Genomic DNA, 941,767 nt, shown 5'->3' on the forward strand with positions numbered 1-941,767 from the left:
CTTCTCCATCAACTGCTCTGCCCTAGGTTTGTGGGGCTTTAGCATTACCTTGTAGTCTGTGTCCCCAGGCCCTGCCCTGTCTCCTGGGGGCAAATGGAGGCCCCCACTTCTGGATGGGAAACACTGAGAGTCTGAGGATGTAGAGAGCCAATGATGGAGACCACATAAGATGCCACTTGAGCCAGCACTGTGCCACAGACACCTCGCTACCCCGCGCCCAGCTCTCTGACACACGGGGGAGGTGGGGCAAGATGGCTGACCCTGGGCAGGGGTCCTTCCCAGCCCCCAGCACCTCCCTCACCTCAGTGGGGTCAGCACTTGCTTTCCTGAGACTGGCGCAGATAACGGAAGGCTGCAGCTGGCCGGTGAGGACAGCCTGTCATCAGCACTCAGCCCAGGTTTGACCGAGGTACCGGCTGGAGCAGACCAGATGGAGCCAGTCCCTTGGCACTGCTCCAGGGCTCAAGCAGGCGGGAGGGAGGCCTGGAACGTTCTCAGCCATCACCAGCCTGCCTCTGTTTTTGTCCCACCTGGAGAGGGAGACAGCCCCCCCCCACCGAGAGACCCTTGTGGATGATATTCCCCCTGAAGGACACCCTCAGAGATGACAGAACCCCCTCCCCCCGGAGAGAACTCCTCTCGTACTCTGGGTCAGGCCTGTGGCGCCACCCTACCACCTCTGCTCACCTCTGATGAGGTGCGCACTGCCAGGCTTGCTCCTTTCCCAGAGTGCTTTCTGTGACTGCAGGGTGTCCCTTACCCAGTGGACCTGGCCCCCAGATCAGCATCACGCCTCTGTGCCCCTCCCACAAATGAGTGGCTCCAGGAGGGAGGGCTGGCTGTGGGACGCTGGCTCATCCAGCAGTCTTGCGTGTCCGAGTCCGCAGGTGTGGGAGGCAAAGGCCCCCCCAAGCCCTGTCCATGTGCAGACCAGCACCGGAATGAGACACAACATTAGCTAAGACCCCCTTGCCTGCGTGCCGCGCCCACACTCATGCCCGTGGAGGCCCAGCCGGGTGCTCAGCCAGGTCCCCTTTGGCTTCCATGAGACCCAGAGATGGGCAGTGGGTGTAATTCTTGCCTTCTCCCAGCAAAGCTCAGATGGAGGCCCTTGGCCAGGCTCCCAAGTGTTTCCTCTCACACACAGTCTCAGATTCTTCCTTCCAGTCCCCAGCTGTGAAACCAAACTCGAACATCTCCCTGCCAGTCCCCATGAGCGTGCCATGCGCATGCCCTTCCATTCAAAGGTGACACCAGCCCCAGACAGACACTTGACATTTCCAGGAACCCTGGTGGCCTCGAGGACAGACTGTCTGGCAGCGGCGTTGAATGTTGGTGCGGGTTTGTGCATTCTGTTGCTGCCCTCGGAGCTCCCTGGAGGGGCTGGAAGACCCAGGCTGTGTGGACCACTTGTCTGACCAAGTCTTCTCCTTGTTTTGAGTCACAGGGGGCCCTGGAAAGCCCAGGCCTTTATTTTTGAAGAAGAGAATTATGTGGTCCAATCCATATAATCCCTGTGCTCATTGTAACACAAAGGTAGCATTAGGTTATATGTTTTCCCCCAAAAGTAATACTTTAAAATTATTCCTCATCCAATAGATAGATGTGTCAAAAGCATTATGCTGGGCTGGGAATGTGGCTCAGTGGTAGAATGCTTGCCTCATACGCATGAGGCCCTGGGTTCAATTCCTCAGCATCACCTAAGCAGAAAAAGCCAGAAGTGGTGCTGTGGCTCAAGTGGTAGAGCTTCAGGTCCCACAACCAACACACACACACACACACACACACACACACGCAACACACACACACACACACAAGCATCATGTTAACCCTGGGAACCCCAGACTGCAGAGACCAGATGATCTTTTTGTTGTTGGTAGTGGTGATCAGGAGGCTTGAACTCTGGACACACACACACACACACACACACACACACACACACACACACACACACACACACACACACACACACACACACACACACACACACACACACACACACACACACACACACACACGCATCATGTTAACCTTGGGAACCCCAGACTGCAGAGACCAGATGATCTTTTTGTTGTTGGTAGTGGTGATCAGGAGGCTTGAACTCTGGGCCTGGGCTCTGTCCCTGAGTTCTTCAATTCAAGGCAAGCACTTCCCACTTAAGCCACAGCGCCACTTCCAGTTTTCTGGTGGTTTATTGGCGATGAGAGTCTCACGGATGTTCCTGCCCGGGCTGGCTTTGAACCACGATCCTCAGATCGCAGCCTCCTTAGTAGCTAGGATCAGAGGCGTGAGCTACCAGTACCCGGCCAGCCCAAATGATCATAATCAAATGTTTCTGCCATGAGCCGTGTGCCTAGCCCACGTCATGGAGCCAGGCTAGTGATCAGGAGATGGTCAGCCTAGTGTCAGAAGGGCGGCCGCACAGCCCGCCATGAATGTTGGAAGGGGCTGTCTGTGGGTTGGTGAGGAGCCTTCTGCCATCTGGGCCATGAGCACCTGCCTACCAGCTGAGTATTGGAGAGATCTCTGCTAGTCCCAGCCTGGCTGGACAGCCCAACCCTTTTGCAGTGAAGAAGGAGTGGTTATAAGTTTTTGGTTTTAGTGGTGTTAGAGTTTGATCTCAGGCTTTTAACTTGTTAGTAGGCCCTCTACTGTTGGAGTCATGCCTCTAGCCCTTGATTTGCTCTAATATTTTTGCTTGGGCTGGTCTGGACTACCATCATTCTATTTGTGATTCCCATCATAGTTGGCATGACAGGTGTGTGCCACCACATCAAGCTTTTGCTGTTGAGATAGGATCTCTCATGCACTTTTTACCTGAGCTGACCTTAAGCTGTCATCCTCCAGATTGCAGCCTCCCAACAAGCTAGGAATACATGCATGAGCTACAGCACTCATATAAACAGCTGTTATCTGATGGTCTTTGTGAGATGCTTAGACTGATACAAATTATGTTTTCATAGCCGGAAGTATAAGCTTTGCATGTAATTTTGCACATTTTCCAAAAACTGTATATTGGAAACATGTTTCTGTGTTATTGGGAAAAAAAAAACTTTAATGTAACAACAATATAAAGAATGTATCAAGGGGCTGGGAAGTTGGCTCAGTGATAGAGTGCTTGCCTTGCATGCATGAGGCCCCGGGTTTGATTCCTCAGCACCACATAAGCAGAATAAAGCCGGAAGTGGCGCTGTGGCTCAAGTGGTAGGGTACTAGCCTTGAGCTGAAGAGCTGAGGTACAGTACCCAGGCCCAGAGTTCAGGCCCCATGACCAACAAAAAAAAAAGAAAGTATCAAGCTGGGCACTGGTGGCTCATACCTTTAATCCTAGCTATTCAGGAGGCAGAGATCTGAGGATCCTGGTTCAAAGCCAGACCAGAGCCGGGCGCTGGTGGCTCACGCCTGTAATCCTAGCTACTCAGGAGGCTGAGATCTGAGGATCGCGGTTCAAAGCCAGCCCGGGCAGGAGAGACCGTGAGACTCCTATCTCCAATAAACCACCAGAAAACCGGAAGTGGCGCTGTAGCTCAAGTGGTAGAGCGCTCGCCTTGAGCTGAAGAGCTGAGGGACAGCACGCAGGCCCAGAGTTCAAGCCCCATGACCGACAAAAAAAAAAAAAAAAAAGCCAGACCAGACAGGAAAGTATATGAGACTCTTACCTCCAATTAACCACCAAAAAACCAGAAGTGAAGCATGGCTCAAGGTGGTAGAGCACTAGCCTTGAGCAAAAGAGCTCAGGGACAGCACCCAGGCCCTGAGTTCAAGCCCCATGACTGACAAAAGAATGTGTCACGGTTTACCTTAGAATTTCCCTGATACTGAGACTCTTCAGATTACTTTAATTTTTTTTTTTTTTTTTGGGTCCGGTCGTGGGGCCTGAACTCTGGGCCTGGGCGCTGTCCCTCAGCTCTTCAGCTCAAGGCTAGCGCTCTACCACTATGAGCCACAGCGCCACTTCCGGCTTTTTTCTTTTTGCTTATGTGGTGCTGAGGAATCGAACCCAGGGCCTCAAGCATGCAAGGCAAGCGCTCTACCACTGAGCCACCTTCCCACCCCACTTTAATTTTTTTACTGTTGCATATTACGGAAAGGTTTTATAGACATCCATGCCTCTGTGTGTGTGTGTGTGTGTGTGTGTGTGTGTGTGTGTGTGTGTGTGTGTGTCGCGCGCGCGCGCACAAGTGTGCCAAGGCTTGAACTCTGGGTCTTTGTACTCCTGCCTGGGCTTTTGTTTTTCTCAAGGCTGGCACTCTACCTCTTCAGCCTCATCTCTACTTCCAGCTTTTTGCTGGTTAATTAGAGATAAGAGTCTCACAGACTGGGCTGGGAAGGTGGCTCAGTGGTAGAGCTCTTGCCTTGCATGCCTGAGGCCCTGGGTTCGATTCCTCAGCACCACATAACAAAAAAGCCGGAAGTGGTGCTGTGGCTCAAGTGGTAGAGCGCTAGTCTTGAGCTGAAGAGCTGAGGGACAGCACCCAAGGCCTAGCGTTCAGGCCCCATGACCGGACCAAAAAAAAAAAAAAAAGAGTCTCACAGACTTCCCTGCCTAGGCTGGCTTCAAACAGATCCTCAGATCTCAGCCTCCTGAGTAGCTAGGATTACAGTCACCGTACCCAGCTTGTCCCACAGCTGTTGACATGGGTGACTGGAGTCTCCTGTTCTCCAGTCCTTCCTGACTTGGTACTCCTGCAAGTTTGATGTCCAGATGTCCCCAGGTGGCCTTAGACAAGGCCCATGAGTCACTCTGCTCCCCATCTCATCAAACAAAGGTTTATGGCTCAGCTTTTTGTAAATGCAGAAACAAAAAGCTTTGCACTGAATGACTTCTAACTCTGTGCCAGGCAAGTAGCTGATTCATAATATTTAATCAAGCCCCAATCTGGAGCAGGGAGACTACACTGCAGTGTGACCCTGCGCTGTAGTCTTACATGTTCCCAAGGACTCGGTGCTGCATGCGCTGGTCCTGGCTCTGGGTCTTGATCTTCCTAGCAGCTTCCCAAGGCCCTGGGCACGTCCAGCCTCTCTCTGAGCCCTGCCTGTTTCCTCACAGATAAGGCGGGGATGACTGGAACTCAGTAACCACCGAAGATCTGCCCAATTCTTGTTCTTTTTATTTTATATTTTTGTCGGTTGTGGGGCTTGAATCTGGGCCTGGGCACTCCCTCAGCTCTTGAGCTCAAGATAAGCACTCTACCACTTGAGCCACAGCACCACTTCTGGTTTTCTGGTGGTTTATTGGAGATAAGAGTCTCACGGCCTTTCCTGCCCGGGCTGGCTTGGAACCGTGATCCTCAGATCTCAGCCTGCTGAGTAGCTAGGATTACAGGGGTGAGCCACTGATGCCCAGCTAATTCTTATTATTACTTTTGTTGTTGTTTGTCTGGGGGCTTGAACTCAGCTCTTCAGCTCAAGGCAAGTACTCTACCACTTGAGCCACAGTGCCACTTCTGGTTTTCTGGTGGTTAACTGTAGATAAAATTTTCACAGAGGGCTGGGAAGGTGGCTCAGTGGTAGAGCGCTTGCCTTGCATGCATGCATGAGGCCCTGGGTTCCATTCCTCAGCACCACATAAACAGAAAAAGCCAGAAGTGGCACTGTGGCTCAAGTGGTAGAGCGCTAGCCTTGAGCTGAAGAGCTGAGGGACAGTGCCCAGGCACAGAGTTCAAGCCCCACGACTAAAAAAAAAAAAAAAGCTCACAGATTTTCTTGCCTGGGCTGGCTTTGAACCATGATTCTGAGTAGCTAGGGTTGCAAATGTGAGCCACCAGCGCCTGGCTAGACAAGAGTCAGCTATGTAACCTGAGTTGGCCTGGAACTTGTGAACCTTCAAGTCTTTGCCTTCCCAGGGCTGTGATTATAGACGTGCACTACCATGCACAGTGTTCTGATCCATACCTCTGAAACCAGAATCATTTGGGAACACGTGAGCCTTTCCAAGCCCCAAGCCCCACACTTCTTGTGGTAGCATGCATAAGTGTGCAGGGTGCCCAGAAATCTTGCCACAAAGCAGGATTGTGTTACAGGGAAGGCAGGCCAGCCCTCTGGATATGTCTCTGCAGCCAGGCCAATGAGGGAGTGGTATGGTAGCCTGGAAACTACCTTTCAGGGAGAGGTGAAGGAAGCTGGGAGAAGGAGGTTCAGGGAACTGCCAATCTCCCACGGGTAGAGAAACCGGCTTGCTCTGACGGGCCCCAGGTACAGATTCTAGTATTTCTAGCAGCCAGATCTGTCCTGTGAGAGAGTGAGTGCCAGTCAGGAGACACAGTGTACAAACAGAGTGGCATGGGGGCAGGGCTGGAGATGGCTGACATGGAGGACCAGTGTGAGGTGTGAGACCATGTCTGAGCAGATCTACAGTGTCAGAATGTGCACAGATTCAAGATCAGCGGCTGAGTTTGGGTGCTGCCAGCTTGGGCCTCCCCTTTGTGGATGTTGCGCCTGTGGCCTTTTCTGTGGGCAACTACAGGTGTGTGCACGTGTGTGCGCATGCACGCCCATTCTGGAACTTGAACTCAGGTCCTGGACATTGTCCTGAGCTGCTTTTTGCTGAAGGCTAGTGCTCTAGCTCCACTCATGGCTTTTTCTGAGTAGTTTATTGGAGATAAAGAGTCTCGCAAACTTTTCTACCCGCACTGGCTTCCAGCCATGATCCTCAGATCTCAGCCTCCCTAGAATTACAAGCGTGAGCCACTGCCATCTAGTTGCAAGTCCGGATTTTGTGGGTGAATTTTTCTCTTCTAGTTCCAGGCACTGGTCTGGCTCAATAGCCTTGACTCCAGACCAGGCTTTACCGCAGCGCTCGGTGTATTTAATAGTCCACAGTCATGGAATGGTCCAGGTGATGGCTCGCCTGTCACAGGCCACTTCTGCACCATGAGCAAAGCCAGACTGGATGGTCCTGGGTGGCTTGCAGGCCAGGCCCCTCCATGCCTCCCTGTGGCCTCCACCTGCCCTGTGAGGACCGACAGGGAACTGAACTGAAAGGCCAAGTGCCGAAAGCTGCTGGGCAGGCCTGTGAGTCACCCCTCTGGGCCCGCACCCCCTCTGCCCTGCAGGGAACCTTTCCCAAAGCACATGCTGAGCTGGGGGCGGAAGAGCCAATCAAGGCAGGAGCTCGGCCTCACCCTGCCCGCTGCACTGCGGTCCTGCTGCAGAATGTGGTCCTGTGAGTTTGTGGGGAGTGTCCAGCAGGGCTTGGAGGGTACAAGGGTGTGACCTGGGCATGTATGTGGGGTGTCTGAGTGTGCGAGGGTGAGTGCCTGTGTGGACTGTAGGGTGCTCTGTGTGTACCCTGAGGGCCCGAAGCTTATGTGCATGTGTGCATATGGGGGTGCTGGGAAGAAGGTTCTGGAAGGAAGAAGGTTCTAGAGGGAAGAAAGCAGTTGGGATCCCTGGTATGACTTAGGTGGCTGGCCTTGGCCTCCAGCCCTTTCGGAGGTGAGACTGTCTGTGATCAGCCTGTATCCCCTCTCCTCACATCCCCCACCTTCTGCCTATGGCCGGTGCTCCCCCACCCCCACCCCAGGCTCCCCCTTCTGCTCATGCTGTTCCCACAGCCTGGGTGCGATTCCCTCTAATGAGGCTTCTAAATCTATACTGACCGTCAAGGCCTAGTGAAGATACTGTCGGCCACTCCCAGGCCTCGCAGGCAGACCTCTGCCCCTCTTCCCAGCTTCTTGCCCTCTGGTCCTCTTGTCTCAGGCCCTCCTGGGAGAATATTCCATCCCCACTACAGTCTGGCATCCAGGGTCCAGCACACAGTAGGGCTTGGCACATAGTAGGTCCTCAATAAAGGAATGGGCTTAACCTGCCCATTACTACCCTTCCTTCCTTCCTTCCTTCCTTCCTTCCTTCCTTCCTTCCTTCCTTCCTTCCTTCCTTCTTTCCTTCCTTCCTTGCTTCCTTCTTCCTCCCTCTCTCCCTCCCTCCCTTCCTTCCTTCCTTCCTTCCTTCCTTCCTTCCTTCCTTCCTTCTTTCCTTCCTTCCTTGCTTCCTTCTTCCTCCCTCCCTCCCTCCCTCCCTCCCTCCCTCCCTCCCTCCCTCCCTCCCTCCCTTCCTTCCTTCCTTCCTTCCTTCCTTCCATTTTGTTCATTGTGGGGCTTGAACTATGGGCATGGACGCTGTCCCTGAGTTCTTTCAATCAAGGCGAGCACTCTACCACTTTGAGCCACAGCACCACTTCTGATTTTCTGGTAGTTAATTGGAGATAAGAGTCTCATGGGAACTTTCCTGCCCAGGCTGTCTTTGAACCTCAATCCTCTGACAGAGCTCAGCCTCCTGAGCTAGGATTATGGGCCTGAGCCACCAGTGCATTTTCCCTTGAGGGGAGAGGGGGAGGGATGGGAGGGGGAGGGGGAAGACCTGGTCCCTAATGGCCTCTAGCTGGCTCTGGAGTCACTGATCCGGTTTGAATCCTGATTCTGCCCCTCAGCCTCTCAGTGCAGCTCCATGCTGAATGGCGAGAGGCCCAGATAAGTGAGCAGCACAGGGCCCACAGAAGACTGGACGGACACTGGGCTACTTGGCAGGCGCACTGGGCGGCTCGGGCCCTGTGGGGCGAGGTGAGGTGTTCCAGCGCACGGGCTGGCTGTTCTCTCTCAGGGCTCTCGCCACCTTTCTCCTTGCAGTGGGTACTTCCTGATGAGGGCATCTCCCCAAAAGCATACATACACAGGCCAGGGAGGGGTGTCTGAGGCTCCTTCCTGTGCAGCCGTATTTACTGAGACTGTGTCATGCACTGGGCTATGCCGGTGAAGGTTTAAATCAACAGCAAAGCTCCCTGCCCTCCTTGCAGGGTGTGCTAGGGGAGACTCGCAAACAGGAAATAGAGAGGGTGGGTATGGTGGTGCATGCCTGGAATCCCAGCCCTGGGGGAGACTGAGGCAGGAGGATCACAAGATCCAGACCAGCCTCAGAGGGGGGGGGGAGGTTGGAGAGAGAGAGAGAGAGAGAGAGAGAGAGAGAGAGAGAGAGAGAGAGAGAGAGTGAGAGAAAGCAGGCAGCATGTCTCTGAGGAGGCAGGGATGTCACCCCAGGATCCTTGGACTTGAACGGGAAGCTGTCCTCACTCAAGGATAGGTGGGGGGCTGGGAAGGTGGCTCAGTGGTAGAGCGCTTGCCTTGCATGCATGAAGCCCTGGGTTCGATTCCTCAGCACCACATAAACAAAAAGAAAAAAGCCGGAAGTGGCGCTGTGGCTCAAGTGGTAGAGCGCTAGCCTTGAGCTGAAGAGCTGAGGGACAGCGCCCAAGCCCAGAGTTCAGGCCCCACGACTGGACCCCCCCAAAAAAAAAAGGATAGGTGGGAGCCACGGAGGAGGGGAGCTTATGCACTGCCAGGCTGTGCTAGCTGCTGGAAGAAGCCCAGGTGTGGTGGAGAAGTCAGGAAGCTGTGGACCTCCAAGCTCAGCCTTTGGCAGGAGAAGCCTCAGGTTCCTTACCTGGCCCCAGGGGTAAGTGCTGAGGAAGACCATTGCCACCCCCCTCCCCCTCCCCCGCATGCACACACGTGTGCGCGCACACACACAAGTATGTGGCTGTTCACTGTCACATGTACACACAGCTACAGGTACCTGCCCATACCCATGCATGTGCACACACAAACCATACCCCTGTTCACACACACACACACACACACACACACACACACACACCATGCTCCTAGGGGTCTTGGGTGATATGTGGGCCACCCTGGCCCTCACCCAAGGAATGGTTCCGTCTCATCCATTATCCCCACTTGACCAAGATGGAAACTGAGGCTTGCTGAGAGGAAGAGATCTGTCCAAGGTCACAGAGGCAGAGAGGGCCTGATCCCTAGGACTCGCCAGACACCCAACATGGAGGATGGAGGATCGGAGAGCCCAGCCGGGAGTCCTCGGCCCCCAGCATCTACTGTCCAGGGGAAGCCTCCCATCTCCATGCCCAAAAGGCTCACAGAAAGGCCAGGCCAGACGTGCTCAGCCACACTGCAGTAGAGCAAGCCAGTGGCCCTCAGGAAACAAGATGGCAGCGGCCGTGGCGGGGCGTTTGATCTCCCCTGGAGGCTGGGGTGGGCTGGTAGGCACCGAGAGGAGTCTGGGAAGGTAATTCCCGTGCAACACCCAGGAGTAGAGATGTCCTTCGGAAGGGGCCGCTCCACACAGACACTAGTCAGACTTGTGGAAGGCAGACGTCCCCTTGTGACCCCAGAGTCTGCAGAGCAGTTGACGGAGTGAAAAAACACCCACCCTGAATGCCAAATAAAGACAAGCTGAAGGGCAGAGCAAGGAATTATATGCCACAAAGATGGTGCTTCCGTTCATCTTCAGGATACAGAGGAGAAGAATGTGTGTTGTGGGTCTGAAGGTAGGCCTAGAGTTCCGGTACAGATTCTAGAGAATCCCAGATTCTGGAGAAGTTGTCGTTGCTGCCATCGCTGAAGGGGACATCATTCCTCTTGGTGGCGGGCCTTTGTCCTTGTTCGGCAGGGGCCTGTCCTGTAAGGCCCTGTGTTCCTCAGGGAACACATAAATATCGCACGGACCACATCTGTCTTTCCTGGAACCTAAGATGATTGCAAAGCAACTGTAGAGAGATGAAGTGGAAATGGCAGGCTTTTCTTCTCCTTTTGTTTGTCAGCAAAAATAGTTAAAGTACGGGTTACAAGTATATTTATTTATTTGTTTATTTTTGCTGGCCCTGGGGCTTGAACTCAGGGCCTGGTCACTATCCCTGAGCTCCTTTTGCTCAAGGGTAGCACTCTACCACTAGAGCCACTTCTTTTTTTTTTTATTTTTTTATTTTTTGTTCAGTCGTGGGGCCTGAACTCTGGGCCTGGGTGCTGTCCCTCAACTCTTTAGCTCAAGGCTAGCACTCTATTACTTGAGCCACAGCGCCACGTCCGGCTTTTTTCTTTTTGCTTATGTGGTGCTGAGGAATCGAACCCAGGGCCTCATGCATGCAAGGCAAGTGCTCTACCACTGAGCCACCTTCCCAGCCCCTTGAGCCACTTCTGACTTTTTCTGTTTATGTGGTACTGAGGAATAGAAACCAGGGCTTCATGCATTCTACCTCCAAACCACATCCCAGCCTCCTCAGTAATTTTTATTTTTATTTTTTGTCAGTTGTGGGGCTTGAACTCTGGGCCTGCGTGCTGTCCCTCAGCTCTTCAGCTCAAGGTGAGTGCTCTACTACTTGAGCCACAGCATCACTTCTGGTTTTCTAGTGGTTTATGGAAAATAAGAGTCTCATGGACTTTCCTGCCTGGGCTGGCTTTGAACCAAGATCCTCAGATCTCAGCTTTCTGAGTAGCTAGGATGACAGGCGTGAGCCACTAGTGCCCAGTTGAATAATTTTTTTTTTAATTGAAGTGTCTCTGACTTTCCTGCCTGGGCTGGCTTCCAACTACAATCCTCAGATCTCAGCCTCCTGAGTAGCTAGGAGTCACCAGCACCTGGCTACATTCATTCATTTTTTTTTACAAATTCACTTTTGTGCATGTGTACCAGTACTGGGGCCTGAACTCAGGACTTCACATTCTCACTTGGCTTTTTTACTCAAGGCTGGGGCACTGGCACTTTGTTAGGTTTTTAGAGCCTGCCGAGTAAGAACAACACCACGCACATGGTATTCAGGTAAAGGGTAGGTCCAGGTTTGCACTCCAGGTGGCTGGGAAAGAGAGCGCCTGACCCCGACATGCCATCTCGGGTGGGGGTGGGGTGAAGGTGTGGCCAGGTAAAAGGGAGGTGGGACCAGGTGGGAGGAAGATGTGGCCACATCCAATCCAGATGTGACCTCAGCAGAAGCAGATGTGACCGCTTCCAGGTGTGCCAGTTATCAAGGTAGCACAGGTACCCGGCGGAGACTTGGCTGTGAGGAGCAGAGTCTGCTTGCCATCCAGGTGCAGACCTTACACATTTGAGCCACATCTCCACTTTCCAGCTCTTTGCTGCTTAATTGGAGACCAGTCTCACGGACTTTCTTGCCAGGGCTGGCTTGGAACATCCATCTTCAGATCTCAGCCTTTTGAGTAGCTGGGATTACAGGTGTGAGCCACAGACATCCGGCTCAGCGTGTGTGTGTGTGTGTGTGTGTGTGTGTGTGTGTGTGTGTGTGTGTGTGTGTGTGTCTGTCTGTCTGTGTGTGTGTCTGTGTCTGTGTGTCTGTGTCTGTGTGTCTGTCTGTGTGTGTGTGTTTCTGGTGAGGGCCCTTTTCTCATTTGCTGCCTTCTTTGGCCTCCAGGCAGCTTCCTTCTGTATTTGCTCTGAGAACAGATTGCCTGGCCCAGTCAGCAGGCTGGACCCTCTCCTCTGTCAACTGCCCCGCTACTGTCCACTGCTCACCCGGATGGTGTGTGGCCCCATGGGTCAGAGACCCAGGGCCAGGCGGGAGTTGACCCAGGGAGTGTGGAATGCAGCAACCCCAGGACAGGTGGAGGTGTGGAAGGTTTAACAAACCCAACAATAGTTCCCAGAGTGAGATTAGCCCCAGGTGAAAGGGGATGGAGAGGCTGTAAGGTGACACCCTGAGACAAGGCTTGGGGCTGGTTAATCTTGTATCTCGGCTTCTCCCCGCTGCGATCTCACGGGCTGGGAGGCAGCCAGCCTGTCACCAGGGGGTGGGGGCGGGGCGGAGGACCACCTACCAAGTTCCACCCTCCCCTGCCCCAGCCCAGGGCCGGAAGTGAGAGGGAGGGCTGGGACCCTGAGCTTCACTGCTGGCTGCTGTCCATGGGAACTTCGCTATTGATGAAGAAACTGAGGCCTAGAACATGCACATGATGGAGTTGCACAGTGGATTAGAACCCAGGTCTTAACTCCTCCGTATTTGCTGTCTCCACATGCTGAGCTGAGCACCTACTGCGTGCCAGGCTCTGTAAACGCTGGAGGGGACAGGAAGGAGAGGAGGCAGCAGGAATAGGGGCTGGGGGTTATTTCTGGCCAGCATTCTTGGAGGTGGGCTTCTCTGGCTGCGCGCCACTGAGCTGGTCACTTGTCATCCATCTCTGAAGGGAGGACAGTTCTCACCATGAAGCCCCAACAGACAGAGACGGAGGCGGACTTTGGTATGGCCCTTATGGAGGCGGTGCCCCCCCCCCTTCCTGAGGCCTCCCAGGAAGCTTGGGAATCTGGAAAGATCAAGGAAAACAAAGCCCAGAGTGGGAAAGGCTAAAGATTAATTAGGCAGTATGCCCCCAGAAATGCAGTGGGGTGGGGAGAAGGGGAGTGTGTGTGTGTGGGGGGTTCCATGTCCCTTTCACAGGATTGAAGATCAGAGGCTAGGCCGGGCAATAGTGTAGAGCATGTCTGGTTTGCATTGTGTTAAGAAACCAAAACAAGCATGGTGTTGGTGGTTGATGCCTGTAATCCTAGCTTCTTAGAAGGCTGAGATCGAACGGTTGCAGTTTGAAGTCAGCCTGGGCAGGAAGGTCCATGAGACTCTTATCTCCAGTTAACTAGTGAAAAGCCAGAAGTAGAGCTGTGGCTCAAGTGATAGAGCAGCAGCCTTGAATGGAAAATCCAAGGGACAGCACCCAGGCCCCCAGCCCAAGCACTAGTATTGGCACAAAAGATAGTTTAGTGATTCTGCAGTGCCTCCCTAGCGTTGATAAAGGCTCTGGGTTTCATTCCTCCATACCACAAAAAGAAGAAGGGGGGAGGGGGAAGAAGGGGGAGGGAGAGAGGAGGAGGAAGAGAAGGAGGAGGAGGAAGAGGAAGAGGAAATAAAAAACCCAAGAAGGAAAGGAGTCAAAAACTGAAACTAGAATTTAGGTCTCAACACAATGGCTTTGCCTCAGGGGAAGAAAGTCAGTGAGAAGCTCGGTGACTTGGGCACAGTGAATCCTTCCTTCCCACCCAGACCTTTTGGTTATTGTCAAATTTACATTTTATGCATCTCTAATCTATTTACCTAAACACACTTTTTAAAAATTGTCAGTATTGAGAGACATGAGCTGGATATAGTGGCACACACCTGTAATGCCAGCTGCTTGGGAGGCTGTGTTAAGGGGTTCTCAAGTTCTAGGCTAGCAAGGCCTTATCTCTAGAAACAAAACCTAGAAATGAAAGAAGAAAAAGGACACATTGTATAGCTCAGGCTTGTTCCAAACCTGCAGGGCACAAGTTCAGCCTTGTGGTGAGAAGCTGAGCTTGTCATGGGAAGAAAGTAGGCACCCATAGGCACAGGCTAGGTGACAGATTGCATGCGGTGACTGCCCAGTGGTGACTGCCCAGTATAGCAGAAGGTGGGGAGAGTGAGAAAGCGCCCCCACCTCCAAGCCCAGGCCAGGGGCAAACCCCAGAGGCAGAGACCCATTCCTTGGCAGGACTTTTCATTCAAGGCCTCCCTTTGATGTAAGGAATGGAAATGGTGGATGGGCCAGGACTGTTGAACTAGAAATGATTTCTACATTTTCAAATGGTTGGAGGGGGAATTACTGTCAAAAGAGTAACATTTCAGGATGTGTGGAAATGGCGTGAAATTTAAATTTTAGCGTCCCTAAATAAAGTTTTATTGAAAGACAGCCCCGCTCATTCTTTTTTTTTTTTTTTTTTTTTTTGCTGGTCATGGGGCCTGAACTCTGGGCCTGGGCGCTGTCCCTCAGCTCTTCAGCTCAAGGCTAGTGCTCTACCACTGGAGTCACAGTGCCACTTCAAGCTTTTTCTGTTTATGTGGTGCTGAGGAATCGAACCCAGGGCCTCATGCTTGCAAGGCATGCACTCTACCGCTGAGCTACCTTCCCAGCCCCCCCCCTCATTCTTTTACAAATCTTCTGTGGTTGATTTTATGATACAATGACAAAGTTGTGACAGAGAAGGTAGGGCTGGCAAAATATAAATATAGTTGCAACCTGGCCCTTACAGAAAGTAGTTTGTCCACCGTTAGCTTGACTTGGAGTCTCCAAGGAAGAGGAGAGCTGGGTGGGAGGGTGTGCTGGGGGTGATCTGGGAGAAGGGTCAAAGGGTAGATTTGGTTAACAAGCTAAAAGGCTAGGTCGTTTTGTTGGGGTTCAGGACCCCTCCTAGAGAACATCTTGCAGTGGAGACTTACTAGCTTGGCAAGTGGAGACCAGACTACGGAATATGAAAGATTGTTTAGAAAAAAAAAATCCCAGCTGTAAAGAATAAGAACATCCTGGCTTCATCCTTTCTAATTCCTCCTCATCTTGGTTTGGGGTGGGGTGGAATAGAATTAAACACAGAAGAAGGACTTGATTGAGAAACTCCAGTTTCAGATCAGCAGACCCCCAGTGATTCAGCAAGTCTTCTCTGATTGGTTATCCTATGCCTCATTTGCATAGGGGCAACCAATTAGAACAGAGCCCAGGTTTAAAAACCCTTAGACAGAGGGCCAGAGACCGATTACAACAATGGGCTCTGGACAGCTGACAGAGACCAGCCATTCTCTGGATAAAGTGGTTTTTCACACTCGTTCTTCATCTCTCTGGACTTTAATGGTTGAATTTCTGAGACAGGAATCTAAGAAGGAGCTGGGCACTGGTGGTTCACACCTGTAATCCTTAGCTACTCAGGAGGCTGAGGTCTGAGAACTATGGTTCGAAGTCAATCCAGTTAACCAATTAACTAGTAAAAAGCTGGAAGTGGAGGTGTGGTTCAAGTGGTAAAGCACCAGGCTTGAGTAAATGTGCCAAGTGAGAATGCGAGGCCCCAGTACCCACATACACCCAAGAAGGCTACTCCAGCAGCTCTGGCTGTGGAGCTAGAACACTGGCAGGCGTTGTCTGCTGCTGAGCTGGCACACTAAACCTGCTATGGGGCTGCAACTCTATGGCTGGTACCGGCTGTGTAGCCAGAAGGGTTGTAATGGAAACTGGCTGGCTCCGCGACTGGGAGGAATATCACAAGATAATTCCGTATCAAGGGGGCAGGGCTTCCTTGTGTTCTGAACTTGAACTGAGATCAAGTTAGTGTGAGAGTGACCTGCTGAGCTGAATGTCGGGGAAGGGTCACTTGGCTGCTGGAGGAGGGTGCAATGTGGGCCTCTGGTCAGGAAGACCAGACCCTGTTGGCAAGGACTCCACCTGGGCGATTTCTCCAAGCACTTTGATGCACCTGTGTTGATGGCTGCCTATAAGACTGACCAGACCTGGGATGGCAGGAAGGGCCAGAAACACTTCCAATCCAAGAAGCAGGAGAGCAATGGGAGGAGGAGGTGAGTGAGGCTGCCCAGGCCTGGTGCCCCCCGCACCCTGGGGCAGGGCAGGCTTCTCAGGCTTCACCCAAACAGAGCAGCTGGGTGGATGTTGGCCCTGGCGTGGATGAAGAGCGTCGGAAGGACACAGCGGCGTACGGTGCGGTGGCTGGGTCACTAACCGGACCCACAGACGTGAGCACCCAGCCACGCACCTTTGCACCCCGCACTCCCCACGGGCGCGGCGGGGCAGTGGCGTGCACACTGGGGCCCCGCGGCCTCTCCCTGTGGGCACACAGCCACGGTGCGTGCAGGCAAGCAGTCACGACACGGACCTGCGTGTCCGTGCGGGCGCAGGAAACCGACCCCGTTCGCGCCGCCGGGACTCCCAGACCCCCCAGCGCACTGCAACACTCGTAGGCGCGTCCACGCACCCGCGGCGTGGGACACGCGGCCCCACGCGCGCCCCGGCCCGCTCCGCCCCCCGCCGCGCACACCGCCGCACACCCCCGGCACAGGACGCCCGGGCCGTGGGCCGGCGCACGCACGGTCGCGGGCGGGGCGCGCGCACTCACACCCGCACCTCGGAGCCGAGCACGGGCGGGAGGCGCGGAGGCTGCGGTGGGGGCGCCCGGGGCCCTGCGCGGCGGCGGCGGCGGCGGCGGCGGCGGGGGAGGGGAGGGGAGGGGGCTGCGCGGGGCGGGGCGGGGGCGGGGCGGGGGCCGGCGGGCGCAGAGCGGAGCGGAGCCGCGCGGGGCGGGGGCCGGCACCTCTGCGCGCAGCGCTCGGCCTCGCCGCCGCGCCCCCCCTCCTCACTCGCCGCGCCCCCCCTACCGCCGCCCCGGGGCGCAGCCGAAGCGGCCGCGCGGGGCCCGCGGGACGGGGTGGAGGTGGGGTGCGGGGCGAGGATCGGGCCGGGCCGGAGCCGCCGCGCCGCCGCCTGCGATGCCGGGCGCCCGCCGCAGCCGCCGCCGCCGCCGGAGCCCGGGATGGGGCGAGAGGCTGCGGCGGACGCCAGCATCTCCCCGCCGGGGCCCCCGGGGGCCGCGGAGCCGCCGCCGCCGCTGCTGCCGCCGCTGCTGAGATCCAGCGGGCGATGGGTGAGTCGACCCGGCGCGCGGGGACCCGCGCCCTGGGCCTCGCCCCCGGCCCCGCGCAAGCGCGCGCGCGCGTCCGTCCAGCCGCTTCGGGAGCGCGGTCGCGGGGCGGGGGGGGCGAGGCCGGGGGGTCCGCTCCGCCCGCGCCCCCTCCCCCAGCGGGCCGCGGCGCCGAGCCCCGCGGGCCCCCGCGCCCGCAGCCCCGCTTTGTGCGCCGCCCTCCCCTCCGGCCCGCGCGGGGCTCTCCCCACCCCCGACCCCGCGCTGCGGCGGCGGTGGCCGAGGCCCCGGCACGGGCAGGGGGGGCTGGGGAGTGGGGGGTGCGGGGGTTGGGACGGGAGCTGGCCGTGGGGGGCCTGGCAGAGGCGAGTGGAGAGAGAATCCCCCGGCTTTCACCGGGGAGGGGCGCCGCTCGTTTGCACTGCACCGCCCGGGGTGGAGGAGGGATCCAGGCTGGGGGGGGGCGCTATAAATATCGGCAAATAGTGAGTTCTGGAGCCGGGGGTGGGGTGGGGGCGCGCTCCGGGGCGTGTGTGTGCGCGCGTGTGCGTGTGCGCGGGCGCGCGCGTGGCCAGGCTGGGGCTCGGCCAGCCCTGGTGGCCGGAGGTCGGAAGACACCTTTGCCCCCAGGAAGACACCCCAGGAGGCATGCGAACCTTACCCTGGTGGGATCCTTGCGGCTCCCCCTTTCCTTCCCGGGGCGGTCAACTCAGAGCTCGCTCGATGGGCTATTGGAGGGCATCGGTGTGTCTGGGGCGGGTTGGGGGGGGGTGCAGTTTTTCAAAGTCCAGGCACTGGGTCAAGGCCCAGGATGGTGGGAGCAAGACCGGTCCCCCCTCCCCCACGGGCTTGGCAACACTGGGGGTTTTAATGCTGCCCAGAAGGAAGGAGATAGGATAGGCAGGGGGTCCTGGGAAAGTTGGCAAGAGAGGGGCTCTTAGCCCAAGAAGGAGAGAGAACTTACTGGAAGAGAGGATGACAGGGAGGAGGGAAGAGGGAGTGGTGTGGCCGGGGTCCCGACGTGGGCGTCCTGGGGGGGAAGTGAGCTGACAGGGGAGGCAGGAGGGCCAGGTGGAGGAGAGGGGCAAGGCCACCCCAGGAAACTGGCACTGGCTCCTGAGCCGGGCAGGGAGCCCTCCTGAGGCAGGGCTGAGTAGCTTAGCCACGGCTGGGAGGCGCTGCCCAGGCGCCCCTGCCCAGAGCCTCTTGGTGGACATCAGGCATCCCTCCTGCTGTGGTCTCCGTGCTGAGCCTCGGTTTCCCGCTCTGTGCAGAGGAGAGATGGTGTCCAGGATTTGGGAGAGGATTGGGTGTGAGGAGGTATGTGGGCAGCCTGGCATCGGAGTGGTATGGGAACTGGCTGGCTGCTGCGTTGGTATTATTACCTGCAAAATGAGGGCATCCATGCCAGCTGGCAGGCGGGCCAGCTTCTCTGGGAGTGCAGGAGGTGCTCCGGAGGACAGATCATGAGGGAGGGTGTGACCGGAGGGGGCTGAGGCCTGGGGACAGGGTCTACTTGGCTTGTTTTTTTTTTTTTTTTTCCTGTAGTTTTGGGAGGAGATAGGCGGTGAGGAGTGACTGGCCCCAGGGTGGTCTACAGACACAACTTTTTTTTTTCTTTCTTTTTGCCAGTCCTGGGGCTTGAACTCAGGGCCTAGGCACTGTCTCTGAGCTTCTGCTCAAGCCTATCACTCTACTACAGAGCCACTTCTTTGTATGTGGCACTGAGGAATCGAACCCAGGGTTTCATGCATGCTAGGCAAGCACTCTACCACGAAGCCACATTCCCAGCCAGGACTTCCTCTTGACTCTTTGGACAACTACTGTTTTCTGTTCCCTCTCCTAGCCGAGAGATTTTAGGGTATACGACTCTGTTCCCAGAGGCTGAAGTCTCTTTGTTTCCAATACATGATGCACACACACACCCTTCCCCTCAGCTAGCTGTAGCACTTGGATACCAGGGCTCCTTTCTAGAAGTTTCCTCGGACATTCAGGCCTTTGGGAAACACAGTGTCTTCAAGTGAAAGGTACCCAGGCCTGCTCTAAGGAGGTTAGGATCTATTTGGGCAACAGAACCCGCTGGGCAGGGTTGGTCCACCCAGCCCTGTGCTGGCAGGGACAGGAAGAGTCACAGGAAAGCAGATTAGAGATCTGTGGGCTGATTGGAATTCTGGACCTGCCGTTTCTACTGTGATGATGGTCTGGTGACGGCCTCTCGCAGCCTGTTTCCTGATCTCTAGCACGGAGATGCTGCACACTGTTAGCATTGGAACAGCGTGGTGTGATTTCTGCAGGGCATGTACTGCGCTTTCCTGGTGAGCCTTCTCACCCTGGCCTCCTAGGAGGCACAGCCTGACTCAGCAGATGGGTTGTTTGCATGCCTGTTGACTGGGACCCTGTGGCGAAGGGGCCTGCCTTTCTGTGTCTTGCTTGGGCAGGGGGCCAGTGGTGTGCTGGCATCTGGCTTGCTGGGAAGATAAAACCCCTGCTGAGGAGCGATGGCCAATTCCTGCAGGGTAAATCTTCCCACCAGTGGCTTCACTGGAATCTCATCATGGAAGGTGACACAGACCAGCATCCAGAAGGCACTTAATAATGATGGCTGGCCTGGTACCAGTAGCTCATGCCTGTAATCCTAGCTACTCAGGAGGCTGAGATCTGAGGATCACGGTTCAAAGCCAGCCTGGGCAGAAAAGTCGGTGAGACTCTTATCTCCAGTGAACCACCAGAAAACTGGAAGTGGGCTGTGGCTCAAGCGGTAGAGTACTTGCCTTGAGCTTAAGAGCTAAGGGACAGTGCCTGGGCCCAGAGTTCAAGCTTTGCTCAAGTGACCCCTACCAGAGGTCCCCTGAAAGTCCTCTCCACAGGGGCCGCTGCTTGCTCATCTGGAGCATGGGTGCACTCAGTGAGTCCTGGTCCCCTTGCCGAGACCCACAGAGCACATCCTGTTTCTTTGGCAATTTCTTACGTGTTCCCAACAGACTGTTAGCGCCAGACGGACTGAGGAGGCCCTTGGTAAATATGTGAATGAATGAGCAAGTGAGTGAATGATGGGCTGGGGAGGAGGCTCAGTGGTAGAGTGCTGCTTGCATGAAGCCCTGGGTTTGATTCCTCAGTAGCATGTGAACAGAAAAAGCCAGAAGTGGGGCTGTGGCTCAAGTGGTAGAGTACCACCAGCCTTGAGCAAAAAGAAGCCAGGGACAGTGCCCAGGCCCTGAATTCAGTCCCAACGACTGGCTTGTAAACAAAACAAAACAAATGAGTGAATGAATAGAGGGGTGAATGAATGCTTCCCAGCCCAAGCCCTCTTGTCCTGCCCTGTCTCTCCCCCTCCCCCCATCTGTAATGGAAGGGATGGCCCCTCCAGAGGGAGGTCGAGCAGGGGTTATGGCCCCTACTTCCCAGAAAGAGACTGAGAGTCCTTGGGACATTGGGTGGACTTGCCTGAGGATGAGTCTGACCCGGGGGCTCATGGCTTTGCCCAGAATCCGGGGTAACAGGATCCTAAAAATACTTTTCCTGGTGCTGCTGCCTAAAGTGGAAATCTCTGTCGGCTCACTTACTTTCATCTTTCCTATAAAAATAAGATTGGAACAAGAACAATCATTCACACACTAATTGCCCTGTTGTTTTATGAACTTAGAGAGTGTATTTAGCTTGAAACTTTGGTTCCCACTCGGTTTTTGTTTTGTTTTTTGAGAGAGGACAAAGGTCAAGGTAGACTTGGGGGCCTAGCAGTTCCCAATCCTAGTAGTCTGAGAACTTTCCAGAAGGAGCAGTCCAGGACCAGGAATTTGAGTGGAGGCGGGAGGGACTGGAGCGGGCTTTGAGTTTCCGGCTGGCACACACCCCAATGGAAGGCTTTCTAGGTGACATCTTCCAAGTCCTAATGCCTCACCGCTGTCGGTTGCGCACGTAGGGGATGCTGGACCGGAGCCAGGCGCTTCGCATGCATTATCCCAGTGACAGTTCATCACTTCCGGAGCAGAAGTACTAGGATTCCCACTGGGCAGTTTGGGGTTGCCTAGAATTGAGGGTTCACAACCAGGAAGTGGCAGGGCTGGGCTTGCATTCAATTTGCAGGTCCCAGAGCCTGTCAGGGCTGCCTTGGTCAGCAGACCTGTCCCCTTTCCCTGTGAGTCCCAGGAGGGGCTTCTTGGTGGCAGCCATCTGCAGCTTCCTTGCCTCCTTTCTGCCCTTCAGCTCTCTTTTTTGTTATTGTTGTGGTGGTTGTTGTTGGTTGTGGGGCTTGAACTGTGGGCCTGGGCGCTGTCCCTCAGCTCTTCAGCTCAAGGCTAGTTAGTGCTCTACCACTTGAGCCACAGCGCCACTTCTGGCTTTTTTCTTTTTGCTTATGTGGTGCTGAGGAATCGAACCCAGGGCCTCATGCATGCAAGGCAAGCGCTCTACCACTGAGCCACCTTCCCAGCCCTGTACTTCTGTCTTTTTGGTGGTTAATTGGAGATAAGAGTCACAGACTTTTCTGTCTGGGCTGGCTTCAAACCTTGCTCTTCAGATCTCAGCCTCCTGAGTAGTTAGGATTACAAGCATGAGCCACCAGCGCCCAGCCACCCTCCATCTCTCCAGTTACTACCTTCCTGCCCACCCTGCCACTGCCTTGGGGCCTGCTCAGCTTCATCTGAGCAATGTGGGAAAAGTACATACTTTCCAGCCCCACTCAGCCCCAAGTATCAGAGCTCTGCCTGGCAGGAGTTTTTGGTTTTATTGTTTTTTTTTTTCTCTTCCTCTTCTCTCTTCCCTCTTCTTCATCTTTTGTTTGTTTGTAAACCCAATGCTGGGGAGAGTGGGCCTTCCTTAGCTCTCACAGTTTGTTTGTTTTGCTAGTCCTGAGGCTTGAGCTCTGGGCCTGAGCTTCTTTTGCTCAAGGTTAGCACTCTACCACTAGGAGCTACAGCGCCATTTCCAGTTTTTTTCTGTGTATGTGGAACTGAGGATTCTAGCCCAGGGCTTCGTGCATGCTAGGTAAGCACTCTATCACTAAGCCACATTCTCAGCCCCTCCGCCCAATCCTCCCCGCCCCCTCCGTCCCCACAGTTTTATTAACACTGCCCTGGAGATCCTGAGACCCTGGAGATCCTGAGATGGGTGGACTCTTTAAGAACTTGCAAAGCTGGGTGCTGGTGGCTTATACCTGTAATCCTAGCTACTCAGGAAGCTAAGATCTGAGGATCATGGTTTGAACCAGCCTAGGCAGAAAAGTCTCAAGTCTCCGTGAGGCTCTTATCTCCAGTTAACCACTCAGAAACTGGAAGTGGTACTGTGACTCGAGTAGTAAAGCCCTAGCCTTGAGCACAAAGTGGCTCAGGGAAAATAGCCAGGCTCTGAGTTCAAGCTCTGCAAATGATGAAAAAAAAAAAGAGCTTGCAAAGCCCCAAGAATCCAGGCTGCCCTGTAAGACCCCTGGCCCTGCTGCCTGTTTTGGCCACTCAGGCTCTCCTCCATATCTTTCAACCCTGTGGTTTTTAACTCACGTGATGACTCTTTTGGAGGCCCATCCTGGGCCAGGCATGAGTCCCAGAACTTGCCTCCTGTTCCAGGTGTGTGTGTGGGGGGGGAGTGAATGACGGTGGGCTTCCTCCAGGAAGTGGGGTCCAGGGGGAGCTGCAGACAGGGTTGGGCTTTCAGGCCGGCACACCGAAAACATTCGGTAAACATTTGTCAAATGCTTGTTGCAAGCATGGCAGGTGAGGGCCACTTCTGGAAATGACACAACTGGCTTAGTTTGGGCGAAAGATGAAGAAATGTTACCAACGTCCACCCAGAACTGTGGATGTTTATAATTTCTTTTTCTTTTCTTTTCATTTTGTTGGTTGTGGGGCTGAACTCTGGGCTGGGGCGCTGTCCTTGAGCTTACAGCTTTTCTGTTCAAGGCGAGCACTTTACCACTTTGAGCCACAGCTCTACTTCCAGTTTTCTGGGGGTTCATTGGAGATAAGAGTCTCATGGACCTTTCCTGCCTATGCTGGCTTCAAACTTCGGATCCCCAAATCTCAGCCTCCTGAGTAGCTAGGGTTACAGGCGTGAGCCACTAGCACCCGGCAAATGTTTATATTGTAACTTCTATTTATGTCATTAAAAGGAACAAGATGCTGTTGCGTTCCTGAACCCCCACTGTCCCCCGAAACCCGGGGCCTTGTGAATGCCCGGCAAGGCCTCTACTGGCTTCTTAGGTGATCTCATTCCAGTATCTTGGGAGTCAGAATAAATCTCATTTACTGTGTGGAAACGTGAGTCCCAGGCTGGGGAGGTGGCCTGTACCTGTCACTCGGACAGGGCAGAGCCTGGGCCAGGGGCTGGTGACTGGATGAGTTGGTGACACCCTGTGAGTGGACAAAGCATCTCATGTAGGAATTCACTTCAGTCACCTAGAAGTGGGCAGGGGGATGCTGCCTTTTCACCAGTGCCACCTCCCCGGGCTTAGAGACGGGGCGGGGGGGGGACGGGTCGTGTGTCTGCCTTGGGTGAGTAGAGAGGGGAGTCCCTCCGCTCAGGCTGATCAGGAGGTGCACTGGAGCAGGGCTTGAGCGCATGCAATGTTTTGTGGCTCAGTTGCTTGTCTCCAGACAGAGCCAGGTCTGCGCAGGAGGTCCAGAGCTGGCTTCTGTGTGGTGTGGGCCTGTCTGAAGTGTTTATTATTAATTTAGGCCTTGGAGCAGCCCAAGATAAGTCTGTAATCTTGACGAGGTCTGAAGAAAGCCGTCCACATGTTTAGCAGGCAAAGGGCAAAACTTGAGGAGGTTTCAGGGCAGCCGCTTACCATTGTGCAGCATGCCCGTGGGGGACCTGCCTTGGGCAGAAAGCATGCCCCAAAGGCACCGGGGAGGTGGAGGGGGATGGGGAGTGACAAACCACCATCCTCAGCTTCCTATTTTTGGGGAGAGTTGGTGTGTGTCACATATTTGGGTCCCTAACCCCAGGATCTGAGGCTGATTATCTCAACAAGTGCTGTTCCTTTGTCCAGAGCACCCTTCCCTTCTCTGCTGGATGGCACTGTGTTAAGCTGCCTCCAGGAAGCCCCCCCCCCCCCAAGGGCGGCCAGGCAGGCCCTCGCTGCCTGAGACTTCTGCTCCCCCGGGGGAGGGGGGCTGGGGGGCCCTCTATGGTCAGGGCCGGATCTGGGAGGAAATGCCAGGAGAATGCATAGTGAGAATGGCCACGAGGACCAGGCTGGCTGTGCTGTTCTGGCCTCAATGGCAAGGGGTGGCAAAGGTGGATGGCAAAGGGGGCCCTCTGGGTGGCTCTTGCAAGTGTCCAAAAAGTCACTTCAGCCCAGACAGGGGCCATGCTGGGAACTCCGGGCTTGCAGCCATGGGAATCTCCCTGCGCGCATTGCATAAGGAACCTTGAAGGCAGCACGCTTGTGGTTTGCCTGAAGGCAGTTGAGAGGTTGATGAGTTCTGGGGTGAGGCATGGGGCAGGGAGAGCTCAGGGTCTATGGGACTGTACCCCTCAGGCTCTTCCCTATCTCCAAGTCAGGACATTGCTCCACAGGGCAGTCTGGGATGGAGAAAGGAGCCAGGAGAGCCGTCCCCGGGCTAGAAGCTGCCGTCCTCTACAGTGGTGAAGGCAGATCTGGATAAAGAAGTCACCCAGCACAGGTGGCTCACGCCTGTCATCCTAGCTGCTCTCGAGGCTGAAATCAGAGGATCACGGTTCAAAGCCAGTTCAGGCATCCAAGTCCATGAGACTCTTATCTCCAGTTAACCCCCCAGAAAACCAGAAGTGGTGCTGTGGCTCAAGTGGTAGAGTACTAGCCTTAAGCTGAAGAGCTCAGAGACAGGGCCTAGGCCCAGAGTTCAAGCCCCATGACTGACAAAAAAAAAAAAAAAAATCAATCAATCAATCACTCATCTACCCATTCATTCAGCAGTTGTTCACTGAGTGCGTCCTGGGTGTCGAGGGCTGGGCCAGGGGTCAGGGGCACTGACCTTCCAACTTCAGTGTCCGTGTACCTGTTCTGTGTACCCCGCCTGTCTCTGTCACATATGGATGCTCGTCTTTTAGACTGTGCTCATGGGGCATGAGTTTGCCTGGTAAACTCGTTCAGCACTTGTTTAGTGCAAGCTCATCAAGCAGGTCCCAGGCCCTGACCCAGAAGGCCATAAATACACAGTCTCTATCGCTGAGAGGTGCCTGTCTGTGGGCGCTGCAGGGCAGGCCGGGGAGAAGGCAGGAAGGCTGCCTGGTTGTGGTGTGCACTGTGTTCCCTGGTGGCTCTCTAGCACTACAAGGATCCTTGAACTCCAGGCCTGGGCGCTGTCCCTCAGCTCTTAAGCTCAAGACTAGTGCTCTACCACTCCAGCCACAGCACCACTTCCAGTTTTCTGGTAGCTTATTGGATGTAAGAGTCTCACGGACTTTCCTGCCCAGACTGGCTTTGAACTGTGATCCTCAGATCTCAGCCTCCTCAGTAGCTAGGATGACAGGAGTGAGCCACCAGCGCCTGGTGCTGGGATTAGTGTGATGATGGAGACCGCACCTGAAAGACTTCCCCTCCGTGGCTGGGGCTCCGCAGGCAGCCCGGGGGCCTGGTTGTCAGCTGGATGCCAGGCCTGGAGTGGAGCAGGAACACAGGGGCTGTGGGAGAGTAACTGGGGAGGAGAGGAGAGAAAGGGCGCATTGTTTCCACTTCCTGCAGGCGGCAGGAGGCTCGCCAGGTGCCCAGAGCTCCGGAGCCAGCCCCCCACCCCCACCCCCCCATGCTGCTGCTTCGTGAGGACCGAAATTCATTGTGGGGCCTCAGGTTCCCAGATGGCAGAGCTGCGGGCCAGTCAGCTTGCCAGCCCTCTCCCTGCACACCTGCACCCAGAGCCCACCTTCCCCCTGTTCTCCCCTCATTCCTGGCCATACTCTAGTGTAGTGTGTGGCCCCCCCCAACCCCCCCGCCCAGGCTGAACTCCCCACCCTCCTCCACAATCTCCTGGAGAAACTCTTAAGAGTCCATGTTGAGTCACCCCATTGGCTCCTGAGGAGCCCAAGGTAGCATAGGAGGTAGGCTCAGGACCCAGAGATACTTGCTGAACCCCAGGTCTGGCCCGGGCCTGGCCAGCACTGTTGAAAGCTGCAGAGGGGCCGGGCGTCGGTGGCTCACGCCTGTCATCCTAGCTACTCAGGAGGCTGAGATCTGAGGATCCTGGTTCAAAGCCAGCCCAGGCAGAAAAGTTTGTGAGACCGTGTGTGTGTGTGTGTGTGTGTGTGTGTGTGTGTGTGTGTGTGTGTGTGTGTGTGTGTGTGTGTGTGTGTGTGTGTGTGTGTGTGTGTGTGTGTGTGTGTGTGTGTGTGTGTGTGTGTGTGTGTGTGTGTGAGATGGGGCCTGAACTCTGGGCCTAGGTGCTGTCTCTCAGCTCTTCAGCTCAAGGCTAGTGCTCTACCACTTGAGCCATAGCACCACTTCCGGCTTTTTCTGCTTATGTGGTGCTGAGGAATTGAACCCAGGGCCTTATGCATTCAAGGCGAGCAGTCTTCCACTGAGCCACCTTCCCAGCCCCTCATGAGACTAAACCACCAGAAAACTGAGTGGCACCGTGGCTCAGAAAGAAAGAAAGAAAGAAAGAAAGAAAGAAAGAAAGAAAGAAAGAAAGAAAGAAAGAAAAGCTACAGAGTGGACTCAGAAAGGGATAGTCATTGAGTCACTCAACAGACCACATTTTAGAACCTCCTGTGTGTCCATTGTGCTTGGGGCTGGGGACACAGGTCTCTCTGGGAGGCAGCTCAGGCCTCTGGCAGGTGGGGACTAAGGCTGGGGCCAGGGGGAACAGGTGTGGCGAGAGAGAGATTGTACACAGGAACTCTGGGCCTCCTAGCTTGTTTGAACTTTACCCTGGGGTCACTGGGTCCAAGAGGAACGGCAGTGGCTGGCTTTGGCTCTGCTCTTGGAGATCTGGTCTGGAGCTCCTCGGAGCCTGAGCACTGCTGGTGGGTGAGCCAGGCTGGGTGGGGAGGGGCACAGGCTCAGGGAGGACAAGGGGAGTTGAGATCCGGGCAGTGGGACAGACAGACTGGGTGAGGGGTGAGGAGGGCGTCTGGCAGGGGGTCTCAGGGTGTCTCCCTGATCCTTCTGTGTGTGTGTGTTGGGGGGGGGCTGGCTGCTCATGTCACTGGCTGGGCCCTGAAGGGACACTGGGTAAGCCTGGCTGCCAGGCGCAGGTCACAGGTAATCTGCTCGGGTGGTTAGGACAGCGATCCCGCGTGCACTTGTGTCTTGTTAGCAGCAGAGGTGGCAGAAAGGCTAAGACTGCATCCACAGGCCCCTGAAGTGCCCCGTCCCCCATCCCGAGCCATGGTGCCAGGACCACAGCTCCGTATCTATAGCTTGTCTCTGTTCAGCCACCCCTGGGCCAGAAAGGCCACAAGGAGACAGAGGAGGGTGGGGTGCACCTCCCTCCCTTCCCCCCCAGTCTTCTGGGTTGGAGATGGAGCCGAGGCTCCGCGCTGAAGTGGCTCTTTGTACACTGTCCCGGGAGCCTGGGCAGCCTGCGCGGGAGGGGCTGGCACCACCGGCTGGAGCTGGACCGCTGGGGGCGGGGCCGGGCGGGAGCGATCGCCCCCAGCCCTGGCAGCGAGGACCCACTAATCTTTCCTCCCTCACTTCTAGAGCTAAAGGCTCAGCCCCAGGCCCCTCTGGCCTGGCTTGTTCTTGGCCTCTAATTTGGGAGACGATACTGATCTGTGTTCCACAGAGGTGGAAGCTGAGGCAGGTGGAGCTAGCCTGGGCCCTGGCTCCTGGATTGTCTGCTCATTCTTCAGCCAGGGCAGGGTCACTTGTTGGGATTTGGGAAGCTTAATGGCTGGGAAATGGGGGGTAGGGGTTCCTGAGTTTATTTCCCACTGGCCCCTGGGCTCCTGAGGTCTCGGTGGTGAGTGTGGAGTGTGGCTCAGTGGGCTCTCCTTTCTTTAATAGGAAGGTGTTCACCATTAATCGTGGGCCTAAGTAACAAGGGGGGGCACCCTCCCCCCTGCCCTGGTCTCTTGGGTCTCACTGCTCCTCGTCGCCCGCACCCAGCCCTGCCCCTGCCCTGGTCTCTTGGGTCTCACTGCTCCTCGTCGCCCGCACCCAGCCCTGCCCCTGCCCTGGTCTCTTGGGTCTCACTGCTCCTCGTCGCCCGCACCCAGCCCTGCCCCTGCCCTGGTCTCTTGGGTCTCACTGCTCCTCGTAGCCCGCACCCAGCCCTGCCCCTGCCCGCGGCCCCCACCAGCTGCCGCAGCACGGTGTCCTTGGAACCTGCCTCCACTGGGCACACTGGGGGCCGGGGTGCCCAGCAGACCTGGTGGGTATACACCATCCCTTCTCACAGGTACAGACAGAGGCACCGAGGGGCAGGGCAGCCTGCTCTTCCACTCATTCCCAGGATACTTATTGCAGCTGTCTATGGTGTGCCAGCCTGGCACCGATGTTTACTATTTTCCAGAGACTAGGACTGGGAGCTGGTGCCCATGGGCTGATGGGCAAGAGGTCAGAGAACCCAGGGCACCTGAGCAGGCTGGGGTGGGACTCCCAGGAGGAGTCCTTAGAGGCAGAGACTAAACTGAGATGTGCAGGATGGGGAGAATGAGGTCCTGCGCATGGGGCATCATATGCAAAGGCACTGTGGCCTTCCCCTGCAGCATGAGCGCTCAGAGCTGGGCTCACTGGCTTCAGAGTGTCATGGACAGCGAGAGCCTTGTTAGTAGTGGTCTCTTGGGCTTGGAGCTGGGCAGCGCAGTAGCTAGTTGGGGGAGGGGGGGCTCTTCCACCTCTCAGTTCTTTCACCTGACTCCTCAGTTTCCATCCATGGCATGTGTGAGCGCAGTTATCAGAGGGAGCGGGACGGGGCGGGGGGGGGGGCGGGGGGGCCCTCAGGGCAGACAGATCTGTGGTTCAAAGGTGATTGACGCCTTGAAAGCATCTAGCTGGCGGCTCTTGGAGGATGGAGCCGCCTCGCACTACCTGGTTCTACCTGGTTACCAGTTTCACAAATGAGACTGAGGTGCCCAGCTAGGAAAGGTGGGGCCTGAGAGCCAGCCCACAAGAAAGGGCAGGCTGGCGTTGGGCCAGTGTCAGCGCCTATATATATAGTCACCTAACCGACACGTCGCTCAGCCCGGGGAAGCCAGGACCGTGCCGGGGAGGGACGGCCGCCGCCGCGCACCGCGCCAGCAAAGCCCCGGCACAGGTGTCTCGAGGCAGGTACCAGAAATGGCAGGGTGGGCGGCGGTGGCCCGTGGGAAGTGTTGGAGGTCTCAGGGGAGCGGCCATTTGGGGGGAGAGCCCAGGTTTGCCCTTTTGACTCTGCGAGCCTCAGTGTCTCCAGGTGGCAGGAGCCCTCCGGGAAGCTGGGGTCAGGATGGACAGCGGCACGGGATGCCGGGCGGACGCACCGCACGGCGGCTCGGGGGGGGGGGGTCTCAGAAGTCCCCTCCCCATCTCTCTGTGTCTCTCTGTTTGTGGGGGTAGCTTTGGACCCCGGAATTTGGATGTCTGTGGTCAGGCCAGGCAAGCAAACAGAAACTCGAGAGACGCTGCAGCTGAGCCCGGGGTGGTGTGGGGGAGAGAATGAGGAAGGAGAGGCGGATGTGGGCTGGCAGGTGAGGCGGTCCTGTGGGAGCAGCTGGGGCCGGGGTCTGTACGACAGGGCGGGGGGCTCGAAGCCCAGGCCTCGCCCTGGAGGTTTCCCAACCTCTTGGAACACTAGCATTCCTGTCACTTCACGCCCAGCTGCTGCTGATGGACGGAGCCCTGTCCAGGGAGTTGGTGTGGGGGCAGGGGTGAGAAGGGTCAGGCAGGGGTGAGGAGGACGGGCCCCGTCGCGTGGGGTCCTTCGGGGAACATTGTGAACCGTGGCTTTGGTGCCACACAGCTGCTGAGAGTGTGGCTCAAGTGACAGAGCCTCTGCCTAGGACGTGTGAAGTCCTGAGTTCAAATCCAGATACTTGGCAGATCCGGTGGAAGAGGGTTCACACGGTCCAGGCTGGCGTTGGGGGCCCAGTCAGGGGCCCTGCGTTCCTGCTGCGCTCCTGGGCTGCAGCCAGGGAAGCACGCGGCCCCAGAAGAGCAGCAAGAGCCCACCTGGCCCCCGCTGGCCTGAGGGGTGAGGGAACCTTGCTTCAGAAGGCCCCGTATTGAGTTCAGAGGGAGGGTGAGTGTGGATGTGAATCCTGCTGCTTCCACCTGGCAGCTGTGAGCCGTGGGCAGGTGCATCAGCCTCCGTGCCGGAGAGAAGTGAGGGAAGATGAGTCAGATGTGTGACCTGTGGCCTATTCATCTCAGCTAGGCAGGAGGCTTATGGAGGGAGGATCTTGATCTAAGGCCAGCCCCGGGCAATAAAATACCAAGGCCAGGCAAGGGCTAGGAGCGTGGCTCAAATGGCAGAGCACTTGCTTTACAAGCTGGAGGTTCTGAGTTTAATGGCAATAAAAAGGAGAGGATGGAAAACAAAAAACCCAAAACAGCGGGTGGCATAGTGCCTGCCGCCAGGGGGCGCTCTGGAGAGAGAACGTGATGGAGGTGCTGTTCCTGGAGGCGTGCTGTGCGCACAGGGCTCCCCAGACCTGTCCAACCCGCTCGGGTGAGAGGGTTTTGCTGCATGCGGGTGACCACAGGGCCCAGGCAGCCTCGGAGAGTGGAGTGGTCTCTACCACCCACAGCCCCTTGGCCAGCCACGCTGCCGCCACGCTGGTCTCTCCTTGATGCCCCTGGCATCAGCTGAAGTGTGCCGCTCAGAAGGCCCTCCTCTCAGGCCTGGCATGGCGGTGGACTGAGCTCCGTGAGTTCTGCACCCTTCACCATCATCCCTTGTTGTGGTCCGGTCCCAGGCTCAGGGGCTATGCACTAACCCAGGCTGGAGGCCATAATCTCCACGCTCTTTCCCCACCCTCTCATCTCCCTGGGCACCTTCCTGCACCCAGCAGTCTCGAACCCCCAGTGCCTCCCAGTTCTGTGTAAAGCAAGCCCACAATGTGTGTGGCCCTGCTGGAGGAGACGGTCCTTCCCCAAGGAGAGCCAGGCCCCTGAGCAGTGTGAGGCATGTGCTGGGAGCTCCCCGCTGCCTCCCCACGCCCCCTTGGTGCTGCTCAGTGGGCTTGGATGAGAGCCGATTCCCGCTCCTCCGGCCCAGAGCGCTGCGCCCTTGGGTCAAGTCTGTGCCTCTTACTGCAGGCTGCGTGTGAGGCACCCGAGCCCAGAGAGCCCTTCGGAATGTGCCCAGCCCCCAGTGGCTCAGGTTGGCATCCTTCCGTGGGTCCTCTGCTTCCTGATCAGTTTGTACCCTGGCTTCTGTGCCTGACCCCGGGCTGGTTGGAGTTGGGGACGCATCTCGGCACCCCAGGCTCCTGCGAAGTCAGCCCCCTGGGATCTGCTCGCTATGTGGCCTTGAACAAGTCACTAGCCTTCTGTGGCGGAGGTCTCAGAGCGCAGCCATTTGTAACCTGTTTAGCCTGCCTTAGCCTGTTCTAGAAGAGTCTGAGATGGTGGAAACTCACCATTACTCTGCTGCCCATGGGCCTCTGGGGACCCGGATGCTGAAGTCCAGGGCAGGCCAGTAGCCAGTGTGGGGAGGGACGGTCCCTGCGGATGGGGCGCGGCCTTGGCAGCAGCTTTCCCAGGCGCTTGCTAGCCCTTCCGTGGGAAAGTTCTGAGGCCGAGTGCAGGGATCTGGCTGAGCAAGGAGCAAAGAGCCAGGATGCAGCTGTGCAGGAGTGGGGAGATGCGTGTGTAGGGGAGGTAGGCGATGCTGAGCTGTCTTCAGGCCCCTGCCCTCCATCCCAGCCAGGCCAGAAAGCAGGGGGCCTCGTGGGGCCCAGGTATCTGCCTACGGGAGCAGAACTGCACCTGGTACGGCTCTGCTCCGCCTCTCTGGACTTGGTTTCTTCTTCTTTTTTTTTTTTCTGTTGGTTGTGGGGCTTGAACTCAGAGCCTGGGCTCTGTCTTTGAGCTTGTCAAGGCTAGCACTCTGCCACTTGGAGCCTCAGCGCCACTTCCAGTTTTCTGGTGGTTCATTGGAGATAAGAGTCTCCTGGACTTTCCTGCCTGGGCGGGCTTTGAACTACAATCCTCAGATTTCAGACTCCTGAACAGATAGGATCACAGGTGTGAGCCCCCAGCCCCCAGGTAGACTTGATCTACACATGGGCACAATGGCAGCTGGCCCACAGGCCCCGTGGGGAACAGGCCTTCCCTTCCTTCCTTCCTTCCTTCCTTCCTTCCTTCCTTCCTTCCTTCCTTCCTTCCTTCCTTCCTTCTTTCCTTCCTTTCTTCCTTTCTTTCCTTCTCCTTCCCTCCCTCCCTCCCTCCCTCCCTCCCTCCCTCCCTCACTCCCTCCTTTTTTTCCTTTCTTTCTTGTGTCAATATTGGGGCTTGAACTCAGGCCCTGAACACCGTCCCTTAGCCTTTTCTCCCAAGGCTAGTGCTCTGTCACTTGAGCCACAGCTCCATTTATGGGTTTGGGTTGGTTAATTGGAGATAAGAATCTCAAAAACTTTTCTGCTTGGGCTGGCTTGAACTGTGATGCTCAGATCTCAGCCTCCTGAGTAGTTAGTTAGCAATACAGGCATGAACCACTGATCCAGCTACTAAACAGGATTTTTTGGTTTTGTTTTGTTGGTTGGTTCTGGGGCTTAAACTTAGGGCCTGGGCACTGACTCTGAGCTTCTTTTGCTCAAGGCTAGCTCTCTACCACTTGAGCCACAGCGCCCCTTCCAGCTTTTTCTGTGTATGTGGTACTGAGGAATCGAACCCAGGGCTTTGTACATGCTAGGTAAGTGCTCTACCACTAAGCCACCTTCCCAGCCCCATGAACTCGATTTTTAAGGACCCTCTGGCCATTCTGGAAGGCTAGGGCTCTTGATTACATGTGGTCTCTAGAGCAGAATTCCTGGGGCCCAGCAGATGATTTCCCAGGTCCCCCAGACTCACTTCAGCCAGGCCCTTGGTGTTAGGTGGGCAAGACCCCAGTCTGCAGCCCCTCGGGGCCTGTGCGCCTGTCAGCCCGCCCAGGGTGCCTGGGAGGCCAGCCAGGCCTGGCTGAGTCAGCAGCTTCTCTCCAGCTCCAGCTCCTCACAGGGGGATCCCCACCTCCTTCCAGCATTGGCCCCAGGAACCAGCCTCTACTCTCCAGCCTGGCGCAGGGCACTGGCTCAGGAATGATCACCAGTCGTCTAGCTGATCTATGGGCAGGGCAGAGCCACGGAGAGTGGGCGTGGCTCAGATCCAGCATAGCCTCAGCTGTTCCTTGAACCTTGCAGGACCTCAGCAACCTGCTAGGTCCGGAAGCCGCTTCCTCAGTCCTGTCATTCCACATAGGATCATGAAACTCCAGCCAGAAGGACTCTTGTTTAGTCTCAGAGCTCAGAGCAGGTGAGCGCTGTCTTCTGAGCACCGACACTGGCCGGCTCTGCCTGACCCCAGAGCCAGCAGCAAAGCTGCTGCTGTAGATGATCACAGCGGAAGATGTCCAGCAGCCCAGAGGGCCTGTGAAGAGCACACGTGGACAGAGCAGGGCACTGGCCTCGGGCCCAGGTTTGCACAGTGCTTGAATGCCAGGGCCTCCTGCAGGGAGAGAAGATCAGACCCCCCAAAGAAGCTTCCAGATCAGGCTCTGAGGCCCTGAGAACTGCCCTACAGCGTGATGGGTGCCAATCCACAGCCCCCAGTTGGCCAGTCCTTTAACAGAGCCGGCCAGGCGCTGGGCCGGTGGGGCAGAGACATCTGTGTGTGGTTGTCAAGTAGGAAGTCCAAATGGAAGGAGAGAGTGAAAAGTGAGCATTTCCAGGGCATCTGCCGGTGCCAGGCTTGTTGCCCATGCTTTGATACCCCCGCTGGTTCAGGTCTCCCACAGGACTGCAAGAGTCTCCCTCCTCCTGTGTTTGAGAAGACTGAGGCTCAGAGAGGTGAAGCCACATGCCTGAAGGCACACCGCAAGTTACTGAGCTGAGATTCAAACCGTGTCCTCCAGTCTTCCAGTAGCAGCCGAGACCAATGTTTACTGAACATCTACTATGTGCCTAGACAAATTTCTTAGCCATCTGGGTGGGCTAACCAAAGGGGAAACTGAGGGATCCAGGCATTGTCTTTAGTCCCTGTGGGGAGATGACCCAGTTCCTGGCCCATCTCCAGAGATATTCTTGGGATGTGCCTGGACCCGTTACTGCCCAGCAGTGGAAACTGAGGGTGAATTGAGAATCCCCAGGTTTCCCCCACCAACACCAGAGTGCCTGCCACGCCTCCTTAGAATGGGACTGCCCGCTGCTGTCTGTGGTGGTGGCTGGTCCCTTCCAAGGGGAGCAGTTAAGTGTCCCATAGCTGAGGTCATCGGGGTGCTGGTGGGGAAAGAGACCATTGGGTGACAGGATGGGGGAGGCTGCAGGGGTCAGGGTGAGGGCAGCAGAAGGCACGTGAGGGCTGGGCTAGAACCCTGGCCAGTGCCGGCAGGCTCAGGACCTTGGAGAGCTCCACGGGCGCCTTCTGTCACCCCAGGTGAGGCCAGGACAAATGCAGAGCTGCTCTGCGTGCAGCCCTGCAGTCCCACACCTGGCTGGACACAACCTGGGCCTGACTCTGAGGTCATGGCTGGTTCATTGTGATGGATAATTTGGGCATCATCTTGCTAGATCAAGGCCGGCAGCCATGCTGTGCCAAAGCAAGCAGGAAAGGGAGTTTTTGGTATGGGGGTGCTGTGTGAGTGGGTCCGCTGAGTGGGAAGACTACCATCCCCATGGGTGGGCACCACCCACTCCAGAGGGGGCCCAGAGAGAACAAAGAGGTGGAGGAAGGGCCAATCCCTCTCCCAGAGCCAGGATATCACTGCTCCAGGCCGTCTGGGCTGGGGACTCCAGGCCTTACCCCAGCTGCCCCTGGGCTCGGTGGCTTCCAGTGGGAGAGAGAGAGTTACACCATCATCTTTCCTGGGTCTGAGGCATTTGGGTTTGGACTGAGCCACACAGCAGCCTCCTGGGGCTCCGGCTGACACTTGGTATGTCCAGGAACTCTCAGCCTCCATGATTGTAAGTCAGCTCCCCTGATCTTGTCAGAAGACCCTACTATGGTTGTGGGGGCCAGGCTCGTCTGATTCCAAGGGAGAGGTGGGAGGAGGGAGGAAAGGCTGAAAATCTTCGGGCAAGGCCGTAGGCCACAGCCCTCTGCTACCCTAGTGCAGCCTCAGCCTCCCATGCCCAGGGTCACGTGTCTGACAGGAAGCTCCCGGACACCCCCGCCATGGCCTTCATGCCCTCGAGACAGGAGACCCTGGGGTTGGAGGCTTTGGCACCAGCCAGTGAGCAAAAGCATCAGGTACCTAGTTCAAGTCCTGGTTTTGGACAAATGACAGGAGACCCAGGTCCTTGGGAGCAGGGTATTACTCAGCCTGGCAGCTGGTGGGAGGGATGGGGGGGGTCTACCGTGGGTCTCTCAGCAGCCTTTGACTCCCCTTTTTCTGCTTTTTTTGTTTTGTTTTTTGATTTGGTTGGTCATGGGGCTTGAACTCTGGGCCTGGGCGCTGTCCCTCAGCTCTTCAGCTCGAGGCTAGTGCTCTACCACTTGAGCCACAGCACCACTTCCGGTTTTCTGAGTGGTCCATAGGAGATAAGAGTCTCACAGACTTTCCTGCGTGGGCTGGCTTTGAACCACGATCCTCAGATCTCAACCTCCTGAGTAACTAGGATGACAGGCGTGAGCCACTGGCGCCCGGCTCCCCTTTTTCTGGATGGTGCTATTTCCTGGCTTACCCCTGCCTGCGAGGTTCCACTGTCGAGTGCCAAACTCTGGTCCTTGTCACTGTGGTAAGACAGGCCCTGCCAGCAGCTCACCTCCAGGCCTCCGCGCCCCACGAAGGCCCATACCCACCTCTGCCAGGATGGGGAGCAACAGCAGGACAGGAAGAAGGAGCTGTAGCATTTATTGAGCACTTACTGTGCTCCTAGAGCTCTGTGTGAGGTTTTACTAAGCTACTAGGGAAACAGAGCTATAGGGAAGTAAAGTGCCGGGCACCAGTGGCTCAGAACTGCTGTGGATGCCTGTTCTCTCCAGCACTGGTAGAGTGGATAATGGCCACCATGCGAAGCTCCCACTCAGCCCACCCAGCGGCGTGCTCGTCTCCTCTAGAAACCCCTCAGAGACAGAACTGGCTCAGGGAGTCCTGACCCACCCTTAGTTCTGTGGTCCCTGTCTCCCCAGAACCTGGTGAGCTGCTGGCATGGGGGACTCTTAGAATGTACCTGTGAGCAAAGGAGAGGTGCAGGCCGGGTGAGCGCCGGTGGGCGTGCACAGATTGGGAGTGGGCGTGCCTTCCCTGGTCACAGTGGGCTCTTCCTGGGACCCCTGTCACCCACGGCACAGGAGACCTTGGCTCCCATTGGCTGAAATCCCCTTGTCGGTCAGAGACTCGAATGTGCTGCTGGCTAGTGGTATCTGGTGCTGTATGTACAGCTCTATCATCCCTCTAGTCTCGGTTTCCTCATCTATAAAATGGGGGTGAAGGGGGGGACCTGCTTCCGGTGGGGGTTCAGTGAGGTGTCCTGTTACATGGTAAGGATGGCAGCTGGCACGCAGGCCTCGGTGTGGTCACTGTCGACCCCTGTGGTTTCTCGGTGACATTCCATGGTGGCAGAAATGCCACAGCTGGGGTCCCGTGGCTGTAGTTCCACTGAGCAGCCTGCACGGGAGGGAGAGGCACAGGCTGGCGCTGAACTCCTGCACATGCCTCTCCCAGCTTCCACCATGTCTGAGTCTCCTCATCTGGCAAATGGCCCCAATGAGCTTCCCCAGCAACTGAGACTTAAATGTAGCCCTAGCGCCAGGGCCAGTCTCTTCGTGCTTTCACGGGGAAGGCTAACTGAAGCTGAAGGCGAGGACTATGGATTGTTTGCATGGATAAAAGTAAAACTATGAGATCTTTCGAAAATGTTTTGAGAAGCAGGGAGTGGGACAGGAGAGGGAAGATAGAGGGGGTGTGGTTGACATGTTATCTGCCTGTGTGGAGCCATTAGTGACAATAAAATAATACCATCTATCTATCTATCTGAGGGCTGGGGTGTGGCTCAAGTAGTAGAGCCTAGCAACAAGAAAGCTACAATAAGAAAGAAAGAAGGGAGAGGGGGAGATAAGGAAGGCAACAGGGAAGGAGAGATAGCGTGGTTTCCAGGTGCTTTTGACTTGCTCTGGGTTGACCACCATGTGCTTTTTTTTTCTTCTTTTTTTATTTGTTTATTTGTTTGTTTATTTATTTATTTATTTTGTGCCAGTCTTGGGCTTGAACTCAGGGCCTGGGCACTGTCCCTGAACTTCTTTTGCTCAAGGCTGGCACTCTACCACTTGAGCCACAGCACCACTTCTGGCCTTTTCTATTTATGTGGTACTGAGGAATTGAACCCAGGGCTTCATGCATGCTAGGCAAGTGCTCTACCACTAAGCCACATTCCCAGCCCCTGCCATGTGCTTTGGAGCCTCCTAATAGCCTGAGTGATGAGGGAAACATGCTTAGTCCCATGATTCTCAGCAACAAGCCACACTGAGGTCTTTGGGGAGGGGGGCGGGGCACATCTTCAAGGAAGCGGGCCCAGGAAGTCAGATCCAGGCCCTGGTGAACCTGTCCTCTGAGGCCTACAGATGATCAGTTGTAACCAGATCCTGGTAGCCAGCCTAGCCTGGAAGCCTAAGGGGCAGCCAGGTCAGACTGACCTCTGTGGGTGGAGAAGGGCGGACTACACCAGAAGGGCACACCTTACTACTGTCATATCCAGTGGGGTTTGTGTGTGACAGACAGGCCCAGGTCCTGCCCTTTACAGCTCAGGGTCAGCTGAGGCTCAGGGAGAAGCCACCCACCAGGAGGGTCTGGGCTGGCTCGAAACCCCACAGACACTCATGGCGTGTCTGCCATGTAGACCTGGGGCTGATATGTGGCCTCTGCCAGAACAAGAACTCCTATCTCCCTTCTTTGCTGGCCTGGCCCCTCCTCGCTCTGTTGGCTGGGCCTTCCCCAGTCCAGGGTGGTAATGCAGCATAGAGAAAGACTAGGAGACCATTCCGTTTTATTGTCAATCATAGGGCTTGAACTTAGGGCCTGAGCACTGTCGTTGAGCTCTTTTGCTCAAGGCTAGCACTCTACCACTTTGAGCCACAGTGCCACTTCCCATTTTCTGGTGGTTCATTAGAGATAAGAGTCTCATGGACTTTCCTGCCTGGTCTGGCTTTGAACCTTGATCCTCAGATCTTAGCATCTTGAGTAGCTAGGATTACAGGCATTACTGGCACCCAGCGGGAAACTCATTTTAGAATGTTGCCAGGAAACAGTTCCTTGCTACCCCCAAAATCCAGGGGGGCCCAGGCCCCTGAGATAGCTGGCAGTGGAGCTTAGGCCCCCACCCCTGCTTCTCCTTCCTGCCTGCAGTCACCTGCACCAGACGGCCTGGGCAGCTCTGGAGGGCTGGCATTTAAAGTAGAGGCTGTGGGAACACCTGGCGTCTCGTGGACCCACTCTGCCCACCTCTCAGCACTGGCAGGGGTGTTGTGCACAAGCCCCTATGGGGGTCCCACCAGCAGGGGCGCCCCCAATCCAGTACCTTCTATCAAATGAGGTTGGAGGACATAAATCCTGGTTTCTAGACTGTCCTGAGTTGCTAGGATTATGGGGGTGAGCCACCAGTGCCTGACTCTAAAAGGAACTTTTGAAGGGAAGGAATGTTGTAGGTGAGATGCTGGGGGGGTCACAAAAGCCAGGGTTTTCCTGGTTTGGTTGTTTGTTTTTGTTTTTTTCTTTTTCCCAGTCCCTTACTGCGCTGCTGCCCCAGGAAATGTGTTGACTTTACTTTCTTATCACCGACTTTCATTAGAAAGTCTCACACAAGGGCTCCTGATAAGCAGGGCTGGGAAATTACCTTTGTTCCCCAGTAAAGGAGGCTGCTCCTGAGATGAATATGGCCAAGATGGGGAGGAGTGTGTAAATATGTGTGTGTTAATGTAAGAGGGGGCTCGGTGGTGGGGTGCATGCTTAGCATGTGCTTAAAGCCTTGGGTTCCATCTCTAGGACCAAAACAACCACCACATAAAGTTGAGGGTGAGGGCTGGGAAGGTGGCTCAGTGGTAGAGTGCTTGCCGTGCATGCATGAGGCCCTGGGTTCGATTTCTCAGCACCATATAAGCAGAAAAAAGCTGGAAGTGGTGCTGTAGCTCAGTGGTTCAAGTGGTAGAGCGCTAGCCTTGAGCTGAAGAGCTGAGGGACAGCGCCCAGGCCCAGGGTTCGGGCCCCATGACAGACCAAAAAAAAAAAAAAAAGTTAAGTGTGGCTCACCTCAGTGCTATCTTCAAATCTTTTCTAACCTACAGAAAGGCTAAAGAGAAAGCTTTACTTAACTGGCTTGCATTTGCCTGTAATCTTAATCAGCAGGCTGAGGTATGAAGATCTGGGTTGAAAGCCCCGTCTTGTACCGAAAAGTCTGTGAGACTCTTACTTCCATTAATGAGCAAAAAGCTGGAAGTGGAGCTACAGCTCAAGGGCTAGAGCACCAGCCTCAAATAGAAAAAGCCTAGCAAGAACGGGGCTCTGAGTTCAAACTCAGTACCAGGAAAGAACAACAAAAGAGGAAAACACACTCCATAGCCATAAACTATCAATCTTTTTTTTTAAGCATTGCATAAAGTTTATTCATCGATGTTGTCCTTATCTCCAGAGCCAATTATTTTTATTTTTTTTAATTGTGAAAATACTGTACAGAGGAATTAGAATTACATGGGCAAGAGCCGGGCGCTGGTGGCTCACGCCTGTAATCCTAGCTACTCAGGAGGCTGAGATCTGAGGATCTCGGTTCAAAGCCAGCCCGGGCAGGCAGGAGAGACCGTGAGACTCCTATCTCCAATAAACCACCAGAAAACCGGAAGTGGCGCTGTAGCTCAAGTGGTAGAGCGCTCGCCTTGAGCTGAAGACCTGAGGGACAGTGCCCAGGCACAGGGTTCAAGCCCCACTACCAACAAAAAAAAAAAAAGAATTACATGGGCAAGATAATGAGTACATTTCTTAGCAAGCATTGTTGCCTGCTCCTTTGTTTCCCCTTCCTATCCCTTCCCATCCCCCCCCCTGCCAAAGCTGTAAAGTTCGTTTTTCAACATAACGACTTGTATATCTTGTTGTTGCAATGGGTCCACCTGTATCCCTATTTAAACTATTTTTTTCCCTTCCCCTCCACAAATTATACCAACATCAAATACAGTGAAAGCAAGGGTTATATCGTGGTGGAGGGACATACAAAGCAACAAAGAAATCATCTTATAAATATGTTTAAACTATCAATCTTATGGATGACTAACAAATGAGTATAAGTCACGAATAGAAATTCATTTAAATTAACCTTGGAGTGTTACATGAGACTTAAAAAGAAAGGATGGCAATGTGACTTAGTGGTACCTGACTTGCCTAGTATGCATGAGGCCCTGGGGTTAATTCCTCAGTACCACATAAACAGAAAAAGCCAGAAGTGGCTCTGTGGCTCATAGAGCACTAACCTTGATCAAAAGCTCAAGACAGCCCCAGGACTGGCCAAAAAAAAAAAAAAGGAAATGGTTGATATTTTTCCACTGACCAAGTCAGTTTGTTTTGTTTGTGCTGGTCCTGGAGCTTGAACTCAAGGCCTGGGTGCTGTAGCTTTTTTTGCTCAAGGGGTGCATTCTACCACTTGAGCCACAGATCTGCTTCTGGGTTGTTTTTTTTTGTTGTTGTTGTTAGTTATTTGTAGATAAGGGTCTGAAAGACTTTCCTGTCCAGGCTGATGTAAAGCTGACAACTTGAGATCTCAGATCTCCACCTCTTCCCAAGTAGCCAGGATTACAGGAGATCACACAAAAGTCTTTTTTGTTTTAAACTGATCACTGATTGGGGAAAAACCTTGGACTTAGTGTGCCGAAATAAAATGTTTACTGCAAACATGGAGCCCCTCATTATGGCTCCCCTCCTACCTGGAGGAAATGAAATCTTAATTTCATTTTTAAAATGGGTTAGACAATATACAAGGACACGTGCACCTCCATGTTTATTGCAGCACTGTTCACAATAGCTAGGATATGGAAACAACCCAGATGCCCTACCACAGATGAATGGATCCAAAAATTGTGGTATCTATACACAATGGAATATTATGCAGCCATTAGAAATGACAAAATAATGGCATTTGCAGGGAAATGGATGGAGCTAGAAGTAATCATGTTGAGCAAGGTAAGCCAAGAGCAAAGAGACAAACGGTACATGATCTCCCTGCTAAGTGGATGCTAAATCCAAAATGGCAGGTGATACGACAAAACCAACAGGATTTAAGAAATAAAGAACTCCCACTCATCTGGTCGAACCACTACTAAATATCCCCATGCTGCTGATCACATGTATGGTATATAACATGTGAGCACCGTTATATATTAGACTGTGATAGACAATTTGCTCCAGGAAAGTTAGAATGAACTTGTGACTTTAAATGAGCATCATTATTCCACAATACTGTGAAATTCGGGAAATTATGTAATCACTTAATCACAACCAAAAAAAAAAAAAAAAAAAAGAACCTCGGGGAAGGTAGGGAGGGAAAGGATGGTAGGGGGAAAACAATGGAGGGGGTAACAATGCTCAATAGGAAATGTACTCATTACCTCACTCATGTAACTGTAACACTCTGTATAGTATCTTTACAATAAAAAATAAATAAAATAAAATGGGTTAGAATGGAATGCATGCCTTTGAAGTTTTGTCTGTCTGTTTTGCTAGTGTCAGTCCAGGGACTGGAACTCAGGGCCTGGGCACTGTCCCTGAGCTTTCCTCCCACACCACTCCTCAAAGCTAGCTCTCTACCACTGCTCCACCTCCAGTTTTCTGGAGGTTCTGGTCCTGCACAGCTTCAAGTTCTGGCTGCAGAACTAGCAGTTTCTGGCTCCAGCATGTGCATCCAGAAAACACAGAGTCTCCCAGACTTTCCTGCAGGGGGAGGAGGGGGAAGGGGTTGGCTTTGAACCTCCATCCTCAGGGCTCAGCCTGGGGAGTCTAGCTCGCTAGGCTGGTGGGCGTGTCCTCGCTGGGTGGGCGGAGCCGGGGCGGCCGCGGGGGCGGGGCCTGGGGCGGGGAGGCCGGTGGGGCTCGGGCCCAGGCCGGCTGACTGACCTGTGTGTGCGCTCTTCCTCGGTTGCAGGATGAAGATGAGACGGTACAAGCTCTTCCTCATGTTCTGTATGGCCGGCCTGTGCCTCATCTCCTTCCTGCATTTCTTTAAGACTCTGTCCTACGTCACCTTCCCCCGCGAGCTGGCCTCCCTCAGCCCCAACCTCGTGTCCAGCTTCTTCTGGAACAATGCCCCGGTCACCCCGCAGGCCAGCCCGGAGCCGGAGGGCCCCGACCTGCTGCGCACCCCGCTGTACTCGCACTCGCCCCTGCTGCAGCCGCTGCCCCCGAGCAGGGCCGCGGCGGCCGCCGAGGAGCTGCACCGCCTGGACTTCGTGCTGCCCGAGGACACCACCGAGTATTTCGTGCGCACCAAGGCCGGGGGCGTCTGCTTCAAGCCCGGGACGAAGATGCTGGAGAAGCCGCCGTCGTCGTCATCATCGTCGTCGGGGCGGCCGGAGGAGAAGCCCGCCGGTGGCGGCGGCGGCGGCGGCGGGGCGGAGGGCTCTTCTTCGGCCCGGGGTCCCGCGCGCCGGCCCCCGCGGCGGGTCCCACCCGGCGGCCCCCGCGAGCGCCCCGGCGGCCGGGGCAGCAGGCGCAAGTGGGTGGAGTGCGTGTGCCTGCCCGGGTGGCACGGGCCGAGCTGCGGCGTGCCCACCGTGGTGCAGTACTCCAACCTGCCCACCAAGGAGCGCCTGGTGCCGCGCGAGGTGCCGCGGCGGGTGATCAACGCCATCAACGTGAACCACGAGTTCGACCTGCTGGACGTGCGCTTCCACGAGCTGGGCGACGTGGTGGACGCCTTCGTGGTGTGCGAGTCCAACTTCACGGCGTACGGCGAGCCGCGGCCGCTCAAGTTCCGCGAGCTGCTGACCAACGGCACGTTCGAGTACATCCGCCACAAGGTGCTGTACGTGTTCCTCGACCACTTCCCGCCGGGCGGCCGGCAGGACGGCTGGATCGCCGACGACTACCTGCGCACCTTCCTCACGCAGGACGGCGTGCCGCGCCTGCGCAACCTGCGGCCCGACGACGTCTTCATCATCGACGACGCCGACGAGATCCCCGCGCGCGACGGCGTGCTCTTCCTCAAGCTCTTCGACGGCTGGACCGAGCCGTTCGCCTTCCACATGCGCAAGTCGCTGTACGGCTTCTTCTGGAAGCAGCCCGGCTCGCTGGAGGTGGTGTCGGGCTGCACGGTGGACATGCTGCGCGCCGTCTACGGCCTGGACGGCATCCGCCTGCGCCGCCGCCAGTACTACACCATGCCCAACTTCCGCCAGTACGAGAACCGCACCGGGCACATCCTGGTGCAGTGGTCGCTCGGCAGCCCGCTGCACTTCGCCGGCTGGCACTGCTCCTGGTGCTTCACCCCCGAGGGCATCTACTTCAAGCTCGTGTCCGCCCAGAACGGCGACTTCCCGCGCTGGGGCGACTACGAGGACAAGCGCGACCTCAACTACATCCGGGGCCTCATCCGCACCGGCGGCTGGTTCGACGGCACCCGCCAGGAGTACCCGCCCGCCGACCCCAGCGAGCACATGTACGCCCCCAAGTACCTGCTCAACAACTACGACCACTTCCGCTACCTGCTGGACAACCCGTACCGGGGGCCGGCGACCTCCCCGCGGGGCTCCACGGAACCCGGCGGGAACCCCGACGGCAGGCCGCCGCCGCCCCCGCCGCCGCCGCCCCCCGGGGGCCAGCCCGACGCCCGCGGCAAGGGCTAGGGGCGGCGGGGCCGGGCCGCGCCCTCTCCCCCAGCGGGTGCGCGGGGTGAGGTCCGGCGAATCAAAGGATCAAGTCTTTCCGCTCGGGAAAAAAAAAAAAAAAAACGAAGGAAAATTAATAATAGTAATAAAAACAATCCTGCCAGGAGAGGGGAGCCACCGCAGCCTTTGCCCGGGGCCAGGTGGGCCTTGGACTGGACCTCGGGGCCTACACACAGGGACACGGCCGGGCGCGGGAGCCGGGGATGGGACCGGGAGCTGGGGGAGGCGGAGGAGCGAACGCCATTTTGGGGGTGTCCTCAGGAAGGGTGAGGCCTGGCCTCGTCCGCCCCGTCCACCCCCCACCGGCTGAGCTGACGGGCCTGGGGTCCCGCTGCCTCTCTTTCAGGTCCCCTCTCCCTTGGGCTTCGAGGTTCCTCCTTTCCCTTTCTTTTGCTGTCTTGTGGGCTGTTGGCTCTGTAGCTTGTGAGGACTCCGGGAGTCCAGTTCTCAGGGTGGGGAGGCTGGGGGACAGTAGCTGCAGTAGTGTGGGGGGGATGGCTGAAGTCCCATCCTCCCCTGTCCAGCCTCTCCCTCGCCGCCACCGCCGCCTCTCCCCAGTGCACCATCCTTCCCATGTGCAATCACTCCACACTTGTGTCCCTGCTTGGGGCCTGGCGAGGAGCCTGGACGGGGCGAGAGGCTTTCCTAGGCTCGAGGAGGGACATCAAGGCCAGTACTATGTCAACCCATTCCTCTTAGTTTGCCTTGTGGAGCCAAGGGATGTGTTTGTCAGAGCAGTTTCTAAGCTGCTGGGAGAGCCCCCAGAACACAGTGGTTTAAGCAAGATGCTCACACATCTAATTAGATTGTTTAGCAGGACCAGAGCTGGCAGGGCAGTGCCACTGTCCCTCAAGCCCACCTTCCAGTTCTGCCCGCAGAGGGGTTGCTCCAGCCCCCACCAACACACATGCTTCCGGAAAACGTGGAAAGGCAAGGGAGTGCACACCCTTTACTGTGAAAAATGCCACCTCTGGTGGCATCTCATTGGTCGGGATATAGTCACGTGGTCACAAGTAGCTGCAAAGGAAAGTGGGAAATGCAGTCTCCAGAGAAGCTGCCATGTTCCCAGCCTCATCTTAGAAGTACCCTTATGGAAGGGTGCTAGCTGTGGTGCACACCTGTAATCCAAACACTTGGAAGTCTCCAGCAGGAAGATGAGGTGTTTCGGGCTGACAAGAGGCTGGGTGTAGGGAACGGGCACCGGTCTCTTGGGGAGGGGTGAAAATGATTATTTCACTCCTCATTGTTCAGACTTTTGCGTTCCCCTCCTGTCTGCCTAGGACTGGGGTGCGGGGTTGTGATGGGTGGGCGCCCCCCCTTTCCGAGGCACCCACAGACATGGCCCCTGACACCCGCGTGCTGAGCTGCCTGTGGAATGGTACGTGTCTGTGCGCGTGTGTATATTTATGGGCATGGGTGCATGCTTGGTGTGTATTTGTACGTGTCTGTATCCATGTGTCCCTGTACATAGACGCTTGTGGGTGGGCATGGGAGCCCAGGACCTGGAGCTGTGGCCACGTGATCTGTGACTTTCCAAGATAACTGAGGCAGGAAGCCCTAGGAGTGCCTAGAGAGCAAAGCTCTCGGGGATGTGGGGTCTGTCTGTTTTTCGGTCTGAGGAATGGAGTCCTTCCTGAGGGCTGAGAGTCCATTTCCTCCCCTCCCTGGCCCCTTGGTCCATCGTGTGCTCCTGCCCCACCTGCCTCCCCAGGAACTGGATGTCTCCCATGCTCAGTACATGAGGAGCCTGCCTCAGAGCAGCTCCCGCAGCAGGCCCCTCTCCCCTTCTACCCAGTAGACGCCTCCCCCCACCCCAACCCCCCCTTCCAAGTCTCAGCAGCGCCCCCTGGAGGTGCAGGTGAGCCTGGGGCAGGTGGCTCTGGGCCCAGGCACTCCAGGCCAGGGCCCTTCTCTCGCCAACCACTTCTGCCCACCCTGTGACAGGCATTCTAGCCGTCTCCCGCATCACCCCTGCGTTCTGGGCAGCATCGTCACCCCGTATCCCTGGCCCCCATGGCTGGCAGGGCCCTGGCCCGTATTCACCAGCTCTGGGGCAGGAGAAGGATGCAGGAGTCTGGCCTGTGGTCAGAGCAGCGAGGGGCATGCAGGCCTGGCCATCGGGGGAGGGGTGAAGCCAACACTTAACCATAGCATACACTGGGAACTTGTGGGGGGGACAGGGAGTCCAGGACACCCCCAGTATGAAGGGAAGAAGAACAATGTGAACGTAGGCACACTAGCCCCAAGTCGATGCAGGGCCTCCAGCTGGTCGTGTCTACGCAGAGCTTGTGTCAGTTCCAGAGGCTTCGAGGGGTGGCGGGGGAAGTTTTGGGGAAAACAGTGAGAGGCAGGGTGGGGGAGACAGGACTCGCTCACATAGAAGGCTAGGCCCTGGGAAACGTATAATTTAAGGACACCGATAATAATAGTATTTTTTTTGTAAAGGAAAATCGATATGTACATTCTGAAATCATTTTCTCTGCAAATGGTTGGATTTCATTTCACCCTTAAAGGGATGCTTAAAGGAAAAGATAATATTAATAAAAAACAGCTGCAAAGTCTGGAGCATGTGTGCGTGGGGCAGGTTTGTGGGCCCTTGGGTGGGCCGGGAGTGGGGGGCTCTGGGCTTTGGGGAGAAGGGGGCTGTACTGAGCCCCTTCACTCTGAGACACAGTCACCCACGGGGGGGGGGCAGGGTGCAGCCTTCCTTCCAGAAGGTGGGTACAGGCTCCAGGATAGAAGATTCAGTACCACATCTGTGTTTTTTTTTTTTTGGTCAATCATGGGCCTGAACTCGGCCTGGGTGCTGTCCCTCAGCTCTTCAGCTCAAGGCTAGCACTCGACCAATTGAGCCACAGCGCCACTTCTGGCTTTTTTCTTTTTGCTTATGTGGTGCTGAAGAATTGAACCCAGGGCCTCATGCATGCAAGGCAAGCACTCTACCACTGAGCCACCTTCCCAGCCCCTCAGTGCCACATCTTGTACAAGGAAGACACAAACCTGTGTCTGTGTACTGGTGCCAACCCCCCTGAGATTGCCAGGGATGTTTTGGGGATCTGGATGGAGCTTTGGTGGCGGGGAGGGGGGGGTGGCAGTTCTGGTCTTACATCATCAACACGAGTGCCCCATGTCCCTGCCTACCCCCAGCATCTGCCAGAGGTGATAAACAAGAGATTACACAGCTGCTTAGGTTACAGACCTGGATCTCCGCCAGCCTTTTGGAGCTACATCTCCATCCCTAAGCCACGCGAAACCTTGGGATGTGAGGGGCTTCCTGGAGGCCTTCTGCTGCCTTGGGGGTCAGCACTGGCATTCCTCCAGGTAGGTACAGGCTCCTGTGGGGGGAGGGGTTCTGGAGGAATGACAGCAGTGTGGCCCAAGCAGGGACTTCAGTCTCCACTATGCCTGCTTTAACCTTGATTCCCAGACACCTAGGATTGCAGCCACACTTCCAAACCCAAGCTCAGGGAAGAGCAATAGCCATACTAGGAGTGCCCTCTCTTCAGGGCTGGGAAGACGAGGCGTACATATGCCAACCTGACCACAAGGTGGCGCTGGCAACTCGCTGGCCATTTTAAGGTCTTGTTGGCAATGGAGTCCTGAGAATCATGGTCAATATTTACAAACTTTACTTACTGTTTTGTGTGTGTGTGTGTGTGTGTGTGTGTGTGTGTGTGTGTGTGTGTGTGTGTGTGTGTGTGTGTGTGTGTGTGTGTGTGTGTGTGTGTGTGTGTGTGTGTGTGTGTGTGTGTGTGTGCGCGCGCGCTTGAACTCAAGCTATGCATTGTCTTAGTTCTTTTTTTTGGTTGTTCAAGGCTAGTGCTTTACCACATGAGCCACAGCTCCACTTGCAGTTTTTTTGCTGGTTAATTGGAGATAAGAGTTGTGTGGACTTTTGTGCCTTGGCTGGCTTTGAACTGAAGACTTCAGGTCTCAGGATTACAGGTGTGAGCCATCAGCCCCAGGCTAGACACCAGTTACTATTTTGAGCTAAAAGATTCCCCCTTCCCGTCATTCCCCTTGGTGGGTATGGGGCATGGAGCATAGACACTAGCCTTAGTGCCAGGCAGAGTTGGAGAAGCCACAGACTCATGTGGCAGTGGCCACATGAACAGGTGGATGAGCAAGACAGGCCCTGGCAGAGCTAAGGCTCCTAACTAGGCCAGGGCTTGGACAGTGCCAGGACAGGCCGGAGAGACCAGTGTGGAAAGGCTCACCATCAAGGGGAGCAGAAAAACACAGGATCCGAGTGGTGGTCAGCATGGAGTGACTCGAGTCCAGGAAGCACACGCTGTGTCTGTGAGTAGCTGACCGCCTGGATGTGCAGAAGCAGGGTGAGAATGGGTGCTCTCTTCCACCCCAAGTCTCATGACTAAAAGTGTTCCCCAGAATACTTAAATGCACCCAGCAGAGATGAAATAAAAGTGCCTGAGTCTGACTCAAGTGGAACCTTTCGATCCACCGCAAGTACACACCCAAAATCTCCTAAAACTCAAGGGAGTTGGGCATTGGTGGCTCACACCTATAATCCTAGCTATTCAGGAAGCTGAGGTCTGAGGATTGCAGTTCAAAGCCAGGAAAGTCCAGGCAGGAAAGTCCCCCAGACTCATCTCCAATTAAGTACCGAAAAAAAAAAATCCAGAAGCGGTGCTGTGGCTCAAGTGGTAGAGCTCTCACCTTGAGCTGAAGAGCTGAGGGACGGCGCCCAGGCCCAGAGTTCAAGCCCCACATCTGACAAAAAGAAGAAAAAAGTCTGTGAGACTCATCCCTAATCAACCAACAAAAAGCCAGAAATAGAGGTGTGACTCAAGTGGCAAAGTACTAGCCTTAGGCAAAAAAGCTCAAGGACAATGCCTAAGCCCTGAGTTCAGTCCTCAGAACTAATACAAAACAAAACACCACCACCAACACCGACAAAACTGCAAGTCTGATCCCAAGGAAACATCACACAAACTCAAATGAGGAGACTCAGCTACTTAAAAAAACTCATCTTTTCCCTGATTCGTTGTACCTACTCTGGTTGTCAACGCTGTAGCATAAACCACTTTCCAAACACTTGCTCTAGGCCAGGAAGAGCTTCTGAACACATCATCAGCGACATGCATCCATGCTGCTGTGGCTTTGAAGTGTGGCCTGCTTGCCCCATGCCTCCCAGCTGACTGACAGGACACCAGAAGAACCGCCCAGTCAAGTCTGGCCTGCACACTTGCTCATATATCTTAAGCCTCCAAGCGAGGGGGTGGTTTGTTACACAGCTTAATTATAAAAGAAGGTAACCTATACACTTTATCATGAATGACAGAAAAGCCAACTCTAGTTAGACAGCCATCAGAGAATGAATTTACTGGCTTTCCAATGGTAAGGTTGACATTGGGTGCAGCCCAAAACTCATGGGCTCCGTACAGCCCCATTCCCCAGCTATTCTCACATCGCTTTATTCCTCATGTCTTCAGAATAGCAGCAACAGCTCCAGACATCACACCTTCTCACCTTCACACTCAGCACAGGAGAAATAGAGCTTGTCTCTGTAAAAGTCCTGGCCCCTGGAACTTGTGGGCTTGGATTTACAGAGGAGGACATTGTGAGAATGTTCAGAGGTTGAAACAGAACCTGGAGCTTGGCGAGTGCTTCCTTCCTACCCCAAGACCATGAGCCTATCCTTGCCTTCCATCCCCTTTGATGTGGCCCAGGTGACAGCCAAGGTCACGCGTCCCTTCCTCCCTCAGCCGCTGTGACACATCTGTCTTGTGGCTTTCTTCCTCCTCTCTCGGTGACATTACTTCCTGGACTCATTCCCCTGCCCGCCCCCTTTTAGCAATGAAGGGACTCCCCAGGGCGGGGTCCTGAGCCCACAGGTCTGCTTGCTGCTCCCCAAGATGGGCTTGCCCCATCTCTCCAGGGGTTCCTCTCTCCAGTTCCAGCCCAGAACTGGACTCAGTGTCCTCTCCAAAACTCTTTCCCCCCTCTCTCTACTCTGCACCCCACTCCCAACACCTCCTCTCCCACCCACAAGTTCTCAGGTGCTTCTTGATTCTACCTCCCCTTTTTCCAATGGCTACTGGGAGAGTTAGGCTCTAACAACTCAGGTGCCCCCGCCCCTCTCCCGGCTAATTGCATGACTGACTGCCTGAGACTTGGCCTTCATTCCTCACTTGCTCAGCGAGCATGATGCTTCCTTTCTCCTTGGTGTGGAAGGATGCATGGAAAGAAGGGAATGTCGCAGACCCTTGGCACTGCTCTGTCCAGCATCCTTTCTTCCAATAGTTCTCCTCGTCCTCCTTCTGTTAGTACTGGTGTTTGGACTCAGGGACTTGCACTTGCTAGGCAGTTGCTTTACTGCTGAGCCAAAGCCTTGTGCCAATGATCTCTTTGTGTGTGTGTGTGTGTGTGTGTGTGTGTGTGTGTGTGTGTGTTAGTGCACAGTCCTACATTCCCTTTGACCTTTGCAACACCTCCAGGCTTAATAGGGGCTGCTCAGATTTCGCAGGCCAATGTTGGTGGACAGGGCTCTCTCCTATCCAAGGAGATCTGATTTTAGTCCGAAGAATAACAGATCGATGACAGCAAATGACGGCACACTCATTAAGAGGGGAGCGGCTGGCTTTGTGACGGATTGCTCAGTCCCTGGCTGGCTTTTCTGCTCTGGACGCAGCCGGCGGCTCCATTACTGGGCTGCCCGGGTCGTCCCCTGGAGGCCGCGAGGCCGCGAGGCAGGCCTGGCTGGCTGGAGTTTTCTGTCGCAACATTCGCTAGTCATCCCCCACCATTTCAGGGAAACAAATGGGCTCAATTTTTTTCAACCTCCTCCCACCTTCCCACTGGGCAAAGAAACGGAAAGCACCTGCAAACTGCAGGCTCCTTTGTCCCTAGCAGAGGCCTTGGTTGCTGCTACCCAGGAGTAAGGGGCACCTGACTGATTGTCAGGTCTCTTCTGTGATTGCTCCACTGGAAGTTCTCTCTCTCTTTCCCTCCCTCCCTCCCTCCCTCCCTCCCTCCCTCCCTCTCTCTCTCTCTCTCTCTCTCTCTCTCTCTCTCTCTCTCTCTCTCTCTTTCTCTCTCTCTCTCTCTGGCTTTTGCAACTTCCTTTCCTGAGCTGGGTTCCTCTCCACCCCCCAGCATGACAACCCAAAGCCAAGCACCCAGATAACACACACAACACATACAATTACCTTTTTGTCCCTCTCTGACCTTCCAACTTGCTCTTTAAATTCCCAGCAATGCGGGTGGCTCACGCCTGTCATCCTAGCTACTCAGGAGGCTGAGATCTGAGGATCGTGGTTCAAAGCCAGCCCAGGCAGGAAAGTCCATGACACTCTGATCTCCAATGCATCACCAGAAAACCAGAAGTGGTGCTGTGGCTCAAGTGGTAGAGCGCTCACCTTGAGCACAAAAGCTGAGGACTAGCACCAGAAAAAAAAAAAAAAAAAAGGGATTAGGGGAATTGGTGCATGTAAGTAAATGCTGATACACAGAAGGCGCTTAATAAGTGTTATCCCTTGCTGTCCCCACAAAGCCTCAGCCTCATCTTTCCAAGACACAAGTCTGACCGTGGCGTGGACTCCTCACTGGTGTTCGGGTCAGATTCATGCTCAAGACTGTGGCCAGCTGGGCCCTGAAGGGGCCACTGGGTCCCATCACTGGTCTGCTGTGCTCTGTAGCCCTCCGCCACAGTGACAATGCTCACAGCAAATAGTTCCCCTCGGCTTGCTCACCACTCCCTCCATTCACAGGTGGAAACTAAGATCCAGGCGCGCGGAGAGCCTTGTGGGAGTCACCCGACTGTTGTGTGGCTGAATGCAAAGCCACAGCCTGTGCCAGACTTTGGTGAACGGACCTGAGGTTCACCCCGTCCATCGCTCTCCTCTCAAGTCCAGCATGCCCACCTGTCCAGCCTCAGGTCTCACCTCCCGGCCCCTGCCCTGTGCTCACCTCCAGGCTCTGCTCAGCTCCACAGCACCTGTGAAAGTTGTCTCCAGCCCTGTCTGCACGCCTGTCCATCTTGCCTTGATTCTGAACTTGAGGGAGACATGTCACTTCTGTATTCCCTTCTTAGACCTACTAGGTGCTCAATAAATGCCGCATGAGTGACTCCCTGGATAACACATTGCAAGCACCAGGGTTGGTGCTCCTGGGTCATTTAGCGAAAATGTTTTCTTCAGTTTTGTCCCAACAGCTTGCCCTTGACCACTGAGGCTTTCTAAGGTCAAGGGGTACACAGTGCACAGCTTCAGACTTCTTGAGGTCCTGTCTTGGACTTGGTGTCCTTGGTTTCCAAAGTCTGCTTGGGAGTCCTAGGAGTTCATCAATCCTGCACTCTCAGCCAAGATATCCCAGAATGCCCTTCATCACATGGACCCCAGTAGAGCCCTGAGATGTGGCTCAGTGTCCCTGCTGTGGGTCTCTGGCCTCTGAGCATCCTCTGGATACAATTAGGTGGTGGCAATGACCTTTCCCATCCCCCATTGCCCCAGGAGCACTGAGAGCTGGGAGGGGCCTTGTGATCTGGAAGTGAAATGCAGAATCTGATGTGCCAGGTGGCTGCAGAGGGGTGGGGCCTAAGGAGGGAATACCTCCAAAGGAATCTCCCTCTGTCCTTCCATCCTTAAAACAATATTCCAAAAGCCAGCTACCTGTGACTCACACATGCCATCCTAGCTACTTAGACGGCCAAGATATGAGAATCTTGGTTCGAAGCCAGCCTGGGCTGGGAAGTCTATGAGACTCTTATCTCCAATGAGCCACCTAAAAAGCCAGAAGTGGTACTGTGGCTCAAGTGGTAGAGTGCTGGTCTTGAGCAAAAAAGCTCAGGGACAGTGCTCATCCCTGAGTTCAAGCCCAGTACACTCTCTCTCTCTCTCTCTCTCTCTCTCTCTCTCTCTCTCTCTCTCTCTCTCTTTCTCTCTCTCTCTAGATAAGGAAGGAAGGAAGGTCAGGAGAGATATGAATGGTTGGTTACCTGATCTTTTAGCTGGAAATGTCGCCAGTTAAGATTTATTTGGGTCACAAAATCAATTCTTTAAAGAATAAAGTAGGGCAGCCTGCAGGAATGGAAAGAACACACACTTGGGAGAAAGATGGACTTGGGTTGTGTTTCGTGTTCTCAGCCACCAGGCTCTTGGCCGCCTGCTCAGGGCTCAAAGGAATTCCTGAGGCTGTCTAGGTCTTTCTCAGTTCTAAAACTAGGATACTCAGTTGGGTGCTGGTGTTATGCTTGCAATTCTGAGTACTCAGTAGACTGAGAATTAAGGTAGAAAACTCAGTGAGACTTTCCCTCCTTTCCTCCCTCCCTCCCTCCCCCTCTCTCTCTTTCTTTCTTTCTTTCGTCATGGGGCTTGAACTCAGGTCCTGGGCACTGTCCCTGAGCTATAAAGCTAGCAATCTACCACTTTGAGCCACGGTGCCACTTCTGGTTTTCTGGTGGTCAATTGGAGATGAGTCTCACGAGACTCTCCAGCCTGGGCTGGCTTTGAACCATGATCCACAGATCTTAGCTTCCTGAGTAGTTAGAATTACAGGTGTGAGTCACTGGCGCCTGGCTTTCAGTTGATCTTCAATTAACCAGGAAGAAAACTGGAAGTGGAGCTGTGGCTCAATTAGTAAAGCATTAGCCTTGAGCACAAACGCTAAGAGACAGTGCTCAGGCCCTGAGTTCAAGCCTCAGTGCTGGTGTATTGGTGTACGTACGCACACCAATACTGTTGGTTATCAACAGGGACGCTGGGGTTGGATGCTGACATAAAACTTTGTAAAGCACTGAGTCCGATGGATGGTTGTTCCTTTGCACACATCGCTGTCCTCTCCTTTCACTGCCTGGCTGCCCCAGGCTGCCACTGAAGTGCCCACACCAGGGCATTAGCCACCCTCACCCCATCCTCCCTTCTGGTTTGTCCAGACAAGTGCCAGGTATTTCTCCTGCACCTACAGCAGCGCCTTGCACATCAGAGGCCCAAGATTTGTGGCAGAAAGGTACAGCTGATAGACTATAACTGAGTATCTTCCCCAGCTCCGCTCACTCCTTCTACCCTCCCCTCCCTCCCCAGTTAATTCCTCAGCCCAGAAAGGCTAGGAAATGTACCTGTACCCTCAGGGCAGCTATCCGGGACTCCAAAGGCCTAAGCCAGCCAGGCACGGGACAGGAAAGTGAATGAAGCCACCGGGGGTTGTTGTGGAATGGGTTAAAAACAGCCGTCACCCGGGTGCAGGTATTTCAGTGTGAAGAGTGAAGAAGGGGCTGGAAAGACTTGGGTGGGGACATTTGAGGTGGGCTCTGAAGGGAGGGTAGGAGTTTGCCAGGAGCCAAGGGGCCTGGAGCGGGAACACCACGGAGGGATGGAAGGGAAGAGATCCGAGAACGTGTATATGGAAGAACTCTGAAGGCCAGGAGAAGAAATAACGCATTAGTGATAGACTCTGGCCTGTGTGTGTGTGTGTGTGTTGGGAGGGGGTGTCAGCAGATGGTGAGGGGCTGGCCAGAACTGACCAGAGAGGGGCGGGCAGCAGGTGGCAGCCGGGGACGACGTCTTTGCGGCCTGGCCAGGCTGTGAGGACACCCACGTCCGCTCCCCTAGGTCCACTCGGTGCCCACGCGGCGCCCACCGGCCGACCCCCGCTCAGTGACTCACCAGGGGGCGGGGCCCGCAGGGGCGGGTGACGTCACGAAGCGGGGCGGAGCTATGCGATCCAGGCGGAGTCCCGCGAGGGGCGGGGCCCTACCTCGGGAGGGAGACCAGAAGCGCAGACCGGAAGTCCTTCCACCTCCGCCCGCCCCTGAGCTCCCTGGCGTCCCTCCCTCGGCTTGGTGCGCGAGGTCGTGCCCCGGAAGTGAAGGGGCCATATTGACGGGTGACCCCCGAGCGAGGTACTGGGCGAGAGGCGAGTCCGAAGCAGAGGTAGTGCGCGCGGCCCGCGGTGAGTGAGGGGCGGAGGGGTCGAGGGTGGCCGGCGGCCGGGGGCTCGTCGCTCCTCGCCTCCGGGCCCTGCCGGGGTCCCGTCCCGTCCGTCCCGGCCGGGCCACCGCCGGCGCTGGGGGCTCGCCCAGCGCGCCCGGCCGCCCCTTGGCCGTCCGGCCCGAGCGCGCCCCCGCCCCAGGCCCCCGGCCGCGGGGCCGCCGGCCTCGGCCGGGGCGCGGTGCACCCCGACGCGGCCCACCCCGGGGTCGGCGGCCCCGCGCCGCCCGGCGCCCTGGGAGGCGGCCCTTGGCGTGGGGGTCTCCGAGCTGCCCGGCTCCCCCGGGGAGCCCCGGGCCGGGCGACCCCGGTGCGGCCGAGGCCGGCGGCGCCGGGACGCCCGCGAGACCCGAGGCTGGGGCCCAAAGTCCACCGTCTTTGTCTCCAGGCTCTCGGCTCTCCCACTTAGGCCCGTGGCTGTATTTCTGTAACGGGGCGGCGGGGGGATCATTCATTTCTGTATTTCTTGCACACGGGGACGCGTGTGTGTAGCGGGAGGATTTTTTTTTTTTCAATTCAGCATCGTTTTGAACCCGTTTGTACCACTTCCCGGCTAAGAAAGTTCCTGGAGCGCCCAGAATTCTGCTGAACATTTTGGAAAGGCCCCGCCCAGGGTGACCCGCCCCGCCCCCCTTTTACAGCTGTGGCCTGTGGACAGGCGACTTCCCTCTCCTAGCTTCAGTTGCCTCCTCTTTAAATGGGGATGATGAGTGAGTTGTTATTTGGGGTGTGCCTAGAGCACCCCAGCACTAGGGTAGCCCTTCTCCACAGAGGACCACTTAGGAACTCTGACCTCCTCTTCGGCTTTTGGTTTACATGTAATAATGGATGACAGAATACATTTTTTGTGTGTATGTGTGTGTGCCGGTACTGGGGCTTGAACACGGGTGCTGTCCACAAGCTGTTTCGCTCAAGGCTAGCTCTCTACCACTGGAGTCACAGTCCCACGTGTGGATTTTTGGTGCCCATTTGGAAATCAGGAGTCTCAGATACTTTGTTACTAGGGTTGGCTTCAAATGTTGGTACTCAAATCTTGGCCTCCTGAGTAGTTAGGATTACAGGTGTGAGCACCAGTGCCAGGCCGAATGACAGAGCACTTAACACATGATAACATTGCCTGTGTAAGAGTTTTTTTTTTGGTCCGGTTGTGGGGCCTGAACTCTGGGCCTGGGCGCTGTTCCTCAGCTCTTCAGCTCAAAGCTAGCACTCTACCACTTGAGCCACAGTGCCACTTTCGGCTTTTTTTTCTTTTTGCTTATGTGGTGCTGAGGAATCGAACCCAGGGCCTCATGCATGCAAGGCAAGCGCTCTACCATTGAGCCACCTTCCAGCCCCTGCCTGTGTAAGAGTTTATAGGTGCTGAGGAAGGCGGTGACATTTAATTTATAATGGAGTGTGGTATTTAGTGGGAGCTGTTCTATCTGTGATAGAGGTATTGAGTGTGTATCAAGTGCTGTTCTGATCATGTTCCCATACATTGACATTTGATACCACTTGAGCAAAATATGTCAGCCTCACTTTGAAGAGGAACTAGTCAAGTGGAAATCCTGTCGAGATAATGCCTGAAGTAGATAGAGTGTGACTGAGTCCTTGCCTTCCGCCACTCTGGACCATATCTAGTGGTAGAGTTCTATTATATATAAGTGTTTCCTGTGGACAGTCCTCACAATGACCTTAAGTGGTAGTTGCCATTACCTTTAGTATACAAGTGAGAAGCTGCTGTTCAGTGGGGTTAAGTACCTTACCCAAAGCCTGTGGCAGGTAGGTGACTGAGAAAGGTCTCAAGACCAGAGGGTATAGTTACCAAGTCCTGGTGCACCCTAACTTGCATTTTCCCTGAGGGAATCTTGGGAGGCTGGGATATAGCCCTAGCTCGGCCCTGAAGTCATAGTGTAACGTGGGTAGTCTCTGTATCTTGGATTAAGAACTCTTAGCTTACTGTGTCTATAAACGCTATTGCATTAATTCTGACTAGGTTTTCCTGTTTCTGTCTAGAAGGCCACGTCCCGCCCCTGCCAGTCCCCCATGGCCCCGTGGAGCCGAGAGGCGGTGCTGAGTCTCTACAGGGCTCTGCTGCGCCAAGGCCGAGAGCTCCGCTACACTGATCGAGACTTCTACTTTGCTACTATCCGCCGTGAGTTCCGGAAAAATCAGCAGCTCGAGGATCCTGTGGCCCGGGAGAAGCAGCTAGAGAAGGGGCTGGTCTTCCTTCACCGCAAGTTAGGGGGGCTCATCTAGGACCCTCTCTTTTTCCCCTCATACCCTAATTCCAAGGGAAGGAGGATAAAGGTGCCTTCAGCAGACACTCCTGCCCTCTCTCCCACCTCACAGATGCAGTAAGACAACTCAGGTACGTAGGACCTTGTTCCTGGAAGTGTCTGGTTTTCTGGTTTTTTTTTTTTTTTTTGGGGTCCGGTCGTGGGGCCTGAACTCTGGGCCTGGGCACTGTCCCTCAGCTCTTCAGCTCAAGGCTAGCGTTCTACCACTTGAGCCACAGCTCCACTTCCGGCTTTTTTCTTTTTTCTTATGTGGTGCTGAGGAATCGAACCCAGGGCCTTGAGCATGCAAGGCAAGCGCTCTACCACTGATCCACCTTCCCAGCCCGTGTCTGGTTTTCTGATATGGGGTACTAGGAAGGGGAAAAGCTTTCCTTAGTGACTACAGTTCTTAAATTCCTTTAGCCCTTAGAATTCCATAGAGAAAATAGACGTTTGAACAGAAGCTCGCTCTCTCTGTCTTCTGCAGAACTGGCAATCATTCCCAGGGCCTTGAGCATCTGAGGCAAGTGCTCTGCCACTTGAGCCATGCTTAGCCCTAAAATGGGTTCTCTAATTGAGAAAAATAGGCCCTGAATTAAAAAAAAAAGTTTTATTATTAAAGTGTTGTACGGGTTACCATTTCATAAGTCAGGGATGGAGTACATTTCTTTTTTGGACAATGTCACCCCTAATTCCCCGTCCCCCCCGTCCCTGTCCATAAGTTACATAGGTCTTTTTCCACACAGTATATACTGAACAGCATTATTGCATTCGTTCACCCTTCTTCCCCCCATGCCTTTTCCTTTGCACCCCACCCCCCTGAAAAAAAATCACTCTACCACCAAAACCACATTTTCATTCCCTGGAACTCATTTTGATAAATAGTATTTTAAATGTTCAGAGGAGTTACACCTTTGGGTTCTTCCCCTAAGAGCATCCTCTGTTAGTCTGATTTGTGTGAATGCCTATTGTTCTGTATAGGTTATCATGTCCAGTTGTATTTTAGATCCAGCTTCCACATAGGAGAGAAAATGTGTTGTTTATCTCTCTGAGCTTGTCTTACCTCAATTAACAGTTATTCTAGATCCATCCATTTCCCTGCAAATGACATAAGGTTATTCTTTCTAATGGATAAGTAAATTTCCATTGTGTATAGGTACCACATTTTATTGATCCCCTCATCTATTGTAGGCCATCTGGGCTGTTTCCATAACTTGCCTATTGTGAATAGTGCAGCAATGAACATGAATGCACAAGTATCTTTACCATATCCTGACTTGTTATGCCCTGGGTAGATGCTCAAGAGTGGGCCATAGGGAAGTTCTATGTTTAAACCTAAGGTCCTGAATTTTAGGCCTCACTAAAATAGAATTACTGTAATCATTTTATAGAATATTTTATATATGAACATGTTTGAAAAGATACTGCTTAAATTCATTAGAGTTCAGTTCTAATCTGACTCATTCTTCTGTTTGTTTTTTGTCTGTTCAATAGTAGATCAGATCAAGTTCCCAGCAAGTGTAACATATGGACTTCAGAGTTTGAGGCCTAGGTTCAAATACTGGCATTGCTACTAACAGCTGCGGATTTAGGGCATGTCTCTAAGCTTTCATTTTGTCATTTGTGAAATGGAACTGGCCCCCTCAGTTTACAATGAGTGCGCACACACCACTCTGGCTGTGGTCCTTGGTAAGACGTATGTAGTCCTATATCTTTGGAAGCTAGTCTCACCAAGAAGTATTCCATAAAACATAATGATGCTAATTCAGCATCCTTCCCAGAGTTCCTTGTGTGACCCTGGTCCCTGGTATTCTGTAGTCTCTAGGGACAGAGATGAAAGCTCCAGCCCATTAAGGAACTGGAAATCATCCTGGTGGTGCTGTGCATAAAGAGCTGGGCAGACGGGTGAAGATAGCCCGCCTTGGGGATGGGGTAGGAGGGGATCACAGGTGGCCGTGGAAAGAAGGACTTTTGTTTCTCAGCGACTTACGTTGATTAGCGGGTTTGCCTATGGCAGTTCAGGAACAGGGTGGAGTGATGTCTTGCATCCCAAGGAGAAATGATGATGTATTGAAATCTTGGTATTTCTAATCTTTTTGATTGGGTGCTATACTTTGCCACCAAGAAGAATCTACTCCACAGGGTTAATAATTCATTCCTGCAACAGATACTTGCTGGGTCAAATGTAGCGGTGAGTGCCAGAATGTTCCCCAAATGCTTAGGACTTAGTGGTTAATGGAGAGAAGCTAGAAAGGGGTGAGGTACAAGCTGTCTACGACCCTTTAGTGTCTCCCCTCCCCTCCCCTCCCCTCCCCTCTCCCCTCCCCTCCCCTCCTCTCCCCTTCCCTCCCCTTCCTTTCCCTCCCGTGTGTGTGTGTGTGTGTGTGTGTGTGTGTGTGTGTGTGTGTGTGTGTGTGTGTGTGTGTGTGTGTGTGGGTGGGTGGTTAAGAGGATTAGTGTACAGATTGTAGAGGCAGGAAAGATTTTTTTTAAGTTGGTTGTGGGGCTTGAACTCTGGGTCTGGACGCTGTCACTGAGCTCTTCAGCCCAATGCAAGTGCTCTACCACTTGAGTCAAAGCATCACTTCAGGTTTTCTGGTGGTTAACTGGAGATAAGAGTTTCACAGGCTTTCCTGCCCAGGCTGGCTTTGAGCCACGGTCCTCAGATCTCAGCCTCCTGAGTAGCTAGGATTACAGGGGTGAGCCACTGGTGCCTGGCTGCAGCAAGATGATGATGATGATAATGATGATGATGATGATTATTTGGTGTTAGGGCTTGAACCCAGAGCTTCTCACATCCTAGGCAAGTGTTCTACTGAGCCACATCCAGCACCTAGAGTCATGTATTTAGCCTTTGCTTTGTGACTGGCTTTGGGAGAAAAAGGCTTCAAGTTTATATGCCTTGCTTCTGCCAACAATGAGGGCTGGGGTCAGAGGCCTTCACTGTGGAGGGTGTTTGCTGGCCGCTCACACTCACTGTTATTCTCATATTTCCTCAATTCAGACATGTTTACCGAAATGCCTGTGACTTGCTAGGCAGTAAACATTCAGAACTGGTATTTTCCTAGTTGTGCCATTAAGTTAGAAATCTAAAATGTGAGGATGCTTACCATATTGGAGTGTGGCTATCTCCTCTCTACCTTTTTAATTCTTTTGTACTGGTCCTGGGGCTTGAACTCAGGGCCTGAGCGCCGTCCCTGAGCTTTTGGGCTCAAGGCATTTTGGTAGTTAAATGAAGATAAGAGTATCACGGACTTTTTTTTTGGCTTGGCTTTGAACTGTGATCCTGAGATCCCAGCCTTCTGAGTAGCTAGGGTTAAGCTATGAGCCACTGGCGCCTGGCTTTTTTATTTTTAAGCCATCTTCAATAGAAGTGCATAGTTAAGTAGTATGAAGTCATTTGTAGAAAAGATTTCTAGAATTTTGAAAACTAGAAATTTGAACCTGTACCCATTTAACAAATATTCTTCCTTGATTTCCCCAAGGGGCCAGTGGCTGGCCCTTTTGGCCAGGGGCTGAGTGGCCTGTGGGCTGGTGCAGCTGCTGGCATTGAATGCAGGGAATACGGAGCAGGGGCTGGCTCATTTGAACAGGTTGGAGTAAGTTGTAGCATGGGGCCATGCCTTCATGGTAGAGCTATGCACATGTCCTCCAGGTCATCACCTTGTCCTTGGGAGGTTGGTGAGGGCATTACATTACAGCAGGAAAAGCCTTCTACTCTGCTTAATTTTGGTCCCAGGATAGCTACGGAGTGAGTTTCAGAGGCCTTTGAGCTCTACCTCAGAAGGTACAGTGTGCATTGACAGTTGCTCTGTGGTAGCTGACCTTTTGTCCTGTGTGTAGAAATCTTTAAAAACTTAATCATGGCTCTCTTTTGTGGAACATGTTTACAGTTTACAAAGTGTTGGAATATAGTATTGCAGCAGGTGTTTTCCTACGACAGCCCTATCATTTGGGCTCTATAGGGATCATTATCCCTTTTCATAACTAACAGGTAGGTAAAGTAACTCATTTGAGGTCACCAGCTAATTAGGCTGGTATCAAGGCAAGCACTCAATTTCAGGACTTTTTTTTTTGGCCGTCCTGGGGCTTGAACTCAAGGCCTGGGTGCTGTCCTTGAGCCTCTTTATGCTCAAGGCTAATGCCTTGAGCACCACAGCACCACTTCTGGCTTTTTTGAGTTGTTTATTGGAGATAAGAGTCTCTCCGGGACTCTACTACCCATGCTGGCTTTCAATCTTGATCCTTAGATCTCAGCCTCCTGAGTAGCTAGGATTACAGGCGTGAGCCACCAGCGCCTGGCAACTCAGTGCTTTTTATAATCTCACTAGATCTTGAAAGGTTTTCCCATCACCACAGTACAAGGTGCCCCCTCCCCCTTGCATCAATGCATCATGGTGCATGGTACCACCCTCTGGACGCTAGAGCAGGCAGTGCTAGAGGCAAGAGGAACACTGGACCTTGGTGGGGAGGAGGTGAAGAGGTGGGCTCTTGAGGGCCCTTGGTGATGGCTGTGTGTCTTCGCTTTCAGGTGAGCAATGGCGGGCGCCGGTGAGCGCAAAGGCAAGAAGGACGACAATGGCCTGGGGACGGCCATCGATTTTGTGCTCTCCAATGCCCGGCTGGTGCTGGGGGTGGGCGGAGCCGCCATGCTGGGCATTGCCACGCTGGCGGTTAAGCGGGTAAGTGTGTGCAGGCAGGGCTGGGATGGGAGGTGGAGAGGTGGCTCTGCAGTGTGCAGCCCTTTCTAGGCACTGTTGGTGGAGTCAGCCCGGGGGCTTGGCATGGTTAGGCAAGAACTCACGAGGCTTTAGGAGTCATTGGAGCTGGGCGCTGGTGGCTCACGCCTTTAATCCTAGCTACTCAGGAGGCTGAGATCTGAGGATCACAGTTCAAAGCCAGCCCCGGGAAGGAAAGTCTATGAGATACCTATTTCCAATTAGCCATGAGAAACTGGAAAAGGTGCTGTGACTCAAATGGTAGAGCGCTAGCTTTGAGCTGAAGAGTTGAGGGACAGTGCCCAGGCCCAGAGTACAAGCCCCATGACCAACAAAAAAGAATTCATTGGAGAGACAGATAAAGTTTATGACAACAAGTAAAAATTGGGAATTGACTATTTTAAAGTAGCAACAGCACATTGTACTTTCTTTGTGTGTGTGCTGGTCTTGGGGCTTGAACTCAGGACCTGGCTACCATTCCTGAGCTCTTTTGGTCAAGCTTAGCACTCTTACCACTTGAGGTATAGCTCCACTTTTGCTTTTTTAGTGGTAAATTGAAGATAAGAATCTTCTGTATTTTTCTGGTTGGACAGGCTTTGAACCGCTGTCCACGAACCCTAGTCTCATAGGATTACATACAAGAGCCACTGACACCTGGCTGCACATTTTATTTCTCTTTCCTCCTCCTCCTCCTCTTTTTTTTTAATAGAATAATTTCACTACTCTTATTTTTAAGACATTTGATCAGTTTGTCCTTGAATGAATCAATAGGTGTGGAACCCACAATGCAGAACTGTAGTTTATGGATTGCTGGGTGCTGGGCATTGTCCTAGGTATTAAGAATACAGAAAATCCAATAGGTCTGGTCCCTGACCTCATGGAATTTCCAGTCTACTAGGAGAATACAGGCAATATGTAATAAGTGAATGAAATTTTAAAGTATACAGCTTGAACCAAAGTATATTATAGACACCTGAAAATATCATAGTGAAACCCATTGAAATGTTATGTTAAAGCCAGGTGCTGGTGGCTCATGCCTATAATTCTAGCTACTCAAGAGACTGAGATCTGAGTATTGAGGTTCAAGGCCAGCCTGGGCAGGAAAGCCCATGAGACTCTCATCTTCAATGAAATACCAAGAAAAGACTGGAAGTGGTAGAGTGCTAGCCTTGAGCAGAAGAGCTCAGGAACAGTACCTATACCTCAAGTTTAAGCCCCATGACAAACAAAAAAGCTAAAAATAAACAGTTTAAAGTATATAGGAAGATACATGTAGGTTGCATGCAACTACGATGCCATTTTATATAAGGGAAGATTTTGGTATCTTTGGGGTGACTGGAAACCAATCCTCTTGGCATACTACTGGAGTAAATAAATGAATCAGTGTTCAACATGGTAAATTTATAGGTACAATGGTATGTAGTCAGAAAAAAATTGAACCATCTTTAGTGTTAGGACATGCTCAAAATTGTGTTGTGAAAAATCCAGTTTCACTAGTTCATAGAATATGCTGAGTACCAAGCTACCTGTAATTCTAGCTACTCAGGAGTCTGAGATCTGGAGATCATGGTTTTAAGCCAGCTGGGGCAGGAAAAGCCCTAACACTTTTTGTCTCCATTTAACCATCTAAAAGCTGGAAGTGGAGCTGTGGCGTAAGTGGTAGAGCTCTAGACTTGAGCTGAAAAAAAGCTGAGGCACAGCGCCCAGGCCCTGAGTATAAGCCCAGGATTGGTACAAATAAAAAGTATACAGAGCCAGGCACCAGTGGCTCATGCTTGTAACTCTGGCTACTCAGGAGGCTGAGATCTGAGGATTGCGGTTCAAAGCCAGTCTGGGCAGGAAAGTCCGTGAGATTCTTATCTGCAATTAACCACCAGAAAACTGGAAGTCTGTGCTGTGGTTCAAGTGGTAGAGTGCTCACCTTGAGCCGAAGAGCGCACAGGCCCAGAATTCAAGCCTCATGACTGACCAAAAAAAAAAAAAAGACGTATACAGAACGTGATCCTGATTATATTAATACGTATTTCTTGAAATACCTGATCGTAATGATTTTCTCTGGGTTGTAGCATTGTGGATAAATCTGTTTATAACTATTTCAATTAGCATTTTCTGAGAATTTTCTGCATAGAGCAATGTATTCTGTATTCTAAACTAAAAGCTCAGTGATCTTCTGGGTGCTGGTGGCTTATGCCTGGAATCCCAGCTACTCAGTAGGCTGAGATCTGAGGATCATGGTTCAAAGACAGGGAAGTCTGTGAGACACTTATCCAATTAACCATCCAAAAAAACCCCTAGAAGTAGATCTGTGACTCAAGTGGTAGAGAACAAGCCTTGAGCAAAAGAGCACAGGGATAGCACTCTGGCCTTGAGTTCGAGCCCCAAGATCAGCACATACTAAAAAGCCCCAATGGTAGCATGCTTGACCTAATTTTTGTACAATGCCTAGGTTCAATCCTGAGCACTGAAAAAAAAATTGATCTGAGTAGGTAGGGCAAGGAGAGAAGGTTGGCATGTATTCTGGATCCTCTCTGCTGTTTCAGATGTACGACCGGGCAATCAGTGCCCCTACCAGCCCTACCCGCCTGAGCCATTCAGGGAAAAGGAGCTGGGAAGAACCAAACTGGATGGGCTCCCCCCGAATGCTCAACAGGGACATGAAGGCAGGCCTGAGCCGCTCCCTGCAGACCCTTCCCACCGACTCAGCAGCCTTCGACACAGGTGAGGAAGGCTGCTGCCCCTGCTGGGCCTGCCTGTGGACACCGGTGCTGTGCTACTCGCGTGTTACACAGACGCTTCTCAGTTATAGATGTGTCAGGGGAAGCTGGCACTTGCCCTTGGTGTGAGGCAGCACAGACTGAGCAAGCAGGGAAGAGCTCACACGCCTTTCTTTCTTGCCTTGGCAGATACGTTCAGCCCACCCCGGCCCAAGCCATTGGCCAGGAAGGGCCAGGTAGACTTGAAGAAGTCACGACTCCGCATGTCCCTGCAGGAGAAACTGCTTTCTTACTACCGGAACCGGGCAGCCATCCCTGCCGGAGAGCAGGCGCGGGCCAAGCAAGCTGCCGTGGACATATGTGCTGAGCTGCGGAGCTTCCTTCGGGCCAAGCTGCCTGACATGCCCCTTCGGGACATGTACCTGAGTGGCAGCCTCTATGACGACCTGCAGGTAACGAGGCTGGTGTCTACACGGGTGGGCAGGGCACCCAGCAGTGTGATTGGTCAGGACCCGAAAGGCCGGGGCCAGCTGTGCATCCTGTGCCCTGTGGCGGCCTGCCTCGTTGCATTGTCCCGTCCCTTTCTAGTGTCCTCACCAGGTGGATGGGCTCTGTGCCGTTAGCATCCGTCTTGCTGGGAGAGCAGGTCTCTTGGGCAGGTCAGGTAGGCCTCAGAAGCTGTCGTTCTTGCTGGCAGGTGGTGACGGCTGACCACATCCAGCTCATCGTGCCACTCGTGCTGGAGCAGAACCTGTGGTCCTGCATCCCCGGCGAGGACACCATCATGAACGTCCCTGGTTTCTTCCTGGTTCGTCGTGAGAACCCAGAGTACTTTCCTCGTGGTAGCAGTTACTGGGACCGCTGCGTGGTGGGGGGCTACCTCTCTCCAAAGACCGTGGCCGACACTTTCGAGAAGGTGGTGGCCGGCTCCATCAACTGGCCGGCCATAGGCTCCCTCTTGGACTACGTGATCCGACCAGCACCGCCCCCAGAGGCCCTGACGCTAGAGGTGCAGTATGAACGGGACAAGCATCTGGTCATTGACTTCCTGCCATCGGTGACCCTGGGTGACACCGTTTTGGTGGCGAGGCCACACCGGCTAGCTCAGTATGACAACCTGTGGCGGCTGAGTCTGCGTCCCGCGGAGACGGCACGCCTGCGGGCTTTGGACCAGGCCGACTCGGGCTGCCGGTCTCTGTGCCTCAAGATCCTCAAGGCCATATGCAAGTCCACTCCAGCTCTGGGTCACCTCACTGCCAGCCAGCTGACCAACGTCATCCTCCACTTGGCCCAGGAGGAGGCTGACTGGTCCCCAGACATGCTGGCCGACCGTTTTCTGCAGGCCCTGAGAGGACTCATTAGCTACTTAGAGGCCGGAGTCCTGCCCAGTGCACTGAACCCTAAGGTGAACTTGTTGGCAGAGCTCACCCCCGAAGAGATAGATGAGCTGGGGTACACTCTGTACTGCTCGCTCTCTGAGCCCGAGGTGCTGCTACAGACGTAGGGCAGGTGAAGGCCAAAGCTGCGTTAGGAGGTCAGGCCCCCAAAGTCTGTGTTAGAAACACTTGGTTGCATGGTCGGTGCCTCGCAGGTCCCCAGGTGCCTCCTGCCTGCTGGTCACTTCATGCTGGCTGATAAGAATGGCATCTCCACCTCCTGTTTTTTCACTCACCCTTTTCTATTTTTGTTACCAAACACTGTGCTTCCTCCTAACCCCCCTCCCCACCCTCTCCGCTGGTTTCTGGGATTGCATGGACGGTGGAGCACTGGCCTGAGCTGTGGAGAGGGCCTGGAGGTTGGCATCAGGCCCAGTTTTCCTGCTTCTTTGTGCTCTGCCCATGTGCATCTTCCTATTTAGTGTTTCTCCATCTTTTCCCTTCTGTTCTTTTTGTGTTTTGCTTTGTCTCTGCAGGATATCTGCCTAATCAACACATTGCCTTTCAGTTGAATGTCACAGAAGAGCCATGATTGTTTGCAAGCTGAACTCTGTAGAATGAATGCTGAGGCAGTATTTAGGGTTTCAGGGACTGAGGTTGGAGGAAAAGCCTGGTTCCTAGAAAGCAAGCCCATTGCATCCATCTGAGCAACTTACATGCATACGTGCTGAGACCACCTCTTGGGGGCGGGAGGGCACTGAATTGATCCCCAGCAGAAACTGGATGTGGAGTTGTTTAGGGATGGTGTCTGGTAGCCATCAGTGAGAGTGAAGGTGGTGGGTGGGTATGGAGCTGCTCACAGCACCTCCATGTCCGCCTCTGTGTCTCCTTTGTGGGTCTTGGAGCCAGGCTGGCGAGGGGAAGGGCTGCCTGCACAGTACTTCCGGATTGTTGGCCCCACTCATTCACTCGATTGCCAATAGAAGGCCTTGCAGGAACAGCGCCTTAGCAGTAGAGGCCGAGGGAGGGTGGCTGGGGCTGAGTGTCAGCTGGAAAGCCCAGTGGCCAGTTGGGGCTCAGTGACCCTGTTTTTTCCCCCCACAGGCCCTGCCTTTCTAGGATGTTGCCTTAACAGCAAGAACACGCCCCAGGCCAAACCCTCCCTCCCCCATGTCCACCTCAGCCAAGGGAGCAGAGTGTTGGCGGAGCTCAGCAGGCACCTCTGAGGGCAGGTGAACACGGCCAGGCCCCACCCTCTTGCCCTCTCTCTGGCCACCCGGGGCAGTTGGTGCTACTTGGGAAGAGAGCACACACAAACGTACAGGGGAGGGAGGCGGGCACTTCCCACGCCCCGTCTTATTTTCCGCTGCTAAAATTGCACTATTTATGGTAATTAAATGTGTCCTAGGTGGGGAGAAGTGTTGACTACACCATGTCAGTGTCTTCTCGTCTTTTCCTGTGTGTGGAGAGTGACCGTCTATCCAGTATTATTTTATCTGTCCAGTTGTGGTCTTACTTGATCTCTTCTTACTACCTCTCTGTCTGAGAGATTGAGCAGTGGTCTCAGCCCTTCCTGGTGATGTGAACCAACACCTCAGTGACATTCCTTGAACTCCCAGGCTTCGGGGGAAGAGGCAGAAGGTTGCCCCCTTTGATATGGGTTAGGAGGTTAACTAGGGTACCTTGGATTACGTCTGTGTTCCTGACTCCACCCCTCCCCACCTCCCCCAAGGCTTCCTTGGATTTCAGTTGTTTCACTTGTGTAAGGAAGGCATTGCGAGCATGCCACCCTGGCTATTTAGTCAAATGGGAGTTTGAGATTGTGTGTGTGTGTGTGTGTGTGTGTGTGTGTGTGTGTGTGTGTGTGTGTGTGTGTGTGTGTGTGTGTGTGTGTGTGTGTGTGTGTGTGTAAACGCTCCTGTGGGCTCGGTGTAGAGGAAGGGGGAGGTGCCTCATGCGGAGGGATCTGCAGCCCCTTCACCCCCTTGGGGTGTCTCTTGGAGGAGAAGCTTGATAAAGTGCTGCCAAAATGGATGTTCTCTGTTGAGATACACTGTATTACAAAATGGAAACATTCCCCACGCTGTCATCTTTAGTCAAATTTCATGTAACACACTGGAAAGAGCTTTAAAGACCCTCAAGATTTTAGAGTCCCAACTTACCCAGTCAAGTGCCATGTTTTTACCTCCTGGTTGAGGCAGTCCCAGCTCTTGACTGCTGCACAAAATCAGAACCACAACTCATCTCAAAAGCAAGAGCTGCTTCCAAGGCCTTGACTGGGCAGGCCCTGTTGCCATTTTTTTTGTAACAACGTAGGTGGTATCCATAGGCTCTGAGATGCTTTCAGGACAGCATTGTCCCTTGGGGGAAGTGCAGTGGCTGTCTCTAAGGTCTGCCTTTTTTGTTCAGTAACTCCCACTTCTGTCTGAAGGATTAGGTAACTCCTACTTGTCTATCTGGAGACCATTTTTTGGCACTATCTAGATTAGCAAACCCAGTGCCTGAAAGTATTGATTGTTGTCTTAAACACTTAATAAATGACAAATTTATTTTTGTCTGGCTGCCCCTTCCTAAAAAAAAAAAAAAATCTAGAACAGCAGTATCTTTATATGGTTGACTGTGACAGTTTAGAAATGGGAAAGCCTGAATCTCACGTTTGGATACCCTGTGCTGAGGAAACCTGTGTTTCCTGGGTCTTGGCTCTTGCTACTCACATGAGCTGTTTTGCTCCCTTGTTCTCCACTCCAGAGCTCAGATGGTTCCAAAGGGGACTCACCTCAGAATCAAGGGCATAAGTAGGGATCCTGTATGTGTCTACTGCCCTTTCCATGTCACGCCTTCCTAGGGATCATGACTTGGCCAAGAATTTCTGCTCCAAACTCTGGCCTTTTGTGTGAAAATCAAGGTCAAGGAAGATGTAAGAGACTTAACGGAATTAGAGCTGGCCTCTGTACAAGACAGAACTGAGCATCTGCAATACTTTTACATGCTCATTGTATAAATGCTCTATATACCACGGATGGGCTTTTGGTTGTCAGCTTCATACTGGGGAATATTACCTTTTCCTCTTGATCACCTTGTAGTCTTTATTTATTTTTGTTCATTCATTTGGTAGGTCGTGGAGCTTGAACTGAGGGCCTGGGCACTGTCTCATCTCTTTTGCTCAAGGCTAATGCTCTACCACTTTGAGTCATAGTACCACTTCCAGATTTCTGATGGTTAAGTGGAAATGATAGTGTCATTTCCTGCCCAGGCTAGCTTTGAACTTCAATCCTTCAATTTCAGCTTCCTGAGTAGCCAGGATTACAGGTGTGAGCCACCAGCACTGGCTGTAGTCTTTAACTTATTGTCCCAGAGGCCAATCCTGCAACTTGCCTTGTAGTCACTTGCCTGCCCTTTGGTGGTGGTCGATGTGTTTGCTGGTAGATTTGGAGTCACGTCAGTCTTTTAGGTCCATGTAGGAGTAGCTGAGCCAGAGAACTATACTTTTTCTGCGTGAAGGAGGAAATTAAACTGGGAACACATGTCTTTCTACAGAACAGGAAGAAGAAAATAAAACTCTCCAACTTTGATTTTTGCATGTGTTGTGAAACATTTTCCTATAGGAGTGCTGGGACTCCATTTTCAGCCAAGAGAACCTTTGATCTGGGCCATTAATAGGCTAGGTGGGACAAGAGCCCACCATGACCTCTGTATTTTCAAAACAAGTGGTTTGTTACCCATCTGCATGGTTGCTTCAGGGTCTCGGGCCTAGTTATCTCTTCCAAAAACATAATGGCTTAGGATTCTTACTGCCTTTGTGCTTAAAAGACAATTTACGTCTGTCCACTTTCAGAATTCCCACAAGGAAAGAAAAGCCACATGTTCACAGCGTCTAGTAAGCCTTGTGCATTCCAGTAGTTTATAGTTGCTGACTTCATTAAAGTGATTGACGGGTTCTCTGAGGAAAAATGAATCATGGAGAGGAGGGCTAGGTCAGTTCAGGGGACCTAAGGGCTGACAAGGAATCATAGCAACCATTTGCTGAGCACTTTGGTTAGCCGAGTGCTTTACCAACATGATCTCACTTCATTTCAAGGACAAGGATACTCAGCCCCATTGTACAGAGGAAACGGGCTCACATTTCAGCCAAATGTCTTGGCTAACAAGTGACCGCGCCAGCCTTCAGGCGTTTGTATGGGTTAAGGGTGTGAGTACAGAGGACAGGGAGGGGCGGGGGCCTTCTCTCCACTCCTGCCGCAGCTCCCCGTGGAGGGCTGGCGCTCAATTGGACGACTTCCAAACACGTCTCTGGCAGGCCCTCAGGGTGACCTGTTGGAAAGCTGAGTATCCTTGGAAAGGGGACTTTGGAAGTTGATGAAACTACCTTGGAGGGGTGTCAGATGAAAAGCCACGTTTCCTAAAGCCCGATGGTACTGTTGACACGTGAGGCACGGGGGTCAGGAGCAGGGACCGGCCTGCACCGCACTCCCAGGGGCTCTGGGCCGGGCCAGCCTCGGGCGCACCTGGGAAGGCAGACCAGGCCCGAGAGCGCTCAGCTCGGGGAGAAGGCACGCGGCCGGAAGTTCAGTAGTTATTTCCGAGCTCCTCTGCAGGCGGCAAGAAGAGGTTACTACTTCGTACAGGAACCCGAGCAGGCGGCCATTCGCGGCAGTCAACAGCAGGCCAGGTCAGGGAACCGAAGGGAGATGGACTCCAGAGGCGGGAGAGACGGCTTCGGCCCTTCCCGTTCAGAGACTCGGTTTCCTAACCCAGTAGTCCGCCCACTGCAGGCTCCGGACCAATAGGAGCTTGGGATATGAATGACTCATCACGATCGGGCCAATGAGGTTGACGCGCTTCCCGCCAGCATCTCGCGCGATAGTCTGGAGGTCTCCATAATAAAATGCTGCTTTAGAAGGAAAGACTTTTCCCCGCCCTAGAGCTGACACCGGAAGTGAGACTAGATGAGAGATCCCTCCGCGGCCCGCGGCGGGAAGGAACGTGACACTTTCATCGTAGGCTTGGTGCAAAGTAGTGCGTCCTTTCCTTTGATCTCATAAGGCTTTGAAATTAAACTCCTATTCCTAGTACAACCCTCACAAACTGGTCGGGGGTCTAGAGGCGGTGGATATATCAACGAGAAGACGAGTAAGCCGGCAGGGAGGGTCACGTGACCCCGGCGGAAGGATGCATTCGGTGCTGCGTCCCACGGAGTTTATAAAAGGCCGGCGCGCGGCGTGGGGCGGCCATTTTCCTCAGCTCGCCGGTAGATGTAGACGTGTCCGCGATCCCGCGCCTTCCCTCCTCCCCTCCCTGCGGGCGCGCAGCCACCATGGCGTATTAGAGGCAGCAGTGCCTGCGGCAGCTTTGGCCTTTGCAGCAGCGGCAGCAGCACCAGGCTCTGCAGCGGCAACCCCCAGCGGCTTAAGCCATGGCGTGAGTACCCGGGCGGGGCCGGCCGGGCGTGCGCGCGCCTGCGGCGGTGCGGGGCTCGGCCTGGGCGGGCGCGGCTGGCGGCCAGGGCGCGCCGCCCGGGGGGAAGCGGTTTTACGAGCGCCGGGACGCGGGGCCCCTGTCGCGGCGTCCTGGGGGATGGCCGCCTCCTGTGGGGCGGGGACGCCGCCCCGCCGCGGAGCCGCCTTGTCCGGGACCCCGCCGCGCGCTCAGCTCGCGGGGGATCCAGGCGCCCCGCGAACGTGGCAGCCGCCAAGATGGCGGCGGGGCGGGGGCGTGAGTCATGGCGGCGGGGCGGGGCGCAGCGCTCACGGCCGTATTTGGTGCGAGCACGAGCGCCTTCCTCTGGGCGGCCCGTCCGGGAATGGCGGAGTCTCCATTTTGCGCAATGGAGCCGGCGGTGGAGGTCGGCACAGTGGCCCTGCGGCCGTGTGCTCCCTACCCTGGGTTTACCATATGGCCTTCTCACGTTTCGGGAGAAAAGATGGAGTTCTTTCTAGAGTTTTCCTCTGACGGGAATGGCCTTCTGGTTCCTATTCAGGCTTTTCACGGCATCCAGCAGCAGCGTTGCTGTAACCGACAAAGACACCTTCGAATCAAGCACATTCCTCGATTCCAGCAAAGCCCCGCATCATGACCGAGATGGAGATGAGCTACCAGAGCAGCGAGGTGTTGGTGGGGGACTTGATGTCCCCCTTCGACCAGTCGGATTTGGGGGCTGAAGTCAGTCTGGGCCTTTTAGATGACTACCTGGAGGTGGCCAAGCACTTCAAACCTCATGGGTTCTCCTGCGACAAGGCAAAGGCGGGCTCCTCCGAATGGCTGGCTGTGGATGGGTTGGTCAATGCCTCAGATACCGGCAAGGGTGAGTTTTTGCGTGGGTTTGCGCACCGCGGGTTTGGCCACTTTGTGGGTCTGGTTTAATCGACTGTCAAATCTTTTGCAGAGGATGCCTTTTCTGGGACAGATTGGATGTTGGAGAAAATGGATCTGAAGGAGTTCGATTTTGATGCCCTGTTTCGTTTCGATGACCTGGAAATGGAAACCATGCCTGATGAGCTTTTGGCCACGTTGGATGACGCGTGTGATCTCTTTCCCATAGTCCAAGAGAACAAGGAGCCCCCCCAGACAGTGAACCCAATTGGCCATCTCCCAGAAAATGTAAAAACCGACCAGGTTGCTCCCTTCACCTTCTTACAACCTCTTTCTCTATCGTCTATTCCAGATCATTCCTTTAGCTTAGATCTAGGCAGTGAAGTGGATATATCTGAAGGAGACAGGAAGTCTGACTCCACTACTTATCTTACCACGGTCCCCCAGTATGTAAAAGAGGAAGACTCCCCCTCAGATAATGACAGTGGCATCTGTATGAGCCCGGAGTCCTACTCGGACTCTCCCCAGCACAGCCCCTCTGTCTCCAGGGGCTCTCCAAATCGTCTGCAGTCTCCAGGTGTATCCTGTGTGTCTGTCCGCTCCAAACCCTATGACCCTCCTGGGGAAACTGCAAGAGTCAGGGTTGATAAGCTGGATAAAAAGCTGAAGAAAATGGAACAAAACAAGACAGCAGCCACTAGGTACCGCCAGAAAAAGAGGGCAGAGCAGGAAGCCCTTGCTGGTGAGTGTAAAGAACTAGAAAAGAAGAATGAGGATCTGAAGGAAAAGGCAGATTCTCTAGCCAAGGAAATACAGTATCTTAAAGATCTGATAGAAGAGGTCCGGAAGGCAAGGGGGAAGAAAAAGGCCCCCCAGTAGGGTAGTCAGGAGTGCTGCGTTGCTTGTACATAGGGATCTTGTGCTGAAGCTGTTAATAAATTATTTTGTAGTGAAACTTACCAACAGACCTAGTGTGTTCCTTGCCAACCTCACTAAGACACAGCCTCCAGTTTGTGACCAACCTGCAGGTTTGGCTCTAATAGCCTTGTCTTTGGGGGAGGGACCGATGCTCAATGGTGTATGACCCAGAATAAAGGGTGGCTAAGTAGGTTGTCAGGTGGGTGCTATAAAACATCCTCAGTACTGCCTGCAGTTGGCTGGCTTTGTGCCAACATTTGCCGTGGAAAGTACCCAGCCAAGGTCACATTCCTCAAGATTATGTTTGCCTAAGCTTACAGTTCTGCTGGGGCCCCAAACCCTTCCTTTGCAGGTCAGATGGCAACATGTACAGTTCCCCAGCAGCCCTCAGGCTTTGCTGCCTTTAAATTCAAGTTTATACATGGGCAAACATTGACAACAAAGATTTATTGGGACCTGTCAGGCATTCAATAACAATATTTTTCCTGAACCTGAGTGCTGAGATGCATACACCAGTGTTTTCCTGACTAGGGCAAGACCACTGCTCTGCTTTGGTGGGGTGGGACATTAAGTTCCAATAAGGTTTCTCAAGAGCTTTCACTTGCATGCAGCTTCAAGCTTGGTAGCTGTCAACGTTTTAGGTGAGGTGGGCAGCTCTGCTTTACTCCCAAGTCCTTTTATGTACCATGCCACTAGCCTGCTTGGCAGAGGGACAAATGGTCCAGGCTAGCTTGGGGTTGGAGTGGTGACAGCAAGCTCTGGAAGTGGACAGTGGCTGTCCCTCATTTGGCAGAGGAACTAAGGAGCCTGGTTGGCCTACTGGACCAGCAGAGCTGTCTTCAGCACCTGCAGCTGGGCCAAAAGCTTCCAAGGCAGGAGGGTCCAGACTCCGCCTTGCACCTTTCCTCAGGAGGAACGGGGATTATGACAACAGAAATGCCCTTGTTAGGGGCCTGGAGACTTTTAAAATCCTGTAATGAGGTGAGCTGAGCTGATCTGCTAAGCTGCTCAGTCCTCAAGGACACCTGAGCAAAGTGCCGCAGGCAGGAGCTGAGAACTGGAGGGTTCGAAGGTCAACTTGTGCTGCTGCTGCTTCCCACCCCCCAGCAGCCCACTTGAGGGAAGTCCCAAAGAATGGGCTCAGTAGGTGTGGCATCCTCCCTTCTGTCCATCTGCACAACCTGGACAGCAATGCTTCTGATGGATCACTCATGAAATGTGGAGGCCAGACCTATGGGTCCCTCCACTGTTCCCCACTCAGGATAGAACACAACGGCCAGGAAGATACCAGAAAGGGGGGGGGGAAGGTAGGGTGAACCCTCACAGATGAAGATGCAGCCCCACCAACCACATCAGGACCAATTGACATGTTGGCTAATTTCCTCTTCCCTTTGCCTGTCCCTCAGGAGCTGCTGACCTGGACAGGCCATGGGTTAGAGGAGACAAAGCCCCAGGGAAGAGTTCAGAAAAGGACCTTTTATTGCTAAGGATAAGCACTGGTCCACATCATTGCTTCCAAAAATCTACCCTGCTTCTGCCTCCTGTTCTTTGTTGTGCCTTTTGCAAAGTGGCACTGCAGAACACAGCTTCAGCATGGATCTGAGTGTGAATTCTGCTTACTAAGGGTTCTTTTGACTCCTTATCTATGATCCTACTTCAAGTGACAGGAAGGATCCAGCGTGAGGGCTATGGGGTAGTGGTGCCATGGAGACCCCATACTCGTGAGAAAAAAGGGTGAGGCGGCTCCACTCCAACCTCCCCAGGCCATGAAGGCCCTTTTCTGAACAAAGCTCCCGTGTCACTTCTGCCACAGGTGTTGCCTTAGCAACCATGTCTCAGGGAAGAAGACACCTCTAATGAACTGCACCCAACATATCCCCAGATCAGTGCTAAGGAACAGAAGACCCTTCTTTAAGTCAGACCAGCAGCACACAGTCAAAACGGCACATTTACTAGAACTCAGAAGCCCACCCAGCAGCCTTCTTCCTTCCAGCAGTATGGCCCCAGGGGGCCAGGACCAAGCCTCCTCACAGTAAATAGAAAGGGTCCCTTTTGGTTGGGGCAGAGGGTGCCTTCTACATTTCAGTCAGCTCCTGTCTTGAGTGCAAATCTGCCCCAGGGTGTTCCGCTTGCTTAGCTCCAGTCCCATCTCCCAGGGGCTTCAGCTGGGTTTCCTAGAGCCAGGCTATTTCTGCATCACCATTGGCTGGCCATAAACCACACAGTATGGTCTAGCCCAGGCCAGCAGGGGCAGTGAAGTCCAGGTTGCTCTAGGTGCCTCTCCCCCACAGTGAACATCACAGGAGCTCTAGCTGCCGAAGTACTCAAGCTGGAACTTCTGGAAGTCTTCCTCCGTGAACACTGTGCCCTCGGCCTTCTTCTTCTTTTTCTTCTGCTCCACGGGTCGATCACAAGCCTTGCGGCCCTGATTCTGGTGCAGTATCTGGGAAGGTGGCAGAGGGCACATCATTTCCAGTTACTAGAAGCACAGATGGAGAGGCTCCTGGGGGTGCAGGGCTGAGGGCTCAGGGAACAGCTGGACCCGCTCCCATGGCTCCAGGGAATCCCTAGGTAGGTCCCTTCCTCTAGCCCCATACCCACAGACAAACCTGCTGCGTAACAGATTCCGCCACAGTGCTTCTTGCACTTGTCATAAACTTCAGGTTTGCTCTGAGGTGGTCTTGATGCGCTCGCTTCTGGTACTCAGCTGTGGGTAACAGGAAGGGCTGTCACTTCAGATGGACTCCTTGGATACCTTCTGGATCCCTGCCCCAGACAAAATCCCACTGTCTTTCCTCCTTGACTACTGCAACAGTTTGGAGGCTTCTTGGCCAAATCCACTCTCCACAGTGGTCTTTCTTGAAAGTGTCCCCTGCTCTCACGTATTCAACAAATAGGTCCTGAGCACAATTACGTGTCAGGTACTGTTCTAGGTGCCAGGCTTTCAGCAGGAAGCAGGATGGGAAAGAACTCCTGAACTCATGGACCCCAGTGAGAAAAGATGGGAGGCAAACAGTCAACCAATATGAGGTCTTGAGCACAATGTCCAATACCATCAAAAAAGAAGAAAAAAAGATGAGCAGGAGAAGGGCTATGTAGAAGGTGGAAACCAACTGGGAGGCCTTTACAATAGCCCAGGTATGAGATGGCGGTCACACAGTTGTCTGCTTTTGTGGCCACCCCTCTCCCCACTCTTGCTCGTGCAGGGCCCTGGGCTGGACATCTGAGCCTCAGACAAGTCCAAAGGGAATTCTGTGCCTCGGGCGAGTCTCAGTCCAGCAGAAATGGCAGCAACCCCAGTGCCAGGATGGCCAGACATCCCCAACACGCTTGTTCATTACATGCCACCTTTACTATGCTAGCCTTTCCTTCAAATTAAAAGACAACAGCTCCCGTCTACTCTTCCTGGAGTAACTGTCCTTGGACCTTTCGTTTCGAGACTCCGAGGCTCCTCCATTCGCTAAGCCTTCGGTCCACGAGGGCCTTGACCTAACTCTCAGCTCCATCCCCGCTATCTCCGCTATACCCGTGACTACATCTGTCTGCTCCATTCGTGGGCATTCTAGCAACGACCCGGACGCACCGATCGCCGACTTGGGGACCTTGCCCTTGGCCGAGTTCCGCAGCTTCTGGGCCTGGGTGGCCTTCGCCTTGGCTCTCGCCCTCCGGGCCCGCTTGGCCGGGGCCCCGCTCGGCCGGGCCTGGCCCGGCGCCGCTCCGGAGGCTGCAGGGGGGAGAGGAGCGGAGCCGAGTCGGAGACGCGCGGGGCTCCCGCCCTCGGGGGCCCCTCCCCGCCCTGGGCCCGCGGCCCGCAGCCCCGCGGATGAACCCTCCTCACCTTCGGACGCCGCCAGCAACTCCAGGCCTCGCCGCACCAAGGCGGCCGACATGACTGCGCCCAGCGCCGCCCGCGCGCCCCACGCGACTTCCTTCGGCCTCGGCGGTGCTCCTCGCCCGGTGGAAACCGGAGCTGGAACACTCCGTTCCGGCGTGCGGGAGGGGTGGGGAGCGGGAGGAAGGGGGCCGCCTAGCTCATGACGCATGCGTTGTAGGCTTATTCTAGAGCGAGAGGAGGGGCGGGGCTGGGGGAGGCGGGCCTAAGGTGCAGAAGGACACGTTCGTTGTCCAATCCCAACCCAATCGGCTCCGTGAGGGTCAAGTCACGCCTCCTCCCGGAAGCCGTCCGCAGACAGCCGCGCCCGCCCGGGGCCTGGCCTCTCTGAAGGGGGCGAGGCCCGGGGTCGGCGGTCTTGATTCTTAAGGACTCGGTGGGGATTCGTCAACGTGTGGCGCAGAGAGCGGCTTGGGAGCGCAGCTGCCAGGGCTTTTGCCAAGGGGCAATGTGACATATTTCTGTTTTTGTTTTGTGTGTTTTTTTTTTTTTTGGGTCAGTCCTGGGGCCTGAACTCTGGATCTGGGCGCTGTCCCTCAGCTCTTCAGCTCAAGGCTAGCGCTCTACCACTTGAGCCACAGCGCCACTTCCACCTTTTTCTGCTTATGTGGTGCTGAGGAATCGAACCCAGGGCCTCATGTGTGGGAGGCAAGCGCTCTACCACTGAGCCGCCTTCCCAGCCCTGTGACATATTTTTATTAAAAAAAAAAAATAGAGGAAGGATGCCAGCTCAAGGCTAGCGCAGATGGAGAGCTGTTTCAAAGGAAAAAAAAAAGCCCTTGGAGGCAGAGGTTGAGGCACGAGGATTTCGAGTTCAAGACCAGCTGCGTAGCAAGAACGTGTCTGAAAACAAATGAAGGCTTCTCAGCTTTAGTTTCTAATATGGTAACTATCAGTAGATAGACTACAGAGCCATAGTACCCCCGTCCTTTTGCTGTTAGCTTTTCAGATAGGGTCTTTGCTTTGTCCTCGGACCTCCGTCCTCCTACCTTGCTGGGGTTAGAGCGGTATACCACCATGCCTGGTGGGAACTTGAGATTTTAAAGAGAGCAAAGGTTTCCTAGATGGAAAAAGTTTGAGAGTTTTTGCCCTAGAAATGACTCCTCCTGCAGGAGGAGGGGTTCTGGCTGGCAGCTGCTCTGTCTGGCACCTGGCAGGCGGAAGCCAGGCAGCTCCATCCAGTCAGTGAACCATGACAAAATTTCACTGAGAAACCCTGAGGCTTTCTGTGTATCTGATGCTGTGAGGGTCCTGGAGATGGCCCAGCTGGTTCTACTTAGTCTTAAAATCAGTAGCCCAGGAGGGAGACATTCATAATAATAAACATCACATCAGAGGAAAGCTACTCAGGAGGCTGAGATCTGAAGATTGAGGTTCAAAGCCAACCCTGGGTCAGAAAGTCCATGAGACTCCTATCTCCCATGTACCATTACAAAACCAGAAGTGGAGCTGTGGTTCAAAGTGGTAGAGCACTAGCTTTGAGCAAAAAAGCTCAGGGACAGTGCCCAGGCCCTGAGTTCAAGCCTCACAATGGGGGCAGGGGAGAGAGTGCAGAGTTCAGCAGTCCAGGCTCGGGGTACTCTGGTTCTGGTTCCACAGAGCTCTGGAGTGGTTGTCACTGCCATCACTGGAGAGGACCAATCTGGTTCCCAGGAGACCCTTTGACCCCATCCCAGGTCACTGGCCTCATCTAGGGGGCGCTCTGTCTTGCCAGCCTCTGCTGATCCTCATCTTGAGGACAGCATAGGTCCTTTGACATAAAGACATTCTTCCTGGAACTGGCAGTGATGGCAAGAGAGAGACTTAGAGGAGAAAGGAGCAAAATGGAGGCAGGGAGGCCAAACTGTTTTCCTGATTTTAGTTACCTGTGAGCCCAGGTGAGGCATCAGTGCAAAGGCCGTTTACCTGGTCTAGCAGTGCAGAGGCCAAGGAATAATGAGATCATACCGGTGGTGCCAGAGCTGGGAATCGAGACACCACAGCATGTGGTCTGGGTAGGAAGGACAGTACATCCGTGGTGTTTGGTGCCAGATGGGGCCTGGGGAGATGAGGAGGAGCTAACCCTGAGTGGGGCGGGAAGCAGTCCGGACAGGAGAGCGTTGTAGTGACACAGCAGTGCACAGAATGCTCTCAAGGGTCAGACTCTATCATTGTGTCCTAGTGGTTGTGGGAGGGGGAGAGGCCCAGTCATGTGGCCAGACGGGTGTCTGTTTCCTCTCCTAAAATAGCCACCTTGTTTTCTCACATGTATTTGTTGTTTGCTGTATGTTTTCCCAGCTGCCCCCCACTATTAGCTTCAAGTGGGCTCCGCCTACAGTAAGCACTTCATAAAGGCTTGCATAGGATGGAGGAAGGGTGAGTTTGGGATGCCAGGGGGCAGCAAGTTAGGGATGGGCAAGTTGGACTTAGCAGGACCAAGGGCCCAGCTGTTCTTCTCTGGCTCTGGGCTGGCCAGCACATGGTCCCTAGTACAGGAGTTCTGTGTATTCCAAGGTCCCCCCAGGAACAGGGCCTCTTGGGGCTGTGTGTACCTAGTGGCAGTCATTAGGGGAAATTCTCTAAAGAGGGGTGCGGAGAACGTGGGACTAGGATCTCCATGACTGCTGGGCCAGTGCCACTTGGTGACTAAACCACTAGGTGGCGCCACAGGCTAGCTTTCTCTAGCCAGCAACCTGGTCTCTGTACTGTGGGGTCTCAAGTGTCTAGGCTGGCCTTGGGTCTTCACAGCCCGCACTGCAGGTTTGTCTCCCTGATGACCCTGTTGTGCGGTCTTCCATGCTCAGGGCAGAACAGCCCTCCTGGGTCTGGCAGGAATGGAGAAGCTGAGTCAGAGCCATCAGGTTGGCTGGACTGTCCAGGGTGGAGATGAGGTCTTTTTCTAGAAAAGGGTGCATATTACTGCCAGGCACTCACTGAGGGGGCTGAGTGACTCCAGAGAGTTCCTGAGCAGAATGCCTCAGTTTCCTCATCTGTTAACTGGGGCTTGATTGAAGCTCCCTGGGGGGGGGTGCATGGAGCTAACAAATTAGTACTAGAATGGAGATAGGATGTGCCCTTGGCTCTTAGAGACATTAGACTAAGCACAGCCAGTGTTGTATTGTGTCTTTCCACTCTGGCAAGAATGAGGTGGGCTGGGCACTGTTGTGGGCCCACTCTGTAGCCCATTTGTGGGTGATCTGGGGGGCAGACAGTGATGCAGGGGGGAGTCAAAAGTGGTCTTTTTTTCCCCCTGTCAGTCCTAGGGCTTGAACTCAGGTCCTGTCAGGTCCTGGGCACTGTCCCTGAGCCTCTTTGTTCTCAAAGCTAGTGTGGGGTTGTGAATGAGCACCTCCAGTGTTCTGTTCCTCAGTGTCCCCCTCTAATCACTGGACATTCTACCAGTGAGTGGCCCGGGAGGCTCTGGGGAGAGCATATCACCAAAGGGCTTGGGGAGGGGAGGGGCAGGAGCTGCTGGGGTCTGGAATGAGGGGGATTCTGGCTTCCAAGAAAGTGAGGAGTGAGCCCGGAGGGTCCTGTCCCTTCTAGCCAGTCTTTTATGTCTAATTATGTCTCCATTAAAATGCAGATTTTTCCAAATGGAGGCCCATTGCCATGGCAACAGAGTCTGGGAATGGGTTGCTGGGGACTGGTCTCCATTTTCTGATCTGCCCAGACCAAGCTGGGGCCTGCCTGAGCTTCTCAGCCTTGATTTCCAATCCTGCCCCGAGGCTGGTACTTTGGGGAAAAGAGAGCCAAGGAACTCTGAACAAGTTGCTGCTGCTTCTTGGCCTTAGTCTCCCAATCAGCAAATTGGGGACAAAGCCTGTCGTGCAGAGTTGTCCTGAGGATTCAGTAAGTTAAATGTCAGACCTTGGAGGAACCAGGCCTGAGAGGCATGGATGCACATCTAAGTACTCACTGAAGTCTTGGCCTTGACTTCTCCAAGGAGGGGTGTCAAAGCTGTCTCCTGCCAGCGCTAGTGGCTCACGCCTATAATCCTAGCTACTCAGGAGGCTAAGATCTGAGGATCTCAGTTCAAAGCCAGCCTGGGCAGGAAAGTCTGTGAGACTCTTATCTCCAAGTAACCACTAGAAAAACCAAAGTGGTGCTGTGGCTCTAGTGGTAGAGCACTAGCTTTGAGCTGAAGAGCTGAGGGACAGTGCCTGGGCCCTGAGTTCAAACCCCAGGACCAACCAAAGAAAAAAAAGCCATCTGCTGTTCTGGAGTTCTGATGTCTGCTCTTTCTGTGGTTGAGGAGACAGACGATGGTGTGGGAGAGGCCTTCAAGGCTTCACTGTTGCTGGTCCTGTAGCTGTTTAACTGGATGCTATTTTTGCCCTGCAAGGGGGATATAAATAACTAACAAATGGTGGGAGGAGGATCTTTCTGTCCCCAGTGGATCTAAAAAAAAGGAAGGATAAAAAGAAGGAACTTTAAGAAGGGAAAAGAAGCTGGGTGTTGGTGGCTCACATCTATAATCCTAGTTACTTAGGAGGCTGAGATCTGAATGTGGAGGTTCAAAGCCAGCCAGGGTAAGAAAGTCTACAAGACTTTTATCTCCAGTTAATTATCAAAAAGCCAGAAATGGAGGTGCTGTGGCTTAAAGTGGTAGAGTACAAAAGTTCAAAGACAGTGCCCAGGCCCTGAGTTCGAGCCCTGGGACTGCCACAAAAAGTGGGGGAGCAGGGGAAGAGAGCTAGCAAAGGCAGCAGGAAGAACTGAATACATGGAGGAGGTAGATCTTTTCTTTTTTTTTTTTTTCTTTTTTTTGCCTCTCCTGCTAGGAAGCTCAGATTGAAATGTATTATTCAACTGTTATAAGTAATTTAATACATGATTGAATTATATTAGCATATTATTCAACTTGGAAGAAGTATTTCCACTTGCTTTTTTTTCTTCTTTTTCTTTTTTTGTCAGTTGTGGGGCTTGAACTCGGGTTCTGGGCTCTGTCGCTGAGCTTGTCCCTGAGCCACCGGCCCTCAGCGTGTCCCTGAGCTTTTTCATTCAATGGCATCACTCTACCACTTTGAGCCACAGCACCACTTCCAGTTTTCTGGTGGTTAATTGGAGATAAGACTTTTATAGACTTTCATGCCTGGGCTGGTTTTGAATCATGATCCTCAGATCTCAGCCTTCTGAGTAGCTAGGATGACAGATGAGAGCCATTGGTACCTAGCTCATTTTAATTTTCTAGTACTTACAGTTTGCTCATGTTTCCTAATTGATTTCTGTCTGATTTTAGCCGGGGATGGACTTGGGCCCAGGGCTGGCCACTGGCAAGGGTCTTCAGACAGTCTCAAATAGCAGCGTTCAGTGCCCCTCTGGAAAATGAGGAGGCCAAAGACTCTTACTGATCCCCTAAGGCTGCATGGCTTCTGGTGGGATTTCCATCTCTACAGTCCACTGACGGCTTCCTCCCTCCCGTACTATGGACCTGCCCCTCCCATGCCTGTCCCTTACCTCTGTCTTATCTGGGCAGGAGATGAGAGCCATCTCCTTGCCTTTCTCCACCCCTAGAACATGGACCCAGCACCCTTTCTGCTCCACCTTCCCCATTACCTAGACTCCCCCATCTTTCTACCCCCCAGCCCTTCCTCCATTCCAGTCTCTGCTGTGCCCCAGGTGCTCCTGGGAAATGTGCTACCAGGACACATGGTTGGGGAGCTGGGGGGGGGGTGGCAGTTATGCGGCTTCCACGGGTCTATCCCCAAGCTCAAGTGTGATTGAGGGGCTCCTATGGGGTACAGCAGGGGACACACAAGGTGAAAGAGCCCCTGGGCCTCTCCTCCTTTTCCTCAAATAGAGGAGGAAATCTTCCCTCCCTTCCTGCCTTGCTCTTGGGAACGATTGAGCATTTCCTTAGACTCTAGCTCACAGCTCCTGGGAGACCCAGATGAATTGAAGATGTAATTAAATTAGGAATCGTTCATTATTTGCAGGCTAGGATCCTCTGGCAGGTGGGGTGCGGGAGGAGGGAGGGGTCATCTTTCCTGCCTGGGCCCAGAGCGTCTCTCCTGAGGGCTGAAGGAGTTGTGGTCAGATTGGCATCTAGGAGAGGCCGCCTGAGAGAGGCAGCCCCCTCCCCAGCCTCCACGGACTCTGCACAGGGATGGGCAGCTTTGGAAGCCCACTGTCCCCTCCTCCCAGAAAATCATGTACCGAGCTTTGCCTTGCTAAACCTCAGCATTCACATCTGCAGAGTGAGACAGAGGTTTGGAGGGGGGATCCTGCTAACTTATCCTTAGTCTTGTTTAAAGCAGGTGCGTGCACGTGCGCACACACGCACTAGGGCTTGAACTCAGGGCCAGGGCACTGTCCTTTAGCTTTTATTTTTAACTTAGGATGAGTACTCTACCACTTAGTTAATTGGAGATAAGTGTCTCATAGATTTTTCTCCCCGGCTGGCTTCAAACCATGATCCTCAAATCTCAGGCTCCTGAGTAGCTAGGATTACAGGGGTGAGCCACCAGCACCTGGCTTAAAGTAGTTTCTATCCAAAAACTTGTCAGTCTCCCTGTCCTTTCCCATTACTGCCCCCCCTCCACCAAGCCCTGCAAGGATACCCTTCTTACTTAAAGACACAATTTTCACACTCAGCCTAAACCTAGGATATTTACCCTCAATATTGTTCTCCTATGGAAAGAAAGCAAGCCAAGTGAATGGGTAAGGCAGTCTCTGTTCCATGCGTAGCTGTATCTCTGCTCTCCAACAGCTTTCTGTCCAGTGGGGGATGGAGCACCTGGGCTGCCAAGGGAGAGGGAGGGGGAAGGGAGGCACCAGGTTATGGGGAACGGAGTGTGCAAAGACCTGGAGGCAGGGTAGGGCTGGGAGGGGTGAGGACCGCTGAGAAGCAGGTGTGAGCTGGGGATGAGGCCCTGGAGCAGGCCGGTGGCAGGGGGGAATGGCGGCGGGGTGGGGTGGGCAGAGGCTCCTCTCCATTCCCAGAAGAAAGTGACATTTTCAGAAGTTGTCACCAGTGTGATAGAGCTGTCAGGAGGACAGGAGACAGCCGTGCACCTGGGACACGGAAGTCACGGCTCTGTGTGTTGTGTGAGAGTGTGAAAACTCACAACCTTTTCATTAATAGAGGTAACAGTAAACACAAGAAGATGAGGAGCGCGGGTGAAGCCCGCCGGTTCTGCTCTGATGCCTTCATTCCCAGATTCGTTGTCACCTTTGCTTGGGACACTTTTTTCTTGGTCACTGGTGATTTCAAAATGGTGTCAAAGATGAAATGGCTCTCTTCTGAAAAAAAATCTCCAGCCCAAGCGACCATTCTCATGAGCTCTGAGCTTTGTCTATCTCTGTCCCTTCCTTGGTCTTTGAATCCTATTCAGTCCAGGAGCAGGTTAGGGCCAGAATCACAGCTGTGCTGCCGGGGCCCGGGCCTGTGGGCCAGACGGGAATTCAGCACCACGGACAGCAGCCAGCGCCAGGCTGGGGCAGAGAGGCTGTTTTTGCTGGTTTGGGATGCTTTGGTTAGAGACATGGGGCTCCGAACCCCCATCCAGGAAGTCAGGCTGCAGAGTGGGGGTGCTGAGGTGCCTATTCCCCAAGGACCCCTGTCCCCACCTCCCTGATATCATGTGTATGCCCAGTGCACAATTCATTCCTTCCTCAGTCTGTGGTGTCTTCTCCAATGCCACTCCCTCAGCTGCCTGCTTGCTCTTGCGAACCGAACCCCATTTCCAGGCCTTCATCCCTTCTCCTGGCAGGGAGCTTCAGGCCTGGCACCATGGACGCTTGGGTCCAGCTTCCAGACTTTGTGCTGAGCGACCTTGGGCAGGCATCTAGCCACCTAACCTCATGGCTTCAGAAAGGGGGCTTTGAGCTTGTGAGGTCTGAACTTCTTACCAAACACTGCAGTCAGCTCCTGACAGCTGATACCCTGGAGGAGAGAGCTGTGGGCAGAGGCCCGTGTGTGCTGATGGCTGCAGGAGAGGAGCCTGGGGCAGAGAGAGAGAGAGAGAGAGAGAGAGAGAGAGAGAGAGAGAGAGAGAGAGAGAGAGAGAGAGAGAGAGAGAGAGAGAGAGAGAGAGAGAGTGTTGGGGAAGACACAGGAGCTGCTGGATCAGAACAGAAGAGCCCCTTAACCTGTATATTTAGCTCAGGGAGGTATATAAACAGAATCCTGGGGCCTGCACAGCATCCCCCCACCCCCCCCGTGAGTCACCCCTGCCACTGAGCTGCAGCTAAAGTTAGACTCCAATCACAGGCTCCCTCCTGCTCCCTCCTCTCCTTCTTCCTGGTCCCACGCTGCCCCCTTATCTCTTCATCTTCTGCTCCTCTCCCCTCTCCTCTCCTTTCTTCCTCCCTTCCTCTCTGCTCTCTGGTGCTCTGAACTGGCTCCTTCCCCCTCGGTCAGAGGCTCAGCTTTCTCTCCTCTCCCTTCCCCACCTTCCTTCTCTCTCGCCTCCTTTCCCTCCGTCTCTCTAACTCTGGCTACAACTTTGCCCCCTTCTAGAGCACCCTTGGAGAAGGGCACGTTTGCACCTGTGTCTGTGTGAGTGTGAACCCGGTAATAATAGCACACATGTGTCTATGTGTACTTGAGAGGCGTGTGTGCATGGCTGGGTGAGTGTGTGTCTCACAGGGAGAATGCCATTTGTGGGAACAGTATTTACTTGCATGTATGTGTGTGTGTGTGCGTGTGTGTGCGCACGTGCATGTGTGCAGGTATGCACGCATGTGGGAGGGTGAGGATTGTCCATGTCTTAGTGTGTCTTTGGGGAAGGACAGCTCGGTCTCCTAGAAGTGAATACTGAGTTAAGCACTGGCCTCTTCCCCCTTTCTTTCTTTCTTGGGGGCTGGGTGCGGGGTGGGGAGGGCCTCCCCGGGCTGGGAGTCAGGTGGCTGCAGGCCAGGAGGGTGGATGGGCCCCGGGTGGGCTTTGTGGACTGCTCTGCTACTTCCTGTGTGACCGACATCGAGTCCATTTCCTGACTAGCCACTGCGTGTGCACTGCCCCGGGGCCGGATGGCCCTGCCCAGCTCCGGACCAGGGCGGGGATGAGTTCGGGCCTCTCTCTGTTTGCTTGTCAGTGTGGGTTTGGCATGCTGCTTTCCTCACTGCTGGCTTCCAGTTGACACTGGCTTTCAAACAGGAGTGGAGGCTGGCTCCCCCGGGCAGGGCCCCCTGCCTAAGACAGCCTTCAAGGTGCACCCCGAAAGCTGCTCTTCAGGAAGCTGCCCACATCGCCCCCCTGCCCCTCCCCCCCCCCAGGATGGTGGCAACCTCCTCTCTCAAATACCTGGTCCGTGTGGAATCCGGGAAAAGGTCTTAGGGAAAGTATGTGTGTGTGTGTATATGTGTGTGTGTGTGTGTGTGTGAGAGAGAGAGAGAGAGAGAGAGAGAGAGAGAGAGAGAGAGAGAGAGAGAAAGGGAGGGAGGGAGGGAGGGAGGGAGTGAAGGAGTGAGGGAGGGGGAGAGAGAGAGGGAGGGAGGGAGAGGAGAGAGAGATAGGAGCCAGTAGCTGGCCTGAGCCCCAGGCCCACCCAGCATGAATGGGGGTCCTGGCTGGGGAGGAATAGCTCTCTTGTCCTGAGGCTGGGAAGGAAGCAGCCAGGGCCCTGGTCTCAGGGTTTGGGTCAGATCATGTCTACCTCATTGAAGATGACAGTCTTGGAGCTGGAGCAAGGGTGGGGTAGGGTCAGTCTGGTTTGGTGGGAGGGCATGTGCCCCACATGCCTGAGGCCCTGGTTCTATCCCCTGGAGTTGGAAGGGAGGGAAATCCTACCATGGTGACAGCCCTACATCTTCACCCCTGGCCCACCTCCTGACTTTATTTCCCCCTTGCAGGCTGGCTCTGCCTGATGAATTTATTCAGGCATCCGTTCATGTCATCACTTCCCTTCAGTAAGAAGGAGCAAAGACTGGCTGGTCGCTGCTGCCCACGGTCTGGTCCTGGGCCTGGCAAGTAGGGGGTGGGGTGCTCAGGAGACAGAACAGCCCAACAGGCCAGGATCTTGGCCTGCTCACTCACTCACTCATTCTTTCTGCAGCTCCTCTGACCTCGTTCTGTGCCCGGCTCTGGGCTGTATGGACGGCCCCTGCCTTGTGGGGCTCCCCTTGGCAGGGAGGGCAGGGCAGAGAAGCCTGTCAGTAAGACAGGGTAAGCGGCCAGGGGTCACCAACTCTGCTTGGTGAGCTCCTGGAGGAGGTGGGGCTCCCGAGTGGGGCTGGAGGGGTGCAAAGGCTCCAGCCTCTGCTATGCAGCATTTTCTACCCCATAGAAGACCATGTGGAACAGAGCTGGAGTCATTTCCTTCCTTCCTTCCTTCCTTCCTTCCTTCCTTCCTTCCTTCCTTTTGTCCTCCCTCTCTCCTTTCTTTCCTTCCTTTGAGGTTGCTAAGGTTTGAACTCAGAGCCTGCACTAGCTTGGTTTGCTGGCTTAGATGGTGGTCCACCATTTAAGCCATACCTCCAGCCCTACATTTTTGTTGGTTGGGGGACTTGAACTCAGGGCCTAGGAGCTGTCATTGAGCTCTTTTGCTCAGAGCTAGTGGTCTACCACTTTGAGCCACAGCACCCTCCTGGTTTTTGAGTAGTTTATTGGAGATAAGAGTCTCATACTTTCCTGTCCAGGCTGGCTTTGAACCACAATCCTCAGATCTCAGCCTCTTGAGTAGCTAGGACTGTAGGCATGCACTTCCAGCCCCCAGCTCAGCCCTACATTTTGTTGATTTAATTTGGAGATGGAGTATCACATACTTTACTGCTCAGACTTGCTTTGAACTATAATCCTACAGATCTCAGCCTCCTGAGTAAGACCCTGGCCACTTGAGAGGTTAGGTTGACAGGTGTGAGCCACCAGCACCCTGGCTTTGAACTGCAATCCTCAGATCTCAGCCTCCTTAGTAGCTAGGATTACAGGCGTGAGCTACCAGTGCCTGCCTGGGATTCTTTTTTGAAACCCAGAGTTGGTATTAGCACAGAGGTGGTCTCCCAGCTGGGACTGAAGGACTGCCCTCCCCTCCCACCCCCAGTTTTCACAAGATTAAAACTCCCAAAGAAAGCACTGAAGCCTCCTGGGCGGGTGTTCTGACGGCAGGGAGGCTGGGCTGGGACACCACCACCCTAGCGCCCAGCCCAGTCTCAGGCAGTGAGGCTGCAGGTGTCCACACTAAGGTGGTCAGCCCCTCAATGGTCTCTCCTTCATGGTAACATTGGAGATGGCCTCCAGGAGGCCTGACTGCCAGGCACCAGCCTTTGTCCAGCCCAAGATAAAAGGGACAGTTGGCTGCCTTATTATTCTTTCTACAAGCAGCAGGCGCCGTGGAGAGAAGAGAGGGGAGAGCTGCATGCGTGTGTGAGACTTACACACAGCGCAATGACAGGGAGTGTCAGACAGACAGACAGACAGAGAAAGCTGCCACACTGAGTCAGAGAGGCAGAGACAGAAGAGGGGAGAGGGAGGAGCATGGCGATCCCTCTGGGAGACTCACCTGAGTCTTTCATCTCCCGGCCTTTGCCCCTGCTGTCAGCTGGCCTCCAATGACCCTTCCGGTTGTCGCTGTCTTCCAGGTTGTCACTGCCGGGAGCTTGCTGCGCCTCCCTTCCCCCGTCCACTGCCTCCCCGTAGGGGGGCTCCTCTCATACTGAGGATGAACCTGGGGTGTCTACAACATGGCTGCTCCCTGCTGGGCTGGGTTCCTGGGCCTCTGCCTACCCGACACCCAGCACACAGTAGGTGTGCAAGAGTTGCTCTTCAGTTGTGCCAGCCTGACATTGATGGCCTGCAAATATTGAGCACCTACGGCATGCCCGGGCCGCTGAGGGTGTCCTGGGGGTTCTGTCTGGGGTGGGAGGCCTTGCCTCTTGCCAGGTTGTTGGGGATCCCCAGTGGCCCTTTCCAGATGCTTCCAGATGGCACACTTTGTGCCTGATCCAGGTAGCCATGGTGTCTTGGCTGAGTCAGGGGCCTCCAACCTGGGGTACCCCAGGGGCCTGACATCTGTCCCCATCTGTTCCATCTGCCCTCATCTGTTCTCTGCCCCCTTCTGCCTTCCATCCTGGCAGGTGGGAAAAAAGAAGTCTGTCTCTGTCTCTGTCTCTGTCTCTGTCTCTCTCTCTCACACACACACAAACACACACACTCTGGGGTCCTCAACAGCTGATTTCATGACTTCATTTCTCCAGGTCCTGGCTCTCCCGCTGGACCAGGAGGTTCATGACCCCTGTCACCTTGGACTATTTGGGGGTTCACTGGGCTAAGGAAGCAAGTGGGAGGAGGGAACGCTTGCTCCCCAGCCAGGTAAGCTGGCCGCCCCCTTTCTCCTGAACGGGGCTCTCCCCGGCGCAGCGGGCAGGGCTGCAGCGCCCAGGTCCTGCATGGCCGCTGGTCCTGCAGGGCTGTCTCAGCTTTCTTCATGTGCGCACGCGGAACGCCCCGGCACAGGCCCTGGGGCTTGCTGGGGCCTAGAGGAGAGACTGACTCTGGGCAGCCATGCCAGCGACAAGGCCCTCAGTCCCTTGGGGGTGCTCCTGGGGTGAGGAGCGGGATCCTCTCCCCTCCCCCTCCCCCGCCATTCCAGTTCCTCTGCAGGTAGGTTCCAGGACAATGCGGCCTCTGCCCTCAGACTGGGCTCTGGGTCCTTCAGGGCTTCTGCCAGGTGCCTGAAGGCGCAACCTTTCCCATCACATTTGGGGGGCCCAGCGTCCGGCCCACCTTTCCTGTGCATGCCACTCCAGCTCCTCCCCCATCGTGCCCACACATCTTGGCTTTCCTACAGAAATTCCTGTGGCCCTGGTGCAGACCTGCCACCTAGAAGGTCCTTTGCTTGGAAGGCTAGGTTTGCTTGCTGGCTTTGTTTTTCTGCCCTGTCCCTGTCTGCTATTCTCAGTGCTGGCTGGGGGCTCCTGCCTGGGCCTGGTTCTTAGAGGAGAATTGGGGAGCTGGGGCAGGAGGCATGGGGGTAAAAGGGACCCCTCTCCAACTCTCAGGGGAACGTGCTCGGCATGCCACTGGGCGGTCAGTGTGAGGGTATCTTGGTGCGGCTTCTCCCTGTGTTAGCTGGTGAAGCTGCTCTGATTGGAATCTTTGAAACTGTGGCTCTTAGAGCATTTGGGTCTCAGAATCCAGAACTCCAGTTCAGAGCATGGGTCCCCAGACTTCATAAACCCAGCTCTGTCATCTATCAGCTGTGTGACCTTGAACAAGTCCCCTAACCTCTCTGGGCCCACATTTCCTCATCTGTCAAACAGCAGTAACAATGTTACAAGATTATTCTAAAATTTAAAAAGTCAATATTTATGAAGAGCTTACACCAGGGCCAGGCAAGGACAAAGAATCTGTGTGCATTTGAGAAATAAAACGCTATGGTCGGCAAGATGTTGGAATCTTTACCAGTGTGCTCTTTAGGATCTTTTGGCCTAAGAGGGACCTCATTTCACATGCCAGGGCAGGAATCTTGTCCTCGGCTTATTTACCCTCCCTAACTGTGCAGCTACTACTTCGTGAGAAACTTCTGTGGGGCACACGTGAGCCTGACCGCTGTGCCCACGGCTGCTGGAGCACTGAGCATGGCAGGTTGGGCCTGGCTCCAGGAGAGGGGTCCAGGCGGCTTCCCCTCCCTCACTCCTGGCAGGACTTGGTGAGCTCTGTTCCCAGGGCAGGCCGAGGCCTAGTGAGCGTGTGCGGCTGATGCAGCCTTCAGCAAATAGCAGACGCAATATAAATAGCAGTTGGAATAAATGAAGCTCCTGCACCAGCGATGGCCTCCAGGAGGGACAGCCCTGCCCTGCCCTGCCCTGCCCTGCCCTGCCCTGCCCTGCCCTGTCCTGCCCTGCTTCTTGTGGAGACGTCGAGTCCCACTTCCATCCTCCTGCAGATTTGGGGGTGTCCTCTCCTGTCCCCTCTTCTTAAAAATCTGTCCATATCCCGTGTCCCCGGGGTCACGCAGTGTCCTGGGGAATGGGGTGGTGTGTGTGTATGTGTGTGCACGTGTGAGTGCGTGCGCGCGCTGACACTGGGGCTTGAACTCCAGGCCTGGGCATTGTCTCTGAGGTTTTTAACTCAAGGCCAGTGCTCTATCACTTAAGCCATGGCCCTACTTCTGGTATTTAGGTGGTTAATTGGAGATAAAAGTCTCAAGGGCCAAGTGCTGGTGGTTCACACCTGTAATCCTAGCTACTCAGGAGGCTGAGATCTGAGGATCACAGTTCAAAGCCAGACCGGGGAAGGAAAGTCCGTGAAACTCTTATCTCCAATGAACCACCAGAAACCTGGAAGTGGTGCTGTGGCTCAAGTGGCAGAGTGCTCGCCTTGAGCTGAAGAGCTGAGGGACAGCGCCCAGGCCCAGAGTTCAAGCCCTATGGCCGACAAAAAAGTTTCATGGACCTTCTTGCCCAGGCTTCAAACCTTGATCCTCAGATCTCAGCCTCCTGAGTAGCTAGGCTTACAGGCTGAGCCACCAGCACCCGGCTCTCAGCGGAGGTGTGTGTGGGGAACCTGCACACGTGGAGCCGCTCCTTCCCCAGCTGAGCCCTCCTGGCTGAGGAAACTCAACTCTGGCTTCAGTTTCTTCATGGGAAAAAATGGAGGCAACGGGTGAGACTGCAGGAGGTGCCTAGAGACAGTAGCTGCTCATTGAATGGCTGCGGAGAGGCAGGGTCCGAACCGGCACTTAGAGGGTCCGCGTGCTTCCAAAGTAGCCCCTGGCTCCTGAGGGGCGAGCCAGGGCAGGGTGGAGCGGAGGAGAGGAGGAGAGGGCAGAGGGCGCGGGTCAGTGGAGTCCTGGGCTGGGAGTGGGCACCGCAGGAGCCGAGGCGGACGCGCCCGGGCGCCCACGCCACGCGGGGCCTTTCACACACACCTGGAGGGAGGCAGGGAGCCCTGGGGGGCCCGGCCGGGGAGCCGGCGGCTGGGAGGGAGGGGGGTCCCTCGCGGGGCAGTGGGTCCCCCCCCCGCCTCTCAGGGCGGCGTGACCGGACCCCCGGGCACCGGGCCGGCCCCTCACGGGGTGCCCCCTCTCGGGCGCATGACGCAGCCCGGGCCGAGGGGTCGGCACCGCGGCCGGGGCGTCCCGGCCCCGAGGGGGCGCCCACCCCGCGCCGCCGGCCGCGCCGCCTCCCGCGCCCCGCGCCTGCAGCTTCCCCCCGAAGACATTGGGTGTCAGCACCAGCCCGGCTTCTCCGCACGCGGCGCGGCTCGGCCTCGCCGCACGTCCCCGCACCGCCCCGCGCTCCGCTCCTCCGCAGACCCCGCCGCGCGCAGACCCCGCGCCGCCAGCCCCGGGCCGGGGGTGCGGGGGGCGGAGGCGCCGACCGAGCCGGGCCGGGCCGGGCCGAGGGGCGGGGGCGGGGGGAGGCAGAGCCGCGGCTCCGACCCCGCGCCCCGCCAGCGCCCGCCTCGCCCCGCGCCCGCCGCCGCCGCCGCCGCCGGCCCCGGCCCGCGCCCCCGCCCCCGGCCCGAGCGCCGCGCGCCGCCCGCCCGCCGCGCGCTCCAACTCCGCGCCGTCCGCCCGCCGCCGCCGCCGCCGCCGCCGCCGCCGCCGGGCCCAGCCGCGGCCGCCCCTCGCCATGGCCCGCGCGCCCGCCGCCCCCCGCGCCCCGGGGCCGCGGCTCATCCGGAACCGGCGGGGTGGGGCCGGCGGGGCGCGGGGTCCCGCGCGCGCGCCGCCGTCCGCGTAGGGGGTCGCGCCGCCCCCGCCTCACCCGGCCCACCCCGCCGGCCCGCCGCGTCCATGTCCAGGTAGGTGAGGGGCGCCGCGGGCTCCGAGCGGCTCCGGGGGCCCCCGCGGGGCGCCCCCGGCCCCCCCAGCCCGAGCCCGGGGGGCGCCCGCCGCGGGGGGTGGCGGGGACAGAAGGAACTTTGACCGGGCCCCTCTCCAAGGCCACCAAAGTTCTCCGGGTGCCGGCGCCGAACCCCGAAGCCGGCTGGGCCGGCGCTGCAGGCATTTATTCAACAAGTCAGGCAGCCGGTGGGCGCCGGCTCCCGTCCGTCCGTCCGTCCGTCCATCGCCCGTCCGTCTGTCGTCCCCCCGCCCCCCGCCCCTCCGCGGCTGCGGCTCTGCGGCCAGCAGGATCAGAGCCGCTGGACCAGAGCCGGTGCCAGGGTCCAGCCGGGCTGGGAGCCGGGAGTGCGGGCGGAGAGGCGGCGGGCACCGAGCGGGGAGCCCGGCCAAGGCAGGGCTGAACTTTCCTCCAGGCCTGGTGGGCGAGGCCCCCCTCCGCCGCCCGGCCCTGGCCGGGGACCCCCGTCCGGACCCCCAGCCCGTGGCCCAGGCCCTGCCGCACGGAGCCAGGCCAGGGTCAGGGCTGGACTCCAGGGGCCGATCGGAATCCCCAGCTGAGCTGGAGGTGGTTATATAATGAACACCTCCCGCGATCGGGTCTTAATTGTCTGCTGGGGGCTGTGTGTGGGGGCAACAGGGCTTGGCAGGGTGTGGGGAGGCCTCCTTTTTTTGGGGGGGGGGTGAGGGAGTAATGGTGTCTGGAGGAGGGGGCTCTGAAGGAGCCCAGGCTGAGCCATCAGCCTGTGTCTTTCTTCTGGGGTAGGGGGTGGTAAATGAAATTGGGGTCTGAGGGAACCCCCCTGAGATACATTCTGGCCTTGAGAGTGGGTGTTTGGGAACCAGGTGTGAGTGTGTGTGAGTGTGTGTGTGTGTGTGTGTGTGAAGGAGAGAGAGAGAGCGAGAGAGAGCGCGCCTGCGTGTGTCTAGCCTGTGGTGTGTTGGGGTCTGATTCAACTGTGAGTGCTGTCCTAGGCTGGTCTGGGAAGGCGTTCTGGTCTGTCCATCTGTCTGTCTCTCAGAGCTGGGGAGATGGGCCCCACAGACGCTGGCTGCCTGGGGACTCTGGGGGCTGTCCAGGCATGAGTGTGGGTTCCTAGGCCAGCCTGGGGAAGGTTGGGGGAGGAATTCTGGCCTGCTTCCTGCAGCCCCAACCCCTGGGCCCTGTCCATGCTGCCCAGTGACCTGCTGATTAACCAACGTGTCCACCCCCCGCCCCCCAGCACCAAAGACCTACTCTGGAAACTCTTGTCCACCTTTCAGGACAAACTTTGTGTTCAGGCTCCTGGGCTGGGTGCAGGCCAGATCTTGAGCCCTTTCTCTCTCCTCTGTGTCTCCACCATCACCCCTGTGAACCTGTGAATCCAGGGAGAGGGTGCCAAGTCAGGACAGGTTAGGGTGACACTGAGCAGGGCCAAGCTTTGGCGAGAGTGTCCTGGGGATCCTGGGCCGGCCTGGAGCTGGCTGGGGACCTGGGGATCTCCGTCACCACCACCGAGGCCTGGCAGCTTGGGGGAGGCTGCAAGCCTGGCTAGAGGCCCTGCTTTTCTTTGATATCCCTTGCCTTCCCTGGCCCCCAGTTCCTGTCCATCTTCCCTCCCCACCTACTCCCCGTCTCCCATCTCCCTTCCAGGAGCCTCCGAAGGGCTGCGGCTGAGAGAGCATGAGCCCCAGGCTCGCGAGGGGGTGTCAGGCAGCCCCTTCCTTCCTGCGGGTTGACTCCCTTTGACCTTGGGCGGGCAGGGGTGGGGAAGGGGAGGTGGTTGTGGGAGCTCCCTGCTTCCCCACCGTCCTCTTCTCACTGGACCCAGGAGCCTGTCCTGGGAATGGTTTGGGGGTGGTCACACAGCAGCCTCTGGAGTTCTGGATCCCAGAACCCTAGCCCGGCAGCGGGGTTGCACCTCCAAGTCTCTACCCCATCCTCTACCCATCATGCCCTCTTCTGTCCCCTCCTGCCCCCTTCGCCCCACACTTATGGCTGTGGCTCCCCTGGACCTCAGCTCCCAGGAAAGGCTTTCTGGGTCCCCTCTGCCCCTCCCCCACCACGGTGGGGCTCCCGCCCCCAGCAGTTCAGAGCGCTTTCCACGGTAACGCAGGAAAGGCTCTTGTGTGAGGCTGTCTCCCGCTGCCTTGCTGCCTGATTCTTCAGATCGCATTTGGGGGGCAGGGGAGGGGGTGCTCAAAAACTATGCCTGCAAAGAGCAGGTGCTAGGCTAGGTGTGGCGGCCCCCCCAATGCCAGGAAAGCGGGGTCCCTTTCCTGCCTAGGCCTCTCTCCTCTCCCTCCCTTCCTTTGGCCCCCTCCCCCATCCTGCTCCGTTCCTGTCTCATCTTCCATTCCCCACTTCTCCCCTCCCTCCTCTGGGTTCCCAGGTTGTGCCTGGCTGGTGAGTCCCCAGATCTCTGGATAGGTGCATCTGTGGTCTTTGGGTAGTGATTTGTGGACCAGAGCCTGCAGGCCTGTGGATTCTGCAGTCTAGGGCATGTGGGTCTCCCCACACATGCTTGCAAGTTGAGAGATGGAAGAAAACAAATCTGATGTTTAGATTCCTTTTCTTTTTCCTTCTCTTTTATATGGAGTAAGCACCTATTGTATGCCAACCTGCGTTCTGGTTGCTGGGGGACCCCTCCGTGAACAGAAGGGAGCAGGCCAGTCAGCTCTCCCTGGGGGCTTTCTGGCCCATGAGGGAGTCCAGGTATCAGCTCCCGGGGTTCAGTTTCCTCTTGGGCTCTGGGAGTGAGAGCTGGGCTGTATCTGCCACATGGGGTGAAGAATGCAAGGAGCTGGGCACCTTGTATGAGTTCTGGAGACTTGGGGTCCTGGACCAGGAAAGGAGGAGAAAGAGGAGGAGGAAGAGGTGGAGGAGGAGGAGAAAGAAGAGAAGAAGGAACAGGAGGAGGAGGAAGAAGTGGAGTTGCCTGGAGAAGCCGATCTCTTCAGGTCAGGCTCAGAGGAGCCTGGGCCTGTCTGGTAGACCTGTCCCATGGTCTCCAGGGCCCCCTCTGCCCGCTCTCCCCTTCTGATGTACTTGGCCAGAGAGGACAGGCTAGCATTGGGCTCTTACCTCTGCTGTGCACTGCGCATCGTGCTCCACCAAGTAGAGAAAGCAGAATGCTGGTCTTCACTGGGCCCAGAGGCCTTAGGCCTCCTCTTTTGCTCCCCCAGCTCTTGCTCCAGTGGGAGAGAGAAGCAGGTTTGTGGGGGTGACCGAGAACGGCCAAGTCCCTCAGCACCTCAGGGGCCCCTGCCTGGTATGTATGGAATAAGGTTTCCACCCTGACGGATTTCTCACGGGGCCTTGAAGCCTGTTTCCAGTGCCTTGCATGGGACCTCCTGCGGGGAAGTTGTTTTTCCCTTCATTAAGGTACTTTCCCTCGCTCTTCTTGCTTGCATTCTTACCAGAGGACATGAAGCGTGGTGAGACCCAGGGAGATGAGGAGGGAGGCCGGGGCCTGGGACTCTTGGTCCAGTGCTCTTTCTGCTGGGTCCCCTCCCACCCACCTGCATCTCTGATCTGTTAGCTCAAGTCCCACCCAAGGCCTTAATTACTGCAGAGTGAGTAAAAACTGATCAGCAGAGGCGCCTGCTGGGAGATGTTCAAACACACTGATGGAAATTCAAACACAGCCTTCCTTGCCGGTACTCAGCCTGAAGCCCAGAGCCTGTGAAAACAAACATAAGACACTGAGTGCTGACCGACACGGGAGCAGGAGCCAGGGTACCAGGGGGCCTGGAACTTCTGTCCGCAGACTGGCCAGAACACGCTTTCGCTGGGGACCTGGAGCTGGACCAGCCAGGTCCAAATCCCAGCACTTCTTCTAAGTGGCTTTTGACCTTAGTGTATATCTTCACTTCCCTGTGCCTCAGTTTCCTCCCTGGAGGAGAGAACACAGGTACTTACTTCTCTGGGTTGTAATGGATTCTTGTCAAAGGTACTGGTGTGTGTGTGTGTGTGTGTGTGTGTGTGTGTGTGTGTGTGTGTGTGTGTGTGTGTGTGTGTGTGTGTGTGTGTGTGTGTGTGTGTGACTGATCCAGTGTCCTGAACACATTTCAGAGCTGGGAGGGCCCAACTAAGAGTTGATTCAGATGTGAGGCAATCATTGCTGGCCAGACCAGAGCAAGCTTTGTGTCTGCACAGGTTGCTGAACTGGAGCCATTCCTCGCTAAGCTGGAGGAGCTGTGGTGTGGCTCAGCTCCTCTGCGGGGCTCCTTGGACCTCAGGCCCAGGCACAGCAGTGCTCATGGGCTGCTCTGGGCCTGGGCCTCCAGTCTGCATCAGGCAGGTGACCTGCCTGTCCTCCTCCAGCGCCCAGGTGCTCATCGGATCCTGCCCGGGCAGTGGCAAACTGGGCAGACTCAAGCAGGACCGGGGAGGGGGCCCAGGGAGGCTGCTGATCTGGAATTGTCATCGGAGAAATGGCTGAGGGAGCCGGTGACAAGAGGCGTGGGGCCAGGAGGCTCGGGGTGGGCGGGCTGTCTTCATGCATCTGCAGGGCTGTCATGTGGAAGAGGGAGCTGACAGAAGGTTCCAGGGCTCTGGGATGTTGCTGGAAGATTCTGGGATGTAGTTTTCCTGCAGTGACTTCTTCGCAGATCCCAGATGCAGGCTCTGCACTGGTTGTGTGTGACAGGGCGTGGGTGGGGTGTGCTTGAGTGTCCTGCGTGTTTGGGGCTCTGTGGTTGCGTGTATGTTGTGTGTGTGTGTAACGGTGTACATATGTGTGTCTGCGAGTGTGTCTGTGTGTGCCTGTGTTCTCTGTGTGGTGACGTGAGTGCTGTATCTGTTCCGTGCATTGTCCTTGTGTGAGTGTACGTGTGAGTGAAAGGTGTCAGTGTGGCTGTATGTTGTGTCTGTGTAATTGTGTGTCTGTGTGGGAGTGTTATGTGTGGATGTCTGTGTCTGCGTGGTGGTGGGAGTGTGCCTGAGGGTGTGACAGGGTGTGAGTCTGTGTGAGTGTGATTTGTGTGCTCTTTGTGGAGTGTGTGGTGACAGGCGGAGCCTCTTCTGGGTTCTAGAATGGCTGTGGAAGCCCTGGGCCTGGTGGCAGCACCCTGGCTTGCCCCCAGAGCAGCCTGGCTGGCTTCTTAGGCGGGGAGCCCAGTGCACCTCCAGGCTGTCATGTGACAAGGTGGGTTGCTGTGGGAGGCAGGACTGAAAGAACACAGGTCATGCCCGGCGCTGGTGGCTCACGCCTGTAATCCTAGCTACTCAGGAGGCTGAGATCTGAGGATTACGGTTCAAAGCCAGCCCGGGCAGGAAAGTCCATAATTAATCATCAGAAAAACCAGAAGTGGTGCTGTGGCTCAAAGTGGTAGATTGCTAGTCTTGTGCAAAAGAGCTCAGGGACAGGTCCTGAGCTCAAACTCCAAGGGCGGAAAAATGTTAAGGAAATATCTCAAGCTGAGTACTAATGACTTATGTCTGTAATCCTAGCTACTTAGGAGGCTGAGATCTTAGGAGCAAGGTTCAAAGCCATTCTGGACAGGGAAAGTTGTTGAGACTTTTTTTTGGTCTGGTCGTGGGGCTTGAACTGTGGGCCTGGGCGCTGTCTCTCAGCTCTTCAGCTCAAGGATAGTGCTCTACCACTTGAGCCACAGTGCCACTTCTGGCTTTTTCTGATTATGTGGTGCTGAGGAATCGAACCCAGGGCCTCATGCATGCAAGGCAAGCACTCTACCACTGAGCCACCTTCCCAGTCCCTTAACCAGCAAAAAGCTAGGAGTAGAACCATGGCTCAAAGTAGTAGAGCACTAGCCTTGAGCAAAAAGGGCTTAGGGACAGTGCCCAGGCCCTGAGTTCAAACCCCCCATCTGACCACAAGAACCCCAAGTGAATATAGATCGTGGCTTCCAGCAGCCATGTTCAGAAGCAGCACGCTGATGTTCCCTGGATGTTGATGGTGAGCTTGGCTGAGGTGCTCTGACCCTGAGACCTGGAGTCTCAGTTCCAAATGCACTCCTGCTTGTTCTTCTCTGGTTACTTCCTGATAGTGACAGAGGGATAAAAGAGGTGCTTGCCCTGGGTGAGCATATACGCACTGAGAATGCGCGCATACACACACACACACACACACACACAAACACACACACACACACAGGGGCTGGGTGGCTGCTCTTCCCCTCTGCCCCACATCCCTTCTTCACAGAAGCCCCTGGAGCAGGCAGGAGGTGGCTGAACTCTGCTGAGACAGATCTGGAGGCACAAAGACCCCAAGAGCTCTTGAGTGATGGCTGGAAAGCTCTGGAAGGCAGGCATCCCCTGTCTTGCAAAGACTTGGGAGACTTGTGGGGACCAGCAGCTGCCTTTCCCCTGTCTGTGATTCAGCCAGGAGGGAAGCCTGGCTCCGGAGCCCCGTGTTTGGGCCTGGGCATGGGTAGACCTCAAGTGGCATCCCTGCTGCCACCTCCATCCACCACCTCCGCTTCATGCTACCTGGCTGACCTTGGGCACTGCTAGCCTCCCCTGGCCCCCTGATCTTCTCCTCCATGGTGTAAGATGTCTTGGGGTTGTGGGAACTGGCAGAGGTGATAGTGATAGTGGTGATAGTAATAGTGTTGATGGTTATGATATGGTGTTGATGGTAATAAACGATAGTAGTGACGGTGATGATGATGGTGGTGACGGTAATGATGGTGGAGATGCTGATGATGGTGGAGATGGTGTTAATGATGGTGATGATGTGGATGTAGAGATGATGATAGTAATGATGGTAGGGATGGTGATAATGCTGCTGCTGGTGGTGGTGATGATGGTGGAGATGGTGATGATGGTGGCGATGTTGTGATAATGACGGTGATGATAGTAGTGATGGTGGAGATGATGATGGTGGCGATGGTAGAGATGGTGGTAGTGATAATGCTGCCGCTGCTGGTGGTAGTGATGGTGATGTGGTGATCGCAGAGCGAGGGCCAGGGTAGCAGCCCCTGGGATGTCCAGCTGTCCTCATGCTCAGCCTGTTGCCTGGAGCAGGCAGGAAGAAGCCCAGCTTCAGAGAGAGAAGCGTGGGCGGGTGGGGTCAGGAGTGGGGGTGTGTGTGTTCCTGGCATGGTGGGTCTCCGCTCCTGCCCCGTTTCTGATGGTCAGTAGTTCCTGCCGTCCCACCTGGCTGGCCTGTGGGGCAGGGAGACACCCAGGATTAGGCCTCAGGAGCCTGGCTGGGACGTGAGCCTGACGGAGCTGAGTCCTCTCCGCTCTCTGCTCTGTCTGCTGGCGGCTCGGAGCTGGGACGCAGCTGCCGTTGGGCCCAGCTGCTGGTCCCCAAGGGCTTTTTTGGTAAAGGGCACCCAGGCGGCAGAGCTGGGCCACAGGCAGGGCCGATGTGGGGCTGGGGGCGTGGGGAGGGGGTCGGGGTGGTGGCCTTGGTGGTAGTGTTTTCCTACAGTGAGGGGGGGTGGAGGGGAGAGGCGTGAGGACGGACAATAGCAATGCGGAGGTTTAAGCAGGAGCGAGAGAGGCAAAGGACAAGTTTACACATAGCATAGAGCCAAGGACAACGATGAGATGCTGCTCAGAGCCCTGGGGGGGGGGTGTGGGCCAGGCCTGGGGGCTGCAGGAGGGTTTTTCAGCAGTGCTGGGTCAAGGCTGCCACTGGGGTGACACCACGCTGGGTGTCTGCACCTCGTGGCTCATCTGCCCAGTCCAGCCCCTCTCCCCAGCTTTCTCCTGTTGGCCACAGCCTCCCTGTGCTTGGAGTCCTCCTTTGGGGACTTGTAGGAAGTCCTGTTAACATCCCCAGTGCCATCTCCTTGCTCCGGGTTCAGCTACACTGGCCTTGTTCATGTTCCTTAAATGCACCGAGCATGATGCCAGCCTCCTGGCCCTTGCACATGCTCTCCTGAGCGCCTTTCCCCTAGGCTGTCCAAGATGGCTCCTTCCGATTCTTCTTGCTTTTCTCTTTAATCTCTCTTCCTGTAGAGAGGGCAAGGTATTTTCTCTCCCTTCCCGCCTTTCTCCCTGCTGGCACTTTTATTCATCTACTCCACAAATCTTCACTGCACACTTACTTAGTATGTTCCAGTCGCCGTTCCAGGCATTGGCAAGACACAGCCGGGAATGTTCCAGGCCCCAGTGTCTACTGCTGACAGGCTGAGCAGACAGACACACCAAATCATGGGGCTATAAAACCAGGACTGGTGGGGTGTGTGTGTGGCAGCGAGAAGAGCTATGGGAAAGCAGGGTGAGAAGAATAGTCGATGGTTCTCTCTTTCCTCTTGGCTGCAGTGAGGGCTGAGGGCGGGCGGGTGCCACGCTCACCAGCCGAGCTCCCGTGCTGCCCACAGTGGGGACAAATGAATGAATCAGCGAGGTCTGAAGAACGGGCCCGGGGAGGTGGGGGGGACGGGCTAAGGAGAGGTGACGGCTGAAGCAGAGGTGTGGCCCAACCAGCGGCTGCTCCAGGCCTCAGGAGGGCTGGGGCGGTGTGCCTGGCACAGGGGGTCATGGGGTCTGAGCTTGCCACGGCACGGAGAATACCTGGAACTGCCCGGGTGTCTGACATGTGGCCATCCAAGATTCCTAGAGCTTATGTAAGGCCCGTGGCTGGGTTTCTGGAACCAAGAGCAAAAGCCCTGAGCTCAGGAGAAAACTGGGCCTCTCTGATCAGCCAGGCAGAGTGGCAGGAAGTGCCAACTCCCGCCCGCTGCCCCTGGGAGCCAGAGAAATGTCCAGAAGCATCAGCTCAAGGTAGATCAGATGATAACCCTATGGTCACCGGCAGTAGCTGGGTAGGTGCCAGGGAGGCGGGCCTCGCTGCTCATCCCCACTGCCCAGCCTGGCCCTGTTGGGGGCGCTGGACCAGGAGATGCATCCTTAGGGATGGATGGCCCCTAGAAGGAGGCGCCCCTGCCAGGCCTCCATGGTAACTGGTGCACCAGGTGGACCTGGATTCCTGGAGCTGGGCATCTCGCCTCTCATCACCTCCTGGCTCTGCACTTGACCCAGGAAGTAGCCTTGGCACACTAATCCTTTCTCCTGGCCTCAGTTTCCCCATCTGGAAGATGATGGGGGAGGCCAGGAGTGGAGATGCCCCTGGGCTGGCACCAGAGCCAGCTGTGTGGTTTGCAAGGCCAGGCCAGGAAGTGAGCCTGGCCGCTGGCCAAGCGTGAATGGTTTTGAGTTGGTCCAGAGGAGAAATCCCAGCAGTGCCCAGGCCACAGATGGCATGGAAGCGGCCCCCACCGTGTCCCCGCTCCGCCGGTACCTGGCTGTGAGGCGGGCCTGGGCCCCTGGTCTCCCTCTGCAGAGCCGAGAGCAGCCTGGCTTCTCACGGCTGTGAGGGTAACCCTAGGCCAAGGGCTCAAGGGCTCACTGCAGGTCTGAGGTGTCACCATGAGGTCCCCTGGTGTCTGAGTCCACAGCACCCCAACTTCCTGTAGCATGTTACCCTAGCAATCACCATGTGAACAATAGCATCCTTTTTTTCTCCTCTTTTATTTATTCTGTGTGTGTGTGTGTGTGTGTGTGTGTGTGTGTGTGTGTGTGTGTGTGTGTGTGTGTGTGTGTGTGTTGGCACTGGATATTTTTTTTTTTTTTGCCTCAGGGCCTGGGCACTGTCCCTGAGTTTCTTTTGCTCAAAGCTAGCACTCTACCACTTGAACCATGACTCCACTTCTGGCTTTTTCTGTGTATGTAGAACTGAGGAATCGAACTCAGGGCTTTGTGCATGCTAGGCGAACACTCTACCACTGAGCCACCTTCCCAGCCCCTGGCATTGGGTCTTGAACGCAGGGATATGTGCTCTCTTCTGCATTTTTTTTTTTTTTTTGCTCAAGGCTGATGCTCTACCACTTGAGTCAGAACTCCACTTCCAGCTTTTTGCTGGAGATGAGTCTCTTGGATTTGTCTGCCCAGGCTGGCTTTGAATCATGATCTTCAGATTTCAGCCTCCTGAACAGCTAGGATTACAGGTGTGAGCCACTGTGCCCAGCTTAGTTTTTTCTTTTCTTTTTCAGTCAGTACCAAGGCTTGAACTCGGCCTTGTGCTTGTTTGGCTCGCTGGCTCACCTGGCTTGCTTATTTGCTTATTTGGTGCTCTGCCTCCAAAGTCATGCCTCCAGCCTGGTTTTTTTTTGCTATCTCATTGGAGATGGAGTCTAGAGGACTTTTCTGCCTAGGCTGGCTTTGAACTATAATCCTCTGGATCTTGGCCTCTTGAATAGCTAGGATGATATGTATAGCTACTGGGGTCGAGCCTTTATTTTTTATTTTTACAACACTGGGGCTAGAACCCAGAGCCTTTTGCATGCTAAAGGCACACTCTCTACCAATGAACTAGAACCCTAACCAGAATTCTGGCCCTGGAACTGTTTTTGGGGATGTGGTTCAGGAAACCCCAAGTTCATAGCGTTGGCCAGGTTTGCCCCTGGTTTACTACAAGCTGGGAAGCAAATTCCCACTTGCCTGATGCAGCGCAGGCCTCCGCTTCTCTGCAGGCCCCATGGCCAGGGAGGTGCCAGGGGGTGGGGGAGTAGGGGGGTAGGGAGCGCGGGCAGGGGGGGTGCTGGCTGAGCCCTGTCTGGGAGAGGGGGAGGCAGGCTGGGGAGGGGGTGCCAGGGGTGCCTCCACATGCCCCCCTCTGCTCCTCAGGACCCCCTGCTCCGCACTGACATGGCTGACAGCAGCTCACCACCCTCGTCCTCAGCCGCCCAGGCCCCCGAGCCAGGGATCACAGAGCAGCCGGGGCCTCGGAGTCCCCCTCCGTCCCCCCCAGGCCCGGAGGAGCCCCTGGATGGAGCTGATCCTGATGTCCCGCACCCAGACCTGGCTCCTGTCGCCTTCTTCTGTCTGCGCCAGACCACCAGTCCCCGGAACTGGTGCATCAAGATGGTGTGTAACCCATATCCTTCCGACTGGGCATGCCCGAGCCCTGCCCAGCAGCCGTGGGTGGGTGAGGGGGTGGGGAAGGGCAGCCCCGCCTAGCACACGGTCATCTGGATTGGGGGCCTGCGGCTTTGAGGAGGCTGCTGAGTGGATGCCGGTGTTGAGTCTGGAGAGCTGGAGGGTAGGGCCTGGGGTCTTGCTCATATGAAGGTTCTGGAAGTTTCTGATGACCATGGCAAGGTGCGGGGAGGGCGTCAATCCTGTGGTTTGTTGACTTGGAATATCCTTGGTGTGACCTCAGCTCTGTGGAGTGGATTTATTTGCTAGGCTGGCTTTGAACCACGATCCTCTGATCTCAGCCTCTCGGGTAGCTCGGATTGCAGACATGAACCGCCAGGGCTTGGCACTCCCTTTTTATTTTTATTTTTGAATTAAATCTCATTTAATGACTGCCTTTGGGTATCTGAAATTATTTATTTCTTTGGTCTGATGAACTTTAACTTTAAGAAGAAAATTCCTTATTTCTTGTAGTTCTGAGGGGCTGGCAGTTCAAGACCAAGGGGCTGGCACTGGGCACGGGTTGGGGGGAGGTTGTTCTGTGTCGCATCATCCTGTGACAGCAGGCGGCAGGGCCAGAGAGGCCAGGGCGGGCACCGAGGGCAGAGCTTGCTGTGCTGACATTCCGCTCGTAAAATCACAGAAGAGCTCTCGAGTGGACGACATTAATCTGTTCAGGAGGGCAGAGACCTTGTGGCCAAGTCAACTCTTACAGGTCCCGCTCTCAACACTCTTGCATTGAGAACGGTTTCTGCTTGGGAGCTCTGGGAGACATACTCACCACGGTTCGTAGCTCCCCGCTGCCCTAGAGGTGCAGAGCCCAGTCCTAACGGGGCCCATCCCAGCCTCATTTTCTAGCATGCTGCTTCTCTGGGTGTTCCTGGGCCCAAGATCTTCTCACGGGTGCTTTCCTCTGTCTGAAGTGCTTTCCCCTTCCCTCTTCACCTGGCCAAATGCTTTGCTGATTTGGTTTGAACTCAGGACCTGGTTGCTGTCTCGGAGACTTTTTCTTTTTTGCACAAAGCTAGTGCTCAACTCCTTGAGCCATAGCTCCACTCTGCCTTTCTGGTGGTTCATTGGAAATAAGAGTCTTTCAAACTTTCCTGCCCAGGCTGACTTCAAACTACGATCCTCAGATCTCATCCTCCTGAGCAGCTAGGGTTACAGGTGTGTGCACTTGGTGCCCGGCCTTTTTGCTGCATCTTTTAAATCACAGCTCCACTGTGATTCCTCTTGGATTCTCCTCTTGTGACATCTAGTCATGGGATTTAGTTTACCACTTACCTCCTTCTGGGGTCTCATGACCAGGGCGGGGGGTAAGCCTGTCTTGTTCTCTGCTTCCCCGCTGGGACATGGCTCCTTTCGTGAGTTTACTGGGCGCCTGTGGGAATGTCGAGGCTGAGTCTCACTGATGAATGGGGTTGCTGGGTGGAAGGGCAAGGGGGAGGATGCTCTGGGCACAGGCCTGAGAAGAGAGGAGCTGGAGGTGTGGCTGGCGAGAGGGCAGTGAGAATCCTGGCAAGGGGTGATTCCTGAGGCTGCCCGAGCTGCAGAGTATAAAGCAGGTCACACAGGAACCAGAGCTGAGGCGCGGAGCTAGGTGGTGGGGGGCTCTCCACAAAAGTGTATGCTGGCAGCCGGGTACTGGTGGCTCACACCTGTAATCCTAACTACTCAGGAGGCTGAGATCTGAGGATCACGGTTCAAAGCCAGCCAAGCTAGGAAAGTCTGGGAGACTCTATCTCCAATTAATTACCAGAAACCTGGAAGTAGCGCTGTGGTTGGTTGAGTGTTAGCCTTGAGCAAAAGAACTCAGGGACAGTGCCCAGGCCCTGAGTTCAAGCCCCATGAGTGACCCCTCTCCCCACCTGAAAAAAAAGTGGATGCTGGCTCTTCCACGTGGTGTGTGGGACAATGAGTACTGCACCCAGGGCAGTCTGGGTACAGGTGGCCTTGACCTTGGGAGCCTGGCTTGGATGGTCTATGGCCAGCATAGAGCTGGACCCCACCTAGGGCTGGGTCCTGTGCTGTCTGCTGTGTGGCCATGGGCTGAGCCCCAGCTCATCCCCCGTCCCTGTGTGGGGTCAACGATGGAGCTGGCTTAGGATGAGGGTGAGGGGAGCTTCAGGAAGTGCCCTCCTCTTATTTAAGACAGCCCTGGTTTGAGGGTGGGGATGAAGGAAGTCTGGCCTTCCTCCTCCCTTTAGAAGGACTCTCAGCCCTGGCTGCTGGGGAGAGGGGAATCCTGCAGCCCAGCAGGCCCAGGCTGGGTGGGCTTGGAGGTAGCTCAGGTGTCAGCGAGAACGTCAGGGAAGAGCTGTAAGAATCCAAAAGCAGGGCACCTTCAAAGGTGCCAGGCTGTGGGACACGAAGACTCGCCGACCTGAAACATCTGTGACTGAGTCTAAGGGTTAAAACGTAAGGCTGGGTGATATTAAAATTCGAAGTGACTGTGATCCAAAGAGAAAATTTCTGTGTTCCAAAGACTAAGCCTAGACTTCGGCGGCTGCACAGCTGTGTGTCTGGAGTCCCGGGGCTGTAGTCCTGTGCCCTGTGACCCCGGGACGGTGGTTAAGGCTCTGCTGGCTGAATCGGGGCAGGAGCTCACAGGGAGCTGAGGGACCTTGGGGCCCACAAAGGAGCCTGCGTAGAGCAGGGGGAGCACCAAGGGCTTGGAGGTGATCAGTGGAAACTCAGCTTCCATTAGATTCCTGGACAGAAGCCATCCTCCCCCCATACTTAGCGAAGGGCACTGAGGTCGAGGGCTGACCTGCGATGTGTGTGTTTGTGTGTGCCTGACGCTCTGCATGGAGGGCCTTGGGGACCGTGTGTGGTCCTGTGACCCTCAGTGGCGGTGTGGCTGTGCTGCCTGTTCTCTGCGCGGGATGTCTCACCGACGTGCAGCTGCCTGGCTTGGGCAGTGACTATTATACTGGACCTTGTAAGCACCGTTTCTTAGAGAATGCCTGCCCCCCCCCCCGACTGGGCTATAGCATGGGGGGGGGTCAGGGGTGAGCTCCTTCCAGGCCCCCTGGGGCAGAGTCTTCCAGGATAGCCTGCTGAGGACCCTGACCCTGGCCAGCTGCCCTTTGAAGTTGCTGCTCCTGACTCAGCTCCTTGCTCACCCCAGAGAAAGGCCCTGAGTCACCGCCTGAGTCACGGACATGCAGGCCCCTGGGTGGGAATAACCGGAGATGGATGGTGTGGGGTGACTCGCAGGGAGGTGGTGTGTGGCCACCAGAGTCAGACACACCTGGAGGCTGGTTCTGCCTGTTCTTTCTGTATAGTGATAGCCGGGTGTTTTGGCCCCTGTGATCTCCAGCTCCCTGCCATCCCTCCAGCAGATGGGGTGACAGCATCTACCTCTCAAGCCTCACAGAAGGCCTGAGCGGCTCCTAAGGCAGAGTGGTGGTAAGATTTGTAGCAAAGTGTCAGCACATGGTTGTCACCATTAGGGGGGCCTGAGGCTGAGCCGGGCTCTCATGCACTGCTGCGTTTACACCCTCCTTGTGGTAGATTCAATAAGACATTGGTGGCAGGTCTTTAGAGGGAACCTCACACCTTCAGAAGACATGGTTCCCAAGGAAAATCAGATCCAGTGTCTGTTGTTTGGGTGAATTGGTGTGAACACACCCCCCCCCCTTCCCCCACCACTGTGGCCAAGCCCTGGCCAATGCAGACATTGCTAATCAATCACAGCATCCTCCAGCTGGGCGGCCCTGGCAGCCACGACTAATCTATCCGCTAGAAATCTATTTTCACCCTAGGTTAGACTTTTAGACCTTTCCTTGGAGTGGCACATGTATACTTTGATTTTACCTCCTGAGCCTCAGCTGTTCTTATCTCTGTAATGGGGTCATCACAAATATTTAGAGTGGGCTCCTGTAAGGTCCCCAGTGGTTCTATATAGCACAGAAAAGGTGCTTACTGGTCAGAGGGCATTCACTGCCTACAATGTCACCCATAATCCTCTTAGCCATCCTCAGAGATAGGTGCCCTGTAGCCCCATTTCCTAGATGACAAAAGAGGCTCAGAGTAGTTACTTTTTAGCCTGGTTGCACAGCCAGGCTGCAGCAGAGATGCCATCTGCAGACCCCAGAGTAACCCCTATCCACTCCCAGGGCAGGGAGGCTTGCTTGGCAGCTCCAGACCGTGGGGCTGGTGAGGTGAGGTTCCCCAGGCTCAGAGTACCTGCTCAGAGTCTCCTTGCTGGCTCCCTGGCTCTCTTACCCCCCTCCCCTTGAGGAGTCCTCCCCTCCCAGCATGCTCCTGGGCGGGGCCTGGCGTGGGACAGCCAGTGCTCAGCCTGACAGCGTTTCTGCCTCAGTGCGGGCCAGCCGTGCGCCAGCCGTGCGTGGCCGGCATCAGTGGCTTCGAAGTCAGGGAAGGTCCTGTTCCGGATGAGCTGCGGGGGGGGGGGGGGGGGATGGGGGGAGGAGCAGGAACTACAAGAGCCTGCTGACCTTGATCAAGTCACCTTCCTCCACACAGAGCAGGACTGGGGGTGTGGAATGATGCTGGGTCCCCACTTCTCTGCTCCCTCTCTATGGCGAGCGCTCCTGCCCCTGTGGCAGTCACTGGCCAGGCTCTATCTGGGAAATGGGGAGCAAGGTGACCCCGGCTAGGAGCATCAGGGTCCCATGGGAGCTTGTGGGCCAGCAGGGAGCAAACGGACCCCCGCATGCCAGGGGGTTCCGTCCGTTCAGAACCTCCCGCTGCCAGATCCAGGCTCCGTGGGCCATGCTGGAGGCCCTGGGCTGTCACGCATTCCTCCTCCCAACTCCCCTCCGCCCCTCCCCGCGGTCTCTTTCTGTCTGTGGGACATTGGCGCTTGCTGTCTACTAGGCAGCTTCTAGCCCTCACCCCTCCTGCCCTAGCATCACCCTCCCTCCCCTCCCCTGTGCACGGAGAGAGCATGGGGCTAGCAGGCCAACGTTGTGTGACCTTGGTAGTACCCCTCTCCTGACTGTCCCCCCCCCCCCCGCCCCCGAAGCTGGCCTTCCTCCTGGGCAAGGGACCTGCTTGAGCCCAAGGGGCTCATGTGGCTTCTGTCCTTCCCTTCTCTCCTCTCCCCTTCATTTGTTCACCTAGTCTTTGCTCATTTAATCCTTGCTACTCTACACTGGGTCCAGAACAACTGACCAACCTGGATTCATGGCCTCCACCTGGTTGTCCTGTAGCCCCGGATTCACTTCTAGGGAGGCGAGGGGCTGACTTCCCCAACTTCCTGGCTGAGACCCTGGGGGGCAGGGCCGGTGGCTCAGCCAGAACATCCTAGTTTCCCAAGTACTTTCCTGTCTCAGCACACTCTACATCCTGTGGCTGGGGAGGGGGCAAGGCTTGCCCGAGGCCGCAGGTCCAGCTAGGGTCAAGCCAGGGCAGGCTGGAGCTCAGGCCTGCAGTGCAGCTGCCCCACCCGCCTGCTCCATGGGGGGGGGGCTTTCTGGGGGAGGGGACTCTCCTCCTCCCGTCCTGGCCTACTGGGTCTGTCCAGACGGGTAGCAGGCATTTCTGGGAGAGGCAACACATGCCTGAGAAATTGTCCGTTTCCTCCATCTGCTGTGGAGAAAGTTGTTTTTCTCAGAAATAAAAGTCAGCATTAAGTACCATCCCCCCCCCCCCCCGCTTTCCCTCCCACCCCCATGCTCTGGAGGCCACAGTGATAGCCATGTTCTCATTGGTCAGTAAGACAAGCTGGCTAGCCCATCAGAATTGCCTAGCGTGGCCAGAGGAGACCCTGTCTTCCTCCTACCTCCTCAGGGCAAGGTCAGGTTCTATAGGTTGGAGATTTCTACCTGGGACCCAGCCTCGGAGCATTTGTGAATTCTGATCTGCAGAAGGAGGGGTCTTTTGGCTTGGGTCTTGCTGTATGAATAAGAGTTTTCCAGAACAGGCTCCTGAAATCGTGTAAGGGAAGGCAAGGGTGGGAACGATGCGAGGCAGAGCTTGGCTAGCAGGGTGTGAGATGCCAGGCTAGCGCTTGCGCTTTTGGCACGGGGGTGTCAGGGACGGGCGGCCCGCAGGGATAGGTCGGGCAGAATGCAGTGGCCTGCCGGGGAGACTGAGGCCTGGAAACCCTGGGAGATTCCCACAGGCGGGGTCAGCAGCGGTCGGAGCCTGAGCGTCCGAGGGAGGCGCCCTGGGGAGGCCCAGTCCTTGGGACTGCATGGGTCCAGGGGCCCAGAGGGGCTGCCTGGCGTCCCCTCCCCCCTGCCCCATGGAGAGAATCCCCTCTTGTGATCTCAGGGGGCGTGTGATTGTTGGGGTGCTGGGGGAGGCTCCCCTTGTGGAAGGGAACCTGGAGGCAGTCCCACAGTGGGCTCCGTGGTGTGTCCTGGCTGAGAGGCCTGGGCTGGCCAAGCGCTTAGCGTTGTGATCATGGAGTGGGTTCTGGGGACGGGCCGGCCACAGGGTGCTGGTGTCCTACTGAGCTGGGCGCTGGTGCTCACGCCTGTAATCCCAGCTACTCAGGAGATGGAGACCTGAGGATCAAAGCTCAAAGCCAGCCTAGGCAAGAAAGCCTGAGAGATTCTGATCTCCAATTAACCAGCACAAGGCTGCAAGATCACGTGGTAGAGCGCCAGCCTTGAACAAAAAAAAGCTCAGGGACAGCGCCCAGTCCCAGGACCGGCACTCACACAAAATAGAGTCCTACTGTGTGCTATGCTCTGGCCTTGTCCAGGGGACAACCAAGCGCCAGACTGGCCAAGTTCCTGTGCGTGGCCACCCGGCCTGGTGGTGGCCGGGGCGGTGCCAATGATCTGGCGGGACGGAAGCAGGCCGGGGCAGGCTGGGGCTGTCACCCCCTCCCCGGGGTTTAAGCAGGATTGGATTTCCATCTTCATCCTGCCTGGGCCTCACAAGCTGCGTTCGACCTGCCGTCTCTCCCTGAGACCCCATCACGGTCCTGTTGGGAGACAAATGGCTTCATTTGTTTCCCTCGGAGGGAAATCAATACGTGTTTTTAATCAGTCAGAATGTCCTCCTGCTAATCTCACTCTGCAGCGTTCCTGTGCGGCTGCTTTCCATTTCCAGCCCATCTGCTGGTCGGAGCTGTGTGGTACAGAGTGTGTCTTGGCCTTTCTGGGCCTGGTATCAGCCGAGGTCATGGGTGGACAGGGTGGGAGTGGGAGACCACACCCATGGGAAGACCACACCCAGGGGCTGGGCACAGACCTGGGCACAAGCCTGGCTCTGCCACGCTTGGTAAGCTGTGGCAGGGGCCCTCCCCCCAGGCATCAGCTTCTCCTGTAGAAACTGGGAGTGGAAAGGGTGGGCTGTGTTCTTTCTCCTTCCTTTCCTTTTTATCGGTGCCTGTCCCTGCGGCTCGATCTGGATGCTGTCTCTGAGTTTTTGTGCTCAAGGCATAGCGCTCTACCACTTGAGCCACAGATCCCTTTCTGGCTTTTTTTGGGTAGCTGATCAGAGATCAGAATCTTGCAAACTTTCCTGCCCAGGCTGGTTTTGAACCACCACGTTCAGATCTTGGCATACCGAGTAGCTAGGATTATAGGCGTGAGCCACTGGCGCCAGCTGTGTGTGTGTGTGTGTGTGTGTGTGTGTGTGTGTGTGTGTGTGTGTGTGTGTGTGTGTGTGTGCTGTCCTTGAATGTTTTTGCTCAAGGCTAGTGCTCTACCTCTTGAGCTACAGCTCCACTTCTGGCTCTGGCTTTTTTTTTTTTTGGAAATAGTTTATTGGAGATAAGAGTTTCAAGGACTTTCCTGCCTAGGCTAGCTTTAAATCTTGATCCTCAGATCTCAGCCTCCCGAGTAGCAAGGATTACAGGTGTGAGCACCAGACCTGCCCTGGGCTGTGTGATTTTCAGTCAGAGCTGATTTCTCCCTCAGGGACAAACTTCCTGCAGTGTCCAGGACAGCCTTGCCCCAGAGAGAGACTTGTCCGGTGGCCTCTGAGGCCGAGGACACCTGACCCCAGGTGAGAGGTCAGAGGCTGGGGGCAGGTGGACAGAGGGAGGCCGACAGAGGGAGGCAGGGAGGATGGGGCCCAGTCCTAAGTGGGGTCTTCCGAGGTCACGGGGCTTGTTTGCTGCTGGAGTGTCACATTCCTAACCACCTGTCCATCCAGCCCCTGGCCTCATCCGGCTACCAGTGCCAGCCCCTCCCCCTACTCTCTTCCTCCTGCCACCTGCCCAGTGTCCGGCTGGGCTCTGCCACTCTCTCCTTAGGCCACGTACAGGGCCTTTGGTACTCTACCTATTCTCCTTCCATTGCTAGTCTGGGAACTCCTCACGCCGGTCTCCCCAGGCTTTGGCTCTTGGCCCTGCCCTACTACGTGTGCAGCATGTAGTAGGTGCGCAGCACACAGGAGGTGCCCAGCGCTCTGGTTTGGGACGTGCTGCCTGGCTGCTGGGTGGAGGGGGTATGACATATGACTGACGTATGACGTATGGCGTGGGACGGGTAAGGCCAGAGGAAGAGGGGGTCCAGAACCTCAGGAAGGAGGGTGGCTCTCTGCTCCAGGGCGGAGGGGTGGGTGGAGAGGAGGGGTGGTGGGGGTGAGAGGGACAGGTCTCTGAGTTGAGTGTGGGGGGACCGGAGGAAGGGAAGCTCCAGAAGCTTCTAGTCTGGACCACTTCCAGAGTGGGGTGGGATGGGAAGCCCAGGGAATTTGGTGGTCTGGAGAGAACATGAGGCCATGAGCTCGGGGGACAGCATCGGGGGTGGGGGGAGCTGGGGGTGGGATGCCTTGGACTCTGGTCACTCCACCGAAGGCTGGGACCTGGGGTCAGAGAGAGGCGAGCTGGGCACCAGAGACGCAGCAGGTGGAGGATGAAGCCCAGGCTGGGGCCGGGGCTCTGGAGCCTCCTGGGGCCCAGGGGGAGAATTTCCAGAACCCAGGGCTCCTCAGCTCCAAGTGGGGGAAGGAGGGGATGAGCTGCAGATTTGCTTCAGTGACCCGTGAAATTTGACATTTCTTTTTAATAGTAATGGAGGTGACAGACCACGGTGGCACTCACTGTAGCTCCTGCGGCTGCCACCCTTGGAAGTCACTGGCGATTTCCAGTCACGTCACGGTGGCCGTGTATGTCGGTCATGTGACGCGTCACCATGTGGCGTTGGACCTCTGCTGGGCTTGTTGTTTCTGTGTGGACCACAAACCATGCACATTCATCGAGAGGATTTTGAGGCTGTGTGTGGTGATGTAGGTCTAGAATCCCAGCCCTAGAGGAGGCTGAAGCAGGAGGATCGGGACTTCAAGGCCAGTGTGGATTCTGTCTCAAATTTTATTTGGCTAATTTTGAATGTAACTGGCTTCCTGAGCTTAAAAAATATTATATACTTAAGGGTTGGAGGCATGGCTCAAGCAATAGAGTACCTGCCTAAGAGTGAAGTCCGGAGTTCAAGCCCCTGTGTCACCAAAGAACAACTAAAATACATCCAAAATTATATATTTATTTAATGTATTTTTTGCTGGTCCTGGGGGTTGAACTTCAGGGCCTGGGCTCTGTCCCTGAGCCTCTCTGTACTCAAGGCTAGTGCTCTACCACTTGAGCCACAGCTCCACTTCTGGCTTTTTCTGAGTAGTTTATTGGAGATAACAGTCTCATGGACTTTCCTGCCTGGGCTGGCTTTGAACCTTGATCTTCAGGTCTGAGTAGTTATAATGAGTAGTTATAATGACAGGTGTGAGCCATGGCGCCTGGCTTCAGTGTAGAATTCTTGGTGAAGGATGGCTGTTGGGAAGAAGAGAGAGTTGAGGATGGGAAGGGAAGCTACTAGTTTCTCCTGGGCAGATGTTCCTGCTTTGCCCCCTTGGTGCTCTCAAGTGACAAGGGTCTCACTCCCTTTGAGTCTGCAGTGGCCCCTGTGCAGCTTCTGTAGGTGACACTCTGAGTTCAGGTTCAAGAGGGATGGCTTTGTAGCTGGGCGCTGGTGGCTCACGCCTGTCATCCTAGCTACTCAGGAGGCTGAGATCTGAGGATCACGGTTCAAAGCCAGCCCAAGCAGGAAAATCCATGAGACTCTTATCTCCAATGAACCACCCCAAAACCAGACGTGGTGGGGTGGCTCAAGTGGCAGAGCGTTTACCTTGAGCTGAAGAGCTGAGGGACAGCGCCCAGGCACTGAGTTCAAGCCCCACAACCAACCACAAAAAGAGAGGGATGGCTTTGCTCAGCTTCCAGTGGTGGCTCCATGCCCCTGCCTGCCCAGCTTTCTCCTCATTAGCAGCTGAAGCAGTAGTGTCTGGCATCTCCTTGGCCAGAGCGTCTTGCCATGGCTGCCAGCCTGGCAGCCCCCACCCCCTTGCCACTGCCTCCCCCAGTCCGGCTGTCTGTGCTGGGCACAGCGTCTTCGCTGGGCATCTGGAATCAGAGCTTCGGCCAAATGGAGCAAGTTTCCAAATGGTGGGGCCTCTGAAAAGCAGGGCTGGGGCCAGGGGCAAGGAAGGCAGGGGTTCACTCTGTCCCTCCCCCCGCCCTCCCCACAGGATCCAGAGACTGTCCGTGGCCTGGCTGCCTGCCCCCCCCCCCCCCCCCCCCCCGCAGAGGTGGCGGCTCAGGGTGGCCCGGGCACCAGCAGCTCCACTCCTGTTGTGAACTGGGTTTCTACTCATGGTGGTGTCGTAAGGGGCGGGTCTCACCATCTCCGTCGTTCATTTCCTTCCACGTGTGTGGAAGTGCGTGGATTCCCGTGTGCTGACCTGCCTGCGGTGGGAGGGCTCTGGCCGCAGCCTTGAGCAAGGGCGAGGATACCGGAGCCCATCTGCTTGAACTCTGGGCCTGGGCGCTGTCTCTCAGCTCTTCAGCTCAAGGCTAGCGCTCTACCGCTTGAGCCATAGTGTCACTTCTGGTTTTCTGGTGGTTCATTGGAGATAAGAGTCTCATGGACTTCTCTTGCCCAGGCTGGTTTTGAATTTTGATTCTCAGATCTCAGCTTCCTGAGTAGCTAGGATTATAAGTGTGAGCCACTGATGACAAGCCTTTTTTTTTTTTTAAATGCTGGTATTGGGGCTTGGACTCAGGGTCTGGGCGCTGTACCTTTTCACTCAAGGCTAGCAGTGTAACCACTGTTCCTGCCCAGGCTGGCTTTGAAGCGTGGAGCTACAACTCCGCTTCCAGCTTTTTGTTGGTTACTTGAGAATAAGAGTCTCATGGACTTTACTGCCCAGGCTGGCTTTGAACTGTGATCCTCAGATCTCAGCTTCCTGAGTAGTTAGGGTTGTAAGAATGAGTCACTGGTGCCCAGCATGCTTGTATTTTCAAAATAGCTGTATTATTAATTTTTCTTTTCTTTTTTTTTTTTTTGTCGGCTGTGGGGCTTGGACTCTGGGTCTGGGCACTGTCCCTCAGCTCTTCAGCTCAAGGCAAGCACTCTACCACTTGAGCCACAGTTCTACTTGTAGTTTCTCTGATGGTTTATTGGAGATTAGAGTCTCACGGACTTTACTGCCTGGGCTGGCTTTGAACTGTGATCCTCAGATCTCAGCCTCCTGAGTAACTAGGATTACAGTTGTGAGCCACTGGCACCCGGCTTAATTTTTCTTAAAGCAGTTGCTTTTTATTATTTCTTGTTCTATTTTTTTAAATTGAGGTACAATCTATGGGCAGTAATGCCACAGATCTTAGTGTGCCACCTAGGTGGTTCCCAGTAACTCCTTTCCTGTAGCCACCCTCATGCCACCAGGGTCATGCCACCAGAGAAAAGTAAGCCCGCTTTATCTCGTACCCCAGTGCACACACCGGCACACAGCAGGGACTCCATAGATGCTTATGCATTTGGCCCCAGAGAAGCACGGAACTGGCCTGATTGGAGAATCAGGGTGAGAGAGCTTAGGCCTCTGAGGGCCCCCGGCCTGAGGTCCCCATCTTGGGGTGCACCAGAGATCAGCCTGGAGGGAGCTGGGAAGAGGGGCCATTCTCCATCCCCAGGGGCTGTCCTCCCTCCCTCCTGTCCTCCTCCCCTCAGCCCCCTTCCTTTACTTGATTCATTGAGACATCTGAGCCAAAATGGATCAGATTTCAGATCTGCTGAAAATAAAAACAAACGTGGCCGCCCCCTCCAATGCCCAGCACTCTCACCCTCTCTACCAGCCTCCCAGAAGGCCCCCACCCCCATCATGGACACCTGTGCAGTCTGCCAGGCCAGGAGGGGGCGGGGAGGGTGGTGTCACCATGGAAACCGTGCAGGCCTCAGGCTGGTGTCTTGGGAGGAGGCTGTCCGGGGGCACCTGGCCTGGGCCACTGTCTGTCCACCTGCCTGGGACTTGGCGGGTGTGAGAGGTCCCTGGCATGGTGGCGTCCCAGGAGGTCCGTCCATGTCACCTCCTGGCCTTCCTTTTTTTTTTTTTTTGTTGGTCATGGGGCTTGAACTCTGGGCCTGGGCGCTGTCTCTCAGCTCTTCAGCTCAAGGTGAGCACTCTACCACTGGAGCCACAGCGCCACTTCCGGTTTTCTGGTGGTTCATTGGAGATAAGTCTTACAGACGTTCCTGCCTGGGCTGGCTTTGAACTGTGATCCTCAGATCTCAGCCTCCTGAGTAGCTAGGAGGCGTGAGCCACCGGTGCCCAGCAATCCCGGCCTTCTTAGGACTCCGGCTGTGGTGGAGTGGGGCTATCCAATCTGGCCCATTTTGGCCACCCTGGGGCTGGGCAGCTGACGCAGATGCCTCTTCCCCATGACCTCCTGTAGTCAAGTCCTCCACCCCACAGGACCAGCCTGTCTCTGACCCCGGTGGAGGCCGCTCGGCCCAGTCACCCAGCACAGGTCCTGGGAGTAGACGGTGAGGGCGGTGGGGTGGGGGGCACTCCCGTGGAGGGTCCCTCCCGGGTGCCCAGCCACGTGCCAGTCTGGATGTGGGAGGGCGAGTCCGGAGCTGGCAGGGCGCAGCAGAAATCTTGCCCTGCCACACGGTGCTGCCTGACTCCGAGCCAGTTCCTGGTGTCTCAGTTTCCTCATCTGTAAAGTGAAGTTCCCCGCGGAGGGAACTTGGCTGGGGAGCCAGGCCTGAGGTGACCGGCTGACTCTTTTGAAAGCCTTAAGTGGAGATTCACAAGTGGCTGGGCAGTAATGGCTTATAATGACCTTTAACCTTCAACCCAAGGTCACATCAACTCACCAGCAGAGCAGCCTCTGTTCTCCTCCTCCTCCTCCTCCTTTCCCTCCATGCCAGTACTAGGGCTTGAACTCAGGGCCCCGGGCACTGTCCCTTTGCATTTTTGTTCAAGGCTAGGGCTCTACTATTTGAGCCACAGCTCCATTTCCCTCTTTTTGGTGGTTCCTTGGAGGTGAGTCTCATGGATTTTCCTGCCTAGGCTGGCTTTGAACAGCAATCCTCAGATCTCAGCCTTTTGGGTAGCCAGGATTACAGATGTAAGCCATTGGTGCCAGGCTGTGGCTTTTCTTCTTCCTTCTTCTTTTTGTTGGTCCTGGGGCTTAAACTCTGGGCCTGGTCACTGTCCTGGAGCTTTTGCATTCAAGGCTAGTGCTCTACCACGTGAGCCACATCTTTATTTCCAGCTTTTCTGTGGTTAATTTTTTTTTTTTTTTGTCGGTCGTGGGGCTTGAACTCTGGGCCTGGGCGCTGTCCCTCAGCTCTTCAGCTCAAGGCGAGCGCTCTACCACTTGAGCTACAGTGCCACTTCCGGTTTTCTGGTGGTTTATTGGAGATAGGAGTCTCACGGTCTCTCCTGCCCGGGCTGGCTTTGAACCGCGATCCTCAGATCTCAGTCTCCTGAGTAGCTAGGATTACAGGCGTGAGCCACCAGCGCCCGGCTTTCTGTGGTTAATTGAAGATAAGAGTTCATGGACTTTTCTGCCCAAACTGGCTTTAAACTGTGATCCTCAGATCTCAGCCTCCTGAGTAGCTAGGGTTATAGATGTGAGCACTGGTGCCTGGCCTGTGGCTTTCTTCTTCTTCTTCTTCTTTTTTTTTTTTGGGGGGGGGGGTCCGGTCGTGGGGCCTGAACTCTGGGCCTGGGTGCTGTCCCTCAGCTCTTCAGCTCAAGGCTAGTGCTCTACTACTTGAGCCATAGCGCCACTTCCGGCTTTTTACTTTTGGCTTATGTGGTGCTGAGGAATCGAACCCAGGGCCTCATGCATGCAAGGCAAGTGTTCTACCACTGAGCCACCTTGCCAGCCCTGTGGCTTTCTTCTTTATGGCTTCTTTTCCTTAAGCCATGAAGAGGGGCGGCCTGGCACTCCTGTAGGAGAGGTGTGGCCTGCTGAACCTGGTGGCAGAGCCCAGGTGTGCTCAGCTACACAGGCTCTGTGTGCTGTGGCCCTCATTCCTGGACACACCAGCTTGGTTTAAATGAGAGAATATATTTACTTGATCAGAGAGCTCCTAGGGAAACACATGCTCTTCGCCGTTTCACTTAGGACAGGTCTGCGATCACTGCCAGGTGGACCTGGTGTCTGGCACACAGCAGGCGCTCATATATGCTCACCAGCTTCCTGCTGGGCTCTGAGGCCTGGGTGCAGAGGACTTTGGGAAGTGGGGGGAGGCTCCCTGGGGTCACCCCGGCTGGCAGCGCTGCTGAGGAACCCAGCGGGTCTGTTGGCTGTTCCCCTCTGCGGCCCTGGGCTGAGCCGGCTTCGCCTGCCAAGGAAACCATATTGATCGTATCGCCATTGATCTGCTTGCCATCTGCCCTCATCAGAAACACTCCTGGCTGCCCGTCAGGGATCTGATCGGCTTCGATGCCGCCGTGTGGCTGGTCCCAGTGGTGTCACAGTCAGGGCTGGGGCCTGGAGGGAAAGGGGGGTTCCTGGTGGGCTTGTAAAATGGAGTGGGGGCTCAGGAGGCTCCGTGGGTGGGGATGTGGGCTGCCTGGGTGGCTGGGTCTCTGGCCCTGTTTCCTGATCACCCCGACAGGAGGGAGAGTCTGGGGGCAGCAAGCTATCTTACTGTGCATGGTAACAGGACTTGAGCCCTTTGCAGCCTGGGGCCCCCAGGGCCCTCTGCACGCTGCTACCCGGCGCCACGTGGTCCGGCTGCTCTTCTAGGAGGGCTGGAGCCCTTGATCTCTGTGCCAGCAGGGAGCATGTCAGAGCCGCAGGCCGCCATGCCAGCTCTGGCCTGACTTCTGAGCCTCGAGGCTCTTGGATGAGGGCCCAGGACAGGGCCATCTGGGATTTCCCCAAGCGCCGGAAGCGGGGGATGAGCTGTCCATCGCAAAGTTCTGAAGCCAGGCAGTCTAGGGATGAGAGCCGCTCCCGCGGCCCGCCAGGGACGCCTCCGGGTGGGCAGTGCCTTGAAGTCTGACACAGAGGAGGACTGTGGGGCTGCAGTGACCTTGGGCAAGTCCTGCCAGCCTTCCAGGCCTGTTCCAGCTGTTCCCCGTGGATTGTGGTGACAGCCAACATCCCCTAGGTGCCTGGCATGCAACTATCATGGTGTTGGCCAAGTTCATGACTGGAGCCGGCTGAGGTGCATCTTGGGAAATATACAGGGCTTTGAAGGGTGTGTAGGAGTTTGCCAAAAGGGAAGGAGTTCATCATGTGCCAAGGTCAGCAGAGTTTGTTGGGGTCAGAGTCTGGGAGGCCTCCATTGTTTGGCAGGGCGAAGGTGGAGTGCTGTGGAAGACTTTCGAGCAGGACAGGGGCATAATTAGAGTTGTATTTCAGGCGGGTGAATCTGGCAGGGATAAATGAGCTTGTGGGGCAAGAGAAAAGCAGGCTGTGGTTTGGTGTCTCAGCTCTGTCTCTTTTCAGCTGGTGACCTTGGGTGGATCCGCCTCCCTTTGTGTCTTAGTTTTCTAGTTTCTAAGTGGGGCTTATCACAGAGCCCAGAGGATTCAGTGAGTGACACTTGCACAAAGCTCGGTGTACTGGTGCATGCGTCTGCCTGGGCATCTGTGAGGGCACAACAGAGGATCAGAGGAGTGAGAGGAGGCTGGCACAGGGCTGCTGGGAGGGAGGAAGGAGGCCGAGGGCAGAACGCTAGCCTCTGAGCCCCGTGGACCTGGTACTTCTTCTAGTACATGCCAGGAGGGGCCTCAGTTTACCTCATCTGTAAATGCACCCATTGCAGATGGGTGGTAAGGAAGAGGGGAGAAGCCCAGCCTCCAAGGGAGGCTGCTGGGCTTGGACAGGATGGGAGGGCAGAGGCCTCAGAAGGTGCAGCTGAGGGGGAAGGAGGGGGAGCAGGAGGGGAGCAGGGGACGGGACCTTCACTGGTAATTAGAATGTTTGAACTTCAAAAAAGTTAATTAATGATGAAGCTGCTGCCTGAGAGATGTTCGAGCTAGAAGGGGGCCCTGGCAGCGACTGAAATTAATTACAGGCTGTGGCAGGAGAGTGGCAGCCAGGTTGGGGGGAGCAGGAAGGAGTAGGGCAGGGATGAGAGGGGGCAGAGAAGGTGAGCCAGAGGGCTGGAGTGGGAGGGGCTGTTGCCAGGGAAACCAGGTCACCCTCCCAGCAGGGTGGGCCTGGGGGCTCCCGAGGCCTAGAGAGGGCTTGGAGGTCCAGCATGTGGGGGTCTCCGCCAGATACACTGAAGAATTCCTGGGGGGTGGGGTGTCCAGGCCCTTATTTAGTTGTTCATTCAACCAACTTTTTTTCTTCCTCCCTCCCTCCCCCCCCCCTGTCCTGGTGCTTGAAATCATGGCCTGCGCAATGTCTCTTAGCTTTTTCTACTCAAAGCTAGCCCTGTACCACTTGAGCCACAGCTCCATGTCTAGCTTTTTGGTGGCTACCTGGAGATAAGATTCTTGTGGACTTACCTGCCGGAGCTGGCTTCAAACCAAGATCCTCAGATCTCAGTGTCCAGAGTTGCGAGGATTACAAGCATGACTGGCCGGTGCCCAGCTTCACCCAGCAAACTTTTATTGAGCTTCTGTTAGAGCCAGGCGTGCAAAACCCTTGTGCTCTGGAATGCTGGTTCTAGCAGTGGAGAGAGACTGTGACTAGAACACAAGGATTGAGGTCTGGAAGGGCCTGGAGAGATGTGAATGTAGGAAGGGGGAATGAGGGAGAAAGGGAAGAGGGAGGGAGCAGGGAGGGGGGAAGGGAGGAGCCCCTGGGGTTGACAGGGTCAGGGAGGACATCTCAGGAGCGATCACTATGGATTTTGCTTTTTTTTCCCTCTCATGCCTCCTCTCCAAAAAAAAAAAAAAAAAAAGAAAGCTAGTGCTCTGCTACTTGAGCCACAGCTCTATTTCTGGCTTTTTTTGATGGTTAATTGGAGATAAAAGTCTCACAGACTCTCTTGCCAGAACTGGCTTTGAATGTTGATATTCAACCTCCTGAGTAGCTAGGATTATAGGATGAACCACTGGTGCTCAGCTTGAAGTTTTTGTTTTTAATGCAAGCAGTGTTTGCTTCAAACTCCAGATCTTCCTATTTCTCCTCTCTCCCATATCTTGGATTACAGGGGTGTACCACTGCACTCTGCTGAGCTTCTAGGTTCTGTGGTTGGTGGACTGAGAGAATGGTGGGATAGGACCCAGTTGGTCAGGCACTAAGAAGAACTGTGAGGAAGGACTGTAAGGTGCTGCGGCTGGCGGGGTGCAGAGGAGCCCCCCCCTCCTAGACCTGCTCCTGCTGGGTAGAGATAGTGTCTAGCCAGGCACAGGTGGCTCACATCTGTAATCCAGCTGCTCAGGAGGCTGAGATCTGAGCCATCATGGTTTGAAGCCATTCAGGATGAAAAAGTCCATGACACTTTTTTTTTTTTAATGTAAAGGTGATATGCAGAAGGGTTACAGTTACATGTCAGGTAATGAGTACATTTCTTTCTGTCACCTCTTCCCTCATTTTCTCCCAGTTTTTTTCTCTCCTGACTCCCTCCATGAAACTCTTATCTCCAATTAACCACAAAGAGGAAGAAGTGGAGCTGTGGCTCTAGTGGCAGAGCACGGGCCTTGAAGGAAAAAGCTAAGGGAGAGAGAGAGCTCTGGCTCTGAGTTCAGGCCCCTGTAAGGACAAGGACAAGTCTGGCCAGTCTTCTTGCAAGGCCCACGGCAAACTGTAGACCAGGCCTGGACTGGAGGGAGGGCTGTGGCTGGGGAGGGAAGGTGGTCAGGAGGCAAGGGGCAGTCAGAGGGAGGTTTCAGAGATAGAGAGGCCAGCCAGGCCTGTGGTGAGTTGGGGGTGGGAGGGGGGGAAGAGGGAAGATCGGTCCTCAGGCAGGGGCTGTGTCCTGGGGGAGGTGGTGGTGTCACATTGTCACATTCCAAGGGAAGGCCCACCGCACAGCCACCCTGCCACGCTTTGCCCTTGACTCACACGCACGTGGTTTGAGTGCATCAGCATGCTGGTGATCCTGCTGAACTGCGTGACCCTGGGCATGTACCAGCCTTGCGACGACATGGACTGCCTGTCGGAGCGCTGCAAGATCCTGCAGGTGAGCCTGGCCCCGCCCACCCGAGGGCCCGCCCCCAGTGTGGCCCCACCATGCAAGGCCCCGCCCCTGCCCCCTGCAGCCCCGCCCCACCCACCAGGCAGGCCTTCAGGCTCTGCTCCTGTGGCTCCGCCCCCCACAGCCCCGCCCCACCCGCCAGGCAGGCCATCAGGCTCTGCTCCTGTGGCTCCGCCCCCCACAGCTCCGCCCCACCCGCCAGGCAGGCCATCAGGCCCCACCCCCAGGGCGTGTCCACTCCCTTGAACCTCTTGAGTCTTTGCTTCTGGATACACTGAACAGAGGAGCCAAGACCAGCACCCAGACCCCCATCCAGTGGGCCCATCCTAAGCTGGTTCCTTCTATAGAGCCTCTGGAGCCAGTCCTTAGTTTCTATCCTTGTTTGGCCACTCAGCCTACTGTGTGATCTGAAGTAGGCTGCCTAACTTCTCTGAGTCTCTAAAATGGTGTCACCCTGGGGGTCATTGTGGAGAGAACCACAGAAGAGAGTGCAGACCTAACACCTACGTCTAATTGTGTGGCGATTATTAAATTTTGTGAGATCTCCTGCCTCCTTCCCCCGGTGCCTTGTCACTACTGTGGGCTGAGGGAGTGTGTAGACAGGGCCGTGTGACCTGGGACAAGTTCATTTCCCTCTCTAGGCCAACCTCTCCTCAGTTGTGGAATGACTGCATTGAACCAGGGCTTCTGAAGTTCTCTTCCTGCCCCAGGATCTTTCTAGAATCTTTCCCAAGCCCTCTTGCCCACACTCCTGTCCCCACCTCACATGGTGACTTTGGCTTGCTTCCTCTTGCGCGACAGGTCTTCGATGACTTCATTTTCATCTTCTTTGCCATGGAGATGGTGCTCAAGATGGTGGCACTGGGCATTTTCGGCAAGAAGTGCTACCTCGGAGACACGTGGAACCGCCTGGACTTCTTCATTGTCATGGCAGGGTAGGTAGTGGGCTGTGGTGCGTGGAGGGTCCTGGGGCCAGCCTGGGTGCTTCCTGTGGGCGAGGCGGGGAGGGGGAGCGACCCAGGGGCACAGGTGTCCCTCCCGTCCTGCGTGTCCCCTTGCGCCGCCCGCAGAGCCGGGGTCTGCATTAAGCTGATTAAATGTGTGCCTGAGAAAAGTGCTGGTACCAGTTAGCTGTATCTCGTCGTTATCACCTTCAGCGAGATCACCCAGCGGTGGAGGTGGAGGGCGGATGCACACACACACACACACACACACACACACACACACACACACACACACACACACACACACACACACACACACACACACACACACACACACACACACACACACACACGGCCTGGCCCTCAACTATGGTCATTCCTTATGAACATAGGCTGTGTTAGGTGGGAAGAGCGCTTAGTCCAGGGGTTCAAGGCCAGACTGGGCAATAGATCAAGATCTGTCTGAAAAAAAAAAATAAAAAGAGCCTGGCGCTGGTGGCTCATGCGTGTAATCCTAGCTACTCAGGAGGCTGAGCTCTAAGGATCCTGGTTTGAAGATAGTCCAAGCAAGAAAGTCTGTGAGACTCTTATCTCTAGTGAACCACCAGGAAACTGGAAGTGGAGCCATGGTTTCAAGTGGTAGAGCGCTAGCCTTGCAGCACGCAGGCCCTGAGTTCAAGCCACACAACTGACCACCACCACTACCACAAAACCCAGTAAGTCAGCTGCTATGGCTCAAGCCTGTAATCTAAGCTACTTGGGAAGTGAAGATAGGGAGGGAAGGGATCACAGGATTCCAGCCCAACCAATAGCCAAGCATGTGGCACATGCCTGTTACCCAGCTGTGTGTGTGTGTGTGTGTGTGCGCGCGCGCGCGCGCGCGCGGTGGGGGGGGGATAGGGATTCGTGCAGTGGCACAGAGAAGCCCAGGTTAGACTGAAGCCTAGGCTAGCCTGGGCATAAAGTAAGATCCCATCTTGAAAATAATCTATGAATAAAAAGGGCTGGAGGTGTGGCTCAAGTGGTAGAATTTATGCGTTGAGTTCAATCTCCATTATGCAAAAACCTTCGTAATGGTGAGGTATTGAAATAGGTAGGTTTAATCAGGTAAAGAGAACACCACGTGCTTTCAGGCAGGAAGAGAAGTTTATTTTACCAAACTGCTTGCCCTCCACATGGCCGGAGGAAGGGGCGGGCTTAAGTAGGGAAGGGGAGGGGAGAAGGTGCCGCCAGATGAGGGAAGGTATGGCCACACTGGATGCAGATGTGACCCTGGGACCCTCCCCTGGTCTGATGGGAAGCCTGGGGGGCAAGAGGCCAGGTTACAACTTAGGGCATTTGGTAAAGACTGCACTCTGAGCCTCCTCCTACTTTGCTGGAATCCATCCAGCTGCCAGGACTTGGTGGGCACCACTGAGTATGGACATGGTTCAGGAGGAGAGCAGGGGACCAGCTGTGACAGGGGCCCACAGCTGTGGCAATCTTCACATGGCGGTGGGGCAGGGCGGGGGGGAACCAGGGCTGTGGGCGAGGTCACGGGTCAGGGCAGAGGTGAGGCAGGGAGAGGGAAGTCTGGAGGCCACATGTGCCAGCGTGTATGCATGAGAAGGTGGCGAGGTCTCTGGGAGTCAGGAGTCCACACCGCCATACTGAGTGCGTGGTCTGCTCCGAGTTTCCAGCTTCCTTTTCTCGCAGTGCTCTTCGGCCTCAGCCCACGGCTCACATGCATTTGGACCTAAGCAGAAGGCCGCTGGGGTTCAGTGGCTTCTTAGGGTCCGCATCACCCCCCCCCTTGCCAGGTGCATTCTCCTTTTCATTTTGGTTTGGATGGAGAACAACCTTCAGTAATTTTTCAACAAAAAGGAGCTTAGAAAGTGTCATTTTTTTTTTGCAGTCTTGCTTGGCCAAGCGTGTCCCTGTGATCTGGAGCAGGAAGGGCGCTTCGTGCTGATTCTAGGCTACAGTCATGTTGCTTTGATTTTTCTTTTTTCTTTTCGTTTCCTTTTTCTTTTCCTATCTCTCTCTCTCTCTCTCTCTCTTTCTTTCTCTCCCTCTCTTTCTTTCTTTCTTTCTTTCTCTTTCTTTCTTTCTTTCTTTCTTTCTTTCTTTCTTTCTTTCTTTCTTTCTTTCTGTCTTTCTTTCTTTCTGTCTTTCTTTCCTTTTTCTTTCTTTTTTGTTGGTTGTGGGGCTTGAACTCAGGGACTTGGCTCTGTCCCTGAGTTCTTGCTTGAAGCTAGTGTTCTACCACTAAGAGCCACAGCACTACTTCTGGTTTCCTGGTTAATGGGAGATAAGAGTCTCAGGGACTTTCCTGCCTAGGCTGGCTTCGAACTACAATCCTCAGATCTTAATCTCCTGAGCCACGCCTGTGAGTCAGCTTCTCCCTTTCCCTTCCCTCCCCTCCCCCCTCCCCTTCCCTCCTCTCCTTTCCCTCCCTCCCCTCCCTTCCCTTCCCTTCCCTTTCCTCCCCTCCCTTTCCTTCCCTTCCCTCCCCTCCCTTCCTCTTTCCTTTCCCCTCCCTTCCCTTCCCCCTCTCTTCCCCTCCCCTCTCCTCCCCTCCCCTCCCCTCCACTTCCCTCCCCTCCTCTTCCCCTCCCTTCCCTTTTCCTTTCCCTTCCCTTCCTGGTATTGGGGATTGAAATTTGGGCTTCCTTTTTGCCTAGCAAGCACTGTACCACTTGCACAACGAACCCAGTCCTACGGTTTTGTATTTTGGCTTTTGAGTCCGGTTCTCCTTAACTTTGTTAGAACCAGCCTCAAACTGGAGAGCCTCCTGTCTCTGCTTCCTGAGTAGCTAGGATTTCAGGCATGGCCACCTTGCCTGGTCTCAATGAGTGACGACTTCTCTCCCTCTTCATGGCCTCCGTGTAGCCGTGCAGATGACGAGGTGTGCTGCAGGGAGCCCCAAGGAACCCCAGCTTCCTTTCTTGGAAGACAGCAGATTTTTTTTTTTCTCGTGGCTAGAAGTGTGCTGAGTTTTCTTGTACCTTCGGAATTGAGCCCTGTTTCTAGGGCAGGTCTAGAAGTTGCAGAAGGGAGACTTGGGTATTCTGCCAGCCCACATAAGTCTTTTGGTCTTCTGGCCTCTCCTTCTAGAACTTACATTCTCTGGATCTTCTCTCCCTGTTTTCCTCTCTCACCTGTAATGGAGTGAGTCACCACTGGACTAAAAGCAGGCCCTTGCCCCTTCTGCCGGAGTTCCTGTTTCTTTCTAGTCTTCTATCCCCCAACAGCCTAATTGTTCTGGGAGGGGAATCTCTGTTTTTTTTTTTTTTTTTTCTGTTTTATGGATTCAATTTCACCCCAATCTCCTTATGGGTGCTAATTAGGTGTCATCAAGTTTCTTCTTGAAGGTAAGTTTGTAAATGCAAATTGAATTTGAATTTTACCGCAAAGTGTAGAGTAATAACCATCCCACAAATTAAAGGGCACTCCGATTGCATTGATTATTTGGGGGAGAGGTGGAGGGGACCGCAGCCAGCAGAGTTAGAGAGTGGGATGGGGCCTTGGGCATTGGAGAGAGCTCCCAAGGAGATGCACCGTGAGAATCAAGGCCTGTGACAACCTGCAGGTGATAAAGTCACAGTCTTTACCTCTTCTGCTAGACAGATGTTGCACCTACCTCTGGAAAGTAAAAATTTTCACCATTGAACCAGCACCAGGGGCTCATGCCTGTCATCCTAGCTACTCAGGAGGCTGAGATCTGAGGATTGAGGTTCAAAGCCAGGTCCAGTTAACCACCAAAAAAACAAGAGCCAGAAGTGGAGCTGTGGCTCAAGTGGTAGAACACCAGTCTTGAGCAAAAAAAGCTAAGGGTGAACTCCCTTGCCCCTGAGTTCAGGCTCCATTACGGGCACCTGCGAGTACACACACACACACACACACACACACACACACACACACACACACACACACACACACACACACACACACACACACACACACACACACACACACACACACACACACACACTCTATATATCGACATGTACCATCACAACAAAAAGCAGTGAACTAGACAAAGTTGTGTTTCCTCTAGATGACATCACAACAAAGCCTGCTCTTCCTTCCAAGTTCCAGGATGGTTGTCCTCACTCACTTGCCCAGGGAAGCCCATTGTTTGGCTGGCTCCATCCTGTACCCTCCATGAGTAGCTCTCTGCCTTTTGGGCCTCTAAGGTCTGTATCTTGCTAAGCAATTCCTTCCAGTCGGTTCCTTTAAAAATAAATAAATAAATAAAGGCAATGGGGACCTTCTGCTCCTGGCTGCTCCTGTTGGTATGCCAGCACTGGGGCTTGAACTCAGGGCCTGGACACTGTCGCTTAGCTTTTTTGCTCAAGGCTGGTACTACGAATTGAGCCAAAGCTCCACTTCTAGCTTCTGGTGGTTGATTGGAGATGAAAGTCTAAACGGACTTTCTTGCCTGGGCTGGCTTCGAACTGTAGTCCTTTGCTCTCAGCCTCTTGAGTAGCTGGGATTAAAGGTGTGAGCTGTGGGGCCTAGGATCTAGAGTCCAGATGCGGGGTCCTGCCCCCACCTGGCCCTGCCTCTCCTGAGCCGTCCTCATCCCCCACAGGCCCATCCGGCTGGGTGCTGTAAATGTTCTGTTTCCAGAGTAACAGCCTGACAGCCCAAGGATATTTCTTTCCTTCCTGCCCCACCCCTCCCTCAAATTACCAGGCTCCCAGAGCCTGGCAGTTGGAAGGTGCCTTGGAGGTCATGGCGCTCCTCTCCACTTGGAGTCTATCTCAGCCGCGTAGCTGCACCTGCTGCACGTGGCCCACTGCAGGGAACTCTCTGTCTCCTCAGGCAGCCAGTGTCACATAGGGAATGCCTCGTGCTAGAAACTTCTTTCTTTCCCTTGTCTTCTGGCTTGTGCATGATGGTACCATTTATCCACGAAGTCAGCGTGGATCGAGCGCCTGCTGCACTCCAGGCTGGGTGTGTGCTGGGGGGGTAAGCAGAGGAAGGCGAAGGACACAGCTGTGTTTTGATCTCGAAGAGCTGGATTTAGGAAACATACACACACAACAGATCACCACAGATAACTCTCAACTGGGGCCTGCCATGTTTCCAGGAAGTACACAGGGCCATGAGGTTTTGGAATAAGGACCTGATTTCCAACTGGGGGCTGGCATTGTTTGTGGAGTGCAGGCCCCAAACCCAGGAGTCCTACGTTAGATCTGACCATGTGTGCCCATGGCCCTGATAAAGAGACCTGGCGAAGGGCAGAGAAAGGAGGTGGATGATGTGACGGCTGGGGGAAGACAGCACTTCAGTACACCGTCAGCCATCTTCAGGGGTACCGACATTGATTTGGGGAGGGGGTGAGAAACATAGTCCCAGGTCGCAGGTGTGGCCTGGTTGACCCTTAGCTCAGTCTTTGTCCTTGGAGGAGTCCTGGAGATGTGGGATCACTTTACCACTAGACCAGACCCCCAGTACCACCACAAAACTCCCCCTAAAACCCACACAACAACAACAATCCAGATGCCTAGCTGAGTGTAGTGGCATACGTCTATAATCCTAGCTATACAGAGGTGGAGATCAAAGGTGGAGGATCAAAGTCTGAGGCCAGCCAGGGCAAATAGTGGATGAAATTCCCATCTCAACCAACAACTAGGTGTGGTGGTGCTTGTCTGTCCTCCTGGTTCCAACGGAAGGAGGATCTTGGGTATGAAGCTGGCCCTGGGCAAAAAGCATGAGATCCAATCCCCAAAGCAGCTAACGTAAAAAGGACTGAGGGTATGGCTCAAATGCTCCGTCACCCCGAGCGTGACTTACTGAAGGTCACAAGTTGGTGAGGGGCAGAGTCTCTTGTTGCCTGGCTGAGGTCCTGATATTACATAATTTGTCATGAATGTGCTTGGCTGCAAGCGACAGAAACCCAACCAATGGTGGCGTGAGTAACCGCATGGCTTTCTGACAACACCAAGTCCTGCGGATGGCCGTTCTGGCCATTATCTCTGCAGTGTGAGGCTGGCATCCTTGGGATTTTTTTCAGGCCTTTCTTTTATGGTCACAAGGCAGTGGCTGAGCCGTGGGTGTCTTGTCTGAATTGAAGGCTGGAAGGATGAAGAGAGACAGGCAGTGCCAGCTGCGCCTGTCCTTTTGGGTGACGAAAACAACATTTTCTTTTCCAGATTCTTCCCCTTCCCCACATACTTGGGCCGAACTGGCTCTCATGGCCCATCCTTGGCCAGAAAAGCAGAAAACATTGAATCTGGTGTAATCAACCACGAGCTCTTCTATGGGGTCAGGCTGGGTCTGGAGGGAGAGAATGCACATGGGGTGGGTGGCCTCCTCTCTTGGGCCTTTCTGTTCCTTCCTCCACCGTCTGCCATGCAGTAGCCTCTGCTTGGCACCTCTGGGCTCTGCTAAGCTGGCGGGGCAGGGTCTGTACTGTGCTGAGAAACCTAAAAATGCCAGCCATGCAACCTTCACCGAGGCCAGTGTCTGCCAGCAGGCCTAGCTATGGTCAAGGGTCAGGGGTCAGAGGTCATCACTGGGTATTTCTAGAAGCCTCCCTCCTGTGTGGGGTGGGAGGGACTCCAGGTGTGGGAAGGTGGGGAGCACCCTGTGGCCCCTGGGCTTGCGCTCTGATTTATCATGGATGTTACGGGTCTGCCAGTCTTCTGAGGACAGAGCTGAGGCCACCATCATCCTGCAGATCCCAGGGCTTGGCCCTGGGCCAGGACTGCCAAGGAGGCTCCGGATTTCCTCCCTGTTGTGTGAGGCCCTCAGGGTGGGTGGGGGAACCGGAGCCCTGTGGGTGGGCGAGGACCTGGGAGGGCTCCCCTGGGAATCTGAGTGTGACTGGTGATCTCATTTGCATAGGGGGCAGGGTTAGAGGGAGGTGGGGGTGGTCACTGTGCAGGCGGTTTCCATGGAAACAGGACGGTAGCCAGCCAGGATGAGTGATATAGGGAGTCACCATGATGCTTAAGCCAGGGGCCTGATAGTCAGGCATGAGTCAGGCAGGGCTGCTGGAGCTGCCTGGCACGGAAATGTCAAACCTGGTTAAGAGAGTCTACTAATGACTTCATTGCAAAGCCCGGGGGTCTCCAGCATCCTACAGGGTGTCGCAGACTGTGCACTCCCATCCCACAGCCCCGCTCACTCTTCCATGCTGATTTCTGTCCTTGGGCTCACAGCCCACTCCTGGCAGGAGATGTCTTTCCTTTTCCAGCCAGACCCTGAGGCCCAACCTGGGTCTATGCACTTTGATTGGCTGATGTGAGGTATGTGCTCCTCCTTGGGCCAATCATAATAGACCTGGTTGATAGAGAGATTTGATTGGCCCGGGTAGGTGTAGGCCTACCTCATGCAGGTGTGAGGTCAGCCCCATCCATGCTATAAAGCCCAAGGGTCTGGAGGATGGAAAAACCCAAATCCCAGGCCCTGTTGTCCTTGGAGTGGAGAAGGGCATTCTGGGGATTGGGAAGACTGGGTCCAATGACCAGGCTCTGTGTGTGTATGTGCACATGCATACACACACACATATGTTGGTAGTGGGATTTGAACTCAGGGCCTAAGTTCTATCTCTTAGCTTATTTACTCAAGGCTGGTACTCTACTACTTGAGCCATAGCCCCCCTTCTGGGTTTTGGCTGGTTAATTAGAGATAAGTCTCATAGACTTTCTTGCCTGGGCTGGCTTTGAACCTTGATCCTCAGATCACAGCCTCCTGAGTAGCTACAATTATAGCTGAGAGCCACTGCTCCTGGCTTGACCCAGCTCTTACACGTAGTTTCACGCCATGGAATCCCAAGATTAGGGTTTTGAAACCCATTTTACAGAAGAAGAAACGGAGACTGGGAAAGATGGACTGGAGCTGGAATGGCGACCTTCGAGTCCAGCGTCACGCACAGCAGGAAGGGAGTCACTTTACCAGAGGCCCAAAGATCCTGGTGGGTTTGCCCCCAACCACTTCGGAAGCCTACCAGCCCTCAGAGAGCTGTGAAGAGACTCTCTTGAGACAAGCATTTCCCCCTAGCTCAGGTAGAATGTAGAGACCCCTCCACTCCCCCAGCCCGCTCTGTTTTCCAGCCCATCTGCTATGGTGCCAGGATCAGCCTTGGGTCACAGAGCTTTCTCCCATGGGTGAGACCCCAGGAGGAGAGTGTGGACACACAGAGAATCCTGCACTGTTGACTGGACATCCTGTGTTGACTGGGCAGTCCTGTAAGAGAGGACGGTGTTGGGACAGAGCTAGACTGGGGACTTGGAGGGTCGTCTTGGTGAATCCCGATAGGAAGGGGGTTCGGGGGCTCGCTTGGGAGCATTTGGGGAGGGGCTCCTCTCATTCCTGAGGGCTGCACCTCCTAATGTCCCCTTGGTGGGCACTGAGCATTTTGGTGTGTGAATTTGGGGGGGCACACAGACATTCAGTAGGTGAAATGTTCCTTAGATTGTAAGGTGCCAGCCAGAGTCAGGGCTCAGCATTACTCCTCCGTCTGCTTCCCCTCTGTCCCTGAGCACTGGTTGTGTATTGAGTGCTGAGCTGCATGGAAGGCCGAGGTCTGGTTATCAACAGACACAAACCTGAGTTGTCACTGTGACAGATGATCTGGGATTCCTCCTATCTCAGCTTCCTTCCTATTAATTACATCTTCAATTATATTTTAAGAAAGCTCCTCCCTCCCGTGTGCCCCGCCCCCCATCCCTTTGCAAAGAGTGAGGAAACACTATTTTTATCGGCATCATGTAGAAAAGCCAGCCCCTGGGTGGGAAAGTTTCTGGAAGGATTCTGGAGCTCACTCATTTGATGTTCTTTTCAGCTTTTCTTTTTTTCCCTTTCTAATCTTGTCTCTCAAGTTATTGATTTTTTTTACTCATTAAAAAAAATAATCTATTATGAGGTTTGGACTTAGGGCCTGGGTGCTACCCTGAGCGCGCATGCTCAAGGCTAAACTTTCACCACTTTGAGCCACAGCTCCGCTTCCAGCATTCTGGGGAGTAACTGGAGATAAGAGTCTCACAGACTTTCCTGTCTGGGCTGGCTTTGAACCGCAATCCTCAGATCTCAATCCTTTGAGCAGCTAGGATTACAGGCGTGGGCTACGGTGCCTCGCTCATGTTATTAGCTTGGAAAGGCTGGGAAGGATTCGCAAGCCTGAGACGGCCTGGTGCAGTCTGGGAGCTGGAATGTTCCTTGTCCCTGGCACCCCGGGGGAGTAGGGTGGACGGCTCAGGGATACCAGCGCCTGCTGCTTGGGTTTTCTCGGCCCTTCCTGCCTGGACTTCTCCAAGCAGGCAGTGGGAGGCTGGAAGGACTTCAGCAGGTGTCACGTGACTCTCGTGTGCATGTGAACTGAGTCAGCGTTCTGTGTGATGCTGGGCGACACTCGTGTGGCTCTTCAGGCTCAGGTCCTGCCCGCTCTGGGTCTGTTTGAGCTCATTTCCATCCAGTCTCTTACCCAGGTCATCCTGGCCGCTCTGGGTTCTAACCACTGGACCACAGGGCCTCCAGGGGTGCTGGCTCATCCAGGGAACTGCAGTCAGTGTTGGGGGGCTTGTGTCCCCCGAAAGTGGTCATGCTACCCAGGCTTCGCTGATGACGGATGGGAGGGTGGGTGACACAGAGCTCCTGCACCCCCTATGCCTGGCTGGGTCATTTGGGGTTTCTCTGGGCCTTGCTTCTTTGGGGTGCAATTAGGTGGGGGCAGGTGCATAAGGCCCTGGGCAGGTTCTGAGGGCCCAGGACCAGCCAGGATGCTGGGCTGCAAGCTGCAGAGACCCTCCTACCCCCGGACCCCAAGGGAAGGTCCTGTACCCAGTGCTGTGCCGTGGGCAGTGGCCGAGATTCACACGTAGCTGGAGGGAGCTGCTCTGGCCATATGGCCAGGATGCCGCCCCTGAGGGGCTGTGCCAGTCTCTGGCCCGGCTTGACTAGACCTGGACCTCTTGTTGAAGCCGGGGAGAGGAAGCGCCTGAAGAGCCCTGGTTCCTTTACCCTCCTGGCCCAGGAGAGCAGCCAGGAACTGAGTTAAGTCCCTCTCCTCCTGGGGCTTCCAGGACGGAAGTGCTCGCTTTAAAACAAAATTACTTACCTAATTAGGTGCTTGAGAGCTGGCAGGAGGTAGTGGGGGGGGGATGGTTGGATTTCTTTTTAAAAGACTTTTAGCACCAACGCTGTGTGATAAAGTCACTGTGTAATTAGGAATTAATTTCTCACCTCCCCAAAGGGATGTCTTACCGGTTGGGGGCCCGGGGGGGAGGGGTGGGCTACGGGAAAGTCAGCCCTGTGTTTATCCACCCACTCAGCGGCCCCTTCTCACTTTGTCTACTTTGGAGTGGAGCAGGGTGGGGGGTGGCCATGCATCATGGGGTGACGCGAGCAGGGGCAAAAGCCAGCGTTGTCCCCTGTGGGTGGCGCTGGGCACAAGTCATGCCCGGTGTGTTCCCTGAGGGCCGTGGGGGGACCTGGGGCTGCAGAGGTCGGAGGACAAGAGAGGCTCACGTCCAGTGTCACAGAGTCCCCGAGAGACAGCTGCCCTGAGGGCGCTCTTCGTGTCTGTCCCGTGGCCCGTCAGGTCAGGTGTGTCCTGTCCCAGATAGTGCCCTGCATCCTGGCTGGCTTTCTTCTGGACCAGGGCCATGGAGAACTTTCTCCATGGGAGCTATCCTTATCTTTTCACCAGTGGATGTTGCCCCTAGCCTCCACCCTCCAGCCTCCACTCTCCAGCCTCCACTTGCTCCTTTTCTCCAGTGCTGGGCATGGAAATCAAGGGCCTTGTACCCACTCAGGAAGCGGTGCTCCACCACCAGATCCCTGGCCCAGCTCGGCCCGCGCTCCCTTGGGGGCTCCGGGATGCCACCACATCTGCTGCCCGCACCGACGGTGACCTGGGGTGAACAGCCCTCCCTTGGCTTTTCCTTCTTCTTCTCCTTCCTCCTCCTCCTCCTCCCACCCTTTCTGGGATTCCCCCCAAGAAAGGGACTTTCCTGAGTGACTGGCTCAGGGCCTGCGTTGAGGGGAGCCCACGTCCTCCGGGAGGTGTGAGCGGCACGCCGTGGTGGGCTGTGTCTGTGGCGCTAAGCAGGGTGAGAAGAGCTTCCTGGGGGAGGCGGTGCTGGAAGGCAGGAAGGGGCTGTGCTCGGGGCTGCTGATGGGCCGGGCTGAACACGGAGGGCGAATGGACCAGGGGCCCTAGCCAGAGGCCACACTGGGTGTGTGTGTGTGGGCACAGCTCAGTCTGGTTTGGAAGGTTTGTGGTGATGGGCTGGGAGGAGGAGGCCGCAGGGGAAGGAGGACAGGCAGGAAGAGGCTGGCGTCAGGGGAGAGGGGTGTGATGGTTGGTTCAGGAGGAGCTGAGCGGCTCACCCACGTGCTGCTGCTTGAGGCTTCCATGGCGTGAGCCCAGAGTTTCTGCCCTTCCACCTTCCCCAGCTCTTCCTGCCACCCCTGTCTTGGCTAGTGGCCCCTTCCTGGCCTCGTCTCCTCAGAGAAGAATGACAACTGCTGGTTCTTCACCTCTTACGGGTGCCTTCTTCTCTTCCTTTTATTTTTTTGTCAATCATGGGACTTGAACCTGGGCCTGGGCGCTGTCCCTCAGCTCTTCAGCTGGAGGCTAGTGTTCTACCACGTGAGCCGCAGCGCCACTCCTGGTTTTCTGAGTGGTTCATTGGAGATAAGAGTCTCATAGCCTTTCCTGACTGGGCTGGCTTTGAACTGTGATCCTCAGATCTCAGCCTCCTGAGTAGCTAGGTTGACAGGTGTGAGCCACCAGCGCCCAGCATTTTTTTTTTTAAACTACCAAATGTATGTATGTACTTTCCTACTCCCCCACCCCCACCCCCATTGGGTCACAACTGTCAAGAGAGGAGGAACCCGAGAGAAATGTTTAGGCCAATGGATTCCCCGAAAGGACTGCACAATATCAAGATCTTTCCTTGCTGAGCTCCCTGGCAGCCAAGTGGAAAAAGGGGAACATCACATTTCCCCCCAGCTGATTAGAAGGTATATTCCTACCTGGAGGTCAGGTCTGGGGTGAATGGAAGGGGCTGGGTTAATCATATATGGTTCCAGATCAGCCTCACGTGGACCTGCTCAGGCTTTGAGGCTTTGGAGTTCCCAAGGCATTCCTTGGGGATGGAGGGGGCTGTGGGTCCGTGGAGTGAGTGTCCGGGCTTTGTGAGTCTGGCCAGCCTCTCATGGCAAGGCTGGGTCGGGGAGGCATTCCCCTCCTCCCACCCAAAGCTTACTAGCCAGGCAGTGTGGGGCACCATGCCACCCAGTCCTGAATTGTATTTCATCAGGACCCCTGCCCACCTCTTCCTGACACCCTTCTTTGTGGCCAACACAGAATGGAAAAACCACCATTACCCAGGGCCCCTGCACCCCCAGCCTGCCCGGGGCACAGCTGTGGGTGATACCCACAGTTAGCTAGAACGGATATCCCATGATATCTGGGTACCTGGGCTTCCCCAGGAGGACTGGCAAGGCCGGGGTGGCAGGGCGGGGTGGGAGTTGGGACAGGAGGAGGCCGGCAGAGGTGGCCCGTGGCAGCTCTGTCCTGGTCCCAGGTCCCGAGCAGCGTGCCGCACTGGTGCGGGCACCTCCAGCTGGGTGACACAGGGAAATTGCTAGAAAGTCCCTGGTTCTGTTGCTGGCAGTCCGTGGAGCCTCGTATGGGCGCCTGCCGGGGCTGAGCGAGTGCTCTGGGGCGCGGGTGTGCAGTCCATGAGGGGTTCAACCCCCCAGCTGTGCCACCCCACCCCGGGCAGGAGCCTGAGAAGATGGGGTGCAGTAGGTGGAGGGTCCTGGGGATGGTGGGGCATGGTGAGGAACTGCCCGTCGGGGAGGGGGCTCCCCGGGCTGGGGTGTGCCTGTGCGCGTGCCCGGCGTGTGCCACCCCCGCAGCACCTCGTCACACGCATCTGTGCATAAGAGGGTGACGGCGTGGCTCGCCGCATGTGGGATCCTCACGTGGCCCCACGGGCGGCTGGCCCTGCCCCCCCAGCACCCCAGACGGCTCCTCTAGGCTCCGTCTCCAGTGACTTACTTTTTTGGGTCATTCCCCCCCAACCCCCATCTGGATGTGGGTGGAAGTAGGAGAGTGTGTGTGTGTGTGTGTGTGTGTGTGTGTGTGTGTGTGCGCACGCGCGCACGCGCAGGTGTGTTGGGCTGCACCCTTGGAGCTGAGCATGCGCAGCAGCGGGGTGGGGGGTGGCTGGGGGCATCTCAGGCGAAGCAGCTCTCACTCAATGACTGAAGGCAGCAGGAGGGGGTGGGAGCAGGTTGGTGCCGTGTGCAGAGGCGCCTTCCTCTCCGGCTGATGGAGGTGGCAGGTGTCTGCGGGATGGAGCGTGAGCGGGGGTGGGGAGGCCCCGTTGGCAAGGTCCCCAGCGTTGGGCTTGTCTTTCCGTGGGGAGGGGCCGTGGTGCGTGAGCGTGCCCTTCATGGGAGCTCTGGGAAGACCCCTCGGAAGAGGCGAGCGCCTCCCCCGGGCTGCGAGGCTGGCGGGCCGTGGGTCCATGGCTGTGACATGCTGGCCCACTCTGGTGCATTGGCCCATCTTGCCGTGGGCTTGGCATGGAGAAGCTTCAAGGACTCAGGGACCTGCTTAGGGACCCTTTAGGCAGGGGCAGGCTTTCGTGGACGGAGACGGGGTGGACCCTTGGCTGGGACAGCTTGGACCCAAGCCCCGGGCTGGGGGATGTGGCACGTGCGAGGCTGGAGCTGGGCTGCGCCAGTCCACTCAAGACCCCACGGAAAGTACAGCCTCCCGCCACCTTCCAGATGTACAGCTTGATGTGAGGCAGGGTAGAGAGAGAGGCCAGGCCTGGTAGGTCTCCTGATGCCCCCCTACATCTGTGGAGACCCAAGGACAGGTCAGACAGCCCTCCCCCCTTGATATGAGTCTAACAAATAGCCAGGGTCCACACTGTCAGAGACGTAGCCCAGATTCTGACCCCTTTTGCTAGCCCCACCCTGGTGGGCGTGGCTGGCCTGCGTGGGTGTCTCCCACCCCTCCCTCACTCTCTCCCTCTTCTCTGCAGGATGGTGGAGTACTCCTTGGACCTTCAGAACATCAACCTGTCGGCCATCCGCACTGTGCGTGTCCTGAGACCCCTCAAAGCCATCAACCGCGTGCCCAGTGAGTTGCGCTTCCTGACCACCCATCCCCATCCCCCAGACAGGCATGGCCCCAGTGCCACAGAACTTGTGAGCCTTCATCTGGGCCTGAAGAGGCCAGACAGTGACCCTGATGCCTTTGGGTCCCCAGATAACTTACATCTCTTTCAGCTCCTGGGGTCTGACTGTCAGGCATTACACATTCTTTGGGGGTGGTTTTTATAGACTGGAAGGTGAGCTTGAATATGAAGAGAAGGGGAGGCATGTGCAGCATTGCTGGGTGGTGGATTCAGACGCTCTCGTTGACAGACTTACAGCTTGAACTCTGTCACCTACTCATCCACAGGTCTATCCACCTGTCTACCTGTCCATCCACTTGTCCATCCATCTACCCAGCCATCCATACATCCATTCATCCACCCATCATCCACCCAGCTAACATCCATCCATCCATGCACCCATCCACCTATCCTCCATTCATCCATCTATCCATTATCCATCATCCATCCACGTGTCTCTTCATCCACCCATCTATCCATCATCCATCCATTCACAGATCCATCCATCATCCATTCACCCATCTATTCATCAACCTACCCATCCACTCATCTACCTATTCAGCCACCCACCCATCATCTACTCATCCATCTATCCACCCAAATATCCTATCCATCCATTCACCCACCCACCCACCTTGTAACCACAAGCCCAGCATCTTTCTGAGCCTTACAGTTATGTTGAGGGGGAGGTGGGCTATTTTCCCTCTAGAGATGAAAAAACCTGAGACTTGGAGGCATGGTTTCCTGCCCAAGGATGCTCTTCCATAGTGGCCGGTGAGGTCTCCTGATTCCTCTGCTGCCCTGTGTTGGGGAGGGTTGGGGGAGGAGGGGGGAGGGAGGGCCATGCCCACACAGAGCCTTCAGTCCTGAGTGGAAGGACAGGAGGTTTGTTTGTGGTTTAGGTACTTGGCATACTGATGGCTGTGATTTAATCTTCTCAACAATCTGTGAGAAGCTCAGAGAGCTTAAGTATCTTCTGAAAGTTCACACAGCAATTTGGCAGCTGGGCAGGGATGTGAGCAGAGTTCTGTCTATGCTAAGCCTACTACTTTCCTTGGCCCTGTCTGAGTCATTGAACCTGTGTCTTTATCTGTACCATATCTCCCTCCACAGTCAGCACTGTCCCACCTTGACCAGCATCAGTGCTGTGGCTGTGGGGCTCTGTTTCCTGCTCCAGCCAGTCCATCTCTTTGGGGTCCATCTGCCCCCTGGCTGTGGGCTTGCAGAGCAGAGAGTAGTACTTAGACAAGCACGCTGGTGGCCAAGAAGCCAGGATGTGTGGGGCAAGGTGGCCAGAAGAGGCCAAAGTGGGCCAGGCCTGGGGGTTTCTGGATCCCTGCTGTGTCCTGCGAAGGGCAGGTGGGCTGAAGTTAGGGGATGAAAAGACCTTGTGGGGCCAGTGTCTCTTAGGACACCAGGGCCGCCTCTCCACACATGGACCTTGAGAGCTAGTGGGAGGGGATGAAAAGACCTTGTGGGGCCAGTGTCTCTCAGGACACCAGGGCCGCCTCTCCACACATGGACCTTGAGAGCTAGTGGGAGGGGTAAGGGAGGGGGGTGAGATAAGGGGAGAAGGTGGGAAGGTGGGGGGTCTGCTCTGCCTGTCACTTCCTCCACTGCCCTGGGGTGACCCTGGGGACAGAGAAGGGTCACCTTTCCCTGAGAGGCTGTGGTAGGGCTGGTTTTCCTTATCTTTCTCACTTTCACTGTTCTTGGAAGGCTCCTTAAAGATCAGTTTTCCCTTGCTGTGACAGACACAACTTCAGGAGAGGAAAGATTTAAGTTGGCTCATGGTTTCAGAGGTTGTAGTCCAGGGGGACTGGTGCCATGGCTGCTGGGCCTGTGGTAAGGCAAAGAGTCATGGTGGAGAGAGCGGGTAGAGGAGAGCTGCTCACCTCATGGCAGCCAGGAAGCAGACAGAAAGATAGACACCACCTTTTGACAGCCGGGAAACAGACAGACAAACAGACACACATATACACACACACACACACACACACACACACACACACACACACACACACACACACACACACACACACACCTTCCCTTATCTCTCCCCCCATCCCACAGATTGCACCACCGGGGAGGGGGTTGGTAGAGGAGAGCTGCTTACCTTATGGTAGCCAGGAAGCAGAGAGACACTGAGGAAGGAGCTCCAGGGCCATTCACAGTGTCCCAACCAGGAAGCAACCAGTTGCTTCTTCCAGCCAGGCCCTGCCTCCTAGTTCCCATCCTTGCCCATAATGCCGTTGTGCTCTAGTCCTTGAGGGGTGACTCCACTGGCGCAGGGAGAGCCGTCCTGGTGCTGTCACCTCTTGGCGATTGGATTCGTTGGCTGGGGACCGAGCCTTTCACACATGAGCCTTTCTGTGTGTGGGGAGGTGGAGGATGCTGCATATAACTTTCTTAGCTGAAAACTAGCTTCGTCTCACTTAGCAAACATGGAATCAGGCCCGGAGGGAATCATGAGCAGCCAATGTCACCCAGCGAAGCAGTGGCAGAAGCCAGCCAGGAGTCCAAGTGTCTAACCAGTGTCCTTCCCCAGCTGCCTGTGTAGGACAGAGAGCCGAGGGTGCTGGGTGGAGAGCAGTATGAGGCCAGGGTGGGGAGGGGACTGGGCTGCATGGCTGGGGTCCTCGGGGAGAAGCTAGAGTCTGAGGGTCAGAGGCCTGGGGGTTAGCACATTGGGAAGGCCTAGGGGCAGAGGGGAGGCAGGAAGGCCAGGACAGAGGCTGGGAGGGAGTTCAGGTGCTAGCCAGTTGTGGGGGCCAGGGGGCCTGGGTCTGGACACAGGGCCATGTGTGGATGGCCTGTGTGCCTGAGGAAGCTGAGAGCCATGGAAGGGGCCCGCAGGGGTGCGTGGGGTGGGCTGGGCTCAGGGGACCGCTCTGTGTGGGCAGCTGCGGAGGGATGGGGGAGATGGGGTTCCTGGCCCCAGCCCAGGTCCTGAGGGTCATGGAGTGTCTGGGCAGGAGGGAAGGGAGGAAAGGGCTAGAACAGCCAGGGGCATCTCTTCAGAGCCTTCTCCACTTCTGTGCTGGAGGATGGCAGATTACGGTCACATTCCTGCCGTAGAGCCCACGGGCTGAGTGCGTGAGCATGTGCACGTATGTGCACGAGGGGTGTGCCTGGGTGTGTCACGGGGGCACATGGTGCCCGTGTCCCTCCTTTCCTCCTGGCCCCCATCTCTTCTGCTGTGTACAGAGCGGCTGTCCCAGCCACCCACCCCCCTCCCGGGCCAGCAGGCCTGATTTCTGGTGAAGGGCGGGGCCCTGACCTCTGTACCCCTGCCCTGGTGGAGGTTCCCGCTACTGGGGCTTTGGTTCCAGAAAGCCAGGGAGGAGCTCAGCTCTCCTCAGGACTTCCCTCCAGCTCCCAGCCCTGCTGGCAACCCCGATTCCATTCCACTTTCCCATGTGACTCTTGGATTCTCCAGAATTAGGGAGAGGCTGTTAGTGTTAACCCAGGGTCCGAACGGCTGCCAGATTGGGGAACGGCAGTGCTCCGCCTGTCACGGTTCCTAAGATCAATTCATGTTTGTAAGTAATTAATTACCAGGCACAGAGACTGTTAGTAGATGTGTGACTCTGAGGTGCATCGATCCAGGCCCACATTTCACAGGTGAGGCAGCTTCTCTGCTTCTCAGGGAATGAGTACCTTGTGGTGGTGGGGGAAGGGAGGCTCCCGGAAGTTCTTCCTACAGAAGTTTTGTGGCTGTCTCTTTCCTGCTCTCTCCACCCCCCCCCCCTTTTGGTGGTACTAGTGATTGAACTCAGGGCCTCACACTTGCTGGTCTTGCTTGCTTGACTGGTACTCTGCTGCTTCAGCCACACCTCCAGCTTAGCTTTTTGCTGCCTATTTTGGAGATGGAACCTTGTATACTTTGCTGCTTGTGCTGGCTTTGAACGTTGATCTTCTGGATCTCAGTCTCCTGAGTAGCTAGGATTATAGAAGTGAGCTACTATCGCCAGTCTTGGGATGCCACTTTTCATGAATTTAAAAAAAAAATGTGTTTGCTTTGGTGTTTTGAGACCAGGTCTCTTGGGGTAGTTCAGGATGGCCTTGTACCCCGGGTCTGAAATACAGAGATTATGGGATTGTACCCCCGTGCCTGGGTCGTCTATTAAAACAATGAAATAAATAAAAAGGAATTTCCCAAGTCGTGTCCTTAGAGCTGTGCCCGTAGCTCTCATTTCTGCCACTAGATGGCAAGCTAGAGAGTGGTACTAGACAGAGTCAGATCCTGGGTTATTAATTGCACCTCTGTGGGGAGTGGGCTGTCTGCCATTCTAAAAGGTGCACTGGAGTTTGCAGAGATCTGTTGGGAAGACTCATCCAGGGGTTCGGAGCTGCAAGTTCTGGCCTCAGCTCCGCCATGTTCTGCTACGGGACCTGGGCCTCAGTTTCCCTACCTGCACAGAGCAGAAACAGGGACTGTATTAGCTGTATGCCTCAGCTTTGTCGGGGATGGGTGGGGGATGTGGAAGTCAGGGAACTCTACAGACTTGTAAAATGTGTCTCTCTAGCCCATCACAGCTGACTCTGTCCAGGCCCACTCCCCTCCCCCCGCCATGGGGTAAAGGCAAGGACACGACATAAAGGAGCTGGGGAGGAAGGGAGGAAGCTAAGTTGTGGTTCCTTGCTGTGTGACCTTTTACCAATCATTGCCCCTCTCTGAGCCTGAGTATAATGGGGCTGCTTTATCTCTACATATCCTCTCCTGACACCAGCCTGGGCCCTCCCTTGTGCCCACCACCAGTGCTTCTCTCAGCTCATTGGCTGAGCCCTTTCACAGGTAAATAAGTGGTCAGTGCCAGGACTCTAGACAGCCACCTCTCAGTGGGATTAACCCTGCCCTGGGATCCCCGGGCACTCCAGGACCCGCCAAGGCGTGCCCTCCTCCTGAAGGAGATAGGCCTGCAGAGAAGGAGGGAAAGAGGGAGGGCTGGGTACCAGGGGTTCATGCCCAGCTACTCAGGAGGCTGAGACCTGAAGACTATGGTTCAAAGCCAGCTTGAGCAGAAAAGCCTGTGAAACTCGTTTCTCTCTCTCTCTCTCTCTCTCTCTCTCTCTCTCTCTCTCTCTCTCTCTGTCTCTTTCTCTTTTTGGTGCCAGTCCTGGGGCTTGAATTCAGGGCCTGGGTGCTGACCCTGAGCTTCTTTTGCTCTACCACTTGAACTACAGCTCTACTTTTGGCTTTTTTGGTACTTCAGTGGATAAGAGTCTCTCGGATTTTCCTGCCTGGGCTGGCTTTGAACTGTGATCCTCAGATCTCAACCTCCTGAGTAGCTAGGATTATAAGAGTGAGCCACTGGCACTCAGCCTTCTTATCTCCATTTAACCACCACTCCTCCCCAAACTCCCAAATACCCCAAAACTGAAAGGGGGATCTGTGACTCAAGTGGTAGAACATTAGCCTTAAGTTAGGAAAAAAAAGAGAGGGAGGGGGGAAGGGAGGATGGGGTGGGAGAAGAGGGAGGGGAGGAGCGGGGATGAAGTAGAGCCCCTCCCCTTGCAGGACTGCTGCCTTCCCGGAGGAGATGGGGGGGACATCTGCCTGCCTCTGGGGAGGAGGGGGAGGGGGCAGGGTGACAGGACAGTGGGGTGGGGGCCAGGCGGCGAGGCGGACACCTGTGCGGGGTCGTGTTTGAGCTCTGTTCTCCAGGTCAGGAGGGACCTGGGACAGGACACCAGGTCAGCTGGTTGAAGACAGCATCAGCCAGGGCCTGGTGTGGGGGTGAGGACCCCACACGCTCTGAGGCCTCACAGAGGGGGGCAGGGCATGGGGAGGCTGTCCCAGGCCACTGGGGGGGATCTTTGGTGAGGCAGGGGCCCCAACAGCTCTGGGGAGGGCCAAGGCCTCCTGAGAGGGAGCAGATGGGGTGCTGCTTTGACTAGGTACTGTGGGCCCCCATCAGTGCCCAGGCCTTTCCTCGGCTGGAGCCAGTAAGCTGTCAGGCGGCCCGTCTGCTCCCTGGCCTGGCCTCCGGGCCGCCCACCGTGCCCCTGATTAGCCGGCATTGGCAACGGCCAGGGCAGCAGACGGCCTCTCCCGCCGCCCAGCGCCCTCCACTGACCTAGCTGAGCTAGAGAACACGGAGGCCTGTGCCAGGCCGCAGTCTCGGCGCCCCTGTTTCTCCGCCTCCCCTCCCCCTGGCCGCAAGCTGTGCCCCTGGCAGAGGCTGGCACGTGCCCAGCCATTTCTACTTGAGCTGGCCTGGCAGAGTGGCCAGGCTAATCTGGGCTGACAGGTTCTGTCTGTGGAGAGTGCCCAAACCTCAAGGGGAGATGGCGGGGAGGAAGTGCGTCCCCTCCCTGCCACGGAGGGCCCCCCCACCCCGCTGCCCTGCGTTCCTCCCCTGAGGGCAGAGAGTCAGAGCAGCTCTCTCCATGTGGCCTCTGCCCTGAGACCACCCACGTGCGATGCCCTGGCGGGACCCCGCTGCTGGACCCCAGGCCCTGAGCGCTCATGAAACGACTTCTTAAAGATACACACTAGACACCCCTAAACCTGCATGTCCAGATGGAGCCCAGTCTCTCCTGCTGGCCACCCCCTGACCCTGGCTGCTCAGGCCACAGAGCTGGCACGGCCCTGCCTCCTTCCTTCCTTCCTTCCTGTCACCTCCTCTCCTTTGGCTCAGTGATCAGAAAACCTCCAGAGAGAGTCTGCCCTGACCTGCCTCCTCCGCTGTGCTCATCTGCCCGGGCCCCACGGTCCTCTGGCTTGTGGCAGTGGGCCTGCCCAGAGTCTAAGGGTACAGGGTGAGGAGTCTGTCTCTCCGGGGCCTCACTCCAGTCCCAGGGGAGAGCCTCTATTGTCATCTATGGCCACTATTGTCATCCTGGCTACCAAGCCCACTCTGGGCAGGACAGGAGAACACAGCCCTGAAGCCACAGTGCTCTCGATGTCCTGATGGAGGGAGACAGGTGTGGCAGCACCTCACAAAGCACCAGCTCAGCACTGGGGACCAAAAGAAAGAAAGAAGAATCTAGGTTAGGAGGCTCCGACCTGTGATCCCAGCTACTTAGGAGGTGGCCATCAGGAGAACTGCATTTCAAGATCACCCCTTCCCCCCATCTCAAAGAACAAGCTGGTGTGATGGTATGCACCTGCCACCCCAGTTATGGGAGGGGGGTAAATAGGAGGGTTGTGGTTTGAGACCAGCCTTGGGTAAAACCCAAGACCCTAGCTCAAGAATAACTAGGACAGAAAGGGCTGGGTGTGTGTGTGAATCAAACGCTGGAGTCCTGTGTGTCCCCTCCTACTTTGAACTCTCTGAGTTAAAAACCAGCAACTGCTACAACACTGCCCTTGCTGGGGCAGGGCTGGGCTGAGCACTGGTGAGCCCCAAGGGGACTGCAGGGGGGCTAAGGATTTGGACTTTCCACCTGGAGAGGGCTCCTTTGTCAGGTGTCCTGGGCCCTGTTATGTTCTGAGAGTCTTGCTGGACAGGACCAGAGAGGGTGAGCTTGGGCTTGGGGAGGGGGCTAGCTGTCCATCATCTTTGTGGGGCCACCTGTAGCCTGTCTGGGATCAGCGCCCCGAAAGCCCAGCAGACCCCGGTTGAAAGAGGAGGTGCTTATACAGGGCTTTGTAACCAGCTCAGGCACGAAACAGGAAAATCAGGGAGGGCTGCCTGAGGGAGGAGGCTGGCAGGAGGAAGGTGTGGAGGGAGATCCAAGGGTGGCTTAGAGGCAGAGGGTGACTGGAAAGGCGGTTTGTGGACATTCTGTCTGTCTGTCTGTCTCTGTGGTCTGTCCTTCCTCCTTTTGCCCTGTCTCCCTCCATCTCTTCTCTCTCTCTCTCTCTCTCTCTCTCTCTCTCTCTCTCTCTCTCTCTCTCTCTCTCTCTCTCTCTCTCTGTTCTTTGCCTCTAGTTGTCTCTGTCTTTGTCTCTCTCTCTTTGCCTTGTGTGCCCAGTGCCGGGGGTGGGGGTGGCGGGGTGGGGACTGTGCTGTGTCACCATGGGCCTGTCTCAGCTCATGATTTGACCTAACACATAAAGGCAGATTAGTGGAGGTCTCTGGGGCTCCCCCCTGCATCCTGCGCCCTCCCTTCCCCTGGCACAGAGGCGACGTTACACTCCTTCAAAGTCCTAATTAGCTAATTACGCTTCCACTGTGGGGCCCTGGGACCTTGGGGGCCCCTGGGAGAGCCAGGCAGGGAGCTGGGGGCCTCTGGGTTGAGGGAGGTGGAGGAGGGGGAGTGGACGCCGTTCTTGGATGCCAGCCGGGGTGGGGGAGCCGCTCAGAATCTCAATATCCTGGAGAGGAAGAGAAATAGAATTAATTGAGCCACAAAGGCCGCCCTGGGGAGCAGCGGCAGGGCAGCCAGGCCGGGCTGCGCCTCACAGCCTCTTCCAGGAGCTCCTGCTCCAGCCTCCTGTCCGGCTGCTACCAACCTCCGAGCTCCGGGCACCCTTGCTGCCTCCGTCCGGCCTCCCAGATTGCAATGCCTGCATCAGGCCTCTTGTTTTGCAGGTGGCCACAACAATGGCCCAAGCTCCCCACCTGGCTGTCTGCACAGAGCCTTCTCACCTTAGGCCTCACCTACAGCGACCTCTAGGCCCAGCCTCCATACCCATGGGTATTCCCACGCCCAACCCCTTGGGCAGGTCCTTTCTCCCAGCCCTGTGTTCCTTGTCCCTCTACTGCTGAGCTGTGAGCCTGAAAGGGGGCACAGATTGGTCATGTTGGCCTCTGTGTTCTCTGCAGAGGGTAGTCATTGATGGGTGAAATGTGAGGGAATGAATGAATGAGTGAATGAATAAATGAATGATAGGAAGATCTAGAGTTGACCTAACTGCTGGATTCCCTTGGATGGGTTATGTGGAGGTGTGTTCCATTTGCTTGCTCCTTCACGGAGTGCCCCTCTCTCTCCCGTTCGGGGTGGAGTTGTAGCCCTGTGCCCAGGCAGCCTTTCCTGAGAGGAGGCTGACCTAGTTTCATGGGAAGGGAAGATGGGGGTGGGCATTAATTATTGATCAGAAATCACTCTGTGAAGAATGCGTGATGTAGATCTAAAATAATTTCCCGCGTTAATAACACCCCCACATGGCCTGTGGAATCAATACAAATGTGGTCAGGGCCTCTGTGCTTATCACCGCCTTCTGTCCTCCCTTCTCCACCCTTCTGCCCTCTTCCCTTGACGTACAGCATCTTTGGTTCACAAGTAGTCATCTAGCAAATACTGACGGAGCGGTCTTCTGGGCCTCAACACACAGCTATCTGAGATAGCTTTGAAGCAGTCTCTGCCCTCAGGCGCTCACAGCACCCTGGATGAGACCAGCAGGTAGACACACAATCTGCACTCAGGCCAGAAGGCTAGCTGTACAGTGTACAACCTGTACCTGGTGCCTGAGGCTAGTTCAGAGGTGCTGAGATTGCCGAAACCAGAGGAGCGAGAGATGAACTCAGGGCTCACTGAGTTAACAAGGCTATGGTGGTTGAATAGTAGTTTGCTGGAATGTTCCAGGATGATTAAACAACATGGATAAAAAGAATAACTTGAGGAAAGAAGGCAAGGTTTAGTTTAAAGGCTAGTTGGTTTAAATCCAGATCCTGCTGCAGGCTTAGGGTCTGGAAGGGGTGTTCCCTACCCTCTCCCCAAGGCAAGCAACTATTCTGGGCCTTCTTGTATCTCTTGTTTTATAAAACAAGGTGTTGATTTTTAAGTCCCAAGGCGAGTGCCTGGCCTGTAAGTCTTGTAAATGCCTGTGCATTCACCCACAATCTGGTATAAGTGTGTCAGGGCCCAGAGCCATTTTCCTAGCTCTCTGAACAGAAGGACAAATGTGGAGGAGAAGGTCACAGGGAGGCATGGAGAGGAAGGAGCCCAACCATGTTGCCCATCTCTCCTCTCTGCTTGTCTGCCCTTCCCTCCTCTCTTCCCTGGACCCCTGCGCTCCTCTGTGCTTGGTGACGACCCCTGTGCCTTCCTCTCCCAGGCATGCGGATCTTGGTGAACCTGCTCCTGGACACGCTGCCCATGCTGGGCAATGTCCTCCTGCTCTGTTTCTTCGTCTTCTTCATCTTTGGCATCATTGGCGTGCAGCTGTGGGCTGGCCTGCTGCGGAACCGCTGCTTCCTGGAGGAGAACTTCACCATGTGAGCATGTGCAGCCAGCATGCCGGTACCTGGCCCGCACCCAGTGCTTAGGACTCAGAACCGAGGGGCAGAAGCAGCCCATTGGGAGAGGGTGGGAGGAGGAGGAGGGAGGGGATACAGCCCATGCTGACTGCTGGGAACAGTGAGAGCAGGAAGTGCCAAAGCTGGCCCAGAATGCCACTAGCTCTGTGATGATGGTGGGACTGGGCCCCAAACAGGGGTTGGGCGCTCCCAGGAAGGGATGGCCAAAGCTGGCACATGCAAGCTGAGCTTTGCCCTGAGAGGAGGTGTGTTGTTACTTGTCTGAAAAGTGTCAGCATCTGGCTGTGCACCCAGGCTCGGGTTCAGCCTCTCAGCCTTCTCTGGACTAGGGGAGTGGGATTAGTACAGAACGTCAAGGGGAGGCTGGGGGAGGGTCCTGGTATGAGGACATGTGAGGAGCCCCATACAGCCTGCGGGGTCTAGCTCTCCTGAACCTCCCCATCCTGCATCCGGCCATCAGACGCTGCTCTGGCTGGGGCTAGATTAGAAACCTCCCAGTACTTGTTAAGAACTGAGCCATTCAGTTACTGGTGCCTCACACCTATAATCCCAGCGACTCAGGAGGCTGAGATCTGAGGATAATAAAGCCCTGGCAGAAAAGTTCATAAGCAAAAAGCTGGTTAATGGAGATGTGGTTCACACGGTAGAGTGCTAGCCTCAAAAAGCTGGTTAATGGAGATGTGGTTCACGCAGTAGAGTGCTAGCCTTGAGTAAAGCTAAAGGAAGCAGGGCACCTGTGGCTCATGCTATAATCCTAGCTACTCAGGAGGCTGAGATCTGAGGAGCATGGTTCAAAGCCAGCCTGGGCAGGCAAGTCCCCATGGGACTCTTAACCACTGGAAAATTGGACATGGTGCTGTGGCTCAACATGGTAGAGCACTAGGCTTGAGCAGAAGAGCTCAGGGACAGCGCCCAGACCCACACTGACAAAAAACAAAAAGCTAAAGGAGCAAGAACTCTGCCCTTGAGTTCAAGCCCAGGTACACACACACACACACACACACACACACACACACACACACACACACACACACACACACACACACACACACACACACACGCACATGCACACACTCAGAACTCTGAGCCAGAGGTTCTTTCTTTTTTTTTTTTTTTTGGGTCCGGTCATGGGGCCTGAACTCTGGGTCTGGGCGCTGTCCCTCAGCTCTTCAGCTCAAGGCTAGCACTCTACCACTTGAGCCACAGTGCCACTTCCGGCTTTTTTCTTTTTGCTTATGTGGTGCTGAGGAATCGAACCCAGGGCCTTGAGCATGCAAGGCAAGTGCTCTACCACTGAGCCACCTTCCCAGCCCCTGAGCCAGAGGTTCTGTAATTAGAACCTCTTACCACCAGAGGCCAATCTGGGTTTCTTAGGAGACTCTGTTTCAAAACAAAAAAGGCAAAACCAAAATCAAATACAAAAGAACTTTTAATTTTTATTGTTATTATAAAGGTGATATACAGAGGGGTGACAGGACATAAGTCAGGTAAAGAATGCATTTCCTTTTAGACAATGTCACCCTTTCCCTTGCTCTCTCCCAGTGTTCCCCTCTGGTCCCCACCCACCACTGAAGAACTCTCTGGGTTTTCAGGAGGGATGGATTCCAATCAGGGTTGGAACGAAACATTTACAATGCAGAAGGCTCAAATCCAGAATATGCCAAAACCAACTACAGGTTAAGAAAAACAAACACAATTGAATGAAAAATGGGCCCCAAAGACCTCAGCCAATGTCCTTCCCCCCCCCCCCCCCCCCCCCGCCACCCTGGGGTTGTTCAAGTAGGCTGACAAACTCATGAGAAGACAGGTGTTGCCATTCCTTTTCTGGGCTCTACAACTGAGCAGGCAATACAGTAACAGAACACCTCACCAGTGTGGTTAGAGAGGTCAGGGCCGTGGGCCGTGGGGTGGCCCTGCTGTGTTCCTGGAGATTGAATATATCACCATGGAAGTCTGGCTGGCACCTCTGCGGTGAAACACAGGAGCAGCCTCAGCCCAGCAGCTCCAGCCCTGGTATTTGCTTTTTTAAAAAATGGCTTATATTCACCCACAGATATGGCCCAAAATCTTTGTGAGCCTTCTTCTTTTTCCACTACTGGAGTTTGAACTCAGAGCCTTGTGCATACCAGGCAAACACTTCACTACTTGAGCCACACCCCTAACTCTCCCCACCCCCAACCCCCCCTTTTTTTTGGTTTAATTTTTAAGTTTGCTTTTGACATATGGTCTCACTAACTTGAACTCAAGATTCTCCTGCCCTCCACCTCCAGAGTAACGAGGATTGCAGGCATGCGCTACCATGTCCGGCTGGTGATGAGGTCTTAAGAGCCCCCAAATCCCAGAAATCCAAGTCATTAATTGGGTCAATGAGAAGTCATTCACGGAAACGAGGAGGAAGGAGACACTTTGTGCTCTAATAATGGTGTCTTTCCTACACTTTCTCCATCTCTCTCCCTCTCATAAGTGGGATAGCATCTTCTGATGAGTGTGTAGCTCAAGAAGGAAATTCAGCTCTTCAATCAGTTGTTTTTTTTAAAGCATGGCTGTTAGTGTCTAGTTTAAGAACTCTTCTCCCAGCCTAAGGTCATGGGCATATTCTCTGGTGCTCTGTGAGCTTTTCTCATTTCATATTTCACATGCAGGTCTAGTCCATCTACAAAAGAATTAGTCTAGAGTGTGTGGTTGGGCTATTAAGTCACCCTTGACTCGTTTGTTGAAAAGTCTGGCTCTTCTCCGGGAAATCACAGGGGTGATTTATTAGAAACAGGTGGTCAGATGCCTTTGATTGTTGGCATCAGCTGACATGTGATTGTTGGTGGGTGTTCTTAGGCTGTACAAGGTCTGTATAGTTGGCTTGTTTACCAGTAGTCCATGTGAGCGCTGGTCTCCACTCTGTGTTCAGCCATTCCAGCAGGTCGGGATGTCATCATTATCTGTGTTTGCTTTTATTTATGACTGTCGCTGTGGTCTTTCACTCACCTTTCTGGTCCCAAGACAGTACCCCCATGTATTGGATTTGTCATTATTAGTGGTAGAATAGCCTACTCTTTCTTTTTCTCCTTCCCTTCCTCCCTCCTTCCCTAATCTCCCTCCCTCCCTAGTAATGTTGGATATTAACCTCAGGCACTCTACCTCTAAGGCCTTTTTGCTTTCCTTTTTCAGCTGTGGTCTGCTTTTGCCCCAGTTGGCCTGTGAGCCTCCTACCTATTCTTCCATTGTATCTGTGATCACAGGTGTGCACCATTATGCCCAGCCTCCAGCCCCATTTGTCCGTCCATCTTCCTTCCTTCCTTCCTTCCTTCCTTCCTCCCTTCCTTCCTTCCTTCCTTCCCTCCCTATTCCCTTTCCCCTTTCCCTACTCCTTCCCTCCCCTTCTCTTCCTTTCCCTTCACTTTCCCTCCCCTTTCCTCCTCTCTTCCTTTCCTTTCCCTTCCCTTCCCTTCCTCTCCCTTTCCCTCCTCTCCCTTCCCCTCCCCTCTCCGCTCCTCTTCTCCCCTCCCCTCCCCTTTCTCATTTCTTTCTCTGCCTGGATTTATTTCTCCCCTCCAGATACATTCTTTTTTTTTTTTTTTGGGTCCAGTCGCGGGGCCTGAACTCTGGGCCTGGGCGCTGTCCCTCAGCTCTTCAGCTCAAGGCTAGGGCTCTACCACTTGAGCCACAGCACCACTTCCGGCTTTTTTCTTTTTTATTTTGCTTAAGTGGTGCTGAGGAATCGAACCCAGGGCCTCAGGCATGCAAGGCAAGCGCTCTACCACTGAGCCACCTTCCCAGCCCTCCCCTCCAGATATATTCTTGAACCACCCAGCCAGGTTCCATAGTTAAGTCATACTGGGACTTCACTTGGGATTGTGGTGAAATGCCGCTTAGTCTCCAGGGTGGACAGGGCAGGGATTGTCTATGTTTTACAGATGAGAAAATCCATGGCAGGAGAGGGGCAGGGACTGGCCCAGGGCTGCACGTGTGGGGAGAAGGGCAGACAGAGGGTCTTACCATCATCTGCTAGTGAGATCTAGCATTTGCTCATCAAGTGAGGAGGGACCTGGCAGGTGGGCGTGTCCAACCAGGAGCTAGATGGAGGTGGGCCTAGAGCAGCCCCGGGGCCCTCGGGGCTCTCCCAGGGCAGGGCTTGCAGTGTGACTGCACCAAAGGTGCCCCAAACAGGTGCGTGGTGTGAGTCTCGGCCTGACCTCTCCATGCCCCTCCTTCCCCCCCTTCCCCCATACGCAGACAAGGGGATGTAGCCCTGCCGCCCTACTACCAGCCTGAGGAGGATGACGAGATGCCCTTCATCTGCTCCCTGTCGGGGGACAACGGCATCATGGGCTGTCAGGAGATCCCCCCGCTCAAGGAGCAGGGCCGAGAGTGCTGCCTGTCCAAGGATGACGTCTACGACTTCGGGGCGGGGCGCCAGGACCTCAACGCCAGCGGCCTGTGCGTCAACTGGAACCGCTACTACAACGTGTGCCGCACCGGCAGCGCGAACCCGCACAAGGGCGCCATCAACTTCGACAACATCGGCTATGCCTGGATCGTCATCTTCCAGGTGAGGGACGCCTGCCCAGCGTGGGCTTTTGTCGGCAGAGACCCCGAGGTTCCCAGAGAAGAGGGGTGCCAGGCTGCCGAGCGTCACACAACTGCTAAATGGAGTTTTGCCCCACGTAGGCCGACCCCAAAGCCTGGAGGTCCAGGGGGTCTTGCAGGGAGATCTGTTCAGAGGGCAGATGAGATTTTTGGAGGGGCATAGTCCAGACAGAGTCGGGTCCGTGGAAGGTGAGGAGGGAGAAGGGCATTCCTAGAGGGGGTGACAGCTGGGGTGCAGGCCTAGAGACTGGGGCACTGAGCTGGTCTCACAGGAAATCCCTTCTGCACGGAGACCCTGCTTCCTCCTTCCCCTGCACTCTGCAGACAGGGTGGGGTTTGACAAGGGAGCTAGCGGGTGGAGGACTTTGGGGGTGTCATTTAACCCCTCTGGGCCTGACTTCTCATCTTTGTGAGGGTGAGCAGTCTGCAGACGCGAGGTGAGGGCTCAGTATAAGCGATGCATCTGCTGTCCTCAGAAGGATCTGGGCAGGAGCCTGCGGAGGAGGGGAGCCCAGAAGCCACTGAGGAGGGGAGTAGGGGTTCAGAGGACTGGGAGCTGCTCGGCTCAGCTCAGCTCCTGGGGCTGCTGCTCTGATCCTTTGTCCCAAGCGCGCAGGGGAGTTCTCTGCCTCTGTTTCTCCCCAGGCTCCCTCATGTTCCTTTCTGGAAGGATCCTGGGGTGGAGGATGGGCGGAGAGACTGTCATAGCAACCTTAACCAGCCCCCACTCCCTGCTCTGCCAAGCTGCACCCGGCCCTGCTAGGGGCTCTGTCATCCTGCGAACTGAAGAAGCCAGTGGGGCCCAAGGGGGAAAGTGGCCCAGTTAGTGAGCCTGAGCCTAAGCCCAGAGATCCTTGCTGTGCCTGTCCCCCTCTCCATCTCCCTTGGGGTTGTAGCCCGGAAGTGGGTGGGCTCTGGCGGAGCAGGGGTGAGTCTGGCCCTCCTGTTCCTTGGGGATGAAATTGCCATGTGTAGTGAGTCCCAGCACATAGTAGGGCCTCAATGTGAGCTGCTCCCTGGCTGGCTGCCGTTCCCCGGGGCCAGGGCCTCAGGCTCGGTGCTCTCCCCCTGCAGGTGATCACGCTGGAAGGCTGGGTGGAGATCATGTACTATGTGATGGATGCGCACTCCTTCTACAACTTCATCTATTTTATTCTGCTCATCATAGTAAGTGTCGGGGAGCTGGGGCTCAGGGCATGCTCGGGAGGCCCCTGGGGACAGGGAGCGGAGGAGGGACGGGTCCTCGGGGAGCCCTCCGCAGAGCAGGGGGCGGGGGAGGCAGCGAGAAGCATGCTTTTTAATGCAGCTGACCAGCCGGTGATGGAAGGGGCTCTTCAGGGTGGCCGCTGGAAGCATCCATCATTTTCGATTGCCTTCATTTTTCATTTCTAGACATTTTCATCCAGCCACTTGCTTCTGCTTATCTTTCTCTGCTCGTATCTCTAGGAATACATTCTTGTTGTGACCTTAGCTGGGGGTGCAGCCCCAGTATGGAGTCTCCAGGGCTTGGGGCTTGTCCCTGTGAGGACAAGAGTGTCTGAAAGCCCGGGGCTGCTCTGGAGTCAGAGATGGAGAGAGGAGGTCAGCCCTAGGGGTGGCCTCCCTGGAACATTTGATGGTCTCTTGCTTCTTAGGAAAGCATTGGGGGGGGGGGTGGTGAGGCTTTGCGCTTGGAGCCGTCAGAGTGGGTGATTGATGGGTGAACTCGTGAATGAATGCATGCGTGAATGAATGGTAGAAAGATCTAGAGGGCTCTATCCACCCTTCCAGGCCCAGCCCCTCCTGCCTCCCCCCCCCCACAGTCCCCAGAGCCAGCGCATCTTCCCCGTCATGCCTGACTGCAGCTTCAGACATGGCACAGTTCCCATTTGTGCCGGTGATTCACTCTGGGGGACAGCCGTCTTTCTCCCTGCCGGAGCGAGGCCAGCATCTCCCGCTTCCTGGTGGTGGGTGAGGGCATGTTCTGCCCTCTGGGGTAGTGCCCCATCCCGAGCTGGTGGACCTCGGACGGGGGTGGGGAGTGAGGGCAAGCTGACGGCTGACCCGAGATGCACCTGCTGTTAGCAGAGCTCCAGTGCGCGTCAGGCCGTGGGGTGATGCTGCTGATGAAAGGGAGAAGGGTCCAGCTGTTGTTCAGCATTGCCATCCATTCACTCCCAGAAACTTCAGGAAAGCCAGCACTGCACCCAGCTTGAGCCCAGTGCTGGGGGCAGCCGTGAGCTCCAGGGCTCGGCATGGCAGAAGGACGAGCAATGACCACCCAGGACCTTAAGTGCTGGATAGAAGGGAGCCCCAGAGGCTGAGGGGTCCACAGGAGGCCCCTCAACCATTCGGGGGGGGGCTTCCTGGAGGAGGCAGCACTAGAACTGAGCCTTAATGGGTAAGGCTCCCCCCTCCTCATCATGGAAGAGCCTGAAGTCAGGGTCACCCACAGAGTGGGTCAGTGTCCCATGAAAGGGAAGCAGAGGCCTCTGGGATTGCGAGAGGACTCCCTAGGCTCCAGAAGGGCTGGAGAAGGCTCTGTCTGCTTCTGCTGGTTGACTGAATGAATAGAGCCTGAGTCAGGCACTGGTGGCTCACACCTGTAATCCTAGCTGAGATCTGGGGTTCATGGTGAGGGCCAGCCCGGGCAGAAAAGTCCACGAGACTTAGCTCCAATTAACCAGTGAAGAGCTGGAAGTAGAGCTATGGCTCAAGTGGTAGAGCTTCACTCTTGAGCAAAAAAAGCTGTGGCAGACCCTGAGTTCAAGGCCTGGTACACTCTCTCTCTCTCTCTCTCTCTCTCTCTCTCTCTCTCTCTCTCTCTCTCTCCCACCCTCCCTCTCTCTCTCTCTCTCCCCTCCCACTCTCTCTAAAGAATAGTCTGGAATCCTTAAGTAGGCTCCTATGTCCCCACAGTCTACATGAAATAGGGATCTAGATTCTGGACTCTGAGTACTCAGTAAGTGCTCAATAAACATACTCTGCTGTTTTTCTTGCTACCTTGTTGGGTCCTGATTGGCTCTGCCCAGAATAGGAGGTTCCAGGAGAGCCGAGGATACTGAGTTTACTGGTGCTGGCAGGGTCCAGGGGCCCCATCTGAACAAACACACTGGCCAAGCAGGTTCCCCTGCCTGGACCTGAGAGGCAGGGTACCTGGCCTGGGCCATGCAGCTGGTGGGGGTCTTTGGTCCTTGGCTGCAGTACCCACTGCCCCATTCTGATCAGAAAAGTCCTTCACTTATCTTACCCTCCCTGGGTGCAGTGGCCATGCCCCAGATGGCGGTGGCTGTGGTTTGGGGCTTGTGACCCGAGGGCTTGGCTTAGAAGCAGCTCTGATGGGGCCAGGGGAGCTGCCTGGGCCTTTCTGTGGAGCAAAGCCTCAGAGATCTTTTCCTGTCCCCGTCTGTGTCTGTGCCTCTGTGTCTCTGGGCCCCTCCCCCCTCCCCTGCTCCTCTGCTGTCTCCACCTGCGAACTCTGCACCCACACCCTTGGATTCTGTCCTCCCTGAGCCCCCTTCTCCACCCACTGTCCTCTTGGTACCCCTGGCTCTCTCTCGCTGCCTGTCTCCCTGCTCTGCCCTATTTCTCTCTTTCACATCTCTGATCCGTCCTTACCCCTCTTCTTCCCCCCATTTCCACCTCTGCCTCGTGTCATTCTCCATGTCTTATGACCCCCTTCTTTACCTCTGCCTCCCTCACCCCACTGTCCCCTCTGTCCCTGTCCTTTCCTCCTGCTGGTCACAGGTGGGCTCCTTCTTCATGATCAACCTGTGCCTCGTTGTCATAGCAACCCAGTTCTCCGAGACCAAGCAGCGGGAGCACCGGCTGATGCTGGAGCAGAGGCAGCGCTACCTGTCCTCCAGCACCGTGGCCAGCTACGCCGAGCCCGGCGACTGCTACGAGGAGATCTTCCAATACGTGTGCCACATCCTGCGCAAAGCCAAGCGCCGGGCCTTGGGCCTCTATCAGGCCCTGCAGAGGCGGCGTCAGGCCCTGGGCCCAGGGGAACCAGCCCCTGCCAAGCCCGGGCCCCACACCAAGGAGCCCAGGCACTACAGTAAGTGCCGCCCCCTCCCCCCTAGGCTGGTAGTGCCACCAACTGGGGACTCAGAATGGACCATGAGTCTCACCATCACTAGAGAGTAGAGTGCTTGCCTAGCATGCATGAAAGCTATGGGTTCCATTCCTCAGCACCACATAAACAGAAAAAGCCAGAAGTGGCTCTGTGGCTCAAGTAGAGAGGGCTCTGGTGGACTCAGGTTTCCAGGACTTTTCTTCAGATGTGGGTGTTTCATGGCCTGGGAGTTCCAGGCATTATTCTGCTTTCTCGGTCTCTTGCTCCAGCCAGTTCTGGCTGGCTGGCTGGGGCCTCGGCCCCCGGGCCCTGGAGGAATTCACTTCCAGGGTGTCCCAGGAGCCACTGAAAAACATGCGATGATCTTTTCTTTGGTCTTTCGTGCAGCCCTTCTGGCTTCAGACTGCATGGCCCTGCTGTGGCTCCTCTGCTGTCCCTGCTTACCAGAATGCTGGGCACTGAGGATCATGACCTTTCTCCCCAAAGGCCTGGTGTGTCAGGATAATCTGCACCCAGCGTTTTGCTCCTGCCACTAAGCTATTTCTCATACTGAGCGTGACCAGCTTGTTTCTGGGGGGTTCTGGTTCAGGATAGGGTGTCCCTGGAGTGCATTTGGTCTATGAAGCAATCCTGAGAAAGGGGGCTGCACTGGTCATATCATTCCCAACTTTCAGATGAAAAAACTAGGGTGCAAATGAGATGAGCCCAGTGCATCAGTGGCACAGCTCTGTCACCCCTGGGCTGCCAGGGGTGCTGGGGCTTTGCTGAGTGTCTGCCTCTAGCAGCCAATGTACCCAACCCTAGGAGGAGGCCACTCAGAGCTCCAGGGCGAAGCCAGGGCCAGCCTGCTTCCTCTCAGTTGGTGCTGAGGACGTCGGCTGTCACCCAGCTGTTCCCTGGAGCGGCTGCAGAGTGTGGCGTGATGTTCCCTGCGTGGCCCCTCTGCAGGGCTCCAGCAGCGATCCTGAGCCACAGGATCCAAGCCCCACGCTGCACCCCAGCTCTCTCATTCTGGGAGTCTGGGAGTCCAGCAGGAAAATTCCTTCTCAGAACTGCCACCCACTGTCCTCCAAGCTAGCTGTCCAGGCCTGGCCTTGGAGGACCCCTGGCTGGCCCAGCAGGTGGATGGTAGGGGGTCTGGGGTCTGAGGACTAGGAGGGTGTTTATTTCGAGGGCTTCCTGCTGATCCCATCCCTTCTTCCTAAGACTGTGTGAGGCCCCTCCTCCCCCCACCTCTGTCCTCCACTGTGGGAGCAGTGAGGCAGGACCGGGGAGGGCTTTGACCCGGCCTCTAGGGCCGAGGCAGTTCCTGGGCTTCTGGTTACAGAGTGTGAATGAGTCCGGGAGCTCTGACTGAGGCTTGGGGGACATCTGGAGGCTAGTGTGTACTGAAGCGTGGACATCACAGTCTTTTCTTTCTCTTTGACACTACTTTTTTTTTTTTTGCTTACACAAGCAAAATGTGTTTATTTTGGGAAAAACATAAAGAAGCCAAACCAATCAAGCCTCTGTGAAACCTCCCTGTGCTGGCTGGCAGATCACAGCACTAGAGTTCAAGGCCAGCCTAGCTTCTCAGAGATTCCCAGGTGGTGGGAGGGTGGAAGCCACGCCCCCAGGACAGTGGACAGGGTGACGCCCCCTGAGTGCAGTGGTGAAGATGGAGGCCACAACCCAGCAGGCCCTGGAGAGGGTGGAAGCCACACCCCCCTAGGCAGTGGTGAGGATAAGGCCACACCCCCCTGTGGGCCTCAGGCTCCCCTCCCTCTGACTGTCAAACGCTGTGTGGAAGGAAGTCCTGGGCTTGGGGCTCAAGGTCACCTGCCTTCTCCATTCTCCACACAGGCGGGGAGCTTAGGAAGGTCATAGCTCCTCTAAGGGGTGTCCATTTTCTTTTCTTTTTTTTTTTGCCAGTCCTGGAGCTTGAACTCAGGGCCTGAGCACTGTCCCTGAGCCTCTCTGTGCTCATGACTAGCACTCTACCGCTTGAGCCACAGTGCCATTTCCAGCTTTTTTTGTTTATGTGGTGCTGAGGAATTGAACCCACAGCTTCATGCATGCTAGACAATCATTCTACCACTAAGCCACATTCCTAGCCCCAGGGCGTCCATTTTCTATAAGAGCCTGGCTCTGTCACTATACAGGGCCAATGCCTGAAGAGAGAATGCTACTTCTCCAGGGAAGACCAGGCCCCTTTTGGTGGGGCTGGCTTGTTCTGGGCAGACCCTGTGGGTCTCCAGAGGGTTGGTTGGGTCTGGTATGGAACTGATGCTTTCTCTCTCTCTCTCTCTCTCTCTTTCTCTCTCTCTGTGTGTGTGTGTGTGTGCGCGCGCATGCATGCTGGTACAGGAGTTTGAATTCAGTGCCTGGGCCCTGCCCCTTAGCTTTTTGGCTCAAGGATGGCACTCTGCCACTTGAGCCACAGCTTCACTTCTGGCTTTTTGCTGATTAATTGGAGGCAAGAGTCTCATAAACCTTTTCTGCCTAGGCTGGCTTCAAGCTGTGATCCTCAGATCTCAGCATGGTGAGTAGCTGGGATTGTAGGCGTGAGCCACCAGTGCCTGGCTTGATGCTGCCCTCTGTTTGCTTTTCAGAGCTGTGCCCGCGGCACAGTCCCTTGGACCCAACTCCTCACACGCTGGTGCAGCCCGTGTCCGCCATGCTGGCCTCTGACCCTGCCCACTGCCCACGCTGCCTGCAGGAGGCAGGCCGGCGACCTTCGGGCCTGGGCAGCACCGACTCGGGCCAGGAGGGCTCAGGAAGTGGGGGCTCTGGAGAGGCGGAGGCTGATGAGGATGGGCCCCAGAGCAGTGAGGATGGGGCTTCCTCAGGCCTGGGGAAGGAGGATGAGGAGGAACAGCCGGACGGGGCGGCCTGGCTGTGCAGGGGCGTGTGGCGGGAAACGCGAGCCAAGCTGCGGGGCATCGTGGACAGCAAATACTTCAACCGGGGCATCATGATGGCCATCTTGGTCAACACCGTCAGCATGGGCATCGAGCACCACGAGCAGGCCAGTGTGGTGGAGTGCTGGGCTTGGGCTACCTGGGGGTGGAGGGGTGGCCATCCAGGCCTAGGCCCAGCTGGGTCCACATGTCTGTGTGTCTGTCTACTTGTCTCTGGCTGAACTTAGTCCCCTGTGTCCCTCAGTGCCCAGTCCAGGGCCATGCTTCAGCTAAGGGGAAGCAGTTCTGCAGGGTGAGTTGGGGGATAAGAATGAGGGGGGCCAGTCCTTTGCACCCTATGCGGCACAGATGTCCCCAGTCTATAGGCCACTCCTGGGGCAACAGTCTGGTGAGGCGTCTGACTTGAGTCCCTCACAGACAGTCAGGGGCTGGTTTGAGTCCATCTTTGTGTTAAGACAGACATCCGACAGGGTTTGAGTTTCTAGAATCCCTTGGCTTAGCTTGGCTTCTTTCTGTGAGCCTCTGCTCTGTGCCCAGTGAGGGCCGCATGCTCACTCCTGGTTCATCGGCTTTCCAGGCACGGGATCTATTCAATTTCCTGGAATTAGGCCCCTGGGGTGCTGCTGGTCCATCAGCCATTCTGACTTAATTAAAAAGGTCCTCTGGGGGGCGGGGGGGGTGCGGCTCTGCAGGGTGAAGCTTGTAAGACAGGCTGCCCAGACCTCCTCTCCCACAGGCGCCAGCCAGCCCGGCACACCCACCATCGCCGCGTTGGCATGTCTGAACCCCGCTGTACCAGAGCTGGGTACTGCCCGTGGCTTGTTGGAGCCAGCTGGAGAGAGCCAGCTTTCTCATGTGAGGATTTTACAAGCAGTTGTTAAACTATGGAGGAAGTATTTACACCAAGGAAATTGGCAGATGCTATAAATTGGGCCGTTTCTTCATAGACCAGTGTGTTAGCACAATGCAGGGTCCTGCTTCCCTGAACCCCTCCGAGCCAGCCCACAGTGAGGGAAGCTCAGCCTTAGGGCTGGCCGTGGTCCTTGCCAGGCTCCAAGGCTGGCCCTTTCACAGCTGGCCACATTCTGTAGGAGCTGTCTGTCTGTCTGTCTGTTTACCCTCCCCCCCCCTCACATCTGGCCACATTCTGCAGGAGCTGTCTGTCTGTCTGTCCACCCTCCCTCCCACCCTCCCCACCTGCCTGCCTGCCTTCCTTTCTTCCTTCCTTCCTGAATTGGGGCTTGAGCACAGGGCTGGGGCACTGTCCCTGAACTTTTTTACTCCAGGCCTGGCACTCTACCACTTGAGCCACAGTTCCATTTCTGCCTTTTTGGTGGTTAATTGGAGAGAAGAGTCTCACAGACTTTACTGCCTGGGCAGGCTTTGAACCATGATCCTGTGTAGGATTGCAGGTTTGAGCTACCAGCATTCATTTGAACCCAGAATCAGGTGGGACCTCTTCCCTCTGGGTAGCAGTCAACACATGGTACTGGAGTCGTCTCTTCCGGTGGCCCCCATTATGCCCCATGGATGGTCCATACTGACTTCTGCCCTCTCCTTCTTAGGGATGGGAAACTATCGACTGAGCAGCTACTGAGCGCCAGGCCCTGGGTTCTCACAAGGGCCCCTCTAGCAGGGCCCCTCCCCTCCCAGCCTCCCACTTATAGGGCAACAGGGAGGCCACGCCCCTGACTCAAGGTCTATGGGCGATCCCCTCCCCCCAGAGGGGCTGGGAAGGCCAAGTACCCCCAAGAATTCCAGCACTCGGGAGGTTCTCATGACTCAGTCATGACCGGCGAGACTTTTGTTGGAGCCTTCTGCCACCAGCCTGGGGTGAGTTTACCATCCGCTGTCTGGAGCTGCAAAAATTAATTAGTTAAAGAAAAAGTGAGGAGGAGGAAGCATTTTTGAAATGTTCTTTTTAAAGCAGCTCCGAGTGGCAGCCATTGTTTGGTGAAGCTCTGTGCAGGGCCCTGCTGGTATTTTTGCTTCCCAGACATGGCTCAGCAGGAACCGATCCACCCCCAAGTTTATTTTGAGCATCCCCCGCTGAGGTGGCACCCACAGAGAGAGGTAGCCCAGGGCCGCCAAGGGGGCACAGGGAGAGGAGGGAGAGGAGGGCTGGGGGTAGGTGCAGGTGAACCACACAGCATCTCCCCTGCTCCTGTCTGCAGAGGGAATGGATGACTGGCGGGCACTGCTGATCAGGACGGGACTTGGTAGGCTGGTGGGGGGGGTGTTCACTCTTTTCCTCCTAAGCCGCACCCTGGGCCACCCCTGGGTGACAGCCTGGCTGACATATCCTGACGCTATTTGGAAAATGCTTTCTCTCTTCCGATGCACCCCTGGTGGTCCCATGTCTCCTCCTGAACTCACCTTGGCCTGGACCTGGAGGATGGTCAAGGTTGAGGATGAAAAGTGGAGGCTGGGCTGAACGGGCAGCCGGCCAGGGTGCAGGGCCTCTCCCTGGGATAGAGCTCACCCCGGCCAGCTCAGGGCCCACGTCAAGACCACAAAACCGGCAGGGGTTCCGCCCACTTCATTCTCCTTTCTGGAGCCCCTGTCCCGTCACTGCCAGCCCAGGTGCAGGGGGTGACTTTGGGCGCAGGAAGGTGGGCTGCCTTAGTGGCTGACTTTTTTTTTTTCCTGGCCATTGGGTTTGAACTCAGGGCCTGGGTGCTGTCCCTGAGCTCTTTTTGCTCCAGGCAAGCACTCTACCACTTTGAGCCACAGTGCCACTTCCGGTTTTTTGGTGGTGTATTGGAGATAAGAGTCTTACAGACTTTCCTGCCAGGGCTGGCTTTGAACTGGGATTCTCAGATCTCAGCCTCCTCAGTACCTAGGATTATAGGCGTGAGCCACCAGTGGCCCAGCAGTGGCTAAAATTTGAACCCTGGAAGGGTTCAAGGAACAGAGGCATGGAAGTGGGCTGTAGTCAAGGGAGGCTTCCTGGGGCCTATGGCACCGGAGATGAATTCCCCAAGGAATGAGTTCATCAGTGAGACAGACAGCTTGGACATCCCCATGGACCCCGAGGCTGGAAGAATATGTGCACAGGGCAGGGCAGACAGGAGGACAGGATGGCCGTTCATTCCCAGCGACCTTGAGGCCTGTGCTTTCTGTGTGTCCGTCCCCTTCTGGCCAGGTCTCTGGCTACTATAGTCCTAGTGCTATGTCATCTCAGTTCTTTTCCTCTTCTTCCTCCTCTTCCTCCTCTTCTTTTAATGTCCTTTGGTGTTTTTCTCTGTGTGTGTCTCTGAGTCTCTGTGCTCTGTCTTTGCTGCCTGAATCTTATGCTCATGTCTGTCTGTCTGTCTCTGCCCATCTCTCTGTGCCTCTGTCCAGGCCCTTTCATACCCTCCCTCCTCAGCCTCTCACTGGCAATGTCTATGTACATCTGTCTGCTGCTTTCCAGCCTGTCTCCCTCCCAGAGAAATACCTTGGGGAGTGATGGACGGTCCATTAGGAGAAGAGTAACAGGTGTGCAGTGCCTGGAGCGGCAGCTGCTGCGGGGGCGGGGAGCCAGCGGTGACCTTTCGGGGAAGCAGCGGCTCCCTCGCTGCGCTGATGGCGATGGCAGGAGTGTGCGCACCGGCTGCGCGCGGCCCAGGGCCGGGCCAGGCCCTCCTGAGCTGTCAGCGCCCACGGACGTGGTTTGTGTGGTCTGGGAACACTGAGCAGGGTCTGAGCCCTCCCTGTGAGGCCCCTCTGGGGCCCCCCACTCCCCTTTCGGGACCATTTTGTGTCAAGTGTAATTACAGATGGAGATGGCTCTTCCCTTTTCATCTGGGCTTGCGAGGAGCTGGCAGCTATGAGATTTCCTACGCGCTAGGTGGAAAACTGGGGGCTGGGTAGCTTTCTTCTTCTTTAAAGCCACATGGAACCCAAGTCAGCCCTAGGGCTTCCTGCTGCTCCCGGCCCAGGGGAGCGGGCCGCTGTGGTCCTGGCCTCTCACCTCGCAGCCTGTGCTATGCTGGGCTCCGAGCACTCTTGCTGCTTCCCTGACACCAACCGTCTTCTTAGATCTCTGCTAAGATGGCGCTTCCTTCAGGAGTTCTCTGGGCTTCCTGACACCGTCCTTCACCTACCTTCTGTGGCCCTGTCGCCCTGGGTGCTGGCCTGCTTTGTTAGCGTGGCTTGTGGGGCTTTTCCGCCAGCTGTGAGCTGCTCTATTTCAGTAGCAAAGCCCAGAACATTGCAGGAAGACCCCATAGGTCTTCCAAGGGAAGATGTGAATGGTGAATGGATGAATGAATGAGTGAACGAGTGGGTGGGTGGGTGAACGAGTGGCTGAGTAGAGCGAGAGAGTGAGTGAGTGGGTGGGTGAGAGTGAATGAGTGAATGGCTGAGTCAGCAAGTAAGTGAATGAGTGAGTGAGCGGGTGAATGAGTGAACAGGTAAGTGAATAAGTAAGCGAATGAGTGAATGAATAAGTGAGTTGAGTGAGTAGATGAGTTAATGAAAGAGTGAATGAGTGAGTGAATGAATGAATGAGTTAATGAGTGAGTGAATGACTGGGAGGGCTCAGGTGCGGCTTCAGTCTGTAATGGGACAGCAGCTTGGAGTCTGACTTGGATGAGTACCCAGCCCTGCTACCTTCCTGCAGGGTGGCCTGAGCAGGTCAGTCCGTGTTGCCCAGCCTGTTTGCTAGCCTATTCAGGGAAGGCCAGCGGTGGACTTGCAGGTGGCCAGGCTCAGTCCCGTGTCAGGCATCAGGGTTAGCGAGGGACTCGTGGTCAGGGAGGGACACATGCCCTTTCTTCTCCAGGATTCAGTCAAGTGGCACTACCATGAGCACCAGGCAGACCCTTCCCGGGATAGCAGAGAGGCCACGGAGGGAAGAGAAGGGCTGGAGCCTCAATACCCTTAGTGAGGGGCTAGGAGTGACCCCTGCTATGGATGAGGGAAGGGAGGCGCAGCAGTGGAGGGGACTGCCCTTTGCAAGTCACCATCTGCTGCTAGAAACCATGAGGCAAACAGCCCCGGGACAGAGGAAGTCTGCAGCTGCCTATGGAGTGGGGAGCAGATAAGTGGGCAGCTTAGGGCCTTCCCTCGACCTCCTGGGGTCCCAGCGTCCTCTGGGAGCCATCATGGCAGTGTTCTGTGTGTGGGCCGTGCCTGGCAGGCAGCAGGTGCCCTGCCTGTGCCCTTTCCTCATGGGCACGGTGTGAGATGGCTCGAGAGTTTACAGTGAGTGATAGCTGTGGCAGTACCCTCAGCATGCAATGTCAGGACCACTTCTGAGTTTAGGGAAGCGTGGCCCCCAGTGGACCTTGTAGGAAGGACCCTGAGGGGTCAGAGCTGAGAGGAGATGACAGGAGATAACAGCCAGGACCCAGACCCGCAGGGTTACGCTTCCCCTTCCCCAATGTTCCCACAGCCAGAGGAGCTGACCAACGTCCTGGAGATCTGCAATGTGGTCTTCACCAGCATGTTCGCCCTGGAGATGATCCTGAAGCTAGCTGCCTTCGGGCTCTTCGACTACCTGCGAAACCCGTACAACATCTTTGACAGTATCATCGTCATCATCAGGTACTTCCTCACCCGCTCTGCAGCCGAGTACTGGGGGTCGTGCAGTGACCCCAGACAGTACAGAAAAGTGGCCAAGGAGATGAAAAACACTTCTGCACACATCTTCATTGATTTTTGTGCCACTACTGGGGCTTCAACTCAGGATCTTCCGACCTCACACTCTTGTTTGGCTTCCTGTGCTCAAAGCTGGTGCTCTACCACTTGAGACACAGCTGGCTTTTTTTTTGCTGATTAATTGAAGAGTCTCAGGCACTTTTCTAATGAGGCTGACTTCAAACTTCGATCCTCAGATCTCAGCCTCCTGAGTAGTTAGGATTACAGGTGTGAGCTACCAGCACCCAGCCCAAATATATATAGGTATAGATATAGATAGGTATGTGTGTGTGTGTGTGTGTGTGTGTGTGTGTATATATATATATATATATATATATATATATATATATATATATATATATAAACTGGTGATTTAGTTTCTGGATGAATGTGTTAAATAGCAAGATGTCAGCAATGGGTTTAGACCATCATTCCAAAGAAGATCTGTGCATAAAAAATACTTAGAAATAGCTGCATCAACTGTCATGTGACAGGAAGGTATCAACTATTTCAATTGCCCACAGAGCCATAGGTATGCTAATTCTGAGGCTTATTCATAATCAAAAGAAGCATAAAATCTCAAAAAGAGAACAGTGACATTCACTGAGCTTCCTAGATTTTAGCCACTGGCGTGTGTGTGTGTGTGTGTGTGTGTGTGTGTGTGTGTGTGTGTGTGTGTGTGTGTGTGTGTGTGTGTGTGTGTGTGTGTGTGTGTGTGTGTGTGTGTGTGTGTGTGTGTATGTGTATCTGTCCATGGACTCCAGGCACTGGTTTAGGGGTGCAGTCAGCAGCATCTGGTGCATCATTTGTTGGATGAATGAATGAATGAGCTGAAGCTCTTGTCTGTTCATACTTCCATCTTTCTGATTCTGCCTCCCTCTCCTTCTGGTCTCCCACTGACCTCCTCCTGCCTCCCTGATACTTGTATATCCACTCCCCCCCCCAGCATCTGGGAGATCGTGGGGCAGGCAGATGGCGGGCTGTCGGTGCTGCGTACGTTCCGGCTGCTGCGGGTGCTGAAGCTGGTGCGTTTCATGCCCGCGCTGCGACGCCAGCTCGTGGTGCTCATGAAGACCATGGACAACGTGGCCACCTTCTGCATGCTGCTCATGCTCTTCATCTTTATCTTCAGGTGAGCTACACCTGTGGGGACGGTGGCTGGCTGAAGATCCCAGGGACAAACTCACCTGGGTCTGGGTGTGGGTCCTGGTGCCAGCATTCTATCCTGGTGGCTCTGGGGAAGGTACTCCCCACCCCCAGCCTCAGTATTCCTGTCTACAAAATGGGAAGATGGGACTAACGTTGCCTCCCCCCCACCCCACTGAGTCGTCCTGAGAACGGGCAGGCAGCTCAATGCGCAGTTGCACTGCACCCGTTTGAGCTTGGTACGCATGTGCCCCTTGGCCCTCCTCTGAGCTCAGAGAACTTGCACCCTGCACCTTGTGAACTCTTCTTCCCTGCTCCCACAGCATCCTCGGGATGCACATCTTTGGCTGCAAATTCAGCCTGCGCACAGACACGGGAGACACAGTCCCAGACAGAAAGAACTTCGACTCCCTGCTGTGGGCCATTGTCACGGTGTTCCAGGTGAGAGGCTGGAGCCTTGCACCCTTGTGTTTCTGGTTAAACCATCCTGGACAGCAGGCTTGGGAGGGCTGAAGTGACTCAGAGGCTGGGTCTGGGCCCGGGGGACCCAGCACTGACTCATGTCCCCCCAACAGATCCTCACCCAGGAGGACTGGAACGTGGTCCTTTACAACGGCATGGCCTCCACCTCCCCCTGGGCCTCTCTCTACTTTGTCGCCCTCATGACCTTTGGCAACTATGTGCTTTTCAACCTGCTGGTGGCCATCCTGGTGGAGGGCTTCCAGGCTGAGGTGACCGCAGCCCCGGTGTGGGGGAGGGTACCTCCCTGGGGCAAGCCCCTGGGCAGGGGAGAGGCAGCCTGGGGATGGGGGAGGGCTGTGACTCAAACATCCAACTGAGGTGGTGAGCTCTCTGGCACAGAAAGCATGCAAAACAGATGCTGCGGGCTGAAGGGCCAGGCCTCTCCATCTGAGATTCCAAGGCCCCCATATCTGGGTTTCTAGACCCAGCTTCCTTCTTTCTCAGAGGCTTTGGGGACAGTTTTAATCAGGCAAATAGATGGTTGCAGCCTAGGTTGTCATTAGCTTCTTTTGTCCTTTTTCTAAGCCTCAGTTTCCTCACCTATAAAAGGGAAGTTGAAATAGCTATGGAAAACTTCAGGATCTGGCGGGGGGGGGGGGGGGGGGAGGGCTATGTTGACCTCTGCGCTGCTCTCCTAGGGTGACGCCAATCGCTCCTACTCGGATGAGGACCAGAGCTCTTCCAACATGGAGGAGTTTGACAAGCTCCAGGAGGCCCTGGAAGGCAGCAGAGGTAAATAGGTTTCTGCTTGTCCCCCAGAGCCAGAGGCCTTCCCTCCATATGCAGACGGGCACAGGGCCTCCGGCTTCCTCCTCAATCAAGCCCAGGTGTGGGGGTTGCTCATGGGCGGCTCATGCCCTGTGTTCAGTTTTTCCGTTCACAACTAAAGGAGGTGCTGAGTCTCAAAGGGAGGACGCCATTCATGAACTTTCTAGAAGCCAGCCAGAGGGGCAGCTACAGACCATAGATTCCCGTGGTTAGAATCTTGGGGCCTTAGGCTGAGGCTGGGGTTCCACTAGTGCACTTGGAACAAATCTCTCCCAACCCCTGCCTAGTGCTTCCACAAGCCAGGCACACAGCCCTTGCCGGCTTCCCTCTGATGAAACTCATCCAAGTGTGGAAGGCCAAGGACTCAGGCAGAGTAAAGAGTCCCAAAGGCTCATGGGATGGGGTGCAGCCCAGAAGACTTCCTGGTGGAGATGTCTTCTCAGAAGAGCTCTCCATTTCTATTGCTCTGTTTCGTGGCTTCCTTTACTCTCATTCTCTTCTGTCTATTGTCCTCTCTGTCATCTTACTCCTCCAGATCCCAAGCTCTGTCCAATCCCCATGACTCCTAATGGGCACCTGGACCCTAGCCTCCCACTGGGTGGGCACCTGGGTACTGCGGGGGCTGTGGGCGCCGTGCCCCGCCTCTCTCTGCAGCCGGACCCAGTCCTGGTGGCCCTGGACTCCCGCAAGAGCAGCGTGATGTCTCTGGGCCGGATGAGTTATGATCAGCGCTCCCTGGTGAGTCCTCCGGTGGGCGGTGATGGTGCTCCTTGATCTGGAGTGGGGGGACCCTGTTTCCAACCCAAGCTAGGGCACCCCGCTATCCCACCCAAACCACGCATTCCTGATTTGTCACTCCTGGGTGCCCAGTGCCAGAGAATGGCCTGGCAACAATGAATGAGTGGTGTCTACCGTAGGCTCTGGTATAGAGAACAGGGGTTTCATCTTGACAGCAATAGGTGGGATAAATTCTTGGGGGTCCATGTAGACTAGAGCTTGAATCTGTCCTTTGCTATATGACCACAAACCAACTGCTCTCCATCTCTGAGGCTCAGCCTCCCTCTCTGCAAAACAGGAAGATGGCCCTAACTTCCTGTGGGTTCCCCACGAAAAGTGAGTGGCAGGAGGGGTGGAGTGAGTCCCTCACCCATTGGCTAGGCCCCTGTCCAGGGGATACGCTGGCACTGACCCGGGCCTGGCCTCCCCTGTAGTCCAGCTCCCGGAGCTCCTACTACGGGCCGTGGGGCCGCAGCGGGGCGTGGGCCAGCCGTCGCTCCAGTTGGAACAGCCTCAAGCACAAGCCACCTTCAGCTGAGCATGAGTCGCTGCTGGGCAGCGGGGCCCGGGCCTGCGAGGGCGCCCGGGATGAGGGGCCACCCCGCGCCGTGCCCCTCCACGCCCCCCACACCCACCACCTGTACCATGGACCCCACTTGGCGCACCGGCACCACCACCATCGCCGCACTCTGTCCCTCGACACCAGGGACTCGGTGGACCTAGCCGAGCTGGTGCCTGTAGTGGGCACCCACCCTCGGGCTGCCTGGAGGGCGACAGGCCTGGTACCTGGGCATGAGGACTGCAATGGTAGGATGCCCAGCATCGCCAAGGACGTCTTCACCAAGATGGACGACCACCGGGACCGAGTGGAGGACGAGGAGGAGATGGACTACGTGAGTGGGCCCGGCTTGGTGGGCGGGGCAAGGCGATAGGCGTGCCATGGAGGGCCTGGTGTAGAGGTGGGTGGAATGATCGGGCTTCTGTTGAGTGAGGCTGGAGGGGTGGGGCCACCAGGTGGACTATGAATGGCAGGAGCTACAGTAGGCGGGGATTAGGGGTGGGGCATGTCTGTTGGAGGAGCTAAGGGGCTTCTGCAGGGTGCATAGAGTCAGAGCTGGGCTTGCCCCAGGGGAAGAAGCTCCTTCTTGCCCCTCCCCACGCCTGCCATGGAAGGGGGAGAGCTCAGAGGTCACTCAGCGACCCTAGTCTTCTGGACGGCCAGATGGGGCCCCAGAGCCCAGCACTGACCCTCCTATGCCCGGCCTTCCCCTTGCCAGACTCTATGCTTCCGTGTCCGCAAGATGATCGATGTCTACAAGCCTGACTGGTGCGAGGTCCGGGAGAACTGGTCTGTCTACCTTTTCTCTCCAGAGAACAGGTGTGCAGGGGCTGGCTTGGGGTGAGGGCTGCAGTGGAGGTTGGTGACTTGTCCGGGAGGGCGAAGCAGGGCAAAGCCATTAAATGATAAATATACTACCATACTGCCGGTGGTATCTGCCCGGGAAGAGGTGGTTCCAGACATCCATTCAGGGCTTTCCTGGGCACTTCCTATAGTCTAGGTTAGCCCAATACCGAGCACCTGGTTGGACAGATCCTGAAGCAATTGGGGGTTCTCACATCCAGAGTAGCATCAGAAGGCTTCCTGAAGGAGGAGGCCTGTGCTAGGCTTTGGAAGTGGCTAGATAACACTCAGTTAGGCAGTGAGTTTGGAGTTATGAAGTGGACCGACTAGCACAGGTGAAGGGAGCAGCGGAGGGAAAGCCGAGGGGACATGTGATGGTGGGATGGTCCGGGTGTGGAGTTGGCACCTGCTGTGGGTCAGAAGGAAGAGGAAGGGAAGGGGCCACTTCCCTCGCTGTCCTGAGTGGGCTTGTCCCTCTGTCTTTCCCTGGCTGTCCAGGTAGGAGGCACACTGACACTCTTGGTGCCTCCTGCCCAGGTTCCGGGTTCTGTGTCAGACCATCATCGCCCACAAGCTCTTCGATTATGTCGTCCTGGCCTTCATCTTCCTCAACTGCATCACCATCGCACTGGAGCGGCCCCAGATTGAAGCTGGCAGCACTGTAAGTTGCTGCCCTCAAGCAGGGCAGGGGGCCAACCTGAGGGGCACAGACCAGGGCCTACCCTGGCCCAGAGTGCCCGGCCCAGGGAACCCTCAGCAAAGCCAGACACTGGGCCCAACCACGGAGGGAGGTGCTGGCAGGGAGCTTGCTGGGGGGAGGGAGGAGGGAAGTCTGCCTAGATCTGAGAAGTGGCAGCTTCTCCTGGCTGCCCCTTGGAGAGTGGCCAGGTGGCTGGGCAGTTGTGGCACTCTTTGGGGCCCATGGCATCTCCTGGCTCTTTCAGGAACGCATCTTCCTCACGGTCTCCAACTACATCTTCACAGCCATCTTCGTGGGCGAGATGACACTGAAGGTTGCTTTGGCTTCACCTAGATTGCTCCCATCCCTAGATTGGGGAGGAGGGGGGCAGGGCGGGGCGGGGTAGGAGGGCAGGGGTGAGACTGGCCTAGGTCCCGCCCCTTCCTCAGCTTGTCATTGGCCATCAGCACCATTCCACAGGCTGGGAGACCTGCCCTGGCTGAGCTCCTGACCCAGCCCCTGGGGCCTGGAGGGGGTCGGTGGTATCTCCCATCCACCCTTCTGAGAATCAGACCCCACCAGAAAGGCGAGTACAGGGAGCAACATAGCTAGAGGAAGAGGTATCTGTGGAAGTGGGGTACAGGGTGCAGGAAAAGAGATCCTCTGGGACTCTTCCTAGCACTGTGGCCTTTGGATCGGGTTTGTCGAAGTGTTGGGAGATCCTAAAGGGGCAGTGTCCTGGGTCCTGACTTTGCCGCTTCCCTGCTCATTGCCCTCACTGGGACAGCCTTGAACTGTCCCACGCCCACCACCTCCACCTGCCCATCCCGCCCCAGTGGCTGCAGGTGGGCTTGACCTTGCCCTGCTCCTTCCCCTCCCCCCTCCCCTGCTGCCCCCAGGGCCCTGACCCCAGCCCCACCCCCAGGTGGTCTCTCTGGGCCTGTACTTTGGGGAGCAGGCCTACCTGCGCAGCAGCTGGAATGTGCTGGACGGCTTTCTTGTCTTCGTGTCCATCATCGACATTGTGGTGTCTGTGGCTTCGGCGGGGGGAGCCAAAATCCTGGGGGTCCTCCGCGTCCTGCGTCTCTTGCGCACGCTCCGCCCGCTGCGGTGAGCACCCTGGAGGCAGGGGAGGGGGGGGTGGCTGAGTTGTTCTGGAAGTCGCAAGGGTTTAGTTGGGACAGGGGCTCCGGGCCGAGGGAGGGCTGCCTCCCTTGGACAATGGCTCACGATGCTGCTGTCTGCTGTCCCAGGGTCATCAGCCGGGCCCCAGGGCTGAAGCTGGTGGTGGAGACTCTCATCTCCTCCCTGAAGCCTATCGGCAACATCGTGCTCATCTGCTGTGCCTTCTTCATCATCTTCGGCATCCTGGGGGTACAGGTGAGGGGTGCCTAGTGTGTGTGGGGGAACAGAGCAAGGGCTGCACATTCCTGCCTATCTTAACCTCACTGATGCTAGCCAGCCTGGGGCTCAGGTGGCCTTGGTGGAGCAGCCATGGTCTTAGCCAAGAGGAAGGCAGTGCACAGCCCAGATGCCTGAGCCTAGGGCAGTGTGACTGAGGGGTGGGTCTCTCCTCTGCTTATGCCCCCCAGGCTCCTGGAGCCCTGACCTTGTTCTCTTTCCCTCCCTCCCCGCCCCCCCCCCCCCGCCCCCAGCTCTTCAAGGGCAAGTTCTATCACTGTCTGGGCGTGGATACCCGTAACATCACCAATCGATCTGACTGTGTAGCAGCCAACTACCGCTGGGTTCATCACAAATACAACTTTGACAACCTGGGCCAGGTGAGCACTGCCCACCTGCCTGCCCGCCTCGGTCTGGCCTGTCCTGCCTACTGTGGGTGAGAGTTGTTCAGTGTGGATGGCCCTGGCACCAGAGACCGGTCTGTGGTCTTGTCCTGCCATTCTCGAGCCTGTCATGTTTCCCTTCCAAGCCTGTTTCCTAGTCTGCCAAAGGGGTGGGACACACAGTCTGCTTGAAGTACGCATGAGGCTAGAATTCCACGTGCAGGGCCAGGCCCGCACCTCTGTTGGGCTCCAGCTAGGTGTGAGGCTGTGCCGGGTGCTTCAGCACCCACCTGCCACCTTAAAAAAGGGCCGGGAGAACTCGCTTGCTCTCCACGTCTCCCGATTACTTCCCTCTCAAAATCTCAGACTAGCCTGGCACTGGTAATTAATGCCTGTAATCCCAGCTACTCAAGAAGCTGAGATCTGAGGTTTGCAGTTCAAAGCCAGCCTAGGCCGGGAAGTCCCTGAGACTTTTATCTCCAATTAACCAGCAAAACCCTGGAAGTAGAGCTGTAGCTTAAATGGTAGAGCACCAGCCTTGAGTGAAAAAGCTCAGTGACAGTTCCCAGGACCTGAGTTTAAGCACGCGCACACACACACACACACACACACACACACACACACACACACACACACACACACACACACACACACACACACACACACACACACACACACACACACACACACACCCAGATGTATGGCCCACTGTGATCACACAGGGAAGGCCTCTGTTCCTGGGTTTCCCAGACACAGAACAATGGGAAAACAGAGGAGGTAGGTGTGGCCCAGGCCATCCACCCCCCTTATTTCTCCCCTCCCCATATCTTCCAGGCGCTGATGTCCCTCTTTGTCCTGGCCTCTAAGGACGGCTGGGTGAACATCATGTACAACGGACTGGACGCTGTGGCTGTGGACCAGCAGGTGGGCATGGCTGGGACCAGGCCAGCAGGGAGAGACATGTCTTTGGGGCCAGGTGATCAGAAACTTGTGCTAGTGACACTCAGAACCCCAGTGTCATCCCTCCATCAGCCCACTCTCAGTGTCCTGGCCCTAATTGGCCCTTCGCATTGCTCTGTGGGTGGCATGAATCCTTGTACACTTGCTTCTGCAAATCCCCTGCTCTGCGTGGGGGAGGGATATCCCAGCTGGTTCCCGCCTGGAGGGACATGGCGCCTGGTGGGTGGACAACCAAATGCAGAAGAGGAGAGGGGCTGAGCCAATTGGCAGAGGGACAGCAGGTACCAGCCTGAGGCGAGAGAGGCAAAGTGAAAGTCTCAGGAAGGGGGGGGCGGAGGAGCCAAGACTCCACCATTCTCTAGCCAGGGGCAGCAGTTTATTCCAAGGGAACAGGGAACCATCCAAGGAGTTATGGGGCAGTAGTGGTGCCCCCTGCTGGTCAGGCTATAGTCTGTTGAATGAGAGTGGATGTGCAGAGGGGCCTGGGTGGAGAGAGTCAGGGAGAGGCTGAGTCCCAGAGAAGGCCTGAGCCTTAGTTCCAAAGACTCCTCTGGGAGATGTCAGGCAAGACACAGGTCTGATTGGGGTTGGCTGGGGCCAGACCATGGGAGTCTGAAGAGGTGGTTGAGAGAAGGATCAGAAAGAATTCTAGGTCAAGACTGGAGATATGGAGGCTTTGGGTAGCCACAGGCCCATTAGTAACCTGTAAATCTTAGCCCCCTGGAGCACATGTAGTTAAGACTCTAGAAGCTAAAGGCAAGGGAAGAAAGAGTAATCAGGGATGAGAACTCCACCTCCTTGTCTGTTCTGTCCCTTGCCCTCAGCAGAGAATGTGCATGCCTTTTTTTTTCTTGTTTCTGAATGGATGAATAAGCAGGTGGGTAGATAGATATGTGGGTGAGTGGGTGGACAGGAGTTGGTGAGTGAGGGATGGGTGACTGGTTGCATAGGCAGATGGATGGAGGAGTAGCTAGGTGGATGAATAGATGGCTGGATGGCTGAGGGATTGGATGAGTAGGGCATAGATGAGTAAGTGGAGGATTGGGTGGTTGGTTGGAAGGATTAAAGAAAGGATGAGTAGATGGATGGGTGGGTGGATGGATAGATGAGTGGATAGGAGAATGAATGGATGAATGATAAATGGATGAATGAGTGGATAGGTGGGTAGATGGATGATTGGTTGGATAGATGAATGAAAGGGTAAGTGGATGAATGACTATAAAGGTTGATGATGGGTGGATGAATGGTAGATGAGTTGATGAGTAGATGGATGGTTGAGTGATTGGATGGGTGGGTGGACAGACGAATAAGTGGATGGGTGGACAGATGGATGGATAGATGAATGGATGGGTGAAAGGATGAGTGGATGGATGAGTATGTAGATGGATGCATATTTTCCAAGTAAATGATAGGCAAATGAGAGGAAAAAGATAGATGTCCACGAGGCTGCAGCTGGAGCTTCAGGAAAGAGAATTCTCCTGGCTGACCACCTCACTTTGCCAGGCCCAGGCTGGGTATTTCCTACCTGCTGCCTTGTTGAAGCTGCACAGCACCCTTGGTGGAAGGCTGTTGGCACCCCCACCTCCCCCGCCCTTGCACCCAGGCTTGGCAAGATCGGGGACCTTTCTCATGGTCCTGTGGGTGCCTGACTGTGCCTTGTACCTTGGATTCCGCCCCTGCAGCCCGTAACCAACCACAACCCCTGGATGCTGCTGTACTTCATCTCCTTCCTGCTCATCGTCAGTTTCTTTGTGCTCAACATGTTTGTGGGGGTGGTGGTGGAGAATTTCCACAAGTGCCGGCAGCACCAGGAGGCGGAGGAGGCGCGGCGGCGCGAGGAGAAGCGTCTACGGCGACTGGAGAAGAAGCGCCGTAGTGAGTGGGCACTGTGGGGTGGGGTCACTGCCACCTGGAGCCCCTCTCTGGGCTGCTGTGCCCCTTGAGGCCTAGGTCTGACCACAGCCTCCTAGACTTTGGAACTATAGACATCAAAGTGCCCTCTCCTGTGCCTGGGGTCCAGCATCTGCTGGACTCAGTGCCCCAAGTCTATCAGTGCCCACCTGGAGTTCAGGTGACCCCACTGCCCACCTCAGTGGAGCTCTAGATGGTTCAGGCTAGGCAGAAGCCAAGGCTGAGGCCAGAGGGCCAGCCCTGGACCGTGCGTCCTCTCCACGAGCAGACCTTGTGCTCCTGCTGTGGGCACATCCTGGCCTCTGTGCCACCCGCTCCTACGGCTTACACTTTCCCTCATGGTGTCCTGGCCGTGTGGAGAAGACCTAACTCTGGACCAGAGCCGGGAGTGGAGCAACATCTTTCTCCTTTGCTTCCTCCCTCCCCACTGTCCCTCCCTCCTTTGTGCTCTGTCCCTTTCTTAATCTGTGGTCTCTGTCACTCCTCGTGCCATGCAGAGGCTCAGAGGCTGCCCTACTATGCCACCTACTGTCCTACCCGGCTGTTCATCCACTCCATGTGCACCAGCCACTACCTGGACATCTTCATCACCTTCATCATCTGCCTCAATGTGGTCACCATGTCCCTGGAGCACTATAACCAGCCCACGGTGAGCCACGGCCCTTCCCAGCCCAAGGTCATGTGTTGGGTATCGGACCTTAACAACAGACTGGGGTGGGGGTGGGGGTCAGCTAACAGCAGGATCCGAGAAGCTGCTCCATGCCAGGCCCTGTGTTGGCACTGCATGGAAAGGGGGTGTAGGACAGCCTGCCCTGGGGAAGCTCAGGGCCTGATGTGGCAGATGCTTGAAGAGGGAAGGTCAGAGGGAAGGTCACTCATTTCGAGGTGACATTCAGAGGACACCTTAGAAGATGAACACCAATGACTGCGGTAGAGTAAATATTAACTCATTAACTCTTACAGCATTCTAGGGTTGTCTAGGTTTTATAGAGAAGGCAAGTGAGGCACACTCAAAGCATACCATGTAGTCTGTGCTTTTAGGGGGAGGGCGTTCTGGGTGGGCACTGCTGGGGTCTGAGGTGGTAACCAGTCCCCAGGATCGTGGACGGCATGCACAGAGGGTGTGTGGGGTGAAGTGTTTCTGAAAGCCTCAGCCCAGTGGAGTCATTAGTCAAAATGCGGGAAGGCGGGGAAGGGGGGCAGATCCGCCAGATGAGGAATTGGTATCTTATTTCAAATGATAGAGAATGTGATGGACGAGGGGAAGGAAAAGGACACCATAGGCAGAATGAAACAGTAATTGTCGAGCTTCCAAATTAACATTAAAAAACCCAACATAATCATAGCTCACCTTTCCCTAGTGTTTATTCAGTGTCCAGAACTGAACTGTTAGCTCATTTAACTTTCACAGCAATTTTTTGAGGTAGGTGACATTGTTTTTTCACAATTTTCAGATTAAGAAGCTAAGTATCAGAGGTCACTCAATTGCCCCAGATATATATAGTGAATAGGAGTAAACGCTAAATCCTTATTCACATCCATATAATCTGGTCTGAGAATTCTTAATCACTACCTCATATGGCTTCCAGAGGGGGGCAACTGAACCAAATAAGCAGAAATAAGGAAAAAGGAAACAACGATACAAATAACACATATTAAGTAAGGTGGAAGGGATAAAGCCTTATCATTATACTACATGTGAATGGACTAAATTCTCCCTTAAAAAAAAGGCAGAGACTTTTCTGATTGGAGGAAGGTTATAGGGTAGTCCAGGAGTCCTGGATCATGTTTCCCTTTGCTCCTCCAGTCTCTGGAGACAGCCCTCAAGTACTGCAACTACATGTTCACCACTGTCTTTGTGCTGGAGGCTGTGATGAAGCTGGTAGCATTTGGCTTGAGACGTTTCTTCAAGGACAGGTGAGTGTCTGGACAAGATGGGGATGCATCCCTGAGCCCTAGAGAAGCCTGGAGCAACCAGAAGAGGGAGACCAGAAAGCTTTTGAGCACTGATAGCTTGGGACTCCCTGCTGCCACCCAGATCTCTGATCAGAAAGTGGTTAGGTCACATGGGTTGGGTACAGGGCATTCCACCAGGCCCCTCTCAGCTCATCTCTAGGGGATCTTCCACACCCTGGAGGGTCTGCTTTATGCCAGCCTTCCATTTCAGAGGGAGCAAGTGAGGCTTAGAGAAATGGATGTTTAAAAGCCACCCAGAAGGAGCAGGTGGCTTGGAATATAGACCAAGATGTCAGAGGCCATGCCTCTTCTCCTACAGGAGGCCAATGGTGCTGATTTAGCTCAGTCACAGACTTGCTTTGGGGAGTCTCTCTGGAGCTGGACCCAGTGGTGTTTGGGGGAGCTGCTAGTGGGGGGGGGGCGGCTATAACAGGAGGGTGAAGAACTGAGAGGCATCTCCCAGTAAAGATGTATCTGGGCCAGTGCTATTCCCCCATTGCCCTTCCTGCCTCCTGTGCCCTGCTGAGCAGGTGGAACCAGCTGGACCTGGCCATTGTGCTGCTGTCCGTCATGGGCATCACGCTGGAGGAGATCGAGATCAACGCAGCCCTGCCCATCAACCCCACCATCATCCGGATCATGCGAGTCCTGCGCATCGCCCGGGGTGAGGGCCAGGGTCGGGGCGAGCAAGGGAAGCGGGGGACTCACCAGCGCAGGTTGGGGGTGGGGTCGGGGAGTTGTCAGGAGTGGGCTGGGAGAGGGAGGGGCTTCCTGCTGAGCAGGAGTCAGGCGGAGCCACAGATCCCCCCTCCCGTGAAGCTCCTCTGCACAAACCCTCACGCAGCGGCCAGTCTTGGTTGAGACGGAAGGAACTGGGCCCAGCTCTAGTTGCTACCTGGCATTTTTCCAGTTCTGCAGCTATAAGCATGTCTTAGTTTCTGCTTCATCCTCCCCCCATCCCAAGGTTATGCCTGTGCTGCTACTACTTCTGCCGCTGCCTCCTCCTGCTCCTGCTCCTGCTCCTCCTTCTCCTTCTTTTTGTCGGTCATGGGGCTTGAACTCTGGGCCTGGGCACTGTCCCTGAACTCTTTAGCTTAAGGCGAGCACCCTACCATTTGAGCCACACAGACATTCCTGCCTAGACTGGCTTAGAACCACAATCCTCAGATCTCAGCCTCCTGAATAGCTAGGATTACAGGCGTGAGCCACCGGCGCCTGCCTTCTGCTCCTCCTCCTCCTCTCCTCCTCCTCCTCCTCCTCCTCTTGTCCCTCCTCTTCCCCCTGTTCTTCCTTCTTTTCCTGGTCCTGGGGCTTGAACTCAGGGTCTGGGCTCTGTCCTGAGATTCTTTTGATCAAGGCCAGCTCTCTATCACTTGAGCCACAGTGCCACTTCGGTTTTCTGGTGGTTAATTAGAGATAAGAGTCTCACAGACATTCCTGTTCAGGCTGGCTTTGAACCACAATCCTCAGATCTCAGCCTTCTGAGTAGCTAGGATTACAGGCGTGAGCCACCAGCGCCTGCCTTATCATACTCTTCTCCCCCTCCCCTCCTTCTCCTCCTCCTCTTCCTCCTCCTCCTCCTTCTCCTCTTCCATCTCCTAACTCCTCCTCCTCCCTCTGTTTCTCCTTCTTTTCCCAGTCCTGGGGCTTGAACTCAGGGTCTGGGCTCTGTCCCTGAGCTTCTTTTGAAGCCAGCTCTCTATCACAGCACCAGTGACTTCTCTCTCTCTCTCTCTCTCTCTCTCTCTCTCTCTCTCTCTCTCTCTCTCTCTCTCTCTCTCTCTCTCTCTCTCTCTCTCTCTCTCTTTGTTGGTCATGGGGCTTGAACTCTGGGCCTGGGCGCTGTCCCTCAGCTCTTCAGCTCAAGGCGAGCGCTCTACCACTTGAGCTACAGCGCCACTTTCAGTTCTCTGGTGGTTTATTGGAGATAGGAGTCTCACGGTCTTTCCTGCCCAGGCTGGCTTTGAACTGCAATCCTCAGATCTCAGCCTCCTGAGTAGCTAAGATTACAGGCCTGAGCCCCAGCACCACTTCTGGCTTCTCTTGAGTAACAATTGCAGATAAAAGTCCATTCAACTTTTCTACCCAGGCTAGCTTCAAGCTGCAATCCTCAGATCTCAGCCTCCTGAGTAGCCAGGATTACAGGCGTGAGCCACCAGTGCCTGGCATTCCTGTGCTTCTTCCCAAACCCTCCCGCCTCAGTCCTACTTCTGGTGCTTCCTCTTGCTCTTCTACCTGTCCTCTGCCCATTGCCACCGTGTTCTGGACAAGTGACACCAGAGCCCCCTGTAGCCAAAAGAAGCGAGGATGCGGCTGTCACCCCTGCCTGCCTCATCACGGTTGATGCCACACTCCCTCTCACACTTCACACCCCTTCATTCTGGTGCATGCGTACTCATCCTCTTGGCTTTTAGATGCTGACCTCCACACGGGCATCACACTTTTGTGCATAACCCTATTCACCCTGAATATAACCCCACACCCTCCATACACACACATCCTTGCAGCCCGGGCTGAGGGCTGGGCTGGTTGTCACCCACAGTGCTGAAGCTACTGAAGATGGCTACGGGCATGCGGGCCCTGCTGGACACGGTGGTGCAGGCTCTGCCACAGGTAAGAACTCCTCCTTTTCTCAGCCCCGCCTAGATATCGCCATGGTGAGCTGGGCCCTGGGAGGCATGCCTCAACTTCCTTCTCCCCAAACCTGCCCAGACTCAGGGCAAAGTCCTGCCTCTTCTTGGCCTCCCCGTATGGCTGCCAGTGCAGCTCTGGGTTCTGTCCTATGCCAGAGCCCTTGGCTATTCCTTGAGCAAAGGGGGAAGGCTCCCCGGGGAAAGGCCTCTGGAGGCTAAGTTGGCAGGAAAAGGTGGAGATGTGGGTAGAAAGCTCCTGACCTGGGCGGGCCTTCCTGAACAGGCAGGAAACTCCTGGTTCACGGAATGGGAACTGGGGTTAAGGCCATGGACAGGGCAATTCTTCAGTCCCAGTACTGTTCTCAGCCCACCATCCCAACTGCTTGAGCTCCACTTCCCTCCTGTGCTCCAGGTGAGCCTTACCCACACGCACTCACCGACTCATCTAATCTTACTGAGTTACGAGCATCTTGAAATCAAATCAATGGGCTCAGATCTAGAACATCGTGAAGACAGCCTGGGCAGAAAAGTCTTTGGGATTCTGTTTCCAAAACACAAACCAAATCCAGCAGAAAGCAGGGCTGGAAGTATGGCTCAAGTGGTAGAATGCCAATGAAGCAAGTAAGCTGAGCGAGTCTGAGGCCAGGATAGCAGTGAATTTGTTTGGTGTGAGTTTCCCAGTGGCCTAGTGACAAAGGGAAAGTGACATGGCTCTGTTCAGGTCTGGATGGACCATAAAGGCTCTTGCTGGAGATGTGGTTTTCCTTAATATCTGGGAAGCGGTAGAGGGGACGATGGGCTGGACAGGTGCTAGGTTGCAGCCTGAAGTTGAGCCACAGGACCTGGGATCCAAGAGTGGGGCTTGGGCGTGCAATTTAACCCTTCATGCTTTGGTTTCTGTCATGATAGTGCATCAGGGTTCACAGGGCTGATGCTTACAAAGCACTCAGCAGGACCTGGGTCATGGGTAGCACGATGGCAGATCCTACTATGGCTGAGAATGAGGGCGTAGGGATGGGGGTACCCGGGCCCCTTTGGCCTCTTCTGCCCTTCTCTGACCCCCGAGGGTCCTGAGCTATCCCAGGGCACATGAAGATGAGACCAGCCTCCAGGAGGTGACAGGTGATGACAGTTACAGTGACATCAGCCCTTGGAGAATCTTGTGCCAAGTACCATGTGATCCTGTGGGGGGGGGGGCTGGGGCTTGCCTCTCAAAATCTAGTAACTGACGCCCGTGCTGCCCAGTGGGCCCTGGGCATGCTCTTGCTTCTGTGTAAGAAGGAAACTTCAACTCTTTCTCCCAGGCTCTGCTCCATGCAGAGGAGAGAAGCATCAGGAAAGGCTCCCCAGAGGAGGTAGCCCACCCATGGGCCTTGAGGAGTGAAGAGAGAGACATTGACTGGGGAAAAGACATTACAGGGGTCAGTTTTCCCCTGGCTTGGAGTGGGGGAGTGGGGGTGGATGATCAGGCCAGGAAGTTGCGGGGGGGGGGGTGCCTGGGAGTCAGGTCACAGTCAGCCTTCAGCTCTGCAGAGAACTTGGGCTTTATCCCACAGCCCACAGGAGTATTGGACAAGGAGGACTCTCAGGCAGTTTCTTGGCAGTTTCTGGATGGGAGGAGAGGCTGGAGGCAGAGAGGCCAGTGAGGAGTCGCTGTGGCCATCAGGTTCTGAGATGCTGAGGGAGGAGACTGGTAGAGAAGATAAGGAAGGCACCAGTGGGAAGGATTCGCTAGCCCCACAGAGCAGGGTGAGGAGCTGAGTTCCAGGGCCTCGACCACGCTGGTCTTCCTCCCTCCTGCCCCCCCCCCCCGCCCCCAGCTGTCAGGGCTGCAGGCAGCCTCACGGCGCCCACTAAGTACTTGTTTCACTAATGAACAGAGCACCATTTAATTAGCCAGACACTCCAGTGCAGGGAGGCTGGGAAGGGAGCCCTCCCCAGGAGCAGTCTGTGATGGATGGCGTTTACTTCTCAGCAATTAATGCGAACGCCTTTTCCATCCACACGCACGGCCTTCAGAGGGCCTGAGAGCGGTTGCCTTTCCAGGCCAGGAACGTGTTCTGCGCTGGCGTGGGTAAAGACCGCCTCTGGCGGGTGGATTTAGAATCTGGGACGTTCTCTCCCGCAGGAGCCATGGGCTGGGGGTGGCTGTATGTGCAGGAGGCTCCTGGGTTCTGTATGAGTTCCATCCACACCCTGATCGTTTCCACGGTGAGCCTCGTGCTCACGCTGGCCTGTGGGGGCAAAGAGGACTTTTTTTTTGTGGTCATGGGGCTTGAACTCTGGGCCTGGTGCTGGCCCTGAACTCTTCAGCTCAAGGCAAGCGCTCTACCACTTGAGCCACAGTGCCACTTCTGGTTTTCTGGTTAATTGGAGGTAAGAGTCTCATGGACTATCCTGCCTGGGCTGGCTTTGAACTGCGATCCTCAGATCTCAGCCTCCTGGGTAGCTGGAATGACAGGTGTGAGCCACTGGCGCCCGGCTTGCAAAGAGGACTTCATCCAGCTTGTGAGGACTTTGCAGGAGAGATGATGCTGGGGACGTGTGTTTGCATCTGCACTGGAGGAATCAGGCAGGCTTCAAGGAGGGGGTGGCACTGCTGCTGAGACTCCTTCCTCTTCATCCACGGAGCCGCCCAGAGCACACAAGGTGCTCAGAGCGCACGTTAGGAGCTGTGTGTCGGGGAAAGTGACTTCACCTCTTGGTCTGCCTCTGTTCCTCTGAGAAAGGGGGATACATGATGCTGTGCAGATTACGGATATAAGGGAGCTGAGGAATGAAGGACTTGAAACACACACACACACACATATAGATATATATACACACACATACACACGCATATATAATGTATGTGTCATTGTGTGGCTTGAACTCAGGGCTTGGCTGCTGTCCCTGAGCTCTTTTGTGCAAGGGTAGCACTCTCTCACTTTGAGCCACGGCTCCACTTCTGGTTTTCTGTTGGTTAATTGGAGATAAGAGACAGACTTTCCTGCTTGGGCTGCCTTGGAAGAGCGATTCTCAGATCTCAGTCTCCTGAGTGGTTAGGATTACCGGCGTGAGCCTGCGGCGCCCGGCTCATAGCAGCATTTTATTCTCATCCTGTGGGCTCTCTCTAGGCAGGTAGACTTGGACCTGTGTGCAATATCGTATCTGCCCGACCTCAGGTGCTGAGGCTGGCCTGGGCTTCCCTCACTGTATCCTCCTTGCCTGGAGCTCTCTGCTCCGTCCTCTTCAGCCTCCCCCTACCTCCCACCCTCTTAGGCCTCTCCATCCGCCCCCCCCCCCCCACATCCTTGGCCCAGCCTCTCTTTCCTCGTAGGTCGGCAACCTGGGTCTTCTCTTCATGCTTCTATTCTTTATCTACGCTGCCCTGGGAGTGGAGCTCTTTGGGAAGCTGGGTGAGCGACTCCCCGGGCCTGGGGCGGGGGGACTGGAGAAGGTGGGGTCGTGGCAGGGGAGGCCCCTCTGCAACTGTCTTGGTGAGAGCAGAGCTTCGGAGGGTGGAAGCTGGGGCCCTCTGGCCCCCCGGGGGCTTGTCTTCCTTGCCCAGGCCAGTGCCCGTCCCAACAGACAAAGTGGAGGACAGGGTGGTGTGCCACGCAGCTCAGGCCAGCTCAGCCCTGCACAGGGTCAGCTCAAAAAATGGGGTCTCCCGAGGGGCTGGCCCTTGCCCCTCACTCCTTGTCCTCTCTTAGACCCTGTTGCTGTTGGCTTGAAGGATGAGCGAGACCATTCTGAGCCTGAGTCCCAGGCTGGGTGCCACCTTCCTCAGCCTCAGTTTCTCCACCTGTGGGCCGGGCGGGGGTGGCACACATCTCTGATGATTGCGGGGAGCACTGGCTAAGGGTGGGCCGGGAAGGGCAGTGCCAGCGGACCAAAGGCCCTCTGCCCTTTCAGTGTGCAATGACGAGAACCCGTGCGAAGGCATGAGCCGACACGCCACCTTCGAGAACTTCGGCATGGCCTTCCTCACGCTCTTCCAGGTCTCCACGGGAGACAACTGGAATGGGATCATGAAGGTACGCGTGGGTGGGCTGGGGAGAAAGACACCGGGGGTGGTGGAGTCCAGCGAGGGTCAGGCCCTGGCGCCCTCTGCATGCCCAGTGCCCCACTGCATCCGAGAAGCCCAGGGACCGCTGGGGACCGCAGGACGCAGAGAGGAGGCACTGAGGCCGGGCCAGGCAGCACTGCCCTGGTGTTGGGCACCTCTGTGGGGTCCTTGCACTGCATTCAAAGCCAAGGCTTTGAGGCCTGAGGACAGAGACAGCCCCCTCTCCCCCCATGGGAAGAGCCTGGCCTTTCCCTCCCCCATCAGCTTGACCAGTGGGTGGAGCATGAGGCAGAAGTCGGGGAGGCGGGGATGGCAGGCGACCCAGCAGCTTCTTGGGCTGTGCTGGGATGGGGGACTGAACTGGTCTCAAAGCCTCCGGAAGAGCCCGGATGCTACTCCTTAGGGCTGACTGTGGTGTGGGGCTGGGGGCTGGAGGCGAGGCGGGTGTGGGGACCTGGTCCTCACCCCCCCCCCCCGCACTGCAGGACACGCTGCGGGACTGCACGCACGATGAGCGCAGTTGCCTGAGCAGCCTGCAGTTTGTGTCGCCGCTCTACTTCGTGAGCTTCGTGCTCACCGCCCAGTTCGTGCTCATCAACGTGGTGGTGGCCGTGCTCATGAAACACCTGGACGACAGCAACAAGGAGGCGCAGGAGGACGCCGAGATGGACGCCGAGATAGAGCTAGAGATGGCCCACGGCTTGGGCCCGACCCCCCGACCCCCCTCCAACTCCCCGGGGGCCCCAGGCCTGGGCCCCGCAGGTGCAGGCAGCGGGGGTGACCCAGAGGGCCGCCTGTGCCGACGCTGCTACTCTCCTGCCCAGGTAAGGGCGGGGGGGGACCCCAACATGCTGAACTCCAGAGCGTGGTGACCCCGTGATGAGGGGCTCAGTCCCAGGCCATGGGTACCAAGAACGGGAGGGCAGCTGTGTCCCTCCCACCCTGCAATCCGGGGACCCGGCCAGTAATCCCACCTGTCCCCACCCCGCCCCGTCCGCCTAGGAGAACCTGTGGCTGGACAGCGTCTCTTTAATCATCAAGGACTCGTTGGAGGGCGAGCTGACCATCATCGACAACCTGTCTGGCTCCATCTTCCATCACTACGCCTCGCCTGCTGGCTGCGAGAAGTGTCACCATGACAAGCAGGAGGTACCGGTGGCTGGGGGAGGGGACTGGCCCTGGTGGCCAGCATCAAGCCAGCAGGGCCAGGCTGGCCCAAGGAAGAGCCCCAGCTCTGGGCCCCAGGGGCTCGAAGGCCCCTGGGTAGTGGTCACAGCAGACCACTCTACAAGCCTGGGCTTGCTGATCTGAGCTGTGGGGTGGGGCCCTGGGGTGGTGTGGGGAGCTGTGAGGCCCAACTTCCTGCATTGTGTCCCCCTCCCCCGCACAAGCTGGACTGCCATGGGTGGCCCGTTGGGAGCATTCAGCCTTCTGTGACAGGAAGGGGTCCCCTCTCCCGCCCTCTCCCCCCATGGCTACGTTCCCCTTTAGTAGTCTCCACCCCAGAATGTTCTCAGGGACCCCTGCCCCAGCCTTGGATCCCAGCCCCCCTTCCCAGGACAGTTTTCCTTGGGTGGTCCCCCGAGTTTGTCTCCAGCAGGTTCAAGAGCCCCTCATTGCTCCCCTGCTTCTGAGCTCCCTGGGGGGTGGGGGTGGGGAGGGCAGTATGATTGTTCCCAGGGGAACTTGTCAGGGGCTGGAAGTGGAGGCTGTGCACCCCTGCTACCCTATGGAAGCATATTCCCCTGGGTCTCAGGCCCAGTACCCCTTCTGCCCATCACACACACACACACACACACACACACACACACACACATACACACGCACGCACGCGCGCACACACACACACACACACACACACACACACACACACACTCACACACAGGGCTGGCCTGCATCTGGGGCTCATCAGACTGAGATCCAACGCTGCCCAGACAGACTCTTGGTCTGCAGCAGGCAGCCCACCATGGTGACCACAGTGTGTGCTCCCGGCCTGCTGCCGGGCTGGAGCGCAAGGCGGCCAGCTGGCCTGGCTTTCCTCCAGGGAGGCTCTGTGTCCCTGTCACATGTTACCAGGCTAGGCCTCTGTGTAGGGAAGGCATTCCACGCATGCCCAGCAGGCTCATGAACTGCTGTGACCTCCGACCCTTCTGGCCCCCCCACCCCGTTCTTCCCCAGTCCAGCCCAGGCTGCCCTGTCCCAGCTGTGAGGCTGACGCGTCCACCACCTCCCCCTGCAGGTGCAGCTGGCGGAGACGGAGGCCTTCTCCCTGAACTCAGACAAGTCCTCGTCCATCTTGCTGGGGGATGAGCTGAGTCTCGAGGACCCCACAGCCTGCCCACCTGGCCCCAAAGACAGCAAGGTGAGCCGCGGTGGCGGGCTGTCTGCGTCATGGTGCATGGCTTCTGGGGAGGGCTGCAGTGTGGTGAACCCAATCAGAGCAGCACCTCCCTACGGCCCCCTGCACCTTCCTGTTCCACCTGACCCCCTTTCCTGCAGGGTGAGCCGGACACGCCCGAACCCATGCAGATGGGGGACCTGGGTGAATGCTTCCTCTCTTTGTCCAACACGGCGGTGCCCACCGGCCCAGAGAGCTTCCTGAGCGAGATGGAGGCCGTCCCCTTCAACCCTGTGCGGTCCTGGCTGAAACATGAGAGCAGCCAAGGTGAGGCCTGGGAGCCTGGCCTGCTTCTCAAGCCCTGATCAGGGGCATCTGCCTCAGGGGGAGTGAGGTGGAGATTTTTCTCTTTGGTATTATATCAGTCTGGATGGTTATCTGGTAATAAGCGGTAGACTCTGGAGTCTCATAGAACATCAGTAAAAGAGCAAGGGCCAACTAATGCTGAGATATGAGAAGCCGGGGGTAAAGGAAACTTCATGCTGAGGATCCTAGGAGATGGGGTGAAAAGAGAAACAGGCCAACACACGCATGCACACACACACACGCATGCACACACGCACGTGCACACACACACACACACACACAGACCCTTTGCTGTCAGGCAGAAGGAAAGCTACCAGATTACGGATTTTTTTCAGTGCTATATTTGAGAGGAGTTTGTTCTCCAGATTCTCACATAAGGTGATGTTAAACAATAGGAAGGCTGGTTTCTTCAATAACTGTTCAGTAAAATGCTCGGCCATTTCTCCTCAGGCTCTATGGCCAGGATCTGTTTGGAGGTACTCTGTGCTCTGGGCCTGTGGCTGGGCTGCTGGTACATGGCAGGGGACTGAAGGTGCTTGAAAGCCAAATGGGCTTTCATTTGGCTATCATCCCTCTTGGGGGGGGCGGAGTTGATGGGAACCTGGCTTCATGGCACTGCCTGGGGAGATGGGGAGGACCCCAACAGAAGAGGGACCCTGGGTTCTCTTCTGAGACTATACGCTGGGGCCTCCTAAGAGCTGAGAGGACCCTCCCTGGAGCTGTGGCCTTTCTGATGGACTTGGTGGTGTGAAGTGTGAGGCCCTATACTTCCTGAACCCAAAGCATGGATGCACGACCTGACACCACAGCTGGTCTTATTTTGTGCTAGGACTTGAACTCAGGGCCTTGTACTTTGACTTGACATTCTTCTCATGGCTTGAGCCACATCTCTGGTCTGGCATTTTAAAATTCTGCTGTAGATTTTATGTGTCTTTTTAACTTTATTTTTAAATTGTTATTATCAAGGTGATGTATAGAGGAGTTACAGTTATATAAGTCAGGGAATGAGTACTTTTCCTTTTGAGCAATGTCTCTCCCTCTCTCCCAGTTATTCCCTCCCATCTGGCATTTTGCTGCTTAATTGGAGATGAAGTTTTATGGACTTTCCTGTCCTGGCTTGCTTCGAACCTCAGTCCTCTACATCTCTGCCTTTTGAGTAGCTAGCATTATAGGCATGAGCCACTGGCTCCAGGTTGATTGTGATTGCAAGAGTCTGTCCCTTCTAGTTAACCATGTATTTGAGGAGTTGTAGACTAGAACAGCCCAGCCATCGGAGGCACCTACTTATAGTGCCTCCTTCTCACCCCTGGGATCCAGCTTCATCCTACAAGGCGCAGAAAGGCCGTGGGTAGAGTACTGCCCTGGCCACAGGCTCTTCTCAGTTGGTTCGACCCAGTCAGTACAGGCCCTGGTGCAGGGCTGGAACCGGCCAGGTCCTGCGAGGGTGTCAGGCCCGAGAGGTAACTAACTTCGCGATTCAGCACCTACTGTATACTTGGTACTGGGCCAGGAACTCTGCCACTATTTCTTATTCTCACAGTCTTTCCTCTCCTCAGGGTGGGCATCTGTCCTCATTTCCAGAGGAAGTGATTCCTTCGGGGCCAGGCCCTGAGCCAGATCTGTTTGGCTCAGAAAGCAGTGCTTTGCCCAGTCCCTGTCCCCCAGGAACCACACCTGCTGCTTCAGTCCTCCTCTTTTGTTTTCACAGTGGGGAAACTGAGGCTCAGAGTCAGGGTCTTGCTCAGGGTCTCACAGCCTGTGTGTTAGGTAGCCTCCCCGTGCCAGACCAGGAAGGGTGTCCTCAGTGACCCCCTCCAGGGCCGTGCCTTCCCCTGCCTGCCTCAGCTCCACTTCCTCTTCTCCCGTAGCACCCCCAAGTCCCTTCTCCCCGGACGCATCCAGCCCCCTCCTGCCCATGCCCTCCGAGTTCTTCCACCCTGCCGTGTCTGCCAGCCAGAAGGCGCAGGAGAAGGGCACCAGCACCGGGACCCTCCCCAAGATCGCCCTGCAGGGCTCCTGGGCGTCGCTGCGGTCACCAAGTGTCAACTGCACCCTCCTCCACCAGGTATGCACAGAGGCCAGCGGGCCACCAAAGGCTCAGGGCGCCATCCTTGGCAGGCAGGGGAAGTTTGGGGAAGCTGGGGAGGGAACGCTGAGACTTGATAAGATAGATAAGATAGGCAGGACCAGGACCAGTCCTGGGGTGCCTGGGGGCAGGGAGTGTGGGATGGTCCGGATGATGGCATCTGGAAGGTCTGTGGGCCCCCCGCTTGAGGGAAGAAGGGGGTGACGCGGTACTGGGATGGAGGGAAAATGTCTGGGGCAGGGCGGGGGAGGGGGACTTGATTGCTAGAGCTGCCCAGGGGGACAGGTCTGGAAATGGGATGTCTCAGCTGCAGGGTCCCCCTGGACTGGGTCATGTGGGGCCCCACAGCTCCCAGGCTACCTGGGCACCAAGCAAACGTCTCCACTGTCTGTGGGGAGATGGGGCCGTTCCTGGCCCCATGCAATGGTGGGGACAAGACTGCAGGTGCTCTTGGCAGTCACACTTTCCCCCAGGGAAGGCCACCTCCCAGCTCTGTGCCCAGCTCTGAGTAACAGTGGACCAGCAACACAAATTCCCTCCTCCTGTGTGTGTGCGTGCTGCGTGTCCATGTGCATGCGTGCATGCGCGTGCGAGTTCTGTTTGGAGTGTGTGTGGTGAGTGTGGGAGGAGAGATGATAAAGCAGAATACATGTCCAGGAAGTCCAGTCTGTTGGGCAGTGACACGTGAGGAGGGAATGGGGCCACCAGAATGGAAGCGGAGAAGGAGCCGAGGGCTTGCTGTAAGGGGGTGGGGGAGCCTCATGATGGCTGGAGAGGGGTACAGGGAACCTCAGGCCAAGCCCCTGAGGTGAGTGCCACCACAGCCCCGCATCCCAGCTTAGAGGAGACTAGGGGTAAACCAGGGGCTCCAGGGGCGTGGCTTCTCGTAGGTGGGATCCCAAGGGCGGAGCTTCCTGGGTGTGTTCCAAAGGGGCGTGGCTTATGATAGGCGGCGCTCCTAGGGTGTGGGTCCAGGGGGCGTGGTTTCCCTGGGCGGGACTCCCGAGGGGCGGGGCTGCTGAGGAGGTCACCCAGGGACCAATCACCAGGTGATCCCAGGGGCCGGGGTGTGGCCCTGCGGCGCCACAGGCAGCCTCATCCCGCCTTGCTCGCAGGCCACCGTGAGTGACACATCGCTGGATGCCAGCCCCAGCAGCTCGGCGGGCAGCCTGCAGACCACGCTGGAGGACAGCCTGACCCTGAGCGACAGTCCCCGGCGCGCCCTGGGGCCGCCGGTCCCCGCGGGTCCCCAGAGCGCCGGGCTGTCACCGGCGGCCCGGCGCCGCCTCAGCCTGCGGGGTCGCGGGCTGTTCAGCCTCCGCGGGCTCCGCGCCCACCAGCGCAGCCACAGCAGCGGCGGCTCCACCAGCCCGGGGTGCACGCAGCACGACTCCATGGACCCCTCGGACGAGGAGGGCCGCGGTGGCGCGGGCGGGGAGCACTCGGAGACGCTCAGCAGCCTGTCGCTCACCTCCCTCTTCTGCCCGCCACCTGTCCCGCAGCCACCCGGCCTCCCCCGGGCCAGGAAGTCCAGCAGCACCAGCAGCCTGGCCGCCCCGTCTGGTCACCGGCATCCTGCTGCCCCGATCCCCAGCCTGGCCCGGAGCCCTTCGTGGGCGGCTGAGGACCGCAGCAAGGACCCACCGGGCCAGGCCCAGCCCAGCCCAGCCTTGGGGCCCTCGGCGCCAGAGCTGCAGCCACCCCCCGGGGATCTGGAGGCCACAGATGCCATGAGCAAGAGGAAGAGATGAGAGGTGGCAGGGGCCGCGGCTGGTGGCCAGATGGATGCGTCTGTCCACCCGCCCGCCCCGTTTCACCTTCTTTTACCTCAGGAGCCAGGGAGCAGACAGCAATACTTTGTCCACACCTGGGAGTGGCCTGGGGCCAGCCAGGGCCAGCTGGGGCCAGCCAGGGCCAGCCCTCTGAGCCTGTGCCGATGGAGGAGGACCTGGGTTAGCCGAGGCTAGGATGTGGCCCCCACCCCCACCCCTGTGGTGGCCGGGCGTGGCCCTTCCAGTGCATATGCATACATATATGCAGATACACATATAGAGAGAGACAGACACATATATTTATTTTTTTTACTGAGAGCTTATGACTTCCAGAAAGTGCTAAAAGTTGGGGGTATGGGCCAGGGGCCTTGTCTGCTGCTTGGCACACAAGCCTGCCCAGGGCAGGTGCTCTTATCTGGGTGTCACAGCTGCAGTTTTTAGGGTGTGTGCCTGGGTTGGGAGTAGTAGCTGGAGGAGGCTCAGGGCTCAGAGGCTGGGGAGGCAGGCAGGAGAAGAGGTGCAATTCAGGGTGCACTTTTTTCCCCCCTTTTAAAGAAGTCACTGCTATGGTTCCCCCACCTCCGCCTACCTGTTGGGGTATCTGTCTTGTCCCTCTGATTGTCTAGTTGTCGTGAAGTCTTTTGTAGATACCCCTTCCCTGACATCGAGCACACAATCCCTGTTAGTTAACCAGCTAGATGTTTTCTTTAGGCAAATCAGGGGTGTGTAGTAGTGTGCTTAGGGCGGGGCAGGAGGCTGGGGGGGAGGGGCTCTGGAGTTATGTGGGACCCATACCTCAGTGAGCACTGTTGTCCCCAAGGAGGCCTTGGATCGGCGTAGTAGCAGAAGGATGCGGGATAAGAGAGATGGACTGACCAGTCACAGCATGCTCCCGGGGTCAGGGGTGCCCACCTGCACCCCCACAGGCACCTGTGGACTTGGGCAGTGGGTTGCACGGGACCTTACTGTCTTTTAGCCCCACTTGGGCCCTGAGCTACGTTCCTAGGGACTGTGATCACCCATCCTAAGTGACTGCTTCTGCTCCGGAGCACTTCAGGGTCAGCAGGGATGGTCTGAGCACCTGCCCAAGCCTGGGACCAGGCCCCTCCCCACACCAGCTTTTTTAGCCTCCGTCTGGTTTCCTGGAGACCCACATCCTTGAACTCCTGTCTGCCTGTCCCTGGGTCTGTCTCACCGATCCTGAGCTGCAGGTCAGATTTAACTGTAATGCTTATCAAACAGGGTCAAGACAGGGTGGGTGGGGGGTGTCTCTTTTTCCTATTTGAATAGTTATGCATTTATTTCAGTATTTATTAGAAAAAAATATAATGTATTGAATCACAGACATATTGCTTAGGCCCCACTAAGTTCTAAAGAGTGGGCAGATTTAAAGTCATGAGTCTTTGCCTCTGTCCAAGCCTTGCCCAGGCCCCTCCCACAAGCCCTGACTTCACAGCAGTGGGCGCTGGGGCCAGCTGGCAAACCATGGCTGCGTGGCTAGAGTCTAAAATTGTCTTAGCTGGCACGGGACCCTTCAGGCTGGGCACTGCAGGGAAAGGAGGAGGGAACAGAAGGCAGGAACAGGGCGCCATTGGTGGAAAGGAGTGGCACTCAGAGGGCCCAGTATGCTGTTGGCCAGCTGGGCTGGCCTGGGCCCTTTGGGCTTCCTGGGGAAAGGCTCTGACACTGTCCAGCTCTAGCTTGAACTGTGACCCCAGAATGAGCAGGGGATGGCGTCTGGGCAAAGGGACAGGCAGGGGCAAGGACTGTGGTAGGACAGAACCGGGCCTCCTGGAGGCAGAGTCCTGTCCGGGGACGGGTTTCCTCAGGGTCCCAAATGCCTGCCCTGGGCATTGGCCTGGATCCCGTGCAGGGCACCAGGGAAGCTGTGTGCGTGGCCAGGACGCACCCTCGGTGGATAAAGCGTGAGCAAATGGCCTCTCCTCCCTTCCCAATCCAATGGCCTCAGCCCATGCGTGTCCATCACCAAAGCACAAACTCCTCCCAGTGCACATGGGCCTGGCTGTGGGGAGAATGGGGACCCAGGTGCCGATACCCCAAAGTCGTTCGCTTGCTGGTGGCAGGCGGGGGACTGCAGCAGCTCAGCCAGGGACCTGAGTTCAGCTGGGACGGTGGCCTGCTCTGGCCCCTTGCTCACCCCTGCCCTGCCTTCTGCCCTAGGCCCTCTTCCCCCCTTCCCCCTTCCAGGAGGACAAAGCGTGCACAGTATCAGCCTGCCTCCCCTCACTCCCTTTGGGGCCTACTGCTTCCAGGGTCCCCTCCAGCCCCCTTTTGCTGCGCTGTGTAAGGGCTTGGGGTCTTAGAATCCGCTCTTTAGCCCAGACACACATATCTTTTTGTCTTTGTGCAATAATCAGTGTTCCTGGCAGAGCTAGGGCCAAGCTGGGCCTAGGGGGGAGGAGACAGAAGCCACCTCCTCCAGGAAGCCCCCCGGCCTGGCTCTGCTGCTGTGACAATAGCATCCCCAGTCACTGTATAGTTTCTATGGCGTGAACACACTCCCCTCCTCGCTGCTGACAGCGCTGGCCCCAGTGGCCTGGCACCCCAGCGGCAGCCACCGCCAGCCAGCGTTGTTTTCAATAAAATCCCCGAAGCTGATTTAGGACTTTCTCTGTGTATCTCTGCTCTTCTTCCCTTCCAGGGGTGGGTGTCAAGCTGAGGCAGGGAGGGCGGGGGCGGGGGGATGCTGTCTTTCCTTTGGGCTGAGGTTTGTGGGGCCTGGTATCTGTCAGGGGTCTAGAGGCATGTCCTTGGGGAGGTGGCGGGTGGGCCTGGTGCCGATGGGTGGAGGGCTTCAGGGTGGGGGAGGAGGCAGAGCCTGGCATCGGGTCTCTGGAGGTGGCAAAGATCTAGGGTAGGAGGATCATATGGGAAGACGAATCTGCTTACCTCCCCTACTGTTTCCTGGATTTGTATTGCTGGTCTTGTCAAGCCTCTTGGCTGCAAAGGACAAAACCCAAGTCAAAAAGGAAAAAAGATGTAGAGCACGAGAGAAGGAAAGGACAGGAGAAAGAAGATGGGAAAGAAACAAAAAGGGGAAACAGTGGTTTTGTGTGTGTGTGTGTGTGTGTGTGTGTGTGTGTGTGTGTGTGTGTGTGTGTGTGTGTGTGTGTGTGTGTGTGTGTATAGTCCAGAAACAGCTGGGTGCTGGTGGTTCATGCCTGTAATTCTAGCTATTCAGGAGGTTGAGATCTGAGGTTCATGGTTCAAAGCCAGCCCGGGCAGGAAAGTGCATGAAACTCATCTTAAATATTCTCAGAAAAAAAAAAACAGAACTGGAGCTGTGGCTCAAGTGGTAGAGTGCCAGCCTTGAGTACAAAAGCTCAGGGACAGAGTCCAGACCCAGAGTTCAAGCCCCAGGACCAGTTAAAAAAAAACGACAAAAAACCAAACCAAACCAACAGAGCTTAGAAATAGAGTTGCCTTTAGGTATAGCTGGGATCCAGTGGTGGCCTTAGTTGTACTCTTGGTTCTACTGCTTCTGTTACTACTTCCCTCCTGTGGCAGAAGCTACCAGCTGCCCCAGGCTTAGGCCTGGCCACCATCATTGATGACCAAGAGCTTCTCTGCAGGCAGCGAGCTTGCTGGGCCTCCCCGCCAGGGCTGGCTGGGGTACACACTATGCGGGAGATGGTGTGGGCTGGGCCGGAGCCCTGCACTCACTCTGGACTCCAGAGTGCCACCCCTGCACCCCAGAGTAGGAAAGAGAGAGAGAGAAAAACCCCAGACAATTGTGTGTGTGCTGGGAGGAGAAGCTGACCACAGGGCCCCCATGGGGGTGGGGGTGGGGCTTCTCACCTCAGCCCCGCGGCTGGAGGCTGAGATCTGACACTAGCCGCCTAGACGAGGCTGGGACAGTCAGAGCAGACGTGTCTGGAGAGCCCGGGCACACACCAGCCTTCTCTGGGCATCCCTGGCCCCATTGTGTGGCCAATGTCTTCCCAGAGATACCAGGGGAGACAAAATGGCGGGTATTACTTCCAACATGACACCTCTCTCAAACTCTACTCACTATGGATGTAGGGACGGTCTGAAGCCACCCTGCCCGACCTCTGACCCCACTCCATAGACCCCCCCCCCCCCCAGCCCTTGGTCTGCTCACTCTGCTATTTCCTAGTCTGCTTTGTGTTCTTACCTGTGTCTGCTACAGGTCTTGGAAACAGCTGGGCAGAGCCACCCGGGGCCTGCCTGGTGTGGAGTGGGAGGCTGAGGCTGGGGCTGGGGAGCATGCACCAAGCTGACTGCATTGGTCTCCCAAACACCTGGCTTTCCTATCTCAATTCATGCAGGTGTCTGGCTCCTTTTCTACCTTAGGCCCAGGGACTGGAGGTGCATGTGAACGTATGTGTGTGAGCACCGATGTGGGCGTGTGTGCACGTGTGCACGGATGTACGAATGCTCTGATGCTGCAGGTCTCTGGGCAGGCCTGGCCCCAGCTCCTGGGCCCTTGGTCTTATAAGATCCATCCTGGGGCATGGGTGTGGCGAGATGCCTCTCCCACTCCTGGACATCTGCCTCTGGCCAAGCCACATCTCTGGGGAGCATCCTCTCCTGCCCACCCTGTCACCACCGCCTGCTCACGCCCCATCACCCTGGAAATCCCTGGGTTGTCCCACACCTGCTCCACTCTCCTCAGTGCCCGGGCCAGCACCTGGACTCCACCAGGCCCGTTGACCATCTCAGGTCCCCACGGTGCGATCCACCCTGGCTCCCCTCTCCATTCCAAGAAGCCCCCCTCAAAGCTCTTTTCTCCTCTCGGCCCCTCTTCCTCTGCAGTTAACTGTCCCAGGCTTCAAAGAGCCTGAAAACGAGCCTGGGTCCATTGCTGGTGGTCGGACCTTCTCGTCACGCCATGCTGAGATGACTGGTGGGAATTTGCTTTCAAGTCTATTTTCCCCTAAAGCCCAAAGCTCCAAGTGCAGATTGTTTCCATGCCTTCGAGGCCAGTTGTAGACAATGTGAGCAGCCTACAGGAAGGGCCAAGATGGATGGATGGATGGGGAAGTGGGTGGATGAGTAGATGTATGGATGATGAATAAATGAATGACAGCTGGGTGCTGGTGGCTCACGCCTGTAATCCTAGCTACTCAGGAGACTGAGATCTGAGGATTGCAGTTTGAAGCCAGCCTGGGCAGAAAAGTCCTTGTGAGACTCTTATCTCCAACAAACTACTCAAAAAAGCTGGAAGTGACCCTGCGGCTCAAGTGGTAGAGCTCTAGTCTTGAGTACAAAGAGGCTCAGGGACAGTGCATAGGCTCTGAGTTCAAGCCCCGGGACCAGCAGGAAAAAAAAAGGGTGGCTGGAGAAGTAGATGGAGGGGTGGATGGATGGATGGATGATGTATGGATGGGTAGGTGAGTGGATAGGTGGATAGATGAATGATGGATGGATGAGTGGATAGATGGATGGATGAATGGACGGTTGATGGTTGAATGGATAGATGGATGAATGGATGGGTGAACTGTTGGAGAAAGGAAGTAATGATATAGAACAGTCAGGAGCATGGCTGGGGCTCTCTGGCTGAAGAAGTATCACACTGCAATCCTGTGGCAAATGGCAGCATCAGTGCGCCCCTGCCAGGCAGCAGTACTGCTCAGGCTGGAGTAAGGGCCAAGTCACTGGCCAATTGGAGAGCTCAGACTAGTCACAGGCCAGGTGTGGGGCGGGATCAGACGTGGGGGAGTGAAGGGCAGGTAGACGGCAGGAGCCCACCCCAAGGCCCCAGGGCAGGACCTTCTTTTGTCCTGTGGCTCCCACTTCTCCCTCTGTGCTCACTCTTTCTCCGCAAAGTCTCGGTCTATTTCCTGATTGAGTCCCCATCCGAGTGTCCCAGCTCAAGGACAGTGGCGCGACTCCTCTCTCCCTCCTTGCCCAGAGGTAGGGGCAGTAGCCCCAGCAGATGCCAGCTGGGTGGTTGTGCCTGGGAATGAGAACGGGTTTGGAACCACTTCTCTCCTTTCTCTACTGAGGAAAGCCAGCCCAGGCAGGGAAGTCCATGAACTACCAATGAACCACCCAAAGCTGGAAGGAGAGCTGTGGCTCAAGTAGTAGAACACAGGCCTCGCACAGTAGGACAGCATATAGGCCCTGAGTTCAAGCCTTAGTACACACACACACACACACACACACACACACACACACACACACACACACACACGCAAACAGCTGCCAAAGGGATAAACTGGCTCCAAACAACAACTCAACAATATTTCAGGAGAGTGAAAAACTTCAGCCATCAGCACTTTTTATTTCAAGTGGAATTCATGAACTTGAACCAAATAAACGTGGGCATGTTAGATATTAATATATGTAGCGTTATGCAAACCCACCGTTGTGGCTGGAATGAGAATCAGGTTCGGCTCAGCGGTGGTGTTCTGGGAGGGAGGCATGCTCAGGGTGTCTGGAGCTATGACCTCAGGTTGCCGTTGCCATGGTAACAGGCCTGCGGTGGGAATGTGTGTAGGGGGGAAGTTGGGCCTGTGTGTGTGGGGGGGGTAGAGCTGTGGTCAGCGGTGGCCTCTGAGGAGAGGGGGGAGTGAGGGGAGTCACAGGTGCAGAGGCTGGGAGGGAGCAGTAATAGCACAGGCACCCCTGCTCCCCTCAACCCCTCACCCCTGCCTCCCTGTTACCTCTCAGTACATAGCAGTGGCATGTCTACTGGGGACAAGCCTGTGCACTGGGGACAGAGCAGCGATGGGTCCCTGTGCTCGCAGGCTCAGGACAGGGGGCAGATGGGAGAGAAGCAGACAGATAAGAGCGGGTCCGCAGCGCCAAGGGCCATGGAGAGGATGGGACAGGAGCGATGTGTGTGTGTGTGTGTGTGTGTGTGTGTGTGTGTGTGTGTGTGTACTGTGGTCCAGGAAGGCCTTGCTATGGATTCCTACAGGACTAGGGGTGGCGGGACCCCTTCCAGGCCAGGGCAGAGCAGGGTTACCCAATTAAAGTTTGGCTTTCAGGCAGGGACGGAGGTGTGACTCAGTGGTAGAGCGCTTGCCTAGTTTGTAGGAGGCCCGGGGTTCCCTCCCTAACGCTACCAAACCCAAACAAACAGAAACAACAAAACCCTGCAGGTAAGCCGTAAATAAAGCTTACAATTGTATTTGTTGTCTACTACAATTCAGGATTCACAGTCCATCTTGTTTTCTTCCTAAAATATAAGTTGGTCTTTCAGAGCAGGGGTGACCCTGAGAGACAGCGCTGGCCCCGCGCTGGCCCTCCCCCCTCCCCCCTGCCTGGCCCTCCTGGAGGTTGCTGAACCTCAGTCCACTTCCCTTATAGCTCCTTCCCACGATAGGCGGGGGGCGGGGGAATAGGGCCTCTGGGTGAGAAGCTATATATTTACCACCATCTATGCCTAAAACATTTGTGTGTGTGTGTGTGTGTGTGTGTGTGTGTGTGTGTGTGTGTGTTGTAGGACTTGAGGGCCTAGACACTGTGGTAGAGCTAGGGCTCTACCACTTGAGCCACACCTCCACTTGTAGCTTTTATTTTTGGTGGTTCATTAGAGATAAGAGTCTCATGGACTTTCCTGCCTGGACAGGCTTTGAACGGTGATCTTCAGATCTCAGCCTCCTGAGTAGCTAGGATCACAGGCGTGAGCCACTGTTGCCTTGCCTAAAACCTTTTTGCTGTCTTCCCAAACTGAACCTCTGCACTTTTACACGTGACCTCTCCATCTCCCAGCTCTGGGCCCTGGCAACCTACACCCCTTCTGATTTCTCTGTGAATTCTGGGAGGTAGCTCTCATGGTAGAATGGGTTCTTTCGTGGTCGGCTTACTTCAGCTTGCATGACACCTTCCAGGTCTGTCCTGGTGAGTCTGCAGACCGCACTGTGGAGAGCTCTGCCTGTATGTGTGTGTGAGTGTGAGTGTGTGTGCATGTGTGTGAGTGTGTGCGTGTGTGTGCGCATGTGTGCGTGTGTGTGCGTGTGTGTGTGTGTGCGTGTGTGTGTGCATGTGTGTGAGTGTGTGTGTGCATGCATGTGTGTGTGTGTGAGTGTGTGCGTGCATGCATGTGTGTGTGTGTGAGTGTGTGTGTGTAGGTTCAGCTTTTGCTCTCACTTCTTCCCTGAGTGTGCCCGAGTGGAATTGCTGTGCCAAGGGCAAATCCCTGCCAACGTGGGGGCCGCGGCTGGCCTAGCCGTTCATGCCGGCACAGTTGTATATAGATTGCATTTTCCTCTCTCTTTCCCTGCCTTCTCTCTCTAGCTCTCTCTTGCCTCTGTGTCTCAGGGGAGTTTTCTATCTTTCACTGTGTCAAAACTTTGAGAATTTGAAGAGAAGCAAGAGCAGGCAGGGGCAGCTGGCTGGGGCTGAGAGCAGAGAAGCTGACTGGGGTGTGGGGGGAGTCTGGGGGTGGGGAGGGGAGGAGAAGAGGGGAAGGTGGGCACCCACCTGCCAAAGAGCCTCAGGGCCATGCATGGTCACAAGGAGCTCAGAGCCACAGCGCCCGCTGGGCACAGGGACTCTGATTGTGAATACGGTGTGAGCGTCATTTGGGTGTGACAGCGGAGGGTCACTGAGGGGACTGAAGGAACCGAAGTGGGCTTAGCATCCTTTTCTGAGCGGGCTGGAGTCTGACCCAGCAGGGCTCCCTGGGCCAGCTGCCCTTCCTGCAGCCTGCTCCTGCTGGATGGGGCCTCTTAATCTTCAGGGCCAGACTTGAGCCACTGAGGGTGAGGCTCCTGGGCTTTCCCGTCGCGGCTGCAGGCGGAGTCAGGAGGTTGCGGGGCCGCTGACATCCTGGTTCACCTTACTGTGGTCATCTTGGCCTTTCTGAGTCTCATCCATCCCATCCCAGAATCTGCTCTGTGTACCACTGAAGGTTTCCCGGCCTCGTCCTTCCTCCGTCTGGGTCTCTGTCTTCTTCTCAGCCTCTACCCACTGTGCTCACCAAAGCCCCGTTGGCCACCAGGGCACCTGAAGCAGACTTCTCAGTCACGGCCCAGACGCCACCCATGGGGTGGGTGTCATCTCCACGCATGCGCTCTGTACCCAGGAGCACTCTGTGCTCTGCCCGTCCAGGCTCACTGTCAATGTCTCTGCAGAAGGCTGGGGCTCTCGGGACCCTGTTCCAGTCCTGCCATTTGCTCCTTCAGTGACTGTGGCTTGGGACAGCTCTTACCAGGCAAATTAGGGCAATTAGCGGATGCTGATGCTGAAAGTGGGGACTGCTCCTCCCAGACTCTGGGTGGGCCTCCTCTCCTCCAGGCACCCCATTCCACCTGCTGCCAGATGATGCCCCCCAGGACAGGTCCTCTTCCTAGGAGGCCTGGAGAAGCACAGGGCAGACCCTCAGGGCCCCACGCAGTATGGGGTCTCTGGGTCCAGGCTCCCCAACCACAGCCACACCTGCACAGAGTGTCATGGACCTAGGCCTATGACTGCGGTCACCGCCACATGGCAGATGGACATTTGGAAAGGGGGCACAATGGCTTTGCCCTCAGTGGGCAACGTGTAGACAGGCAGCTCAAGTTTCCTCAATGGTGGCTGCCTCTGGCTGGAGCCAGTGTGACATGGCACATGATGGAATGTCACTTGCGAGCACAGGTGACAAAGAGCTGTTTCCTTCCTCATTGTCCCCTTGTCCCCACCTGCTCTGGCCACTTGGGGAGCGCTTCCTGTGGAGAAGGCTAGGTGACAAGGAGTTGGAAAATGGCCTCTTCCAGAAGCATCTAACAAAGAGCTGAAGTCCTCATCCTCAGCTTGGAAGGAAGACTCACTCTGTTGAGCCTCAAGATGAACCTGCAGCCCCAAGCCCATTGGCCACGCCCCCAAGCCCATTGGCCATGCCCAAACCCATTGACCACACCCCAAGCCCATTGGCCACGCCCCAAATCCATTGGCCACACCCTAAACCTGTTCCTGACCCATAGAGGCTCTGCAATAAAAACTACTACTACTACTACTACTACACATAGTGTCTTTAAGCTGTTAAATTTGAGGTGATTTGTTACACAGCCATGAACTGATGCAAATACATCTCTTCTGTGCTATTATGTGAAATTTCAGACCAGGGAAAATTAAGATGCAGTAAGAAAAAAAAAAAAAAACCCAATAAAACCCAAAGCTTGGAGGAAACTTCTCAAGCTGATAAGGAGACACACTCTTTTCTCTGTCCTTTATTTCTGCTTCCACTGATGTAAGCACCTGTCAGATTTCACCAAGTGACTTTCAAGACGCGTGCATCTCATTGCTTGTAAATTTTGCATCAGAAACAATATCTGCCGAAGCATTTGGGAAAGTGTACTGATGTCTTCAATTTACTTTGAAATGCATAAAAAGTAAGATGGATTGATAGGTGGGTAGAGAAATGGCTGGATGAATAGACACATCATAAAGCAAGTATAATTTAATGAAAATGGCAGATTTGTAGGCAGTGGGCAGGTGAATGTTTCCTAACGAGTCTTTCAACTTTGCTATGTTTGGCAATTTCATAATAAAATGTTGGAAACATTTATCTAGCAAATATTCATCCGATGCTTAGTGGGGAAAAAAATAAGAAGAATGGCATTATGGTCTGGATAGTAATTTTAATCAAGGTTATTATATGGCAGGTGTCTGATGAGGATTTCGTCCTATGGCTACCCCTCAAAGACGCAGTGATGGAGCCCAACTTTTACACGGGGAAACTGAGGCACAGGGAATCAGTCATTGTAGGCTATGAAGAAAGCAAGCAGCAGAGGCTCCCGTGGGTCTGAGTGCTCAGAGGTGGTGAGCTGTGTCAACCTGGGGAGTCCAATTCTTCTGTGCCTCAGTTTCCTCATCTTTGAAGAACAGGTCCAAACTGCTGGGCGGGCACTGTGAGGTGGCATCACCTCTGTCCCCAGCCGTTTCTGGGTGTGTGACGGAACTGAGTGGGAGTGAGGAACATTGAGAAACCTCCCAGCAGGTCAGACGTCTGAGAGGCAGCCCCTTGCGAAGCCAGCCGCAAAAGGGAGGACACAGGCAAAGGGGTCGGCGCCTCCCCTGCCTCTGTCCCCTGCCTCTGTCCCCTGCCTCTGTCCCGCTCAGCATCCCAGCTCAGAGCCTGCTCAGTTGAGACGCCAGACCCGCGGCCGCTGGCGCCTGATCTCACCCCCCTCCCGCCGCCACCTCCTCTCCCTCTCCGGCGGCGGCAGCGCCTGTCGGTGCAGATGCTTCAGGAAGTGCTTGGAGGGGAAGGGGGGCGAGGCATCCCGGAACGTGTGCGGGTGTCTGTCTGTTGTACAAGGTTTGTCCCGAACTGGTGGAAGCAGCCTCAGCATCACGGCTTCCCTCTCCCCGCTGCCTGCAGCCCGGCCCGGCCCGGCCCTGCCCGGCCCGGCATGCTGTGCTGGGCCTTCCTGTGCTGCGCTCTCGGCTGCCTGGTCTCCCAGGGAGGGGGTGTCAGCTGTCCCAACTCCCCCTTCCTGCAGCTTCCCCTTGGGGACTCACCAGCGCTGGCACAACCTAGAGTCTGATTCCCCCCAGTGGGTCTCAGTCAGCTCCAGCTGCTGTAACAACACACACCTGATATGTGTGTTATTATTAGACAGCAGGTGCTTTTCCTTGTTCTGAGGCCTGTGCCGTGTGCAGACTCAGTTATTAGTGAGCTTGCTCATCCTGGCCCACAGATAGCGCCATCTTTCTGTATCCTCACATACTCTTTTCTCTGTGCCTGTAAGGAGGGTCAAAGCCTTGGCCTCTCTTTTTTATTTTGGTCTTAGACCAGGACTCAAACTCAGTACCAGATGTTTCCACTTATTGTCCAGTGGCTCTACCAACTGAGCCATGCCTCCACCCCCTCTCCCTCCTCTCATGGGAGTCCTAGCCCCATCGTGGGGGCTGCAGCCTTGGGACCTCGTCTCAACCCCATCCCTTCCCACTGGCCTCCCTGGGCATCATCGCACTGGGCATTTGGGCCAGGGCAAGGCTGGACTCCAGGACTGATTCTCAGAGGACTGGTTTGGCCGAAGGAGGGGGCCAGGCAGCAGGGTGGCCAGCGCCGTCGTGTATCACAGGAAAAGCATGCTTGTCTGCCATGTGCCACACATGTGGTAGGTACCATGTCAATCCACCTGGGACCGCACATAGGACCGTGGCTGCTCCACACAGCCCGCATGAGTCATCGCTCATGCCATCTAGGTTTGTCTGAATACATGCAGGGATGTTTGCTCAGCGACCAAGTCCTGGCTTGTCATCATGCCCTTGTCATGAAGCAACCCAGGATGCTGAGGGCAAGGGAAGGAGTTGGCTCATGGAATTATTAGAGCAGAAAGTCCCAAATCTGTAGGACAGGCAGAGCAGGGCTCGGGCAAGGCCTCATTGTCACAGATTTTGGTGCAATTCCCGTCACCTGGCCCTCCTGCTTTCGAGGGTCCTCTCCTTTGCGTTCAGGAAACTCATCAGAGATGAAAACCACTCCAGAATGCTTCCACAGGAACATTGGCCGAGTGTCTGACCAAACCCCCGGGCCTCGTGGTCCAGCCAGATTGCCACAGAACTAATTGTCCCAGCTGGGTTCAAGTCCCAGCTCTAGAGGTAGCCCGTTGAATGGCGTGGGGTCTCGCCAGCTGGAGGCTGTGACACTTTCCTCCTTGGCTGCGGGCGAGGGGCAGGGAGGGATGAGTGTCAGGGCCTCGCTGGGCCTCCTTCGGCCTGTCTGTCATCACAGCTGGACTGTCACCAGCTGCTGGAAGGGAGCTGTCACACTGGGGGAGCCTCCCCAACAATCAGGGGGTTGATGGACTCTCGACATGTTTGTACAAAGGGCTCTGCCACTGCTGGGCAAGCTGGCAGTAAGAGCTGTGGAAACAAGGTTTTCCAGCACTGGGGCGGGCCTAGCAGCCCTGCAAACTCAGGGCCCTGAGCCCATCCTCCGAGCACGCCCTGTGCCTGCTGAGGCTCAGTTGAACTGCCCTTGAGTCTCCCGCCCCCCGCCCCCACCCATGGGTGCAAGGGCTCAGGACTGTAATCCTAGCTACTTGGGAAGCAGAGATGGGGGACTGTTGGAGGCTGACCTGGGCAAGTTCATGAGTCCCTGCCGACTGGGGACCATGGCTCACCCTGACATCACCACTTATGGGAAGCACAAAGACAGAGTCACAGCCCAGATCGATCCATGCATAAAACAAGATCCTATCGTGTGTGTGTGTGTGTGTGTGTGTGTGTGTGTGTGTGTGTGTGTGTGTGTGTGTGTGTGTGTGTGCTGGTACCAGAGCTTAAACTCAGGGCCTCGAGCTCTTTCTCAACATTTCACTCAAGTGGGAGCTTTGCCATTTGAGCCACACCTCCAATCTGTCATTTTTTTTGTTGGCTAACTTGAGACGGAATCTTCCGGACTTTTCTGCCCAGGTTGGCTTCAAACCACGATCCTCAGATCTCAAGTTCCTGAGTAGCTAGGACGAGAGGCGGTGAGATCCTCTCTTGAAAATAACGAAGGCAAGAAGCCTGGTAAAATGGCTTAGTGGTAGAGCACCTGTCTAGCAAACATAAGACCCCGAGTTCAAACTCACGCACTATCAATAAAAGGAAAAAATATCAGAATCTCCCTGTTTCAGCCAAGGTAAAGCCTACCTGCTTCTCGGTCTCCAGTGCTCTGGACCATGAGGTCTTCCAGACAAGCAAGCCTCGCCCAGGCCTTGGGGCCTCAGCTTGCAAGAGTCTGTCCTCAGACTCACTCCAGCCATCAACCTTTTGTTCCAGGTCACGTGTGTGTGTGTGTGTGTGTGTGTGTGTGTGTGTGTGTGTGTGTGTGTGTGTGTGTGCAGATGCTGAACTATCACAAAACATTGCTTTCTCTGTTTCTCCAAGTACATGAGCCTGGGAACTGTCCTTTAGCTTTTATGCTCAAGGCTAGTGCTCTACCACTTGAGCCACCATTCCACTTTCTCAATATTCTTTCTTTATTCAGTATAGCTAGAGTTTTTATCAATACTGGTCTTGCCTGTTTGGTGTTCTGTAAGCCTCTGCCACATGATGATCTTTTTTTTTTTTTTTTTTTCTTGAGGTTGGGGTATTTTTCTGCTATTATTTTATTAAATTTTATTAAATAGGTTCCCAGTGCCTTCAGTTTGCATTTCTTCTGTTTCACCTATGCCCATGATTCATAGGTTTAATCTTTGGATGGAACCCAAGATCTTTGTATCTTCTAAGTCTTCTTCATATCTTCTATTTTTTCACTGTCTTTGACTCTTTGGTCTATTCCTTATGTTTTATCCTTACCCCCTGATACGCTGTTTTCAACTTCTGTTTGCTAGGTTTTTGACTAAGTGGTTTTTATTGTTTTGTTTTGTTTTTGATTTTTGGTCTGTCATGGGTCTTGAACTTTGGACCTGGGCACTGTCCCTCAGCTCTTCAGCTCAAGGCTAACACTCTACCACTTGAGCCACAGTGCCACTTCCGGTTTTATAGTGGTTCATTGGAGATAAGAGTCTCATGGACTTTCCTGCCTGGGCTGGCTTTGAACTGTAATCCTCAGATCTCAGCCTCCTGAGTAGCTAGGATTACAGGCGTGAGCCACCAGCGCCTAGCTGGGCTGAGGGTTTTTTTTTGGGGGTCCGGTCGTGAGGCCTGAACTCTGGGCCTGGGCGCTGTCCCTCAGCTCTTCAGCTCAAGGCTAGCGCTCTACCACTTGAGCCACAGCACCACTTCCGGCTTTTTTCTTTTTTTTTTGCTTAAGTGGTGCTGAGGAATCGAACCCAGGGCCTCAGGCATGCAAGGCAAGCGCTCTACCACTGAGCCACCTTCCCAGCTCCTGAACTGAGTTTTTTAATTAGAGCTATTTCTAGGATTTCCATTTTATTTTTTCAAGATGTATATATTTGATTTCATCTTTCATATCCTTGATTGTCTTCTTTCCCTCATTTAGCTGTTTGTGTTCTTCAATTTCTTGTTTGTATTCTTTTATTGTTTATCTGAATCCTCTTTGAATTTGTTCAGCTGTTTAAGCATCACCTTCTTTATTAATCATTCTTATTAAGGTTTTACTGAGATCGTTGCATGAGCTTCCTTCTGCTCCATTATTGCTTAAGTCCTTTGTTCTGGAGTTGCCGGCTTTTGAGGGAGACGTGTTGCCTTGTTTGTTCATAAGTTTCATGATCTTTTTTTGCTGAGATTTGTGCATCTGGAGTTCTTAAGCTCTTACTCTTTTTAGTTAGTGATTCTGGGTTGAAATGGCTGGGTTGAAATGTGTTTTCCTGTTACTAGAAATGTGTTTTCCTGGAATTCTGTCAAATAGTCAAGTTTGATGCTTGCAACATTGTGTGCAGAGCTAGTCTCAGGGTGAAGAAGCGTTGCTATCACAGCCATTGCAGGTGATACAGCACAATCTCATGTTTGTGGCAGTTCTTGATGAAGATGAGTCACCACGGTCGTTCTAGTATCTTTAGAGGAATGTAGAAGCAAAGATGTCTCTGTGCTCTAGGAAGATCTTAGCTCACAGGGAGGAGATTATGGGGATAACACTAACAAATACTGGTGAGTCTTGGCAGGAATGGTTATCAACAGGAAGTAGAAAGTCTAGCTGCTGTTGCTTTGAGGTAGGGAAGGGGAGATCAAATTAAGAGAAGTGAATAAGTACATGTATACAAACAAACAAACAAAAACCCCACCCAAACAACAAAAAGAAGAAGGAGAAGGAAGAGGAAGGAGAAAGAAAACAACCCCAGCAAAATTCAGAACAATGAAATGAGACACAAAAGAACTAGGAAGAATGATGGTGTTTGGGTAAATGTAATTACCTGGTGAGAGTGTGGGTAGTGAGGATGGGGGATTGGGGTAGAAGGAAATAGAGCAAGCAAACAATTCCACTTGTGGATAGGAGGAAAGTCTAATGGGGAAGGTCCGTAGAAAGCAAATGAAAATGTGGTCTAAAATTGAGTACTGAGAGGCAAGTGTTGCAGATTGATATATTCTGGCTTAAGGGAAAAGGAAGAGAGGGAGACACAAAATGAAAAAGTAAAGGGGAGGGATTAAATGTGAAAGAGTAACAAGTAAGTGGCCTACCTCAGATGTACACTACAAAAGAAAACACTTAAAATGAGTACAGCAGCAAAACAATCCAATCGAATCTGCAACAAAAACATACAGATTTATATACAATGTAATATGGATTTTTCAGTTAATCTTGGTATATATGGACGTATACATGCATACATCTCCACAGGATGCTGGAGGCTATGGATATGATGTGATTTAGATCTGAGTGGGAAGACTGTCCCCCTGGGCAGTGAGCGTGGAGAGCCCCGGGGCAGGCCCGGGCAGTTAGTAATCCACACGTACAGTCTGCCTACAGGTTTGTTGCTTACTGTCCTTGTGGATTGAAGTGATTTCTAATCTGGGAGGGTGGAGCCTCAGACAGCAGCCACACCTACTTTTGGGGGTCCCAGCTCTCCATTATGATCCTGCAGAAGCTGGCCTCATTGATTGGTAGGCACTGCGCTTCTATTGTTTTCTGGCCTCAGAGGCCTTGGAGCTGTGCGTCTGTCCCAAGGCTTGTGTGGCTGTAAGCTGTTTGCAATTAACCAATGTAAGCTACTGCTCCGTGGTCAGGGCTGCAGGTCCGTGGGGGTTAATGTATCTTCTGAGTTGGACCGGGGAATGGGGCTGGGGTGCTGAGGGCCTACGTTTGTCAACACTCTATGGTAACTGTTCTCTCAGTCATCTGGATGTATTATCATCAGAGCCTGGGCTTTGTGCTTCGTTTTGTTATTGTTTTTGTAGTCTGACCCAAAGAGTAGTTATCCAGTGAAGTTGAGGAGGAGGTCACTACTCTCTTTATGCCCCCTCTGATGGCTGTTGGCTATGTGGACTCCGGCTGGGAAGGCCGCAGATGGGGCTTCTCTGTTCCCAATCCCCTCCCTTCCTCGTGTGTCTCTGAGAACCTGGCTGGCCTCAGGAAGCCTCATGTTGACTAAGGAAATCCCACATCTTGAGAGAGCTCTGCCTGGACCAAGAAGCCCCCTCCCAAGACGGCGCCAAGCAAGAGGCTGGCCATAAGGTAGCGTGTTCTTGCCATTGTCTAGCCGTGGAAGCCACTCATCCACCAAATCCCTGTACAGAGCGTGATGCCTGTCGGCGGTGTGGCTCTGTTTCACTGTCGGCTCCAGAGTCCTGGCTGGGAGGTCGCTGGCTTCCTGTAAGCTGGAGTGGGGTGGCGGGGTGCTCCAGGCAGGGTCGGGCTGGGGCTGTTGACCACTTCCGCTCCCTCCTCCTTTCCAGTGGTTCTTGGCACTCTGCCTCAATTTGGCTCTTCCAGATATAGATGACTCTGTTGCTCAGACTCTCTTCATTTACGGCGTCCGATGAAGGAAGTCTCGACTCTGCCATGGTTTCCTGCCTCTTCCATTAGACATGGTCTCACCTACGCGCTCTGGAGTCTCACGGCCAGAAGCACTGTCCCAGAGCCATAGGAGGCAGGAAGAAACGATTCTGCATCAGCAACATGTCTGCCTCTTCAATTCCAGCAGGCTCCGTGACTGGGCACCTGGCTCCTGAGTGCCAGGCCCGAGAGACACCCTTGACATCCCAAAGCTGTACAAAGATTCTGGGGGTAGTGCTAATCCTCATGATCACATGTGATGCGAATTCTGGCAATACGGCAGAGCCGGTGTAGAGAAGGAATGCACACCAAGTCCCAGCAGTTTCTCCTGCTCGTGTAGCATGGTGGACAGCGCTCATTTAAACCGTGACTGGGGATCCCAGTATGTTTCTCTTGTGGCTCCACTGCAGGAAAATTGCTTGGCAGGGTTGGACGTGGTAGGCACCACTTTCTCCATGTCTTGTTGAATGGGATGTGGCCAACTAGTTGCAAGAGAGGCTGGGAATGTGGTTCATCTGGGAGCCCCGAAAGAATGAGGAAAGGCTTGGGAAGTGGTAAGAGACTCGTTCTGGTATAGTTGTATCTTCTGGATGTGAGAGAAGGGTATCAACCTTCTGGTCAGAAAACACCTGAAAACATGGAGTGCAACACGTCTTTTTTCTTTTCTTTTTCTTTTGTCAGTCACGGGGCTTGAACTCTGGGCCTGAGCACTGTCCCTGAGCTCTTCAGCTCAAGGCTATTGCTCTATCACCTCAAGTTTTCTGGTGGTTCATTGGAGATAAGAGTCTCACAGCCTTTCCTGCCTGGCCTGGCTTTCAATCACAATCTTCAGATCTCAGCCTCCTGAGTAGCTAGGATTACAGGTATGAGCCACTAGCACCCAGCTCACACATTTTTTTAAAAATTCAGTGAAGAGCTAGGTTTGCAAGAAAGTAAGGGCCTTTTCTGAGGACTGGATCTGAGCAGGAGCAAAAGCTGCCAGCTTGATGCCCGAGGCATTACCGGTATCAGCAGCCCCATTGGGTTTAGGGCAGGGAAAAAAGACACAGTCTTGTCCTAAGCTCTCAAGGATTGGGAGCAAGAAGGGGGCAGGTATCTAAAGCTGGACCTTTCCAAGGCTTTCTCTCATGGCAGAGTGGATATAAAGACAAACTCATTGGCCAAGCAAAGTAACCTGGACATCCATTTACCTCGAGCCTCTGAAATGAACGAGGATGAAAAAAGACTCTGTTCTGAGGTTGTGCCAATGCAGACTGGCTTTACTAGGGGCGGGGCTTGAATTCATAAGCTGAGTGGTCCAAGAAATTAACCCAAAGTGGTGCAGGGTGGGTGGACCTGTGCCAGATCAGCATACCCTCGCCCCTGCCCCTCTAGCAGGGGAGACATGACCCCTAACGGTCTGGATCAGCAGCAAAGTCAAATTCAAAGAGCTCAGCTGATTGACTGGTCAGGAGCAAAAAGAAGTTACACAATATTAAGGCAATGAAAAAGCTTGAGAATGTGGACAAGGAAACTCAGGCTGTGCAAGAAGTCACAAAAAGTGATAGCCGAAATGTGAAAGTCAGCCACTGGTTGGGCTGCAAGGGGCACCATTTCAAAGGCAATTAATTGGCAGACTAGGAGATGGAGCTGAGGCAATTTCCAGAATGCAGGATGCAGGACAGGGGGACATGTCACGGAAGAAAATACGAAACAGACATTAAGAGGAGATGGTTGAAATGAGAAGAAATCACTCACATCTGTTAGGAGATCCTGAAGCTGAATAGAGTCATTACTCAAAGTGATAATTACTGAGGGTTTTCCAGAATTGTTAAAAGATAGAGATTTCAGGCAGCCCAATAAAGCTCAAGCAAGGGGGAAAACATACTTGGAGTCATCCAAGTTGCAGAGAACGTTTTTAAAAGAAGCCATAAGAGTGGCTCATGTCTGAAATCCTAGCTACTCAGGAGGCTAAGATTCAAGGATCTTGACTCGAAGCCAGCCCAGGCAGAAAAGATTGTGATACTCTTACATCCAATTAACCATCACCAAGTCAGAAGAGGCACTGTGGCTCAAATGGTAGAGTGCTAGCCTTGAGCAAGAAACTCAGGGACAGTGCCCAGGCAGGCCCTGAGTTCAAGTCCCAGGACTGGCACCCAAAAAAGAAAAAAGCCATGTAGAAGAGACCATTTAAGTAAAAGTCAGTGAGACTATAGGCAGCCATCCCAGCAACAAGAACAGAAGGTAGAAGATTGGAACATGACTTCGTCAAATATTAAAATACATCAATAAGATATGTGTCCACCTCACACATCCCTGTCAGGCAAAACAATCCTCCAAGACGATGAAATTATCCGCAGACAAAGCTCTCTGGGACGATTTCTAAAGGAAAACAGTTCTGAGGAGATGATCCAAAAGGAGAGACCAGGAGGGGGAAGAAATGGCTGTGTGGTAAAAATCTAAACACACATTCGTTTAACAGAGAAACTATACTGTTTAGTTGGAAGAGAAACTAGATCAAATGTCCAGGATGCTATGTGCGTCCATGGTGACTATTTTGGTGTTTTTAGGATCAAATCTTAATTCACAAATGACTCTTTCACAAATGTTCTCTGCTTTGCTGATGCAACCTGGGCTATGAGCACCCCCACTGGAACCCCTAAATGCTGCCAGGCTCCTAACATTTGGCTGAAGGAGAGCATTTCCCAGGACAAGGGCAGGTGTCCCAACAGCCCAGCCCAGGGGCTCTCAGCAGGGGCAGCTGGAGGCAGCAGGGTTCCAACCGGATTTGGGCCTGAAAATCTGCATGGCTAACCTGTTCGCAGGTGCTGCTGCTCCTGGGATTAGGCCACTGGGTGAGAATCACTGTTGGCCTCTGACAAGCCCCGGTCCCTGTGGCAGCGTTAACTCTTCTATAGGAAACTGTCAGCAGGTACCAAACCAGGTGAGTCTATCATCAGCTCCGCCCAAAATAGATGCCCTGTGAGCAAATGACACATTGTGTGCTCTCTGTCTCTGCCGTCTTTCTTCCTGTGTTGGATACAGAACCCAGACCTTCACAGGTGCTAGGCAATTCTCTACTACTACCAGCCACTGTGTGCTGATACTGGGATTCGAACTCAGGGCTTCATGCTTAGGTTTTTCTATCAGGGTTGGCACTCTGCCACTTGGTTAACTGGAGGTAAGAGCCTCTTGGATTTGTTTTTCCAGGCTGGGTTTGAACCACGATCCTCAGATCTCAACCACCCAAGTAGTTAGGATTACAGGCACAAGCCACCTGGTTATGCTTTGTGGCTCTTAAAGGGTCTTTGGGTAGAGGTAGAATTGGAACACCTGTGGGCCCTCTCCACATCAATATCTCTCTCTCTCTCTCTCTCTCTCTCTCTCTCTCTCTCTCTCTCTCTCTCTCTCTCTCTCTCTCTCTCTCACACACACACACACACACACACTTGCTCTCCTCTTCTACTTTGGAGTTTGCTCCACAGTTTAGCAGCCTTCTTAGTGCCGGCCTGAGGCTGGCCTCTGGTCAGCCTTGGGGGGCAATCAGGGTTCCCCTGGGCTTTTTCTAAAGATGGGGTCATAGGTCTTGGGGAGCTTTTGGGGGCCCTCATTCCCTTTGGACTTGAGCTCATCTTGCTCTACCCTCCCCCCCTCAAAGCCCATGCTGCTCAGGGATTGGCTCAGGGTCCTGATCAGGTCTTCTCCGAGGCTGTCAGCCACCAGCAGGGGATAAAGTGGAACACTATGGGCAATTGGTCCCAATAAGCTTAAGATGTCTCCGTTCCGGGCGAAGGCCTTGCTGACAGGAGCGCCAGCTGCTGAGCGGCTGGCGGACCGGCGGGAGCAGCTGGGGCCCCCACCCCATCGTGGCAGACAGACTCAGGGGGACGCTGCTCATGTGTTGGGGAAATGGCTGACCCTCCGGAGGGAGGGGGTGCCTGGGGGCTGCCTGAGCACTCAGGGAGTCTGAGGAAGCAGCGGGGGTGAGTCCAGGGCACCCAGGTGGCTGATTTATGAGGGCAGATTAAGAAGATGGATGATCTGTCCCTTACCCAAGAAATGAATCCTGTTGCAAACCTTTGAAGGGCATGGGGGGGGGGGAGGAAGAAGAGGAGGAGGAAGAGGAGGAGGAGGAAGAAGAGGAAGCTTGGTAAAGAGCAGTTCAGGAGAATAATGAGGACTAATGGGCTGAAGCTGAGCTGAATCTGAGGGAAAGCTCGTGTTTTCGAGGCCTGTTCCGGCTGGGAGACGTGGGCTGGCAGGGTCTGGGACTGCTTTCTTGAATCATGGACTCTGACGGCCAGGTGTGGGAGGCCCACGGAGGAGGAGATGGAGTGGATTCAGCCCAGGACCACTTGTCGGCAGCTACAACTGCTATGTCCTTACCCTCCGCCCTGCGGGCCGCCTAATTGGAGTTGGATCACGCGCAGCCTATGGCCCCCACGTAGGCGTGACGCCTGCAGGCTGCCCACGGCCTGCGGCAGTTAGGAGGCGGTGGGGGAGGAGTGCCCATGTGGCTTAGGTCTCAGCTCTCAGTCTGAGCCTGTAGGACGGGCCAGGAAGGTACAGCATCCACTTGGCATCTGTGTGTGCGTGTGGGGGTGCCCCATACCCCATACCCCAGGTGCAAGACAGGGCAGGGATGCAGGCCCCATGAAGGTCGGCCCATAGCCCAGCCTTCTGAAAGCTAGTCCCTGATCTTGTTGAAGACCACCCCCCAAACACACAGACCGACACACAGACACAGACACACAGACATACAGACACAGACACACAGACATACCACGTTACTATAGGGGCTCTAGTTCCTATCTGGTGAGAGCCAGGGGAAAGTTGTAGAACACTGGGAGGGCTGGCCTGGCTGCCTGCTACCTTCACATTCCGTGAGCTGCCTGCGCCTGGGGGCCCCTTCCATCCTCCGTGAGTGGGCAGCCTGAACTTTCCCACCGCGCGGGAGCCGGCTCGGGTTCTCCCTGGGCGCGGACGCCGCCCCCTCCCTGGCTGCATCCACACACTGAGTAATGGTGTGACGTGTGCCACAGTGAGCGGCGCCTGGAGGAAGTGGGCCGCGTGACTCAGCTGTGACTCAGGGCCCGGCCTGGGTGGGCTCAGCTGACCCGGTTGGATGCCCTTCCTGGGGGGCATGGGCTGCCTGCCGAGGCCAGTACGCTGTGTCCCCACCTCAGGCTCCCTGGGAAGTCCCAGGCCGGCTGCCTGTGGCTCACGCCTGTAATCCTAGCTACTGAGGGGGCTAAGATCTGCCTGGGCAGGAAAGTCCATGAGACTCTTATCTCCAATTAAAAAAAAAAAACCACCAGAAAACCAGAAGTGGGCTGTGGCTCAAGTGGTAGAGCGATCGCCTTGAGCTGAAGAGCTGAGGGACAGCGCCCAGGCCCAGAGTTCAAGCCCCATGACCGACAAAAAAAAAAACAACAAAACAGATCCCAGCACTTGTTCTGTCTCCTTGGTCAGTTCCGAGTGGCTGTCCTGGAGTTGACTGCCCAGAAGGTCTAGCCTCTGCGCCCACCCTTCCCCTCCCCGCTGACACCCACTGATGCCCCACTTTGCCCCAGCCTCACGGTGCTGCTAGAGCCTTTCTTGCTTGCAAGGAGCAGCGTCAGGATCAAAAACTGTTTATTTATGGGGTTTTTATCCCCGCCCCCACCCATGGAATACACTGGGACAGATGAAGCACAAATACCAGCCCAGCCGTGCCACACCTCCCCTTCCCCCCTCCGGCAGATCCCCTGGGAGCAGTCCCAAGCCCTGGATTCCTGGAGTGGCCCTCTGTTTCCCCCAGAGTTCTACATAGATCACCTATTTGAGAAGGTGCCAGGGGAGGTGGGAAGCGGAAAGCCAGGGAGGAAGCGGCGCTCACGCCCAAACAGGATTCTCATTAGTTTGAAAGATGGACTAGAGTCTGGTTTGTAATAAAGAAAATGGACTGGGTTCCGATGAAGTAGTTGGAGATGCGGAGATGTGCTACAGCTCCTGAACTGACCTTCACAGAGGTCTCTAGACTCAAGAGGGACTCTGCCCGGTGTGAGGGGCATTCGATTTTCTATCGACATCAGTCATCAAAGGAGATTGCTAAGAGGATGCTGGTGGAGAGACCAGGTCTGCTCTTGTGGCTGGGCCTTGGGTTGATCAATTTTATTTATTTTTAATTTTTTGATGGTCGTGGGGCTTGAACTCTGGGCCTGGCTGTCCCTCAGCTCTTCAGCTCAAGGCGAGCGCTCTACCACTTGAGCCACAGCACCACTTCCGGTTTTCTGGTGGTTCACTGGAGATAAGAGTCTCATGGACTTTCCTGCCCATGCTGGCTTTGAACTGCGATCCTCAAATCTCAGCCTCTTGATTAGCTAGGATGACAGGCGTGAGCCACTGCGCTGGCTGGCTGATGATTTGTTTCTCAACCCCTCAGCGTCCGGCTATTGGGTGGGCATTGTCATTCTGTGTGTAGAGAAACATGGAGGATGCTTGGCATGCTGGGCTGGCTCTCCCAGCAGCCCCTGGCCCTCTTTCATGGCAGTGTCCACCTGCTCATGCGGTGACAAAGGTTGGTATCCCAGTGCTGGCTGCCCAGCCCAGCCATTGAGTCTGCTTTCCACAGACACGCTGGCTTGGTGCTGGGCTCCCGTGGTCCCACCTCCCCTGCAGTTTTCGTTGGAGTGGGTGAGCGTCTCCACTCGAGCCTGACACGGTCAGCCCAGGCTCAGCAACGTCTGCTGGAGTCATTCAGCTCCCAGGCGGGCAGTCATTTCTCAGCCCGGCTGCGTCTTCTTCCTGGAGAAAGATCTTGAAACACCTAATAAACAAGGTACAAAAGCCACTCAGATCCTTCAAGCGCAGCTTGTGCAGTGACACACCAGCTACATAAAAGTGATCAAGGCCATTTATTCTTGTCTTTGGAACATAAAAGCAAGTTCCTAGAGCCGAGGCTGTAAGATGTTAATGGCATTTCTGTTTCCCGAGCTGACAAGCCAGCACCCTGCTTCTCAGAAGCAGGTCTCTGGGGACAGCGTGTGGCCATCTTTGGGGAAGTTCAACAGGCTCTTAAATGAAGGATGGAGGTTTATAGCTCCGGGGGGCTCTTCTTCCCTGGGGTCCTCCTTGTTGACCCCAGTCCTGCCCTCGCTTCTCACCCTTGACTAGCCACTGCTAATTCAGTGCTATGGCAGGCTAGCTTGCTCCCTGTTCCTCTCCCCCTGCCAGCCCCAGTCTCTGGTTGTCTGTGCTCAGTCCCTGAACCAAGCTTCAAGCCCTGAGAACTTTGCCACTTAAATGTCTCTGCAGACCCGTCCAGGACCTGGGTGTGAGTGAAACCAGCCCCACCAGCTCCCAGAGCTTTCAGACGATGTGATCCACCTCTGCTCTCTGCCCACTTTCCCAGGAATCACTTGGAAAGCCAGGCTCACTAAGGTCCCCTCTGTTTGGAAGAGGCAAGTGAAGGATGCTTTTGCTGACCGTGTGAATTAGAAGTCCCCTGACTTCGTACCTGTGCCCTCTGATGGGAGCTATTCTCTGCTGCGGCCAGCTTGGCAATCACCAGAAAAATCAGATCCAGTGAGAAGCATCTTGTGTGGAAGGCAAACTGTCCCTCGCAAGGCAATGCCTTCTTCCCGCCTTACAGAAAGCCCCAAACTCCAGACCACCTGCTTTCTGCTCTACTCTAGTGATAATGTGACTCCACATCTCCAGGACTCCTCCAAGTGAGCTGAGTCAACCAGGCCACACATGTGACTGGGGACTGTGTTCACCACGCATGCCTTTCTCATCCCCTTCCCCAGATCCCCCCCACTTAACCTGAAGCCAGTGTCGGTCCCCTGAAGATGGCTGACCGTGTACTGAAGTGCTGTCTTCCCCTGGCTATCATGTCATCCACCTCCTTTCTCTGCCCTTCTCCAGGTCTCTTTACTGGGAACATGGGCACACGTGGTCAGATCTAACGTGAGACTCCTGGGCTTTGGGCCTGGGCTCCACAAACCGGGCTTTACATTGTTTCTTGCCCTGTATCGTGGGCCTCGATGCCCTTCCCCTCGCTCCCAGCTCCCTGACCTTGGTCAAAGAGCTCCTGCTGGTTTTAGAAGGCTCTTCTCAGCCTCCCCTCCTTCTGGAAGCCAATCCTGAGCGGCGAAGTGCTCCCTGTGTGCTCTCTGCTTTGCAGGAGCTCATTTCCTGTTGGAATCTGTCCCCAGTGGCCCGTCTCCCCAGAACTCTAGCTCTCCCCGGATCCCAGCTCACACAATTGGCTGCCCTGGTTCCTATGAACAGACTATACACAGACCACCTTGGACGGAGCTTCCAATGGGACATTTCCCCCAAACACCTGCCATGCCTACAGCAGCCAGAGCCCCTGGAGGAAAGCGGCCAGTGTAGCCAGCTCTGTGCTGCCATGGCGGTGAGTTTGATCCTTCCCTGTCCTGAGGGCATGAAGGAGGCAGGTTGAGCTCCAGGACGGAAGTCTGAGGTCCAGCAGTGCCCAGGGCATCCCCTGCATGGGAGGGGCCCTCGGCTCTCCAAGTCTGGGCCCCCTCGGCTTGCTCCCCCCCCAAAAGTCCTATTTTGGTTGTGTCCCATGTCCTGTTCTCTGCAGGAGGCTGGGAAGGACCCCATGGGGTCTGCACAGAGATGCATCTGGAATCCGCTCAAGTGCCCTGGGGAATGGATTCTAGGCGTCCAGCAGATGACAGGGACCCCCTGGCCTCTGTCAAGGCAAGGACCCCCTCTGCCTCGAAGGCCCCCCTCTTTCCTGGAGGGGGCCCTGTGTGTCACGATGGCAGACTGTGCAAGGTCACACCGCGAGGGTCTTCTCTGCTGCTCCGCTCGCGTGGGCCTCGGCCTCGCTGTCCCTGTTCCCACGCCACAGGTGCTGGGCTGGTTCTGCGGTGGCGCAGGGTACAGTGCAGGGCGGGCACTGCAGGAGACAGCAGCAAAAGGGGTCCGAGTAGTGGGGAGACGCTACGCCCCTCAGCCTGTAAGCGTGTGTTCTGTTTCTCCCACGTCTCAGAAACGCCACTATGCAAACCCAGCCTCTTGAATGCATGGAGAAACAGGAGGTAGGATGGAAGGAGGGTCAGAGCCTCGGGCCACAGCTTTGCTATCAGAAGTGGAGGTGACTCGGGGTTCAAGCTGGTGATGTTGATGGTGGATGTGGGAAGGATGGGCGTGTGGGTGAGGGCTGTGATGATGCTGTGCATGCCTGGCACGCAGGAAGACTCAGCCCTTTCTCCTAAGCTGCTGCTGCCACTCCTGGGACAGGTCTGCTCCCAAAGCACCTGCTGCCACCGTCCTCTCTGCCTGGAGGGGTGGGGGGGGCAGTTAGTGGCCCCACAGGTTCCCACCACTGCTCTTGAGTTCACCTTCGCCAATCCGGTGGTGAGGACATGGCCCTGACTGTCTTCCTGGCTCCCTGCTGCCTGAGCTCCCACTTCAGTGTCCTCCAGGGGCTGGCATGCACTGGCATCTGCCAGCTTTCCAGAATGTTCCTGCACTCCACAGCTGGCCCTTCCCCGCAGATGTGCTGCTTGTCCATGCGCAGCCTGCCCCCCTGCTGGGCAGGCCATCCCCACCAGCTGATGGCGTCCACCCAGCAGAAGGGCCCTGTCCCAGCAAGGCACTGCTGTCCAGAACAGTCTGAGTGGCCGCTGTGTGGCCCGGTCTCTAGTCCGTCCCCAAGGCCACAGCAGAGTCTCCTTGTTTTGTCTTCAGCGCCTGCCCGGGCCTGGTGCCTGGCAAAGGCACTTGGGAAATGTCTGTGCTTTATTTAAGCACAGAACAATGGGGTGAGGAGACACTTTGGGTCCCAGGCTCTGAGAGGGGACCACGCCCACTGTCGTGGCAGCAGAGAGGCCGTGACCTGAGCCGTGTCACAGGTCCCTACCCTGAGGAGTCTGGAGTTGCAGAAGGGCCACACTGTCTTCCTCCTCCTGGTTGAGAAGCAGTGGGACACGAAAGGAAATCCTGAATGTCACAGGCTCACCTCCCCTTCCTCGGCCTGTGATGGTCTTTAAGAGAGAGGCAAGGAGCTGGGACGGTGGCTCCACGGGTCAAGTGCTTGCCTAGCATGCATGCAGCCCTGGGTTCCAGTCCTCAGTACCACATACACAGAAAAGGCCGGAAGTGGCGCTGTGGCTCAAGTGGTAGAGTGCTAGCCTTGAGCATAAGAAGCTCAGGGACAGTGCCCAGGCCTGAGTTCAAGCCCCAGGACTGGCAGACAGGAGTGGGGGGGGCAAATGTCCATCCTCTGTGGGATTGTTGTGAGATGGGGTCCCTGGTCCCCTCATAGTGTGCTCTGACACAGGTCATTCTATATCTGCGTGCTGCAAAGATGCTCTGGATGCAAACAGAATATTCCTTCAACCCCCCCCCACCCCCCGACCAGTATTGGGTCCAACCTTATCCTATAGTGGGACTCAGGGATCAGAGTGTCCAGGGCCAGGGATGGGGGCCTCCTCTGCCGCTCCCAGAGCTGTATGGAAGGAGCCTCTGATGAACGGATGGTGGTGGGAAACAGGTGTTAAGTGACAGCAGCCAGGTACCAGGCATGGGAAAAACTCTCTCCCAGCTGGGGCAGGGTGAAGTTGGCAGGGCCCCACCAGGAGGGTCCCATTCTTCCCAGAGACTTGGTTGCTCACTGAAGGAGCAATCTGGCAGCCACTGGCTACTGAAGGTCTTTACCACACACTGTGGGGTTTCCCAGCCTGCACCAGGAAGGAAATTCCTGCAGCCTTGAGGCCTCCAGGAGACAGACAATGCAAGGGTCCTCCCCACAGCCACAGGAGCTGAACACCAGGGGCAAGGAGTACAGTGAGGCTGGCCAATGTTGGGGAGCTCTTATTTAAGGGGTGCAAAGTTTCAGTCTGGGAAGCTGGAAAAATTCTGTGGCTGAATGACTTGATGTCCCTCAATGGTGACTTAAAAAAAAAAAAAAAGGTTAACAAAGCCCAGTGTGGTGATGTATGCCTGTAAGCCCAGCTATTTGGCAGGCAGAGGCAGGAAGCTCAGGGTTGAAAGGTAGTGGAGGAAAAAATTAGCCAGCTCCTAATCTCAAAAGCACAATATAGACAGAAGGGCGGGGTGGGGGGGACGGCTCAAGTGGTGCAGTATATATCGCTTGAGGTCATGAGTTCAGTCCCCAGGACTGACAAAAACAAAAGAGACTTGTTTATGTTACATATAGTTTGCCACAATCTTAAGAAATATATGACAGCCACTTTGGGAATGACAAATGAAGGGATAGAAATGTATACCTCATTTCCAGCAAAATAGAAATGAGTGTGTGTGTGTGTGTGTGTGTGTGTGCGTGTGTGTGTGTGTTTCCTTTATAGAGATGACAAAGCATCAGCAGAGAGGAATCAGGAGGAATTTGAAAGGACTCGGCTAGCTCTGGAGACTGCTGTTTGTCTAGCCTCTGGGGTTGGAGTCCTTCACATAGGAGAAAAGCAGATATTGCTTGTAACATTTTGAAAGGTCAGAACCACATGGAAGTCCAGCCTGCTGCCTAAATGCATGATAATAGCGAACTTAAAAATTAATTGCCAGGCCTCTCCTGGCGGCCGGGGTGTCAGTGCGCATGGAGGGCCTTTCACTGTCCGCCCTGATTCCTGGAGCCTCCTGTGCGTTCCGCCATTGTCTGGGACAACAATACATTTGCAATGGAAAATGTTCAGCTGGACACAAAGGAGACATCTTCTGAGCCCAGGAGGGAAGAAAGAGGCTGCTTGGCTGAGGGCAGGGAAGAGCCTGGGGATGCCCCCTCCGACTCCCACCCCCATACTGCCACCTCACCTTGGAACTTTCTGAACTAGATGGAAGCTTCTGAATGCAGAACCAACAGAGTAGGTAAAGCACTAACTAGGCAGGGCAATTGGGACTGCAGAGCTCCATGGAGCCGGAGTCTGCGTTTTGTGACCCCTGCTCTCCCAGCTACTCTTGAGGACGGTGCCACCCCTTCCCCAGGTTATCTGCTGGGACAGGTATAGCCTCGTGCACCCAGGGCCTGTCTGCCCAACGGTTGCATCTGTTCCATTCCACAGTGGTACCTGCCTCTTACCCAGGGGCCAAAGACTTTGATTTGATCCCAAGTGTGTATCTAGGAGACTTTGGGGGAAGTGCCAGTTTCATTCATTCATTCGTCTTGAGAATGGAAGCCATTTCTGTAGCCGTCTGGCTGGCTGGGTTTTGCTGCAGTGACTGCCCAGTCTATGGCAGTTGGCTTCCAGTCTCCTCCCCGCAGAATGCCAAAGTCACCAGGCCAGGGGACATGTGATTTATTACAGGCAGGCTTCACCTGCTTGTTTTAATGCACATGGGATAAAAAGTGCTCTCCACCTTATGCCAGAGAGGAGGAGAAGCAGTCATCTTTGGTGGCAGCCTTCATACCTACTTGAGACTTTCCCTGGAGACCTTTCGTTGGCTTGTTGTCAGGACAGACAGAGAATGGTGTATGATGCTCTTTGCAAACGATCAGGCCTGCTGCAAATGTCAATTAATGTAAAACACAAATGTAAAATACTAAGGTAGTATTGCTGTTGTCACAGGTGTTAGTAATGCATCTAGTCTTTCCCACCACTCCAAGGAGCAGCTGAAGTTGCGGGAGGGTCTCTTTCCCCCCACCCTCCCAGAGCAGAGCACAGGGAGCAGACTCCCACGCTGCGGCTACCCTGGCTGGGTTTGACTTCTGGTGTACTGATTAGCATTAGATTTTTTTTCTCCCTCTGCTGAATTTTCTATCATTATCCAATTCCAAAGCCACAGAAGCATCAGAATTCTAATAGACCTGGGCCCCAGAGCCTGATTGAGAACATGATGATGCCCAGACACAGATGCAAAGTGCTGGGCCTCTGGCTTGGGACACAAACACTGTGGGCTGTGAGCTGCCTAAGGAAGGATTCTGGGAAATCGCCCAGTGGTGGGGACCCATTTAAAAGAAAGACTTGTACAATCTCCCAAAGTTCCCAAATGTCTGTCACTAACCTCTATGCTTCTGAATGACACACACATTAACTATCCCTCCTTCCCTCTGTGTCCGTCCTTCCTTCCTTCCTTCCTTCCTTCCTTCCTTCCTTCCTTCCTTCCTTCCTTCCTTCCTTCCTCCTTCCTTCCCCCCTCTTTCCCTCTCTGTGTCTTTAGGACTCTGTCTGACTGTCTTTGCTCTAGCTCCTTCCTCTTCTCTCAGAGGAGGTAGAAGCATAATATACTTCTTGGATTCACCTTTGGCTTCAAGCAGACTTTTTTTTCGTTCCTTGTTATGGGGCTTGAACTCAGGGCCTGGATGCTGTTCCTGAGCTCTTTTGCTCAAGGCTAGTGCTCTACTACTTTGAGCCACAGTGCCACTTGTGTTTTTCTTTGATAGTTTATTGGAGATGCCCAGGCTGGCTTTAAACCATGATCCTCAGATCTCAGCCTCCTTGAGTAGCCAGGATTACAGGGGTGAGCCACCAGCTCCCAGCTCAGGCAGACTGCTTACTGGCTGTGTGTTCTTGGGCTATTCTTTAATCTCTCTGATCCTAGCTCCTTCAACATGGCATAGAAAACAGTGCCTTGCCCACAGGCCGAGTGTGTGATTCACTTCTTTTATTCTTTCTGCCCCCCCCTTCCTCCCTCGCATTGGGGCTGCTCTGGGGATGGCCCTGATTGATCTGCCTATCCCTGCACCTGGCACAGACTTTTTCAAGCCAGAAGCAGTGAGAGGCTGAGGCTGGGGGAGGAGCGGGCGGAGTGGCTCCACAGGGCTTTGGTGACAGCAGCGGAATAACAGGGCGGATTGTGAGAGAAAGCTCAGTCTGTGCTGTCTGATCACCAGCGCCCAGGGAAACACCGTCTTCCACCCTTTGGACTGAGCTTCCTGCCCTGACTCTACTTGGAGCGTGGGCCACGTAGACCTAGGACCCCAAGCATCATCCTCACGTAGGTGCTCACTGTCTGTGTCTGGCTCCCTTCTGGTGTGGGGTGGGTGGGATGCCCTTCTTCCCAAACCCCTCCCAGAAGGCCTGAACCCTGTTCCCTACCAGCTGGGCTGCCTGCTAGCCCAACACCTCCCTGCCCCAGGCTAGGTATCACATAGAACCACTCACCCCACGGCCTTGCTGACCACGGGGAAGAAAACACAGGCCATTAGGCAACATGAGATCTCAAAGCCCAGCCGCGCCCAGGTCTCTCCCTGCCTGACAGCATGCTGGCTCAGGACCTGCTCTGAAATGAACAAGAAGAGCCAGGGCTATTTTATACCCCAGATACTTAGCCTCTTGGATCTCGTGACACTCAGCCCCGAGGCTCAGAGGTGGCCAGTGTCTCCCAACCCTCAGCTCCTGCCGAGGGTGGCTTTCCTGGTGCTGCTTTCAGCAGGCATGTGCACGAAGCATGTGCACGGAGGGTGTGGGCCACGGTGCGTGGGATGTGGGATCTAGGTCACCCTAAAACCCAGGCGAAGGTCAGTGGTTGCCTTGGTCTGGAGGCTGAGCCGACGCTGCTGGCGTACAGTGGGTGACACCGCCGGCGGGGTTCCATCCCGGGTGTGATCTGGAGTGAGCTCATTTATGCAAAGGGCGTCCGGCTCTAGGTTGTCAAGAAGCAGCCAGCATGCAATGCAATGTAAAAATCAGCTGCCATTGTGGAAAATTGTAACGTGCCATGGAGGGATGTTGATGAAGAGAAGTTTCTAGAAGACAATGAAAAACAACAAGGGGAAGGAAGAGAGAGCAAACCAGAGGCACTGAAGACATCTCCAGGGGACAAGCTAGCCTTAAAAGAAAACCTGAGTAGAAGAAAGATGGGGACCTGGCCTGTAACTGACTTCTGAGTAGGTTGGTCCTGCCTCAGGACACTGAGCCTGATTGGCCTCTTGTGTTGTTTCTATCTCAGGGCCTTTGCACATGCCATCTTCTGCTCAGGATGCGGTTTCCTGGTACCTTTCCACGGCTAGCTTCTTCTTGTCATAGAATCTCAGACCAAAGTCTCTTCTTTAGAGGGGCCTTTCTTGATTAGTCAGTATTTTCTTGATTAGTTAGTATTTATTCTCTTCTCAATTCCTACTGCTGTCTGCAGTTTTCATTTCACGGTTTATTGTCTGTGCCCCCTATCTGGAATTGGAGGTCCCTGGGCACCAGAGACCTTGCTTATTTCATTCTGTGTTAGATTCCAAAAGCCTAGAATGCACCTGGCACAGATGAATCAAGTTCCACAGCATCTTCTTTGTTTTATCTCCTTTGCTATGTAACCTGAGATGGTCACAAACATCTCTTGAACACCAGCTCTATGCCAGACACGGCGCTGTCCTTTATGAAGTTGTCAATTTACTATGATGAAGTCTCTCTGTCTCTCTCCCTCCTTTTCCCTCTCCCCCATTCCTGCCTGTCTGCTTGTCTGTCTGTCTCCGTGCTGGGGGCGCCAGGGCAGTACACATGCTAAGCATGTGCATCAGCACTTCATTAGCTTTGTCTGCAGAGGAAAACGCAGCGTGTATCATTATTACCCGTGGCTCCAGGCATCGGCAGAAGGCTTTGGACCATTTCTCCTGTGGATAAGGGGGGACTACTGTACCCCTTCCAAGGAGATGTTAGGCTCCTGGCCACAGGTACCTCACAATGAGGGCTCCTTTGGAAGGAGGGTTTTTAGACTGCAATACAGCTCAGTTGTCCGGGTGAGCCCGCAGGCACCGTGACTGGCATTCTAATACAAAGGAGACACTGGGGGCGGGAGCCTGCCATGCCCAGAGGGTGAAAGGACACGGGGGAGGGGCAGGACTGGGGTTCGCAGCCATACTCGGCAGAGCAGGTTGCTGGCGACCACCAGGAGTGCAGGAGTGGGGCCGTAGCAGACTCCCTCCCGCAGCCTGGGCCTCCCAGGGAGCCAGTCCTGCCCACATCTCCACCTTTGACCCTGGACCTCCAGCTTCCAGAACTTCAAGGCCACACGTCTGGTATTTTGAGCCACTTGATTCCCAGCACTAGGGAGGCAACGCTGGTGGGAGCTTCGCTTTGCTGTCTGCTATGGGGGGATTGTCTCTGTCCTCTCAGCCAAGTGGAAGTCCTGCAGGAATCAGCTCACTCTCCATGCGAGGCTTTATTGACACTTCTGGAAACATTAGTTTTCCCACAGGAGGTGTCCTGCCTTCACCCCCAAGGAGCTGGGGGACGCTTCCATGCTCCTCGCCTCGTGTTTCCAGAGCCCTTGTGTCACCCATGGGAGCCATTCACGCTCCGTGTAGACAAGCGCCGTGGGCACCCGTCCAGCAGCTCTGCTCTGCCTAGCAGAGAGACAGAAGAGGGCGCAGCCGCAGGGAAGGACACAGGCCCGTGCCCACCCCTGTGCTTGGACAGCTGAAATTTTAACAAGTGGATTGACAGTTACTATTCACACATCTGTGTTTTGTTGTTTTGCCAAGTCCTGGGGCTTGAACTCAGGGCCAGGGCACTGTCCCTGAGCTTCATTTTGCTCAAGGCTAGCTCTCTACCATTTGAGCCACAGCACCACTTCTGGCCTTTTATGTGTATGTGCTACTGAGGAATCGAACCCAAGGCTTCATGCCTGCTAGGCAAGTACTCTACCTCTAAGCCACATTCCCAGCCCTAACATTATATTCTTAGTTCCCACTATTAGCATTAGAATGCATGGCAGAGTTCTCCAGGTCCTTAGCACAAGATGGCCACCATGTGAGAAGATTAAAGAACCACAAAGGTAGGGCTGGGAAGGTGGCTTAGTGGTAGAGTGCTTGCCTAGCATGCATGAAGCCTTGGGTTCGATTCCTCAGTAGCACCTACCAGGCCCCAGGCCCGAACAGGGTCACTGACTTCATTAGTCGAGGTTTTATGTGACAGAGGAGCCTTCAGATATGAAGACCCCTGCCACACAGGAAAACAGCCGGTTTTTACGCTTGGTTTTGATGGAGTGGACAGCGTTGTAGCAATGTGATCAGACAAAAAAGAAATCAGAATAATCTGATGTCAATAGACTTGGGGAGAGGCATGAAAACGTGGCGGCTGGCATTTCTCTGAGTGTCTGGGTGCCCTGCCCTCAAGGTCAAGGCTTCCTCCTTTCCCTCCAGGTACAGGGAAGGTCCACCCCCCCAAAAAAAACAGAAGTGGGGGAGGCAGGCCACAGACTCCCCCAAGGCCATCTTCACGGCCAGGCAGGGGAAGGACAGGGCTTTGTGGGGACAAGATGGGCCGTAGCCAAGAGGACACTGCAGTCAGAGAGGCATTTTGTCGCTGAGGACTTCCGAGTGCCACGCTTTGGGGTACTATCTTCTGATACCCCCTATTTCTCTGCTATGTGAGAATACAACAAGAAGTATTTGGGAACTGTGAGAAACACATTTCTTAGTAAGCCACCCAGTCTGCAGTACCTTGTTACAGCAGCCCAAATGTATCCCGTGGGAGTCCACCAGCCTTGCTCCTCAGAGCTGTGCGACCTCCAGCCCGTGGCCTCGCCTGTTTGAGCCGTGAGACAAAACAGATTTGTTCCAGTGCCCTGTGAAGGGCAGGAAGCGTAGCCCCAGGGCACAGCAGAGCGGGCAGTGGAAGGCTTTGGAGATAAACAACCAAAGCATCGCCAACTTGTGGGTTGCATTTCCCCTAGTAGCTTCCTAAAATACATTCAAAAGGAATTCCAAGCCCCAAGATGAGGCCTGGGCGGCTGATGTCCACCGCACAGTGGGTGGAAGTCTCTACTGCCTTTGCTCTGAGCCACACACCATTGCTGGCTCCAACTGGGACCAGGGAGTTAATGCGGTGGTCCCCTGAACACAGCAGTGACAATGTAAAGGCCAAACGAGGGTTCAGAGAGGTGCAGCGGGGGGCCCTGCAGAGTGAGTGGGGTGCAAACAGATCGGGTCACCTGGGACAGAGCCTGGCACGGGGGTGGGGGTGGGTCCAGAAGTGCAGGCGGCTTTGTTCAGATTTGCTGCCTTTGGGGAACCTGCGCTCCTCTGTGATGTCCCCCAGGCTGGGGGCCGCTGGGGCCCAACCCTGCCCGCCTGCCATCCGGAACGGCCTCCCAGGCCTGTGTGTCCATCAGCCACCCGGCAGCCGCACAGGGGTGCGCGTCACCTGAGGTCCCCCTCCCAGCAGAGGCCTCTGGCCGCATCTGTCATTGACTGGCGATTCTGACCTTGTGAGCTGGATAGAAAGGCTCGGCTGGACTCTCCGTCAGGCCCACGTGCTCTCCTGCTCTCTCCTCTCCTGAGGACAAAGCTTGGCCTGGCCTCTCGCTGTTCGGGATCCGGGTTTGTTTTCTTCCCTCTCAGTGGTTCTCTTTATCCTTGGAGTTTGTGCTTTTCAAGCTGTGTGTTGATGCTCGCACTTGGCTTAACCTGTGACTGTTTCTGGCTCACGTCTCGCTCTGGGCTTTGGCCTTGAGGTGGGGTGGAAGGTGCACAGGGGAATGGAATGAATGGCTGCTCCTTGGAGGTTGGCGTCCTCACAGGGACTCCACTCCCTGTGGCTGTGGGGGACCGCAAGCCCCCCATCAGCAGCACTTGAAGACGAGATTAACCCCTTAGGAACAGGGCTAAGTGTCCCCACTCTATTATTTTCCTTTTAAAATAACTTGTATTTTTTGTGCTGGTCTTGGGGCTTGAACTCAGGGCCTGAGTGCGATCCTGAGCTTTTTTTTTTTTTTTTTCCCTCAAGGCTAGCACTCTTACTACTTGAGCCCCAGCTCTACTTCCAGCTTTTCGGTAGTTAATTTGAGATAAGAGCCTCACAGACTTTTCTGGCAGGTTTTGAACTATGATCCTCAAATCTCAGTTTCCTAGATAGCTAGTATTACAGGCGAGAGCCACCGGCAGCTCCCTATTCTATTTGTTAAAATAAGTATGAATATACCACTGCTTTATGTAACTGGATTCCTTTGGTGTGTTGGCTATTTCAGGGCTGCTCTGTGTGTTTTTCAAGAACACATCACATGCTCCAGAGCCGAGCCCCAGCAGAGCGGGTCCCCAATTAAAATTAAACAGCCTGTGTGGCAACATGACATTCTCCCGGTTTAATTAGGTGGGAGAGAGAGAAATTGGGACAGTGTCTTCATTTCTAAACCAGTTCTTACAACACGCTACCCCACCCTGGCCTTCTAATTTGGGTCTTCACATGAAGGGAGGGTGGGGCGGGGGCTGAAGAAGTGGGTATGCAGGGGGCAGGCCATGCTTTAGAAACCTGGGCCCACAAAGAAAGCAGGTGCAGACAGGAGTGACCTGCCTGAGTGGGAGGTGACAAGAGGGTGTGTGGAAGGCAGAGTCCTGGCTCCTCCCCGGGCAGGGTGCCTGGCTGTGTGGCCCATCATCTGGAGCAGGGAGGGTCCCACACAAGGCTGGTCAGGGTTAAGGGCAAGGGCTGGCTTGGGACCCTTGGGCAGTCTGTGAGACAGTGCTCACCCTGTGCCTTGTGGGTAAGGCAGTGACATCAACACCTTCCTGGCAGAGTTGCTGAGAGGTTTGGAGAGGTGCTGGGACGTAGTCAGCACGTAAGGATCCATGGTGACTATTCGTAGACGGGAAGGCGGGAGCTCGTCTTGACTCATTCCGATCTCTCCACCCTCTTGTCCACTCTACACAGTCATAGTTTCCTGGGCACTTTTCCCTCCAGCTGTCAACTTCCATCTTTGCTCTCTCCACCCCTACTGCCTGCAGCTTACCTGGGACCAGGCTCCTGGTGCAGGGGCAGAGTCGTGACCCTGGGCAGAGTGTGGAGAGTGGGAGGAGTTAGAATGTGAAGCTAGGGTTGGCCAGGCACGTGGAAGAGATGGGGAAAGGAAGGAGACACTGAGGGGCGGAGCAGGCCAGCAAAACTTCCGACCCAGCTTCCCTTCTTTGGGGAAGTGCTAAGCCCATGGCAGATTCTAGAGCAAACCCACAGGAAGACCATCGGCCCTTGATTTGTCATGGGACATAAAACACAATACGTGTGGTGAGTGTAAGCCATTGCCCAATGTAGCAGTACTGGGGTGCAGTTTCTCCTCCAGCCCTCCCTTCCAATTGAACAATTCTGAGGGGCTCCCCAAAGCCAGGGCGGGGGGGAAGGGCCGCTCTCACCCGCAATCCTGGCTTTGCTACTTAGCAGCTGGGTGCCCTTTCTAAGACAGCACAAAGCTCAGAGCAGAATCTCCTAGCTGTTCTTCTAGCCATCTTCGCCCTCCTAATGTTGAGTCCCAGAGATAGTCCAAGGGGCCGCTACACCTCCAGCCAGTGCCTGCTGTTCTGCTCAATGCTCCCACATGACCCTCCCTCAGATTGAGGGGCCCACAGCCCATGGCTGGCCCTGGGTGGCTATCAGTGCATTTCAGCTGTAACCTGGGCCTGCTGCCAGCTGCGCTGGTCGCTACCACGAAGCCATACCTCACAGACTCGGATCGTGAACTTGCCTCCTCCAACTCTGCCCAAAAGCCACCAAACTGAAACCTTCACTGTCACCCTGGCAGGGGGAGACTCTCCAGGCCTCACCAGGGCTGGTCTGGCACGGGGCTCCAGTCAGCCATTCACTGTGTTGACAGAGGGATGTTCCTGTTCTTCCTGTGAGAACACAGCATGGGGACAGGGCAGGGCTTCACTGGCTCATGTTGAATATCTAGCACAGACAGGCTGTGGGTGGCGAGTGCCCCATGTCTGTGCGTGGCACTCGCTACTTCCTAACAGCTCTTTGGCCCTTGGAGTCAAAGGTTCTACTGTTGTGGTGACAATGGTGACAACCAGTGCAGCTCTAACCCCTTCCCCGGGGAGGCCCCGTTGTTCCCCTCTGTGAATTTACTTCCCTTACTTTAAAGGTGCTGACTGTCCCAGTTTCTTATAATTGAGCCTTCCAGACTGCTCTGGAGAAGGAGTTTCCTACCCCAAGTAGATGTTACCTAGACTCTAGTTGGGGTCCATCCTGCTGGACTCAGTCAGAGAAGCCTTTGTGAACAATAATCACCATCATGACTTTAAAATGCAGACTGGGAACCAGATGTGGTAGCTCATATCTGTAATCCCAGCTACTTGGGAGATCATAGGTAGGAGGACTGACACCCAAGGCCATCCTAGGCCAAAAAAAAATATTACCTGGAAAACAGAGCTGGTGTGTGTGTGTGTGTGTGTGTGTGTGTGTGTGTGTGTGTGTGTGTGTGTGTGTGTGTGTGTGTGTGTGTGTGTGTGTGTGTGTGTGTGTGTGTGTGTGTGTGTGTGTGTGTGTGTGTGTGTGTGTGTGTGTGTGTGTGTGTGTGTGTGTGTGTGTGTGTGTGTGTGTGTGTGTGTGTGTGCTGGTTAATTGGAGATAAGAGTCTTATGGACTTTTCTGCCCAGGCTGGCTTCAAATCAGGATCCTCAGATCTCAGCCTCCTGAGTAGTTAGGGTTACAGGCCTGAGCTACTAATTCTATTTTGATTGACTACATCAGAGATAGTAAATGTTTAACAATTGTTAAATTTGCCACCTGGTAAGTTGAGGCTTCTGATTTGCTAACCATGGCTTTTTACCACTTTGGTGATGTGCTGAGGGCTTTCCAATTAAATAACTGAATTATTCAGTACAGGAATGTTAATGATTGATTAGATTACTCACTGCATAATTTGAGACCTTGAGATGGACTCAGGGAACTCCAGTGCCCAAAGTGCCTGGGCATATAGCCTCAGTCCAGCCCTGCCGGCCGGTGTCTATCACATGGACCAGTAGTGTTATTAGATTTACTCTGCAGTCTGAGTTCTGTGTTACTTTCCCCTCCATCTAGAGGATTCTAGAGAAATATGTAATATGCAGTACAGGAGACAAGTTTTCAACCACAGCATAATTGAACACATAGGTTGTGATGTTTTATAATGGAATTTTACTGTTTGAATAGCTGCAAATGCCTGAAGCCATATTTCTGCAATAATTACCATATCTGTGAGAACTTTCTGCACCATCAGTGAGAAAACAGAATTCAAAATTACCAAACAAAATCATTTTGAAAACCGAGTTTCTTCTGAGCTAATTTACTCTTCCGAAACCTGCCTGCTGATAAAAGGTGGCACATCTATTCTGGCATAACAATAATGCACTTGGCCTCCTCAAATTACTTGGTGTTCTGCAAGAAATAAAGAAGTCTCTCAACTCCCCATCTCAGAACCCTTTTATCAGACCTCAGAATCCCCTCTAGGAAACATAAAGAAAAGCCTACTAGAAACAGTCTTCAGAATATCGAATATGTGATGGATTCACCGAGGCCTTCTGGTGTTCCCCTTCTCTCTAAAGCGAGGACACACCAGGGAAGGGGCTCCTTGCGTACTCTGGGGAAGCCACTGTCATGACCTGGTCATCTGATGAGAACATGAGACGCCTAGGTCTCAAAAATCTAAAAGTTTCTCTTAAAAATCAGTTTGTGAGTGAATTTTAGAAACCTTTCATCTCCGAACTCCTATGGCATTTAGTTTTCAACATGATCCATCATTTACTTGTCACTCTGCCTTTTTCTTTTAAGGAGTCTGAAAGGCCACCTAACCATCCCTGCAGCGTCTCTGTAATGTCGGAGGCTGAAGTGCTCTGGTTCCTCGGTGTACATGCAAACTCTCCTGTTTCCTGGCTCCCCCTGGACCCGCTGTCCTCTCCACCCACCAAGTTCTCTCTCCTCCCAAACTCTCTGCCTGGGTCTGTCCAGATTATCTTCCAGGATTCCATATGGGCTCCCCCCCCACCCCCCGCCCCGTGATGGGCAGCATTCCATGACTCCATGCAGAGTGGGTTGGAGCTCTCTACCAGGTTTTGCCTCACTATCCTGTGTCCTGCAAATCCAGAGGTGCTGGGCATGGCACTGCAGTGACCCCTCCCTCGCTCTGCCTTGCCACTGAGTGGCAGCTGAGACAGGGCACATTTATCTTGCTCATCCCAGCGCCCCTGATGTCTGGAAAATTGCTTTCTCAAAAAAGGGTGCTTCATAAATATTTAAAAAATGAGCACATGAGTAATTTGACAGTAACTAAACGGTAAAATGTTTTTATTTCTGCCTTACAATAGGATCCTCAAGTTCAAACTAGAATACTTAGGAGAATAACGTCTAATGAAGTATTTTTTAATCTGAGCTAATTGCGAAGTCAATCAGAATATACCCACTCTTCATTTAAGCCAAGTTTGTTCTACTCATTTAATAGAGTTGGCTAAATAGAAACTCAAATAAGTGCTTTTAATTACACTAATTAACAAATGGTTGCATTAAAACATATGAGCTATGTAGAACTAGTTAAAATATAAAGTGACTTTGTGCGCTCAGTAACCCAACAAATGAGGTGGTTCCCCAGAGGGGTAGGTTTTTGTTGTCCTCCTAAAGTGTGGGGTTCTCTGAGTGTCTCAGATGCCTGACACAGCACCTTTGTGGGAGGTAGAGGATGGGAGGGGTGGAGGAGCTGTGTCTGGGATTAACCTTTCATTCTCTATTCTTAGTGATGTACAACTAATTAGTTTAAAGACAGAAATAAAAAGGAGACACTGTGTCCTTCTACCATCTAACAATCTATTGGGGATGTTCCATATGAAGCAGGCCAGCAAAGGATGTGTCATCCTCCTCTAGCACTAGGTTTCACTCCATGAAGGACTTTATTTGCTTAATCTGTCATCTGTACATGATGACTCAGACTGCAGCTTAAAGTCAGTTCCTTCAACTTTCTCCAAATCCCAGGTCAAATCCTAGTGTCCTCGAAACCAGATTTGGACATTCTGAGGGACAATGTGAATATCTGTCCAGAGCCTCAAGACTAGCACTGGAGCACTGTGGAGACATTCATCAGATGTGCTTTCACTTTTCCTGTGTCTCAGGACCTGGCACACAGCTGTTGGTTCCCAAAAACATAGAGGAAAAAGAATCACAGGAACCACTTTTCCCTAAAAGCATTTGAGGAGCTGAACAAATCCCAATGCCCATCATTTAGATGGTGAGGGGTAAAAGGGACCAAAGTCACTCTTACACAGGCAGGAAGTCACAGACATGGCTCTACGGGATACTATAAAGAGGGAGACTGGAAGGGAGCCACTCCTGACAAGGACTTTCAGCCTGGGATTAACTGACCTGCGAGTTCTGAAGACCTTCAAGCCAGGATCTTGACTTACTTAGTCAGGGTGGTGGTATACTGGCACTCAGCAGAAACAAAGAACAAGTTCTTGTGTCATCCATACAAAGAATTTTTCTGATCTCATGACCAACATGCAATCAGACTCACTAGGAAATGTAACATCAAGAGCAGAGTTGATAGACAGCAAAAATAGACCCACGAAGACTCTGTGTTTGTTTATCAAAGGGTACAATATGTTTGGAAATTAGGAAATGTAGCTCAAGCCCTTTTCATGACAGGAATTACAATATGTCCTGAGCTAAAAATGGTGCAGCCACCTTGAAAAGGAATCTGGTAGTTCTCCAAAAATTTAATATGAGTTACTTTCTCAATGTGTTGTAAATAGTGTGTAGAAATTTAACAATGACATCTTCCCCCATAGCAGTGTAAGCTAAGAAAACAAAGGGAAAAAAATGTTACTTTCTGACCCAGGAATTCCATTCTTAGGAAGACCAAAGATACACATAAATGTGTATTCACATAAATGTCCACAACAGTGCTACTTCTCATAGGAAAAAGTGTGAACAGCCCCATGTCCACCAGTTGGTGGATAGCTAATGGCAGCGTGTATCTGCATGATGCATGTTATACAGCCATAAAAGGAAATGAAGTTCTGATGGAGTGCTACAACATGATGAGTGCTACCATTATTATGGTGGATGAAAGACACCAGACATAAAAAGCCACATATGATTACACTTACATGACACACTGTAAACAGTGAACTTGTGGTTCACACAGACTTGTAGGAGGGGGAACGAACCTGTGATACAGGTATAGGGTGTCTTTTTGTGGTGAGGATAAAGTTCTAGAATTAGTGGTGATGGCTTCTCAACCTTGTGAGTATACTACTCATCAAATTATATCACTTAAAAGGCATTTCATGGTATGTGATTTATATCTCAAACTTTAAAAAAACCTGTGGGATGCAGCTATGTAAGTAAACTATTCTTGATGGAATAATCTTTGGTTAATTTGCTATTCTTACTATATTTGCTATATTCTCAGTTATTCTTTCTTTCTTTTTTTTTTTTTTTTTGCGGGTCGTGGGCCTGAACTCTGGGCCTGGGCGCTGTCCCTCAGCTCTTCAGCTCAAGGCTAGCGCTCTACCACTTGAGCCACAGCACCACTTCCAGCTTTTTCCATTTATGTGGTGCTGAGGAATCGAACCCAGGGCCTCATGCATGCAAGGCAAGTGCTCTCCCACTGAGCAACCTTCCCAGTCCCTCTCAGTTATTCTTAATACAGATATGTTTGAAAGTATCTGCAAGAAAATTCACCTAGGAAAATCAATATAGATTTTAAAAGAGCCATGTAGAATTTTAGAAATAAAAACCAGAATAACAGAATTTAGAACATTCTGGGATGATTTAACAGTAAGTTAGACATAATTGAAGAGAGAATTAGTTAACTGGAATGTAGGTTGGAAACCATTTGCCATACATTCATGTGCTATGTTAAGTATTTGGTGGTGAAGTATGATGTCTACAACTTTCTTTCCTTTCTTTTTTCTTTTCTTTTCTTTTCCTTCCGTCCTTCCTTCCTCCCTCCCTCCTTACCCCTTGCCCTCTCTCTCTTTCTTTCTTTGTCAGTCATGGGGCCTGAACTCTGGGCCTGGGCACTGTCCCTCAGCTCTTCAGCTCAAGGCGAGAGCTCTAGCACTTGAGCCACAGCACCATTTCAGGCTTTTTCTATGTATGTGTTACTGAGGAATCCCAGGGCCTCATGCATGCAAGACAAGCACTCTACCACTGAGCCATCTTCCCAGCCCTGCAACTTACTTTCAATTAACTGGGCAAAACATTCTGCATATACCTTGACTCCAGTTTAGACGTCTCAAAATCAGCTTTCATACTCAGATATGTAAGCTTAACATGTCTTCTCAATTATTTAACAGACATCTGAGATTTCACAAACCCAAAGTGAACTCAAAATTTTCTCTACAGCTCAGTGAATCTTGTGTGTATGTGGTGTGTGTGTATATGTGCACTCGTGTATGTGCACATGTGTACAGAATTGTGCATTGCATAAGCATGCGTAGCACAGGAAGAGAAATAAAGCAAACATGGATAATTAACAACTGATGAGGTAGGTAAGGTGCATATGGACGTTTGATGCTCACTGTGCACCCTTGGCTCCCCAGAGCCCCACACTGTCATTAGCTCCAGCCTTAGCTTCCTGGCTCTTCAGCTTCCAATCTCTAGTTGTAACAGCCAAGGTCTCAGGCCTTCAATTTCTCTCCTCTATCATACTCACTTCTTTGGTGATTTTATTTGGCTCCACAACCTTAAGTAGCAACAAAACACTAACGTCCAACCTTCACTCCAGTTTAGCTCTCTCAAACTCAGCTTTCATACCCAGATCCTTATGCTTAACTAACACATATTCTTGGCTACTTAAAAGACATCTGAGATTTAATAAACCTTAAGTGGATTCAAAGTTTTCTCTACCTGCAGCCCTCTTCAGCTCTGTGAATTTCAGCAACATGAATTTCAGTTGTTCAACCCAAGACCTTGAATTCATCCTGGACTCAGTTACCCCTCTTTCACTCACCTTTTGTTCAGTCCATCAGTGAGTCCCTAGCACATCTCACCTTCAACATACCCACCCAATTCGAACTGCCATCAGTGGATATTACTTGAAACAGCTTCCTAAGTGGCTTCTTCACTCCCTGCCCTGCTCCATTCCCCAGACTCAACACTTGGAACATAAGCTGTAGCATGCTATTTTGTACCGTAAACCTGCCATCTTTTTTGTCTCACAGCCTGCCTTGTCCAGTTCCTCACTCGCATCCCTGCATCTTGTCCCTGTTTTCACATCTACAAATGACACCACTGCTCTGTCCCCTGCACTCCCAGAGTGTACTGCCCAGGACACTTTGCCAAGTATCTCGTTGTGGTTTCATGGTCTTTGTGCTGACAGGTTTTTCTATTTTTCTAGGAAACTCCTGCTTCAGTTATGCAGAGGGACCTGGGCACTAGCATGTTTTAAATGTTCCACTGCCCTTCAAAATGATCAGGGATTATTCTAGCTTTCAGTTGCTGACTGTTGATGGGAACATGGAGCCTGTCTATAGTACTACTCTCTCAGACAGCAATAACAGCCCAGGCTAGAGCTCAGGAACAATGCTGGTCTAGTGTGTGTGAGGCCTTGGTTTTGATCACCAGCACTGCACCATGTTGGGAACTGCTGGACTATAATCCCCAAATTAGGCCATTTTGTCCATAAATAATGGAGGCATTTCTATTTTAAAGGTTGTTTTAATGAATTAAAATATACACATAAGATGGAAAAATATCAAATCTGTTTTTTGAAAGAAACAAAGAAGGCAGCTGACGTGACTCTGCAATGTACAGTAACAATGGAAACCCCTGTCTCATGTCTTCCTTGTTTCAACTTAACTCCCAATATTGTGTGCCCTGAAAAGACTTCTTACCCTTGGTTTGCAGCCCCGAAACTTGCAAGTGAATGTGTGAAATACCCAGACTCCTAGGTCAGGCTGAGGCCTGCTGTGATGAAGCTTTCTGGCTGTGGCTATCAAGAGCTCTCAAATGGTTCTTTGCGATTTTAAATCAACAACTTTCATTAAGTGTTTAGACTATTTGGGGGTAAAGTATAGAACATGGAAGAATGAATTCTCTTGTTTCAAATAAACTAATATTGAAATCTGAAATTTTCAAAGGTGATTGAAAAACATAACACCCCCCAAATGAATCTGTTGACTTGAAAGATACTTAATAAACGTGACAAGGAACAATGAAACCATCACCTCTTTTCCCTCCATAGTAAGGGGAACCTATAAACGTGAACTTGTGGGCCTACATGAGTTCTATGAAAATGGCTACTGACATGACTAGGTTTGATCTAAGCTCCCCTCAGAAGACTGGGGGTCCGGGGAAGACTTGCTGGCCTGCGAGCTGTAGCCACCCATGCTTACCAGATGGCTGCTGATGACATTGAGCTCTTGTATCACCATGCTCAGATCCTCGTGGAGCCTCATCACCGCGCTTTTCACCTCCCCCAGCAGAGCTCCGATGGAGTTGCTTGCCTTGGGCCCCATGGGCAAGACCTGGCTTGTCTGAAAACTAAAAGAAGACATAGAAGGGATATGATCTGCAGTGGGGGTGGAGAACGCAACCCAGCTGTGGCTGGGAATCTGATTGGTCTTCTCTTTAGCCGAATCAGAATCATCTGGAAGAATTTCCTGCAGATTAAGGCTGTAATATTCTTTCTCATCAGAAGACACGGGGCTCCTGGGAGTGAGATGGTGGTCAGGCCTGCCTGCTTCCTCTCCATGCTTAAAGGAGGCCGAAGATGACTTCTGACGAGACACAGTCCAGAAGGAAGGCCTGGCTAAAATCGGTGGCAAGCAAGGAGCTGACGTCCTTGGAGGGGCTGAGTCAGGAGACGACACGGATAAAGTAGAAAAGGAAGATGTTCCCTCAGAGGTAGTTGAAACTAAAATGCATAAATTAGAAAGATTTATGTAACACACAAGTGAGAGTAATAGCTAGAATAATTTTATAATCTAAATGCCTATGTGGAAGGTCTCAATATAAACTACTTAGAATTGTAAATGTTAAATATTCATAATAAGCATTGAAAACAACCCAAAGCAGGAAATGGAGAAAATCTACAGATGTATTACGTATCAATAGTACCATGAAAGTAACTTAAAATAGAATTATCAATATTCATCTTGACTTCCAAGTCCTGCCCAATATATTTTTACATCACTGTAAACTTTATCCGAGAGAGAAAAGTATAAACTCCTCCTACTGACAGCTAGGACTTGGAGTTGGTAATAAAAGTAGGAAGTCTGATAAGCTGTAACTCAGTCTTTTTCCTCCTCTACCCTCAACAACTAACCACAAGTACTCAACAGTGAGTGAAATTAACCTTGTCCCCTTTGTGGTCAAATACAATCAATACTGAAGTGAAATTCATCTGAGATCCCCAACACTTTAGCATATAATAGAATGATTTTTCTTACCAAGAAATTATAGTTTATACTCTATTTTGAGGCTTAACAGTTGCTTGTTTAGATAAAGAACTCGAGATCAGAAATCCTTTTCTTTGAAGGCCAGATTTCATTGGTCCTCTTGTTCCTAGTTGTTAGAAACATTCTAATTTTAATTTGTTGTCTATCATCTGCTTTGTCTTTGAAGCATTAGAAGATTTTGAAGCTATGGCCTGGGGACTCTTTTTATTTACTAAAGTCATGTGAGAGTGGGACCTTGAAGCAGACAAGAACTTTCCTTCTGCTTCACATTTTCTTGAATGACTTATTTTATTCTTTCTATAGTTTCTCCCTCTTTTTTTTTTTTTTGGTCAGTACTGAGGTTTGAACTCTGGGCTTCATGCTCTACTGCTGAGTCATGCCTCTAGTCCTTTTTTGTGTCTTTTTTTTTTTTTTTTTTTTTAAGGTAAGGTCTTGCTTCCTGCATGGGTGTACACCTGGGCAGTGATCCCCCTACTTTAGGCTTCTAGAATGACAGGCATGTAACAACAGGTCCAGCTCTTGGTTGAGAAGGTATGTCTTGAACTGTTTTGCCTGAGCTGGGCTCAGCAGAATCGCAGCCCCCCACGCAGCTAGGATTACAAGCCTGAGTCACCAGTGCTTCCATTCTTTGTCTAATCTCTTGTTCAGAAGAGCTCCTGAACTAGTCTTCTAATTTTCCTACTTTTGCCCTTACATTTTCTCTACATTTGTCTCTTTGTTACCCTCCTTGGAGATTTTGTCAACTTTAGCTTCCACCGCTACCAGTGAGTTTTTCATTTTGCTATTATGTTTTTATTCTCCAAGAGCTTTTTTTCTTTTTGTTTGTTCTCTGAAATTCTTGTAACATCCTGTTCTTGTTTTATGGATATCTTGTTATTTCTTTTTATCTCTTCAAGGATATTACAGAGGGATTTGGGGTTGAGATGTAGCTCAGTGGAAAAACGATTGGCTAGCAAGTGCAACACCCTACACTTGAGCCCCAGTACCAAAAAAGAAGACCAAAAAATACAGCTGAAGAGAATGTTGCAAGTGCTTTCTTTTTGTGGTGTAATTTATTCCCTTGTGTTACTTTCCTTTGTTTTTGCCTCATTGGTCCATGTAAGGAGCTTCCCAGAGGTTTGGCACTCTATACCTGCTTATGACTGTGGAGCTGTGCAGGTAAGGGTTAGTTCTAAGAGCATGCTGGGAACCACTAATATGAGTATCTTCTGCTCTTTCTTTGGAGGCAGGTGAGGGGCTAAGAAGCATGGTTTTCCTGTCCATGCTGTGGGGTCAAGTTTGGCTGTGGTAAGCTGTGACGTTTGGTTTGCGTCTGATCACAGTATCTACAACTTCTGCTATCGGCCACGTTTTTCCCTTCAGAGACCTCCAAAGACTCTCCAGAAAACAAGCTTTCTGACCTTACCAGTTTGTAGTACTGGGAAGCTAATCAGGATAATTTCTCACCTCTTGGCAAGATGAAGTCCAAGTTGTTGTTGTTGTTGGTCGTGGGGCCTGAACTCTGGGCCTGGACCCTGTCCCTCAGCTCTTCAGCTCAAGGCTATCACTTTACCACTTGAGCCATAGCTCCACATCCAGCTTTTTCTGCTTATGTGGTGCTGAGGAATCGAACCCAGGGCCTCATGCATGCAAGGCAAGCACTCTACCACTGAGCCACCTTCCCAGCCCAAGTCCAAGGTTTTAACTGCTTTTCAAATAGGTGATTTCAAATTCTACTTAATACCTACTATGGCCTGAAAAGTTTTATCCTCACGTTGGAGGCCTTGCCCTCAGTATGGCTGTAAAGAGGTGGTAAAACCTTTAAGTGGGAGGTGATTAGGTCACTGGAGGTACTGCCTTGGGAAGGGATTAATGTAGTTCTCATAGGATTCAGTTGTTTAAAAAAAAAAAAAAAAGAGCAAGCCCTTGGGCTGGGAAGGTGGTTCAATGGTAGAATGCTTGCCTTGCATGCATGAGGCCCTAGGTTCAATTCCTCAGCACCACATAAGCAGAAAAAGCAGGAAGTGGTGCTGTGGCTCAAGTGGTAGAGCGCTAGCCTTGAGCTGAAGAGCTGAGGGACAGCGCCCAGAGTTCAGAGCCCACAACTGACCAAAAAAAAAAAACAAAAACAAAAACAAAAGAGCAAGCCCCCTGAGCCCTCCCTGGCTTTGTGTCTCATCATGTGTTCTTTCCCCTCTGGCATTCGTCCTCCCATGATGCCATTCCCCTATGATGAACCCCAGAGGGGCTTACCATATTGAAGCATATGCTGGTGCTTTGCTCTGAATTCACACCTCAGCTGGACAGAAGGGTCCTCAAAATATTTAGCAGTGCTTACAAGTTGTACTCTGGGGCTTTGTGGAAAACAGGATTTATACCCCCAGATGCTTCCATCTGGGTTCTAGAGATATCAAATTCAAAATGTGGCCAACCATTCAAAAACCGTGAGCTAAATAAGCCTCCTTAATGGCAGAGTATTTAGCCACAAGTATTTTGTTACAGCAATATAATGCACTTATATTGCACCAGACCTGGAATAGGGTGTTTAGCTGTTATTATTGCTTTTGGGGGCAGTAACTGGGTTTGAACTCAGGGTTTCACACTAGGCAGGCATTCTACCACTTGATCCATGCCTCTAGCTCTTACTGCTCTGGTTATTTATTTTTTTTATTGTGAAAATACTATACAGAGGGGTTACAATTACATGGGCAAGATAATGAGTACATTTCTTATCAAGCATTGTAGCCTCCTCCTTTGTTTCCCCTTCCCATCCTCCTCCTCCCCCCCGCCCCCCAATCCTCCCCTGCTCTGGTTATTTTTGAGACAGGATCTTTTTTTTTTTTTTTTTTGCCTGAGTTGGCCTGAGTCCTCCTATTTACATTTCCTGTGATAGCTGGGATGATAGGGGTATACTACCATACAGCTTTTCTGTTGAGATGGAGTTTCAAAAACATTTTTGCCTCATTTGGCCTGTAACCTCAGTCTTCCTGATCTCTAGGATTATAGATGTGAGACAGTGTCATCTTGCCCTGGAGCAAGCTTTATAAACACTTTTTAAGTGTGAGACAGTGAAATCTCCAAGAGACTAGAAAATCCTTCCCAAGATTGCAAGGCTAAACAAGAGGCAGAGAAGTTGGGTACCAGTGGCTTACACCTGTAATCCTAGATACTCAGGAGGCTGCGATCTGAGTATTGTGAGCAGGAAAGTCTGTGAGACTCTTATTTCCAATAAACTACTCAGAAAACTAGAAGTGGCACTGTGGCTCAAGTAGTAGAGCTGAAGAGCTGAGGAACCCAGGCCTGGAGTTCAAGCTCTATGTCTGACAAAAAAAAAAAAAAAAAAGAGGCAGAGAAGGGATTTAGACTCCACTATCTCTAGAGTCAGTGTACCTGATCTTAACCACTACATTATATTTTCATATTATTCTTTTATCTTTGAATTACTTTTACTTCATTACACAATTATGTTAAATTCTAGGTACAAATTTTAGAAGGCAAGCAAGCAGGATAGAATGGGGACTTGACTTCTCCTCCATAGGAGTGGCTGTTGACAGATATGTTAATCTTTTATCTAAGAAGAGATGGAAGAGAAAGGATGAGGTGGTACCGTACCGTTAATTATCTGGGGTAGTCACAAAACTTTAGTAAGAATGCTTTCCATTTCTCTTATGGTGCGTGAGTTGAAATGTGATCAGCTCACAAAAGTTGTGAGAAGATAGGTTTCAGCCCAACTACCAAGAGGAGCTTAACCCTGGTGCTCCCTCCACACACGAAATGTGCCACCTTGGTGAGTAGGAGTGTCTGAATGTCAGGAGCTCACACCAGTGTATGACTCTGGCAGGGGTGCTCCATGCATCAGGGAGCACAGCTGATGAGGAGAGTCTAAGATTTTAGGCCCCAAATGTATTTTCCAAGTTCTATTCTAGAAGAATAGAATAGAATAGAGTAGAGTAGAGTAGAGTAGAGTAGAGTAGAGTAGAGTAGAGTAGAATAGAATAGAATAGAATAGAATAGAATAGAATAGAATAGAATAGAATAGAATAATTTGAGTTTGCACTGGTTAGAAGGAAGATTTAATAGGATACCTCTAAGTAGGTCAAGAGGGAAATAATATTGGAGTCAAATATTAACACAGTGCTGTCATCTATACAAAGATAACACAGTGATGCTAGTCCCACTCAACATGGTGAGTAAAGCCACTGGCACTTAACTTATGCTAGTGGTTTGCAAAGTGTGGTGGCAGCATCACAGGGGACCTTGTTGGATGCAGTTTTTGGGCCCCACTGAAGACCTACTGAGTCAGAACCTGAGAACTGGGCTCAGAGGACAGATTAAGTAAAGCTTCAGGTGTTTCTGATGTGCACAGAAGCTGGAGGCCACTTGCTTCCTGCCCTGTGTCCACCCTTCCCTGGCTTTGTGACTGTACTGCTGACTAAACAGCTCCTTATATAAGTTCTGCAGCCTTGGCTAGCAGGCCACGTGAAGCTGTTGCTGTGGGAAGCCACTCTTCCCTAATTGCCGCACACCAATTTGCTTTTGTTTCCAAACATTCCACAGCTGCACCATGCACTTCACGCTGTTCTTGAGGGCGTGGCTCTGTTGCCCATTGGGTTCTCCTTCTCTGGCTCTCCACAGAATTCATGTGGGTATCTTGTTAGCATTCATCCTCACATAGCCTACTCAACAGATGCAGAAAGTGGCCATGTTTTACACTTTCACTCTGTGATATATGCAGGCCAATTGTTGAACCTCCTTGAAACCAGCACTGATATATGATTCCAAATGTTGTTGGTTATCTTTAATTATTTATACTCATAAATAATAGAGGTCCAGTTAATTATGGTATGAGAGCTTTCAATTTAAAAAGGTATTTAGAATTGTGCTGCAAAAACAAAATGATGAATAAATTTGTGTAATATTAAAAAAACCAATTAGCTATAGATGTTAATTTTTTTCGAAGAAACATATCCTTTGATGGTTAAGCAGAAAGATTTTTTTCATTCCCTAATTCATTTCCTTCAGCATTTATAGTTGATATACAATTAACTAGCAAGAGAAGTCTTCATACAAGTTATTCTAACTTTGTTTTGTGGTTTAAAACCATAGCATGTTACATAAATTCTTATAGCAGAATTATTTAGAATTTCAAAAGGTGAGAACAATACAGATATCTATTGATTGGTAAGTGGATAAATAAGAGCTGTAAATCTGTAAAATGGAATGGTATTCAGCCATGAAAAGGATAAAAAATTGATATGTTATTGATATAGATGAATGTTGACAATATTAAGTGAAAGAAGCCAAATAAAGGGCTGTATATATGATTGTACTGAGGTGAAATGCCCATGACAGGCAAAATACAGGGACAGAAAATGAACTAGTGGCTGCCAATAATTAGGGGAAGGAGAATGGGAAGAACCTGTTATGAGATGGGTATGAGATTTTCTGGGGCAATAAAATGTACTGGTGATGGCTGTAAAATTCTGAGAATGTACTACACTCTACTAAATTATATACTTGGAAAGAATAATTTGTATGTGAATTAGATTTCAAGTTTTAAAAAGCATGACACTTGGCAATTTGTTTTCAATGTCATCATAAATAAGCTAGATGAGATAAACAGGGTAAGGAAGTCTAAATCACCTGTGGTACATTTTTTGCAGGAAATACTGGACTCCAGGATTAAAGATGAGCTCTATCACTTACCTTCCAACTATAAATTTGATTTGCTTTATTTAAAACTCAAATCGGTGTCTACCTGCAAAAGTATCAGCAAGGAGTGACCAGCTCCCTGGCCCCAGGACCAAGGAGCTTCCTCACTGCTCCGGAGGTGCTAAGGCTCCTGCCACCTGTGCTTGGCATGCTACTTCTGAATCCACCCTACCACAAGCTAAGAATTAGCCGAGGCACTTTTCCAAACAGTTTTCTGCCAATTTCCTCATTAAAAAAAAAGTGAAATGGTTAGTTGTTCTGGCTGTGAGTCTTATGGACACAAAGGGAATGAGAATAACTAACAGGTCGTGTGTGTGTGTGTGTGTGTGTGTGTGTGTGTGTGTGTGTGTGTGTGTGTGTGTGTGTGTGTGTGTGTGTGTGTGTGTGTGTGTGTGTGTGTGTGTGTGTGTGTGTGTGTGTGTGTGTGTGTGTGTGTGTGTGTGTGTGTGTGTGTGTGTGTGTGTGTGTGTGTGTGTTATTCTGTTTCTGTCACTGGTAAGGACAACTCCAGCAGAGTAATGAGATAAGAGGCAAAGGATGAGGCAGCGAGAGCCCATCAGTAGTCCACAAGAGACTGGAGATCTGGCTTCTCCTCCTCCAAAAAGAGTCAGTATGTGTCCAGTGCAATAGGCACACTTGTTACAGCTGTGACTTCTTATAGACGAGAATACAAGAAGAGTTGCTTGCCATGTGTCTGGTTTCTAGGTATCCACCAGATCTTTGTTTTCCTTTTTGGTTTGCAGCTTGAGATATCTAATGACTTAAGAGTTTGAGCTATAAATCCGTAACTTACACCAAGAAGAGTGATGGGTCATTCCAGAACATTGGGTATCAAGGGTCTCAAGGATAGGTGTGCAGCATGCCTGTACTCCCCACTCCACTTGGTAAAGCTGTGAAGTCTATAAAGGGATGCTGCCTTTCTATCTACACTATGCATTTGCCATCACTTAAAAATTTGTCCTGCTCATTACCTCCCAAGAGATAATGTCAGCCCTGGACTGTTCATATTAACACATGCTTTCAAAAATCAGAGAATAGAAATTGCCTTCTCTATTCTTCATCATCCCAAAGTGGCAATCCAGGGAGAGCAGCCATCATGCCTGCTAGTCATCTCCTGAATTCCCTCAGCACAATGGCCTTCAGCTGGCTGAATGGTCAGCAGTTGGAACCACTCTGCTCTGAAGCCATGGCAATCCTCTCCTCCTAGCTCTCCATTCTTCTCTAGATATGCATACTTCTGCCTACTACACATAGGCCCTGCCTCCTTTTGTATCCAGTTTAGATCCTAAGTAGCTTCACATCAAGCGTTCTCGCACTACAGGTGGGTTGCCATGCATCTGCCTCACTGGTCACATCTGCTCCAGGGGCCAGGGCCAGTAAACATTTGCAGGCTCTGCTAAAACCTCTGCCCTCAGTTCTGCTGCTGTAGCACCAAGGCAGCCAGAGACGCTCAGAAAACAAATCAGCCTAACTGCATTCTGCTTCACTTCCTTCACTAACAAAGGCCAGATATAGCCCAAAGCTATAGCAGGCCCTGGTCCCGATCCTAAACAGTTTAAAATCTCTGCCATTCTTGCACTTGTATCCAGGCTGCTGAGCACTGAGCAGAACTGAGAGTTCTGAGACAGGTATGGAACTCTAACAGGAAGACACAGGGTCATGGTCTCATTAGCATCCTCTCCCTTTCTCCACAGTGGCTGTTCCACTCTCTTCACATCTCCCACCACTGGCTCAGCAGGTTTCTTATCTCTGATAAGAAATTAAATCACTAAAGGCTCAATGAATCCCAATTTTTAAACCAATAGTAACACAAGTTCTAAGCTCAGCTTTGATATTTGTGCTCTGCACAATTGTGTCTTTCCTCCTTTCTGTGTTGTGGGCTTTCCTCAGCCTCCTGGTTGTGCTCCACCAGGAACTCTGCTACCTCTTTCCATCTCTCCTGTGATCTCTGTTCTTCTCCCACCTACACAGCCTCTAAAGTGCTCCAGCTTCCAGTTTACCCCCAAAGGAATCAGAGCACCTACAGAGTACCCCAGAGCCAGTGGCATCCCTTCACAATAACTAAGACTAGAGGTGTGGCTCCTGTGGTAAAAGAGCCTAAGGGCCTTAGTTCAAACACCAACTGCCAAGAAAAAAAGACTGAGTCTTCCAGTCTATGAGCATAATAAAGCTCTCATTTGGTCTTCAATTGCTTTCATAAATGTTTCATAATTCAGATATCTTGTAAGCCGTTTGTTAAAGCATTTTTAAAATGGTCATGCTATTTTAATTTCAATTTCTACTTGTTCATTATTGATGAGTAATTATACAATTGTTTCTCTTTCTTTTTGTTTGAGATAGTATCTTGCTACTAATTAGGGCCAGGATGACCCCAAACTATCCTCCTACCTCTCTGAGTCTAAGATTGTAGGCATGCACAGCCATAGCCAGTTCCACAGTTCCATTTTTAAAGTATGATCAAAGGGACCAGGCATGGTGTCTCCTCAGGAGACACTTGGGAGACAGTGTTAGGAGGAGCATAGTTTGAGACCAGCCTTGGCAAAAAGAGTAGCTATCTCAAAGAACAAGTGTAATTCCAGATATGTAGGAGGACAGAGTCAGAAACCAGCCCAGCCTTGACAAAGAGTACAAGACCTTATCTGAAAAATAGCTAATGCAAAAAGTACTAGAGGGATGGCTCAAGAGATAGAGCACTTGCCTAATAAGCACAAGACCCTGAATTCAAATTCCAGTACCACCAAAAATCAGTAAATGAAATTGTGATTAAATGTACTCATTTAACTTATGAATTATAGTCAGTGCTGTACTATTTCATTTAAAATACAGGTAATCTTGAAGTGGTTTAATTCCATGAAGTTCCCTTCTTTATGTTATTTCATTACATCTACATTTGCTTTAAATCCCACAAATACTATTTGTTCTTTAGCTTTATGTATTCTTTAATTAGGAGAAAAATATAGTACTTCAGATTGCCTATATAGTTATCATTTCCAATTCTTACCATATTTTCTTATAAATTCAAGTTACTATGTGGTGCAATTTCCTATTGGTCTGAAAATATTTCTCCACTGGTTTTTTTTTTTTTTTTTTGGTCCGGTCATGGGGCCTGAACTCTGGGCCTGGGCGATGTCCCTCAGCTCTTCAGCTCAAGGCTAGCGCTTTACCACTTGAGCCACAGCGCCACTTCCAGCTTTTTTCTTTTTGCTTATGTGGTGCTGAGGAATCGAACCCAGGGCCTCAAGCATGCAAAGCAAGCGCTCTACCACTGAGCTACCTTCCCAGCCCTCCACTGTTTTTTTTTTCAGTATAGATTTCTTGATCATTCATCTTTATTCATTTAAATGTTCCTTGGCTTGGCTTCACTTAAAATTTTTCTAAAATATAGAATCTGGGTCGATAGGTTTTATCTTTTAACACTTGTAAGATAATTGTGTTGTCTCCTAGCATACACTGCCCATGGCAAGAAGTCAGGCACACTTAGGTTGGTTGCTCTTTGTATGTAATACAACCATTCAAAAAATTCCACCTTCAAAATTCTATCTCTGGAATTCAAGAGTTCAACTACAATATGAATAAGTAATTTTCTTTGATTATTCTGCTTAAACATTTTGGATCTGAAAGTTTATTTATTCCCCATAAACTTGGAGAGATTTTAACCATTATCTTTTCAAAGTTATTTTTCTGCTCATGTCAATTTTCCTAGGCTTCTGAAATTCCTATTACTCCAGTGTCAGATTACTATTTATTTAAAAAAAATCTTTTGTTTCCATTTTTTTCAGATAATTCCCATCAATGTATCTTCAAATTTGCTTATCCACTTTTTTCATTTTCAATCTGCTGTAAGAACCCCCCCCCCCCCAGTGAAATTTTCACTTTTCATCTCCAGAAGTTCCATTTGGTTCTGGTTCTTGGAGAACACTTTTTGTCTGCAGAGATTCTCCTCTTTGTGTATATATGCATACACACATATTTTAATATATGTAACAAATATATACATATATGTTTGTTTTTATAATATAGGATTTCACTGTGTAGCCTAGGCTGGCCTTGAACTTGCCATCCTCCTGCCTCAGCCTCCCTGGTGCTAGAATTACAGGCATGTATTCATTCCATGTCTAGTGAAATCTGTGAATACATTTCTATTTAGCTGGTCTATGAACTTGTGTGCTAATTTTAACACCTGGGTCATTTACAAATCCACTTAGCTGACTGTATCTCCATTGTAGCTGATGTTTTCTAACACTTTAACCATGCCTCCAGCCCATTTTTTGCTATGGTTATTTGTTTAGTAGGGTCTTGTGTATTAGGTTCAAAAAGGTGCATTGACTTGACAGAGCTAGCTCAACATCAGCATAGGTTTATTGGGGAGGAAACCTGTGGAGGGGAGACTACAGCCAGAGCTAGAGACTCACTCTCCTTTATGGGCTAGCACTTTTTATAGTGGGTCATGGAAATGCTAGAATTGTTTGGTGAGTATTGGTACGAAAGCAACAACAGGACAAAGACAACATACAAAAAGGATCACAGCTGGAGGTGGGGAGGAAGGGGGAATCTCTCTGCCCTAATTGGTTTACAACTGCAGTTAATTCTGGACCCTTGCCAGTCACATGATTTCAGCTGGACAAGGATACAGAGGGTAGGGTGGGGAGTGGTTGTAAACCAAAGTACTGATTTGGGGTCTCAAGGGTACGTGGCTATTTGGACCTAACACTATGTTTATGCCGGGGCCACAGTCCTACCTGCAGCCTCCCGAAGAGCTGGGACCACAGGAACATCCTATCACACCCAGTTTTATTGACTGGGAGTATGTCATGAACTTTATGACCAGGTTGGTCTCAATCCATGGTCTTCCTAATTTCTACCTCCTGAGCAGTGGGATTACAGGTATAAGCCATTGTACTTAGTTATGCTTTCCTGTTTCTTTAAAGGTCTAGTGATAATTTATACCATATGTTTGAAGTATTTATTGTAGTCTCTCAATTTTGTGATAGTCTTCTGAAGAGTGATTATTGTTTTAGTAGGAAGACAACTGTGTGGACTTTCCAAATCATCAGCCTAAAAGTGAGCAGAAGCTCAAGTCTTCTCAGTTCTTTTGGCTTCTGGGAATATTCATTTGGGGTAGGGAGAGTGGTTGGACTCCCTGGGGTTTCCACATGTGTGGCCCAAGGACTTGGGCAGAGTTTATTTATCATTATGGGTTTAATTCACCTTTTTGCATCTTTGTCTCTTTTAGGATTTCTTTCCTAACTCTGTAGCTTTCCCATGAGTACCAAATCTCTTTCTTTCTAATGCTGTAGGCCATTCAGGCTGAAGAGGACTGTCAGGGTCTTAATTTCAAAGACTGTCTAAAATTTTCACTTGGGTTTATTATTATTATTTTTTTATTTTTTTTGTTGGTCGTGGGGCTTGAACTCTGGGCTTGGGCACTGTCCCTGTGCACTTCAGCTCAAGGCAAGTGCTCTACCTCTTGAGCCACAGCACCACTTTCAGGTTTTTATTTTTAAAAACCTAAATACTAGTAATATGGCAAGACTGTTCCTTTTTTCCTCTTCCTCCTCTTCTCTACCTCCTCCTCCTCCCTCTTTTTCCTTCTCTTCCTCCATATTAGGGCTTAAACTCAGAGCCTGTGCGTTGTCCTGAGCTTTCTTTACTCAAGGTTATTAAAGACTACCATGAGAGCCACAGATCTCCTTCTGCCTTTTTGCTAGTTAACTAGAGATAAGAGTTTCATGGACTTTCCTGCTTTGAACCATGACCCTTGGATTTCAGCCTCTTGAGTAGCATAGAATAACAGGCATGAGCCACTGGCACCCAGTTTACCTGTGTTCTTGATCATATTAATCACAATTATTTCAACGTTATCTGCCTTATAACTTTAGAGTCTAGATTATCTGTGGATCTGTTCCTATTATCTGCCTGCCCCCAACTATATGTCTGGCCATTTGTTCATTTCCTGGTATATTTTTTTTGTTGAATGACAAAAAATTCTCATAAAAAGTTGATGGATGCTCTCACAAAAAGATTTTTCTTCTAGACATCAAATAGAATACAAGTAACTCATTTTGTTTGAGGTGAAGATAGATTTCAGTATGTGTGAGGGATGAACTATTTCTGGTTCATTCTTAGTCCTACACTGTAGTTTTGAGCTTTGTATATAGCCTACTAGATTTTCTAATTATGAACATGGATCATTTATTGGGACCATTCCAATCTGTCTTATCTTGAACTCTAAAGCATCACAAGATTACCAGGAATCTCTGCTTAGCTTGGTTTCTTAGTAGTTGTTTCACATTCAGTCTTTGGTATAATATCCAGAACACTGCAGACTCACCAGAGACAATTATACAACAATCTCAGGATTTCTTCTTTGTGATTACCTGTCCTCTAGAACACTGGCCCTTTGAGTCCCTGACACTAGAGACGTCTCAAACTCAAATCTGTCTCCAAATACACTGAGACTGGGAGACTTTGCATCATAGTAGCTGGAAAACCTAGGCCTTTGATTCAAGAGTAGAAGTGAAGGTGGGACGCATTTCAACATACTTTTTCTTGGGATTTGACCCATTATTATTTTTTTACCTTGGTTATCTTATGACAATTTAAACCAGGTTTTAACAACTTAATAGTAGTTATTTTAGAGGGACTTCTTGCTGAAATTTATTAACCTTGCTAAATTGTATTAACTGTACTTGGTACAGAGTCAGTGGCTAACACATGTTTTTAATTATCTCCCAGCCATCAGGACAGTACAACTGGTCTCAGTATAAAGTTAATTTGGTAACAAAACTAAGAGGAGGCTTTTACTATCTTTATTCAGTACCCAAAAGTTCACCAAACAGTAGGGAGAGAATCTTTATTATTCTTTGTCCTTTCAAACTAACCTCAACATAGTGGTTTCCATTGTTTGTTTTCATATATACTTATAATTTGTGTTTGAGACAATTTAACAGATTCATATTGAAAACTTTGAATTTATATGAGTTGGTAAGCATTATCATATTGAAGAACCAATAAAACTACTACTTGGTCTTTGAAAAATGCATGAGCAAACAAATTATTCTCTTTTACTAATTAACTTTAAGTAAGAATACATAATTATAATGTAAGATTGAAATATTGACAGCCAACAACCTGGAATCCCTATTGGCTTTGTCCTTTATCACAATCTAAACAATATTGCATTGTTCTTAATACTTTTTTTGGTTTTTGCTTATTGAAACAGGTCTTAATACATAACCTTTACTGGCCTCAAACTTGTGATTCTCTGCCTCAGCCTCCTGAATGCTGAGACTACAGGTATGTTCACCCCTCTTAACGTTAGTGCAGTGGTTGGCATAGTGGCTTATCCTTGTAATCCTGGCTAGTGGAGAGGCAGAGTGTTCAAGGCTTGGATAAAAAGTTCATGAGACTCCATCTCAATCAAAAAAATCTTGGAAGTATGCCTGTATGCCTGTCATTTTAGCTATCTGGTAAATATAAATGGAAGGACTGAGGTCTAAGCTAGCCTGTGCATAAACAAAAGACTCTACCTGAGAAAAAGCAGGGCTGGGGGGGGGGGGGGGTATGACCAAAATGATAGAGCAAAGAGCACTTGCCTAACAAGCACAAGGCCCTGAGTTCAAACCCCAGTACTGCCCCTACAAAAAAGTCCATATACTTGTATGAGGAAACCAACATACATAATAACAAATAACAAATTCTTTTCCATATAGTTTCTTTTCTTTCTTTTCTTTTGGTTTCCCTTTCTTTCTTTCTTTCTTTCTTTCTTTCTTTCTTTCTTTCTTTCTTTCTTTCTTTCTTTCTTTCTTTCTTTTTCTTTCTTTCTTTCTTTCCTTCTTTCTCTCTCTCTTTCTTCTTTCTTTCTTTCTTTCTTTCTTTCTTTCTTTCTTTCTTTCTTTCTTTCTTTCTTTCTTTCTTTCATTCATTGTGGGGCTTGAACTCTGGGCCTGGGCACTGACCCTCAGCTCTTCAGCTCAAGGAGAGGGCTCTACCATTCGAGCTATAGTACCACTTCTAGTTTTCTGGTGGTTAACTGAAGATAAGAATCTTACGAACTTTGCTGGAGGTGGGGGGTGGGGGGGGTGGGAGGGGTGGGAGATGGGAAGGTATGGGAAGGGGAAACAAAGGAGGAGGCAACAATACTTGATAAGAAATTACTCATTACCTTGCCCATGTAATTGTAACCCCTCTGTATGGTATTTTCACAATTTTTTTTTTTTTTTAAAAAGAGTCTTATGGACTTTCCAGCCCAGGGTGGCTTTGAACTGTGATCTTCAGTTCTCAGCCTCCTGAGTTGCTAGGATTATATGCGTGAGCTACCAGTGCCTGGTTCCATATAGTTTCTTAGTAAGTAAGCTAAATGTCTAATTGGAAACTCTTAAGTTGATGTTAGGTTTTATATTTTGGTTAGCAGAAAAATTACTTAGAACTTATTGTAATATATTCAGTCAAGTATTTGGTAATGCACAATGAGAAATTATCCATTAGTTCTTTAATAAAAAGGGCAATTTCCTGATTGAGAAGTACCACTGTGGTATGTATATTTTAATACCACTGATGAGGAGTGAAAAAGAGGTGACAAAAAAGGGAGACAGAAATTAGCTCACAGTAAAAGAGGAATGCTTGCAATAGTGTGTTTCTACTTGTTAGGTTGGTTGGATTTGGGGTAAACTTACCATATGTGGCCAAGGTCCTGAGGTGTTCCTCCTCCACTTGCACAGTACTGGCTTGTGCTGATTTGTGAAGGTCTTTACTGAATTCAATCTCCTTTACTGGGCTAAATGTTTTGAAAGAGGGAGAGGCATAAAGTGTCTCTACAGAGGACTGGTGAAAGAAAGTAGAATCTGACTTTGATGTCCTTAAATTGGGGCTGATGACTTCCTCTTTACTTGATGTCCAAAATGCTGGTAAAGTTGTCAGTGTTTCAAAACTTTCTGTGGCTGTCTGATTTTCCTGAGGTGTCTTCAAGGAGTTTACTGTTAGAGTATCTGTAATGACATTGTCTGATCTCTTTTCCGAATTTGTTTGCAAAGATGGGCTTTTTTCAGAGGAAGCAGGCACAACATCTGTAAGTTAACAAGAAATAGGCCTGAAAATAGTCTATTTTAAATCATTGCCAGTTTAATAAATAGGGTTTTTAGTGCCATAACAGAATTCCTATTTAGTCCTTTTGCTTTCTTACTATGCCTCTATGGTCTATTTAAAGTACATCCAAGCTATAACTGAGGCCTTAGTCATTTAGTGGCTGCCTTCTCCGTCTCTCCTCACTAACATAACAAGGCAAGGCAAGCTTCAAATAACTTGTCTTTAAATATTCCTCCTTTCACCCACTTATCTGTCTCTGAAACCACCATATTTTTAGTATCTTCAAGCTTTCATCCTTTACAAGATAAACGTGAGAAATATGCCACATCATACTGGTCTATCTTTATAAAACCTTAGCTACCAAACAATCTTTTTTTCTCTTGGAATGAAAAACGTCTTCATCCCTCTGGTGTCTACTGGAGGCACACTAAAGAAACTTAGTACTTAGATAGCAGTATAATCTTAACAAATCCTTTTGTCCACATGGAAGAAATAAAACAGAGTGATTCTATTACTAAAATGTAAGTACTTTTTTTTAACTGGAACTTGAGCTCAGGACCTCACAGTCTTGTTCTGCTTTTTCACTCACAGCTTTATCTACCACTTGAGCCATGCCTATAGTTCAAGCTTTTTGCTGGTTAATTGGAGATAAAAGTCTTTTGGATTGTTCTTCCTGGTCTAGAGTTGAACTGTGATCCTTAGATAAAAGCCTCCTGAGTAACTAAGATAATAGGTGTGACCCACTGGCACCCAGCTAAAATTTAAGTTCTACCAGGTCTGGGATCTCTGTCTGTTGTAGGAACTAACACCACTATGTACTCAGATCAGAGCCTGAAACAAACTGGACACATGATACATATTACAAATAGAAGGGACTGAAGGAAGTGTTAAGAGAAATTTAAGATGAACCTGAGCTAGGAATATCTACTAGATCCATGAATATGGGTCGGGTCTGAATTTCTAGATGCAAACTATTATCAACAATTGCTAGGGCTTGCCTCAAATTTTCATTGTGACATGGATATGAAAAGAAAGAAAATTATTTTTAAGAGATTGAGCTCATAAAACTAGGCGAAAAGGTCAGAGGAAGATTATGTTATTTGAAATTCCCACAAGGGAAGAGGACGCAAGATTGTAGTTATATATTTGCTCTAATTTGCTCTGATTACATATCACAATGTACAGTTTATAATGCACAAATACATGCTCTCACCATCACTTCAGGCTCTAGTCTTTAAAGAAAAGTGAATTTTCCTTTCTACTTTTCCCTTTCTACTTTATCCATAGTTGAAGGCTACAAAAAAACTACTGGCATATACTAACAAGTAGACAGTTCAAGAAATTTTCATTGATATGGCCATCAGGATTCTATTCTTCCCCACTCATCTTCCCAGTAAGGAGCTCAAGCTTCCCAGGACCGTGCCATCTCCTACTTTAGCTTTCATGCCCCCCCCCACTCCCCCACTTAGTACTGGGCTTTAAACTCAGCATCTCCAGCTTGTTGGCTGGGATAAAAAGGTCTCACTAAATTTTTGGAGTAGCTGGAATTGTAGACATGAGCCACCATGTTCTAGTCAGGTATCACTCTTTCTTTTCTTGCCAGTCCTCTGGGGCTTGAACTCAGGGCCTAGGCACTGTCCCTGAGATTATATTACTCAAGGCTAGCACTCTCCCACTTGAACCACAGTTCCACTTCCGGATCTTTCTGTTTATATGGGACTGAGGAGAGGAATGGCTGCATGCATGCTAGGCTACCACTAAGCTACCTTCCCAGCCTAGGAAACACTTTCTTTAAAGCACCCCTGGCTCTTTTCTTTCCTTGCCCCATCATCCTAATATTGTCTACCTTACCATATCCTGTTAGGAGTTGATTGAAAAACTGTAACTCCTCATTCATTAGTCTTGCCCCTACCTGACAACAGTCACCCTAAGGTGACCTTAGTAGGAGCTGTTTTCCTGTCCCAGAACCTAACAGTGCCAATCTTAGAAAATGCACTCCATGTTTTTTGAGTAAAAGGCAAAACAGAGATACAAAAATTAAAGAAAACATAAACCTTTATATTTCTAAACCAAAAGACTTGAAGATGGAAGAAACAAAACACTGGTATAAGAAAATGATTCCTTTTAAAATACTCCCAATTTGAATATGACCTAGTTCTAATCATTTGGTAAAAGGTTCCATTAAAAATACTAATATATTCCTAGCTAGGCACTAGTGGCTCAGGCCTGTAATCCTAGCTACTCAAGAGGCTAGGAACTGAGGATGACAGTTAGAAGCCAGCCCAGATAGGAAAGTCTGTGAGAGTCTTATCTCCAATTAAACACCCAAAATCCGGAAGCAGAGTTGTAGCCTCAAGTGATAGATTACTAGCCTTGAGCAAAATGCTCAGGGACAGAGCCCAGGTCCAGAATTCAAGTCCCAGGACCAGTGTTCACATAAACAAACACACCTAATATATTCCTAAGAAGTAACTGGGTTCATGATTCTCCAAAGTTAATATGTGTACCATTATATTTGCATGAAAGTATTCTTTAAATGTGAACTTTAAATTTTTTTACTGACTTTCCCATTTTACATGGAAAAAAACCATTTTTTGTTTTATGTGTAACAAAATCCTCCAAAATTTAGCAATATGTAATATAGGAAAATTCAGAATGACAACGATGTTCTGATAAAAATTTGTAACAACACACAATCTAAGTCATCTTCATAGCTATTTTAATGTCAATACAAAAAAGTTAAATTGAGCAAAACCTTCCATATGCAGTAGCACAGAACTGTAATCTCAGCTACTTAAGAGATGGTGGAGACAGGTCACTACCTAAGGCTGGTCCCAGCAAAAGCTTGAGCCCATACCCAAAAACAAACTAAAAGCCAGAGGACATGTGATACAGTGCTTTGTGAGGTTCTGAGTTCAATCTTTAGTACCACCACAATACTATTGCTACTACCAATAATAAAATTAAGCAAAACCTTAAAATACAAACTAGACTAAAATCATTCTATCCTATCACCTTCTCAGTATTCCAGGAGGAATAAACTGTAATCAGTTAGTTGCTTAGAGGTTTGCTGAAGATGATAACTTTCTAAGTGAGTCAAATAGTATGGCCTAAAAGAAGTCTGATGATGAATAAAAGTGATCTTAGCACATTATCTCAAAGAGAAAAATGTTTGTTTAAACAGAAATCTTAAGAGTTCTGGAGAATCCAGAAGCAAATTGTACTGGGTTTCTCAACTGTCAGCCTCATTCCATCCCAGCTCATTTCTGTGCAACATGCCAATTCATCCTCTTCAATTCAATCATTACTTAGTTATTTATAGTTTATACTCAAAAGTCCTTCAAACTCACAGCCAGGCCATATCTTCCTCATGCATCAGATCCACATACATCAGAACCCTCTGCTTCTCCCTGCTAATGCTGCTCATCTGATCTCCATCACCACCGATGGCTCAGCCTGTATGCCAACTGCAACAGCCTTCCCTTTTCCATCTATTTAAATTCTACCACTCTCGCAAGGCCTATCTCAATAATTGCTAACTCTAGAAGCTACTCTCCTTATCCTACCACTCTCTGAAATAAGAAACTGCTTATTTGTATAAAGTCATGGTTTGTACTTAATCAAACACTAGACAGAGTTGACTGCCTCTCATATTAACTTCCCACATTCCGACTTTATAGCTTACATGCTTTTGTCCATCTTGTATTGGAGGAATGCAAATGCTTGTTAAATTTACTAGTCCTAAAATGTGCAAATTATCTACCTATGCTTTTTTGTGTATGTGCTAGTCCTAGGGCCTGGGGACTGGGCACTAGGACTAGCACAAGGCTAGCACACCTGTAACTTGAGCCACAACTCCATTTCTGGATTTTTGGTGGTTAACTGAAGATAAGAATCTCATAGGCTTTCTTGACTGGGCTAGTTTCAAACTGCAATCCTCAGATCTCAGCCTCCTCAGTAGCTAGGATTACAGGTGTGAGCCACAGGTGCCAAAACATATATGCTTTAGATGTTGATTTTTGTATCTATCACTCTATACTATTATGTGAAGTGTAAAAATAACAATGATCAGTCAAGAAACACTCCTTGGGGGTAGGAATAGAATACAGCCCCATAGTAGAGCACTTGTTTAGGATGGAGAAAGCCTCAGGTTTAATCTTTAGCACTGAAAATCAAAACAAGAAGAGAAGACATTGAACACACTGGACTGTATTAAGACTCTAGAAAGAAGAGAAGACATTGAACACACTGGACTGTGTTAAGACTCTAGAAATACACACAAGAATAAGTGATGGTGGCTACTATCATGAACTTAAGATCCAGTGATCTTGTAATACATATTCATAGTATATGTACGATAAACATTAAAATCACTAATAATGTGACCCATTGAATTTCATGTCTAGATCACAGTTTTTCAAGTGAATGAAGAGAATTTATTTGTATAGCAATTTGAAACAAGGGTAAGTTCAGGTTCTCTGAAAATCAAACTATGAAAATAAAAAGATTTGGATGCACCAGTGAATGGGAAAGTTCATACAAGAAAGGAATAAAAATCAATAGAATATATTAACAAGCAGGTTATCATTATGAGTAAACATTCTAACTTGCGAGGTGCTTCAGAATGATTCTTCCATGGAGAAGGTGGAGATGGAAGAGTTTTGAGGGTTTTTTTGTGCCAGTTGTGGGGATTGATTGAACTCAGAGTCTGGGTGCTATCTCTGAGTCTTTTACTCAATAATAGCAATCTATCACTTTAAGCCATAGTGGTTTTCTGGTGGCTAATTAGAGATAAGAGTCTTGCAGCCTTTCCTGTTGGGGCTGGCTTTGCATTGTGATCCTCAGATCTGTCTCCTGAGTAGCTAGGATTACAGGCATGAGCTAACAGCACCCAGCCATGGAATTGCTTTTGGATAACTCTTTCTCTCACTATTGAGAGTTGGCTCTGGAGCACCAGATGCCTAGCACTTAAGCTCAATAAGTCTAAGGCCCCAGAGAGGGCTTTCAGATAGAGGATCAGAGACATACGGGCATTTTCAATGTACATGGGAATTGGTCTCCAAGACTGCAGATGTACCCAGGGGTACATCAGCTGAGGAAACATCAGGTGGAAAGTGAACAAAATCTGCTACAAGATGCATTCATTTATCCCACTTGCTCCCACCTGCTGAAATGACAGGAATGGAATGAGAAGGATAAATCTATAAGGGAGAATGGAACAAAAGATAACAAAAGGTAAGAGTTATCAACAAAATTTTAGAAGCAGCAAAGCCTTGAATGCCCAAAGAAGTGAAAGCCAATGTGAAGGGAACAACTCCCTCTACAGAAAGTTTCAAGAGCCATACCTTGGAAGTCTGTAGACTTAGTAGCTTTGACCTTCATTTGCACAAAAGACAGTTATACCTTGTTAGGAAGAAAAATCTAGTTTTTGTAAATGTTCAAACATGTAGAAAGATGTGCATGGATGCAGAGTTTCCGTTGGATGGGCACTGCAGCTATTAAGTCGCTGTCTCTTGGCTTCAAACACAGACCCTTCTGCCTTGTGATACAAACAACATTTCCGTTACCTTCTGTCAGGATCTGCTAACAAGATATTGAGATTGGAGGGCCAGAAGAGGAAAGAAGAACATGCTTTTTTCTGTTTACACCCTCTAGCTCCTGAGAACATCGCCCTTGCAATGCCTCTTCCTCCCACCAGCAACGTGCTTCCTTATTTACCATTCTCTCCTCTTCTCTGTCTCTCTCTTTTCAGATTCTAGAGTTTGGACTCTAGGGCCTTGTGCTTTCTTGGCTGGTGCTCTACCACTTGAGCCATGTCTCTAGCGTGGCTTAAGTTCTAGTTATTTTGAAGATGGAATATCATAGGATCTTTCTGCTCAGGCTGGCTTCAAACAGAAATTTTCCAGATCTCACCCTCCTGAGTAGTGAGGAATATGGATGAGTCATCAGTGCCTGGCTGCTCTGATGATGATGATGATGATGATGATGATTCTTATTTGTCGGTGGTGGGGCTTGAACTCTGGGCCTAAGCGCTGTTCCTCAGCTCTTCAGCTCAAAGCTAGCATTCTACCACTTGAGCTACAGCGCCACTTCTGGTTTTTGGTGGTTTATTGGAGATAAGAGTCTCACGGACTTTCCTGCCTGGGCTGGCTTTGAACCTTGATCCTCAAATCTCAGCCTCCTGAGTAGCAAGGATTATAGGTGTGAGCTACCGGCGCCCAGCTCTGCTCTGATTATTTTCGAGATAGGGTCTCAATTTTTTTCCTGAGTGGCCTGGACTACAATATTACTGTTTATTCTTCCTGATTTAGCTGGGATGTCAAGCACATATCACCATGCCCAGCCTTTTCTGTTGAAATGGGATCTCATAAACTTTTTTTTTTTTTTTTTTTGCCTGTACTGGGCATGAACTTTAATCCTCCCAACTTCAGAATCCTGAGTAGCTATATTATAGTTATGAGCCACCATGTCTGACTCCTGTTTGCATTTTTCTAACAGTTGTGAAAACAGCTTTACATACTCCCTTAGGAAAACCAGCACCAGCAGGCTAGCACCTTCTCCTAAAAGTCACTGGTCACAGAGCTGTTAGACACTATAGAACCTCTTCTCCAAGCAGATACATTTTGATAATTTCAACCTTTTCCCCTTACTCCTCAAGCTTATCACTGTGGCTGCTATCTCTATGATATCTTGGCATTATCTTTTGCTTTTGTTAATTTTAATATCTAATCAGCATTCTTTGTATTAAATTCCCTCTATGTTTTTTTTATGATCCTGGCAGAGTCATTTTTATTGGACTACACCTCTCCTGAAATTAATAGCTAGAAACTCTATACAACATATAAATATCAACCACCTAATGACAGAAGAGAGTGACCAAAATGCAGATAGAGAATAAAGGTGCTCAAGACTTGAGAGGCTCTTCTTTTTGCAGGAAGAGGACTTCTGGGCGCCAGTGGCTCACACCTATAATGCTAGCTACTCAGTAGGCTGAGATCTGGAGGATTTTAGCACAAAGCCCTCCTGGGCAGGAAAGTCATTAAAACTCCATCTCCAAAATATCTAGCATAAATCTAAGCTGGAGGTGTTATTCAAACAGTAGAGTGCCAGCTGAGCAAGCAAGCCAATCAAGTGCAAGGTCCTGAGTTCAAACCCCAGAACAGCAAGTAAAGAGAAAGAGTATTGAAAGAGTTGCTTGATTCCCCCAATTCACCAACTGGGTTCTAGTCAGCTCTAAATCGGGTGCTAAAATTGAACTAAACCAAGTCATATTGCCTTGAAGAGCCAAAGATAATGTTTGGAGCTACCACAGCATTGAAAGTAAAGAGCAATAGCTAGGCACTGGTGGCCCATGCTTGAAATCCTAGCTACTCAGAAAGCTGAAATCTGAGGATCCAAGTTTGAAACTAGCTGAGGCAGGAAAGTCTGTGAGAGTCTTATCTCCAATTAACCACCAAAAAAAAAGCTGGAAGTGGAACTGTGTAGATCAAAAGGTAGAAGGTCAGCCTTGAACAAAAAAGCTTAAGGACAGCACCAAGGCCCCAAGTTCAAGTTCTGGTACTGACCAGAAAAAAAGTAAAGTGGAAAGTCATGGTAAAGAAAGAACTACAAATAAATCTATACCTACTAGCATCATGATCAAATTTCTGGTAACCAAAGATTAAATAAAGCAAATTTGAAAGTACCTGAAGAAAGAAGACACTCTATAAACAAGGGAAGAATGATATGAATAATGGGTAACTTCTATAAACAATGAAGGCCAGAAAACAGTAGAATGGCATCTTTAGAAAGAATATCATTAAAAGGAATTTACACAGGGACAGAAGGAGTCAAATTATCCCTATTTGCAGATGGCATGATCTGTTATCTGAAGAACCTGAAAGATTCCACCCCTAAGCTTCTAGAGCTGATCAATAACTTTGGCGAAGCAAAAGAATACAAAATCAACCCACAAAAATCAGTAGCCTTTTTGTGTACCAGTAATATACAATCAAGAGAGGAAAATCAGGAAAACAACCCCATTTGCAGTAGCCTCAAAAACTAAAAATAACATAGAAATAAATCTAACCAAGGAGGCAAAAGATCTCTATAGTTAAAATTATAAAAATGAGAAGACCAGGCTGGGAGTGTGGCTCAGTGGTAGAGTGCTTATCTTGTATGCATGAGGCCCTGGGTTCAATTCCTCAGCACCACATAAACAGAAAAAGCTGGAAGTGGTGCTGTGGCTCAAGTGCTAGAGCACTAGCCTTGAAGAGCTGAGGGACAGTGCCAAGCCCAGAGTTCAGGCCCCATGACCAAAAAGAAAAAAAGAAAAAGAGAAGAACAAAATCAAAAATAATATCAGGAAATGAAAAGAGCTCCATGTTCATGTATAAGCAGGAATAATACCGTGAAAATGGCCAGGCTGTGAAAGATGATCTACAAATTTAATGCAATCCCCATCAAAATCCCAAGGACATTCTTCACTAAGATACATAAAACAATCCAAAAATTCATATAAGACAACAAAAGACTTCGAATAGCCAAAGCAATTTTAGGCCAAAAAAAAAAGCAATGCGGGTATCATCACAATCCCAGACCTCAAGCTCTACTATAGAGTTATAATAACAAAACAGTTTAGTTCTGGCACAAAAAAGGCCCGAAGATCAATGAAATAGACAAGAAATAAAGCCAAATGCTTACAGATATCTGATAGTTGACAAGAGAGGCAAAAATGTATGGTGGAGAAAAGATAGCATCTTCAATAACTGGTGTTGGGAAAACTGGACATCCATATGTAGAAACTGAAAACTGGATCCCTGTTTGTCACTATGTATCAATACCAACTCAAAGTAGACCAGAGACTTCAACATCAAACTTAAAAATTTAAAACTATTGAACCATGGCATAGGTGAAACATTAGAACTTAACAGGCATAGGCAGGAACTTTTATCAACAGTCCCAGGGGCATAGCAAATAGAAGAAAGACTTGACAAATGGGAGTACATCAAAATAAAATGTTACTAAACTAGAAAGATAGCCAATAGACTAATATCCAAAATATAGGGGGCTTAAAAATTACTTGTACCCAAAACTAATAAAACAATAAATAATTGGGCAAAGGAGCTAAAGAAGAAAAAGAAGAATAACAAACACATGTGGAAATGCTCAACATCCCTGGCCATAAAGGAAATGCAAATTTAAAAAAAACTTTTAAGCCAGGAGTTGGAAGCTCATGTCTGTAATCCTAGCTACTTGAGGCTGACATCTGAGGAATGTGGTTCAAAGCCAGCCTGGGTAGAAAAGTCTGTGAGACTCTTAGCATCAATTAACTACCAAAAAACTGAAAATGGTGCTGTAGCCAAGTAGTAGAGCACTAGCCTTGAGCATAAAAGCTCAGTGACAGCACGCAGGCCCTAAATTCAAGCCCCAGGAACCAAAAAAAACAAAAACAAAAACAAAAACAAAAAAACCCAAAATACCAAAAGAAACCAAAACAAAACAAAAAAAAAAAACTTCTGAGATTCCATTGGCCAACATGGAGATTTTGAACAAATACTGGCGGGGATGTGGGGAAACAGGAACCCTATTGAATTACTGGTGGGAATGGAAATTAGTTACAACTACTCTGGAAGATGATTTGGAGACTCCTCAAAAAACTAAACATATTAAACAGCCATACCACTCTACCCAGAACATTATTTAAGTTAGGATGTGGTAAAGATAATTTGCACATTCATGTTCATTGCTAACCATTCACAACAGCATTATGGAAACAGCCCAGATGAATTACAAATAAAATGAGTAGATAAAAAAATGTGGTACATATACACAATGGAATTTTACTCATCCATTAGAAAGAATATTATTTCATTTGCAGGGATGTGGGATGGACCTAGAACAAATCATGTTAAGTGAGGTAAGCCAAGATTAGAGAGACAAATGATGCACATTGTCTCTCATGTGCAAGCTAGTTCTAAAATACAACTGCACAGGATAACTTACACAGGACTTTAGCCATTCACACAGTCAGACTAAAGGCAGATACTCAGGGGAAGAATGCAAAGACTTAACTCCTCTAAACATTTAAAACATTATGAAAATGAATTTCAGGAAATGGAAACATAGGCTTTTGTTGTTGTTTGTTTTGCTTTTGGGTTCTTTTCATCTTTTAGAGGGGGGGACAAGAGGGGCAAAGAAAAGGAAGGAAGAAAGATGAACAAATTGCAGTCATGGTACTCAGTGTTCATTATGAGGAAAATGAACTATAAAACTTGTGGGAGGGATGGGAAAGGGAAACTGGGAGAAAGTGAAGTAAGGAGTGACATTGTCCAAAAAAGAAATATACTCATTACCTGACTTATGAAATGGTAATCCCTCTGTACATCTATTTAGTAATAACAAAATTACATTTAAAAAAATGCAATGTTGGTAAGAATGGGTGAGAACAATGAAAGGGGTAACAGTGATTAAGATGTATTGTACTCATAATCTGACTTCTGAAATTGAAACCCCTTTGTACAACTACTGAATAAAAACAAATGTTTTTTAATGCAATGGCAAAAAAAGAAATAATTGTCAATTCAGGATGCAGAATTCTATATCTAACAATATCCTTCAAAATATTATAAGGTAAGCAACTAAAAGAATGAATTGTCAGCAAGCCTTTATAACAAGAACTGTTAAATGAAGTACTTCAGGTTGGAGAGAAATTATACCAGATGGAGAGATGAATCTTTTTAGAATAAAAAATGCCATAAATGGAAATATATGCAGATAAATATGTAACTGTTTAAAAAACTATGTGTGGAGTGTTTCAACAAATGTAAATATAATCTATATGTCAACTACAGCATGAGTGATGGGAAGGTAAGTAGGCCTGTATGTTCCAACACTTCTGTATTTTAGGTTAAGTGGTGACACAAATTAAATAGTCTGTGAATACTTAAGGATATATATTTTAATCCTAGAGTAATGACTAAAATTCATCCAAAGATACAGAACTAAGAAGGCCAATAGAAAAAAGGAGACTCAACAAAATATTTAATTAGCCCAAAAGAAGGCGGGAAGGCAGGCAGGAACAGAGAACAAAACAAGATAGGCCCCACAGAAAGTAACAATAAAATAGTACACCTGAAGCCACTATTTTAGCAATTACAGTAGGTGAAATTAAATGGCATGCTCTCAGATTGAATAAAAGAATATTGAATCATATGTTGCATACAAGAGACACACTTTAAAAACAAAATCACCAACAGGGTGAAAGTAAAAAAAATTCAAAAATAAAATCATACAATAAGCATAAAACAAATGGTTATATTACTCTCAAGTAAAAAATGTATTTCAAGATAAGAAGTCATGTCTTAAAGATAAGACAAGAGGGAAAAACGATTAAAAAGGGGTATTTCATTATGACTGAAGCCAATCATAAAATGTGTATATGTCTAATTACAAATCTTCAAAATACTAAAAGCCAGTCATAAATGTGTATATGTCCAACTGCAAAGCTTCAAAATACAAAACAAATACTGACAGAATTGAAGAAAGAACTAGAAAAATCTAACTCATAGCTGAAGACTTTAACACCTTTCTAGCAAATGACAAAACAAATGAACAAAGTATCAGTAGGGATCTGTAAGACTTATTATTATAAACTTTCATCTAACAGATACTTACAAATTATCAAACATGGCAGACTTAATATGCTAATTTATACAATATTTATACAGTTCATACAATAGGTCTTCACAACATTTATTCTTTTATTTTTTTGTCGGTTCATATGATTTATTGCAGTTACAACATTTATTTTTGTAGTGATCAAACCTAGAGCTTCGCACATGCTAGGTAAGCAGTCTACCACTCAACTACATTCTCAGTCCTCACAAGCTTTAAGTTTGAATTTTGCTTGACATTCTCTTCCCTCCCCTCCTAATTGACTTCCATCTTCCAAGCTGCCATGCCTTATGATGGCATTTATTTTCAAGTATTTGTGGTTTTGCTCATGCTGTTCCCTACAACACTCTTCTTTTACATCAAAATCAACTTAATTCTTTAAGGCCTAATTCAAGCACTACCATGTTTTTGAAATCTTTTAAAAAATTATCTGTTAAAATGAGTCCTTGTTTTCTTCACTATTGCGTAATAAATGCAATGTGAATACTCACTTTTTCCCACTGATTTCATTATTTCAAATATTATTCACTAATTTGGCAAACATTTTTAAGTAAGTGGATATGACAAATTTTCTGAGCTCTGGGAACACAGTGGTGAATGAATTTTTTGTTAATAACTCCTTATAATTCCTTGTTTACATACCTGTCATCTCAGTATACTGAAACTCTACAAATCTTGTTCAGTTTGTTCAATCCACAGGTGACTACCAGAGTATTTGGTCATCATTTGATATATGGTTGACCAGTGAATAATTATCTGGATAATCCAGTCATTAAAAAGAACTCAACTGCTGAGAAATGACAGGTCAGAGAGAATGTCCTAACCCAGTCCCTTTGTGATACACAAGACCTGATACTTCCAGACAGTGAGTGACTCACTTAGGATCATACACTAATTAAAAAGGCAGAATTAGGACTGAATCCCTGAGTGCTGAGTGATAATAACCAATGTTCTTTTTATTAGGGGACTAAGAAAAGCAATAAGAACAAAAAAGTACAGTAGGCCAGTTGTGTGTGCCAAATTCTCTGAAAATTCTATCACTTTGGTGTGTGAATGTGTCTATAACTGTGACTCAGTTTCACTTACAAGTCACTGCATTTGTCCCTCATTTTGCTTTCAGAGATGCAGGGCAGTAAGTGGGTGTCAAGCTGAGAACATATACAACTGCCCTGCATATCTGATCTGTTTACCACCTCTAGGAGCGGGGGTTGGGACAGATGTTTTCCTTAACACATATAAAGAATGGACAGCATTCATGAATAATTTCTTGAAGCCCATAAGCCTTTGAGAGGATCTGATGGAGAACAATGGTGACTACTTTATTTTTCTGTTTGAAGACAAACACATGAATGTCCACTCTGTAAACACTGGAACAACTGTTCCATGAGGCTTTCCCAACCTTTTCAGGGAGATGATTTTTCATGAATTCCACTGAAAAAGCAGGAGGACTATAGAATTAATTAATTTGGTTGGCTTGCTTTATCTGGTTTCTCATTTTCTTTCAATTTAAACCTGAATGTCAGAGCTTTGTTCTCAAGTATCTATCCAGCTGACTCCTCAATAGGAAGCTTAGTATTAAATCATGAGACTGTACCAGCTACCTTTATTGCACAGTGCTTTTATACCTGCCAATATGCTTGATTAATGCAAAACAGGACCTTGAAACACCAATCCTATTAAAGCAGGGTTGATTATTCTTGATAGTTATCCTTTAGAAAGAAGCTTATTTTCTGTGTAAAACATCAGGCTGCAGATTTAAATGCTACCATGAAAATTCCTGAAAAGGGAGGGGGGGGACTGCAAAGCAACTTTATGCACTGAACTTAAGACAAAAAGGAATAGTTGTGCTGTTAGAGGTGATAAGAATATTTTTTGCCAAGTTGTAGATGATGATGAAATATGTGGACTTCAGGTTTGTTTTTGTTTTGTTTTGTTTTTGGTTGCTTGTACTCGGGCTTGTACTCGGCCTGGGTGCTGTCCCTCAGCTCTTCAGCTCACGGCGAGCACTCTATCACTTGGGCTACAGTGCCACTTCTGGTTTTCTAGTGGTTAATTGGAGATAAGAGTCTCAGGGACATTCCTGCCTGCGTGGGTTTTAATCGAAATCCTCAGATCTCAGCCTCCTGATAGGATTACAGGCGTGAGCCACAGGTGCCCAACAGGTGTTTTAGAGTGGAGAGATTGCCTACAGAAAAGAGCATTCCACTGGAACCCCCTTTTCATTTTTCAGCAATTCTACTGCTTTGTTCCAGGTATACAATCAGTGTATATTATTTTGTATGTGTTACTGTGAACCTAATAATGGTATTCTATTCCAATGGAGCTATTGCTTTGCTCCATTTTCTTGTAGGTCTGACATACTGGATCCAATTACAGCTCTCTCCAAAGGAGAGAGCTGGCAGGCACCACAAAAGATGGATGTCAAGATACATCTTTCTGTAGTTTAAAAATGTATAACAGGAGCTTTTACCTAAGCAATTAAGTTAATCAAAGGAAATGGGATCTGAAGATAATAATGAGGTCACTTTGCTAAGAGACCATGCTATAAATTATTAGTATAGAGGAATGATTTAAGTTTAACATATTGGTTTAAAAGACAAGCCACCAGGTTAAAATGGATATTGAATGTGAAACAATATACACTTCATAAAAACTTAAGGTTTTTTTTTATTGGTCATGGGCTTGAACTTGGGGCTTGGGCGCTGTCCCTGAGCTCTTTTGCTTAAGGCTAGTACTCTCTACTGCTCTGAGCCACAGCACCACTTCCAGTTTTTTGGTGGTTAAGTGGAGATAAGAGTCTTACAGACCAGACTTTCCTGTCCAGGCTGGCTTTGAATGGCAATCCTCAGAGTCTATACTCCTGAGTAGCTAGTTCCAAGTGTGAGCCATCAGTGCCTGGCTGAATGTATTTTTTTATAGTATATACATGAAACTTAAAGCACCCTAAGTTAGAATAGCCATAACCTCCCCATAATCTGTGTCAAAAGAAAGTGTATGAATTCACATAGTTGTAGGTCCTAAGAATTTCAATTCATCCTATACTGCCTGTGGAAGTTGATCTCTGGCATGTGAGTCTCCCTGTTCTATGTGCACACTGCCCTCCAGGCCTAGAAAGACACGCAGGTGCCTGAAAGCACGTATTGTAAGGATGGCAGTCCATTCTTAAAACAAAAGTAAAATATTGATTCTGGAAGAGTAAGAGTTTAAGCTAAATTGACCCAGAGGTTTAATTCTGACAATATTTAAATATATGAAATGTTTGGAATGGTGCCTGGCTTAGAGTACAACACTATATTGATATTGAAAAGTGTTATTAGGAAACAGCCTGAGGAGGTCAATTATAGGAGTTCTTGACATGGCCCTGACTTAAGACAGATGGAAGCCGACAAAGCAGGAGGTCTCCCCATGCCCTAGGAGTCCTGTGCCTATAAACCACAGGATGACACATACTTAATGGGGTATTTTAGGCCAAGGCATGGTAAAAATGAAGAAATCCAATTCTCCAACATGATCTCCACAGAGTACAGGCCAATAACAAACTTTTCTACTTTAACACAGAGTGAAAATTGTAATACTACAACCAACTTCTAAATACCATTTAAGTCAAATGAAGTGCTACTTCTCATGAAGCATGATTAGCCTATTATTCAAAATCAGACAAGAAGTTACCCATTAAAATATTAAATATTATTCCACACTATATCCCTTTGCAAACACCTTACTTAATATCAAAGATAACAGTTTATGGTTTTTGTTAAGCAGCTCTTCATTTGCATTTTTATTATGTCCTACAGTATTCTATTGTAATCTACCTATGTGTTGTTTATTCTTTTTATTCCAGTACATTTTCTCATTCATTTAAAACATTTTGAGAATTTACTGTGTACTATGCCATTCTGCCCTCTCTCTGCCTCCCTTGTTCTAGGATTAAAAGTCAGACCTCAAGCTCTCACTCAGTTTCCTTGTTCACTTTACCACTTAAGCCATGCCTCCAGTCCAGCATACTATGCATCCTTCCCAATAACCCCAAAATCAGCAGACTTAGGCCGGAAAAGCCTGTAGACATTGAAATTATATACAGAAGATAAAAGAACTACAGATTTACTTCACTATAAAGAAATAAAATCCTGGGCAGGGAAGGTGGCTCAGTGGTAAGAGTGCTTGCCTTGCATCCATGAGGCCCTGGGTTCGATTCCTCAGCACCACATAAGCAGAAAAAAAAAGCTGGAAGTGGCGCTGTGGCTCAAATGGTAGAGTGCTAGCCTTGAGCTGAAGAGGTGAGAGACATCGCCCAGGCCCAGAGTTCAGGCCCCACAACTGGACACCCCCCCCCCCAAAAGAAAGAAAGAAAATCCTGCCAGGTCCTGGTGGCTCACGCCTGTCCTAGTCAGGAGGCTAAGATCTGAGGATTGCAGTTTGAAGCCAGCCCAGGCAGAAAAGTCTTATCTCCGATAAACTTCTCAGAAAAAGCCAGAGATGGTACTATAGTTCAAGTGGTAGAGCACTAGCCTTGAGCACAAAGAGGCTTAGGGACAGTGCTCAAGCCCTGAGTTCAAGCACCAGGACTGGGGAAAAAAAATTTTTCTGAAAGATGAGAGAAGAAAAAAGATCATAAAACCAAACCAAACCAAACCAAACCAAGCAGATGGCATAAAAATCCAAGTAGAATTTCTAAAAATGAAAAATAAAACAATGAAAATTTTAAACTGAATTGGTAGATAGCAAACTTGGGAACTGAAAGGAAGATCGGTGTAGAGAAATTGTTCAAAGACTCAGCACAGAGATCAAAGCAAGAGAGAGAGGTTAAGACAGAGAGTGGATGGAGTAAGAAGATGTAGCACCATAGCTAAATGGAGTTCTACCTCACCTTTAGCCTCATTATCTGCTGCGACACATTATGTGTTCTTGCCTTAATTCTTTCCTTCCCTCACTCTGAAGTCTACATTCATTTGCTTAGGAGGCAAATTTTCCCCCACCTACTCACACAGAGTTCCTCACTCTAGTGTGTTAGACAGAAGGAGAATGAAATGAGAGTTAAGTGTTTGTCTCTTCATCACCTGACCATTGCAGTGGTAATGTACTGTTGGATGTTCCTGCTTTTTTGGCTACTATGGCTTTCTAAAGGTAGGAACCCAAGGCTGGCTTTTATAGAATGAATGTCAGTCCTTTAGTGCTTCCTAAGGACCAGCAACTGTTCCCTCCTGGGAGACATCTAGGCTCAGTTCCACTTCAACTCTCCCTAACTCCTGACTTTCTATCTTTGGATCTAGCATATTGGGACTGGCTGATGGAGGAAACTCACAATTGTACCCTCATAATTTGGAAGTCATCTGAACCCCACAGGAGCCCACTAGCCCTCTGGCTCTTTTGTAGCTCCTTCATCTCTCAGAGACCATCCCAAACTTTCACTGTTCTCAAGCACCTTTGTCTACTCACTTTACCTTACCTCTCACTTTTAGTAGACAACTTCTCCCCAGGTAATGAGAGGTTTTTAAGCTTATCTGCTACAATTCCTCCACCTGCTCATTACTATTCTTTACCCTTCCTTTGTTCTCAAGGTTCAGTCACACTCCCTTCTCAGGTCTGTCAAGCTGTACCTGTTACTACCTGTTACTGAAGCTTCCACGAGGTTAGCTCTCCTCTCCCCTGCCTTCAATTTCCTTTTTATTAGCTGAGTATACAGAGGTGCTCAGACTTTTTTCAAGTCATTCTTCTCCTTCTTTATTAAGGCATGATCAATAAATAAGAATTTTATATATCTATGATGTACAATATGATATTTTGATATATGCATATATTACAAAATTATTAAATGAAGCTAATTAGCCTATTCATTGCCTCATATTAATTATTTTAGTAAACTTTTAAGACATAGTGCCCAAAGGGCTAGAAGCATTGCTCAAGAGGTTAGGCATCTGCCTGACAAACCTAAGGCCCTGTGTTTGATCTCCAGTACCACAGGAAGAAAAACAACATCAACCCAGACGTAGTCTCTTAGTGTATTATAATACATTATTACCACAGTCACCACACTGGATCTCCAGCACTCATTCTTCCTAACTGAAACACTTTCACCCTGTGCCCCATACCTCGTCTATCATTCAGAAGCCACCATTCTACTCTGCCTCTGAACTTCCTCATAATCCATGTGTGAGTGGAATCCTGCAGTGTTATTTTTGTGCCTGGCTTATTCCACTTAACATAATGTTAAGGTTCATCCATGTTGTTGCAAATGACAAGATTTCCTTTTTATGAAGCTGCATAGTATTCCACTATGTAATTGTATATACTGTATTTTCTGTATCCATTTATGTATGCATCAATGCATGCTCTGGTTGATTCTGTCTCCTGGCTATAGTGAATGATGTACAGGTGTCTCTTCAACATCTTGATCTTGTTTTCTTTGAATAGATACTCAGAAGTGGGATTGCTCAATCATATGGGAGTTCTGTTTTAATTTTTTTTGGGGGGGTCCGGTCGTGGGGCCTGAACTCTGGGCCTGGGTGCTGTCCCTCAGCTCTTCAGCTCAAGGCTAGCGCTCTACCACTTGAGCCACAGCACCACTTCCGGCTTTTTCCTTTTTGCTTATGTGGTGCTGAGGAATTGAACCCAGGGCCTCATGCATGCAAGGCAAGCGCTCTACCACTGAGCCACCTTCCCAGCCCATCTGTTTTAATTTTTTTAGAATAATTTCTTCCACTTTAAATACTTCATCCCTGACTCCTTGTTATAGTTCATCCTTTCTTTCTCTATTCACTCAAAGACATTGACATGGTATTTTTCCCCATAGTTTCCTTTTTTGCTTTTCAGCTACTCAAATACTGTAATTTGGGCTTCTGTTTCTACCTCTCACTGAGGCTGTCTTCTGTGAAAAACTATTGGCCTCTTGGATGTTAAACCCATTGGAAAATTTTCACTCCTTTGTCTCAGGACATCTCTGTGGTAATTTGAGATTGACTAGCCTTCTTTTCCCTCTGACCCTTCCTTTCATATATTCATTTATTTAAAAAATTTATTAGACAATATGTCACACATTATTCTCTCTCTTTCTCTTCCTCTCTCTCTCTCTTCCCCCCCTCCCCTCTTGCTTGCGAGTCCTGGGGCTTGAACTCAGGGCCTGAGTCCTGTTTCTGAGCTTCTTTTTGCTCAAGGCTAGCACTCTACCACTTCAGCCACAGCACCACTTCCTGCTTTTTTTGTTTATTTGGTGCTAAGGAACTGAACCCAGAGCTTTCTTTGTGCATGTGAGGCAAGGACTGTACCACTAAGCCACATTCCCAGACCTGTCACACACTATTCTAAGTACTAAAAATACAACAGCGAACAAAAAGACAAAGTCTTTGCCCTCTTACAGCTTATATTATATAGTGGGGTGGAGGAGAAATGAATAATTAAACAAGGATTTATATTTAGCAAGTCAGACAGAGATAAATCCTATGGAGGAAAATAAGGCTGTTAAGGGCAGAAGGGAGCCAGGGAATGAACAAGTTAGTGGGAGCAGAATTACTATTTCAAATACGGTGACCAGAGAGGCCTTTCTTTAAGGTGACATTTGAGCCAAAGGAAATGAGAGAGAAAATCACATGGCTAGGGGAGGGCAGAGTGTTTAGGAAGGTAAGACAGGCTGTGATATCCACAGCGGGGAGGGTGCTTGGCTCATCCCAGGAACATCAAGGGTTTAATACAGTTGTGGCAGAGTGAGGAGGGAGGAGAAAGGGTTAAGGAAAAAGGGTTCAGAAGGCAAAGAGAGAAGCAAGGGCACAAGCTAAGAAGCCATTGCAATAATCGATGGAAGGAATAATGGTGGACAAGACTAGAGTGACAGTGACTACACATATTTTCTATTTTGAAGGCAAAGCTGACATGAGAGGAAGAAATGAGTAAGGGATGACTTGGGTTTGGGTGGGATGCTCCTCTACTCCAGCCAGCTATTGGTGGCACTGTCCTCTCAGATCTCTGGTGTCTTTCTGTTGAGGTCTCTCTGTCCTCCAAGAAGCCGTACTGGGAAAGACCTAATAGAATCCCCCAGGGGTGAGAACTACAACATAACATCAGCTCCTTCCCCATAGCTCATCACCACCACCTACTTCCTCACCAGAGTCATCTTCTTCCATCATAACATCCCCTTGTAACATTTACAAAATCTTTCATTTTTTTCTCTCTTTGTGTGTAGGGTGAAGATAAATATGTTTTTATCCTTCCCCTTTAAAAATCTCCATATGAGAATTTGGTATGTTTAAAAAGCAAAAGGCAGTCAGGAAAAATTCCCATTTTAACATTCTCATGAACATACACAGCCTGACAGAGTGTAAAGTTAGACTTATCCCTCTCCTTCTTCAGTCGTATGCTATTGCTACCTAGCATTTAGTTCTTTTTCTAATGCTACAATTAGATATTATTATTTTTAATCTGTTACTTTTGTTTTTAATTACCTTAAGCCTTATGATCACGTAAGACACAAATTGTGCTAAGGATAGATCGCCTCTTCCTTAGCCCTCCTACTGAATTGGCATAAGCACCAGTAGCAATCACACACAACCAGCTGTCTTACAGCCCTACAGCCTGCCCTTTCTGCCTACTTCATGCAGGGAAGATTATTTTTTGTTCTAGGGTACTCAGTGTTTGGTATACTCCCGCAGTCTTCTCTCCTCATATGATACCTTTATCTTGTGCCCAAACGGACCTTAGGGATCTGGCCCCATCTCATGCTTGTCATTTTCCCATCATGTGGCACCAAGAGAACTCTTTACAAAAATTCTTCCCCTATTTCATTCATTCTTCTTTCTTGTACACACTGATGGCTACCGTTTAAAGGCACAATGTCCTGCTCTGAGACGTTATAATTACTATATACAGACTCTATTTGTTTCAATTTACCTAGTACTTATTGATTTTTGGCTCATCTTTCCTTCCTACATCTCAGATCTTCCATCTAGAATCATTTCCTTCTTGAAATACAAATTCCTTTAATAGGGGTCTCTGGTGGCTAACTCTGGTTTTGAAAATTTTGCTTTGAAATGTCTTTATTTTACTCTATTCTTATATACTTGCCAATATTTTAGGTTCTCTGCCTTTGAATTTCTACACTGCTGTCAAGAAGTCTAGGCAATACTCATTTTTTTTTTCTTCTTCTTTTTTTCATTTTGTCAGTTGCAGGGCCTGGGTGCTGTCTCCAAGCCTCTTTGTGCTCAAGGCTAGTACTCTACCACTTGAACCACAGTGCTACTTCCTGGTTTTGAGGAGTTAATTGGAGATAAGACTCTCATGGGGACTTTCCTGCCCAGGCTGGCTTTGAACCTCAATCCTTAGATCTCAGCCTCCTGATTAGCTAGGATTATAGATGTGAACCACTGACCTAGCTTAGGCAACATTCTTTTATGGATTGTTGGCCTTTCAGGCTCTGTCTTTAGTCTTTTACAGGCTTACCATAATAAGTGAGCTTGCAGTTTTTCAACTTTTTTTTCCTGCTTTGAGCATACTGTGCTTCCTGTATCTTTGAATTCATATTTTTTAAATCAATTCTAGAAGCAAATGTTGCCTGTATTTCACACATATTCTTGACTTTGGGAATTCTGCTGGCTATATTAAACTTCATTTATAATTTGTACATCTTAACATCTCTTTAATATTTTCTCTCTCCTAGGCCTGTTTGTTGTATTCTGGGGAATTCTTTCTGATACATACCAATTTACTAATTCTCACTATTGTTTAATCCACCCATATTCACTAAGTTGTTTTAATTTTCTTTCATCTTTCTACAGTTTATTGGTTACTTTCCACATTTGCCTAGTCATCTGTACCTTCTTGATTCCTTATGTTTTCAAACATTTCATACTAAGCTGCTTAATATTCTGTAGTTAATAGTTCAAAAACTGAAATCCTTAGAGACTAAAGCCATAGCTTTCTTGTAGAGATTCTCACTTTTTCCTTTATCTTTTCTGTACTGTCACATATGTTGGGCTAAGGATTAATCTGTAAGAGATCTAGGGGGCAGGGGTCCATACTATGCATGCTCCTCCAAAGAGGATCTAGGTATATTCTGGGACAAGGACTGGGACCTAGAGGTATGTTGGCACCCTGCAGAGCTCTAACTTAAGGCAGAAGTTTGAGATTAGGGGTCTGCCCGTACTATTAGCCAAAAGCTTAGTTATTAGCTGTGATGCTGGTATCAGCAGTTGCTTTTTGGGAAGGCTTATCTTTTGTTTCATTTATGTTCATTCCCTGCTTGAACGAGGTGTTAGCTCTCAGGTTCATTTCCCTCCTGTTTTGCCCTCAGAAATTCCCTTTAGCCTCCATGAACACAATGACATATATATATATTTTTTTGGGGTCTGGTCGTGGAGCCTGAACTCTGGGCCTGGGCGCTGTCCCTCAGCTCTTCAGCTCAAGGCTAGCGCTCTACCACTTGAGCCACAGCGACACTTCTAGCTTTTTTTCTTTTTTCTTATGTGGTGCTGAGGAATTGAACCCAGGGCCTCATGCATGCAAGGCAAATACTCTATCACTGAGCCACCTTTCCCAGCCCCCCAACAGATATATTTTATCCAGAATCTAGGTTTGCTTATCTGTTTTTTTGATTAACAGGCGTTCCTGCTGACTAATCTGCTATGCTGCTAGAAATGTGAGAATCAGGAGGACTGTTCTGAAGCGGAAGTGACATGATGATGGCCAGGAGCAAGGCTCAAACAAGGAGATCACTAGCAAAGGTATTTTAACAGCCCAGGCAGGGATGGAGGGAGATGGCATTTAAGTAATCATTATCAGAGATTGTTACAATTTAGTGATTGAAAATTTCTGAGAAATCAAGGGTTTCCAAGTTCATATTCAGTATGAGACAAGGGCAAAAAGTCAACTACTAAATTTGTTTGGTGATCACAGATATTCATTTCAGATTTCTGAAATGTACAACATACATATACCACTGTCCAATAATTATAAAGTTTTAAAGTTGGGCTTCTCAAAGAAAGGGAACCCAATCAAAGTAATAAGAAGGACAACACCTAAATTTTTATTTCATTATTTTAGAGTTCCAACAGACACTATTTCCAGAAGGGTAAATGAGGATTTTGAATCCTCATAAGCATCTCAAAGGCAACACATCCAAGATAGTATGTCTCCTAAATCTGCTCTCTCCCCAGCAAGCCCCTGTCAGTAAATGGCACCTTTACATACTTGTTTCCAAAAGGAAGAAAAGCAGGAGTTATCTTTGTTTTCATCACTCTATCAACCACTCATCAGGAAATCCTGGGCTGAGCTGTACATGTAACCTATGTCACATCTGCCCACTGTTCTCCATAGCTGCTGCTTCTGTCCTCAGTCATGGTTGGTCCATAGGGTACAGCTGCTATGTGATTTCTCTGCTCCAACTGCCAATCAGACAATTCTCTCTTACTTAAATATAAAGTAATGATGAATCAGGGTCTCCTCTGCTTCAAATATTCCCAAGTTTCTTAGCATCCAGTTCAAACTCACCCAGGACTCTCACTCTACACGATGCTGCCTCTCATCTCCTCTCATCCCACCCTCCTTCGTGCTCTGCATTTCAGCCATGCAAGCTCCTTGTAGCTGTAGCAGTGGCTAGTCTTTTCTACCACTGGCCTCTGGACTTGCTCTGCCTTCTACCTGGGATACTTATGCCAGGCTTCTTCATTCTTTGTGACACCTTTTTGCACCATCTCTGTGGAGAAGACTCTGACTGCCCTCATTGAAGCTAACTCTCCTATCATAGCTTTACAAAGCTCCCTGTTTATTGCCTTCATGGCTTGGCTTACTTACTTGATTTGCCAATTACCTGCTACCTTCACCAGAACAGAAGTTCCTAGAGGATGGGCAGAATTTGCTATAGTTACTACCATCAATGCATAACCACCACAGTGCCTGAGACACAGTAGGGACTCAATAAGCATTTGTTGAGGTAAACTATAATGTCTCAGTCTTTCCTAGAATTTTTTTCAGTCCTGCGGCTTGAACTCAGGGCATAGACTCTATCCTTGAACTTCTTTTTGCTCAAGGCTAGTGCTCTACCACTGGAGCCATAGCACCATGTCTAGCTTTTTCTGACCAGTTTATTGGAGGTAAGAGTTTCATGGACTTTTCTGCCTGGGCTGGCTTCAAACCATAATCCTCAGATTTCAGCCTCCTGTGTAGTGAGGATTACAGGTATGAGCCACCAATACACATCTCCTTTTGGAATTCTGTATGTCCATTTTATAATGAACATCTGGCTGTTGATAGCTCTTTTGGTTTATAATAAGCTGAACAATCTCTGGGATCTGACTCTAATTTAAAGAGTTACTTGACTAAATTGGGCTCAAAAAGCTCCTACTATCCTGCCAATCAATAAATATTAATATCCCCTACCGTATCAAAATTAGATCATGTGGATTCATGGAATAGGGTTCTATTTCAACAAAGCATCAATGATATTGAGTATTCTGTCTCTTTAACCTTAGGTCATCCTCAAGCTTCTTTTCTCTTTCTTTTCAATTGATTTCCAGTTTCTAATTCACTCACCATCCAATCCAACAAGGATTCATTGAGACTAAAGAGGGACCAGACATTCACCTATATTTGTTAGCCATTGTTCTTGGCAGTGAACAAAATAAAGGAAAAAAATCCTCCCTCAAGTTGCTTTTATTCTGAGTGAAGAGGATTTACACACTCCCAGGTGGTGCCTGAGAAGTGAGCAACATTTCAACTTTCCCCTGTCTCTTTCACCTGACTGCAGAGCAGGATGGAAGCCGTACAGAAGAAATAGCGATGAAAGGACTTGGGAAGATCACCTCTGAATCAGCAATCCAGAGTTCCTACCATGTGAGATGGAGGAGAAACTCTAGTAGTTCCTGGGGTGGGAAGCTAGCCAAGAGGACAGACAGCACTTGGAGATACCTGAAAGAAAAAGCTAAGCAAACAACACTGGACCTACACCAAGGCCAGGTCTAAGGAAATTATCCTTGTGTTTTGGGCACTTTCAAACAGACTCTCTCCCTTTAGCTATATAATGATCAGGTGTCAACTAGAAATGGAAAGTCCTGAAGTTTCAAAAGGTGACTCTGCAGGTGGCAGTGAGCTCTAAGCACTCCCACTGCACTGCTCTGGCTATTCTTTCTTTAAAAACTGTGGTGAGTCTTTTTGAAGACACTTTTAGGGAACATACAGAAACCTCAGGAAGAGCACCAGAGAATGGCCGCTCTGTTGAGGGGCATTTCCAATGTTACTCAGCTTACTACATGTGAATCTTTGTTTCTGGATCAGAAATAAAGATTATGATGATTTACAAGACACATGCTAGCTTCTTCAAACTGAGAAGTCTAGTTGATCTGATGGGGGAAAGCAGAAGAAAATGATGACACGGCAAAATCGACGCCTGTAGTGGGAGGCACAGGGAACCCTGAAAGCCCTGACCTCTCCTTATGAAGACAGGGAAGGCTTCCCGGGAGAAGTAACATCTTGGCTGAACCATGAGGATGGGCAGGATTCAGACAAAAGATTAGGAACGGAAGGTGGGGATGAGGGAATGTGAGAGAACATGGTACTTAGGAAAACCTCCAGGTAAACAGAGGCCAATGCAAGGTAACTAGCTTATTTCCATCCTTTCTTTAGAATGCCTTCACAGTCATCTTCCTAAAGGAAGGAGCTGTTACCTGAAGGACTCCCCATTGTTTTGGGGACATAATGGAGACTCCTTGGCATGGCTTACCAAGAAAGTTTCTTGGAAAGCTCTGGGTTTATCTCATATCTCATATCCTGGCCTATACCAAAGCCAAGATATTTACTCACTGTGTGTCCTTTCACTTTTAGAAGTATCCTGGTTTGATCCAACATATGGCTACTTTAATCTGTAAGACCTGCTCACCTCTGGCTTCAAGTGGCACCCCTCCTGCCATCTACTTAGGCCTAAGACCTCACTAAACTTGTTTTGCTGGCCCTAGCCTTCACCTACTATTAACTCCTGAGGTAGGCTCTTCGCTCATCATTTGGTTTGATTTGTTTTGCTAAACCAAAATAGTGTCATGAACTATTTTTCAGACTGTGCATTGTAAGTCAATTTTGTGGATCATATACATGGTTTTTAAATAAATGTTTAATGTTTTTAAAATAAAACTAAATAGATTTTGGAGTACATTTGGAGTCAATAAATACTGTTTTGTGAAACTGAGAAACTTGTTTCAGGGCTGTGAATGTGTATGCTGTGTGTGTGTGTGTGTGTGTGTGTGTGTGTGTGTGTGTGTGTGTGTGTGTGTGTACACGCATGCAAATATGTCATGATGTGAAACACATAACAGTCAGAAGATCTGAAACACAGCACAAGTTCTGGGGTCAGACTTTCTTGGTCAAAATCCTGACTCTGTCTCTTTCCAAGCTCTGAGACCTTGGGCAAGTCATTTAAAACTGGATTTTCTTTGTTGTGTCTCATACACGAATGACTGGCACACACAGAGTCAGTGCTGACCACTGTTCTTATCATTACCCATTGCTCCAGTTCCAATCTGGCAGCATTTTCTTCAGAAAGCCTCCTGACCTCCTATTCTGACATCCTTTATGTCCCATTGGACTGAACAGTGTCTGTTCCACCCCATGATACTGGAAGCTATGGGAAAGCAGAGATCTTGTTAACCAATGGATATCTAGAAGCTGGCACAATGCCTGGCATATAGTAGGCATTTGGTAATTTAAGTGAATAATCTATTCTCCTGGGAATAAGCATATTCAGGTGTTAGTTTCATTCAAATAAAAAGTCAACTTAGGACTTATACACCTGAGCAATCACAATCATTTTAATAAAGAACTTGTTAACTTAATTTAGATTAAGCTTTATTCTCTTAACCTGAGCTGTCAAAGTGCTTATAAGACACTTTTATAATACATACACTCATTAGTAAAGCAGAAAATGTTTAGGTGGGACACTTTCTTGACCTAAAATTGATAAATAGTTCAAAAGTCAATTTCTCATAATATCCACCCCCCTTCCTTTTTCTGAGGGAAAGGGTACTAGGAATTGAATTTATGGACCCACACTTGCTAGTTAAACATTCTACTACAACTCAGCATTTCTTTTAATCACCACAATAATGAAAAAAGTTGGCCATTATATGATAAATAAGTAAAAGTTGGCGTGCGCGTGCGTGCGTGCGTGCGTGTGTGCATGTGTGTGTGTGTGTGTGTCTGTGTATGAGAGTCGTAGGTTTGAATTCAGGGCCTGGGCTCTGTACCTAAGGTTTTTTCTTTCCCTCAAAGCTAGCTCACTTGAACCACAGCTCCACTTTTGACTTTTCTGGTGCTTAATTGTAGAGTTTCATGGACTTCACAGTCTGGGCTGGTTTCACACTGTGATCCTCAGATCTCAGCCCCCTGAGTAGCTAGAATTACAGGTACAATCCACCAGCATTTGGCTAAAAGTAGCCACTATCCTTCTAGTCTTTTAATCAAATTCTATTAAAGATGATTGTGGTTTTGTTCAACCTATTCATTCACTTCAAAGAAAGTCTTTCATAGTACATGGGGCCGGGTGCTGGTGACTACCCAGGAGGCTGAGATCTGGGGATCACACTTTGAAGCCAGCCTGCCTGGGTAGGAGACTCTTATTTCCAAAAAACCACTGAGAAGAAGCCAGAAGTGGTGCTGTGGCTCAAGTTGTAGAGTAAAAGAAGCTCAAGACAGCATCTAGGCCCTGCATTCAAGCAGCCCCAAGACCAGCAAAATAAATAAACAACTTAAAAACAAAACAAAACACCTATATGGATAATGTTGGGAAAATGGAAGCGAATGGAAAAGGAATAGGCTGGACTTGGTTGTCAACAGGCGAGGACTGTTTATTGAGGAACAGCAAAGGGCACAGACCTTCCCACAGGTTTGGAGGTTATGTAGGGGACTGGATTTTTGGGTGGGCTTATATAGGGCTTAACAAGGAAGTAGAATATAAAATGGTCCAGTAGGGCCATTTCCTATTCTTTTCTCCTCCATTTTCCCAATAGGTAACATAAAAATCATAGGCAACTGCTTGTTGCCACGTATATCTAGAAGTAGCCAAACAGCAAGGCCAAAACGGTGCTACATTTAGTGGCAGGTTACTACAATACATGAAGGTGATCCAGTTATGTGTCTTCGAGTCAACACACAAGCTATGCAGTATATCAGATGTTGAAAGGTGCTATAGAGAAAATAAGCAGGAAGTAGAGGTGGGTGTTGATTATTTAATAAAATGCTCAAAAAGGTTTCTGAATCTGTAACATCTCAGCAGAAGGAAAGAGCAAGAATGAGAAAGTACACGTGAAAAGGCACCTACCTCCTAACTGCCCTGCAAGACATTCCCTTCACGGAGGCACTAAATCAGTGTTGTGGAACAGGGCCCCAGCATTATTCAGTAGCTCTCTCTGTAGTAGCTATCATCAATGGATTGGAGATGATCACAGGGATGATGCAATGCAACCATCCTGAGCTCAGTGGGAATACTGGAATTTCAGAGTATCAACAGGAGACAAGGTAGGCATGATAACCATGGGGAGGCAATAACTTCCCTATTTACTTGCAGGAATGTGGGGAGGTGTTTAATGATCCATAGAATCTACAGGAAGTAGAAGGTCAGTCTCCTAAGTGCTTCCTGACATATATACATAGGAAACCAATTAGTGTACATCATGGAACATTCATGGCCTCTTGTCAATTCCTAAGTTCAGAAAGCTAGAACCTTATGATTCCCTTTGAGAAAGAATCTTATAATGCCACCATAGATGTACATAGTACATCTGAATGTTCCTGATATCTAACATCACATCAGATCTTTAAAGTGATGATACAAAGAAAGAAAGAAGCACAGTAACTGTGGACCTCTAGGAGTCTGAGGGCACCCTCCTGAGTTTTGGTACTGCTCTCACCAGCTACTGTCCATTTTTTTCTTTTTTCTTTTTCTTTTGGTCCGGTCATGGGGCCTGAACTCTGGGCCTGGGCGCTGTCCCTCAGCTCTTCAGCTCAAGGCTAGCGCTCTTCCACTTGAGCCACAGCGCCACTTCCGGCTTTTTTTTCTTTTTGCTTATGTGGTGCTGAGGAATCGAACCCAGGGCCTCATGCATGCAAGGCAAGCGCTCTACCACTGAGCCACCTTCCCAGCCCCTATTGCCCATTTTGAGTGAGGACCAAAGCAAGAAATGGCTGGTCAGACTATTGGATAAGGTGCCATGACACTCCAACCATATGACCTAGCAGAGCCAAAGGTGCTGCAAGTGCCTGAGGCAGACAGAGCTGCTCATGGAAGCCTGTAATGATTCTCAGCAGGAAAATTTGCAAAGCTGACCCTGGAGCTTTGGAGTAAGGTCACGCCTTCTGTATCATTACCACCATTCGAAAAGCAATTCTTGGCTTACTATTGAGCCCTGATGAAAACTGAATGTCTGGTCATAGGACAGCAAGTGACTTTGTCCCCTCAAGCAATGAGTATCATTTGATCTATGGAACACAAAATTAGAGATATCTGGCACCATTTCATTGTCAGATTAAATAGTATCTATGAGCCAAGTGAAGCCAGTTCAGGAAGCAGGTGGGTCAGACCCAATAGTATCTGCTTCTACTCCTTCACTTCTCCTCATTCAATGTCTATCTACAGATGCATGGAGAAGTTTCCATAACAGTTATGAGGGATATGGGCAAGACATTGATAAGTGAGTCTGCAAGTATATTCATACTACCTAGAAGTGCTAAACTACAGCCCCACTCAGAAGAACTTGCTGGCCATCAACAGGCCATCATCATAGCTTAGGTATCTTTCATTTTGCCATGTACTATGTGTAGTTCTAACAGGATGAAAAGCAAAGAGTCAGAAATAGCCAAAACACTCCTGATGAAGGAAAAGTCATCAAGAAGTATTATAAAAGTAGGGGCTGGGAAGGTGGCTCAGTGGTAGAGCGCTTGCCTTGCATGCCTGAGACCCTGGGTTCCATTCCTCAGCACCACTCCTAAGCAAAAAGAAAAAAGCCAGAAGTGGCGCTGTGGCTCAAGTGGTAGAGCGCTAGCCTTGAGCTGAAGAGCTGAGGGACAGTGCCCAGGCCCATAGTTCAGGCCCCACGACCGGACCCAAAAAAAAAAAAAAAAAAAAAAGAAGAAGTATTATAAAAGTAGAGTGACTATAACTGTTGATTGATGCAAAGATGGCCATATAACTGGTGGATCCATATACATATATACATGACAGAGACTGGGGAATTATGGTTTAAGGCCAGCTTAGCCAAAAAGAAGTTTGTGAGACACTCTCAACCAATGACTGGGTACAATGGGGCATGGCTGTCATTCCAGCCATAGGGGAAGCCCAAGCAATGGCTGGGCAGAGTGGCATGCGGCTTCTCATCCCAGTGACAGAGGAAAGCGTAAACAGGAGGAGTGCTGATTTGGGTATAAAAATGTAAAAGTCCACCTTCAAAAGTAGTAGAGCACCTCCCTAGCAAAAAGCACCAATCCCTGAATTCAAACCCCAATACCGCCCCCTAATTTACGTAAGGCACAAAAATTCAAATGATAAAGAATCAGATTCCATCTTATTAAAACTCAGAACTTCTGTTATTTAAAAAGCCCCCATAATGGAAAGACTATAGTCATGAAGTGGAAAAACACATATAAGATGGAATGCTTAGCCTCTACAATAAAGATCGCCTAAAGGTAAGTTATGATAAACAACCAAACAGAAAAATGTCCAGAAGACATGCACAGATATTTCCCAAGGAAACATGCCTGAGTCATACCTATTAAATGTTTTAACATATTAAAATATGTTCAATTTCATTGTCACAAAATACATCTTAGAATAAATGAGATGCCAATTCTAGATTGGCAATTTTTTAAAAATGGCAAGAATATGGATTGGCTGGTGAGATTATGGAGCAGCCAGAACTTTGGGAAACAATCTGGTGTCACCCAGTAAATCTAAAGGGACTGGTATCTATCTAACCATACAGCAATTTTGCTTTGAATACATATTCTAGAGAAGTTTTTGTCCATGAGGAACAAGAATCCTGTATAGACTATACAGGTTCAAAAACACTATATATTCTGCAGCATAGGAAGCAAATACAATATAATACATATGTACACTGAAACATTACACAGCAGTGAAAGCAAATGACAGTCCTATACACAAAGGTGAATCTTAAGAATATTACATGACAAAACATCATAAAAATAAATTCAGAATAAATAACTCCATTTGTACATTTATACAACTGAAAAATATATATTGTTTAGATTATAAATGTATAAAGAAAAAGGAAAAGCACAAAATTCAAGAGGGTTGCCTCTGTGAGTGAAAGGAAGGGTGGGTTTAGCCCACAGAGTGCGGTACCAAGAGAGGGAGGATAGCCTGCTAATTAGGAAAGTCATTTTGGAACAAGATCAGCAAATTGCTGTGTGTCTGAGAAGGCAAGGAGACAAACAGCAGAATTGAAGATGTAGGACAGAATAATTTTCTTACTTCTTTTTTTTTTTTTTTGATGTAGGCAGAAGTTTCCAAAGTCAGAACACGGAAGTCAGAACCATCTGTTGACAAGATAAGTTAATGAACCAAACAGAACTTGTCAACAAAAATTCAGAATAATGTAGTTTAGAATCTGTATCAACTCACGGGAGAACACAAATAAAAGCCTACTTTGAAAGGGGAGAAGTGGTGTTATTTCATAGTTGTTTATATAATATTTAAAATGCAGAAACAATCCAAGTGGCCATTAATATAATAGTAGTTAACTATAGTATTATAATAGTGCAAAAAAATAAAACAGCAGGAACAGAAAAAGGATCAATGGAACAGGACAGTTGTTAAACAGATAGTATTTAGTACAGTTTAGAAAGTCATTTCAAATAGAAAAACTGATTAGCCCGTAAGCATTCTGCTTCTATCTACAATCACTGTGAAACACTGGAATCCAGATGGATTAAATAACTTACTTAAAATATAATATGGGTGAATATGTATTATGAATGTCGTACAGGAAAGTCATCAAGTACATATGCATGAAGGAAAAAATGAGGATACAGAAGAATCAAACTTCAATAAAGACAACATTAAAAAAAGCTGGAAGACCATTCACAGCCTCAAAGATTTTATTTTAACACAAATTACAGAGAAAAGATCAGTAACATACACACGTAGACATTTATGTATAAAATACTACAAAATTGATTTAAATGAACAGGTAAAACAAAAGAAAAATAGGTTATTTATATAAGTAAGAATCCACAGGAGACTGAAATAATATGTTGGAATATTCAAATTCTGTGATGCAGCTTCTATAGGAGTGATAAAAATAAAATGGCTTGAGTCAGGCATCAGTGGCTCATACATGTAGTCCTAGCTACTCAAAAGGCTGAGATCTCTATCTAAGATATCTAAGGATTGGAGTTTGAAGCCAGCCTGAGCAGGAAAGTCCATGAAAGTTCTATTTCCAATTAACTACCAAAACGCTGAAAATGGTGCTGTAGCTCAAAGTGGTAGAGCACTAGCCTTCAGCCAGAAAGCTCACAGATAGTGCCCAGGCCTAGAGTTTAAGCCCTAGGACCAGTAAAAAAAAAAACAAACAATCTTGGAAACATCCAGTGTTTGGGTGTAAGTGAATAGGTACTCGCATTGATATTTTGTTGTACTATTTGGCAGCATAAACCATATACTATGGTCCAAAGATTCAGTTCTAGAAAATTACCCTAAAGAAATATTCACATATGTGTATAAGGCTATTCACCAAAATACTATTTATAATGAAAAATGCACAACACCAAAATACCAATCAATACAGGAATAAACTAATACCTAATACCACAGGAGTTTTTAAGAAAAAAAGATCAATCTAGTTGGGCAGCAGTAGCTCAGTCCTGTAATTCTAGCTACTCAGGAGGCTGAGGATCTGAGGATCACAGTTCAAAGCCAGCCTGGGCAGGAAAGTCTGTGAGACTCTTATCTCCAATAAACCACCAGAAAACTGGAAGTGGTGTTGTGCCTCAAGCTGAATTGTAAGGGACAGAGCCCAGCCCAGAGTTCAAGCCCCGTGACAGGAAGAAAGGAAGGAAGGAAGGAAGGAAGGAAGGAAGGAAGGAAGGAAGGAAGGAAGGAAGGAAGGAAGGAAGGAAGGAAGGAAGGAAGGAAGGGAGGGAAGGGAGGGAGGGAGGAAGGAAGGAAAATCTATAAATATTGACATATTCTGAAGCATAGTCAACTGATAGTCAACTATATTTCAGGAAAATAAAGAATTCTTTAAAACAAAATAAAGTCAATTCTATATACTTCTAAACACACATTTACATTTGCATAGAAATGCAGAGGAAAGTCTAGAAAACAACCAAATTGCTAATAACCTTGGGGAGACAGAAGCGTTTTAGAGTAAAGGAGAGTGGGGACAGGTAGCTTTACCTAGACTGAATTGTTAAAATAGGAGTTTATTCACTTATTAGCTTATATAACTGTAAATATAATTTATAAAATTATTATGACCTAATAATTCTATAACAGAGGTATGGAAAAAGCCCTGTGGAACATTGTGAAAAGAAGCTGGCTTGTGTTATAAGCCAGTTGGAGATTTTTCAGCAGTGGTGACATTTTCTCTGGGCCTTGCTGTTTGGATAGGATTTTGTCAGGCAATTTATAATTTGGTGGAAGGCTGTAGCAGATTACATTTTCCAAAGATGACTATAATAACATATTCCCCACCCAACATGATTTTCTTTCAATTGACACTGACACTCCTCCATGAAGAGGTATGCCTACATGCCCTCTCCCTTGAAACTTGTGATTGCCTTGAGCAGCACAGTATGACTTCTGAGATTATTCAGTTTCTAATGGGTCTTTGCTTCCATAGAATGCTCACCCAGGGAACCCAGCCACCAAGCTGTGAGGAAGCTCAAATAAGTCAGAGTGGAAAGACCACACAAATAGACTCATGTAGAGAGGAACTGAGGCCTCTGGGAACAGCCAGCAGCAACTGCCAGACACTTAAGGAAGTAAGCTCAAGAGGATTCCTGCCCAGCCTTTAAATTCCCCAGCTGAGGCCCCGATAGACATCATGGAGCAGAGATAAACCATCCCCACTGTGCCTTGTCCTAATTCCTCACTCTGAGAGTTCATGAACATAATAAACGGTTACTTTACCTTGCAAAGTTTTAGGGCAATGTGTTATATAGCCAAAGTGACCAGAACAAAGGCATTCTAAAGAGAAGAAACAAGAGATGTAATAAATGTCACAGAACATTGTAAATAATTGCAGTGTTGAGTGACACAGACTGAAAAATTGGCTTGAGACCAAACTAAGAGAGTTTTACATGATGATATCAAGGAAATCAGAGTTCTCTTGATTAACAGTGAAGAACTGTTACTTTTTTTTTTTTTCCTGTTAGAATGTGAATTAAAGACCTCACGCTTGGATTGCTCCCTTGGCTGGCTAGCTTTCCACAACTTAAGTCATACCTCCATCCTGATTTTTGCTGGTTGCTTTGGAGATGGGAGTGCACTGCTGCCCAGGTTGGCTTTGAATCAGATTAAAAAAAAAAAAAATCTCAGCCTTTTGATTAGCCAGGAGTATAGACTTCAGCCACCAGTGCCTGGCTCTGTTGAATGTTTTGAAACTGGGAATGAAATGCTAAGATCTTTAAATAAAGTCAAGGAAAGACTGGAGAAAAGAAAGAAAAACAAGAACAAGGTCACTAATTAAGATGGGTCTAAGCCCAGTATATAGTGGGATCATTGCAATGTGTTGCATAACTTTCTTTTCCTCTATAGGGTTACCTCCAATGCTCACATTTACTTGTTTTAAAATGTTAAAAGGGAAAATATGCTCACACAAAACCTGCCCCTGATATTTATAAGCAGCTTTACCCATAACTGCCAAAACTTGAAGTACTCAGATGTCCTATACTAGGTGTTAGATGAACTGGGGCCCATCCTATTCAGCACTCAAAAGAAATGAGGATCAAGCCATGAAAAGAGATAGAAGAACCTTCAATGAATCCCACCAACTGGAAGAAGCCAATCTGAAAAGATTACAGATTATGATTCCAACTCTGTGGCATTCTGGAAGAGGAAAAACTGTGGAGACAGTAAAAAGATCAGTGGTTGCCAGAGGCTTGGGGATAAGTGGGATGAATAGATGATACACAGAGGATTATTAAAGCAGTGAAACTGCTCAGTACAATTGTGCATAAAAACATATCATTTGTGAAAACCACAGAATATACAATATCAAGAGTAACCCTAACACAAACTATATACAATATCAAGAGTAGCCCTAACATAAACTAAGGACTTAGAATGATGACCATGTCTACATGGGTTTATCAACTGTAACAAATGCGCCCTTTGGGTATGGAAAATTGATAGTGAAGAAGGCTGTACATGGGGAATATGCAAACTCTATACATTCTACTCAATTTCAGTGTGAATCTAAAATTGCTCTCATACAAAGTCTATTTTAAAAAAATGTTAGGAGTGAAAAATGTTAGGCAATGTTAGAATATAAAAAAAGTTTTCCTTGCTGTTCTTCCAAGCTTCTGGATTTGGGATCTGTTGACTTTATTTTAAGAATACCAAACAAGCTGTCTAAAAATTGTAGCCATTTATAACTATTTATGTGAATACCATAGTATACAAATATCACTATGACCCCCAAATCTTGTTTTTGTGCTTATTAAAATATCTTCAGTGTTCTCATAAACTGGCTTTATAAGAAATGATACACATGAATGTGAGTTTGTAAAATAAAATAAATCTATACTAATGTACCACAACTTTTATAATTTGGATACTGAGGAGCTATATAAGGGAAAAATTTGAGATGTGTGATCCAATAAGAGGGAGAAGACTGAACTCACCATGAGACAGACTTGTGATGAAGGAAAGAATACCTGGATGCACATCAAAGCAAAGAGGATAAACTGCTTATTCCTATCTTAGCAAGAGACATTCCACCTAATGTGCTGAGAAGACTGAGAGAAACAAAGTATTGCAAATGGAGAGTTCACAAAAAAAAACACAGACTTGGTCTGTTGGCAGTCAGATCTTAAAGGACCTAGACTAAGCGGTACAGTCCAGCTAGGACTTACTGGAGGCCAGATTTGTGTAATTTTGTACTTTGTCTTTCTCTAATGCCAATTATTCAAGAGATGATTAATTTGTAGGATATGTATTAAATAGCTGCCTTTTTGCATATTTGCTTAGAAAAGATAGAATATGTTTAAACTATCAAAACTTAATAAAAATCAGAAACTAAAATTAATTTTTTATTTTTACAATACATTACAGAATATTTAAGGCTTGTAGTTAGTTTAATATATTTTTATTGTGAAAATACTGTACAGAGGGGTTATAATTACGTGGGTAAGATAATGAGCACATTTCTTATCAAGCATCGTAGCCTCCTGCTTTGTTTCCCCTTCCCGTCCCTTCGTATCCTCCCCGACCAAAGTTGTAAAGTTCTTTTTTTGACATAATGACTTGTATATCTCATTGTTACTTTGGAAACAAAATGAAAAAGAGGAGGAAAAAGATGGACACAAATGACAAAACAAGATTATAGGACACTGTGTGGACTGAATATCATGCTGGTCTTTCATTGACCATATTAAGAGTTAACTGTTGCTACCATGAACAAAATAAAATCTACGATTTGTATATTTACTTCTTAGTGCTTCTTATTCATGTAAACTTCCCATCCCTTAGCCAAATTACCTGTATCCCAGATGTTACAGACTTCTGCCTCTCCTTCGGACAAACTTGTAGTTGAAGAGATAATACAAGGAGGTACTGTTGGCAAAATTGGCTTTGGATCTTCATCATAAAACAGCATAAGGTCCTGACATAAAACAGGAAAAAACCCAAGAGTTGAAAAAACTAAAAGTAAGTCTCATTTGGGATACTGACATTGACTCAATATTTTCATCATAGTCACAGGACTCCTTGGGTCTCTTTTATAATAACCATACTTATCTCCTACTGCTTGTATAAATCTTTTCCTACTAATCTGTTCTCCGTTTCTGTAATTTTGACATTTAAATTGTTATAAGAATAGAAGCATACAGTATGCAACCTTTTGGGATTTGTTTGCTTTTTTTGTACACGTATTATAATTCTTAGACATCCATACAGATTCTTGTGTGTACCAATTTGCTTCCCCCTTCTCACAGTTGAGGAACATCCATGGCATGGGTGTTTTACCATTTAAGGATATCTGGATTGTTTTTACATTAGGGCAATTACAAATAAAACTGCTATGAACAGGGGCTGGGAAGATGGCTCAGTGGTAGAGCGCTTGCCTTGCATGCATGAGGCCCTGGGTTCGATTCCTCAGCACCACGTAAGCAAAAAGAAAAAAGCCGGAAGTGTCGCTGTGGCTCAAGTGGTAGAGCACTAGCCTTGATCTGAAGAGCTGCGGGACAGCGCCCAGGCCGAGTTCAGGCCCCATGACCAGACCCCCCCAAAAAAAACTACTGCTATGAACATTTATATACAGGTTTTAGTAGGATGTAAGTAGGTTTTCCTTTCAGTAGGATAATGACTAGGAGGATAATTTCTGAGTCATACGGGAGTTTCAGGTTCTGTTTTATAGGAAGTTACTAAACTGTTTTCCAGAGTAACTATTCACCATCACTGGAAACTGTCACTATGTTTATTTTTTTCATGTGCTTATTTACATCTGTATTTGCCAAAATGACTGTTCATACCATTTGCCCACTTTTACATTTCATTTAGTTTTTTTAATGAGTATTGAATTCTGTCAAGCGCTTTACTACATCAACAGATCATGTTATGATTTTTCTCCTTTAGTTTGCTGATAAGGAATTACATGAGTTTATGTTGGTATATTGCCAATTCAACTCGTCTGTTGGATTATGATGATATCTTATATTTAACATTCATATATCCTTTTTCCTATGCTAAGAATCCCAGTAGTCAAGGATATAAAAAATGATACTAATAGAATATCACATGGTTACTGTCCATATTATACTCAGAAATCTGGAGTCAAAATACTGACATCACAGAAAAAAACACCTAAATGCAAGGTAAACTTATTTAACTTATTTCACTTAATCGTGCACTTTTAAATTATGTAAGGATGCTTACAGCAATGAAGCTACTCTGTATAATACTATAGTGGTAGATTGGTGTCATTACACATTTATCTAAACCCACAGATGTATAATACCAAGGGTGATTCCCAATGTAAACTACAGACTTTGATTACAACTTAAAACTATAGGTTCATTCTGGTAGAGGATCCTGATGGTGAAGGAGGCTGTGAATGTGGTGGAAATACCTTCTGCTCAATTCTGTTCTAAACTTAAAATTGTCATTTTTTCTAAAAGCCAAGGTAATTTCTTATTAAGTATTAGAGTAAGACAAGTCTTTATAAGAATACTTAAATCTAGAAGTAATAAAGGAAAGACAAGTAAATTTGACTACAGGAAAACTACAGACTTTTATAAGGCAAAAAAGGTCATAAAGTCAAAATGTTAAATGGAGCCAGGTGCTGGTGGCCCATGCCTATAATACTAGCTACTCAGGAGGCTGAAATCTGAGGATCACAGTTCAAAGCTAGCCCAGGCAGAAAGGTCCATGAGACTCTTATCTCCAATAAACTAATCAGAAAAAGCCACAAGTGGTGCTGTGGCTCAAGTGGTAAAGAACTAGTCTTGAGCCCAAAGAGGCTCAGGGACAGCACCAAGTCTGAGTTCAAGCCCCAGGACCAGAAAAAAAAACGTTAAATGGAAAACTGAAAACAAATAGATTAACAAGATGGTCAATGAGCTAATTCTTCAATAGATAAACAGGTCTTAAAACCTGGTAGGAGGGTCTGGGAAGGTGGCTCAGTGGTACAGTGCTTGTCTTGCATGCATGAGGCCCTGGGTTTGATTCCTCAGCACCACATAAGCAGAAAAAGCCAGAAGTGTCACTGTGGCTCAAGTGGTAGAGCGCTAGCCTTGAGCTGAAGAGCTGAGGGACAGCACCCAGGCCCAGAGTTCAGCCCCCACGACCAACAATAACAACAACAAAAAAAAACAGGAAAGCAGCTTTGGGATGTGGCTCAGTGGTAGAGTGCTTTTCATGAATGAGACCCTGGGCTAGATCTCAAGAAATTTAATATTAATAATAAGAAGATGAGAGATCAAGCTACTTGGGAGGCTAAGATTGGTAGAGTCACTGTCAAGGCCAGTCCAGGCAGAAAAGTTGGAGAGATCACTTCTCAACTAAGAACTGGTTGTAGTGGCATGCATCTGTTATCCTAGCTATTAGGGGAAGTATAAAATAGGTAGATCATGGGCCAAACACATGCCTGACCAAGAAGTAAGACATCTCAAAAACAACCAGTGCAAAAAAGGGCTAGGGTGTAGCTCAGAGGTAGAACACCTACCTGGCAAGCACAAGGCTCTAAGTGCAAACCCCAGTACTAAGAAAAGAGAAGAAAAGCATGAAAAATTGAGTATGAAAACTAGCAAACATGAATAGAGTTAATAAAAAGAAACATAAATGCTCAATAATAAGCACATCAAAAGTTGCTGACTTTTACATAAAATTCTATTAAAATATTTTCACAAATATGGAAAAGTAAGAGGAGGAGCCACTCCCATACATAGGTAGTAGGTATAATTGGTCCAAGTTTTGGGATGGCAACTTCACAGTAACTTTCACAACTAAAAATAAGTACTGCAATTCTATGTCCAGGACAGGATTATGATTATATATATGAGGTTCTTATTGGAAACACTGCTTTTAATAAATAAAATAATGAAAAATCCTGAGGATGATTATCAATAGGGAATGATTAAAGATTAATTTATACCTCAAAAATACAACATAGCTATAAGAACTGGTATAGAAATAGGCTTATAATATGTAGTTTAGCAAAAGAACTATTTTGGAACAGCATACAATAAATGATTACATTTATTATGTAGAAAGATATATTTGTTAGTGTTGCGCAGGCAATCAAGCAATAAATATTGAATTATTCCATTTAGGTAAAACAATAATGTGCTTACATAAAAGCTTTCCCCAAAACTCATTTTAAAAAATGCTAGTAGGAGCTGGGAAGGTGGCTCAGTGCTTGCTTTGCATGCATAAGGTCCTGGGTTTGATTCCTCAGCACCACATAATCAGAAAAAGCTGGAAGTGGCAGAGCGTTAGCCTTGAGCTGAAGAACTGAGAGACAGCGCCCAGGCCCAGAGTTCAGGCCCCACAACTGACCCCCAAAAAAAAAAAAAAAAAAAAAAAAGCTAGTAGTAGGTGCTTCTGGGAGAGGAAAGCAAGAGCAATGAAACAAGAAAACATTTTTTTCTTCATTCTTTGACCTTTTACATTGTTTGGATTTTAGTACTAAGAATTTTTTATTTAAAAAAGAAATAGTAAAAGCACAAACACGAAAACAAAAAGTACTTTCACACATGAAGCAACGACCCAGCAAAAATAAAACAAAAAAAACCAGAATGATAAATAAGTATAATTGGAGGAAAGCTTAATTTTCCATTTCTCTAACAACTTTGATGAGGTCTAATTTTTGTAAATATAATACATGGCATGGAAATAAGCCAGAAGATACAATTTGTATATTCTTCATGTAGGAAAATACAGCAAGTCCAAGTGGTAGAAGATAAACATTCGTCATCTACACTATCATTCAGTAACTCACAACTAGACTGAAGATTTTGGTCAACTATAATTTTGTGGGAGCCACTCCACAGCATCCCTATCTGTTGCCATGGGAACAACTGAGACAAAAATATTTACAATCGCAATGTTCAATCTCCTCTAGCAAGAAAAAGAGGGCTTTTGAGGTGGTGAAAAGCTATAAATAACCTTATTAGCAAATTTAATAAATATTCTGGACAGTATGAAAGAGAAAACAGACATTCCTGTTGAGATGTAGAGGCTTTACTTAGTTTTGAAAGTATCACTTAGGAAGCACTAGTCTGCTTTTGAAAGCTCTATCCTGCTCTGAATTTTGTTCGCTGCTTTTAAGGTAATTTTTCTTCCATATGTGGAGAGAATAAAGATGTATCTACTTAAAGTTTTAAAAGATATCTTTAAGCACTCTCATTCTGCCTAAGCAATCAACAACAAAATTTATTTCTTGTTCTGTACTAGGAACATGAAAATGTTAATATAGGTACAATTCACTTGCACCCACAATCTGCTTTACTGTTCAACTTGTTAGGTGTCTTCTGCTACAGTAGCAGACTACTGAAGAGGGCATATTGGATTACAACGGATGCTCCTGCAGTGATAGGAGAGATGTTTGTCAAAAGGATGTCGGTTATTGCTATGATAAAGTCAGGCATGCTTTGAAAAAGAAAAGCCAACTTCTTTTGAGAAAAGGGCACCATGTTCTTTGTGACATAATATATGGAATGATATAAATCAGTAAGAGTGGTTTTGTAAAATGTGAAAAAACAATAATCAACATTTTAAAATGGATATAAAATCCTAGATAGCTTATGTCTGGCTCCCAAACACACAGGAGATTCCAGTCTATTTTCTACTTAAAAGCTATCAACAATAAATAGGCACATGTCAAATTTAAAAATCATTTTATCTTAATGTCTTCTAAGATAATCTATTTTCAATCTGTGAGCTATTACGCAATTAAACAACAGTGAAATTTCAACGTTAATGTGGCTTTCTGAGCTGCTAGAAAAGCAGCTGAGTCAAATAACTAATTGGGTTGGAGTTTGGGGCTGATGACAGAAGGTCAAGAAAGAATTCCAACCTCCTCCATAGTAATTATGGCAAGAAATGTTACACAAAGCACTCTATGTAGAGTACCACAAACGAGCAATGTCACAGGAAAGAAAAGTTAATACATAGTGTCTGCTAGTCATTTACTTCTTCATCTACAAAAATGTGTCATCTAATGATTCAGTAATGAGTAACATCAAAAAGTCTCTTCTATCAAGGAGCTTTCCTTCTAGGGGAAAAATACACAGTAACCAAAAACAAGAATTTCATATTAGTTATAGTGGCATAATTTCTAGTCAAAATGATTCTTTAAGTATCTTTATAACCAAACATGTAAAGAAAAAGATATGGTCATACCCCACACCAAGATTAACGTCTTTACAGATGATGGTATGAACAGAAACACACTAATGGCTAAAGCTATGGAACATTAGAGCTCTGGATCCAGAAAAAAGGCAGAGAAAATCAGGAGCTTAGCTCTGGAGGGATAAATACAGGTTGAAAGTGTCCTTTGGAAACTGAAATGCTAAACATGGGCTCAGTGCTTGAAGTTATGCTCAATCACTGGGATCCTCTGCTCATAAGAAAGTGGAACTAACTTGTCAGTCACAGCTTGGGGCTGTAGCTTCTAAAAGTATTACACAGAGGTAGGTAAGAGGACACAAACTTCTCTAGCAACTAAACCACAGTATCACTTGGTCTAGGGGACCAGAGGCCAGGAAAAAGAACAGCGCCTCAAGCTGCCAGAGTAAGTCCTTAATGTGGACAGACAGTCCTGGCAGTCAGGAATAGGCAAGTGAAAACCTGTTACGCAGATAGGGGGTAAAAAGCACACTAGACACAACAAGAAGTCCTGCAAAATGAGCTAACAATTCAATATTCCAAAACAGAAAGAAAACTGAATTCACTCTTACAGTATGAAATAAACCAAAAAAAAGTATTGAAACTCAGTCATTTTAGAGTCCTTTAAAGATAACTAATAGATATGAAGCAATAAAAAAGTAGGAATTTAAGAGTGACATGACTGAATTAAAGATGTTGAGTGGGCATTTGAAAGTACAAAGAAGAACAAATAGGTATATGGAAAAAGAAGAGAAAAAAAATGTAGCTATATGTCTGAGAAGGTCAGAGAACACTGAAGAAAAACAGAGCAGGTACTGGCTCTGGGAGTTCCCTCCCACAGGAGGACTTAAGGGTAGAACATGACAATGAGAAGAAAAGAAAAACAATCCAAGAAACAGAAAACTGATACATTTGTGTAACAGGGAGAGATGTGCTATTGGCCTGATTCCCTGAAAGAAGCCTGCTTGTGCAGTGGTAGAAGAAAATAAGGAAGAGGTTGTTGAAATTGCTTCCCCTGTTCATTCATTCCCTGAGTAAATGATACCCAGGAATCTGTAGTATTTTTACAACTGCCTGTGAGTTTACAGTTATTTTATTTAGAAAGTGTAAATGAGTAGACAAAGATGGGCAATTCAAAGAATATAGCCTATACACATACAAATAAAGTTCTAGAGCATGTATACTTAGAAAATGTGATTTTTGTTAAATTAGCATAAGAAATAATTTCTTAAAGATTTTTAAAAGTGCACAAATCTGCCGGGCGCTGGTGGCTCACGCCTGTAATCCTAGCTACTCAGGAGGCTGAGATCTGAGGATCGCGGTTCAAAGCCAGCCCGGGCAGGAGAGACCGTGAGACTCCTATCTCCAATAAACCACCAGAAAACCGGAAGTGGCGCTGTAGCTCAAGTGGTAGAGCGCTCGCCTTGAGCTGAAGAGCTGAGGGACAGCGCCCAGGCCCAGAGTTCAAGCCCCACGACCGACAAAAAAAAATAAAAAAATAAAAAATAAATAAAAGTGCACAAATCATAAAAGAAAACTTTGATAATTCAATCTGTATAACAAAAAAATACCAAGAAGAAATGTGGAAAGATAAGCAAAGCTTCACTCAGAACAAACACATAAAGCTGAGAGAGGCAAGAAAACAAGCTATCTTCCAGAAAGGAAGGAAGGCAGCCCAGCAGACATGCCAATTTTAGCCTAGTGAGACTAGGGTCAGACTTCTCACCTGACTAGGGTCAGGCTGTAAGATAACATACTTGTCCTGCCTTAAAGCACACCATTCTTGGTAACTTGCTACCACAGCTGAAGGAAACCTGGGCAATGCCCACCTCTGTTGACTTCCAGGCCTTCTTCTTGAGGGGCAGAGGTTCCTTGGACAGTGGGACTTCAGCAGCTAACTGGAGGTCCTTGCACTGCTCTGGCGGCATTCCCATCTTGGGAGCATTTTCTGCTAACAACAAAAAGCCAACATTAAACTCTGGCAAAAGTCATATTTTACATTAGTTCATAATTTTTAAGTTAACCAACTCTCAAGATTCATTTTGCCTGCTAAATATACATCCTCTACCAATAATAATCTACTAGTATTATTAATCATTTTATGCTAATTACTAATCACTTTACAATAATTAGCAGCTCAATATGATTTCAAAAATATAACTTGCTGGGTGTTGGAGGCTCATGCCTATAATCCTAGCTACCCAGGAAGCTGAGATCTGATGATTGTAGTTGGAAGCCAGCCTGGGCAGTAAAGTTCATGAGATTCTTATCTCCAATGAACCTGGAAAGGAGAAAGTGGAAGTGTGGCTCAAGTGGTAGAGGGCTATCCTTAAGTACAAAAACTGGGACAGAACCCAGCCCCGCCCCCCACACACACGTGCTACAACTTAATTTCCATAACTCTTACCCAAATGAACAGTTTTCTTTTTTTCTTTTTTTTGGGTCCGGTCGTGGGGCCTGAACTCTGGGCCTGGATGCTGTCCCTCAGCTCTTCAGCTCAAGGCTAGCACTCTACCACTTGAGTCACAGCGCCACTTCCGGCTTTTTTCTTTTTGTTTATGTGGTGCTGAGGAATCGAACCCAGGGCCTCAAGCATGCAAGGCAAGCGCTCTACCACTGAGCCACCTTCCCAGCCCCCTGAACAGTTTTCTTATAGCTTTATTATTTGAAACATTTATGATAATAGGTTTAATATAGTATGTAGTAACATGTAACACAGAAAACAGAATTAGAAAATGTGAAGATTATTGAAAGGAAATTTCATCAATATAAGAATGGCAATTATAATTAGTTCAAGTTAGTATGTAAGGAATTTTGTTATTGCTTTGTGAATTTCATGTGTTCGAAAAGACATCAACCAGAAATGTATAGGCTATTTGATAAGACAAGTAACTTTGTTTGTTGGTGGTGGTGTGGGGCTTGAACTATGGACCTGGTCTCTTACCTTCAGCTCTTCAGCTCAAGGCGTGAGCTACAGAGACACTTAACACAACTTAAAATTTTTTAATGTAAAAAAATACATCAATAAAAATAAGTATTTCTGCTACATACTTTTACTAAATTTAGTATTTTTTCAGACTCAATAGCTTTTGCCTCTCTGTGTTATTGACTGTGTGTTAGTACCAATTCAGAAGCTGGGTTTGCAGCTAAATGATAGAGCACTTTCTAACATTCATAAGGCCCTCAGTTAATCCCCATGTTGCAAATGAAAAAATAAAGTCTAAATTGTTAGTACCAACTCTATCTCAGAATATTATTATATGCAATAAGAAGGAAGTATTAGAAGGCTATCTTTACACTGGTACACACAAACTATTGTAGAGTATTTCCCAGAGGCCAAGTAGGCTTACATTATTACTTTGTGTGTATGTGGGGAGGGGGGTGTTCTTAGACTTGAATTCAGGGCCTGGGTGCTGTCCCTGAGCCTTTTCATTCAAAACTAACATTCTACCACTTTGAGCCACTGAGCCACTTCTGGTTTTATGGTAGTTAATTGGAGATAAAGAGTTTCCCAGAAAAAAAAAAAAAAGAGTTTTACAGGACATTCCTTCTCAGGACTGGCTTCAAACCACCATCCTCAGATCTCAGTCTCCTGAGTAGCTGTGATTACAGGTCAGAGCTGGCCCCCTTTCAGTACATTAGTGGTTAATTGGAGATAAGAGTCTTACGGATTTCCTTGAGTGGGCTGGTTTTGAACCATGATCCTCAGATCTGATTTCCTGAGTAGCTAGGGTTATAGGTGTACACTACTAGTGCCTTTTAAATTGTCTGCCTGCAATGATTCTAAAAATTCATCTACCTTTCAAATTAACTAGGTTTGAAAGTAACCTTTGAAAGAGGTATCAAAATAAGTTCTCTCTTCCTATTCATAACCAGCTTTCCCCCACTTCACAAAAAGATGTACCACTTATCCATTTTTATTATGGTGTATCTTCTCAAACATAAGAACCTCTAAGTCATCAAACAATAGTTTAAAACAATGGTTAAAGAGGACTTCTTTAAGGCACAAAACCCACACATTGCTCTTTCTCACACATCTTGTACATACCAGGATATTTGCTCTTATATATTACAGTATGGGGCAGCAGGATAGGTAACAAATTTCATGTAATGTCCTTGTGCTTTTCATCTCCCAACTATCATTAAAGGATGTATCATTTCTAAGAGAGAATCCTCTGAGAGCAAAGCAATGAAAACTGGGGGCAGGATTCCATGTTATCAGTGAAACAGACTCAAGATAGGGTCCTAGCCTCACCTTAAGGAGAGAATTCAGAAATGAGAAGGTTATTCAGAACATTATTTTGTTTGTGTAAAGAAAGTAAGGTATTTTCGGGGAAAATACTTTAAATCTTATTTGGCTGAGTTTTTTTTTTTTTTGGGGGGGGGAGGTAGTACTAGAATTTGAGCTCAGTGTCTTATGCTTAGGACAGGCACTCTACCCACTAAGCCACAATCCAGCTGGCCAGTTGCTTTGGCAATAAAAATTAGCTTTGCCAAGTAGGTTACCTGGCAAATATTTTTCCAAGAATTGAACTGATTAAATTTGTAGCTTTGAACAGTGGATGCAAGCATATTTAATGTATATGTTATATAATAAAATCATTTTTCCAAAAAAGTTACTGTGTTGACAGATATAAGAAAATTAATATTTTTATTTTCTCCACAGTTGCTGAGTATATTAAGTTAAACTCTAACAGGTTTAATTAATAGTTATTTGATACATTTTGGTAAAAGATTCTTGGTATTACTCCCAGAAATTGAGAAAGCAAATTAGTTCTAATGACTGTTTTAACAAATTTTTTTCAAAGGTGCTTCTAATTCTTTGCTTTCAATAATACTGAAGACTTAACAGTCAACAAGAAATAAAAAATATTTTTGTAATAAATCATTATATAATTGTTGGCATATTACTTAGAAGAAATTCATAGAATTGACAGTCCTATAAACACCCTATAGCCCCAAGTGTAATTTGCATGAACTAATTTTCATAGTATTTAAACCCATGAAAATGTAAAACAGAAACAGAATTGATAATGAACTTGGCATATATTTAATAATAAGCAATATATACATATGGGTAAATGAATAGTCCTATGTATCTCATAAAAGCACACAGCTCTAATAAAATTGTATTCTTGATGTTTGGCAAGTATTTATAAAATGTATAGGAAGCCATGTGGTTTTGATAAGCTATATACCAACAATAATTGTGCAAGAAATCAGTCTTGTTGGGCATGCTGACACAACTATAACCTCAGATTAGGAAAGTAGAGGCTAGCCTGGAGTAGACAGCAAGTTCAATACCAACTTGGGCTTCACAGGCCAAAAGTCAATCTGGAAGGAATATTTTACCACTTAAAGCTTTTGCTCAGAGATATTTAGATAAATGATTTTTTTTAATGTGAAAATACTGTACAGAGGGGTTACAATTACATGGGCAAGAGATAAATGATTTTAATTTATATATATATATTTGATGTGAAAAATAATTTCAAGTATGAAACAGCTTACATAAGGATAAAATTCTGTGAAGGATATGGACTAAAAATATGATTTCAAGGAGAAAAAGGAATGATGTGATATTTTCAGCAGCTAAGCACTAAAATGTGTTTTTCCCCCCAGATAGATGGCAGTTGTTGTTTCAATGATGTTTACACCTCTTTAGATAAATGTGAAAGAGTGATATGATTTCTTGTTTGTTTTGGTGGTGTAGAGGAGCAAACTGAGAGTTTTCCCCGTGCTAGGCAAGTGTTCTGCTACTGAGCTACATCCCTCTTTTTATTTTATTATGTAGGATCTAAGTTGCTAAGGCTGGCCTCAAACTTGTGGTCTTGCCTCACCTTCCCAAGCAGCTGAGATCACAGACATGCACCACAATACCCAACTTGTTTTACTTTTTCTCTATCTTTTATGTCAACATTTGTAATATTTCAGAATTATCTCACAGTTATTCTTCTAAAATCTAAAAATTTGTAAGAAAATACAAAATTTTTCAAAATCACTTCAGGATTATACAAGAAAAGCAATGGAATGAGATATGGTATCTGCCTTCTGATATCATGTACAATCTGTCCAGGGAGATAAGTCTAGCATACAGACTTAAAGGAAACAATGAGACAAGAATTACAGGCTGTCACTGTACTTGATTTTGGTACTGTGCATCTTGTATGTACATTTATCTAATTTGGGGAGGGGAAGGGTAATAAAATGCAGAAACAAGGACACAGGATGACCCATCGCAACAGTGATACAAGACACTATGGTGGAAATGAATTTTATAACTTGGGGGGGTAGGGAGGAGTGAGGAAGGGAGAGGAGGGAGGGAAGGGATAATAGGAGAAAAACGAGGGGTAACAAATCCCTCTGTACAGCATCTTTACAATAAACAAATTTTTTTAAAAAGAGTTACATACTGAACTTTCTTGAATTAACTAATTATAGTAAGAACCTTAAAAATGAAAATTTAGAAAAGGCTTTGAAGGATGGGATTCTAATAAATGTAAATGAAGACAAACTAAGCAGAGCAAAAGGAGCAAGTATGGTACACTGAAGAAATAATGAGGAATTTTTTTATTATGTTTGTATCTTTTCATTTTGTTGCAACCGTACATGAAAATGAATAATTAAAATGGGCTTATTTGGAGTTGGAGATTTTATAATTAATATTGGCAAGCAGGGTGATTTGGGGCTTAGATCATCTGTCTACATTGCTCAGATTTAATCAGGAGCTGTATTATCATTCCTTCAGTCTTCACCAACAAAATTATCTTTGAAATAACATAGACTTAGGCTTTACACATCATTGAAATAGGTTAATGAAAACTAATTTTGAAGACAATTGTGAGAAACATGGAAGAATAGCAAGAACGGTGAAAGAAATATATCTCGCTATTTGGGAATGCATTTTGGCCTAAAATAACATGGGGTAAGAGAAAAGCAATCAGAATACAAAAACAACCATGGAAATTCTCTCTCTTTTTTTAAGTATGAGCAGAACACTACAAGTGAAGTGTGCTTAATTAGATTAGGTGATCATACAATATTTATTTCTAGATTTTCACAAGCAAAGTGAAAGGAAAGAAAATATTTAGATCTTCAGTGGAATCATTGCTATTGTCAATTGAGACTGTGAAATCACAGGCTAATGAGGGTAAATAGGTGAATGAGAAGTCTCAGAGACATGGTAAAGATGCTGCAGGAAATGACATTATGGAGTCACTCTGAGATGAGGGCTGAGATATCAAAGTTGTAAGTACTTTGTATCTAGAGAAGCTATAAACCCTGTTAAGTTTGTACCACTTTGATAATATCTCAAAGTAGAACTGGTGAGCACTGTAATAGTTCTTAGATCAGATATCAAACTGTCAGTGAGACTATCAGACTAACAGTGCAACAGCATACTCGGAATACAAATACTCCATAAATTTTACACATTTTCCAACTGTTCACTTTTTTAGTTCTAATAAACATGGTTCCTATGGATCAATAGGATCATTTCAGGTGTAATTTAAGTAAATCAAGTCATTGATTTTTAACTAAAATTAACTTTTCAGAAGTATGCTATAGTCTCAGCTACCTGGGAGGCTAAGCAGGAGGATCACTGGAGCCCAAGAACTGGAGGCCAGACTGAGAAATACAGTGAGACTTTTTTTGTTGTTGTTGTTGTTTTGTTTTGTTTTTAAAAAAAGAAAGACTGCATTCCATCACAGAAAATATGCAGTGGGCTAAAGAAGAACTGATTTAAAAAGTAAATTCTTATGGTGATTAAAACTTTTGGAGAATCGTAACTTTGGAAACCTGATTATAATTTCATTAATTGGAACATAATTACACTTAAGCATCTTCAAGCAACTATTATTTCTCTTGGTATTTTTTAGGCTTTCCTTTTTCATAATTTCAATGTAACAGAAAAGTTGGAATAGCCACCAACAAATCTACATAGTCACTAGCCATGTACAACAATTGTTAACATTTTGCTCTAATTGCTTATTCTCTATTTCTTCTCTATTTGTGTGTACATATTATTAGTGCCCTAGATTTTAGGACTAGAAGAAAAGCTATTTCCCCAGGAAGTAGACTTGTCCTATTTCCATGTGGGGAGTTTATCAGGAAGTGCTTTCTGAAGGTATCTGTGAAGAGTTAGGGAAATGGAATGGGCTGCAATGAGGTATAAAGAGAAGACTCCTTTCAGAAGCTGCTACTCTTGAACATATCTTCGCAGTTACTACCTTGAAGCAACAGAACTGGACCACATTCAAGCCACTGGGTGTATATTCCCCCGTGAAGGGGGCATGACCTTGAGTGAACAGCCTTTCTTTAGCTATCAGGAATTTCCAGCAAACCTTTAGCTGCACCCCTATAGTTGCAGAGGGAAGGAACACCTGGACCTCAGAGCAAAGCTCTGGGAGGTGTTCCACAACACCCGTTACTGACACACCTCTGTGTCTGCTCTGTTTCTAGTCAGTTCTGAGGTGCTTCAGAAGGACAGAGAACAGTGTATAAGAATTATTATAAATTCTTGAAAGGTCAAAGTTGAGATTAGTGGAGGAATAGCATGACTACAAAGTTAGGAAGAATTGGGCACCAGTGTTTCATGCCTGTAATCTTAGATACCCTGAAAGCTAAGATCTGAGGAACACAGTTCAAAGCCAGACCAGGCAGGAAAGTCTATAAGACTCTTATCTCCAACTGACCACCAAAAAAAAAAAAAAAGAAAGAAAGAAAGCTGGACATGGAGCTGTGGCTCAAGTGACAGAATGCTAGTCTTGAGCAAAATAGCTCATGGACAGCATCCAGGCCCAAACTAGAAATGGGCATGTATGCACATGTGCATGCTTGCATGCACACAGAGTAAAATAAACAATAAACAAATAAATAAAAATATTGAAGAGAAGAAATATAAAGAACAAGAAAGCAAAGATATTTAGGCAGATTCCTAAAAATTAAATTTGAAATAGGAAGACAAGAGAAAAAAATGGATAAACTTTTACTGCTGGAGATTTTAAAAAGGAGTTAAGAAAATTTTATTTCAGCATTTTGCCAACAAAGACATATAAAATTTAAGACACTTCCAAGAGTTCTTAAGAAAAATAAGAAAATGGAATTACCTGCTCAGCTCCAGAGACGAGGAAAAATAGTCACACAAAAGCTGGTTTTAGTGTACATTAGCTGATTTCTGGGTCAAAAAAGCCAAGTGAAACTGTGACACAGAATTCCTAGCACCTTGACTGGGGATGTTGCTATGTTATAGAGTTTTTACTTGTGGGAGGCTCAAAAGAAATATTTCAGAAGGTACCAGTGGCTTATGCCTGTAATCCTAGCTACTCAGGAGGCTGAGATCTGAGGATTATGATTCAAAGCCAGCCCAGGTAGGAAAGACTCATCTCCAATATACCACTCAGACAAAGCTGGAAGTGATGCTATGGCTCAAGTGGTAGAGTGCTAGCCTTGAACACAAAGAGGTAGGGACAATACCCAGGCCCTGAGTTCAAGTCCCAGGACTGGCAAAAAAAAAAAGTCCCATCACCAATATTGAATAAAATATTTCCTTTTTTCTCTCCCTCTTTCCTTCCTTCCTACTCCTCCCCCTTCCCTCTACCTCCCTGTATTAACTCTTCACTCTCTTCTCTCTTTCTTTTACTTTACTGGTAATAGGGACTGAACTCTAACTCGTGCTACTCTACCATTTTAAACCATGTCCCCCGTCCTTTTGCTTTTAGTTTGTTTCTTAGGTAGGATTTCATGCTTTTACCCATACTTGTCTTGGATGCCAATCTTCTTAACTCTGTTTCCTGAGTGTCTAGGACCACAGATATACAGGACCATACTTAGATTGTTTGTTTGTTTGTTTGATTTGGGATCTTACAAACTTTGCCAATCCCTGCCTCAAACTACAATCCTCCTATCTTCACCTTTCAAGTACTTTCTTAAAGTCAAAACTAAATCAAAAAGTTAATGACAACAATCTTACACAGAAACAGACACAACTAAAAGTAATTTTTAAAAGAAAATAGCTGATGGACAAGAAAAGAAACAACATCCATGACATACATCCCTTCTCCCTCAGAAGCGGTACTAGTTAAGTTCCTGAGGTTTTTGCATCAATAGTCACATACATGGAAAATGTAAAGAACTGAACAATGCATTTTTCCTTTTATGACTGAAAAGTAGAAGTAGTTACAAGGAAAGAATGTGACAGTGTGTAAATAAAGATACCGCCATTTTAACAGAAGGGAAAGGTATGGCTCCCCACTGAATCAGGCAGATGAGCTGAAGCAGGAGGACATTTCCCAACCCCATAGGACCAGGATACATAACCCCACTGGACAGATGAGCAGAACCATGTACAAGACACATAGGAAACAGAGCAGAGTCCAGGGGTTCTAATGAAGATGACAGATCACTAATCCCTCTTTTCTGTACCAAAGTGTGCAAAATAAGAAATAGTACACCAACTATAGAGAAAACAATTGGTCTTAGATATGATGAGTGGGGGAAAAAAAAACCCACTAAGGGCAAATTACAGGAATTGAAGCACAAGGGCTGGGAAGGTGGCTAAAGTGGTAAAGCGCTAGCCTTGAGCTGAAGAGCTGAGGGACAGTGCCAGGCCCAGAGTTCAGGCCCCAAGACCAGACCCTCGCCGCCCCCCCCCCCCCCCGCAAAAAAAATTGAAGCACAAGGGTTTAAGTAACAGGTCCAAGATCTCCCAAGTCATCAGAATCCAAACAGAAGCTACATGGCTCCAGAACCTGAGCTCACAACTGTTATTCTCCACTGCTTTCAAATTAGGTGCCTAGTCAGAGCTGCCTAAACATTAGCAAGATGTATAGAAATGGGCTGATAACTAAACAAATACATTCCAGTAGAAAAAAGGAAGAGAGATGGAAGAGCTTATTCATAAAAACAAACTAGCTCAACAAACAGAAAAACAATCGCTTACAATATAGTAATCGATGGTTTTTTTATTATTATAAAATATATCCTTAAAATTAATTTTATAATTTGTTGCTATTACAGAACAATAGAAGCTGAAGTTTTTTTAGAAAGTGTTTCTTGGCCTTACATGCTTCCTCCTTTTATCTGGGAAATGCTTTCCATTTTTCCTCATTTTTCTTTTCAGCTCTCTTTTTCATTGATTTGAGAATTCTTTATATATTCTTTGTTTTTGTCCTTTCCTTTTTGGTACTGGAGATTGAATCCAGGACATTGCACTTGGGAGGCAAGCGCTTTGCCACTAAGCTATGTCCCAGCCCCTCTTTATATATTCTGAATACTAATCCTTTCTTGGCTCTATGTATTGGAATTTTTTCCTATTCTTGTGAAGGTTTTTTTTTTCACTTTTTGCATGAGAATTTTTATCTCAAAATGTACTACAAGAAAATCTACTAAAAAAGCTAATCAAAACAGATGGTACTGGTAACAAAATCAGACAAATACAAGAGTGGAAAAGAATAGACAAAGGAACCAAGAACAGGTAGTGTGGAAAGGAAGCCTCTTCAATAAATGGTCTTAGGGAAATGCTATAAATCTGCATTCTTACGATGCTCAGCAAGCAAAATCAACAAGAAATAGACAAAAGGCTAACTACTAAAACTATCAACTAAAACTTAGATGAAAAATCATTTGACATTGATATGGGAAAAGATTTTTTTAAACCCTCAATGCACAGGCAACAAAAGAAATATTTTATATTTAATATAGTTTTATTAGTTTTCCACTGCTGCTTTCACAAATGACCACGAAATTAGTGGCTTAAAACAACATCCATTTACTAGCTCATAGTTCTCTAAATTAGAAGCTTAAGCAGATTGACTTGGTTCTATTTCTGGGTCTCATGAAGCCAAAATCAATGGGTCAGTCAAACCTGACTGTTATCTGAAAATTAGGAAATAATCTTTTCTCAAATTAACAAGCAAAGAACTGGAACTACTCAAATGGTAGGATGCCTGCTGTGGAAAAAGCTTAGCTAACATCATGTCCTGATTCCAAGCCCCAGTACCAGTACAAAATTTTCAAAAAGTAATCAAATATGATATAGTTAATGTAATTTAATATAAGATACAGATCGCTGGAGCTTACCCCAAGATCCATCATAAGTGCACCTGTTAATTTCTTTTTAACAGTTTTTTGCTCTTAGAGAACTGACAATATAATTAAAATGAATGCCTGGGTTCAATCCCCACAATCACAAATGAAAAAGGCAAAATCACACATAAAAAGTAAAAACTTTTCTGTTATGTTCTTACAAAATCTTTTCTTATCCCAACATAATAGAGATATCATCTTGAATTTTCTTCTAAGTATTTTAAGTTTTACCATCAAGACCTTAATTCATCTAGAAATTCCATGTTTGTGCATGTTATGAGGAAGAGACCTAACTTTGTTTTTTTTTTTTCAGTATGGACAGTCATCTCAGTACTATTTGTTTTTTGTTTTTTTCCCCCTTTCCACCCTCCCCCCACCCTCCTACCCAATCCTCCCCGCCCCCCCAAAGTTGTAAATTTCATTTTCGACATAACGACTTGTACATCTCATTGTTGCAATGGGTCCACCTGTATCCCTATTTAAAAGATTTGTTTTTCCCCTTCCCCTCCACAATTTATACCGACAACAAATACAGTGAAAGCAGGGGTTATACTGTGGGGGAGGTATATACAAAGCAACAAAGAAATAATCTTATGTGTTAGAAACAATCGCATGAAAGAAAAAAAACATTTGAATACATATCTTAGGGTTCATTTCCCTAATATCACCTTATCTGACCTTTTCTGCTTGACTCAGACATACACTAGATATTGCAAATAAGGGAAACCATGGGACCTAAGTTTCTTTGGGCCTGGCTTACTTCACTTAATATAATTTTTCCAAGCCTTTCCATTTCCTAACAAATGGGGCCATGTCATTCTTTCTGATGGAGGCACAGAATTCCATTGTGTATATATACCACATTTTCTTGATCCATTCAACTATTGAGTGGCATCTGGGTTGGTTCCATATCTTAGCTATAGTAAATAATGCTGCGATAAACATAGTCGTACTGGTAGCTTTAGTGTGGTCTTGTTTGTAAACATTTGGGTAAATGCCCCAAAGTGGGATTGCTGGGTCATAGGGGAGCTCTATGTGGAGTCTTTTGAGGAACCTCCATACTGCTTTCCAAATTGGTTGAACAAGTTTACACTCCCACCAACAATGCAGTAAGGTTCCCTTCTGTCCACATCCCCTCCAGCATCTGTTGTTATTAGAGTTCTTGATTTTAGCCATTCTAACTGGAGTGAGGTGGTATCTCAATGTTGTTTTGATTTGCATTTCTTTGTTGAGCATTTCTTCATGTGTCTATTGGCCATTCTTATTTCCTCTTCAGAGAAGTTTCTCTTTAAGTCTTTAGCCCACTTATTTATTGGGCAGTTGTTTCTTTGAAGATTTGTTGTTGGGGGATTTAATTTTTTGAGTTCAAGGTATATTTTAGATATGAGACCCTTGTCTGTTGTATGGCTAGTGAAGATCTTCTCCCAATCCATGGACTTTCTATAGATCTTGCTAGCTATGTCCTTTGCCATGCAGAAGCTCTGCAATTTCATGCAATCCGATTTGTCCAACCTTTCTTTGATTTGTTGTGTTTCTGGGTCTCTATTAAGAAAATTTCAGCCTGTGCCAACAAGACCTAGGGTTTCTCCTATTCCATCCTGTAATGTTTTCAGAGTGTCTGCTTTGACTCCGAGGTCTTTGATCCATTTGGAGTTGATTCTGGTGCAGGGTGATATATAAGGATCTAGCTTTAGTTTTCTACAAGTAGTTAACCAATTTTGCCAGCACCATTTACTGAAGAGGCTGTTTTTCTTCCATTCTATTTTTTTTAACTCCCTTATCGTAGATTAGATGGCTATAGGTCTGTAGGTTCATTTCTGGGTTTTCAAGTCTATTCCATTGGTCCTGAGGTCTGTTCTTGCGCCAGTACCAAGCTGTTTTGATTACTATGGCTTTATAGTAGAATTTGAAATTTGGTATTGATATTCCTCCAGCAGTGGTCTTTCTGTTGAGGATTTTTTTTGCTATTCGGGGTCTTTTATTGTTCCATATAAATTTTTAGATTGCCTCTTCTATTTCCTTGAAGAATGAGGTTGGAATTTTGATAGGTATCGCATTGAATTTGTAGACAGCCTTGGGAAGTATTGCCATTTTCACAATGTTGATCTTTCCAATCCAGGAGCATGGGAGTTTTTGCCACTTTCTAAGTTCTCTCAGTACTATTTGAAAGTCATCATTCTCCCACCAATCTGAAATGTCACCTATGTCATTGACTGATTTCTCAGTTGTACAGCTCTTTTGGGGACACACAAGTTGTTCCATTGGTCTATGTAACTATCCTGCATGAGCATCACACTGTAATCACCACAGTTTTCACCTTATTTCTTAGAAAGGCAAACCCTTCAGATTATACTTTTTCAAAAGCAACGCTTTGATGTGTATATTTATTTATTTATTTATTTGAGGCAGAGTCTTGTTATATAGCCTAGGCTGGCCTTGAACTTCAACTCCCATTCTTGCCTCAGAGTGCTGGAATTATAAGTGTGTACTACCACACCCAGTTGTTCTTGATTAGTCTTGAATTTTGATTCTTCCAAATAAATTTTGCTAGCAGCCCATAAAATTCAATTTTAAAAATCCTGTTTGGATTTTGATTGTAATTGCATTGAATCAGTAGTTCTCATTGAGGGGCAATTTGTGTTCCCAGGAGACATTTGGTCATGTCTTCATTTTTGATTGTTACAACAGAAAGAGATGTTTGCTCATAGCATCCACTGGGTAGAAACCAAGGATAATGCTATACATCCTATAACACCTAGCCCTCACAACAAAGACTTGTCTGGTTTAAACAAAAGGAGTATCAAGACTGGGCTGAGAAACTACTAACTATACAATTTAGAAAGAAGTAACATGATCATATTTTAATTTTGACTAACATGAAATTTCTTTCCATTTATATAGGTCTTCTTTATTGTATTTCAATAAAGCATTATAATCTTCAGTGTATGAATTACATAGATTTTTATAAGACTTATTCCTAAATATAGTGATTTTTTAATTATAAATGGTATCTTTTTAAAGAACCATTTGCTGCTTGTGAATGATACATAGAATATAAATTATATATTTTGGTGTTATAGCTAGTCATCTTTAAAAAAAAAACTCTTATTTTTTAATGTCTGTAGACCTTTCCTGAATCCAATCTGCAATTTTTTTCCCCAATTCGATAATTATGCTTTTAATTTCTGTTACTTGTTTTACTGCAAAGGTTACTACTAGGCCTCCAGCACAAAGCTAACTTAGCAAGAATGGAAATAATCTTCTATTTGATTCTATTCAAATGTATAAAAAATTAACATCTTTTTTGTCTCCAAATTCAACTGATTTACAGTATGTTAAAGAAAAAGTGGTATGCATGATCCAGATTTCTTGAAATGTAAAGACTTTCATCATATCATATATAATTATAAAATATTTTTAAATTATTCATTAATTAATTAATCATTAATCAATACCTGACAGGTATGTTTTTTGCTCTATGTTCTTTGAAGTTATTTTCTGGACTTATTTATATTTAGAAATGTTCTACTTACCTGGAGTATTGAACATTTTATAATTATTATTTTCTACTTTAAGCTTATTATAGCTTTCCTTTCATTAGCCTCTTTTATCTTCCTCTGTCCATTTACTTTCAATTTTAATGTGGACTTTACTACAGCTTATATCTGGACTTCTTTTTCCCAATCTGATAATTTCTGACTTTTTTTTTGGTCAGTCATGGGGCTTAAACTCTGGGCCTGGGCACTGTCCCTCAACTCTTCAGCTCAACGTGAGCACTCTACCACTTGAGCCACAGCCCCACTTCCAGTTTTCTGGTGTTTAATTGGAGATAAGAATCTCATGGACTTTCCTGCCTGGGCTGGCTTTGAACTGTGATCCTCAGCTTTCCGCCACTTGAGTAGCTAGGATTATAGGCATGAGCCACTGGTGCCCAACAATTTCTGACTTTTAACAGATAAATTTAATCTGTTAAGTAATACAGTGTGTTAATACCTCTGGACTTACTCCTATCATCTTACTTTTCTTTTTCCTTTTTTCTTTGAGAGTTTTAAAACTGTTTAACTGAATATAACACTTTACTACTGAAGATTGAAATAAACCACTGTCAGCTCTGTGCCCAAGATGGCTTACATACTTGGAAAACACATATTAAAAATGTGGCAAACTTAATAGTGCATAAGTACTTTCATAGATGGACATAAAGAATGATATGCTGATCTTATATCAATGTATACCTTACTGGTTTTTCCCAAATTTGTGTTTGGATTAGACATACTTAGACATACTTATTTGCACCAAAATCTGATAAGCTTCTTTGAGGACTAAGTTTAAAACTGCCAGTTTTCCTTCAGCCTGTGGAGTCAGGTGATTTTAGAATTGCCTGTGACTCTTCCCAGTCAGGTTGAAGGGGGCAGAGTCCTTTGCTAGATTAGCTCATATCACAGCTTCCATTAAAAAAGATTTTTCCTTTTAACAAACAGCACACTTGATATTAATTCCTTTAGTCAAAAAGCAAATAATTTTGATACCATGATGACATTTTATGTATTACGACCAGATTACTTTGAATATATTTATGCATGCACATGTGCAAACATACACACACATTTTAAAGCACTTAGATTTTTTAAAAATGAAAATTGGCTATAAAGCTTCTTGAATTCCAGTGGGAAAATACATTTTTACCCATTGTATGACACAACCACGTGGTCAATGCTAGAAAAACAGGCAACACCAAACAAAATGCAAGGCACAACTCAAAACCCAAAATTCTGACAATAAACAGTATGTGTAGACCTCTCTTGTAACAAAACATATTAAATGGTCAGAACTCAGTTTCCAGGGCCTGTGAAGAGAGGTGGCAACTTTGTTAGCAAGGCATCTAAGAATAAATGGGTACAGACGTAGTAAGCTTGGTGGAGAGGTGAGGGTCAGGTGAGTCCAAACCCTTAACCCACCACATGGCCAAGATGGCAAATTTCCAAAGAAGGCATGATGGTAAGAAAACTTGCCAGAGCTTTATTGAATAAGTAAACAAGCAAGCAGACAAGCAGACAAATAAGCAGAAAGGAAGGGACACACTCTTAACAGGGATGGGTGCTCTCAAGGGAATACACAGAGAGACAGACGATTTTAAATGATCTCCAGTAAGGAGATTTGGGGGGAGAGGGGGGAGGAGAGGGAGAGAGGGATTGAACTAAGACAGAGGAAATTACCTTTCTAGAAGAGATGTCTGGAAGACAGAGGTGAAGGTCAACAGAGGAAATTTGCTTACACAGAAAAGGACAGAAAAAGAAAACCTGAACCTATGGAAACTGACCATTTACCATTGCCTTGGAAGAAGTTATCCAAATCTTGCAATATTATGGGGTCCAAAGTACTGTATTTTGGTCAGTGATTGCAATTATCCAATTGGTGCTAAGGCTAAATTTCTAAGCAGTTAAGTTTTTTAATTTTGCGATTGTTCAGTTGATACTGAGGCCAAATTTCTAAGCAGATACTTTTCTTTTGATTTTAGATCTGGTTTCAAACCCAGATTGGCTAGCCTTTGAGAGGGAACCTAGAGGGGGTTGTCCCTGGGACCCAGCCTACATCGCACTCTTGCTGGCACAAGCCAAAGGTTGGGCCATTGAGACCGATTTTCTAGCCTATAAGGCATTTTGGCTTGAGTAGGAGACTATCTAAAGAGAGGAAGAGTGGAGACATCCCAAGGGAGTGTCCCAGCTTGGGAGGGGGGGGCGCAGGGAGTCTGGTGACCATGTGGGGGAGTGGGAGTTGCTAGGACATAGAGTGTAGAGGGGCAGAGTACCACGGGGGTGAGGGAGGGGGAGTCTTGTGAGACATAGGACCTAGAGGACCCCCGCAGGGGGCACAGTCACATTGACATTGAAGGGGAGAAGTCTGGTGAATGTTAAAAGCTTAGGAATGGAATGGCCAGTGTCCCAATCCATTCCCAGAGCCTTTTCTAGAGTGATGGTCAGACTCAATTCAGGCATCCCCAAAATGAGAAATGACCCGCTAATAAGGTGTAGGAATCCTCTGGTGTGGCACCATGTCTAGTCGGACAGCAGAGGGCTGGTAGAGTGGTCACTCACCAGATGTAGAGAGGAGATAGTATGGTGGATGGGTAGCTAGCAATGATAAAGGAGAGAAATCGAGGAGAGGTTCCTCTTTCTTGCAGTTGGCCCAAGGAGGGGTGGTCAAGGAGGTGGGTTAACCCTCAGAAGAGAAGAGGAGGGGATCCAGCGACTTCTGACTCTGTCTCCTCCCGGGGTTTCGGCACCAGACATAAGGTTCGCCCAAAAGGAAACCCGCCACATGGTTCAGGCAGAAAAGCTTATTGGGGGGGACAGCAGAGACAGAGGGAAAGAAAAGGAGGAAAACAGCTTTCCTTTCTTTTTTTGAGACAAATTCTTATTCTACAGCCCAGGTTCAGGTTGGCTTAAAACTTGTACTACTGATATTATGAGTGCTGATATTATGAGCCTGCACCCCTGTATCTGGCATCATTTTACCATTTTGTTTCCATTTGCCCAACTTCATACTTCTTGCTATGTAATTTTCCCCCCACCTTTTCCACTTGTTTGGAACTTATGTACTGTATTTCTCTTCATTTACTTTGGAGTGATTCCTTGAAAGTTTATCAAGTACGTTTGTTTGTCAGTCCTGGGGCTTGAACTCAGGACCCGGGCACTGTTCCTGAGCTTCTTTTGCTCAAGGCTAGCACTCTACACTTGAGCCACAGCTCTACTTCTGGCTTTTTTCTGTTTGTGTGGTACTGAGGAATCGAACCCAGGGCTTCATGCATGCTAGGCAAGCATTCTACCACTAAGCCACATTCCAAGTTCTACATTTGTTTTTGATAATGTTCTTAATCTCTCAAAAAAGTACAAGGACTCTTAGAATAAAAGTCTGTGGTCTAGGGCTGGGAAGGTGGATTAGTGGTAGAGCGCTTGCCTTGCATGCTTGAGGCCCTGAGTTCGATTCCTCAGCACCACATAAGCAAAAAGAAAAAAAGCCGTAAGTGGCACTGTGGCTCAAGTGGTAGAGCACTAGTCTTGAGCTGAAGAGCTGAGGGACAGCGCCCAGGCCCAGAGTTCAGGCCCCATGACCGGACCCCCCCCCCAAAAAAAAGTCTGTGGTCTGTCCATTATGACTTACACTGAACACTTACCCACTAGGTAACCTTTTTTAACTCAAAGATTGAGCATTACTGTTTTATAGAAAACTTTTTATTTGATTTGATATATTGTTACTATTTACTCATCATTCCCTCTTTTCCAATCAAGCTTCTTAATTTTCTCTCTCTCCTCTCCCCTTTTCTCTTACCTCTCATCTCTCCACCCCTACCCCCTCTTGTTCCAGTCCTGGGGTTTGAACTCAGGGCCTGGGTGCTGTCCCTGACCTTTGTGCTCAGGAACAGTGCTCTATGAGGTAAGCCATGGTTCCACTTCCAGATTTTTGGTGGTTAATTGCAAATAAGAGTCTCACCAGGTTGGCTTAGAATATCAGTCCTCAGATCTTAGCCTCCTGAGTAGCTAGGATTACAGGTAAAATCCACCAGTACCTGGCTTTTTCTTTTGAACCTTTATTATTTTTAATTGTATTTGGTCAAAACTCACATGTTACACATGGATTTGTTATATAAACCCATGAATAAGGCAAGTTTGCTGTACATTTAACAGAGACCATACTATTCCTTCTTTAACACAGGTTGTAATACACAAACTATTACTAAAGATCTCACTGTGGAAGATCAGATAGATGACCAACGCAAGGAAAAGCCTGTCTCTGACTCACACAGCCAGAGATGCTGAGCTGTGACTGCTTTTTGCAGCTTTCTATCTTGTCATCAAGCAGCAATTATCCTTCTGCTCCTCTCTTCCTTCAAAATCAAAATCATCCAAATGAAAACCACCCAAGCTATCTACCAGAATTAAAACTTAGGGGAAACATCCAGGAATAGGGGAAACAGAAAAAGAAAAAAAAAGTGGTGAAATGTAAAACCTACTTCAAAGCACCTTTTTTCCCTTGCTAATTTACCACAGAAAAGCTAGGCGCAGCTGTTTCAGCTCTAGATCCTGAAGCCTGGGAATCAAATTTCTAGCAATGCATTCAATTTTACATTTCACGTAACTAAATAACTTACAGACGCCTTTAAATTCCTTCTTGATGGAAATTTACCTGTGTGAGACCATCACTTGCCTGTTATTTTCTCTAACTCAAATGTTGGACTTATTTTCAATTTCTCTCTTTCTTTTCCAATACATCATTTACTCACTGGTATTGCCTCTCTATATGTTATTCTATCTTTAAACATGACTACCCTTTGGAGATCTTGTGCCTGGACTGAAACAACTGACTCTCACAAAGCTCCACTTCAACTACATTTTCATTTCAAGCAGTAAGAATTATCTTCTACCAACAGCTGTTTTCAGTAATAAGAAAGCTAAGTTTTGTGACTATGCTAAACATCCTTCTGTTCTTCAAGGTCTACAATGGTTCCTAGTTGTGAGTTCTATCAAACTGAAGTTTCCAAATACTTTTTATTATCAGTCCTTTGTTAATTGCTCTGAAAACTCTCAATTACCTACTCAGATTTTTCTCTCTATATACAAACATAACTTTTATTCCTTTTACTCAAACAGATATAATGTTTAACAGATACTTTGTTTGATAGAGATTACCCTCCTCTCTCTCTCTCTCTCTCTCTCTCTCTCTCTCTCTCTCTCTCTCTCTCTCTCCCTCCCTCTCTCTCTCTTTTCTTTCTTTTTTTTCGAGTCCTGGGGCTTGAACTCTGCACCTGGGTCTTGTCTCTCTGAGCTTTTATCCTGAAGGCTAATGTTCTACCACTTGAGCCACAGCTCAACTTTGGGCTTTTTGTGGTTAATTGGAGATAAGAGTCTCATAGATTTGGCTGCCTGTGCTAGCTTCAAACTATGATGCTCAGATCTCAGCCTTCTGAGTTGCTAGGATTATAGGTGTGAGACACCTATACCTGACTTTCTTTTCTTTTTCTTTTTCTGCTGATACTAAGTGCTGAGTTCAGGGCTGAGCTTGGAAACTGTCTCTTAAGCTGCTCTACCACTTGAGTCACAGCTCCATTTCTGGTTTTTGGTAGTTAAATGGCGGTAAGAGTCTCATGGACTTTTTCCTACCTATGCTGGCTTCAAGCCATCATTTTCAGGTCTCAACCTTTATCTAGAATTACAGGCATAAGCCATTGGCACCCAGTCCCTTCCTTCTTAATAATAGAAATCTTTTAACTTTCATCTGGTCACACAGCCACCCAGTATCTCTTACAGCTAGGAGTGTCCATGTAACTGGGTACTAAGAAATACTTAAGTCAAATGTTATGTGTAACTTTTAACAAGTGTCTTAACAAGAAGAGACATTCATATTTTCAGCCTTTCCTCCTTCCTATTGGTCAGAATACAGACTAGATAGCTGCCATGCAAGCAGTTATAAATCCTGGAATAAACACAAACCATAAAGTAGAAGTTAAATGTTAAGTTTGGTATAGGAATAAGACAGGAAGACATTATAGAGAGACATATCAGTTCTAGAATGCCTTGTCTGGATTGTTTTAGAAGAGAAATAAATTCCTATTATGTTAAAGCTACCAGGATTTTTATGGCCTTTATTATTATGACCTAATTCTAACTGATCTAAGTTTTCATTTGTACTTCTCTTGCCCCATTAAGGATATCTCTGTCCAATTTGTTTTCTTATCCTGTTTTCCTCTCAACTTGTCAGGTTTCTTTTCTTTAAAATACAGTTTTAGCAATAAAGAATAAAATTATGTCATTTGTAAGAAAATGTATGAAACTGGCAGTCATCATTCTGAATGAGATAAGCCAAGCTCTGAATATAAATATTTCAAGTTTTCTCCTATACATGGAATCTAAATAAATAAGAAGAAAAAGAGGAGGAGGATGGAGAGATTTTAAGAGGGACCATTGGTGAGGGGGGACCAAGGGGAAGGGAGAGTAGAAAAAGAGAAAGCTATAAGGATGAATATGGCTGAAGTACATATTTTATATATACATATATATATATATATATATACAAATAGCATAATACAATCCACTAAAAACTGTTAAAAAGGAGAAGGGAAGAAGAATATGAGTTAGAAAAGTAACAGATAAGATGAATTTGATCAAACTACATTATATGCATGTATGTAAATATCACAATGAAATCCTTTGTACAATTAATTTATGCTAATAAAAAATTTAAATACAGCCGGGTGTTGGTGGCTCACACCTGTAATCCTAGCTACTCAGGAGGCTGAGATCTGAGGATCTCGGTTCAAAGCCAGCCTGGGCAGGAAAGTCCATGAGACTCTTATCTCCAATAAACCACTAGAAAACCAGAAGTGGTGCTGTGGCTCAAGTGGTAGAGCACTCGCCTTGAGCTGAAGAGCTGAGGGATAGCGCCCAGGCCCAAAGTTCAAGCCCCATGACCTACCAAAAAAAAAAATTAAATACAGCTTTAGAATCACACATGGTAATGGTTAGCACTGCTAGATTTACTTAATCCAATTATTCTTTTTCTGAACACAAACCCAGACAAGTCTAATTCTAGTATGTATGTGCTAAAACATAGTGGGTAAATGATACAAAAATAATCTAACATATTAACACATTTGCAACAGCTTTTCCATCCAAACATTCACTATTTACTTTAAGTAGTACTTCCTATAAATTCATTAAAATGATTCATCATTGACCAAAACTCTCTTGGAACATTTTATTGAAACAGATGCAAAAGCACACAGTATACTTCAAGATGTCAATTCAAAAAAAAGCATGAATATACCAACTTGTTTACCATAATGAGAGTAATACCTGGCAGACAGTAAATAGTACTCAACATATGTATGTGGTATTAAATAAACTATGTAACCATAGTTTTGAGTATTCTTCAAGATAGGAGTCTCTTCACTGTGCAGCTGGTCTAGCTCTCAGTCTTCCTGCCTTTGCCTCCTAAGTGCTACAATAACAGGCATAGAGTCCCACTCCCAGCTTCATGATTTAAAAAAAAAAGAAAGAAAGAAAGAAAAATAAAGCCATTGTAGAGTTCAGCCTAGTCATTAAATGTGTCAAAATTCTGGTGGATATAATTTTGGATTAAGAAAACAAAATCATAATGTATGACTATAAAGCAACAAATTAGAATTTCTTGCATGACTCATAAAAATGGCTCCAAGATCAGTTACTTTTGTAGTGATTTGGGGACTCATTCCTGAAGCCGATAATTACTCGTGTTGTGTCTGCTCCAGAGTGAGAGTATTTGTTCTTCTCTTCCTCTGCCTGTTGTGCACAGATTTGGCCCTCACTGCATCAGTCCAAAAGTCCTCCCTTCACTACCTGCCCTAAAATAAAGCCATCCCTGTTTTTCTATGAGGATATTTCAGAAAGGGTATATGTTTCTTCTGGAGAGTTATTTCCAAAGAAATGAATAACCTTTAAAAAAACAACAACAACAACAGGTTCTACTACTTTTAGAAGCACTGGGGGGGGGGGGTCTTTACTATTATCATTTCAAGGGCCATCTCTTTAACACCTTTCCATCTCCCCAGCTGATAAGAACAAATTGAGAGGCCATTTAAGAACTCTCAACTGAATCAGAGAAGTATGATTTTTAGGTACATTGGTCTCTGCTAGTGTTACCATTACCATTTAAAAATTTTTCCATACCTACCTGACATCTGGAATTAGCTATTTGTATTGAATAGCTACAGCTATTTTATAGTCTTGTTTAATAAATATCTTAGTTTGCTTGGGCTGCTAATAACAAAGCTGTATTGAATGGGTGCTTTATAAACAACTGAAATATATTTCTTACAGGCCTGGAAGTCTGAGATAAGGGTGTCGGTATAATCAGGTTTGGGGAGGACCCTCTCCCTGATTCCTGACTTCTTGTGTCTTCACACTAATGACCTACTCTTCTCACAGAGTTTCCACCTCAAAATATTATTACTAGATTTCAACATATGAATTCTGGGAGTATACAAACCTTTAGCCCATAACCACACTAAAGATAATTAGGAAGCATACCCCTGAAAATTTCTATTACAATATTCTGCTAATTTCTATTACAATATTATAAATAAATATCTTTCTTAAAAAGTTCAGTAATCCAGATTTAAAGTTTTAGGCAAAGTAAAGAATCACAAGGTATAATCCTAGAAGAATATTTAGAGCACACTTAGAATTTTGAGGTACATTTTAGAAAATTTCAACTTTTGGTTTGTAGGATCAAGTAGTGCCTGTATACATACACACGTTGTCTTAAGAAACAATGAGTAAAACAACACTGAATGATGATGCCAAATGGAATAATCGGGGGGGGGGGTGCGTGCGTGCGTGTGTGTGTGTATCTGTGTGTGCGCGCGCACGTGTGTGTGCATACGTGCGTGTGTGCTGGACCTAGCAGCTCAATTCTGGGCCTACATACTGTCCTGATATTTTTTTTTTGCTTCCTTTTTCTTCCTCTCCCCCCCCCCCGCCCCCCGCCCCGCCACTTCAAAGCTAGCACTATACCACTTGAGCCACAGCTCATTTTCCAGCTTTTTCTTTTATCTCACAGTCTTTCCTGCCTGGGCTGGCTTCAAACCTTGATCCTCTGATCTTAGCTTCCTGAGTAGCTAGAATTATATGCATGAGCTAAAAAACCATCTTACTTGAATGCAAAATAAATACATTCTCAAAACAGTCATAAAATTTTCTACTGAATATTCTAAAACTGTATTGATCACTTACCACTAAAGTCTATTACCTTCTATTTTAGTGTTCTTAAATGATATCTAATGTATTTAGATATTGTATGCTTATTGTCTGTACTTTTATTATGTAGCCTTGAAGCCTTCAGAAGCTCATGCTTTTTCTCTGAAGCTGCAGCAGTTTCTGGTGTTGGGAGGGAAGCACATGCTGTTGGTGAGTTACCTGTGCCAAGTAATCGTTTAGAAAATGCCATCGAATAGGAGGTACGCAGTCTCGTCCGACATGCCACTTCCCTCTCATTGTACAGCAGCTGGTTATCCATCAGCAATGTTATGACTTGCTTAGACTTCTGACGAATATAATGTCCTGTATAAAAAATTGAATTTGCTTAGAAAAAGAAACACAGATTAAGGCTATGATTTTTATTCTAAATAAATTAAAGTGAAACTGTGAACAAAGTAAAAAAGTTATAACAAAAAATATTGATATATTTCTTTCATATAGCTTAAGTAAAAAAAGCATATATACATGGTAAAATCATACCATATGTTAGTACTACATTTTTCATATTAAATACTTTGGATTTTCCTTTTAAAAGCTATCCATACGCCACAATAAATCCAACTATATTCAGGCATACACAGAAGAGGAATGAATTAGAAGTAATGCTGACCTAGGTGTATGAGCTAAGGATTTAAAGTAATATGCACAATGTGATTCATATCTGTAAAGTGGAGGGGGAAATAAACCAGTATAGAGTAGACAAATTTCTATGCTTTGAATATGTTCCCAAAATAGGTGGGCCTGTAAGAAATGATTTGGCCATGATGTGAATGGCATCTAAGCCTTTAGAAAAGAGGTTTCAAGCCAGTAGTCTCTTTCTTGCCCTCTGCCTACCCCACGGGAAGACACAATGGCCCTCTCTTCCAAGGATACAGCATCAAAGGACCATCTTGGAAGCAGACAGCAGCCCTCACCAGATAACCAAAGCTGTTGGTGACTTGAGATTGAACTACTCAGCCCCCAGAACTATGAGAAAAGTAGCAGTGTAACAAAAATAGGGAGAAAAACCACCCAGAAATGGGTATCTTACCCAAGTCTACCCACTGCCCTCACCTTGCTCTATTGCCATCAAGAGGCTCCCTACTTACCTAGCTATTCTAAGGCATCAAAGCTGAAAATGAGACAATCTAAAAACCAACAAGTTTGCTTCAAGGATCAGACAAACAGTAGTAGTAAGAAGACATCTATTTACTTCAAATTAATACAATTTTGAAAAGAAAAGGAGGAGGATATAGTATTAGAACAAACTTGGGCAGAACTGCTTTGTGTTAAGGGGGTGGGGAGACATGGGAAGGGAGGATAGAAAACCTGGGTTCTTTGAAATAAGCAATGAAACTATACAACACATCAATATCCAAGGATTATTATACTAAACCCATCAAGATGAAAAGGTTAGTTGAGGTATAGATAAAAATGAAAATAAAGCTATGTATTGTTTTCATTAGGCATCTTTTAGTTATAGGTGACAGAAATTCAATTTGATATCAGTGAGGCAAAAGTCATGAAAACCCACTATTATAACTGGGCCTCAGTTACAAAGAAAGCAGAAAACTTCTATTCTGTTCCTCTCTGTAAAATGCCTTCTTTGGGTGTGGGGGTGTGTCTGATTATGAGGATTTGAAGTTTAGGTGTCATGCTTGCTAGGGCAGGTACTCCACTACATAAACCACAACCTCAGCCCTAACATCTTCATTTGTTCTTCTTGCATAGTCACTTTTTCACCTGGATATGAACACAGACGTCTATAGTTCTAAATTCACATCTCACCACCTCAGATTCACACCTCATGCTCTGCAACCCAAGAAGTCTCCTTCTTGCTTCCAATATGAAGAATCTGGGAGAATGATTCTGATAGGACCAGCTTAGAACAACCATTATGCCAATCACTAAGTCAAGAGTAGAATGAACAATATGCAACTCAAATTAGAAAAATACTCAATTCCCCTTTAGTATAATGAGGGCAGGACCAATGTGACAAAGACCAAATCCTCCTAAACCCAAGGAAAACACCTAGAAGATAACAATACTAGAACAGCTACGCAAAAGATCAATGAACAAGGACACCAATTTCTGCAGTCATTAAATCATTTCTGAACACTTAAGTTTCAGAAATGTTCTAAGCAATTGCAACATAAGGAAGAGACACTTCATTTTAGTTGGCTGAAATATGCAATAGACATAATCAAAGCAATTTCAAATAAAGCTAAATGCTCTAAAGAAAGTAGCTGAAGGTCTGATGTGCTAAACATTAATTTGGGGTGTGCTTACAGAAAGTCTTACTAAGGAAGCAATACAGCTCAGTGTTGAACAGCCATTCAAAGACAAAAGGACAGAAAGCACCAGGCAATAGAAGAGCTGCAATTTTGCTTGCTCAGAAAAGCCTTCCACAGACAGTTAGTAATCCCCTCCCACTGTGCCCTGCCCACACACCTGGGCCTCAGATGTGGTTGGGCCCTGCTTTCAGATACCCTCATCAAACCTTACACTTGTCCTTTATAGTATTCTCACAGTTTGCAATTACCCATTTGATAACTGTCCTTTCTCCATTAGACTAAAACATCTATGGAGGCCAGAGCTGTAATTGTTTATCAGACACTTCAAAAATTTATGAGCCAGGTAAGGTGGCTCATAACTGTAACCTTAGCTACTCAGGAGACTAAGATCAAGAGGGTCACAGTTGAAGGCCAGCCTGGACAAAAAGTTCACAAGACCTCATCTCAACAGAAAGGGCTGGGAACAGTAATAGGCAACTGTCATCACAGTTTCAGGAGAAGCATAAATACTAAGATCACATCCAGGCCAGGTTAGGCAAAAAAACAAAACCCTTTCATAAAAACAATCAAAACAAAAAAGGCTGGAGATATGTTTGCGTGTTGGAACACCTAACAAAGTATAGGCCTTAAGTTCAAACCTCATATACAAAAAAAAAGTTTGTGTTGGGCACTGGTGGCTCATGCCTGTCATCCTAACTACTCAGGAGGCTGAGATCTGAGGATCACAGTTCAAAGCCAGCCAGGGCAGGAAAGTCCATGAGACTCTTATCTCCAATAAACCACCAGAAAACCAAAAGTGGAGCTGTGGCTCAAAGTGGTAGAGCAGTAGCCTAGAGTGCAGTGACAATGCCCAAGCTGAGTTCAAGCCCCATGACTGACAGAAAACAAAAAACAAAGACAAAAAATATAATTGAAAGCCATAAGGACAGATTACAAGGCCCAGTATTCATCTAGAAGTTTCAAAAGAATTTAAAATAATAGGAAAACATACTCTGGAGATAAATATTGAGAATTTTATAGAAAAGACAAGAGTCCTCATATCAAAGTTGTATCTAACCACTACTGGTAGCAGATACTTGTAATTCTAGGACTTGAGAAGCTGAGACAGAAGGGCTGAGAGTTCAAGAACACCCTGATCTATATAGCAAAACCCTGTCTTACAAAACCAAGGACTGAAAATGTAGCTTTTCCCCCTGTAAGGCACCTTAAGATACTGAACATGTAATACACATTGTTGATTATATTGGAAATATAGGATGGCAAAACAGACAAAGTGTCCCTGCCCCCATAAGATTATGTTACACTAAACAGAGACAGACAATAAAGAAATTAGAGTACACATGGTATTGGAGACAAACTATGGAGAAAAATGAAACAAGGAGCATGGTTAGGATATGTCAGTGCAGAGCAAGTTGGAGTTACTTCTTTTAATAAATACTGTCAACATACAAGGTCTCAGAGAATTTTCTGAGAGGGGAGACTAAAGGATGTGAGGAAGCCATGCAGTTTCCAGAGAGCAACACTTGGGCAAAGGAAACTAAAACGCTGAAAGATTTTTCTGTAGGATCTTTCTTTTTCTTTTTTTGCCAGTCCCGGGGCTTGAATTCAGGGCTTGGGCACTGTTCCTGAGCTTTTTTTACTTAAGGCTAGCACTCTACCACTTGAGCCACAGTGCCCTTTCCAGCTTTTTCTGTGTATGTGATACTGAGGAATCAAACCCAGGGCTTTATGCATGCTAGGCAAGCACTCTACTACTAAGCTACATTCCCAGCCCCTTCTATAGGATCTTTTCTGTTCTTTTCTCTTATGACAACCTCAATCTAGAGTATGCTCCAGACTCAGATAACTAGGTCACTACAGTTTTTCTTCCATTAATTTCTCAGTAGACTTCACATTCTACCTTTTTTCTTTTGGGGTCTTACAAAAAAAATTTTTGTGGGGGTAGGTTCTTGGCTTGGGTTCTGTCCCCGAGCTTTTGTGCTCAAGACTAGTACTCTACCACTTGATCCTGGAGTCTCACGTACTTTTCTGCCTAGGTTGGCTTTGAACCCACAATCTTCAGATGCCAGCTTCTAGAGTATCTAGGATTACAAGTGCAAACCACTGGCATCTGGCTTCTGACAAACGTCTTTTTTTTTTGTCAGTTGTGGGGCTTGAACTCAGGGCCTGGGCACTATCCCTGAGCCTCTTTGTACTCAAGGCTAGTGCTCTTCCACTTGAGCTACACATCTCAGATCTCAGCCTCCTGAGTAGCTAGGATTACAGGCATGAGCCACAGGCATTGGCAAAAGTTACTTATTATCTACTATGTGCCAAGGTCTGAGGGTGAAAAGATTAACATACTACACCTTCCCTCAGAATCTAGTTAAAAAGATATATCTAAATTATGTAATAAATAAAATATACTATAAAAAGTGCCACACTGATCTTAAAAATAAAATATTGTAGCAATTAGTTCTGTCCAAAGAAAGAAAGAGTTGGAAATGCAGAGGAAAGATCTCTGATAGCATTTGAAGACTAAGTCAGAGTTCAACAAATAGCAAGGAAAGAACACTGTAGGGAAAATAAACATTGAAAGTACAAGCACATAGCTATGTAAGCAAACAATACATTCATTAGGAAGGCTTGTGACTATAATATATTACATTGAAGAATGATGAAATAAAAGTAGAAAGGTAGACTGAAGCTTGCAAGTGGTTTCCAAACTATTTTGACTATACACCCCCATTGGTAACACTTTTTTGGGCATACATCAATGTTCAATAAAGGCACATTTAAATATAGCTTATGCCAAGAGCTACTCTTCCAGGATACAACATTCACCGGAAATAAGAAGATAGATATAATTAATATAATATATTCCCCAGTGAAATTATATTCATTAATATGTATTAATTTAATTAATGGGTAACAATGCTATTAATCAACAGCTATTAGGCCTTCTATAATCAATAAAGGAACTTTGTTGATGTATCAGTTCTAATTTGCATTTTTCCTGCTCTCTTGGTACTAACAAATCATCAAGAGTACTCATGAAGTCTAGAGTTGTGTACTTGGGCTTATTTTTTTTTGGTCTAAGCTCAACTGTTAGGGAATCTAATAATTCTTTATGATAATGGATTTAAACATATCCATATGTATTGTACCTATAGATATAAGGTATAATAAATGCACGAACAGGTTTGTATATTTATATACTGTATAGTTACACACTTTCCTATTTTACCTCCCAAAGTAGCTCAGAAGTTGTTTAGATCAGGGGCTGGCCTCTCTATAAAATCATCAGCATTCTTAGTTCAGGAATAAAACTTTAAATGAATAACTGTTTTATAAATTACAAGGAAATGTGCCTTTTTAAAAACCTACTCTTGAGACATGACATGCAAATTTTAATTAGTACTTTAATTTTTAAAAATAAATTTAATCTTCATGAAAGCTAATGCCTTTATAATTTCTGGATGAAGCATCTGAGATAATCAAAACTCATGAAAATTCCTCCAGTTTCATCATCAAGCCTCAACTCTGACCTAAAATACTTAAAAGTATAGTATATACAACACTAACAAGTGTGATTTGTGCTATTGTTTTGTTTATTCAACTATAAAAATCAAGTTTTAAGTTCTGACACTAGCTACAGCATAAAGAACATTATAGTAAGTTAAATAATTCAAATGCAAAAGAACAAAGATTATATGCTCCACATATATAAAATACCTAAAATGTATAAATTTATAGAAACAAAAAGTAGATGAGGGGTTTGGTGAATTGGGAATGGGGAGATATTGCTTAACGGTCACAGTGTTTCTGTTTAGGCTGATAAAAAAATAGTTTTAGAAATAGTGGTGATGTTGGACAACTTTGTGAATGTTATTAATGCCACTGTGTTGCATACTAAAAAAGACAAATGTTACATATTTATACATAGATATACACATTTTAATACAATATTTAAAGTAACATAATATACCAAAACCTATAATCATGCATCTTAAATGGGTGATTTGTATGCATGGGAATTATATTTCAGCAAAGCTGTTTTATGAAAAAGGAAAACAACAAGCTCTTAAGCTATGAAAAGACATGAAGGGATCTTAAGTGAATGTTGCCAAGTGAAAGGAACTAAGTATGCCTATGAGCCAACTTTATGACACTTGGAAAAGGCAAGACTTTAGAGACCAGGGGTTTCCAGGAGTGAGCAAAAAAAAAAAAAAAAAAAAAGATCAACAGGCAGATTATGGGATAAGCTTAGGGCAGGACAACTATTCTGTATAATATTGGATCATAGACACAGGATGCATTTATCAAATCACATATAACTATTACTCTAAGAATGAAATGCTAATGTAAAATATGAACTTTAGTTAACAGTATCAATATTGGCTCATCAATTGTAACAAATGTACCACACTGCCCAATGCCAATCATAGAAGAAACCATTTGTGAGTTGGAAGGCTTGTGGAAATTCTGCATAATTTTTCTGTAAACCTAAACCTCCTTTACAAAAGATCTATTTTTAAATGCATTCACTGGGATTGCATTAAATTTTATCCTCTTCCTGTGATTCATGTAACTATTGACTTTAAATCCAAATTATAATACTGCATTAGCTGGAGAGGAAGTACTGATTCTTTTACTACTGTAGACTCTCAAGCACTGAATCATCTCAGTTTTCTATATCTTTTCTCTATTTTACCAGCTCTTCTACCCTTGACAGAAAGATTTTATGACCTAAATTTCTATATCCATGTAACTATTTCTAGCTACTAGTCTTTGATGGCTCCAGAGTCTTTGGGATCTTTATTTATGACTAAAATTCCAACCTAACTGTAATTATGAACTACAGAGACATTATATCAAGATGTCATACCTCCCATTTTATTCATTTTCTTTAAGGTGTCATTTTACAGGAACCTAAGTATGTTAAACATCGCGTTTGTTTGTGTGAATGTGTATGTGTGTGCTTGGACTCAGGACCTTGTTTGTAATTTCATTTAGCTTTCTTACTCACAGTTGGCACTTTACCATTTGAACCATACCTCTAGCATATTTTTTGGTGGCTTATAAAAGGTAAGTGTCTCACTGACTTTCCTACCCAGGCTGGCTTCAACCAAGATCCTCAGATCTCTGCCTCCAACTTGCTACAGTTACAAATGTGAACCACCAACACTCAACTTAAACATCCTTTTGAAAACAAATATATTAGTCAGATGTAATGGAACATGCCAGTAATCACAGCTACTCAGGAGGCAGAGGCAGGAGAATTATGAGTTTAAAGGCAGCCCAGCCAAAACTAGCAAAACTTTATCTCGGGCTGGGAAGGTGATTCAGTGGTAGACTGCTTGCCTTGCATGCATGAGGCCCTGGGTTCAATTCCTCAGCATCATATAAGCAGAAAAAGCTGGAAGTGGAGCTGTGGCTCAAGTGGTAGAGCGCTAGCTTTGAGCTGAAGAGCTGAGGGACAGCACCTAGACCCAGAGTTCAGGCTCCAAAACTGACAAACAACAACAACAACAACACTTCATCTCAAAAATAAAGGGCTGGGCATGGTGACACACCCTGGCAATTCAACTATTTGGAAAGTGGAGTAAAAGGATTATGGTCTGAGGCCAACCCGGGCAAAAAGTTAGTAAAACCATCTCAAAAACAAGCAAGAAATCCAAGAGCTGGTGGCTCACACTTATAATCCTAGCTAATCTGCAGAGGCTGAGATCTGAGGATCATGGTTCAAAGGCAGCCTAGCAGGAAAAGTCTATGAGACTTATCTCCAATTAACCACCAAAAGGCCAGAAGTGGAACTGTGGCTCAAGTGGTAGTGTAACCTGGAGCCAAAAACCTCAGGGATAGTGCCCAGTGTCAAATGCCTTTGGTCCCAGCTACTCAGGAAACAGAAATAGAAGGAACTGAGGTTGGTCTGGGTGTAAGTGAAAGACTAAGGAAGAAAAATAAGAAAGATGAATAAAGGTGGTAAATTTGATCAAAGTAAATTATATGCACTGTTACAAATATCACTATGAAATCCTTTTGTATAATAAATAACAAAATTGCCTTTTAAAAAAAGCACAGATCTTCATCATCCCTGGTGGTGAAGGAAATGCAAATAAAGACAACCCTGAGATACAACCTTACCCCAGTCAGAATGTCCCACATCCACAAATCAGCCAACGACAAATGCTGGAGGGGATGTGGAGAACGAGGAACGCTATTACACTGCTGGTGGGAATGTACACTCATACAACCACTTTGGAAAGCAGTCTGGAGGGTCCTTAGAAAGCTAAAGATTGACCTCCCTTACGACCCAGTCATACCACTTCTAGGCATCTACCCTGAACAACAGGAACCAATATACAAGGACACATGCACCTCCATGTTTATTGCAGCACTGTTCGCAATAGCTAGGATATGGAAACAACCTAGATGCCCCACCACAGATGAATGGATCCAAAAATTGTGGTATCTATACACAATGGAATATTATGCAGCCATTAGAAATGACAAAATAATGGCATTTGCAGGGAAATGGATGGAGCTAGAAGGAATCATGTTGAGCGAGGTAAGCCAAGAACGAAGAGACAAACAGTACATGGTCTCCCTGATAAGTGGATGATAAATCCAAAATGTTAGGTGATATGACAAAACTAACAGGACTTAAGAAACAAAGAACTCCCACTCATCTGGTTGAACCACTACCAAATATCCCCATGCTGCTGATCACATATATGGTATATAACATGTGAGCACCGTTATATATTACAGACTGTGATAGACAATTTGCTCCAGGAAAGTTAGAATGAACTTGTGACTTTAAATGAGCATCATTATTCCACAATACTGTGAATTTCCGGAAATTAAGTAATCACTTAATCACAATCAAAAAAAAAAAAAAAAAAAACAAAGAACCTTGGGGAAGGGAGGGAGGGAGGTGATGGTAGGGGGAAAACAATGGAGGGGGTAACAATGTTCAAGAGGAAGTGTACTCATTGCCTCACTCATGTAACTGTAACCCTCTGTATGGTATCTTTACAATAAAAAAATTTTAAAAAAAAGCACAGATCTTTTCTAAAAAATAATCTAAGAGGATCGAAGAAGTGGGTCAATGGTAGAGTGCTTGCCAAGCATGAGGCCCTTGGTGCAATCTCTAGTAAGAAACAAATAAATCACATACACAAAAAGAGTACAAGTACTACAAAACAAACAAAAAAGACAATCATATTGTTCACCAACATGACTTAATAGTAAACACAGAGGATTAAACTAGAATCATAACTACCCTAGAGGAAAGGTAGTTGGTTCATTTAAGAACAACTTTTTCCCTAGATCCCTGTTTTAACTGAACCACCCTGACCTCCTAATCCTCAGACACACTATACAAGCTTCTTTAACTGTTACCTTGGTCTCTTCCAGCTTCATCTATGTGTTGAAAATCTCTTAACATCTGAAGATTACAGAAGCCCTCTCTGCAATGCTGAATAACTTTCTTTGATCCATTCTTGATGAGATAATCCATTAGGGTAAGAGATTTATACACATGGCGCCAGTTCTTTCCATGGTCACTGAGTCTCTGCCACAGCATATTCATAATCTCTGAGAGTGAAATCGTGTTGAAAGTCAAGTCACTGATAGCTAACATCAGAGAACTAGAGGGCCCCCATGGGTCATTAGAAGTCGCTTCCCTGACTTTTATTTCAGCATCTGAGTAATTTTTCACAAAGTTTTTCACTTGCCTCCTGAATGCCATAGGTAGGCCGAATTTGAGGGTGAGATGCAGGATAAGAGCAATGGAATAAGAATGATTGGTTTATAGAACTTTTGGCAGGCAATTGGCCCCCAGTACTGCTGCTCCCAGATACAAATGATTAATCTCCATGTTGATAAAGTATAAATTTCCTGCAAGGAAAGTAAAAAAAAAGTGAGTTAAATATTTTTCTTAATGTCTATAGAAGATCAAGTCAGACTGAAAAATCTAGATTTAGTTTCTAAATCAACTCTTCAGCTAAAATAGAGGGTACCATATAAGTGAGGATGGGAACAGGAAAATCTCTCGTAAGAGAGTGGCCTATATGATCTAGATAAATAGGTCTTGCTAGTCCTCTAAGCTTCTGCAGAAAATATTGTCGAACCTTTTTGACCAGCAATACATCACGATGAAACTTTACATGGACAGTAGAAAAGTCCGTATTTAAAAAGAGAATTTGACTTGCACTCTGACATTAATAAAAAAAAAACTATTGTGTTCCAAAAATAATAAAAGTGGTGAAAACTGAATCTTAGAATCTCTGAATGCCTTTATGATATATTTCCATTAAACTACAAGTTATACAATCAGATCTAAATAAGATGGTTTCTAGGGTCAACTACTTAAATACTTCAATCTCATTAGGCTCCACAGTAGCTAGTAAACTAGAGGGAAAGGTTAAATTACTTTCTTTACTCACCTTTCTTAAAAGAAATGTGGGTTAGGATTGTGTCAAAGTAGGATTCAAATAGTATAAAGATTTCCCCTGAAATATGGAGTGATCAATATGTGTCTCACAGACCTCAAAATAAGTACATATAAGTAGATACCTATTTAAGTTGATAGAAAAATACATTAAACCTTATAGGAGGCATGCAACCCCAAAATTTTAAATGATAGTTGTAAGTTATCCATTCGTAATTTATATGAAACTATTCCCTTCCCTCTTATTCATTACTTTGCATTAAGGTGAGTCAGTTCGTTTGCAATTTCTCTAGTGATTCAACACTGATGGCTACCAAGGCAGCGTGCCAAATTGATTTCAAGCCCTGATGAACATCCAGACCCAATGAAGCCAAGATCAACTATAATCAGATTTTTACTAGAGAAACTGCACACATACAAAAGGAAAAATAATATTCATAACAAATGTTTGTTATTTTCAGTACTGTTTCCCTGCCTAGCTACTTGTTCAGGTCCAATTAATTTGCATATTGAAAGAAGACATGAATTTTCAGATACATCCTAAATAAACTCTCACTTCTTTTTTAAATAGAGATAATTAACCGTTAGGTTAAAATACAATGCACCTTCAAATAAACAATACAGACTATGGTGTTCATTTAAGATTTCTCAGAGCTGGGCACCAGTGGCTCATGCCAGAAAATCCGTAACACTCTTATCTCTAATTAAGCACCAAAAAGCTGGAAGTGAAGCTGTGTCTCAAGTAATAGAGTGCTAGCCTTGAGCACAAAAGCTTATGAACATCACCCTGGCCCTGAGTTCAAGCCCCAGGACTATGTACACAGACACACACACACACACAGACACACACACAGACATATACACACACACACACACACACACACACTTCTCAGAGACAGTATCAGCCATAGAAAGCAACAAATCCCTAATTTTCTCGTTTGTACTTCCAATATAGACATTTGAATCTAACTCTCTCTTGCAGTAAAAACTTGATTTATATGTTTCAATAAGCTATTAAAATTTTCCATTTCTACTGTCCATTTTTCTTTTCTAGTAAAAATCACTCAATACTGAGATGCACCATGACATTGGCTTAGAGCAACAAATATTGATCTGTTTCTTCACAAGTCTATTTTAAAAAAATGTTAGAATTATAACTTGCTGAAAGTGAACAACAGTTGTTAAAATCTTTTTTACAGTATCTATATTTTGAAGAATCAATTTTAATTTTTAGGCTTCTCTGTGTTCTCTAGCCTGCAGTCTTAAATTTTTGAAGTGTTTTCTTAAACACATTTTCTGCCCCCAGAAAACTAGTAAAATAGGAAGTGGTGCTACAGCTCAAAGTGGTAGAGTGCTAGCCTTGGGTGAAAAAGCTCAGAGACTGTACCCAGGCCCTGAGTTCAAACCCCACAACTGACAAAAAAAATTAAAGTCTTCTAATCCAAAACAGTTTAAAATTGATGTGCTTAACACCATACCAAAATTAAACACTCTATTATTAGATACAGAAAAGTCAGGATAGGTAAATTAGTATTCCTTACTCATATATAGTAACATGAACTTTACTTTGTAATATGAACATAGAACCACATATAAACCACCATCATTCTGAAATGCAGAGTCTTTCAGACTAACAGGGACTCAACTGATTTTATTTGTAAATTATGTCAGTCACTATGTTTTAGACACTAAAGACAAATTCTAAGTTTACTCATACTATCAAATAACCTTGAGATTATAATTAGTCATGTGCTGCATAATGACATTTCAAAGATACGTAGCATATGACAGTGGTCACACAGGATTATATAACCTAGTGACATCATAGCCATTTTGTGTTAAGTATACTATATTTGAATGACAATGCTACAATGTGCATAATGACAAAAGCATCTAATGGTATAATTTTCAGAATATGTCCCTGCTATTAAGCATAACATACTACATAGTGATAAAACATCTGAGACAAAATTAGTGGCAAGGAGGTAAATTTCCACACTTGAATTTCTATGGTCTATCTACCCACATTACTATAATATGACAAATAGAAGAAAGAAGTTATTTCAGGTCACAAATTACTGAATTATTCTGCTTGGGAAGAGACCTACAATGATTATACAGCTTTGAAAAATAAAATGGCATTAAAAAAATAAAATCTAGTTCTTGTAACTGTCAAGTAAATTTCTAGAATTTGAGCAAATATTTTCAAATCCATCAACAAATATTTCTTGAGAACCTACTATTTATATAGGTTTGTGGAGAAATGTAAAACAGGGTATCTACATTTTAAAAATTTCCCGTTTGGTTAAGGAACTTTATCCCTTGAATAATTCTAAAGCAAACAATTAGATGGTAGAAGACATCTCCTAGTTTTCTTTCCTTTTCAGATCTGGTCACTTCCACAATGCTATTTCCTTCTTCCCCCACTTTATCTGAATCGTAATAAGAAAGCACATTATCAGGTGACAAACTACTGGCCCACAATCTCTTATACAACTCCTTTGAGACTAGGTGAGTTGTAGAATTCTTTTTATTTCTGAAAGGTACCACCGTGCTGTTCCATATAGTAACCCACCTATAGTAAGAAGTGGAGTTGCTGATGCATGGATAAGAATGAAACCCATCAACATATCTGTAACAAAAATATACTAAGTAGTTGAAATAAAGACTATAAATGGGGGGGGACGACCCACGGGGGGGGGAGATGGGAAGGGATGGGTAGGGGAAACAAAGGAGGAGGCAACAATGCTTGATAAGAAATGTACTCATTACCTTGCCCATGTAATTGTAAACCCTCTGAACAGTATTTTCACAATTAAAAAAAAAAAAGACTATTAATGTCCTCACTTCAGTTCAGATTGAACTACTGAGTTAGAAAGAAAAATTGATTTTCAAAGTTTTTCAGATTCTAGGATTGAGAACAAGATTTATGGTAACTAGATGGACTATCCAAAGACTTGAGATAATTGTGATAATGGCACCTAATCATGCTCACAGGCTCTCAAGAAGATGCACTTAGTGCCATGAGGATAAATCTGCTCTTGTTTGTGCAAGTTCTGCCTTGAGTTTGGGTTTGAGATAGAAGTAAGCTCTGGCTGAGACTGTTAAGGGAGAACAATTATAGACAATACTATGATATTAGGAGTGTCTATGACATTAGGGGTGTTACTGCTTTGATGAAAAGAATACTTTAAGAGTCAAATATTTTTTGAGTCTCATCTGTGTGTTCATTTATTTATTCAGCTAACAATTTAATAGTTTATTATGTGGCACCTCCATCCTATGAAAGGAAAAACTGGACGCACAAGACATAGTCCCTACCCCGTGGAGTAAATGTCCCACATCTGGTCTTTCACATGTTATTTACTGCCAATCCTGGGGCTTAAAATCAGGACCTGGTGCTGTTCCTTAATTTTTTTTTTCTTTCTTTCTTTTTTGTCTGTCGTGGGGCTTAAACTCTGGGCTTGGGCACGGTCCCTACGTTCTACCGCTTGATCCACAGCACCACTTCCGGTTTTCTAGTGGTTTATTGGAGATAGGAGTCCCACGGCTTTGTCTGCCCGGGCTGGCTTTAAACCGCGATCCTCAGATCTCAGGCTCCTGAGTAGCTACGATTACAGGCGTGAGCCACTGGCTCCTGGCCTGTTGCTGAACTTTTATGCTCAAGGCTGGTGAGCCACCACTTCTAGTTTTTTGGTGATTAATTGGTCATAAAGAATATCACAAACTTTTCTGCCTGGGCTGGCTTCGAACTGCAATCCTCAAATCTCGGCCTCCATTATAGACATGACCTACAAGCACCTGGTTTCATCTCATTAATTATTAGAAAGAAAAGAAGAGAGGGGGGGTGGAGGGAGGGAGGGAAGGAGAGAGAGAGAGGGAGATAGGGGGAGAGAGGAAGGGAGAGGGAGAGGAGAGTCCTGCTTTGCCTTTTTTTTGGGGGGGGGGGGTCCGGTCGTGGGGCCTGAACTCTGGGCCTGGGCACTGTTCCTCAGCTCTTCAGCTCAAGGCTAGCGCTCTAGCACTTGAGCCACAGCACCACTTCCGGCTTTTCTGCTTATGTAGTGCTGAGGAATTGAACCCAGGGCCTCATGCATGCAAGGCAAGCGCTCTACCACTGAGTCACCTTCCCAGTCCCGTGCTTTGCCTTTTTTCTAGCTAAGGCTTAACAAGTTCTCTGAGCTTTGGGGAGAATTTGAGAGGGCAGAGGCTAAGAGAGAGCCAACTTCTTGTCTACGGTCTTTCGACAATCTCTTTTCCACCTTGGGAATGGCCACTGTGCACCAAGTGCACTTTGTGCCAGATGCTGGGTCACACAGAGAAACGGACCCATGACAGCTGAGCATGGCCGGGACCATGATGAAGCTTCTAGAAGGAGGGAAGAAGTGGTGCTAGGTAGGTGAGGCCTGCTACGGGGCCATGAGGAAGCTTTTAGGAGGGGAGGGGTGACGCCACATAGCTGCGACCTTGCAGAAAGCCAAGAGGAAGCTTCTAGAAAGAGTGTGGCCTCGCAAGGAACGATGAGGAAGCAAGAGGGAGGGATGGCGGCACACAGGGAGCCATGAGGAAGTTTCTAGAAGGTGGAGGGGAGCGGTGGTGCACGCAGGGGCGGCCTCTCCGCGCTCCCGTCGGCCTGTCCCCCCCCCCCACAGCCCGTCAGGAGTCGGCAAGAACCCGGCACGGTCATAACACTCCCATGGCAGCGGCCATTACCTGAGAGGAAGGCCCCGCCGCCAGCCGGGGCTTCTTCCCGCTCAAATTCTGAGCCTCTGTCGCCTCAGGGTACTCCGCGGCCTGCCAGGCCCCAGCGCCCACGGCGGGCCCCACTTCCGCTCTCCTGGCCCCGCCTCTGCTTCCTCACTTCCGGTTTGTCACTTCCGGCTCCTCAGCGCCTGCCTCTGCCATGGCGGGTCAAGGAAGGCAAAGCGGCCCCGCTGGAGGGTATCAAGCCAGAGAATGGCAAAAGCTTTTCCTCTGTGACACCACCCGCAGTGTCCTTCGAAAGGCTTATTTATGTTATGCTTATTTTACAATTTATGTTAATAATGTAATCTAACGGGGAAAACAAACAGCCAGGCAGGTGGCTCAGGCCTGCCATCCTAGCTACTCAGGAGGTTGAGATCTGAGGATCGCGGTTCAAAGCCAGCCCGGGCAGGAATGACCGTGTGACTCATCTCCAATAAACCACCAGAAAACCGGAAGTGGCGCTGTGGCTCAAGTGGTGGAGTGCTCGCCTTGAGCACAAAGAGACTCAGGGACAGCGCCCCGATTCTGAGTTCAAGCCCCAGGACCAGCAAAAACAAAACAAGAAAAGCCTCCTGTGAGCTCTGGTTGTCACTTCCAAGGATGAAGAATTCAAGACTTTAACAGCCGAGAGAGATGAAGAGCGTTGTTATCTGCAGTGGGCAGGGGCAGAATGCCTGGAGAGACAGACGGTGCCACGTACTAAGGGGTCGTCTTTGATATAGTTAACTGATCTTCAGTGAGCACCTGCTTTGTGCCAGGCAGGAAGGACCCAGAGATAACTGAAGGCCTTGTGCTGGATGGGTTTATAGGCCAGTGGAGGTGATGGGCACTGTCATGGAATACTGTGACAAGATTTATATAGCCTAATAGGGCAGGTCTTGCAGAACAGTTTAAATCTGAGTTGATGACAGGGAGTTCACTGGCTAGACAATGTAGAGGAGGACATTAGAGGCAGAGGCCACATCACCTGTAAGGGCATAAAAGCTATTATTTGGGTAAAACCGCAAGTGCTGTATGACTGTGGCTGTTGCAAAGGCTATTAGTGGAACAGTGGAGGGAGATGACGTGAAAGAAGGAAGTCAGATCGGGAAGAACCTTGCTCGAATTATCAGGTGATTTTTATCCTGCAGACATTGAAAATATAATCAAGTCCAAGTCTTAAAACATGTTGGTGACTGAGCAGAATATTAATGATAGGGGGAGAGACTTTTGGATAGGAAAATGCTTAGTAGTCAAAAGTAATGTCGATTTTAGCTTCTACTTCAGCTATAATTTTGATAAAACCAACATTATTGATATTGACATGTAGATGGGTAAGCACAATACAAAATGAAGTATGAGAGAAGTTGGAGTGTTTGAAATATTATTCTGTTGGCTAATAAAGTAATAGGGTAGTAGTAAGAAGAGGCAAATTGAAAGAGAGGCCTAGCAAACAGATTGGTAGGGCCATGAATGCCATGCTAAGATACTTGGATTTTATTTAATAAAGTAGTAGGAGACAGAGAAGCATTTTATACATTCAGTATGAAGTATTCTTTTTTTTTTTTTTTTTTTTTTGCCAGTCATGGGGTCAGAGCTCTGGGCCTGGGCGCTGTCCCTCAGCTCTTCAGCTCAAGGCTAGTGCTCTACCACTTGAGCCATAGTGCCACTTCCAGCTTTTTCTGCTTATGTGGTGCTGAGGAATTGAACCCAGGGCCTCATGCATATAAGGCAAACACTCTATCACTGAACCACCTTCCCAGCCCAGTATGAACTATTCTATATCAAACCTTAATGAAGATTTTTAACATACATCATATAAATTAGAAAGGAATGCTGAAGCATAGGCATCGTATACTATTTCACATGTGAAGAAGTTGCATTAGGGAAATGAGCATAGATTCTGTATTTGTTGGATATATGCTATGTACTAGGCATTATACTAAGCCATGAGAATACAAGGAAATGATAGTCCTAAGAATCTAATCATGGAAACCAGAAGAAACCAAGAAGTATAAGTAAATTGACACTAGAAAAGCAGGCATAGAGTGTACAATGAGAAAAAGGCTTTCTGGAGGAGGTGAGTTTGAACTGAGTTTATAAAATGACTTGGTAATAAGAATTGATCAGAATATTCAGTGAGCCAATTATTTAGTTGGGCCTAAACTCAAATCTCTTGTGACCAATTCTATGCTCTTTCCCCTCTACTCTGTGGATCAATTTTTGGCCCTTAATTTCAAGATCCATAGATACCTCAATCACAGACATACCTGTTATATTTTGAAGACAGAGATCTAATGCTTGCTTGCTTGCCTGCCTGCCTGCCTGCCTGCCTACCTGCCTGCCTGCCTGCCTTCCTTCCTTCCTTCTTTCTTTCTTTCCTTCTTTCTGTCATGGGGCTTGAAATCAATCTGGGCGCTGTCCCTGCACTCTTCAGCTCAAGGTTAGCGCTCTACCACTTTAGCCACTGTACCACTTCCAGTTTTCTGGTGGTTAATTGAAGATAAGAGTCTCACGGACTTTCCTTGCCCAGGCTGGCTTTGAACTGTGATCCTCAGATCCCAGCCTCCTGAGTAGCTACAGTAGTAAGCCACTGGTGCCCAGCTTCTAATGTTTTTTTCTTTTAGAACATATTCCTGTCTGCATGTGGTCAAAAATATATTGGAAGCAGAAGAGAGGAAATGGAAGAAGAACAGAATGTTACAGTAATTCTGGCAATGAGTGATGAAGACCATAAGTTCTCATTTATTCAGTTTCAAATTTATCCATTTCAGATACCTGCAGAGCAAAAATAGTAAGTGAAAATTCCAGAAATAATTCATAAATTTTAAATTTTATGCTACTCTAAGTAGCATGGATGACATTCCTCATCTCCTGTTCTATTCCTCTATGGACAGGAAACACCCCTTTGCAAGAAAATACACACTGTATAAGTCACTTAACAGCTGTCTTGGATGTCAGATGAATAGTTGAATTATTGAAATGCTTGTGAACATAACCCTTCATAGTAGTCACAGTGTCTAGGTCATTCATCTCCCTTCATTTCCCCATAGAGGCATTTTATCATATCATCACAAGAAGGAAAAGCTGGGCATAGTACAATAACATATTTTGAGAGAGACCACATTTACATTATTGTTACTGTAGAATATTGCTATAATCACTCTGTTATTAGTTACTGCTAGTCTCTTATTTTGCCCAATTTAGAAGTTACATTTTACCCTAGGTATGTATGAAAATGTAGGAAATTAAATTAGGAAAAATATTAAACAGTACATATAGGGTTAAGTCCCATACACAATTCCAGGAATCCACTGTGCATCTTGGGACGCATTCTTGAGATAAGAGGAACAACTGGAATGGCATGGCATGACACACTATTGGACTAACTCTCCTTGGACACATGTACTTTTACATTTAATGTGAGGGGTAGAAGTTACTGGACTTGGATCCAAATAAATGTGGGAATGAGAGAAAACAGAGTCTACAGTGACTCTCAAGTTTCTTTTTTGGGTGACTCTCACCAGGTCTTAGAAGCAGGTTTGGCTGAAACGATGATGAATTCTGCTTTGGGACATTTTGAATATGAGGAGCCTAGGGTTGGTGGATGCCCAAGCGAGTAAACAGGAGAGTACAGAGAGCTAGAATAAAGGAAACAGCTGGGTCTTGGTTCACAGACTTGAGAACCAGACCTGAGAGTAATCAGCGTATGAAAGGTAACTGAAAAGACAGATGGAAGGAAGATAGGGCAAGATCAAGTGCTGCAGGCCTGGTAAGGATGGAGCAGCCAGTAGTACTCAGGAACTTGGTTAAACTCAACAAAGGTTGGTATTATGCCAGGTGCTAGTAGCTCACACCTGTAATCCTAACTACTCAGGAGGCTGAGATCTGAGGATCACAGTTCAAAGCCAGACTGGGCAAGAAAGTTTGTGAGAATCTTAACTCCAGTTAACCACCAGAAAACTGCAAGTGGCACTCAAGTGGTAAAGTGCTCACCTTGAGCTGAAGAGCTCAGGAACAGCGCCCGTGCCCAGAATTCAAGCCCCATGACAAAAAAAAAAAAAAAAGTTGGTGTTACTAACCTAGTGGAATTAACCCCATTGAAGTGAAATTTGATAAGGGCACCCTTCTTGATCTGCTTTAGGAGCACAGTTTAGTTGCAATACCATGGCAATCCACCAACTTTGTTGGCTGCTTTTCTTTGATTTTTCTTTGAACTCAGTCGTACAAAAATGAACAAAATTTGCTTCATTTCGTATCCCAGACATCCATTGTTTTAAGTACCTTAGTTCATTTCTTCTCATTCTCCAGTCCCTCAGCTTTGGAGGTGTCTCCAGATGCTCATCTCTGTCTGTATTCATTCTCCAGGTTGTGTGGTGCAGTTCTTATAGCTGTCGATCCCTTTCACAGTGGGCCGCTCTCAAGGCTTTATCATCAGCCCTAATCTCTCTTGACTTCCAAACTCATGTCTCTTTTGACCTCCCCACTGGTATGTCTGACAAACATTTAAATTCAATATATAAAAAAAAAACTTGATTTTTGTCTTCCAGATATGCTCTCTCATAATCTTTCCTGTCTCAATACATGACACATTCTTTCTTTTAGTTTCTTGGACCTTGAACAACCAGTTTGGAATTTTTGTGTTCTGTTTTTGGGGTTTTTGTTTTGTTTTGTTTTTGGTTATGGTGGTATTGGGGTTTGAAGTGATTAAACAATGAATCCCTTGTGCTTTCTAGGCAAGTATTCTTCCACTTGAGCCAGACCTAAACATTGATCAACCTCTATATTGATTCTAGCCACTTCCCATCATTTCCATTTCCCAGTTCTAACCCACTATCCTTTCTTACGTGAAATGTTACAGTAGCATCCTATTGTCTTTGCTTCTGTTCTTCTGACATAATCTAGTTTCAACAGCCAGAGCAATCCTTGTAAAACTTAAATGCTAACTTAGATCTTGTCAAATCTTCCATTTGCTTCCATTGGCTCCCATCTCACAGTAAAATCCTTGCCATGGCTAGAAAGACCCTGGTGTTTTCCCCCCTCTTTTTCACCCTTGTCAAGCCACATTTCCTATGGCTCTTCCCTATTGTACTTTTTCTCCAGGATGAACAATCATCCATGGAGATGCTCGCTGGTATATGCCCAGCCTGTCCTTGGAGAAAAAAGGCCTAACCCAGAGAAGGCGTTTCAATCAATTGAATGAACGAAAAGGGAGTATCTGAATTCACAGTGTTGAATCCACAGTATCCATTTTACTAGGAAGTTAAATTAAGCATAATTGTGTATAAAAAGGTTCTGTTGTTTACAATGACCCTTCAAGGAGGAATTGCTGAAAATCTGTTTAGACAAGTATGCTTTAATGGTCTACATGGTGGGCATGCTGCGGGGTCCTCCTGTAGCTGCTGTTTTCCTGAGTGTCTCCTGATGGGAAGGACTGACATTCTCACAGTAGGGTCTTTATTCTTAGGTCCTGCCTTTGTATTTGTTCAGTGACACAGCTGTTATGAAATAAGCCACCAAAGTGGCCTGCTTTCCTCCCTGTGCACTGTGTACCAGAATCTGCCTTCTAGAACTCACAACCAAAATGAATTCTCCTTGATTCTTCTGTTTGGCCCTCTGCCCTTGCTTGGAAAGAGAGAGTTTATAATCTGATCCTTGGGGGATAGTGGAGAAGTATTTTCTATAGTAGATGACAAGTTGTAAATGTCCTGACACTTTCTCTATAGCATTCTTAAAGATTTTCCTTCCTTCCCACTCCCTGGCTATGGAAGTTAAAGCAGTCACTGTTTTAATTACTTCAGACTTCTGACTTGGATACTGTTTCATAATAAGGAAACTTGGCAATGGAGCTATTCAATGTAATAGGATCCAAGAAAGTCTTGAAAGTCCAAGAAAGTCACAAAGGCTGAAGAGCTCCGAGGCCAAATGTTAAGATACTATTGGACTTGTTGCTGTTAGTTTTGGTTTTGTGTGAGTGCCAGTACAGGGCCTTGAGCTCTTAGCTTTTTTGTTCAAGGCTAGCACTTTACCATTTGAGCCCTGCTTCCTACTCATGTGTTGGAAATGGACTTTTCTGTCCAGGCTGTCTGGGGCTGTAAACCCCCCAGGTCTCAGCCTGCTGAATAGTTAGAACCACAGACGTGAGCCACTGGTATCCACTGGTGAAGATATTTTTGTTTTAAAATTAGTAACATGCTGTCTTTCTGTGGAAATAGTGGATATCCTATTCAGATGTAACCTGTTTTTAAGAAAATTAGACTAACTTCTATTAGTAGAAAGCAAGCCCATTATTAAAGAATTGGAGCAGCAGATGACTCATTTGATGTATAGTTTCTGAGCACTTGTCATGAATAAGATATTTAGCTGATTCTATAACAGATTCTTTCATTTCAACAAAAATGTTGAGCAAGCCAGGCACCAGTGGCTCACACCTGTAATCCTAACCACCCAGGAGGCTGAGGATCACCATTTGAAGCCAGCCCAGGCAGGCAAGTCATTAGACTCTTATCTCCAATTAATCACCAAAAAAAGCTGAAAGTGGCACTGTGACTCAAGTGGTAGAACACTGGCCTTGAGCAAAGCTCAGGGAGAGCTTTTAGGTCCTGAATTCAAACTCCAGGACTGGCACCAAAAAAAAAAGACATGTTGCTCAAGCTGAGCATATTGGCTCATGTTTGTAACTGCAGTACCCCAAAGATGGAGGCAGAAGGATCACGAGTTCATGGTCAGCTTGGGTTACACAAAACCCTGTCTCAGAAAAACAAAAAAAGCCAGGCGCTGGTGGCTCTCACCTGTCATCCTAGCTACTCAGGAGGCTGAGATCTGAAGATCATGGTTCAAAGCCAGTCCGGGCAGGAAAGTCCGTACGATTTCTTTTTTCTTTTTGTGTCTCTCCCCCCCCCCCTCCACTGGAAGCAGCGTTGTGGATCATGTTGTAAAGAGCTAACCTGCAGCCAAAAAAAAAAGCTAAGGGACAGCACCCAGGCCTTCATTTTAAGCCTCAATACTGTTATATCAAAAGGGGAGTGGGAGAAGAGGAAAAGAATAATGTTTCACAATGCAGAAATAGTGAATAATTGAATCTTAAATGATACCATCCTTCTAGACACTCTTAAGAATTAATGCCAGGACCACCCTTCTTGATCTTGGGTTCAGTCTCCAAACTCTGATGGTACCAGTTAGCAAGCAGCCATATGCCTAACTGCATGTGAAAGATCCCTATTGGTAATCCATCTTTAAGCAAGAGTAAAAGGAAGAAGCCTTCACTGGTTGCAGGTGATATGGGAAGAAGGGTAAGTTAGAAAGTCGAAGGTAAGATCTAAAGAAATTGAAGGTAACAAGATTTAGTTCATAACTGGGTCCTAAAATGCCAGAAAGCCTCCAGTTGAACCTGCTCAAGAGAAGCCCCAGAAATCTGAAGACTAATCCTCAGACATGCTGTAACAAACCTGAGGTTAGAACTCAGCCTACTCAGAGAACTTTCTTTCCTTCTTTCTTCTCTTTTCTTCTTTCTTCTCTTTCTGCCCTCCCTCCCTCCTTCCTTCCTTCCTCCTTTCTTTCCTCCTTTCTCTCTTTTTTCTTTTTTCTGTTTCTCTTTCTCTCTCCCTCTCGTCCTCTCTCTTTCTCTTCCTTCCTTCTTTCTTTTTTTTTTTTTTAACTCAAGAGTTACTATAAGCAGAGCACCACTGTCATCTGAGTGCACTAAGAGAACATCTTCTCTGAGATTTAGCATTATGACTGGTAAGGGGAGGTTTCAATAAGTTTCCCCAAGGAGCTTTCCTCTCTGCCTACATGCTGGGATGAAAAAGAAGGGCTTCCTTAAGGCCAGTAGCAGCTTTCTGATGGACCATGTCCAGGATTCAAATTTTTCTTATGCGAACATAAGTGTTCAAGGGGGGGATGTTGTTAAAACTGAAACCAACATAAAGAAGCAAAAGTGTTTCAGTGAGCCTCCTGCATTTTTAGTTCAGCTCTGGCAGCCAGAAAACAAAACCACAGCATCTAAGGCTCACACCCAGCTCTGGGCAGCCCCATATCTGCTAGTTCCTGTGTGGTTTGCCTACAGACAGCAGGCTAGCTGGAGCAGCTTGGAGGGGAGAGCAAGAAGTAGAGAGGAAGAAATATTACAGATGGACCTGTAAGTTTGCACCCTTTTTCAGCGTGGCACTTGGAAGAGAGCAAAGGCGGATCTGTACTCTGAAATGCAGTAATTTTGATGTTTGAAGTCATCTTCCTTCTTGCAAGAGAAGATTCTAATAAACTCGGTGTCAGAGCCAAGACATAAACTCAACTTCTTCTCTTCTTAAAGGTATGTTGTTATGCAACATCAGTACACATTCTTTGAAAACCGTGAGCAGTTGTATGATTTACAGAATGATCCTCTATGAGTCAAGTCTAATTAAAAAGAATCCCATGGGCTTTCTCAATATTGCTTTTAATATTTCAGTCCATCAGTGAAGGTCTCTTAGGTCGTTTGTCATGACAGTGTTTGTGGTGATAGAAGCGGACTTCCATCAGATGAGCTGAAGACTTGGTCCTTACTCAACTCCTAAGAAAAACCTTCTCTAATTGGCTTCAGATCTATCTCAGGAAAAGGCTTTAGATGTTAGGGTCACAGAAATAAAATTCCACCTTACTGTCATCAGAATGTAAGCCAAATTGTGATAGAACTCTCAGCAGAGAATGAACTCCCACACTCCAGGGTCAGGGTTTCTGTCTTTGCTCAAATTGCTAGTTCTACTAGTATTTGTGTTTCCTTTACCAAGAACACCACTTGAGGCTCCTATAATGAAACACAACTTTATGATGAAATCTATTTTGAGAAGGTCTTGTTTGCCTGTCTCCTCATTAATAGCTAGCCTAGATCCCTATGACTGTATCTAATCTATGCTTAGATTATTAGATTTATGCTTTTGTCCCCAATGTGCCTGAACATGAGTGAATATGAAGTTACACCAAAGTTTTCCCTAACTGAAAAATTACTATATTTATATACTTCAAATTAGGCCTGGTTAATAAAGGATATGTAAATGAATTTGCATATTATTGAAAATATGCAAGTCTAGATCAATTAAGGGAGAATGTTTAGGATATAAAAATACAGCGGGGGACGGTGGTAATTCATGTGCTCATGTTACAAAGTATAGGAGGCTTCATTTGAACCAATTTTCTTGCAATTTATCATAAGCTGTTAATTTTTAGTGGGTCCCTTTTTCCTTCCTAATTTTTTATTCCTGAAAGCATATTTAAATGAAGGCATTCTCTGTTAGTAACTTGGTATGGTATATAAGTCATCCCATTTATAGAGTAATTTTAAAGTGGTTCTCTTTGTAAAAGCATTCACTATTAAATAAAGAATACAATATAAATAGAAAACCACTTAAATGCATTTGCATTTTAGCTCTGAAAAAGTTCTGATCTCTGCCCTTTTCTGGGAACTTTAATATAAAAAAGATATGACCCTTGTATCATTGAGTAAAACTACCATTTTACATCAAACTTTGAGCATTCCCCACATAGTAAACTGTAATCTTATTCTCTCTAAATTGTAATAGCTTTTCTCTTTCAAAAATGACTCGACTGAAGCAAAGGAGGAGGTGATTGAGCTGTTCAATATGAAGAAATACTCTGTTGCTAATATAATAACTTTTTTGAATATCCTCACATCTTAGGGTCTCATGAAAATGCCTTTTCTTCTTTATTTCAACTGTTCTACGCCTACCTCCCAGGGACATTGTAAGAATTAACAAGCTAACATAGATATAAAGCACCTCAGAGAAAGGGCACTCTAAGAAGGCAAGATGATATCATTATTAATTATTTCTTTTAATCTTGATCATTCTCTTTCCATCTCTTTTTCTAAATGCACTTCTCTTGCTGCTGAAGCCATTTCTTCTAGAACCCATTGCCTTCCGAAACGCTGACAATGATCCTAATTCCCACATATTTATTGATTCCCAGAGAATAACACCTGCTGGTGTTGATGGCTGAAAGTACTCATGCCTGAACTTGAGCAGAGCTTGCCTCTCTTCCTGGATCAAGAAGTCTGCAATTGTTCACAAATATGTCATTAAGCACAATTCCATCAGGATTTATTAAATAAGTAACAGTTGCTGCTGGATGAATCCTAGGGAGATCCTTCATGTCTGTGCGCTTATAAAAGCTCAGAACTTGTTCAGGAATCTTCATGAGTGCAGTTACTTGAATCAAAGGATAGAGTAAGCTGGTGCCAGTGGCTCATACCTGCAATCCTAACTTCTCAGGAGGCTGAGATCTGAGAATCAGTTTAAAGCTATCCCAGTCAGGAAAGTCCTTGAAACCTTTATCTCTAATTAACTACCAAAATGCCAGACGTAGAGTTCAAGTGGTAGCGTGCCGGCTTGGAATGAAGAAGCTAAGGGACAGTGTACCCAGGCTCAGTGTTCAAGCCCCACAACTGGCACACACACACACACACACACACACACACACACACACACGCACGCACGCACACACACACACACACACACACACACACACACGAACAGATCAGGCTCCATTTTATCCACCTGAAGTATTTGAATCTCCATCTACAAAGATGCAGCTGAGCCTTGTGTCTCTGCCATTTTCTTCTTTTTCTTCTTTCCTTAGTATTTTGGCAGTTCTTATGAAAGCATAGCCCCATATTAGAAACAGTTTACAGATGGTTGTTGAACGATGACTGTGTGTCAATGCTATGAGCCATACCTGTGCTAGGCACTGACATCTCTCCCACAATGCCATGTTAGATTTCAATAAGTTTGAGCTAATAGGACTTCAGTAAATTATTTTTAAAAGCAGTTCTCTTTTTCAAGATGTACCTGCTGGCCAAGAATTATGTGAGAATTATGTGAAACTATTACAAAGTACAAGATGAGAAAGGTCTTCAATGCTCTCCAAAGTAGGTAGAGGGCATGTGTCAGGAAGATGGTAAATCAAATGTCCAAATCTGAAGAAAAGTTGAAATGTCAGTGTGGTGGATGCATCTGTCCTCACGTCCTAGGTTCAAAACCTACCTTTTGTCATATTTGTTCCCTACATAAGAATTTCTTTCTGAATTACCTATAAGTGGTAGATAAAATGGCACTTCACTGCTAAATAATTCAGGTCCAAGCTCAGAATCTGGACATTCTACCACAGAACCATAAAACCATCATCAAACCTGAGAAGATGGATAGTAATGCTCAGTGTCATCCAGCACCTTCCTTACAAGTCTGTTATAGCATTAAAAGACAGGATCTAGTTTTCAAAAGCAAACACCTGTTTTGCAGTTGGCTTTTTTTATCTCTATTGGATTATTGGATTATTGTGTCTTATAGAAGGCCCCACTTTCTGAATTGGTTGTTGCCTTCTGGTTCATTTGTTCCTTACCCTCTGCATTTCATATAAATGGTGAGTTTGGACTAAAAGCACCGTTAGGTTTCAGTTGGACATGTTTTCAAGGTGCTGCAGGGCATTTGGCACACGCGTCTCGTTGGCAGGTGAGTCGTGCTGGCTGTTGTTGTCGTGGTACTAAGTTCCATCATTGCTCAAGACTTGCAGGATCTCTCCTATTATAAAGGAACTTCTTTCCTTTTTGCAATTAGCAAGTGATCTGAAGGCATGGTATATTCTATTTCCAAAACACTTTTATTTGATGGTTTTAGGTGATAATCCTTGCCTGAATCAACTTTTATTTTGATGGTCATACATATATATAGATATATATTAATGCACTGTGGTTTGGGTATTGAGATTTGAACTTAGGGCCTCATGCTTGCTAGGCAGGCATTCTACTGCTTGAGCCGCACCACTCAGCCCTTTTTTTGCTTTAGATATTTTAAGATAGGGCCTTGTGTGGTTTTTTTCCCCCAGGGCCAATCTTGGGTTAAGAATCTTCTCCCTATGCCCCAGCATAGTTGAGATTATAGGCATATTCACCATACTTAGCTGGATGATTGAGATGTGGACTGGTTAAGTTTCCCAATCTCACTACCCCCCTCTCCCCCTGGGGTGGGGAGGGCTGCCTTGAACCATGGATCCTCCTGATTCGTGCCTCCCAAGTAGCTGGTATTAAAGGTGTGCACCACCTTGGCCAGCCTTATACACTTTGAAGAAGGATAAAACATGCAAATTCACCATTATCAGCAGTGCTGGTTGTAAGTATTAAGTAGTTATAAGTATGATAAGTAACGAGTATTTGCTGAGTTTGAACCCAGCCCTCCACTTTGTGAGGAGTGAAAGAACACAGACTTTTTGTGTTTGTTTCTTAAGCTACAAAATGAGAGTGCTAATAGTACCCGTCTTGTGGCATGGTTTTGAAAAGTAATCTACACAAGTCCCCTAAAGTAGTGTGTGTTCCGTTCATCATCAGCATCATGGCCATCATCATTAGCAATGCACTAATCTGACACTTGGCAAGTGTTTATCATTCACTTGTCTCCTGGCACCATGAAAGAAGTGTTGGTATCCTTCCTCATAAATGGGGAAACTGAGGTGCAAAGAGTTCAAGTACTTTGCACAAAGTCACTCAACTAATATACTATAAAGCCACAATTTGAACCCGGGCAGTTGAATTCCAGAACATTCTGTCTGAAAAATACTCCAGGAAAGAGGAATGATGTGAAATTGGAAGAATCCACTCCCACCCCACCCTTACTCCTTCCCTGTGAGTTTGGAGTTATTGAAAATCTACTTCTGGTCTATTCAGATGAATGAGAACAGCATTCTATTAAGCATAGGTAACTAATTATACTTATTTCATTTACATAGCTTAAGGCCCTGTATGAGAAACTTAAAATATAAAGCCATTGGAAGTGAAGAATAAAACTAGGAAGAAAAAAATCGAAAGAAATAATACAAGAGCAGAGTTACGAGACCTCAGAGCCTCAAGGCAGAAGATGATATTTTGATAGAGTCAAGATAGAAGGGGAAAAAAACCTTCTCATTTTTCATGCTCCTGTACTCCAGAAGATTTTTACCACTAAAACACAAGAGTACAAACCTTGTCAGATTTATAAAAGACCACACTGGGTTTCCTTATGGGATGATGGATGACTGTTGTTAGTAGGCAATCTCTCTGGATTGTAATTTCATATGCCCAGCTATTCCAGAAGTCAGCCCAAGCTTCAAAAACAGAACTGTATCCAGAAAAAAAGCCTCCCAAGTGCGGATTGGCCCATGCCCCTTCATTAGCATTACAAAAGGGTCCCAGTGTTGTGCCAAGTCTTTCTGCTCCTTAAATTGTCATTACTGAAAGCCCTCAAGTGTAATTTTCTAAAGAGAACTAAAAATAAGTGAGGAAAAAATTCCAGCATTAATAATGTTGTCTGTGCGTTCCTAACAGTCATTGCTAAATTGGTTTTGCCTTTTCATGTTTTTTAATGAAACTCAGCTGAGTTGATCAATTGGTCACAAATAATACTTTCTCATTTGTTTTCTTCTATACCTCTCAGCCTTTGTGCGAGTCTACAAATGGTTTCTGATTTGTTTCTTTTGTCTATGGGAGTTCTATGGGAAAAATATTAGAAATAAACTGCTGAGAATACCGTAGGAACTCAGTAAATAATAAGTAGTTCTCTTCATAAATGTGATTTTAAAGAAAAAATCTTTTTAAATAAATAGGAAATATCATTAGGAAAGTATACAATGAACAAAAACCTGGTTAACTTATGATTTGAAATTTATGTTTATTACTTTATAGGTCATAGATTTTAAGCCTTTTAGGAGACAAAATGTGCAGTCAGCTAAAAAAAGGCTCTCTCTCTCCTCCCCCAGATAGAATGTTCTAAAAATATGGATCACTGCATCAGTAACAGTACCAGGAGGAGCTCAGTGGTACATTGTCTAAGAAAAGCTGCTCAAATTATAATACCTTCTATCAACTCTTTAAATTGACTGTAAATATGCTGATGCCCACAGCACGTGGGTTTCTGTGGTGCTGGCATGTGGAGGAGCAGAGAGTCACAGACATACATGAGAAACTAATGAATACTTCCCAAAAACTCTCCCAGGAGCCAGGTGCCAGTGGCTCATGCCTGTAATCCTACCTACTCAGGAACCTGAGATCCGAGGATCAAGGTTTGAAACTAGTCTGAGCAAGAAAGTCCATGAGACTCTTTTTGTTGTTGTTGTTGTTGTTAGTCTTAGGGCTTGAACTCTGGGCCTGGGTGCTATCCCTCAGCTCTTCAGCTCAAAGCTAGCGTTCTACCACTTGAGCCACAGTGCTACTTCCAGTTTTCTGGTAGTTTATTGGAGGTAAGAATCTCACGGTCTTTCCTGCCTGGGCTGGCTTTGAACCATGATCCTCAGATCTCAGCCTCCTGAGTAGATAGGATTATAGGCGTGAGCCACTGGCACCTGGCCCATGAGACTCTTATCTCCAATTCTAACCACCAAAAACTAGAAGTGGTGCTGTGGCTCAAGCAGTAGTGTCAACCTTGAGGGAAAAAATAAAAGCTAAGTGACACTGTCCCTGCCCTGAGTTCAAGCTCCAGTACCTGCACGAAAGAAAAAAGAAAGAAAGAAAGAAAGAAAGAAAGAAAGAAAGAAAGAAAGAAAGAAAGAAAGAAAGAAAGAAAGAAAGAAAGAAAGAAAGAAAGAAAAGAAAGAAAGAAAGAAGGAAAGAAAGAAAGAAGGAAAGAAAGAAAGGAAGAAAGAAAGAAAGAAAGAAAGAAAGAAAGAAAGAAAGAAAGAAAGAAAGAAAGAAAGAAAGGAAAGAAAAAATACCTAGGGAGGAAAATCCCCATGCTCAGCTCTCAGCCTCCTACAACTTTACACAAAATTTCCCTGCAGTCCATAAATGTGCAGTAGGATGTTTTCCCTTTGTATGCAGTTGGTCTATGCGGAACCCAATAGAGCCTTAAAAGGGGGGTTCACACATTTATCTCATTTGATCTAGCTCTAATCTTTGAGGTACATAGACCACATATTTTACCTCTCATTTTGCAGAAAGGAAAAGAGTGAAGCTCAACGAGTTGAAGTGACTTCCTCAGAGTAATTTTGCTAGTGTCTGGTAGGATTCGGCACCCAAGCTATGTTGTAGCAACCCCTACTCCCCCCATCCCCTTCCTCATGATGGGATTCTGCAACTCTAAATTGTGCTCTATGAAAAACTACCTGTGTGACCTTGACTACGTTATGTAATGTCTCTGGGCCTCAGTTTCCTTCTGGTTAACATGAGAGGTCACAAGTATTTTCTGAAGTCCTCTAGATCTCTGCTGAAGACAAACAATCCATCGAGAACTTGGGGAATAACTTTTTCTCTTGTAGATGGTGAGCCCCTTCCCCCTTCCCTGTGGGTCATGAGCGCTGGCATCCAGTTCCTGACAGATTCCTTTGCAGGGTCTAAGGCCTGTTAAGAACTATAAATATCAGTAGTGCCTGTGTGGGCTACTCTGGGTCGGTCTGCTGGTTGCCTCATTTGCTGCAGGGCCAACTATTTCCTAGCAATTATCCTCTGACCCCGTGCTCATCATCGAGCAGCCAAACCACAATATTTTAAATCCCTCCTGGGCAGTGCAGAGTGCAACATAGAAATAAATAATGCTGATGGACTTGCACACGACTGATGGAACCTTGCCTTCTAAAGAGGTTACTCCCTTTGAAGGACACAAAGCCTTCCACCCTAAGTTTTCATAACAGTGATATCCTTCAATGTCCCTGAAATGAGCCCAGAACTCTAGATGCAGAACCCTGAGACTCACAAAGAAGTTAACAATATCTCCCCCAAGGGCTGTTAGTTTGGATAACTGGCTACCTCCATAGGCAGGGAGTAACCCTATTTCCCAGGAGAGCCTGTGAATAAGGAAATCAGGGCCCTGATTCTCAGTCTTTTTGCTTATGAAGTTTTCTAAGTGAGCTTTAGTCTGAAGAGTAGGGTCCTGTCTGCTTCTTACATGTGTGAGTATAATTTGTTCTGCATCGTGTCAGGGTCCTCGGGCTGTGGAAGGTGATGTGGTCCAGTGATGGGAATGGTGGGGCACCAACAGGCTCTCTTATTCTGTCTTCTATTCCCAGCCTCTTGGGTGACCCACACGTCCCAGCCCCTGCTCTGTCCCTGAGCCCACTGGAGACCAGGAAGAGTCATGCCTGGCCACCCTACATGATTTGTAGTTTTGATGTAATAGCAACATGCAGTATCTCACTTGAAAAATACATAACATGATGCTTTCTTATTTAAACAAACTCATTCTGTAGAATCTGGATTTTCTAGATTTTGGTGGGGGTGGGGGGGCATTACTCAGGGCCTATTGTTTGCCAGACAAATGTTCAGCCACTTGAGATATACCCCAATCCTTTTGGTTTTAGTTTGTTTTTATTTATTTTTCTTTTTTTTCCAGATAGGGTCTCGCACTTTTGCCCACTCAGCCTCATACCTCAATCCCCCCACCTCTGCCTTCAGAGTAGCCGGGATCACAGGTGCCGTTACCCCATAGATCAGTATTTTAAATTAGACTATGCTTCATTTTATAGACTGTTATAATATCGTGACATGATATTGGAACTCTGTGAACACTCAAATAAAAGAAAAGGTGTGAAGTCAAGGAATCCCCTCACTGGAGAGAAATGTCTAGTTTCTGAAACCAGAGTACTGTAGCTTTCAGACAGTAAATGGACTTAGTTTGTTTCCAGCATGGGTGCACATCTTCCACACTGAAATGAAGCTGTAAGGAACTAAGACTCACTACACAGCCAACTTTGTCAGCTCGAATTATTTCAAAAAGTGAAGGGTCAATTCAGAGTTATTATCATCAAGAGAGTAGCTGTAATGCTTTGTCGTGTCGATGCTACAAAAATTACCTGTCTGGTTACTTTAATTCATCTTTTGGCTACCATCCGCAGAAATCCCTTCAATTTCTAGCTGATGAATATCCAGATGTACTGAGAACATTTAGGCTAATAAAAACAAAAACATCATAAAGTTCTTTTCCCTAAGGCCCTCATAATCTCTTAGGAAACTAGCACAGACAAAAGAAAAATGCCTCTGCAGTGCAGAGCTCCTGACAGAGATCCCAGGCACATGGCTCCAGGTGAGGATTTTCAGAGCTGGCTTCCTGGAGGAGGCTCACCTGCAGGCAGAGGTGCGGTCTTAGCAAAGAGGCATAAACGCAGCCAGAAATGTTTATACCTCATGGGAGGATCTGGGTCTTATTAGCTGAAGATAATAGGCCCTCATGATCTCCCTCCTCTCTCTGCTCTCATTTAAACTTTTGCCCCTGGAAAGTGTTACCTCAGGCTCTTTTTCCAAATAGACTATTTCCTACTTTCAATCACATCCTTCAAAGCCCTCTGTGTGTGTGTGTGTCTGTCTGCCTGCCTGCCTGCCTGTCTGTGTGTGCGTGCGCGCGCGTGTGTGTGTGTGTGTGTGTGTGTGTGTGCGTGTGCACACACACACACCATTACTAGGCTTGAACTTGCAGTTTCTTGCTTGCTCAAGGCTGGTACACTACCATTTGATTTACACCTCCACTCCCAGCATTTTGCTAATTAATCTGAAGTAAGAGAGTCCCATGGGCTTTTCATCCCAGGCTTGGCTTCAAACCATGACTCTCAGATCTTAGCCTCCTAAGTAGCTTAGGTTTATAGATGTGAGCCACTGGCACCCAGCAAAGCCTTTTTTTTTTTTTTTTTTCTTTTGGGTCTGGTTGTGGGGCCTGAACTCTGGGTCTGGGCTCTGTCCCTCAGCTCTTCAGCTCAAGGCTAGTGCTCTACCACTTGAGCCACAGCGCCACTTCCAGCTTATGTGGTGCTGAGGAATCAAACCCAGGGCCTCATGCATGCAAGACAAGTGCTCTACCACTGAGCCACCTTCCCAGCCCAAAGCCTTTTTTTTTTAAGCATAAAAATTCTCGGTTCTTTTAGCCACCTTATATGATGCAGATTTTCATGGCAATATTGTTTTTTTAAGTGCTCCCCTCTGAAGAGACTCCAGTTCAAGTCCCCTCTTCAGTCATAGGGTCCAGAACAGGATGAGCTCTCTAAGAGTACTCGAACAATGAATGTAGACCACGATGGAACAACTACACTAGTCCCTCCCATGTTGTGGGAGTTATGTTCCCGAGCCCCCGTCATAGGTGAAGAATCCTTGAAGTAGCAACATTGTATAGTCGTCTCTGACTATATTGTGGCTCACTTACTGCTGCTTTGCAGATTTTCACCCATCATGGGGGTCTCTGGAACTCCTATGAGAGGGGAGGGATCACAATTTACATATATTTTTTAAAACCTGCAATATAATGAAGCTGCAATAAATGAACTACGATATAGTGAAGGATGCCTGTACTCCCTCCATCTATACCCTATCCTTTTATTAATATGGCCCAGATTTGTATTAGTCTTGTTGGCATATATGTCATACTGTTGACTCATACTAAAATTGTGGTCAATTAAAACCCATGAATTTCCCATGAGCTACTAGTAAGCCAGATAGATCTCACTTATTCTATATTTACATTATTGGCTTTAAAGAAAACTGTCTAGGCACAGAGATTTAACACAGTGACATTTATCCCAATTACTCTTGATCAGATTGATAACAATCTATCAGAATATTCTAGAACTTGCATAGTAGCTCTATCTCCCAGCATATGAGAGGCCTATTTATGCTATCACAGTGTAACTAATCTCATATTGGATCCCTGGCCTCAAGAGGATCACACATTTACTTTCTCTTCACTGTGCACAACTCATCTGCAGCCCTGGACAGATATCTGCATTTCCCAACAAACCAGTGGGTCTCCGTCTTCCTCACTGTAAAAAAGGCACAAACATGAATGGTCGTTTCCTCCCCAAAGATATACAACAGTAAGCTATGTGTGTATAAACCAGAAGTGTTCCTTGGTGGCAGTAGTACCTGAGAAGAGGAAAAGTTTATTTCAGGCTCTGATCACAGCTTGCAAAAGATATGATTAAATCTAGTACTGGTGGCTCACACCTATAACTCCAGCTACTCAGGAGGCTGAGATCTGAGGATCGAGGTTCAAAGCCAGCTGGAGCAGAAAACCCTATGACACATATCTCTGATTAACTACCCCAAAAAGCCAGAAGTTGAACTGTGGCTCAATTGGTAAATCACTAGCCTTAAATACTTGTCCTTGAGCTAGCACTCTACCATTTGAACACAAAAGCTCGAGGACAGTGCCCAGGCTCTGAGTTGAAACCTCAGAACTGACGCGCGTGTGTGTGTGCGCGCACACACACACACACACACAGATGATCATCTTTATTACTCTATTACATTTAATGGCATTTATTTGGGCAAGCTAGGCCTAGGTTGTCTGATTTGGGGTTCTAGTAATATCATGCAGTGTTATTACAATTTTTAGGTAAAACTATTTGCAGTTTACATACATGCTACAAGGTGTTATTTTCTTAGCCAGATCCATTGAGTGTGGTTGTCAAATTGTATGTGTGTGTGTGTTTGTGTGTGTGTGTGTGTGAGAGAGAGAGACAGACAGACAGACAGACAGACAGACAGACAGACAGACAGACAGAGAATTGGGATGACATTAGTAGAATCAGGGCTATTCCACAATCTCACTCCTATTCTTCATCTAAATTTACAAGTTTCTGGAGAGCCCTTAACACATCCAAGGATTTTATGCGTCCTAGTGGTTGGATCACTATGGAAAGTAAAGAAACTGCATAGTCTTTAAGCAATAAAACACTCAAACTATACTACAGAAAGATGTTGATTAAGTTAAAAAAACTGAGTGGCTCTATTCTCTTCAACCCACCCCCCACTCTATCCTCACCCCTGCCCCGCCCTTTTCCTTTAGTAACACAAAGACTTTCAAGTTTTAAGTTACCTTCAGACTTTTTTGAGCCCTCTGAAAGTCTCTCCAAACCAATAGTTTGTACATCTCCATGGCCAAAGCAGAGCTCCCAGGGAATTCCTGTAGTATGTATCATTTCAAGCTAATAGAAATGTCATATTTCAAAACCTCCCCATGATCCATTTTGCTCATTACAGAAAGGTGCAGGGACTCTCTCAAGAGCTTGAGTCTTATCATTCTAATGAAAAAGTTCCTGTTGTTCTTGTGATCTTGTGATTACTGAGTCCATTACCCCTCTCTCACCCCCTCACTGGCAACTGGGACCTGAGCCTCTGTACCTGGCTTGGTGAGTATGATCCAGGACTAGTAGCCCTTGAACCTCTTGGGAGCCTGTTAGAAATAAGGATTTTATTGAGTATAGTGATTCATGCCTATAATCCCAGCATGGAAGCTGAAACAAGAGAATGGAGGGCTTGAGGCCAGCCTGGGCTACACAGTGAGGCTGTTGTCTTCAGAAAAATAATTGAATTAAAAAGAGGATATCAGCCAGGCACCAGTGGCTCATGCCTGTAATCCTAGCTACTCAGGAGGCTGAGATCTGAGGATCACGGTTCAAAGCCAGCCGGGGCAGGAAAGTCTCCAATTATCTCCAATTAACCACCAGGAAACCGGAAGTGACACTGTGGCTCACCTTGAGCTGAACAGCTCAGGGACAGCACCCAGGCCTAGAGTTCAAGCGCCACAACCAACAACAACAAAAAAGAGGATATATAATCTACTTGATTCTCAGCCAATGCACCAAAAAAATAAAAATAAATATAAATAAAAATAAATAAAAGGAGAGGCCTTGTAAAGCATAATTCAAAAATTTCAGATCATGATATAGAAAAAAATACAGTGTTCTTTTATTATGTTAGGGAGTGAAGAATTGTTTCTTAGGACCTTTACTTTATTGTTTCTTAGAACCTGAACTTTAAAAAAATATGAGGGCCAGTGGCTGATGCCTATAATCCTAGTTACTCAGAAGGCTGAAATCTAAGGATCTCAATTTGATACCAGCCCAACAGGAAATTCCATAAGACTCCTATCTCCAATTAACCACCAGAAAACTGGAAGTAGTAGAGCACTAGTGGTAGAGCACTAGTATTGAATGAAAGAGCTCAGGGACAGTGCCTAGGCCCTGACCCCAGTCTCCACAACCAGAAAAAAAAAAATTCCTATGGCTGAGTGTGGTTCAAATGGTAGAGTATGGGGCTGGGAAGTGGCTTAGTGGTAGAGCGCTTGCCTTGAATGCCTGAGGCCCTGAGTTCAATTCCTTAGCACCACATAAGCAAAAAGAAATAAGCTGGAAGTGGTGCTGTGGCTCAAGTGGTAGAGCGCACGCCTTAAGCTGAAGAGCTAGGGACAGCGCCCAGGCCCAGAGTTCAGGCCCCACAACCAGACCCTCCTCCCCCCCCAAAAAAAAAAACAAAAATCAAATGGTAGAGTACTTTCTTGGCAGGCATTAGGTCCTGAGTTCAAACTGGGGGAGGTGGAGGGGGGTTTTCCTGGTGATTCTTGTTTATAATGAAATCTAGGAAGAACTAACCTAGGGTGATGGGATTTCATCCATTTTACTTACTTTCTGCCTATGTGCTAATACAAAATGTATAAAGTCACCTGTGATAGTTAAGAGTGATGTTTAAGATGTTACCAGATTGAAAAGTTCACTATACATCCAGGTCTATCTCAAAGCACATAGAACCAGCTTTCAGGTCCTCTTGCCATTCTGCCTCCTCATGGAGCAGTTCTGCCACGCCCGACACCTCCTACCTCACCACCAGGAAAGACATCTGGCAGCAGCATGACATAGTTCAGTGGTCCCATTAGGGCCTGGCCAACCATCTGCCAGTAGACACCAGTGATGTCGCTAAGGACCCTCTATGTCCCTACAAGGACTTGCCCCAGATGTGGAGAAGCCCTGGGAGAATGCATATGGTTTTCTACAGAGGAACTTTACTCAGGTACAGCTATAAAAAGGACAGTGCTGTAGAAAAATGGAGCCATATGGTGTTTCGATATGGCCAGGCAAAGAAGAAAGTAGCAATGACCAAGAGTGGTTGGTGATGAGAGGGGCGGGCGTGGAGAAGCCTGCCACAGGCCAGAGGAGACATCTAGCACAGGCAGTCACCAGGGCTGGGTGGTCAGCTGGCTTAACAGGGCTGGGCAGAGACTGGACACCTGCTGAGAGCTACAGGAGTGGCAGGGGAGGGGGAGGGGAGGCTAGAGAGACAGATGAGGGAAAGCAGAGGCAGGGTGAGAGGAATGGAGAGAGAAATGGAGAGAAAGGGAGAGAAGCAGTCAGATTCACTTTTCCTATGTAAGACCTGAAAAGCCAGAAAGCACTTCGAACATTAGCATGGAAGTAGTGGGACTGATTTCAGGTAAATGGATTAAGCAGTGACTTAGGAGCAGGGAAGAAGCCCACTTGCTGGAACTGGGACAGCTGGGAGCCAGGCCAGCAGCAGGGGGTGACCTGGTGAAGGGGCAGCTGAGAGCAGCCAGCAGCCAGCGTTCAGCTCCAGTGAGCTCCTTAAATCCCTCCTAGCCCAGAAGAGACTTAGTGCTGAGTCCACAGTTTGCTCAACTTGCAAGGGGTCAGGCGCTGCCAGCTGTGGAGAAAGGGGCCCAGGAAGCCAGCCAAGCCCTGACCCTGGCCACCGTACAGCCACAGGATCAGCATGGGAATAGAACCAGAGACGTCCTCCAGGTCATTTCTGTCCTGCAGGGCATCTAAATCATTTCAGAAAGATTTTCTACTCTTTAAGTTGAAATTTTCCAGAGAAACATTTCCTAAGGACCGACAGTGCTTTCTAATCTAAGTCACAAGTACTTCCCCATTACTGACCCACATCCTCTCCCTGGGACATAGCAGCTTTCTCCCACCCTCCAGACAGGATGGGCTTCTTAACATTCCTTAATGGTCTGTGCCTTCAGCCGCCCTCCTCTGCCTGCCAGACGCAAGCCTCCCTTGCCAGGCCAGACGAGCACAGTTCCATTAGCTAGCCACCCTGCGCTTCCCTCTCCAACCTTTTCCAGCCTTGGTAATCCTGTGGACCTGCCCCATGTCTTGCCTGCTGGTGATCATTACCACTAAAATGTGTTTATTAAATGTATCCTGTGTGTGAACTGCTCTTGAGGCCATGGAGAGCAGAGAAGGGAGGATATAAAAGAATATTCACAGCTTTGTTGGTTTTTATTATCGCTCTCTTCTTTCTCGAAGGAGCTGTCAATCTTGGAGATCTTGGCTGCTTATAGTTAAGTCAAAGCGCTAAGTCCTGAGGCTGAGTTCTAGCGAAACATTTCCATTGTCCTGTAAGTGTTTACATTGTGACCTTCACCTAAGGACAAAGGATATAAAATAATGATCATATAAAATAGCTCTGATGTGAATTTAACTGTAAAGAAAATGGATACAGGCATTTGTTCATTCCAGAGATGATACTCTGAAAGTGTGGGTTTTGTTTCAAACGAACTGCAAAGGGATTTGTTAACTGAATTCATTCTCTTTGCTGCAACGGGATTAATTTCATTTCACATGTCTCTTAAGTAGGAATGTAAACTGGTTTACCATAGGCTAAATGGATGTGTTGATGCTTGCAACATCAGTAGGATTTATTCCAACTAAATTGCAACCGTAATGGTGTTGCGTTTGTCAGAGTCTGTCCTCCACGTTAGGACAGGCTTTGGGGGAAACAGCTTACCAGTGTCATGCTAAATGGGATGTAGGGAGGCAGATATGCCACACGAGATGCAACTGGTCCCTTCTCACATCCTGGGGAGGGGTCTGTTCTATTGTTTTAAAAATATTTATTTTGGGAGCTGGGAAGGTGGCTCAGTGGTAGAGTGCTTGCCTTGCAGGCATGAGGCCCTGGGTTCGATTCCTTCGCACCACATAAGCAGAAAAAGCCGGAAGTGGCACTGTGGCTCAAGTGGTAGAGTGTTCATCTTGAGTTGAAGAGCTGAGGGACAATGCCCAGGCCCAGAGTGCAGGCCCCACAACTGACAGAAAAAGAAAAATCTTTTTTTTTTCTATACCATGATCCAGAATTTTTGGATTATGTTTCAGGCCCCACTGATGGCTGGACAAGCACTTGGTACCCAGTAGGTTCCCATGCTAAGCAGGGTCTCTCATCTCCCTCCAGGTATCCCTCCTACATCTGTCTGTCTGCTCCATTCTCTCAGTTTGTAAGGCCACAATCTCATCATCCTCCCAGATTCTCAATCTCTATGTTGGGCCCTCTCCTTTGTTTTATTCTCTCTCTCTTTCTTGAATTGCTGACTTCTTGCCAGCCTGTGCTTCTAACACAATAAGGCCTGCTAGTAGAAAAATTTTCTGATTTCTATAGCTGGTAGGCTCTGTCACTACTGGTTACTTTTGAAGAAAAGGTCTTGCGGAGATGAGCCTGGGGTGTCACAGGGCTGTTGTATGGAGCAAATGTAATAATGGGTATAAAAAAGCAATTTGTAAACTGCAACATGCTCTCCGAAAGTAAGTTATGATTGCATTACATGATTTTAGGGTTTAAAGGCAGCTGGGTGGTATATAAAAATTCAGTAAGGTTCCATAGCACCGTTGAAATAAAAAAAAAAAAAATAAGAGAATTTGGAGCATTGGCCCTTTCATCAACAAGATACAGGCTTCTCAACGATTTTTGTTTGTTTTTTTACAACCAAAGTGTGCCCATTGAGTTGAGAACACTCTGTTCCAAGGACCATGTCTGCTCACCATTCAGGAACAGAGGCCTTCACTCTTGGTTGAACTCCCCAGTTCCTCTCATTGCCTCTCAAATCCCACATAGCCTTCAAGGACTAGCCTCAAACCTACATTTTCTTCCCAACTCTTCCCTGAGGTGAGGGGGAGGGAGAATCTCTTTCTCCTGACACTCTTGTCAGCCTCATCATAGAATTGTTCAGGGGGTATGGACCTCTCTGTAACCAGCTTCTGATTGGTAGCGGCAGTCTTAGCACCTGCCACAGCCCCTCCCCTTCTCCCATAGTGATGCCTGGGCCATCCTGAAGGCAAGCAAATGGAAGCAGCAGCTCAATTACAGAGAAAAAACTCCAGTTGTGAATCCGTTTTATCCCTGTATTTTCCTGTACACTTGAAATGCTTTATTTATTTATTGCTGGTATCAGGGTTTGAACTCAGGGCCTTGTGCTCACTCCACTTACTGCATTCTACCACTTGAACCACATCTCCAGCCTAGCTTCTTGCTGGATACTATGCTTTTTCTTTCTTTCTCTTTCTTTTCCTTCCTTCCTTTCCTTCCTTCCTCCCTCCCTCCCTCCCTTCCTCCCTCTCCCTCCCCCCTCTCTCTTTCTCTTTGATCTGAGACCAGGACTCAAATTCAGGACCTGATGTTTTTGCTCATTATCTAGCACTCTAAAAATGGAACCACACCTCCAACCCCAACTAGATATTGTGGAGATGGAATCTTGCAGACTTTTCTGCCTGAACTGGCTTTAAACCATAATCCTTGGAATTTCAGACTTCTGAGTAGACAGGATTGCATATGAGATACCAACACCTGTGAATATATATTTTGTCAGTTGTGAGGCTTGAACTCTGGGCCTGGGTGCTGTCCCTCAGCTCTTCAGCTCAAGGCTGGTGCTCTACCACTTGAGCTACAGTGCCACTTCTGGTTTTCTGGTGGTTTATTGGAGATAAGAGTCTCACAGACTTTTCTGCCCAGGCTGGCTTTGAACCATGATCCTTGGATCTCAGCCTCCTGAATAGCTAGCTAGGATTACAGGCATGAGCCACCAGCTCCTGGAAGCACCTGGCTATATTTTTAATAAACATCCATTTTTAAGGATAAAATGACTGTTTCCTTTTAACTTGATTTTCAGCCTACAAATTGTATTAGAGCTGGAATGATAAAAGTAAATCTTGGCTTCCCAGCCTGCTTGTAAATAATCTACTGACTGTGGAACCCCAGGTGACCCCAAGTTCTGAGACTGTATTGCATGCAGTGCAAGTTGTATTGAAAAATGAAAAATACCATTTTTGAGAGCATTAGAAATAAAAATCCATGGACATGTGTGATAGTGCACACCTATAATCCCAGCCTTTGGGATACTTGGGTAGGATTGTAATTTGAGCCTAGCCCAGAATGGGCCCCTAATCTCAAAATCCTAAATTAAAAAACGAACAAATCTCAAACTGATTTACTAATTTTTACTGGATTGTAAGGAATCATCTTTAAACATATGAACTAAGAACTATTGCTAAGTACATAATAGAGGTCATACACCTCCCTCCCCCTCAAAATGTGGCAGGCTCTGGTAGCTCATACCTGTAATCCTGGCTATTCAGGAGGCTGAGATCTGAGGATCATGGTTTAAAGCCAACCCCATCAGGAGAATCTGTGAGACTCTTATCTCCAATTAACCACCAGAAAATCAGAAGTGGAGCTGTGTCTCAAAGTGGTAGAGCACGTCTTAAGCAAAAGAGCTCAAAGATAGTGTTCAGGCCCTGAATTCAAGCCCCATGACTCACCACCACCACCACCACCCCACCCTCGTCCCCAATGTGTCAGTTATGAGGCTTGAACTCCAGGTCTGGGTCCTGTCCCTGTGCTTGCTTGCTAGTGCTCTGTCACTTGAGCCACAGCTCTACTTTTCAGCTTTTTTGGTGATTATTAGAGATAAGAATCTCATGGACCTTTCTGCCCAGGCAGGCTGGCTTCAAACCATGATTATCAGGTTTTAGCCACCAGAGTAGGTAGGATTATAGGTATGAGCCACTGGTGCCTTGCAACTCATTTTTTCTTTTTTTACAGACTATACTTCTATACAAAAGATAGCGTCAGTGTTTTGTAACAGCAAGCAGTGAATATGGTTTCCAGTTGCTTTCCTTTGATGCTTATTAGAAATCATCTTTTTAGTGGAAAATTGGAGGGGCAGACACTATTATGGAAACGGCACTGAGCTCTGTGGAAAGCAGGTTGTGTGCAGTGACGCCGTCCACACCCGTTTGAATGACTCATTGTTGTGGTGGATTAAAGCAGTGCTGTTACTGTAATACAGGTTTGGCCTGGAGCCCTTGCCCCACGCCAAGCTCTTGAGCATCGCTTCTGCCCTTTCCTCGGCAGCCCAAGGCCCCCTCTAGAAAATTCCTTGCGATACAGGCCTGGCACAGACCCCTCATCGCAAACCCCAGCCAATTTCCCTCACAACACGCCTTCTCCCTTCACCTGCCAGCTGCTTCTTAGTCTCATACACTGTGCCTCTGAAATCAAGAGCTCCCAGCCAGTTACAAAGGGAAATATAGAATTACCTGGCTCTGTGAGTATTTTCATATCCTTGTAGACTTAAATAAGAGCACTTGTACAAAGCCACTTGAACTTGTTCTTAAGATATGCTAATTCTTTTTTTCCCCTCTTTTTCATTGCACTGTTGACCTTCTGGCTGGCTGACTAGTTATTACCTCTGGTATGTTTGGAACTATTTTTGCCCTAACTGTTCTCAAATGTAATTAGCATGGCTGCATGGGGGACTGTGATCTCATTAGAAGGCACAAATCGAGCAGAATTGGGAATGCTCCATGCTCAAACACATCTCCCAAGAAAAACACATAGCACTGAGTGAAAAGGCAGAATTGGTGATTTTGTGAGCTCTCTCTTGTCCATGGTTTGATTTGTCTAAGGAATCAAATGCAGAAGGTGTCACGGTACTTCTGTGTTAAAAATGAAAGCAATCGTGTTTTCCCAGGACTCTGCTTATGCAATGCGGCTGCTGTCACAGCTCTGGGTCAACCAAACCCCAAATACATCTTCTGTCTCTGGTTTTTCCCCACTCAAGAAATGCATATCAGACAGGAGCCCATAGCTCATGCCTGTAATTCTAGCTATTTGAGAGTCTGCAAAGGGGAGGATTTTGGTTCAAGGCCAGCTCAGACATGAGATACCAGTTCATGGGGCTGGGAAGGTGGCTCAGTGGTAGAGCGCTTGCCTTGCATGCATGAGGCACTGGGTTCGATTCCTCAGCACCACATAAGCAAAAAGAAAAAAGCCGGAAGTGGTGCTGTAGCTCAAGTGGTAGAGCACTAGCCTTGAGCTGAATAGCTGAGGGACAGTTCCCAGGCCCAGAGTTCAGGCGCCATGACCAGACCAAAAAAAAAAAAAACCAACAACAACCAAGAAATGCATATCAGACAGGAGCCCATAGCTCATGCCTGTAATTCTAGCTATTTGAGAGTCTGCAAATGGGAGGATTTCGGTTAAAGGCCAGCTCAGACATGAGATACCAGTTCATGGGGCTGGGAAGGTGGCTCAGTGGTAGAGTGCTTGCCTTGCATGCATGAGGCCCTGGGTTCGATTCTTCAGCACCACATAAGCAGGAAAGCCACAAGTGGCTCCAGTTCATGAGATACCATCTTAATAAAGGAAAGCTAAACATATGGTGTGTACCTGTCATCCCAGTAATGATTTGAAGCCAAAAATAGGTGGATTGTGGTCCAGGCACACACTTGGGAAAGACACTATCTCCAAATTACCCAGTGAAGAGCAGTGCTGGAGGAATGGCTCAGTGGTAGAGAACCTGCCCAACAAATGTTGAATCCTGTGTTCAAACCCTAGTGCTGCCCTCCCCACCCAAAAGCATCACATTTTTAAAACAGTATCTCATTTATCCTCACAAAATGGAAAATGAATATTCCCTAGAAGGTGATTAAGAAATAGGGGGAAACGGAGGCTTAGAGAGGTGCTGTAGCACATGGACTGTTCTTACTTTCTTTGAGCATCTCTCTGCTCTTGCATCATAGAAGGAGCTCTTTATTTTCTGAACTGAAATCCATTTCTTCCTGCCTGCTCAGTTATTTCAGTACTTGTTCCTCAGTTTGGGTTCAATCCCAAATATTATTAAGTCTTTTATGAATAATAGCGATCAATCCCAAATATTATTAAGTCTTTTATGAATAATAGCGAAGTGCTTCATCCCTGGGATCCCACAAGGTTTATCTTTTTCTAGCTCATTGCAGAGCATTTTGGAGGCCCCAAGTGGGCTCTGCGTAATTGGAACTTTCCAGAAAGAGATTGCCTGACCGCTATTCACCTTGTTTGTAAGTCTATAATGTATTTTAATGGGCAGAGTTGTATTATATAAACAATAATTCTTCACTATTATAATAACATTTTCCCCTTAATTGCAAAAATATTTCTGACCTGAATTTATGTTCCTCATAGCTGCATGAGCAAGCAGAGTCTTGTTTGCCTCTATAATATATTAATAATGTATTAATTAGCTTCCAAGTGCTGTCCAAACAAGGAACAGGAAGGTTTTATCTAAATCATGAGATGTGAAATGAAGCTAACACTTCAATAATTATATTTTAAGAACAGTCTCAGAATTAAGCAGAGACCTAACTCTGAGAGAAGTTTACAGAAAACACCACTCAATTAACAGAACCTTTATTTTGTATCTACTATATAGAAACTCTGAAAGGCCAGGAAGGCTACGACATAAAATTAGCCAATTTCATTTTATGGTCACAGTTAAAAGGAAATAAAAGGCAAGATAATCTAAGTGTTTGGATTTAGTGACAATTAACTTCAATATATTACATTGAACTGTATAGAACTGACAAAGTCTGACCATTTTTTAACCCAAAAAGTGACAAATTCTTATGATTTGACCGAACATAAAGTTAACAGCTCCTGAACTTTCTTTCTCTCCTTTTTTTTTTTTTTAACTAAATGGTTCATATCAAATTAAAGTTACTATTACAACAGCTGGCACTTACTTAGTAAGTAAGCAGAGGTTAGAAGTTAGACTTCTGTTTTTTATATTTAGTTATTTTTATAGACTGATAAGGAACATATTTTGTATGGTTGCTTATTTGTAATAATAGGGGTTGAAATCAAAGCCTTGTGCTTGCTAGGTAAGTGCTCTACCACTCAATCCACACTTCAACTTTTGTAGTTTTAAAGTCTCTGATTGTGTCAGATGTTTCTCTCGATTCTCTTTAGTTTCAGACCCTGTCTCCATGCTACTTTTTGTCAATGGGTTCATGGAGATTAGAAACACTTACTTTTGCCAACCACCTCCTAAATTATAGGTAACTATACATGTATTCCACTAAATATTTTCTTCTGGTTCTTTTAACATTGAACATATATTTACCAAGCACCTATTTTGAGCAAGCATCTGGAAATGAGTAAGTTGTGTTGATACAAGTATATATGTTAATATGAGTCTAATGCAGACTCTTTACCAGATATTGTCCAAGTCTTGATGTGTATTATGTACCATTGTTATATCCATTTTAAAGAGGAAAACTGAGGCCCAAGAGGTTGAGTGAATTTCTGGAAACCAAGGGACCAATAATTTATCTGTTTATTTTAGGGGTCTCACTGTTTTTTGTTGTTGTTGTTGTTGTTTGGGGGGGGGGTTGCAGTCATGGGACTTCAACTCTGGGCTGGGGCGCTGTCCCTGAACAATTTAGCTCAAGGCCAGCACACTACCACTTGAGCCACAGTGCCACTTATGGTTTTTTCTGCTTATGTGGTGCTGAGGAATTGAACCCAGGGACTCCTGCATGCAAGGCAAGCACTCTACCACTGAGCCACCTTCCCAGCCCCATCACTGCTTTAAAAAAAAAAAAAAAAAAGTGCTTTCCCAAGACCATGAACTCAAAAGTGTGACAAACTTCTATTACCTGCTGCTGCCCTGAGAGAGCAAATACCAGCTCAGGCCCCTTGTGTGTCATGTGAAGGGACACAGTGCTCCAGGGACCCCACCCCCACCCCTGTGCTCTGTGCACACTGGAGGGCATGGCTGCAGGAACTATTCTTGCAGAGTCCGTATCTTACCCCAGATCTTATCACTGAGGCCCAGGCTCTATCAAGAAAATGATGATTCCTCTTCCCGTTATGCCCAACTCGTGAGTGCTGATAACACATCTAAATTCGAAGAAAATCTACACAAATCATCTCAGTCAACCTGAAAAGTCCAATGACTCATTCACACCTTCCTCACCAGCTCCTGCCTGGAGCCCTGGTTCTCCTGAAGCAGCCCCAGGCTCCCCGCAGCCAGCCACAGCCCCAACCCAGTGCAGCACCCCAGCACAGCGACCAAGTGCTGGCTTTCCTTGCCCAGGCACTGGAGTTGCCTTGAGTAATATGGCCAGCTGCCCTCTTCTGTGCTAACTGTGACCCCACTCCGAATGCCCCCAAGGCAAGCTAAACAAGGCCGCCTTGCACAAAAATAACAAGAGAGAAAATGCTGGCTCTTCAATCTCCCAGGGTAAATGCCATCACTCTGGAGGTAAAAATCATAATATCTAAATATGATTCGATTTATGTCAGGTCTTATAAACACATGTACACATGTGGATGCCAAAACTGTGGGTGCCCTGAAGCCCAAAGCAAAACCAAACAAGACAACCTACCGTCTCATTAGCAAGATATGACCTGGTAGGACAAGTCACCAAGATAAAGACTAGAAAAATGAGACTGGCACAATGGCACATGCTTGTAATCCTAGCTACTCAGAAGGCCGAAACAGGAGGATCACTTGAGCCCACGAGTTCTGAGTTCAAGGCAGACTTGGGCTATGCAGGAAGACCTGTCACAACAAAAAGGAAGAATCAAAAAATGGGTGCTATGTCTTTTATACACACACACACACACACACACACACACATACACACCCTTGTGTAATGAAGACCATTAAAGAGCTGGGTGCCCTAGCAATGATGAACTACTGGTATAACTAGGGATTTTCTTGTTTGAATTGAACCTATGAATGTACTGAACTTTCTTGAGCTTAGCTTCAGGCCTCCAGAGATGGAAGCCTGGCATGTATCTCTGCCTCAGTTCAAGGCAGTGCACAGTGTAGGGAAGAGCAAGGGTGGAGGAACCAGCCTGTTGGATTTTAGTGCCAGTTATATGATGTCCCAGTTGTGTGATCTTAGCTACTCCTGGGCCTCCATTCCCTGACCTGTGAAATGGGAATGATGAAATTAAAATGAACTCACAAGAGTTCATTGTAAAAGTTAGAGATCAAATTCAATAACAGTGTCTAATTTCAAATTAGCTCTTAACAGAGGTGAGTTATTTCTGATAGTAACTTGAAATGGGTCCACACATCCCAGTAGGAAACCAGTGGGTTTGTTGTTGTTTTTACCTTTAATCTTGGAAGCACTTTAATCTCAGCTTTTTGTCGTTGTGATTATGAAGAAGGAGATGTTTAGCCATCCTTGGAGTACAATCTTTCCTTTCATTAGAAGCCATTATTAAGTCTCTTAGAGCTTTACTTCTGCAGGAAATGATGCAGATTACTTAATGGGTCTGTTTTGCATGCTTTGATCATTTATTTGAACTTCTTAACCATCTCCACATGCAGCATACACAAAAACATTATGGAAGATAGTGTGATGCTAGAATTCCTTATCATCTGTGGACCATTAGCTCAAATGTTTAAAACTCTCTGTTTCAAAGAGCACAGTTAAATTATTTACCCTATGGGCCAGTGGGTTTCATTCTGTCATGGTGGCTAGGCCACCTAATTCCCAAATACATGTTCAGCACAAGCCAACACAAATGATTCATTCACTCAACATCTATGGAATATGTGATGTGTGTCAGGCACTGAGCAATGCTCTAAGATTACATGTAATATGCTCTGCTTAGAGGAGTTTACAGCTTGGGAGGGAAGACAGGTGGAAAAAAATAGGGTAAATGTCTTCCCATCAGGCACTATGTGTGCGCTTGCACACATGCACCTGCAAACTAAGGGTCCGGATGCTGTCCCTGAGCTTCTTTTGCTCACTGCTAGTACTCTACTACTTGAGCCACAGCTCCACTTCTAATTTATTTTGGCTTTTTCAGTAGTTTATTGGAGAGGAGCATCTTATAGGCTTTCCTGCCTAGCTGGCTTTGAACCATGATTGTCAGATCTCCGCCTCTTGAGTAGCTAGGATTACGGGCATAAGTAACCAGCTCCTGGCTGTAGTTTCTTTTAATATACCCCTTAATAGACATGCCATATATAAAGTAAGGTAATATTTATGTAGGAGACCTAATATTTTTAATTTTCTGATACTAATTTTTCAAATACAGCAAGATATTAGGAGCATTTCAGTTATCTGATTATATTTACTTATTTTCCCATACACACACACACACACACACACACACACACACACACACACACACACACACACACACACACACACACACACGTGCTAAAGTCAGGGACTTTGTCTCTTTTGTTCCTGCCTGCATCCCCTGCCCCTAACTCTGTATCTGGCTCCTGAGAGAAGTTCAATAATATTGTTGAGTAAATGAATGGATTTCCATCAGCATGAAATGAAGCAGTCATTTGCTTCACTAATGAGAGAAGAAAAGGGGGGGAGGGAACCACCACCAACAAACAAAACTGGGCTTAAAACAGTTTTTCACAAAAAGATCCAATTTGCAAAAATGGAGCTGTAGCTTCAAAGCTATCTTTCTCCCAGCAGCTCTACTTGGGGGGGAAGGGGGGAGAGGGGAGGGGACTCTCAGCCGCCAGCTTAGATGGTGGTTTTAACTGCCCAGTTACAAATTCCACCCAGTTGTACGTATTGGCAGATCCCACTTCCTTAAATGCTGTTGGATCAGTAAGGAAATGGTGGTTTTCCTCATTGATTTAATGCCAGTTCCTCTTTGGTGAAAAATCGCGTGTGCTGCTCATGGCACATGTGCACAAAAACTCAGTGTTGGAGGCCAGAAATTAAGTAAGTCACTCATGTTTCTCTGCAGCCAGGTGACAGGAAACCGTTTCTACTTTCAGGCTAGAATGTTCAATCACTCTCCCTTCAAACTCAGCAGCGTGATGATTCCCCCTGGTGGACTGCACATATGCTGCTTTTGATCTGTGAAATAGCTCATTCCTGGGTGAACTTTAAGCTCCCAAGAAACGCATGTAAAATACTGTTTATGATTCACGGGTGAAATGCTTCATATTCTCATTACTCCAAAATGGTCGCATCAAACCACTGTCTCCAAGGTTCCTTTTTTCTCCAGGAAGAGGGTAGAAGAATGTCAGGCAGCTGCACTGTGATGATGATAGCAGAATGATTATAATCAATCATGATCATACTGTCCATGAATTGTGCCCTTTAATCTCGCACAGGCAACAGTAGCAAACCTTTTCCTCAGCAAATAGTTACCAGGAAGATGCGGGGATGCTGTTTGGTTCCTGTTCTCTGATGCTTACAGATTAGCTGGAGAACACAAAGTAAAATTAACAGCCACTAATGAACTATTTGAACACAGGGTTCAGGAGGGGACAGGCAATCAGACAGCTCTCCTAAAGGAGACAGACTTGAACTTCAAGTTCAGCCTTTGGGGGGGGCATTGGAATGAAACAATGGAGAGTGGTGGTACTAGGTGTCATGGACACTGGTACTAGGTGTCCCACCAGGATGAGGTGGGCTTGTGGCAGGCAGGATTGGGAACAGATGGAGATGACCTTGAGCACCTCTCTAAGGACGTAGAACTCAGTTAAATAAGCAGGAAGGATGGGAGCTGAGCAACATAAAACTACATGGGACAGGGATTAAATTAGAGCTATTTCATCTTTGAGATAGCAAGACCCTGGCCCAGGCTGAGGACTGTGGGGTACCCCCATTCTTCTACTGAAGGATTAATATAACATTATGCCTCAAAGTGCCTACAAGCCGGGCAAGACAATGATGCTGACATACTGCTTGTTGTTGGCTTATGACTAGTCCCGTTCCCTTTAGATCTGCCACAGTTTGGACATGGCTTAGGTCCCTGTAATGGCTGTGCACCACCCAGCCTTCTTTGTCCCCCACTTCATCTCTGTCAGTACTTTGTGTTTCTTGGTTTCATCCTCTCGGGGTTTTTTTTGCATCCTGTCCTTGGTTGTGCCGTTCCAGGAGTTCCTTCATGGCCACAGCCCCTCCCTTAGGTAGACTGAGGTCTCCCTGTTTAGAGCTCCAGTGCTGCCCACCCCCGCCCACCCCCAGAACCACATGGGGCTCTGTCACTGTGTCTCTTTTGTTTTTGCTTTGTTTTGTTGAGATGGGATCTTGCCATGTAACCCAGGCAGGCCTCAAACTTGAGATCATCCTGCTTCAACATGGAGAGTGCTGTAATTAGAGGCAGGCACCATCATGTCCTGCCCCAACCATGAATCTTATAATTCCCTAATTAAGCCAGAGCTAGTGGCTTCCATCTATGAGCCTAGCTACTCAGGAGGCTGACATCTCAGGTTGAGGTTCAAAGCCAGCCCAGGCAGGCAAAAGTGAGAGTCTTTTATATCCAATTAATCACCAAGTTGGGGTGGGGGTGGGAAAATAAAGCTGGAACTGTAAGTGTAGCTCAAATGCTACAGTGCCATCTCTTGAGCAGGAGGGTGAGGTGCTGAGTTCAAGCTCCAGTTCTGGCACTCAAACAAAAATAAAATAATTGCCTGATTATTTTGCCTCCCACATCTTAACCGTGAGCTCCCTGAGGGCAGGGACTGTGGGTATACACAACTGAATACTTAGCATCTGGCAGTTTCTGGTAGCTACCAGGCATTCATACATCTGAGGAATGAATGAATCTAATCTATGTACACCGTCTTGGTGCATTCATTCAAACTTCCATAAATATTTATTGAGCAATTAGTTGTGATTGGCACTATGGAGTTACACTTAAATGTCAAAATAAACCTATGCACTCGAGTTCTAAATTATGCATGCATACATTATCTGTGTGAAGTGTTAACGTGCACGCGCAGTAGCGAGCATGTGTATCTACAAATACCAGAGCTAGCAAATGCAGTAAACCGTGTGCCAGATGTCCCTGAAATCTACAAAGAACCAAGAACCAAAAATGACAGTTAGCTCCATAAGCCTAGCAAAAGAGCGAAGGAAAAAAAAAGGAGAAAAAGCAAAACACAAAAGAACAAAAGAAACTCCAGCAGAAGGAAGTGGCTGTTTTTGGGTTTGGGGAGTTGGTTGGGGTTTTTTTTTGTTTTGTTTTGTTTTGTTTTTCTGAGTGTTGGGGCCAAGGGTAGGGAAGATTTATAAAAGCATTCTGTGCTGGGCAGGTTCTTGTAAAAAGTCTGAGTTCTTCAAGAGCTGGCTCTTAGGAGCTGTTTGGAAAATTCATTGCCATGCACGAGCCAGGGGATTGCTTTTTATTCCGTTGGAAATTGTTAATGGGGACTGCATTAGCGGCCCCTTATTGCTTTGCCTGATAGAGAGACAGCAGGTTCGCCCAAGCAATTCTGGAACCCTGATCACTGCCAATTAGGGGAGCATTGTCTGGCTGACATAATCAAGTGAGTATAAATATGTTTATCGTGATTGGAATGGGGAAGGGAGACTGTAAAAAGATTGAGGCAGAAGCTCTCCCCCTTCCTCCCCTTTGCCTGTCCAGGATCAAGCCCAGCATGTCACTCAGGGCTCAGCAGTGGTGGCCCCTGGCTTTTGGAGATGGAAGATACAGTTGAGAATTTAGGGCTAAAACTGTTTTTCCATGAGGGGTCCTGTCTGTCTCTCCTTATTTTACCTCCTTGCTTCCCCCCACCCCCTCCTGTCTCTCTCGCTCTTCATCTTCACTTCTGTGATCACTGGAAAAGGAGGAGAAACCAGATGTCACATTGAGCACATTTTCATGCTGTCCTGTTGCTCTGTAGGGAGCATGGCCCCAAGGAGCCCACCACCCCCTGCAGCCAGACCACAATGTCGTTCTGCGTGCAGTCCCCGCAGCATTGTGTTTATTTCATTGCTGACTTGTGGAACTTTTGTGGAAATACTTGTGATGTGTCTCGGAGGTGGGGGTTGAAAGGCTGATAAAAATAGTCTCCCACATGGGCTAGCTTTGGGAGGAATTTCTTGAATTTAAACAGCTGAAAAAGAAGGCACAGATCAGTCACATCTGCTGGCATTACTGGCATCAGACTGGGGAGCAGGCTCTGGTGGGCATCTGTACAGATTTCAACGCAGACTGCAGCCCAGGGCAGACACAAATGACCCAATGTAGGGTTATGGGGGATGTCACTGACAAAAACTCATGTCATAGAAGGCTAGTCAATCAAAGGCATGACATTTCTCACCCTTAACTATTTGATAATAGTCATTTCTGGAGCTAAATTGATAATCCAGCTCTGTGTGTGTGAGGGGGTGAGGAGGAGGGGAGGAAGAGAGAGAGAGAGAGAGAGAGAGAGAGAGAGAGAGAGAGATTGGGGATTGAATCCAAGGCCTCACACTTGAACACTCCACTCCTTGAGCTATATCCCTAGCCCCTTTGTATTTTATTTATTTATTTATTTTAGATAGGATCTCAACAGCTGTGTGTGGATTGGCCTCAAAGGTTCATCCTCCTTCTTCAACCTCCCAAGTAGCTGAGATTACAGGCATGAACCACCATGACTACAAGTTTCTTCTACTTCCTTTGTCCCTGCCTTACATGTGCTATTTTTCTTATCCCCTGATGAAGGCTAAGGACCCTTCCCAATAGTAAGAGTCAAGGAGCCCCTTTTCTGTTCCATGTCCCTTTCAGCTATACTTGCTCCTTATAACTGCAAATTGCTCTCTGGCCTGTCTTCCTGGATTTGACATGACGATGTCAGTATGAAGATAAATAAGGTGCTCAGGTAGGAGAAAAGTCATTTACAAGGATCACTGCCTAAAGGCATTGGCCACCTGAGTTCAGCCTATCCCAGCTACATTTTTCTGCCTTTGTTCAGAAACTGCTAAAGCTAATCCCCCTCCCACCCAGCTACCAAAAGGACATATTCTTTCACTTTTCAAATCTTGATGGATGCAATATCTATTTTGCTTCTTTTTTTCCCATTTGTGTGTGTGTGTGTGTGTGTGTGTGTGTGTGTGTGTGTGTGTGTGTGTGTGTGTGTGTGTGTGTGTGTGTGTGTGTGTGTTGGTCTTGGGACTTGAACTCAGGGCCTAGACTCCGTCACTGAGCTTTTTTGCTTGAGGCTAGTTCTTTACCACTTGAGCCACAGCTCCACGTCCAGCTTTTTTTGGGAGTGGGGATGGGGAAGGTAGTTTATTGGAGTTAGGAGTCTCACAGACTTTCTTGCCCTGCTGGCCTGCAACTGCCATCCTCAGATCTCAGCCTCCTGAGTAGCTAGGATTATAAGACATGAGCTATCAGCACCTGGTTCTTGTACTTCTTTTATTCAAATGCTTTTGTTTCATGGCCAGATATTGGTTTTTGAGAATTCCAGCTCATTTATCTCCAAGGGAAAAAGAAAGTCATTCTATATTTACTGTTAACAAATTACCACTTAAAGTAAAAATGCAGGGAAATCTCTCACTCTCTTAACTAAGGGTTATTCACCTTGGCTGAACCTTGTCGGGCTGACAACTACTGTTCCCTTCAAGTTGGCTTCGTGCCTGTCATTGGCATTTGTTTCTGTGAAGCAGAGACCTTTCTGGGTTCTGACGTGGTCCAATTCTGCTTTTGAGCAATGGGCCTGACTGTTGTGGGGCTGATTGTTTAGTAATCACATTTGATTAAATTCCTGACATTTGTGGAGGAGCTTATAGTGAGGGTGCTCTGGCTTCCTTGCTATTCTCCCCACTTAGATGGGCCTGGGCCCTCCCTGGAATGCTAGCCCATCCTCATCTGGTGGGTGCCTGCTGCATCGATGGAACATGATAACCCTCTACCAACAGCTAATGCAAGGTCCTTTTTTTTTTTTTTTTTTTTGTCGGTAGTGGGGCTTGAACTCTGGGCTTGGGTGCTGTCCCTAAGCTCATCAGCTCAAGGCTAGAGCTCTACCACTTGAGCCAGAGCCACAGTGCCACTTCCGATTTTCTGGTGTTTAACCGGAGCTAAGAGTCTCATGGACTTTCCTTGCCTGGGCTGGCTTTGAACCGCCATCCTCAGATCTCAGCCTCCTGAGTAGCTAGAATTACAGGCATGAACCACCAGCACCAAGCTTAATGAAAGGTCTTAATGGCAACTTGAGTTCTGAGGTCAGCAAGCCCTACCTTCCTCATTGTAGATAATGAGGGAGCAACAGAACTGTGTGTTCATCTTTGCCCTCCTCCATAATCATAGCAAATCAGACAGGTGGCTAAGAACTGAATGTATCTTCAATGACATGTGGTCATGAGAAGGTGCTTTTCATGTGCATGGTTAGGGGACATCTAGTTTAGTGCTGCTTGCCATTGTACCCCCATTACCCCCCAACCCAAGACAGGCAAAGCTCTTAGACTGGTTGAACCTTACATTTTATCTCATTTGGACTCTTTTTACTCAGTATGCCTCAAGCTAGGAAGAAGTAAATGGGGAAGTGGAAGTCCAGCTTCAGTGTCTTGGTTTTGTTGGTGTAGTATTTGGTGCTGTAAGATGTGAGCATTGAGGGGAAGATGTCAGCTGAGTGAGGAGTACAGGCATCCTCTCTCCACCGAATTTACAATTTTCTGTGTCTCTGTAATTACTTCAAAGTAAGAGGTTTAATGGAGGGAAGAAGAAAGAGGATGAGTTGGAGTGACATTTAGAAGACAGAAGTGGTCTGGGTTTTTGTCACTGGCTGAGCAAATATTTATATTTTGTTTGTAATGTAGGTTTTCCAGGGATGAAAGCCAGAGCTTCCTTTTCTAAGGAATAGAAGAAAAAAGAGAAAACAAGTCAACCTCTCCCACCTCAATTACCTCCCTACCTACACACACTCACCTCAGCATCCATGCTCCCTGTGTCCTCCTCCTCTAGCCAAGGGGAGAAGCCTACCTGCTCAGCCAATGAACCCCGCCCCCAGAGCTGTCCCCACCCTTCCTGCTGCTCCCATTGGCTACATCCTGCTGTGTGAGCTTTCTGGGTTCACTCTTAACTCAGGGTTTTAACAGCCACCTGCATATATTGAAAATAGTCCCCAAATTTATATCTGTAATATAATTTTTCTATTTGCTAAGACGTAGACCTACATGTCTAACCCCCTAGGGGGAGTCTCTGCCTAGGTGTTTCACAAGCATTTCAAATTCCTCCTGGATCACCTCTCCTTCTCTTCCCTTTTCTCCTCTACCAAATTGGCCCCAGCAGAAATCTGAGACTCATTTCAGAGCTTTGTTATCCCGGGTACCTCTAGTATGTCTAGTCCAAATGGAAACGTGCTTGAACTGTAAAATATATACCTGATTTCAAAGACTTAGGGGGAAAATGCAAAATGTACATTTTTATATTCATCTCACATGGCAATGGTGATAATTTGGGTGCACTGAATTAAGTAAAATAAGATACTAAAGATCAGCCTGGCACAAAAAATATATATATGTTAAAGATCATTTCTTTATACTTTTCAGTGTGCCACTCGTATATTCTGTGTGTGTGCGTGTGTGTGCACATGTGCGTACATGCCAGTCCTGACATTTGAGCGTAGAGCTTGAGCCTGTCCTTGTGCTTTTATGCTCAAGGTTAGTGCTCTACCACTTGAGCCACTTTTCCACTTCCATCTTTTTGTTGGTTAATGGAAGATAAGAGTCTCATGGACTTTTCTGCTCAGGCTAGCTTCAAACCATGATCTTCAGGTCCCTGCCTCCTGCATAGCTAGGATTACAGGTGTGAACCACTGTGCCCAGCAGAATATTTACTTTTTAATGTGTCACACACATAAAATTATGCACATGTCTTTCATTTGTGGTTTTCATCTCATGTTTCAGGATGATGCCATTCCAGGCTCTTCTTAGCCTTTTAGCCACTTGCAACTAGTCATTAATTTACAGCAGTTCTCTGAAATCAAAAAGGAAAGGAAAAGGGCCAGGCATGGCACATACTCATAATCCTAGGTAGGAAGATCATGGTTTAAGGTTAACTGCAACAAAAGCATGAGACTCTTATCTGAAAAATAAAATGGACCAGAAGGGAGAGGGAGGTGTGGCTCAAGTAAACTTGCCTAGCAAGCAGGAGGCCCTGAGTTCAACCATGAGTACTATGATGATGATGATCATGATGATGATGATGGTAATGATGAAGATGGTGATGATGTTGTAGGAGGTAGTGATGTTGGTGCACAGGCTGACTTTGAATCTAGGGTTTACTTTTTTGGGGGGGTCATGGGGCTTGAACTGTGGGCCTGGGCGCTGTCCCTCAGCTCTTCAACTCAAGTCTAGTACTCTACCACTTGAGCCACAGCACCATTTCTGGTTTTCTGAGTGGTTTTAGTGGAGTTAAGAGTCTCACGGACATTCCTGCCTGGGCTGGCTTTGAACCGTGATCCCCGGATCTCAGCCTCTGGAGTAGCTAGGATTACAGGTGTGAGCCACCGGCGCCCAGCTGTACCTATTTTTTAAGCATGGCAACATAGGCTGTTATAGAACCATTTTGAACCTTAGCTGCCTCACTGGTTGGCTACATATAATAGTTCCTAGATTTTTTTTTTTTTTTTGCTAGTCTGAAGATCATGTTTCTCAGATTCTGCCAAGCATTAAATGAGACAGCATGTCTAAAGCACTGAATATAGGGCAGTCTACCCTGTTACGGTGTACCCCTCATCATTAATAGCCAAGAGGACTGCAGTGTTTCTCCTACCTCTAGTTCATCCTGCCTTCCAGGCACTGCCTCCAGCCCACACATCCCCAAAGCAAGTGTTAGCAAAGTCTCCAGTAAGTCCAAAGCTCCTACCACACTATACAAAGGTCTCACGCCCTGACTTCACCCCAACCACCAATGTCATTTCCTGACAGTCCACCGTAACTGTAATTGGTTAGTTGGTCACCACCACCCATTTGCATACACCATTCTGTGTATGTATGTCATACTCACTGCTCTTTATACTGCCGATTGCAGGGAAACCTTTTCTGCACCTGTCTCCATCCCAGACTGCATTAGGGGCCTCTCCTTTGACCTCCTCCACCACCTGAGGTTGGCTCTTTTAGTGTCATGCTACCACATACTTGGTGGACTTGTTGGCACTTCCACCAATTCTGTGGCCTATTGAAGGTCTGGAATAGGTTCTCTAGTCTACTCCAAGGCTCCAGGCCCAGCACAGTGCTGGAACAGAGTGAAGCCCAACATATGCTGAGTAGATGCATATTCTAGATAGATGAGTGAGGAGCCAGTGAAATCGAGCAGCAGGAATTCTGATAATTAACCTGGGGAGAGATTGCCATTTCCTGGTGGTAGAGAGGGGGTCGGAAATGAAAAAGGAGGGCTGGAGATGGGGCTTGGTGGTAGAACACTTGCCCTGCATGTGAAAAGCCTTGAATTTAATCCCCAACACCACAAAGAAGAAAAGAAGAAAGAGGGAGGGAAGGAGAGAGGGAAAGAGGGAGGAAGGGAAAGGAAGGATTTGGACTTAGACAAGTAAATCAATGATGGAGGATTTGAAGTGAAAAAGATCATGACAAAAACAGAACAACATTTGGTGCTGCTGGTGGCTTAGTAACTTCCTCTAAAATAGTTCTAGGAAGAAATGCAGTTCTAGGAAGACTGAGATCACATAAACAATGTGGTATAATCAACTGATTCAAGGAATATTTGTCATCAGGACAAGTTACCCAGGTGACATAGTCGAATGTCAATCTGACAATTATGAGGTAGAATTACTAATAATTTATTGAAGCTACTGCCCAGGAATTTTGTACTGTGGTAAAAAAGCCAAACATGGAAAATGTGGACAAGTTATAGGTAGTAAAATTGGGAATAATGATGCAAAAGGCCAGAATAATGACAAAATACACTTCTGAATGCCTAAGAGGGCTTTGAGGATTCCTGCTTTACTTCAAATATGGATTGCAAAGAAAAAAAAAGTCTCTTGTAAGAACAGAAACACCAATAAAGCCTAACTGTAAAATAAAGAATTCAGAATACTACAGAATGCATAATGGCTAAAGCACACTTTTGACCAATAAAATACTAAAAGCAGGGCTGGGAAGGTGGCTCAGTGGTAGAGCGCATGCCTTGCATGCATGAGGCACTGGGTTCGATTCCTCAGCACCACATAAGCAAAAAGAAAAAAGCCGGAACTGGCACTGTGGCTCAAGTGGTAGAGCGCTAGCCTTGAGCTGAAGAGCTGAGGGACAGCGCCCAGGCCCAGAGTTCAGGCCCCATGACCGGACCCAAAAAAAAAAAAAAAATACTAAAAGCAACAAATCACACAAGAAAGTTAGAAAAAAAATAGGAGTTATGACATGGGAGGTATGCAGGATGCATGAATGAGAATATATACAATGTGTGCAAACCACAACCTACCTGGAAGTCTAGCCAGGGTCAGCACACTTGCCTGCTATGTGCAACACAATAGGTTCCATCTCCAGCACTGCAAAAAATAAAAAATAGAAAAGCAAGAGAGAGGGGTAGGGAGGGAGGGAAAGAAGAAAGGGAAAGGCACTTAATTCTGGGACTACAGACTTGATCCCAAAGGCTAATTAACTCTCCAATTTTTGTGGAAATGATTTCAGGGGTAGGTGTTGTGTAAGGGGTAGAAAGCTGAGTTTGGGGGCACCAAGGAGCAGATGATTCCTTATACCATTTTTCTCAACAACATCCAGTATATCACTGGAGATTCCATAGAGAAGGACATTTGGGATATGGACATTGTGATACGCTAAAAATATTATTTATCTAAAATGTAAGTTTAATTGGGTATTCTGTATTTTACCTGGCAACCCTACTTACTGGGGTATACATTTTCTGTCCTGTAAGCTAAAACATATTTCAACCACTGTTAGACACTGGGAAATATAAATATTTTCTGTCATAAAAGTATAACAGCCAGGCACTGGTGGCTCATGCCTATAATCCTAGCTATTCAGGAGGCTGAGATTTGAGGATCATGTTCCAAAACCAACCCAACGCATTAAAGTCTGTGAGACTCTTATCTCCAAAAAACTACCAGAAAGTCAGAAGTAGAACTATGAGTCAAAGTGGTAGAGCACTAGCCTTGAGCAAGAGCTCAAGGACAGTGCCCAGACCCTGAGTTCAAGTCTAATAATTGACAAAAAGAAAAAAGTAATAATAGGTAGCAACTGCTGAGCACTTACTATGTGTCAGGCTCCATACTAAGTGGTTTAGATGGCTATATTGCATCTTCTTCCCAAGAACACCATTACCCATGTTTTTAAAGTGAAGAAACTAATGCTCAGAGGATTGGCCACTTGCTCTGGGTGCTCTGGAGAGCTACTGGCAGAGCTAGGGTTTGCACTATGGTTGCAGGACTCTGAAGCCCATGTGTTGGCTTCTTTACTCCACAATGGGCAGCACTAGGCAAGAGATAGATGTATCCGGTTCTCCATGCCATCAAGAGAGCGTGAGACTACAGGAAGTCATGGGAGAAGGCCCCAAGGGAAGGCAATTGGTGTTAGACCTGGTTTATGTAAGAAAAAAAGAGCCCCTAAATCTAGACAAATGAAGTTCCATGCTTGATTAGAAGAGCAGTGGATGGACTTCAGTCCCCATCACTGCCTCATCCAGGGACCTGGATGCACCATCAGCCTGCACAACCACACGTAGTGGTATGAGTTCAATGACAGGAGGAGGACCCAGGCAGAGGCGAGGATGCACATGGGTGCCCACAGAAACAGAGAGAAGCCATTTACCAAGGCTGGGCAAGATTCTGAAGTCAGTTTTGAAAGACAAGAATGAGAGAGCTTGCTGAAGGCCTGACATGACAATGAGAGGCTTGAGCGGATGTGGGAGGACCCGTGACAAGGTGACATTGACAGACTCTGAATGGAAAAATGATCCTTGCAAAGCTTCAGCACACAGGTCTTTGTCAAGCAGGAGGAGAAGGGCGGAGGGAGAAGAAGGGTACGGGGAGGCACCAGCAGCCACCTCTGACATAACAAAAAGAAAGAGGACAGGAGAGGACAGCAAGAGAACTTCTGCCACTTGGTATCTCCCCCAAGTGAGGCCCTGGGAGAAGCTGACCCTGTGATGGCACATGTCCTTTTCCGGGGTGGTCACATGGGCATGCACAGGAGGACCAGGCCCGGCTCAGGTGGGCTTCCACAAGGCATTTTCTGAGATTCTAGAGGAGGAAATGAAGATAGCCAGGCCAAACAACTTAATCTGGTGGGTTTGTAGATCATACTTACAGAACAGCTTAATGTCAACATGGAGGAGATTGTAGGTAAAGGAACTGAGTTTAGGATAGACATGGTGGTCACCTGCCTGTAATCCCAGCTATGAAGGAGGCAGAAGTGGAGGGTTGAGGCTGCCCTGGGCACAAAGCGTAGTAGCAAGACCCTGTCTAAAAAGACAAAAGGTCTGGGGGTATAACTCAAGTAGAGCATTTACCTAGCATGCTTGAGCCCTGGGTTCAATCCCCAGTATGGGAAGAAAGGGAAGATGTGAAGGGAACAAAGGAAGGAAGAAAGGGAGGGAAGGAAAGAGGGAGAGAAGGAAGGAAGGAAGGAAGGAAGGAAGGAAGGAAGGAAGGAAGGAAGGAAGGAAGGAAGGAAGAAGGAATTATAGAGATGGCCAATTGGGTGATGGTCACATAGGTAATAAATGAACCCAACTGTGCCTGGCCCCAAAGTCCATGTCCTGTTATGAAATAAAGACTGAAAAGTCCTGAGTTTACTTAATGAGAAAAGAATTGCAAGCCAGGTGCTGGTAGCTCACACCTGTAATCCTAGCTACATAGGAGACTGAGATCTGAGGATCATGGTTCAAAGCTAGCCTGGGCAGGAACATCAGTGAGACTCATCTCCAATTAACCATCAGAAAACTGGAAGTGGCTCTGTGGCTCAAGTGGTAGAGCACTCACCTTGAGCAGAAAAGCTCAGGGACAGCGACCAGGCCTAGAGTTCAAGCCCCATGTCTGACCAAAAAAAAAAGTGTGGGGGGGTTGCAAGATGTAAATGGAGGTGAGGCACAGAAATCCTGCCCATGGGCAGAGCTGAGCAGTTGGCCAACAAGAGGAACAAAACAAGATGTGAAGTCTGGAATTCAGGTTTCCAACACTCCATTGCAGTAATAGAGCGGCCTGGCTTGGCCATGTTCCTGAGTTCTTATTATGGTTTTTACCTCAGGTTCAGCTAAAGATTGAATACAATTAGAGAACACTGGTGGGCTGATACAGTAATTTAATCCTATTCTGCTTAGCCCACCTCAGGCCCCATCTTAAATACTGACTTACATTTAGCTAACAGGACAGTGGATGACTGAGATGAAACCATCAGAAAATGACCAGGGCATGGAGAGGTACAGTGGTAGAGGACCCTAAGGATATTAAACTTTGTTTTTTTGGTCGTGGGGCCTGAACTGTGGGCCTGGGCGCTGTCCCTCAGCTCTTCAGCACAAGGTCAGTGCTCTAACCACTTGAGCCACAGAACCACTTCCAGCTTTTTCTGCTTATGTGGTGCTGAGGAATCAAACCCAGAGCCTCAAGCATACAAGGTAAGCACTCTACCACTGAGCCACCTTCCCAGCCCCAGGATATTAAACTTTAAAAACAAGAACTTGGGATTTGTGGTACAAAGATCTGAATTTTCCAAAACTAAGAAATTTCGTGAGGTGAGTAAAATTCACAACATCATCCCTTTGTTTTAGACATAGTTTTGGTTTCATTTGTGGGATTTTACTTGGTTTTTATTTTCTGGTGGGATTGGGAGTTGAATGCAGGACTTTGTGCTGGCTTGAGCCTTGCCCCCAGCCCTTTTTGCTCTGGTTATTTTGGGGGATAGAGAGTCACTATTTGCCCAGGGAGGACCTAGACCACAAACTTCCAATCTACTTTTCCCATGGTTTTTAGTTTTGAGAAGGACTTTCACCATGTAACCTGGACTGGCCTGGAACTTAAGATCCTCCCGCCTCTGCCTCTAAAGTATGGAGATATAGGTGTGCATCACCAGGAATGGCTAATATTTGTTTGACAAATTTTAGTAATTTTCCCAGGTAATGTGCTACATAAAAATGTCATTAGCTGGGGGAAAGTAAAGGAAGGGATAGCATCATCCAAAAAGAAATGTACTCATTACCTGACTTATAAGATGGCAGCCCCTCTGTACAACCCCTTAATACTAACAATAAAATTATACATATTGTTAGGAGTAGGGCTTGAACTCAGGGCCTGAGCACTATCCCTGATTTCTTTTCACTCAAGGCTAGCACTCTACCACTTTGAACCACAGAGCCACTTCAGGTTTTCTGGTAGTTACTTGGAGATAAGAGCCTCAGAGACATTCCTGTTAGGGCTGGCATCGAATTGCAGTCCTCAGAGCTGAGCCTTCTGAGTAGCTAGGATTACAGGCATGAGTCACCAGTGCCCAACTAAAATTATTTATTTTTATAAAATGTCATTACCTCTAACTTTTCAACAATAGATTTATTGAATAAAGCCAGTTAAGCCACTGTCTGAATTAATGTCCCCTTTATAAACATTGAGACCAGTGCACTAAGAAATGACCAGTGTTCCAATAGCAAACGGGGGTTTGGGAACACAGCAAAAGTGGCAAGAAAGATTTAAGATTTTTGTAGTCATTCAGTCATCCGCTCTACCCTCTGAGCTTTGCCCAAATAAGACTGAAAGCAGCCCAGGCCCAGGCAGCAAGGAAGGGGGAACTGAGGGCAGGAAGCACATTTGCTGCATTTGTGAACAAAGTCACCGCCCCTAGTGACAACCGAGCAAGAAGATGGAGGTTTGCAATGTGTGATAAATATGACAAGCTTTCAGGGCCCAAATCAATAAAAATAAATTTTAAAAAACCCACGAAGTAAACAGAAGGGAAGAGAGAAAAGAGAACAATGAAGGAACATAAAACTCTGGCCATATATTTGAAGGGAAGTCATGATGTGAATAGAAAATGGGAAGTGAAACCAAATACATAAAGCCCGGATTTTGCAAAGCGTCTGTCTATCCGTCTGCCTCTTTCTTGCCCTTTCCTCTCGTAGACCCTGCCGCTAACCCCCACCCGAGTTCCTGACAGAGCTCATTACGTGATTTCTGAGTGGAGTGGTAGTTTTAATACTTCCTTTCTGTGTGGTTTAGTCAGTGGGGTTCATGGAGTATCTGTAGACAATTGCTATGGCTTCAGGAAATAATAAGGGTAAACCGATGCTCGAGTGTCAAGGGGCTGCAGGAAGATGGGGGGGTGTTCTTTATGATTTTTTTGGGTTGATGGATTTGTTCATCATGCCATTTTAAGAAGAAAGGGGTAGGGTAATTTAAAACAAAGTATTGTAAATACATTCTAATTAGAGTCATAGTAAGTCACTAATATTTCCAGGAGAAAGAACAAATTTGAAAACCCCCAACTATATTGTGGGGGAAGAAATGTTAGAGAGGTGGGGGGAGGGAGAAAGAGAAGGAAAAAGAGGAGGAAGGGGAGAAAGAGGAAGAGGGGGCTGTGGCTTGTAAGTTTATGAACTGACATTGTCCCATTTCTCCAATTGCCTTAAAGCACATGATTACATGGTCTGAGGTCAGCTGGGTTCACTGCAGTCTTTGCTCTTTGACCAGACATAATGGGCTTGAATTTCAAGGGTATGTGAGAATTATTGCTGTCAATTTCTTGGCTGAAGGACAGCCACCTGGGAAGGTTCAGGAGTCCTATGCTATTATCCTGAACTAGTAGCAGGACTTCTGTGATTTTGCTAGTCCACTACCAGTAGAGGCAGAATGACAGAACACACTGCCTTAGAGGCAGACAGCCATGTACTCTAACCGCTTGCTTCCACTTTCTATCTGTAAAATGTGAAAGCCTCTACTAATCATAAATCTCGCAAAGGATGCCCATTTGTAAAGCTTTTGGCACAAGTGAAGCCAGGGCCCTAAATGGTAGCTTGCTCTCGGTTGGCTGGAGTTTCCAGGCATTGGCAAAGCTTGGGTGGTAAGTTCCCTGTTTGCTGTCCTAGTACTTCCCGTTTAAAGACAGCACACATCACATCGGCCTTGCTCAGAGAATGGCTGCAAGCGGACACCAAATCGGTGTCTCCACTTGGCTGCCCTACCTGCCCTCCCTTCCTCTTGAGCCTTCTCCATCACTACAGATTGTTCGTTCAGCCAGGGCTCATTGCCAGGAAGTAGAAGATAGAAGTGAAGACAAATGGAGACTTGAAACTACAGGAGCATATGCTTGGTAAATCCACATTTTATTTATTTGTTTTTGTTTTTGTTTTTTTGGTCATGGGTCTTGAACTCTGGGCCTGGGCGCTGTCCCTAAGCTCTTCAGCTCAAGTGCTCTACCACTTGAGCCACAGTGCCACTTCTGCTTTTATGGTGGTTAATTGGAGATAAGAGTCTCACAGACTTTCCTGCCTGGGCTGGCTTTGAACCATGATCCTTAGATCTCAGCCTCCTAAGTAGCTAGGATTACAGGCGTGAGCCATCAGAACCTGGCAGATTCACATTTTTAAAAAGCTACTTTGACATTCATTTTTCTCTACAGTCTATTTGATAGAGTACTAAAATGCAAAAACACTTTGGAGAAAGACATTAAACCCTGGAACCCTAGGGCCAAGCCAAGCTTTCTGCAGCCCCTCCCTGAAAGCCAGAGGGTTGTTGTCATCTGATTCCTGTAAGAGAAACTGAGGCATAGAAAATTAAGATTCTAAGCTGGGTGCCAGTGGCTCACACCTGTAATCCTAGCTACTCAGAAGGCTGAGATCTGAGGATCACATTTTGAAGCCAACCTCGACAGGCAAGTCCATGACACTCTTATTTCCCATTAAGCACCAAAAAAGCCACAGTGGAACTGTGGCTCAATTGCTAGAGTGCTAGCCTTGAGCAACAAAGCTCAGAGACAGAGCCCAGGCCCTGAGTTCAAGCTCCAGTTCTGGCACCAGAGAGAGAGAGAGAGAGAGAGAGAGAGAGAGAGAGAGAGAGAGAGAGAGAGAGAGAGAGAGAGAGAGAGAGCGAGAGAGAGAGAGAGAGAGAGCGAGAGAAGATTCTCCAGCCACCAAGTGAACAACAGGTCTTGATTTCCCTGCTCTGAGAGCCGCCTTTCTATTGGGACAGTCTCCTAAACATGACAAGTTAGAGGGATGTGCTTGAGTTTAGTAGAATATGTGCTTTATGTTTAATCACATATGCTTTGTTTTTCTTACAAAAAGAGTGAGGATGAATGTGGTTGTGTGTGATAAGCCTTGAGCTAAAAGGGAGTTTGGTCTTCTAAGCAGGGCTGGAGTGGATTAAAAAGGACGACCAGTGATGAGCAGGCAGTCTAAGAGTAAATGCTGCTCCCTTTGTCTAGAGCTGCACCCAAATTCTGGCGGGGAGTCCCCTGCCTTGTCTCTCCCTTCTTCTCCCTCTCTCTCCTCTTCCTCAGTCACCCCCTCCCCCATCCCACCCCCAAAAAACAACTTAAGCAGGGGGGAAAAAAGAGCTAATTAAAAACAAGGAAAGCATCCTGGAGACCAGTGAAATCTCCATAATCCTCAGTGACAGACGGGGACAGCAGCATAGCAATTTGATTAAATAAGGATATCAGGGACTCTCCAGTTGTGTCAAGTTTGTAGGTATAGAAAATATTGCATTTACTTGGCTTCCAACTCCTAGGGGATCCTGGGGGGTCCTGGGTAGGACTGAAGCCTTAGGAAGGTAGCCAGGGTCTGCCTGCAGGAGGGGCCAGGAAAGAGGCATAGGAGAAAGGCCAGAAAAGCCTCTTCTCCCATTACTGGTGATGGGCTCAGTGCGGGCCCCTTCCAGACCTGAGGGAGAATGCAATACATCCCCTGCCCACATTCAGTGCTTCACTCAAGATCCAGATACCCATTAGTTGCCTGTCATTGGAGACAGCTCTGTTGGTGGCTCTCTGCAGAGGAGAAGCAGCAAGAGGCTGAATTGTTATTCAGGGAACACACCTGCGCTTAGGACGGGAATGGATGGGAGATGCGAGCGCCCTGGTGACTTCTATTCATAAGCCCCTTCCTTGTGGTCTCCAAGACTGGCACTGGCAGATGGGCGCTGATGAATTATTGTTCTCGGACAAGTGGGCAGAGAGTCCCCTGTAGTTCCATGTGTTCGGCCCTGCCGGTCGTGATGGGGGAGTTGTGCCTTCCTGGGGCTTAGCTGGGGGAAAAATAATGAGTCACCTGAGGACAAGAAAAAAAAAATAAGAATGTCTTGTATGTGTGAAACCATTTCACATCGAGCCTTTTCAAGGGAACTAACATCTCTCATCTAACTAGCCAGAAACCCTTTGGTGGAATATAGGTTTCTAATCTTTGCTTTTGGGGGTTGCCATAAAATCAGAAATGTTTATATCCCCAGAGAGGGGCCCTGTCCGACAGAGAAGGCTGCTGCGTCTCCTGGGATCCTGAACCACAAAGAAATGGCCCTGGGTCTCCAGAAAGAAATGGCCCTGGGTCTCTGACTTAGGAGGGCTAGCTCGGCAGAAGAACTGTTTGCCTCCGAGGACCTGGTGGCCACCCCCAAGTTCCTGGCTCCCTTCAGCCTTGATGGAGGGAAGGCCAAGAAGGTGGAGAGGACACTGGCACAATTGCAGTTCTAACCTCACCCTCTATACCTGGCCTTGGATCCAAGTGTGGAGAAAAGCAGAAGTTGGAATTTTCTAGAAAAGGGTGTGAGGGTCTCTATTTTACAGGCTGCAGAGGATGTTAGAGGTAATTGGAGAGCAGACACACAAAAGAAATATATAAGCCGCGTCAGACTCTTGGCAAGGTTAACATTTCAACACCGTCAGCTGATGAGGAGCAATCTTGTGACAGTGATTCTGCTGGCATCCAAAAAGGTTTTTATTAGAGCGTCTAAAATGAGGGAAAGCCAGTCCCTGGTCAGGCCCAGCTTTCTCTCTCACCTCTTTGCCCCCAACGCTTCCAGAATAGATTGGTTTGGGTCTCTAGAAAAAATATTTAAGCAGTAATTTAATGGGTGAGCTGTGAGGTAGTAACACATCCTAGGCTTAGGAATCTTTAAGGACATCTGAAACCTGTTTGTGTTTCCTGTGTCTATCCCTGATGCTCATAAAGACACAAAGAATCCAAACAAGGCTATATGGTTGGAGGGGGAAAACCCAAACAATAGGAATTTCGACACAAGATCATTTACAACCAGAAAAGCAGAGTGAAGGAACTTGAGAGGCGGCTTCTCATTCTCTCCCATCTAAGCAATTCTGTATTTTAGAGGCTCTAGACCCTGAAATGCTCGTGTTTATGTGTCTGAAAACTCACAAGGGACAGCGACAACCATCAGCAAACCTGTCTAGATAAAGATTATAGGGCTTCAAGAGGCAAAGAAAAGTTACAAGAACAAACGTTGATTTGGGGTGCACCATTGCCCTCTGTTGGATCAGATAAATCAGACTTCTTAGTGAAGGTGCCTGTTTCATTCTCTGGTTGGATTTGCTCTTTAAAAAAAAAAATGGGGGCTGGGAAGGTGGCTCAGTGGTAGAGTGCTTGCCTTGCATGCATGAGGCCCTGGGTTCGATTCCTCAGCACCACATAAGCAGAAAAAGGCCGGAAGTGGTGCTATGGCTCAAGTGGTAGAGCACTAGCCTTGAGCTGAAGAGCTGAGGGACAAAAAAAAAAAAGAGGTAGGGGTGCCGGTGGCTCATGCCTATAATCCTAGATACTCAGGAGGCTGAGATCTCAGGATTGAGGTTCAAAGCCAGTCGGGGCAGGAAAGTCCGTGAGACTCTTATCTCCAATAAACCACTAGAAAACTGGAAGTGGCACTGTGGCTTAAGCGGTAGAGCACTCGCCTTGAGCTGAAGAGCTCAGGGACAGCACCCAAGCCCAGAGTTCAAGCCCCACGACCGACGACAACAACAACAACAACAACAACAAAAAGTATCTTTGAGTGGGAAATTAATTGATCCTTATAAATGAATGTTTCTCGGCCATCCCTTTTCTTAGGAATTCCCAAATTCTGATGGCAAGTCATTTATCAGAGATTTTGTTTTGTTTTGTTGTATTTTTTTTTCTTTTGGAGATACTGAGGTTTGAACTCAAGGACTGGTGCCTGCCAGAAAGATGCTCTACTACTTGAGCTAAGTCCCTAGCCCTTAGTTATCATAGTTTTACTCACCAACAAATGTTTACTAAGTGCCTATTAGGCTCTACACATCCATGTGTACTTCAGTAAGGATGCTTGCTTTCACTTTATGAACGGGATAACCAGTGGTTACCAGTGGTCACATAAGTGGCATGAGCAGATTCAAATCCAGGTCCATGGACATCTAATCCACCCTTTTTCCACTCAGCTATGGCCCTCCCTTCAAGAAGTCTGTAAACAACTGGAGGAGATAGGACATATATGGGGGGGGAGGGAGGGGGATTGGTTCAACTATAGCTGGTTAGGCTAAGATGGTTTTTACATATTTAAATGGCTGGAGGCAAGGCATCAAGACTAATAATATTTGTCAATCTGTAAAAATTATGTTCGATAGAGTTGGATTGAAAGCCAGCTATGCCCATCCGTTTATTATCTAAAGCTGCCCTCCTGGCTACAACAGCTCAACAGGATATTGGTGACCAAAGCCAAAAATACGTGTTCTCCTCCCTTTACAGAGAAGGTTCGTCAAGCCTTGGCCTATTCTCCAAGGTGGAATAAACTATCTGTAGCAAGTTTTTAAAGGGCTCTGAGAGTTGAGAAGAAGGGGAACTAATATTATTTTACCCCCAGTGTGAAAAGCCAGAGGTGACTTACAGGTGTACTTGGTTTTAAGATTCTGCACCTAAAAGCCCAGACGTTAAAACAGATCAAGTAAAAGGCAGTTATTTGCATAACAAAGTTTTCTTTTTTATTTTATAAAGGGCTTCGCCACAGGGCTCTTTTGTACAGTGAGTCTCCATAATACATGCTAATATGATTCCATTTACAAATACTCTATTCATAATAACTTTTCAAGAATATTCCTATTGTGTACAGTGAGGCTTAGATATCACCATTTTCCCCCCTGGTAGTGTAAGGTTTCCTACTTCTAAAAAGTAATTGAACTGACCTTGTCAGTTCCCTGGGGAGGAAGCGCTCTGCCTAATTGTCTCCCAGGAGCTTTCCCCTGCCAGCAGGAAGCCCATGGGTCTGTTAGCCACACAGGTGTGTGCCTCAGGTCCCAGCACTCTGGAGGCTGAGGTAGAAGGATCCCTTGAGCCCAAGAGTTTGAGGCTAACCTAAGCAACATAGCTAGACCCTAGCTCAAAAAGGATGAGTGTGGATTGTAACAGTCTGTGTGTGTTTTAGTGTGAACCTAACATCGCATTAGGTAGCTGATATAATTTTCCATTTTTTGCTAAGCCCTTCTTGGTAGATGCAAAGTCCTAAGTGATAGTCATCATTATTCTTTTCACTTCCTACACAAAGTCAAGTAATAAAAATTACATTGTGGTTAATGTCCTGATAAATATGTGACCAGCAGTACTTAAAAAAGCAATCTCAAGCCGGGCACTGGTGGTTCAAGTAAGCATCATGCCCACCTTTGGTCCTTGGCTCCACCCAGACCTGAGCTTCTCCCAGCCCTGGAGTTCCCACCATACAACTGACTACTCCCTCTCTCTTCCCATACCACCTGAGCTCCCATCTACCTCACTTCCGACCCTCAGACCCTGCTGCTACCTGGACAGTGGAGGCTGCCATGTGCTCCCTTTCTGGGGGAAATTTGGATCCTCTAATAAACCTTGTAATAATCTTTCTCCTGTGCCTGCCTGCCTCTGCACAGTCCCCTGAGATGGATGTAATGGATCCTTTCAGTTCACACCTGTCATCCTAGCTATCAGGAGGCTGAGATCTGAGGACCACAGTTCAAACCAGCCCAGGCAGGAAAGTCTGTGGGACTCTTATCTCCAATTAACCACCAGAAAACCAGAAGTGGCACTGTGGCTCAAAGTGGTAGAGACCTAGCCTTGAGCAAAAGAGAGCTTAGAGAAGCACCCAGGCTCAGTTCAAGCCCCCTGACCAACAAAAAAGAAAGGAAGGGAGGGAGGGAGGGAGGAAAAGAAAGAAAGAATGAATGAAAGAAAGAGAGAGAAAGAAAGAAAGAGGGGGAGGGAGGAAAGGAAGAAAGAAGGAAAGAAAGAAAGAAAGAGAAAGAAAGAAAGAAAGGAAGAAAGGAAGAAAGGAAGAAAGGAAGAAAGGAAGAAAGAAAGAAAGAAAGAAAGAAAGAAAGAAAGAAAGAAAGAAAGAAAGAAAGAAAGAAAGAAAGATTTCTCACATCCATGCTCCTCCAGTCCTAAGGCTTGAACTCAGGGCCTGAGCTTCTTTAGCTCTAGGCTAGCATTCTACCACTTGAGCCCCAGCTCCACTTCTGGCTTTTGGGTAGTTTAATGGAGATAAGGGTCTCACAGACTTTCCTGCCCAGTCTGCCTTCAAACTACAATCTTCAGATCTCAGCCTCCTGAGTAGCTAAGATAACTCGCATGAGCCACAGATACCAGGCTCTCCCTTAAGATTGCAAGACATTATGTTACCAGCATTCCCACATAAATGGAGCAAGTATTCACAATAGAGCTAGCTCTTCCCAGCAAAGTAGGAAGGGGTATGGCTGATTCAATTAGGGTCCATCTCCCTTTCAATTCAGATGGGAGCCTGAATCTTAGCCTAGCTTTATGGTGTTATGCAATTGCTCTTTTTAAGGGGTATAGGAAATGGAAACCTTGGCTATTCATAGTCAATTTAGGAGGAGCTGAAATTATTCAAGAAGTTTCTTGCCTGGTGCCATTTTGATGGTAACTAGGTTTCAGAACAAATTCAGTTAATCTGGCTTTCAAATGGAGGCTATTTTAAAGAGCTGTCTCCTGCCTTTGGTTTCCACCTTCTGTAGTGACTGTATTTTAGAAATAGCCCAGTATTCCTCGTCTATAGCCTGAATATCTTCAGAATTGTTTTGTTTTTGTTTTACTGACGGTAAGAGATGCTTTTGTGGAAATTGGAGGTGGAGTGGGGAGCGGGGATTCTGTCGGAGGGGTCTTATGTGGTGTTAACCTCTGATGAAGCAGATCTCAGGCACAGGGCTGCTAATGGATAATGGCTGCATTGCAAAGGCGAGCTGGCATTAGAGCCCCACAAATGACATCTTCCACAGGGCTGGGGTGGGAGGAGGCTGCTGGAAGTGCAGGCTGAGGCTGCCCCCGAGGCTGCAGCTTCTTACACTGTGGGGTAGGTGGCATTTCCGTGGCAGCAAAAGCACACTGATTCCATCTGTGATGTTCTCTGAAAAGGGGTCTCTCTCTTGGTCTCCCCCAGAGGCCGGAAGCATAGAAATTACAAACTCATTCACACTCTTGAATTCAGCTTGCCGTATGCTTCCTCTCTGTCCCTGTCTCTGTGTCTTTCCCCCAGCCCAAATTTGTTGCCACCAAAATAATAATCATATATATGTACATATGTGTGTGCATATATATATATATATATTCCCAGACCAAATATGTATTGGTGGCAGATACAGATTATAAAACAGATCAATACATACTGAATCAACTATATTAGTTTAGCTTACTTTCTCCCAGGTGGTCATTTTTAAACTTCTCAAAATTAACACTAATGGATAAAGAGGAATAAGGATATAAATGTGAATGACTTTTGACGTGCAGACCAAACTCAAACTTCTGGGGGGTGCAATTTTTCTTTATCATTCTCTGCTACTGGAGAGAGGATGTTGAGGGTCTGGTCAATCCCCACCCTACCTTGAATGTTGCCCCTAGTGGCCCCCTGGTAGAGGAGGGGGAGGGGAAGGAGGTGTTCTGGCAGCTGAACAGATTTAACTTTACAAATGAAAACAGGAGCAAATACATTCTGTGAAGAGTAGGCTTGTTTAATTGGCTTTGGGGAGCCAGGATCCCTCTTACAAGCTGGGGAGTTGTGATGTACCTGTGTCACTGGCTTGCCACACTGCCTGCCTCCTGAGGGAAAGTGACGCTATTCAGAAGCAATTTTATTCCTGCCTCAGCTTCACAACCAAGTAATTTCCAGCCTACCTGTACCAAGTGCCCAGGCCTGAGCTAGAGTCATGTGTCACGGGTGATGTCAGAGATGCCAGCCCAAGGTTATATCTAAACCACTCTTCTCCCGCCCCCCCCCCATTTGTGCAGGGGGAGGATTTGCCCTCCCCTGTCTCTGTTCTGCCTCTCAAGGTAAATCTGCGTGGAAATGGCATGGTTTTCAGGACATGTCACCTGACTCTTGATCTCCTAAAGTGAAAGTGTCCTACTGTGGAGAGTGACCCACAAAAGCCATTGTCACCCCCACCCCCACTGCAAATCAGAATGAAGGCCTTAATTAGGAGAAGTTTCTGGTGTTAATGTAAGGAGGTGAATCAAGTCAGCAAAGGCGCTTAGCATGGACCAAGGAGGGCAGCATCCTGGTCCCACTGAGAGGGTGATGTGGGCTGTGAAAATGCTTGCCTTAGATGGACGGAGCTTGAAGAAAGTGCACAGAGCCTGTACTTATGTTGTTCCTGTTTAGAAATAAGTGTGGCTGGTGAAAAAGCTCAGCGTCAACTATGACATTTTATTAGGCTCCTGAGCCAACTTTTGTTTAATATCTACCTTTGGGCTGAGAATATTCAACTCTACAAATGATCTTTGGGAAAGCCAGCAAATGCAGGAAATCAGAGCCACGAGCCCCTTGCTATCACCAGTCACAGTCGCCTTTAATCCTCCAAGCTCCCTGAGCTGTACCCAGCCACCTGCTGCCATCTTCCTTATTTACCCAAATCTTGTCTACTGGGACAGAAAGCCCCACTGAGAGGACAATTGTGGCCCCAGTGTGCTGATGATTGAAAGTGCCCTGGGTCTGAGGATTACTTAGTAATTCACCCAAAGGGTTTGAGACTTAAGGAAATTTTGAAAAAAACATAAATGCCAAACCACAGCCTTCCAGATTCTGCCCTGACATTAATCTGTCTTAGCAGGGAATTGAATGATTTGATAGTCTTTTAAGACTTAAGTGTCACATTTCAGTGAGAAATTTTTATATCAGACAAAACTTCCCTGGTCAGGCTGCTTTGACTGGGCAAAGATGCATGCCAAAAGATTCTCTTTAAAATATAGGCATGGCTCAAGGGATAGAGTGCCAGGGGACAGAGATTCTAAAAAAAAAAAAAAAGCTAAGATTAACTCCTTAAAAACAACAGCAACAACAAATGATTCCACCCTCAATTTAGTACCTGGACCAGCAGCATTGACCTTTTTGCAGGGCATTGCCAGAAAGGATAGGTCTGTCACATCTATAATGTTAGCTACACAGGAGGCTGAGATCTGAACATCTTGGTTCAAAGCCAGTCTAAGCAAAAAAAAAAAGTCTTGGAGACTCTTATCCCCAACCAACCAGCAGAAAGCTAGAATTAGTAAAATGCCAGTCACAAAAGTGAGAAAGCCCCAGTTCCAGCCCAAAAAAGCAGGGGGAGGGGGAACAAGATGTTAATTTAGAAATATCAAAATAGAAATGTCTGAAATGAACTTGGTTTACCCTATAGTAATAAAATAATTTATTTAACTAACCAAATCTCCCACCTCAAAAAAATAAAAATAAAACAACAACAACAACAAAAAAATACTTCCTACTCTCAAACCATGCAGAAGGACGCTGAGTTCCCCACTGGCCAATGCTGGATAATTCTCTTAAATGATTCAGATATAAGAGGGAAAATGGCATCTGTCTAATTAACACTGCCTGGTTAAATATAGCTGCCAAGGCACAGCCTGGGGACAGTGTTTACAGAGCAGCCTTCAGCCCCTCGGGCCTCGCGTTCCAGTTGATAGCAAGCCTACAGTGCTTATCAGCTGGAAACAGAGAGGACCTAGAAGTGGGGACTGGCCAGGGCAGGCCAGGGAGCTGGATGGGGAGGAGAAAGGCTGAAGCCAGCTGAATTTCTTGCTCCCTGTTTCTGGGGATTCAAAACAAAAACGATCCTGGGCACCAGATCCCAAAGGTTCTAGTAGCTGTTGCTTTAAAAAGCAACAACAACAACCACAACAATAACACAAAGAAAAGAATCAAAAAGAACCACAGAAATAAGTTCTCATCCTGCACGCAGCGCAGACCTCGCTGTTCCCTGAGCCTTGCGGTCAGGCCTGCAGACATTCACTGTCAACAGCTCTCCTGCCTACTGCAGAGACTGCTAGGCATTGCCATCTGCTCTGCAGTCCTGGGGTCCTTCCCTGGCAGAAAGACACAATGACCATGTCATTTCTCTTCCAGCTCCACCTCACGACATGGAAGCTGTCGCCAAGTTTGATTTCATAGCCTCAGGCGAAGACGAACTGAGCTTTCATACTGGAGATGTCCTGAAGGTAGGCAAGGTGTTGGGGAGTTGAGGTCTTGGGGGGGGGGGGTGAGTCTGGCCACTGTCACCTGACCATCCATACCAAGAACTGAACAGTTTGTTATGAAAAATAGTTCATTTCTTTCTAGAAAGTTCCTTCTAGGTACCCATGTGCCAGACACCAGGCTGCACTATGGAAACAGAGTTTCCTAAGTCATTATCCTTGTCCTGAGAGGGAAAAACACAAGAAAGAGCTGGGCCTGGCACAGATGGGCTCATGCAGATGCTCTGGCTGGGGTGTCAGAGAGCTCAGGTGAGGGGACACGTGGCTACCATGAAAGATGGGGGCTTGGAGGAGCGGGTGGCATGGGTGTCCAGAGTCTGGGTCTCAGTGAAGTACCAAGTCACGCTGGATGCAGGGAAATGGTCAGGGGCAAGAGGGGGTGGATAGGAAGCCCGGGGTTTGACTAAACAAAGGCCCTGCACTGGAGCTGCTCAGAGCCTCCTTAAAACTTGCCTTCAGCCTGCCCTTGAGTTGTAGTGGCCACTTGCAGAACTCAAGTGGCCTTGGACTTCCACCTTGCAGGCTCCGGCTCACATATTCGGCGAGTTAGCCCTTGCTTTTTTGCAAAAGAACATAAGCCCTTCCAGAGCCCATCTGGAGTATAGGTAACACTAATGACCACTGCCCCAGGGGGAGGGGCTCTGAGCATCTTCCTGGAGCCTGGCCCTGTCTCCAGCGGCCTGGACTGTAGGTCATCTCCACCTCCCTCACTGAATCCTGGTGTCAGGACACTGAGCTGACACTCACTGAGTTCCTATTTAGGGTCAGACCTGGCTCAGTGGCTTGGGGGCATTCCTTCCTCATCTCAGCAAGCCTAGAGACTGCTTTCTCCCCCATCAACAAGTCTTCAAGTGAGTAAAACTTACACGAGACCAGGGTCACACCAGTAGACGCTGACCAAGCCAGGTCCAGTGTAAACTCTCTCTCTCTCTGTCTCTCTCTGTCTCTCTCTGTCTCTGTCTCTGTCTCTGTCTCTCTCTCTCTCTCTCTCTCTCTCTCTCTCTCAACATGGACATGCTTCCTTCATATCTCTCACTAGAAAGAAGCAGGAGCAGTACACAAGGAATAAAACAAACCTTGAATCCACATAGCTGTGGGTCAGCCTCCCACCCTACTAGCTGTGTGGTCTTGGGCCTAGTTGCCTGCCCTCTCTGAGCTTCAGTGTTTTCCTCTGTCTATCCCTCGGGGTCCAGGAAAGGATTAGGGGTAATTGTCCTGGCCAAAAGCAGTTTCTCAATAAATGGTCACTGTATTAACAGTGTCCATTTCTGCTGTCCCTACCTGTTTAGATGATTTCCACCACCCCTCCACTAACTTCTTTGCCTCCTGCCTCTCCCTCCTTCAGGCATTCTGCATACTGGTCCCAGGAGGCTTTTTATAGACGGCAAACCAGATCATATTGTCTACTCAAAATCTAAACCATCCGGCTCCACCATATCATCTGATCTCATGCTGTACACACACACAGGCACACAGACACAGACATACACACACAGACACACACACAGACACACATAGACACACAGATACACACACACATACACATACACAGACACACACACACACACTGTAATTTGTTTATTTATTTATTTTTGTTGGTCTCTGGACTTGAACTCTGGGCCTGGGGCACTGTCCCTGAGCTTTTTTGCTCAAGGCTAGCACTCTACCACTTTGAGCCACAGCTACTTCCCATTTTCTGGTGGTTAGTTGGAGATAAAAGTCTCTAAGAAGGACTGAGAATGTGACCTAGTGGTAGAGTGCTTGCCTAACATGCATGAAGCCCTAGGTTTGATTCCTCAGTACCACATACACCAAAAAAGCCAGAAGTGGTGCTGTGGCTCATGGTAGAGTGCTAGCTTTGAGCTGAAGAGCTGAGGGACAGCACCCAGGCCCAGACCAAGCCCTACAACTGACCAAAAACAAAAGACTCGCCGGGCGCCAGTGGCTCACACCTATAATCCTAGCTACTCAGGAGGCTGAGATCTGAGGATCGTGGTTCAAAGGCACCCCGGGCAGGAAAGTCTGTGAAACTCATATCTCCAATAAACCACTAGAAAACTGGAAATGGTACTGTGGCTCAAGTGGTAGAGCACTTGCCTTGAGCTGAAGAGCGCAGGAACAGCACCCAAGCCTAGAGTTCAAGCTCCACGACCAACCAAAAACAAAACAAAAAAGTCTCAAGGACTTTCCTACTGGGCTGGCTTTGAACCACGATCCTCAGATGTCAGCCTCCTGAGTAGCTAGGATTACAGGCGTCTCTCTCTCTCTCTCCTCTCTCTCTCTCTCTCTCTCTCTCTCTCTCTCTCTCTCTCACACACACACACACACACACACATCTTTGTGCACATACTGCCCCCAGGTTCCACTGCAACACACACATACACTGCCCTAGCTCAGACCCCAATCTATGTGTCCTCGTCCCCACTGTGCACACTGTGCACACTGGACCGGCTCTGCTAGGCACTCCTCCCTCTTCAGCTCTTCCCTGGCATTCATACACTTCATTCTGGGACATGTTCACCTTGCTTCGCATGGCAGCTGTTTATAGATAGGCTGTATAGGGCTCACACTACTGCACCCTGGTTCTATAGTATCTGTCTGTGGGAACGTGCAGGTGTATAAGTGTGGTACCGGAGATTCTCACATCCAGGGCCTTCCCTTGTTCAAAAGCACTCTACCACTTGAGCTACAACCCCGTCCCTTTGGGGGTTTAGTTATTTTAGGCAGTAGGGTCTTGCATTTTTGCCCATGGCTGGCCTGAACTCTTTTGATCCTCCTACCTATGCCTTCCAGAAGCTGGGATCATAGGTGGGAACTACCATGCCCACCTTACTGGTTGATAGGGGGTTCTCGCTAAGTTTTTCCCTATCCTGACTGGAATTGCAATCCTCCTGCTCTCAGCTTCAGAGGTGCTGGGATGAATGACAGATGTGAGCTACCATACCCAGCCCTTGTGCTTGGGATTAATTACACATTTCCATGTTGCTACCCTACTGGCCGAAGCTCTTTAAGGGCAGGACCGTCTCTACCTCAAATGTTTCCAAAAGCACGAGGTTGGTCCTCCATAGTGTTTGTGAAGTAAATGAGTGGTAAATTCTTTCACAAGAAATACTACCATGCAAGGATCATCTTTATGTCTTCCTAAAATTCAACACAAGTCACAGCCTTAACTAGATGCCCAGTATCTACCTCTTTTTCATTCAGTATCAACTTCTTAAATCACCAAATCATGTTTCCACATGCTTATTTAGAATTCTTTTTTGTTTGTTTGTTTGGTCAGTCATGAGACTTGAACTCTGGGGCCTGGGTGCTATCCCTCAGCTCTTCAGCTCAAGGCGAGCACTCTACCACTTGAGCCACAGCGCCACTTCTGGTTTTCTAGTGGTTTATTGGAGATAAGAGTTTCATGGACTTTCCTGCCCGGGCTGGCTTTGAACCATGATCCTCAGATCTCGGGCTCCTGAATAGCTACGATTACAGGTGTGAGCCACTGGCGACAGGCCTTATTTAGAATTCTATCGGACCAACTCTCTCTCTCTTTTCAAATTCTGCCCATTGATGCTGAGAGCACCCGCAGGGAACCCACAGGACTGCTCCACGGTAGCCTTAGCACCATGTCTTGGCTCTCATGTGTCATCTTAGCAGGGGTCTATCTCAGCCTGAAGTGGGAACCACCCCACCCTTACATTCACTTTAAAGCTGGCACTTGGTGGCTATCCCAACAATTCACTTTGTGGTCCTCTTGGCTCTTTCCTGGCCTTCAGTGCTAAAGAGGAAACAGAACTTTCCATTAAACAGGAACAAAAAAGAATCTTCAGTCACCAACCACCCTCAGACAGTGAGTTCCCCTAGGGGAAAGGCTCTACTTATCTCTGTATTCCAAGCAGCTAATTGCAAACAGCAGGTGCTTACTACATGTTGATTTGACCGGGCTAGTAAACAAGATTGTAGGCAAGAAACCTCTGCCGAATGACTTGATCTCTGTTCTCCCAGGAAAGAATATTCAGAAGGCACGTGGGCACGTCACACCTCAGACCTGTAGATCCCCACATCATCGGAATTATGTTGGAATTTGCCGGGAGCTTTGAAAAATGTCTCTTGACCCAGTCATTTCTACCTGCGTCTGTAATGTGTCCAACTCAACCCCATTTCTTTCTCCTAAAAGGGTGACCTGAAAGCACTGAGTTAATCCCACATAATTACCTTCCTTGGTGCTTCAGCTTTCTACTCTGCCTCTAAGAGCTGTAATTCCATCCAATTTTACTTTTTTTCTCCAGCTGTACTTTTGGTCTTTCTCTTCCCACGTCCAACTTATTCTCAGTCCATGTAACCCAGAAAATTATTCTCCTAGGGAACATTTTAAGAAGTAAGGTACAGCAATTTCAGTGTAAAATTCGGTGTGTTTAGGCTGAACACTTTGCTCAGGTTTATTTGATGGGTACAAGAGATAGGGGGAACCAAATTGATGGAGAGATGAGAAGAGGAAGTTATGGGTTCTGAGCCTGCAACAGCATGAGGAAACTGTCCCCTCCTCCTGCCAAGTACTGTTTTTTCTTTTTGCAGAAAATGAGATTTTTTTTTTTTAAGACCTTGTCTTCTCTCTACCATAAAAAGCCTGTAAATTCAGCCTCCGGCAGGCCAGGCACCAGGCGGTAGAGACAAATGGCCAGCATTGTGGGGATAATGTTTCATTTTCTGCAGGAGGTGGTTAGGTAGATATGAGACATGGTTACTAAGATCATGGCTTGATTCAGGCCAGAGAACCAGGTGCCAAATGTGGCTCCAACCTTGATAAACTAGTTTCCAAAAGACCTTTCCCCCTTGAATCTTCTCCCCGGGCAAACATCATGTCTCGGTGTGATTCCAAAGCTGAAAATCCAGAAGCAGCTACATGGAGGAAAATGAGGATATCTTCCAAGTGGATAGAAGGCACTGGTGCTGAGTTTTGTAGTTCTTCCCCTGACCTAGATTTTGGGCTCTCTCTTCAGCAACCCCCGCCCCCTCCAACATCCACATGCACACACACAGCTTGAGTGATACCAACAGTCACATCTGATGTTAGAGATTGTATCGTTCTCTCTTCTCAGCAATTCTCAAACTCAAATATGGGACATGCTTTTATTTCTTCAGAACAAGTGATTATACTCCAAACACACACACATAGAATGCTTTAAAGAACCTAGAAGCCCTTCCACACCCTCCAGAGCTGGAGGCCTTCCTGTAAGGACATCACATTGGGCAGAATTATATTTGACAACAGCATACACTTGCAGCTGCCAGGGCTCATTTGATCTCGCCTTGGCGCTGAGGCGCAGGGGGTTATTATTATCCCCAGTTTTTAGATGGCTAATTGACTTGCCCAGCGTCGCTTAGCTAGTGACAGAGACGAGCTAGAAAGCAGGTCTTCTCGTTCCACATGCATGGCGTTCTCCCCTTTCTCCCATCCCCGGAGTGATGGTAGAAATAGGTCACCATCGCTTCTCCAGCAGGTTGCTCTCTACAGTTCCTGTTCCTCTTCCCAACCTTTGTGTTTCTGGGAGAGAGAAACCCCTGACTTCAACCCCACCCACTGTGGATGAAACCCAAACCCCAGTGCCCAGCCCACCGCTCCTGAGTCCAACACACATATCAGCTGCTAGCTGAGCTTTATATCTCAGTTGAAAAATTCAACTCAAATTCACCCGCGTACAATCTGAGCCTTTCCTGCCCCTCCTCCTCCTCCTTTCTATTCCAGTGAAGCCATCTTCACCCACTCAGTCTCCCAGGCTAGAAACCCAGAGTCTCCCAGAATCCCCTTCTTCCTCAGAGCCCCCAAATGGCTACAGAATCCTGTCTGTCTTGTCTCTTCCATTCCTCTAAAATACATCCTCAAGTCTTCTTAGCCTGGGGGAGCTACACTCACCTTCCTCCTGGCCCCGCTCTGATTCTACCCTGCCCCTTGTTTATCTTCACGCTCCAAAATTCGGATCCCCTTAATTCCTATTTTTACTGTTAGTTCTCTCCTTTTGTGGCTCTTCACAAAGTTCCAGATAAAATCCAACCTCTTTGACATGAGTGAGGCCGGGTGCTCCTGGCTTTCCTCCAGAATTCATCATCTAAGTCCCAGCCATACTGAGGCACTTAGCTCCCAGAATGCACCACACTTCTCATACCCTAGATGTAGTTCTGACTCTGCCACCTAACTGACTTTTCTCATTGCTTGGACAGCTAGCCTCTCCAAGGCATCCTTCCTGCCCATTTCCTGCCTTCCCCTCCTCTCCAAGTACTGCCATCTATGAAGACATTTTCAGCTACAAGAAATGGAAACTAAATATGGCTTAGGCAATAATGAGTTATTATTTCTCAAAAGCCACAAGTGGGAGGATTGTCATGCGATTACTTCATCGGGGTCCCTTCCATCTCTTGCTCTACCATCCTCATTTAGAATTGTTCAGAAACATTCTTGGTGGGGGTGGCAAATACTTAGCAGCGAATCTCATTATCTGAAATAACAAGGAGCAGTTGAGAGCCAGGGTTGGTGGATAATGAGGAACCAAGACAGGTGACAACATATGAGGTAATGTTGTACAGCGAGAAAACAGAGAAGCCATATTTTAGAGGTAGAATGGAGAGTCTTTATTAAAAGGCCGGTGTCTGCAAATGGACTCTTGTCCCAAAGATCTGCAGCCTCGTGAGTACACTTAAGCCTGTCAGAAAACTGAGCCATGAGAGCTGGAGAGGAAAGAAAAAGCAGACCAACAATACCAACAAACCAGATCAGCTCCAATGGAGAGCTGAAGTGGAATGCCACGGTGACCAGAGAAAAGACAGGAGACAGGAGACAGGACATGCACACGGAGACATGTGGCATGACGTAATGGTGCCTGTGTTGGCCCAGGCCTAAATAGGGTCAGGTCAGGGGGTGGGATCACAGGGAGCTTGAGAGTTCATGACCCAAGACTGGCATTGTAACCTATTATCCAAGTCCCCGCCCCTGCCTCTAGAAATTCAGGCATGCCCATCACCTGGAAGGTGGGACTTCCCTGCCTCCACCAGGAAAACAAGATGGTGTCAGTCAAACCTAATACCCTATCATCCACCATGTGGCCAAGATGGCGCCAGTTACATTCAGCATCCCTACTTCATTTGGGGATTCAACCCCTCAAAATAGCTTCTTTGTTTTCTCACCATACAACAGTGTCAGCCACCACAGGACCTTACCTTGTAACAAGATGGAACTTTTGGGTTTACTTGTGAGCTGACTTTTTCAGCAAGCAAATCATCCCAACTATTTGTAAAACATTCAACATGAATATAGAGAGTCTCTATTTTGAAAGCTGGTCCCAGTTAGACCTGTAAGTTTTAATCCTCTTGTTTAAAAATAAAAAAGTCCATTTTTTTTTTCTTTTTGGTTTCCTGGTTACCTAGGAAAGAAGGAAAAGCCACAGAGTAGGTGTTACCACCTCCTACCATCTGGCCAGATGAGGAGCTGAAGGTGCTGAGATCTGGGAATTTCCATCGTAGAAGGAGAGAGAGAAGGATAGAAATCGCTCAGTGCTGGGTCAGGAGGCCACACTATAAGGAGGTGGCATAGATAGGTGGTACAAGTGGACAGAAATTACTAGCGGTTGAGAGAAGCCAAACCCCAAAGACAGAGCAGCTGTGCTCCCTCCTCCTCTGCTGGGGGAACTTGCAGAGCCACTCTCTAGTTCCTTGGGCTTATTTTCCTCTTGCCTTGTGATAGTCTCCCTGCAGAATCCTCGTCCTGTTTTCTCCCATGTAGATCTTAAGCAACCAGGAGGAGTGGTTCAAGGCGGAGCTTGGGAGCCAAGAGGGATACGTGCCCAAGAATTTTATAGACATCCAGTTTCCTGAGTAAGTATTTCCAGCCTGCTGAGATGGGCCTACCCACACACGTTCTTACTTTTTTCAGTCGTCTCTAAAATTATCCATGCATATCCAAGAAACTGTCAGAAGTGGCTGCCTCTAGAGATCTTCCTTCAGAGCCTCCCGAGCCACACAGTGGAAGGCCAGGGGTGGGAGGAAGATTTGCATTTCATTTCATTCCCTTTTGAAGTCTACACCATGTGCTTGGATCGCCTGCTTTAAGATTTTTTTTTTAATATATATAAAAGGAATTTTACATTAAAATCACCTGTAATGATTGCACTAGCAGTTTCCAAAAAATCCACAGGGGGCGCTGTTCACCTCCCCTGCTGCAAATGCAAGGCACTTCTCCATTTACCTCCCAAGCTCACTTTCCACCCTCTGAAGGGAGCCCAAACAGCCTGGCCCTTAATGGGGGGTTGGGGGGGTGGCGGGTACACGGATACCCCTGCCTTCCTTAAAGCCTGTACTCCCCCTCAGAGCAGTGGGTAGGGAAAGGGGGAAATTCCTTCCAGAAAGAGGAAGTGAAACGCTGAGATTACGCTGTTAGTATCAAGAATGGACCACAAAGGTTAGATAGAAATCTAATCTTGTCTCAGAGCCAAAGTCTAACCCCAAGAGCACAGGTTTGTCAGAAAACCAGAGTGGTATTGATGATTTGTGACGTGTGGCTGCAACACTTTCAGTGGCCCACTACTGACCACTGAACCAGAAGAACAATCCCTGAGCACGCCTGCACCTGCCCTGTCCCAGGTACTCCACTGTCCCACCACCTGCTGGGGGGCTGCTTTGTACTTCCCTGCACCTCCACCTTCCAGCCCCCTCCTCATCTCAGGTATGCAAGGACAAAGAAGCCACCCGAGAGAAGCTCCCGATTCCCTCCCTTTGTCCTCACACCTCCCCCTCCTACAACCCCACTCAGACACTCTGCCTTCCTACAGCTGTCAGGAAGGAACTGTGGGTGCTTCTAACAGAAATCCCCACCCCCTTTCTCCCACATCAACTTTCCGTCCCCCTCTGCTGGAACACTTCTGTCGGCAAACACACACTACAATCATCTCTGCCATCATCTTACCAAAAGAGAAACACAACCAAGAGACTTGGCCCCCAGTGCTTTCCAGCTACTGCTTTATTTCTTTAAAAGCATTGCTTATGTTCAGTTCCAACCTCTCACCCCCCCCATTCTCCCTGAAGCCCCCAGGACTCCTTTGAACCTTCCTGCCAGGCCTCAGCCGCCCATTCTCAGCCATCATCTCAGCACAAACGGACCTAGGTATCTCTTCTTCCTATTGAGACATGTTCTCCATATGGACTCTGTGGGTCCTATGGTCTTCCCACCTTCCCGAGTGCTCCTCCCTAGTCTCCTTTGCTGGTTCTCCTCACCTCCTCCACCCTTCTTTAGGTTTCAGTTTAGAGGGCTCCCTTCTCAGTGAAGCACTGTGATACATACATACATACGTACATAGGTGTATATATGTATGTACAGTATGTATGTATGTATCACAGTGCTGAGGATTGAACCCAGCAGCTCACACATGTTACACAAGTGCTCTGCCACTGAGCTATATCCCCAGTTATCATATTTTAAGTGACTTTCATCACCTACAACCTCTCTCCCATTTCCATTTCTTTCCATATGCTTATCTTCCTCTGACACACTGTACATTACGATGTTGTGTGTGTCCTCAATGAGAAGACCGTCACTTCCCTAAGGTCAGGGTTGCTTGTTGATCTGCACCACACCCTATTCCCAGCACCGAGAAGAAGACTGTGCACGAAGTACTAACAAAAGCTATCACATGCGTAGCTTTGGAATGCTTCAGAATATTGAAATCCTGGCCGTTCAGGTCTAATACAAAAATGTGGGGAAATCTCCAGTTGGAGAACAAATCTACTTTCTGTATCCCCTGTTGCCTCTGATTTAACATTTCCTCAGGGCTGTGGCTATTGTAGAACTCGTGGTGTTTTCTTCCCCCTTCTCTATTGCATTTCCTACGTGCGTCCTGAAGGGGTGGGTGGCAAATTCTCTGGCAAGACCTCCATTAGCCTTGTCTCTGGGGACAATCTAGCTTTCCCCACTTTGACAGTGGTCTGTAATAAGCACATCCCTCCTATCTTCCCTGTCTCTAGTCCAGAGTCTCTATCTGGAGGGTATGCTCAGTGGCCCTCAAAGGGATTCAGGGCAGAGGCCTGCTGGGCCTTTGTGTTCAAGCCACATGCAGAGTATTAGCCATCTGCGGCAGCAGTTAGAGCAGCCACCTTGAAGCCTTGGGATCCTGCCCCACCTTTGGCTACAAACTCTCATTTCGCTCTCAGGGATAGAGGGAGGTTCTGGCCTCCTGCCCTGAGGGAGCCTCTGTTTGCCTTGCGTTGTGTAAGTGTTTGACTTGGTCACGCACACCCTGCCCTCTCTGCTGCCTGTTGTGGCAGCCGTCCTGAGACAACAGATCTGGCTGTTTCTTCTTTCGACAGTAAAGATGAGTTTCCAGGCTGGGGTTGTTTTTTGTGTGTTTGTTTGCTTCTTAAAGTAGAGGGCCCCAAAGTACTAGGAATCACCCATAAATGACTGCAAAAGAGCTGGTTGCCAGCCTCCCTCTTCTTGGAGCGTGTGCAGGGCTCTGAGCCCTCGCACCCCAGAGCAGCCCATGCATACTCCCCCTCCGATACCCCAGGAAGTATCTCCACTCAACAGAGTTCCTGGTGGCCAGGCAGTGAGTGTCCCAGGCCCTGTACTGCAGTGTCCACAGCAGCCCGCCCTCCCCCATCCTCTGTCCCTTCCATTCTTTCCCCCTCCCCCCAGCTGCAGCTGGCGGCTGCTCCTCGGTGACTCACTCCCACACTGCCCCATTTTGGTGCAGTGGCACATTGCCAGGATGCACGCTTTCCAGACTGGAGAGCCGCTTCTCCTGGAGGGAAGGAACAAAAGGATGAGAGCTGAGGAATACTCGCTTGCTTCTCCAGAGAACTGCTGAGAGCAAGCCTGGAGCCCTGAGGTGCCCTCTCTGCCCTGTGCTATGCAGGGTCCCTGCCTGGCCTCTCTTCCCTGCTGTGGACCGTCTCTGTTTTCCCCCTCCACTAGTTTGTTCTCACAAGATCCTTTGTCCTCTCTTCCCCTGTAGGTGGTTTCACGAAGGCCTCTCCCGACACCAGGCAGAGCACTTACTCATGGGCAAGGACGTTGGTTTCTTCCTCATCCGAGCCAGCCAGAGCTCACCAGGTGACTTCTCCATCTCCGTCAGGTATGGGCCACCCCCAGCCTGCCCTCACCTTCTTAGCCTGGAACTCCCAGACTGCTGAAGCCAGGAGGCAACCCCTCAAACAGGCCCCAGTGAGCAGAAGCCAAGGGGACTGCGCATGCTGCCTCCTTATCATCCGTGCTTGCTGTCCACTTCCTGAACATGTGTCCTCAGCACCTCAGTACATTGGGTCGTGTTCAAAATTCGATATCTAGTCACCTGTCCCCCCTCCCCCCCCATACCATAGCCCAGGTGTTCCTGGAAGAGCGGGATTATTATCTACTCCATCTCTGTGCACTTCACAGAGCTTCGCACCCTTCAGACAGCTCATGAAGGACTTGTGGAAGGATGGAGAGGATGAGGAAGGCAAGGAGAACTCCCTCTTGCCCATACCCTTCTGGGGTTTAAATCTTAACCTTTTCTATTACCACTCATGTGTGTCTGAAAAAGGGCAGGGGAAAAATAGAACCCAGTCCCTGCTGTGGGCTGCTATGAGCTGCTTCAACATAGGAAAGCAGAGCCGAGCAGAGAACAGCAGAGCTGAGCAGAGCAGAGCTCAACTGGTCTGGGAGGGGGGTAACCTGAGAAGTGACTCCCAGGCAGAGGCCTCAGGTGTGAGTGTGGGGCATGGGGTCAGTATGTCCACCATCGATCGATCGATCACAAGTCAGACTTGTGATCGATCACAAGTCAGACTTGGCGAGCACCCGTGAACATGCAGGAAGTGCAGCTGACAGTAGAGGCGGAGAGGGAGGAAGAGAAGAACCTGTGTTGTGAAATCCTCCTGCCTGCTGCCTGTGATCCCACAGGAACAGGATCCTGGGGTCCTGTCGCAGGTCCCTGTCCTTTAACAGATTTTGAAGGCACACTCTTTACTGCTTCCAATTTAAAAATCTAATCTCAGGTAATAAATGGTAGCAACTTCGCTATGGAGAAAGAATACATTTTTATTTCATTCCATTCTGTTTTTGAGTGGTACTGAGTTCAACTCAGAGGGCTGTGTTTGCTAGGCAGCTATTCTACTCTTGAGCTATATCGCTTGCCCTTCTGTGCTTTTAGTTCTTTCTCAGATAAAGTCTCCTGTTTCTTCTCAGGGCCAGCCTCAGATTATAATCCTCTTTTCTATGCTCCCACATACCTGTGATTACAGGCCTGTACCACCACACCAGCAAGGATAGATATATTTTAACATAGGAACAAAGGACATATAGATAAGGACTTACAACCATTTGTATGTACATGCACCTCTAGAATGCTTGAAAATAGCCTGCCCTTTTAGCATTGCTCTTGTAGTCTTGCTTAAATTCTTATTTCTCCTTAACTAAAAGTCTTTGTGGCTGGGTGCCAGTGACTCTCTTTTTTTTTTTTTTTTTTTTTGTCAGTCATGAGGCTTGGATTCAGGGCCTGGGTGCTGTCCCTCAGCTCTTCAGCAAAAGGCTAGTGCTCTACCACTTTGAACCACAGCTCTACTTTCAGTTTTTTGGTGGTTAGTTGGAGATAAGAGTCTCACAGACATTCCTACCCAGGGCTGGCTTTGAATTGTGATCCTCAGATCTCAGCTTCCTGAATAGTTAGGATTACACGTGGGCCACTAGTGCCCAGCCCTCTGATTTCCAACTAATGACCAAAAAAGCTGGAAGTAGAACTATGCTCAAGTGGTAGAGCACTAGCCTTGAGCACCAAAGCTCAGGGACAGCACCCAGGCTCTGCATTCAAGCCTAGGATGGATGGACACACACACACACACACACACACACACACACACACACACACACACACACACACACACACACACACACACACACACACACACACACACACACACACACACACACACACCTGTTTGTGTAGTTTAGGCAATGGTCAGCTTTAGCTCAGGTCAATATTAATGTATCACAAATTCTAAATTTCAAAGATCCTAATTAATGAACCTTTTTTCTATTTTAAAAAACTTTAAGTCTGGGGCTGGGAAGGTGGCTCAGTGGTAGAGCACTTGCCTAGCATGCCTGAGGCCCTGGGCTCGATTCCTCAGCACCACATAAGCAAAAAGAAAAAAGCTGGAAGTGGCGCTGTGGCCCAAGCCCAGAGTTCAGGCCCAACGACCAGACCCAGAAAAAAACAAAACAAAACAAAAAAAACTTTAAGTCTATTTTTTAAAGACCCTATTAGAAACTAGTAGTTTATAAACCAAGTAGTTCATGAGATTGAAAGGAAGCTCTGGGCTCCTTTGATTTTAATGACCTTGACCCTGACTTTGTAGCTAGGAATTACAGCTTCTATTTTCTTGACCGAAACAAATTCTGTTAAAGGCCAACCTTGTCTTCACCCCAAGTCTGTTCAAGTACTGAGGCAAGCAGCTCTTAGGGTGATTATTACTGTAGTCTCTATATCTTCTGCAGAACTATAGCACCATCTGTTCCAAAGAAAAATCATTTGTTTGCTGGGCACAGGCTCATATCTATAACCCTAGCTACTCTGGAGGCTGAGATCTGAGGATCACAGTTTGAAGGCAGTCTGGGCAGGAAAGTCCATGAGACTCTTATCTCCAGTAAACTACGCCAAAAAAAAGGCAGAAGCTCTAGCCTTGAGTAAAATGAAGCTCAGAGGCAGAGCCAAGGCCCATAGTTCAAGCCCCAGGACTGGCCAAAATAAGTATTTTTTATTTTAACATCTGCTTTCTGCCATGGGTACAAATAATTAAGAACGTAGTGTGGTCCCATCACTTAGCACTTACTGAGGATAGAAAACTCTAGACTGGATCAGAGCCCTGAGCCCCTGAGCCATATCTCTTCTATTCTCCTCTCAGAACTATGTCCACAGACCTGCACTGGCAACCCCCATGTGTCTCCTCCCCTGTGGCTTTTGAATAATTATAGCATGAAGGAATAGTTCCTCCAGCTGTAGTAATGGTTATACATCAAGCCATGGATCATGGAGAAACCTGTGTCAGTGACCAAAACTCAGGCAAGACCCAGTTACCCAAACATTTGGGCACGAGGTAACTGGATAGCCTTTAGTTGCACTAAGCTACGAACAGGGCCAGCCCAGCAGATGAGAATGAAGGCCAGAACTTTTCCTCCAAGCACAGACCCCTAAACCCACATCTAAGGAGCCTACACTAGCCTTCAGAGACATCTCTGAATCTCTAGAACCTTCTTGACTCTTGCCCTCTCTGCTAGATCAGGCTATCAGTAGCATCAGCGCCAGTATATCTTTAGACAGAATGTGTGACTGTTTGGAAAATAAACTCCACATCCAGCACAAAGTGACATGGTAGTGGAATAAGACTGGAGCTGACAGGCAAAGTCCAGTTGCCTCTGTCTAGATGAGTCAAACCCAGTGTTGATCTAAAAGAAAGTAATACCTTCCCATGATCAGAAGCAGACCTGGGCTTCTTGCCTCGACTCTGCCCCTAATTCACAGTGACCGTCACCAAGCCCCTGCACCTCTCTGAGCTTTCAACATGCTCACCTGAAATAGGAAAACAATCATGAATATCTTTCTGATTAAATGCTACAGTTCTATATCCCTGAAAGCTCACAATGCTTCTGTAATCTTAGTTATGCAAAACTTGAATGAAGATCAAGAAATTATCAAGATGGACTAGGAAAAATTATGACAAATTCTCTTAAGACCATTGGTATTAGACTTAAAGGAAATGGTTCAAAGTGTTTCAGATGTCAGAAAGAGAACTGGGACTTGAAGCACCCTTTGCCGCAGAATGTTTTTTGTTGTTTTTTTTTCCTTTATTTTGATTGTGTGGCTTGAACTCTGGGCCTGGACACTGTCCCTGAGCTCTGCAGCTCTACCACTTGAGCCTCAGCGCCACTTCCGGTTTTCTGAGTGGTTTATTGGAGATAAGAGTCTCACAGACTTTCCTGCCCAGGCTGGCTTTGAACTTTGATCCTCAGATCTCAGCCTCCTGAGTAGCTAGAATTATAGGTGTGAGCCACCGGCACCAGCTTGCTGCAGAATCTTTAGCATCGTGTAGGACTCTGGCAATGCCTTGTTTCAAACAAACATTATGAAAAGGTCTTTGATAACATAGTCTTCAAGACTCTTTGAACGCTTTTTTTTCTTGTAAATGGTTCCACTGTCCAAGGCAGATTCCAGCTCATCTGATGGGAAGTTGCCTCTCATGCCGCTGGTGTTGCATGTTCCTGCCTGCCTGCCCATTGATAGGCAAGTCATCCATCGCTACACTTCCTGCCCCATCAGACTGCCACCTTCCCTGCATGCAAACAGCCCTGCAGGCAGGGACACAGCCACCACGTAACATACAGCTTGGATTTGCCTTGCTCTCCAGGCACGAGGATGACGTTCAGCACTTCAAAGTCATGCGAGACAATAAGGGCAGTTACTTCCTGTGGACTGAGAAGTTTCCATCCCTAAATAAGCTGGTGGACTACTACAGGACAACATCCATCTCCAAGCAGAAGCAGATCTTCCTGCGGGATAGAACGCAAGAAGATCAGGTACAAGTCAGATCCCAGTCGAACCCGATCTAGAGATTGGAGGCAGTCCAGGTTCCCACATAAACCACCAGGAAAGTGTGTCTGCTTGGCAGACCTTCTGAAAGACAGGCTAACTGCAACCAGATCTCAGTTTCAGTCTTTTGTGGCTCTGGAAAGTTCTCAGATCCTCAGTTTCCCTCATCCACAAGATGGGTTATATCCACCTCATGGAAGGCAGTGTGAAGGTAACAGAATGGAGTATACCCCCATTTCCTGCATCAATCCTAATTATACTGCAAATACTCCATAAATATTAGTTCTTGGGGCTGGGAAGGTGGCTCAGTGGTAGAGAGCTTGCCTTGCATGCCTGAGGCCCTGGGTTCGATTCCCCAGCACCACATAAGAAAAAAGAAAGAAAGCCGGAAGTGGCGCTGTGGCTCAAGTGGTAGAGCACTAGCCTTGAGCTGAAGAGCTGAGGGACAGCGCCCAGGCCCAGAGTTCAGGCCCCGTGACTGGACCCCCAAAAAAAAATTAGTTCTTACTGGGAGTGCTGTTATTCTGTTATTCGTGGGCATTACAATATCAGTTTTCAGCCATGCTCCAGAGTTGCCCAAGAGTAGAAATGGGGGCTGCAGGCCTAGAGAGCAGGCTAGGGCCAGAACTAAAGCACCAGATGGGGCTTTGTGACAGCCTGGGGTAGGTTGGGGAGACACTGGAAGAGAAAATCAGACCTGGAATTATTTCTCTTAGAACTGTTTAGAATACAGAGGATTGTTCGTAGATACATTAAATTAAATACTAATTTAGTTACTAACTGCCCATATTTCCCTGGTCACGTTGAGAAACTTTCTGAGTGGGTTTTCTCAGCTGTAGAACACAGAGAGCCAGCAGTACCTCCCTCACAGGGCTCCCGTGAGGGCTAAACATGGTAGTCACAGCCCTGCCATTGAACGTGGCCCATGGCAGGCACTGAGGAAACAGCATCCGCTCCCATAAGTGTATTCACACCCACATGTACAAACACTCACTCAATATCTAAACAATCTTTCAGTGGAGAAGACTTGGTTATATGAGACAGGTATTATAGGGGGCGTAGAGATTGATTGGAATGCTTTGTATCCATGTGTGGAAATGTCACAATGAAATCCCCCCTTGTCTAGCTAATGTATGCTAATTAGACTAATCATCATCATTTTTAAAACGAGAGGCAGAAGCAGTGACTAGCATAATTGGAATCCTAAGGACAGGTGATTTGTTTAAAACCACATGCGCTTTGGGGAAGTAGAGAAAAGCCACCAGCAGTTTTTCAGGCTGGGAAGTGACAGTCTCAGAAGGGGTGTTCCCACCAGGTCACACGGCGCAGTCCAGAAAAGAAAACAGACCTTACCCAAGACATCATGAGTGATTTCTAACCAGGACATGGACAGAAATATTAACTTACTAGGTAGGATGTGTGCTCAAGAGAGAAGAGAGGCAATATAAAACTGCATTCAACTGGATTAAATGAGTTAATATTTGTAAAATGCCAGCATCGCCGAAACCCAGGACTCTATGTCATTGTTTGCTAATAAAAACAACAATAAAACATTTCTGATTCACAGGTTGTCACAGCATGTAGAAAGGCTTCACTCTTTCCCACCATGCCCAGCTCTGGGCCTGGTTTCCATGACACTGCCAGACTGTTGTTGCCCGTGTCCCTATCACCAAGCTGTGAATGGCAGCTCAAACCAGGCAAAGTTGTCAATAGCAGGGTTTATCTGGGGTGGTAGGATATCCAGCAGCATGGCAACTTGTGATAAGAAGAGATGGCATTGTGTCCATAAAATAGAATATTTAAGCCTGATTACCCAGAGTAAAACAAAGCCACCAGCTATGGCCTTCTGAATGGGTGCTGTGTGCACAGTGCTTATCTGTTAATGCTGAGGCCTGAACTTGAAACACTGGGCAAGTCTGAGACTCCCAGTGGCCACATTCTCAAGTATAAAGGTGGGCACCATGGCTTCTCTTGGATGCTCAGCTATGAGCAGTCCAGAAGCTGCCAGAAGACAGGGCCTGGATGGTGCCTATTCTCTCTTCCAGGGTCACCGTGGTGGCAGCCTGGACCGGAGGTCCCAGGGCAGCCCATACCCCAGCGGGGCTGCAGGAGAGGAAGTCAGGCCTTCAGTGAACAGGAAGCTGTCGGAGCACCCCTCTTCCCTTTCCTTCCAGTACCACCCACACCAGCCCCCACAGGGCCCCCCGGAGCCACAGCCCCCTCCACAACGGTATCCGCCACAGCACCATTTTCATCAGGTATGGGGGTACATACATTCGAGATGCAAGGGCCTGCCCTTCCTCCCCTACAACCACACCCCAGGCTAGGCCCAGCCTCATTGGCACTCACAGAGTTTACCAGGCCTCCAAATTTCTATGTACTTAAATGGCTTCCTGCCTGAACACACACACACACACACACACACACACACACACACACACACACACACACACACACACACACACACACACACACACACACACACACACACACACACACACACACACACACACACACACACACACACACACACACACACACACAAAAACTACCTGAGGACTCAATGAATCATCTCTTCATTTTCCTATCAGCAGAATTTCAAGTCTATTCATGCCCCTTAACCCATCTGGCTGTGGAATTGGACAAGAAAAAAAAAGGATTAACTCCTGCGATGGAGCTTTGCGTATTTATTTATCCCCTACCTATTCCAGATGGGATTTCGGGCAGCTTATGGAGATGGACAATACAACAGGATAACATCAGTCCTAACTTGCTTAGCAGGGCACAGAGCCCGCTGTGAGCTGCTCATATCTACTTCCCCAGCCCGCTCTCCCCCTCACCCTCACCCCCACCCACTAGCAGCCACGTGGCAGCCACACTGCACCACTCTCCCTACCTGGGCCCACGGTACTTTCTCTCATCTGTGGACTGTTAAAAGTTGTTCCTCTGCCTGAACAGCCCGTCCTTGGCCAATGCTGGTATTCAGGAATTGCATCTTCTATAAAGCCTTCCCTGATTTACCCAGGCTGACCTAAACCCTCTTCTTTCTGCTTGCTTAGCCCCTTAATATGCATGATACATCTCTAAAGGAAACTCCTTGGAGACAGGGCCCTTCTCTTTCTAGCAGTGTATCCCTAGTGCCTGGTACAATACCAGACACAAGGCAGGTGCCTGGTAAATATATCTGTTTTATTTTAATAGAACACATAGACAGACCGACAGACAGGCAGACAGACAGACAGACAGACAGACACACACACACACACACACACACACACACACACACACACACTAGATGTAGTGGTATGTGCTTGTAATGCCAATATTGGAGAGGCTGAGGCAGGAGCATTTGAACCTAGCCTGGGCTACAGAACCAGACACTCTCATAAAACAAAACAATGTATTAGAGGCCTGAGACCTGGGAGCGAGCAACTCCACAAATAAAATATCTAGGGTCCCTTCATCCTCCTCCCCTTCAGCCCATTACCCAGTGCCATGCCCAGCAGATATTCCTGGACATTGGGAGGGATGCCCCACCATGATGGGTGCCTGCTTGCATCTGCTCTTAGGACCGCCGTGGAGGCAGCCTGGACATAAACGACCGGCACTGTGTCATGGGCCTGGGCAGCGAAATGAATGCTGCCCTCATGCATCGGAGACACACAGACCCTGTGCAACTCCAAATGGCAGGGGTAAGTGAGCCAGGACGGGGGAGGGGAGGTAGAAGAGGACGGTGTGGAGTAGCTCCAGCGAGGCTGTCCGGTCCTACTCTGTTCACATCCATTTCTTGGCTCTAGTTCTAGCACTGGGAGCCCAGTGGCCTTTCTTTATGACCCACTGTAATCAGGACTAGATGGCACTTAGTCTCAGTGGTAGAGCACTTATCCAGCACATGTGAGGTCCTGAGATCCATCCCCAGCACCCCAAGAACAGAACAGACCTGTCCTGTGTCAGCCTCCAGGGAGGGTTGCACACCCGTTCTGAGGACCCTGTGGCCAGAGCAGCCAGTGGCTTCTCTATGCCTGTGGTCAGCAGTGTCCCTCGCTTCCCCACAGCGTGTGCGCTGGGCCCGGGCGCTGTACGACTTTGAAGCCCAGGAGGACGACGAGCTGGGGTTCCACAGCGGAGAGGTGGTCGAGGTTCTGGACAGCTCCAACCCATCCTGGTGGACCGGCCGCCTGCACAACAAGCTGGGCCTCTTCCCTGCCAACTACGTGGCCCCCCTGATGCGATGAATCCCTCTGGGGGTGCCAGGGACTTTCTGGCTGAGGACACCAACAAGAGAAGTGGCCAGGGAAAAAAAGCTGGACCTAATGAGTATTTTTACGTGCAAGTGTACATATATACATGAATATGAATGCGTGAATACATTTTTTTTTTGGGTCCGGTCGTGGGGCCTGAACTCTGGGACTGGGTGCTGTCCCTCAGCTCTTCAGCTCAAGGCTAGTGCTCTACCACTTGAGCCACAGCACCACTTCTGGCTTTTTTCTTTATATGGTGCTGAGGAATTAAACCCAGGGCCTCATGCATGAAGGCAAGCGCTCTACCACTGAGCCACCTTCCCAGCCCCGTGAATACATTTTATTACAGTAAATTATTGACAATTTGAGTTGGCCAATTAGCTGATGTGAGAGCGAAATCAGGTTGAAAGGATATTTCTACTTCTTTCTTGGGAGAGAAGAGGCAGTGGGGGAGTAGGAAGGGGACAGGGAGATGGAAGGGGATTTCTTCCTGCCCTTGATCCTGCCCACTGCCTTCCTGGTTGGGAAGTCTTCCCAGAGAGCAGCCACGCAGAGGCCACACCCGGCGTTGGACGCAGAACACTGGGTAGGGTAGACGTGGCCAGGCATGTTGCAGCTCACCTGCTGGGTTTTCCTCCAACTCCCCAAGGGTGGCACTGCCCTACTGGGAACATAAGGGCAGCAGGTTCAGAGCCATAGGCAGCAGGCAAGTGAGCAGGGAGCAGGCAGGGATGAGGTCAGGAGTGGCAGTTTGGAGAGCCCGGCCCCAAGGCTGGCCTCTAGTCTTTCATCTCAGGCTTTCATCTCAGTCCTCTTCCCTGTGACTGACAAAAGAGAAAACGCAGGCACCAAGTGCTGGGGAGCAGAGGATCTGCCCTAGCTGCACGTCTTCCCCCTTGCCCGCCCCTCCCGGGCCCCACGGCTCCCTGGGTGTAACTAACCTCCGATTCCTTGATTCTGCAAACAGAATCCCTGCTTCAGGAAAGTGCTTTAAGAAGCTCTGGCTGAGTGTGGAATTTGAAAGTCATGGCTTTGTGACTACAGGGTGGCCCTACAGTGCTCGGGTTTGCTCTTCACTTTCTGAATTTGACACACCAAAAAATGCTCTGCCCAGTAGTCCAGGGAAAAGCAAGAAATTGACTGGGGATGGACATATGGATGGATGGATGGATGGATGGATGGATGGATGGATGGATGGATGGATGGATGGAAGATGCCCCAGGACAGGAGCTGGCTTTGAAATGAATATCAGTTCAATCTGACTGTTGGACTCCACTCCCCCCCCACACCAGGAATTTCATGAGGGAGAACAACCCTACCCTTACTGTCCCTTCTTGTCACCTCAAACTAGAACTGTGTGTCCTGGTGCCCAGCCCATAGCTTGGCTTGGCTGGAGGACACCAGGACATAGGATGGAGAGGAAGTTCAGTGCTTTTGTGGCATCCGGGAGCAAACATGTCTGTATGTAGAACCCTTGTAAGGGTGTGTGTGTGTGTGTGTGTGTGTGTGTGTGTGTGTGTGTGTGTGTACGCATACTGTGTGTACACACGTACAGATGTGTGGTCACATGTATGCTTATATGCATGTGTATGTGTAGTGGCTGTGATGGGAAATGAAGAGCTGGGGTGAAAGCACCGGTGAGAGCGCATGGTGGGGGCCCCTTGTTCCCCCTCCCCGGCCTTCTGGCTTTGGGGAAAGTGTGGGGAACAGCCCTCACCAGAGAGGATGAAGGAGGAGAGTGACTCAGAAGCACTCTGTGTCCCTTAGGACTCCGATTCTGCAATTCTCTGATCCCTTTCCATCCCAATTCTCTAGGTTCCCTTGAGGGAAAAGAGGGAAGGAGGGGACTGCATGGTGGGCACAGGAGGCACAGGGAGGGAAGGGGAAATAGCCCTCCAGTGTGAGGGGAAGCAGAGCGTGAGTGAGGAGAAGCCGCAGCATCAGAAACGAAAGCAGGGAGAGGGAAAGGATGGACGGGTGCGTACGAGGCCATGGGAGGAGAGGGAGCAGGGCTTGGACAGGACAGAGCGGACCACTGCGGTGGCCAGGGATGGCCTGCACGGGAGGGAGGGGTGCACAGGTGGGGGGAAGGAAAGTGAGAGCAAGGCGAAGGGCAAGGAAGAAAAGAAACGGGAGAAAGGGAGCCGAGATGCAGATGACCCAGTCAGCTATCCTGGTGCTAGGTAATGTTTTCACATCCCAGTAAATAAAAGCCAAAAGTGATGTTGAAATTTATAGTATTTGCAAGCCATATGCTTTAAACAGCCCACCACCTCCAGCCCCTCGTCTGGTTCCGTGGGAGGATTCCACCAGCCCTGGTTAAGAGAGACACATGACTCAGTTCTAGTCTACATCCTGCTCCTTAAAACACTTGGCACGAAGGCACTAATAAAGCAAGGAGCACCATCTTGCCCTCCTCTGTCTGGTGCTGGAGGGGGCTCAGCCCTCAGGGGGCTTGTAGCCACCAGCATGTCAGCCCTGGAGAAGCTGACCGTGTGGGGTAGAGGTAGGCGCAGAGTTCCCAGACCCCTGGACCTGGAGACTGCCTAAGCAAGGGGCATTGTGGGAAAATGTTGGGGTACTTTCTGTTGGGAGCTTGAACTGACACCTTTCAGAAGGTGCTGACTGGGACGGTGGCGGCGGGGGGAGGGTATCTGAGGAGTTGCTTCCCTGTCTCCATTCCCTACCCACTTGGTTTCCACCTATCAGTGTCTCAGCACCTCTCCCAGCCACACCACCAGCAATCAGCTCCTTTTCTCTGATTTGGGCTGCCACATTCTGCATGACTTCTGACTTCAGAGCAGGGAGCATCCAAAGCAAAGCCAGTTCCTGTTGGACCCGTTGGATTTTCCAAATGGCTACCTGAGCTCCGGCATGCACAGTGCCTGGCACCTGCTACTGTCTACCCAGCTGAAGATAGTTTCTAGGTGATCTAAGACCAATGAGTCTCAACATTTCAAGGGCTTAGGACTTGTCAGGGGGCTCATGTTAAAAAATGAATACAGGTTCTGATCCAATCCTGCTTTATTTATTTTGGCCAGTCATGGGGCTTGAACTCAGGGCCCAAGCGCTGTCCCTGAGCTCTTTTGCTCAAGGCTAGTACTCTACCACTTTAAACCTCAGTTCCACTTTCAGTTTTCTGGTGGTTGTTTGGAGAGAAGAGTCTCACAGGGACTGGGAATGTCATTTAGGGGTAGAGTGCTTGCCTAGAATGTGTGAAGCCCTGGTTCAATTCTTCAGTACCACATACTCAGAAAAAGCAGGAAGTGGTGCTGTGGCAAGTAATAGAGTGCTAGCCTTGAGCAAAAGAAGCTCAGGGACAGTGCCCAGGCCCTGAGTTCAAGCCCCAGAACTAGCAAAAAAAAAAAAAAAAAAAAAAAAAGCCTCACAGACTTTCCTGCCTGGGCTGGCTTCAAACCATGATCCTCAGGTCTCAGCCTCCTGAGTAGCTAGGATTATAGGCATGAGCCGCCAATGCCTGGCTTCCAGTCTTGCATTTCTAACTAGCACCCAGGTACTGTTGCTAGGTCTGTATCTAGAGGAGTGAGGGCTAAGAACTTGGTAGTAAGTTCGTCAGCATTCTTTTTCTGGGGCATATTCAGCCATTTCTCTTCGCTGCTAATGAACAAGTCACTTTGGATTGGGGACAGACATGATTCAGAGCTGTCATTATGACATCATTCATATTTGATGGCCCAGTGACTTGTTCTTTTTAAATCTTCATCTCTATCTGGAATCAAAATCATTTTTGAGAGACAAGCATTCTGATGAAACACAAACAAGAATTTCCTAGGAGAAATTCTTTTAAACATGAGCAGAAATTCTTTTAAACATAAACAGAAAAAGTTGTGACAGCTTTCTCAGGAAATCTTTAAACAGAAAATTGACACCCATCACATTGGGCCGTGGGTGAGGCAGGAGCATTAGGTCTTGGAAACCAGCCCACACCAGATAGATTGGCGTGGCCAGAATACTTTGGCAGCCTTGTCTAAAGTCAGCATGTCTACCCTTTTGTATCAAAGCAAGCGAGTAAAAAAAATTATTTATTGTCTCAATTTTTTAAAAAGATATTCCTTCAGTCTTTCCACATCATACTCACTGCCATGCTACCTCCATCCTTCCCTTCCCTATCCTACCTTACCCTACCCTACCTGTACCTTTTTTCCCCCTCTGCTGGCACTACTGGATTTGAAGCCTCAAGCTTGCTAGGGCGGTGCCCTACCACTCTAGCAACACCCCCAAGTCTTTTGTTGCTTTAGTTATTTTTTTTAGCTAGGGTCTCAATTTTCACATGGAGCTAGTCCAAAATCCTACCAACACCTCCCACATAGCTGGGATCACATATCTCACCACACAGTCTTGTTTGTTGAGATGAAGTCTTGCTAACTTTTTGCCTGGGATGGCTCAAACTTCAATCCTTTGGATCACTGTCTCCTGAGTAATTGGGAATATAGGCATGAGCTACCATACCTGGCCTTTTCCCATATTCTTCTGCCTGCATTCCAACTGTTCCCCAGTTCATTCTCCACATAGACCTCAGAGTGGTCTGCACCATTCTTCTTCCCATTCACAGACCTGAGGATGCACCCCCAAGTCTTAAAGGCCTCAGATCCCTCTGTTCTTCACCTGATAATTTTGTTTAGGTCTGGATTTAAACGTTACTTCCTCAAACAGTTCCTTGCTGACTCCTAATCTAAAATGGAACTTCCTGTTCAGACAGCTCAGGAACTCCATGCTTTTGCTAGTGGTGCATACACAGACAAATGGTTCCAGGCTGTGCATCTTTTAGACTGTAAGCCCCAGGTAGCAGGGCTCCATTGTGCTCTGTGAGCCGGTATGCTGAGCACCGAGCACTGTGCACAGCCCTCGGGGGTTCAATGGTATGTGTCTGATGAATAAATAAGAGCCGCCTCATCTCACCTCTCCATTCCTGTGTGTGTGTGTGTGTGTGTGTGTGTGTGTGTGTGTGTGTGTGTGTATGACAGTCATTGAGCTTGAACTCATGGCCTGGGCACTAGCCCTGAGCTTCCCTCCACCCCCACAAGGCTGGCTCTTTACCACTTGAGCCACAGCTCCAGGCTTTTTACAGGCAAGTGTCTCATGCCCAGGCTAGCTTTGAACCTCAACCCTTAGATCTCAGCCTCTTAAACAGCTAAGATTATGGTGTGAGCCACTGGTACCCGGCTGTCCATTCCTTCTGTGGCCCACATGGCTCAGGCTTTGCCGACGGTTAGATGCAAAGAAAGCAATATTACCATTGTGGTTAAAAAGCTGCTATAGCCCTTTGATTCTCCCCTCTGGATTCCCTTCTAGGAATCCAAAAGAGAGAGGCTTTTTTTTTTTTTCTCTCACATGTTTAGGCACTGGTCTACTTAGGTCTCCTACTCAGGCTGTGTTCCATATGCCCTGGAGTCCATGTGGCACAGAGACTGGAGAAGGGTGGGCTGGAGAATGGCCTGCTCCCAATTCTGAAAGCCATTGCCAGTGCCCAGGGTGCCTCATCATCCTCCAGGAGCACAGCTTAGCCCCCTGTCACCCAGGCCCTCTCTCTGTCAGATGAGACATGGGTGCTAACCTTCCTCTCCATCTGTCCTTTCTTCCCCCTTTCTCCCTCAGCTGAAAAGGAATGTTCTGGCATTCCCTTCATTTGTGCTGTAGATGGCACTCAGGGGCTCAGCACAGGAGTTGTAGGTGGGTTCCACCACAGCTCACTCATGAAGTCAGCAAGTATTTCCAAAGCAGCTCCCAGGCGCTGCTGTGGTCACAGTCCTGCACATGCGCTGTGATTTGCTGGCCCGCCTCGACCACTCTACTGAGGGGCTGAAAGGCAAGCAACGTCCTCAAGAAAAGGTTGACACTGGCAGTGGTATGCCAGTCAAGGTTTAACCATTGGCTCTCTGAGAGAAGGCCCTGATTTGGATCACTTACCAATCCTCTGGAGAAAATATTCCTCTTCTGTGGCAAGAGAATAAGAAGGCAAGCCCCAGACTGGTAGAAAACCTCTGCAAAAAGTTAATTGTGGAGGTCTGTACTGGGGCTTGAACTCAGAGCCTCACACTCCAGCTTTCTTCACTCATAATGGGCACTCTACCTCTTGAGCCACGCCTCCAGTCCAGCTTTTTTTCTCGTTAATTGGAGATACAGTCTTATGGTCTTTTCTGACTGGGCTGGCCTCAAATGGCCATCCTCCGATCTAGCCTCTTGAGTAGCTAGGATTACAGAAATGAGCCACTGGTGTTTAGCTGAAAGACAAATCTGACATGGGACTACTACTGGAAAGATAAAAAGAATTCTTAAAACTCCATCATAAGAAAATCAACAACCTGGTTTTTTAAAAATGGATAAAAGACTTGAATAGACATACCCATGGAAAATAAGCATGTGAAAAGATATTTTGACACCACGGGTCTTTAGGGAATTTGGGGGGGGGGGCTTTTTTTTTTTTTTTTTTGCTTTTTCTGGCTTTTTTCTGCTTATGTGGTGCTGAGTAATTGAACCCAGGGCCTCATGAATGCAAGGCAAGCACTCTACCACTGAGTCACCTTCCCAGCCCCTTTAGGGAATTTCAAATTAAAACAACAGTGACTTAACACTACACAAATACCCTAGAGCACTTAAAAAAGTGGAGCAGCCGGGCGCCAGTGGCTCACACCTATAATTCTAGCTACTCAGGATCATGGTTCAAAGCCAGCCTAGGCAGGGAAGTCTATGAGACTCTTATCTCCAATGAACAACCAGAAAACAAGAAGGAGGGCTTGTGGCTCAAAGTGGTAGAGCACTAGCCTTGAGCAAAAGAGCTCAGGGACAGCACCCAGGCCCAGAATTCAAGCCCCATGACAATAAATAAATAAATAAATAAATAAGTGGAGCCACAGGAATGTCCATTCTATGGCACAACACAGCACAGACAGTTCAGTGGTCTTTTATAAAATGAAAACAAAATACACCCTTACCGTATAATCTAGCAGTCACTCTCATTGCCACTTATCCAAAGGAGTTCAAAATTATATCCACACAAAACCCTCCACACTGATGTTTTAGTCGCTATTTTCAGATTGCCAGAACTTGGAAGTAGCCAAGAGGCACTTCAGAATTAGTAAACTGTGGCACATACAGGCAGTGGGATATTACTCGGTATTTTATTTTATTTTTAAAATGTTTATTATAAGGGTGATATTCAGAGGGGTTATAGTTACTTGACTCATAGGTCAGGTAATGAGTACATTTTTTTACTTGGTATTGTAAATAATACGCCACTCAGCCATGAGAAGACCCGGGGGCACCATAAATGCACAGCACTGAGTAAAGAAAACCACTCTGAAAAGGCGACAGTTCCAACTGCGTCACATTCTGGAAAAGGCAAAACTGTAAAGACAAATAAGGACCAGAGGCTGCCAAGGGTTGGAAGAAGCATGGGAGGAGCCAACCAAGCACAGAGGATGTATAGAGCTCGGTACTACCCTGCCAGAATGTGGACACCTCATTATACAGTTTTCAAAGCTCATGGGATATACAACAGCAAGAGTGAACCCCAACGTTAGCTGTGGTTTGGGCCATTGTGATGTGTCAGTGTAAGCCATCAGTTGTAACACATATACTTTGTTTTTTAATTTTGTTTTGCAGGATGTTGACAGTGGGGCCGACTATGCATGAGCCCAGGTGGGGTTATAAAGGAACTTTATCTTATGTTCCAAAGGACTAAAGTCTATTTAAAAAAGAAAATTTTAAGTTGGACACTAGTGGCTCACACCCATAATTCTACCTACTCAGGGACTGAGATCTGAGGATCAAAGTTTAAAGCCAATCTAAGCAGGCAGGAAAAGTCCAGGAGACCCTTAATCTCCAGTTAACCAGCAAAAAGCCAGAAGTGGAACTGTGAATCAAGTAGTAGAGCACTAGCCTTGAGAGAAAAAGCTAGAGGAGCCAGGTGCTGGTGGCTCACACCTGTAATCCTAGCTACTCAGAAGGCTGAGATCTGAGGATTGCAGTTCAAAGCCAGTCTGGTCGGCAAAGTCCATTAGACTCTTATCTCCAATAAACCAGAAGTGGCGTTGTGGCTTACGTGGTAGAGTGCTAGCCTTGAGCTTAAGAGCTGAGGGACAGTGGCCAGGCCTAGAGTTCAAGCCCCACAACCAACCAAAAAGAAAAAGAAAAAGCTAGGGGATAGTACCTAAGCCCTGAGCTCAAGCCCCGTACAAGCAAAACACACAAACACACAAACACACACACACACACACACACACACACACACATCACGACGGCTGACTTGTAGCTACCAATATATCACAAAACTTGAAGTTGGAGTAGATGCACATGTTGCCTCTCTAGAGCAGATGGGGTGTGCCCAGCACCAGAGCCGGGTGTGGGAAGCCTCTGGGCTCTTCAGGGAGAAGTGCTTTCACATCTGCAAGAAGCTGGGCATGCAGGGGCTGGGAAGGTGACTCAGTGATAGAGCACTTGCCTCTCATGCATGAGGCCCTGGGTTCGATTCCTCAGCACCACATAAGCAGAAAAAAAAGCTGGAAGTAGCACTGTGGCTCAAGTGGTAGAGCACTAGCCTTGAGCTGAAGAGATGAGGGACAGCACCCAGGCCCAGAGTTCAGGCCCACAACTGGACCCCCCTCTCCCCCGCCAAAAAAAAAAAAAAAGAAGCTGGGCATGCAGCTGCAGGTAGATTTCAGCTCTGGTGCTGAAGACAAAGGACTGGGGAGTCATACTTTGCATTATTCAGAGGGACATTTGTTTGGGTCCTTTACCTTGAATACCAATACATGTCCAGGCATCTACTGAGCCAGGCCACTGAAGACTAGTGGAAAATGAATGAGCCTGAGGTGTGACGACAGAGGCTCCCCTGAAAATAACTGAAGCTATGAGGGGTTTGGGATCTTCCAGAATAAGGAGTTCAGAGGCTGGGCAGTTCTTGGCTCACTGAAGTCAGACTCTCAGTAAGGCCATCAAGTGGGCATCAGAAACTGCCACTGCAGTTCCCATTGTCAATGCAGATTGGCTGATGCTTGGTGGAGAAGAGGCCTGTTCCCTCCCAACTTTAGTTTGTGAGAAAACCTTTGCTGAATGTCCTCAGTAGCCATTCCTCAGATCCCAACCAGCTCCAGGAGAATGAACCCACCAATGAGCTACTGGCTTAGACCAATGGGTGGGATGCTGCAGGAAGGAGATTGGATGAGGTGGGTGTGGGGAGTGGCCAACATACAAGACCCAACATACAAGGAGCATTTGAGGAAGACTCATTTTATGATCTGGTCCGACACAATTAAAGAATAAGAAAACAACCTGAGGGAGCCCCCTCCCCTATCCCCCTGCAAGTGGAAATGCCTATATGGGGACACACACACACACACACACACACACACACACACACACACACACACACACACACACACACAGCCTCTGTCAGCCTTCCTCTATGGACACCCACAGTAAGCCAGCAAGTCAGGGGAACAGGTTCCACACACACACACACACACACACACACACACACACACACACACAGCCTCTGTCAGCCTTCCTCTATGGACACCCACAGTAAGCCAGCAAGTCAGGGGAACAGGTTCCAGGGTACTCAAAAGAATGGGTGCCACACCAAGGGAGGTCCTGTGAGGACAGAGGCCCCAGCCAGGCCAGGACTGTGTCACCATCCCAGCAACACGTTGATTCTCCTGGCCAAAGATGCCCCGACCCAGGAAGGAAGGGTTGTGTGTGGCCACCCCATTTTCTCCATGGTCTGAATTCCCCAGGGCAGGCAGCGTGGGGCGTCTGGCTCCCTGGGCTCTGACCTGGTTATGGGGAGTTGCTAGGTAACTGCTTCCCACGCTAGAGGAGCTTAGTTACCATGGCAAGTCCAGATGGGTGGGGGTGCAGAGGAAAGGGAGCACCGTTGTGAGGGAACAGCAGCCTGGACCCTGTCCCCATCCCCCCCTTGTCAGTTTCCTCAGCAGTAAAAGGAGGAAGGAGTAGCTGAGTCTTTTCTTGCGCTATCAGACCCTGATGCAGACAATTGGCATATCCTAAATAAATGGAGTCTGACCCTCTGACCCCTACTCGAGAAGCAATAACTCAGAATGGGTGCAGAAAGGGAGTGGATTAAGTCTGCTATTTTTAAAAGGCATCAGCAAGCTTTATTTCCATTAAAGACAATTAGAAGCTGTGGCAATTCTCCCTTCTGCTGGCAGAAGTTCAGATTCTGGAATTGAGAAGTCACCAGTCCTTGGGGCTCTCTAAGTCCCTTCCTGAACCTAAACTCCACAGGGAATAAAATCACAGCACTGGCTCCTAAAACACTTGAGCTAGCACCAAGCCTTCTCTAGGGTGACCCCAAATCCTCCAACGAAGGCCTCTGCACAAGCTTCTCGGGTGTATTACTTCATCCCGGCTTCATTAGGAGACCCAGTCCCACTTGAGATCCCTCTCCCCTTGTTCCCACAAGCAGATCCCTGCCCAGGCCCTAGTGCTAGGCTCTCTGCAGAACCTGGCTCTTTGCTCCCCTGCTTCTGTCCCACCAGCTTCCCTAGGATGCAGACCAAGTCTTCCCATACGGGCTGGGGTTATGCCTGTCTGCCCACCTGCACCTCCATACACTGAGGGGCTGCTGCTCCCTTCCCCACTCTGTTCTTCCACCCCTTAGCACTCAGATGACTTTGACCTGTCAGCTGCCCAGGTTTGTGTGGCTCTGGAGAAAGACTAGGCCCATTGTACTCCCAGGAGCAGATCAGTCTCCTTCCTCCTCCTGGGACCCTGCCTCTCTAAAGTCTCGCCTTCTTACACACACACACACACACACACAGAGAGAGAGAGAGAGAGAGAGAGAGAGAGAGAGAGAGAGAGAGAGAGAGAGAGAGAGAGAGAGAGAGAGAGACCAAAGGGGGGGGGAGGTCAGGGAACTTTCTTTACCTCCCAAATGGAGGTTCCTTATGGCTAAAGGCAGTAGAAGAAAGATTTTCTTTTTATCTTGTATATAGGGTATGAGAATGTGGGGGTGTCAGGTTATGCTCAAGTAGTAACAGTCTCTCAACTGCCAGTTGTGCTCTGGGGTATTTTAGAACCTTCCAGTCCCACACCAAAAGCCCCATTGTTGAACTGTGCACCTCAGCCTCTTCTCTCCTCTCTAAGCATCCGCCATTCTCCTGTCCCTTTCTGCCTGATGTGGAAAAAGCACAAGCCTGGAGACAAACTGACCCGGGCCCCAGCACAGACTCTTCCCACTCACAGTGTGAGCCTGTTTGCTACTGAGGCCATCTAGAGAACTGGGGATGAGTCATCCCGAGGAGCAGACAGCCATACAGGAACAAACAGTTAGAGGGATGACTTCGTAAGGTCCTACAAAATGGGATGGGGTGCTATTTTTCTCCCCCGTCTTTTTATTTCTCTGGCCCAGGCCAAACAACAGGGCATGGGAGAGAAGAAACAGGAGCCTTCTCTAAGGGTTTTGCTGGCTTATGAGCTCTCTGATTATCTCATGCATGCTATCTTCCCTGTCCACTTGTGTTCTCTCTCTGTTGCTCTCCCTCTTTCTCTCTGTCTTTGTCTTTGTCTCTATCTCTCTCTGTCTCTGTCTCTCTCTCTCTGTCTCTCTGTGTCTCTGTCTCTGTCTCTCTCTCTCTCTCTCACACACACACACACACACCCCTTTTCATTTTCACTTGGGCAGAAACAAACCTGCCTCTCCTTCTCTCCCCCCCCCCCCCCCACACCCTAGTGAGGAATGAGAGTGTTGCTGAAAAGCTTGCCTCCCCTCAAAAAACCTGGCCTGGCTTGTATTCTGCCTCTCAGGCTAATCTTTGCACCCATCACACTAGAGCTGATGCAGTAAATCAACCTGAGAGCGTGCCCCTGCCTCCTCGCCCACCTCTCCCCTGTGGTGCCCGCCAGGCCAGTGATGGGGCCAAACACTGAGAGTCTACAAGGATTCTTTGCTTGGCCAAACTTGAGTCAGGCATCTGGATCTATAGCTAGGCCCATCTGTGCAATTCCTTGTAAAATCCACTTTTGGCAAAGAAACCCTGCTACGTCCAAGTAGCCAGAACCACCTACCCTGGATATCTGATCATCCTCCAAGTCAAATCAGATCTCTTACCTCCCCCGAGCCCCAGGTGCGGTCTGGCCACCCTAGCCTTCCTTCAACAAGAATCTGATAGGTTGGTTTGGAAGAGCCCCTCCTTTTCCCTCCCCTTCTTTACTCATTTGCATTCTACATTCCCCCTCTCCCCCCAGCTCCTTGGCTATAAATCCCCTGTGGCCTGTGCTACATTTGAGTGGGAGCCCAGTCTCTTGCAAGACCCCGCTGTAGGGATCTATGTAGTTAAATCTTCCTTATCACACTTTGACAAGTATCACTGAATAATTTTTTTCTTTAACAGATGTCCAAGTAAAGGAATTCTTCTTTTCCTTTTTTTTTTGTTTTTTTTTTTTTTGCCTGTCCTGGGGCTTGAAGTCAGAGCCTGGGCTCTGCCCCTGAGCCTCTTGTGTTCAAGGCTAGCGCTCTACCACTTGAACCACAGCCACACTGGCCTTTTCTGTTTATATGGTACTGAGGAATCCAACCCAGAGCTTCATGAATACTTGGCAATTATTCTTGAGAGTGCCAGGCTGCGTGGGGATGCGGCCCTGCCCAGCATGAGGTCCAGCTGCATCCAGAAAATGTTAGGTGGAGGCAGGTGGACTGGGTGAACCTCAACCCTTGAACCTAGCCCTGTATTTTCCCTCTTTGGTGTCTGTGTTCATGCAGGACCCTGGGAACCCTAGGACTTGGCAGGTGGACCTGAGTTGGAATCTTTAGCTGTGTGACCCTGATTGGGTTGCTCAACCTCTCTGAGCCTCATCTTTATCAGTTATTGCATGTCTCCATTGTAACATTCCAGAGGATAAAACAATCACCTCTGAGGCATGCAATTGTCCCACATCAGAGAGACACCAATTCTTAGCCCCCTCTTAAGCGAGGAGTAACTTGAGACAGGTGCAGGAGATAAGAGAATGACCAAAGCCCTGGTTTGGGACCTGGGGGAGGGGGAGGGTCCCAGAGTATCTACTTCATCAGGAGTCCTCTCCTTCTGCTACTCAGCCAGTAAATGTAGCCTGAACAAGTCACAAAAGACCAGAGCCAGTGGGGTTGTAGCGAATGGTCAATTACCTGTTCGGTGGCCAGCACTTTCCAGGGTCAGGCAGCCCAGGAGCTCTTAACTGGCTGACTCTGACAACTATCCCTTGGCTAAGGCAGAAGCACAAAGCTTACTGCCCCCTCCACCCCCTCGGATCAGCTGGAGGAGGGGGTTCCCCCTGTACCTCACAGGAGGACGGGGACATTGAAATTCATGTCGTCTTCGAAGACAATCAGAAACTTACACCTACAGTGTAGTGTGCCTTGCCACACAGCACCCTCCTCTACACACACACACACACACACACACACACACACACACACACACACACACACACGTGGTCCCTCTGTGGCTTGAATGGTGAAAGATTCACATTCAATTGAGTTGCCTTTTGTATCCCAGGTTCTTCTTTCTTGCTTTCTTCCTTTCTTTCTTTCTTCCTTTTTTCTGTCTGTCATGGGCCTCAGGGCTTAGATGCTGTCCCTGAGCTCTTTGTGCAGGACTAGCACTCTGCCACTTTGAGCCACAGCTCCACTTCCGGTTTGGGGGTTGTTAGTTGGAGATAAGTCTGCTGAGTCTGGCTTTGAAACATGATCCGCAGATCTCAGCCTCCTGAATAGCTAGGATGCCACGCACAAACCTGCCAGCACCTGGCCTAACCTGTTTTTAAGAACTTCCTGGTTAGTTTGGAGTTGGTAGTGGCAGGGGAGAAGGGAACTGGGTTAAAAGTCTTGTGGTTAGGGTGTAACTTCTGGGAGCACTAAGACAATTCAACAGCGCTACCTCTGACTGACGCCTCCTGTTGGGGAAGGCAACCATCTCCCCCCTATCCCCTCAGAGTATGAGGGAAGGCATTTAACCCAAACTTGGAGGCCCAAGAGAGAAAGGAAGGTCTTTGGCACTGGCCTAACTCACTCTGTTTGTCCCTCCCTGGATTGACTTTTGCCTTTTTATAACCCTTTGCTATGAGCCTCCCATGAGCTCACCCTGGATTCTGGGAAGTACAGGGCTGATGGACAAACATCCTTGATCTCCCTTGCAGGCAGCAAAGGCTCCTAGAGCGACAGGCCCCACCTGGCCAATCCTGACATAAAGGTCAACCTCACTACATTTTTTTTTTTTAGGGTTGGTCATAGGGCTTGGACACTGTCCCTCAGCTCTTCAGCTCTAGGCTAGCAGTCTACCACTTGAGCCACAGAGCCACTTCCAGTTTTCTGAGTGGTTTATTGAAGGGTCTCACAGTCTTTCCTGCCCAGGCTAGCTTTGAACTGCAATCCTCATATGTCAACTTCCTAAGCAGGAGGATTACAGGCGGGAGCCACCAGTGCCCGACCACAATCCATTTTTAAAAATTTTATTATGAACCAGACTGCATTTGAGAGAGACTGCTGAAACTATGCAAACCTCTGGCCCTTTGCCCCGGTTCTCCACTTAACTTAACGTTCTTGTCAGTACCCCAAAGACAGATGTGGGGCTATGGAACCCCTTTATCTATTCTCCCCATGTGGCTGCGTTGAAGAAATCCCCTTTGTCTGCCATTCACAGCAATGGGCACATTGAGACACGCCTAAGCACTCACGTGCTGGAACTGTCAGAGAAGAACTTTTGCCCTAAATGCTGGCAAGAGAAAGACAACTCAGAAGAAGCGGCCATGGCTGAGGATTGAAAGATCAGAAGAGCTTCTGGTGAACGACAGATAAAAGCATTTGTTATACCATGCCAAGGAAGGAGGGCACAAAATGCCAGCAGTGTAGCAGATTCAGATCACCAGTGACCTCGAGGTGCTTGAGCTTTGGATGGGGCGTGGGGGGGATCATGGAAGAGTTTTATGTAGACAAGGACACCATTACATTTGCCCTTTCGAGGGGACTAGAGGGGGAGACTCCACTTAGGGAGAGCCATGAGGATCTGTAAGAATGCAGGGTGGAGATAGCGAGGGGAGGGGAGGGGAGGGATGGGGACAACACAGAGGAAATCCCTTCTGGCCCAGCGGCTTCCACATGAGCCTATGTCTTCCATCTGGGCAGAGGGTAGATGTCGGTGCCATTCCAGATGAGGGAAGGAGATAATGAGATTCCTTCAGGACATGAATCGGAGGGGTCCATGAGTTGTGTAAGGAGAGATGAGCAGCAGGACCCATACTGAGTTGTGGGGAGAGGTGGAATTCTGGGTGATACTGGAGCATGAGAAGTACCCCAGCATAGGGAGGCGAGGTACCACATGGCGCTGCCAGATCTAAAAGACATGCAGGCCCTGAGGAAGCAGACATATACAGGGTGGATGAAAGACACCCACAGAGTGAGTGGCAGGGAGGTGAGGGGGGAAAAAAAGCGATTCACCCCATCAGAGATGGGTGGGGAGGGGTAGGCTGTCTCCAAGGCTATAGATAGAACTGAATCCTGGAGCTGCAAGGTCTGCAGGGGTGTGAGGTTGTCTAGGACCTAGTTAGTGCTCAAGAAAGAGCTGTGAGCTGAAGAGATGGAAAGGTTAGATAAGCCACCAAGCAGCGGTGGGAGACCTCAGGGGTTGGTTCCTTGGGGCAGCGGGGTAGGTGAGAAGAGAAGGCAGCCTCACCCCTTCCATCCTCAGATCTGGCAGCCATGAGACCTTTTTCTTTTTCTCTCTTTTTTTTTGTCTGGGCATGTCCCTCAGCTCTTCAGCTCAAGGTGAGCACTCTACCACTTGAGCCACAGTGCCACATCTGGCTTTTTCTGCTTGTGTGGTGCTGAGGCAAGGCAAGCACTCTACCACTGAGCCACTTTCCCAGCCCCCCAAGAAACCTTTTCTCCTTTTTCCTCTCACCCAGTCTGGAACTAAGCAACAAGAAATTTTTTTTAATTTTTTTTTTAAACTGAGATGTGAGAGAGCCCCCAAAGTTTTATAACAGGCTCTCGACACAAATTGCTATAGAGAAGAAAAAAAAAGTCACCCCTGGGAAACTTATCTAAGAATTTATCATGAGTTGGCCTATTTTGAGACTCAAATTACACAGGAGGGCTTGGGGAAAATAGACGCGTGCAGGGATGAACACAGCTACAATTAATGTTAACTATAAGGTGTCATATCTTTACAGAATGCAGGCAGCAGTGTGTGCTGTGGAGGGCGAGAGGAAGGTGAATTAGGTGGGAGGGGCAGCAGCCTCGGGGAAGGAGGAGGGAGAAAGAAGCAGGAGGCGACCTGCTGGAGAAAGCAGCAGTCACCTTGGGCAAGGTGGCCTCTAAAGTTGGAAATGCAGCCAGTATGGGCCCCACCTAGTTCCAGGGAACTCAACTCAAACCGGAGGGACCAGGAGAAGAAAGACCAGGGGCTTTCCTAAGGTGTCACCGCCTCAAGGAGTATCACTGGGCCCAGACTAAGCTACATCACTTAGCTAAAACTATAGAACCAAAGTGAGAAATCAATTTCCCCTGGATGGAGGAACGGCTCAGTTGGTAGAGCACTAGCCAGTGAGCAAAAGCATCAGTACTGAGTTTGAGACTTAGTCTTAGACCTTCAGAAGGAAGGAAGGAAGGAAGGAAGGAAGGAAGGAAGGAAGGAAGGAAGGAAGGAAGGAAGGAAGGAAGGAAGGAAGGAAGAAAGGAAGGAAGGAAGGAAGGAAGCAATTTTTCTTTTTAAAAATCTAATTAGTTGGTGTTGTTGGCTCTAGCCTATCATCATAGGTCAGGAGGCTGAGATATGAAGTTCAAAGCCAGCCCAGGGAAGAAAAGTCTCAGTGAGACTTGAATCTCCAAGTAGTAGAGCGCTAATCTGGAGAAAAAGAGCTCAGGGACAGCACCCAGGCCCTGAGTTCAAGCCCTACAACTGACAAAAAAAAAATATATTACTAGTAATACCCAGAATGTTTAGTTGTGCAAGAGAGTGGTAGGTAGCAGTATCAGGCTCTATGAATTTGTATCTCCCTATTTCCAACTGGCAGCCAATAGCATAACCTTGAATGGGGACATTTCACCTCCCAGAGTCTCTGTTTATTCTTCTGTAACGTCTCACAATTAGTATCTTCATTCTACTTTAGCAGACTTGAGGGAGTCAAATAAGAAAACTGTACAACCTCTTGGTCCTGTGTCACCATCTTACAAAGATTACTGTGAGTCATTTGTTCTGGTTTGATTTTCAAGGCTGAGGATGGGACCCAAGGCCAGGGCTCTAGCAGTGAGCTACATCTCTAGCCCTTTACCAGAGGGCTTGACTTCCAGCTAAACCGAGCTCTCATATCTGATTCCTCTTTTCTATTCCTGTCAGCCATCATGTTGTCTAGCACGCATTAACCTCCCCCATAATGTGGGCTGAATAAGTCATTGGTATGTAAATAAGAATTATTATAAAAAGACCATAGTTGTGTTTCATATTAGTTCTATCTAGGGGAGATCTTCAACTGGGAACTGGTTCTAAAATATTCTACTCTGCTTCTAACCTTTTATTTTTTTGGGGGGGAGGGGTCAGGTGTGGGGCTTGAACTCAGGGCCTGGGTGCTGTCCCTGGGCTTTTTTTTTTCCCCCTCAAGGCTAGTGTTCTACTACTCTGAGCCACAGCTCTACTTCTGTTTGGGGGGTGGTTAACTAGAGATAAAAGTCTCATGGATTTCCTGCTTAGATTGGCTTCAAACTATGATCCTCAGATCTCAGCCTCCTGAGTATGAGCCACCAGCACCTGGGCTTCTAACTTTTTCTGTCCAATCCCAGCCCATGTCACCTAACATTTGTGTCCACTTGAGAGCAAAGTCCATGTTTCATCCACTCTAGTTCAATGTCTGAATCCAGAACAGAGCCCTGTGCTGAATGAAGCTCAAGATTTGGTTAATGGCTTCTACAACTGAGCACAATGCTTGGCACTCAGCAAACAGCTATTGAGTGATTAAATGTTTAAATGAGATGAATACTTTCTATGGTCTGCTTTCTAACATTTTCAAAAGAAGCAGTATAAAACATGAGTAGAAGGCAAGCTCTGGAGTCAGATGGTCTGGGTTTGAATTCTGACTCTTGTACTTCCACCAGAACTGTACCACCCTCTCCCTCCTCCACCCCCAGGGTGGAGGAAAATCTTAGAAAACGTACTGGAAAATCTTAGAGGCATTCTCTGTTGGTCACCTTCTGCCAGTCAGACATAAGTACCAGTTAAATATGATATGTAACCTCATTTAACCCCTGCCACAACCTGGGAGGTCAGGAGACGCCTACCTCATGATCTCACTTTCCAGATGAAAGGCTGAATCCATGAACATCTGGTGGAGATGTGCTTGCTAACCATAACCCATTTCTCTTCTCCCTGTCCTCCCTGTCCATCTTTCAGGGTCCACTCAAAATCCCTTCTGCTAGGCAAAGCCCTTCTTAGCCACATCCCACTGGGCAGATGAATTGCTTTTTCAAACTTCCCAGTCCCCACAGCTTTCTGCAATTACTTTTCTCTTGGCCTTCATTCATTCTTCTATTTAAGAAGTATGTACCAAGCATGAATTGTGTGGCAGGCACATAGTAGTAGGATCATGTAAATATTGAGTCCCACATATCAGACTGCCTGATTCCTCCTGCCTTAGCCTCTAGGTTGCTGGGATTACAGGTGTGTGTCATGACACCCAGCTTCACTTCATGTATTGAAAATACCCTGAAGACACTCATGTTATCTTGGGTTAGCCTTGATTGTCCCTCTCTCCCACTGCCCTGAGCTCCTCTGTGTCTCCAGGGCTTCCAATCGTTAGAAAACAAGTTTGATGCTCTCTTATCTAAAGATGGAAAGTGCATAAAGTGTTACCAGGAAGTAAGCCTTCCCGTTCCCATGAGTGGTAAAGAAAAAGTGAGGTGACAGGCTCTTTACACCAACCATCTTTATACCAACCATCTTGGGGATCACTTAGGGCACCAAAGCTAACGACTGGCCACCAAGTTTGCAGATGTTGGGAAATATAGTCTTCAGGGGCTGGGAAGGTGGCTCAGTGATACAGCACTTGCCTTGCATGCTTGAGGCCCTGGGTCGATTCCTCATAAGCAAAAAGAAAAAAGCCGGAAGTGGCGCTGTGGCTCAAGTGGTAGAGCACTATCCTTGAACTGAAGAGCTGAGGGACAGCGCCCAGGCCCAGAGTTCAGGCCCCATGACTGGACCCCCCCCCCAAAAAAAAGAAATATAGTCTTCATTTTTCCTGGCCCATGAAAGGTCTGCCTAAGAAGTGATAATGTAGCTCAGTGGTACAGCCACTTGCCTAGCATGTACAGAACCTTTGGGCTCCATCCCCAGCAGTGAGGAAAAATAAAATAAAATAAAAAGGAATGCTTAGAACTTGTCATTGAATACATCCCTCACCCGGGAAACTAGGTTCCCAGTACCCTTGTATCATTTCCCAAGAAAAGGAGAAAGGGCGAAGGTGACCAGGATGGAGAAGGAAGTCCTCTTAGACACAGCCTCGTTGTCCCCATTCTCAAGCTCTCCTTTCACTCTTAGAAAAGCACTTGTTTCTAGGCCTCAATTTCCTCATTTGTAAAATGAGGGGGTTGGACCAGTTTCTAAAGCTCCTTCCAGCTCTAAGCTGCTGTGCTATAAAATGAGAGAAATGTGAACCCTTTGGTTGCTATGATCTGAAAATATTTTGAACGTGGAGAATCAAAATTGTACAGCAGCACAGGAACAAAATAATATGTTAATGACTAAAGATTGTATTCAGTCCAATGGGAAACGGCGGAGCTCCCGGCAGTGAATGTGAGTGTGTGTGTATGTGTGTGTGTGTGTGTGTGTGTGCGCGCGCACGCACGCGTGTCTGTGCTCGGCTTCCTTCCTGGAGCTCAAGCATATATTCTGAATCACTAATATAGTAATCAAGGCCTCTGGCAGCCTCTTTTGCCCACTCATAGAAACATACGCACACTCCCCTTCAAATTAAACAAGTGGGGTGTCCGGGAAGGGGAAATCCCACCGCAGCCTGCTTGCATCCTTTCTGTTGGGGTGTTGGTTTGTTTTTAAAGAAGTTTTTGCCGTGAGGTGTTGGGTTGACCGCTCCTCCCCGCCCCCGGCCCAGGCCTCAGATCTCAGAACTGGGGCAGGATGAATATGGGGGGGGGAGCTAAGGATTCCATTAGCATCCAGCTTTCCCTCACCCTCCACAGCCCCCACCACCCCGGCCGGCGGGGGAGTGGAGGGAGCCGACCCTCCCCGCGAGAGGGGTTCGAATGGCGGCCCCAGAGGCGCCCCCGCCGGAACCCACGCTCCGGGCCCTACCTGGAGGAGGGGACGGGGCGAGCGTGCACCTGCCGCTCACCTGTCACACACCTGGGTGCGGGTCTGGCCGCGGGAAGAAGGTTCGGTTAGCTCACTGGCTTGTCCCTCTTCGAAGGGGGGGACCGGGGCGGGCGGACAGGCCCGAGCTAAAGGTCCGGCTCCAAGTCGCTTTCCCCTCAGCTCCGGGAGTCCCTGAGGCGGGCGGGGCGTCTCCGGCACGGGCCGGGGCGCGCCCACGAGGAAGCCCCGAGGTCCCGGGAGACTCAAGCGCAGCGGCCCCGCCCCGCCCGACGGCCGCGCCCGCGCGGCGGCCCGCGCTGATTGGCGGGCTGGAGGGCGCGGGGCGGGCCGAGGCCGGCCTCGCGGCCAGGTGAGGCGCCCGCCCCGCCCCTCGGCGGCTCCAGGTGCGGCGGCGGCGGCGGCGGCGGCGGTGGTGGTGGTGTGGGACCTCGGGGGGCGGGGGCGCCGGGGTCCGGGCGCGGCGGCGGCAGAGTCCGCGGGGCCATGGCCGAGTCCCAGCTGAGCTGCCTGGACGAGGCGCACGTGAACGAGAAGGTGACCGAGGCGCAGGCCGCCTTCTACTACTGCGAGCGGCGGCGGGCCGCGCTGGAGGCGCTGCTGGGCGGCGGCGAGCGGGCGTACCGCGAGCTGGTCCAGCGGGAGCGGCTGCCGGACTTCCTCTCGGGCCCGGAGCGCCAGGCCCTCCGCGCCGCCTGGGTCCCCTACGAGGACGCCGTCGTTGCCCCCGCGCGGGGCAAGGCCAAGGCCCCCGCGAAGGGCCCCGCCGAGCCGGACGAGTCCCTGGCCTACTGGCCGGACCGCTCGGACACCGAGGTGCCGCCTCTGGACTTGGGCTGGACCGACACCGGCTTCTACCGCGGCGTGAGCCGCGTCACCCTTTTCACGCATCCTCCCAAGGAAGAGAAGGCCCCGCACCTGAAGCAGGTGGTCAGGCAGATGATCCAGCAGGCCCAGAAGGTAGGCCGGGCCTCGCCCCCCACGCGTGCGGGGTCCCCTCACCTCACAGCACATGCCGCCGCCTCACCTCTAGGAAATGGCCCGCAACCCCTCCCCCCACTTCCTCCCCGCTTACCTCGTGCGGCTGCCGTCGAGGCCTCTAGAGAGGATGGACGTGAATGACGGACTGTGAGGCCCGGTGGTAAAATGGGCCTCTTGGAGGTCTGCAGCACAAGTTATGTGCAGCCCACGACGGTCCTCAGCCATTTTCTCCATTCCTCAGTCCCAGCTTGGTCGTGTTGCTCTTGGCAAAAGCTTTGTCCAAGTCCCAGACACTGACCCGACCCTTACCTTCTCCTGGGGCTACACTGAAGCTCAAGCAGCCTAGAATGAGTGCAGGAAGCTATTGCAAGGGCCAGCTGTGGCCTGACACATGCTGGGCACCCATGACAAGATACAGGCCCTGCCACTCAGGAAAAACAACAAACCTTCCACTTAGCCCCATCCTCTGTGCTTTTCTGAAAGGAGGAAGTGTTTCCAGGGTGGCTGGTTAGAACAATGGTGTTCTAACCCAGTGTGTGTGAAGCAGAAGACCACTTAAGATTTCTTTGGTGCCCTCCCTTACCTGGGTAGCGTTTCCAGGTAAAACGTAGGCTATTCTGTTAAAGTTGAATGTCAAATAGCAGCTCTTCTGTGTGCATGTGTCCCAATTATCACATACCAGTACAAAGAAAAAAAGTTATTTGTTGTTTATCCGAACTGGGAATTAATGGAGCATTCTGTATTTTTATTTGCTAACCCAAGCTCCTCCACCAAGGGTTGTAAAGAAATAGGGACAGATCAGAATATGCAACAGGAGGCTTGAGTTCACCAGGCTGCTTGCGTGTCTGTGGCCATGTAGCCAGGAACACGTACGATCTTGTCTAATTCAACTCTCTTAAGTATGATTGGAGCCTCCTTTCTGTCGGAGGCTGAATGTGCCTGAGAAGGGAAAAGCAAGCTAGGAAGGGCAGGGGTGAGATTCCTTTTCCTGGGAAGCTTGATCTAGGTAGTTTGCTAGATGGGTCGCCAGAGGAAGGGTTAACTTTTCACTATGCTTGCTTCTGCCGTTATTGTTCCTTGCCTGACTGAGCTTTCTTTGTATATTGCACTTCGTAGAAGAAAAAGACAAGCTTGAACATAGAGGAGAGGGAAAAGGAAGTAGGTGGCAATGCTGGGCATCAGGCTGCAGCTGGGGTCAGGGGTCAAGTTCATGATGCAATACTAACAAAGGCTCTATTTAGCACTTTGTTATATGCCAGCCACAAATGACTGCATTTTCTCATTTGCTTTTCACAACCACTGGTTTCAGGTAAGTATTGTCCTTATTTTTGGAAAAGAAGAACCCGGGATCCAGGAGAGTTAGGTATATGTTGAAGATTACATATACAGCTAGTAAGTGACTGAACCAGGATCCGCATACAAAAGCTCTTGCTCTTCACCACTGTGCTACCCTGCTCCTCTTTTTTTCCTCAAGTAATGGTGCGGTGGAATTAAGCAAGGAATTTGGATGGAGCTAACCTGGCTCTAATCTGAGGCACAGAATGTGTGACTGTTATAAGAAGGGGGACAAGGGACCGCAGGGGCTTCTAGTCCCAGGTGGGAAGACAAGGCTATCCTGGGAGTGGGATTTTCTCAACTTTTTACATATTTGCCAATGGAAATTTCAAAAGTTGTGAGCCAGTCCAGATGTTAAATGCGAGTTACTTCCCGAGTATCTACTGCAGTCCGGGCATCATTCATAAAGAAGATCCAAGCTGTGACCTTTGCCCTTCCAAAGTTTACTCAAACATTGGGACTCTGGAGGAAGGAAACAATTTTTTAAGGACAAACATACTTAATTTGGGAAGGCTCCTAAGCGAAGTGTGTTGGAGAAGGAGAGAAAGAAACAGGGATGGGTAATCTCTCAGTAAGAGGCCTGGAAAAGGAGTGAGATTTTTTTGGCTCTAGAAAACACCAGGAGGTTTGGCAGCAGAGCTGTCCAGGTGGGAGCTGAGTATGTTTGGAACTTCGGGGGAAATGGGACTGTCCCCTGGGAACAACAGCTCTAACCCACCCACCTTTAGGACCCTCTAGGCTCTTCTTGCTCTTAATAACTTCCCCTCATGTCTGTGTAGCACCCTGTTTCACAGGCAAAGAAACAAGCATAGAGAAGGAAAGGCGCTTGTCCAAAGTTTATATGGCTGGTTAGATAAGACTTAGATCCCTGGGCTGTATTCTCAAGGAGGCACCTTATGACCACTTCCTGGCCCCATTCCCCCACTCCAGCTTGTCCAGCTGGCAAGCAACCTCCCCTGTTACGGAATTAGAGTCTTCCTCCTCCCCATTCACCCCCAGGGAGGGAATTTCCTTTGTTCCTGGGGAGAGTCCGGCTGCCAGGAGCCTGGGTGGGGCCATCCATGAAATGGTTTATTTGTAGAGACAGTGGAAGGCAAGCAGAAGTATGTGCCAAAGAGATCTGGGTTTTATTTCATTTAGTCCTTGGAGTAACCTTCTCAGGTGCTATCATTTTTGTTCCCAAATGATGAACAGGAAATTAAGGTTCATAGGAAGTTGTCTTGATTTGCCCACAGTCAGAGCCTGGAAAGGGATCTGCCGTTCTGTACCTGCTTCTCTGGGACAAGGAGGAAGAGGCCTAATTAAGGGGTACTTTGTAAACATGGTTGAGGCTTGGGGGAGGAGCTATAACTGTGGTGGCCAGTGGGAAAGCAGCCCAGCAGGTGTGGAGGTAGGCAGGCCCCTAGAAACAATAGCCCTAACCCTGTCTGTGTCCCTCCAACTCCCAGGCCCTCTAAGCTCCTCCCTTTAATAACTACCCCTCCTGTCTATGTATCATAGGCAAGGAAACTGAGGCATAGAGAAAGAAAGATGCTCATCTGAAGCTTATGTGACTGGTTAGATAAAGACCTAGATCCCTGGGTTGTTTTCTCAAGGTGGCATGAAGGGAAGGTCTTGGAGTAGATGAGTCTAAAGTACTACTCTCTGGAAATGGCTGAAAGTCCTTCCCAAGCTGTGATGCTGGATAACCAGCATCCACAGATTCGGCAGTATTTACTTATGGGGTAGATTTCCCTTCCCCTGAGAAACCTGTTTATTTTTGTGCCACTTAATGATGTCCTTTATCTGCTTAAACTAGCTTCAGAAAGGAGGCCTTTAGAGACCCACACATGAGTGAAGCCCTGGCCTGTGTTAGGGCAAGTTGCAGCTGCTTGGGAAGGCAGAGATCATTGAAACTGCCAGGGAGTGTCTGACAGGTATGACCTCTTGTGGACTGGGATGCTCTGGGTTCTTGTTTTTGCAAAGCCAGAGTAAGAGGAACAAGCATCAGTAATCGCACCCGGCTGGCAACTTGGGAAGGATTATGTGTGCATCTCTTTAGTCACCAGCCAAAGATTTGGAGATCTACTGTGTGCTAAGTATACATTAATTTAAAAAAAGACAACATATAAAACACACCTAGGGTCTTAAGTAGCTTAATAGTCTATGCTAACCCATCATTATAATTTAGTATGATAAATGCCTGAATGTCATGAAGCAGGTAGGGCACTCATCCAGTCCTAAGCCAGGTTAGGAATGGCCTTTAAAGTTGCATGTCTGAACACAGAAGGAAGGATGAGATGGCATCATGCCCTCTGTCTTTCCTCTTGCTTCGGCTCCCTGTGATCAGCAGCATCCTTTCTTTTAAAGACTACTCGGTAGATTCAACAAGTTATTACACTCCAGGATCCGTGGACAACTCAAAAAAAAAAAAAAATAGGGCGGGGAAGGTGGCTCAGTGGTAGAGCGCTTGCCTTGCATGCATGAGGCCCTGGGTTCGATTCCTCAGCACCACATAAGCAAAAAGAAAAAAGCCAGAAGTGGTGCTGTGGCTCAAGTGGTAGAGCGCTAGCCTTGAGCTGAAGAGCTGAGGGACAGCGCCCAGGCCCAGAGTTCAGGCCCCATGACTGGACCCAAAAAAAAACCCAAACAAACAAAAAGAAAAAAAATATACTTCACCTCAAAAATGGATGCTTGACTCCTACCACCAAACACACCAGCTACCCAGCCCCTCAGACTGTCTGGTTTCCTTGCTTGTCTCCATAACTGCTAGGCAAGGTATTGCCTTTGTTTATCAGGGGAGATCCACAAACATTCAGTGATATCTCTAGACTAAGGACAAGGAGATGACACAGCCTCCCTGAGTTTTGGGTTAGGATTACTTGTGACACCACAAACTTTTACAAGCACAGCTGAGGAGAGAGGCTGCTGGGATAGGGGGTTATTACTAAGTAGAAACTTTTTTAAAATTCCTGTTGTAGGTAATGGAATAGACTTAACTATTTAGTGGAGAAGGGGAGGGGGGAGAGCAATCAAGTTGATCCCCACCCTGTTCATGGGATTGTCTTCTATCCTAGTTTGGCTGAGAAGCTACCTTTTCCTTGTTATTTCATCATGTTCCCAATCCAGAATTTCCATGTGGCTTGCTTCTCCTTGGCTGAGAGCGTAGACTCTCTCCTCTGGGTCACTTTTGCAGGACTACAATGGTAGCAGGTCACTGGGGGTTGATGACCTTTTGAAAAACAGGTCTGTTCCTTCCAGGGAAGCAAATGTCTGGAGTCCTCCCTGCTGAATTGCCTGTGGGAGATGGGACCTGGGTTCCTTTAGTCCCCATCATGAAGGAGGCAGACATGCTCTAAATGGAGAGGGGGAGGGGTGTCAGAAGGATCTGGAGAATAGCTCCAGAGCAGGTGACATAGGCTGGGTAGAGATCTGGACTGCTGATGGTGCCCCACAGGATGTGGCAAAATCCTGGAGTCACCAGTTCACCTCACCAAGAGACCCCTCTTGAAGATGGCAGCCTTTGTCCTGAGTAAGGCCACTATCTTTCCTGAAGAACCTCAGTGGACTCGTGTGCTACATCCAGGAATAGCAAGATCTCCTCTATACCAGGTACGATGCTGGGCATTGATATACCAAGATAAAACACACACACACACACACACACACACACACACACACACACAAGCTCGCACGCATGCACGCATGCACGCACACACACCCACCCTCTCTCTAAATGGTTTACATTTGAAAAAATGTCCTGGTTTATAGAATCAGAGTCAGACAATACACTCACACCTCACCACCTTGCTGGAGAGCTGGCCCCAGTTCCTATTCCTGATGCTTCCCTCCCTCCCTTCGTACCCACTTCTCCCCTTCCATCTCACAGGAACAGTGGCTTCAGGAGCTTTTAAGCTGCATCTGAGAAGTGACTTAAATGCACAGAGTAAAAGGAGGCCTCTCAATAGTCTGGGGACCTGCAGCTCCCTCTCTTTCTCCCACACAAACACTCTCCCTTCTTCTGCCATTACCCAAATTATTGTTCCACACAGGCCTTATTTGGGAGGCACCAGGCAGCCTGGAATCCTGGTCCCAATAAGGCTGGTGGATAATGGCCCCATGCAGACCAGTTCCTGAGAATAAGGACTACATAGCCCTTCGGGGTTCTTGCCCAGCCTGTCCAGGTATCCTTGGCAACAATGGTTTTGTATATGGGGGTTCTGCATCCTTTTCCTGCTGAATCATTGATCCCAGAAGCAGGGAATCCAGAACAATGGAGCTCTTCCTTTCTGGTCAGGACAGAAGACAGGCTGTGGTGTTGAAAGATCTAGTTTCTGTCCTGATGTAACCTAGCTAGGTGCTTTTCAGCAAATCTCTTCCTTCTCTGTGTTTTCAGACTAGTAAAATTGAGGCGATAATGTCTAGGTTTCTGAATGGTTTTAGGAAAATATAAATGGTATGAAAGGTAGGATACTGCATGTAAATGGTAATAGTCTGGAAAATAACTACCACTTTCTCGGAGTGTGGCTGAATTTCCTCCCAGGAAGCTGGGGTGCCCCACCCAAGCAGTTAGAGTTGGGAAGTTAGGATAGGGAGGGCCCTGGCAGGTGTGCTTCCTGTTTCCTCCTCAGACCTCTGCCCACCTCCCTTCTCCTTGAATCCATCTGTTGGCCTGGATTTGATGACACTTGGTGAGGACAGCTATGTATCTGCCTCTGAGCTACCTGTAGGAACCTGTGGCACTCGAATCCCTATGCCAGCATTTTCTCTGGGATCTGCCATGGGCACAGAGGTATAAGACATGAAAGGGGTGTGGAGGCTTCCCAGGTCCTAAATCCAGAGTCCTCTGAGAATGATCCTCAGAATTGCTGGGCAGCTTACACAGGCCCAGCCAGAGCCTCGGGCACTCTGGAAAGACTCCCCAAGTCCTTGGACTCAGGAGATGGAGACCTGACACTTTCGTTGGAGTAGGCCTGTCCCATTGTCCAGACCTGGGCCTAGGCGTGGTGCCAGAGTGTGGTTTGGGGCCATTCTCTTCTTGAAGAGGGAGGATAGGCCTGGCCCCTTGGAAGTCTTATACATTAGATCCTGAAACTCTTGACAATGGATGGTTCCCTCAGAGATCAAACAGAGGAAGCAGAGCCTCAGGAAACTTCTTTGGAACCTGTTGGTTTCATGGTAGCTTTAGTTCTATGAGGCAAAGCTCTCACAAGACTGAGGCCACGGCCAGAGGAAGGAGTCTAGGGCCGGTAGCTGGGAGCCAGGGAGTCCTCACTCCTGTACTGGCCAGCTGTTTTCCTTGCTCACTGGGCAGTCTTGAACAAATCATTTGATTTTGCTGGGCCTCTATTTCTGCATCTCTTAAATGGGGATCATTTTTGCTGTCTTGTTTGTGTTTACAAGGTTGTGCTGAGAATCCAATGCAAGGCTCTGAGAAAATCTTGGACAGAAAGGGATTTTTCTACCATTGAGAAAACAGTGTTGTGTGTGTTTGCTTCCTTTGGCTACTGCAGTTCCGCATCTTAGGAGGGATGCCTTATTTTCTCCGAGTCTCAGGAAAAGTATGACATTACAGAGCTCCTAAACTGCTGGCGAACTGAGATCCTACCCAGGTGTCAGCAAAGCACAGGTTACCCTTGAGAATTGGCCTTTGAAACCAACTCTTTCCTCAAAAACTTCCAGAAACACTCAAAATATATTTATCGCCAAATATATTTTTCCCAACCAGGCCCTGGTTATTTCACAGACTAGTTCTGGAGTCATACAACTATGCGACTGTTCTCTGATCTGACTTGGGTGGAGTGAGGGACAGAGGGTTCTTCCTGCCCAGCAGTACTGGGGAGGTTACACGGGGACACAGAGTGTGGGAAGCTCTGGGAAAACCTGTTTTGTCCTCTTCAGTAGCCACTTTCTGGTACCCCGGGGTTTGTGCCCCTTCCCTGACTGGTAGAGGAGATCTTTTGGGGAGTCCCAGCCCTACCCCACCCCCACCCCTCCATGCTCTCAGCTCTGGGATGCTGGCTCACCGTGGCTGGCTGCCAGCTCCAGTGCCTGCCCTTGGAGTGGAGTGTACAAAGTGGAACCTGTTCTGGGGCCAGCATCAGCAGAGCTGGGACGGAGGAAGCAGGGCAAAAAACAAACGTGCAAGGCCGGGCCCTAGCTATCACCTGCCTCCTTTCTAGCACGGTTTTCCTCTGCCGATCACCAGAGCCATCCCTGCCCAAGCTCCCGTCTCCCCTACCACTACCACCATGTGCCACTGGAACTTTCTCCAGCTTTCCTTTTTCTTCTCTGATGGCTGTGGGTCTGTGGGCCCGCTAATGGTCTCAGGATCTTAGACCTGGCCAAGAGCCAATGGCTTTTGTAATGATGAGTCTCTGGCCCCAGCTCTCTAATGACCTGTACACCCATCTCCAGCACAGCGTGTACACTGGTCATTCTGCCTGGCTTTGGAGGTTCTGGTGGGGTGTGTGGGAAGCTCTGGATTAGTGGGTTTTTGCTTCTTTTTTTTTTTTTTTCATCAGTGAGTGAGTCAGGAGTGGAGGAGCAGAAGCATGGACCAGGACTTTTCCATCTGGGAATTTTTCAAGGACAGATTGTGAATGTCCTTAACTCCTCCCAAGAGAGTTTCTAAACTGCCTAGAAGATCCCCCATTTCAGTACTCACTCAGCTTGTTTTACTGAGGACCTACTGTGTGCCAGGTACAGATGAATAAAACAGGAATTCTACCTTAAGACTAAAGGATTCAAGGGAAAGAAAATGAATTTCAGTATAGTAGTGCTAGCTATTATTTATTGGGCATTGAAGTGCTGTACCTTTTATTTTTTGTTCATTGGTGGGCTTGTTTGTTTATTGTGATACTGGGGATCCAACTCAGGCCCCTGCACATGTGAGACAAGACAGGGTTTCTAGCACTGAGCGCCATCTCCAGCCCTACTAGCCAATTTTATTTAAACATAATGACAACCCAACAGCTTTCTATGTTACAGATGAGGGAACTGAAGGTCAGAGAGGATAAATAAGGTCATAATGCCGGTAAATAGTAGAGCTGGATAGGAGCCAAGATGAGTCTGATTCCCATACTTGGGCACAAGTATAGAGTTCCAGGGAATTGACAATCTAATTAGCCAGTTTTTGCCACAGCAGGCAAAAGGGTGGGGCTATATACAAACCTGGGGCATGTGGACTCATCCTATTCCTTGCACACAAACGGCTCCCAGCTACCTTCCCCTACCAGGCCCCTCCCTGCCCTCTCATCTTGCCTCTCCGGGGAAGCCTTCCCAGAGCCCATCAGCAGGCCTTGGTGGCATTACCCCCGGAGATGACAAGCTGTCACCTCCAGTTGCCCTGCCCTTATGGATCAAGTGGGAGACATTTCTTCTGCAAGACGTCTTGATCCCTGCCTAGCTCTTCCACAGAGCCGAGAGCTCAAGGCCATAACCCCAACCAGCCAAGGATCCTAAAACTCGTTTGTGTATCTTTATTGGATTTTTTTTTAGCAGCTGATTTATCTTCCTAATTATGTTTGGCTTTAAGCTAATGTTAAAATGAGCTTGCATTAGATAATTTTCACTAATTAACACCAACTTAGTGCAGGGGAAGTCATCCCAGAAGCATGCCGTGGGGCAGGGAAAAGCTGGCCTCCGATCTTAAAAAGAATTACTATGCTTACTCCCTGGTGGGTCACGTATGCTTCTTCACGGCTGAGTGAGCTGACCTTGTGCATGTGCGTACATCTGTCCTCTTTCTCTGCTATCAGGCTGGTCTCCTCTGGCTGTCCCTTTTCATTTCAACCTCTGTCTCAGCTTGAGGATTACCTCACAGGATCAGATCTGTAGGATGGGAACCCCAGGGGGAGAAGGACATGACCTGAAGGGTCAGAAACCAAGCCCCTGAACTGAGGCTGAGGGATCCAAAGAAGGATGTGGCCTGGCTGGGCCCAAGTGGGCAACAGCCACTGCCAATGCAGCCAGGGAGCCTGGTGTTTAATGATGTCTCATTAGTGAGCCCAAAACAGCAGAATGTGACTGCAGACAGCTGGGACACCTCGGCTGACAAAGCACAGATGCCCTACTGGGGCAGGTGGGGGCAGCCTGGCAGCCACATAGGAAACAGGACCCTGTCAAAGCCTGGCCTCAGTCTGCCTCCTTGGTTGTCCAGAATTCAGCCCCAAACTACATCCTCTTGCTATGGGAGGAAGCTGCTGTGTGCAGGTGACCGAAGGAGTGAGGACCAGCGACCATCTCGTGGGCAGATGGAAAGACAACCAACCCATGGCCTTGACAAACATAGGCCTGAGCAGATATGTACCTGCGGAGGGTTTGTGCTGGGGGAGGGGGCTGTCAGATAATCCTGTGATGCTTTGGAAAGGGGAAAGCAAGGTTGTCAGTGCAGAAAGAATATTCCCATCATCCCAGAGCTGGAGAAGCATTAAGTTGTGGCATCATGCTGCTGGTGTATTTGGAGAGCAGGCTAACCTTAGGCAGCACAAACATGGGAAAGGTGGAAGAACACATCTTTGGGACAAAAGCACATGAAAGGTCTTCAAGTGCTCTCCCTCAGGGCCTACAACTTGTTTCTATCAGTAGTCAGGAGCCGTATCAGCTATGGGCAGAGAAATGACATGCTGAAGGTTGTGTTGTAGGATCTACGTGATGGGAGGGAGAACCACTTGGACAGGTAAAGTGATTGTCTATCAGGCCGACTATGAGACTCAGCATGTGCCAGACAGGGTCAGGAGGAAAGGCTACACTTACCTAGGTCGAAGGTATCATCACAGTTGAAGAACCATGTGGTATCTTCATAGATGGACTTCAGAGAGGTTTACCTGGTCCCCACACAGCCAGTGTGGAAAGTCTGATTCCAAGTTTGCTCTTTCCCTTACTGCAGTACACTTTTGGACCTGTGGAGATTGATATGTCTAGTCCAAGGATGGAAAGAAGCAAAGGGGTGGAGATCAGTGGCAGGTAGTATTCTGTGGGGTCTTCCTGCTAGGCTCTCTTTAGTTCAGGCTACATGGAAGAGAAACTTAAAGCCCATCAGTTATTCAAAGAACATCTTTGTTTTGTACCTAGAGAACTTTCCTCATCCATGGCCAGACTTAGATAGTCATTTTCTTAGAGCTGTGTGTGTGAGCTCAGTGAGCACCTGTAGATGCTCAGCATTGATCAGGCAACCGCCTGCTGCAGGCTCCTCAACTGTGCAGCCTTTCCCCTTAATTAATTCACATTGTAACCTTCCTGTTAGGTACAGCATTGCCTAGGCCTTGTGGACCCAAGAATGTCTCTATATGAGTGTATACCACAGGGCTATTCGGGGCTGGCTCCCAGGAGCTGTGGCCCCACACTGCCACTCCTCTCATTTCTTCCTCAGAAGTGAATTGAGGGCCCTAAGTGATTGAGAGTTTTTACATACAACCCACTGTCCTGTAGCCCTTGCTCCCTCTTGGGGACTCTCAGAGAAGGGATTCTGCAGTCAAAGATGTTGGGCAGACCTAGCATGACTCTCTGCAGTAGGAAGGGAAGGGAATGACTGTCCTCTGGCCCCAGACAAACCAGCTCTCCCCCACCCTGTTGGAAGCTGGACAGGTGACTATTTTCTACATAGTAGCTGCTTGGCCTATTGTCTCCCCTGAGGGACTTAGGACTAGTCAATTCAGATGGGGGCCCATAGCAGTCTCTGTGACAAAGAAAGGTCTTTGCCAGAGTGCTAGCAATCAAGTTTAATGACCCCCTCATAACTCCCCAGCCTTCTCTGGGACGTGATGGTGTGCTCACACCTGAACCTCCAACAGCCCTGGGATACAAGCACAGACCTGGGAGGCTTGTCAGATAGGTGTGGGAGGAGCAAAGTCAAGCCCTAGGCTCACATTCTTGTACATAATCAGCAGTAAACTACCCCCCCCCCACCCTTTCCCTTTCTCCCAGAGGACAGATGACTATCACCGTGTACCTCCTGAGTTAACAGGGCCTCAGGTCAACAGGCTTGGCTTGTAGCCTTTAGCTTTTTCTGCTGAATAAGGGAGGGGTGGAGTTTGAGATCTTACTGGTACTTGCTTCAGAGCCTGGAGCTCTAGGCCAGATTTGATCTGACCAAGTAGCTTTCTAAGTCCCTATCACCTGGGGGGTAACAACTTGTTGATTACAGAAAAGCCCAGAACTGGTGTCAGAAGTGAGGCTTTAGTCCCAGCTCTCCCAAGACCTAGCTGAATAGGTTAATGCCTTCTGAGGTTCTTACTACTCTGAGATTCTTTTTTTTTTTTTACTCTGAGATTCTTGAGTCTGCAATGTCTTCAAAGGTAAGAGGCCAGGTACAATCACACTGAGCAGGAGGGCAGGCCTGGAGGCTTCCAGGGGGCTGGGGCGGCCAAGCTCCACTTTCAGGCCTGGCCCTCCATCCCCAGAAAGATTTGTAGAGACAGTTGCTGTGTGAACTGCTTGCACCATCACCTGGCCTGGTTTCTTTGGATTTTTCCCCTTGGTTTAGTCTGTCTTCCATCAGGGCGGCTGCTCCTTTGAGGTTTTCAGTGGGCAGAGTGAAGGCTGAGCCACCAGACCTTTGAGCTGTTGCCAGAGCCACAGCCCCCTTCTCTGCACCCTTGAGGAAGCACTTCAACTCTGCTTTCAACAAAACAGTCTAACCAGGAATCCTGCTTGACATCTTTCATTCTCTTTTGCCCCAGTGCCTTGCCATTAATGAAAGAAAAATGAGTGAGACTGCAAATAAAGCAGTAGACATGAAATTTCTTCCCATGAACATGGAGAATGGACTGAGTTCTGCTCCACGGATGGAAGCGTTTCATGGGGAATGGAAGATAACAAGAACAAAAGGAGTTGAAACTCCCTCTCATGTGCACATGGTTAGGGGATGCACCATTTGACCCTCACAGGAGACTTTTATCCAGTTACTTGGGGTGGTACTGCTGGCACTGGTGGGCACCAGCCACAGATGCTGCTAAACATCCTGTGCCAGACAGAGCAGCCTCCACAACAAAGCCCTAGGCAGCCCTGAAAAATCACTTATGCTAGTAGACAAGCCCTGTGTTAAGGTGACCGGAGGCCATTGTGTGGACCCAAAATGAGGGGCCCAGCTGGCATGGCCCGAAATGAAGCTAGAGGGGAAGAAAGGGACCAGCCATCAGGCCCCTCAAAGCCAGGTCCTGTGGCTTGGACCTCCTTTAGGGCAGCAGAGCCTACTGCCTCAGACTTGTTTTAAGGAACTAATGCTTGGAAAATGAATTCAGAGGACAGAGGCAGAGCAGGAAGGACAGCTAGGAGGCTTTTCCCCAAGTTCAGCTTGAAACGAGAAGATCTTGAGCTAAAATGGCAGTACTCCTGGGAACAGCAAGGAGCTAACCCTGAGAGGGCTAGGGCAAGCAGGGCTGACTCAGTGACTGACTGGAAAGAAGCTAGTGGGCTTCGGTTCTGGACAAGTCTGGGAAGATCTGATTTTGGAAGGGCCGAAGAGACAGGCTGGGGGCATGCCCCAGCAGCAGCCCGCTCTGGGCGTGGACATCTGACAGAGTCCTGCACAGTCTAGGTCATCCAAACTCACCAGGGCTGCAGGGCAAGGTGGATCTCTTGTCTCCATCTTTGTTCTCTTAATGGCAATTAAGGAATCCCAAAAGAGAATCTGCAAAGCTGGCGGTGTAATTAAAGTTGAATGGCAGATAGAGGGGCATTCTGGGGCTCCCTAACACTTCTCCCGCCCCCCGGCTCCCCCTCCTCTGCCCTCACCACCTGGGCAGGCTATCAAACGAGATGATGAGTTAACAAAACGTCCCGGGAGAAGTCCTACAGCATCAGAGCCTCTTTGCCAGCGTGTGTGCGACAGCTTCTAAAAACGACTGCCAGCTCAAATTAACCTCTCCCCCAGTGTCGCACATCAATAGACAACCAGGTGAACGATGCTGGGTAAGGTGTCAGCCAGGAGAGGGACAGGATTTTTCTCTTCTGATGCAGCCCTGTGTTACTGAGCCTGTAAAGTCCTTTTCTTAAAAACCCAATTTCCTTGCATCTACTGTACACCGGGAGCCTTGAAGTTAGTGTTGACATGGGGAATCACGTGAACCCACTCGGTGCCGCAGTGGAGGGGGGCAGGGAGGCTGGTTTCCCAGACCTGATGCTGAAGAGCTGAATGTCAAGCCAAGCCCTCAGAGACCAAAGCGGAGGGTAATTATCACTTCTCCACAAGTAGATTGCAGGAGTCAGTGAGCAATTGATTTTTTTTTTCTACTACAGATATTTCATTGTTTAATTGGTAGTGACACAGATGACTGGCTCTCACCAGGGTGTGCAGACCTAGCCTCCTACAAGCCGGCCCTGGCGGCTGCTACCTCTCATACACTTAGAAAGTTTGGGGCTGGAGGAGGTCAGCTTCCTCCATTTTCTCAGTTGCAAAATAAACATTAGCAGTGCAAAATCCAAGAAGCTCAGCCAGGCGCCCGTCAGGCAGTCCTTGAGTCAACTTGAGTCCCACAGTGTAGGAGAGAGAGTGGAGAGGAGAGAACAGCAGGTCTTGGCCTCAGACTGTGGTTGGAAAGTGAGCTGGTACTCTGGGAAGCCCATTTCTGATGGAATGAAGCTGGAACTTGGTAGTACCCTGTCAAAAGCAACTCGTGAGCCAGCCCCCCACCCCCAACCCACCCATAGCCACCCTGGACTGGGCCTATCCATCCGGAGGACATGAATACGGGTTTCATTCATGTGATTGGTTTGGCTTTGGGGGGCGGGGCTTAAACTTGGGGCCTGGGCACTGTCCCTGAACTCTTTTTTGTTAATGGCTAGCACTCTTCCACTTTGAGCCACAGTTCCACTTCTGGTTTTTGAGTGGTTAATTGGAGATAAGAGTCTCACAAGGACTTTTCTGTCCAGGCTGGCTTAGAACTATGATCCTCAGATCTCAGAGTAGATAGGATGACAGGCGTGAGCCACTGGCATCCCCCCCTACCCCTTGACCCTTCACCCCCTGTCCCCCTCCCCGTTTGGCTTTTTGAGAACTCAAGTGTGACTGAATGTGCCACCATTCATAGAACCCTGCAGTTGCCAACCCATCAGGCACCTCTCATTTCCTTTCCCTTTCCCTCCCGTCCTTTGTCCACATGTAGGCAGTCACAGTTGTGTTCAGTATACATCTATGGGCATATTCATATCCTTGGAAAAGATACAGAATTATTGTAGTAAAGAAAGACTGTTTTACATAAATTGTATTAGGCTATGTAGCTCTTCTAACACTTTCAATTGAACTATCCATTTTTAAAAGTACTATCCAAATCATTACACACAAAACCAGCTCATTGCTGCTGTCGGCTATAAAACATCCTAGCTCATGACTCACATTTTCCTTACCCAATCTTCTGGAGAAAGATATCTAAATGGTTGCCAGCTCCTTGCTGTCCCAAAGAAAGCTGGAATGCCTTTCTTCCCGCCCACTTCTAGGCCTGTGCCAAGATCCAAGAGACTCTCTCGGGTGCAGGGCTAAAAGTGGTTTTGCTGGCTTATAGCTATGCATATGTTAAAATCCAGGACATTCTGCCTGTTGCTCCAGGCAACGGTCTCCTCCCAGTGTAATGAGAGTTCTCCTTTCCGCACTTACCAACACTGAAGATTTTCCATCTTTCTAATTTTTAGTTCATCTGTAGTTATAAAATGGTAGTTCTCTCTCATTTTTCTGATTATTGCTTGAAGTCTGTTCTTTATATGCTTATTAGCCATTCAGACACTTTCTCCTGGGAATTGCCTCTTCAGATCTTTTGCCCACTTTTCTAATTATTTTTCTGTCTATTCTTCGCTGATTTACAGAAATCCTTTGAATATTGCCAATTCCTTCTGGTCGCATAGATTGCAATCCCATCACTTGTCTGTTCACCTTTGTCTATACTACCTTTGTTTAAACAGAAAATCCCTCATTTTTTCAACTACATCTTTTAAATTTTATTTGATTTGTGGCTGGTGATTTTTGGGACCTTAAGGAATCCTTTCTTTTTTTTTTTTTTTTTTTTATTGTCGGCCGTGGGGCTTGAACTCTGGGCCTGGGCGCTGTCCCTCAGCTCTTCAGCTCAAGGCGAGCGCTCTACCACTTGAGCTACAGCGCCACTTCCGGTTTTCTGGTGGTTTATTGGAGATAGGAGTCTCACAGTCTCTCCTGCCCGGGCTGGCTTTGAACCGCGATCCTCAGATCTCAGCCTCCTGAGTAGCTAGGATTACAGGCGTGAGCCACCAGCGCCCGGCAGGAATCCTTTCTTAAGCCCAGAACTGGTGGCTCACATCTATAATCCTAGCTACTTAGGAGGCTGAGATTGAGGATTATGCTTCAAAGCGAGCCTGGTCAGGAAAGTGAGACTCTTTTTATTTTATTTCACTTTTTGTTGTTGTTGAGTGGCCTGGGCTCTGTCCTTGAGCTCTTTTTGCTCAAGGCTAGTGCTCTACCACTTTGAGCCACAACGCCACTTCCAGTTTTCTGGTAGTTAATTGGAAAAATTGGACTTTCATGCCCAGGCTAGCTTTGAACCATGATCCTCAGATCTTAGCCTTTTGAATAGCTAGGATTACAGATGTGGGCCGTCAGCACCAGGCAAAGGTGAGACTCTTTTCTCCAGTATACCAGTGAAAAGTTGAAAGTGGAGCTGCAGCTTAAATGATAGAGAACTAGCCCTGAGCATAAAAGCTTGGGAACATTGCCTAGGCCCTGAGTTTAAGCCCCAGGACTGGCACCCAAACAAAACAAATCCTTTTGTCATGACGATGTTTTTATACATTTCATCACTTTCCATATTAGTTTTGTCTTTTACATTTCAGCTTACCTGAAATTCACCTTTCTATGGTGTGAGTTAGGGATCCACCTTTATTTTCCCTATATGAATCAAATTTACCAATAGCACCCACAAAACAGCATCTTTTCTCCATTGAGTTGTGAGTCTAGCCCTACCATAAAGTAAGTGTGTGTGTGTGTGTGTGTGTGTGTGATTTCACTGTTCTGTTCCAGTGGTCCATTTGTCAGTTCCTACTTCAGTACTATGGTTGTTAGTACTGTAGCGCTGTCCTAATTTCTGGTAGGAGGCATGTCTCCTTTTGGCTTTTGTTTTCAAAATTGATGTAGCTATTTGTGCCTCTTTATTCTGCCTCAACTTAGAAGTACTACATGGCTCAAAAACATGTACTACTCAGGAGGCTGAGTAGCTAGGATTACAGGTGTGAGCCACTGGCACCCAGCTGAATGAACCCTTTTTACAGTATTTCAGTTGATTACTATTGGAAAAGAGAGCTATTGATTCTTTGAAGTTTTACTTTTATCTGGCACACTTTTATCTCACACACTTCTATTCTAATAGCTTTTCTCCTGCTACTACAGGGATTTCTATGAAAATGTTATCTCTAAATATTGGCAGTTTTGTCTTCTGTTCTCACATCTCTTATTCATTTTCTTGTTGAATCGCATTGGTAAGGACCTCTAATCCTGTACTGATCAATAGCATATATTGAGATGTATCCTTGGTTTGCCAGAGATTTAAAGGAAATACACTTTAAGTTTTTCTATTAATAAAATATTTCATGTGAAAAGAAAGGTCCTTTCTAAGAATTTTAATCATAATTAGGGATCTAGCTTTGTCCGATACTTCAAAAATTATTAAGAAAATATATGATTTTGATTTCATGATATAAATGAAACTGATGTGTTCTCTGATATTGGATTATCCTTACATTCTTAGAACAGTAGCTAAGTTTTTATTTTATTTATGCTTAAATGGATGCATTTCTAATAACTTTCCTTGATGGGACTGGGGTTTAAACTCAGGGCCTCACTTTTGCTAGGTAGCCACTCTACCACTTTAGCCACCCCACTAGCCCTAATTTTTTGTTTGTTTTGTTTATTTTGTTTTTTAGTGTGTTATCCACACTATTTGCATTTTCAAATTCATTAATTGATTTTAGTATTCTTTTTGCCATTCTTAACTCTCTATTATGTCTATAGTTACTTTTCAGTCAGTATATTTTCATCTCCTTTTGTCATCTCACAAGATGTCTCCTTTAGTGTTTTTTTTTTTTTTCAAGAGTGATTCACTGTTTTTAAACACATCAAGCAGCAGTCCCATGCTGTGAAACAGTGACGAGGGGACTCCCGTCAGCTGGACCCAGGTTTCTTGCTCTGCTGTGTGCTAGGTGTATGACCTCGCACCTCTGTATCTGTGTCCTCAGTTATGAAGTGGGAATAACAAAGGGAAAACTGTGAGAATCAGATTGGAAAATTCACCTAAAGTAAATGAATGAATTCATGAATACTTTAGTGTGGAATACACAAAAAGTATCTAGTACATGACAATCCCATCCACAGTGTCTTTATTAGTTAGTGAGGGTTCTCCAAGGAAATAGGTGTGTGTGTGTGAGAGAGAGAGAGAGAGAGAGAGAGAGAGAGACAGACAGACAGACAGACAGACAGACAGAGACAGAGACAGAATGCATGTGCTAATTTGGTATTGCTTGAGATGATTATTTAAGATATGGCCCCTGGGATTGTGGAGATGGGGAGTCCAGAATCCCAGGGTAGACTGCAGGCTGGAGACCCAGGGAAGAGTTGCAGTCCGAGTCCAAAGGCTGCTGGCAGAATTCCTTCTTGCTCAGGAGAAGTCAGTCTTTTCTCTGCGAAGATCTTTGAACTAATTGGACAAAGCCCACCAATGTTATGGAGGGTAATCTGCCTTATTGGAAGCCCTGTTGATCTAAATGTTGACCTCATCCAAGATACTTTCCATTATTCTTTCAGAATAATGTTTGCCTAAATGTCTGTACATCATGGGCCAGTCAAGTTAACACATAAGATTAACCATCACAGTGCTTTGGCCACTGCTAAATATTTTGCATTTCAGGCCCCTGCTAGGTCACCTGGCACCTGTGTATAGAATTAAAAAAATCATCGCTTCCTCCAGCAGGCATTCTCTCCTGTAGTCCCCCTCACCTCTTTTCAGACAGCCCAGCCAACTTCCCTGCTCCCTGTTCACTTGACTTGGCACCCTAAGGCACCCTGTTCTTAATTTTTTTTTATGTCATGAGGCTTGACCTCTGGGCCTGGGCACTATCCCTGAGCTCTTTTGCTCAAGGCTTGTGCTCTACCACTTTGAGCCACAGTTCCAGTTCCGGTGTTTGAGTGGTTAATTGGAGATAAGAGTCTCATGGGGACTTTCCTGCCTGGGTTTGGCTTTTAACCTTGATCCTTAGATATCATCCTCCTGACTAGCTAGGATCATAGGTGTGAGTCACCAGCATGGGCATACCATTCTTTATCATGAGGTCTTTCCTATTCTGCCCTGTCTGGAAATAATTCCTGCCCCTCTTGAGACTCAGGGCATTTTGCAGTTAGGTAGCCATTGCTTATCTGTCTTCAGATTCTCACTTTGCCTGCAGGGCTCAAAACTATCACCCTCTTATTAATGAGTCACTGGGAAAACTGTGGAGAGTGAAAGTGATATTGTATGAGGGTGGGGGCAGGGAGACCCTGGAGCAGTGTGGTAGTGGTAGAGCATGTGGGTGAAGACGGTGTTGGACCATGCTGGTGATGGGGGCTTGCGGAGGTTACCTTGTGCAAGGCACTGCTCTAAGTATATGTGTACTCCTAAGTCCTCAACTCAGGTGAGGTGCTATTGAGATAGGTGTTATTATTAGCTCCATTTTCCTGCCCAGGAGGCATGGAACACTGAGGCTGCAGGCGCAGAGTTGGTAAACAAGGCGTTTGCCCTAGGGTTGTCTTGCTTTTGTGTGTGAGAGCATGCCAAGTCCCTTGACAATGAGGCTGCCGCTCTACAGACATTCTCTCCAATCCTCATGGCAAATGTATAGAGTATAAATAGAAAGTGATGGGTGCAAGGTTGAGACCACCAGAGTCTCTCACCAGAGTCCAGGCCTCTCCTTGGCATCTCATGGTTAGAGCACAGGGTGGTTTTCAAATCTGGTGTTTAGATCTCATGCCCAAACTCAAGACATCCTGCCTTAGGTCTAGCTACCATGCCAGCAAAGGACACACAAAGGAGATTTATTACATGACAGCCATGGGAAGACAACTTTCATTTGTTATCTTTAGCCATGGGGTGGGGGAAATACAGGCATTGGCCTTAGGTTAAACAGGGAAAACTGGGGTCAGGGGCTGAGAAAGGCATGCAGGATCAAGACAGTCCCAAGCCCCGTCTCCAGCCTTTGTCCCAGAGGAATTCCTGAGAAGCTGTCATCACTTCACCTGCAACACTTCGCCTCCCAAGCTTTTGGCCTTTTTCTTTCTTTGGAACAGATGGTTTTTTGTTTTAAATTGGTAAATCCATTTCTTTCCTGGAGCCCGATGTGTGATTGCAGAGACTGCAGGAGAGAATGGCTCAGGCCACAGGGCACAGGTGCAAAGCGGGCATGAGGGAAAGGGTTCCCACAAAAATAATTTTTAAGGTTGCCTCTTAGAATTTGTCTGAGAATGAAAGCAACTGAGTTAGAAAGATAGGTCTGCCCTACCCTGCCCTGCCCTGCCCTGCCCTGCAAAGACCTGCACCGGGTGCATCATCAGGACTGACTTTTGCCAGGGAAGGGCTCTGAGCAGTGTCCTTGATCTGGAATAGGAGGGAAGCGCTAGACACCTGAGGCCAGAGGCACAGCCGAGCCAACTGGAGGGCTTCCTGCCTCTGGACTGGGGAAGCACAGGGCTTTGAACAGCTGCAGGGAGGTCAGAGCACCCTCCCTGTATCTCAGAGAGGGCATCTCCTTGCGCCTGCTCATTTCCCTCCACTACCCCCTGATGCAGCATGCTTTGGCGGGCAGGCGGGGCCTGGAGAACCCATGAGTGGTGCATGAAGGCTGGAGTTCCCCCAGGGTGCTCCAGGTGTGGGCAGGTGTGTCTCGGAAGTTCTGTAGTCACGACATGCCTCAGCAGTGCCCTTCCCTGCCCAGGTCATTGCTGTGGTCATGGACCTCTTCACCGATAGCGACATTTTCCAAGACATTGTAGATGCTGCCTTTAGGCGTCGGGTGCCTGTGTACATCATCCTGGATGAGGCCGGAGTGAAGTACTTCCTGGAGATGTGTCAGGGCCTGGGGCTCACTGACTTCCGTATCCGGGTAAGCTGTACTATGGGGGATGGGGCATGGCCAGGAGATGCCTTCTACTCCTTTCCTCTGGCTCCTCCTCCTGCCCACCCCCCACATGCCCAGCTTAGGGGCTCAGGTAAAGTTCATATCCCTTCTCTTTTTCCCAGTTCAGTGTTACCCCCTGGCTGCTGAGGCTGAAGCAGCAGCTTTGGCCCAGTAGTAGGGTAATTAGCCTGCGGAGCCACTGGGGTCACTGTCAGGGTCAAGTTAGAGCTGTGGGGAACTTTGGGGAACCCTGGACTTACCCACACCCGGAGCAAGCTTGTTGCCTCCCCCCAATGGCACTCTTTATGTACAACTGGGGGAAGCAGGGATGGTAGTGAAGCAGAGCCCACAGGCAGGGTCTGAGTACAAGAGGCTCGTCCTGTGTTGAAGCGAAGCCTTGTCCCCGGTAGAACCACAGTGCCTTTCCCCTCTTCTCAACAGAACATCCGCGTCCGCTCGGTGACGGGGGTCGGCTTCTACATGCCCATGGGGAAGATCAAAGGGACCCTGTCATCGAGGTTCCTCATGGTGGACGGGGACAAAGTAGCCACTGGATCTTATAGGTGAGTGGAAACGGCTCAGAGAAGGTTCCAAGTGGCGTTTCTTTCTTTCTTTAGTCACAGTAACTGTTCAGGAAGGAGCTCCACTGGCCAATCCACAGCCAGAGTTTGAAGAGGCATCATTTGCCCAATGCCAAAGAGCCATCCCTCCCCTTAAGCTTTCTGGCTAATGGATTGTTCTGGAAAGAGTCAACTTGTCCTACACATTAAGCACTGCCTGCGTCTTGGGGGCCTCAGCAGCTGGTTGCATTTTGAAGCTGGTTCTTAGTTGGGACAAGCCGAAAGTAGAATGGAGCAGATCTGGGAATGGAATATGCAGCTGTGGCAAGGAAGGATGTCTCTAGAATTTTATTTTATTTATTTATTTATTTTTCTGTTGGTTGTGGGGCTTGAACTCTGGGCCTGAGCGCTGTCCATCAGCTCTTCAGCTCAAGGCTAGCACTCCACCACTTGAGCCACAGTGCCACTTCTAGTTTTCTGGTGGTTTATTGAAGATCAGAGTCTCACAGCCTTCCCTGCCCAGGCTGGCTTTGAATGGTGATCCTCAGATCTCAGCCTCCTGAGTAGCTAGGATTACAGACATGAGCCACCAGTGCCTAGCTTCTCTAGAATTTTAATGTAAAAAATATTACCAGGAATATGAGAGACAGTATGTGTGCAACCTCTCTCTTCTACGTAAATTAAAATCTAGGTGAAAAGAGACATGAGCACATGTAACAATTAATAAATGACCCGAGTTCTTTCCAGGTTAAAGTAATGGGTTTCTGCAGTGCTCCAGAAATTCAGAGAACCAGTAAGGAGTGGTGCGCAGTCCTCAGCAGCAGCTGGTCACTATGTAGTGAGTGTGCTTGTTCCAAGGACTTGGCTAATGTCTGAATGTGAATTTATAAGTCGGTCCTCACATACTGTAAGTTCAGGGATCTCTCTGGGATGTTTTGCATCCGGGGTTCCATAAACCCCATTTTTGAACAACACACAAGGGTAGAAACCTGGTGTGAAGCCAGGCCTGGTTTCTCATACCTTGTGTCTGCTGCTGCCTTTGTCTGTGGCAGGTCAGTGGCAGGAGAGCAGCCGAGCAGGAAGAAGGGAGGTACCTTTCTCTGCCAGGTGCTGGAAATCGGCCGCAGTGATGGGGCAGGTGGAGGCAGGAAGCGGAGTGTTGAATGGCCCCTGGCAGGGCTGTGGAGGGACTTGAGCACATGTAGAGGCTTTTCTGTCCCCACATCCCCAGGTTCACCTGGAGTTCCTCCTACGTAGACAGGAACCTTCTCCTCCTGCTGACTGGGCAGAACGTGGAGCCCTTTGATGTGGAGTTCCGGGAGCTATACGCCATCTCCGAGGAGGTGAACTTGTACCGGCAGCTGGGCCTGGCAGGAGGCGCAGGCAGACTTGGCCTTAACTACTCCTCCACCGTGGCCCGCAAGCTTATCAACCCCAAGTACGCCCTGGTGGCAGGCAGCCGCCCCCCTCCGGGGGAGATGATGCGCTGGGCGAACCGGCAACAGCAGGAGACTGGTGGCAACCCGGTGGGGCAAGAGGAGGGCAACGGCGGTGGCGAGGCAGCCCGGCGCCTGGAGAACTTCCTGAATGACCTGGTCACGGTGGAGCAGGTGTTGCCCACCGTGGAGCCCATTCCTTTGAGGGAGCTGAGCCAGAAGGATGCCAAGATGGGCTCTCACTTGCACTCAGACCGGAGGCCAAAATCCCGAGAGATTCTTACCCAGAACGGCAAGGGAGAAGCTGCCAATGGGGAGGCCACCCCGGCCAAGGAGGGCAAGCGCTTTGGCAGCAGGTTCTTCAGCCGACGGGCCAAGAGGCCGGCGGTGCCCCACAGCATGGCCAGCTCCCTCTCCACAGACACCTTTACGGATGCCGAGCTCCTGGTAGGGAAGAGGCCCGCGGGGGATTCCAGTGCCGACGTCTCAGGTGAGCCTGCTCCCCAGGGGCCCTGGGGCCACCCACCACCACCACCCCCCATATCCTAGGGAGGAGCTTCACCTCACATGGGCAGGCAGCAGCTTGCTGGCCTGGGGTGCGCAGGCAGTCAGAGAGCCCCACCTTTCAGTCTGGCTCCAGACTTCTTGTACTTGGTGGCCCCCAGCACGTCCGCACAGGTCAGCACAGTTCTGAGTTTCTGTCTTTTTCTGTGCAAGGGGAGAGCAATGCAGGCCTTGCTCTGGAGCAGGGTCACTGTCACAGTTCTCTGGTATCACTCCTAGTAGCAAGCACTCAGCTCAGTCCTCACCGAAACTGGAGCAAATGAAGGAAATGTGGCAAGAGAGGAGCCCAGCCCATCAAGGCGCAGGACGGAGACTTGAGCCCCGGCTCTGCCGCTCCGGCTCTTTGTGGCCAACCTCATTTCTTGTCAAGTTACCACCATCAAGCTCTAACCTGGTCAGGCACACCCACCCTCACCCGTGCCCCGTGAGCCCTGACCCTGCTTCCTGTTTCTGTGCCGAACAGACTTGGTTTTTCTACATCTAACAACCGGGTTTATGCTCTGGGAAGCACATGGTGGTGGTGGTGGCGGTGGTGGTAGAGATGTCTTTCTGGCCATCTTTCTGGGATCCTCTCAAGGCCCTGGATCTTTGGTTTTTTTTTTTTTTATCCCAATCTTGGGTCTTGAACTCAGGGACCAGGCACTATTCCTGAGGTTCTTTTTGTTCAAGACTGGAGCTTTACCTCTTCAACGAGTGCTCTACTTCCAGCTTTTTGGGGTAGTTTATTGGTGATAAGAATCTCATAGGCTTTCCTGCCTGGGCTGGCAGGAAATCTTCAGAGCTCAGCCTCCTGAGTACCAGGATTACAGGTATGAGCTACCAGCACCCAGCTAAGCCCTGGCCGTCACCCCTCTCTCTGGAGCAAGCTCTGGTATAGCTTTCCAGGAGGCTGATGGTGCCAACCTTTGTTGGCAGTGCTGCCTTTCTCATCTCCCACATTCCCGAGCCAGAAGAATTTCCATGTTGGGATTTCTCCCTCCATAGTTCTGCATCAGTGAGGCCTCAGGTCTTGTCCCTGGCCCAGAACTCAGGTGCGATCCCATGAGCCTGGCTCTGACTTGATGGTGAGTGGTTGGAGAGCAAGGACACACCCCTCCCCTCCACCGACTCGCAGCACTGTTTCCAAACCTGCCGCCCCAGCTGTGCTCAGGAATGTATCTGCGTCCTACTGCAAATTGGGGGGTCTGTGACATGAGCACAGAGGGTGCACCAGGACTGCCTCACCCCCCCACTGCCTGAAGGCCCTGATAGTCTTTGCTCCCCCCACTGTACCCTGCTGAGCCCCAAAGTGGCAGGTAGAAGCTGGGAGAGGTGCAGTAAGTGGTCTCAGAGCTGTCTTGGACCACCTCAAACTCAGGCCCGAGCCCAGGCCCACATCCTGGCAAAAGAGGGATAGCTGGCCCCTGTTCCGTTCCCCTGGGCTTCCCCAACACCAGATGCCATCTTGTTGGAAAGAGGGTTGCCATGGTGAACACCTGGCCGGGAAGGGGAGGGCTGAGCCCAACCACAAAGGGGCTATTTCCCAAGTCTTGACTGGAAGTGCGGTGGAAGCTTTCTCTTCCCTCTGCCCCTTATCCTGAGGTGCTGTTGCCATAGAAACGCAAGGCCCATTGTCTGGTCCCTTCCCCATGCTGACACTAGTGTGTGTGTTGCACAGCCCCAGTCATCTGCCACCACTGCCGCCTGTCTCTGAACATTTGAAAACTGCCCAGAAGCCAAGCAAACCCAATGTGGCTATAGAAGTCCCTCTCCAGCACACCTGGCCGCGGGAGTGGGCAGCACGCAGGCAGCCGGCCCCTGGGGATGCCCAGGGTCAACCCCTCCTCCTCCATGCTTGGGAGGACAGGGCGCATCCACACAGCCCAGGGGCCTACAGTTCCAGAGACCCTGCCCTGAAACTCAAACTCCCTTCGGAGATCTTCCTCTGCTTTCTTTCCCAAAGCCAAGGATGAGACTCCAGCCCCTTCCCAAGGCCTTCGCAGCGCCTTCTTCCACGTGTAGGATGCAGGCCCCCACAACTCAGAGCTGAGATCCTAACAGCACAGAGGGGCCGGGGTGGGGCTGGGACTGACCCTCGCTCACCTGCAGCTGTAGTGGGGGAGGAGATGGCTTTAGCTTCTATGGCAAGGTCTCTGCTTAAGACACATTGTCCCCCTAGACACACCCCTCCCTTCCCAGGGCTGTCTTTTCTTCCAGAAGAGGAAGGGTGAACCGAAGAGGGGTTCCCTCATCCCTTTGAGTTGATTGTAACTCTGCCCTGACTCTGTCCTGTCTGTCTCAAGGAAGAATGGGGGTTGATGATAAGGTGGATGAAAGAGAAAGGGAAAGAGAAGAGCCAACTGCAAAATTGCTTGATAAGAAGTATATATAGTTGTCAAACAGCATGCAAATTTTTGCAGACCCAAGTATGGCCCCTGGGAGAGGCTCACAAATGGAACCGCTTCCTTTGGGGCTGGGGTGAGGGAACAGTGGGTAGTTGAAGGCTCAGAGCCCCCTCTAGTGGCAGAAGTCAGGCATTCCCTTTCTCCTGTCCCTGCTGGACCTGGCTCCTGTACTAGGTGACCCCCTGCCTTCCCTCCTTCCTGCCACCTGGGCTCACCCATCCAGGCGAGATCCCCAGCCTTATTCAAATGTCTGAACAGAAACTGTATGGCTGAAGTGGTCTCAGAAATCTGCATTTTAAACAAGAGCCCTGATTTTCCCAAGTAGTTTTCCACTAGAGAGTCCTCGGACCAGCAAATGACGTGGGGACTTCCCAGCATTCTTTTGAGGTGACCCTCAGTGCCCATGCCTCAAGAACTCTCTTGGGTGCCCCTGACTCGTGTGTGGGTGGATCTCATGCTGTGCCCCCCCACCCCCAACCCCCCACCAAGCCACTGGGTTCCTGGTTTGGGGGACTTCAGGTTTTTTCAGTGTCATCTTAGGGAACTGAGAGGCTGTGGTCTCTCATCTGGAAACTGGGGTTCCTGTCAAGGATAAACTGATGGGAAAGTGCTCCCTGGCTCAGAGCTGCCTAAGAACCCGGGGCCTCCATTCTGGGTTTGACAAACATCTGGGTGCTGCCTGAGCTGTGTGGGGCAGGTACTTCACCCACAGTCAATCACTTAATTCCCATCACTGTGATCAGCGAGGGGGGGGGGGAGGAGCGCTATGCCCAAAACCACTCAACTCCAGAGCCAGGCAGCCAGCCGTGCCTGCTCACACTGGCAGGTGTCATCATCCCTGCCCTTCTGTGTCACCTGGGCCTGGCTGGGGCTCGGGAAGGCACTGGGCACTGAGTGAGTGAGGCCCCACACATCACCAGGGACAGCTGCTGTTGTCTTGTTAGTGTTGGGCTGAGTCCCCCAAGAGCTGACCAGCACCTGCTCATTCACTGAATCCGCTAAGTCTGTGTCTGTGAAATGTGGGCCCTGTATGGGGCCCTGCTTTAAGGCAGCCAAGGACACAATGCACGGTACCCCACTCCAGGAGGTTGGCAGGGCCTGGGTGGGCAGGGGGAATGACCCTCCTGTGGAGGTGGGCAGCGAGGGGAGGCCCTTGGGTTGAAGGCCTCGGGTCAGGGAGAATTCAAGCAAAGCCGTGAGGAGGAGGGGCAATGTGGAAATCAGGGGTGACTCTTCCAGATAAAAGGAACAGGAAGCCCTGCAAGCTATAGGCAGTGGGGCTATTCTTGTCACAGCCTTGCATGGGGTTCACATGTCCCAGCCACAGGGCATCATGCCCTAACCCCTCCTTCTACACCCCTGCATTCAGTGACCTCTCCCTGCACTCTGCACCCAGCTCTCAGACATGTGTCCCCTCCTTTTGCTGCCTGACTTCTAAGCCTTCTTTGGGCCACCCACACCCATGCCACATATACTCTGTAGAAACAAATGTGTCCTTCATGGGTTTTTTTCCCCGTTGGCCGGAGTGCTGGTGTGCCGGCCCACAGTAGGTTCCTGATAAATGAGCATCGATGGATGGAGCACCAAGAATTTCACCTAAGCCAGCTTCTGTGTCCTGTCTGAGGCATGGAGATGAATTCTGAGCTCCAGGATCTCCCCAGGTTCACGTCTAGAGGAACAGAGGTGGCAGGTCATGTGAGGACAGCCTTCTTCAGGAAGGAGCTGGGGAGCCCTCCTGCCCTCCTTGCCCCCTCCTCTCCCCCACCCCCCTACCCCCACCCCGAGCCCTGGTCCTGCCCAGATTCTGGCTCTAGAGATGGGTTTTGCTTACCTGCCTCCAAAACACGCTGAGGCCTCTGGGGAGAAGCTCTATAGCTGCTTAGCAGAGCAGGCCACAGATCCAACCAGCCGCTGTGCAGGGGTGTGTGTGTGCGTGTATGCACGTGTGTGTGTGTGTAGGGGGCCTGTCTCCTTCTCCCCTGTCTGCCAAGGCAGTTGCTGCCCAAACCTGGGGACTCAAGGGCTTTGCAGGGAAGTCCTGCAGAGTGGCTTCCTTGTAGCACAGATGTGGCAGAGGCTGACATTCGTGCACGCCATGGGCGGGACAGTGGCCTATGGTAAGTTGGGGACACCGCTACAGACCCAGCACCCCAGGTCCAGCTCTGCTAGGGGAGGCAGAGGCGTCTTTGTCAAGCATACAGCTGCAGGGCTCTGGAAGGTGGAGTGAGCCAGGGAACCAGCCCTTGCCCTGCGGGGAAATCACCCAGCCACAGCCTGGGAGAGGCGCTGGCCGGCTCCCGAGAGGACTCTGCCTCCAACTGCCCTACACCTCCGGGGCCAACTGTAGCCGCCCCACCCACCCACACAGGCCAGCTGGAGTGGGCCACCGCACTGGCCAGCCCCCGTGGGATGGCCAAGGCAGGAGGGTGGATGCAGAGCCCAGGATGGGGAGGAGAGGGCCGCCGCCTGAGCCGCCCACCCCAGCCCCTGCCCGGCTCCTCCATCCGTCCAGCTTCCTGCAGCGTGGCCACCCCGTGCTGCAGGACAACGCGCTGCGCAAGGCACACATTTGCCTTTTCCAACCCAGCCATGGGCAAGCCAGGGCAGGCTGCCTGACCCCCCGAACACCTCGGGCTGGGCTGGGCTGGGCTGGGCTGGGCTCGGCTGGGCTGGGCTGGGCTGAGCTGAGCTGAGCTGAGCTGAACAGAACAGAACTTCGAGCCTGTGACAGGCAAGACTTGTAAGTCGCTGGACACAGGGACTCCAGAGCCCTGCCCCTCTGTGGCCAGAGATGACAGCTTAATGTCCCAGTCCCTGGGGAGCCTGCTGAGTCTGCTGTGGCAGGAAGTGTCTTTTCTTTCCTGGGAGCTCAGAGTACCTGGTTCCTCTATCAACAGATTAGGAGGGTGACAGAAACCCCAGTCCCCCCTCCCAAAGGCAGGCATAGACAGCACCCAGGACGGGGGCCTGCCACGCTGCTCACATAACGTCCTTCCCTGCCCGGGTCCCTGTCTCCACAGGTAAAACAAGTCCGGGTTCCGCTAAGCCCAGCAACTGTGTGGTTTCCTGAGCCGTGGGCCTGCAGGGGCCTGCCTGTCCTGCCCTGCCCAGAGAGCACCTGTTTGCACGTCAGACCCCGACCCGCCCCGGCCTCCATCCTTCAGCCTCTATCCTGACCTCAGGGCAGAATCCCAGATGGGAGGATTCTCAGTGCTTCAAGACCAACATCACCTTCCCCGGACTGCGGGACTGCAGTGGCCAGCAAGGTCACTGCCACCTTGTTTACATGAAGTAGAAGTTCGCCAGTGCCCGCGGTCCTTTCTGCCCCGCCCCGCCCCGCAGGTTCCCACCTCCTTATCTCTTCACGAACAGTCTCCAGGGCAGCTCCGGCTGTCTGGCTTCTTCCTTGGGCTTCTGGTGCTTTCTGGTCCCCCTGAGAGGATGGGTGGGGGAGGGGATGAGACTCGGAGGCAGGAAGTTCAAGGTTCAGTCTTGCTCTGTTCCCAGAATTCCATATGGAAGACGGGGCTGCTTTGGCCCTCCTGCCCAGTCCCTTTGGGCTCCTGCACCAGACTGGGGTGTGGGGGAAGATGCCCCAGCCTCCTGAGTGGGGGGGGGTGAGAGGCCATTTCCCTTCCCTTTCCTACATACCGCCCCTCCCGTCCCCCCCCCCCAAGCAGGCTAGCCTGAGAACCCCGGGCCTCCTTGGCAGGGGCCTGCTGCAGGCCTCGGGGATTTCAGGGTGCCTTTCCCTGGGCCTGCTCCTCCCCTCAATGTGCCTTGGTGTAAAGCCTGGTTTGGTTCGGGGTGTGGTGAGAACCTGGGCTCCCCTCCCTAGCCAGGGCTTCTCAAGCAACCCTAGTCTCCCGGGCTGGGGTGGGGGGATACCGCTGTTGGCAAGGCAGCGGGTGGGAGGGGAGGGAGGATGTCCTGTCAGCCATTGGTTAGCTTCCAGTGGGGGGAGCGGGGGAGAAGGGACCCCACACCCCTCCCTGAGCCCTTGTGAGGATTAAACACTTCTGGGAAGTGCTTCCTTTGCACCGGGGCCTGGCTGTGCGGCTTGTTCTGGGGGGAGGGGAGGAAAGGCGGCTGGGCTGGGGTGCGGGCAGTTACACCCCAGCTCAAAGTGGTCACCTTGAGGATACAGGACGCCTTCCCTGCAGGGGTGGGAAGAACTCGCCCTCCGTGTGGCTTAGCCGAGGGACCAGGCTGGTCGCGTGTTCCAAGGCCTTAACCCCTGCCCCTTTCTGCCTCAGCTCCCCCCCCCCATGCCAAGAAAAGGGTCCTCCCTTTCTGTAGGAGGGAAGGGGGAACCGTATGCCAGAGAGAAAGCCACTCGATGCGCTGGGCAGAGTGCCAGCCTGCAAGATGGGGCCCTGCGCCCCTTCGGCCTCAGCTTCCTCATCTCCTAGAAGGGGGGAAAGGGGACCCCTTCCCCTCACCCCCGCCTGTGTCTCCTGGCTTCTCCGTGTTAAGTGCCAGCACACACACACACACATACACACACGTGCGCGCGCGCGCGCGCGCGAGAGAGAGAGAGAGAGAGAGAGAGAGAGAGAGAGAGAAAGAGAGAGAGAGAGGGGCTCAGATCCATCTCATCCCAAGGGTGCGTCCGGCCTGCCCAGCTGGGTGCCACCCTGGGGGCTCTTGGCCCCACGAGGCCATACAAGAGGGACTGGGTGAAAGGGCATTCGCAGCGCCAGGCCCTGGCTTCACCATCCCTGCTCACTAGGGAGCTCCAAGCTGCCATTTTGCACTCCAGCCTGGCTCACTCGTGGAGGCTGTCCGGGCGGGGTTTCCAGTCGTGCTGGGCAAGGCCGACCACCCAGTGCTGAGGCTCTGGTGCTGCTGCCACCTGGGTTTCTGCTCCCAGGAGGACAGGAAACGCAGGGAGCCCAGCAGGCCAGAGGACACTCCCTAGACTGGTGTCAGCTGTCTGTCCTCCAGGTAGGGTTAGTTCTACCTGGATCCCAGGAGGAGTGGCTTCTGCTGATAGCCACACTGTGTGCTGGTGCAGAATTCATAGAAAGGCTAGGCCAAAAGGAAGGCCCAGAAACACAGAGGAAACTGGCCAGGCGTGGGCAGATGCACTGAGACGTATTTCAGCGAGCACCTGCTCTGAGTCTGTCATCCGGCTAGATGTAGCTTTCAAACTAAGAATGGCTCAGGAAAGAGCCCTTTACAAAATCCCCAGAGTTGTATGGTGAACCCTGGGGGAGCCTTATCTCCGTGGCTCTCCCCCCAAAATCCCACATCATATCTCAGTCTGCACCCCAGGCCGTCAGCACTGGGGGCCAACACTGGATAATCCTCTTGGGAGAGGGGTTGTTCTACCCCTCCAGATGTGACAACCAAAATGCCCGTGGGGGAGGGGACACCCTCAGCCCAGCGCCTGCCTTCCCTGTGAAGCTCTCCAGGGCTCTTAGGCCCAGAGACAGTGGCTGGCCTGCCTGAGATGACACTTTCCAAGGCACAGCTAGGCGGTGGCATCGTCCATCTTGGGCCTCGCTGAGCTCCTCACTGCCATGTTCAGCCCAGAACAGGTGTGTGTATGTGCATGCGCACACAGGCCTCCTTCCACTCCGCCCACCCCACCTCCCCCCCCCAGCCCAGGAGGCCTCCCAGGCTGGTCCCCTACCTTCACCCACATCCTCCACGGAAAGCACCCAGCAATGGAGCCCCCTCTTCCCCCCAAGGATCAAAGGCTAACAGCAAGAGAGCCCCAACTCGCACTGGGCCAAGGGTAGGGTCTGGCAAGCTGGCTGGTGATGGATTCTCAGTAGATGCCAGCAAGGGGGATGAGTCTGTCAGGCGCTGTGGATGTGGTTTGTCGCCTGGCAGGGGGCACCCTCGGGCCCAGCAGCTGTCACAGATTGCAACACCGAGCTTTGCAACAAAACAGCATCCAACCGAGACTTTGAGCACCGTGGTGTCGCCGGAGAGGGTGGCCAGGGACACACCTGAGAGCATCCCTAGGCAAAAGAGCAGCAAGCTCTGCCCACAGACCCTCACAGCCCCCGCCTCCCGCCTCTGTCCCAGTGCTCTGCCCACTGGCCTCCCACAGCCCCGCCTCCCGCCTCTGTCCCAGTGCTGCTGCTCTGGCAGCAGGCAGCAGGCAGCAGACGTCAGATACCATTTTTCCTTCAGAGTTGACCAGGAGGCCAGGCGTTGTGAGCCCCACAGCTGGCTCACTGGCACAACTACAGTGCCTGATGAATACCTGTTCGTTAAATGATTGAAGATGTGACAGCCGCTCCGTTACAGAAAATAAACCAGCCATTAGACCGAGGCTGTGTGAAGAGGTTGCAGAATTGAACATGACCCTTTCAGGCTGGCTTCTGACTCACTACACAGGCAAGTCAGGAAGCGATGCCTCTGTCTGCTGTTTAGTTTAATGACTGGACTTTTCAAAAGTCCCTCCTGAGATAGTCCTTTCTTCCTAATCCCTCAAGACTGGGTAGAAACTGGCTTCAGGCCCTGGCTTCTCAAGGATGCCCTCATTGCTGTCAGGCTTTACAAAGGCTAAGCAAGAAGCAAGGAGGAAAGGGGCCATGAGGTGAGCTCTGTCCAAAGCCCACCACCCATCAAGTCATAGAAAAGTCTAGAGTCTGTTTATGTGGACATCTGGGAGTACTTGTACTTCACCACTCCAGGATTCGGCCATGTGACGTTAGAGCAGTGTCTGAAGCCATAAAAAAAAGCTTCAGGAACATCTCATAGAAGACCAACTTGGATGGGTGTGTGGTGCAGTCCTGTAATCCTAGCTACTTGGGAAGTGGAGATCAGGGAATTGTGGTTTAGGACAGCCCAGAAATTCTGGAGACTCCATCTCTAGTAATGAGGAGGCATGGGAGCACACACCATAAATAGCAGGATCAGAGTCCAGGCTGGCCAGCGCACAATAAGAGAGCCTATCTCAAAAATAACCAATAGAGGATGGCCTAGTGGAGTGGCTCAAGTGGCAGAATGCCTACCTAATGAGGTCCAGAATTCACAGCCCAGCACTGCAGAAAGACAGACCAGGTAGAATCTGCCTTAGGAAATCACCAAATAAGCCAGGGGCCAGTGGCTTACACCTGTAATCCTAGCTACTCAGGAGGCTGAGATCTGAGGATGGCAATTCAAAGTCAGCCTGGGCAGGAAAGTGCCATGAGACTCTTACCTCCAATAATACTTGGTGCTGTGGCTCAAGTGGTAGAAAGAGCACTCACCTTGAGCTGAAGAGCTGAGGAACAGCGCCCAGGCCCACAGTTCAAGCACCACGGCCAAAAAAAAAAAAAAAAGAGCTTGAAACCTGTGAAGAGCAAAATCAAAAATGGGCATCACATTCATAATGCCTACAGCCCTATGGGGAAAGAACCGGTGGTGTACAAAAATCTTGCACACTCATCTTACAGAGCACGTTTTCCCCTTGCAGCTTTGTCGGTTGGGCTCTTCTTGGAACTGTCCTGGAGGTCAGACAACCAGGCAGGGAAGGGCTGCTCACTGCCGCATGAAGGCTGTGTCCATTTGTTTGTTTACTCAGTGGATGCTTCCTGGGGCCAGGCCTGATCTCAAGGCCACACAGCTTGCTGGGCTAGGCACAAGGCTTCACAAAGGGCAGGGCAGGTGTGGGCTGCCATGGAATAGCTAGTGATCTGCCACATGAGGCGATACGTGACCTCTCTCCTGGGCAGAGCACCCAGGGCAGGGCCTGCCCATTTCTCCCGGGTCCCCTCCTTCCTGTTCCTACATATTGGCTGAACAACTGGCACAGGGGGGCCAGACACGTGCAGGAAATCCCAAGGCCCCAAGTTGGAAAGGACCAGTGGAGAAAACTTGCCAGAGCTGCCATTTGTGAGCTGCTTCTGCGTGTCACCATGCTGCTATCTCTCAGAAAGGGGACGGAAGAAGCTGCCATCACTGCACACAGCCTGCAACTTCTGATAATTTTCGGTGAGATACTTTTACTATGGAGAATACTGTAAATATGAAACATAAAACAGAAAGCAAGGAAACAGAGTACTCCAGAGAAGACTGCCAGCCCTGCTCCAAGCCCCGGTACCCTAGGTGTGGACTCCAAACTCCTGATGTTCCTCTTTTCTGCCCACTAGAGACTGGTCAGGCCCCTGAAGAGCACTCAGTGCAGAGGCTCCATGGAGAAAGACTGCCACCTTGTGTCCAGATGGGAGAATGCAGACTTCTCTAGCTCAGGCCAGGAGTGAACAAACACTTTGGCTATAAAGGAGCACAGTAAATAGTCTAGGCTTTGCAGGCATTTGACATCTGTACACAGATACTGCAGTAGCACGAAAGCAGCCACAGATGATAAGTAGGTGAACCAATGTTACTATAAAACTACGGACACTGAAATATGAAGTTCAGCTAGGTGCTAGTGGCTCACCCTTGTAATAATCCTAGCTGCTCAGGAAGCTGTGATTTTAAGATCTCGGTTTGAAGCCAGCCTAGGCAGGAAAGTCCATGAGACACTTATCTCCAATTAACCACCAAAAAGCTGGAAGTGGAGCTGTGGACAACCTTGAGGGGAAAAAAAACCAAAAAACTAAAGGACAACGCCCAGACTCACCTGAGTACCAGCACCAAAAGAAAGAAAAGGCTTGATCCCTGTAATTTTTATCTATCAAAAGTGTTAGTTTTTTGTTTTGTCTTCCAGTCATTTAAAAATGTAAAAACCCCAACTGAGGGTATAACTCAGTGCAAAGCCTGTGTTTAGAAGACACAAGGATCTGGGTTGGATCTTCATCATGTGCACACATCATGTGTGTGCACACATTCTCACACATACATGCTCTCTCTCTCTCTCTCTCTCTCTCTCTCTCTCTCTCTCACACACACACACACACACACACACTTAATGTTCTACCACTTGAGCCATGGCTCCATGTGTCCACGTGTAGATTGTTGGTGGCTATTTGGAGCTAAGAGTATCATGGACTTTCCTGCCCAGGCTGGCTTTGAACCACAATCCTTAAATCTCAGTCTCATGAGTAGCTAGGATTACAGGTGGGAGTCACCAGCACTTGTCTTTCATATCTATACCACTCGTTCATTAAAACAAACTCACTGAAGATGATCTGCATCCTTGTCACTGTGATAAGACAGAACTGAGCTCTGTCCCAAGATGCTCCCAGCTTATTGGAACAAAGGGCCCAGGGAGGCCACTGCTATGATCAGAAGCATAGAAAGTGGGGGAGCTCAGAGAGACCCTTCACCCTGAGGAGGTCAGGGAAGGCTCCCCAGAGGAGGAAGGGAGAGTGAGGCCGGGTCAGAGCCCAGCCAGAACTTTTTTTTTAGTTGTGGGGCTTGAACTCTGGGCCTGGGCGCTGCCCCTCAGCTCTTCAGCTCAAGGTGAGCGCTCTACCCCTTGAGCCACTGTACCACTTCCGGTTTTCTGGTGGTTCATTGGAGATAAGAATCTCACTGATGGTTGAGAAGGTGGCTCAGTGGTAGAGCGCTTGCCTTGCTTGCATGAGGCCCTGGGTTCGATTCCTCAGCACCACATAAGCAGAAAAAGCCGGAAGTGGAGCTGTGGCTCAAGTGGTAGAGTGCTAGCCTTGAGCTGAAGAGCTGAGGGACAGCGCCCAGGCCCAGAGTTCAGGCCCCACAACTGGCAAAAAAAAAAAAAAAAAAAAAAAAGGAATCTCACTGAGTTTCTTGCCCAGGCTGGCTTTGAACTGAGATCTTCAGATCTCAGCCTCCTGAGTAGCTAAGATTACAGGCCACCAGTGTCCAGCCCTTCCAGAACTATTTTAAGGAGACCTATAAGCATTGTGGACATAGTGAAGACTCAACATTTGTGCCCATTGCCAGTCCAGCCAGCGGCTCCGGAGGGGGATGTGAGGAATCTGCCTCCCTCCCCCTCTCCCCAGCCTTGTTGTGTCCTCACACTGAGAGCTAGGAGGGCAGCAGAAATGGCAGATGTGCACCAAGAAGAGGATGCTTCCTGCAAAGTGCCGTTCTTCAGACTTTTTTCCTTGCGAGTCTCTCCTCAGCTCCAATAAGCAGGGATTTTGTTTTGTTTTTTGTCGGCCGTGGGGCTTGAACTCTGGGCCTGGGCGCTGTCCCTCAGCTCCTCAGCTCAAAGCGAGCTACAGCGCCACTTCCGGTTTTCTGGTCGTTTATTGGAGATAGGAGTCTCACGGTCTCTCCTGCCCGGGCTGGCTTTGAACCGCGATCCTCAGATCTCAGTCTCCTGAGTAGCTAGGATTACAGGCGTGAGCCACCAGCGCCCGGCATGTTTTGTTTTGTTTAACAGTTAAAAATGATATGACCTTGGGTAGTTACTTAGTCTTTCTCAGCTTGACTTTTCTCATCTGGACTTACCTCAAAAGGTTGTTATGTGAATGACTAGATGAACACAGATAAATAGATGAATGACTAGATGAACACAGATAAATAGATGAATGGATGAACACAGATGAATAGATGAATGAATAGATGAACACAGATGAATAGATGAATGAATAGATGAATGCCTAGCACAGTGCCTGGCGTGAGGACCAGCTTCGTTGTCAGGCAGCCTGTGCAGTATCGCAGGGCCCTCCACTCCAAATGTGACGGGTCTGTGTTGAGTTTAATGCGCAGACATCGCCATCTTGACATTTTTTAAATTTTCTTTTTCTTTTATTTTTTCAGTACTGAGGTTTGAACCCGGCCTTGTGCTTGCTAGGCAGGTACTTGCCTTCCAAACCCACACCTGCAGCCCCACACCTGTAGCCCCCCCTTTTTTTTGCATTAGATATTTTTGAGATGGGCTCTTGCCTCCTGCTTAGGTATGCACATGGACTTCAACCCTCCTGTTTTCCCTTTCTGAATTAGCTGGGATGATGGGTGCATGCCATCGTGCCCAGCTCCTTCCATTGAGATGGAATCTCAAAGACTTTCCTGCCTGGGCTGGCCTGGAATCAATATCCTGATCTCAGCCTCCCCTGACAGCAAGGACAGCAGGCACTGCACAGCTATTGCTTGAGAAGAGGTCTATTCACATACGCATCCAGGCTGGCCTCATACATAATCCTCCTGATTTCCCCATTTCAGCCTCCCAGGTAGCTAACCCTGTAGTTGTAAGCCATCAGCACCAGGATCTTAGGAGTTTTTTGTTTGTTTGTTTAACAACCTCATGATTCCATTTTAGATTGGATCCTACTACTTATGTAGTGATCTGGCTTGAAATGTTGTATTAAAATGTTAGCCTTTATTATTTTCACAAAGATGAGAATGAGTGCCCTGAGAGGCCCACTGAAGGAGGGAGGAGCAGACAGGTCCTTTGAAGGAGCCTGGAGCACGAGATGATGGGAAAAAGAGCAGGGGCCATTGTGGAGGTAGGAGGAAAGTTGGCTATTTTGGGAAGCAAAGAAGATTCTCAGAGTAAAAAACATAGTGGCGAAGCCATGGAAACAAGACTGGGAAAGTCTCTTGGATGTTGGCCAAGGTTATGGATGAGCTTAGAGAAATGAGTTTCAGTCGAGTTAGGGCTTGAAGCCAGGATTAGAGAACGGAGGAGGTGGGTGGAGAGAAATGCTGGTGGAGTCATTATTTAAGAAGCTGGGGTAAGGGGGAAAAAATGAAAGGAAATAGGAGTGAAGGAGGGGTTTTGAAGAGGGTGGGAGAAGCAGGTCCCAAGATCTGCACTGGGATGCAAAGAAGGGCCAATTGAGGCAGTATTTTTATGTGTGTGTGACAGTCCTGGGCTTGAACTCAGTCCTGGGCACTGTCCCTTAGCTTTTTCATTCAAAGCTAGTGTTCTACCACTTAAGCTCCCCTTCTAGCTCTTCAGTTTATTGGAAATGAGAGTCTCACGGACTTTCCTGCCCAGTCTGGCTTTGCACTGTGATCCTCAGACCTCAGCCTCCTGAGTAGCTAGGATTACAGGCGTGAGCCACCAGCGCCCAGCCAGAGGCAGGAATTTAACCAAGAAGAGGTGGACCTCTTTTGTTTAGTCTTTAGGGGAAAAATAAACCCATTGTATTCCTGGATTCACTGTACAATTCTACAGGAATATGGACAAGAGCTCACTCATGGGAGTCAGGCTGCTTGGGTTCGAGTGTGGGTTTCATTACTACCCGCAGTGACCTGCAACAAGCCAGTCTTTCTGTATCATCATTTTCCTGTCTGGAAAATGGCCATAACTGGCCACTGTCCCTGCGCTTCTTTTGATCAAGGCTAGCGCTCTACTACCTGAGCCACAGCACCACTTCCAGGTCCTGCCCAGGATGGCTTCTAACTGTAAACCTTAGATCTCAGCCTCTTCAGTAGCTAGGATTACAGCCGTGAGCCCCTGGCGCCCAGCTAACTGTGGTAATTGTATCACCCTCAGCACAGTGTCTACTGCTCACAGACCCTGTCCATGTCAGGGTGGTGATTATTTATTATTATTATTTTGTCAGTTGTGGGGCTTGAACTCTGGGTCTGGGCACTCTTGATGAGCTCTTCAGCTCAAGGCAAGTGCTCTACTACTTGAGCCACAGCACCACTTCCGATTTTCTGGTGATTAGTTGGAGATGAGTCTCATGGACTTTTCCTGCCTGGACTGGCTTTGAACCACAATCCTCAAATCTCAGCCTCCTGAGTAGCTAGGATTACAGGTGTGAGCCACCAGAGCCTGGCAGGGTGGTGATTATTAATACCCCCCTTCTGATTGTAGGCCTTGCACTGGGGTGGGGGGAGGGGGAACAGTCAGTGTTTGGTGCTTTATAGAGTAGCTGCTCAGCAAGCATACTCATAAGAAACTAGAGGTGATTGGAAAGTAGCACAGCGTCTCTCTCCCGGGCTTTGTTGTGCAGTAAATACTACGACACATCATAAATGCTATGATCATATCTTCGGTAATCGACACCTTCTCGCATGTTCTCCTTCCCTGTTGCTTGTGGATATTGGCAGCAGCCACACCCCTGCCCAAGTAAGCAGCATCAGCTGTCAGCTGTCCCTCTGTCTTTCAGATTAGGTTCCTTTATGGAGAGTGTCCCATTGTTCTGAGCTTCAAGAATTTGTACACCCTGCCAAATGCAGGATAGCCAGTGAGAGCCCCACCTCCACCCCCCACCCCAGACCTCAGCGCGGGAGCCCCGCCAGCCAGCCATGCGGCCCCAACGCGTGTGGATCACGGCAGAATTGTTTGCAAAATTCTCATCCTCTTGGGTCTCATCCAGGCCTAGAGCGAGGAGCGCACGCTGATCTCTCAAGGGACCGGAAGGAAGGCTGTTGCTTGGGGGTGACTTGGAGCACTTTTGGGAGCCATCCAAGACAGCCAGCACTCATTAAATCTGACTTCCCTTCCAGCAAAACACCAACTGTGTAGAGCCCCACAGACGGCGCTCTAGCCGTACAGCGCGCCAGCAATGCAGAGCCTGTGGCCTGCACGCACGCCAGTGCACGCGGCTTACACAGTCTTTCTACTTGCAAAGCTGGGTGTGAGAGATGGAAAAAAATATATATATATAGGTGTGTTTTGTTTAGTATGTAAATTTAACATATATCATGTATTGTACACACACATATATATATTCCCCAAGTGACTTGCAGAAAGGAAATGAGAGCTCGCATAAAAAAACAATATCGTATGTCATCCTGTGACCTGTGCTGCCTTTCAGAACGGTCTGACTCAGCAGCCACCAGGGGATTCTAGGATGTCCTTCCGGCTGTGAGTTCAGGATACACCCTGGCCCCATTCATTAACTCCACCTTCGTGCTAGGCTGACCAATACCCTGAAATCTTGACATGTACTGTCATAAGGCTTTGAAATCCTCAGCTTACCCCATAAACACTTAATTGATTTATTGGCTTCCTTCCTATGGGTTCAGAAACTAAGGATAGGCTCTGTCCAGAGCTACAGTTCAGAGCAGTGAGAGTTCTTAGAGCCCAGATTAAAGTCCTGCACCAACTCCCATAGTTGATTAGAAGAAATGGGGGGAGGGGGAGAGGAGGAGAAGAGTATAGGAAGACCTTAATGGGTGAGTGGCTATAGGAGTGGGAATATAGACTTTGCATTTCTGTTTGTTACTTTCTAAACTGTCTGGCATATAGATGGTTATACTGAGCTGAGCAAATGCGATATATCTACTCAATGTTATTTCTCTGATCAGGAAAGCAGCAATCTTATTTGGAAGTTATTTTCCTATTCTGAGTGGGTAGACAGGCCAGAGGTTCAGGGTTCCCACTTTTCTCCAGCGGAGGGCAGGTAAGCAGAATGATGTGAAAAGGACAAACAGCTAAAGAACCTTCACAAAGAGATTCTTAGAAGAACAGCTTTTGCCCATTGGTGGAGATTTCTAGTCTGCTTCTCAACTCCCAGAGAGCAGATATTGCCACTTGTCACAATCTCATTTTGGCTGACTACATTGGCCCTGTGGTTTTCCTTCTACTTGTCACCTCTTCCAGGAAGCCATCCCTCCCCTTCCAAGATGGAGTCCTATGTGCTTGGTGTGGGGGGGGAGGGCATACAGTAGCATCACAGTATGGTTATGAGTTTATCTGTTCACTTGACTGAGGTCCTCAATGGCAGAGGTAACCCTGTACTTTATGAAGGTGTTTAACAAGCTCACTGCATAGTAATTGTTTCAGGAGTTTTCATCATCAGAGCAACACAAAAGCACGATGAAAAAGAAACTGTATTCCCAGGGATGTACCCAACCATTGATTGCGCAACCAAGCATTATCTTCATTGAGGGTTTAGGAGGTACAGCCAGGCACTAGTGGCTCACATCTGGAATCCTAGTTACTGTATTCTGGGGTCTGAGGTAAGAAAGATCCAAAGCAAGGTTTGAAGCCAGCCAACGCAGGAAAGTCCATGAAATTTCACCTCTGAAATAACCAGCAAAAAAGCAGGGCTGAAGGCATGGTTCAAGTGGCAGAGCACCAGTTATGAGCATGAGGCCCTGAGTTCAAACTCCATCACTCCATTAGGGAGGTGGGGAGCCATATTAAGAGAGAAGCCATCAATGGAAGTTTGGGAAGGTTTTGGACCTTCAGTGTTTTTCTCTTCATGTTTTCTGGCTCCAAATCCCCATGTTGAAATGTTACCATGTGCTCTGTGTGTCAAATTATAAGGATTCAGGCCCATAGAATCTTTATTAAGAGTTGGTCTCATCATCTTTCTTTTTTCCTGCAATTGTCCTAGGAATCCCTACCATTTGCTCTCAATTGATATTTGTGCAATAGCTTTTCTTTCTTTGCTGAAAGGCCATAAATGTTGAGGTTTATTACTGTGTTACAGTGGTTATTTCACTATTAAATTCATGCCAATGGGATTACACAATGGCTAGGATCAGGAAGCACAGCAAGGGCCCTGATCACACTGAAGCTACATGAGATGGGGCTTGGGGATGGTAAAATGTTTTATGCAGGATGGATTTTGGCTAGAGTCCAGTACTGTGGCTCTTGGAGATCACTGCAGCCCCAGAGGCTTGGGGGTGGCACTGGGACCTAAAGCATCCTGCCCTCCCCTGGCTGAAATGTGTTCACTTGGAGAAAGAACCCCATGGCCAGGAGCCAGGAGAACACAGCTTGCTGGGCATCAGCTACCCTGGAAGCGCTCCAGGAGCTGAAGGGCTGTTCCACTTGCATGCAATCAATTATTTACTTCTAAGGCGATTTATTCTTTATCTCTTTCTAGATTTTTTTTCTCCTTGTTTCCAACTCTTGAGGAACAAGCTAAGGGACAAGCTAAGATGGCTGGCTGGTGGGGGTTGTTAGGGGTAGGGCAGCTAGACACAAAAAATGGTTGACCAACATTCATTTACAAATGAACACAGCTGTGGATATGTTGCTTTTATCAGGAAATATCAATATGAATGGGGATGCATGGCTGCTGAGAAGGAAAATAAGATAGAACGGGAGTTAAAGAGCTTGAGTTCCAAAGGAAACTTTTTTAAAAAATAAGTTATTATAAAGGTGATATACAGAGGAGTTTCGGTTACATGAGTACATTTCTTTTGGAACAATGTCACTCCTTCCCTCGCTCTCCCAGTTTTTCCTTCCGGTTCCCACTCAAATTATATAGTTCATCTTCCATAGTATCTAGCCAAGTACCACTGCAGCATTTGTTCACCTTTTGGCCTTGCATTTCTCTGCCTCCCCTTACTTTCCAAAAGACAGATAGGTGAACAAACAAAAAGAAATAACACCAAAGAAAAGAAAGTCTCGTTTCCATTTCTTGGAGTTGGTTTCGATAACTATTATATGATCAGAGGCACGTGGGCACTGCGTCTTTCTGGTTTTTTTCCCCCCTCGGGGGAAGTGTTTTTAAGATGGTGGTTCCATTATGAGCGAAGGTGGAAGCAATACACCATACTACAAGGAGGGAAGATTCTATAGCCAGATAGAGAGACCCAGGCCCCAATGCAAGGCCCACCACCGATCTGGGTGACCTTGGGCCCCTTTCCTGACCTCCCTGGAGTCTGTCCTCTACGTCTAAAAACCAAGCAGGATCTAGCCAGATGACCAGTGCAGAGACCTCAGTACCGTCCTCGGCACAAAGCAGACGCACGGCCAGCAGCAGACGTGATCATCGCCCACTTCTGCACAAATAAGCAGAGGCGACCCCCCCCCCCCCCAAGCTCCACGCTGTGCAACAGGCCCCCCGCGCCGCCGCGAAGCCCGGGTCTCACCGACGCACCGACGTGCCCAATAAGGTACCAGGAAAAAAAAAGTCGGTGCAGTCAAACCAATGGCGTCGGCCCTTGTTGCTGGCCGGGCTTTCTGTCAGATCCACCAATAGTCTGAGGCTGTGAGTCGGAGCGACACCCCGACAGTCCAATGACGCCCAAGCAACCCACACAGCCCTTCGCAGGGGATAAACCAAGGAGCCGGCACGTATAGATTCCGTTATTACGCATTACTGGATGGAGAGAGGAGCTTAGGGGAAACTAGGCCTGGGAGAGGCACTAATGAGCTAAGAAAAGCGAAAAGAGGATGGTTGCGCAAAGCGAGCTCGGCCGCCATCATGCTCTAGTTTCCCCTTCGTCTCTCCGGTCCCGCGACCGAGGAAGCGGCCTCTGGGATGCCGAGGGGGTGTGTCCCCGCATGATTGGCGCAGGCCGCTCGGCCAATCCTAGCTCGTCAAACGGGAAGCATTTAGCCAATGAGGGGCGAGAGCAGCCGCGAGAAATTGGAGGGGCGGAACAGCAGGTTGACAGGCACAAGCGTCAGCCAGTGAGATCTAGAGGCATCCTCCCCACAGCCAATGAAGTGGGGCTCTGGGCGGGCTCCCGAGTGTTTGTGTTGTGGTTTTGGGGGAGGGAGGCGGAGGGGAAAGTTTGTTTATTTTGTTTTTAGTTTCTGGGGTCCCCGTGCTTCAGGAAGGTGAAGCGGGAGAGAGCGACCCCCCGCGCCCCTCAGTCCCTCAGCGACGTCGCCTCCATAGCCGGCGGAGAAGCGAGAGCCGCGGTCATCGCCCGGCCCCACAGCGGACCGCCGCGCTCTGGAAGCCGGCGCGGCTCGGCGGTGAGTGGGGACCGAGGGCCGCGGCGTCCTTCCCCTCCCCCTCTCTGTCCTCCCCCCTTCCCTCCCCCTCCCACGCCCCCTCCTCTTCCCCGCACACCGCCGGGCCGGAGCGGGGCGACCGCGGGTGGGCCCGGACGCCAGCCCGGGGGCGCGCGGCGCGGCCTGGCCCGGCCCTCCGAGGGGCGGCGTGTGCGTGTCCTCGCCGCCGAGCACGCGCACCGCAGCCGCGGGCCGCGCGGGGCGGGGGGCGTGGGCGCCGGGGTGGACGAGGGCGGCGGCGCCAGGCGCGCGGCGCGGGGCTGGCCTCGGGTAGCCGGCGAGGCGAGGGCCCCGCGGGGCCCCGTGTGGCGCGGGGCGGCCCGGCGGGGGCGCGCGCGCGGCCCCGCGTCACGCGCCGGCAGGTGTGAGCCCGGGAAGGGCTTCCGGGTGGGCTGGCGGCGGCGCTTCCCGGCCCCGGGGTGGGGGGTGGGGAGCGGGCGAGCTCGGGCCCCTGCCGTACCTGGCGGTGGGAGGAGGCCGGGGGAGCATCGGGCCGCGGGGCCCTCGGCGTCCGGCCCTGTGTGCGGGATCTGTGTGATGGAGTCACCGGGCGGAGGCCCCTGCGTGCGTGGAAGCGTGGGGAGGCGGTGATGGCAGGAAATGAGGGGCTGGAGGGATGACAGGGTTCGAAGCCACCCTGGGGAGCGGATGCCACCTGCCCCTGGGCTGGTGCCTTTTAGATTTTAAACCAGGGTTGGGGGGTTAGTAGCCCTTAGCGGCCAAATACCGGATCCCGCAAAATACATTTAGAGGGACGGGCGAGTGACTCTCAGAACCGCAGCCTCCGGTCCGCCGCCTCGGAGCCCAGCCCAGCCTGCATTCCGTGGATGCTGGTAGTTGCAGGTCACAGGCCTGGGGCTTAGGATCCTCTCGCTTTCTTATGTATCTTTTGATTATTTTGTTACTTTTGACTCAGTGAATAAAGCCAACCAAGAGTCAGTGAATGCATCATTACGTCCCCAGCAGTTAGAAAGGTGCACAGAAATCCCACATCGTCGCGTTTTCTGTGTTTAATGATAGAGGTCATTTTTTTTCCCTAGTGGAAGATTTCAGGAGTGTTAAGTTTTCCTGCTAGTTTGGCCAAACATCAGTAATCTTCCCTTTAACACGACCTAGGTTTTTCTGGTAACATGCACTGGACTTATTTCTCCTGCTTCTTGGCCTGGCCGCAGGTAGGTAAGTCACTGTGCTTACTTAGGTTCACGGGCATCCCAAACACAAGACAGACTGACTTGTACTTAGGATGAAATGATGGTAATAATGATGCTTGTATACTTCCTTATTTTGGGGACACAAAATCCTAAACATCTTGGTTTGAACAGAGTAGTTTCAGTGTAGGATTAGAAGAGAAGAAATTGCTAAGCTGCTTGTCTCTCTGAACATAAATATACTCCAGAAAAAAAAAGCCCTCTCAAATAGAAGCACTTAAAAACGTTTTGAAATTAGCCATACCATGTATTCAAATGACAATAATTATATCAGCTCACATTTATGGCATGCTTACCATGTGCCCTTTATTTTCCTAATCTTTGACTTAGACCTGTGGCATAGATGCCATCACTGTTCTGGGTACAAAAAAGGCCTCTAAGAGCCATGCAGTGAGGAAAAGCTTGAAGTCTGCATGGTTTCACAGCTGTGTTTGTTTCATTTGCCTCTTAAATTATCCAGAGGAAGAAAGACAGGATGCTTTAGACTGGAGAGGGACATGGCTTCAGTTAGGTTCAACCCCAATATTTAAAAATGTAGAAAAGGAGACTGTCATCTGGGGTGCCTATGACTCATGCCTTTAATCCTAGCTCATCCCTCTAATCCTAGCTGCTTTGGAGGCAGAGATCAGGAGGATCACAGTCAATGCTGGCCTGGGAAAAAAGTGAGACCCTATTTCAAATATAACTAGAGCATGACCCAAGTAGTAAAGCTCCCACTTAGCAAGTTTGAGGCCATGAGTTCAAAGCTAGTACCACTTCTATCCCTCCCATATACACACACACTCAAAAGAAGAAGAAAAGGGAGAATGCCACTAGTGATTACCTTTTCCTTGCCTAACAGAAGAAGTTAAGGTTAAATTAAGTTCATTCAAGATTTTCTACAGAAGTACATCTAAACTATTGTTGTTTTTCTACTGGTGTGTGTATGTGTGTGTGTATGCACGCACGCGCACACACACACACGCATGCCAATCCTGGATGCTGTCTCTGAACTTTTTTGCTCAAGGATAGTGTTCTACCACTTGAGCCACAGCTCCACCTAGAGCTGTGGATAAGAGTGTTACAGATGGAAGTGGCGCTGTAGCTCAAGTGGTAGAGCGCTCGCCTTGAGCTGAAGAGCTGAGGGACAACGCCCAGGCCCAGAGTTCAAGCCCCACGACCGACAAAAAAAAAAAAAAAAAAAAAAGAGTGTTACAGACTTTCTTGCCTGGGCTGACTTTGAACTGTGATCTTCAGATATTAGCCTCTTTTTTTTTTTTGGCGGTTGTGGGGCTTGAACTCTGGGCCTGGGCGCTTGTCCCTCAGCTCTTCAGCTCAAGGCGAGTGCTCTACCACTTGAGCTACAGCGCCACTTCCGGTTTTCTAGTGGTTTATTGGAGATAGGAGTCTCACCGTCTCTCCTGCCCGGGCTGGCTTTGAGCCGAGAACCTCAGATCTCAGCCTCCTGAGTAGCTAGGATTACAGGCATGAGCCACCGGCGCCCGGCAGATATTAGCCTCTTGAGCAGTTAGAATTATAGGTGTGAGCCACCAGTAATGAGTTTGATTTTTTTTTTTTTGAAACAATCTTGTCAGGCCGGCTTGAAATTCGTGATCGTTCTGCCTCAGACTCCCCCGTGGGATACCGGCATATGCCATCACATCTATGAAGAAACTTTTTCCTTCAATTAATTTTTTTGCTTCCTTATTTCAGAGGAAATAAGGAGCAGAGAGCTCTTACAAAGAGATTATGGAGAAAGAGGTGGGGCTACAAGTGGTATAAGAGACAAGAAAAGCTGGAGAATCCTGAGGCCAAGGTCATTGGCTATCCTTCGAGAAACTTCTGTATGTTCTTGTTCCATTAGTCCCCAGCCACCCTCTGTGCCAGGGTGTCTGTTCATTCTTCATAGTTCTCACCACAACTTGTGGATCAGGACCAGACCTGTTTTGTTTGTTTTATTTTTTCCCTAGGGCTTGGGCTTGAACCTAGGGCTTTGTGTGTGCTACCTAAGCAAGTACTTGTTGGCCCACTCCCAAGAGCCTGTCCCAAGTGTCAGGCATACAGCCTGACTCCCAGACTCCTAGAAAATAGTTGTTGGTTATATTATGAGTTAGGCTTTTGCTTTTATTATTTATTGTTATCCTGTGGTAGCCTCACCCTCTGCCTGGGCTTCTCTGTGACTTAGCCTGGCTGATGGAGGGCTTGCCATATAGAACTGAAATGTCTGAAGAGAATGCCAGTCCTTTTCTCATGTGCTTTGAGCCTCTGCTGTGAGACTTATCACTAAGCCAGACTAGATTTAACCTAAACTGTGCTGAGCTTGTGGGTCCGGTGAGCATTGCACTCTGGTTATGCTGGCTGACATCAGCACTTGCACCTGTCCGTCCTCTCTTGTCTCAACCTGTTCTTGAGTTCTCTCTCCACCCAGCAAGGTGTGTCTGGACACCTCGTATGCTTTCCAGCCAAGCAGCCTGCTTGTCCTTTGATATAGGCAGTCTTTGACATTGACAACTGTTGAGTATTTTGTTCCTACAGATTACCCCCATGCTAGAATGCTTCATTTTTCCTGTGCCCCCTCCTCCCAAATCTATCACAGACACTTAGGATTGAAAGCTTTCAATGGTGTTTTATTGTCTATAGGTTTACACTTTTTATTTTGTTATTTAAAACTCTCTGGACTACTCCTGTCTAATAGAAATAGAAAGCAAGCCACAAAAGTGAGTTGCATCCATAATTTAAAATTTTCTAGTAGCTACATTAAAAAAGGAAAAAGGATCTGGATGCCAGTGGCTCATGCCTGTAATCCTAGCTGCTCAGGAGGCTCAGGAGTCTGAGGATCGCAGTCGGAAGCCAGCTTGGGCAGGAAAATCTGTGAGACTCTTACTGCTAATTAATTACCAAAAAGCCAAGCAATGAAGGTATGGTTCAACTGGTAGAGGGCTAGCCTTAAGGAAAAAGCGCTAGGCCCTGAGTTCCAAGTCCCAGAACACACATATACACATGAAGTGAAATTGACATATGTACCATTTTATTCCCTGAATAAAATATTACTGAAATACTTCATATTCTTTTTTTTTTTTTTTTTGCCACTCCCGGGGCTTGAACTCTGGGTCTGGGCACTTTCCCTGAGCTTCATGTGCTCAAGGTTAGCACTCTAAGAAGTGGTGCTGTGGCTCAAGCAGTAGAGCACTTGCCTTGAGCTGAAGAGTTGAGGGACAGTGCCTAGGCCCAGAGATCAAGCCCCATGACCGACCAAGAAAAAAAAAAAAAGACAGAAAAAAAGAAAAGAAATGAAGGTTAGCATTCTACTTCTTGAGCCACAGCTCCACTTCTGGCTTTTTCTGCTGTTTGTGTGGTACTGAGGAATCGAACCCAGGGCTTCAGGCATGGTGTGCCAAGCACTCTTATCCCTAAAGCCTCATTCCCAGCCCCCTTTACATTCTTTTTTATGTTAAGTCTTCGGAATCTGGAATGTGTTTTTTAGTCAGATCCATCTCAACTCACACTAACCACATTTCAGTTGCTGGGTAGCCTCATGTTGGTAGGTGGCAGCCAACATGTTGGACAGCTCAGCCCTAAGCCATGCCTTCAGCATAGCGGACTACCAGACATGGTAATTCCAGCCACTGGCCTTTTGATAACTGGATTCACTTCATCTTGAAGCAGCTTCATCATTCCAGTATGCTAAGTGTGGAGATCAGGCGGTGGCTGGCTCTGAAGTTACTGTTCTGTACAACGTAAGGGAATTGAGCATACAAGAAGGAATAACCTTTGAGCAGGCACACTGACCCTTCCTTGAGAAACACAGGGACCCGAGGATCATCCAAAAACTTGTGTTCTTCCATCTCTTCTGTAGTGTTGTAATATAATTAACTTTTTCTTGTTTTGAGATGACAGTCTTCCCCTATTGCCAAGTCAACCTCAGACTCTCGGGTTCCGGTGGTCCTCCTACCTCAGCCTTCCAGGTGGACACCACTGTTCCAGGTTTCATGTGATATTTTTATAACACTTGTGTGTCCATTACTCAGAACCAATCTTTATTATATTTACAGCTGAGAAGACATAGACATTGACTAATAAGAATGGGTGTCTGGTGAATTAGACTCAGTGTCAACCACTCATACCCTCAATGAGGGTATGTGAAACACCTTGATTGTCCTCGATTGTATGTTGTCTGCTTCCCTATGAAGCCTGAGTTTCTTGGAAACAGGCCTTTGCTTTGTCCCCTAAGCATCTAACCTAGCCTGTAGTAGGCAATCTGTAAGTATTTTAAGTAGAGTATATTATCAAAATTGTTTTGAGGACAGACATCGTGAACTATGAAGGAGTATATGGCCCTGAGGATTGAATTCAGGGCCTGGTGCATGCTGGGCATCTTGCTCTCCCACTGGGCTATCTACCCAAGGCCTCTGGCATGTTTTCTTTATTGTCTTGATGGGATAGTTTCTTCATCCACTGATTGTACGTTTATGTCTTTCTATCCCCCCCCCCCTTTCATCTTATTAGGGTAGATTAACATGTATAGAATTGTGAATATTATGTACCTTACATGTTTCAAGTAGATTTGCTTTAAAAAAATCAAACAATAACTGAGCCAGATGCCAATAGCTCATGCCTGTAATCCTAGCTACTCAGGAGGCTGAGATCTGAGGATCATGGTTTGAAACCAGCCCAGGTAGAAAAGCCTGTGAGACTCGTATCTCTAGATAACCACCAGAAAACCAGAAGTGGCCCTATGGTTCAAAGCGGTAGAGTGCTAACCTTGAACAAAAGAGCTCAGGGACAGTGCCTGAGTTCATGCCCCACAACTCACACACAAAAAAGAATAGCTGACTAGATACTGTTACAAGTTTTCAGGTTGACTCAGAATTGAACTTTGCAGCTGTGCCTGGTGATGTATACCTATAATCTTGGTATTGGTAGGAGGATCAATACTTGGAGGGACTCCGGTATCCCTTAGTGAGATCTTTCCTCAGAAAATGAGAAACAAAAAGTTTGACTTTAATGGCTCATTTTTTCTTTCATTGTTTGGAAACTGGCTCTCCACCAGCTTCAAAATCAGAGCTCCAAAGTCGTTGCATAATTATTGGCATTCATGCATACCTTGTTCAGAGAGACTTACTAGTAAGTCTAGGAGTCAAAATTTCTGCATTTGTTTGTATTGCAGACACTTGCTTGAGAGCCAGCTATGTTCCAAGCACAGGAGTGCTTGAGAATTCAAAAACTGTAGTAAAAAAAAATGTTCTTTAAAAGCCCTAACATGAAGGTGAAATGATCAGTTCTTCCTAGGAAGTTTTTATTTCTCTCTTGCTTCCTTATTCCTTATTGACTACATCATATCATGCTTCTAGATTTGTCTGTCCTGCTAGAATGTAAGTTTATGAGAGACCATTCAGCTCTACATATCCAGGCACATACTGTAGACATGCAAGTTTTGATTGAATAAATACCCCAAATAAATTACTTAGTTTCATGGAACCCTAGTTTTTTTCTCTTGCAGATAGGGAATTCTGTGCTTTTAGAGAATTGTTGAAACTTTAGTGAGAATAATCTTTTGTTAAAAAATGAAAACTATGGATCTATACATGTTTTACATCAATCTCAATATAAAACATTTGTTCAAAAACCAAGTATAGCCAGGCGCCGGTGGCTCACGTCTGAATCCTGTCTGCTTAGGAGGCTGAGATCTGAGGGTAAGGTTCAAAGCCAGCCCAGGCAGGAAAGTCAGTGAGATTCTTATCTCTAATAAACCACCAGAAAACCTGAAGTGGTGCTGTGACTCAAGTGGTAGAGCGCTAACTTTGAACTGAAGAGCTGAGGGACAGTGCCCATGCCCAGAGTTCAAGGCCCACAACCAATGAAAACAAAACAACAAAAAAACAAGCATAGTGGTTGGTAGTTGTAATCCCATCACTTGGGAGGCAGAGGCAGAAGGGTGAGGGGGTTTTCAAGGCCAGCCTGGATACACAGGAGGATTTTGTCTAAACAGAACAGCCTGTGCTGCCATTGGCTCACACCTGTAATTCTAACTACTCAGAAGGCTGAGATCTGAGGATGGTGGTTAGAAGCTAACCCAGGCAGGAAAGTCCAAGAGACCCTTATTTACAATTAATTAATCACCTAAAAGCCAAAAGTGGAGCTGTGGCTCAAGTGGTAAAGTACTGGCCTTGAGCACAAAGAAGCTCAGGGATGACTTCCAGGCCTTGAGTTCAAGCCCCAGGACTGGTACACTTGCATGTGCATGCACGTGCACACACATACACAAAACAATTTTTAAAAAACCATGCAAGTGGGCTGGGAAGGTGGCTCAGTGTTAAAGCACTTGCCTTGCATGCATGAGGCCCTGGGTTCAGTTCCTCAGCACCACATAAGCAAAAAGAAAAAAGCGGGAAGTGGTGCTGTGGCTCAAGTGGCAGAGCACTAGCCTTGAGCTGAAAAGCTGAGGGACAATGCCCAAGCCCAGAGTTCAGGCCCCACAACGGGACCCAAAAAACCCCCAAAACATGCAAGTATAAATCTGATGGTTCCCCCCCACATAGAGTTCATGAGACCTAGAGTACCTGCCCTTTCACCTGCCCCAGATGTGTCTGCTATGTGAATAAGAACCTGCATTCTTATTCTTGTCCTAGTAACTGAGTGCATAGTGAAGACCCAGCCACCATCTTCATTTCCTGCCACCCTCTCCTTGATTGCCTGTGCTCTTGTCACATGGTCCTCTTCAAGTTCCCAGAAGGCCTATTCTTTCTGTCTCAGGTACTGTGTGGTTCATAAGGCTCCCTCTGGATGGAAGACTGGCACCCAAATTTGAACAGATACCCCTGAGTCTTCAGAGCTCAGTTAATATGCCAATGTGTCATTTATTTTTATTTTTATTTTTTTCTGTCCAAGACTGTGACTCAAACTTGGTATTGGATACTTTCACTCATTGGCTGGCATTCTGCCACCTGAGCCATGCCTCCACCCCTTTCTTTAATTAATAACTCCCTAGTTACCCCACCCTAGAGAGAGAGCCCATTTTTAAACACTCAAAAAAAGCACTTAATACAATTGTAAGACAAGCACTTAATTTGTATATTACTTTACCCTGCTGGAAAACAGCTGCATGAATAAAAATACTTTGTCTCTTGTTCACTAGTATCTAGCATCATGTGTTATGTGGAGTAGAGAGGCCTTCAAAATTATTTCAATTAAATTAGGAAGACAGAGTTAAAACAGTATTTTAAAAACCTGGGCTGGAGGTATAGGTCAGTGACAGATCACATGCTTAGCAGATGAGAGGCCCTGGATTTAGTTTCTACCCAATATCACAAGAAAGTAAAAATTAAAAAGAACAGTTGTGATAGTTGAATTAAATATGGGGGACTTTCCAGGTTGCTTGTTTGTTTGTTTGGTTGATACTAGCAGCACTGGGGATTCAATCTGGGGCTTATTAGGCAACCATTCTGCCACTGAGTTATACCCCAGATATTTATCTTTTTACTTTTTCAATTGACAGATAATAATTATATGCCTAGGGCTGGGAAGGTGGCTCAGTGGTAGAGTGCTTGCCTTGCATGCAGGAGGCCCTGGGTTTGATTCCTCAGCACCACATAAACAGAAGAAGCCAGAAGTGGTGCTCAGGTGTAGTGTACTAGCCTTGAGCTGAAGATCGCCCAGGCCCAGAGTTCAAGCCCTACGACCGAAAAAAAAAAAAATGTATGCCTATATGGTATACAATGTGATGTTTCTATGTGTTTATATATTGCTCTTATCTTTATTTTTTGTTTTAAAAATATTGTTATTATAAAGGTGATGTACAGAGGGGTTACAGTTACATAAGCCTGGTAGAGAGTACATTTTTTTCTGGACAATGTCATCCCTTATAAATACTGATATTGTAAGACCAGCAAAGTTGACTCAAAGCAGAATGTGGGAAAATTGTCAGCAATCTCATACTCTCTATGAATATAACCTTATGACTTTGCTGTGGAAACCAAACATATAAAGTCTGTTTACACATAACAAAATTTTGAAAGAAAAATTATACCCAAACTGCCACCTGATTTGTTCATGTCTAATAATTAGCCCATAATTGCAGTTATTAATTGCTAATGTAAGATGAAATAAACATATCAAAATTCTCATCACTAAGAATGAAATTTTAAATGTGAAATGGATTTTTATAATACCAATTATTTTCAGAGAAAGAGGAGTTCATATATATATTTTTTATTTTATTTAATTAATTTTTGTCAAAGGGGTCTGAACTCTGGGCTTAGGCACTGTCCCTCAGCTCTTTAGCTCAAGGCTAGCACTCTACCACTTGAGCCATAGCTCCACTTCTGGCTTTTTCTGCTTATGTGGTGCTGAGGAATCGACCCCAGGGCCTCATGCACTCTACCACTGAACTACCTTCCCAGCCCCGAGTTCAGATATATTTTATGTGGGATTTTAAAAGAATTTTATATGTCCATATTTGGAGTTTCGGACTTTTTTTTCCTGTCAGTCATGGGGCTTGAACTCTGGGCCTGGGTGCTGTCCCTGAGCTCTTCAGCTCAAGGCCAGCACTCTACCACTTGAGCCACAGCATTACTTCTGGTTTTCTGGTGGTTAATTGGAGATAAGAGTCCCATGGACTTTTCTGACAGGTCTGTCTTTGAACTGTGCTCCTCAGATCTGTGCTTCCTGAGGAGCTAGGATTACAGGCGTGAGTCACCCAGGCCTGATGAGACTTTCTTTTTTTTGGGGGGGGGGTGGTCCGGTTGTGGGGCCTGAACTCTGGGCCTGGGCACTGTCCCTCAGCTCTTCAGCTCAAGGCTAGCACGCTACCACTTGAGCCACAGCACCACTTCCAGCTTTTTTCTTTTTGCTTATGTGGTGCTGAGGAATTGCATGCCTCAGGCATGCAAGGCAAGCGCTCTACCACTGAGCCAACTTCCCAGCCCCGATGAGACTTGTGAGAAAGTATGTTCAGTCTGCAGCCATGGTACTTATCTTTAATACTACTTGTAATAAGTAAACATTTAAAGATTTTAGAAAATATTGTAATGGAAGTTTTTAATTTGTCTGAAATTTTGTTTTAGTTATTGTAGGTTTTAGTGAGTAAACCACTTAATTCTTACTGGTAGACGTAATCACAATGGTCGTCCCTTTAAACATCTTGTTCCGTGCTAAGGATGCTTGTGATTACTCTGGGACATTTGAATGCTTACCATGTACTGAATGCTGTGCTAGAAGCCAGGACTGCCAGGATGGGAAAAGGAGAAGATCTTTGTTCCTGAGGGATTCAGAGCCAAATGCACAAGATAGACATGGACGCAGGGTGCCATTTGGTGGGATAAGTACTATACTAGACCGTATGGTACAAGGAATGGGGCAACAATGTAAAGGAAGCTGATATCAGCGTCCAGGACCAAGAGCGGACTTCCCATTTGAAACTAGAAATGACTTTATTTGTAATGATCTAGCGCATAGTATTTGATCTCAAAGACATTTTAAAGTTTCATTCTAGGAAGATAATCATAAACTAGCATCATGCTTAGTTGATATATTTGTTGAGAAGAGTACCTGTAACTGCAAATGATATCAGGTAGATTTACAATGTGGTGACTCACATCAGCTTATCTGTCAAAGCAGAGTGAAGGAAGTGACCTCTAGGTGACCTGCCGCCGTGCTGATGCCATCTCATATGGCTCAGAGGCTCAGCAGTGAAAGGGATTAAATCAGGAAGGACATACTCAGACTACTGTGGGCTCCTGGGTATGTGTCCCACAGCCTCTGTTCTGCTTCCAGGTCACTCACTGAAGTAGCAATTAGTCTCATTGGCTGCTAACCAGGGTTGGTGAAAAGATGGAAGGGAAATCTAGCTCTTTATTCTTCTCTTCAGTTTCAACACTTCTTTTCTTTTCTGTCCCCTTCTGTGTTACCTTTTTGTTACTATAACTGATTTACAAAGAGGAAGTACTTAGGTTAGGGTATCCCTGGTCAGTTGGCTTATTCACAGTTTTGGAGGGGTCAGTCCATGCTTAGTTGGCTCATTGCTTTTGGGCTTTATGGCAATGCTGTACATTATGGTAGACAGTGGGAGCACCTGGTGAATGGGCCCCTGACTTCATGGTGACCAGGAAGCAAAAGAGACAGGAAGAGGAGGAGCCAGGGTTTCAGTATATCCTCTTGAAGGGCATATCCACATGACCTCACTTCCCTCTACAGAGCCTTCTCCTACTAAAGGCTCTTCACCTCCTAATAGAACTAAGCCTTCAACACAGGGGCCTCTGGGGGTCATTCAAGATTCAAACTCTTAACACCTTCTACCATCATTCCCTGCCAGTCCATCCTATCTTTTGCTATTTTCATTCTATAATCACAGAATTATTTTTTAAGAACAATTGTAATGCCAGTAATCCCAGTGCATAGTCATGTTTCTTGATTGATTGATTGCAAACCAGTGACAGAATAACAACAAAAGGTTAAGGGATCACTATACCTTATTGATTACCCAGTGCTTTTCAGCTCTGCAAGTCTGCTTGGTATTTCTGGAGTGAGAGTAGATGATTAAAGTCTAGATTGAGAAAGGTGAGAGAGACAATTAGTACTGAATGCAGCCTATTTCTATAATGCATTTCTTGGGCATGTCTGTATTGTAAAAGTATATAACCTGGGAGCCTCAAAAAGTAAAAGTGGCCTAGGCCCTCCCCCCCTTCAGCCTTCCCTCCTTCAGTCCCCAGCCCTCCCCCCTTCAGTCCCCAGCCCTCGCCCCTTCAGCCCCCAGGCAGATCCAGGGAAAGGTCTTGAGCAACTGCTGCTCTGAGGTTCTGAAACTGGGAGAGCTGAGTAAAAGATGGAGCTGCATTGTTCCTCCCGTGCAGATCCTGCAGTGTGCTCCATGCTCCCTTTGGCAAAGTGAGGAGATCTTTACACAGATGCACATTTCCACGGAACTTCTAAATATACTTTCTTGTTAGGTGAACCGTGGACAGTGGATTCTCTTACATCTGCCTCCTATGATAAAAGTTGGTGTTGTTACACTGTATGCTTAACACTTAGGATGTTTTTATTTTGCAGTTTGGCTCAGTCCCCTTAAAGCAGCACAGTCATTACTGCTGCTTCAACTATGCAGGGGCAGAGGTTGTGAATGACTATGGAAAATGGGGTCTGTGTGTGTCTTACTCTACCACTGTGTAGCACACAGATGGCCCCGGGGGAGTGTTACCTTTAAAACACCGAAAACAAAAAGAAAACAAACAGTGAAAGGCTCTTTGTAGAAAGAACAAAACCCAATAGAATGAAAATGCACAAGACATCACATTTCAAGCCAGTAAAGGCTGGGTTGAAAACTTTAAAAGGGGGGACCCTCTGCCCCAACCACAGCTTGTGACTCTGTCTCAGCACTTTGTGTGACACCACCCTACGCTTCCCGAACTTACCAGGGTTCCACTGATCTGTGTGTTTGCCTTGAAACTGATGTGCTCTGCACTTCCTGTCCTGAAAAATGTGTACTTGGGGTCATTTTCTTGAAATTCGTTAATCACTTAGTCTCCTTCTTTGGGATGGAAGCTCAGGATGCTTTTCAGAAAGGTAATTCCAGGGGGCACTGCTTCATCTTCCTCCATGTGACTAATGGTCCTGGAGCCCATCCTCTAATACTTAAATTTTGAAATCTACTGACACTGATCTTGAAATACTTCCCTATCACTTAGCTCTTTTTCAGTGACTTTGGACTCTTTTTAAGATAGGATCTTCCTTTCTTCTCTCAGACTGACCTGGAACTCTTGATATTCACGAACACTGAGATTACAGAAGTGAGCCACCATGCCCAGCATGGTTTAGCATTCTAGTCATCCTCAGGTTATGTCTACATGGCTCAGGTAGCTTTCTGTCATTTCTGCTGCTTCTTGTTGCTCCCCAGAAAACATTTCCTACCCAATATTTTCTTTTCTCTTTCTTTAAAAACCTATGTTTCCTTTTCTTTTTCTTTTTTTTTTTCTTTTTCTTTTGGTTGATTGTGGGGTTTGAACTCTGGGCCTGGGCGCTATTCTCAATTCTTCAGCTCAAGGCACGTGCTCTACCACTTGAGCCACAATGCCACTTCCGCTTTTCTAATGGTTAATTGGAGATAAGAGTCTCAGGAACATTCCTGCCCGGGCTGGCATTGAAATGTGATCCTCAGATCTCAGCCTCCTGAGTAGCTAGGATTACAGGTGTGGGCAAACAGTGCCCGGCAGATTTTGTACTTTTTAGCATACACATTTTATTTTGCTGGCTAGGACTTCAAGTATGATCCTGCATAGAAGGGGTATAAGTGGCATTGTTGATTATTCTCTTCCCCTCCCCATCTTAGGGGAAGGCATCTAGTTTTTTTGTTGGTGGTGTTTGGTTTTTTGTTTTTTTTTTGTCAGTCACAGGCCTGAACTCTGGGCCTGGGCACTGTCCCTCAGCTCTTCAGCTCAAGGCTAGTGCTCTATTACTTGAGCCACAGCACCATTTCCGGCTTTTTTTTCTATTTACGTGGTGATGAGGAATCAAACCTGGGGCCTCATGCATGCAAGGCAAGCGCTCTACCACTGAGCCACCTTCCCAGCCCGGCATCTAGTATGTTTGATGACATTAGCTGTCTTTCCTAGTTGCCCTCTATCATGTTACAGAATTCCAGTGCTCAGGATGAAACCAGGGCCTTACCTGTACTAAGTAAGTGTTATACCTCTAAGCTAAATTCCCAGCCTATTGGTTCTTCAGACGGGGTTTTGCTATGTAGTTTAGCTTGGCTTTGAACTATATATTGTTGTGTTTCTGCCTCCTGAGTCCTGAATTACAGACATGTACCACTACAACTAGCACAGCATTTCTTTTTTCTTTTCTTTTTTTTTTTTTGGGTCCGGTCGTGGGGCCTGAACTCTGGGCCTGGGCGCTGTCCCTCAGCTCTTCAGCTCAAGGCTAGCACTCTACCACTTGAGCCACAACTCCACTTCCGGCTTTTTTTTCTTTTTGCTTATGTGGTGCTGAGGAATCGAACCCAGGGCCTCAGGCATGCAAGGCAAGTGCTCTACCACTGAGCCACCTTCCCAGCCCCAGCATTTCTTTTTTCTAATCCTAGTTAATTGAGAGTTTTTTTTTTCTCCTCTTAGTCCTGGGGTTCGAACTCAGGGCTTTATAAGTGCTAGGCTGACACTTTACTGTTGAACCATGACTCTAGACCTTTTGCCTCAGTTATTTTTGAGATATGATCTGGCTTTTGTCCTCACATACACTGATGTTGGAATGATACAGAGATGATTAGCATGGCCCGTGCACAAGGATGACATGCAAATTCGTGAAGTGCTCCATATGTTTAATTTGAAGAAGGAAATTGAAAAAGACATAAGGAAGTAGAAGGACCTTCATACTCCCGGATTGGCAGGATTAATACTGTGAAAATGGTAATATTGCCCAAGCAATCTACAAATTCATTGTAAATCCCATCAAAATCCTATCATTCTTCAGTGAGAAAGAGAAAACAATCCAAAACTTTGTTACCAAAAATACCCCACTTGCAAATGCAATCCTGAGCAGAAAAAGTAGAGGTAGAGGTATAACAATAACAAACTTCATGCTCCACTACAGAGGTATAATAAGAAACACAGCTTGGTACTGGGACAAAAACAGGGTTAAGGACCAATGGAACAGAATAGAATAACCAGAAATAAAGCCAAAGACCTATTGCCATTTAATATTTGAGGAGCCAAAAAACAGGCTGGAATGAAGACAGCCTCTTCAACCAATGGTGCTGGGAAAACTGGATGTCCACATGCAGAAAACAAATTGGATTCCTATCATCTTGCACCAGCATCAGTTCAAGATGGATCAAAGATTTGAATCTAAGACCTGTAACCATAAAACTATTATAGGAAGGAGTAGGAGAAACATTAGGGCTCCTTGGTACAGGCAGGAACTTTCTGAGTAAAGATCCAGAAGCATAGTAAATCAAAGGAAGTCTTGATAAAGGGGATTGCATCAAACTAAAGGTTTCTGCACAGCAGAGGATACAGCCAACAAGTTTAAAAGACAGCCTACAGAATGGGAGGAGATTTTTTGCCAGCTATACATCAGATAATAGCCTGCTGTCCAGAATATACAGAGAGCTTTAAAAAACTAAATCCTCAGAGAACCGACCACCCGATTAATAAATGTATCCCATTTATTAAGGAGCTAAAGAGACTTCTCAGAAGATGTAAACATGGCCAGACAGACACATGAAGAATGATCAGCATCTCTGGCCATAAAAGAAATGCAACTTAAAACTGAGATTCCATCTCATCCCAGTTAGAATGGCCATCACCAAAAATAAAAGCAATAACAGATGCTGATGAAGATGTGGCCCAAAGGAAACCACAATATACTGTTGGTGGGAATATAAACTTGTTCAACCACTTTGGAAAGCAGTATAGAGGTTCTTCAAAAAAATTAAACATAAGCTAGGTGCCAGTGGCTCAGGTCTGTAATACTAGCTACTCAGAAGACTGAGATTGGAGAATTGGGGTTCCAAGCCAGCCTGGGTAGGAAATTCATAAACTACCAAAAAAAAAAAAAAGAAAGAAAAAGAAAAGAAAAGAAGTGGAGCTATGACTCAAATGGTAGAGTACTAGCCTTAGCAAAAAAAACCCTAGGGGATAGTAGCACCCAGGCCCTGAGTTCAAGCTCTAAGACTGTCAAAAACAACAAACTAACCATAAGAACTACCCTGACCAGCAGTTCAACTTCTGGACATTTACCCAAAAGATTATAAACCAGTATACAGTAAAGTCACTAGCACAACCATGTTTTATAACAGCAGTATGTACCATAGCCAAGGTGTGAGATCAGCCCAGATGCCCTTCAGTGGACAAATGAATCAAGAAAACAATCAAGAAAACGTGATAGCTAGCTAGCTAACTAGCTAGCTACACACACACACACACACACACACACACACACACACACACACACACACACACACACACACACACACACACACACACACACACACACACACACACACACACACACACACACACACACACACACACACACACACACACACACACACACACACACACACGAATTTTACTCATCCCTTAGGATGATATTGTACCATTTACAAAGAAATGGAAGGAGATGGAAAAAATTATGTGAAGTGAAGTAAGTCAGGCTCATATTTTCCCTCATGTGGAAGCTAGAGTTAGCTTATAAACTTACATTCAGTGGTGTGCAAGTGTATACAAATGTATTAACTGAAATATGGTAGATTCAAGGAAGAACTCAAATACTGTATTCACTTAGAATGGCAAAGTCTAAGTTCAATAAAATAAAAATCAGGAAACAGTTACTTGAAAGGGTCAAGAGGAGTGGGGTAGACAGTGAAGAGCAGGGGCAAGAGTGTAGTCAAGAATCCAGTGTATATACTACAAAATTAAGAAAATTGAGGGAGCCGGGGGCTGACGGCTCACACCTGTAATCCTAGCTACTCAGAAGGCTGAGATCTGAGGATCGAGGTTCAAAGCCAGCTCTTATCTCCAATAAACCACTTGAAAACCGGAAGTGGCACTGTGGCTCAAGCAGTAGAGTGCTTGCCTTGAGCTGAAGAGTGCAAGGACAGAGCCTAAGCCCAGAGTTCAAGCCCCAGGACTGACCAAAAAAAAAAAAAAAAAAGAAAAAGAAAAAGAAAAGTGAGGGAATGGGTGGGTTGGGAGGGATGGTGAGAATGCCAAAAGGGTAACATTGATCAAGACATATTGTATTCATAAACTGCTTTGTAGAATGGCAACTTCTATACAACTACTTAAAGATAATTTTTTAAAGATCTTGCTTGTATAATTAGGATGGCAGGCATGTGTGGTAACACTCAGCTTTTTTGTTGAGATGGGGGGGTCTCATGAAGTTTTCATCTGGGCTGGTCTGGAAATGTGATCCTCCTGATCTCTACCTCCCAAGTAGCTAGGCTTACAGGAATAAGCTACTAGCACCTGGCTTACTGAAGTATTTTTTCACTTCTTTATTTTAAATCAGGAATGAATGCTGAATTTCATCCAGTGCTTTCTCTGATCAGTTGAGATTTTTTTTTCTTTTTTAGTCATTTAATATGGTGAATTTTTAAAAAACAACTTTTGAAGTTACCTAGCATCCCCTGGGTTAATCCCATTATTCCCATTATAGTGTCTTTTAAAAAATTGGTTGAGCTAGGTGCCAGTGTTTCATGCCTGTAATCCTAGCTACTTGAGAGGCTAAGAGCTGTGGCTTTGGTTTGAAGGCAGTCTGGACAGGAAAGACCATGAGATTCTTAACCTCCAGTTAACCACCAAAGTCAGAAGTGGAACTGTGGCTCAAGTGGCAGAGTACTAGCCTAGAACAAAAAGGCTAAACCACAGTTCAGGCTTTGAATCCAGGCCCCATGACTGGCACACAAATGTTAAATCTAATTTGATCCTCAAATCTCATCCTCCAGAGTAGCTAGGATTACAAGCTCCCTACCAGGCTTTTAATATCAGTACTGTTTGTAGGTAGAGATATTGCCCCTCTCTTGATATTGGTAATTTGTGGTTCTTATTTTTGGCTTTATCTGGAAAAATATTAATGTCATTTTTCTTCACAAAGAATGTTTTTGCTTTCATTGATTTAATTTTTTATTTAACAAAACAGTTTAATATGAAAATGTTCATGACCTGATTTTGTATCATAGTAAAACAAACCTGTAGAAAGGAGACATATGGAAGCAATTGAGTTTTCTCAATTGCTTCTGAGTACAGTCATTTTAAAACTCATTCCAAGACTTCGAACACGATGATTCTATTTCATCATAATTCCGTCATTCCAGTATTATTCTGTTGCTTGCCTTTTGCCACCACTACACATTCTTCTATCACAAGATTCATAGAAGTTAAATCTCTACAATCTCCACAATATTCCTTGGGCATATCTGCTACTTTTTAATTTTAAAGATAATTTTATAGTCGTCTGTTTTTTCTTTTATTCACCAGAGTGACCTTTGCTGTCTGGTTTTTAAATGATGGGTTTAGAACATTATTGATTTTCTTTCCTCCTATTTTTGTGTTTTCTACTTCCTTAGTTCCAACTCTTTTATTAATCTCCTGATTTCCATTTGTTTTAACTTCTCTAGGTAGGAGCTGAGTTGAGAACTTTGTTCTGACATAGGTAGTCAGTGCTATAAATTACCTTCTTAAATATTTCTGCAAGAACTATAAATAATTTCCATTTGGTATGATGAGATATGATTTGGTTTTAACCTACTATCTTGCTATTTGTATTCTGTTAGTACTGTATTCCTTTTTGATCCCTCTAACTTCTTTGGAGACAGGCTCTCACCACATAGCCTAGGCTGTTTCAAATTTACTATCTTGCTGCTTGTGACTCCTGAGTGCTGGGACTACAGGTATGCACCTCCATGCCTAGTTTATCTGCCTTCTTTTTATTGAGTTCTATTGTATTATTTTTTAAGTGGTTCTGAGTTCTGGGAATTGAACTCCGGGCCTTACATATACTAAGCATACACTCTACCACTGAACTGTATCCCCAAGCCTTCATTTTTATCTTTTTGGGCAAATTAGCTATATTTCTTTGTTTTTATTATTTTACTAAGTGATAGTATGCATCTTCAAAATCTATCTTTAAATAAAGTGCATCGTCAAATACTTTATATCTCCATTTCACACTCCAAGGTGTTTTGTTATAATTATTTATTTTGCTTTTATGTGTTATTAATACCTACATATAGTGTTGTTGTTTGCTATCTTAAGGTTTGAACACTTGAGCCATGCCTCAAACCAACTACTATTTTTGCTGTAAGGTAGTTATTTGAGTAGCTACCAGAACATTTTCAAAAAAGGTTGAACTATTTTATATTCCCACCAGCAACGAATGAAGATCTGTCGATATATAATACTTCTTATTTTCTACCATTTTTTTGGGGGGGGGTGGTCCGGTCGTGGGGCCTGAACTCTGGACCTGGGCGCTGTCCCTCAGCTCTTCAGCTCAAGGCTAGAGCTCTACCACTTGAGCCACAGTGCCACTTCAGGCTTTTTTCTGCTTATGTGGTGCTGAGGAATCGAACCCAGGGCCTCAAGCATGCAAGGCAAGCGCTCTACCACTGAGCCATCTTCCCAGCACCCCCATTTTTTTTTATTACAGCCATAATACTGGATATGAAATGGAAACTTGTGATTTTGATTTGCATTTTGTTGAAGACTGCTGATTTTGAGCATCTTTTATGTGCTTATTGGTTTATTTGTATGGCTTTATTGGAGTAATATCTGTTTATGCCCTTTGCTCATTTGTAAGTTAGGTTACTGGTTTCATTATCTGTAAAAGTTGGTATACTCTAGATGTAGATCCTTTATTTCATATAGGCTTTTGGTTGAGGGTGAAGCTCAATGGTAGTTTGCTTCAGGCCTTACCACTGGTTGGGCGGTGGGGTGGGGGTGGATAAAAGAGAGATGTATTTGAAATTTTTTCTCTTGTTCTTAGATTCTCTTTTCAGTTTCTTGGCAATGTACTTCAGTATATAACAGTTTCAAGTTGTGATGAAGTCAAATTATCTTTTTCCTTTTGTTGTCTGTACTTTTGGTGTCATATGTATGAAGACTTGTATGGTCACAATCACATTTATCTTTTTCCTTTTGTTGTCTGTACTTTTGGCATCATATGTATGAAGACTGTGTACGGTCACAAAGATTTACTCTGGTTCTAAGAGTTTCATAGAGCTGGTCTCTGATGGCTCACGCCTGTAATCCTAGCCACTCAGGAGGTTGATATCTGAGGATCACAGTTCGAAGCCAGCCTAGGCAAGAAAGTCTCTGTGAGACTCTTTTTTTTTTTGGGTCCCGTCGTGGGGCCTGAACTCTGGGCCTGGGCTCTGTCCCTCAGCTCTTCAGCTCACGCCACTTCTGGCTTTTTTTCGTTTTTTTTTTTTTTTTGCTTATGTGGTGCTGAGGAATCGAACCCAGGGCCTCCAGCATGCAAGGCAAGCGCTCTACCACTGAGCCAACTTCCCAGCTCTCTGTGAGACTCTTATCTCTAGTTAACCACTCCAAAACCAGACGTGGCACTGTGGCTCAAGTGGTAGATTGCTACCCTTGAGCACAGGTAGGCTTAGGGAAAGCACCCAGACCCTGAGTTCAAGCTCTACAACAACAACAAGTTTCACAGTTTTAGCTCTTACATTTATATCTTTGAACAGTTTGAATAATTTTGCATATGGGGTGTAAAAGGGTCCAACTTAATTCTTTTGCACATGGAGAGCTAATTTTTCAAGCATTATTTGTTCAAAAGACCATTCTTTTCCCATCATGTAAGTCTAGCCACTTTGGTGGAATTGGTTGGAACTGAGAGTTTATTTCTACATTCTCAATTCTATTAAATTGATCTACAAGGTTTATCCTTATGATGGCACCACAGCATATTGAGTATTGTAGTTTTTGTCTTTGTTTGAGATTTTTGTCTCATCAACTTATGGGGGTGATTTTGAACACCTGGGCTCAAGGGATTCTCCCATCCAGCTTCCTGAGAACTAGGACTATAGGCATGCACTACTATCTGATTATTGTAGACGTGAGTGAGTTTTCAAGTTAGGGAATGTGAATCCTTCAACTTCATTCTTTCTCAAAATTATTTGGTTATTATAGATTCCTTGAATTTCAACTTTAGGTTCAGTTTATCACTTTCTACATGGAAGTTAACTGGGATTTTGATAGAGAATATGCTGATTGGGTAGTTTGTGAGTATTGCTATCTTAGTAAAATTCTGATCCTAGGATGGCTACCTATTTATTTAAGTTATCTTTAATTTCAGCAGTGTTTTGTGTCTTCAAAGCATAGCTTTGTGCTTTTTTTATATTCAGTCGTACATGATGGTTCTATTCATACATGATAGTTTAAATAAAATGGTTTTTCCATTTCATTTTAGTTTGTTACTGTTATGTAGGAATGGAATTAACTTTGTATATTAATGTAATATCCAGCAACATTGCTGAATTCAATTATGTCCATTAGTTTCTCACTAGATTTCTTGGTGTTTTCTATATAAAAATATCATACTATTTATAAACAGATACTTTATTCCTTTAAGTCCATAAATTTGTGTCTAGTTTTCTACTTTATCGATCTAGTTAGAACCTTCAGTCCAGTGTCCAACAGAAATGGCAAACTTGAGTATCTTTCTTGTTACAGCTGTGAAGGGTACCACTAAGTCTGTCAATCACTAATATGTTTGCATGGATATTTTTTTAAGATTTTTTTTTTCCAGTCGTGGAGCTTGAACTCTTGGCCTGGGCACTGTCCCTAAGCTCTTCAGCTCAAGGCTAGCACTCTACCACTTGAGCCACAGCTCCACTTCCAGTTTTCGAGTAGTTTTTGTTTGTTTGTTTGTTTGTTTGTTTTGGGTCCGGTCATGGGGCCTGAACACTGGGCCTGGGCACTGTCCCTCAGTTCTTCAGCTCAAGGCTAGCGCTCTACCACTTGAGCCACAGCGCCACTTCCGGCTTTTTTCTTTTTGCTTATGTGGTGCTGAGGAATCGAACCCAGGGCATGCAAGGCATGCGCTCTACCACTGAGCCACCTTCCCAGCCCCTCGAGTAGTTTTTATTGGAGATGAGAGTTTCACAGACTTTCCTGCCCCAGCTGGCTTTGAACCGTGATCCCCAGAACTCAGCCTCCTGAGTAGCTAGGATTACAGGTGTGAGCCACCAGCGCCCGGCTCCCTTTGGGCTTTTTCTGCTTATGTGGTGCTGAGGAATCGAACCCAGGGCCTCGTGAATGCAAGGCGAACACAGTATCATTGAGCCACCTTCCCAGCTCCTAAGATGGTTTTTTAAATTAGGTTGAAGAAGTTTCTTTCTTAGTTTCATTCAATTCTTAGTTTTAGTACCCTTAATTTATAGGGTATTGAATTTTTTCAAGTATCTTTTCTGTGTTTATGGAAATAAATCAAGTAGTGTTGTTAGTTTATTAATTTAATGTATTAATTTATTTTTCTTTTTTGGGGGGGGGAGGGGTTCAGTTGTGGGGCCTGAACTCTGGGCCTGGGTGCTGTCCCTCAGCTCTTCAGCTCAAGGCTAGCATGCTACCTCTTGAGCCATAGCACCACTTCTGGCTTTTTTTTTTCTGCTTATGTGGAACTGAGGAATCGAACCCAGGGCCTCATGCATGCAAGGCAAGCGCTCTACCACTGAGCCACCTTACCAGCCCCTTTATTTTTCATTATTAAACCACCTTTGTTTGTATCCTGCAAGTTTCAAGTAGTTATGATGAATGTTAATTTTTTTTGTGTGCCTGTGCTTATACTGGGTGGGGCTTGAAATTAAGTCCTGGGTGCTGTCCTTTAGCTTTTAAAAAGGCTCAAGCCTGGTGTTCTACCACTTGTCTGTACCTCCATGTGCTTTTTGGTGATTAATTGGAGATAAGAATCTCATAGCTGGGGGCTGCACGAGGCCCTGGGTTCGATTCCTCAGCACCACATAATCAGAAAAAAGCCAGAAGTGGCGCTGTGGCTCAAGTGGTAGGGCACTAGCCTTGAGCTGAAGAGCTGAGGGACAACGCCCAGGCCCAGAGTTCAGCCTCCACAACTGGCAAAATAAATAAATAAAAATAAAAAACTTCAAAGGTCTGGGCTGGGAAGGTGGCTCAGTGGTAGAGCGCTTGCCTTGCATGCATGAGGCCCTGGGTTCGATTCCTCAGCACCACATAAGCAAAAAAGAAAAAACTGGAAGTGGTGCTGTGGCTGAAATGGTAGAGCACTAGCCTTGAGCTGAAGAGCTGAGGGACAATGCCCAAGCCCAGAGTTCAGGCCCCACGACCGGACCAAAAAAAAAAAAAAAGAATCTCATAGCTGGGTATTAGTGGTTTATGCCTGTAATTGTAACAACTCAGAAAGCTGAGATCCTAGGATTGTGGTTCAGAGCCAGCCAGGGCAGGAAAATCTGTGAGACTTTTCAACACCAGAAAGTCAGAAGTGGAACTGTGGCTCAAGTGATAGAGTACTAACTTAGGGATAACACCCAGGTCTTGAGTTCAAGCCCTGGGACTGGCATAAAAAATTAAAAAAGAGTCTCATGGACTGAGCTGGCTTTTAAACCTGTATCTTCCGATCTCAGCTTCCTAAGTAGCTAGGATTACAGGAGTAAGCCATTGGCACCTGGATGAATGATACTTTTTATACATTATTATATTTGATTTGCTAGTATTTTGTTGAGGCTTTCTCATCTGCATTCATAAGAAATACTAGTCTGTAGTTTTATTTTCTTGTGATATCATTTTCTAGTTTGCTATCAAGGTAATACTAGTCTCATAGAATGAGTTGAAAAATGTTCTTTATTAATTTATTTGAAGAGTTAGTAAAGAATTTCTCTTTAAAATTTTTATAGAATGCTAATGTGATTATCTGGTCCTGTAACTTCTTTATAGGAAATTAAAAAATATGAATTCAGTTTATTATAGACCTATTAAAATGTCCATTTTTATTTTTTTTGAATTTTTAATATTTACTACTAATACTGATGCTTGAACTCAGGGTCTAAGCACTGTCCCTTAGCTCTTCTGCTTAAGGCTGGCACTCTGCCACTTGAGCTGCAGCCTCACTTCTGGCTTTTTGATGGTTAATTCTGGAGATAAGAGTCTCAAGGACTTTTCTGGCAGGCTGGCATTGACCTGTAATCCTCAGATCTCAGCCTCTTAAGAAGTTAAGATTACAGATGTGAGCCACTGGCACTCACTTTTTTTTTTTTTTGGTCATGGGGCTTGAACTCTGGGCTTGTTGGGTGCTGTCCCTTAGCTCTTCAGCTCAAGGCTAGTGCTCTCCTACTTGAGCCACAGTGCCACTTCCAGTTTTCTGGTGGTTTATTGGAAATACGAGTGGGCAGGCTTTGAACCTTGATCCTCAGATCTCAGCCTCCTGAGTAGTTAGGATTACAGGTGTGAGCCATTGGCACCCTGCTCACTATTCTTAAATCAGTTTGGTAGTTTGTATTTTCCTAGGGACTTGTTCTTTTATTTAATCAAGGTTCATGTCTGTTGTTACTGTTTTTAATTGGATGACAAACACTAAATTTTACCTCATTGGGTTTGTGTTCTAGCTAATGAGATTAGGTAGTACTCCTGTCTTGGTGTGAGTTCTTCGGATCAGTTTTCTCTGATCCTTGAGATAACCATGTCCCCAGTTTATGATAGTTTTCTCACATCCATATGCTGTTTTGGTACTCAGCTGAATCCTCAAAGGGTCTTCCACAGAGCTCTGGAATGCTTTCTCTGTGATTCTCTTTCCTGTCTAGTATTGTGCCCTTAAAATAGTCTGTGCAGCTTAGCCTTTCCAGTCCAGCTCTGTCTCCTTAATAAAAGAGATCTTTGAGCTCCACCTGAGTTTCTCCTTACTGTTCTTTGACCTGGAAATTTTTCCCAAGAGGCAAACTCTTGCTTGTTTCCACCTGTGAGGGATCGTGGTCCAATGCTTCCTCATGTCCAGTACCTTTGAAACTGTTGCTTTATGCATTTTGACCATGCTTTTAGTTATTTCAGGTTTAAAACTAAAGATATGTTGCTCCATCTTTTCTGAGAGTGTATGTTTGGCCTTTTCTTAAAACATCTGAAGAATTCTTCAGGAGTCACTTGGAGCACATGAGATGATCTTTGGAATTTCCATATGGGAAATGTTCATTCTTTCACAGTGGATTTTATTTTAGGGAGAAAGTAAGAATCACTTTTTGGGTCTGATTGAATGATATTTTCATCTAGATAATTGTTTGGGGTCCAAAATTAATTCTAAGTAATGCAGATTTCCTTGTGTGATTTTTAACTAGTTCATAAATCAGGAATTGCAGAGTGCTTCATGTAAGCACAAAATTTCTTAGGAGTATGCACCTTGAGAAGTCACATTGAATATTTCTATACATTAGCTGGTAAACATTTAGTATCATTGGTTTTTATTTCTAGCTTATTCTCAACTGCTTGTTAGCAAACTTTCTAAATAGCTATATGATATACTCGGTTTTCCACTTAATGATAAACTCTGATGTTTGAACAGGCTTTTTTTTGGGGGGGTTCCGGTCTTGGGGCCTGAACTCTGGGCCTGGGTGCTGTCCCTCAGCTCTTCAGCTCAAGGCTAGCGCTCTACCACTTGAGCCACAGCACCACTCCGGCTTTTTTCTTTTGGCTTATGTGGTGCTGAGGAATCGAACCCAGGGCCTCAGGCATGCAAGGCAAGCGCTCTACCTTCTCAGCCCCAGGCTTATATTTTTAACTACTACTCCTAACTATAAAAGCTTATTAAAACAATAGTCAACTAATTTCTGTGTAGGGTAACTAAGATCACTGATAAATACATTGCATGACATAAAGCATGTAAAAGTGATTTGTGATACCTGTGCGAACATAACTAATACCTTCACATGTTTAATTAAAAGCAAATCATGCTTTTAATTGCAATAGCATAAGCCCTTGTCTACTATGTTGTGCACACCGTAGACATCATGGCATGGCCTTGTTCACACAGCTGTCTTCCACTTGGTTGCATTATCTTATTAACCAAGAGATAGCCCTAGATCCTAGTAAATTGCCACACACACTGCTACTGTTTGCTAGGTAGCATTATATGCTACCTAAATAACTGGATAAAATTCTTTTTTGAAGGGGAAGAGCTTAAATTCTCTTTCCAAGGTATTGGTATTTATCACCTTAGCATCCTATTAACTCTAATCACCCCTGTTAGAACCAAATACTTGGTTCTTGCCTAGGGGTTTAGCTTAGTGATAGAGTGCTTACCTACCATGAATAAAGTGACCTGAGTTCTAAACTAAATATGAAAGAAGGAAGGAGGGAGGAAGTAGGAAGCAAGGAGGAAGGAAAGCATAAATAAATTAAAATTATGGTTTAATTCTTAGAATTTTCAACTTAAAAAAATCAATATTAAAAGTTTTACTTTTTGTAGCAGTGCTGAGTATCAAACTGGGCCTCCTGCTTGCTAGGAAAGTATTCTGCCATTAGCCTGAACTCTGTGTGTGTGTGTGTGTGTGTGTGTGTGTGTGTGTGTGTGTGTGTGTGTGTGTGTGTGTGTGTGTGTGTGTGTGTGTGTGTGTGTGTGTGTGTGTGTGTGTGTGTGTGTGTGTGTGTCTGTGTCTGTGTGTCTGTGTGTGTGTGTGTCTGTGTGTGTGTGTGTGTGTGTGTGTGTCTGTGTGTGTGTGTGTCTGTGTGTGTGTGTGTGTGTGTCTGTGTGTGTGTGTGCTGTTCCTGGGGCTTGAACTTAGGTCTTGGTTATTAATCCCTTAGCAGTTTCACTCAAGGTGAATGGTCTACCATTTGAACCATAACTCTACTTCTATCTTTTTGCTGGTTAATTGGAGATAAGAGTCTCATGGGCTTTTCTGCCCAGGATGGCTTTGGACTGTGATCCTCAGATCTCAGCTGAGTAGCTAGGATTACAGACATGAGTAACCAACACTGGTTTATTTGTTGTTGTTGTTTGTCGGTTGTGGGCTTTGAACTCAGGGTCAGGGTTCTGTCCCTGAGCCTTCTTGTTCAAGATTAGCACTATACCACTTCGAGCCATAGTGCCACTTCCGATTTTCTGGTGGTTAATTGGAGATAAAAGTCTCATGGGAACTTTTCTGCTGAGTCTGGTTTTGAACTGAAATCCTCAGATTTCAGCCTCTTGAATAGGATTGCAGGCGTGAGCACTGGCACTAGGCTGTGTTTTTTTTGTTGTTGGTTTTTTGTTTTTGTTTTTTGTGTCAGTCCTAGGGCTTGAACTCTGGGCCTGGGTGTTGTCCCTCAGCTCTTCAGCTCAAGACGAGTGCTCTCCTTTTGAGTCACAGCACCACTTCAAGTTTTCTGATGGTTAATTGGAGATAAGAGTCTCACAGACTTTGCTGCCCAGGCTGGCTTTGAACCAAGATCCTCATATTTTAGCTTCCTGAATAGCTAGATTGGGCTGGCTTTGAACTGTGGTCCTCAGATCTCAGCCTCCTAAATAGCTAGGATTATGGGTGTGAGCCACTGGTGCACAGTACGTGTTTTTTTTTAATTGGGTTTTTTTTTTTTTTTTTGGTCTTGTTTTTGGTACTAGGGATTGAATCCAGGGCATTCTACATGGTAGGCAAGCTCTTTGCCACTGAGCTATATCCCAGCCCTAGTTTTTGTTTTGTTTTGTTTTATTGGTCGTGGGTCTTGAACTTTGGGCCTGGGCACTGTCCCTGAACTCTTCAGCTCAGGGATAGTGCTGGACCACTTGAGCCACAGCAGCACTTCTAGTTTTCTGCTGGTTTCACGGACTTTCCTGCCCTGGTTGGCTTTGACTTGCAATGCTCAGATCTCAGCTTCCTGAGTAGCTAGGATTACAGGCATGAGCCATTGGTGCCTGGCTCTTATAAATTTTTAAAACAGGATATTTGAGTACTGACTAGTTTTAGGAAAAGAGTTTATGCAAATATTTTAAGTGATATATCCCAGTGGATGTTGACAGATATTTAAAAAAAAAATTAGGTCTTACTGGATACTCCAAGAACCCTATCTATGTATTGTAGAATTCAGATTTTTTTTAATATCGTAAGACATATATTTACATATATAATGCCCCTGTCAGCTCAGGGGCAGAATTTATAATCAAATATATTAATATTTTGGCAGCCAAGATATAACTTGTTGTCTTGCTAAAGTGGGTAGACTTACTTCAGGCCAGATTTTGCTGCTGGTTAAATTCACATAGTTTTGCCACCAAATGAATCGCCGGCAACTTTGGGTTCTGAGAAGTGTTTGGATTTGGAAATGTGAATTGGGGATTATGTAGACTGTGTTTACTTTCTTAACTTTCCTGTTTGGTTGCTTTTGTCACTCTCAGAAAATGAAACCTACTTTCTTTTTTTCTTCAACAGGATATGAGATTAAATCTGTTCTGTATAGGCCAGTTAGAAGAAATTAGGACACTTCTCCACAAAGCTTGATACCTTAGGCAGCTGTCTGTGTCATGTGACAACCCTGCTGGATTCTTCCTGCAGTTGGCTGAAGACTCATAGTTTGCTTTTTCCACACTTCTTTCTGAAGTGCCTTGAGATAATAATAGCAAGGAAAAGAGATACAAGATACCTATAGTATAATGTATACCTTATCAAATAGGAGCAGCCACTTTTCTCTAGACTTTTCCTTTATTAACTAATGTGGTAGCTTAAAAAATAAAATTTAGGCTGGGCTCTCACCTGTAATCCTAGCTATTCAAGAGGCTGAGATCTGAGCATCACGGTTCAAAGCCACCTCAGGGCAGGAAAGTTCCTAAGGCTCTTATCTCCAATTAAGCATCAGAAAACCAGAAGTGCCACTGTGGCTCAAAATGGTAGAACACTAGCCTTGAATGAAAAAACTCAGGCACAGCTCCCAGGCCCTGAGTTCAAACCCTGTGACCGACTAAATAAATGAATGAATAAATAAATAAATAAACTCTATATGGGCTGGAGATATACCTCAGTGGTAGAGTGCTTCCCAAGCATGTGTGAGGCCCTAGGGTCTATTCCAACACTGCAAAACAAATGAAAAATGTTTGTAAAGGAAAGGTAAAAACTGAGATAGTACAATTAACAGCAGAACCTTTCTCTAACCTTACCACACCCTCACACTACAAGTTGTTGTTTTCGAGATTTTGGTTTTTGACAGATGATCTTGCCCAGGCTGGCCTTGAACTTGCTGTTTCCGCCTCAGCCTCATAAGTGCTGGGACTGAAGTCATGGGCTTCCATGCCAGGCTTTTTCTTTTCTTTTTTTTTTCTCTCTTTTTACAATATCAGGGTTTGAACTCTGGGCCTTGTGCTTGCTAAACACTCTACCACTTGAACCATGCCTTCAGCCCTTTTTGCTTTAGTTATTTTTCAGGTTCTTGGGCCAGCTTCAAACTATGATCCTCCCATCTCTACTGCTTTCATAGCTTGGATTACAGCATGAAACATCACACGATTGCCCATGAACTTTCAGTAATTGGTTTATAGCTTTTTAGAGGTTTGGTACCATTTGAATGACTTTTTTTTTTCTTCCAGACACTGCAGGGTTTATTGGTATATTCTGATTAGGCATTTTGACCCCTACTAGATTAACTTTGGAGATGACCTTTTTATGGTAGCTGGTAGTTACAAATTTTATTTCTAGAGTTGCTTGTTTGCACTATAGGGTTTTAGCCAATCATGGGTAAGAGTTAGAGGCCAACATGACAGAAAAAAGAAGGAAGGAAAAAATATGTGTGTGTATATATATATATATATATATATATATATATGCATATATATGCATACATATATATATATATATATATATATATATAAAACTCCAAGATATAGAAACAAGAGATCTCCTTTTTAAATTGTTGATTATTCTTTTTTTTCTTTATGTATGGTGTATTCACCATACATACATGTATTCACCATACATATCATACATTTGGGAGGGTTGCGGGGAGGGTACAGAACTCAAGGGAAAAGGGATAAAAAAGTGCAGCCATGGCACTCACTGGACACTAATGAAAGTGAACTGCACAACTGTGGGTGGTGATGGGAGGGGAGGGAGTAGGAGAGAGTGAGGGAAGGGAAGACACTATGAAAACTGGAAATACAAATGTGTGATGGTTTGGCTTTGGAAGTAAAGAATCCAAGTACTCCATGGGGCTTTACTGCTTTATAGCCTTGTGACCTGAAACCAATTAACTTAGCATTTCTGAGCCTCACTTTCCTTAGGTACAAGATGGGGAGCAATAATAGTTCCTCTGCTAGTTTATCAGGAAGACTAAATGAAACCGTATCTCTGAGGAGCTTAGTCCTATATATGGCACATGGGCGGCCCTCAGTAAGTACTACCTGTTACATCTGTCTGCACCAGACTTTGTCTAAGACTCTTCCATTTATCTCTGGAATTCAATCCTTCACCCAGAGGCTGGCAGGGAGTGGAGTGATGAATAAATTACTCAGTGCCCTCGAACTCTCCCCTTCTGGTTACAGTTTTCTCAATAGTGCCATCCTTCTTACTAGAATCATTCTTAACCTTCCCACTGAGAACAAACTTACTGAGTATTTATCATGAATTGAACACCATGCAAGGAAGGCCCATTAGCGCTTACAGTACAGCAGTACATAGTGAGCTGCCAGTGCTGAGCATTGGTGCCCAGCATGTTGAAGACTTTTTTTTTTTTTTGGCTAGTCCTGGGGCTTGAACTCAGGTCTTGGGCACTATCCCTGAGCTTCTTTTACTCAAGGCTAGCACTCTACCACTTGAGCCACAGCACCACTTCCGGCTTTTTTGGTGTATGTGGCACTGAGGAATCGAACCCAGGGCTTTATGCATGCTAGGTGAGCACTCTACCACTAAGCCACATTCCTAGCCCTGTTAAAGACTTTTAAGCTGATTTAATTTATATTTCTAAAAGCTGTATATCAAAACAATTGGAAGTATACAGAAGGGTAACAGAAAGGCCAGTTGGTAAGCTGTTAGAATAGAGAGAGATGAACACATTCAAGATATATTTTAGAGACAGATTCAGTGGAATGGATTTCAAGCATGGAAGCTATGTATCATGTTAATTAACTGAGATGTACAAAGCAGATGGAATGTTTTGGGGAAAAGTCAGGAGTTAAAATTTGATCTGTATTAAAGTCTGAGATACTTTTGAGGCATCCAGATAGAAATATCAGGTAAGTAATTGAACATGAGAGAATTGAAGTTACAAAGAAAGTTCCCAAGGTGGGTATCCAGTAGTCACACTTGCGGTCATGCCTATAATCCTAGCTACCCAGGAAGCTGAGATCTGAGGATAGTGGTTCAAACAGCCATCCTGGGCAAGAAAGTACATGAGACTCTTATCCCCAATTAACTACCAAAAATCTGGAAATGGTGCTGTGGCTCCTACTAGCCTTGAGCACAGAAGCTCAAGGACAGCTCCCAGGCCCTGAGTAGTTCAAGCCCCAGGATTGGCACCAAAGAGAGAGAGAGAGTGAATGAGAGAGAAGAAAGATAAGAGAGAGACAGAGACAGAGAAGGAGAGAGGGTGGGAGAGGGAGAGGGAGAAAGGGAAAGAATATTCCCAGTTGTGTATATAAAAGTGAAAGTTTTATGATAACATAAGAACACTAATTAAAACCTTAGGAATGGATGATGCCATTTAAGGAGTAAAGAAAATGGGGCTTGGTACCAAGTTCTGAGCTATTGTTAACATTTAAAGATAAGCTAAGAGAAAGAGAAAGGAGAAGAAAGAGCAATTTTAAATGCGGAAGGAAAATCCCGAGAATCTTCTAGCAGAGACCCTGGTGACGGCTTTGCCATTCAGTAATTTTTGAAGCAGAGGGAACAGAATTAGTATTGGCGAGAGTTCCAGAGGCTGGAACTACTTGTTGGATGGATGCAGAAGTCGTATTGAAATGCTTGAACAGAGCATGCAGGGGATCTGAGAAAGTGCAGATTGAAGACTTCTAACACTTGACTGTGTGGCTGTGGAGGGAGCAGAGAAATGGAGTGTAGCTGGAAAGAGAGCTGACCCCAAGGAGTTTTTGTTTTTTTTTCAACAGGACCTTGTTGAGCACTGACATCTGCAGATGGGGAGGAGAGTACGTGATGGTTGATGGAGGAGAAAAAAGGGCTGATTGAAAGGTTGGAGTTTGAGTAGAGAAGAGGCGCTGGATTGGGAGTGTAGATTTTTGGGTTTTGTTTGTTTTAGAAGGTAGGTCCCTTCTTTTGAACTAGGTGAAAGAAGAAAGAGAGACACAAGGCTAGGGTAGATTATATGAACTGCTCACAGGTAGAAAACAGATCACTTGTTAGTTCTTTTTAGTTCTCAATGCAGGGTCAGCACACTTGTAATCCTAGCTACTTAGGAGGCTGAGTTCTGCGGATCATGGGTTGAAGCTAGCCCAGGCATGAAAGTCAGTGTGATTCTTATCTCTAATAAACTACTACTACTGAAGAGAGAGAGAGACAGAGAGACAGAGACACAAGTGGAGCTGTGGCTCTAGTGATAGAGCACTGGTCTTGAGCAAGAAAAGCTCAGGGACAGTGCCCAGGCTCTGAGGTCAAGCCCCAGAACCAGCGTGTATGGGCACACACAAAGAGGTGACCTTTGAACTGGAGGTATGATTCTAGTCGTAAAATGCTAAGCCCTGAGTTCAAATTCCAGTACCTCAAAAAAAAAAAAAAAAAAAAAAGAAGGAAGGAAGGAAGGAGGAAAATGACATTTGTGACATTTGTGAGTGGTAAGGTGATATTTAGAGAACAGCCCAAGCTCAAGCTTGAGCAGAAGCTTGCTGTGTGTGAGAAAGGTGGCGGGTAAGCTAGATCTTACTGTACAGGAGCAGGCAGGAGGACAGGAGGTGAGAGTAATGAGTGTGTGGGGGTCAGATGGTAAAGGTTGGAAAACAATGGCCAGGAGTTTGGAGCAGATAGCCTCTACCAGGCCTGGACAGTCCTTGCCTCCTCCTTGTAGCAGAACTTCCTGTGGTTTTCTGTGATGCTGAACAGGGCTGACCCGTGTACCCAATGGGATAGTGTGGCAATGATGGCATGAAATCTCTAGTGTTAGCGCAGAAGACACTGCAGCTTCCCTCACAGTGAGTATTGTAAGATGAGGAAGCAGAAACCATGGTATCTTTTTTGTTGTTGTTGTTTTTTAAAGAAATATTGTTATTATAAAGGTGATACACAGAGGGGTTATAATGAACATGAGTCAGGTAAAGAGTTCATTTCTTTTTGGACAGTGTCGCCCCTTCCCTTGCTCTCTCCCAGTTTTTCCCTTCTGCCCCCACCTATAAGTTTGATCGTTCATCTTCAGCACAATGTCCAGTGAGTACCATTGTTGCATTTGTTCACTCTTTGTCCCTCCATTTCTCTGCCTCCCCTTACACTCCCAAAGACATATAAATGAACATATAGAACAAAAAGGAAAGAAAACAAAAACAGCAAAAAAGAAAAAAAAACTTTTGCTTTCATTGAGTTCAGTTCGATAAATATTATTTTGTATGATCAGATGCACATAGGCAGTGCACCTTTGTGTTCCTCTGCTGAGAGTATCCTCCCCTGGCCTCACCATGTGTGAATGCCTAGAGACCTGTATAATTTACTATGACAAGATATTTTAGATCTAGCTTCTGAATAGAGAGAAAACATGCAACATTTATCTCTTTGAGCTTGATTTACCTCAGTTCATATGCTTTGTTCTAGGTCCATCCATTCATTTTGTTTTTTAAGGAAGTATCACTAGGTAATATGGGCTGACCTCCAAACCTTCAATTCTTGATGCTCCTAGGCTGAAGTAGCCCGTGGAAAGGCTTATCTGTAGAGGAGTGCTCTCTCTCTCTCTCTCTCTCTCTCTCTCCCCCCCCCCCCCCCCCGTCTTTCTCCCTTCCCCTCCCCTCCCCCTCCCCCTTCTCTCTCACACACACATATCAAAAACCACTATGTGAGCACCATTTTAGAAATAGATCCATCAGTCGTAGATAGACCTTCAGAAGACTGCAGCCCTTGCTTGAGCTTCATTTATAAGTATTGTAGCATATAACTGAAAGACAGCACAGTTATCCCATCTAAAATTTTAATTCTTTAATATTGCCAAAAAAGTATTCTGATTTTATTTTTTAATCTCTTGTTAAATTTGGTTTGTTTACAGTAGGACTTTCAAAGGGATGAGCACAGTGTTTGGTTTATGTGTCTTAGATTTCTTTGTAGGTCCCACTCACTCATCTTCCCCTCAATTCATCTGGAAAATAAATTAGTCCTGTAGTTTCTGAATTTTTTAAATTGCTTCCCTATGGAGAGTTTTACATGTTCCTCTGCCTTGATTTTCAGGCAAACTGATAGTTACATCTTGAATTCAGATTCTTTTTGCTTATAAGAATATAGGAGGAGATGTGTACCTTAAGAGTCTTAGGTGGGGCTGGGAAGGTGACTCAGTGGTAGAGCGCTTGCCTTGCATGCCTGAGGCCCTGGGTTCCATTCCTCAGCACCACATTAAAAAAAAAAAAGGCCGGAAGTAGCGCTGTGGCTCAAGGGGTAGAGCGCTAGCCTTGAGCTGAAGAGCTGAGGGACAGTGCCCAGGCCCAGAGTTCAGGCCCCACAACTGGACCAAAAAAAAAAAAAAAAGAGTCAGGTGTAGTGGCTCATGCCTGTCATCTTAGTTACTTGGGGGCCTGAGATCAGGAGGATCTCAATTTCAGGCCAGCCCAGACAAAAAGGCGGCTAGACTCCATCTTCACTGTTTTCTCTGTCTCGTTTATTTTCTTATTGTCTTGATTTTAGGTTGTAATTTTCTGTATATATTTTCAATAAACTTTACCTTAAAAACAAACAAAAGGAGGAGGAGGGGTGGGAAGATGTGGGGGGCAGGGAAAGTAGGAGAAAAATGAGGGAAGGTGTAACAAGTTGGACAAGAAATGTACTTATTACCTTACTTGGACAAGAAATGTACTTATAACCTTACTTATGTAACTGTAACCCCTGTGTACAGCACCTTGACAAAAACAAAAAACAAAAAACCTTGTAGCTTATTTAACTTGAAAAGTCCTAGAAATAGTGACCAGCCCAGTTTTAATGGGTGAACCTACTGTCCCACTGTCTTGAAATTCCATTGCTCAGTAAACGGAAGCAGAAATCTCTGGAGCAATAACTGGTCTAGGTCTGTAACAGGTTTTGATGTGGCAAACCTAGAACTTCTGGCTATGCCACAAAGCAGGGAAGCCATTAAGACAGCTCAAGAGTATACATGAAGAGATTTCTTTTTACCAGTGATGGGACATTTTGGATACCAATAAAATATTAATAGTGATATTTAAAAAAAAATTGGGTTGGTGATATAACTCAGAGATAGATCACTTATGAAAAACTAGGTTTCTTCACCAACTCTGCAACAAATGAAATAGACACATATGTACTTACATATATGCATAGACATCCATTCATATAGATAAACAAGCTGTCCAGGATTTGACTCAGTAACAGTGTACTTGCTTGGCATGTGTGAGGCTCAGGGTCCCAACTCCAGCACCACCATAAATAAAACAAATAATTGAATTACAACTTGCTCATGTTGTATTAAGCATGTATCTCCCCTTTTCACAAATGAATCCAATTTCTAGATCAAAGAACTAATTTCTAAGAATTATAGGGACTTGGGATATAGCTCCATGGTAATAGACATACTTAGCACAAGGAAGGTCTGGGTCAAGTGCCAGCATGCACACACAAACTCACATGTGTGTTTGTGCACAGAGATACACATAAACATAGCTCCCTCCCTGCAAAAAAAACCCACCATGGGGTCCAGACAGAAAAATCTACACAATGGAAAACTCTACAAGATGTACAACTCAATTTTCTTTCAACCAATACATTGGAAAGGAGAAAAGAAAGCCACAGCATACTAAAGCAATAAACAAGCAAAGTTCTTGTATTCAATTAATGATACCATTAAAAACTTGAATTCGGTAGATCCTTGAGAGAACACCACTGAGGAGCTTGAAAGATGACTTGAGCATTGTTGGAAGCTAAGGTACACGTGCAGTATCCATGGCTGGAGAGTTTGGGGTGTGAAATGTTGAAGGTTTGAAAACAGCTGCTTTACTTTGCTTTCTTCAGTAGTAAGTGTGAGCTACAACTGAACTGCTCTTGAATTGGATTGAAATTTCCCAGTGGCTGTTACTTAAACAAAAACTTGTCTTCACTATCACACTAGTAGAAACAGCATGGAGAAAAGCCAGATGTTGAATGTGGCACATGTTTGAGACACAGAAGCTTAATATGCAGCAGAAATAGCCTTCTTCAGCAGGTGCTTTTTGAAGTGTTTCAATTTTCTTTGCCACTTAGTTTTGATTACCACTTCTGTGTAGTCAGAGAGGTTGTTGCTAATTTCCTATGAGGGTAGATGTTTTAGTTGGTCTTATTGCTGATGATTCTGCAATGTGTGCTGGAGTATATATAAGCATAAACACTGTCCAAACATTGTGATTCTTTAGATCAAGTCAAATCATCACTGTGCTGCTGCTGGAGGGATGCCACTTACTGAAACTTCATAGTTTTATTTTCCTACTCCTTGGCTTGGGAAAGACAATCTCTTTCTTACCTCTGTGTTTTTAAGAGAGGAATAAATCAGGCAATTTATTAGAAAATACAACATTACCTTAACCAAATTGAGATTTATTTTCTCTTGTGCAGTAGAAAATTGAGACCAAAGAAGTCCAAGGTGGATACAGTCAGTTGGCAGTACTGTGAATGTCTCAGATTCTTTGATCATTTCTTTGGTAGGCATCTCTTGATGATGTTGAGGTCATTTCTCAGTCATCCCCACACCTTCCAGGTAAGGTACAGTAGGTGTGTCTCGTCTCACTACCACGTGGCCACCTCTTCATGAGAAAGACTGAGAAAAGGAGCTTCCTATTTAAGCACAAGCTTACTCCTAACTGAATCTGGATCCCAGTAGAAGTATAAACATCGGCTTGTTTATCATGTGCTGTCTTACTTCCTGACATACAAGCTTCATTCATTTAGCAAGTGTTTTCTGAGTATCTGCCTTGTGGGTACCATGTATAAATATAAGGAACCCCATTTGATGGGAGAAATGGATATTAAAACAAAGATTGTAAACTGGGTGTGCTGGCATATGTTTATAATCTCAGCACTCAGGAGGCTGAGGCAGGAGTATTGCATTGTCATTATGGGATAGGAAAAAGAAGGATTCCCCCCCCCCCTTTCTCTCTATCTCTCACACAATAAAACACAATAACAACGATTTCAGGTTTATAACCTGTGTCCCCCATGCTAGAGGCAGATGTAATCAACAGTTTCAGTGATTTACCCATGTCATCATGGGGTGATTGGTGACTTGAGCCGAGGCCTCCCATCCAGTGGAGCTCCTCCCCACTGTCTCACCCCCAATTGCAACTATTTGTGTTTTTCTGGCTTGATAGTCTATGATCATGAGCATGATGCCAACTTGGGGAAGCACTGTCTGCTGTATTGGACAATTGATGTCCATGATGAAATCGCTAAACCTAGGATTGTGGCCAAGATTTTATGAGACTTCACATTCCAATCTTTCTCACAGGGAGCTTCTGAAATGACCAGTCATTAGGAGGTCTGTGAGGACAATTGTCAGCTGTAAGGAATAGGTTAGAATAAAGCTCATATATTATCTAGTGAACATTCAGAAGCTCTGCTTATTATGGGATGATCAGAGAGGAGAAGGTCTGTTAAACCAGCATGATCTTTTTTTTTTGGGGGGGGGGGTCCAGTTGTGGGGCCTGAACTCTGGGCCTGGGTGCTGTCCCTCAGCTCTTCAGCTCAAGGCTAGCGCTCTACCACTTGAGCCACAGCACCACTTCTGGCTTTTTTCTTTTTGCTTATGTGGTGCTGAGGAATCGAACCCAGGGCCTCATGCATGCAAGGCAAGCACTCTACCACTGAGCTACCTTCCCAGCCCCAGCATGGTCTTTTTATTTATTTATTTTTTAGCCCAGGCTGGATTCCAACTCCCAACCCCCTTGCTCAGCTTCTCAATTCTGTCCTATTCCAGCACACCTGGCTCACTGCATTGTGAGGCCCTTGCACAGGCTGGGCACAGTGCGTGCAGGCGTGTGTGTGTGTGTGTGTGTGTGTGTGTGTGTGTGTGTGTGTGTGTTTTAAAGCATCTGCTTTTCTTGCAAAGACACAGTATTTTTATTGCTTTACTCCCAAGCCTTACAGGTGATGTGATGTTGATAAACCTTGGACAGCTTGAGTGAGTGTGGGCCTGCAAGTTGTTGTACCCTCCTCCTGTCACAACCCAGCCACAAAGATATCACAGAGCTGGCTCTGCTGCCATCTCTTCTAGGAAAATCTCCTGATCCTGATCAAGTGGTAGGCTCTTTATCCATATATTACACAGGGTATCAGGTAAAAGACAACAAATGTTATCAGTCTGCGTATTGGCATGTCAGCTTACTTTCCTGTAACCATAGTTCATTTATTTGAGCACCTCTGTCAACACTTCAGAATAAAACAAGTTGGCATGTGGACCCAGGGGCTGGCTCCTTGATGTGCAAGCTTTCCTACAGGCAGAAGGGATTGTAGGGGTGCCCATTAGAGACCCTGTAGTGCCTTCTTGTGTTCAGAAGGGTAGAGTGGAGGGTGGAGAACAACACTTTCCTAACCTGCCCCGCAGGGGAACTTGCCCTCCTGACCAGTGGGGAGTGGGTCAGGAGGGCAAGCTGGACCAGCCTCCTCATATCTCACCAGGAAGTTTGGGTTGTATTGTGCATGGGCCTGGGAGGCTCTGGAACTTTTTGAACAAAGGAGTGATTGGATCCGATTTTGTGTGTGTGTGTGTGTGTGTGTGTGTGTGTGTGTGTGTGTGTGTGTGTGTGTGTGTGTGTGTGTGTGTGTGTGTGTGTGTGTGTGTGTGTGTGTGTGTGTGTGTGTGTGTGTGTGTGTGTGTGTGTGTGTGTGTGTGTGTGTCCGATTTTGGGGTGTGTGTATGTGTGTTGTTTGTTTTGAGTTCTGGTGATAGAACCTAGGGCCCCACAAAAGCTAGGCAAATGCTGTACCTACTGAACTACATCCCTAGACCTAGGTTTCTTTTTTTGGTCTGTCCTGGGGCCTGAACTCTGGGCTTGGGCGCTGTCCCTGTGCTCTTCAGCTCAAGGCGAGCGCTCTACCACTTGAGCCACAGAGTCACTTCCGGTTTTTAGTGGTTTTTATTGGAGATAAGAGTCTTACGAACTTTCCTGCCCAGGCTGGCTTTGAACCGTGATCCTCAGATCTCAGCCTCCTGTGTAGCTAGGATTACAAGTGTGAGCCACTGGTGCCCGGCTACCCAGATTTTTTTTTTATAGGAGCAGTTCACGTTTTTTGCAAAGGACTTACAGTGTATGAAGTAGAAAAATAGAACATTCCCCCATCCCTCAAAAGTCCATATTTTAAAGGCTGTTGTATATTTGCTAGGCTTTCCTATGTCTTGTTTGTTTGTTTGTTTGTTTGTTTGTTTTGTCCCAGTCCTAGGGCTTGACTCAAAGCCTGGACACTGTCCCTGACTAGTGCTCTGCCACTTGAGCCATACCTTCACTTCTGGCTTTTTTGGTGGTTAATTGGAGTCTCCTAGTCTTTCCTGCTGTGGCTGTCTTCTAACTGTACTCCTCAGATCTCATCCTCCTCAGGAACTAAGATTACAGATGTGAGCTACCAGCACCTGTCTCATCTTTTCTTTTAATGGCACATATACTTTATTATATATTGTATATATACATATGTGTGGTGATGTACATGAGGAACATATCTGTATAACAAGATCATACATATATTTAGTAATGATTTTTTTGTTTTAGTTTAATAAGATATTGCAAGCATATTCCATGTTACCTTTGCTTCCTTTTTAATGGCTGCATAATACTTTATTTCTATTAGAGAACTCTAGTGATTAACACTTAGATGGTTTACAGTTCAGGATTATACATAGTATACCACCAGCAGCAAATAATATTTTTCCCAAATATATTTGTACATTTTTGGCTTTGTGTGTGTGTGTGCGTGTGTGTGTGTGTGTGTGTGTGTGTAGATTCATTCTTTGAAGTGTAATTGCAATATCAAAGAAACATACATTTTAAGTTTGTTGTCATATTGTGCTATAGGAAAAGAGTAAAAGAGCACAGCATAGGTAGGCCAAGATGAAAACCTGGGACCCACTGAGAATTCCTACTACAGTATCACCTCAGACTCCAACCCAACTCATCAATAAAGAAGCATTGTATTCCATGACTATCTATAGGCGCCTCTGTCTCTATACCTTTGCTGTATCAGTCTTCTTTGCCAATTTTCCAGTTCATTACAAATACTAAACTTTTTTATAGGAGACTTTTTTTTTGGGGGGGGGAGGGTCTGGTCATGGGGCCTGAACTCTGGGCCTGGGCACTGTCCCTCAGCTCTTCAGCTCAAGGCTAGCGCTCTATCACTTGAGCCACAGTGCCACTCCAGCTTTTTTCTTTTTGTTTATGTGGTGCTGAGGAATCGAACCCAGGGCCTCAGGCATGCAAGGCAAGCACTCTACCACTGAGCCATCTTCCCAGCCCACAAATACTAAACTTTTTTTCTCAGTGGTAGAACACTCATCTAGAGTGCTTGTCTTATATATGGTAAGGTTCTGGGTTTAATCTCTAGTACTACAAAAATATAAAAATTCTAATTTATAAAGATATATTTTTGCTTTATCTTTTGCAGTACTGAGGGAGTGGGGTTTGAACTCAAGGACTTGCACTTGTTAGGTGTGCTACTACTTGGGCCAGGGTTCTTAACCCTTTTCGTGTGTGTGTGTGTGTGTGCGCGCGCGCGCACACACATGCTGGTTCTGGGGTTTGAACTATCCCTGAGCTTTTCTGCTTAAGGTTAGCACTCTACTATTTGAACCACAGCTCCTCTTCGGGCTTTTTGTTGGTTAATTGGAGCTAAGAGTTTCACGGACTTTCCTGCCCAGGCTGGCTTCAAACCAAGATCCTCAGATCTGAGCCTCCTGAATAGGTAGGATTATAAGTGTGAGCCACCAGCACCTGGCTTTGTTTTGGGTTTTGGTTTGTGCTGTTGTCCAGTGTCAAGCAATCCTTTTGCCCAGCTGCATGCCACTGGTGCCCAGCTTTAATTTTTTGTGTAGTGTAAAATTTATTAGTGAAACAAAAATTAAATGATCAGCAATTTATGTCTTTGGAATGAAATTATATTGTGTTTTCAGAAAAACATTCTACCATTCAATTTTATCTACTGTCATATTCTGTTTGGTTTTTCTGGTGGAGTGATTATTATCTGAAATTTTATTTTGGTACATGGAATAAGTAATTAGAATTAGAATTCCTGCTCTCCGCTCTCACTGTGACTACCTCAGTATTACAAACCATTTGTTTAATTCATCTTTTTTCACTAATGTGGAGCACTTTTTTAATCATCATTTCCCATGTAAGGTACATTTCTTTTCCTCTTGACTTCCCCGAGTCCCAACCATGAAATCAACAGGATTGGTATCACATTGGGTAGAGACATGGCGGGGTCGGGGGAGGAGAAGTGGGAGGAGGCTGCTGGTTAGCTAAGTGATGTAGAAGATTTGATGTCTGAATGAATGATGTTTGGAGATCAAGTTTGAAGAGGAGTTATTTTTCTACAAGGTGGGCCAGAGATTGGAGAGACTATGGTAGAAATTCCTAGCAGGTCCCCAGCTTATCCCCTTACCTTGGCCCCTTCCTTTTCTCTTCTAGATAAAACCATTAATTCTCATACTCTAGCCTATGTCAGAGTCCTAGGCTGAAGGCCTTGTTAATCCTTGCTATGATGATCTCAGCTAGGTTGGGAGCCTCAGCTCCAGGCCAGATCGCTCATACACTTCCATGGTCCCACCAACAGTCTCCAGCTGCCTTCCTTGTCTAGTTTTCCTGCTTTCAGTGTCTCTAGACGCAAATTTGGACTATACTTGTCAGAGTGGAAGTTGAGACAAAGGAGTAAAGCTGAGAAGGGTTTCAAAAAAAGATAAATGGGCTTTGGAGACAGTAGATGTGTAAGACAAAAGGGAGGAAGCGAAAGAAGCATTTCTAAATACTCAAACCAGATTCACTCTTTGAAGAAATACTGTCCAAGATTCTGAGATAAATCTAAAGTGGAATTTATTTGAATAAATTTCAGCTGACAGTTGACACCCACCAGTGGTTTCTCTTGTTTGTCTTAGTGAAATCTCATTATGACAGGTGACTTTGCAAGTAGATCTCTGCATTACCAAATACTTGCATGGCCGAGCCAGTGACCTACTTTAAGCAGTATCCAATTTAGCAACTCCAGTTCAGCTGATTAATTTGGACAGCCTTGTAGGGCTTGTAGAATTTAATCTAAAGTACTGTAGTACACTTGTATAGAAAAAAAATGTCAATTTCTCAAGGTTAGCTTTAATCCTATTTAGAAATCTTGTTTATTGTGGATATATTTTTATTCTTTATCTCATTATACATTATACTTTATGTACTTACCCTTACGCTTAATGTTGAGATAAAAAAATGAGTGGAGATGGTTAAGAGAGGAAATGAATTTATCAAAACATATGCATGTATGAATGTGTCACAGTGAACCCCTTTTTTTTCTAAAATGCTAATAAAAATAAGTAAACAAAAAAAGAAGGGACGCTATGCTAAATGTCAGTTTTTATTTTTAAAAATTAAAATTTCCGTTTAAGAAATTCTTATTTCGGACTGGGATGATGGCTCAGTGGTAGAGTGCTTGCCTTGCATGCATGAGGCCCTGGGTTCGATTCCCCAGCACCACATAAGCAAAAAGAAAAAAAGCCGGAAGTGGCGTTGTGGCTCAAGTGGTAGAGTGCTAGCCTTGAGCTGAAGAGCTGAGGGACAGCGCCCAGGCCCAGAGTTCAAGCCCCACGACCGGACCCCCCCCCCCAAAAAAAAAATCTTATTTCTGCCATTGTAAATGTAGATATAGGGGAATAGAGTGTGGATTGATATAGGTGGGATGAAAAAACGATGGTGAACAAGGAGCAGCAGGATGCAAAACAGCTTGAGCTATTACATACTGAGACCTATCCAAAAATAATAATAATAAGACTGGTTAAGATGACTTATACTTGTAATCATGGTCACTTGGGAGGCAGAGACAATAAGGATTGTGATTTGAGGCCAGCCTCAGCAAAAAGCTAGCAAGATTTCCATCTCTGTCAACAAACTTGGTTTGATAGTCTGTGCCTGTGATCCCAGCAATACTAGAGGTGATACGTCAGAGGGTCACCTTCAGAGTCTAGTCTAGGAAAAATATAAGACCTAATCTGAAGAATAAGGCAAAAAAGGTCTGGAAGTATGTCTTAACAGTGGAATGCCCTCAAATAAGCACAAGATGCTAAATTCAAACCACAGTTTTGTCAGAAGACAATGAAAGTCTGTTTATCAATGTCTGTTTACTGCTCCTCGATTGAAAGATTGTAAGTGAGGACAGTTTGGGATTAGATGGTTTGGCTTTTGTTTGTGTTTTGCTTTCTGGTTTGGTTTGGGAGATTGAACCCAGGGCATGTATTTTGCCACTGAGCTACCCCTCCAGATGTTGTTTGAGTTTTTATTATTTTTTAGTTTGGTTAGTCATGGGGCTTGAACTCAGGGCCTGGATGCTTTCCCTGAACTCTTTTGTTCAGACTAGTGCTCTCCCACTTTGAGCCACAGCTCCACTTCCAGTTTTTTTTTTTTTTTTTTTTTTTTTTTTTGTCGGTCGTGGGGCTTGAACTCTGGGCTTGGGCGCTGTCCCTCAGCTCTTCAGCTCAAGGCGAGCGCTCTACCACTTGAGCTATAGCGCCACTTCCGGTTTTCTGGTGGTTTATTGGAGATAGGAGTCTCACGGTCTCTCCTGCCCGGGCTGGCTTTGAACCGCGATCCTCAGATCTCAGCCTCCTGAGTAGCTAGGATTACAGGCGTGAGCCACCAGCGCCCGGCTCCACTTCCAGTTTTGAGGTTGATTGGAGATAAGAGTTTCATGGGAATTTTTCTGGCCAGGCTGGATTTGAACTGTGATCCCCACATCTCAGTCTCCTCAGCAGCTTGGATTACAGGCATTAGCCACCAGTACCCAGCTTGTTTGGGGTTTTCAAAGTATTTCATAGATGACATTTTTATAAGAGGACTTCAAATCCGTGTAACTTGGTTCTACATATATGTGTGAGATTATTATTATTATTAGACCCAGTCTTTCGTATGCCAGGCAAGCACTCACCAGCCATGTGGGTAAGATTGTAAAGATGTCAGACATACAACTGGCTTTGAAAGAGTGTCAAAATATTTGTGTTTTTCCATTTCATTGAGATGTGATTTACATACCTCAAAATTCATCCATTTTAAGTGTTCAATTACAAAACTTTTAGTTAACTTTATACATTTTATAACCAACAACAACTCAGTTTTAGGAATTCCCATTATCCCAAAGATTTTCCTCTTCTCCATTTGCTGCTCTTTTTTTTTTTTTTTTTTAAGGGTGTGAGCGACCAGGACTGAGCTTGAATTCAGGGCTTAGTGCTCTTCCTTACAGGGTGGTGCTTTAACCACTTGAGCCATCCCTCCATCCCTCCCCTTCTTGTCCGTTTGCTGTTAAGCCCTGTTCCCACTTCTGCTTTAGTTAACTTCTTGTTGTTTTTTTTTTTTCTGGACAATTCACTTAAGTCAAATCATACAATATGTAATCTTTCACTGAGTACAATGTGTTTAAGGTCCATCTATGTTGTTGTTTGTTCCTTTCTGCTTTTATTTTGTATTTTTGTCAGTGGTATGGTTTGAACTCAGGGCACTTGAGCACTGTCTCTGAACTCTTTTGCTCAAGGTTACCACTGTGCGCCACAGCTCCGCTTCTGGGTTTCAGGTGGTTACTAGGAGATAAGTCTCACAGACTTTCTTGCCCCTGTTCGGCTTTGAACCACAATCCTCAGATCTCAGCCTCCTGAGTAGCTAGGATTATAGATGTGAATCATGAACACCAGGTTTTTTTTTATTGCTGAGTAGTTTTCTGCTGAGTGATTGAATGCTTGTCTACTCATCAGTTGATGGACAGTTAGGTTGGCTCATTCTTTAGCTATCATGAGTCATGCTGATGCCAACATTCACGTGCGCAAGTAATAACCAAATGAGAAATGGCTAAATGTGAAAACTAGAAAATTACATTGAGGTATTTTTAACTGTGAAAACTAAAAATCTTACCTTACACTATATTAGATAGCAGTTTCACATTAATTCTTTCTCATAACCTGTGCTGTACCACTTGAGCCACACCTTCCAGTTCATGTTAATTCTTTATTGCTTCTTGAAGCTCCTTCTTGATTTGCAACTCCACAATAATCCTGTTGTTTTAATGAAGTAGTGGAGTTTCATACTTGATATTTTCATAGTTATCACTTGCACTTCACCCTGGACTTCTAGAGCAGTGGCTTGGTTATACATGGAGGCAGCCCCTCTCAGGCGGCTGCTGTAGGAAACCTGTCTGTGTAAGGAGTTCAGGCTGGGGAGGCCGGGGGTGAGGAAGATGGGGGGGCGTGGGCGGAGTACGACCCATATGGTATGACAGGCAAACTTGGAAGTTGAGTAGCTCTTATGCTCCACAGGTCTTCACTGAGCATCTGCTATTGTGCTACATACTGGAAGGTAGAGGAGGAAGGTTTACTCCCTGCACCAGGAATTAATTATCTGTACAAGCTTACCTAGGAACTAAACAGTACTACAGGCCATGGGATCCCAGAGGAAGTCAGGGATGGGAGCAGGGACAGGGTTAGCAGAGTCGAGATGATGGTGGTGATAATGAAGAGGAAAGTACTTGTATTACTGAGCTAATCTTGAGACAGGTATTTTTAGTCTGTTTTATAGATGGGAAAGCTATGAAACTGAGGTAGGTATTTTGACCAAGGTGTTGAAATAGCTCGGGACATTGGGGTGTCACATAGAAATAACGACAACAACTCAAAGGAACTTGGCAAAGTTCACTGCCACAGAGGGGTCTGCCATCAGAAATCTGGCAGGCAAGCATGCAGAGCAGGCTGGCTGTCCCCTTTTTATCCCTAACCCAACAGGTCCCACCCCTCTGCTCCCATTGCTTAACTAACTGGAAGTAATTAAAATGCAAGGAGTTTCTGACAGGATGTCTTAAAGTGCTCAGGAAAAAGGATGTATGTAACTAAAATGCAATTTACAAGAGCCAAGCTCCCTGGCCAAAGCAGGAATCCTACAGAAAACAATTTGCTCAACATTAACAGAAAGGAAGCACTGCTTTGATTAAATAAAAAAAAAAAAAAGACATTTTTTTCCACAAAGGTCAAACAGTCTTGAAATTGGCAGATCTAGAATTTGGACAAAACGGGGAGAGACACCAGGTTATGTCTTGAATGACCATGTACTTATCCTGGTGGAAGGGTGAGTGACCGAGCGCCTAGATTGCAAGTGTGAGGAACAGGAGAGACAGGCGAGGAAGGAGCGTGGCTGGGAGGAGGAGGCTCAGCTTTCTGTCTCGTCACCTGAGTTGCTGCTGTACCATAAACCAGCTGTCTTTTGTATTAATTCTACTTTTGCTTTGCTTTCAGTCTTTTTTACTGTGAAGTATGCCACACAATCGGAACACTGTATAAGGGCTGGCAGTGCCTTCCTTCATGACAAGGCTGTTACCCAGCAGCAAAAAAGAAACGAGTATAAAATATAGATGGAAAACTTAGTGAATTATTTTACTATATCGCCTTGGACATCAGAGAATAGACATGTAGGGACCCAGCAGACCCACTAGTCCTGATCCTTCCTCCCCCACCTGGACATGACTACACTTCTCATTTAGGTTTCTTTCACTTCACTCACGCATACCTTCTGTAAACATTAATGTTTGGTCTGGTCTTGAACATGGAATCATGCCATATGTTACTTCCTGTGTGGTTATCATGTTCGCAAGATTTGTTCACATTGCTGTGTGTAGCCTGTTACTTTTTCATGCTTTATAGTATTCCTTTTATTTATTTATTTTTGTCAGTCGTGGGGCTTGAACTCTGGGCTTGGGCACTGTCCCTCAGCTCTTTAGCTCAAGGCTAGCGCTCTACCACTTGAGCAACACTGCCACTTCCGGTTTTCTGGTGGTTCATTGGAGATGAGAGCCTCATGGACTTTCCTGCCTGGGCTGGCTTTGAACTGTCATCCTCAGAACTCAGCCTCCTGAGTAGCTAGGATTACAGGTGTGAGCCCTCAGCGTCTGGCTTTTTTTTTTTTTTAATGACATTCTGTAATGTACTTACTATTCTGTTGTGGAAAATATTTGGGATGGTTCCAGATGGAAGATGCCAAGGATAAAATCACAGCAGTTGAATTTAAAGACCTTAATTGTATTGACTTCACTCCCCCCATTCTCCAAAGCCTCACACACATCTGTAATCCTAGCTACTCAGGGGGCCGAGATCTGAGGATCATCATTCAGTGTCAGCCTGGCAGATAAATCCAAGAGATTATTTGCTCTCAACTAGCCAGCAAAAAGCTGGAAGTGTTGGTATGGCTCAAATGGTAGAGTGCCATCCTTGATCTAAAATGCCGAGGGAAAAAGTATGAGGCTCTGAGTTCAAGTCCTAGTACCAGCACAAATAAACCAAAACAAAACACATATTAAGCAAGCACTGGACCACTGAGCTACCCCTAATCCATATCTTTCTTTAAGTAGTTGATATTTTTTGTGTCTTAAGAAATAATTTTCTATCCCCACATTATAAAGCTATTGTTCCATAAGAGTTTCAAAAACCTTATTATTTCTCTTCTACATGTAGATATGTAGTTATGTAGTTCATTAGAATTTATTTTCATAGTTGGTATTCTAATTAATGCTTCTCTGCATTCAGTAATTTTTTTAATGTTTTATCCAGTTCTCTTCAGCAGGGTGGTTGCCTGAATTGCCTATTCCCAGAAGCAGAAATAATCTTAGCTTTTTAGAATGGAAACTCAGAATTTTATTAGTGCACAAAATACCATTAAATTCTTGTCAGTTTGTCATGTTAAATTTGTTCATATGTGCATTTCAGGTTGTACAGTAGATTGACACCATTACCACAGAAATCCTTTGAAAATGTTGTTTTCACTTTGATCTGAAAATAATCTGTTTTTGTTTGATGCTTTGGGCTTAATCTCTAGCATGTATGTGTATGGCTCTCTCTCTCTCTCACACACACACATACAAACACACATACACACAAATCTGTTTTGTTAGGGAGCCTTAATGAATATATTTACTAAAAACTAACTTTCAAAAGGACTGAAAAACTATATGCTGTAGCTTCATGACTCTTTTCTATTTTTGTATACTGCTTTCTCATTTAAAAATGAGACCACAAAGGAGCTTCTGTTTGTTCAGCGCTTCTCTCAGGTTGTTGCATTTCCCGCAGGGTAGTTTCAGAGCACTAATCACAGGAAGAATTCAAGTGAATGAATGCATACTAGCCAACATTGGCTTGGTAAGAAAACAGATTAACACGATACCGCCAACCCGCTTTCTCTGGTTACTCATGAATTCAAACCTCTCTGTTAGCCAGAGATGGACTCTATGCCAACCACATCCAGAATGCTAAGTTTCTGCTACAAAATATGAGAAACTGTTTTCAGTTGATGGCAACTAGAACAGTGACATACGATGCTCCGGAACTGTTTTTACAGCGAGCACGGGGACAGAACAGCAAACTCTCATGGTTGTTGGCACAGAAAAGCTGGCTACGTGGCTGATGTTAAATTTGCCTTTCAAGACAGCCAGATCAAGAAATGGCTGAAGGCTTTTGCAGTTAGTAAACACAGCTCCGGGAAGCCATGGCTAGGCGTTGCTGGGGAGCCTTTTGCAGCTTCCAGCAGCCTAGCTCAGGGGAGGCGCCAGAAAGGAAAACCTGACGTGGCCTCTGGGGAATGTTGCCCAGCGCATAGAGGCTCCCTGAAGGCAGAGAGCTGTCCAGGCTCCGTGCCCAGTGCCAGGCTACCTTACCCTAACCATCTCCATCTTTGAGATTCACCAGGAGTGAGGTGGCTTCCCTGAGCTGCTGGGACTAAACAAGTGTTTGTCTCCAGTGCAGCCACGCCCTTCCTCTGTGCTCAGCCCCAGTTAGCACTGAATGGCTCCCAAAATGCAGTCTGGGGTCTCCTCTCCACCAGTCCATCGAAGACTCTTTTAGAGGGTCCTCAAGGTCCCAGCTAATTTAATTTATACTTGAGCACCATCTACCATTTAAATGCATTCTCCTGAGGCTGCAGAGCTTGTGATACAACAACAGATTGAAAGCCAAAGCTTCTAGAATAATCCATTTGTCATCCTGTTGTCCCCATACTCTCCTCCTCCTTGTCTCCCTCCCTACTGTCCCTTCCCTGCCCTACTCCTGCCTTTCCCTCTCTGTATATCTATTCCCTCTCCATATATCTATATCTCTCTCTTTATATCTATGTATATACCATATAAATGGGACCTAAGGGGGGAGGGAAGAAAGAGAGAGAGAGAGAGAGAGAGAGAGTGTGTGTGTGTGTGTGTGTGTGAGTGTCTTGGATATTGGTGGCTCAATCCTATAATCCTCAAGAGGCTGAAATCTGAAGATCAAGGCTCAAAGCTAGCCCAGGCAGGAAAGTCCATGAGAGTCTAATCTCCAATTAACCACTAGAAAACTGGAAGTGGTGCTATGGCATCAAGTGTTAGAGTACTACTAGTCTTGAGCAAAAAGAGCTTTGGGACATTGGCCAGGCCCTGAGTTCGAGCCCCATGACTGACCAAAAGAAGAGAAGAGAGAGAGAGAGAGAGGAGAGAATATCTCTATATATCTCTATACATCTTTGACTGTATTGGGATTTGAACTCTAGGCCAGGTTCTAAGCGAGAGTCTTACCCCTTGAGCCATACTTTCAGCTCTTTTGCTATGTTTCTTTTTCAGATTAGGTCTCACTATTTTGCCTAGGTCAGCCTTGGACTGTGGTCCCCTTACCTTCGTCTCCCTATCTACCTCTCAAGCCACACATTAAAGATTCTTATCAAATTGTAAGACGTGGTGCTTTTCTCATGGATTTAATCCTTTGAAATAGCATAATTTGAATTTTTAAAATGTGATACCTTATTATTAGTAAATTGTAATGAACTAATATTTTAAAGATTTCATAGTGTTACTTTGTGGTATGATAAATATTGATAATTATAATTAACATAGAGACACTTTTGTAGTTGTCAGTAATTTTTACGAATGAAATGGGGTTCCAAGGTAAATGGGTTTGAGGATCACTAGATTGTATTAATTCTAGTTTCTCTCTGTGTCTCTAAAGATGGCATAGATTGACTAGCCTACGATTTTCTATGCATTCTTTAAATTTCTGTGCCCCATAGCTGGTGCCAAGTTGTGGGTGTCTTCCCCCCATCCCCTTATCTACAGGTAAGTGACATGGATCCTGTGGTAGTTGAGATTTCTTTGAGACTGCCAAGCTGTATAGTGCTGGGCAAGGAGTAAACACTTGTATTGTTACCTTCCATATCAGTGTCAAGTTCTCTGCTTTACCTAAAGAAAAATGACTATTTAAATATTTGTGAGCAACCTCAATAGAAATAGCCCTTTGATTAAAAATATAAAATTAGTATGCATTATGGAAGGCAAAACAGTTTTTCTTTAATTATCAATAAATGGATTACAGAAACATTCTTACTGAGCTGAGCATGATGGCACATGCCGGTAATCCCAGCATTGGTGGACTAAAGCTGGAAAACAGAGTTCTTTGTCTTCCTGAGCTATATGGAAAGTTTGAGAGTAGCCTAGGAGGCTATATATATATTCTTAAAATAAAAGCATTTTGATATGGCCATGTGATCAACACTTGCTGGGCTTCCTACTCCTGAAAACTTGCTTTGTGCTTAGTGAGACGTCAGTAAAGCTGACCAAGTTGAGATGAATCTCTTTTCTTCATCCAGTTGTCGTTCCCCACTATCTCTACCTCTCCCTCCAGTTTACAGTTGGATGTGCTTAGGTTTTTGTGTCAGTCTTTCTCAAGCCCGTTCTGTCAAGAGATGATAAACCATCCTGGGGCAGGGCTGGAGAACATAACATTATGTTAACTGCACTAGTAGCCCAAGATGGGGCACCATCTTTCTCCTCATTCCTGCTTCAGTCTGGATTTGTTTTCCTTAGGCAACCTTCCTTAACTGCCAAAGTACAAGAGTAAATTTAGCTGGGAACTGGTGGCTCACATCTTTAATCTTAACTGTAATCAGGAGGCTGAGATCTAAGCTAGCCTGGGCAGGAAAATCTGTGAAACTCATATATGGAAATCTGTGAAACTCATATTTCCATATAATTAGCAAAAAGCCAAAAGTGGAGCCATAGCTCAAGTGGTGCCATAGCTCAAGTGGTAGAGTGCTAGCCTTGGTCCAGAAAGCTCAGGGTCAGCACCTAAGCTCTTGAGTTCAAGCCCCCCAGTACCAGCACTAAAAAAGAAAAATATGAAAGGAAAAGAATAAATGTAACATTTTTAGACCAGGGGTCCTACCATGGGTGGCAAAGCTTCCTGTTTTTTTGTTTTTTGTTTTTTCAGGAAGTGTTTGAGACCTTTGCAGGTTAAACACTGTCCTGAAGCCAGGTGTCTCTGTGTTGACCAAATCTTAACAGTTGGCAGGCAGAATACTTGAATACGCTCAGAATACTGTATTGAGTAGACTTTAGTTTTTCCTAGCAATATGTGTGTTTATTCCACAAGAGTTTTTGAGCACGTCCCTGTCTAAATGATTGTGATAGCATGACAAACATGCAGACGCTGCCTTCTGGAAGCTTATAACCTGTAGTATGCATGCACATAAACAAGTGCAGACACATGCAGCAAGCCCAATTACTAGCTTAAAGGAAGAATGCACCCAGCTTACGAGCGAGAAGAGAGGGCATCACGAAAGACTTCACAGTAGCCCGGCGCCAGTGGCTCACCCCTGTGATCCTAGCTACTCAGGAGGCTGAGATCTGAGGATCATGGTTCAAAGCCAACCCAGACAGGAAAGTCCGTGAGACTCCTATCTCCAATAAGCCACTCAGAAAACCAGAAGTGGTACTGTGGTTCAAGTGGTAGGTGCATTAGCCTTGAGCTGAAGAGTGGAGAGACAGCACCCAGGCCCAGAGTTCAAGTCCCATGACCTACCACAAACAAACAAAAGACTTCACAGTTGTTTCCTAAGCCTGCACTGCCAGTGGACAAGTGTGTCACATTGAGTGCTTCACAGAGGACGTGGCATGCACTGGGTCCAACTTGCACAGCATGCATGGCCAAGTGGTGCTCTAGGAAATGGAAAACAGTGCAGCTTTTGTGAGATGAAACCAGTGGGTGAGCCGGTACCAGTCCTGTATAACACACAGGGGAAAGTGGCTTTCCTTCAACACGTTTGTACTTTTTGTTTTGCCAATACTGGGGCTTGAACTCAGGCCCTGGGTGCTGTCTCTGAGCTTCTTTTGCACAAAGCTAGTGCTGTACCACTTAATATAGTTTGGAGTCATTAATAAGTTCCACTTCTGGCTTTTTGGTAATTTATTTACTTGTTTGTTTATTGGTCAGTCATGGGGCTTGAGCTCTGGGCCTGGGCACTGTCCCTCAGCTCTTCAGCTCAAGGCTAGCGCTCTCCCACTTGAGCCACAGTGCCACTTCTGCCTTTTTCTGCTTATGTGGTGCTGAGGAATCAAACCCAGAGCCTCATGCATACTAGACAAGCACTCTACCACTGAGCCACCTTCCCAGCCCATTTTTTGGTAATTTATTGAATGAAGATCCAAGTCTCACAAACTTTCCCTGGTTTTGAACCATGATCCTTAGATCTCAGTCTTGAGTTGCTAGCATTAAAGGTGTGAGTCATTGGCGCCCAGCTCTAAACTTTTGAGACTTCTGGGACTAACAGGAGTAGAGACAACAATATTTTGTCTGAAATTTATTGATTCAAGCAATATAAATGAAGTATGCAGAGGTAGTTATTGTGACAGAATGTAGGCCTAAAGCCATGGGAAGTGGATGCAATGTCACTCAAGTGCTAAGGAAATTACCACTGTTATTTGATTTGGTGATGGGAAAGGGAATCACAGAAATAGTGAGACAAAGGACAAAGGGCAAACCAGTGCAGCAGCAATACTCACAAGACACTATGTTGGAAATTAACTTTACAACTTGGGGGAAGGGAGTCGGGGTGGGAAAGCAGGAGAAAATGAGGTGGGGGGGGTAACAATGTTCCACAGGATTTGTACTCATTTCCATTCTTATGTAACTGTAACACTTTTGAATATCACCTTTACAATAAAATTTTTAAAAATGAAAAAAATTACCAGTGAGCTACATCCCCAGCTTTAAGTCCATATTATTAATAGCCATTTGGTTTTTATTGAGTGGTGTTTGGGTGCTTCCATTATTAATAGCCATTTGGTTTTTATTGAGTGGGGTTTGGGTGCTCTGTCTTATACTAGGCATTTTTTACACACTTAATTTACACTTGGAAAGTACCCTCTGAAGCCAGGGATGCTGCTGCACAATTATAATTGTAGCTACTTAGGAGGCAGAGACAGGAAGGACTTTGAGTTCCAGACCAATCTGGGCCATGAACAAAAACAAAATACAAACAAGAAGTCTGTGGGTGTAACTTGAGTGGGAAATTGCCTTTGTAACATGTGTGAAATCTACCACCTGAAGCCCTGGAAGATGCTGTTCCTATCCAGTGGATCTGAGTCAGGCCACAGGCTCACAAGTAGCTGTACTTGGTGGAGACTGTTCGCCCTGCTGCCAACGTGCCCAGAGCATGGAGATCATTGTGATGTTTCTCTCTTTCCAGGGTTTTGGTTTTTTGCACTGAATGTAACTTAGACTCATCATCTCTGGCTGGTGTTACCCCTGGATACTGTCAAAGGTAAGTTTCAAAAGTTTAAATCTACCATGTACTTGCAATAAAACAGTAGTATTAATTGTAAAAAGAAAAGAAAATATTGTGATATTCTTTGCAGTGTTCTTTTAGAAGGATGTTTGAAGTGATAGTTTCTGCTTTGTTAGTTCTGACTGTCTGTCTGCAGTACTGGGGATTGAACCCATGGCCTGAAACAAGTTAGACATATGCTTTACCACTTGACCTGTGACCCCACACCTTTTGTTTTTATTTTTCAGACAAGATTTTACTGCTGGGGCTGGGAAGATGGCTCAGTGGTAGAGCGCTTGCCTTGCATGCCTGAGGCCCCGGGTTCAATTCCTCAGCACCACATAAGCAAAAAGAAAAAAAGCCAGAAGTGGCGCTGTGGCTCAAGTGGTAGAGTGCTAGCCTTGAGCTGAAGAGCTGAGGGACAACGCCCAGGCCCAGAGTTCAGGCCCCACGACCGGACCCCCCAAAAAAAGATTTTACTACTTTCTTGCCTGATCCCCCTGCCTCCACCTCCTGAGTAGCTGGGATTATAGATATGTGCCACTATGCTCCACTGTGGTAGTTCCACTACAGTGTACTGGTGTTGGAGCTAGGGGTACAGCTCAGTGGTAGAGTGTTTGCCTAGAATGTGAGAGGCCTTGGGATCCCCAGCCCACATGTGTACACAGGTACACTTGTACATGTGCACGTACTAACTACAAAAGCATGGGTACTCACATTGTTGCTGAGTTCAGTCATCAGGAGTAGGAATTCACACAATTTCACAGAAATGTATCACTTGTTTCTTTGCATCTAGTCCTCACTCTCCAACCTGAAGTCCACCTACTGCCCCAGCTGGCTTTCTAAATGAGCATTAGACATGTCCACTCCTTTACTGAAACAGCCCCCATGACTTACAGTGGCTGAAGATGCTAGTCTACAAACCCCTCCAAAACTTAATTCCAGTCATCGGTTCTGGCTTCTTTAATGTGGAATTCCTCTCTGTGGAATTCCTCCCTTCTTTATTTTTCCTTCCCTCGCTTTTCTTTCCTTTTCCCCTCCCTCCCTCTTTTCCCTTCCTTTCCCATCTCTCTCCCTTCCATTTTCCTTCTCGTCCTCTTCTTTCTCCTCCTCCTCCTCCTTTTTCTCCTTCCTTTCCTTTTCTCTTCTTTATTTCTGTACTAGGGCTTGAACTTAGTCCTGGGTGCTGTCCTTAGTTTCTTTTTTGTTTTTGTTTGCTTGTTTATTTTTGCTGGCCATGGGACATGAACTCTGGGTCTAGGCACTGTCCCTCAGCTCTTCAGCTCAAGGCTAGCACTCTACCACTTGAGCCACAGCGCTACTTCTAGCTTTTTCTGATTATGTGGTGCTGAGGAATTGAACCCAGGGCCTCTTGCATGCAAGGCAAGCTCTCTACCACTGAGCCACCTTCCCAGCCCCTGTTTTTTAAATTAAGGCTAGTCTTCTACCACTTGAGCCACAGCTCTTCTGGCTTTTTCTGGTTAATGGAGTCTCAGGGACTTTCCTGTCCTGGCTGGCTTACAACCTTGATGTTTAGATCTCTGAGTAGCTGGGATTACAGGAGTGAGCCACTGATACCTGTTCGTCTCTGTTTCCGTCTCTGTCTCTCCCCTTCCTTTTCTCCCTTTTATACTGGGATTAAGTTCAGGACTGCAGACAGCTGACAAGAAGTGTAGAAGCATATGTATGTGACCCCTGTCTTGTACCAAATGATCTATCACTGAGCTATACCTCAGCCCCCTTCTATAAGTCTGACCAGACTATTTTCTGTTTTGCAGATATAGTTCTTACAGTTTTATGTCTTATTGGTGTTTTTCTCTTCCCTTAGAATTTGGGACAGATAGGAAGAATACAATTCCTCGTCCCTCCCTTTTCTACCTTCCATTGTCTCCTTCTCCCAGACTCTGTAGAATTTCTAAATTCTAAAAGCACCATTGCTGCAGTAATAAAACATCCATTATTGTACATTAAAATTATTTATTTGTTTCTGTTAGCTTTGCTAGTCTATAAACTCTTTGAGATGTTTTTGGAAAGGAACTTTCTTAGATTTATTTTTAATAGATTATATAAAAGTGATACATTTTTATGGGGTAAATGTGATGTTTTGACACAGGTATACATTGTGTTATGTTTAAGTCAGGGTAACATCTGTCTCCTCAAATACTGGTCATTTATTTCTTTGTTAGTGAAAATACTTAAAAGCCTTTTGTCTAGCTTTTTGAAATGTGAAGAAAATTATTTTCATCGATAGTCATTCTGTGCAAAGCACACCTGAACTGGGAGTGAACTTATTTTTAATGCCTCTTGACTACTCTTGGAAACCTTGCTAAGAGCATATGTATATTCTAGAATATTTCTTCCTGCCTGGTTTTGTGGATAAAAATACAGAATATTAAAATTAACTTTTCCAAGATAATAGTTAATAACTGACAAAGAATGATTCAGTTGCCTCAAAACCAAAGGTCATTCTGGCTTCTTTTCTGCACTAGCCCCGTACTATCTAGCATGCTGTAGGGACTCAGTAGATGTTTATTAAACTAATCTGAATTGAATTTTTTAATTTTTTTTGGTGATAGTGGAGTTTAAACTTGGATTCATGCTCAAATGGGCAGGCATTCTACTTGAGCCATGTCCTCAGTTCTTTTTTGCTTTAGATCATTTTCAGTTAGAGTCTACACTTTTTACCCAAAGCTAGGGATCCTTTTATTGTGCCTTCTGTGATGCTGGGTTTATAGGCATGTGCCATCATACCCAACTTGCATTACATTTTAAATTTTAAAAAGCATTTCAGGGGGTGGGGAGAGATGGGAAGCGATGGGAAGGGGAAACAAAGGAGGAGGCAACAATGCTTGATAAGAAATGTGTTCATTACCTTGCCCATGTAATTGTAACCCCTGTATGGTATTTTCACAATTAAAAAAAAACAACAACACTTCAGGGGCTGGGAATGTGGCTTGATGGTAAAGTGCTTACCTAGTATGCATGAAGCCCTGAGTTTGATTCCTCAGTACCGCATATACGAAAAAGCCAGAATTGGTGCTGAGGCTCAAGAGGTAGAGTGCTAGCCTTAAACAAAGAAGCTCAAGGACAGTGCCCAGGCCCTGAGTTCAAGCCCCAGGACTGTCAAAGAAAAGAACGTTTGCTGGGCACCAGTTGCTTACACCTGTAATCCTAGCTACAAGAGATCTAAGGATTGTAGTTCAAAGCCAGCCCGGGCAGCAAAGTCCATGAGACTCTTATCTCCAATTAACCACCAGAAAACTGGAAGTGGTGCTGTTGATCAAGTGTTAGAGTGCTAGCCTTGAGCTGAAGAACTCAGGGACATTCCCCAGGCCCAGAGTTCAAGACCAATGACTGACCAAAAAAAGAAGCACTTTCAGTTGATTGTCATTCTTCTATAGAAACTCAGGTACAAGTTTAAAGTAGGCTGAACATAGAAATTAAGAATTAGGGGGCTGGGAAGGTGGCTCAGTGGTAGAGCTCTTGCCTTGCATGCTCAAGGCCCTGGGTTCGATTCCTCAGCACCACATAAGCAAAAAGAAAAAAAGCCGGAAGTGGCGCTGTGGCTCAAGTGGTAGAGCACTAGCCTTGAGCTGAAGAGCTGAGGGACAGCGCCCAGGCCCAGAGTTCAGGCCCCACAACCAGACCCCCCAAAAAGAAAGAAAGAAAGAAAGAATTAGTAGCTGGGTATTGGTGGTTAGTATTCCTAAGCTGCCAGGACACTAAGTTCTGAGGATTGTGGCTCAACACCAACTTGCTGGAAAATCTGTGAAACTCATCTCCAATTAACCACCAAAGAGCCAGAAGTGGAGAGGTGGTTCACATGGTAGAATGTAAGCCTTGAACAAAAAAGCTAAGGGTTGGAAGTGGTGCTGTAGCTCGAGTAATAGAGCACTAGCCTTGAGCTGAGGGACAGCGTTCAGGCCCAGAGTTCAAGCCCCACAACCGACAAAAAAAAAAAAAAAAAAAAAAAAAAGCTAAGGGGGCTGAGTGCTGGTGGCTCACGCCTATAATCCTAGCTACTCAGGAGGCTGAGATCTGAGGATCCTGGTTCAAAGCCAGCCTGGGCAGGAAAGTTAGTGAGATCTCCAATTAAAAACAAACAAACAAAACACCAGAAAACCAGAAATAGCGCTGTGGCTCAAATGGTAGAGAGCTTGCCTTGAGCTGGAGAGCTGAGGGACAAGGCCCTGGCCCAGAGTTCACTATTGACAAAAAAACAAAAAAGCTAAGGGACCTATGTAGATTACAGGCTATAATCCTAGCTACTTAGGAGACTAAGATCAAGGATCACGACTCAAAGCCAGCCTAGGCAGGGAAGTCCATGGTGCAGGGAGAAGGTGGTTTCACAGTGAAATCCCTAATGCATTTGGATATATCTCACATTTTCAGGCCATACCAAATTATCCATACAGGCTGCAGACAGCTGACAAGAAGTGTAGAAGCATATGTATGTGACCCCTATCTTGTACCAAATGATTTCAAGGACCTTCTATAGCACAAGGATCAAATGTTCCTTACCCCTGACAGGATCTACATGAGCAAATTAACTCAGTAAAGTGTTACAGAGTCTATAGTAGAAATCAGACAGATGTCACTGGGGGCACTGAGAATTGTCACTTTTCCCTAGAGAGGCTCAAGAAATACTTTATAAAGGTTGAATCTGTATATGTGTGTGGACACATGCGCACGTGTGCACGTGCATGGCAGTACTCAGCCTTGAACTCAGAATCTCAGGGTTTTGCTTAGCTTTTGTGCTTAAGGCTAGCACTACCACTTAAGCCACAATTCCACTTCTGAAAATTGAGTCTAACATAACAAGTTAGTGTGTTAGTTTGCAGCAGCAGGAGAGAGAAAGGCTGGAGAAATCTGAACCAATCTGGCATATTGGTAAAGCTACAAGTATTTTTCAGTATGGCTGTAACAAGGAAACCAGACACATGAGGCTAGAGAGATGTGAGGGCTAGTCTTGAAATACTAGCATATTTGCCAACTTTTATAGAAGACGTGCAATAGGATCTGAATCAGATTAGTCATATTAGCCATTCACATTTGTGAGTCATGTCCTGTATGTGTCAATCACTTATACATGTGTGGCAGAGCAGTGACAGCTCAAGATGAAGTGTTCCACACATGTTGTCACATCTTCTCCTGACAGCTTTGTCACCTCCTCTTCACCCCTCTTCATGGAACTGGGCTTGGCTTGGCTTTTTACAATTCTGTAATGCTGCCTTGTTCACCTCACACAATTCTAAATAGTACTCTGCTCACTTGTGTACTTGTGCACTCCTACTTTATTCTCCTCCCATCTGTCAGAAAGATAGCAAGATGGACTGAGACCCTTAGGCACGATCAAGGCCGTGCTCTTCAAACAAGAATGCTGCACAAGTCTGTGTGTTTTGTGTGTGTGTGTGTGTGTGCAGTGGATGTACGCATACATAGTACATGCTAAGGATTGAACAGAGCCGAGCAAATGCTAAGTATACACTACTTTCTTTTTTTGGGGGGGGGTCTGTTCGTGGGGCCTGAACTCTGGGCCTGGGCGCTGTCCCTCACCTCTTCAGCTCAAGGCTAGCGCTCTACCACTGGAGCCACAGCGCCACTTCCGGCTTTTTTCCTTTTTGCTTATGTGGTCCTGGGGAATCAAACCCAGGGCCTCATGCATGCAAGGCAAGTGCTCTACCACTGAGCCACCTTCACAGCCCAGTATACACTACTTTTGAATCATACCCTAGCCCATCAGGACTTTTTCATTAAGAACTTTTTATCAGAATATATTAATTATTGAGGGGGAGATTTCATTGTGACATCTCTCCATGTGTATACACTCACCCTTTCTAACCTGTCTTTTCCCTGTTTTCTACCTTCCTAAAACAATTTCAGCAGATTTCATTATTCTGTTTTCATACATACAAACCGTCTGCTTAATGAACTTCATCTTTATTGGTCCTCCTTGTTAGACCACTCCCCCTGCTGGCACACCCTTCCATCAGATATTTCTCTATCCCTGTCCCCTTATCCTTCTTGGTCAACAGCTTTTGTGGCTGTTCTTTATGCTGTTTTCATATATGGTTAGAGTGTATTTCAAAATTACTCACCTTCTATCTCTTTTCTCCTTCTAACTAGTCATGTAAATATGTAAATATGTATATAGGTATTATATATATTAATAAGTATGTCTTTTTTTAGTCTAGCTTCCACATATGAGCTTGGTTTGTTTCATTCAGTATGTTTTCCAGTTCTATCCATTTTCCTGCAAATGACATTATTTTGTTTATCTTTTTGGCTGTGTACTATTCCATAGTGTGTGTGTGTGTGTGTGTGTGTGTGTGTGTGTGTGTGTGTGTGTGTATACATTTATTTATTTATTTATTTTTTGGTCAGTCGTGGCGCTCAAACTCTGGGTCTGGGCGCTGTCCCTGTGCTCTTCAGCTCAAGGCGAGCGCTCTACCACTTGAGCCACAGCACCACTTCCGGTTTTCTAGTGGTTTATTGGAGAGAAGTCTCATGGACTTTCCTGCCCCAGCTGGCTTTAAACCGCAATCCTCAGATCTCAGCCTCCTGAGTAGCTAGGATTACAGGCCACCAGCACCCGGCTTGTACATCTTTTTTATCCATTCATCTGTTGTTAAGCACCTTGGCTGATTGTGCCATTTGGTTATTGTGAACAGTGCTGCAGTAAACATAGGTATGCAGATGTCTTTCTGGTATATTGACTTACTCTCCTTTAGACATACGCCCAATAGTTGAGGTCATAAAAAAAGTCTATTTTTAGTCTTTTTGTTTTTTGGTGTCAGTTCTGAGGCTTGAACTCAGGGTCTGGGTGCTGTTCCTGAGCTGCTTTTGCTTAAGGGACCGCTTTACCATTTGAGCTATACCACCACTTCAAGATTTTTTATGAATAGTTTGTTGGAGATGAGAGTCTCATGGCTTTTCTTGCCCAGGCTGGCTTTGAACTGTGATAGTCAGATCTCAGTCTCCTGAATATCTAGGATTCCAGGTGTGAGATACCAGTTCCCTGCTCTTTTAGTCTTTTGAAGAAACTCCACACTGATTTCCATCGTAGTCTCACTAGTTTACATTTGCACCAACAATGAATGGGTTCCATCTTTCCCACATTTCCATGAGCATTTGTTGTTGAAGAAACATTAAAAATGATTAAGGATAATGCTAAAAGAAAAAAAGGAAAAAAACTGAAGGAAAAAAGCAGTAAATAGGCAAACTATAGGATATTGATCAGGAAAGATTTTTTTTTTTTTGATTGGTTATAGGGCTTGAGCTCTGGGCCTGGGCACTGTCTCTCAGCTCTTCAGTTCAAGGTGAGCACTCTACCACTTGAGCCGCAGCATCATTTCCGGTTTTCTGGTGGTTTATTGAAGAGAAGAGTCTTACGGACTTTCCTTCCAGGGCTGGCTTTGAACCATGATCCTCAGATCTTAGCCTCCTGGGTAGCTAAGATTACAGGCCTGAGCCACTGGCACCTGGCAGGAAAGAGTTTTAGAAATAAAAAGAGTGGGATTGGGTGCTGGTGGCTCATGCTTGAAATCCTAGCTACTCAGGAGGCTGAGATCTGAAGATCACACTTTGAAGCCAGGTTGGTCAGGAAAGCATGAGACTCTTATTTCCAATTAATTACCAGAAAAACCAGAAGTGACACTGTGGCTCAGAATGGAAGAGCTCTAGCATTGAGCAAAAGAGCTTAGGGATAGTGTCCAGGCCCAGAGTTCCAGCCCCAAGACTGACCAAAAAAAAAAAAAAAAAAAATCAAGTGGATATTATAACAAGGCTAGGAGTATAAGATGGCAGTGAAAGAAAGGGATTTCCAGTGGGATATTCTGTTTGCTTTCTGACACTAATAAATACCTGAGATAATAAACTTACACAGAGAAAAGGTTTACCTTGGCTTATGGTTTTAGAGGTTTAGTCCATGACTGGTTGGCCCTGTTGCTTTGGGAAAAGCAGCACATGATGGCAGGATAAAATACTCACCTCACAGTCAGGCAGCGCATGGAAGATACTGGGGTCCCACAGACCCTTCAAGGGCAGTACCCCCAGTGACGGGAAGACCCCTCCTGGTCCCTACATCTGAACTCTCTCATCACTCTGGGTAGCACCTCTTTGGGCCCAAGGCTCCAAATTGTAGGGCTACAGCCTGAGCATGTACATGGATGGATACTGGCATGTTGGGTGGAGGGAGTAGAGAGGGTATCTGCGTGAAGTGCATCACAGTGTGTCCGGAAGCAGCGAGGGTAGGGAAGTGCTTCTGGAGGAAGGTGTGTTATGAGTATGTGCTGATGGGCTGATAGGGAACACTGATCTTAAGTCTAGATGTAAGTTGGTGTAGAAGGGGACCCCATAAATAATAATCTTTTCCTTGAGTGAGTGCTGAATCAGCAGAAAAGTATAGAGCAAATCATTGGGATTCTTTTATTATTGTACAGTTGACAGAGAACTGGCTTACATCTAAGAACAAGTAAAAAAGAATTTTTTGGGGGGTGCTGGTACTGGGGCTTGAACTCAGGGCAAGAGAGGGTCAGTAGTGTGAAAGGAAGCATCTAGCATCATGCTCTCCAGCTTTAGTGTCTCTCCATACACTAAGCCAGAGCATGCCTGGCCATTTTCTTCCTTCTGTAAGGCATAGCCAGAATCCTCTTCATTTCCATTTTTCTCTTTGAAACACCTACACATGTCTAGCACAAACAACTTAAATGAGAAACTTCACTAACACGTAATATATATGTTGTTGGAAGTTCAGCTGCTGCATGCAGTAAATAATTGTCCTACTTTCTGGTGTCTAAAAGCCCTACATGAAGACAGTCTCTTTCCCCTACAGTCTAATCTTTGCCTCAACCATGCCGCTTAGGAAAAGCTGTGCCGGCATAATTCAAGGTCAGGCAGCTGCTTCTGTACACGGAGCCACCGAGCTTGCTAATGCCCGCTCCCTTTGCTGAGGCCAGCACAGCTGGCATTTGCTTGCTAGGCCAGAGTGGCCAGTGCATGCTGTGGCCACCTGCATAGTTGATAATTTAGTTCAGATGAGGGTGTGTGTGTGTGTGTGTGTGTGTGTGTGTGTGTGTGTGTGTGTGTGTGTGTGTGTGTGTGTGTGTGTGTGTGTGTGTGTGTGTGTGTGTGTGTGTGTGTGTGTGTGTGTGTGTGTGTGTATTCTGGCTTTTAAACTCAAGGCCTGGGTGTGTGTGTGTGTGTGTGTGTATTCTGGCTTTTAAACTCAAGACGTGTGTGTGTGTGTGTGTGTGTGTGTGTGTGTGTGTGTGTGTGTGTATTCTGGCTTTTAAACTCAAGGCCTGGGTGTGTGTGTGTGTGTGTGTGTGTGTGTGTGTGTGTGTGTGTGTGTATATTCTGGCTTTTAAACTCAAGGCATGTGTGTGTGTGTGTGTGTGTGTGTATTCTGGCTTTTAAACTCAAGGCCTGGGTGCTGTCCCTGGACTTGTTTGCTCAAAGCTCCTGCTCTACCACTTGAACCACAGCTCTACTTCCAGCTTTTTGGTGGTTCATTGGAGAGAAGAGTCTCATGGACTTTCCTGCCCAGTCTGGCTTTGAATTGTGATCCTCAGGTCTCCTGAGTAGCTAGGATTACAGGTATGAGCTACGAGCGCCCGACTAGTTCAGATGGATTTTAAATACTACCACCACCACAGTCAACTGAGGCTGGTTTACTGGTGAGACCAGCAAAGCTCCCAAGCCTTTGTTAAGGCTTCTAGCCTAGCACATGCAGTCTTGTCTCTATAGAAACAGCCACTTAACTGACGACAAAGTTGCCATAACTACAGGCACAGTGAAGGTCAGAATACTTTGTCGCCTATAGTTTATCAGGCTCACACTTAAAAGCTAGCACAGAACTCTTAAACATTCAGGAGACCTCATATACTTTGCCTCTCACTAAATTTCTAGGCCCCAACAGAAAACTCTGAACTTTCACATGTGTTATACTCCTAAATATGACTTCATGTTTCTCCATCAAGATTTCAGTCCCATCTACAAAAGGTTTAGGGCAAGTAAGTAGCGGGGTTCTTCTTTTGACTCAGTGCTTTAACAATTGAGTTTTTTGGGCTTTTTTTTTTTTTTGCCAGTCCAGGGGCTTGAACTCAGGGCCTGGGCATTGTCCTTGAACTTCTTTTGCTCAAGGCTAAGACTCTATCACTTGAGCCACAGTACCACTTCCGGATTTTTTTTGTGTATGTGATTCTGAGGAACTGAACCAAGGGCTTTATGATGCAAGACAAGCATTCTACCACTAAGCCACATTCCCAGTCCATTTAAAAAAAAATTTTTTTTGGGGGGGGGGTCTGGTCGTGGGGCCTGAACTCTGGGCCTGGGCGCTGTCCCTCAGCTCTTCAGCTCAAGGCTAGCGCTCTACCACTTGAGCCACAGGGCCACTTTCGGCTTTTTTCTTTTTTCTTATGTGGTGCAAGGCAAGCGCTCTACCACTGAGCCACCTTCCCAGCCCCTAAAATGTTTTTTATTATAAAAATACTGTACAGAGGGGTTAGAGTTACATGAGTAAGGTAATGAGTACATTTCCTGTGGAGCATTGTTACCCCTCCTTTGTTTTTCCCCTACCATCCCTTCCCTTCCCACTTCCCACCTCCCATCTCCCCCCACCCCCAAGTTATAAAGTTCGTTTTCAACAGTATCTGGTACATCTCATTGTTACAATGGGTCAACCTGTATCCTTATTTCATCATTTTGTTATTTCTCTTCTCCTCCCCAAATAAAACTGTATATACAAGATGCAGGGCACCGACATCAAATAGAGTGAAAACAGGGGTTATACACAGGGGTTATACCGTGGACAACATACAAAAGAAACAAAAAAATGACATAGTACATTCTAAATACGTTAAAAACAATAGCAAGAAAGAAAAATCCACTTGTGTCCCTAACATGGGGTTCATTTCACTTAACATCATCTTATATGGTCATATGTACATGGCTTTTGACCTTTTCTGCTTGTCCTAGACATATACTAGTTATTGCAAATAAGGGAAACCATGGGACCTGTGTTTCTTTGGGCCTGGCTTACTTCACTTAATATAATTTTTTCCAAGTCTTTACATTTCCTAACAAGTGGGGTGATGTCATTCTTTCTGATGAAGGCATAGAATTCCATTATATATATATATATATATATATGTGTGTGTGTGTGTGTGTATATATATACATATATATGTATATGTGTGTGTGTATATATATATATATATATATATATATATATATATCACATTTTCTTTTTTTTTTTTTTTTTTTTTGGTCCGGTTGTGGGGCCTGAACTCTGGGCCTGGGCACTGTCCCTCAGCTCTTCAGCTCAAGGCTAGCGCTCTACCACTTGAGCCACAGCGCCACTTCCGGCTTTTTTCTTTTTGTTTATGTGGTGCTGAGGAATCGAACTCAGGGCCTCATGCATGCAAGGCAAGCGCTCTACCACTGAGCCACCTTCCCAGCCCTATATCATATTTTCTTGATCCATTCATCTACTGAGGGGCATCTGGGTTGGTCCATATCTTAGCTGTGGTGAATAATGCTGTGATAAACATAGTTATCCTGGTAGCTTTAGTATACCCTTGTTTGTGATCGTTTGGGTAAATACCCAAAAGTGGGATTGCTGGGTCATAGGGGAGCTCTATGTGGAGTCTTTTGAGGAATCTCCATACTGCTTTCCAAAGTGGTTGAACAAGTTTACCCTCCCACCAACAATGTAGTAGGGTTCCCTTTTGGCCACATCCCCTCCAGCATCTGTTGTTATTAGATTTCTTGATTCTAGCCATTCTAACGGGGGTAAGGTGGATCTCAATGCTGTTTTTATTTGCTTTTTTTTTGTTTTTGGTGTTTTTTTTTTTGTCAGTAATGGGGCTTGAACTCTGGGCTTAGGCACTGTCTGTGCGCTCTTCAGCTCAAGGCAAGCGCTCTACCACTTGAGCCACAGCACCAGTTCCAGTTTTTTGAGTGGTTTATTGGAGATAAGAGTCTCACAGACTTTCCTGCCCGGGCTGGCTTTGAACCATGATCCTGAGATCTCAGCCTCCTGAGTAGCTAGGATTACAGGTGTGAGCCACCAGTGCCCAGCTTTACATTTCTTTTATGGCTAGAGAAGTTGAGCATTTCTTCATGTGTCTATTGGCCATTCTTATTTCCTCTTCAGAGAAGTTTTTCTTTAAGTCTTTAGCCCACTTACTTGTCGGCAGTAGTTTCTTGAGGATTTGTTGTTGGGGGATTTAATTTTTTGGGTTCTAAGTGTATTTTAGATATGAGAACCCCTGTCCATTGTATCCAGCCCAGTTTTTTTTTTTTAAGGGATTGGAGTCACCAAATATTGCCTTTGTTACCAACAAAGATGAATTGCAGATGTGGCTTACATGTGCAACCAGGTGAACTTCATAGCCCTGAATCTTAGAACCCAACAGACTGACCTAGTAGTAGAAAATTATGAGGGTCCTGAAAAAGTTTATGGGTCCTAGGAAAATACCTGCCCCCTGGGGAAGCAGTTTTGTTCTTTATTCTATACCTGCTCTGAGATGGGGAGGAGCAGAAGGCAAGTGCAGAGAAGCACACAGTCACAGAGAGATGCTAGGAGAAAACGGGCTAGGAGCCTATAGGCTAATGCAAATAAATCAAGTAGAAGTATCGAGAGTGGTAGTCAGCATGTTCTCACTGAGGATCTGTTGTCTACTGAGCCACAAATGTATTATTTAATCCTCAGAAAATGTAGTGTTCAGTATGAAGTCTGAGATGTGAAAGATCGAGTTTTGAAGCTACCCTGGGCAGAAAAGTCTGAGGCTTCATCTACATTATCCAGCAAAATGTTGGGCCAATGCATGGCTCAAGTGGTAGAGCATCAGCCCTGAGCAAGAAAGCCAAGTGAGAGCTTGAGGTCCTGAGTCTAGACAGCATGGCTCCATAGATCTAAAGTATGCACTCTTTGGCTTTACACAGGCAAGGAAGAATGCCTGAGACAGTCATTTTCTCAAGGTCACATGTGGACAGGCATTAGTATCTGACTCTAGTTACTACTCTCTGTCCAGCCTTGTCACTTGTTCTTGCCCCTCGCACCTAGCAGTGGTAAGGCTGCCCACTCTTGCCAGGCATGGGCGGTTCAGTATCCTTCATTCATCTGTCTTAATTATTTCTTTTCTAACATGCTGGAAAACTGAAGGCTGGAGTAGCAGAGGGGGTAAGACCTAATTGGAGCTTGACAAATGGTAGTACCTCAGGAGGAGATGATGAAGTTTAAGAGGATAGGAAAGTCGGGTGTTGGTGGCTCACGCCTGTAATCCTAGCTGCTCAGGAGGCTGAGATCTGAGGATCGTGGTTCAAAGCCAGCCCGGGCAGCAAAGTCCCTGAGACTCTTCTCGCCAATAAACCACTAGAAAACCAGAAGTGGTACTGTGGCTCAAGCGGTAGAGTGCTCACCTTGAGCTGAAGAGCACAAGGACAGCGCCCTATCCCAGAGTTCAAGCCCCACGACCTGCCAAAAAAAAAAAAAAAGGATAGGAAAGATTGGGAAGACAGAAGCATCAGGTGAAATCAGAGAGTCCCAAGGAGGGACCACCATATCCAGCTGTTGGAACACCAGACAACCTGCCAACCTTACTGCCAGTCTGGAGACTTGAGAGGTAGGGATTTCTCTCTTGTGAGAGGCTTGACTTGGGAAACTATGATAGTCAAGAGGGCAACAGAGAGTCACCATCTTGAGAAAGTTTCTCTGGAATCTACAAGCAATCACAACTTTAACAATCCACAAGATGCTTTACAATAGAACTTGGGTTTAAATTAGTTGTCAGAGGTGTGGGAAGGGAGAGCAGACTAGCCAACAGAAAAAAGCAAAAAGATTTAAGCTGTAGGAAACCAGGTGACAGCCCTGAAGCCAGAGGCTACATGAATGAGCCCAGCAGGCCCCACTCCTAGTAGATGAAGGATTGGAAACTCTCGATGAACCCAAGAGCAGAGACATCTGTAAAGCATCTGTAGGTCCCACCTCAGAAAGTGTTGCAGTCCCCTTGAAACCTGACCCATGTGTGGGATGTACCACTAAGCTCTGGCAACTCAAAAAGATCGGGCACAAGTCCAGCACAGCCCACATTAGATAAGAGTTAGCTGAGCCACACCTGGCAGCTCAGCAGCTTTGGGCCACCCTGCTGAGCCAAACAATAGGGCTATCAGCCATCAGCAAGAACTCTCAAGCCCTGCCACCAAGTAAAGTAACAGCTTCACACCCAGGCCTAAAACAGACTATTGCAACCTGTAGAGAAGTCTAGATATAAATATAGATATGAATATAGATATGAACCCAAATAAATATGAGTTATTATTTCACTAGGATTATCCCCTCTATCTCCTTCCTATTACCCCATTGGTGAAAGAAGGTCTTCCTAGAGCATGAAGTTACACCTTGGATCCTTTTTAGAAAGATGAATATAGGTAATTCTTAATCATTAGTACTTAACACAGAGGAATATGGTTTACTACCTATTACAGCCTTTGAAATCATAAATATATAAATATATAGATATAAATATAGATATGAATATAGATATGAACCAAAACAAATATGAGTTAAAAACTCATTCATTTGTTATATATCTGACTTTGTTATTCTATTGATTTAGTGTTTTATATGTTATATTTGTTTAACTGTATGGTTTTTCTCTTCTGTGAATCATATAAAAGCCATTTACCTTTTAATATCTACATTTTAGCATAGACCTGTTATTTCCTCCCATTTAATCTTATAGTTTGCTTCTCCTTCTTTTAACCCAAACTGTAGTGTCTGAATGTCATCACTGCATTTTAGTATTCTCCCTTGAATCATCTTTTGATTTCCTTTACATTGTCCCTCATCAGTTCTGCCACCTTATATCTACAAGTGGAACTTTTCTCTCCCATTCCTGCTTTTCACCCATAAATCTTCAGTTCCTAAACTCATACCTAGTAACTAGATTATCTGAGTATCACTTGTTCTTTGTTTTTGTTTTTCACTTTTTGCTTTCTGTTTTGTCTTTCTGTTACTGTTTCTATTTTTCTCTTTTCCTTGGTCCATTAATGTTCTCTGTTTTCTAAAGTGTGTGTGTGTGTGTATGTCTTCACTGTACCTTGACTGCTCCCTAATGGAGCACAACATTAAGTTAATTATTTTCTGCTTATCTCACCCTACCTTCCTAATAACCCGTCCCACAAAAGTTAGCTCTCAAGCCAGATATTGATAGCTCATACCTAGCTACTCAGGAGGCTAAGATTTGCGGATCACGGTTTGATGCCATGATGCCATCCTGAGCAGACAAACCCAAGAGGCTCTTTATCTCCAGTTACTTAACAGAAAAACTGGAAGTGAGGCTGTGGCTCACTAGCCTTGGGCACTGAGTTCAAACCTCAGGATGGGCACACATGTATGCACATGTGCACACACATACACAAGTTATCCCTATATAATATAGCCAAATAGTATTATTTCATTAGGATTATCCCCTCTATATCCTTCCTGCGTACCCCATTGTTTAAAGAAGGTCTTTCTGGAGCATGAAGATACATCTTGGATCCTTTTTAGAAAGATGAATATAGGTAATTTTTTTTCATTAGTACTTAACAGAGGAATATGGTTTACTACCTATTACAGCCTTTGAAACCAAGCTTCTTCACTTTGAATAGAGAAAAGTTCTACACACAATATCTCTAGCACTGAAATTGACTATTGCTCAGCTGAGACTCACCTGCCAGTTGATACACTACCACCACCACCAGCAGTCATTACCCCATTTTAATCAAACTGCAGAAAGGCACCAACTGAAAGTACGCAGGAGATGGAAACTGCAACAATCTTATACCCAGATGAACACGTTCCAGTGAAAAATCATGAAGTTCATGAGCTAGCAAGTCCTCAAAGATAAACAATGCTACAAAAAAGGACTTAAGTGAGAATGAAGAGGAAAAAGTCTAAACAATGAAAACAATAAAACAATGATAGTATGGTTAGTGAAACATAGGAACAGGTGTTTAAAAAACTGGACAAATTCCTAGAGAATTTGAACAAATAGCAAAAGAAACAAGAGAATATGAACAAGTTGGAGATTTATCTTAGTGGAAAAACACTTGTATGGGAAGTGCTAGGCCCTGTACTCAGTCCTCAGCTATGTAAAAAACAACAAAACTGAATAAATTAAAGAAACTGTGTAGGAGCTGGATGCTGGTGGCTCATGCCTGTAATCCTTGTGATTCAGGAGGCTGGGTCCTGAGAATCATAGTTCAAGGTAGGAAAGTCTGTGAAACTCTTATCTCTAATTAACCACCAGAAAACAGGAAGTAGCACTGTGGCTCAGAGTGGTAGAGCACTAGCCTTGAGCTGAAGAGCTCAGGGACAGCACCCAGGCCCTGAGTTCAAGCCCACGGCTGGGGAGTGGGGGAAGAGAAAGAGAGAGAGAGAAAGAGAAAGAAAGAATGAGAGAATAAAGAATATATTGAAAGCTGCAAAAGTGAGGAAGTAAGTAACTTACAATGGCAAACTTGTTAGAATAACAGATTTCTCAACACAGTTAAGTACAAGGGGTCATGGAAAGATATAATTCAATTCTTGAAAGAGATAATTCAACTTTGCCAACAGAGACTACTGTACCCAGTGAAGCTGTCCTTCAGAATTGAAAGAGAAATAAAGACCTTCTATTATAAACAATAGCTAAAGGAATCCACAACTTCTAAGCCAGTGTTGCCAAAGATACTTAAGATAACCCTGCTTGGAGAAGAAGATGATCCAAAACAGAAAAACAAAAAGAATAAACTCCATTAGAAGAGTGATTAGCAAAGTAGGAAGTAAAGAAGCAAGCATTGCAAAACAACAAAATGACCAGAAATGCTCTCAAATGATTGTGGACCTCTCAATATTAAATATCAATTAGCTCAGCTCAAAACTGTGCTAAAAAATGTATAAAAGCAGCTTGGATTAAAATCAAGATTCAGCCATTTATTGCCTGAATGAAATACATCTCATTGAAAAACATGTACACAGCTTAGAGTGAATATCACTGAAAGCAGGCAAGAGTAGCTGTACTTACATCTGATAAAATAGACATCAAGCCAGAATCAGTCAGAAGGGAATGATCTACGAACAGGAAATTATAGTTATTAAGATATATGCAGCCCAGAGTTCAAGCCCCACGACCAACAACAACAAAAAAAAAGATATATGCACTTACTAGCATGTACCTGGGTTCACTAGACCTGGACTTGATAGCATTAATGTGGTACACCCAGCACACTTAATAGAAGGAGACTTAGCACCAATAGATAGGCCATCCAAACAGAAACATCAACAAACAATTTGTTTTTTTTTTTTGGGTCCGGTTGTGGGGCTTGAACTCTGGGCCTGGGCGCTGTCCCTCAGCTCTTCAGCTCAAGGCTAGCGCTCTACCACTTGAGCCACAGCACCACTTCCGGATTTTTCTTTTTGCTTATGTGGTGCTGAGGAATTGAACCCAGGGCCTCATGCATGCAAGACAAGCGCTGTACAACTGAGCCACCTTCCCAGCCCCAACAAACAAATTTTTTAAAACAATTAAAATTAAATAGTACCATAGACCAAATGGAATCATCAGATATCCGCAGAGTATTTCACCCAGTAGCTACACAATACACATTTTTCTTAGCATCCAAAGAATGTTTTTGGAAACAGCATATTCTAGGTCATACAAGTTTGGACAAATACAAGAAAACTGAAATAACTCTTTGTATTCTTTTTTTTTTTTTTTTTTTTTTGTCGGTCGTGGGGCTTGAACTCTGGGCCTGGGCGCTGTCCCTCAGCTCTTCAGCTCAAGGCGAGCGCTCTACCACTTGAGCTACAGCACCACTTCCGGTTTTCTGGTGGTTTATTTGAGATAGGAGTCTCACGGTCTCTCCTGCCCGGGCTGGCTTTGAACTGCGATCCTCAGATCTCAGCCTCCTGAGTAGCTAGGATTACAGGCGTGAGCCACCAGCGCCCGGCTTCTTTGTATTCTTTAGGTAATAATGAAATTAAACTAGACAACAGTGAAAAATAATACAGAAAATATTTAAACCCATGGAGACGGAACAACCCATTGTTAAATGACAAGTGGGTTACTGAAGAAATAAAGGGAGAGTTCAAAAAGTGCCTTAAAAACTAAAGAGAGCTGGGTGTTGGTGGCTCACGCCTGTAATCCTAGCTACTTAGGAGGCTGAGATCTGAGAATCCCAGTTCAAAGCTAGCCCAGGCAGGAAGGTCTGTGAGACTCTTATCTCCAATAAACCACCAGAAAACTGGAAGTGGCACTGTGACTCAACTGGTAGAATGCTGACCTTGAGCTGAAGATCTGAGGGACAGTGCCCAGGCCAAGAGTTCAAGCCCCATGACCACCACCAACAAAACAACAACAAATATAGTAATAATAATAGAAGTACACCCTACCAGAACCAGGATATCCACTCTCTCCTCTCTTATTCAATATAGTACTAGAGTTCTTATCCAAAGCAATAATGCAGAACAAAGAAATGCAAGAGGTTCAAATAGGGAAAGAAGAAATCAGACTATCTTTATTTGCTAGTATTCTAATGTTATACTCAACAGACCCTGCAGGCTCTACCAAAAAAATTGGTAAAACTAGCCAGGTACCAGTGGCTCCTGCTTGTAATCCTAGCTACTTAGGAGGTTGAAATCTGAGGATAGTGGTTCAAAGCCAGCTTAGGTAGAAAAGTCTATGAGATTCTTTTCTCCAATCAATCAGAAAAAAAAGAAGAAGAAGTGGTGGAATTGAAGCTATGGCTTAACTAGTAAAGTGCCATATTTGAGCAAAACAACTGAAGGACAATACTCAGGCCCTGACTTTAAGCCCCACTTTAAAACTGGGTGGTAGAAGAATACAGAGTTAGTGCTCAAAGATCAAAAGGCCAGACACTAGTGGCTTACACCTGTAATCCTAACTACTCAGCAGGCTGAGATCTGAGGATTATAGTTTGAAGCCAATCTAGGCAGGAAAGTCTGTGAGACTCTTATCTCCAATTAATCACAGAAAAAGCCAGAAGTGGCGCTGTGCCCCAAGTGGTAGAGCACTAGCCTTGAGTAAAAAGGAGCTCAGGGCAGCACCCAAGCCCAGAGTTTGGACCTCAGACCAGCAAAAAAAGAAAGAGGGGGGGGGGGGAGGAAGGAAAGGAAGGAAGGAAGGAAGGAAGGAAGGAAGAAAAGATCAGTAGCTTTTCTGTATACCAGCAATGAACAAACAGGCTGAGGAACAATCAGGAAATTAATTCTATTCACATTAGCCTTAAAAACAATGAAATACCTAGGTATTACGAACTAAGGAAATTAAAGACCTCTACAGTGAAAACTGTAAAATCATAAAGAAAGTTAAGATGTCAGAAGATGAAAGACCTCCCATGCTCATGGATTGGCATTATTAGTATTATGAAAATGAACACATCGCCAAAAGCAGTGTTATATAATCAGTGTAATACCATCAAGATCTTAATATCATTTCTGACAGAATTGTAGAATTAGCCCAAAAGTTCATATAGAGGCATAAAAGACCCTGGATAGCAAAAGCAATCCTAAGGAAAAGGAGCACCGCTAGAGCCATCACAGTACCAGACTCTTAACTCCTACCACAGACCTACTACAGTAACACACAGCATATTATTGGCATAAAGAAACCTGAAGACCAGTGAAAACAGTAGAGAAGTCTCAGGAATATTTTTTTCTTTTTTCTTTTTAATTGTTATTATAAAGGTGATATACAGAGGGATTACAATTGTATATATCAGATATTAGTATGTTTCTTTTTGAAGAATATAACCCTTTGACTTGCTCTCTCCCAGTTTTTTCCTCCTGTCTCCACTTGCAAATGGTATAGTTAAACTAATTTTTAACAAAGGAGCCAAGAACATACAATGGAGAAAACAGAGAGCCTCTTCAACAAATGGTGTTGGGAACACTGACTAGTTGGGAACACTGCAGAAAACAGAAATTAGACCTCTGTCTCTTCCCCTGTAAAAAAATAAACTCCATTGGGATCCAAGAGCTTAAAGTAAGCCCTGAAACTTTAAATCTACTATAGGAAAATATAGGAAAGATCCTGGAAATTATAAGCATAGTTACATTTTTTTTCTGAATAGGAGGATGCCAAATGCCCAAGGGCAAGTATTGACAAACAGTACTGACTACATCAAATGAAGAGTTTCTGAACACAAAAGAAACAACAGCAGAACCAAATAACAACCCTTGGACTAGAAGATATCTCTGTCAGTTATTTAGCAAATACAAGATTAATGTCCAGGAGGTGTAGGGTAGATGTATCTTGTAGAATATTACAAACCCATAAAGAAGGAGGGGAAAAATCAGGTCAGGGAAGCCCATTTCACTTGGGGCAGGCAGACATGGACTGTCGGGCAGTATTTGTTTACCTTGGAGAAAGGGAATAGAGGTCAAGTGACAGCTTCTTCTCTACTCAGTATACATTTCACATTACCTAAATACACATTTGTTCCCAAAACACGGTGAGATAAACACAGTAGCTACTTTGATAGTCCCTTTCTGCCCAGCAGAAATGGTGGGAGAAGCAGAAGGTGAAGCAGAAAAGAAGTAGAACTCAGGAGGCTGAGATCTGAGGATCATAGTTCAAAGCTAGCTGGAGCAGGAAAGTTCGTGGGACTCTTATCTCCAATAAATCACCAGAAAACAAGAAGTGGTGCTGTGGCTTAAGTGGTAAAGTGATCGCCTTGAGCTGAGGGACAATACCTAGGTCCAGAGTTCAAGCCCCACCACAACTGACCAAAAAAGAAAAAAAGAAGAGAAGTGGAGGTCTTGGGGCTAGTCCAGAGCAGATCACCAGGGCTGGTATACGCCAGCAGATGTTACACAAATCATTTTAGCTTTTATTTTTGTTCGCTATGAACCATTTTAAAATGCTTGACAGATTTATAAGCATTTGTACTTCTATTTTAATGGAGATTTGTTTTGTATTTATTTGAGTTTTCTTCAATAATTAGGTATTTAATGAGTTTGTTAATATGTTGCATAATTTGAAGAGCAGTAGGGAGTTTGAACTCAGGGCCTCAAGCTTGCTAGATTAGCACTATACCACTTGGGCCATGCCTTTAGCCAGGCAATTTGCTGGTTACTTTGGAGATGGAGTCTAGAGGATTTTTCTGCTCAGATTGGCCTCAAACCACAGAGCCCCCAGATCTCAACTTTCTGAGCAGTTACTATTACAAGCCTGAGCCCCAAGACCTAGCTTGCCTTACATTCTTTTTTCTTTTCTTTTCTTTTTTTCCTTTCTTTCTTTCTTTCTTTCTTTCTTTCTTTCTTTCTTTCTTTCTTTCTTTCTTTCTTTCTTTCTTTCTTTCTTTCTTTCTTTTTGTCATGGGGCTTGAATTCAGGGTCTGGGTGCTATACCTGAGTTTTTTCATTTAAGGCTAGCACTCTACCACTTTGAGTTACAGTACCATTTCCAGTTTCCTGGTGGTCAATTTGGAGACAAGAGTCTCACACAAACTTTCCTGCCCAGGCTGGCTTGGAACCACGATCCTTGGATCTCAGCCTCCTGAGTAGCTAGGATTGCAGGTGTGAGCCACCAGGGCTTGGCTTTATTCACCTTCTTCAGAGGAAAAATGTCTTACCCCAAAAATAGCCTAGTACTATTTTTTTAAACAAATGAAGAATTTATTGGGCATGTTTTCTTCAAATAAAAAGATGGGATAGTCAGGCACCAGTAGCTCACATCTGTAATCCTAGCTACTCAGGAGGCTGAGATCTGAGACCCACGGTTCAAAGCCAGCCTAGAAAGGAAAGTCTATAAGACTCTTATCTCCAATAAACCACCAGAAAACCAGAAGTGGTGCTGTGGCTCAAAGTGGTAAAGCTCTAGCATTGAGCTGAAGAGCTGAGAGACAGTGCCTAGGCCTAGAGTTCAAGCCTCATGATTGACAAAAAAAAAAAAAAGGATTGAATACATTTTAATTTTAGTTATAAAAAAAATCAAGGATGTTGAACATAACCATGAATCCAAGAAACCCATCCAGTCGCTGTAGCATGACATAGCATGATGGCAGCATAACCTTCTGCAGCCTAACTCTGGTACACACCTTGGCTCCAAGGGTCTCCTTTCTGCCTACTGCAAGAACCACTGAAGATTTCCATATCCAGCCAGGTACTGGTGGCTCACGCCTATAATCCTAGCTACTCAGGAGGCTGATATCTGAGGATCACAATTTGAAGTCAGACCCTAAAGGAAAGTTCATGAGACTCTTATCTCCATTTTACCAGCAGAGAGACAGAAGTGGAGTTGTAGTGCAAGTGTAGAGTGCTAGCATTGAGTGAAAAAGTTAAGTAAAGGATTATATCCAGGCTCTGAGTTCAAACCTCAGTACTAGGTTTAAAAAAACAAAAACAATAAGATTTCCATGGGGGAAGAAATCTAGAGCTGTTAATAGCCTAATCCATCCAAGGAGGGGGAACTGTTTTTTCCCCTTAGATGTGTGTTTGTGCACATATGTGTGCGTGCGTACACATACTCATACCTAAGTTGTTTAAGGTCACTGCCTCACAGTGCCCAGGATCTCAGTTACTAAATTTCAATTTAGAGCTTTGAAATAGCCCACTCTTGTCCTGCATTCCTTAACGTATGTTTTTTTTTTCTTCTTTCAGGCAGTATTTTGCATTTCTGCAAAGTTTTGCACAGTGTCTGTTCCCATGCAAACCAATGAAGGAGAAGTGTCGGAAGAAAGCAGTTCCAAGGTTGGTAAATTGCTTAACAATACAAACAATTTGAGTAGAAACTAAAAAGTAGAGGCAATGGAAGAGTGGTGTGGGTGTTTTGTTTTAGATAAATCTAGAAATTAAATTGATTTGCATTATAACCTAAGTCCAAGAAGATATTTTTTTCTCTGTATACTTTTTGTTACACTGTATGACAAATTTAAAACTTATTTGACCAAATCTATGGTTCACTTTTAGCATACTACTACTGTATTTTTTAATTTCTATCAGGAAAATTATATATTCTTATATGAAATGAAAACTAATCAAAGTACAAGAGGTAAAAAGTCAAAAGCTATTCCTTACTTTTGCTGCATAGACGTTGTCACTGATAACTTTTGGAGATTAGTATGTTAGAAAAAAATGTTTTTTTCAGTTGTGGGGCTTGAACTTAGTGAATGGGCACTGTCCCTGAGCTCCTTGTCTCAAAGCTAGCCTCTACCACTTTGAGCCACAGCTCGACTTCTGGTTTTCTGGTAGTTAATTAGAGATAAGAGTCTCGGAATTTCCTGCCCAGTTTGGCTTTGAACTGAGATCCTCAAATCTCATCCTCTTGAGTAGCTAGAATTATAGGCGTGAGCCACCAGCATCTGGCTAGAAATTTTTAAGTGGTAATTGATTTGTTGTTTAGATCACTAAATTGATTTTTTGTTCAGATCAGGTTTAGATCACTAAGCCTGAAGGAATACTGTCTTTGTCAACTCTCTCTATAAGTAATTATCTATGTGTTTATCTTTATTACTATTGCTGTGTAGTTCCATATCCTGACTTTCTGTGACTCCTTCCTGGCCCAGTCACGTGGGACCCTTGTCCCCTTTGCATATCCCCTTTTCTTCTTCAGAATTGGCTACAGTGCTTCCTTGGAGCTTTTGAGGGTCACATTGTTTACTGCCCAGGTTGTACCCAAGTTTGGGGTACCTGATTGCTGCTATTGCTATCTGCACTAGACCAAAAGTGGAGCAGTGTCACACTCGAAAGTGTGCTATGTTGAACAGAAAAGATTACATGTTGTCTCATTCCTTAACATGATATGAAGAATTAACAAAACCATGGATAGGGGCTGGGAAGGTGGTTCAGTGGTAGCGTGCCTGCCTTGCACGCATGAAGCTCTGGGTTCGATTCCTCAGCAACACATAAGCAAAAAGAAAAAAGCCGGAAGTGGTGCTGTGGCTCAAGTGGTAGAGTGCTAGCCTTGAGCTGAAGAGCTGAGGGACAGCGCCCAGGCCCAGAGTTCAGGGCCCACGACCGGACCCAAAAACAAACAAACAAACAAACAAACAAACAAAAAAAAACCATGGATAGAGTCCAGATTGGTAGTTTCTGGAATTTGGTTGAGGAAAATGAGAAATGGGAGTAACCACTCAATGGGGCAGGGATTCCATTTGGCATGATGGAAACATTTCAGAACTAGATAGAGATGTTATGTTGCACATGCTGTAAATATACGGAATGCCTCTGAATTGTTCATCTTAAAATGGTTAATTTTGTGTGTCTTTCACATCATTGAATTCATTAAATGTCATTGCATTCCTATTGCACCAATCCTCACTGCCTCTAGGCCTCCTGCTGTGATTGGTTGAATTCTAGAGAGGCTGTGTCCTTGTACACTCTGTTGTGTTTCCTGAGCTGGCTTCAGAAAAGCACTGTTTGTGCAGTCTCCAAGTCCTTCTTTCAAGCAGCCCCTCAGCATCTTTCTAAATCCCCCTTTAATACGTGTCATCATCTAGTCCTCTTGTTCTTCCTTTCCTGTCTCACTAGTTCTCTTCTTTGGTTTTGTAGCTAAAGCATCAGGCCCATCTAGACCCTGTGTTCTATTGAGGGCTCATGAGAATCAGTGAGACACACAGATTCTGCTGTAGGATCTCCCTGACACCTACACGTGCACATGCACACGTGACCCAAGACACACCAGCCCCAGGACTTCTAAGGGAGCCATACACTCTTCCCCCCAAGATCCTAATGATTAATTTATAATGAAATGTGATGATAAAGAAGGCTGGAATTCTAGGGTGCTCTGGCTAGTACTACATTCTTTTCCTGGAAAGCTAAGCTTTAATTGAAATATTGCTTGATGTACAGGGCTTGATTTTCCTGCAGTATATGAGAAACAAAGTATTGAGTAGAATAAACACAGTGTTCCATGCTTTTAGAGGTTAAGTATGAAAAGTATGTTTTGTGAAACATAGAAGACCTAACAGGAAGTCCACAGGTATACACTTTTTGGCCTGATTTTCTTAGAGAGAAGTACATACGACCTGCTGTATTTGACATCTGTATACTTGTTGATCTGAAAAACATTTTATCTATGATTCATGGCTTTTAGTCATTGAATTTAATGTTATGTGTGTGTGTGTGTGTGTGTGTGTGTGTGTGTGTGTGTGTGTGTGCGCGCGCGCATACATGTACCTGTGCCTCATCTGGCTATTACGGAGTAGAGCTGTGTATCACCTGGCAGTTTTACATCTGTTATATGGTTACAGACATATTTTGGATGTCAGCTGTTTATGTCATCCTTTCTTCATTTTTAAAAATTGAGATAAATTGTCAAAAAATGAAAGAGTTATATAGACATTCACTTTATTTAAGTGAACAAAGCATTTACTGGGCATCTATGATGTACTGATGTCTTAGCTATACTACAGAAGAAACAGCACCAGTGGCCCACACCTGTAATCCTAGCTACTTAGGAGGCTGAGAACTGAGGATTGTGGGTCAGAGTCAGACCAGACAGGAAAAAGTTTGTGAGACTCTTATCTCCAATTAGCCACCAAAAAGTTGCAAGTAGAGATGTGTCTCAAGTGGTGGTAGAGCTGCATCCTTGAGCAAAAAAATTTCAGGGACAGCTCCAGGCCTTGACTTTAAGCCCCAGATAATAGAACATATTACATATATTCATATAATGTAGAAGTGCTAAATGATGTTGCACATTGAGAACTATTGGTCTAGGTGAGGGAACCATGTCCACCATGATACTTATGTTAAATGTGCACATAGCTCTAAGCACTCACATCCTCTACAGCAGAGAGGGTAAGACACAATTAGACTTAATACAGAGGACAAAGCTATTTTTGTTTGTTTGGGTTTGTTGGTGGGTGGGTGGGGCTGAGAGGAGAAGCATTTGTAGCATGTATATGGCAGAATATGACAGGAGATGGTCTTTCTTTAATTCTTTCTTTCTTTCTGTCTATCTGTCTGTCTCCCTCCCAATCTTTCCCCCCTTCCCCCCCCCTTTCTTTTGCCAGTCATGGCGCTTAAACTTAGGGCCTGAGCACTGTACCTGAGCTTCTTTTACTCAAGGCTAGCATTCTACCACTTGAACCACAGTGCCAATTCCTGCTCTTTCTGTGTATGTGGTACTGAGGAATCGAACCCAGGACTTCATGCATGCTAAGCAAACACTCTACCACTAAGCCACATTCCTAACCCAGGAGATGGTATATTAAACCATACCAAACTTAACGGTTTAAAATCCCCAAACCAGCCAGATGCCAGTGGCTCACACCTGTAATCTTAGCTACTCAGGAGGCTGAGATCTGAAGATTGCAGTTAGAAGCTGGCCTGGGCAGAAAAGTCCCCTTGAGACTCCAATTAATCACTCAAAAATCTGGAAATGGATCTGTGGCTTAATTGGTAGAACAGTAGCCTTGAGTACAAAGAGGCTCAGGGATAGCACCGAGGCCCTGAGTTCAAGCCCCAGAACCACAAAATTTAATTATTATTTAAAATAAAAATAAAATCCCAAACCAACTGGGCAGAAGAGTCCCAAATGCTTTATGGAGAGGGTTGGGAATGTGGCTTAGTGGTAGAGTGCTTGCCTAGCATGCACGAAGCCCTGGGTTAGATTCCTCAGTACCACATACACAGAAAAAGCCAGAATTGGCACTGTGGTTCAAGTGGTAGAGTGCTAGCCTTGAGCAAAAGAAGCTCAGGGACAGTGCCCAGGTCCTGAGTTCAAGCCCCATGACTGACAAAATAAAATCGAAATATTTTATGTAGATACTATCCTCAAGAATGAGGAACATATTTTCTTTCTTTCTTTTTGTTTTTGGTCGGTCATGGGGCCTGAACTCTGGGCCTGGGCACTGTCCCTCAGCTCTTCAGCTCACGGCTAGCACTCTCCCACTTAAGTCGCAGCACTACTTCCGGCTTTTTCTGCTTATGTGGTGCTAAGGAATCGAACCCAGGGCCTCATGCATGCAAGGCAAGCACTCTACCACTGAGCCACCTCCCCAGCCCGGAGCACAATTTTCTTTAAATGTGGCTTTATGTAGTGGAGAAACTGAACAAACGCCACCTCAGCCAGAGCGGCCACCTCATCAAGAGCAGCAAGGTCATGGCCATCTTGTCACCTGTGAGGTCATGTTTGTGGTATGTCCCCTGGATGAGTGGTGGTGAAATAGCACATCACGTCTGCGTGCTTCTGTCCCCAGACCCATTGCCCAAGTCCAGTCAGAAATAAATGCACTGGTCTGATCTGGCTAGAGGGCTACTCTGCAAAGGATCTGATTAAAAAAAAAAAAAAAAAAAAACTGCCAAGGAAAATGAGAAAAACTAACAGCTAAGCAGAGCCAAAGGAGACATGAGGAAATACAGTGTGGTATCCTGGATGGAGGTAAATAGCAAGAGAATGGAGTAAATAGTAAGAGAATCTCCATATATGAGCATTAGGACATTAGGAAGTAACAGGTCTCAATATTGGCTCAGTAATTGTGAGGAACAGTAATAGCAGAGGCTGGATGTGGGACATATTTGGAAACCTTCTCTCTGTCTTGTTTTTTAAAATCTAAACTTGCTCTGGAAAAAATAAAGTTGACTTATATTTTTGTTTTTGTTTTTATTTTTTGAGATAGTATCTCTGTGTAGCCAAACCCACCACAACAGCCTTTCGTTGTTTTTAATGATTTGATATTTGGCTAAGCTCAGTAGGACAGTTCTGCTCCAAAATGGTGTTGGCAGGAGCTGAAGTCATCTGGAGGCTCAGTTGTCCAGAAATGTCCAATATGGCTGCTAGCTGGCATTGCCTGTCAGCTGGTGGCTCAGTTTTTGAGGCTGCTGTCCAGATGTTTTTCCATATGACCTCTTTGCTTACCTTGGGTTTCTCACACATGGCATCTGGGACTCCAGAGGGCCCATTCTAAGCATGCATCTTCTGGCTCTGCCTCAGAAGTCACATTCTGTTGAATTAAAGTAAGTCACAGGACTACTTCATATGAAGGGTAGGAGAGAGAAATACCATCCCACCTCTCAATGGGAAGATTGGCAGGGAATCTGAGGCCATCATTAGTCTACTGTATAATGAATTAAAGTGCTGGGCTTGCCAGACACTGGTAGCTCACACCTGTAACCCTAGCTACTCACAAGGCCGAGACTTGGAGGATCACATTTGAAGTTTAGCCTAGGTAGAAAAGTTTGGGAGACTCTATCGCCAGTTAACCAGTATAATGCCAGATGGGAGGAATGGCTTAAGTTACCAATAGAATGCCAGTTGTGACCAAGAAAGCCCAGTGAGAGTACAAGGCCCTGAATTCAAGCCCTAGTATTGGTACCAAAAAAAAAGTGTTGTGTTTAAAAAGAAGGCACAAAACCAGGAGCCGGTGGATCATGCCCGTTATCCTAGCTCCTCAAGGAGGCTGAGATCTAAGGATCACTATTCAAAGCTAGCCTGGGCAGGAACATCAGTGAGACTCTTAATCTCCAGTTAACCACCAGAAAAAATGGAAATGGTACTGTGGCTCACTGGTAGAGCACTACCTTTGAGCTGAAGAGCTGAGAGACAGCACCCAGGCCCAGAGTTCAAGCCCCATGACTGAGGGGAAAAAAATAAAAAGGGAACAATGGAAATTAACTTATTTCAGAATGAGGAGTTTCTAGAATAGGTAGCAGATTTTTCAGAGTAAGAAATTAATTGCTTATTTTACTTTAACACTTGCTCTGTTAACTGATCTTGACAAAGTATAATAGACAATAATGTTTGTATCTTTACCCCAGATTCTTTAATTTTATATACTCCTGCCAAAAAATGTTATGGTTCCAATTGATCCTTGCCTTCAGTATGTTTTCATTTTAGCCATTCTAATGGATGTGAAATGCTACTTCATTGTGTGTGTGTGTGTGTGTGTGTGTGTGTGTGTTTGTGTGTGTGTGTGTGTGTTTGTGTATGTGTGTGTGTGTGTGTGTGTGCGTGCGCGTGCACACATGCATAAGCACCCTGTCCTAATACAAGAGTTTGGGCTGGCGGGCTGGGAAGGTGGTTCAGTGGTAGAGCTCTTGCCTTGCATGCATGAGGCCCTGGGTTCAATTCCTTAGCACCACATAAGCAAAAAGAAAAAAGCTGGAAGTGGTGCTGCGGTTCAAGTGGTAGATTGCTAGCCTTGAGTTGAAGAGCTGAGGGACAGCGCCCAGGCCCAGAGTTCAGGCCCCACGACTGGAACTCCCCCCCCCCCAAAAAAAAAAGAGTTTGGACTGGCTTCGTATTGTTTTGAGGCATTTTCACTCAAAGCTAGTGCTCCACCACTTACACCTTACCTCAACTTTTAGCTTTTTTCTAGTTATTTGGGTTTCAAAGATTTGTCTTCCTAGGATAGCTTTGAACCAAGATTCTTAAATTTTAGCTTCCTGAGTAGCTAGGATTATAGATTTGAGCTGCTAGTGCCTGGTTGTGGTTTTGATTTACATCTTGCATGCTTTCTAAATTGAAGGTGCCAGCCAGGTGTTGGTGGCTCACGCCTGTAATCAGAACTACTCAGGAGGCTAAAATCTGAGGATCACAGTTTGAAGCCAGAAGGGAAAGAAAAGTCTCCTGGGAGACTCTTATCTCCAATTAACCATTCTAAAAGCAGAAGTGGAGCTGTGGCTTAAAATGGGAGCTCTTTGAGAAAAAGACCTGAGGGACAGTGCTCAGGCCCAAGTTCAAGCCCCACAGACATAGATAGATAGACTAAGATAGATAGATAGCTGATGTCATGGCCTCATGTTGGACTTACTGAAACAGAATCTCAAGAATTAGAACTTGTAATCCTAATTACTCAGGACTCTATTGCCATTTGAAGCCAATCTAGACAGGGAAGTCTGTGGGACTCTTATCTTCAGTTAACCAGCAGAAAACCCGAAGTGGAGCTGTGGCTCAAGTGGTAGAACACTAGCCTTGAGCAAAAGAGCTCAGGGATAATGCTTAGGCCCTGAGTTCAAGGAGCATGATTGGCCAAAAAAAAAAGAGTGGGCTGGGAAGGTGGCTCAGTGGTAGAGTGCTTGCATGAGGCCCTGGGTTCGATTCCTGAGTACCACATAAGCAAAAAAAAAAAAAAAAGCCAGAAGTGGCACTGTGGCTCAAGTGGTAGAGCGCTAGCCTTGAGCTGAAGAGCTGAGGGACAGCGCCCAGGCCCAGAGTTCAGGCCCCATGACCAACTAAATAAATAAATAAACAAAGAGCCAGACAGACAGACACTTATGCCTCTAACTACAACCATTTAGGAGCTAGAGATTTGAAGGGTCCTAGTTCAAAGCCATGCTAGGCAAAGTGTGGCAAAACTCCTATCGCAACCAACAAGCCAGATATGTTATACACTGTCTGTGGTCCCAGCTACCCAGGAGGCATGGGTAAGAAGATCATGGTTCAAGGCTGGCCCTGGATAAAAAGCACAGGATCCTCCCTGAAAAAACAGAAAGCGGGGGCTGGGAAGGTGGCTCAGTGGTAGAGCTCTTGCCTTGCATACATGAGGCCCTGGGTTTGATTCCTCAGCACCACATAAGCAAAAAGAAAAAAGCCAGAAGTGGCACTGTGGCTCAAGTGGTAGAGTGCTAGCCTTGAGCTGAAGAGCTGAGGGACAGTGCCCAGACCCAGAGTTCAGACCCCACGACTGGACCCCCGCCCCCCCCCCCCAAAAAAAAAAAGAGTGAGGAAGAAGGTTGTGAATTGAAGCCAGTCTGGGCTAGATAGTGAGACCTTCCTTAACAAAAAATAGGATAGAAAACATAGATTCAAAAAAGGTGCCTACACACCATATTGATAGCAGCAGTACCATAATAGTCAACAAGTGGAAAGCAACCCATGTGTGTGCAGGGCTGCACATGCTGTGGAATACGATTGCGCCCCGGAAAGGGAGGAGATCCTGCCATACACTACAATATAGGTGAACCTTGAAGTTGTTCTGCTGAATGAAATAAGCTGGTCACAAAAAGACTAATACCAAATCACTTTGCTGGTACTTCATTTCATAGAAGTAGGAAGCAGACACATAAATGGAGGAAGGAATGGGGAGCAAATGCAGTCATTATGTTCAATGTATACTATGTAGAAATTAAACAACGATGTAACTTGAGGTTTGGGCTTGGAAAGGGATATGGGGTAAAACAATGGGAGGGGTGACATGGACTGAGCTGTGTTGTATTCATAACCTGATTTATGGAATTGTAACTCCTTCGTACAACTACATCTTAAAAAGAAAGAAAAAAGAAATAGCAAGCAGAATGGCCGTTGTCAGGGACAACAGGAGGAGTGAGAAATAGGGATTTATTGTTTAGGGAATGCAGAGTTTCAGAAGAAAGATGAAAATGTTCTAGGATAGGTGGTAGTGATGGCTGCACAACAGTGTGAATCTATTTAATGCCACTTAACCGTACACTTAACTGTAGCTAAGAAGGCTGGGATAGAGCTCAGTGGTAGGGCATCTTCTTACCCAGGGTCAAGATCCTAGGTTCCAGCATAAAGCCGTGTGTATAACAAGTGTTAGGAAGTAAAGTTGAAAGAATTCTGTGAATTTCTTTTAATGATGAGAGAAAAAAATGGAGAGACAGAAAATCAGTGTATTAATTCCAGAGACTCAGCACTGAACAACAGGTATCCCACAAGGCAAGAACAAACTGGAGGACAGAAATTGTCAAATAAGTAGGAGAAAATATCCCAAACCTGAGGAAATGGAGTTCCTAAATTGTAAGCACTTACCCACTACCAAGTCAATAAGTGGAAAAAGAACTGTAGTTCATGGTTTGTATTTTTAGAAAACTAAGGATAATAGAAAATCCTAAAAGTTTCTAGAGAAGAAAGAGGTCACACCTAAATTTAGGCTTTAGAATAATACAGAACATCTAGGAGCTACAAGACAGCAGCACATTACCTTCAAATGAGGAAAAATATTTACTACAAATTCTATATTCGACTAGGAGTTCTATATGTCCAACTGTATGTGTTGATAAGAGTGTTTCAGTCATTCAATGTTTTAATACACTCAGTCCACATTCCTTTGACCAGAAAATCACTGGAATATATGCTCCACTTAATCTGGGGAGTAAACTGTTATAAAACAAACAAAAAGATCTGGCAACCTGTCTAGCATAGGAGAGATAAGAGGAAGAGGAAATTCCAGAGAGGAAGGGAAGAGACATAACCTGGCTAGCTAGTTGTCAGTGGTTCAGCAACCTAAAGCACAAATAATCCAGGTTTGAATGTGAGTGATCCCTGAGGAGGCTGATCTGTCACCTGAGGGGTATGAGATGGTGATGAGATTTCTGGCTCTGGTGGGGATTTTGAGAGTCATTCAGTGAAAATACATAGCAAATGGTGGGGGGAATCATGGAAGAGAGAGAAAAAATGGAAGGGAAGAAGGGAAGATAGGAGCGAAGAAAGAAGTAAGAGATATTAGTAATTGCTAGTTTCAGGGAAATGAAATTATACAATAAAGGGAATTTAATTATACCATTCCAATTTTGGGCTATGTATATTTTTTACTTAGTAATAGCACTGTTTGAGCTGACTATTGATTTAGAGAAAAATGATGACTCACGTTGGGAGGACTGGGGAAGGAAGAGAGGCATGTATTGGGAAAGAGGTATTAACTTTTAAAATCATGTTTCTAGGGGATGGGGTTTAGCTCAGTGATAGAGTAGTTGCCTAGCATTCAAGAGGCATTGCAAAAACCAATTAGAAAATCAATTGTATATAGATATGTGTGTGCATATATATGTATCTATAACAAGTAAAAAATTAAGTATTTAAGAAACAGATTAGTAGTGAGAACATAGAGGTAATGGGGCATAGTTTATTCTTAATAATTTGGGTTGTTAAAGCCAGGCATGGTAGTACATATCTGTAAGCCCCACACTGTAGAAGCTGAGGCAGGAGGATTGCAAGACTGGCTCCATACCTACACAAAATCAGGGTGTTTAGAGTATTGCAGTTGCCCCCCCCCAAAAAAATAAGGCAGTCTCCAAAATATGGATGAGTTGAGATGGATTTACTAGAAAGGGAGAAAGAATGAGTTCAACAGAAAGAATTCTTGATGTAGGAAGCTCCCACAGGAACTAGGACGGCAGAAAAAGCAAATTTAGGATACTCATCTGGCCTTGCAGACAAGTAGAAAGGGCAGAAATTGAATAAACAGGAAGGTTTCAATGCCTAGTATGAGAAGAATAAAAGAGAAGGGGCATTAGTCAAGACATTATTAGACCCTGTCATCCTGTGGGATAGACAAGGGCTCCGTGTTTTGGAGACTGGAAAAGGGAAGTAGTTGGGTAAAGTCCTTCCTCAGGTACTTAGTTTGGGGAGTAGGGATTTGGAAAGTGTGCTAATGAATGGAGGCCTATCTGGGAGGGCTGTGTTCCATTGACTAGAAGCAGACAAAGATTGCATTGTTTCTTCTCAGGCTTGCATCCAGGGTGAAATAGGTATACACAGGGTCAGGGCTGCTGGAGGTCTCCTAGAGAGAGCCAAGGGAGCTTGGAGAAGGTCACCTGACTCTTCCTAGAAAAGATAACTTGGAAACCACCTTTGAAGTTGAGTAGAATGACACCCCAAAAAAGAGGAGAAGAGGGGGTTTCCAGGCAGTGCCAGGTGCTGAGATAGGAGTACAGAGCGGAAGTAACCTGCATGCATTCATGAAGGAACCAGCTCTGTTGCTTTCTCCAGTTGCGCTCTGCCGTCCAGGGCAGTAGAGAAACAGGTTGGCAAGGTGGGAATATCCTAAGAGCATGTCTGTGGAAAGCAAATCTAGGATGCTGAGAGGAGACTCATGGTGTCTGTCATCAAAGGATGCAAATAGACTCTAGAAGAGAACTATGGACGGTTACAGTTCCAGTGGAAGGGTGGAGTAGCAGAGGCAGTGAGGTTAAAGTCAGATTGCAGTATTTTCCTCTTTTCAGCATGGACTGAGGTGTATAGAGGAACCTGTTGCTGGTAAGGCCCAGAGCCCAGGCCTGCCCATTGCCTAGCTGAAGTGGGAAGCAGCAGGCTGGCTTTCTGCCTGCCTGGGATAGGTCTACACAGTGTCTGAATTCCTTTAGGGCTATTGAATGCTCTGCCCAGGCCATATGCATTGTATTCCCACTGCATGGTAAATGAACATGGGAATGGAATATTTGCATAGACTTTACACATCAAACATCCCTAATCTGAAAACCTGAAATCCCAAACTTTGGATACCAACATATGATTTTCAGATTAGAGACTTAAGCTGTATATGGTTAAGATTGCATATAGGCTGAAGCAGGATGATTGCTAATTCCAGGCCAGCCTGGGCTACACAGACGGATCTTGTCCAAACACATACCAAAAAGACTTTCTCCTCTTCTTTCTCCCAGGGAAGAGGGCTGAGGCCTAGCCCCTCCCAGCCCTCTGGGGCAGGACTTTGACACTCCCAGTTCGGCTGGCTAGTGCTTTGGCCAGCCGACCTGGCACCTGCCACCCAGAGGCTCAAACCTGAAGGATGTCAGTGTAGGTGACAAAGTACTATACTTGGAAACAGTGGCTTCAAGAGGTGTTACCCAGAATGACATGACATGACTACAAGCTTCCTGTGCTGTTTGTGTGGTCAGCATTTGATCTAAAGAAGTGAAAGAATAAAATATACCTGGGACAGCACATGAACAACAGATGGGAAATAATTACAGATTCACAACCATCACTCAGCAGTAGTCTTTGAATGTGTTTTACACACTTGGAATGAATGAACAAATAAAAATGACTCTGTATTTGTACAGCTCTCCCTGTCTATGATTTATCATCCATGGATTCAACTGACTGCAGATTGAAAATAATTGGGGAGAAATAATGAACTGCAACTATGGCTCTTTGTGTGAGGCCCTGGGTTCCAGCCCAGCATCATCAAACAAAGAAAAAAATTCGGAAACAACTATATCATGTTTACATTTTTAAAATCACTATTCCATAAACAGTACAGTAAAACAACTGTTTATATAACATTTATGAGATTATTTGAAGTATATGGAAGAATGTATGTAGGTCATTTACAAATTACCACACCATTTTGTATTAGGGAATTTGGGCATCCTCAGACCAAGAGAGGTTAATCCTAGAAACAATACTCTGTGGATACTGAGGGATATTTATGTTCTTTTTTGACTTGCTTCTCTCATCAGTGTTACATTTTTGAAACTCAACCAGATTGAGGTATATAGCTGTGTTGATGGGTATTAGCTTCTATATTTCTTTTGTAAAAAACAATACATCCTAACTACTCAGAAGGCTAAGATCTACCGATCATGGTTTGAAGCCAGCCCAGGCAGGAAAATCTGTGAGACTCCACCAGAAAGTTGGATGTAGAAATGTGGCTCAAGTGGTAGAGTGCTAGCCTTCAGTAAAAAGGAAAAAAAAGTTCAGGGCTAGATGCTGGTGGCTCATACCTGTTATCCTAGCTACACAGGAGGAAGCTGAGATCTGAGGATCAAGGTTCAAAGCCAGTCCTGGGCAGAAAGGCCCAGGAGACTCTCATCTCCAACTAATTATTGAAAAGCTGGAAATAGAGCTGTGATTCAAGTACTGGAGCACTAGCCTTGAACAAAAGAAGCTCAGGGACAGCACTCAGGCCCTGAATTCACACTCCAGGATCAACACTGGGGAGAAGAACGAAGGAAGGAAGGAATTTCTATATATTTGCAAAATTTCTTTGGATGTATACTTAGAAAGGAATTTGCTGCTCTATGTTCAAATATACTAGATAGGGAAAACTTTTTCAAAGCATTTGTACTAGTTTGCCCTCCCACTAGGAGTAAATGAGAGTTGCTATTGTTTTGAAATACCTTTGTGATTTTCATTCAAATTCCTTTACTGGTAAGAGAGTAAGCAGCTTTTCATATGTTTAAAGGACATTATGTGAACCTTGTACTCAGTTATTTTGCAGACTTTTCTTAGGTTGACTTGTTCTCATTTTTTTTTGGGGGGGGGGTCCAGTTGTGGGGCCTGAACTCTGGGCCTGGGTGCTGTCCCTCAGCTCTTGCGCTCAAGGCTAGCACTCTACCACTTGAGCCACAGCGCCACTTCTGGCTTTTTTCTTTTTGCTTATGTGGTGCTGAGGAATCAAACCCAGGGCCTCATGCATGTGAGGCAAGCGCTCTACCACTGAGCCACCTTCCCAGCCCTTCTCATTGGTTTTTAGTCATTCTTTTCAATTCTGGATCCTAACCCTTTGTCTCCGTTTGCAACATGGGTTGCAAGTCAGCATGCTTCCTTCAATTCAGCAAACCTGGTTACCAAAGAGAAGGGCCTTAAGCAACAGGGAAGGAAAGCCATAAGCCCAGGCGTCTGTTGTAGGCACAGTAGTGACATTGCTCTGTGGGTGTGTCAGGCACGGAGCTGGCATCTGGAGCGAGTCTTGGTTACATCTTAGTTCCCTACTGCTGCTGACCTATGTATGGTGCTTGCCTTTGCAGGTGGAACAGGAGGATTTTGTAATGGAAGGGCATGGCAAGACTCCACCTCCTGGTGAAGAAAGCAAACAGTGAGTCACAGTTTATTTTAAAAGGGTCCTATTACAGATCCTCACAAGCACTTTGATTCAATGCGCTTGAGATCCTGTTTGCCTGGGATGCATACGTTGTGGAACATACCAGTTCCTTTGGTGGTGGTTAATGCATTGCTTCTATTTATAGGCCAACTAACTGGAGGGACAAGAAAGTTGGCTTTTGTAGTTTTTTACATTTGACTAATCAAAATTTATGCTAAGCAAAGGCTTTAAGATTTGGGATATTCCAAATTGAACTAATTCAGTTTAGTTGTTTTCCAAAGAAAATATAAAATTGTGTATCTTTTCATAGCAATGTCTTCATGAAGTAAACTAAATTAATAGACTTTTCCTCACATTCCAAGTGTGAATTTATTTGAATAGTACTTCCTGAATTCTATTCCAGTGGTTATTTATACTTCTGATCATTGTTTAAATAACAAATCGCTTCCTAACAGAATAGGAATTATAAATAATACAACTTAGCCAACATTCTAAATAATTCAGGGTAATTCCTCTGACTTTTTAAAGGGTGATTGGTTTTAAACTTGATTTTGGAAACTGCTGGGTAGCTTTTTCAAGGCAGTGGGTAGATTTTTTTATCTTCCTCTGTCATAGAATTTGAAAAATTGTGCTTCAGAATAGACTGGTTTTTCATATGCCCTTTTAAAGGAAAAACACTTAAGATTGGCTTAAAGTACTGACATACCTACTATTTTTTTATTTAGTCAGTAGTCTCCTGATTTGAATAGGATCATAATTCATGGAATTTACTGAAAATCTGTAGAGAGAGAGTTCTTTCCCTCATCTTTCCCTCTCTCCCTTGAAAATAGTTTAATTTTGGTCTGTCTTGAGGAAATGATGCCTCTGGAACACTTAGGAATGAATTTTGTGGGATAGATTGTGCTGGCCACGTTGAGAATGGCTTGTCTTGAGTTTGCAGTGAATGGAAACCAGGTTATTTTCACAGCCGGTTTAATTTGCTAACCTAGCAGTTTTAAAAATAGCTCACAATATAAATCCTAACTTTGCCGTCTTCTGTCTAATGCATTTATATTTTAGATGAACTGATGGAATCAATTCATCTTTAGCAAATTAGAATGCCAGACATCTGTCTGCTCCCAGTGAGACTGAAAGAGGAGAAATACTTGCAGAGCTTTTCTCTATGGCCCTAGCACCATCCTCCCCTTACACTACTCCAAGGTCTTGTAACTTAGAAGTTATAGCTTCATTTGTCAAAAGCTTTCTGCACACAGATAGTTTGGTTAGATAGCTTTATAATCTATCATCTCTACTCCTTAAAGCATATTGTCTCAATTTTACTCAGATTAGAGTGGGAAACTTGCCCATGGTAATGCATTTTGAACTGAAAGTTAGGATTTGAACCCTGATACTGCTGACTTTAAGGTGTTTTGTAGTGTCATTCTGTCAAATCCTTTCCCTCCCCTACAGTGTTCCTAAAAAGTGCTGTAGTTAGCAAAGCTGCAGCTGTCCGGGTCACAGCCTCGTAAGTAGAAGGGAGTTGGGGGAAACAATGAAAATGGCACTAAGCCCATCTTGAAGACACAGATGAAAATTCCATTCTCCAGAGAGTGTCCATTTCCCAGACAACCTGCTGATTGTCTTTAAAGCCCTGCTCTAGTAACCCCTGTTCTGAATCAGCTTCTATAGGTACTCAGGAAACATTACAGGGTGAGATTCTACCCAAGCTCTATGTTGTGCATCCGGTGTGTCCTGCAGAATTTCCAGCAGCCCTGTGGGACCTCAACATCTGTGTAGTCTTTATTTGGCTCTTAGAAACCTCCTATGACCTACTCTTTGCATAAATGAATTCTGCTTTGGTTTGGAGAGTTGTGTTTTGTTCTGTTGGTGCAAAGGATAGAATTCTGGGGTCTCGGTTGCTAAGCGAGCATTCTCTCACTAACCTGTATCTCCAACTCCTGCTTTTTTGGGGAGGGAATGAAGTCTCCTATCTCATATAAAGTAATAAAGCAAAAATGCATCTTCTCACTATGTATTCCTCCTCTGGACCTGCGAGAGTGGGAAGCAAAAGATTTGTGTTCTTTTAATTTTATGTATATGTGTGTGGGAGGGGGAAGGGTACTCATCCCAGTACTCATACTGGGGGCTATCCTCCAGCTTTTTGTGCTCAAAGCCAGCAGTCTTAAGCCACAGCTCCACTTTCATCTTTTTCTGAGGTTATTTGGAGATGAGTCTCATGGACTTTCCTGCCCAGGCTGATCCTCAGATCTCAGCCTCCTGAGCAGTTGAGTCACAGATTCCTGGCAGACTTTTAATTTTTTCAAAAAGTTAATTTTTTTTGCAGTGCTAAGAATTGAACCCACGGCCTTACATATACTAGACAAGTATTTACCAGTAATACTGAGTTATGTTCCCCAGTACTAAACTTTTTTGTGTTTGTACTGGAGCTTTTATTTATTTATTTATTTATTTATTTGTCAGTCATGGACTTGAACTGGGCCTGGGCGCTGTCCCTCAGCTCTTCAGCTCAAGGCTAGAGCTCTACCACTAGAGCCACAGCGCCACTTCCAGTTTTCCAGTGGCTGACGGGAGATAACAGTCTCATGGACTTTCCTGCCTCGGCTGGTTTTGAACTGTGATCATAGGTGTGTACCACTGACACTGACTTTTTGTTCTTTTTTAGCTTTCTGGGTTTTTTTTTTTTTTTTTGCGGAACTGAGGACTGAACTCAGGGCCTTGCACTTGCCCAGTGCTCTTCCACTGAACTAAATCCCCAACCCCTTTACTGAAGCTTTAAACTTGGGACCTTGAGCTCTGCCTTGGCTCTTTCACTCAGGACTAGCACTCTGCTGTTTGAGAGATATCTCTACTTCTGGCTTTAAAAAAAAAAAATCATTTGGCTGGGTGCTGGTGGCTCACGCCTGTAATCCTAGCTACTCAGGAGGCTGAGATCTGAGGATTGCAGTTCAAAGCCAGCCCGGGCAGGAAAGTCCATGAAACTGTTTATCTCCAATAAACCACCAGAAAACCGGAAGTGATGCTGTGGCTCAAGTGGTAGAGCACTAGCCTTGAGCTGAAGAGCTCAGGGACAGCGCCCAGGCCTAGAGTTCAAGCCCCATGACAAAAAAAAAAAAAAAAATCATTTGGACATAAGGATCTCAGATTTATCTGAGTGGACTTCTGCACATAGGCATGTACTGAACCACAATCCTCAGATTTCAGCCCCTTGAGTAGCTAGGATTACAGATATGAGCCATCAGTGCCCCAGCAAGCTTTATGTTTTATTTTCTTGTCTAATGACTATTACTAAACTTTATATACATTGAACCCTGATTGAATCCTGGACAGGAGATCTATGAGTGAATACTACACAGCAGGACCTAGAAGTGACACTTTCCTAGATGACTTATGAGATTACCATTATCTTTTTTAAGATTAACGGAGTAGTACTCAGTAGTACTTACTGAGAGAAAAGTGCGACTCTTTTCTTACCTTCCTTCCCTTTTAATCTTCCTAAATATATCTGTATATTTCAAGACAAATATATTAGATTAGTTTTGTTTTTTTGAGGCAAGATCTCTAGAGCCCAGGCTGGTTTGTAAAACATTTTTTTAGCCCAGGCTGGTCTTGTACTTGATATCCTCCTGCCTCTTCTGTCATATGGTAATTCAGTCACAAAATACAGAGAAGCCACATTTTGATTGGTCGAATTGGGAGTCTTTATTAGAAAGACAGTGACTGTGTGTGGAGACATGTCCCCCAAAAACTTGCATCCTTGACTACTCTTAATATTATTAGGAAACTGAGCCATGGGGGTAGCTGAATAAAGAAAGAACAACAACAACAAAAAAAAAACCCTGTCTCAACCAAGTAGATCAGCTAATAGAGAGCTGAAGAAGGATGGCATGGTGACCTGAGAAGGGTCAGGAGACATGAGACACGGTGCAAAATTTTTGCATCCGAGGTGGTGATGAGGTGCCAAATAGGGTCATGGTCAGGGGACAGGGTCACAGGGAGCTCAAGAGAGTACTTGGGATAGGTCTGACAGGTCCGGTAATCTATTGTCCAAGTCCCTACTCCTGCCTTTAGGAATTCAGACTTGCTGCCCATCATCTGGGGGTGGTACTTCACCTTCCATGTACCAAAAAGCCAAAACGATGCCAGTTAGACCCAATTCCTTATTACCTACTACATTATCAAGATGGCATCAGTTAGACCCAGTATCCTTACTTTACTACCTTCCATGTACTGGGATTACAGATACGTATCACCAAACCTGGTTGAAAATGAGTAGAGTTTTTCCCCCAATATAATTCTGAGACTTGCTTCTGTAATTTGATACCTTTTGTAGTCTCATTCCTTTAGACTCAATTTAATTGAGCTGTCACTTACATTTGTGTATGGTATGAGGTAGAATTCTAGTTTACTTCTTTTCCAAGTTGATTTCCAAAATGGCAGCATTCATTTTTTTTTTTTTTTTTTTTTTTTGTCGGTCGTGGGGCTTGAACTCTGGGCCTGGGTGCTGTCCCTCAGTTCTTCAGCTCAAGGCGAGTGCTCAACTACTTGAGCTACAACGCCACTTCCGGTTTTCTGGTGGTTTATTGGAGATAAGAGTTTCATGGACTTTCCTGCCCGGTCTGGCTTTGAACCGCAATCCTCAGATCTCAGCCTCCTGAATAGCTAGAATTACAGGCGTGAGCCACTGGTGCCCGGCTTCATTGGCTATTTTAATTGGAGGCCTAGGCTAGATGCCTGACTCTAAGGGTTCCACCATGTGAATAAGGGTGAAAAGGCAGGGAAGATCTTAATTTGCCATAGCCATGCTAGGAGGAGGAAAGGTCAACATGTCAGCCCATCTATGGGATACTGACATCTGTTTCAGTTGGAATTGAGGAAGGATTGGGGCAGAGCCTTGGGATAGGCAGAACTAAGCAGTCTTTGTCCTGGAGAGTCTGGTTGATCACTAAGTTCTGGTGTCATAAGGTGGCCTGAAGAAGTTCCTATTCTTGGAAGGGACAGTCTAGTTCTAGTGAGATAGCTGCAGTTGCTGATCACGGGGTGACCTTTGTAGGAATCTCTGCTGTTCCTGGATTCCAAGGAACTGACCATAGGTTTAGGATAATGACTGGAGACTTTCAGGTGGCTTTTGGGTGTTCTGGACAACATAAAAATTGACAATAAGATATCTTCACTACTGGCAGCTTTGTGCCTTTAGCCTTGAAAGGGGAGGAGATAGCCTACGTGTTACCAGGTTTTAGCCTTTGGCATGATTAATATGCCTATTTGCAGTTAAGAAGGAGTTTGGCCCGAAGTATTAAGGCAAAGAAGACAGGTGTAAAATGAAGGTAGAAATGCCAGGTTCTAATGTCACCTTTAGTTTCCTTTTGGACAGAAGTGAGAAGTCAATGTCTTTTAGTTTTAGTAAAGCAGTTCCTATGTACTCTCACAGTATCTGTTTGATAAACAGTCTTTAACTTATGAAGGTCAGGGTAGGTCTCAGAGTTAATACCATTAGTCCAAGATCAGAAAGCAAATTCTTGTAAGATTAGGACTTTGTTAGATAATTGTGCCACCATTTAACACTTTACCATAGATTCTAGAAACCTTAAGTAATAATTATTTATTGGCAGTATTGAAGTTGGAATTCAGGGCTTTGTGGTAGGCTGTGCCCTACCAATTGAGCCACATCCAAAGCCTGATTTTTGCTTTATTTTTCTGGTAGCATCTAAACTTTTTGCCTAGTCCTTCTTGAGTTGTGATCTTCCTGCTTATGTATTTATGCTTTCCATGTAGCTGGAATGACACATCATTACACCAGCTTTTCTATTGGTTTAGATGGGGTTTTAACCAATCCCTCCCCCCCGCCCCCCCTCCCCAGTTGGTCATGGGCCTGAACTCTGGGATAGAGTCTCTCAAACTTTTTTGTCTCAGTTGACCTTGAACTATGATTCTCTTGATTTCTGCCTCCTGGTAGCTGGATTTATAGGTGTAAGCCACCATATCTGTTAAAAAATTATTTTGTTTCTGTGATTCTTTAAACTAAGTTCTATTAATAGGTAGAAGATGATCACCTGACATATAAAAAGCTCTCCTAAAAAATAGAATTTCTTGGAGAATATTGAGAAATTTCTGTGGTAACTGGTTAATATTTGCATCTTTTGTGCGGAATTCTGGTGTATGTAAACAAGACGTAATAGTGTATATGCTTTTAAACACTATATATTGTTCCCATGTTATTGCTTTTTATTTGTTTTGGGTCCGGTCATGGGCCTGAACTCTGGGCCTGGGCGCTGTCCCTCAGCTCTTCAGCTCAAGGCTAGTGCTCTACCACTTGAGCCACAGCGCCACTTCCGGCTTTTTTTTTTCTGTGTTTGTGGTGCTGAGGAATCGAACCCAGGGCCTCAAGCATGCAAGGCAAGCGCTCTACCACTGAGCCACCTTCCCAGCCCTGTTATTGCTTTTTAATAGAGTCTATTTACTATTAGTGTATCTAATGTAATCATTTTCTGAGATACTTACTTTAGGAGAGTTACTATAGCAAATCAGTCAAGCTAAGTTTATTGCCATATAATTCTGCATTAGAATAGCACAGCTGTAACTACATGATGTGTTTAATGCAAGAGTAAATAGAAAAACTATGATAGCTTTTCAAAAAGCAGCATGAACAGAAACTTACTCATAAGCTGGGCTCACGCCTGTAATCCTAGCTGCTCAGGAGGCTGAGATTTAAGGATCATGGTTTCAAAATCAGCTTGGGTAGGAAAAGTCTGGGAAATTCTTAATCTTCAGTTAACTACTCAAAGAAGCCAGAAGTAGAGGTGTGGTCCAAGTGATAGAATGCTAGCCTTGAGCACAAAAGCTCAAGGTTAGGCCTTGAGACAAGCTCTAGGGTACACACACACACACACACATACACACACACACACACACACACACACACACACACACAAACATATACACATACATACACATATACATACATATATACACACATATATTCATACACACATACACACATACATACACACATACACAATACACACACATACACACACATATACACACACACACACGAATCTTGCTCATAGTATGCATTTTGCCATGCTTCTGAAAAGCTCATTTCATATCAAATGTTTCTTTCTAGAAGGATATTGGCTTATTTATGTATATGTATGTATGCACGTATGTATGTATGTATGTCAGTCCTGGGACTTGAATTCAGGGCCTGGGCACTGTCCTTGAGCTTCTTTTGCTCAAAGCTAGCACTCTACCACTTGAGCCACAGTGCTACTTCCAACTTTTTCATTTATATGGTACTGAGGAATCAAGCCCAGGGCTTCGTGCATGCTAGGCAAGCACTCTACCACTAAGCCAAATTCCCAGCCCATGGCTTAGTTTTCATTTTGCTTCTTTTTTTAAATGTTTTTTTATTGTAAAACAGTGTACAGAGGGGTTACAGTACATGAGTAAAGTAATAAGTACATTTCCTATAGAGCATTGTTACCTCCTCCTGTTTTTCCCCTGCCATCCGCCCCCCTCTCCAGTTGTAAAGTTGGTTTTCAGCATAGTGTCTTGTACATTTCATTGTTACAATGGATAAACCTATATCCTTATTTCAGCATTTTGTTATTTCTCTTCCCCTCCCCAAATTAGGAAAATGTATATACAAGATACAGGGCACTGACATCAAATACAGTCGAAACAAGGGTTATAATGTGGGAGAAGAACATACAAAAGAAACAAAAAGGGCTGGGAAGGTGGCTCAGTGGTAGAGTGCTTGCCTTGCATGCATGAGGCCCTGGGTTCGATTCCTCAGCACCACATAAACAAAAAGAAAAAAGCCGGAAATGGCGCTGTGGCTCAAGTGGTAGAGCACTAGCCTTGAGCTGAAGAGCTGAGGGACAGCGCCCAGGCCCAGAGTTCAGGCCCCACGACCGGACCCCCCCCCAAAAAAAAAAAAAAAAGACGAAAAAATCACATAGTACATTTTAAATACATTAAAAACAACAATAGCAAGAAAGAAAAAACAAGTTGTGTTCATTTCACTTAACATCATCTTATATGGTCATATGTACATAGCTTTTGATCTTTTTTCATTTTGCTTCTTTATGGTACTCAGGATGGCCTATACATTTGTGGGAAGATCATATTTGTAAGCTGCTTTGAAGCTAAGTATCAGTTTTGAGTGGCAATGAGTTTGGCTTTCCCCTCCTCTCCCTCTTCCCTTTTTTCTCTTCCCCTTCTATTGAATTGAGATTGAACTCAGGTATACTTGTGAAGCAGGCCCTCTACCACTATAGCCATACCCACAGCCCTTTTAGCTTTATTTTTTGGATGATTTGGTCTTGCATATTTACCTGGGTCCAACTGGGACTGAGAGCTGCTTATTTCTGCTATTTAGCTGGAATGGCAAGTATGTGCCACTACACCCAGCTTATTGGTTGAGATGAGGTCTTTAGAACTTTTTGCCTAGGCTGGCCTAGAACCATGATCCTTGTGATTTCTACTTCTTGAGTAGCTGAAACTTTAGGCATGAACTGTTGTGCCTAGCCTAGTAGACTTTTGTTAATTGAATTTTATTGTTTTGACTTACTTTATGAGACCATTATGAAAAACAAATGTCTGAAAGCAGAATCTGTTAGAAGTTACGTTTGCACATCCATGTTCATCATAGCACAGTGATCAGAGGAAGAAGTCTAGTTATCTGTCCACTGCTGAACTGCTGAACAAAGTGGAGTGTTCTCCAGCCTTCAAAAAGAAAGAAAGAACTGTCACATGCTACAACATGGCTGGACTTTGAGGATATCATATGAAGCAAATAAGCTAGTCACAAAAGAAAATAGTTGTATAATTCTAATAGGAAATATCCAAAGTAGTTAATATCATAGAAACAAAGCAGAAAAATGTTTTTTCTGCTCTTTTAGGTATTAATAAACATCCTTTTATCTCTCTGGCCCTGGTTCTGCCATAGTACTTGCTTCATAGTAGAAGCTTAGGTAACCACTTTTGACATCCTGAGTGAATGAGTCCAGTTTAGAGTCTCAATTTTTGTTTTTGTGTTTTGCTTTTCTGTGGTGCTAGAGATTAACCCAGGACCTCCAACATGCTAGGCAAGTGATCCACTACAGAGCTGCAGTTCTAACCAAGGACCAGCTGACTTCGCAATGTTCAGTGTGTGTCCTTGATTCCTTTCCTCTACTTCTCCCACCTCTATTTCCAGGCTGTCCTCTCTCACCTACACCACCATAGCTGCTTCCTGCTTGTCACTGCTGTTCTTGATCATCAGAGTGTTCTCCACCACAGCCAGTGTGAGCCCTGGAAACATAAATCTTCACTGTTTCTTCCTGATAGCTTGTAAGATGCATATGGGTCCTGACCAAACTTGCTCTTGGAGATATTTAGAGCTCTGTCCCACGTTATAGGAAATATTAAAAGGTACCCACCTCCTGGATTAAATACGTACTGTTATTTATTCCTGTAGTCACATTTTAAATTTTTATAATTATGCTTCTGAAATTCTTCGGTTACAAGCATCTGCTTAATTCGTAGTTATCTCAGACTTTTTTTTTTTTTTGGGGGGGGGGTAGGTCATGGGCTTGAACTCCGGGACTAGGTGTTGTCCTTGAGCTCTTTTGCTCAAGGTTAGTGTTCTACCACTGAGCAACAGTGTCACTTTCCCTTTTTCTGGTGATTACTTGTAGATAAGAGCTTCCCAAACTTTCCTGCCTGGACTCGCTGTGAACCTTGATCCTCAGCTCTCAGCCTTCTGAGTAGCCAGGATTACAGGCGTGAGCCACCAGTGATTGGTTAAGACTTTTTTTTTAATAATTTTTTTAATTGAAATTAAGTGATTACATAAATTTCACAGTATTGTAGGATAGTGATACTTAAAGTCACAAACACAAGGCAAATTGTCATTATCTTGGTCTATAAAGTTTGTGAATTCTATGAGCTTTGACAATACAACTATTTCTTCCCTGTTGGGTGATATGTACATTTCTTTCCTTTTGCTTAGTGTCAGCTGTTCCCTCTGTCCCTCTCATTCCCTCCCTCCAGTCACTGCCCTTGAGTTTCTTAGTTCATTTTCATCAATGTCCAGTGCAGCTGATGGGCCCCTCTGATGTCTTTTTTCCCCATTTCCCTCTGATTCTATGCCCTCCTCCTAGCTTCCCTCAGATGTGCAAACACACACACACACACACACACACACACACACACGAGGTCAAGAACATGAGAGTCATTTAGAAATTAAATGGCAAATTAAGTTAGATGTCCTTTGTTTCTTGAGTCCTGTTTACTTTGTCATATCTCCTTGCATTTTGGATTTAACATCCACGTAGCAGGGAGACCATGTGCCATTTGTCTCTCTGATCTTGGCTTACCTTGCTCAAAATGATTTGCTCTAGTTCCATCCATTTCCCTGCAAATGACATTATTTTGTCCTTTCTAATGGCTGCAAAATATTCCATTGTATATAGGTACTGCACTTTTGGGGGCATCTAGGTTGTTTCCATTTCTTGGCTATTATGAACAGTGCTGCAATGAACATGGAGGTGCATGTGTCCCTGTATCCTGGTTCCTGTTGTTCAGGACAGATGCCTAGGAGTGATATGGCTGGGTCATAGGGGAGGTCTATATTTAGCTTTCTGTGGAACCTCCAGACTGCTTTCCAAAGTGGTAGTATAAGTGTACATTCCCACCAACAGTGCAATAGGGTTCCTCTTTCTCTGCATCCCTGCCAGCGTATGTCGTTGGCTGAATTTAGGATGAGGGCCATTTTGACTGGGGTAAGGTGGTATCTCAGGGTTGTTTTTATTTGCATTTCTTTTACAGCCAGGGATGATGAACATTTCCTCATGTGTTTCTTTGCCATTTATATCTCTTCTTCTGAGAAGTCTGTCTTTAGTTCTCTTGCCCATATAATGATTGGTTTGTTAGACTTGGGAGGGATTAGTTTCTTGAGTTCCCTGTATATAATGGATATTAGGCCTTTTTTATTTTTTATTTATTTTTATTGTAAAGATACTGTACAGAGAGTTTACAGTTACATGAGTAAGGTAATGAGTACATTTACTATCGAACATTCTTTTTTATTTTTTTATTTTTTATTGTGAAAATACTGTACAGAGGGGGTACAATTACATGGGCAAGATTTCTTATCAAGCATTGTAGCCTCCTCCTTTGTTTCCCCTTCCCATCTCTTCCCATCCTCCCCCCAGCCCCCCTACCCAATCCTCCCCCCCCACACCAAAGTTGTAAAGTTCGTTTTTGACATAACGACTTGTATACCTCATTGTTGCAATGGGTCCACCCCACACCAAAGTTGTAAAGTTCGTTTTTGACATAACGACTTGTATACCTCATTGTTGCAATGGGTCCACCTGTATCCCTATTTAAACGATTTGTTTTTTCCCTTCCCCTCCACAAATTATACCGACATCAAATACAGTGAAAGCAGGGGTTATACTGTGGGGGAGGGACATACAAGCAACAAAGAAATGATATTAGGCCTTTGACTGATATGGTAAATATTTTTTCCCAATTGGTTGGTTGTCTTTCTAGTTTTTTTTTTTTTAAAGGACCAAAGCTTCTTTTTATTTATTTATTTATTTTTTTGAGTCTGGACATGGGGCCTGAACTCTGGGCCTGGGCGCTGTCCCTCAGCTCTTCAGCTCAAGGCTAGCGTTGTACCACTTGAGCCACAGCGCCATTCTGGCTTTTTTCTTTTTGCTTATGTGGTGCTGAGGAATCAAACCCAGGGCCTCAGGCATGCAAGGCAAGCACTCTACCACTGAGCCATCTTCCCAGCCCTTGTCTTTCTAGTTTGGCAGCTATGTCTTGATGTGCAGAAACTGGACATAGAAAACATTTGTTACATATTTGTTGAACAAATGAAGAGTTCTGTTAACAAGTAATTTAGTCATCCTTTACTGTTATAACTTAACTATTGTTATGTTATTGGTATAAACTTTCCTATGTAAAGTGGGTTACTGTTTTAAAACTACAGAATTCCATTTCCTGATAACTTTACAAGGATTTTATATCGGTTTCCCTCTACCCCCTCCTTCATGGAGCTTGAACTTTGGGCCTGGATTCTGTCTCTGAGCTTCTTTTGCTCAAGGTGAGCACTATACCACTTGAACCACCCACTTCTGGCTTTTTTCAGTAGTTTATTGAAGATAAGAATCTCATGGACTTTCCTGCCAGGGCTATTTTCCAACCCGATCCTCAGATCTCAGCCTCCTGAGTAACTAGGATTACAGGCATGAGCTACCAGTGCCTGGCACACTAATAGCTTTAAATGTAGAGGTACAGTACAAAAATATGGTACCTAAAGGTTGAAGAAAAAGTATTGAGTATATAATTTGAAAATAGACACGATTTTCTACCCTCCCTCCCTCCTTCGTTCCTTTCTTTTCCTTCCTTCCATCCTTCCTTCCTTTCCTCTCCCTCTCTCTGTCTCTCTGAGTCTCTCTCTCCCTCTCTTTCCCCTCTCCTTATCTCTTCTTTTTTTTCTGACCAGAACTAACTATATAGCCCAGACGGGCATCAAAAATTGTGATTTTCCTGTCTTAGCTGGAATTCCAGGCATGCGCCATCACCCAGCCTCAGTATTTCTTTTTAGAATGTATTTGTTCTGTTCCTTGATTTTTTTGTACAGCTTGCTCTAACATACACAAGGCATCATGTTTACACATTCCATCTTGGAGAATGGAGACTTGGCAAAATTCAGTTTCATAGAGATTGTGCCCATCACAAATTAAAACAAGGTGGCTATATAGTCAGCCTTGTGCATTTTCATGTTGAGCATGTTCCACATAAGTAGGCTTTCTGTAACTCATCTGGAAGGTATTGGAAGGATAAAAATAGAATAAATGTTCAGAATTTCCATCCTAGGAGTTTCCTGCTTTTGCTTTCATCTCAATTGTCAGTCTAGGCTTGGCTGTTCCCTTTGGTGCTGTTCAGACAGTAGGGGCATTTTATACCGCAAATGTCCAGGCTGCCAGATTGGGCACTGGCCTCTGCCTGCCCTGAAACAGCTCCTTTCCTGTTCTTCTGGGAATGGAAAAGGCAAAGAAGAAAGCCAGTATAATGGCACAGAAGGCAAGAAGACAAACACATTGAATTTAGACCATGTGTACAGGTTCCTTTGCTTCTAGAGTCCATTGGTTCTCTGGTGGCTGACCTGTCGGCTTAGTTCGTTTGAGAAACACATCCTGGGGAGCTCACCTTTTCTGGTTTCAAGAGACCGGTGGAATCTGATAGTAACAGACTATTCTTACCTTCTTTCTACCATTTGAGTTCCTTAACGTCCATCCTTATGTAATCCTGAAACCAAGCCAAAGAGATGGGAGTTTCTATATACTATGTGACTTTTACTGCCCTCGGTTCCTTACGGTTGTGTGCTTTTTTCTTCTGATCTAACCTAGCACTTTTCAAGAGAACTCTGAATTAATTATTCATTTATTCAATTTTGGCTTAGTGTGGGCCTCACAACAGTGAAGGAAGATAAAACAATAAAGCAAGATAAGTTATTTTCCTTTAGATAGTTTATAGTCTACAGGGAAAGATTGATGTTAAGCAGATTCTTTAACAAACACTAATTTGCAGTTTTGACCATTGTTCTGAAGTAGTAGTAAAGGATAGAATGGAAATGCCAAATGTTACCTCATACCTGTAATCCTAGCTACTCAGGATGATGAGATACAAGAATTGAGGTTCAAAGCCAGACAGCCTGGCAGACAAAACAAAACAAAGCAAAAAAAAACAAAAACAGAAGCAGAGCTGTGGCTCAAGTGTTAGAGCACTATCCTTGAGCAAAAAAGCTCAAGAACAGCATCCAGGCCCTGAGTTCAAACCCAGGACCAGCCCCTCCCCCCAAAGAAAAGTATATCATAGGCTTTCCCCAGGTGTAGACCAGTGTATTTATTTGTATCTATGCATTTTTGTGCCAGTTCTGAGGTTTAAACTCAGCTCTCTCTGTGACTCTGGGCTTAGCCTTTTGCTCAAAGCTGGAGCTCTGCTACTTGAGCCACACCTCCACTTCTGGATTTTTGCTGACTAATTAGAAATCAGAGTCTCTGGGATTTGTCTGCTCTGGCTGGCTTCCAACCTAGATACGCAGATCTCAGCCTCCAGCGTAGCTAGGAGAAAAGGTGTGAGCCACTAGTGCCTGGCTTGAGACTAATTTTTTACCTGGCTAGGGTAAGGTAAACAGCATTGCTTAAAAGAAAGAAGCCAACTGCAGAGTTTTAGAACAGAAAGAAACCAAAGGCATCATTGAGGGATGTCGAGGGTCTGTACTCTATACCTTTGAAATAGAGGTCCAGAAGGCTAGGGCTTCCTTTAGGACTGGAGTCCTGTCAGCCCTGGGTTGCAGAAACAAGCACTGGGTGGTTTTCCTAGGTGGGCAGGAATGAAGATGCCTTGAGGTGAAGGGGATGAGGGTGTTGGAATCTCAGTTAAGTTTTAATTTTTGTGTCCAGTCTTGTAGCCACTGAGCTACTTCCAAGCTCTGGTGGGGGAGGGGACTAGAGATGACTCAGAGCTGCCTAGCCCAGAGGAATTTAGTTTGCAGCCTCCAACCTAGTAGTTATTTCTGTTTGGGGGAGGAGCTACCCAACATAGGTCACCCTAAACAATAAACAGTTCAGAATTGGGAAAGCAGTCGATTCTGCCTAGCTATGTGATTTTGTGTGCCACCTAACCTCTCTGAATTGCCACTCAGTTTAGGCTGGGGCTCAAGTCTTTTTCTGTGTTTCTGGAGCTAGTTGGAGATCACTTGTGCTCTGTATTTCCCCTTAATCTGAAAAGTAAAGTCTCTTGTTGGATAAAGCTTTGTTTCAGCCCCTTTTAAAGAGCAGTTTGCCAGCCTGTGCTTGCTCAAACATCTAGAGAATCACTAGCAAGCACGCCAAGATAAGATCCAGGATCTGCAAAAATCGTTAGCAACTGAGCATATTTCTATAAAGCAACGAAGGTTTTTCTATTCTGTTCATCTGTTACCCTTCCGTATGCTGCTGCCACTTTCTCAAGCAGGGTCTGTAGGCAGAGCATTGCACAAACGAGAGTGGAAAGGGGCCGCTTCCCCTTTAAGACAGCTTCAGCCCTAGGTCCCTCCCCTTTCCTGATTGACAAACCTACCCAAAGTCACATGATCCGCCTCTATTTGAAGGTCACAAAAAGCTGCTTCCTTTAGAGACAGAGGGGGAGAGAGAGAGCAAGAGGGAGAGTGAGTGAGAGAGAGTTAGTTCAAGCCAAAATGGCCGACAGAGTCTCTGCTGGTTTCTGAATATTTAAAATACAAAAAAAAACAACAGATAGACAAAAAGAATTCATTTTTTGGACCTTTTTTCATTTCTATTTCTACCTTGTATGCCTCAATTTGCTGGATTTAAGCACTGCTGCACTTTATGAGGTTGGTAAATATTTTCAATTTTTAAAATCCAATTGATTTATATGGATCTTGTCTAACCGTTTTCACTAGTGGTGTTGCAAGTCGACATTTGATTAGCATGGAGACTGGCTTCAGACATTTCGTGAATCTGAATCAGACTCATGATGTACTTTTGGTTTGGCGTTTTAGGAATGGAAAAGACTTGGTAAAATATTTAAATTTTGAAGTGATTTAACTGCACTTTAGTTTATATGTAGATTTCCATCTTTGTTTGTCTGGCAAATAAATGAAGCTGTGAGTAATTGGAAATTTGATATTTAGAAAGAGGTTTTTTTTTTTAAACACAGCTCGCCCCCTCCCCCCTTAAATCTGCTGCAAAAATTTGCATAAATATAAATGGGTTTGCATTCTTTCGGCTGCTGAGGCCGACAAAGGATCTGGGAGGACAAGCCCTAAAATGGGAAAACTGGTGGGGTTTTTTTTTTGTCTTTTTTTTTTTTAAACCGGGCCATCCTTCCTAGAGAGATATAAAACCTACAATAAGACTTAATACATTTTAAACCTTAAACCTTGGGTTGGAGGTGAGTGAACATCAGGTTTGGGGTTTATAAATTCCCCTGCTTGAAGCCCTCCCGAGCACTATGTGGCTCGCGGTGTTCTGCGCGCGCTCATTTGTGGTGGGTCTCCTCTCTCTGTCTCAGTGTGCAGCCAGATGCGCCTTGATTTCCATCGAGCTTTCAAACAAATGGCAGCATAGCCTCCTCAACATGATTGTTTTAAAGATATAAACAGCCATTTACTCCTATTCGGAACTGTTACCTTTATCAATTCTCCCTGCACAGTGGCCTCCCATGTCTCACAAAATAAAATTTTGGTTTCAGGTTGTACAAATGAATAAGCCTTTTCAGCACAAAGTCAGTGTGTCTGCGTGTGTGCTGGCTGTTGTGTCCATGCACACATTGTGAAGTGGCCACATAAGTGAGTGGCGGAGAGATGGTAGTAGCCCCTGGAACTGGTGTCTGAAGTTAAATTCCATTACTCCTAACGCAGGATTCTGGAACAGGAAGGAAAGAAAGCTGAAAACTTGCTTTCAGGAGCCACCTCCCCTATCCTTGTGAGAGTGTGATGTAATGCGGCCCCGGCTGTGGCGGGTAAAGGGCTCCCTCCCACCCCTCCACACATCTCGGCTGCTGGGAAGCCTTGTTTTCTGTGTGTGTGTGTGTGTGTGTGTGTGTGTGTGTGTGTGTGTGTATGTGTATGTGTGTGTGTATGTGTGTGTGTGTGTGTGTGTTTCCTCCTAATTTGTGTGTGTGTGTGTGTTTCCTCCTAATTTGTGTCCTCCTGAATTATGCTGTGGCATACTGGCAAGAGAAACAGTGATTGTCTAAATCTGTTACAAAGTATAGTTTAGAAAAGGCATTTAAAATATGCAAATGGGTAGAATTGTCATATCCCCATCATTAAATATGTAGACGTGGATTAAAGCTAATTAAGCACAAATGGAATAATTTTGATTAGAAGGGAGCAGTGCTTTTTGTTGTTTCCTTTTTAATTAATCTAATTATGAGATGCTTGCTGGGCCTGAAAGTGTTAAAAAATGGGAAAAATGCTGGACCATTTTGAAAATTTGACAGTCTGGAAGAGGGTGTGTAGTGCTTTCAAAAGCTTTATTCACAGTTAAATGGATTGGCCTCTTGTGCTGAAAATGGCCTTTTTCTTTGGGACAATTGTGTGTAGGTGAAGGGACTTTCAAAAGACTTTCCATTTCAATACATAAAGATAATTAAAATCCTCTGTCTCTAAAGAGAAAGTATTATATCTTTAAAAATGTAATGTTGTTATATTAGTAATGGTTCTAAGTGGAGAAGTGATAGTTTACATGCAATGTAAATTTTTTGGAGATAGAAATTTAGCATTTGTGTAAAAAGAATTTGAAGCACCATACTGAAGAGGCAGACAAATCTGCCTTTAAGTTATTACAGCTAGACTTTAAATAAAAAGACAAATTAGTGATAGGAAGTGTTGCATTGTGAGAGACCTAAGGAAAATTAGAGCTCTGATTTTTGTTGTTGTTTTCTTTGAGAATGAAAGATGACTCATTTTATGCCTATTTCCTAAGTTGGCCTCACTGAAGAAGAGAGAACCACCTAGGCTTTCCATGTTTGCCCCTTGCTTGTTTTCGTGAGCTATGAATGGCAAGTTAATTCAGTTTGCAGAACTGAGGGCCCACAGCAGAAAGAATGAGACTAAGAGTATTAACAAAATGCCATCTGATTCATTAGGACAGTTGAAAGGTGAGATAAATAAGACCTGGTCTCACATATGGCTAGTGATGGATGGCTCTGGTGAATTTTAGAGGCTCAGCTGCCATTTTGGATCTAAGTTCCTACAGAGCCAGTCCTTATGGTTGACCAAAACTTATCAGAGGGAGAGCATTAAATTTGTGTAATGTGAATTGAAGCTTTAAAAACTTTAAAGATGGGGCTGGGAAGGTGGCTCAGTGGTAGAGTGCTTGCCTTGCATGCCTGAGACCCTGGGTTCGATTCCTCAGCACCACATAAGCAAAAAGAAAAAAGACAGAAGTGGTGCTGTGGCTCAAGTGGTAGAGCGCTAGCCTTGAGCTAAAGAGCTGAGGGACAGCGCCCAAGCCCAGAGTTCAGGCCCAACACTGGACCCTACCTTCCCCCTCCCCCCAAAAAAACAAAACAACTTTAAAGATGTGGTTGATGTTACCAAAAGCTATTAAAACTTGTCTGTTGTGGTTTGACATTTTAAAAGTGAGATGGCATGTGCACAGGAAGTTTCTTATTGGAGAAAGTTAAAGTTAATGTAATCCTTATTCTCCTTTTATCCTTATATCTTTATGCTGGGTCTACTTATGATTTTATAGCAGGAAATCTTCATTCATAGCACTGCTCTGCTCACAAAGAAGTGTTCCAGGATCAGATAGCATTTATCAGGAATAGTTTCTTAATTTTAGAGTGTGTTTTCTGCCTTTGCATCAGGTTCCAAGGAAGTCTTGGCATCTTTGCTCGATGGAGCAAAGTCAACTCTGTTGTTCAGCTTTGGACGACTGTCTGCTGTTTGTGGTCACGTCTAAGAGACTGTTGGCTATTATGGTCATCCCTAGGACAGTCCTTTAGAAAGAAACTTCTGAACATTGAAGCAGAGACATCTAAGGCTGTTGAGCTCTCCAGCTGTACCAGACACAGAAAGATGGTGGCAAGAAGAGCCTCAGGCAGGGCCTTGCAGGGGATTGTAACAGTGAGACTGAGTGGTCCTCACTTCCGTTGCCCTAAAATTGAAAAGATGATGGAAATTTCATTTTTATAATTCAGATTGTATAATTATCTACTCTGCAGCTTACCCTGGACATGGTCTTGAGGTGACACAGGTGAATGGCACTTTGTTCCTTTCTTCGATGAGTACCAGTCTAGTAAGACTGCCAAGCAGTCTTGGCTGTATAGGTACAATATTTAGACTTAAGTGCCTGGGAACAGTATACTTAAAGAGTCCTTATTTAAAGAAGCCAATTATCCCATCAGTAGTTTTTAGTCATTATTTAGATACTAGACTTCCTTTAAGCGGAACTTGTGATTTCAGGATGGGGTTCTAGAGGGGGAACAGCATATGCTGATTGTTCCCTGCTACAGTATTGTGTGTGGATTTGCCCTAATCCCCTTTCCTCACCTGCTTCTAGTGATTAAGATGGTGGCAGGAATTAACACATATTCTTTTAGCAATCATTTATTTTGTTTTTCCCAAAATAATGATTCATTATGGTATTTTCATTTTTATTATAATATACTTCGGTCATATTTACCTCCCCCATTACCCTCTGTTGTCCCTTCTCCTGCTGGTCCTCTTCATCTTCCTAAGTAGTCTTCCTTTTCCTTAACTATCCTTTTAAATCTGGATTTCATGTATGAAAGAAAACATGCAGTATTTGTCTTTCTGAGCCTGGCCTGTTTGACTTAGTATGATGGTCTTCAGTTCCATTCATTTTCCTATACATGACATAATTTGAGTATTTATGGCTAATAAATAGCATATTTTCTTTATCCATTCATTTGTGGGCAGGCACCTAGATGATTCTGTATCCTCTGATGTAGTTGCTGAGAGACCTAAGTGTTAATTTGGTCTGCCGGTCACCCCCGACAGCCACCTGGTTTGTGTGGAAATATTTGCTATCTGGCAACTTTGGGAGTAACTGCCTTGGTGATAAATAGGATAAACTCTACAGTTCTCTACTGATAATCAGGGAATGCACAGTAATTTATCTCTGACAATTTTGTGACTGAAGTTGCCTTCCTACTTCCTCTGTGACAGCCATCAGTTTTATTCTTTTAATCACCCTTCATTGTATCACCACCTAAAATACTGTTTGTATATGGACCATCTTTGAACACAGCTGAGCTTTCCTGAGAGTGGAGTCTATATCTGTCTTTTGTTGTGCTTGTTTGTTTTGTTTGTTTGCTTTTTAAACTGGTACTGGGGGTTTGAACTCAGTGCGTGGGTGCTCACTGTCCCCTAACTTTTTTGCTATACCACTTGAGCCACAACTCCACTTTACTTGACCAGTCTTAAACACTGTTCTATTAACAGAATATAGAGCAAGGGTTGGCAGAAGGACGTCAAAGTGATCAGTAAGTATGTTTTTGAGTGATAGAGGTGAGGTATATACCCGTAATCCCAGCCCTGTGGAGCCTGACAGGAGTATTGAGAGTTTTGAGGACAGCCTTGATGACAGACCCTGTCTGAGAACAAAGCAAAACAAAACTCCAGAAAAGCCCACAGTATCTCAGCTCTACCTGAGCACAAGGATGCCAGGACTTGCTGTGTGACCACAGGCCCTCTTCATCCTCTGCAACAGGAGACAGAAGAGCGTTGTGAAGTGTAAGGGAAATGTGGCACCTACGGACCAGGCCACCTTAAGTTTGTTTCTCAGTGTTTCCTCCCAGCACAGTATTTGCCTTGATTGCATAAATGAGGAAGGCTTTTCTGGCTCCACAGAATACCTCCATTCTTTCTTGTGGCTGCCAGCATGGTGATGTGTGCAGACACTGGACAAGAACAGGAGCAGCACAGGGCCTTTTCTTTTTATTAAAGTCGCTGAATTCCTGTGGTCTGATGTCATCTCTTCATAGTCTCCAGTTTCTATCAGGCTCCGTGTCTGTAACATATCCACATTTGCTTGGCTGCTTTTCATTCATTCTGTGTTTTACATCAAAGGCTCCTCAGAACTTTCACAGGAATCGATTGTAGAGTTCACAAGGCAAAGGAAAGCATAGAATATGATATTTTGCTTAATTTTGATCATTTTGAGCCCCACACATATAAATTAGGTTTAACCAAAATTATTAGTTTTGACTCGAGATAAAAATGTAGTTCAGTTGCCCACTTTGTAAAATGTCATTTAATTAATATGGATGTCGCAGAATGTTTCACTCATTAACCTTGGAATTTATTTTTTATTTTATTCATTCAGCAAATAATTATTGAGTACCTATTACATGCCAAGTATTAAGATAAGCAGTGGCATCTTAGAAGTAAGTAGTATAAAGATTTTCATAGGCACTGCTGAATTAATAAAAAAGCAAGGAGGCTGGCAGGTGCTCAGGGGTTAGGGGATGGGTAAGGTTACTCAGCCAAACAGAAGTGACAGCTTGTGCAACGGCCCTGCAGCAAGAGTGGACAGATTTGGGGAATTGCATATAGCATATGTGGACATAGTTGGAGTCTAATTATACTTGAGGGGGGGAGGAAATGATCTATAAATGAGGTGAGACTGAAAAGCTAAACCTTGGCCACACTGGAGGTCTTTTTCTTTTTTTTTGGTCCGGTCGTGGGGCCTGAACTCTGGGCCTGGGTGCTGTCCCTCAGCTCTTCAGCTCAAGGCTAGCGCTCTACCACTTGAGCCACAGCACCACTTCCGGCTTTTTTCTTTTTGCTTATGTGGTGCTGAGGAATCGAACCCAGGGCCTCTGGCATGCAAGGCAAGCGCTCTACCACTGAGCCAACTTCCCAGCCCCTGGAGGTCTTTTTCTTGAGGACAGTCAGAAGGTTTTAAGCAGAAATGTCCCACGTTCAGACTGGATTTGGGAGCACAGTGGAGGTTGAATACATGACCATTTGATCACCAGTTCAGATACTAGTGGCCTGAACCAGTAGCGCAGTTGGGAAGACTTAACAGGACTGATTACTAGGTGGAGGTTGGGGAAAACAAAAAGAAAACCCCTGTCTGTGGCCTGGGCACGTGATTGGGGTGATAGTGCCTTTCACTGAGAAGTCATTCAGACAAGGGACAGATGGGGCACCGACATCATGGATTCAGTTTGGGAGTTACTGCATTTTGTTTGTTTATTTTTTGCTTGCCAGTCCTGGGGCTTGAATTTAGGGCCTGGGCACTGTCCCTGAGCTGCTTTTGCTCAAGGCTAGTACTCTACCACTTAAGTCATAGAGTGACTTCTGGCTTTTCTCTTTATGTGGTACTGAGGAATCAAACCAGGGCTTCATGCATTCTAGACAAGCACTCTACCACTAAGCCACATTCCTAGCCTGAGTTACTGCGTTTTAGAACATTCAAATGTAGGTCTGCATAATTAGAGATTAGATCGATAGACCAAAAAAAAAAAAAAAAGTAAGAATTGTCAGTTCCGTGTTTACTGAGATTTCCCTTAAGTTGGTTTTTTTTTTTTGTTTTTGTAAGCTGTCCCAAGATGTACAGTATGCAATGTGAGGTGCTGTTTAGTGCTATTAAGGGGATGCTATTTTACAGAGATAAGGTCATATACATAGTCCCACTAGTACCAAAGGCATTTGAGGAAGGAGAAACACTGGTTGTGGCTGGGTTGGTCAGGAATGGTTTTATAAGGATCTTGTGTTTGAGCTGAGCTGTAAAGTGTGGGCAGAATTGTGATAAACATTAAGGGCAGGCCATTTTAGCTTGATGAGGGTGAAGGATGGCTGGAAATATCCAGGGGGAATGGCTGGGGGATGAGTGGGTGTAGAAGAGCTAGAGTCTCTGCTTCGTAGTTTGTGTTTCTATAATAGGCAGAGGGGACCTGTTGAAAGGGTGGTGGCATTGTGAGAAAAATGGTCTTTGGGGAGAGCTAGTATGGCAGTAGTGCAGAGGAGGGTGAAGTGGGCTGTGAGGGGAAGAGTGGATATAGAGTCTGACAGGCCAGTTAGGAGGCTGTAGCAAAAGGGCTGTTGTGAAAAGGGTCAGCTATAAAACTTGGGTGTGGGATGGGAAAAGGGGTTAGAGCCTCCTCAGTGTTTAAGGTGAATGATTGGAGTCTTCAGCACAAACGAATTCCAGCTTTATACATACGACATATGGAGTTGAGGAAAGTTGGTGGGACTCCACATGGAACTGATCAGCAGGCCAGTGGCAGCCTGGAGCTGCAGCTCGAGGATGAGGCAGAAGCAGAGCTAAGGCTTGGAAAGTTTCCATAAGAAGGTATAGGCGATGCTGAGGAGTGCATGAAGTTTCCAGGAAAGACAAGAACTTCAGAATGGGACCCTGGGAACTGGAGTACAAAGAGGACCTGGGAAAGGGTGAAAAGAATGGTAGCCACAGACACCTAAGGATGAGGGAAGGATTTTTCAATCACGGATGCAGTCATACAGGAAGAAGATTCTTTGGTAATGGCACTGTTCCAGGCGGGTGTGGAGATAGGCTCCTGTAGAAGATGTTTGGGAATCATTATATTATATGCTATAAGCACAGTCCAGTAGAAATAGAAAGCAAGCCACATAAGTTATTTAAAATTTTCCAGGAATCACATTAAAGTTTAATTTAGTATATACAAGACGTATCATTGATTTAAGATATAGAATTGATATGTAACCAGATACTGGCAGCTCACACCTATAATCCTAGCTATTTGGAAGATCCAAAGGATGGTTGTTTGAGGCTAAACATGAGACCCCCATCCTAACCCCATAGCTAGGTGCTATAGGGTACATGAGTATCATTTCAGCTATGTGGGAGGCTGAGATTAGGTACAAGGTTAGCCCATGCATGAAAGTCTCCAATACTCCCTCACAACAAAAGGAAGAAGCTGGGTGTGATTTACCATGCCTGCTATTCCTGCCATGACAGGAAATGTAAAGTCCAAGTGTGGGCCAGAACAAAAAAGGGAAGTCCTATTTCAAAAGTAAATCAAAAAGGGTTGGAGGAGGTATGGTTCAGTGGGATTTGGCAGTACTGGAGTTTGAACTCAGGACCTAGCACAGTCCCTAAGTTCAAACTCCAGTATTTTAAAAAAGGGGGGTATGTAATTGATTTTAAACTAGTGAGATATTGTACATTTTTTTCATACTAAATCTTTGAAATCTGGTGTGTATTTTTTTTTTTTTTTGTCGGTCGTGGGGCTTGAACTCTGGGCCTGGGCACTGTCCTTCAGCTCTTCAGCTCAAGGCAAGCGCTCTACCACTTGAGCTACAGCGCCACTTCTGGTTTTCTGGTGGTTTATTGGAGATGGGAGTCTCACAGTCTTTCCTGCCCGGGCTGGCTTTGAACCGCAATCCTCAGATCTCAGCCTCCTGAGTAGGTAGGATTACAGGCGTGAGCCACCAGCGCCCAGCTTCTGGTGTGTATTTTGTAGTTGCAACACATTTCAGTTTGAACCTAAAATTTTTCTTAGCAATACATGATTTGTATTTAGAGCTGGTCAAACTTAGTGCTTTTTTCATGAAAAAATAAGCTTACATAATACCCACATTTTCCTAAACGTACAGATTTTCCTGTAGGATGGTGCAAGTCTTTAATTAATTAAAGTAAAATCCCGTTTGAGGGCCACTAGCTGCATGCCACTTTCAGAGAGGATGCATAGCGGATGCTCAGATTATACAAAAGCATGCTGCTCCCAGCCAGATGTCTAGATTGCTTCATCACAAAGCAGTTCACAGGACTAATATTACTTTGGACACATGTGGGCTTGGCCTAGTGAAATTTTTGCAACTGGAAGGGTGAAGCCTTTCATTTTTACTGGTGATCAGGCAATTTTTTTACAAACAAGACAATTTAAAACATTGCTTCAGCTGAAATCAGTAGAATGGTACTTTGCTATCAGTTTGTGGTGTGACACTAGTGTGTGTCATTTTTCTTAAATGCTTCCCATGAGGAGGCTTCCATTTTAACATCAGACTAAATATGATGGGGGCGGGAGCACTTCTGCTCCTTTTCATGTTAATTTCTTTTGAACTCAGGGGAATGGTGGCTAGACTGGGGAGAGTGGGGCAGGGCATGAAACAGGAGTCAGGAATTCCTGCAGCTTTAAGTCAGCTTTTCCTCTACCCAATGTAGGGCAGGGGGTGGGGGGCATCTACCACAGGGCTGGAGAGTTTGTGTACATACATACATACATACATATATATATATGCACATATATATATTTGTATATATATATATTTGTGTATTTTTATCCATTGTGGGGCTTGAACTTGGGGCCTGGGCTGTGTTGCTCAAGGTTAGCACTCTGCCACTTTGAGCCACAGCTCTACTTCTGGTTTTTGAGAGGTTACTTGGAAATAAGAGTCTCCTGAACTTTCCTTGCCCAGGCTGGCTTCAAACTGGGATCCTCAGAGCTTAGGTAACTAGGATTACAGGCGTGTGTCATGGGTGCCTGGCGTGCTTATATTTTGTATGCAGGCTATTTTTGCCCACTTGAGTCAGGAGAACTAATGTTTACTGAATTTAAGTGACTCTTACTAGTTTATAAAAAGCAGGTTCCAAGACTTTTAATGAATCTACTCGTTAAGACTGCTTTGTTGCCATTGACTACCTAGATCTTCAAAGCAATACCCAAAAAGGATAGACATTGCTTTGCACCTGTTTGTAACTAAACCTTGTTCACTCTAGGAAGTAAGCATTTTGTTTTTAATTACTGCACAATTTTGATTTTGGACAACCAAAAAAAAAAGCCATAATACAATTGTGGCTCAAGTGGTAGAACACCAGCCTTGCTTAAGAACAGTGCCTAGGCCCTGAGTTCAAGCCCTAGTATCCCCTCCACTCCTCCCCCAAAAGATAAATTGAATCTCTCTCTCTTGCCCTGGCTGGCCTTGAACTCCTGGACCCAAGCAATCCTTTTGTCTCAGCCTATAGAATAGAACACTTTGAGCCAGGCACTGGTGGCTCAATCTTGTAATCCTAGCTACTCAGGAGGCTAAGGATAGTGGTTCAAAGCCAGCCTGGACAAGGAAAGTCCATGAGACTTTCTCCAATTATCTCCAATTAACCACCAGAAAACCAGAAGTGGCTCTGTAGCTCAAGTGGTAGAGCACTTGCCTTAAGCTGAAGAGCTCAGGGACAGCATCCAGACCCAAGACTGATCAAAAGAAAAAAAAAAAGGACAAAACATATTGATTATAGATTTATGCATTTGTAAGAACCGGACTTACATAATGGGCTAAATAAAATAATGCCTTTGAGTGTCTTCAAGGTTGGAGACCTAACAGATGATTGCTGTTTTCTCCAGGAGTCTGGAGCAACACAGTTTGGGATCAGTAGGTATCTTGCCATGTGATTGTTTCTTTTCCTGTTTGGCTGACAGAAATAACTGCTCTTCTTTCTTTCTTTCTTTTTTTTGTTGGTCGTGGGGCTTGAATTCTGGGCTTGGGTTCTGTCCCTGCGCTCTTCAGCTCAAGGTTGAGCTCTCTACTGCTTGAGCCATAGCATCACTTCTAGTTTTCTAGTGGTTTATTGTTGATAAGAGTCTCACTTTCCTGTCCGGACTGGCTTTGAACCATGTTCCTCAGATCTCAGCCTCTTGAGTAGCTTAGGATTACAGGTGTGAGCCACCAGCGCCCTGCTTGCTGCTCTTTCTTATGCCAAGAAGTTTCTATTTACAAGCTGAAGTTAAATAATTGGAAAGCTTAGAACAGTGGCTTTCAATTTTTTTATTGGATCTACTATGAGAAATAAAATTTGCATGGAAATCCTGAATACAAAATTAAGTGTACAGAAGCAAACTGTCTGATACTATGTATGATGTATTCAGGTATGTTCTGTTTTACCCCATTCAAAATAGAACCCCAAGAAGTTGGACTCTGCCTACTGATTTCCTACTCTACCAAGAATTTCCTCACTGGTTTGAAAAAATTTTAGAGGGAGCTACTCATGGATCACTATATTCCAGAATGTGATACCAATTTTTGCTGTTCTAGAGAATCAAATCGATCATTTCATCTAGTTGTCACTCCAATCAAATTCATAAGTAACTTAAAGAAAAAGATATTAGTTTGTTACTTCAGCCTATGGAAGCAGATTCTTCTTTTTTTCTTTTTTTGATACCAGTCCTGGAGCTTGAACTCCTGGGTGCTGTCCCTGAGCTTTTTTGTACAAAGTTAGTGCTCTACCACTTTAGCCACAACTCTACTTCCGGCTTTTCTTTGATGGTTAGTTTTAGTTGGAGGTTAAAAGTCTCATGGACTTTCCTGTCCAGTCTGGCTTTGAACTTCAGTCCTCCCATCTCAGCTTCCTGAGTAGCTAGGATTATAGGCATGAGCCACAAGTGCCTGGCGTGTGTGTGTGTGTGTGTGTGTGTGTGTGTGTGTGTGTGTGTGTGCGTGTGTGTGTGTGTGTGTCTGTGTCTGTGTGTGTGTCTGTGTCTGTGTGTCTGTGTGTGTCTGTGTCTGTGTGTCTGTCTGTGTGTGTGTCTGTGTGTGTGTGTGTCTGTGTGTCTGTCTGTGTGTGTGTGTCTGTGTCTGTGTGTGTGTCTGTGTGTGTGTGTGTGTCTGTGTGTGTGTCTGTGTGTGTCTGTGTGTCTGTTTGTGTCTGTGTGTGTGTGTCTGTGTGTGTGTGTGTGTCTGTGTGTGTGTGTGTCTGTGTGTGTGTCTGTGTGTCTGTGTGTGTCTGTGTTGTGGGGCTTGAACTCAGGGCCTGGGTACTGTCCTTGAGCCTCTCTGTGCTCTCAAGGCTAGTATTCAACCACTTGGGCCACAGCATTACTTCCGGTTTTTGAGTGATTAATTTGAGATAAGAATCTTAAGGGGACTTTTTTGCCTGGGCTGGCTTTGAACCACAATCTTCAGATTTCAGTGTCCTGAGGAGTTAGGATTATAGACCACTGATGCCCAGCTAGGTGAATATTTTTGATAACCAAAATGTTGTCTTTTTTGTTCATGACAGGGAAAAAGACATTCTGATCAAAGAAGTTTTTTTTATCTACAATGAGAAATAGTCCATTACTTTTTTTTTTTTTTTACACATACTTAGCTGTCTGTGTATATGTGTGTATATATTTATGATAAGAAATAAAAGTGCAGTCAGGAAAAAAACGTACTGCATCCAAACAGACATGTAATCTGGAGATGATTTAAAGAATATGGAAGGTGCATGTAAGTTTCATGTAAAAACTCTGTCATTTTTTTTTTCTTTTTTTGTCAGTCATGAGACTTGAACTCTGGGCCCTGAATACTGTCCCTCAGCTCTTCAGCTCAAGGCTAGCACTCTACCACTTGAACCACGGTGCCACTTCCGGTTTTCTGAGTGCTTTATTGGCGATAAGAGTCTCAGGGACTTTCCTGCCCAGGCTGGCTTTGAACCATGATCCTCAGATCTCAGCCTCCTGAGTAGCAAGGATTACAGGCATGAGTCACTGGTGCCGGCTTACTCTGTCATTTTATACAAGCTGCTTTTGAGTATCTAGTTTGGTATGCGAAGAGCATCCTGGAATCAGTCTCCCATAGATACTGAGGAATAACTAGGTATATTTCCTATTAGAGATTTTAGAGAAATTTAAGTAGAAAACATCTCCCCAACTGGCAGATTATGTATTTTCTTTGAAAAACCTTATAGAAAACATTGCCATGCTTTTTTTGGTAGGGAAGTGGAAACACCCTTCCATCCCCCCTTTTCAGGTTTCCTGGAGATACATCTCCCAACTAAGAGTAGTTAATATATTCTGTACACACACTCAGTATGTTTGGTTTCTTCAGTATTTCCCACTGTTCTGGGGTTACTAATAGATTTGCCTACATAAAGATGGCTCTTGCTATGATGAAGCTATACTATAATTAGCCTTTGCCAACTACAGGAATTCTTACATGGCTTCAGATAGTATAATATATTTTTTCCTATAAGTACCCTTGGTTTTGTTCTTGTGTTTTAGTCTCAACTTAAGGAAGTACACAGTTAGCTTCCCATTTCAGTTATTCCTTTCTTTCTTTTTTGTTGGTCATGGGGCTTGAACTCAGGGCCTGGGTGCTATCCTTGAGCTCTTTTTTGCTCAAGACTAGTTAGTGCTCTAACACTTTGAGCTATAACTCCACTTCTAGTTTATTGGCAGTTATATGACGATAAGAATCCTATAGACTCCTGCCTGGGCTGGCTTTGAACTGTGATCCTCAGATCTCAGCCTCCTGAAAAAGCTAGGATTATAGGAGTGAGTCACCAATACCTGGCTCAATTATTCCTTTCTACAACCAAGCTAGATTTAGGTATTCCCAGATGTCTCCCAAACTTTCCAGATTTACAAATAGGAGAGCTAGAACACTGAGAAAGCAGTATTGGAATCCAGCATTAGTTACCAGTTTAAAATTTTTAAAGACTCACCACTTTATTTCCTGCCTGCCTGCCTGCCTGCCTGCCTGCCTGCCTGCCTGCCTGCCTGCCTTCCTTCCTTCCTTCCTTCCTTCCTTCCTTCCTTCCTTCCTTCCTTCCTTTTTTTTTTTTTTTTTTTTTTTTGCCAGCCCTGGGGCTTGAACTCAGGTCTTGGACACTGTCCCCGAGTCTCTTTTGCTCAAGGCTAGCACTATACCACTTGAACCACAGCACTGCTGTCCTTTTCTGTTTATGTGGTACTCAGGAATCAAACCCAGGACTTCACTAGGCAAGCAGTTTACTGCTAAGACACATTCCCAGCCCTATTACCATCATTTCAAAGGGGAAAAAAGAATTTAACAAAAACGTAAAGGGATAATCTCATTTAGTTGAATATTTCTTTTTTTTTTTTTGTCGGTCGTGGGGCTTGAACTTGGCTTGGGCGCTGTCCCTCAGCTCTTCAGCTCAAAGCGAGTGCTCTACCACTTGAGCTACAGCGCCACTTCCGGTTTTCTGGTGGTTTTATTGGAGATAGGAGTCTCACAGTCTCTCCTGCCCGGGCTGGCTTTGAACCGCGATCCTCAGATCTCAGCCTCCTGAGTAGCTAGGATTACAGGCGTGAGCCACCAGCGCCCGGCTGAATATTTCTTTATGAAAACCATTATACTGTTTTCTCTTCTTCTGCCGTTGATAACACAGGTGCTCCAGTTAAGCATTTGGGAAGCACATTGTAATTAGAGACTGTCTCAGCCAGAGTTATAGTAGGCCTTGTGCTTGCTGGCTTTGCTGGCCTCATTCATAGGAATAAACCTATTTCAAGCTTCAGAACTGCCTTCCTTCATTCTGTTTACTGATTACAGTAATGATAGTTTCATTGAGTCACCTTGTAAGAAAAATTGCTCTGTATCTGTTCTGTATTAGTGTAAAAAAAAAAAGGAGAAAGAAGACTAGTCCTTTAGATACTAAACAGTTGTAGGCTCTAGAAAAATAAAAAAGGTACTTGTCAGACTTAATGAGATACATGATGGTAGTGATTATATAAAAGTGTCAAGTAGGTCACAAAATTAATATTACTTGTGTTATGACTATTACTTATAAATGGTTTATTTTTATTATTTTTATTTAACACTGTCTGGTCTTGAAATGATAATCCTTCTGCCTCAGCCTTTTCAGTGCTGGATTACAGACATGCACCATCACAACCCTGTTCGACTGACATACTTTGCCAGTCTTTTGGCTCTTAATGAGTTGTGTATATTGGCCATGACAGCTTATCTAACATTATCTAACATACCTGTCCTCCACTGTTATATTTTAAATGACAGAGACCTAAAATCTGGTGATCCTACGTGAAATGTCCCCTTGTCCCTTTCTCTCAGTGAGAGACAGTGCACTCCTCTAATCAAGACCACAGCTAGGAGGTCATGGGCCTGCACTTGTATGATAATGCTTATCAGCTGGCTTGGTGGGGGGTTGCAGCCTCAGCAAGGGTTATAAGGGAGCTGGGGCAGAGAGAGAAGGGAGAGGTCAGGGTTAGCTGTGTTGAGTGCTGGGTAGACTTGAACTTGAACGTGGGATTGGAAGGATGTGTTTATTATGTAGGTATTCATTGATCATATTCAATGTGTCAGGCCCTGTGTAGTGCTGGCAATAGAAAAATGAGACCCAGCTTTTACCTGTGGATTTTAACTAGTAAGAGTAATGCTGCCTGTAACAAAGACAGTGCTGATGTGCTGAAAGCTGGGACTTAAAGGGAGGAGTTGCTTAGTAAAGGGAATAGTGAGTAATCTGGAGGTGGGGTGGTGGCCTTTTAAAGGGTTCAGAACATTTCTTGGATCAGTGTGGTTCTGTTTTGTAATTACTATTGTTATCATTCTTTCAGGTAGTGGTAACAACATCAGGTAGAGTTAGGGATAGTGGGAAGTGTTGAGTTAGTAGGACACAATGTTGGCTGACTGGAGAAGAGTAGATGGGTTGTTTGGACTGGTATGTTGATTTTTTATTTTTATTTTTTTGCACTGGTCCTGAAGCTTGAACTCAGGGCCCAAGTTTCTTTGTTCAAGGCTAGCACTCTACTACTTGAGCCACAGCACCACTTCTAGCTTCTTTTGAAGCTCTATTGTAGATAAGAGCCTCACAGACTTTTGGGTGTGGGGAAAAAGAGTAGTATAAGAGAACTCAGACAGGAAATGGCTTGGGAAAGTAGGTTAGCCAGCAAACATAAGCCTCAATTGCCTGACTTGGGAAGCAGAAGGGTCCACTAGGCTGCCCCAAGGCCCACAGGGCCCCCCCCCCACCAGTGTCATCATGCTTGTTGCTGTCTGCCATGGAGGAGTCCCCAGGATTCTGTTTTCTTCTTGCCAGTATATTGAGCAGCTCTAGGACCTGAACTTGTTCTCCTTTTGTTTTTGCTGGGGATCTAATCCAGGGCCTTACCCCACACTAGACAAAACACTCTGAGACTGTTTGTAAATGAACAAATGAATCAAGAATGACTTGAAGTAACTCATCAAACATTTATTAATGGTTTTATGTGTTTTAGGAGCTATGCTAGTCTCTGGGGATTAAATCAGTGAGCAAAAATAGAAAAATCCTTGCCCCCAGTGGGCTTTCATTCATTTTTTTTCTCGTGCCAGGCATAGGTGCTATCCCAGAGCTTTTTTGCTCAAAGCTGGTATTCTACCACTTGCCACAACTCCACTTCCAGCTTTTTTGGTGGCTAATTGGAGATGAGTGTCATGGACTTTCCTGCCCTAGCTGGCTTTGAACTGTGGTCCTCAGATCTCAGCCTCCTGAGTAGTTAGGATTACAGAGGGGAGCCATTAGCACGTGGCAGGCTTTATTCCAAAGTGTGAGTAGGAAGTCTGGGGGAAGGAGTGGGTGGAGAGCTTTGAAGGTGCAATAATGATTTTGTCTTTGGCAACTTGAACTGAGCCTAGCATCCAGCAAGCATTTGACTAAGTCAGAGAAGAGACACTAATTGTGGGAAGTGGTTCATGGCACAGATGACATCCTAGCTCTAGAGAGTAAGGTGTGTTGGGAATGGGAGGGCATTCCCCAGGGAAGCATCACTGCCTCTATGAAGTAGGAGATAAAGCCTGAGAGGAAAAAGAGCCCTGGAATCCCCATCACAAGAAAAAGCAAGCTACAGAGAACTTGCTGGAGAGAGGAGGAGTGGCTCTGTTGGTAATGCTGCGGTCTGTGTCAGTGCAGGCCTTTTCTCTGCAGGCAAAACTGTAATTAGTTGGGGCTGTCTGAAGCCAAGTAGGAGTATACCTGGAACGGTAGTGTTGGACAGTGTTGCGTGTATGGGTGTGTGAAATGAGAGTTCAAGCTGGGTTTCCAGTAAACTAAAAACCCGAGGTAGCCATAGAGAAATCTGGGTTGGGAGAAATGAGACCCTGTCCATTTGAAGGGAAAGCTAAGATGCCTTCTGGTGTGCTACCCCAAGTATGTTGTTCTGGGTACTTGAGTTGCACTAACTCAGCTAGACTCTTCCTGAGGCCCTCTCCACCAACTTTTGAGAGGTTAGATTGATTAGCCTTGGCTTGAGCACTCTGCTATTCTGCCTTAGGAAAAAAGAAAGAAACAACCCCCCCAAAAAGCACTCCTAGACCAAGTAGCTCTGTAGTAGCTTCCACAACCTTTCCTTCTGGAAGAAATCTACACTTTAGGCAAGATGAGTATACATGCTACCCTCCACACTGAAGTGTTCTGCATCTTCCTTCAACTGGTGATTGAAAATGTTCCATGTACTGAACATACACAGCATTTTTTTTTTGTCAGGAGTCTCACTGTATACATAATATCAGGTATGACAAGCTATCTAGAAATGATTTAAAATAAACAGGAGAATGTGCTTATCTATGACATTTTATAACTTAATCATCTTTGGATTTTGATATCTGCAGGGAGGGGCAGAGGCTGACTATACTATATGTAGACGTGTGTGTGTGTGTGTGTGTGTGTGTGTGTGTGTGTGTGTGTGTATGTATGTGTGTCCGTCCGTGTGTGTGTGTGTGTGTGTGTGTGTGTGTGTGTGTGTGTGTGTGTGTGTGTGTGTCCGTCCCTGTCCTGGGGCTTGAACTCAGGGCCTGGTCACTGTCTTTGAGAGTTTTTTTGTTTCGTTTTGCTCAAGGCTGGTGCTCTACCACTTGAGCCACAGCTCTGCCTTTTTCTTGGTTTTGTGGGGTTTTTTATTGTGTTTTGTTTTTGTAGTTTTTGGAAATAAGAATCTTATGGACTTTCCTGCTCAGGCTGGCTTCAAACCACAATTCTCAGATCTCAGCTTCCTGAGTAGCTAAGATTGCAAGCATGTGCCATCAGCACCTGGCTTCTTAATAAATTCCTTAAAAAGTAAATAAACTTTTGGACTTCTGCTGTTGGGTAAGGACACTAGCCTGATCCTATGACATGCCACTCAGGCTTAGGTCTTTTGTAAGCCTAAGGAAACCCCCTTTAAACTTAGCCTGGAGACTGAAAGCACATGGGCTTGGCAAATGCATGCAGCCTTACCCTTATACATGAAGGAAGAATGACTTGTTAAGACCATGGTGTAGACTCACGGTAAAAGACTGTGGCAAAAGCCAGGCGCCGATGGCTCACGCCTGTAATCCTAGCTACTCAGGAGGCTGAGATCTGAGGATCGCAGTTCAAAGCCGGCCCAGGCAGGAAAGTCCATGAGACTCTTATCTCCAATAAACCACTAGAAAACTGGAAGTGGTGCTGTGGCTCAAGTGGTAGAGCACTTCCTTGAGCTGAAGAGTTGAGGGACAGCGCCCAAGCCCAGAGTTCAAGCCCCATGACCAACAACAGCAACAAAAAAAGACTGTGGCATAGCCTCATCCGCCTCTGGACATTTTTGTGTGTTCTTTTACTACCAGGTTTGCTCTTGCAGCAGTTTGGAAAGGAAATGCCACTAAGCTTCTACCTCATCAATGGAAACTAATTTTCATGGTTTTAAAAGAAATACCACATGGAAACCACGTAACCTGGATTGCCAAGAAATCTTAGGTTGTCAAATGTTGAAGATAAACAGCAAATAAATCATCCGGTATTATATGTGGGCAGTTTTAAAATTTATTACTGATCCTAGTGTTTTCTATTGAGGCCACACATTTGAAATATTTTGCCCACTTGATTGTCCCAATTCTACTTGTCTCCTCTTTTCTCTCCTCTTCTCCCTTTCTTCCTCTCCCTCTTCCTCTTCCCTTGCCTTTCCCTATCTTTTCCCTTCCCCATTCCTCCTTTTCTTTTCTTTTCTCTTCTTTTCTTTTCTGTTTTTGTTTTTGTTGTTGTTGATGATGGTGGTGGGTCTTGAACTCAGGTCCTGGGCTCTGTCCCTGCGCCTCTCTGTGCTCAAGGCTAGCACTCTACCACTTGAGCCACAGCACCACTTCCAGCTTTTTCTGAGTAGTTTATTGGAGATAATAGTCTCACAGACTTTCATACCTGGGCTGGCTTTGAATGGCCATCCTCAGATCTCAGCCTTCTGAGTAGCTAGGATTACAGGCCACTGGTACCTAGCTCAATTATTCCTTTCTGAGATCAGGCTAGATTTGGGTGCTTCCAGAAGTCTACCAGATTTTTACCTGATGGTTCTCAGTCTTAGGCATAGGGGAGCTTAGAACACTGAGAAAGCAGTATTACAGTCCAGCGTGAGTTACCTGTTTACCAGCATCCGGCTACTCTTTTTCTCTTTAAGCACTATTGGATAGCCTATGATGCATCACATTATTAACACCTTTGATTTGAAAACTTTTCTTCTAATAGGTTTTTAATAATGTTTTAAATGAAGAGTCCTAACATTTCGTCTCTGGCACTTGTCAGAGCTGATAGGTAAAAAGCAGACAGTCCACCACTGAGAAACTGTCCAGTGGTCTCAGGGCCAGGAGTCTTTGGGATCCCTGAGACTAGTTGGTATCTCTCTGTGGAAAGCAAGGTAGAGAATGTAGCCTGTTTATTTTATTTTATTTATTTTTTTTTTTTTTTGTCGGTCGTGGGGCTTGAACTCTGGGCCTGGGCGCTGTCCCTCAGCTCTTCAGCTCAAGGCGAGTGCTCTACCACTTGAGCTACAGCGCCACTTCCGGTTTTCTGGTGGTTTATTGGAGATAGGAGTCTCACGGTCTCTCCTGCCCGGGCTGGCTTTGAACCGCGATCCTCAGATCTCGGCCTCCTGAGTAGCTAGGATTACAGGCGTGAGCCACCAGCGCCCGGCTTTAGCCTGTTTATTTTTATTTCTTTGTTAGGAAATGTCACCTCCATCCTGAGTACTGATACTACTTTCTTGGGTCACTTTAGGTGGGTACGTGGGTCAAGTAGTTCTTCTGTGGGCTCTCTCCAAGGTGGTTTGGACTAGTGTTGAAGCATTGCTCTGAATCATACTGTTTCCTTAAGGCTCTCTGAGTGGAAGGACATGAGCAATAATTATTAGGTGCCTATTATTTAGCAGGTACTTCCCCTTACCTTATTTAGTCCTTTTGACAGCATGTCCAGGTAATGGTTTATCTTCATAAGAAAAATGGAGTCCTAGCACTTAGAAACCAGGCCAAAGGCAGAAAGCAAGAAGTGAATGAACAGTGTGCTTTAATCTGACATACCTTCTTCCCAGGCCTTCCTAAACACAGTTCAGAACCGAACTTGCACCGATTGAGCAAATCCCTGCTTTGTAAAATGGGATATTTTGGATGGAATAAGGTGCAAATGGTGGGAACAGATAGTTTTTTGAGTACTCACCTCACTGTATCCATGGTTGATGGTGGTGGTTGTGGGTCTTGAACTCAGGTCCTGGACTTAGGCCTTAGGCCTGTGTTGATGCCATGGGGAACAAGGGCTTCGGGAGCAGTCTTGGGTGGCCATGAGGGGGTGGTCCTAGGTGGCCATGCAGAGCAGGGGCTTCAGGAGTGTCCTGCGCAGCCACTGGGAGGCGGGGCTTCTTGAGCCACATGTCACTCAACTGAAAAAAAAAAAAAGAATCACTGGGAAGTTTAACATTGTTACAGTGATTAATTGTAAGGTGAAAGTGATTAATCTTTTTAAAAATCTTAACTGTATTGGGACTAAGTACAAATGTAATCAAGTAGGGCTTATCAAAGCTATAATGAAGAAAATAGAAATCATTTGTAATTAGACTATAATTAAAGGCAAGTACATGCCCAGTGATTTTAATGTTTAAAAACAATTAGTTTCCTTAAGTAGGTTAAACATCTGGGTTACAAGCTTGTTTATACTATTCATGTACTTAGCAAACCTGTTCTTCATAAATGATGCAAAGGTGAACTGTGGCTTGTTCTCTGAGTGGTCACAAATTCAAATTTAATGGATATCCTTTTTAAAATAGACTTTTACATATTATTTTAATTCTAAAAGTGTTTGTTTTCTCTCCTTCCCCCCCTCATCCTCCTTCTAAGCAATTCAGTCCCAAAGCCTAGTAAATAGGCAGAGCTTAGTATAGGAAGCCTGCCCAGTAATGTCGGAGCCCAGGTAAGTTAAGGTAGTTGGTGTGGAAGAGGTGGAGGCATTCATGAGGGGCACATGGCGCCACCCCTCAGCAGGGACAGACTGGTTAAATATCAGTAAGTTCAGGATAATGGGAGCCAGCATCTCTCCTTTTGGAGAAAGTTTTATAAATATCATTAGAGAGGAGACCATAGAGTGAGCTCTGCAATCTGCAGGGCTGGATAACAATCCAGTCCAGAGTTTGGATGTGAATAGCTGGAGCACTTGGCTCAAATGTGGAAGGCCCTGGGTTTGATGCTTAGCACCAGAACAAAAAGTATTGACGTGGGTACATGGATTTTAGTAAGTACTGATAGATATCAAAGTAATACCACTATAAAATGCACACACACTTGTGTATATGTTCTTATGCACCTGTGTTCCTACATCTCTTTTCTCTGCCCCAGCTCTGTCCCTAGTGGAGATGAGATGCCTAGAAGCAGTACCTCCAGGAGTAATGAGACCCTCAGGTGCCCAGATCCCGGGTTCTGTATAGTAATTTCCACTAACAGCATCCCTGGCTGCTAAGAGAAATGGCCAACCATGGGACTGGTCAGGTATATTTAAGGTAACTGGGGAATATCTTATAAAAAAAACAAGGAACACTTTGAAGAGGGATGGAAATGTGCCAAAAAGGACACAGAAGCCAGTTTGGAGGCTTCACTGACAAATTTTCATAACTTGGTCACGAAATTTTAAGAAGCAATAGTCATGAATTACAGCCTATTGAATAAGAGTGAACTGAGAGTTCTCCACACCTACTTTGCAAGAAAACCCATGTAAGAACTCCTGATTCAGAGTTTGAAGAATAAATCATTTAAATTTCAAAATGAATCTCCACAAAGGCCAATTGGCTACAAAGGGAGAAAAGAGTGGAAAATGTGGAAGATGCCACTTAAATCATCTGAACCAGGTGAACATCACCAGCAAAGAGGCAAATTGAAATTATGTCACTTGCAGAGGATGTGAGACAGTGTAGCATCACATGATTCGTGCCGAGGCACGGCCTGCATGAAATCCTAAAGCAATGACAAGCAAACCTGCCTGAGGGATATTCTGCAAAACGTATTAAAAGTATAAAAGGACTTGATAAACCGTTCTAAACTGAAGGAGAGTAAAGATTCATGTCAGTGAATGCAACACATTGACTCTGTCCTGTGTCCTTATGTTGTAAAGGTCAATCCTGGATAAATAGCAAAACTTGAATGGGACTTGGGAAAGATTGGTAGGCATGTATTGGTATTGATTTGATTTGATTTGATTTCCCCTCCTCCCCCCATCCTCTTTTTTGGTCAGTTGTAGGGATTGAACTCAGCCTGGGCACTGTCCCTGAGGCTCTTCAGCTCAAGTCTAGCACTCTATCTCTTGAGCTACAGCGCCACTTCCAGTTTTCTGGTGGTTAATTGGCCGGGGCTGGGAAGGTGGCTCAGTGGTAGAGTGCTTGCCTTGCATGCCTGAGGCCCTGGGTTCGATTCCTCAGCACCACATAAGCAAAAAGAAAAAAGCCAGAAGTGTCTCTGTGGCTCAAGTGGTAGAGCGCTAGCCTTGAGCTGAAGAGCTGAGGGACAGCGCCCAGGCCCAGAGTTCAGGCCCCACGACCGGAACCCCAGGACCGGACCAAAAAGAAAAAACCAATTGCATGGCCTTTCCTGCCCTGGCTGGATTTGAAACAGGATCCTTAGATCTCAGCCTTCTGAGTAGCTAGGATTACAGGCGTGAGCCACTGGCGTCTGGCTGTGTTTATTATCTTTTTGTTTATATTATAGTAGCATAGGTTAGTGGTTTGGTTTGCTTTTGCTCTTAGGAAAACACATATTAAATATTAAATTATTTAAATATCACCCTCAGTGGTTGTAGGAGAGTTCATAATATCCTGTCAATTTTTCTATGTTTGCGATTTTTTTTCAAAATTTAAATAGAATTGAAAATTTTAAGTACTTCTCATAGTACCTAAAATTAAAATCTTACATTTCTTGTTTTACTTCTTTGGGGCTGGGCCCTCTGCTCTGATGTGGAGCTAGGTGAGGCATTGGATCCCTTATAGTTTCTATTGAGAATTTGTGATGTGCTAATAAGCACACCACTTTCCTAGGCATACAGTGCTTACTGATAAAATGGAACATTCCTCTCCCCAAAGTCAGTAGGCTTTGTGTTATTTGGGGGTGCCAAAGGTCTGACTATACATATTTTTGCAGTGCTGGAGTTGAATCCAGGACCTCAGGCATGCTGGGTAAGCACACTACCACTTGAGCTACACTACCAGCACACAGCTTTACCATTTTTCCTGAGAGAGGCAGTAGGAGGTAGTGGTGAGATAAAAGGCTCTCAACTCATATCCTAGCACTGCAAGAAACCTGAAAACTACTCAGCCTCACTGGCTTGGTTTCCCTATCTGAGGTTGGAATGTTCCTGGTCCTTTCCAGAACTGTTGTAAGGATGGTGGTGGCAGCAGGGACACATGCAGGGTGCTGAGCAGGCGTGTGTGAGGCTTGTAGGGAGCCAGCTCTCCTGAGGGCAGCCTGCCCTGGTGGATGGCTTGCATTGATGCGTATCTAGGGTACAATTCTGTATTTTTATAATATTGAATTGCCCTGGCCAGGCGCAAGTACCTCAAACATGTAATCCTAGCTACTGAGAAGGCTGAGATCTGAGGGTCTGGCTTGAAGCCAGCCTGGGCAGACAAATCCTAGAGACTAAAAGCTGGAAGTAGAGCTATGACTCAAGTGGTAGAATACCAGCCTTGAGAGAAAAAGCTAAGGGCCAGCCCCCAAGGCCTGAGTTTGAGCCCCAGTATCAGTGTGTGCACAAGCATACACACACACACTCATACTTTTCCCTTGTACACATTTTTGCATAGTTGTGCTTTAGGTTTTTTTTTTGTGTGGGGGGGAGGTACTAAGGTTTGAATTCAGGATTTTATACTTATTAGAAATATGTTCTACCACTTGAGCCATACTGTCTTTTTCACTTTAATGTTTTCAATAGGATCACCCATTTGTATCAGACCTGCCTATTGAGGCTAGTTGCATACCTGGATGACAGGAGGTACCATCATACCTAGCTTTTATTAGTTGAGAATGGAGTCTTGAGAACTTTTTGTCTGGGTTGGCCTTGAACTGAGATCTTCCTAGCTAGGATTACAGACATGAGCCTCTGTGCCCAGCCAGTTGAAACTTTTAAGAATATTTCATTACCTTTCTATCATGAAGTTTGTTTTTAGTGGCTTTGTCAGTGTCTCAGTGATGTGAAGAACTAGGTGGAGAATGGGGACATGTGTCCGAAATTCCGTGCCATATAAAACTGGAATTTATAGATCCTAGTGGAAAATATGAAATAATTCAGCATTTTCCATCATTGTTCTTATCCAAAATTTTCCGACTTTCAAATAATTGAATTGTAGAATAAAATTCAAAAGGCTTATATAACATATGTTATCACTGGGAAATGTGAAATTACCACATTCCAGGTAGTATGAGATTTTTGAGAGCTTTGCCTGGTAGATTTTGAATGTCAGAGATATTCCTGCATTTTCAAGTTTAGTTCAGGTCATTTAACTTGACTTTTATAGGCTGCATATCTTTTTTTTATTTTTTTAAAAAGCATAAACTTTTAAAACATCTAAATGTGGATGGATGTGGTTTTTGCCTGTTAGAAGTATTTTGCAAATGACCGACTTTCTATTTTGAGTTTTTAACAAGAATGTTGCCTCTTGTTACCTTTCACATTTAAAAGAATCAAGTGACTTATTTTTAGGATATTATAATTGCAAATAGATGGTGATTTTCCTGTACTCAGGGGTGGGGTGTAAATAAGCCATTGCTTCTGTGACTGTATAATGAGCTCTCGTAGGGCAGGAGAAAGCTCGAAAATGAATGTCACCAGAAACGTGCGTGTCAAAGACAGACAGCTGGTTTCCTTCAGGTGAGTCTCATTTCGGTATTGGCTCAATGGAGGAAATGACTTAGATCTCGGCCAGTATTGGACAGTATCCTTTGTAGCTTCATGAAGATGAAATTTGTTCATGTTACTGGCCTGTATCAATTCCTACTACTTGAAGCTTGCCCCCGAGTTTGGAAGGGGCTCATCTGCATGGTGTGTGCTGGAATAGGGACAAGAAAAGACTGAAGTTGCATACCATTAGCTCATGCCTGTAATCCTAGCTACTCAAAAGACTGAGATCTGAAGATCCTAGTTTGAAGCTGTTCTGGGCAGGAAAGTCCATGAGAGTATTATCTCCACTTAATCACCAAAAAGCTGGACATGGAGCTGTGGGTCACATGTAGAATGTTTGGCTTGAGCAAAAAAATCTCAGGGACAGTGTCCAGGTCTTGAATTTAAGCCCCAGGACTGGTACCACTCCCCCCCCCCAAAATAAAATAAAATAAAATAAAAGGACAGATGGTTGCAGGTGGGAGAGAACTCTGCTCTGCAGATCTCACATCTGAAAATGTATCCTGCTGTGAAGCACATCCATGTTGCTTCCATCTGCCTCCCCCTCCCCATTGACTTTGAAGGACTTCAGAACTATTGTCTTAGACTGTGGTAAGTTAAGCTCCGTGTTGAATGGACTTTTGCTTTGCAGGTTGGCCTTAGCTTACTAACAAAACACCACATCACAGCCAGCTTTTATTGGTTTTGTTATCTCGTGAGGTTTTTGCCCTGCTGGCTTCAAACTTGTATCCTCCAGATCTACCTCCCACGAGCTAGGATTGTAATTACCATGAATTACCATGCCCAGCTTTATTTTGTTTCTGAGACAAGCACTTGTTAACATTGCTGAGGCTCGATGCACATTCTGCTTTCTGAATAGTGGAGATTGCAAGTGATACCTAGCCAGACTCACGTGGGCTAAACAAGCTTGATGACTAGCTCAGAACAAAAGCATATTAGGTCTTAAACTATTGGTGCCCTCCAGCTGGGTGTGCTGGAGTGCATCACAATGACCTCACATGTCATAGCCACCCAGCTCTCCCCTGGGCCCAGTGCCTGACTTGCTCCTTAGTGGATTTCCATCAGGGTTGCTTCTGGCTGCATGACCCACCTTCTTTCCATCAACCCATGTCCTACCACTTGCCCTCCTGTAACCGCAGTCAGCTTCATGAGAATACTCCATGCTGCTGCTGTCTCTTCTTGCAGGTACGTCACGGAAATGCAAACATGCATGGCTGCATGGTAAAAGAGAATTGTGAAGGCATTCTGTGATTGTTTTGTTAAGACTACTTCACAATGATGACAAATGCTGGGGATCCATGCTCTGCCTTGCTCTTAGAAGTTCTATATTTAAGATGAAATTTTAGGGCCTACCATCTTTTTTCTTCAGCCTTAATAAGTTCAGGCAGCAGAATAGTTTATATATTGAGGCTGTCTGCTTAAAATTCTTTTTTTTTTGTTGTTTTGCTTTGTTTTTGTTTCCTGCCATGTGGCAGATGTAGCTGAGATGGACCTTTAGAAACTGCTGAGAATTCTGGCCTCATCGTTGTGAGGGCTCAGTGAGCTAGAACCAGCGTAGGGAATAGCAGCTACCATCCACATGGGCCTCCCTGGTCTTTTATTGCCTTTATTATGTGTCTCACTACACCTTTCCTTCCTTTCCGTCTTTCTGCCCTTTACTTTTCACTACCATTTATTTCTTAATAACTGAAAAGGTCAATAAAATTGTATTTTAAAAAATTAACTGAAAGGGAACCCATAGAAAAAGGAAGGAAAAGAGAAAGGAAGAAGAAACATTACATAATGTAATGTTTTAATCAAAACACTTAGTTGCTGAACTCAGAGCTTTGTGCTTGCTAGCGCTCTACTACACCTCCAGTGTGTTTTTGTTTTTATTTTGTACCAGTATTGGGGCTTAAACTCAGGGCCTGTGCTCTTTCTCCTAGATTTTTTGTTGTAGGTGAGTGCCCTCTGCCACTTGAGTGACACCTCCCTTCCATCTTTTTGGTAGTTAATTGAAAATAAGAATCTCATGTACTGGGCTGGGAAGGTGGCTCAGTGGTAGAGCGCTTGCCTTGCATGCCAGAGGCCCTGGGTTCGATTCCTCAGCACCACATACGCAAAAAGAAAAAAGCCGGAAGTGGCGCTGTGGCTCAAGTGATAGAGCGTTTGCCTTGAGCTGAAGAGCTGAGGGACAGCACCCAGGCCCAGAGTTCAGGCCCCACGACCGGACCCAAAACAAAGAATCTCATGTACTTTTTCTGTGTGGGTTGACTTTGAACTGAAATCCTCAGGTCTCAGCCTCCTGAGTAGCTAGGATTAAAGTCATTAGCCACTGGTGCCCAGTTGCAGTCTTTTTTGTTAGATTATTTTTCAATTAGGGTCTCATGGTTTTGGCCTAAACCAGCCTTGTACCACAATCATCCTATCTATTCCTGCCTCATAGTTGGGATTATAGGTGTATACATTATACCTGGTTTATTTGTTGAAATGGAGTCTTCTTAACTCTGCCCAAACTAGCCTCACACTTTGATCTTCTCGGTCTCCGCCTTCTGAATAACTGATAGGTGTTTGCTACAATACCTGAACTATGTGTATTTTTGTTGTTGTTACTGTTGTTTGAATTTGATTTTTAATTTATTTTTGTTTTGTTTATATGGATATGAGGCCTGTGCTCTCACTTTGCCTTCTCTCTCTTGGTTGGTGCTTTGCTATCTGAGCCATACCTACAGTCTGCCATTTTGGCAGGTTAAATTGGAGATAGACTGTTTCGTAGACTATTCTGCCTGGGCTGGCTTTGAACCTTGATCCTCAGATCTCAGCCTCCTGAGGATTACAGGCGTGAGCCACTGGTGCCCAGCAGCCTCTTATTTTTGACCTCAGTGCCTTGAGCTCTGCTTGGCTTTCTCAGTCATGGCTGACTCTTCCACTTGAGCCATGCTTCTCCAGTCTGGCTTTACGCTAGTAATTTTAGAGATGGAATCTTGCAGATTTTCTGCTTGGGCTGGCTTTGAGCCAATCCTTCAGATCTCAGCCTCCTGAATAGCTAGGATTACAGGCGTGAGCCCCCAGTGTGTGGCTTCTCCCTCAGCCTGTGAGCTTAACCGTTTCTTTGTATGTTGCTGCATCTATTCAGTTGGATTTTTTTTAAAGATTTGAATATTTTGGCTTTTATAAATACTGTTTATTCTGTGGGTTCTTCGTTGTTGACGTGAAAGGAACTTTTTATGTACATACTTGTGAATGTCTGTCTGTCTGTCTTGTAGAATGTAAAATTCTAATGTTTGCTCTGGCATGGAAACTCAGTTCTTTTCCCTGTGGGGGTTCTGGGTCCAGGCCAGGCAAGGCATCTCCGAGTCTAGCAGTGTGCATGTTCCCGGCTGTTGACCTGCTCTTTTACCAGCTCTGTCCCGCTGTACAGGCAGTTCTAACAAGTAACTAGCCAGCGTCTACTGTCTGTGTTACAGTGGTCTTGTAGAATTGGGTTTTTATGTTTGCACCAGTGTTTGAAAACTCAATATAGCTTTCAATCATGAGACCTGTAACTCCCCTGAGGCTGCCTGTGGCTATCAGCTGTACTCACACCACCTGTCATTATTCTCTTTCCTTTGTGGTGGACGTGGTGGTGTGGTACTAGGTGCCTTGTCTATTTTTAACAAGTTGCCAGTTATCTGGTTTTTGTAGAGCAGCTCAGATGGCACAGGAAAAATGGAGCCTGTTTCTGATCTTTATTTTCATTTTCCAGTGAAATTAATGATCTTCATGAGGACTCTCACAGTTATTTTGAAAGTATGACGCATTTTACCTCTGTTCTGTCTTCTCTTTCCTCTACTCTCAATACCATTTTGAAAGCAGTGTGCATTCATGTAGCTAGCTGAGAGTACTTGGCTTGTGTACACATTAGTTTTGACGATGTTAATTCCACAGATAAGACATACGAAGCTGATCGACTGGCCACAGTGGTGGAGTTTGCTAGCCCCCATCTCCCCATTGGCTGGCTTTTTGTCATAGGAAAAAAGTTGTTAGGATCAAACTTTGTTTTGTTTGCTGATGGGTCCCAAGCACTTAGCATGTTATGTGATAGTGAGCAAATGATTTAAATAACTATCCACAGATTATTAATACAAGGTTAGATCAAGGGTTTGCGCGTCGGTGTGGCAAAGGATTGACTGGGGTCATGACTAAAGGTCAGAAGCCTGTTGGCTCTGGAAGTGCTGCTTCTGTGGTTACATATTAAAAAGACATAGTAAATAACAGAATGGCTGGGAAATCACCAGAGCAGTCAGTAGTTGGTGTACCCAGAAGCCATCATAGACACCAAGCAGGTGTTTCAGGTCTTGGTGGAATCTGTTGTTGAATCTTGAATCAATAATTTTAAAATTGGCAATTAATCATTGAGAAAAAACCTAATTGAAAAATTATGTGGCAAGTAAAATAGAGACAGATATGTTCATTTTTTTGTGGTTCTGGGGATTAAATCCAGGATGTTATATGTACTTGCTAGACATGTACTCGGCACTGAGTTTTATATCCTCAGCTCAGGAATACTGGTTTTATGAAAGTCTCCATTATGTTATATTATCTCTACTTAAAAACTATAATTGCTGAAAGTATTGGATGCTAATTATTTATAGAGCAGCTTGTCATTTTTAATGCATTAGAAGAGTACTCTGTAAATGCAGTATCAGTGTGGTTTTGTTAGGCTTATCTTGAAGTCATGAGTCATGGGTTCCTCGCATCTCAGCCTTTCAAATAACTGGGGCTATATCCATGGTTACTAGATTTTTGGTCTTGTGGGTATTGTTTTTGGCAGTGCTAGAGTTTGAGCTGAGGACTTTGCTTGTTAAGCTGTTTAAACTGTACCTCCAGCCTCCTTAACCACTGGGTTCCAAGGTTAAAGTGGATTTTATTCTTACCTATCCCAACCAAGAGGCAAGTCACAGAAGAGTATATTAAAAATTAAGCTTCTGGGGCTGGGAAGGTGGCTCAGTGGTAGAGTGCTTGCCTTGCATGCATGAGGCCCTGGGTTCGATTCCTCAGCACCACATAAACAAAAAGAAAAAAAAGCCGGAAGTGGCACTGTGGCTCAAGTGGTAGAGTGCTAGCCTTGAGCTGAAGAGTTGAGGGACAGCGCCCAGGCCCAGAGTTCAGGCCCCATGACCGGACCCCCCCAAAAAAAATAAATAAAAATTAAGCTTCTTTTCCTGGAGCTACCTCCTTGAGTTTTGAGTGTTTAGCTCTTTTATTTTTACCAACTACTGAATGAGATTAACAGACTTTTCCCCAGGTTTATGAAGTTTATGCATTTGGGTCAATGTCAAGTACATAGTAAGCACTGAAATACTAGAAAGATTACTAAAATGTTTTGCCCTCTGGGCCAGTGGTGCTACATACTTGTAATCCCTGCACTCAGGAAATAGAGGTAGGAGGATTGAGTTTGAGGTCAAGTCAGCCTGGTCTCCATAGTGAGATTTTGTGTGTGTGTGTGTGTGTGTGTGTGTGTGTGTGTGTGTGTGTGTGTGTGTGTGTGTGTGTGTGTGTGTGTGTGTGTGTGTGTGTGTGTGTGTGTGTGTGTGTGTGTGTGTGTGTGTGTGTGTGTGTGTGTGTGTATTTAATTTTTAAGTTAATTTCTGCAAGCGCTGATGGCTCATGCCTATAATTGTAGCTACTCAGGAGGCCAAGATCTGAGGATTGCATTTCAAAGATAGCTCAGGCAGGAAAGGCCTTGAAACTAGATAATATACCAAGGGGTTACCGTTATATAAGTCAGGTATTGATTACGTTTCTTTTTGAATAGTTTTACCCCCTCCCTCATTTTCTCCTGGTTTTTCCCCTCTCAGCCCCCTTCCCCCACAAGCTGTATAGTTCATTTCAAACATAGTGTCTGGTGAGTACCACGCTGAATTAGTTTACCCTTTGTCTCAGCACTTCTGTGCCTCCCTACCCTTCCCCAAATCAGATGAACTTACATACAAGGCAAAAGGTACAGAAATCAAAAACCAGTGACAAAGGGAAAAAACAGAAGAAGAAAAAAAAACCACAACAAGTTAAATAAAAACCTCTTGTTGCCATTTCTTGGAGTTCATTTTGATAAGTCTCTCTCTCTCTCTTTTTTAATCCAATAAACTATTTAGAAAAAGCCAAAGTGGTGTGCTGTGGCTCAATTGGTAGAGTGCTAGCTTTAAGTAAAAAAAAAGCTCAGGGACAGCATCTAGGCCCCTGAGTTCAAGCTGGCATACAAAAAAAGTAAGTTAATTTTTGTGGATTGTCCACTTAGGAGATCACTGGGCATGAGTGGTTAGAAGTTTCTAACAATTAGCAAGCATTTCATCTTTTTTGTATTTAAATGATTTACTGTTTTAAGAATGTAATTTTTTAGAAATATTACTGTAGTAAGAGAAATTTCATTTGGGATTCAGCCCAACAAGACCCCCCGTGGAAGACTATGTAAAATATTAGAAAACATTAAATAGGCATAGAACCCTCTTCATGGATAAAGAAGGCTCACTAATTTAAAGACAGTTCATATGGGCACATAAGTTCAAAGAAATTCCAACAAATATCCCAATAATCTTTCCGAGACATAAAGTGATTTTTAAATTAATTGTGGGAGAAAGAACTGGTGCGCTTAACTGACTAGGCAGCTTAAGGGAAAACTGTAGTAATGATGGCAGGGCTCCGACCATCTCATGCTCTGTGATGGCACTGCCCTGCTTGCAGGTCCTTGGGGAGAGGTGGCAGTTGACACTATAGATTACTTGGAGAAATAATGTTTTTTTTTTCCCAACAAATGGTGGGAATCTTCTGGTAGACTACATTAGTATCTTGGGGCCTCAGACAAAATACCGCACTCTTGAGAGTGGTGCTATCCAAAATCATGCTCCCTTGAAAGGCTCTGGGGGCACCTGTTTCTTGTCTCTTCCTGGCCTCTGGGTTCACACTGAGTCAGTCCTCGGAGCTCCCTGGCTTTACAGCTACATGACTTTAGATCCCGCCTTCATCTTTGAAACAATGTCTTACTCTTTGCATGAGGATCAAGTCAGACACCCTGAAATGCAATGAGATCCAGATGAATATGAAAATACTGCTCTAGAAATGAGTAGGTTAGAGCCTTCAAAGTTATGACCTTGGAGCAGAGATAAATGTTTAGATACAGTAGCCAAAAGCAAAAAACATGAATTTAAATTGACTTTTTTGTGTGCCAATCCTGGAGCTGAAACTCAAGACCTTGGTGCAGTCCTTGAGCTTTTTCACTAAAGGCTAGTGCTCTACTACTTGAGCCACAACTCCACTTCTGAGTTTTTTGGAAGCATAAGTGAAGATAATAGTCTCACATGCTTTTTCTTTCCTGGGCTGACTTTGAACCCACATCCACAGATTTCAGCCTCCTGAGTACCCAGGATTACAGGCAAGAGCCACCAGTATTTGGCAGTACATTCTTGTTTGTTATGATTGAGATTTACATGCACCAAATGATACTACAATAAGAGTAATGTAAAGACTGGAAGTGTGGCTCACGTGGTAGAGAGCCTGCCCACCAAGCTTGAGTCCTGAGGTCAAACCCTAGTACCTCCAAAAAGAAAACAAGAAGTGATAAAGTAGGAGAAGATATTTTGGGTACATATGATCAATACAGGACTTGTATCTAGAGTGTAATAAAGAGCTCAGAAAAAAGAACGGGGGTGTGGGGGTGGGGGGAGGGGGAAATAAGAATTTCACAGTAGGGAAAATGCAAATGGCCAATAAACCGAGAGGATAGAAGGGGACTCTTAAATAATTAGTAATGAAGGAAATGGAAGTTAAATCACACGAGATGCCTCCTTTTAAAGTCATTAAATCGGCAAAAATAAAAAGATTTTAAAATACCAAATGTTATTAGAGGATACAGAGCAATGACAGATTACATTCTTCTGGGGAGATTGTAAATTGTTGTAGGCACTTTGGAAAATAGTATTATCCAGTAAAGTTGGAAAACATGGGCCCCCTGGTCCCCACAGTCTCAGCCTCAGTGCTCAACAGACCCTTGGAACCCACTGTCCACCGGTTCCATGTGACCACCATCCTGGGAAACCCAGGATGCTGCTCAGGATGCAGGCATACAGTTAGATTGTATACCACAGATGCTTGATTCATGTTTTTCAATAGTAGTCCCAGTCATATTATCACTAAGCATATTCACATTTACTTTGTTTTTTGGGGGGAGACTATTAAGGACAAAGCAACCAGGCACAGTGTCTGTAAGCCCAGCCACTGGAGAGATTTAGAGGATCACCATTCAAGTCCGGCCCAGGAATGATGAGCAAGACCCCATCCTAATACATCTTCATAAGCCAGGCATAGTAGAACTTGTCATTCCAGACACACAAGAGGAATAGATGGGAAGATCTCAGTTCATGTAGACCTAGACAGACACATGAGACTCTGAAAAACAACTAAAAAACAAAAACAAAAAAAGACTGGGAATTGACCTGGGAGGCATGAGATTCTGAGTTCGGACCCCAGTACTGCACTGCCCCAGGATCAGTTTTCCATAGATCACACACCATTTAAACACAACAGATGATAATGCAAAACTGAGAGCTTCTTTGTATCAGCTGACATGCATAATGCACACAAGGAATTACAAAAACGTTTTGTTTTGAAATTTCTTTTGCATTCTAAAAAACTATTTACATCCTTGGTAAAAGCCTATATAATAAATTCATGAATAGGCAAACTTATTTCATCTACTTCACAAAAGAACTCACATCGCATCTCTAGCAACTTGGATGTAGTGATAAAAATGGGAAACCTAAATGCCTGTTAAGAGAATGAATAAATAAATACATTGTAGCTATTTGTTGTTGTTGTTGTGGGGCTTGAACTCTGGTCCTAGGCGCTGTCCCTGAGGTCTTCAGCTCAAGACTAACACTCTACCACTTGAGCCACAGCACCAGTTCCAGTTTTTTGAGTGGTTTATTGGAGATAAGAGTCTCATGGACTTTCCTGCCCGGGCTGGCTTTGAACTGTGATCCTCAGATGTGTCTCCTGAGTAGCTAGGATTACAGGTGTGAGCCACCAGCACTTGACTACATTGCTATATTTTTATCTCTATAAACTACATCAGCATAAGTGAACTTTAGGAACATAACATTAAGTGAAAAAGGTTAATCACAAAAGAATAGTATAATTCCATTGATAAAATTCAAAAGTATATAAAACTAAAATGTTGAGGGCATCATGTGGTAAGTTAAGTAGTGGTTAACACCAGTGAAATATGAAAGGATGGGCTTGGCTTCAGGAAAAATGTGAAAGATAGGCCCAAGAAACTTTTTCGTATGTGTTAAGTATTTAATCATGAAAGTGTTTAGAAATTACCCCCAAAAGTTTTAATGTTTCTAAGAGTGGGAAATATCATTTCTCTATCCTAAAACCAACTCAGATACTGAATTTTTTTTTTTTTTTTTTTTTTGCCAGCCTGGGGGCTTGAACTCAGGGCCTGGGCACTGTCCTTGAACTGCTTTTGCTCAAGGCCACAGCATCCCTTCTGGCTTTTTCTGCCTATGTGGTACTGAGGAATTGAACCCAGGGCTTCATGCTTGCTAGGCAAGCACTCTATCACTAAGCCATATCCCCCACTTATTTTTAAACGTATTTTGAGTTCTCTCAGATGAGAGGTGCTTGAAACAGGGAAGAGAAAGGCCTGGCGATCCTTGTTTGTCTTGTGATTTTGGCATTGAGAGGGCTGACATGGGCAGTTGCTCCAGAACTGGCTGGGGGGGTGGGGGCGGTTCGGCGGAAAGATTAGCTGCATGTAAAAGCTTATTCACATTTTTATCGAAGCAACAATATGCCCGTCTTCTGTTCATTTTGTTTTTTCTTGGCACCTAAGTAATTGAGCCAGATGGAAAATGTTTCCCACATTAGATTCTCTTTGAACGTGTCAACCATTTAATTTTTACTGTCCCTAATCTCCTGTTGATAGGACTTTAAAATGTGAGTAGTTGACTAAAAGAGTCCAATTTATTCGAGTCAAAGTTAATTGCAGACTGTTTCCTAAGGTAGTCTTGCTTCCCACTGAATTCTCTAGTGTGAAAGCTTTTAACAATAGCTTACTCCAGCCCCTTTCTATTGAAATCATGTAGTTAATAGATAGTAAGATCAAAACAAATAAAACTAGCTTTCATTAAAATGCCTGTCTGAACATGGCAGTCATCTGATTAGCAGTTGAAAAACCCAAACTTTTATCTCACAAACAACATGGAAAATGCACTGTGAAGACTAAGACAAAACGGTTTGGGGGATGGGTTGGGGAGGGTGCCTAGGTTGGTAATCCGGAGGATTGCAGTTCAAAGCCAACCTGAATGGAAAAGTCTGTGAGACTCCATCTCCAATTAACCGGCCCAAAGCCAGGCATGTGGAATGGCTCAAGTGATAAAGCTCCAGCCATGAACTAGAAGCCAAATGAGAGGGCAAGGCCTTGACTTCAAGCCTCATACTTGGAAAAAACAAACACCCACTTTATTCCTTTTATTATCCATAGCTATCCCAAAGAAAGCCTGGAGATAGATTTAGCCAAAGCTTCCTGAGAGCTAGCTGTAGGAGTTAGAATGCTAGCCAGAGGGGCTGGGAAGGTGGCTCAGTGGTAGAGTGCTTGCCTCACATGCATGAGGCCCTGGGTTCAATTCCTCAGCACCACATAAGCAGAAAAAGCCAAAAGTGGTGCTGTGGCTCAAGTGTTAGAGTGCTCACCTTGAGCTGAAGAGCAGAGGGACAGCGCCCAGGCCCAGAGTTTAAGCCCCACGGCCAATAATAACAACAACAATAACAAAAAAAGAATGCTAGCCAGAAAAGGGATACAACCACATTTCAGCTGTATTCTAGCCAGGAGTGTGATGTACATTTCTGTCTAGTCATATTCTTGAGGTCCCAGTCTTTTGGTTGTGCACCTGTACACAAACCGTGGATAAGCTGTTATCTGCAGCAGATGTGCAGTAAAGCTGTCAAGATGAAGCAGGAAAGTTTCAAAAGCTCTCTGTGGGAGAAAATTAATCTGTAGTGCAGTGTTGTTTATCTGGAATATTCTTTTTTTTTTTTTTTGGGTCCGGTCGTGGGACCTGAACTCTGGGCCTGGGCGCTGTCCCTCAGCTCTTCAGCTCAAGGCTAGCACTCTACCACTTGAGCCACAGCGCCACTTTTGGCTTTTTCCTTTTTGCTTATGTGGTGCTGAGGAATCGAACCCAGGGCCTCAGGCATGCAAGACAAGCGCTCTACCACTGAGCCACCTTCCCAGCCCCTGGCTGGTAGATTTTTATTAACATCAGTATTCAGATTGTAATATTATGCTATAATTGATATAAGAGAAAATGAAGTCTATTCATGATCTGTGTAGTGTTCTTGAAACTGCATGTGTATGTACAGTTTTCTTTCAAAATAAAACTTTTAATGCAAACAAAATTAAATAAAGCACTTGCTAAGCAAGTGATGCTCCCACCCCAGTATTAATCTCTGATTTGGATATTTCTTCAGTGATAATTTTCTATTGAACTTACTGCCATTACAATAGACACATTTACTAAAAATATTTGAGCATATTTATCTGTTCCCCTCCCATCTTTTTTTTTTTTTTTTTTTTTTTTTTTTTTTTTTTTTGTAGTGGAACTTGAGTTTCCTCAAGTTCTCACTTGGCCTTACTCACTCTGCTCAGGCTGGCTTTGAACTTTGATCTTCAGCTTTCAGCCTCCTGAGTAGCCAGGATTATATAGGCATGAGCCACCACCTATCCCAGCTTTTATTTCTTCACCTTTTAACATCTTTGAAATAAGTATAAAATATTGGAATGTCTTCACAGTCATTGACTTCCTACATGTGATCAGTGAGTCATTTGGTTATGTTGGAAAAGAAGACTAACTGGTAAAAATCTTGTGACTTCCTAGTTATTAAACATTAGTTTCTTGGCTCCAGGTCCTCCTCTCCCTTTCTGTGTAGTGATGTGGGGCTCCTTTCTTCCGAAGTTCTGATTGCCACATGGAGGGGGCTCTTTGTTCAGCAGTGCCTCCAAGGGGCCTGAGAAGGTGGTGGCTACATGGCAGCAGAGGAAGAAGGACTTGCTGCTTCCCCTCTGCTTCCTTTGCCCTTTGGGTGCACTTGGTACCATTTGCCCTCAGCGGCAGCTTTTCCTTCCTGCAGCATCCGCATCCATTCTCTAGTTTTACCTATTTGGAGGCTCAGCTTCATGGCACCCTCTGTGGTGGACTACACCAAAGTCCTCGGCTCAGAGATGTACATGGCTCTTTGAAGCTCAGAGCCTCCTTCCCTGGTTTCCCTAAGCCCTGGGGAAACTGCCTACCTCTGCACCACGTTAGTGCACATACTCTGCATTCACCCTTTTGGTGAATAGTTCATAGCTTTTTACATAGTCATCCGTTCTTCATATTCTTTTATATTAAAACCTCCATTAAAATAATGAGTGTCAGTTGTGTCTCCTGGGTAGACCTTGACTGATAGCTGTGCATCAGGCCCACCAGTTGGTGCATATTCTGCAGCTGAGCAACTCTTATCACATGTAGTCTGTTCCCTGCCGCCAGTGACTTTTGAAACATAAACCTGATGTTCTGCCACTTAACAGACATTATTTGTAGGTTCTTGTGCTCTCAGGAACTGTTCTTTTTGTTGTTGTTGTTTTTAAAGATGTAACAAAATTTACTTAAGCAAGAAATAGGTTCAAGGACCTGGCTCCATTCCAGACCAAAGATGAAGAACACTATTCTTAATGAAGCCTACAAGCCTGTGAGAAGCTGGCCCTGCCTACTAGACCTGTGTCATTTTATAATTGGCTGGGAGGAGAAATTTCCTAATTAACTAGAATTCACAGTATGTCAGATTTCGGTCTTCTGGAATAATTAAGGGAAAAGAAAATGCATAAATGTAAGTATCCAGCTTAGCCTACTTTCAAGGACCAGAGCTCTGTGCTTTTCACTCCAGGCACATATGCTGCATATTCATTCTGAAGCCAGTGACGTAGTCTGAAATTTCCTTTTTACCTTGGAGCATTTCCTTCTTTGCTCTGTTTTCCCTCAGCCTTTTGGTGGTTGAAAAAAACACAGGAACTCTTTCTCAGTACTTATCCCACAGAGTGGTTCCACCATTATTCTTTCACTGAAATTCTATTTTACTGATTTGCTAACATTACCATAAAATGTTAGGGTTCAAGTTAACCTGGCACCATCCTTATCCCTTCCCTTTCTCCCATATATGGCCCAGAGCAGGGGTGTGACCTGCCCAGGTCCTGTAGTGTTAAGGCAGGGCCAGTGGATCTGACACTTACGTTTTCTTTGACAGTGAGAATTGCACACCTACTGTGTATAAAGCAGTGCTGTGACTATGTAAATTAGCTTCCATTTAAGGTTCTAGAGTTTATATTCTATAGTTGCTTTAAAGCAGACTGCAGATATATGAAAAAAGGTATCCAAACACTGGTTCTCTATATCTGAAAGTGGAGTTCAAGTCTCAGCCAGGAAGATGTTACCAGAATGGGCACTTTCAAGATAAAACCCATTTGTCGCAGTAAAATTTCAGTGTAATTATTGTGGAAAGACTGCATCAGAGGACATATGCTCTCGATAAAATTTTAAGTGTAAGGTGCGATTGATATAAGCACGATGTTGAAAAATAGATCTCTAGAACGGATGCACATGTCCTCCGCCTCACAGCCCCTGAAAGCCACAGTTCTACAGGTACTTACATCACCAGAATAGTGCACCTTGTCTTTAGCCAAGAATTCCCTCCTTCTCCCCACCCCAACCCCATCCTGAGATTTGGAGCCTCATTCTCTTGCCAAGCTTGTTTGCTTGGCTGGTACTGCTTAAGCTGTGCTTTCTAGTCCAATTTATTTATTTAGTTAGTTAGTTATTTTAGTTAATTGGCAGTGGAATCTCACAGACTTTTAGGTTAGCTTCAAACTGTGAAGGAGTGGGGACCTAGGAACTCATACTTGTAATCTTAGCTACTCAGGAGGCCGGGACTTGGAGGATCACCATCACCATCACCACCACCACCACCACCCCATTAAAAAAAAACAAACTGAAGGATTATAGGCAGTGAGAGCCACTGGCACCTGGCAGTTCCCCTCTTTTACCAGACATTCCTTTATAGTACACTCATAGAATAAGTCTGCTACTTTGGGACCACTTACAGTATTCTTAGGGGAAAAAATGACCCAATTCAAAACTAGAAGTAAGATTTTTGCTTTTCAGTTTGGAGTCAAGTTTCCTTCCCCTTCCCTTCCCCTCCCCTGCTGCAGCCTAGTGTGGTGGCTCATTCCTGTAATGCCAGCTACTTGGGAGGTGGAAGAGATCCGGAAGAGCCATGGCTCAAGTCCAGCCTGGAGAAATTATTAGCAAGAACTCATCATAAGAAATAAAATAAGACAGGTTTGGTAGTAGGTATCTCATGCCAATTATTTCAGGAGGCATAGGTAGAAGGGTTTTGAACCAAGGCTGATAAAAGATCGTATCTAAAAACAAAGCCAGGAAGTGGCGCTGTAGTTCAAGTGGTAGAGCGCTAGCCTTGAGCTGAAGAGCTGAGGGACAGCGCCCAGGCCCAGAGTTCAAGGCCCACGACCGACCAATAAATAAATAAATAAACAAAGCCAGAAAGGGCTGGGCATGTCTCAAGTAGTAGAGTAAAGCACCTGTCTAGCAAGTGAAAGGCCTGGTGAAAGGAATGAAAGGATGGAAAAGAAAGAGGAAGTATTGCCAGCACAGCTTTGTGGGTGTAGTGTAGGTAGATGAACATTACCCTCTTTATACTTGTTTAAACAAGCATTCATTACTCTCCTTGGACCAAGCTTGGCACAGGATGACCAGAAAAATACAGAAGGTAAAAAATGAGTCTGACAACAGCAGGTAAGGTCTGGTCTGGGAGACCTGGTGGTGGAGGTGGGGTGTAAATTAGGCCACAGCACAGAAGCTCGTTCTTGATGGGGAGGACAAAGTTTTTGTCCATTTTTGGACACTTTGTCCACTTTTGGACACTTTTGTAGAGCTATAGGCATAAATCAGAACTTTGAGGACCTTCTGGGAAACAGGTGGACCTGTTTCTGGAGTTTACGGCTGGTCTGGGCAGGTGACATTATGCGCACACCCACTAGAGTTACATTGCTGTCACCGGTGAAAAGTCAAGGGAATCTTTATTGTTAAAATTCCCCGCTGTATAGAATGTATTGCTTATCCATTCTCCCTAGGGAGAATCAGTCTCCTGAAGACAGATTAGGTCTATGTCATCCCTGTGTCCGCAGGGCCAGAATAACACCTGGCATTTAGTAGGTGGACAGTAAATATTTGCTTATATCCTGGGGTTTAGAACACACTTTGCAGTGCGTGGTCATGAGAAGATCCAGCAGGAGACGGGGCTCAGTGATTGTAGCTCAAGAATAGGAAGAATCCTAGGAGCGAAGGGAGGGCATTCCCTCCCTTGTTGGAAGCATTCTCCTGTTCCTCACCTGACGTTTCTAAGTAGCATGCTGCTGCTGCCCCAAGGAAACATGTCCACAGTGGCTGGCCACACCCACTTCAAGGCTGCTTCCTCACTTTCCCTAGATTGCTCTTCCCCCAAGGGCTTTCTTGAACACTCAACTTTCCCAGGCCACACATCTACCTAGCACAGAAGCCCTCCCTGCACTTTCTCCTAAAGAGTTTCCATTTCTGTCTTCTCTGTACTATGTCCCCTTACCCTATCTGCTTTATTTCTTCCAGTTCATTGGTGTGGCTCAATCCCTGTTTCCTCTTACTGGAATGTAAATATGATTTGTCTTTTAATCCTCTGCCAGAACAAGTTATAGCCTATACCTACTAAGTGAATATGAGAGGAATGAGGGGAATAAATGGAATTTTCTTCCTTTTTCTTCTTATTTATTTATGCATACATATATATGATAATTTAAATGATCATATATATGTTTATTATAATTATTTGTCTGTACTAGGGCTTAAATTCAGGGCCTCTTGCTCCATCCTCAGATCTCAACTTCCCAAGTCACTGAGTTTATAGGCATGAGCCACCAGTGCTGCACTCAAAACTAGATTTTCTTTTTTTTTTTTTTTTTTTTTTGGTCAGTTGTGGGGCTTGAACTCTGGGCCTGGGCGCTGTCCCTCAGCTCTTCAGCTCAAGGCGAGCGCTCTACCACTTGAGCTACAGCGCCACTTCCAGTTTTCTGGTGGTTTATTGGAGATAGGAGTCTCACGGTCTCTCCTGCCCGGGCTGGCTTTGAACCGTGACCCTCAGATCTTAGCCTCCTGAGTAGCTAGGATTACAGGCGTGAGCCACCAGCGCCCGGCAAAACTAGATTTTCTTACAAAGAAAAATCCTCTCATTTATTTTAATTTTTGGGGGAGGGTTGGGGGCCAGTCCTGGGGCTTGAATTCAGGACCTGGGCACTGTCCCTGAGCTTCTTTTGCTCAAGGCTAGCACTCTACCACTTGAGCCACAGTGCCACTTTCCGCCTTTTCTGTGTATGTGGTACTGAGGAATCGAACCTAGGGCTTCATGCATGCTAGGCAAGCACTCTACCACTAAGCCACATTCCCAGCCAAAATCCTCTCTGTTAAACCCGTTGTTTATAAACTTTATGAACAACAGATTTTTTTTGTCGGGCCTCCCTGTCCAACTGACCTCCTTGAGGACTGCTGTAGCTGAGGAGGGCAGGGCGTACAGCCTTGACAGACGCACTGACACACCATCACCATCATGGGACCTGGAGCAAGGGTTGAAAGCTTGGCAGTGGTACAGCTGCAGTTTCCTCTTCCAGGGTGAAGGGTTCTGTCCCCTCCTCTCCCTGCCTCTCCTGGAAGCCTTTGTTTCTATCTGCTGTAGAGTCACTTAGAAAGTGGGTGGAGTGGGAGCTGTTGAGTCTACTCTGCTGGAGGCAGTACATAGTTCCCTAAGTGTGCATGCACTTTCTTGTTTGCTTGAACCATCCCATCTTGAGATTGTTTTACCTTTTTGGCCAGCGCACCTCTATGGTTGAGTTTGGTATTCAATGTTGATTTTCCCCATTTCCTTTCAGCTTTTTTTTTTTTTTTTTTTTTAAGCAAAAGATGCACATACAGCAATGTGGAACAATGGAGAGTAGCGCTGTAGCTGAGCTGGCTAGAATTGGTCGGATGAATGTGCCTTCTTTCTTCATTTTCTCTTGCTTTAAAGCTTTGTTTCAGGAAAAAGGAAATAGGTTGTTTGGAGAGCAGTTGTTGGCTTTTCAAGACCAGACTTGTTGCTCTAAATTGGTAAAATCCAGAGCTACAAAAAGATAGAAGTAAAACCAGTCCCAGGACATTAACCCAAAGGCCCTGCATGCGGCCCCATTCTACAAAAGGGCTATTTCTGGTAAGCTTTAGGTTTCCCTCCAAGTGTCCCGGTTCCTCCCTTTTCCTCAGTTGTGCTGGAAACTGCAGCCTTCCTTCTTGTGCCTGGGTACTCATGCCAGGCCAGCCTGAAGGGCTCTAATTCTGTCACTGTAACACAGCATAATCCGTTCCTTTTTGTCAGAGCCCCCTGAATCCTTCTCTTGATGCGTGAATTATTCATACATGCCTGGACTCTAACACAGATCCAAGTGACCAGCTTAAGGGTCTAACTGATGTTCAGAAACAGTGTTCTTGCTCTGGGTGAGTGCTCAGGAGTTAGATACATAGTTGAGCTTCTCTTGGATCTGGCTCAGTCAGATGAAGGGGTTGGCTGTCTTTTTGGTTGAGTTTCTACCTTCCTGCTTCCCCTTGCTCCTACGCTGCTACTCAGAATTGTTCTGAAATAGATCCAGTCAGATGTTTATATATGAGAATTAGACGGAAATTTGATGAATAAGAAGTGGTTATATGGGATGGTTTAACTGAAGGATCTTGATGGCTAGTGTCCTGACATGAAGCTACCCCGGGTTTAACTATCTCTTTTTCCATTTTAAGGTGTAGCCAGGAGGCAAGGTGATTCATACCCAGTCATACAGGCCTTTTCAGCTCTGAGATAAGTGAAGGCACCAAGAAAGTCTTGGTTGGGGATACTCCTGAGTACCTACCTATCTCACGTAATACTCCTATTTTTTTCTCCACTCTCATACCCCTTCTGATACTCAGCTTTCATTGTGGTTCTTTATGCTATTTTTATATGTACTTAAATGTATTACAAAATCATTCACCCTCTTTTTCCCTTCCTCTTCTAAGTAGGCCCTTAATGTCATTCATGTTCTATTTATCCATATGATTAACTATGCATATATATATATATGTGTGTGTGGGTATGTACATCTTCATGAATATGTATGTCTTTCAGGTCAAGCAATCCACATATATGGAAACACAATATTTTGGTTTTTAAGCCTGGCTTATCTTACTCAGTAAATAAAACCTCTAGTTACATCCATCTTCCTGCAAATGACATTGATTTCTTTATGGCTGTGCAGTATTCCATAGTATATAGTGTTTTCTTTATTCAAGAAATAATCTTGAGCTGGGTGCTGGTGGTTCCCGCCTACAGTTCTACCTATTTCAGAGGCTGAGATCTAAGGATCGTGGTTTGAAGCCAGCCTGGGCAGGAAATTCTGTGAGACTCTTATCTTCAGTAAAGTACTCAGAAAAAGTCAGAAGTGGCACTGTGCCTGAAGTGGTAGAGTGGTTAGCCTTGAGCACAAAGAGGCTCAGGGACAGTGCCTAGGCCCTGAGTTCTTCAAGCCCCAGGACTAGCAGAAAAAAAAAAAAAAGAAAAGAAACAATCTTGTATATTCTTTTTTTTTGGGGTCCGGTCGTGGGGCCTGAACTCTGGGCCTGGGTGCTGTCCCTCAGCTCTTCAGCTCAAGGCTAGCACTCTACCACTTGAGCCACAGAGCCACTTCCAGCTTTTTTCTTATGTGATGCTGAGGAATCCAACCCAGGGCCTCAAGCATGCAAGGCAAGTGCTCTACCACTGAGCCACCTTCCCAGCCCCAATCTTGTATATTCTTTTACCCAATTTCTCCTCATGGAAACATTTTAAAAAAGCTAAACAGTTGTCTGTAATCACCAGCTTTTCCTTCTGACGCAGTAGCAGCAGTTTTTGCCTCGTTCCAGAGTCCCTAGTCATATCTAAAACTTACATAGGTTCCCTTTTACTTAATGTACATGGAAGAAAAAAGTGTTGTTGGGTTTTTTTTGCATCTACTTTTTAAATTTTAACAATGCAACCAAAATACCTGTCCTCACTGGTATAGAAAGAGCTTCCTAATATAATTGCACAGTATTATTTTAAGTGGATAAGACATAATTTACTTAGCCAGATCCCTAGTCTCTTACCAATACAGACATTATGTAGTGAATAGCCTTTACATACAGTTTTCTACTTGTGTAAATATTTTTGTGATACATTCCTGGAAATAAAAGATAGCTAGGTTAAAAATGACGTGTACGTTAATTTTGATAAATAATGATTAACTACCAAATTGCTCTCCAGAGAGGACAGAGATTATGTCAGATTACATTCTCACCAAGAGTGATATAAGTGAATGCTTTCCCCCTATCCTGGTTGACAATATACATTACCAAAATTTATCTTTATTTCCTTCTCTGAATTGATTGTTTCCTTCACAATTTTCTCATTGGATTGTTGGATTTTCCTTGTTCATTTATAAGAACTCTTTACCTAGGATGGAACCCAGCTCTGAGTGATATGAATTACTGATGCTTTTGTGATCCATAATCCATAATTTGTTTATGGCTTCTGAGTTTGTATTATGGTTAGAAAGTATTTGCTAGTATCAGAAAAAAAACCTACTCGCAGTTTCTTAGCGTGCTTCATTGGACCCCCCCCCCCCCCCTCTCTCTCTCTTATTTCACCAATTTGGAGTTGATTGTCCTGTAAGAGGTGAGCTGTTTGGATCTCTTTTATTAGGGAGTCCTGTGTAGATGTTGAGTGCATTGTCAGGACTGGTGTCTCACACCCATTGCTCCTTTGTTGCATAAACGGATTTAGAGGTTAAGTAATTTGTTACCATTAGTGTCTGAAATACAATTTGATCTTAAACTCAACTTCTTTCTACCTGGCTACAGTATAGGGGCTGGGGGGAGGAGGTTGGGTATAGTATTATGAGAGAGGGACTCAAAAGAACTTTGAAGAAGATGTTAAGAGGCCAAGCATCCTGAAGTACAAAAAAAAAAAAAAAGGACATAACTCTGGCGTTCACTAATAGAATCCGTTCATAAAAATGATATATAGAAGCCGGGCGGTGGTGGCTCACGCCTGTAATCCTAGCTACTCAGGAGGCTGAGATCTGAGGATTGTGGTTCAAAGCCAGCCCGGGCAGGAGAGAATGTAAGACTCCTATCTCCAGTAAAACCACCAGAAAACCGGAAGTGGCGCTGTAGCTCAAGTGATAAAGCGCTCGCCTTGAGCTGAAGAGCTGAGGGACAGCGCCCAGGCCCAGAGTTCAAGCCCCACGACCGACCAAAAAAAAAAATGATATATAGAAAACATACTTTTTAACTGAAAACAAGTGTGTGTGTGTATGTGTGTGGGGGGGGTGGGGGGGTGGGTGTGGTTAGAACCTCTTGATAGTTTCAGAGACACTTACGAATCCTGTCAGAAAATATACTTACATGAAAGTGTTACTGAGATTGCCTATTGCAAAATACAATGGTAGGTCATTCACTAAACATTTCCACAGGCTTTCTAAGAAGAAATTGGTTGCTAAACTCAATTTTGAATAAATTAGACATCCTGGATCTGGCCTAATTGTTACCAAAAGGTTGTATATAAATACTTTAGATTTTGAGTCATTTTCTACTGGTATATAATTTTAGATGAAAGACTGGGTTATATGAGTTCACAAGTCAGGCTTACCCTGTAGTTCATTACTTATTACTATTAAATATGCTGATCTTTCAGAAATATGTATTTCCCTCTAGGTAATTCAGTTTTTGTCATTCAGCTTGCTAAATTTACATGACAACTACTGGCACACAAGAACACGACTTTCCATTTTTACCATTCTGAAAATAGAGCACAAATTAAGAGCATTGAGAAATAGGGTACAACTCTCACCTGTGGAATCCATAATGCAGTCAGTTCTCTTCTCAGCTTTTTTTTTTTTTTTAAGTACTAAGATAAGTGTCACAAATAACACCCTTTCTTGGAATATTTCCAGAATTAGAACAACAGATGTGAGTTTTAAGAGAATGGGAGTAACACAGTATAATGGGGAAGCTGGCACACTGCCTATCTACCTCAGCATTAGCAGTATATACTAGAGCATCCTTGAGCAAAGTCTAACTATTCTGTTTCAGTTTAAATCCCAACGTAAAACACATGGTCTTTTTTTTTTTTTTTTTTTGCTGGTCTTGGAGGTTGAACTTAGAGCCTTTGGTATTGTCCTTGAGCCTCTTTGTCCTTAAGGTTAGTGTTCTACTACTTGAGCCACAGACCACCACTTCTGTTTTTTTTGAATAGTTAATTGAAGATAAGAGTCTACAGGGACTTTCCTGCCCACACTGGCTTCAAACTGTACCTTAGATATTTGCCTCCTGAGTAGCTAAGATTACAGGAATGAGTTACCAACTCATTTGGCCTTTTTCTTTTCTTTTTTTTTTTTTGCCTGTCATGGGTCTTGAACTCTGGGTCTGGGCGCTTTCCCTCCGCTCGTAAGCTCAAGGCGAGTGCTGTACCACTTAAGCCACAGTGCCTCTTCTGGTTTTCTGAATGGCTTTACTGCCAGGGCTGACTTTGAACGTCGATCCTCAGATCTCAGCCTCCTGAGTAGCTAGGATTACAAGGTGTGAGCCACCACCAGTGCCCGGCTATTGGCCTTTTTCTTAAGGCACACATCTCAAATGTGAAAAATCACTGTCCTTGAAAGACCACACATGACAAGATTCCTCTCATCTTCTCTTTTGCCACGTTGTATATAGCCCCAGAGTTAAGGACATACAGTTAGAGAGATTTACTCTTGGTATTTGCTTTTTTTTTTTCTTCCTGATTTTGTAAACTTTACTATTTTTTTTGGTGTGCGTATGCCTGGCTAGGAGCTCAAACTCAAGGCCTTGCTTTTCATTTCGTTTTTTCCCTCACGGCTGGCACTCTATCACTTGAACTAGACATGCCTCCACTTCTTGATTCATCTGCCTGTTCTGGCTTTTATGCTCAGATCTCAGCCTCCTGAATATCTAGTATTATGGGCATGAGCCATTGAGCCTGGCTTCTAATATTTTCATGGGATTCCTTAGCCTTATTTCTCCTTTGTGTCTATGTAGCCTTAAGAAAGAAAATGATGAAGTCATTGGGAGAGGAGAGCCCAGGCCCTGCCCTTGTGTTGTCAGCAGGACAACTTGAAGCTTCCCAGAGCCCCTGGCTTCTTCGAGTATGCTCAGACAGGGCTTTCAGTTGGCATCATCAGAGAAGAGGCCCTGGTATGTGTGGCCACATTTAAAACACTTCATGCCATTTCCAGGTCATAGCCAGAGCCACTAGTTGGTGTCTTTGGATACTGTGAATTTAGATGGTCAGATGGCATGCTTTAACTGCTTTATAGTTACCTTTCTGTGGAGGGTCAACTTACTAACTGTAATCTGGGTGTAGAACTGCTGACAGTCTTACTGAGGCAGCAGTCTCATCTGTCAGCTGCTCCGTTGTGACTTTAATGTGTCTGGAAAGTGCTGCAGGAGTGGAAAACCCTGTCTGCTACCTGTTTGCAGGCAGTTCTCTAGAGACTATTGGCCACTGACTTGTTCCTTCCACATCTTACACAAGTGCCTCTGAATGATGACATTCACCTGGGGACCATATAAGGAATGGGGTTCAGGAAATACAGCTCCAGGTCTTTCCTTCAATGCAGGAAGGCTATCAGTCTGCTACCGCAGGCACTAATAGGGATGTGGAAGATCCTGTGCTTGACTATAGAAAAGTGCTTTTGCTAGCCTAGTGGTTTATGCCTGTAATCCTAGCTACTCAGGAGGCTGAGATCCAAGAATCTCAGTTTGAAGCCAGAAAAGACTAAGATGATAACGTCTAATTAACCAGCAAAATGCTGGACTGGAAGCATTGCTCAAGTGGTAGAACACTAGTCATGAATAACAAAGTCAAGTGAGAATACAAGGCTCTGAGTTCAAGCCCCATACCAGTACCAAAAAGGGGCACAATTTAGCAGTACTATGAAAAAAAAAATAGAGGAGTCTTGGGTGTTTGTGACACGGTGAGCTGTGATTTCCAAAAAAGCTATCGTACTCTTGGATGGTTTGTCATCTGGGACAAGGAAGGGGCAGGATTACTCTGTGTGAACCCTGCATCGTATAGCAATCGAAAGAGTGTACCTAAGTGAAACCCATTTGGGGTTTCACCCCAGTGGTAAGGGGATAGAAAGCCCACTGTGGGGAACATTAGAAGGAACTAAGAAGACCTCAGAGCAAGTATTTCAAGATTTGGTCAGTGAGCTCAACAAAAGGCAAGGCTTAGAGCCATTTCCCAAGGTGACATCATGAAGAACCACTCACCCAGCTGCACTACCATTGAATAGAAATCTCCTCTAGAGAATGCCAGGCCAGCTGGCAAGAAAACATGAGGTGTAGGGTGAGTGACTTCAAATAAGACGGTCTTCAGATACCATCTACCATGAAATTTTTGCAGGAAAACAAAATCCACCAAATCAGGGGTTACAACTTTGGCCACGTGGAATTTCTGAAAGTAAAAAGCAAGTTCTTTTGTTTTTTAAAATACCTTTCTTTATTTGGTTAAAGTAATCCCAAAGGAACCAGTTTCTTGCATGGGCTCTAAAATAGGAACGTAGGGAATTCATGAAAAGCTTAGGCTGCATGAGGAAACTGACTGCCATGTTTCATTGTTTCTCAATCGCCTATTTTCTATGTCATTATCTCAGTGGAGTTTCAGCCTAGTTGGTACTACATGAGTTGTTTAATTGTCTTTTAAAATACTCTTGTAAATAATTGCACAGTAATTTGGTATTGAAACACAGATAGGTGTAGCTATAACAAGGCATATGCTTGACATTTAAAAGTTATGACTCACGGAAAAATGACTATAATTCAATATCTTCTTGGAAAAAAGCAATTGTGAATGCATTATAGCTACACTGCTTAAAGACCTGTTAGAAATGGGGAATTGTAGGCTCCATCCCATATATATTAAATAAGAATCTGCATTTAACAAGATTCTCTTTAGAGTTTGAGAATCTTTGCAGTATATAACTCCTCATAGGAAGCGAAGTAAGCCATGTGTAGAAGAAGCTGGGTTAGATTTAATACATTGCCTATCACGTGTCCTAAGATAAAACTGAAGGCAGGAAAAATTGCTTTGTCCTTCTGGATGAAGAAATACGCGTTTACATCATCAATTCTGTTATTGTTTTCTTTCTGTGAGCCACTTGGTCTCAGGATGATTTTTATGCCCCAGCGGTGTTTGGCCTTGTCTACTAATATCTGTACAAATTACATTAGCATCCCATTAAATTTCCCCAGTCAGATCCAACAACTGAAAAATGCTACGAACAAATCTGACACAGAAATTTGGAGTGCCATACTATGTAATTTCCTCAGCCTGAATGGATGCATTCCAACATGCTCTCTTTTTGTGTATTTTTAATTAAAATATTCTTAATGGATACTTGGAGTGCTTTATTTAACTCTTTCCACTGTGCTCCTTTTTGTTCATTTTTTTCCCACGTAATGCATGTGGTTTCAATAATCCTTAATTGAGTATGATTGATAATGGCTTTGTGTCTCTTTTCTTATTCTTTCATGAATTGCCAAGGTTACCTTTTGTCTTTTAAGGAAATGTGAACAAGTCATATATTAGTAGATGTATTCTGGACATTTTTAAGGCATGGGCAAACAGTAGCATGTACTCCCACTTTTGCATGGGAGACACACTGAAGAGAACCCACTGGCACCTGCTGGGACTACACCTCAGAACCGCCCCACCCCCAAGGGGCCCAGGTGAGCTGCTGCCTCTTCATGTACAAGAAACAGTTGTGGCAAAGTTGTCATTGTCCATCTTGCTGAGTGTTCCCCCATTGAAGTTAGACACAAACGTCCCTTACAGCAGTGCAAACGACATCTCGGTGTCTCATTGTAAGGGATTCTAGGAAGTGGGCCAGAGGTGCTTAGAACTGATGTTGACAGAGCTCAGTGCCTGCTGCCACATAGCAAAGTAACAACTTGAGTGTCCTTACATTGCTCAAATTCTCAGTTAAAGAACTATATCGTGTTAAGCACTGGTGGCATATACCTGTGATCCTAGCTACCCAGGATGCTGAAATCAGAAGGATTAAGGTCTAAAGACAGCCAAGATTCCATCTCCAAAATAACAGATGAAAAAGCAGACTGGAGATGTGGCTTATATGGTACAGGACCAGCTGAACAAGCAAACCCTTGAGACTGGGAAAAATATATTGGATTGTGAGTTAGGTTGTACATTTTGAAGAACCTTGTGGTGTCTAGTGTGTTTAAGATGAGCAGTTGATCAAATAACAATTTGAACATGGTAAGGCGGTATAAATTCTAACATTTTTAGAAATTTATTTCTGTGACAATCAGGGCTGAATAATTTCTAAAGTTCCGTTGGAAAATAAAGAATTCTTTTCTTTTCTTTTTCAACTTTGATGGTCTGCTGGCACTCTGCCATTTGAACTGTGCTTCCAGCTGGGCGTTTGCTGGTTATTTGTTTGGAGATGGAGTCTCTCGGACTTTTCTGCTTGGGCTGGCTTTAAACTACAGTCGGTCTTCCAGATCTTAGCCTCCTAAGTAGCTAGGATTATAGGTGCAGTCCACTGTATCAGGCAATGAAGAGCCGAGTGAGAAGAGTGAGAGAGGTGGGGAGATTGATGGACTGCATTGTACACATGGGTGGGATCCCCCCTTACATAACTAGTATGTGCTGATTTAAAAAACAAAAATGTTGATTAATTAAAAACAAAAAGCTGGGCACTGGTAGCTCACTATCAGAAAACTGAAAGTAGAGCTGTGGCTCAACTGGTAGAGTATTAGCCTTGAGCAAAAAGCTCAGAGACAGCACCCAGGTCCTGAGTTCAAGCCCCAGGACAGATTTAAAAAAAAGAGTACTGAAGTTGACATGAGGTAGATAGCACAAATCCCCTCTAGTCAGTAAGTAGAATCCATGTATTAGTTTATTAGGATTACTCAGTTACTTTAAAAAAAAAAATGCCTTCATTGTACCCTGGTCATCAGTGCCACCAAGAGGTAGCATAGTTACCTTTTGAAACTTAGAAATTTAGAACTTTACCTTTAGAACTTTAGAAATTATATAGCCCTGATAGTCACTTCCACTGCTCTCTAGGTCATGTCTTCTTCTTCTCTTGCATGCGAGCCATCTGTTCCTGTGGATTAAGGCCTTGCCCCAGAGGTCCCTCTTCATAGGCTTTCTTAATTAGAGAAGCCTTTACTAAGCATCATGTCTAAGGTGACATCCTCTCCCGCACCTTTCTCCTTCAGCCCACCCTGTCCTGTCCTGTCCTGTCCTGAGCTTGGTTGCCGGCTAAATGTTACTTCATACATACTTTGCAGAATATCCTAGTTGTGTCTCTTTCCAGTGTAACATAAGCCCCCTGCAAGCTGGAACTTGATTTTTCTTTCTGTCCTGTTCAGTGCTTGTAAATGTGCCTGGCTCTTAGACACTCAATAAACATTTATTTTAAAAAATGAATCCATTGAGGGTGGGAATGTGGCTTGGTGGTAGAGTGCTTGCCTAGCATGCATGAAGCCCTGCATTCAATTCCTCAGTACCACATAAACAGAAAAAGCCAGAAGTGGCACTGTGGCTCAAGTGGTAGAAGCTCAGGAATAGTGCCCAGGCCCTGAGTTCAAGCCCCAGGATTGGCAAAAAGAAAAAGAAAAGAAAAGAAAAAAAAGACCATTCCTGGGCATCTTGGTAGGAGGAGATTAAAACAGAGGGCACCCCAGCGTTCTACATCCCTAGTGATAACATTCATGCTAGTTATTTCACTAGCTCTGAGGGTATTACTGACTTGGTGTTTGTTTTGACAGCTCCAGGAAGACACAAGAGGCAGGGACAATCCTTGAGAAGTGTACAGCAAAGGACGAGTTTCTTTGGAATGGCAGAGACAGTTTCATTGAAGCAAATAGCTATTAAGCAAGACTTGTCATTAGGATAAAGTGATGAGTAGTGAAAAGGAGAGTGGCTTTTGTGTCAGGCACACAGAATGGGTGGGGAAATGTGGAGCTGGTACTTACTGAACAGCAGTGCTAGGGAGCTGTTGTCCTCATCCACAGCTTTTCGCCTTCAGGGTTGCAGCAGGATTTTAGGAGTGTCGGCATCTTGGGCCTTGGTGCAGAGTTCAAGCCCCAGGATCAACCAAAAAAAAAAAAAGTTGTATTTTGTTGTTTGTTTTTCATCTAGAGTCTTTTACTAGTTTAGGACTAGGGCTGTAGTGCAGTGCTAGAGCAAATGCTTGCCATGCGTAAGGCCCTAGCTCCCATCAGCAGCAAGTAGCATCTTAACTTACTCTACATTACAGTGTTTGCTTACCTACCCTCAGGGTGCCTCAGTTCTTCCAGGACTGACAGAAAGTTAAAGTAGCAGGTCACACTTTTGTCTACTATAGAGGCTAGTTCTGGTTGCTCATATTAAACGTGGCCCCTGGGTGACGCTCCCACATTATGTATTCCATGTATGCCAGTACCCACAGCGGGGAGGCATGGGGAGTACACTGGGGCTAGTGCATGAGGTGGCTTGAGCTGGCAGCCTCAGATTCCAGTCTGGGAGTCCCCAAGGGCTGTAAGGGGTTTGAAGGAACCCTAAACTCCATAAATACCTGGACACTGAGCCCACCTAGAGACCGTGAATTTCCTAGCAGGTGACTTCATTGGATGAAGTTCTGGAGGGATGCATGTTACCTCTGATTGTAAGGATGAACAATTCTGCTTTCCCTTCAAGCTTTCAAGCATCAGATGGTCACTGGGCCTCACCTTTGTCACCTGCTGTCTGCCATTCGGATGCTGAATGAGAAGTTTGATTGCTGAAGTAATGTTGTAAAATACTGTAGACATGAATGAGTATTTGTATCAGCTCAATCCTAGCTAGGTATTAGAACATCTAGTGGGCAGAGGTTGAACTTCTAAAGGTCTCTAGTAATTTCTATGTAATTGATCAGGAATGCTGCCGGGGTAGTCGTTTTGGTGTTTGTTGTTTGGATTTTGTTTTGGGAAACAATCTCGAACTTAGAGTTGAAATCTGTATGGTTTTGAAAAGCCTTTTGTTCCTGAGTTATTTGAGAATAGGCTGCTGACCCTGTCCTGGTGCTTACAACTCTTTCATCAAAACTGTAGCTTAATTAAAACAAAGGAGAACTTTCTCCTGTATCCTGCACTATAACCTTGAAAAGCAAAGGTCAACATGACTGGCATACTAATGTTGACTCTTGAGCCCTGATCAGGGAGTGGCACTAGCCTTATTGCAAATGGACCACATGTGCATTTGGTCATGAGTCTTAGTCCCAAACAGTTCCTCAAATTCTCCTTGACTCTTGAGGCTTTGAAATGTCTGAACATCATTTTGTAGGATCCCTCTCTGGAGTTGTCCGATAGTATTTGGGTTGTACATATCTGAAAGGACCATCACAGAGATGGTGCCAGGTTCTTCTTATAAGGACCTCCCCATTTCAGTGTTCACACTACTGATGGTGCTTATTTCACATAGATTAACTTGCTTAAGATGGTGTCCACCAGGTTTCTCTTGTCTTACTTAATTACTCTTTTCCACCTTTTAGTTTAATTAATATTTTATAGGGAGGTGCCTTGAACATATGTGAATACCCCATTCCTGTCATATAATTTGTTTTCATATGGACGTTTGTTTTCCTAATTTATATAATGTTTTGTTTGTATTTTGGTTTTTCTTAGTGGTACTGAAGTTTGACTTCAGGATCTCACACTCTGCTCTACCACTTGAGCCTCACTCACAATTCTCATCATGTGATATTTGTGTTGTCCCAGATAGCTCAGAACCCCCCTTCAAACTGTCTTCTGTGACCATTTGAACTTCCATTATTCTTGAATACTTTGTCTCACAAACATGCATTCTAGTCTTGGGCTTTTCTAGCCTAAGCCACAGAATTTTTGTTCCAAAGGAATCTGGTTCTTTTAGTGAAAAATGGTACTTTAGAATAGTCATAAATCTAGGTGTTAAATCGGTGTATATTATTTGGATGCTGCTTGTTTTGCCCTCACAGCTTCAAAACTGGAGAATAACTACATTAGTATATTATGTGTTTATGTATGTATGTGCATGAAGGGCTTTATATAGACATTCACTTATATTCACAGGCAAACAGTTGACTATATTCATTGTTATGTCTCTGTGTGTTGAAAACAATGAATTCATGCTAATAACCAATATTGGTCCAACTCTACAGGGTTCATTTGAATTTTCTCCCTTTCCATTTTTAAAACACCCCTTTTCAATAGTAAGGCACCTGGCTGCTATTGTCCTTAATATGCGTAGCTATTGGTCAGTGGCCCTGTATGCAGCCCCTTTCCCATTGCTACCTGTGTGGCTGGTCTTGCTCTACTTGGGCTCACTCAGCCCCTGTAGACCTCTCCAGATGGTGGTGTTGTATGGCTTAGATAGAGCACAGCTAACTAAATTAGAGAAAGGTGAATCCCATACCATTTGATTATGTAAGTCAATGGCAATTAAAAAATATTTTATTATAAAAGGTGATGGACAGAGGGCAATAGCAAAATTTTAAGTCAGGGGTAGCAAGGTAAATTCTCCCTAAGGGAATGAAATTTAAGGAGAATACTAAATTCTACCAAGATTCAGTTTAAAGAAAGGAGTGAAAGCAAAGCTTGTCTCCTGGAAAGCTTTGAAAAATATTTGCTTTGGAAATAAGTCTACTTCTAGTGAGCATAAATTTCAATCCCTTTCCCCGAATTGCCTGTTTATAGGGAAAATATTTGAAAGGGGTAGTTGTTCTGTAAGAATGTGTCTCATTAAAGATTTGTTGCTATTTTTAACAGGGAATTTAAAAAATAAACGTAATTTTAGAGTGACAACATTTTTAAAGCACTATTTAGATGAAGATGCTCAGACTGTGGCCACAACTTTTCTGCAATCAGTTTAACTGGAGAATGTCAGAGCCAAATTATGGTGAGGAGGAGCCTCATCTTCTTCCATTTGCAGCCAGCGCAAGTTCGGGGTTCTTAGAGCCAACTATAACAGAACCTGCGGCCAGCTTCCCAAGATGGCCAGCCTCCATCCGGCGCACTTTCCTGAAACTGTTTTCTTAGAGTAGCACACAGTTGCAAGTGGGTTTTCTCCAAGAGCCCCACACTTAGGCTGACACACACAAAATGCCAATCCAGAGGAATCCAGCGCTGGGCTGAGGAGTTGACTGTATTTTTAGAATTTTCATGGAAGTTATTTTTATGCTATGAATTTTACATATAAGACTTTGACACTCAGAAATGCAGAAAGAAAAAAAACCTAATGTTTATAAATGGATAGTCAGTAACAGCATGTAGGTAAAATAATTTTTTAAAAAGTCTGAGTTTCTGGGCTGGGAATGTGGCTTAGCATGCATGAAGAAGCCCTGAGTTCGATTCCTCAGTACCACATAAACCGAAAAAGCCAGAAGTGGTAGAGTGCTAGCCTTCAGCAAAAAGAAGCTCAGGGACAGTGCCCAGGCCCTGAGTTCAAGCCTCAGGACTGGCACACCCCCCTCCTCTTCCCCCCACCAAAAAAAATCTGAGTTTTTGTAACTTCAACATTGATTAACATATTCATGAGAACCCACTTCAGTTTTCTTTGGCATGGATGAGCCTGTTCAATTCTACTTTTAGACTTAAGCCCTTCAGGAACCACTTAGTTGCCATTTTCAAACCTTGTATTTCCTTAACATTTTCCTTTCATTTGATTCACTTTTAACTTGGATATATCATAGGTGATACAATATTTTAATTGACATGATGCATCGTATTTGTGGCTTTGATGCATTGTGTCACCTAAAATCCTAAGTACCATGGAAGTGTCTGCTCCAGGCTGTAGAAACTGGGAACTCAGTCTCTATTATGCTTCTACTTCTAAAATTCAGTGAGCTCCAAGTCTAGGCTTTTTTTACCTTAAAAATAAAACCCTACTTGAAAGCCAGGTGCCAGTGGTTCACACCTGTAATCCTAGCTACTCAGGAGGTTAAGATCTGAGGATTGATGTTTGAAGCCAGCCTGGACAGAAAAGTCTATGAGACTCTTAAATCTCTAACCACCAAAAGCCAGAAGTAGAGCTGTGGTTCAAGTGGTAGGGCTGGCATACACCCAAAAAAGTATAGACTTTTTGTAAATGGGGTGGTAAACCAGGTTGTGGGGATACCTCAGTGTGAGTCTATGTATCCTTTAGGTTTAGGTAAAATACAGTACTCTGTGTAGATACCTAGATGAGCTTTGTACAGAAATGCACTGTGAGTGTAATATGTAACCTGGTATGATATTGTTTTAACAGAGAGAAGGAGCAAGAAAGGGAAGAACAGTTAATGGAAGACAAGAAAAGGAAGAAAGAGGATAAGAAGAAAAAGGAAGCCACTCAGAAGGTTGGTTTCATCAGTTAGTCTGTCTTGGCTTGGATATCTGACATCTTAGTAAAGTTAGAGACTTTAGTCCATTGAAAAATTTAAAACTTGGTGGTCCCTGGTGGCTTATACTTGTAATCCTAGCTATTCCAGTCAAGGCAGGACAGTCCATGAGACTTTATCTCCAATTAACTGTGGGGGGTTGGGGGGCACCAGAAGAGGAGCTGTGGCTCAAGTAATAGTGCATACTGAGCAAAAAAGCTCAAGGACAGAGCCCAGGCCTGAGTTCAAGCTCCAGGACAAAATGTTTAAAAATCTGAAAGTGGGAAAAAGTTCATAGTTTATACTAATTCCTTATGATCATAAAGTGGATGCTGGCTAATGTCATAGCAGTTCTATGGAAACAGCAATAAGCAGTATTGAGAAAGGCAAAAGATTATCAAGGCCTCAGCTTGTGCTGTATGTCTGCATTTGCATCATAGTTTATAGTCTCTGTTTTGCTTTTAGAGATGAGTGTACTTTTCAACAATTCCATCCAGAAACTACTCTCAAAAAAGTGGATTTTCATGATGCTCTAGGAGCATAGAACTTTGTATGGCTTTGAGGAATAAGAGAGAAGCTAAAAGGACGAAATAGGGCTAACAGCTCTGTCAGGTCTAAGTTGAAGGGCTTGTGGAAGGAGCTGCTAGAAGCACTGATTAGCTGCACCACTCTTGCCCAGTCCTTTTGTTTGCCTACTTTGCTGCCTCCCCTCACAATCCCACCCCCCCCCCCAGTCTTGGAGCTTGAACCCAGGGCCAGAGCCTGGGCACTGTCCCTGAGCTTCTTTTGCCCAAGCTAGGACTCTACCACTTGAGCCACAGCACCACTTCTGGCCTTTTCTGTTTATGCCAGCCTCACAGTTCTTTAAGAGAGCCTGCAGCACTGTTTGGAGCAACAGGAGGATTTGTTGGTCCATCAGTTTTTGTGACTTTAGAAACAGGGCTTCAGTTCAGGGCAGGTTTGAGAGTTCATGCTAGGGAAGCTAACTTAGGGAGATATAAAGTGTTCTGTGGCTTGGGGGGGTGGATTTTTGATGTAGAACAGGGTCAAGGAGATGGACATGAGCCAATGTAAGACACAAGGGGCACTGGAGATTCTCCCAGCATTGTAAGCCACAGCTCATAATTTCAGCTTTAGAAGTATTGAAATAGATCCGTTATGAGAACTAGCATAAGGAAAATCTTAGAAATATTTTCTGAATTGGGTCATACGTATATGAGATATAATTTATCCTTTCTTTGACTTAATTAGAAGACACATTCACGATTACTTGGTGCTATCATACACTGTGCTATGCTCTTTAAGGTTTGCCTGTTTGCAGTTGTGGTTTTCTTTCTGTTAATAGCAGTGTTTCTCCTTCATATCTTCACGCTGTCGGCATGCCTGCTAACTTTGTGCTGCTTCTCACTTGAGTTTTTTTAGCATCGTCGCAAAGCCAGATTACAATCCAGAGGCTTGTCCAAAAACCAAATTTTTCAGTCTATGAAAAATGGGCAGTTACTAGGCTGGTCTCCATAGGCCTTGAGCAGAGGCTGTTGAAAGATAACAAGTAAGGGATTATTGCAGTGTCTGTGCCAGCTTAATTTGTAACTCAGTGTTTTCTTACATTGAACATATGAGTGTCTAGAAATGACAACTAAAATATGCATCTGTAAACTATGTGTCCTATTAGTGAATTCCACTAATAGGAAAATGATTTAAAACCAAGGAGAGAGAGCACTTAATTGGAGAGTGAAGTATGATTGCTGGACGGCTCCCTGTGTTTGAATCTACACTGAACACTGATGAGGGTGACAGCAGAAGACAGTCACTCTAAAATTTGGAAGTGGTTGTGACCAATAAAAATTCAGTTCTTTTTTTTTTTTTTCATTATTTAGAGAATATTTTATTAGTTTCTGTAATCAAACCCACGTAGATAAGACCTTACATATTTAATACAGTACGCTTACCCCTGTACAAATGGAAAAAAATTAAGTTTAACATTTCTAGACCAATATGTTGTAGATCAGATAGACACCCTCTAGGCTGACACATATGGCTTTTGATTTAGTTATACTGAATTGTTGCATAATTACAGAATTAAATTCCAATTTAGCAGTTTTAAGGACAAAACACAAGGCTTACAATGGGATTGCCGAAGTGATTTGAAAATCACCTCACTGTAGAGATAAGTAGGTAATATAAAATGTGCTATGGTAGGAAGTGGCGCTGTGGCTCAAGCGGTAGAGCACTCCCCTTGAGCTGAAGAGCGCAGGGACAGCGCCCAAGCCCAGAGTTCAAGCCCCAGGACCGACCCAAAAAAAAAAAAATGTGCTATGGTAGAAAGAATTATAGGGAATATGCAAGACTTCTAATATGTGGCCATACATTCAGTTGATGAACATGTGTGGTATACATATAAACGCTTTCAGGTCTCTCATGTTGCTTTTCCCATTGCTCAGTAACTGTCTCTTTGTGTTTCTTTCATTTCAGACCGGCTGTGAGTTTCTTTGTTTTATGCGTATTTGTATTGATAATTAACTAGGGTAGTGACAGGTACCCAGTAGTTACTTTAAAAAAAAAAAAGTTTATGTCATTGAACATGCTAGAGCCCTTGCCTAGAATGCTCCAGGCCTTCGCTCTGATACCCAGCACTGAAATGTGTATGTGTGTGTTGGAGGAGGGGGCAGTGGTGACTGATAGCAACAGAATCTTCCTAACGCATCGACTTTGATTTAAAACTGAAATTCAAGTTATTTCCACTCAGAAATTAAACACGAACTTTTCAGTTTGCTCTTTCCAGAGCCATCCTGAGGAAACACTGTTAGATTTCCACTCATGAGAGAGGTATCAGAGAAGGGCTGCATTCACACATTAGGCTGATGCCAGGAAAACAGCATTGTGTGGTATTGGCAGAACACATGCTTTGCCCATCCAGCTTTTTACTCTCAGGATTGCTCTTTTAACAAAACTCACATTATAAGATATAATCGACATTATTTGAGTTTGTTGCTTACAGCTGAGAAAGGGATTTCTATACAGCTGATCTTCAAAATGGCATTCTAAGAAATATTTACAGTGGTGTAAAACCAAAATTGCCTTAAGAAATTGATATGTGGATGTAATCTAATCATTCTCAGATAAATGGGGATTATAGAAAAATTATAAGGGATTTCAGGAGAATTGAGCTCTGTAGCAGTTCTGGGAAGCAGGTTCGTTTAAAAGCTACCTTGTTCCACAAATTCAATACTATGGAATTAGCTTGTCTTTAATGCAAGAATGTAAAGATGCATTGTAGGAGGTCCTCAGAGTCGACAGCTTAGCTCAGATTGAGCCTGACAGAGGTCAGCTAGTTAGCTCCAGGTCATATTCTCCAAAAATAGCTATGTCTTCATAGCAGGAACCAGCTACAAATATTCAAGACCTCTTCTTTGCAAGATGATTAACATTCATTTTCTAATAGCTTTTATTGGTCATATGACCAATATAAACATGCTTGAGAAGATTAACAGTTGGGGAGAAGTGGGTCAGAATCACCCATGATCTTACTAACCTCATGTGACCACGGCTGGAACTGATGGATGTTTTCCTTGTGTGTGACTTCTTGTGGTTTTGTTTGTCTTACAGGACATGTATAATTAGGTTCCCCTCTTTGTTTTCCCCTCTTAACAATACTGGAAGCAGTTGCCTGTGTGGCTTCTAATCATCATTTTCAAGCTTTATAAAAATCTATTATTATATCTAGCCTTTTAGGTTAATCACTTTATTTATAGCTGTCTTAGTTACTATTCAAAGAAATATTTTTTAACAAAGCACTCTATATTTGTTCACATTTTACATATTTCAATCGTAATGCTATACTTCATGCTCCTTTATATAAATTCTGAACACAACAGCAAACAATTACTGAGCATTGCCATAGAATGTCTGATTAATCCTTACAACAAATAAGTGGAAAACTGAATTCAAACTGAGTTAAGAAGTGGCATGACTTGGGTTTAAATCCTCTTTTGCTACTGTGATCTCTGATGCTTCCCATAGTGGGCTCCTAAAATTTTGCTTTTTAGATTTGAGTACATACTAACAAGGGAATCTTTTTGTCTCTGGAAGATTTATTTGGAACAACCAAAATAATGAACATCATTTCCAGCATGTGGATCATATCATTTAACCAGGGAAGTGCTTTTTAAAAAGAAAACAAAAAACTCAGCCAGATGTTGATGGCTCATGTATATAATCCTAGCTACTCAGGAGGCTGAGATTTGAAGAACATGGTTCAAAACCAGCTGGGGCAGGAAAGTTTGTGAGACTCCTACCTTCACTGAGACTCCTTCCTCCACTAAACTGCCAAAAAGAGCCAGAAGTGGGCTGTGAAGGGCACTCAGTGGTAGAGTGCTTGCCTCACCTGCATGAGGCTCTGGGTTCCATTCCCCAGCACTACTTAAACAAAAGCCGGAAGTGGTGCTTAAGTGGTAGGATGCTAGCCTTGAGCTGAAGAACTGAGGGACAGTGCCCAGGCCCAGAGTTCAAGCCCCATGACTGACAAAAGAAAAAAAAAAAAAACTAGAAGTGAAACTGTGGCTCAAGTGATAGAGCACTAGCCTTGAACAAAAAGAAAGTCAAGGGCCTCCAGCCCCTGAGTTCAAGCCCCAGGACTGGTGTGCGTGCGCACACGTGTGCGTGCGCGCGCACACACACACACACGGAAAAGAAATATTACACTTTTACAATCCTTCCAAATAGTGGTCATGTAAGCTGTAGCTGGACATATGGCCATAATTTCTGGGATGTCTGAATTAACTCCCATTTTTCCCCCTGCCTTTTTACTAATCCTTTGTATGTTTTGTCCGATAGCTTTCATTACTTGTTATCAAAATTAGTCTTATATTATTTAATTAGAAGGCAAATTTCATTTATTTATGTCTTGTTTATTTTGCAGGTCACGGAACAAAAAACCAAAGGTAAGAGTTTTTTTGTTTCTGTTTTTCCTTTTAGACTCAGTGCTGAGCTCTCACTCCGGGTTGGTGACTCAGCTCCAGCCCACTGAAAAGAGTGGTGTGGAGTCATTAAGGTGGTTGTTGGCAGTCACTGAAGAGTGGTAATGACAATAAAAAGTACTTGTAGTAGGGTTGCTAGTTGGTCTTAAATTTTTCAGGAAGCAGAAATATACTTTGTTTTAAACGTGAGTCATGATTTTGAACTGAAACTTCAAAATGTTTCATAGTTCAATAACACAAAACACCAGCTCCTACTTTGAGATGGACACTGCAGAATTTGGTTTACCATCCAATCCATGGCATCCATTGTCTAAACGTGGAATGTGCCGTTTAGGATGTTCACACAATCTTCTGAGTTAGAGCTAGAAGAGGTTTTTAGATAACACATCAAAGATAGTGTATTTTGGATAGATTAGTGCAGAACACACTCAGGTTGAGTTTTGTTTTAATTCTTCCTCTCTCATTTAATCATGTAGTTTAATCTGATGATGGTCACACTTTTGCTTAGTATCCAAAAGAATGAGAGCACTAGGGAGGCTGAGGTGTTAGAATGCCAACCTTGAGTGAACAAGCTAAGCAGGAGCCTGAGTTCAAGCCCCAGTAGCATTTGTACACATGTGCGCATACACACAAATTGGCTACTTAATTCCTTAGGATAGCTCCTGTTGTTGCCCATTAAATATGTGGTTCACAGTTATGGGTTGAAATTGTTTGCATAGAGTTGTCAAGATCCAGCCCAGGCTGCTGTTAAGTGTCTCAGACTGTGGCCCCAGGTGATGTATTTTGAAAAGTTCTGCAGGTGACCTTAGTCACCCTGGATGAAGGATATCAGATATGACTGTATTGGAGGTGGATAGATAAGGATGAAGGAGAGATAAGACTTGATCAGAGTCCATGCCTATAATTCCAGCTACTCAGGGGGTGGGGATCGGGAGAGTCCTGCTCAGGCAAAAACTTAGCAAGATCTTATCTGAGCAAGTAAATGGGGAGTGATGTCCTCCTCTGTTGAGTAGGAAGATCTGATGTCCAGGCTGGCCTTGAGCAAAAATTCAAGACTGTATCTAAAAAATAAAATAAAAAGAGCTGAATGCATAGCTCAAGTGACAGATCATTTGCCAAGCAAGCATAGGTCCTGAGTTCAAAACCCTGGACTGCACCCCCCAAAGAAAGGACTTAATGAGAAACCTTCTAATGATTCCTTCCTTCCTTCCTTCCTTCCTTCCTTCCTTCCTTCCTTCCTTCCTTCCTTCGTTTCCTCCTTTCTTTCTTTGACAAAACATCTTACAGGGTGAACAAAGATAGTGCTAATTTCTTGGAAAATTAGTTATGGGAAACAAAATTCTCAGATAACTAAGACCCTACTGTAATGTATTTCTAATCAAAAGACATTTCAAAGAAAAATGTAATCTGGGACTTAGTAATGATTTAGAAAATAAACTTAAGGGAAATCATTATTAGTGTAATTATTTTAATTGATTAGAGGATAGTGTCCTCCCCTTACATAGTCATCCAGTTCCCAACCCAGAAGTAGGCTTTCCTTTGAAAGTATTCTGGTTTCGGTTTGGCTTGATTTGTTTTTTGATGTTGCTGTTGTTGTTTAAGACAGTGTCTTCCTTTGTAGCCTAGGCTGGTAGTCTCAAACTTGTTATCCCCTTGCTTTTTCAAAACTCCATTTTGGGGATTACAGTCATGTAATATGGCTCTGAAATATCTTTGTAGATTATTCTGCTTAATCTATAAAGTATACTTTGCTATATAGAAAAAGTATTGTTTATAGTGGTTCAGTGTCCATATTTTCTAAATCAACTTACTATCTAGGGAAGGACTTGGGCACTTAAATATTTATAGGGTTTTTTGATGATTTATAGGGATGAGAGATGAGAACATTGGTGTTTTCCTGGACACCCTGCTCTGTGGTCACTGGACGTCGGGGTTGGGTTCCTAGGTCTGGCCACAAGTCCCGTGCTCATGAAGGCAAGCTCTAGTTGTGCCACAGAGACGCGCTGCTCTGCACATCAGCGGCGTTGCTTCTGGGAAGTGGAAAACCCATGAGGCAGTCTAAGACAAAAGAAGTCTTTTTGGTACTGGCCCGTTCTCAAACACTTCCTTAAAAGTCAGACTTCACTTTCTGCCCACTAGCAAAATTTTCCTTCACATCAGGATATTTTCCCCACTTACTGAGATAGAATATACTTCATATTCTCCATATGCTCCCTACATTCAAAATTTAAAAATAAATTCAGCTGGACACTGGTAACTTACACCTATAATCCTAACTATTCAGGGAGTTGAGATCTGAAGTTCAAAACCAGCCCGGTCAGACAAATCCACAACTTTTATCTCCAATTAATCAAAAAACAACAAAAATCACACACACACACACACACACACACACGCACGCACGCACGCACGCATGCACGCACGCACGCACACACACACTCAAGTGGCGGAAAGCACAGTTGAAGTGGTTGAGCCTCAGCTGTGAATGTACAAGCCAGTCAAGAGTGCAGGGGCCTCAGTTCAAGACCCAGAATCCACACAAAAGTAAGTCAGTTATTCTAATAAAAATTACCAGGAATCTGTTTCATCTCACGGGATTCGTTAGTTAAAGCAAGAGGTAGACAAGAAGTGAAAAATAAAAATCACCCTTGAGTTGTGGAGGGGGGTGCTCCCCATTCTAGGCTTGCTGTCTTGCTTTACACACAGTTCGTCATTTTTGCTGGCTACTTCTCTTTCCTCAGCAGATATTTGTGGGTCCCATTCCTGTCCCCTAAAACATTACCTCCCTTAGGCAACCTCCCCTTAACAAAACCTATAAGAAAAAAAGATTGTGTTTGTGCAGAGTCTTGGGTTAGGCAGAGGACTGAACTTAGATTTTTCTGTATTTCAGAGAAGTAAATTCATACTATGTTCTTCTTTTAACTTCTATGATTATTATTTTTGTTAATGAGTGTTCTGCAAAAGAGATTGCAGGTTAAGGTCCTATGAGGACATGGGCCAAAAGCTGGACTGCCACTCAGGTAACAGAGAAGGAAAAACACCTCAAACAAAAGCTTTAGATCCTCCTTTGTGGATATAGAATTAAGAGTTTGGCTGGGCTCACTGATGGCTCACACCTGGAGTCCTTCAAAGACTCTTACCACCCATTAAACAGCAAAAGCCAGAAGTGGAGCTGTGGCTCAAGAAGTAGAGCCACAAACTTAGCAAGAGTATGAGGCCTTGATTTCAAGCTTTTGGTACCAGCACCAAAATAAGAAAGGATTGAAGGGCTCTGGTGTCTGGCATGGAACATTTCCTTAGTTAATACCTGTTATAGATGTTTTTGTCAGTGAGACTTATTCTGACCCCAAAAGTCCCTGTGATGAGTGAAAGCAGGGAGGAAAAACCTCCAGCTCAGTGAGTAAGTTACATTTTTAGATACTGTCATTGAAAGCAGTGATTCATAATCTTCCCCTACACTCTGCTGACACACATCTAAAGGACACAGTCTAGGCTTAATGGACAACTGCAACACAGTTCAGTCTTCTGAGCTTATTGCAGAGGCATAATTTAGATTATTTATAAACTACTTGTAGAGCTTCTTATATCTGTGGAGATACCAGTATCCCTAGTAGAGTTCTTGTTCAGAGATGAAACGAGTTATTGCTAAGAGAGATAAGGAGGTGGAGCTATGGCTCAAGTGGTAGAGCACCAGGAGTGGGAAAAGCCAAGAGAGAGTGGGGAGTTCTGAGTTCAAACCTCAGTATACTGGTACTCTCCCCCCCCAAAATACATGAGTGAATGTGAGGTGGATGACATGTGGCTCAAATAGGTGAGCACAGGAATGTCCTGAACGTAATGAGAACTTTAACCAGTCAGTAGCAGTGCTGATAGAAAGAAAGGAAAGAAGGAAGGAATTGAGGAGATAGATGTTACTTTGTGTGTGTGTGTGTGTGTGTGTGTGTCTGTCTGTCTGTCTGTCTGTCTGTGTCTGTGTCTGTGTGTGCATAGGCAGATTGAGAATTCTAAGCTACCTGCTGAGGTGCTAACTTGAGCACTAGTTGGGTGATGACTTCACTGTGTTAGATAACAGGATCTAGTGTTTGGAGCTGAGTGAGTTTAAGCAGAAGATGGAAAGGTCTAAATTGAAGATAATGATGTGAGAAACAGTTACACAGCAATAGCTAAATCCTCAGCATGAGAGTTTGTGTTCAAGAACTTGAGTGTAGCAAGAGTACAGGTCCCATTTCATGTTGATTTCTTTTGGTGCCGGGATCCAGCCCAGCACCTCATGCATTCTGCCACTGAATGACACCTCTTTTTTTGGTCAGTCATGGGGCTTGAACTCTGGGCTTGGGCGCTGTTCACTCAGCTCTTCAGCTCAAGGCGAGTGCTCTACTGCTTGAGCCACTTCTGGTTTTTTCTAGTGGTTTATTGAAGAGTCTCACGGACTTTCCTTGCCCGGTCTGGCTTTGAACTGTGATCCTCAGATCTCAGCCTCCTCAGTAGCTAGGATTACAGGCATGAGCCACTGGTGCCCGGCTTACACCTCTTCTTAACTAGGCATGTACCACCACACCCAGCTTAATTTTTTTCCTTTTTCATTTCTGTTTTTTTTTTTCTTTTTCTCAAGGCCTTGTGCATTCTAGACAAGGGGCTCTCCCACTTGAACCATAACCCCAGCTACTTTTACTTTCATTGCTTTTGGGATTGGATCTTTCTTTTTGCCTAACTGGCTTACCTCAACCAGATTTTGCTGTTTATACTTTACATACCTAGGATTGCAGGCACATACCAGCCTAGCTATTTACTTACTTATTTATTTTTGATGGTTCTGGGGCTTGAACTCTGGGCCTGAGCTCTGTCCCTCAGCTTCTCTTGTTCGAGGCTAGTGCTCTACTGCTTGAGCCACAGTGCTTCTAACTTTTTCTGAGTAGTTGATTGGATAAGAATATCATGGACTTTCCTGCCTGGGTTGGCTTGGAACTACAGTCCTCAGAGCTCAACCTCCTGAGTAGCTAGGATAACAGGCGTGAGCCACTGGCTCTAGTTTTAACTTTTATTGGTTGAATGGAGTTTTAAGAACATTTTTACTCAAGCTGGCCTCAAACTATGATCCCTTCCAGTTTTAGCCTCCTGAGTAGCTAAGAATATAAGCATGAGCCATCATGCCCAGCTAACTTTTTTTTTTAAAGATACAACTCATAGCCAAATCCAGCTGCCATTTTGAAATTATGATTAAGACTACTTGAAATTATGATGGAGTTGGAGTACAGTGAAAAGCTTAAGGTGTGGCCACTGATAGAGGCCTGCCTAGCAAGTACGAGGCACTAAGTTTACACACACACACACACACACACACACACACACACACACACACACACACACACACACACACACACACACACACACACACACACACACACACACACACACACACACACACACACACACACACACACACACACACACACACACGTCAAACCCTTGTGCCAGTGGCTCATGCTTGTAATCCTAGCTACTCAGGAGACTGAGATCTGAGGATAATGGTTTGAAGCAAGCCTTGGCATGGAAGTCCATGAGCGTCTTATCTCCAGTTAAGCGCCATGAAACTGGAAGTAGAGCTGTGGCTCAGAGAACACTAGCTTTGAGTGAAAAAGCTCAGGGAGAGTGCCCAGACCTAAAGTTTAAGCCCCATGACCTACCCAAAAGAAAAGAGTAGTCAAAAGTAGGGGTTAGCCAGGATTGGTAACTCACTCCTATAATCCTTGCTACTCAGGACGCTGAGACCTAGAGGTCCTTGGTTTAAAGCCAGCCTAAGCAGAAAAGTCTGCAAGATTTTATTTTAGTTAACCAGCAGTTGGGCTAGAGGCATATGAGCTAAGAAAGTTCTTTATATTTTTCAATGAATTAGGATTTATTCCATGTATCTCATGACACATGAAAATGAAAACTTCCTGTTTTATCCCATAAGTAAAGTTTTATTGGAAAATGACCATGCTTTTTGGCTACCTTTTTGTGGCTACTTTTCCCTTGTAAGTACAGAATTGAGTGTTGCATTTAATACCCATGGCCATAAAACCTAAATATTTCCTGTTTGACTCTTACAGAAAGTTTGCTGACCTCTGATCTGGGTAGGAGAAGTCTACAAGGGAATAGACAAGAGCTGAAGAGCTAGCCAGAATGGGTCTCACGAAAATGGAGGGGAAAATGGAGGGAGGACTGGACTTGGGGGCACACATCAACTCAGGAGGCTGAGATCTAAGGATCTAAGTTTGAAGCTAGCCAGCCAGCTAGCTAGCCAGCCAAATCCCAGAGACTCTAATTTCCAGTTAGCCAACAAAAAGCCAGAACTGTAGGTGTGGCTCAAATTGTAGAATACCAGTCTCTTTTTTTTTTTTTTTGGGGGGGGGGGTCCAGTCGTGGGGCCTGAACTCTAGGCCTGGGCACTGTCCCTCAGCTCTTCAGCTCAAGGCTAGCACTCTACCACTTGAGCCACAGCGCCACTTCCAGCTTTTTTCTTTTTGCTTATGTGGTGCTGAGGAATGGAACCCAGGGCCTCATGCATGCAAGGCAAGCGCTCTACCACTGAGCCACCTTCCTAGCCCCTAGAATACCAGTCTCAAGGGAAAAAGCTAAGAAACACTGTGAGGCCGAGTTCAAGCTCCAGTACCAGCATGTGTGTGCATATGTACATGTGCATGCGCACCCCCCCCCCCCACAATGGAGAGAGGAATTCCCAGCAGTGTTAGGAGGTACACAGAAGGTAAAGATGAACAAATCCATAGTGCCCACTTCCCATTAGACTAAAGTGACTTAATGAGGAGAGTGCTGTTGAAGGCAAAGACAATGTGTGTTGTGGTGAAGGCATGAGTGGCATGAGTGCCTTAAAATCTTAAGAAGATTTCTAGATGGTTTTTTCCTGTTGGTGCCATTAGGTGATTAGTAGTAGTTTATATTGGTCCAGCCCGATTGTTGACTTTGTTGAGCAGTTTAGAAGTTCACCTGCTCTAGGAATTTCTTTTTTTTTTTTTGCTTATGTGGTGCTGAGCAATCGAACCCAGGGCCTCAGGCATGCAAGGCAAGCGCTCTGCCACTGAGCCACCTTCCCAACTTATGCTCTAGGAATTTCTTAAATGCTTTTGGATAAGGAGCATTGCTAAAACAATAGATTGCCAGCCAAGCAAACACGAGGCCATGAGTTCAGATTCCTGTACTGTCCCCCAATGCTTTGATCTGAAAAAGTACTGTCTTATTGATGTCTGTCAGAAATAAGGACAAATTTTAAGTAAGATAGAAGGATGAGATAAGGATTTAGGAAAGGGAGTCAGTCATTAGAGTATGTAAATAGTTTATGCATGAGGAGAAATTAGAAAATAGAATACATAGCATTAGCCGGGCGCTGGTGGCTAACGCCTGTAATCCTAGCTACTCAGGAGGCTGAGATCTGAGGATCGCGGTTCAAAGCCAGCCCGGGCAGGAGAGACCGTGAGACTCCTATCTCCAATAAACCATCAGAAAACCGGAAGTGGCGCTGTTGCTCAAGTGGTAGAGCGCTCGCCTTGAGCTGAAGAGCTGAGGGACAGCGCCCAGGTCCAGAGTTCAAGCCCCACGACCGACAAAAAAAAAAAAAAAAAAAAAAGAATACATAGCATTTTCCCCAATTTTTTCACTTCCCTATGGTACAGAAACCATGGTTGAAGCCACAGACTTTTTCTTTAAGAATGAAAAACTATGAGCAACTCATCTTTGGAAATATTTGTACTACAACCTACAAATTATGATTCAGACTAGGCCAGGCCTGAAAAGCACACTTTCAGATTTGATGATAATTTCTCTTCTATTGTCATCCAGTAGTTTGGAGTGGTTTGAGATATACATGATCATTCTGATGTTTTAGCTTTGAACTTGTAAAATCGGGTTGATTTGAACTCTTGCCAGCTGGTTCCTCTCTGGAAACAGACAAGAATTTTGCTTGACCTTTTTAAATGCTTAAAGTTCTTGAATTCCTTGAAAAGAGTAATCAAAGAAATCTAATAAAAATCTATCAGGCCCTGAAGCAGTTAGCCTGTGACTCACATAGTCCTGTAGGTTTTTCTCTAACTGGGTCCTGGAAGTTTGAATGACTTGCCTCCTGAGATAACACTCTTAGAAGGGAAGTGGTTGAAGCATATTTATTTCCATTTTAAGTGACTTCATCATTTACAATCCAGGCTATACCTGGTATGGTGGTAAGAAAATACCCTGAAGGAGATCATATAGCAATTTTTACACAGTACATCATGCCTACCAGATTTCCTTGGTTGAGATGATGCAGTGTAATGCAGTGTTTTTGCAGCTGGAGTTTGGACCTCAATCATTTTAGGCCGCTCTTTATTTTTTTTTTTTTTAAGGAAAATGGGGGGGCGGGGCATGCAGCCAACCTAGTGAAGTAAAAGTGAGGATTCTGGCTCTTTTATAGAAGAGAAGTTTTACAGAAGCACAGCTCATTCCTTCTAAAAACCAGTTGGGAAGAATCCACCCAATCTCTGCCAACTTTTTCTTCTCCTTTTTTTTTGGTCTGGTCGTGGGGCCTGAACTCTAGGCCTGGGCACTGTCCCTCAGCTCTTCAGCTCAAGGCTAGTGCTTTACCACTTGAGCCACAGTGCCACTTCCGGCTTTTTTTTCTTTTTGCTTATGTGGTACTGAGGAATCGAACCCAGGGCCTCATGCATGCAAGGCAAGCACTCTACCACTGAGCCACCTTCCCAGCCCTCTTCTCCTTTTTTTATTCCAGTCCTGAGGCTTGAACTCAGGGTATTGTCCCTGAACTTCTTTTTCTCAAGGCAAGCACTCTACACTTGAGCCACAGCCCACGTCTAGCCTTTTCTGAGTGTTTTACTAGACATAAGAGTCTTAGCCGGGTGCCAGTGGCTCATGCCTGTAATCCTAGCTACTCAGGAGGCTGAGATCTGAGGATCACAGTTCAAAGCCAGCCTGGGCAGGAAAGTCCGTGAGACTCTTATCTTCAATAAACCACTAGAAAACCGGAAGTGGCGCTGTGGCTCGAGCGGTAGAACGCTTGCTTTGAACTGAAGAGCTGAGGGATAGTGCCCAAGCCCAGAAGGTTCAAGCCCCATGGCTGGCAAAAAAAAAAAAAAAAAAAAGTCTCATGGTCTTTCTTCATGAGGCTGGCTTCAAACTGCAATCCTCAGATCTCAGCTTCCTGAGTCACTAAGATTATAAGCATGAGCCACAGGTGCCTCGCCTTCTGCCAGCTTCTTGCTCTTTCTCCTAAGAGAAAGGGGATTGATAATGCCATGGAATCTTCCCAAAGCAGAAAAGTGTTATCATTAATCTTTATTCATTTACCAATCAATTATTAAGCCGTCAGTTGCTATAAGGAGTGAGGAGGATACAATGTTAATTCATAGTAGATAATAACTGATTTATACTGGGACACCAGACATGGGTTACTAGAACTTAAGTTGGATACCTACTCTTTACTGCTGGCACCAACAGTATTCTCTAGTGTCCAGTGACAGAAGAGATCAGGCCCCCTGCTTTCTGATGACATATCTCTCTGCTCATAAAGGAGTGCGTTAAATGGCAACATGCTGGCCCAGCAGCATTTCAGCATTTCAGCATTGGAAGCAGTGCTGCTGCCAGGGCTGGCCCCCGCATGACTGGGTGGCGGATTTGGACCTCACAGTGTTCTGTAATACTCCAAGCCTGCATTTGCGAGGCAGATTTTCTTGGGAAGGGTGACAGTCTTGTGTTAGGATGAAGGGAGAAAGTGCATATTCTAAGAGAATCTTCTCTGTAGGGGGTGGAGGAAGCCAAATGGTGTGGCAGCTTGTAGCTCGTAGTCTCTTGTGCACATTTCTATGCTATTTACCATTTTTTCTAATGGAAGTAAAATTCAACTTATTTCAATTAAATAGAAAAAGTATCCAATTGTTAAGTTTTTGTATTATTTGAAAGTTGAGCATAGTATTGCATGCCTGCAATCCCAGCTACTAGAGAGGCAGAGCAGAGCAGGATCTTGAATTTTGAAACCAGTATGGGAAAATTTTGGAGGAACCGCCCCCCCCCCCCCCCCCCCGTCCCAATCTCAAAATCAAAAATACAAAAACAAAAGAGCTAGGGACATGACTCAAGTACTTGGAGTTTAATCCTTAGTATGAAGGGAGAAAAGGAAGGAATGAGAGGGAAGGAAGGAACAAGAAAAGAAAGAAAGGAAAAAGAAGAGGAAAGGGTTTTCTTTTTGTGTTTTATTTTGACAAAAGCTTGAAAGACATAATTTTTCTAATACTTAATGCAGAAGACCAAGCAAGCCTTTGAGTTCAGGCATCTATAGGAAATCAAGTTGAATTCAGTGACAGTCTAGACCTGAGGGTTTTTGTTGGGGTCTACTCTTGCCAGGCTTTCAGGGAAAAAAGATGAGTGCTGCTCCCCTGCCCTGAGGGGTTTTTGTCCTTGAAGGGGAGAGGGTTCTGTGTGAATGGAGCATTTCGATCTAACTTTGTAGATGGATGAATTGCACAGAATGGTCTCAGCACAGGTGAAACATGCTTGGCTCACTTAGTCCAAAGACTTCAGACTAAGTTCACAGAGGTTAGCATTGAAGAAACTGGGTGAAGGGTAGGGGCCCAGAGTCGGTGGCGTGGCCCTGTTGGGTACTAATTCTGTTTGTTGACTGGGTTGCTTCTTTTCCCCCGTAATTAATGGGATGTAATTCCATGGTGTCGTCTTTGAATCCTTGTCACCATCACCCTTCATCTCTGCCTTGCCCCCCTCCTCCCCCCCACCCCACCCCCACCCCAGTTGACAGAAGAATACCGGCAGCGATTTGGAAAGACCGTGTGTGTCCCCAGGAGCAGCGGGGAAGATGGGCTTGTTAGAATGGATCTGATATGAGCAATCTCTATAAAAATGTTCTTGGTTTCAAAGACTTTTCCAACCTCTCTTTCAGTGCCCGAAGTGACGAAACCAAGTTTAAGCCAACCAACGGCCGCCAGCCCAATTGGCAGCTCTCCATCGCCACCAGTCAATGGTGGCAACAATGCCAAAAGGGTGGCCGTGCCGAACGGACAGCCGCCAAGCGCCGCCCGCTACATGCCTCGGGAGGTGCCGCCGCGATTCCGTTGCCAGCAGGACCACAAAGTGTTACTAAAACGTGGGCAGCCCCCTCCACCGTCCTGCATGCTCCTCGGGGGCGGGGCGGGGCCTCCTCCCTGCACAGCACCTGGAGCAAACCCAAACAACGCACAAGTGACAGGAACGCTGCTGCAGAGCGAGAGTGGGACTGCGCCAGGTAAGGACCGCCATGAATGGAGGAAGAGAGCTTTACCTTGTGCATTGCCTGGTGCATTGCCTGGTGTGAGGTCCCCAAATCCCTTACATAGGTAGACTGCTGGGATCATTCATAAGATGGAGAGGATCCCAGTGTGAAAAGGGGAGTTCTTAGAAACTGGGTTACAGCGTCCTAGCATGAGCAGCTTGCAGTCGCCGCTGTGGGTCTCATGCTTTGAGCCTTTTTCTCTGGTCCTCTGTGGTTCTACAGGTTTGTGTTCAGGGAACAACAAGGGGATGTAGGGCCCCTATGGAGGCTGTTCTGAATCTCCAGATGCTGTGCTTATGCTTCCAGAATGCTACAATCAGAGAAAGAATGACCTTTTCCATTACAGTATAGAATCATGGGAAGACACCACATAATACCATTTTGGTTTGGTTTGGTTTGTGCCAGTCATAGGGTTTGAACTCAGGGTCTGGGCTCTGCCTGAGCCTCTCTGTGCTCAAGGCTAGTGCTCTACCACTTGAGCACAGCACCACTTCTGGCTTTATCTGTTTATGTGGTACTAAGGAATCGAACCCAGGGTTTCATGCATGCTAGGCAAAGCACTCTACCACTAAGCCACATTTCCTGCCCCAGCTCCGTCTGGCTTTTTGGGGTGGTTAATTGGAGATAAGAGTCCTGCAGGCTTTCTGGACTGGCTTTGAACTACAGTCCTCAGATCTCAGCTTCCTGAGTAGCTGGGCTATAGGTGTGAGCCATTGGCACCTGGCCAGTACCATTCTAGTTTTGTAGTGATTTTTTTTTTTTGGGAGGCGGGGGTGGTTGTTTGAACTGAAGACTTGGTACTTGCTTGGCTAGTCTTCTCCCATGCCTCTGGCCTAGCTCTTTGCTGGTTATTTTGGAAATGGTATCTTATGGACTTTATGGATGGAATGGAAATATTACTTGACTTCAGACCATTATTTTCCTGAGTTTCTGAAATATTACTTGACTTCAGACCATTATTTTCCTGAGTTTCTGGATAATAGGCATGAACCACCAGCACCTTCTTTCCCACTGAAATTTTTTTTAATCAGTGTTTCTGATTTTCAAACCCCTGCATGTTGAGCTTTGTTAGACACTATAAGGTAGACATGAAGTGTTCTAGAAGTTTTGAGTTTTTAAAGATGACTTAACAACTATGTCAACTAAAGCAAAGAACTTCCAGGTCCCGTTTTTTTTTAAAGTTCATTAATTGATTTCAACCTGCCTCTCAATTTGTCTTTTGAGGTTATATTAAAATACAGAGCTTGAATATGGTCGAGCATTGGCAAGGACAGCTTGTTAATGGTTTCCACTAATTGATATGCTTTGAGTTCTGAGTTTGAACAGTGGATTGCTCAAAAAAATTATGTCTCCATCTTGTATGTAAAGTAAGGATGGCAGAAAACCTAGTAGTGACACAGGCTTTGTGCAGAGACATACCATACCCACGAGGCTTCTGTGGCAGTCAGACCAGGCCCAGAGTAGACACAGCCCTTCCTTCCTAACCCTTGGTAGCCAATGAGAGGACTACACAGAGTCATGGGTCCAGTGTAAATCAGAGTCTCACATTGACACCATTAGAAAGAAGTCATTTTTCTTCTCACCAAATCTGGTATTAAGCTGTGCTACCCAAGTCAGCCTTATAGCAATTGGCATAGGGCTCAACTCCCATATTTGTGTTGGACTGTTTGATCCGATTAAGCTCCTTTAAAAGCAAGTCTATTCATTTGGGACCTCCTGTCATTCAGCAGAAGTGCACTGAGCAGCACTGCATGGCGATGGTGTGGAATTGGCCCATTAGCAGGATGAGGTGTGTAAAGAGGCACCACCAGGGGAAGGAGCAATGTGAACATAGTGCTATTGCAGTGGGGAAAATAACTATTGACAAAGGGGAGTTATTCCAGATGAGGAGCTCAAAAACAGCTTCACAGAAGTGGCACTTGAATTACACCCAGAAAGATGAGTAAATTTCACTGTGTGAATTTAGGGGAAAAGAAAAAAGACAGTAGTTGCTGTCATGGAGTGTTGCCAAGGTAAGAAGACACAGCTGTGGAGTGTAGATGACTGCGTAGAAGGTTGTAGAAGATAATTTAGATGGAAGGTTTGACAAAGGTCATGGCATATCTTGATCAAAATGCAAGCCAAGGAGTTCAGCTTCATTTTTGTGCACTAAGAAACTGGTGAAGGCTTACATATGGCAGTGGTAGAATCAAAAGGCATTTTAGAAAAATTGTTGTTTCAGTTGGGGGTGTTAGGAGCAGATGGGAGAGAGAGCAAGTTTATAGTGCTATTTTATTTGTCTTAAGAGGCAAAAAGCCTTTTTCCGTCAATAGGAATGGCAAGGAGGTAGCTTTGCTAAATGGTGTGGAATTCAACTTAGTGAATAGAACTGTGACCAGTGAAGTAGAGGTGACCAACAGTTGTGATACAATCCAAAATGAGTGACTGGGTAGAGAAGACAATGTAGGGAGAGATTTGGTGAAACCGTCCTGGAACAGTATAAGCTTCAGGAATTGAGCGTAATGCTTGAGCAGCCATAATTGATCAGATGATCTCTTTTTCAGAGTCAACCCTTGGAGGTGCTGCTGCTTCAAATTATGCAAATTCCACTTGGGGCCCGGGAGCCTCCTCCAACAACGGCACCTCCCCCAACCCAATTCACACCTGGGACAAGGTGATTGTAGACGGGTCTGACATGGAAGAGTGGCCTTGTATTGCCAGCAAAGACACTGAATCTTCTTCCGAAAACACCACCGATAACAACAGTGCCTCAAACCCTGGCTCTGAGAAGAGCACTCTGCCAGGAAGCACCACTAGTAACAAAGGCAAAGGGAGCCAGTGCCAGTCTGCAAGTTCTGGGAACGAATGTAATCTTGGGGTTTGGAAATCTGACCCTAAGGCTAAATCTGTTCAATCTTCCAACTCTACTCCAGAGAACAACAATGGACTAGGAAATTGGAGGAATGTGAGTGGTCAGGATCGAATTGGACCTGGCTCTGGCTTCAGCAACTTTAACCCAAATAGCAACCCATCTGCCTGGCCAGCACTGGTCCAAGAAGGAACTTCTAGGAAAGGGGCATTGGAAACAGATACCAGTAATTCCGGTGCACAGGTTAGCACAGTAGGTCAGGCATCCAGGGAACAGCAGTCAAAGATGGAAAATGCGGGTGTTAATTTTGTTGTCTCTGGCAGAGAACAGGCTCAAATTCATAACACTGATGGACCAAAAAGTGGAAACACTAACTCCTTGAACTTAAGTTCACCAAACCCCATGGAGAATAAGGGAATGCCCTTCGGAATGGGCTTGGGGAACACCTCCAGGAGCACTGATGCCCCTTCACAAAGCACTGGAGATCGAAAGACTGGGAGTGTTGGATCTTGGGGTGCAGCTAGGGGTCCTTCTGGAACTGACACAGTCTCTGGACAAAGTAATTCTGGAAACAATGGGAACAATGGAAAAGAGAGAGAGGACTCCTGGAAAGGAGCTTCTGTTCAGAAATCAAGTGGGTCAAAAAATGACTCTTGGGACAATAATAACAGGTCTACGGGTGGGTCCTGGAACTTTGGCCCTCAGGACTCTAATGACAACAAATGGGGTGAAGGGAACAAAATGACATCTGGGGTCTCTCAGGGAGAATGGAAACAGCCGACTGGGTCTGATGAGTTGAAAATTGGAGAATGGAGTGGTCCAAACCAACCAAATTCTAGCACTGGAGCATGGGACAATCAAAAGGGCCACCCCCTCCCTGAAAACCAAGGCAATGCCCAGGCTCCCTGTTGGGGAAGATCTTCCAGCTCCACAGGAAGTGAAGTTGGAGGACAAAGCACTGGAAGCAACCACAAAGCAGGAAGTAGCGACAGTCATAATTCTGGCCGTCGGTCGTACAGGCCTACACATCCTGATTGCCAGGCTGTCTTGCAGACTCTTTTAAGCCGAACTGATTTGGACCCCAGGGTGCTCTCAAACACTGGCTGGGGCCAAACTCAAATTAAGCAGGACACAGTGTGGGATATTGAAGAGGTGCCAAGGCTTGAGGGGAAATCGGACAAAGGAACTGAGGGGTGGGAGAGCGCTGCCACACAGACCAAGAACTCAGGGGGCTGGGGAGATGCACCCAGCCAAAGCAATCAAATGAAGTCTGGATGGGGGGAGCTCTCAGCCTCTACAGAATGGAAAGACCCCAAGAACACAGGAGGCTGGAATGACTATAAGAACAACTCTTCTAACTGGGGAGGAGGAAGACCAGATGACAAGACTCCTTCCTCTTGGAATGAGAATTCCAGCAAGGATCAGGGGTGGGGAGGAAGCCGCCAGCCCAATCAAGGGTGGACTTCTGGGAAGAATGGTTGGGGAGAGGAAGTTGATCAAACGAAAAACAGCAATTGGGAAAGTACTGCAAATAAGCCTGTGTCTGGGTGGGGTGAAGGAGGACAGAATGAAATTGGAACTTGGGGTAATGGGGGGAATGCAAGCCTAGCTTCAAAAGGTGGGTGGGAAGATTGCAAAAGATCCCCCGCATGGAATGACACAGGCAGACAGCCCAATTCCTGGAATAAACAACACCAACCGCCGCAGCCACCACAGCAGCCACCGCCACCACAACCAGAGGCGTCTGGTTCATGGGGAGGACCGCCCCCACCACCTCCGGGCAGTGTTCGACCTTCCAATTCCAACTGGAGCAGTGGGCCTCAGCCCACAGCCCCTAAGGATGAGGAACCCAGTGGTTGGGAAGAGCCATCCCCACAGTCAATTAGTCGAAAGATGGACATTGACGATGGCACCTCAGCATGGGGAGACCCTAACAGTTACAACTACAAGAATGTGAACCTGTGGGATAAGAATTCCCAAGGTGGCACAGCACCTCGAGAACCAAACCTGCCCACCCCCATGACCGGAAAATCACCATCAGGTAAGCAAGGGCTTTTTCTCATAGGTTTTTGTGCAGAGAAGAAATTCCACTCCAGGACATTTTTATTGAGGTGCATGTATTTACCTTAGCATTATTTTCTGAGGAGGCCTTTTACAGATCTTTAACTCTTGCTAAGAAAGCCTTTCTGTAAGATGCAAGAATGGCAGCCCCTGTACTACCTCATGGTGTTCTTTCTTGGGAAAAGGAAAAAATGTTAACACTGTATTTTTCTCCAGAGTTATTTCTCTTTTCTCTTTTTTCTATTTGTCTGTGTGTCTTTGTGTGTGTGTCTGTGGGTGTGTGTGTGTCTATGTGTGTGTGTCTCAAAAGTCTTTCCTGCCCTGATCCACAATTCTCAGGTCTCAGCCTACTAAGTAGCTAGGACAATAGGCATGAGCCACTCATGCCCAGCTCCAGAATTATTTTTCCATATTCTTTTGGTCTACAGAATTCAAGTTTGCTTAACATACTATTCTCTAGATTGGAAAATAAACAAGTTCCATTCTGATTCTCTTCATAGCTCATCCTTGTTGCTCCTCTTTCCCCACCAAAGGGAACTGTTGTGTGCGTGGCAAGTGTTCTGCCTCTGAGCTCTACCCCAGCTCTTCATGTACTATCCATATAAGCACATACAGTTCTTTTCCCTTTTTTTGTGCCAATCCTGAGGCTTGAGCTCAGGGCCTGGGTGCTGTAACTAAGCTTTTTTGCTCAATAGCTCTCTACCATTTGAGAGACAGCTCTGCTTCTGTTTTTTTTTTTTTTTTTTTTTTTTTTTGGTGGTAAAGAGATAAAGAGTCTCACAGACTTTCCTGCTTGGGTTATCTTCAAAGCATAATCCTCAGATTTCTGCCTCCTTGAGTAGCTAGGGTTATAGGTATGAGCTACCAGCATCCGGCAGTGCTTCAGTTATTTTTCAGATGGGGTCTTAAGCATTTTTGCCTGGACTGGTTTCAGACTGTGATCCTCCTGAATCTTCTAAGTATCTGGTTCTGTTGGGATGGTAGTGCTGACTTGCTAATTTTTGGCCCACGCTGGCCTTGTACCACATTCCTTATGATCGCTACTTACCAAGTATCTAGCCTTACAGGCCAGCATAAACCACAATGCTTAGACTAACCTGTCTCCTGATGGTGTCTGCAGTGCTTCCAGTTTTTCTTAACAGCAATAGAGTAAACATTGTGTATGTAATTTATTTTATTTTATTTTTTGGTCAGTCATGAGTCTTAAACTCTGGGCCTGGGCACTGTCCCTCAGCTCTTCAGCTCAAGGCTAACACTCTACCACTTGAGCCACAGCGCCACTTCCAGCTTTTTCTGTTGATATAGTGCCTCATGCATGCGAGGCAGGCACTCTACCACTGAGCTACCTTCCCAGCCCCAGTCTTTTTTGTGATGATGGTATAATGTCCAGGTAGTAGAGTTACTGGGCCAAAAGTGGTGTGGGTTGGACTCTTTTTAAAAATGTCATTGCCTGATAACCTCCATAAAGGTTCAATCTCTGCTTCTGCCAAGAGGATTTGATACTTGTTTACTCTGCCTTCAGCCCCATTGAATGTTAGGTATTTTAACCGATTGTTCTTAAGAGACACTTTTTTTTTTTTCTTAACAGTCTGGAGCAAAAGCACACCACCTGCTCCAGATAATGGGACATCAGCCTGGGGTGAGCCGAACGAAAGCAGTCCTGGATGGGGCGAAATGGATGATGCGGGAGCATCGACCACAGGATGGGGAAACACACCTGCCAGCGCTCCCAATGCCATGAAACCCAGTAAGTAGACCATATTTATATTTCTAAGGATTCTTTGTTAATTAGACTGTGAGGCATTTTGGTGAGAGCTATTGGGTATTTAGACAGTTGTTTTGATAAGGTAATCTCAAACACTGATAGCAAATGTTGGTGCCTTTTCTTGTATTAAAAAAGTTTGCAGTGAACAAAAAGTCATAATATTATTGATTTTAAAACACAAATTAGATTTGATATCTGGTCAGGATTTTAATTTTGATGAGGAATGTGGTCTCTGCTACCCCGGGACTTCATTATTCATTCTCTCTCTCCTTTTTTTTTTTTTTCCCCCTTCCTAATATGTCAGTCTTGGGATTGAATTTAGGACTTGGATGCTATCCCTGAGCTTTTATGTTCAAGGCTAGCAATCTACCACTTGAGCCACTGCTCCACTTCTAGCTCTCTTCCCCCTCTCCTGGACACTGAGTCCTGGGCCTTCCATATGCCATGTAAGACTGAGCTGCATCACCAGCCCTAACTTTTTAGTTTAGTTCTGCTGAGCACCAGTGGCTTACACCTCTAATCCCTCACTTTTCAGGAGGCTGAGATCTGAGTATCACAGTTTGAAATCAGTCTGGGTAAATAAATTTGAAAGACTCTTACTTCCAGTTAACCAGCAGAAGTTAGAAGAAACAAATTCCAGGAAATTGAAGGATGTTTTATTTTGTTTTGTCTTTGTGGTGGTGGTATTTATTTTTGCTTTTGAGATTTTTTGTTTTTGTTTTGTCTTTTTTAGAGAAGATGTGGAAAGTGAGGGAGGAAGGTTGAACAAATGCAGTCATGGTATTCAGTATACACTGTGGAAAATGACCTATGTAACTCACAGCAGGGATAAGAGAGGGAAAGCAAAGGAATGGGTGACATTGTCCAAAAACAAGTTAGACAATTAGTTGTTCTTTATGATACCTGTTTTTAATATTCATTGTATGCAAATGGATATTACACACTTAAGTACATATATATATATATACATTCATACATAATGTACATGTATAAAACTATAGGACTAGAGTAAACCATGCTCATTAAGAGATCTAAGCTGGGCATCTGTGGCTGATGCCAGTAATCCTAGCTACTCAGGAGGTTGAGAGGTGCAAAGCCAGCCTGGGCTGAGACTCTTATCTACAGTTAACCACCAGAAAACCGGAAGTGGTACTGTGGTTCAAAGTTGTAAAGCACTAGCTTTGAGTGAAAAAGATCAAGGACAGCGCCCAGACCTTGAGTTCCAAGCCCCACAGAAAAAAAAAAAAAAAGGACCCAAGCTGGGCATCAGTGGTTCATACCAGTAATTCTAGCTACTCAAGAGGCTAAGATCTAAGGATCATGGTTGGAGCTAGCCTAGGCAGAAAAGTCTGTGATATGCTTATGTCCAATTAACCACCAAAAAGCTGGAAGTAGAATTGTGGCTCAGGTAATGGAGTACTCTCCTTGAGCAAAACGTTCAGGGACAGCACCCAGGCCTTGAATTCAAACCCCAGGACTGATACTAAACAGCAAAAAGAAAAAAAAAAAAGCTAAGTTTGTTTAATTGTGATAAGCTGTCTTCAATTTTGGAATTTCTGTCTACTGAGTACCTGGGGAACTCAGTCTGGGGGGAGGAGGTGAACATTCAACCAGAAATCAAAAGATTTTGATTGTACTGTCCATGGCTTTACTCTCTAGAATACGAGTGATAGCATTTGCCTTACCATCTTGATGGAATGCATAAAATTACAAAGATACTGGCCAGGCGCTGGTGGCTCACGCCTGTGATTCTAGCTACTCAGGAGGCTGAGTTCTGAGGATCATGGTTCAAAGCCATCCCAGGCAGGAAAGGCCATGAAACTCTTATCTCCAATAAACCACCAGAAAATGGGAAGTGGTTCTGTGGCTCAAGTGGTAGAGTACTTGCCTTAAGCTCAAGAGCTGAGGGACAGCGCCCACCCAGGCCCAGAGTTCAAGCCCCATGACTGGGAAAAAAAAAAAAAAAAAAAATATATATATATATATATATATATATATATATATATATATACATATATTTATTTATATATATATGTGTGTGTGTGTGTATATATATAATCCTAAAATGCTACATCTAGATGGAAATTATTTGTCTGGTTTTTCTGACATATAGTTGTTTAAAAGGGCTAATCACTCTTTCCTTAAAGATTCCAAATCTATGCAAGATGGCTGGGGGGAGAGTGATGGGCCGGTCACAGGAACTCGCCATCCCAGCTGGGAAGAGGAGGACGATGGAGGAGTCTGGAACACCACCGGCTCTCAGGGAAGTGCTTCCTCCCACAACTCAGCAAGCTGGGGACAAGGAGGGAAGAAGCAAATGAAGGTAGCCTGCTTCTGAAATGTTTGAGCTTGCTTACTCATTCCTAGAAGGCAGACCTGAGAATCAATGGAATTAATGCAGAGAGAGAGACAGTTGGCATCTCTGAGATCCTAACTAAAGGGGAAAACATTACCTTATCCTCCTTACCAGTGACATTGAGTTCTTGCTGCTGTGTGTTAAATAGATTTTCAAATATAGGATCTTTTGTTTTTGGTTTTTATGTTGCAAATTGGTTGGTAGCTCTCTGCGCTCTTTAAAAATGCTTTTTGGCCAGGCGCCAGTGCTTCATGCCTGGACTCCTAGCTACTCGTGAGGCTGAGACATACCCTTAGGTTCTAGTAGACTTTTGTCCATTATTTGGTCATTTACAAATTAGTAGTGAGTCTACACTAACTGGATGAAAGATACCGATAATGAATGATGAAAAGATAATTAATCCCCAACTCAGTTGACACCTCAGATTGACTTAATTGTCAGCTTCAGGAGCAGATAAAAATAAATCTGTGCAGTGACATCTGTCACCCCTTAATATTCCAGCTCCAATGACAGTAATTCTGACCTCTTACACTAAGGACTTTTGTTTATTTTTATTGTTTGTTGGCTCTGGGCTTGAACTCTGGTCTAGATGCTATCCCTGAGCTTTTTTGCTCAATGCTAGTACTCTACCACTTTGAGCCACAGCTCCACTTTGGGTTTTTGAAGGTTAATTGTAGATAAGAGTCTCATAGGACTTTTCTAATCAGGCTGGCTTCAAACCACAATCTTCAGATCTCAGCCTCCCGAATAGGATTACAGGTGTGAGCCTTCAGCTCCCGGCACTTTTATTTTTTTTAATGGTCATAAAATAAACATAAGGTCAAATTTACCATCTTAACCATCTTCAGATGTAGAGTTCAGTGCATCAGGTATGTTCACACACAATTCATTTTGTGAAATGAAAACTCTGTAGCTATTAAACAATGCCTTCACTAGGCACTGGTGACTCATACTTGTAATTGTGGCTGTTCACGAAGCCAATAACTGGAGAATGAAGCTAAGCCAGACCAAAAAAGCCTGTGAAATTTTATCTCCAAAATAATCAAAGGCTAAGCTGGAAGTGTGGCTCAACTAGTAGAGCACCAGCCAAGCAAGTGCAAGGTCTTCAGTTAAAATTTCAGTACAAGAGCCGGGCGCTGGTGGCTCACGCCTGTAATCCTAGCTACTCAGGAGGCTGAGATCTGAGGATCGCGGTTCAAATCCAGCCCGGGCAAGAGAGACCGTGAGACTCCTATCTCCAATAAACCACCAGAAAACCGGAAGTGGCGCTGTGTGTGGCTCAAGTGGTAGAGGGCTCGCCTTGAGCTGAAGAGCTGAGGGACAGCGCCCAGGCCCAGAGTTCAAGACCCACGACCGACAAAAAAAAAAAAAAAAAAAAATTCAGTACAAACAAAACATACCAAAAAATTTAAAAAAAAAAAAAAAAAAAAAAAGAGGAAGAAAAAAATGGCTTCCTTTCTCCTTTGCCTCCAGTGAGGACTTTTTTTTCACCTTACAACAAATGCCCTATCATTTTAAAGATTAGTAAGATTGATATGACAGATGTCACCGCACACATATTTTTATCTGACCCTAGCTCATTGTCTCCCATCCCACCAAATCCCCATCTAGTGGGAGTGGAGCGAGCTGATTGTCACTGCTGCCTTGTTCAGGAGAGAAACCAGCTTGTCTCACTAAAAAATGTAGACCCACCTCTGCTCTGCTTGATGTAGGAGCTTGTGTCAATGTCTTCCACCAGGTTTCTTTCCCTCTGTGGATCAGTGGCCTTCGTGCAGATGAGGTACTCCTGTATGAGTTCCTCATTGTGTCCACATGGGAGTAATGTCTGGTTTTGGCAGGATCCTGTCTAAATAATGCACACTGACAACACCAGTCTTTCTCCCTATATGAGCCAGCTTGGCCCCTGAGCTCCTTCTTCAGTGGAAGTAGTGACACAGGGTGTTACAAAACCTGGCAGTGACTTCTTTCCATGCGAAAAGTAGAAGCACCGCATGTTTTTCTAGTGACATCTAGTTCAGCACTGGGAGTTAAGCAAAGACATAGCTGTTAACTAGGGCTTACTAATGATGCCAGCTAACAGGTAAACCATCAAAGTGACAAACAGAAATAATGCTCAAAAAGGTAAATTTTTGGTCCTACATTTCAGTAGGAGGCTGAGACAAATTCATGATTCTGAGGTTCCATATTTCATTTCTGTAGTGCTCACTCAAAGGAGGAAACAATGATTCATGGATGAATCCTCTCGCCAAACAGTTTTCAAATATGGGATTGCTGGTAAGTTTTATTTAACTTATGTATAGTATGTCTCAAATTTGAGGCTTAGTACTAATTTGAAGGCAACTACCATATATAGTAATACAGAGCTTGTTTTCTATACTTTATTCTTATAGCGTATACCGGTATTTAAAGTTGAAGACTTGTACATTTACTATCTTGGGAGGGTAGGAAGAAAGAAGTCAGACACTTAAAAATTTATACTGTATTCTCAACATTGCTGTACCAGTTTTTACATTACAATTTTAAAATAACAATATAGTAACTAGGAAACCCATACTGGGATTAATTATCTAGGGAAAAGGTGGGGAATTTTTAGTTTTCTTATCTCTTGGGAACTCTATGAAGGCACCCGATCTTGGTTGCCAAAAAAGCAACTGACTTGAGTTGGCAGCACGTTTCAAGACTTGATGACTTGACAAGTCACAAGAAATTGTCATCCTTTGGCTGCTGCTTATGGGATTTGATCCTGGGCCAGCTGGAACTTGAGGATGAGAGTTTATTTCTCCAGGCAGCTGTTGAATTGTTGCTCTGTCTGTGGATTAACTGAGGCTAATGGTGTGTGAAGATTGGACTTTAGCTGCATAGGCATGAGTTTCAGTGAGACTATGATAATAGAAAACATTACGGTCCTCATCCCATAGTAGAATTCATGTCAGAGGATTTAGTGCCAGTGGTAAGATGTGCTCTCACATGAAGGTAGAACTCCTTTCCTGATTCAAATGTGTACAGTTTAATGCTCTTTTACCTCTTTACTTTTTTTCAGAGTCAAACTGAAGATAATCCAAGCAGCAAAATGGATTTGTCTGTAGGTGTGTATCACTCTGCCATTAGGAGTGGAGTGAAGCTGATGGTGGGCTTTGGGATATCTTGTTTAGTGTGAGTTGTGATGATGCAGTTCAGTGACAGACAAGGTTCCATGCAAAAATCCAGGAAAGACTACAAATGAATGTTTTCTGAATAGAAGGGCATAGAGGTCAGTGTTGTTGTCTACCCTAGAAAACAGTGTAGGTGGTAAGAGAAATCCGTAGTCTGATCTTCTAACCTTGGGCTGTGATCGTGTCAGTGTATAGTAGCATATTTAGAGAGCTGTAAAGGGGAAGTGGAAATAACTCCTGCACCTGTGAGATTATATCTTGCCTGTCAGACTGTGAACACATTCAGCTGTGTTCAGCTCTTAAAATTTAAAGTTTAGGGCAACAACTGCACCATTTATCTAGCAGATGTTAAATAGCAAAAGCTGACAACTTCTCTCGCTGAGAACATTTGAATTTTGTGAGCAAGATGTGTTCATCAAACCAGTAACCACAGTCTAAATATTTTCTTAGCTAGATTAGTCCCTAAGCTCCACAGAGGACAAGCTACAGCAGATATGTTTGCAGATAGATGTTTTGGGTTTTTTTTTTTTTTTTTTTGGTCCGGTTATGGGGCCTGAACTCTGGGCCTGGGCACTGTCCCTCAGCTCTTCAGCTCAAGGCTAGCACTCTACCACTTGAGCCATAGCACCATTTCCGGCTTTTTTTTCTTTTTGCTTATGTGGTGCTGAGGAATCGAACCCAGGGCCTCTGGCATGCAAGGCATGCACTCTACCACTGAGCCACCTTCCCAGCCCTGATGTTTTGGGTTTTTTCTATGAAAGAACCCTGAACCAGTGAGAGCCAGAGCTCTCCTGGTCTCATCCTCAAGAGTAGAAAGAGCTTGTGCCCACCCCACAGAGCAGGGTGGGCCAGGTTCTTGAGATTGATTCATTGATCTTGAGATCAGTTTAGTGATCTTGAGGTCATTCATTGATTCCAAAAAATTTCACCCTGCTTTTGTTCTTTCAGATAAAAAATTTGATGTGGACAAGCGAGCAATGAATCTCGGGGATTTTAATGATATCATGAGGAAGGATCGATCTGGGTTCCGTCCACCTAATTCCAAAGACTTGGGAACCACAGACAGTGGGCCTTATTTTGAGAAGGTGAGTTGAATCCTTTGTTTAAGGTAATAGTTCCCAAGAACCGCTTTATTCTTTGTCTTTTAATAACTGATTCTGGAAAAAAAGCATTTGAGTTATTGGACTCAGTGAACAAAGCACAAACATCACCTGCATTTATGCGGTGACATGAAGACAATACATGTCAAAAGGTGATTGGAAAGAGCTAGGACCGTCTGTCTTTAGTATGTATCATGGTGAAGGTCTTAAGCTCTGGGATATTCATGAAGTTTCACAGACAGTGGAAACAAAACATGGAATATTTTAGAAAGAAATTATTCCAAATTAATTTTTTCTTGCTGTTCTTCGTCAACTACATTCTTAAACTATTATTAACTACCAACTGAACTTGGGATTTGTACAGACATTTGTATCTCCTAAGGCTTTGACTTCTAGGGTTTTTTTCAGGAGAGTGGGAGGAACCACTTTATCTTTCCCACTGAGTACTTTATCTTTAGTTACAATGATACTTTTCAAATTCTCAACTACCTGATTAAAATAGGTTATTTTTATGTGTTGATTTTGATTTTACACTTTTAGTGAAGATGATTCCTTGATTCAAAATACCAATTTGTAGTGTTCCTCATATTCACGAAGCAACTAAAACTTTTAGATTTGACTGCTTTTGATATGATTGATACTGGTCCAGACAACAGTATATTCACAACAAGATTGCCTTGGCTTCTGTCTCAGGAGCCACACAGCCAGAGAAATCAATATTAGATACATAAAAATAAAGGGTCTGGCAACTGTTACCGTAATACAATGGAACTTAATGTGTTACTACTTAGAGGAAAAGGAAAAATCATATCAAAGAGGATGACAGATGGTCTCTGTTGGGCAAAGTATGATTTATTATCAGATCCAAATTCCATCCTCGGTTACTGCTAATACACTGTCACTTTGTTTATTCCAGTGTTTCTCTCTTTCCCTTCTTGCATTCTGTTGCTTCACTAACCAACACTCATTGTGATTGGCTAACTCCTACTACCTTTCAGCTGACTTTGCCTTTCTCCAATCAAGATGGGTGCCTTGGGGATGAGGCTCCCTGCTCTCCCTTCTCCCCTTCTCCCAGCTACAAGCTGTCTCCCTCTGGTTCCACACTACCCAACGTCAGCCTTGGAGCAATCGGCACAGGGCTCAACCCCCAAAACTTCGCTGCTAGACAAGTAAGGAGGCCTCTCAAATTTGTAACTGCTTGGCTAGGCCTCGCCTTGGCCCTGGTCTTCAGTTTATTGCATCATTTGTCTGTCTTGGGAAATTTGTTGATTACTGAATGCACAGAATGATATTAAGTGTAGGTTTTAGCTCTTTCAGCCCATAGAACCATCTCTTCTCATGTTTCTCAACATGGACATTATTTTAAACGTGTTTCTTTTGTCTTCTCATTTTTGATCATGAGTTCATATTTAATAACTGATAAATAACTTAGGAAAATATTAACAAGGCTATATAGGTACCTTATATAATCTAATTTAGCAATATACCTACTTTTAATATTAAATAGGGTAGTAAGTCATGGTTTGGAAGTCTTTTCTTCCATTTAATATACCTACTAAAAAATAAGGACAGGGTTGTAAGATTAAATGAAGAATACCACATATTGCTAATCTAGTTTTTTTAAATTTGAAGTAGGATAATTGTTACCCAGAGAAGAGCAACTTGTAACAGATAGTAGAACTTTGAGAAGAGTGCATATTGCTCACGTGTGGCCATTAGACCTAGAGCAGCCCTTTGCTAGGGTTGTACCTGGCAGTCCTCCAAGCAAGGAAGCTTCGCACAATAGAAATGGAGTCTGCAGTTTTCTTGGATCAGGCCTCCTCACTCTCACAGGCTTGAGGGGAGGGGACATAGCAGGGCAGGCTCTCCACAGTCTCTTCTGACTTTTTTGAAGAAAGCCAGGAATTTGGTGCCTCAGTGCCTTTGCATCAGTAATTCTGAAAGTGTGCCATCATCCTGTGAGCCCCCCTTGCCACTGTGCTCTTCACCTCAGAGTCACAGAAGGACATTAATTATACATTGTGTAATTATTAGGTGTATCCAGTCTGTCTTATGTGGCTTGCATGTGTAAGTTAGAGGAAGGGTAAAGTGGTGTCCAACACTGCCCAGCCAACTTACACACAGGCCTCTATGCCTTCTGGTAGTAACTCACACATTTCTAAGAGTGGATTATACTGTCTTCAGATTAGTTATTTCTCAATCATAGATAATTTTTTTTTATTTTCTGCCGTAATATTTTGATGTTTATCACAGTTCTCTTACAGAGGACATGGCTATGTATTGTTTATATAAACGGGGAAATTAATAACATAGATAGTTTGAGTACTCATTTTTGGGTGACATATTGAAACTATAAAACAGTCATAATAATGTAGCTCCAAGATGACATAATTATCCAGTACTCTATGTGTAGTACATAGCTGGAATATAATAAAACAGCCAGGCCAGTTTGGCATTGGACTTTTAAGATTAAGGCCTTCTTTGTTTTGGATCTATGGATTGCTGCAATCGTGCATATGATTGATGCAAAGTCTATTATTATCAGTGTGTGCACAGGTTCTATGGTAAGGGTTTTGAATACACTTCATATTAAAAAGAAAATTTAAGCTAGGCACAGTGTTTCAGACCTGTAATCCTACATGGAAGGAAGAGATTGAGGATCACAGTTTAAGGCCAACCTTCGCAAAACCAAGTTTGAAAGATTCCATCTTGATTAAGATGGCTGTGCACACTGGCACATGCCTGTCATTCCCAGCAACACAAGGAAGTTTGTAGCCTAGGGCAGCCCCAGAATAAAGTATCACCTTGAAGATAACCAATGCAAAAAGGTGCTGAAGGCATGGCTGAAGTGGTAGAGTGCCTGCCTAACAAGTTCAAAGCCCTGAGTTCAATTTAGAAAAAAAAAAAAGTTTAAAAAATAACATTTGAAGTTTTGATTTGCTAGGTGCCGGTGGCTCACACTTATAATCCTAGCTACTTAGGAGGTTGAAATGTAAAGATCACAGTTCAAGCCAGTCTTGGTAGGAAAGTCTGTGAGACTTATCTCTACCTAATCACAAAAAAAGCTGGAAATGGTGCTGTGGCTCAAGTGACAGAGCACTAGCCTTGAGCAATGAGCAAAGTGGAGCCCAAGGACAGCGCCTGTGGCCTAGACCATAGGTCAAGCCCCATGACAAGCCCCCCCCCCCAAAAAAAAAGTTTTGATTTTCTAACTCACAGACCATTTCAGTCAGCTTGACAATTTGTTAAAATTTTTATGCTTCTGTGAATTAAACCCTGAGGTTGAGGCAGATAACTCTGGGGACTCAGATCATTTTAGAAGCCACACATAAAGCCACTAAAGTTTTATTTATTTACAGGAGATCATCTAATATTAGCATATATAAACACTTTGTACCTTTGTCCTAATTTCTAAATTTAATTTTTTAAAGGCCTCATATTTATGATTGCCCCTAATTCCTCACTGTGTAAAACAAATACAAGAAAATGAGCTGTTTTAATGCCAGGGTTCCATTTTAAGATATTGGTAGGGCTGAGGGTGTACCACAAATGGTAGAGTGCCTGCCTAGAAGTGCAAGGTCCTGAGTTCAGATGCCAGGACTAAGGCAAAAGAGAGAAAATACAGTTCTTGTCTCTAGTAGTAGAGTAATTTGCCTAGCAAGCTCAAGACTCAACATCATGAGTTCAAACCCAAGTAGAGCCTCTTTGATAAAGAGCCTCTTTGATAGACTGCAGTTGCCTTACTTATTTCCATTTCAGGTTAATACCAGTGCTGCATATGGCTTCAGAGGTCCTTGGACTTTATTTGGGAAGGGAGGCGTTTATCAGCTAAGAGGGAATCAGTTCTTAATTTTATAAAAAACTTCTAAAAAAGCACATTCTTTTAAATACTACTTATCAAAACAAAGGTTGAAATTAATGTGACTAATCCAGGTGCCGTGATACGTACCGGTAGTTCCAGTTACCTAGGAGGCTGATAAAGCAGAATTTATTGAGTCCAGACGTGCAAGGCCAGTCTTGGCAACTCCATAGCAAGCTTTCATCTCAAAGTCTGTAGTAGCATTAGAATGACTCTCAGGAGCAGGCATGTGGTTCAGAGATAGAACACATGTTTACCATGTGTGAGGCCCCGGCTTTAAGACCCAGCATCTCCCCACTAAAAAAGTAATTTCATACTTGCCAAAACAAACTCTGGCAAAGATTATAGCTTCCTATAACTTCACCATCTAAGGACCAGTCGTGAATAATGACCTTTAGTATCAAGGTCATTACTTTAAACTTAATCCTCTTTTTTGGGTGATGTTCAGTCAAACCATCCAGTTATCAGAACAAAGAAAACTTAGAACTGATCTATCCTTCATGTGACAAATCTGATGAGTTTAGACAGGATGAGTAGGAGTATTAGTCTCTAGAATTAAAGATCTTCTCATATTTAAGCAACCATTTGAAGACATAAAATTCATGATGGGTTTCTTTTTCTTTTTATGAAACACACAGATTTGAATTGCCATTTCTACTTTGTTTATAATCATTTTTATTTTTAGTGCTTTTAAGTTTATTGATTTGCCTAAAGCAATCCCTTTAATCTATTTTTGAATCATTAAAGCCATCAAAGTATCTTTAATGTTCTAGAACTTTACAGTGCTTTTAACAAATTCTTTAAAATAGTCATCCCTATGGCAAGCTGAAGGTGGTGACCTGAGAGTTCACACGCTGAGTTTAAACAGTGGTGCAGCTTTCTTTGTTGAAGCTGCTCAGTGGGATGTTTCAGGATACCTCAAATGATATGTCCATCTTACAGACTAGGGCTCTGGGAGTAGGAAAACTCAAGGGTTGAGCTGGTGGTGAAAGGTAGAATGAAAGTAACTCTTAACATTTTGATGGTGTCATCACAATGTTCCAGTGCTTGGATGACACAGAGATGAACTAGTGGAATGCATGTGGAATGGGGAAGAAGGTTTAGGGAGAAGACCTTCACAGTGACCTCTGATCCAGGCCTTGAAAAGGTCAAGTGGATATGATGTAGAAAAGAACCTCAGGAAATGGGGCAAGGTGACTTACTACTGTAACCCTAGCCCTCAGGAAGCAGAAGCAGGAAGAGCACAAATTTGAAGCTAGCCCTGGGCTCCATTGAGGGAGAGCCCCTCCCATCTCTAAAACAAATTTAAAAAGTAACTTTAGGCAAAGGAGGTAACAGTGTTGGGTTATCAAAATCAGAAAGGCACAATCACCCTTTGAGCCCAGCTTTCTCCAACTCAGTGGAAGGGTAGTGAGGTGCTCAGTGAGGTGAGCCCTCAAGAATCAGGAGGTGAAGCTTATTTGTAACTAGACTGATATCCAAACATTGGAATGAGAAGTTACAGGTGAGTAATGTTCATTTTAGTATCCCTGAAACAATTTTTACTGTTTCCCTTTCTTCCCTTTTTATCTCATTGTGTGATTGATTGACATTTCCTCATCTAGTAAAGAAGGGGTCACAAGTCCTGGGTAAAGAAAGGGGTTCAGGCTGGAGTAGGGTCCTCATGATAATAGGCTTACCACCATGGCAGTAATGACATGGTTCAGTTAGCCCATTGTAATGTTATTTTACAATTGATAGCATAAGCATGTATTTTTATGCAGGTGCCTTTTAAGATCAAGTTTAAGGACAAATTTGATCACCTCATTGAGGGCTGGAAGGGTACTCAAGCCATAGAAGAGCACCTGCCTGGCAAGCGAGAACCCCAGTACCACTAAAACACAAAGTCGTTGAGCTTAATCTTACAGTTTATACCTTTTAGTCATAAAAGATTCTAACATCTGGCTAAGTTTTAACTCTTTCAGTTTGTAGAGTTCTTTAGCCTGCACAGCTGGTGAATGATATGCCTGTGAACTGATTTGCATAGCTGCCCCCAGCGTTCCCAAATGAGAAGCATCTCAGTTATACAATGCTGTGATTGCATGGAACACAGACCATGATTCTTCTGAGGGACAGAAACCAAAATTGCTTCTTACTTGCGTTTGCTCTCATTGACAAAAAGCCTTACTGGTGCTCTTATTTCTACAGGGCGGCAATCATGGTTTATTTGGAAACAGCACAGCACAATCGAGGGGCCTGCACACACCAGTGCAGCCGCTGAGTTCTTCTCCTGGTCTCCGGGCGCAAGTGCCTCCCCAGTTTATCTCCCCCCAGGTAAGCAATTTCACGGGTCCACAGTTGTTGTTGTTGTAGTTTGCCGGTCCTGGAACTTGAACATGGGACCTAGGTGCTGTCCCTGAGCTTCTTTTGCTCAAGTCTGGTGCTCTACCACTTGAGCCACAGTACCACTTCCAGCTTTTTTGCGGGTTAATTGGAGATCAGAGTCTCATGGACATTCCTGCCCAGGCTGGCTTTGAACTGCAATCCTCAGAGCTCAGCTTCCTTAGTAGCTAGGATTAGGGGTGTGAGCCACTGGTGGCCGTCGTGTCCACACTTTTGATTTTAAAGACCAGGTGGTTACCAGTTACTAAATGAGAAGTGACTGGTTTTATAGGCATGAACAGAGTGATGATTACTAGTCTAAAATGGTTACCAGTTACTAAATGAGAAGTGACTGGTTTTATAGGCATGAACAGAGTGATGATTACTAGTCTAAAATTAAACCAACTTCAAGATTTTTAGAACAAAATACCACATCTCTTTTATTGCATCATGCATGCAAACAAAGTAGATATTTTTTCATGAAAAGCATTTTCATTCTGTTCCTTTTACATCTTCTCCTAGTTATCGCTGTAATATTTATATACATAAGTAAGACTACTTTATTAATGGAAATGCTACAACTCTCGGAGGCTGGTTGTCCTCAAGGATTCACCCACATGTGAACGAGAGTTTCCAGATTCTAGGTTATTTTGAAAATTCTGAGGAGCTATTTGCTAAACTATTGAGCTGATACTCTGGGGTTGTAGAACTAATGAAGAAACAAAGATGCCTGGGCTGACATCTTACTCATGGAGCAGCTGTGTGGAGGATTCGGTCCTTAGATGTCGCAGGAAATGTTTAGGTCGGCTTCTCCCTCAGAGATGCTCAGTTCACTGTCAGGGAGGTTACACATGCTCTGAAAACCCAGTAGACAACAGATAGTAAGTGTGGTAGATATTGTATGACATGTTCAGCAGAGAGATTCTGATGAAAATATACATACATGCCAAAAATGCCATGGGAAATCCCTGAGTGTAGTTAGTACACACTTTTGAAAAAATGAAGGACAAGAATGTAAAACAATCTCAGCCAGGCGCCGATGGCTCACTCCTGTAATCCTAGCTACTCAGGAGGCTGAGATCTGAGGATCACAGTTCAAAGCCAGCCCGGGTAGGAAAGTCTGTGAGACTCTTATCTCCAATAAACCACTAGAAAACCGGAAGTGGCGCTGTGGCTCAAGCGGTAGAGCGCTTGCCTTCAGCTGAAGAGCACAGGGACAGCGTCCAAGCCCAGAGTTCAAGCACCACGACGGACCCAAAAAAAAAAACAAGAATGTAAAACAATCTCTGTTGGAGAATGGAACTGGTACCAACAGGAAGCAGAAAGGCCAATAAAGAGGATGAATGAGGATGAATATAGCCAAAGTTTATTTCCTAAAATAGAAAGATGAAATCTATTGAAGTTACTTTAAAGTGAGGGATAAGGATGAGTGATAGAGAGATGAGTTGATAGGGATATATTATATGCGTATATAGAAATGTTACAATGAGGTGTCCCTTGTACAGTTTAAGGTTCAGTAGAGGCAGGAGTGGTAGCGCTTGCCTGTAATCCAAGCTATTTAGGAGGTAAAGAGCAGGAGGATTTGGTTCAAGGCTCACCCAAGCAAAAAGTTAGCAAGACTTTATCTCAGTTAACAAGCTAGGCCAGCTCATTCCTATAATCCTAGTTACTTGGGAGGTGGAGATAGAGAGGATCATGAGTTAAGATCAACCTGATAAAACAAAATGTTAGGCCTGTAATCCTAGTTACTCAGGATGCTGAGATCTGTGGATCACTGTTCAAAGCCACCCCAGGCAGAAAAGTCCGTGAGACTCTTACATCCAAAAACTGGAAGTGGTGCTGTGGCTCAAGTGGTAGAGTAGAGTGCTAGCCTTGAGCTGAAGAGCACAGGGACAGCACCCAAGCCCAGAGTTCAAGTCCCACGACAGACATAAGAAAAAAAAAATGTCACAGGACCCCATTTCAAATAAAGGTGGGCATGGTGGCATGTACTTGTCTTTGTCATCCAGCTGTGTGGGAAATGACATTAGGACAATCATAGTCCTATGATGAACATAACACAAGACCCTATTCAAAAACATAACTGCAGCAAAGAGCTGGGAGTGGCTCAAGTGGTCAGGGCCCTGAGTTCAAACTCCAGTACTGCTAAAAAAAAAAGCATGTACAACAGAGTTTCTGGAATTGGTTGAGGCTTTTCCCTAGCAGTGACATTTTAACTGAGTCTTGGAGAAGAAGTCAGAGTTTCTAGACACAGACAGATTAAACTGGCCTTCCAGTGAAGCAACAGAATCTCTGTGGGAGGAGTTTGCAGCAGAATTTGGCAAAGCTTTGTTTACTTTGCTCTTGACTTTCTACCTTGGCCTGATCACCTCAGGTAGTTATTATGTGCACCTAAATTTTGACTATTGCTAGAGATAATGGAGGGTGAACAAGGCCTTTTCATCTGTGTAGTCACAGCATAATGCTCTAACACTAATAAAGATGGAGGCTGTGTTGGGCTGGTGCAGGCTCCAGAGCGCAGGAGCACAGGCCAGGCAGTGATGATATGCGGGCACTCTTGTAACCAGCTCCTCTCTCATCTCCATGGTACAGGACCCCATTGTCCTGCCTTCCTGCCTCTTTTTAGCATATGTGGACAGCGCTTACCCTTTCTCCCTTCTGATTTAATTGTCTTTCCAGCACTAGGTGGGTTCTTGTCTCTCCACCATCTTTACAGGTTATTTTTCTGTCACAGGCTTCCAGCCTCACCTCTTAAACCTCTCTTGATGATCTCACCTAGTGGAGTGACTTACGTTCAAAATTTGTGTCTGTAGCCCCCACTTTTTCTCAGCTTCAAGGATTGCTGGGCATCTTCACTAGGATGCCTTATAGGCACCTCCAGTTAACATACCAACCGAGCTTCCTATCCTGAAAAACACCTTCATCCAAGTAAGTAGGCCCCATTCTGCAGTGGTTCAGACCAAGGGCTCAGGCCAGGATGGAACCTCTCATGGTCTATATGGTTTTGTTTGTTTGTTTTTAATGCCAGTCTTGAAGCTTGAACTCTGGGCCTGGGCACTGTCTTTCAGCTTCTTTTGCTCAAGGCTAGCATTCTACCACTTAAGCCACAGCACCACTTTCAGCTTTTACTGTATGTGGTACTGAGGAATCAAACACCCTGGGCTTCATGTATGCGAGGCAAGCACTCTACCACTAAGCCACATTCCCAGCCCTCTCAATGTCTATATTCTATCCAACAAACCTTTGCTTCCACACTTTATCAAGGCTCTGTCCCCTTACCACCTCCACTGGTCTAGTCCTTGGTCAGTCCACTCCCTAAATCCTAGACTATTTGGGGACCTCCTGCCTGCCCCACCCTGTTCATCCCAGCCTGAGTCAAACAAGTCCTGTAAAGCCATTGCCAGTAGCCAGTAGCACATGAACACTTGAAATGTAGCTTAATTTAAAATGTAGCTTAAATTTAAATGGTACTATTTCAATATTGCAGAAAGTTCTGCCATGGCACTACTCTAGAACACTAGATAGACCACCTTGCTCCTTTACATGGAGTCCATCACAGCTTACTGTCTCACCAAGTACAGTGTTTATGGTTCTTGGTGACCTGTCTCATACATTTATTCCTCTCAGCCAACTGGCCCTACATGCCAGTCTTGCCCCTAGACACTCTTCTCCTGATCGACCCTCGGCTCCATCTTTATTCCCATTGGATCTCCATGTCAGTACCACCTTATCAGAGCCTTTCCCCAGACCTAGCTATGTGCCATGCACTTCTACCATGTCAATTACCTTCCACCTCTTTGGAATTTCCCTCTATCTGTGGTCTGTCTCTCCTTTGCATAGGAGTGTGTCAGGCTTCCAGGGGCACGGATTGGTTGGCCTCGCTCACTGCCCGAGCCTGAGTATCTCCAGCTGGGCCTGGCCCAGTAAATAAGTGTCACATCCTGGGACAGTGCATATCAGAATGAGTTCTAGAGTGCAGGTGTTAGGACCTGGGTGCTTCAAATGCCTCTGCCCAAGGCTTTACAAAAAGAAAAGTACTTGTGTGCACACGAATTCTGATTTATCAAAACGTAGATAACATTGTTTTAATACATAATGCAGGCAGAATATTAACTAATAAAATGCCCTTTTTTAAAATGACATTTCTGGGCTGGGAAGGTGGCTCAGTTGTAGAGTGCTTGCCTTGCATGCATGAGGCCCTAGGTTCGATTCCTCAGCATCACATAAGCAAAAAAAGAAAAAAGCTGGAAGTGGCGCTGTGGCTCAAGTGTTAGAGCATTAGTCTTAAGCTGAAGAGCTGAGGGACAGTGCCCAGGCCCAGAGTTCAGGCCCCATGACCGGACCCAAAAAATAAAATAAAATGACATTTCTGTATTTTTTAAAAAAGTGGGATAGCTCTTTTTAAAAATGAAGACAAGGTAACCACACTGAAAACTTGCATATGCAGGGCTAGGAATGTGGCTTAGTGGTAGAGTGTTTGTCTAGCATTCATGAAGCCCTGGATTCAGTACCACATACACAGAAAAAGTGTCAGAAGTGGCACTGTGGCTCAAGTGGTGGGTAGAGTGCTAGCCTTGAGCACCAGTGACAGTGCCCAGGCCCTGAGTTCAAGCCATAGGACTGGTAAAACCAAAAAAAAAAAAGACAAAAACAAAAAACTTGCATATGCAAAAAAAAATTCTAGAAATTCTCAACCCTTGTTCAGACTTTGTACAAGTACAGGCATACAGTTCACTAAAAGCTGCTATTGTTGAAATTGTGTCCCAGTGCTTAGTATTTTCTCCTGTCCTCCTGTAATTTTTTTGGCAGCACTGGTTTGAACTTAGGATTTCATACTTACTAAGTAGGTTTTGTTTTGTTTTCTGTTGGTGCTGGGGAGAGAGCCCTGGGCTCTAGCACTGAGCTACAGCCTTAGCCCATATTGATCATTCTTACTGATATATTACCAGGTATGTGTACTATGATTTACTTGACACTTTCTTTCCAGCATTACTGGCTTTTAAAATACTTCTAAATTGGGGCTGGGGAGGTGGCTCAGTGGTAGAGCGCTTTCCTTGCATGCATGAGGCCCTGAGTTCGAGTCCTTAGCACCACATAAGCAGAAAAAAAAAAGCCGGAAGTGGTGCTGTGGCTCAAGTGGTAGAGCGCTAGCCTTGAGCTGAAGAGCTGTGGGACAGCACCCAGGCCCAGAGTTCAGGCCCAACAACCAGAACCTCCCCCCCAAAAAAAAATACTTCTAAATTTTCACTGTAAGTAATGCTGCTAGGAAATTCTTACCATATTATACATGTGTTTTATTTTGAACTTGTGATTCTCTTGCCTCTGCTGGTTTAGATAAGCATCACCATACCTGGCTTGTTTTCCAAACTTACTTGCCCAGAATAAAAATTGGATCAGAGAAAAAGTGTGTGTGTGTGTGTGTGTGTGTGTGTGTGTGTGTGTGTGTGTGTGTGTGTGTGTGTGTGTGTGTGTGTGTGTGTGTGTGTGTGTGTGTGTGTGTGTGTGTGTGTGCAGAATAAAAATTGGATCAGAGAAAAAGTGGGTGTGGGTGTGCTTGAACTTAGAGCTTGGGCTCTGTCCTTTAGCTTTTTTTGCCCAGAATAAAAATTGGATCAGAGAAAAAGTGTGTGTGTGTGTGTGTGTGTGTGTGTGTGTGTGTGTGTGTGTGTGTGTGTGTGTGTGTGTGTGTGTGTGTGTGTGTGTGTGTGTGTGTGTGTGTGTGCAGAATAAAAATTGGATCAGAGAAAAAGTGGGTGTGGGTGTGCTTGAACTTAGAGCTTGGGCTCTGTCCTTTAGCTTTTTTTGCTCCAGGCTGGTGCTCTGCCACTGGTGCTCTACCACTTGAGCCAGAGCTCCCATTTCTGGCTTTTTGGTGGTTAATTGGAGATAAGAATCTCATGGACTTTCCTGCAGGTGCTGATTTCAAATCTCAATCCTCAGATCTCAGCTTCCTGAGTAGGATTATAGGTCTGAGCCATCAGCATCCAGCAAACATGAACAGTTTTAAAAGTTTTTGTAAACATTGGATTTCAAATCCATTTGGACCACTTTACAAGGGCAGCTAGTATTTAATCTAAGTATAGACAGCAGACACTGAAACTTGTCTAAGATTTGTTACAATGGTGAGAGTATAGCTGGGTAGTAAGTGTTTGCCTCACATATGTGAGGAACTAAGTTCTGTCCACAACACTGGGGCTAGGGAGTTGTTAAGACCACCTTGTCTTTACAGTTGCTTTGTCCCTCTGTCACTCAAGTATTCAGAGTAACACATTCCAGCAGGCTTTCTGTCTTGCCTTCAATTGCTGTCATTTTGTACCTGCAGTGCTTTCATTAAGTACATATTGATTACAAGAGCTTCACTTTCTACTGCTCAGCTGGAGACTGAAGGGGTTTTAAGCCAGCATAATTAACTCTGTGCAAGAGGAATGTGCAGATGTGCACTTTAATTATGCTGCAACCCAGGTACAGACAGCCGTTTGCCAGGAATTTAATAGTACTTCTCTCCAGTCCTGCTGTAACAAAAGAGGAAGACTGTGTGCGTGCGTGCAACCTGCAGAAGAGTTGAGCAGGGCTAGTTAGGAAGTCCTCAGAAGTATAACATTGATTATCTCAGCAGGCAAGTTCTAGAACGTAGGTGGTGACACTATTTAAACAAAAATTGTATTCAGATGGTTTATATACTGAGATCTGGGGGGATTGCAGCTCAAAGCCAGGCAAGACATAAAAGTTCATGAGCTTTTCTCTCCAGAATAATTAGAAAAATGCAAATGGCTCACATGGTAGCACATCAGCCATGAGCAAGCAAGCCACATAAGTACAAGGCCTTGAGTTCCAACTCCAGTACCAGCATGCATAGATAGATAGACAGACAGATGCCATTCTGTGCTTTTTTGTTGTCTTTCTGTATCATTAAACAATATAAATAATATAATTTGTCTTATTTTACCTTTTTTTGTACTTTATGTAATAATCCCATATAATATATGCCCACTTCCCCTTGTTTTTCTTATTTTTGCTTGACATTATTTCTACAGTTTTCCTACCTGTGGTTCATATGTCTCCCTTTATATGAATGTATTATAACTTGTTTAACTTTTCCGCTTCTACTATTGATAAACATAGTTTCTCTTTTTTTGCTATTATAAACAGTACTGCTATGAATATTCCTACTTGTCTGATAGGATGCACTTCTCTTGGTGTCTACTTTGGTGGTTTCTTTAATTTGAGGAGTGGTCTGGTGGGGGGGAGGGTGACAGATATGGCTGTCAACAGGGGATGGTATCCATCCCTAGACTGAAGAGAGAGGTGGATTGATCCAGAAACCAGCTGCTAAAAGTGAATGGAGAAAGGAGGAGAAATGCAAGTCACAGCTATTTATTTTGGAGGCCAGCAGGTTAAAAAGCAGAATAGGCAAAGGCAGTCTCGTGAATCATGGATGAAAATTTTGCAAAGGAATTTGGAAATTGCTTCATGATTAGAGCAATGCAGTTTAATTAAAATACAACATAAACCAGATAATGTACTAAAACTTGAATTGCAAAATGTAAAAACGAAGAGAACACAAAAAAATAAAACATTTTTCGGTTGTGAGGCTTGAACTTTGGGCCTGGGCACTGTCCCTCAGCTCTTCAGCTCAAAGCTAGTGCTCTGCCACTTGAGCCACAGCACCACTTCCGGTTTTCTGGTGGTTAATTAGAGATAAGAGTCTCGGGGACTTTGCTGCCTGGGCTGGCTTTGAACCACAGTCCTCAGATCTCAGCCTCCTGAGTAGCTAGGATTACAGGCATGAGCCTCCAGCTCCCAGCTTAAAACAAATTTTAGCAGTGTACATCGTTATACACACTACCCTTTAACTATATTTAATTATATATTCTTTAACACAGTCTATCTAAAATATTATTTTATCATGTAGTTAGTGCTTAACATTATTACTGAAATTCTACTTTCTTTAATGCACTTACTGGATTTGTGCTTTACACTTAAAGACATTTAGGGCTGCCACAGCAACTTACTACAAATTGTGACTTCATACAACAGAACTAGTCTCTCATTCTTTGATAGTTACAAATCTAAACAAAGTGGTAGCAAGTTGCTTCCCACTGGAGACTGTGAGGGAGAATCCATCCAGCTTCTCAGCTAGCTGTGGCCATTGCTGGAAATGTGGGTGCCCCTCGGCTTGTAGCCAATGTAACTCCAATGTGTGCCTCCATGAAAAACGGTTGTTATTTGGGGGAACTTTGGAGTGTGTGTTCCATTTGCACGATTGTCACATCTGCCACAAGTCCAGCAAGTCTTGTAGGAGCTCAGACAAGCATTTGAGTCGTTCGGTAGTGGTGTCATCCACATCTTTGCATTGGTGGAAACAAAGCCGCTAGGAAATTGGACTGCCCAGGCAGGCTGCTTTAGCACAACACCTAGTTTTGTTTTGGGTGTTTTATAAATGGGATCTTTTGTTTTGCCCAAAATGGTGTCCAGGACTCTTGAGCTCAAACAAGCTTCCTGCCTCAGCCTCTTGAGTAGCTGGAACAAGAGGTACTCACCACCATGCCCCACTAATGCTGAACTCTTGATCAGTGCTGTGTTCCACTCCAGAGGAGAGTGTTATCTTTGCTCTCATTGGCCTGGCTGAGCAGCCAATTACATAGATGATGGTGCAGGGAATCTCATTTCAACCCACTGAAGGCACCTTCAGTGATTGGTCAGAAATGGGAGGAAGTCCTTAGTTCTGTCACCAGTGCTACCAGCAGCCTTGCCTGGCTCACTCCAGAAAACCAGAGAGAAGGAGCCACCCAGTCCAGTAACCTCCAGGCTCTTTGCCACAGGCTTTCTGTGTTTCTTATTTATATATTGTTCTTATTTGTACAAAAAGAAACACTTTTTTGGAAGTGTTCAGTAGTTCTGTGCTGTTTGGTATATTTTGTTTTATGGCATATTTCTAATAATAGTTTTTCAATTATAATTTTTTTCTTGAAGACACTTTCCTAATTTTAAATTATTCTTTTATTGTAGAAAATTTTAAAGTCAAAAGAAAATCTCACTGCCAGAGATAGTCTAGGATTGTTTGAGTCAAGGAGTCCGGGACCATTCGGAGCCATATAGAAAGAGCCCATCTCAAAACACAAAGTGTTGATGTTTCGATTTCATTCTCACAAATATTTTTGAGGGGGGGAAAAAAACTCACAGTACTTGCTTTAATTCTGTCAAAATTCTTATTGGAGGGGAAAAAATGTTTTGATAATTTCTAAGAAACCTACCCCATCCTATTTTCTGACTAGGTTTCTGCCTCAATGCTCAAGCAGTTTCCCAACAGTGGCCTGAATCCAGGTCTTTTCAACGTGGGGCCCCAGTTATCTCCTCAACAAATTGCCATGCTGAGCCAGCTTCCACAAATCCCCCAGTTCCAGTTGGTAAGTAGCAAGTGCGCTTCCTGTAGCTAAAAAGGTCATTAGCTTCCTATATTCTGTGTCTTTGTCACTTTTTATGTTTGTTAGTTTTTATGTTCAAACTTGTATACAAGTGACTGAGCATGCTTTAAGGTTGCTATATCACTCCGCCTGACAGTAAACTTAACCGGTAGACCAGGAATTCATCAGTGCCTCCCTTACCGATGCTTTTGACCAGTGATTTGCGCTGCAGTCGAAACCCTTCCAGTGTTCTCAGCCAGTCAGTCTTAGGAAGCCCTGGACCCCTCTTCTCTTCTCTCTGGGTTTTGCAGGCTTGTCAGCTTCTCCTGCAGCAGCAGCAGCAGCAGCAGTTGCTACAGAACCAGAGAAAGATTTCTCAAGCAGTGCGTCAGCAGCAAGAGCAGCAGGTACCTCGGTGGGGAGGGTCTCCCAGGGGCTCTGAGACTGCCTCTTGGCTTAACCACTAGAGAGATATTTGGAGCACTGGCTTATCGTGTGTCTCTGTTTCTCCTGGGCCCCTCCTTGATGTGGCTGCTATGCCTTCAGCTGGCTCGAATGGTGAGCGCACTACAGCAGCAGCAACAGCAGCAACAGCGGCCGCCGAGCATGAAGCACTCACCCTCTCATCCGGTTGGGCCCAAGCCACATCTGGACAACATGGTACCCAACGCACTGAATGTGGGGCTACCAGACCTTCAGACCAAAGGGCCAATCCCTGGATATGGTTCTGGTATGTTGGTCATAGTCAAAAGAACCTTTTTTTCAAAATCCACTTGTCTAAGCCTCTAATGGGAGTTGAACTCTTATGACCCTTCATTTTTACAATAGCTGTACAAGGTTACAAGGCAGAAAACAGTTCTTCTCCCTGGTTGCAGATGAAATTGTGAAGTCTGAGGCTCTCAAGCCCTGATTGCTTTCCCAGGCTCACCACACAACTAGTACATAGCAAAGACAGGCCAGCCGCTCTGGCTCTAACATAGCCTAATAGTGTAACTTGTTTGTAAAGGCCAAACTGCTCTCCTTCCAACAGCAGGTTTTGAAAGCCAATTGAAGTGTTTGCATGTGCTGTGATTGCTACAAATGGCTTATGTTGTAATCTATTAAAAATATGTACAAGTTGAAGTGTTTGACTCAAGTGATAAAATTGCCATGGAAAAATGAAAAACTAAAATTTTAAGGCAGATAAAAAAACTTATCTAATGTTATGATTTCATAGGATTTAAATAGAATTAGCACAAGTAAGGCTATACTTTTGACATTCATTAAGAATTTTTTGGCAGGCAAATCATAACGCTTTTAGAAATGAGAAATGTGCTGTAAGCAGAATCAAGTCAGTAAGGCAACAGTGACTCAAAATAAAAGTTAAAACTAAACAAGAGCTGGGCACTGGTGGCTCAAGACTGTAATCCGAGCTACTCTAGAGGCTGAGGAGATCTGAGTATCAAGGTTCTAGCAAGAAGCCAGAACTGGAAGAATGGTTCAGACCGTAGCAAAAAAGCCAAACTGGAGCATGACCTAAGTGATGAAGTATTTGCTGAGCAAGCAAACCAAGCAAGTTCAAGGCCCTTAGGTCAAACCCCAGCCCAGGCCCAGAGTTCAAGCCCCACAACTGCCCAAAAAATACCAGTACCACACACACAATTCAAAATAGAATAGCTGCTGAAGCAATCCTCATTGATTCTTTTGTAGTTTCCTATTTTTTGCTTTTAGCAAAATTGAACACATATCTACATGTTCAGATATGAACAAATTGTATTGTTATTGAGCCAGAGGGAAGGACCTATATCTGAAAAGAAATCCAGATAATTAAATGATGTGATAATTCTTGTCCCCCCCCCCCTTTTTTTTTTTTCTCAGTGGTAGGGCTTGAACTTGGAGCCCGGGTGCTGTCCCTGAATTTTTCCTGTTCAAGGTGCTCTACCACTTTGAGCCATAGTGTCAATTCCAGTTTTTGGTTTTCTGATGGTTAATTGGAGATAAGAGTCTCACAGACTTTCCTGATTTCAACCTCCTGAGTAGCTAGGATTACAGGTATGAGCCACCAGTGTCCAACTTTGTTCCCATCTTATATGTATGACTACTGAAGGGGTAGAGTGTCAACCTAGCAAACATAAATCCCGAAAATCAAACTCCAGTGCTGCAAAAAGAAAAAAGGCATTTCCAGTAACAATTTTCTTTGTCTTTTTATTTTTATGTTTAACATATCAAATTTTAACTAGTTACTCATGGCTAATGTCTATAATTCTAGCTTCTCAGGTGGCCAAGATCTGAGAATTGCAGTTCTAAGCCAGTTTGAGGCCAACCCAAGCAGACAAATCCATAAAATTCTTACTCCAATTAGCCAGCAAAAAGCAGAAAGTGGAAGTATGGCTAATGTGATAAAGTAAAGCCATTGAAGCTCAGGACAAGGCCTTGAGTTCAAGCTCCAATACTAACAATTAATGAATAATAAAAACATAAAAATGTATCAAATTGTATACTATTCTTCTGGTATGCCTAGTGAAGAATAGTGCTGTGGCATGGGAATTGTAAACATGGAAGAAGAGAAATGCATATCTAAGATGTTCGTACTGGCATGGTACTGTAGAAGGATCAGCAGTTATAGGGAGATGTTTCTGTTATAAAAGTAGTCCTCCAGACCCCCACTCTGCCTGTAGAGTTAGGGATGAAGCTTCATTCATGCCAGGCACTGAGTGACACCACCAAAACCCATAGTTGTGTTCAGTGCACAACAAAATAAGTGTATATAAGAGAGAAAGGAAGTAGAGACGTAATTAGTCTTAGGAGGATATAAGAACTAAGCCAGCTGGGCGCTGGTGGCTCATGCCTGTAATCCTAGCTACTCAGGAGGCTGAGTTCTGAGGATCGCAGTTCAAAGCCAGCCCGGGCAGGAGAGACCGTGAGACTCCTATCTCCAATAAACCACCAGAAAACCGGAAGTGGCGCTGTAGCTCAAGTGGTAGAGCGCTCGCCTTGAGCTGAAGAGCTGAGGGACAGCGGCCAGGCCCAGAGTTCAAGCCCCACGACCGACAAAAAAAAAAAAAAAAGAACTGAGCCAGGTAGTAGTGATGAATAGAAGATGACTTAAGGAGTGTGTGGTGGAGAATGAGGTTGTGACAGAAACAGATGAGGTCAGTTGTACTTGCAAGAATGGTAAGTAAAAGGCATGTTCTGTTAAAATAAGTCTGAGCAAAGGCAAGAGACATGTTCTTTCTACTTTGTACCTTGGCTCCCAATTCAGAGCCTGGCATGAATTAGGCTCTGATGAATATGGATTGAACTGAACTAAATGGCTTGTTTGAATGGGGTGAAGGCCATGAATTTGGGAACTAGAGAAATACAAGGAAAGCACTTGGTTCTCAGGAACTTTGGTTTTGATAAAGTATCTTAAGTACTGTTACCACCACTGGCTTTCCACTCATTCTCCATCATTATCATTTCTCAGTGGCTGTTTGTTCTTCATCCCTGCACTCTTTAATTTCACTTTTTTTTTTTTTTTTTTTTGGTGGTTGTGGGGCTTAAACCCAGGCCCTGGGTGCTGTCCCTGAGCTCTTTCGCTCAAGGCAAACGCTCTACTTTGAGCCACAACTCCACTTCTGATTTTTGAGTGGTTAGTTGGAGAGAAGAGTCTCATGGGGACTTTTCTGCCTGGGCTAGCTTCAAACTGCAATCCTCAGATCCCAGCACCTGAGTAGCCAGGATTCCAAGCATGAGCCACCAGTGCCTGGCATTAATTTCACTTCTTGAGAGTCAATTTGAAAAAAAATTTTTTTTTCTTTTCCTTGTCCTAGGGTTTGAACTCAGGAACTGGGCACTGTTCCTAAGCTGCTATTTCCTCAAGGGTAGTGCTCTACCACTTAAGCCATAGCTCTCCTTCCGAATTTTTGTTAGTTTATTGAGATAAGAGTCTCATGGGCTTTCCTGCTCAGGCTGGCTTTGAACCACAGTCCTCAGATCTTACAGGCGTGAGCCACTGGTGCCTGGCTGAAGAATCCTTATGTACATTGTTGCTCAAGTGGAAAACAAGATGAGAAGCCCCGTGAGATTCTTACCAGTGTTTGTGTGCTTTCACCTCTGCAGTGCTGTGTGGTGGGACGTTGGGGAATGTGCTCACTGTGACTATTGCTAAGATCCCTACAACTGGGTCTTAAGCAGGGCTTATCACACCGTGAACTTGGAACCTCTCCCTAACTGCATCTTCTAGCTCTAGGATCTTCATGAGAAGACTTTCAAATTGGTCTTTCAGATTCTGCCATAACCCCATGTGTCCCTTCCTCACCCTGGCAGTTTTCTTTCTAAAACACAAACCTAGTTGCCCTCCTAGGCCTAACATGTAAAGGCTTTCCGTGACATGGCTTTCCCCGTCTCCGCTACACTTCCTTACTTCTTGTTACTTCTCTTTACTTCTCCATAGACAGGGAATTGCTTCCCATTGAACCTCTCACCATTCCCTAAACACACTTGGTATAAGTCATGAGTCAGAGCTTTATTGGCCTTTTCTCTCCAAAGTACCCATGCCAACCCATCATTGCTGCTGCCATATATTCTTCTATTTGTGTTCTCCATTTCAGCTGCAGAGTGCTTTCCAGTGGACTGTGACATAAATGCTTAATTGGTGACAAAGTAGGTACACACAGGCCCTGAGAATGGACTAAATTAGATGGCAAGGACATACCTTTTCACACATTAACAAAGAGGCGACATCTTTTTAGCATGAGCCAAGATCAGAGTTTTGAATCGAGGCTTTATAAATTAGCTTGCGAATGATGGTGTTGTTCATGGGTTCTGACTGAGAATTGGCATTAATGTGAGAAATACAGGAAAGAGATAACCCTGGTTCTCCATTTCAGGCTTCAGCTCTGGCGGTATGGACTATGGCATGGTTGGTGGGAAGGAGGCTGGGACTGAGTCTCGTTTCAAACAGTGGACCTCCATGATGGAAGGACTGCCCTCTGTGGCCACACAGGAAGCCTCCATGCACAAAAACGGTGAGAGCCACCTCACAGTCACTATAAGCAGAGCCCCTGACCCCTAGCGGCCTTCCCCTCACCAAATATCCCAAATACTGTTTGAAGTTTTTTTTGCTTTTGTTTTGAAATGTGGTCTTGCCATGTAGCTCAGGCTGCTCTCAAATTCCATGATCCTCCTGCCTCAGCCTCTTGAGTAGCTAGGATTACAGGCATGCGCCTTTTAAACTCTGAAAGATAACTAATCAGAATACATGAGGCTTGAGTTTTTCTTTTTCTTTTCTTTTATTTTTTTTATTGTGAAAATACTGTACAGAGGGATTACAATTACATGGGCAAGATAATGAGCACATTTCTAATCAAGCATTGTAGCCTCCTCCTTTGTCCCCCCCACCTTCCCCTCTATGAGGCTTGAGTTTTTCACAAAGCTTCTTCCTCGTGAATAGCAGTCTTGTGGGACAGCACTGGAGTACATTGCAGGCTTTGTGGTGAATTGACTTGGCTCCTCCTCTCCATAATTCTCTGGAAATTTCCTCATCTCCCTAGTAAACAGATAAGCGGTCTTACCCTTCTCTCACCCTTCATTTCTATTTGTTTCATTTGACAGTGTTTCACATATCAGGTCTCCATGAAAACCAAGTATGAATAGGTGTTTGGCTCTTAAAAGGCTCATTCAGTCTGCAGACTTCAGGTTCTCATTGTCAGCCCTCTTTAATAAGACCATCAAGAAGTCTAAGGAAGGAGTCACATGGATTTCTCTGCCTGCCAACCCCAAGCATGATGAAAATCAAGAATGACTTGTTGAAATGATAAAACTTAAGCCAGGGGCTGGGGGTTTAGCTCAGCGGAAGGGCGCCTGCCTGGCACACTCAAGGCCCTGGGTTCGGTCCTCAGCCCTGGAAAAAACAAAAAAGAAAAAAAAAACTTAAGCCAATGCTAGTAGCTCACAACTATAATCCTAGCTGCTCAAAGTGTCTAAGATGTGAGGATCATGACAGACAGAAAAGACTATGAACTGAAATTTCAATAAACTCTCCTCTTGCCTCTTTTAGAACTGGTAGACAAGTTTTTGTTTTTGTTTTTCCCATTTCCTTAAGCATTCCCTGAGGTAATTGAGGTTTTCATTTCCTACTACTTGACCATAAATGTGCCTATGAGCCAAACTTTCAGGCATTGGCTTGAGAAAAGCAAATATCTTCTTAGCTGAGCTAGGAGATAGTTTTGATAACACTCCTTTTAGGCCAAACCAAACAGATTATCTAATTCAATATTTACACATGTATTTTAATACATCATGCTAGAAATAATTTTTTAATCTGTTCATGAATTGCATCCTAAGACTACAGAGTAACATAATATAGGAGATTCATTGAGAAAAATTAGTAGAATGACATCTCACAGGTACCTAATGTTTTATCTAAAGTAAAACATATTTTCTTAGTTTCTGACTTAAGGAAATGTTAAAACTTGAACTTTTTCCCTCCACATAGCATATAAAATACAAGCAGGGGCACCAGAAAAATCTCAGAAATGCCCTCAGGAACATTGAGACAAAGGGTTTGCTGTTCTTCCTGTGTAAGGCCCTGGGTCTCAGAGCTGCAGAGTTCATTACTGGCCTTTTGCTGGCAAGGACCCTTGGACAGGAATTCCATCTCATTGCCTTGGAATTTAAAGCAATAGCAGATGCCTTTCTCTCTATTGGACTCCCTGCCTGCTGCTTCTAGCTAATCTAAAGCTAAGTTAGCACTTAAGAAATGTGGGTAGGTATCATCTGTAGAGATGTCATTTAAAAACCTTCCCATAGCCCGGCACCAGTGGCTCACACCTGTAATCAAGGCTGAGATCTGAGGATGGTGGTTCAAAGCCAGCCTGGGCAGGAAATCCATGAGACTCTTATCTCCAATAAACCACTAGAAAACCAGAAGTGGCACTGTGGCTCAAGTGGGACAGTGCCCACGCCTAGAGTTCAAGCCCCATGACTGACCCCCCACCCCCCAAAAAAAGCTTCCCATTTCTCACTGGAGTGATTAGCATAGAAATTCTGGTGATCATGGTATGATTTGCAGCATATGAACATCTCATTGATTTCCTAAGGGGATTCATACTAAAAGAACCATTCAGCATTCAGGAGTGAGGATGAAGCTGGGCACTGGTGGCTTAACCCTATAATCCTAGCTACTCAGGAGGCTGAGGTCTGAGGACTGTGATTCAAAGCCAACAGGAAAGTCTATGAGACTCATCTCTAATTAACCCCCCAAAAAGCTGGATGGAAAGCATGGTTCAAATGGTAGAGTGACATCCTTGAGCAGAATAAGGCAGTGCTCTGAATTCAAGCAACAGTACTGGCACCAAGAAAAAAAAATGTAGGCCTCTGAGTTACATAAGAAATTGAGAAGCTCAGAGAGGTAAGATGATTTGTTAAGGCCATCTCCACCTTAATTATGAGGTAAGTGCCCCATGCAGCCTCATATTCCAGTGTTCTCTTTATTCCACATGCTTCAGAAAACTGTATTTAAGGTCCTCTGGAAAAAAGAAAAGTTTCATCTGGGGGCTGAGACAGTTCAAATGTCAGAGCATTTGCGTACCAAATGGAAGCCCCTTGTTCAATCTCCATTACTCAGAAAGAAAAAACAATAAAAATATTAACAGAGTGCTTTCTGAACAGATCCTCTATTTCTGAGTTAACTAATTACCTCTCTCTTTCCTCAGGCGCTATAGTGGCCCCTGGTAAAACCCGAGGAGGGTCACCATACAACCAGTTTGATATCATCCCAGGTGACACGCTGGGTGGCCATACGGGTCCTGCTGGTGATAGCTGGTTACCTGCCAAATCTCCACCAACAAATAAAATTGGAAGTAAATCCAGCAATGCCAGTTGGCCTCCAGGTATTGTCCAGGAAATGCTTTTTCTGGAATAGCATTTGTTCAGGTTCTAATCACATTGTTTTTGCAATACACTTAACTGAATTCCATGCTTTCTTTTTTCAATTCAGTAATTATTGTCTAGTAAGGGCAGGAAGGCGGGGCATGTGCTAAGGGAAGATGGAAAATCTTGACTACGGGGGCCTCTGGAGATGTAGAAGATGACCTTGTAGCTGGGAATAGAATGCCTGGAATACAGGCCTTAGTCAGTTGATTAGAGATTTTATTATTACTTAGGCTGTAGATATGCAGTGATGAATACACTGAAATTATTTAATTTTTTCTGTCTTCACTTTATTGTAGGGAAATTATAAAATTTAGTAAAGCCAAAATAAGAATAACTTGATCAAGAAGCATTGTACTTATAACTTGACTTAGGGAACTATAATCTCTTTGTACAGCTACTTAATAATAAAATTTTTTTCTGCATTCTTTTTTTTTTTTTAGGCCGGTCATGGGGCCTGAGCTCTGGGTCTGGGCACTGTCCCTCAGCCCTCCAGCTCAAGGCTAGCACTCTACAACTTGAGCCACAGCGCCACTTCTGGCTTTTTCTCTTTATGTGATGCTGAGGAATCGAACCCAGGGCCTCATGCATGGAAGGCAAGCACTCTACCGCTGAGCTACCTTCCAAGCCCCTTAATAATAAAAATTTAAAAAATATATAAATAAAAATCCAAGCCAGGTGCCAGTGGCTCACACCTGTCATCCTAGCTACTCAGGAGGCTGAGATCTGAGGATGGAGATTCAAAGCCAGCCCAGGCAGGAAAGTCCATGAGACTCTTATCTCCAATAAACCACCAGAAAACTGGAAGTGGTACTGTGGCTTAAGTGGTAGAGTGCTCACCTTGAGCTGAAGAGCTGAGGGACAGTGCCCAGCCCAGAGTTCAAGCCCCACAACCAAAACAAAAAAAAAATCCAATCAACTGATTATATTATACACACACATGTACATACATACACACACATATACATACTTCTTTCTGTACATACATACTTGTGGCATATCTATATAGTTTTATTAGAGAAGGATGAGATAGTATATCCTATTCAGGGTGAAATTGTCCAAAACCCGTAACCTCTCTGTAAATCACCTTTATAATAACAATACAAAAATTTTAAAAATATATTCATATATGTGTGATATACACGTCCACATATATTGTTCTTCAATTTGATTAGGAAGATAGTTTATTAATTCTATTACATACCTTTAAATATAACTTAACCAATAAAAACATGATAAGCTTTAATATAAATTTAGGCTTTCTCATGATAAACTAAATTATTCCTCCTTATTATTCCTGTGTGGCAGAAGTCATATGAATTAAATTTTTTGTTGGTTAATTTTCTTGTGTATTTTGACCAATGATAGTAAGGAAAACAGAAAAGGCTCAGATTTTCTCCCAGTTCTCGGCCTACTCATCTTTCCTGCTTGTAGCTCCCTGGGAGCAGGAGGATTAAGTACCTGTCTCTTTCCAGTTTACAACCACAGTAGCCACATGGACAGACTTTTTTGTTGGTGGTGGTGGTGGTCATGGGGCCTGAACTCTGGGCCTGGGCACTGTCCCTCGGCTCTTCAGCTCAAGGCTGGGATTCTACCACTTGAGCCTCAGCACCACTTCTGGCTTTTTGTGAGTATGTGTTCCTGAGGAATCGAAACTAGGGCCTCATGCATGCAGGGCGAGCACTCTACCACTGAGCCACCTTCCTAACCCCAGATAGACTTTTATGCTACAATGAAGTGCTATTGGCAAGAGTATATGTTCAGGCAAAGTTTTTTTTTTTAACTTTATGATGAAAATAGTTTCATAATTTAGACTTTTCACAGATCTATTTTTCTTTTTTTTATGGGGGGAGGGGAAGATGGTGGTGCTGAGGGATGAGAGGAGAGGGGTTGAAGACAACCTCTTTTCCCTAACATTTGCTCTTCTTGTCTCAGAATTCCAACCAGGAGTGCCATGGAAAGGTATCCAAAATATTGACCCTGAATCTGATCCCTATGTCACCCCAGGAAGTGTGCTGGGGGGTACAGCCACATCTCCCATTGTAGATACTGACCACCAACTGCTGCGGGATAACACCACAGGTAGGCGGCCATATCCTCTGCGTGGATTCCGCCCGGCATTTTTATACAAGTCAGCCTTAGCCATGCAGGTACCTAATAATGTAACCAGAAAATAGAAACAGTTTACTTTTCACATTTTTTATTTTTTAGGCATATTTTTTAGGTATTTTTTTCACTGGATCAACTGACATTTAATTTTCCATATTTTCTTGTTGTCACCTCAAGGGTCTAATTCTTCCCTCAACACCTCGCTGCCTTCACCTGGTGCCTGGCCCTACAGTGCCTCTGACAACTCCTTCACCAACGTTCATAGCACTTCAGGTATGAGAGTCATTTCTTCCCTTGGTTAGCACTTGCCATTAGTTTCCTAAGGAATACTTTTACAGGAGGCCAGTGATAGAGGAAGTCCAGAAGTCTTTGCCATCACCTTGAAGAAAGCAAAAAAGCTACAACTTTGACTCAAGGCCAGAAGTGATAGAATCTGAGCACTGGGTGCACAAAGAGGCAGGACCTGTGACCTGATTGACACAAATGCTTCCCTTGACAAATCTGCCAAGGAATCAAGGGACATGGGAAGAGATGGTTAAGTCCACATTATTATTCCTGTGGCAGCCAATAACAGCTTGCTCTTCCCTAGAAATCCTTTAGCTTATAGACAAAAACAAGGGAGATGGAAAAAGTCCAAAGAAGGGGAGGGCCTTGGTTAATTTGACCAGAAGTACTTGTTGGCTTAATGGATATAATCTAGGATTTGAAGTCAACCTTTGACCTTTACATAATGCTATGAGTAGACTATGTTACAATCCCGACTCAGACTCAAAGATCTGATACGAGCTAGCTATAGTCATACATTCCTATAATCCCAGCACTCAGGCTGAGCAGGACTTCAAGTTCAAGGCCAACATGGGCTACATAGCAAGATCCTCTCTCAAAAAAGAAAAAGGAAAAAAAATTCTTAAAATGTGTCTCAAGGGCTGGGAAGGTGGCTTACTGGTAGAGTGCTTGCCTAGCATGCATGAAGCCCTCTGTTTGATTCCTCAGTACCACATAAACAGAAAAAGCTAGAAGTGGCACTGTGGCTCAAGTGGTAGCGTGCTAGCCTTGAGCAAAAGAAGATTAGGGACAGTGCCCAGGCCCTGAGTTCAAGCCCCAGGACTGGCCAAAAAAAAAAAAAATGTCTCAAGTATGAGCCTAAATTACACATGAGAAATCCGGTGTTTCACATAACCACCCAGCATTATACTTTGCAGGACTAATTTACATGTTACATTCATATACAATGTGACTAAAGGAGGATACTCTTAGCGGAGAAACCAAAAGGTGAAATGCCTCTCTATACGTGTGAACATTTAAGTAATAATTAGTTAAGTGAATTCCCAGGAAACTAAATGAATTTCTGCTGTTGTTGGTGGAGATGGTGTTTGTTTTTGCTTTTTTTTTTGCTTCTGTTTTTTTGTCTTGTGTGTTCATTTATATGCCTTTGGGGGAGGGTAAGAGAGGACACAGAAATGGTAATACAAAGGGTGAACAAATGCAGCAATGGTACTCACTAAACACTACATTGAAAATGAACTAAAGATCTTGTAGATGTATAGGATGAGGAAATTGGGGGAAAGCGAAGGAAGGGGTGACATTTCCCAAAAAGAAATGTACTTGTTACCTGATTTATGAAACAGTAATCCTTCTGTAATCACCTTAATTATAACAGTTATTATTTTGCCAATCCTAGAACTTGCACTCAGGGCCTAGGTGCTATCCCTGAGCCTCTTTGTGTTCAGTGCTCGCACTTTACCATTTGAGCCACAGCTCTACTTCCAGCTTTTTCTGAGTTTATTGGAGATAAGAATCTCATGGATATTCCTGCCTAGACTAGCTTTGAACCATGATCCTCAGATCTCAGCCCCCTGAGTAGCTAGGATTGCTGGTGTAAGCCACTGGTGGCTAGCTTTAAATTTTATTTTACTCATTATTTTTTTATACTGCTACTGGGGCTTGAACTCAGGATCTGGGCTTTATCCCTTAATCAAGACTGGTGCTATGCTACTAGAGCCTTTCTGGCTTTTTTGTGGTTAACAAAAGATAACAGTCTCACAGATTTTCCTGCTCAGGCTGGCTTTTCAAACCACAATCATCAAATCTCAGCCACCTGAGACGCTAGAAATACAGGTATGAGCCACCAGCACCCAGCTATTTTATTCTATCTATTTAATATTTTATTTAATTTTTATATTTTAGTATGTTATTTTTGTTCCTTTTTTTTTTTTTTTTTTTTTTTTTTGTTGGTCGTGGGGCCTGAACTCTGGGCCTGGGCGCTGTCCCTCAGCTCTTCAGCTCAAGGCGAGCGCTCTACCACTTGAGCTACAGCGCCACTTCTGGTTTTCTGGTGGTTTATTGGAGATAGGAGTCTCACGGTCTCTGCTGCCCCGGCTGGCTTTGAACCGTGATCCTCAGATCTCAGCCTCCTGAGTAGCTAGATTACAGGCATAAGCCACCGGTGCCTGGCTCACACTGATTATTTTTGAGATAAAATCTTGCTCCATACCCAGAAATGTGCCTGGACCTCGAGCCTCTGATCTTTTTCCCTTCCAGCTCATTTTCATCCAACTCTTTTTCCGTCTATAAGTGCCCATATCTCAAGTTGACCTAGGTATTTCTCTACAGTTGAACATTCACTTTCAAATTATCTTTTCTTTTTAATGAATACCCTTATTTTTTTAAATAATGCTCCCAGGCTTCACTTTGTCACAGAATCTTAGTATTTCCCATTCCTTCCTTTCTTTGTTTCCTGCATCCAGGCATGATTGTATCCTGACTCATAGTCTTCACTACCCATTCCTCCTGCTCCATTTTGTTTTCCATCACCCTTCTATAAACCCTGTGCTGAACCTGCTTCAGAAACTCCCCTGCAGGTTACCCTGCTCTAGCTTTCCACATCACCTCCTTACCTCCCTACCCCTGCAAATGTGACATTCAATCAAAATTGGCTGAGATTATACTCTGTATTGGAGATCCTATGTTAAACCTTATCTCCCATTTTCCTGCTTTACCGAACTGGTCCCGTGATCTGAATTCTTCAGATCTGTCTCTGCAAAGCCTCTGCCGGCAGCCTAGCAAAGACTATCCTCTGCATATTGAACATTGTGCTGTTGCCAGGGTTACCAGTTATCCCACTGTTCCATCTCCCATCTGAACTGGAAGCTCTTGAGGATCACTGTATTATAAACCTTAGCATTGATTTAATATCTTAAAGATAATAAGCCCTTAGTATTTGTGGGTTTTTGTTGGTGGTGGTTTTTTAAATTGCTAGTCCTGTGGTTTGAATTCAGGGCCTGGGCACTGTCCCTGAGCTTTTGGTCATGGCTAGCACTCTACCACTTGAGCCACTTCTGGCCTTTTCTGTTTATATGGTATTGAGGAATTGAACCCAGGGCTTCATGCAGGCTAGGCAAGCACTCTACCACATTCCCATCCTAGAAAGCTAATTTTTAATGTACTTTTGGCATGAAGCATTCATAGGATAATTTAGTTGTGCTAGTATTGACATTCTAATCATATCATAAGCTTGACAGCTTTAGGAGTACTTACTCCTAGAATTACTTATCTTACTAAATCTTCAGTTTTTATGAAAACTTTGTAAAGTCACAGTAATATTACTGAAAATTTTTTGTTCAGTAAGCTCAGAGAACAACTTTTTCGAATAGGATTGTATACATATTTGTGTGGAAGCAAGATTTGTTTACATCTGTGGACAGACTTGCCCCATCTAACCTATTGCTTCTTGAATCTTCTCTTCTCACAGCAAAGTTCCCTGATTACAAATCCACGTGGTCCCCAGATCCCATAGGACACAACCCCACTCATCTCTCCAACAAGATGTGGAAAAACCACATCTCCTCCAGGAACACTACACCGCTGCCCCGCCCACCTCCCGGCTTGACCAACCCCAAACCGGCATCTCCCTGGAGCAGCACAGCACCCCGATCCGTCAGGGGGTGGGGGACCCAGGACTCTCGGCTTGCCTCAGGTGAGATCTCCTACAGCAGTCGCTGGGCTGGCACAGTGGGGAGGATGTGAAGAGGCTGGCACACCAAGGAGACTGGTTGTCTGTATCTCTTGATTAGAAAGTTGCCGACAATACAAGGTGTAGAGACCCAGACCTCTCAATTAAAAATGACCAATAGCAGAGTAAAGAGTAAACATGGAGGGAAACAGTGTCTTGCAAATAGGGAAAAGATTCTATATGGGTCCGTGACGAGGAGAAAGGCACAGGATATAAGGGTCAGGGTGAGGCAAAAAAGATTTCTGCCACATGGTTTCTGGAGTTGGGGGCGTTCTGTTTTTGTTTTACTATTCCTCATCCTTTGTCTGTGGTCGCTTGCAGCCTCTACCTGGAGTGATGGTGGCTCAGTTCGTCCTAGTTACTGGCTCGTTCTTCACAATCTCACTCCACAGGTAATGGTGCTTTCTTGTGGTTTTCTAGAGAGGACTCAACTGTATTGAGAGTGAGGGAAGCTGGGCACGATAATATGCCCGTAGTCCCAGCTACTTGGGAGGCAGAAGTAGGAGGACCAGATGGCAAAAGCACAAAACAGTACCTGTATGTGGTAAAGCCCCTGAGATCTAACCCCAGTACTGCCAAAAAGAGAGAAATAGGAAAACTAGGAGATAGGGGACATTGGTATGTAAGAAAAATCATTTGTTTCCTGGTCACTGTGGGGTCCTGCATATAGGAAGTAGGTATCTCCTCCCTCTAAGACATATAGCCACCTTCTGAAAGGGGGTACTTAGCCTCCTGTCCACCATCAAATGGGTGGAAATCTGTGGAGTTTACAAAACACTCAGAGTTGAGCAGTATGATATAGTGGTTTCTGTGTAGTAGAGGTAATTTTCTGTATGGATGAGAGAGTAGAATCCAGAACTAAGTAGAAAGGGATGTTTTAATTACACACTGAAAAGCTACCTGGGGCTCAGAATGTATCTATCTCAGTAGTAGAGCATTTATCTAACATCCCTGTCAGCACAAAAACAAAAATGAGAAAGGGAGTGCCTGTTTTGCTAATTAATCCAGCAAGACCTGAGACTCAATATTAATCATTTTTATGCTGCTTAAATAACCATCCATTTCTACACTAGAAGGAATGAATTGATTTTGTCACTGCCACATAGATGCTTTTTATTTTCAGCCATTGTTCTACTCTAGTACAGACAACATCGCTGATTTGCTCTCACCACCACATGCCCTGTGGTGGGATTTCTAGGGACGGGTTTGGTCACACTAAACTGCCCTCCCTAAACTGTGGTTGCTCTGTGACTGAGACAGTATCTGAATGAGGGAAAGGAACAGGAGCCCTGGGCCTTTATTGATTTTGTAGCACCACTTTTACAATGCTTATCCAGAAGGAGTCTTGTCAAACTCTGTTTGCTTTTGCATTAGGGTCTCAATATGTAGCCTAGAACTTAGTGTTCTCTTGCTTCTGCTTTCTGAGCTCTGGGATTTCAAACCTGTGCCACAACATCTGGCATAACTGAACTCATTAGTTGACCTGACTTCAACTGTACCTTTGGTCAAGTTGCCTGAGGGCAGCTTAGGACACAGAGAAGGAGCAGAGAAGTAGTCTCTCCTTGAAGTGGTCCAAGTAAGACAGTATTGGAATGAATAGTCTATGAACTAGGCTAGGTAGTTATCAGTTCTGAATACCACGTGTCTAACTGTTTTGTTTTGTTTGGTTTTTTTTCTTTGTCTCTTTGTGAAATTGCTTACTGGGGAGGCAGAGAAATAAAACATTAGTAATGATCCCAAGAACTTTACATGTTCCTTTAAATTCTTATACTCTACCATCTTTTCTGCCTTTTTAGGTTCTAAGATATCACTCTAATTTCCACTCACTTGTTTATCTTTTCAGGAGAACAGACCACAGAAACTGTTCATTCATTTTGAGCTTTATTTATGCAGATATTTTATTTGCAAAATGGGAATGTGGGTCTCAGACCCACAATTTAAACATTGTCAAATTGTCCCACCCCTAACTTATATCTCATGAATACTGTTACTTCTTAGATTGATGGGTCAACCTTGAGAACGATCTGCATGCAGCATGGTCCACTGCTGACATTCCATCTGAATCTAACCCAGGGCACTGCCCTGATCCGATACAGCACCAAACAGGAGGCGGCCAAGGCCCAAACTGCATTGCACATGTAAGTACTCCATCCCATGCCCACCTAGACTGACACACATGAAATGCTCATGTGAGTATTCTGCTACCAGCACACACAAACATGCACAAATAATCCCTCCTTGTATGCATTTGCAGGAGACATGTCCTTTCTATCTGAGAATGCTCATGTTGTTCTGCATGTATCATAGGCTTGTGATCAAAATTCCAAATGTAAATAACTTGTGAAGTGTAGTGAGTAAATACCATGGAAATGTAATATTCTTAGTGCTGTCATTTTCCAGGTAGAATCAAAGATGCTTGAGGTGACCTCTTTGTAAATAATGATGACATTTTTGTGGTCTTGGCAGGGAGCAGGATTTTTACTTGAAACAGATTGAACTAGATCAGACTTTGATCATTCCTCTCCCAGCCACCAAAATGGTGATAGGAAAGAGCTGCCTGCCTTCGGCCACAGCTGCCATGGTAAAGCACTACACAGAATGAACAAGTGATGGTGAGGTGGCAGTGTGTCCCCCTGAGGGGCTTTTGGTGTCTGGTGAGGACCTGCCTGATGCTTTCGATTGATCTTTTACTGCACATGGATTCTTTTGTTTTTAAGGTGCATTTTTCTTCCTTCCTTCCTTCCTTCCTTTTTTTTTTTTTTTTTTTGCCAGTCCTGGGACTTGAACTCAAGGCCTGGGCACTGACGCTGAGCTTCTTTGTACTCAAAGCTAGCACTCTTACCACTCTTACCACAGCACTACTTCTGGCTTCTTCTGAATAGTTTATTAGAGATACGAGTCTCAGGGACTTTCCTGCCCAGGCTGGTTTTGAACCACGATCCTCAGATCTCAGCCTCCTGAGTAGGATTACAGGCATGAGCCACTGGCACCCACCTTCTTTTTTAAAAATGTGATTTTTTAAAGAAAATATTTAGGTTCACAGCAAAATTTGAGAGGCCCTAACAGATATTTCCCGTACACCTTTGCCCTTCTCAGCATGCCCAGCATCCCAGTATCCACAGTTCACAGCTGATGAAAATACACTAAGATATAGTCCCCATGCCTAACGCCTACATGCACAGCATTACATGTCCTTGGTTTTGGACTCAAAACCCTCTGTACCACGTACTCTCCTGCCCATCCTTCTTGATGTCTGTGCTGTCTGCATTATGTGAATTCTGTATACCTTTGACTGTCAAGCTTTGGTGACAGCCTGATGCTCTGCATCAGTTGAAATGCAGCATCTGATTTGTAGGCCTGGGGTGGGGTCTATGATTCTGCCTTCTATAGCTCATCCAGGTAATGTGGCCTGGTGAGGTAAGAGTGTCCTGTCCCATGTATGCTTCCCTCAGATCCAGACCCACAGTCCTCTCTCCCTCCTCTATCCAGGTGTGTGTTGGGAAACACTACCATCTTGGCTGAGTTTGCCACCGATGATGAAGTTAGCCGCTTTTTGGCACAAGCTCAGCCCCCTACACCTGCAGCAACCCCCAGCGCACCAACCGCAGGGTGGCAGTCCCTGGAAACCGGCCAGAACCAGTCAGACCCTGTTGGACCTGCGCTGAACCTTTTCGGTGGGTCTACTGGGCTCGGGCAGTGGAGCAGCAGTGCTGGCGGCAGCAGTGGGGCCGATCTTGCTGGCGCTTCGTTGTGGGGGCCCCCAAACTATTCTTCTAGCTTATGGGGAGTCCCAACGGTAGAAGATCCCCATAGGATGGGCAGCCCGGCTCCTTTACTACCTGGTGACCTTCTGGGAGGAGGGTCGGATTCAATCTGAACTTAGAACTTTCAACTCTGACCTCGTGACCTTTTTTGGAACAGCAGCAGCACTAACTTGACCTTTTCGTTTTTTTTTTCAACTTGCAATAAATACATTTTTAAAAGGAAAAAAGAAAACGGAGAGAGAAAAAAAAAAAAGGTGGGTCATTGACAGACTGTCTGAGCACATAGTTGCCTCCCTTATAACTTCAGTTTTTCGTTTGGAATCTGAATCCAAAAAGAGAACATATCACTCTTGAAATACTTGAATCATGAACGCCAACCTAGAAAGACAATGTGAAGCAAGTACACATACCATTTAAATTTAAACACAAAAAATTAAAAAAATTAGTTTCTAGTTTTTCACTTTTTTCATGTTATATGGAAGTTGTTGCTAAGAAACATATATACTGAAAAAAATAGCTTTTTAACTTTGTTTGCACTGGGTGTGTTTCCGTCCTTAGGTCTACCATGTTTGGGTGGGAGGGAAATTCAAAAGAATTGTTGGGGGAGGGGGGAGGGAAGACTTGACGGAGCCTCACTTTAAAAACAAAAACACAAAAAACCTAAAAAAAGAAAAAAAAGAAAAAAGAAAAAATTTGTGATTGGCTGGTTGATAAATACCAGTGTGTTCTGGCACATGTAACTGCCCAGGCATGCTCGTTCTGGTATGTGTGTGCACGTGTGTCCATGTGCATTCGCGTGCATCTGCCTCTCTGTCTCTGTGTGTGCCTGTGTCCTGCCCTCCTCCTGCCCTACCCTGATTTCTCAGAAAGCTGCATTGCTGACAGTCCGCAGGCTGGCTGGCCGGCCAGCCATCTGCATTGGCTTTTTTATTTTCTTAGTTTTTTAAACTATGAGAACACACGCGCACGGGGAAGCCGCTGCAACTCAAGCCATTTGGTCAGGCTGCATTAAGAGAAGCGTGCTTTTCCATGGTCTGAGCAGGGAGCTCCTTGCCATTTGCGCATTCGCCTGAGTGTGAGGTTCTCTAGCTTTTCTCTCAACCTAGCAGCAGAGCAGAGCACTGCCAAGTCCAACAGTTGGAGAGCAGGACGTGTCCTTTGGGGTAGCTGTGTGTTCATTTCTGTTTTTTAAAGTGAGTGGCTGCTAGGCGCATTGAGGTCTTTGTGCAGTTTCATGCAGGCCTTTTTGTTAGTTTGGGAACAAAAGATAGTTTTTCAGTTATGTGATGTCACAGAAGCAGAGATGCTGTGTTCCTGCTTCCCTGTGTGATCAGGTGTGAGAGATTTGTCAAAAGTCTGGTGATGTGATTGAATCTTCTATTGGTTCTCATTGTCATCTGATGAAAACCAACAGCAGTAAGTTGTGAGCAGCCTCCTGGAAGCATCGCAGCTCCTCCTCTTCTGCTCCTCCCTCTCTGCTCCTCCCTCTCTGCTCCTCCTCCTACTCCTCTTGCGCTGAGCGCTACCTGTGCCAGGCCGGGGCGTGTTACAACACCAGGCCATCACTGACAGAAACGTTTACTTAACGAATGTTCTTAAACCAGTGTGTACTTCAAGCGTTTCCCTTTGTTTCTCCGTGTTGTGTATTTCCTGTGTATGTGGTTTTGCTTAGGCAGGAATAACTTAGCAAAGACTTTTTTAAGTATTGCACCTTTTTGGTTTTGACCTCTTTTTTTTTCCTTGTAATGTTGCTTTTTTTCCTTTTTTTTGTATTTAAATTGAGGTTTTGTTTTGTTTTTTTTTTAAGCATCAATGTAGTAGTTCTCTGGGCCGAACAGGAGGCAACATTTAATCCACAGTTATCACCAACTTGTATGTACTTTGTTGGAATCAAAATATATCAAACTGCTTATTGTGAAGAATGACAGAAGACCTTACAAGAACCCCTTTGCACCAAGCAGCTGGGGGGTGAGGGGAAGAGGGGTGTGCAGGTAGTGTGCTAGCACTTGTGTGATTGTCCCAGTCTGCATCACACTGTTCAACATGAAGTGCCGACATTCTGTACCAGCAAATACCTGCCCATTCCAGCCCCTAGCGGGAGCAGACTTCTATCACTGTAACTCGCTGCTGTTGAGGACAAGGGAGTTTTTCTTTTCTTTAGCATCTTCAGTGAAGGACACAATAATGCCTAATGTATTTGACTTTCAGCTTGTGTCTTTGTGTAGGTGGGTGGAGGGGTATGTTAAAAGGAAAAGGAAAAAAAAAGACCAACCTAATTATTTACATGAGAGTGGTTTTGTGAAACAATGAATGGGAAATTCTGTAGTTCTGTTGGCTTGCTCTGTTGATTATAAACCTAGCCTTGAAAGAGATTGACAGGCGTAATTCAAGTTGAGCAGTCCTGCATGCGGGGTTGTGGGAGCTCCCCACGGGTGGGTAGGCAAACTTGAGTGTGCAGTGCTGGTTTGTTCCCACAGATGCCTTGTTCAAACTGACTGTGCCCTCCTCCTGCTCTTCAGTTTTATCACCATGCCCCTCCCACCTTTGCCCTCCTACAAAATGTCTCCTAGCCCCTGTTGACTGACCTCTGCACTGAGCAGAACCCTTTCATCTGTGACAGGTAACCTCCAGGTGAGGCGCAGCTTGTGTTCAGACATCTACAGACAGAAGGCTAAATCTTAAGTGTCCCCAGGCTAGGAGCTCATCTCAAGTCTCCTGTGAGCCACTGGGGACTGTCCACTGCCGCTCTTGGTTCACGGCCATGTCCTGCCCTGCCCTCTTCCTCCTGCCTGTTGGGTCCTTGCCTGCACTATGGCTTAGTTGAGTTCCTTACGATACTACGGTGAAAGCCGGGTGCTAGAGCCCCTCTTGTTTACAAGACATAAATGAGGGATTTGAAATATGTAAAAATAAACATGAGAAGCTAAAATGTTCTTCCATCATAAGCTTAAAGGGAAAAAACTAAAAACTTTTAAAAAAAGACCAAAAAGTGCATGTGTGTATATATATTTATATATATACATATACAAATACATATATATGCATACATACACATATATATTTTAGATGAAGACTAACTCTGGGAGCATTTAACAGTGTTTTTGTTTTGTTTTGTTTTTGTTTTTAACATTTATTTTCCTGCTTTAAAATTTGCAAGCATTCTCAGGAATTCTAGGGTAGGAAGCCAGTTTTTGAAGATGGTTTATTTAACCGTATCTTATCCTAGATAGGCGGCTGTTTCTTTCCTGCTAATAAACTTCTACAAGTTCCTGAAACTTCAGAAAGTTTAAAACAATTTTTACTTAGAAAAAACATGTAAAAAGCAAAGTCTTCAAATGTTATTGTCATACTGGGGAAATCATACATTTTAAAAACACATAGAGATATTTTTAAAAAATGATCAGTTTAGCAGCAAAAGGTAAATTTGTTCACTTGGAAGCTGTGGGAGAAGGATTCAAGCTTCAGAGAGTCATCACGAGCCTGTTTGAGGTCAGGATGTGACTGCATGGGGAGTGTTTGGTGCACAGAGGAAACAGTTGCGTGCCGCCTTTTCTTCCATAAAAGGTTAAACAGAAATCTCCCCAGCCATTTTTTTTAATGGAGCCCTTCTCTCTACCCCTGTAACCCCAGCAACAACAACAAAAGGAATAAAGACAACAGCTTAAAAAGAAGGAAGAAAAAAAGTAACCCTACTCTGTAAAATAGTGCAGATGGATTGCTGAGAATATATGTAAAGAGTTAGGAACTATAAGTTAATAAAGTTTGGAACAACTTTTAAATGTAGGCATTTCTAAAGGAAAATTATGGACTGTTCTCTTAATGAAGAATGTCTTGTCTCACCTCCATTTGTAATGGGAGGAGGAGAAAACAGAAGAATCTAATAAGGAACAAGTGATTTTACTTTTTTTTTTAAAGCTCCCAGCTACTGTTGTGCTTGTTTTAATAACTGTTTTGAAATCTGCTGCTTAATTATGCCCATCCCTGGATGGCAGAGATGTGGAGTGTTTCAGTTTTGGTGATGTTGAATTCTCTTTTTGTATTCCCTCCTGGGACTGGGGATCAGAATTCCCACACATAACCACAGCTTCTTTCAAACATTAAGCTCCCTGGTGGGAAAGAAACTCCAACTCCACAGGTGAAGGGAGTGGGTGGGATTGCTGCCTGATTTCTCTAAAACCGCTTGAGTGCCTTCATTCATATACCTAGACATCCTTCGTGGCTGCCCATAAAACTGGAGTCTTCCTGGATGGGCTCCAAAGGCAGTAGGCTAGATGAAAATAAGTAGATAAAAGTCAAGGCAGATAAATATGCTTTTATGTCTTGATAATGTGGAATGCCAAGTTCCTTCCTGTGTTGCCAGTCCCTGCTTGGATTTGATGACTTCTTGTCCCAGCTATAGTGCCTGGGAAAAGTCTCTTTGTGGTGGGCCAGTGGAAGGGTTCCTATTTTTCTGCTCCTGTTTTCCTTTGTCCACCCCCTACCCTATCCCATCATCTTGCTAGAAGCTTTGCATTTTTGGTTGGTAGTGACCTTAAGAGCAGGATTGACTGCCAGGTGTCCTAGAAGAGGAAAGCTCTTTTCTTTCCTTGGTATTCGTTGGCAAAAGCTCTGTCTACCTAGAAGCTAAGGGACTTAGTTACACTTAGAAAATTCAGTAGGAGCGTCCTTTCTCCTAGCACATTCTGGCATGTGGACAGAGGCTTGCTGGGCCACCCTCATTACATAGATTTATTTAATACTCATTTTCAACATGGATGTGTGAGCTTTCCATTGTGTACTAGCTTCTTCTATTTAGAAAACAACAACAACACTTGATTACTAGTGGCTGGGCGTTTCTTATTCACATCACAGACTTGGGTTCTCACCAGTTCTTGAGTAGCCAAAAGAAAAGCGGCACAAGTAAGGCAGGGAATGCCTTCCATCAGGCAGGACCACCTCTGCTGCCAATGAGACTGTGCTATGATCTCATTTACATGTGACAGAAGACTGCTGTAAAGAAACAGATGCTCCCCTAACATCTCCAAATACTCAGTCCCTTACCCTTGAAATTTTCCACTTTGGTCGGGTTACCAATCAGCAATGCTGGTTCAATCCTTGTACCACAAAATAGATTTCAAGCCACTCTGATCAGTGCCCCTTCCCTCCATTTATTGCCAGTTAGTTTTATGTATAGCAGCTAGATTTTTGTATTTCTGTGGCTTCTGTTCTAATAATTGCTCTCTTCTGACATGAATGTAGCATATATCAGCAATTGGTTCTGCCAAGCCCCTGTGGCTTGAAGGTCTGCTGTAAGACACTTAGCGGGAAAAAATTTTTGCCTAAGAATTTGGAAACTCCCTTTTTAGTGTGTCTGTCAGAAACTAAAAGTTCATGGGCTATTAACTTGCTGCACATATTCACTCTCAACTTTTGTTTGGGGTTTGGAGATCAACCCATGCTAGGAAGCACTCTACCACCAAGAACCCCAGCTCTTCACTCCTGCTTTCATTCTTTGGTGGGGGGTGGAGAGGGTGCAGGGAGAGCAGGCTTTGTGAAGTTAATAGCCAGATTCCATTTTGACCTCAGAAGATGTATACTTTTTCATTTTACTTTCTGTATTCTGTGTTCTGGCTCTTCTCTTAGTATCTGTTCTAACAAACAGAATGTCAGTCAATCCTGTTTTTCTCCCCAGCATAAGCAGGCTGTTGTCAGCATTCTTGGTTCCTAATATTAGGGCCTGACTGAGTCTTCATACAGAAAAGGTCCCGTTCTTTCCCACCCTCAAAGTGAACATTCAGCATATAAAGCTTTCTTGTTTATTGCTTTGCATTTTTTTTAAGTATCCATAAGGTCTTCAATAGGAGTACAGGTACATTTTTAGCTGATTAAAAGAGAAAAAAAAATCACTTTCCATTTTTTGCCAAGCTTTGTCACATTTCATTGTGCATTTACTAACACTTCTTAGTGTCACTGCAAAAAAAAAAATCTCATTCTGTGATGGTGGATTTCCTCCTAGGAGTCTGTAAGTAAAGCTATACTCGATGGTACAGCTGAGAATCTTCTAGCCTGTGGTATATACAGTGAATTTCCCTCTGTGGACTTGAGTAGCCATTTAGAATCCACTAGAGCCTTGACCCATACCGTACCATACCCTCTTGGTTCCTTGTCTATAAAGACAGGGGTGTCATATATTCTAGAAATACACAACTCTCCAGAATGCTGACAAGGACATCATCTGAGTCTGTAAGCAAACCTGCTGCATCCTCTGTATCCCAGAGTCTGTGCAGCCTGTGGTGCCATCAGCAGGTTCCCTTTCACACATGATCTCCCATTTGTCAATGATAGTATTTTTTTTTCTTGACTTTAAATTTGCTCAGAGGAGGTTGTCATATCACATTTTGTACATTTGAAAGAATTGTCAATGCTGAGGATTATAATAGTAATTATTGCATAGCAGCCTTCCCTACATTGCCCATATCACCTTCCCACATCTCCCCCCACCCTCCACTGCCAAACAGGAAGACCATGAACATCTACAGGATGGGGGAGGGGGACCCTGGCTGGGGGTGCAGCTGCTTTCTCCCAGCTCAGCACCTTTGTGAGTGTGAGGTAACTAATTAGATCCCTAGTAGTACCAAGTATTTTCATCATCTGAGTAGCTTTTAAACTGTCAGACTCTGTAACCTCCTCTTACCATACATCCCTCTCCCCACAAAAAAAGTAGCTAAGTGACAAATGACATTTTTTGCCTCACACAAGTTAAATAGTTATATTTTTCAATCAGCTATACACCTGTGTTCTGGAGGTTTTTGTTCTTGTTTATTTGTTTTGTATTTAGGGTGTGTGTGTGTGTGTGTGTGTGTGTGTGTGTGTGTGTGTGTGTGTGTGTGTGTGTGTGTGTGTGTGTGTGTGTGTGTGTGTGTGTGTGTGTGTGTGTGTGTGTGTGTGTGTGTGTGTGTGTGTGTGTGTGTGTGTGTGTGTGTGTGTGTGTGTTTCCACAAGAAACTTTGGGGAAGAGTGCTGCCTTGACCAGCAGGTGTCTGCAAAGCTGCCATCGGCTCGTACCTTTTCATGGAAGAGGAGTCAGATACACTTCCTAGGCCAGTGTGTTCTAATGTAAGAAAGAAATAGTGTTTCCTAATGCACTATGTGCCTCAACTTAGTTTTTGAATTATGAGTCATTGCTTTGGAAATAAACTTCCAATTACCGTTGGCTCTTTTCTAGCCAGTGTCAATAGTTGGGATGGTTTCTTCAAAAAGAAGTCCCTCCTTCCTGCTGTTGCTGTTTCCTCCTCCCTGACTTCCTGGCAGAGTGTGCATTAGAGAGTCCACCGGAGGCAGAGGGAGCTGCCTCCCTGTGAGCACTGGCCTGACAGCCAGGGGGGCCAATCCGTGCTGGGTGTGTGCATGCCAAAAATGACAAGGGGGTATTTATGCAAAACAAAACCTTTGGGAGCCCTTAAAATGCAACTTACCTTGTAAAGGTAGTGTGGTTTCTCACCAAGTGATGCATTCCAGCGTGAAGCTCCTTGCCAGAAATTTCCAGGGAAAATACACTAAATGTGTTTAAAACACCACTCACCCATCCCTTTTAATTTTTTCCGAGAATCACTTAAGTGTAGTACTTCTGAATGTGCCTTTGTGAGTCCAGATACCTTCTGTTTTAGGAAGAGGCCACCCATTGGGTAGAAACAAAATGAAGGTTTCCTAAGTCTTCCAGAAGTCTGGGTTTCTCCTAGCAGCCCCAGGGGCAGCTGTGGGGTTTTAGCACCAGTCATTGTGCAGTAGAGATTCTGGGAGATGGGAGGGAAGGTAACAAGGTATGTAAGCACGAATGCCAGGGCTAGGTTAGTCCAGTGCAGTTTGACTCTCTCCATCTGCGTTCCCTAGTTTTCTTTGTGTATGTATGTGTGTGCATGTGGCTATTTAAGTTTATGTTTTTCTGTAAGCACTGGAGAATTGGAATATGGTGGTATTTGTGTCCCATTCATGCATGTAAAGAAGGCATTTGGGGCTTTGGCTTGCGCAGCCTCTCTGGGTCATGCATTCTTACCTTTCAGTCATGGCCCTGCGAAGGCTGCTCTTTCTTTCCCTAATGCTAGTCATGTTGTGTTGCTGGTTATACAAACAGGGTATTACACACAGGAAAAGGTGTTGAGGTTGATCTGTTGGAGGAAGAAAAAAACAAGCCTGAAATCATTTTGTTTCTTCAGAACTAATAGAGCTAACCAGAGAAATCATTTGTTTTTGATGTTTGTTTTCAACAATTCCACCTCTTCTCCCACCCCTATCTTCTAAAGAAAGATCCAGTGAGTGCTAAGGGCCATTGGCACCATTCCTCAGATCTCCACGAGGAGGAAAGCAAATCTCTCTTCAGCTTCATTCAGGAAGACAGAGGGAGGAGGGGTGGCTGCCTCCAATGCTTCTCTCTCATTCCTCTCTAATGGCCTTGAAATGTATTTTTATGCAAATGTGAATTTTGATACTGAATTTAAGAAGAGGTTGTTGGATTTTTTTTTTCTTTTCTTTTTTAAAAGATCCATATGTGGTCATCATTGTTTCTTTATTTTGTATGGCGAATTGTAACTATGCATTCTGTAAGGGGGGGGAGGGCAGTGGAGAAAGAAGTGACTTTGCACCCTTGTTCTCCAGTTTCTGTGTCCATGGAATCCCCACATCCTCAAGGGGAAGGGGAGTTGAGAAGGGATGGGCCGAGGCCAGCAGGGGTGGGCAGAAGAGAGCTCCCAGGCCTCCTGCTGGCTCGCTTGCTGGCAGGTCTGATGGCCAGGCAAATTCCAGGGGCCTGCAGTTCCCATCCACCCATGTGGTTCCGGATTCTTGATTCTAGCCGTGCAGTGTTAACCCAGAGGTACAGTGGAGCCCCAAAGGCTCCAGTGTCCTCTGGACAAAAGTACTCATCCTTCCTGAATCCAGAACCCTTGCAAACTCAGGAAACCATGCCACACGCTTGCTGGCCTGGAAGTCCATCTTCATGTGTCCGTTGGAAAACACCTCCTCTCCTTTTCAATGTTTATTTTTTTCTTTTTGAAATCATTGTTCTATGGATGTACTCTTAGGAGGAAGAAAAATCATTCTCTTCCCCGTTTGTCCTCACCCCTTACCCCTTTCCCCCTTGCATTTTGACGCTGGACATAGCTGGTGAGCAGAGGGGTCTGAGACACGGCAGAACCTGCAGACATCTCTTTGTGCTAATATTTCCTTTGTTAATTGTGACTGTGACAAACTGTGGCACCTGCATTGCTCTGGTCTAGGCATTATTCACAACACAGTATGGTAAGCGAGAGGTTTGGCCTGTATTCAGTGTTTTCCATGCAGCAATTTTTGTTGATGTTCACAGTACTGTAATGAGTAACAGACTTGATCCCAGTCCTCGTGCCTGACCAGGCGGTGCAGGCACGATCTTATCAGGGTTCCAATCTGTTAGATTGCCTTTAAACAAACAAACAAAAAAGACAAAAAAAAATCCTGATGTTTCAACTGTCTAACACAAAACAATACCTCGAGGTACATTTTCCCTGCGATGTAAACCCTCTAGCTTGTCTCCTTTCTGCCGTCAGTGGTTTCCCTTTATAAAATTAGGGATATGTAAATAGCAGGATAACTTGGAAAACATTTTTCTTCGCTGTGAAAGTAACCCTGAAATACAATGTTCTGTATTTTAAGCCATCAGAAGTTTCCAATAGGAATTTTTTTATGTTTTAGGAGAAAGGATAGAGCAGGTCAGCAGTGGCTTTACAGTTGTAATGGGACTGTCCTCAAACAGTGACAGCAGACCAGTAGCTAAGTGCTGCCCTGAGTCAGTCCGTCTATTCCAGCATCCAGTCTGGGGAGGGGTTGGTGGGGTGGGGGGAGTGTGGTTCTGAGTTGCTCTCCTCCTGACCATCTGTCCCCTTCTGGGACTCTGGAAGGTTTGAATTCAAGTCTATGGGCTGTCCATCTTTCTAGCACATACATACATCCACACAGAGGATTGTTCTGTAGTCCACAATGGGATTTAGTCCCTGGCATTTCAGTTTGCACTGTGGCTTCGTCACCTTTCGATGCTCTGGCAATGTATTGATTTCTTACTAGAAGGAAACTCATCTAAGGAAACATGCAAACAGCCCCGAATGGTGTATCCTCAGATCCTCCTTCCTCCTAACGCTGCTTGCTGGAGGGAAACACATGTAATGCATGCTGCTTGGAGGAGGCTCTCAGCTCTTGCCCACTTAAGGTTTGGGCCGCCAAGAGGTAGGGCCAGAACACAGCTTGTTGAATAGCTTCCTCACAAAAGACCCCGTTATGTCCCACTCTAAGCTAAGTCCTATCTGTCAAGAAGCCCTTTTAGTGTGCGCTCCCTGATCTTGTGTAGTGACGACTTCCTTTGATGGAAGAAGCTTGATTGTAAGTGATGCATGTTATCCCCCCACCTCCTCACACTCGGGCACTGTCAACTTGGATTTCTCTTGTTTGTCTGGAGGCCCTTCTCCTGTCCGTCTCCTACTCTGGATCCCTCGTGGGTTCTGTGTCCCTCTCTGATGCTCCCAAAGGGCTTTGCTGATCTCTGCGCCCCCTTCCCGGGTCGCTCCCCACTACCCCCTTTGCACACACCAGTGACCAAAGTGTACGACGCAGTGGTCTCACACAAGACATCAACATGGTGCACGCACCACGAGTGTGCTCACAGACACGTGCACAAGCTTCTGCACCCTTGGCCTTAATTTCAGCATGACTTAAGGTGCAGGAACATTTCTAACAGGTTTTAAAAAACATGGGGAAAAAAAAAACTTCTGGGAGGGAAAAAGGAAAAAAAAAAAAAAAAGCAGATACAACAGCTCAAGAGCACCCACTCCTCACTCTCCACTATTCGCTTACAACTTCTCATTCTGTGCCCACCCCGCCTCACCCCTGTTTTGCATAACCAAAAACCGACAAAAGCAACCTGAGGAGAGGTTTCTGGACTATTTTCTTTTTCTCCCTTTCAAAGGAGATACAAATGCTGCTTTGGGTTCCATAATCCTAGGGGACTATGTTTACATAGTGAAATACATCCTACCAAATCAGGAAAACGGTGAACAGTTACAATTGAGTCCCTTCAGTGAGAGGTCACTGAGGCTAAACTGGGGACAAGAGAGGACCTGGGAATGTGGCAGAGGAAGAGAGGCAACCATTTATCCCATTGTGATATGGGCTCCCATCCTCTCCTCCCTCCAGGGTTCTCCTTGCCCCTCAAACAGAAGGTGCAGAGAAGGGTCTAAGAAGGAGGCTGGATTTTTACAGAGGCAGCTCTTCAATTTTGCACACAAACAGAAGGTAGAGCAAAAAACCCTCTCATCTGAAACACTCAACAGAAACCCATCAGAAGGATTAAATAGCTGCACAGAACCATGCTCTCCGCAAGTTACCTATAAGTGTTTGGTTTTCTTATACTTGAAATAGCTTTTACAATATTATTTGGTGGCTTTCTTTTCTCTCTTCTGATGGGCAGTACAGAGTGAATGGTGGGATCTGAAGACACTTATGGAGAGAAGAGGGAGGAAATGGCATTCTCTTTTTTTTTTTTTTACATAGAGGTTTAATCAAACTCCCATATGTTGAAAATTGCTCCTCATATTATTGGTTTTACATGGACACAGAAACTAGGCACTTTAGAGGTGCACTTGCACGGCAGGCTGGGCCCCCTTTTCTATATCTTATTTTACTTTTTTTAGTATAGTGGTACTTAAAATCACTGGTTCACTTAAAAAAAACAATAAAATGTTAAACTCTACTAATGTACAAATAAGCTGAAAAGTTGCATTTTCTGTGTATTTTTTGCCATAGCAGGTACTGTATTTCTCATGCTGGATTTCAAAAAATATCTATATATCAAAAACAAACAAAAAAAACTGAAGGGTGGTGTTTGATTGGATTGTGACAGGTTGAGTAATAAGGAATTAAGTCGTCGTCATTTCATTAAAACTGAGAGATGATGTAATGCATATAAGAGTTTTCTGAAGGGTTTTTTTGGGCTTTTAAACAGCTTATTTTTGTTTTTGTTTAGTTTTTTATTTTTATTTTATTTTGGAAAGATATGATTGTATTATGTGCAACTCAGTTGCTTACATTATAACTACAAAATATTTTTGGGTTCCTGGAAAAAAAAAAAAAAGAAAAAAGACTAATAAATGTGTTTGGCTGCTAAGCATTTACTATTGTGGTTTCCTGTTTTTTTTTTTTTTCCTACCAATTTAATTTGCTCACTTGCTGATTGCTTCTCTTTTTTCCTCCTCTTCCTCTTCCCTCTCCCCCCACCTCTCCCTTTCTCTTTTTCTCTCTCTCTCTCTCCTCTCTCTCCCTCCCTCGCTCCCTCTCTCTCTTCCTATTACACAAGCAGGAAAGTCAGCAGTCCTGCCTTTGTGTTTAGGGCTCAGCTTTGTTCATCTGCTCTTTTTATTCTGCTTGTCCATAGGGTAGCTGCTTGCTGTCTGCTTCAGTGCTAACCGTGACCACCTGCTGCAGGGCAGGGCTCAGATTTTCCGAAAGAAATTTATATTCTTCTGCCTTTGCCTATGATCTTGTTGGATCCTATTTTGCATTTGTGTGAGAACGCTAGGGTGGAGAAGAGAAGACAGGAGAAGCCAACTAACTTTCATTCAGAAAATGCCACACTGAGTGCCTTTCCTCCTGCCTATGGGTGCTGAGGCACAGTCCAGCCTTAGCCATTGAGCTAGGTTTTTCCATCTCCACCCAGTCTTAACTGGTAGCTGCTGGAATGAAAATGTATCAGATATGCTTCTGTATCTGATTTAGTTCTCAGAGTGCTATTTGAGATAGCAAATGCATTTCATCAGAATAACTAAATTAGTCAATAATAGGCAAGCATATTGTTACTATACTTGTCAACGCCATAAATCCCTTTCCCCTCTCTTCCTTGACACCTGTATGATGAAATTTCCACTTTCTACTATCATCCAAAAGCAACCCAGGCTGACTTCAAACCACAATCCTCAAGACTTTTGCAGGGCTAAGAATACAGGTGTTAGCCACCTGTAATCCTACTTTTTTTTTTTTTTCTATTTTTGTGCCAATACTGGGGCTTGAATTTACGGTCTTATGCTCTTAGCTGTTGTGCTCAAGGCTGGTGCTCTACCCATTGAGCCACACTTCCACTGCCAAGTTTTTGCTCGTTCATTGGAGACGAATCTCTCAGGTTTGTCTGCTTGGTGTGGCTACAAACCGCGATCCTCAGATTTCAGCCTCCTGAGTAGCTGGGATCAAAGGCTCTTATCCCCTACTTTTAAGAGTCATTGACAAATTCTTCCACCTTCTTGGTCAAACTACTCGCTCCCCACCCCCATCTTTCTGTCTCAGCTCGTCCAGTTCAAATACCTCCATGTGGCCTCCGCCAGCAGGTCTTGCAGCATTATACTGCTGGTGTGACTTGAGAGCTCCTATCTCCATCGCCAGCTCTTGGTGGCTCTACTAGTCTCTTCTGCCCAGTAGGAGCGCTGCAGTAGCATCCTAGTCATCTGCTCCCCTTCTCTTCCCCACCACTCTCCACGGGTGCCCGCAAAGCAACCATAACTTGTGCCTATAATGCCTAAGATACAAACTCCATTGTTCACAAACCCCAGGCAAGCTGCTCTCAGTCCCCTGAACCCCTTGAAGTGAACTCCCCTCACCCCTCTACCCTGAATTTGAAATTTGAAATTTCTGAATTCAAAACCCTTCTTGAACTCAAAAGCCTCCTCAAGTGCTAGGATTCCCACTACACCAAGCTCTATTTATATAATTATCTATACACTAGTGACTTCTAAGTTTATATTTCTTTTTTTTGGGGGGGTGGTCCAGTCGTGGGGCCTGAACTCTGGGCCTGGGCGCTGTCCCTCAGCTCTTCAGCTCAAGGCTAGCACTCTACCACTTGAGCCACAGTGCCACTTCCAGCTTTTTTCTTTTTTGCTTATGTGGTGCTGAGGAATCGAACCCAGGGCCTCATGCATGCAAGCGCTCTACCACTGAGCTATCTTCCCAGCATCCTAAGTTTATATTTCTGATCTTTACCATTGAGCGCCAGCCATGTATACATAATTATGTGTAGAACATTTTGAAGCACTTGGCTATCCTGCAAACTCAGTTAATCCAAGACAAAATTTGTTCTTGTCTATGTCACCTGCGTCTTGACTCTTGCTACCTGGTATCACCAATTATAAAACCCCAAAATAGGAATGTCTTTGATTCTGCCTCTTCTATTCCCCTTACAGCGACCTGATTGGTTGTCCTTCTTAATGTTTATTCTTCTGTTTCTTTTGGCCTTTGTACTGCAAGACCACCTACCTTTAGGTCTTCTCACTGCATCAGCTCAACTGTTTTCTCACCCCAGATGCCCTTCTCCCAGTCCTTTTTTTTTTTTTCCCATTCCAGTTCATACATAAATAACTAGGATGATCCTTGTCAAACAAAACACAAATCTGATGGGGTCATCCTCTAAAGCCCTGTTTGGGGGGCAGGGGGGTAGGGTTCTCCACTGCTTAGAGTAAAATACAGATTTTCAACAAGCATTTCAGTTCTATTGAATTGCCCAAAGTCACTTGCTCCTGGTATCACCTTTGACCTCTCTACTCCAACCCACCGCATCCTAGTGCCTATTACACTTCAGTGTAGATATCGTAGAATGAATCATCCTAGTGGGCTGCAGGGTGTTACATCCAGAATAGAAAAAAGCATGTCTGTCCAGTGAACTGAGCCACAAAAGCAAATTGGGAAAAGTAAAATTCCCATCTTAAGTGTTGCTTTAGGTAACAGAAACAGCTAGATGGAAGTGTCTGGGTGACCTTCAGTGCTGCTTCAAGGGGACCCTCGGACAGAACGCAGAAGGTAAGCCTCGCAGCTGTGCCTGTGCTTCCCCAAGGGAGGAACCACTCTTCCAAAAGCAAGAGGGGGAAGGGAGGAAAAGCAGTGATCAGGAAGGGAAGAGAGTCATCAGGAAGGAGGAAGATTGTCCAAATGCTAAGGACTTAAGTCAGGAGTGATGAATGAGTACAGGAAAAAGAAAAAAGCTATTTGTTGCAAAAATCAAAGTGACATTAAGATGTACAGTGGGAAGGTTTGCTACCTGTGTTTTGGTCCCTGACCCTCCACAGACAGGATAGTAGTTCTTTTTTTTTTTTTTTTTTTGAACTCAGGGCTTGGACACTATCCCTCAGCTCTTCAGCTCAAGGAGAGTGCTCTACCACTTGAGCCACAGTGCCACTTCCAGTTTTCTAGGGCTTTTTTGTTTTTTGTTTTTTGGGTCCGGTCGTGGGGCCTGAACTCTGGGCCTGGACGCTGTCCCTCAGCTCTTCAGCTCAAGGCTAGCGCTCTACCACTTGAGCCACAGCGCCACTTCCGGCTTTTTTCTTTTTTCTTATGTGGTGCTGAGGAATCGAACCCAGGGTCTCAGGCATGCAAGGCAAGCGCTCTACCACTGAGCCACCTTCCCAGCCCCGTCTAGGGCTTTTTTGGAGATAAGAGTTTCACAGACTTTCCTGCTTGGGCTAGCTTTGAACCTTGATCCTCAGATCTCAGCCTCCTGAGTAGCTAGGATTACAGGTTATGAGCCACCAGCACCTGGCTAGACAGGGTATTTCTTTATGTGGAGGTGGGAAAACAAATGTTTTATGGGGCTTTTGATTAGACTACTAGGCAAGGATATTGGGGATCAGTGAGTGTTATTAGGAGGAAGAGGAACATGGCAGTTCTAAGAACTTAAGCAGGGTAGAGACAAACTGCCCCTCAGAGTCTCAGGTAAGGAGGTAGGTATGCCATCCTACCTGACTCTACTCCTGGGGTCATCAACTACACTTTACATGTGAGTGAAACCTGCCAAGTAACAGAACTTAAGACAACAATGCTAGGAATGGTTGGTGAGAAGACAGCCAGGAAAGGGGCATGTTACAAAAATACCAGGGCAAGTGAAGCTAATTCTATGAGGAGAAGGCCCTATGCTAAAAAACAAAACAAAACAAAAAAAACCACATCAGAAGAGAAGTTGCAATGGGGAGGTTAAGGATTCCAGATGAAACAAGTGAAGGAGTAAAATCCTTAAATGAAAAGGCAGGGAGGAGTGGAGGCAGAAATCCTATTTTCAGGGGATAAAGGTCACAGAAAGCAAGGTTAAGCAGAGGCAAGAGAGAGGACTGGAAGGCCAAAGAACTGGTTGCCTTTGCAGATGACTGCTTACTGGCTAGGTGACTGAGCAAGTCACTCACGTGGAAAGCTATGGATGAAACCTATTTCTACTGTAGTTTGACTCAAGGGGCTCACTAGAAAAGTATTAAATGCTACCCTTTCTTGGTATTTCTCCCCAGAACTGCAATGTAGAAATGGGGTGGAGTAGTTGGCCATATAATTAGCCATAGGAACATATAGGGCATGTTATCTGAGTTTTGGGAAAAAGTCCCAATCCTAATATGTCAATTAAAGATACTGAAGGTCAGAGAAATGAGATTGATATAATGTGGGACTTAGCAGTGGAAAAGGAGAGAGCATCTTCAGGGTAAGGCCTGAGGCGGAACGCTTGGAGAGGCGTAAGGAAGCGGTGGTCTGATCATTACCTCGGATTGGTCAGGTGTGTCAGGCTAGCCCCTGATAAAGTCGGTCAGTTCGGTCTCACCAGGATCCCTGGTGACTGCAGGAAAGGATGGCTCCGAGGCAAAGGAGACGTGCAAAAGTGAAGGCAGAGATGCCTGAGTTTTTAACTTGTGGGCCCAAGAAAGGAGTCGGAAGTTAAGTTCTCTCGTTGCAGGCCTCCTAAGTGTTCCAGACATGGCTGAATTGCTGAATTTGCATTTTGGCTTGGTGGGTTTTTTTGTTGTTGTTTAATAGACAAGGTCTCCCTCTAGCTCAGAGCTCAGCAGTGTCCCAGCTTCAGCCTCCAAAGCCCTGGGGTGGCGTAGGCGACACACCGTGAACCTCGAGGGGGCGGGACTTCCGCAGCCTAGTCCCGCCCCACCCCATATCTGCCCTTCCGCTTCCGCCCTCACGACCCTCGTCGCCTCCCGGGATGGCGGCTGGTGGCGACGTCTGCGGGCCCGACGGCTACCGCTCCCCGCTCTCCTCCCGCTATGCCAGCCCGGAGATGTGCTTCGTGTTTAGCGACAGGTACAAGTTCCGGACGTGGCGGCAGCTGTGGCTGTGGCTGGCGGAGGCCGAGCAGGTAACGGAATGCGAGGCGGGCGCCCGCGTGCGGGGCAGAGGGCGGGCGGCGGGGCGCCCCGGGTCGCGAGCTGCTGGTTCGGGCTCCACTGCCTGCACGTGTGTGTGTGTGTGTGTCAGACAGACAGACACAGAGATACACAGATGCACATCCGTAGGGTCTCTGCAGCTCAGAGTGGCCTTGACCTTAGGTTCCTCTTGTCTCACCTCTAGAGTTCTGGGATGACAGACCTTTACAGAATTCTTAATTTTAGTTTTTCAGAGTGCATTCATCTAGGTCAGTTGTAAAACTGTCACCCTTTGGGGCATTCTGTGCCAACCACTAGAGATTAAATAATAAGTACAGTAAAGGTCTCCTCTCACAGAGTGTACTTTCCAGGGGGATAGGTAGGTGAATATGTACAAATATCAGGTGGTGATGAATGCTCTAAATAAAACCAGGCTAAAGGAGTAGAGTGACACGGAGTGTTTTACGGTGATGTCAGAAGATCCCTGAATAGATGACCCTTGAGCTCAGGGATTAGATATGGGAAGCAGCAAGACAAGAGGAGTTATCGAGACAGGACCAGTCACAGTCCGGATAGACACACCAGCATTCCCTTAGAATATAATTTACCTTGATTCCTCACCTTTCTCCTAACCCCATACACGTAGACGCACTGTACTTTGAGCCTGGTTGCTGAAATTTTAATTGATTTGACCACTTGGATACTCAGGGTAACATTTTTTTTCTTGTCACGTCATACAATTGCAACATAGACTTTTGGCTTTATTTTACTTATTCTGCAGACATTGGGTTTGCCTATCACAGATGAACAAATCCAGGAGATGAAGGCAAACCTGGACAACATCGACTTCAAGATGGCAGCCGAAGAAGAGAAACAGTTGCGACATGATGTCATGGCTCATGTGCACACCTTTGGCCACTGCTGTCCAAAAGCCGCAGGCATTATTCACCTTGGTGCTACCTCCTGTTATGTTGGAGACAATACAGTAGGATCCTGTGTTGTTTATATTAGGACTCAATTTTTATCATACATTTATAAATTCATTTAAATTTCCTAATGTATTTTTCTTTCCAGTGGCCTTTATAACTTGGCTATGGCTTCTGAATGGAAAGATGAATTATATTTATTATTGTCAAATGAACTTTTTGATTAGTGCAAAACATGGAAGAGTAATAGCAAGCATTTTCCTGAAAGTTTACCAGATGACTCTGATACTGTGTATTTATTTCCTATACAATGAATACATATATACTGTGTTGATTTATTTTTCACAAATACCATAAGATACATATTTTCATTTATATTTTATTCATTTTTTTGTGCCAGTCCTGGGGCTTGAACTCAAGGCTTGGGTGCTATCACTGAGCTTTTTTGCACCAGGCTAGTACTCTACCACTTGAACCATAGCTCCACTTCAAGCTTTTTGGTGGCTAATTGGAAATAAGTGTCTAATAGACATTGGGGGTGAGGGACAGAGTTTTTTTTAAAAACAAAAACAAAACAATGGTTTCAACTTTTTTAACCTGTGTTCTGAGTCATGCCTTCCCTTATTAACAACTATAGATGAGAATAAAAAGGAGGAAGAAACTAATGGAAGTTTCTCAGAGACTCAGCTGCTCCTTTCTGGAAAGATGGAAGCCTTGTGGCATTGCATTTTTTTTTTTGGTCTGTCGATGGGCTAGAATTCAGAGCCTGGATACTGACCCTGAGCTTTTTCACTCAAGACTAGCACTCTACCACTTTGAGCCACAGCTCCACTTCCAATTTTTGAGTAGTTAATTGGAGACAAGAAGCTCAGGGGGACTTTTCTGCCTGGGTTGGCTGGCTTCAAACCCCAATCCTCAGATCTTGGCCTTCTGAGTGGTTAAGATTACAGGTGTAAACTACTGGTGCCAGCTTAACATTTTCAATCACTTTAGATACCACAGCATACTTTACTGTGCTTTTGAAATCATCATTAGAAAACATCCTCGGGGCTGGGAAGATGGCTCAGTGGCAGAGTGCTTGCCTTGCAATGCATGAGGCCCTGGGTTCGATTCCCCAGCACCACATAAGCAAAAAAAAAAAGAAAACATCCTCTATTAGCATTTCTGGGTTGTTAGGAATGAGATAGGCTGCTTGCTGAGGTGTGACCCAATTGTGATGGCCAGAAAGTATTGTATAATAACAAGGTTTGACAGAGCTGTTCATGGCCATTGCATTTTCCTTTGCAGGACCTGATCATTCTTAGAAATGCGTTTGACCTACTTTTGCCCAAGGTAAGAGTTTGGCATAAGTTTGATACCAGCTTCCAGTCCCTGTAGTTAAGAGATGGGTCTCCAGTTATGACTTAATCAGCAACATCAGACTATATAATCTATGTAATCATTTATTCAACATGACTATATAATTTGTGGAAAAAATAGTTTCTTTTTGGGTGTACTATAGTAGTGAATTCCTTTTAAAACATAGCCTTTTACTATTCACTTTTTGATGGTGTAGGGTTGAACAGAGAGCCTCATTCTTACAAGGCTGATTGGTATTCTCTCACCTGAGCCATGCTTGCAGTCTTTCATGCTAGTACTGGAGCTTGAACTCAGGGCCTCTTTTAGCTTTCTCATTCACAACTGGTGCTCTAACAAGCCCTTTGCTGGTTATTTTGGAGATAGAAGTCTAGCAAACTTTTTTACTTGGGCTAGCCTGGAATTGTGTTCCTCTAGATTTCAGCCTTCTATATATGAATGGGCCACTGGTGCTTGGCAAAACATAGCCTTTTAAATAAAGGAAGTGCAACCAGAAACATGTTGCAAGAATTTATGTGTCAGGATTATGACTTTGTCCTGTTATTCTGCAATGGTCTTAGTAGTTTAAGTAGTTGAATCCATTTTTGAATGTTGATTGCTATGAACCCTGATCAGGGAACCTGCAGATACAAAGAGAAAGGATAAGGATGCTGCATTCCATGAGCTATAGAGGGCTCATTTCATGTAATATTGTCTGAAAGTTTGATCTGTCATTATGTAATGGACTCTTATGAATTCACCTCTTTCTACCCTGTGGTGTTGCCTGTAGCTTGCCAGAGTGATCTCTCGACTCGCTGACTTTGCCAAGGAGCGCTCAGATCTACCTACCTTAGGCTTCACACATTACCAGTAAGTGGTTACGTATGAGCGTGCAGCTTTCAGATCTCCCATTTCCATAGGAAGCTTAAGAGACAGAAGCTCAAAACATAAGCAGATAACTTGGGGTACTGATGAGAAATGAGCTTGATACCCACCTTAGAAGCTTTGCTGCAGGCTGTATCTAGCATGCTAGAGCCTGGAGTTCAATTCCCAGCAACCCCACCCTACCCCACCCCCACAAAAATGACAATGAAGCTGTGTGCTCCAGTCCATACCTGTAGTCCCAGCTACCCAGGCTGAAGAGGAGGATAGCTTTAGCCCACAAGTTCTAGACTAGCATGGGCTGATCTGAGACCCCAACATCAAAAGCTGTACTGCTGAGGTTAGCAGCTGACTTAGGAAATATGTGTAAATATGTCTCAAGAGCCATAGTGTTCGCATTTGTTTATTTGCATTTGTTGTTGTTTTGTTAGTACTGGGGTTTGAAATTGAGGCCTCACACTTCGCTGGGCTGGCTTGCTCATGGCTGCCACTCTGCCACTTGCCACACTTCCAGCTCTGCTTTTTGCAAGTTATTTTGCAAAGGGAGTCTCACAGACATTTTTTTAAACTGAAGCTGGCTTTGAATCACTATCCTCATCCTAGTGTTAGTAGGTGCAAGCCACCATGCCTGGCTCACAGTCGTTTTTTGGGGGGTGGGGGGGGTAAGTTTGTTATGGGGCATGCTGTCCCTGAGCTCCTTTGCTCAAGGCTAGAACTCTACCACTTTGAGCCACAGTGCCACTTCTGGAGTCTCATGGACTTTTCTGCCCAGGCTGGCTTTAAACCGCAATCCTCAGATCTCAGTCTCTCCTGAGTAGCTAGAATTACAGGTGTGAACCACCAGCTCCCAGCAAGTTTTGACTTTTTAAAAATGTGCAAGTATTTTCATGATTAGTGAATAAAAGCTGTTTTTAAAAGCTGATATTACTATTGCAATGCTAACTATAGGTGTTTGAGGAATGCATGTATTGATATGATATCATCTGCTTTTTTTATATAGATTTATATATTTATTTATTTATTGCCAGTCTTGGGGCTTGAACTCAGGGCCTGGGCACTGTCCCTGAGCTTCTTTTGCTCAAGACTAGCACTCTACCACTTGAGCCACACCACCACTCCCAGCCTTTCCTGTGTATGTGATACTGAGGAATCAAACCCATGGCCTCGTGCATGCTAGGCAAGCACTCTACTACTAAGTCACATTCCCAGCCCCATCTGCTTTATTTTAATGAGATACTTTATACAGTAGGTCTATCATCTTATAACTTTTCTGTTGAATTTAAGCTTCCTGAAAATTAGGGCCTTTACCATTAGTAGCAGAAGCCTAAAGAGGTTGCTCATGTGCAGTAGTCAGGGTGTCTGGCCTGACTGGTGGATGTTGCTTTCTCTGCAGCTTTCGTGCCCTTCAAAATTCCTCTGATTTGTACCTTTCCTTCCTTCCTCTCCCATGTCTGGGGGAGGCAGAGGCATCTAGCGCTCATCTGGTGAATGATTTCTGAGAGGCTTTGGCCTCCACAGTTAGCATACATTAGCAGCAGGAAATGGTGTTGATGCAGGGGCTTTGCTTCGGTGTATCATTCTCTGCAGATATAAAGCTTTACTGAGATATAACTCATCTGCCATGAAATTCACCCTTTTAAAAAGTTTAGTATCTTTACAGAGTGCTGTGACCATTACCACTAGTTTCCATCATCCTCAAAAAAAAGCATCCTGTACCACATAGCAGTCACTCTCATTCTCCTTCCCTGGTTCCTGTCTCTATGAATTTGCCTCTTCCTGGCCTTTTGTGGCTGGCTTCTTTCAGTTAGCATATTTCCTATATTCATGGCATTCGTGTTAGAAATCACATTCTTCAACAATAACTGCCACAAGAGCTATTTGGGTATGTACGACATGTAGCTTGTGTTTGAGGTGCCTCCTACAGAGATTAGGGTGTGCCTGTTGCCTGCTACCAGGGCCATTGGCCTTAGAGGAGGGAAATTCCATCTGACATCTGAGTTATTAAAACTTGCTGCTGGATAGCGGTGGCTTATGTTTGTAATCCTAGCCACTCAGGAGGCTGAGATCTGTTTTGAAGCAAGCCTAGGCAGGAAAGATTGAGACTCATCTTCAATTAATCACCAAAAAGCTGTTGGTAGAGCTTAGGCGTAAGTGGTAGAGCTCTGGCATTGAGCAAAAAAAGCTCAGAAACAATACCCAGACCCTGAGTTCAAGCCCCAAGACCACCACCACCACCAAGAAAGTACTTGTTTATATGTTCAGAGAGAGATTACCACTTGATTGATTTTTTAATTTAATTTACTTTATCTTTATTATCAAAGTGATATACAGAGGGGTTACAATTAAATGAGTCACATAATTAGTACATTTCCTTTCGTACTATGCCTTCTGTTCCCTCACTCCCAGTCCCTCACTCCCCTCTCCACCCACAGGTTGTATAGTTCACTTCATCTGTATAGATTGGTTTCTTAAGCATCAGACAAGAAAGACAGCCACTGGCGACTACCATTGGTTGTATGAGTTTCAAGAGTTTTTAACATGGTGTGACTGCCCCTGGGTGGATTTTGGCTCACACAAAGGCCAATAACCAGGCACCAGTGGCTCTTGCTGTCATCCTAGCTACTCCAGAGGCTGAGATCACAGTTTGAAGCCAGCTCAGGAAGACAAATCTGATATTCTTTTCTCAAGATAACTAGCAGCACAGGTAGGCTGGAGCTCTAATGGTAGAGCATCAACTGAGCAGAAATACCAAGTGAAAGCGAGAGGCCTTGAGTTCAAGCCTCAGTCAATGACAATGATCTCATTTATTTTTATTTTTTTATGTACTTCCTTGCACTATAATGCAAACTCCATCCAGGAACTTGTCTGTTTTATTCACTATTGTATTTCCACTACCAAGATCACATTAAATATTTGGCAAACGTTAGTTATATGAGTTTCAGATATCTTTCTTGCCAACATCTGAAAATATGACTGTGAATAAAATGTTGTTCCTGCTTTTACATTAAAATATTCTTGTCTTGGGTTGTGGCTTTGTGATAGAGTGTTGTGGTTTTTTTGTTTGTTTTTTGTTGGTTGTGGGGCTTGAACTCTGGGCCTGGGTACTGTCCCTGAGCTCTTCAGCTCAAGGCGAACACTCTACCACTTGAGTCATAGCTCCACTTTCAGTTTTCTGAGTGTTTTTTTTGGAGATAAGGGTCTCATGGACTTTCCAGCCTGGGCTGGCTTTAAACTGCAATCCTCAGATCTCAGCCTCCTGAGTAGCTACAATTATAGGCATGAGTCACCAGTGCCTGACTGTGATAGAGTGTTTAAAAGAGAAGGAAGGGTGAATCTTTTTTTTTTTTTTTTTTGGAAGATGCCCAGACCATCCTTAACCTTAAGGTCCTTAGCTTGTCTAATATACTCCTGGCTGAAAGGAAAAACAACAAAACCCACCTCTTGAAGGAAGAACTATTTATTAGGTTAAATATTTACAATAAAGTAGGGCTGGAAAGGTGGCTCAGTGGTAGAGTGCTACCCTTGAGCTGAAGAACTGAGGGGCAGCGCCCAGGCCCAGAGTTCAAGCCCCATGACCAACCAAAAAAAAGAATAGTCATGCAGGGTGCTAGTGACTCACTCCTATGATCCTAGTAACTCAGGAGGATGAGATCTAAGGATAGTGGTTCAAAGCCAACCCAGGCAGGAAAGTCTGTGGGACTCATCTCCAATTAACCACCAGAACACTGGAAGTAGTGCTGTGGCTCAAAGTAGTAGAGTACTAGCCTTAAGCAAAAAGAGCTCAGGAACAGTGCCTGGGCCATGAGTTCAACCCCAATGACCAGAAAAAAAAAATAGTTCTTATGAGAACACCACTAGATTTACAATATATTGATTCTCCTTAATAATGATTTCCTTTTGGCTCTTGTTTTGTTTTTACTATTTCAATAACTCTTAAATTGTTCCTCTATCCATAGATAGCAGTGGCTATTAGAAGGCCTTTATGAAGTTATGCTTTGGTTTGAGATTTGTGTGTTCCTTTCTGGTTGTTTCAGGCCTGCTCAGCTAACCACAGTTGGGAAACGTTGCTGTCTTTGGATTCAGGATCTCTGCATGGATCTCCAGAACTTGCAGAGGGTCCGTAATGACCTGCGCTTCCGGGGGGTGAAGGGCACCACTGGCACACAGGCCAGCTTCCTGCAGCTCTTCGAGGGAGATCACCAGAAGGTATTTTCAAAGTGATCTGGGACACATCACTTCAGCAGTGCAGCCCAAAAGATGATGCTCCTTCCAGGGGTGTGGCAGAGATTGCTCCCAGATAAGCTGCAGGGAGGAGGATGGGCCAAGGTCTGGGCCAGATGACCAGTTGGGATACTCTGTTAACTAGATTTCTGTACAAATGTGTCTTTTCTGTCTCTAAGGTAGAACAGCTGGACAAAATGGTGACAGAAAAGGCAGGATTTAAGAGGTGAGCACTTCAGGAAAAGCTGGCCTCCTTAAATTTGACAGGTCTATGTTAGTATATCTCTGATTTGATAATAATTTTTTGGTCTTCCTTTGCTTTGCTACCTATTTCCTCTTCTCTCTGGTTTAGGCTTTGTTGTTATTTTTGTATGTGTGTGCCAGTCCTCGGGCTTGAACTTAGAGTCTGGGTGCTGTCCCTGAGCGTTCAGGTTAGTGCTCTACCATGTGAGCCACATTTAGCTTTTTCGTGGTTAATTGGAGATGAAGAGTCTCACAGAGGCTGGCTTCCATCCTCAGATCTCAGCCTCCTGAGTAGCTAAGATGATAGGGATAAGCCACTGGTGCCTGACTCTTCTATTTCTTCAGGTCATCACTGAACCATATTACTAATTTGATTTTTTTTTCCCCCCTGGTGTTCTCATGTTTAAATCTGGCCATTTCTCTTGAGATCCACTAGATTTTGTCATGGCTTTTTCTCCCAGGTCTGTCATTGAACGCTTGGCAGGACACTGGAACTCTAGACCATGTTTCTTCCTCAGGACAGTTTCCTGAAGATAGTGAAAAGGGCAGTAGAGAATGAGTTACCAGTCAGGTCCGCTGGGCTCCATGTCACTGGCTGGCCAGTCATAACTAAGCTGTCATTTAGGCTCTGTTTTGTTCATGTCTGACCACCGTGATTTGATATGTGTTAATACAAATCTTTACTTCCAGGGCTTTCATCATCTCAGGGCAGACGTATACACGAAAAGTGGACATCGAGGTGCTGTCTGTGCTGGCTAGCTTGGGGGCATCCGTGCACAAGGTAAGGGATTGGGGCAGTCTGCACTGTGGGGAATGGGAGCTCTGGGGACCGGAGACTAAATCAGCCTCAGGCTTTCATTTAATTGTCTCTCTGTCATATGTCAATTACAGCAGTTTGTGACGGCAAAGAAAGCCCTTAAATTAACATGTCTTAAAGGAAAAGACTTTCTGCACAATGACATCTTTTTTTTTTTTTTTTTTTGTCGGTCGTGGGGCTTGAACTCTGGGCCTGGGCGCTGTCCCTCAGCTCTTCAGCTCAAGGCAAGCGCTCTACCACTTGAGCTACAGCGCCACTTCCGGTTTTCTGGTGGTTTATCGGAGATAGGAGTCTCAGTCTTTCCTGCCCAGGCTGGCTTTGAACCGTGATCCTCAGATCTCAGCTTCCTGAGTAGCTAGGATTACAGGCGTGAGCCACCAGCGCCCGGCCACAATGACATCTTATTGAGGGCTATGTTATACTTGATCTTCCTGTTGTCTTTATATGATGTTTTTTGAGGAAGTATACTGGAGTTTGAACTCTGGGCCTTGTGCTTGCTAGGTAGTCACTCTGCTACCTTGATCTATACCTCTAATCCCTTTTTTGCTTTTTTTTTTTTTTTTTGCCGGTCATGGGGCCTGAACTCTGGGTTTGGACGCTGTCCCTCAGCTCTTCAGCTCAAGGCTAGCACTCTACCACTGGAGCCACAGCGCCACTTCCGGCTTTTTCTGTTTATGTGGTGCTGAGGAATCGAACCCAGGGCCTCATGCTTGCAAGGCATGCACCCTACCGCTGAGCTACCTTCCCAGCCCTTTGCTTTGGTTATTTTTGAAATTAGCGTCATGATTTATAGTCAGTCTGGCCTGGACTGTGATCCTCCTATTTATATTTCCTACCATAGCCAGGATCACAGATATGCACCTTGTTCAGCTCTTTGTATTGAAATGGGAATCTTAACTTTTTGCCTAGGCTAGCCTGGAACCATGATCTTCCTAAACTCTGCTTCCTTAGTAGCTAGGATTATAGACATGTACTACCATGCCTGCTTTTTTATTTTGCCAATGCTGAGGCTTGAACTCAAGGCCTTGTGCTCTTGCTTGGCTTTTTTGCTCAAGGCTGGCATTTTACCACTTGAGCCACACTTCCACTTTTGCATTTTGCTAGTTAGTTAGAGAAAAGAGTCTTCAATTTTTCTTCCCCAGCTGGCTTAGAATTGTAATCTTCACATCTCAGTCCCCTAAGTAGCTAAGATTTAACAGTGGGGGCACGGGTCATTTTGTTTTGTAATAAGGTCTTGCTGTGTATCCTGGGGTGGTCTCAAAATCAAGATTCTCAGGCACCTGTGGCTGTAATCCTAGCTACTCAGGAGGCTGAGATCTGAGGATCACAGTTGAAAACTAGCCTGATCAGGAAAGTCCATGAGACTCTTACCTCCCTTTAAAACTATCATAAAGCCAAAGTGGAGCTGTAGCTTAAGTGGTGGAGCACTAGCCTTCAGCTAAAAGGCTCAGATACAGGATCCAGGCCCTGAGTTCAAGGCCCAAGACTGGTACCCTCCCAAACAAAACAAAACAACAACAACAAAAAAAACAAGATTCTTCTGCCTGAAGTTCTGTAGTGCTGGGATTGCAAGTGTATACCAGCACACCACACCTATCTCTGTGGTGTCTTAAAAATTGTTTCACAAAGCATGTTAATGTTCAGTATATTTGTCATCCCCGCTCTTTAGAAGCAGAGAGAAGCCTCAGGTACATTCTGGTAATTTTGGGCAGGACTTGCTGGCATTGAGCTCAGCAATGAACACCCTAAGAGCTCCTTTCCTGCATCATCCCCTCACTGCCTACAGAGCTCTCCTGCACACTGAGCATGTGCGATCATGCCTGTTCCCGTACTTCCCCTAGATTTGTACAGACATACGCCTCCTGGCAAACCTCAAGGAGATGGAGGAACCCTTTGAAAAACAGCAGATTGGTGAGTGTTAGGTTGAGATCTGGGAACACCACAGACCTGCTGGAAAGGCGTGCGCTGGTGCTAAAACTCCCCATTGGCATGCTTGCACCTTTGCTGTCCCAGAAGTCTTTCTGCCTTTGCATCTTGTCCTGGACAGGCTCAAGTGCAATGCCATACAAGCGGAACCCCATGCGTTCAGAACGTTGCTGCAGCCTTGCCCGTCACCTGATGACGCTGGTCCTGGACCCGCTGCAGACTGCTTCCGTGCAGTGGTTTGAGCGCACACTGGATGATAGTGCTAACCGGTGAGCACAGCAGAGACATCACAAACAGCACACTGGGAAGAGAACTGAGAGAGGTGGCCTGGGAGCAAAAGGACACTGAGCTCCTCTGCCTCCCTCCCTATCCCCTAGGAACCCTGAGTAGCAGGACAGCAAAAACAAAGACTGGCATACTGAGTATGTGACCCCATGTGCAAGAGCTGTTGGAGCACCGAGGAGAGAGTAGTGTGGGAGGATTCAGGCAAACTTCATAGACAAGGCAGTGCCCCAGTGATTACATAGCATAGGCAGTTGAAGATCATATCCTATGTGTATAAAAGCATGAAGGTGGGAAGAAGAATAGCTTAGCAACCCACTAATAGCTGAGTAGTGTGAGGAGATGAAGCCATGGCATGATATGATCACAGGAAGAAGCTATTTTCCCCAAGGCCTCATGGTTCCCACTCTACTCTGAGGGCAAATATCCAGGGTGATATATTTGGGTAAGAAGTAATTTGTAACTACCCATAAAATACCAGCATTCATAACTCTACATGCACATTTAAAGCAGGCTCACAGGGCTGGGGGGTATAGCTGAAGTGGAGAGCTTACCTAGCAAGTTAGGAGGGCCTGTGGTCAGTCCCAGGTTGTTTTTATTATTGTTTGTCTGTTTGTTATGCTTTAAAAGGAGCAGGCTTACATTCACATTCTTGCCTGCTTTGCAGTTCAATAGGATTTCATTTTTGCCCTGAACAAGATCGTGATATGTAACCCAGGCTGGTCTGAAACTTGTGATTTTCCTGCCCAAGCCTGAGATTTAAGTGGAAGGATATAAAGCTGGCTAGCTCTTTGGGATCTGTCCTGGGCTAACCAATAGAAATAGGTCATGTGAACTGGTTCTGAAGTCAGTTGTTAGTACAGTTTTCCCTGAGTGACTGTGGGGGCTTGGTTCCGGGACAGTGTGCATCCTGAAACCTGCATATGCTCAAGTCTACCATGTAAAATAGTGTAGTATTTCATGTAACATGCACATCTTCCATATGTTCTAAAACACCTCTGGTTTACTTGTGGTACCTAATGTTATGTAAATGCTAAATAAGTAATTGTTACACTGTATCCTTTAGGAAATACCAAAACAAAACAAAACAAAAAAACCTTCATATGTTCAGTTCTAATGAAATATTTTTCCCAAGTAATGTTAGTCCATGGTTGGTTAAATCTATGGATGCTGAGTTATTGGATTCTGAGAGTCAACTGTACTGTTTTTAAGAAGCTGTGACCTGCCAAACATCCTAGCTACAATTTAAAGAATCAGTTCTAGGCTGGGAATGTTGTTTAGTGGTAGAGTGCATGCACAAAGCCCTGGGTTTGATTCCTCAGTACCACATAAACAGAAACACCTGGAAGTGGCACTGTGGCTCAAGTGGTAGAGTGCTAGCCTTGAGCAGAAGAAGCCCAGGGTCAGTGCCCAGGCCCTGAGTTTAAGCCCCAGGACTGGCAAAAAAAAAAAAAAAAAATCAGTGTAGTCAGACACTGGTGGCTCACTCTTGTAATCTTAGCTACTCAGGAGTCTGAGATCTGAGAATTGCAGTTTGAAGCCAGACTGAGCAGGAAAGTCAGTGAGACTTTTTTTTTCCCCCTCTGTGCAACCCCCTTCAGTGCCAGTAGCCCACAGGCCAGGCGATGGTTCAGGACCACAGTTTGCTCTGGCATGGGACACTATGAAAGGCCCAGAGGGACGGGCCTGCCATAAATCCAACCCGTGCATTAGTGAGACTCTTATGTCCAATTAGCCACCAGAAAACTGGAAGTGGAGCTGTGACTCAAAGTGGTAGAATGCTAGCCTTGAGGGAAAAATCTAAGGGACAGTGCCCAGGCCCTGAGTTCTAAGCCTTGCAAATGCCAAATCAAAAAAAAAAAAAAAAAAATCCTATAAGGTGTTTGGATCCCATCTTAACAAGTCAGGGGTTAACATTAGATTCCAAGCCTAGATTAGCATAGTGACCACAAAAATAGAGTGGAACCATGTACATAAAGAGCCAGAGGCAGGTCAGGCACCAGTGGCTCACGCCTATAATCCTAACTACTCAGGAAGCTGAGATCTATGGATCACAGTTCAAAGCCAGACCAGGCAGAAAAGTCCCCATGAGACTTATCTCCAATTAATGACTCAAAAACCAGAAGTGGTGCTGTGCCTGGCTCTGGGACAGAGCCCAGGCCCTGAGGTCACGCTCCACAAGTGATAGACAAAAGCAAGAGGCGGCAGACTGGCTTGCATGGCAGGGTATCTGGACTCTTTCCAGGACTTGGTGACTGGGTGCTGCTGCCTTGACTAAGGCCAGAGCCACAAGGAGAGAACAGGTTTGTACTGGTGAGCAGGAGGTAGTGAGGAAGAATAGATGCAGTTAGTTCGGGTTTGAAATGTCTAAGTCAGCTACTAGAGCTTTCCACTAGCTATAAGAAGGTCTTATTCTTGGGCAACTGGTCTGGACTAGAGGGGACACTTGAAGTCTTCAGACTGAAGAAACTTGTCCAGGGAGTACATGCACATGTGAATGCAACAGCTCAGTTTCCTGCCATAGACCCCTGCCTACCTCTAACATTTGTTTAGATGGGTAATGGAATGGCTGTTTGTTTTATAGACGGATCTGTTTGGCCGAAGCCTTTCTCACTGCAGATACCATATTGAATACACTGCAGAACATTTCAGAAGGATTGGTGGTGTACCCCAAAGTAAGAGGTCTTGATTAAAAAAGCAAAATACTGGGGAGAGACTGGGGTGTGGGAAGGGGGAGGAGTTCATCCTACCCCTAGGTCTGAGGAACTCACCGACAAGTGTGTGGAATCGAGATGAGTACTTCAGTTGCCTTGCACTACCAGCTGGCATGAATCTGCAGCTCCAGTGCCTAGAGCGAGGAGGTGGCAGCACCTGCCCCGTTTTAAGGCATTTTCACTCAGCCTTAAGGCCTCACGTTGAATTTACAAATTTGAAGCTTTAGTTGTTCCAAAAAGTAGCTTTTGAAAGTTACCTTGTTGCTAGGTGCTGGTGGCTCAAGCCTGTAATCCTAGCTGCTCAGGAGGCTAAGATCTGAAGATCACAGTTCAAAGCCAACTTGGGTAGGAAAGGCTCTGATACTCTTATCTCCAAAAACCACTAGAAAAAGCCAGAAGTGGTGCTGTGGCTCGAGTGGTGGAGTGCTAGCCTTGAGCGAAAAGGAGCCCAGGGACAGTGCTCAGGCTCAGAGTTCAAGCTCCAGGACTGGCAAAAAAAAAAAAAAGAACTAAATCAGAATTTACATTACTGAATACTACATCTTGTTGCCCCTCTACCTCTGTTAAATAATGGTAGTTTGTGTCCACACTGTGCATTTTGCCTGATGTTCATCTTGTGCTGTGTCACTGTGTAACATGAAGGCCTCTGTCTTGGCCCTCCCCTTTTTCTGCTAGGTAATTGAGCGGCGCATTCGTCAAGAGCTGCCATTCATGGCCACAGAGAACATCATCATGGCAATGGTCAAGGCTGGGGGTAACAGGCAGGTGTGTAGTCCCTAATGCTCTTGGATAAATGGAAAGCACACCTTTAGACCTGCTCTCTCCATGAAGGATAGGTACTTGGTACAGGCAATAAGGATGGTTTGCCATCTCTAGAGGGTGATTATACTGAATTCAAAAGTATTAAAAATCACCAATCAGGGCTGGGAAGGTGGCTCAGTGGTAGAGCGCTTGCCTTGCATGCATGAGGCCCTGGGTTCGATTCCTTAGCACTACATAAGAAAAAAGAAAAAAGCCGGAAGTGGCGTTGTGGCTCAAGTGGTAGAGCACTAGCCTTGAGCTGAAGAGCTAAGGGACAGCCCTCAGGCCCAGAGTTCAGGCCCCACAACCGGACCCAAAAAAAATAAAAATCACCAATCACCGGACACTGATGGCTCTTGCCTGTAATCCTAGCTACTCAGGAGGCTGAGATCTCAGGGTCATGGTTCAAAGCCAGCATAGGCAGAAAGTCTGTGAGACTCTTATCCCCAATTAGCCATCAGAAAATTGGAGGTGGTAACGTAGCTCAAAGTAGTAAAGCACTGTCCTTGAGCAAAAGAGATCAGGGACAGTGCCCAGTCCCTGAGTTCAAGCCCCATGACTGATGGGGGAAAAAAGTCACTAATCACATGTGGAGAAAGTGAAGAATTAGGCCTGAATTTGAAATTCAGTAAGCAGGTAATCAAGAAGAAATCATTCTGTCATTTTTGAGACATGGAACATCTACCTAAGGTCAGAGTTCTGGTGAGGTCAGACTGAGAGATACCACCTCAACCGTGTAGAGTCTGATGGCTGCTCACCGGGTGTTGAAATGCCCTTCCAACAGTGAAATGACCTGACTTTGCTCTCCTCAGGATTGCCATGAGAAAATCCGAGTGCTTTCCCAGCAGGCAGCGGCCGTGGTCAAGCAGGAAGGGGGTGACAATGACCTCCTGGAGCGGATCCAGGCTGATGCCTACTTCAGCCCCATTCACTCCCAGTTGGAGCGTTTGCTGGATCCCGCTTCCTTCACTGGCCGTGCACCTCAGCAGGTAAGCATCCTGCAGAAGCTTCCAGACAAGTCACTCCATGGCCTCTTCTGCACTGCTGGCCTGCAGAACCCAGAGTGCTATCTGGAATGCTGTTCCTTTGTGGGGATGGGGCTAGTTAGTAAAATTGAATAGGCTCTGTCTGAAGTGTAAACAGGTGGCTTTTTAATGGCCCAAAGTACTTGTTCCCTCTGGATTTCTCAGTTTGCTGTCCTACTGTGGAGTCATGTGGATTGAAATGTCCAGCTGAGTGCTTTGTAGTCAGAAAGGCATCCCTTCCTTTTTTGTGTGTCCTGGTCCTGAGACTTGAGCTCAGGACATGGGCCCTATCCCTGAGTTTTTATGCTCAAGGCTGGCACTCTTACCATTTAATCCTCAGCTCTATTTCCAGCTTTTTTAGTGGTTAATTGGAGAAGTGTCTCATGGGATTTTCCTGTGTGTTTAGAACCGTGATCCTCAGATCTTAGCCTCCTGAATAGCTAGGCACCTAGCTTTATCTCAGCCTTTTAAAGTGATGAATAAGAGTTCATTTGAAAACCTTACTCAGGCTGGGGATTTAGCTCTAGGAGAGAGCACTAGCCTATCACCACCATTAAAGAAAAACAACAACAACAAAATCTCTTGGAATACATACTAGGGACTTGGTACATGTATGATTAATACTGTATTTCATTCTGAGGATTTAGCGAAAAATAGTGTTTGCCTTCATTGAGCTCAGAACTCACAAATGAATCATCACATTACCAAGCAGTCACTGAGACTGGAGCACATCTTTTGGGTTTTGAGTTTTTTTTTTTTTGTCTGTCATGGGGCTTGAACACTGGGCTTGAGCCCTGTCCCTCAGCTCTTCAGCTCAAGGTGAGCGCTCTACCTCTTGAGCCACAGCACCACTAAGGAGCACATCTTTTGGTAGGATCACAATGAGACAGCTCTTTGAGTATAGAGAGAAGACCATGTATGGAAGCTGATGGGTTAGGGGTTAGCCTGGGAATGCTAGGCTGAGCAGAAATGTCAAGTTCTTAGATCTCTAACAAGAGATTCTTGCCACAGTCGCTAGGAAGTAACAAGATTTGAAACTTAAGACCAACAGGAGTTTGTCATTTATATTTATATTTGTTATGCAAAAGTTGGATTTGAAAAGACTTCAGACTGGAGGTAAGTAGGAACACCATTAGGAAGGTCGCAGCCTATAGTCAAGCAGTGGTGAGAAGGATCTGGAGCCAAGATGGTGTGGTCCATGTGGATCTGTGAGGATTTCAGGGTAGTGACTGGGTCAAAGTGATAAGACCAACTCAGAGAACACGGGCTGAACTTGTCTGCACGCATGTATTGGTTAGAGCACCTATGTCCAAGGGAACACTTTTTTTTTTTTGTCAGTCATGGGGCTTGAACTCTGGGCCTGGGCGCTCTCCCTAAGCTCTTCAGTTCAAGACTAGCGCTCTATGGGCAGGGAAGGTAGCTCAGTGGTAGAGCGCTTGCCTTGCTTGCCTGAGGCCTGGTGTTCAATTCCTCAGCACCATATAAGCAAAAAGAAAAAAGCCGGAAGTGGCACTGTGGCTCAAGTGGTAGAGCGCTAGCCTTGAGCTGAAGAGCTGAGGGATAGTGCCCAGGTCCCAGAGTTCAGGCCCCACGTCCAGACCCAAAAAAAAAAAAGGACTAGCGCTCAACCACTTGAGCCACAGCACCACTTACAGTTTTATAGTTTTCTGGTGGTTATTGGAGATGAGTTTCATGGACTTTCCTGCCCAGGCTGGCTTTGAACCGCAATCCTCAGATCTCAGCCTCCTGAGTAGCTAGGATTACAGGCATGAGCCACTGGGCCAGGGGGGCATTTCTAAGAGACTGTCCAATAAAGTAAATGCTCAGTAGTAGAATAAAACTTTCAAACTGAAGCCTGGCGCCAAGTAGCTCATGCCCGTAATCCTAGCTCCTCAGGAGACTGAAATCTGAGAATTACAGTTCAAAGCCAGCCCTGGGAAGAAAGTCCATGAGACTCCATTTAACTAGCAAAAAGTGGAGTTGTGGCTCAAATGGTAGAATGCTAGCCTTGAGCCAAAAAAAAAAAGGCTCAGACACAGAGCCCAGGCCTGAGTTCAAGCCCCAGTAATGGCGCGCGCGCGCGCACACACACACACACACACACACACACACACACACACACACACACACACACACACACACACACACACACACACACACACACACACACACACACACACACACACACACACACACACACACACACACACACAGAAATTATCAAACTGGGTGTCAGTGATATCAACTGACTGGAAAGACACTGGGCTCGAGGCATGGCTGAAGCTGTAGCATGCCTGAGAGAGCTATTGCCTAAACATGTTTCATCTTCTTTGCTTTCCTCTCTTGCAGGTGCAGAGATTCTTAGAAGAGGAGGTGTATCCCTTGCTAGGACCATATAAAAGTGTGATGAAGGTGAAAGCAGAACTATGTCTGTAAAGCTGGGAAAGAATTAAATGAATACTACTGAGAGTTTGTCACTTTATTGGGCCATGAAAATAGTGTTATTACAATACCTCACTTTACCTCAAGAACTGTCGCATTAGGACTAGAGGTGTGGCTCAAGTGATAGACTAAGCAGTGAGCAAAAAAGCCAAGTGAGAGCACAGGGCCCTGAGTTCAAGCCTCATTAATGATACACACACTAAAAACTTGTTGCCTTAACGTAATAGTGTTTCTGTAGTGCTTCACTTGGCCTGGAGTTTTCAATGCAGATGCCGAGTGCATTGTTGATTTCATTCTGTATAGCAACTCAAACTACATAATAAGCATGCCTCACTCCTGCTCTTTCACGGCTGTCTTAAGTCTACAGGTGGCTGAGGGGTTATGAGTAATACTCATCATAAGTGAAAATCAGACATGCAAGTTTAGCCTAATGTGCTCGGAACACTTACATTAACCTAACGTTGGGAAAAACCATTAGTAAGGCCTGTTTATAAAAGGGTGTTGACTGTCTCATGTAACTTGTTAAATACCGCACTGATGACAGAAAGCAGGATGTTTGTATGAGTAGGCCATTCCACCATGGAACATCTACAGTTTGACCTTCCACTTGTGTAGTCCTTCTCATCTGTTCACTTAGCTCAGCAAGAAATCCTTGTCCTCCCTCCTGGAGGTGGTCTTCATCTAAGACCTAAAGCCAGTAGATACCTTTGTATTCAATCAATTTCTGCTAGAATAAGTAATAAGAGTTGAATTGACAATAAATACACAAATAAATGGATATAATTGCCAGACCTCCTCAGCTCAAGTGCCTCTGACTTGTTTCATCTTCTGCTAAGCTTTTGTGTAGGGAAGCCCTGATTGGGAATGTTGATTTCATCACAGCATCTCAAAGTTTCCAATCCTTGTTACATGAGTTGAGAGCTAATGGAACCAACTGGGCCAAAGAAAGTTGAGTTATGGCTTAGCCAGCTAGAAGAAAAGACTAGTGCTGACCTGGGCATACTCTACGTAATTTTTTTTTTTTTGGGTCCGGTCCTGGGGCCTGAACTTTGGGTCTACGCACTGTCCCTCAGCTCTTCAGCTCAAGGCTAGTGCTCTACCACTTGAGCCACACTGCCACTTCTGGCTTTTTTCTTTTTGCTTATATGGTGCTGAAGAATCGAACCCAGGGCCTCAGGCATGCAAGGCAAGCGCTCTACCACTGAGCCACCTTCCCAGCCCCCACTCTACATAATTTTCAGTGTAAATGAAATAGGAAGTTTTTGTTTATTGGATTTTCAGTTGATAGAAAGCTATCATATGTATTTATTTGTAGCATCTGACAAGAATAAATGTAAAGAAACAGTATGAGCCAGAGCTGAGATTTTTTAGAATGTGTTAATGATAACAATGTCAAGAAACAGCCACCTTGGGCTGGGAAGGTGGCTCAGTGGTAGAGCGCTTGCCTTGCATGCCTGAGGCCCTGGGTTCAATTCCTCAGCATCACATAAGCAGAAAAATCCAGAAGTCATGCGGCAGAGCACTAGCCTAGAGCTGAAGGCAATCAAAAAGATATGATAAGATTAATAGTGGACAAAGGAGGCAACAATGCTTGATAAGAAATGTACCATTATCTTGCCCATGTAATTGTAACTCCTCTGTACGGTTCTCACAATAATTAATTTAAAAAAAAAAGAAAAAGCCACCTGAAACTTCAGCACTAAGGTTCAGTTTTGAATATCTGGTCTGTGGGATAAACAGCCAACCTCCAAACATCTTGATCTCATCATGAGAAGTAATTCATTCTCTTCACTCACTGGTCAACTTTTTTTTTTTTTTCCCTTAGTTCCAGTCCTACAGCTTGAATTTGGTTTGGGTACTGTCCCTGAGCTTTTGTGCTCAAAGCTAGCACTGTACCACTTGAGACACAGCACCATTTCTGGCTTTTGTGGTCGTTAGAGATAAGCGTCTCTCAGACTTCCTGCTTGGGCTATCTTCTGATCTCAGCCTCTTGAGTAGCCAGAATTATAAGCGTGAGCCACCAGTGCCTAGCTAAACTCTGTTTTTAGTGGTACTGAGGAGTGAACTCAGGACCTCATCCTTCTGCTGCTTACATAGGGGGCAACTCTACCATTCAAGCCATACCCTTAGTCCTTTCTGTTGTATTGTATTTTCCTGAACCACAATTCTAGTTAAGACTCCGTAGCTGGGTTTGCCATAGAGACCAGCTCTCATTGTTAGTTGTCTGAGATGGTTTGGGCCCCAGTAGTTGCCCAATCACACAGCAATCCACGTTCATCAGGAGCTGGAAGGCTAGTCCTGAGGAAAAAGGCTAGATCATTTCCAATTATATTACATCAAAATTAGTTATAAATTGGGTGTGAAAGTTTAGCTTAATGTGCTTGCTTAGCATGTGTTAGGCCCTGGGTTTGACTCAGCACCAAAACAAGCAATAGCCTAAACACTTTGACTCATGGGAAAAAGTGGAAGGCAGTCCATTAAACTGGTCTAAAAGTTGAGTACAGAAAAATGGGTCACATGAAGCCATGCATTTAATACACCTAAACTGTGGGATACCATAGCTACTCCTAAAATTAATCCTCTTGTGAATTTTGGCCTGTGTGACAAGGTTTCTAGCTAGGTCTCAGACTTAGGTTCTGCCCGAGCCTCTTGAGTTGCTGGGACCACAGATAGGTGCTCATTACTATATTCATCATAGATCCAGCTGAAGAAAAGTAAATGGACATCGATCATTCTTTCTGCTCTGGGATGGGCTGCTCAGAGGAAGCAGCAAATCAGTGTAATGTGAAGAATCACATTACATGCCAGCCATACTGAGGATGTCAATACCAGAGATTGTGGTTAATAAATTTCCTCATAGAAAGGAACAAGATAGTCTTGTTCTACAATTCTGTTATACTTCTGGCCACTAGTGACTGGTTTGGCCTGTTCATCTTCCTGGTTAGTTTGAATGGGTGGGTTTGTACATTACTCTTTAACATTTTCTTGTTTATGTTTACACACTTGATGCGTATAGATTTACAATCTAACCTTATTTTTCCATGTAACCCCAGTTAGCCTAGGGTGAGCTGTGGGTTGATTGGAGAGAACACTCCTGCTTGCTTTAGGGTTAACTCTATGGTTAGGCAGTGCTCCAAGCTTGGCGCCATCTGACATGAGGATTTGTGTGGACAGGACAACTGGCTTTCTGTTTTACTCTCAACACTGAATTTCTTGGCCTCTTCCCCTCTTGATCTTAGATTTCACTTAAGAACTGGGAGAACCTGATGTTTGTAAAACTAGCCTTCAGTAGAAGCATATAGTTTAGATTCTTTAAGTGTTACAAGGATCAAGTGAGCTGGAGTTGTACAGTAAGCTCTGACATGGTATCAGAAAGCATCATTTTCCTTCTTGAGCTCAGAAAGATTCATCAGCTTCAGTGTGGTCAGTGAGAATACAGGCTGACTGTATTAAGTGGTTGCTTACCATGAAAGATATTCTGTCTTGAATAGAGGATAAGGGTGAAATACGGATACTGTGTCTAAGTAAGGCCATCTTGTCCTCACTGCCATCTTGGCAGTGAGGTGACTTTCTGAAAACCAGAGGTGAAATTCTACTTCCTCATCCCCACCCCGATGTGCTAGGAGCCTGAACTCGGAGAAGCAGATGAAGGGGGTGGTGGAAGACTTAAACAATAGGTTCCCAGATCTGCCAGACCTGTACCATAAACTTGCAAGACTCTAAACTCCCAAGCTACCTGACCTTGCCCCTAACCATGACCCTATTTAAGCCCCTCCACCCCTGCTGCTATCATACTGTGCCTTCCGTCTCCTGACTCTTCAGGTCATCTCTTCAACTCTCCATCAGAATTGATCTGGTCTGTTGAGATTATTTCCTGCTCTTAACACCCTCATGGCTCAGTTTCCTAATGATATTAACTGCTTTTGAAGTTGCAAGTCTTTGGGACATGTCAGCTTTCTAATAAAGACTCCCGATTCAACCTCTGTATCTCTAAATCCAACTCCCTATAACAAGGGGATAAATCAACATAAGTAAACAGAGAAAGGTTGGAGGTATGCCTCAGTGTATAGCACATTGCCCAGTACTGGCAAAGAATAAATAATATGGAGGCTGTCAGGTGAGGGAGCACACACAATTAGGCAGTGCTGTGTGTTGGGAAGAAAAATGAATTTGGTCTCAGATCCTGCACTGCCACTTCCTAGCTTTCATTATTTTGGCCAGGTCTTCTGGAAAACAGGAGTGGAAAAACTCACCCTACTTTCAGCACAGCAAGTCTTGAAAAAGCCAAGGTGCTTGGTGGTGAGGCACCTCCTATTTCAATGGTGTCTCCCAGCCTTGTCTGTGACATGCCCCCTGCCAACACCACCACAGACAGTATTTAGTTTAATGAGTAGGCTAGGGTTCTGTCTCTTTAGAACTGAGGTGTCTAGGCAGACATGGCAGATGCTCTCGAAGCTTCGGGACCCCTCCGAAGGAGCCCAGCCCTACCGCATCATAAATACCTTCTTTTTTTGGGGGGGGAGTTGGTCGTGGGGCTTGAGCTCAGGACCTGGGCATTGTTCCTGAGCTGCTTTTGCTCAAGGCTAGCGCTCTACCACTTGAGCCACAGCGCCACTTCCGGCTTTTTCTGCTTATGTGGTGCGGAGGAATCGAACCCAGGACTTCATGCATGCAAGGCAAGCACTCTACCACTAAGCGTTGTTTCGTGGGCACCATCCCAACCAAGGCCTTGAGCATTGTGGGAGGGTACCAGGCCGCTGCAAGGCTGGTTCTGTGCCAGGAAGGAGCGCTCCCCGGCCTTGCGGAGTCTACGTGTCCCGACAGCTGTTTCACTCGCCGTTATCCGGGGCTGCTCCGCCCGCGGTGCAGATTCATCGCCGAAGGCGCGGTCCTGTCTCGCCACGGCAAAGACTACAACTCCCAGCGCGCCCCGCGGCGCTCCCCCGCCCCCGTCCCCGCTCCAACCGCACATGCGCAAAGGCGCCGCCGCGCATTGACTGGGTGAGAGCCACGGATCCGCGAGCCCGACCCGGGATTGGCGCTGAGGTGGCCGCGGCGCAGGTGAGTGCCGGGGACCCGGCGCCCACGCCGTCCCCTCCAGTGGGGGCTGCGGGCGCGGAGCTCTCCCCGCGACTGGAGGGCGGGAGGCGCCAGCGGGGTGAAGGCTGTGCCCCAGGCCGAGGGCGCCCGTGGGTGGCTTGGGGCCCGGCGCGGGCCGTTGGCACCTGCACCGGGGCAGCCAGGTTCCGGGCGGGCGTCTGCGGCCGCCGCCCCGGGCGCAGGTGCGGGGCCCGGAGCCGGAGCGCGCGGCGTGGGGAGGCGCGCGGGGGGCGGCCGCCCGGCGCGGACGCCCCGGCTCTGCCCGTGGGGCGCGCGTGGGAGCTGCGGTGCGGCGGGGAGGCGGCGGCGCGAGCCGGCAGCGCGGCTCCGGGAAGCGGAGCGGACTTGAGGCAGACGCCCGCTGGTCCACGGCGCTGGGCGTCTGGCGGTGTCCTCACGCCCCGGGCTGCGCTTAGCCGAGGGGACACGGGTTCTCACCGCCGACTGACTGAGATCTCCGCGATCTTTCCGTCTCCGGCTGTCAGTGGAATCTGCCGTGAGTTACCGGTTCCTTATATTTGGGGTCGAATATTTAGAGGTGGCCTGGAGTGTTTTCTAAGTCGTATTTTATTCACAAATTCAAGTTCATAGCCAAACTAATTCACAGTGATACTATTATTATTAATACTATTGTTGTTGTTGTTATTTTGGTGGAGGAACAAACCAGGCTGGGCCTGGAACTCAGAATCCTGTCTCAGCCTCAGAAGGCCGGCGTGCTTAAACTGAACTTTCCCTCTTATTTACTGGTAGCTTTTGTGACTGTGCTGGCGATTCAGTTTGTAGTTGGCTGTGTTCCCTGCCTTTTCTTCATCTTCTGATTATCCTTAAAATTTAGAATTCCATCTCACGTGTTCTGCATATTGCTGTTCTTCATGATTAATTTATCATTGATTCTAATAAGTCGATATCATTCCTGCCTTTTGATAATCCTTAGTGAATTTGGCTCTTAGTTTATTTTGGGGAAGGGGATGGAACCCAGTGTCTCCATTACTGAGCTGTTACCCCTCAGCCCCAGAGTGTAGCTCTTTCACCATGAATAATCTTTAGGCTCAGCTTAAACCCTCTTCCCAACCTCCCTTTTTTACTTTTTGCTAGTACTGGGGTTTAAACTCAGTACCTGGCACTGGCTCAGCTGGTGCTTTACCACTTGAGCCACACCTCTAACCCAGCTTTTGGTTAGTTATTTTGGGGATAGAGACTTGTAGACTTTTCTTCCTGGGCTGGCTTTGACTATGATCCTCTAGATCCCAGCCTCCTGAGTAGCTAGGATTACAGGTGTGAGTGACTTGAGCCTGGCTCTTGTCACTTCGATGGGAAAGTGAACTGGAGTAGTACCTGGCAGAAATGAGCCTGGTAGTAAAGTGAAATGATCATCCCCTTTATTAAATGGCCATTTTTCAGTGCCTGAATGGATGTGAGAACACCTTGCTGGCCTCGAGTCTTAAGCGGTATTCTGCGTCATGTGTGTTTTTCTCTTAGTTCTCAATGAGGATCTTGGCAGGTTCCCAAACTGTTGTACCTTTGGTGATTCAACATCAGTTTCATTGGCTTATTCTCCAGACTGTCTCTGCTTCTTAGCTGGAAGCAGCAGTAATTTTCCACAACAGCCATTCAAGAGCTCATTCAGACTGCCCCAGGAAATGGGACTGTCACAAAGGGTGGGACCCACAGAAGAAATGGAGATCCTGTTTTGTCATCACACAGGCATTTGATTGAGATCTGGACTGGGCACAAGCTAGGTGGGAGAGGTGTCTACTTGAAGTAAACATTGACAGAGTTACCGAATGCCTTGTTTAGCTAGCTCTGTAACGGTTGCTGTCATCTATAGGTGTTCTCTGTTTACATATATGTAAATTGTAAGAGGCTAATGATTTTCTCACAAATACTGTGACAGAGCCAGAATTCAAATTGTCTATATGACTGTAAAACTCATACTCTTTTCTTTCTACCAAGTCTTGCTATAACCTAACTGGCCTCGAATTTGATATTTTCCTGGCTCTCTCTTCCCAAATACTGGGATTATAGGCATACCTTTTGACTGTGTTGCATAACCTTATCAATAAAATAACAAAAATGTTCAAATCTTTAAGCCTTTCTCATTGTGTGTGTATGCATATGTGCATATGTGTATGTGTGTGCTGATTGTGGGGCTTGAACTCAGGGCCTGGATGCCATCCCTTGGCTTTCTTGCTCAAGGCTGATGCTCTACCAATCGAGCCACAGAGCCAGGCACTGATGGCTCATGCCTGTCATCCTAGCAACTCAAGAGGCTGAGATCTAAGGATCATGGTTCAAAGCCAGCCTGGGTAGGAAAGCCCATGAGACTTTTATTTCCAATTAACTACCAGAAAACCAGAAGTGGTGCTGTGGCTCAGGTGGTAGAGCTCTGGCTTTGAGCAAAAAAAACTTAGGGACAGGGGGCTGGGAAGGTGGCTCAGTGGTAGAGCACTTGCCTTGGCACGCATGAGGCCCGCCCTGGGTTCGATTCCTCAGCACCACATAAGCAGAAAAAGCCCAAAGTGGCTCTGTGGCTCAAGTGGTAGAGTGCTAGCCTTGAGCTGAAGAGCTGAAGGACAGTGCCCAGGACCAGAGTTCAGGCCTCACAGTCAACAACAACAAAGACAATAAAACCACTTGAGCCACAGCTGTCTTTCTGGCTTTTTGATGGTTAATTGGAGATAAGAGTCTCACAGACTTTTACCCAGGCTGACTTCAAACCATGATTCTCAGATCTCAGCCTTCTAAGTAGCTAGGATTACAGGTAGAAGCCACTGGGCTCCCACTAGACTTTTTTTCTTGTTGTTGTTGGTCGTGGGGCTTGAACTCTGGGCTTGGGCACTGTCCCTCAGCTCTTCAGCTCAAGGCAAGCACTCTACCGCTTGAGCCACAGCGCCACTTCCGGTTTTCAAGTGGTTTATTGGAGATACGAGTCTCATGGACTTTCCTGCCCAGGCTGGCTTTGAACCTCCATCCTCAGATCTCAGCCTCCTTAAGAGCTAGGATTACAGGTGTGAACCACCGGCGCCCAGCTAGACTTATTTTTTAAAAAGCGAACTGTCTTCCTCTCCATTAACTCCTTCCTGTATTTCCATCTGACCTCCATTTTCACTTTGGAACTGCCCTTATAAACTCTGTTCAAGGGCTGGGAGGGTAGCTCAGTGGGAGAGTGCTTACCTCACATATATGAGGCCCTGGGTTCAGCAGAAACAGCTGGAAGTGGCGCTGTGGCTCAAGTAGTAGAGCGCTAGCCTTGAGCTAAAGAGCTGAGGGACAGCGCCCAGGCCCAGAGCTCAGGCCCCACGACTAACAAAAACAAAAACAAAAAAAACTCCGTTCAACCATTTATTGAATCCCTGCTGCGTAGTCTGTCTGGCTTGGATAGGACAGGTTTTCCCCTGAGGGAGTTTAGGGACTAAAGAGAATGAAAGAAGTTAAGAGTCAATATGGCATGTTAAGTACAGAATAGAAGCTATAGTCTTTTTGTCTGGGGAGTTGGGGGCAGAACACTGCCAACAGAGAGAAACCTTAAATTGCTCTAGAAGTATCATAGCTTAGGTCTCCATGATTACGCGTATACTCTCTGGGAGAAGCTGTCTTTCTCTAGTGAAAGATACATGTAGGCTTTGGAAAGTAGGCTACACTTTGTGATAGCGGCTTCAGTGGGAGTTTCTGAAAGTGAGCCATTGTCGTGGTCACACCCAACCCACCTCTGTCGCCTAGAGCAGTGGTAAGTGATTGACAGTCCTTGGAGGCCGAATGCCCACCTGCTCCCCTTCCTCCTCACTGTCTCACACACACATACATACAAGCACACAAGGCAGGTCTTAGCAGTAGTGCAATGTGACTGGAATAATGAGCTGCTTCCAGCATTGCTTAGGAACTGAGTTGGACAGCACCATTAGTTGAGAATTGTACATCTAATCAGCTCTCCATTTTGAAAATTTGCTTCATTACTTTGTGATCACCATTCATAAATTAGGAGACATTCGTCTCTTCAGTAGCCACAATTAGCCATTAAATCTGTTTTCACTCCTAACATTATGCCTGTCTTCCAGTTATATACATAGTCTTGCTTCTCTAAGTGTTTTCCAAGCATTGGTGATATATGTTGTGCCTTTTTCCTAGTGATGTAAATTACTTTGAAAGGTTAACTTTTTTGGAATCATTGTGTAGCTTTCTCAATAAGAGTAGTACTAAAATTGAAATTGTAAGTACTGTTTGTTAGTACAAATCTTATTTTTAACTTAAGGCAAGATATGGCCCATGCTTGTAGTCCGAGCTCTGAGAAATGCTAAGAAATCAGGGTTGTTTGAGCTCAGGAGTTCAAGGCCAGCTTGGGCTATATCGGCTCTATAAAGTCTTAGGAAAGGCCCTAAACTCCCATTTTTCCTTAATAAGATTATGTGACTATGCCACCCTGTCTGGATTCTAGTTAGCCTTCTAGCAATCTAGACATGATGCAGCAGGTCATTTCCTTCTGGGATATAAGAGATTGAATCCATGCCTCATGCTTGCTAAGCAAACACTCTATCACTTGAGTTGTGTCCTGCTCATTTCCCTCTTCTTGTGTTTGATTTTCATTTGTACATACCCTTAATTTATATAACTTGAGGATAGGTTAGAGTCCAAACTAGTTTGTTTGTTTGTTTGTTTTTGGTGCCACTCCTGGCGCTTAAACTCTGGGTCTGGACACTGTCCCTGTGCTTCTTTTGCTCAAGGCTAGACTCTACCACTTGAGCTGCAGCTTAAATTGCAGCTTTTTGCTGGTTAATTGGAAATAGAGTCTCAGGGACTTTCCTGCCTAGGGTGGTTTTGAATTGTGATCCTCAGACCTCAACGACCTGAGTAGCTAGCCAGTGCCCAGCTTACTCCCCCCCCCCCTTTTTTTTTTTTTGGTCTGGTCATGGGGCCTGAACTCCGGGCCTGGGTGCTGTCCCTCAGCTCTTCAGCTCAAGGCTAGCGCTCTACCACTTGGGCCACAGCGCCACTTCCGGCTTTTTTCTTTTTGCTTATGTGGTGCTGAGGAATCGAACCCAGGGCCTCAGGCATGCAAGGCAAGCCCTCTACCACTGAGCCACCTTCTCAGCCCATCCCCCCCTTTTTTTAAATGTTGAAAACAGTATAGGAGCTAGGAACACTAACAATGAACTTCAACTTCTGGCTCTGCAGGGGCAGAGTTTACACAAGTTTCTCATTGGATCCCCAACATTACAAACATGAAGTCCTAGCTCTCCAGCTTTAAACTACACTAGTTATATAGCTTAGCGATACCTTATTTTTCTCATTTGTACAAGCAAGATACAACCATTACTGCTTATAAGAATAGCTGATATTTGGAAGTGTTTATTTTAGGTACCTGTCCCTGTTCTGTTCTAAGAATTCTACTTGTACTTGCTTAAAATTGTTCTAACAATATGTATTTTTATTATAAAAACCTGTGTCCATTTACAGGTGAGAATCAGTCACAAAAATGCTAAGTAACTTGCTCAAGATCAGGATTTGAACCAGAGTTTGTGTTTGTAATTTCCTATTTGATAAAGTTGTTTGGAATATTTTTTAACTTGTGTAAAATGGCTATAATATGCATTCAATAAGTATTCATTACAACAGTAACTTTGAGTAATTTATAAAACATTTTGTATATGTTTTCTTTCTTTTTTTTGGTCCCTGACGTTTTTTGCTCATTGGTTAGCACTCTATAACAGAGCCATGCTTCCAACCCCTTAAAGGGCTGGTTATTTCTTTTCTTTTCCTATTTTATTTGGCGGGAGGGGGGGGAACATAGTTTCTTTTTTGTCCTGTGAACAACCATCTTACAGCTAGGAACAGGCACAGATTTGGTCATTTGCAATCCAGCAAGTGGAAGGCAATGCCCTGGATTATTGCAACCTTGAATTATTTGGCCTCACATTTTAAGAGACTTTAGTGTGTATAAATTATTTCAGCATGCTCAGCATCCAGACCAGATTCTTCTGAGAAGCACAGCTCAATTTCACTTTGGAAGAGTACATTCCTGCCCACTATGTTGGTGGGCTCATGACATGACTCATATTAGACCAACATATTTGAACCTGAGGCTGAAGGGCCCCTTTGAACCTGAGGCTGAAGGGCCCCTTCTACATTGTAATCATCAGTTGACTTCTAATATATAGACAGTGGAGCTGCTGTGTTTATTTCAAGGAACCGTAGTTATGGTTTAGAGTGAAATGTTCCCCAGAAAGGCTCTGCAATTTGAAGGCCTATTCCCAGTACATGTGGTGTTCAGGGAAGAGGTTTTGGGGAAGTGATTAGATTGTGAGGGCTTGATGTCACGGGTGGATTACTCTATTAGGGATTCAGAGTCTGTACAGACTGTTGGGAGGTGGAGAAACTATGGAAGATAGGTTGGGGTGGGTAGGAGGAAGTGGCTCACTTGGATGTGTCTTTGAAGGGTAGAGCTTGGGCATGGCTCCTTCCTGTTGTTAGTCCTCGCCGCTTCTTGGCTGCCCTGAAGTGAACACTGCCTCTGCCACACATTTTTGCCACGATGTCTCACCTCAGGTCTATATGGTAGATACAGCCAACCTTGAATTCCTCTGAAATCATTCAAAGTCCTGAGGCACAGCAACACTCAGGACAAGAATCTCTTCTTTGGGGGCTGGGAAGGTGGCTCAGTGGTACAGTGCTTGCCTTGCATGCCTGAGGCCCTGGGTTGATTCCTCAGCACCACATAAGCAAAAAGAAAAAAGCTAGAAGTGGTGCTGTGGATAGAGCCTTAAGCTGAAGAGCTGAGGGACAGCGCCCAGGTCCCAGAGTTCAGGCCCCACGACCAGACCCCCCCTCCCTCCCCCAAAAAAAGAATCTCTTCTTTGAACTGATTCTAGAGGAAGAAAATAATTAAAAACAAAACCCTGGCCAGGCACCAGTGGCTCACGCCTAGCTACTCAGGAGGCCGAGATCTGAGGATTGCAGTTCAAAGCCAGCTCAGGCAGCCAAGTCCAGGAGCTTGTTATCTCCAATTAATCACCTGGGCTCTGTGGCTCAAATGATAGAGCACTTGCCTTGAGCTGAAGAGCTCAGGGACAGCGCCCAGGCCCAGAATTCAAGCCCCACAACTGACAAAAAAGCCAGGTGCTGGTGGCTCAAGCCTGTAATCCTAGCTACTCAGGAGGCTGAGATCTGAGGATCACAGTTCAAAGCCAGCCTGGGCAGAAAAGTCTGTGAGACTCATATCTCCAATAAACCACTAGAAAACCAGAAGTGGCACTGTGGCTCAAGTGGTAGAGTATGCACCTTGGGCTGAATTGCTCAGGGACAGCACCCAGGCCCAGCATTCAAGCCCCACGACCAACCAAAACAAAACAAAACCCTAACCAGGTACAGTAAAGTCAGCCAGTTATTTTAACTCTTCTTTAACTGGCATTTCCTCAGGTCATGTAATAGGAAGTTAAGTGAATCTCAGCAGCAAATCACAAACATTGACTTTGAGTAATTTAAATTATGTACTATAGGAATGTATTAGAAGGATATGTGGGTGGGTACAAAACTGAGGAAAAGCTGAAGAACTGGGTTGTGTCAGACCTTCGTTGCTGTGACAAAATATGTACTTAAGAAGCAACTTAAAGGAGAAAAAAATTTATTTACATACTGATTCTTTCTTTTCCCTTTCTCTTCGGATTCCAGTGTTTGAGGAACCCAATGTCCTGCTCCCACACAGCTAATTAATTGATGACAGAGCTGGATGGTGGGGTGGACACAGCTAATTGATGGCAGAGCTCGATAGTGGCTGGGTCTTCTCTCTGTGGTGCCCTTCAGTCTTGCTTGGCTGAGGTCCTTGCAGTGCCTAGAATATTAGCATAGCACTCAATGAGGTGGTTTGTTTTTTGTTTTTTCATTTTTTGCAATAGTGGGATTTGAACTCGGGGCCTCACACTTGCTAGGCAGGTGCTTTATTGCTCCACTTCCAGTTTTTTGCTCTGGTTATTTTTGAGATGGGTCTTCATTCCTAACTGGCATATGCCTGGACCATAATTTTCCTTTAGGTTTTACTTCCCTCAGTGAGTTATTTAAATATCTGACTTTTATGAAGTCTTTTCATATCAACTTGTAGTTATCTCTACCTTTATTTGAACTCTGATAAAAATTTATGGTCCATCCATTTATGATTAACTAGCCTTGAATTCATTTTTATATCTTATTTTTAAAAATAATTTTATTGTTACTTTTGTTTTTTAGTCAGTTGTGGGGCTTGAACTCTGGGCCTGGGCGCTGTCCCTGAGCTCTTCAGCTCAAAGTAAGCCTCTACCACTTGAGCCACAGCGCCACCTCAAGTTTTCTGGTGGTTTACTGACTTTTCTGCCTGGGCTGGCTTTAAACTGTAACCCTCAGATCTCAGCCTCCTGAGTAGCTAGGATTATAGACGTGAGCTACTAGCACCCAGCTGTGGTTGTAAATGCTTTTTTTCACTTGCTCTTCAGGTGCCTGTCACTCATTTCTGACAGGAAAACTGAAGTTATGAGGCATTGTATTGCCCAGGGGGTACACAGCTAAGTAGCAGAATAAGTTGTCAAATTCCAGGGGGCCTGGCTCCCACTATACCGTGATAAAATAAGATGTATATAGATATGCCTGGAAGACATATTCATGTAGGTATCTCAAGATGCAGGTGACTAAGTACCTCATAACACAGGTGGCTAACTTACTCACTGGCAAGCATTGACTATCTGCCACGCAGAAGGGGTGAAGAAGATACAGCTCCCTGGAGCTTCCAGCTGGTGAGGGAAGACGTGGAACGCGGCTAGACCAATGGGATGGGCGCAGTCTGCGTTCGTAGCTACAAGTAACTGGCAGGAGGAAGCCCTAGGCAAAGCTTCACAAAAGTGGCAATTCGGTGAGCACTGAGCGATGGGTAGAGTTTAACCGGCAATGTGAGCTGGCTCTCAAAGCAAAACAATGAAAGAAAGGCCCAGAGAATGTGGAGATAGCATGGCCCCGGCGCCCAGGCAGTGAGGGGAAATAGGAGCTGGTGTGAAAGCGGATGGGGCATTTGTAACCAGAGCTGTGCTGCTGGCCACGGATCTGCTTGTTGAGTGGAAAGATAGTGTGGAGGCACAGAAACTCTCTGCGAGGTTTCTCCAGTGGCTCTGAAAATGACAGGCTGTGGAAATGGAACACGAGAGGTGTTCCAGGGGCCCCTACAATTTGCCTAAACCTTAATATCTGGATGTCTTAGAAGAAACAGGAAAATACAAAAGAGCCATCTGGGCTGGAATAAAGGTGAAAAATACTGACACTGCCGTGTTTGTGGGCAGTCAGCCGGAGCCACCCAGGGGAATGTAGGGAATGGCCAGGTGGCGGCTGGAGTGCAGGGCTGGAGCCTCCATCAGGACCCGTGAGGGGCAGATCCTTTAAAATGAGAGAGCGCTTCCTTTGCCTGACTACTTCAGCAGTGCAGATAGATTACTCCAGCCCTTAAGGAGCTTTGTTTACCTTAAAACTCCTGATGGGTATTTTCAGAGCCACTGGAGTGTTAACTAACCGTATTTGTCTCACTTTTCCTCCCCAGGGGGCCAGATGGCTCCCCGAAGGGGTGGGGATTGCACACTGTAGCAAGGACCTTCCTGCTCACCCTCTGCACACTGCCTGGCTGGGGAGTAGAGGAATGACCCTGGAGGGATCCTAGGAGGTGAGGAAGGTGGATACTGCACACTGCCATGAAGGCCTACAGGTCATGGCTGAGAAGCTGAGCCAGTCCACCTCATAGGGCACCACTTCTCTGGGCCGCAGGGCAGGAAGGAGGGACCTTCTCTTGGCTTGGTGAAGTCTGGGGGAGGCTCCTGTTTGCTTGGTTTGTATTTCCACCATTGCACAACCGTACCTACGTCTTGCCTGGAGGAACACTCTATCTCTGGTCACAAAGGTAATATTGACTGAAGGCAGGGACGGGGCTCCGCTGTGGGCCTGTGGGAGGAGTGGAGCTGGCGGGGGGGCCAGTGGGTGGTGGGGTCGTTTTGCTCTTCTGCGCATGGCTGCTGTGATGGAAGCCTTTGAGAACTTTTTTATTCCTTTCTTACAATGTCAGAATTTATTGAATAGCAGTATGTCCTCAAGCCATCTCAGATTCCCTGGCTATAACTCTCCCAGTACAGTCAAGTCCACTGGATAGCCCTAAGCCATTGGCAACATAGGTTCTTTTGTTCTTGTCTTCATTTACAAATCTTTATAAATTCAGATCAAACCTTCGCTTCATACTGGAATAATATATAGGTTACTGAATGCTGAGAAAGCGTTAAAGAGGCTGCATAGTTCAGAGGGCTGAAGAGTGGATAGACACAAGGACACATCTCTGGAGGGGACATGCAGCAAGGACCGCGCTGTGAAAGATGGCCATTCTGTCATTCTGAAGCCAGCTGCTTGGCACGGGAGGAGAAGCTGCCCCAAGCGGGAGTCCCAGGATGCAGGCGGAGGCCTTCCAGAACCTCAATGAGACGGCGAGGTCTCGGCACTCTCTGGCACTGAGGGACGTGATCAGGAAGCATAGGGTAGACGCCAAACCAGCAAGAGAAGTCCGCCCTGCCTAGCTGCCCAGTGAGTGTCAAGGCTTCTGTTAGCAGCCTGTTCTGAAAGGAAGCAGGAAAGTTGCAGAATCCGAGAGAAATGTAGACACACTGTTGTTAACAACAGTCGGGCAGGGTGTTCTCAGTCAGGTTAACAGAGTAAGACTCTTCTAAAACCAGAGAAGAAGAACAGTTAAAGATGGGGTGGGAATGTGGCTTAGTGGTAGAGTGTTAGCCTTGAGCAAAAGGAGCTCAGGGACAGTGCCCAGGCCCTGAGTTCAAGCTCCAGGACTGGGAAAGAAAGGAAGAAAGGAAAGGAAGGGAAGGGAGGGAGGGAGGGAGAGAGAGAGAGGGAAAAGGAAGGAAGGAAAGAAGGAAGGAAGGAAGGAAGAAAGGAGAGAGGAGAGGGAAAGAAAGAAAGAAGGAAGGAAAGAAAGAGAAAGGAAAGAAAGAAAAAAAAAGAGAAAAAGACAAACACTCAAAAAGAGCAAGGAAATGACTGGTTGCATTTTTTGTTGTGGTGGTCACTGGGCTTGAATTCAGGGCCTGTGTGCTGTCCCTGGGCTCTTTTACTCCAGGGTAGCACTCTACCGCTTAGAGCCACAGCTCCACTTCTGGTTTTCTTGTGGAGATAGGAGTCTTACGGACTTCCTTACCAAAGCTAGCTTTGAACTGCAATCCTCAGATTTCAGCCTTCTGAGTAGCTTCCAGCACCCAGCTTGCCTGTTTGCATTTTTAAAGGATTTTTTTTTTTTTTGGGGGGTCGGGTCCTGGGGCCTGAACTCTGGGCCTGGGCACTGTTCCTCAGCTCTTCAGCTCAAGGCTAGCGCTCTACCACTTGAGCCACAGCACCACTTCCGGCTTTTTTCTTTTTGCTTATGTAGTGCTAAGGAATCGAACCCAGGGCTTCATGCATGCAAGGCAAGTACTTTACCACTGAGCCACCTTCCCAGCCCCTTTTTAAAGGATTTCTGCAGCTGGCAGGTAGAGTGGATAGGGAAGGTAACAAGACTGGAGGCCCAGGCCCCGGTTAAAAGACTTGGAATAGCCGGGCGCTGCTGGCTCACGCCTGTAATCCTAGCTACTCAGGAGGCTGAGATCTGAGGATCGCGGTTCAAAGCCAGCCCGGGCAGGAGAGACCGTGAGACTCCTATCTCCAATAAACCACCAGAAAACCGGAAGTGGCGCTGTAGCTCAAGTGGTAGAGCGCTCGCCTTGAGCTGAAGAGCTGAGGGACAGCGCCCAGGCCCAGAGTTCAAGCCCCACGGCCGACCAAAAAAAAAAAAAAAGACTTGGAATAATCATGGCAGTGAGAAGTGCTGTCAGCTCTAAGTAGTTAGCAGCAGGTTTTAAGAGAAGAAGGTTTCAGGAGATGTTACGAAAGGCCTGACAGGATGACCAGGTGGTCCTGGCTGGAGGAAGGGCGTGGGCAGATAGCAATGCCATTTCCAGAGGGGGAAGACCAGGTTCATGAGAGCTGATGTGTTGATTGGAGGAATGGTAAGTTTGAAGAATGAGGCAGCTGGATGTGCTGGTCTGAGGTTTAGACAGAAATAAATGTGTTTGGCGGAAGGAAACCAAGAGTCCCCTGCCAGTACATGTGAACAAGGCAGGAAGCGAAGAAGCCGCTCTGGGACAGTGCAGGGAGGAAGGCTGGGAGGACCCTGGGAAGGGGGCTCTGGAGCAGCTGGGGCAGAGGAGGAAAGCAGGGCGGCAGTGCTGGGGCTGAGAAGAGTGTTTCAAGGAGGCGAGCGGGCAGCCCCTGTGGCCCTGGGAGTGAACTTCAGTGGTGATGGTGTTAGCCGCGCCAGCGTGAGTTCCAGCCACTCACACAGCAGAGGCACCCCACGCAAGGAGAAAACAGACCTGACAGGGGTCGTTTCAAAGAAACACAAGTCATCTGTGTAGGGTGGGGGCAGGTAGCAAGAACCAACGCTTTGTACTGAAAAGGCCTTGTTCTGCAGGAGGACTTTCTGGAAGTTTGGCGTCCCCTCCGTTCACCAGTGAGTGCCTGTCGCATGTGGGGCGCTGTGAGGGAGAAAGAGCAATGTACGTCAGGAAGCATAAAACCAGCTGCCGAAATGCAGCCTCTAGTTCTTAAAGTAGTATTTTATGTACTTACACAAGGAAACTAGATAAGCCAATAAAACTTACAGTGCTCAGTTGAAATCGCTTGCAGTTTCAATTATGTGGTCTGAAGCTATACGCTGTATAATATAAGCTTGCAACATCCTACCAAGATTTTTCTCAAATCTTAAGTTACTTAATCCTTATAACCTTATAAAGAAAGAGTGACATCCTTACTTGCAGATGTTTTGTCTAATTTTACCTCAAATCTATAAGAAGTTCTCATGAGAGTAGCAGAAGATACAGGATGCCCCAAAACATAAATCACAAATGGACTTATGGTAGGCTCTCTCATGCCTGTGTGTCTCTTCCCCCCACCCCCACCCCCATTTCACTAGGCCAGAATGGCCTTGAATTTAGTATGTAGCCAAGGATGGCCTCAAACGCCTGCTCCTCCTGCCTTAGCCTGGTGAGAACTGGCATTCTTGGTGTGTGCTACCACATCCAGCTCCACATAGGCCTTAAAAAGCAAGAATATCCTCTCCCAAACCCCAGGGTACAATAATAATGTCACCTCATTCTGCAAATGCAGCTTCTTCCCTCGTCTTTGAATTTGTCGTTTCCATTTTCTGTTCATGTCACCTCTAAATTCCTATTTCTAGTTTTTGTGTGTGTGGATCTTGGGGCTAGAACGTGGGGACAGGGTCTGTTCCTGAGGTTTTTTGGTGTAAGGTTAGCATTCACCACTTGAGCCACAGCTCTACTTTGTGCTTTTTGGTAGAAAAAAGTCTCATAGACTTTTCTACCTGGGCTCAGATCTCAGCCTCCTGAGTAGTGAGGATTATCGATGTGAGCCACTGGTGCCCAGCCCTATTGTTTTGTTTTGTCAGTTGTGGGGCCTGAACTCTGGGCCTAGGCGCTGTCCCTCAGCTCTTCAGCTCAAGGTGAGCGCTCTACCATTTGAGCTACAGAGCCACTTCCAGCATTTTTTTTTGTTTATGTGGTGCTGAGGAATCAAACCCAAGGCCTCATGAGTACAAAGCAAGCACTCCACCACTGAGCCACCTTCCCAGCCCCCTATTGCTTTTGAGAAGCATTTCTCAGTGCATGGGAACAGCCACAGTGCCATGTGAAGTAGACACCTGAGACAAATGAAAACTACACCAGCTTCAACATGTCAGGCCTTTACAAGAACTTGAGAAATGATGTCTGTGCCTTTAGCGGTTTAGGATATTTGTGCGTTTGGGGTTGCTCAGATGTCAGATTCATGCCGTGCTGCATTATAAAGAGTTACTTATAAACGAGAGGAAAGGATCCACTTCACAGTTAGGCCTGAGCTATTTGCACTTCCTATTATTCCGTTTTTGCTTTCCTAGGTTTTATATAAACATCAAACTGTGACGGGCTTGCGGTGAGTGGTGACTGGTGAGCAGCAGGAGGCGGCATGGTGCGGAAAGCTGCATTGCGCTCTGCTCCAGGCCTCCTCTGCGGCCTCTTTTTTGTGGTGGTATTAAGATTTGAATGCAGGGCCTTGTGCTCGTGCCAGTCCTAGGGCTTGAACTGAGGGCCTGCGCGCTGTCTCTGAGCTTTTTCACTCAAGGCTAGCACTCTACCACTTGGAGCCACAGCTCCACCTCCCATTTTTTGGTGATTAATTGGAAATAAGAGCCCCACAGCCTTTCCTGGGTCTTCAGATCCCAGCCTCCTGAGTAGCGGGAATTGCCGTGTAAAGCCCTGCTTCTGGCCCCATTTTTTTTCTCAGTTAATTTGAGAAAAGATCTTTCTTCCTGCCTGGGCACATCCTTGGACTGCACTCTACCTGGTGAAGGCCACTTCATCCAGCTTCCCTCCGCTAGACGGCCTACCCTGCCAGGAACCGCCATCCTCCCAGTCTCAGTCTATCAAGTAACTAGGATTTATGGGGTGAGCCATGAGTGTCTGGCAGGAGGGTGTTTCTTATGTAAATGCTCTTAAGCTGAAAGTTGCGTTTAATTGATATATCTAACACACATACTAAGTTAGAGTCACTCTTATTTTAAAGTACACAATGCTTTTCTTTCTTTTTTGAAATAGGGTCTCCTTCTGTAGCCCAGGGTGCCAGGTTTTGGAACATGCTACAGAGCCTCAAATTTGCAATCCTTCTGCTTCAGCCTCCACACTGGGAATAAAGGTGTGTACCACCACACCCAGCAGTTTGGTTTGTTTTTTGTTGCTAGTGATCTAACCTATTAACCCGTCAAACCTATTCACCAGGCAGAGTTCTTCCAGTTGGCCATGCCATGAGCGGTTCTTAGTGTGTGTGTGTATCTGTAACTGTGTCCACTCCGGAGCACACACCATCTCGGAAGGAGCCGGGCTTCTCCCATTCCCCCCCATTCCGGACACTGTGATCTGCCTCTGTTTCTATAGCTTTACCTGTTCTGAACATTTCATATGAATTGGTATGTGCAGGGTGGATGAGAGAGGCGCACACTCATAATCCCAGCTACACCAAGAATCACGGTCCAAAACCACACAAGAATGCGTGGCTCTGTGTGCATGATTCAAGTGGTAGCGTACTTACCTAACAAGTGGGAGGCCTCCAACTTTACCTCCCCCCAAAAAAAGTCACACAGTAGGTGGCCTTTGTCTAGATAGCCTAGTTTGCTTTTTGTCTAGCATCCTATTTTTTTTTATAATTGAGATTAGGTGATTACATAAATTTCACTTATTTCACAATATTGTGAGATAGTGATACTTAAAGTCACAAACACATTTTAACCTTCACAAGGCAAAGTGTCATTATCATGGTCTATACAGTTTGTGAATTCTATGAGCTTTGACAATACAACTATTTCTTTCACACCAGGTGATAATTACATTTCTTTTCCTTTTGCTTAATATAAGCTGTTCCCGCTTTTGCCCTCATTCCTTCCCTCCCATCACTGCCTTTGAGTTGCTTAGTTCATTTTCATCAATGTCCAGTGCAGCTGATAGGCCCCTCTGTTGTATCTTTTCCTGTTTCCCTCTGATCCTGTGTCGTCTTCCTAGCTTCCCTCAGTCACGTGCATATATATACCATATATGTGGTCAGGAACATGGAGTCATTCAGCAATGATATGACAAAATGAGTAGAAGCCCTTTGTTTCTCAGATCCTGTTTGTTATGAGGAAGAGAGTCCACCATTCAGAGACAGCCTCATGCAAAAAGATGAATTTATTGGAGAAATGGATAGCTGACAGGCCAGATACGCAGCACAGACCCCGAACGGCCCACAAGCTAGGGTTTTTAAAGGCAAAATCCATGCAGTCAAGCCTGGCCACACGCAGGTAGCCAATGGGTTGGCAACACACACAAAAGATTGCATAGTCACGTCAGGCCAACACAGGTGGCCAATGGAGTTACAGTCTGCCTTATAGTAGCTGTTTAAACTAACCTATCATTTTGGTTTGAATTAGTGCATGAATCTAGTGAGCAAAAGACCCATCTGCAAACATATTCCCCCCTCCCCTCCCAAACAAACAGGGCTGCAGGGCAACTCAGATATTACACTGTTTCGTTTGTCATATTTCCTTGCATTTTAGCTTTAGCATCCACATGTCAGAGAGACCATGTGCCGTTTGTCTCTTTGCTCTTGGCTTACCTGGCTCAAAATTATTTGCTCTAGTTTCATCCATTTCCCTATGAATGCCATTATTTTGTCCTTTCTAATGGCTGCATAGTATTCCATTATATACAAGTACCACAATTGTTGGATCCACTCATCTGTAGTGCGGCATCTAGGTTGTTTCCATGTCTTGGCTGTTGTGAACAGTAACATCCTGTTTTCAAGGTGTGCCTTTTTTTTTTTTTTTTTTGGGTCTATCATGGGATTTGAACTCAAGGCTTGGGCACTGTCCCTGAGCTCTTTTGCTCAAAGCTAGCACTGTATCCCTTTGAGCCCAAGTGCCACTTCCAGCTTTTGAAAGGTTAATTAAAGATAAGAGTCTCATGGGAATTTTTGTGCCAGGGCTGGCTTTGAACCAGGATCCTCAAGTCTCAGCCTTCTAACTAACTAGGAATACAGGCGTGAGCCACCTACACCCAGCTAAGGCTCCATTCCTTTTTATGCTGAGTAATATTCCATTTATGGACACACTTCATGTTGCTGTTCATTCCATCAACTGATGGACTTGATTCATTTATTTTGACAATAAATAAAGCTGCTGTGAATATTTGTATACAGATTTTTTTTTTTTTTTTTTTTTTTGGTCAGTCGTGGGGCTTGAACTCTGGGCCTGGGCACTGTCCCTGAGCTCTTCAGCTCAAGGTGAGCGCTCTGCCACTTGAGGCACAACGTCACTTCTGATTTTCTGGTGGGTAATTGGAGACAAGAGTCTCATGGACTTTCCTGCCTGGGCTGGCTTTGAACCGTGATCCTCAGATCTCAGCCTCCTGAGTAGCTAGGATTACAGGCATGAGACACTGGTGCCTGGCTTATATACAGGTTTTCTTTTGTGATATAGTTACTGATTGAGCAGTCCTAAGCTGAAGTCCAAAATGCTCTAAAATCTACGACCTTTTTAGTGCCAGAGTCTTAAAAAAAAAAAAAAGTTTGGATTTTGGCCAGGAGCTGGTGGCTCACACCTATAATCCTAGCTACTCAGGAGGCTGAAATCTGAGGATCATGGTTCAAAGCCAGCCCAGGCAGGAAAGTCCGTGAGACTTATCTCCAGTTAACCACCAAAAACTGGAAGTGGAGCTGTAGCTCAAGTGGTAGAATGCCGGCCTTGAGCTGAAGAGCTAAGGGACAGCGCCCAGGCCCAGAGTTCAAGCCCCATGACCAACAACAACAAAAAAAAGTTTGGATTTTGGAGTTCTTTGGATTTTAGATTGGGGATGCTTACCCAATAGAGTCAAATATCAAATATCTGAGAAAGTCTGAACTCTGAAACAGTCTTGATCCGAAGTGCTTTGTCAAAGAAAATAACATAAAAAAGCAAGACCATCTTAGATGTCCAGCTGTTTCAATTTTATAAGATACCTTAGTGTCCTCATAAATGCTTCATTAAAAAAAAAGATCATTTAGACAGAACATTAGTGACTTACATCTATAATTCTAGCCACTTAGGAGGCTGAGATCTGAGGATTTAGTTTCAAAGTCTGTGTGGTCAGGAAAGTCCATGAGACTTTTTATCTCCAAGTATCCACCAAAAAATGGATAGTGGAATTGTGGCCCAAGTGGTAGAGCTCCAGCCTTGAATGAAAAATGCCTGCAGAAAGCCACCTGTCTGACAGGAGCTGCCTTACTATGTCATCAAGCAACATAGATTGGACTGGAAGCCACACTGGAGTGCGTGTGACCCTGCACAGCTGCCACCGCACACTGAAAAGCACACCCTGGTGAACAAACTGTCTACCAAGGAATTGGCCCGGGAAGAAGGGACATCTTGGAGGCCATCTGAGGACTTGTGACCTCTGCTTCCCATTTTTGCCTTTCCTTCTGAGCAGTTCAAAGTGTCTGCATTTCCATGGTTTTTCCAAGTGTCAGCCTGTCTCTGTACCCTTTGACAAAAGCAGGCAGCCAGTGAGAGGTGACGTGGCTAACGGCTCCTGCCAACTCCAGACGGCTGCTTTCTAGAAGTTTCCATAACGACTGGAGGCAGAAGGGCCCGCTGGCCCAGCCTGACAGTGCCCCCTCTGCCTCCTGCCTGGGCGAGCCGTGAGGATGAGGAGTGCACACGGAGGAAGCAAGTGGGTCACGTGTGCCACGTCTGCCACTTCTCTGTGCTCCCACCCGAGCAAAGTCCACATCCCGTTCCACCCGCGCAGCGCAGTGGCGCCTCTGTGTGCGGGCAGGTGTGGCCACCAGGACCCTCTGATTTCCAGCTTATTGAAAATAATCCAGGGACCCTTCTCCCTGCGCCTCTCTGCGGTGCCTCCTGTAATCCCTGTCCCTCCCCATCTTCTCCCTGCCCCAGCCAAGCTCACCCGAGCTGCTTGGCTGCTGCCACCACTGGTCTCCCTCCTGCAGCTGGCCCAGGACCTGGTCTCTCCCTGCTAATCTTCGCTCTGACCACGTGGCGTATGGTTCTCTGTTTGGAGCACCCCTGCTATCCTCCCTTTAACTTTGCCTTGCGTGATTTCTCATACAACTGCTGTCCTCACCATCTGGTTTTCTTTCTTGTCTGACTCTACTCAGTGTAAGGCCGGCCTCTTTCTCACTCTTGCGTTGCAGCCCTTGGAACCCAGCCCAGAGTGCACAGTCATTGCTGAATGGGCTGGAGGGCAGACGTGTGTGTGTGTGTGTGCAGCCTCTGTCCTCCACAGCAGAAATTCTTCACTGCCTCCATTTCAAGACACCCGGTCTCCTTGCTTTGCATCTGCCCTTCCAAAGTGTCATCTTTGGGGTCATGGGTAATGAGAAATCTTTCTCGTCGCCTCAGCTCTGACATGTTATGCTGAATCATCCAATGATGTCTTATAGGCTGTTACAGATGAGTATCAGCAATTTCATATGACTTTTATCCCACTGTCCAGGGCCCAAATCATCAACATATGCTTTTTATTAAGGGTCATGTTTCTTTCATGGAACTGGTTGTTTGATTTCTCTTCCTCTTTTCATACTGAATTAATCCTTCTCATTTACCCAGAATCCCTAGTGCCAGCACTGGTAGCTGGCAGAGCCAGGTTGGCGCTTTGTCCTCGGGGGGGGTTGTGCTCAGGCTTCCTGCCACAGCGCCTCTCTATTTCCCACATTCATTTTGTAGAGTCAAAGCCCTTATCTAGACATAGAAGTCAGAGATTTAGTATTCAGAAAAGACAGCCTAGTTCCAGCTTCTGTGAGGCAGGATTAGAAATAAGAACTAAAAGATTGAAGATGCCCCTCCTTGATGATTTTTTTCCTATTTTTAAAGATTGAGGTATAATTCTTTTTTATGTCTATGTGCCAGTCCTGGGTCTTCAACTCAGGACCTGGGCTGTGGCGGGAACCACAACTCCACTTCCAGCTTTTTGGTGCCATTTGTCTGTCTGTCTATCTATCTATCTAGTTGTTTTTTTTTTTTTTAATTTTTATTTATTTTTTGTCAGTCATGTGGCCTCAACTCTGGGCCTGGGCGCTGTCCCTCAGTTCTTTAGCTTAAGGCTAACGCTCTATCACTTGAGCCACAGCACCACTTCCAGCTTTTTCTGCTTATGTGGTGCTAAGGAATGGAACCCAGGGCCTCATGCATGCAAGGCAAGCACTCTACCACTGAGCCACCTTCCAGCCCCTCTACGTTGTTATTTTTATGTTTATCCTGGGACTTGAACTCGGCTTGGACACAGTTCCTGAGCTGCTTTGTTGCTCCAGGCTAGCACTCTACCAGTTGAGCCACAGCATAGCTTCCAGCTTTTTCTGATTAGTTTACTGGAGATAGAGTCTCACAGAGGGGCTGGGAAGGTGGCTCAGTGATCGAGTGCTTGCCTTGTATGCATCAGGCCCTGAGTTCCATTTCTTAGCACCACATAAGCAGAAAAGGCCGGAAGTGGTGCTGTGGCTCAAGTGGTAGAGCACTAGCCTTGAGCTGAAGAGCTGAAGGACAGCGCCCAGGCCTAGAGTGCAGGCCCCACGACCGACACACACACACAAAAAAAGTTTCACAGACTTTCCTGCACAGGGTGGCTTTGAACTGCAAGCCTCAGATCTCAGCCTCCTGAGTAGCTGGGATTACAGGTGTGAGCCACTGGTACCCGGCTTCTAGTAGCTTTTTACCTACTATTGTCCTTGCACATCTCTTCTTTGAGGAAATGTCTATTCTGACCTCTTGTCTGTTTTTTAATCAGGCTGTTAGTCTTATTGTTGAGTCCTTGGTTTTTTAAATAAGAGGACAAAAGAGGGAGGGACAGAGCTGTAGGGACAAGGCTGTAAGTGAGTGATGGAAAAGATTTAGATGGTTTTAATTTCTAACTTGGCCTTCAGCAGGTGTGGTGTGTGTGAGGTGCTGGCACCGGCCCTGGCATCACAGAGACCAAAGGCATGTGTACCCTTTGGGTGGGGGTGTGGCTGAGTGATGGAGTATTACCTAGTGTGTTTGAAGCTCCGAGTTTTATATCTGGCATCACCAAACTAAAACATTTCAGTTCAGGGAAACGGCCCCAATGTGTTTTAAGAAACAACTGTGTGCAGTGTATGTCTGATTCTCCTTGCTTGGGTCTCAGAGCCAAGAACATTAGTTCTGTACGCTCTTCAGAGTGCATCCTCTCAAACAAAATGCTTGAAATTGGAGGCTTTTTCTTTGAAATCCCCTCTTCGTATCCCTTTTGTCATCTGGAAAAAAAAAAAAAAAAAGCCAGGTGCCCGTGGCTCACACCTGTAATCCTAGCTACTCAGGAGGCTGAGATCTGAGAATCATGGATCAAAGCCAGCCTGGGCAGGAAAGTCCATGAGACTCATCTCTAACCACCAGAAAACCAGAAGTGGTACTGTGGCTCAAGTGGTAGAGCACCCGTCTTGAGCTGAAATTCTTAGAGACAGCGTCCAGACCCAGAGTTTGAGCCCCATGACTGACAAAAAAAAAAAAAAAAAAAAACAGGACTGGACAATAAACAGACAAATGTCCAGGTTTACAAACGGGAGTGTGACTTTTCCTTTCTTCTGGGAGGCCCCTCCTGGGGAGAGGCTGCTGTGGCATCCGCCTTTGCTCTCCTGCAGGACAGATGGTTCCCGAGCAGATGAGGCCTGGGGAGCCACCCCACTGTCAGAGATCAGGACCGTGAGCTCTCCGTGGGGATCTGCGGGGTCTGCCGCAGGGTGCACAGCACCATGTCAGGTACCAGAAGCTAGGGGGCGCTGGCTTCTGCGTTTTGTAAGGAACTTTCAAGATGAAAGCGTGGAGACGGGATGACGGGCTTCAGGCTGTCAGAAGTGACTGAAAGAAACTCTTTACTCTAGTCCCAGCCTCCCTCTCTCCAACCCAAGGAGGGGAATCGCCAGGAGTCCCGTTTGGGCACATGTTGAACATGGTGCTGCCCCCTTTCCAGTAGCGTGCCCGCTTTTCGTGGTTTCTTTTATTCCCTTCCCCTCCTGCCCCATTCCCTTGGGTGGCGGTGCTCCTGGAAGGGGAGGGCCGGCTAACTTCTGTCTCTGTATGTTTTCCTGACTGTCCTCTCTCTGTCCTGCGGGTTGTAGGAAGCCCCGCGCCGTCTGCCAGTGGCCCCTTCTCAGCCCTGACTCCAAGCATGCGGCCCCAGGAGATCCTGGCCAAGCCCACACAGGTAAAGCGGCGGCCTGCTGCCTTCCCACAGACCTGGTGTGTGACATGTGCAGTGACGTCAGAGGCCCGGGGAAGCGTAGTCTTTGATCTGGGTAAAATCTACCAGCCAGCCATGTGGGTGGCATCTTTTTGGAAAGTGGTTCCCGGCCTGGGGCTCGATGACCTTCTTCCTTTCCAATACTGGTTCTAGCCGGAGGAGTTGGCAGAGGAGCTGGAGTTCTGCTATGATGAGTTTGGCTTCCGGGTGGAGCAGGCAGGTGAGATGTGCGTCCTGGCTAACGCTGGTGCTGAGCAGGCCCGACCGGCCCCCTGCGCGCCCCCCCCCGCCCCCCCCCCCCCCCCCCCCCCGCGCCCAGCGCCAGCGCTCTGCTCTGCTGCCGTTTGGACTCATGGAGATGGCTGGTTTGGGTCTTGTGAAAAACTTTACTGAACTTCATGGTAATAAAATAATAATGTTCAATTAGAGAAAAAGTATAGAAAAGGATGAATTTAGAACAAAACCCACAGCGCTGGTGCAACCTGGAGGTGCCGCTGGCGCTCAGAGCAAGGACAAAAGCTGTGTGCGGGCCACGCAATGAATGTAGGGGGCTGGGAAGGGGGAGGTTCAGGCCTGAGCTCCTGGACCTGGAGGTGCAGTTTCTGGATGCGAGATGACTTGTGGGGGCACGGGGTGGGGTGGGGGGCTGGGCCAGGATTCAGGTCTCAGCACAGAAGGGTTTGGGTTCGGAGCCGTGGGGAGCCGTGGGGAGCCGTGGCTGTGGTTGAGGTGCGGCACCTCCCCCTCCACTCTCTCCGGGCTGAAGGCGCAGAGCCTGGGCACACCCGGCTGGCGGGAGCGCCCCTGGAGGACGACGCCCCGCAGAGGCTGCGGTGGCAGGCCCACCTGGAGTTCACCCACAACCACGATGTGGGGGACCTCACGTGGGACAAGATCGCCGTCTCCCTCCCGCGCTCTGACAAGCTCCGCTCCCTGGTTCTGGCCGGCATTCCACATGGCATGAGGCCACAGGTGAGACGCCCCAGGGCGCAAGCGGGGCCACTGGGAGCACAGGGACCCACAGGGCCACCCGGACCCAGGGGACTGAACACAAGGACTCACAGAGGCCACAGGGACTCACAGGGTCATAGGCACCACAGGGGCCATACAGACCCACAGGGACCCACAGGGACTCCCATGGGGCCCTGGGGGCGAGAGCAGCGGCTTAGTCCTGCAGCTGCTCCTCAGTTGTGGATGCGGCTGTCGGGGGCGCTGCAGAAGAAGAGGAGCTCGGAGCTGACCTACCGGGAGACGGTGAAGAACAGCTCCAACGATGAGACCATCGCTGCCAAGCAGGTGAGGCCCAGCCTGGCCTGAAGGAGCTGCCCGTGTTGGGCTCCTAATCCTGGAGGAGTCTTGCTCCCTCCTGGGTCCTTCGTGGGCACAGGGAGAATCGTCTAGAAGCTTGAGAACACAGATTTGGGTCTCAGTAGGGTCAGTGGGATTTTAAGCATGGCTCGGGCCTTGGCCACCTGCGCTTACTCTACGCACTGGTCACGCACATGCGCACTCGGGAAGGGAGCAGGTGATGGACGCACCTGCGTGGGGAGCACTCTCTGGGGACAGGCAGGCCCTGGGGTCTGCAGCTGCATCTCATGGGGCCTGTGGGGTCGGTGCGGATACCTGACAGATTGAGAAGGACCTACTTCGGACAATGCCCAGCAATGCCTGCTTCGCCACGGTGAACAGCATCGGGGTGCCGCGCCTGCGCAGAGTCCTCCGGGCACTGGCCTGGCTCTACCCGGAAATCGGCTACTGCCAGGGCACAGGCATGGTGAGCTTGCCAGGGGTGCCACCATGGGGGGGGTGACTTTGCTCCCCAGGGCAGTAGGATGGGGTGTGGGGTTGGGCCTGGGGTCCACAAGGGGTCAGGGCAGCTGCTTCTGTCAGGCAGGGCCTGGGGGGCTGGCCCGAGGCAAGCCATGGGCAGCAGCCCAATTAGTGTGCGCTCGCAGGCTCTGACCTCGTGCTCAGGCCGCCTCTGCCCTGCCAGGTAGCCGCCTGCCTCCTGCTGTTCCTGGAGGAGGAGGACGCTTTCTGGATGATGTGTGCCATCATCGAGGACCTGCTCCCTGCCTCCTACTTCAGCACCACCCTGCTGGGCGTCCAGACCGACCAGCGGGTCCTGCGCCATCTCATCGTCCAGTACCTGCCTCGCTTGGACAAGCTTCTCCAGGAGCACGACATAGGCAAGGCCCGGCCAGCCCCCTTCCTGAGCCCAGGGGTCTGGGGCTGCTGATGGATGGAACTCTGAGGCCTCTGGACAGCGGGGCGGATAGCGAGGCTGCGGGCACAGGCCCGAGGGTCTGCGATGCCCATGGCCCCCAGAATCCCCCGGGTCCTGCTCCCCTCTTGCTGCTCTCCAGGAGGTGGCAGACGGCCCACTGCCAGGCTGGCTCCAGTCTCCAGCGGCCCTGATGTCTGTTCGCAGAGCTGTCCCTGATCACGCTGCACTGGTTCCTCACGGCCTTCGCCAGCGTGGTGCACATCAAGCTGCTGCTGCGCATCTGGGACCTGTTTTTCTACGATGGCTCCCTGGTGCTGTTCCAGGCCACGCTGGGCATGCTGCGCCTCAAGGTGCGCCCAGGCCCTCCTCCCAGCGCCCGGCCTCAGCAAGAGCCGGAGCTCCGCGCCAGCCCTGGCAGCCTCCTCGGGGTGGGCCTGAGGGTGGCAGCGGTGGGCAAAGGGCACGGGCGTGTCACCTTCCTGTCCACCTTGCTCCATCCTAGACCAGAATAGTGTGGCCTGAGTCCTGGTCGCTGCAGAAGGGTGTGCCTGTTTGTCTGTGTGTCTGTCTCGGGGGGAGGTGGGGGAGATGGACAGTGTTTTCCCGGGCCCAGAGCAGAACTTGCTCCTAAACCCAATGTTTAGACCAGAGAGCATTGCTCTCTGGAGACGGTGCCAGGTGCCAACCCCCACTCCTGCCCTCTGTGGCCAGGAAGAGGAGCTGATCCAGTCAGAGAACTCGGCCTCCATCTTCAACACGCTGGCCGACATCCCCACGCAGCTGGGGGACGCGGAGCTGCTGCTGGGGGAGGCCATGCGGCTGGCCGGCTCCCTCACGGCCGTGGCGGTGGAGACGCAGCGCCGCAAGCACCTGGCCTACCTCCTCGCAGACCAGGGCCCGCTCCTGGGGGCCGGCACCAACCCCAGCCTCTCCCAGGTAGACCGAACGAGGAAGGGGTGCCAAGGCTCTGGCACCCTCGCACCCCACGCTGGCACACCCAGGGCCTGGCATGGGCACGGAGGGCGACCCGGCCCTCAGTGTCGTGCAGCGCCAGCCCCGAGCTGTTTCTGCCCCCTCCCCCACCCCCCACCCCCCGTGGCTGCCTGGCGCCTCCCTGCCAACCTCCCCGCCCGCCTGCAGGTCGTCAAGCGCAGGGCGCAGCGCCGGAAGTCCGCCATCTCCTCCCTGCTTTTCGGTGAGTGCCACCGCTTGCCTGCTAGCTGCCCTCCCTCCTCGGGCCGGGGCAGGACGGGCCGGTACCCCAGCTCTCTGCGTCTCCCAGGGGAGGACGACCTGGAGGCCCTCAAGGCCAAGAACATCAAGCAGACAGAACTGGTGGCCGACCTGCGCGAGGCCATCCTGCGCGTGGCGCGCCATTTCCAGTGCACAGACCCCAAGAACTGTAGCATGGTGAGCGCTCAGCCCCGCCCGGCGCCAGGCTCCCCTCCTCCCCAGCCCCGCCTGCCGCTGAGGCCTCCCTGCCCGGGGCTTTCCGTCCTCTCCGGCAGGAGCTGACCCCAGACTACAGTATGGAGAGCCACCAGCGGGACCACGAGAACTACGTGGCCTGCTTGCGCAGCCACCGGCGCCGGGCCAAGGCCCTGCTTGACTTCGAGCGACACGACGACGATGAGCTGGGCTTCCGCAAAAACGACATCATCACGGTGTGTGGGTCCCCGCCTGCCCCTCCCCGGGGGCTCGGCCCAGCTGCGGCGCCCACAGGGCCCTGAGCCGAGCTCTGCTCTGCCCGCCTCCGCAGATCGTGTCTCAGAAGGACGAGCACTGCTGGGTGGGCGAGCTGAATGGCCTGCGAGGTGAGGGCCCCCCGCCCGTCCCCCTCGGCCTGTCCTCACTCTTGGCGGGGAGGGGGCCTTGGACAGCCACTGCCCCCACACACACACACGGCCGTCTCCTCCCACAGGCTGGTTTCCAGCCAAGTTCGTGGAGGTCCTGGATGAACGGAGCAAAGAGGTAAGAGGGCACCAGGCGGGCCGGGCTGCCCCGCAGCCACGCCTGCCTCAGCCCCTGCCACGGCCCCGGCCCGCCTGAGTCCTGCCGCGCGGCATGGCCTTGGGGGTGGGGAAGGGCAGCCGACTGCAGGTGTGGGGCCAGGGTCTCTGAGACCCCTTTCTGCTGGCAGTACTCCATTGCAGGGGACGACTCTGTCACCGAGGGGGTCACAGACCTCGTACGCGGGACCCTCTGCCCCGCCCTCAAGGCTCTGTTTGAACACGGGCTGAAGAAGCCATCCCTGCTGGGGGGCGCCTGTCACCCCTGGCTGTTCATTGAGGAGGTGAGTCACGATTCCTCGGACTCCTGCAGCCTCGGCCCGCAGAGCCCCTCAGGCCCTTCCGGCTCCGTGTGCTCGGTTGGCCCTGGCTTTGCGCAGGCCCCACACTGGCCGTGTCCCGTCTGTCACAGGCTGCAGGCCGGGAGGTGGAGAGAGACTTCGACTCCGTGTATTCCCGCCTGGTGCTCTGTAAGACGTACAGGTAACTGCCCGCCCGCCCGCCCGCCCACCCGGCAGGACCCGTGCAGGGAGGGAGGCCACAGTGGCCAGCACCCCAGGCAGTGCTGGAGCTTTGGTCCCCTCAGGTTGGATGAAGATGGCAAAGTCCTGACCCCAGAGGAGCTGCTCTACCGGGTAAGCAGAGCCTCCCCGCCCGCCCTCGGCGCCTCCCGGGCACCCGGAGGGGCACCCGTGGGGCACCCGGAGGGGCACCCGTGACAGCCTCGCCCTCCCCAGGCCGTGCAGTCTGTGAACGTGAGCCACGACGCGGCGCACGCACAAATGGACGTCAAGCTCCGCTCGCTGATCTGTGTGGGGCTCAAGTAAGTGTAAAGGGGGTGATGAAGTGGTGCCCGGAGCCGCGGAGGCAGGTCAGGAGCTGCGGGGCCGGGCCCGCCCTCCTCCCAGCCTGTCCCCAGTGAGCAGGTGCTGCACCTGTGGCTCGAGGTCCTCTGCTCCAGCCTGCCCACCGTGGAGAAGTGGTACCAGCCCTGGTCCTTCCTGCGCAGCCCCGGCTGGGTCCAGATCAAGTGTGAGCTCCGGTGAGGACCCAGCGCTGGGCTGGCGGGTGGCTCTTCGGGACCCAGGACGGGGGGTGGGGGTGGGGGGGGCACTCGTCAAGACACAGGCCCGGGGCCACCTGAGCCTCCCTCTCCCTTCCCAGAGTCCTCTGCTGCTTCGCCTTCAGCCTCTCCCAGGACTGGGAGCTCCCCACCAAGAGAGAGGTGTGTACAGCTCTGCCTTCATGGGGCACGGGGTGGGGGCACACCTGAGGCCTTGGGGTGCCTCTTCTGAGTGCAGTATCAGCCGAGACTGAAGAAGGGCTGTCACGTGCAGGAGGACAAGCAGCCGCTGAAGGAGGGGGTTCAGGACATGCTGGTGAAGCACCACCTTTTCAGCTGGGACATCGATGGCTGATGCTTTCCCAGCTGCCCGGGCACAGCCTCCTCTAGCCGTCGGCTGCCCAGCAGCACCCCGCTCCCAACAAGAGGGGGAGCTGCCCTGCTTAGCCCAGGTCTGCTCTGGAGCAAGTCTGGAGTGGTCTAGGCCCTCTAGATGGGGTGGAGTCCCCCGCTCCAAGCTCATGCTGTTGGCCAGAGCAGAAGGTGGCCAGCTGCTCAGCTGCTGCTCCGGGTGCAGGCTTGGGGCCCAGACCTTAAGGAAACCTCGACCTTGGAGCCGGCTGCGCGCTCTTGCTCTTGCCAATCAAACGACTGGTGAGGAGCCGAGAGCTGCATGCAGCCTTGCTGTCTGCTGAGGCGCGGGGAGGCAGTGGCTCGCGGGGTCAAAGCCTCCTGACCTTTGTGGCTTGTAAATAAACAGTCTTTGTGAGAGCGCATCCCATCTGTTCCTGCCACGGCCAGCCAGAGTTGGGATTTGAGTCGCTGGGCGGTACCAGACAAGTTGGTGTTTGGGTTTTTTATTTTAGAACATTCACACAGCGTCCTCACCTTGGCCCCACCCCTGATTTCGGTGCGCCCTGGCGACTGCCCTGCGCCCTCACCCAGGGTCACACCGGCTGCGGTGAAGCGGTGGGATGGAATGTGGGGGGGGGGAGCACCTCTGCCCTCGTGGCACTAAGGGGCAGGCGAGGCACAGGCCGTGGGGGGTGTGGGCACATCAAGCACATGTGAGCTGGGCCTGGGTAGCCGCAGCGCAGCCCAGGCCTGTGTGAGAGCGGGAGGGAGCGTGCGTAGGTGTTGTGTGGAGTAGAGAGGTATATACACCTGTACACAAGTCCTTTGCCACCAACCGCTAAATGGTCACTCTACACCAAGACACTACAATGGCGGGCGCTCCCTCTCGGGAAGCCGTGGGAGGCAGAGTCAGGGCCTATGTCCTCCCTGGCAGCTCAGGGGAGGGAGGGTGGGAGGGAGGGGAGCTGACCCTGACCCTGCCTCTGCCGCGCTGCAGCCAGCTGTGCACCTCTGACCTCACAAAAGGAGGTCGAATTAAGCTGGCTCTGGCCACACCCGCTGGGGGGACGGGTGCTGCTGGGCAGTTTCTGCCCTCTGCCCGCCTCGCAGGACGGGAGGAGCAGGGGCTGTGATTGTCAACGCTCACAGCCACACGGGCGTCAGCTGGAGTCGGGGCTACAAGCAGGAATCCCAGTGCAGCTGCAAGTCGTGCCCGTCGAGGAAGTCCGTGGAGAAGAGGCTGGGGGCTGTGGTGCTGAGGGGAGCCAGGCTGAGCACAGGGCCGCCCGAGGACAGCTCCAGCCAGTCCATGCTGTCTAGATGGCCGTCGGCCAGGTCCAGGCCCAGGCCGCTGCTGGGCTCAGCAGCAAAGTGCAAATCGGAGGTGTCCATGGGAGAGGGGGGGTGGTCCAGGATGGCAGAGCTGCTCAGCATCTGGCTGTGGAGGTCATCAATGAGAGAGAGAGGCTCCGGCCCATCATGCCCGCTGGTCAGCAGGGGCAACCCTGTGCTGCTCTCCAGGAAGTCCTCCAGACGCCCGGGGAGGGCAGGGGAGCCTGGCGGAGGCAGGGCAGCCTGGGGGAGCTTGGTGGGAGGGGAGGGCTGCACTGTCAGCGGGGACCCACAGCTTGCTGCTGAGGGCGGGTTCTTCCCTGGAAGCGAGGGTGGCTCCTTGAAATCTGCGGAAATTTCTGCCAAGGAGAAGTTGAAGGGTCAGAAGCCAGGCCTAGACCCAGCACAAGATGACCAGAGGCCTCTCCCTCCCCCCCCCCCCCCCCCCCACCGCAGGGACGCCCAACTACAGCAGGAACAGTGAAATTCGGAGGGTGGGAAATCTTGATGACATCAGATGTGCCCCTTGTTTCTTGGCTGCACCACCGAATTAATACCAAAATCTAAACCTGGACTGGGACTCAGAAGAGTTCTTGCCTAGTGTGTACATACATACATATACACACACACAGAGTTTGGGGCACCAAAAGACAACCAGAGTGAAAAGATTCCTCTAGGAAAAAACTGCAAATCATGTGTTTGATAAAGGATTAATGTCCAGAATATGCAGAAAACCAAAACTCACCAAGGAAGAGTTAAAAAACAAACAGGAAATTTGACATCTTCTCTAAAGCAGATACACAAATGATCCTCAGCACACAAAAAGAATGTACCCAGCTGGGCGCTGGTGGCTTACGCCTGTAATCCTAGCTACTCAGGAGGCTGAGATCTGAGGATCGCGGTTCAAAGCCAGCCCGGGCAGGAGAGACCGTGAGACTCCTATCTCCAATAAACCACCAGAAAACCGGAAGTGGCGCTGTGGCTCAAGTGGTAGAGCGTTCGCCTTGAGCTGAAGAGCTGAGGGACAGCGCCCAGGCCCAGAGTTCAAGCCCCACGACTGACAAAAAAAAAAAAAAAAAAAAAAAAATGCACCCAAAACCACAAGCTACTTCCAAAACAGAAAGTGTGGGCGAGGCCCAGGGTACTGTCAGCACATAAGGCCTGGGTTTGACCCCCAGTACCAAAACCGGTAAAATTGGGATGCTTGTACAGATGTTGGTTAGAATGTAAAATGGTGTGACTTTGGAAAAACAAGGGCTTAAAAATTTTTTTTTACAGGCTGGGAAGGTGGCTCAGTGGTAGAGCGCTTGCCTTGCATGCATAAGGTCCTGGTTTCAATTCCTCAGCACCACATAAGCAGAAAAAGCTGGAAGTGGCACTGTGACTCAAGTGGTAGAGTGCTTGCTTTGACTGAAGAGCCGAGGGACAGTGCCCAGGCCCAGGGTTCAGGCCTCATGACTGGACCCCCCCCCAAAAAAAAGAAAAAAAAACCTTCAGAGTCCAGGCAGTCCATATCCAGGTATATATACTCTGAAGAATTGAAAGCAACAGTGCAAGATTTCTTCACTCATGATAGCCATGACAGCATTGGCATAAAAATGGGAGAACACTGAGAATAAGTAAGTACACTAAGTAAAACAAGCCAATCATGTTATACACTGCTTGATTTCTACTGACATGGGTTCCCTAGAGTGGTCAAAATCACAGGCAGGCATTAGTGGCTCATGCCTGTAACGCTAGCTGTTCAGGAGGCTAAAATCTGATGATTGCAGTTCAAAGCCAGCCCTAGCAGGAAAATCCATGAGACTCAGACTGCCAATTAACCACCAGAAAACCGGAAGTAAAACTAGCAAAAAGCTAGCTTTCAGTTAAAAAAACAAAAACAGAACTCAAGGACAATGCCTAGGCCCTGAGTTCAAGCCCCAGGACTGGCATGGACTGCCACTGGCTGGAATGCAGGCAGGCATGCAAATGCGTGCACACACACACACACACACACACACACACACAAGAAAAAAGAATGGAAGGGAAGGAGTTCGTCTAGTGAATAGTGCAGTTTGGGATGATGAAAATGTTCTAGAAGTAAATGGTGGTGATGGTCACACAACACTGAGGTGCTAAATGCCAATTAATGGTACACTTCAGAACAAAATGGCAGCTAGGTGCCCGTGACACTATATCCTAACTACTAATGAGGCTAAAATCTAGATGATGGTGGTTCTAGGGCAGCCCAAGCCCGTGAGACTCCATCCCCAAAATAACCAGCAAAAAAACAGGGCTGTAGGTTCAAGCAATAGATCACCAGCCAAGCAAGCTGGCAAGCGTGAGGTCCTAGGTTCAAATACCATGCTTTACTACAATAATTTTTTTAATTATAGAGAAGCTAGGTGTGCTCCGGCCCTCTGGGTAAGCCATTCCCACCCCCCCCCCGCCCCTTTTACACTATCTGCAGCACACGTGCTCTCTCTCTTCTCTCTCTTCTCTCTCTCTCTCTCTCCAGGAACAGGCAGCACTCACCTCTCCTTCCCCCCGCCCCTCCCCCCCTTTAAGAATCTCAGTGTTCTCAAAGATCAGTTCTGGATCTTTCCTGAGCTTCCAGCCTGGGTGGGCAACCTCAGTGGGTCTTCACAGCAGCCGGGGCAGCTGCACCAGGGCCTGACCTCATTCCTCTGCTGCTCCCGCCCTGTTGCCTCCGCTCCGCCCTCACTCCCCAGCACCACAGGCCTGGGCTCCACTGCCAATCTGGCTGCCGACAATGTCCACCTCCTGCCTGGAGCCAAACCTCTCCAAGTGTCACCCAGTCTACCTCACCCGAGGCTGCGCCCCTGTCCCCATCTGCTTCCGAGTAGCGGCTCTGGGCGCCATCTCCGCCGCTCCACATGCCAGCCCCCCTGCCGGCCACACTTGTGCTCAGGCCTCCCCCAGCCCTCGGCGCGGGCAGCAGCAAACCGTCCAGGGCTGGGGAGCAGCTGGGGGCAGCGGGGATGGAAGTTACCTCCGCTCTGAATCAGAATGTCGAACAGGTCATCCATCTGCTGGCTGGAGGAGCCGTTCTCCTGAGGGATAGAAAGAGAAAAGAACATACGTGCAAGTCCAGCGCAGGGCCCCGCCTGGCCCAGGCACCGCCTGCTGCCCTGCCCCCCCTCACCTGGTGTTTGGGATGCTGGGTCACAGCCTCCTCATAGCCAGGCGGCTCCTTCTTCAGCAGGGAAGCAGGGGGTCCAAAGGGGGGCTGAGGAGGGGGCTCTAGGTCCATCTGGGCAGATGGGCCGGGGGCCGGCGAGCCCGGCTGGGACGAGGGCTGCGTGGAGGACTGCGTGGAGGGCAAGAGGACGGCAGGTCAGGGGCAGGGCCAGGCCGGCGGCCCAGGGAGTGTTGGCGCCTCCCCGCCTCCTGCCTTCCAGCCGCAGGGGTACTGGGTGGGGGATGGCTCTTTGCAGTGGGGTACACACGACACATGGAGGGGCGCTGAGGGCTGAGTCTGTTCAGGGCTGCCTGGTTCAGGCCTCGCTGGGGTCCGGGCGGCGAGGCTGGCGGCGCTGCACTGTATTGCACTACGCTCCACTGTTACACGCCCGGCAGCGGCCCAGTGGACCGACCCCACAGGCAGTGGTACGCTGGGGTCCTGGCCATGGCCAAGTGCACATGCGCTCTGCCATCAGCTCCTTCCTGGGGCCACCGTCCCGATCAGGCCCCGCCTCTCCCAAGTCTTGTCCTCCCAATCGATCGATTGATCACGGGCTGCTGTTCCATGAGGAAGCCTCTCCCTGCACGCACCCCTTCCACACCTCCCTCCCCCCCCATTACCTGGCAGGGGCTCCCGCCGGGCAGGCTGGGGCTGTCTACGCTCTTATTGGTCACAGTGAGGATGAGGTGGGTCCCCGAGGAGTCGGTGAGGATGGCTGGAGGGGTGACGCCCCTGAGGAGACCGCCCCCTTGGGGGCCCCGGAGCAGCGGGGGCCCCGGAGCCTCCTGCTTCACCACCACAGCGCGGCCGTCTCCGTGGCCGGCCGCGGGGGCTGCCAGGCTGGCGCCGAAGGGGTGTGCAGCCCCCTGGGGCTGGTGGCTCAGCGGGCAGCTGGGGAAGCCGCCCTCCTGCTTCACAGGGGCGGCGGGCAGGGCCGGGGCGCAGGCGGGCTGCTGGGCGCGTTTCTCCTGCTCCAGCTGCAGCCGCAGCAGCTCCACCAGCTGCTGCTTCTGCCGCAGCATGCGCGTCAGCTCCTCGATCTGCTTGTCCTTCTCCTGCAGCATCTGGTCCTTGTCCAGCCCCTCCAGCTCGGCCCTGGCGCCCGGGCTCAGGCAGCAGGGCGTGCAGCGCGCCCCCTCCTCCTTCACCAGGATCTGCAGGGGTGAGGCCTGCAGGGTGAGCTGGGTCAGGGGCGACGTCACCATCTCACTGAAGGCGTCTCCGGGCGTGGAGTTCTCGTCGCCCGTGCTGAGCAGCGAGCGCTCTGAGGGCGTGGGAGAGACCGGGGGTGTGGAGCCCGTGCTGCCGAACTTCACCACGCCATTGCTGCTCACCGTGGCCACCACCACCTCGGCGGGGGCCAGGCCTGCCGCCACGAGCGCCGGCCCCGAGCCGAGCCGGGCCGTGGGGAAGGCCACCACCACCTCCCCGGCCGTGGACAGGACGGGCGCGGGCGCAGGCGCGGGGGCCTTGGGGGCAGCAGCTTGGTCTTGGTAGGCGCGCAGGCGCTCAATCAGCTCTGTCTTGGTGCCCGAGACGGGCAGGGACCTCAACTTCAGTTCCTGCTTCAGCTCTGCCACCTGTGGGGGTGGGCAGCGAGGGCAGCGGCCGTCAGTGCTGGGCAGCAGCGGGGCGGCGGCACGCCAGCCTCCCCTCCCAACCCCCCCCCGACATCAACGCCACAAGACCCAGCCTGCCACCCCCTCACGTCCACCCCCCACCGACTCCCCCAGCCCCCAGCAGACCACCGGCCACTGACTCCTGAATTCTACAGATGAGGGAACAAGAAAGCTACCTGGAGATGACAGGAGTGAGTGGCTGGGACAGGACTTCCACCCAGGCTGATGGCCACACAGCGCTGGGAGCCCTGCCTTGGGAGGGGCCTCCCTGGCCTGAGCACAGGCTCTGGAGGGAGGCTTTGGTCCACTGCATCCTGACTGCATCAGAGAAAACACGTGGACACGCAGCGCTCCCTGACCCCAGCCACATCCCTGTCTGGGCCCTAAACGTGGGCCACGTGGGCCATTCTTCCCACAGCCTGTACCGGAGAGGCCAGATGCAGCCAGCAAGCGCAGGCATCTCACGCTAGGCCAGCTGCAGCCTTGGGGACACCACTCACTCCTTGGGGTGCCACCCTGCCCTCACACCGCACAGCACGTGCGTGAGGAGGAATGAGGCGCGGTGAGCCGGCCAGGCCAGCGGACCCACAATGAGTTTGGTGTTGCTAGGACCACAGCCGGACAGGTCCCAGAGCAGGTGCCTGGATCCCCAGACCTGGACCCAGGCACGGCGCCCCAACTGGGGGCCTGGGACTGCCAGGGGGAGGCGCTGGCCACTGACCTTCATGTCGTCCAGGTTGGCTGGCAGGTTTCCCGGCTTGCTAGTCAGCGGGGTGCTGTTCTGACGAGACAGTCCCCCAGGCCCTGGGGTCCCCGAACTGGAGTTGCTAGTGGTGCTTGAGAGGGCACGGGCAGGCGGGGGCACGCTGCCTCCCAGAGCCTCACCCGCAGGTCTGGGGAAGAAAGGCAGGCGTGAGTGCCGGCCTCTCCCTCACCTGCGCAGGCGCATGCCCTCCTGCGGGCCCCGGGCCCCACACCCAACGCAGCTTGCCAGGCACCTACTTGGGAGGGGCAGGCAGGATGGCCTGGTAGTTGTAGTGCTGCTGCTGCTGCTGCTGGTTGAGGATCTGCAGCTGCAGGAAGAGCTGCTGCTGCTGCAGGATCTTGGCGTAGGAGGAGTCCATGGCAGGCGCGCCCTTGTCCTGCTTCTGGTCGGGGGGGATGTACTGGTGGTACTTGAGCTTCTTCACCTTGGGCTTCAGCTCCTTGGCCTTCTTGCTGCGCTGCGACTTCTCGCTGGCAGACTTGGGTTGGCTTTGCTGAGGACACAAGAGATGGCGCCTAAAGAGTCACCCCACAGGGGTCAGCCCAGCTCTGAGCCAAGTTCACCCCCCCCTCACTGGACTGCACCCCACAGTCGCAGAGGCTTCTCTGGGCCCACAGCGAACCAGAAAGAGCAGGAAACAGGCTGGTTCCAGCACTTCCACCAGAGCCGCCAGCCTGGAAGGCCTTTGAGCTGTCCAAGGAGCAGCACAGCGGCTCAAGCAGTGAGAAATAAGGTGAAAACCGTGACCGCTTCTTGGGGCGTCAGCCACAGCGGACAGGCCCGCTCAGAGCACCCGCAACCTCCCAAGCATCCCGCCGGGCCAGGAACCGTCACCTGGAACTTGAGAGTGAGGGAGTACACTCAGAGAGGCTGCTGGCCCAAGGTTGCATGGTGACCTTGATATTGACCTATTTATGCCCCAAACGTACCCCCCACCCCCCCACCCGCCAGAGCTCCTCAAGCATCACCTCGGGGCCTATAGAATCAGGACCCAGGCTAAGCGCAAGCGCTCAGTGGGCACCTGCAGGAGCTGTCCTTGGCACGAGGGAGAGTAACTGGAGGAAGGCCACTCCTGTGCACAGGCCCAGCACCACTGCGGGCAGCTGGAGCCGGCTGAGCAGTGACCGAAGGGCAGAGGACACTGCAGGTCCCGCTGGGATCCCAAGCAAGTGGCCACAGGGACCAAAAGGAAGGTGTGGGCAGGCTGACCCGTAGGGGAGGCCCAATGAGGGCGTGCGGCACTGAGGCGCTAGGTGCGCAGGGACAGGGCATCTGTTGAGAATACCAAGCGCATGCACCTCCTGCCTGAGCCAGGCTGGGGGGAGGGGAGGGCCAAGAGCTGCCCCCTCCCAGGGGACGCGGGAGGAGCGGTGCAAAATACCCAGCAGGGCTGCAGGAGCACAGGGAGGCCAGGACTGAGGAGGGACAGCGCTCGGTCTGCTGCTGGCACCAGGGTGGCCACCCATAGGAGATGAGAACACCAGCAAGGTGCAGCGATGGGCAGAGCGTGCTTCCAGACACATGGAGGTCAAGAGATGCCCAGTGTGACCCCAGCGAGTGTGAAGGTGTAGGTGTGTGTGGGGGGGAGCTGTGGCATGCCGGGGCAGTTAGGAAGATACCCTAAGGTATCCCAGGGTCAAGAGGGGCGCTGCCAGAGGCCCATGGAGAGGGAGACTCCCTCAGACCCAGGAGGACATCAGGGAGCAGCACGGAGGGACAGTCAAGGGCTTGGTGAAGGCCAGAGGACAAGCACCGGACGGGCTCCTGGGCTGTGGCCTTTGCTGCCCCTGAGATTCAGGGCTAAAGCAGAGGAGCTGGGGTGACCAAGCTGGTGCCCGCTTTGTGTGGAAAGGGCACCTAGAGAGCAGAAGGGGCAAAGGCGAGGCAGGGGGCTAGGCATTCAGGGCTCAGGCAGCACAGATCCAGGAAGGTGGCAGGGCCGAGGGGCACAGGGGCCCTGGCACCAGCACCTGCACTGCCAAGTTTAACACCAAACCCTTTTGTACACAAGGCCACCAAGCCTGGCGGTGCCCACCACGCCAACACCACAAACCCTTCCTCCTGGCTCAGGTCAAGGCCTTGGGGGGGAGAATGAACACATCGCCCCAAGGGCCAGCTGCGTGACCTGGCCTACATGACCCTAGACACGTCCCTTCCGCGTTCCCCATCAGTAGCCTGAGGCAGTGGCGGAGCGGGCAGATGCATGAGGGCAGGGTCCGGCCCTGGGCCGGGTGCGGTGTGCCCGCATGCCGCGCTGTCCGCATGGAAAGCCGTGCGGGAGTGCACGTCTACCGTGAGGCGTCCAGGGCAGGGCGCCGGAGGCGCTGTGGGCTGGAGACAGTACGCGCTGCAGTCTCGGTGACTGAATCCCAGGGGCTTCAGGAAAACGCCAGACAGCGCATACACATGTGCACACACACACGTGCACACACGTACTCGCAGATGCGCCCCAAGTGATGCTAGAATGAAGCCCTGGCACGCGGGGGGAGGGGGTGGTGGTGGCGTCAGGCCATACCTTAATGAGCGCAGGGGCGGGTTTGGCGGTGGGGACAGCGGTCCCGTTGGTGAGGCTGGGAGGCCGGGGAGGCCGGGGAGGCTGCTCCCCCAGGAAAGGTGCTTCTCCAGAATCTGCGCCCACTGGGAGTGGAGGGAGAACCTGGAGGGGAGGAGGAAGTGAGGACGGCGCGCAGGGGAGTGTGCCCTGCTACCCACACCAGACGGCCAGTGCCCACGGGGGACGAGCGCAAGGCGAGACGGGCTAATGAGGGAAAGGGCCGTGGAGAGGAAGGAGAGGTCACAGCCCCTTTGTTGAGATGAGTGCACTCAGACCAGTGGAGCAAACGAAGGTGGGTAGGCCAGGGAGCTGCCGACTGGGCACCTGGGCACCTGGCCCAGGGTTCTCTCAATGGGCTCAGGCTGCAGAATTAGGGGCCAATGCTGACAGCGCCCTCCCTGCTCACTGCTGGGCACTCGAGCCCCGGCACAGGGCCCCACCTGGCTCAGGACGCACAGCAGCACAGCCCTAGCAGGAGGGGAAGCGTCGCGAAGTGGCTCCCCTCACCTGAGTGGGGGACACGGAGGTGGCACTGGGCAGTGGCTCACTGAGTCGGGCCTCCAGGGGTGATGGCACTGAGCTCTGGGACTCCTGGCTGGCAGGCTGCTCGGGGGACAAGGCGTCACTGCTGTCCTCGTCAAAGGAAGAGCTGTCTGCGACCTTCGGGTAGTTCACCTGGCCCACTGAAACCAAAGCCCACGTGAGGCTCCTCCTGCCGCCCCCGGAACCAGGGGGCAGGGAGGAGAGGCTGTGGGGGGGCCGCCTCTGGGCTGTAGGGCAGCGCCCCTCCTTAGAGCAGGAAGCAGACGATCGATCGTGACCCTGAACCCAGCCGGCCGAGCCCTCTGAGGTGCTGGCAGCTCTCCTGCTTGCTTCACACCGCATGTGGCGCTCCTCCCTCCCGCCAGCCCTTCCTCCAAGGGAGACGCCGCAGGCAGCGCCTCCTCACCCGTCCGGGGGTGCCATGGCACATGTTGACTGTCCCCATCCCACCGCCACGCGAAACTCTTGCCTACTGCTTCCGAGTCCGCAAGTGAGGCCATCACCCGCTGGTGAGGGCCGCAGGCTAGGGAGCTCCTCCTTGGGGCTGCCTCAGTTCTCCAAAGACCAGACCAGCCTGTGGAGGGGCTCTGCTGTCATGAAGGGTGGGTGTCCTGGAAAAGGACACCCGCCTCTCCAGCGCCTCAGGAGCGGCTGAGGTGTGGGACCCCAAGCCTCAGCACTGGGCAGCAAAGGCACCAGAAGAACCACATGGATGTCCACAACTGCCCGGGCTGGACCCACGCCCAAGCCCTGATGGCATCAAGTACAGCCCCCCAGCCCCTGCATAGCTCACGGGAGCGAGGGAGGGGAGGAGGCGCCCAGCATGGGAACCGCAGCGCACCACACCACTTCAAGTCAGGTCAAAACCGCTGCTCCCGCACCGCGGTGGGAAGAGCAGGCTGAGGGGGTCAGCCTGCTGAGAGAGGAGGAACTGAGGAAATGGGGAAGCAGAGAGGGACACCGGGCCGGGGAGCCGTGCAGAAGAGGGGAGACTCCAGATGAGGAAAAGGAACAAGCCTCAACAACTCAGATTGGGGCAGTCCGGGCTTAAGCTCCCAGCAGCCTCTGCATCCTGAGAGCCAGGGCCGGGCCTGTCTTCTCCCTTACCAGCCCACCATGGAGATGGGTCAAGGACACGGAGGCTGGGCTCTCTCGGCCCCTCCTCTGTCCCGGTGAGAGCCAAGTGTGCGGTGCCCGGGGACTAGGCTCACTGACCACTTATATTTGTGCAGGTCCTCTCTCAGTTTCCCAGGAAGAGGGAGGAAGTATGGGGACCTGATACATCCCAGCAGCTAGGTGACAAGAACATGGTGACCCAGGCCAGCAGAGCCACAGCTCCTAACCACCCCAGCCCAGCCGAGGAAGCTGCTGACCATGCCCGGAGGGAGGACTGGGCGCTGAGGAACACAAACCCTATTTCCCCTCTCCAGTGGCCAAGACTGTGCTGGAAGCAGAATCAGGTCCTTGTCCACAGGAAGTTATGGTCCCAGCCTTTAGAGCAGAATAGATACTCTACTGGCTAGAAATGCAGGAGCTAAAGACATACTAAAGACACTCAGATTCCAGGAGAGGAGAAGGTGTGACCACACACACACACACACACACACACACACACACACACACACACACACACACACACACACACACACACACACACACACACACACACACACACACACACACACACACACACACACACACACACACACACACACACACACACACACACTCACCCCTACCTTTAGACTTGGCTTTGCATCACACTGTAATCCTCTGAATCTTAGTCTCCTGAATAGTAAGGATTACAGATGTGAGCCCCCCAGTGCTTGGCTATGACATGAATCTTAAGGTAACTGTGGGTGGCCTGATAGGAAAGAATGTGTGTATGTGTGTGTGTGTGTGTGTGTGTTCCATTTCCTTCCCCAAAGTGCTTCCTCCCATCTTCTCAGCCTCTCTCTCCCCTTCCTCTCGGTTCTTACACTGCTCCATGACCCTCTCTTTTTGTGCACTGAGCTTCTAAACAGATGGCCTACAGCCGCTGTTGCCATGTCCTCACCCCCATTCCCTTCCCCCATGGTCTGGATTTTGCTGGTGATGCTCCTCCCGATCCGCACTGCCAAATCCCCAACTCACTGCGCTCCCACAGGCCTCCCGGCCCGGCACAGCCTGCGCTACCTGCGGCCTGTGCTGTTCTGCTACGCGCCTCGCAGTCTCCCGGCCACGGCCTGTGCTGACCCTCTGGACCACTTCCTTTCAGCAAACCCTGACTCAACTTCCATGTTGGCTCTCAATGCGCTCCTACCTCCAGTGCCATCCCCGTCAGGCTCTGTGAATGCACATCGGTTATTAGATGCCGCCTGCCACAGTGGCTGTCAGCTGGCCTGGCGTATAAGCCCCCGCTGACAACAGCAGCTACCATTCCTTAGGTCTCTCTGGGTGCCATGGGCTTTGCTGGTCCCTGCCCACCAGGCACAGCACCCCGCAAACTCCCACCAGGCAGGATGAGTTGGCTACAATGTTTACAGGGCTACAGGCTTTCTACCACACCAGTAACCTGGCCCTTGCACCAGAAACCCCATGCTTCTATGTCCTCTCATGACAGACTGAACTCTCCTGAGTGTGTGAGTCCATCTATAACCACAGGACTAAATGCAAGGCTAGCACACTGGGGTGTCTGGGTAAGAGTTGTCAGAACTGGTGTGAGCACACACTGGCATGTAACTAAAGGCTCTGCAGAGTCTGGGGAGGACAGCGCTGGACAAAGCAGGAGCGCTGCCAGGGCATATCAGTGAACACCGGGGCTCTGCACCAAATGGGAAAGGGGAACTCGTGAGCCAGCAGGCCCACTTCCAGCATGGTGGCTCCCAGAGGAACCATACCTGCAGCCAGGCCCTAGACACGGCTAGTGTCCTCTGGTCCAGCACTCAGTGGTTGCCCTTTGTGCTCTGGACAAGACAGAAGTCATTTACCCCGGAAGCCCTGAGACTCTTTCTCTGAGAGGTGAGAGTGCGTGCTCTGGCCAGGGATCAAGTCCTTGTCCCACTGCTGTGTGGGAGACATCTCTATACCTACATCAAAGCTTTGGTGGAGCAGAAGCTATGGTTTCGCTGCTGTGCTCTGCTTTGTGGGAATGCAGCCCCACCACTGAGTTACATCCCTAGGCACTCCGTTGGGAAGGGCAAGGGTCCTGCGTTAACAGAGATGGAAGATGGACGGGGGCCTCAGTGCTCACTCAGTTTTTGTGGCCACGATTCCTGAGGCACCTGGCCCTGAGCCAACACACAGCTCCCAGGCTCTCAAACTCAGGGCTTTCGAGCCCAGGGTATTTTGGGACTCGAGGGCAAGAAGGCAAGAGGTGAAGAGCCCTAATTCAACCCTGCCTCAGAGCACGTCCTTCCCCTGGCTACAGTGCATACAAAGTGCGGCCCAGGCCTCCTCACCAATGATGGCTTCCTTCAGGCTGGACTCCACTGGGAGGATGTTCTTCTCCACCAGCTCCATGGGGCCAGGCCTCTGAGCAATCTTCTCGTTGAGGTCATCAGCTAGTCTGGCTCTCTTAAGCTTCAGTTGCTTGGCCTGGAGGGACGGCTCAGCCGAGGTCTCTGCCCATGGGAGAGAACGGGGAGCAGATGGAGGGAAGGCCCTGGTTCTGTGCTGGAAGCTTCAGAGACCATCTGAGTGGGAAGTGCACCCTGGGAGAGAAGGGGGGCCTGGCTTCAAGTCACAAAGACAGTTCTGCCAGGCCAGGCAAGATAGAGGACTTTCTGTGGAGTTTCAGGGTCAAAGGAATAGGAGATGGGGGAACGGCTCTCCGCTCGCCGGAACCGTGAACTGCTCAGGTAACTCCCCTCTTTGCTCTGGGTCTCACTTAAAAAATGTGGGGTTCAGACTCAAGATGTTTGTTCTGGCCCTAAAGACGATCCAAAGCTAAACAAACAAAAGTGAATATAGTTGTGCTGCTTCCAGGAGCCAAAACCTCTCTTTCCACCTCAGAAAGAAGTACATTTCTGAGCCCCAGCACAGTTGTCTGGCTAACTGCCAATGAGTAAGTGACAGAATGAATCAATGAATGAATTAAAAAAAAAAAGTGCAGGCATGTTAAAAACAAGTTTTGGAGAAGAAAGATGATCTGCTCTGGCAGAGAAGTGTTTTCATACTAAGAGGTGGAGGACTGCAAAGGCTGGCAAGCCACACTGTGGAAATGTGGCTGCCCGTCGTGGGCATTTCCCAAAGCCAGTGGTGGCCCCACCACATCGCTGTCTCACTGTGAGAAGCCGCAAGCTGGCTCCTGCCAGCACAGAGAGAATAAAAAACAGGTGGAAGAAAGTGCTGGAATGGTGTGAGCACAGTGGGAAGCATTTCCAACCTCTCATACCTTCCAAAATGTGCATCCTGACCAGCTCTGATCTCTCTGGCCGGGAGCGAATCTTCCGCTTCAGATAGTCCTCGGTCTGCGGAAAGAGCACATCAAGAAACTCTCAAAGCCAGGGCACAATATGCTTATGGCATATGCACAACCAGACCTCAAAGCAGGAGTGGCCGGTCACTCTGTGGCCACCGTGGCTTTTATTTGGTGACTACAGGGCAAGCAGGGCCTGAGAGACACATCAGTTCCCTGGCATCGGCCAGGTACTGTTCTCTGGGCCCAGCTGCCGCTGAGGCTGCGCTACTACATGCGTGCCATGATAAAGGTAACAGATGTTCATCGAAGAAAATTAGGTGTTGTCCAAAAAGAAAGGTACTCTTCACCTGACTTATGTAACTGTAACCTCTCTGTAAATCACCTTTATAATAACAAGGAAAAAATTAAAAGAAAGACAAATCCAGGAGCCAGTGGCTCACGCCTATAATGCTAGCTACTCAGGAGGCTGAGATCTGAGTCCAGGCAGGAAAGTCCATGAGACTCTTATCTCCAATTAACCACCAGAAAACCAGAAGTGGCACTGTGGCTAAGTGGTAGAGTGCTTGCCTTGAGCTGAAGAGCTGAGGGACAGCGCCCAGACCCAGAGTTCAAGCCACACAACCAAAAAAAAAAAAAAAAAAAAAAAAGCAAGCAAAGCAAGAGAAAATTAGGGTAAAAAGTAAAACATTTAGACAACCAGTATTAGTATCTTGGGATATTTTTTCCTAGACTATAGAAACAATGTAGAAAATATCTTAGTTTTGTAGGGCTGTAATCAAAGTATATATACACGTGTGTGTGTGTGTGTGTGTGTGTGTGTGTGTGTGTGTGTGTGATCTCAGCCTATGTGTGACCTCACAGTGGCATTTGGCCGTGTGTGTGTGTGTGTGTGTGTGTGTGTGTGAGATCTCAGCCTATGTGTGACCTCACAGTGGCATTTGGCCAAGACCTTTAGTGAAAAGGACAGGATCGGCTGAGGCAGACTAGGTCAGGACAGGGGAAAGTGCAGGGTACATTTTCTGAACTAAAGGTCAAGCCTGGTCCCTGCCTTCTCCCTGCCAGGGCAGATCCTCTCTCTCAAAAATCAAGGCTATCACCTTGATGCTCTGTGGCAGTCCTGGGATCTGAGCACCCCAGGAGATGGTGCAAAGTGGCTGTGGGTGGGCAGGGGCACCCCCAGCCAAGGGCAGAGTGTGGCTCCAGTTGCCACAGACGCAAACACATGTTGTAAAGCTACCGGAAGCTCTGTATAGTGGTCTAGGGAGAAGCAGAATATGGGACTGATTACGAAAATGCCTAGAGGAACTTCTGGGGGCAGTGAACTCACGGCTGCTGGGAGGGTGGAAAGGACAAATTTCCTGATAGAAACCAGAGGACCAGTTTGTTTCCAGTGCAGAATGCTATTGAAGCATTCACCAGTACAGGAGGACAGGGTGGCCAGATGAGGAATGGAAAGGGGATCAGCCGAGTGATGTGCCGTGTCTGAGAGATCCTCTAATTAGGACCTGAGGCCACGGGGGTGGGGAGGCGGCCACTACAAATGCTGCCTGCAGAGAGACAGATGGGTTGTGGGGTGCCATGACTTGATGAGGACATGTAGGACCCCTGGAACACAGGCTAACAGGGTAGGCATCTTACGGAAATGCAAAATCAGTAGCTTTCTAAAGCTTTAGGTTGTTAGACCTAATTAACTAAAGCAAGTTATGCCATAACTAATCCAAGACACTCATTTTTCATACCTCAATGAAGATAATTTTTAGTATACAATTAAATATGAAAGTAAATATTGTCATTTGAATGTCGTTTGTGAACAGATGTGTAACATAAGCACATACTGGATAAATGTTTACCATGTGTTAGAAAGTAAAATTACTTTGCTAATAGAAATAAATCTGGGCTGTGGTGTGGTTCCCAGTGCCACTAAGACAACAAAACAATCCTAGATTTGCCATTGCTGGTTAGACAAGTTAGCTACGCACTCTTGGCTGCGTCTGTGTGGAACATGGCACCTAAATCACAGGGTGCCATGAGGGTGAATAAGGAACAGCCAGGATCAGCGCTGAAGGCCGCGGGTGGGCAGCACCGAGCCCTGCCTGCCCGGGAAGCTGTGGAGGGACTGGAGCCTGTCTGTTCTGCGCTGCCGCAGGCCCCTCCAGCCAGGCCTTCTCTGGCTTCCAGAAAATGGAACAGAGCTTTGTTCCTGGCACCCATGATTTCATTCGTCTCACTACTGAGAACTGAAGAAAGGTCTCTGGAGTAAACTTTTCAGTCTCTAAGAGAGGTATAGGATTTCAGGGAGCCAAGGCCCATGGTTCTCTGTGGTGAGGTGCTTTTTTCCTTAATTTCATATGAAGGGAAAAAAGCCAGGGGTAGAAGGCAGCGGAGAGAAACACGTTCTGGTGACTTCTTCATCTCCACCCACACTGTACACCAGGGCATTCCCCGGGGGCCTGGGAGAGGAGGACACAATGGAGGAGCTGCGCTAGGAAACCCCACTTGGAATATGACCTCTCTTCTGCTTCCTAGAGTACAGGAGGGTGCTGGCTGCCCTGGGCAGACAGGAGAGAGGGAGGCTCTGCCCCGAGCGCCTACCCACAGGGCTGGGGGAACGTGCTCTGGACGCAGAAAGCCTTCCCATGGCTGCCATCCATGAGCGCCTCAGCAAAATGAAAGCTGAGAAAGCCTAGTGGTCCTCAAAGCCAGGCTTGGGGAAGGAGGCCAGAGAGCATCACAGACCTCAGAGGCACTAAGAGCCTTGCCCTCCTTCTACTCCAGTGTCACCACGGGAGTGGCCAGGGGGAGGAGGGGGATGAGTAGAGGTTTCTATTATTGAGAGCTGTGAAGCAAAGGTGACCCTAGACTGTGCTACCACTGGAGAGAATTGAGCGCCAGCCCTGTGATGAGCTCTTACAACACGCTTCGGGGGTCTTTGGGAAAGGAGATCCTTACCCGAGCCCGCTCCAGGCTCCTTCTCTGCTCATGAAACGCAGCAGGACTTTTCAAAGCTGTTGAAAGAAAAACCATAAAATAATGACTTTTAGGGGCTGGGGATATACTCGGTGGTAGAGCACACACACGAACAAGGTCCTCGGCTCAATCTGCAGCATAAGGAAGGCCAGAGGGAAGAAGAGGGGAAAGAGGAAGGGTAAGGGGCAGAGGGAGGGGCAAGGGGAAAAAAGGGAGAGGAGAGTGGGGGAAAACACTTTAAAGGAGGTGGTATCACATTTAATACTACAATTTTCAGCGGAGAAGGCATCTTAAATCCAAGTTAATATTAGCAGTGTCTTTAATGACGCCTGAGTGAGCATGTCTTTAAGGCTCAGCTGCCCTGCTAAGCAGTTTGGGTCACTTCATGGGAGCAAGTCACTGCTCTGGGCGTGGGTTTTATACTGTGGTACAGCTCCATTATCAAAACCTCAGACAGGGGCTGGGAAGGTGGCTCAGTGGTAGAGTGCTTGCCTTGCATGCATGAGGCCCTGGGTTCGATTCCTTAGCACCACATAAGCAAAAAAGAAAAAAGCCGGAAGTGGCGCTGTGGCTCAAGTGGTAGAGCGCTAGCCTTGAGCTGAAGAGCTGAGGGACAGCGCCCAGGCCCAGAGTTCAGGCCCCACGACTGGACCCAAAAAAACAAAAAAACAAAAAAACCCCTCAGACATCACCTCCTGGGTCACACCTACTCTGGGGAGGCCACAGAGAGGGGGCAGGGCTGCCTGCTGGGCCGCTTGACTTCTTCAGCCTCATTAGGAATCAAGTGAGCGGACCCGTTTAATGGGACAGGGAAGCCAAGGAGTCGATGTCTTCTCAAACGCCACTTCCATCTTCAGCAGTGCCCAGTGCTGTTAAAAGCCATGGTGTGGTTCACGCTGGTGAAGAAACCCACCCCCCGCAGCTGATATGTGGCTCCACTCTGTTCTGGGACAGTACCATAGGCAACTTAGCTCTCATCTACAGCAAGCAGACTAAACCAAGCCCCTGTGCAAATGCTGCAGTGTGGACAAAGGGCCTGTGTCTCTTTGTCAAAAGCTTGGTTATGAGGTGACCGATGACGATTTAAAACATTGAGGATGAGGGAAAGGTCTGACTCACTTCAAGCAGGGAACAGTGGCAATAAGAGAGAAATGCACAAGACTATGGTCAGTGTCACTTCTGCTTCCCAGGATCTGTGAACAGCTGTGAAACTGCACAAAAAGATAACTTCTGGGCTGCTGTCTGTGGTAGAAAGCAGGGATAGGGAGGTGCTAAAAGTAGCAAGAGCACAGATAGGACTCTATCCTGCCCAGCCTCTGTGCTTCCTCCCTTCCCTCCCCCAGGACACTTAGCCTTAAGCAAGAGCAGTCTCACAAGAAACTTTCAGAGTGCCAGCACCACTTGTTTAAGGTGTTTTTTTTTTTTTTAAAGTTATTATGAGAAAAGTGGGGATTTAAAAAGAATTCCACACAGATTCCTTCCCATCCCTGAGCAGCAGGAGGCGCTCTAGACTTAGCAAACAATCTCAGAAAAGCCACAGGCTCTCTCCAGTCCATCAGCGCGCCCACCCCAGCGAGCAGTCCCATTACCAGAGGCAGATGGAGGAGGCTTGCACCTGTTTCTTTTGGGCAAAGCTGGCACAATTCCAAAATCAGTTCCAAAGCCCAATGTAGCAGGACCTGGTGTGGGTGTTATGGGTGTGACAGGTCAGTGGGAATGAACGCACTGCCTTGGCTCTGAAAAACTCAGTACATGACGAGACAAGGAGAAAACTTCATGTCCACTGGCCCACCCAGCTCCCCTTCTGTCTCATTTTCTCCAAAGCACTCATCACCAACTTGATTGTCCTTCTAGTAATGAGACAAGGTCTTGCTATGCAGCCCAGGCTGGTCCCTAGCCCTCCGCCCACGTGGTGGGATTACATGTGTGTGCTACCATCTGCAGCTAGAGTTTGTTAAGTGCTCTACCACCGAGCCACATTTCCAGCCCAGCTAGTTCTGACATACTTCACACACACACACACACCCCGCCCCCATAGGGCTGAGGAACAAATTCAGGGCCTTGCACATCCTTTTCTACTGAGCTAAATCTCTAACCCCTAACATACTTTTTATTACGTATTTTCAGTCTCCTATCATGACAACAGGTCATGACTCATCTGGGTTGAAAATTTCACAAAAGCCCCAGTAGCAAGACAAGGGATTTGTGGACTAGTGCTGGCTCTAACAACACGGGTGTGAGTGCTTTCAGGACCTCATTCCTTGTAGAGAGCAGGACTCTGCTCACCTCCAAGAAGAGAACCAAGTCAGAGTGAGTGCACTTGCAGGAGCTCAGGATGTGAAGTGGTGCTGTCACCAGACACTGTGATTCACTGAGTCACTGGCTCAGTGTCCACAGGCCAGCTAGCTTCTGTGCTATACAGAGCATTCTACACGCTAACCCATAGAGCACACCACCAACTTGTGGAAAAAACAACCTGCAAGCACAGAGCATCTTGACAGGAGTGGCTCTATCATCTTTGTGTACAAAGGGCAATGTGTATTAATAGGAAGCCAGGTGAATGAATGGCTACTCAAGTATGAATTCTTATTGGGTCCTGCAGTTACAGGAGCCTTCATATAATAGCAAGGAAGGGACTAATTTTCAACGTGTCAGCTTACGGGCCAGGTACTAGTCCAGACATTTCAAATATGCCGGCTCACTCAATATCCCTAGTTATTCCGTGTGTGTGTGTTGGGCGGGGGGGGGGGGGGGGACGACGACAACGGTTATATTCCTTTTTATGGGCCCAGAGGAAAAGCTAGCCGCAAGGCATCACTGAGAGCCAGGGTAGATCCAACCCAGGCCCACTTCTGCCTTCTCTTGGTCTGAACCTTCTGTTCAATATGTCTATTCCAAGTAGTTCTGTTTCTTTCCTCCTTGCCTCCTCTTTGGAAGTACTGGGGTTTGAACTCAGCTTTATGCTTGCTAGGTAGGCACTTTACCACTTGAGTCATGCCTCTAGCCCATTCTGTGCTGGTTATTTTTGAGACATGCTCTTACTTTTTGACTAGGCTGACCTGAACCGCAATCCTCCTATTTTTTCAGTTCCTGAAGTAGCTGGGACAATAGCTGCATGCTACCATACCTAACTAGCTATTATTGAGATGAGGTATCTTGAAATTTTTGCCCAGGCTGGCCTAAAATCATGATCCTCCTAGATCTTAGCCTCCTAAGTAGCTAGGATTACAGGTATGAGTTATCACACTTGGTTCTGCTTTGTTTTTGAGATTAGGTCTTGCTTTTTGCCTATACCAGCCTGGACTATGATCCTTATTTATATTTCCCACTCTGCATCTGGGGTAGCAGATGAGTATCACTAGTTTCAGCTTTGTCTGTTGACATGGGGTCTTGTGAACTTTTTGCCCAGCTTGCCTCAAACCACAATCCCTTCACTCTCTGCCTCCTGAAAAGCTAGATTTACAAGCATGCATGATAGTGTTTGTCTTCTTTCCCCATTTTTATTACTGTTCAGCGGGTTCAGTGATTTCAAGAGCCTGGAGACAGGCCAGCAAATGCCCACTGGGGAAAGGCATTTGCTGTTGGAAGGCAGCTCCAGTGTGTGTCTAGACGGCACTGCTAGTGCCACACTGTGGAGGGCAGCGTGGTGATGGAGGTGTAAGATATCCCAAGGAAATACTTTGGCTTTTGTGATGTGGGAGCAAGTAAAATGGAGACTCAAATCACTGAAGCCTTCATGCTACGAAGATGAGAAGGAAGCAGAGTGAAGTGGAAAATAGGCTTTGAAGTTTAGGCCTCTGGTAGTTGTGGAAAAAGCAAAAAGCCTCAAAGTTAATAGACAAATGAAGCCACCCAGGAGGGCCACAGCTCCTTTGGTCCATCTCCTCCTCCATGCTGCTTTAATAGCTTTGAGAGGGAAGGTCCAGGGTATTATTTATTCAAATTTTCATTTCCCCAGAACTCCTAATCTCTGAAAAGCCCCAAAGGCCAATGCAAACCTATGAACTGTTACAGTCTCTTGCTCATCCTTCCCCCCCAGCCCCCCACAAAAAGCATAAACAGGAGGACAGAGTCTCAAGCTAGCCTGGGCAAAAATCAAAGCACTATCTGAAAATAACCTAAAGGAGCTAAGAGTATGTCTCAAGCTATCAAGTGTCAGGTGCTGAGTTCAAACCCCAATAGCACTGAAGAAAAAGAGTCACTGGTGCCCTGGTACGACTGTGTGTGATGAAGGAAGTGTGCAGCTCCCATGAAGGAAAAGGCCAGGCCCCTGCAGAAGTCAATGAGAGAAGTGGGCAGGAGGAGTGGCCATCTCACTCAGTTTCAGTTCTAGAAGATGGGCCCACCCAGTGGCTAGAACCCCCAATGAAGATACCAACACCCATTTTCTTCCTCTTCAGACACATAGGCTGCCTTTAATATGAGGACATTTGTGAGAAAAGAAGTAAAAAGAGAAAACCCATTTCTATTTTAAGACCATTCTGGCAAGCATCTTTGGAGGGAGAACGTGGAGCTGAGCTTGGGGATGTCTGCAAGCCTGGGACCAGGCTCACCTTGATCTCACCTAACACTGAAGAGTAGACAGGATGACCCTGAAAAACCTGGCTTAGCTCAGCAATTTCTGGAGCTCAAACCAGCTTTCCCCTCACCAGCACCAGATTTACTTACACCTGCAGCCAGTGAGCGCTCTATGCTCCCTGTGCACTTCTGGGAACTCCTGTCATGGATGACAGCAAGGAACTGCTGAGCTCATGTCCTCATGGGACGGTTCCCACCCTGGGATGGTACACGCAAAGCTCTGTCATCACCGGAACTGGAAAGTATGCACATACAACAGAGGGCACTGGAGTGCCACAGGCCAGGCAGCCCATCTTTCAGGCAAGCTGGCTACTGCTTAAGGTTCTTTTTCTTCCAAGGAAGTGGGGAGCAAACACCCAATGCAATAGTGGGGGCTGAGAGAGAAAGGAAGGGGGAGGGAGGGAATAAACACATACCAAACCATGTGGGAAACAATCCCTAGCCCTCAAAGAAAGCTCATGATTTGTGGGAGCAAACAGTTATGGTGCAAGGTGGAAACATGCCACTGATGCTCATTTAAGGTGCCAGCAAGAACAGGAGAGCTAAGTGTCAGCACCAGGGAAGAGCATGTGAACTGACCAAGAAGCCTTTGAAGCAAGAGAAAAACCCACGTAAACAGAAAGAAGCTCTGCAGGCAGAAAGGAGATCATCTGAGAGGGAGGAAGGACAAACATAAAGGTAAAAAAGATCAAAGCAGCTGGGTGCTGGTAGCTCACGCCTGTCATCCTAGCTACTGAAGAGGCTGAGATCTCAGGATCACAGCTCACAGCCAGACCAGGAGAGTCTGTGAGATTCCTATCTCCATTAACCACCAAAAAGTCAGAAGTAGAACTGCAGCTCTATTAGCCTTGAGAGAAAAAAAAGCTCAGTGCCCAGGCCCTGAGTTCAAACCCCAGGAGAAGTGCAAACATGCATGCGTGTGCATAAACACACCCTTCAACACACCAAGAATCAGAAAATCTCATACTGCTCAACAATGGAGATATTAAAAACTCCAACATGACAGGTGCTAGAATTAGAAAGCAGCCATGATTTTTAAAAAAAGTGTTTCAATGAACAATTATGAACATCCTTAAAATAGAAATAAATAAAACAAAAATAGAAAGCTTCAGCAAAGAAAGAGAATCAGAGGGGGGGAAAAAAAAGATACAGGGCCAGATATGGTGCCGCATGCTTATAATCCCAGCTATTCAGTTGGAGGAGAAAGGAGGATCAAGGTCTGAGGTGAAAGTTCAAGACAGGATCTGAAAAATAACCCAAAGCAAAAAAGGCTGGGGCATGGCTCAAGTGGCAGAGTGCTTGCCTAGCAATTGTGAGGCCCCCACAGTACAAAAATAACAACAACAACAAAAAAAAGTAAAGAAAAGAGGAATAATTGAAAATTTTGAAACAGAAATTATCCCACCTGAAAAACAAAGAGAGCAGACTCTAAAGGAGAGAGGAAAAAACAAACAAACCAGAGTCTCAACAACTATGGTACTTAAAAAAAAGAAAACTATCATTGTAGCCAAGTACCAGTAGATTATACTGCAATCTTAGTTCTTCAAGAGGCTGAGATTCAGAGATTGAAGGTTTGAAGACAGCCTAGCCTGGAAAGTCCACAGGACACCATCTTGAATTAACCAGCAAAAAGCTGGGCTAGAGATGTGGTTCAAATAATAGAGTGCCAGCCGAGCAAGCAAAATATTGCACAAACTATATTCTGAAGAAGAGGGAAAAAAGGGTGAAACAGAAAAATAATTCAAGAAATAATGACAAATTTGGCAAGGGACATAATCTACAAATCCAACAAGCTGAGTAAACCCTCAAGTAGATAAACCCAAAGAAATTCATGCCAATTACACTTTTAAAAGCTAATGACAAGCACTGATGGCTCATGATTGTAATTCTAGCTACTCAGGAAGCTGAGATCTGAAGATGGAGGTTCAAAGCCAGCGCAGGCAAGAAAGTCCGTAAGACTCTTATCTCCAATAAACTACTCAAAAAAGCTGGAAGTGGTGCTATGGCTCAAGTGGTAGAGTGCTAACCTTGAAATAAAGAAGCTCAGGTACAGTGTTTAGTCCCAGGACTAGCCAAAAACAAAAAATAAACAAAAATAAAGAAAGCTTAATACAAACAAAACAGCTGAATGATTTTATATTTCTCATCAGAGCCTCTGGAGCCCAGAAGGAAGAAACTTAATATTTTCCAAGAGCTGTCAGAGACCGCTTCAACCAAGTTAGTGACATAATTAGAACTGTATACACAGGAGAGGAAGAGTTGTTTCTAACTTATCTTTTACATAAAAAACTAAAAGGAGCAGAAATGGATCTGTCAATTGCCACATATTCACATCATCCCATCTGCACCACGTACCCCCTGGGGTCCCCTTTCTTCATTTGGAATTTTTTTTTTCTTTTTTCTTTCTTTTTTTTTTTTTTTTTGCTTATGTGGTGCTGAGGAATCAAACCCAGGGCCTCAGGCATGCAAGGCAAGCGCTCTACCACTGAGCCACCTTCCAGCCCTTCATTTGGAATCTTGTAAACCTAGAAAATACACTGAAAAGTATAAATAACAGAGAGCCTTAAGCCTGTGACCTAGATTTTCCAGTTATCTTTTAGCCATAGTTTCTCATCTCGCTTCGTCAACCCTCCTCTTGTAGACACACACACTTAATGTTTTTCATTTATGGAATCATTTGCAATTAAGTTGCAGACACTTTGCTTTTATTCCTTCACTGTGCATTTCCTAAGAATAGGAATTCTTAGATTATTAGAACAATTCAATCGTTTCTAAGAAAGTTAGCATTAATTCAATAATACCTAGCTTGAAATTCCCCAAATGATCCCTGAAACATCTTTTATAGCTGGATTTTTCCCCCAAAACCAAGATTTAATCAAGAATCTACATTTAGTTGCTGGTTCTTTAGTCACAATCTAGAACAATAACCCTACCTTTTTTCAAGAATGACCCTGTCATATCCTTTCCTGAGCTACTACAAAACTTATTTTATAACTAAAACTACAAAATAGCGAGAATCATTTTACAAAATGATTAAGAGGCCATTTAGGAGAAACTGGAGTGACTGGATGATGTGGCACTGACAATCTCAGACTAGGAATACAGGGGAGATAAGCTTGATGTAGGTAAAAGAGACTATGTTCAGAGTTTGAGTTGACTCTGAGTTACCCTATTAAGCAGTGTCCAAGTGAGAGAGAGTGCATAGATAAGATGTCCTTGGTTTACAAGAAGCTACATCCCGATGAGCACATCTCAACTTGAAAATGTGTCAAACTGAAAATGCACTTAACAATTCTAAGCTAATATAGCAACCTAGTACACAGGGCTGGTGGGGATAGGGATATAGAAGAGACCTTGTTCAGCTAGTATCTCCCCACTCCTGTGTGGTAGCTACAAAAACAAAAAATTGAACAATAGCAATTTTAATCTGATCCCTCACATTTGGTCCATTTTTCCTGTCTAGTCTTTTGGAAATAAATGCATTGTCACTTGCTCTAAACCCACAATGGGACAGAAAGGAGGACTTCAGATTTCATTTTAGGAAATGTCAAGGGCACATATTCTATTCCTTTTCCCATCGTCCCTCTCTTGAGATATATGTATGTGTGTACATATACATGCACAGACACATGTGCAGCAGTACTTGGCTTTACCACTTGAGCCACAGCCTCTCTTGTAGGGGTCAGCCCAGCAGGAAAAGAATGCCAGAAAAAGCCAGAAGTGGTGCTATGGCTCAAGTGGTAGAGTGCTAGCCTTGAGGTGAAGAGCTGAGGGACAGCATCCAGGCCCAGAGTTCAGGCCCCATGACCAACAACAACAACAAAATAAAACCATCCAAATTTAGATGAATTCTTTGCCTCATTGCTTGGCCAAAGCAGAGGAGTCATATTACTCTGTCTGACTCCTAATGGCACTTCCATTAATTTTGTCAGACACTACATAAGACCACATTAAGTGCAAGGCAAGATAGACATCTCCCAGCATTGGAGACATATGTACATGTGTGCATGTGTGAGTGTGCACATGCTAGGTGTAAATGTATATCCCCAAACATTTTACATATAGCAACTTCATCTGTCTTAAAGTTACATTTTTCCAGGTGCCATTGGCTCACACCTGTAATTCTAGTTACTCAGAAGGCTGAGGTCTGAGAATTGTAGTTTGAAGCCAGCCCAGGGTAGGAAAGTCTGTGTGATCTGTATCTCTAATTAATCGCAGAAAAAATAGGTACTAATGCTGTGGCTCAAGTGTTAGCCTTGAGCAAAATGAGCTCAGGGACAGCATCCAGATCCATGGTTCAAGCCCCAGGACTGGGCAAGGGAGGGAGAGTGCAGGGAGGAGGGGGAGAAGAACTTGCTCTTTTCAACATCTGGGTTTAAGATTTCAAGACTGGGGCTGGGAAGGTGGCTCAGTGGTAGAGCGCTTGCCTTGCATGCCTGAGTCCCTGGGTTCGATTCCTCAGTACCACATAAGCAAAAAGAAAAAAGCCGGAAGTGGCGGTATGGCTCAAGTGGTAGAGTGCTAGCCTTGAGCTGAAGAGCTGAGGGACAGCACCCAGGCCCAGAGTTCAGGCCCCTCGACCGGACCCTAAAAAAAAAAAAGATTTCAAGTCTGCCACCTATATGGGTAAGGAGTTATAATTTCCTAAGCTCCTTTCATGATTGTTGTAATAAATTCATTCTTAGGAGTCAAAAAAATCAGAAGACTGGGGATGTAGATCAATGGTACACCCTAAATCTGTGAGGCCCTAGGTTCGATCTAAAGCACTGAAAATTAATTTTTTAAAAAAAATCTGGCTTATTCTTTTCCTCGCATCCTTGCTTGGAACTGCTTTGGCTGGCTCCACACCAGCTGTTTGGATCAGGTTGTGATCATCATGCCCAAGAAAGATGGCTACAAAAACGCAGTCCTCTGTCTCTGCACCTATCAAGTGAGAACCTAGGTTTCTAAGCAGGAAATGGAGAGGGCCCTCACACACTGAGTGATATAAAGGCAGCATTTTGTACATCACTGGTGCGTATGGGTTGCTACTGACATTACGCAGATAATTTCTCTCAGGATTCTAAATCTAGCCAGAGAAGGAACTAAACCTACCACAGAGAACAAGTTTCATAGCAGCTCTAAAGGCTGGGAATCACACGCTAGACTTCAGGTGTTTGTTAGGGCGACTGTCTAGTAAGAATATGTGTAAAATTTTTCAAAATTTTCCATGGCAAAGAAGAAATTAAAAATCTCTTATATTTAATCCAGAGTTATTATGGCCAAGGTAGAAAGATAGTAGTGGTCTTCAAGCCTCACAAGTGGCAGGTATTAGCACTAGGAAGAGCTAAGAAAAATGGGGTCACTCTCACCCCTACTTCCTCTTACCAACTAGGGGTCCTGTTAATGACATTGTTTTCAGCTTTCAAGAATTTTCAGTTGGAATTTTGGTGAAAGCACGGTACGCTATCATCAAAAATTCCCATGTGGCTAAGTGCCATCATAAACTGTGACCCCTTCAGGACCTCATGGTGGTAGTGTGGCCTAGGGCAAGTCATGTGACTCATCTGATGTTCCGCTCCCCGCCCACAAATGGCAGTTACGTTACTACTGCACTAGGTACTTGCAGGAGATAAAGTGAAAGTACCCAGCCATCTGCTAGAAGCTGGATTAAACTTAATGCACTGCTACTGCTGTCACTACCATCCCCTCCCCCAGCCCCATGCCCATTCTCCTTCTGCAAACACAGCATATGTGAGAAGTTAGCCGCTGAGAGCTCCCTGGGTCTGACTTCCATTTCTTGCCCTTCTGTTCTGAACTGACATACTACCAAAATATTCTGCAACAAATGCCATTAACCAAAGTATGTGTCAACAGCCCTAGAGACTCACTGTGACAATGAGAAACAGGACTAAGTTTATGTGAATCAAAGACACATCTTGGGTGGTGAGATGTGGAAAAGGGACCACACATTTTGGGCAAGCAAGAATTCAAATGAAGAGTCCTGAAGCATACTGTGTATGCACCCTGTTTTGCAGGCTTGCTACCACCCCTGTTTTGGTACCTGGGCTATCATCTCTACCCAAACCAGCAAGGGAGTCATCTACTAAGAATTAACACAGGAATAGAGAATGGAAAACTGAGGCCAGCTCAATCTTTTCCTTCTCTATGGGACAAGCTGCTTTAGAGTCTCCCACTCTTAATCTAATGGTGGGAGAAGCTCAGTCTGAGAGAGGTAGGTAGACACATGGTCTCATACGGTCTGGATGTCAATAAAGTTAATTCCAAAGATTAAAAATATGGAGGGGCTGGGAATGTGGCTTAGTGGTAGAGTGCTTGCCTAGCATGCATGAAAGCTCTGGGTTCGATTCCTTAGTACCACATAAACAGAAAAGGCTGGACTTGGAGCTGTGGCTCAAATTGTTAAGTGCTAGCCTTGAGAAAAAAAAAAAGAAGAAGAAGAAGCAGCTCATAGACAGTACTCAGGGCCTGAGTTCAAGCTCTCCAGACTCTATCTCCAATTAATCAGCAAAATGCCAGACTAAAGGCATGGCTCAAGTGATATAGAATGCCACCCATGACCAAGCAAGTTCAGCGAGTATGAGTACCAACAAAAATACAAATAAAATAAAATGGCTGAATAAGTTACATTTGATTGCTGTGGTTTGGAATATTGTCTTTCAAAAGCCTATGTTAGAGCATTTGGTCCCTAGCCTGTGGAGGTATTTAGAAGTGGTGGATCCTTCAGGAGGTTAGCAGGAGACAGGCCCTTGAAGGGTGGTGGAACCTCAGCCCAATCCTCTTCTGCTCTTTCATTTCCCAGCCACCACAAAGTGAGCAGCTTTGGTCCACTATGTATTCATCAGGAAGTAATGTACTGCCCAGCCCCAACTATCATGGGGCCAACCATTCGCAGACTGACTGAGGCTCAAACACGGAGAACATGGATGGGATCAGGATAGCTGGGTGCAGGGAGAAGATGAAGGGCACATAAACTGATATATGAAATCTCCTTTTGAGAATCAGTTGACAGCAACAAGGACAGAAAAGTCTGTGAGATTCTTATCTCTAATTAACCATCAAAAGTCTAGAAGTGGCACTGTGGCTCAAAGTGGTAGAGCACTAGCCTTAAGGGGAAAAAAAAAAAAAAAAGAGCTCAGAGATAGTACCTAAGCCACACAGCCAATAAAATAAAACTATTTAAAGATATTTTAAGTTCATAAAAAGAGAAAAATAAGCAAAAACTGAGTCAAAACAAAATCTTTTTTTTTGCAATGCTGGAGATTGAACCTCAAACCTTGTACCTGCTAGAGAAGTGCTCTACCACTGAGAACAATATCTATTTTTTGTGGGGTTTTTTTTGTCTTGAGGTTTTTGTTTGTTTTTCTTTTGAAGTATGAATTTAAGGTCTCATATTTGCTGGGCAAGAGCTGTCCATTTGGGTTTATACCTTCAATCACCAATAAACTTTTTTTTTTTTTTTAATTAATTTTTGGGTCCGGTTGTGGGGCCTGAACTCTGGGCCTTGGTGCTGTCCCTCAGCTCTTCAGCTCAAGGCTAGCACTCTACCGCTTGAGCCACAGTGCCACTTCCAGCTTTTTTCTTTTCACTTATGTGGTATTGAGGAATCAAACCCAGGGCCTCAGGCATGCAAGGCAAGCACTCTACCACTGAGCCACCTTCCCAGCCCTTCAATAAACTTTTTTTAAATCAGTTGATTACCTCGGGTATTTTTGGTATGCATGTCAAAGGACAGAGGTATCTCCAGGATTCTCTTTAACATATATGCCAGCCACGTTTCTATCTAGCTTTCATACTATAGCCCTGTCTAAGGTTTCAGAGATCACTTTGCTGTCATTTCAGTACATACTCCTTGGTAAAACCAAAATCAATCTTAAAAAAAAAGAAAAAAAGAAAAGAATTATCCAGGTGTGTGGTGCACACAGAAGGCTGAGGCAACAGAAGTAAAAGTCAAGTCCAGCCTGGGCCTCACAGCAAGACTGTCACAAAGCAACAATTAAAAAAAAAAAAAAAATCTGTCTTTTCTAAGTATGCCTAAGTCATCTGTTTAGATGCAGAATACGAATCACTTGTGTCCTTCTACAAATAATATTCTAGTAGCTTGAAGAATTTTAAATCACAAGCATATCAGATATGTATCAGGGCTCCCCTTGGCCATGTGACTGTAAGATTTGAACTCTTTAGGTAAAACTAATAAGTAGCAATAGGAAGTGAATTTATGGGCTGGAGGCATGGTTCAAATGGTAGAGCTCAAGGCCCTAAATTCAATACCCCCCAAAAATTAAAAACTAAAAAATAAACATGACTTTATAATCTCCTCTACTTCACTAGTGAGCAGAGGAGTGGAGAGGGCTATTTGTCTAAGCTCTACCTGAAAAGCGGTAGTGGTTAGTTCCTCAAAAAGCTTCTTTGGTTCACAGGAGCTACAGTTCAGAAATGACCACACAGAACTTCAGCAGCTCCCAAATGGACTTCCAGCAAGTGGGAAAACAATCAAGGCCCTGAGACACCAACATCTGCCCTCAGCCTGGTTCTCACACAAAGGCACTTATCTGTTAGGTGCCCATGAGATATAATGTGCCTGACCGTATAACTTTCCATTTAAAAAAAAAAAAAAGTGACCTTTTAAAAAAAATTTAAACTTACAATTTTGTCACCTTAAATCTCTGTAAGCTGAACAGTAGGTGGGGGCTGCAGCTCAGTGGCAGAGCATGTGTTTGGTTCAATCCTCAGGTGGGACAGAGGAGGAAGGGAGGAAGTGAGATGGGGAAGGGAAAGGGAATAATGAGACAAAATCTACCCATGGTGACCTTTGGCAGGAGCCCTTCCTCCTAAGCTGTTCAAATGTATAGCTTTCTTTGTTTTTCTTTTTTTTCGGTCTTGAGGCCTGAACGCTGGGCCTGGGCGCTGTCCCTCAACTCTTCAGCTCAAGGCTAGCGCTCTACCACTTAAGCCACAGCACCACTTCCAGCTTTTTCTGCTTATGTGGTGCTGAGGAATCAAACCAGGGCCTATGCAAGCAAGGCAAGCACTCTACCACTGAGCCACCTTTCCCAGCCCCTTGTTTCACTTTCCTAGCCCTACAGCTTGCTTTTCAAAAAGAAATGTACAGTTTCTTTTTAGAAACTCCTCAGGCCAACACAATAGGGATGTCAGTGGGTTCTTCAATCTAGACTTCACTTTTTCAGATTTCTAGATCTCTAAATCTCAATAGCAATTGGTCAATCTTTTACAGTTTGTCCCAGCATTGCTCACATTTCTTTGAAAGATAATGCAATGGAGGTGAAGAGTAAAGTAAGCAAAGACATCAGGGTATCGGGGTGCAGGAGTACTGAAGATTATGATAGGAGACAGGGAATGCAGAGTAGTGGCTCAGCCCAGGCTGAGCCTCTTAACTATCTCCACTTGCCCCTTTTCCTTGCTCACCATGCCCCAGCCCACTGACTTGATGTTCTTCAAACATATCAAGCTCATATTGTACCAGGCAGGCCCTTTAACTTGTTTCTCCTTCTTTTTTTTTTTTTTTTTGGTCAATCGTGGGGCCTGAACTCTGGGCCTGGGCGCTGTCCCTCAGCTCTTCAGCTCAAGGCTAGTGCTCTACCACTTGAACCAAGCACTATTTCCTGCCTTTTCTGCTTATGTGGTGCTGAGGAATCGAACCCAGGGCCTCATGCATGCAAGAAAAGCACTCTACTACTGAGCCACCTTCCCAGCCCCTTGTTTCTCCTTCTGTTGGAGCATCTCTTCCTGCTTTTTTTTTAATCCAAGACTGGGACTCAAACTCAGTACCTGATGCTTTCACTCACTGACTAGTGCTCTACCAACTGAGCTAGGCTGCCAACCCCCTTTTCCTGACACTTAAATGACACTCCAATTCATCCCTTTAAGTCTCAACTATGACATTTTCTCACCAGGAAGGCTTTCTTTAGCCACCTCTTTTCATTTTGTTGTGTCTTATTTTTTTTGAGATGAGGCCTTGCCATATAGTGCAAGCTGGTCTCAAACTTATGATCTCCCCAAGTGCTAGGATTACAGGAATGCACCAGTATGCCCAGGTTCTTATCTATCATAAAACTGTTACTAACATCTGTCATGCCAGGCACCAGTGGCTCATATCTATAATACTAGCTACTGAGGAGGCTGAGATCTGAGGATCACAGTTCCAAAGCCAGCCCAGGCACAGACTTTTATCTCCAATTCACCACTCAAAAAACCAGAAGTGGAGCTGTGGCTCAAGTGGTAGAGCACTAACCTTGAGCACTTAGAGGCTCGGGGACAGTGCCCAAGCCCCCTGAGCTCAAGCCTCACCCCCCCAAAAAAAATCTGTCCTGTCAATTTCAATATATCACAATGTTCACCAGGCCCTAAAATTATCTGCCTTATTCATTTGCCTCTTTTTCTCATAATCAGTCTTGCCCTTTTAAATATAAATCTGAGAGCAGGAGTAGATGTGTTTTGGTGGTTGTTTTGGTTTTTGTTTTTAGTGTGTAAATGAGCATTAGGTGCTAGGTATGCAAAAACTGAGTACAGATGGGAAACATCACTTCTCAGATGAAGCCACACACTGCCTCCTGGCATTTCTTTTACTCCACTAGGGTGTGTCCAAGTGGTGATGACACACAAACAAGAGGGAAGCCTGCTCTCCACTGATGACTTCAAAAAAATGTCAGAAAGAGTAAAATCTTGGGGCTGGGAAGGTGGCTCAGTGGTAGAGCGCTTGCCTTGCATGCCTGAGGCCCTGGGTTCGGTTCCTCAGCATCACGTAAGAAGTGGCACTGTGGCTCAAGTGGTAGAGCACTAGCCTTGAGCTGAAGAACTGAGGGACAGCGCCCAGGCCAGAGTTCAGGCCCCACGACCGGACCAAAAAAAAAAAAAGAAAGAAAGAAAGAGTAAAATCTTGCTGGCTCCAGCTTTCGGCTCCACTAATTTCCCAGATTTAGTTTCATTTCTCTCCCAAAGGATGTAGTTCTGTACCCCTGAGCCCTCATGGGTGCACACTCAGGTGGCTCACATCCATGCCAGCCTTGCGTATTTGAGGACCTCACTTTAAAGCCAACTTCTGCAGGCAGAAAACATCATTCAGACAGATGGAGTAGAGGCTTCTCAGCCAAGCAAGCTGAACCCCAAGGCAGAGCATACACAAGTGGGCTCTTCCTTACAATACCTCAGTGCAAAGTCTGCTTAAAGGGAAGTGCAACAAGGCACCAGAAACCCTCTGAAAGGTGCAATTCAAAAGCTGACACTCTTTTTTTTTTTTGGTCGGTCGTGGGGCTTGAACTCTGGGCCTGGGCGCTGTCCCTCAGCTCTTCAGCTCAAGGCGAGCACTCTACCACTTGAGCTACAGCGCCACTTCCGGTTTTCTGGTGGTTTTTTATTGGAGATAGGAGTCTCGCGGTCTTTCCTGCCCGGGCTGGCTTTGAACCGCGATCCTCAGATCTCAGCCTCCTGAGTAGCTAGGATTACAGGCGTGAGCCACCAGCGCCCGGCAAAAAGCTGACACTCTTTAAGTTTAATGATGTCTGATTTACAAATCTTGATTGATTAGGTCACTTATCTTTTTACTAAGAATTCCTGAACTGGAGAAAGCGAGAGACCCTCAGAAGAGGGTAAATAATACCTGGTGGCCTTGTTTTGTTTGCTGTTCCTGTGCCGTACCAGGTCCACACAGCCATGTCCTAAAAGCAACTCTGAGAAATGTGGAGAGAAAGGGCACTTACGTGGCATGATCCCCTGGCTCACTAGTTCTTCCCGGGTCCGGCGCTGCTGGAGCTTTAACTGGAGCACTGCGGGGCAGCAGAATGAGAGAAGAGAAGAGAAGTCAGCTGAGTATTTCTCCTCAAAAGACACATTTTCAAATGCAGACAATGTCTGAAAACAGAGGGTGTAGCACGAATGAAAGATCCCTTGAACTGCAACTGTGTGTAATTGCAGAAGTTGCTTGATACAGCAGGGTTTCCGTGTTCTGCTGTGGGCGGCAAGAGGAAGTTGCGAAGGGTCCTGCAGGGCGATAACAATCCACAAACTACCAGAGTCTTGCCTCTTGCTCAAAACCTATAGCACTCGGTCTTTCTCCTAAAGCTGAAAAACATCAGTTCTAAACTTGAAGAAAATATGAGGAGCACCATGCAAAAGGAGCTTTTTCCAGATGCTGTACACTTTCTCTGTATATGTTTACACCACAAGTATGGTAAATGATGCACTTATTCACAAAGACCAGGAAGTACTGGTTATCTATAACATTTTTCTCTAAAAATTATTGTTATTTTCACTGTGCAGTACATTTCTCTACACTATGAGAAATTCTGCCATTACTGTCACTCTCTTCTTTCTCTTCCTCTTCACTCGGGGCCTTTTTCTGTTGAGGTGAGACAACAAAGCTAGATGAGTCAATTAACATCCGGGCTAGTAGAGACTGAGGAGTGTTTCTTTCATTTCTACTCTGGCAATACTACTTAATGAAACAGGGATTTTTATTAAGTTAAAAGTCAATTAAAATCAATGGCTCCTAAAGGGTGTGACAACTTCATGCTATGCAGAATGACAATGGTGTAGCCAAAGTTCCGACTAAGGAAGAACAGGTCTAGGCAGAGTGTAGGAGGATCCCACAGGCCAAGGGAAGGCCCCTGAAGGATAGGTTCTTCAGCTATAGGGTTCTAAAAGTCCTGTGTGAGGAAACTTGCATCTGCTGGGAATCAGGGTTCCAGTACTGGCTTTTTATACACTATAGTTGTTAGCAAGGCATCCCAGAATGGGAGAAGAATGACCAGGTTTTTACCTTCATCTCAAACTCAGTAGGTCCAAAGTAGGACTTGTCTTTTCTTCTGGAAACCTACTCTGAGTCCCAAACATCTTATCTCTTAGTATCATTATCCTCCCAGTGTTGATGCTCAATGCTTAAGCCAACTTCAATGCCTCCTATCTTACCTCTCCGTGCTTTACCCAGCTGCAGCATTAGCTCACTGGCTCATTCTCACCTAGGAAGCGTCTCTGCTACAGGCATACCAATCAAGTCTGTTCAGTTTCTCTTCCTCAAGTATTATAACTTTTTCTACTTCCTTTATGTACTTCACCTGAAAATGCCCAGCCTCTCCTCTAACCTTCCAATTCACTCCCCACATTCAGAACTACTCTAGGCCTCCTGTGAGCTGCCTTTGTTACCTGTTATAAAAAGTACAATAATGTTTTGTCTTATATAGTTGTTACTCACTAAAAATACCTTCCCTAGTAAGTTTATAAACTCATTGAGGGTAGGAATATATTTTTTCTTTTTGGTGTTATTGGGGCTTGAACTCAGGGCCCCATGATTGCTACAGAGGTACTCTAGCATTTGAATCATGTCCCAAAACTTCTTGCTTTAGATTATTTTCAAATAGGAATTATGTTATTACCTGAGCCAGCGTCAGGTGGTGATCCTCCTCCTTATGTCCTCTCATGTGCCTGGAACCACAGGCATGTACCCCCCACACCTCTTATTTGGTGAGATGTTGCTAATTTTTTACCTGGGTTGTCCTTAAAACAATCATCCAGTTCTCTGCCTCCCAAGTAGCAAGGATTAGAGGCATGAGCCACCACACCCAGCAAGAATGTATCTTATTAAAATTTGTGCACCACCCCCTCAAACTTCATACACAAGTAGGCACTCTACTATTTAAGGCATACCTTCAGCCACTTTATTTTTTTCAGTCAGTCCTGGGGCTTGAACTCTGGGCCTGGGCACTATCCCTTAGCTCTTCAGCTCAAGACTAGCACCCTACCACTTGAACCACAGCACTTCTTCCAGCTTTTTTCTGCTTATGTCATGCTGAGGAATCGAACCCAGGGCCTCATCCATGCAAGCACTCTACCACTAAGCCATCTTCCCAACCCACCTTCAGCCACTTTTAGCACTGGTTATTTTTGAGGTAGGGGCTTGCTTTATACCCAAGTGAGGGTCTTGCTTAATACCCAGACTGGCCTGGGCTGTGATCCTCCTACTTGTGCTCCCTGTCTGAGTCACACGGCATAGTTGCCGTATATGACAGGTGGAACTACTGAGTCCAGCCCAGCCATTGGTTGAGATGGAGTCTCATGGAGTCTCCTCTACTTCCCTGCCTGCTGGCCTTGAACTGCAATGTCTAGATCTCTGCTTCTCAGATTATAGGCTTGGGCCACTGCACCAAGCTAATCATTGTTTCCTGAAGTGAACTGGATTTCAAAATGATATACACAGTGTGAGAAACCTAACCAAGAGGATATTGTTTCACAAATCTGTGTTTAAAGCAAAATCTTGAAGAATTAAATAGATGAAAAGAACAGTCTGCTATATAAAAACACTATTTATGTACTTGTGATTTGGGTGTTTAGTTTTGTTGTGCTGGGATCAATCCTAAGGCACAAAGGTAAGAGCCTTATCACCGAACTACCTCGAGTCCTATTCTTTAGTGTTTTAAATCACATAATCTTTATAACATCCCTACTGGACAAGTATTGTTTATCCCAGAGAAGATTATGTAATTCCCCTAAGGTTATCTCACTAATAATAGGTAGAACAGGATTTGAGCCCAAACATTCTGATTCCAAGACCTAAGCTCCTCGCCATGTGTCTCCAGGGTGTTCTGGAAGCCGGTTCTGCTAAGCCAACAGACCCAAAGCGTGTCTACTTAGGTTCATTCTCTGATGGGGCAAAGGGATTGAGAAAATGGAAGGTTCAGACCAGGATCAAAGGAGTTCATGGGATCAACTCAATAAAACAATGTGTGTATGTGTCTGTCTGTCTCTGGGTGTATGTTTGTAGGCAATACACATACGTTCACTGTGCACTGTTCCTGGGAGTTGAACTCAAGACCTGGGCACAGTCCCTAAGGTTTTTTGCTCAAGGCTAGCATTCTACCACTTGAGCCACAGCTCTGTCTGTTTCTAGCTTTTTGGCTGGTTAACTGGAGATAAGAGAATTCATACACTTCCTGCCCTGTATGGCTTTGAATCACGATCCTAAGATCTCAGCTCTCTTAAGTAACTATGATTATAGTCATGATCTACCAGCAACAGGCTCAACAAAACATATTTAATCCAAGAACTTAATTTCACAATAATTATAGCCTTAGGCCAGCAACAATGATAATAAACAAACAATAACAGGAGTCATTGAGTATGTTATTATATATCTGGCTCTGTGCTATATGACTGATATGCTTTCAGTTTAGGAAAAAAGGGGGAGGGGGCTGGTGATAATGGAAGAGTGGTATTGCCTAGCATGTAGTATGCCCTGGGCTTAATTCCTTGAAATAGAATGAAAACAAAACCTGTGAGGATGGTATGCTTATTATCACTATTTTACAGATGAGGAAACTAAAGAGCAGACCTTTAGATTATTGCCTGTGGGAACTAGATAGGACTTGCCCGGGTCTCTGACTCTCTTACTAGTACGAAATATACATCTGCAGAAAAGAAAAGAGAAAGCTAAGCAGGATCAAGTAGAAGATGAATAAAAGACCCACTGTCTATCACCTTCATACAAAATTTTTTTTGGTGTTAATATTGGGGCTTGAGTGCAGAATCAAGACACTCTCCCTTAGCTTTTCACTCAAAGATGGTACTCTACCACTTGAGTTACAGCTCTGCGTCTGGTTTTGGGTTTTTTAATTGGAGATAAGACTCATGGACTTTCCTGTCTGGCTTCAAACTATGATTCTCAGATCTTAACTTGAGTAACTAGAATTACGGATATGAGCCACTGGAATCTGGGTGAATTTATAGTTTTTTGAAGGTCTGATATTAGGTAAGTTATTAAAAATGACTAGATATAACAAATTAATTTGATTTCAGAAACAAGGCGATATAATTTAATAAAACTAAACATTTCAAGGAAATAATCACTAAGTAATAGCTATTATTCAAAATAACTTTGAAATATCAATCAGTAGTTTTTGTAAGTAAACCATATGCAGAAAAAATTATCAAGAAATTATGAAAATTTTGGATTTTTTTTGACTTCAGAACTTTAAAGGCAATATAAGGCCAGATTATGAGGTTGTTGAAAACCTGGGTAATCTATCAACTCTATGCAATAGAAAAGAGATTAATGTAAGAAAGACAGAAGAAATAGTTTTCATTTGATACAACCATTCAGTAGTAATGGAACCATTCAGTTAGCCAAAGTAACTATTCAGATTTCTTGCAATACCTGAGTAATGTTATTATGTTGTGTTTTTTGTTTTTTTTTTTTTGGGGGGGGGTCCAGTCATGGGGCCTGAACTCTGGGCCTGGGCGCTGTCCCTCAGCTCTTCAGCTCAAGGCTGGCACGCTACCACTTGAGCCATAGCACCACTTCTGGCTTTTTTTTTTTCTGCTTATGTGGTGCTGAGGAATCAAACCCAGGGACTCATGCATGCAAGGCAAGCACTCTACCACTGAGCCACCTTCCCAGCCCCAGTAATGTTATTAAGATTTCTAGACTTGTCTAAATATTTGTGCTTACTACAAAGTAAAAGTGTATTAAAATTTTAAACTAATTAAACCTTAGGCACTTAAATAAAATTAAGGCACGGATCAGTTTATAAATTAAGACAGTGTATAGGAACAAGTATAAAATTTTGGATTTTTCTGAGACAGGGTTCCACTATGTAGGCCAGGCTGTCCTTGAACACCAAAACTTGTTGCCTCAGCCCACTGGCTGGTACTATTTTAGGTGTATACCACCAGATATAGCCACATTTACACTTCAATAAATTTCCTAATCAAATGTTTCATAAAAAGCACAATAAAGGTCCCTACACACACACACACACACACACACACACACACACACACACACACACGCACGTACGCACACAGACAGTGCTAATTCTAATAAACCTTTTCCATCTCTAAAACGAATTAAAATTAAAGTTCAATCATCTGAAAATTCCATCTTAGCCTGGGAAGGTGGCTCAGTGGTAGAGTGTTTACCTTGCATGCCTGAGGCCCTGGGTTCAATTCCGGAAGTGGAGCTGTGGCTCAAGTGGTAGAGTGCTAGCCTTGAGCTGAAGAACTGAGGCACAGCGCCCAGGCCCAGACTTCAGACCCCACGAGCGGACCCCCCCCAAAAAAAAGAAAATTCCATCTTGTCCCTCCTAGAAGTTCTTTTTTTTGGGGGGGGGGGTTTGGTCTTGGGCTTGAACTCTAGGTCTGGGCGCTATCCCTCAGCTCTTCAGCTCAACACAAGCACTCTACCACTTGAGCCACAGGGCCACTTCCAGTTTTCTGGTGGTTTATTGAAGATAAGAGTCTCACAGACTTTCCTGCCTGGTCTGGCTTTGAACCGCAATCCTCAGATCTCAGCCTCCTGAATAGCTAGGATTACAGGTGTGAGCCACCGGCACCCAGCTAGAAGTTCTTAACCCTATACTTACTTAAGGTCTTCCTGAGTTTCCAATTAAAATAATAGTTTATCCCATGTCAGTATTATGTAGAGTTTTGCTATGACCTGACTAAAGGTATCTGCTGTTGTATACAGTGTATAACCCTCTCCTACTAACTATGGCAAACAACACCTTTTATACTTCTGGGCCTTAGGAATTGTTCACTCAGAAGAAATCATTTGGGCAGGGTGCCAGTAGCTCATGCCTGTAATCCTAGATACTCAGGAAACCAAGGTCTAAGGATTGTGGTTCAAAGCCAGCCTGGGCAGGAAAGTCCATGAGACGCTTGTCTCCCATTAATCACCAGAAAAACTGGAAGTAGAGATGTGGCTCAAAGTGGGAGAGTGCTAACTTTGAGCAAAAGAGCTCAGGGACACTACCCAGCCTTGAGTTCAAGCCCCACAACCAACTAACTAACTAACTAAATAACTAACTAACTAACTAAATAAATAAGGAAAGGAGGAGAAGGAGAGGGGAATGGTAGGAAGGAAAGAGGAGAAGGAAGGAGGAGGAGGAAGGAAGAAGGAGGAAGGGAAGGAGGAGGAGGAAGAGAAGAGGAAGAGAAAGAGGAAGAAGGAGAAGGAGAAGGAGGAGGAGGAGGAGAAGGAGAAGGAGGAGAAGGAGGAGAAGAAAGAGAAGGAGAAGGAGAAGAAGGAGAGGAAGGAGAGGAAGAAGGAGAGGAAGGAGAGGAGGAGGAAGAGGAGGAAGAGGAGGAAGAGGAAGAGGAGGAGGAGGAGGAGGAGGAGGAGAAGGAGGAGGAGGAGGAGGAGGAGGAGGAAGAAGAAGAAGAAGAAGAAGAAGAAGAAGAAGAAGAAGAAGAAGAAGAAGAAGAAGAAGAAGAAGAAGAAGAAGAAGAAGGAGAAGGAGAAGAAAAAGAAGTAGGAGAAGAAAAAGAAGAGGAGGAGAAGGAGGAGGAGGAGGAAGAATCATTTGATAATTCACAATGGCAAAATCCATAAAGCCCTACATAATCTGTCCTCACTGCAGAAATTACCTTAATCGGAGCTGTACATGTTAGTGGATGCCTGTAATCCCAGCATTCATGAAGTTAAGAGAGTAAAATTATGTTAAAGGCCAGCTTGAGCCTGAAATATGCAGTACACTTTTTTTTAAACTCTGAAGTCAAAAAAGAAAGGAGGAAGGAAGAAAGGGAAGAAAAGAAGGCAGAAGTGAAGAAAAGAAGGCAGAAGAGAGACAAAAAAGAAGATTGGGCAATGGTGGCTCACGACTATAATCCTAGCTACTCAGGAAGCTGAGATCTGAGCATCATAGTTCAAAGCTAGCTCAGGTAGGAAAGTCCATGAGACTCTTATCTCCAGAAGTGGCACTGTAGCTCAAGTGGTAGAGCGCTAGCCTTGAGCACAGAGAGGTTCAAGGACAGAATTCAGGCCCTGAGTTCAAGCCCCAGGACTAGCCAAAAAAAAAAAAAAAACCCACAGTAATTTTCTTTACTATTAATTCTATTCCTATAAATTTCCAAAGCTGCTAATCATTGACACATTTTTCCCTCTTCAACCTTCAGGTACTGATTCCAAAATAATAAGCAAATCCAACCTAAATCTGAAATAGACACCATGGATTACCTCTAGCTTCAGACTGGAGAATGTATTTTATTCAGAAGAGAGAAGCAGCAGGCTGGGTTTTAGCTTTAAGGGAAGTTCTGCCTTACATATTAGCTTCAGAATTCACCTGGTGCATCCTGGTGGTGAAAATAATTCACTCATCACTTAGAACCAAAGGGTACTATTGACACTCCCTGGTTTCATTCTTAGGAGAAGTAGGTATTCCCCAAGCTCTGCTGCCTGGGTTAATTTCCACTGTCACCAACATTGAGAGCTGGGATGGAGAGAGATGGGGTGGAGAGTGCTCCCCATCTGTTCACTTAACAAGAAGTTACTATTGGCTGATCACTACGATAGCAGGCACTGGGTTATGAGGACAGACACACTTGGTCTCTGCTTCCACGAGCTTTCAACCAGTGGAGACATACATCACCAGTGACAACAAATATGTCAGTATAAGTTGTGATATTTAAAATGTTTTACAGCTGGGCACCAGAGGCTCACACCAGTAATCCTAGCTACTCAGGAGGCTGAGAGCTTAGGATCAAGGTTCAAAGACAGCTGGGGCGGGAAAGTCTGTGAGACTCTTATCTCCAATTAATCACAGAAAAAGCTGAAAGTGGCACCGTGGCTCAAGTGGCAGAGCGCTAGTCTTGAGAAGAAGAAAAAAAAAAAAAAAAGGAGCTCAGGGAGTGCCCAAGCCCAGAGTTCCAGCCTCAGGACCAGCAAAAAAAAAAAAATAAAATGCTTTCCAAGAACAAAGTATACAAGAATAGTCAGGCTCAGCCAAGAGTGGTGGTTCACGCATGTAATACTATACTCAAGAAGTGGAGAGCAGAAAGATCACAGTTCAAGGCCAGCCCAGGTAAAAAGTTATGGGCTGGGAAGGTGGCTCAGTGGTAGAGCGCTTGCCTTGCATGCATGAGGCCCTGAGTTCGATTCCTCAGCACCACATAAGCAAAAAGAAAAAAGCTGGAAGTGGTGCTGTGGCTCAAGTGGTAGAGTGCTAGCCTTGAGCTGAAGAGCTGAGGGACAGCACCCAAGCCCAGAGTTCAGGTCCCAGGACCGGACCAAAAAAAAAAAAAAAGTTATCAAGACCCTCATTTAACCAAGAGAAATCTGTGCATAGTGGTTTATGCCTATCACCCTAGCTACTAAGTGTAAATGGGAGCACTGACATTGAGGTTGACCAGGGCAAAAATACAAGACCTTATTTGAAAAATAACTAAAGCAAAAGGACTGGATGGGTAGCTCAAACTGTAGAGTAAAGCTCAACCAGCAAAACTTATGCAAATATTCCAATATTTAAAAAAATAAAAAAAAAAACCTGAAATACTTCTGTAGTCCTAAGCATTCCAGGAAAGGGATATTCAACCTATATATAATTTTCTTTTTTTTTTTTTGCTGGTTGTGGGGCCTGAACTCTGGGCCTGGGCACTGTCCCTCAGCTCTTCAGCTTAAGGCTAGTGCTCTACCAGTTGAGCCACAGCACCACTTCCAGCTTTTTCTGCTTACGTGGTGCTGAGGAATTGAATCCAGGGCCTCATGCATGCAAGGCAAGCACTCTACCACTGAGCCACCTTCCCAGCCCTTATATATATAATTTTCTTAAGCCTTAAAGACACTAAGCTCCCCTTAGTCCTTTTGTCTGGGTGGGGGGCGGGAAAGAGGCAAATCCTGGAGCTTGAACTTTGGACCTGGGTTCTGTCCCTGAGCTTCAGTCAGTGCTCTTCCACTAGAGCCTCAGTGCCACTTTCAGCTTTTTTGTGAATAGTTTGTTGGAGAAAAGAGTCTCACAGACTTTCTTACTCAGCTGGTTTCAAACCACAATCCTCAGATCTCAGCCTCCTGAGTCGCTAGGATTACAGGTGTGAGTCACCAGCACCCAGCCTCTTAGTCTTTTTCATGATTAACTTTTTTCTTCAACTAAGGAAAGCAGTCTGATTGGATTATCACTGTGTATGCTGCAACAAAAATTTATTTATGGTTTGTTTTCAATGAAACAACAGAATTTCAAGATGTAAACTATCCTCAGTGAATGTAGTATGCCTACAGCATCCATCTTTAAGGAATGACCAAAGGACATCATCATAGAAAGAATCAGAAAACATGGGTTTCAGTCTTGGCTCTGTTGGTACCTAAATCAAGTTTCCTAATTTATCCTTACTTGGGTAACACTCTACCACTACAGCCAAGTCGCTAAGCCTGATCAAAATATAATTTTTCAAACTAACCCCTGCTCATTGAAACTGAAAATACAAAGTACATGAAAAGTACCTTTTAAAATCATAAAACAGTACAGATATTCCCTAGAGACTTTAACTAATCTGGTACAGCACCTCAAAAGAGAACATTATTCTTCAAAGAAAAGGGCCTTCCATATCTCAAGTTGTTCTGGCTGTAGGAGGGAGATATGAAAAGGGAAAGGAAGGGTTCTGTTTTTCTACAGAAGTCAGTGAGGGAATAAGTAGTGAGGGAAGTTCCTCTGCTCCTAGATTCTCGGCACCTGTTAAGTGTTAGGCAGAGGAGTCAGTACCATTCATTATTTGTACAGCAAGTGTGTAAAGCATGACCTTAAAAATTCCAAGCTGTCAATGCAAAAGTAGTGCCTGAAAAACCAAAGAGGAAATTCATTTTTGGTCAAAGAAAGAAAAGGAACTGTTGAATTTCAGCTCTAGAGTTAAAAAGAAAGCAGAAGCAAGAAAAAGTAAAGTGTATCTGTATTCATACTAATTTCAGCATCTAAAAACCATATGGCTACAGCCAGGCCTGGTGGCACACACTTGCAATCCCAGCACTCAGAGGCTAAAACAGAGCTAGGAAGGTGGCTTAGTGGTAGAGTGCTTACCTATCACGCATGAAGCCATGGGTTCAATTCCCCAGCACCACAGCTGGAAGTGGCACTGGGCTCAAGTGGCAGAGTGCTAGCCCTGAGCAAAAGAAGCTCAGGGACGGTGTCCAGGTCCTGAGGTAAGCCCTAGGACTGGCAGCAGCAACAGCAGCAGCAGCAGGAGGAGGAGGAGGGGGAGGAGGGGGAGGAGGGGGGGAGGGTGGAGGGGGAGGGGGAGGAAGAGGGGGAGGAGGAGGAGGAGGAGGCTAAAACAGAAAGCTTGCAAGTTAGAGAAGAGCCTAGACTACACAGTGAGATTGTTCACCCCTCCTCCCCCAAAATCATATAGCTAAATATAATGTGGTATCTTGGACTGCATCTTGGACACTGGTAGGGAAAATGGATGAAATCCAAAGAAAAACTGGAGTTCTTTGATAATAATGTGCCCATTTTAAACATGTCATAGTTATGTAACATGCTAACACTGGGGACAACCAAAGAGGTATACAGAAATCTCTGTACCATCTGCATGTCTAAAATCATTCTAAAATAAAAAATTTATTTTAAAAATTCATGGATTTGACTCTTTGAGAGATTTATAAATCAATTACCAAAAGCTATCAAGGGCCAAATTTTCTAAACTGAAATGCTGCCATCTCTTGGAGAGATAGCATAAATCCCATAAGTTAATAATTATGAAGAATATGAAGAATTAACCCATCAATTAATAATTATGAAGAATGAATAATAATGGACCCCCTAAGAAACTAAAATTATAAAGTCATTCATGTCATAAACAATTGCAACTAGTCATGATGGAATTTTGTTGTTGCTGATCCCGGGGCTTGAACTCAGGGCCTGGGCACTGTCCCTGGGCTTTTATGCTTAAGGCAAGTGTACTACCACTTGAGCCACAGCTCCACTTTAGGCTTTCTGGTGGTTAATTGGAGATAAGAGTCTCACAAATTTTGGAACCATGATCTTCAAATTTCGGCCTCCTGAGTAGCTAGGATTACAGGTGTGAGCCACCAGCACATAATGGAATCTTGTAAATACAGTATTATAGAAGAATCCTGAGGTTGATTTAAAAACCATCTATCCCAAATTGTAACAAATGATATTTCAAATGTGATTTAAAGTTTTATTGATAAGCTCACTCAAGTAATTCACAAGCCCACAAATTTTGCTTCATCTCTGCAAACAGTATGTAAAAGCAACTTGTTTTTCAAATAATATTTTATAGACCAAAAATAATACCAAAAAGATGATTTCTTCTTTTTAATTTGACATTGTTAAGGATAAAAGTAGAGTGCTAGAAGAAGTGCCCTTCCTGCTTCATTCATTCAGCTTGGTAACTTATAAAGGTACCCTTCCTACTTACTCATCCAGCTTGGTAACTTACAAAGGTAAGCTTATGAAAACCTGGCTTAAGTTATTAAAATATGCAAAAAGGTCTCTATTCCATGATAATTACAAAATGATGAAGATCTACATACATCATCTCATTTAATTTTTCTAATCAAACTTTGTGGAAGATACTATTACCATTTCATAGACAAAAACAATTTCATGTTTGAGGGACTAAACTTGCCCAAAGTCATAGTAGGAACTAAAGGGCAAAGCAGAAACTAACCCAGCTCTGTGTGACTCCAGAGCAAGCCTTGGACAATGTGCAAAAGAGTTGAGTTTTATTTACTTCATTTATTTATGTTGTATGTTCTGCTCTTCATGAAACCTACCAGGCATCTATATTTTAAAATGATACTAGGGTCATGGACATGATAATTTATATAGGGCTCTAAGTATTCATACACAGTCAGACTAAAGGAGGATACTTCTTTTTTTTTCTTTTTTTTTTTTTTGGACGGTCGTGGAGCCTGAACTCTGGGCCTGGGTGCTGTCCCTCAGCTCTTCACCTCAAGGCTAGCGCTCTACCACCTGGACCACAGCATCACTTCCGGCTTTTTTCTTTTTTCTTATGTGGTGCTGAGGAATCGAACCCAGGGCCTCATGCATGCAAGGCAAGCACTCTACCACGAAGCCACCTTCCCAGCCCAAGGAGGTAGATACTTTCTTAGGAGGAACCCACAGGTATAACTCCTCTGAACATTTAAAATAAGATTTAAAAATCCATGTTTCCAAAAAAATAGAAGCATGGGTTTTTAGTGGTGCTCATTTCTGTTTTTTTTTTTTTTTAATCTTCTTATAGGAGGCAAAGTGGGTAGCACGGAAATGGAAGGGTGAACAAATGAAGTCATGGTATTCAGTATATACTCTGTGAAAAATTAACTATACAGTTTGTGGGCAGAGATAAGAGGGGGAAACTGAGGTAATGCAAAGAAAAGAATGACACTGTCCAAAAAGAATTGTACTCATTATCTGACTTATGAAACAGTAATCCCTCTGTACACACTTTAATAACAATAAAATTATATTAAGTGACAAGCAGGACTATTTAAGTTACATGGGGTAGAAGATAACATATACTAAGTAGGAGAAAATCGAGGTGACTGAAGTGAGTAAAATGCATGTTCTATATAGAATATGATATATCAGAATTCTCTGAGAAGGCTAATTATATTCAAATGCCAAAGGAAACACAGACTTTAATAGGACCACAGTGAGATCTAAAGGCATTCAAAAGAGCTACTCCTAGAGATAGGAGATATAGAAGGAAGCAAAGGTTGGTGGGGTTTTTTGTTATTGTTGTTTTTGTGTTTGGGGGGGGGTTTGTTTTTGTTTTTTTTGTTAGTCATGGGGCTTGAACTCTAGGGCCAGAGCACTGTGTCCCTCAGCTCTTCAGCTCAAGGTGAGTGCTCTACCACTGGACCTACAGTGCCACTTCTGGTTTTCTGGTGGCTAATTGGAGATAAGAGTTTCATGGACTTTCCTGCCCGGGCTGGCTTTGAACCATGATCCTCAGATCTCAGCCTCCTGAGTAGCTAGGATTACAGGCCTGAGCCACCGGTACCTGGCTGGAAACAAAGGTTTTTACAGGACTTCATCCCACTTGGCTCTCAATGCAGAGAACATCTACCTATAAAGACAGAAAGTACCCATTTCCTATACAACTTCCCTCCTGCAACCTGCCAAAGATTCTAGATTCTAGCTCTAGGGAGATTCTTAATTCATTTATCCATTCACTGACTCAAATGTATAATATGCCTATTATAAATACAAGGCACTGTGCTAAATGATAAACTACTAACACAGAGAGATGAGACCTCTGCCCTTTCAGAGAACATGCTCCTGTGTGTGTGAGAGAGAGAGAGACAGAGAGACAGAGACAGACAGACAGACAGACAGACAGACAGACAGAGAGACAGAGAGACAGAGAGACAGAGAGAGACAGAGAAAGAGAGAGAGAGAAATAGAGAAGTTGTATACACTATAATTTCAGGTGATACAATGGGGAAGAAAAATAAGAATAAGAACAAGAGACTGGCTGATGGATAGTAAGTTTAGGCACAATATGTAAGAGAAAGATGTCAAAACAATGAAGAACTAAAGAAACAGTACTTCAGAAAGTAGAAATAACAAGTACAAAGGCACTGAGAAAAGATTTGTTCTGAGAAGAAAACTAAAAATCTAAGAAATAGAGTCTAATACATTAAACTCCTGTATTACACAGTCACATACAGTGATTTGATCTTAACAGCTACTTTTGGTACAAAATTACTTGTCTTACAAAGAAACTGAGGTCCAAAGAGGTCAAGTAACTGATAGCAGAGCTAATAAGAGGTAGTGCCAAAGCTCAAACAGGTTATTCTAATATCTAAGTCCATGCTCTTTCAACTACATCATATTTCATGACAGTCATAACAAAAAATATAATTACATATAAATGAAGTAAATCAAACTCAACTCTTTCACAGTGTCAAAAGTCTGGGCTCGGCATTTCATTTTGGGTTGTTGCCATCTTTCCCTAAATTTAATTTTCTTCTCTAACTGGGGAAGACAAATCTCATACTGCCAATTACTTCTGTATTATCAGAGTATTTTCCCCAAGGACCTTTAGGCTGTGTTCAAACAACTCCATCACAGGAAATAGGCTTGTTGGGACAACCCTATAGTCCTAGCTGCTCAAAAGACTAAGGAAGAAAGGAGACTCGAGCCCAGGAGTTTAGGATCAGCTTGTGCAACATAGCGAGGCCCTGTTTCTTAGGGGGGAAAAAACTCAAAACCCTCCATCACATAAGATCTGAGCATAGTATGTAGGTGCATCAGAGGCCTGAGATATAGAAGGAAATGAGGAACGTGCTTCCTTTAACATATTCAGAGTCATCCGTACAATCTCTTCCAAAATTAAAGACACCAGGAATGTCACTTCCCCTGTGGCATTAGTTCTACATGTACACCCAGAAAATGTGGGCAGTTTCGATTTTCATTTGCTAATCCCTGCTGGTATGACTGGTACTGACATGCTGCACGAAAGTTTGTTGAGGGCAGGTGACAAGTGATCAGACTTAGATGTGCTGTCATTCCCATAGCAAGCCAGAAGATACAAGACACTTTTTCCTTAACACTAAATTAGAGCACTTCTATGTTTTTTGTAACATGGACTTGAAAATTATATAGCATGGCAGGATAATTACAAAACTTCAGAAGAAGGTCTTCTAGGCCTTTTCATACACATCCTGAAAATACTTGGAAGGTATGATTTCTTGGATTACTTGGAAAGGTGATTGTTACTAAAGTATTTCGAGCTTTCTTGATAGGCTTTTCCTAGTTAGGCTTTTCCTAGTTTACTGACTGATTTCTTAAAAAAAAACATAAAACACAAGTATGTGTTTTTTTAAAACATACCCAGGCATGTTAGTGCACACTATAATCCTAGCTACTTGGGAAGCACAGCCAAAGCAAGCCCAGAAGGAAAGGGAAGGAAAGGAAGCAAAGGAGGGAGGGAGGGAGGAAGGGAGGGAGGGAGGGAACAAGAAAGGGAGGGAAGGAGGGCTCCAGTGATCCCTAAGTTCAAACTTCACCACTGAATTTTCTTTAAAAAAGACTACTACTGTATATACCCAGAGCAAATCATGTCTTATTTAATGAAAAGATTTCTAACTTAATATTCTTGAAATTAACTTTCAGTATAGTAATTAACAACATTTCATTTAATTAACTGAGTATCAATTGACATTCAGGAGAATTTTTTGTTTACTGTAGTGTTAAATGTATTAATGTTTAAAACTTTTTACATTAGAAACACTCTTCTAGAGGAAAAATTAAACAGGTAATAAGAAAATTAGAACACATGGATTTTTAGTGTACATACATATATAAGCATATACATGCAAATATATAAACTTGAACACATTAAAAACCTATATGTATCTATATACACATACAATCTGAAAGTTTCTTAAATGTTTATATGGGAAGTTTTCTTTCTTTTTTTTTTTTTTTTTGGTCGGTCATGGGGCTTGAACTTTGGGCTTGGGCGCTGTCCCTGCGCTCTTCAGCTCAATGCTAGCGCTCTTCAGCTCAAGGCTAGTGCTCTACCGCTTGAGCCACAGTGCCACTTCCGGTTTTCAAGTGGTTTATTGGAGATAAGAGTTTCACGGACTTTCCTGCCAGGGCTGGCTTTGAACCATGATCCTCAGATCTCAGCCTCCTGAGTAGCTAGGATTATAGGTGTGAGCCACCGGTGCCCAACTTATATGGGAAGTTTTCTATGGGTGTTTAAAGATTTTTAAATAAATTTTGGTAAAGCCTGCAGTAAAATATTTCTTCTCCATAGAAGAATGAAATCCATAAAATTAAATCCCATATAGTATATAGGAGTTAAAGACTAGCATCTAACATTAGAGAAAAGCAAACATTCTCCAGATCACATACATAAATAAAGGAGAAGCCTATGGCCTTGTAACTCTGTAGTATTTCCCCTTTCTACACCCCAAGGATTAGTAAAGACATCTCAAAAGTAAGGCTATGTTGTAAGTTCAGGACTTCATGTTGTTATAAGAATTGCAACTCTGTATTTCCTGAAGTTTGTGTGAGCCCATTTGCAAATGAACATTTCATTACCCCAGGTTTTACAAAAAATTTTACAAAACAAAACTTAAATTATGTTAAAGCAAAAGGAAAATCAATGCATTTTGTGGCCAATTCAGAAATAGTTTCCTTATCTGTCCACTCACACAATCCTTTTATTTAGGTATTTGGCTTCTTCAACACACTGCATTGGTAGAAGGGACATTCCAGATCAAGAGCTCAAATTAGAATGCAAACTGATCAAATAATTACCCAATTACACACACCACAACATTCTAGCATAATTCTGAACTATGCAGAGAATGCCAGGCATTAACAACAGAATGCTTTAAATATTTTTTGGCTTGGCACATAATATTTGTACATTTTTTTTAGGTAGAATGTGATGTTTTGACTGACTTATATATTGGGTAATGATCACATTGGAGCAACTAGCACTACCTTACATTTTTATCATTTCTTCAAAATGAGCCCTTCTAATGATCTGAAAATATCTAATGCATTAATATTAAATATATTAGCCCAGAATGTTCTGTGTGCCTGTGTGCGTGTGTGCATGCATACATGCCTGCACTTGTCCTGGGGCTTAAACTCAGGGCCTGGGGCACTGTCCTTGAGCTTTTTTGCTCAAGGCTAGTGTTCTACCACTTGAGCCATGCTCTACTTCTGACTTTTTGGTAGTTAGCTGGAACTAAATGTCTCATGAACCTTTCTGCATAGTCTGCACTGTAATCCTCAGATCTCAGCCTCCTCGTAAGAAGCTAGAATTACAAAAGTGAGCCACAGGTACCCAAATCCTAATGCTTAGTTTTAAAATGTCCCTGGCAGGAGCTTATACTTTCCTCATCCTGCATTTTCCAACATCTCTCTGAAGTGTCACACTAGCAGTTTCAGAAAAATGAATGAGAGTTACGTGTGAGACCCAGTGTGATCCTCAAAAAGAAAGACCCCCTTTCTTCTCACTCTGTGCTTCTCCTGGGCATGAAAACAGTCAGAACTACAACAACAGCTGGGGATCATTAAACTGACAGAAATAGCTTAGTAGACTCCAGTGTGTATGAGTGGGGGAAGGAGGCAGAGTATCAGATTAAAAACACCAAAGGGCAACAGGCAAGTGCATGTGTGTGGGTAAAGCCTACGGAGTGTAGCATACCTAAATTTCCTTTACCTAGTCAAAGGGGGGCAAGAAGCAAATGAAGGGATGAGGTGACTGCAGCTAATTTGCACTGCCGCCTACCCCCCATTCTTGGATGGAAGGTCACACCTAAACATGCAACTCTGAATGAGGACAAGCTGGGGGTAGGAAAAGGAACTATAGAATCTCAAAGGCTAACCCTAGGGGCTGGATTGTGGCTCAGTGGTAGAGTTTGTATACCCTGCAAGTGGTAAGGCTTGAGTAAAAAAAAAAAAAAAAAAAAAAAAATTAGTACTTCAAAAAGGAAAAAAAAAAAAAAGGAGACTAACCTCAAAGTCTAGAGAAGCCATTAAAAGGAGATGAGTCAATTCTGAGGCTGTGCTGACAGTAAAAAGCAACTCTAAAATGGGCAGGAGCCAGAATTATGAGAATATATGCTAACTACTAAGTGGACTCAGAAATCAGTCCAGTTTCAAGGCATTCCCCCAACTAAGGAAGATCAAATACTAAAGGAAATGCAGCTCTTGCCAGTACTCAGCCATACTTCCCCAGTGCTAGCTTTTGAACCTGGCAGACCTCTGAATGTGGAAGCAGGAATGTGCCATCTGCCTGGGCCACTGCCCGAGTGTGTTCAGCACATGCCTGAACACCCTGAGAAACCTGATCCGTCTCATCCTCAAGGACTGGGCTTACCGATCTTACCAATGATCTATGCTTTTAAGTCTGTTAGTCAATTTGGGATACCTTCATCCCCATACTTGCAAGGCTGTCTGTACAATGTGATAAAGACTTCTTCTACTGAAGCACTCCTTTAAAACTAATCTTACACGAGTATAGTTTTAGATAGATTCTCCACCTGCAAACCTGAACAGGAAATGATTCGATTGCAAATACAGTGACTGCAACTCTATTTAGCAAGAATACTTTGTAACTGTGTGATTGCATGAACTCTGGTTAAACATTTTCTTCAACAAACCTAATTATTTACTAGAGAAGGCTCTAAACTGATAGTTAGTCTCACAATCAAAAACAAAATAAACAAACCACTGCACTACCTGCTAGAAATAGCTTGTAACAACAAAACTGGCAGGAAACTATGTCCATGCTTTTATCTAAAATACAATTTGATCGTAACTATATTTGGACCTGTTTACTAAAATGACTCTAAATAATTCAAAATAAATTAGCTGATTCTGACTATTTGAAATTAGGACTAAGAAAGATAGAGAAGCCAGCACAAGTGGCTCATGCCTGTAATCCTAGCTACTTAGGAGGCTGAGATCAAAAGGATCACAACCAACCAGGGCAAAAAAAGTCAAGACCAGCTAGGGTAAGTTCACGTGATAGCCTTCTCAACTGAGAGCTGGGCACAGGAGCCTCCATCTGTCATTTTAGGTACAAAGGAGACTGAGATCAGGAGGATTGTGGTTCTTGGCCAGCCAAGGCAAAAAAAAAAAAAAAAATTCTAGAGATTCCATCTCAAAGAAGGAACTGGGACTGGTGGTATCTGTCATTCAGGTTTTGTAGGATGCATAAAATAGGAGGACTAATGTCCAGGTAAAAAGTAAGATCCTATCTCAAAATAGTGCAAAAGGGTTGGAGTTATAGTTCACCAATAGAGTGCTTCAGGTGCCCTGAATTCAAACCTCAGTAGTACTGGGGAGGGTGGGGGATGGGGGGGGAGAAGAGACATGTACAAAATAAACGCACTTGACTAAAGAGTAAAGAGTAAAAGACTAAAGAGTAAAAGTTTAGACTTTCCTATCACATAGTTCATTTTGAGGCTGAATAACATCAAAGGACAAGATATACATTAACCAAACTACTATGACTGTAATTACCTCTCACTGTATGCAGCCTGAGTGGGTATAACTATCACTGTGTCTTTCATCAACCTTTTAGAGTGCAACCTTTACCTAAAATTTATAACTAATTTCATAAATATTCATAATTAATTACTATGTGTATGCCTTGTCACTAAGTACAAGATAGGAACTGAGAATAACACAATGCATTTATATAATACTTATAAGGCTTACATATATGATCTCATAATTCTTACACCTATGATCTCATAATATGCACATGGTTTTATAATTCTTACACATATGATCTCATGATATGCACACATGATGTCATAATTCTTATACATATGATCTTATTACTTATACACGTGTTCTCATTTAGCCTTATGATATAGAATGTCAGACTTTATACCTCCTATTCAATGAAAGAACTGGCTTAGTCAAGCCTACAGCACCTTTGCCAAGCTCACAATTGGCAAGATCAAACAAAAAAATCATAAATTTTGATTATCTGCCCAGTGCTAGGACACTCACTACCTGCCTACCACAAAAAGACTTCTGTCCTCAAGGAAATAATCTCTGATACCTAATTCCTTGACCAGTGCTTTCCATCTCTTGGTTCAACATAATATTCTGAATCTTATGCAAAACTGTTACAGAAAAGATTATTAATATTACCAGGAGCCAGTGACTCACATCTAAAATCCTAGCTACTTAAGAGATTGAGATATGAGGATTTGGGTTCAAAGCCCTCCCAGGCAAAAAAGTCCCCATGAGACTCTTATCTCCAGTTAACTACTCATAAATTGGAAATGGCACTGTGGCTCAAAGTGGAAGAGCACTAGCCTTGAGCAAAAGAGAGACAGAACCTAGGCCCTGAGTTCAAGACCCACAACCTATATATTTACATATATACTATAATATATAACATACAATATATATTAATATCACTGGCAATCAGTAGAGATCAGTTCCTTCTGACAGCTAGAATTAGCTATATGAAAATGAATGATACTAAAAGATAGGATTCAAACTCTGTGTTACTTTGGACCAAAATATCACGTTTTGCTGATGGACATACTACTACCCTCTAGTGCAAAGCATAGTATCTATCAGCAAACTCAGAATACAACATTAATACATATGACCCACCAAGTATATATGCAGAACCTTTGCTGTACTTTTTTTTTTTTGCCAGTCCTGGGGCTTGAACTCAGGGTCTGGGACACTGTCCCTGAGCCTCTTTGTGCTCAAAGCTAGCATTCTACCACTTGAGCTACAGTGCCACTTCTGGCTTTTTCTTAGTAGTTTTTGGAGGTAAGAGTCTCACAGACTTTTCTGCCAGGCTAGCTTTGAACCATGATCCCAGACCACAGCTTCCTGAGTACCAAGGATGATAGGCATGAGCCACCAGCACCCAGCTTTTGTTGTGCATTTTAAAGGGAAGGACAAAAAAGACTGACCTACTATATGCATAAGATTCCATAAGACCATGTAAGTGTTTTAAGTAATTTATAAATGGAAAAGATAAGAAATGTACAAAAAAACCCAAACACTGAAATTGAAAAGCATTATAAGTGCTTAAATAGTTTGCAAATAATATTACCAGAGCCCAAAAGTACTGGGCAAATCTTTAACAGGGACAGCAAGGTATTAGCAGTATTTGAACATTTCACAAATATAAGACAGACAGCAAAAACCTGGTCCACAGGTGAGAAGAACCATGAGCCAACACTCTTTAAACAATTTAGCTAGAGCACTAGGGTGATGAAGAAGAAGAATGGAAAGAAGGCTGCTGGTCTTCTGTGAAAGGTTTAGAATTAAGCTATCAGATGCAGTAGCTGCTAGTCACCTCTGATATTTACATTTAATTAAAACCAAATAAAATTAAAACTTCACTTTATCAGTCATGTTAACGACTGCAAGTCTCAGTGGCCACATCTAGTAACTAGTATACTAGACAATACAGATAAAGTACTAAGCAGTGCACAAGAAAACACTCATCTTTCAAGACTGCTCACCACTCCTTTAAAAAAAGGGAGGGGGGGGGGATGAGATGGAGGCAGATCTGATACTTGCCAAAGACTATCAGTGAAGAAAATAAAACTATGGAAGAGTTATTAGGATTTAACTATAATAATAAAATGCAAGACTAAAAAGAATCATTTTCACTGAAGTATCTTCAGATATTTTGAGGAAGAACTGTTCTTCAAACACCTGCTTCAGCCCAAAAATCAGGTATTCTTTATATTTTTACCACCTAATATACAATCCATTTCTTCTACGCAGCTTCAAAATGAAACTGATTTTTTAAAAATAATGTGTTATCTATGATAATGTGCCTTCTCAAGATCTAAAAAACAAGGTTCTAAGCACACCATAAAAATATAAGTCAATTGAGTAAAGTAATCACAAGTTTTTATTTCTATTTCCTACAGAGTTCTGTATTTCATGTAAAGACATTCTTATTGAGCAGACTGAATCTCTAAAGCATTACAACTCTCTGGATTATTAAAAGAATTTTTAAAAAATTACAAAAACAAAGATAATGATTTAAGTTCTGAGCTCTACTGTCTCTGCCTTTCAATCTTTGCTCTAATAGTGCCATGGTGTTTTTCTCATATTACTTCAGAACATTTCTAGATATGTAAAGAAAAATCAAATGTCTCTCAACCAGTTCTTAAAACTGTTCTCCATGCAAACTGAGTGCTTATTTTCCTCCCAGCAGATTCATTCATTGCCAACGCCACAGGCTAAAGTTATCCTGTCAAATACTAGCTAGCTAAGTCTCAAAGAAATCTATAGAAAACACAAAAGAAACGTCAATTTTTAAAATAAAAGTAGCATTAGGCAATAAATAAAATAGATTATATATAAATTATGACATTAGACAATTAGCTTATCCAAGCTAAGAGAAAAAATATTTTTTCATGTCCATATCTGACAGAATTTGAATAAAGTCCCTACCCTCTTTTTTTTTCCATAACTCAGAACTCTCCTGAAAGAATTCAGTACCACCAAGAAAACAAGTTACCACTTAATTCAAATATTGACCAAATTCAAATACTGAAAAAAAAATTTCCTCAAATTAAAGCCTTAATTTTCTGCAGAATTCAAATGTGTGCCTTTCATTCTCCCAAAGAATTGTGTTTTTTTTTTAGCAGTTTTGGAGAGAAGACTATTCACTAAAGAAAATTACCTTAAGAACATGCTAAAACATCTTCCAGGTGTTATTTTATTTAAATTATGATAGCATACTGTTAGGAGACCCTAGAAGTCTTACACACACTTCCAGTGTGTGAGAGACAGAAGAAGTTGCAGTTATTCCAAGTAGCTCCCTACTTATATTTATTTGTCCAGTAGCAATAGCCAGAGTATGTTTTATTGATAAAACACTGCATTTGATCCACATAAAGAGTAAGAATCCCAACTTATTAAAGACAAGTTTTTTTCTTCCCTTCTTCTACAGCCCAGGCTTGGCTGAATGAGCTATGCACAGAGGAGGGAAGAGGGGAGAGCACAGAAGGAACATCCTAATCAATGTCTCATCAGGTCATGAAAAGCACCTCAGAATATCTATTCGCTGGATCACAACAAGCTTTCATACAAACTCTGGGAGAGTAAACCATCTGAAGTGAACGTTTGGATAGCTACAGAGAAACAGAGAGGGTAAAGCACAGCAGTACATTCATGAGGAAACAAAAGCATGCAAATTCCATAGGATAATTACTCTAACCTTCCCGCAAACTGTGATAAGGGGCCAGGCACACTGCTGAGTAGCTGTCCTTCCCCGGCTTCACAACAATCCATGAGAGTGGCAGAATCCTGCAGGTAGACTGATGCATGCTGGAGGAGGAGTGAGACTCCAGAGGCCAATACTGCAAGAAGCCAGTGTTCCTTCCCTCACTCCTAAGAGAGGCCATTATGTTATATGATGAAGATCTGATTAGCATTGCTCTGTAGGGTAAAACAGGCGCTTCATTTCTGCAGTGCAAAGGATTCCAAGAACAGCTAGGTCCCAAGTTTACTTAAGGAGTGGGGCATTAAAAGCAGTGACAGTAGAAGGTCAGAACCAGTATGCCTGCTGGCAAAACATTTCTTTCTGTCAGCACTGGGCCTTGACATGGACACCTCCCTCCTCAATTCAAATGCCAAAAAGCAGGACTGGGATGATTTCAATGTGTAGAGCTGGAAGAAGAGAGGGTTCCCTTAGAGAAAATGCTCGTAGCAACCAACCAACCTCATTCACCCAAAATAGTAAACAGTTGGTTTCTCTGCTCAGAACCAAAAGGCTTTTGCCAGACAAGCAGTATCACATGACCAAGTTCCCTCTTCTTTCTCTGCCTCCCTCCCTTCTTGTTCAAGGCCTGAACCAAAGTGGAATAAAGAGCTAAAGAACAACACTATTTTATTTTACTTGACAATTGATTTTAAATGATTATAGATGAACGACAACAAACGGGAAGGGAGTAGGGATATGGAAGTACTGACTTTGAAAAAAGCCATATCACACCACTGAGATGGGAACCATAAATACAGCAGCCAACATGGTAAATGTGCTCAGTGAATGAACAAATGAATGAATGCTTCTTAGCAAACTGCAAACGTTTTGTTGATGAAATCACTAGAAGATATAGCTCAGTATCTATTTGACTTGTTTTTAATCAAAAGAAAATAAGACTCAGCCAGGCAGTGGTGGCTCATACCTGTAATCCTAGCTACTCAGGAGGCTGAGATCTGAGGATCCTTCTTCAAAGACAGCCCATGCAGGAAAGCCCATGAGACACTTATTTTCAATTAGCCACCCCCCCCCAAGTCAGAAGTGGAACTGTGGTTCAAGTGTTAGAGCACTAGCCTTAATCAAAAATGCTCAAGGATGGTATCACAGGCCCTGAGTTCAAGCCATAGAGGAAGGGAGGGAGGGGAAAAAGAGAGGTAGGGGAAAGAGAGAAAGAGGGATGGAGAGAGGGAGGCAGGGAGGGAGGGAGGAGGGAAGGAGGGGAGGCTCTTAAAATGTTTGCTAAAGTCATACACAGAATTGGGACTAGAGTGGCCATCCATCAAAAATTTGCAATTCATATCTCATTTTGTCAACTTCAACTTACCTTACCATTTGATGTTATAGCCTCATCATTCAAGTTATTAGGTACGCTATCAGGTCAGCTTTATCTTTACTGAATTGAAAAACTACCCAACTGATTATAGAAATAGCTGCCCCCATGACGCTCACTGGAATTGGGACAGGCTGGCTGCAGAGATGCAGAGATGAGATAGATGTACGCCACATCCTTCTATGAGTTTCTCCAGCATCTGAAAACTACACGAGACATGCAGGGCAAAGGTATAAAAGTGGAAATCCTTATGCAGAGAATTTGCCCCATGGGAAAATAGTTGAAGTTTAAGAATTAAATATGTCACCATTACACATTTACATCACACACGCAAAGCCCTGCTTCCAGCTGGGTAGTGGTGGCTCACACCTGTAATCCTAGCTATAGAGGAGGCTGAGATCTGAGGATCACAATTTGAAGCCAGCCCAGGCAGGAAAGTCCATGAGACTCTGATTTCCAACTGACCACCAGAAAACCAGAAGTGGTGCTGTGGTTCAAAGTGGTAGAGTGCTACCCTTGAGCGATAAAGCTCAAGGGATAGTGCCCAGGCCCTGAGTTCAAGCCCCATGACCAACCAAAAAAGCCCTGCTCCTTAAGTGACCAGGGCCATGGCACCTACTCACCAGGACAGCCAGGGGACTCTGAAGAGTAGAGAAGCTCTTCTCACCCACCCACCCACAGTGTGACTAGTTTAGCATCTGGAGAATAGAAAGAAAAGAAAAAAGAAAATAACTTACTTCAGAGACCCTTAATTTAAGCCACAACTTTTTCCAACAAGGACAAGTAGAGATAATTATGCAGCTAGTGTCAGAATACAAATAAAGAAACATGTTAAAGATGAGGACAAGGAGCACACTGAACTCCCTAACAGTACCTGGAGGGTAGGTACAAAACGATAATGCTACTTTGGAAAATAGTTTGAAAGGTTATCATAAAGTTAAACTTTCAGAATGGGAAGGTGGCTCAGTGGTAGAGTGCTTGTCTAGCATGCATGAAGCCCTGGGTTCGATTCCTCAGTACTATATACACAGATAAAGCTGGAAGTGGCCCTGTGGCTCAGGTAGTAGAGTGCTATCCTTGAGCAAAAGAAGCTAAGGGACAGTGCCGAGGTCATTGGTTCAAACCCCAGGACTGGCAACACACACACACACACACACACACACACACACACACACACACACACACACACACACACACACACACACACACACACACACACACACACACACACACACACACACACACACACACACACACACTGTGAGCCACATGCCTGTAATCCTAGCGCGCGCACACACACACACAGTGAGCCACATCACACACACACACACACACACACACACACACACACACACACACACACACACACACACACACACACACACACACACACACACTGTGAGCCACATGCCTGTAATCCTAGCTACTTAGGCTGAGATCCAGTTCAAACCCATTTAATGTTTCTCAATCACCAGAAAATCAGAAGTGGTGCTGTGGCTAAAGTGATAGAGTGCTTGCCTTGAGCTGAGGACCTGAGGGGTTGCACCCAGGCCCAGAGTTCAGGCCCCACGACCACCACCACCAAATGTATATGTGTATATACATACACACACACACACACACACACATTTACAGAGTAAAAATGGGAAAGAAGCATATAAAAAGAGATCTGTTAACATTACTAAATTCTTATTTTAATGAATTCACAGTCATTCTAACAAAGATATGCTATTATGCTTGGTACTTACATTCCTTTAGATTTTCTTCAGTTAACATCTTCCTACATGATATTAAATAAATACATTAAATAAAACTGTCACCCAAAATAGCAAGCCAGTCACAGCCTCTCCCAGGAATCCTTGTTCTGATTCTCTGACTAATACTGAATCACTAAAGAGTACTAATGAGCATGTTGAACACAAAACTGGAGCTGAGATCTAGAGTACACTGTGGACCAATTACTGACTGCAAACAGAACTTTCTGAAACAGAAAAATCAAGAGGAAGAGAGAGTTTCTAACAGGCTGTGCCTCTGAGCAATCATACCTATCTTAAGGGCAGAAAAAAAAAGCTAAGCATTTAATGTTTCTCAAGCAAAAGAATTGTTTTGAAAAATTAAGCTTACTGCCTCTATAATCACATGCTCAAATGTTTGCTTCATTTTTCTTTTGCAGTAGAGTCCTGTTAGAGAGCCCTGGTGGGCCTTAAACTAAGGATCCTCCCAAGTGCTGGGGTGACAAGTATGAGCCACTATGCTTGGTTTTTAAAAGATATTTTTATTACCATTCTGAAATTATTCTTTCTTACAAATGACTTGGGAACAGCAGACACTTAAGGAGATTTCAAAAGCATTCTGTACAAGAAGAAAATGTCTTCTTTGGGATAAGGGTTCACACACTGAGGAGGTGGTTAGGTCACTGGTGGTACTGCTCCCAGAATTGACTAATGTAGCATTCCTGGGATCATAGTTCTTGTAAAAGCAAGTTGTTGTAAAAAGACTAGGCCTGTGCTCTAAATACTTCTGGCTTCCTGTCGTATCATGGGATCTTACTATCCCACCGTGAGGCCAATGCCATGTTGAGATAAAGCTGGGAGGCCATCACCAAAGCCAAGCGAAGCCAGCGCCATGCTCTTGGATCTCCAAAACTTTTTAACAAATTACCCAGATTCAGGCATTTTGTTATAGCAACGGAAAATAGACGAAGACAATATACAAAATGACTCTGCTTAAACTTTCTCCCATAAATTCCCCTTTGAAAGCACACATGTGACACTTAAACCCAAACACAGGAATTTAAGAGACAGACAAAATTCAGACAGGATTTTCAAGTACAGTCTATAAACTAAAAGTCTACACTGATAAACAGAAAAAGAGTTCTATACTTTTACGTGTGTTCCTTTTATTCATGGTTTATTTTTTTTGGAGGGGGGGCGGTCTGGTCGTGCGGCCTGAACTCTGGCCCTGGGCACTGTCCCTCAGCTCTTCAGCTCAAGGCTAGCACTCTACCACTTGAGCCACAGCACCACTTCCGGCTTTTTTTCCTTTTTGCTTATGTGGTGCTAGGGAATCGAACCCAGGGCCTCATGCATGCAAGGCAAGCGCTCTACCACTGAGCCACCTTCCCAGCCCTTATTCATGGTTTATAATTTATTTTATGAATTAAAGTACATTTGCCATGCTTCTAGCCCCAGGATCCTTTTCCCACAAAGAAAACCCATTTGTTACTCTCCTCCACTATTCCCACTGCCAACCTATCATCAAGATACAGCCAGCAGCTAGCAAAGTTCTAAACAACCTGTGTGTGGCTCAGGTTGTGCTGTGTATTAGCATAAGAATCAAAAGAAATCCAAAGGGCAGATTCTGCCCTCCAGGTGAAGCAGGGCTAATATGGTTAGAAACCCTGCTCACTTATGCTTCTCGCTAACTGCTTATTATCGTTCCAAAACATACTACTATTTGTTCTGTCAGTTGTTTCGATAGTACAAGTCAATCTTCTTCACATTACAAACTGTCAACAAATCTGTACACAGTCTGGGGAGAGGGGAAATTACCAGATGATGTCAAAATACATTCTGCGAATTCATCTCCCTTTATCTTACCCCTAAAGCAAGGGCACTCACTGAGTGTTGGGTTTTCTACAAATCCATACATTTCCTAGAAATCAGAGAGGCCAGGGTTAGCACCCAGGCTCTGAGTTCTAAGTAAGGTATTTTAATTTGATTTTCAGCAGCTTGTTTTTTGTATTTTTTTTTTTATTTTTAATTTCATTCATTCATTTATATGCCAATTCTGCAGCTTGAACTCAAGGCCGGGGCTCTGTCCCTGAGCTTTTCTTGTTCAAGGCTAGTGTTCTACCACTTGAGCCACAGCTCCACTTCCAGCTTTTTGGTAATTAACTGAAGATGAGAGTGTCACAGATTTTCTGGCCTGGGCTGGCTTTGAATCATAATTCTCAGATCTCAGCATTTGGAATAGCTAAGATGAAAAGCATGAACCACAGGCACCTGGCAAATGGTTTTTTTGTGGTGGTGGTGGTGGTGGTGATGGTTTAAAAAAAAAAAGTAGGAAGGCAGAGTGACTCACATTTGTAATTGCAGCTACTCAAGAAAGCTAAGAGCAGTGTTTGAGGCCAGCCTATGCAAAAGAATTGTGAGATCCCATCCGAACCAGCAGCTGGGTGTGGTGGTAGTACCTCTCATCCTAGTCATGTGGGAGGCTGAGTTGGGAAGATCACAGTTCCAGGCCAGCCTGAGCTAAAAAAAGAAAAGTTCACAAGACCCCAACTCAACAGAAAAAGTTGGGTATAATCACTTGTAATTTCAGGTGTAATAAAAAGCATAAATACAAGGATCACAGTCCAGGCTAGCTTGGGCAAAAAATAATATCCTACCTCAAAAATTAAAAAAGCACAAAAGGGCTGGAGACATGGCTCAAGTGGTAGAGTATCTGCCTAGCAAACATTAAGCCCTGAGTTCAAATCATGGTACTGCTAAAAAGGGGACAATATAAAATTTCAGATTTATGTATCTATGTAAATTTAAGCAAATGTGGATTATATATAAAACACTTTTTGTGGGTCTTTTGTTGTTTTGTTGTGGGTCATGGGGCTTGAAATCAGGGCCTGGGCACTGTCTCAGAGCTTTTCTGCCCAAGGCTCTACCACTTTTGAGCTCCACTTCTGGTTTTTCTGGTAGCAACTTGGAGATAAGAGGTGCACAGACTTTCCTGGCTGGGCTGGCTTTGAACCACAATTCTCAGGTCTCAGCCTCCTGAATAGCTAGGATTACAGGTGTCCATCAAGAAAAAAATTTTAATGCCCCAAATTCCCTAAATGAGGATGAACATATTAAACTATTTATTCAATTGCTTCCTCCTCCTGGTTGGTGCATTTTGCCAGCTCCTGTTTTTCAAGGCAAGCGCTCTACCACTGAGCTACCTTCCCAGCCCCTACCTCCTGTTTTTCTACACCTCATCTCTAAAACCAGTCCTCATTCCCTTTACCTCACCATCACAGCTTACCACATGAAGATCACAGTGGATATGGACACTACAGCAAATAGTTAAACCCATGCACTAGCTGCCAGCAAGCACAAGTAACACAATAATATTTTACTTATAAAATAAACCTGAATATTGTTGAATTTACTATTACTTCTCTGACAGCCAAAGAGAATAAACACTAATTGTGCATATGAAGGCTTCTAAGATCTGACTAGGATGTACTGTGGTCTCCACAGTACTCTATTAGCACTTTATTGAAAGCTAGTAAGTATCCAGAGAAAAGCATTCTGTCGCCCAGTGCCAGTGGCTCATGCCTGTAATCCTAGCTACTCAAGAGACTGAGGTTTGAGGATTGTAGTTCGAAGCCAGCCCAGGCAGGAAAGTCTGTGAGACTCTTTTCTTCAATTAACCACCAGAAAACTGGAAGTGGAGATGTGGCGCAAGTAAGTGGTAGAGTGCTAGTCTTGGACAAAAAAGCCCAGGGACAGAACCAGGTCTTGAGTTCAAGCCCCACAACCAACCAAACGAAAGGAGGGAGGGAGGGAGGAAAGAAGGGAGGAAGGGAAGGAAAAAGGAAGAGAGGAAGGGAGGAAGGGAGAAAGAGGGTGCTGTCAAGAACCAAATTCTTACTTTACAAAAATGTATCCCCTTGGGGCTGGGAAGGTGGCTCAGTGGTAGAGCACTTGCCTTGCATGCCTGAGGCCCTGGGTTCGATTCCTCAGCACCACATAAGCAAAAAGAAAAAAAGCCAGAAGTGGCACTGTGGCTCAAGTGGTAGAGTGCTAGCCTTGAGCTGAAGAGCTGAGGGACAGCGCCCAGGCTCACAGTTCAGGCCCCATGACCAGATCCAAAAAAATAAAAATTTAAAAATTAAAATTAAAAAATATATCCCCAAATCTCAGTTACTCAGTCATGGCACTTGAATTCATGTCCTGGGTGCTGTCCCTGATCTTTTCTACTCAACAGCAGTGCTCTACCACTTTAAGCCACAGAGCCACTTCTGGTTTTTTGGTGATTAATTGGAGATAAGAGTCTCATGGACTTGGGGCTGGGAAGGTGGCTCAGTGGTAGAGTGCTTGCCTTGCATGCATGAGGCCCTGGGTTCGATTCCTCAGCACCACATAAGCAGAAAAAGCTGGAAGTGGTGCTGTGGCTCAAGTGGTAGAGCACTAGCCTTGAGCTGAAGAGCTGAGGGACAGCGCCCAGGCCCAGAGTTCAGGCACCATGACTGGCAAAAAAAAAAAAAAAGAGTCTCATGGACTTTTTCTGTCTGGGATGGATTTGAACCATGATTCTAAGATCTCAGCCTCCTGAGTAGCTGAAAGAATGAATTGCCATTCACTGAAAGTTCTGTCTATCCATTCAGTGAACATTCACTCCATATGTCAGCTCCAAGAGAACAGCATGGAGGTGGTCTTGGCTCATGTACGCATGCATTCCTTACTCACACCAAAATCCTCTCCAGTTCTTGGACATACTAATAAGCATGTTCATACATACACACATACAAGTATGGATAATTCCTTTGCTTCACTCAGATCTCTGTTCAAATGTCACTTTCTAGTAGTGTCTTCCTTAAACACTCTTCTAAATCATCCACGGATTCCTTCCATCTATCCCTTTTCTCTACTGTTTTACATAACAGCACTTATTACTACAGTATTATGTCTGTCTACTGCACTGACCTCCTTCAAGAGAACATAACTTCCCTGTGAAATTTTCCTATCTACAGAAAAAAATCACTTTGACTTTCTTATTATTCTATAACTCTCTATAACCCTTGTATATTTTGTAAATAATTTTCTGTAGTTCTTATATATCTCCAAAAAGAATATTAATGTCTTGTGTCTCAGAATCATTCCCCCAGAATAATTATCTTAAGGTTAAGTATATAATTAATAATTAATTAGTAATTACAGACTAAGACGAGCCTACTAGCCATAAATATTATTAGCCCTCAATCATTCATGCTAACAATATAAACACACTGCACATAAAGAATAAATGGTATATGACCCTATCATTTACAGTGGACAAGTGCTCTCACTTGATCTTTTCCACTCAAGAATGAGTCGTACCTCTGCTTCCGGCTTTTTGCTGGTCTTTCAGATTTTTCTGCCCAAACTGGATCTGAACCTTGATTCTCAGATGTTAGCCTCATGAGTAGGCAGACTTACAGGTGTGAGCCACTGGTGCCTGGCTTTGTTTTTTTTGTTTTTTTTTTTTGGGTCCGGTCGTGGAGCCTGAACTCTGGGCCTGGGCGCTGTCCCTCAGCTCTTCAGCTCAAGGCTAGCACTCTACCACTTGAGCCACAGCGCCACTTCCGGCTTTTTTCTTATGTGGTGCTGAGGAATCGAACCCAGGGCCTTGAGCATGCAAGGCAAGCGCTCTACCACAGAGCCACCTTCCCAGCCCCCCTGGCTTTGTTTTAAGTACTATATAGTTGCTTCCAAATTGCTAGAAAGTCACAAGGCTATCAAAAATGATTTAGCAACACAATTCTTAACTTGTCAGGGTACAGTGCCTGCTCAGCTGATAAACAACTCTACAACTTTTCCTCATCTATGACATAAAGATAAAAATGAGCAGAGGTAGTCAAATTGTAAACATTTGCTCATTCACACCTTTCCCTAATATATCAAATGCTGTTTGGGCACCAGGGATTGTCTATTCTCTTAATGGGAAAATACACTGTGTCAAAGAAGTGCTTTTATAAATACAATGATAGTATTAATAAGAATTTGAAACATTTGCTAAAATGAAAAGGAAATCTGTCATAATCTACTCTTCGGACAGTAAAAAGTTAACAGAAAGCCAAAGTTCAAATTAGCCTATGGCTAATTTCCTCAAGCTAGAGTTTCTCAACTCCTAGAACTCTCTCTGGTTAGATTCTCTTTCTCATTCAGTTAGTCAAAGTCTTCTAATAACTACATACCACACAGCTGAAAAGCTAGCTTTCATTGCCTAAATTTTTGTTTATACCTGGTAGAAGCTATAGCTTTCTGCCACAGGGGATTCAAAATGCCTATGCTTATCACCAGAAAACTTCTCAAATATTTTCAGTAACCTAATAGCAACAGCTTTGCTACTTAAAAAACTTCCCAGCACCTTCCTGTTTTGGCAGTTCCTGCTGAAATCCCCCTCCCCATAAGGGGAAATCTAAGTAAAAACACTGCCAGCCTCAAGTTCCCTTAGGCAAATGTCCAGCCTCAGTGAAAGGCCATGAGGTTAAACATTTCTCAATGACGTAAACTCTCTCAGAAGGAGGAATGAGGAAAAAAAAAAAATCAAAACTTATTCTTCCCATTGCAATAAATCAAGAGATGAGTCCTTAAAAAAAAAAAAGAAAAAGAAAAAGAATGAAGTTAAACCATATACTGTTTCTTTGCCGAGGTCCCCAAGCGGGAGAAAAGAACCCAAATGGGAGCTGTGGGGTGGGAAAGGCAACTGCAAGAACCAGCAGGCTTGTCAAATCAATAGACCCATCTCTATATCCTCCAGCAACCTCTGGAATGTTAGTACACCACATGTTTCTAAGCCATTGTATAAAACTTATGGCTGCTAGAACAACTAAAGCAACGTGACTGAAATTGTAGTTGTAGGATAAAATGAAGTGACATAGGAAGCAAATCACTATTTAGAATAAAAATGTAATAGTTGGGAAAAACCAAAGGAAACTACATCTAATCAAACTCCTGCTGGGGGCTGGGAAGGTGGCTCAGTGGTAGAGCGCTTGCCTTGCATGCCTGAGGTCCTGGGTTCGATTCCCCAGCACCACATAAGCAAAAAGAAAAAAAGCCAGAAGTGGCGCTGTGGCTCAAGTGGTAGAGCGCCAGCCTTGAGCTGAAGAGCTGAGGGACAGCGCCCAGGCCCAGAGTGCAGGCCCCACAACCGACAAAAAAAAAAAAAAAAAAAAACTCCTGCGGAAAGAATTTAATGTTGTTCATATAGAAGGCAAACTCATCATGAGCTGGTAGGGTTGACTGAACCTCTATAGACAGATAACAGAATAAAATAAAATAAAATCAGAGTTCTCCAAGCCAGGTGCTGGTTGCTTACACCTGTAATCCCAGCTATTCAGGAGGCTGAGATCTGAGGATCATGGTTCAAAGCCAGCCTGAGAAAAAAGTCCATGAGCCTCTTATCTCCAATTAACCACCAAAAAAGCCAGAAGTAGAGCTGTGACTCAGCTGGTAGAACACCAGGATTGGGGGAGAAGAGGAGCTCAAGGACAGCTAAGCCCTGAGTTCAAGCCCAGGAGTGGCCTAAATTAATTAGTTAATTAATTGATTTAAAAAATCAGAGTTCTCCAGAACTGATTCAGATTATAGAACTTTCTAGTTAGAAAAGGCTTAATGCTCAGAAGAAAACACTGAAGTTGAAAGTATCATTAAGCGTACATAGTACTTTATTTCTCAAAGTGCTTTCAATCATTTGGTCCCTACATAACCACTATGTGACAGGAATTAGGATTATAAAACCAGATACCACTCTACTTTCAACTTATTTCTTACGTGGAATGGGTCCTGCTAGGTACAATAATGCACTAAAATCGTCATTCTATGGCAGTATATGCTACACAAATACAAGACAGGCACAGGAGAAGGAACACCTAAGTTTCAAGGAATAAGGATCAAATATAATAAGCATTTATTTCAAAAGAGCCAGCCCTTGGTTTTGAAGGATGAAATGTAAGCAGCCTGAAATGCACAAAGAGGAATGAATGGTCAAGACAGAGGCAAAATTAAATGTAAAGAAATATAAAATTAAAGGGCACCAACTATTCTAAAACTCAAAAGCTGACAAGTATTACTGCAAACCAGTGAATTCAGAAATGAAAAAAAAAAAAAAAAGACCAAATAGTAAAAGATTGAACAACAAACAGTTGTATCTTGACAGCTGGATGAAGGATTCATTAGAGGAGTCTCCAGCTCTACAGAAGGCGTTCTACCAGTTGAATCACAGCTCTACTTCTGGCTTTGTTGGTGGTGATAAGATCATTTTAAAACATTAGTTTTAATACATGTGGGTCATCTGCATGTCCAGATAGGAAGAAACTTAGTGGATTAAATGAATCTAAAATCAGGAATTAGGTGAGGGCTATCAATGTACATAGATGTACACATCACTTGGTAAGTGGTAATTGAAGCCATGGGTTGGGATGTGATTGGTTAGGGAGAATACAAAACTGAAGCAAAGTAAAGGATTAAAGACTAGGCGGAAGACACTGTACAAGGGAGTAAACAGTGGTCAGAAAAGGCTGCCCTTTCACAGAAGCAGAAAAAACAGTGTTAATAGTTTAGCTATCTAGCACTTGAACTCCTTTCACTGGGGAGAAATCCCAAGACAGAAGAAGTAAGGCCTCTTTTTCTTCTACAGAAACCAGTGGAACAGTGTTCCCTCTATCAGCTTCCTGGCTTCTAGCTCATAAATACTTAACGCAAGTCCAGCTGATCAGATCTTTCCACCTAGGAATTTGAATACTGAAGAAATGACTCAAAGGTAAAAAATAATAATAATATAAAGTTATTCTAGCACTGCAGTATCTAGTGGTAATGGTGCCAACAGCAGTGGGTGTTCCCTGGAGACCACGTGAGCAGCAGAGGCAGAGGGTCCAGTGGGCTGTACTCATGAGAATCTTCAGCAGGCTGATTCAGCAAGTTGGTATTTACTTACTATCTCTTGTTTTATGTAGTTTTGCTCATTTTCAGAACTTTATTGTCCACCCTTCCTATGCAGGCTTTCACTATTCAATAATTTTCAATTGAATTTATTTTATATTTAAGTTTTGTTTGTTTTGTCAGTCGTGGGGCTTGAACTCTGGTCCTGGGTGCTGTCCCTCAGCTCTTCAGCTTAAGGCCAGTGCTCTATCATTTGAGCTACAGCTCCACTTCGTTTTCTGGTGGTTTATTAGAGATAAGAGACTCACAGACTTTCCTGCTCTGGCCGGCTTTGAACTGCAATCCTCAGATCTCAGCCTCCTGAGTAGCTAGGATTACAGGCTTGAGCCACAGGCACCCGGCTATATTTAAGTTATATTTAAAGAACCTGGAAAATACAGAATGAGGAGAGAATACTACATGGGGTCAAATGGTAAAGAAGGATCTGATAAACTGAGGTCTAAGTGGCCCCATAGGTCTTTGGTGAAATTGCTCACACATGTTATCTCGTTCCATCCCTACAATGTCTTTTGAGGAAGATAAGTCAGTTACTATATCTTTATTTTAAAGATGAAAAAACTGAGGCTTTAGAGATAAAAATTATTTGATGTTACACACTTCTTTTTTTATTATTCAAAGCTAATACCCTCAAGAAAGTTATTTTACATGTGCTCATTAAAAGAGAGGCTGGGGCTGGGAAGGTGGCTCAGTGGTAGAGCGCTTGCCTTGCATGCCAGAGGCCCTGGGTTCGATTCCTCAGCACCACATAAGCAAAACGAAAAAAAAAGCCGGAAGTGGCGCTGTGGCTCAAGTGGTAGAGTGCTAGCCTTGAGCTGAAGAGCTGAGGGACAGCGCCCAGGCCCAGAGTTCAGGCTCCACAACCGGACCCAAAAAAAAAAAAAAAAAAAAAAGAGAGGTTAAATAACTATAACTAATTATGTGTGTGTGCATGTGTGTATGAGAGAGAGAGAGAGAGGGAGAAAGAGAGAGAGAATTAGTACTGGGACTTGAACTCAAGGTCTGGGTGCTATCCCTGAGATTTTTCACTCAAGGCTGGCACTCTATCACTAGAACCACATCTCTTCCAGCCTTTTAGGAGTTAATTGGAGATTAAAATCTCATGGACTTTCTTGCCCAGTCTGGCTTTGAACCTTGATTCTCAGATTTCAGTCTCTTGAGTAGTTAGGGTTACAGGTATGAGCCACTGGTGCCCAGAGCCTATATTAATTCTTATAACTCAGTGACCACATATGTGAATCCAACCCCAATCTTCCACCTTCTTCAATTTTGGTACTATAAACAAGACTCTAACAGAAGCACAAGAATCTCTGTAGACAACCACCTAGAAACATACTTAATGAGGTTCTTTGTCAACACCCTTTCTTTGGTCATTGCCTAAGAATACATCATCAGTTAAAAGAGACTCCTCTTAAGTAGAAGAAGGAATCCGCTCTCCCTGGCCATGAGAACCACTGTGGGAATCAGAGGTTGAGAGTTTTCAAAAGATGATGATTTCCCAACTTCATTCCTTTGGGATATGTCACAGCCAGGAAGACAGAAATTGGAAAAAGCAGCTTTCACAAGCTGCCAAATTCATGTTAGTCCCTGGGGATAATTAACCAATGAGGTTTTGCAGAGCTGATGTAATGCTGGCAGAAGCTAACATTTTATGGTTGAACATGTAGCCTCTTGATATTTAGCTTCAGGGCTAAAAAGGATGACATCCTGAAAGGCCAAGAAACTCATACCCATAACACCACCACTTAACAATTTGCATTTAAGATCATTTGTAAACTTGAACTGATCCATCTTTTTCATGAACCGTTTACAAAAGCATTTGTTAAACTATAAATTTTCCAAACCTTATTTTATGTAACTCTTGCTAGGGAAAGAAAGTTCTAAGCACTTCCACAGAAAAAGACAACTTAGAAAGTTTAAAGTAACAAAAAAAGAATTAGAGAAAGGGAAGTTTTCCAAGGAGTAAAGTCTGTTTATGGCACTTTAATCCCACTACTAGCACACCAAATTGAAGGCTGTATGACATTTTCACCAAACTGAGAATGCTAAATCAAAGGCTTTACAGAGTACTACATTTCTCACAGAAATTGTCTATCTTAACCTTAGAGGTACTCTGAAGATTCAAGAGATAACAACAACCAGTGGACAAGGAGCAAAAGTATTAGGACATTAACACTTGGTTTGAGTGTGAGCTGTTAAGCTTCAGAAAGAACACTTGTCGTTTTAATTAAAAAAAACAAACTGGTGTCTTTTGACTTAAAAGATGTGACAATGACCTCCCACAGCATGAACCAATCTGAGTACTTCAATAAGAAAACCTTGCCGGATACTAGTGGCTCATGCCTATAATCCTACCTACTCAGAAGGCTGAAATCTGAGGATCACAGTTCAAAGCCAGCCGGGGCAGGAAAGTCTATGAGACTCTTTATCTCTAATTAACCACCAGAAAACTGGAAGTAGCACTGTGGCTCAAGTGGTATAATGCTCACCTTGAACTGAAGAGCTGGGGGACAGCTCCCAGAGTTCAAGCCCCATAACCGACCAAAAAAAATTTTTTTTTTAAACCTAAATAAGCCAAAATACATAGTACTAGCAAAGACATGCTAGCTTCTTATTTGATATGTGACAATTCCTGGATCAAGTGTGGGCAGAGAAAGATCTAGAGATATGATGTCAACACTTAGAACTTCACAAAAGTGAAAAACATGCTTCTTAATTTGAACCAGGGAAGTTAGGGATTGTTTTAGTTTTTAAAATGACCCTCTAAACCTTAAACAGGATCTAAAGGAACCACCTTTTAGCAAGATAATTTTTACTTCTCTTTGATCTGGAGATGACTCAGAATGGAGTGGCTCTCTTCTATCTATCTATCCACTACTTTATAACACATGTGCATAGTATTTATCAAGTACCCTAACAGTTCTTTGTTACTAGACAAACAATATATTCATATGCAAATATCTAATAGTTGTATCCTTAATATATAAAAGGCTAAAACAGTAAAAAGGAAGACATCTGCTTTGTGGAATTTATAAGCTAATTAGAGAAATGCACAACAAACAAAAATCCTATAAATAAGCATATAATCTCAAATTATACATACAATGAGAGAATGAGATAGTATAAAGATAACTATGAGGAACTGGAGGAACATTCTGTGAGACCTGAAGGTCAGGACAGAATGATGGCCAACAATGGCTTAAGCCTTTAATCCTAGCTATTCAGGAAGCTGAGATTTGAGGATCAAGATTAGAAGCCAGCCCAGGCAGGAAAGTCCATGAGATTCTATTTCCAATTAACCATCAGAAAACCAAAGTGATGCTGCAGCTCAAAGTGGTAAAGTGCTAGCCTTGAGCAAAGAAGCTCAGGGATGTGCTACGTCCAGGCCCTGAGTTCAAGCACCAACAAGGAAGGAAGGAAGGAAGAAAGGGAGGGAAGGAGGGAGGGAGGGAGGGAGGGAGGGAGGGAGGGAGGGAGGGAGGGAGGGAGGGAGGGAGGGAGGGAGGGAGGCAGGGAGGAAATGAATCAGGACAGAAAGAAGGAACAAAACAGGGAGGGAGACTGGAGGCTAGAAAGCAAGAGAAGGATCAGGAGGTAAAGTCAACGAGGTGGGGTGGGGACGGTAAGGTAAGATACAGGAGCTACCCACACCACCAAACGCAGCACTCGTAGGAGCACAAATACTCCTTCCACTGTAGATATTACTTAACTTCTTTTTTGTTTTTTTTTGGTCCAGTTGTGGGGCCTGAACTCTGGGCCTGGCCACTGTCCCTCAGCTCTTCAGCTCAAGGCAAGCGCTCTACCACTTGAGCCACAGCACCACTTCCGGCTTTTTTCTTTTTGCTTATGTGGTGCTGAGCAATCGAACCCAGGGCCTCATGCATGCAAGGCAAGTGCGCTACCACTGAGCCACCTTCCCAGCCCATTACTTAACTTCTTATTTTCAACTATCTAAACCAAAAGAGGATTTCGCCCATGTGGGGACCATGTTTTCCTTATCTTTCCATATCTTTCCAGTATGTGTCAATTTGTGTGTGTGTGTGTGTGTGTGTGTGTGTGTGTGTGTGAGAGAGAGAGAGAGAGAGAGAGAGAGAGAGAGAGAGAGAGAGAGAGAGAGAGAGAGAGAGAGAGAGAGAGAGAGAGAGCACACGGTTTAAACTCAAGGCCTTGGCACTGTCCCTTAGCTTTTTTGCTCAACATTGGCCCACTACTAATTGACCCACAGATCCACTTCTACCTTTTTGCTGGTTCACTGGAGAGAGGGTCTCACAAACTTGTCTGCCCAGGCTGGCTTTGAACTGTGATTCTCAGATTTCAGCCTCCTGATTACAGATGTGGCCACTGGCGCCCTGCGCATGTGTCAAATTCTATGAGTACATCAAAAACATTTTTTTTTTCCTTCAAATTTACAGATTTGTCTAAAAGCAGGCCTACTAACTGCCTTAGTTGGGATTCATCACAAATTTAGTAACATTGAGTCCATTGAGCAAAAGCCTAGATGCTAATGGAAGACTATTTGCAAACAGCTCAGGGGCTGACTGAGCAGACATAAAACTCAGCTGTTAATAAGTGTGTTGAAGTGTTTTCAGAAGAAAGGAGGGAGCTAGAAATCTTTTTTCCAAACCAGTTTGAGCCAACAGGACCTTCACATAGCACATGTTCACACTCTAAAGATACACAGGTTTAAATTTAATTTCAACCCACAGAAACTATGTGCTACATCGGAAAATATTTCTAATGCACGTTTCTGGCAAGATTCTCAAGAAGTTTTGCTTAGTTTCAAACATATGACGCTGGCTTTGGCCTTGGGTACAGTCAGAAATCTTAGTTCACTGTAATTCAAAATAGCATCCTTTCTAATCCTTGTGAGCAGGTATAACACTATTAAAAAAAAAAAAAAAAAGGCTTCTAGGCACAGGCCAAAGCTTTGTCACATACAGGCTTATTTGTAAGTAGAGTCAAAGAAAAAGGGCCTTTCTTATTTCTTAATACTTTCATTTTACCTCCAGCCTCTTAACGCCCAAATTAGCTCAGAGCATCTTGATTTGTTATCAACTGTGACTGTTTTTTATTGTACATGAAATGAAAATAAGGAATAAAGCAATAGAATGTCCCTAAACTTAAAAAAAAAAAAGAAATATACCCAACTTATGGGTTTTGAAAAGCAGAGCAACAGAACATGGGGCTCAGACTGCCTGAAATAATATTAAACCAATCTACTTTCACTGTGGAAATTACCTAGATAGAAAAGGAGAATAAAAGATCCTAAATAAATTTTTCATTTGCCTTATATTAATAATAAATAATATTGTTCTATCTTAAGGGTTACAATTTAAGCTTATAATTATAGAGCACTTAATTTAATAAGGTTTTTTGAACTCTTTATATTGTTATTATAAAGGTGATGTATAGAAAGGGATGGATTTTAAGTTTTTGAAAAATCAACTTTATTAGCCAGACTCTGGTGGCTCATGTAATCTGAGCTACTCAGGAGGATGAGATATGTGGATCAAGGTTCAAAGATAGCCTGGGCAGAAAGTCTATGAGGCTCTTATCTCCAGTTAACTAGCAAAAAGCCAGAAATGGAAACTGTGTCTTAAGTGGTAGAGTGCTAGCCTCAAGAAAAAAAAAAAAAACCCTCGAGGATAGTGCCCAAGCCCTAAATTCAAGACCCACCCAGGACTGGCACAAAAATCAATTTTATGGAACTTTAACTTCACACATTTCATAGTTCAGTGCGTTCTGAAAAACATATATCTTTATAAACATCAGGATGATCAACTCATAAAACATGTTCAGCTGCCCCATCAGCCCATTTGCTTTTTTTCCTCAGAAAAATTGTGGGATCTCTTCCTTCCTTCATCCCTCCCAGCACATGCTACCATGAACCAGCTTTTACACAATTCTTTAAAACTAAGTTACATATCATACAATTGACCCATTCAAATTACATATGCAGTAGCAAAACCATCACCATTATCTAATTCCAGAGCATTTTCTTTTCTTTAATTTTTAAAAAATTATCTTTTGGTTTATAGAAGGGTCTCATGTCAACATGTCAAGTTTATGAGTACAATGCATCTTGATCAATGCTACCCCTTCCATTGTTCTCCCCATCTTTCCCAACCCCATTCATCTCCTCAAATTTTCTAGTTCTATTTTCACATTTTCTATTTTCTTCTCTCCATTTGTCTACTCCCCGCCCTTTGACTGCTCCCTTGACACTACAAGTTCCAACTTCCTGGTGTTCATTTTGTTAAACTGTAAGTAGGCAAATCATTCAAAAGAGTTACAATATTGGGTGGGGCAGTGGTGGCTCACACTTGCAATCCCAAAGGCTGAGTGCGGAATATAACTTGTTCAAAGTTGGCCTGGACAGGGAAGTCCATGAGAGACTCTTATCTCCAATTAACCACTAAAAGCCAGAAATGGACCTATGGCTCAGGTAGTAAAGAGTTAGCCTTGAGCAAAAAAGCTCAGGGACAGCACCAAAGCCCTGAGTTCAATCCCAGAACCAGCACACACACCAAAAAAATTTTACCATTGGGATCCTCCCCTATTAGTTGATATGTTTGATACAGGCACAAAAATAGACTGAAGACCAATGCAACAGACTAGATAACCCTGGGGGGAAAAAAATCCCTACAGCCATTTACTATTATATTGACAATGGAACCAAAAAATACACATTGGAAAAAAAGAGAGCCTCTTCCAAGAGAGTCTCTTGGAAAACTGGATATCCATATGCAGAAAACTGAAACTGGATCCCTGTCTGTCACTTAGTACTAATACTAATTCAAAAATGCATCAGGACTTGAAACTACTACAGGAAGGAGGAGAAAACATTAGAACTTATGGACATAATCAAGAACTTTCTGAGTAGAGAACCGGAGGCACAGAAACTCAAAGAAAATTGACAAGATTTCAAAAGTTAAAACGTTTCTGAACAGCAAAGGCCATAGATACTAAGCTAAAAAGACAGAAAATTTTCATTACTCCAAAAGAAACTGTGTATTCATCTCAGTCATCCCCTTCTGCCCCCCAACCCCAGGCCCTGGCAATCACTAATCTATTTTCTGTTCTGTCGGTCTGCACTTCGTATAAATGAAAGCATGATAAATGGCTTTTTGTATATGTCTTCTTTCACCTGAAACAATATTTGAAGGTTCATATGCTTTGAAGCAAATATCAGTATTTTGTTTCTTTTAATAGCCAACTAATATTCCTTTGTATGGATATACCACAAATTGTTCATGGACAATTTAACTGATGGACAATTGGGCTGTTTCCACTTTGGGGCTATTAGGAATAATATTGTCATGAACATTGTGTACAAGTTTTTGCATGCACGATGTTTTGATTTCCTTGGGTATATATCTAAAAGTAGAAATGCTAGGTCATATGGTCTGTTTTGACTTTTTGAAAAGCTGCCAAACTGTCTGCATTTCTTAAATCAACTTCTTATTTTTGAGCTAATTATAGATTCACATAAATAATACTAAGATCCCATGTATCCTTTTCCCAGTTTTCCCCAATAACAACATATTGTACAAATATGATACAATATAAAGTCCAGATACTGCCACTGGTATATAGTCACAAAACTGAACATCTCCATTCCAGCAGACACAGCTCACACCATCTTTGGCCTCTGACAATTACCAAGCTGTTCTCTATATTTCCAATTTTGTCATTTCAAAACCCCAAGTCATACAAATGGAATCATTTAGTATGCAACTTTTTAGAGTTTTCACTCAGCATAATTTTCATGAGTGGCACCCAGGAGTTTTATTTTATTGGCAGGTCATTCTTTTTTTAATTGATGAGTGGTATTCCAGTTCACGTTTTTAAGAATATATTAAGCCAGGCACCAGTGGCTCACACCTGTAATCCTAGCTAATCAGGAAGCTAAGATCTGAGGATCATGGTTCAAAGCCAGCCCCGTCAGGAACATCCATGAGACTGTTATCTCCAATAAAGAACCAGAAAACCAGAAGTTGTGCTATGGTCAACTGGTAGAGTGCTCACCTTGAGCTGAAGTGCTGAGGGACAGCCCCCAGGCCTGGAGCTCAAGCCCCATAACTGACCACCCGCCAAAAAAAAAATTTGCGATTCATTTGGGCTTCTTGCACTCAATATGTTTCTGAAATTCATCAAAATATGAGTCCATTTTTCATTGCTACTAACATTACAAATTATCAATGCCTCATAATTTAGCCATTCAGCTGTTGATGAACATTTAGGTTTTTTATTTTGTTCTGTTTTTTTCAGTTTTGGGTCATTAAGTTGCAGCCAAGTGCTGATAGCTCATGCTTATAATCCTAGCTATTCAGGAAGCTGAAATGTGAGGACTGCAGTTCAAAGTCAGCCATGGCAGACAAATCCAAGAAACTTGTATCTCCATAAGCAGCAAAAAGCCAGAAGTGGAGGTATAGCTCAAGTAACAGAGCAGTGGCCTTCAGCAAAAAAAGCCAAACAAGAGCTCAAGGCCTTAACTCCAAGCCACAAGGCCTTGAGTTCAAGTTCCATTAATGGAGAGGAAGAAAAAGGGAGGGAGAGAGAGAGGTAGGGAGGGGGACAGGGAGAAAGGAAGGGAGGGAGAGACGAGAGAGAGCAAGAGAAAGGGAAAGAGGGAGAGGAAGAGAGAAAGAGACAGGCTGACAGACAGACAAAATTAAGTTGTGGCCAGGTACCAGTGGTTCATACCGATAATCCTAGCTACTCAGGAGGCTGAGATATGAAAACTGCCATTTGGAGCCATTCTGGGCAGAAAAATCTTCTGAGACTTTTCTCCAATTAACTAGCAGAAAGCCCAAAGTGGAAGTTAACTCAAGTAGTAGAATTCCTCTTATGCTCTTGCTGAGGAACAGCAAGAGATCTTTAAGTTCATGCCTCAGAACTAGTGTGTGCGTGTGTGTGCTTGCACACACACGTATGCCACCCACATACATACACATGAATTAAGTAGCTAGACCCTTCAGTACAAATGTGAAAAATATGAATGTTTCCAAATTTCTTGGGCAAATAGCTAGAAATAGCATTGTTAGCTATATGCTAAATAATATCCCATATTTAGTTTCTTTATAAGAAACAACCTTTTGCCCCCAAAGTGGTTATGTACCATTATGTACTGTTATATACCGTTTAACTTTCAACTCTGTATATAAGTCCTCACTGCTTCATATCCTTGCAAAACACCTGGTATTGTCACTCTTTAGTTTTAACTATTATAATAGATGTACAGTGGTCTCTGTATGGTATTCATTTGTGCTTCTCTGTTAATCAATAATGTTTAGCAACTTTCCATATGCTTATTAGCCATACATATGTTTTAGAAGTATCTGATCAAGTATTGCCACTTCTTATTCAAGTGTCTTCTTGCTGTTTTTTTCCCTGTTTGTTTGTCTGTGTCAATCCTGGCGCTTGAACTCAAAGCCTAGGAGCTATACCTGAGCTTTTTTGCTCAACGCTAGTGCTCTACCACTTGCGTCACAGCTCCACTTTGGGCTTTTTTTGGGGTGATTAATTGGGCTTTCCTGCCCCAATTCCTGGCTTCAATTCTAAGGTCTCAGACTCCTGAGTAGCTACAATTACAGGCATGAGTCACTGGCATGGTGGAGTTTTGAGTTTCTTTATCTAGAAAATCAAATGCATGGCCTGCCTAGCAGTACAGTCTTGCAGCAGTGAAGTGACCTGTGAGTCTTCTCCTACGTATCAGATGGGGAGGGTTCTTACCAGGCTAGCAGAGGGAGAGCTAACAAAGAAGGTGAATGAGGGTAAATGTATGGCCAATACAGTTTATTTGGAAATGTGAAAAAGAACAATGAAACCTGATGAAATTGTTGGGGGGGGGGGGAGTTAAAGGAGTTAATGGGGATAAATTGTATACATGTATAGAAATGACACAAGGAAGCTCCCCTATACAACTAAAGTATGCTAAGAAAAAAAAAACAAAATTAATGAAAGTAGCTGTTGCAGGAGTATTTTAAGTAGTAAGTGCACAGGAATGTCTTATGAACATTCAGACTGGACTTGGGTGAATCTGTAGGTATAGAAGGCCTTTAGTGCTCAGGACACACTCTGAGTTGCAAAGCACAGGCAGACTGAGGTCTCAGCATCTGTCTGGATAGCCTAATTTATGTTAATAGCATAGATTTTCAATATCTCACACCACCTCATATTTCATAATGGCACTGCTCTGAAAAGGATAATCTGATTCTCAAGAGAATATTCTAAGAGAATGGCTCAGAAAATGAAGGTTAATTTAATTAACATTTTAATTCTTTGACATAGTGTTTCTGATCCTATTTGTATTATGGGATTTGGCTTTCTGACAAACAGCACATGGAATGTTAAGAGGATTTTCACACTTACCCTAAGGTCAATGAACAAAACATGTTAGAGAAAGACATTAAAGCAGTTTATGCTACTGTCACCATATTCTACCTAAGAAAAGCCAGATTATTCTTACTCATAAAAGAAAAACCAAAAAGTGGTATGTTTTTCATTTATAAATTAAGTGTGCATAGGAAGGACTTATAACTTTGCCAAGAACATGGCCTAACACAAACACCGCAAAGATAAATTTCAATAAATCTTACAAAACAGAAACAAAGGCAGGAAATGGCGCTATGGATCAAGTGGTAGAGTGGTCGCCTTGGGCTGAAGAACTCAGGGAGAGCACCCAGGAGTTCAAGCCCCATGACAGACAATAAAAAAAAAAAAAGAAGAAGAAACAAAGGCAAAATGTAAAAAGGGCTTTACACAAATTAGGCAGAGGAGGGCTGGGAAGGTGGTTCAGTGGTAAGAGCACTTGCCTTGCATGCCTGAGGCCCTGGGTTCAATTCCCAGCACCACATAAGCAAAAAGAAAAAAGCCGGAAGTGGCGCTATGGCTCAAGTGGTAGAGAGCTAGCCTTGAGCTGAAGAGCTGAGGGACAGTGCTCAGGCCCAGAGTTCAGGCCCCACGACTGGACCCCCCCCCCAAAAAAAAAAAACAAAAAACAAATTAGTCATAGGAACCAACCCAATGGTATGGAGTACCTCCCTATCATGCACCGTGTGGTCAGCGGAGTGCTTGGACTGCAGAGGTCCCAAATCAACAGTTCTAGCTCCTAAGCCAAGAAACCTTGCTGCCAGATTTTCTTTACACTAATTTCATTAATTTCCTTCTGTCTAGGTCTTCTGTACTCACCCTACCACCATACCACCCTTATGTGACGTTTAACCGTGAGTCCTGCCCAATATTGCCTTTTTAGCTTGACAAGTACAGGCAAACAAAGTTGCAGTTTGGAGGTGATGGCAGAATGTCACTTTTTAGTACTTTTCCTTATTATTATAAAAAAATTCCAGCCGGGCGCTGGTGGCTCACGCCTGTAATCCTAGCTACTCAGGAGGCTGAGATCTGAGGATCGCGGTTCAAAGCCAGCCCGGGCAGGAGAGACCGTGAGACTCCTATCTCCAATAAACCACCAGAAAACCGGAAGTGGCGCTGTAGCTCAAGTGGTAGAGCACTCGCCTTGAGCTGAAGAGCTGAGGGACAGCGCCCAGGCCCAGAGTTCAAGCCCCACGACCGACAAAAAAAAAAAAAAAAAAAAAATTCCCCCCAAAAAATAATGTATGTGGCAAGGCACCAGTGGCTCATGCCTGTAATCCTAGCTCTGGAGGCTGAGGTCTAGGATCACGGTTCAAAGCCAGCCTAGGTAAAACAGTCCTTGAGATTCATCTCCAACTAACCACCAAAACAACTGGAAGTGGCACTGCTATGGCTCAAACTGGTAGAGCACTAGCCTTAAGCAAAACAGCTCATGTACCCAGGCCCTGAATTCAAGCTTCAGGACCAAAAAAAAAAAGGCATGTAGCAGTCATAAAAGTGAATTTCCAAAGAATATGACTTTATGAATCTCATCTTTATTTAATTTGGCACTGTTTTAATAAAGCTAAAGCTATGCTTCATGGTCCTGACAGCTTGCCTCATCCAAATGGAAACAAAAAAAGAGGAAAAAAGAGAAAGAGACAGACAGATGAGTTCAAATTTCTTTGATCTGAGTTCTAACTCTGAGAGAATCCCAGATAAATCAGTGAGTCAGAGAAAGGGCAGAAAGATATAAGCCAGAACACTGACGACAAGAACTGTCTACCTACCTGCCTTCTGAGATCACCATCAAGCTATGAGCTCATCCCCAGGCCAGAAAAGACAGAGCAAAATGGGGGACAGCAAAGAAGCACACTTCTGGGAGGTTGAGAGGGAGAAAGCATTTTTTTTTTTTTTTTTTTTGTCTTCACCTCTTAAGATGTGAATTAGTCTGACCAGTGACAGAAACCTGCCATGGAAAAAACCCAAACAGACACAAGATCTCTGAGGAAAAGCGTTACTAGCTTCATGTAATACAGGTTCTGATTATTTCTTTGAGTTTACTGCAGAAGAAAGAACACTGGCATGGGAGTAAGAAAATGAATTCTCCTTCAGCCTTTCTCAATTGATTTTGAAAATAAATTAACTCAGATGGGTTAATTTCTTCACTTTTAATTAAGGGGAGGGCATGAAAATAGCCAAGATATTTTCAGGTTCTGAAATTTATTTTTTGAGTAGCAATGGAGTTTGAACTCAGGGCTTCATACTTGCTAGGTTGGTGTTCTTTTCAGTTTCTTGACTCAATCTCTTAACTGGTTAGAAATGGAGTTTGTTGGTTTTTGTTGTGGTTCTTGTTTTTTTGGGGGGAAGCCAGTCTTGGGGCTTGTACTCAGGGCCTGGACACTCTCCCTGAGTTTCTTTTTGTTCAAGGTTAGTGCTCTACCACTTGAGCCACAGTGCCACTTCCGGGTTTTTCTGAGTAGTTTATTGGAGGTAAGTTTTCACACAGACTTTCCTGCCCCAGCTGGCTTCAAAGTGAGATCCTCTGATCTTAACCTCCTAAGTAGCTAGGATTACAGGCATGAGCTACCAGTGCCCACTTAGAGATGGAATCTTACCTACTTTTCTGCCTGAGCTGCCTTTAAACCACAGTCCTCCAGATTGCATCTTCTTGAGTAACTAGGATTACAGGTGTGAGACACTATCAACCGGCCCTGAATTTTCTTAAATAGAAAAAGCTACTTTTTAGCACAAATTAGTATTTGGAGTATCTAATGATGCAAAAGCCAGGTGATGCTGAAGGTTCTGAAGTTCTTCATCAGTGTCTCTATGACTACTATGAACCTAAATGGGGAGGGGAGTTTCCTTAAAGAGTTAAAAGGGCAGTTCATCTGCTGACAATCTGTCCTTTTTTTGTGTGTCATTCTTCCTTTAACTCTATATTAATTATCATTCTTCTGTCAACCCATACTCCCATACTATTTTAAAATATACAGTTTAGAGACAAACTATAATGATTAAGGAGCTAGAAGATTAAGAATTAATGAAATATGGAAATACTTATGAAAGTTATCATCCAACATATATATTTTTGGAAAAGGTAACATGATATGTGTTATAAACACGAAATAGTTAAAAGGAATACAGTTAAAACCAAAGCATTTCCAGGGCACAAATTGAGAAGATTTAGAGGACTTCAGTGTGTTGTGTAACATATGTTCTACTTTGTAGGTTGAGCAGTAGAAAGTATGGGTTTGTGTCAGATTTTATCTATCTAACCTATTGTGTGTATGTTCTCTTTGCATTTATGGAACATTCCCATAATAACAATAATTAACACATTGTTTTGTGAAACAAAAAGCTTTTTCTACCTCCAGTCCTCTATCCCTCTTCCTTGAAGCAGCCACTGCAACCAGTTTCTTATGATCCTTCCAGAGATAACCCACACCTAGATAAGTGTGGGGGTGTGGGAGTACACTATTACAGGCATACACGTGACAGAAAAAAAACAAACTGCCTCCATAACACTGCCTCATCAAGGTCAGGTGTGTGTCATGGGACCAAAGCGCACCTAGGGAACTGTCTCAATCCTTTTCTCTACAGGTAAAGTCTAGGCCACTGCTGTGGAGGTATGAATTAAGGTGATGGCACTGGCTAGACACAGGTACAGGGCCTGCCTGGCCAGAGCTACACATGCTAGCTGTCAAGAGCAGACCCCTAAGCCAGGCTCACATTTGGAATCCTAGCTATTGAGGAGGTTGAGATCTGAGGATCACGGTTCAAAGCCAGCCCAGGCAAGGAAAGTCCGTGAGACTCTTATCTCCAATAAACCACTAGAAAACCGGAAGTGGTGCTGTGGCTCAAATGGCAGAGCACTCACCTTGAGCTGAAGAGCTGAGGGACAGCGCCCAAGCCCAGAGTTCAAGCCCCATGACCGACCAAAAAGAAAAAAAAAAAAAGAGCTGACCTCTAGTAGTCTTCATGCCAAAAGATACCAGTTAATGTTGTGCCCCAATATTCCTTTCATTTTAGCTTTACACACACACACACACACACACACACACACACACACACACACACACACACACACACACACACACACACACACACACACACACACACACACACACACACACACACACACACACATCTATAACATCCATCTCAAGTCTTTCATTTTCTAACCATGACAATTTAGATAAATTCTCATAATGGTGATAGAGGCTACAACTGTGGCTTGATCAGAGAACACTTACATTTGTCTATAAATATAACTTATCCCACCAGCCACACTGCCGAGAGATACTAAAGAAATTGCACTTTGAAAGCCATGTTTCCAAAACCACCAATTTGGGGCAAAGAATTGGCTAAAATATAAGTTGGTGGTTATAAGATCTGTCCCTCCCTCCCCCTGCCCATCCCTCTTTCTCTCTCATATACTGGGGTTTGAACTTGGGGCTTCATATTCTTGCTATGTGGGCACTCTACTGCTGACCTTCCTATTACTCTGTGTGTGTGTGCACGCGCACGTGCGTGTGTGCGCATGCACACGCATGCTCCCACTTGGTTCCTAACTGGTACATGCTTGTAATCTGCCTATTTTAAGTTTCCTACCACAGCTAAGATAACAGGTGCATGCCATTGTGCCCAGTTCTTAGCTGGGAAGGGAGTCTAGTGAATCTTTATGCATGTATTCGATTGGAATAATAATTCTTAAAATATCAGCCTCCCAAGTAGCTAGGATTACAGGCATGAGCCATAATGCTTGGCTTGGAATTCATTCCTTAATGTAAGAACAGATCTCAAAATATTTGGATAAAATCTTGATTTAAAGACTACATACTCCTGGGTTCCAATGCCTCACGCCTGTAATCCTAGCTATTCAGGAGGTTGAGATCTGAGGATCATGGGCAGCAAAGTCCATGAAAGTTTTACCTCCAATTAAGCACCAGAAGTGGAGCTGTGGCTCAAATGGTAGCGTGCTAGCCCTAAGCAAATAAAAAGTCCAGGGACAGCTGGCAGGTCCTGAGTTCAAGACTCAGAACCAGCACCAGAACAAAACAAACAAAAAAGACTTTATACCTATTTATTAGGGGAAGTATGCCAAACCAAATTTCATCATTCTTTCAAAAAATGTCAAGTCTCCCCCATGTACAAATATCAGGACTCAAGAAACAGATAAATGTGTCATCCTCAAAAAGCTAATAATCTAATTTCTAAAGAAGACATGCAGAAATGATAATTAGCTGCTAGACATTACAGTATAAGCCTAGAATCCCAATACTCAGGAGACTGAGGGAAGAAGATCATGAGTTTGAGGCCAACCTGGGCTACACAGCAAAGTCCTGACTCACAAAACCAAAGCCACTAGCTCATATGAGATTTGGATACTCACAGTCTGAATCCAGCCCATGCAGAAAAATTTATATGGCCCCTCTCAACAACTGTGAAGTACAGTGATGTATGCTCATCATCCTACTTATGATGGGAAGCCTCACATGGGTAGATTGTACCAGAGCAAGAAGAAAGATCTTACCTTGAGAATAACCAGAACAACAAGGCTGCCTAACAAGTGAGGCTGGAGACTCACTGGTATAGCATCTGCCTAGCAAGTGAGGCTGAGTTCAAACTCCATACTGCACTCCCCCCAAAATAAAAATAAAAACAAACAAAAAGGGTAATTAGTGTATACTGTGAAGACGGTACCACTGTGGGAAAGAGGAAGAAGGGTGACTCAACTAAGAGGTTTCCCAGAAGGCAGCACCAAACTGGGTCCAACATATCAGATAAAGACCACCAGCAGTAAAGAGGAGGAAATCTTTAAAGATATACTAGTAAGTCTTGCCAAAAATCTCCAAGCTCCAAATACCAAGTAAAAACTATTAATAAGTACATGATGTACCCTGGAACTTTGTTACACATTCAGTATCTTAAAGTTTGATTCTGCTTTAAGGGGTTTAGTTTCTTTAAAATAAGAAACAGTAGTTTCATCTACAAAGTATATAATCATGAAGACATAGATATTCTACTGTTAGAAAATCTGTGGGTCCTAAAAATCATTTCACAAGAATCATATGGTCTTGGTTTACTGAGGTTTTATTATAGATGCTTTGTCATTTCCTATCATGACTACAGTATGTTATAAATGGCTGCCACACTAGTTATTATCCAATTCATACCCATATCACTTCAGAACAAAATGATAACAGTATCACAAAACCAATATATTATTAAATTCCTTGAACATTTAGGAACAACAGGATATGGGCAAGACAGTTTGCTATTATTCCTTCCTGAACCCAGAATCTCTGCTTTTATGAATATAAGCAAAAGAAATATGTCTAAATACATTGCCTTCTTGGCAAGCTTTTGGTTCTACCTGTATCCAACACCCTTGACAATGTCATCCATTCTTGTCTTACATACTATTGTCCTTTGAAAATTTTATGAAGTAGTTGGTCCAACAGATGGGTGACTAGCTCTGCTCAACATATGTTGTAGGAAATACTGCTCTGAGACAAGAAAGTATTAAGCACATCCCTTTTCCAGGTTAAAACCAGAAACACTGAGCACCTTTAAGGAAAATAATCTTTTAACTTAAGACTATTAAAAGTTACTGGGCTGAAGTATCTGTGAGTAACAAGGTGATCAAAGAAGTTAGAGAAAAATTCAAGTGCTAAAGTTTATCCCTAAAGATAAAATATGCGCTTGCCCACACAGAGAGAGAGAACTGGAATACAGACAGGAAAAAAAAAATTCAAGTCAGTTTAATAGGGAGCTATTTCATCAAAGACAGATGGGAAACATTCAGATAAACATATTATCTTGTTTATCAGAACACTACAGATATGTGGGAGGAAAACGAAAGACAACCTGAAGCACATAGCATATATGAACAGAAAAATTGAACTAATAAATGACTAATTATGGTCATACTTATAACCAGAAAAGAAAAAAATAGAAGCATTTCATCTTCTTTTCTGCCTCTTTCTTGTCCATAAAGGCTTAACCTGACAGCATCTGATCCTGTCTCAACAGATGGATATCTAAGGCTGACAACAGACTACCTAAGAGCTCCCCAAGGAGAACAGCAAGACCAAGGCTGCCAGAGACAGTATCTGCCAGAACCAAGAAGTCTCATTCTCCATTGAGTGAGACCAGTAGATGGGGAAGAAGTCCACAAATACCACTTGTATGAATCTCTCAAGATATGCTCAGAAACAGGAAAACACTACAGATTACATTTTAGTAGAAATCTAAAAATAATAAAGGGAACATTCTTTATTTTTGGATATCTGACTTATATGCTTTAAAATGCCAAAAGTAAAAGAAACCATTAAATGTGTTATTTAGAACAGTTTCACAGATCCAATACAAAAGATGGTTTGTGAAAGTTATACAAGACAGAGAGAACGGCTAAGAAAAAACATAGATGATACATACTTTCACAAAGGCATAAAATAGTATAGTGATTAATCTACACAGATAAACAGGCTTTCTATGAATAGATGGTATGCTGATGGTATGCAAAAGCAATTTAATAGGCTTTTGCTAAAAGCACTGTCACAAATAATAACAAAATAACTCAAGAAGACAAATAGTTTTATTTCCTCAAATAGGTCTGCTTACTCAAGAGTCTGAAGATCGGTTAGCATCTAATTTGATGCTAAGACTTAATAACCATAATTTGCAAATATAGAAAAAAATAAAAGCATGAAAATGCAGTACTTTTATTAGGTAATTTATTTTATCTTTCTTCCATCTCTGTCCAATCCTAGCACTTATATATTTATTCAACCTATTTTAAGTAGCCTGTGGCAAATAAGATTTAGAGGAAATAAGAGAAGTTACCTGACTGTACAGCCATCATTAGCATCTCAGGTTCCAACAGAGTCATGACAATGTCTTCTTAGAAACAACAGCCCACAAAGACAATGAAGAAAGTCAATGTCACAGGAAAAAAGACGTCTTCGGAGTCTACGCAGGCTTTCACAAATCCAGTCTCATGCCTGCGCTCAAACCATACAGTAAGAACTTGCTCCCTTCATGACAGACACCCAGCCACCATGCTTCAGGCAAGTCAAGATGGCCTAAGTGGAATGACTGCTGACAGGAAACCAAGTGCTTCAGTGAAGACACAAAGTATGTGGTTAGAGCTGTGTGTGAGCTCCACCCCTCATCTCTAGGGGAGGGGAGATATGCTGGACTTTCAGAAAACAGATCTAGTGCTTCCCTCTCTCTTAAGATCATATTTTGTTCAAAACCATACTAGAAAGGACTTGGCTGCTAATATAGTCTAAGACAAATGATGAAAGTCTAAGACAAAAAAAAATAAAGAAAAGAAAAGAAAGTCTAAGATAGCACAATGAAAGCAACTATCTCATGGGGAAAAAAAACAGTCACAGAGAGGTAGGAACAGGATATAGATAGACTTATATATATACATATATATACACAAATAAATAACTGTAAGCTAAGTAAATTTTCTGAAAAAGAATTCTAGCAGCCTTTTAGTCTGTGATATTTATAGATAACAGGCTAAGGAAGCTGAATATTTAACTGCAAAAGCTCAACTATTTTTCTCCACCCCCATTTCAATTAAAACTGTTTTAAAAAGTCACCAAAAGCCAGAACTACGTAATCTGTCCTTCAAATCTGCCAAAGCATTCTTTATCTGTGCCCATGTGGCACAAGCTATCTACAGATAGATGGTGAATTGATGTTGGCAGGGTTTTTTGGTGGGTTTTTTTTTGTTTGTTTGTTTGTTTTTGGTTCGTCATGGGGCCTGAACTCTGGGCTTGGGCGCTGTCCCTCAGCTCTTTGGCTCAAGGTTAGCACTCTACCACTTGAACCACAGTACCACTTCCAGCTTTTTCTGTTTATGTGGTGCTGCAGAATCAAACTCAGGGCCTTATGCATACAAGGCAAGCACTCTACCACTGAGCTACCTTCCCAGCCCTGGTGGCAGTCTTAAAATGGTTTATGTCAGGCTGATGTGTAACAGAAGGAGACAGTTTTGATATGTAATAATTTCCTTTTCAGTTGGGCTCACATCTGTAATCCTATTTACTCAGGAGGATTATGGTTCAAGGCCAGTGAAGGCAAAAACTTAGTGAGACCCTACCTCAAATAATAGCTAGGCAAGGTAACACATGCCTGTCATCCCAGCTATAGGAAAAGCATAAATAGGATCATGGTCCAGACCAGTGCAGTCATAACTGCAAGACGCTATCCTCAAAAATAAATAAGGCAAAAAAGGAGGTCTGAGGTATGGCTTAAGTAGTAGAGCACTTGCCTAGAAAGCACAAGGCATCACGTTCAACCTTCAGTACTACCACAAAGATAAATTAGATGGAAAAACAAAGAAAAGAAGGAAATTTCCATTTCCTAATGAAGAAAACTTCCGTCTTTTTTCCACTAGCACCAATAAGGCCTTTTGAATAGGAATAAATACATGTAGTTCACCTTCCATTGAAAACAAAAATTTTAGCCAGGAACTGATGGCTTCTAGCTACTCAGGAAGCTGAGAACTGAGAATCATGGTTCAAAGCCAGCCTGGGCAGGAAAGTCCGTGAGATTCTTATCTCCAATTAATCACCAGAAACCCAGAAGTAGTGCTGTGGCTCAAAGTGGTAGAGCGCTAGCCTTGAGTGAAAAAGCTCAGGGACAGCACCCAGGCCCTAAGTTCAAGCCCACAACCAACAACAACAACAACAACAAAAACTTTAAAATCCTTTTAAATTATATATACAGCAAATTTTTTATTTACCCAAAATGAGAAGCTTATTTGTTCTCTTTGCAGTACTTTTTATGAACTGATATTTATAGTATTTGGATGCCTTTTGCTTATTTGGTGAACTTTTAGTGAATAGTTGGAAACTAGAAACCCACCCCTGGACTGTTTATTTAGAACTTCTCCATCTTTCTAGTGAAGTGGCAGTCCACACCAAAGCCTACAGCTGTAGCCTCAGCCTAGCCAATGCCTTAATTCTTACGTAGTCAAACAAATGATGAACAAAAGGAATATCTTTGTTGCATTAGTTCATCTTTTGACCTGCAGTTTCTGTGACTCTCTTTCCCTTCCCCAGATCAAATAAACTTTTTTTGTTTTTGTTAGGTTTTTAAAAAGAGGTAGCCGAGTAAGAACTGCACCAGCACGCACGTGGTATTCAGGCAAGGGGTAGGTTTATTCAGTAGACCTGCTGGGTCCAGGCAAGGGTGGCACTCCACGTGGCTGGGAAAGGCCTGGGAATGAGAGAGAGCTGAAAAAGAGAGGAAAGAGCTAGAGCAGAGAGAGCTAGAAAAGAACAGAGAGAGAGAGGTAAGAACAGAGAGAGAGAGAGAGCTAGAATAGAACAGAGAGAGAGAGCTAGAAACGAACAGAGAGAGAAAGAAAGAGTCTGGGCCTGGGCTAGGCCTTATCTAGGGTATGGGCCGGGAAAGGTGTGGCCACATCAAATTCAGATGTGACCTCGGCGGATGCAGATGTGACCTCTTCCAGGTGTACCAGTTGCCTAGGTAACGCAGGTACTGGGTGGAGACTTTGCTGCTAGGAGGGTGGAGTCTGCTAGCCATCCAGGAGCGGACCTTACAGTTTTGTTTTGTTTTTGCCAGTCCTGGGGCTTGAACTCAGGGCCTGGGCACTGTCCCTGAGCTTCTTTTGCTCAAGGGTAGCACTCTACCACTTGAGCCACAGTGCCACCTCTGGCTTTTTCTGTTTATATGGTACTGAGGAATCAAACCCTGGGTTTCATACATGGTAGGCAACCACTCTACCACTAAGCCACATTCCCAGCCCCAGATAAACTTATATACAAGACAAAGGCTACAGAAAACTAAAAGAAAATAATAGAAATAACTGCAAACAATACAAAATAAAAGACTTTGTTTTCAATTCTTGGAGTTCATTTTGATATGCTTCATTAAAACTGTAACCCTGCTGTTCATCACTTTTACAATTAAAAAAAAAAAAAAAAGAGTTGAAGACCTACAAAGAGAACAGCCTCAGAAAGAGCGAGGGCAATGCTCACAGAGAAGAAAGGGCAATGCAGATCCAGAGTAGGGGAGAGTCTGTGGAAGAGAAATCTTCCCTTTCTTGTTCCAAGAACATCATGTTTAAAAGAAGAGCTCTATATAGAACTGTGGGAATGACTCAACAGCAACAGAGTGGCAGCCGGTGTAGGCTGCATGCTGCTCAGGAGACAGGCAGCCACATTCTCACTGGTCCTTTCTGGCAACCCAGCTCTCTCGGACTGTCTTAGCCTAGAGAGTCTAGTGAGAGGTTGGCGACTCTGAAAGAGCTGGATCACCCCTTTGTTCCCCCATGGGCTATGTTGTGCGAGGGGTTTTCAAAAGAATCAAGTGCTCACATTTCTGTATGTAGAGGAAAATAAACAGAACTTCCAAGACTCCTGCAAACAAGATGGCAGGCAGGACCCAGGCTCTTGCCCTCTCTCCTTTCTGATGTAAAGAACCCAGCTTCACAGGAGACACTAAGTCATGTGACATCACTAAGGGTGAGGGAGAGATAGGCAGCACACCTCAGTGATTTCACTTTTCATAGCAAGTCCAGACCCATATGCACTTTTGAATAAAAGGAGCTAAAGAAAAGGTATTTTTAAAACAGAAATCTAAGAAAGTAATTTTTTAAAAGGAAGTAACAGAATCTTTGCCTATTGCTCAGATTTGACATTTACCCTTAAGAATATCAACAGAGTCACTGAGAAAACAGACTGGGAAAACAGTTTCACAACTTTAAAAGTTTGAACCCTTTTGGTTCAAAATAGTAAAAGCTTCTCTTCTACTAATTTTCTGCTAATTGGTAACATCTCAAAAAATGGAACTAAACTAAAGGTTCACAAGGTCTCTATGCAAATGACCATGATTTTCAAGCTAACAGCATCAAGGAAAGGAAGGATAAACCATCTGAATGTCCAATAAATTAAAATCTTTGCTTCTAATCATAACTTTAACCCAAATTTAATATGGCTTTAGTCTACTAATTCATTCAAAGGACACATGATACTACAAGACCTCAATATAGTTTTTAAATTTTTAACCACTTTATCACATAGTAAGTGAAAATAGAATAATAAAACCCATTAAAAATTGTTTAAGGGGCTAGGAAGATGGCTCAGTGGTAGAGCGCTTGCCTTGCATGCCTGAGGCCCTGGGTTCGATTCCTCAGCACCACATAAGAAAAAAGAAAAAAGCCAGAAGTGGCGCTGTGGCTCAAGTGGTAGAGCGCTAGCCTTGAGCTGAAGAGCTGAGGGACAGCGCCCAGGCCCAGAGTTCAGGCCCCAGGACCGGACCCAAAAAAAAAAAAAAAAAAAAATTGTTTAAGCTGGGCACTGGTGGCTCACACCTGTAATCCTAGCTACTCAGAAGACTGAGATCATGGTTCAACGCCACCCCAGGCAAGAAAGTCCATAAAATGCTTATCTCCAATTAACCACAGGAGAAACCGGAAGTGGTGCACTAGCCTTAAGCAAAAGCGCCCAGGACTTGAGTTCAAGCCCCACACCAATCAGAAAGCATTTTTAAAAAATTGTTTAAAAGGAAGAAAGGGCCAGAGCCAGGTATTGGTGGTTCACGCCTGTAATCCTACTCAGGAGCCTGAGATCTGATGAGCATGATTCAAAATCAGCCCAAGCAGTAAAGTCCATAAGACTCTTATCTCCAATAAACTACCCCCAAAAAAGGCTGGAAGTTGAGCTGTGCCTCAAGTGGTAGAGCACTAGCCTTGAGCAAAAGAAACTCAAGGATGGGGTGGGGACAGGAACAACAATCAGCAGGGCAGGGTAGCACAGGCCTACAATCCTAGTACTCAGGAAGCTGAAGCAGGAGGATCTTGAGTTCAAGGCCAGTTCAAGCTATATAATGAAACAAAGAAAGAAGGGGAAGGGGAAGGGGAAGGGAAAAAGAGAAACAGGAGTGGAAAGAGAAGGACAGGAGAAAAAGAAAAGAAAATAGAGCCTGGGTGCTAGTTGTTCTTGCCCTTATCAACCAATACTACCTCAGCAGCTGGCGTAAATCTGTTTTGCCACAATGTAGGATGCTGAGATTAGAGGTGGTTGTAGTGCAGCCTGGGAGGGGGAGGAGAGGGAGTTTATAAGGCTATCTAAATGGAAGAAGCTGGGTGTGACAGTGTGCACCTGTCATCCCAGCTACCACATGAAGCATAAAATAGGTAGACTGTGGTCTATGCACACACCCAGGCAAAAAGTGAGACCAGATCTAAAAATAACCAATGCAAAAAAAGTGGCTGGAGTTATGGTCCAGAGTTATAGAGTATAACTGCTTACCAAGTGCAAAAACCTAAATTTAAATCCTAGCACTACCAAATGAATAAACAAATGAATTAATTAATTAAAAGAAAAAAGCAGGCAAGTTTTTATATTAGCTGACCCTCCCACTGTATTTGTTAATTTCCATAATCTCCTAAAAATCTTCCACTTCCTAGGTTTTCTTATAAATTTAAAATCCTACTTTGTTCCTGTGGCTCACACCTAAGCTACGCCAGAGGCTAAGATCTAAGAATCAAGGTTCAAAGTCAGTCATGGCAATAAAGACCAATTAGCCAGCAAAATGCCAAAAGAAGAGCTGTGACTCAAACAGTACAACATCAGCCTTGAACAAAACAGCTAAGGGACAGTGCACAGGCCCTGAGTTCAAGACTCAGTAGCAGCGCATATAAAAAAGAAATAAAAATTTTTACCCGGCTACCTCTCTAACCTTTCTTCTCAGAATCCTGAATGTCTCTTCTTTCTCTGTCTCTCTGTTAACATTCACTTAAGTGCTAATCAGTATATAGCTCTGACATTGCTCATAAGTTCCAATTATGTATCTTTATCTGGCTATCTTAACCTCCTATGCCCAAACTTCCAGTCATTACCAGCACCAAGCCCTATGAACATTACTTCTACTTTCCCTGCAATAGGTAACAGGGACCAAAAGGATAAATTTACACTCCCCTCCCTCTGGCCCTAACCATCCAATTAATTGCCAAGTGGCAAATTAACAAAATTAACTATTTCATAATCTACTCAAATTAATTTTTTTGCCCTATCACTACAAACAGTGCTTTTTTTCATGTCTTTAGTACTTCTTGCCTGAAACAGAAAAGGTTTTATAAAAGTTTACAGCAAAGTTGAAACACACACTAAGGTAGGAAAGAATGTCAAAATAAACAGATTGTGTTCCAATCACTTTCCTTCAAAACTCAATTGTCATGTGTCACTTGATTCACCTGTCCACAACGTTGTCTACTACCACATGCAAAGAGCACCCTGTCAACAATATATCACTCTAAGCAAATTCTAGACATCATCGAATTTCATCTTTATTGATTTAGGCATATCTAAAAGATATTACTATTTTTAACATAACCATATACCATTTCCATACCTTGAATTTTTTTATTTTTTTGTCGGTTGTGGGGCTTGAACTCTGGCCCTGAGCGCTGTCCCTCAGCAATTCGGCTCAAGGCTAGCAAGCTACCACTTGAGCTATAGCACCACTTCTGGTTTTCTGGTGGTTTATTGAAGATAAGAGTTTCACAGACTTTCCAATCCAGGCTGGCTTTAAACCATTATCCTCAGATCTCAGATCCTCAGATCTTAGCCTCCTGAGTAGCTAGGATTATAGGCATGAGCCACTGGCGCCTGGCCATTCCTTGAATTTTCAAAATTCTTAACATTATTAACAAATCAATGCCCAAATTTTGCTATTTTATAATATTTTAAGAGTCCATGTGCCTCTTAAGTCTGTCTGTCCGTCTCTCTCTCTCTCTCTCTCTCTTTTTTTTTTTTTGGTACTGGGCCTGGAGATTGAACCAAGGGCTTTGGTGCTAGCCTTTAAGCTTTTGTGGTCAAGGCTAGTACTCTACCACTTGAACCTCAACTCCACTTCTGGCTTTTGCTGGTTTGACTGAGGTAAGAGTCTCATAGACGTTCCTGCCTGAGCTGGCTTCAAACCATGATCCACAGATCTCAGCCTTTTTTGTATCTAGGATTACAGGTGTGAGCCTCTAGTACCAGGCTTAAGTCTCTCTGTCTCTGTCTCTGTCTCTGTCTCTTGCTGGTATAAAAGTGATGTACAGAGAGGGGTTATAGTTACATAAGTCAAGTAAAGAATACATTTCTTTTTGGACAACGTCACCCCTTCCCTCATTCTGTCCCAGTTTTTCCCTCCTGTCCCCACCCACAAGTTGTATAGTTCATTTTCCACATAATATCTAGTGAGTATCTGAGCATCTGTTCCACCTTTTGTCCATCTATTTCTGTACATGCCCTTTACCTTCCCAAAGACAGATAAATGAACAAACAAGAAAAAAAGAAAATAAAAACAGCAACAAAGAAAAAAAATCTAGTTTCCATTTCCTGGAGTTCATTTCAATAAATATTATTTTATATGATCAGATGCACATAAGCATTTGCCTTTGTGTTCCTCTCCTCAGTGCATACTCTTTTGGTCTTACTGTGTATGAACGCCTAGAGTCTTGTATAATTTATCATGTCCCAGTGTATTTTAGATTTAGCATCCCCATATGAGAGAAAACATCTGCTGTTTGTGTCTCTAAGCTTGGCTTACCTCACTTAACATGATTTGTTCTAGGTCTATCTATCTCCCTGCAAATGACATAATGTTATTCTTTCTAATGGCTGTGTAAAATTCCATTATGTATAGGTACCACATTTTTTGGATCAACTCAGCTACTGTAGGGCATCTGGGCTGTTTCCATAACTTGGCTATTGTGAATAGTGCAGCAATGAACATGGATATGCATGCAAGTGCATTTATGGTATGCTGGCTTGCGATGTTCTGGGTAGATGCCCAGGAGTGGTATAGCTGGGTCAAAGTCTCTCAATTTACAAATTTCTCCTCCTCCTTTTATGTATTTTTAATTGAATTTTTTTTTTGTCTTTTCTTCTTCTTCTTCTTTTTTTGTACTGGGTATTGAACCTAGGACATTGTACTTACTAGGCAAGTGCTTTGCCACTGAGCTACATCCCAGCCCTCCTTTTCTTGTATGTTACTTGGTGAAGCACTCAAGATTTCATTCCATATTTTATTTTTTGGGGGGGGTACAGTCATGGGGCCTGAACTCTGGGCCTGGGCGCTGTCCCTTAGCTCTTCAGCTCAAGGCTAGTGCTCTACCACTTGAGCCACAGCACCACTTCTGGCTTTTTTCTTTTTGCTTATGTAGTGCTGAGGAATCGAACCCAGGGCCTCAGGCATGCAAGGCAAGCGCTCTACCACTGAACCACCCTCCCAGCCCTCATTCCACATTTTAGATATTGCTGTTTCCCCCACAGTGTCATTTGCTATGCTGTGTATCGCCTATGTTCCCAGTATACTGGGCATTTGCTACAGAGGCAAGAATATTCCACAGGTGGTAGTCCGTACTAGGCAATGACCTCTTAACTACGCCACTTCTCTCCAGCCTTGCCTATATTAAAGCCATCCTTGTTACCAACCGATTCTTATTAAGATTGCCTATTCTGGAAAGCTTTCCCTGATCCAGCAATCACCCCATTCTACTTGCATTTTGTGGACAGGCAAACTACAGCTCATGCATGCTCCCTTAGCACTAATAAGAGTTATGCCCACCTCTATTATTGCTCCCTAGCGTGTGGCTTAATTCCTCCCCACTCCTAGATCTAGCTAGCACAAGGTCTGATGTGTGACAGCATACCTAAGTGTACGCTAAGTGGAATGAAAGCCCTATTTATAACATAAAAGTCAAACAACATGAGAAAAGTTCATAACAAAAGCATCTCTACCTATCCATACAGGGCAGGTCCTCTGCTAAAACTCCCATTAGTACACATATTTAAGGAGCTAACACTTAAAAAAAATTTTTTAATTAAAAATCCAGACACTCACGCCTGTAATCCTAGCTACTCAGGAGGCTGAGATCTGAAGATCATGGTTCAAAGATAGCCCAGGCAGGAAAATTCATGAGACTCTTATCTCCAATTAACCACCAGAAAACCAGAAGTGGTTCTACCGCTCAAAGTGGTAGAGCTAGCGTTGAGCAAAAGAGCTTAGGCATAGTGTTTGGGCTGCAAGTTCAAATTTTACAAGCAACAAAATAAAATTTAAAATCCATGACATGAATTTATACTTAATATAAATAAGAATGATAGCTATATAATAATATATTAAGTCCCAATGATAATAAATGTAAAACTTCTTTGAGATTCTATCACCCCTATTTAAAAAAAAAAAAAAAAAAGGTAAAACCCCAGAAGGCTGTCAGCCCCACTAGTTCATATATCTTTTTTGTTTGTTTGTTTGGTTGATTGGTTGTGGGGCTTGAACTCTGGGCTTGAGCACCGGGGTCCCTCAGCTCTCCAGCTCAAGGCAAGCGCTCTACCACTAGAGCCCCAGCGCCATTTCCAGTGGTTCATTGGAGTTAAGGAGTCTCACGGACTTTTCTGCCTAGGCTGACTTTGAACAGTGATCATCAGATCTCAGCCTCCTTAGTAGCTACGATTACAGGCATGAGCCACCAGCACTCGGCTTTACATGTATCATTTCTATAAGACAACATGGTATAGAGGACCACACAGAAATGACAACTGGCGGGGCTGGGAAGGTGGCTCAGTGGCAGAGTGCTTGCCTTGCATGCCTGAGGCCCTGGGTTCCATTCCTCAGCACCACATAAGAAAAAAGCTGGAAGTGGCACTGTGGCTCAAGTGGTAGAGTGCTAGCCTTGAGCTGAAGAGCTGAGGGACAGCGCCCAGGCCAAGAGTTCAGGTCCCACGACCGGACCCAAAAAAAAAAAAAGAAAAAGAAATGACAACTGGCTCTGGTATTTCAGAACACTAAGTGTTCATTTCTGATCTGGAGTCTCACAAGTACGTGCATGGGTTTACTGAGTTACAGTGCCACAAAAATCTAAAGTAACCATACTGAAATCTCACAGGATCCAACTAGGTAAGACTTTCCCCAAGATACCTAGTGTTAGGCAAAGTGAAAACACAAAAGGTAATGTAATATAACCTAGCACCTAAGCAAGTAATTACAAGTCCTGGGTAGTTTTTCTATTCTGTAACCACAACCTACTACTGATGAGGAACCCAGTCAAGACCTGCAAACCCAGGACAATCACACATTATCATCAGTATGGTATTCCCAGGCCTTAGGACAGATGAAAGCTCTATTTTCAGCTCACATTCCAAAGTAAAGTCAACGTCAAAGCCTACAAAAGCCAAACTATGAACAGCCACCTCATTCATACTGTATGCCTTCAATATTGTTATGATACAGTGTCAAAGCCAGTATGGGCATAGACAAAGGATAACTCAGTCTGACTGTCCCTGCCCTCTTCTCTTAGGTAAGGTAGAAAAACTTCTAAACAAACCAACAATGGAAAACAAAGGGGAGGGGAGGAAAGGTAAAGACAGGGAGAGAGAGGGAAGACAGACAGACAAAAGAAAAGAGAGAGAAAGAGAGAGAGGGAGAGAATGAAAGAGGGAGAGAGAAAGAGAAAGAAAGAGAGAGAAAGAAAGAAAGAAAGAAAGAAAGAAAGAAAGAAAGAAAGAAAGAAAGAAAGAAAGAAAGAAAGAAAGAGAAAGAAAGAGAAGGGGGGAGGTGGGAGGGGGGAGGAAGGAAGGGAGGAAAGAAGGAAGGAAAAGAAACCAAAAGCTAAACAAATTGAAAAGAAGTGGGGCTGGGAAGGTGGCTCAGTGGTAGAGCGCTTGCCTTGCATGCCTGAGGCCCTGGGTTCCATTCCCCAGCACCACATAAGCAAAAAGGAAAAAAAAGCTGGAAGTGGTGCTATGGCTCAAGTGGTAGAGCGCTACCCTTGAGCTGAAGAGCTGAGGGACTGTGCCCAGGCCCACAGAGTTCAGGCTCCATGACCGGACCCCCCCCAAAAAAAATTAAAAGTAGCAGCAATCAATTCTAGTTAAACCTGGATTGCCTCTTATGGGAAGGATAATTTAAGTTCTTTTCTGTTATCATTGGTGGTAGTGATAGTGGTGTTTCTTTTTGCTTTGGGTTTTTTCTGGGGGTGGGGGGCAAAGGGAGGGTGCAGAAAGGGAGGGAGGAAGGATGAACAAACCCAATCATATTATTCAGAATATATGTGGGAAATGACTTATGTAACTGGTGGGCATGGACAGGTGGGGAAAATTGGAGGAAAGCAAAGGAAGGGATAATATTATCAAAAAAAAAAAAAAGTACTCTCTCTGCTCTCTCTACTCTTTTCTAGCTCTTTTCTCTCTTTCCTCTCTTTGCCAGCTCTCGCTCTTTCCCAGGCCTTTCCCAGCCACGTGGAGTGCCAACCTTGCCTAGTCCCAGCAGGTCTACTGAATAAACCTACCCTTTACCTGAAAAAAAAAAAAAAACTCATTATCTGACTTATGAAATGGTAACCTCTCTATAAAACACCTTAATAACAATAAAATTATACTAAATAAATGTGCCAGAGTTATCAGCTTCTTTTCAAGCTTCCAACGCCACAGAGTTGAACACCCATGAACTATAAAATAACAAAGCATGGGCTGGGAAGGTGGCTCATTGGTAGAGTGCTTGCCTTGCATGCATGAGGCCCTGGGTTTGATTCCTCAGCACCACATAAGCAAAAAGAAAAAAGCCGGAAGTGGCGCTGTGGCTCAAGTGGTAGAGCGCTAGCCTTGAGCTGAAGAGCTGAGGGACAGTGCCCAGGCCCAGAGTTCAGGCCCCACAACCGGACCCAAAAATAAAATAAAATAAATTAAAATAAAATAAAATAACAAAGCCAAAAGGAACCCGACCTTAATGCAGCCTCTTATCCAGCGTACTGAGAGTGAGGAACACATAAGAAATTCTTCCACAAATTTCTGGCAAGTGTTTCCAGTCGATTACTCGCATACCTGTGGAACAATCTTAAAAATACTGTCTTAATGAGCCAAGAAAATGAACTATGAGGTCAAAAGCAATGGAATACCCACAAACATCTGGCTACAAACAGCTGGAGAACTAGCAACCAAAAAAATACAAATTAAAATGAAATTGTTTTGCCTCTCACATTAGCATTTTTTAAACAAGTAAGGTATGAATACTAATAAGTAACCAAGTGTTTCTCAGGAGCCTCAGTTCTTAATAAGACGTATAAGTCTAGGGCCCAATGACTCCATTCACATTACTGCCTCCCCTCATTTCCTGTCACTAACACCTTAGAATTCTTTTAGTTCTTTTGAACTATTTTTCCCTTCTAATCTTTGTCTCTTCTTTCTGCCCCTTTCTCCACCCAATCTGCACTCGTTATTCCTTTTGTCTTTTGTTTGGCAAACCACTGTGTTCTGGACCTCAGCTTAAAGCAGCATCCTCAGAAAGGCTTTTAATGGCCAGTCCTTCACCTACACTACCCTCACATCCGATGTTATTTTGTTGTAACATCATATGCTTTTCTTTTGAAAGCAATTACCAAAGTTTGTAACTGAATTGGCATGTTTAACCCTGCTTAATCTTTCTCTCTTTCATAAAACTGTTAAATCCGTGACAATACAAATGACATCCTATTCATTAATGTCTAATACTTAGAATACCTTTGAAATTCAACAATCACTGAATAAACTTTCAACACTAAAACTTTAAAATCAATTTCCTTTTCTTTTTCTTTTCTTTCTTTCTTTTTTTTTTTTTTTGCCAGTCCTTGAACTCAGGCTTGAACTCAGGCCTAGGCACTGTTCCTGAGCTTCTTTTACTCAAGGCTAGAATTCTACCACTTGAGCCACAGCACCACTTCCAGCTTTTTCTGTTTATGTGGTACTGAGGAATCAAACCTAGGGCTTCATGCATGCTAGGCAAGCATTCTACCACTAAGCCACATTTCCAGCCCCCCCATTTCTTTTTTGAAAAATTGTTTTGTTATTATATAGGTGATGTGCAGAGAAGTTACAATTACATAATTCAGGTAAAGAATACATTCTTTTTGGACAATGTCACCTCTTCCCTTGCTCTCTCCCAGTTTTTCCCTCTCATCCCCTAATCACAAATTGTATAGTTCATTTTTTAACATAATGTCCAGTGATTTATCTCCATTTCTAAGAAAATAATCTAAAATATATATATTTTTAAAAAAAGGCTGGCACCGGTAATCCTAGCTACTCAGAGCCTGAGATCTGAGGAGTGCAGTTCAAAGCCAGCCCAGGCAGGAAATGTCAATGAGACTCCTATTTCCAATTAACCAACAAAAAGCTGGGATTGGAGCTTGTGGCTCAAATGGTAGAGCTACCCTTGAGGTCAAAAGCTCCCAAGGACAGAGCCCAGAACCTGAGTTCAAGAGGAAAATGACTGAAAAGTCCAGTCTGGGAAAGATTAGATAAATGATGTCACAGAACAGATTGTTCTGTATTCTTTTAAAAGGCTACATGTGCCAGGTGTCAAGTGGCTCAGGCCTATAATCTCATTCTGGAGGCTAAGATTTGAGGATCACAATTATAAGCCAGCCTAGTCAGGAATTCTTATTCAGGAGATTTTTTATCTCCAATTAACCACCAAAAGAAAGCCAGAAGTGGAACTGTGGCTCAAGTAGTAAAGTGCTAGCCTTGAGGAAAAAAAGACAAACAAAAAACCTCAAGGGACAGCACCCATATCCTCCTGAGTTCAAGCCCCAGGACCAGCACAGCAAAAAAGCTACATATTAGCCAGGCATGGTAAGGCACACTTGTACTCCCAGCTACAGAGACAGGAGGCTAACAAGCCTGAGGCTAGCACAGGTAAATTTGGTAAGACTGTATATCAAAAACAAAATATAGGGCTGGGAAGGTGGCTCAGTGGTAGAGCACTTGCCTTGCATGCTCGAGGCCCTGGGTTTGATTCCTCAGCACCACATAAGCAAAAAGAAAAAAGCCAGAAGTGGCGCTGTGGCTCAAGTGGTAGAGTGCTAGCCTTGAGCTGAAGAGCTGAGGGACAGAGCCCAGGCCCAGAGTTCAGGCCCCATGACTGGACCCAAAAATAAATAAATAAATAAATAAAAGCAAAGGACTGGGGTGGCTCAAGAGGTAGAGTGCTTGCCTAACATGCACGAGGCCCTAAAAGTCCTATCCTCAATATGGGAGGGGTTGGGAATGCCTATAAAAATACTTCCATGTCATATCAAAAATCTTAAGCTACCATGTGAATCAAAAAAGCAGGACACCCAGCTGGATCTGTAGTGTTAGGCTAGAAGAACACCGAGGGAGGTAACCTATGCTGACAGCATGCTGGCAGTTTTTCTCTGAGAGATGGGATCTGTGGGGAATTGAGGTGCTTGTTGTTGAGGGTTTTGTGCTTTTGGAACAGGAATTCTAATCTGGTATCTGTATTCCAGAAGCTCATAACATTTGATGAGTAACAATGGGAAGCCAGTTTATCTTTTAAGTCCTGGAATAAAGTAGGTTAGGAAACTATATAAGTCATATTACAAACAGAATCGTTTATAAATTGACCTGCTTAGGATCTAGCCATTCTCAAGTAAGAACTAATACAGTCCTTGATGCTTCCAGAGGAACACAATTAGAAATCTTTTGCCTCCCCCAGAAAATATTTGAATCCCAAACTGCCCACACAAGATTTTTATTTATCCCAACAATTAATTAGTATCTCATGGGCAACACTATGGTATGAAAGAACAAAGTGCATCCCTTAAGAAAAAAAAGCACATGTGTCCTTTTCCCCAATCAATGAGGATTCTTAAATCATACCACCATGAAAGGGGAACAAAGATGTCTTTTCCACTTCTATTATCTCCCACTTATTTCTCTTCCTATAGCTCACCCATGCCACCCAGAACCCTAGAAAATAAAACACAAACTGTATCATCATCACTTTCAGAAAAATTATTTGGGATTAACATTAGCTAAAAAAGGATAATTTTTAAAAAGGTAACATTTACACCAGTTTATAATGCATTGATATTCAACAATTACTTGTTGGATTAATGAACTAGTGGAAGGAATGGGGTAGGGGCAGCAGAGAAGTAGGAAGACATACTAAAAAGCAATAATAAGAAGCCAAGCTTATAATAATCACCTAAAACTACACTGGACATTGGTGACTCACACCTTTAATCCTAGCTACTCAGGAGATACAGCTTGGAAAGACCACAGTTTCAGGCCAGCCTGGGCAAAAAGTTGAAAAGAGCCCATCTCAACCAATAGCAGGGTATAGTAGTTCATACCGGCAAACCAGCCTATCAAGTACAAAACCAAGGTCAAATGCTTTATAGAGAGAGAAAGAGAGAAAGATTAAGGATTAAGTTTATAAAAAACTTGCAAGAAATATGAAATAAAGTAACCATCTATAACATTATAAACAGAAGATCCTGATTCAGATCAGGGAATGCAATAATTACGTATGGACTCACCATTCTTCCTCTCACTAAGTGGAGGCAAATTGGGATTCCTGCCAGGGTGGAGGCCCAGGGTCAGCTCGGGCTGCAGGGAGAGCTCCTGCAGTTCATTGGCCACAGCTTCACTCTGGGGGCTGGGGGCTGCAGACAGGGACACGAGCACCAGTTCATCGTCATTTTCGCCAGCCCCTCCTCCGTCCAGGCCATTCACCGCAATGACGGAAGGGGGCAGGCACACCACACTGGAGAAATCCACCTTGGCTTTCGTGATGACAACCTGGATATGGCGAAAGAAAAAAAGGTTAAGACTGTATCATAAAGAAACTAGAGGGCTGGGAAGGTGGCTCAGTGGTAGAGTGCTTGCCTTGCATGCCTGAGGCCCTGGGTTCGATTCCTCAGCACCACATAAGCAGAAAAAGCTGGAAGTGGTGCTGTGGCTCAAGTGGTAGAGCACTAGCCTTGAGCTGAAGAGCTGAGGTATAGCGCCCAGGCCCAGAGTTCAGGCACCATGACTGGCAAAAAAAAAAAAAAAAAAAAGAAACTAGACCACTGAACACATGAATACTATTATAAACAAATACTATATAAATCATATAATTATTATAAAACTTTATAAAATCATTATAAAACCCTATAATGATCATTATGATCATATAATTATTATAAAATTATTCTTTAAAACTTTCTTTTTGAGACAGTGTCCCATTACAGAGTCCAGTCCAGCCTCAAATTCACCATGGATTACAGATAGGGGCTACTGTAACCAGCTTAAGAGGTTTCTGTAAAGTGACCTAGCACATCCTTGAATGTATGAGATTCCAAGTCTGACTGTGTCCTCAACTAGCTCACACAGGAAGGATAATACAGTTGAAATAAAGCAGCATAGACAATAATGAATGAAAAGGAAATGCTGGCCAAGGAGAAATAGTATTTACTAATTACCCTTAGATATTAAAGTATCATGTTATACCATCAAAATCTGAAAGGAAATTTCAGAAAACAATTCCTAACTCATTAGAGTTCATAAAGAAATACCAACATGCAGAGATCTTTTTAATAATGAATATTATCCTAATTTTAACCTACATAAATATTCATACAGCCAGGCGCCAGCAGCTCACGCCTGTAATCCTAGCTACTCAGGAGGCTGAGATCTGAAGATCACAGTTCAAAGCCAGACCAGGCAAGAAAAGTCAATGAGACTCTTTTTTTTTTTTTTGTCGGTCATAGGCCTTGAACTCTGGGCCTGAGCACTGTCCCTCAGCTCTTCAGTTCAAGGCTAGCAATCTACCAATTGAGCTACAGCACCACTTCTGGTTTTCTGGTGGTTTACTGGAGATAAGAGGTTTTCTGGTGGTTTACTGGAGATAAGAGTTTCTCGGACTCTTCTGCCCAAGGTGGCTTTGAACCGAGATCCTCAGATCTCGGCCTCCTGAGTAGCTAGGATTACAGGCGTGAGCCACCAGCGCCCAGCTCTGTGAGACTCTTATCTCCAATAAAGCACTCAGAAAACTGGAAGTGGCGCCTTGGCTCAAGTGCTAGTGGTGAGCTGAAGCTCAGAGCTGAGGGACAGTGCCCAGAGTTCAAGCCCCACAACCGACCAAAAAAAAAATTATATTGAATGCTTGTTAAGTATAAATATTATTTTCAAATCCAGTAGAATTTGTATACTGTTATTGCTATCATTGAATTTCTCAGGTTTTCTAATGAGAGGTTTGAACTCTGTAGCAGATCCTTTCTTTTTTTTTTTTTTGGTCCAGTCCTGGGGCCTGAACTCTGGGCCTGGGTCCTGTCCCTCAGCTCTTCAGCTCAAGGCTAGCACTCTACCACTTGAGCCACAGCGCCACTTCCGGCTTTTTTCTTATGTGGTGCTGAGGAATCGAACCCAGGGCCTCGAGCATGCAAGGCAAGTGCTCTACCACTGAGCCACCTTCCCAGCCCCGGCAGATCCTTTCTGTTATTTGCTGAGCATGCATTCTCCTACTGAGATAAAACCCATACCCTAATAGGAACTCTTACAAGTGATTAGGATTTAAAATCGGTTTACTGAAACTTGTTACTGAATGTGAAGCCAGTTTCCTAAGTGTTAGGCCTTAAGTTTTGACACCATCATCCCACTACTCCTTTAGGATTCACTAAAGAGATTTTGGTTTCAGAAAAACAAAATGCATTCCAAGACATTCCCTCCTCCCTTCCTCCCTTGCCTCCCTCCTTTTCTCCTTCCCCATAGTCTGTGTGTGTGTATGTGTGTGTGTGTGAAAGAGAGAGAGAGAGAGAGAGAGAGAGAGAAGGAAAGAAGGAAAGAAAGAAAGAAAGGAAGGAAGGAAGGAAGGAAGGAAGGAAGAAAGAAAGAAAAGAAAGAAAGAAAGAAAGAAAGAAAGAAAGAAAGAAAGAAAGAAAGAAAGAAAGAAAAAGAAAGAGGGGGGCAAAGGGTATTGAGGACTGTTGCCACAGGAGGTTATATTTCAAGGGACTCAAATATCATAAAATTGAAATCTTTTTAGTCTGCAAAGGCTGCTGTTAAAGGAAGCAAGGAAACAGACATGCTCTTTCAGAGTCTGGGGCAAAGAATACTGAGCCAAGATAAATCCTACATAAGTTGTTTTCCCAGTGCACCCAGAGACACTGTTTAAATGATGATAAAAACATTGCGTAATGTTTTTATATATGAGTGTGTCTTTTTATATTGGGTTTTTCTTAAGCGAACTGTAGAATAAACATTTATACATTTAATATTCTTTATAAAATGATTTTAAAACTGTAGAAGATTCAGCAAATACATACATACATATAAACATGCAACATACATACATACATACATACATTCGTGTGTGTGTTTGTGTGTGTGTGTGTGTGTGTGTGTGTGTGTGTGTGTGTGTTTTACTAGTCCTAGGCTTGAACTGAGCGCTGTCCTTAAGCTGCTTTTGCTCAAGGCTAATGCTCTAACATTTGAGCAACAGCTCAACTTCAGGCATTTTTGATAGTTGGAGGTAAGAGGCTCATATATATGGATTTTCCTGCCCAGGCTGGCTTCCAACCACAATCCTCAGATCTCAGCTTCCTGAGTAGCTAAGATTACAGGTGCAAGCCACCAGGGCCTGACAAATATACATATATTCTTTATCACATAACCATGTTCATATTGAAATGAACACTTGAACCACAGTGCCACTTAAGGTTTTCTGGTGGTTAATTGGAGACAAGAGTCTCATTGACTTTCTTCCCAGGCTGGCTTTGAACCAGTGTCTGGCTCAATATAAATTTTTTAATTGAACAATGAGGAAGCAAATGAAAGGTATTTCTGCTGGGTGGGTCATGTCTGCAATCCTACTCAGAAGGATAAGGTCTAGAGAGCGATCACGGTTTGGGGCCATCCTAGGCAGAATGTCTGCAAAACTCCATTTCCAAAAGCCAACAAACAAGGAGAGGAATATGCCACTGAAGAACTACAGCTAAAGTGTTGGGCTAGAAATCATAGTTGCATACATAAAGTTGTTGCCAGGAGCTAGTGGCTCACACTTATAATTGCAGGTACTCAGGAGACTGAGATCTGAGAATTGCAGTTTGAAGCCAACCCCAGGCAGAAACATCTGTGAAATTCTTTTTTTTTTTTTTTTTGGGTCCAGTTGTGGGGCCTGAACTCTGGGCCTGGGCGCTGTCCCTCAGCTCTTCAGCTCAAGGCTAGTGCTCTACCATTTGAGCCACAGCGCCACTTCTGGCTTTTTTCTTTTTGCTTATGTGGTGCTGAGGAATCGAACCCAGGGCCTCATGCATGCAAGGCAAGCGCTCTACCACTGAGCCACCTTCCCAGCCCTGTGAAATTCTTATCTCCAGTTAATCATTAAAAAAGTGGAGCGAAGAAGCCTGGTGCTGCAATCCCTGAAACTCTTATCTCCAATAAACCACCAGAAGATCGGAAGTGGCTCTGTAGCTCAAATGGTAGAGTGCTCGCCTGGAGCTGAAGAGCTGAGGGGCAGCGCTCAGGCCCAGAGTTCAAGCCCCACGACCAACAACAACTACCACAAAAAAATGGAGCATTGGCTCAATTTGTAGAGCACTAGCCATGAGCAAAAGAAGCTCAGGGACTACACTCAGGCCCTGAGTTCAAGCCCAAGGACTGGCACAAAAATAAAAAAGTTCTTAACCTACAGCAAAGCCTCAATACTTCAGCCTTAACTGATACAATATTATAACTTATAACTTGGTATGATAGTAAGTAAAACGTTATGTTGCTGAACAAGGAGGAAGAGTTGAACAAAAGAACACCAGCAATTTTATAAGATTTGCCAGATTAAGGCAGATGCCAGTGGCTCACACCTGTAATCTTGGTACTCAGGAGACAGATCTGAGGATGATGGCTCCAAGCCAGCCTAGGCAGGTTCCAAGCCAGCCCAGGCAGGGAAGTCAATGAGACTCTTATCTCTAATTAACCACCAGAAAACCACAAGTAGTGCTATGGCTCAAAGTGGTAGAGTACTAGCCTTGAGCAAAAGAGCTCAGGGACAGCACCCAGACCCTGAGTTCAAGCCCCACAACGAACAACAACAAAAAAGATTTGCCAGATTAAGTAAAAAGCTAAAAAGCTGCTCGATAATGTGTAAATCTTTACATGATTACATGAGACTAACATTAAATGATGTCTGTGAATACCTTATATTCAAATGTTATTTTTGCTGGAAACACGGGGTCAAGCAGAACAGCACCTACCTAGAAAGCACAAAGTCCTGAGTTTAAACCCAGAACTGTCAAGTCATCAGGACTATCTATCAAATGATCGATCAGTCTCTGTAACACCTACCAATAAGGGTTTAAATAAGTATGGAAGCCGGGCGCTGGTGGCTCACGCCTGTAATCCTAGCTACTCAGGAGGCTGAGATCTGAGGATCGCGGTTCAAAGCCAGCCCGGGCAGGAGAGACCATGAGACTCCTATCTCCAATAAAACCACCTGAAAACCGGAAGTGGCGCTGTAGCTCAAGTGGTAGAGCGCTCGCCTTGAGCTGAAGAGCTAAGGGACAACGCCCAGGCCCAGAGTTCAAGTCCCACGACCGACCAAAAAAAAAAAAAAAAAGTATGGAGTTTTATAAGATAAGAAAGTTCTAGAGAACTGATGTGCTTAATACCACTGAATATTTAAGAGGTAAAATCTGAAACTGTATATTTTAGCATAACAATAATTTTCATAGCCTAACAAAAATCTCTGCTTTAAAAAAAAATTGTAGTCCAGTGCCAAAAGCTCACACCTATAATCCTGGCTACTCAGGAAGCTGAGATCTGAGAATCGCAGTTCAAAGCCAGCTTGGGCAAGAAAGTTCATGAGACAGCCAGGCGCCGGTGGCTCACGCCTGTAATCCTAGCTATTCAGAAGACTGAGATCTGAGGATCGCGGTTCAAAGCCAGCTGTGGCAGGAAAGTCCGTGAGACTCTTATCTCCAATAAACCACTAGAAAACCAGGAGTGGCACTGTGGCTGAAGTGGTAGAGCACTTGTCTTGAGCTGAACAGCGCAGGGACAGCCCCCAAGCCCAGAGTTCAAGCCCCACGACCAACAAAAACAAGAAGTCCATGAGACTCTTATTCCAATTAACCACTAGAAAACCAGAAGTGGCTGTGGCTCAGGTGGTTAAAATACTCACCTTGAGCTGAAGAGCTGAGGGACAGTCAGTGCCCAGGCCCAGAGTTCAAGACCACAACCGACAAAAAAAAAGAGAAAAAAAAAATTAAGCCCAATGTAAATGCCAGGTATTGTCTTCCCAACTACAACAGGAAGCTGAGGTAGAAAGAGAGACCCTATCCCCAAAATAACTCTCCCAATAAAGGACTGAAAACCTAGCTCAGTGGAGGCTAGCCTGCCTAACTAGTATGAGGCCCTGAGTTCAAACTCTAGTACTGCCAAGAAAAATATTCTTCCATAGAACTAAGGTAAGAGTCAGTGAAACATGACCTTGACTTTGAGGAAAAGATTAGAAATCAAGAATAAGCAGTGTAAGAAATGTGCTCATTGGGGCTGGGAAGGTGGCTCAGTGGTAGAGCACTTGCCTTGCACGCATAAAGCCCTGGGTTCGATTCCTCAGCACCACATAAGCAAAAAGAAAAAAGCTGGAAGTGGCACTGTGGCTCAAGTGGTAGAGCGCTAGTCTTGAGCTGAAGAGCTGAGGAACAGCGCCCAGGCCCAGAGTTCAGGACCCACGACCGACCCAAAAAAAAAAAAAAAGAAATGTGCTCATTATCTTACCCATGTAATTGTAACCCCTCTGTACAGTATTTTCACAATCAAAAAAAATATATATAAAAAGAATAAGCAGTGACAACCACCAGGCACCTGGGGCTCAAACCTGTAATTCTAGCTACTCCAGAGGCTGAGATCTGAGGATCGTGGTTCAAAGCCAGCCCAGGCAGGAAAGTCCATGAGACTCTTGTCTCCAATAAATCAGAAGTGGCGCTGTGGCTCAAGTGGTAGAGTGCTAGTCTTGAGCTGAAGAGCTGAGGGACAGTGCTCAGGCCCAGAGTTCAAGGCCCATGACTGAAAACAACAACAACAAAAAAAAACCTTGGATGGATTTAATTCTCTAGCAAAGTCACTATTCATTTTGAATAGCTCATAAGAGAAAATTCCATCAACCATGACAATGTGGAGAAAAGATTAAAAAATGCTTAGGGCAAACCTATTAGGAACTATCTTTTTACCAGTTCCTAAATTTTTATTTACTGTAAAACTTGAATCATATGTTTCACATTAGTTTTGTAAATTATAATTTTACTAAAACCAACAGCAAACATGGTTTTCACCAAAGGATCACTAACTTCAATTTCCAAGCTGCTGATTCACATCCAATCAGTAAAAGCCAGAACAAAAACAGCATGGGGGCAGGGTCATCTCCCACAACCCATCTGCTCTCTCCCTTGCTAGCCTGATTCTGCTTCATCTTTCCTCACTCTACCCTATTTCAGGCTGCAGGCCTTCTGCCCGTGCAGAGCAACAAAGGCAACCAGAAGCAAAAGCATAAATAGAATGGAAGGGTTCAGAGGCACAAATGATAACTCTGAAATATATATATTACATTCATTATGACCCAAAACAAAGTTGATTTTACACAACAAAATGTATAGTTCTTTGTAAGTCAGAATGGTTCTTTTGATTATAACTTCCTCTATATAACGATTATTTTAATTGCTTTTTTTTTAACTTTTCTTTTGACTTATTTTCACCAAAGTGGATCTTTGAAAATCTTAACAATTCTTAGAAGCAGGGCTGGGAAGGTGACTCAGTGGTAGAGTGCTTGCCTTGGCTGCACGAGGCCCTGGGTTCCTTTCCTCAGCACCACATAAGCAGAAAAAGCCAGAAGTGGCCCTGTGGCTCAAGTAGTAGACTTGAGCTGAAGAGCTCAGGGACAGTGCCCAGGCCCAGAATTCAGACCCCACGACCAACCAAAAAAAAAAAAAAAAAAAAAGATAAAAAAGAAAAAAAAATTCTTAGGAGCTAAGCAGAGGTTTGTGTATGTATATACCTACATACATAAAGTATATCATGCAAATCAAGTAAACAAGTATTCTTTAAGAGCTTATCACATATGCACTAAGGCTTGCCTCACATGCATGAGGCCCTGGGTTCAATTCCTCAGCACCACATAAGCAGAAAAAATCCAGACATGTTGCTGTGGCTCAAGTGGTAGGGTGCTAGCTTGAGCTGAAGAGCTGAGGGACAGCATCTAGGCTCAGAGTTCAAGCCCCATGACCACAAAGAGGAAAGAAAAAAAAAAAAAAAAAAGAAAAGAAACAGGGGGCTGGGAATGTGGCTTAGTGGTAGAGTGTTTGCCTAGCATGCATGAAGCCCTAGGCTGGATTCCTCAGTACCACATACACAGAAAAAGCCTCAAGTAAGCCAGGCGCCAGTGGCTCACGCCTGTAATCCTAGCTACTCAGGAGGCTGAGATCTGAGGATCACAGTTCAAAGCCAGCCCAGGCAGGAAACTCCGTGAGACTCTTATCTCCAATAAAACCATTAGAAAACCGGAAGTGGCCCTGTGGCTCAAGTGGTAGAGTGCTAGCCTTGAGCTGAAGAGCGGAGGGACAGCACCCAGGCCCAGAGTTCAAGCCCAATGACTGACCAAAAAAAGAAAAGAAAAAGCCTCAACTGGTGATGTGGCTCAAGTGGTAAAGTGCTAGCCTTGAGCAAAAGAAGCTCAGAGACAGTACCCAGGCCCTGAGTTCAAGCCCTAGGACTGGCAAAAAATGAAATAGTATGAGCTGAGTGTCAGTGGCTCACACCTATAATCCTAGTTACTCAGAAGGCTAACAGCTGAGGATCATGGTTCAAAGCCAGCCTGGGCAGAAAAGTCCATGAAACTCATCTCCAATCAATCACTCAAAAAATCGAAAGTAGAGTTGAGACTCAAAGTGGTAGATGACTAGCCTTGAGCAAAAGAGCTCAGGGACAGCATCTAGACCCTGAGTTCAAGCCCCATAACCAACAGAAAAATTAGTATGTTAATCTACTTCAAAACAATGGAGAAAGAACATGGAACAGCGGTGTTGCAGATAAAAGATGGCTGCAAATTTTGCTACTTTTTTGGGGGGGTGGGGGGGGAGTCCGGTCTTGGGGCCTGAACTCTGGGCCTGGGCACTGTCCCTCCGCTCTTCAGCTCAAGGCTAGCGCTCTACCACTTGAGCCACAGCGCCACTTCCAACTTTTTTCTTTTTGCTTATATGGTGTTGAGGAGTCCAACCCAGGGCCTCATGCATGCAAGGCAATTGCTCTACCACTGAGCCACCTTCCCAGCCCCAAATTTTGCCACTTTTCCTCCCATTTATAGGCAAAAATCTATTTAAACTTCCCTTTGATTGTGAGCTGGCCTCTATCTTGACCAAGAAAGTTTAGGCTTTAAGAAGACTGGAAGGTCAGGTATAGTGTAGAAACAGAAAGATCATGAATTTGATGTCAGTCCTAAATACACAGTGAGACCTTATCAAGAAAGAAAGGGGAAGGGGAGGAAGGGAGCAATGGAGGAGGGAAGGAAGGATGGAGGGGTCTCTCATTCTGTACTACCAGTGCTCTGTGCTCTCATGTTGAGAATCTAACCTCCCTGCCACACAGACCTTAGCAAAAGGTATCAAGACTCCAAGAGGAAGGAAGGGCATGCAACAAGACAAGGCTTCCAGTCATCACACAGATGTCAGACACATGAAAAAAAACATCAGGGAGGGGCTGGGAAGGTGGCTCAGTGGTAGAGCGCTTGCCTTGCATGCAAGAGGTTCTGGGTTCGATTCCTCAGCACCACATAAGCAAAAAGAAAAAAGCCAGAAGTGGCACTGTGGCTCAAGTGGTAGAGCGCTAGCCTTGAGCTGAAGAGCTGAGGGACAGCGCCCAGACCCAGAGTTCAGGCCCCACTACCGGACCCAAAAAACAAAACAAAACAAAACAAAAATCAGGGACACTCCAGACAAATCCAGTCACATGCTGGGTGACATCAAGTGATCCCAGATAACATTATGTGGACCTAAATTAGCAATGTTTAGGCCAGAAGAATTCCTAAACTAAGCACTGATAAAATTCCTCGCCCACAAAACTATAAGCTATAATAAAAGTCATTAGACTTCCCAACACATCTTAGAAGTTAAATGGATGTGAAGTAATTCTAATTCTTCCAATTCTAAAGAGAATTCTGAGAGGAATATTTTCAAACTATAATTGCTTACTCAGCTTAACAACTATCAATCAAATATTCCAAGAAATAAAAAACTTTTTGTCCTAAATACCAGTTTACAAAGAGAAAGACATGGGATCCAACTAGGAATTCTAACTCAGAGGAGAAAGAAACACAATTCCCTGGATCAAAGTGAAGACAAATATCAGGGCAACAACAGAAGAGCAAGCCATGAAAAGCTGTGAGTCCAGATTAGAGCAGAGAGAAAATAAGCTATAAGAGGAAAATCTCCAGGGTGCTATGGTTTCAAAGTATTCCCCACCCCAATCATGTGTTACAAACTTAATTCCTAAATTCACATGTTGTTTTGGGGAAAATTAGGATTAGGTGCGAAGATGAGGATGGGGCTCCCATATTCGTGATTTCATCAGAGAATAAGAGACCCTAGCTAGCATACTTGCTCTTGTCTCACCATGTGATACCTTCTACTATGCTTATGATATAGTAAGAAGGTCCTCACCAGTTGCTAGTGCCATGCTCTTGGACCATCTCAGTCTCCAGACTGTGAGCTAAATGAACTTCTATCATTTATAGAAGAAATTTATACAGTAGCTTTAACCCTTGGGTTAAAACCCCAGCACCAATATATGCGCATGTGCGTATATGCATATGCATATATGTATACCTATATGCAAGCACATGAATACATAAAAACATATATACATATAGATACAGACAGTATTTGTGACTCTTAAAAAATATAAAAGGACTGAAGGAGTAACTCAAGTAGAAGAGTACTTGCCCATGAGTTCAAACTGCAGTATCACTAAAAAAAAGTACAAAAAGAATTAGTGACACTTTTAAAGAAGATTAAGGAAAAACTAAAAGTATATTTAGAAACATGAAGAACACTGGACCTAAAGAGATATAAGTGGGGGGGGGGAGTCGGGGAGGTGGGGAGGGAAGGGATGATAGGGGACAAATAAAGGAAGGAGGAGGTAACAATGCTCAATAGGAAATGCACTCATTACCTTACTCATGTAACTGTAACCCCTCTCTACAGTATCTTTACAATAAAAAATATATACCAAAAAAAGAGATTTAAGTGATTGCCTCAAAGTAGTAAAATTGAAGCTCACAGAGGCAGACATACATATCTACGCAGCTGCCATAATCTATACTCTTTAGGCTTCTGGGTGGTCCTGATGATTCTACAGAGAATCAGTCTTAAAGAATTAGTTAAGAATTAATGTGGCAGTAAAGCATATACTGGAAATAGGAAAAATGGAATAGGGGAAAGCTACTACATTAGGCAAAGTAAAGAACTATACTAAGATCATGAACTTAGAAAGTTAATGTAGAAAGAAGGGAAATCCACATAATGTACCTGGAACAGAACTCCTGTTCTGTTGAATTAACGTTAAATAAATCAAAAAAGATTTTTATGAAATGGAAATGTTTGTATTTAGTTGTGGGAGATGGAAACTGTCAATGGTGACTCCAATAGCCAAGTGTGGTAGTATACATCTATAGTCCCAAGAGAATCATGAGTCTCAGGACAGCCTGGGCTATGGGGTAACATCTAGCACGCTCAGCTTTTTGTTGAGATGAAGTCTCACTAACTTTTCACCTAGGCTGTTTTCAAACCTTCGTCCTTCCAGTTTCTACCCAAGTGGTTGGTATTGCAGGCTTGAGACCACTCCTGTCCAAAGATTTTCTTCAAGAGTGAAAGGTAGTTTGGATTGCTCAAAGATTTGCCATTTGGATATCTGGTAGGGACTTGTTGGGAATGATGTAGAGAAGTGTTTAATGGAAAAGGCTTGAGTACAGGGATAAAATACATATTTTACTTTTTTTAAAAATTAGCTTAATTTGTTATATTGAGGGGGTGTTGATTGTTAGTTTTCCATACACACTGACAATGTATTCCAGTCAACCTCACTCTCCACATTTTACTTCTTGTTTTTATTTCTACTGCTTCCAGCTGGTGAGTTCATGTCCCTTTATATAAGCTCTCCAGCTTACTTGTATCTTTAAGTTTGGGGACAGCTGGTTGCCCCTCAGCATTATAGAGTTACAGCTTTATTAAGCTTCTGAAATAGTGTGAGTGGAAAGTGCTGATTTGTAATTAGATACTCAGCTGTATAGGATAATTTTAGGAGTCAGAGGGTTTGCCTACGGTCCAAAGTAGAACTAGACTAATTATGAAATTAATTTTGAGGTTAGGAATTATTCAGTTCTTTTTTTTTTTTGGTGGTGGGGCTTGAACTCTGGGCTTGGGCGCTGTCCCTATGCTCTTCAGCTCAAGGTGAGCGCTCTACTGCTTGAGCCACAGAGCCACTTCTGGTTTTCTAGTGGTTTACTGGAGTTAAGAGTCTCACGGAGTTTCCTACCCGGGCTGGCTTTGAACCGTGATCCTCAGATCTCAGCCTCCTGAGTAGCTAGGATTACAGGCATGAGACATCGGCGCCCAGCTTATTCAGTTACTTAGATTCTTACACCAAAGCCCTATGCACCAATAAGCCAACGTAAGTTGAAATGTCACCAGGCAATTCAGTTACTTATAATCTTACACCAAAGCCCTATACACCAATAAGCCAACATAAGTTGAAATGTCACCAGGCGATAGAAAATCTACGGTATAGAAAAATCTGCCACAGTGATCCTGTTCAGATATGAATAATATGAAAAAGGCCATTTATTAACATATTAACTTTGGAATGAAAAAAACCTGTTGAAACAAAGCTCACCAGGATGAAGACTGGAACACCTGGAGGTAAGGAAGACATTTACAGTGCAGTGCTTTGTTTGCACACTACAATGGAACATTTGAAGAGAAGCCCTTCCAGTGCCTGCAGCCTCATATCCTTACATTTCCCAATGAGCTCTTCTCCAATATAACAAGAACATGTTTATACTACTTTATAAAAGGAAGATTTATCTCAACTTGTCATCAAGTATTTCCAAACACTAAGGAAATAAATATAAATAAAAGGAAAATTGCCACAGTTTTGGAGGAGCATCCAAACACGAATGTCTACTCAAGATTGTAGAGTACTTTGTGTCATCAGAAGGGGCCGGATACTGTACTCCTGAACACCTGCTGGCACCACAGAGAGATAGGACTCTCAGAGCAACATACACACTGTTGACAGCACTGCAGCATTAAGGGCTTTAACCTAAGTGTAAGTCATTACAATATTATAAGACATGGTACTAGATTTGATATGAGAACTCAGTGCCTAGACCCTGAGTTCAAGTCCCAGGTCTGGCCGAAAAAAAAGAAAAAAAAAAAGGTGGCAGGAGCTGGGCACCAGTGGCTCATACTTATAACCCTAGTTACTCAAAAGCCATGATCTGAAGATCATGGTTTGAAGCCAGTCTGGGCAGAAAAGTCCATGACTCTAATCTCTAATTACCCAGCAAAAAAAAACAAACCCTAAGCTGAAGTCAGGGCTCAAGTGGTAAAGCACCAACTATAAGTGGAAATAAGAATCCCAGAGTCCCGGGCGCTGGTGGCTCATGCCTGTAATCCTAACTACTCAGGAGGCTGAGATCTGAGGATCGCGGTTCAAAGCCAGCCCGGGCAGGAGAGACCGTGAAACTCCTATCTCCAGTAAAACCACCAGAAAACTGGAAGTGGCACTGTATGTAGCTCAAGTGGTAGAGCGCTCGCCTTGAGCTGAAGAGCTGAGGGACAGCGCCCAGGCCCAGAGTTCAAGCCCCACGGCCGACCAAAAAAAAAAAAAAAAAAAGAATCCCAGAGTCTAAGCCCTGGTTTAAGGGGGGGAAGGGGGGGGAGAAAAAGAAAAACACCCTACATGAAGAGAAGGCTATCATCAAGAAAGTGAAGAGCTGGAATGTAATTCAAGTGGTAGCTTGAGGTCTTGAATTCAAACCCAGTATTGACAAAATAATAATAAAATGCTAGAAAGAATGCAGAAAAAGGAACCCGTGGGCTGGGAAGGTGGCTCAGTGGCAGAGCGCTTGCCTTGCATGCCTGAGGCCCTGGGTTCCATTCCTCAGCACCACATAAGCAAAAAAAGAAAAAAAGCCAGAAGTGGCGCTGTGGCTCAAGTGGTAGAGTGCTAGCCTTGAGCTGAAGAGCTGAGGGACAGCGCCCAGGCCCAGAGTTCAAGCCCCACGACCAGACCCAAAAAAAAAAAAAAAAAGGAACCTGTACACACTGTTTGTGGGAATATAAATCATTTCAGCCACTATGGAAATCAGTATGGCAGTTCCTTAAAAATTATGAGGGCTGGGAAGGTGATTCAGTGGTAGAGTGCTTACCTTCCATGCATGAGGCCCTGGGTTTGATCCCTCAGCACCACATAAGCAGAAAAAGGTGGAAGTGGCACTGCAGCTCAAGTGTAGGGCACTAGCCTTGATCTGAAGAGCTGAGGGACAGCGCACAGGCCCAGAGTTCAGGCCCATGACCAACAAATTAATTAATTAATTAATTAAAATGAAACTACCAGTTATATCATTTCTAGGTTTATTTCCAAAAGAAGCAGTCAGTTACCTATGCACTCACATTTATGTTGGTAATACACAGTTTAAGAAAATGTACAACAGAATTTTATTCAGACAAAAAGGAGCACGAAATTATGTTGTTTGCAGGAAAAATTGGAAGGGAAGTATGTATGCAATAAAACGAGCTAGACAATGCACTGGAATGAAAAATGAGTACAACAAGATTATAAGGGCAGCAAAAGAAGAAACATGGATGAGCAGACTGTCTAGGCCTCAATGCTACTGGGCAAGAGGGAGCTATATGCAATATGCTCTAGATATCTGAGGTCAATGAAGTTTTAAATTTTTATCAAAATATCATTAAGGTTGAGGGTATAGCTCAGTTGGTAGAACACTGGCCAAGTGTGAATGAGGGTCCTGGGTTCAAAATCCAGGACTACAAAAAAAATTAAATAAGCTTTTTTAAAACACATCACACAGTTTAGATTTATAACAAGAGTAACAAATATTGTGTGATCCTACTTGTAATAGTTAACTTAGTCCAAATAATAAGCAGTTTCTAAGAGGGGACAGGAATGAGAAATGAATCATTGTTTAATATCAACAGGGTTTAGTTTTGCATGATGAAGTTATGGAGATAAATTGTGCTGATGATTACAAAATACTATGAATGTAGCTAATACCACTGAACAGTAGACTTGAAAGTTACTGAGATGGATGACTGGGAATACAGCACAAGAGAAGCCCAAAGATGAAATGCCTTAGCCATAAAAGCAGTGAAGTAGATAGAAATACACAGACTCTTAAGCTCGGGCTTGAAACTCATGAATGTATGTAAGTAAATAAATCAAGAGCTGGGATATAGCTCTGTGGTAAAAGGCTTACTTAACATATACAAGACCCTGGGTTCAATACTCAGAATCAAATGCATACAAACAGTAAGTGAGTTCTTTTGTTTTATGCCAGCTCTGGGGTTTGAACTTAGGGCCAGAGCACTGTCCCTTTGCTTTCTGGTTCAAGGCTAGCACACTACACTTAAGCCATAGCTAAACTTTTAGCTTTTTGGTGGTTAACAGGCAATAGAGTCTCAAGGACTTTCCTGCCCCAGCTGGCTTCCAACCATAATCCTCAAGCTTCCTAAGTAGCTAAGATTACAGGCATGAACCACTGGTGCTGAGCCAAATAAGCAGTATTTTAAAAACTATATCCATACCAGGAAACTGGCACTTGAAAGGTATTGAGGAAGCCGGGGGCCAGTGGCTCACACCTGTAATCCTAGCTACTCAGGAGGCTGAGATCTGAGGACCTTGATTCAAAGCCAGCTCAGGCAGGAAAGTCCATGAGACTCTTATCTCCAATAAACCACCAGAAAACCGGTATAGGCGCTATGGCTCAATTGGTAGAGCACTTGCCTTGAGCTGATTGAGCTGAGGGACAGCGCCAGGCCCAGAGTTCAAGCCCCATGACTGACAAACAAACAAACAAACAAACAAAAAAAAGGCGTTGAGGGAAGCTTAACAGGATAGATTAATGTAGAGAGAAAGGAAGAAGAATGCAGTCATAATATTCAATGAATATCCAATAAAACTGGGAAAACTGAGGAAGGAATTGGGTTGGGAGGTATGGGGGAGAAGGATGAAAGGGGTGACATCAATCAAGATGAATTGTACTTATAAACTAATTTGTTGAATGGTAACACCTTTGTACAACTACTTAAAAGATACTAAAAATATATATTTTTTAAATTGCACTCATAATATCACCAGTATACTGGTATTACCAATAGGTGATGGTAAAAATTTTGCAATTAAATAAAATGGAGTAAAACAGAAACTGATTTCTTCTGTTTCTGATCTCTTCATACTTATGGTACATTGGGTCCTAATATCAAACATGTCTTAAACTATGAGTCAGTCATAAGTGAGAAACACTGCTCTGGATACTGATAAAATGAGTTAAGACTATTTATCTTCCCAAAAATCTGTGCCAAAACACTATATTAGGCTCAAGTGAAACAAGCTACAAGTTGAATTACATATTTAATAAAATTATATTTTCTAACAAATGAATACACCAGTTGTCCTTGAGAAAGCAAGAGAAATAGAGATAATAACAAAGAGAGAAAGTAATACAAGCAACATGCAGGCATCTCTAGAATACCAGGCACAAAGTCAATTATTTCCATCAACCATGAACATACATAGATTACTACAGGAAAATAATACCAATTTGCTTAAACCACTAAGCCATTTTAACCACTCAACTACTCTTAATTTTAGGGCTTAAATACCACCAAAACAAAATCACAATGGTAAATGCCTTCAGAATCTGCATGAAGATTCTCAAATGAAGAAATAAGAACTAAATCCCTTAGAAAAGTTCAGAAATCACACACACACACACACACACACACACACACATACACACACACACACACACACACACACAATATGTGTGTGTGCCAGTCCTAGGGCTTGAACAAGGCCTGGACTATGTCCTGCCTTCTTTTTTGTTCAAAGCTAGCACTCTACTACTTGAGTCGCAGCTCTACTTCTAGCTTTTTGGTGGTTTAGTAGAGATAGAGTCTCACAGACATTCCTGACCAGACTGGCTTCAAACCTCAATCCTCCTGAGTAGCTAGGATATAAACTACCAGCACCCAGCTAGAAATTACAAACTATACCTCTGAAAGATTCTTTTAAAATAATTTTTCTGCTTTAATAACTTTATTTGGACTCAGTGGTAGAGCGCTTGCCTTGCATGCATGAGGCCCTGGGTTCGATTCCTCAGCACCACATAAGCAAAAAGAAAAAAGCCGGAAGTGGCGCTGTGGCTCAAGTGGTAGAGCGCTAGCCTTGAGCTGAAGAGCTGAGGGACAGCGCCCAGGCCCAGAGGTCAGGCCCCACGACCGGACCAAAAAAAAACAAAAAAAAAAAAAACTTTATGCAATACTAGGGGGTTTGGCATGAGAGCCTCAGGTTTACTAGGCAGTTGTTCTACCTCTGAGCCACGCCTGCAACCTTTTTATGCTGTAGGTACTGTCTTGCTTCCTGAGTTGGTGCACACCGGGATAGTAAACCTGTGTTTTGCTTCCTTCCATAGCTGGGCTGAAAGGTAAACATCATCACTTCCAACTCTTTTCTGTTGAGATGGAGTCACAAGAAATTTTTCTACCCAGACTGGCCTAGAACCCGGATCCTCCCAATCTCAGCCTCCCGCACAGCTGGGATGACAAATGTGAACAATCATATCCAGTACTGGTTGCAAAGGGGTCTCGTGTGTCTAAGGCTGGTAATCTCAGACTACCAAGTAGCTAGATGTTAGTCACCAATGCCTGGCTAATCAATAACTTTTTAAAAATAATTACGATAAAATAAAATACTAGGCCATGTGTGGAGACACATACTTATAATCTCAGCCCTCAGAGATTGAGGGAGGGTCTTGAATTTAAGGTCAACCTGGTTTACATAGCAAGTTTGAAGCCAGCCTGGAACACATTGTGAGACCTTGTCCAAAACAAAACAAAAATTTTTTTAAAACCTGACATTTATGTGGGAAATCCTATGTTATAGACTACTATCCCTGATCCCTGTCCACCAAATGTGCTCACAACCACTTAGTTAGTTAAAGATGCTTAAGATAGTTAAAAGATAGTTAAAGATGCTCCAAATACTTGTCCAAATACCCTATGGAAACATGGTACCATACCCTATAGAAACATAGGGTATGCCTTTCTCACAGAGAAGCACTGGAAAATTAACTGATACTCTCTTCAGAACAGCTAACAACCAAATTGAATTGTAGCCTGATTCTAAGCAGATATGAGGTAACCATCAGTGCCTTAATCCATTTCCAAGATTATAAAATCTGAAGTAGTATTATTTTCAAAGTGGTATGTAGCAAGCATAGACCATTTAAAAAATGACTGATATATGGACTCTACAAGTATCCTAAGTTAAAAGTGAGTTTTAGCCAGGCACCGGTGGTTCACACCTGTAATCCTAGCTACTCAGGAGGCTAAGATCTGAGGATCACAGTCCAAAGCCAGGCCAGGCAGGAAAGTCTAAGAGACTCTTATCTCCAATAAACCAGAAAAACTGGAAGTGGCACTCTGGCTCAAATGAGAGTGCTAGGCTTGAGCAAAGAGAAGCTCAAGGACAGTGCCCAGGCCCTGAGTTCTAGCCCCAACACTGGAAAAAAAAATTAAAAAGTCACTAAGTATTATGTGACAAATTTTATCAGATTAAGAAATAAATAACCCTTAATACTTGTGATCAGAAAACAGTGCCAAACACCCAGGTTTAGAGTGGTTAAATAACTTGAGCTAGGGTTCAAATCCAAGTGTTTTCAGACTCCTCACTAAGAGATATATTGTTCCAAGGCACACATAAGACAACTAGAAGAAGGAATTTTGAAAACAGGAAAGAACTTGTTTGAAAACTATGAAAACTATTAATACTCCACTAAAGTGCAACTATGAAAAGGTTATCAGTAAAAGTCTTTGTGACCCAAGGAAAACCAGTTTTGCATCCCAAGACTCTTATGTAACTGTATTTAAACTATGCACTTAAAAGTTCATATTACAAAAAAAAGTTCATACTACAAAGGGCTCAAATTAGATGAACTTATAAACTACATATTGCCTTCCACGATACTCAATTTTTAAACAATGCCAGCGAATTTAGTTTGTTGCTCTAAGAGCTGTTTCAATTTTAAGAATTACATACTTCCTGACAAAAGTTATCCAAAGTAATCAAATATTATCATTAATCAAATAGTATCATTCTACAGATTATACATTACAAAGAAGAAAGGTAACTTTATAATGGATTAGTCTAGCAGACAGAAATTTTAACTTACTGATGGGATTTAATATCACCATTAAAGGGATAAACTAACATCATGGGCCTTTAACAAGCTCAGGTGTACTAGAACATTAGTTTGCTATTTTTCCCCCTTTGGTTGTGGGACTTGAACTCAGGGCCTAGACACTGCCCCTGGGATATTTTGTTCAAAAAGCTGGCTATCTTCCACTTTGAGCCACAGTGCCATTACCAGTTTTCTGGTGGTTAACTGTAGATAAGAGTCTCATAGACTTTCCTGCCTGAGCTGGCTTTGAACCACAATCCTCAGATCTCAGCCTCTTGAATAGCTAGGATTACAGGTGTAAGACACTGGTTCCATTTCAATTAGCCAGTAAAATATCAGTCTGGAACATGAATCAAGTAAGCCAAGTTAAAGCATGAGGCTCTGAGTTCAAGCTCTACTAGTACTAACACACAAAGGAAGAGTGAAGGGATGATTTTAAAGGAAGAAAAATAGTTATAAGGTATTTGGTAACCAATGGCTGACACCTAGCTACCGAGAGTGAGATCTGAGAATTGCAGTTTAAAGCCAGCTGAGGCAGAAAAGTCCACAAGATTCTTACCCCCAATTACCAAAACAGGCAGAAGTGGAGCAATGGCTCCAGTAGTAGGGCACTCACCTTGAGCAAAAAAACTCAGGACAGCGCCCAGGCCTTGAGTTCAAGCCCTAGGACCTGCATACAAACAACACACACAAACCATTACCACTACCACCACACACACACCACACACACACACACCATACACACACATTTAAAAAAAAAAAGAAAAAAAAAGTATGTACAAAGTGCTGGGTGGAGTGATTCAAACCTGTAATCCTAGCTACTAGAGAAGCAGAGATTGTGGGATCAAAGTTCAACACCAAACCAGGCAGAATAGTTTATGAGACTCCATTTCAATCAATGGCTGAGAGCAGTGTACTCACCTGTCATTTCAGCGTCAAAGGGAAGCACAAATACAAGGTTCTCAGTCTAGGACAACCCAGACATAAAGTGAGTCCCTTGCTTGAAAATTACAAACACAATAAGGGGCAGATAAATAGCTCAAGAGGCAAAAGTGCCTGCTTATCTAGTACAAGGCCCTCATTCCAAATCTTCCGTACTAAGAGAAAAAAAGTGTTTACAGAAAATCATTTGTGGGTGCTAGAAATGTAACACTGGAGCATAGTAACAGTTTCCTAACTTTTCAACACAGATGAATTTGATAGTATGTAAGTTGTATCTCAATGAAGCTGTTCTCTCTTTTTTTTTTTTTGGTCGGTCGTGGGGCTTAACTCTGGGCCTGGGCGCTGTCCCTCAGCTCTTCAGCTCAAGGCGAGCGCTCTACCACTTGAGCTACAGCACCTCTTCCGGTTTTCTGGTGGTTTATTGGAGATAGGAGTCTCACGGTCTCTCCTGCCAGGGCTGGCTTTGAACCGAGATCCTCAGATCTCAGCCTCCTGAGTAGCTAGGATTACAGGCATGAGCCACCAGCGCCCGGCTGAAGCTGTTCTCTTAAAACTGGTATTTCCTAACCAAAGCAAAAAAGTTAATATATTAAACCATAAAAGTAGCCAAAATGGGCTGGGAAGGTGGCTCAGTGGTAGAGTGCTTGCCTTGCATGCCTGAGGCCCTGGGTTCAATTCCTCAGCACCACATAAGCAAAAAAAAAAAAGCCAGAAGTGGCGCTGTGGCTCAAGTGGTAGAGCACTAGCCTTGAGCTGAAGAGCTCAGGGACAGCACCCAGGCCCAGAGTTCAGGCCCCACGACTGGACCAAAAAAAAAGTAGCCAAAATGAAAAGCCACTATAATTCATTCAAACAGATATGAACATTTTTATAGATTAAAAAATATGCATGCATCCATTTCAGCTCTTGAAAGGTCAATATTATGTCTCTAGGTAATTCTACAGAATTACATACATAGAATTCTCAATCCACAATGAAAGTGCACTCCTTTAAGAGTTCCAAGGCAAGACTGAGAAACCTCTGCTGCGGTATAAAAAGGAATACTTCAACTTAATTTCATATAAGCTACAAGAGGGCTTAATTATTCTCATCCCACAATTAGATCCATGACTGAGGGACCCAGATATGGTATGAGAGAAAAACTTTAAAAGAACATTAAAGGGTAAAAAAAAAAAATCAAATTTATGATTGTTAGTGGTTCATGTCTGTAATCCTAACTATTCAGGAGGCTGAGATCTGAGGATTGTGGTTCAAAGCCAGCCTGGGCAGTGAAGTCTTATCTCCAATTAATCACCAGAAAACAGGAAATGAAACTGTGGTTCAAAGAGGTAGAGTGCTAGCCTTGAGCAAAAAAGCTCATATACAGGGCCCAGGCCCTGAGTTCAAAAAAAATGTTGATCATTTCTTTACAAATATGATGGCAGCCAGTCAAAATAGCCAAATGGTAAATTTTTTGGTTATCTGGGAAAAAATCAATTTGCACTGGTTCAGAGACTTTTGAAGAAGTTTCCCAAATAAGAGTACTTCATTTACTCCATTGCAGATACACAGATCAAGCAAAACTACACCTATAAACAACTTCAATTCACATCTGCTTTGAGCTCTAAAAATATTAACCTACTCTGACCTCCCTTGCACCAACTTCAGCAACCCCTGGGTCAAGAGTCTCAACTTCCCAAAACAGCACAGGTGTCTCTAATTTCAGATCTACTAGTCTCCTCCCTGACTTGGCTAAATCTCAAGCAAGCTCAGAAGACAAAAATCAAAAACTTACTCATGTAGGTATTTTTTCTCTATTTCCAGAGCAAGATACAAATGAAACACCATAAATCAATATATAATTCTATTTCCTCTAAGTGGCTATGTCAAAACATACAGATCTACACAAACTATCCACCTACATCTGAAAAAAACTGTATTATCAATGGACTGATATATTTCTATAAAAGAACACATGAAAATTTACTGTATCATGCCTAACCCCCAGGAGGCATTTAATAAATGTCTTCCTTTCTATTAATTCTTACAATATTTCTTTGTTGCTCCAATAAAAAAAAATAGAATGAAATTTCCTAATTTGACCACCCAGATCAGATCCTGAAAATTCAGGCTACCAGAAGATTCATTTGCAGAAGTTAAATTTTAATCTGCACTGGCCTACTCTCTTCCTATGTGGCAGTTTCAATTCCAAGTTCCTGCTCCTTCTGCGTCAGGAAGTAGCCCAATTGTTTTTCATTTTAGCAATGTATCAGAGAAGTCCCTGTTCTGTGTGACTGAGAGGAAGCAATCTCAAAACCCCATGCTGTTCTAAGTGCAGGGACAGCCTAAGTTCAAAGACTGAAATCAATCCATAGAACTCCATGTACAAGTTCACAGGATCCTGGTTGCAGAATTGTGAAGATTACTACTGTTCTATATATCAAGTTCATTGAAGGATCTAAGTCTCGTGCACCAATTAGCAGTGGGGTTGGAGGGTCTCAACATACTTCTGGTAATACAATACTACAACTATATGAACGAACAATAGCCCTTTCTTTTTTTTCTTTTTTTTTTTTCCCAGGGCTGAGGACCGAACCCAGGGCCTTGCGCACGCTGGGAAGGCGCCCTTCCGCTGGGCTAAACCCCCAGCCCCAGCCCTTTCTTTAACAGTGAATGTTCAGACAAATCAGTTTCTAGACCGATGTGATGCTGCAATTTTGAGCCCTTCTTAAACACATGTGACATAAGACAGATATATGAACCAGTCATATGTAATATGCTTTTGTTCAGGTCTTAGAGCTTAAGATAGTAACATAAACACTCTGCATCAAGTCAAATTCCAGTAATCACAGATGGCCAGATCCTGTCATCAATAACAAAATTTATAGTTTCAGTGATGACCTTAACCACTTACAAGATAAAACTCTTTGTTGCTTTTAGCCTACAGTTCATATAGGCTATAGAATCCTAAAGTAACCAGATTAGCTACTCATCACCCCAAATTGGTTTACATAATGACTCCAGTACAAGAACTTCTGCCCTTAAATGTTGTATCAGAGCTGGGCTAGCCTTGAGTAAAAAAGCTCAGAGACAGCGTGTAGGCCCTGAGTTCAAGCGCACACTCAGGCATGCACACATGCACATACACACAAACACACAAAGATTATATCAGAGAGACTAGAGTGCATGAGTGTGTGTCTGTATGGCTGGTGTGTGTGTGTGTGTGTGTGTGTGTGTGTGTATGTATGTGTGTGTGTGTGTGTGTGTGTGTGTGCTCATGATTCTGTTTTATGACCATCAAACTTTTAAACCAGTTACATTGTTTTTTCAGTAAAACATTTTTACATTTTTACAGTAAACATAGTTCATAACATTACACATGAACACTACACAAACTATGATGGCAGATCACTAATGGACCATGCAAAAAAAGAATTATTTCCCTAAACAAGATTCAAATTTATCTAGTCTAGATCAGCATAACTGAGATACTAACAAATACAGTAGAAAGGGAGACAGGGAACTACTTTGTTTACAATTCCCACAGATGAAATTCAATTTCATGACAACTATACCCTTCAATCACTAAAACATAAACAATAAATAAATAGACAGATAAATAAAATGTTCATGCAATATAAGCAGGTCTTGCAATTCTGAAAGGTATTCTCTTCATCACCACAACAGTGATTGGGCTGTCAATAGCAAAAAGGCCACAGAGATGGGAATTAAAAAATAGGTAACCAACTGGGTGCCTCACTCCTGTAATCCTAGCTACTCAGGAGGCTGAGATGAGGATCTCAGTTCAAAGCCAGCCCAGGCAGGAAAATCCATGAGACTCTTATCTCCAATAAACCACCAGAACACTGGAAGTGGCACTGTGACTAAAGTGGTAGAGCACTCGCCTTGAGCTGAAGAGCTGAAGGACAGCGCTCAGGCCCAGAGTTCAAGCCTCACAACTGATTAAAAAAAAAAAAAAAAAAAAAGTTAATTGTTCCCAGGTTTCCTTTTTTCTTTTTCTTTTTTATCTGAACAGGAATCATTTTTATAAAACTCTGTAGTCTGGGCTGGGAAGGTGGCTCATTGGTAGAGTGCTTTCCTTGAATGCATGAGGCCCTGGGTTGATTCCTGAGCACCACATAAACAGCAAAAGCCAGAAGTGGCTATGTGGCTCAAGTAGTAGAGTGCTAGCCTTGAGCTGAAGAGCTGAGGGACAGAGCCCAGGCCCAGAGTTTAAGATCCACAACTGACAAAAAACAACAACAACAACAAAAAACCTCTGTAGTCTCCAGACCTAACAATGCCTTGCACTGTTCAATATATTGTTAACTAAAGAGCTAACTGACTCAATTTCACAAACATTAGAATTCTTTTTCTCTTAGGGCATTGAAAACTATTGGGTTTATCAAAATCTAATGCATGCCAGGATGCTGGTGGCTCACACCTCTAATCCTAGCTATGCAGGGAGGCTGAGATCTGAGGACACAGTCCAAAGCCAGCCTAGACAGGAAAGTCTGGGAAACTCTTATCTCCAATTAACCACCAGAAAACCGGAAATGGAACTGTGGTTCAAGTGGTAGAGCACTTAGCCAGGCGCTGGTGGCTCACGCCTGTAATCCTAGCTACTCAGGAGGCTGAGATCTGAGGATCGCGGTTCAAAGCCAGCCCGGGCAGGAGAGACTGTGAGACTCCTATCTCCAATAAACCACCAGAAAACCGAAGTGGCGCTGTAGCTCAAGTGGTAGAGCGCTCGCCTTGAGCAGAAGAGCTGAGGGACAGCGCCCAGGCCCAGAGTTCAAGCCCCACGACCAAAAAAAAAAACAAATTAATTAATTAATTTAAAAAGCTCATCTTTATCCATTCCAATATGAATATAATGAGTATTTATGAGACATATATATATATATATATATATGATAAACTAAGTTAGATGATAGGTTAAATCTTGTATCCGATAACCTTTTCATTAAAATGGAGCTACTGCTTTGTTTGTAGACTATCCATATGCATTTACAATGGCAGCAGTAATGGATACTAGAGGTCACAAATTCAGCAGCCAATAACAAATCCAAAGTTTATTTTCAAAAACTTTGCAAAAACTTTGCATATGATAACAGCTTCAGAAGTAAAACTGCAGCCCTTTTCCCTGCAGATGGGAAAAGAGTGCCAAAGGAGCAAACCCTCTCCTGACTCTGCTCTTGGCATAGCTTAGAGCAGAGGAGAAATGTGCAGGGCCAGCAAGAGCCTCAAGGTAAATCTGTCACCCAGGGCAAGAGGCATTTTGGATATCTATACTACTCAAGGCTTAACTATTACTTTTATACATGCCCATGTTCGTTTAAAACACAATCTGTGGTTTGGAACTTAAAAAATGTTCTAACTGCTAGTCTGTCCACATATTAATCAAATCTGCCAAGTTTGAACATGCCAAGCTTAAAATACTCACCAGATCTTCTACAAAGGGATGAGCTCAATCTTTTATTCTCAGGAAAAGGAACTCAGAGGAGCAGCGTTATTTTAATGAATGCTATAACAGAAAAGAAAAAAAAAAATCAATTCCTAAATAGTGATGTTTCACTTAAAATATATTTGAAAAAATTCCTAAGCCAAACATTAGTGGCTCACATGGTTCGAAGCCAGCCCAGGCAGGAAAGCTATGAGACTCTTTTATCTCCAATTAACTGCCAAAAAAAGCAGGAAGTAGAGCCATGGTTCAAGGGGTAGAGAGATAGCCTTGAGTATAAAGGCTCAGGGACAGTGTCCAGGCTGAGTTCAAGTCCCAGGACCAGCACACACAAAAAAAACACTTATACATATTCTTATTATTTATATATATGTGCATATATATTTACATACATAGTAATAAGAAAAGCTAGGCCAGGCACCAGTGACTCATGCCTGTAATCCCAACTATTCAGGAGGCTGAGATCTGAGGATCGTGGTTCAAAGCTAGCTCAGATAGGAAAGTCCCTGAGACTACAGGGACTTTAACCACCAGAAAATCGGAAGTGGCACTATGGATCAAAGTGATAGAGAGCTAGCCTCGATCAAAAAAGCTTAGGAACAGCACCTAGGCCCTGAGTTCAAGCCCCATAACCAACAAAAGAAAAGAAAAGAAAAGAAAAGCTAATGGCAGATTTCTTACATTAATTTCAAAAGAATACCTTGGATTTTATTTCCGCATTGTTAGGGAATATATTTTGTCTTTTTTTTTTCTTTTTGGTACTGGGGATCGAACCCAGGACGTTGCACTTGCTAGGCAAGCACTTTGCCACTGAGCTACATCCCAGCCCAGGGAATATATTTTGAAACTCATTTCTATATGAGGCCATCTTATAAAAAGGTTGTCTTAACTTTATAATAAGAATTCTTCTTCTTTTTTTTGGGGGGGGGGTCTGGTCGTGGGGCCTGAACTCTGGGCCTGGGCGCTGTCCCTCAGCTCTTCAGCTCAAGGCTAGCGCTCTACCACTTGAGCCACAGCGCCACTTCCGGCTTTTTTCTTTTTGCTTATGTGGTACTGAGGAATCGAACCCAGGGCCTCAGGCATGCAAGGCAAGCGCTCTACCACTGAGCCACCTTCCCAGCCCCAAGAATTCTATTTTTATACGAAAAGTAATGTAAGTTATTTTAGTGTTGTATTTTTATCTGCTTTAGAAAACCAACAGTAAAACTTGGCACGATTAAACTTTTATAACTAGAACCTCAGAATCTAACATATCAAATCTCTTCATTTTCATCTGAGGAACTTAATTCTCTGGGGATTAGTTCAGTGATTTGGTAACAGAAAAAAAAAAAAAATCTGGGATCAGCTGCACAGTTTTACCAAAACAGCAATTGTTTTAGAAATTATAGCAGAAAAAAAAAAAAGCTTAAATATCCATTCCGTAAGCAGATATGACTTCAAGATTTAGAAATACTATCCCTTACAAACAAGAGTAGTAGGACTGGAGATGGCTCAGTGGTAGAGTGATTGCCTGGCATGCCTGCTCTGGGTTCAGTCCCCGGCACCAACAACAAAACCAGACCAATTATTTTCAATGCTTGTGGCTCCATTCATTTTATATAGGATCTCTACTGCAATTCAGCTTTAAATAGTTTTTCTTCATTCCAAAGGAGGTGAGTATAAATATTACAATCCACAATGATATCCTCATCTTCTAAAAAAACACATTTCTCATAAAAATAAGTAATTTCATAGAAGAATTTAAAATCTTTCAAATTCTAAAAGAGTTCTGGATACACTTCAATGACAGACTGCCACAGAGGCACTAGGTCTAATACTGAACACTCCAATATAAATTATATACAGGGGGCTGGGAAGTTGGCTCAGTGGTAGAGTGATTGCCTCCCATGCATGAGGCCCTAGGTTTGATTCCTCAGCACCACATAAGCAGAAAAAGCTGGAAGTGGCGCTGTGGCTCAAGTGGTAGGGTAGCCTTGAGCTGAAGAGCTGAGGGACAGCGCCCAGGCCCAGAGTTCAGGTCCTGTGACTGACAAAAAAAAAAATAATAATAAATTATATATAGGAAGTAGCACTGTAGCTCAAAGTGATAAAGGACTAGCTTTGAGCAAAAGAGCTCAGGGACATCCCTGAGCACTAGCTAGAGCACAAGCGTTGAACACAAAGAGGCTCAGAGACAGCGCCCAGGCCCTGAGTTCAAGCCCCATGACCAACAAACAAAAATTTTTTAATTTAAAAAAATTTTAATTACATATATGTATATAGAGACACACATCTATCTATCTATCTAAAATGTTTGAACATGCATATTTTTCTCTCTCAGTCTTAAACAATAAAATACTTCAACTATTTACATAGCAGCTACATTGCTTTAGGCACTGTAAGAAATCCATGGATGAGTTAAGGTGTGGGGAGGATTACATAGATGGCATGCAAATACTAAACATTTTTGTTTTTGTTTTTTGTTGGTTGTGGTGCTTGAACTCAGGACCTAGGCACTGTTCCTGAGCCTCTATGTGCTCAAGGCTAGTGCTCTACCACTTGAGCCACTGCGCAATTTCCAGCTTTTCAGTGATTAATCGGAGGTAAGAATCCCACAAGGACTTTTCTGCCCTGGCTGGCTTTGAACCACAATCCCTAGATCTCAGCCTCCTGAGTAGCTAGGATTACAGGTGTGAGTCATCCAGTGCCCCACCTATTAAGCCATTTTAATAAGAGACTGAAGAATCAGCACACTTTTTTTTTTTGTATCCAGTGATACTAATCCCTATAAATACCAATGGATAACTGTTAATTCAATATATGTAAATTGTAAAGGAAAAGTCACTTTATAATTTTCAATTATTTGACCTATTATTTCATATGGCTCTCCTAATCTGTAAAGTATCTATAGAGATATGAAAAAAAATTACAACTTGAATCTCAGGGAAGAGCCATTTGCCTACCAGTAGACTAGTAAGAGGAGAAAGGACCCAGGATATCTTAAAACTGACTTGAGCACTTTGTAACTAATTTTTTTTTATTTTTTTTTATTTTTTTGGTGCTAGTCCTACAGCTGTGCCTGAGCTTTTTTGTTCAAGGCTAGAACGTTACCACTTGAGCCACAGCTCCACTACAAGCTCTTCAACTAGAGATTAGTCTCATGGACTTTCTTGCCCAATCAGGCTTCCAGGATCCTCAGATATCAGCCTCCAGAGTATAGTGTTACCAGCATGATCCACACGAGCCCAGCTTTGTAGTGAATCCTGAATGAATATATTGATGCTTGCTTTAAAAAATATATATATTCTTGTTGGTCATAGGGCTTAAACACAAGGTCTGGGTACTGTCCCTGAGCTCTTTTGCTTAAGGCTAGCGCTCTACCACTTTGAGCTTCTGGTTTTCTGGCAGTTAATTGGAGGTAAGAGTCTTACAGACTTTCCTGCCTTGCTAGCTTTGAACCATGATCCTCAGATCTCACCCTCTGGGATAGCTAAGATTACAAGCGTGAGCCACCAACCCCTGGCACCTGCTTTTTTTAGACAGAATAAAATAGTTTCCTTTACTCTTCCCATAATAAAGTAATTTAATGTTTAAAACTGGTAAAATGCAGCAGGCACCAGTGGCTCACACCTGCAATCCTAGCTATTCAGGAGATCTGAGGATAGCGGTTCAAAGCCAGCCCAGGCAGGAAAGTCCATGAGACTCTTATCTCCAATAAGCCACCAGAAAACTGGAAGTGGCACTGTGGCAAGTGGTAGATCACTAGCCTTGAGCTGAAGAGCTATGGGACAGCTCCCAGACCCAGAGTTCAAGCCCCACAACTGACCAAAAATAAACAAACAGAAACTGGTAAAATGCATTGTCCAAAATAAAATGTATGTACTCATTATATGACTTACATAACTGTAACCCCTCTGTATATTACCTTTATAATGATGCTTTTTTAAAAAAAGAAAACACTGTTAAAATTTTTTAAAGTACATGTGGTGACACAGGCTTGCAATACCAGATACAAGGGTGGGAGAGAGGAGGATCAAAGTTTGTAATCAGGATAGGAAAAAAAAAATCCTAGTGGGACTATCTCAAAACAGCAAACCAGGCAGGGTGGCACAAGTCTATAATCCGAGCTACTTCATAAGAGGATTGTTGACCAAAACTTTGTCCTGGGAAAAAGCATGAAGGCACATCTAGACAATATAGTAAAGCTAAAAGGGCAGGAGGCATGGCTCAACCAATAGAGCACTTGCCTAGCAAGTATGAGGCACTAAGATCAAACCTCAGGACTGAAGAAATGAATGAATTAATCAATCAATCAAACAAACAAACAAACATAATAAGGTATACACTGAAAAGTAGGTCTCTTTTCTATCAAAGGAACCTTACCATAATAAACAATGTTCAAGTTTCTGTAATTTAACTTTCTATATTTTGGTGCCAGTCCTGGGTACCACTTGAGCCACAATTTCACTCCTGGCTTTTTTTGGTAACTGGAGATAAGAGTTTCATGGACTTTCTTGTACGGGATGGTTTCGAACCATGATCCTCAAATCTCAGCCTCCTAAGTATCTAGGATTATATGCGTGAGCCACTGGCACCCAGCTAAGAAGCTCAGGGATACAGCCTAGGTCTAGAGTTCAAGCCCCAGGACCAGAAAAAAACAAAAAATCCTAGCTATTCAGGAGGCTGAGATCTGAGGAGAACAGTTGGAAGCCATACTGGTAGGAAAGTCAATGAGACTCTCATCTCCAATTAACCACCACAAAACCAGAAGTGGAACACTAGCTTTGAACTTAAAAGCTAGTCCCTGGTTCAAGCCCATGACTAACAAAATAAATAAATAAATAAATAACCCACAACACATAAAGAAATCAATACTACTACACTTCTAAGTATCTACGTATCTACTGCAGATCTTAGAAAAAAAGTACCTACTACAAATCTGCAGAAAGGGGAAACAACTAATTCACTTTTGGTTTTGTGTATGTTGAGTTTTAGAGAATGGTTTTCCAACTTTCCCAGTAAGACAGGTCATTGAAATAGTATTTTTAATACTTTTTTTCTTTCTTCCTTGGTGGGGGGAGGGGTGTGTGTGTGTGTGTGTATGTGTGTGTGTGTGTGTTGCTAAGCATGGATCCCAAGACCTTGTACATGTGTGTACATGTGTATGTGTGTGTGTGTTGCTAAGCATGGATACCAAGACCTTGTACATGCTAAGCAGAATAATAAAATAGAAAGAGTTCCTGGCGGAAGTGGCGCTGTAGCTCAAGTGGTAGAGCGCTCGCCTTGAGCTGAAGAGCTGAGGGACAGCGCCCAGGCCCAGAGTTCAAGCCCCACGACCGACAAAAAAAAAAAAAAAAAAAAATTCCAAAAAAAAAAGGGCTGGGATGTAGCTCAGTGGCAAAGCGCTTGCCTAGCAAGTGCAACGTCCTGGGTTTGATCCCCAGTACCAAAAAAGAAAAGACAAAAAAAATACAGTTAAAAAAAAAAGAAAGAGTTCCTGGCATCTGTTACCAGCACTGTATTCATCCAGATAACTACAGGATTCCAGTGATCCTAGTAATGATCAACTTCAGTCTGACATTCTACTCTTATTCTAAAAACACTTTTTTTTTCTCTCCTTTGTTTCCTGGAATATCACCAAAGAAGAGAATGATCCTGAGTCTGAAAACAAACAGAGCATCTAGAAAATGAAACAATATAGAGAGTAATCTATCCAAAAGTACCACCATTACCACATTCTGGGTCAAGCCATTGGAGAAAGAGCAAAATCACATCATCTCAGTGTTGGGAAAGGATTATCATATGTCAACAAATATTTTCCAAGTGGCCACGTTAGATACTAAGGCTACACAAATTATGACCAAATCCCTATTCAGGGCATTGTATGCTAAATACTCTAATAAGGAATTAATTATGGATTATGCAGTATAGAAGAAGGAATAAAAGGGTTGGTTGTTTGTTTTTTTTCAAAACAAACTGTCATGACTTGAAATCACGACATCCATTATCTCCCACCAATCATTTTTTTTTGTCATTTGAATAGAATTCTTTTTATTTTTTTATTTTTTTTAATTTAATTTTATTTTATTTGTGAACATACTGTACAGAGGAGTTAAATTACATGGGCAGGATAATGCGTACATTTCTTACCAAGCATTGCAGCCTCCTCCTTTGTTTACCCTTCACATCCCTTCCCAGCCTCCCCCCTCCCCCCCAATCCCAATCCTTCTCCTTCCCCCCCTTCCCCCCTCCCACCAATCATTTGTACAAAAGACTTGTGCTAATTCAAGATAATAAGAAAGAAGGGCTACAACAGTCCTAAAAGGGCTAGGATTTGTAGCCTCTTAGATGCAAGAACTTGTTCTCCTCTGATTGGCTTAAAAATAAAAAGAGCTGGAGCCAAAACTTAGTGGAGCACCTACTAGGAAGCACAAAGTCCTGAGTTCAAACTCTAGTACTGCCCACCCAAAAAGTGCTTATGATCATTCTGTTCCTCCACATTTTTTTCCACACAAATCACAGGAAACCACTGTACTAGTCCAACTCAGTGCCAATCTCTAAATTTTACAAGATAATAAATACTTAACCTTTAAAAAATCTGTTCAAAGAAAACAGCCCCTGCATTTCCCTTCCTAAGGAAAACATCATAGGCAATTTGCAGAGGTTTAAGTAACAAGTTGAACAGAATAAAACAAGCCAAGCTACATAACTTTTCCTTTGGCCTAAGTTCTAGTATCTCCCCCCCACCCATCCCCCGCCCTCATTCTCTTGCTCTGCCAGCTCTCTTGCTCTCTCCTCTCTTCTTTCTCTCCTCTCTTTCTCCCTTTTTCCTCCCCAAGAATTGGAAGTCTTTCTAGCTCTGAGAAATGTCCCCTCTCCCCCCAGTCCTGAGGCTTGAACTCAGGGCCTGGGCTTTTGTGCTCAAGGCTACCACTGGAGCCACAACTTCACTTCCAGCTTTTTTAGTTGTTAATTGGAAATAAGAATTTGATGGACTTTCTTGCCTAGGCAGGATTTGAACTGTGATGCTCAGATCTCAGCCTCCTGAGTATCTAGGATTACAGGCATGAACCACCAGTGCCCAAGCTTAGCTCTGCGACTTTTACCTTATAACTAACTCTAGCTTCCTTCTCCACCACTACCCACCAAGCCTATTATGACTCTAAAGAACCTACCCACAAGAACTACAGGAATTTACTAATCCACAAACCCTCTTTTATTGTTACTTTCTAGACAAAAGCCTCTAACTTACAATGTCAAAAAAATTTCATTTGGGCTGGGAAGGTGGCTCAGTGGCAGAGCGCTTGCCTTGCATGCCTGAGGCCCTGGGTTCCATTCCTCAGCACCACATAAGCAAAAAGAAAAATACCGGAAGTGGCGCTGTGGCTCAAGTAGTAGAGCGCTAGCCTTGAGCTGAAGAGCTGAGGGATAGCGCCCAGGCCCAGAGTTCAGGCCCCACTACTGGACCAAAAAAAAAAAAATTTCTTTATGTATCTCCAAAGGGAAAATTTTACCTTTGACAGTTCTTTACTTATCTCTCCACCCAATTAGAAACATACTTTAATCACCAGAGCACATCCTAGCAAACTGCTGCTGTTTCAACAATTATAATAGTGTATATGCTTTCAATAGTGAGTCAGCCTTAGGAGTGGTTTATGCATGGAAATTCACAAGCTGGCATGTACACTTAGATTCAAGAAGACAAATGGAATTTCTGTGTCAGATTTTTCCAAGAGTTAACTAGTTTTTAAATTGATTATATCTTTCCAAAGTATTTACAGATGAAATGGTATAACGTCTGGGGTTTGTTTTGAAATACTGAAGAGGAAAAGAAGGAATAAAGTTGGTGGGAGATGGGAAGGGATGAGAAGGGGAAACAAAGGAGAAGGCAACAATGCTTGATAAGAAATGTACTCATTACCTTGCCCATGTAATTGTAACCCCTCTGTATGGTATTTTCACAATAAGAAAAAAAGAATGAAAAATAAAAAATAAAAAAAGAAGGAATAAAGTTAAATAAGATTGGTAATGTGTTAAGAATTTTTGAAACTAGTGATAGGTTCTAAGTGGTTCATTACATTAATCTATTTTTATATTTGTTTGAAATATCCCAAAATAAAGGTTAACATTTTTACTAATGTCATGATCTAGCAAACTTAAAAAAAACAGATGAAGGGCTAAGCATAGTAGTTTCACACCTGTAATCCCAGCTGCCTAGAAGACAGGTTGGGAGGATCAAAGTTGAAGGCCAACCCAGGCAAAAAGTGAAGCCTCAACTCAACAAAAAAGCTATGTATAATAGTGTGAACATCTGTAAGATCCCATCTACCTCGAGGTGCAGGCAGGTGGATAATAGCTCATTTGGGCTGGCTGGTATGAAAAAATATGAGACCCTATTTGTAAAATAACTAAAGCAAAAAGGGCTGGGTGTTATTTCTTAGCATATATCTCAATTCTAACAGTTATTCTTCACTGAGCAAGTATTTATTTATTGAGCACAAGTACCATGGGAACAAAATTACTAAGCACCAGTCGGAGTGCTACAGACATGATAATTAACTACATTCTCCCTCTTTCTCTCTCTCTCTCTGGCAATCTGTAGTGGCAAATGGGGAATGTACATAGCATCCTAGAACAAATCCAACTATTATCAGTCCAACTCAGCCAACTATTTATTACCAATTTAGAAAAAAAGAAACCTAGAAAGGTACAAATAATTCAATTTAGATGTTAAATTCTAAAAATACTCAACCTGGGAGTTGAGCAGATCATTTCTTTTTTACCTAAGTTAATTTATATTGTTTTGTAGATTATCAGACCATCAAGTCCATGCCTATGTATACCTTGTAAGTGAATGTATTCATTTTCATATAAAGCAGAAAATAGCAAACCAGGGCTGGGAAGGTGGCTCAGTGGTAGAGTGCTTGCCTTGCATGCATGAGGCCCTGGGTTCGATTCCTTAGCACCACATAAAAGAAAAAGCCAGAAGTGGTGCTGTGCCTCAAGTGGTAGAGTGCTACCCTTGAGCTAAAGAGCTCAGGGACAGCGCCCAGACCCAGAGTTCAAGCCCCACGACTGACCAAAAAAAAAAAAAAAAGAAAATAGCAAACCATCCTCCATTCAGCAGATATTTTAATATATATTATGTGCTAAATAGAAAGCATAAATATCTAGTCTCATAGGATTTATAAACTAAGAACATAGGAAGACAGAAATCAGCAGAAAGCTGATTACCAATTCTCCAAGTTATAAAGGAAACAAGGAACCTTAGGACAAAAAAAAAAAAGCCTACATTTTTTAGATATAGTGATAAGGAAAACTGAAAGAACTGTGGTAAGACTACTGGATGATGGTAGCAAAACCAGAGAGGAAAGACAAGGAAGGCTAGATAAGGGAGGGAGATTGAAAAGATATAGCATGCAATGCACTCGCAGGTCCTCTGAAGAAATCTACTATTCTGAATACAAAGAAAAAACTTTGAAGATGAAGTAGACAAGTGATGTAATTCTGTTTATGTTTTTAAGGCTATTCCTGTTATTCTGGAGAGAATGGATTGAAAAAAAATGTTTACAAAAAAATTATATTAGTAAAACCAGAACACTGAGATGATTCATTTTTTATCGGTAGTGGGGCTTGAGCTCAAGGCCTAGGTACTCTCCCTGAGCTCTTTTTGCTCAAGGCTAGCACTCTATCACTTTGAGCCACAATACCATTTCCGGTTTTCTGGGGGTTAACAAGACACAAGTGTCTCAAAGACTTTCCCGCCTCTGCTGGCTTGGAACCTGGATCCTCAGATCTCAACCTCCTGAGTAGCTAGGATTGCAGGCATGAACTTCGGGGGTCCAGACCAAAGGTGATTTTAATCAACAACAACAACAACAAAAATCACCTCTACACTCCATTACCAACCTAAAATAGTTTAAATAGCAAGTCCAGGCTTCAACTACAGTTTTATGTAGCTCTGTGTTGTCTTATTTGTTTGTTTGCTTTTAATGCTTACAACCAATGGTCCTGACCTCTGAGGAGGTCTCTGGGCAGCTACAAGAAGCCCACATATCTGGGGGTTAGCATTCTTCTCATTCTCCAATTGCCAGAGTCAGATTCATTTTCATTTACTCATTTAGTCCATAATCAGCTTCTTGACTGAAAGGAACAGAGTAGGGGACTTCCTCAAGCATTTTAAGAGACAATAAACTTTACTGAACATTTGATAAAGAATGTGATTGCATAACCTTTCTTGCTTCTGCCAACTACGTTCCAGGAGGACAATCTACTATGAAAGCAATTCTAATATTCTTGTCTGAATTTGCCAGATCTCAGAAAACTGCCCAAAGCAAACTTATTTAGTTCCTTCCTCCACTTCCCTTTGGTGTTGGTCCTGGGGCTTGAATTCGAGGCGTAGGCAGTATCCCAGAGTTTTATTTGTTGCTCAAGGCTAGTTCTCTACCACTTGAGCCACAGGTCTACTTCCAGCTTTATTAGTGATTAAGTAGAGACGAAAATCTCACCGACTTTCTTGATCTAACTGGCTTCAAACCACAATGCTCAAAGCTCAGCTTTCTGAGAAGCTATGATTATAGGTATGAGCCACCAGCGTCCAACTAATTCCATATATTTTTTAATGTGTTTTTCATTCTAAAGTCTGGAAAAGAAAAAAATTTCTACAATCAATTCAAAAATTCATACAGAGCATGAAAGATCCTAAATAGCAAAAGCAATCCTGAGTAAAAAGAGCAACACTGTGGGTATCTCAATACTGGACTTCAAATCATACTACAGAGCCAGAGCAGCAAAAATAACATGGCACTGGCACAAAAAAAACTGAAGACCAATGGAACAGAATAGAAAATCCAGGAATAAAACTATATATGCTCCTACAGCCATCTAATTTTCAACAAGGAGCCAAAAACATACACAGGAGAAAAACTAATCTCTTCAAAAAATGGTGCCGGGGAAACTGGTTCTCTACTTGCTGGAAACTGAAACACTTAATCCCTATCTCTCACTCTATTAAAAAAAAAAAAAAATCAACTCCAGATGGATCACAGAACTCAAAGTAAGGCCAAAGACTTTAAATCCACTATAAGAAAACACAGGGGAAACTGAAAGTTACAGGCACCAATTGCTCAGAAAACAAGAAGTGACAAATGAGACTACTCATATTAACAAGTTTCTGCGCAGCAAAAAAAAAAAAAGAACGAAAGAAACAAAAACAGAAGGAGGAGGAGGAAGAGAAAAGGGAGGAGGAGGAGGAAGAGGAGGAGAAAAAAAACAGGGAAGAAGGAGGAGGAGGGGAAGAAGAGGAGGAGGTGAAATCTTCACTAGCCATTTAACAGATAAAGCATTACTATCCAGACTGTACACAAAGCTCAAAAAACTGAACAGCAAGCCAGGTACCAGTGGTAACACCTATACCCCTAGCTACTCAAAAGTTGTAATCTGGAGAATATAGTTCAAAGCCCATCCAGGAACATAAGTCTTTTAAATTTCATCTCCAAAATAATCAGAAAAAAGCAGGGCTGGAGGCACAGCTCAAGTGGTACACCACCAGTCAAACAAGCAAGCCAAGCAAGTACAAAGCCTTGAGTTCAAACCCAATACTGGTAAGAAAAAATAAATATCAAAAGAACAAATAATCCATCCTGGTGATCAGGGTTCGAAGCCAGTTTGGGGAGGAAACTCTATGAGACTCTTCTTAACTACTCAAAAAAAGTCTGAAGTAGGGCTGGGAAGATGGGTCAGTGGAAGAATGCTTGCCTTGCATGCATGAGGCCCTGGGTTCGATTCCTCAGCACCACATAAGCAGAAAAAAACCAAAGTGGTGCTGTGGCCCAACTGGTAGAGCACTCACATTCACCCTGAGCAAAATTAATTCAGGAACAGCACCCAGGCCGAGTTCAAGCCTCAGGAATAGCACACACACACACAAAAAAAAGAGTAATGTGATAATAACTAGAAAGCATTATGCTACCAACCATGCATGAGAAAAGTGTAAAAAAGAGTAATGTGATAATAACTAGAGAGCATTATGCTATATATAAATATATATATATATATATATATATATATATACACACACACACACACACACACACACACACACACATACAGTCTCAACCATGAGATGGATATTATCCAAAAACAAAAAATAGAAAAAATAACAAGTGTTAAGGACATAGAGAAACCAGAGCCATGTGTACTGTTGGTGAGTCTCTAAAATGATAGTGTAACTGAGAAAGTGTAATGGAGAAAATAATAAGATTTAGAACCTGTCAAAGGTAGCATGCAGTACTAGAGGTGTGGTTCAAGCAACACAGTATCTGCCTAGCGAATGAGACCCTGAGTTCAAACAACAAAACAACAGTAAACAACAATATATATAATATATATTTGAAAAACTATGTTCTGAATGACATAAATTTGTATTAAATATGATATTCTTTCTTTGTTTCTTTGCAGCTTTGAGAACAGAACCCTGAGCCTCAAACATGCTAGGCAAACACACTGCCACTTGAACTATACCCCTAGCTCTTTTGTTAACGTTTTATTTTGTTTTTGAGACAAGGTCTCACTCTTCATTTTGTTCTGGCTAGCCTCAAACTCAACATCCTACTATCTTCAAGGAGCTGGAATCACAAGTATATGTTACCATACACAGCTTAGTATGACAGTCTTAATAACTAAAGACCATAAAACTTTTTATCTTCCTTCTCTGGTATGGTACTCAAGACAAAAGTAGAAACAGTTCTTAAAGAGAAATCTGTCATAAGGACAGACAGATCTTTCTGAACTAAAATAATGTACAAAAACACACATACACACAATTCTAATACCGATTTCCTTTTTCCTTGTTTCTATATTCCTGTCACATTTCTCTCATGTAGTTTCTCTGGTGTGTCAGCACAGAGACAAACTGACTACCGCAAAGGCAAAGGCAGTTCATTAAGTACTCTTGCTGGACTCAGATTGCTGCTGTGGGAACTGCCTCCTCTTAAATTTCTGGGCTATTATCAGATAGAAGCAGCTCTGAATCTCCCTTGGCTTCCTCTGCAGAGACATGTGCCAAGTAAAGGTGGGGGAGAAGAGGCCAAGGTCCAGTTTCCTGAAGTCCTATATATTTTTTTAATCTTTTTATCCATGATGGACTCTGAACACATGTTATTTAGCTTCCCATTAGGTTTTATTTTTTAAACCTGCTTCATACAAATATTATATTACATTTATGGGAGAGAAAATAATATCTACTAGGTGATGATGCTACTACTCTAAAATGCCACAAAAACAAGACAAAAAAGTCAGGGAATAAAAATAAGTAGCTGTGCCCTGGTGGCTCAAGCCTGTAATTCTAGCAATTCAGGAGGCTGAGATCTGAGAATCAAAGGTTCAAAAATCCAGCCCACTGGGAATGTGGCTTAGTGGTAGAGTGCTTGTTTAGCATACATGAAGCCTTGGGTTTGATTCCTCAGTACCACATAAACAGAAAAGGCTACAAGTGGTGCTGTGGCTCAGTGCCCTAGACTTGAGCACAGAGAGGCTCAGGACAGAGCCCAGGCCCTGAGTTCAAGGCCCATGACCCTCAGGGAGGAGGGAGGGAGGGAGGGAGGAGAAGGAGCAGCCGCACAGCAGAAGAAAATGAACAAGAAGAAGGAGGAACGGGCAGGGAAGGTGGCTCAGTGGTAGAGCGCTTGCCTTGCATGCCTGAGGCCCTGGGCTCGATTCCTCAGTATCACATAAGCAAAAAGAAAAAAAGCCGGAAGTGGTGCTGTGACTCAAGTGGTAGAGCTCTAGCCTTGAGCTGAAGAGCTGAGGGACAGCTCCCAGGCCCAGAGTTCAGGCCCCATGACCGGACCCGAAAAAAAAAAGAAAAAAAAAAAAAGAAGAAGGAGGAAGAGGAGGAGGAGGAAGAGGAGGAGAGGAGGAAAAGGAGGAGAAAGAAGAAGAGAAAGAAAAAATTACATGAGGATATCTATAGAGAAGGGAATGTAAAAATGTGTTTGTAACTATACTATCACTCGATTGTATTAATCAAGAGCTCTTTTAGTTTAAAAAAAAAAAAAAAAAACAGTCCCATCACCCTCTTGGCTCTCCACTATCAGCCACAGGCAACACTGATCTTAATTTCTCTCTCTACAACTTGGTTTTGCCTATTCTAGAACTTCAAATAAATTAAACCATTCACACGGTAGTCTCTTCTATGTCTTATTTCACTCAACATATTTCTAATTCAGTCACATTATTACACATATTGATAGTTCAATCTTTACTTTTTTTGAGCTTCCTTGTGCTCAAGGTTAGCACTCTTCCACTTTGAGTCGAAGCGCCACTGCCAATTTTCTGGTGGTTAATCGGAGCTAGTTTCACAGACTTTTCTGCCCAAGCTGGCTTGAAACACAATTCTCAGATCTCAGCCTCCTGTGTAGCAAGGATTACAGGCATGAGCCTCCAGCACCCAGCTTCCTTTACTTTTTCCCAAGTATTTATCCAATATGAGAGCATTTGGTTTGTATAAACTCACAGCCTGTACCTGATAGGCATGTGCTTTACCACCTGAGCCACTCCAATAGCCAAACATTCATCTTTTAATATGTCGTTGGCCAGTCATACGTCTTTTTCCCCCCTGGTTCTGGAACTTGATCTCAGGGCCTCATGCTCACTGAATTTGCTTGCTCAGCTGGCACTCTACTACTTAAGCTACACATCCAGCCCCTAATCATGTATCTTCTGCAAAGTGTCTATTTAAGTCTCTTAGTAACTCTGTATGTTTGTGCCAAAAATCTGGATTGTTTATGAGTGTGTGTGTGTATGTGTTCCAGTTCTGGGGCTTGAACTCAGGGCCTACGTGCTATCCCTGAGCTCTTTGCTCAAGGCTAGCATTCTGACCACTTGACCCACAGCTCCATTTCTGGCTTTTGGAGTAGCTAAATAGAGTTAAGAGTTTCATAGGGGGGCTGGGAAGGTGGCTCAGTGTTAGAATGCTTGCCTTGCATGAATGAGGCCCTGGGTTCGATTCCTCAGCACCACATAAGCAAAAAGAAAAAAAAAGCCGGAAGTGGCACTGTGGCTCAAGTGGCAGAGCGCTAGCCTTGAGCTGAAGAGCTGAGGGACAGAGCCCAGGCCCAGAGTTCAGGCCCCACGACCAGACCTCAAAAAAAAAAAAGTTTCATAGGGACTTTTCTGCCCTCGCTGGCTTTGAACTACAACCCTCAGATCTGTCTCTGAGTAGCTAGAATTACAAGCATAAGCCACTAGTGCCTAGCTCTTAGTAACTTTTTTTTTTTTGTCAGTCATGGAGCTTGAACTCAGGGCGTGGGCACTGTTCCTGAGCTTCTTTTGCTCAAGGCTAGCACTATACCACTTGAGCCACAGCATCACTTCCAGTTTTCTGGTGGTTTATTGGAGCTAAGAGTCTCACGGACTTTGCTGCCAGGGCTGGCTTTGAACCACAATTCTCAGATCTCAGCCTTTTCAGTAGCTAGAATTACAGGCATGAGCCACCAGTGCCCGGCTATTCTCAGTAACTTTTAAAACAGAGCTTTTACATACTATTGAATTTTTGGAGCTTCTGAAAATATTATGAACATATATTTTTCTTCTTAATTCCTCACCATATCTTTTTTTTTTTTTTTTTTTTTTGGTCCGTCATGGGGCTTGAACTCTGGGCCTGGGTGCTATCCATCAGCTCTTCAGCTCAAGGCAAGCGTTCTACCACTTGAGCCACAGTGCGACTTCCGGTTTTCTAGTGGTTAACTGGAGATAAGATTCTCACCAACTTTCCTGCCTGGGCTGGTTTTGAACGTGGATCTTCAGATCTCAGACTCCTGAATAGCTAGGATTACAGTTATGAGCCACCAGTGCCTGGCCCTAAGCTTTAATTTTAATATGGCAAATTTCTCAACTTTAGTTTTTGTTTTTGTCGGTCATAGGGCCTGAACTCTGGGCCTGGGTGCTGTCCCTCAGTTCTTCAGCTCAAGGCTACTGCTCTACTTGAGCCACAGCACCACTTCCAGCCTTTTTTTGCTTATGTGGTACTGAGGAATCAAAGCCTGGGCCTCATGTATGCAAGGCAAGCACTCTACCACTGAGCCACCTTCCCAGCCTCTCAATTTTTATTTATTTATTTACTTACTTAGGTCGGCCGTGGGGCTTGACCTCTGGGGCTTGGGCGCTGTCCCTGCACTCTTCAGCTCAAGGTGAGCGCTCTACCGCTTGAGCTACAGCGCCACTTCCGGTTTTCTAGAGGTTTATTGGAGGTAAGAGTCTCACAGACTCTCCTGCCCGGGCTGGCTTTGAACCATGGTCCTCAGCTCTCAGCCTCCTGAGTAGTTAGGATTACCGGTGTGAGCCACAGGTACCCAGCTTCAATTTTATTTTTATAATTAGTGTTTTTCCTTTGCTTCAGGCTCCAACACCAACCAAAAAAAAAAGTTTTTTTTATTCCTAGATCACAAAGATTTTTCTCCAAAAATTTCTTCTATATGTTTTTGTATTTTATTGTATGTCTAAGTCTATGATCCATTTCAAAGTAATTTTTCTTTTTTTTTTTTTTGGGGGGGGGGAGGCCTGGGCCCTGTCCCTCAGCTATTCAGTTCAAGACTAGCACCCTACCACGGCGCCACTTCCAGCTTTTTTCTGCTTATGTGGTGCTGAGGAATCAAACCCAGGGCCTCATGCATGCGAGGCAAGCACTCTACCACTGAGCTAACTTCCCAGCCCCTCAAATTAATTTTTATGATGATTGGTATTACGATGCCATTTCTTGATTATGTAAATATCTAGGTGCTCCAGCAGCATGTGTTCCTGAATTATATTTGGGCTGTTGGAAATCAACTGATCATTTATGTGTACAAATATTTCTGTACTTTCTATTGTGTTCCAATGGTTTATATATCTGCTTTTCTACTAGTGCCACGCTGTTTTGATTGCTGTAGCTCTATTAGAATTTCTAATATAGGTAATTTAATTATCGCAAGTTTGTTCTTCCTCTTTTCAACTACTTTGACAATTACAGGTCCAGTATAAACGAGATTAGTAAAGTCGATTTTTTTTTTTAAACTCTTGGAATTTTTACTGAGAACACTGAATCTGTAGAGAAGATTAAACAATATAATAATATTGGGCGTTTTAAATTATGAACATGATATATCACCACTAATGATGTATTTCCACTGATAAAAGGCTCAATAATGTTTTGTAATTTTCAGTTTAAAAGGCCTTATACTCTTATTTAAGTACTCCCTTAAGGTCCCTGTTTCCTTATCTTTGCTAGCTTGATTTTTAAGAACACACAAACACATACACAAAAAAGAAAAATTTTGGAAAATTGAGGATTAAACCTAGAATTTCATTTGCATTAGACAAGCCCAGGCTTGCCCAGGATGTGCTGACTACATCCCTAGTCCCTAAGTATTCAGATTATTAATGTTTAGTCATCATAACCTCAAAAGACAATTTAAAATTCCACACTGAGATGGGCATGGTCACACACTCTGTCATCCCAGCAGAGGGAGATAGAGACAAAGGCAGAAAGATGACGAGTTAGAGGCTTGGGCAAAGTTAAGACCCTAGCTCAAAGGCTAAATGCAAAAAGGAATCTGAGTGTGACTCAGGCTGTATAGTGCACAAGGCCTAGGACTATACCAAATTTAATTAAAAATTCTAGCACGTATTAGTGGTTCATGACGGTAATTCTAGCTACTCAGAAAGCTGTCTGGAGGATTGAGTTCGAAATCACCAGAAAAGACCGAGAGACTCCATCTCCAACAATAACCAATAAAAAGCAAGGCTGGCAACACGGCTTAAGTGGTACAGTGCCAGTGAAAGAACCAAGTTGAGTAAGTTCAAACCCCCAATGGTTCATGACTTTAATCCTACCTACTCAGGAGGTAGAGATTGGGAGGAATGCACCTCAAGGATAGCCCAGATTGGATGAGATCCCATCTGTCATCCAAGATGCACAATTATCATGCCAGCTATATGGAGGGTGTGATGAGGAGAATCATGACTCCAGGACAGTCAGGGACAGAGGATAGGGGTGAGACCCTGTCTCAATACAACCAGACAAAAAGGGATGGAGATGTGGTTCAAATGGGAGAGTGCCTGGCCAGTAAGCATGAAGCCTGAGTTCAAACCCTAACACTGAATAGATAAGTGAATGGATGTATGGGTAAATGAATGAGTGAATGGATATATGGATGGAAAATTCTACATCCTGAAGTTGCTGACTATGGATATGATTTGGATCTGAAAACTCTAGAAGTTGGCTTTAGTTCACTTTCTCTTTTTTTTTTTTTTGTCGGTCCTGGGGTCTGAACTCTGGGCCTGGGTGCTGTCCCTCAGCTCTTCAGCTCAGCTCAAGTGCTCTACCACTTGACCCACAGTGATACTTCCAGCTTTTTCTGCTTATGTGGTGCTAAGGAATCGAACCCAGGGCCTCATGCATGCAAGGCAAGCGCTCTACCACTGAGCCACCCTGAGCCAGCCCTAGTTCACTTTCTTGTTGCTGTGATTGAGTATAATACACCAAAGCACTTGAAGATCCACTGCAACCTCACTTGGTTTCAAACATTAACAATTAGTGATTGTTATTACTTCTTGATGAGATGTCTTTGGGATATGAATGCCTCAAAACAAACATGGCAAGATGTCTATACATTTTTTTGGGGGGGGTCCGATCGTGGGGCCTGAACTCTGGGCCTGGGCGCTGTCCCTAAGCTCTTCAGCTCAAGGCTAGTGCTCTACCACTTGAGCCACAGCACCACTTCCGGCTTTTTTCTTTTTGCTTATGTGGTGCTGAGGAATCGAACCCAGGGCCTCAGGCATGCAAGGCAAGTGCTCTACCACTGAGCCACCTTCCCAGCCCTGTCTATACATTTTTGTATCCTACGAGTAACCCAAAATTGGGTTTTAAAGGGGAAGATTACTAAGGGAGGGAAAGTGGGAGAAAAATGAGGGAGGGGGTAACAAGTTCGACAAGAAATATACTCACTACTTTATGTATTTAACTGTAACCCCTCTGTACATCACCTTGATAACAATTTTTTTTAAGGGAAGATTACTTTTGTAAAACTTCACTAACATTTACCTCAAAACATTACCAATGCAAGGACTGACACCAATCTAATGAACTATGAAGCAAGCCAAATCATCACAACCTGCAACTTGATTTATCCATCCAAGACAGTCCAAATGGCTGGTTTCTTCTATCTACCAAGCCTACTACTAAGCTTTTTTTTTTTTTGCAAATGTGTGCAATTGTATCTTTAACTCCCAATACTTAAATATTTTCTTTCTCTACTCATCAAAATCAATGAAGTCAAGGAAATACTAACACTAGATCATTGCCTATTTTATGCCTCATTTTCTCTTCACGGGAAATGGGTTGTATAATGAGGTATGTGAAGCAACTTCAGCTATATGACGACTGAGAAATAGCATGTCTGAGCTACAGCAACCTTCTGTATCATGTATTTTAGATGGTTATACTAGTCTGTGATCTTAATTATATACTTCCTCTTATGACTTCTTTTGAGAAAACAATTTTAAAATTCAATTAAAAAAATTTAACTAATAAAATTCCAGCCAAGTACAGTGAGTGGGCCTGGGCCTGTACTTCTAGCTATTCATGAAGCTCAGGCAAGAGGATTGTTTGACCTCAATGACAACTTGAATAATACTGTAAGACCCTGTCTGGGGGAAAAAAAAAAAAGCTGGGCACTGATGGCTCATGCCTATAATCTTAGTTAGTCAGGAGGCTAAGATCTGAGAGCCATAGTTCAAAGCCAGCCTGACCAGGAAAGTCTGTGAGACTCTTTATCTCCAACTAACCATGAAAAACCTAAAGTAAAGCTGCAGCTTAGTGGTAGAGTGCTAGCCTTGAGCACAAAAGCTCAGGGACAGTGCTTAGATCCTGAGTTCAAGCCCCAGAACCAGGACACTCTCTCTCTCTCTCTCTCTCTCTCTCTCTCTCTCTCTCTCTCTCTCTCTCTCTCTCTCTCTCTTTCTCTCTCCCTCCAGATTTTTTTTTGCTTCTCTCAAAAAAACCTGAAGAGGGGCTGGGAAGGTGGCTCAGTGGTAGAGTGCTTGCCTTGCATGCATGAGACCCTGAGTTCAATTCCTCAGCACCACATAAGAAGAAAAAGCCAGCCGGGCGCTGGTGGCTCACGCCTGTAATCCTAGCTACTCAGGAGGCTGAGATCTGAGGATCGCGGTTCAAAGCCAGCCCGGGCAGGAGAGACTGTGAGACTCCTATCTCCAATAAACCACCAGAAAACCGGAAGTGGTGCTGTAGCTCAAGTGGTAGAGCGCTCGCCTTGAGCTGAAGAGCTGAGGGACAGCGCCCAGGCCCAGAGTTCAAGCCCCACGACCGACAAAAAAAAAAGAAGAAGAAAAAGCCAGAACTGGTGCTGTGGCTCAAGTGGTAGACCACTAGCCTCGAGCTTAAGAGCTGAAAGACAGTACCCAGGCCCAGCGTTCAAGCCCCACAACTGACAAAAAAAAAAAAACTGAAGGGGCTGGGAAGGTGGCTCAGTGCTAGAGCGCTTGCCTTGCATGCCTGAGGCCCTGGGTTCGATTCCTCAGCACCACATAAATAAGCAAAAAGAAAAAAAAAGCTGGAAGTGGTGCTGTGGCTCAAGTGGTAGGGAGTTAGCCTTGAGCTGAAGAGCTGAGGGACAGCGCCCAGGCCCAGAGTTCAAGTCCCACAACCGGACCCAAAAAAAAAAAAAAACAACTGAAGATCAGAAATTCTGACTGTCACTCCACATGCCAACAATAGAAATAAATACACCCTCTTTAGACAGGACACGTACTCTCCAATTTGCCTAACTCTCAGTACTCCTTATTAAAATCTCTGACCTACAATTCCAGGTATTTAAGGAGACTATGGACAGTGAAGGCTTGAGGGAAGATTGAGAAAAGAACCCTAATATGATTATTTGCATTCTAAACCCTTGCTTCACTGTGGAGAACTGACTGAGGTCAAAGGAAATGATGGAAAAAGGGAAGCCAATTAAGCATTTCTGTATACCATCCTGAAATAGCATGCAATGGAGTCATTTGAACAGTTTTGGAGGAAGAGATATGTTGACAAGTGAAGTAACACTTAAGTAACTATCAACAGAAATTGATGTGGAATAGAGGAGAGGAAGGAGATATGAAAATTGACCCATCAGATTTCTGGCGTATGTAAAAATGCTATTCACAGAAATGGTGAACATTCGAGCCAGAACAACTCTGCCAGTAGGAACTGAAGATTAAGAGTTAGGTTTGGAATGTAAATTTAAGATGCTTGTAAGACATCCAAATGGAAATGGCAAAATGACTAGCATTCCAAAGAGACGGAGACCAGACACTGGTGGCTCACATCTAAGATCAGGAGGCTGAGATATAAGGATTGTGGTTCAAAGCCAACCCAGACAGGACAGTCTTCCAAGAGATGCTTATCTCTCCAAAAAGCCAAAAGTGGAGCTATGGCTCAAGTAGTACAATGCTAGCCTTAAGCACAACAAACAGCTAAAGGAACCAGTCAAGACTGGCACAAGAGGGGGGATGGAAGAGGGAGGGAGAGAAAGAAAGAGAGAGAGAAAGAGAGAGAGAGAGAGGGAGAGGGAGACAGAGAGAGAGGGAGGAGGGGAAGGGAGGGAGAAAGGGAGGGAGGGAGGGAGGGAGGGAGACATACATTTGGGAATCACTGGCATATAAATGTTATTTAACGTTATAGGAGTCAGACTCCAATGTCTTACAACTGAAATCCTAGCTACTCAGGAGGCTGAGATCTAAGGATAGTGGCTCGAAGCCAGCCAGGGCAGAAAAGTCTGTGAGATTCTATTTAATAAGCTACTCAGAAAAAGACAGAAGTGGATTTGTGACTCAAGTGGTAGAGCACCAGCCTTGAGCACAAAGAGGCTCAAGGACAGTGCCCAGGCCAAGTTGAAGATTCCCCTCCCTTCCGCCCCCCCAAAAAAGGTAAGGTGATAAAGAGATAGAGGTAATGAGTTTGATCAGGGTACACTCTATGTATAGATGGAAATGTCACAATGAAACTTCCTCCCCTTTTGTGTACAATTAATATATACTAATAAAGAAAAACTTTCTGATCAGTCGTAGGCCTGGGCGCTGTCCCTCAGCAGTTCAGCTAAAGGCTAGCACTCTACCACTTGAGCCACAGTGCCACTTCCGGCCTTTTCTGTTCATGTTGTGCTGAGGAGTGGAACCCAGGGCCTCACACATACGAGGCAAGCACTCTACCACTGAGCCACCTTCAACACCATAAAAAATATTTTTTAAAAAAGTACAAGCCAGGCACTGATGGCTTACATCCATTATCCTTACCATTCAGGAGACTGAGATCCAGAGGATCACAGTTCTAAGCTAGTCTGGGCAGAAAAACTCTTAAAATCCTGTCCCCAAAATAATCAGCAAAAAGAAGACTAAAGAGTTCCATTGAGGGGCTGGGAAGGTGGCTCAGTGGTAGAGCGCTTGCCTTGCATGCATGAGGCCCTGGGTTTAATTCCTCAGCACCACATAAGAAAAAAGAAAAAAGCCGGAAGTGGCACTGTGGCTCAAGTGGTAGAGTGCTAGCCTTGAGCTGAAGAGCTGAGGGACAGCGCCCAGGCCCAGAGTTCAGGCCCCACGACTGGACCCAAAAGAAAAAAAAAAGAGTTCCATTGAGCTCCACTGAGCTCTGAGTACTGCTCCTCCCCCTTCCAAGACACAGACACACAGACACACAGACACACAGACACAGACACACAGACACAGACACAGACACACACACACACACACACACACACACACACACACACACACACACACACACACACACACACACGATGTAGTCTCAAAAACTTTTATGCCCAGGCTAGTCTCAATATGTGATGTCTCATACCCACCTCTCAAGTAGCTAGGATTACAGGCTTAAATCACTGTTCATTCTAGTGCCAATCTTTTTTTTTTTTTTTTTGGGGGGGGGCTGTTCTGGGGCCTGAACTCTGGGCCTGGGCACTGTCCCTCAGCTCTTCAGCTCAAGGCTAGCACTCTACTACCTGAGCCACAGTACCACTTCCAGTTTTCTAGTTTACTGGAGATTAGAGTCTCATGGACTTTCCTACTGGGGCTGGCTTTGGGCCGTGATCCTCAAATCTCAGCCTCCTGAGCCATGGGCATGAGCCATGGGCACCAGCAGTTCCAATCTTTTGCCCTTTTTTTTTGGGGGGGTGGGCAGGTACCAGTACAAGGGCTTGAACTAAGCTCTTGCTTAGCTTTTTCAATCAAGGCTGTTGCTCTACCACCCGAGCCACATCTCAACTTACAGCTTTTTGATGGTTAATTGAAGATACATCTCAAGAACTTTTCTGCCCAGGCTGACTTCAAAGTAAGATCCTCAAATCTCAGCCTCATGAGTAGCTAGTATTACAAATGGGAGCCACCAGTGCCTGCCAGTTCCAATCTGTTATAAACCAAAGTTCAAGTACCAAGTTGATAAATTTTCAAGGAAAAATAGTCAAAGGAAATATATTCAAGACACTGCCCTTTACAGGTAAAAATAAAAAAGACAGAATCAGAGTTTATTCATTTCATTCATTCAACTAACATTTATTGAGTATCTACTATATGTCATGTCAGGCACTATGCTGCATCTGCTATAAATATAGCAGTGGAAAACAAACTTGGTCCCTGGCTTCAAAATGCTTCTAAAAAGTATAAAATATTATGCTTTTTTTTTTCTTGTGGTATTGAGGTTTGAACTGAGAGCATTGAGCTTGGTCACTCTACCATTTGAACCATGTACCCAGCCCAATTATACATTATTTAATTGTAATTATGGTTACAGTTGCAGAAGAAATTGTATGCTGTAAAAATTAACATGTACTGGATGACTATTATGTGCTAGGTGCTTTACATGTAACTTTATTTAACACTCACAACTACCTTATGAGGAAATGAAAATTCAAAAAGATTCATTCCCTTGCCCCAGAGCACAGAGCCAATGAATGACAGCCAAGATGGAACACAGGTGAACTCAACTCCAAAACAGAGCTCAATTCTCTCCACACAGGAGGGTAACCTACCAGACTTTCGAAGAGGAAACAAGTGTCCAAAGAGATGGGTAGAGAGCATTAAGAAGGAAGAGAATCTTGGTCTAGGAAGAGCTTTCTAAGTTTACTCACTTGATGAAGGTTAATTTTGGAGGGTATTCAAAAATCCCTTAACACTCTCCAAATAGAACAAAAGGGTATACTATAATTAACTGTTTTATTCAAGCCCATAACAGGTTTTTAGACATGTTGAAAATAAAATATCATGAACAGCATGCTCAAATTGTACAAGTCGCTTGCAGTTTTCATACATATTGATTCCACTTTCACCTTTAGAATCTTCGTTTAGGTAACTAACACTGTTAAAATGGTTACCCATGCTAAAGCTTCTGATTTAGGAAAATGGTTTTATCTTCAGTCAGATAATCAGTGTATACAGATTCATGACAGATGTCACAAAAATAAACTATATCACTCTACGAACTTATACTAGATAAAGGATATCTTAAAATTTATTCCATTATGGCCAGCCGCCAATGGCTCATGCCTGTAATTCTAGCTACTTAGAAGGATGAGATCTGCAAATGGTGGTTTGAAGCCAGCCCCAGCAGGGAAGTCCATGAGACTCTTATCTCCAATTAACCACCAAAAAGCTAGAAATGGAGCTACAACTCAAGCAGTAAAGAACTGGGGGGGGGGGGGGGGAGGGGGAACACCTCAGGGAAAGGGCTCAGACCCGGAGTTCAAACTCCAGAACAGCATAAAAAAAATTTTTTTTAAATTTCATTATGTTCTTAGCTCTCTCTTCCTCCCTACCCCTCACTGCCTTGTCCAAAAAAAAGTCTAAATATAATGGAATTAGCAGTAAAACAATATGAAAACGTTTTAAGTCTACAAAATGGAATTAAAAAAAAATCAGTCATTGTCTTCAATATTATATTATGAATCTAGAGTATTAAACAGTGAAATGGGGAATGATGGTACAGACATGTTATTCCAGCACTCAGGAGGCTGAAGCAGGAGGACTAGGAGTTCAAGTCCAGCCTGGACTACTAAAGGAGACCCTGCTTCAAGATGATGATGATGATAGTAATAATAAAAATGATAATACAGCAGGGTATGGTGATACACCAGTGATAATTCCAGCACTAGGGAAGCTGAACAGCAAGTTCAAGGCCAGCCTACATTACAAGCAAGATCCTGACTCAATAAATTAAAATCTAGAGTGCTTGCCTAGATGAAGCCCTGGTCGATTCTTCAGTACCACATTAACAGAAAAGGTGGAAGTGGTGCTGTGGCTCAAATGGTAAAGCGCTAGCCTTGAGCACAGAGAGGTTCATGGACAGTGCCTAGGCCCTGAGGTCAAGCCCAAGGACTTACACACAAAAAAAAAAAAAAAGTAATTAGGCTAGCTGGGCGCTGGTGGCTCATGCCTGTAATCCTAGCTACTCAAGAGGCTGAGATCTGAAGATCATGGTTCAAAGAAAGCCCAGGCAAGAAAGTCTATCTCCAATTAACCCCCAGAAAACCAAAAGTGGAGCTATGACTCAAAGTGGCAGAGCAGGCTGGGCACTGGTGGCTCACACCTGTAATCCTAGCTACTCAGGAAGCTGAGATCTGAGTATCACGGATCAAAGCCAGCCCAGACAGGGAAGACCATGAGACTCTTATCTCCAACTAACCACCAGAAAATCAGAAGTGGCATTGGTGGCTCAAAGTGGTAGAGTACTGGCCTTGAGCTGAAGATCTCAGGGACTGCACTCAGGCTCAGCGTTCAAGCCCCACAACCGACAAAAATAATAATAATAATAATAATAATAATAATAAAGCCAGGTGCTGGTGGCTCATTCCCATAATCCTAGCTACTCAGAAGGCTGAGATCTGAGGATCACAGTAGGAAGCCAGCTCAGGCAGAAAAGTCTTTGTGAGACTCTTATCTCCAATAAACCACCCCCCAACAAAACAGAAGTGGCACTGTGGTCCAGTGGTAAAACACTAGCCTTGAGTACAAAGAGGCTCAGGGATAGCACTCAGGCCCTGAGTTCAAGCCCTACAACTGACCAAAAATAATGATGATGATGATGATGATGATGATGATGATGATGATGATGACTGCATTCCAAATTCCTATAAGGTTTGTGCTGGTGAAAATATGTATCAAAAAAGAAAAAGAAAAAAAAAGCCCAGGACCAGATGGATTCACAGCAGAATTCTATAAGACCTTTAAACAAGAACTAATACCCATACTCCTCAAGCTCTTCAGAGAAACAGAGAAGGAAGGAGCTATCCCAAACTCATTCTACGAAGCCAATATCACACTCATCCCCAAACCAGGCAAAGACCCAACCAAAAAGGAGAATTACAGGCCAATCTCCTTGATGAACACAGATGCAAAGATCCTTAACAAGATTCTAGCTAACAGAATCCAGAAACACATAAAAAAAATAATTCATTATGACCAGGTAGGCTTCATCCCAGAGACACAGGGATGGTTTAACATACGTAAGTCAATAAATGTAATCCAACATATCAACAGAGCCAAGGTCAAGAATCACATGATTATTGCTACAGATGCAGAAAAGGCCTTTGACAAAATTCAACATTCATTCATGCTAAAAGCTCTGGAGAAAATAGGAATAGAAGGAACATTTCTAAAAACAATAAAAGCCATTTATGACAGACCAATAGCCAATATTATACTTAATGGGGAAAAGCTGCAACCAATTCTCCTAAAATCAGGAACAAGGCAAGGATGCCCACTGTCTCCACTCCTCTTCAATATAGTCCTAGAACCCTTAGCCAGGGCAATAAGGCAAGAAAAAGACATTAAAGGGATCCGCATAGGGAAAGAAGAAGTTAAACTATCCCTTTTTGCAGATGACATGATACTATACCTCCACGATCCCAAAAACTCCATCCCCAAACTCTTAGAAATCATAAATCACTTCGGCAAAATAGCAGGATACAAAATAAACCCACAAAAATCAGTTGCCTTCCTATACACTGATAATGTACAGGAAGAGAGGGAAATAAAGGGAGCAACCCCATTCACAATAACCTCCCGAAAAATAAAATATTTAGGAATTAACCTAACCAAAGATGTAAAAGAACTATTTAATGAGAACTATAAAAAGTTAAAGAAAGAAATTGCAGAAGACACTAGGAAATGGAAAGACCTCCCATGCTCTTGGATAGGCCGACTTAATATAGTAAAGATGGTAATACTTCCAAAACTAATATACAAATTCAACGCAATTCCTATTAAAATCCCAATGACGTACATCACTGAAATACAGAAAACAGTCCAAAAATTCATATGGAACAACAAAAGACCTAGAATAGCCAAAACAATTCTAGGGGATAAAGACAATATGGGAGGGCTATCCATGCCGAACTTCAAACTCTACTACAGAGCTATAATAACAAAGACAGCATGGTACTGGCACAAAAACAGACCCGAAGACCAATGGAACAGAATAGAAGATCCAGAAATAAACCCACAGGCCTACAGCCAGCTGATATTCGACAAAGGAGCCAAAGACATACAATGGAAGAAACACAGCCTCTTCAACCGCTGGTGCTGGGAAAACTGGGCAGCCACATGCAGAAAACTAAAAGTGGACCCCAGCCTATCACCATGCACCAACATCAACTCAAAATGGATTAAAGACCTTAACATTAAACCTGAATCTCTGAAACTACTGCAGGACAGAGTAGGAGAGACACTTGAACTAATAGGCACAGGAAGGAACTTCCTGAACAGAGTCCCAGGGTCACAACAAATTGGAGAGAGACTCGACAAATGGGACTACCTTAAAATAAAAAGCTTCTGCACAGATAAAGCTATCGCAAACAAGCTAGAAAGACAACCAACTAATTGGGAAAAAATATTTACCAGCAATATATCAGACAAGGGGTTAACATCCTGTATATACAGGGAACTCAAGAAACTAATCCCTCCCAAACCCAACAAACCAATTACTAAATGGGCAAGGGAACTAAAGAGGGACTTCTCAAATGAAGAAATAAAAATGGCAAAGAAACACATGAGGAAATGTTCATCATCCCTGGTGGTGAAGGAAATGCAAATAAAGACAACCCTGAGATACCACCTTACCCCAGTCAGAATGTCCCACATCCACAAATCAGCCAACGACAAATGCTGGAGGGGATGTGGAGAACGAGGAACGCTATTACACTGCTGGTGGGAATGTACACTCATACAACCACTTTGGAAAGCAGTCTGGAGGGTCCTTAGAAAGCTAAAGATTGACCTCCCTTACGACCCAGTCATACCACTTCTAGGCATCTACCCTGAACAACAGGAACCAATATACAAGGACACGTGCACCTCCATGTTTATTGCAGCACTGTTCGCAATAGCTAGGATATGGAAACAACCTAGATGCCCCACCACAGATGAATGGATCCAAAAATTGTGGTATCTATACACAATGGAATATTATGCAGCCATTAGAAATGACAAAATAATGGCATTTGCAGGGAAATGGATGGAGCTAGAAGGAATCATGTTGAGCGAGGTAAGCCAAGAACGAAGAGACAAACAGTACATGGTCTCCCTGATAAGTGATGAATCCAAAATGTTAGGTGATATGACAAAACTAACAGGACTTAAGAAACAAAGAACTCCCACTCATCTGGTTGAACCACTACTAAATATCCCCATGCTGCTGATCACATATATGGTATATAACATATGAGCACCGTTATATATTACAGACTGTGATAGACAATTTGCTCCAGGAAAGTTAGAATGAACTTGTGACTTTAAATGAGCATCATTATTCCACAATACTGTGAATTTCCGGAAATTAAGTAATCACTTAATCACAATCAAAAAAAAAGAACCTTGGGGAAGGGAGGGAGGGAGGGGATGGTAGGGGGAAAACAATGGAGGGGGTAACAATGTTCAAGAGGAAGTGGAAGTGTACTCATTACCTCACTCATGTAACTGTAACCCTCTGTATAGTATCTTTACAATAAAAAAAAAAAAAAAAACATAGTTCAATAGAAAAAAAAAAAAAAAAAGAAAAAGAAAATATGTATCTATTGGCCAAAACTTAGAGACACTGGCATCATTTATACCAATTGCAACAACAAAAAATTCTAAAAAGTTTGACATTATAGTATGCCCTTATTTGGTAAGTATTTATTGAATAATTTAAGATGTGATATCATTATAATTTTCCATTTCAGAAATGGCAACAAAATACATATAAAGAATATTATAATGACTTCACTCTGATATTTTTCACTATGCAAAATTTTGAAAAGTAATATTTGTATTTACTACAGGCAAAAGCTAAGAAGCTTATACACATTATCTTAGAGGGGCTGAGGAGTATGGCTCAAGTGGTAGAATGCTGGCCTAGCAAGCAGGAGGCCCTGAGTTCAAACCTCAATACAGTCAAACACACACACTCAAACACACACATACACACACACACACACAGAGCAGATATCATAGGAAACCAGATCATTTAATTCAGACAGGTAAGAGTTCAAATCCTGACTATAATCTTCCTAAATTAGTTCTTTCCAAGCTTCTCATTCTATTAAATGGTGCTACTATTTATTTCACGGAGTTGTTATGAATATTAATAAGATAGCCACAGTCCTTAGCATCAAATAGGATGCCGTTGTCACTTTCCTTTACCTTTTTTCATAACCCTTACATTGTAACAATTAGTAATTAGTTCTATTTTACAAATGAAGAAGATGAAGTACTAGTATTATATTGCATAGCTGGTATCCACACCTACTCACACTCTTACACTTGACAGGTAACCACACTGGTTATTTTACTCTCCCACACTAGGAAGTTGTTTTTTGTTGTTTTTTTTTCAAATTATACCTATCGTACTTTAAATTTTGATACTGGAACATAGATGGTCAAGAAAAGAAGACACCTTAAATTTTCACCAACAAATTTAGAGCACAAAATCCTGGAAATGGCCCATCTATCTTCAAATATGGTAACAAATTGAGGCTATACTCGTCTTCAAAATCAAATACCCAAATTGCTCTTTACCAGGCCTCATGTTTTCCAAATGCATATTAATCAGAGTGGGGAGCAATGAACCAAATACACACAAAAATAAAAATAGGATCTCTGAAGAAAAAAGAAGGAATTTTCACAACACTCCTTCCAAGGCTTCTACAGATCTCTTATTACTCCTGAGCAGGCTTTAAACACAGTGAGGAAGTGCCCAAACTCAGCCACTACACTGTTACACACCTCAAACCACTGAATTTCTTAGTGCCTCCAAGTAGCTAAACAATGAGTCCAACTTCCATGACTGAACAGCAGAAGTGAAGACAACTTAAGCAATTAGTTCCACTCAGCACCCTGGGAGATCACTTCATTTCTGCTTTAACACCTACAGTGACACTGAGTTCAATTATACTCTCGCTTCATACATAATAAACATATAATTTGGTTTGGGTTTTTTTATACAAATTGCTGCAGTTTATAAGTAACTGGAATCCATGATTTCCTGCTATACAAAATCAAAATTTCTACAGCTTCAAAGATATAGAAAGTTTAAGTTTAATCGATTCCTATTTTCACTGTCATTTTTCATTCCTAAGGTTTCCTGAGGGAGAGGGCTAATGTCTCTGAAGAGATTGTTCAAATTGATACGGTTTCACACAATTTGTCCTTTCAATTCATAAAGCTCCTTATAATTTAACTTTCTGTATTTTTTTTTTGTTGTTTTTTGGTTTTGTACTGGTCCTGGGGCTTGAACTCATAGCCTGGGTGCTGTCTCTGAGCTTCTTTTGCTCAAGGCTAGGGCACTACCACTTGAACCACACCTCCACTTACAACTTTTTTGGTAGTTTAGTAGAAGTAAGTCTCACAGCCTGGAAGCTGGTGGCTCAAGCCTGGAAGCCTAGCTATTCAGAAGGCTGAGAGCTGAGAATTTTTTTTTTTTTTTTGGGTCCAGTCGTGGGGCCTGAACTCTGGGCCTGGGCGCTGTCCCTCAGCTCTTCAGCTCAAGGCTAGCGCTCTACCACTTGAGCCACAGCGCCACTTCCAGCTTTTTTTTTCTTTTTGCTTATTTATGTGGTGCTGAGGAATCGAACCCAGGGCCTTGAGCATGCAAGGCAAGAGCTCTACCACTGAGCCACCTCTGAGAATCTTCTCAGTTCAAAGCCAGCCTGTACAGGAAAGTCCCTAAGACTCTTATCTCTAATTAACCATCAGAAAACCGGAAATAGCACTGTGGCTCAAAGTGGTAGAGTACCAGTCTTGAGCAAAAAAGCTCAGGGACAGCCTCCAGACCCTGAATTCAAGCCCCATAACAAACCAAAAAAAGGAGGGAGGAGGGAAGAAGGAAGAGGGAGAAAGAAGAGGAGGAGGAGGAGAAACAGGAGGAACAGGAGGAGGAGGAGGAGGAGGAGGAGGAGGAGGAGGAGGAGGAGGAGGAGCAGGAGGAGCAGGAGGAGCAGCAGCAGCAGCAGCAGCAGCAGCAGCAGCAGCAGCAGCAGCGGCAGCAGCAGCAGCAGCAGCAGCAGCATCTCACAGACTTTCCTGCCCAGGCTGGCTGGAACCATGATCCTCACATATCAGCCTCTTGAGTATCCAGGATTCCAGGTGGAAGCCACCAGCACCAGGCAACTTTCTGTATTTTTTAATTCCCTCAGATCAATCTGTCCCTCAGTTAACTATGCCAGTTCTCATTCTAGATTTTTGCCATGGGTCCTAGTTCTACCTCTAAAGTATTTTTAAGCACATGCCTCCTTCTGCAGAGGAGCTAGTAATTCAAAGATGGATAAGAGGAAGAGAGATACCCTTAGCAACCAACTGTGTACCTTCCTGGGTCTTGCTTGAACTTTGGAGTTGCTGTTGATTCACTCTATTGGCAAAATCAAAATTATGTAGACTACATACTTGAACTGGAAAACCTTGCTGAAGCAGCAATGATTGATATTTAAATGCCTCCTTCTGAATATTTCTATCAGTCTACATTCATCCATATCTCTGGTTCCAACCTCATTCACCCATGGTTAATTCTATGTTACTCTCAAAAACCAACTACAATGGATCATACTAATCATGATAGTGGCCATGGAAAGGTGTTAGGAAGACTTTACATTTTTAATCTAGTTAATATTCATCAGAACCATATAGAGCAGGCACTATCATTATACCCATTTCACAGCTAGTGAGTCACAGGGAAGACTACACAAAGTAGCAAAACTATTACATTCTCACCACTAAAAGTCACACACACAGCTAGAAAATGAAATTAACCTAATCAGTCAGACTCCAGAATTTGTATTAGCTACATATATTCTATTACTATATGTCTGTTATACTGATGATTCATTTTTTTCATTATCAGAAAATGACTCCATCTTCACTGTATACACAGAGATCAAATATTGGTCCCTGTTGTCAGTACTAGCCTCGAGTAACTAAAATACTACATGTGTGTTAGAGATGTAGCTCAGTGGTAGAGTTCTTGTCCAGCATTTACAAATGCCTAGGTTTGACCCCCAGCACCTCAAAAAAAGAAAAAAAAAAGAACGAAAGAAAGAAAAATTTATGTGGTCTTAATTCAGCACCCAATTTTCAACATACAGAGCTATCATGTAGAAGGCATACAACAATACCCAATCAATATTTGTAAGTTTCTAAAGAGGAATTAGGTCTACCAAGAAATCTTTCCTTTCACAAAATTATTTTCTTTTTACCTCCTATTTTCTATTTTGCCCACAGTGGTGGCAAGCCTCTCCCAGTGATCCTCTCCTCCTGGAAGTCAATCTACAGAGTTCCTTCCCACAATGTGTGACCAACAGGATTCTGGAGAAACGATAGTATGTGCCTTCTAAAGACAGACCATGAAAAGCAATTTAATTTGGCTTGGTCTCCTGGATTTCCTGCACTAAGGGATGTCAGCTGCCAGGCAAAGAGGGTACTCAATGAGCTGTGCAGAGAGGCCCCCATGGAGAACTGAGACCTCTGACCAACAGCCCACCTACCCTGCCAGCCTGGGGGAGCATCCATCAGCCCCAATCAAGCTTCTAGATAACTACATCAACTAATGTATCACTACACTCTCTTAAGAGAAGCAGCCTGAATGGCTCAGTCAAGCTGTTCCCAAATTCCTGACTGGAAGAAATTGTGAGTGACAATAAATGCCTATTGTTTTCTTAAACACTTAACTTTTGAGGTAATAACATGCCACACAGAAATAGATAGGAACATACTCATTCTCCAAAACTTCAAGCCCCTTGAGACCAGAGACTATCTCCTTGCTATTTAAAGCTCCTTAGACATAAATAGGGTTTATATTTGCTGAATCGCATCTGTGAGCTATTCCCTTTGTTCAAGGTTCCTTTCCTTCCAACATGTATCCATTTATAAACTATGCCCTATGCCCCGTTATCTGCAACTTTCAATATCCTTCCTTTTTTCTTTCAAAGACCTTCTGAAATCTCATCTGCTGATCAGTCTTTCCTCAGACAGACAATAAAAACGTTCCTCCTGTCAATCATTTCCAATTATCATTCTAACGATATGTAATCCATAGATATTGCCTATATGGAATAAACATATGTTTGCACGTTCATTTTATTTTATAGTCAACAAATATTTACTGAGCACCTAGTTGATCACTCCCGAAGTACCTGAAATTACAGGCATAAGCCACCACATTCAGCAGCATATTATACTTTTATGTCAGAGACTCAAATTATATGTCACTAACTGTAATGCTAGTTGCATTATTTAACTACCCCAAGCCTCAGTCTCCTTAACTTAAGAGGTAAAATCAAGCCCATGAGTATTTGTAAGAAGTACAAATCTTGGGGTAGAGGTATTGCTGAAGTGGTAGCAAGTGCAAGTGCAAGGCCCTGAGTTTAAACTCCAATAATAACTAAAAATAAAATTGTAAAAACCCACCTGGCTTAATATGTTACACAGAGGGTCCTCAAGTAATGTTAAATTTCTTCCTCCTCTTCCTGTTTTAAGTTCAGTTAGCTCTGTTTGGAATATTCTTCATCTCCTTCATCCGAGTAAAGATACAGCTCAAACCCAATCTTCTTAGAAAGGCTTCCCACACATCCAAAGGAAACATTCCCTAGACTCTCCTACAATTCCCAGCTGGCACCTAGACTTCATTTCAGTTTGTTATAACATATGTCATTTTCTGCCTCTCCCAATAAACTGTATGCCTTTCATGAACAGAAACCACTTATCTTGATAATCCCCGCTCCAAAAAACACCTGGCACATTACAAACCTGGAACAGAAGTTTGCTGAATGAATAAGTGAAGTCATTACTTAACAAGTACCCATAATTATGACTAGGTGACCCCAACTTTATGGTTTTGCCCTTTATGGGCTGAAATCCTATTTTATACTTTTCTGAAACACTCCCTCACAGCATTTGGCAGAGCATTAAGGACAAGAAAGTCTGCAATAAATACTTCTGGTTGATGGAATACATATTATACTTCCATCTCCTAAGATTTAAGTCTAAGTAAAAACATATCCTAGTGAATGTGACTTTGGAAGCACTGTTAAACCAGGGGCCCTTCTTAACAGTACTGATAAAAGAACTGGGGTCCCCACAAGAGCTAGCTAGACTGCACTTTTTCCTTGCATGTGTCTTTGAAGAAAACAGTAATAATTTGCTTCATTTCATTAAAGAATCAGGTGTCATAAAGGCCTTTGTTGAAAACTATGAAAAACACAACATTAGGCAAAACTTGGTTTAATAACTTTCAGCCAAAGGTTCTCCACCCTGCAGCCATGGGGCTGTGGGCCAGCTGGCTGTACCACCTCACCCCTGGGAGGCAGCTGCTTTCCAACAGTAAAACTTCCTAAGTGAAATTTGGAGTTTTGAGGGGAGATCATAGAAAGAAACTCATTTGAGTCTAACTTACTGGGGGGAAAAATAGATTATGTTACAGGCTTTGGCTTCACGTAAGAAATCTCAAAAATTCCAAACTTGGGGACACTCCAGACATCTTCTGGGTTTAAAACATACTTCATTATTAAATTTAAGTGGAGTATCTCACATTCCTGTACACACACATTCATTCCGAGTACAGGCTGACAAGCAGTACATTGTCCAATGAACTGTCTCTTAGTTATGCCACAGATCAGGGAGAAAACAGAAATCCTGACCAAGCCAATCTGGATTTCTGCTTTAATCAACACACTGGCCCACCTTTCTTTCTTCAACATCACACCAGGAAATATTTCCTGGGCCTTTATGGAATGTTTTCATTCAATACTTTTGAGTAAGCCCCATGCGATGGCTGCTACCAGTAGCTCCGTTTTTTTCAAATGAAAAAACAAAAACTACACAAAACCGGGGCCCTAAGTTAGATACCTTACACATGGCAGGTCAGGGACTTTGGCTGGAAAGTTCCAGCCCGAGCCACTCTAGAGCATCAGTGCTTCCTAATGGGAACATCGGGGAAGGAGGGAAGAATCAAAGATCCTCAGTTTCCTTTCTCAGCCGTTAAGTTTCAAATCTGCCCGAGCCCCGCAGACTCGGCGTCACGTCCAGGTGAGCCTGCTTTGAATCGGAGGAGCCTGATGGCGTTTGGACCCTGCAGGTTGGCACCAGGAGAGAAGAGAAGACGCCCCCACGGGGCGCCCCGACACCCCCCGTGACTGCGGTTACACCCCGGGAGCCGCGAGGGCGGGAACCTCCGTGTCTCCTCACCCACCCAGCGCGGGCGTGGCCGGGCCCGACCCGGCCCGGCACTGCACAGGTGCACGACCACGCCCGACGGCCCGGCCCGACTGGCCGGCCCCGCGCCCCGCGCCCCGCGCCCCCGGCCCCGAGGGACAGAGAAGGACCCGAGAAGAGCGAGGGGGGGTCCGTCCCACTGAGCCCCGGGGGAGCCGCGGCGGGGGCGCGCGGGGAGGGGAGGATGCTCGCGGGCGCGCGCGGGGCGGCCGCGGTGGGGGAGGGGTCCCCGCCCGGACTCACCGCCTCGCGCTCCTCCCGGCCCCGGCCCCGGCCCCGCTCCGGCACCCGCCGCTCCACTCGCCTCCTCACACTCAACCACCAGCTAGGTTACGCGGAACTGGGCAGACGTCGGCGCGCGAACCGAAGGGAGAGTGGCGGGCAGGACCCAGGGGGTGGGGAGGGTGGGACGGTCGCTCTCGCCGCCAGGGTCCACCTCAGACACGGCCGTCGCCGGCTCCTCTCAGCCTGGGGAGCTGCGGGCCCTCCCACCACACCCGAATCCCGCCTCCCGCACCGCCCACTGAGGAGTGATGGCAGCGTTGACCAATCAGAGTCCTGATGCAGGCTGGGCTCTCTGGACTAAGGCTAGTTAGGGGAGGGACGGGAAACCGGGAAAGCGAAGACGGCAGCGCGACTTCCCGTGACTGACAGCTCAGCACAGCCAATGGGAAAGGGAAAGATGACCTCATCGCCGAGGGACGGCTGGAACTGGCCGAGCCCTTGCCAGGAGGTGGGAAGAGGTCGGCCACTAGCTGGAGGCGGGACTCTGGGTCTTAAAGGGACCGCAGTGCCTTGGTCGCCCTGTCAGGGGCCGGGCGGCGGACTCCGCTGGACCGCGGAGTGTCAGAGGGTCAGTGCCCAGGCGCAAGCTCTTACTGCAGTAATAACTGCGGTAATCCTGCGGCCCCCGTTGCGATGCTGGACGGGGCGTTAGGGCCCCGCTGCGGCTCTAAGTGGATTATTTCACGTTCATGCTTTCCCAAAATGAGACAATAAATTCCACTCTGGCCTGGAGCCCTGGATTCCCGTCAGGCCGCGGCCTCCCCGGGAGCCGCCTCCTGCTTTCTCTGAGTCAGTTTCCCCAACGGTAACAAGAAGGCTACTGACATCTACCTGAGAAAAATGCTTGGGGCTCGGAGCAGGGACGGTGCGGGACGGACCCGAGCTGGAATGTGGAGAGTCCGAGGAGGCCGGGCAGAAATGCTGATGTGCAGCAAAAGGGGGGTGTGTGTGTGTGTGTGTGTGTGTGTGTGTGTGTGTGTGTGTGTGTGTGTGTGTGTGTGTGTGTGTGTGTGTGTGTGTGTGTGTGTGTGTGTGTGTGTGTGTGTGCGCACGCACTCCTGATCCGTGACTTCCAACTGGAGAAACACAGGCTAAAGGGGAGGGAGAAACCAGTTAAGCAAAGGCCACTGTGGTAAGAGCCACCATGGAGGCAGGCCCCTTCCTGCCCCTGTCTGAACAGCCTGTCCCCAGCAATGGGATGGAGCCCCCAAAAGAAAACAATGACTCCTGGGGCGGGAGGTGGGGGGCGGTGATGGGGAAGGGATAGTGGGAGAACAGCAAAGGAGGGGGTAACAATGCTGGACAAGAAACAGACTCACTACCTTGCTCATGTAACTGTAACCCCTCTGTATAGCATCTTTACCACAAAATTAATTTTTTTAAAGAAAACAATTACTCCGACTGGGTGAGACAGAAAAGAGAGAGAAGTGCTTCCTGAGAATGGCGTTCCCAGGCAAGCAAGAGAAGGAAGAGGAGGAAGGGAGATGAGGGGCATTCTGTAGAAAGGCAGAGACCCCATTACACCCTCTCAGATCCAGAGTAAGTTCTTAGATTGGGGTCCCTTCTTCTCCCCTAAAGGTCTTCTTGGTCTGCCCATTGGTGTGGCTCAGTTGAAGGGCAAGAGGGGGTATTGTTTTGTCCAACAGCTTGGCCCTGGGTCTTTCCAATTATTCATCTATAAGTCAGACCCAAGTTCAGTACCACCAGCTCCTCCCAGAATCTTGGAGGTAAGCCAGATCCTATGGTCTCTTAGTCACTCCTTCCACCAAAGACTCCGTCCACAAAAGCCCTAATAAAAATTATTCGACAAAATACATTCTTTTTATGAACTCAGGGCCTGGGTGCTGTCCCTTAAATTTTCACTTACAATTAGTGTCCTTGGGCTGGGAAAGTGGCTCTGGTAGAGTGCTTGCCTTGCATGCATGAGGCCCTGGGTTCGATTCCTCAGCACCACATAACAGAAAAGGTGGGAAGTAGCTCTGTGGCTCAAGTGGTAGAGCGCTAGCCTTGAACTGAAGAGCTCAGGGACAGCGCCCAGGCCCAGAGTCCAGGCCCCATGACCGACAAACAAAAAAGATTAGTATCCTACCACTTGAGCCACACCGACACTCACAACTCTTTACTGGTTAATTGGAGCTGAAAGTCTCTCAGATGTGTCTGCCTGAGCTGGCTTCAAACCTTGATCAGATGTCAGCCTCCTGAGTAGGATTATAGCCATAAACTACCAGCACCCAGCTTAAGAAATATATTCTTGAGTAAGTCACTGAGGAATAAAAGATGAGACAGCCACTAACCTGGGCTGATTACACCAACTGGGGGGAGTAGGGCTTAGGCAGCAGAAGCACCTGAGAAGAGAAAGTGCTGCAGGCTGGAATTCTTGGGGTGGGGCAGATTTCTCCCTGACACGGCCAAGGTGGGGCAGTCTAGATACTGTGGAGGCAGACACAGCCCTCATGAAAAAAAGTCAAGGTACAAAGGAAGCAAAAGTGTATTTTATTAGTCACAGGAAGAACAACGTGCCTTTTTAGCTTTCACCACAGACAGGACAACCGTTCCACCTCACAACCAGGTCTATTCTTTCTTGGATATAGTGTGTGTATATGTATGTGTATGTATACACATAGGCATATACATATTATACATGCAACATGCTTGTGTGTATGCATGTGTGTGTTCTGCCTCCTAATGTTATTTTTTGGCTTGTGTGCCAATAACATGGCTTAGACTCAAGACCTTATGTCTCCACTCTGATAATGTAGAGATGGGGGTCTCAAAGATTTACCTGCCTGAGCTGCTTTCAAACTTCAATCCTCTGGATCCCCTCCTCCTAAGAAAGATTACAAGCATGAGCTACCAGCATCCAACTTTCTAATGCTATCATGGACAACTTCACAGAATATAGATTGGGCATCAGAGTGGTTCACAACTGCAATCCCAACTTCTCAGGAGGCAGAGACTAGGATTATGGTGGCTGAAAGCCAGCTCAAGCAAACCAACAAGTCGGGTGTGGTAGCACACACCTTTATAATACCAGCTATACATAGATAAGAAGATTGTAGGTAAGACCTTATCTAAAAAATAACTAAAGCAAAAAAAAAAAAAAAGAGGGGGTGGGGAGGGGTGTGCTGGTTGTGGCTCAGGTAGCAGAATACCTGTTTAGCAAGCACAAGGCCCTTGAGTACAGGCTCCAGTACCACCAAAAAGAAAAAAGAAAAAGAAAACCATATCACAAGCAATATCTCACTCCATTCCACGCTCTTTCCCATCACTTCCAATGGGAGAAGGCCCCTTTCTGTTGCTCTTTCGGCCCATGGCAGTTTCCATATGCCTCATTACCCTAATGACTTCAGGTGCACAATCTTAGTGTAGCAGGATCTATTGGGAGCACATGCTATTTTTGTCCTTGAGGCAAACATCCTATTTCTTCTGATGAAGGAAACACTCTTCCTCACCCGCCATGTATTCAAATGCTTTAGGAATGACAGCAGCACTCATATTCTAAGAATGAGCCAAAGCTCCTGTCTTGACCAATCAGAGCAGGGTTCCCCACCACCACTTGTAGTGGTTAAGTTCCTGAAGGTCACGTGAGCCAAGAGAGTTCAGTCAGAATGAGTCCTGAAGTCTTTCTGCAACAACTAATGGAGCAGTTCTCTTGTATGTGCAGGGCTCTTGAACTGTCTGGCTTCTATCTGGAGTGAACAAGGAAGTCCACAGGAAAAATAAAGGAATACAGAAACAAGCAGAGGTGAGATACAGAGGAAGGCCAGGCGGTGATTCTGTTTGAGATCCTAGATGAGTGATATTTCAGGCTATTTGATTTCCTATAGGTCATGGGTCCTTGGAAATAGAACCCATAATAAAGAACAAGGAAGTGGTGCTGTGGCTCAAGCGGTAGAGTGCTCGCCTTGAGCTGAAGAGCACAGGGACAGCGCAGGGACAAGCCCCACGACTGCCATAAAAGAAAGAAAGATAGAGAGGGCTGGGAAGGTGGCTCAGTGGTAGAGCGCTTGCCTTGCATGCATGAGGCCCTGGGTTCCATTCCTCAGCACCACATAAGCAAAAAGAAAAAAGCCGGAAGTGGTGCTGTGGCTCAATGGTAGAACGCTAGCCTTGAGCTGAAGAGCTGAGGGACAGTGCCCAGGCCCAGAGTTCAGGTCCCACGACTGGACCAAAAAAAAAAGAAAGAAAGAGAGAGAGAGGGAGGGAGGAAGGGAGGAAGGAAGGAAGAACAAGCCAGGTGCCAGTGGCTCACGCCTGTCATCCTAGCTACTCAGGAGGCTGATCTGAGGATCATGGTTCAAAGCCAGCCTCGGCGGGAAAGTCTGTGAGACTCCTATCTCCAATAAACCACCAGAAAACCAGAAATGGTGCTGTGGCTCAAGCAGTAGAGCGCTCACCTTGAGCTGAAGAGCACAGGGACAGCGCCCAGGCCCAGAATTCGAGCCCTATGACTGACAAAAGAAAGAGAGAGAGAGAGAGAGAGAGAGAGAGAGAGAGAGAGAGAGAGAGAGAGAGAGAGAGAGAGAGAGAAAGAAAGAAAGAAAGAAAGAAAGAAGAAAGAAAGAAAAAGAAAAGAGGGAAGGAGGGAGGGAGGAAGAAAGAAAGGAAGGAAGAAAGGAAGGAAGAAAAAAACAAAAAACAGGACTTACAGAGGAAGGAAAAACCTGTAAGGATGGAAGTTGAGCAAGACAGGAAAAGAGAAAAAAGTGAACAGGCCCAGATTGATCTTGTCTTAGCTAGATCCACAGCAGGAGAGCTCTAACAGTTGAAGCATAGGAAGTGTGTGTGTGTGTGTGTGTGTGTGTGTGTGTGTGTGTGTGTGTGTGTGTGTGTGTGTGTGTGTGTGTGTGTGTGTGTGCGTGTGTGTGTGTGTGTGTGTGTGTGTGTGCGTGCGTGTGTGCGTGTGTGCGTGTGTGTGTGCGTGCGTGCGTGTGTGCGTGCGTGTGTGCGTGCGTGCGTGCGTGTGTGCGTGCGTGCGTGCGTGCGTGCGTGCGTGCGTGCGCGCGCGCGCGACACGCGCGCTCACGTAGTATCTCTCAGTACTGGAACTTGAACTCAGGGCCTGGACGCTGTCTTCTAGCTTTGTTGCTCAAGGCTAGCACATTACCCCCCTCTATCCACAGCTCTACTTCCAGCTTTGTTATTGATTAATTGAAGAGAAGAGACTCATGGACATTTCTGCCCACGCTGGCTTAGAACCTCAATCCTCAGATCTCAGCATCCTGAGTAGCTAGGATCACAGGTGAGAGGCACAGAGCAGAGCTACAGGAGGCTCTTTGTACATCAGTATCTGGCAGTCGCTGGCAGTGTCCCTGAGGGAGTGAAAGTCCCCAGGGCAGCTCCCTCTGGCTAATGCTGCTGTTGGAATTCAGGCAGCTGGGAGCCCCGAAGCTGGGCGATGGGTCACTGGCCTAAGGGGATGTGAGTGGAGGGAGTCCCGCTGAGTCCACTTCCCTCCATGGTTGGGTTTCTGTTGCTTGCAACATAAAATACTCAGCTGTGATCCAACTGTCACAGTGCAGTGAGACCGCTGTCTTCCTTCACTGACTTGCACCCTGTTATCATGCTCTATATTTTTATATTTGTAACTTCTGCACTGCATTGACCCTTTGGCTCAGACTGACTTTATAACCAGTCTTTCCTACCCTCTTCTCTCTAGGACATTTCCCCTCACATTGATACTAGGTCAAACCCATATGCTTTTATAATTATACCCAATTGTGTGTGTGTGTGTGTGTGTGTGTGTGTGTGTGTGTGTGTGTGTGTGTGTGTGTGTGAGTACATGCATGCTGGGGTCCAACCCAGGGCCTGTTCATACTAGGCAAGCATTCCATCTGACCTACACTCTTAGATCATATATATACATATACATATATATATATATAAACATATTCATATATTTCTCTTTTTTTTTTTGCAACACTATCATTTGAACTCAGGCTAGGTTAGAGTTCTACTACTGAGCCATGCCTCTGGCCCTGTTTTTCACTGGTTATTTTTAGGATTAGGGTCTCATTTCCCACCCAGCCTTCCTCTGTGGAAAAAGAGTCTCAGACTTTTCTGACTAGGTTGATCTGGAACTCAATCCTCAGCTTCCAAGTAGGGAGGATTACAGGCATGAACTACCTGCACCTGGCATGGGTCCTATAATTCTTTAATACAAATGTAGGACTTCAAGCTAATAACCAGCAGTCCATTTCCATCCATTGCACCAATATGGTAAAAGCAGAGCAATGTAGCCTGTCATCCTTCCACTGGGTCCATTTCCAGTTTTGTTGCTCTTGCTGAAAGGGGCAAAACTTAAAGGCAGAACTCTGCAGCAGACTACTAGAGACAGAGTGGCCCTCCGTACAGCCTGGAATGTGCACTCCTGAAATATGTCCCTCTCATCCCTACCCCCCCATCCTTTCCCTACATGTCTCTCTTCCTGGGGAAGAAGAGGCCATTTGCCTCTTTCCTATTGCTTCTTTCTTGGTTTTTTATGTTTGTTTGTTTGGTTTGGTTTAGTTGATTGTGGGGCTTGAACTTAGGGCCTGGGTGCTGTCCCAAGCTTTTGTGCCCAAAGCTATTATTCTACCACTTGAGCCACAGCTCCACTTATGGCTTTTTAGTGGTTAATGGGAGATAGGAGTCTCATAGACTTTCCTGCCTGGGCTGCCTTCGAACTGTGATTCTCAGATCTCAGCCTCCTGAGTAGCTAAAATAACAGGCGTGAGCCACTAGCACTCTCTCCTGTGTGGATCTTTTCATTCACTGACAATCTGTAGCACCAAATGTGTCATGTACAGGGTTACCCCTAACTACATTATCTGGTTTATACTTAACCCTGAGGTAGTTAATTAAATAACATGCTCAGTATCACGAACCAAGCCAGGGTACAGAAACTAAAATTAGAGTCCTAGATGCAATTCAATGAATGTTTCTGGCTATGTACAGAGAAATAGAGGAAATATTTAAAAAGTGAAATAGATGGTGCTCATAATCAAGAACAATTGCTGCAGAAATGAACAATGGTGTAAGGAGAAGAAATGAAATAGGAGAAGAGAGAGCTCATGGCCTGAGGCAGGGGATAGGGGGAGGCCACAGGAAAGTTTGCTGGACAGGCAAGAATGAGGTAGGGCATTCTGACTCAGGGAACAGGGTGAGTAATCGCAGAGAGGAACAAAAACACATGTTTAATCAACGAGCTGTCTGCTTTGCTTGAGAGATAGGACACAAATGTTCCGTTGAGGCCCTGTTATAAAAAAGGCATTCTAAAGTGAGGAAGACTGCGTGCTTTTAAAAATGGGATCCAAGCTAAATGCTGGTGGTACACACCTGTCATCCTAGCTACTCAGGAAGCTGAGATCTGAGGATCACGGTTTAAAGCCAACCCAGGCAGGAAAGTCCATGAGACTCTTATCTCCAATTAACCATCAAAAAGCTGGAAATGTAGCTGTGGCCCAAATTATAGAGTGCCAGTCTTAAGTGAAAGAGCTAAGCACAGTGTCCAGACCCTGAGTTCAAGCCCAAACATGGCACACACATGTGCATGCACACACACACCCACACAAGGAGGAGGTGTAGCTTAGTGGTAAAAGGCCTACTTGATTAGTCATGCCATCAAGATCCCTTGTTTTGCATTTGCAAGGAGCCCTTCTGAAGCCCCATCAACACAAGTCTGACCTATGGGATATTTTCTTTGTTTTTTGATCACTGGCACCAATATAGCTATCTTCTTTGGGTACTTTTGGAAGAGAATCTAGACACTCTTGTCGTTGTTACAGTATTCCTTTATTATTAACTTATTTATTCACATACCAGGGATCAAACCTACATCCTTACACATATTAGACAAGTCCTCCACCCTGAGCTGCCCCTCCAACCTTGTCAGGTACTGGTGTTTTAACTCAGGCCTTCCTGCTTGATAAGTAGGTATTCTACCTCTCGAGCCACTCCTCTAGCTCTTTTAAAACTAATTCTTAGATTTAATTTTTTTCTTTTTTTTTTTTTTTGTTCGTTGTGGGTCCTGAACCCTGGGCCTAGGCGCTGTCCCTCAGCTCTTCAGCTCAAGGCTAGCACTCTACCACTTGAGCCACAGCACCACTTTTGGTTTTCTGGGTGGTTAATTGGAGATAAGAGTCTTACAGACTTTGCTTCCCGGGCTGGCTTTGAACCATGATCCTCAGATCTCAGCCTCCTGTGAGCCACTGGTGCCCAGCTTTATATTGAATTTTATTTGTGGTTTTGTGCATACGAGTGCCCTTCCTGGGGCTTGAACTCAGGATGAAGATGCTATCCATGCATCTTTTGCTCAAGGCTAGTACTCTGACTTATTTTTGGTATTTAATTAGAGATAAAAGTCTCATGGATGGGCTGGGAAGGTGGCTCAGTGGTAGAGTGCTTGCCTTGCATGCAAGAGGCCCTGGGTTCAATTCCTCAGCACCACATAAGCAGAAAAAGCCAGAAGTGGCACTGTGGCTCAAGTGGTAGAGTGCTAGCCTTGAGCTGAAGAGCTGAGGGACAGCACCCAGGCCCAGAGCTCAGGCCCCATGACTGGCAAAAAAAAAAAAAAAAAGTCTCATGGACTTTCCTGTCCCAGCTGGCTTCAAACCATGATCCTCAGATCTCAGCCTCCTGAGTAGCTAGAATTACAGATGTGAGCCCAGCTTACTTGTATATTTGGGGTCTCTAGAGAGGTAGAGAATTAGAACGTGGATGGGTTTTCATCTGGACAAAAAGGGAATCTAGTCTGAGGAACATCTTTGTGGACAGCCTGGCTGATGATGTCTTCTTCATACATTGTTCTTTTGCGCCCTCTACTGGTCTAGATGTTTTTTTCCTTCTACTTCAGAGAAGAGCAATACTATTTATTATCCAGCCAGATGAAATACATACAACTGAAAAATGTTTATGCATGTAGAGTATAAGGACTTTCTTTTCATCTGGATGGTGTGGCTTATGTGGTAAGAACCTCTGCCTAGCAAGTAATCCTTGGGTTCAAACTCCAGATTCTGCTCATGCCTATAATCCTAGACACTCAGGAGGCTGAGGCCTGAGGATCCCACTTCAAAGCTAGCCTATGCAGAAAAGTCCATAAGACTCTTATCTCCAATTAGCCACCAGAAAACCAGAAGTGGCACTGTGGCTCAAAGTGGTAGAGCACTATCTTGAGCAAAAGAGCTCAGGGACAAAGCCCACACCCTGAGTTCAAGCCCTACAACTACCAAAACAACAACAACAACAAAATAATTAGCCAAGTCCTATGGCTCACATCTGTAATCATAGTTACTCAGGAGGCTGAGATCTAAGGATTGCAGTTCAAAGCCACCCTATCCTAATTTAAGTGGATACCAAAAGAACACTATAGTCACGATAAATGGTATTTTTCTTAAAGTATGGTGAAATATTTCAACAAGTTGAATTCATACCAAGAAAAAAAAAGCCCTATGATGAACAAAATATCAAAAATTCAAATCCAGAAAAGGCAAGATCTGATCCTCAACCTTCTCTACCTTAGCTCATTCACCATACCTCATTCATGTTTTCTGTTGTTGCTGTTTATTTGGGTTTTGTTTTTGTTTTTGTTGGTCATGGGGCTTGAACTCTGGCTTGGGCCCTGTCCCTCAGCTCTTCAGCTCAAGGCTAGCGCTCTACCACTTGAGCTACAGCGCCACTTTTGGTTTTCTGAGTGGTTAGTTGGAGATAAGAGTTTCATGGACTTTTCGGCTCGGGCTGGCTTTCAACCACAATCCTCAGATCTCATCCTCCTGAGTAGCTAGGATTACAGGCATAAGCCAGCAGTGCCCAGCTTTAGTTGTTTTTCTGTGTGGATAGTGGGGCTTGAACTCAGGGCCTGGACATTGTCCCTTGGCTTTTTTACTGAAGGCTGGTGCTCTACCACTTGAGCCACAGCTCTACTTTGGGTTGCTAAGTGGTTAATTGGAGAGAAGAATCTCATGGACTTCCCTGCTGGCTTTGAACCTCGATCTTCATATCTCAGCCTCCTGAGTAGGTAGGATTACAGGTGTGATTCATCTGCATCTGGCTACTTAAGGCTTCTTTGGTTAAAACATTCTTACAGACTTTCCTGACCATGCTGGTTTGGTCTCTGTGATCTACAGAGCTCAGCCTCCTGAGTCTAGGATTCCAGGCATGAGTCACCTGCATCTGCCATCAGATCTTAATCTTATTCTAATCATCCTTAGCCCACAGGGCTTCCAAGAGGATAGGT

The 941,767-nt window shown here is 46.4% G+C and overlaps 13 protein-coding genes, 3 long non-coding RNA genes and 2 other non-coding genes across 40 annotated transcripts; 11 read left to right on the forward strand and 7 right to left on the reverse strand.

The window, feature by feature from the left end:
* The first annotated feature begins 16,073 nt into the window (after positions 1–16,073).
* Positions 16,074–46,676, forward strand: Mgat3 (beta-1,4-mannosyl-glycoprotein 4-beta-N-acetylglucosaminyltransferase). 5 transcript variants are annotated; one of them, XM_069999573.1, is made up of 2 exons: positions 16,074–16,147; positions 42,373–46,676. In XM_069999573.1, the coding sequence occupies exon 2, from the start codon at positions 42,374–42,376 to the stop codon at positions 44,069–44,071; it is 1,698 nt and encodes a 565-aa protein (XP_069855674.1). In that variant the 5' UTR covers positions 16,074–16,147; position 42,373; the 3' UTR covers positions 44,072–46,676. The 5 variants fall into 5 exon arrangements, with proteins under 5 accessions (XP_069855674.1, XP_069855671.1, XP_069855672.1 ...); XM_069999570.1 differs by lacking the exon at positions 16,074–16,147 and adding an exon at positions 17,146–17,226; XM_069999571.1 differs by lacking the exon at positions 16,074–16,147 and adding an exon at positions 29,332–29,410.
* Positions 46,677–54,839: 8,163 nt separating this feature from the next.
* Miurf (mitochondrial elongation factor 1 upstream open reading frame) lies at positions 54,840–57,297 on the forward strand. 2 transcript variants are annotated; one of them, XM_069999576.1, is made up of 2 exons: positions 54,840–55,021; positions 57,055–57,297. In XM_069999576.1, the coding sequence occupies exon 2, from the start codon at positions 57,085–57,087 to the stop codon at positions 57,295–57,297; it is 213 nt and encodes a 70-aa protein (XP_069855677.1). In that variant the 5' UTR covers positions 54,840–55,021; positions 57,055–57,084. The 2 variants fall into 2 exon arrangements, with proteins under 2 accessions (XP_069855677.1, XP_069855678.1); XM_069999577.1 differs by having other exon boundaries at positions 57,058–57,297.
* Positions 57,298–57,321: 24 nt separating this feature from the next.
* On the forward strand, positions 57,322–69,697 carry Mief1 (mitochondrial elongation factor 1). Of its 2 annotated transcripts, XM_069999575.1 has the most exons (6): positions 57,322–57,409; positions 61,849–61,999; positions 64,576–64,753; positions 64,939–65,201; positions 65,447–66,154; positions 67,230–69,697. In XM_069999575.1, the coding sequence occupies exons 2-6, from the start codon at positions 61,856–61,858 to the stop codon at positions 67,242–67,244; spliced, it is 1,308 nt and encodes a 435-aa protein (XP_069855676.1). In that variant the 5' UTR covers positions 57,322–57,409; positions 61,849–61,855; the 3' UTR covers positions 67,245–69,697. The 2 variants fall into 2 exon arrangements, with proteins under 2 accessions (XP_069855676.1, XP_069855675.1); XM_069999574.1 differs by having other exon boundaries at positions 65,447–69,697.
* A 1,656-nt stretch (positions 69,698–71,353) lies between these two features.
* On the forward strand, positions 71,354–73,393 carry Atf4 (activating transcription factor 4). Its single transcript, XM_069999578.1, has 3 exons — positions 71,354–71,543; positions 72,103–72,426; positions 72,508–73,393. The coding sequence occupies exons 2-3, from the start codon at positions 72,195–72,197 to the stop codon at positions 73,311–73,313; spliced, it is 1,038 nt and encodes a 345-aa protein (XP_069855679.1). The 5' UTR covers positions 71,354–71,543; positions 72,103–72,194; the 3' UTR covers positions 73,314–73,393.
* Positions 73,394–75,282: 1,889 nt separating this feature from the next.
* Rps19bp1 (ribosomal protein S19 binding protein 1) lies at positions 75,283–77,330 on the reverse strand. The gene is made up of 4 exons (XM_069999579.1): positions 77,191–77,330; positions 76,936–77,076; positions 75,962–76,059; positions 75,283–75,795 (listed from the first exon to the last, which is right to left on the reverse strand). The coding sequence occupies exons 1-4, from the start codon at positions 77,240–77,242 to the stop codon at positions 75,661–75,663; spliced, it is 426 nt and encodes a 141-aa protein (XP_069855680.1). The 5' UTR covers positions 77,243–77,330; the 3' UTR covers positions 75,283–75,660.
* Positions 77,331–92,808: 15,478 nt separating this feature from the next.
* Positions 92,809–192,316, forward strand: Cacna1i (calcium voltage-gated channel subunit alpha1 I). Its single transcript, XM_069999580.1, has 37 exons — positions 92,809–92,914; positions 103,540–103,789; positions 122,023–122,135; positions 122,952–123,085; positions 137,098–137,195; positions 147,182–147,341; positions 151,611–151,926; positions 153,039–153,131; positions 155,691–156,003; positions 158,613–159,028; positions 164,302–164,453; positions 165,493–165,678; positions 166,016–166,133; positions 166,268–166,423; positions 166,853–166,946; positions 167,518–167,720; positions 168,194–168,652; positions 169,037–169,137; positions 169,699–169,822; positions 170,106–170,174; positions 170,766–170,950; positions 171,094–171,220; positions 171,496–171,621; positions 172,459–172,548; positions 174,267–174,459; positions 174,993–175,144; positions 176,303–176,412; positions 176,982–177,115; positions 178,994–179,064; positions 182,404–182,482; positions 182,982–183,103; positions 183,621–183,959; positions 184,138–184,284; positions 185,375–185,497; positions 185,635–185,800; positions 187,708–187,904; positions 189,041–192,316. The coding sequence occupies exons 2-37, from the start codon at positions 103,561–103,563 to the stop codon at positions 189,674–189,676; spliced, it is 6,531 nt and encodes a 2,176-aa protein (XP_069855681.1). The 5' UTR covers positions 92,809–92,914; positions 103,540–103,560; the 3' UTR covers positions 189,677–192,316.
* A 41,967-nt stretch (positions 192,317–234,283) lies between these two features.
* On the reverse strand, positions 234,284–332,887 carry Enthd1 (ENTH domain containing 1). Of its 3 annotated transcripts, none has more exons than XM_069999590.1 (8): positions 332,785–332,887; positions 327,021–327,518; positions 317,521–317,664; positions 294,316–294,434; positions 287,141–287,264; positions 284,570–284,626; positions 250,392–250,781; positions 234,284–235,481 (listed from the first exon to the last, which is right to left on the reverse strand). In XM_069999590.1, the coding sequence occupies exons 2-8, from the start codon at positions 327,367–327,369 to the stop codon at positions 234,877–234,879; spliced, it is 1,788 nt and encodes a 595-aa protein (XP_069855691.1). In that variant the 5' UTR covers positions 327,370–327,518; positions 332,785–332,887; the 3' UTR covers positions 234,284–234,876. The 3 variants fall into 3 exon arrangements, with proteins under 3 accessions (XP_069855691.1, XP_069855690.1, XP_069855693.1); XM_069999589.1 differs by having other exon boundaries at positions 294,316–294,437; XM_069999592.1 differs by lacking the exon at positions 284,570–284,626 and having other exon boundaries at positions 294,316–294,437.
* Positions 332,888–340,029: 7,142 nt separating this feature from the next.
* On the forward strand, positions 340,030–412,395 carry Grap2 (GRB2 related adaptor protein 2). Of its 4 annotated transcripts, XM_069999599.1 has the most exons (9): positions 340,030–340,088; positions 340,956–341,104; positions 391,611–391,702; positions 399,501–399,592; positions 402,724–402,843; positions 407,147–407,315; positions 409,374–409,586; positions 410,898–411,020; positions 411,384–412,395. In XM_069999599.1, exons 3-9 carry the CDS (start codon positions 391,625–391,627, stop codon positions 411,561–411,563), a joined length of 975 nt encoding a protein of 324 aa, XP_069855700.1. In that variant the 5' UTR covers positions 340,030–340,088; positions 340,956–341,104; positions 391,611–391,624; the 3' UTR covers positions 411,564–412,395. The 4 variants fall into 4 exon arrangements, with proteins under 4 accessions (XP_069855700.1, XP_069855699.1, XP_069855701.1 ...); XM_069999598.1 differs by lacking the exon at positions 340,030–340,088 and having other exon boundaries at positions 340,815–341,104; XM_069999600.1 differs by lacking the exons at positions 340,030–340,088; positions 340,956–341,104 and adding an exon at positions 368,329–368,888.
* Positions 412,396–432,372: 19,977 nt separating this feature from the next.
* On the forward strand, positions 432,373–462,131 carry Fam83f (family with sequence similarity 83 member F). Of its 2 annotated transcripts, XM_069999594.1 has the most exons (6): positions 432,826–432,859; positions 437,652–437,806; positions 453,113–453,280; positions 453,737–453,858; positions 455,087–455,781; positions 461,260–462,131. In XM_069999594.1, exons 2-6 carry the CDS (start codon positions 437,708–437,710, stop codon positions 461,307–461,309), a joined length of 1,134 nt encoding a protein of 377 aa, XP_069855695.1. In that variant the 5' UTR covers positions 432,826–432,859; positions 437,652–437,707; the 3' UTR covers positions 461,310–462,131. The 2 variants fall into 2 exon arrangements, with proteins under 2 accessions (XP_069855694.1, XP_069855695.1); XM_069999593.1 differs by lacking the exon at positions 437,652–437,806 and having other exon boundaries at positions 432,373–432,859.
* Positions 458,212–476,256, reverse strand: LOC138811777 (uncharacterized). Its single transcript, XR_011367496.1, has 3 exons — positions 476,179–476,256; positions 461,590–461,672; positions 458,212–459,908 (listed from the first exon to the last, which is right to left on the reverse strand). It is a non-coding gene; the product is annotated as an uncharacterized lncRNA (long non-coding RNA).
* Tnrc6b (trinucleotide repeat containing adaptor 6B) lies at positions 475,457–712,823 on the forward strand. Of its 7 annotated transcripts, XM_069999582.1 has the most exons (26): positions 475,457–475,679; positions 529,178–529,252; positions 551,907–551,996; positions 565,677–565,744; positions 637,582–637,669; positions 642,609–642,630; positions 653,600–653,941; positions 656,512–658,857; positions 660,466–660,624; positions 662,790–662,965; positions 665,198–665,272; positions 666,039–666,084; positions 667,099–667,235; positions 668,249–668,419; positions 673,297–673,422; positions 682,746–682,877; positions 683,186–683,281; positions 683,421–683,604; positions 687,725–687,862; positions 690,551–690,727; positions 692,703–692,849; positions 693,054–693,149; positions 696,628–696,852; positions 697,210–697,280; positions 698,887–699,026; positions 700,378–712,823. In XM_069999582.1, exons 3-26 carry the CDS (start codon positions 551,952–551,954, stop codon positions 700,763–700,765), a joined length of 5,595 nt encoding a protein of 1,864 aa, XP_069855683.1. In that variant the 5' UTR covers positions 475,457–475,679; positions 529,178–529,252; positions 551,907–551,951; the 3' UTR covers positions 700,766–712,823. The 7 variants fall into 7 exon arrangements, with proteins under 7 accessions (XP_069855683.1, XP_069855689.1, XP_069855686.1 ...); XM_069999588.1 differs by lacking the exon at positions 668,249–668,419; XM_069999585.1 differs by lacking the exon at positions 565,677–565,744.
* Positions 490,109–490,213, forward strand: LOC138811938 (U6 spliceosomal RNA). Its single transcript, XR_011367512.1, has one exon. It is a non-coding gene; the product is annotated as a U6 spliceosomal RNA (small nuclear RNA).
* On the reverse strand, positions 688,149–717,794 carry LOC138811776 (uncharacterized). 2 transcript variants are annotated; one of them, XR_011367495.1, is made up of 4 exons: positions 717,206–717,794; positions 708,685–708,796; positions 692,822–692,921; positions 688,149–688,383 (listed from the first exon to the last, which is right to left on the reverse strand). It is a non-coding gene; the product is annotated as an uncharacterized lncRNA (long non-coding RNA). The 2 variants fall into 2 exon arrangements; XR_011367494.1 differs by lacking the exon at positions 688,149–688,383 and adding an exon at positions 688,390–688,737.
* Adsl (adenylosuccinate lyase) lies at positions 717,621–736,217 on the forward strand. Its single transcript, XM_069999595.1, has 13 exons — positions 717,621–717,807; positions 718,596–718,799; positions 720,028–720,072; positions 720,866–720,945; positions 724,992–725,163; positions 725,358–725,404; positions 726,112–726,202; positions 728,080–728,149; positions 728,286–728,433; positions 731,031–731,121; positions 731,836–731,925; positions 732,774–732,950; positions 735,336–736,217. Exons 1-13 carry the CDS (start codon positions 717,655–717,657, stop codon positions 735,420–735,422), a joined length of 1,455 nt encoding a protein of 484 aa, XP_069855696.1. The 5' UTR covers positions 717,621–717,654; the 3' UTR covers positions 735,423–736,217.
* Positions 730,028–730,154, reverse strand: LOC138811942 (small nucleolar RNA SNORA42/SNORA80 family). The gene has a single exon (XR_011367516.1). It is a non-coding gene; the product is annotated as a small nucleolar RNA SNORA42/SNORA80 family (small nucleolar RNA).
* A 4,190-nt stretch (positions 736,218–740,407) lies between the features above and the next one.
* Sgsm3 (small G protein signaling modulator 3) lies at positions 740,408–768,455 on the forward strand. 3 transcript variants are annotated; one of them, XM_069999604.1, is made up of 22 exons: positions 740,408–740,489; positions 761,784–761,901; positions 762,261–762,346; positions 762,536–762,602; positions 763,149–763,354; positions 763,571–763,678; positions 764,013–764,156; positions 764,376–764,571; positions 764,814–764,959; positions 765,321–765,545; positions 765,750–765,804; positions 765,892–766,019; positions 766,118–766,273; positions 766,369–766,423; positions 766,531–766,580; positions 766,750–766,902; positions 767,031–767,101; positions 767,205–767,253; positions 767,356–767,441; positions 767,538–767,660; positions 767,783–767,843; positions 767,956–768,455. In XM_069999604.1, exons 2-22 carry the CDS (start codon positions 761,895–761,897, stop codon positions 768,034–768,036), a joined length of 2,253 nt encoding a protein of 750 aa, XP_069855705.1. In that variant the 5' UTR covers positions 740,408–740,489; positions 761,784–761,894; the 3' UTR covers positions 768,037–768,455. The 3 variants fall into 3 exon arrangements, with proteins under 3 accessions (XP_069855705.1, XP_069855706.1, XP_069855707.1); XM_069999605.1 differs by having other exon boundaries at positions 740,428–740,489; positions 761,789–761,901; XM_069999606.1 differs by lacking the exon at positions 740,408–740,489 and adding an exon at positions 740,967–741,024.
* Positions 768,456–768,522: 67 nt separating this feature from the next.
* Positions 768,523–870,184, reverse strand: Mrtfa (myocardin related transcription factor A). 2 transcript variants are annotated; one of them, XM_069999602.1, is made up of 13 exons: positions 870,169–870,184; positions 801,701–801,766; positions 785,388–785,443; positions 782,412–782,487; positions 781,477–781,638; positions 778,001–778,176; positions 777,455–777,595; positions 775,176–775,432; positions 774,895–775,066; positions 773,175–774,134; positions 772,516–772,680; positions 772,363–772,423; positions 768,523–769,726 (listed from the first exon to the last, which is right to left on the reverse strand). In XM_069999602.1, exons 2-13 carry the CDS (start codon positions 801,705–801,707, stop codon positions 769,212–769,214), a joined length of 2,748 nt encoding a protein of 915 aa, XP_069855703.1. In that variant the 5' UTR covers positions 801,708–801,766; positions 870,169–870,184; the 3' UTR covers positions 768,523–769,211. The 2 variants fall into 2 exon arrangements, with proteins under 2 accessions (XP_069855703.1, XP_069855702.1); XM_069999601.1 differs by lacking the exon at positions 870,169–870,184 and adding an exon at positions 854,679–854,961.
* A 160-nt stretch (positions 870,185–870,344) lies between these two features.
* On the reverse strand, positions 870,345–931,748 carry LOC138811780 (uncharacterized). Its single transcript, XR_011367497.1, has 3 exons — positions 931,513–931,748; positions 895,504–895,584; positions 870,345–870,430 (listed from the first exon to the last, which is right to left on the reverse strand). It is a non-coding gene; the product is annotated as an uncharacterized lncRNA (long non-coding RNA).
* Positions 931,749–941,767: the final 10,019 nt, after the last annotated feature.

Source organism: Dipodomys merriami, unplaced genomic scaffold (genome assembly GCF_024711535.1).
Source record: "Dipodomys merriami isolate MVZ:Mamm:240054 unplaced genomic scaffold, mDipMer1.0.p SCAF_55, whole genome shotgun sequence".
NCBI lineage: Eukaryota > Metazoa > Chordata > Mammalia > Rodentia > Heteromyidae > Dipodomys > Dipodomys merriami.

Coding starts and splice junctions, on each gene's coding strand:
- Cacna1i (XM_069999580.1), top strand. CDS start 103,561: ATGGCTGACAGCAGCTCACCACCCTCGTCCTCAGCCGCCCAGGCCCCC. Junction 166,134..166,267: donor CCATTGTCACGGTGTTCCAG/GTGAGAGGCTGG, acceptor TCCCCCCAACAG/ATCCTCACCCAGGAGGACTG. Junction 184,285..185,374: donor GTCACCATGACAAGCAGGAG/GTACCGGTGGCT, acceptor CTCCCCCTGCAG/GTGCAGCTGGCGGAGACGGA.
- Atf4 (XM_069999578.1), top strand. CDS start 72,195: ATGACCGAGATGGAGATGAGCTACCAGAGCAGCGAGGTGTTGGTGGGG. Junction 72,427..72,507: donor TGCCTCAGATACCGGCAAGG/GTGAGTTTTTGC, acceptor AATCTTTTGCAG/AGGATGCCTTTTCTGGGACA.
- Rps19bp1 (XM_069999579.1), bottom strand. CDS start 77,242: ATGTCGGCCGCCTTGGTGCGGCGAGGCCTGGAGTTGCTGGCGGCGTCC. Junction 77,077..77,190: donor GTTGCTGGCGGCGTCCGAAG/GTGAGGAGGGTT, acceptor TCCCCCCTGCAG/CCTCCGGAGCGGCGCCGGGC. Junction 76,060..76,935: donor GGTCCCCAAGTCGGCGATCG/GTGCGTCCGGGT, acceptor TGTTACCCACAG/CTGAGTACCAGAAGCGAGCG.
- Mrtfa (XM_069999601.1), bottom strand. CDS start 854,724: ATGACTCTGTTGGAACCTGAGATGCTAATGATGGCTGTACAGTCAG. Junction 772,424..772,515: donor CCCAGCATCCCAAACACCAG/GTGAGGGGGGGC, acceptor TCTATCCCTCAG/GAGAACGGCTCCTCCAGCCA. Junction 769,727..772,362: donor CATTCTGATTCAGAGCGGAG/GTAACTTCCATC, acceptor TCTCCTTGGCAG/AAATTTCCGCAGATTTCAAG.
- Mief1 (XM_069999574.1), top strand. CDS start 61,856: ATGGCGGGCGCCGGTGAGCGCAAAGGCAAGAAGGACGACAATGGCCTG. Junction 62,000..64,575: donor CCACGCTGGCGGTTAAGCGG/GTAAGTGTGTGC, acceptor CTGCTGTTTCAG/ATGTACGACCGGGCAATCAG. Junction 65,202..65,446: donor GCCTCTATGACGACCTGCAG/GTAACGAGGCTG, acceptor TCTTGCTGGCAG/GTGGTGACGGCTGACCACAT.
- Grap2 (XM_069999597.1), top strand. Junction 391,703..399,500: donor ATACTGGAGATGTCCTGAAG/GTAGGCAAGGTG, acceptor TCTCCCATGTAG/ATCTTAAGCAACCAGGAGGA. Junction 407,316..409,373: donor ATAGAACGCAAGAAGATCAG/GTACAAGTCAGA, acceptor TCTCTCTTCCAG/GGTCACCGTGGTGGCAGCCT.
- Tnrc6b (XM_069999582.1), top strand. CDS start 551,952: ATGCAAACCAATGAAGGAGAAGTGTCGGAAGAAAGCAGTTCCAAG. Junction 682,878..683,185: donor AAATCCCCCAGTTCCAGTTG/GTAAGTAGCAAG, acceptor TGGGTTTTGCAG/GCTTGTCAGCTTCTCCTGCA. Junction 683,282..683,420: donor GTCAGCAGCAAGAGCAGCAG/GTACCTCGGTGG, acceptor CTATGCCTTCAG/CTGGCTCGAATGGTGAGCGC.
- Adsl (XM_069999595.1), top strand. CDS start 717,655: ATGGCGGCTGGTGGCGACGTCTGCGGGCCCGACGGCTACCGCTCCCCG. Junction 718,800..720,027: donor GTTATGTTGGAGACAATACA/GTAGGATCCTGT, acceptor TTTCCTTTGCAG/GACCTGATCATTCTTAGAAA. Junction 728,150..728,285: donor CTTTGAAAAACAGCAGATTG/GTGAGTGTTAGG, acceptor TGTCCTGGACAG/GCTCAAGTGCAATGCCATAC.
- Enthd1 (XM_069999589.1), bottom strand. CDS start 327,369: ATGGCATTCAGGAGGCAAGTGAAAAACTTTGTGAAAAATTACTCAGAT. Junction 250,782..284,569: donor TTGCCCTAAAACTTTGCAAG/GTAAAGTAACCG, acceptor GTTAACTTACAG/ATGTTGTGCCTGCTTCCTCT. Junction 235,482..250,391: donor CAGGACCTTGGCCACATATG/GTAAGTTTACCC, acceptor TATGCATTTTAG/TTTCAACTACCTCTGAGGGA.
- Mgat3 (XM_069999573.1), top strand. CDS start 42,374: ATGAAGATGAGACGGTACAAGCTCTTCCTCATGTTCTGTATGGCCGGC.
- Fam83f (XM_069999593.1), top strand. CDS start 432,386: ATGGCCGAGTCCCAGCTGAGCTGCCTGGACGAGGCGCACGTGAACGAG. Junction 453,281..453,736: donor TCACTGACTTCCGTATCCGG/GTAAGCTGTACT, acceptor TCTTCTCAACAG/AACATCCGCGTCCGCTCGGT. Junction 455,782..461,259: donor TTCCAGTGCCGACGTCTCAG/GTGAGCCTGCTC, acceptor CTGTCTCCACAG/GTAAAACAAGTCCGGGTTCC.
- Sgsm3 (XM_069999604.1), top strand. Junction 764,572..764,813: donor TCTCCAGGAGCACGACATAG/GCAAGGCCCGGC, acceptor GTCTGTTCGCAG/AGCTGTCCCTGATCACGCTG. Junction 767,102..767,204: donor GTGCTCTGTAAGACGTACAG/GTAACTGCCCGC, acceptor TGGTCCCCTCAG/GTTGGATGAAGATGGCAAAG.
- Miurf (XM_069999576.1), top strand. CDS start 57,085: ATGGCCCCGTGGAGCCGAGAGGCGGTGCTGAGTCTCTACAGGGCTCTG.